Source organism: Pongo abelii, chromosome 7, assembly GCF_028885655.2.
Source record: "Pongo abelii isolate AG06213 chromosome 7, NHGRI_mPonAbe1-v2.0_pri, whole genome shotgun sequence".
NCBI classification, from domain to species: Eukaryota; Metazoa; Chordata; class Mammalia; order Primates; family Hominidae; genus Pongo; species Pongo abelii.
Genome location: NC_071992.2, coordinates 102,538,816 through 103,575,696, shown reverse-complemented (window position 1 = coordinate 103,575,696; position 1,036,881 = coordinate 102,538,816). Strand labels below are relative to the sequence as shown.

Here is a 1,036,881-nt window from a genome sequence, read left to right as displayed (position 1 = left end):
TTATAAATAATTTTTAATTATTATCTTTGCAGATGGTTAAAATAGAAATATCTTAAATGTAAAGATAAATTTTACTATGTCTATAGGGCAAATCAATCATATTTCTTGCATAAAGGAGGCACTCTCTCTCTTACTACATGATAGAGCTGCTTCAAACTAGATTCTAGTAGGTATTGGAACCTCTCCTTGGACCACAACACAGGCAATATATAATTAACTGTCAGATGGCTAGCAGCCGAAACCAGTTATGTAGCAATGCAGACATATACTACCTCTCATAAAGAGAATGGAAAAGTGCCTAATAAAATAAATAAAATACTTTTTACAATCATGATAAATAACCATTACTGCTTCATGGTGTTTTTTATTTTAGTTATTCACTCTTTATGACTGAAAATAATCAATAATCTAAACTCCGGAGGCTGAAATTGAATTACTAAGTCCCAATAAATACTGAATCTATCTTTCACTTCTAGTGTTGTTATTTCTGTCACTAAGTGATTATTTTTTACATTTGTCTCTGTTTGTCCTTTATTTATCATCAAATATGTTAACAAAGCCTGGGAAATGCTTTTGAGTTAAGGTGAATGTCAACATTTCTCTGCTTAACTGGTATTAATTGGTTTTCCAAGGGCACTTTTGCCTTACTTTTTCCACTAATCATTGTACTGCTGAAAGGCAAAGAATAGTGAGAAGATGTATTGCCAATTCTCTGCTGCAAGAGAAATTAATATACTTAAAAATGTAAAAATATAGACCTCTACAAAGAAATTGCTCAACTACAGCAATCCCGTTGCGTGTGCGTGTGTGTGTGTGTATGTGTGTGTGTGTGTGTGGCGGAGGGAATTTAGTTGTACATTTTTGAAGCACCAACCAAGCTTACTTTTTATTAGAGGGTAGATTGAAAAATCCCTTGGGGCTAGCTATTCTTTTTAAATTTGAGAGTCACTGGACTAATTAAATTTATTTGGTTGAACTTTGTTTTTTTTGACTTATGATATGAAATTATTATTTGTAAACATGCCTGTAAATCCTAATTGCAGAAATTAATGCCCTCATCATTTCTCAGCTACCCACATAAAATTGATATCATACCCACACACCCACATCCATCTACCCACCCCAACACACTGAAAGTTAAATATTAGACCTTGGATTGGACTGTATTCTGTATGGTCAGGATTAGACTTTGAGTGACAGAGTTGGGTAATAAAAAGTTATTTGTGTTTCCACAGGCAGATGACATTATTTCTTTCTAAAGCAAAGCTACAATTAGGACCCATCCTTAAGCTATGAAGTCACAAGGTCATATAAAGTCCACAGGGAATTGAACTCTACTACATTTCACAACTATTATTAAGGACAGAATATAACATGAGGAGAAGCAAAACTCGTAATGTAATTTTAAAATGTATGACTTCTAGTTTTATACAGGAAAAAAAGGCTAAACTACTATAGTATAAGAGGTTGTTAATATGAAAGAAGGGAAACAAATATAGTTAAAATGTGGGGACAGATTTGAGTGCTCAGTCTCTCATTTAGATTTTCACAAACAATTCTCACACCTTTTAATGTCTTTTCCATCATCAAAATACAGTTACCCACACTGCACTCAGGTTGCAGTGGGCCCTCAAAGCCCATCTTACATTGCTCCTAATGTCTTTTTTGGGGGGGTCTTTAATTATTAATTGATCCATTAATTTATTATATACTTTACTGAGTGTCCTATTTGTTATGGGCAAGTGCCAAGAGATACAGACAAGAAAAAGATATTGTAATCCCTCCATGCTAGGAACCCATAGTCTGATAGTGGATACCACCATGTAACCAAATAATTGGAAACACATGAAATAGAGATATATAGGCCGTATAATGTGAGGGCACAATTGTTTGGGAGTTAGTGTGTGTTAATGAAGAATACAGACTTGATAGGAAACAAAACCAAATGGGAGTTCAAACTTCCCTACCTTCTCTAGCTTTTGAATTTTGTCCGGTCCTCAAACCTGTTTGATTCTCCATTTCCTACTTGTAAAATTGGTGCTTGTCCTGCCATATTGTTCTAAGGATTAGAGCAAATACATGCAAAGCACCAGGAATTAACAGATTCAAGAAATAAATGCTATCTGGTTCATATTAGGGTGAGACCTGGTCTGCTGTATCAGCAAGCAGTTTTGAATTTTTCTTGTATTTGTTAGAAATCTTTTAAATATTTCTAAGCAGCAGAATGACAGGGTCAGAAGGACACTTCAGAAAGATTAGTCTGGCAACAGTGAACAAGAGAGATGGGAGGGGGAAGAACCTGGAGATCAGAGACAAGTTAAGAGACTATTGAAATAGTTCAGGCATGAAATTAAAAGGACCTGCACATAGAGGATAGAAGGCATCCCAGGTGACTAGATTGATAAAATGAAAAGGATTCTGCAAGGGAGATGAATGGCACTTCTTTTTCAGAAGAATGGGCACTGGTATCCTTCAGGGAGAGGAGAACTAGCATTATCGTACCCCTAACAGTTGCTCACTATAAATTTGACATTTTGAACACTTTAAGACACTTAAATATTCCAAAAATGAAGTATACACTGTTTCTTCATTTTTTAGACAAGAAAGCATTAGAAAGCTTAATTGGCTTGCCCAAGGCTGTACAGGTAGAAAGTGCTTGAGTAAGATTTAAACCCTGGCCTTCTGTTGCTGGAATATATGAGCCACCCATTGTTATATTAACTTGTCTTCAGAAGCAGTAGCGACTTCCCAATGTTAGGAAGTGACGGTAATAAAGTCAGTAATAGAAATAAAGCAGGAAAAAGGTATTGGGGATGGAAAAGGCAACAGCTGACATTCTCCCTCACCAACCCACTGTAATACTAGCAGAAAACATACAGCTCAGCTGGTGTCAGGCTCTGTCCCTTGCTTTCCCGCACTGGGCTCCTCACCACCACCTTATGCACACTCTGGCCCATGTTCTCAGTTCATCATCACTATTTGAAGAATATGGTTAAGGGGCATACGTAGCATATTCTGCAGAGTTGAAAATTAATCAAGATTCCTTCGATTTTCATTCACTTCTAGATTCTAAGATGCTTGTTTATTTATATTGAGGAGTTGGACTCATGCACCAGTTTGCCTCAATATCATTGTCTTTTCTTTTGCACAATGCTTTGTGCATAATATTTGCTTTTTTTTTTTATTCCATAGATCTTAAATAATACTTGGGTTAAAGTGTGAACACCTCAAAACTTTGACAAGCAGTTGAGTCTAAACAAAAACTGAACCAATCCTGTTTTTGTCTGTAATACACAGGTCAATCATCCATCATCTGGATTACCTCTCTGAATTACTTGCGAACTCACCCTGCTCTTTAAGAAAGATTTAGTGAAGCAGTTAGAGATGTGGAATACAGAGCATTTGAGGAAAGTCCGTGTTTATAAATAACAAATAGGAGAACTAGTAGACCATAATGAGAAGATGGGAAAGAAAAGGTTACATATTAAATTGAAAAATATCTAACATTTAAGGCAGCAACAGTAAAGCCTGCTTCTCCATAGAATATTTGTCATAGACACAACACAATCTCACTTTTTGCTTGACATTTATATAATTCGTTGGACTGCTGTAAAAAAAGTCACCTAAATAGTGAACCTGGATATTTTATCAAGTCATGGAATAAATAGAATGAAACATTGCCCTCACTTCCGCATAATGCTTCACCAGTTGGCTTTCTTAACAAAACTGTGTTTTTTGTTTGTTTGTTTTGTTTTAAAGGGGAGCCTAAATTAACAGCTACTATGTTAAAAAATGACATTTTGACTGACTGGAGTGATAAGAAGTCATTTGTTTAGCTGTTTGTTATGCTTTTAGATAGGACCACACCTACACCCTCCTAGATACGTGGAAATGTATCCTAGATGTATTGACTATAAGGAATTGCATTTTATAGCCTTCCTATATTAACAGGACTTCTCAAGGGGGCAGTGAGAAGAAATTATTATAGCCTTTCTAAATCTCTCCCTATAACTTAGATTCACTTCTTTCATGTTCTTCTGGTCATTATTTTGATGTAATAACTTTCACCTACTTAGACAGGTGACCTTTACTATAATATATTATGGGTTATATTTTAGTATAGTTAAAAGCTCACAGGCCAGGAAAAATGCCAGTGTGCATAGGCTTCAACGATATGGGAGAAATACATATTTTTGAACTATTGTTAAACTATTTTCTATTTCTTTCTGCATCTGCTAAAACAGTTTCAGTTTCATTTCGCAAGTACTATATCATATTCTTTACAACAAAGCAATTTTTTCTTGTTCTTTGACTTTACACGGTACGTGAGATAAGCTTATTCTCCCATAGTAACTCTGGTCCTAGCACAAGGAGAAGTTTTTAAGGGGACTTTTACCAACAACCGTTTGTTGTTTATTTCTGAGCCATCCCTGAGTACTTATGTGGGAAATCAGCATTAGCAGGTAAAGATGAATAAGAAGACTGATAGGTGGTCAATTTTGTAATGTTCAGAAGCAATTCTCAAGAACTTTCTTAATAAAATCAGATACATTCTTATAGAGGAGCAAACTTGAAGACTGACTGTAAATCTCCAGAAGGAGGAAGAAATACCTGGAAATTCTCACAGTCTAAATGCAGACCCAAGAATATGACAGATACATCATAGTAGCTGTATACCGCTATATAATTTGGAATGCCTTGACATTTTCATTTTTTTCACATTCATATTTTATGGCAGTATATGAGGTTCTTGGTTTTTCAGATTAGTACCCTGAGCTCTGGTCTTGCCTCATACAGTATATCCTCATCACTGCTACCTCACCCATGCTAGTACATTCATTTAACTAAGATAGCAACAATTCAAACAAGTGATTAGCAATATAGCTTAGCAAATAATGTCAGTTCTCTATAAATTATTATAATGTCATTGAAACACTGGTTTTGAAGACTGTTTTATCAATAGTAAGACATGTTCATTGCATGCATGTTGTTAGTGGGGTGGGGCTTAAAAACAAGTGGTTGGAGTTACACTGTAACTACTATTTAACTGTTTAAACATAGCAGATATAAGACAATTGAGTTAAAGATAAATCCCCAGATGATAATGAAAATTGCCTCAAGGTGGTAGGATAATTAAAAACTATTTATTTACTCTCTTCTTTTTTTTCAAATGTACTGTAACATGGCCATGTTGCTTTTATAATTTTATAATGTAAATTATCTTAAAAAGAATTACTTCTCAGTCACCTACCCACGTGAGGAGAATACAGAGGAGAAGGCAATTAATTCTGCCAGAATAAATCAGATTGAAAATGAGCCTCTGAGTGAGTTATTCAATCATGGAAAGAACATGAGAAGAAAAGAGAGAAACAAGAGGGGAAATGCCAAGACTGGAAGTGCAGGTGCCCAGGGCAGAGTCAGCTGTGGTACCTGAGGCAGTGTTGAGTGGTGTCAAGGACTCAGCTGAGCTGGGAGAAAGAGCTAGGTTGCCAGATCTCAGGTTAGCTGATTGAAGCCAAAAAGGAAAGAAATGGTGAAGCTTTTAATGACTTACTGCCATGGTACAAGCAAGAGTAGATATTGGAGGAAGTCCCGACTCCTCCTGTTCCACTTTCCCCCAAGGTGTTGCACATGGGCGAGAGCTCAGGTATCACGGCAGTTGTCTCATTGTTGAGAGAGCCCAGGGAAAAAGGGCCAGAGGTATTATGGGCCCCACTGGGACAAAATGTCTTCAAGGTCTCTCTTTCCCACCTATCTCATAAGGAGGCCTTGGCAGAGGTACCTAAAGATGACTTCTGCTCAGGCCTCAGATAAAGACATCTAGAAATGAAACACATGGGCCAGGAATGCAAATACGCAGAGCAGGATGGGCCAGAGGGGCCTGAGTCTTTGATTGCAACTTTCCTTGGAAACTGTAGTGCCCTGGCTGTATACCATATCTGATGTGGGGAGGATACCTTTTCCTCATGAAGCCTGCCAGGTATTGACTTTTTAATAATATGTGGTTAGGACTGAAAAATAAAACACTTTCCAGGAGTTGAACTCCTTAAGTTGAGCTCACACCCTGAAGACTATCATTGGAATCTGGGTTCTCTGAGATTTTTAATCAGGAAAGTGATACAAAAAAGTATGTTTTAGAAAGATAACTGGTGTGCATTGTGGAGAACAGACGGGAGAGAGTTAAGGGCAGGCACAGTAACACTGCTTCTGTGTTCAGATGTGGGCACGATGAACTCATTTCCAAAAACATAAAGTAGTGTGTAAAGAAACTAAGAGAAAATAAATGACTTGCTGATGAGAATTAAAATGTCTCTTTCTTGTGCTTCTCTGAACTAATTTACATTCATTTTAAAGTTTTGCTTATAATCACTGATATGCGATTAGTACAGTTAAATCTTTGCAGCTGTCTATAAAGTATTTTACTCATTAAGGAAAGTGTAGATGAAGTTGAATTTATACTATCTTAATTATGAATCATGTTATTCATTTTCAAAACTAGGTTTCATGGACTAATTTTATAAAAAAAGAAACACATGAAAAATTGCCTAAAGGTTTTCTTGACTAAGTTTGCATTTCTCAAGACATTTCTCAAGAGCAAGCTCAATAATTTGAAAGCCATCTGTTCTATAGACTAAAATAATACAGTCAAAGCAAGGAATTGAGAAAAAAACTGGTATTCTTCCCATAGAGAAGAGAAAAATGAAAAAGTGAAATCCCACCGGAAATGTTGAGAACCCTTACTTATGACAAAGAATCCAATTGGAGAGACACTTACAACGCACATGTCTACAACCACAGACATTAATCAATGTATCATTTCCAGGTTGTGTTTAATATAAGAAGTAACTTGCACTCTCTTTGACCTAATATGTTTATTTCACCAATGTCAAGAAACATTGAGTTTAAAATACACTGGTTAACAAAAACTTTTATCACATGCATCAAATAATTTTGAAAACCATATGTAAGATTAAAGGACACCTTTATCTGAAAACTTTATAATTTTTTTCCTATTGTTAATAAGAAATTACCTTTTAGAATAATAAAATAGACCTGAAACAATGAAAACCTTTAAGAAAAATAATGATCATATGTTATTAAAAGAATGGGTGGCTTTCAAGAATAAAGTCCAAAAGATTGTCAGGGAAACAGAGACTTCTTAGAAGATTCAAACATCTTTCATCACCCTGAGTTTGCTTGCACAATGAGCCATTAATCAGTACTGCAGCTAAGAAAGTCCAGTTATTTAAGAGAATGCTTCTTCATTCAGTGAAAGAAGATTCTAAATGCAGCTGTAAGACCAATAACAAAATTCTTTGTGTATCAAAAGGGCTGCACAGACACACTAAATGTTTTGCTCTTCAAAAAAAAGTTGCCTAAAATGAGACATTCTCTTTTCAGTAAACATCTGTGTGGACACAGAAAATTCATTCATTAATTTAACAAGTTATTTACTCAGTTGCTCTTATGTGCCAGGCAGTGTTCTAGGCCTCACAAATATAGTGATGAGCTAGATAAACCTACTTGGAGCCTGTACTATCATGTAGGGATAGAGATTAATCTCTGAAAAATAAGTATATAAATGTAATAAGTTCCAAATTAATAAGTGTAAGGAAGAAATTAGATAGTGTGGAAGGAAAATAAAATAAAATCTCAGGACCCCAAACTCACTATGCAGAAGGGAAAAGTTAAGCCTGGAAACTGAGTCATGCAAGAAACTGCCTTTCCTTTTGTTACTAAACAGTCAGCTGCAAGATAGATGGGCACATATCTTTCAGGGGCCTCCCTTACCCTAACAATGAAAATTAACAGTTTATCTTCACAAGTACAGGACAAAAACAAGACTGGAAATTATCCTTTTGCCCCCACTGAGACAAATGCAGATTGACTGAGTAGGAGATGAATGCGTAATTGACTGTTCTCCTACCACCGCCTTTCACATGTAACATATGGATTCAATGATTGCTAATGAAAGCATGACAGGAATGTGATCACTTATCTCACTACCTTCCCTCCTTTTCTTCCCCTTTCCCCTCCTGGCCTGCTTTTTTCCCCATTTAAACACTGAAGCCCTCAAAATCCTTTCTGGAAAAAGTATGGGACGCAGATCTTGTACCTGAACTCAGGTCCAGCTGCTCACTGATCAAAAAGCTGAATACACAAGAGATGAGGTATGGTAGAAGGAAAGCAGCTTTATTCAAATGCCAGAAGTTGAAGAGATGGTTAGGCTTATGCATCCAAAAACCATCTCAAATGACTGAGGGGGTTTAAAAAGGGAAATTTGGTATGGGAAACATGAGGGAGTGGTGCAGGGTGCAGGTCTGCATGTTTTGTTTTGAGAGCTATCTTGAGTTATTGTCCACCTGGAGTGCAGGCTGGTGCCATCTTGGTTGTGGCCAGGTTGTAGATTAATGATCTTGAGGTAATCTCCAGGTTGGGGAGAGTTCTGCAGCTTGGTATCCATGGCTGATATATCTCAAGATTAGCCTCTGACTTTTTTTTTTTTTTTTTTTTTTTTTTTGAGACGGAGTCTTGCTCTGTCACCCAGGCTGGAATGCAATGGCACAATCTCGGCTCACCGCAACCTCCACCTCCCGGGTTCAGGCAATTCTCCTGCCTCAGCCTTCCAAGTAGCTGGGACTACAGGCACATGCCACCAGGCCCAGCTAATTTTTTGTATTTTTAATAGAGACAGGGTTTCACCGTGTTGGCCAGGATGGTCTCAATCTCCTGACCTCGTGATCCACCCGCCTTGGCCTCCCAAAGTGCTGGGATTACAGGCATGAGCCACCGCGCCTGGACCTTAGCCTCTGAAAATTTTAAGTAAGCATCCAGTTAGATAAGCATGCATGGTGTAAGGGAGTGTCTGGTAAGAAAGTGAAGGAAACAGAGTATTTCAAAGTACATTTCAAGATTATATTCTAAGACTAGAAAAAAAGGGTTAAAATGCATTTTCAAATTAAAATACTTGATTACAACCCTACTATGACTTGCGTCTCCTTTTCCAGGTATATTCTCAACCTTCACAAAAAGCAAAACAAAACAACAAAACAAAATCAAAAACAAAAACCTCTAAGTTGATTGAGATCTCTTTCAGATACTGTTTTTAGTTTACAATAGAGATAGGGTGTTGCTGAATGGAAGGGTGGAAGAGGCTGCTTTGTATAGGTTGGCCCAGAAAGATTTCTGAAGAGATGATGAATTCTAAAGATATTTTAAAAATTGAATGGGCACAGGAAATTTCACTATAAAATGTGGCTCTCTGATATAATGAGAACTTTGAATTAAAAATCCTTAGAGATCAACATGAGCTGGAAGAGACTCTTCATCTGTCTACATAAAGGTAGGACTGACCCACCAAGGAGAACAATTGTCCTTGTTCCCCTCCCTGTTATCTTATTACCCTTTACTGGAAAGAAGACCAAGAATGTAACCATACCAGAATGGGCCTGATAGGGTTTGGCTGTGTTCCCACCCAAATCTCATCTTGAATTGTAGCTCCTACAATTCCAGCATGTCATGGGAGGGACCCAGTGGGAGGTAATTGAATCATGGGCATGGGTCTTTCCCATGCTGTTCTCATGGTAGTGAATTAGTCTCACAAGATCTGATGGTTTTATAAAGAGGAGTTCCTCTGCACAAGCTTGCTCTTCCCTGCTGCAAGGAAGATGTAAGATGTGACTTGCTCCTCCTTGCCTTCCGCCATGATTGTGAGGCCTCCCCAGCCACATGGAACTGTGAGTCCATTAAACCTCTTTTTCCTTATAAATTACCCAATCTCCAGTATGTTTTTATTAGCAGTATGAAAACAGACTACTGCAGGGCCCTATTTTTACAAAATGTGGACTGTCTCCAAGGATCATTTAAATTCCAAAGAGAACTATTTATAAGTTAATTTCTGTTCCCCAATCCAGTCATTCTCCCTAGTAATCATTTATTTCCCCCCAATAGAATTCCTCTTCTCCTGGTCCTATAACCTGTTTTGCCAGGATCCAAGCCCTCAGTCTTTCTGTGACCTCAATATGGTATATAAGCTTTTGGATGCTATTGGGATATGGAGCAATCACTGTGATTCTCCTTGTGCACACAGTTAAATAAATTTGTATGTCTTTTCTTATTAATCTGCCTCATTGTGAGCTGATATTTCAGCAAAACTTCAGATGGCCAAGGGCCTTGCCCCCCACAAAGAGACTTCAGAATTAAAAAAGAAATATTTGTTGACTAGATTTTAGGGGTGAGGAAGAATTAGAGTGACACGTAGGTTTCTGGCTTAAGTAATTGGGTAGAGGGTTGAGTAATATATTAGAAAATATATGAAGCAAAGTAGATTTAAAAGAAAAAGTTATTAAGTTGGATTATGGACACAGAATTTGAAAAGTCCTATACCTAACATTTGCCAAGCGTGTAGCAAGAGTATAAATGGAAACTCACATGCTACATTTCTAAATATCTAAAAGTCAGATGTTAAGCTAAAAAAAAAAAAAAAAACCTGTTTAAAAAGTCCTATAATGCTATCTTAAAAAATATGTCTTATTCAGAGAAAATTTCTATTTCTTGTCTTTTTAATCTTTTTCCTTTCCTGGGCTATACTTTTGTACTTGTTGGTTACTGTCACAACGTTGAATGGTACTTGCTGAATTGTGTAAATGATTGAAAATAAAATATAATTCTCTTCAAAGTGTGTGCAATTTGAATGTACCTTCATAAAAAATGTAAATTAGCATGATTTAATGGAAGAAATATTAAAAATATACATTTTTAAAGTTAATTTTCCAAAACAATCAAAATAATTAAAATTACATATAAAGTACATTAAATATACAATTTTGAAATAAAATTACAAAATAAAGTTTTAAGAAATGTAATTAGATATTATTAGACATTTTTACAAAAACCAAACTTTTGCCTTTATATGACACTATATTCATCTAATTGTCAGTAAAAGTTGGTGTCATGTTTCATGCAAATTGTTTTTATCTACATATTGATAATTCCTTAAGTGTTTTAAATACTATGCTAATTCCTCAGAACCTTCAGAAAGATATTTCAAAAAAGAAAAAAGATACTTGGTAATACTGGGATATGCTACTCTTTTAGATATTCTGAGGTGGGATTTTACAAGAAAATTACATCTTTTTTTTTTTTCTTATCTAACTGCTTTTATAGCTGAAATCCTTTTTGTCTGAAGCAGTGTCTGTCTCTCACTCTAACAGAAGAATGTTCCTACACAGTTGTCTTTTGTTTTGAAGATACAGGACAGGATAAGAGGAGATGAAATTACCTGGGAACTTTACAGTGTTAGGAGTACAGATGTTTAAGGTTATAGGTTGTGCTATACAGCACTAAGCAGCCAATCCCAAATGACAGAGGCACTCTTGTGTTTTTTGGTACTCTGTGTGTGTGTGTGTGTGTGTGTGTGTGTGTGAGAGAGAGAGAGAGAGAGAGAGAGAGAAAGAGAGAAAGAAGAGGGAGTAGGAAAGATGTGGGATGTTTTAAAGTGCAAGACCCAGGAAAACGGCTTTTCTGGTCTGGATGTAAATACTGTATTAAATTTTAAATATCTATGGAATATCTGGCTAGAAGTTTCTGGAAGGAATTAGCCCTTAGAGATCTAGATTAAGAACACATATTTAGGAGCCACCAATGTATAGGCAGCAACTGAGGGGTTATGTAAAAATAAAATCACTGAGAACTTATAGAATAAGAATAGAAGGACAGAAGGGTATGAAGAAACATAAGGGAACACCAAAATTTTAGAGGGCCAGAGAAGTAAGAAAAGACAAAAGAGTAATGAAAGACTTAATAGAGAGATATCAGCAAAATCTACAGAAATGTTGATGAGGATGAGAGCTGCAAGAAGACAACAATTAGAATGCATCTGTTACTTAAATCTTATATCTATGAGTTAACCCTTTTGGTACTAGGGTACAAAATTTTAAATAACTTTAGGCCTGGGGAAGTCTGTTGTAAGAGTCAGGCAAGAAAGAATAAATTATTAATCAGAAAGATTTCTGCACCCATTAACTCGTCATTTAGCATTAGGTATATCTCCTAATGCTATCCCTCCCCCCCTCCCCCCACCCCACAACAGTCCCCGGTGTGTGATGTTCCCCTTCCTGTGTCCATGTGTTCTCATTGTTCAATTCCCACCCATGAGTGAGAACATGCGGTGTTTGGTTTTTTGTCCTTGCGATAGTTTGCTGAGAATGATTGTTTCCGGCTTCATCCATGTCCCTACAAAGGACATGAACTCATCATTTTTATGGCTGCATAGTATTCCATGGTGTATATGTGCCACATTTTCTTAATCCAGTTTATCATTGTTGGACATTTGGGTTGGTTCCAAGTCTTTGCTATTGTGAATAGTGCCGCAATAAACATACGTGTGCATGTGTCTTTATAGCAGCATGATTTATAGTCCTTTGGGTATATACCCAGTAATGGGATGGCTGGGTCAAATGGTATTTATAGTTCTAGATCCCTGATGTATACATATGTAACAAACCTGCACGTTGTGCACATGTACCCTAAAACTTAAAGTATAATAATAATAATAATAATAAAAAAAGAAAACCTAAAATGTAGTGTAATTCTATATCATTCAGAAGAGCGATTTAATATAATAGAAATCTATACTTGTAACAAAAAAAGATTTCTGATGAATGTGTCAAGATAAGTGGAAGAAGATAAAAACATCCTTATTTTTTCCTTATTTGAATCAAAAAATCTAGTAACATAAAGAAACAATTAGACCTGATGACATAATATATAACCACGTTATAGCAATCTAGTGCATCCCAAGAGGAGAAGCACTTATTCCCATTTAAGTGAAAACAAGATGACAGTGTTAACTTGCAGCCAGTTAGGCAAAATCATGCTATCAAAATATTGTTAACTGGAGAATGACAAGGTTTATACATTTGGAAAGGAGAGCTTTAGTTCTTATAAAGTGTTGCAGCCTGCTGTGTGGCCATTCAGACCAGGCTGGGAATAGCATAGCCTCCGGCCAGAAGATGAAAACAGATACTTTGAGGGAACAGCAAAGGGAACAGGAATTTATGCTGAGTGGGGTAGCCAAACATGCATGTTTGATAAGCCACAAGAGTGTTGTGGGAAGCCAGGGACCCCGAACGGAGGGACCGGCTGGAGCCAAGGCAGAAGAACATAAATTGTGAAGACTTCATGGACATTTATCAGTTCCCAAAATTAATACTTTTATAATTGCTTATGCCTGTCTTTACTGCAGTCTCTGAACATAAATTGTGAAGATTTCATGGACATTTATCACTTCCCCAATCAATAATCTTATAATTTCTTTTGCCTGTCTTTGCTTTAATCTCTTAATCATGTTATCTTCGTAAGCTGAAAATGTATGTCACCTTAGGACCACTGTTGTACAAATGGATTGTAAAACGTGTGTTTGAACAATATGAAATCAGTGCACCCTGAAAAACAACAGAATAACAGTGATTTTCAGGGAACAAGGGAAGATAACCATAAGGTCTGACTGCCTGCCGGGTCGGGCAGAATAGAGCCATATTTTTCTTCTCTCAGGAAGCCTATAGACGGATGTGCAAGTAGGAGAAATATCACTGAATTCTTTTCCCAGCAAGAAATGACCATGGGGAAGGAATGCATTCCTGGGGGTAGGTCTACAGACGCCACTCTGGGAGTGTCTGTCTTATGCGGTTGAGATAAGGACTGAAATACACCCTGGTCTCCTGCAGTACCCTCAGGCTTACTAGGATTGGGAAATTCCAGCCTGGTAAATTCTAGTCAGACCGGTTGTCTGCTCTTGAACCCTGTTTCCTGTTAAGATGTTTATCAAGACAATGCGTGCACAGTGGGACATAGACCCTCATCAGTAATTCTAATTTTGCCTTCGCCTTGTGATCTTTATTGCCCTTTGAAGCATGTGATCCTTGTGACCTACTCCCTGTTTGTACACTCCCTTCCATTTTAAAATCCATAATAAAAACTTGCTGGTTTTGTGGCTTGGGGTCGTTATCATGGTCCTACCAATGTGATGATACCCCCAGAGGCCCAGCTGTAAAATTTTTCTCTTTGTACTCTTTCTCTTTATTTCTCAGACTGGCCAACACTTACGGAAAATAGAACCTACGTTGAAATATTGGGGGCTGGTTTCCTCTATACAAGAGGAGTCATGAATGTTTATGAAAGGAAAAATCGCACATGTGCAGGTGAGCTTTGTGTTTCTTTGTGTGTTGCATGTGCATAAAATGATGTCATTAGGATGATCCCAGGGTGGAGTGTTTGGCTCTCTGATGTCAAAAGGTGAGACAGAGGACATGAAAATCCTCACTGTGTATCCTCTATAGACTGGCCAGAACCACTCCGTGGTAGGTAGTCTCTTATCAGGAAGGAATGCCAGATGGTTGCTGTACTGAAACCACAAAAGGAAGAGGCAGTTAAGAGGTTGGTTGAAATCAGTGGTGGAGTCTTTTGAAAGGGTGATTTCTGTTTAGCCCTTAGGGAAGAAGACCTAATGGTGACTATTGAGAGAGTATAAGCAGGTCTGTTTGACCTGCCATCCTGTCAAGTCCAGCAGCTCAGCTTCTAAGGTTTCTCTGGGGTTCCCTTGGCCAATGGACTGTCTGCTTAGTCAGCTGGGGGGGCTTAGAATTTTATTTTTATTTCTCAATAAAAACCAAAAGATCACTTTCATCTAAATCACTTAGATTATTACGTTCTCCGTTACCTATTCTCAATGAAAGTGCCATTATGTCTATTAACCCCACATTATTTACCAAAAAAGTTATAATTACTGTGTGACTAAATAACAAAATAGATTGTTAGTTTCATAACTCTAAGTTATATTAAACCACATCATTTTTGATTCAGATTCAATTTTAAACTGGTCAGGTATAAAGACACAACCTGAAAAATTAAAGCGTGTTGTGTTTTTTTGCAGAATTGGTTGGAAGTTGCTGCGATAGCAAATACATTCTTAAGACTCAGAAGTTCAAAACTCCAATTCTTTTTAATAGAGCTCAGAGCAAAATTAATGTTGCAAATGACATTCAAAATTTTATTCTTATCATTAAAATATTATAAAAATTAATGTTATTCAAAAGATACATATATTGTATATATATTTTATATATATATATTATATATATGCAATATTAACATTGGATTCCTAACCTTAAGTAAATTTTATCAATTTCTATCTGGCAAAATTAGACATATTCTTTAATTCTTGTTTTTTTAATTCTAGAAGTAATTCACTTTGCTATGCCTCAATTTTCCATACAAAAAATTTACAATCTTTACTTGGATAGAGTTATTTTGAGAAGGAAACTAATGATCCATCTTATATAAAATTTTCGGAATCAAAGTTTAATCTTCAAGAATACAGTTTCTAATGGCTGGTAAATGTAATTATCTTGAGTATGGTTGAATTTTGTCATTGCAACATTGGCCACTTGTATAAGAACAAAAATGGAATGACCAGACCCTCCAAAGTCCCTATATATACAAAATTGGTAAAAAAAAAATCCACACTCCTTTGGCAGGAGACTTTCCCACAAAATGACATTTTCTGTTCATGTTTCAGCTGAAAATAGAGAAAAAAGAATTATCTTAGTAGTTTTATAAAAGGGTTTTTTTTCTAATACTATCACAGAAATCAAATGTGAATTAAAAAAACAAAAATAAAATCCATGTTCATATCTTGCTGCACTTGAAGTTTTCAACATTTATCTCTTAACCATCATTTCCACTTTTATTTCTTAAACATGCCTGTAAGTTTTCATCGTTAAGTTTATTTCTGATAGCAGCAAGTGCTGATTGCTCACCTTGTCAACTTCAGTTTTAATAATGTGTTTAAAATATGTAAGATTCCACTTGAAATATATTAGTCTTTCAATAAATAATAGTTTTAGTTATCAATAGTCCCATCTGTTAGGAATCCCTCTCTCCTTATTCCCACCCCCTGGCAACTTTTGTTTATGTAAACATTTGTTTATGTATTCAGAGTATGTTAATTAAATAGAACATATGTTTAATACACAAATTGGAGAAAAATTAACTCATGAGTATATAAATGATCCCCAAAGGATTGAAAGTACCTTTGCAATATCAGAATCTTTATGGAGAAGTCAATGACAGAAGTCTAAATCTTTAATCCACATTTGTTTGCTCAGTTACTCATTCATTCAACAAACAGAAAACCTACATCTTCTATGATCTCAAGCAGGTATACAATACTAAAGGTGAAATTGTTTGAAGGATGGGGAATACTTGCCAAAGGCATCTTTGTCTCAAATTCGGATAATGCAAACATAGTTGGCTGTGGAGGTGTCTAAGAATCAGACACATATAATCTTTATTTTTTTAATGAAAATACAGGAGTCAAAGTAGAATTTCAGTCTTGTCTATATCCAAAAAGGAATGTGCTTTTATCAGTGAAATTTTAACATTTTAAAACACTTGATCTCTCCAAATAATTAGACTTGTAATAACAAAGAAACCATATGTCTCTTTATTGTAAGACAAAACAAAATTACAGAAAGACTGGCTTATTCTAATTTAATTAAATTTTCATGTTAATATTGGCCTAAATCGTTATTTTTCTAGGACAATTCATGAGTTCTCTATTTCAACTTATTTAATTTCACCAAGAAGGTCGTGTCACAAGCCCTTAAAATTATTTCGACTGAAATGTTTCTTCTTTGACTGTATTTTAGATGAAATATTTATTAGAAAATTGAGAATTTATTTTTTAGTTTACATTAAGTAAAAGACTGTATAATGGAAATGTAACACTTTGTATAAAATAAAATGGATATATAAAGAATTTGAACCTATAAAAGTGATAGTATAGTTATTAAAGCATATCATAATTTCAACAAAGATAATGAGAATAGGCCTGGAGGTGGCAGTTGTTGACAGGTGTCTACAAATTTTGTAAGCCAAAATGTTTATAAAGCAATTCCATTATTAGGTATACCCAAAGACAATGAAATCACTATGTTGAAGAAATATCTTCACTCCCATGTTTATACATTACATCATGCTATACAGGGTAAATATATACAATTTGTATTTGTCAATTAAAATTAATGAGTTATTTGTTTTTGTAAAAAAGCTTGTTGCCAAATGGCATCTGAATTAGCATATGAAGTGATAGGAAAGCTAAATGCAAAACACTAAGGGGCATGTAAGTTCACCTCTGTAGATTCACTCTAAACTTCAGAAATTGAAGTTCAGAAGAAACTCTGAAGATCTGAATTGAGAGTGAAGATCAGAATTTGGGAGTAAATTAGTGATAGCTACATAGTAAATTTAGTAAGCAAACAAAAATAGTTAGACAATAAACTCCATCCAGTAAAAAAAGTAAAAGAAATAAAATATAGTCATTTGGTTTATTTTAAAAATTATAACTGGTTAATATCCATGTGGATGCTGATTACAGATTCAACTCAAAATTGTAATATAGTTCTATTGCGAGGATAGAAGGAAGGGAGTATGTTTGACTTTGTTTAGGCTTAGTGATAAAGAATGAAATATAAATAAACAGCAGTCAAAACGAGTTATTTTAAAATATAAAAGTAGACTTCTAGTAGGAATGTGACTGAGTAAATCAACAACAGTCTCTCTTCCTCCTCCTGGAAGTTATTCAAAACCAAAAATTATCACAACTCTATAGTCAGCAAAATGAGGAGACACTATAATCCTCAAGCTTTGTATTAGAGGTAAAGGCTGCCAACAGAGCTGAAATTAGGCAGAAGCTGTGCAGTAGGAAATGGAGCTGAGAAGCTATGGAGAGAAATCACAGCATTGAGAGGGACCGGAAACAGTGCATCCCAGAAGCACTACTAGCACAAAGAAAGCATGTGGGAAACGAAGGACTCTCTGGGAGGTACAAAATCTATACTCTGTTTTCTAACATAAAGATGAAAACTGGGGTGAACCTGAGCTGGCACCAGATGTTTCTCAGGAAACACAATTTTGAGAGCTTGAGGATGTGAGTATAATAAAATCATCCTGTCAAACTATTGTTTGGCAAATGTAAGGAAAAGAAAAATAAATTAAATGAAGAAACAGGAAGAAGCATTGGGAGAACAGATATTGTATGAACCCCAAGAAGGAATATAGAGTGGGGAAATAAGGTACTTGGACAAATAAAATAGCATGTGGAAAGTATTACAATTTTTATGAAGAAAATAATAGCTAAAAACAAATTCACCAGATTTATAATCCCACTTTTTCAGAATGGATTGGTTCTGGTAGAGATAGCTCTGTTTTGGATCATCAATTGTTTATTTTACAACATGAACCAAGTCTCCTCATCTAAACCATAAGGTTTTTGAGGACATGAATTGTTTTTCATAAATCACCCTAGTGGTCTGATACAGAATTATGCATGTAAGTATGTATATGTGTGTACATATATGTATATATATATGCATTGTGTACATATGTATGCATATACACACGTGTGTGCATATAGTCATATACACACACAGAGACACACACAGGTATATATAAATGGAAATATATCAGGGAAGCCTCATATTCACAAATTGAGTTCATAGACCAAAAGATAAATCAGAATCCTGAATTAATAGTTGTTTTTTCCCTTTAAGCAGTTTAAAGATGGTATTCCACTGTCTTTAGCCTCCATAGTTTTTGATACAGTTAGTATGCGGTTGTGTGTTTTTGAGCCAATAAAATAAGCTCCTTGGTTTCATGTTTCTCCTTTGCCGACAGGAAGGCTGGTAAAATAGCGTACTTGTCAAAGTGCTAAGGTCTTAATAAATGTAAATTTAAAATGATTCACAGATTGTTTTTAAGTTTTTAGAAGAATAATGCAAGAAATGTTAGTATTAACAATAGTGACTATAATAGTTATTCCTCATATGTAACATTATTCTCAGGCCGCTTTCAGTATTTTCTCTTTAGCTTGCACTTTACACAGTTTGACTGCAGTGTACCTGAACATGGGGTTCTTCATCACATCTTTCTGTAAATTCTGTGAATTTATGTCATTCATCAAATTTGATAAGTTCTTATATATTTTAAAAAGTATTGTTCTACTATATTCTCTCTTCTCCTTCTGGAAGATCAATTATATATAGTGTAGATATTTTGATAGGCTGATTTAAAAAAATTGTTTGTTCTTCCTGGTTTTCAGATTCGATCATTTATATGGATCTATCTTCATTTTCACTGTCTCTTTTCTCAGTCATCTCCATTCTACTATTGAGCTTGTCCAGTGAATTTTTTTGTCTTAAATGTTATATATGTTAGTTCTAAGATTTTCATTGGGTTTTAAAAATTTCTACCTCTCTGCTCTGATTTTTATATTTTTATTTTTTTTTGTCTTTGAATATATTTATAATAGCTGCTTTAAATCCTTATGTGCTCATTTCAATGTCTGGGTTATCATGAGGTTGATCCTCATTTATTGTCTCTTCTTTCGAGAATTGAACATGTATTTTTGTTTCTCCATATATCAGGTAATTTTGCATTATCGCAATCTGGGGACTGCTTACTCTGTTTTATTATTGTAAAGAGTGTTGTTGCTGTTGTGGCTGCGGTAATTATTGTCTCTTAACAAGTTACTTGGGCTCAAATGCAAACGTTGTCTGTGGCAGATTGTGTTTCAGTGCAATCTCTGGTTACTTAATATGTAGTTGGAGAAAGCTCAATGTTAATCATTAACTTGTATCAAAAGTTAAAACACTGAAAGCAATCCAGGAAAATTAGCTTTCTTAACGAGTTTATTTATAAAGGATTAGTGTATTTTAGCCACATTTTGATTTTGAAAAAATAAAGACACATATTTGAGAACATATATGCAAGGAAAGTTTTTTACTCGAAGACTGGGTTTTGTATTACTCTACCGTAGAACTTCTTTTGCTCCTCATTGAAGAACTTCAATATCATTGATAAAAATGTTTTTCATTCATTTTCAAAACTCAATTAATGTTGGATGAATATATATGTGTTCTCTGAGTTTAATAGATAGTAATCATTTTTCTTCCCTTGTTCTTGAGTCCAGTTGCTAGCAAAATCAACTTAAGAAATTTCAGTAACAGTTTTATGCACAATGATATAGAAATTCTTTTCACTTGTGAGTCAACTGGTGACATTTAAATGAGCCAAAGCAGTTAAATTACACCTCTTTGATTTAAATATGTATGTAGACAGGGTCTTGCTCTGTCACCCAGGCTGGAGTGTAGTGGAGCAATCATAGCTCACTGTAGTCTTGAACTCACGGGCTCAATGACCTCCAAATAGCTAGAACTACAGGTGTGAGCCACTGCACTCAGTTTTGTATGAGTATTATTTAGACATAAATTTCTTGGGAAAAAATTCTTGACTGAATTTAGAATATGTAGGATTAGCTAGGTAGATAACCTGTTGTTTCACTTTTGATTATCTTAAACCACCAAAAAAGTACATCAAAATACTCAACGTGCCAGACATAATATGGATTTGAAAATATAACCAAAGTAACAAAAGTGCTATTAACTTAACAATTATGTCTGATTCTGAAGGAATGGAATAGTATTAAAACAAAATTGCCAATACAATTTTTTAAACCAATCATATGTCTACTACTAGACCTAGCATAGTTTTGACAGATGAGAAGCTTCAATTTTCTTTAGGTTTTGATTATGCTTTCATGAACGTGAACCCTAATTAAGCAGAGTTCAAGTTTTTCCTAAACAATGAACAGCCAGAATGCACCCTAGGGAGAAGAGTTGGAAAGCAATTTCAAGATTCTGGCAAATAAATGTGATACAAGACTCAGTCAGGGAGGCAGCAGTGCAAATGGAAAGTGGGTTGGCAATAGGTTACTTTCCTGCCTTCAGAGTTGTGATTGTCTATATCTGGGTAGTCATATATTTGTGTGTGTGTGTATATATATATGTATGTTATTTATTTGTATATACACACATGTATATATGTAGACGCACATATATAAATAGATAACATATATACACATGCACACATATATACTCACACACACATGCACATATTCTTAACAGTGTTTCCTTTTTACAGAGTATTAAAAAATCAAAGGTTATTGTAATTTTAAATTGATTATGGTTATCTTTTCCTGTTCACTTTTTTCTCCTACCCTTTGCCTACTGTTTCATTCTTATTTAATATCAGAAGAAGTTACTAGTTAATATAGAAAAAATAATTTAAAAAAACATGTTACAACCAAAGTCAGAAATCATAAAGCATCAATAGTAAATAGAATAATAAAGATTCTAAAAACAAAAGCTAAAAATGAGATAAAACAACTGAGGAGCCTACTGTTTATGACTTAATATAATTTTATTACCACAAAGAGAAATAGAAAAGCCAACACAATTCTTTAAACTGGTAAATTATGAACTCCAAAGATGAATACTAAAGCTAGCAAAGCAATAAACTCATAACTACTGAAAGATATTCATAAACCTATAAGAGCAATATGAAATTAAGAATGAAAGTAAATTTAATGAAACAGTCAAATGGTCTCCAAAATTAAGAATAGGGGAAGCTTGTATATGCATGAGTTAAAACTGCTTAACAATGCTAAGAGTTAATGCTCAGAGTTGAATTTGCAGTTAGCAGGGTTGTCAAGAAGCTGAGCTGGTAAGAGGGCTGAATTTTTCATCTGAGTGTGTGGCAAGAATACTTCCAATGTTTATAGATGAGGCCAAACAAATTATGTCAGTGTAAACTGTCAAGTTTTTCAGTCTGAACCGTAGACAATCAAAGGCAAATAGAATAGGTATATTTTAGTAGGTGTAAACTTTATAAGAATCAAATCCATTATTTATCTTTCTGCTAAATCACTACAAAAAATGTTTAGGATTTCTAGAGCAAAAATGTTTATTTAGATTAATAGATCATGATATTTTTCCTTCATGATCTCTAATTCTTTAGGAGGCCATGAATTAACTTCCCTAATGTTTCTCAGTTAATTTATATCTGCAGCATGTAATAGTCTTAAAATCAGCTGGGAGTAGTCAGCAGGCCATAGGACAAATGCTCAGCAGTCCATTAGTGAGCCCCCTGTTTTGTCCATTGAGACCCTGAGCCCTAGTTATATTATACAGTTTTTCATTGCATAGTGTTTTTCTCATGCATTGGAAACTGCCTACCTCTTAAAATTTCAGCTAGTTGACTGGCTTGTTGTGACTACTAAGTAAAGTTATCCAAATTCTTCTTAGAAACATTCTAAACGTGTTTTATATATATATATATTTTATTATACTTTAAGTTCTAGGGTACATGTGCACAAGGTGCAGGTTTGTTACATATGTATACATGTGCCATGTTGGTGTGCTGCACCCATTAACTGGTCATTTACATTAGGTATATCTCCTAATGCTATCCCTCCCCCCTCCCCCCACCCCACAACAGGCCCTGGTGTGTGATGTTCCCCTTCCTGTGTCCATGTGTTCTCATTGTTCAGTTCCCACCTATGAATGAGAACATGCGGTGTTTGCCTTTTTGTCCTTGCGATAGTTTGCTGAGAATGATGGTTTCCAGCTTCATCCCTGTCCCTACAAAGGACAAGAACTCACCATTTTTTATGGCTGCATAGTATTCCATGGTGTATATGTGCCACATTCTCTTAATCCAGTCTACCATTGTTGGACATTTGGGTTGGTTCCAAGTCTTTGCTATTGTGAGTAGTGCCGCAATAAACATACGTGTGCATGTGTCTTTATAGCAGCATGATTTATATTCCTTTAGGTATATCTAAACATGTTTATCTTTTTCTCAAAAAAGGTGTTAAATCACAGTCCCAAGTTTACAGTAGTTATGAAATCCTGCTGCTACTTCTGGGTCTTCTGTAACAGATTATGCCTGATGTAATCGTTAGACTGTAACTTCCATGAGTGGAAGCAACAAGGCTGCTTGGCTTGCCACTGCATTCTTAGCAGTAAGCATAGTTCGTAGCACAGTCGATACTTAAATTTGCCTGAGGAACTAATGAATAAGTAATTAGAAAAAGGCCACATTTTAAAATCTTAACATATATAGTTAATGCTGATCGAAAGTCAATAAATATTGTATATAATACTTTTGCTAGTAATGTTATATATTTTAAAAATATTTTAAAAGTATAATAGCATTTTCATTTAAAAATATTATGTTTTTATTATTCCTACAAAAACTATTATATTGAAGATATTACTTCTTAATGCTTTTATCCTTGGGCTAAGAGCACTTGTTCTTTTTAATCCAATTCCCTGCTATTAACAGGCATGCAGGGCAGGGGGACTGATACCAAGATTGGTTTGAACGTCCTTCCTCCTATGATAGAGTATGTTGATCTTGGGAAGAAGAATTCAGTATCTTTATATTTGGAATTGAAAATAACTAACAGCCTTTGGGTTGAGTGACCAACTTTGGAAAATACGGCACGTGGAATGTAGAACAGAGGCTTAATCTGTCAAATAGGAACATTGGATCCATGATCTAATATGTGGTTGTGTGTTTTTCAGCCAGTAAGATAAGCTCTTTACTTTCATGTTTCTGCTTTGCCACCATGAAGGCTGGTAAAATAACATACTTGTCAAAGTGCTAAGGCCTTAATAAATGTTAATTACAAATGATTGGCAGATTCTTCTGAAGTTTTAAAAAGAATAAATACAAGAAATATTAATATTAACAATAATGACTATAAGGCGAATCCTTTGCCTGGCAGGACAGGTTCCATACTCAATATACCCAAGCATATCAGCTCTGTGGGAAAAGTGGAAGGACTTAGAAAACTAGGTGTGAGAAAAAGAACTAGCTAATGAATTGTTAAACAGGTTTTATATATGATTTATAAAAATCTGTTCTAAATTTTTTGATGTACATCATTAGGCTGTATTTTTCCTTCTCTATCTTTCTCACTTTCTGCATCTGACAAGGTTCTGTCAAAACTTTTCAGAAGTACATAATGTGTTCCCTTTCAATTTCATTTTCCTCACATGTTTAAATATTTCATAGTGAAAATCCTTCTGTTTTCTCATATCCATGAGTCTTAATAAAATAATATTTACCATGGTATAATGTTAAACCAACCTACTTTTCTATCTCGTTTCACTTACAAATGCTTTAATCCTTGATAAACATGTGCCAAACACTTGTGTGTCTGCACATTATTTTATAATATTTGGAAATATTTCTTCCTTTGCTGAGTAAACAAGTTCCTTTAGACTTTTAAAAGGGATTTGGAGGCTCCCCATGATTCCTATCCTTAGGTGGATATCCATTTTGTTTAAGAAACAAACACAGGATAAATTATGTTTATAAATACTTTGAGTTTCAGCAGCAACCTCTGCTGGCAACAGGGGTTGTGGGATAAGTTAGAGGACTTTGGCATGTTTCATAAGGTTTTTGAGCCCGGGTTCCCTAAATAACAGATTGAGACAATGCTTACTTATTAATACTTTATTGTGGGTTATAATTCTGGGATTTAAGAGAGGTGGGAAAGAATAAATGAGAAAAAAGAGAAAGCCAATTTAGAGTTATGTAGTTCTGAACAGGGCACATTCTCACAAAAGCACCCAGGTAGTTAATCGGTCACATGATTCAAGTTCAGGGTGAATAAATGGAATCCCTGTTGTCAGGATGGGGAAGAATGAGTAGTTGGTATGTAGATTCCTTCTTGTCTCATTTCTCCCTAGTCAAAATTTTCCCTATAGACTGTTAACTTCCACCACTTGCAGATTCTGTTACCTTGGTTCTTTTAGGAAGTCTCTGGGGATGGTAGAGCTATCATGACTCTGTCTGTAGGACTTGTATACACTGGAACTGAGGTGGATTTAATGGAGGTATTGCTGAAGGTTAGTCCATGTCCTTGGGAAAGGCTAAGATAATTCATGTTAAAAGATGAGGTGAAATGTATCCCAGGACTTAAAGTATAATTAAAAAAAAAGATGAGGTGAAAGCAATGGTGGCCAGGGATTATAACTTGACATTACATCTCTTCTGTTGGATAGATCTGAAGGGGAAGCCAAGATCCAGGGAGCAAGTTGCCCTCAGTGGATCTGGTGATACTTGGAAACTGGATCTGGTACAGTGTACACCCTGAACCTTTCAGATAAGCTTATACCCTCTTATGATAACTGTATCACAAGTGAAAACTGAATCTTCCGTCTCTAAGAAGGGCAATGCAAGTCCAATTCTTCAGAATGGCAGCCATTTAAATGACCTAAAAAAGACTTTAAAGAAGTTAGTTAGCAAATGAACAGAGAAGCAATCCCCACTGCTGCATCTGGTCTTGGAACTTCTTTTTATTCACAGTTGGCCTGCACTTCAGGCTGTCTGGTAAGACAGACTGAACCTATATTTAAGTCTTTGGGCCTATAAGTGCCTTGTCCTTATCGGGTTATGGTTACTTTGGTTATCCAATCACAGTTATTACTAGGCGTGGAAACAGCAAGTGATGCCATTTGAGCCCTCATTATTCTAGACACACTTCTCCTTATAGCAGTTCCATGCTAACAAGGTCGCTTATTCTCATCACTCTAGTTACATAGTCTAGTCATTCTATTGTTTTCTTGTGGGAACACTGGGATGTGAATCCAACATGGCCAGGTGGTAGTCACATGTTCAGTTCAGCGAAGCTCTTATTGTGTCACCTCAATGATTTTTACCCTGAGTATCAGAGTCTCTAATCTAGAAGATGCTAAGGATGAATGGATTGGAAGAATAAATTCTGCAAGTGAGTCTCTAAGAGTGGTGGTGAGAGGCGCCAATCCTGCTTTTAGCCTTGGTGACAAAGTTCTGGTGTTTCAACTATTGGAGACACATGAGCATATACCAGCTTTTGGTTCACAACAGTGACCACATTCCGACAGGGTGCTCCAACTCCTTAAAGTTTTGTCCCTGAGTTGACATCTTAGTTGACCCTTCAATATGCCATTCACCTATTCAATTGGTAGAATAGGCCAGCTACTTCTGGGTTATAGAACATGGTAATACAAGTGGATTTCATGTTTATGATCCCATTAACACATTTCTTTTGCCATAAAATGGCAAGGCATGTGTGTATGCGTGCACGTGCATAAAAGAAAGAGAGAGCTGTATTTTGAAAATGCCATTTCTGAATGCAGTCTGGATATGGAGGTAAATTTGAGAAATAGGGAGTAAAAGTGAAGTCACCATGATCTTGAGATGAATTGGAAAAGGAGCTGAGAGGTAAGCAGATGTTGGGGAGGACTCAAAGTGCTGGTCTTGAGATATGAGATGGATGGTTGATCTATTCACTTGGATTCAAAAAAAGACTACTCTGGGTGGCAGTACATATAAAATTATCTTTTGATGCTTCTAGATGTGAATAGGTTGAGTTTGAAATAGAAAAGAGATGTCAAAGTAGCAATTGTGCATATGTTTGGAGCTCAGAGAAGCATCTGCACTAGAAATGTCAAATTCTGTATCATTCGCATGGAGGTAAGCCTCAGCATGCATAGACAAGCAAAAATGTATCTGCTGAGAAGAAAGCCTTTCACTGAAGCCAGTGAAATTGCAACAATTGGTTTCTTCTTAGAAGAATATGAGCCTGCAGAAAATACAGTGGTAGTAAAAATGATCAGAGGCAGAAAGAAAATCAGGTTATAAAGGGAAAAAGAATGAAAAGGAAGAAGATCTCTCAAGAAGGAAGGACTGGTTATCTATGTTGAATGCTGAGATGTTAAGTAAGATTGGAACCTTTCCATTGGATTGAAAATAAAAGTCATTAAAAAGCTTAGGGAATTGTTCAGAGTAGAAATCAAATTGTAGTGAGTCAAAGAATGAATGTTCCTGGCACACACTAAGTGTTCAGTACATGATTATTTCCTCTCAGTTTTTTTAAATAAAAGATTTCTTGACAATATTTTTGTTGCAAGTATTTTACATTTAAATCATTTTATTTTAATATTTAACTATTGCAGGGCCTAGGATCCCATAATGACAGTGCAGATGATGAGACATTTTTAATGGCAGAAATGGATGTTAAATTTTAAAAATTAATCTGTGATATGATTTCCCATTTAGACATTCTGGGAGAACATTCAACAGAATTTACTAAATATTTAGTAAATACTATTAGTATTACTACTAATAATATTAATATTACTAATAATTATATTAGTGATAGTAAATACTAAATATTTAGTGTGTTCTAAGCATGGAGACAGAGCCTCTCCAAGTTCACCTTTAATAACAAAACAGGAAAGTAGAAATTTAAAATGCTAGCCAGTCATTAATCAATAGTAATTGATTGTTGGTCGCTGCTATCACAGAGTTCAAGTTCAATGTGAAAGGCACATTTTAGGCAATTATGATGAATAAGTAAATAATTGCAACTATATAAAAGATAAAGTAAGAGCTGTAGGCATATACCATAGGATCTATCTACTCTTAAAGATCACAGAAGTGAGTTACAATAGAAAATACAAAATTCTGTTAGAGAAAAGCAGTGGAAAAATTGCTAGCCCCGAGGTCTAAAACAGGGTTGCTGATCTTGCCTGGGTCAGGATGTGTGACATTACTTACAGGCTGGGAAGAGTGTGCACAGTTTGATTTTTGAGTTCAGTGTTCCTTTCAGTTAAATCAGAAGGTAATGGGAGCTTCACTTCATGGTTACTTTCACCTCCTGTGGAAAAGTTTTCAGAGGAAGAAAGCATGTCTAACATTCAACTCTCAGGCTTTGTAATTAGAAATAATCATTGTATGAAAGAATGTGTCAAGTTTTGATGTCATATCCCCACCTCCAGTGAAAACAATAGCAAACAAAGTAAAAAAAAAGGCTACCACTTACTCTGTTGTATGTGCCATGTTGCTTACAGATGTAATTATCTTTGGGATATTATTGTATTATGCTTCCTATTACAAAGTTTATATCACAGTTTACAGCCATGTCATATATCTCAAAAAATAAATGGATCATGTACCTTGAATTTCATTGAACTATTAGATACTGAAATCAAATTATGTTTAGGCTGATTTTATGAATAGATACCTTGAGTTTCATTGAACTATTAGATACTGAAATCAAATTATGTTTAGGCTGATTTTATGAATAGATAAGTGTTATGACAGTGGAATGGGAAAAACTTAAAAATAGTTTTTAAGGTTCTTAGTCATGAATTGTGACAGTTTTATTTAAATTATTATTATTATTATTATTATTATTATTTTGAGACAGAGTCTCGCTCTGTCGCCCAGGCTGGAGTGCAGTGGCGCGATCTCGGCTCACTGCAAGCTCCACCTCCTGGGTTCACGCCATTCTCTTGCCTCAGCCTCCCGAGTAGCTGGGACTACAGGCGCCTGCCACCGCGCCCGGCTAATTTTTTTGTATTTGTAGTAGAGATGGGGTTTCACTGTGTTAGACAGGATGGTCTCGATCTCCTGACCTTGTGATCCGCCTGCCTCAGCCTCCCAAAGTGCTGGGATTACAGGCTTGAGCCACCATGCCCGGCCAGTTTTATTTAAAATGTTATACATTTATATTTAAAAATAAACAAACTGGCGATAGTTGTTTTTGCCCTAGGTACCCAGGAGGATAGATACTTTTTTTTGTTACTAACAAACATTCAAATAATATTTTGAAACCTTCATTAATCTTTTCCACTCATTAAATTCAATTCTGGAGAATATATAAGTCAATATAACAAAAGCAACTTCTTTACTTTCGCATCTTTTTGAACATGTTTTTGGTGCTCTCATTAATAAGTTTACAACTTAGTATTTCTTCATGAAGAAGATATGGACAATGATTAAATATTGGTATTATATATTTCATATTGTATTAGGTAACTCTAATATAATAAGTCTCATGAAAGGCTGAATCCGCTCAGAAAATTCCAGTGCAAATATTACACAATGTTAATATGAAAAAAACATTTTTTTCTACTGTTACCTTATGATATGTATAACATATTTTAAAGTTTAAAGAACAAGTAGTAATATTTGATGTTTATTTTTATCTAAGAGTCAATGAAATTTGACAGTATTTTGTTTCTTGCTTTATGGTCTTAATTTGTTATACTATGTTATAAAAAGTTTTTGTGAAAAATAAATCTCCCTGTATGTGTGAAGTAAATCTTGCTATGTCAAATGGTATTATTTAGGTCTCCTGATTTATATTATAGAAGAGTATGACAATGCCTTGTTAAGTTATACAAAATAAGGCAGTATCATTAGATGTGATGTGCATGGTTAAAACTTTTACTTTATGGTGTCTGATTAACTGTATGTATTAATTCCATCAACAAAATAATTCAATAGAAATTCTACACTACTTTGTTTGGTTAATTTCCAGCATTTGCTTATGAACAGTTTATTACCAAGATTCTGTTTCCATGTAAAAAATGAATTGGATAATATTATATAAATATTTTTGATTATTTTGTCTACCTTTTTATTTTTAGAATCAAGTGTAGTTATAGCACCTACTAGGATTTCAATTAATTTTTGTTAAATGGTCAGTGTCCGGATAATTGAAGTAAAACATGTGTTCCTTTTTGGTTTACTTGAATATTTGCCTAAGAACATATTTTCATGTCATGGGAGGAACTAAATGCAATCGAGTAAGAAAGCAGTCACTCAAAGTTGAGGCATTTGCAAAGCTGTCTCAATGCAGGAGCTTACATTAGAAATTATTATAATAAAAATAATTAGCATGCATTAAGCTTTTACTGTGTGCTAGGCATTCTTGTTAAGACCTGCATATACGTGTATGATCTGATTTAATACTTACAAGAGCTTTATGAGTTGAACATTATTTATAATCTCCATTTTGTAAATAAAAAATAAGGTGGAGTTTCAGTACAGTAATGACAGAATTACTTATGTCAATATCTGTCCTGTAGATAGCACTGTTAAATTCTGAACAAAATTTAGAAAGAATTGTTGAAGAATTCCTAACTAATTCCTAATTAGCCAAAAACTAGAGGAAGTTTGACTCTTGAAGGGAGGAATTTGAATATTACTGGATGAGATTCACGTTCATCAAGATTTTGGCCTGAGAGCACTCTGCAGTTCATACCATGTGGGGTAGTTGGCACTCAAATAGAGAACTGCATCCTCCTTCCCTTGATGTATCAGAGGATGGAGTTCAGGACTGGCAGTGAATAGAAATTGAGGAAATAAAAAAAGGAGCCACAGGAGAAGTATCCTATCATCTGCTTAGACTCCTTCCAAATTCTTCCCTAACTTCTAAAAAACACGTGAACAGACGCTAAGGATCCTAACAGAAAGCAATAGCTTGAAAAACAAAAGAACTATGGGACATTTTCAGTTTGCTGTCCCCAAGGAGAGACAGTATTTTGAGTTACAAGACCTGCTAAGTCAGAAGGGGTTGGTAAATACTTCAAGCTCTACCAAATATTCAAGAAAGCATGAAACAGGCTGGGCGTGGTGGCTCATGCCTGTAATCCCAGCAATTTGGGAAGCCGAGGTGGGAAGATCATCTGAGCTCAGGAGTTCAAGACCAGCCTGGGCAACATGGCAAAACGCTGTCTCTACAAAAAATACAAAAAAAAAAAAAAAAAAAAAAAGCCAGGCACGGTGGCATGCATCTGTGGTCCCAGCTATTTGGGAGCAGGAAGCTGAGGTGCAAGAATTGCTTGAACCCGGGAGGCAGAGGTTGCAGTGAGCCGAGATTGTACCACTACACTCCAGCCCGGGTGACAGGAGTGAAACCCTGTCTCAAAAAAAAAAAAAAGCATAAAACAAAGCCCTACTCAAGGTAATCATGTAGTAATTTAACTGTGTGCCAGCAAATAAGTAAATACAGAAACCAGAATTCCTGCTATCTATCATCTGCATGTCCAGTTTACAAACAAAGGTTACTAGATATATGCTGGTTTGGTTTCCACTTAGATTGTACATAGCTTCATGAGTACACTACTATGCCCCAACAGAGAAAAAATCCAGATAATCTAGAAAATCATCATTTTTTTCAATCTATTAGAGAGATTAGATCTCACATGAAGTTAATTCCACAGAGTAACAACCATCTCTGAGGAGCATCCATAAAAGCAGATAAGAATAAAATAAATGACATTTTAATAAATTCTTGCTATGGTTTGAATATGTCTCCACAAAAGCATGTGTTGCAAATATAATTCCTAATGCAACAGTGTTGGGACATGGAGCCTAATGAGAGGTGTTCAGATCATGAGGGCTCCTCCCTCCTGAATGGATTAATGCTGATCATAAAAGAGCTTGAGGCTGCAAGTTCAATCTCTAGTTCTCTCTCACCCTTCTTGTCCTTCTGCCATGGATGACTCAGCAAGAATGCCCTCATCTGAAGAGGTTCTTCAGTCTTGGAGTTCCCAGCCTCCACAACTGTAAATCAAATAAATTTCTGTTTATTATAAATTACTCAGTCTGGGCTATTTTGTTATAGAGGCCAAAACAGACTAAGAAAATTCTTAAATATGAATTATGGATTAGTGTGACAATTTAGAGTCCTTGGGAACTGTAGGCACAATGGCTTTCTGCCTCCACGGCCTGCTCACTAGAAAGATTGAGGAAAAGGAGTATGCTAGTGAGAGTACCCTTTGGTGTTGTACCGGCATGAAACCTTGCTCACTTCCTAGATTTTTCCTCCATGGGAAGCAAAAATCATTGGGCAGCTTGTGGGGAAAGGGTGGCACATCTAATGATACTGCCTTATTTTGTATAACTTAACAAGGCATTGTCATACTCTTCTATAATATAAATCAGGAGACCTAAATAGTACCATTTGACATAGCAAGATTTACTTCACACATACAGGGAGATTTATTTTTCACAAAAACTTTTTATAACATAGTATAACAAATGAAGACCATAAAGCAAGAAACAAAATACTGTCAAATTTCATTGACTCTTAGATAAAAATAAACATCAAATATTACTACTTGTTCTTTAAACTTTAAAATATGTTATACATATCATAAGGTAACAGTAGAAAAAAATGTTTTTTTCATATTAACATTGTGTAATATTTGCACTGGAATTTTCTGAGCGAATTCAGCCTTTCATGAGACTTATTATATTAGAGTTACCTAATACAATATGAAATATATAATACCAATATTTAATCATTGTCCATATCTTCTTCATGAAGAAATACTAAGTTGTAAACTTATTAATGAGAGCACCAAAAACATGTTCAAAAAGATGCGAAAGTAAAGAAGTTGCTTTTGTTATATTGACTTACACGGAGATCCCTCAGCTATACATGCCCTAGAATATGCAGATTTGATCCAGCAGTTTGCTTAATCAAAGAATGTATGTGAATAAAAGGAGGGTGCAATGACTTACTCTTGTAATCTCAGCACTTTGGGAGGCTGATGCTGGAGGATTGCTTTAGCTCAGAAGTTCAAGACCAACCTAGGCAACATAAAAAGACCCCGCCTCTACCAAAAAAAAAAAAAATAAAAATTTGCTGGGTGTCATGTCAAATGCCTGTAGTTTTAGCTAGTCTGGAGGCTGAGGCTGGAGAACTGCTTGAGCCCAGGAGTGCGAGGCTGTGGTGAGCTCCAGTGGCCACTGCACTCCAGCCTGGGTAACAAAGCAAAACTCTGTCTCTGAAGAAGAAAAAAAAGGAATAAAAAATGAACAACAGCAAACATAAATGTAAACACTAAACTGGTACATATATCCTGTAACAATTTTACATTTCGTATTGCAAAGTTTATTTCTATTTGGCCATAGCTCTGCTAAAACATTTTCTTCTTCAGTTGTAGCTATAAAAGTCTACAGATGAGAAAAAAGGATGGTTTTCATTTATAAATTCAAAATTTAATAAGAAATAATGAAATATCACCTAATACTTTGTTTTTTGGATGGCTCACATTTTATGTGTCAATGTGTTATATGATATATACCTCCCATGAAAAAATGGGATTTATATACATATGGTCATTGCATTCCTATAGTCCCATAGAAATATGCTCATTTTTCCATTTACTTGTTACTGTAATACAAATTTAGACCTTCTTTCAATGCACGTACAACATGCATTTATTATATTTAAATCAGTGTTTTTGGTGTTTTCTTTTATAAAGAAAAATAGTGTTTCACTAGAGAAGAAAATGTATAATGTATGCCATGGGATAGTATAAAACTTAAGTAATTATTGAACCCAGAATAGGAGAGTGAAATTTCAGGGGGTTGACTTTTCCTAGATTATTAAATTTGCTAATATGCAGCTTACACATACTGCCTAGCTTCACAAGTGTTTCAGAGCTTGTTGTTCTGAATTATACTTACTTAGATGCAACGTAAAAGAATTATAAGGTATACTTTATTTATATTTTGAAAAGACACCCAAAATCTCTCCCTCTCCCTCCACAAAGTATTCTTTTGGTAAGTCAATCACTTAAATTAATACTTTGACATGAGCTTGTAAAATATATTATTTTGCAAGGGATAAATGTGCAGTGTAATATACATGAGCATAGTAAGTATGACTCCTCATTTACATAATCAGCAGATAAATTCTCTGACTGTAAAACATTTTATAATTTAGGGATGGTTTAAACATGTTTTTTTCCCAAATTGATGAGAACAGCCAAAGGCCAATTAGGGATGTTATGATTTATTTGAGTAATATCTGAAAGTCTCTTGTTGTCATTAATAATGTGTCCTGCAGGTGTTTTAGAATATGAATATGCTAAAAGGATTCTATAAAATTATTTCTCTGGCATCTACTTCATCAGAAATCTTAGTCATTCTCAATAGAAATTGGCTTTATGGACTTCCTGGGGCAATGGGTTTAATACATTTTTGCCATATGTCTAAAGGCATGGTTGGTGATAGTCTCAGTATATTGACTCTGTTCACGCTTGAATGAATATACAGCATTTATGCCTTTTTGCATCTTATATTCTAAGCCTATATATTTAGCATCTGTATGATGTGACATGAAATATGAAAAAAATTAACTTCACTTGAATACATTGTTTATATACTAAAAGCATTTATCTTAACAATGTATTGGAAAAGATTGAAAATAATGATAATGATCACCATTTTGTATAAAATAGAAAAATTCTTTTGAAATTTCTTTCAGTTTTTACTAGATTCAATAAGGTATTTTGATAAATTACAACAAAACACTGCTCCTTGGGGATTAAAGAATTTACTTTTCAGTGATACATTTAAAACTTGAGTTGAAATTTTAGTGAGTCTTTATTACTCTTAAAAAATAATTATCCTTTTACTAATTGTGTAGTCTAAGATAAATTGTTATACTCATTAATTTATTCATTAAATAAATGTATTTTCTGCATACAGTCTACATCGAGAACAAGATATATATGTATAAATGAATAGGCATCTGTTGACATTTGTTTCTGGTAGTATAATAAACACAACAGAGAGAAAAGTGAAGTGATTAAAAAAATCAAAAAGATGCAAGAAAGAAGACTCAAGGAATCACAAAAATGTAGGACAAATTGAAAGCACAAACTATAGTGATATATGTAAATGCAAACATAAGCATTTACAATAGAGATAAATGGACTAAATGATGTGTATAAAAGACTGTCATAGTGTATTAAAGATAAGTCTGCAACATGCTTTTTATAAGAGAAAACTTATAAACTTAAGAAAAAAGTAAAGGTTGAAAGGAAACAAATGAATACATATACCATGTAAATGCTAAGCAAAGCAAGCTAGAGGAACTATACTAATCTTGGTTAAGATTGCCTTTAAGGTATAAAGCACTACTAGACCTGACCAGTATCTTTATAATGATGAAATATACAATTCATCAAAATGACATAACAGTTTGAATGCATTTTCTAACATGTCCTCAATGGCTTCAAATGCCCAAAGGAATGGGGGGTGGGAAAGAGAGAACTACAAGAAACAATATATCAAGCAATAATAATATTGGAAAAATTTGGCACACCTCCCTGAACTTGAATAGCATGATTAATAAATTTGTCCTAATGAACACATGTGGAACACATTACACAAATTCTCCAAAATACAAATTTTTTCTAAGCACACTCATGTTTTTTAAAATTGATCTTATGTTGGTCCATAAATACAAATGCCTACATCTCTGACAACAATATCATTAATCTCTAAAGAAATGATAGAAGAAAACTATTAGAAGTCATAGATTTATAAATTAATGAGCACTGAATAAATAAGAAAATACAACATAGTAAAACTTGTGGGACATAGGTAATGTGATTCAGAGACAAATTAATTGTTCAAAATGTATATATTGGGGGGAAATGTTGAAAATAAATGAGCTAAGCACTTATTTAGCAACAAAAAGAATAATCTCAAAGAAAGGAAAGGAAAGAAAATAGTAAAGAGTTGAAATTAATGAAATAGAACTTAAATGTCAGAAAAAACTCAAATTATAGAATCTACATACTGTAAAAAGTAATTAGATGGCATAATGAATTGTTAAAGTTTGAAGATGTATATGAGGTGAACCAATTCCTAGATAACAAATGACTTTATGAAAATTGACACAAAAACAGAACACACAAATAAAGACCATGATTTAAAATTTTTCCATGAAGAAAACTCCGGGTTCTGGTGGCTTCACCAGTAAAATATTTCAGATATTCAAGGTAAAATAATATAGTCTTACACTAAATCTTCCTGAAAGAAGCAAAAGAATCAATATTATCCACCTTATTGTAGGTGGCTTACCTAACTTGGTTATCAAACCTGGCAAGAACAGGGAAGCTACAAAGAAATTTCTTTCCTGTACATAGCTACGAAAGTTCCAGATAAGAATTTGAATTTCAAGTCCACATGATGTAAAACGGATAAAGTATAATGACCAATTTCAATGTATTCCCAGAATTATTTACATTATAAAATTCATTAATAAAATATAGCACAGTATCAAGAAAAGGATACATTGAACTTGTATCACAGTCACCTGGTGGGCTTGTTAAAATACAGATTACTTGCCTCCAACCCAGACTTTCTGATTCAATAAGTGGGGTGAGGAATAATAATTCACATTTCTAATAAGTTATCAGACGATGTTGATACTGCTGGTCTTGGGAAGACACCTTGAGAAGTAGGAGAAGTATTTTGTTATAAAAATCAAAGACAATAACCTCAATAGGGGCAGTTAAGATAGTTAATAAAAATTCACTATCCATTCATTATATTAACTATTAAATAAAACACCTTGTTACCCAAAGAGGAATGAAATAAAAACATATTTCCCTGATTAAGGGAATGTAATATTTTAATATATCATTATATTTAATATAGCACCATATTGAGAACATTTATTTGAGGCCAGGAACAAGACAAGAGTGCTTATTTTTACCACTTATATTCATCTGGGCAATTTATGAAAGGGCCCAACCAATGAGACAGGACATTATTTTTTAGTGGTATAAAGAATAAAAGAAGAAATACTCTGAAGATGGTTTGATTATGTGGGTAGGAAATTTAAAAAAATAAATTCTGGAGTTAACAAGACAGTTAAGCAAGATTCCTGGATATCAAATCAATATGCAGGAACCAATTATAGCTCTAAACACTTTCAGCAAACAGAAAAGTTCAACAACATAAGATTGGTAACAATCATATGTTGAATTCAAGCTTCCTGCCCTTTATTGCGTCTTGCTGCCCCCTGTAAACATCTGCTGAGTTATGATTTCAAAGGTATCTTTATTTTTTAATGAACTTTAATTATAGAATTGTTTTAGATTTACAGAAAAAATCAAAGATGGTACACAGTTCTCATATACTTTACACTTGTTTCCCCGATTATTAACATTTTATATTCATATGGTACATTTATTACCATTAACAAAAAAAGTTGTTTTTGTTTTGTTTTGTTTTATTCACAGTTTATTCACATTTGCCTAGTTTTTAGTTGGTGTCCTTTTTCTGTTCTAGGACCCCACCCTGGATACCACGTTAAGTCAAGTTTTCATGTCTTCTTAAGCTCTTCTTGACTATGACAGTACTTTATACTTTCCTTGTTCTTAATGACCTCAAGCATTTTGAGAACTTCTTGTCACTTATTTTGTAGAATGTCCTTCCATTTGTACTTGCCTGTTGTTTCTCTGATTAGACTGGGGTTATGGGGTTTTAGTAGTGCCATTCTCGTCATATCCTATCAAGGGTGAATACTATCAACACGGCTTATCTTTGCTGATGTCAGCCTGAATCACCCAGCTAAGGTGGTGTTGATCAGGTTTCTCCACTATAAAGTACTTTTTCCTTCCTTTCTGTATTATACTCTTTGAAAGAAAGTCACTATGTGCAGTTATGGCCCACTTCCTTGAAGCTGGAGTATCTGATTTTTCTGCACAGAGGTGAGTTGTCTATTCTACCCCACTTATTTATTTATCAAATCATTTATTTGTATCAATATGAGCTTAAGAATCTTTTAATTATATATTTTAGGTTATAATCCAATGCTGCTTTTTCTTTCCCTCAAATAATTCCAGTGTTGGCCAGTGGAAACTTTTCAAGTTGGCTTCTGTGTCCTTTTCATAAGCCTCTTTATCATGTGTGTGTGTGTTTCTGTGTGTGCATGCATGCAGGTATTTGTGTGACCTAACCACCACCTTACTTTTAAGAAGTAAGGAGGATACTCCAGTATCATCTTGTTATAATTTCTGCCATAGCCATAGAATCAGTATTTCTCCAAAATCCCTAGTTCTTTGCATTGGAGTAATATAAACCAAAATTTGAGCCTGAAATGAGCTTGTTGCTACTGGAGTGCCTTTGCTTGTAAGAACTCTCAGCAGAAGGAGCAAGGAAAAACATATATGTATGCTAATGCATATGAATATATATACATATCAATAAATACTTCTGTTTATAACCATTTGCACCTATTCACATTTCCAACTCAAATCCATTATCACACAGATAATTCTAGCCTATTCCCTTTGCTTATCTGTAAACTTCCACTCTAGCAGTGAGAAACCTGACATCCATCATCTACATTCCACTTAATTATTCAATTTCATTATATGTGTATCATTTTTTAAATAAGTTGTTAATCTGCATGGTAAGTGTTTTTAAAGTTGCATCTGTGTAACTAAAATGTCAGTATCATTTTGGGTTTTGTTCTCAATGGGAAAGGAACAAAGAGACACTGGTGGTGTGAATAAATATTTTATGTTGTGGAGAGAAAATTTTTTCTTCTCACATAAGAGTTGTTCTTCCTTCGTGTAAGATTCTTTTGCATTTTGTGAACTATGTAGCTTCCAAAGACAGCATGATTTGGGTCTTGAGTTAGGTGTAGCTCTAGAAAAAGATAGGACTGAAATAAGGGATAGGGAGATACACAGACCATAGCTTCAGATGCGATTACTCTTTCCAGGATTGTCTAAGGGAAAATTTCTTTTAGGAAATGGCTTCTATGATATCCAGTGATTCTTGGGGAGAGATAATAAAAATTATTCAAGAAGGGAAAGATTAAGCTGATCGTGAACTATATATCTTCATTAAAATATTTAATATACTTCAATATAGGCTAGATTTAAAGTGCCACGTGACTCCACAGGTTTAATATATCACAGAATTTATAGAAACCAACTAAAAGAATTTTTCATGTTCTAATCTCATTTCCAGCACAATCTCATTTTTATGTTGCAAATTGTAAGTCTTGATAGAAACGTGCAATTTGTAGCTGTCTGTTTTATTTTCGATCAGATTTTCATCTTGCCCTATATCTCAGTGAAATGTTATCTTCTATTGTAGCAAGTTGTTTATTTGCTATACTTCTAAGTGGCTGGAGAGGCCCTAGGATAAATTATGTGGTAAATTATTGGCCTTCAGTATCAAACATTTCTTTCAGTAAGCATTTATTAAGTATTTCTATGTTTCAGGCAATATGGCTGGCACTTACACTCAAGCAGCTTACAGGTTAGAGGAAGAAATATGTGACTAGATTATTATGATAACATAATAAGCACTACTCTAGAAGTATGGACAACATCCTATAAACAGTGAGAGCTCCTAACCCAGGGTGTGTGTTTAGAGAAGGTTTCCTGGCTGTTTTAAGATAAGACCTAAAGTTTTCTTACTTATTTTTATACCTACGTCGAGACCTTAGTACATAGAGGGTTTACAAAAAATATTTGTTGAATGAACTGACGAATAACGTAATATTGAAGTATCTCTTTTGGTTGTAGTGATCTACAAACTTTGGACAAACAGGCCTCATCTATTCTCTTATTTGTTAGTAACTTTATAGAACGTGGTCCACTATATTTTACTCTTATCCCCATCCTTGATTATTTCAGTATCCATATAATTGATCCATTTAATACTTCATCCCTTCAGTTTCTTGACTCATTACCCATTCACATGCCCATAACCTAAAACTGGCTGTTACTTTTGAACATATTCTCAGTATCTCAGTTTCAAATTCTCACTCTCTTATCATCACCATCTATATTTCCAGTTCCTTTCCCCTCTAACGATGATAAACCCTGTAATCTCCATCCCATTGAATCCCATTGACTGTCCAGACTTTTCCAGCACACCCCTATGGTTTTACTACTCTCCTTTCTGGGCTTAAATTCCATTGTTCATCATTAAAATGATGCTCATTAATACAACTTTAATACTCTTTTCTTCTTTCTCGCCATTGACTTACCCTAAAACAGTATAACTTTGGTAAAATTACTTTTCCATTTGATGTAGGCCTGTGCAGCCACAGAGGAAAGTGGCTATATACACAAAAGCAAACATGCTTACATGTCCCAGTGAGGCTCTCAAACTCCTGGTTATTCTATTACATTTCCTTATTTCATTCATTTTTCTACTCTCTAAAATTTTTATTTTGTGTCTTTTCATCTCAGATAAAACTTCAGCCTACACTTCCCTTTCCCATATCTTAGTAAATGATTTTTATCTCATTGTACTAGAAAAAAATGGAAGAAATGAAGAAATGTTGTCCTATTGTTAAATTCACCCAATTGCACGTCCACAATACACACTTCTTCCCCTTCTACTAAAACGAATGAATTATCTGCACCCTGTTCCTATGAAAAACAAATCTCCCATTTTTATACTGTCTTATCTTCTCTCATCAATGCAAGTATTTCAGACTCTCCTGTATCATCAGTTCCTTTGCCTACAGAATTATTTCATCATCCCATAGTGTATCTCCCATCTTAAAAAGCAGCTCTTTATCTCACATCCCTTTCCAAATGTAATTGTATGTGATAGTATTTGGAAGTTATGTATTCCTGAGGTGAGTTTGATTTTTTTTAAAAAAAACTTAGGTAAATATTTAGATATATTGTCTACATTAAAGCTAAATATACATAAATTTGTCAGAACTTTTCATTTTTTGAGGGGATGTTTATTTCATATTTGATGTCATATTGGCAGAATCAGAAAATATTCAAAATGTGGGTAGATATTTAGGAAGAAAAACTACCAATAGGATTTAAAAACTTTCAATTAGAACTGGATCTAAATTAATTGCCTTTTCTCTTTCCTTCTTTTATCACATAAATATCTCTTCTTCACAAAATGAAACTCACAAAACGTGTGGCTCAGTTCCCTGAAGCTCACTTTATCCTTTCCAAATGAAAAATAATACTGATCACTTTTCTTTCCTTACAGAACATTCCAAAGAATTGATTATTTTGTTTCTGAACTTTAAGCTGTTGCACTTTATCTGGAAACCTATCAGAAACTTTTTACTGAATTCCCAAGTAGTTAGATAATTACTATGACTTAATCTTCTGAAATACCCCTAGCTATTTTTCTTTTCATAATAAATAGCCAGCAATTTACCTGAACATAAATCTTTGATTACAAGTATAGACTTAAGCTGGACCCAATAATTCACTGCTGAACTTTTGAAAAACCATATAGGTTTTGTCTGTGTAGCAAAGCCAATTTATTAGCATATTGTATATGCTGAGGATTAAAGTACCATTAATGCTGACTAAATGGATTGAATGTGAGTGTGAAAAATGTTCAAATAACAGATCATATTCATATTAAAGCAATTCAAGCTATTGGAGGCAGTTTTTAAATCAAGTCATGGGGCTTGTATTAAGTCTTTTTTAAAAAATACAAACACATAGAGAAACCTGGTTCAGTGTCCTTCCATAATCTAGACAGCTTTTATATCTAAGTTCTGCAAAATGTACACAAATATTAAAATACAGAATTAAAGTTATAGTAGTTACGATAATTCTGGGCCATAATCCAAAACAATATAAAAGAAATTTGTTTCCCAGAGCTAAATAGTTCAGGAAAGTGTGTCTTTATGTGGAACAGGGTGTTATAAAGGCTTGATCTTTAATTTAGAATCAGACAGGCCAGAATTTGGATCTAGGGTACTATTACAGACTACCTGAAGGCAAATCATTTAGTCTCTACTCTATCTAAAAGAAAAGAAGTCTGGGTGTGATGGCTCAAGCCTGTAATCCCAGCACTTTGGGAGGCCAAGGTGGGCGTATCACCTGAGGTCAGGATTTTGAGACCAGTCTGGCACCATGGTGAAACCCCGTCTCTACTAAAAATACAAAAATTAGCTGGGTGCAGTGGTGGGTGCCTGTAGTCTCACCTACTAGGGAGGCTGAGAAAGGAGAATCGCTCGAATCCGGAAGGCAGAGGTTGCAATGAGCTTGAGATCATGCCACTGCACTCCAGCCTGGGCAACAGAGTAAGACCCTGTCTCAAAAATAAAAATAAAAAATACAAATAAATGAAAGAAAAGAAATTAGAGGATAATTATAAAGCATAAATGGACTGTTGTAAAAAAAAGTAATATAATCACTTTTTCCTAATTAAGAGATATTTGTTTTTGATATTCTTCAAACCACCACGCTTTCCTCCAAATTTATATAAAATTCACTGTGGAATTAAAAATGCAACATTTTGAACAAACATGTTACTTATATTTAGTTCTTATAGCTGCAGATCTAGTTACTCAACAGATGATAAAGTCCAAATTCATAACTATTGCTTGATTTATTGTATCCAGAAACACATTCATTTCAGTCATTTATTAGTTGAGGCTCAGAGATTAATCATCTCCAGAACCACCCCGAGGTGCACAGATTGTATTTTCCTTTATTACAGAGATGAGAATGAAGAGCTAAATCTTCACCTGGTCACATCTGATCGAAATGTTTCTCAATGTCTGGCACATGTAGCCCCTTGTCAAAGTCACTGGGTTACTGTGATTCATATTAAAAATATAGACTCTGCTGCCCTATTCCAGACCTACTGAAATAGAATCTCTGGGACTGGTGCAGATAATTTGAATTGATTAAGAGGTTCCCTGGGTTTAGTGGACACTAAAATTAGATACCCTTAAGAAAAGTAGAAAAATACCCTAAGCACAATATAGGTTAATGCAGTCAATAATGTTAAAAGATAAGGTTTACTGGAGTCATATGTATTTATATATTGTAAACATATGCTTTAGGTCTACTGGATCCCTAACTCCAGTTGCCATGATGGGAGAGTTTAGTGTCTATACAGATGCCAGCTGTTTAGCATACCAGCCCCATAATTACTTTTCCGTTGTACTTCAGAGTAACTGTCATTACATTTTTTGGAATCTTCTCTAAACATCATACCCTGAGTCTTGATATCTCTCAGAATTTAAACACCTGAAAAATCTTAGACTTCAAGACACTAATTCCTCACTACAGCTCCTTATACCTAAGAGTCTCATTCTCATCTTCCTACCACATCTGCTTCTCAAGCTCATTTACAGCTTAGCCCATTGCTTGTTTTCTTCTACTCCTTAAGCCCTGTGTGGCTTTATCCCTTTCTCTAGCCACAAAAGCCCACAGTACATAACTTAAATTGTTCTGCTTTTCCACCTCTACAATTCCCTTTTTTCCCTTAGATTTGCACCTCATTTGATTAGAACACTCCTAATCCTGGACAGTCCAAAATGGTATTAATTTCCTCTTAACGTATGTATTATTTTAGATTGGTGCAAAAGTAATTCCTGTTTTTGCCATTGCTTTCTTTTGTTGTTGTTGTTTTGTTTTTTGTTTTGTTTTTGTTTTTTGTTTTTTGTCTTTGAGACGGAGTTTCGCTCTTGTTGCCCAGGCTAGAGTGCAATGGTGCGATCTCGTCTCACCGCAACCTCTGCCTCCCAGGTTAAAATGATTTTCCTACCTCAGGCTCCCAAGTAATTGGGATTACAGGCATGCGCCACCACGCCTGGCTAATTTTGTATTTTTAATAGAGACAGGGTTTCTCCTTGTTGGTCAGGCTGGTTTTGAACTCCCGACCTCAGGTGATCCGCCTGCCTTGGCCTCCCAAAGTGCTGGCGTTACAGGTGTGAGCCACCACACCTGGCCTGTTTCTGCCATTACTTTCAATGACAAAACAGCAATTATTTTGCACCAACTCAGTTTATTTTCACACTGCTAGAAAGAACTTCCCTGAGACTGGGTAATTTACAAATGAAAGAAGTTTAATTGATTCACAGTTCCACATAGCAAGGGAGGCCTCAAGAAACTTATAGTAATGGCAGAAGGGGAAGCAGACACCTTCTTCACAAGGTAGCAGGAGAGAGAAGAAGAATGAAGGAGGAACTTCCAAACACTTATAACACCATCAGATCTCATGAGAACTCATTTACTATCATGAGAACAACACGGGGAAATCACCCCCATGATCCAATCACCTTCCTCCCTCAACACGTGGGGATTACAATTCCAGATGAGATTTGGGTGGGAACACACAGCCAAACCACGTCAACATATTTATTGAAAAGTTATGCGCTACACACTATAGTAAGGATTTTTCTAATCTATACCATTGTTTATAAAATAGATTTTATTTATATAATTTTACAGAGGAGGAAATTTGGCCTTTAAGAATTCAAGTAATTTGCTTTTTGCAACATAACTGCAAATGAGTCAGAAATCCAAACCCAAGATTGTTTCTTTCCAAAACTTCTCCTTCCACTCCCTGAAAATGCTGCTTTCTAGAACCTCACTGTTCTTGAGTGCTGACAAAGGAAAAATTGCTTAATTCTATATTAGAACTTTAATTTGTAATTTAGTGCTTTTGTTTTTTAAAAAAATGGTCATTTATAAGCTTACTGGCATAATTTATATCAAATTCCTTGCAGCAGGTATGCCACGCCTCTTCCTTGTTCATGTTCCTAACCCAATAGATTTTTATTAATTAATTTATTTAATTTAAATGTCTAGAAGACTTTTGATTAAACAAAGCATTCATCTCTGCTACCTCAGTAGCTTCTCTAAAATTTGAGTGAAAGTATAAACACAACATAACCACACAGATAAAAAGAACAGAGGAGGTGACGATGAATGAAATATGACATCAACAAGTTGTAAGGTAGAATGTAGAAGTGAGAGTAGTCATTGACTGAGCCAACTGGCAACAGCTATGTGACAAATTGAAGAAGAAAGAAGGGGAACCAAGAGTAAACACAAAAGCAAGTGTTTACAAGCAAATTCACATAGCAAAAACCCAGTATTCAGAAGTAGAATCACAAAGGAGGGATTTGAGCATGGCTGAAATAGGAAGGGTAGATGACAGTCTGTGCAAGGAGTAGTTGAGCTCATACACACCGTTCCTCCACATAGCTAGGTAACCACCCTCACTTCCCTTACTCTGGCAGGAAGTGGACATTTACATTCTGGAAAGGTAGAATGAAAAGGAGACTGAACCTGTGGTCACCAGACTCATGGAATGTTATGACCATAATGAAATTAGAATAATTGTCTCCCTCTCACACAATACCAATGATCCCTTCCCCCACCCTGAGACTTCTCTACCCAGTTGGGTCCCAGAATGCTGACAACAAGCCCTATCTATGCCTACTGGGGAGTAGGGATAGAAATTGCAGAAACAGCTTTCTGGGGAAACTGACCATCTGAAAGACAGCATTTACAGATGCCGATAGTTGGTATCTCCCAAGAAAAGGGCCAAACATTTGATCAGGAATCCTGCTAGTAAGGCCTACCAATTTATCATCCATAACTCCACACAACAAGCTTCTAATGTATTTTGCAATGCTTCTGCATTAATATGCAAGTGATCACCAGACATTTGAGAAAAATCACCAGATAATATGGAAAATATAGATAAATTAAAAAAATATATATAGTAAGACAAAGACTTATTTAGATATATAAAGATAGTAATCAGAAGTAACATCTAAAAGATTTGAAAACTGATGCTTCTGAGGAGAAAGATTTAAGATTGGGGAATGGTGGTGTCAGGACCCTGCACTGCTGTTTCTTATTATATAAGACATAGAATAGGATATGGTTTGGTTTTTGTGTCCCTGCCTAAATCTCATGTCATATTGGAGGAGGGGCCTGGGGGAGGTGATTGGATCATGGGGGCAGGTTTTCCCCTTGCTGTTCTCCTGATAGTGAGTGAGTTCTCATGAGACCTGATGGTTTAAAAGTGTGTAGCACCTCCCCTTTCACTCTCTCTCTCTCCTGCCACCGTGTGAAGAAGGTCCTTGCTTCCCCTTCACCTTCCACCATGATTGTAAGTTTCCTGAAGCCTCCCAGTCATGCTTCCTGTTAAACCTGTGGAACTGTGAGTCAAGTAAACCTTTTTTCTTCTTAAATCACTCAGTCTCAGGTAGTTCTTTATAATAGTGTGAAAATGGACCACTAAAAATTGTATATATGGCCAGGTGCGGTGGCTTACACCTGTAATCTCAACACTTTGGGAGGCCTAGGCAGGAGGATTGCTTGAGGCCAAGAGTTTAAGACCAGCCTAAGGTACATAGTGAGACCTCATCTCTACAAAAATAAAAATAAAAAAGTTAGCCAGGCATGGTGGTACATGCCTACAGTCCCAGCTATTTAAGAGACTGAGGTGGGAGGATCGCCTGAGCCTGGGAGATCAAGGCTGCAGTGAGCTGTGACTGTGCCACTGCACTCCAGCCTGGGCAACAGAGTGAGACCTTGTCTCAAAAGACATACATATACTATTACTTTGATAAAAATTTGTACTTCCTTCTCCTCTTCCTTCACCTGCTCACTGGCATTCACATCTAGACCAGTCTTCTTATTTTTTTCACACAGAGAAAGTAATTAGTGGTTCTCAAACACTGCTGCACATTATACTCATCAGGGTGGATTGTAAAAATCACCCATAGTAATGAAATCAGAATTTCTGTGGGAAGGCTGGGTGCGGTGGCTTATGTCTGTAATCCCAGCACTTTGGGAGGCTAAGAGGAGCGGACCATCTGAGGTCAGGAGTTTGAGACCAGGCTGTGAAATATGGTGAAAGCCCATCTCTACTAAAAATACAAAAATTAGCCAGGCGCAGTGGTGTGTGCCTGTAGTTCTGCTACATGGGAAGCTGACACAGGAGAATCACTTGAGCCTCGGGGGGAAGAGGTTTCAGTGAGCCAAGATTGTGCCATTGCACTCCAGCCTGGGCAACAGAGTGAGACCTTGTCTCAAAAAAAAAAAAAAAAAAAAAAAAAAAGGAAAAGAAAACAAAAGAAAAAATTTCTGTGGGAAGAACCCAGGGATTTTTACAGCTATGTTTGAGAACCAGTGGTCTAGTGTCTTGCTAATCTGTGATCTGTGGAACAGCAGCATCAGCACCACTTGGGAGTTTGTGAGAAATAGGGCATCTCAGGTTGCATTCCAGACCTATGGGATACATTTTAACAAGTCTACAGCTATTTTCATCTAAGTTACAATTTAAAGAGTTTACTCTAGATCTCCCTCATTTCCTTCTCTTCTGGGTCTCTCATTTATCACCTCCCCCACTGAAGCTATCAATGCTTCAACTTCCCTTTCTTCTCTGATTCCTTCCCCAAACACATTAAATTCTTTTGTATGTTAAAAACAAAAAACACTAGCAAAGACCTGGAATCAATCTAGATGTCCCTCAACAGTGGGCTGGATAAAGAAAACATGGCTGCATATACATCATGGAATACTATGCAGCCATCGAAAGAGTGAAATTATGTCCTTTGCAGCAACATGGATGCAGCTGGAGGCCATTATCCTAAACAAATTAATGCAGGAACAGAAAACCAAACACGTCTCACTTATAAGTGGGAGCTAAATATTGAATATGTTAGGGACAAGCTGCCCCAGGATCCCCCTCCCTCAGTGCAGCTGAACCTTACCCTGAATACTCTGCAGCTGCATTCCTGGACCCTTATCTAGGCGCCACGGCAAGGTCACCAGACTTGCTGAGCAAAATCCTGATTACAGCCCCCTGGGGAACATGGGGGAGGTCACGAGAAATGTGGATAAACCTATGTTATACCCTCTTGTAGATTTCTCCAGTCACGAGATGATATGTGGTAAAGTTAACCGACAACCCCAGGGTCTCTCTCCCCCATATAAACCCCTCATTTTGTAAGCTCAGGGCTGCCTCCTCTGACTATGGTGGAGCAGCCTGGCAGGTTAATAAACTTACTCGCCTGACCTTGGGTCGCCCTCTCTCTCCTCCTTTCTCTCGGCTAACCTTACAGAATACGCATGGATATAAAGATGGGACCAATAGACTCTGGGGACTATGAAAGCGAGGAGGGAGTGGAGCATTGGCTAAAAAGCCCATTGTTTTGGACTCCACTCCTCAGGATGGGGAATAGCCAAGAATGACAGCCTCAGCCTAGAGGCAAGGTCAGAAAGAGGCGGTGCTTCAGTTTCCTTTCCAGATATCCCTCCCCGCACTGTGAAGTTCCCCTGACTGCCCTCCTGTTTCACAAAGAGCATTATAGAAAGCTGTGGTGGGCTGGGCCACATAGCCCGGAGGGCTGAGCTTCCTGGCCTGCCTGCCCACCCACCTGGGAGTCCCAGTGGTAGAGCCTGCTAAGGGGAGAAAACAGCTAGAGTTTCTGTTGATGTGAAGAAGTAAGCTCTTGGCCTCCCACTCTCACGTTTCTTTGCCTGTAAAACTTACTACACCAATTTGAGCTACCTGAGGAGGAGGCAGGGCAGGAAGGGTGAGGGCCTGCCTCTGACCTGCTGTGTCCTTCTCAGGCTCCTGGGGGTGTCCTTTGCAGGAAGGGGGTAGGCACCTTTCTATTCTCCACCCACAACCCCAGGCAGGGTTGGAAATGAAGTACTTTTTTTTTTTTGAGACGGAGTCTCATTGGGCTGCCCAGGCTGGAATGCAGTGGCGTGATCTCAGCTCACTGCAAGCTCCTCCTCCCGGGTTCATGCCATTCTCCTGCCTCAGCCTCCCAAGTAGCTGGAACTACAGGCACCCGCCACCATGCCCGGCTAATTTTTTGTATTTTTAGTAGAGATGAGGTTTCACCATGTTAGCCAGGATAGTCTCGATCTCCTGACCTTGTGATCTGCCGGCCTCAGCCTCCCAAAGTGCTGGGATTACAGGCGTGAGCCACTGCGCCTGGCCCCATGAAGGACTTTTTTAACCTTTGTTTTTGTTTTTTAAAAATAAATCTGTAAAATCTGAAAAAAATAATTAGGGATTATACGCACTGTCTTGTGATGGGATCATTCATAACTCCAAACCTCAGCATCACACAATATGCCCATGTAACAAAACTGCCTGTGTACCCACTGAGTCCAAAATTTAAACAAAAATGAAAATAAGCAACACTCTTGATCCAGTGTCTCTCACGAGTTATCCTATTTCTCTCCTTCTCTTCACTATTCAGTTTCTTGAATTGTTACACTTGAATGTTAGGTACACTTTCTCCCCTCTTCATCATGAATCCAGCTGTTTCCTTACTGCAACCTGAAATCTTCTATAGCATGAAAACTGCTCTGCAAAAATGGCCAATGAATTTTAAGGGACTAAAATATCCTTATTTCTTTTTACTATTTGTAACGTTTGACATTATTAATATTGAGAGGTGAAGCCAGCTGGACTTCCTGGGTCAAGTGGGGACTTGGAGAACTTTTCTGTTTAACTAGGGGATTGTAAACCCACGAATCAGTGCTCTGTGTCTAGCTAAAGTATTGTAAATGCACCAATCAGCACTCTGTGTCTAGCTAAAGGATTGTAAATGCACCAATCAGTGATCTGTGTCTAGCTAAAGGATTGTAAATGCACCAATCAGTACTCTGTAAAAACGCACCAATCAGCGCTCTGTGTCTAGCTAAAGGATTGTAAACGCACCAATCAGCACTGTATAAAAACACACCAATCAGCACTCTTGTCTAGCTAAAGGATTGTAAACGCACCAGTCAGCACTCTGTACAATGGACCAATCAGTGCTCCGTAAAATGGACCAATCAGCAGGACGTGGGTGGGGCCCTTCAGTTTTTCACTATATAATATATGCTAATATATATCTATATCTGTACACACTCTCTTATAGCCTACATTATCAAATAGGAACATAACACAAGTGTCTTAAAATGTTGTTATATAATAATTTACAATATCATTTTGATGACTGAAAAAAATCTCATTATATGAATAAACATTTTTTTAGCCAATACCCCTCTTGGACTCAGTTACTTCCACAATTACAGTGTTGTAAACAATATTATCTGAAACATTCTAGTGTGTAATTTCTAATTTACCCTAGGAAATTTATTTGAATTTATATACTGACAAGCAATATATAAATGCATTTTTCTGTATATCCTTATAATAAATGAATTTTTAAAAGAATATGTATATTTGAAGAGCAAAAATTGTAAAATTATTATTAATTATAGTCAATGTTAATTGAATACTTTTTGTATTCATAAACAAGGCTGCTGGGAAGTTCAGACTGGATGCAAAACCCACTGCAGTGCAGCAAAGCCACTGTAGCCAGACTGTCTCTCTAGATTCCTCCTCTCTGGGCAGGGCATTTCTGAAAGAAAGGCAGCAGCCCCAGTCAGGGGAGTTTTATAGATAAAAATCCCATCTTCCTGCACAGAGCACCTGGGGAACTGTGGGTGCAGCTTCAGGGGCAGCTTCAGCAGACTTAGACATTTCTGCCTGCCAGCTCTGAAGAGAGCAGCAGATCTCCCAGCACAGTGCTCAAGCTCTGCTAAGGGACAGACTGCCTCCTTAAGTAGGTCCCTGATCCCCGTGCCTCCTGATGGGGAAATACCTCCCAGCAGGAGTTGACAGACACCTTATACAGGAGAGCTCCAGCAGGCATCTGGCAGGTGTCCCCTGGGACAAAGCTTCCAGAGGAAGTAACAGGCAGCAATCTTTGCTGTTCTTCTCAAAAGAAGACATTTATGCAGCCAAAAAACATACGAAAAAAAGCTCATCATCATTGGTCATTAGAGAAATGCAAATCAAAACCACAATGATATACCATCTCATGCCAGTTAGACTGGCGATCATTAAAAAGTCAGGAAACAACAGATGCTGGAGAGGATGTGGAGAAATAGGAACACTTTTACACTGGTGGTGGGAGTTTAAATTAGTTCAACCATTGTGGAAGACAATGTGGTCTTTCCTCAAGGATCTAGAACCAGACCTTCCATTTGACCAAGCAATCCCATTACTGGATATATACTCAAAGGATTATAAATCATTCTACTATAAAGACACATGCACACATATGTTTATTGCAGCACTGTTCACAATAGCAAATTGGAACCAACCCAAATGCCATCAATGATAGACTGGATAAAGAAAACGTGGCACATACACACCATGGAATACTAAACAGCCATAAAAGAGGATGAGTTCATGTCCTTTGCAGGGACATGGATGAAGCTGGAAACCATCATTCTCAGCAAACACAGGAACAGAAAACCAAACACTGCAGGTTCTCATTCATAAGTGGGAACTGAACAAGGAGAACACATGGACACAGGAAGGGGAACATCACACACCAGGTCCTGTTGTGGGGGTCAGGGGCTAAGGGAGGGATAGCATTAGGAGAAATACCTAATGTAGATGAGGGGTTGATGGGTGCAGCAAACCAACATGGCACATGTACACCTGTGTAACAAACCTGCACACTCTGCACATGTATCCCAGAACTTAAAGTATAATAAAAAATATGATTCCTTTATACACTTTGATTTTTGTATTCTCCCAATCCCACTATATTTCACTTGGAGAAAGGGATGGCCTAGGCTATATGGAACTGAAATGCATGAACTGCTGAGGAAAGCAAAGAAGAAAACAACAGGCTTAAAGTAGTGAGTGTTATAGGATTTCTATTATAGACAAGGTGAGAAAACCTACCACATGACTATGCTTCATGAGACATTGCAGAGGACATTACATTTACCAAAACAATACAATGAAAGCAGTACTACTTTCTTTTGTTAGATTTCTTTCGCCTAGGATTTGTTCTAGGTGATCCTGCTATAGATCTGGACTTAACTAACAGCAATGAGGATTATAGGATCCCAAAACAGGAGGCCATGTGATGGGCCTCAAATATTATAAGCCAGGTAGCTATAATTGAGTATCAATATTAGAATGAATCAACCAATTGATATCAGCACTCTTCCTTAAAGGTCACTTAAGTATTGGTGCAACATTTTTTTTTTTCATTTCCAATTCTTATTTTAGGTTCAGGGGATACATGTGCAGGTTTGTTACATGGGTACATTGTGTGTCTTGGGAGTTTGGTGTACAGACAATTTAGTAACCCAGGTAATAAGCATAGTACCTGATAGATGGTTTTTTGATCCTCACCCTCCTTCCACCCTCCACCCTCTAGGAGGCCCTGATGTCTATTGTTCCCTTCTTTGTGTTATTGATACAGCTCTTCAGTAGAGTAGTCACAGTGGTTGGGATGGGCACTCTGTATGGGACCAGCAACACAGACTCTCAATCATTAAGACTGATCTAGCTACTGCTGGTGCTTCATATTATACTTGTTAACATCAGAAACAAATGCCAGAGTCCCTGATGTAGGATCATCCCTGAAGGAGAACAATAAACTACTTGGTGGCAAGTTGACTACCTTGGACTTTTTTCATACTGGGAAGGCAGTGATTCATTTTGTTGGAAATTGATACTTCTCACTACAGGTTTCCCCTCCTTGGTCACGGGGTCTCAAATAGCACCACTGTCCAAGATATGTAGAATTTTTGATTCACTGACATGGCATCCTACATAAAATGACCTTGAACTGAAAGACCCACTTTACAGCAAAAAACAAACAAAACAATACAGTCGTGGACACAAGACCATGGGATCCATTATCTTGCAAAACACTTAATAGAAGCCAAGAGTCTGATAGAATTGTAGGATTTCTGCTGAAGGGCCACCTGTCTATATTTTTTTTTTTTTTGAGATGGAGTCTCACTCTGTCACCAGGCTGGAGTGCAGTGGTGTAATTGCGGCTCACTGCAACCTCGGCCTCCCGGGTTCAAGCAATTCTGCTGCCTCAGCCTCCTGAGTAGCTGGGACTACAGGCGTGTACTACCATGCCCAGCTAATTTTTGTATTTTTAATAGAGATGGGGTTTCAGCGTGTTGGCCAGGATGGTCTCAATCTCTTGACCTCATGATCTACCTGCCTCAGCCTCCCAAAGTGCTGGGATTGCAGGCATGAGCCACTGCGCCCAGCCCACCAGTCTGTATCTTAAGGATGATATTTTAAAGTATGAGGCACCATGTCCCAGGATGCAGTTTGCATTCTAAGTCTATGACATTATATGGTGCTTTCCCCAGAATTCATTGGAAGCAGGTGGATCCAGGTAGCACACCAGGTAGACTGCAGTGACTGCTGTGCCTTGCTGCTCAGATTCATCCTTCAAGACTGAAGGATTTATGCTTCCAGCTCTTTAGTATTCACTCCTCTTTGGGAATTGTTTCAGCTAAAAACAGCTGCCTTCTCCAAAGACAAGAGTGTCTTCTGGATGAGTCTCACCTGATGAATGGTTGCCCTGGGAGTATAAAAGCCTAGCCCCATCACAGCAAAAGGATGTGACTCTAAACAGCCATTCTAGCTTCAGAGCTTCCCGTGGGGTCAGCAGAGGTTCATTTTCTCCCTCTAGCCAATCCTTTTCCTCTTATTCCTACAACAGGTTTTGATCCAAAGGAGACTAGAATGCTTCTTATATATTATTTTTTAGCTTAGAATTTGCTTTCTGGGAAACCCAAACTGAAACACTCAAGCCTTCAGTTTTATATACTTATTCAAATATATGCTTTTCCAAGTATAGGAGGACTGCATCTAAGAATGATTTATTTTTATCTAAACTGCTAAAATACAACATGAGTCACAAATAGTTTTTCCATCATTCTCACAGCATTATCATCTTATCTTATAGTCAGTAACTTTTACAAATCCAACGATAATTCATAAGACGGTCATTTTAAAGTGAAGATTTGTAAACCAATTTTCACTCATGAGTTACTTTGTTGACTGCTAAGTATAAACAAATATCAATGATGAAAAGAAATCCTTACTTGTCAGGATTTGATTTTAAGATAGAATATTTGTGAACCAATACATTGATGAGTAAATAGCTTTATTTCTGAGAAGATGCTCAAAAACTCCATGAGGATACAGAGAAAGAAAATATTCAGTTCATATTTTCAAACTTTATGCATTTATATGGTATTCATATTATGTGGTAGTTTATATATTACTTGTGTCTTCTCTTCTTTGTTAAAAAAAAAAGGAACAGATACATTTTGTATGTCCAAAGGCCACATGGGTCATAAGAAACATTGTAAGCTTGGGAGTCATGTATATTTGCCACTTACTAGATGGGAAACTTTTGACACATTATCAAGGCTGAACTTGTTTCCTCATCTGTAAAATGAGAAATGTTGGGATTGTTTAGAAGACTTCAAAAGAGATTTATCTCTTACAATCCTGGCAGAAGGCAAGAGAGAAACAAAGGCATGTCTTACATGGCACCAGGTGAAGGGGGAAGAGCCCCGTATAAAGCCATCAGATCTCTGGAGAACTCACTCTCTATCACAAGAGCAGCATGGGGGAACCATGCTCATGATCCAGTCACCTCCCACTAGGTCCTGGCGTCCCCTGTGGGGATTATGGGGATTACAATTCAAGATGAGATTTGGGTGGGGACACTGAGCCAAACCATATTACCTCCACAGTGTAGATCAAATAGAGGAAGTTGAACTTTGTGGCTGAGTCAGCGATGGCATCAGTGAAAAGAGCCCCACACCTTCGCTAAAACTTTCAAACTGACATTGAAATGGTGAGAGAGATTATGAAACATATGCAGTTCAGATTATATATGCTCAACCTAAAAACATATTTTTTCTCAAGTGAGAAATCTGAACTTGGAATGGAAGCAATGTCATGACATGATCCAAAATTATTTAAAACAAAACAAAACAAAACAAAATCAAGGCTTCCTAAGCATGAGTAATCATATAAAATCAGCACAACTAATAGACATAAATCAATGTCCTAGAAAAAAAGTCACTCATAATCACACCATCCAAAGGTAGCAAGAATGAATCTTTGCATTATTTTCTATCGGATTTATTATGCATGTATGGAGAATAGAGAAGAGGCCTGAATCTATCCTATGTTTTCAGATTTTAATGCTTATGCTTATTTGTTCTGATTCATAATATAAAAGCTTATGGCAATCACGCAGTTGATGTGGAAACAATTATAATGTTATTTGAATATTGTAAATTGTTTTCTATTTGTCTTCCTATCTCCAGGCCCTTCCTTTGCCCTGGAGGGTTGACCATTGCTGACTATGTAATTTAAGCTCCTGTATTCTCTAGATTGTAGTTGACTTTGGCCAATAACAGGAGATCAGAGGGCAGGATGTTTATCTTCTGCCCCTGAGCACTCCTGACTTCCTTGTTATGCCCTTTCTATATAAACATGGCTGTTACCGCTGAGTGTTAAACCTGCCAATTGAAAATGTCAATGGGGTGTCCAATCATCACTCTCCAGGCAGGGACCAATGAGTCCCCTAATGGCAAATTGATGAGAGGCAGAAAATTGTCCTTATAAGAATAGATGTATATTTCAAAGTAAAGCTTCCATCTCTGCCTGCATTGCTTCTACCAGCATGACCATTTATGGGCTTGCCTTGTCTATTTTCACTGTAGAGGAAATACATCCTATTTGGTTATTTGTTTTCCTGACAAATATGACCCATGCTTGAAAATATTATATTTAAACAAATATACAGTGTTATTTTTCTGAAGACCAAAATCTGAGGTTCTGAAAATCAAGGGGAGGAGGTGTGAGTCAACCTCCATTATTATATAAAACAACTCATTAGTACAATTTTTACTTCCCATCTCCTTGGCCAAAAGCCATATGCATTTGGATGCCATGGTGTCAAGGAAAGTCCACTTCTGCTAGTGAACAGAATAAGATTTTCATTTAATTAGAAATTGAGCTTACTTTTGACCCCATTGGATTCTTCCTACCAAACAGCCAACAGGAAAATATAAGGAACTATACTGGAAAGTGATTGATTCAAACTTGTTTGAAGAAATCAGGTTGCTGTTACTCAACGGGGAACACAAAGATTTTACTGGATTGTTTCTTAATAATTCCACTTTCAATAGTAATAGTCAATTGGAATCTACAGCAATATGATAAAGAGTGGACAACAAGTCTTGGATGATTCTACGGGAATAAAGATTTGATTCACCCATCAGTTTAAACAATAATGAAAAAACACCTAGCCGAGATGCTGGAAGAAGATAAGGAAAATATGGAATCTACGGTAGAAAAAAGATACTGTGATCTCAATTATCCCTCATGATCATCTACAGATGTTGAAACTGTAGCAACTGGGTTTTATGTTATTTCATTGTGTTACATAGTAGAAATCTACTGGTAATAGCTAACATTACAGTTTCTGTCCCAGGCAAGAACATGGCTGAATTGAGATTACACTGCCATGATACATTGTCTGAAAGCACTTCACATTTTCCCTGAGTTGGGGACAGAAATCACACTGCCCAAATACATTATCTGATGGCTCCTTATGTTTTCCAAAAGTTAGGAAAGGAGGTTCTATATACATACATGCACAAGTGCATACACACACACACACACACACACACACACACACACTGCTAGACGAGATGTTGAATGACATAAAGAAATGAAAGTTCCATCTCTCTATTCCCTACCCTCTGCATCTGTCCCTTTATATTTTTCTGCCCTCACTGTGTTCTGAGTCCTTCAGAAATTCTTCTCTACAATCTTGCCTCTCACCTTTGGTTTCAGCCAATGAAAAGCACTTACAAAGGGTCCAAGGTAGGAGGAGAGTGAAGGCAATTATTTATTCCTCCTGCTACCTTCCTGCCTGGCTCAGGTGAAGGCAATGGCTGAAATTCTTTCTGGTTTGAGAAGGTTCTGTAATACCAATTGTTCTTTAGGACTAAGAGTGGTGGCAATTTCCTTCATTGGCTAGTCCCTGGAGACTTCACCAGCTTTGTTGTTTGGTTTCCTTATTCCTGCTCACTGCCTTTTAAATAAGTTTTTTTTATTACTTTCCTTCAAATAGGCACATTTGAGTATGTCATCCAGCTAATAAAATTATAAAATGATATCTTGATCCAGTTTAGTATTATTTTTCTATTGCACTCTTTTTACTGACAATATATTCAATGCTATCTTTTTTCTAATGTTTAACACAAAATATGAAAACAAACAAAACAAATAAATGAAAATGTTATGTATTAGTTATTTTAATTGTGTTCCTTCAAAGCAATAAATATTTAGATAATTGCTTTTAGCCTGCAAAAATATTTATTTAAAGAATAATTTAAACCATTTACATTTGTTTGTTTCCCAACTATTTTCAAAGAAGCCATCTCTTTATGCTGTAGCTTATTTTTGTATTTATCTGTTTTTAATTTTTTTTCACTAAATGCCTCTTTTTAAACCTCTCCTTTTCCAAGTTATGTTTACTTTAATCTTCTCCCATGCTTTGAACAAAAAGCACAACCTGGTTTAAATATGAATACATTTATTCTTTCAAACACTCTGTATACATTAGCTATTATTAAAGTTAAAAATTAAATTGTCCCTCTTGATTTCAATTTGGCAAATATTTATATTTCTTCTCTCTCACTATTTCTTAGTGTTTTAAAAATAATTTGAGATGTTAACATAGGTTTGCTTTTAATTTTAACTTTTTAATTATGTATCTTCCCCTTTGAGAATAACTTTAAATATTTATGTATAGTTTTGAATCTCAATATCCAAGAATGACTTAAATTTGAGATCTATTGATTTCCTCTAGGCTTTTTTTTTTTTTTTTGAGATAGAGTTTTGCTCTTGTCACCTAGGCTGGAGTGCAATGGTGATCTTGGCTCACTGCAACCTCTGCCTCCCGTGTTCAAGTGCTTCTCCTGTCTCGGCCTCCCGAGTAGATGGGATTACAGGCATGCGCCACCACGCCCAGCTAATTTTTTTGTAGTTTTAGTGGAGATGGGATTTCTCCATGTTGGTCAGGCTGGTCTTGAACTCCTGACCTCAGGTGATCCTCCCACCTCAGCCTCCCAAAGTGCTGTGATTACAGGTGTGAGCCACTGCACCCGGCTGATTTCCTTTAGGCTTTCTATGCCATGGCCTCTCTACCCTTATTAGGGAGCTAAAATTTGTGGGGTTTTTTTCCTACATGAATCTATTTTGAGATAAATTATTTACTATAGAAACTGATGCTACAGAAGAAATATTAAAACCAAACAAAAAACTTCTGGGCCAAAATTCTTGATGCTGATACAATAACTGTCACACAATTAGTTAATATACAAAGTAACAAAGTTGTATGGGTTAGAAAATAGTTGTCTTGAGCAGGGGATACGGTAGATGTCTTCAATTATTTAAATGGCTGCCATGTATAAATGATTTCCACATTATATTGGTTTGTGAATCAAGTTTCAAATCTATCACAAACAAATACTATTAAGTAAGAGTGTGTAGAGCAGCAGTCCCCAAACTTTTGGCACCAGGGACTGGTTTCATCAAAGACAGTTTTTCCATGGCTGGGGGTTGGCAGGGGGTGGTTTGGGGATGATTCAAGTGCATTACATTTAGTGTGCACTTTATTTCTATTATTACATTACATTTCATTGTATATTACATTGTAATATATAATGAAATAATTATACAACTCACCATAATGTAGAATCAGTGGGAGCCCTGAGCTTGTTTTCCTGCAACTAGATGGTCCCATCTGGGGGTGATGAGAGACAATGACCCCATCACTGCCATTAGATTCTCATAAGGTATATGCAACCTAGACCCCTCACATGTACAGTTCATAATAGTGTTAGAGCTCCTATAAGAATCTAATGTTGCTGCTTGTCTGACAGGGGGCTGAGCTCAGGTGGTAATGCCAGTGACGGGGATTGTGTGTAAATACAGATGAAGCTGCACTTGCTTACCACTTACCTCCTGCTCTGTGGCCTGGTTCCTAACATGCCAAGGATGGGTACTGGTCTGTGGCCTGGGAGTTGGGGACCCCTGATGTGGAGGAAGGCTTTCGTTCAACAAAGGGGAACTTTCTTTTACTTCTGATCTATGGTCAAAAATTGCTCTTGGATGCTCAATTTTTCTGATGAGGAAATTGAGCAATGTCTTTATAGAGATCTAGAGCAAACATCAGATGGTTATATTGCATGTCGTACTGTACACATTTCAGCTCGGGTAGTTTTGATCGATCAATGATGTTATAATTTCAAAGGTAAAATTTAAGATTAAAGTCTGTAACAACTGATAGATTCTGGAAATTTACATCAAAATATACACTTCTGGTAATTGCTTATTACTTAGTAAATATCTTTTTATTGTCATAAGAGGCAGAACTTTCATTTTTGTCTTGTAATAGAGGCTTTCATTAGTCATACTGAGGAAAGTGCTTATTGGGCAATACGAGGTCAGGGAGGGGCAACCCAGTATTTCCACAATCCTTTTCCTCAATTTTGGAATCTCTGTAATGTACTGGAATGACTATGAGTTTATATCTGCAATTTGACCTTTTGTTTTTACAAATTCTCAAAGAGCTTAGCCAGTTTATACTGTTCTGTTGAGGCAACGAACAATTCTTCCAGTCCATTTATAACAGGAATTTTCCTTAGAAGTTGGCTTGCATAGTTTGGATCCTTCAGAGTGAAGCAAATATTCTCCTGCTAATTACTGATTATTTTTCTTAGTGTATGTTATGCTAAAAGAATCCCCTTCCATAAGGATTCAGGACGGGAGGAGAGAAAACTGCTGAGCATATAATACTTCTCCATTTTGTAAATACTGCCTTGTACATAGTAAAAACATCTGATTTTTCAATGTGATTAATTCTAAATTTAGGAACCGTTGTGAAATGAGTCCTTAATAATCAAATATATAATGGAATTTGACAAGCATGGAGACCTGAATATATCCAAACATCTTTCACAATAATTCTTAAAATTCACAGAGAAATAATACAATTAAAAAAGTTATTCAAAGTACATCTAAAGTCGGCATAATATGATACAATGTTTTCATTGTATTAATATTATGTATTAATCAAATGCCAATTTCTCCATACTTAGACAAATCAAAGCCATATCACCCAGAACCAAGCAGTAATGTCTCACGCATGAGAAGATAAGAGTTAGTCTGAGGAAGAAATGACATATCTCCAGTCGCTTTGGACCAACATTACAATCTCCTTAGATCTCTGTCCGGCAGAGGTTTGTAAGAACGTGTACGACTGCAGAGTTCCATTGTAGACACACAATACAATGCTCATAGCAGGATCAGCTAAATTCTAATCTCAAAGCTAGCCAAATATGCCTTTAGCTCATTCCTCTTCCTGCTCCATTTCTCCGTATTAATCACATTCCTCTGCTCCCAGGTGTCCAAATTTAATCTTAAATCACTCTGTGTTATTAAATGCAAAACCTCAACTTCCGTTTATATACCACCAACTATCTTAACATGTCTTTAGATTAGATCTTTCTTCTGGTTTTCTGACCCATCTAACTTCTCCCATGGATGTCCTTAAGAAACTTAGACTTGACATACGGTGTGACAACCTGATTATCCTTCAGTCCAACCTGTTCCTTTTTCTGTTTTCTGTTTCCTTATATTGGGAGATATACTTATCTTTCATGACCTGCTCTGTGACTTTTCTGTCACCTATTTGTCACTGCTTCCTTCTTACTCACTGTGCTCCAGTCAAACTGCTCCATCGGGTGTATCTAGAAAGACAGGGCACTTTTCTCCCATGGCCAAAAGCTCATGCAAGCTGTTGTCTTTGGAACGTCTTATTGGTACTTACCCCTCAACACACTCAATCATTTGTGATTCAGATGAGGTTTCACTAGCTTCACACTCTGCGGCTTTCTAAGTGCTGTCATTATTACCCTGTGTGCTAACCATTGTCACAACACTTACTACATTACTTTGGGATTTTTGGTTTCTCCATTGACTGTCTCTCCCTGAACTGGAGATTTGATTCTTATCATTGAATCCCTAACAACTAGCATAGTATCTAGTATATGAAATGTACACGACAATTATTTTATATGTAAGCAAATTAGTAAAAAAATTGCAAATACGATATCAGGAAAGCACCTATAAAACTTACAACGTTGAGTAAAATAGAAAGGAAAACTGACTCCAAATTTGTAACTTTGGGTAAATTATTTAGGAGAAGCTTCAGTGGCCGCATATACAATGATGGCATTAATGATAATTTTTGATACTGGGGAAATTATTTTAAACTATAGAATACTAAAGCAATATCAAATAATACAATTATGCTTACTATATGAATGACTATATTATTACACCCAGAACAATATGCTCAATATTTTTAGTAAAATTTTTTAAATGAAACGTTTAAACAAGTAGGAAAAATAAGGTAATAAAAATCGATGTAGCCGTCAGGCAGTTCAACAAAAATCAATCCAAGACCAATCATTTTTTTTTTAAATTTTTATTAATGTATAATATTTTTACATATTTATGGTGCACATGTGATGTTTTGATATAAGCATACAATGTACAATGATCAAATCTGTGTACATGGGATATCCATCCGCTTAAACATTTATTGTTTCCTTGTGGTAAGAAAATTCCAATTCTACTCCTGTAGTTATTTTAAAATATACAATAAGTTATAATTATTATTTATTTTTGTGGATACATGGTAGGTGTATATATTTATGGGGTACATGATATATTTTGATACAGGCATTCAGTGCATAATCATATCAGGTAAATGGGATATCCATCACCCCAAGCATTTGTCCTTTCTTTGTGTTTCAAACAATCCAGTTATACTCTTATTTTGAAATGTGCAATAAATTATTGTTGACTGTAGTCAACTTGTTGTGCTATCAAATACTAGATCTTCTTCATTCTAACTACAGTATCGCTCGCACCTGTTAGCCAACCCCACCTCCCCCCACTCACAATTCCCTTCCCAACCTCCAGTACCATCGTTATATTCTCTATCTCTGTGAGTTTAATTGCTTTAATTTTTAGCTTCCACAAATAAGTGAGAACATGTGAAGTTTGTTTTTCTGTACCTGGCTTATTTCACCTAACATAATGAACTCTAGTTCCATCCACGTTGTTGCAAATGACACGATCTCATTATTTTTTAATGTCTGAAAAGAAATCTATTGTGTATATGTACCACATTTTCCTTATCCATTCGTTCTGTTGATGGACATTTTATATACTTCCAAACCTTGATTATTGTGAATAGTGCTGCAATAAACATGGAAGTACAGATATCTTCTCGATATCCTGATTTCCTTTCTTTTGGATATATAGCTAAGAGTGGGATTGCTAGATCATATGGTAGCTCAAATTTTAGTTTTTTTGAGGAATCTCCAAACCGTTTGCCATAGTGGTCATACTAATTTATATTCCCACCAACAGTGTATGAGGGTTCTCTTCTCTATATCCTCACCAGCCTTTGTTATTGCCTGTCTTTTGGATAAAAGCCATTTTAACTTTTATGGGGTTGTATGGTCTCTCACTGTGGTCTCAATTTGCATTTCTCTGATGGCCAATGAGTTGGGAATCTTTTCATATACCTGTTTGCCTTTTGTATATTTTCTTTTGAGAAATGTCTAGTCATATCTTTTGCCTGTTTTAAAATCAGATTATTAGATATTTTCCTATAGAGTTGTTTGAGCACCTTATATATTCTGGTTAATTAGTTTGCAAAAATTTTCTCCCATTCTGTGAGTTGTCTTTTCATTTTTTTGATTATTTCCTTTGCTGTGCAGAAGCCTTTTAACTTGATGTGATCCCATTTGTCCATTTCTGCTTTGGTTTCCTGTGCTTATGGGGTATTACTTAAGAACTATTTGCCCAGTCCAATGTCCTAGAGAGTTTCCCCAATGTTTTCTTTTATTAGCCTCATAGTCTGAAATATTGGATTCAAGTCTTTAATCCATTTCAGTTTGATTTTTGCACATAATGAGAGAGAGGGGTCTAGTTTCATTCTTCTGCATATGGATGTCCAGTTTTCCCAGTACTGTTTATTGAAGAGATTGTGCTTTCCCCAATGTATCATCTTTGCAACTTTGTCAACAATTAGTTCACAGTATGTTGCAGGAAGTCAGGAACCCCGAACGGAGGGACCGGCTGAAGCCGTGGCAGAAGAACATAAATTGTGAAGATTTCATGGACATGTATTAGTTCCCAAATTAATACTTTTATAATTTCTTACACCTGTCTTTACTGCAATCTCTGAACATAAATTGTGAAGATTTCATGGACACTTATCACTTCCCCAGTCAATACCCTTGTGATTTCCTATGCCTGTCTTTACTTTAATCTCTTAATCTTGTCATCTCATAAGCTGAGGAGGATGTATGTCGCCTCAGGACCCTGTGATGATTGCGTTAACTGCACAAATTGTAGAGCATGTGTGTTTGAACAATGTGAAATCTGGGCACCTTGAAAAAAGAACAGGATAACAGCAACGTTCATGGAACATTGACTAGACAAGTAAGTGTACTTACTATTACCAGTGAATTTTCCACCTTTAGATGATTTCTTGTTCTAATTGAAGTCCTTTTCTTTCAGATTGGAGAACTACTTTTAGCACTTCATGTTAGACAGGTCTGGTGTTGATAAAATCCCCCAGCTTATGTTACTGGGGAAAGTCTTTATTTCTTCTTCATGTTTGAAGGATATTTTTGCTGGATATACTATTGTAGAATAAAAGTTTTTTTTCCTTTGGCACTTTAAATATCTCAGGTCACTCTCCTCTGGCCATAAGGTTTCCACTGAAAAGTCTGCTGCCAGACATATTGGAGCTCCATTGTATACTAGTTGTTTGTTTTGTTTTTTCTCTAGCACTTTTAGGATCCTTTCTTTATCCTGAATCTTTGGGTGTTTGACTATTGATATAGTCAGGCTTTGAGTCCCCACCCAAATCTCATCTTGAATTATAATCCCCATAACCCCCATAATCCCCACATGTCAAGGGAGAGACCGGGGGAGGTAAATGAATCATGGGGGCAGTTTTCCCCATGCTGTCCTTGTGATAGTGAATGAGTTCTCATGAGATCTGATGGTTTTTGTTGTTGTTGTTTTGTTTTTTGTTTGTTTGTTTGTTTGTTTTTTGAGACAGAGTCTCACTCTGTCACCCAGGCTGGAGTGCACTGGGACGATCTTGGCTCACTGCAACCTCCACCTCCTGGGTTCAAGTGATTCTCATGCCTCAGCCTCCCAAGTAGCTGGGACTACAGGTGCCCACCACCACACCCAGCTAATTTTTGTATATTTAGTAGATATGGGGTTTCACCATATTGGCCAGGCTGGTCATGAACTCCTGACATTGTGATCCACCTGCCTCGGCCTCCCAAAGTGCTGGGATTACAGGCATGAGCCACCATGCCCGGCTAATCTGATGGTTTTGTAAGGGACTTTTCCCCCTTCCCTCAACACTTTTCCTTCGGTTCACCTTGTGATGAAGGTGCCTTGCTTCCCCTTCACCTTCCATCATGATTGTAAGATTCCTGAGGCATCCCCAGCCATGCTGAACTGTGGGTCAATTAAACCTCTTTCCTTTATAAATTACCCAGCCTTGGTCAGTTCTTTATAGCACTATGAAAATGGGCCAATACAGTAAATTGGTACCACAGAGAGTGAGGTGCTGCTCTAAAGATACCCAAAAATGTGAAAGCTACTTTGGAACTGGGAAACAGGCAGAGGTTGGAACAGTTTAGAGGGCTCAGAAGAAGAAAGGAAGATGTGGGAAAGTTTGCATCTTCCTAGAGACTTGTTGAATAGCTTTGACCAAAATGCTGATAGTGATATGGACAATGAAGTCCAGGCTGAGGTAGTCTCAGATAGAGATGGGAAACTTGTTGGGATCTGGAATAAAGGTGATTCTTGCTATGCTTTAGCAAAGAGACTGGTTGCATTTTGCCCCTTCCCTTTAGATCTGTGAAACTTTGAACTTGAGAGAGAGATTTAGCATATCTGGGGGAAGAAATGTTTAAGCACCAAAGCTTCCAAGAGGTAACCTGGGGGTGCTCTTAAAGTCACTCAGTTTCATACATTCACAAATAGATGGTTTGGAATTGGAACTTCCATTTAAAAGGGAAGGAGAGCATAAAAGTTTGAATAATTTGCAGTCTGATGATGTGACTGAAAAGAAAAACCCATTTTCTGAGGAGAAATTCAAGCTGGCTGCAGAAATTTGCATAAGTAATAAGGAGCCAAACATTAATCACCAAAACAATGGGGAAAATGTCTCCAGGGCATGTCAGAAGTCTTCACAGCAGTCCTTCCCATCACAGGCCTGGAGGCCTAGGTAGAAAAAATGTTTTCGTGGGCTGGGGCCAGGGCCTTGCTGCATTGTGCATTCTTGGTACTTGGTGTCCTGCATCCCAGCTGTGGCTAAAAGTGGCCAATGTAGAGCTGAGGCTGTTGCTTCGGAGGGTGCAAGCCCCAAGCCTTGGCAGCTTCCACATGGAGTAGGGCCTGTGGGTACTCAGAAGTCAAGAATTGGTGTTTGGGAACCTCTGCCTAGATTTTAGAGACCATATGGAAAGCCTGGATGTCCAGGCAGAAGTTTGATGCAGGGGTGGAGCCCTCATGGAGAACCTCTGCTAGGGCAGCACAGAAAGGAGATGTGGAGTTGGAGGCCACACACTTGGAGGCACTGCCTAGTAGAGCTGTGAGAAGAGGACCATCGTCCTCCAGACACCAGAATGGTAGATCCACCGACAGGTTGTATTGTGCACCAGGAAAAGGTGCAGACACTCAACGCCACTCTGTGAAAGCAGCTGGAAGTGAAGCTGTACCCTGCAAAACCACAGGAATGGAGCTGCCCAAGTCCATGGGAACCCACCTCTTCCATCAGCATGACCTGGGTGTAAGACATGAAGTCAAAAGAAATCATTTCAGTTCTTTAAGATTTGATGGCCCTACTGGATTTCAGACTTGCATGGGACCTGTAACCCCTTCATTTTGGCCGATTTCTTCTGTTTGGAATGGGTATATATACCCAATGCCTGTACCCCCACTGTATCTAGAAAGTAACTAACTTGCTTTTGATTTTACAGGTTCATAGGCAGAAGGGACTTACCTTGCCTCAGGTAAGACAATGGACTTGGAATTTTGGGTTGATGGTGGAATGAATTAAGACTGGTTTTGAAAGGTGAAAGGGACATGAGAGTTGGGAGGGACCAGGGTCGGAAAGATATGGTTAGGTTTTGTATCCCCACTCAAATCTCATCTTGCATTGTAATTCTTATAATCCCTATCATCCCCACATGTCAAGGGAGAGACCAGGTGGAAGTAATTGAATCAGGGGAGGTGTTTCCCCCATGCTGTTCTCATGAAAGTGAGTGAGTTCTCATGAAATCTGATGGTTTTATAAGGGGCTCTTCCCTCTTCACTCAGCACTTCTCCTTGCCATCTTGTGAAGAAGGTGCCTTGCTTCCCCTTTGCCATTCACTGTGATTGTAAGTTTCCTGAGCCTTCCCCAGCCATGCTGAACTGTGAGTCAATTAAACGTCTTCCCTTAATAAATTACCCGGTCTTGGGCAGTTTTTTATAGCAATATGAAAATGGGCTAATACAAGTATTAAATGTCTCAAGGTGATCTTCTCTGGGTTAAATCTGCCTTGTGTTTTATAATCTTCTTGTGCTTGAGTACTGTATCTTTCCCCATCTAGGTTTGGGAAGTTTTCTGTTATTATTCCTTTGAATAAACCTTCTACCCCTATCTCCCTCTCTACCTCCTCCTTAAGGCTAAACACTCTCAGGTATACCCTTTTGAGGCTATGTTCTAGATATTATATGCATGCTTCACTCTTTTAATTCTTTTTTCGTTTGTCTCCTTTGACTATGCATTTTCAAGTAGCCTGTTTTAGAGCTCATTAATTTTTTTCTGCTTGAACAGTCTGCTATTAAGAGACTCTGAATGCATTCTTCTGTATGTCAATTATATTTTTCAGTTCTAGAATTTTAGCTTGATGCTTGAAAATTATTTCAATATTTCCATTAATTTATCTGATAAGATTTTGAATTCCTTATTCGTGTTATCTTAAATTCGGTTGAGTTTTCTCAGAACAATTATTTTGGGTTCTCTGTCTAAAAGGTCACACATCTCTGTTTCTCCAAGATTGGTCTCTAGTGCCTTATTTAGTTTATTTTGTGTTGTCATGTTTTCTTGATTAGTCTTCATGCTTGTGAATATCCACCAGTGTCTGCATGTTGAAGACTTCAGTATTCATTGTAGTCTTCACAGTGTGAGTTTGTTTGTACCCATGCTCTTTGGGAAGGTTTTTCAGCTATTTAAGGGAACTTGAGTGCTATAATCTAATTTTAAGTCACTGTAGCCGTATCTGAATTAGAGGGCACCTCCAACCCAATAATGCTGTGCCTCTTGCAGACTCAAAAAGGTACCACCTTGATGGTATTGAAAAAGACCTGGAAGAATTCCCTTGACTACCAGGCAAAGACTCTTGTTCTTTTCCCTTACTCTCTCCCAAACAAACAGAGTTTCTCTCTGTGCTGAGCTGCCTGGAGCTGCGGGGGATGACACAAGCACCTCCATGGCCACCACCACTGGTATTGTGCTGGATCAGACCTGAAACCAGCACAGCATTGTATTTTGCCCAAGTCCCATGGTAACCACTTTCTGGCTACCACCTATGTTCACTCAAGGACCTAGGTCTCTACAATCAGCAGGTGGCAAAGCCAACCAGGCTCATGTCCTTCCTTTGAGGACAGTGAGTACCCCTTGCCCTGGGTCCAGAAATGCCATCTGGGAGCAAATGAAAGTTACCTTGGAAATCTTAGGAACCTACTTGCTGCTCTATTCTACTGCAGCTGAGCTGGCACCCAAGCCACAAGACAAAGCCCTTCCCACTCTTCCCTCATCTTTCCACAAGCCAAGTAGTCTTTTTCCATGGCCACTACAGCACCAGGACCATGGTGAGTACGATCAGGCTACCACTGATGTTCACTCAAGGCCCAAGGGCTCTTCAGTCAGCTTGTGGTAAATGTTGCCTGGCCTGGTACTCTCCCTGCAGGGCAATGGGCTTCTCTCTGGCCAAAAACAGGTCCAGAAATGACATGCAAGAACCAAAGCCTAACACTGGAGACCCTAAGATCCTGGTGCTCTGCTCAACTGTGGCCGAGCTGGTACCTAAGCTGCAAGACAAAGTTCCCTTATTCTTCCCTCTCCTTTTCTCAAATAGAAGTGTTCTCTCTCAATAGCCAGCACATCTGGAAACATGCTGTGTTGCACCTGAAGCCAGCACATCTCTGAGTCTCCCCCAAGGCCCACAGAAAGTACTGCCTGGCTATCACGGCTGACTATTCAGGGCCCAAGGGCTCTTTAGTCAGCAGATGATGAATCCTGCAGACATGGTCTTTTCCTTCAAGGCAGTAAGTTCCCTTCTGACCCGGGATGTGCCATTTGGGAGCTAGGACCAGGAATGGGACCTCAGTACTCTACCCAGTACACTATACTACTGTAGCTGAGCTGTATTCAAGTTGTAAGACAAAGTCCTCTTTACTCTTTTTGGCCTCTTCTCAAGTGGAAGGAAAGAGTCTCTTTCAAAGCTGCAAATTTTTCTGCCTTGGTTTGGGGACAGGTGATGCACACACTTCCTTGGTTTTCCTGGCTGGCATCTCACTGGGTCGTGTGACCACCAAGTCCATGGTTCTGAGCTCAGCACTGCACCAGGACTTGCCAAGAAATTGCAGTACTTGTGGCCTAGACTGCCTTTCAGATTTATTCAGAACACCAGAGCACTTTTGCCCACAGTGGCAATGCTTGCCAGAACTCAGGTTCCAACCACTGGGACGGGTGATTCCCCTCTGGCTAGGGCTTGTCTAAATGCTCCTTCTGTGGGTGCTGACTGAGTTCTACCTTGTGTTGCTTTCTGCTGTGACAGGATAGCACTGAGTTCCAACACAAATCTCCACAATTTCTGCAGTCTCCCATCCCTAAGGGCAAAGATTCTCTCTTCCTGCCACAAAGGCACTGCCCAGAGGATGGGCATTGGGTGGCATCAGTGATTCAAGACTATCTTTCCTATGATCTTCAGGGCCTCTTTCCAAGGTATGAAGTTAAACCAGGTATTGTAATCATTCATCTGATATTTTTGCTTTATGAAGGTGCTTTTTTTGTGTGGATAGTTGTTTGTTATTGTGTTCCTGCAGAGAGGACAATCAGTGGAGGCTTCTCCTCAGTCATCTTGCTCTGTCTCCCAAATTATTGTTAACTATAATCACCCTATTGTGCTATCGAACACCAGATTGTATTCTTTCTATCTAACTGTATAATTGTACCCACTAACCAAACCTTCCTTACTAACTTTCCCTGCTTCTGGTAACCATAATTTTACTCTATCTTCATGAGATCAATATTTTTAGTTCCCACATATGTGTGAGAACAGGTGACATTTGTCTTTCTATGCATGGCTTATTTCACTTAACATAATCACTTCTGATTGTTGTTCATGTTGTTGCAAATGACAGAATCTCATTTTTTATGGCTGAATAATATTCCATTGTGTATATCCTCAAGATCATTAATGATAAGAAATTGCAAATCAAAACCACAATGAGATATCATCTCACCCCAATTAAAATGGCTTTTATCAAAAAGACAAAAAAGAATGCATGCTGATGAGGATGTAGAGGAAAAGGAATGTTTGTACACTGTTGGTGGGAATGTGAATCAGTACGTCCACTATGGAAAACAAAAAACTATGCAGGTTCTTCAAACAACTAAAAATAGAACTACCATATGAACTAGCAATTTCACTGCTGGATATTTATCCAAAGAAAGCAAATCAGTATATTGAAAAGATGTCTGCACCCCCATGTTCATTCCAGTACTATTCATAATAGCCAAGACATGGAATCACCCTGAGTGTCTAACAATAGATGAATGGACAAAGAAGGCTAATCATTTTTAATTTATATTCTACCTAATTCCCTAACCCATATTAATTTGAAGTGAATTTTAGACATGAGATCACTGCATCTCTTTTGTCAGTATATCTCTCTAAAAAATAAGGCCTCTTTTTCTTTTACAAATAACCACAATGAAATTATCACCTCTTTAAAAATTAGCAATATTTCCTTAATATTCTTAACTATCAAGTCAGTGTTGAAATTTCTAAATGCCTTATACTTTGTACTTAATTAAATTAATTAAATTAATTAATTTATTGCAGTTTGTTTGAATCAGAATCCAAATGAGATCTACACATTACAACTTGTAACTGTGTCTTTTTGTATTGTTTTGTTTTGTTTTGTTTTTTGAGACAGGGTCTTGCTCTGTTGCCCAGGCTGGGGTGCAGTTGCATGATGATCTCGGCTCACTGCAACCTCTGCCTCACAGATTCAAGTGATTCTCCTACCTCATCCTCCCAAGTAGCTGGGACTACCGGCATGCACCATCATGCCCAGCTAATTTTTCATATTTTTAGTAGAGATGGGGTTTCACCATTTTGGCCAGGCTGGTCTTGAACTCCTGGCTTCAAGTGATTCTCCTGCCTTGGCCTTCCAAAATGCTGGAATTACAGCCATGAGCCACCCATGCCTGGCCTGTGTTTTTTATCCTATGTATTTACTGATTTTTTCTTTTCTCCTAATACATTTGTTAAATAAAATGTATTATTTATTCTGTAAATTTCCCCCCAGTTTGGGTTTGCTTATTTTATCCCCATTTAACATACCCTTATTGTTCTGTATTTCCTATATTGAATATTGAGATTCTTACTTTAGGTTTGACGTTTTCGTAAGACTGCATTACAGATGATATATTCTTCCAACCAGAGGACTGTAAGTGTCTGGCTGCTTCTCTTTTAGTGATATTCAATGTTTAAATCCACTCACAGCTTATAATCATTTGCTTAAATCCATTATGGCAAAATGTTTATACTTGATCAGCCCTTCATTTATTAACTACTATACTTCTGTGAAACTTTCCTTTTTTTTTTTTTTTTGCTCAATAATGCAGTTAAGATAAAAAGACATATTAACTGCTTGTTTTCTTCACCTTCATTTACCAGTATTAAAACCAAATGTTAGTTTATTGACATCCACAGTTCCCGTCTGCACATCATGTGAATGTAAATTTCTTCTTACTCCTCTGTATTCAATCCATCGAGTTTCTACTGTGTCACAACCACCATCTTTAGAAGATCTGCTCATTGTAAAATTATAAATATATAATTCTAGAAAACTAAATCCAGAAAGAATCATCCTCGACATTGTTTGTTTCGGTGGGTTTGAGAAACTGGAATATTTTTAGTGTTCTGAAACCATATCTGTTTAATTTTTAGCCAATATTTAATAATAATTCCTAATTATTCTTAAATAATTAGGATATTTATTTATTCATGCTAAATTCATGCTAAACAGAGATATTTACCATGAAAATTTGACTAGCCTAGATTATTTAAAGTTACTGTATAAGTCATACTAACACAAATTGTGGGAGTCCGTCATGCGGACCCTGACCCAGTGATGGATGAATAATGTACACTGACACAGATATTATGCTTGTCAGCCCAGCTGAGAGTCCGGGTCACTTACAGACTCCTAGGAGAGTGCTGTAACAAGCCTGGACTGGCTGGCTCTCCTGGCATTTATTCAGCACACATTAAATGACAAAGGCTTTGAGTCAGCACCATTAGAGGGTAATCAACCTGGTCGCCTTCCCCTGCTCCTCCCTTTCCCCCCAAAGAGAGCAGTCATGCACCCACATGGGCAAAGGTTAGTTTTAGAACCACTTAGTAAACAAGCTATTTAGATTGACTCCTCTACATTCCTATGTTAATTACCCTTGGTATAGCTCAAAGAGGATTAGGCTGCCTTCATCCATAACTCTATCCTGAGGCTTTTGCAAAAAACTTTTGGCCTACCAAAAAGGTTTGTGTTTTATTTTATAATTTTCCCCACCATCCTCACTGAACCCCTGCAACAAATCTTAGGTTAAATAAGTTAAAAAATTAACACTACATTTGGATCAAATTATATTTTAACCATTCTTTCATACAATAACAATAGGCCTGAAAATAGTTTTTATGGCTTCACAGATTAGTAATGGGAAGAAGTCTTGCATTTTGGAATTTTAAGCAACTTGTGGACCCTTGGAGACGATATAGTTAGTCTATGTTGTTTTTTTTTTTCTTTTATTATTATTATTATTATTATTATTATACTTTAGGTTTTATGGTACATGTGCCCAATGTGCAGGTAAGTTACATATGTATACATGTGCCATGCTGGTGCGCTGCACCCACCAACTCGTCATCTAGCATTAGGTATATCTCCCAATGCTATCCCTCCCCCCTCCCCCCACCCCACAACAGTCCCTGAAGTGTGATGTTCCCCTTCCTGTGTCCATGTGTTCTCATTGTTCAATTCCCACCTATGAGTGAGAATATGCGGTGTTTGGTTTTTTGTTCTTGCGATAGTTTACTGAGAATGATGATTTCCAATTTCATCCATGTCCCTACAAAGGACATGAACTCATCATTTTTTATGGCTGCATAGTATTCCATGGTGTATATGTGCCACATTTTCTTAATCCAGTCTATCATTGTTGGACATTTGGGTTGGTTCCAAGTCTTTGCTATTGTGAATAATGCGGCAATAAACATACATGTGCATGTGTCTTTATAGCAGCATGATTTATAGTGCTTTGGGTATATACCCAGTAATGGGATGGCTGGGTCGAATGGAATTTCTAGTTCTAGATCCCTGAGGAATCGCCATACTGACTTCCACAAGGGTTGAACTAGTTTACAGTCCCACCAACAGTGTAAAAGTGTTCCTATTTCTCCACATCCTCTCCAGCACCTGTTGTTTCCTGACTTTTTAATGATTGCCATTCTAACTGGTGTGAGATGGTATCTCATTGTGGTTTTGATTTGCATTTCTCTGATGGCCAGTGATGGTGAGCATTTTTTCATGTGTTTTTTGGCTGCATAAATGTCTTCTTTTGAGAAGTGTCTGTTCATGTCCTTCGCCCACTTTTTGATGGGGTTGTTTGTTTTTTTCTTGTAAATTTGTTGGAGTTCATTGTAGATTCTGGATATTAGCCCTTTGTCAGATGAGTAGGTTGTGAAAATTTTCTCCCATTTTGTAGGTTGCCTGTTCACTCTGATGGTAGTTTCCTTTGCTGTGCAGAAGCTCTTTAGTTTAATTAGATCCCATTTGTCAATTTTGGCTTTTGTTGCCATTGCTTTTGGTGTTTTAGACATGAAGTCCTTGCCCATGCCTATGTCCTGAATGGTAATGCCTAGGTTTTCTTCTAGGGTTTTTATGGTTTTAGGTCTAACATTTAAGTCTTTAATCCATCTTGAATTGATTTTTGTATAAGGTGTAAGGAAGGGATCCAGTTTCAGCTTTCTACATATGGCTAGCCAGTTTTCCAAGCACCATTTATTAAATAGGGAATCCTTTCCCCATTTCTTGTTTTTCTCAGGTTTGTCAAAGATCAGATACTTGTAGATATGTGGCATTATTTCTGACGGCTCTGTTCTGTTCCATTGATCTATATCTCTGTTTTGGTACCAGTACCATGAAAACTGGCACAAGACAGGGATGCCCTCTCTCGCCACTTCTATTCAACATAGTGTTGGAAGTTCTGGCCAGGGCAATTAGGCAGGAGAAGGAAATCAAGGGTATTCAATTAGGAAAAGAGGAAGTCAAATTGTCCCTGTTTGCAGATGACATGATAGTATATCTAGAAAACCCCATTGTCTCAGCCCAAAATCTCCTTAAGCTGATAAGCAACTTCAGCAAAGTCTCAGGATACAAAATCAATGTGCAAAAATCACAAGCATTCTTATACATCAATAACAGACAAACAGAGAGCCAAATCATGAGTGAACTCCCATTCACAATTGCTTCAAAGAGAATAAAATACCTAGGAATCCAACTTACAAGGGATGTGAAAGACCTCTTCAAGGAGAACTACAAACCACTGCTCAAGGAAATAAAAGAGGATACAAACAAATGGAAGAACATTCCATGCTCATGGGTAGGAAGAATCAATATCGTGAAAATGGCCATCCTTCCCAAGGTAATTTACAGATTCAATGCCATCCCCATCAAGCTACCAATGACTTTCTTCACAGAATTGGAAAAAACTACTTTAAAGTTCATATGGAACCAAAAAAGAGCCCGCATCGCCAAGTCAATCCTAAGCCAAAAGAACAAAGCTGGAGGCATCACACTACCTGACTTCAAACTATACTACAAGGCTACAGTAACCAAAACAGCATGGTACTGGTAGTTAGTCTATGTTAAGCAGAAACTCTCGAGGAATAACCAAGGGTAAATGCTATGTTGACATTGTGACTGATCCTCCATTTATAAACATGTCAGTGGGTGGAAAAGGGGAGTGGATGGGTAGTGTTAATCAAAACTAGCTCTAGATGCTTTCTTTCCTGGCACAAGAACAGGATTCTAGCTGGGGAGAAGGGGGTTTGAAAAGGGGAGGGGAAGTGATAAGTTGGTATAATTCCTAACATGACTGAAAAAATAATTTGGGCAATGATTGATAGCGGTGCTTTATACATCTCAAATACCACTAAAGAAACTTCCTTATTTACATTTGCAAAGTACTTTAGAATTTCATGTTGACCAAACTTACCATTTAGGAAACTACCTTCCCTGTGATGTTGTTATTTTGTTTTTAGCCCTAAACAAACAAAAACAAAAACAGAAAAGAAACCCTTCAGCTTTGTGGTTGCTATGAAACTATTCTGGAACAACAGTGTGGTCCTTTCCCTTACCTTTCCCATCCTTCTTTTCCTCCTTCCTTCCTCCTCCATCATTTTGTAGGCAGCATGTGCCTACAAGTAAGATAAAGTGAAGAAGCAAAAGGAAGAAATAGAACTCAAAATATCCCACTGATATTGAACAATAGCACTTTCAAGACATTATATAGAATTTTCTTGTTATCTAATGAGACTTAATCTTAGGCCAGTAATAGAGAATAGTACAAATCTGTGACATTTTCACAACACTTTGGTTTAAAAATTTCAATACTCTTTAGTCATTTCTTGTTACATAAGATGGATATGATTTGAGTTCCTCAGATTCTTTTTTTTTTCCTAGAGGAAAAAACCTGATGTGTCATGTGTAAGTCAGGTGATATCTTCTTACAATTAAATTTCCTTCCTCCCTGTTGACATATGTATCGCCTGAAAGTCTCTTGATTAGATGAGACCTCATGGAGACCACAGATGCCGTGGCATTAAATCAGGAACCTACCTTGTCATGTGGATAATTGTAGGATTTAATAAGTCTTAAAAAATAAATCAAGGAGCTCTTATACCAAAACACCTTACAGCATTTGGTGGCCTGTTTAATATTTTTATTGCAGGTCACTTGGGTTTTTGGGTTAATATTGCTCTTTCAGATTGGTAGAAAATACTGTAAATGATACACAGTACTATGAGTCAATGGTCTCTAATCTTAACCTCACCGTACAATCTTCTGAGGCACTTTTTAAGTATTCCAATGTCCACCCTAGACCAATTAAGTCTGAATCTCTGAGGGTAAGGCTTGGAAATTGTTACTTAATAAAATTCCCAGGTGATTCTAACATGTAATTAAAATTAGAAGGTACTGCCTTAAGGAAAAAAGACCAGAAATAAGTATAATCCATGAAAGCACAAACCAATGTTGGTAGGTCTAGAAATTTCTGTTTTTTTCTTTAATAGCATTATTTTCCATTCTACTCTGTTTATAGCCTCTTTGTGGATAGTTCTTTATTTCTTTCTGTAGTAAAAAACAATTGGATTTTCAATGTCTTTCAGAATTCTGTTTTTAAATAGATACAATAACTTAAACTATTTGAATAATAAAAAGTGGCTTATGTTCATTGAAGTGCATCAGTACAGAATTGTAAGTAACATAAACTTCCAATAACGGCTTGGCTTTTCCAATTACATAGTCACCCTGGTAAATCTAAATTTATGGAACATTTGTATCTAGCAGGTGACAAAATTGCTTTGTGAATGATTGCTTTTTTTGTTGTTAAAAAAGCAATGGATACAAATTGTGCAACCCTAGGTGGCTTGAAGCTCATTTATATTTTAGAGTTAGTTTGTGCCTCAACATACCTATAGAATTGAATCCCTATGAAATTGATGCAATAACTCCTAAAACTTAAAAAGTTCATTTCCTTTTTTAAAAGCTCACTCTTGATATACAGAATCTATGGAGAGTTTTTCTGAAGGCTTTTTGAGTATGCATTTTCATTTGATAATAGCATCTTAAAAAAATTAATGTTTGTGGGTACACAGTAGGTGATATTAGCATTTTAAAATAGGGTATTAATGCTATAGAAAATTCCAGTTGTAAAGATATTATGAACCAACAGTTCAACCAATGGTGTTGATTTCTGGATCCCCTGATAGTAATTGATTGACTAAGAGCATCAATGATGGCCATATATTGGTATTATTGGCCAAAATTAAATTTTAACACACTTTTCCTCTCTGATAACCCTGGCTGACTTTGGTTCTGGATAATGGCTGCTGCTGGAGATACTTCTCTTATATTTTCTACAATCCCTTATTTACCAGAGTTCCAGATTCCTGGTGGAGTATAATTATTACAGCTAATAAAGTATCTGTAACACATTTGAGAAGCAGTGTTTCATTGCATTCTCCTATAGTTTTTATTTTAAACAAAAGTTAAAATTTCATTGTATATGATTAATGTGGTGATCAGGTTCAGAAATTTATTTTTCCCCATAAGCATTCAGTTATATTTAGTATTAAGAGTTCATTTATTCCTAGTTAGCTTTTGCAGAAAAGTGACATAGTATTTTTCAGAATACACACTAGGTAGGACTGTTTAATCACTAAAAAACTAATGACAGCCATCTGACAAGGATTTCCTCAACATTTACCCTCTCTGAGTTGACATTTAGATATTGTGGCATGGGTCTTTGTGGTGCTTTCTTAAATAATCTTAGTAGCAGTTCACTCTGTTAAAGATATAGATAGCATTTACATTTGAAGTTGCAAATATACGGAGGGGCCATTAACAATAGCAAGTTTTATTGACTCATAAGCATCTTTGCAGTGTTAAGGTAGTTTGTTTAATGTTACAGTAGGGCAATAGGGTCATTACTGTTGTTAGAAATCTTAAAAGTCTTTTATTAAAAATTTTACTAAAATATATTAATTATACAACTTTTCTCAAACTCCTAACTAGTGAAAATCTGAAATGGCTACTGAACTCAGTTTTTGTGACTCAGGTCTCTGTACAGTTGGCTGTACTTTCAAAACTCTGGGACACATTTTAGAAGGTATGCATAGAAGGTATGCATACCTGTGTCGCAGGTTCAACCAATTGAAATGGAATCATAGGAGTGTAGTTTGGGAATATATATTTTCTTAAAAATTTCCCCAGTTGATTCTAATGCGTGGTGGTGATTGAGACCTATGTGTTATTCACATTTCACACCAGATTGTCTCTTCAATATAAGACCAATATCTCACCTGAATGGTGTTTCTATTTTATATATTTGACTCTCTAAACTGGCCAATCTCTATGTTGACTAACGCCATCAATAACAGTCTTAAATGAAATTGAAGCTTACGTGGTAACGAAATGGATGATCACATTTGTTTGCATCCCACAGATGGCCAGAAGCTCAACATATTTCTTTGTGGAGTCTTCTATTTGGTTTTCTTCAACAGAGTGAAAGCATTTTAGCAAATGAATCTCACAGGAAACGGAAAGAGTGGCTTCAAATTTGTCAATATGCTGCAAAACGTCATTTTAATGTTAGGGTCTATTTTTTTCCAGGATATAGAATGTGTCAGTTGCTTAGTCATTTGCTTTGTGAGAGCTGTTGAAAAGCTTTCTCTTTTTTTCAACAATGTCACTTATCCATTGCCAGAGGATGTTGGAGATTTGTAGAACTTTCTAATGCAGTTCTTTTATTGCTTCAGAATCTATGATTTGTTACTGCCAACATAAATCACTGAAGCACGTAATTACAGGAATGAAGAGAGAAGAAAAGACAGGAGCACAAAGGGAAAACCAACACAAACATTGCATCATGTTGAATCACAGCATCTCAGAATGCATGGAGTAAACATTTTTATTCTGTGCAGAAATTGCTCCTCATCTCTATATTTCCGTTAGATACTTTTTTCCCAAGCAGGATTAACTAATTATAACCTCTAAGAATTTAGATACTATAAAAATGACATGTCTGACATCTTATTTCTTCATATTTTAAGAAGACCTTAAAAGGCTGTCTTAAGAAAAGTATTGCCTGTGTTTCTTAATTATGAAAAATTAAAATTAGGTATTAGTTTTATAAATAATGACCAATAGTATAAGTTAATGAGTATGATTTAAAGCATTTAAAAAAACGCTTTAAAGTTTATTTTGCCCATTACTAGAATCCTCATTTATCTAGAAATAATTCCAAATATTCAAAAATGATTTCTAGGTTCTAAAGTTAATGACATTTTCATTTCTGATACATTTTAAAATAAATTATTGCCTCTAATACCATTAAGACACTAAGTTCAGAGAATATTTATTGAACATCTACTAAGTATAAAACATTATGATAATTTCTAGAAGGCACGTGAGAGTACCTTTGGAAGCTCCCCATCTAGTGGTGGTAATAGACACATGCAGAGCAACATGCAATATAATACAAACCATAGTAAGCACTGGAATAGAGGTCGTCATGAAATACTATGGGATGTGGATGTCGTTTGAGGGCAGTATATTAGATCCCAATATGTAAGATACTAGCTCTTGACAGATTGGGAAATGATCAGTAATTGCATCAAAAATATTTGCATGTTTATTTATTTATTCATATTATTGATTCATTTAACAAACATTTGTGTCAGCATTGTGTTAGAGATATCAAGATTGTGTTATAGAGATATATAAGATGTTCTATTCTGAAATAGCTCAGAGTTTTCTGTGTGATGCAGACAGTATGAAGATGCCTATTGTGTGATGTTAACATTATTGGCAGTCACAGAATTAGACGTGAAAGGTGGGGAAAAGAACAGTTAATTGTTGTAACCATATGAGACAAAGTACCCTTCTTGGTTCTTGTGTAATTGAACAGCATGTTCACATTGTTAAAAAGTATATACAAACATCTTCATAAAAATAAATTGTCATGATTCACTTACATTTGGTGAAAAATGTGTTAAATATGAGACCACATTTTAATGTCTAAATGTGGTCTTATTTCCCAATCTTCACAACTTTAGTTCCTTTGTGAATATTTGCAGCCTTTAAATGTTGACTAAACAGAGTGTGGTTAGGTAAAATAGCAAAGGCTAACTAATACCATCTTCTATTTTATCCTCCGGTTCTTTCAAACACCATTCTCTCTCTCTCTCTCTCACACACACACACACACACACACACAGAGACTCACACACACACATACACACACACACACAGACATACACACATCAGAAAAAAAAAAGAAAATCAAAGACCTATCAGAGGGTCATGGAAATCTAGGAGTTCCAGAATATTGTCCTGTGTTCTGGACAGGACACATAAACTCAGAGAGGAGCGAGTGTTAAAGGAAAACAGTAACTTTTTTTTTCTGTCTCTGGTGTTTTCACTTTTTGGGCTCCACCATGTTGCAGCTTATGAGTCTCAATTATATAGGGATTTTCACTGTGTTGCAATATATACTTTCTTTAAAACCTTGTATGCTACAAAATTACATACTAAAAATGATAAAACTTGAGGGAAAAAAAAGTTAAAAACAGACAACTCAGAACCTATGGAGGGTTGTAACCAGAGCCCCAATGAACATAATACTAACCCCAATAAAAATACTAGCACAGTTAAGAAGACATTTTTAATTTCTTAAAAATAAATAATTATAACAATAAGGCAGGGCTGTGTCTTGGAAAAAAAGTGACAGTAGCTCATTGGAATGAAGGGTAAGGAAGAGTTGAAGCTGCTGAGTTATAGAAACAGAGAAAAAAATCTTCCAAATTGAACACCATACAATAAAAATTCCCTGGACAGAGCACCTGACTGAATTGAACCAAGAAGACTGGAGGTGAATGGGCATCTGGGGACATATTGTACATTCATGACTTGTTATGTTCAGCTCGATTTGAATATTTTCTGTTCAATTGCTGTTATTTATGGGACAAAACCCTAACTGGAAAAATAATACATTTGAACCAATGCAACTTCAGCCTTAATTAAGATTAATTTGACTATTCATCTCAGATTGATCAGGGCATGTGAGCTGATTTGCAATAAAAAACTGTCGTACCAGAAAGTCTACTATTGCACTATTTCTCTTGCGTGGACATTTAGGTTACACAGACCCTTTTCACTTTGCTTTTTACGGGTTTTGATAGATCTTCAATATTTCCTGGCAATTTGATCCTGCCACTTCTTGTCCACTTCCTTTTTAGAGATATTGACCTTTGTAAGTGAGATTGTGGTCTGTGTTTAAATCAGATGAACTCTTTAGAAACTGGGTTGTAAGCCCTTTCTTAAGGCTGGTAATTCTATTTCACTTAAAAAATGAAAGATGCTGGTGGTTGTGGAGAAAAACGAACAATTATTCACTCTTGGTGGGAATGTAAATTAGTTCAGCCATTGTGAAAGACAGTGTGATAATTCCTCAAAGACCTAAAGGTAGAGATACCATTTCACCCAGCAATCCCATTACTGGGTATATAACCAAAGGAATATAAATCATTCTATCACAAAGACACATGCATGTATATTTTCATTATAGCATTCACAATAGCAAAGACATGGAATCAGCCTAAATGCCCATCAATAATAGACTGGATAGAGCAAATCCATATAGACCATGGAATACTATGCAGTCATAAAAAAGAACAAGTTCATGTCCTTTGCGGGAACATGGGTGGAGCTGGAGGCCATTATCCATAGCAAACTGACATAGAAACAGAAAACCAAATACGGTATGTTCTCACTTGTAAGTGGGAGCTAAATGATGAGAACACATGAACACATAGAAGGGAACAACACACACTGGTACCTACCTGAGGGTGGAGTGTGGGAGGAGGGAGAGAATCAGGAAAGATAACTAACGGATACTAGGCTTAATAACTGGGTGATGAAATGATCTGTACAACAAACTTCCATGACACAAGTTTACCTATGTAACAAACCTGCACTTGTACTTCTGAACTTAATAAAAGTAAAAAATAAAAGAAAGAAAAGCAAGGGAAGATTTCTTTCCCCTTCCTCCCCATGTAATGAAAATTAGTATGTTTAACATTTTTATAGCATAAAAAAATCAGAGTATTAACAAGCCTACACAGTCATCGAAATTATACAGTCTCCTCATTTTAGCTTGCGATTTGTCAGGAAAACTTTCTGATTTTGGAATCAATATTTGCCATTAAGTAAACACAATATGTTTTGGTTCTGGTATACCCATGGTCCTGTGCCTAATTTTGTGTCAGGAACTTTTATAGTCAAAGGGTCAGGAAATTGAGTTATGGAGGAATAATTTTGGAGAATATTAAGGACCATGGCAATTATCAACCAAATGATTGCAAGAGATAAAGAAATGCAGTTTAACTCAATGACCTAGGTATTTTTGGAGATAATGAAGTGTTTGGGGTTTTTGAAGTACTGAAATATTTTCCTTCGTGATCTTCTTCAATTTGCAGATGTTAAGAAGGTATTGTCAGCATTCTGTGTTGCCATGCTTACAGGTGTTCATAGAAAACAGAGCTGCATCATGATCAAATTGTTGAATACACTTAATCGGAGGTAATCTATATTATCATTGTAAATCCTTGCAGCTCCACAATGCTTCAGTCTCGGGAATAACTCTGAGTGATTATTTTTTTTTTCTTCCTTGGCCTTGATAACCACAGACAAGTATTGTTTTACTAATCCAAGATACTATAAAAGTTCTCCAGGCTAACTTGTTTCTACTATTATCTTGATTATTACAATGATAGATTTTACTTGTTTAATATTTTAATTATATCTTTGAAAATATAAAGCAATTTGGATTTAAAATAAAAATCCTGATTCCCTTTCACCCTCCACTCTGCTAAAATAATGCTTTGTCAAAGAAAGAGCCCATATGGCACTTAATGGTCTTTCCACTTACACAGCTGATGTTTAAAAGCTGTAAACTCTATAGTCAAAAAGCTTAAATCATTTTCACTGTGTTCATAGTTAAGGATTTTATTGGTTTCTTCAGTGGCCTGTTCCACACACTAATAGTCTGCCATCTGAGGAAAGTTTTTCTTACTTCCCAAGCTCTTACTCTTACCTTAGTCAATAGTAATGTTTTCATATTTCACTATCCAATTTTGTGACATTCATTTTTGTGAATTTTCAAATACTCTCATCATCTACATTTCTTTTAAGGCAATAGACATTAAATTAACCTCAACTTTCTGAAATGGTTGTAATCTTTTATTAGCTTAGAGGCTCTTTATAAGATTTGATTTTTAAAGAATTAATCAAGCAATGTTTAGAGTACCTAGTGTACCCATAAGTCTTCTCATTCCCTCACATCTCTTCAGTTATAAAATGTTACAAAATATTACATGAATTAATACTTAGCCAGGATGTAATGAAGACTCTTGTTAAACACTAAGAACATTCACTAAGGGACATCTAAAAGTTTTATTCTCCAAAATCTTTTTTTTCAAATGTCTGAATTAATTTGTTTCAGAAGTCTACTATTTAGAAACCGAAAAGAGTAACTCACTTTGCTCTCTTGCTGCAGCAGTTTCTCCATATACCAGGTCATTCTCATCACCATAAAATTCTTCCTTAACATTGTTCATCTTTAAAGTTTCAAAACACTAAACCTTCCCTTGACCTTACATTTTATTATAATTACTGCTCCATTTCTCTGTTCCCCTTCAGAGAAACTCCTTGAAGGAATTGCCTTTACGCATTTCTTCACATCTCATTTTTTCTCAACCTATTTAAATCAGGCTGTCCTTCCCTCCTCTTCCATTGAAAGTTCTCACAAATGACCCGCATCTTGCCAAAAGGAATTGCCAATCACTTGTCCTCTTCTTACTTGGCCTTTCTGTAGTTTTGACAGTTTGACCATCCTTTACTTCTTGAAATGTTTAATTTCATTTCTAGGCTCACCTGGTCTGCTTTCTACTTTGCTAGTGCATTCACTGGCTACTTTTCTATCTGAACTTTAAATTTTGGCATTTCCCAGGCTTTATTCTTGGTCCTCTTATTTTCTGTATTTATGTTACCTCCTTAAGTGATTCACTGAGTTTTATGACATCAAATAGTATCTATCTGCCAATGTACCTCATATTTGTATCTTATGCTTGAGTATTGGCCTTTTCATCTCAACTTCTTGGTTTGGATGTTGAACTGAATCTCAAATATATTTCCAAAATGGAACACATGATTTCCAACACCCAAATCTGCTTTCTCCCATGTAACCTCTTTTCCATATTCCATCCTGTTCCACAGATAAAAAGGTATATATTTATGAATTCATCTACCTTCTGACTCTTCCTTATAGCTCACATCCAGTTCATCAGGCAAGCCCTTTTAGATTCTGTTATCAATATGCAGCTCAAATGTGACCGCATGTCTTAATATCCATTGTTACAGTGCAAAGACAAGCACCATTATCTGTGACATAGGCTATTGCAATAGCCACCTACGTGGGACCCTGCCTCCACCCTTAATTTATAAAATCTCTTCTCAATTCAGCAGCCAGAGTGATATTTCTAGAATATAAATCACTGTCTACTTGAAACACCTTACTAGTATCCTGATATTCTTTGAATAAAATCCAAATATTTTGCCCTAACCTAAAATACTCAAAGTGATATATATTTGTAGAACTCTGAATAGAACAGACATTCTGTTCCAAGGTGCCTTTTATCCTGTTGTCTTGTTTCTCTGGAACATCCTTTCTTCCTTTTCTTAACTCTAGCATAATAATATAAAGATATCAAGTCATGTGTACATTTTTGTCCAGGTGGTACACTTTTACCTCTCTTGTCTGCTTTGCTTCTTCCACTCCATATACACACCCCATTCAAGAAACCAGGATATTCTGTATTCAGTGGTGAAGGGGAACAATAGGAATAAACAGAAATGAAAGAAACCCTTACACCCACCAGCCTAGAAAATATTCCTCTGAGAAGAATGGGGAGGGTAGATGAGAAAATGGGTGATCATATAAGCATGGAGATTAGTGGGACTTATATGGAAAGACTTGGATGGCAGTCACTATTTCATTTGTTCATAAATGAGTGCTTTGTCCTTGACTAACCTGAGACTTTCATCAGTCCCTGCCTTTCTTACTTCATATACACAATGTTTTCTGCAAAGACAAGAGAGTGGGCCCTGAATAACAAGCGTGCTGGTGGTGGTGGTAGAGGTGGGTGGTGAAGATCATCTATGGCACTTGCACTTGGTGGGGAGCCAAATAAATCAAACACTAAATCTCTCTTAGGATATGATATATGCTCACCTCTGTAATAACATGGATGCTTGTCCAGAATGCTGTTAACTTGTAAATGTGAGTACAACCTAGGCACCATTAGCTGACATAGTAACCCCTCCATACTAGAGTTAGGAATATTTCTTTACAACTTAGTACCATTCAAGAATGCCAATAAATTTCTAGAAAACAAAGGAACAAAATACTGTTAAGTCAATAGAGATTGAACTGTCCCATATGGTATGGGTGGGAGAAATACCTGCCAACAGCAGACTGACTCACACACAATCTATGTAAGTCAGCCAAGGAATTGACCCAAATAGGATTTCTCAAACAAAGAGGAGGGATCATGGAAAGTAAGCTACAACCTAACACTCCTTTCCATAGATTTAAATTTTTCCAAAAATCCCCTTATAACTTGACAGATAACTCCTGGGCTTGGCTTACCTTACATTTTTTTTGTGGAAGGGAAGGGTGACTGTTCAATGTCTTCCAGAGAGTGGCCTCCAGTACTAGAATTTTCTCTTGGAAAAATTAGCTCTGCATCACTAGGGCATACCCACAGGGCAAGTATATATCCTATACCAGAATTAACATTAAGTACTTCCCTGGCATTAGGTAAAAGACTTTTGAATCACAGCTAGGTTATACAGCTAATATGATGCAAATATCAATCTGAAAAAAGTTGAATGTTGAGAGAAAGTTTGAAATGTCAACTGTTTGAAGCATTTGTAAATTTCAAGGATGCTTGGAAATCTGAGAGAAAGAGGACAAGGTGAGGTACCCAAATGTGCCTCAGTCATGTCTTAGCTTGAGCTGCCATTACGAAATACCACAGATTGAGTGGCTTAAACAACCAGGGTGCTGACACTCTAGTCTCAGCTGGAAGTCTGCTCTAAGTCTGGAAGCTGGTTTCTAAAGAGAGTTCTCTCCTTGAGTTGCAGATGGCCACCCTCTTGCTGTACCCACATGACCTCTTCTTTCTGCAAGCATGGAGACAGCAAGACAGAGACAGACAGGCAGACAGAGAGAGAAAGAAGGAGAGAAAGGGAGAGAGAGAGTATTCAAGTATTCTATTCTTATAAGGGTACTAATCCCATCATGAGTGCCCCATCCTCATGATGTCGTCACACTCCAATTACCTCACAAGGTTCCACCTCCAAATACCATCACCTTGGGGGTTACGGCTTCAACATATGAATTTTGGGAAGACATAAACATTTATCCATAACAGATGACTAGTTGGATCATGAGAGCAGGGACAGGGAAGGGCAGTGGGGCATAGGGTGATGGAACCAATTCGGGAGGACACACATGCTGATGCACACTTGCCTGGAGAGTTTCAGTGCATGATTTAAGACGGGGTCCCCAACCCCTGGGCTGTGGACTGGTACTGGTCTGTGGCCTGTTAGGAACTGGGGTGCACAACAGGAGGTGAGCAGTGGGTGAGTGAACATTATGGCTTGAGCTTTGCCTCCTGTCAGTTCACCTGAGGCATTAGATTCTCAAAGGAGCATGTACCCTATTGTGAACTATGCATGCAAGGGATCTAGGTTGCATGCTCCTTATCAGAATCTAAGGCTTAATATTCTGAGGTGGAACAGTTTCATCCCCAGACCATCCCCCAACCCCCATCTGTGGAAAAGGTTAGGGACTGCTGACTTAGGAGAAGATATAATATGTTCTGCAGGGCTCCTATAGAGCTTTAAGCACATCTCAATATTGGCCCTTGCTCTAGTATGTGGGCGTTTGTGCATTTGTTACCACTACTACCTATAAAATGCCTTTAGGCAGAGATAATATCTATTTATATTTTTGCTTCCCCTAAACCCTGTCCCCTGAATATATTAGTCAAATATTAGTTGAACTAAATTGAAAGGGCCATATATGGTCAGGACTCCACCAAGCTGTAACAGATTACTGTTGGCCCTGTATTTGGGATGCTTTCTTAGTTTTATATTACATTCTGTTTCCCTTTTTACTGCTCTTCATCCTGAACTATATTTGTAAGGGACAAGTAGATATGGAAAACCTCAAATCAAGAATACAATTTCAAATCCTCTGGTGAATATAGTTAGAAACATTTTGATAGATCAAGAGGAATATCATATGATAATTATTCTTTGTCTATAGCAAAAGTATATATAAAAAATAGATTTTTTGCCAGCATTTTTCACTAAAATTACTATAATTCAGAAGTTATCTTTGATACACTATATTCTCAGTGAATTAAATTATAATTAGTGGATTTTGACTTGAAATATTTCATCTTTTTGAATCATGATTCTAAATTATCAATAATTTTATATACTGAAGGACAATTTCACACTCAACATTTGCATTATGATGTTTTTCTACATTAAGATCATACATATTGACATGTTCACACACATATTTGCATTACACTTATTCATAGAAACACACCTCTTAAGAAGCTGGTGCCAATGTAGACAGGTAAATAAATTTTTAACAACCTTATCTATCTTTCAGTTTTTGGCAAGTGTTTTGATGTTAACAGGAGTACAAACATTGCTGACACTGGCATCTAGGATGGTATTTTCCTTTTGCTTGTAAAAAGAATTTTTTATGTACCCTGTATAAGATACAAAGTGGATGTTGGACCAAGTAGATTGTATTCCATCTCAGTGTGTAATGTCAGCTCCCTCACTGGTGATGAGCCATACTCAGAGTCAGGAATTCCTAATGTCCCACCAGCAATCTATTCCCAACTGGGTTCTGAGGATAACACATGAACAACGCTCCAGGAAAATTGTACACTGTTTGTTAAAAATCGAGTTTTGGCAGCATGTCTCTGTGAGGACTTCTGCCTGATGAGATAAGCTGGTGTGTGTGTGTGCAGTGAAGATACCTTTTGTCTCTTCCATGTCTGACTGAAATTAGAGGGAGGGCTCAATCTAATGCTTCTTGTCTCCTAATTTAGTGTTGCCTTCAGGGCTTTAATCCTCTAATTGTGAAAGGCAAAAGCAGTAGCTGGTGTGAAATTCAGTTTATAAACTCAATCATGAAGAAATCCTAAATTTATTTTACTATACCTAAACTTACATTTGATCTTGTGCTCCTATTTTCCTGGATGTTGAAAACCCAACCTTACTGACAATGTTGTATCATCTAGGTTATCAGGGGAACCCACCCCCAGTATTTCAATGTAGGTTCTTTCTATTTTCCGTAAGTGTCAGCCGGCTGAGAAATAAAGAGAAAGAGTACAAAGAGAGGAATTTTACAGCTGGGCTGCTGGCGGTGACATCACATGTCAGTAGGGCCGTGATGCCGACCTGAGCCTCAAACCAGCAAGTTTTTTATTAAGGGTTTCAAAAGGGGAGGGGGTGTAAGAACAGGGAGTAGATCACAAGCTTCAAAGGGCAAAAAGGAGAACTACTGATAAGGGTCCAACAAAGATCACAAGGCAAAGGGCAGAAGCAGCACTACTGATAAGGGTCTATGTTCAGCAGTACACGTATTGTCTTGATAAACATCTTAAACAACAGAAAACAGGGTTTGAGAGCAGAGAACCAGTCTGACCACAAATTTACCAGGGTGGAGTTTTTCCGCACTCTAATAAGCCTGAGGGTAATGCAGGAGACCAGGGCGTATCTTAGTCCTTATCTCAACTGCATAAGACAGACCTCCCCCCAGGAAAGCATTCCTCTCCCTGGGTATTAATATTAATTTTCCTTGCTAGGAAAAGAATTTAGTGATATCTTCCCTACTCGCACGTCTGTTTATAGGCTCTCTGCAAGAAGAAAAATATGGCTCTTTTTGCCAGACCCTGCAGGCAGTCAGACATTATGGTTGTCTTCCCTTGTTCCCTAAAAATTGCTGTTATTCTCTTCTTTTTCAAGGTGCACTGATTTCATATTGTTCAAACACATGTTTTACAATCAATTTGTACAGTTAACACAATTATCACAGTGGTCCTGAGGTGACATACATCCTCAGCTTACAAAGATAACAGGATTAAGAGATTAAAGTAAAGACAGGCATAAGAAATTATAAAAGTATTGTTTGGGAACTGATAAATGTCCATATTAAAATGAAATCTTCAAAATTTATGTTCCTCTGCTGTGGCTCCAGCCAGTCCCTCCGTTCGGGGTCTCTAACTTCCCGCAACACTAGGTGGCATCTAAAATTCCAAAGAATCTGATAAATACACACATCCTCCCCTTTCCCCTTCTGCTAACTAAAAGTAGAATTACCATTTGATCCAGCAGTCCCACTACTGGGTATCTACCAAGAAAAAAAGAAGTCATTATATGAAAAAGATACTTGCACACGCATGTTTATAGCAGCATAATTTGCAATTGCAAAAATGTGGAACCAACCCAAATGCCCATCAATCAATGAATGAGTAAAGAAACTGTGCTCTCTCTCTCTCTATCTACATATATATATATACACACATATATATGTGTAGTGTATATATATATACACTACACAGTCATAAAAAGGAATGAATTAATGGCACCTGGATGAGACTGGAGACTGTTATTCTAAGTGAAGTAACTCAGGAATGGGAAACCAAACATTGTATGTTCTCAATCATAAGTGGGAGCTAAACTATGAAGATGCAAAGGCATAAGAATGACACAATGGACTTTGTGGATGCAGAGAAAGGGTGCAAAGGGGGAAAGGGGTAAAAGACTACAAATAGGGTATAGTAAATACTGCTCGGGTAATGGGTGCACCAAAATCTCACAAATTACCACTGAAGAATTTACTAATGTAAGTTAGGAAACATCACCTCTTCCCCAATAACCTATGGAAAATAAAATAAAACAAAATACTATAAAATAAAATAAACAATGAAATTTGTTCAAAGGAAAAAAAATAAAATTCCAAGGAACTTAGGTAATGCCAGTCCTGGAATGAGGTAATTTATCCTTAAGATCATAATATACCTTTATAGATTGAGCCTAATCTCTGGTTGATTCTCTCTGGCCATGGCTAACTGCATAGGACTTTTAGATTCATGGATTTATTCTCAGTTGCCACTTCATGCCACTTTAGTGTACATGGGGGATATCCCTCTCTTGTTCTACTGCAGCACTTGCATGAAGGAAACTGGGTGCTAATGCCCAAAACCTCTCGCCTCTTCCATGCCCCTCATGTGTGTCCTTCTATTGTTTCTGCAACACAGGACACATGGGGAAGAGGGGCCACATGTGGCAGAGGAGCCCATGGGACAGAGCTGTGTCTCTGTTCTTATCTAGTTAGATGTCATGATGAGGTCATTTCTCCTTTAGATTCTTTCTTTCAGGCCCTGAACAGGTAAGAGATGTGTGCACAAGTTTGCCTCACTCTTCCTAAGCTTTTTAGGGTTTTATTTTTGTCTGCTTCTTACCCCCAGGATTTCATACTTTGAAGAGGACAGAGCACAGGGCTTCTTGTCAAAGATCCTTCAGTAGGAAGCAGGAGGTTTTCTGCTTTTCATCCCCAAATTCTGCCCACTATTTTGAAGTATAGCTTTTTGAAATTCAACATGATAGTTATTGATTCATTTCTCCTTTGCATTGTATGTTACTTGAAGCAGTGAGCACTGAATGTCTTCATCATGTTGCAGAAGGTCAAAGGTAACAAGTGAGAAATTTTAGTTAATACTACAAAACATAATAAGATAAAATAAAATGAACAAAACAAAGATAGCACAGGATAAGAAAGCTTAAAGAAAAATAGTTAAAATATCTCACACTCAGCCTCCCTTCCTCTGCACAACACAACTAATTCTACTTGTGGTATAACTTGCTCTAACTTCACCAGACACAATGGCAGAAAAAGAACACACTTCAAAGAAAGATTCATGAAGGACAAAGAGAACACACCACCACAGAGGAGACAGTTGTTAAAGATCCATTCCATTTGCAGTCCCCTTTTTAATTTCCATTAAAATTCCTTTTCCAATTAGCGTAGTCCTGTAGCAAAAAAATCTTTGCTTTAAAGGTAGAGGAATAATGGAACTAGAAATAAAGATTCAATTTTCCCCTAGAGCTTAGAGTGTATTGTCCAACAAGTAAGTTCAAAGAGTACCTTCTGACAATTTTATAAGAAAGAAAGTATCTAGGTTTACTGAATTCAGATTTTTATTTTTATTTTTTTGAGACAGAGTCTCATTCTATCACCAGGCTGGAGTGCAGTGGCACAATCTTGGCTCACTGCAACCTCCACCTTCTGGTTCAAGCGATTCTTCTCCCTCAGCCTCCCAAGTAGCTGGGACTACAGGCATGCACCACCACACCTGGCTAATTTTTTGTGTTCTAGTAGAGCCGGGGTTTGAACATGTTGGCCAGGATGGTCTCGATCTCTTGACCTCATGATCCACCTGTCTAGGCCTCCCAAAATACTGGGATTACAGGCATGAGCCACCACACCCAACCATTCTGATGGTTTTATCCATCTCCTGCCTTGCATACTTAAAGGACTGCAAAGTAAATGAAACAGTAATTAGTTTTGTGCTCTTCATTGTGTAGGATACAATACAAAAATTAGTTACTTTGATTCATATAACCTTCTAAACCAGACATAACACATTAAACTTATTTAAAAAAGTAGCTTACTCTAAACTACCCTAATGAATTGTTTAACAGTGGGAGAGCTTGCATAATCTTCCTTTGAGCTTGAATTCTCTGATTTATACAATTAAGAAAATATCGATGGAAATTTCATTAACAACCAAATTAATGTTGGTCACTTTTAATTTTATTACTTGTACTTATATCTCTGAAAATTCTTCCCAGTTTTCTTTGTGGACCCCTCTCCCTTTCTCCACTCTTTACATGTCAGCATTTTTAAACAATCTGTCTTTAATACCATTAACTAATACCTATAGACAAATGGCTCAGGTACATCCCAGACCCCTTCTTCTCACTTTCAGAGGCTTAAATTCAGTGGCTTTCTGGTTAGCTCCACCAAATGTGCGGCAGCCACTCCAAACTCCACCTGCTCTAATGTTAAGGCTCTCTTAAATCTTTTTTTGTCTCCAGATCCCAAAATGCTATTGAATAATGTCCCTCCTTATCTCCAGGTTCCTTTGATCTTTTCTTCTACATCATATAGCTGCCAAGTCCTGAAGTTCTGCACTATGAGCAACTTTATCCCTGCACCTGTTGCCTTGGTTCAGGACTTTACTAACACTTACTTATTTTATTGCACTTGATACAAAGTTTACTTTTCACAGTTTTGGAGACTAGGAAGTTCAAAATCAAGGTGCTAGCAGATTTGGTGTCTGGTGAGGACCTACTCTCTGATTCATAGGTGGCACCTTTTGCTGTGTCCTTACATAGTGGGAGGGGCAAATAAAGTTCCTGGGGTCTCTTATATAAGGGTATTGATTCATGAGGGCACTACTCTCATGATCTAATCATCTCCTAAAGGCCCCACCTGCTAATGCCATCACATTAGTGATTAGATTTCAACATATGAATTTGAAGGGACACACAGCCATATCCATAGCAACCTCTAGTGCATTCTCCATAGGGTCACCAGAGATGAATATAAAATGTGAATGTGCTTACTATTCCTCTGAAAATCCTTGATGGCTCTGCAGACCAGAGTCAAACTCTGGCTTTTCATGATTTAATCCAGTCAAACTGCTGGCTTCTCAATTGCTATAATGCCTGCAAAAATGCCACCATGTACTGTATTCCAGACCACTTAAAAATCTACAAACACAGAGTTTGCCTGCATTACTTGCCATAATCCTTGAAGTCCCTTTTCCTACCTTGTCTGCCTGGCAAATAGTTATATCACCACTCCTTCTTAATCCACTTCAGACTTCTCCTTAAGGATTAGTTATTTTCATTGACAAGAGACACTACTACTAGCATTCCCTTCTTTGTACTTCTCTTATACCCAGTGGAATGTTCCATTATAGCACCTATGAGTGGACCTTCAATCTCTCCTCTTTGCACAGCAGTAATGTGATTAAGGGAATTGATCCAGATTAATGAGAGGCTCCTGACAGGTGTAAGCCACCAAATAAAACTCTTTCTTTTTTTTCCAGGAAAAGACTGGATTAAGAATTTTGGGACTTTGAAACTGAGAAAAGATTTCCCTGGGGACCACTTAGAAATAAATTTTCTTATTTTCAAGGGAGAGACATGAAGAGCTGGGTTCCCTATCTCACTGAATATGAAAAAGGATACATGCTGCTGGCAATGATCTGAAGACAAAGTAGCCACACAAGAGAAGGCAGAAGTAAGGGAATAACAAAGAATTTAGACAGAAATTCAATTTGGGACAGAAATTCTGGGTGCTATTATGCCTCTAGACTTTTAATTATGTGAACTGACATTATATATTATTGTTAAGGCTGTTTGAATTTGGATAATTGAGAATGGAAGAAACCAGGAAAACCCAACTGAAATGATCTGCAACAATTTTCTGTATTACTTAATCAAACACCTGCCTTCCCTTTCTATGTTTTTGAAGGCAGGAACTCTGTATACTTTTTTTAAATTTTTTTTTAAATTTTTTATGGAGTCTGGCTCTGTTGCCTATGCTGGAGTGCAGTGGCACGATCTCAGCTCACTACACCCTCTTCCTTCCAGGTTCAAGCAATTCTCCTGTCTCAGCCTCCCAAGTTGCTGGGATTACAGGTGCGTGCCACCACATCCAACTAATTTTTTATATTTTTGGTGGAGACAGCGTTTCACCATGTTGGCCAGGCTTGTCTCAAACTCCTGACCTTGTGTTCAACCTGCCCTGGCCCCCCAAAGTGCTGGATTACAGGCGTGAGGCACTGTGCCCATGGGACTCTATATACTTTATTTGTGTAGCCCCAGATCCTAGCTTTGAGCTTGGCAAATTGCATTTGGTTATTTGAAAACTGAAAGAATTAGCTTGCTAGATGCCTATTCTTTTTCAGGCATTATTAGAGGTTTTCCCCTCCCCACATCTATTGTCTCATTTAATTTTCATAATCAATTTTATTTTGAAGAAACTGTAAATAATGTTATACAAATACTAGATTATCATGAAATAAATTTGGAAATGTCTGAACCCATCGGATGACATGGAAGGACAGTACTCCACAAATTTTATTTTTATTAGTTGACATACATGGAAGAAGAAGCCTTTAAGAAGAAGATTGAAGTGTAGAGACCTCAGACCAATGAGAGGGGTGTGAGGAATAAATAATGCCAAAGCCAGGCTTATAAAATTAGAACAAATTCTAGGAACTTCAGTGGGTAAAGACAGAAGTAGCTGTTGACAAAAGAGGGTCTATAGTCTATAATACTAACTTGTTATTGGCCTTTTATACTATCATATGTGGGAGTGTATAGTGAAGTTTTTAGAGGTTACATTACACATAATGATATCTTTTTCTTGATGGCTAATGGAATAGGTGTCTTTGTATTCCTATGTTTAAAATTTTTTGTATTAATTTCTAATACATTAAATATCATAAATATAACTACTGTTGTGTTTTAACTGCCAAAAAACAGAATATCCAGACCAAAAATAATTTTAAAAAACCTGATCTGTAGTGTGCGCTGATTTTCCCTAGAGTAAACACTCCCACAATGGTCAATTTCAAGCAACCTATATGATGCCAGCGAACACAGAGTTTGAAAAAGTTTCACAAAATCAACTCTTGACTGCCAGTGTGAGCTGGAGCCAGTGCATCATTGGAAATAATCCAAGCAAACAAAAGTCTTTTGGGGTCAATAAGTTTAAAAGTGTGAAGGGTTCTGAGATGCAGAAGTTTGGAACGATCTATCATTTCTCTCAATTGATTCACTGGTAGAAGTACCGAAAGGAATGGTTTTCTCAGATACACCAGCCAACCATTTTCATAATTTTGTTTTCTTTCTTGGACTGTGATCTTTTCACTAAAACCCACATATTTAATTAGCACTCACTTATAAAGGAAGGATATGCTCCTTCTTCTGTCATCCCAAGGTACTTGTTACCTATTTCAAATACAAGAGATAATATTGAATTTAAGTGTGAAAGTGTCTATCTCCCTCATCATATAGTAATCTAAAACTTCATTGTTTCCTTTGTGTCTGCATTGCTTTATCTGCAAAGTGAATGAATGAATAAATGAATAATAAATATGAATTAATATTTTACGACTTTTGGAGCATTTACATTTGAAAAGAGAAACCAAGATGATGATGATCCAATACACATAGGAAGAAATAGAATTATTATTAATAGGGAAATTATATTTTATAAAGTTGAAGTAGTTTTAGGGCATTAGATATGAACATACAGGAAACATTACATAATTTTTACAAGTTGGCCAAATATAGAAATTGAATTTTACGTTCTTATACTTTTTTCTGTTATTAGGAGAAAGCTTATAGTGTGTTAGTATTAAATACTCTATCCGAATAATGTGTAAGAGCTCACATTTTTCCTATCAATGTCTTCAAAGGAATTTACACTATAATATTAACCTGCTGCACATGTGACTACATTTTATAAACTTTGTAGAAAATTTAGTTCTCTTTTAGACTTTGTATCTTTCTTCAGGATGATTCTTATTACCAGTAGAGAACTTAGCTAAAATAAACCAAAGTGGTAAGAGTGGAGAAAATGTGTAAACAAATTTTTGAATAATAGTGCAACAGGTCCTCTTTGCTCTGGAAATCATAGTATGAAAATGTAAGTGTTTTGTTCAATTTTTTTTGAAAAATTAATGCTTAAACTAGAAGAAAAGTGGGCAACATAGGGAGACACTGTCTCTACAAAAACATTTAAAAATTAGCTGGGCATGGTGGATGTGCACCTGTAGTCCCAGCTCCTCAGGAGGCTGAGGTGGGGAGATCACTTGAGACTGCACTGAGCTGTGATCGCACCACTGCACTCCAGCCTGAGTGATAAAGCAAGATTCTGTCTCGAAATAAACAAACAAAAAACTACAACGGAATAACATGACATGTCTTGCTGAGAGCTCGAGGAGTTCATTTTTGTTTATCTGATTTAAAAGATGATTTGGTTTGAAGATTTGGTCATTTTATCCCACCTCTTTGATTCTATGCTGTTATTTATAACATGGATATATCCTTCTACATCTCCCACATGACTCATCACTAACAGATCTTTATTCTCTGGGACCTCTTTTTCTTACTAAGAGCAGTTTTCAGTAAGTGAATGTAATAGCTAGATAACTTTCTCAGGAATGTACAAAGATGCAAATGAAATATGACAGTGAGACAACCAGCCAGAGTGGATAAAGATCATGCTCTACTTACGTTTTCTAAAATTTGTTCTGTAGAACACAGATTTTAGAAATGTTTAAAAGGTGTTAGATAGATGTAATTATATCTGTGGTCAAATGTATTTGGGAGTGTCTTGATTGTATCAAATTTAACAAATTGCTGCAGGACTTTCCAGAACAATGGCTGTACTCCTCTGCATTATGAATTGTCAAGAAAAAGTATATAGAAGGTAGCTCTATAATTGTGTTTTATGACAGTAAAACATATTTTTCACAGAATAGTCTGCAGGAACACATTTAAGCACATTCTATATATCTTCCAACTGGTAAATTTTGAGAGTGAACAAGGGCTTTAAAAATATTAAATACTACTGTTTTGAAATATTAGCTAATCAACAAATTGTTCTTTATTGGTAGGCCTATTAAATCACTGTATTTAAATTGATTTTTAAAAATAGAGTTATTAATAAAAATTTAAAAGATTGCATATTCATGTACATTGTAGCCCAAATCCTTTATCTTTATTGATTTTTGAACTTTAAAAATTAACACAAGTAGAATACTTATCTTTCGTACATATTCATATTATTTGATCAACTGCTTGGTTGTATTTTTCTCTAATTTCCTTGGTTTTTATAATAAATGTAGTTTTTTCAATTTGGCCTCATGATTTTTTAATATTGTCATAAAATTGGCAAAATGATAAATATATTTGAAATTGTTGAATTTTCAATTGATCCTACCTTGTAAACTATAATATTTCTAATTGAGAAAATAATTCTTCATAGGTACCTTGTCAACTCAACAAATTCTGCATAATATAACATCACAATTATAATTTTGTTTTATATTGAATATGTTGAATATTAGATCAAATGTTTTTGTGGATACTCTTTTTGTCACCATTTTCAGTACTTGCTCTTGACCTGTTTAAAAAAAAATTCATTATATATGCTTTCTCTCTATGTGACTCTCTTGAATGTTTTGTCAAAAGTATATGCTGAGAAATTACAGATTTCGTCAATTTTACACAGTTTTAGTATAGATGATCTGTTGTGGGAAGTCAGGGACCCAGAACAGAGGGACCGGCTGAAGCCATGGCAGAAGAACATAAATTGTGAAGATTTCATGGACATGTATTAGTTCCCCAAATTAATACTTTTATAATTTCTTACACCTGTCTTTACTGCAGTCTCTGAACATAAATTGTGAAGATTTCATGGACATTTATCACTTCCCCAATCAATACTCTTGTGATTTCCTATGCTTGTCTTTACTTTAATCTCTTAATCCTGTCATCTTCCTAAACTGAGGATGTATGTCAACTCAGGACCCTGTGATGATTGCATTAACTGCACAAATTGTTCCTAAAGCATGTGTGTTTAAACAATATGAAATCTGGGTACCTTGAAAAAAGAACAGGATAACAGCAATGTTCAGGGAACAAGGGAGATAACTGTTAGGTCTGACTGCCTGAGAGCCGGGCGGAACAGAGCCATATTTCTTTTCTTACAAAGCAAATAGGAGAAATATCGCTGAATTCTTTCTCTCAGCAAGGAACAGCCCCGAGAAAGAGAATGTGTTCCTATGGGGAGGTCTCTAAAATGGCCACTCTGGGAATGTCTGTCTTATACAGTTGCCAATAAGGGGTGAAATAAGCCCGGGTCTCCTGTAGTGCTCCCAGGCCTATTAGGACGAGGAAATTCCCGCCTAGTAAATTTTAGTCAGACCGGTTGTCTGCTCTCAAACCCTGTCTTCTGATAAGATGTTATCAATGACAATGTGTGCCCAAAACTTCATTAGCAATTTTAATTTTGCCCCGGTCCTGTGATCTCGCTCTGTGCCCATTTGCCTTGTGAAGCAGGTGATCTCTGTGACCCACACCCTATTCGTACACTCCCTCCCCTTTGAAAATCACTAATCAAAACTTGCTGGTTTTGCGGCTTGGGGCGCATCATGGAACCTGCCGACATTTGATGTCTCCCCTGGACACCCAGCTTTAAAATTTCTCTTTTGTACTCTTTCCCTTTATTTATCAGACCGGTTGACACTTGGGGAAAATAGAAAAGAACCTACATGAAATATTGGGAGTGGTTCCTCCGATAATGATCAATTTATACACTTAAAAATAGATGTTCCCTCAAATTTTCTTCCTAAGAATCAAACTATTCCAAAGCGATTATAGAATTTCATGATTAATTTATACTATTTCAGAACTTATTTAATTTATTCAATTTCTTGCTTCTTGATAAATCTAAAATTTTAATATTTTTGAAAAAGTTTTCTAAAAGTCTATTTTCAAATCTGTTTTCAAGAAAGTTTGCTCAAACCTTCAAAAATGGAGTGTTTTAAAATTTTTGCCACCCTCTTTGCAGATAGTTTGATTACAAATTTCCAACTTAATTTGAACAAATGCAACCAAAATTTAGAAGACTCATAAAAAATTTAATAATTCATAGGGCACTTTTGACCTACAAAATAACATCTGAAAGGCTCAGCTATGTGTACTTTCTAATTGTTGACAAAGCAGCAGAGAGAAAATTCTAGCAGAATACTCCTTCTGAAATTTTTTTGCATTCAGTATCAGCTTCATTTTGTAGTTTAGTTCTGTAGTTTAGTTACTGTGAGTATATAGATAAAAAATATGTACAATTTTGACACCATGGTTTCTATTTATATTGGTGGAATATTACAGATTTTTAACATGTAATTAGGACCTTCATGTACATTTCATTTATTAATAATATCTTTATTCATGAAGCTGAATTTACCGTTTCATGTTTATATTATCATTGAAAAACAATTTTATCTTCAATGATAAACTTTGTAACTATTACAGAAACATATTTACAATAATATTAGACATTTACTTGAAATGAAATGAAATTCTAAAAGGTTTATTTGATCTAATTAATTGAATGAAAAAATGCCAATTTTTGGAATTAAAGAGATTTTCTATTTGAAACATCTAATGCAAGTAATATAAAATTTGTGTCACCTAAATGTTTATGCTCTTTTTTTGCTAATGAAGCCATCACATTAATAGCAATTGATTTATAATTTGTACATGCATAAGCAAATGAGCAAAATTAATTAAAAAAGCTATCATTTGATCTAAACGAAAGTTCTTGCTTCACAGAGTATTATTAAATATGAATTCTTCAGCAGTACTTAAATTCTCACCTTAAAAGATAATCTCAAAATATTCACTAACTTTTCAATTAGACATTAATGCTTCTTCAGTTAATCTTGTCTTCATGTGTTCTGTGATGTCACTATGTCCTGCCACTCCAACCCCCTATCTCTTAGTGCATGTTAAATGTATTAAATGATGGCAAAAAATTGGGGCAAATTACATATCAGCTTTCTTCAGAAGTAAAAAGTTTATATTTGTTAAAAATTAAATATATACTTTTTAGGCTCCTATTGGTATCAAAAACTAATTGCAAAATAAATGTTAGTGAAAAATAAAATAAATTTTAGATTGTAACCATGGAATACACGACCAAACATCTACAGCAAGATGTACAGTTTGTGTTGTATACAATCTAAAGTAGGTCTGCTCAGCATTTATTCCTTATAAACATGACACGTTTCCCACTGACACCACAAACAAGACATATGGCAGTTTTGTGCATATCAGAGAGTTGGCATGGGTCACAGCACAAGTACACCAAATAGCTAGAAGGTGTAGCAGCATTGAACACTTTTCCACCCCCACTGAAGACCAGAAGGTTTTAGCTTTTCCTAACCTTTTCGGTTGCAGAGCACTTCATCAGCCATTCTTGAAAGAGAAGTATTAGTAATGCTAAACCTAGAAAATATCAAGAAAAGAGAGCCCAGTTATTTCTTTTGCAGGCTTTCCTATTTAACATGGTGTTAAACTGAGAGCTCTGTTACCACGCACACATCTCACAGGTCATTAGACAAGACTCTGGAAGAACCTGGATATAAAAAATGGAAGCCCATCAAGGACATCTGGGAAGTAAATGGTTAATATTTTGGTCTGCAATCTATATTTTCTCTTACGCAGGGGCAGGCATGCCCAAGAGAGAAAGAGGTTGACCCTGAAACATTTCCTTGTAAACATGGTAATATAGTCCTACTGGCAAACAAAATAATGTTTTTTGCTGGGAAGTCCTTATCTTTGGAATGCTTTTAGCAGGATGTGTCTTATCTATCTAGAATTGCTTATGGTAAGCAAACCTGGAAACTATTGATTTATGGGATATGGCTTCCTGAGAAATGTTACAGAAGATATGTAATTATATAAGGATGAATGGAAGGTGTTTCCTGACCACAATGGTTCCTTCTGTGTGATATGACCTCACACATCACTTAGAGACTGCATATTTGACCCCAGAGTGCATTCTGCTATATAGCAAGAAAGGACCCGGGAAGCTGCCTTGGAGGACCTGGACCATTCCTGCTGTGCCAGTGATTTTCAATTGCTTATATCCTTAAAATTGTGAGTATCTGTATGCTATATAAAAATCTCAGATTGGTGTGAGTCTTATTGGAGAATCCTATTCTTTGTATTATCATGTCGTCCCAGACCACTCTATTGCAACTATTAATAATAACATAAAATACCTACTAATTATAAATATTTAAAATGAAAAACATGGAACAAGGGCTAAACTGGATAGAAAACTTTGGGAGAGCAGGCATAAACTGGAACTATCCCTTACTTATAGCTGGAAGAGTGCAGAGTTCTAAGACAGTCTGGTCTTTAGGACAGAAATGTGCCACTGGTAGCCACAGATATTCTGACATGCTATTGAGTGCCATTATTCAGAAGGAGGCTTTCCTGTTTCTGGAATAACAGCTGTCTATCTGCATGGAAAGAACTGGATTGGTTGCTGCTTAGCAATAGGTGTTAAGCAAGGGTCTGGTATTGGTCTCGCTTTTCATTCACTTTAAAATGCCTGTTGTGACCAATGAGTAGATCTTGAATCCAATTTGGTAATTCTCAGCAAGCATTTTTTTTACACAAAACAGAAGGGGAAGAAGTAGAATAAAATAGATAAAACAGAAAAGAAAAAACATCAGGGAACATTTGCCTACAATAACTTTAGGTATCATTTCCTTATAAATTTATTTTGGTTATTTGTCAGTGTGTTGTATGTGTGTGCATGAGTGTGTGTGTGTGTGTGTGTTTGATGGAGACATAAGATATACAAGATGTGTTTAAGACTGGTCAAGGTAAAAAAAAAATGGAGTACCATGGCTGTTATTATAATATAATATGCTAGCATCATAAGCAACTTTTGTTGAGTATAGTCTTTAATAACTTGGGTCCAATAATCTTGATTGGTATGGAATCTGATATTATGTAGTATAAATGTTTTAGGTAGGTAGAGAGTGAGGGAGGAAATTTGAAAGGTTGATGTCGAACATTGGGATTTGACATTTACATCTGAAATTGAACCTTGAGGATTCAGATTAATTTCTGGCTAACAAAAGAAACAACTTATTTAAAATAAAAGTCACCATAAAGTTAAAGAAAATTTTTGAATATCAAAACTGTACCAAATGACAATTTAGTTGAGTACAAATGAGTCATTTACATGTGAAATAAATTTTCTACAGCATATACTTGGGTGTTTAATTAAAAGAAAAGTACTTTATAAAATGCTAATGTGAATTTTGTAGAACCTCAGATATTTGGGGGAAAACCAATTTTATATGAAAAGGCTTATCTCTCAATATTCACAGTAGCACAAAGGAAAATAAAAACATTAAATGGGCATAGAGGAGAAGAAGAGAATGAAGTTATCCATTTAAAGTTTTGACTCCGACCAAAAGTTCCATCCTGTGTAGTCTGTATTTTCTATAAATTCCATCATTATTTCAACTCAACAAAACAAGTTATTGAAACATTGACCCATAATTATGGCCAATATATTAAAATCATAATATGTAATATTTAAGAGAGATTTATTCCGTCAGTTCATCAAGACAAGGCTTTCCCAAAACCAAGAGGGAAAAGAATTTTCAAAGATGGTCATGGAAACCACTCAACCTTCTGCTATTTTGGCATGAGAGCTGAAAGCAGTATGCATATACCATTAATCAAATCAAGCATATTACAATGCTGATATCGAATGCTAATATTTACAGATTACATTCTGTAGCTGGGACTCTGTGAAGTGTTTTATGTAGATTATCTCATTTAATGCACGTTACCACCACCTAAGATATTACTAATAATGATTCCCATCATACAGGTAAGTAAACTGGGAAAAATATAGCTTGCTCTAGGCTATAGAAAGAAAATTGAATGTATCAGAATCAACTTAAACCTGTATGGATTAGAAACTGCACATTTTCCCTTATACCATTTTGCCTCAGCAACTCTCCCCTACCCTCCACCCCCTGTCACCCTGTCTTTTTCTCTTCCTTGTACCTGAAGTTTTAGATTCAATGCTGTCTTATTCAGAGGGCTTAAACTATCTGTTTCTTTCCCTTAACATGTTCTCCACACAGGGAAGTCACGATTCTCTACCTCTGCTGTATAATAACACCTGTCAGCGTCTAAGTCAATGCTGGAGGAATAGCATTTAAAAATTGAAGATTTCCACAATTGCTTCATATTACCTTAAAGAATATTTTGGTGAGCTACTCACTTAATACTTAAATATTTGTTAGTCAAATGGTCAGCTATTCCAATATTTAAATCTTACTACAGCAGACAGCTTAGCTCTAACTTTGAACATGCCTATTAAAAAACCTTCATGTTAAAATGAAATGTCATCTTATGGCTTTATTCATTTATTAAACAAATATTTATTGTTTATGATATGCCCATCACTGCTTTAGGTACTGAGGATAAGTCAGTGATCAAAACAAAGATCCCAGAATTTGTGAGATCCTTTACTTTTTACTCAATTAGACTGTAATTAATATATTTACATTCTTTTTGTCATGTGTTCATCTTTCAGATGTTAAAAGATATGTTTTATGTACATCTTTGGTCTTTTTTTCTCCTAAGTCAAGTGTTCTCTGTTAGTTAAAGGAATATTTGTGAAACGTATTTTAAAACCTTGCTACAGTATTTAACACCCTCTGGAAGCTAAATATTCCTCAGAGTAGCACAAAAGGGATGTATCAGATTGGCAAAGTAAAATAGAATATTGATATGCTTAATCCAGAAAAATCCGTAAACAAAGTGAACTGTTTGGGTTTCAAATGACCTCTTAGACAAAAACGTCAGCTTTTAAACATTGATGACTTTGGTGGTCTCTTGGATCCCAAATAATTCCCTAGCTAGGACATGTTTCTTTTATTAATTAATTTATTTTGTTAATATACTCCTGGCTGGGTGGAGTTTATTCATAATTACTTTCCATTCTCCTTATCCTTTTGCCTATAAGTTATTTCCCCCAGAATTATTCAATTATATTAGGTAAAAGTCCTATCAAGCCTTAGCTGATTTCTTCAAATATATTTGTGGGTAGTCTTGATACTTTATGAAAGGGAGTCAATATTTCTGAGGAATACATACACTCAATTGTGTTGGGAACAACTTTTCTGCCAATGACTTCATTTTCTTCTGAAGTAACTTCTGAAGTTATCTAAACTTAACCTGAGCCCTTCAGAGGGCTGGATTGAAAAGTGAGAGGTGTAGGTATTCAGCAACTACACAGACTGAAGTCACCTTGAAATGACAACTAATGAAATAAGCTGCATTTCTGGTCAGAAATACAGAAACACGTTTGATTAAGGGTTTAATGAAAGTCTGAGATCAAAGCATTTTTGTAAAAGTATAAAAAGGCATTGTGAAGATTTAATTTTTTCATTTCTTTGTTTTTGGAATTATCAATTTTCCCCAAAGACTAAATTATGTTAATGACAGTTCACTGCTCTTGCTGGGCCCTCAGTGAATACTGACTGCACTGAGGTGGACTTCATTAAAAGTGCTGTCAACCTTTTTTCCATAATCTTAATAGTAATACAGAGTTCAGAAAAATGCAGTTAAGTGACACTAAGCCATATTCTAGCGGCTTGTAATTTCATTGTCAAAAATTCATGAACATCTCAGTGAAATAATTTTGAAATTAAGATAACAGCCACCACCAGCAAATCTGGAAACTGTCAATATTAAATTGAAAAAAAAAAAAACAAAAAACAGGAGAGAAAATGGTTGTAAACCTTACTTACTACTATCCTTTCATCTTGCTTTGTATATTTCACTTGTCCACCTATCTTCTTTACATATCATAGAATCTCAGCTGAATATTTGAAAGGTGAAATCTACTTCACTAGGCTCATGAAAGACCTAATGTAGTTCTACTTCTCCCATAATGTCAAGTTCAGTTATTCAGCCCTACATGCTAGAGACTCTTTTAGGAATTTCATCTTATGTTTGAATTGACTCCATAACTGGAAGCTCACTGTTTCATGAGGTGCTCCATTATCATTGTAGACAACAAGAGTTGTGTGTACAAGAGTTGCAAATGTAACTAGTTAAAATGAGGTCATACTGGATTAGGATGGGTCCTAAATACAGTGATTCATGCCTTTAAAAGAAGGCCATGTGAAGACACAGAGGAGAATGCCATATGGCAACAGAGGCAGAGATCAGAGAGATGCAACTGCAAGCCAATGAATGCCAAAGATTTCTGGCAACTATAAAAAACTAGGAAGAGTCAAGGAAGCATTCTTCCCCAGAGCCTTCAGAGGGATCATGGCTTGCTGACACCTCACTTTTGGACTTCTAACCTCCAGAACAGTAAGAGAATAAATTTCTGTTGCTTTAAGCCATCCAGCTTGTGATAATTTGTTATGGCAGCCCTACGAGACTAATATACAAGCATAAAAACACCTTTATCTTTTACTCTGAAGCATCACAGTACAAGTTTATTCCCTTTTACTTATGACAGCCTATCCAATACCAATATTAATGTTTTAGTCTGGCCTTCCCAAGCTAAAATAAACAGTTCCTTCAAACGTTTTTTGATGTAGCACCATTACACCCTGGTTTCTATACCTCAAAGATTTGTAGTTTGTCAACCCCTTATTAAAATATCACATCCAAGACTGAATATACTACAGATGTGGGACTTCCAAGGCAAAGTAAAATATGTCTGAATTTAATCATTGAACAGAAAAAGTATATTATTTCTATCTAACATTATGTGAGGCTTTTAAACAGCATCTTTACAGCATTAAAACATATTACAATTATAACCTACTAAAATTTCTAAATCTTTGTTCTATAAACTTTATCAGTGTCTGACCATATCCAGCATATGCTTGTGCCAGGGATTTATTGGACCAATAAATAGATTAATATGTGTTCCTATGAAATTGATCTCAGTTTGAGGCTATACTTTTAGCTACAGTAATCTTTTCTAATTTGGATTTTGAATACCAGTGCATAAGATCTTTCCTGTAATTTTGTGTTGCTTGAGAATATGATAAGCCTGCTATCTATATTTTCATTTATGTTGCTTATAGAAATGTCAAACAGGAAAGATAAAGTTCATAAAAACAAAATCATGGCAGAGTTCAGTGGCATATAAATATAGTATTTCCTTTAAGTAAATATCAACCAATTATCAATATTCTTTAGGAAACTATTTTACCAGAGAGGAATCCATAAAATAACATTAATACCAGTCAATATTTTATCATATAATTCACCAGAAGATAACAAACTGCCTAGAATAGCTTGTGTTCAACAAAACTTTAGCAATGCCTATATTAATCTGCCAATAAAATAATAATTTAAAAATAAAATCAAGTTATTTTGTCATGATTAATAAGTGGCAGAGTTTTAATGTTTTTAATGTTTACAAACCATCCATTTGATATATTACAGATTTTTCTGTCAACAGATTGCTTACAAATTTATGATTCCTAAAATGAAACTTTTGTCTCTTCTTCAACATTTACTGACAAAAGTTTTAATTTATCAGCAAATTTAACTGTGGTAACAATAATTAATAGATTTAGTAAATATATTCTCACCTGTCCTGGTATTCCAATTTTCTATTTGTGGTGTTTGTTCTAAACTTTTTGGTATAATGACCACTCTCTTTGAAGGAAAAGGCTAAAGCACAAGAGACATTGATTAGATTTTCCTGATGTATTAACTTTACTCTGTTTTCCTGGCGCAAGAATCTCTTTTCATCCTTGTTTATTTTTCTGTAAATAGAGCAGACAGTAGCCTTCTTTCAATGGCTTCAAAGAGACTATATCCTTAAGGATCCCTTTTAACACTCGCCTTTGTGGCACTTACATTCACAGCATTTACATAAATAATCTTCCTGTGTTAAGACTTTCTGTTTTCAGGCTGGGTACAGTGGTTTATGCCTGCAATCCCAGCCCAGGCGGGAGGATCACTTGAGGTGCTATTGCACTCTAGCCTGGGCAACAGAGTGAGACCATGTCTCGAAAAAACAAAGACTTCTATTTTCAGAAGTCTTCTGAGAAATACAAATTTTATATTTTTTGTAACTTGTGTCCCGTAAGAAAATTTCCTAAAGTTGTGCAGTGTAGGTTATTAGTGTTTTAAAAGATATTAAATTTATTTTAGGAGAAAATTAAGGCTTCTGCATATAAATATATTTGGGGAATGTCCACTGTAGCTTTTCTCTCGGTGTCTCACTGTATAATAGCTAATATGTTAAAATTAACAAGGATAACTCCTGCAGCAAAGGAACCCCATTAACTTTGTGTGAGACAGTGTTTCATAAAATTCCTTGGGCACAAAATATTTTTTCCTCAGAATACCTCCTAACATCTATTCAAAGGAATACATTTGAGAAAGCATTGAATTAAATTATTAACACTCAGGACTGTGGTATGATCTACTTGATCATATGAGTCAGAATGACACAAAGATGCTCCGTCTAGACCCACCCTCAAAGAAGAATTTCTGCCCAGCTGTGGGAAATGCAGTCAGCACATTGCTTCCAGCTGACAGTTCTGACAGCAGCTGTCCCAGAGTTCACAACACCTAGGGGAACTATCATGTGGCAACTGAGCAACAGGAGGTATAAGGATCTAGTCATTTAGGTCCAACGTAGTACAGCTCTGATGAACAGGATTTGCTTCAGAGTTTCCCACTGGACTGGCCAAGGGTTTTTCAGGCCTCTCTTTGCAATTCAACTTCTTTTTCTGCCTAATCCTACTTCCTCTCCCTTCTTTTCTTAAGGGCTAATCCCACATCTTGCACATCAAACTACATCCCAGCATCTGTTTCTTGAGAACTGTGATGATATGGAAAGCAGGAATTTTAAAAAATGCATTAAAGTAATTTTCTTTGGAAAACATATATCTTTGTGAGAGGTGGGAGAAGACAAGCTCAGGGCAGAGGCAGTGTTCTAGTGGCAGCATGGGGAGGTGCACCACACGTGGATCTGACACATGGACAGGGAGACCATAACTAGGATTTGTCAAGGCAGAGAAAGTAAGAAAGACAGAGAAGGAAAGAAAATAAATGATACCAAGGACAAACATAGTTGCTACATTCTTTTGGTTGGCCTAATTATAGGTCTAAACATGCCATGTTTCTCTGGTCTCAGGGCCAAGGACAAAGCTAGCCTTAATTTTAAACAAGACTATAAATTAGAGTCTGGGCCAGATTGTCAGTCCATTTCATTATTTTGCCTAATTTCAAACCTCTGCTGAAATTGGCGTCATGGCTAGATGCAGGAAGTGGTGATGCTTATTCAGCAAAAATATTTTTGAACTGAGATTTATATCCAGACAAATGAACTAGTCAATTCAAGAGAATATCAAATAGGCTTAAACCAGTTTTTGGGATAAATTGAATTGATTCATTGGGCCACTTAAGCAAAAATGCAACTCCAAAATCTAGCCAAATTGAGCAAGTATTCTGTGAAATTATTTTCAAAATGGACATATACAAAATTATATCTAAAACAGATATAAAATGCTACTTTGGTTAGTACATGTTGAATTAATCACTTAATTTAGTTCTCAGTACATGATGCCCTTGTTTTTTATAATTGCATCCTATTGGCCAATAGAGTCTCTCCTTGACCCCTTCACAGAAAGCTCTCTCAAAGAGGCATGTGTTATTCTGAAATATTCAAGAAGACAACATTTTCAATCAAACTCTTATTTTGAGAGGAGGGCATGTTTTATTTCCTTTTTGGTGTGGACACATAGACACTTAATGTGATTTGTAAATTCAGAAAATAAATAAATATGACTTACTTTAAAATACTTCTTCCACTTCAAATCTACGTTCTCTGCCATATTCTATTCTCCAAGGATTTCTGTTTTTTGAGTATGAGAAGTGATTTATGAAGATTTGTGAAAATGTAAGATATCATAATGCATTGTAATTATTTGCTGTTATAGTTGAACCTAGGTTCATCTCCAGGAAAGACCCATTCTTTCGATAGTGGAGTTTGAATGCTTTGATTGTTGTTCTAGGAAACAGTTTGAAACCAATACTTCTTGGGGAGATGGTAAAACCCCAGGAACCTACATGGGCTTCTCAGAGAATTACTTGGAAAAAGAAAAATGTTATTCTATTTACGATGATGGATGCGGTATTCTGTTAGCATGACACCAACAGAGAATGAAGAAGAAATTAATATGTTACTACAGTCTTCAAGATTCTCTTCTGGGTGTGTTACATATGTTGATTCAGTATACTTGTCCATTGTAATCAGTTAGATAGTTGTTAAACTAATTTGGTTTTAGGTAAGAAATTTAAGTTGCATAATATTCCCAAGACCTCTGTTTTCTAACTTGTAGAGATTTAACTTGAACTTTAAGTTGTGAAGTCTATGTTTTTTTCTACTTCATTAAAAGGCCTGCCTCAGTAATGTGCCTTCCATCAATATTTAGTATGTGTAGCATTTTACATTTTAGAACCAGTTTTTATATTTACATTCATGTAGAATTATTTTCAGATTAAACGCAGAGAAAAAACATGGTAGAATTTTAGAGTTGTTGAAATAAGACTCTGAAGAGAAGGCATATTTTATATTAGTACTTTCAAGACAGTGTTTTGTTATTCATTGGTAGTCCATGAACAACATAAGGGTTTGAACGAGCATACTTATAAGTTCATTTTTTGATTCACAGAGATTTCATGAATACTTAAGGCTTATTTCACTGATAGTTTGGCTACGTTGAAACTGGAATATAAACTGGCTTGGTATGCCCTTTCATCCTTAGTGCCAGCTAAGCCGAACCAAAATTGAACATGGTTGTTCCAGTCAGTGGGTGGACCTCAACTGTTCTTACAGCTCTGGCCAGTGCCCTTCTTGGAGAACCTTATTACATTTGTAATGACCTTTGAACTCTTGCCAGTGGCCTCACTGTTTGGTCTGCCACTTGGAAAATGAAAGACTAGCAGATTAAAGATACTTTTCTTTGGTCTGCAAACTGTGGGAACAAATAGTGGAAACTAATCAAACCATTTGAATCATGCATTTAGACGCCCACAGTAATGGCTCATTCTCTGATGAGCCCAACTAAAGTTAAGTTGCTCAATAAGCCTGCATCACTAAGATTGCCACCATTGCTTCCTGAATTTGTCATTATCTTGCACTTGGCAACACATGCTCCATCATAGTCTGGGAAGACCTTCTTCAATAAAAGACTCAATGTGTTTGAGGTAGAGACCTCTGCATGCCAGACTTATATCTCCTGACAGAAGTTGAGCATTTGTTCTCACTGTGAGGGAAACCACATTGCATGGCTCATGGTCTCTGCCCACTCTTGGCATACTGACCACCTGAGATCTTTGACACCCTCTCAGTGCTATTGATGATACCTTTCCACTGTCAACTTTCAGGTTATAATTTACCATTCCAGTCATATAAGCCAACTCCTAAACCACACTGTGGCCTTTAAACTAATCTATGTCATGCTTTTGGCTTTCTAAATTATTTGTATTCTGACAGTCGTGTGCTATTTATTGCAAAAGATACTCAACAATAAGTTGATAGTCAAAGTATTTGATTGACCTTTCATGCCTCCTACCATCCATAGGCAGTGGGCTTCATCTAGTGTTAAAAAAGTTTATTCAAAAATAAAAGAGGATAAAAGACAAAATTCAAATCTATTTTCCTGACCTCTTTCTGGTCCACATACTTTAGTAAGGCACTTTTAATTTTTCATTGAATACAACTGTCCTCAGAAGCAGGTGAAGGGTTTTATAAGCCTATTTAAAATTTTGGATATTGTAGGTCAAATTTCTGGGGGTAATATTTTTTCCCCTAATGGCAGCTCTAGGCCAGTCTGATTACTAGACTGAGTACAGCCAAAACGAACCTAGGGTATTCATAGTAATTCTGGTTCAGCCACCTGGATTCTCTTTTTAAACTGACATGGTTCTAGATCATGATAATGATCAGTTGGCTGAGTACACTGCGCACCAAGTCTCCCATTAGTGATTTGTGCAGCCAAAGTGGTGGGCATAATGTGTCTCTGTAAGTTTTATATAAACTTTGTCCTTTTTGTACATGACCCTTCTGAACAAAATTCTGGGTTCAAGTAAGAGAATTTTGAAGAAAATGTTAAGTTATAGATGCTGGAATGAGACATAACAATTTTTGGGGGAGATAGAAGGAGAAAAACATCATGATGGTACCTGAGGAGGAAGAACCTTAGACCCCAGAAGGTAGGATGATGGGAGGGACATTAATGATAACTGTCTCTCAGAAACACCCCTGAAGACTTTCTCATTAAGGAAAACACTCTGATGTGGCTCCCCTAAACTGCAGCATCAAGTACCATAATTCAGATCACTGCTCTCATCTGTCAGATAGCTCTGACAGTAATTTGATTATCACTCTCCCTAATCTCACCTAAAGGCTATCAGAAACTCAAGAGTATGGCCTCTTCTATCTTCCATGTAATAACAGCTGTCAGTATCTTCAGATATCTTTCCAAACCCCATTCCTATAACAGTAGCTTATTCATTCCTTGGGTGAACAAATGCTTCCTGGATGGTGGCATGGACAACAACAAAAAAGGCAGACTGGTTCTGCCTAGGAAATCCCATCCAAAACAAGATTTAGTCATAGTTATTTGAACATAAATGGAACTCTAAGATCTACCAGCTGACTGGGAGGTCATAATAAAGGTACTGTTAACCTGAGCCCCCTATGGACATAGGTCATACTTGGGGTTCTAATAATTGTAAAAGTACCTTTATTTCTAAGGACATCATGTACAGCCCTAATACTGCACTTCTTATGCAGTAGTCAGACATTGACTTGACTTCCTTCCCAAATCATGGTGATGTATACATTAGTGAGGTTACAAAAGACTTTAATGTGTTAAAGAAATATCAGTAGATTATGGAACCTTCAGATGACTACAGAGGTCTCTCCAAAATGGAGCTACACTTGATTACTCACAGGAGCTTTCAGGGGGATAACTAACTTGATATCTGTTCGAGAAGTCATGCCTATAATGGCCATCATCCAATTAGAAATGATGGTATAAAATCTGTCTTTGACTTTAGTTGAGGTGATACCACCTTGGCCATGAAAGACATTCAAGTCAGTGTCAACTTGCTGTCCTAGAGTGTTTTATGGATGATGAAATTTCCCTAGGCATTCTTGCATGCCAAGGCAGAGTCAGTGTAATTACTAATACAAACTGCTGTACTTGGATTAATGCCTCAGGAAAAGTGAAAAGGTAAATATAGCAACTTCAGGAGAAAGCAATCTGGCTTCCTAAAATAGGTCCTGACGGCTTATGAAATTTGCTCACCTGGTTGAGTATGGAATGCTAGGGGCATACTTAATGTCACTGCTGCAGGTTGACCTCATCCTGTTGCTTGGAGTCCTATTGATCATATCTTTAATTAAATGTTATATGAAAAAGTTGCACAACTTTGATCTTAAATCCTATCAGTCATATTAATCAGAGTGCCTGATGGAGTAGGAAGCTAGGATGGTATATAGAAGATGATGTAAAAATGAGAGGTGGATATTTTTGGGAAATGGGTATTTTACACCAATCTTTCACATTTTTGCTTATGTTGTGAGCAGAGGCACTGACACCTGTTATTCCTGACTATCTTTCTAAGGATGTTTTTATAGTGAACAGCATTGGAAGATAAGACAGTGCTTCCTTCTGGAGCAAAGAGGTGGTTTGCTGACAGCCTTAGAAGGTACAGAGAATCCCCCTCTGGAACCAAGAATAACTTGCTTACTCACTGCTATAAAATGTTGAGATACCCTAAGATCAGGGCTCTTCTCCTTTAACATGTGTCACTTTGCCCTCGCTAGGTGACCATGTAGAAATTGTGGCTTGAGAAACTGGCATGAGAAGATACTGATACTCTTGCTACTTCCATTGCTCCTTTAGCTAAACTTTTTTGTCAATGGCCGAAGAACCTTGTGTCTTTTGCTAGCACCCATACATCAGAATATATCACATGTATCTAGAGAGAGAGAGAATTTTTTTTTCTTTTTCTTTTTTTTTTTTTTTTGAGACGGAGTTTTGCTCTTGTTGCCCAGGCTGGAGTGAAATGGCGCAATCTTGGCTCACCACAACCTCTGCCTCCTGGGTTTAAGAGATTCTCTTGCCTCAGCCTCCCAAGTAGCTGGGATTACAGGCATGTGACACCGTGCCCAGCTAGTTTTGTATTTTTAGTAGAGATGGGGTTTCTCCATATTGTCAGGCTGGTCTTGAACTCCCGACCTCAAGTGATCTGCCCACCTCAGCCTCTCAAAGTGCTGGGATTACAGGCATGAGCCACTGCACCCGGCCGAGAGAGAGAATTTATTAGGAGAATTGGCTCATACAATTATGGAGGCTGAGGAGCTCCATGACAGGCCATCTATAAACTAGAGAATTTGGGAGGCTGGTGACTGCCTCAGTCCAAGTCTAAAAGGCCAAAAGCCAATGGTATAACTCTTAGTTCAAGGCTGAAAGCCTGAGAACCCAACTGGGGGTTGGGGGCACTGGTGTAAGTTCCAGAACCCCAAGGCTAGAGAAGCTGAAGTTCTGATTTCCAAGAGTTGGAAAAACAGGATGTCTCTGCTCCAGCAGGAGACAGAAAGAGAGAGAGACAGAGAGAGAGAGAGAGAGAGAGGGACAGAGACAGAGACAGAGAGAGAGAGAGAGAGAGAGAGCACACTAATTCACTTTTCCTTTGCCCTTTTGTTCTATTTGGGTCCCCATCTGATTGGATGGAGCCCACCTACATTGAGTGTGTACCTTCCTGTCTCAGTTCAGGGACTCATACACCAGCCTTCTCTGGAAACTAGCGATATACTCCACCAGCTTCCTATTATTACTACTAAGTAAGAATGGTTAGTAGAGATACTATCAGCAGGGCAATATGCTGTGGAACAGAAGAATGGGTGTGCATGCCTAAGTCAACTAACAAAAGTTGTCAGCAGATTAAGTAATAAAGCTGGTTGCCACCATTTTGATGAATGAATTTCAGGGAAGTAAACTTTTAATCAGGTCACTGTTAAGACAAACTGAGGATTCAAACGTTATTATCTGTAAATAAAAATAAGAACCCTAAAACAAAGAAACAACTTTCCATTGAAGACTGCCATAAAAGATTGTGGGACACAATGAAGATTAACAACTAGTCTAGAACAATCTAGGGTATGAGAAGTCCCAACTTGAATTTCTACAGGAATAATTCCATTAATCATACTAATTGATGGTTATCTTCAATACAGAGAGAAAAGGAACTGAAAATTATAAACATTGAAAAATATATTTGAGTCGTATATAGTTTTGCTTAAGTTATTTGTATTTTTTACCAAAGAAGTTAGATTTAGTCATTTTCAGCAAATTGGCTTGTTATCTTCATAAAGATGAGAATTAAAGAGCTCCTCCATTTATTGCCATGCATAGGCTTCTTATGACCAGAATGGGCACAATCAGATAAGCAAAATGGTGTCTCACGCTAACTGATTGCTGGCTTCTTAATCAACTTAAATGATTACTTGATGTCAGCCAACTGAAATATGCAGGTTGTGAAAAATAATTGAATGCCACGCTGTCACCAATTTTGGGTCTACTGCACTTTAAGATTGGCTATCTATATCCACTGCACTTTTTTTCTGGCTTAACAGTGATGATGAGAAACTTGAATTAAGGGATTTATTATTAATTATGAGATTTATGATTGGCATGCTGCTTTCCTGAAGCATTTTTGTAATATTTTTGTAGTATCATCAGACTAAATATATTATAGGTTTACATTTGTTTTGGGGCCATATGCTTAAATTACATTTGCATTTTTTAGCATATTTCCCTGTATCTCCTTAATGATCATTTTGAAGTCACTTTTCACACTATTTTTTCTCACATAAAAATGCTGTGCTTATCTTTCTTCTTCCATTTGCATATATTTAAAAATGCCAATGGAGGAAAAAAATGACTTGTAGTATTGTGGAAATATCACTCAATTAACTGTAAAAAAATAAAAAAAAAAAAGAGACAGAGAGTGAGAGAAAGGCGTTTCTGCCACTTACCAGGTAACCAATTTTAAAATTGTACTTGACTGCTTTGAGGTAATATTAGCCTCTTTTAATTGCCTCACAGGGTCATTGCAGAGATCAAATTATATAACACATGTAAAAGCATTCTCTATTTAATGTGCTGTATAAATATGTAAGAGTATTATGACATATAAGAAATAAGAGAATTTCTTTTTGGCCTCAGAGCTGACTGGGGGGAAATTTTCAAAAAATCCCCTCGCCTTCTCTTTAGTTGGGAATTCTTTCCTGAATTAGATTTTATAAAGATTATTTTCACCTAAATTTTTCTATATTATTATGTTGGTGTTGACAGTGTTAAGCAGTAGTCTTTTCCATCAATAAGGGGTTATCAGATTTTCAGAAAAGAATTACTGAAGTGAAAAATAATATTTACCCAATTTCAAATTACAAAATAAAAATAAAAAATACCCAATTGCTCTATTATCTTCAAGGACAATGTCATCTATCCTAATGTTCACAAGTTTAGAATTCTTTTAATATATGAATATTTGCCATCACATTCAAAGAAGTATTTTAATGCATTTGCAACTGAAAGTGGAACAAATTATTCATTGTAGATATAAAAAATCATTTAAGCTTCTATTTTACCAATTTAAAATGAAATATGAGTATAGAATCCTTAGACAAAATTTCTGCTGACTCTAAATGAAGCGTCAGTGAACAAACCTTTGTGTTTTTGCAAATGTGTAGTATAAATAATTGCAAGTTAAACATATTGATTTAAATTACCTCAATTGGTTTTCTTCAAGCTACTCAGTATTGATCACTTGTTTTTCCTGGATAATCAGAAAACTGATGAAATTGCACTAATTGCATAATCTAGAGAAAATGTCTTCATGGGATAAAAGAAATGGAAATCTTTATCTGTAATACTAATCAACCACGATGGTTATAAAGAAATAAATCCAAGGAGAAAATATATTTTTAAACAATAATTTGTTTAAAGAATTATGACATCTCGTTTATTTTTGGTACCATAAAAACTTGGAATATTCTTATTCTATATATAAGATGATTCTGTTTCACCCAGCTCTGCTCTAATATGATCATCATTATCAGAATCATACCATAATTAACATCTATAGCCCACAACAGAAACAGCTGGAAATACCTTGCATGACTGGAAGGTCGATAAGCACCTCAAGAGTTAATATTTTTTTTGTTATTTTACTACGATAACTTTGGCAGATAGATATTATCCTTATTTAATAGAAATAAACCAGGTGACATGACTCATTAAAGGTTTCTCAGCTAAGATTTTATATATTTCCAACCTGGAAGTTAAAGATTCAAATTTAGGTTGGCCTCGCTTCATACTCTACGATTCTTTTTATTATAGCATGCAACCTCTTGTGTGTAAAGCCAATTTTCTTCCCATCCACGGTCAGATATTTGCTACAAATTAAATTCTCACTATACACTGCATGAATGAAGACAATCTTAAAAGCATATAATTTATAATCTTAGTCATAATCATAAGCATTGGAGTGAAATGGATTCTCTTTGTTATGCTCTGTCCATTGAGAGCATATCTTAGTTACCAAAAAGAGGTAGGTAAGTATCCAAAGTGGAAAAAATAGAGTATTGTATGGAGTTTCCAGGGTCCTTGCTTTTTCTTTTTCTCATATCTGTTATCTATTGTGACAACCCCGATCAATGGTTCACTTTCTCTTGATAGAAATGGCATTACAACCAAATTTATCCATTAATTAATTAATTCATTTAGTCATTAGCCACATACAATTCTTGATTTTAGATAATTAATTAATAAGAATTAATTATGATGATTATCTCTGTGGGAGAAAATAGACATTAAGTATTTGAGAAAATAGTGCTTTGAGATCATGTAAGAACATGTAATGGGGTAATAAAACTATTATATTTTCAAATATAGGTATTTGAATACCTATACCTAAATACCTAAATATAGGTATTTGAATACCTAGTTCAAATAAATATATTTGAAAATATAACCCTGAAGTTTGAACTAGATCTAAAAGAAGAAGGTGCTCTTTCAAAAGAGTTAGTGGTGAGAGAAAAAATTCCCAGGAAGAGGACACATCATGTACAATGTCCCCGTGGCAGGGAGTTACTGATGTTCAGAAAGTAAAGGGCTGTGTGATAGACGCCAGAGAGTGCATGAGAGAGTATAGTGTGAGATGTGAAATATGCTGGGTTTCAGCTAAAAACAATGACAAACTATTCTAGTATTTTGAAGGTGAAAAGAGTGAAGAGATCAGAAGTTGTTCACATTTGTGTTTCAAAATGATTACTCTAATTTGGAAGGTGAAGGGTAGCAGAGGTAGACATTAAGAGATTAGTCAGAGATGCTTGTATTGAAGCTGGAACATTTTGGGGAGAGAAGAAGTTTGCCTTTCTAATTATATTCTGCTTAGATATTTCGAAGATATTTGTAGCCTCAGGGTATAGACACAGAGTACAAGTCTGGATTTAATTCATTTAGTTTTACTGAGAAAGTAATTCCCTAGAAATCAACAGTTATGGAATATTAGGTACACTCATATATTTTTAAGAAGTTCTGCAATTTTTTTTTACTTTATCTTACTTTAAGTGATGTATTTGATGTGAAAAACATTTCAGCCCAATAACTGACAAGCAATCTGGTAAAAGAAGTGGTACTTAGTAACAGGACTATGGATAACGTAGGTCACAGTGTTAATGAGAAAAAGAACTCATTCGACATGTGGGACACCATGTTTAGATTCTGAAGAATAGACACCTGAGAAGAAGAAGTCTGGTTGGATAAAGAGCTTGACATAAAGTGGGAGACCTATAAATGAGCAGGATGAGCTTTAGGTTGTTTTATGACAAATACACTAAGATCAGTAGAAAAAAATGTATTCAGTGGTACTATTATTTTCTACCTGAATGGTGATAAATAACACATTTATCAGGATTGATTTTTCATATCCTACAGACATAGACTCTGGCAACAGAAAAGGTAAAAATCAGCCAATCAGAACTAGTTAAAAATGTAGAAGGCACTGAAGTATACTGCATTAATAGTAGTTTAAGTTAGATTTTAATGACAATGGAGAGCCAAAGGAATTCCTGGAAGAAAAGATGACTTGCCAATACTGTCAGGCATAAAACAAAACTATTTCATTAAAGAATTAAATTAAGTAATCTGTCAAAGAATTTTTACTGTTAAGTGAGAACAATTGGTTTTCATTGATCAGTCAATTAATAGCTTCTAAAAGTTAATTAGGTGTAATGAGAAATTGTTTAAAAGTTCATTTAAGGAAATTTATTATTTTATTCATCCTAATTCTTTTTAGTCTAAAGTTGATAATGTCTTGATGATAATTTTCACTTTGTTGACTTGTGGGTTAGTTGTATCAGTACTCTAAGCAATAGCATCAATATGTAAAGAAGAGGTCAGGTATCTTTTTTGAAGGATTCTAGAAGACCGAGTTCATGTGTATTTTATCACGTACTCATTTCTATGGCTTTCACTACTTATCTACTTTTGTGTGTGTTTGAAAAGGTGGATATTTGGAATCAAATAGACCTGGGGTCAAATATGTAATTACTAACTGTATGATTTGGGGGAAAATAAGGCACTTCTATAAACTGTGGTGCTGGGAATAGCATAGGCAAGTCTTGTCAGATCAGATGGAATGAGATGGCTGAACAACTGAGAGGTGGCCTTGGTGCACAGAGAACAAGGGAATTGGAATGAGAATTAATGTTGGAGAATATAGTAATGGTGAAATTAGGCAGAACTTTGTAGCATTTTTGACAATCTCAAAATGATGCAGTACCTGAAGCAGAGGAATGGCAAAATCAGGTTTGTGGTAGCACATATTTATTTCTCAATAAATGTTAGCTGGTATTTTTATCCATTTCCATGTAGCAAAAATTTCTATAAGGCATGCGACATGTTTACCAGCACCAAGAAATGCACATTTTGTGATAAGTAATGGAGTATGACATGGCAAATAATGCATTAATCAGTGTAGAACCATTGCATTCACTATGCTGACCAAAGAACCTTCACGGTATGTAATCCTGCATTCCCGGACATCTCTGACATTCAAAGAATGCTGTTTCAGCAGTAACACTGAGGGTGTCATTAGCAGCTTTGTTCTGTCGTGAACCACTTTTCTAGGCTCTTCTTTGCTTGTACCTTGAGTTTATTTTCTTTTATGGAAAATAAGAATCTACTCAAGTGCTTAATAAGAATTATATATAAAAAAGTCTTTCGAGGTGACTGATGAATGGGAACGGGAAGGGTAAAAATACAACCGGTTTATGTTTTCACATAAATTTAGGGTTAGTATAAATTAGTGAAATATTTCCTATAGAAAAGAAGAAATCAGAATTTAAAGGTGCAGTCATAAAAGTGTATTAACTTTCTCTTTTTGAATACAGAAATGTGGCAGGAAAAGTGTTTGAACCTATATAAAGGTAGACATAGAATGTGATAGTATAGGAAGACATGACATTTCAGAAAATAAATTCAAAAGATAATGGAACAAGCTTAAATTTCTAAGTTCAAATAAGAGAAAAGTGTAGGTCAAATAGAAAAAAAACCACATATTTACATGACTAATTGGAATTTAGAAAAGTTTATAAGTGCATAGTACTGTCTTATTTATTTTTCATAGTAATGTTCAGAAAAAATTATTAAGAAAGATGTTACAGGTTTTATGCAAAATTGCTACTGGCCAAATGAAACAATTTAAGAAGTCACTCAGAAGTTTCTTCTACCAATGATAATTCTTTAATATAATCTATTCAGTTCTATATTTTATAAATAGCCTTTTTGCTAAGGCAAATACAAAATGGAACCACAAAACACAAAGAGGAAAGTAAACTGTCTAAACTCCTTGAGTAGAGAATTACCTATGGATAGGAGCCTAGGCCAAAATGTATTCTAAGGACCTGTGTGGTCTTATCAGTTTGTAAGTCTGTGGAGCACCATATTCAGCTCTAAGTGGCTCTCAACTCTCAAGTGAATTATCCCTGAAAACAGCAGCTAAAAATTGTGATCAACTTGTACTTTTGTTCTTGACCTTGCAAATGGGATAAAAATTACCAGCATTGGCCTCAAGTGAGTTCTTGCATGCTCCCAGATAGCGTTTAGATTCAATACATGCGTCACACTTCATTGTTCTTGCAGGAAAAGAACTGGAAAACATTTATCATCATTGTCTTTTACCTGCATTATTGCGGCACTCTGAACTTATCTGCCTATATCCATCTTTGACCTATTTCAATTTATTTTCAGTACCAACAGCAAGAAGTCATTACAATGGCTTCAGGGTCTACGCAATTTATTTTTCTCCCATTGCCTCTCTGACCTTACTCATTCTCTCATGGTCTCATGTCCTTCCTTAGTCATGCAAAGTAAAGCCTTCTCTCACGGTTGCACTTATTTTCCCTTCTAGCTGGAATGTTCTTCTCCTAGAGGGATTAAACATGGCTCCGTTTTTCAACTCTTTTATGTCTCTACTCAAATATAATCTTACTGAAGTCTTCTCCCTGGGCTAACTTACCTACAAATTCAATCATTCCTTCCCAGTATATTCTGTATCTGACAACCCAGCTTTATTTTTCTCCATTGAAGGTAGCAAAGGAGAAAATTTACTATGTCTTTACTTACTGAGCTTGTTTGTGCATTTCCCCCATGAGAATAAAGGCTACATGAGACTTGGGTACTTTCCTAGCATCTAGAAAGTGTTTGGTACATATTAGACACTGGATTTTTTTTCTTTTTTTTAATTGTACTTTAAGTTTTAGGGTACGTGTGTACAATGTGCAGGTTTGTTACATATGTATACATGTGCCATGTTGGTGTGCTGCACCTGTTAACTCGTCATTTAACATTAGGTATATCTCCTAATGCTATCCCTCCCCCCTCCCCCCACCCAACAACAGGGCCCAGTGTGTGATGTTCCCCTTCCTGTGTCCATGGGTTCTCATTGTTCAATTCCCACCTATGAGTGAGAACATGTGGTGTTTGGTTTTTTGTCCTTGCGATAGTTTGCTGAGAATGATGGTTTCCAGCTTAATCCATGTCCCTACAAAGGACATGAACTCATCATTTTTTATGGCTGCATAGTATTCCATGGTGTATATGTGCCACATTTTCTTAATCCAGTCTATCATTGATGGACATTTGGCTTGGTTCCAAGTCTTTGCTATTGTGAATAGTGCCACAATAAACATACGTGTGCATGTGTCTTTATAGCAGCATGTTTTATAATCCTTTGGGTATATACCTGGCAATGGGATGGCTGAGTCAAATGGTATTCCTAGTTCTAGATCCCTGGGGAATCGCCACACTGACTTCCACAATGGTTAAACTAGTTTACAGTCCCACCAACAGTGTAAAAGTAAGAAAAGTTCCTATTTCTCCATATCCTCTCCAGCACCTGTTGTTTCCTGACTTTTTAATGATCGCCATTCTAACTGGTGTGAGATGGTATCTCATTGTGGTTTTGATTTGCATTTCTCTGATGGCCAGTGATGATGAGCATTTTTTCATGTGTCTTTTAGCTGCATAAATGTCTTCTTTTGAGAAGTGTCTGTTCATACCCTTCGCCCAGTTTTTGATGGGGTTGTTTGTTTTTTTCTTGTAAATTTGTTTGAGTTCATTGTAGATTCTGGATATTAGCCCTTTGTCAGATGAGTAGATTGCAAAAATTTTCTCCCATTCTGTAGGTTGCCTGTTCACTCTGATGGTAGTTTCTTTTGCTGTGCAGAAGCTCTTTAGTTTAATTGGATCCCATTTGTCAATTTTGGCTTTTGTTGCCATTGCTTTTGGTGTTTTAGACATGAAGTCCTTGCCCATGCCTATGTCCTGAATGGTATTGCCTAGGTTTTCTTCTAGGGTTTTTATGGTTTTAGGTCTAACATTTAAGTCTTTAATCCATCTTGAATTAATTTTTGTATAAGTTGTAAGGAAGGGATCCAGTTTCAGCTTTCTACATATGGCTAGCCAGTTTTCCCAGCACCATTTATTAAATAGGGAATCGTTTCCCCATTTCTTGTTTTTGTCAGGTTTGTCAAAGATCAGATAGTTGTAGATATGCAGCATTATTTCTGAGGGCTCTGTTCTGTTCCATTTGTGTATATCTCTGTTTTGGCACCAGTACCATGCTGTTTTGGTTACTGTAGCCTTGTAGTATAGTTTGAAGTCAGGTAGCGTGATGCCTCCAGCTTTATTCTTTTGGCATAGGATTGACTTGGCAATGAGGGCTCTTTTTTGGTTTCATGTGAACTGTAAAGTAGTTTTTTTCCAATTATGTGAAGAAAGTCATTGGTAGCTTGATGGGGATGGCATTGAATCTATAAATTACCTTGGGCAGTATGGCCATTTTCATGATATTGATTCTTCCTACCCATGAGCATGGAATGTTCTTCCATTTGTTTGTATCGTCTTTTATTTCATTGAGCAGTGGTTTGTAGTTCTCCTTGAAGAGATCCTTCACATCCCTTGCAAGTTGGATTCCTAGGTATTTTATTCTCTTTGAAGCAATTGTGAATGGGAATTCACTCATGATTTGGCTCTCTGTTTGTCTGTTATTGGTGTATAAGAACGCTTGTGATTTTTGCACATTGATTTTGTATCCTGAGACTTTGCTGAAGTTGCCTATCAGCTTAAGGAGACTTTGGATGGAAACAATGGGGTTTTCTAGATATACAATCATGTCATCTGCAAACAGGGACAATTTGACTTCCTCTTTTCCTAATTGAATACCCTTTATTTCCTTCTCCTGCCTGATTGCCCTGGCCAGAACTTCCAACACTATGTTGAATAGGAGTGGTGAGAGAGGGCATCCCTGTCTTGTGCCAGTTTTCAAAGGGAATGCTTCCAGTTTTTGCCCATTCAGTATGATATTGGCTGTAGGTTTGTCATAGATACCTCTTATTATTTTGAGATACGTCCCATCAATACCTAATTTATTGAGAGTTTTTAGCATGAAGGGTTGTTGCATTTTGTCAGAGGCCTTTTCTGAATCTATTGAGATAATCAAGTGGTTTTTATTGTTGGCTGTGTTTATACACTGGATTACATTTATTGATTTGCGTATGTTGAAACAGCCTTGCATCCCAGGGATGAAGCCCACTTGATCATGGTAGATAAATTTTTGATGTGCTGCTGGATTCAGTTGGCCAGTATTTTATTGAGGATTTTTGCATCAATGTTCATCAGGGATATTGGTCTAAAATTCTCTGTTTTTGTTGTGTCTCTGCCAGGCTTTGGTATCAGGATGATGCTGGCCTCATAAAACGTCTTAGGGAGGATTCCCTCTTTTTCTATTGATTGGAATAGTTTCAGAAGGAATGGTACCAGCTCCTCCTTGTATCTCTGGTAGAATTCAGCTATGAATCTGTCTGGCCCTGGACTTTTTTTGGTTGGTAAGCTATTCATTATTGCCTCAATTTCAGAGCCTGTTATTGGTCTATTCAGAGATTCAACTTCTTTCTGGTTTAGTCTTGGGAGGGTGTGTGTGTCAAGGAATTTATCCATTTGTTCTAGATTTTCTAGTTTATTTGCATAGAGGTGTTTATAGTATTCTCTGATGGTAGTTTGTATTTCTGTGGGATCGGTGGTGATATCCCCGTTATCATTTTTTATTGCATCTATTTGATTCTTCTCTCTTTTCTTCTTTATTAGTCTTGCTAGCACTCTATCAATTTTGTTGATCTCTTCAAAAAACCAGCTCCTGGATTCATTGATGTTTTGAAGGGTTTTTTTGTGTCTCTATTTCCTTCAGTTCTGCTCTGATCTTAGTTATTTCTTGCCTTCCGCTACCTTTTAAATGTGTGTGCTCTTGCTTCTCTAGTTCTTTTAATTGTGATGTGAGGGTGTCAATTTTAGATCTTCCGTGCTTTCTCTTGTGGGCATTTAGTGCTATAAATTTCCCTTCACACACTGCTTTGAATGTGTCCCAGAGATTCTGGTATGTTTTATCTTTGTTCTTGTTGGTTTCAAAGAACATCTTTATTTCTGCCTTCATTTCGTTATGTACCCAGTAGTCATTCAGGAGCAGGTTGTTCAGTTTCCATGTAGTTGAGAGGTTTTGAGTGAGTTTCTTAACCCTGAGTTCTAGTTTCATTGCACTATGGTCTGAGAGATAGTTTGTTATAATTTCTGTTCTTTTACATTTGCTGATGAGTGCTTTGCTTCCAACTATGTGGTCAATTTTGGAATAGATGTGGTGTGGTGCTGAAAAGAATGTTTATTCTGTTGATTTGGGGTGGAGAATTCTGTAGATGTCTATTAGGTCTGCTTGGTGCAGAGCTGAGTTCAATTCCTGGATATCCTTGTTAACTTTCTGTCTCATTGATCTGTCTAATGTTGACAGTGGGGTGCTAAAGTCTCCCATTATTATTGTGTGGGAGTCTAAATCTCTTTCTAGGTCTCTAAGGACTTGCTTTATGAATCTGGGTGCTCCTGTATTGGGTGCATATATATTTAGGATAGTTAGCTCTTCTTGTTGAATTGATCCCTTTACCATTATGTAATGGCCTTCTTTGTCTCTTTTGATCTTTGTTGGTTTAAAGTCTGTTTTATCAGAGACTAGGATTGCAACCCCTGCCTTTTTTTGTTTTCCATTTGCTTGGTAGATCTTCCTCCATCCCTTTATTTTGAGCCTATGTGTGTCTCTGCATGTGAGATGGGTTTCCTGAATACAGCACACTGATGGGTCTTGAGTCTTTATCCAATTTGCCAGTCTGTGTCTTTTAATTGGAACGTTTAGCCCATTTACATTTAAGGATAACATTGTTATCTGTGAATTTGATCCTGTCATTATGACGTTAGCTGGTTATTTTGCTCGTTAGTTGATGCATTTTCTTCCTAGCCTCAATGGTCTTTACAATTTGGCATGTTTTTGCAGTGGCTGGTACCGGTTATTCCTTTCCATGTTTAGTGCTTCCTTCAGGAGCTCTTTTAGGGCAGGCCTGGTGGTGACAAAATCTCTCAGCATTTGCTTGTCTGTAAAGTATTTTATTTCTCCTTCACTTATGAAGCTTAGTTTGGCTGGATATGAAATTCTGGGTTGAAAATTCTTTTCTTTAAGAATGTTGAATATTGGCCCCACTGTCTTCTGGCTTGTAGAGTTTCCGCCGAGAAATCAGCTGTTAGTCTGATGGGCTTCCCTTTGTGGGTAACCTGACCTTTCTCTCTGGCTGCCCTTAACATTTTTTCCTTCATTTCAACTTTGGTGAATCTGACAATTATATGTCTTGGAGTTGCTCTTCTCGAGGAGTATCTTTGTGGTGTTCTCTGTATTTCCTGAATTTGAATGTTGGCCTGCCTTGCTAGATTGGGGAAGTTCTCCTGGATAATATCCTGCAGAGTGTTTTCCAACTTGGTTTCATTCTCCCCGTCACTTTCAGGTACACCAATCAGACGTAGATTTGGTCTTTTCACATAGTCCCATATTTCTTGGAGGCTTTGTTCATTTCTTTTTATTCTTTTTTCTGTATACTTCTCACTTCATTTCATTCATTTGATCTTCAATCACTGATACCCTTTCTTCCAGTTGATCAAATCGGCTACTGAGGCTTGTGCATTCATCACGTAGTTCTCGTTCCGTGGTTTTCGGCTCCATCAGGCCCTTTAAGGACTTCTCTGCATTGGTTATTCTAGTTAGCCATTTGTCCAATTTTTTTTCAAGGTTTTTAACTTCTTTGCCATGGGTTCGAACTTCCTGCTTTAGCTTGGAGTAGTTTGATCATCTGAAGCCTTCTTCTCTCAACTCGTCAAAGTCATTCTCCATCCAGCTTTATTCCGTTGCTGGTGAGGAGCTGCATTCCTTTGGAGGAGGAGAGATGCTCTGATTTTTAGAGTTTCCAGTTTTTCTGCTCTGTTTTTTCCCTATCTTTGTGGTTTTTATCTACCTTTGGTCTTTGATGATGGTGACATACAGATGGGGTTTTGGTGTGGATGTCCTTTCTGCTTGTTAGTTTTCTTTCTAACAGTCGGGACCCTCAGCTGCAGGTCTGTTGGAGTTTGCTGGAGGTCCACTCCAGACCCTGTTTGTCTGGGTATCAGCAGCGGAGGCTGCAGAACAGCAGATATTGGTGAACAGCAAATGTTGCTGCCTGATCGTTCCTCTGGAAGTTTTGTCTCAGAGGAGTACCCGGCTGTGTCAGGTGTCAGTCTGCCCCTACTGGGGGGTGCCTCCCAGTTAGTTTACTCGGGGGTCAGGGACCCACTTGAGGAGGCATTCTGTCCATTCTCAGATCTCCAGCTGTGTGCTGGGAGAACCACTACTCTATTCAAAGCTGTCAGACAGGGACATTTAAGACACTGGATTTTTTTCTGAAAGTATTTGCTTGACAATGAAACAGGGAAATTGTCACATACTGGGGATTTCCTTCAACTTCTTCCAGTCAGACACGGGGACTTTTAACTTTATTTCTGTCCAGGAGGTCTGTATGTCAGAAGAACAGAACTGAGTAGGATTCAGATCAGACTCTGCCTTCCCTTGTCTATATCTCACCTCTTTACTTGCTGATTAATAAAACTGAAGCATTGAGGCCTTGGGATTTTACGTTAATCATTTTTATTTGTTGTAGTCTTCGTGATATTTAAAGTACACTGTTTGGCTAGTTGCTTTTTTTTTTTTTTAACTCTGCTTTCTAGTCCCTTTATTAGGTTACTTTATAGTTTTCTTACTTCATGTTTACAGAAGAGCTTATAGTCTTTTCCTTTGTTAAGTGGCTGAAAGGCTAATTTATATGTACATGGTACCTGAATAGAGGTAACCATTGCTATTAAAGATTAAGTCTCTGCATGAAATGGGTAAAGTAGCTACAAAATGAAATTTTAATGTTTAAAAAATAACAGAATCATATAATACACACAAGTATAATTAATTGTATTTTTCCAAGAACATATTTCATTTTATCGAAGACCAATAGAAATATCTTTAGGACCCTGTGTTTATACACAAAAATACTTTTGTATTATTAATGTAGATAGACACCCATTTTAAAAACTACTATATTCACCAAATGCTGGTGGATCAGTGACGAATAAATTATTATGTTAGTACACATTGACATAGGTACAAAAACAACTAAAAGTGGGATTATATTCTTGTATTAATTTGCGAGGGTTACTCTAACAAAACAGCACAAACTGTATGGCTTAAACAACACAATATATTGTCTCACATTCTAGAGGCTAGAACTTTAAGATCAAGGTGTTGGCAGAGTTAGTCCCTTTTGATGGTTACGAGAGAAAATATATTCTAAGCCTCTTGCCTGGTTTCTGGTAGTTTTCTGGCAATCTTTAATGTTCCATGCAGAGGTATCATTCCAATATCTATCTTCATTTCACATGACATTCTACCTGTGTGTGTCTGTCTCCAAATTATATTGTATTAGGGCCCATCCTAATGACCTCATTTTAACTTGTTGACTTCTTTGCTGACTTTGTCTCCAAATAAGTTCAAATTCTGAGGTAATAAAAGTTAGGATTTCAATGTACTTTTTTTTTTTTTGAAGGGGGACACAATTTAACCCATAACAATCTTGTAATGGCTTTATGAATAAACTTCCTGGGAATCTTTGCCTAGGGATAGTAAGAAAAACGTTCTAGTAGACATGACAGTTGTATTGGACTAGGGAGAATAAATGCAGATTGACTGTGTGAAAACAATTGTTCCAGGCAGAAGTATTGATAAATATGATAAATACATGGTATGGCTATACTGTTGGGATGAAGTGATGGGGTTGAGATTTTTGAGATAACTTGGAGGTAGATTGTGAAGGAACTTGAAAATCATATTAAGGACTTAGAGATTTATCTTTTGGATAATAAGACACTCTCAAAGACTTGTAAACAGTTGATTGCATTTTTTTTCTTTAAACTGCTTGCTACTGTGGCTACAGTATGAATGACGGATAACAGAACAAGAGACTGGGAACATGGAGGCCAAGGGGGAACTCCTCAGGAGCTGCAACTGACACACAAAGGAAATTTTAAGCAAGGCAGTGGAAATGAAGTATCATTCAGAAATATTCACTGGTAGATCAGATATAACTTTCTATCTGATTAATGTGGGACATAAATGCAGAGTTTCATTGCAGGTGACTGAAACCTGCAATGAAAGGAGATAATGCTTTCTAGGACAACATATTCTCTTTCCCTTGTTCTCACTGTTACTTTCTTCTCAGTCTTCTTTACTAGTTTATTCTCACCTCTCTTAAGTTTAATGTGTACTTGAGTCCTTCAGCTTAGTCCTTCTTCCTCTTTTCTTGTCTACCTACACTCACGATCTTGATAACTTTGTTTAGTCTTCTGGCTTTAAATAACATTCTTATGCTATAATTTCCAAATTCAGATTAGATATGTTTCCCAAACTTTTGATTTAATATTTGAGTACTTAATTTCTTCACTGGGATGTCTATTTTAAACAACATGTCAAAAACTGAGAGAATTCCTGGTTTCCACATCCAAATCCAAACCTACTACTATACACTTATCCTTTTCATTCATTTGGAAACTCTATGCTTCCAGTCCCTCACACAAAGAACTTTGGAATCAGCTTTGCCTTCTCTATTGCTCTAACATACAATATCCAGTTCACTAGGAGATCATCATCTCTTTACCTTCAAAATATATCCAGAATCTATCAGTGTTCTGTAACATTTTCATTTTTGTTCTAAAAATGAATATTGTAGACCATAGAATGACCACTGAGATAATTAAAGAAGTATAGTTAATAAACCAATAGTGGTATTAAATGAAGCACTTATAATAAAAACAAAAAAACAATTCAAATTTCCTTCTAAAAGAAGGAAAGGAACTGCGTTCCTTTGGAGGAGGAGAGGTACTCTGGTTCCAGCAACGGAACAAAGCTGGACGGAGAATGACTTTGACGAGCTGAGAGAAGAAGGCTTCAGACGATCAAATTACTCCGAGCTACGGGAGGATATTCAAACCAAAGGCAAAGAAGTTGAAAACTTTGAAAAAAATTTAGAAGAATGTATAACTAGAATAACCAATACAGAGAAGTGCTTAAAGGAGCTGATGGAGCTGAAAACCAAGGCTCGAGAACTACGTGAAGAATGCAGAAGCCTCAGGAGCCGATGCGATCAAATGGAAGAAAGGGTATCAGCGCTGGAAGATGAAATGAATGAAATGAAGCGAGAAGGGAAGTTTAGAGAAAAAAGAATAAAAAGAAACGAGCAAAGCCTCCAAGAAATGTGGGACTATGTGAAAAGACCAAATCTACGTCTGATTGGTGTACCTGAAAGTGACGGGGAGAATGAAACCAAGTTGGAAAACACTCTGCAGGATATTATCCAGGAGAACTTCCCCAATCTAGCAAGGCAGGCCAACATTCAGATTCAGGAAATACAGAGAATGCCACAAAGATACTCCTCGAGAAGAGCAACTCCAAGACACATAATTGTCAGATTCACCAAAGTTGAAATGAAGGAAAAAATGTTAAGGGCAGCCAGAGAGAAAGGTCGGGTTACCATCAAAGGGAAGCCCATCAGACTAACAGCGGATCTCTTGGCAGAAACCCTACAAGCCAGAAGAGAGTGGGGGCCAATATTCAACATTCTTAAAGAAAAGAATTTTCAACCCAGAATTTCATATCCTGCCAAACTAAGCTTCATAAGTGAAGGAGAAATAAAATACTTTACAGACAAGCAAATGCTGAGAGATTTTGTCACCACCAGGCCTGCCCTAAAAGAGCTCCTGAAGGAAGCGCTAAACATGGAAAGGCACAACCAGTACCAGCCACTGCAAAATCATACCGAAATGTAAAGAACATCGAGACTAGGAAGAGACTGCATCAACTAACGAGCAAAATATCCAGCTAACATCATAATGACAGGATCAAATTCACACATAACAATATTAACTTTAAATGTAAATGGACTAAATGCTCCAATTAAAAGACACAGACTGGCAAACTGGATAAAGACTCAAGACCCATCAGTGTGCTGTATTCAGGAAACCCATCTCACGTGCAGAGACACACATAGGCTCAAAATAAAAGGATGGAGGAAGATCTACCAAGCAAATGGAAAACAAAAAAAGGCAGGGGTTGCAATCCTAGTCTCTGATAAAACAGACTTTAAACCAACAAAGATCAAAAGAGACAAAGAAGGCCATTACATAATGGTAAAGGGATTAATTCAACAAGAAGAGCTAACTATCCTAAATATATATGCACCCAATACAGGAGCACCCAGATTCATAAAGCAAGTCCTGAGTGACCTACAAAGAGACTTAGACTCCCACACATTAATAATGGGAGACTTTAACACCCCACTATCAACATTAGACAGATCAACGAGACAGAAAGTCAACAAGGATACCCAGGAATTGAACTCAGCTCTGCACCAAGCGGACCTAATAGACATCTACAGAACTCTCTACCCCAAATCAACAGAATATACATTTTTTTCAGCACCACACCTATTCCAAAATTGACCATATACTTGGAAGTAAAGCTCTCCTCAACAAATGTAAAAGAACAGAAATTGTAACAAACTGTCTCTCAGATCACAGTGCAATCAAGCTAGAACTCAGGATTAAGAATCTCACTCAAAACCGCTCAACTACATGGAAACTGAACAACCTGCTCCTGAATGACTACTGGGTACATAACGAAATGAAGGCAGAAATAAAGATGTTCTTTGAAACCAACGAGAACCAAGACACAACATACCAGAATCTCTGGGATGCATTCAAAGCAGTGTGTAGAGGGAAATTTATAGCACTAAATGCCCACAAGAGAAAGCAGGAAAGATCCAAAATTGACACCCTAACATCACAATTAAAAGAACTAGAAAAGCAAGAGCAAACACATTCAAAAGCTAGCAGAAGGCAAGAAATAACTAAAATCAGAGCAGAACTGAAGGAAATAGAGACACAAAAAACCCTTCAAAAAATAAATGAATCCAGGAGCTGGTTTTTTGAAAGGATCAACAAAATTGATAGACCGCTAGCAAGATTAATAAAGAAAAAAAGAGAAAAGAATCAAATAGATGCAATAAAAAATGATAAAGGGGATATCACCACCGATCCCACAGAAATACAAACTACCATCAGAGAATATTACAAACACCTCTATGCAAATAAACTAGAAAATCTAGAAGAAATGGATAAATTCCTCAACACATACACCCTCCCAAGACTAAACCAGGAAGAAGTTGAATCTCTGAATAGACCAATAACAGGAGCTGAAATTGTGGCAATAATCAATACCTTACCAACCAAAAAAAGTCCAGGTCCAGATGGATTCACAGCCGAATTCTACCAGAGGTACAAGGAGGAGCTGGTACCATTCCTTCTGAAACTATTCCAATCAATAGAAAAAGAGGGAATCCTCCCTAACTCATTTTATGAGGCCAGCATCATCCTGATACCAAAGCCTGGCAGAGACACAACAAAAAAAGAGAATTTTAGACCAATATCCTTGATGAACATTGATGCAAAAATCCTCAATAAAATACTGGCAAACAGAATCCAGCAGCACATCAAAAAGCTTATCCACCATGATCAAGTGGGCTTCATCCCTGGGATGCAAGGCTGGTTCAATATACGCAAATCAATAAATGTAATCCAGCATATAAACAGAACCAAAGACAAAAACCACATGATTATCTCAATAGATGCAGAAAAGGCCTTTGACAAAATTCAACAACCCTTCATGCTAAAAACTCTCAATAAATTAGGAATTGATGGGACGTATCTCAAAATAATAAGAGCTATTTATGACAAACCCACAGCCAATATCATACTGAATGGGCAAAAACTGGAAGCATTCCCTTTGAAAACTGGCACAAGACAGGGATGCCCTCTCTCACCACTCCTATTCAACATAGTGTTGGAAGTTCTGGCCAGGGCAATTAGGCAGGAGAAGGAAATCAAGGGTATTCAATTAGGAAAAGAGGAAGTCAAATTGTCCCTGTTTGCAGATGACATGATAGTATATCTAGAAAACCCCATTGTCTCAGCCCAAAATCTCCTTAAGCTGATAAGCAACTTCAGCAAAGTCTCAGGATACAAAATCAATGTGCAAAAATCACAAGCATTCTTATACATCAATAACAGACAAACAGAGAGCCAAATCATGAGTGAACTCCCATTCACAATTGCTTCAAAGAGAATAAAATACCTAGGAATCCAACTTACAAGGGATGTGAAAGACCTCTTCAAGGAGAACTACAAACCACTGCTCAAGGAAATAAAAGAGGATACAAACAAATGGAAGAACATTCCATGCTCATGGGTAGGAAGAATCAATATCATGAAAATGGCCATCCTTCCCAAGGTAATTTACAGATTCAATGCCATCCCCATCAAGCTACCAATGACTTTCTTCACAGAATTGGAAAAAGTACTTTAAAGTTCATATGGAACCAAAAAAGAGCCCGCATCGCCAAGTCAATCCTAAGCCAAAAGAACAAAGCTGGAGGCATCACACTACCTGACTTCAAACTATACTACAAGGCTACAGTAACCAAAACAGCATGGTACTGGTACCAAAACAGAGATATAGATCAATAGAACAGAACAGAGCCGTCAGAAATAATGCCACATATCTACAACTATCTGATCTTTGACAAACCTGACAAAAACAAGAAATGGGGAAAGGATTCCCTATTTAATAAATGGTGCTGGGAAAACTGGCTAGCCATATGTAGAAAGCTGAAACTGGATCCCTTCCTTACACCTTATACAAAAATCAATTCAAGATGGATTAAAGACTTAAATGTTAGACCTAAAACCTTAAAAACCCTAGAAGAAAACCTAGGCATTACCATTCAGGACATAGGCATGGGCAAGGACTTCACGTCTAAAACACCAAAAGCAATGGCAACAAAAGCCAAAATTGACAAATGGGATCTAATTAAACTAAAGAGCTTCTGCACAGCAAAAGAAACTACCATCAGAGTGAACAGGCAACCTACAAAATGGGAGAAAATTTTCGCAACCTACTCATCTGACAAAGGGCTAATATCCAGAATCTACAATGAACTCCAACAAATTTACAAGAAAAAAACAAACAACCCCATCAAAAAGTGGGCGAAGGACATGAACAGACACTTCTCAAAAGAAGACATTTATGCAGCCAAAAAACACATGAAAAAATGCTCACCATCACTGGCCATCAGAGAAATGCAAATCAAAACCACAATGAGATACCATCTCACACCAGTTAGAATGGCAATCATTAAAAAGTCAGGAAACAACAGGTGCTGGAGAGGATGTGGAGAAATAGGAACACTTTTACACTGTTGGTGGGACTGTAAACTAGTTCAACCCTTGTGGAAGTCAGTGTGGCGATTCCTCAGGGATCTAGAACTAGAAATTCCATTCGACCCAGCCATCCCATTACTGGGTATATACCCAAAGGACTATAAATCATGCTGCTATAAAGACACATGCACACGTATGTTTATTGCGGCATTATTCACAATGGCAAAGACTTTGAACCAACCCAAATGTCCAACAGTGATAGACTGGATTAAGAAAATGTGGCACATATACACCATGGAATACTATGCAGCCATAAAAAATGATGAGTTCATGTCCTTTGTAGGGACATGGATGAAATTGGAAATCATCATTCTCAGTAAACTATCGCAAGAACAAAAAACCAAACACCGCATATTCTCACTCATAGGTGGGAATTGAACAATGAGAACACATGGACACAGGAAGGGGAACATCACACTCTGGGGACTGTTGTTGGGTGGGGGGAGGGGGGAGGGATAGCATTGGGAGATATACCTAATGCTAGATGACGAGTTGGTGGGTGCAGCGCACCAGCATGGCACATGTATACATACGTAACTTACCTGCACATTGCGCACATGTACCATAAAACCTAAAGTATAATAATAATAATAATAATAAAAGAAAAAAAAAAAAAAAAAGAACTTTAAGCGGCGCGTGGCGCGTCCAGGGGGTCACTGAAGGATCTGAAGCAGGAAAACTCCGGATAGGAGCTGTTTACATGGCCCTGTGGTGAAAGACGAGGGACAGGACCAGCCCCTGAGCGATTTTAACACTTAGGGAAGCGACCGCCAGACTCTCATTAGAACGTCTGAGTTTAGTCGAGGTGGAAGGAGCGGTGCGGGGATTTCAAGGTCTGTGTGACCCCTGAGATGCCGGGTACAGAAGCGCAAGGAGACTCAGCGTCCCAGATTTAATCTAAACAAAGGGAAACTCACACGCCGCAGCATGACCGTCACTCCACGAAATCTGCTTCTGGGTCTCCAGGAAACTGCGCGCGCAGCTGAGAGGCGCGGCGAGGCCAGCCCAGGATGGAATTGGGCGGGGCCTGCGCTTCCCTCTGCCTGGCTCCCAGCTCGTCACGTTTTGGAGGCGAGACGTGCCGTGGAGACTGGAGCAACTCAGCTATCTGGAAACACATCGTGCCCCGGCAGAGGGAAAGTCTGTTGATGATTAGATCCACGAAAATTCCTGCTATTAAAATTAATTTTAAATCGGCCGTAGGAGCGCTCGTATGTCGTCCTAGCCACCCGGATGCTGAGGCGGGAGGATCGCTTGAGCCCATGAGGTGGAGGCTGCGGTGAGCCGAGGTCGTGCCGCTGCACTCCCGCCTGGGCGGCAGAGAGAAACCTTGTGCCTAATAAATAAATACATAATCATAAATAAATAATAAATTAGAAATAATTAAAATAAATAAATATAAATGAATAATAAATAAATAAAAAAAAGAAAAGAAGGAAAGGAAAATAGAAAAAAAATACAGAAACAATATATGGAAAAAATAAATTACAGGTATATTTTAACTAAATCTTGTCAAATTTTCATTAAATGTAAGTGGTCTAAAAACACCAATCAGAAGGCTAATCTTGGCAGACTAAATCTTTAAAAGTGAGATCCAGCTATATGGTGTCACAAGAAACTCACTTATGTATAAATGCACAGATGGATTCAAAATAAAAGATGAATAAAAAGTGTACCATGCAAACACTAAGAATAATAAAGCTGTAATGACTACATAAATATAAGATTAAAAGAAATATTACCAGCAAATATAGGGATACTTTAAAGAGCTAGGTTGCATTTATTAAAAAGATATAAATAAGGATGCAACTAACAATAGAGCTTAAAATACATTAAGTAAAATGGACATAACTAACAGGAGAAATCGATCAGTTTACAATTATAATTGGAGATTTAGATACTCATCTCTCAGTTATTGATAAGTAATCAGAATATAATAGACCCACTCAACAACAGCAGAATATGTCATTTTTTAAAGTGATCTAGAATTCTGGCCAATGCAAACTGGGATATGCTGTTAATAACCTAATAGAGTTAAAATCATATAGAGTATGTTCTTTTATCACAACTACAAGTCAATAACAGGGTTAACTGAAAAAAATCACAAATTTTTGGAAATTAAACAGTACAATTCAAAATAATCCATGGAGAGAAAAAAACAACACAAGCATTTCAAAGTATTTTGAAACTAGTGAAAAATGAAACAACCACACATGAAAAATGTGTAGTGCAACTTAAACAGCAGTTAGAAAGAAATTTATAATTTAATGCTTATTTTAAGAATCAGGAAATGTCTAAAGCAAATGACTTAAATTTACACCACAAGAAGCTAGTTAATGAAGACTAAATTAAGCCCAAAATAAGTAGAAAGAAAGAAATTATAATAACAAAGACAGAAAGCAATGCTAGAAAAACAGATAATTAAAAAAAATCTTTCTTTGAAGGCAAAACCTAGTTATTTGTAAATATCTCAATCTGACTGATTAAGTAAAACAGAGGATACAAATGACCAGTATCAGGATGAGAGGGAGATGATGCTATAAATTCTATAGATGTTAATGACAATAAGGAATCATATGAATGACTTTACATCAATAAATCTAATACCGAGATAAAATAAAGAAGTTTTTTTCAAAGATACAATTTACCAAAATTGAATCAAGAAGAAGTAAAATTTAAAAATCCTTATATCTGTTTTAAAAATGTAATCTTAATTAAAAGCCTGTTATTAAAGAAAACTCCAGGCCAACTGGTCTCCCCTGGTGAATGCTATAAAATAGTTAATGAAAAATAATAGCAAAATTAACATAAAATCTTTCAAAAAATAGAAGAGATTAAAATACCTCCTTACTCATTGTATGAAGCAAGAATAATCTTGATCTTTAAACCAGACAGAAACAGTATAAGAAAACAAAATCCCTCATGAACATAGCTGTAAAACCATTAAAATAATCATAAGTCAAATACAGCAATATATAAGATATCATGAACAAATGTGTTCACTCCCCTGCCCCCACACTGCCACCTCGGCCCCATGGAATGAAATATTGGATTAACATTTAGGAGTAAATCATTATACTTTACCATTTAGTCAAAATAAAAGAGAACAAAATCTTATGGTCAACTAAAAAAATGTCAAAAATTTGACACTTATGATAAAATCTCTCAGCCAAGTAGGAATGGAAGGAAAGTTACTCATTCTTTTAACCATCATGTAAGTAAAGCTTATAGCTGAAGTCATACTTAATGCTAAAAGACTGAGCTCTTTTCCCCTAACATTGCAAACAAGACAAGAATACTTACTCTAAACATTTTCATTGTACAGCAGAACCTAGACACTAATATATAACAAGAGAAACAAATAAAAGCATGTGGATTAGAAAGAAAAAAGAAACACACTATTCACAGATGACATGATTGTATACATAAAAAATAAACAAATCTACAAATAGCTACTAAATAGGGGAAGGGTGTTACTAAGTTCATTGACTACAAGGACAATAAAGATTTTTGGCATTTCCAAAACACTAAAACCAAATGACTGAATATTGAAATTAATAAGCCAATAACATTTATAATAACATCCCAAACTGTGTAATACTAGAAATAAATTCAACAATGAAATCTGCAAAACTTTGCAGTTAGAGACCTTAATAAATGACACTGCATGATGTCTTTGATCAGAAAATCTAATATTGTTAAAACATTAATTTTCTCCAGATTGGTTTACAATTTCAATAAAATTAAATTTCAAATGATAGTAGGCTCTTTTGTAAATATTAATAAGCTGATTCTAACATTTATATGGTAATACAGGGACCTCCAACAAGATAAGTAATTTGAAAAATAAAGAAGCATGCTGTGTAACTTATATTACTTAATTTCAAGACTTATTACAAAGCTACAGTAATCAAGTGTAATATTGTCAGAATAAACTTATAAATCAATGGAAAATAACTGATTATACATAAATACATTATATAGGATGAGAACATAATAACTTCTGTATAATTCATCTAGGAATCCATACATAAATATAGAAAAGGTCCAAGCATGAAAGTCTGGGATGCTCAGACCTTAAGAATTTGGAGCTATGAGAAGGAACCAACAAAAGCACCTGGGAAAGGGCATCCAAGGATCAGCCAGTTAAGAAAAAAAACAAAGAAAAAAAAAAAAACAGGAGTGACTTCACTCCAAGCTAGGTGTAATTTCAAGTTATTTCAAGGAATTGTTAATTTTCAGCTGTGTAAACACTGGTCAAATTAAAATATTAGAAGACATGACAACTACTCAATGAATTTGGTTATGTAAATGTTGTTGAGGACCTTGACATAGGCAGTTTTGACAAAATGGTAGATAAAAAAACAAGATAAATTAAGCCCATGAGTTAATGAAAAGAGTGCAATTGGAGACCTTGCTCATAAACCCACTTCACAAATATATCTATGATTAGAAAGGATGATAGGAGGGCAAGTATATTTCTGCAAAATAAAATGATCAGAAGGCAAAAGGCCCAAATTTTAGTTATAATCATCCTTTGATGATCAGATTACAGTGTTTTGTTTTTTCACTTTTAATTTTTTCTGTAAATGGCAAATTATCTTTAATGAATATGTATTATTTTAGATTTAGGAAAATAAATTGTTTAAAAAATAAAAAAGAATGCCAACAGTTACTTCTAAGATAACAGTAATTTGTTAGATTGCTGTTGGAAGAATTTCAAGCTGCGGTTGATAAAAATGGGGATGTGGAAGAGACACATCTTCTAAGAAGTTTAACAACCATAAGATTAAAATGGACTATTTACCTGAGAATGAGGCAGATTCTTCGGGGGTAGATTTTCTAGACAATCTCAGACTTAAAGGAAACTTGTGAGTACAATGCAAAACACTTATTTTTCTGAACTGTTTGAAAGTAGATTGTCAACCTAATGCCACATCACCTCTGAATTCCTTAGTAGGTTTTTCTTACAAACAAAAACATTCTCCTTTATAGTAACAATTTAACCATCAAACCACATAATTAATATTGACACATGATTGCCATTTAACTCTAATCCCATTTAACTTTTACGAAATGTCACAATAACCTTCAATATAGCAAAAATATTCAGTTTGAAATCATGCATTCCTTTCAGTTTTCAGAAATCTTTACTTTCATTCACTCTGAAACAGTTTCTCAGTCTTTCCTTGATTTTGTTATCTTTTCTTTATTGAGGATTACAGTTAAAATATTCTGTGGTATGTCTCTCAGTTTTCCCATGGTTAGGGTCAAGTGCTACTTCTTTGGTAGAATAGACGTTATGCCATATTCTCATTCCAGTAGGTGGGCACCTTGTAATTTTTCCCATTATTTATGGTGTCCACTTTGATCACTAGATTGAAGTGGTGTTGTCTACGTCTATGATGTGGGGGTATTTTTTCTTTTTATACATAATATTTTTGTAGGAAGATACTTTGAAGCTATATAAAACTGTATTCAACATTAAACTTGTAATTAATTAACTGATTTATATCTATACAAATTCCTATTGTTTGATGAGTTATAATTTACTACTTCCATTACTTATTTTGATTCTCAACTTGTTCCAGAAATGGGGAGTGAGATCCTTTTCATTCTGGCTCCTGTGCCCTTTTGCCCTCTCCTCATCATTCTTGATAATGTCTCCACTTCGTGGTGCAAGATATTGCAGACTTATTGTACTTTCCCTCCTGCTGACCTCAAAGTAGTCATCTCTTCAAAGAGTCTCAGTTGCTTTTAATGCAAAATAGTATTTATAAGCTAAAGTTTGGTGCCTAGTTATGCTCAATATATGTATTTATGTGTTGTCTGTATACATGATGAAAACTATGAGTTCACTTCACGTAGGTATTTCTATTGCCAACTAATCACTACAGTTTAATGGTCCTACTTTGTGTTACTCTTCTCTTGCAGTAAGATGCTAAGATATATGGCTCTTATTGCCTTTTATATTTACTTTTTTTTTAAATCAAATACCCCTAACATGTTACCAGTTTTCCATTGCTACTGCTACCCCTTTGTCTGTGTGACTATCCTCATCACACTTGGGTTCTGATACCTCACGCTGTTTCCCCCTCCAGGAGGATGCTCTCCTTGCCTTGTTCAGATTCTACCAGCTGAACTCACATCAGGAAACTTCAGGGGGGATTTTTCTTTTTTCTTTTTTCTTTTTTTTTTTGTAACTGGGACATATGAGACTTTTTCTTGGAATTAGTCTTCTCTCTCGGAGGGAAATCCCATTCTGCCGTTTTTTCTGTGCCAAGTGATCTTGATTAGCTGTAATCCTGGCCTGTCCTCTCACACTAGCCTCTCCCAAAAAATTTCAGTGGCATTTTTGGGGCTACAAATCAGCATTTGCAGATAAGATCTGTTTCCTCTTTCCTATCTCTTGAGAACTCGCTGCCCAGAGTATGCAGCTCTGGTCTGCTCAGTTTTGTCCCTCGTTCTTGTAAGTTTTAAGGAAGTATCTTAACATGGAGAAGCCCAGGTTTTTCCACTGTAAGCTGTACTTTGTTCATTATTCTGACAAATTCTGGAGTTTAGAATCAGAAGATAGATTATAGTCACAGACTTAAGCTTCAATTGCTAATATAAATATAAGCTTTATTAATACAGGTAATTGTTTCATGTCCATCTGCCTAACTCTTGACCTACCTTTTTCGTTTTAATTTTCTTAACAGGCTTTAATTTTTAGAATAATTTTGGATTTACAAAAAATTGAGCAGATAGTAAAGAGAGTTCCCATGTCTCGCTCCCCCCATACACACAGTTTAACCTATTATTAAGATCTTACATTTTTATGGTATATATGTTACCTATACTGAGACATTATTATTAACTAAAGACCATACTTTATTCAGATTATCTCAATTTTTGCCTAATGCCTCCTTTCTGGTCCAAGATTCCATCCAGGACATCACCTTATATTTAGTCACCATGTATCTTTAGCTACTCTTGACCGTGACAATTTTTCAGACTTTCCTTGTTTTGGATGACCTTGCCAGTTTAGGAGAGTACAGTTCCTCATAGTTTAAAATGGCATGGGCTTGGGGAAGGAAGACTAAAGAAGTAAAGTGCTATTTCACTATATCACATCAAAGTTACATACCATCAACATGATTTATGACTGTTGGTGCTGACCTTGGTCACCTAATTTAAGTAAGGTTTATCACGTTTCGCAATTGTAAAGTTACTCCCTCTTTAAGGGCGAATTTTAAATATTAATATTTTCTTTTGAATGGGGGACACAACATATTTCTAGGATGATTGACAGGAACAAATGATGAAGGTGAATAAAGGAGAAGATAATAAGGTTGCAAGTTCAGAGAAGAATGGAAGGGTTTCTTGGCAATGACACAAGTGGACAAGATTACCTTGGCTTGAGATGGAGACTATAGGAAAGATGCCAGGAAATGTGGCCTGGTGGTTATATTTGAGCATATTTCAAGTATTCATTTTTTTAATGGGATAGTTTATGTTGTTTGTTTAGTTTAGTTTGGTTTGGCTGAGTGAAAGGAAGTGGCTAAGACTAGCCACAAAAGAAAATAGAAAAGTTAAGCAACTAGAAATTTGTGCAAAGACCATCAAGCAACAGTTGAGGGTCTATTTGAAGTTGGGAACTATTGGTTTTTCCAGATTACATGATTTTATTCAGATAATACAAATAGACCATTGGTTTTAACCATGGTTGGGAATTGTCAAGATCAAGTATAGCGGAAGGGTGTGGGGATATGAGGTTGTAGTGAAAGTAGAGCTGAACTATCTGAAAAAAAATAAAGGAACTGAAAGCCCTGAAGGAACTGGAAGAGCATGATACTTACAAAGATTTAATAAATTGATAGATTTCCTGTATTTGAAGTGTGAATTCAGTGGAATGATTGAAATAGTGGTAAAAGAAGGATGGGAAAAGAGAAATTTCACATATCAATATGTGGGACATATTATGGGGGAAAATGCATTAAGTTTAGTTTGTGGTCATATAAAAATTATACCAAAGTAGAAAGGTGGTTAAACTAAAACAAACATTAAATTACAGGAACTTAACTTTAGATGATGTATGTTGGTGATAATCATGCATATTGATATACTCATGATGGTAGAACATGAAGGTGAGAAGAAAGTGAGTCAGGTGCAATAGTCTTTTAAAAATAGCATCTTATGACTCTAAAATTAATAGATAATTGTGACAAGGATAAGAAGGTGGTGTGCTTGGAGTTTCATGGGAGGAGTGATAGCTGGAAGACAGTGTGGAACCTGAGGAATGTTAGAACCTTCTGAACTTTATGGTGAAGGAAAAAATGAGGAAATGAATGGCCCTCTTGTAAGAGAAAAGCAAGATGCGTGATAAACGTAAGTTTTAGCTAAGAAGAGAATGGGGCAAATTAGAGGAGGTATATTTTTAACACAAATCAAAATGATAAAAATTTATAGACAATGTGGAAATTTACATTCTTTTCTTTAATTATCAATTTAGATATATTATTCTGGAATATAATCTCCTCCTAGATATTGAGTAATAAAACTTGTAAAAAATGAGAGTGAAAGTTTTGGTGATACTGTGATAATAAATTTTTTGGGGTTGCAGATTATAAGCAGAAGAAACAATGGCAAAAGGAAGCAAAATTAGGATGGTAGGCTGTGGCCCTAAATTCCAGAACTTACCATTCATCAAAAGGCTGTATATGTGCAGATTGGAAAGAGAATTTATGATCCTTACATGTTTGAATTTGGTTGATCAGGAATAGGCCCTGAGCCTATGAAACATTTGAACTGCTTGTGTTTCCTTATGCTAAATACATTCCAATCAATATCCTGGAATATGATTAGTATTCATCCATCTTTCAGAGGAGGTTTCCTATGCTAATTCATTTGCATTTCATATTAATGACATATGAATATTATTAATTTTTATTTCTTAACTCCTACCCATCTCACTGTAACTTTATTTGGAAACCTTGCGTATTAAAAATTCCTCTCTACAAAAATCAAACAAAAATACTCTATTTTCCATGTGTAAGAAATGATGAATTACTATATGAGGACTTTTGGAATTCTTTACTTAATATTTCAATACTTTTAAAAGTTCCAAATGTTTGAAATTGTAGGGTTTTGTTTAAAATACACATCACCTATGAGGAAGATATTTCACTTCTGGATATACAGCCAAAGAAATTTAATTTCATGTATGACAAAAGTCATGGGCAAGAACTTTAATAGCAGCATTATGTGTATTACTCCACAACTGGAAACAAGTAAAAACCCCATTATTAGGGTTATAAATGGAAAACTATACAGCAATGAAAGTGTGCAAATATTGTTATATCCTACAGTATGAAAGATTTTCACAAAAAATTTTGAGTAAAAAGAGTGGCATAAAATAGAGTACACACTGTATTAATCCATTTATATAAAGTTCAAAAATAGTAAATATAGCTAAATAAAGAATTTGTGGTGATAGATATCAAAATAATACTTACTTTGGGCTCAGGATATGAAGGAGGCTACTGGTATATGAATAATGGTCAGGCTCTTTTTCTGGTTATACTCATGTATACTTATGGTTTATGCACTTATCTGTATGTATGTTATAATAAAAGTTTATGTATTCAAAAATCATTTGCGCATAAGGCTGTATTAGCTGGCTACTGTATAAAATGGCAGTTTTAATGCAAACATTGACCTCCAATCCCACCAGAAGCCCTTATAAGATAGTTTTTTACAAAATATATAAAACCAAGAGAAAAATCTGATAGCAGCAATCCACTTTTAGAACATGGAAAACAGATCAATGAAGGATAAGTAACTCATCAGATTTTAAAAGCTATAAACCAAAAACAGTTGTAGTAAACTAAAAAGCAAGTTGATACCAAAGGCCCACCAACCTGGCAGCAGTTGTATTTCCTGTGTTCCCTTACATTCTGTTCATCTGGATGGGCAGCCTATTTCAACCTCTCCAGGAAGGCAGCATGTAGGTAATTCCCAGGACATTGTCAAAGAGAAAATCTATGCATTGAAGGATAATAAGTACAGTTGAGGCTAGATACATTATGTGGAAAATAGGGACATTAAGTGACTATTTACACACTAAACACTGAAATCTTTATTTTTCTTAGTGCATCTGGTTCAAAGATTACTATCAGCCAAAATTACACCCTCCAGGCAGGAAACTGGGGAAGACATTTCTGGGATATCTGACAAGCCCAAAACACAGGAACTAAAAATACTAACAATATCAGTTCCAAATTAATCTAAGTTATCTTACTCTAAAGGTGATAGCCAATGAGGCCCTCTCACACACAAAGAGCTGCTAATAATTTTGTAGCCCCTGATATAATAAGAAAGTGACTATAGATAATATCTAATAAAATACAGAGACAGCTAAAACAAAAACAAAAACCCAGCTACTTGGAGGAAGTAATATGAAAGGATAATTTAAAAAATTAAAGAATATCCTGAGCAGTAAGGCAGAATTTGTTTTCGTATGATAAGAAGAGGATACTTTGAAATAGATTATTCCGTTTAAAATGATAATTTATGAAGAATTTAGAAGAGCACTTGGATATGAAAGCCATGTTACTAGACACAAAAGTACTAATAGAAGTGTTGAAGTCAAATTTGAGCAAAATTAAGCAAAAGGAGAACAAAATGAAAAAGAAAAATATGAACAGATCAGAAAGAAATATATAGCAATATTAGGACTAGTCCATGTGGTTCAATATCAAAATACTAATAGTTTCAAAACAATCAAATGGAGAAAATGGAGTCAAACACATTAGTGACAAAGTGATTCAAGAATATTTCCTGGGACTTTTATAAAGTTTCGGTGCTGCAAAAGAAATAGCACTCAAATATCAAATTTTCTTTTTTTCTTCTCAGCAAGGCAATTTACTTCTATAGAAGGGTGCGCCATCACAGATGGAGCAATGGTGAGTGCACACCTGGACAAGGGAGGGGAAGGGGTTCTTATATTTGATGCCCGTGGCCCCTGCTGCTGTGTCATTTCCCTATTGGCTAGGGTTAGACTGCACAGGCTAAACTAATTCCGATTGGCTGATTTAAAGAGAGTGATGGGGTGAGTGGTTTGGCGGGAAAAATGGTTATAGCAGAGCAGGAAATCGGAATGAGTCAGGGTGGAGCAGGTAATCGGAATGAGTCAGGGTGGAGCAGGTGATTGAAAAAGGTTGCTTTACGAGGAAGTTAAGTTTAAAAGTAGAAGGCAAAGAATTGAACCTACTGACATATTGATTCTTTGAAGAGAAATTTAGAACTCATATCTAACAGGACCAAACACCTACTGAGTTCTCAACAAAATAGAAAATAGAAGACCTTCACCAAGACACATTATCATAATACTTCCCATTGTTGGAGCAAATAAAATAAAAATTTAAACACATTTCAGAGAGAAAAGAATCAAGAATGAAAATGGCACCAGAGTTTGTCAACCCAAGTCTGAGAAGTAGGTGGTGGCAGAGAAATGCTTTCTAGATCCTGAGGGCAGATATTTTCAATCTAGTATTCCATACCCAGGAAAACTAACATTTGACTGTGAATGTACCTCAGAATTTGTAGACTTGCAAGGTCTAAGACATTTATATCCCATGATTCTATTCTTTGGAAGTGATTGGAACAAACTCCATTAAAATAAAGGAGCAATCTAAGAAAGAGCTGTAGTATACAGAAAATTGAAAGACCAAGAAGAGAATGGGGAAGGTTAGTCTCAAGAATATGGTGAATGGCAATTAGGGGGTAACGAATTCTATGAGAAGTCTAGGATTTAACAAATTAAGTTCCGAGCAGGCCAGGAAATTCTATAGAGACTTCCTGAAGGATGAACCTGATACAATTCCTATTAGTTCGAACATAGCAAGAAGAGATCTACATATTTGACACAAAGTGTGCAGCTAATACTTAGTTCATGAAAACTGTACAAAAAGTGACAGAAAACTAAATAAGTTTTAATCCCTGTGAAAGCAACAATTTTAATATTCATACATTTGTTTCTGGAGGATAGGGGAAATGAAAAGTGAAAGTTACAGGCAGAAGTGTGCATATATTGGTATATAAAACAGATCTAGGTGTTTCTCCTTAATAGAAGAATAGAGTGATAATTCTCTGAGTTTAGTACACAGACCCCTGGGGAATCCCAAAGACATTCTTAGGTGGTCTATGGCTCAAAACTATTTTTAGAATAATGCTTAGTGTTATTTGCCTGTTCCATTGCACAGCGGTGTTAAAACTGCTGGTCAACAGTGCATCAACACAAAGAAAGCAGTAGATTCCAAGATGTCCTTGTCATTGTATACTTCAAAAAAATTTTTTAGAGTATTACTGAAGAATTTACCTGATGAGGTAAAAATATTAATTTTATTACATTGTAACCGTTGGGTACACATTTTTAAAATATTCTGTGGGATGAAATGGTAAGTCTACATACAACACTTCCCCCAGACACTGACTGCAATGGTTGTTTTGAAAGAGTGTACTTATGCAATTGAGTTGTGATCTAAACCTTTTACATGGAATGCTGTTTTTATTAAAGCGAAAAACTGCTATACAAATATGAGTATTCATATTTGGACATTTGATAGACATTTTCTCAAAAATAAACAAAGTGAGCCTGTCACTTCAATAGACAGTATTTATTGTCAGTGATAAAATTTGAATTTTCAAATAAAGATGAGAATTTTTGCAACATTTTTTAATGACTTGACAGCCTCCAAATACTTAAAGACTTTTCACATGTGGTCACTGGTGGTACTAATGAAGATGAATTTTTGATATTAAAAAGGGGAGTGTGTTAACACTGGATGACCTGCATCATAGCCAATGTTTTCCAGATGTCCAATGTATGCATGTTATCAAATCACCTATACTTGAGTAAAAGATCCTCAAGGTACAAGAGAGACCAATGGATTTTAATGTAAGGGTTTATTAATATAGTTTCACATTTTACATTGCAGCTAAATGTTAAGAAAGTGCTATTGTCTAGTTTTTATTTAGTATCAAAGAAAAATATCCACAATTGTTTGATAGAATTTCTCTTTCTCAAGTATATGCATTGTGAGGCCGGATTTTCTTCATATACTTCAACCAAAACAATGTTTTGTGACAGACAGTACAGAAGTAGGTGTGAGAAGCCAGTTATTCTCTATTAAGTAGACATTAAAGATATTTGCAAAAATGTAAAGCAAGCCACTCTTCTTACTAAAGATTTTTGTTTCAGAAAATGCTGTTATTTTTCATAGAAAGATGTTATTGGTGTAATTTGCATACATTATTATTACACTAAAATTTAATAAACAACTTGTAAAATTTCTAAGTTTTAATTTGTAGTATGGTAAATACATACATGTACATATACTTCTCTCTTCCATTCACCAAGTAGTTACAAGCAGGGTTCAGATTCTATCTGTGCCATTTCCATGGAAACTGAGAAACCTGAGCAAGTTATTTATCCCCTCTGAGCTCATTTCCCATTTGGAATATAGACTGGGTATTACCGGTCTTGAAGGGTTGTTGTGAGGTTTAGAGATAATATCTAATGTAAATATGATACATGTAACCATATGACATAATATGTCCAGCACATATTATTAATAAACAATAGCATTTGGCATCTAGAAAAAAATCAATAGATACAACCCATTTAAAGAAAAGTTCTTTGAAGGTCCTTCTTAATTTTTAAAGTGCAAAGGGGTCCTGAGATGAAAATGTTTGAGGATATTTGGAGTATACAATGCTCAGAATTGAAAAATCAAAATGTAGTAATGTAGCAATTTAAGCGTTATTGAAGTTATGTTTAGGGAGGATATGCTGAAGAATTATTTGACCCTTAAAGATGTTTATAATTTTAAAATTATCCCACTACCTAAAATGTAATATAGATAAAAACATGTACACTTATGGTAATGATTTGTGAACTGTGGCTTGTATAAAATTTGCAGTGAACTCATTTTCCCATTAATAATAATATTTAATAAAGGTTATGTTATTACTTTACAGATTTTGTATCAGAAGTATAAAGTATATAAGGCCTAGTGCTTGGCACATTATGAGTCTTGCTGTTTTTAATTGTTTATAATTGTCATAATGATTGAAGAGGAAAATGGTGATCTGAGAAAATAAGATCCAAAATAGGTAGAATGTATAATTATGTGTGTTTTTTTCCTGCTGTACTATCCACGACTGTCATTTTCTACTATGCTATATGGAATGTTGGAAGTATGTTTCACAGAAGGAACTCATGGGCCCGAAGGTGATCTAATAGCATAACACCACAAACTACCTACCCTTAGTTAGCCACTTTCTCATTGGTTTGTATAGATTATCCATGACATTTAATATATTTTTTTAAAAACACTTTGTCACTAAAATATTTTAAAACTACTCATCTAGTCGAATTCAGCTTCTACTGAAGAACTTGCAATGTCATTGTTTTACTATGAATATCTAATTGATTAAGAAAAAATGACATCATACCTTCTAAACTGATAAACTTTTGTTTTCGCTATTAAATCTTTGTTTCTTCATTTTTTAAATTAAATCTGTTCCCAAGAAATTCTTTTTTTTTTTTTTTTTTTTTGAGACAGAGTCTCACTCTGTTGCCCAGGCTGGAGTGCAGTGGCGTGATCTCTGCTCACTGCGATCTCTGCCTCTTAGGTTCAAGCGATTCTCCTGCCTCAGCCTCTTGAGTAGCTGGGATTACAGGCACGCACCACTATGCCCAGCTAATTTTTTTGTATTTTTAGTAGAGACAGGGTTTCACCGTGTTGGTCAGGCTGGTCTTGAACTCCTGACCTTGTGATCCACCAGCCTCGGCCTCCAAAGGTGCTGGGATTACAGGCATGAGCCACAGTGCCCTGCCAAGAAATTCTTATCTTTCAAATATAATGATGCCATTTGTAACTCATTTGATCAAAATACATTCTCAAGCTCAGAACATTGGAATGCACTCATTTGCCCATCTGCTTGTGAGCTCTAGAAATCTCCATCACAATCACTTGGCTCTTTGGAATGAGTTCAGAGGATACAGAAAGTGAGAAAACCACAAAGCTATGTGATATCTGGGCTTGGATTTATCTTCTCTATAATCATGGATTGATGAAATATGGCTCCAAAAGAATTGCCTGACCTTTTAATATCCATCTTGGATGTACAAAGCCCATAAAATAGTACCAATTGGATGAGTTACCCTTAGAAAAAAATGTTTCTTTCCCAACATAAACGTGTTTTCATTTACCAATCATAGCCCCCCTTTCTTTCTATGTATTCAAAACCTGTTTGGATTATAGACACTAATCAGATGGCAATTCAACAGTAAATTTAAAATGGGCCTGGTGGGTGGCTCACGCCTGTAATCTCAGCAGTTTGGGATGCCAAGGAGGAGGAAGAATCCTTTGAGCCCAGGAGTTGGAGACCAGCCTGTGCAACGTGGTGAAACCCCATCTCTACGAAATATAGAAAAATAGGCCAGGTGTGGTGGCTCACGCCTGTAATCCCAGCACTTTGGAAGGCCGAGGCAGGCTGATCACTAGAGGTCAGGAGTTCGAGACCAGCCTGGCCAACATGGCGAAACCCTGTCTCTACTAAAAACACAAAAATTGGCTGGGCATGGTGGTGTGTGCCTGTAGTCCTAGCTACTCAGGGGGCTGAGCCAGGAGAATTACTTGGAGAACATTGGAGGTGGAGCTTGCAGTGAGCCGAGATTGGGCCACCGCACTTCAGTCTGGATGACAGAGCTAGACTCCGTCCTCCCCCCGAAAAAAAAGAAAAGAAAAGGAAAAAGAAATATATATATATGTACACACACACACACAAATAGCCCAGCAGCGTGGTGTTGCTCCTGCAGTCCCAGCTACTCAGGAGGCTGAGGTAGGAGAATTGCTTGAGCTGGGAAGGCAGAGGTTGCACTGAGCTGAGATCTCGTCACTGAACTCTAGCCTGGGCTACAGAGCGGGAACCCTGTCTTAAAAAAAAAAAAAAAAGGAGTAAAATGTAGTCCTATGACGAAATACTTCTCCTTGAGACTAGGCAATGAGATGTTTCCATGAAGAGATTGCATTTGCTGGACAGATGCATCCCTAGTCACCTCCAAGAGAAATGAACCCCGCACATTTATTAAGCTTCAAGAGAAGAAAGAAAGAGAGATGGCTGTTTGGACGGCTTTTTAGAAATCAGGCTCTGAACCCTGACCCAGGAATATTTCCACATGGAAACAGCAGTTAAACCTGGATTACATGCAGGCTAGGCCAAAAAGAAATGCAGAAGAGGCTGAGCTATGTGTACATATTGAAAGAATTGCACAGATTTTTTTTTTTTTGGTACTAGCAAGAGAGTGGAGAAAACCTTTTCCCTAAAATAATTGCTTAAGATTCCCAATCTTTAAAAGTGAGGATGCCTCTGTACCTAAGCACATTATGTAATTACCTACTTGCCTCAAATATTCTTTTATCCAGGGTTTCTAGTTCTAAAATCACAAATCATTTTAAAGTAAATAAATGATTTTAGTGCCTATTAAGTGGCAAATACTTTCCCCAGTTGTTTTATTGCTTAATTTTCATAATAAAGACAGAAATTATTCAATTAAGATATTGAGAATATGCATAAATTTAAGTAATTCGTAAATATTGCCCAATAAAAATGAAAGGTAAAATCTTAACATCTCTCGTATTCCATGCTCCCTCTTGTATGACACATATACGTTTTACCAAGATTCCTAGAGAATGACTGTGGGGAATGTGGAAAATTATCATTGAATCAATTCACTCTAGCATCAATTTTCACTTAATTGTCATATATTCTCATCTGGCAGAAAGAATTGGAGAAGTGTCCATCTTAAAGCACTGAGTCCCTGGACTATGGCTGAAGTAAAATAAGAACTCAGAAAGTCAATGAAGGACTTCAGAGACAGTTTTTTTTTAACTTTACCAACTGTCTTAGGGTTGGTCCTTTTCAAAATGTGAAATACATTTTACCTCTAGAATGTCAATGCTGAGGTTCTGTATACTGGAGACAACAGTGATTTGTTAACTTACACAGGGAAGAAAAAAAGAGAACTTGTTACTCACATTCACTGCTGCTTGCTGCTGTTGGCTGGCTCTGTGGTATACCAAGGACCAAATTCCAAGTTTGGCTGATGGGATCTTCAACGGCTTTCAAACAACATAACAACAACAAAAACCTTAGCCAGTTCCCTTCTTATTCAAACCATGTTATTACTAAAATATAAAAAGGGGGAGTATCTTATTGAAAAAAAAAAGGATTGTCTAATTCTGCAAATTGTTACAGACTTTTTCTGCTTAAGACAATGATACAAACTGCTGTTCTATTACTTTCATATAAAACCAACAAAAGCCATTGTCTAAAGAGTCCACACATATGGTATTTATAAGATAAGTTTGGTTTACTTCATATGATTTTATTTTACTTTGGACTTCCTGCAACTCAAATACTCTTCCTTTTCAATTACTGAAGGTAATTTAATAATGCTGTTTTGCTTAGACAAAGAACTATTCATTGTTTAAAAATCAAAGAATGACTTTGAGAAACTTCAAGGATGAATGAATTCCAATTTTAGCTTTTAGAAATTTGTCTGTCACATTTTATGATACCAGGCCTTAGCTGATAAAGTGGCCTCTGTCTTTAGTTTCAGAGACTATGAAGGAACCGGCATCATTTTAAAAATTAAATATTTCATTCTATTAAAAATCTCCACTGATAAAATATTCAATTAAAAGAAAAAACTCTGAAATACCTTCCTAAAAATTCAGGAATATGCCCATGGGTAAAAATAAATGTAGCTGGAATATCCAGGATGTGAGACCAAGCAGAGATTTACAGAAAGAGTTGCAGTAGTTGTAGAATCTGGGAATTACATTATGTAATGCACTATTTCTAGAGAGGAGCTATAACTTAACTCCACATTAACTATGGAGAAACATATTTAAACTGTGAGGACTTAGAAATGGCAGCAGAAGGAAATATCTGTCCAGACCAGGAGAACCACATTAACAGATGTATTATAGAACAAAAATATGTGTGAGGGTATCTCATGGCAGCATCCAGTTTGATTGTGATGTTGACCAAAGAGATGATTCACACTCATTAAGTGACAAAAATTGGACATGTATAGGTTGTCATTCTTTCAAGGATGAATAAAATGGAGAAAAATTATTTAGGTGGCAACCACGACAAAGTAAGTGATTGACTTTAATATAGGTGCAGAATAAATTGTAAGTATGTAAAGGCTTTCTACAAAAACAAAACGATGTTTTAAATACATATGCATGTTTCTTCAATAAATATTACATAACAAAGAAAAACGAGATGAAAATAGAGCTATCTTCTTGAGATACAGAATAAAATTTTAAAAAGTTAACAGAGATATTGAGAGTAAGAGCAACTAAAAGCACAATAGCAAATTTTGTTTTTAATCTTTTTTTTTTTTGGAGATGGAATCTCGCTCTGTTGCCCAGGCTGGAGTGCAGTGGCATGATCCCCACTCACTGCACCTCTGCCTCACGGGTTCAAGCAATTCTCCTGCCTCACCCTCCCGAGTAGTTGTTATTACTGGTGTGTGCCACTATGCCCGGGTAATTTTTGTATTTTTAGTAGAGACAGGGTTCCGTCACGTTGGCCAGGCTGGTCTCAAACTCCTGACCTCAGGTGATCTGCCCGCCTCGGCCTCCCAGAGTGCTGGGATTACAGGCATGAGCCACCAGCCAACAACAGCAAATTAAAATGTGCTTTAGAGGTACCAAGAAGAGAAAGTATATCATTATATCATATACAATTATATCAGTGATATTGGGGAATAGAGAATCTCTTTAAGAGTAAAAGAGAAAAAACATACAGGAGAAAATGATCAGAAAGATGGTAACTGTGGAGAGAAGAGAGATGATCCAATTTATAGATTATCAGAATTGAGAAAGAACCAGAACAAAACTGCCAAGTAATAAACAAACCTGTAGAATAAACGATAACACCCAAATCTTTACAGCAAAACCATCCACTTTGATGCAATGACAAATTTTTAAAGCTGCTTGCTAAAATTTTTGGTTTATAAGAATTAAAAAAGTTCTTCAAGAAAATAAGCTTGAAAATAAACCATAGTGCTATTATATGTGGGATGCATTCAATTAAAAGTAACACATTATTTTAAAATGTTTGTTACCAATTGGATAATATGCAGTTTACAAGTTGGTTTCTTCCAGGAATGCAAGGGTAGCTCAACTCTAGAAAACCCACTGAAGTAAATTGTAGTATCTCTAAGTCAATGAAAACAAATCTCATGGCAAAAGCAGTACTTTTTGAGGCTCTTCTGATTCCAGGGCCACCTGGACTTTATAAAGGGAGAGTCTGCTGGAATCAGGCTCAGCCCCTCTTGGAGCAGCACTTACTCGCAGGGTTCTTGTTTCCTGTATTGGGCCTAACAGTGGAGAGATATATGGGAAAAGGCTGAAGTGTTGTTTGCTCAAAACTGTACAAGAAGAATGACTTCTGTAGTTTGGGGAAAGGCAATAGTCAAAAGTACAGTTTGCTGACTTAAGAGAAAAGAACAATTTTTAACTGGTTGTTCCCTTTACACTTACATAGAACCAAATGTTTTTCACCAATCTGGGTTGAATTTTGTATTTCTAAATAAGATTGGAGTCAGTAGGACTTCGAATTTCTTCATGTCTCATCATCAAATTTTCACTGAGCAGTCTCATTGCAATTATCATTCAACACACAGAGGCAGTTTAATTACATTTCCCAATATAGCTACATTATCATTTCATATAGCTGTCATCTTGATCCTAAAATAACCATAGTCTCTTTCCTGTGAATGTTAACATATCATAAACAATAACTCCCATAAAGTGACCTTTTCTTGACACAAAGCTGAAAAGAAATAGTGGTATGTAGTTTCTTGCTCAAAAAGCTCTTTTGAAAATTAGCAAACTCTTTAGAATAAAAGCTTTTGTTAGTGGCCATTGTCACAAATCACACTGTGTATTGTCCAAAAAATTGGCATAAATTTACTGCAACAGACAAGCAAACTTATATCCACAAGAAGTTACAAAATATGGCCTTGACCCATTATTTTCACTTAGTACACAATCTATTTAAGAATTTGAATTATTAGATACCATTAGAAAACCTGAAGATTTATGAATTTGAATACCAGCCCCACCTGTGCTTCCTGCAGTGATTATTTATCTGAATATCAGTGCAAAATTATAACCACATACTTACTGTCTAGTATTTCTTTATGTCACCAGGCAAGCTAGTTTATTTTGCATAGATGACTCACTAGAATTTGCTTATTATTTTACTTTCATTTTAATAAACATATTTAGGAAGGGAAAATCTACTTCAAATGAGCCCCCACAAAGAAAGCTATATTTAATACATCTACCTTCTAGTGCATTAAAAAATCGTTTTTATCTCCCATTACTTTTTGATTATACAAGAATAAAGAGAAAAATTTTAAGATACAGAAATACTTGTTTATGACTTTTATAATGTGGGAATGTAATTCAATAAAGACATTGAACATAGAATTACAGAGCATAAAAAGTGACTTTCTTTGTTGCTTCCAATATTAAAATAAAAATTTGGGTCAAATAAAGTTTTTTGTTAGTTTATCATCTTCCCTTTTGTTTTAATGAGCTCTTTTTTCATATTATTTCCATAAGCCTAAAAATCAGAAGCAAATGAAGACCACAGTTGGGAATTTCTTGACTCTTTTTTTTTTTTTTTTTGAGATGGAGTCTCGCTCTGTCGCCCAGGCTAGAGTGCAATGGTGTGATCTTGGCTCACTGCAACTTCCACCTCCCAGGTTCAAGCCATTCTCCTGCCTCAGCCTCCCGAGTAGCTGGGATTACAGGTGCCTGCCGCCATGCCCAGCTAATTTTTGTATTTTTAGTAGTGACAGGGTTTCACCATATTGGCCAGGCCTGTCTCAAACTCCTGACCTCATAATCCGCCCACCTCGGCCTCTCAAAGTGCTGGGATTACAGGCGTGAGCCACTGCACCCAGCCGACTCTTAGTACTCTTGATTTCTCAATATTTTATCCTTTTATTTAGTTTCTTCTTTGCCCTCACACATAGCCTGTTGAGTTAACCATACATTCCAATTAATACTACATTATCATAGTTATCTATATCAAGAATTTTCTCTTTTTATTTTCTTCTCCTTCATTCCCATGTGATGTCATACTTCCTTTGCTTGTTGCCTCATGGGTACTACTCTATTCTGTTTGCAATGTCTTTAAATTCTCATGGGCTTTGGTATAAAACATTGCTTTGTATTGTGTGTATATATTTTTTAATTCCATAAATGTTATCGATCTTTGTACATATAAATCATTTTTTCTCTTTTTTCACACAATACAGTTTTTATAATCTATGTTAGTGTGTGTATATATATTATATAATCTACATATATATGTATAGCCTCTAATTGCTGCATAATATTCTATAATTTAGTCCATTACATTTTAATTATGTTTCACTTAGAGTGGACATTTACTACAAACAAATGAGAAGCAATTATTGTAGAGAATTGAATGTGCATATATCCCTAGCAGTGGAATTTCTGAGTCCAAAGTTATATACATAGTTTTACAGAGTTCTGCAAGGGCGCTTTTTAGAATGGCAATAGTAACTTTAACTCTCAGTGAAGAATATTTGACCTTCAATATTTTCAAATTCTCACCAACATATGGCATTTTTCTATTTTTAGCATTCTTATTTCCAAAATTTACATTGACACACTTCCTATAGAAGTAGAGTATCAAATATTAATCATTTGGTGATTCTCTGTTTTGAATTACACATTCCTGTTATTGCCTATAGTTTGTATTAGTTTTCCCATATTTTTCTTGTTGACTTGTAGGAGTTCATTTTGTTTCTGTTATTGTTTATTTAGTTATTTTGGTTTTAGACATGAGGTCATCTTTTTCTAGCCTTTGGTTACAGTGAGTATCCTTTATTGATATGTGTAATAGTCAGGATGGAACAGGCTACGCTGCAGTGACAGGTGACCCATGTTTTTTGCAATTCTGGTCGGTCTCCAGAACAATCTCTTCAGAATGGAGACTTAAGGATCTAAAAGTCTTCCATCTGTTGGCTCTACCATCTAAATACGGCTTTTACTGTTTCAGAGGAAGGGAAAATAAAGAGCATGGTTTGACCTTACAATTTTACCTAAGTATCTTTGATGAGAAGTAACTCTATCATTTTTGCTTGTAGTCCACTGGCCAGAATGACATAGTTTCCCAATCTAGCTACATGAGAGGCCAAAACATTTTTTTTATAGTTATGTAGGATAGCAATCCTTATCTCTGTCAAAAAAATCTTAAATTTGACATAACTTAATCCACCACATTTTCACCTCATGGTTTGTGTTTCCGAAATTTTGATGATTTCTCTACCATGAAGGTATTTTCCTATATTTTCTTTCATTAAGGCATTCTCCCATATTGTTTTCTCTTACCTTTATAGTTAGGTCTGAAATGTACTGGAAGATTCATGTTTGTTAGAGTGTAATGTAAGTGTCTTCTTACATTTATTATCCAGATTTTCCAACACTATTGTACATACAAGTTCTTCTTTCCTCATTGCTCTGTACTACCTGATTTGCTATGTATCAAGTTGCTATATCAAAGGCTTAATTTTAAGGTCTTTTTTCTATATTTTATTAAACCACTTTTAATTTCAGTGTTAATACTGTAATGTCCAAACAGCTTAAATTCCTTGACTTATAAATACTCATTATTTTGTTAATTAATTTATTAAACAAATATTCAGTGAAAATTAGCATATTCCAAGAATTGCATAGGCATAAGGAATACATAGTTGAACTAGGTATGACTCTTCTTAAAAAATTCATAGTTCAATAAAAGGGCAGACATATCAAGAAAATACAAGTTCATATAAATTTTCTAAGAGCACAGATTACATATGATGATAGCACTGAGGACTGAGTGAGAATTGTATAAAGGAGTGACCAGGAAGAATACCTCAGAAAAAGAAATCATAGCCTTAAATATATATATGAGAAAAAATGGCAGGAAGAAAATTAATGAGCCACAAATCTATATCCAGAAATTTTAAAATAAAAATGAATTAAATAAGAAGTATAAAGATAATGAAATAAGTACAAAAATGAACATTGCAGAAAAGAAAGACACACTAGAAAGAATTTTAAAAAGCAAATGTTTATATTTTGAAAAGATCTTTAAAGTAGGCAAACAGTGATCAACACAAAAGAGAGAAGGCAAAAGTAAATATTAGAAATGAAAACTGGGATTATTTTTATGTATAAATGATACTGAAATATTAAAGACAGAATAATGCATTAAAATATTTGCAATAGATTTTAAAAATTAATAGAACTGTTAAACTCCTATTAAAATGTATTTTAACAAAACAGGTTAAAAAAGAAATCGAGAAATTGTTTCAACATTCTATGACCATGAAAGTAGTTGTGTAGGTAAAAATCTCCCCACAAAGAAAGTGACAGGTCCAGCTGGTTTCATAAATGAATTCTACTGATGTTTTAAAGGAAAACCTATTCCAATCTTCTACAAACTCCTCTTCAGAGAATACAAAAATGGTGACCATTCCTCAACACATCTATGAAAGCAGCACAATTTTACCAAAGCCAATATCAAAGTCAGTAGAGGAAAGAAAAAAAAAACAAACAAGAATCAAACCAGAATTATTAAGGTTACCAAAAGAAAGAAAAAAGACATAATGTCCAACTTGGATATATCTCAGAAGGTTGATAGTAGAGAAAAAGTAAGTGTACTACATCACAGGAACATATTAAAAGGGGAAAAACATGCACTCTTCTTTGTAGATCCAGAATTTTTTTATATAAAATGCAGCAACCATTTATAATTCTTAGCAAGTTAGAAAAGGAGGGAGATATTCTTATCTTAATAAAGAGTGTCTATTAAATTCCTGTAAAACATAATTTTTGGCAAACAATTTTATATGCATTCCCTTAATATTAGGAAATAACACAAAGTTCTCACTATCATCACTTCTATTGTACACTGAAATGAAACCCCAAGTCACTATGTAACGCCAAATAATAATAAATAGTAAAATTAAAATTGAAATATTAACTTGTAAAGAAGAAAAATGTAATTATTTACAGATTGCACATAGAAAACCTGAAGAATCTTCTAATTAATAGAATCAATATAAATATATAGCAATATAGCTAGACAACAAATTAATGTACAAAAATCAGTCTTATAGCTCTGCATCAGCTCCATTTACAAAGTGTAATGGGAAGTATATTTTGTGTCACTTAACAGTGTGTAGAGTTTAATTTGTTATGAAAACATATCAAACAAATATATGTAGTCAGAAGGAGGTAAGCTGACTTTGCACTTATGTGCAGGCTCAAAATTATCATTATAGGAACATTTAGAAATTGACTTATTTACACAAAAGGCTATTATGGCTGGGCTGAGGCAGGGGGATTGCTTGAGTCCAGAAGTTGGGGGCTACAGTGAGTTCAGCCTACGTGACAGAGAGAGACGCTGTTTCTATAGATAGATAGATAGATAGATAGATAGATATACATATAGATAGATATACATATATATTTATATATGTATATATAATATACATATATATCTATATAGATATACATATATAGATAGATATACGTATATCTATCTATATATATATTTTTTAAAAAAAGCTCTTAAGCCTCCAAAGTTCTGCTTTCTATATCATATGGAGAATTTTGCTGGAAATAAAATGTGAATCAACTCACATAGGCCGAAATAAAAATCAATAAAAAAACAAAGCATCAGTAGAATGCCTATGTTTGTGCAATACGATTTGTATTAGTTTCCAAAGTAAACTAATTAGGGTAGGTGAATGGGGAGAGTGATTTTCTTAATCACCAGAAGCAAAGTTCCATTGACAAGAGTCCTTGGGCGGATGGTCATAACCTAGCTGTCATGGCAGTGTTGACACTCAGTCAGAGGCCTCTGGCTTGATCAGTGATACCCTCTGCTGCTGTTCTCCATGTGTGATTTGGAACAAAATCATCTCAGGATATTACACTTTTGACAACATAGATGAAGAAGAGTCAGGAGACGGTCAGTTGCTCATTTGGTTTGAGAGAGATGAGGAATCCACATTAAACTGACTCGTTACTCCATGATTCCTTATTATTTGACCTATTTGTTTTTAATGGTTATCCAACACATACTGCCTTTTTAAAAATATGTGTTCACTGGAATTTTGGGATGTTACTTATTTCCTCTCATACACCGTCTTTACGAATTCTTTTTACCCAGGACAAGACCAGACTTTAGGCATATTTACCTGTCAAGTAACATTCTGTTATTATTATAATCTGGTTATTATTTGATTTAAATTTTCCATTGCAAATTCCTATTTCAACAATAATGTAACTGATATTGATGGTGGACAGCAATGCAGGGCATATTTGGTATAAATAGTAAGGAGTATTTGGAGGATGAGAGCTTCCTAGAATCCTTTTTATAGCTGGTTATGGACAGAAGGGCCACGTGTCCATTAGGCCTGCTCCTAGGTTGAATAAATGTCTATACCTGCCTCCACTTTATTTTGTCTATTTTTTTTAAGGAATTATCCTCAGGGAATGGCCGTGCCATAGAACTAAGAATTCCGTATGAGAAACACTAACTTAAAAAGTGAACATACTACATTGGCATTAATATTGAACTAGGAACTAGGTCTACAACTTTTAAAAAGTGAAGTGTCATATTTTTTAAAATGTAGCAGCCAGGTGTGGTGGCTCACACCTGTAATCCCAGCACTTTGGGAGGCTGAGATGGGTGGATCACCTGAGGTCAGGAGTTTGAGACCAGCCTGACCAACATGGTGAAACCCCGTCTCTACTAAAAATACAAAAATTAGCTGGGCGTGGTGGCAAATGCCTGTAATCCCAACTACTTGGGAAGCTGGGGCAGGAGAATTGCTTGAGCCTGGGAGGCGGAGGTTGCAGTGAGCCAAGACTGTGCCATTGCACTCCAGGCTGGGCAACAAGGGCGAAACTCTGTCTCAAAAAAAAAGTAGCTAATGAGACATGTCTATTTCCTGGAAGTTCATATAGATATACAGGTATGTAAAGATCAACACCCATTATTTATAGAGTGGTCTTTGTGGTAGGCAGAGTTTTAAAATGATCCCTGTTTTCAGCTGCTCTAACAAATGACCATAAAGCAGATGGCCTAAACAACAGATTTTTTTTTTTTTTTTTCTCATTCTGGAGGCTGGGAAGTCTGAAATCAAGTTGACAGCATGGTCAGATTCTGTTGAGGGCTGTCTTCCTAGCTTGTAGATTTTTGTCTTCTTGCTGTATCCTCTGGTGGTGAAGGGTAAAGAGAGGGGAAACTCTTTTTTTGTCTCTTCTTTTAAGAGCACAAATCCCATCATGAGGGCTCCACCTTCATGACATAATTACTTCCCAAAGGGTCCACCTCCTAATACCATCCCACTGGGGGTTAGGGTTTCAACATATGAATTTTGGGGGCTACAAACATACACTCCACAACAATGTCCAAGATCACCAGCCCCTGGGGATATACACACTCTATGTAACCCTGAGGACTGTGAATATAATGGATTTTACTCCATGATTGGTTTATCTTATAAGGCACAATTGATGATCCTCCTTCTTAAAGGACTTGACCTAATCAGGTGAGCTTTAGAAAAGAACTGGGCTCTTCCTGAAGTCAGATATATTTGAATCCTGAGAGCAATTCGATATGAGAGATACTCTCCAGTGCTGGCATTGAAGATGGAAGAAGCCTCGTGGCAAGGACTTGATAGTAGCCACTTAGAACTGAGATTAACTCTGACCAACAACCAGCAAAGAAACATGCACCTCACTATCTTTCTAACAAACATTGATAACATTGATTGCTCCTTTTTACTCTCTCCCACATAGAATAATGTTACCTAGAATGTTCTCTTTAATTATTAAAACCAATATTCTTAATGTTGTTCATATATAAGTTCTACCCGACCATGTTTACTTGCTGTATATATCCCTGCATTTTTGCCCATTGGAATCTATCTCATTAACTCTTTATATATGTATTTTCACTACCTGATTGTGCATTTTTTGTAATATAAGGAATTTCTATAAGCTCCTGTGCCTAAAACCGTGCTTTACATTTCATATATGTCTAATATTGAACTACAAATATAAAAATTCCACCTTAATATTCTTTGCGTCTAAGACCATTTTTGTATGTAATACGTATTTAATGGTGACTGTGGGTAAATTGTTCAGCCTTTTTAAAAATTTTTTTGTGTGTGTTGTTTTTTAAGACAGGAAGGATCTTAGAATGAGACCAGGTTAGAGTGCAGTGGCATGATCACGGCTCACTGAAGCTTCGACCTCTCCGGCTCAAGCAATCCTCCTGCCTCAGCCTCTTGAGTAGCCGGGATTACAGTCGTGTGCCACCATGCCTGGCCAATTTTTTAAATTTTTTGTAGAGATGGGGGTCCCACTATGTTGCCCAAGCTGGTCTCAAACTGCTGAGCTCAAGTGATCCCCCTGCCTCAGCCTCCCAAAGTGTTGGGATTACAGGCATGAGCCACTGCACCTGGACTCATTTAGCCTTTCGATGCCCCAGTTTTCTGAAGGAAATTGTTCTCATAAATTGGTTGGGAAAATTAAATAGAGCATTCATAAACTGCCTAGTATATAATACATTTTAATTAAATGTTAGCTACTGTCAGTATATCTATTGTTATCATTGCTTCTATTGGTAGATTTTTACCAAAAGCCCTACCTTTAGAGTTTTTACCTTCTCTTTTTCATATGAATAATTAATCAATGGTCTTCTGGTTTTCCTTGAGTTAAAATGTTTACAAAAACAACTTGATAAATTCTCAAATAAATGAAAATTGAGCACCAAGAATTAAGGCAGAAATTCCAAAAGGAATTCGTGACAAATGAAACAGCAAAGCAGTAGGTGAAACAAAACCTAACAAATCATGCAGAGTGCAGCAAACTGCACCTTAACACTTGGTGGCCTTTAAGAAATAGTCACTACGAATCTCCAAACCCTTTTTCTACTTCCCCAAGGAAAGTGAAAAATGCTTCTTTACCCGATGTAAAAGAGAAGTAAGCACCTATGCAGCTGTGATAAACACTAGGTAAATAAGTGACGGAAAACTCTGGTAGACTAAAATCCCTTCCAATCTGTTTTATATTTAATCCTCATTATAAGAAAGAATGATATGACAGATTATATTTTCCCCACTGGGAGATTTTATTGGTAATCTTTTTCTTAAAATTACTATTGTGACATTAATCTTAACATAAGTATTTTAAAATGTGTGAAGCCCCAAATTTAATGCCGTACATACTGGGTTGTAAAAAAGTGTATGAGCTTCAAAAACATATTCAAACCTATAGTGACTGAATAATCCTCATTTTAAGCTGGGGTACTTATTTCTCTTTGCCTACTGAACCTATGATTTTTTTTAAGTTTCCTACTGCTAAGTAATATAAATTAGAAACACAGAACAATTTTCCTGGATTAAAGATGAAAGCACATAAAAAACAAACATACAATTTAAGACCTGTTTGAACATGTTACTCTTGTCTATTAGAATGCCACTTTTCAGTTTCTGATGACTTTTCAATCTGCATATAAAGCAATCTTTTAAAAATAGTTGTAATATATTTGAGCTAGAAACTTTTCACTGCCATTTACTCATTTTTAGGAGTATAAGACAATATTTATATTATCTATCCTATGACAAATATATTTTTTATTTGAGGGAAGCCTAGATTTTTCAAATTAATAACATGATTTGTTTTATTTTTTTAAGCTATGCGAACTGAAATATATCGGTTCTAGTCAATGAAGAGAATACTTAGAGTGAAGCGTAACCCATAATGCGAGAAACCTAAAAAGATTATAAGCACCAAGAACAAAACAAACAGTGGCAGTTTTATTTCCTTTTAACTAGTGTGTTACACCACATCTAAAACAAAAAATTAACCTATTTTCCTTCCTGATGTCATTGATTTGTCTTAACAAAGCAGTCATTACTGCATTATAGTGCTGACCTGTACCTGTTCTACTAATTTTTACAACATATAATTATCACAAAACAGATATGGAGAAAGCATGTTGACCTCATAGGTTTCCCTAACTTGCTTATTTGATTGACTGTTTTGAATGGTAACTATTCAATTTTGTCCAAAGGCCAAATTAGGACTCACACTGGGAGTTTAAAAAAAAAAGAGAGAGAGAGAGAGAAATAGAGTCATTAGAAAGAATTTGGAATACTGACATGCCTAACAAAGGTAGCGGTACCTTTTGTTACTAGACCAGTGAATTTTCTTGCTCATTCCAAGTGAATAAGGATGCTGTTATTCTTAATTCTTTTGGTGATTCTCTCTAAACTGAGAATTAAAAAAAAAAAAAAAAAAAAAAGACCAGGGAAGAATGAGGAAGTTTTTTTCATGTTATTGTTTGTGTTTCAAGTAGTTCAGGTAGACTTACATCTCCAGGAGTGACTTTCTGGCAGTTTCACAGGAGCTAAATTTATTCATGAAAAACAAAAGGCGACCACTAAGGGCAATACACAACTATCTGGTAAAAGATAAATATAAGATACTTCCAATATGATATAAACTTTAAAAATGGTTCTGAGTCTAGTTCAAAAGACTTTCATAAATTTCACTTAACTCAGTGCAAGTTATTTTTCCAAATGGTTCACACATCTGTAGTTCCCATTTGAATGTCTTTTTATTCCTTGTTGGATGCATTTTGGTTTTGCTGCCAAGGAAAACAGAAACCCTCTTTCATCTCTATCCATTTGAAAGAGGAGTGACATCTAATGACCAGTTAAGTTGAGGGTATTTATTCTGTAGGAGTCAAAGTTACAGCTCTTCCCTAGAGAAAGCTATATTTGAAAGTGATATTAATTTTTTGTGTACTATAAAGTGAATTTTTGGAAAACACATCTTGAAAAATCAGCAGGGACCCTGAATTTCATTTCAGGGTAATATTTGAGCCTTTGGACCAAATATAGCAAGTCTATTTGAATATGCAACAAAATGTGATAATTCTCTCCTCAGTACAATACAACTGCTCTTTTTACCCCTCCTGTGAATAGTGATATAGGGAAGGACTATGAGAGTTAACGTTGAGTTTTCTTCTCAGCATTGCTGGAAACATATTAGTTTTCAATGGAGTGGGAGATGATCTCTAAGTGAAACACATTAGCATTTTCAGTGCAGATGAAAAGTCTCCAAATAGAAAGAAAAGACTCAAGGAAATTTCTTTGAACAATTTCTATTATTTTTCCCTTTTAAGTGATGAGGTTAAAAAGTAATTAGGAAATAGAACCAAAATGTGCTATCACTTGGGGAACTTGAGCCATGATTTCCTTCCTTACAAAATGAACCTATGAGTGTTAGATATTACAAGTTCTTCTGTTTTAGTGTTATTTTATTCCATGTATGCAATGCTGGTCATCTACAATTTCACTTTCCTCTACCTCCCTAACTAAAATTTTTATCTATTTTGTGCTCTGAGTCTAGTACTTACCTTGGTTCCAGTCACTTGAAAGGCACTCAGTGAGAATTTGTTATATAGTGTTATTTGTATAGTTAATACAAAGGCAATATATATATACTCTATAGAATATAATTTTGGAAAGAAATGCAGTACAATGTGGTATAATCTTACAACTATATACAAATGTCTTAGGGGAACTATTTAATTTCTATTTCCATTACTCTGAAATTTAATTTGTAAAAAATATCATTTTTATGAAAACTGTATTGTTAACTATTATTGTATTTCAAGAAAATATTGAGGAAAATGTGATACTTACTGTGCAATTTTTGGTAAGGTAAAATTATCTTGATGTTTTTCTAGAATTTTGAAAAAAGGCAATAAGGATTGGCAGTTAATTCTTTACTTTCATCATGCAGTTGGATGAAATTGGTAACGTCTTTCAATGCAGAAAGTTCTTCAATTTTAGTCATTATATGCGTGCCAATGTCATCAAGGTATAATTCCTAAGCTGTAAAATTTCAAAGGCTTCCGAAATTCATGAAATGTTGGAAATATTTTCTTGCCAAACAAAATTTTAGCTAGAACAAAAATCTACTAATTTCTACTCTGCACATAGGGGTAGAATTTGAGATGCTTAATACTGCTTTTGGTAAAAACATTCATTCCAGTATGCGTAGTGACTCATTTGTTTTTCTACAGGCATTTATACAAAGACTTTACTTATTACTGAAAGAGACTTAATGATTATGAGGGCCTTGAATTACCATTTTTACCTCAGATGTACAGTTACAAAAAAGAAAACAGAACTTGATGTCCTCTCTTTACACAGAAATTCACTGATTTCCCCAAGGATAATTCTTTTAAGTATTTTCAGTGAACAATGAAAATCCCCTACTTTCCCATAACTTTATCTTGTTTCTTGTTGTTTTTATTAAGAAAAAAAAAGTAGTAGTAGGGAAGTTGTCACTCATTATTTGATTTACTCATCATTTTCAGCTGAAAAAGTGAGGTATAGCTACGAACAAATGTCTATACTCACCATAGAGACAAATGAAGTCTGTTATTTCTTTTGTCCATGCTGCAATCTTAAAGAATGAAGATGAGACATAATAGAATTTTCAGTGCTGAAGACAATATATCTTCATGAAAATGGTGAGAATTATAAAGCCTGGTTAATTTTCCTGCAGGGAGAACACTGACAAATACCTTAAAGTTCTTTAAGGGTTATTGGTCAGGAAAATTTTAAATTGTTTTCTTGCTGGCATCAATGATACACAACTTGCCAAAGGTAACTGCATTGATTTTATGGCAAAGGTAATAAATTCTTCTCCCTTCAACCTAATCTTGGAATATCCTACTATTCCAAGAATGGAATATCCTACTATTCCAAGAATGGAATAGGCAAAGTAAACTATGAAATCCCCAATTTGTTTTACTTTTATTACAAACAAAATCAGAATTTAGTATTGATTGAAATTTAGAGATGATTTGCTGATTGACACATACAAGATAATTCCTCAAATTTATTTTCTTATTCATGCCAAATAGTACATCTTTCCTATGTAACTGATTTTAAAATATTTTATTTACTTTTTTATTTGCTCAGAAATTTCCTGGCTAGTTTTTGTATTCTGGTCTTCATTATAATATCACACTCTTGAGAAGAAACTGCTGAAAACTCTGTCTAAAGTAGACCCACTTTTTCTCTCTTGTTGTCATCTATTATTATATCGGTGATATAATTTTGATGTCTTTTTCCTCCAAATCTCATGCCGAAATGTAATCCCCAGTGTTAAAGATGGCACCTGGTGGGAGGTGTTTGTGTCGTTGAGGTGGGTTCCTTATGAATGGCTTTGTGCTATCCTCCCGATAATGAGTGAATTCTTGCTCAGAGTTCACCGGAGATCTGGTTGTTTAAAAGAGTGTGACACCTCCCCCCTCTATCTCTCACTCCTGCTCTTGCCATGTGATGTACCTGCTCCACCTTCACCTTCTGCCGTGAGTAAAAACTCCCTGAGGCCTCGCTAGAAGCCAAGCAGATGCTAGTGCCATACTTCTGTACAGCCTTCAGAACGGTAGGCCAATTAAACCTCTTTTCTTTATAAACTACCCAGCCTCAGGTCTTCCTTTACAGTGGTGTGAAAATGGGTTTATAATCAGCTAGCCTCCTTTGTGACCCTAGAGGAGAGAGTCTGTTTCCCAACAATTGCAGAAAAAGTTTAGGGATTATATGTTTTAAACTAATGTGTGCCATATATCCAGTTTTTAACCATCTATGTTGCAACAAGAATGGTTAAAGTTGATTGGCCAGGCTAGGGTTACATATCTAACCCTGCAATACAGGGGCCTCACCTAAAGGAAAATTAAGGTACCAGAGGGTGAAATGGATAGTATGCAGGGTTATAATACTAGTTCATTCCTATTTCTAACAATCTTTGTATTTATGTACACTCACTATCCCTAAAGCCAAACTAAGTGCAGAATTATTAGATTTTTAAAATTTCTGAAAAAGAAATCTTTAAGAATAAAGACTTTGTGAGTTAAGTTTTTTATGCAAGTATATAGACTAATAAAAGGCATAAGGCCAGGGATGGTGGCTCTTGCCTGTAATCCCAGAACTTTTGGAGGCTGAGTCAGGAGGATCACTTGAGGCCAGGAGTTCAAAACCAGCCTGGGCAACATAGTGAGACCCTGTCTCTGAAAAAATAAACAAATAAAATGTATAAAAACATTATATTTATTTTCTGTGAAATCTGTAGAATATTTGTAGAAATAGTATTTAAATGTACCAATAGTTCGAATATTCTATTTTATTTCAGAAATTCAGGATCTAAATTTAAAATCTAATAGCAATAACTTAACTCTATTCTGAAAAAAAAATTATAATTTCTTTATTACCTGACAAATTCAGGGTAAAATGATACACTGAAGTGCCACTGAACACAGGACCAGCTGGTGTTTTCATACTCACTTTATTGCCCACATGTTGAAAATATGTTTTAACACTTGTACATATGATAGCTTTTATTTCTTTTCAGAATTTTGGAAGCTAATAGTTTAACGTCTTGACAACAAAAAAGAAACTTTTATGTAAATACATGTCAGGTCTTGGCAACTTAGCAACTCAATAAGAATGACTGCAAATCTTTACTTACACCTTTTATAGAAACTATAGAAGATATACACACAATTTGCCTCAGCTAAGTTAATAAGTTTTATGTTACTTTCAAAGATAGTTGTTTGTTAGTTCAAGTTGTTTACTGAAGGAGAATTGTACTGAAAGAGAAGTAAATCTACTCTGTGCCATTGTGATTATTTGTAACAGCTTGCCATTTTAGCATGGTTGACTTTGGGGCTGGCGAATACTGTTGAAAGGAGGACATTTTGTTAAAATCCAAATGCCCTTGCTTCTGAGAATAAATCAAGAAAATGTCATTTTTTTTCCCCAAAGTACAACATCCTAGGTGCATTGTTCAGAGCAATCAATATCACTTAGCAAAAATTAAGAGCAGTGAAACATAAGCCACCTTCATTCAACATTAGAATAGGTTAAGTATTTTGGGTGACTCTTAAATGAGTCTATATCTAAGTTTGGGAAACCTTTGATTTTGGGTTTTTTTTTTGTAATTACATGTTCTCTGACAGACACCTAGGATCTTTCCCCAGTGCAATCCAAATTTCAGTTGTACTCAAACAATGTAAGCTTTGATGTACTATTTATACCTATTTGATGGGCAAGACATGTAATTAATTACTGTTCTACTTTGACTGCCTGCAATGTTTTTGATATTAAGTTTTTAGTAGTTCATTCTTTTATGAATCTTGATGTGTTTACTGCTGTGCTGGATGTAACCAGAGCAGAAATTTAGTGAAGTTCAATACAGATCGGGACATTTTAAAACCAGCTTGCACAGTAAACTAAAGAAGTGTAAGTTCCCTTTGTTTGCAATTTAAGCTGTATGCTTTGAAGTGGAATCTTAACAAGGAAAGCCCCTGGAGCCTCCTGAACAAAGAGATCAATTGTAAACTGGTAGATTATTTAAAGGTCATTTTGTCAGAAGGATTTTTGAAGTGGATTCAACACTACATTTCTCCCCTTCTCTCTTTTAGGTGATACAGACATTTTCTTATGATTTTTGTTTTTTTATTATTATTTTCTAGAAGAACTTGTTCCTTTATTCATCTTGAGCACTTAATTAGAATTCCAAACTGTTAACTAATCGAAAAGAAGAGACTTGCTTTCACATTAAATACAGTATGTGGCTGATTTTAAAAAAGAAAAATGAAAAAAAAACCCAACAATACTCGTTTCTAAAAACGGATTTCTTGCCAGGAAGTGATAGTTTAGAAATTATAGTTTTGAGGTGTGGGTAGTATAATTGTCATTATCTTTAGACCAATCTAAACAAAGACATTTCCTACAATACCATGGCTCTGCAAAGGAACATGAATTAGATGTGGTAGAAAGACGATAAAGTAGCATAGTAATTAGGCCTTAATTTTTTAGAAATTGTACAATTATATGTTTTGAGTATGTAAAACAATAACTTTGTGTCACAGTCATATGTCTCTGTCACTTTACCGAAGTTAACTGTTCAATAAAACAGTTTGTTACATACATTATCTCGTTACATATATTTTTTAACTTATACCTCCACTTTTATCCTATCAGAATAAAAGAAGAAAATAAAAATAAACTCATTCATGGACGTTTGCAATGACACAGATTTGACTAGTATGAAAGGTAAATTATCTAGGTAAAATTAGTGCAATTATTAAATACAACTATTTTCTGTTCTTGAGCTTTTATTATAGCTGATTGAATTCTAGCACTCTTACTACTTTGACATTTCTCTGCTGTCATGCAGAATAACTGTCCTAGATATGTACATTTAAAATTTTTATCATGTGTTCTTATTTACTAGGTATACACCATTAAACCCTGCATGGATATATGCACTTTAAATTGCCAAAAAATTAAAATAAAACTTTTAAATGCACTGATATAGATTAACATGTTTACTGACTTTACTTACAATTGAAGACTTTCGTAATTTCAAAGGAAAGGATAAATAGACTACATAACTTTGTGAATATTAGAAATACTGGAAGCCATTTTCCAACATTAAGAAATATAGGAACCTTTTAAACATTTCCAAAATATCACAAAATAATCAAGGGAACATTCCACAATCATATTTATCATAAAAAAGTTCTTTGTTTATGAGATATTTTAAAATATTTTGGCAGCTAAATCCAAGTAAAAACATAACTATTCATAATATGATTGTTCCAGGTACATTATTTGATTCCCAGATGAGATTTTTTTCCAAAGTAAAATTCCATGATACTATTGTCCCCTGAGATACTGTCCCTTACCTAATCACCCAGACTCCTGTCCAAACAAAAAAATGAGTTCTTGATCATATTCTTTTAGGAAATAGTGCATGCTCTATCAACCTCCTGGAGGCTTGCAAAGCATCTAAAGGCTATAAAAAGCCTTTCAATGAAGAAGCATCATTCATTTTGTATAGCTTAATGTTTTCTAAACTTAACCATAGAAATGAAAGAAAAAAAAAACAGGAAACAAGGATTTATTGACATTTCAGGGAACTATTTTTCTCAGGAAACAAATTTGGAAAATGCCATACAATGTCAAGGGACGTCATGGGGGTTGGTTGCCAACTATAAAAGAGAGGAATAGCGAAGGTGGTTTATAGTTGGATTTTCCTTCAAAATTCTCTCCAATTGGCCATAAAAGACAAAGGAGTGATAAAGACACTCTATTGTTATCGCAGAGCCCTGCTCCAGTTAATTGGTTTAAATTTTTTCAGATTATTTTTTGAAATCAATAAAAATGTTAAATGTGGATAAAATGGGGTTAAAAATCTACGATGTGGCTTTTTAAATAACCACATTATTCCATAGCTACAAAGAGGAACTAAGACTGTTCCTTGTGTTTCCATTCTCTTCTTTCTGTCTGCGACAGAGGTAAATAAGAGCATACCATTTTTTACTGCTTTGGGATGGAAAATGTTATAGTAAAAGAAAAATAAGACTAAAGTCAAACACTACGGCCTACAATTCTTATAACAGCTATACTGAGAAACTCACAAATCAAATCCACAACAATTAAAAATGGGAAATTAATCATTCAATTAGGCAAGTTTTGTAGTATTGCTCTTATTTTTTATTTGTTTTACTAAATAGCATTATTGGGTTTTGTTGTTTTAAGAATGTATGTCCCCCACCCCCTGCCACCCCACCCCCCGCCCTCCCTCCACCCTCCCCCTGCCGCCGCCCCCCGGGGATTTACTCCCCATTCCTGCTTTAGGCTGTTTATGCTCACCAGGTGTCATCCCAGCAGCCCAGGGGATGTCGGTGGAAATACAATATTGTATACTTACAACTCATAAGACTGATGATGTGGGCAATTCTTTGTTAGCTGATAAAACTTCCTCTCACCTTACCAAAACTGTACATATTTTGCTGATATTCTTTAAAGTTGAAGTATCATACCACAATTCATTTTCACGTAGAGTGAAAAGGAAATTCATAAAAGTTAGCTCATGCTGTCATCTTTTCTGAAGCCCCACAAATCACTGCTGAACTCTAGGCACATAGGATCATGCTAACTTTCACTGTCATTATTAGCTACCGTAAATGCTATTTATGAGGACTTAGTTCAACTTAATTTATTGACTGCTGTGTGCCAAAAGAGCCATTGAAAAGGCTTGAAACTTTTCCTGTTTATAAGGATGTGCTCTCAGGCCGGTGCGGTGGCTCATGCCTGTAATCCCAGCACTTTGGGAGGCCGAGGCGGGTGGATCACAAGGTCAGGAGATCGAGACCATCCTGGCCAACATGGTGAAACCCCGTCTCTACTAAAAATGTAAAAATTAGCTGGGCATGGTGGCATGTGCCTGTAGTCCCAGGTACTTGAGAGGCTGAGGCAGGAGAATTGCTTGAACCTGGGAGGCAGATGTTACAGTGAGCCGAGATCGTACCACTGCACTCCAGCCTGGCGATAGAGCGGGACTCCATCTCAATAAATAAATAAATAAATAAATAATAAAGATGTGCTCTCATCAGTATATAATGGGAGTTTGACTACAGACATGGCTACATCATTGTCAGGGTACCACTGTATAGAAAGGTTGGTGTGGAGGCACTCAATATAAAACCTGCTTTTGCTAGTTTCACTAGTATGTTATGAGCTACACATAAGATTATTGCTGGTATCATTATTAATAATTGATGTGCAGGACACAGGTGAGGTTAATATTAATTCATTATAACTTTATAAACAGCATCACTGTACTGATTTTCATGTATAATGAAAGAAAATTTTCTGTTGCAAGAGTATTAGTTTAATGATATCCACTTCAAGCTCATTCAAGAACATGTTCAATCATATGATGAACTCCTTGCTAGCCTCTCTTAATAATCTCTCTTAAAATGTCCTACAGATAGAAAAAAATGAGAAAATATACCAAAATGTCTACCATTATTATGTCTCTGAGACATATAAGAGATTCCTACAACCTATATATACTGCATTTCTAATTAGAAGAGATAAATTTTATTTTAAAAATGTTTTCTTTTTTATTTTTAAGAGAGTTTAGAGATAGTTTTAAAATCAATGTTTCTGCTGTTTCTAATCTTGATTTTACTGAGTACATGTATGTACATGCCTGTGTATGCATGTACGTGTGTGTGTGTGTGTGTGTGTGTGTGTGTTGAGAGGGATTTAGGGAACAGTTGAATAATTTAGAAATAAAAGAGATAGAGAATCCCCAAAAATATATATTAACTTAATTACAAATTTAGTTTGCTTCATTTTTGTATTCTGTAATATTTGGGAAACATTTATGACTTCCTTTCTTTACTCATTTAGTTATCATTTATTCAAGAATATTGAATGTCAGCTGTGTGCCTGGGCCTGTTATAGCCACTATAAATACAAAGATTAATATGACAGTCTTTGTGGTGGGGAAAGAAGGCATATAAACAAGCAGAATATAATGTGATAAATCCAGTGACAGAGAGATACACAAAGTTGTAGTTGTATCAATAATATATAAGTTTGAAAATTTAGTATACAGGAAATGAGGGAAAACAATACTCACTGTTCCACAGTATTTGGAACATGAAAATATTTAATATTTAGAAACGATGTTTCATTATTTATACTCGAGTCTAATCTCAGAAAACTGCTTTGTAGGTGTAACTAAAATACAATTTGGCATAAAATTATTCAGCTGAGCTAGTAAATTATTAACTTGTATGTCCTTATATAGGCATCCAATCTTTTGTTACTCTGTGCTCAAGAACTATACAATATTGACTTGGTTTTTAATATTGATACTAATTATGGTAAGTATGGTTTCTGGACCACAGTAAAGCTTATGGTAAGTAAGGCTTACTGTGAGTTTACTAACTAGAAGGGTACTTCATAGTCAACTGACTGCCATTGTAATCCACAGTTTGTTTTCTCTGAGTTTGATTATAGTATAGGATTCCATCAGATATTGCTCAAAAGAGAAGGAATTATTCACTAGCTATCTCTACTAGAGTTAAGAAATCAATTCATGCTGATTTGACATGTACGTCTTTATTACATATATTTTGTATCATCCAGTATAGTGTCTTACACATAGTAGGGACATAATATTTATTAAGTAAAGGTTCATTTAAGATTATTATTTGTGGCCAGGCACGATGGCTCATGCCTGTAATCCCAGCACTTTGGGAGGCTGAGGCGGGCGGATCACGAGGTCAGGAGATCGAGACAATCCTGGCTAACACAGTGAAACCCCGTCTCTACTAAAAATACAAAAAATTAGCCGGGCGTGGTGGTGGGCGCCTGTAGTCCCAGCTACTTGGGAGACTGAGGCAGGAGAATGGTGTGAACCTGGGAGGCGGAGCTTGCAGTGAGCAGGGATTGCATCACTGCACTCCAGCCTGGGCAACAGAGCGAGACTCCATTTCAAAAAAAAAAAAAAAGATTATTTTTTGTATGATCTATTTTATTTCAATCTCTCAATACTATCAAAGATTAAAATATTCATGACTAGTCTTAGAATTGAAACTAGATGATACCTGATGTATAAGTGATAGGTAAGTTTTCTAACATGAAATATCAAATTATCATACATGGAACTTGAGGTTAGAAAACATTAATTTAAGTCCTAAGTCCTAAGTGTTTCTCAGAGTGTGACCATGAATAAGTCATTTTACTTCTCTTAAACTGAGTTTTATAATTTTCAATACTGAATTAATAATTTCTGTTTTACTAAGTTGTAATGAGTTTTTTTAAAGATAATGTATGTGAATGCATATTTAAAATTGCAAAGCACTGTACATTAGTTATGGATGAAAATCATACTATAACATTGTTTGGGATAATAGTCTACTAAGAGCTACATTGTAGATATGGTAATATTATGTAAGTGGTGAGGAAAAGGTGGATGAGGGGAGAAAGAAAGAGAAAATACCAAAGATAATCTATTTTTAAATGGTACCATGTCTGCATTTGACTAAATTAACTCTCAAAAGAAGATTTTTAAAACTTCCTTCTACCTCTGAGAAATAATATTCCTTATCCTAATATTAAACAAGCAAATTAGTTATGTAATATTTAAACATGAGTTTTAATTAATAAGTTACTAAACCCATTTTGGAAATATCAGGCTGATTTAGAGTAATGTACTGAATGACTTTAGCTAAGCTCAACTTACCATTTTTGGTACTGAGTTCATTCATTAAAAAAAAAGCATAGGAGAAACAAGCCAATGTGAGCACAATAGCAGAAACAAAGAGAGTAAAACTAATAAGTAGAGTTATTTAGTTATTTACATTGTATAAAATAATCATTTTTAAATGACATAAAACATGACAGGAAACAATAATAGGAAAGACACATTAAGAAATAGAATTTAATGGTATGAAAAGTGTAATTGTTGAAACTAAAATTTCAATGCATAAGACATGCACTTTCATTTCCATCTATATTGAAGCAACCAGTAATTGATGGAAACACCACAATAAAAGAGATGATGTAATGAGCAAAGATTTAAAATACCTACTAGAAATATACATAAAACTCTAGAAAAAAATTAACAAAATAGTTATTAAAAAGAAAGCTATAAACATAATCTATAGGATTTTTTTAGTGAGGAAAAATAAAATATCTGAAATGGAAAATTCACTGGAAGTTCCTTCTGTCCCTTGTGTGAGTGCGTGCACTCTAGGCAGGGCTTGTAGAGATACTCTGGGGTCCCAGCTCCCCAGGGACAGGGCAGGAGCTGAGGACCAAGTGTTTGAGTTGAGATTGAGGGCACCCAGCCATGCCTTGGAGCTGTCCCATTGATGACCAGCTGCTGCCTGCAATCTGTGAGAGCCGCCTCACCTTCCTTGTCACCCAGGATGGCAAGGGATGATGGTGAGGCTTCTGCTGAATTCAGTCACCAGGGCTAGGAACCAACTGCTGAACCTGAATAGTGACAAATATGGGGACACGGAGCCTTAGACTAGCTTCTTCAAGAAGTTGCTGGGCCACCAGCAGCCCCACATGGAGATAAAGATCCAGTGGGGTTTATTGGCTGAGAATATAATTGAAGCAACCTCTAAAAATGTGGCTTTTCAGAACCTTAGTAATGACAAAGAGAAAGGAAAGACAGAGTTTAATCTTCATGATAGATATCCTTCTGCAAGCGATAGGCCTCCTGTTACACATGCCTAATATAGTATTTTGAAAGACATAACCAACCAATACCAGATGATGAAAAGTTCTCAAATACATTTTGTGCCAGGCTGGGGTTGTTATGGGGTTACTCACTGAAAAAAAAAAGTATTATCAGAACTTTATGAAAAAGCTCAGAATCTTTCAGCTGTGGAAGTTAGGGAGAAAAGTCAGTTCATTTGCTAAAGCAGCCATTAAGAAGCAGAAATCAACCTTTATTCACTGAAGAACAGTGGAGGAATGGAATAATTGCTGCTATACTATGATGGAAAATGTGAAGCCAAATATTCATAATTTCCCATCAAATATTATAATGACTTGGCTTATTGATCATACAAACCTGTGTTTTGATCTCCTCATCAAGGACTGCATTGGCTAAAGCAGGATTTGAATAAAACATCAGTCATTCTATATATATAAATTTATCTCTCTCGAAGCTTTCTTCTGAGTTGATACCTCTTAAAGATGATTCTTCTTCTGTTAGTTTTTTAGTCTGGACCACACAGCCCTGGACAATTCCATTTATCTTGCTGTTTACTGTATTCCAAGATCAAAGTATGCTGTTGTGAAGTATTTCAATTTTGGAGACATCTACATACAGTACTTGCTGCAGATAAAGTAAAATCTGTCACCTCTAATTTGGAAACATTTGAAGTTATTTCAACATTGTCAGGCGTATTTTTGAAAATGGTACTTGCACTCTTCCTATAATTCCTGATAAAATCTCCCCTCTTTTACCTGCAAATTGTATAACCATGACAAAAGGGAAAGAATTGATTTACACAGTCCCAGTTCATGTTGTGGAAGATAGCAGTGTGACTTCTCAAACAACCTGTCAATTGATTGTTTAGTGGATGAAGATAGAATTTTCAAGAATGTTTCAGGTTATGAACTTTAAGACCAAACTTGAAGCGGGAACTGTTGTGGTTATAAAGATGCTTTCAGCTGCAGAGAATTTGTTGAAGCAGAAAAAATTGGTACATAACTATCCCTACGATGGGAGGGCTAAGAAAACAGATTATTTGTGCCAGCCAGTAGTGGCTTATAAACACAATGAATACTAAAACCACAGCCAAAAAATTGTCTAAAAAGGTAAAACTTACTCCTATATCAGCACTGAATGTCAAGGTCAAAATTATGGACAGAAAAATATATTGGTGCACAAAAATGCAAAGAGTTTGGAGTGCTTCAATTCTTTTATTTCACTATAATACAAAAGATGACTCCTTGACCAAGAGCCAAACCATTGAGCATATTGTTAAATTAGTGGAACAACAAGGCAATGATACCTGGTATATTCTTCCTCCGGAGCAATATCTTCCAAAATAAGTCTTATCTCAGATTAATAGGCCCTGATGCCTTGAAATATGAGATATTTTGGACTGGGCACAGTGGCTCACACCTGTAATCCCAGCACTTTAGGAGGCCGAGGTGGGCAGATCACTTGAGCCTAGGAGTTTGAGACCAGCCTGGGAAACATGGTGAAATCCCATCTTTACAAGAAATGCAAAAGATCAGTTGGGCATGGTGGCACACACCTGTGGTCCCAGCCACTTGGGAGGCTGAGGTGGGAGGATTGCTTGAGCCCCAGAGGCAGAGGTTGCAGTGAGCCGAGATCGCACCACTGCACTCCAACCTGGGCGAGAGAGGCGAGACCCCATCTTAAAAAAACAAACAAATAAACAAAACCAAAAAAATAATATTTTGGGCATCTGGTTTGATGGTAGATTTTTATGTCTTCATTTTCTTCTGAATACCGCCCAAACAGTAGATTTGTACTTGGAAGAAAAAGACCTGCTTAAGGGGTGGTTTTAGTCTTCTTTGGCTAGCAAATATAGCAACAAGAAAAACCTCACTTTATAAGGCAGTGGTTGTTCATGGATTTACCCTTGGAGCAAAGGGAGAACAGATATTCTAGACATGCAGGAATGTTGCTAAGCCTGATGTCTTCAGGGGAGGACAAGATCAAAGCAAAGAACATCTCCATAGTGTTGATGTCCTTTGCAGGTAGCTGAGTCCAATGTCTTCACTGAAGTGAAAATTGGTTTACTTTTGTGCTGCCACAGATGAGATTGGCAAGACCAAATTTAGGAATACACCCTGCTTATTTTTGTTGTTGTTGTTGGGGCAGGGTTCTAATCCAGAAAGAGATTTCCTCCCTGCTAAGGATAGAGGCTAGGTATATCATAGATCAGTATACACTAAACACGACTGTAGGATTTTGCAAATACTGAGTCAGGTAAACAATGTGATCTTAGAAGAGCTGTTAGCTATTACGAACATTTTATAGCACAGAATACTCTAACTTTTATTTCAGTATAACCAAAGATAGATTTCATTGTGAAAATGAACATGATCTCAAATAACTCTTGTCAGACTTCATTAGCCAAAATTTTGGAGGCAATACTTCATTCTTTTGCTTTTGTTCTTCCTCACATGGCTAAATATGTATTCCAGCACATACTTACCTTTTAAAAACAAAAGAATGGCTAAAAGAACCAAAGAAATGCTACAAAGTGAAGAGACATCCAGTACCTCTCAGTTGAATGAATTAATGATGGCTTCCTGAAGACACATCCAGTACCTCTCAGTTGAATGAATTAATGATGGCTTCCTGGACAACTTTACTCCTCCAAGAACCATAAGAGGTACCTGCAGATGTAACTGAGCTTAAAGGGACATTCCTAATTAATTTAGGAGGTGGTAGTATTTTTGAATAGTGTTAATCTAAAGTAATTATCATTCCAGCTACCAAAGAAAAATGCCCTTGTTGTTATAAATGTACAGCTTAGTCTTCCAAAACGCCTTATCCAGAAGTTGCTAGTCAAAAGTAGTACTTCACTCCGGTGTTAATGCCTCTCTGAGAAAGAATTCCCTTGACAATACTGACTGGCCTTTTAAATAGATTATTTGTAATATTGGAAAGAAATCCAAGATTTATGTGGAAAAGTAAATGGTGGAAGATAAAGGTCAAATCCTATTTACAAAAGAAGTAAGAAAAGAAGAACAAAAGTATTCCCTGAACTGGAAAAACAATATACACCTACATATATACACATGCATTTAGATGTATATACAACAAAAACCTGTAAGCAGTTGTGTAGCATGTGTGCAAGGATGAATAAATAAGTAAATGGAACACAATAGAGATTCCTATATAACCAAGCATATAGGAGCACTTGATTTATGACAAAAGTAGCTCTCCAGAACAATGAGGAAAGAAAAATCTTTTCAGGGATGGTGCAGTGGCTCACGCCTGTAATCTAGGACTTTGGGAGGCCAAGGTAGGTTGATCACTTGAGGTCAGGAGTTTTAGACCAGCTTGGACAACATGGTGAAACCCTGCCTCTACAAAACAACACAAAAATTAGCCAGGTGTGGTGGTGTGGGCCTGTAGTCCCAGCTATTCTGGAGGCTGAGGTGGGAAGATTGCTTGAACCTGAGAGGTCAGGGCTGTAGTGAGCCAAAATTTTGCCACTGCACTCCAGCCTGGGTGACAGAGTGAGACCCTGTCTCAAAATAAAACAAAAATCCTTTCGATAAATGGTGTTACCATATTGAATATACAATGTGAATACCTATATGGTATAAAACATGAAAAAAAAGAAAATGATTTTGACTCATCTCACAACATGCACAAAAAATCATTACAAGTACATTTCAGAATCCAAGTGTGAAAAGTAAAATTATAAAGTGATTAGAAGAAAATATTAAATAATATCTTCCTGACCTTTGGGAATACTATTAAGCAATGCACGTATATAAATTATAGCTACATGCAGCAATGGGGGTGAAACTCACAAAAGTAATTTTGAGTGAAAAATCCAGACATAAACTATGAGCACATTTACAACAAACCTACCCAAAATGTTTGCTATGCATGTTTAAGTGGTTATATGTTAAAGAAAAGCAAGGAAGTGACTATCATAAAAGCTAGAATAGTGATTAATTTTGTATGTTAGTGTAATTGGAAGTATAATTGCTAAGAAACAGAGAGGGTTTATAAGATGGAGACATTATTCTATTGATTGATCTGGAGGATGATTACATGGATTTTCACTGTAAATAATAAGCTGTATATAGATATATATATTTTTTACACAATTGAAAAATAAAAGGTTAAAAATGAAGTTAAATGGGAAGATAGTAGAGCCCACACATAGTGTACCAAGAAAGATCATTTAGTTGAATGCTAGTCTAAGAAAAGTAGAGTATATGTTTCCATACTGCCCAGTCCCTCTCAGCTAGGGAAGTGTTCAGTTAGTGGTACAGAGCAAGTTTTACCCAGAAATAAAGTCTGTCTGCTATTTGTGATATCCTTTGTGTCATATTCCTGGGACAGTTACTATATATTATAAAATAATTTATAATATAATATTTTATATATTATATATCACATATTTGTATATTACACATATATACTTTTTTATATTATAATTACCCAACAGGATATTAAACTAGTGAAAATGATTAACTTCCCTTATAAGTAATATGGATGTATCTTAGAACAATAATAAGGAATGGAAAAAGCAAGTTGCATAAGATTACAAACAGCCTAAAATTATTTCATACAACTAATAAGCAAAACTACACAATGTCCTGGACACAATAAGGCACATACTGATACACATACAGATTTATATGTCATAAAACTAAAGGACAAACCTAGCTGGGCACGGTGGCTGATGCCTGTAATCCCAGCACTTTGGGAGGCCAAGGCAGACGGATCACCAGAGGTCAGGAGTTTGAGAGCGGCCTGGCCAACGTGTGAAACCCTGTCTCTACTAAAAATACAAAAATTAGCTTTGCGTGGTGAAACTTGCCTGTAATCCCAGCTACTCAGGAGGCTGAGGCACCAGAAACACTTGAACCTGGGAGGCGGAGTTTCCAGTGAGCCAAGATTGCACCACTGCATTCCAACCTGGGCAACAGAGTGAGACTGTCTCAAAAACAAACAAACAAACAAACAAAACTAAAGAACAAACCTAATGAGTGCAAAATTTAGGCTAGTTGTTACCTTGATAAAGGAAAATTAGGAGGGTGGCATAAAGAGCATACAGGTAGAAAGGCAAGGGTTTTGAAGATATTCTAGTTCTGGTGTTAAGTGGTGGGTTCACTGGTGTTTTTCCACCATAATGGAAAATGCATGTATAACATGTAAAGAAATAAATATAGTTTTTCCTGTATCAAATATTTCATGTTGAAAGTTTAAAAACAGCAAGCAAAACTAACAATATATTGCTTTGTAATAGAAACATATATGCTAAAACTTTTAAGAAAAACACAAGTATGATAAATGTAAAATACAGAATTTTGGTGTGGGATATAGCTCAGTGGTAGAGCATTTGACTGCAGAATTTTGCTTACCTTGAAAAAGGCAGGGAGAGAAAGAATTAGAATAGGAAAAGGTCAAATGAGAACTTCAAAAATAATGGTATAAACAACAAATGAGATACCACTATACACCTATTAGAAGGGCCAAAATCCAGAACACTGACAACACCAAATGCTGGTGAGGCTGTGGAGGAACAGGAACTCTCATTTATCAGTGGTGAGAATGCAGAATGGTACAGACACTTTAGAAGACACTTTGGTCGATTCTTACAACACTAAATATATCTCATCACAATCCAGCAATCGTACTCCTTCAGCCCAAAGGAGTTGAAAACTTACATGTACACATACACCTGCACATAGGTGCTTATGGCAGCTTTATTCTTAATTTCCAAAACTTAGAAGCAACGAAGATGCCCTGCAGTAAGAGAATGAATAAATAAATTCTGGCACATCTGGAAAATTTAAAAAGTTTATGGAAAATGCATGTTATGAAAAACTTTGAATGGATTTTTAATTTTTTACATTTTAGTGATTTGTTATAATATGTCTGAATAGGATTTAGTTTGAGGCACTAAGAATGTTAATACATTAGTTTGAAAAGAGCTCATATAGCAACATAAATTCTGCTAAAATTGAAGCAAGAACGAAAATCAAGTTTATGGTGAAGCTCGGGTGGAAGAATGTTGAAATCATTGATGGTTTACAAAAAGTTAAGAAAATAACCCAGAGAAATCAATGGTTTACAAAGGGATAACTTGCTTTAAGAAGGGACAAGACAATGTTGAGAATGGAGCCTGCAGTAGCAGACCATCCACATCCACTTGCAAGGAAAAAAATTCATCCTGTTTATGAAATAATTAAAGAGGACCATGACTAAGAGCAGAAACAATAGCCAGCAGCATAGACATCTCAATTGGTCCAGCTTACCCAATTGTGACTGAAAAAGTTGAGCAAATTTTCACTTGATAGGTGCCAAAACCATTGTCTGCAGATCGGCTGCAAACAAGAACAGAGCTTTCAATGGAAATATTAAACCAGTGGGATCAAGATCCTGAAGTATTTCTTTAAAGAGTTGTAACAGGAGATGAAACACGGCTTGACTTGTGCAATCTTGAAGACACAGTGTAATCAAAGCAATGGCTACCAAGAGGTGGAAGTGGTCCAGTCAAAGCAAAAGCTGACCAGTAAAGAGCAAAGGTCATGGCAACAGTATTTGGGGATGTTCAAGGCATTTTGCTTGATGACTTTCTAGGATGCCAAAGAATGGTAACATCTTGTTATTATGAGAGTGTTTTAAGAAAGCCAAAGCTTTAGCAGAAAAAAACCTGAAAAACTTCACCAGAAACTTCTTCACTACAAACTTCCCACTCATTCTTCCCATTAAGCAAGGACATTTTTACAAGAGTTTCTGTGGGAAATCATTAGGCATTTACCTTACAGTCCTTATTTGGCTCCTTCTGACTTCTTTTTGTTTCCTAATCTTAAAAAAAATCTTTAAAGGGCCCTCATATTTCTTCATTTAATAATGTAAAAAGGACTCCATTAACATGGTTAACTGCTAGGACTGTCAGTTCTTTAGAGATGAACATGATGGAGCTTATGGTGAGAATTAAAGTTTATACTTTAAAAAAAACTTATAATTTAATTTTTCCACAAACTTTTAGAAGTTCCCTTATATTATTCAGTGCTAAAAAGAAATGAGCTATGAAGCCACGAAAAGAGGAGGAAACTTAAATGCATATTATAAAATAAAAGAAGTCAGTCTGAAAAGGCTGTATGATTACAACTATATGACATTCTGGAAAAGATACAACTATAGTGGTAGAAAAAAGATCCTTGGTTGCTGGGGGTCAGAGGGGAAGGGAGGGATAAATAGGCAAAGCACAGAAGATTTTTAGAACAGTGAAAATAGTCCATATGATACTTAAATGGTAGAGACAAGTCGTTATACATTCATTCAAGCCTACAGAATACACAACACCAAGAATGAACTGTAGTGTAAAATATGGGATTTGTGTGATATTTTTGTGTAAATTTAGGCACATCAGTTGTAACAAATGTGTCACACTGGTGGGGGATGTTTATAATGGGAGAGGTACTCATATGTGGGGGCAGAGTATAAATGAGAAATTTGTGTACCTTTCTTTCAACTCTGATGTGAACCTAAAACTGCTATAAAAAATAGTCTTTAAAAAATAATGATGACATTATTCAGTGTTTCAAACGGGATGGTTGGCACACAGGTGGTAAGTGATGCTGTTTTTTACAAATTAAATAAATAGATTTTATAAATATTATTTTGTATCTGTTCTAAAATAGAAACAAAGTAAGTAATTTAACCTCTGTATGGCCATGAGGAAACTCTTACACTCACCATCTGAGAGCTCTGTCACTTCACTTCCTGTCAGTCACCCTGAGCATTATATGGCAAGACAAACTCACCAGCACTACTGTAGAACTTAACAAAGTCGTTTATCACGCTGGTAACAATGCTTACTCCGCTGCTAGACTGCTCGTTTAATGGGTGAGAAAACTGATAGCAGCGTGTTACTTAAGGCAGCTGCTGTTAATTATCTGAATTTAGATGATTGTAGGCCAGATAGGCAAAGACAGGTCAAAATGGCACACGTTAGCTTTACAATACAGAGTCATGGTTTTGTAATATTTAAAATCAAAACACTAGTGCAGCCTGTTATGCAGAAATTTGGTAGGCCTTTTTTATTTCTTTCCCACTAATGGTACTCATCTTCCTACCATAGGAGAGGTTTTAGCAGTGTGTCCCATAGACCTTTATTACCACTTTAACCAAATGATAATTTTTCCAAGTTCTCTATTGGAAGAGGTCTCCTGGTCATTGACCTTTTCAGTAAGACCCACCTATATGAAATAACATCTTTTCAGTTAACTCCTTTAAAAGGCTCAATAAACGGTTAAATGCAAAATTAATCATTTAAAAATCAACTTTCTCACAAATGGTATTAGCTTACTAACTGGGAAGTGGAAAAAAATCAACTTACTCTTATAAAAAAGTCTTCAGGGAAATATTGAATGTTTTCACATTATTAGTGAAAAATATACATATACTTTCACATTGTAATAAATTAATAATCATTTAAAAAATGTTTTATATTCCCTGATCAACCTTCGTGATATCTCCCTGTCCAGTAAATGAAAAAGATAGTAGGGAAATTATACTTGACTTATTTTAAATCAAGAACATTTATTAAGGAATCTCAAAAGAGAAAATTCAAAGGACCAAAAGTATGGAGAAATATTTCATTTCAGAAAACACTAAAGGAAGATAAAGTAATATAGTGCCATTTTCCCCATGATATTAGAAAAATTATAAAATAATATGTCTATGACTTGAGTTATTGAAACTGGTGTTCTATGCATTGCTTACCACTATGAAACTTAGTGTCATCATTTTGGGAAGAAAGTTTAGAATTCAAAAGGTTAATAACAACGTATTCTTTCATAAGGAACTCATCCAAAATGTTAATATAAAATAGTGACTGAGAAGTTCACCATATTGATGTTTATAACATGAAAGCAAGATAGAAATGATTTAGGTGACCTAAAAGAGAGAAATAACTATCTAAAATATAAAATAAAGCATATCCACTGTCTGGAATATAATGAAAGCACTGTGGTAATAAAGTAGTATGTAGAAATATAAATGTCTGTTATGATATAAGGAAAGATTTTTTAAAAAGTTACAGAATAAATGCTTTATAAAATTATAACTGTAATTAGGTAAAATATATATGTAAAAACACGTTGAGTGGAAGTAAGGCAAAAAATTCTAATACTCTTTGTGTACATAATATAACTTTTTTCCTGCAACTGTAACACCACATTACTTTTATATAAATTCCTTAAAAATTATTGAAAATGAATTATAAGCATTCCACATAGGATGAGTTTTAATAAGATGCCCATTTCTTGCATCAAGTTTAAATAAGAGAAAATAAATCTTATAATATTTTCTAATTCCCTGTGCCTCAAGGAATATTCATATGTGATTTCATTTTACCTAATGCCTCACAAAATATAATTGAATGTTTTCTTAATTTTAGTCTGTGTCTAAAATGAAATTTATTTTTAACACCTACTGTGTGAGAGTATTTGTAAAATAAACTGTAGACATAGGCTAATAATTTAGTAAGGCCAGAGAAGGAGGAAAGCAGCTAGACAGAGTGGAAATGTGGTGGTGCTTCCTGAGAGAGTTGTATTAAGAAAGTGAGTGGGCCATTGCATTAATGCAGCAAGTTTACAAGTACTTGTCCTTGCGTCTCAAAGGCAGGGATTGAAAACGATTCATCTTTGTAGTCTCACCTCCTAGCGGAATGGTTCAAAGAGAGTAAGTAGTCACAAATTCATGTTGAGCATATGTATATACAATTAGTTGAAAACTAAGTAAGTAATAAGAAGCTTCTGCTTTTCATATATATTTTTTTATTTAAGGGACTAGTAAACTTTCAACAAACATTTCCAGTTTATGCCTGTTGTCCCAGTATGGGGTTAACTATTTCCTCTTTCTCTCTCAAAAGTGTCCTCATTGGGTAATATATTGTCCATGATTTCAAGCCTATCCAGTCACAGGAAGTGAGGCACAAAAAGCTTTTCTGATAAACCCTGAGGTTTGCCATAAAGTTGTCTTACCACAATGTAAAATCTGAGGATACACTGATGTCATAAAGCAGAGGGATGACATATTATATTCATCTTTTAAAAATTAGTTCTGCAGGCAGTGTGGAAAATCAATTGCAGTAAGGAGAAAGTCATGGTTGGATGCTCGCTTTTTAAAATTACTATCTCACAAAAAGTTTTACATGTGTTGAAAACTTTTTTTGCATATAGCATTGTGATTTTGGATACTTTTATTAGACAAAAGAACATTGGTTCTAATTATTTCTCATTTTTGGTTCATCACATAGAATTAATTTTATAGAAGCTAACTGAGGAGAGAAAAACACGAAAAATTTTTGCAAGAAAGCAGTCATCATTTCAGTTCTCTTATACAAGTAAATTCTTCAGTGATGATTTTACAAGCTGAGGAACTGACAAAGTCAGATTTTAATCATTTTTATAGAAAAGTTTAATTAGTTAAATTTTAAAATTATTTCAGATCATTTTTGTCTAGGACAATAGAACATTTATTTGCAAATAAGAAGCTACATGCAAATAGACAGTCTACTTCCTGTGAAATGAAATCACATTAAGTTGTGCAGCCAAAATTATTTATTCCATGTACATGTGTAGACAAAAGACAAATGAGGAAGAAATATTAGATAACTATAGGTAAGGACTGAATCTTCCAAAACATGTGGAATATTAATTATTCATACTATTTATGCAGGTAATATATATATGGCAGGTCTATGTACATTGCAGCCACCATTTTAAATCTCCTCATTATAAAATATGGCTCAAAAGAAACTAAGCATACAGGCTTCCAGTTTGACTCACACAGAAGGAAAATCTGGAACATATGTTTAGAAACTTTAAATAATCCACATACTTCCATAAAACTTTTTAAAGTTTACAGCAATGTAGCCATCTTTGTAATTAGGCATCATGGGAGAAAACATTTTTCAAATATGTCACATTATAATTTTTCCTTTATAGGAAGGACTGAACAGCAGATTGTAAATCCTTCTCTTGCCTCTTAGAGCCTAAACAGTTGGGTCAGGAGACCCAGGGGGTACCTTCACAAAATGTTTCTATCTATCTCAAGGCTATTATCCTGTACAAAGTAGATGAAAATGAATGTTGTGATTTGCTTTTTTTCCCCTCAGAAGATTTCAGCATGAAACCAAGGGCATGTTTAACTCAATGAAGAAAGGAAGCCAGCCTATAGTAGCGTAATGTACATTAGCACAAAATTTCACTCTGAGGTGTAATTTTAATTTAAGTTTAATGGCCCCACAATGTATTCTTCTGTCCTTGCTGTGCATAATGGTATTGGAAAAGAACATGTACATTGTACTGTCTGATTTGGAAATATCTTAGATTAGGAGAATTATGTGGCTGCCTGATCTGCAGCAAAATTAAGTGCAAAACTTAGAGTGTTAGTATTCTTCCTGGATAGGGTCATATATAACAAGCTAGTATTTATTCTCCCCTTTCCTCTTAAGTGTCTGAATATGGATAATGTTTCCTCTCAGGGATTCAGTGGATCACAAAAAGGCTCTTTTTTTTTGTCTTTGTAATACAAACAGATAAACAATTTAAGCAAACAAGATGGAACAAAACAAAACAAAAACCCTACAAATTATTTCAAGAGATGTTTCAAAATGTTACTCATTAAACAAACATCCTTTGAACATAAACTGTGTCCAGCTCCATACTAGCTGCAAAAATCATGTCTAGTAATTGCCCACAAATAATTTGTTTATGTGAGTTCTCAGTCGGATGACTGGGTAGGCTTATATTTCAAAAGATTTCCCATTTCTTTGATACTGGTACCTTCTCAGTCTTTGCAACTAAGACCCTGCTCACCTTTCAACTAAATCTTTGCTACTTTAGTTGCAAATGCAATTTTAGTCTAATTCAAGTCAACTGAAATTTTGTGACTGTACGTATAAGTAATTTAGTTTCTGGTTTCTAGAAGGGTAATAAAAAATGTTCGTTTTCTTATCTAATGATTTTGCCACTGTGGTCTATAAGAAGAGGGAAAAGAAATACCAGGAGTCTCAGAATGAAATCTAGGAGTCACTCCAAAGTTTCTCATATTCCCTGGGCTCATGGAACTTGAGTATGAGACTAGGTTCTAAAAGACAAGCCTTTGTGTACATAGACCTGCCATATATATATTACCTGCATAAATAGTATGAAAGGTTCTAAAAGACAACACATGTATGTGTATAGCAGGAATCACAACCTCAGATGCCCATGAAGACCAAGTGAGTAACCTGTAAATGAGTGGAAAGGAGTGGGAAGGGTTGTGGATCACATGTGATGTGCCTGGAAAGTGGCTACTACTCCTTGTCTCCATGACATTGTGGCTTTGATAGATAGAATAATGGCCCCTAAAGATGACATATCCTAATTCCCAGAACCTGTGAATATATTATATGACACGGCAAAGGAGAATTATAGTAGTAGATGGAAATAAGGTTAGCAATCAACTAATTTTAAAATAAAGATGTTATCCTGTATTATCTAGGTGAGCCCAACATAAATATAAGGGCCCTTAAATGTGGAAAAGGAAGGCAGAAGTGTCAGTGTCGCAATGATGCAATGTGAGCGGGACTCCAGAGCCTATGGTTGGCTTTGAAGGTGGAAAGAGAAAGGAATGCAAGCAGTCTCTAGAAGCTGGAAGAAAACAAGAAATAGGCTTCTTTCCTGGTGCCTACAGAACGGAATGAAGCCTGCAATACCTTATGGGTCTCCATTGAGAACCATTCAGACTTCCAACCTGCAGAAATACATTGTATTCTGCGAAGGCACTGAATTTGTGGTAATGTTATGACAGTAACATAAATTTAATACAGTAGTCATGTGCACCCTGGTGTTGATCTTAATAGATCTTCCAGTTTTTCAAAAGAAGGCTGAGGTACAGATCCTCTTATGAAAGCTTGCATTTTAAAAAACTTGACAGTTAATTCAAATGTTATCATTAGTGTTTAAGCTGCGTAGGGTAAATGAGAGAAGCTGTGTGTTGTTAGTAATTCCTGTTGCATATAATTGTATATCTCTTGGTGGTGGCAGTAGTAAGTAATAGTAGTAGTAGTGTGTGTACCCCAAAATCACTAAGCCATGGGAAAAGTCGAGCTGGGAGCCTGCCTCCCATTTTAATTCCTAAATAAGACAGCTAAAAAGGTAAAAGAGTTACATAACCTCCCTCACAATTTGCCCACAAGGAATTTCCATCTGGACCTCAAGATCTTTACCTTAAAACACTTCTGTTGAATTTCACCATGGCAATGTAAACTAATAGCTTGTCATCACAGGTGTGGGATAGAAAGTCATCCCTCTGCTCACTTGAGACAAATGCATATCTGATAGCTTCCTCTGCCCTATTGCTTATGTAAAAATACTGGTTCATTGAGCCAGACTCAATTGTGTATTCAGGGAAAAGCTGATCAAGGACTCAAAATAATGCAACCTTTTGTCTCTTATCTACCTATGACTTGGAAGCCCTGCTTCGAGTTGTCGCACCTTACTGGACTGAACCAATATACAATTTACACATATTGATTGATGTCTCATGTCTCCCTAAAATGTATAGAAGCAAGTTGTACCCTGACTACCTTGGACACATGTCATCAGGACCTCCTGAGGCATGTCACGAGCGCATCCTTAACCTTGGCAAAAATAAACTTTCTAAATTGGTTGAGACCTGTCTCAGATATTTTGGGTTCACACAAATAATCTTTCATATTGAGAATTTACTATACATCCTATAGGAACTGTAGTTAGGGTATGCATGGTCAATTGATGAAAATAATTGATTAATTTTCAGTTTAATTCTAGATACTATATTATTGAGCAACTACTGTTCATTGAGTACCATGTTAGATGCCTAGTATACAAGCTGTAATGATGTACGGAGCAATGAGATTCAGGCAAAGGAGATACAAAAGTCTATAAAAATTACGATCTTCAGGTACGAAGCTATGAGAACAAGTTAGGGCCTCTTGCCTTTTTTAGCACTGATTTAATACGTGTGATGATTCATGTGTCAACTTGGCTAAAACATGGTACCAGATATTGGATCAAAACTTATTCAGGATGAAGGTGTTTTTTGGAAGAGATTAACACTTAAACAGGTGAACTTTGAGTATGGGAGATTGCCCTCCAGAATATGGGTGGGCCACACCAAATCAGTCGAAATCCTTAATAGAATGATGTCTGACTTCTCTTCACCCCCAGGCAAGAAAAAACTGCCAGAAGATGGCCTTCAGACTTGAACCACAACTTTGGCTCTTCCCTGAGTCTTCAGCCTGTTGGCCTATCCTACAGATTTTGGACTTGCCAGTCATCATAATCTCATGGGCCAATTCCTTAAAATCTCTTTCTCTCTTTCTCTCTCTCTATCTCTCCCTCTCTCTCCCCATGTGTGTGTGTGTGTGTGTATAAATATAAACGTAAATACACACACATACACACACACCTCCTATTGGTTTTGTCTCTGGGGAACCCTGCGTAGCACTCTGCTCAACAAAACTATCTCTTTAAGTGTGCATAAAAAGTTGCTTGTCCATCTGCAGATTTTTCCCATGGTCAAATTTTATCAGTGCCCTCCCTTTGGTAGTTTTTGCACATACTTCCTCACCTATAAACTTGCACCCTGGTCATCACTATCTCACTTCTAAAAACAACCATTCAAGGTGAGCCCCCTCCTTCTGGAATAAACAATAAGTGTAGAAATCTGGGGTCCACCTTCATTTGCTCCCTACTATTTGTACTCACTACAGCCTTGCTATGAAGCTACTGCTTCTTTTGCTTAACATCCTCTCTCATTTGTGAAGTTTCAATTATAAAATGTACACTTTAAAATTTAGTTTTCATGTGCATATGACAATTCTTCTACTAAAATACTATAATGTGTGTGTCTATTTCGTCCTTTGTGCTGGGAACTCAGATTTTTTTTCTTCTGGAAATTCAAGCCCTCTCTATCTAGGAAATTATTTGGTATGTTTTGTCAACCTAACTAACAGAAAGAGGTTGTCTGAAAGAAAACGATACTTATTTGGGACAGAGCATTGCAATTGGAGTACGTATGCCATCGTAAACTATGCAAGTACTCAGCCAGAGAAAGGAAGACAAAAAATTTTAAAGAAAAAATGAGGATGATTACATAATTGTTTTGAAGTAATTATCCTTGGTTACAAAAATCAATAACAAAGGTGCTTGTTTGTACCCATCCTTGGTGGGGAGGCTTTCCAGTATTCTAAAGGACTTGGGTGTTGTGGGATAAGCTGTATCTGCTTTAGGGGGAACTGCAAGCCTAGTATCACTGTGGTTCTTGCAGACTCATAGAGGTACTGCCTTGGTGGTCATGAACAAGCCCCGGAAAAATTATCTGGATTACCAGGCAGAGACTGTTGTTCTCTTTCCTTACTTTCTTCCTAAGTCTCTCTCTCTCTTGCCCTGAGCCACCCGGAGCTTCATTGGAAGATCCTTTTTAGTGTGTAGATAGTTGTTAAATCGGTGGTGTCCTTGTCGGGTGATAATTGGTGGACTCTTCTATTCCTCCATCTTGCTCCAGGTCTCAGTAATTCAATTTTCAAAAATCAATAATAAAGGCGATGGCAGTCTGAGGTTGGACAGGCAGTTGCTGGGTAGATAAATGTCCTTGCAGAAGTATATTTGTGTAAGATTGTGATGGCCTTTGTGCAAGGCTGTAGTATTTGCTGTGCATTTTGTGATAGTTTTTGTTATCAGGCAAGCAAGCATAACAATCTTCTCTTCGTAGCTTTCCCTGGCTCTATTTGTCAAGATTTTGTTGTTGTTGTTTTAACACTAGTGACTCCATTTTGATTCTGACGACTCTCATAGTTTTCACTGATGACTTCCTTCCCTCCTTGCTTTCAAAATTTTCTCCTTCAGCATGTCTTTTATTTTTTCTCATTTTTTCTCTAAATTTCTTCTATTTCTTTCTGTTTCCTTCCTATCTTACTAATAAAACAGTAGCAATATTAATTGTTGATGTTGACCTAAGGCTTACCAAGAACTTATTTTCTATTTGCTCAATAACTTCACACAACTTCATGAGGTAGGAAGTTTTATTGTCTTTACTTTAGAGATGAGAACAATTAGGTGTAAATAGATTAACTAACTTGCCTAAGGTACCCATATAGTAAGTTGTAAAGCTGTGATTTCTTTTTTTTTTTGAGACGAGTCTCACTCTGTCGCCCAGGCTCGTGTGCAGTGGCGCGATCTCGGCTCACTGCAAGCTTCGCATTCTCCCGCCTCAGCCTCCCAAGTAGCTGGGACTACAGGCGCCCACCACCATGACTGGTTAATTTTTTATTTTTATTTTTATTTTATTTTATTTTAGTAGAGATGGGGTTTCACCATGTTAACCAGGATGGTCTCGATCTCCTGACCTCGTGATCCACCCACCTCGGCCTCCCAAAGTGCTGGAATTACAGGCGTGAGCCACGGCGCCCAGCTTAAAGCTGTGATTTCAATCCAAGCAGTCTAGATCTAAAATCTACCATCTTAACCATTATAGTATTGTTTCTTAGATGACAGGTAGTACTTGGCTGTGTACTCATAAAGGTGGAGAACTAAATCCTGTTTGGAGGCTGTGGATGTGTAGTGTGACTTGTCAATTTACCCTTCACTGGAAGATCATCTGAGAGGGCCAGTTGTTGGAAACCCCAAATGCCAATATCTTTATTGGGCTAGAAGACTCTTATATCCTACCTCAACTGTGCGGCTCTGGCTCTCAGTGTTCTGGGAGCTGAGAGAGCAAAGAGGGCTGGGTGTGGGTTTAGCATTCAGCATTCTTTTGACAAAACCAAGAGTCTCTGAAATGGAAGTCACCAGGCAAAATTTGAGGCCTAGACAGTAAAGCAAAACTAGGTGATCTTATACACCATTTCTTTGTGTTCTCCTCTTACCAAAATTCTGTCTCAAATTATTCAACACTGCTCCTCAGCCCATTGTGTCCTCAACTCATTTTGATATGCTTCAGTCTCACAACTCCTTTAAAATTTGTCTCGAAGGTCATTGGGACATTCGTGTTGTCAATGTCAATGGCCCCTCTCCTCTCAACTTTCCCTACTCAAAGCCATTTTGGACATGGGGAACAATTTCTTCTTTTTTATAACTTTCTTATCTTGTTTGTTTGCTGTAAAATCACACTTTACTTATTTTCTTCTAACTTTACAGCCAATATGTATTAATCATGTTTTCTATTTTCCGTTTTTTTTCTGATACTTTGACATTGTTGACCTTTTGTGATCTGGGAGAGACTGCCCCTACCAGGATTAGCAAATTCTTAGAATCCAAAGCCCGTAAACCACAACCACTTCCTTTATTAGGTTCCCACAGGGCTCTAACATTTCAGATTTATATTCCCCTGCCCTAATCACTTAGGGTCAAATACCAGACAACTAGGGACAACCCCTGAGCTCACAAAAAATTTTCAAACTCACCAATCTTATGACTATTTACCCTGCCTTGACCATTTCTTCTTGTTAAAACCATACAAAGATGTTTGCCTATGTTTCCCTCTACTCCTTTTGCCTTCTGACCAACCCTAGTGCGTGGCCCAGCATGGCAGGCTATGCCTCCTGTTTCTAGGGATCTGTGAGTACAAAAACTTCCTTCTTCGTGACAGTCATTTCTGTGTCTATGTGTCTTATCTGATTAAAACAAATCCCATGTACATTTCAATTCAATATATATTCCCAAATTCCTTTTACGGAGTTCTTATCATCTGTCTAAGCAGCAAATGTTGGCATGATCACAAGATTGCTCCTAAAGTTTTATCTTTTTTTCTTTCAACAGGTAATTTCCCTTCACGAATCTCCATTATAAACTTTTCCAAATCTCTACTCTCAATTTTTCCCTACAGCTTCACACCCAACTATTTAATTGACAACTCCATTTGGAGGTCTAATAGGGATTTGAAATGTAACGTGATCAAAATTGGAGTCTTGATTTTCCCCCAAGTGTACTTTTCTTCCAGAGTTTCCTTAATAGATTTTACCCTGGTACACTTCACCAAGGCCTTTGCACTGGATGATTTTTTTCTGCTGGGTGACTATTCCCTGCAAAACTTCATATGATCTTTTCCTCTTGGACATGCATACCTTAACCTAAAATAAGCCCTTCAAAGTCTCTCCTGTGACCGTTTTTTTTTGTTTGTTTGTTTTTCTTTTATCACTTATTATTTTCAAAAATTATTTGAAGTCTTTACTCGACAAATGTCCATAGAACCCAATATAAGCTAAATTACTTGTGTTCTGTGACCTTATTTTAACCTTTGTATCTCCAGTGTACAGAACAAGGATTACCACAGAGTAAGTTCTTAATAAAGTTTGAAGACAATAAATAAACTACAAATACAGGTATCTCATGTCAAATGCACCTCGATTTCAGTAAGTTTAAACCTCGAATCTTGTATGCATTGTGGTTTGGTATGGAGGATTTATTGAGATTGAAGCATCCATTTTAATGCTTATGCCTTGCTTAAAATTTTTAATATACTGGCATTTTCTGACATTTGAAAATTCCTTTTCAATTTGTTCAAATTCATTCAATCCTTAAACAGAAAGTCCAATGTATTTGCTTTATGATTCCACAATCTCTTTCTTATTCACAGATCCATATTTCTTTTATACCAGGCTTGGTTTTTGAATAAGACAGTTTTAGAGAGGTAACATACATTTTAGAAAATTATAGTAAGCATTGTTAGATGTTTAAAACACTTCCATTAATGTTACAAATCCATGGGGAAAACAGGACACGAATGCAGAAAGTTTTAAAAATGACTTTTCAATGCATAATCTTTCTAATTGACATTTTCCTACAGTTTCAGTACTGAAGTACTGATATTAAGGCTTATATCTTTGAAATATCTTGAAGGGGCTTTCTTAACTTAAAACATTTTAGTTACAGAATAAAAATGAAATAATTATGTAGTATTTGTGTTGCAATAGAATCCATATGTACATATTCTTGAACCTGTAATTAAAATGGAGAGCACTAATTCGATTGTACAGTGAAGATTCAACTTTATCTTGTGGAACCTCCACACATTAAATAGCTAAAGGGGAAGAAAGAGCTATTCTGCAGTATAGCAAAGTTTTGGGGACAATAAACTTTTGTGGAAATTAGACACCTTATCTAATTTGCATTGCAATTTGAAATCTGAGTGCCACCTAGTGGCCATCCTGACCCCCTGAGGGGTGATGAGGCAGATATGGCCTCCTAAGACGACCCAATCTTCATATATGTGTGTATATATATATAAAAAATATATAATTATGTATATAATATATATTATTATATATTATATTATATATTTATATAATTATATATTTATATAATAAATATAATTATATATTTATATAAATATATAATTATATATAAATTATATATTATATATTATATAAATATATAATATATAATATATAATTTATATATAAGTATGTATGTTTAAAAAAGTAATGGCATCTGTATACTTGCTCATTGTTTTCTCATCATCTGTAAATTACAAATATAGACATAGAGAAGTTGGAATGTAGAAATAGACGGTGTGCCAAGAAATATTTTAATTATAAGAACTTTCTTAGTTTTGCTATTCATCCTAAAAATTTGTAATGTTTACCACAAAAAATTCAGATGCTTAAAACTCAACAGGATCTATGTGAAAAAAACCTGCTTTTTAAAGTATTTCCTAAATGTTGAACCACAACTTTCAATTCTTTCTAAGACTGTCAAGTTCTAAAGGGTTTTTCTTCTGAAAAGAGCAACAATAGCATGACTATGGGCTTGAAGTATACCAAGTTTACAAAGAGGGTGGAAAATTAAGGGTTAACCCTTGCATAGGGCATACACAATGTGACTGACACACTTCTAAGCCTTCTAAGCACGTTACACATGTTACTGTAATTAATACTCTAAATTGCCTAATGGTGCAAGCACATTAACATGCCCACTTTAGAGATGGGGAAACTGAAACCCCAGTGAGATTAAATAAGTGGCATAAGACATACAGCTGATGTTCATTGCAGAGAGGTTTATGAATCCAGACAATCTGATGCTAGAACTCAAGCTCTATCCGCCACACTATTATAGCTCTAAATCCTCTTCCTTCCTCTGTCCCTATCTCCGTGTGTCATTTACTCACTGTTTTTATTTACTAGGCCCTACGGACTAATCTGATAAAGAGGATTTATGAAACTTTTCCCACTCATTGACAGATCCAGAAATGCACCGAATCTAGCAAACTCAGTTATACGATTAATTACTTAATGTAGTATCTTGCTTGTGGAGTATTGCATTTTACCAGAAAATTCTTAAGCAAAGATTTAGTTTCTAATATTTTGAATTAGCTGAATTTAGGCAAGCTGATTGTGGACATATTTTTATTAACATGATTATTTTGACTCTGCTCCCCAAATTAAAACAAATTAAAATTATATATGTTTTGCCCTGTATAAATCTATCAGCTATTGTATTATTATTTCCCATTCATTGACTCATTCATTCAATAAAAATGGTTTTCTATATCCATCACGTAGTACTGTAGACAATGCTTTTGAACACAAAGGTGGACAAAACTAGACATTATGCCCATGCTTATATCACTGATGTTATTTTGTGGAACACTGATATTCACAAAATAACCATTCAAATACTAGTGAGATCCTGACATAATAAATAGTACAGAATGGAGAAGGGCCTTAAACTATGATAAGTTTTAAGTGGGAGATTCACATTCATTTAAAAGGTAAGAAAAGGTTCCTCTACATAAGTGACCACTGAGCTGACATCTGAGAAATAGGAGTCAACCATCTCTCTGAGTGCTTATTTCTGTTGTGTGGTCCGTGCATAGAAATAACTTAATTTGAAATAGTCACCTCAGTGTCTTGGCTTCTACAAATGAACAGTTCTTCAATGTACATTTCTTATTTATGATATCAAAACTACATTAATTATATGCATCAACTCATCAATGATTTTCCCCTACGAGTGATGCACTAATATTCTATTTAGAAAATAATTGCCCTGATGTATTAGGGTTCAGTCTACTGGGTCTGAAAGGTGGAAATTCCTCCAGGAGACTGTCTTCCAAGAGGATAGATATCAAATCTGGTATCTCAGGACCACTGGTCCTCTGTGACCCTCACAGCCATAAAGATGTGGGATTAAAGAGATGACAATTGTATGAATATATCTGCTCTTTTATGTTGCACCATTTGTTGAAGTTGCAGGCATAGCTCTTGAATGAAAATGTCAGACAGGAACATAAAGCAAGTCTCAGGGTTGTACCAATTCTCTTGACCCAAGTCTTGTAAATCTGTGGTGTATCACCCACAGTGTACAGAGTATTAAATATTGTAACATCAAGAAACAAGTACAATTTTTATCAGGGACACTCTGGTTTTGTGACAAAAGCTTTACCCATTGCACTATGAATAAGTCTTATAAAAATTGACGGTATATTTTACTGCGGTCAAGCTGTTACAGTTCAGAGAGTCTATTAGTCTTTTTTTTTCTTACAGATATGACATTTACTTACAAAACAATTCTCCAAATGCCTTTTGGGTGGCATTTTCAGTTTAAACCTCTTTAGAAATAAACTTGAAGATATTTTTCTGCTATTAGTCACTTGTCAGGATCTCTCTACACCAAGACCAGTTCTTTTCTTATTTCTTTCTTCCTTTCTTCCTCCCACCCTCGCTCCTTTCTGTCTCTCTCTCTGTCTCTTGTCAAATGGGTGTTCATCCCTAAACATAAAATTTATCCTGGCTAAAGTTTTTTCATGGTCTTTGACTTAATATCAGTGAAATAATTATATTTGATAAATAGATGAAGGTCAAACATGAAGCTAGGTTAAATTTTGGCCAAGAGCGCAGGATAACTCACCCAAGGAGGTTGGATAAATCCTTATTTCTGTTCTAAGGCATCTGAGATGCTCACCCAGTAGCCACAGTAAGAAAATACTTATTCTGTTTTACTAAGTGAAATAAGGTTATCCTTAGTATCGTAATTAAATACAAATGTGAAAGGTATGACCTTAGAGTATGGACAGCAAGTCCAAGACTGAAGCCCTGAAAGCTCTTACCCCTCTCAACCTCAGTCCTCTACTCCTGGCCAACTCTGACTTAATATTATGGCTCAAGCATTACTCACTCAGAGATATTTTATTAGCACCTCCACCCCACCCTATTCCTGCCTTCTGCATAAGATTTTCTATCATCTGCTTTTCACAGTATTTCTACTTCTCTTTGGCAGCATTAATTACCCTTTTAATTAGTTACCTGGTGCCTGTATTTCCTACTAGATTGAAAACTCCATTAAGGCCTGGATCTTGGCTGACATGTATTTAATACCCTATCCTTAGCACCTAGTATAAAGTGTCCTTTGACATAGTAAGTGGACAATAATGTTTTGTTGAATAGTAAGTGACTTAATGAATGAGTTGGCATGGACGCCAGAAAAAGTCTTACTTCAATGAGGTTTGCCTTCTGTTCCTGGTCAATATTTAAAAAAAATACATTTTCCTAATAACTGATGCTAAATATTGGCATTGGCTTCATTTAGCCTAGGTCTCTCAGTGCTTTTTACTTTTGTTCTTTTTGAAATCCATTTTGTATTTGAAAGACAATTTCTACAAAATTATACTTGGTAGTTGGTAGTATATAGGGTTGCCCTTATATTATAAGAAGGATCGCTATCTTAAAATAAGGGAAGGATAGAATTTCAGGATTGACCTAGCAAAGGCATTGGGCAACTATGGACCACTGCCCAAAATTAGCCAGACATCTGTCTTTGTGAATAAAGGAACATGGTAATGCCCATTTGTTTACTTATGACTACTATGGCTGCTTTTACATAAATACAGCATTGTTGAATGGCTGCTACAAAGATTATATGGCCTGCAAAGCCTAAAATATTTACTATCTGGCTGTTTACAGAAAACAGTTTGCTGACGCCTGATAGAAGTTTAAAGATTTGTTTTACGTAGCCTTCTAATAATCCCTATATTCATATAATTTAAATGGTTTTCCACCTGCCTTCACAAAAGACTGGCTCTAAGTGATGTAAAAAATATTAGCACTTGCTACTCAGCTTTAAAATAGTTGGATAAAGGTGTTATCAACAGGCAGGGACAAACTGGGATTTTGCACAATCTTCCACACAGCCGCAGAATTAGTAGGCAGTGCAAATGGTGTGATAAAACTAAATGAGGATGCTGAAAATCAAATTTAAGATTTTCAGGTAGGCTGTAAACAGTTCCATTAAATACCCCAAATGGGCTCTGTTGTGTGGAGTGAAATGAAATATGTATTCTTTAAAGTGATTTGCCAAAATTGTTTCCAGTCTTTTCTTCGCTAGGAATATATAGCCTATAATAAAGAACACCCAAGATAGTATAACTCAGGCATATTATTGAACAAATTTTTTATCACTGATAATAGTGATTAGGAGCCCTTTTCATCCTTCCTGAACTTATACCCTTTGAGGATAATGGAAGGGAAGGGGATATGAGGGGTCCATTCTTCTTCATTCACATTTAAAAGTTGTTCTAAACGCTATCAGTTTTCAGGCAGATCAGACTCAAAGTTGTTTGAAAAATAATCTAGTGTCTTTTTTGTCTGAAAATGATGCCTACTATTGCTTTAGAGAAACTCATAGCTCCTTCTCAGTGTTTCCTTTTTTAACAACTCTTTGTTTATCCCAAGGTTATAAATACATTCTGATCTCATTAATTCAGATATTTATTATAAAAATTTGACCTTTTACATTTGTATCTGAACTAATCTTGGAATTAGTTTTTGAATGTGATGTGAAGAGAGAGTCAAGAGTTACATTTTCTCTAAGCATTTCTGTACGACCTGGTACAATTTATTGAAAAGATCTTACTTTCCTCACTGGCAGTGTTACGTTTGTCATAGGCCAAGTGGTAACATGCACTCAAGTATGTTTAAACTCTCTAGCCCATGGCAGGCAAACTTTCTGAAAGAATGGATATTAAATATTTCAAGATTGTGCATCATATGGTCTCTGCACAACTACTCAACTTATCCATTGTAACGCAAAAGCAACCATAGACAATATGTCAATGAATGGTTATAGTTCCATTCCAATAAAACTTTATTTATAAAAGCAGAATCCAGCTCACAGGTCATGGTTTGCCAACTATTGCTCTAGTCATCTCCATTACTGTATTTGTCTATCGTTGCATAATATCAGCTTGTATCAGTCACTGGCACTTCTTGATGTTTAGATGTACAATGTTTCTAATCTGATTCTTTGTCTTTAGATCATCTTGGCTACTCTTAGAGCATTCAATTCCATATACATTGTAGGATCAACCTATCAAATTGCACCTATGATTTCCATCAATCAATAGGACAATTTCAGGAAAAGTAATGTCTTTAATATATTATTTCCCATCCATGTTATAATATAGTTTAAGGTTTTACATTTATTTCTAATGTTTCTAAAACGTTTTGTAATTTTTTGATGACATATCTTAAATTTCATGTATCATGCCATAGTGAAGGTATCTTTTCTTACATTAGATTTTCTAACTGTCTGTACATACAAGTAAAATGGATCTTTATATTGGCTGAATTCAGAATCTTTGCTATATCACTTATTCATTCCAATAACTTATTTTTATTTTTTATTTTTACTCATAAAAATGTGATCTGAAGAGGAAATGGTGATTTCTGGAATAGAGATGTTCATGATTGCTCTACTGTCCCCACTTCCTCCTCAGTTTAAGAGCATACAGCATCATATGAAAACAGCTCAAGAGCATGACAAGCAGGACCCCGCGGTGCTCTATTACTGTTGTTTCTATGCAATGCAAACCAGAATGAAGATGACAGTAAAACTCCTGAGAGTTGTACATTTTTATCAAAGCTAATGGATCAGTTAGAAATGCTTATCAAACAGTTGGGTGATAATGAAGCTATTAGGCAAGAAAATACTTAGTCCTTCCCATTTGGAGAACTGTGCTTAGAAAATGTTTTTATACTCAGACAATGATCATGCTGGGTGATTTCACAAGATGATCAAGCCCTTTTTATACTCCACAGTTTTAAATAGATGTCATAATAATATTAGGACAACTCATTGATGAAAATGTGAAACACAGAATGTATGTAAGATGAAAGGCAAAATATATTCATATTTGTTTAAAGAATGGGGAGCTACCTCAACTAGTATCTGATGGAATTGAAGAAGATAACAATATAACAATATTGCAGAAAATGAAGATGCTGAAGCAACCTATCTGTCCACTGAGCCATGTCAGCCACCATCTTCAACTTACGACCCAAGCCACATGCCATAAAGGAGCTATAATAGAATACAGATTCCTCCCAGTGCATACACTCCAGCTAATACATCAGTAGAAGTGCATCACAATGCAGATGTAACAAATCTAATCTACTCCAAAGACAATTCAGCAATTGAGCCCACATTTTTAGTAGTTTTTCTCAAAGTGATATCCATCTAACACTAGAGGACTTTGTTAGTGATCAGAAATACAGCAAATAGGCTGGCAGTGCCTTGTCATATGAAGATGTCATTTATCCTGTGAATTAAAACTTCTGGAGCTAGATAATTAAATGTAAAAATAGAGATTTTAAAAATTGTTCTTTCTAACATATGCATTTAAGGTATAAAATTTCCTCCAGACATTATTTTACCCCAGTCTCACAAGTTTCACATGGCATATTGCAGATAATGAATTAGCTCAGTTTTTATTGGCTTGAAAGTGTCTTTATTTAGCTTTTCTTATGACCAGTATTTTTTCCGGGTTATTTTATTTGTCTTTACCTCTTTAGAAATGTCATTCCATTTTCTTCTGGCCATGATCATTTTTGTTTAAAAGTCAACTGTCAGTGTTCTTTCTCCTTTGAAGGTAAAATCACCTTAATCCAGTCAGAGATTGAGTTGATTAAAGACTGTGCTTCAGTTCTGTTGTTTATTTTTTAAGGCTTCTATATTTTTGTTTGTTCTTACTTATAGAGTGTGGCCCTTTCCTTTCTTATCTTTATTTTCTTTCTTCCTTCCAATTGTTTATCTTTTAGAAGCTTTTTATTCTTACGTGTGATTTTAATTTTATTTATCTTTTTACACAGGACATAGAGCTTCTTTTGTCTGTGGCTTAATGTTTTTTAGCTTGGAAAAGTTGTGGTCACTATATTTTCAAATATTGTTTTCATTTTTCTGAATATGAATTACACATATGGTGAAAATAATTATGTTTTACTTGGTTCTGATGCACAGTTCTGTATTCGTACCCTTTTTACTCCCCCTGATTTATTTTGGATTTTTCCAACTGCTCTATCTAATTAGAATGCTGTTAAACATTTTATTGATTTCTTAACTTCATTTATGATGTTTTTCAGTTCTAGTATTCCTATTTAATTCTTCTTTGTGGATTATACTTTTCAGGTATAACTTTCCACCTTGTCTTCTATTTTCAAAATACTTGAATCATAGTTTTCACTGTACCTTTATCATTTTAGCCATTAATGCACTGATATCAGATTTGCACAGTGTCTAATATCCTAGTATCTGAATATCCTGTGGATCAATTTTGATTTTATTGTGGTTTTTTTTTTAACATCTTGATTTTCAGCTATTTGGTTTTATCTCTTAGCACAGCTTGTGTGTTTTAAAATAAAATTTTGGACATTGTACATAAAAAAAGCAATTTAGCCTTTGAATGATGCCAATCTTATTTAGAGGAGATTTAGGTTTCTTTGGAAAACAGTTACATTGATTAAAAAAATCACCTTAATTCAGTCAGAGATTGAGTTGATTAAAGACTGTGCTTCAGTTTGGTTGTTGTTTATTTTTTAAGGTTTCTCTATTTTTGTTGTTTCTTACTTATACAGTGTGGTCCTTAGCATACCAATCAATTGAAAGTCTAGGTTTGATTACCAGTGCCTATTTTCTTTGAAAAGCAATAAGCTCCAATTTTGTCTCTTCATCCATTTGGGACCACTGAAGTCCCTGATTTATTTTTTAGACATTTATATGTCAATTTCTGCTTAAGTTCTCAGCATCTTATGCATACTTTAGGGATCAGTAGAATGCCTTGAGGGAAAACAAAATGCACAAAATTTCAGACTTATACTTCTACACATTACTTTGTTTTGGATCTTGACTTTTAACATGATGGCTGCCTTGGTAACCCTAAACTCCAATTTTTACCTACTCAGCCTTATGAGACTGCAGAAATCACTGAGCTGCAGTTTTCTGCTTGGTTGAAAATGCTTGGATGGGAAAGTGTCAGACAATTTGGGACTTGCCATGATGTATTTCCCTTCTTCCTGGGGTCCTGGCCACTTAAATATCATTGTTTCTTTTCACTGCCTTAAAACAGCTTATTTATTGTTTGTTGTTGTTGGTTGTGGTCTTGTGAGTGTTGTATGCATGTTTTCTAGCTTTCAATTCTTTTTCTTGGTGGAAACATTGACCTAATATAAGCTAGTTTTTTTTATAGCTGTACCTACGCAAACAAAATAGATATAAACCCCCATCCTACCTGTCACAAAATGTATTCCTAATTTTTAGGGCTTCCTTTTTCCATAATTTTTGGGGGTCTTATGGGTTATCCAAATCGTCAGTCTTAGTTACCCTCATTTCAGATAAAGAAGGAAATCCTTCAGAGAGCTGTGAAGATAATTCTTGTTATCATGCTTACAGAATTGTATTTGAAGTCCTGAGTTCAATGCTGTATGTTCTTTACCATATGCCCTACCACCAGTAATAAACAAAATATACTTCAGTTTTTATTGGCTAAAATACAATGTGCAGAATTCTATTTCTAGTATACTAGTTAAAAGAATGTAACAAAGTATAAGAAATAGAATATCAAAAAAAAAAAGAAAGAATAAGGATGCCATATGTAAGTGTGGCATACATGCTTCACTCAGTACTAACATAGGAGGGATTGGTCAAGGAAGCTTAGAGGACATCTGAGGATTAGTCCTAAGTCTTCTCTGAAAGTGTTTCTGGAAATAAATTCTTAGTTTGTGCAGGTACAATCTTGTGACGGATCATCCACTTCCCATTGATGTAGTCTATTCTACTTCCCCAAATCTCTAGTTATTAGAAAAATATTGACTTTAAATTGAAAAAAAATTTTCTCTTTGGTCTGAGAACTGTCCCTTGAGACTACATGGATCAGGTCTAAATGTTCTTTATCTGATATTCTGTAGATATTTTAAGACGGTTATCACATTCCCTATATGTTTATCTCCACAAGACACACAGTTCTGATTTCAGAACTGGCACAGTGTCAGACTTTTCATTCTCAGGTTTATTCTCTTCTGGAAATGTTTCAGCTTAAATGTGCCCTTCTTGTTACTGTGTCCAGAATTGTACTTTATATTCAGGTATGGAAGGAACAGCCCAGAGTGCCTCACTCTGCACATTTTTTAAGGAATATTCTCTATATGATGCTATTCATTCAAATTAGGTTTTAATTAGCATCTGGCTATTACACTACCACCAAATCCTCCTACCAGCTTAAGAAAATTAAATAGATGTTTCTATTTAAATACTATGTCCTTATACTGTCTCTTCATATTTTTAAAATCACATTATCCCTATTAAATGTCACCTTCCAATAATTAGTTTATTATTCCTGTCCACTAAGGTATTTTCAGGGCTTCAGTTTCTCATAAGCATTTTAAATAGCCAAGAAATCTCATCACCTTTTTAAAACTTCCTGATACACACGTTTTTGTCATTGGTATCATTACAAGTTGCTATGTGATGTTAGTGCAAATGATTGAAAAGTGATCTTTGCTTTTGCTCTTCCTGTCTCCCTTTAGAACTCTGTTTTTTGTTGTTACTGGATTTTTTTTTTTTACAAACTTAATAAAAATGACTGGTTGTAATAACTTTATATACACATGGAATAAACCTACTTTAGAAATTTGAACTGGTGTTAAAATGAAAACAAAGTCATCTTTTAATAATATCCATAGTTCATATGATTCATTGAAGTTATTAGTATTAGTTTCAACATCTATAATATAAAAATGCTAATCATTGTATTAGGACATTTATGTGATAGAAACATAAACTTGTTTTATTTAAATCATTATTATTTTTAGTCTCTATTATTCACAGCTAAACCTAATCGGTAGGCAGATATAGGAGTTGGTAGGCAGAATAATGACCCTCCAAAGGTATCCACACTCTAATTCCCAGAACCAGTAAATTATGTTACCTTACATGGCAAAAGAAAATTAAGACTGCACATGCAATAAATGTTTCTAATGGGCTAAACTTGAGACTGGCAGATTATGCTGAATTACCAAGTGGGTCCAATCTGATCACATAAATTTAAAAGTGGAAAAAGAGGAGGGCAGAAGAGTAGTTCAGAGAGATATGACATAAAGACTTAGCCAAATGTTGCTGGCTTTGCAGATGAAGGAAAGGCCATGAGCCAAGAAATAAGGACAGCCTATAGAAGCTGGAAAAGGCAAGAAAAAACTCTCCCGTAGAGCCTCCTGAAAGGAACCCTGCCCTGCAAACAACTTGATCTTAGCCTGGCAAGATCTCTGTTAAACTTCTGACCTCCAATACTGTAAGACAACAAATTCATTTGTGGGTTTTGGGGGATGGTGAGGTTAAGCCAGTAAATTTATGGTACTCTGTATTGCCAAATAGGAAATACATATATATTCTTAAGCAAAATAGCACAAAATCCAATGTGAGTGTGTGATGAGAAATAACTATAAATATGAACCCCAGATATGAAGAAGCCAAGTAGGCATGCAACTTTCTTTGAATGGCACCTTTACAAATGTCAACAAAACATTATATGTAAGACAAAAATGGGCTTGGCTCTTTCTGATAGTCTTTCTGATAGTTCTCTAAGCTGTATACTAGAAAATAAGAGCAGAAACTTTAATTCTGTTAGAATTTAATATGTATCCTGCACATGGTTTGACTGTGACTAATGCCTGACACATCCAAATAAAATATCAATTATATTACAAAAATCTTCACCGGGCATGGTAGATCATGCCTGTAATCACAGCACTTTGGGAGGCTGAGACAGAAGGATTGCTTGAGTCCAGGAGTTTGAGACCAGTGTAGGCAACATAGTGAGACCCTGCCTCATAAAATTTTTTTAAAAAATTACAAAAATCTTAAAAAATTAATATAAGCCTTACTGAAGGTATTTTTTTTAAATTTTTACTTAATTTTTTAAAAGGACAGTGAAGTAGATGCCTAACATCGTATGCTACTCTTCATACTCCTCCTCCTCTTGCCATGCTGCTCAGGCCCAGGCTACCAAATGCTAAATTGGTCCTCTTTTTACAGTCCCTGAAGAGATATCATGTTGATTTTCCATTTTAACTTACTGATTGTATTAGTCTGTTCTCATGCTGCTAATAAAGACATATCTGAGACTGAGTAACATATAAAGAAAAGAGGTTTAATTGACTCACAGTTCAGCATGGGTAGGGAGGCCTCAGGAAGCTTACAATCATGGCAGAAAGCAAAGGGGGCACAAGGCACCTTCTTCACAAGGAGGCAAGAAGGGGAAGTGCTGAGCGAAGGGGGGAAAAGCCCCTTATAAAACCATCAGATCTTGTGAGAACTCACTATCACAAGAACAGCATGAGGATAACTGCTCCATGATTCAATTACCTCTCACCACCCCCCACCCCAACACATAAGGATTATGTGAACTACAATTCAAGATGAGATTTGGGTGGGGACACAGGCAAACCATATCATTCTTCCCCTAGCCCCTCCCAGATCTCATGTCCTCACATTTCAAAACACAATCATGCCCTTCTAACAGTCCCCCAAAGCCTTAACTCATTCCAGCATTAACCCAAAAGTCCAAGTCCAAAGATACATCTGAGACAAGGCAAGTCCCTTCCACCTATGAGCCTGTAAAATCAAAAGCAAGTTAGTTACTTCCTACATACAATGGGGGTACAGGCATTGGGTAAAGATACCCATTCCAAATGGGAGTAATTGGCCAAAACAAAGTGGCTACAGGCCCCATGCAAGTCTAAAATCCAATAGTGTAGCCATTAAACCTTAAAGTTCCAGAATGATCCCCTTTGACTCCATGTCTCACATCTAGGTGAGGCTGATGCAAGAGATAGGTTCCTATGGTTTTGGGCAGTTCCACCCCTGTGCTTTTACAGGGTACACACCCTCTCCTGGCTGGTGTCACAGGCTGGCATTGAGTCTGTGGCTTTTACAGGTACACAGTGCAAACTGTTGGTGGATCTACCATTCTGAGGCCTGGAACATGGTGGCCCTCTTCTCATAGCTTCATTACACAGTGCCTCAGTGGGGACCCAGTGTGGGGGTTCTGACCCCACATTTCCTTTCTGTATTGATCTAGCGGAGATTCTCCATGAGGGCTCTACCTCAGCACATACTTCTGCCTGGACATCCAGGCATTGCCATACATCCTCTGAAATCTAGGCAGAAGTTCCCAATTCTCAGTTCTTGACCTCTGTGCCCCCTCGGGCCCAACACCACATGTAAGCCTCCAAGATTAGGGACTTGCACCCTCTGAAGCAACAGCCTGAGCTGTATGTTGGCCTCTTTTAGCCACAGCTGAGATGCAGGGCGCAAAACAGCAAGGCCTTGTGCTTGGCTCACAAAACAATTTTTTCCTCCTAGGTCTCTAGGCCTATAAGGGGAGGGGTTTCCGCGAAGGTCTCAGACATGTCCAGAGACATTTTCTCCATTGTCTTGGTGATTAACATTTGGCTCCTCATTACTTATGCAAGTTTCTGCAGCGGGCTTGAATTTCTTCCTAGAAAATGGGTTTTTCTTTTCTATTGCATCATCAGGCTGCAAGTTTCCAAACTTTTATGTTCTGCTTCCTCTTGAGTGATTTGCCACTTAGAAATTTCTTCTGCCAGATACCCTAAATTATCTCTCTCAAGTTCAAAATTCCACAGATCTCTAGGGCAGGGCAAAATGCCACCAGTCTCTTTGCTAAAGCATAACGAAAGTCATCTTTGCTCCAGTTTCCAAGAAGTTCCTCACGTCCATCTTAGACCACCTCAGCCTGGACTTCATTGTCCACATCGCTATCAGCATTTTGGTCAAAGCCATTCAACAAGTCTAGGAAGTTCCAAATGTCCCCACATCTTCCTGTCTTCCTCTAAGCCCTCCAAACTGTTCCAATGTCTCTGCCTGTTACCCAGTTCTAAAGTTGCTTCCACATTTTTGGGTATTTTTAAAGCAGCACTGTACTACCCAGTGTCAATTTACTGTATTAGTCTGTTCTCACCCTCATAATAAAGACATACCTGAGAATGAGTAAATTATAAAGGAAAGAGATTTAATTGATTCACAGTTCCCTAGGCCTGAGGAGGCCTCAGGAAACTTACAATCATGGCAGAAGGCAAAGGGGAAGCAAGGCACCTTCTTCACATGTGACAAGAAGGAGAAGTGCCGAGCAAAGTGGCAAAAACCCCTTATAAAACCATCAGATATTGTGAGAACTCACTATCATGAGAACATCATGGGGGTAACTGCCCCCATGATTCAATTACCTCCCACTGGGTCCCTCCCACAACATGTGGGGACTATGGGAACTACAATTCAAGATGAAATTTAGATGGGTACACAGCCAAACCATACCACTGATTTTTCATTTTCTCTTCTCGCTCATTATGTATTGGCCTGAGAATGCTAGAACACCTTAAATGTGAGACAATAATGATGTAAGCTGTTTCACTTATTTTTGTAAGGATTTTGCTAGAAACAAAATAATGTTGCTGATATCATGCAAAGTTGATAATGTAGTTAAGAGCAATCAGAGGTGTTTGTGTGCCTCATGTGCTACCCAGATGGTCAGATAAGTTCTAATTGCAGATCCTTACTGCTGTTGATAGAAGTGAGAAAGAACACAGTGTGACTCTTAGACTTCAGGTTCAGTATACCACCTGACTTTGAGAAAAGGCAACTTTCTATTTGTAAACACAGAAAAGCCATTGACAGAGAATACATATAATTTTATTTTCAAGCAAATTCATTTAACCATTTTTATTGACTAAAATAATAATATATAAATATGAATTTTTAAAGGACTATTTAATATCTACAATTGAAAGGCCAATTTTAGCCTTTGCTATAGAAAAATGCCATAAATTCCCATATTACTGCAAATGACCATTTAAAATTAATTGATGATTTTTTGACATCTCAAGGAATTATAAATTTAAAGAGAAATGGGGAAAAATTACACTACCAAGTGACATATCTAATTCTATAAATCTCTGAAGCCCATGTTTATTTATCAGAAAGCAATATCCCACACGGGCAAATAATCATTTCAACTTTCAGTAAGATGAATGTCCTAAATAGCCTTCTGATTTAAGAAGGGCTCTGCTTCACAACTTGAGATGAGAGAAAAAGAGACAATGCATGTGTCCTTATGTATGAGTTTGTATAAAAATCGTTATTCTTAATATCAGCACATAAACACCATACCTCTGGATTCAGTGTCTTTACAGCCACAACTTGGATCAATCTTTCAGCTTTAAACAAAATGTGAACATTTTTGAAGATGTATTATTGATATGAGAAACCACAAAGTGAACTAGCAGTGAGCTAGCCCACAGTTTTTACCCAGTTATTAGAGTAATTATTAAAGAGCTGCCAAATCAATTAACAGGTGTTACTAATCTGCCTAATGCAAAATTAGCTCTGAGAATATTAGCCCTTTGAAGATTTCTTAAAACACAGCTGCCATATTCTGATCTAGCTAATTTTATATCTAAAAATAAATTGTGTATGCCTTTAATATTTATTCATAATTAAAAAATGGAAAATATATAAAAGTAGTGGAAGACTTAAAATAATATTCAGTGATGAATTTATAAATCTAATGTGAGTAATGCGAGTTTCAGAATATGACATGAATATCTCTTTTTGTCATTTTAGGGCTCACAATATATTTTATAATAAGACATTTCTAACTTTTCTTTAAAATATCAGCAAATGGACAGGCATTTCCTTAGACATACTTTACCAGTATATTCTTATAGGTTGGTCGCAATGCTTAAAAAATAATAATTTCGTGGAAAATACATGTAAACTGAGTTCCTAACTTGTGTCACTGATAAAAAGCTATCAGATGATATATTTAAAAAGACAATTCTAACTTGATAATGTATGGTCAGTCAAGATATAGCCCAAAGTTTGGAGTATAGTAAAACCTAATAAATAGAAGTTTTTTTTTTTTTTTTAATTTAGAATGTGAATTCGAATTGTTGCAGAATGTCAAAGGAGAACTCTTCCTGCTGTCTCAGAATTTCAGCTGGAGCTACAGAGATCAAAGAGAGGATGTTAAATACCCACTAATTTGAAAACGAGTTGCCAGGCCAGCTCTGCAGAACATGCTAAGGGGTAACCCCAAAAGACAGATAAGCATTTGTCTATGACGTGCCTCAAGCCAATACAAGGAGAAAAAAGAAGAGCAATAAAGGAAAGACCATGAGGATGGGTTTCTGTGAGAAGAGCTGTAGATTTCTCCTTTCTTCTCCATACCTTGAGCCAAGTTGGGAGGTTGTAAAAATCCTCTGACAGAGCTTGGGTGTGCTTCCTGCCAGGAGGAAGACTAACCTGGAGCAAGCGGGTGGGGAGAGACCTTCAGAGAATTTGGACTCCCTACAGTCGGGGGCACAGGGTTTTGTGTTGACTTGGACTTGTAGAAGTCCGATGCCCGCCGGGCGCGGTGGCTCACGCCTGTAATCCTAGCACTTTGGGAGGCTGAGGCAGGTGGATCAGGAGATCGAGACCATCCTGGCTAACACCGTGAAACCCTGTCTCTACTAAAAAAAATACAAACAATTAGCCAGGCGTGGTGGCGGCGCCTGTAGTCCCAGTTACTCGGGAGGCTGAGGCAGGAGAATGGCGTGAACCCGGGAGGCGGAGCTTGTAGTGAGCCGAGATTGCGCCACTGCACTCCAGCCTGGGCAACAGAGCGAGACTCTGTCAAAAAAAAGAAAAAAGAAAAAAAGAAAGAAAGAAAGAAAAAAAGTCCGATGCCAATAGGCTGGGCTGCCTGTAGTGGGCCTTATAGAAGGAAGAGCCAAGAGGCCTTTGATGGAAGTGAATTCTATTTTTGCTCATCCCAAACCAAGGGTACTATTTCGAGAGGTCTCTTGGAACTCTAGAAGCTATCTGGCCTTCAATTGTTTGGAAAATGATCCTACCCAAAGGGCTTCCTGCTGAGGAAAGATGAACCTGGTTGAAAGAGGCTGGTCTGTACTGTCGGATGCAGAAGGAAAGGCAAAGGATGGAAGGAGCAAAGCTTTTAAGCTGCCAGTGAGAGACTGTATTATCACCACAGGCAAGAGTGCTGAGTAAGGTCTGCAGCAAGAGATGCGGTTGGATTTCCGAGGAGCCCACCGTACTCCAAGGAGCAGAAAAACTGGCCCTGTGGCATCAGCTGCACCATTTCAGATTATAACATTCCAGTCTAACATTCCATTTGATTCTTTGTTCTCTTTCCCAGCTTCAGCCTTGAAGAGCTGGAGACAGCAGAGAGAGTGGAAGAGTGGGAGGAACAGGAGATCAGTAAAGTAGATAAATAGGAAAGAAAGAAACCCTACCTCTTTCTCCAGTGCAGATTTCTGAGACTTATCAGCCTCTATGTGGGGCTACAAAAATTGTAGGCTTTAATAGTTGAATATGAAACTATTTATTAAACTTCAAGGTGAAGATAAAAGATATGGGAACCTCATAAGCTTTCATGCAGAGAGAGGGATGAATTGACAAAGTGGTTTTAATAGGATAGCAGGGAAGGAGGATGGAAACAACTGCTTTCTATTTGTACTGGCTCCCTCATTAAAGTCACTGCATTACATTCCTCAGAATTAGGGATATTTGGAGTGAAAGTAATAACTCCAATTCAATTTTATTTCTTCAAATGTGAATTTATATGTTAGTTTGGGTTCCTCCAAAACAGGCTGAGATAAAGATTAAGATGCAATTTATTTTGGGTGTGATTCTCAAAAACAGCAGCAGAGGAATGTGGAATGAAGGCAGCTAACAAAGCATTCATTTTAAAGCAAGTTATATGGTTGGTTAGTAGAGCTCAACACCACTGGAAGAACTCTGGAAGTCAGGATAGGGCACATGCTTCAGAGTTATCCCAATGAAGACACAAGAGAACTGTGATGTTCCTAAATCAACGGCTGTTAGTCTTTGTTACAGATCTACACTTGGAGAGGCATTCATTCTCTGGCATTTCTAGACTGCAATATAGATGGCAAGAAGACACTGCCAGCAAGAATAGCTCTCAGGCAATATATATGCATGCTGGCAAGAGCTGCACTGCAATAGGGCAAGAAAATGTAAACAGGGAACTGACAAAATCAAGTATGTACCATGGATCATATATTAAGATGGGAGAGTAAAACATAGATAGCTCCATCTTTTCTGTTGGGGAATTTTAAGAATAGATTTAAGTTCTCTCTTGGGAAGCTTTATGTGTAATGTGTCTGAAGCAAAGAATATTGAACAAGTCCTGTGTGTTTCTATCAGAGCTATTACATATAGTTATAAAAAGGAGACATTTTTATTTGTACTAGAGGTAAGACTTTTCAAGTTTTAAAATTTAGAAATGTTTTAAAGGAAAAAAATCCCCATTTTGAATAAGAATAGAATTTTCTCTGATACTTAAAAACCAGTAGGAGTTAACTCATGTCTTTCTAATTGTTGTATATGTGATAAAAAAGAATTAAGCTAATGCACTATTCAAAGTTTAAACATTATATAATGCTCACTGACACCGTTTTTAAGCAATTATTTACATAACAACTACTTAAGATAACCTATGGAATAATTTTATATTCAAGAAATGAACATATTTGGGAAACATATTAACATTCAGTAATTGTTTATTAATTTCTATCAGGTGTTCTTATATACTAGAAACAAGCCAGGCAGCAGGGCACAAGGCAGGAGGCAGGATTCTTGCTCTCTAGTGGGGAAGTTCAATATAAAAGGGAAGAAAATAAATGACCTAACTTCACACAGTCACATAATAAATATATAATTACAAACTGAAAATGCTACAGAGGAAAAATGGAGTACACTTGGGAAGTTTAAGTTTTAAGATGGATTTTAATTTTTCATATAACTTTCTCTTTTTTTGAATTCTCCCACATATCATGTTAATATGACAAAATTGACACATACTCAAGCTCATGGCTGAAAGTATATTTGAAAAGTCAAATACATAGAAACAGAAAGTAGAATTTTGGTTACTAGGCACAGGGAGGGGGAGGAAATGGAGAGATAAAAGCCAAAGTGTACAAACATGCAATTTGTGGACTATGAGGACTGTAGTTAATAATACTGTTTACTGAAAATTTGCGAAGAGAGTAGATTTTAGGGGCTTTTACCATAAAATAGGTAACTATGGTAATATATATGTTAATTTGCTTGACTGTAGCAATTATTTCACTATGTATATCAAAACATCATGTTATATACCCCAAGTATAGACAATAAAATTAGAAACAGCACATGTCAACAGAATTGAACAGTGTGAAAAATCAGATTACCTTTTAGAAAGAATGCTTGTACAGCATTCAGAATGACTAAAATTAAAAAACATAGCAACAACACAACTGCTGGTGAGGATGTAGAGAAACTGGATCACTCATGCATTGCTGGTGGGAATGTGAAATTGTCCAGCCATTCTGGAAAAGTAGTTTGCTTGTTTCTTAAAGAAAACTCAACATGCAACTACTATATGATTCAACAATTATACTCTAGGGTATATAACAACCCAGGGAAACAAAAACTTATGTTCTCACAAAACTTGCATATAAATGTTTGCAGTAGATTTAGTAGATTTGCTAGTCATGTCTAAAACTGGAAACAACCCAGATGTTTTTCAGAGTGAATTGTTAAACACATATGGTCCTACCATATCACGGAATACTACTCAGCAATAAGAAAGAACAAACGATACAACCAGGAATCTCCAGAGAATTATGTTAATTGAAAAAGCCAATCCTAAAAGGTGGCTTATTATATGATTTCATTTATATGACAGTCTTTAAAATGCAAAGTTATAAAAATGGAAAATAGATTACTGGTTGTTTGGGGTTTAGGAGGGAGTGTAAGTGGGAGAGAGGTGAGGGCAATTATAAAAGAGCAACATAAGGAAGCCTTGTGATGATGGAAACGTTCTGTATCTTGATTGTGCCATTATCAATGTCCCAATTGTGATATTTTACGATAGTATTGCAAGACGTTATCACTGAGGAAAACGGGGTAAAGGGTACAGGGGGGTCACACTGTATTATTTCTTACAAGGGCATGTGAATTTTCAATTATCTCGTAGTAAAAGTTTCAATTAAATAGATAGCATCTTTGAAATGCAAGAATAGGAGGTTATTTTGTGTACTGGTGGCAGGTAAAAGTTTCTTTTTTCTTAATATAGTTTATAAAGAAAAAAGATACGTTAAATATCAAAATTAATGTCTTTTGTTGATCAAAATATACCCTTAAGAAAATGAATAAGCAAGGCACAATTTGTAGAAAACAAATCAAACAAAACATATATCCACAATCTATGTCTATACCTATACTTCATTTTTTATTTTTCATAAATAAAAATAAAACAATAAAAGCTGGGCAGAATGACTGGACAGAAACTTTATGAACATTTATGAATGCCCAAAAAAAGACATAAAAGTCTTTATCCTCATCATTTATTGAATAAATATAAATGGAAATCAAAGTCAAATACCACTAGATACTTATTAGAATAGATAAAATCTAAAAACTGAAAACATTGAATGTTGGCCAGCTTGTGGCACAACTGGAGCTCTCATGTGTTGTTGGTGGGAATGTCAAAGTCTACCGCTTGTCAAAATCTTTGGAAGGTCGGAGATCTTACCTTACTTACAAATAACAAATTAGTCTGCCAAGGTTTCATGGATGCTGGTAGGAGACAGTAGCCTCTGGGTCATAGGACAATAATGGGTTTTTACTCACAGCAGTAGCAGTAGCTGGAATGGCAACATTTTCCCACAGCTTCTCAGAAGGTGATGTGAACAGGACTAGATGATATCTGCACAGACAATGGATTGCATATGGCATAGGAACCCTGAGTTTAGGGAACTTGGGTCTTTTATAATTGACAGTAAGCTCGCTCTTTGCTCTGGAGAAAGATATTATCTCTATCTTCCAAGGCTGTGTGCTATACAAACATCTTGTAAAAATAGCCTGGATCAAAGAGCAGTTAATGCCTCACTTGCTCTATTTGTGTAGAAATCCAAGAGACCCACAGACATTTATCTGTCAACATCACAACTAGCTTTGGTATATTCATAAAATGGAAACTTTTGTTTTGTTTTGTTTTAAGACAGAGTCTCCCTCTGTTGCCAGGTTGGAGTGCAGTGGTGTGATCTGGGCTCACTGCAATCTCCGCCTCCTGGTTCAAGTGATTCCCCTGCCTCAGCCTCCCCAGTAGCTGGGACTACAGATGCGCACCACCTCGCCCAGCTAATTTTTTGTATTTTAGTGAAGATGGGGTTTCACCATGTTGGCCAGGATGGTCTCGATCTCCTAACCTCATGATCAGCCTGCCTCGGCCTTCCAGAGTGCTGGGATTACAGGCCTGAGCCACCGCGCTGGCCAGAAAAGTTACTTAGCAGTTAAAAAAAAAGTAGTACCTACTGATATGAGCAATGACATTAATGAATCTTGACAATATTACCTTTAGTGAATCATGCCATACATCCAAAAAATTTATATCTGTGATTCAGTTTTAATGATAAGCTAAAACAGGCAATATTAATCTATGCTGGAAAAAAATCAGAACTGTCCATTTTTTCTAGGTATGAGTGCAAGAATTTATTGGGAAGGGAAGAGAAAATTTTTGGAGGTGATGTTGTGGCTAAACTCAGAAAATATGTACCCATGAATTTCAATCTATTTTGCTTTGCATAAAAATACTATGAACAAATGAAGTGTCTATTTAATGACATAAATGTTAAGTATTTATTAACATAAATACTTATGTTGCTTTGAATTTCCTTTGAAATGCATTTTTAAAAGCTGATGAATAAATGTATAGAAAAATGAATACTTTGATAAGTATAAGATAAAGTAAGTCAAATAGAATCCAGGTGGTGGGTATAAGGCATTTATAAAGTTCTTTCAATTTTTCTTTTTGTTTTAAATATTTTACAATGTTGGAAAAAATTCTAACACAATAAACAAACAATGGAGCTAGAAGCCTTCATATAGATTAGTGAAAGTATACATAATTATAAAGTAAATCATTTCTTTAAAATTATTAATTTTTATACCAGTATTAGGGGAGGCGAGTAACCTTACCTTTTTCTCACATCCTCTAACCTCAAGACCATAATTCTTGGAGAGCTTAAGTATCCTCTTTCCAGAGCGACTTAGTTTGCTCATTGTTTTACTGCCATTGATTTGTATTTTATGACAGCTTGGATCCTCAGTGTCTAATACGATTCTCAGTTTATAGTATTTTCTTAATAAATTTTGTATTTAAAATGGAATTTAAACAGTCATTCACTTTCAGTAATTGCTCACATATTATCTACCTTCGCTTTCTGTACACACTCATAGAGTATGCAGCATATTCTCCACATAGAAGTATTGGTCAGAAAACTTTTGTACATTTCAGCAAAATGTGCTTAGAAGGGTTACAAAATAACTTCGATAAAAAAACGAAACTTTGGTTAAAAGGTGGCCGTCATCTTTCTCTTAATAAGATAATTAACTTTTGCAACCACTAGGGGGCAGTCAATAAGACATTTATAAAGTTAACGTAAATTGGGTCATTTTTAATTTTAAAATTTTGTGCGGTAGATTAACTTTCTAAGTAGAATGCTAAGTGAAAATAAGTAATCAAAATTGTATTATTTAATTTAAACATGTATTCAATCAGTGTTTACTGAATACTTACTACTACTCATCTGAGGCAGTTTGTCAATTCTTAACTAACCTTGTCTTATTTCATAATTATCTAATATGTGCTGTTGTTAAGATTAACATAACATTCATAATAGATTTTTTTAATTTAAAACACAGAACTCAATAGGAGTAATGTGAGCCATTTTCCACTTGGGCAACTAATGTGCTAAGCTATGAACATTTAGGTCCTTTCTCTAACAATGTGCACTGCTCTCATTTTGTAATTTCTCTAAGCAAAAGGTTCATCTAATTCTGCCAGTCGGCAGTGTGAAACATATTTTCTGTGCCCAATAAATCTTAAATTACAAATTATTGTAATGTTCTTCACAGCATTCTGTCTATAATCTCATGGAATCCATAAGGCATTAACTAGCATTGTTTTCTATAAAAATGAAAATATGATTACATTTTTTGAAACAAAAATTCTATGGAAGATTTACTCATTATGTGAGTTAATTTGTCTTGCTTTACTAAAAGCTGAATGTTATCAGAACCATGGCATGTGTGGGGGCAAAATGCCTCTCACTCCTCAACCTAATTCTCAGCAGGCCTCTCACTATTCAAAAGGCAATTTATGTTCACACATGGTTATGATAATAGAGTCGTAATATGAAATCTTTAGTTTCTTTCTTTCTTTCTCTTTCTTTCTTTCTTTCTTTCTTTCTTTCTTTCTTCCTTCCTTCCTTCCTTCCTTCCTTCCTTCCTTCCTTCCTTCCTTCCTTCCTTCCTTCCTTCCTTTCTTTCTTTCTTTCTTTCTTTCTTTCTTTCTTTCTTTCTTTCCTTCTTTCTCTCTGTGTCTCTGTGACTGTCTCTGTCTCCCTCTCTCTCTCTCTCTTCAGAAATAGTTATTCTAGTTTGATTGGACACATCATACTCAAACCTAGCCCAGTAATCTTCCGTTACTACTTCAGGCTTCAGAATATCAGTATATAGCACTCAAAATCCATGAATTTGGAAGATAAAATGAAATTTTTTTTCTTTTTTTTTTTTTTTTTTGCCAATCTAAAGTCTTCAGGCCTTCCAGTCTTGCATAAAAATAGGGTCTTTTACCCAGGCAATACCATTCTGGACAAAGGAATTGGCAAAGATTTTATGACAAAGACACCAAAAGCAATTGCAACAAAAGCAAAAATTGACAAATGGGATCTAATCAAGCTAAAGAACTTCTGCACAGTATAGGAAATATCAAATGAGTGAACAGATAACCTACAGAATGGAAGAAAATTTTTTCAAGTTATGCATGTGACAAAGGTCTAATATTCAGCATCTATAAGGAATTTAAACGAATTTACAAGAAAAAAACACCATTAAAAAGTGGGCAAAGGACATGAACAGACACTTCTCAAAAGAAGACATACAGGCAACCAACAATCATACGAAAAAAAGCTCAACATTACTGATCATTAGAGAAATGCAAATCGAAACCACAATAAGATACCATCTCACACCAGTCAGACTGCCTATTATAAAAAGTTACAAAATAACAGATGCTGGCCAGATTGAGGAGAAAAAGCAACACTTATACACTGTTCCTGGGAGTGTAAATTAGTTCAGCCATTGTGAAAGACCATATGATGATTCCTCAAAGACCTAAAGATAGAAATACCATTTGACCCAGCAATCCCATTACTGGGTATAAACCCAAAGGAATATAAATCATTCTATTGTAAAGACACATGCTTGTGTACATTCATTACGGCACTATTCAAAATAGCAAAGACATGGAATCAACCTAAATGCTCATCAATGATAGACTGTCTAAAGAAAATGTGATATATTTACACCATAGAAAAGTATGCAGCCATAAAAAAGAACAAGATCATGTCCTTTGCAGGGACATGGATGAAGCTGGAGGCCATTATCCTTAGCAAATTAACACAGGCACAGAAAATCAAATACCTCATGTTCTCACTTAAAAGTGGGAGCTAAATGATGAGAACACATGGATACACACACTGAGGCCTACTTGAGGGTAGAGTGTCGGAGGAGAAGGAGGATCAGAAAAAATAACTAATGGGTATTAGACTTAATACCTGGGTGATGAAAATAATCTGTACAACAAACCCCCATGACACAAGTTTACCTATGTAACAAAACTGCACATGTATCCCTGAAATTAAAAGTTAAAAAACAAAGGGGAGATTTCTTTCCCCTTTCTCCCCATGTAATGAAAATTCATATTTTTAATTTTTTCCATAACATAAAAAAATCAGAGTATTAACAAGCTTACAGAGTCATCAAAATTATGCAGTCTCCTGATTTGAGCTTTCAATTTCTCAGGAAAACTTCCTGATTTTGGCATCAGTATTTGCCATTAAGTAAATACAATGTTTTGGTTCTGGTATACCAGTTGTCCTGTGCCTAATTCTGTGTCAGGACCTTTTATAGTCAAAGGCTCAGGAAATTGGGTTATGGATGAATAATTTTTGAGAATATTAAGGACCATGGCAATTATCAAACAAATGATTGCAAGATATAAAAACATGCAGTTTAACTCAATGCCCTGGATATTTTGGGAGATAAATGGAGCATTTGGGGTTCTTGAAGTACTATTTTCCTTCATAATCTTCTTCAATTTGCAATTGTTAAGAGGTATTGTCAGCATTCTGTGTTGCCATGCTTACAGGTGTTCATAGAAAACCGAGCTGCATCATGATCAAATTGTTAAATACACTTAATTGGAGGTAATCTGTATTATCATTGTAAATCCTTGCAGTTCCACCATGCTTCAGTCCTGTGTACCCTTGAATTTTAAATAAAAGTTCAATAAAAATTAAGATAAATGGGATCTCTTTAGCACTTGTGTTGGTTAAACTAGTTAAGCTCCTCCTTGTTAACATTTTTCCTTTATTCTCCTTGCAAACTCCTTCTGTGACCCCTTAAAAAGATATTCAAGCAGTTTCATGTGTTCAAGGATCTTGTAGTGACTGTCATTTTTTAAAACATTAGAAATACTTTATGTTGAAATTTTATTTAGAATAACAAATATATAAAACATTTTAAAAAATTATGAATTCCTTGGAAAGTTTAAATCTTCATTCAGAATAACTGTATATGAAACCCCTTAAAAATTTGCCCAGGAGCCCTAGGCTTCTTCAAAGCAACCTAAAAACCACTCCACGTCTCATAATAGAAAGTTCATAGTTCAAGAATTAGTGTTGACGAAGCTATGCATGGCACAGTTGCTAAAAGTTCACAGAGAATTTCAAGGCAGGACTCTACTCTTTCTCTATTTGTAGGATTTATTCAATTCACCCATTCACTTACTTGTTTGGTTAACAGTTTTTGAGCTTGCATTACACTCCATCCTCTGTACTAGCATTTCTGTTTTTATTATGACCAGTGACAACTTAATGTCTCTTTCTCTAATGTTAGCCCAGAGCAAACTGAAGAACAAACAAAAATTGTCTTATTCTTTACTCACAAAATATAACTTCCAGATTTGTTTGAAAGAATGAAATAATGACATTCATTTGAATTATTGCAGTTGATCCAAAACACTGAGTGTTGGAACATGTCTTTCAAACTTGATAAGATATTAGAAAAGTAATAACAATTTCTAAAATTTTTCCAATCGTCTAAACTCTAAACTCAAAACATGTGTCTCATTATAGAATTTCTGACTCATGAACTATCATTTATTCTGATTGATTTGAAGATAGATTTTCTAAGAGCACCATGAGTCCATTACATATGTACCCAGGCAGGGGATTTATTTGTGTAAGAAAAACCTCTGTTGATTTGATTTTAGTTAGTTCCACATGTATCAATAAATCCCTAGCACCAGAATGTTATTATTTTTCCTTACTTGTACCTGTAGGACACAATTCCTGGGGCTGCTCTATAAACATAATCTGCTTTTACTTCTATATTTCCTTTTAAAAATTTTTGTCTAGAATATATGATATAGGTGGAGATGTGTCTAAGGTGGAGAGGCAGTGTCCAGGAATGTCTCGAAATTCCTAAACCTCCAATGTAAACATTTAAAAAACCCCTTTCTAAGGATAACATATTGCATTATTTTACCTCCCACTACTTCAAAGAGTAAAGGGGTACTTATTTTCCTTGTTCTGGACTCATCTCTTCAAGGCATCAAGACTTCCCCCTTTGTTCTACTTATCTACAGTTGTGTGAATAGTTACCTATTTACCAAATCTTTTCATTTAAAAGCTCAAGCTGTTTATGAGTTCTTCTTATCTTTTCACATTGAATGATGAATATAATTGTAAATACTGAGATTTTAGTTTCTCCTCAACAAGAAAGTTTCTTCATTCATCATATTATCCTATTATCATCTGGACCATTTCTGGTCCATCTTTTTTTTTTTTAAGATTTGTTAAAAGTTCCAGTGTTAACCAGGTGTAATTTTTCTTTCCTTGCTGAGTGTGTAACATTCCTTTGTAAACACTAATGAAATCTTCAGACAGAACCTAGAGGAGCTGAACACCTTGGTGCTAGAGTCTAAAGGACACAAGTTGGCAACTTAGCTCCATCCCTTCATAACTGTATAAATTTGGGCAAATTATACGACTTTTCCAGGCCTCAATTTCCTCTCTCCTTTGCTTGAAGAAGAGATTAAATAAACTCAAGGTGGGATTTAACCCTCAGCCAGAGACAGACTCAGCTGAAGCTTTAAGAACTTAAGAAGTGTCAGGGTGCTTTACTCAGAAGTGCCCAACTCCTAGTGACAGGCCATTTTGTATTAGTAATTTCTCATGCTAAGTTGTGCTAAAGCCCAGTGGGAATGTTATTCTTTAATCTGTACATGCTCTCTTTTAAATGGCCCACATTTTATGACTTTCAGACCCCACAAAATCTGAGTCTGTTTATTCAAAAGGCAAACCTTATTTACTATTAGAAAACTCATTCAAAATAATGTGTGAAGTCTCCTCTCCCTTCCTTCTTCTCTCCTCTTTTCTTTCCTTTCTTCTTTTGTTCTTCCTCATTTTGTTCCTTCCTTTCTTTCTGTATGTATCTTAAAAACCTAATTTTGTGGCCATTATACTAACTTTCATCAGTCTTTGAGACACAAATCTTCTGTTTCCTCTCAAAAATGATGGGATATGAGGGTGAATAAGAGGCAGTTTGGGTAGTGAATACGACATCGAGAATGTCAATTTCAAACTTGACCTATACCAGCATGATTTCAACTACATAAAGACAGTTGAACTTAGCAAGTGTTTGCTTTCCCTGACCAAGGTTGCTTGACTTTTTACTTGAATGACAAGTGAGGAGAATACTACGTTAATGAGGACTGGTTACATACAGGAATTTAAAATAAGTAAGTATGGATCTTCTAGGTCCTGATATAAGATAGTAGAACTAAGACAGACCACCTTAGTTTTGAAATTGTGGCAGCATAATTTAAAAAATTAAAATGCTGAAAAAAGTAAGTAAACAATAATTATAATCACAAATACTTTGTTATCAAATGTCTATGGCTTATTAATAATTATCACATGATCACATGTTTGCCTTTTATCATCGACCTCACATATACTCAGAAAACAAAATTCTCATGTATTCCAGCAAACACACAACATTCTGTAATGGTAGGCCTGGAGTTATAATCCCAAAACTTACTAGCTGTGTAATGTAAAAACTACTTAAGGCCAGGCGCGATGGCTCACGCCTGTAATCCCAACACTTTGGGAGGCCGAGGTGGGTGGTTCATGAGGTCAGGAGTTCGAGACAAGTCTGGCCGATATAGTGAAACCCTATCTCTACTAAAAATACAAAAATTAGCCTGGCATGGTGGCGTGTGCCTGTAGTCCCAGCTACTCAGGAGGCTGAGGCAGGAAAATTGTTTGAACCCAGGAGGTGGAGGTTGCAGTGAGCTGAGATTGCACCATTGCACTCCAGCCTAGGCGACACAGCGAGACTGTCTCAAAAAATGAAACAAAACAAAACAAAACAAAAAACTACTTAAAACTATCTAGACTCCAGATTTCTCATCTGAAAAAATAATAATATCAGGAAATCCTAGCCAGAGCAATCAGGCAAGAGAAAGAAGTCCAGAGCATCTAAATTGGAAAAGAGGAAGTGAAACTATCTCTGTTTGTCTTTGATATAATCTTATACCTAGAAAACCCCAAAGCCTCTTCCAAAACGCTTCTAGATTTGATTCATGAATTTAGTAGTCTTAGGTTACAAAATTAAGGTACAGAAATCAGTAGCACTGCTATGCACCAACAATGACCCATCTAAGAATTCAATCAAGAACTCAATATCTTTTTTAAATAGCTATAAAAAAAAATATAAAGTACTTAGAAATATACTTAACCAAGGAGGTGAAAGATCTCTACAAGGAAAACTACAAAACACTCCTGAAAGAAATTGTAGATGACACAAACAAATGGAAATACATCCTATGTTCTAGGATTGGAAGAATCAATATTGTGAAAATGACCATATAGCCCAAAGCAATCTACAGATTAAATGCAATTCCTATGAAATTACCAATGTTATTCTCCATGGAATTAGCAAAAATATTCCTAAAATTAATATGGAACCAAAAAAGAGCCTGAATAACCAAAGCAATCCTAAGCAAAAAGAACAAACTTGGAGGTATTACCTTACCCAATTTTGCTTATACTATGAGACTACAGTAAACAAAACAGCATGTTACTGGCATAAAAGTAGACACATAGACCAGTGAAACAGAATAGAGCACCCAGAAATAAAGCCATATACTTAGAACCAACTGATCTTTGACAAAGCAAACAAAAACATAAATTGGGAAAGGGACACCCTATTCAATAAATGGTGTTGGGAAAATTGGATAGCCACATGCAGAAAAATGAAACTGGGTATATATCTCTCACCATACACAAAAATTAACTCAAAATGCAATAAAGACTTAAGTCTAAAACCTTAAACCATAAGAATTCTAGGAGATAATTAGGAAAAATTCTTCTGGGCATTGGCCTAAGTAAAGTATTTATGATAAAGATCCCCAAAGCAAATGCAACAAAAACAAAAATAAATAAATAAGACCTAATTAAACCAAATGCTTCTGAACAGCAAAAGAAATAATCATGAGAGCACACAGACAAGCTACAGAATGAGAGAATGTTTACAAACTATGCAACTGACAAAGGACTAATATCCAAAATCTACAAGGATCTCAAACAAATCAGCAAGAAAAAAACAAATAGTTTCACTAAAAGGTGGGCAAATGACATGAATAGACATATAGGTCAGCAAATACATGAAAAAATCCTCGACATCACTCATCATTAGAGAAATGCAAATTAAAACCATAATGAGATACCACCTTACCCAAATCAGAATGGCTTTTTTTTTTTTTTGAGATGGATTCTCATACTGTTGCCCAGACTGGAGTGAAGTGGCACAATCTTTGCTCAGTGCAACCTCTGCCTCCTGGGTTCAAGCAATCCTCCAGCCTCAGCCTCCCTAGTAGCTGGGATTATAGGTGAGCGTCACCACACCCAGCTAATTTCTGTATTTTTAGTAGAGACGGGGGTTTCACCATGTAGGCCAGGCTGGTCTCAAACTCCTGACCTCAGGTGATCTGCCTGCCTCGGCCACCCAAAGTGCTGTGATTACAGCTGTGAGCCACTGTGCCTAGCCCAGAATGACCATTTTTAAAAAGTCAAAAACCAATAGATGTTGGCACAGATGTGGTGAAAAGGGAATGTTTATACACTGCTGGTGGGAATGTAAATTAGTACAACCTCTGTGGAAAACAGTATAGAGATTTCTCAAAGAACTAAAAGTAGATCTACTATTTGGTCCAGCAATCCTACTGGTATCAACCCAAAGGAAAAAAAATTATCATATCAAAAACACACCTTTATGCCTATGTTTATTGCAGCACATTTCATAATTGCAAAGATATGGAATCACACCAAGTGCCCATTTGTGCAAATGTCTGAGTTACATAAGAATTTTTTTACATGTACGTAATGTGTAATGATCAAGTCAGGATATTCAGGTTGTCCATCACTCAAGTACAATACATTTGTTAAAGTATGGTCATCCCACTCTGCTATCAAATTGAATTTATTTCTTCTATTTTACTGTATGTGTGTACCCTTTAACCCACTTCTGTTCATTCCCCCATCTCTCCTCCACTTACTCTTCCCAATCTCTGTTTTCTATTTTTCCACTGTCTACCTCCATATGTTCAAAGGAAAATAATTGTTTTGAGACATGGTGTTGTGCCTTCACCCCAGTTTAAGTGCAGTGACACAATCATAGCTCACTGTATCCTCAAACTCCTGGGCCCAAGCAATCCTCCCACCTCAGCCTCCTGAGTATCTGGAACTACAGGTATGCACCACTGCACTAGGCCTGTTCAAATATTTTAGCTACTACGTATGAGTAAAAACATGGAATATTTGTATGATTATTTTTAAAATCAGCATTGATTAAACAAATCTTTCTCTCCTCCGGAGATACAGAGATTTTCCCAGAAAACTCAGAACAAATAAATATATAAAATAAACTTTACTTCAGAATAATCCTCAAGTATGAGACTGCTTGCATTAAAAAAATCATTTCTACTCATCCTATTTTAATGAAATTCACAGGCTGTTAAGCCATTTTTCAAGAAGTATAGATAAATGATAGATGATAGATAGCTGTGTGTATGTATTTATATATATGTATATATATATATATTTCCTTCTGCAAAATTGTATTCAATTTTCAATCCAGCATTTCATATCAAGACAAGTAAACACTTTGAAGTTAGATGAAAATGAAGCTTTATAAAAGCTTCAGCTTTATAAAAATACAGAAAGGCGTTCAAGAATTGATGTAGAGTGTACTAGAATAAATCACTTTTAGCTATTCAGAAAGCCCCAAGGTAATGGCTTCCTCCTCAACCCGATCTTAATGTCTCAGTTCAACAACTGTTTAAACTGAACCATAGGGCCTTATCTCAGCTTTCCAGATGGACCCTTTAGGTGCTTCTTTGACCCTGTAAAGGGTAATTGCTTAACATTTGAGGGGGGTGGCACATGTGGCAACAAGAAGTTTAAAAGAACAATTTAAGAAGGAATAATAGGATCTGGATTTTAATAATTCATAAGATTACTTAACAGGCAAGATTTAATTACATCTCTATCAGCTGTGCCTTTCAAATTCCAGCACATCACAACAATAAATAACCTAACACTTCTAACTCCAACACACTATGGACACATCATTTGAAAACGCATTTCATGCTTTTTTTTTTTTTTTTTTAACTAAAAGCACGTGAGCCAGAATGGATCCTCATATGTTACAGGATAATGTTAAAATATAAGCTTTTTTGACAGTGGGCTTTTTAATACAAGCAAATTATTGAATTAGATTTTCATGGCTATTATATTAGATTTAAAAGATCTATGAAGCAAAATTATATAATTTGCTATGAACCAGATCATTCACAGTAGAACACTGTTGGCCGATTTGTACTACATCCTCAAATAATTTGCATTCTAAATGTACTTCATAGCCAATTATATAATTTTTCTTCATAGGTCTTTTTAATCTAATAGCCATGAAAATCTAATTCAATAATTTGCTTGTATTAAACAATCTTCTTCCACTTTGATTGTTGTTCTATAAACACAGGTTATATTTGAAGTAGATACATGATATTTACTTCATTTGCTTTTTTTTTATACCTTGGAGAAAGACTTGAGAATTTCCTGGTGTTGACACTTTTAATTGTGCATTGGGATGTTAGGGTTGGGGCTGTGTTTTAATCACTTCTCTGATTTTAGCACTTAACAGAGTACATGAGATATAGTACCTAAGCCCAATCAATGTCTTCTATTGGGTAATGAGACGGAAATTCTGGTCCCAAAACCAGCTTCATAATTATCACAGATCATTCCTCATTACGCCAAAACACTTGGTGAAAAAGTGAAATCAATCAGCTGTTTTGTCTACATAATACCAAAACATTAATACAAATGCTGCTATGTCAAAGCCATCCAAGTAACTGATTATTTGGCATTACTAAATGCTTTGGGGAAGATTCTAAACTTAGGCCTATTTCCTTTCAGGGTTGTGTGTATGAAATGGGAGTGTGTTTGAATGTTGGGTTATTTGTAGTGTCACCAAACAATCATGAGTGAATGTTTGAGTATCTTTTATTTTCCTTTTACTTTGTGAGCTCTTAGCATGTTTAATTTGGTTTCATGTTAATGAAAAAAGTTTGTTGGTGCATATAGAAGATTGTCTTTTATGAGTATTTTGGCATTGAAAAACAGAAAACCTAATTAAAACTGTCTTGGAAAAATGAGACATCATCACTATCATCATCATTATTTTCATCACTGAAGAAAAAGTTCAGAAGTAAAGGAGGCTCTAGTCCTGGTGTTATCGGAAGTTTATTGATCTCATCAAGAACCCCAATTTTTTCCCCTCTGTCTACCCTTCCATCCTTAGAGTCAAATATCAGTCCTGGATATTTATTCTTCTAAGAGTTACAAAATAACTGCAGTAGTTCAAGGTATCATTTCCCAGGACAGCAACCTCCAAAGGAGAAAGAGAGTTTGACTTCTTTTAGTCTCTTGAAAAAGAAAAGAAAAAAGAAACATGTCTTCAAAGACTCCAAGGAGAATTCTCATCTCATCTCGCTGACCACAGTTGGAGTTCATGTTCAACCCTAAACCAGACACGTGTGAGGAAACGGAATATCCATGAATGGCCTAGATGGATTCGATCTGTCCTCTGGATTTGGAATCTGCCAATTCCCATGAAACCTGGCCTGCGTGATGAGAGGGAGTTGAAACTGGAAATCATTGATAGGCAAATTGTGATGTTGATAAAATAATACTTCTTAAATGTATTTAAAAAGGTTTTCTAATTCATCTATTTACTTAGATTTATTTTATTTATTCCTGCATCTACATCCTACAAGAAATAGGCTTTGGAAAACCTAATTGTAAATAATAGTAACTTCTATCTGAAAGTTACAGATCTTCTATTGCAGTTACAGATTCTGTGATATTTTGTCATCTTGCAGGCTGTTCAAAATATGGTTAAACATTAGCATTTGTCTTGATTCACTTTGGCCCAAGCTAAATCTTGAAATTCCATCTCTTCTCAATTACTTTTATTACTCCTTTTAATGCTACGTAAAACATCAATAGTGGCCTCACCTTATAATCTTGTAGAAGATTGATACTATATTAGCTGAATAAAGGCATTTCATTATTAAAATTAAAGCAAGTTTGTTTTCTAAAATTTTTATGAAGCAAGTAGAAAGTTATCAATTTTAAGAACTTTACCATTAATAAAAATCTTGATGTCTGATATAATGCAAAATGATTGAATGACCTCAGAAATAATAGATTATGCTTCATGTGATAGCTTACATTTTTCATAATCAGTGTGTTTATGTTTGTAATTTTATGGGATACTTAGATATTTCAAGTTTATGTTATTGCAATTTATCCACCTTTTATGGTTTCTCACTAAAAGCAATAAATGGATAACAGCCCATTAGAGAACCATACAACTAAAGCAAATATCATCAGTGCTTTATTGATAGAAATCTGCTCCCTAAAAGAACACTGAAACACAGTCAAAACAAAAAACAAAAGGGATAAATAAAAATATAAAACTGTAAATGTAGGGGTCATTAATAGTAGTAGTAATGTTTTCTTATTTAGTTTAGGTTCGGGAATTTTTATCATGGCAAATTGAAGTATTTATATACGACATAACCCAATTTACTGGGGTAACAATATTTGGAATCCTATTACAGTTATATTGTCATTCTTGGTATGTTAATGCAGGAAAAAAGACAATTAGTTTCTTATAAATCTCAATAGTGAACCAACATTTTCCAGTCTGGCCAGACTAAAAAGAAAGCAGCAGAAGAAAAAAAACCCATATTATTAAAAGTAGGACACCATCTGATTTCTATTAAGAAAAAATAAATGAAAACTATACTGCTGCTAAGGAGAGATTTTGTTCATTACTCAAACAACGGTCTTGACTGTTTTTATTAAGTAAAGAGCTAGAGGAAAAAATGATGCCTTACACCTAATCATGTGCGTTTGTCTCATTAACTACCCTCAGAATTTTGCATGCTTAGTCAATATGAAGACATATTTCCTGAGAGCTTTGATGCATTAGCAGTAGTCCTGCCACTGTAACAAAATGGTCCTCTGAGAGGTGCAGAGGTGTTTCGAACACTCACCAGATTCCATTGCCTCTTTGTGCCATTTATTTGAAGAAAAGAGCATTTTGAAGCAGATATATTTTCAGTATTGCCTGCTGCTATCACTATCACTATTTAGTGTAAGTGGAAGGAAGTTGGTGTCAGACCCAGAAGCTGAAATGAAAGTTAATTACATCCCTGCAAAATGGAATCCTCTTGTCCTCAAAGAAACCTATCTTCCCCACCTTTCTTTTTGTTGAAAGGAATATATTTCAAAGTCATTTCCCTTTCATCATTTGGTACTAATGAGTACTTGAAATGAGATTTTAAAATATGCCAAAAAACAAATATTCATATTCTTTTGGATTTCTCATCTTTGCTGACCGATTCATAGAGATTGAGTCTTGATGTAAGCCTTATTTTCTCCTTGTGTTTTGGTTTCTTTCTCTTTTTGTTAAAGCTCCTTTATGGGTAATTTTCTTTGACTACTCTTCTGCCTCATCAGGGTAAATATGAGATGCTTGAAAAAGAGAAACTTCAAAAAAATGTCAGAGTAGGGACTAAAAATGATTGCAGAAAGTCTAAGAAGAAAAAGTAAATGCATTTAAAAATCTGAAGTTCCTTACAACAGACTTATTTTTATATACTCGTTTTAAAATTTCAAAGCACAAAAGACAAAAAGATTATAAAAGATGACATTCAAAAAAGAATAAAAATACAATGTGTCTCAAATGCAAAGGTCATATTAAAAAACTCCAAATAAGGAATTAGTTTTTGATGTAGTTGAAGTTCAAAATTTTTTCACCCATTATCTAGACATTGAATATAAAAATGTAATTCTAGATTATTCAAATGATTATCTGTACTCTAATTTTCTTTGCAGTTATGATTACAGATGGAATTCATACATGGATCAAATGCTATATTCATTTTAGTTAAAGGGAGTTAACTTTTCTCATGCATTCTAGATAGCCTCACATGCCAAAATAGAACTCAAGAAGTGGTTAAAAAAAATGAAGTTAAATAATTACTTGTGGTATGAAAATAGGCATTGTTATGGTGTTATTGATAGCGGAGGTGGCCTGTCTGGAACAGCCACTGCAGGGATGCCAGCTGCAGATGGGGAGGCACGGCTGGGGCTGTGCCTTCCACAGAGCCGGTAGGTGCCAGGAACAGTCAGGAGCCCTGCCTCCTACCGAGTTAACGGGGTGGGAGCCCCTTGCTCCCAAGTGCAGCTGCAGCCGCCTAGCCCTGGCTCATGACCCAAGCATCCCGGCACTCTCAGGTATCTGGGAAGCCCCCTCTGCCCTCTGAAGGCTCAGAAGTGCCTGCTGTTGCTCCTTGGCCTCTCCCCACTCCTGGTGCCTGCTCCAATTTCAGAGCAAAGTTGTAGTTAGTTCCAGGCTCTGTCATGATCCAGCCAGGTATGAGTGCATTTGCATTTGGGGCTGCAGTGACACACCAGCTCTCTCCTGCCTCAGCTTCCTTAAGACTTTGGCACTGACAAGGAGGGAGACCAAGGTGGGGCTGAGGGTGGCTTTGTGCAGGCCTGCAGGTGCCCCTTGGCAGGAACAGCCTGGGTGCCATGGATCATATGTTGTTGGTGGCAGGAGGTAAACAGGCTCCTAGGTAGAAAGGGGCCGGTCCCCGGTGAAGCCTTACCTTCAAGCCTGGGAGGGCCTGAAGCCTGGGGACTGGACTGCCAGTTCTGGGTGTGACCCACTGGGAATTTATGGTGCTTTTTCTGGGCCTGCCCATGGCTGCCCATGAACCAATCAGCATGCATTTCCTCCCTTCTAAGCCCATAAAATCCCCCAACTCAGCCAGACTTGGATAGTAGGACTACCAACTGTGGGAAGCAGTAATCCTCTTCCATTCTCTTCGACTTGTCAGGATGACCTGCCTGCAGAAGGAGCTACCCACTGAAGGTCTCTTCTCTGCTGAGAGCTGGACACTCATTGGGATGACCTGCCTGCGGAAAAGAGCTACCCACTTCGGGTCTCTAGAGAGCTGTTCTGTTGCTCAATGAAGGTCCTGTGCATCTTGCTCACCCTCCAATTGTCTGCATACTTCATTCTTCCTGGACATGGTACAAGAACTCAGGACCAAATGGTGGGACTGAAAGAGCTATAACACAAACAGGGCTCAAGAATTAACAGCCAACAACAAAACAAAATAAAGCAAAATAAACATCAGAATGTGTGAGCTATCAGATCACTGGCCTGTGGATATTCAAGTCTGAACTAAATTTGAATTGTCTCTTTTCGGGGGAAATGATGCACATTGTATCATGTCAGGCAATAATTTTTTTGTATATGTTATGGATAGTTCGTATGTATGTGTGTGGTGGGGATGGTGTGAATGCATGTGCTGGCTGAGCAGTAAAGCCATGAACTGCAATAGATCCCAATTTATTTTTGTTTAACACTGACCCCTTCTTTGGAAACATCACCAACCCTATTCAGTGAACTGCAACTCCACTCATATTCACATGGTCCTTGGCCTCTTAGGCCACAGAAGGTTAGTTTTGAAATAGTAACTTGAACCAAAGTGAATCCTTGAGAATGCTGTTCAACCCTTAAGTATTAATGAATCCCTTAAGCCTGTCCTTGTAAAACCTGCCTGAATTTAGAACACTAAACTAAGGTTTAGTTTTAATGTAGACCATATTTTAGTTTTAACCTGTTTTTTATTGTAAAATTTAGTGACTAAAAAATGTTTCTTCATTTACCAAAAGTATTCATTTGAAGACTCCATTTAGTCAGAATTTTTTAATTCTTAAAAATAGTATATAGAGAAAACTATGTGCCAAGAAAATGAATCTTTATTGAATTAACAGGAACAAATTTGAATTACTTTGGACATCAGTAAAATATAATTTCTACGGAAATATATCTTATGAAATTCACCAAAATGTCAACTGATATAAAAGTTAAGGTGTAATGAAGTATTTAACATACTAGTAACATAATTTGTTTCATTGTACTCAGTATCATAATCTCCAAAGAGGTGGAAATAGCAGAAAACAGCATGGTAGAAAGGGAGGTTTATAATCTGTGTGCGGCAGAATGAATGAGAGAAATTGAATTGAAAATGATACTTAGGCTCATTAACATACTATGAAAACTTCATCCAAACTTTTAAAATTCAAATTTTCTAAAATATAGAAATAGATTAGATATTTCAGAAAGTGTATTTTTTACAGGGTCAATTTTAAGACAGTGTTAGGAGCAAAATAACTATTTATACATAAAAATGATTTAAAAACCAAGTAAATGTACTTTAAATGTAAAAATGTAGATCCTCATAAACAAGCTACTGAATAATGTATATTAAATTACATTTAGAGTACTAGTATTATCCGTGTTTAATACAGAAATGGAAAAAGTACAGATTTGGAAAACAATGATTTTCTTGTTTTGTTTTGAATTTGAAAAATGGCTTAAATATAAATAGCATACTGCCAAATTGTTTAAAACAACACTCCAAAACTTGAAAGTACATTGAAGAGCTGAAAAATCTTCATTAAAATAAAGCAATTTATGAAAAATTCACTGCATTCTTTCTGAAACTATTCCAATCAATAGAAAAAGAGGGAATCCTCCCTAATTCATTTTATGAGGCCAACATCATCCTGATACCAAAGCCTGGCAAAGACACAACAGAAAAAGAGAATTTTAGACCAATATCTCTGATGAACATTGATGCAAAAATCCTCAATAAAATACTGGCAAACTGAATCCATCAGCACATCAAAAAGCTTATCCACCATGACCAAGTGGGCTTCATCTCTGGGATGCAAGGCTGGTTCAACATATGCAAATCAATAAATGTAATCCAGCATATAAACAGAACCAATGACAAAAACCACATGATTATCTCAATAGATGCAGAAAAGGCTTTGACAAAGTTCAACAATCCTTCATGCTAAAAACTCTCAATAAATTAGGTATTGGTGGGAATTATCTCAAAATAATAAGAGCTATCTATGACAAACCCACAGCCAATATCATACTGAATGGACAAAAACTGGAAGCATTCCCTTTGAAAACTGGCACAAGACAGGGATGCCCTCTCTCACCACTCCTATTCAACATAGTGTTGGAAGTTCTGGCCAGGGCAATCAGGCAGGAGAAGGAAATAAAGGGTATTCAATTAGGAAAAGAGGAAGTCAAATTGTCCCTGTTTGCAGATGACATGATTGTATATCTAGAAAACCCCATCATCTCAGCCCAAAATCTCCTTAAGCTGAAAGACAACTTCAGCAAAGTCTCAGGATACAAAATCAATGTGCAAAAATCACAAGCATTCTTATACACCAACAACAGACAAACAGAGAGCCAAATCATGAGTGAACTCCCATTCATAATTGCTTCAAAGAGAATAAAATACCCAGGAATCCAACTTACAAGGGATGTGACAGACATCTTCAAGGAGAACTTTAAACCACTGCTCAGTGAAATAAAAGAGGATACAAACAAATGGAAGAACATTCCATGCTCATGGGTAGGAAGAATCAACATCGTGAAAATGGCCATACTGCCCAAGGTAATTTATAGATTCAATGCCATCCCCATCAAGCTACCAATGACTTTTTTCACAGAATTGGAAAAAACTGCTTTAAAGTTCATATGGAACCAAAACATAGCCTGCATTGCCAAGTCAATCTAAGACAAAAGAACAAAGCTGGAGGCATCACACTACCTGACTTCAAACTATGCCACAAGGCTACAGTAACCAAAACAGCATGGTACTGGTACCAAAACAGATATAGACCAATGGAACAGAACAGAGCCCTCAGAAACAATGCCACATATCTACAACTATTTGATCTTTGACAAACCTGACAAAAACAAGAAATGGGGAAAGGATTCCCTATTTAATAAATGGTGCTGGGAAAACTGGCTAGCCATGTGTAGAAAGCTGAAACTGGATCCCTTCCTTACGCCTTATACAAAAATTAATTCAAGATGGATTAAAGACTTAAATGTTAGACCTAAAACCATAAAATCCCTAGAAGAAAACCAAAGCAATACCATTCAGGACATAGGCATGGGCAAGGACTTTATGTCTGAAACACCAAAAGCAATGGCAACAAAAGCCAAAATTGACAAATGGCATCTAATTAAATTAAAGAGCTTCTGCACAGCAAAAGAAACTAGCATCAGAGTGAACAGGCAACCTGCAGAATGGGAGAAAATTTTTGCAATCTACTCATCTGACAAAGGGCTAATATCCAGAATCTACAATGAACTCAAACAAATTTATAAGAAAAAAACAACCCCATCAACAAGTGGGTGAAGGAAATGAACAGACACTTCTCATCATAAGACGTTTATGCAACCAAGAGACACAAGGAAAAATGCTCATCATCACTGGCCATCAGAGAAATGCAAATCAAAACCACAGTGAGATTCCATCTCACACCAGTTAGAATGGCAATCATTAAAAAGTCAGGAAACAACAGGTGCTGGAGAGGATGTGGAGAAATAGGTACACTTTTACACTGTTGGTGGGACTGTAAACTAGTTCAACCATTGTGGAAGTCAGTGTGGCGATTCCTCAGGGATCTAGAACTAGAAATACCATTTGACCCAGCCATCCCATTACTGGGTATATACCCAAAGGATTATAAATCATGCTACTATAAAGACACATGCATACGTATGTTTATTGCGGCACTATACACAATAGCAAAGACTTGGAACCAACCCAAATGTCCATCAATGATAGACTGGATTAAGAAAATGTGGCACATATACACCTTGGAATACTATGCAGTCATAAAAAATGATGAGTTCACGTCCTTTGTGGGGACATGGATGAAGCTGGAAACCATCATTCTCAGCAAACTATTGCAAGGACAAAAAACCAACCACTGCATTTTCTCACTCATAGGTGGGAATTGAGCAATGAGAACACAAGGACACAGGAAGGGGAACATCACACACTGGGGCCTCCTGGGGGGTAGGGGGAGGGGGGAGAGATAGCATTAGGAGATACACCTAATGTTAAATGACGAGTTAATGGGTGCAGCACACCAACATGTCACATGTATACATATGTAACAAACCTGCACATTGTGCACGTGTACCCTAAAACTTAAAGTATAATTAAAAAAAACAATAAAAAAAGAAAAATTCACTGCAAAGATGATAGCTTGTAATGACCAATGCAGTTTGACAATGATTTGATTTTTATTAAAATCAAAGAGGTTTTTTTCTTTGAGATAAACAGAATGAAAATAATTCTCCATCTCTTTACCATTGTGCATATCTACCTTAGATCTTCTGCCAATGTAAGCTCCAGAGAATTCTGTTAATTAAACTACAATAACATTGGCATTTATAAACATTACATTATTGTTTATGTAATATTAATATGTAAACTAAACTTAAATTAAATTAAAAACAATTATTTCAAAGTACAACAATTAGGATAAACATTCTAATACAATTAATAATTACAATCAACCCATATTGAGTTTTACCACGTACTACACTTTCTAATTCTTTACACATCTTATCTTAAATAATCTTAAGGTCAAATCTACAAAGTAAGAATTGTTTTTGTCCCTATTTTAGAAATGAAGAAACTGAGTTTCCTCGGATAAAGAACTTGTTAACTTAGCAGATGAAATGTTAATCCTAAACCAGGCCATCCATTCCATTCAATGAACTCCAGCATTAGAAATGAAATTGTTTGCAGAAGGCAATTATCTGATCTAGGTTTAGAGAAAATTACCTACTATTTGCAGATAATACTTTATAAAGTGAAGATGCTGAACTAGATAATGTCTAAAGTCTTTTTCAGCTCCTATATTCCATGTTAAATGTCTGGTCCTTCCATTGACCAGCTATTTTAACATTGAAGAGAAATCTCCAACTATTTTTCCTACTGGTGCCTGCTACACTAAATCCCCATCTTTCAATTAACTTTTTTCCTGTTGTGTTGCAGGGGTGAGTATCAACAAGATCTGCAAAACAACAGCTATAATACAACTAATTTTGGATTATTAAATACAAATTATGATAAATGAATTGAAATATGGAATAAACCCCATTCCAAATAGGGTTTTGTAAAAAACTAATTCATATAATATAGAAAAATATCAAAGCCCATTTTTCTTTGAAGAGATATTGTTGTATATATATACGTCATGCCATGTTGTGTCCACAGTAGCATATGACCCAAAGGAGAGAAAAAAAATCAGTTTGAAAGAGGATGCAAAGAGATCCAACAAAGGATCCATATGGAAAATGACTTTTAACCTCTCTTTCTTCCCACTAGTTCTGCACCTTTGTTTGAGCCATGATCTCATTCCAGTTTCCAGTATTTCATCTTGTCCTTAACCCGTGTTAGAATTTCTGCTCTTAGAATGTGGAGAAAGGAATGCAGTAGAAAGCAGGTAAAAGGTTGAGCTCCTTATTAAATTAGAAAATATACCAGCCTGGGCAACACAGTGAGACCCCATCTCTATAGAAATACAAAAATTAGCTGGGTGTAGTGGTGCACACCTGTAGTTCCAGCTATTCCAGAGGCTGAAGTGAGAGAATTACTCAAGTCCTGGAGGTCAAGTTTGCAGTGAGCTGTGATAGAGTCACCGCACTCCAGCCTTGGTGATAGCAGGATCCTGTCTCAAAATAGATACAGATATAGATATAGATATAGATATAGTTATAGATATAGATATATAGATATAGATATAGATACAGGTATAGATATAGGTAACGAATTCTCTCTACTTTTTATGTTTGAAATTTTGTATAATAAAAATTGTTAAAAATCATAAAAAATTCACACAATAAAAAAGTCACAAGATAAGCAGAAATACAAATAATTATATATTAAAGACAGAGAGAGCACTTTCATATAATTCTATTGGCCTTCCAAACTAAAAAAGTTAAACATTAAATCCAATCTTGTCATATGTCAGGAGCAAGAATAATCAGAAAACATAAACTTTACTCAAAAATTGACAACCAACAGAACTCGAGGGCCTAGAATTTCAATGGAGTATTATAATGGTCAAGAAATATTCACTCAGTTACTGCAAGGTAACTTCAAATTAAAATTAATACCAATTATTTATCTTTATGACTCTAGTGTTTGTTCTCTCAAGACCTAATTAGAGTAGATTAAAGTAATAGAAACTTCACTAGGAAATATATTAGGAATGTAAGTTGTAAGTCATATTTATTTAAAAATTAGGATCTCAGACCTTGCACTTAAATAGGTCTAAACCTTAGTTTACGTTACTCAGTTGATAAATCTTAAGTATTAAGGATCCACATTACTAGAGTGTACCCCTTATATTAGCTAAACTATGTAAAACTTTAATAAATTATAGTGGTAGAAAACAAGGTCTACAATTTTATGCCTGTTGTGGGAGGCTGGAAGTTTATTTTCATCGACAGAGAGTCTGATTTTCCTTTATGAATTTCCATGTTAGCTGGCAGCATGGAAGTTGTAAGTAGTGCATTCACCATGTGATACAGCTCTTGCTGAATATCAAAGTAGTGTCTCAGATTATTACTACAATTAGGGAAGGGAAGGCTGGGGTGAGTTCACTGCTTTCTTTGGACTATTTTCTTATTGAAAGAGGAGGGAAGGCAAAGGCAGCTGACAATGCTAGGGAAGCCAGAAGCTTTCATCATGGGACCCACTGGATACGTTTTGGCAATTTGAGCATTCCTATCCTGGACCCAAAAAAGGGTAGGCCAGTTAGATCACTGGCTGCTCACTGCATGAGCAGTGCCTAAGAACCATTTGGAAAGCTTGTTTAAATTTGAAGTTCCTTATTTTATTCTGAATAGGAGTCCAAGGGTTGGTGCAGGTACCTTTTTAAAAAACAAACAACAACAACAAAAACAGTGGTCCCGATAATTCTGATATAAAACGTTTCTCTAATGTCTGGTCAACTAGTTCAACTCCCATCTTAAATATCTTTAAATAATAATTGTAGTTTCTGTTTGAATAGCACGTTTATCTTAAATGTCATAACCTGACATTTTAATTCTATTCCTAGGTTACCTATGGACAGATATACTATTCATAAGACCAATGCTAGTATCAAAATAAGTGGTAGAAAAAGAACATTTAGAAAGTAAAACCTCCTATTGATGATTTGCTTAGAATACAAATTTTAAAAAAATCTTAATGATTAAATAGTGGCTGAGAGGTCATTCTAGAGCTATTCTGAATTGAAAAATCTGGATTAATAGTGTACAAATGAGCACACCAGGGAAGAATGTGAACTGTATCTCCAAATTCAAAATAAAAGTTTTCATTAAGTAAATGATGGTATCCATTCACTAATTTGCATGTTAATATTAAACAAAATAAACATAAATTAGTAGAATCTATTGTTATTGATCTTACTTTTAGTCTATTAAAGGTTTTTTTCTACAGCTGTTTTCAATAGATTTGGTTGCCAAAATCAATTTGCTTATTTCCATATACTTGCTTTCCTGCCCTTAAGAAATTAAGACAATATTGCAGCTCCCCACATCAAAAAAAAAAAAAAAATCAAAAGGTATACTCCTTGTTTTTCATTATTTTCACTTTGGAAAGGAGAATAATGAGTCAAAATTTCTCTTTTTACCATGTTTTTTCTCTTTCATCTTCTGATATGGTTGAAGGCAAGGGAGTTTAATAAATTAAGAATGACTTCTAAAAATCAATGAAATGTGACATCAAGTGTCAAGGTAAGCATGCTCATGAGAGCTGTAGAAATCCAGAGAGCTCAAAAAAATTGGACCATATATTAGTAAATATTAGGACTGGAAGAAAGCACAAGTAGAACATTTAAGAATCTCCTTTCTTTCATAAAAGAGGGAGACCTCCACTTCCCACACCCTCAAAAAAGTTTGTAAACAGCCCAATATCACAATTTATGATGTTTTCTGCAGCATGTTTTACTAATTATCTTTCCTTGGATCTTTTTGAATTCAACAGTTCGCTTAAAGTGATCTTTTCTTCATTCCTTTCTCATAACTTTTGAGGAAAGAATGACCAAAGGAACATTTCTGCACACAAAGCTTACAGTCAAAACCAAATAGGTCCAATGGAAAACTGTAAATTGCTTCAGTATTTCAATAAGACATCTTTCCATATGGCCTAATATGTTTTTTTAAACATGCCCACGTTGGATTGCATCAGTCCAGAGCATTTTTGGCGTATAGACAGGGACACAGGATGGAAACTCTTTTATTTTCTGAGATAAGCAGGAATGAGTTAAGTGCACCTGGAGGGAAAAAAAAATGCTCAGTAAATTTTGTGGAGAGACAGAGAGAGAGAGAGAGAGAGAGAGGAGAGAGGAGAGAGAATTTGAGTAAGACTTGAAACAGAGATATAAAGACAGAATTAATGGGAATAGAAAAATTTAAATAGAGTCTGATAGTTAAACCCAGAGGTGAAAAATACACATTTGGTAGCAGCCAGATTCCCCACCTAGAACCATAAACATCAACAACACACTAGAGATTAAGAAATTCCTATAGATATTCAGTCAGCCTTTCTCTCTCCATGGATATTATTAGGAATAGACCTACCACTGTGTTAAGTCATCTGGAGTACTCCCAGCATCTGCTGTTGTAGGCATTACGGCAATTAACAGCTGTCAAAGGAAAAAGCACATTGCAAAGATCCTTGTTGGAAAGTTGGAAGTAGCCTTGGCCTCTATGGTGAAGGAATTAGAAGCCCATTGTGGGCTGATTGCCATGCAGACCATTTTGTGAATTTCTAGACCTCTTTAGTGCAATACTGTAAAAATCATTTTGTGAAAAAAATCTCCTTTCAACGAATCCTTGTAATGGAAAATTTGGGGTGCTTTTGTCCTGTGGTAATACAGTGGAAACCCACAGTTTACATTTGTTGATTCCAAGCAGAAGTCGGGGGAGTAGCCATACATTTCTGAACCAGAGTTAATATTTAATATTACTGAAACCTGATTAAAATTTAGATGTGTGGATTATTTTAAACACAAACAAAAATAGACTTTTCAGTAAAACTGCATGTTTTAAAGGAGAGCAAGCAAAGAAACAAACAGAAACTCAAAAACATGGGTATTTCATGATACATTTGAAAATAAATCTAATTTAGTGATTAATGCTAAAGTGGCTAGAAAATATAAACAAATAGCTGATGAAACTGAAGAAATGGGGCTGAGAAATGTAGTGTTAAGAACCTAGCTTATCATTACATTTCCTTGGCTTGCTATTCTATCCAGGCTGAGGTTGTTTTTGTGGTGTATGATTTCAGACTGTTTTCATTACAATGCACATCTTAGATGGGTTTTACAGCTTCCCACAGTGCACAGTGATCCCTGGGGTCACACAGCCTCAGTCTCTTTAGGAGTGAGAAGTCTCTTATTGTCACTACATATCACCCAAATTCCCAGTACTGAGTGAAATGGTACAATCTGCTTTTTCCCTCAGGGCTTTCTAACACTCTGTAGAGTGCTGTAAATCTTACTAATTTGCTCTGATTTAGGTAAATGTTATAGATATTCAGACTCTGAGCTTTGTAAAATATTTTCTTTGTCTCATAAGTGTTTCTTGCTTCATAAAAAATGGTAGAGCTGATTTAAAGTAAAATTGCATATTTCTAATGTTAGGTTTATGAATGTGTAATGTAAAAATATAATTTCAAAATCTATAATTTTTTTAATTTTCCAGTATTCCATCCCCTCCTTTACCAAAAACATTAACTAAAATTACAAACACCACAAATATACTCACTCACAGCATATATTATATGTATATCTTGTCCTATACATTTATGCTAATGACAGAAAGAAGCCAGTTGAAGGCTCTTCTATGGTTATATATAATGTTGAAAAAAGTTTCATTCTTCTCTGAGACATATGAAACTTCAGTGAAGAAATAAGATCCAAGAATTTGATGGCTTGGTATAGTTAATGTGTACAACTTAAATAATTTTCTTGTAATTTGAATGGACCTGCAAAACTCTTAGGACAAGAAAAAAATGAAAGTGACTGAAACTAATATATTATTGATTTTAATTCGACCTGTTCCTTACACTTGAGTAGGTGATTACTTTAAAAAAAAAAAACACTGAAAATCATATAGCCATTTCTAAAACACACACAAAATAACTGTGGACACAAAATATATTTCCAGCGAGCACATGTGAAAATATTTTTTAGAAAGGAGAAGCAAGTAGAAATATATCATTTGAAGCAATGCCTTCTTCCATGCATGGATCCTTGCTTAACAATTAGCTGTCAAAAAATGCACAATCCTAATCTGAGTATGGTCATGGCAGAATAGTGTTGACCTGCCAGATGTTTCCACATCTGTGGTACATCTGTTTAAACAGAACTATTGGAGGGTCTGCAAAGAAAGAAAGTAAAATGTAAAATCTTTTGTGTAATGTTTGCTCTCTCATCAAAGGGATTTAATATCCCAATTTATTGAAAATCTCTAATTCAGTGTTTCTACAAAGACGAAATTGAAGACAACAATGCTCTGTCTTTTTAATCAAAATCAGGCAATGTTTTACAAACTTGATAACAAAAGATTATTTAAACATACATAATATTTAAATATATATAATATATATTAATGTGTGCAGGCACAGGCTGCTAAAATTCTGAATGTTAATTTTAGTCCTGGTTTGTAAATGGCATAAAGCCTTAGGTAATTATATACAATGTGACATCATAGGGTGGGGTGGATGTTATATTAAGGTATGTAGTAATGAAGGTTTACAGTGGAAATCTCTGTGACTATCCACTTCTGTAAAATTCCCTGTTTATACCTTTGCAAATCATTGTAAATCCTCTTTCTAGTTAATTGCAAAAAAATTGCACATAACAACAGTTATTACCAGCCATTAACTAATTTATTCCACAAAGATAACACTCAATGAACAAACTCCAACAAATAGCTTATACATCTTGAGTATGAATCTGAGTTCTACATACTCAGCCATCATTCATCCGGGTGTTACTGATTACTTATTAATTGACAGAATCTGTGTTTAGGCTCTAGAGTCTAGCTACACAATTAATGAGATGTGATCCTATTTTAATCTGACTGCTTTTTGAAACATTCGCTAAATTTGTAACACATCCATCTTTCAATCAATTATTTTCCTTTCCAAATATTTAATGAAGATCATTATTAAAATTAACATTTTAGCCAATCCTTAGTGAACCCATTGCTTCATGCACTGAATACCTTTTATATCCTTGCCATCACACTTTATTTATCTTTAAAAAAAAGCTATAATTTTAATTACTAAAATTAATTAAATTAAACACAACACATTTGGGATATTATCCAAGGTAAATGAACTGAAAACAATTTAAGGTTCATTGTCCCTACTTTAATTCTTTAATGTTATAATTATTCAATAAATACACCGTGGCTGAAAGCATTTCAAATGAGTATACTTTGATCACATTATAATCATATTCTTTTGATTTGAATTAGCATTTGCTGAGTTAAATTGTTTGGAGTTAATATCTATATGTAGACAACCACAAATGGGCACCCACTTTTTTCTCCTTTTAAGGCAAAAATATTACTTTAGCATTTTCCATAAATTTTAACTTATACAGTAGCAATCCTGTAAATTTGATAGTGATTTCTTCTAATGTCCTAAGGGACTCTTGCTTGTAGACTCATGGCTTTGTGCCCAGTTTCAAATTACTGTTTTCATAATTGTTCTTGGGAATAACATCTTTTAAAACTCTAATAATTGTTACTTAGATATGGTTTTAGCCTTTTTTTTCTTGTTATTGCTTTAGTTCTTTTGTTTTATAACAGTTCTGGAAACTCAGTATTTTGGGGAATCTCCTGTTCCTGTGGATTCAATTCTCCATTTTATTTATTTTATCCCAACTTATTTACAAAGACAATAGATGTATATTCCTTTAATTCTTCTTTATACTCAATCTATCTGTTCTCTTCTATTTGTAATTATACTATTTTCATTCATTTCCATTCCCCATCAGTCATTTATTTTAAGTATTAAAACTTTGATTAAGGCCAATATATAGGGCTAGCTAAAGATATGGAAGCATTAAATAAGGTTAAAAAAGTAAAGGTGACCTTTAATGGCTAGGGTATAGGGCACATGTTTAATGGTTGTGGTAGTTTGTCTCAAGTCCAGGAAATTTTATGAGGTTTAATACGAAAAACCTTGAATTCCATGCTTGTAATTTAATAGATTACAGTGAAAAGGGAGTCAAGGTTTTTAAAATAGGCAAGTGATATAACTTTTTAGAAAAACATAATTCTGGTTAACATGTAATAAATGCTAAATAGAGATTTCTTAGAAATAATCCAAGTGTGCTGAGATTAAGAAAAAGAAAAGGCACTTAACTTAGTCTTGGAAAACTACAGAATGTTGATCAGCTGTATATTTATATTCGTAATAATTTGTTTTGACATCTGATTCAGCCTCAGAGAAATCTGATAGAAGTCCTTAAAGACTTCCTTTTTGGAAAAATGGAAAAGTCTTTCCAAATAAATGAGACATAACATTAAATAAATGGTACAAAACTAAGGCAACAAGGCCATCTCATTTTAAATATTTAAAATATGTAAGATAATTAAATATTTTCAAACAGTGAGAAAGATATCTACTTTGTGATGAGTTGCAAGGATATCTCAGTTTATTGAGCTTCACTTTATTGCACTTTGTAGGTATTGCATTTTTTACAAATTGAAGGTTTGTGAGTAACACTGTACCTAGCATCTATCAGTACAATTTTTTCAATAACGTGTTCACTTTGTGTCTCTGTGTTCACATTTTTTAAGCAATAAAGTACTTTTAATTAAGCCATGAGCATTTTTTAGACACAATGCTATTACACACTTCATAGACTACAGTACAGTGTAAACATAATTTTTATATGCACGGGGTAACCAAAACATTGTGTGACTCACTTTATTGCAGTAGTTTAGAACCAAACCTGCATTATCTCCAAAGTATGCTTGTATAGGGTAGGAGAATAACAGTGTGACAACGTGTGGGTAGACAAATATTAATGGACAGTATAGTTAGCGCTATCATGGAGCTTACAGTCCAGTGAGGAAGAAAGATACTAAAAAAAAGTAACAATGTTCTCAAAGAATATTGCAAAATTACAATTGTAGAAAATGTTATGGAGGCTATGTACCATTGTACAAGCTTTTCAAGGGCAAATAGCCTGTTTTTCCGGTTTATCATTCTATCCTCACTGCTTAGCTCAGTGCTTCAAGTATTTCTGTTGTACTACACTATCTGGCCATAGTGCACAAGATATCAGTGTCTATTAATTTATTTATATTCAACCATGTTGGGGAGAAAGGAAAAGGACATCAAAGTTAAGGCTGAAGTCAAGTTGTATATACATCTAAAAAAGCACTATTCAAAGGCCTCCATTTCATTCTCAGTGGGTCACAAATTTTTCTATCAGTTAATAATGTAGGAAAACTCAATCATCGTTAATTGTCATTAATTGTAAATGTCGAGATAAAAACAAAGTATTTTGGAGGTAAAACTATATTTTTTTAAAAACAGGAAGAACTATTTCATGCACAGAGAATACACACGCATATGACAGTAGCATGAAGAGCATTTACATCCAGGATTATGCTCTTTGTGCAAACAAGCGAAATTAAATTGAATGTAATCACAAAAATAGAAAGAAATAAGGAAAACATTCTAAATGTAAAAATGGGATAAAACACAAATAAAGGGTAGATTACATACTGCAGAAACAATTTTCTTTTTTTTTTTTTTTTGAGTGCAGCTTAGTTTTATACATTTTAGGGAGACATGAGACATCAATCAAATACACTTAAGATATACATTGGTTCAGTCCAGAAAGGCGGGACAACTTGAAGCAGAGTGCAGGTTGGGGCTCCCAGATTTATAGGTAGAAAAAAAAAATTCTGATTGGTAATTGGTTGAAAGAGTTATTATCAATAGAAAGGAATGTCTGAGTTACGATAAAAGGTTTGAAGACCAAAGTTTTATCATGCAGATGAAGCCTCCAGGCAGCAGGCTTCAGAAAGAATACACTGTAAGTGTTTCTGACTTTTTTTTTATTATTATACTTTAGGTTTTAGGGTACATATGTGCAATGTGCAGGTTAGTTACATATGTATACATGTGCCATACTGGTGCGCTGCACCCACTAACTTGTCATCTAGCATTAGGTATATCTCCCAATGCTATCCCTCCCCCCTCCCCTCACCCCACAACAGTCCCCAGAGTGTGATGTTCCCCTTCCTGTGTCCATGTGTTCTCATTGTTCAATTCCCACCTATGAGTGAGAATATGCGGTGTTTGGTTTATAAATCATGCTGCTATAAAGACACAGGCATACGTATGTTTATTGCGGCATTATTCACAATAGCAAAGACTTGGAACCACCCTAAATATCCAACAATGATAGACTGGATTAAGAAAATGTGGCACATATACACCATGGAATACTATGCAGCCATAAAAAATGATGAGTTCATGTCCTTTGTAGGGACATGGATGAAAAAGAAACAATTTTCAAATATATTAGGGTAAAAAAGTGATCCCTCAATTGTTGAGAGACAATTTGCCCCAGGTGTTTCTGCCCATCCTCTGAGCATCTTTTGAGCTGCTCTGAGTCACAGAACTGACAGCTTTTCAAGGATGTTTTAAATAGCGAACAACATGGAAGATAAAGACAATGTCTCCCTCTGAGGCAGAAGGTAGATTTGTTTGCTGTCCAGAAAAGTAAAGACAATGTCACCCTCTGAGGCAAAGATGGGGCGGGTTTGCAAGAAGCTGTTTAATAGCCTGGTGTTTTCTAAGCTCTGGGTTTAATCAGCTGTGATGTTAACCCACTGAGTGTGTACACCTACCTGGGCTACTCCATGTTGTTCCTATGGGATTTTAAGAGCAAGGGGAAAAGAATGAAAACATGAGCTCATGCTGCCTGCTATGTCATGAGTAGCATAATCCTGGGTCTCTGACCCAAGTGTCTTATGTCTTCTTCCAGCTTCCATGAAACTTACCTTTCAAGCTTACTAACTCTTTCAGACATTAACTTTTTAGCTTATGAATAGGGCAAAACCTCAGACCTTTCATAGTTCTTAACAATATCTATTTTACTTAAAATACTAATATAAAATAAGAACACATAGAAACTGATTAGTCATAATTTCCACAGTGAATACTCAATAGTTGTTTTCAGATTTTCTCACTTGTTACAGAAAAAATAAAAATTATTCTGCCTCCATTCATATACAGCAGATCTGATAGCTTGAAAATCACTTTTCTAAGAAACTACTAAAAACCTGGGATACAATTCAGAATGCAGATACAATTTTGAAATGTCCATATACATTTTCTAATAAGTCTCTTGATACCAAAATATTAAAATCAGCCCCCCAATTAAAATATATTGAACATTATTCCTTATGAACATATATTAAATTAAATTTATCAGAATATTAAGATAATATACCATGACAAAAGACAATTTGACCCAAAACCAACCTAATGAAGATTTGAAAGAAGTAATCTATTGGCCAAATGTATAACAGCAGCAGGTCAAATAAGGCAATCCATATAATAATCATACCATGTGACCAAACCTTTAGAAAACCTCAGAAAAAATGGGAATGAGAATATAACTTTACCATAAAAGTGAATGTCTGTTTTAAACAAATAATAGTGAACCTCTATATAGGGGTTTCCTAATAAGTATTTAAGTAAGTATTGGGACAAAGAAGTTCCACATTAAAATATTTTTGAGAAATGTAATTTATACATTCCTTTCTTAGGAATGTAATATTAAATGGAATTAAAAACTGCAAACAAAATTATATTTCAGTATAGTTAAAATATGTTATCAGTTTAGAACATTGTTATATAACAGAAAGAAAATGGGCCAAAATATATTTCTTTGCCTCCTTATGGTGTCTCTCTCTGCCAAAATGTAAACAACGATGAGATTTCTATCTGGGACCTTGTTCATGAATGATGGTTATTTTCTTTTATGTACTTTTATTTAAACTTTCATATTTGAAAAAATATATATTACTTGAGAAAACAACAGCTTGGGCTTGGAATGGGACAGATGACTACGGGTGAGTACTGACAAACTGTGCTGATAAAGGCCTTCTCTTTGTGTTCTCTGAGACATATCTGTACTAGGTTAAGGGAATTACAAAATGACCACTTAAATGTTTTTGGCTGATGTTGCCTGAAATTAATTTTACTTATCAGATGTGGACTTTAGCTGTGTGAAGTCATACTGTCTGCACAATCCTAAATATAACAGATTTTCTGGCACTGTGTGAAATTTTTTTCATAATACACAAAAGGTGGGTGAGAGACATTTTAATGAGCTTTTTAAATACAATCCAAAAGCGTGACATCTATTATATGCATAAGTTATTTAAAGAAAACTTATAGCTGTGTCACTGGCTTTACTACATTCTTAAACCATGACTCAAATTCTAACTTGTTTACTAGTTTGTTAACTTTAAAAATGAAATTCATGGCTTTTACTACTAGCCTTTGGGAACGGTTATAATTTGAAGGGATGAATTTGTATTACTCAGAAAGTACATATAGGGTACCATTGTGCAATTATTTGTCAGTCTTAGGATAACTATGGCTGTTATATCACCAATCAAGTACTTATTGACTAGTCTGCCAAAAGTACAGTACTTGTTACTGCGGCAGGTATTTAAAATAATGATTAATATTTATCATGTGACAGGCAACTTTTCATTGCTTCATTTACATTAGCTCTATTAGTCTTCAAACTATAAGATAAATAGTATCCTTATTTTACAATTGAGAAAACAGTGTCCCAGAGAGTTGTAGTGGTCACAGTGAAGCTAGTGGAAGAGTCAGAATTCAAGGGTTCTAGCTCCAGGATTGTGCACTTAGCCATTATGCTATATTATGTATAAGAGTAAGACTTAGGTCCTGCCAACAGGGCTATAGTGCTTTGTATGTCATGCAAGTAAATACTTAAATTACTGAATGAAAAGTATTATTAAAAAGATAAGTATAATATACATAAGACAAAGAATTTTCTCCACTGTAAAATCAGTCATCAAATGGAAAGTCTAATTATAGCTATTACAAAGCACATGCATACATTCATAATTCCTATACAAAGTGTGTTATTTTGATTGTAAAAACTTCCATAGAGCCTACCTCAGAATTAAAATGCCAATTAAAAATAATTAACTGGGGGATTTCTGTATCTTATAACTGGAGATTAGTCAACAATCACGAGAAAAACAAAAGTATGGATGATTTCTCTTTCTGAGTCCTTAAAAGCTTCTAAATGCTGACAAGACTGTTATAGGAAAGTACCAAACCAATCCTGAGGTACAAATGGGAATCTAAAGATATAAATAAGGTAAAAATCCACTCTTCCTATAACCTATTTACTGATCTGGAAAACTCGAATTTTTATTTTTATAACTTCATGAAATAAGAGGGACCAAGAAATCAAAACCAAATGTCCACAAAAGCAAAGGAGTATAGCAGGAGGTCCTTCCACAAAAGCTGTATCCAAAATCCTACACCCTGAGGATAAGGATGAATGAGATATGGACCAGTTCTCACATGGTCTGAAACCCCAGGTCTTCCATGTTTTAAAGTTGTTCTGGACAAAGGTAATACAAATCTCCTTCTGAGAAAGGATTTCATCCCAGGTGTCAAATTAATTTTAAAGCTAATCTTGCATGACAATGGCTGGTGAAGGTAATCAGAACAACAAAGAAACAGAATAGGTTATAACTAGTGGAAAGCACAGACAGCATAAACAAAGCAGCAAAGGCTTTATGTATGAGAATCATCAGTCACAGTAAAATAATTTTATTTAATATGTTTGAAGAAATAGTGGATACATTCTAAAATATCAACAGGACATAGGAACTTAAAAAGGGGCACAGTAAACTTTAAAAAGAATGAGATGTAACTTTAATATACAAAATTAAATTAATAAATTATAGAAAAAGAAAATGAAATAATCCAGGATTTAGAATAAGACAAAGCGAAAAACAGTAAGCATTTTAGACAAAATAGAATAAAATGATTTAATACATGCTTAATTGATGTTCTGGATGAAGAAAAGAGATTAATGGTGCAGAGGAAATATTTGACAAGATAATGGCAGAGAATTTTCCTGAATTGATGAAAGACACCATTCCATACATTCAAGACCAGATATAGAAGAAGAAATCAAAACCAAGCATTTTATGTAAGAACCCCAGAGAGAAAAATGCAAATAGAAAATCTCTAAAGCACTCTGAGGAAAAAGATACCTTCCTTTCAAATAAATGGTAGTAAAAGTGGTAGCTGATTTTCTTATGATGAGGGAAGACTGAGGAGGAATAGAGGAAATTGGAGTTCAATAGTTTACAGTTTAGAGTTCAATATGCTAAAAAAAAAGAACTCTACCAATTTAGAGTTTTATACTCAACAAGATTGTCCCTCAAAAGGTGAGGCAAAATAAAAATGTTTTCAGACAAACAAAAACATACATTTTGTTACCAGGAGAACCTCATTAAAAGTAATTATAAGAAATGTCTTTAGGAACAAGGAAAGCGTTCAGAACAGAATGCCTGGGCTGCAAGCAGGAATTACTAGGAATAAAGTGTAAATATGTAGGCACATTTTAAAGAAGACTTACCATGTAAAAGTAATAATGTGGAGGAAAAATAGAATTAAAATAATATAGAACAATAACACAAGTTAGGATGGGAATAAATGGAGCTAAACTGTCCAACATTTCTTGTTTTAACCTGGAGTATAAAATCATATTTCAATGATATTTATCAATAATCTGTTAATAAAAAGAAAAAGCTGCACAGCTATCTTGATATTAGAGAAAATAGCCTTTATGGCAAATGCTTCATGGGAATAAAGGTGGATAACACAAAATAGTAAAAATATCAATATGCTCAATACATTAGTGAATTCACTATTACTGAATATACAATTGTTTGCTTTCAGTCACAAAATTAAGAACAAAACAGATAAAATTAAGAAAGCATAAGATGCTTTAATAATAATATATATTTTAGTTTTAATTTATTAAAAAAATAAAAATAATTTATAATAAGCAACTTAAGATGTGTCTCCCAATTGAGCACATATTATCTACAGTAACAGTGCTTTTTCCATATGAAAATCGATACATTTAAAAATAAGTTACAAGTTCAACTCACAATTTGTCAAAATTATTTAAACATTTTTAATATGTTAGAAATTATTTGTGGGTTTTCAATTTTCAACTGAACCTTACTTCATAAATTCATCTCATACTCCAGATCAAAGGACTTGTTACTTTCGACACTACAATGACTTCTTATAAATTTTATGTAAAATTTTGGCTCCACACAGTATCATCTTATGACTCAGGTTTTGATATGTATTATAGAAATTATCTCTGATTTTTCCACAGAAAGAGAATACAATGCATGGAATTAGATATTTACAAAATGCATGTAAAGGCTGGAGAAATCCACATTATAAAAGTTAGGTCTGCCACTGGCTTCAGGTTGACTGCAAAAGAATCAGAGATTTGATGCTTCACAGATTTTCCACAGTCAGCCTGTTTCCTTAGAAAGGCTATTTTTTTCAGCCTTCCACAACTCCTGTGAATGTATCTTATCGGTGTGGCCTAAATTGCATGTGCAACCCTGGTGTTACAGACATTCAGCCCCTAATACTGGGGAAATCATTGATGGGTTGTAAAGGTTATAAGTGCCAACAGAGAATGTCCAGGAAACCCTTGCACAACATTTGAATGTTGGAAGATAAAAAGTGGGTGTGAGTCATCAATTCTGCATTGATCTGACTTCTTAGAGCATAACTTTTATGAAATCAAATTCATTGATTAAAATAAAGACTAGCATTACATAATCGACCTCTTCTTGTCTCTCCTGCTTATGTACTCCAAGATGAGTATTCACCACATGCATCCACCTTGAAACACATTTGTTTTATTGGAAATAACTCAAAAATTATTCAAAGCCACTTTGTGAGCATTGAATGCCATCAAACTGCCAGTGAAAAAAACGTATGCTCCATGATTATAATGGGAAATGCATGTGTAGAGAGAAAACCAATTTGTTTTTCTCTGTGACTTAATATTAGTGATAAAAAATAATGGATGGTTTATTCTTTTTTTAAGTACAAGCAGCCTTTAATACCAATAATTTCTTGTGTCAGCAAGATATGCTAATAGTTATTTCATTTTATTTCACACTATTTATTTTAAATGATATCATAGTTTTATAATGTATGATGTGAAAAAATACATATCTTTTGGCACAAATATAGCATTTGTTGGCTATAGAATTGAACATTTTTTGGCTTTTCCATTATATTGTGTTTTAATATTATTAGCTAACTACGTAACTGAAAATTCAGGCAAAGTCACCACACAAGAGGAACTCTAGGCTTGATCAATATAACCAGCTGTTTTCAAATCACTAGGTCTTTTCTCTTGGCACTGAGCATTGTCTGGAAATGCATTGTTTCTGAGAAAACATTTCTATATACATGAATGTACATAACGGAAGTGTTCTCTTGTTTTTAAAAATGTATTAGAATTTCAACTCACAATTTGACACAGAACAAAGAAAATCTGAACTCTGTCTTCAAGAGGATTATATGTTAAATAAAATAAAATGCAATCAAAATGTGGGGCCATTATATTTCTCATGGTTTCCATTTTGTTTTCTTACTGTGGTTTTCATTGTGTTTTTCCTTGAATTCACATTATTATTTATTTATCTTCTCTCTATAATTAGTCTTAATGATTTCTAATAACTTCTTACATCAAAGTGTTATTTTCATTTTATCCTTTCTTTTTTGTTTTCATAAATACTGATTTCAGATCAACATCTCACCAGTATAATTACAATGAATATTTATTCTGACATTCACCTAGAGTTTTAGATCACACAACCCCTCTTGTGCTATACTCTATTTAATTCTATTTAATTCTGAGAATCATTAGGGGATTCCCTAATGTCCTCATAAATACTACTTAAAATATTCTTATGCCTATGCAATTAGAAAATTCCAGGAACCGTTAAAAGTTTTCCAGAGATGCTTTTCACTGCTTAGCACATAGTAACCACTCAGTAAGTGCACATTGATTGAATGAACCTGATCTCTAGAGCAGACCATTATTAGTGGCTCTTTTGAAGGAACAGTATTAAAGCCATTCCATATAGCTCAGGTCCATGGAGCCTAAGTAGGTAAAAAAGTTGAAAGAAATTACTAAGAAAAACATAGTAAGTCTTGAAGTCAAGTAGTATCAGTCCTCCAACTTTGTTCTTTCCACTCAATGTTGAGTTTATTATTGTGGATTTTTTGCTTCTCCAAACTTTGGACTCAAGTTTGTTGATATGTACAAAGTAAATTTCTGGGATTTTGATTATGATTGCAAGCATCAATGGAAAGAACTAATACCTTGACAATATTAAGCTTTCCTATACATGAACAATATCTGTCATTTATTTAGTTTTTACTATGAATATAGTACATTTATTTAGTTTTTACTATGAATATAGTAATCAAGACTGTGGTATTAATGAAAGAATAGACAAATAGATCAATGGAAAACTACAGAGAGCACATAAATGGACCCATGTAAGTATAGTCAACTGATCTTCAACAAAAGAGCAAAGGAAATACTATGGTGAAAAGATAGTCTTTTCAACAAATGGTACTGGAACCACTGGACTTCACATGCGAAAAAACAAAACAAAACAAAACAAAACAAAAACGAATGTAGACACAGACCATACACCCTTCACAAAGATTGACTCAAAATGGATCACACACCTAGATGTAAAATGTAAAACTATAAAACTCTTAGAAGACAACATAGTAGAAAATTTAGATGACTTTGGTTGGTGATGACATTTTAGATATGATAACAAAATGATGACCCATAAAAGAAAGAATTGATAAGCCAGACTTTGTTAAAGTTAAAAATTTCTACTCTGTGAAAGACATTGTCAAGAGAATAGGAAAATGAGCTACAGACTAGGAGAACATATTTGCAAAAAACATAAACTAATAAAGTACTTGTACCCAAAGTCTGCAAAGAACTCTCAAAGCTCAACAATAATGAGAAAAAAACAACCTGATAAAAAATGGGTTGAATACCTTAACAGGCACTTCAGATATACAGAAGAGATACTGATGGCAAATAAACATATGAAAAGATGCTCTACATTATATGTCATAAGGGAAATGCAAAATGTTTTTAGGCCTATGCCTAAGTTGCAACAGTGACATACCACTACACTTCAATTCAAATGGCTAAATTCAGAATACTGACAATACCAAATGCTTTCAACAGTTTGGAGCAATCAAAACTCTAATTTATTGCTGGTGAGAATGCAAATGGTATAGCTACTTTAGAAGATCATTTGATTTTTACAGAACTAAACATACTCTTACCATATAATCCACCAATTGAGTTCCTTGGTATCTACCCAAAGGAGTTGAAAAGTTATGTCCACACAAAAATCTGCACATGGATGTTTATAACAGCTTTATTCACAATTGACAAAACTTGCAAGAAACCAAGATGTCCTTCAGTAGGTAAACTGATGAATAAACTGGTATATAATAGAATATTATCCAGTGCTTTAAAAAAAGCAGCTATCAAGCCATGTGAAAGATATGGAAGAAATTTCAATGCATTTTCAATGCATTGTACTAAGTTAAAGAAGACAATCTGAAAAGACTACATCATACATCATATATCACACTGTATAATTATATACCATGCTATATAATTTTGTCTTTTCCAGAATTTTATATAATTGGAATCATACATTATGATGCTACTGTTACATTGGCCATACTGCATGATTCCAGTTATATGAAATTCTGGAAAAGACCAAACTATAGGAATCAGCGGTTGCCAGGGGTTAAGGAGAGAGAGTGACTTTTAGTGCAGTCAAATACTCTGTATGATACTACAGTGGTGAATACATGTTATTATACATTTGTCCAAACCCATGGAATGTGCAACACTAAGAGTGAAGTCTAATATAAACTGTGGACTTTGGGTGATAATGATGTGCCAATGTATGTTCATCCATTGTAACAAATACGCCACTCTGGTGGGGAATATTGATAATGTGGGGAGGCTATGCATGTGTGGTCACAGGGGCTTATTGGAAATCTCTGTATCTTCTAATTTTGCTGTGAACCTAAAACTCTGTGAAATAATAAAGTCCTTAAAATTAAATAAAATCAGATAATGACATCTAGAAAGTTTCTTGAATTATAAAAATAACTTGGTTTTATCTTATATAATAATCAGTTTGATATTATGCAGGACACATGGAAATCTTACTATGTTCAAAACAAAATCCTCACATGGTAGGATGTCTTCAAAATTTACTACTGTTGTAAAATTAATTTTGAATGTGGAAAACATCTCTAGTGTTTTCCAAGGTATTTCACGTTGGTTGCTGATGCCAAATTAAAATTTATAATTATCTATTTTCTCATGTAGTGTCTACAACTACCTTTTAGACTGGGTCAGGTACCGCATATGCTTTGTTGGCCTCTGCATACTAAGTACCTAACACATAGTTGCTACTAAATCTATATTGAGAGAATAAATAAAAGGAAAAGGTCCATTAGGTAACTAAATACATGTTCGGCCTTGAAAGTCTTTCAACAAGTCTTAAAAGTCTAAAAGCACCGGGAATTTTTTAAACCTTCTGTTACAAAAGCCATGAATCTTTTTCAAACTAAAAATAGGTGTCACAATAACTGGAAGTTACGATTAAATTGATTTGATTCATAACCTGAATTTACATGGTTTGCTCAGATACCATCAAAATGTAATCAAACATCATGTGCTTGGATTAGAAGTGCAATTTTAATAACAAAGAAGGATGGCAAGAAATAAATATATTTATTGAAAGAAAGCTTAAATTAGAAATATCTTCCACTCAAAGCCATTTGGTGCATCTAAAATCACTGATGGTTTGTGCTAATTTTTATATAGTTAAGAGGTGTTATGACATAATTTTTGATGTAAACATTCTATGAAGAATTAGATATCTAAAGTTTGGAATTTTAAACTTTCACTCTTAATGAAAGGAGTTTAAAATCATAATATTTATGAAAACTTTATTAGCAAAAATATAAGGTAGGTAATCATTTAAAGTGTTATGATTTGCAGTGATAATGAGTGAGAAGACAGAGGTAAGAATTGTTTATTGTTGTAAGAATATGTATCGCAGTGCTGTGAAAAATATACAAAAAACTGCTATTCCTATTCAAAATATTTAAGCTGAATGAAAGACAATTTCATCAGTAAGAAAAGTAAAGCAAAGCTCATTTTTAGAGTAATTGACCTCATAGTACTTAACAGGATGAATAAGTTTACTCAGAAATCAGAGTCAGATCTGGATTTAGGAGCAATTTTAGGATATGTATTTTTTGTCATCTAGTAGCAATACAGTAGGGCTAGTATCAGAAGTCTGTATTGTGTAAGTTCTGGGTAGCGAAATGTTCTTTCAGCTGAATACAAAGAAAACAACAACAACAACAAAATATACTTGAAATCCTGAATTTTACATTGCTGAACTGATTACTGGAAACTGGCATGAATGATACAACAGTTACAAAATTCCTTGATTTAGGGTTTATCGTGAGCTGGTCATTGCATATGTAGAGAAAAAACATTTCTGGTTATAGTCCTTGAAATGTCATATGCTAGAAGATAAAAAAAAAAGACGCAGAAACAGTGAAAACATATTGATGGAATATAATAGACATGATCAAGATACAATAGGAATAAAGCAAGAGAAAGTATTCATTTTTGCTTGGTTTAGCCAGAGAGGAATTAAACAAAGAGATAACACTTGAGATAGGTTTTATAGTACCTTACATCAGAAAAAAAAACTGAATTCAAGGTGAAATACAGAGTTCTTTTATGTATGTATGTAGGTGTAAATGAGCATAAGGTATTCAAAAACCATAGGTTTTTCTTGATTGTAGTCTAAGGCGTACTTAGTGCAGGGAGAGAAAGGGAGTTATGGGAAAGATAAAAATTGGGATTACATTGCAAAGAACATGTAAACCCAAAAGTGAATTATGACTTTATCTTATGTGGTAAATAACTGGAAGACTATTTACATCATAAAATCAGACTTGTGTCCAAAAAACAGACAACTGAAAGACCTAAAACAAAACTCAAGGCTGGATTGCAAGAGACAGAAAGTGAAGGTAAGAATCTTATGAACAATTACTAGAGACACTGGAGAGAAATGAGCTAATGCTATAGCAATGGGGATAAAGGAGAAAGAAGAATTCTACAGAAACTACTTAATCCTACAGAATTCAGAGGCACAAATAGAAGCATTCAAATTTCTAAATTGATATAACTTGACTTCTTAAATGAATTTTCTTTTTTAAAAAAAGGGCTAAAATTCACTAGAAAATATCAAGTAACAGGCAATATCTAAGTTTTAAATAATACAATTTTTACCTGATTAGAATGCTTTGGTGAAATTTGGTTTTGTGAAACAATATTGTTTAATGGTAATATTTTAGACAATAAAATACTGGTGCTAATCCAACACATCTGTATTTGCAAAACAAGCTGTATTAGTCCATTCTCACTCTGCCATAAAGATAATGCTCAAGACTGAGTAATTTATAAACAAAGAAGGTTTAATCGACTCACAGTTCCACACGCTGGGGAGGCCTCAGGAAACTTACAATCATGGCAGAAGGGGGAAGCAGGCACACCTTACATGGCAGTGTTACAGTTAGTTAGGTATGAAAGGAACAGGAGAGGGCTCTCCTAACCACTCACTAGAAATGTCAGGTGACGGTTTGGCAATTATTGCATTGCCTCTCTAAAAGTGAAAAATTGGCAGCCAGTACAAGGGAGAGGCCATTTCCTGATGATCCACACATGTTAACATTAAGGTGTTAATTGAAGGCAGGCCCCAGGGAGAAGCAACTTCCTGTGCATGAACATTAAGAGACAAAAATGGCGAAGTATGATCTTCTGTGTACACTCCACGAGAAAAGGAAGAAAGCCTCAGATAGGCATGCATATAACTCCCTAAACACACTGCCTGTGCTCAATTCCCAATGGTAAGGAGGGCATCGGGCATGCAGAAAGCACACCCTAAAGGAAGAATCACGGGAATGAGGCAAGCCTATAAAGTCCCAGGTTCAATGTTAAAGGCCCTGCTTTTTCTCTCTTTGACCTTCAGGTGCCCACTTGGATCTCTTCCAAAGGTTCATTCCTTTCTCTCTTGTTATAAAGGCTTTTAAATAAACTTCCACTCCTGTTCTGAAACTTGCCTCGGTCTCTTTTTCTGCTTTATGCCCCTTGGTTGAATTCTTTCTTCTAAGAAGGCAATAACTAAAGTTGCTGCAGACATGTATGAATTTTCCACCTGTAACTTGAGGTAACTTGAATCTCTTCCACCAATAACAGCAGCAGGCCCGACAGAGAATGTGTGAGAGTGAAGTAAAAACTACCATTTATAAAACCATCAGATCTCCTGAGAATTTATTCACTATCATGAGAATAGCATGGTGGGACTGTCCCCATAATCCAATCACTTCCCTCCCTAGACATGTGGGGATTACAGGTCCCTCTCTTGACATGTGGATTACATGCGGAGATTGAGATGAGATTTGGGTGGGGACACAGAGCCAAACCATATCATCTGCCCCAACCCCTCCCAAATCTCATGTCCTTTATACATTTTATAACCAATTTATAACCATTTTATAACCAATTATGGCTTCCCAACAATCTCCCAAAGTCTTAAACTCATTCCAGAATTAACTTAAAAGTCCAAGTCTAAAGCCTCACCTGAGATAAGTCAAGCTCCTTCTGCCTATGAGACTATAAAACCAAAAGCAAGTTAGTTACTTCCAAGATAAAATGGGGTACAGGCATTGGGTCAATGTTCCCATTTCATGTGGGAGAAATTGGCCAAAACAAAGAGGCTACAGGCCCCATATAAGTCCGAAATACAGCAGGGTGGTCATTAAATCTTAAAGGTAAAAAATGATCTCTTTTAACTCCACGTAATCACATCCAGGGCACGCTGACACAGGAGTGGGCTCCATGGCCTTGGACAGCTCCTTTTCTGGCTGTCATCAAGTGCCTGTGGCTTTTCCAGGTGCATGGTGCAAGCTGCTGGTGGACCTACCATTCTGGGGTCTACAGGACTGCGACTCTCCTCTCACAGCTCCACTAGGCTGTGCCCCACTGGGGACTCTGTGTGGGGGCTCCAACCCCACTTTTCCCTTCCACACTGCCCTGGCATAGATTCTCCATCAGGGCTCCATCCCTGCAGCAGACTTCTTCCTGGACATCCAGGCATTTCCATACATCTTCTGAAATCTAGGCAGAGGTTCCCAAACTTCAATTCTTGACTTCTGTGCACCTGCAGGCCCAACACCATGTGGAAGCCACCAAGGCTTGGGGCTTACACCCTCTGAAGCAACAGCCAGGGCTGTACTTTGGCCCCTTTTAGTCAAGGCTGGAGCTGAAGCAGCTGGAACACAGAGAACCAAGTCTCAAGGCTGCACAGAGCAGGGGTGCCCTGGGCCTGGCACATTAAATCACTTTTCCCTCCTAGGCCCTAGGGCCTGTGATGAGAGGGGCTGCCATGAAAACCTCTGAAATGCCCTGGAGACATTTTTCCCATTGTCATGGTGATTAACATTTGGCTGCTCATTAATTATGCAAATTTCTGCAGCTGGCTTGAATTTCTCCCCAGAAAATTGGTGTTTCTTTTCTATTGCACCATCAGGCTGCAAATTTTCCAAACTTTTATGTTCTGCTCCCTCTTTAAACATAAGTTCCAATTTCAGACCATCTCTCTCAAGTTCAAAGTTCCACAGATCTCTATAGTAGGGGCAAAATGCTGCTAGTTGCTTTGTTAAAGCATAGCAAGAGTCACCATTGCTCCAGTTCCCAAGAAGTTCCTCATTTCCATCTGAGACCATCTCAGCCTGGATTTCATTGTCCACATCATTATCAGCATTTTGGTCAAAACCATTCAACAAGTCTCTAGTAAGTTCCAAACTTTCCCACATCTTCCTGTCTTCTTCTAAGCCTGACAAACTCTTCCAATCTCTGCTTGTTACCCAGTTCCAAAGTTGCTTCCACATTTTTGTATATCTTTATAGCAGTACCACACTCTCTGCAGTACCAATTTACTGTATTAGTGTGTTCTTACACTGTTATAAAGATACTATCATCGACTGGGTAATTTATAAATAAAGGTGGTTTAATTGACTCACAGTTCCATATGGCTGGGAGGCCTTAGCAAATGTATAATCATGATGGAAGGGGAAGCAGGCATGTATTACGTGGTGGCAGGCCAGAGAGAGTGTGTGTGAGGGCGCCAGAAAAATTAATTATAAAACCATCAGATCTTGTGAGAATTCACTCACTATCATGAGACCAGCATGGGGGAAACAACTTCTATAATCCAATCATTTCCCTCCCTTGACATGTGGGGATGACAATTCCAGATGAGATTTGCTTTGGGGCACAGAGCCAAACCATATCACAAGCCCTCTCTTCCATCAACTATTTTGTGGCTACAACTCAAATTTTCCAAAGCAGAGTTATATTTTCAAGTCAGAATTAAATATTTTTTCTAGAATTACCCTTACTCTATTTGAGTTAAACAAAATTTTTATCAAAGTATAACACATATACAAAAAAGTAGAAAATAATATAAGAACTTATTTTTTTCCAAAATAACAGTTTTTAAATGAATTTCGACTTACTGAAGTTAAGAAGTCATTTATTTAAAAATGTCTTCCCCATGTACAACATACAACTAGTGGGTGGTTTATTCAGGGAAAGTAAGTAAGAATGGATTTCTGTGTATCATAAAGCAAAGTTACTGGTAGAATTTCTCAATTTATCCATTTCCTTTTACATGTACATATTGGCCGGAATGCCTTGCAAAGGCTTAATAAAGGCTATTAAAGAGATAAAGTTATATTATGTCCTATTCATATCTTTGAAAGCTCAGAGACAAACAACCATAATAGGATATGCGGAGTTATAAAAACAAACTTGGAGCTAAAAGTATCCCTTAAACATCTATGTATTCAGTTACTAAAGTATGATAGAATAGAATGAATAAGACAGTCTTTTAAGGCACTGAAAACATACTCAGAAAGACAATAGATATAAAACTTCTAATATGAGTGGTAAATGAATTACTTACAACTCAAGACAAATTACAATTAATGTGACTAGCAAAGAGAAGCATGTTGCCTATTAATAATAGTTAGCCACTTGAAATTAATTTACATGAATAATAAATAAATTGGTAATTAAATGGGAGAGATGGGCACCCTAATTTTAATTGGGCAAATAAAAAATAGCTTGTATTTATATATTATAGTGCTTTACAAGCAAAGAGTTCAATGGTTAATTTTGAATCACTTCAGCAACAAACATTGACCATGATATTGAAAACTAGTTTCAAGGACTGCAAAAAATGGGAAATATAAATTGGGCATTTTAACCGCTTACATGGTGGTATCCAACTTTAATTCTTTTAGAATTAAATTCTAAAGATTTCTTTAGAATTCTTTTAGAATTAAAGTTAGGTATCACCATTTAAATGATTAAAATAGAAAAGAAAATTGCAGGCCAATTTTCACAAATCCAAATGAAAAATTCAGTGATATAGAATAAGGACTACCAATCTGAGTTTAAATCAAGAAGGCAATGTGAAACTGGTTCTAGAATGCTACTGGCTCTCACAGAAAGGGATCTTGTAACCTCAGGCCATCATGTGTCAATCACGTGCTAGTTTCTGTCACAACCATTAAGTCATGAGGTTAGGCAAGCCCTGCAGCAACATATTTAAAATGGAATTGGTACATATATTACTTGACATTAGCAGGGTCATAGCACAAGCAAATTACATGAAGAGGTGGCCTGGATTTCCATGTCATCTACCACTATCGTACCAGCATCTTTCACTCAGCTTATACCTATGGTTGCATGGGGGATTTTTTATGATCAGCCAACAGAAAATACAAATACAAATCTTGGTTCACAAAGGTTCAATATGGTATATGTGTTCAGGCCAAATACCAACTGCTGTTCCACGAGGGAAGCTTAAAGATAGTGGGTAAGGGAAATCTTCTCAATGGGCAGAGCTTCAGAAAGCACATGTCATCAGTTATTTGGTATGAAAGAGAATTGGCTTGAAATAAGAATATATAATTTCATGAGCAAGGACAAATGGCTTGACTGGTTGTTCACTGGCCTGGAAAGAAACGTTGTGAAATTAGAGTCAAAGACCAGGGTAGGAATGTCTGGATAAATATATGGGTTTGGTTATGAAGTGTGAGATTACTCCATGGAGAGGCACTGAACAACCAAGTAGATAGAATGACTTTGCTAGTTGACATGAGCTAGCTTCAGTGTGGCAAACAGTCTGATTAAGACAGTAGCTAAAGTGGCAAGGATGGAAGTTATTTTGGGGGACGTCTTTAAAAGTTCTTGTGTCCCAAGGATCCCAAGTCTTAAAGTCCAACTGCCAGTAAAAAACAAAAAAATATATATATATATAAAATATATAAAATATATAACTACTAAATATATATATATATTTACTACCAGTAAAAAAATATAAAAAATATATATTTTTCCTATTAAAAATATATATATTATGTATATTTTTTACTGGTAGTGGGACTTTAAGCCTTGGGAGCTTTGGGATGCAGGAACATATAAAGTTGTCCCCTGAAATAACTTCCATCCTTGCCACTTTAGCTACTGTCTTTATATATATATATATATATATATATATATATATATATGTGTGTGTGTGTGTGTGTGTGTGTATAGGTGTATACATATATATACGTATGGATATATATACATACTGAGTCCCTAATTTGGCCCTATCCCTGTAAGACAGTATTTCGTTCATTACACTGGGTTCCTTTCTCCCTGAAAGAGGCAGAAATTCATCTTGACTGGAATGATACATACTTTTCAAATAACTTTTTGCCTTTTCTGACTGCAATATCTCAGCTTGCTTGATCTGCTGACAAAGTGTGTCATCCAATATCAGAAGAGACCAAGAGCCTCACTTTAAAACAACAGAGATGCTACTGTGGACATATGGCCAAAAGAACCTCTAGTTCCATTACAATCCTTCAGTTCCATTACAACCCTTCAGTTCAGAAACTGCCTGCCTGATAGATAAATGGAACAGCCATTTGCAGGCTCAGCTTGTACTTCAGCTTGGAGATGACATCCTATATGGATGGGTCACCATTCTCTAGGAAACAATGTGAATTGTAAATTGATAGATATTATTTTCTGTGGTGTTCCTGTGGGTGGAATACATAGTGCTGGCAACTAAGGGTTAGAATTAGGAATGGCACGACTTAATGACTCACAGTGACCCAATTGGGGAACTTGGGCTTCCTTTCCTACACCTTCCTTTCCTGCACCTCAGAGCTGTTTTGGTGTAGAGTTCCTGATCCTCAGAAGCAGAGCACTTCCATTAGGGAGTACAGCAAGAATCCTTCTAAACTTTAAGCTATGGCTGCTACTGCTCACTTCAGTGTCCTTGTGTTAAGAGACCAGAAGGAAAGAAATGGAGACACCATCTTGATGAGGAAATTAACTATGATTATCAAATCAATTACATGATCCTGTTATATACATGTAATATTTAGGCAGGCAATATATTTGGCTCCCACTGTCCAATTCTACTTCTTTACTCCCATGTAGTTTAATACCTAAGTACACTTCCCATTAAACTTCCTGTATGCAAATTTTTATCTAAGTCTGTTTTCTGGAAAATCTGTCCTAGGCCTAACAGGACTTGGTGTATCGGTAGAGTATGCCATTGTATGTGTTGAATAAAAAGTGAATATGTGAGTAAATTAATTAGCTAACATTAGAATGTATTTAAGTTCTTTATATATTAATTATTTGATACCACAACAATCCTATCAAGCCAATTATATTGTTTTCTCTATTTTATAATAGAAGAAATGCAGGATTACAGAAATTAAATAACTTGCTCAGTAATGTACATAAGTTACAGAAGGCATTTTTCCTCAGTTATGCATTGTTTTCCCACCCATTTTAATGGCTATGAGGGATTTAAAGCCTTTTTTTGCAATTGTTTCTATTCTTCTCCTTCATAAAATTAAAATGGAGAAAATTAAACAAAAAATTAATTAATCCAAGGTCTTCTTTAATGATAAAAAAGTATTACTTCCAAGCTTACTTCTGCTCACTTTCCCTCTTCCTCACTTCATCTTCTTCATACCACTCCTGCCTCTCCTTTGGACTTTGTCTTTGAGATCTTGTCAGCAATGGCCTTTCCCTTACTTAATATGTAGGCCATTCTAATAGGAAAATACTTAGATGCCTCAGAACAAACATTGCTCTTATGCAATCTATAAAAGGCAAAGGAGCACACCTAAGATTCAATACAAGCACCATTTTCCTGTAGTTTCTCTGCTCACTGGATATTCCCAGGACTCCGTGTTATACATTAAGACCAGGCAGCTAATAATATTAGGTGATGCCTGTTATGTAGTCAGGAAAGATGGCTTTACTTTCTACTCCTTGTGTATCAGTCAGGATTCTTGAGAGAAACAGAACCAACAAGATGTGTGTGTGTATGTGTGTGTACAGCTTTTATAAGGCATTTCCTGAAGCAGTTTTACTTGGTTGAGAAGTCCCACAGTTTGCCATCTGCAAATTGGAGACTTCGGAAAGCTTATGGTGTGGTTTGGAGGCCTAAGAGCTGGAAAACTGATGATGTAGATTCCAGTTTGAGTCTGAATGCTTGAGAACCAAGAACACCAAGGGCAGAAGAAGATTGATGTCTTGGGTCAGGCAGTCAGGTGGAGTAACAGCAAATCCTTCCTTCTTCCACCTTTCTGTTCTATTCGGGTTCTCAATGAATTTGAATACTGCCTGCCCACATTGAGAAGGGCAATTCTTTTTACTCAGTCCTTCAGTTCAAGTGTGAATCCCTTCTGGAAACACTCTCACAGACAGATCCAGAAATAATGTTTAAGTAGATAACTGGGTACCCTCTGATCCAGTCAAGTTGACACATAAAATTAACCATCATACCTTATTTGTTAGTCATCAGAAGAGCATCTGTATGACATGCTCAAATCACCTAGTACATGAATGGCAGGCCGAATTCTGCTCAAAGTAATGCTGCTGAAATGTAGAATTCATAAAAATACTTTCTGAATCAACTATGAAGAGAACCGAAATCCAGTTGTTCTTCAACCAAAAGACACATGATGTCTCATTTTCAATTGATTGACCACAACAGGGATAATGAGACAAATACAGACCTTAGTATTCAAAAGTAACAAAAAAATAGATATTCAGAAAAATAGACAGGAATAACTAGTATACTATGATTTTAGCTAGTACACTGTATATCTGATATGGTGATATTCTATTTTGATCACCCTAATAAGTCTCTTGTTTTTAAAGTTGGCTCTGTGGGATTTGTTTCATTTATTTTAAAAAATCCAAAAGAAGGAAATACATCAACCTGAAGATTTTAAGAACATAAGGGAGAGGCTTAAAAATAGAGACCTACGAATACCAGAGGGCTGGGAAAGCCTTTCATCCTCAAACAGTAAATACTTTGAGTTGCCTTTGGTGGTTTCCTTTTTCCATTGAGACAAAATATTAATAGAATCTCATATCTTGTTAACCATGCATCATTCATCAAATGCTTTTAAAGCACTTACTAATATAAATTAATATTGATTAATCTATAGTTATTCAAATCTATATTTTATCCTTTCAATTTATATTTTTCATATTTATTTTTGGGTTTTCCCCTCCAAACTTCATTGGCTTCCTTCTCTAATTCTACACATTCAGCTTTGTATCTTTTGCCCTTCTCAAATATATTATTTATTGATGGATATGTTTTTGACACATTTACCAGATAATCCTATTATTTTTTTATTTGCATACTTCCACTTATCAATATTTTGTTATATCAAAATTATGTGATCTGATCAAGCTATTTTTAATATACTTATATAAGCCATATTGAATGACTGCTCTGTTCTCAATTAATCTTCACAACAATCCTGGCAGTATATGTTATGTCAACTTTAGGTTCAAGATTTTTAGCTCTTTTTATCAAACATGAAATAATTATTTGAACATTTGTTTAATGTTTGGTGCAAGAATATGCATTAAACTAATTTGCATTAATCACTGATCACTAAAAACTTGTAGTGGTATATTAGCAAAAACAGTACTACTCTGTGATGTCAATTTTTAGCATATAGATTTACATAAATGATTTCCTATATCTGTTCCTGGAGAAATAAATGAGATAGCTAGAGAAAGGTACAGCTCAATATGGCAGTTCATTTCCTAAAAAGATTAAAAATCCACATGGAATAATCTTCATATATTGAAAATCCATTTTTTCAACAGCTGATTTCCCCAAAAAGGACACAAATGATTTAAGAGAAAAAGACTCTTTGCTTATGTAGATCGTGGTGTATACATGACATATATACATAGAAGGAAAGAAACAAGCTTTTGAAAAATGTGAGTAGAGAATTTAGCTCCCATGTTCTTTTTGATATGAAATATATTTTAGAACCAAAACATTTTGTAGCTAATAAATTCCAGTGTGAAAATGTCTAAGGATGCCTGAAACTGGTAATGCTTTTCTAACCTGTCTATGGCTTTGGGGAGAATTGATGAACAGAATGCACGAAAAGTACAATCTGCATTTTGAAATATCTAAAAATTACAAGTTAATCATTTATCGCCATAATTCTTTCACTTATAATGGCCCCAAAGCCTCAAAATGTCTCTTTCAGTGAAGCAGTTCAGAACTGTAAATAAAATATCTGAAATAATAGATATTCCTCCTGTCTTCTGGGGAATTTCAGTGGTGGTAATAGAATACTTTCTCTAACAAAGCCACCTATCAATTTAGTTTTGTGACACTATATCCCCTTGGTGCATCTTTTGTAGTAAGCTTTACAGTAAATATTTTCAAAGCCAGAATTTTAAAAATTCTATTACAATTGTGTTTCTCAATCTTGATTGCGCATCAGGATCACCTAAAGGGCTCTCTAAAATATATATATTTTGGGGCCCCACTCCCAGTTCACTGATTTAGTAGGTCTGAGGTGCTACCTCAGAATTTGTATTTTAGCAAGTTCCATATTATATTGATGTTTATAGTGCTAAACTTTGAGAACCACTGTCTAACAGAAATAGCATTCACATATGAAAAAAAAAATCAGGAATCAGGCTGTATGTGTGTGTGTGTGTGTGTGTGTGTGTTAGCACTTCCAGTACCTGGATGAGCCAAAGTCTAAATGAAAAAATAACGAAAATCCTTACCACCAATAAGCTTATCTTCACCACATCCTAACATCTGGTCAGCAGAAATACATGCCTTTGGTATTTGCTTTCCTTCTAGTCATAAGGATAGATGCAGCATATAAAAGGACTATTAAATATCTAGGAACAAATTAAAGCCTTTATCTTTTAGCAGGTAAAATTATGTAAACAATATATATATTTTCACTGATATAATTATTAAGATGACTGTGGGAAATACACATAGTATATAACATAAATCTTAAAAATGATGTCATGGAGGGGGAGGAGGCACTGAAGTGTTTTGCAGCAGAACAAGCTGTTTTGAAATGAAATAATGTGGCAGATTATTCAGTTATCCATTCTGTAGGGTAACAAAACCAGTAAATTCCTCGGGAACAAAACTTAGTTTTACGTAGCTCTAGAAATAGTAAATAAACTGTAGGAAAAAAACCATATTTAAATTATATTAAGCCTGTATAAATTAGAGTGTTGGCAAGTATATAGTAAAATTAGCCATCCGCTCTCTAATATTTAAAAGCATGATACAGTTTGAGGTCTCTGAGTTATTAGGGTTGTATATGGAAACTTCTCAAATTTCCTCCATTTCTTAAAGTATGTATGGGGTATGCCTTCCCCAATGGCTCTACAACTATGTTAATTCTTAGCGGATTTTTCCTCAAAAAAAGAAAATTATTGACATCATAATTTCATAAAAATTAATTTAAAAAGCTACATTTTGCAGAAGAGTACACTAATTAGTTGTTTTCTAAAGCTAACATATACTTTGCACAAACACTATATCTAATTATTTAGGAGCATTTTAGCTCTTTTAAAATTAACAAGAAGTAATTATGTTCAATTGCGAAGGAACCCTACCTGATAGTATGCTGAAATATGAAAGGTCTAAATCAGAGAAATTAAAAATGCATATTGCTTTGTAAAAATTGGGAAGTTAGTAGGCACAACTTTACAGTATATTGCTGGTTGTCTGAAGAATAGAGATGACCTGGATGAGAATGGAAGATAGATGCCAATGGATTGACCGACCAGTCATTGCATCAGACTGATTTTCTATCAGTTTTTCCTACCCTTTTCTATTTTAATTCTGGAGAAAGACCAAGGAATAGGACCTAGATTGGAGGCTATGTGTAAAGACACACACACACACACACTCACTCACTCTCTCTCTCTGTCCTGGGTCATTCCACGAGTAACACTCATAAGCAAGTTTGTTTAGCTGTTTCATTTTGTGCATAAGTATTACAGACAGGAAGCAGAGAAATAAGCTGGAATTCACAACTTTTATACAATGCAACATAAAGTTCAGTCTTCAAAAGTCAAAGAAGTCTAAATTCATCTGCAATCAAAGCCCTTGGAGCTGTTGGAGGTTGTTTTAAGGCTTGTTCCCTGAGTAAGAGCTCTAGGATCTTGACTTTGAATAAAAGAGGGCAGTTGTGTTGTAACATGGCTCAGTGTATAACAGAGGATAAATTTGAAATATTACGTAAGGCTTTTGACCAAGAAAAGCATTTCATTCTGTTGGCTTATATATCCAAGAGAAAGCAGATTTGTTTTGAGAGAGCACTAGAAAGCAAATCCCAGCTGTTTTCAGCATATGTTTTAAGTTTAATAAAAAAAAAAAGATTGCTCCACATTGTTATTTCTTTGTCTGGTAACCATTACAAACTAGTTATGTAAGTTTAAAAACCTATAATTTTCCAATAAATTATTTTAGTTTGCCTAAAAATGCCCTTTATTTCTGAAGTTAGAAGGAATTAATTAATACTTTTGGTGCAAAATTGAGATCACTTGATCAATTTTTCTAACTGAATGCTGTTTCAATTAGAAAGACATAATGAAAGAAATTAAACAAATATATAAAAGTTCAGTGAATGAATATTAGGAATGAGCTAAACTAGCCATGGTGTGTTCCAAGGAATATGCTTTTGTTAATATTAGTTAATAGAGAAGTTTTGCAACAGATGATGTTAACCACAGCTCCACAGAGTCCTCAATTTCTCTAAGAAATTAAAAACATCTAAAAATGAGGTGCCCTGTGCAATATTTGTTTTTCAAATTTATTTGAGAATAAAATGTATGTTTTTGGCTGAGAATATTTAGGAAAAAATGGATCAACTAAATTAGTGTGATTCCATTATATCATAAGAACCTGAGAAAAAGGAGATTCTATAAATATAATTACATAAAATAATTGATTTTACTATAATTATAATTTAATTGCAAATTTTATAATTACATATATATATTTTATTTATTTATTCAATCCAAACTGTAAGATGAGGGAAGGATAGCAACACAAAGTGAATACCTTTTTCCATATGGACTTACATTTTATCAGGGGCTGGTCACATCTCCTTATCCAGGGGACAAAACCTGGTAGGCCTAACAGGAGGAAAACTCTGTTAAAGGAATTTAGCTTTTGAAGTCAGAGTTGATCTGCTGAGAATGGCAGAAAGGAGACAGAGTAAGTTTTTGGCCACTGAATTTATGAACTCTGGGAGTTTTTCTACCCAAGGATTTACTGCTATGTGAGAAAATAAATATCATTATTAGTAAACACTTTGGTAGGAGTTTCTTCTCACTTGCAGGTCAAAACATCCTAATAAAATACTTAATTATATTTGCCTATTCAAATTATTATATTAAAATCCACAATCTCAAGGGAGAATATTTTTAGTCAGTTCAGTGGTTATTAAAAGTAAAAAAAAAATTGATTTAAAACTGGCATTCATTCCTGAAAATAAACTTTACAAACTGCTGAAATGTATGGCCTACATACTCTATATTGAGAGAGGGTAGATGTGAATTTAGATGGGGTTCTTACTCCAGAGCGATATCAAACCCAGGGTCATTATTTTCTGTGACAATGAATTTTACCTTGTGCAATTGTTATTTGATTTTTTTTTAATTTGTAAAACTGTACCATCTGTGGAAAACATTTGATTCATGTAGGATTAATACAATTTTGGAGTTTCTTGATATTAAAAGGTCCCCAAAGCAGTATTCCAAAATTTTATTCTATGATCAAAAATGAATTCTTGTTATACTTTTAGAATCTAATAAATTGAATTATTTTCATTCAATAAACATGTATTGATCACATCACTCTTCTAGTAGATATAGACATGTGAATAAAATATAATATATAAATAAAATTTAATCTTTGATTCTTAGGAGTCCTAACTTCTGAATATTAAACTTGGATATTCCATTATCTGTTCATTGTCTATTCTTCTTGAAGCTCTTTTGATTTTTCTTATTCTGATTAGATATACTCTTTGACTGCATGGAAATTTCAGTTCTCACTGTTCTTCATTTTCTCTCAGCTTAGGAGTTCCTTAGCTGGCCTTGCTTTCTTTTTTATTCTACTTGTACCTTTTAGGTGAGCCCACAATTATTTCTTCCTTTCCAAATCCCCTTAATTCCTATATAATTGTGCTGAATGTGCTCTATAAATTCTGTAGCCTAAATAATCAAATTTTCTTTTCTCTGCTCCTATCCTGGAACTGTCACATTTAAGAGAAAACTAACTAGTGACTTCTAAATAGAAATAGTGAGTCCTGTCTCTCAAAAAGCCCTTCTTTCTTTCTTTCATTTTCTACTACTACTGCCTTCCTTTAACCTAAGTAATATTTTCAAGTTTCTCATATCCTCAAAGCAAAGCAGCAGCAGCAGCAACAACAACAACAACGACAACAACAAAATAGCCTTGAATAAAAACCTTTCCCCAAGAGCTGATGCTAAATGTACGTATTTTCTAAGTCAAGCTTCCTGAAAGCATAATGCAATTTGTTTTTTTTTACTTTCTCCAGATGCTTTCACTGAAATCATAGCAATTTATCTTCTTCCTGTTACAGGAATTTAACACATATATAAAATATATAGAAATATATTATATATGTATACTATAGATGTAAATATTAAAGTATATTTAATTAATTTATATTTAATATATGAAATATAAATGCTTCTTATGTATATATGTACATACAACATGTAAATTTTATATATATATATAGATAGATATATATATATATAGATATATATATAGATAGATATATATATATATATAGATATATATATATATATATATATATAGATATATATGCTCCTCGTAGCAGTTTTTTCTAATGGTGAGAAGCAGAGTATAACTTTGGGTGATGACTGATCTTAATTTGAAAAATACATCATTGAACTTTTTTGTATATGTGAAGGTCAAGCCGATAATTCTTGTCTGACATGGTGAGGCATCAAGTAACCGTAACAATAAAGGGGTATTTCTCCCGGGTGTGTCACTGTTAAGGTGATAACTGATTCCTAGCTTTACCTGGTATTTGGCAAGCTGGTCTCAGGGAAGGGGGAAGGTGAGGGAGAGGTTCTGTCTGAACTGAGAGGGAGCAGGGCTCAGTATCTTGTCACCAACTGAAGGCAAAGACTGATAGATAGCTGGGAACCCTGTTGAACTAGACTTGCCCTATAGATTTTAAGAGAAGTGGTGTCTGAGATCTAATTGTCTTGTGTTATAATTCCCCTTTCCAACTTCTCCCCAAGCTTCAGTTATCAATCTGTTAAGGCATGAATTGGGGTATCTAGGAGTGCCTGGCCCCACCCCAATCTGTTCTCTACACATAGAGGCAGCTACGGCGTTTCAAGGCAAAGTAGAAAATCTCAGAGTAGGATTCTGAGCTTGGATAAAAAATAACTGGGAGATTTAAAGTACTTGTTAGAGAAATTTAAAAATATTAAGCAAGGGGGTTGCAGATTTAGTCATTACTAATGTGGAGATTTGAACTTTTTACTTTAGAAAAAGTATTGAATCAAGAAGTTTATAAAACTGCTTTTTAAAACTAATTTAAAAATTAATCTTAGATAGTATCTTATTTTTTTAGCCTTTAGTGCTGTTTATTGCTTTCTTAAAACTTTCTCTTTGATACATGTGCGCAATGTGCAGGTAAGTTACATATGTATACATGTGCCATGCTGGTGCGCTGCACCCACCAACTCGTCATCTAGCATTAGGTATATCTCCCAATGCTATCCCTCCCCCTCCCCCCACCCCGCAATAATAATAATAATAATAATAATAATAAATTAAAAAAGAAAAATAGTAAAATTAATCTATGTAAAACATGCCATATATATTCAACTGCTACTAAATATAAAAAGCTTTAAAACTCAAAAAAAAAAAAAACTTTCTCTTTGAATTACACTAGCTAATGTTGAGTTTTGATTACCGGCAAAAGCAAATCCTGACTGAAAAAGAAATTGATTTCTAGAATTAGAACATTTCAAGTGAGAGGCTCAAGATTATGGAAATGATTAAGTCAGAATGAGTGGAAAGGAGTGAATACCCTCTATCCCATAAGAAATAGGGTAGTAGTCTTATTCTTGGCCTTTGGATTCAGAAAATCTGGACTTAACTCTGTTTTAACTGAAAATACAGTAACAAATCATCCCAGGTTTACCAGGAAGGTCTCAGTTTTAGCACTGAAAGTCTCCTGTACTGGGAAACTCCTCAGTCCCGCACAAACCAAGATGGTTGGTCATGCTAGTCTTGGATAAGCCTAAGTTCCCTTCCCTGTAAATTGGCATAGTAATAGTTCCTATGTCCAATAGATATAAGAGAAACTAAATTACTTGAAACAATATTATGTATACTTAATATATACAGCTGAGTGCTTTAAATATATGTACATGTGTATATAAATATATACTTCAGTATCAAGTTTGGCAGTCTAAATGTTAGCTAAGCTATCATTATAAATATTTATTCTTATTTTCTTGGGTAGAACATAATATTTCATGTTGTGCACGTAAAACAGTTGGTAAACTGGGCATTTTTGATATATATCATACACACTGAGATTCAAGCTATATGCCAAATGGTTACTTTGTGTGACTTTTAATGGAGTTCTAAAAAATAATAATAAATGACATAAGCTAACCCATGTGAAAGAAGACAGAAAAGAGCAGCTTCAGTGGGCATATACCTTTGTTGAGAGACCTGTCTATGGCTGGGAATCCATGACTGTTGAAGGTTGAAAAAAATAATGTTTTTGCTGAGTTATGAAAGGTAAGCTTGTTGAACTATGTCACATTAGAAAATGCAACGTGGCTGTCTTGGAAAAGTCAGAGGAATTGAGGCTGTCTTCTGTTTTTCATAATCCAACTAAGCACCCCAACTTAGCACCCCTTCCCGGTTATAGTCATGGGCAGACTTCCATGAAAAATCAGCTCTATTTTATATTGAAGTATCTAATTTTCCAATACTCCAAGATAAAATAAACTACTTTTAAACTACAGTATTAAAAATAAATAGGACTTCCATCCTTGTTGCTCAATGCCAGAAGAGGAACAGAATCCAAATTTATGTATCAAAGTATTTTCTGATTTTAATTATCAAATAGAATTATCCAAATAAAATTAATTCAACAACCTAGTAAGCTTTTAATAGAGTTGCATTTCCAGATAATCGCCATGCTTGTTAAAGATGAATTTTGTATTGTTCAGCTTGTAAGGCATTCTCACTACCCTGTATATCTGCCTTATTAGGAGAAGAATGAATACCATTTGGCACCTCAATAGGTGATATATAACAGGGAAGCAATGAGGTGCTTCACAAGAAGCAGCAACTGGCAATGACTGCAACCTGCTTCACTTCCAAGGAAGTGAAAAAACAAAGTGATGCCTCAAGATCTTTCATGAGGTGGAGTACAATTTTCACCACGGCTAGGTTTGTTTTTAAGGTTTATCATGTACATATCTGGGGCCTGTTCTGTGAAGATTTGAACAGCTGGATATCCTTGGATCTCTCTCTAGCATGCCAAATGTTTCAAGCATTGCAGTTTCAGGGTAGCAAGACTTTTTACATGTTGGCTCAGAGTTCCTAAGGTACATGTTGAGAAGGAAAGAGAAAGAGCAAAAGAAAGAATAGCAAATGAAAGTCTTATGATCACTTATGACCTACCCTCTGTAATAATGGAGTGTCATGTTTGCTGCATTCTATTGGTCAAAGCAGCTGCAAAGGACCACCTATGCTCAAGTGGGAACATAGACTTGACCTTTTGATGGAAGAGTCTCAACTTCACATTATAAGACCATGTGGGTTGAAAGTTATATTGATATGGTTACCTTTGAAAAATACAATCTGCCACAGAAAGCTTTCACAGAATGATTTCACTACAAAGAGAAAAAGAGATGATATAGGGATATGGAAAACCCTATTGCATTTGTGTTTTGGATGCTGGTTGCTCGTGAAGCATCGTTGTATTACTGCCATTCTCTTATTGGGTCTTAAACTCACTTCTCTTCCTTTCTTCCTCATCTTTGTGGAATTAGAGTCCTCATCAGGACTCTAGTAGTAGACAGCACTAATTGACTTATCATCCTGATACTACTCTCAATTTCCAGGAAGACCATTTTTTACTATTCTTTCTATTCCAAATTTGTAGGAGGTGTCATGTTTTCATAGTCCATGTTTTGGACACATTTGGTTGGGCCCAGGTAAATCTGATTTAAATTCGACATAGCGTTTTTTTTTCTGGAATTTTTAACATGGGAACCACCACAACAAAATGAGGCCGTTCTTCTAAGATAGTCCATTTGAATGGCTGATGAAGAAAAAATTTTCAGAAGAAAATTTTGAAATTAGCTTTGAATTCATTGTGTTTAGGCATTTGTGTAATAACTATGAGGAAATATTTATCAGGGAGGGGGGCAAACAACAAGAAAATATTTATCAGGGAGGAGGGGCAAACAAGAAAAAATGTAAAACAGAAGAGTGGTATTTAATTCATTGGCAGGAGTTAGAGTGATGTCTAATTGAGCAATATCACTTTCAGTAACACAGCTTCTTTTTAATTAGTTTTCCAAGTGCAGATTCGAATCTTTTCAATGTGATGCTCCAGTAAATTCATAGACGGGCATTTTAAGAACAGTTAAAATTCAAAGTACGTAAAGATAAATAGACAAATAACTTTGTGTTTTGATGAAAATAACTTTTATTGTAACTTAGGTCTACTTTTCCTGAGAGAGCATTTCAGCTCGACCTAATGGGTGGCTCATATTTGTTGAACATGATGCTGCTTCTCACTGTTTGGAAATGTAGAGTGCATAGGCTGTTTCCCATGTAACACATCTTATGCAGTACATTTATCTACAGCCCTTTATTGGCAGGAACTTTTAGAAGCTCCTGAATGTCACTTAATTCCTGAGAACAATGACCTCTTGCAGCTGTCTGAGGAGAGGGCAAGGAAATAGAAGTTCATGCTTTCACTCTGCCAAGCCAGGAATATTGAAGCTAAAAGACCATATTAGGGTAAATACAGATATGGAAAAATGCCAAAATGTAAAGGAACATATAGCTGAAAAATAGAGGGCATATTTAAGAAACTGAACTAGAACTAAAGAGGCAGGTATTCAGAGTAGCACTTCTGAAGTTGAGCCTATTTGTAGGTTGCTTTGAGATGGACAGAGATCTTCTGATATTTATTTGCTTCCTGTAATCTACTTAGACTTCAAAGAACAACTTTAAGTTCCTCAAATTTTGATTGCCTACTTCAATATGTTGCTGAAAATTGACTATCAATTTACTTCCTTTCTAGGTTAAAGATTTGATAATGTACTTCAAAGGTTTCCTATGAAGTTACTTTTCTCTTTTAAGTTCAGAAGAATACTACTATACTTCATCTGTGTAAATATTTCATAATTAGAGAACACACTCACCACAAATAGTTAAAAATAGGTACAAAACTACAGAATAGTTAAAAATCCAAAATAAGCATAAATTTAGCTCATTTGTTTCTACAATCATATATTTGAGGAAATAAAAGAATTTTACCCATTTCACCTCTAAATTTAGTTTGTTTTCTTTTCTCAATGAATGGACTGTATTCTGTCACTTGAGTATGCAAAATTATTCTATTTGTGAAATTTTCAGGAAGAGTAAGATTCTTAAATAAATAAATTTAATGGATATAGGAAAAGTATCAAGAAAGAATTTTATGGGATTAAGAAACAGAGAGAACAAGTTTTGAATCATGAGAAACTCTGAAAAATAAGAATATTAAAAGGATGTCAAAGAGGGAGAAGAATTACATAGGCTTTTCAAACTCTGGTGTTTGATGCTATAAAAATAGAAATATGAAGGTGAATGAAATGAAAATAACTGTTCCTGAAAATCTTCACAAATAGAATATTTTTGTATACTCAAGTGACAGAATAGAGTCCATTCATTGTGATAAGAAAACAAACTAGATTTAGAGATGAAAGAAGTGGAACAAGAAGACAGGAGAGAAGTGTCAGTATTTAATGTAAAACTCCTTAAATAACATAAGTTTATGTACAATGTGTTGAGTCTTCCAGTACAAAGCTGCATTTTTTTCAAGCAGAAAAAAAAAAACAAGGAAAAAACATTTAAGTGAATTTTATTTTTTTGTTAGTTTGTTAATAGTAGCGTTTGACATAAGTGAAAGAAAATCCCTCCTTGCCCAACTTATTTTCATTTGGCTACCAGAGTAAACAGTTCACTATCCTCTTTTCCTCCTTCTTCAATGAATCTTCCTTTCCAGTCCACTCTGATGGCTCCTCCTCTGATTACCTAGTTCTATTTAGATTCCCTAGGGCTCCATCCACAGTCCTAGTCTTCTATCTCCATTCTTCTTAAGTGATCACAAGTTGCATGTATTTAAAAACCATTTGAAAACTAATGACCTTCAAATTTCTCTCCCCAGCTTATATCTATTTTCAACAGCAAAACTGATACCTCTTTTTGGATGATTATAGGCATCTTGAATCTAATATAGCCTAATCAGAACTGTTGATTTCCCACCCATGTCTCTTTATTCCCTCAGTTTTTCATACATCAGAAAAGTATATCCCCATTCACTCTTATTAATGCAAAACCCTAAAAGAAACAGTTTCACTGTGAAACCAATGAAATATAAGTTTCAAGGTCTTATGTTTGCAAAACCTTATTCCAATAATAAGGGTCTAGTTTTATATTTGTAATGTTGTATTATTTAGTTAAGAGGGCCATTTAAACTATTTAAGCTTTGAATCTCACCATATCTTGAGCAATCTTTGCTAGGGAGTCCTTCTTGTCTTCTTTAATTCCCTCAAACTTCACAATCTATCCACCCTCAAATTCTATCAGCTCTATCATCAAAATGCATCCTTAATCTAATGAATTCTCACCAGCTCCACTCAAACACCCTAGTTAGGTCAATATCATCTCACCCTAATCACTGAAGCTGCTTCCTTTCTGATTGCCTTGCTTTAATTATTTCTATAGTTTTTCTCCGAAAATACTTTTAAAATATAAATTGATTACATGCAATAATTCTGAACAAAGTGCTAATACATCAAATCCAACAATGTACAAAAAGAATTATACACCATGACCAAGTGGTATTTATTACAGGCATACAATGAAGGTTCAGCATTCAGAAATCAATTGATGCAACCCATCTCATCAACGGAAAAAAGAAGAAAAATCATATGATCATATCAATATATGCAGAAAAAGTGTCTGACAAAATGCAATATCAATTTATCATAAAAATGCTCAGGAAACTAGGAATAGAGAAAAACTTCCTCAACTTGATAAAGAATATATGCAAAAAATTTATAGCTAACATAATAGGGAGAAGCTAGAACCTTTTGCACTAAGATTGTGAACAAGGTAAGAGTGCCCCCTCTCACCACTTTTTTTCCACATTTTACTGAGCAAGAAAAAAGTATACTTATTTGAAGGAAGAAATAAAACTACCTTTGTTTACAGTGATGTGATTATGAAGAAAATCAGAAAGAATCAACAAGAACATCCTAAAACTAATAAGCTATTATAACAAGGTTGCAGGATACAAGGTTAATAATACACAATCAATTTTGTATATGCCAGCAATGAATTGTGTTTGAAATTAAAAACACAATACCATCTATATTAGCATCTCCCCCAAAAGAAATTCCTAGGTATAAATCAAACTCTCTCTCTCTCTATATATATATATGTGTGTGTGTGTGTGTGTGTGTGTATGTGTGTGTATATATATATACACACACATATATATAATCTATTTGAGGAAAACTACAAAACTGATTTAAAAAATCAAAGTTGAACTACACAAACAAAGAGATAGTCTATGTTCATGGATAGAAAGACTCAATGGTATCAATCTGTTCATTCTTTGCAAGTTGAATTATGGATTCAATGCAATCACAATGAACATCCCAGCAAGTTGTTTTATGGATACTGACAAACTGATTCTGAAGTTTATATAGAGTCAAAAGGTACAACAGCCAACACAAAGTTGGAGAAGAAAAAAGTTGGAGGACTGAATCTACTGACTTCAAGACTTACTATAAAGCTACGGTAATCAAGACAGTGTGGTGCTGGCAAAAGAATAGATGACATATGGCAGGGTGTGGTGGCTCACGTCTGTAATCCCAGCATTTTGGGAGGCCGAGGCAGGCGGTTCGCCTGAGGTCAGGAGTTTGAGACCAGCCTGGTCAACATGGCAAAATTCCATCTCTACTAAAAATACAAAAATTAGCTGGGTGTGGTGGTGTGCACCTGTAATACCAGCTACTTGGGACGCTGAGGCAGGAGAATTGTTTGAACCTGGGAGGTGGAGGTTGCAGTGAGCCAAGATCGTGCCATTGCACTCCAGCCTGGGCAACAAGAGTGAAACTGCATCTCAAAAAAATAAATAAATAAAAAGATGGTATATCAGTGGGACAGAAGAAAGAGCCCATAAATAGACCCATATAAATACAGTCAACTGAACTTTGACAAAAGAGCAAAGAAAATACAATGGAGAAAAGGTAATCTTTTCAACAAATTGTGCTGGGACAACTGGACACCCACATATCAAAAAAATTTGACATATCTTTCAAATTTATTAACAAATATTAATTCAAAATGCACTACAAACCAAAATATAAAATAAAAACTATAATACTCATAGAATATAACATAGGAAGAAATCTAGATACCTTGAGTTTGGTGATGACTTTCTAATTATAACTTAAAAGGCATGATCCATGAAAGAAAGAATGTCATACTTCTGTAAAATGAAAAAGTTCTGCTCTGTGAAAGACATTGTCAAGGAAATGAAAACATAACAGACTGGAGAAAATTTGAAAAAGATATATCTGATAAAGGACTAGTATCCAAAATCTACAAATAAGCCTTAAAGCTCAAAGCTTAACAGTAAGAAAATAAGCAACCCAATTTTAAAAATGGGCTAAAGCCCTTCACTAATGCCTTGCCACAAAACATATATAGACAGAAAGGAAGCATATAAAAACTGCTCCCATTATAGTTCATCAGATACATGCAAACTAAAACAACACTGATATATTATTACATAATGCTTATAATGCTGAAAATTCAGAATATTGAAAAGACCAAATGCTGGCAAGGATGTGGAGCAACAGAAACCCTCATTCATTGCTGGTAGAAATATAAAATGGTATAATCACTTCTTTGGAAGATTGTTTGGCAGTTTCTTATACAACTAAACATTCTTGCCATATGATCCAGTAGTTGTGATTTGGTATTTACCCAAAAGACTTGTAAACTTATATCCATATAAAAACTTGCACACAGATATTTATAACAGCTTTATTTCTAATTACTAAATCTTGGAAGCCATCAAAGTGTCCTTCTCAAGGTAAATGGGTATGTAAACTATTATATCAAAACAATGGAATACTAAAAAATAAAAGAAGAATTTATCAAGTCAGGAAAAGGAATAAAGGAAACTTAAATGCCTTTTACTAAATGAAAGAAGGCTAAATATAGTATGATTTTAACTATGTGACATTCTGGCAAAGGCAAAGCTACAGAGACAGTAAAAGATCAGTGATTGCCAGGGGTTATGGGAAAAGGGGGTTATGGGAAAAGGGGTACCTCACAGTAGGTTTTCAGGGTAGTGGAAATAGTCTATATGACATTATAATGGTGGATTCATGCCATTATACATTTGTCCAGACCCATAGAAGCTACGCCACCAGAATAACCTTAATGTTAAACTATAGACTTTGAGTGAAAATGATTTGTCAATGCAGTTGTTCAATTGTATCAAATGCACCACTCTGATGGAGGATATTGGTAAAGTGGGAGGCTATTCACGTGTAGGAGCAAGGGATAGATGGAAACATCTCTGCACTTTCCTGTCAATTTTGCTGTGAACCTAAAACTTCTCTAAAAAGCAAAGTATTTAAAAAGTAAGTAAAAATATTGAGCTTTTAGAGATTATATAAAACAATGTATCAATAAATATAAATAGATACATATAAATCATGTTGATGAAACCTCTTGTTCAAAGCCCTCTAGTGATTTCCTACCATACTAACAGTAAATCCCAAATTCATGTACTCCAAGCCTACAGTCCATCATTTTTACCATCGTATAGATTTCCTTTCAGAGGTGCTATAATATAAATTTCAGAGAGGAAATTTGTTTTTTGGTCTTCTATTTCTACATCCTAGATAACTATCTGGCATCTTGATAGGCATTAAGCAAATATGTGTTGAATAAAGAATGTTTAAAAAAATAATTTTGTTTTAAAGCTGTTCTATTGGAATCTTATTTTGTCAGTGTTTCTAGAACTGACTATCTGTATCCCAGTTAACCTACTGATTAAATATTTTCCATAATTATTTTTCTGTAAGTTATTTCCCTTGCTTCTATGCAACTCTTTGCAGCCCTCTTCTATGCAACTACATGCAGCCCTAATTCATCTGGGCTGCATTTATACATATGTGTGTATTTATACATATGGTGTGTTCCTGGAAAGAAGAATCAAAATTGAACGTATAAAAGTACTGTTTGTTTTTTTTTTTAAAAAAAGTCATAAATGCTCTAGAGAAAAATCAGGGCTCATTTTCAGGTAATAGAAGTATATTATTTAATGCTTATACTGTTAACTATGGATACTTTCACATGTTCTTTATACAATATTTTTAAAAAGAAACAAAAAACAAAAGGCTTATATAAAAACAAATAGAATTAACCACCTCTGTATTAGGTATCATTGCCTTGTAACAAATTACCCCCCCACAATTAGTGGCTCAAAACAACAAACATATACTGTTTCAAGTCTTCCTAGGGTAAGAAATTGGGAGTGACTTGCGTGGTTCTAGTTCAAGGTCTCTCATGAGGTTGTTGTCAAGTTGTCTACCAGGGCTGCTGCTGTCTCAAGGCTCAATGGGGGCTGGAAGGTGCACTTGGCAGATCACTCACTTGGTTGTTGGTAGGCTTTTAGTTCCTTGGTGGCTGTTGCCCAGAGGCCCCAGGACTCTCCATGGGGCTGCTTACAACATAACGTCTAGCTTTCCAGAGTTAACAATACAAGAAAGAAAGAAAAAAAAAGAGCAAGGATTTACCATGGCAAACCTCTTGTATACACTCCTCTAAGGACTGAGGCTCTCAGATGCTAAGATTTTGAAACAAAGGTTTATACTTACGAGAAGACTATATGCAAAGCCCTGTTATTATAATTAGTGTTACCATGAGTACAAACTAAAACTGAACTGTTGAAAAAAATAACAAAATTATTTATATTATTATTGATGTTTTATGAAAGGAAAACATTAATTAAGGCCAGGTCAAAGAAAAAAATGCCTCCTTGATCTCTGAATAAGAGACCCTAAAATTATAGGTAATATAGTGGAAAAACTAAATTGAGAAGAAAATGGGAGGGAATATATGAAAGAAAGTGAAATTCAATTAGATTTTGTTAAAAATCACCAGAATGTACAATGATTGAGCTCAGTATTACCGTGTGACATTATTCTACAATAACTGATTGGTAAAATTTTCCATTTTGGTTATTCTATTTTTAAAACTATCTAAAAACTTACAGACAAAGACAATTAAGAAATAATTTTTAAAAAATGATATCCTAACAAGCACATGTACCCTAAAACTTAAAGTATAATAATAATAATAATAAAAGAAATATGAAGAGAAAAAACAATGAGATCCTAAAAAGAAAGATGAAAAGAGGACAGGAAAAAAGAAGGAATAATAGTTTAATAGAAATGAAGAGCAATCTCACTCATAAGTGGAAGTTGAAAATGAGAACATGTGGACACAGGGAGGGGAACATCACACAGTGGGGCCTGTTGAGGGGTGGAAGGCTAGGGGATGGATAGCATTAGGAGAAATACCTAATGTAGATGACGGATTGATGGGTGCAGCAAACCACCATGGCACACGTATACCTATGTAACAAACCTGCATATTCTGCACATGTATCCCAGAACTTAAAGTATAATAATAAAAAATAAGAAATGAAGAGCAATTGAGGTTGTACATAAGTAAAGCATTTTTCCCCCATTTTTAAGCCAAAAATCATTCAAATGGGGCACGCTGGTAGGTTCTGGAGTTTTTCTGCTTGAAGATATTCATAAAGAGACTAAGAAAATATTTTTACAAAGTATTTCAGATGTTTACCTGCCTAAAGGCAGGCAGCTTGAACAGAACATCTCTCAAGGCCCTTATATATCTATTATCTTATAATTCTATAATTTCATGGTAATTCAAACCACTTTATACTGTCAATATTCTCTATTTATGTGAACAGGCATCAACTCCTGTATCTTATTTCATTTATAATACAGGAGCTTGAAAAGCACCTTCAGACAGCAATTTGTACGTGATCTGATATATTTTTATGGTTTTGTAAGCATGAAAGATTTAAAGGAACTGTACCAAGGACTGCATTATTTATAAAGGGACGGTATGAAACAGCATGTCATAAAAGAAATTAAAACAGAAAAGCAGTAGAATGCTAGTAAAAGTCTCCATTTTTACTGTATTTTCAGATAAAACACAAATCTAAACTTGGAGATGGTGCTGAAGGGTCATACGGACTTCCAGCAACCACAAAATTCCTTTGTTACCATAATGAATAAGATCACATGATATAGCCAAAAATTTTGCTTTATTTTCATGTAGGGACATACTGAGGCCTTGGCAAAGTAAACATCAATTAGTTTGTTTATTATGGCCTAGCCTTTTCCTTATGCTTCCTGTTAACAACAAATTGAGAAACAAATTGAGCAGCAAAAAAGAACTTTAACATTCACTAAAATACTAACCTATGTGTGTCTCCATTTCCTTATCTGTAAAGTAGGGAATAATAATGGAACTTACTGTATGAGGTTGTTGAGAGAATTAAATGAGTTGATCCATTTGAAGGCTCATAAGTGCTCATTTATGTTAATTATTACTATAGCAAAGACTTTCTTAACTGATCACTGTTAATATATTCATCAAATTAACCAATGCTCTCCACATCCTATGTAAAACATAGTGATTAATACTATGACTAGATTAAACCAATTTAATAAACCAAAGCAAACTAAAGTGTATGTAGATAGAAGGCTCCCATTACACTCATTGGAAAAATCAAGTAGACTTCTTTTTATGTTTGATTTTGAAAAAAGCTTGGATGTTGTACACAGCGCTTTTGACTGTAGTTCACGCCAGAAAGATGACACAGAATGTCAATTTCCCAATCATGGGACTCATCTGATACATTAACATCTGACAAATTAATACGCATTATATGTTTTAAGATTATAATGTTTCAGATATATGTATATATAATTTTCCATAATTTTTTAATTTAACTAACTTTTCGCATTAGCCAACTGATTGTATGCTGATGTAGATTATCTAGTATAGAGGAAGATATTAATAACAAAGAAAGCAGAGAATAACCAAGGAAAGTAAATAGTTGGCTAAGTTAGCATGATTAGGTTGCAGAACAAAAGTGCAAACTTTGTAATGCTTGTAATACACTCGCAAATACATAATTTGAATACTTAATACATAAATTAATATTATCAATAAAGATAATGTTATTTACTTGGAAATTTTGCTGAATACCTTTGAAATCTTTATAAAAAGGAATTATGAATTCTAAAATATTGCCACTGTGTCAATTGTTGGTTAAACCAGATAATACATTTAGATGATTTAGATGAAAAAGAATCTTTAAAAATAAAGATGCTCTCTGCTTTTAGATCACATTGAAAATTTCTTTAAGTTCTTATTCTACTTGAGTTTTTAAAAAAGCCTTGGAAGTTGTACACAGTACTTCTGATTGTAGTTCATGCTAGAAAGAAGACGCAGAATGTCAATTTCCCAATTGTGGGACTCATCTGATACATTAACATCTGGCAAATTAATATGCATAATATGTTTTAAGATTATAATGTTTAAGATATATGTAAAGATAATTTTCCATAATTTTTAATTTAACTAACTTTTTGCATTAGCTAACTACTGATTTCAATTCTGTTTGAAAGAGGACTTACAAAGTTTTCTTTCTCAAATTCGAGTACAAAGCATATGAATATCCTTTATATAATTATTTTCTCCTGTATTCATGTATTTGAATATTTCATAATATGTATGTGTGAGCAGGAGACAGGGGAATGGAGACAGTGCTAAAGAAGAGGGTTCTATGAACAGTGAAGTTAGCTGAGGGTTCATGATTGGCAAAGAGGGATTTGGGGGTTTTTATGGCTGTAGATCAGAAGACTCAGAGTGCTGAAAGGTTGTATGCTGATGTAGATTATCTAGTATGGAGGAAGACATTAATAGCAAAGAAGAGAGAATAACTAAGGAAAGAAAATATTTGGCTAAGTTAGTGTGATTGGGTTGCAGAACAAAAGTGGATTGTGTATTTGACTTTGATAGAAGGTTACTCTTTGCTTTAAGAAGAAATGTAAAAACAAAATTCCCAGAAACCTATCTGCCTCTCTATCTACACACACACACACACACGTGTTATTTATATATAACACAATTTTTGGTTTCTATCTCCAGCTCGATCTCTGGCTCTATCTTCTTTGAAAACAATTAAAATCTGCAACTGGATTAAATTTGAATTCCTACAAGATTCCAAATAGATCTGGTTTTCATAGTTCTCCACACTTTTGAATTCCCTTTGTCAGAATTATATATGGATGAACAGAGGTAGTGGTAAGTTTGACACTTATATTATCAGAAGATCTGAGGATATTTGAACTAATCAGAGTTTCTCATCATAAGCGGTTAAATGGTCAATATATGTAAAAGCAACTCAGTGGAAACTTTAGAATCCTCTTGCTTCCTCTCTACCTATGATTGGCCCAAGCCCTTTCAATTTTTTCTTCTAAATATCTCCATATCTCCAAATCTGCATTTACTTATCTAACTGCACTAGCATGTCTTAGTTCAAGTTCTCATTGTATCTCACTTGAGTGACTGGTATGGTTTTCTTACTGTGTTCTGGCTTCTAGTGTCCCCACTTGTGTGATCTTCTGAAAACATAAATATGATGGCATCATTTGCCCACATAAAACCATTCTGTGACTCTGTGACATGTAGGCCTGACAGGACAAAACCCAAGACCCCAATATGGCATATATGGCTAACCATCATGTAGGTCTCATTCAGGACAAGCTATATAATTTTCCCAGAGCAATGAAAATTATATGTGAAAATGTGGGGGGCATTACTAATAAATTCAGAATTTCAAGGTGGTAACAGAAAAACATTCAATCTAGCATGAGGTTTTCCAAGCACAAAGCCCTGTGCTATTGCACAGGTATCACAACCATGAAGCTGGTCTTGATCTCACCACTTACCACATAATCTTTTAAAATTTCTTGACAAGTAGCCTCTGGTGTAGGAATTGCTAACAATCATGTGTCACTTTCATAAGTGTTTATACTGCTTATGAAAGTTCTATGTGTCATAACTTCATACGATTTTAGATCAAATTATATTTGTTTGGGTTACAAATGTTGAAAGAATTTGAAACCATTTTGTATTTGGAGATATTTGGAATGGTCAAACAGTGTTATTAAAATGTTTTATTATATAGATAACATGTAGTGTGAAATTCAGTTTGAAACCCACCCTAATTAAATTGAGAAATTAGAAAAATTTCCTGCCTCTAGCAAGGGATGATGAACCAAATTAGATTTTTATGTTTCTATTGATATTTTCATCTCTACCACCTCTATCATTATTTATGCTTATATTAGAAGTTTTCCAGAGAGTGTATGGATAAGCTATTGCTGTGAAGCATTAAATCAAGTCTAACCAGAAATAATAATTTTGAGTATCAAATGGTTAAACAAGAGATATTGTAGGCCCTTTAATAGAAGGATATGTTATAGGAATTGGAAGGACTCATGACATCAAAGAAAATGTATCAAAATGGTGATGATAATGATTGAAGAGTTATAGTAGCATTAATTTTAAAATAGGCTAATTTAGAATCATGAGTAATTTTGAATTCATGAAATAATACTTTTTTGGGGTAGTATATTAGGTAGACATTCTCCTTGCTCACATATAGTATGAACTGCATGGCAAATACGTTTTGCTTGGTGAACAAGTCTAAACATAAGAAAAACTGTTTTGTTTTATAGTTTTGAAAAGCAAAAGCAAACTAAAAATAGTTTGAAACAAAAATGTTTCAATTTTATACTTTCTCTAATAAGCCAAAGAACGTTATTTTATTTTAATATCTCTAGTTAGGATTTACGCATCAGAAATCATTTTACTTAAAAATCTTTGGCCCTTTAAAACTTGTTGTTATGGAAGATATTTTTATCTCCTTTTATGATACAAGGCCTTAATAAAGGAACTTGAAAAATGAATAGAAGAAAAATTTAGTTGTCTAAAATATATGTAAAAATTAATTTATATAAATAAATTAGGGAAGTTGATATGCAGGAAAAAACAAAGCTTAAGGCAATTTGGTAGACCGTTACAGTAATTTCAAATAAAAAACTAAAAAAATTCAATAATCCATACTGAAATCCCCAGCTTCTTATGAGCTGGTATTTTTTAATAATTTACTAGAGTGTCCTTGAGGTTCCTAGGAATGCTGGTCCAGTAATGGTCCCATTTTCCAAAGCCTGGAATAATTCCTTTATAATACAAGCAGTTTTTCACAGTCTTATCCTGGAAAAAAAGATTGTTAAAAATAATTAATCCTATCATCCTAAAATTTTAAGGCTTATAATAGTATTATTAGCTTGAATTCTATATAAAAAGAAATAGAAAAACAGAAACAAAAATTCATAGAACTTCTAAGGATAGAATTCTCACCTTAGCAAAATACATAGAAAATATAATTTCTATATAATTTTTTTATTTAGGAAACTATTTCAATGTTTATATCTATAAATTATTTCTGTATGAGGCTAATTTTTGAGTTTTAAAAAACAAATACATGGGGAAAATGAATATAATTTTGTATTAATAAAGCATGCTTTTTCTGAGATCCTTAAACTCTTTACATGTGGTAGTTGGTTTATCTTCCTGTTACTGATATTGAACAGATAACAAGAAATTATTTGCCTTATTTTTATATTTTGCTAAGATAATAAATTCTTTCAATTACTGGACTAGCTTGTATAATCAATTTAATGTTTGATGCCTTCTCTTTGGGACTGCCATATGGGTACATCTCTATGGTGCCTTACATAGAAGAGGCTTAGACTTCTCTGCAACATTGATGCCAAGGGTAGCTGTGTAACTTGCTTTGGTCAATGCAATGAGAGGAGACATGTGGTGTGCCATTTATATGAAGCAGCCATCAAGTCATTCCCGCACTGTCTGTCTTTTCTCCCCATTAATGTAATGCTCTGCATCCAAGCACAATGCAGTCAACCAATATTGGACACGTGAATGAGAAGTGAATCTTTGTTGTTGAAAGTTACTGAGGTTTTGGCAATCATTTGTACTATTGCAAAATTTAGTTTAATCTGAAGAATTACATTAATATTTTAAAAACATATCCTCTTATATACTTGATTTTGTTCATATTTACTTTACTTATATAAACAGATAATAAAATAAAAGCCATAGGGAGTAAACACATTTATAAACAAGCAAAAGAAATGAATTTGTGTTGATTGCCCACTGTCTCGTTTAACTCTCATAACCACCCTGAAGCATGGGGAATGTCTGACTGATTCTTAGATGAGGACACTAAGGCAGTTCTTAATAAAAAAAAAACTCGGAGGAGGAGCCAAGATGGCCGAATAGGAACAGCTCCGGTCTACAGCTCCCAGCGCGAGCGACGCAGAAGACGGGTGATTTCTGCATTTCCATCTGAGGTACCCTGTTCATCTCACTAGGGAGTGCCAGACAGTGGGCGCAGGTCAGTGGGTGAGCGCACCGTGCACCAGCCGAAGCAGGGGCGAGGCATTGCCTCACTCGGGAAGCGCAAGGGGTCAGGGAGTTCCCCTTCCAGGGGTGACAGACGGCACCTGGAAAATCGGGCCACTCCCACCCGAATACTGTGCTTTTCCGAGGGGCTTAGGAAACGGTGCCCCAGGAGAGTATAGCCTGCACCTGGCTCAGAGGGTCCTACGCCCACGGAGTCTCGCTGATTGCTAGCACAGCAGTCTGAGATCAAACAGCAAGTCAGCAGCGAGGCTGGGGGAGGGGCGCCCGCCATTGCCCAGGCTCGCTTAGGTAAACAAAGCAGCCTGGAAGCTTGAACTGGGTGGAGCCCACCACAGCTCAAGGAGGCCTGCCTGCCTCTGTAGGCTCCACCTCTGGGGGCAGGGCACAGACAAACAAAAAGACAGCAGTAACCTCTGCAGACTTAAATGTCCCTGTCTGACAGCTGTGAGGAGAGCAGTGGTTCTCCCAGCACGCAGCTGGAGATCTGAGAACGGGCTGACTGCCTCCTCAAGTGGGTCCCTGACCCCTGACCCCCGAGCAGCCTAACTGGGAGGCACCCCCCAGCAGGGGCAGACTGACACCTCACACGGCCGGCCAGGTACTCCAACAGACCTGCAGCTGAGGGTTCTGTCTGTTAGAAGGAAAACTAACAGAAAGGACATCCACACCAAAAACCCATCTGTACATCACCATCATCAAAGACCAAAAGTAGATAAAACCACAAAGATGGGGAAAAAACAGAGCAGAAAAACTGGAAACTCTAAAAAGCAGAGTACCTCTCCTCCTCCAAAGGAACGCAGTTCCTCACCAGCAACGGAACAAAGCTGGACGGAGAATGACTTTGACGAGCTGAGAGAAGAAGGCTTCAGACGATCAAATTACTCCGAGCTACGGGAGGATATTCAAACCAAAGGCAAAGAAGTTGAAAACTTTGAAAAAAATTTAGAAGAATGTATAACTAGAATAACCAATACAGAGAAGTGCTTAAAGGAGCTGATGGAGCTGAAAACCAAGGCTCGAGAACTACGTGAAGAATGCAGAAGCCTCAGGAGCCGATGCGATCAAATGGAAGAAAGGGTATCAGCCCTGGAAGATGAAATGAATGAAATGAAGCGAGAAGGGAAGTTTAGAGAAAAAAGAATAAAAAGAAACGAGCAAAGCCTCCAAGAAATGTGGGACTATGTGAAAAGACCAAATCTACGTCTGATTGGTGTACCTGAAAGTGACGGGGAGAATGGAAACAAGTTGGAAAACACTCTGCAGGATATTATCCAGGAGAACTTCCCCAATCTAGCAAGGCAGGCCAACATTCAGATTCAGGAAATACAGAGAACGCCACAAAGATACTCCTCGAGAAGAGCAACTCCAAGACACATAATTGTCAGATTCACCAAAGTTGAAATGAAGGAAAAAATATTAAGGGCAGCCAGAGAGAAAGGTCGGGTTACCATCAAAGGGAAGCCCATCAGACTAACAGCGGATCTCTCGGCAGAAACCCTACAAGCCAGAAGAGAGTGGGGGCCAATATTCAACATTCTTAAAGAAAAGAATTTTCAACCCAGAATTTCATATCCTGCCAAACTAAGCTTCATAAGTGAAGGAGAAATAAAATACTTTACAGACAAGCAAATGCTGAGAGATTTTGTCACCACCAGGCCTGCCCTAAAAGAGCTCCTGAAGGAAGCGCTAAACATGGAAAGGCACAACCGGTACCAGCCACTGCAAAATCATACCGAAATGTAAAGAACATCGAGACTAGGAAGAGACTGCATCAACTAACAAGCAAAATATCCAGCTAACATCATAATGACAGGATCACATTCACACATAACAATATTAACTTTAAATGTAAATGGACTAAATGCTCCAATTAAAAGACACAGACTGGCAAACTGGATAAAGACTCAAGACCCATCAGTGTGCTGTATTCAGGAAACCCATCTCACGTGCAGAGACACACATAGGCTCAAAATAAAAGGATGGAGGAAGATCTACCAAGCAAATGGAAAACAAAAAAAGGCAGGGGTTGCAATCCTAGTCTCTGATAAAACAGACTTTAAACCAACAAAGATCAAAAGAGACAAAGAAGGCCATTACATAATGGTAAAGGGATTAATTCAACAAGAAGAGCTAACTATCCTAAATATATATGCACCCAATACAGGAGCACCCAGATTCATAAAGCAAGTCCTGAGTGACCTACAAAGAGACTTAGACTCCCACACATTAATAATGGGAGACTTTAACACCCCACTATCAACATTAGACAGATCAACGAGACAGAAAGTCAACAAGGATACCCAGGAGTTGAACTCAGCTCTGCACCAAGCGGACCTAATAGACATCTACAGAACTCTCCACCCCAAATCAACAGAATATACATTTTTTTCAGCACCACACCACACCTATTCCAAAATTGACCATATACTTGGAAGTAAAGCTCTCCTCAATAAATGTAAAAGAACAGAAATTGTAACAAACTGTCTCTCAGATCACAGTGCAATCAAGCTAGAACTCAGGATTAAGAATCTCACTCAAAACCGCTCAACTACGTGGAAACTGAACAACCTGCTCCTGAATGACTACTGGGTACATAACGAAATGAAGGCAGAAATAAAGATGTTCTTTGAAACCAACGAGAACCAAGACACAACATACCAGAATCTCTGGGATGCATTCAAAGCAGTGTGTAGAGGGAAATTTATAGCACTAAATGCCCACAAGAGAAAGCAGGAAAGATCCAAAATTGACACCCTAACATCACAATTAAAAGAACTAGAAAAGCAAGAGCAAACACATTCAAAAGCTAGCAGAAGGCAAGAAATAACTAAAATCAGAGCAGAACTGAAGGAAATAGAGACACAAAAAACCCTTCAAAAAATCAATGAATCCAGGAGCTGGTTTTTTGAAAGGATCAACAAAATTGATAGACCGCTAGCAAGATTAATAAAGAAAAAAAGAGAGAAGAATCAAATAGATGCAATAAAAAATGATAAAGGGGATATCACCACCGATCCCACAGAAATACAAACTACCATCAGAGAATATTACAAACACCTCTATGCAAATAAACTAGAAAATCTAGAAGAAATGGATAAATTCCTCAACACATACACCCTCCCAAGACTAAACCAGGAAGAAGTTGAATCTCTGAATAGACCAATAACAGGAGCTGAAATTGTGGCAATAATCAATAGCTTACCAACCAAAAAAAGTCCAGGACCAGATGGATTCACAGCCGAATTCTACCAGAGGTACAAGGAGGAGCTGGTACCATTCCTTCTGAAACTATTCCAATCAATAGAAAAAGAGGGAATCCTCCCTAACTCATTTTATGAGGCCAGCATCATCCTGATACCAAAGCCTGGCAGAGACACAACAAAAAAAGAGAATTTTAGACCAATATCCTTGATGAACATTGATGCAAAAATCCTCAATAAAATACTGGCAAACAGAATCCAGCAGCACATCAAAAAGCTTATCCACCATGATCAAGTGGGCTTCATCCCTGGAATGCAAGGCTGGTTCAATATACGCAAATCAATAAATGTAATCCAGCATATAAACAGAACGAAAGACAAAAACCACATGATTATCTCAATAGATGCAGAAAAGGCCTTTGACAAAATTCAACAACCCTTCATGCTAAAAACTCTCAATAAATTAGGAATTGATGGGACGTATCTCAAAATAATAAGAGCTATTTATGACAAACCCACAGCCAATATCATACTGAATGGGCAAAAACTGGAAGCATTCCCTTTGAAAACTGGTACAAGACAGGGATGCCCTCTCTCACCATTTCTATTCAACATAGTGTTGGAAGTTCTGGCCAGGGCAATTAGGCAGGAGAAGGAAATCAAGGGTATTCAATTAGGAAAAGAGGAAGTCAAATTGTCCCTGTTTGCAGATGACATGATAGTATATCTAGAAAACCCCATTGTCTCAGCCCAAAATCTCCTTAAGCTGATAAGCAACTTCAGCAAAGTCTCAGGATACAAAATCAATGTGCAAAAATCACAAGCATTCTTATACATCAATAACAGACAAACAGAGAGCCAAATCATGAGTGAACTCCCATTCACAATTGCTTCAAAGAGAATAAAATACCTAGGAATCCAACTTACAAGGGATGTGAAAGACCTCTTCAAGGAGAACTACAAACCACTGCTCAGGGAAATAAAAGAGGATACAAACAAATGGAAGAACATTCCATGCTCATGGGTAGGAAGAATCAATATCATGAAAATGGCCATCCTTCCCAAGGTAATTTACAGATTCAATGCCATCCCCATCAAGCTACCAATGACTTTCTTCACAGAATTGGAAAAAACTACTTTAAAGTTCATATGGAACCAAAAAAGAGCCCGCATCGCCAAGTCAATCCTAAGCCAAAAGAACAAAGCTGGAGGCATCACACTACCTGACTTCAAACTATACTACAAGGCTACAGTAACCAAAACAGCATGGTACTGGTACCAAAACAGAGATATAGATCAATGGAACAGAACAGAGCCCTCAGAAATAATGCCACATATCTACAAGTATCTGATCTTTGACAAACCTGACAAAAACAAGAAATGGGGAAAGGATTCCCTATTTAATAAATGGTGCTGGGAAAACTGGCTAGCCATATGTAGAAAGCTGAAACTGGATCCCTTCCTTACACCTTATACAAAAATCAATTCAAGATGGATTAAAGACTTAAATGTTAGACCTAAAACCATAAAAACCCTAGAAGAAAACCTAGGCATTACCATTCAGGACATAGGCATGGGCAAGGACTTCATGTCTAAAACACCAAAAGCAATGGCAACAAAAGCCAAAATTGACAAATGGGATCTAATTAAACTAAAGAGCTTCTGCACAGCAAAAGAAACTACCATCAGAGTGAACAGGCAACCTACAAAATGGGAGAAAATTTTCACAACCTACTCATCTGACAAAGGGCTAATATCCAGAATCTACAATGAACTCCAACAAATTTACAAGAAAAAAACAAACAACCCCATCAAAAAGTGGGCGAAGGACATGAACAGACACTTCTCAAAAGAAGACATTTATGCAGCCAAAAAACACATGAAAAAATGCTCACCATCACTGGCCATCAGAGAAATGCAAATCAAAACCACAATGAGATACCATCTCACACCAGTTAGAATGGCAATCATTAAAAAGTCAGGAAACAACAGGTGCTGGAGAGGATGTGGAGAAATAGGAACACTTTTACACTGTTGGTGGGACTGTAAACTAGTTCAACCCTTGTGGAAGTCAGTGTGGCGATTCCTCAGGGATCTAGAACTAGAAATTCCATTCGACCCAGCCATCCCATTACTGGGTATATACCCAAAGGACTATAAATCATGCTGCCATAAAGACACATGCACACGTATGTTTATTGCGGCATTATTCACAATAGCAAAGACTTGGAACCAACCCAAATGTCCAACAATGATAGACTGGATTAAGAAAATGTGGCACATATACACCATGGAATACTATGCAGCCATAAAAAATGATGAGTTCACGTCCTTTGTAGGGACATGGATGAAATTGGAAATCATCATTCTCAGTAAACTATCGCAAGAACAAAAAACCAAACACCGCATATTCTCACTCATAGGTGGGAATTAAACAATGAGAACACATGGACACAGGAAGGGGAACATCACACTCTGGGGACTGTTGTGGGGTGGGGGGAGGGGGGAGGGATAGCACTGGGAGATATACCTAATGCTAGATGACGAGTTGGTGGGTGCAGCGCACCAGCATGGCACATGTATACATATGTAACTTACCTGCACATTGTGCACATGTACCATAAAACCTAAAGTATAATAATAATAATAATAAAAGAAAAAAAAAAAATTTATCTGAAAAATAAAATTAAATGTTGGTATAAAAAAAAAAAAAAAAAAAAAAAACTCTAGCTCATTCCTAGGATGATAAGAATAATTACAATGTCATTTAAATATATGTATATATAATTAATACATATGTAATATATAATATATATAAAATTAGATTTTACTTTTTGGGACAGAAATATTTTGCAACAAATGCCCCATCAACAACTACGAAATCAATTATATTCATGTTAATATGAATTTAATTGAGGGATAATATAGTTAAGCTGAAACTGTATCCGGCCTCAGATAATGAATATGGTACTTATTATTAGAGCATAATTTTGTGTTTGTTATTGTTTCTAGTTCAGTAAGCTTACACTGTTGTATGCAATATATTAATTTACTTATTATACCACATTTCTCCTTTTGAAGGATTGATACACTATTTTTTGGACTTAACATCCTACCATTAGAGTGTTTTTCCATCCAATTGGTACAAAGCAGAAAGTTACATAAGAAATTTCTTAACTTTTTCCCCGTAAAACTTGAGTAATTAAAACAGTACTATTTAAAAACAGAGACAATGACTCTCTGCAGTAAGTGGATACTTAAAAGTGGTAATCCAAATAGTTTAGGATACATTTACATTACTTTTCTGTAAACACTGAAAGTGACAAGCAGTCTTAATATATAGATTTACAATAAAGAGATATATGATATCATACAGATACGAGTGCTTTCTTGAAATCTGAACATATGGAACCTATGAAAACGGTGTTAAGCAGCCTGTTGAGTCATACAGCTCAACAGTGTTGTACAGCCCAGATTTGAATCCAATTGAGTCTTCTTTTCATGCTACCATAAAATTAAAAGCTCTAAATATAGCATGATCCTGCTTAAGTAAATAGCTCAAAAAGCCCACAAAATTTATTATTATTATTATTATTTTTTGAGATGGAGTCTTGCTGTGGCAGCCAGGCTGGAGTGCAGTGGCGCTGATCTCGGCTCACTGCAAGCTCCGCCTCCCGGTTCACGCTATTCTCCTGCCTCAGCCTCCCGAGTAGCTGGGACTACAGGCGCTCGCCGCCACCACGTCCGGCAAATTTTCTGTATTTTTAGTAGAGACGGGGTTTTTGTTAGCCAGGATGGTCTCGATCTCCTGACCTCGTGATCTGCCGGCCTCGGCCTCCCAAAGTGCTGGGATTACAGGCATGAGCCACCGCGCCAGGCCAAAATTTATAATCTGATAATAATGACTGAAAACTAAACAGGAAGAACTGTGTTGACCAAAAGGATAGCAGAATGTCAGAGAAATATATCAATATGGAGAATATAAATCATGGATTCAGAAGCAGACACCAATAGAAATAACAGGTTTCTTGGAGAATTAATGGTAAACTCATTTATACTTCCATATCTTTTATTTATATTGCTATACTTGCAAAAATGATTGGCAATAACATACAGTAAAAGAAACAATAAAAATAAGGAAGACCAGTAAAGCCAGGTAAAAGGACAGAAGAAAAATAACAATAAAAGAAGAACACTAGTTTGACAGAAGTTACTGTACTTTAGCACGAAACATAATTCTGACTTCATAGTCAAATTAAAATGATATTTTGTAAATTTTATACCTCTCGTTTCTTAATAAAATTAATCTATTTATTAAAGTAAAGTTAGACACCATTGATATATAGATAGCATAATAATAGTGTTTCAGGGAAAGTAAACTTATTCAGTGGTTCCAGAATTTACACTGCTGTTGAATACAAAAAGGTAACATTACTTTTATTTTTCTCAATTAAATTTAATCTACTCCAAAACTTCACTCTCTGGACTTATAGGAAATTGAATTTAATCACTCTTGGATATCGCTAACATTCTATTCACAATAGTGTCAATGTTATGAGCCTGATGCAATTTAAGCCTTTGAGAAGGAATACCTGGTCTCTCTGCATGGTCACTGAAATGCTTTGCTTTGAGCCCACTCATCTCTTAACCATGGGTGGCCATCCCTCGTGGGGTGGGGGGAGTGAGGAGGGATAGCATTAGGAGATATACCTAATGCTAAATGACGAGTTAATGGGTGCAGCACACCAACATGGCACATGTATACATATGTAACAAACCTGCACGTTGTGCACATGTACCCTAAAACTTGAAGTATAATACTAATAAAATTTTTTTAAAAAGATGCCATTGTCTGCAGTCCACCATCTCCAGGTGCACCACGCAGTAATTTTCTCAGAAGTGTGCTACCTCAGTGGGTACTATGAGGGAGCTGGCACAGGGCCTCTCTCTTGTGGAACATACAAGATCTCAATTCCTCTTGAAATTTTGTGAGAAGCTCTTGAGATAACCTTCTTTTTCTTCATCTTCCACCAACCACATACACGCTTCCCTATATCCTCTCCTTCCCTGGACTGATTGTAAATATTCTCCCACTAAAGTCCCATTATAAAGACAATGCTGTTGGGAGTTGGAAAATTGGATGCGGCATTCAGTTTATTCTTTTTATGCTTACTAATTTATTTTGTCAGATACCCTTTTTTTTTAATTAAGTCTTAAGGATAGTCAGAGTTAAGTTTTATTGATTTGTTGCTGGTGTTATGTCAGACTTGGAATAATAGCGTTTTATTACTTATTCTGTTTACACCAGTAAGTTTTAATTATTGCAGACAGAGAAAACGGAAAAATTAAAAGAAAATTATTCTTCTCCCAAAAATAGGGTGCTAGAAAATGGTCTGAAACATATTAACTTGTCTTATACCACCATCTATTCTTTTTCTTTCTCTCAATGTGATAAAATATACATAACATAAAACTTACCATTTTCATTCTTTTTAAGTGTGCAGTTCCAATTTGAAGCTCTGTATCCACTAAATAATACCTCCTTATTCTGCTCTCCCCCCAATCATAGGTAACCACCACTTTTCCTCCTGTCTCTGCGAATTTGAGAAAGATTTGACTCTTCAAAATACTTCATATAAGTGGAATCGCACGTATTTGTCCTGTTGTTTCTGACTTATCTCACTTAGCATAATGTCTTGATGGTTGATTCATGTTAGAGTATGTATCAGGACCTCATTTGCTCTCAGGTGTATTTAGTATCTTTCTTTAGCTAGACAATATGACTAGGTTTGTTTGGCAACAAAGTTGAGAAAGGAATTGGAATTAATGAGCTTAGTGAACAGCAAATTAAAGCATGTCTTTTGAGAGAGAGAGAGGGAGAGAAAGAGAAATGGCCTGGGGAACAGACAGGGAAACTGCAGAAGCTGATATTATAGCACTTGTATATTTTTCCATTGCACTGGAAAATTAATTTGAACACTTTTCAGCACTTCTTCATTTGTGGTTTACATTGGACACAGAGCTTTTTAGATTTATTGCTTGGTTTGAAAATGGAAAAATACTTTATAACAGCCTCCCTATCCATCCCGTCCTTTCCAAATCTTATGAAAACCAGCAGGTTTTTCTATTAAAAACCTAGTCATGTGAATCCCGTAAGAAGATGTCATTGTTATAAAACAATACAGTGAGCGGTGAGGACAAAGAATGCCAAGTTAAACACAAAAGGGTAAAAAAAAAAAAATCTGTCCACATGTTCCCACACCCTTAGGCACTTATTCCAGTGTGAATTGCCTGTGAGTTTCTTATGACAAAACTTGGCCCACCAGGCAATTCATCCCCAGAAGGGCTCAGCTCTCTCCAGAAACTGCATTCATATTTCCCAGATGATAATGGCTTTTATCAAAAGCAGAAGTTGAAGAACAGGAAAGCTCAGCATCAGAAAAGTAGTCCAGCCCTGAGGACCTGCAGGCCAGTAATGGTAAGGGCTAGAGAGCAAAGCAGTTGTTGGGTTTGGGTGCTCAAAGATGGGAAAAGCCAGTGCTCATCAGATGGCAAATGATTTTCTTATTCTGGAAATAAACAGTATATTTGCAATCTTAGTTTATGTTTTTTGTCTTTAAAATATACAAGGCAAATGTGTCAATAAATGCGTAGAACTCAGGACAAAAATACTCTAAATGTGTGCATAATATTGTTATAGCTATAGATGTGCCTCTACATATATGCTCATAACAATATATATTTTAATAGGTACTTGTGAATCCTTCTTATAGCTTTCTTACATACACAGATAAACTTATTTTAAAACTTATTGGAAATTTAAAGATTACCCAGCAGACTTAGCCTCCTGCTGCAATGACCAGCCCCTGCAACCCTAACTCTGGAAAGCAGCACTTGTCAACTTTGTGACTTTGGTTGGCTACATAGGTATCTCGTGCCACCATGAGGATGAGATCAGAAAGCCTTTTTCTTGTTGATGAGCCTACACTGTGGTTGCTGTTTTGTAAACCCACCTGCCTGTTCTGATACTTAAGAAATTACATTGAGTCTCAGGGGCCAAACACCGTTGCCACCCTTTGCTTGGGGTGTAAGTGTTGACTTCCAAATTGTAATTCGTGCCTGTCAGAATAATTCATTTGTGGCCTGGCTTAGCCTTTTCCATGCTAAATCATGCTATATAAAACTACTTGTCATTTTTTCCTTCATATGTATGTCAGACTTGGTTTTCTAAATTCAAAATATTCAACCAGACAAACAACAAACCCTAGAGCATTGTATCCTTACAAGGACTTTAAGCCTTTTCTTCCACTGGGGCTTAATATCCTGGCTTCTCACCTCAATATTTGTGGTAATAATGCACTCTCCATTTCATATGAAGTGACTTTCTAGCTGTCACTGATTAAGCTGTTCTTCCTCAGTGCCCCGATTTATATCCCTGAATTTTTCGGCCTCCTACCAGTGATAAACAGAAACTATCCCTTTGCATATAATGAATACACTTGGCCTGTGTACAATGTAGACAGATGTACTATATCATTAAACACTGTGTTAAATAACTCTTGAATTACAGTTGAACTGAGGAAATACTTACATCCTTATATTAGGAATAATGGAATTTGTTTGGGGTTTTACATTGAAGGAAGAATCACAGAACTATATATATTCAAGATAAGACACTACTATTTATAATGCACAACATCAACATTAAAGTTTCTTTCACAAACAGAAAAATAAGGGAATTACAAATGCTCCCTGTAGAATGCAGTTCCTTGATTACATAATGTTACTACTCTACAAGTTCCACATCATATATTAAAATCTAAAAAAACTAAGCTCTGAAAGAAAAAGCTGCACAATAGAAACATTTAAGAAGTGTTGCAGTATAAAACAAGAAGCAATAAAGCTAGAAAAATTAAACACCTCATATATAGTTTGCTCTTAGTAGGCATATCTTAAGTTTAGCATTGAAATGAAAGACATTTTAATCTGATAGAAAAGTGGTGAATGTGAGAATTTAGAATTCTCTTTCTATGGGTAGAGCTTATATGCCCAACTATGACTATAAATAATTTAGTAGGCCTAATATATATGTCCACTCACACACATGAAAGAAAAGAGGGGAAAAAAGGATTATCAAAAGTGTTAAGCAAATGGATCAAAAAATAAGTTATCTTAAAATAGCCATTGACTATAGGTTTATTCTTAAGATAGTTAAGGAAATTCAGATAATTCAAAGGAAAAACTGTCAGATGAACCCATTTTTTTGCCTCATATTCCTAGTTCTTTTCCTTTACAGCACCCTTTAGAGCACATCTCACAATGCTATATATACACTTATTTAGGGATACATAATTTTTGTAATTTTCATATTCCCCATTGGACAGACCCTGAAAATCTATATAAACAGGAACTGTTTCATTTTTATTTACTGCTGATTACTAAGCCAGACACAGAGTAGTGCTCAATAAATACCAGTAAATTGTATGAATGTTTTTCTTCTCTTTTGCATTTCAGGAAATAATGACTCATCTGTTTTTAAACAAATTTTATTGTGTATATTTGAGGTTTAACAACATGATGTTATAAAATACATATAGATAATAAAATCGTTACTATACAGAAGCAAATCAAAATATCTATCATCTCACATAGTTACTTTTATTTTTGTGAAAAGAGCAGCTAAAATGTACTTATTTAACAAAAATCTCAAGTGTCTCCCATTTTATTGCCTATAGTCCTCCTGTTATACATTAGCTCTCTAGACTTGTTCATTCTACATATCTGCTACTTTGTGTCCTTGGCCAAATCTCTGTTTGCTATACCCCTAGCCCCACCCGTGGACTCTTCTATTTTCTATGTATTTTGAATTATCCAAGGATTTATTCATTTTCATCATTTAACTCATGCTTACTGAAGGCCTGCCTATGTATCATTTCTGTTTTTTATACTGTACCTGCCTCTATAAACAAGATACCTTCTCTTCAAGGAGCCTAAATTCCTAATGTTCAGAGGAAGAGACAAACAGAAGGATAAGTTCGACCCTGAGACAATGTTCACAAAAAGATGAGAGGAATGAAAAAAAAAAAAAAAAAGAAAGAAAAGCATCAATTGTCCATTTAAAAGCTATAGATATAGCTTAAGGAATTAATGATGAATATTTCTTTTCATAATAATCTCAATGGGAAGAATAAGCAAACGTAAATTTTATGATAAAAAGATCAACCAATAGTTGGTATAATAAGCAAAACAAAATTTTCACTTCATAGTAATATATTCCATTTCAATCATGAAGACCAGCCTGAGGCATCAGGTCAATTAATGTAATAACTTGGTACATAGAGACTTAGGCATAACAAGTGAAATTTAATTTAGTGGTCTCATGCTAATCATTGAGGGTCCAGAAGACAGCAACAACATAATTAAAGAAAAGGAAAATAGAATTATGAGGTTAACTGAAGGAACTAGTGCAATATAGCCCAGAAAAGGAAGGCTAAAAGATGTTTAATTTCATTTTTTTCTAACACTTGAAAGGATATAGAAGAGGTATGATATTAGGGCAAAAGAACTGGTATGAATATTAATACAAATGTGCCAATAAGAAAAAAAAGTGCAACTAGGGAATTTGGGTATTTTATATTGATTAACATTTTTTCCATAATATTATGTGATTTTTGCTTGGAGTTATGGACAAGAAATAACTTACCATAGGCTGTAACGTAAGTGAGTGGAGAGTGTTTTGTTTTCTCTGTGGTTATTTATTTATTTATTTATTTACTTATTTATTTTACAGAGATGGAGTGTACTCTGTCACCTAGGCTGGAGCGCAGTGGCATGATCATAGCTCACCACAGCCTTGAATCCTGGTCATGCAATCCTCTTGTCTCAGCCTCCCAAGGAGCTAGGACTCTGGGGTGCTCCCCCACCTGGTTCTGAGGGTATTTTTGTGGGGTTATTTGAGTTGTGCTTTTGTAGCACAGATTGGAGATGTGCAATAAATTGTGACCATGCTGTCTCTTCTTGAAAAGAAGTATCAACATTGGTTAAAATAAGCCTAATAAACTGCAACAGATACTATTAATCATTTAGTATGCCCACTAAAAATTAGACTACCAATTTTTCCACTGGACTCCTTTTCCTAAATGCATAAAACCATTTAATGCATGAGAAATTCATAGCTAAGCACCAGAGCTGAGTCCATGATTTGTACTTTTATTTCTGCAACCTATTGAATATTTACATTAAAAATTTCTGAATACAGTTTGTAAGCTAACGCGGAGTGATTATTTCAGATATTTTGAAAAGTAATTTCATGCTCATTTTTTTCTAGTGGTTTTATATGCTTTAGTTTTTTAATCCTAAAACAGATTTCTTCTCTGACTCATAATTCTACTCTGATTCATACTACTTTAATATTTCATTCAAAGATGATTAGATTAACAAAAAATACTAAAAAAAACCCTATTCTGAATACAAATAAGCAAAATAGATAGATGTTACTGTTCTCATCCTATTAATTTTTAGTTCAAATTGCTAAAATGACTCAAATATTTTAAGGTTATGCAACCAAAACCTGATAAAAGCATTATGAAAACATTTATTTTTCAAACTAATTTTTTCCCGTTCTATAGTCAAGTTAACGTTGAGTCGTTATTAGGTTTCCCTGTAGGTTCAGGGCTATTTGATTTTCTATGGTCTCTGTTCACAAGTACCTTAAAATATATTTTAAAAGATAATGGGAGGCACCTATATAAAACATTAGGCAATATTAGTTCAATACATAACTAAGTGCCTAATTGTAAATTATAGACTATCTGTGTTCACTAAGAGAGGACTATTAGTGCAAGTGAGGGGCAATCAGGGAATGTTTTATAAAATATGGTGGATGTTGTAGCTTGAAGGAAGACTAGAATTGGTTGAAGAAAGACTGAAATTGGTTAAGAGGAGTCAAGGAAAATACAAGTAACAGATTCAAAATAGAATTTGTGCTGGAAGAGTAAGAAAACTAAACTCAAGGCTGGGCGTGGGTGGCTCATGCCTGTAATCCCAGTACTTTGGGAGGGCCGAGGCAGGCGGATTATCAGGTCAGGAGTTTGAGACTAGCCTGGCCAACATGGTGAAACCCCGTCTCTACTAAAAGTACAAAAATTAGCTGGGTGTGGTGGCGCATGCCTGTAGTCCCAGCTCCTCGGGAGGGTGAGGCATGAGACTCGCTTGAAGCTGGGAGGCGGAGCTTGCAGTGAGCCGAGATTGTGCCACTGCACTCCAGCCTGGCAACAGAGCGAGACTCCGTCTTAAAAGAAAAGAAAAGAAAAGAAAAGAAAAGAAAAGAAATCTAAACGCAATAGGATGGTCATAAAGGCGAAACCTTGGGAAAATTATCACAAAAAGCTGAATGGTTCATTGAAGAGTTCAAACTCGCTTAGAAGAGCAAAAGAGTTGATTAGAGACAAAAATGCAGGGACATCGGGTGGCAAGACTGCATGGTATATACTGTCTAAATGAAAAAATAAACAAGAAGCATAGGCATCAAATACTGTTCACTGGAAAAGTTAATTTAGGAGAACCAGCAAGAAAATATAGAAAGATTATATGGCAAATCCAGAAAATGTTCTTGTTGTTGTTAGCAATACAGATATTGTTGTTAGCAATACTGATATCATTATTGTTAGCAATAATGATATTTTTCTCCAAATTTCTACCTTTTACTTAATCTTCCACAGTAGGTCTAAGTGGTTGCCCCACCACTCCTAACTCCACCCCCACCACAGGTGCACAATCTCACTGGAAGCAGTGGCGTGTTGGAGTGGGCTCCCAGTACCATTAGGGTTGACTCTGTGCATCTCTTCCCAGCTGCAAGTGGCTATAACAGGATTATTTACAACATGAAAACTGGAAAATGCTACAAATCAAGAGTTTTGGGGTAGTAGAGGGAAACAGTTTTGTAAACATCGATTAACACATCACTGTGCACAACTATGTATTTTACCATATTCTTTTCAATTTTTTCTTAGTTACAGTCAGTTTTGGTTCTCAGCTTCTTAGTTTTTATGAACCAATCAGAAAAACAACTATAGAATACTTATACTGCTTGAGGCTAGTAGGTTAGAAAACATGAACATGAAAGCTCATAATCTATTCTCGTTAGTTCAATGTAATGTCCACAAACTATGAAATCTGATGGAGTTACTCTCATAAAAATGTTTTCTAAATGTCTAGTTTTTCCAATATTCCCTGATGGATACACTACAGGAAGAAAAGAAATGAAGGCTGACTTCTGTGATAAATCCCTGGTGCTAGAACGGATATCCTGCAAGAAGCAATCATCAAATACCGGGTAACGAGACATATTTAACAAGAATTCCTGTTTCAGTGAATTTACACAGTGGGCAAATCATCCAGATTTTAGGATTTGGGATAAGAGCAACAATATTCAGACAAATCTCTGCGAATTGCTCCTCATAAATTGCTTTCACAATAACTTTAATAAATCTGAGATTCTGATATATCCAGCTAGGAGATCACTGAATCGTTTTCTAAACATATGGTGACACTGTGACTGACAGCAGGGTATCATTAAAGAAACAACAGCTTGAATAAAGGAAGAAACTTGAGCTCCCAGACTTGCCAGGGAACTTACTTCCATATAGATTGGGGGTGACAGCTACAAAGTTATTGCCCATTTTTTTCTGTGCCACTTCAGAAGTAATAGCATCTAAGATGATAGGCATGTCATTCGTTCATTCACTCAACATAAGAAATTCAGTAAGGCAGGAGATGTTGTTAGGGGCAAAATTAATTACCAAACTGCATGTAATTTAAAAAAGGAAATCAGTACATTTTCTTAAGAAAAATAGGAACATATTAAAATGTTTTCTTTATTTATTTAATATGACATACAGGAGTAAAGAAATGACATTTTATTTTAGAAGGAACTAGAATGTAAAAGGAACAGTATGTGTATATTTCAACAATAGTCTTAGGCTTCATATTTTAGTAAATTAATATATTTGGAAAAATGCAGATCCCTGATGGGAACTAAATAGGTCCCCTAGACTTACAATAATATGTGCAAACTCAAAAGAATTAGCTTACCAGGAACAGAAAATTAGAAATTTATCAAGGCAAGAGCAAACTGCCCGTCTGCCAAAGATTGCATCATTGCAGATGATTATGTGAGGTGTTGTTTTGACATGGGAAATCATCCCACTTTTTGTTTCATTGTTTGCCTCTTAACAGAAACAAATATTTGGAAAGTTTTCCTGCCCCACTTTTTCTTACTAAGTGGGTGAGTGTCCCTACCCTTTTCTGCACACCCATGACACAGAGAGAGGAAGAGTCTTAAAGCCACATTGAAGATGTGCAGCACTTACCTGTGGTGTTCCAGGGTCAGAGCCCAAGGTGGAGTTGTTTGAAAAATCATTACCCTTCTATTTATCTAAGGAGTCCACTGGAGTATATTTGTTTAAAAGAATGCCCTATTTAAAATCTCTGCCTGCCATTTTTAATTTCTATTTATGGTGTGGTATCTCATAGCATATTAAGCTACTGTGTTAGCCAAACAAATAAAAGAGAAGCTGCTTCTTTAAAAGACAATACATTATCTTAGCTCTTTATGTTGTATTCCTTTTGTATATTCTACTACAGGAGAGACTGTATTTCTCAGCTGCTTCAAAGTCTCCAAGTTATCTTTATTTTGTTTCTCAATACATTTAAAGGTGTAGTTAACTGAGATCTTTAAAGAGTTTCACCCACTGTGCATACCTTACTGAAGGTGTTGGATAAGCAATGGTGAAGACATGAGACATAATGTCAATGGTGATGATGATTCTGGCAGTCAAATTTTCAAAGTGCCAAAAATTTGGATTAATCCCACAGCAGTATTAAAATGACCATAGTCAATATTTTTTTCCTTTGACATACATATTATAAAATAGTTTATTATTCTCGCTTGCCAACTGCATTCTATAGCAGAAAGCATAACAAATTGTGAAGAATTCATTATAGTTTGAATTGGGCAAACCTGAGTCAGATTACTGACAGTTTTATTAATTACTTGTGTTACTCAGACAAGTTCCTTAATTTCTCCAGGCCTTAGTGGCCTCTTCCATAAAATAAGAAAAGCAACAATTATAGTTAAAGGTGTTAAATGAGACAACATACATAAACTGCTTAGCATACTGTAGTAATTAATGCATTTTCTTCCCTCTAAATTTGAAGGAAAAAATATGGACTTACTACAAATTTATTTTACAGGCTCTTTTAAGATATAAAGGAGTAAAGAATATGTTTTCAGCAGAAACATTTTCTTTAACATTCATTCATTATAAAAGTTTACTTTCCCTTAATGTTTATATTTTCTGAAGTTATCACTAATTTAATATATTCTGCTATAAGGAAAGAATAATTATCCTATTTATTTTGTTGGTATATATTATTATACCTTGAAATCTTTCCATTCTTTTTGTTGTTCCTTTTTCAAATATTCATTTTTGACATCCTCCTACAAAGGAACACAAGATTAGATTGAATAAATGAGCACTTTTTCCAATTATTTAGTATTCTATACCATGGTTTCTGCCACTAAATTTATAATCAAAGCAAGCCTTGACATGTTTAATTGTGGGCAGCTGGAAAATAATAGCAGAGGCATTGGATAGGCATATGGTAAAAAGAAATAGGGTAACTTATTGGAACAATCCAAAAATGTGAAGAATAAAGTGAGACTTTCAGAAAAACAGGATAAAAAATAGTTGTATTGGTACTTATAGTAACATATCATCATATATAAAGAATTTAGCTTTGTTTATATAAAGCAAGGCACACCCATACCCTCCCCACTCCAAGTACATACAAGTCTTCCCAGGCATTCTTGCATCTTAATAACACTACCATTTTATAAAATGTAAACAAGTAAAAAACAGAGGGGTGAGATTTTTTTTAAGATTTGTTCCCCATTTTAAAATTAAAGATTTGACCAACATTATCTGTATACTGCTATGTGACACTAAGATCATTATTCCATTTCTTCTGTGTATATCATCCTTTTTGTTTTACTGTTTTAAAATTCAAATTGCAAACATGAGTGAATATAAATCTACACATAAGTTGAATAAATGTGTATATACTATGCATATAAAAATTAAAAACCCACAACTTTCCTACCAATAATCTAACACAGAGCTTTAGTTATCAAATGTAAAAGGGCATTTTTATATTTTAGAAGGATGTGATTATGCTTCTACTGCATTTTACATATTTTAGAAGGACTTTATTAAATATATGAATATAAAAACAGATTTCTTAAGCAGAAAAAGAGTATACTACTTAACATTCCAACTATTCATATAAAAACCTGTAATAGTACCTTATGGCCTATTGATGATCAAAATAATTCAAATGATAATGAATCTGGTTTCATACATTGTCACATATAATACAAATATAAAAGGCATATAATGTACAACAGCTTATTATCTCCTGGAATATGGTCTGTTACTTAACATAGTAAGCTTTCAGCTCAACATGGCAATAACTTGTCACAGTTAATTTTTTAAAAATCAAATAAACCAATTAATAGAGGGTAAGCAACATGGACTATTCATTTCAAGAAAATATGAATGAATTCAAACAATACTAAGCATAATTTAAATATTAGCTAATTCTACAGATGCATAAGTATCTTCCTGGGTTCACAACTTACATGTTTTCTAAGTGTTCAAAAAATACCAGTTTACAATAATTCCTGTATGATAAATACTATATGAAATCACTTTTGTTTTTCTCAGAGACTCGTCATAGTTTGGCATTTTCTTTTAAACTCATGTCTGTAACAACTCTCAATGTGAAGGAAACTTTAGGATTAATTATAGTGGATAGAGCTTTTCTGACATTATTATTCCTCAAACAAGGACAATTTACTGGATAGCTTCACATTGTAGAATAACTAATGACCCCATCTCTTTTTGGCACTCCAAATTAAACATCCTTCAACAAAAACAGAAAACAGATGTTCAACATTAGCAGATGTCCAGGGTGACACACTAAACATATGCAGGGAGTGGAAATCCTAGCTCCACTCACATGTGTGAGAAATGCTGACCAGTGCATGGAGGATTTCCAAGCACCATCACTTTGTTTTGTAAGAATAGAATTTCATTCATGTATTAGATAATGAGATCCTCCCACATTCCAATGTCTATACTGTGCCAAATCTATTTTTTTCAACAAGGTGTAATGATCTACTAGAAATTTTAAACCATAGTTTTCTTATTTTTATATTATTTCTACATAAAAGAACAAAATAAGCAAAGAACCATAATATGCAAAAATAATTTATCTGCACTATCAAAATAAATTCTTAAATTTATCTATTTTCCTTAAATTCCAAGTGGCTTCCACCATTATTCACTTTAAGCCTACTCAAATGCCATCTTCTCAGTGTAGACTTCCCTTGTTCAATTCAGGCAGAATCTCTGAATTGAGCTATCTATTTTTCTCCCCACTAGAAGCTTTGTGATGGCAATGAGTCATCTGATTTATCATTCTATTTCCAGTGCCTAGAATAGGGGAGGTGGTAGATACTCAATAAATTATTTGTTGATTAATTAGAAGAAGATATAAACAGTCATTTTTTCCTCCTCCCTTTCTCTATTTCTTTATTTTGGGGGTTTGTGGGAGGTCGTTCCTCACCAATCAGTGCCACAGTACCCTGCATTTGATAGACAAGGAATAAAAATAATTATCTAAATCAAGGTGCTACTCTAACTAGCCCCTTTATAAATGATGCTTCAGCTAATATTATTTTTAGTTAAAGCATAAGTACATACAATAAAATGTATTTTTCTTACATTTTCTGTTAGATCAGCTTTGACTATTGTATACACATGTGTTACCTTCACCAAAAACAAGATAAAGAACCTCTCCATCCCCCTGAAAGATTAACCTATAACCTTTTTCAGTCAAACCTCTCTTCACAGTGTCAACTACTTTTGGACTTCTATCACCACAGTTTAGTATTGACTATTTTACTAAAAGAAATCATACAATATATCCTTTAGGTGTTTCCAGTTTTGTTCTCTTTGAATAATGTCTCCAAGATTTTTCCATGTTCTTACATGTACCAGTTTGTTACTTTTTACTAGTATTCCAGTATCCTAGTGAACTTCACTTTGTTGATTCATTTTCCTGTTGATGAATATTTGTGCCTTTCAATTACTTTATTATTAAGACTTAGACTGCTATGAACGTTCTTGTAAAAATCTTTTGTGTTTCTTTTTGACTCTTCTGTTAAATATTTAGGAATGGAGATGCTGAGTCACAGGGTAGATGTAGGTCTAACTTTAAAGGAAATAGTCAAAGATTTCTCCAAACTTGTGTAATTTTATACTAACATCGGCAATGTATAGTAGTTCCAATTGCTCCTCACCTCACCGTGTCACGTGCCAACTCATGACACCAAAGTTATAATTGCCTATGTTTAGTTCTAGAATCTTTATGGGTCTGCACTTTATGTGCAATGTGTCTGATCTGTCTTGAATTACTACTTTTTTTTTCATAAAGTGAAGCTAATGATTATGGTTCATTTTTTCCCATACAAAAATATTTATTTGTATTTTACTTTTATCATATTTAAATTTCAGCCATACCAGAAAATATGAAATAATATCTAACTGTGGTTTAAAATCAAATTTTGCTAATAATTAATGTTGAACACTACCTTATGTGTTTCCTGGACATTACCATATCTTCTGCAAAGTGTCAGTCAAGTCTTTTGCCCATTTTATAACTGGGTATTTTTCTTACTACTGTTGATAGGCAGTAGTACTTTACAAATTCTGCATACGCATCCTTATTCATATTTATGTACTGTGAACATTTTCTCAGTCTAAGACCTTTCTGTTGATTATATTAATCCTGTCTTCTTAATAGTAGATATTGATAATATTGATGAAGCCCACATTATAATTTTAGAAAATTTTATATCAGTGACTCTTTTTGTACTGCCTAAGACATAATTACCCACACCAAATTCATAAATATATTCTCCTATGTTTTATTCTAGAATCTTTAGGTTTCTGGTATTTATGCTTAAATGTTCAATCTGTCTTGAATTTTTCTTCTTTTTTGTATAAAGATAGAGGTTTAAGTCCATTTATTTCCCATAGACATATTTTGTTATAAAGATTACCCTTTCCTCTTTGAATTGACTGGAGTCTTGTAAAAATTTATCAACAACATATGCAAGTCTATTGCTGAACTATATTTGTTCCATATTTCTACTTGTCTCTGTGTATGTCAATATGAAATTTTGTTGATCATCGCAACTTTATTGTAAGTCTTGAAATAAAGGGCGAGTCCTCCAGTTTTGTTCTTTTTCAATATTTATTTGATTATTATACATCTTTAGTCTTTTTGCTTGAATTTTAAAACAGCTTGATGGTCTCTTCAAAATAAACATTGAGAGGGATTCCTTTGTGTTTATAAATAAACTTGGAAGAAGGAACATCTTAAACATATGAAGTCTGTTAATCCATGAACATGGTGTATCTTTCATTTATTTCAGTGCCTTTAAGTTCATGTAGTAATGTTTTCTAGTTGTCAGTGTAGCAATTATATACCTTTTCTTTATATTTATTGTGAAGTTTTACACATATTGTTTTAGATTTAATCCTAAATGTTTTATGTTTTCTGATACTACTCTAAATGTTCTTATTTTTTTCCCAATTGTTCTTTGCTATTACATCAAAATACAACTGCTTTTTGTACATGGATCTCATAGTATCATTTGAGTAGGGTATTCTACATATACAATTGTGTTGTCTGGAAACAGGCAGTTTTACTTCTTCCTTTCCAAAATTTATGTTTTTAATGTATTTTTTCTTGTCTTTTGTGCTGTATTGGCTTCCAGTGCAATGTTGAATGGAAATGGTAACAGTCTTGCCTTCTCTTAGGTGAAATGAATTTCAACATCAAGTGTAATGTTAGGTTAAACCTTCTACTAATCAATTTATTGGATTGAAAAGTTCCTTTCACTTCTGAGTTTCCTGAGAGTTTTTTGTCTAAAGACTTGTTATTTTTTCTTGCATCTACTGAGATGTTCATATGGCTTTTCTCTTGTATTCTGTTAGTGTAGTGAATTATATTGATTGTTTTGAATGTTACACCAACCTTGTACTTCTGAAAAAATGATATATGTTTATTATATGTCATCCTTTTTATACCTGGCTAGATTTGACTTGCTAATATCTTGTTAAATGTTTTTATGTATGTTCAAGAGGGACATTTCTAATTTCCTTTTCTTGTACTGCTATTTTAGGTATGAATAAGGGTAATGCTAACTTCATAAGTTATGCGATATATCCCCATACACTATATTTTCTGAAAGAGTGTACATTACTGGTATTATGTCTTCTTTAAATATGTGATGAAATTCATTAGTGAAGCCATCTGGGCCTGTAGTTTACATTGTGGTAAAGTTTTTTTTATTATTACAAGTTTAATTTCTATAATAGATGTAGTATCACTTAGGTCTTTTGTTCTTCTGGTTTTGAGTGTAATTAGCTCTTTTTTTAAAATAACTTTTTTTATTATACTTTAAGTTCTGGGATACATGTTCAGAATGTGCAGGTTTGTTACATAGGTATACACGTGCCATGGTGGTTTGCTGCACCCATCAACCTGTAATCTACATTAGGTATTTCTATTAATGCTATCCCTACCCTAGCCCCCCACCGCCAGACAGGCCCCTGTGTGTGATGTGTCCCTCCCTGTGTCCATGTGTTCTTATTGTTCAAGTCCCACTTATGAGAACATGCGGTGTTTGGTTTTCTGTTCCTGTGTTAGTTTGCTGAGAACGATGGTTTCCAGCTTCATCCATGTCCCTGCAAAGGACATGAACTCATCCTTTTTATGGCTGCATAGTATTCCATGGTGCATATGTGCCACATTTTCTTTATCCAGTTTATCATTGATGAGCATTTGGGTTGGTTCCAAGTCTTTGCTATTGTGAATAGTGCTGCAAGAAACATACATGTGTATGTGTTTTTGTAGTAGAATAATTTATAATCCTTTAGGTATATACCCAGTAATGAGACTGCTGGGTCAAATGGTATTTCTGGTTTTAGATCCTTGAAGAATCGCAACACTGTGTTCTGCAATGGTTGAACTAATTTACACTCCCACCAACAGTGTAAAGGTGTTCCTATTTCTCCACATCCTCTCCATCATCTGTTGTTTCCTGACTTTTTAATGATCATCATTCTAACTGGTGTGAGATGGTATCTCATTGTGGTTTTGATTTGAATTTCTCTGTTGAGCAATGATGATGAGCTTTTTTCATATGGTTGTTGGCTGTGGTGTGCTGTATTCAGGAGACCCATCTCATGGACAAAGACACACATCAGCTCAGAATAAAGGGATGGAGGAATATTTACCAAGCAAATGGAAAGCAAAAAAAAAAAAAGAAAAAGAAAAAAGAAAGCAGGGGTTGCAATCCTAGTCTCTGATAAAACAGACTTTAAACAAAGACCAAAAAAGACAAAGAAGGACATTACATAATGGTAAAGGGATCAATGCAACAGAAGAGCTAACTATCCACCCATCCAGGAGAACTCAGATTCATAAAACAAGTTCTTAGAGATTTACAAAGACACTTAGACTCCCACACAATAATAGTGGGAAACTTTAACATCCCATTGTCAATATTAGAAAGATCAACAAGACGGAAAATTAACAAGGATATTCAGGACTTGAACTCAATTCCAGACCAAGCAGACCTAATAGACCTCTACAGAACTCTCCACACCAAATCAACAGAATATACATTCTTCTCAGCACCACATTGCACTTACCCTAAAATTTATCACATAGTTGGAAGTAAAACACTCCTCAGCAAATGCAAAAGAACAGAAATGATAACAAACAGTCTCTCAGACCACAGTGCAATCAAATTAGAACTCAGGATTAAGAAACTCACTCAAGGCCAGGCACGGTGGCTCACGCCTGTAATCCCAGCACTTTGGGAGGCCAAGGCGGGCGGATCACGAGGTCAGGAGATCGAGACCATCCTGGCTAACATGGTGAAACCCCGTCTCTACTAAAAATACAAAAAATTAGCCGGGTGTGGTGGCGGGTGCCTGTAGTCCCAGCTACTCGGGAGGCTAAGGCAGGAGAATGGCCTGAACCCAGGAGGCGGAGCTTGCAGTGAGCCCAGATCGCACCACTGCACTCCAGCCTGACAGAGCGAGACTCCATCTCAAAAAAAAAAAAAGAAAAAGAAAAAAAAAGAAACTCACTCAAAAAACTGCACAACTACATAGAAACTGAACAACCTGCTTCTGAATGACTACTGGGTAAATAACGAACTTAAGGCAGAAATAAATAAGTTCTGTGAAACCAGTGAGAACGTGCTTGCTTCAGCAGCACATATACTAAAACTGAAACCAATGAGAACAAAGACACAATGTACCAGAATCTCTGGGACACAGCTAAAGCAGTGTTTAGAGGGAAACTTACAGCACTAAAATGCCCACAGGAGAAAGCAGGAAAGATCTAAAATTGATACCCTAACATCACAATTAAAAGAATGAGAAAAGTAAGGAAAAACAAATTCAAAAGCTAGCAGAAGACAAGAAATAACTAAGATCAGGGCAGAACTGAAGGAAATAGAGACATGAAAGACCCTTCAAAAAATCAATGAATCTAGGAGTTGGTTTTTTGAAAAGATTAACAAAATAGATAGACTGCTAGCCAGACTAATGAAGAAAAGAGAGTAGAATCAAATAGTCACAATAAAAAATGATAAAGGGGATATCACCACTGATCCCACAGAAATACAAACTACCATCAGAGAATACTATAAACACCTCTACGCAAATAAACTAGAAAATCTAGAAGAACTGGATAAATTCCTGGAAACATAAACCCTCCAAAGACTAAACCAGGAAGAAGTTGAATCCCTGAGTAGACCAATAACAAGTTCTGATATTGAGGCAGTAATTAATAGCCTAACAACCAAAAAAAAAAAAAAAAAAAAAGCCCAGAACCAGACAGATTCACAGCCGAATTCTACCAGAGGTACAAAGAGGAGCTGGTACCATTCCTTCTGAAACTATTCCAAACAACAGAAAAAGAGGGACGCCTCCCTAACTCATTTTATGAGGCCAGCATCATCCTGATACCAAACAACAGAGACACAACAAAAAAAGAAAATTTCAAGCCAATATTCCTGATGAACATCAATGCGAAAATCCTCAATAAAATACTGGCAAAGCAAATCCAGCAGCACATCAAAAAACTTATCCACCACTATCAAGTTGGCTTCATCCCTGGGATGCAACGCTGGTTCAACATATGCAAATCAATAAATATAATCCTTTACATAAACAGAACTAATGACAAAAACGACATGATTGTCTCAATAGATGCAGAAAAGGCCTTCGATAAAATTCAACACCGCTTCATGTTAAAAACTCTCAATAAACTAGGTATTGATGGAACATATCTGAAAATAATAAGAACTATTTATGACAAACCCACAACCAATATCATACGGAATGGGCAAAAGCTGGAAGCATTCTCTTTAACAACTGGCACAAGACAAGGATGTCCTCTGTCACCACTGCTATTCAACATAGTATTGGAAGTTCTGGCCAGGGCAATCAGGCAAGAGAAAGAAATAAAGGGTATTCAAATAGGAAGAGAGGAAGTCAAATTGTCTCTGTTTTCAGATGACATGATTGTATATTTAGAAAACCCCATCGTCTCAGCCCCAAATCTCCGTAAGCTGATAAGCAACTTCAGCAAACTCTTAGGATACAAAATCAATGTGCAAAACTCACAAACCTTCCTATACACAAATAATAGCCAAACAGAGAGCCAAATCATGAGTGAACTCCCATTCACAATTGCTACAAAGAGAATAAAATACCTAGGAATACAACTTATAAGGGATGTGAAGGACCTCTTCAAGGAGAACTATAAACCACTGCTAAAGGAAATAAGAGAGGACACAAACGAATGGAAAATCATTCCACGCTCATGGATAGAATAATCAATATCGTAAAAATGGCCAGTAATTTATAGGTTAAATGCTATCCCTATCAAGCTACCATTGACTTTCTTCACAGAATGAGAAAAAAACTACTTTAAATTTCATATGGAACCAAAAAAGAGCCCATATAGCCAAGACAATCCTAAGCAGAAAGAACAAAGCTGGATGCATCACACTACCTGACCTCACACTATAATACAAGGCTACAGTAACCAAAACAGCATGATAATGTACCAAAACAGATCTAGAAACCAACGGAACAGAACAGAGGCCTCAGAAATAATACCACCTGATCTTTGACAAACCTGACAAAAACAAGCAATGGGGAAAGGATTCCCTATTTAATAAACGGTGTTGGGAAAACTGGCTAGCCATATGCAGAAAAGTGAAACTGGACCCCTTCCTTACAAATATATTACCCTGTTGCTCTACAGGTTAGAAGTTCAACAGAAGTCTCACTGAGCTAAAATCAAGGTGTGGGCAAGGTTGCATTCCATCTTGGAGGCTAGAAGGAATAATTTTTTTCCCTGATTTTTTCATATTCTAGGGGTCACTCATATTCATTAGCTGTGGCTCCCTTTCTCCATCTTCAAAGCCTGATCTTTATTCCATAGATCCATCTCTTTCTGACCACAGACAGAAAATGTTCTCTACTTTTAGGGATCCATATGGGCCCACCTGGATACCTCCCCATATCAAAGTCCATAACCGGAATCACATTGGCAAAGTCTCTTTTACCATATTAGATAACAAATTTACAGGTTCTGGGGATCAAGGCATAAACATCTTTGGGGATCATTATTCTCCTGACCACATATATCTTTTAGACTTTACTTATTCTGTTAGGCTATATTTTTATATACAATTTTTCAATTTATTTTTTCATGGATTACTTGTCAACATGGTTTAAAAACTGAAATTTATTATGAGGTAATTAATAAAAATCTCTTCTCTTTGGTCTTTTAACCCTATTTTAGTTCATTTCTATATCTCCAAGTTAACTATTATTCTTATTTCTTGTTGAACTTATAGAATTTATTTTCCAAATTTCTTTATGCATGCATAGACAAATACAAATATACATTCTTATTCTCATCAGTGTCATTCCACTAACAATTGCATATTACGTGTACTGCTTTGCTTCTTGACCTTTCACTTAACTCCCACTTACACTCTATAATAATATAATAATTATATAATATCTTGGTAATCTCTTCATATCAATCCTTGAATGGAGATATCATAGTTTATTTAATCAGACTTTGTTGATGGACATTTGGACAGTTAAAATCCTCTACTCATACAAATCCTGCTGCAATGAAAAGCATATAACACACATCATTTCATAGGTGTTCCAGTGTGTGGGTGAATTCCCAAAAATGAAAATTCCAGAATTGGGAAATGTGCCAACAGATATGCTCCTGTTTAGTGTTCATAGATATTACCATAATGACTTCCATAGGGATTAAGAACCTGTGTCTTGAAATACCAAATGTATACATTTTTCTATTGACTCACCCTACAATGGATGAGAATTTAAGACATTTACATACTCCCCATTTCTCCTTTGCTACCCACCTCACAATTTTTTGTGACATTATTAACATTAATTCTTCTATTGGTTAATTTCTTAACTTTGTATTATATATCTACTGAAACTTCTAGGTATTTTTTCTTTCCAATTATCTCAAATTCACTGAAAAGATATGCTAACAGAACATTTTTTTCTTGAAACATTTGAGAGTAAGTTTCTCACACGATACCTCATCATTCCCAAATGCTTTAGTATTTCCGACAAGTGACATTCTCCTACATACACTGAGCACAACTGTCAAAATCAGAAAATTAACTGATATCATTTAATTCTTAGATCCCAATTGAATTTTGCCAGTTGCCCCAATATTGTCATTTATAAGTAAAGGATCCAATTCAGAATCAAGTGCTGCATCTTGTTCTCATGTCTCTTTAATTCCTTTAATCTGGAACTGTTCTATGCAGTCCTTCCTTGACTTTCATGAGTTTGATGTTTTTGAGAATTACAGCACAGTTATTTTGTAGAATATTCTTTATTTTAGGATAGTTCGATATTTCCTGGTCATCAGACTTGGGTTACGCATCTTTGACAGAAATATAACTGAAGTGATTTGATTCTGAGTTCTCATTGCATAGTGTCAAGAGTTAGTGGAATTTCGATTTATCCCATTCTTAGTGATGCTAGCTTTGATAAATTGGTGAAGAAGGTTTCTGCCAGGCTTCTCCACTGTAATGCTGCTTTCATCTCCTTGAAATGAGTACATAGTTCATGGGGAGTTACTTTGAAATTATGTAAATATCCCATTTATCTTCAAACGTTCCATTTATTCATTCATTTATTTATGAGTTTGGAATGATGTGTTTTAATTTTATCCAAAGGATTATAATTCAAAATTATTATTTATTTTGGTGCTCAACTAGAGGTGTCTAGAATAAAACCTTCCAGCTGGTTTATGTGTCCTGTTGACATATTCCCATGATTTGTTGAGTATTTCCTTACTTTTTGGAACATGAAAATACTTCATGTTTTATTTTCCCTGCCCCGGAACTTGAATCAGCCATTACTTGGGGAAGCCCCGGTTCTTCATAGTAGAGAATGTTATTCAGAATCCAAGAGGTGGTTTACTAGGTATGCCCTTGCTGCTGTGGAGGGCCACTAACCCCCAAGCCCTCTCAATGGGTAGAAAGAGTACACAGCATGTCCACACATGTCCAGCAACACTGATAATTCCAATGCATTACTACAGGGTTCATTCTGGCTTTCTTTTACTTCCTTACTTTTATTCTTTTCTATATAACTCATTTCTCTAATAATGAGTAACCTGGCTCAAGTTATTTCTAATATATTCAGTTATTTGATTAATCTTCCTGTATGTAACCAATTTGCTATCACTGTTACTGCTCCTTCCCTATGCAGAGTACCTTCTAAACAAACTCAAGCTTGGGCACCCACATTATGCTTAAACCACACTATGGACTCACCGTCCTCACCAGGCTTGAATATTTACAACCCACTCCTGGTGATCCCCCTTCAGACAACCTTCTCACTCCATCAGGTTTGATATCCTGCATAAGCCCCCTTCCCAGTAGTTGCACTTTCCCACCCTGTAGCTATGCAGACTCCCTGCTTACACTACACAGACTCCATAACTGCGCAGAACTTCTGCACGCCCGTGCATGGGCAGGTCTTCTGCCTTTTTCATGCTGCAACCACCTCAAACTGCTCAGCTTGAACACCCAGTACCAGCCCCTCCACCTCCCCGCCCAATCCCGCTCCCTGCCCAGCAGATCCCCTCTCCCTTACTCTGTGCATGCTCGGACAATCCAGGTCTCTGTCTGGCTGCCACTCTGCCAACACCTGTGCCAAGCAGCCTTCCCAGGTGATGCCACCTTTTCATGCATGGGCCTCCACATCCTGCCCTGAAGTCCATCAAGTCACCCTTCCTTGCTTGCAAACCCTCTCCCCTCATGACCTTAAGATTGAATCACACAGCGAAGGAAGAAAAGGTAGGAAACCAAAGAGTAAGCACTACTACACTTTTGTTGTTGTTGTTGCATATGTATACATACATATTTATATATACGTATATGTATATACGTATATATTTATATATACGTATATGTATATACGTATATATTTGTATATACGTATATATGTATATACGTATATATTTGTATATACGTATATATGTATATACGTATATACTTGTATATACACATACGTATGCATATATTTGTATATACATATATGCATACATTTGTATATACATACATATATGCATACATTTGTATATGCATACATATATGCATACATTTGTATATGCATACATATATGCATACATTTGTATATGCATACATATATGCATACATTTGTATATGCATACATATATGCATACATTTGTATATGCATACATATATGCATACATTTGTATATGCATACATATATGCATACATTTGTATACACACATATGCATACGTGTGTATACACACATATGCATACATGTGTATACACACATATAAGTATATATGTGTATATACACACATATATACAGATACACATATATATGTGTATATACACATATATATATGGCTGAAAGAAAGCTGATCATGAAAAAAAATCAACTGAGACTTTATAACAGAGCTATTTACATTGTAGGCCTTACGGCACTTATCTAACAATTCCAATTCCTTTGTTAATACATGTAAACAATTTAAATGGGATTGACTCAGAGAAATAAATTTTATGTATATTTGTGATGGCTCTATATTATTTTGATGACTTACTTATTTTGTCATTTCTTACATTTTATTTCCAGTGGAGAAAATATTTTTGTTTTATAAAGATAAAATAAGACAAATTTTGATAGATGTAAAGATATATAGTGAATCATTAGAAAAGCTTGGACACAAATAAATTAGTTGTTTGCCAACTCAATAATAAAGCACATTTTACCCCTCAAAACTTGAAGAAAAGGTCTATTTTCCATCTACTACAGTCTTACACAATTTAGAAGGAATTATGTCATATCTGCTCAACATGACAATCTGTTCAGCTGGGAACCTACTTGGGATAAAACATAATCATTTTTCATTTTTCTCCACATTTGAAATTAAACATTATATATATTTCATACTAATTATTATTATAAATATAACAAGCATTAATTTAGAAAGTTTTTTAAACTAGAATTCCTAAATTTCTCTATTTCTCTTTGTTTCTTCTTATTATGTTTTCATTTTATATTTTGCGGTGGGGGACAGAGTCTTGCTCTTTTGCCCAGGCTGGAGTGCAGTGGCGCCATCTCAGCTCACTGCAAACTCTGCCTCTGGGGTTCAGGCAATTCTCCTGCCTCAGCCTCCTGAGCAGCTGGGACTACAGGCGCATGCCACCACACCAAGCTAATTTTTGTATTTTTAGTAGAGATGGGGTTTTACCATGTTGGCCAGGATGGTCTCAATCTCCTGACCTGATCCACCCACCTCGGCCTCCCAAAGTGCTGGGATTACAGTGTTTCTTCTTACTCCTGTGTTCATTACTCTGTCTTTCACTCTTCTCACAATTCCTTTCTCTTCTATTCTTTTCTTAATTTATATATCAAGAGAATATATAAAGCTTAGTGTCAAATTATTTGCAACAACTATAATGGGAATTCAAATTTAAGAAGCAAATCTTTCTTAAAATTTAGTATAATATGGAAATTATTAAGTATTACCTGACTAGTTTTGTGCACATTACCCACTAGCAGAATCATCAGGTGTGATTCCTGTTGCCATCTCTCCAGACTACAGAGCATGTTATCTGTTATAACTGATACAATGAGATACATTTTTGTGATGATTATTTTACCATCACTTCCTTGTTGCCTATTTCAAATGTAGTTGAGCCTGAGGAGTTTCCGAGGTTGATAATCCACGGCTTTTTTGCATCTATCTGCTACTTTGAATTGTCATTTGATTGGTTCTTGGGCTTTAGTTATCATACTTAATAATTTAATTAAAGGAATTATTTATTTACCAATATATGTCAGATACCACAAAAAGATAAATGTATTTTTTTATCTATGAGAAATTCTCAGGTGAGCTAAAGACAAATATCTTGTTTAAAACCAGATCAATTACACTAAAAGTAGGTGTTTCATGTTTTAATGTTGAATACTGATGATGTTTTCCCATACAGTTCAATAAAAGTTATGCATTATATGACTTCTATTAGAAATAATGGGCTAAGATCTATAACAAAACAAACTCCAGTAATGTTTATTTCCTGCTAATGTCAGACCATTGTAGGTTGGCAGGGATATTTCTGCTTTGAATAGGTATTTAAGGGCCCCTTTTTTTAATAGCCATTCATGGATCCACGCTCTTTTTGTCTAATATCTCCTTTATTTCAGAGGCCTCCTCCAGATCCTCTGCCTCCAGGCTTAAACAAAGGAAGAAGCAGAATGAATGATCATAAGTAAGGAATCTGGAAACTGCAAGGAAATCCAGAAAATGAAATTAGCAGTTTGTTCAGAAGAAAAGGAAAAAGATTTAGAAGAGCATGTACCTAGTTTGTGTCACAGTGTTGTTTCTATGTCTCTGTCAACTGCAATAATAGTTTACGGTTGATCATATGAAAGTAGAGATAAATAAATTTTTGCAAAGTTCATGTTAAACAATGGGTTGTTTTTACAAAATAAAAACATAAGCCATTAAAAAAATGGAGAAATTCTAATCAACATTGATATTTTAAAGTAACAATTGTCTTTTTTTGGCAGATGACATGTTGTAATAGCTTTGTTCAAATTTTGTTATAAGAAGTTCTTTACATAAGGCATTTTCATACAACATGCTTTTTCTCAAATTCTTACGTAACATGCTATTTCTCCAATTCTTATTTAAATAACCCTAGAGGACCTATGAAATAATCTAGAGCTGAAGATATTGATTCTACTCTTAGGTAGCAAATGTTAGTTAAATAATTTTATTCCTATTTAAAGAGGTCCAATCATCACCTATGATTCCAAGTCTATCACAAAATATGGTCTCTGAAAAACATGAGGCACCTGGAGGAAAATAAATAAAATAGTCATTGCATATACACTTTTTAAAATTTACAGTAATTGGTGAATGAAATATAATAACAGAAGGATATATTCTGATCATCTAAACATAGCATTCACGTTCCAACAAAGCTGTTGCATTGTCTGAGAGATTAAAAAGTTGTAAATAATAATAAAATTGTATTGTACTATTTCTTTGATTTTATAAAGAATCTCATTCATAGTATAATTAATGAATAAGACAAAAAGGCATAGAGAGACACAGAGACAAAAAAGAGACAGAGAAGTTACTTAAAATACAGTAGAATCTTTTGTTCAGCAGAAGCAAAACGTCAAGTAGCTTTTAAAATAATTACTCTAACCTGAAACAAAGATACATGACTTTTGACCCAGGTATTTGTACAGAAGAAAGAATTGGGAAAATATAATATTTGAAACCAAATCTTAGCTATAACTTACTCTAGCACTATAGTATTTGAATTCCCTCTATAATAGTCCTGACATGTGGCATTCCAGTGCCAGCTTGAACACTTCCAAAGGATAGGGTGTTACTACTTCACAGGTGAGCATGGGCCAGTGCTGGATATATATGTTCTATAAAATGCTGTCTATGGTTACTTGAAATCAAACATCACAGGACTTTCAACCATTAGTCCTTATTCTGTGATCTAGGAAAATGAATACATTGATACCTTCTGCATGAGAGATTCTAAAATACGGATGATGGATATAATGTAATCCATCTTATTTTCTCTATTCTGAGCATCTTTCTTTGTTTCAATCAATACTCTGATATTTCCAATTAAATTACTGGTTCCTCCCTCTAAAACACCTGTGCTATTTCTAACCAGAAAAATACACATGGAATGAGAAACTATGTACTTGGCATTTATGATATCATTTTTAACATAGAAATGATGCAGTAAAAATAACATACCACAATACTGAAATCTGTGAACCTCAGATCTCTCATAGAATTCTGAATAAACATGTATTTTGTTAATATTCATTACATATATTCCTTTGAAAGAATGATGACATTGTTATCTCATGGAATTTGGTAACCTCAATTTCTCAGAAATATACATATATATATATAAATATACATATATATATGACATAGAGTTATTAGGATTTGGATTACCAGGCATTTTATGTGCAGTATATTATTTTTAACTTCTTTTTTTGTACAGTAAAGACAGTGAAAGTAATAGATAAAATTCTCAAAGTTCTATGATCCAAGAACTTTGCTTCTCTGAGAACTGTACCTACATATCATTTGATAATGTGGAAGAAACTCTGGAAAATATTGTTGTAGTTTCCAAAAAATATAACATTTTAAGTAAATAATTGTATGTGTTTGCAAAACCTAGTATTAAATCCCATCAGTATTCAGACTAACATATTTAACCAATGTTTTGCTGCTGTGAATAAAAATAAATTGATTTGCTTATTTATATTAGGAACTCTGAGTGAAAATGGGAAAAGTGAGTACCTGTGAACAACACAGAAAAAATTAGATGTCAATCTTTGCCATTTTAATTGATACACATACTTACACTTAAAGAAATGACAAGTATACATTTCCACTCAGAACCATATCCAAAGAAAAGCTTCCTCAAGTATATAAGCGTTCCTGCTCAACTAGTCCTTGATATCTATTTTTCATGAACCCCAAGCTGGAGAGGGTGCGTAATTCTTAGGTCGGGAAAATATGCATTGAGATACCTCCAATTTGACATGGCTAGCAGAATACAAGTTTTGACTATTGGTCCACACCCAAGTTTCACTGAAATGGAAGAAAATGTACTAATATAAAATCAAGATGATAGCATGTTAGAAAGGAGGGGAGAACAGACCAGTAAGATGTTGTATAAGACAGAACACACATGGAATCTGATAAAGATAATGATAATTTCATTTTGTAATGTTAGATAGGAAAAATAATACTTTTCCTAGAGAAGAAATATTTGCTTGGGAGATCAGCCAGTTAATGAATATGTTAGGTGGCATCTGCAAAGATTTCTTCACGCTCAGAGTGCTGACTTCAGTATGAATCTTCAGAATAAAGTTAAACAATTCCACAATTGGAATGATAAATGAGTTATAATTCAGAATAAGCCCAGAATAGGTTTTGTGTCAGAGACACAGAGTAGCATATCAGAACTTAAACCACCATGTCACCACCACTCTGCATATATGTCTCAAGGAAATCTCAAGAACCAGGATATATGACAAGGGTAAACTCTGCAACCTCCCCCTGCCACCCACTTTTTAGACATGGCAGCAGGGCTAAGGCTCCCATAAGCAGAATTGGCATTTCTTGATTTTCTACGAAGTTAACATCTGAGTTAAAAATAAGCACTTCAGCTACCAAGCTAGAGTCTTATCTACAATTATGGATATAAATTCAGGAACCAAAAAAAAAATCATGAGCATGATAGACATATTCCATGACATATTATTCTTAGATATTAAAAACACAACTAGATAAATTTTCAATGTTATACATTGAATGATTAGTAAAATTGATGGTATTGATGATTCACCCTGGTAAACTGTAAGACTGAACTGAAGTTTTACCTCAACACATTAGAAAGTGCAAAGAAAACAAGATGAAAACAATGAGAGTAAAGTTAGAAATGTGAAGAGTAAATCAAAGATTTTCAAGATTCATTTCACATGTGCCAGAGGTAACAGAGAGATTAGAGCCGTTAGAGTATGACGACTAAGTGTTCACATGCCACCACTACCTTTCTGAATTAATCTCCTTCCATTTTAATCTATGCTCATTCTGTGCCAGCCACACTGGCTTATTCTATTCTTTAAACTTGTTTACCATGTTCTCAAGTCACATAAAAGGTGAATCTTTGCATGTGGCTCTTCCCTCTTTTTGCAACATTTTTCCCTAAAATGTTTGGCTCATTCACTAAATTCCTTCAGGATTCTACTCAGTGTCAGCATATCCATAAGGCCTTTCCCGTCTACATTTTATAAACTAAAATCCTCCAGTGCTGGGCACTCCATCCTGGGTCTCCACTATGTTTATCCCCACAATGGTAAATGCATAAATAATCAAAACCATTTAGTTAAGTGTTTATTGTCAGTTTCCTTCACCAGACTGCAGGCACTTCCCCTGTTTTGCTACCTACTGTGTTCTCTGTGCTCAGAGCATTGACTGGAACACAGTAGGTACTTACTTGTTAAATAAATGAATGAATGATAGGCACCAAAGAAATGTTCCTAAGCTTTGAAACTTAGGATGGAACTGTGGAACTATGGATTTGGAACATTTCTTAGAGACGAGAAGAAACAGTTCAACTTTTATCATCAAAGAACCCACAATGCCTGACCAACATGGAGAAACCCCATCTCTACTAAAAATACAAACAATTAGCTGGGCTTGGTGGTGCATGCCTGTAATCCTAGCTACTCAGGAGGCTGAGGCAGGAGAATTGCTTGAACCTGGGAGGTGGAGGTTGCAGTGAGCAGAGATCGCGCCATTCTGCTCCAGCCTAGGCAACAAGAGCAAAACTCTATCTCAAAATATATATATATACATATATTTTTGTGAAACTAATTACCTCAGGAATAAAGGACAGAAAAAACAGAAAATAGACAAATAAAATACAAGAAATAAAATCAGTCTGGCTTCAGACCATTTATCTGTAACAATGAGCAATGACGCATTAATATAATATTGAAGGCTATTTACCCAACTTACATGGCATTATAAATTGAAAATAAAAAATTTAGGCATATAAAAACTGTAAAAAATAAAACCATTAAAAAATAAAAGTGAGGAAATAGAGCATTGACAGACCTAAGAAATAGAGGTGTAAGAAAGAAATTCAAGGCTAAAAATACATATTATTTATTAGTAATAAATAAATAATTATCAATCATTGGAAATGTGGCTTTGAAACATTTAAATTAAGAAATTATTGATAAAAGAGAGTCAGGATTAAAGAAATTACTAGTACTCCTGTACTAATTTTCCAGATAACTTAAAAAAGAACCATACATGAAATGGAAGACAAAACAGTATAGTAATGTATTTCATTCAGATAATATCTGTTAATATTTCCAAATTCATTGTGAATGTGGAAAAAGAAATATATGTCTGAACCATTGAACAATATGCTTATCGTGATTTCTGTACATGGATGTTTCTAGTAGAAATATTTTACTTTATTTTGTGTTGGAGGGGAAAACATTAGGGAGCCAGGAGGACCTTAGATTTTAACTCAGTTGTGTCTGTGTATTTTATCATTGAAACATGTAAGTCATGATTTTGGAAAAAGTTACTGTCTCTCTCTAGACAAGGGTATTAAAGACAGTCTATAAAGAAAACTTTTTTCAACCCCAAATTATGTCAAAACATATTTTTTATAATAAAATATTTTCTAAGGGATTCAATTTGTAAACCGCTGTTGAACCATGTTCAGTCAGATATACTATTTATTTTCTATATTTACCAAAATAATAATATAAGTATGTATTATTATAAGGGTTTCAAAAATATAAAAATATATGAAATAAAAATAAAAATTGCTATCTGCTAACACCTTCCAGTCCCATTTCCCACCTTAAAAGGACCAGTTGACAGACATTGACAAGTTCTAGGAACATGCAACTTGAAAGTTTGATAATGAAAATATAGGTTTCTAAAGACATACTGTCAAATAAATTGCTCATAAGGACACCAAAAAGATTTCGTGGGTGAATTATGTGATTTTCTTGTTCAAGACAGGAAACCAAACCAACTCAATGTTAATTGTTCTGAGAATATGTATCCTCAGATTGTGTACTTTTTATTTTATTATTTATTTATTTATTATTTTTATATTTTTTTGAGACAGAGTCTCGCTCTGTTGCTAGGCTGGAGTACAGTGGCACAATCTTTGCTCACTGCAACCTCTCCTCTCACTGCAACCTTTCCTGCCTCACCCTCCCAAGTAGCTGGGACTACACCCGTGTGCCATCACGCACAGCTAATTTTTGTATTTTTAGTAGAGATGAGGTTTTTTTTTAAATGCATAACTGATACATAAATGCATTACTAGAAGAAATGCCCTGGTTTGTACTTTGATAATTCTAAATAAAATCAACTTAGTTTTTATGTTAAAATAACAGTCTTAAATTTATAGTAATTACCTCTGCTTACAAAATACGACAGGTGTACCAGGTTGACTTTTACATTTACCTCATGCTAACACATTAGTAGAAGTTAGAGATATAAACAGGAAGATATTTTTCCTGTACTTAAGCGGTTTATGTTTTTAAATTTTTAAAATTTTTATTGATGCTTAATAATTGTTCATATTTATGGGGCACATGTAGTATTTTAATACTTGCATACAATGTGTAATGATCCAATCAGGGCAATTGGGACACCCATCACCTACTAGTAATTTCTTCAATCTTGACTCCCTTTTATCAATAATTTCTTAATTTAAATATTTCAAAGCCACAATTCCAATGATTATAATTATAATTTCTTTGTGTTGGCAACATTCTAAATCTTCTCTCCTAGATATTTTGAAATATACAATAAATTATTCTTAACTATTGTCACCCTACTGTGCTATCAAACACTAGAACTTACTCCTTCTATCTAAGTGTATTTTTATACCCTTTAACCAACCTCTCTTCATTCCCCCTCCACCCTTCCCAGCTTTTGATAACCACTATTCTACTTTCTACCTCCATGAGTGCAACTATTTTAGCTCCCACACATGAATGAAAATACCCAATATTTGTCTTTTTATGCCAGGCTTATTTCACTTAACATAATGACCTCCAGTTCCATCCATGTTGCTGCAAATGACAGGATTTTATTCCTTTTTATGTCTGAATGATATACAATAGAATATTGTATAATATAGAATAGTATTATTCAGACATAAAAAGGAATAAAATAAAATTATATGTGTGTATACATATACATATATATACACACATGGTGGTATATATATATACACACATGGTGGCATATATATACACACATATGTATATATATACACATATATATACACACATGGTGGAGGGGGAATGAAGAGAGGTTGGTTAATGGGTATAAAAATACACTTAGATAGAAGGAGTAAGTTCTAGTGTTTGATAGCAGAGTAGGGTGACAATAGTTAAGAATAATTTATTGTATATTTCAAAATATATAGGAGAGAAGATTTAGAATGTCGCCAACACAAAGAAATTATAATTATAATCATTGGAATTGTGGCTTTGAAATATTTATATATATGCATATATATACACACATATATATATGTAAACATTTTCTTTATCCATTCATCCACTAATAGACACTCAGTTCGCTTCCATATCATAGCTATTATGGATAGTGCTGCAATAAACATGGCAGCCTAGGTATCTCTTTGAAATACTGAGTCCCTTTCCTTTGATTATACACCCAGTAGTGAGATTGCTGGATCATATAGTGGATCTATTTTTAATTTTTTTTAGAAAAGGTAGTACAACCACTACTAAACAGTGGTGAAACCACTGTTGTCTATAGTTTTTGTACCAATTTATATTTCCATCAACAGTATATTAGCATTCCCCTTTCTCTACATCCTCTCCAACATTACTTGTTATCATCTGACTTTTTTTTAAATTAAGAAATGGTGTCTCATGTTAGCCTGGCTGGACTCGAACTCCTGGGCTCACATCATCCTCCTGTCTCAGCCTCCCAAGTCATGAGGCTACAGTTGTGTGCCACCGTGCTCAGTCTTCTTTGACTTTTTGATAAAGGCTAGCCTGCCAAATAGAAGACGATGCCTCATTGTGATTTTTATGTCCATTTCCCTGATTATTAGTGATGATGAGAATTTTTTCATGTACTTGTTAGCCATTCATATGTCTTCTTTAGTGAAATATCCATTCAGATCATCTGCCCATTTTTTAAATTATTTGGTTTTTTTGCCATTGAGTTATTTGAGTTCCTTATATATTCTGATTATTAATTCCCTGTTGAATAGTTTGCTAATAATTTCTCCCATACTATAGGTTGCCTCTTCACTCTGTAGAGTATTTTCTTTGCTGTCCAGAAGCTTTTTAGTTTGAAGTCATCCTATCAGTCTATTTTTGCTTTTGTTGCCTGTGCTTTTGAGGTCTTGCCCAAAAATTCATTGCCCAGACCAATGTCTTAAAACATTTCTCCAAGCAGCTTATATTTTAGTAGAAAGAAATGGTTACATACAACTGATACATAAATTTAAATTATATGTCAGGGGCAAATGCAGAATATAACAGATAAGAAACAGCAAAACCTTCACAGCAAGTAGGTGTCATGGAGCAAAGGGTGCTGACGGCATTGGAAAAGAAAGACTTCAGAGAGAAAGTTTCACATAGGCAGGATTTCAAAGATGAACTTAGGCTGATGAGAGAATGCAACATAGGCAAGCCATAGAAGTGTGAAATAAGATGGTGTATTTAGGAAATTTCAAGCAATTCAGCATGAGTAGAGCATTGATATGGTCTGGCTCTGTGTCCCCACCCAAATCTCATCTTGAATTGTAATCTGAATGGTAAACCCCACGTGTTGAGGGAGGGACCTTGTAGGAGGTAATTGGATCATGGGGGCAGTTCCCCGATGCTGCTCTCATGATAGTGAGTGAGTTCTTATGAGCTCTGATGGTTTTATAAAGGGCTCTTTCATCTTTGCTCGGCACTTCTCTCTCCTACTGCTTTGTGAAGAAGAACATGTTTGCTTCCCCTTCTGCCGTGTTTGTAAGTTTCCTGAGGCCTCCCCAGCCATGTGGAACTGTGAGTCAATTAAATCTCTTTCCTTTAAAAATTACCCAGTCTCGGGCATTTCTTTATAGCAGTGTGTAAACAGACTAATACAAACATAAAGAAGAATAAATAGCAGGAGCAAATGCTGGAGAAATTGGCAGGGGCTTTTAGTAACAACTAAGTCACTTGGACTTTCACATATAAGCTATGGATATGAATAAATGGGTTTTAGAAGTGATAGGCATTTAATAATATGCAAGTTCATATAAGACTTTCTAAATCATCTATAATCATGTATTGCATGTACTCTGTAAGCAATATGAGCTGCTCTTATATATCTCACTATATGTAACCCAGACCCATGGGTAATAATTTTTTCATCTATAAAGTAAATCATTAATTTATTGATTTAAAAACATTCACTATGTATTTTATTATATGCCATGTACAGGAATAACAGAACTGAACATGTAAAACCATACTCTCCGAGAGTTTATAGTCTGGTGACTGTAGGGGAAAATATGCAAATTAAAACATCCCAATAAATATTTGCATCATATGATGTAGATGATGTAGAAGCAAATGGGGAAGGTGATCAGCGGTCAGTAACTTCAAGGCTCAGCAAAGTCTCACTAATGCCAGTGACACTGGAGCTTATTCTAAAGGATAAGTCTATGTCACAAGTTTTGAAATGAAAAAAGAATATTCATGGCCAAGAGCAGTGGCTCATGCCTGTAATCCCAGCACTTTGGGAGGATGAGGTGGGTGGATTGCTTGAGCCCAAGAATTTGAAACCAGCCTGGGCAAGGTGATAAAACCCCATCTTTATAAAAACTACAAAAAAAATATTTATCAGGGCATGGAGGGCGGTGCACAACTTTCATCCTAACTAGTTGGGAGGCTGAGGTGGGAAAATTGCTTGAGCCTGGGGAGTGGAGGCTGGAGTGGGCCAAAATCGTGCCACTGCACTCAGTCTGGGTGACAGAGCAAGATTTTGTTACAAAAAGAAAAAGAAAAAAGGATATTGAAGGCAGAGCAAGCAGCATAAGTAAAGACACAGATACACAAGTCAGCACACTGACAACTAAAAGGAATTCAGTGTGGTAGGATAAGGGAGTTAAAGTGTTCAGTGAAGTGAGATAAGGGGCAAGAGAAATGGGCAGGAGCTTATCTGTTTTTATACCATGTTAAGAAATTTAGTTTTGATTCTATAAGCAAAGAACAGTCACTGGAGAAAATGTAAAACATGTAAGGTGTCATAATCAGAGGTGTTTATTTAGACAGTTTTCTCTGGAAACAGTACAGAGAATAAATTTGTAGAGGTTAAAAGCATTGTGTCTAAAATCAGACAGACAAGCATGGCTTTAGGTGTCATTTCCAGCCCTGTCAGCTGTGCAGCTTTGGATAAATCCTTCATCTTTCTGAGCCTCAGTTTCATCATCTTCAAAACGGGAATCATAATTCTCTATGTTTCATAGGATTGTCACGGAGTTTAAAAAAATAATAGATGTAAACCGTTTAGTACACTTTCTAGCAGTTTTGTGGATGATCAAGAAAAGTACTCCCACAGGCAAGAAAACAACTAAAGTATACATCAGTGTGGCCCAAATCTTAACTCCATTAAGGTATTACATAACTTTATCCTCAAATAGATTATGAAATCCACTAAAGAGATGGAATTTTCTTATTTATTTTTAATTCTCTTATTCCTGAGAATTTAAGAAAAGCTTTTCTAAATGTAAGTGTTCTGTATAAGTCTGTTAAAGACTACAGATAAAATCTTATACACATAAGTGGTTACTTTTGACATTTTAATCTAACATTTATGAACAAGTAACTTGTTGGTTGCTTGATATTCATCCTTTCTAAACTATAACCATTTAAAACACATCCTATTAATATGTTTTATTAAATTTAGAATAATTAAATCTCATAAGTATCATCATTTATTTTTATAACAAGTTATTTTTGTAATTCAGTTTTTTTGCTATTACAGTGAGAATTAAATGAATCAGTAAATTCAGATTTGCTTTCTTTTATTGTTAGAATTATAACAGAATTATGCATAAAACATCACTTTGGTTCCTCTAATAATGTTAAATTTTATTATTTTTCAGCTTGATATACAATGTTATCTATAAATATGTATTATCAGACAGGTTGTAGTACATATGTGTCTATCTTGAAATATAAAGCATCATGCTTAATCTTGAGGTATGAAAAGTAGCCCTTTGGGAACACGGTATATATCTACATCTATATCTATCTATGTCTATAAAATATCACCAATCCTCATTTTTCCAATATTCTATTGTCAAATATACAGCAACTATTTCTCAAATCTCCCTTCCTCCAACTTCAGCATTTTTAGAACTGGATTGCCCCTTTCAGAGTCTAGAAAGGAAAAAAAATAGAGGAAAACCTCTGAGCAGGTCATACACATACTCAGGCAAGTTCATTGTAGTTTTTGTTGTTCTGCAATGTTATTCTATTATTATGTATAGCGCTACTATTTTTTCTCACAAGCTATGTATCATCTTTGTTTAAAAGCCATGATTCCAAAGGAAGGGGTAGGGGTCTACATTCTCCTGCCTTCCACAGGGTTGTTGAATGGTTTCTAGCTTCGCCTAAATTTGTCCTGATTGTTTTGTGGTTGGTGTTTGTGTAATAAAAATAATGTATCAGAATCCTGCATTTGAAAGTAGGAAATTGGATAATATGCTTGTGCTTTTGGCTGCAAAATATAGGCAGGCTGTCACACTTTATGCAATCTACAACCTTCACATTGCCTCTGTGCACACTGACTAGGCTGCATTGAGATAGTCCAGATGTGACAGATGCATGAATCCCACTGAGCTGATCTTTATTCTGGAGGAAATCCCAGAATATTCTGGCCAGATAGAGGTGAAAGAAAAATCTTAGAGTTACATCATGTACAACTTTTAGTCCAGAAGTAATAATGAATTGCTTGCTTTGTTTATTTATATTTGATATTTATAAGACAACACCCATTGTGAAATGCCACAGGGCATATATATTATGAAAAATAAACAAAATGTTAAAAGCCAAAAGTCATTTTTAATTAACATATCAATTGTGGAAAGTTCAATGGAACAGATGTCTCTAGTTTTGTGCCCAGAAGTTCAATGAACTGGAGTTCTGTCAGGTCAAGAGAAAAATAAAATAGTGCAACTGACTAAAGGCCTTGAGACTCTAAACAGGAGGACTCTTGTTGATTTTACCCTCTGTGGTTGTACATAGATATAGATATCCCTCTAAAAATATCAAAGGCTCATGCCATATGGAGGTTTATAGAATATATTAAAATTATATTACTGAAGAGTTACATTTATGTTACATCATTTCAATATACAAGTTCTGAAGCCACTGAACTAAGCATACCTGGCATAAGTCACCAGCATCAAACCCTTCCTATACTCATACCACCAATCTATTTTCACGAGTTATTTGGGTGAAACACAGATTATATAAATTCCTACTTAAAAATCCCAATGGCATCCTAGTGAAGTTAGAAGGAGATTCTGATGAATAAAAATCAAGCCTCTTGCAAAATGTGACACCAGATTACTTCCCAGCCTCCTGTCTCATATAAATCTATCACATTCTCTTCATTTCAACCTTGTGTTTTTGTTACTAAGTTAATGCTTCAATGTGGTGCTCCAAATATAGATTACCACCCCACTTCCTACCATCACCATTTAAAAAGTCCTGCTTATTCTTCTATACTTAGATAGTATACTACATTTTTCATGTAGCTTCACTCCCTCCACACTTCTTTATAATTTCTACCAGCAAAACTAGTTGTTCCTTCCTCCTAGTCCCCTGTTCTGAGTAAGAATGCATTCAAGTCTTATACTTTCATGGCCTAAAGAAATCCAAGGTAGATTCAATTTATGTGTATAAAGTCTGAAGGTAACTGGTCCAATTCACCGATGTAGTTAAGAGAGTGGGCTCTTGCTGTCTTTATGGTACAACATCTCTTTTTGTGCTGCATGGTGACAATATGGTCACAGCCTGTGTTCTAGTAGAAAGAATGGGAAGAGCCAAAAACCTTTTGCTACTGAGATATTGTCTGTTTCTGTAAAAGTCAAGCCCTCTACAGAGAATACCTCTAAATACTTCATTGGTTGGAACAAGGCCACATGATCATCACTACTAGCAAAAGAGTCTGAGAAGATAAATATTTTTAAATTTCAGAATCGGAGAAAAGATTTAAAACATGGGGATGTGAGGGACTTCAAACTATCTCCTGAACTGCCATAAAACTGAACAGTTTTGCTATTGGATCACAGGTGTGTTAGAGTCTGTGTCTAATTTCGAGTCCCTTGAAGAAAAGGACTGTTACTTTAATAATTTTATCCCTGATGTCGATAACATTTTCAAACTCTGTTTAAAAAATTGATAGTGCCAAAAAGGAGAAGATGTTCTTGTTAAAACCCCTGGCTTTGAATGAGACACTAGAGGGCTATATACTTGAAGAAGGCAATCTGAAAAATAGACTAGTCTTGATTAAATCAAGGTAATCTTCCCATCACTTTTCTGCCAACTAGAAAAAAAAAGATTATACTCTCTATGAAACAAAATAATATTATTCAGAGGCTTTGTAAGTATTTTATACACAAAGTCCAACATTCATCTAAAAGTATCTGTATTAATTTCCTATTATTCCTGTAACAAATAACCACTAACTTATTGGTCAATTATTCTCTTAAAATAAGTTTCATTGGACTGAAATCAAGTTGTCAGTAGGGATGCACTCTCTCCAGAGGCACTAGGAGAGCATCCATGTATTTACCTTTTCCAGATTCTGGAAGCTCTACTATTTCCTTAGTTTGTGGCCCCACATCACATTGCCTTTTCTCCCTCTGCTTACATCACCATATCATCATCTTTTATTCCCTCTTCTGTCTTCAAATCTCCCTTTGTGCCCTTATAAGTATACATTGCACACGTAGGGCCCACTGGAAGGTCCAGATATTGGTATTAAAATGAATTTTTAAATAACTATGGTATTAATAGATAAAAATATAAGGAACACACCAGAAAACTGGAATTATAAAAATAAATATCATAGAAATGAATATATAAATTTAAAAGAAAATTAGAAAAAGTATAGATTAGTAAACTGGAAGATGTATCAACAGAAAACATCTAAGTTACCACAGATAGAAAAACTAAGATAAAAAATACTGAAAAGAGGATCTACATTATAGAAACATATTAAATAGGCCTAATATACTTGACATCAAAGTCCCAGGAATAGAAAAGAAAAATATTAAAGCAGAAGAAGTATTTGAAGAATTATTGGTAGAGATTTCCTAAAACTAACAACAATATTAAGTTATGGGTTCAAAAATCTCTCTTAACCTTAATACATATCTATCTCTAGATAGATACATCTATGGATAAATAAAGACCGATTATAGATAGATAGATATCTAAAGAAAGTCACATCTGGATACATAATAGTTTGAAAACCTAAGACAAAAATCTACCAAAATTGAACCATAAAGAAATGGAAAATCTGAACAGAAAAATGATGAGAACCAAGATTGGAGTAGTAATAAGTCTCCCATCAAAGAAAAGCCCAGGACTTGATGGCTTCACTGCTGAATTCTACCAAACATTTAGAGAAGAAATAACACCAATTCTATACAAACTATATCAAAAAATTTAAAAGGAGGCAATTCTTCCTAATTTATACTACTAACATAGCATTACTCTGATACCAAAACCAGATAAGGACATTTAAAGACAGAAGACTGCTGACCAATATCCTTGATGAACATAGATGCAAAAATCCTCAACAAAATACTAGAAGACTGAATTGAACAACACATTAAAAACATCATTCACCATGATCAAAGGGATTCATCCAGAGATGCAAAGATGATTTAACATATGCAAATTAATAAACAAGATATATCACATCAAAGGAATCAAGAACAATAAACGTGATCATTTTAATAGATGCAGAAAAATATTGAAAAAATTCAACATTCTTTTATGACAAAAACTCTTAACAAATTGGGTATAGAAGGAACATACCTCAACACAATAAAGGCCATATATGACAAACCCACAGCTAATATCATACTGCATGGGGAAAAAATGAAAGCCTTTCCACTAAAGTCTGGAACAAGACAAGAACATCCACTTTCACCAGTTCTATTCAACATAGTACTGGAACCCTAGCCAGAACAATTAGGCATGAGAAATAAAGGGGCATCCATACTGGAAAGGAAGAAGTCGAATTATCCTTGTTTGCAGGTGACATGACTTTATATTTAGAAAAACCTAATTACTCCACAGAAAACTGTTAGAAGGAATAAACAAATTAAGTAAATTTACAGAATACAAAATAAACATACAAAAATCAGTAGTGTTTATACACACTAACAGCAATCAATCTGAAAAAAATGTCGAAAAACAATGCCATTTACCACAGCTACAAAAAGCCCTACGTAGAAATAGATTTAACCAAAGAAGCAAAAGATCTCTACAAGGAAAACAGTAAAACACTGATGAAAGAAATTAAAGAGGACACAAAGAAATGGAAAGATATCCCATGCTCACGGATTGTAAGAATATTATAAAAATGTCTATACTGCCTAATGTGAGATTCAATGCAATTCCTATCAAAATACCAATAACATTCTTCACAGAGATAGGAAAAACAATCCTTAAATCCACATGGAACCACAGATGATCCCAAATAGCTAAAGCAACCTTGAACAAAAAGAGCAAAGCTAGAGGTATCACATTACCTGATTTCAAATTATACTACAAACCTTTTATAACCAAAACAGCATGATACTGGCATTAAAAACAGACACACAGATCAATGGAACAGAATAAAGAACTCAGAAACAAACCCATGCACTTACAGCCAATTCGTTGTTGACAAAGACACCAAGAGCATACACTGGGGAAAGGACAGACTCTAATAATAGTGCTGGGGATACTGAATATCCATATGCAGAAGAATAAAACTAGTGCCCAATCTTTCATCATGTATAAAAATCAACTCAAAATGGATTGAAGACTTAAATGTATGACCTAAAACTATGAAAATAAAACACTGGGGAAACACTACAGGACATTGATCTGGGCAAAAAAATTTTGGGTAAGACTTAAAAAGCATAGGCAACAGAAGTAGAAATAGAGAAATTTGATTATATTGTGCTAAAAAGCTTCTGCCTAACAAAGGAAATGGTCAATACAGTGAAGAAACAGCTTACAGAATGGGAGAAAATATTTTTAAACCATTCATCCAACAAGGGACTAACATCCAGAATACACAAGGAACTCAAACAACCCAACAGTAAATAAATAAATAAATAAACAATCACATTTTAAAATGGGAAAAGGAAATGAATAGATATTTATCAAGCAAAGACATACAAACAGCCAACAAGTATATGAAAAAAAAAATGCTTAACATCAGTAATCATCAGGGAAGTGCAAATCAAAACAACAATGTGATATCACCTCACATTTGGTAGAATGACGTTTATCAAAAAGTGAAGATAACAAGTGTTGAAGAGGATGGAGAGAAAGAAGAATGCTAGTACACTGTTGGTAGAAATGTAAATTAGTACAGACACTATGGAAAATATTATGGCAGTTCCTAAAAAATCTAGAAGTGTATCTACCATATAATCCAGCAATTTCACTGCCGAGTATACATCCGAAAGAAAAAAAATAATATTTTGAAGAGCTATCTGAACTCTCATGTTTACTGTGGCACTATTTATAATACAACATATGGAAGCAACTTGTGTCCATCAGCAGATGAATGGATAAACAAAATGCGATATATCTACCTAATGGAATATTATTTCACCATAAAAAATTAAATCCTGTCATTTGCAGCAACATGGATGGAAGGAGAGTTTCCATTATGTTAAATAAAATAAGCCAGAAACAGAAAGAGAAATATGACATGTTTTCCCTCATGTGTGGGAACTAAGACAGTGGATCTCATGGCAGTAGAAAGTAGAAAGGTGATTACCCAAGGCTGGGAAGGGAAGTGGAGAGAAAGGGATAAACAGAAGTTGGTTAAGGGGTACAAAAATACAGATAAATAGAAGGAATTAGTTCCAGTATTTGATAGTATAGTAGAGAAATAATAGTGAATAACAGATCGTGCGTTTCAAAATAACAAGAGAAAAATTGCAATGTTGCCAACACAAAGAAAAGATAAATGTTTAGGGTAATGGATATTCCAAATTACATGATTTTATCATCACTCATTGTAAACAGGTATCAGAATATCATATGTATTCCCAAAGTATGTACAAGTATTATAAATCAATAAAAATAAATAAAATATTTAAAACTAGTCAAAGAATAAACATTAGCTTCAAAAAGGAACAATAAGACTTAAAACAGTCTTCTCTACTACAGTATAGAAGGCACAAAATAATGAAAGTAAATGGACAAATTTCTTGAAAAACACAATTTACTAGAACCAACATTAAAAGACATTTTAAAATATAAATAACTTTATATTAAAGGATTTAACCTATGACCCAGGGCCCACTTGGCTCCTGAATTAAATTTTATAAAAATCTAAAAAAGAAATAATGCCATTTTAGAATATACTTTTTTGTATAATTGTTTAAAAGCTTCTGAAAATATTTTTAAAATCCAGTATAACATTTGTACAAAATGGACAAATATGTTAAAAGAAAGAGGCCAGGCATGCCGGCTTATACCTGAAATACCAGCACTTTAGGAAGCCAAGGCAAGAGAATTGCTTGAGCCCAGGAGTTAGAGGCTAGCCTGGGCAATATAGCAAGACCCTCATCTCTACAAAAATAAAATTAGCCAGTCATGGTGGTACACACTAGTAGTCCTCGCTGCTCAGGATGCTGAGGCAGAAGGATTGCTTGAGCACAGAATTTTGAGGCTGTAGTGAGCTGTGACTATGCCACTGTACTTTAGCCTGGGTGACTTTGAGATCCTATCTCTAAAAATAAAAATTGAAAAAATTTAAAGAGAAAAATTACAGGGCCATCACTCTTATTATCCCAAAATTTTAAATAAGGAATTACTATATCCAACTCAGATTTATAACAAAACAATAGCAAATTGATTTTGTTACATAAGCCAATGTTACTTTAACACGTGAAAAGACATCAGAATCTTATTTTAAAATAACAAAGACAAGTTTTATTATTCTTTCAGAATAATAAATGCAGAACAGTTTGTATAATTTAACATTCATTTAATAAAAGCCCACAGCAAACCAAAAATTTAGACAATTCTCTTGATCTGACAGGGTACACATATACAAACACACAGCAAATATAGTGAAATATTGAAATTGCTTTATCATCACTTCATTCATTTATCACTGGTTTGTCTGGATGAACAAACCAGTGTAATGAGTCAGATAAATACACTTTAAAACATAAGGAATAAAAAGAATGAATAAATATGTCATTATCCATATCCAAATATGGCATGATTGTATTCACCAACATAAATACACACACATTTATATAAACACATACACACATATACCTGTATACATATATTTTATTTTGGAAATGGGTAGTTAATTTTATATTTTACAGTAAAATTTATTCTGTATTTTATATAATTATAATATATAGGTCTTATTTCAATGCCGTTGAGAATGATGACATTTTTGTTTAAACAGGCAATAGCCTGGTTAGATTTAGGTTGCAAGTTCCAACATGCCCTATGTGGGCTATGGTTCATAGTCTGTTCAGTTTTCAAAGTCTTTGGCCAGCAATGGTGGTGGTTTATCTGCTGACTCAGCTTCAGTCTTTTTTAATGCCTATGAAGAACAAATCTATTCATGTGTGGCTCTAGTGTGAGCTTAGGAATTCTTAAATTCATGGGGTCACTTTCGTGAGTGCTTTCATTTATCTCTCTGGTATTTTCAGTTCCCTGTGGTTCTTCTTCCCATGTCTTTAGCCAGAAAGCTTGGGCATTAGTTACCTCACTCTGCTTTGTACTTCTGAGGCTGTGCCCACCTACTGGGCCAAGCAACATAAATAACAAAGGAGAAAAATGGTAAACTCATGCCAGTTTGGTATAATTTTGAATTCTGATCTTCTTCCCCAATCTATCTCCCATTGTTTACTTTTCAGAATGGTCAATAGCTGCTATATGCTTTCTGTTCAGACTCTATAGCTGCATTTAGAAAGAGAGTCAGGGAAGAGTCCAGGTAGTTCTTTCCTGGAACTAGGATTCAGAGCAGTATTCTTAATAACTAAAAACTGAAAAAGAAAACAAACTGCTTATAAATGGTGGAATCAATTGTATATATTTGTACCATGAAATAGTAGCATATTTATATTATGAATTATCATTTGTCAATGTAAAAGAACCAACAGCTGCTATACACATCAGTGTTGATTGATAGATTACATAGATATAGCATTAGCGAGGCAAAGCCAGTGGCAAAATAATGCACAGTAGGTAGTTCCATTTATATAAAGTTCAAGAACAGGTAAAACTAACCTTATCAGAAAATTAGACTAATTGTTACCTTTGGGGAAGATCAATGATTGGGAGTAGAACTGAAGGAGGTCTTTTTGAGTGCTAGTAGTATTCTATATTAGGAACTTTGAAGTGGTTACCTGAGTGCTGCCACCTAATACAATTCATTGTCCAGTACGCTTAAGAACTGTATAATTTTATTATACGCATATGATAATTTAATCTAAAAGTCTACGAGTATATTGTAAGAATGGAATGCCACAAACACTGGTCATATCATATTGGTATTTTGATTTTTATGTGTACAAACTTCCAGGATTACTGTAATTGCTATTCAGTTAATGTGTGTCATTGTTATAAGTTCAATTTTGTAAATTTCTGTGTCTACCAGTCCATCGCTCAAACTCTCTTTACTTCCTGTCTTTTCCATTCTCTCCCTTTCTCTCTCTTATATACATATACGTAGAGTTCTTATGCAATTAAATCCTGAATCATTTTAGTTTAAAGACAGATCTAAAAATAGCTAAATATTTATCACTATGTGAAAGTATGTGGAAAAAAACATGAATAAATGACTTTGGATTTTTAGTAAACCCTCTAAATATGAAGAACACTAATCTTCTAAGATATGAAGAAAAAATCCAGTTCTAAAGTAGGAAAATATATTTTTCCTTAGAATTGCAGCCTTTGGTCCTGAGAATAAATTCATGGCCATTAGAAAGTCATCACATATGCAGAAGTGATAAGCACTGAATTAAGTCAGTGTGGCTAACAGTACAACCTGTCCTATAGTAGACTGTCAATTTTTGTTTATGGAATAAAAAATAAATAGTTCATATGGTGACTTGAATTTCCTACTAAATAGAGTTTAGACAATTACAGTGGCAACTTTTGGGTCATTAGCTCTCTGGGGGTTGTCAACACAGGTAAGTAGTATAGATTTGCTAAACTCTTCTGTCATTTTATTAAATACAGATTTTATCTATTAAATACAGATTTTATCATTTGTACATGATTTATTTATGGATAAATTTACCTGTATTTCTTATTGTAAATAAATTTACAAATTTCTTATTGTAAATAAATTTACAATAAGAAAAGCCTAACAACATTAATTATACGTTAAATGACAGGCATACATTCACCAAAATTTGCGTTCACTGTCTGTACTTTGTGCATTTCATGAGTAATAATATATTGTATCCTACATACACAAATAAATGACAAAAATGATAGTTTCATTGTAAATTCAAAAGCATGGCTGCGTTGTTTTTTTCAAAACTAAAACTTCTATTAAAACAATAGAGAATCTCTTTATTGTTTTTAAATTATTTATGCAAAAATAATTGTTCCAATAAGGGAAATGTCTCGAAAACCTGTTTTTAAAAGCATAAATCATTGCCACATTCTGGAAATTTGCTTTAGATTATTTTCTCTTCTGGAAAACTGTAACTAAAAAATAATTTCTCACAATAATTATGCATGAAAAGAATATTAAATCAAGAATACTTTTAAAAGAGATTTGTTCAAATAAGAATCAGAGTAATTTTCAAGTGGTAACCTAATATTTGCTTTTCACTTCTTAAAGTTTATATTCATAATTGATTTGGTAGAAATATAAAGTAACACAGTCACACCAGACTTTTGGAAATTTCCTCTGTGTTTGTAGCTTTTATGTACATTTCTCTTGGAGAAAATTTCAGTTTGCAATTTAAAAATCATGCATCATACAGTTTGAACAATCTGCAATTATAATGTTTATGACTGGAAATGTAATAGAATAAATTGACTATATTAAAAAATTAAGTGCTGGTCTATTGAGATTATTTAAAAGATATCTAAAAATAACAGTGTATTTTATTTACTTAATTGAAATATTTTCTGAATTATATTAATAGTGTAATTGCTTCTTCAGTCCATTCTCCTTTAATATACATTATTATTAAGCAAATGAACAAAACAAATACTGTTTCTAAAATTATCTGGTAATAATCTTATTTTTATATTTCTTATAGAAACCATAAATTAAATAACATACCGTAATCAAAAGAATATTATCACAAAATTATACCATTTTGGTTATATTGATTAAAGTTTAAAGTTAAAATGATTTAAACTAGATAGTTGGCACTAGGTAATAAATCTGGATTCAGTTTATTTATTGTGTTCAAAGATGTATCTTAAAAGAGCTTCTTATTATATATATACATATGTGTATATATATAGCTACACATTTTATATATATATATGTATATATAACTTCGAAATAAAATATATGCTGACTGAAAAAAATTGGAACAGAGGGAAAATGAGGATAGGAAAATGAGCTGATGTCAGAAGTGTGATAAGTCCACTGAGAACATGACAAGTGTCCCTGTGCATCTGATGGAGATAGGTCACAAATTTAGGCCAAAGCTTTCGAGTAGGATTGATCTAGAAGGATCAGTGATTCATTTAATGGGTCATAGTATCCTTGAAATAAAAACAAAGTACTCATTCAGGAGAAGACCTATTCCTGGCACTATAACTGGAAAAACATGTCCCATATGTCTTAATAAAAAGAATATTGGAAATTTCATCTGCACCTATATCCTTATAGTACTGTCATAAGAGCTCTGACATTTCTGGTAATAATGTCCTCTGATTAGGCTGTGCTATCACACAGAACACAATTCAGCAAAAGCCAAAGCAATCTAATATGGATGGATACAGCTATCAGATAACATGGCTTCACCCAGCAAAACACTGTGGTGTGCATATTTTCACTTTGTCTTAGAGGTTGTCCTGTCCGCATGCATGTGTGCTCATGTGTTGATATGGACTCCTCGATAAAAGGAGATACAATATCACTTTCCACAAAAATTTTGTCATTTATTATATTCAGCTTTATTTTTGTATATTTTCCATAATATGTACATTTTAAAAGGGTTTTTTAAAAAGAGAGTTTTAAAAGTTTTACATCTAAGCAAAGGGCTAAACAGTTGTTTTCAAAACTTCTCAACCACTGATTCTTAACTGAGTGAAAATAAGTGACAGTTATTTCTGTGTTATCCTTCCTGACTTTTTCTAATATTACTATTTTATTTCTTCTTATCCCATACAAAACCAACTGTTTTAAGAGCTAGTGGAACTAAAATAGGATTATCCTCATCTTTTGAAAGATAAGGACTAAGATAAGAAAAGTATACAGACTTAAACAGGCAACCTGGATTTGGCTAAGGGTCTTAAAAATTAGTTTGGCTTTTATTTCAGGACAAAACAACAAGATTTTTTTTTTTTTAAGTTTAGAATTGATGCCAGGAAAATGTTCCCAAGTTTGAAAGGAGTTTTAGCATAATCTCTTATGAAACTTTAAAAAATGTAAGTGCCTGACATTCATTTGAAATATCCTGGGTTAGAAACTTCAGAGGGTTGTGGGAGAACAAACATAACCTCAGAAAGCCCCAGAGGGGAGCCTGTCATGTATTCCATATTGAGACTCATGTATTTGTTTTGAATAAGCTAAATAGGAAAAAATATGAGAAAACAAAAATAATTCCTTTCTTTATTTTGAAAGTTCAGTCTGCTCTGTAACTTGTCACCCATCGAGTGCCAAAAAAGAAGCTGGAAAAGATACACATACCACAGGCATTGTGGGGTGAAGAAACATTATGCCTACAAGCTTCTTCCGTTTTGCTATCCCATGTTCTTTTCTGTCTTTAAATGTCAACAACTCAAGTAAGCAGGGAATGCCAAGAGCACAGTCTCCAGGCTGCATGTGTTCTCCTAGCTGTGTGTTGCCCTCTTCAATATTGCTGTGCTCCTGACTTCTGTCATGTGAAATGGGAGACATTGGAACAGTCATCATAAACAGACTTTTTCAGAGAGGATTTAATCATTCCTTTTTTTGTATGCAACACATATGTTTTAATGGAGATTTTTCAGAAAATTTCAGCAAGCAACATATTCACTGGCAGATGAACCTCAGGACTAGGGAAGGCCCAAATAAGAAGAAATTTCTTAATTTTCCATCTGCCTTCCCATTTACTACATATCTCTTAAATAACTATGGTAAAATTTTTGATACTGATCTTTAAAAACTAAATCAAATTGTTCTGCTCTATTACAAATCTGATTTAGTTCAAGAGTAATCACAGAATGGCTTTTCACCAGCTACAAAGTGTCCCAACTATCTTTTCACACTTTTAAAATGACTATTCTTCCAATAAGTTTTATTCTATGCCTAGAGTAAAATTCATTTTATTTTGGTAGACCATTATATTAAACTTGACTTACAATGTTTTAAATGCTTTTTTTCTTATTCACTCTGCTCCTTTTTCAACTTAGTGAGTCATCCCTAATTTAAAGTGTGGTCTTTAATCTCTCTATAGCTAAAACATTTTTTTTCACATTCTGTCAACAATTACTCTTATATCTATGTTATTTCTGTTGCTTTCCCTGAGCCTCATTTATTTACCAAATCAAGGGCACCAAATACTTTCCTTGAAATAACTCAATTTATTCTACAAAATATCAGTTGAGAGAAAATGGTTTTGCCACTTCTTGCCCCTGGCAAAATATCAGAATATACAAGTGTAAAAGACAGGGTAGTTAAACTAATTGTCTTACATAAAATTATTCCTGTGGTGAAAGACATGTGGGTGCAGAGCAGACTCTATTTCAATGTTTCAGACACTGGTGGGTTAATAGGCAGTCTTGGATCATTTTGTGGGAAAAACAATGTCAACTATTTTCTTCAAAATGTACTTTGAATTAGGCACATCTTTCAGATAGAAATCCATAATGAGTCATAGGACCAAAGAGAATATTAAAACTAATGTAGGTAACAGGTTTCATTTGATCTTTTTCAGCAAAATATATTCAGAATTTCTGCTTCTGTATAGAGTAGGTTAGTTAGTGATAGACCATTGCTTTTGCTGAGCACAATTAGAAGAGCTGGGGGAAAAATTACGTCTTTAAAGTCTTCAGAGATCTGCTAATTTCATGAAGTTATAAAGATGGTAATCTAGAGAAGCTGAACTATCAATGTGGAACTGACTACTACTTTGGGGGCTGTTGCTGATACTGCTCAAGGAATTTGCCTGGGCAGAAGTACATTGCTAGAGAACAGAGAAACAAGCTGAGCTTTGGGTAGTCTTTTCTGTCTACAATGACAAAATTAGAGACTCTAAGGGGACTCAAACATATGATCAATTGTTCCATCGAGATGTCTGTGCAGGGCAACAGGCTCAAAAGCTAAGCCAAAAGCTGTTGGAAAAACACTGAGATTTCATCAGTCTTCCCTAAAGAAACAAAATTAGAGTTTAGGACTTGACAGTGGTGAGGCCCAGGTGACATTTTCAAATCTCATTGAAAACCCTGAAGAGTAACAGGGATGAATAAGTAGACTGAGGCTTGCCACTCTTGTGACATGGGATCAATTTTCCCTGATTGCTTAAAGTGATCAATCCCCCATTCTAATTGCCTAAAAAACATTAATAAACCTATCATGACGAAGTTATTAATTGAAGTCCAGAAAATTTTTGTACAAAATATCCAGCGTTCAATTGAAAATTACCAAGTATAAGAAGAGCAAGACTATGTGACAGAGAACCAGGAAAAACAATACAATTAGATATCTTGATGCACCAAAGATTCAGATATTAAAGTTAGTAGAAAATAAATTTAAAATAACTTTGATTAATATGTTCAAGAAATAGTAGAAAAGTTGGACTAAAAGGATAAAAAATATAGAATATCACTTGATAATTGGCATCTATATAATTGGAAATGAAGAACTCAATAGATAGATCAATCCCAAATTGAAAACAGCAGAAAATAGAATTAGTAAACTGGAAGGAAGAGCAATTAAAATATGAGAACTGAAATAGAGATTAAAAGATTAATACCCAAAAATATGTAGGAGGAAAGACACATACAAGGAAAATTTCTCATGTATGTTTAAATGGAGCCCCAAAAGGAGAGCAAAAAGAATGAGGCAGAGAATTATTTGATAAAATTCTGGCCAAAAATTTTCTAAAGCTAATGAAAGACAGATTCATACATTCAAAAAAGCTGTAAAACCTAAACAGAATAAGTAGGAATAAAACCAGAATAATATGTAAACTCACCAAAGTAAAACCAATGAAAAGCAAAGATAACAATAAAACCTTAAAATTACAGTAGCTTATTTTTGTGGATATTGACAAATCAATTTGTCTCCAAAATTTAAATGTAAATCCAAAGGAGAGGGGACTTGATAAGACAGCTATGAGAAAAAACAAAGTAGGAGGATTTACTCCACTAAATATATCAAAATTGATATAAAAATCCCCAAATTAAATAATTGTGGCATCGAGGTGGGGATAGACAAATGCAACTATTTTGTAAAATATTTTGTATATTAACTTATACATACATGGTCACTTAATTTATAACGATGGTGACAATGTAGTTTAGTGAGTAGATAATGGTCTTTTTTTACACATGGGACTGGGAAAACTAAATACAGACATGGATAATAAAACCTCCACCTTAAATTCACTCTATAGACAATCATCAATTCCAGATTGATTCTAGGTTAATTGTAAAATGTAAATAATGACATTTTTAGAAGTAAACACAGGAGAATTAAATATTATTTGAACAGGTGAGCAGGAGTGAGGTCCTATTGGTAAAGGTTCTCTTTGTGGCACCATACATAAAAATTTGACTTTGTTTAATCATCCAATCAGTATTCAGGCAAAACTGAGCTATGTCTGAAACTCCCCATTTAATAAACTAGTCAAAATAATTCCGTGTATATTAGCCTGTTTTTGCACTGCTGATAAAGACATACCCAAGACTGGGCAATATACAAAAGAAAGAGGATTATTAGACTCACAGTTCCATGCGGCTGGGGAGGCCTCACAATCATGGCAGAAGGTGAAAGGCACATCTCACATGGCAGCAGACAAGAAAAGAGAGCTTTTGCAGGAAAACTCCCTTTTTTAAAACCATCAGATTTTGTGAGACTTATTATCACAAGAACAGCAAGGGAAAGACCTGCCTCCATGGTAATTGAACAATTACCTCCCACTGGATCCCTCCCACAACATGTGGGAATTGAGGATGAGATTTGGGTGGGGACACAGCCAAACCATATCACCGTGTCTGTGGAAAAATGCTGATCAGTATGAAGCAAGTGCATAACATATGCTGGTGGGTGTTTTATAGAGATATATAACCTACTAATTTAATTTTGACCCTGCTGGAATTAGTTAAACTAATGCTAGTTTGTGCAAAGTACTGAAATAGATGCTCCTGCTGGAAAAAAAAGCAAAGTGCAAAGTAGCCTGAGAACTGTCACAAAACAACACAGTGACAAATACGCAATTAAAATTGAATACTTGAATGATTACTAACATATTGCCAGAATAAAGTATGTTTCCTTTTATTTTTCCTGTGCTACATGGTTTAACACAGATGTGGCTGGCTTAATATGTGGCATCTGTTCTTGCCTCCACCAAACTGAAAATGTGAGTTGGTACATTTTTCTACTCAGAATTTAAAAATAAATCTATTTAAATCAAAATCATTAGTGAGCAATTGAAGACTTCGAAGGAAGACAGAAGGTTTACTGCAAAACTGACACTGCAAACTGCTTAAAAGAATTTAATTAGCAATGTCTATTTTCTTCTACATATCTCTAGACACACTTCCAACCTAGGATTTTCTCCTTGCTTCATTTTGCTTTTTCCACTGCCTTTCAAACATCTGGTCTCCTGATACATCACACTCCTCATTATGCCTGGACCCCTGGAAGGAATAACCCAGGTTTCTTAGGAGGGTGGCAGTTCTAGCCAGTTAGTCCTTTTCAGCATTTCCTATCCCAACTAATCCTGGTGAGTAACATCTATCACTGCTATATTTCCTATAGAAAAACATGTTTTCCTCTCCTTTCCTCCCCACAAGAAAAAAAAATCTTAAGGGGAAGACAACATCCAAGATTTACCTGAGATAGCCAGGGCTCCATTGACTCCTGGCTTAAGCTCCTTTCCCAACTAAGGAATTGAGGAGATTATTTTCTACATCCGTTTTTGGAGTATTGCTTCCTATCCCAGTCTGATGGCTTAGCTACAAAGAAAGTATCTTCCCTCAACTCCAAACTTGTCCCTCTCAGTTGACTCAGGCAAAGTTCCACTTGTATCAGCAGAGTCAGTAGTTAGAACTTAAATTCAGAGAACATGCAATTTTTGTTGATACAAACTAGCAAATGCTCATCTCATAACGTCCCTCTTCTTGAGGTCGCACACCAACTACCATCATGATTTGTGTCATTTGGTAACCATGGAAGGAAACACTCATTGCACTTTCATCAAGATAATTTAATCCAAAAGACAACTGAAAGCTGCACGCTAATTCACAAATATCAGATGAGCTCTCTAATTTTAACCCTGAAGTTGCCTCCTTTGGGGGAACTACTGTTCTCACTACACTTTAGTCAGAAAGGAAGACTCAGCATGTGTTCAGACTCAACCATAACGAAACACTGAAAACATAAGAATGAGTCAGATGGATTTCACTAAGGATTTTGTTAGGAGACAGAGACATTTAGCACCACACTATAAACAATTTAATCTTTTAAAATCTCCTTTAGGTATTTCTGTTCCTCCCAGATCCTATTTGGGTAAACTGCCAATCCATTTCCTTCTCCCTTTGGTTTCTTTAACATCCTTATATCACACATCACAGTATGCCACCTTTTACAGACACCCACCCATATATGTGGCCTATGAGAGCTGAGGCCATTTGGGTTTTGCATTCTTTTCATGAGGAGCAATACCATCAGGCTATCTGGGCTTCTCCAGACTCCTATGGAAGCTATTGACTTGAATGCTGTTCATATTCATCGTATTAAAAACTTGTTCAAAGTTTTAGTCACTTTTTTGTATAGATTATTAAATATTCTAGCATGAACTAATGCATAGTGGTTCTTTATGCATTCTATGGGCATATTCTAATATGAATTTTATAGAGATTGGCGTGAGGTGTATTTGTTCAAACTACAATATTTTATTCATATAAAATGGACCTACTAAAACTAAAAAAATTAAAGTGACCCCTGGCCTTTGAAATATCTGTTTAAATGTTTATGTTCCTCTTTAAAAATGTAAAATTCTTTGAGGTAAGGCTTATTACGAGAATAATTTTGTTGACACAGACTGACAGTTTTTGAAGGATGTTATAAATATCTCTTTTACCAAAAATAGTACCTTAGAGTAAAATTAAAGCACATAAGTAGGTGGATGGTTAATGAACCATTTACAAATGTCTTATTTACATAAACATTTACAAATGTCTTATGTCATTATTTTCTAGAGCAGATAACATTACAGTTATCTTAATAGGAAGGCTACCAGCCATTAAAAAACAATAAATGTTTGCATTTAATTACTACGAAGAGTGATATTTATTATAACTTGAACATTTTACTTACATCGGTCAGATGGCCAAAAGTTGGTTTAGCTGTTTGGAGCATAAGTTGCTTGGTCACTGGGTCTAATTCTAGATGAAAACAAAAGAAAACACTTAGAATATCATAAAAAATAATTTTCATAAATAAAAAGAGCAGTTGCTAATCCTATTTTTATCAATATTTCAAAATAGTAGACAAAATTAAATTTTCCCTAATAATTAAATTGATTCATTAATACTTCTAAGTTCAGACAACCAGATCATCCCATAAAATTTTAGCATCAGTAATTTAGCCTAATTTACACAATGTCCAACTTTATATTCAGAATTTGGAAATTGTTTAGTACTCAACATGTGGCAGACATTAGTGGTTGTGTACCTCAAAGCCATTCATTTATCCGCTGGCAGATTCACTTTCCATGACAGAGGCTGAAACACTAGATATTTGGGTTTTTTGTTTTTGTTTTTTTGACTTTTTTTTTTTTTTTTGCTTTTTTTTGTGGGGAGAGGATCTTATGCTCCTAAGATACAGGCATGTTACCCAAACCAAGAGCAGGTAGATAATTTCTTATTTAAGTATGGGCATGTTTGAGAATAAAAAGGAAGCATTCATAATTCTGCTTAGACAATAGAGTATATCAGGCTACCCTACCCAAACCAAACCAATAGGATTTAGGAGCAAGTATGCTGGGGGGGCTTTGGTGAAGGTCTGTGATCCAGGAGACAAAAACAACCTAGGATAGCCAGCTGCCCTTTATGTTTTGGAGGAGGTTTTGTTGAATTATAAAGCATACAGCAGCATCTTGAATGCATGAAGAAACAAGACCAAGGACTACAGCCAATACACTGAAGACAGATGAGTGAAAATACAGAAAGAGCCAAAATTTTTGCCAAAAATTAAGCCAGACTACATATCAGTAAACCTATTAGCCAATCTTATACAGTCTACTGAATAATCAATATTCATAAAAAGCCATGGTGTAACTTAATATTTTGAAAACAAATACATGCTGCTCTAAATGACAGAATTTTAAAAGCAGTGGAACAATTTTATACCCCAAACTCATTTGACTGTAATGAGTAGAACACATTCAAGCCAAGTAGCATACAAAAGATGTATGTTCCAAAGGACATACAAGATAATGTAGTACACTCTTAGGGTATGGCCTAATGGAAATTGAGTCTGAAACCACATATATCAGGAATGAAGGGTGCTAGCTCTTTACAGGGGGAACTGCGAGGTCCTTGTCATGCTGCTGACTTTGTTTTCCCTTCCATTATCTGCTCAATGTTTCCATAATCTCATCTTGTATAACACCTAGTAAACATGGGAGCCCCAAGCCCAAGTTTACATGATTTTATTCAAGAAGTTAACAGTTGGCTCCGTTATTTGACAAAGTTTATATTATTTATTGAGAAAGGATGATTGGTTTATCCATACCTATAAATTTGTTTATTTTAGATTAAGGGTATATCCCTGGTCAAATTAAGTCAATTAAGGAACTGTACCTTTTGGGTCTGTCAATGGGATACATAAATGAAATTTTTTGGTACAAGAAGTGAGCCAAGGAAACTCAAATTTGATTATGCATACTAAGTGCTAGGTGCCACCTCACAGAATCTGCAATTGCCGTTATTTTATGCAGTCCTCACAGAAATTGCTACCAGATAGGTAGCCTTGCCACAATTTTAAAAATGAGAAATTGATGTCTCAGGAAAATTAAGCAATTGGCATTGCTAGAATTTTAGCTAAGTTCTGTGTAGATTAATAAAAACGTAAAAGTGGATAATTACCTCATTATAAGGTTCTGGTATTGTTTTTAATTGACATAAGGCACAACCCAGAATTGTGCAGAATTTCTCTCAATTTTATGGTTGTGAAACTGTGGGAACATCATTTTGTCATAATAAATGTTAGCACTATTATTCAAGTTTTTATACCAACCGTACATTACTCTGATCATGATGTTGCATTTAATAATTTAGAAAATCAAGCAAACAATTTATAGCAGGGAAAGTAATATGTAGGTAAAACAAAATTAGGAATCAGTTGTGCCTAAAGCATTATTATAACATTCTATTTAAATAGCAAAAGCATAATAGCAGCATGAAAGAGAGTGGTCATTAAGTAGGTAGATTTTATTTGAAATGGGGTTGTCTCTCTCTACCTCAAGTAACTGTAAGTGACAGGAATCCAAAGTGGGAAGATGTCATTTCCGAATATCAGCAAACTTTGACACATAATAAAACTTTTCTCTTTTTTTCTCACAACATTTCAACAAAGAGGCATGCTTTTGCAAAGAGGGTGCAGAAATACCATGTGATTCCATTTCAGTAATTATGATAGCCATAAAAGAATGATTGTTTCCTTTTCTTTGTACCTTCAGAGAGACCTCAGGAGGACAGCTGAAAAAGTAATGTCAAATCGATCTACAGGATGTAATTTAAAAGTTCCTGCTGTTATCAGGTATTCCTAAAGAAGAATGCCCTCAAGAGTTGACATATTTTCATTATAGTGCTTACACAAAGCTGTGAAACCTCAATGATAGTGATAGAAATAACACTGTATCTGGGTTCATTGAGCAAAAAAAAACTTAAAATTAAGAGTCTGAAAAGTGATGATCAAACGATGTCTATCATTTATTCTGTAAATGTGGTAAGATATATTAACTTTTTTTATTGTTAAATGAATCTTACATTTTGTAATAAATCAAACTTGGTCATGATGTATAGTGCTTTCTATATATTTCTGGATTCAATATACTTACATATTGCTATATTACATATAATAAATTATATATAATATATATTTTTATTAATGAGGTTGGCCAGTAATTTCTTATTTTGTAAAGTCCTTATCAGGTTTCAATATAAAGTTTATCATGGGCAAATTAAATAATTTTAGGACCATTTTCTCTTTTGTCCTTTAGAAGGGTTTGTGTGGGATTGACATGTCTTCCTTAAATTTTTCATAGAATTCACAGGAATTCATACTTTAAACTGAATGGGCATTTGTGGGAATATTTTAAATTACATATTCAGTTTATTCAACAGACAAACTTTGTCACATAGTCCATTTCACATTGTGAAGACTTCCTGGGATTACAGTATCAATTTCATTACTCTTTTCAGAGCTATCTTGTGATTTTGCTGATGCTATCCACTGTTGGGCTATGCAACACATTCTGAATGACTATATCCTTTGAAATTTTTTGAAATGAGTTTTATGGCATAGGATCAATTTCTATAAATATGTAACAACATTTTGTCCAAATCTTTTGCATTCTTAATGTTTTTTATTAAGATGTACACGCAATAAAATTCACCCCTTTAAACAGTACAGTTTAGTGGTTTTCAGTGTATTCATACAACTGTGGAACCATATCTAATTCCAGACCATTTTCATACTGAAGATAAATACTGTACCTATTATCACTCACTTTCCATCCCTACTTCTTTTTAGATCCTAGCAAACACTAATCTTTCTGTGTCTATGATTTGCCTATTCTAGACATGTTACGCAAATGCAGTCGTACAATATGCAGCTTTTAGTGAATGACTTTGTTATTTTAAGATTCATCTATTGTTTGTAGCATAAATCAGTACTTCATTAATTTTTATGAATGAATAATTATATATATACATATAATATGGACATGTCATATTTTCTTCATCAGTTGGTGAACATTTAGGTTGTTTACACTTTGGCACTGTTATGAATAATGCTGCTATGAACATTCATGTGAAAGCTTTTGTGCAGACATATGTTTTCAGTTCTCTTTAGTGTATACATAGAAGTGGAATTGCTGGGTCATATAAAAAGTCAATGGTTTGCTTTTCGAGGACTGCCAAAGTATTTTCCAAAACAGCTGTATCATTTTATATTTTCATCAGCTATGTATAAGAGTTTCAATTTCTTCACATATGCACAACTTTTATTACGGTCTATATTTTATATTTTGATATCCTATTGGATGTAAAGTGGTATCACAATGTTTTATGACTTGTTTTCCTCCCAATTTGAAGAAATTTGTATTTAAATCACTTGTCTATTTTTAAATAAGGTATTTTTGTATTATTGTTGAAGTATAATAGTTTTGAATATATTCTAAAAACTAGATCCTAATCATATATGTGATTTGTGAATACTTTTTCCTATTTTGTAGGTCATCTTTTCACTTTCTTGATAGTGTCCTTTGAAACATAAAAGTTTTTAATTGTATAAAGTCCAGTTTATCTAGTCTTTCTTTGGTTGTTTGTGCTTTAAGTGTTATATCCTGGAAACCATTGCCTAGTGCAAGGTTATAAACATTTACATCTATGCTTCCTTCTAAGAATTTAGGATTAATTTTAATCCTAAATTAATCCTTGTTAAATTTAGGATTTTGATGCATTTTATTTAATTTTTTACATGGTATAACATTGGGGTCCAAATTCATATTTTGCATGTGAATATTCAGTTTTCTCAGCACCATTTGTTGAAATTGTCTTGGTGTTCTTGTTGAAAATCAATTGACCATAAATGTGTGGGTTTATTTGTGGACTCTGATATTATTCTATTAGTCCATATGTCTTTCCTTATACCAGCACCACACAAGTATGATTAATGCAGACTCATACCCTGAAGGTGTGCGTGCTCTTAGTTTCATATTCTTTTTCAAGATGGTTGATTGTTCTGGGTCCTTAGTATTTCCATATTGATTTTAAGATCAGTTTATCAATTTCTGCAAAAACGGAGAGCAGGAATTTTAATAGGAATTATGGCAAATCTGTAGATCAATTAAGAGAATTTTGCCATCTTAACAATAGTAAATCTTCCAATTCATAAACATACAATGTCTTTCTATTTATTTAGGTTTTCTGTAATTTATTTCAATAATATTCTGTAGTTTTCCATATCCAAGTTAAACATTTATTTTTTAATATATTTGTAAGTATATTGTTACTTTGATACTATCAGAAATGAATTTTATTAATCATGCATATTGCAATATTGCCAAACTTATTAATTGGTTTTGTGTGTGTGTAAATTTTTTAGGATTTTTCTTTTTTTTCTTATTTTATTATTATTATACTTTAAGTTTTAGGGTACACGTGCACATTGTGCAGGTTTGTTGCATATGTATACATGTGCCATGTTGGTGTGCTGCACCCATTAACTCGTCATTTAGCATTAGGTATATCTCCTAATGCTATCCCTCCCCGCTCCCACCACCCCACAACAGTCCCCAGTGTGTGATATTCCCCTTCCTGTGTCCATGTGTTCTCATTGTTCAATTCCCACCTATGAGTGAGAACATGCGGTGTTTGGTTTTTTGTCCTTGTGATAGTTTGCTGAGAATGATGGTTTCCAGTTTCATCCATGTCCCTACAAAGGACATGAACTCATCATTTTTATGGCTGCATAGTATTCCATGGTGTATATATGCCACATTTTCTTAATCCAGTCTGTCGTTGTTGGACATTTAGGTTGGTTCCAAGTCTTTGCTATTGTGAATAGTGCCGCAATAAACATGCGTGTGCATGTGTCTCTATAGCAGCATGATTTATAATCCTTTGGGTATATACCCAGTAATGGGATGGCTGGGCCAAATGGTATTTCTAGTTCTAGATCCCTGAGGAATCGCCACACTGACTTCCACAAGGGTTGAACTAGTTTACAGTCCCACCAACAGTGTAAAAGTGTTCCTATTTCTCCACATCCTCTCCAGCACCTGTTGTTTCCTGACTTTTTAATGATTGCCATTCTAACTGGTGTGAGATGGTATCTCATTGTGGTTTTGATTTGCATTTCTCTGATGGCCAGTGATGATGAGCATTTTTTCATGTGTCTTTTGGCTGCATAAATGTCTTCTTTTGAGAAGTGTCTGTTCATATCCTTCGCCTACTTTTTGATGGGGTTGTTTTTTCTTGTAAATTTGTTTGAGTTCATTGTAGATTCTGGATATTAGGCCTTTGTCAGATGAGTAGGTTGCAAAAATTTTCTCCCATTCTGTAGGTTGCCTGTTCACTCTGGTGCTAGTTTCTTTTGCTGTGCAGAAGGTCTTTAGTTTCATTAGATCCTATTTGTCAATTTTGGCTTTTGTTGCCATTGCTTTTGGTGTTTTAGACATGAAGTCCTTGCCCATGCCTATGTCCTGAATGGTATTGCCTAGGTTTTCTTCTAGGGTTTTTATGGTTTTAGGTCTAACATTTAAGTCTTTAATCCACCTTGAATTAATTTTTGTATAAGGTGTAAGGAAGGGATCCAGTTTCAGCTTTCTACATATGGCTAGCCAGTTTTCCCAGCACCATTTATTAAATAGGGAATCCTTTCCCCATTTCTTGTTTTTGTCAAGTTTGTCAAATATCAGATAGTTGAAGATATGTGGCATTATTTCTGAGGGCTCTGTTCTGTTCCATTGATCTATATCTCTGTTTTGGTATCAGTTTGGCAATATTGCAATATGCATGATTAATAAAATTAATTTCATTTCTGATAGTATCAAAATAACAATATACTTACAAATATATTAAAAAATAAATGTTTAACTTGGATATGGAAAACTACAGAATATTATTGAAATAAATTACAGAAAACCTAAATAAATAGAAAGACATTGTATGTCTATGAATTGGAAGATTTACTATTGTTAAGATGGCAAAATTCTCTTAATTGATCTACAGATTTGCCATAATTCCTATTAAAATTCCTGCTCTCCGTTTTTGCAGAAATTGATAAACTGATCTTAAAATCAATATGGAAATACTAAGGACCCAGAACAATCAACCATCTTGAAAAAGAATACGAAACTAAGAGCACACACATTTTCAGGGTATGAGTCTGTATTTGTCATACTTGTGTGGTGCTGGTGTAAGGATAGACATACACAATTATGTCATCAGCAAAGAGAGGTGAGAGGTAATGTTAATTCTATTCCAATTTGGTATCTTTTCTTCCATTTACTTGCCAAATTTCCCAGGAGGTGATTTTTACCAGGTTGAGGAAATTCCCTTTTATTTCCAGTTCTTTCAGTACTTTTTATCATCAAAGAGATCATGTGGGTAATATGGTTTGGCTGTGTCCCCACTCAAATCTCATCTTGAATTGTAGCTCCCATAATCCTTGCATGTCATGAGCGGGACCCAGTGGAGGATGGCTTTTCCCATGCTGTTCTTGTGATAGTGAATAGGCCTCATGAGATCTGATGGTTTTGTGATGGGCAGTTCCCCTGCACATTCACTCTTGCCTGCAGCTATGTAAGATGTGCCTTTGCTTTTCCTTCACCTTCCACCATGATTGTGAGGCCTCCCCAGCCATGTGGAACTGTAAGTCCATTAAACCTCTTTTTCTTTATAAATTATGTCTTGGGTATGTCTTTCTTAAAGGCATGAGAACAGACTAATACAGTGGGTTTTGTTCTTTATCCCATCAGTATAGTGTATTACAATGATTCATATTACCATGAAATAATACTTGATATTACATTCATATACTATATTGAATTTCAGATACAGGCTACATTTCTGGGATAAATTCTATTTGGACATGGTTTATAATCCTTTTTACATGGTACAGAATTAAGTTTGTTGAGAATTTTTACGTCTGTATTTATAAAATGTTAATCTGTAGTTTTCTTATCTTGTGACATCTTCATCTGTTTTTGGTAATACTCATAGAATGCATTGGAAAATGTTCCCTATTATCTGCCTCAATTTTTATCCACAGCCTTCAGGAGCTCCCAGTGTAAACAATTGCCTCTTAGTGTTTTCAATAAACACCCCTGGGAAAAAGGATTTGTACTGGGTGGACTGAGTCATATAACAACAACAACCTTTCAAGTTGAATCTTCCAGAGAATGACCAGACTTGTCAGAGAAAGATGCTTGTCTGGGAATGAGGCATTGAAGGGTCTCCAACCCTGTTCTGGTCTCTCCAGTGACTGTCACCCTTCCAGTTTTCTCCATGATTGGGACTGTTGTTTTTCAAGGCTTTCGCAGAGCTGGATAGGGAATGTGGCTACAGGACAAGCTAAAACGCCACAAAGTTCATTGGTCTCACTGGCATGCATCCATTTTTTTTTGAATAAATGCTCTCCAGATTCCTGCAAGCCTTGGTTAACTTGCAAATAACTGAAAACATTGATTCTTACCACACTTTCATAGAACATAGACTGGATTAAGAAAATGTGGCACATATACACCATGGAATAATATGCAGCCATAAAAAATGATGAATTCATGTCCTTTGTAGGGGCATGGATGAAGCTGGAAACCATCATTCTCAGCAAACTATCACAAGGACAAAAAACCAAACACCACATGTTCTCACTCATAGGTGGGAACTGAACAATGAGAACACTTGGACACAGGAAGGGGAACATCACATACCAGGGCCTGTTGTGGGGTGTGGGGGGGAGGGATAGTATTAGGAGATATACCTAATGTAAATGACGAGTTAATGGGTGCAGCACACCAACATGGCACATGTATACATATGTAACAAACCTGCACGTTGTGCACATGTACCCTAGAACTTAAAGTATAATAAAAAAAAATATATAAAGAAAATAGAATGTTTGAAGGTTCTTATTTTGTCATTTTTGCAGATGGTAGCTTTCTATTTATTTTTATATAATATTCTTTCTATTTAATTTTATATAATATTCTTATATAATATTTTATATAATATATATAATATTTTATATAATATTCTTTATATAATATTCTTATTCATTATATATTGCAAGAGGTTTGTTACATTCCTGATTAGAATTGTGGATTTTTTGTGTATTTTTGTGAAATTCTGCTTTATCTGGTTTGAAGATATATTGTTAAAAATATATAAATATGGAATTGTTATATAATTCTGAGAACATTGTTATATTGAGAAAGTGTTCCAACTTATTTATAGTATAGTTTTTTTCCCCCCTTGAAATCTATTTTTGTGTGTGTATGTGTGTGGATGTAATTTTTTTTGTTACTGTCCATGATTTTTTTAAAAACTTTTTATTTCCAATATTTTTATGTCATTTGTTTCTTACAAGCAGTATATAGTTGAAATTTGTTTTGATTCTTATTTGGTTTCAATTTTTCCACTTTTGGTTATATACTTCTATTTTCCCTATTTGTCTTATCTTGCATCTTTTTATTATTCCGTTTGATAATTTATATAGCTTTTTACAGCTTTTTAAGCAGGAGGTTTATCTAAATAACATAGCCCTTTACGAAAGGAAACAATTCTCATTTCTTTAAGTTTGGACAGGAATCTACAATGCTCATTAACGCCATCTTGAAAAGAAGTAAATAGAAACACGAGAAGAAAGCTTAACCAGTGCGTAGTTAGATTTCTAGGACAAGTTTCAGGAATTGCAACAACTAGTCATTCAACATGCCTTGTTCAACACAGAGAAGAGTAAACAATACTGTAGTGTCATGATGAGGCTCAAAGAACTGCAAGGATGCATATCTATGTTCTGAGAATGCTCCTTTGATAGGAACACTTGAAATTTCACCAGTAGATAAAATTTCAGGAGCTAACACAGAGCAATTTATGACGATCTTCAGAAATAACCTATGACCCCAAAACATTCTGTGAGGCAGTGATTCTAAAGTGCTCAGACCAGCAGCAGCACTACCTTAGGACTCTGTTAATAACACAAATTCTTGGAACTTAACCTATACTTACTGAATTAGACAGTCTGAGTATGGGTACCAGTAATTGATACGCTCTCATAGTTCCTTTAGTGCTCCTGGAGAGGACAACGACTACAGGGAAAACTAATGCCACATACACTAAAGCAGGTGCAGACTGCGGAAATCAATGTCCATTTGGGAGAGCACCTTTGGGGCTACACTCAGATCCTTGTGATATAGCAATGAGTTCCAGCTACTGCTCACATTTCTTGCCATCTGCAGAAATGGCACTGAGCAGGTCCCTCTTCATTTTGGCTATCTTGCTGCCAGAGGAAACATATCTGCAGCAACCAGCCACCCATTTCTCTCAGGGCTGAGGGGAATAACAGTTCCAGGTCAGACCTATAAGTCATTTAAGGAAATCCTGCCTGTGAAGTTCTGTGTTTATCATAAGATGGATTCTCCATTCAAACAACATACCTCAAGCAGCTTGCAAAATAGGATGAAAAATAATGCGTACTAAATTGAAAAAATATCCTTTTTAAATAACACATTTTTTACTTTAGTTTTCAAGTCACACCAGTAATTTTGAAACAAACTAAACGTTATAAAGAAAAATACATAACAATGATAACCAGTAATGTTTAATTAATTAAGAGTTGTGGTAATAGTACAAGAAGATATATTATTATTATATAAGTTACATGACATAAGTTGTAGTATTAGCATATGCCAACCAACCACTACTTTCTTAACCTTCCACCCACATACATCTAGTATGTATTAATTTCTAAGTGTGTACATTGTAGATGCCTTAAGATAGAATAGCAATAAATAAAACCAAACAAACAAAAAAGAAGAATTCTGACCACTTGACAAATATAATAAACCTTAAGCATTTTTGGCTTCAGTGGCTAAGCTCTACAGGCTCACCAATTAAAATTCAAGGGATTTAATTGAATCATAGTATTAAATCTACAAAGGTAAATACCTGAAACAAAATTACACTAGGTGTTAAAAGTTAAACAATCTTTTAAGTGGATGAAGACTTGAATCATTTTAAAACACAGCTATAGAAATTTAAAAGTAGTAAGTATGAAAAAAATAGACTCTTGGGACCCCAAAACTCACTATGCAAAAGGGAAAGTTACGCTTGGAAAATGAATCACACAATACTGCCTTCCTTTTGTTCCCAGATAGCTGTAATTTCACAACCCTGTGTCATAGCCTCATCCACAAGCCAGGTTCCCACAAGGATATAAGGCCGCATATCTCCCCACATGGTCTCAATCACAAATCATTCACTAGGAACAACTGAGAGCCCCTGGTGAGCCCCTAAATCTTTTAGAATACATACCCCCCTATATTCTAGACCTAAACCCGAGTTCTGTTGTATCTCTCCCTGAAGATGTCAATTACTAGCTTATCCTCACAGGTACAGGACAAGGACAGGACCAGAAATCATCCCTCCACCTACCCTGAGACAAATTCATAATTGACTTTTTCTCTATTCCTTCTTTTCGCATGTTTACCTTATCTTATACAAGAGCCTCACAAGAATGTAACCACTTGCATCACTGCCTAACCTCCCTCCCTCTTTTCTCTTCTTCTTGATGTTTCCCCTTTAAATACTGAAGTTCCCCAAATCTTCTTCGGAAAAGCACATGTCACAGAGGCTCCTGTGACATGTGTTTTTCCTGCATGAGTCCTCAAACTTTAGCTAAATAAACATCTATCAATTGAGACACCTGTCTCAGTCACTTTTTGCTTAGCACAAGAAACACAAATGTGAAAACATAGTGTCTATTAGCATAGTGAAGTTCCTATTTATCTTGGTTATTTTTCTTGGTGAAGTTTAGCCTCATGTCCATTCGGGAAATAATTATTTGAACAGGGACCATGTGGGTCAGTGTCTTTCAAAGCATGAACACATAGGCATGTTTTAATAAAATCACTTGCACATGATAGGCACATTTCTTTTATTCTGACATTTGGGAAGCAAATCCTGGCCATATCGAGTAACCAGAAGTGATATATTGACATAGTATTACTGTTCTGTTTTTGTTAATTTTATATTTTGCTTTGAATACAGATGTCATCTTAGTTTTAACATTTAGAAGGAAAACACATACCGAAACACATGATATGTCAAGGATTTGTATGTTAGATGATGATGGAGATTACATACATAAATGATTAGCATTTTCCAAGTTTGCCTTAAGCAGACAAAATGAAGGAGAACAGCATCTTAATTTGAAGTGAAAAATGAAAAAAACTGAGGTTCCTTAATTTTTTTCTAAACACTTTAGCATTATAAATCTAAGATACTAAGTAATTCCTGATTATCAAAAAAGGTTATTTGTGCCCCAAAAGCACTAATGAATGTCAAGGTAATCCCTAGAAAATTTCATTCAGTTGTAATAATAAGAAAAACAAAAAAAGCTATGTCAAACACTTCTCCCATACAAGCAAAACTTTTTTAAACAAATTGCTTATTGTTTAAACAATAATATTGTTTAGGTTTCTATTCCCTTCATGGTCACTCATTATATTATTATTGAAAAATGATATCAGAATGTCACTAAGATGGCATTTATCATATCACTATTATTGTTGTCTTAATGAAAAAATACAACTAACTTACATAAACCCTTTCAGTACATAACTTGGTAGTGAAAATTTAGAAAACATCAATGGGTGTAATACAATTATTACAGTAATGGATGCAAAAAAAAAATCTAAAAAAGCCCAACACATGTCTTATGCCAGGAAAGACTAAAAACTGTCAATAAATGGATATACATACAACTTCAATAAATTTAATTTTAATAAGTGACATTATTAACTGTACTTTAACATATTTCCAAGGAATGGCTTAATTGGTTGGATATGAATCAACAACTTTTGGCAATAATACAATGTTTGTGAGGAGAATGTAGAATGAGTTTTTAAAAATATGTGTGAATGAAATATATATATATATATATATATATGATATAGCTAGGTTAATGCTTGGGCAAAGCTATAGAAAGGAAAAAAGTGGAATTTTGTAGTGAATCACAAGTTAAACATAGGTTGTAAGAAATTCTGTTGTTTATTCACTCTGTAAATACGTTTAGCTTCAACTATATGCCAGAAATGAGGATAAATAAAACATAGCCTTTGACCTTGTATGGCTATACACTCTATTGGTAGAGACACGTAAGTAAAGCAATAATGAAATAAAATATGAAAAATGCAAGCATACCTGTATTTCTGGAGTTATTGCAGGTTTTGTTCCAGACCACCAAGTATCATAATAAAGTGAGTCACACAAATTTTGGTTTCTCAAAGCATATAAAAGTTATGTTTAAACAATACTGTAGTGTATAGTCTATTAAGTGCAATAGCATTATGTCTAAAAAATGTACACACACCAATTAAAAAATACTTTCTTGCTAAAAAAATGCTAACAATCATCCGAGTTTTCAGTGAGTCATAATCTTTTTGCAGATGGAGGGTCTTGATGTCGACAGCTGCAGATTGATCAGGGTGGTAGTTGCTAATAGTTGGGGTGGCTGTGGCAGTTTCTCAAAATACAACAACAATGCAACAATGAAATTTGCTCAACAGTTGACTCTTCCTTTCACAAAAGATTCCTCTGTAGCACCAATGCTGTTTGCTGGCATTTTACCCACAGTAGAACTTCTTTCAAAACTGCAGTCAATCCTCTCAAATCCTGTCATTTCTTCACTCTAAATTTTTTGTTGTGATTTCAACAATGTTCACATAATCTTCACCAGGAGTTGATGTATCTCAAGAAACCACTTTCTTTGCTTATTTATAAGAAGCATCACCTCATGCATTCAAATTTTATTATGAGATTGCAGCAATTTAGTTACTCCTGTTATTGTTGACATATCGGCCTCCTCCCGTGAATCACCACATTCTTAATGGCATCCAGAATAGTAAATTCTTTATAGAAGATTTTCATTTGCTTTGCCCAGAACCATCAGAGGAATCACTATCTATGGGAGCTATATCCTAAAGAAATGTATTTTTTAAATAATATGACTTGAAAGTCAAAATTACTTTTCGATCCTTGGGCTACAGAATAAATGTTGTGGTAGCAGGCATGTAGATCTCCATCAGAGCTCTTAGTTGACTATGTGCATTGTAAATGAATCTTTCCTTCTGAGCAGTAGGTCTTAATTCTGGGCTTAAAATATTCAGTGAACCACGCTGTAAACAGATGGGCTGTCATCCAGGCTTTTATGTTCCATTTATGTAGTACAGGAAGAGTAAATTTAAATGAATTTTTTTTTTTTTTTGAAACAGAGTGTTGCTCTGTCACCCAGGCTGGAGTGCAGTGGCACAATCTCGGCTCACCGAAACCTCCCTCTCCTGGGTTCAAGTGATTCTCCTGCTTCAGCCTTCTGAGTAGCTGGGACTACAGGTACACACTACCACGCCAGGCTAATTTTTTCTATTTTAGTAGAGATGGGGTTTCACTGTGTTGCACAGGCTGGTCTCAAATTCCTGAGATCTGGCAATCCTCCCGCTTCAGCCTCCAAAAGTGCTACAATTACAGGCGTGAGCCATCACGCCCAGCCAAATTAATTCCTTAGCTTAATTCTTAAGCCTCTGGGTTTTCAGAATGGTAAATGAGGACTGGCTTCAACTTGAAGTCATCAGCTTTATTAGGCCCTAACAGGAGAGTCAGCCTATTATTTGAAACTTTGAAACCAGGCATTGACTTCTCTTCTCCTGCTATGAAAATTGAAGACAGCATATGCTTCCAAAATTGGGCTGTTTTGTCTATTGTTTACTGTAGCCATTTTAATCAAAGATCTTAGTTATATCTCCTGGATAATTTGCTGCAGCATCTGCATCAGCACTTGCTGCTTCACCTTACACTTTTATGTTATGGAGATGGCTTCTTTGCTTAAACCTCATGAACAAACCTCTGTTAGCTTTCAAATTTCTGCAGCTTCCTCATCTCTCAGCCTTTATAGAATTGAACAGTTAGGACCTTGCTCTAGATGCTGTGGCTTAAGGGAGTATTGTGGTTTATTTGATCTTCTATTCAGACCACTAAAGCTTTCTCTGTATCAGCAGTAAGACTGTTGCTTTCTTATCATTTGCATGTTTACCAGAGTAAAACTCTTTAATTTTCTTCAAGAACTTTTCCTTTGCATTCAAAACATGGCTACTATTTAGCTAAAAGCTTTCAGCCTTTCTCAGCTTTCGACATGCCTTCCTCATTAAGCTTAATCATTTCTACATTTTGATTTAAAGTAAAAGAAATGCAACCCTTCCTTTCACTTGAACACTCAGAGGCCACTGTATGGTTATTAATTGGCCTAATTTGAATTTTGTCGGGCCTTAGGGAACAGTTAGGTCTGAGGAGAGAGAGAGAGTTGGGGGAATGACAAACTGGTGAGGGAGTCAAAACACATACATTTATTGATTAGGTTTGCAGTCTTATATGGATGCAGGTCATTGCATCCCAAAACAATTACAATAGTAACATCAAAGATCACTAATCCCAGATCACGATAAAAGATGTAATAATAATGAGAAGTTTGAGCTACTGAGAGAATTACTAAAATGAGACACAGAGACACAAAATTAGCACATACTTTGCAAAACCTGGTGCTGATAGACTTCCTTGATGCAGGGCTGTCACCAACCTCTAATTTGTTTTAAAAATGCAACATCTGTGAAGCATGATATAATGAAGCACGATAAAATGAGGAATGAGTACAAGTATGTCTACAATATAATAAATACTGAGAGACAAAAAGAGAAAAGCAGCCCAAAGTCCTTAAAAATAATTCATAAAGATCACTCAATTAAATAGAATATCAAATTTAAGTAATATGAGTTGGAATTCTGTTATTTCACTTGTTAGTTTAAAAAATTAAATACTATCTGTCTGTCTATATATATATACACACACACAAACACACACACACATATATATGTATCTAAAAATAAAGGAAAAGAAATGAAGAACTTGATAGGTGGGATTAATAAGAAGGTGAAATGGAGGTAGCACAGGAGAAAATACTCAGTTCAAAGCATGAGAAGAAAATAGGTTGAAAAACAGTGAGAAAACAGTGTAAGAAAAGGTCTGGCAAACATAGAATTATAGTACCATGAAGAAAGGCGATAATAAGCAGAAGCAATGTTTGAGGAGGTAATTACCAAGAATTCAAACCATAGAAAATAATGTTAAGGCAGATTATGGAACTAAAGGGGAAAGATAATCAATGAAGAAGAATATCTAGAAGAGAATACAGAAAGCTATCTGAAAACAATGGAGTGAACAGAAATTTCTAAAAGGACAAAAAAGATACTATTCATAAAACAAAAAGAATTCTAAGTTGGACTGTATTACAATTAAGGATATCTCATCTAATGACAACATGAAGACAATTGAAAAGCCAAATCAAAAGGGAGAGGATTTTGCTCAATCTAACTCGTGTATATGAATAATTAAAGATCTACAAATCAATAACAAATACAAAGCAGTCATTATTCAAATAAGTAAATAACTTAAGTAGGCACTTATTCAAGAGGATATCCATAATACAAATACATGTATTTTAAAATTGTTTAACCTTATTACTCTGCAAGGTAATACAAATTGAAACTGTGAGATAGGGTTATCTACTTATCCAAATTACTAAAATAAAAGAAAAAAGGAAAAATCCCATAGCTGACAAGGATTGAAAGCAACAGGAATTTTTATAGACAGATGGTTGAAGTGAAAGTCCATACAAATCAATTTGAAAAATTGTTTCTCAGTATGTACTAAAGCTGAACATATATATTAATTATAATCTAGAAATTCCAATCTGAGATACAGGCACACTTGAAATATATGCAATAAAGGCATTAACTAGAATGCAAGAATGTTCATCACAGTATTTATTCATAATAGACACAAACTAGATCAACACCAATATCCATCAATAATATCATATAGTATATTCGTACAAAAGGGTACTATACAATAATAAACTAAGTACTGAGTACTGACATAAGTAACATGGATGAATCTTGAAAACACAAAAGTGGACAAAGGAGGCCATATATTAAATGATATACTGTGTTTCTTATATTAATTTTAAAACGAGTAAAACCTACTCATAATATTACCAGTGAGAAAGGTGATTAACTTTGAAGATACAGATAGGTGTGGTAAGTAAGTAACTGAAAGAGGTTAAGGAAAGGCTTCTAGGGTGTTAATTGTTTTGTGATCAGTATGGTGATTAACAGATGGGTTCATTTCATAAAAATTTACTTATGATCTGTGTACTTCTGTATGTATGTATATATGATAGCCTTCAGGTAAAAACAAAGTTTATTATGAGAATAAAAGTTATTCATTGATTTTATAATTAAAACTATAAAGGATAACTTCCTCCAGAGTAAATTAAAAAATACTTTGAAATAAAAAGATTATTCAAACTCTACTGATACTCATTTTAAAAGTCTAGTTTATACCCTAGTTCTCAATCTGGGGCCGTGGGCTATGGGCAGCCATGGAGATATTATTTACCTGTGACATGTGAATTAATATGTAAACTGAGGGCCGGGCATGGTGGCTTTCCCCTGTAATCCTAGCATTTTGGGAGGCTGAGGTAGGCGGATCACAAGGTCAGCAGTTCGAGACCAGCCTGACCAAAATGGTGAAAACCCATCTCTACTTAAAATACAAAAATTAGATGGGCGTGGTGGCACACTCCTGTAGTCCCAGGTACTCGGGAAGCTGAGGCAGGAGAATCACTTGAACCAGGGAGGCAGAAGTTGCAGTAAGCTGAGATTGTGCCACTGCACTCCAGCCTAGGTGACAGAGCCAGATTCCGTCTCAAAAAAAAAAAAAAAAGTGTGTGTTTATATATATATATATATATATATATATATATGTACATGTAAACTGAATATTACCTCTCTCTCTCTCTATATATATATATATGTACATGTAAACTGAGTATTACCTCTAGTGAATGAATATATTTAATTCACATGTTACTTTTTAATGCATTGAGAATTTACTGTGGTTAATGCAAACTTACTTAAAATGTTTGAATTTATAGTAGCTTTTTTTCTATTTGGTATTTTGTCAACCAATAGTTACCAAAAATAATATCATACTACAGATGTTTATGAACAATTTTGACTTCAAAAAAGTTTCCCCATACATGAACAAAGATTGGAATCAATGGCTTAGATGATGCATTTCGATATAGATCATTAAATTAATGATCTTTTAAATTCCTTCTTGTTTGTATGATTATCTAATTAAGAAAATACATATTTCAAATTATATAAGCAATCAAAATAATGTTTTAGGTTGATAAATCTTTAAGAACAGGCTCTGCTTCAATATCCATAGAGAAACATATTGAGAATAAGATGTAAAAGTGCAGGGATTTCAACTTGTCACTGGATGATCAATCTCCCTGAATACTATTTAAGTGTTATCAGATAACAGATGCTTAGTGTTTGGCAGAGCTAAATTTTTAACTGGTGAAATAGATATCAATAATTCTAATATTTCTTATGTGGCTCACAATAGAATCTTTGCTGGTTTCAGAATCTCTAAAATAGTGACCAGGGTGTATTAGCCACAGAATACTGAATATAGGCTTTCCTTGTGCTATTGGCATTGTTAGTCACATTTCATGCCAAAGAAATGCTCATATACTAGGGAAGGAATTTTCAAGAGTGCATAGTATGAATAATGCCTATGACATACTTTATTCCTTCCATGTGTTACTCTTGCAGACAATCACCCTTGTAGTCTTTTACACATTTGAATACTTAAAAAAATCAAAGATTAAGAAAAGTGGTAACCTTGTCTTAGGCAATAATAAACCACTTATGAATTATTGCTAAGTATATGCTGTAAACATGTGTGATCTTGTAACAAAATCAAAGGATATGCTTGCATTACATAATCTTGTAGTAGTGTTTCTCTTAGGAATATTACTCTCTAAGGAGCATTATTTCCTTACTTAATCATCTGTTTGTAAATAATACTAATTATAATAATGCCACTATTTGCCAAACACTTTACATGCATCATTTCTAATCCACAAGATGAAATATTAAAGTTTACCATATTATTGATAAAAAGTATATAAATTAAGTACTGGCCTTAAAAAATTATATAACTTCTAAGGGCTTGAGATTGGAATTACACTCAAATCTCTCAGTCCAAATCCTAAATTTATTTTTTTGTATCTATTCCCTCACCCTTTTGTAAAAATGGTTGAGTATATTAAGTCCTGCAAGTACAACTTTTGACAGAATCAATTATTTTCTTTCCAAATGAATGAAAATTATTTATTTTTTCTTCAACTCAGTACTGATATGTAAGATAACAGTTTTATGACTCAAAAATCTTTCTTGCTGCTTCCCAGTTATAACTCAATCCGGTTATAATCAAAGCAATTGCCAAAAGTGAGTTGGTGGAGGCCTAGATACGTACATATAGAGAAATATATATACAGAAGCAAAGATGCCATTTTAAAATGTAGCTCCATCACATTTCAGAAAGTTTTGCAAAAACATTGTTGCCTACAGAAAAAGATTAAATAAGAAGGATGACTGACTAGTAACAGAAGATCTGGATAGTAAATTAAATGATAGTTATTTGCTAATATTCTTACATACTGGAAAGAGAATATGAGGATTTCCACTTTCAATCAAACATACAAGCAGCTAAACCCAAATTTAAACACAGGTGTATATATTGTGGGTACTACAGATCCATTTTTCCAAACAGGACATAAACAAACAAAAAGAACCACTTCTACATGCAAGAAATTTAGCACTAATTTGACCAGCATGAGTTGTATTAATTAATTCAAGGAATTTGCAGCAAGAAGAATAACTAGTCCTTGCAAATGATTTCAACACCATAAATCTTGTTCTGTGAAAAGTGGAGGGAAAGTTTGGGAAATGAAACTCAGTATCCAATTTTGTCAAGAATAAGAAAAAGGGCAGGATATTGCCATTTAAGTGTACATAACCATTTCTTTATTAAGTATCAAAGCACCAACTGAGGTAACATGGCAATGATGAAAAGTGATGACCAATCACTTTTGGAATTGTTACAGTTTGTTACAGATCAGAAAACTACTAATTCAATATTGTATGAGCCATAAACAAGCTGTTCCAACTTTTGAACAAATCCCCGCTTCCCTACCCCTGCCACTGCCCACATTGGATCTCTTATACTTGCTGACATAAAATAACTTCCATCTGAGTTGTCCCCTTGCTGTCTCCTTCTTCCCTCTTGATCTAATACCTTCCCTGAATCCGGCCTTTTGTCAGATAGTTATCTGCCAGATTTCTCACCAGGATGCATGCAGCAAACCTCTCTCTAATTAGTGCTCTCGGTTGATCTGGACATCTGAAGTGTAAACTAAAAGAAACATCTTACCAATAAATCATGGTTATTTACTGTTCAGATAGCACTATTTGTAAGTAAATCATATCATGGGGGAGAGTGGCTTTCATAGATTGGTTCTGGTACCCTGATCATAATTTTTCCTTATGTGAAATGCATCCAGGAATCCAAAAGAATTGCTAAAACTCAAATTATTTGTGTTGAAGCATATAAGAAAAACATCTTGAAATTTTGGTCAAGTTGTTTACTGATTCGCTTAGAAAATACCTGATCTCTAGTTCTCGGTAGTAGTAGTAATTGTTGTCATAAATATAATAATAATAATAATGATAATTTTTTTAAAAAAGCTACTTCCCTTTAATGAGTGCCTACCTTGTGCAAGAATAAAAATACAGATTAAGCCACATTTTATATATGAGAAAACCCAGTGTGAGAGAAGTAAAACAACATTCAGAAAATCTCAAAGAAAATCTAAATGTATCTGGTTCATAAACTGTGTTAATTCTTCTATGATGATAATGAACAAATAGTTAAGGGATGGAGTAGCACGTGGAAATTGAAACTAGGGTGATTGAAAAAAGGCTAACTAAGTAATAAGTGGAGGTAACTCTTCTCTCTATTGGCCATATTCCATTTTCGGTCTATCTACAGCAAGTGCCGTATATTTCAGGAGAATGCTCTTGCCATTCCCTGTAGTGCTTGATGCTGTGCCCCAAAGTAGATGAAACTAACTGCTGATGCAAACAAGACGTACAGGCCAACCTCTTGCTCACCAGCAGAAGTGTTTAATAATGGGTCTCAAACTATATTTTTGACAGGCACATTGACAAAACATCAGCTGTAGTGATGTTTTAAAAAATTAAATCAATTTTTTTTATTTTCTATGTTGGTGCTTCTAATTCCACCATTTTTAAGAATCTTTATGAGGAAACCTGAAAAGCCATTTATTAAGAAAGCAATAAATTCAATTTAGCTAGTCAATTTGAATTCCTCCTTGAGTTTGATAAAATACATAAATCAATACTTTCCTTGGAGAGATAACACAATTGCATGATATAAACATTACACTACTAACTATGCTTGTGTGCTTGTACAGCAATAGCTCCATTCTTCAATATTCATTCCCCAAACTACATTTAACTATTGCAATAGGCTTCATTAGATGGCTTTGCTTCCATTCTATTTTCTGCTCTCATTTTCACATTTTGTTCGACTCCACATATATCTGACTACCAGTCTTTCCATTTCACTTCCCTAAAACACTTTAATGGCACTGGATTTCCAATTGGATGATTACAACTCCTTAACATGGCATAAAAAATCCCCTGAGATTTGGCCCTGGTCAGCTTTTCCAGTTTCATGCACCATGATACAATGTGTATCAGAGACTATAAGAGGAAACAATGAATAAAGTTTGGACTCCCACACAATTGATATTTTGCCTCTGTGCCTTTGCTCATGCTCGGTCCTTATATCCATCTCAGCTATAGTTAAAAGAAAACCTATTCAAAAATGCCAAGCCCAAATTGCCTAACCCAAATTATTAATATTTATGCCTCAAATAATAGGAAATTAATTGATGTACATTAATCCAGAGGCAGGGCAGTTTCTTAAGTTGATTGCTCACTACTGCTCTTTTGTGAGAGTGAAAAAGAATGCTTCCTGAAATGCTCATGAAAACCTTCTGATATCATTTGACTGTGTCCCCGCCCAAATCTCATCTTGAATTATAGCTCCCATAATCCCCACATGTTTTGGGAGGGACCGGGTGGGAGGTAATTGAATCATGGAGGCGGGTTTTTCCTGTGATATTCTCGTGATAGTGAAAACGTCTCATGAGATTTGATGGTTTTATAAAGGGCAGTTCCCCTGCACTTGCTCTCTTTCCTGCCACCATGTAAGATGTGCCTTCATTCCTCCTTCACCTTCCACCATGATTGTGGGGCCTCCCTAGCCGTGTAGAACTGTAGGTACTTTATACCTCTTTTTCTTTATAGATTACCAGGTCTTGGATATTTATTTCTTCATAACAGCATGAAAATGAACTAATACACCTTCCTTGAAATTATTTAGTCAGAATTAGGTCACATGTCCTCTCCTAAGCCAATTGTTCACAAGCAAGACAAGGCCCTTACATCATTCAGGCCTATCTGTTATTCTGTGTTTAATTATCAAATGATATTGGTGTTCCTTAATGTGGAAAAGCATAACTGATATCAGGAACTCAATATTTATGTATAGCTTTACTTGTTTAAATTTTTTTTAAAAATCCATGCTTCTATGAAAATCATTAACATCTTACCAAATAAAACTAATTGAGATTTGCACGTAGCTTAAAGGTTAGGTAAATATTGTTTTGACATTTCTGTTAAGCATGGATGCAGATCCTCATGGCCCAGCACCTCTAACTGAAATATGCATCATTGGTAAAAAGGTCAACAACAACAACAAAAAAAACATTAAAAAAAGAATGAGAAACAATGCATAATGTTCATTAGCACAGAACACATATCCTATTGGATCCAAAGGCACAGTGAAAAGTCTCTCTCAGCACTGAAGGGCATTCCTTGGTCACCCAATAGAGCAGCCCAAGCTTCTAGCATCTGTGGTTAACTTTTGTCCATTTTCCTTTGTGGCCATATCTGGGAGGGACATTGACACTTTCCCCTTCTGAAGGAATAAGGCGTTAGCAATCTCTTTGATTTTTATGTAAATTTAGGGAATTGGGGATTGCCATAAGAATTAAATATCTCAGGTTCTCGTCTGTGAGATTTAGATTTATTCATTTCAATGTGGTTATCTTAAAAACCTCAACAGGCTTCCAATATATTTGCTTTGGGTTTATTTGGTTGGCTAGAAAACATATCCAAAGATTATATTTATACGTAGCTTTGGAGTGTAGGAATTTTTGTTGCCTCACTGCAAGCTTTTGTACACTAATCACTCTCTAGTTCACAAAGTGATGGCTTTAAACTGAGATAAATTAAAACCTGGAATATGATTCTGTCCTTTAGCCTGAATCCCAGAGACTTCTTCAATAGGAATCATTTCTCAAAAATTACCTAGAGATGTTTTTAAGAAACAACGTCTAATCCACTTTCTGAGATAAATTAATTAAATAAGAATTTCAGGGGCTGGCAACAAAGCATGATTATTCTTTAAAAAGCAATAAGCAGCCAAAGTTGAAATCACTGTGTTAACCAGAGGTATTGCAAGAAGTTTAAGAGTTTAGATTTATCTTTTACTTATCACAGAGGATAAGTAATTTTTTTCCTTTGAGAATTATTCTGTCTTTCCACCCCAGAATATCAGATCTTAAATTTGTATTACAGACTATTTTCCACAATGCAAAAAATCAAACTATCAATCTTGTAGTCAATTTGGATAGCAATGACAGGGAGAAATGGCATCTATTATTAAAACCATCCTTTTGTTGGTTCCTTGTGTCCTGAACTTGGGTCTATCTTGAAAAATTTTATTGATGGCCATTAGAATTGATCAACACACTGCCACATGCTGACATTTTTCTAACAAGTTCCTTAAGATACTGCTCTTATTTCAAATGTAGAATGTCATAATTAAACCAAATATTGATTTTTTCTTTTCAGTTTTCTACCCAAGAATGGTAGTCTTTCAGGAATTCAGTTCTACATATTAAGGTGTATCAATTCCAGCAATCCAGTCCTGGTACTCCTGGTACCAGATTTTTAAATAATCTTCTCAGTTGTAAATCAGAGAAAGTATTAGTTTGGTGCAAAAGTAATTGCCATTAAAAGTAATGGCAAAAATGCAATTACCTTTGCACCAACCATAAATCTAGTTAACTTAGGTAGAAAAGGATTTTAGTAGATGGATAATTGGTAGTTCACAAAATCTATGAGAATCCTCGGGAGTCGCTGTCAGACAGGAACAAAAGAAGGTGAGGCTCAAGAAGGATCTTGCCCCTGGAACAACCTATGTAATGTGATATTGCTGGTGCCGTGACCACTGATTATCTGTGAATTAGACAACATGTATTTGGTGGGTTCCAATTCTTGTTTCCCTTTCCAGTGGTCTTGGTTATGTCCTGCCTTTTATCATTTTCTGATATCATTGCTCTTCCTTCTCCTTAGGAAAAAAAAATGTGCCTGGGAAAGATCTGATGTAAATAATTAATTTCAGTGATGGTTCTGGGTTACTCTAGTTCAGCTGTACCAGTTAAAACATTGAAATACTTTTTCACCAGTTCAGCTAAATAATCACTGTCCAAGCACCATAACTATCCTACCAGCACCGAAGCTGCTCCAGATCCCATTAACGCCCCACTGATAAATACATGATGGTTCACTGGTTAGGGATCCCTTAGGATCCTGTTCTGAAAAGCACTCCTTAGAATGGATCACAGCTTAGGCTTTACCAAGGGTTAAGTGTTTTGAATAACACTCCTGCTCTCATTTGATTGAACTTTTGGCATTAGGGGCTTTATATTAGGTTCATAAATTATCCAGGATAACTCAGACTGTAAGTGCTGGCCCAGGATTTGAAATCTAGCAGTCTCATTCCAGAGGCAAAGCTCTTAAAATTGTATTCATTTATTTCAGACAAGTTTGCCTCCAATTAAGTGATTTCCTTCATAACGTTCACAAATGAAGAGGCGGATGGTGTTGGGGAGAACAGAGAAAGGACTCAGGAAAGGTCCTAGTGACCCTAAATCATTCCTATTGTGCACATGCACAGTGTCCAAGGCTAACCCTGCCATGGCTGGGTATCCTCAGGACAAGCACATATTTGGCAGCTGTTTTAAAATTCTTACTTATTGAGTTCCATGTTTCATATTTAAACATAAAAGAAACAAATCAATAGTAACAAAAATAACCATCAGCTATTGAATCACCTCAGGTTAAACTAGTAGAGTAACTGAAATTAAGACATGAAAATAAAACAGAAATATATTGTTCCATTATAATGAAATCAATAAATGAAATAAGTAGTTTTCTTTTTGCATCTTTAATCTCTAGGAGTTGCATGGGGTAGGGAGGGGATCTCCTTGATTCAAATAAAGAATTAAGCAGTGAAGAATAACAATCTCTCTGACAAGTAGAAAAAATATCCCACTAAGGGGATAATTTTCTTCACAGGAGAGTAGGTGGGTCTGATAGTTGTTTTAGATTTACTGCCTGTCTTGGTCTGAAAAGAATATTAACAATAGAGTTAAAGCCCAATAAGTCATAGGAGAAACTTTAAAAATGGCATGTAGAAGCCTTAAGGCAAAATATGTTTACTTCCTAATGCACTGAGCATGGGAGGCATGGTGAATTTAAACTCCTAAGACAGACGAATTATATCCAACCATATAGGCCTCCCTGAGACTTGCGGTGATGAAAGGCATGCATGGAATATAATAAAAGGAGGATGAATCAGGTTTTTTAAAAAGACGGATTATGTAAAGCAATCCATGGTTTTATGGAAATGTAGGCAACTGAGAGTGAAAATATGCTGAAAAGCATTTGGAAAAATTGAGAGGGATCACCAGAATGTATATTTTTATGCAGGTTAAACATATGCCACTCAAGCAGGCACACATAGCAAATGTTTATTACATTTTTTGGTACATATCAACAAACTGGTCCACAAATAGACTCATGTAGAACTACAGAATTTCTATTTTCTCTGGAAGTCCATTTTCTCTGAAAAAGAGGGCTCTGTATTTGGCAACAAATAGGAATAAAATTGGATGGTTCCAGAAATGGAAAAATGTCTAATTTTTAAAGCTTACCAAAATCTATACATGAATGCTTAGACATCTCCAGAAAATAGATTTATAAGAAAATAAGAAAATATTTCAAATCCATTAATATAACATGAGAACTCTTGTAAAAAGGTAAGTGTTTGCTGATAATACAGGTATAATCCAGGCCATATTATAAAGATGCTGATATCTAAAAACTTTGAGAAAACTGATGACGTATTAGTCCATTTTCACTGATAAAGGTATACCCGAACAACTTACAAATGAAAGAGGTTTATTGGACATACAATTCCACATGGCTGGGGAGGCCTCATAATCATGGCAGAAGGCAAGGAGGAGCAAGTCACATCTTACGTAGATGGCAGCAGGCAAAGAGAGAGCTTGTGCAGAGAAACTCTCATTTTTGAAGCCATCAGATCTTGTGAGACCCATTCACTATCATGAGAACAGCATGGGAAAGACCTGCCCCCGTGATTCAGTCATCTCCCACCGGGTCCCTCCCACAACACAAGGGAATTATGGTAGCTACAAAATGAGATTTGGGTGGGAACAAAGAGCCAGACTATATCAGATGATAATAACTTAATCATCAGTTTGTGATAACAGCAAAATTAAAGCCATGACCACAATTGCATATATGTGGTTATTTTATGTTGCACTAAAAGGAAGATAATCTACCTGAATTCTGAAAACTGTGAATTAAAAATATATATATTTCACTACATTTCTAGCACTCTTCAAGAAAGATATAATGTCTGTCTCTTGTCATGAACTATCTGGTATTAGTAGAGGTAAATTTAGTTTTGTGGCAAAGTTATATTTCATCAACATTTCCCAGCACTTAGGCAAAATGTGCTTGAATATCATGTCTTGCACTGATTTCACTCTTACAAAACAAATGATAATTTGGTTTATCAATATTGCCTTATTAGAGGACTGGGTCAAGATGATGGACGAAGCACACTAACTAGGAAAGTAGGTATTCTGAACAAGTGATACAAACATTTCTAGTCATGGGAGGCTGTTCCTTTCTCCTAATAGTATAAATATTATTATCACTTGCCTAATTCCAGTGTAAATAAACTTTTTGCAGCTCTGAAAGAAATAGTGCATAAGAATAACCCAAAATATATGCAAAATAAAAAAAATAAGGCAAGAGTGGCTCTAACAAATACAAAGCTGGTATTGTAAAATGAGCAACAGTCAAATAATCAAGAGTCTAGAGACAGAACAAAAATTATATTTTAAAAGCCTGCATCTAAAACCAAAGGTTAAATAATAGATTTTAAAATACATCATATTTGGGAAATTAGTTATACATGATTCGTTGAAGGAGGGACTAATCCATGAATTATATGAAAAGAAGTTCCAGATGATTTAAAGGACTACTTGAAAAAAAAAAAAGAAAACAAACTATAACACATTAGAAAGAAAACCAAGAAGTCACAAAGAGGGAAGTGGAATGATAGCTCTAAATACTTTAAGCGAGGGGGTGGTATTTGAAAATATTACAAAAGAGACAATAGATGGACTGAAGAAATTATTTCCAATATATATAAAAGGAAAACTTTTAATATTACTGATATGATAAAATTAATATGAATTGATTAAAAAGGGTCAAATCAATGAAAACAGATAAGAGCTATAATAGGTCATAGTAGAACTGGAAATGAAAATATCAAATAAATATATAAGAAATATTCAACAGTCATAAGAAAATGTAAATTAAAACGATATATAAATACAAATATAAAAGTCAATTCTTCTCATTCCTGGTAAACATCTATGCCATGGAAGACTTAACAATGAAGTGAGAAACACAGGCATACATAGTATTATAAATAACACATGTTTAAGGCACCACCAGCAAAAGCAGCTGATTCTAAGTTAGGCATGTACATTTCAGTGACAGGAGTTAACATTTCAAGTCAGAATAATTTAAGGGAAATTCTGTATTCCTAAATAACAAATGACAAGGTGTTTGGGAAAAAGTTAATTGCTGCATAGATTGTTATATGAAACTACAGACAAACATCCGCAAAGAACTGAAGAAGATTGTAGTATCTCCTAAGTCACAATGGTCCTAAGGAAGGAATGAGATTGAGGAAAACACATTAAAGGGCTATATTCAAAGCTCCTCAAATATTTCCTCTTCTATACATAGTCATTCACCAGACAGTGGTATCTTTATCTGTTGTATTAGTCATTTCTCACTCTGCTCATAAAGACATACCCCAGCCTGAGTAATTTATAAAAGAATGAGGTTTAATTGACTCACAGTTCTTCAGGGCTGGGAGGCCTCAGGAAACTTACAATTATGGCAGAAGGGGAAGTAAACATGTCCTTCTTCACATGGGGGGCAGTAAGGAGAGGTGCTGAGTGAAGGAGGGGAAAAGCCCCTTATAAAACCATCAGATCCTGTGAGAACTCACTCACTATAACGATGACAGTATGAATCCAGGTAACCACCCCCATGATTCAATTATCTCTCACCAGGTCCCTCCCATGACACATGGGGATTAGGGGAACTACAATTCAAGATGAGATTTGGGTGGGGATACACCCATACCATATCATCTGTGTTGCATTAACCTCTACGAACTTCTAAAACGCATGGGAAATACTGTGTTCTTATGCCTATGATACCACCCCCTCTACTGCTTTTAGAGAGAATGACCATTAGCCTTCATAATATTCTCAGAAGAGATAACACAAAGGTTTAGTACCACTGTTTTAAAGATACAAATACTTTTAATATTTTTATACTTCTATTATACTCAGAACTACTTTATAAAACGTAGCATTTTCACATTACTTGGCACATATTAGAAAATGAATACATGTTTCTTAAATGAACACTTCAATATATTACATAACATATGCCATATTCCTCAAATATTGTTCCCTTCCCTCTTCTCCATAACTTGTGTTCTAAAATCCAGAGTAGCAGCAAGAATATTATTTTCACTACTGGCAAAAAATATATACTATGCCAATATCACAAGCATACAGGCAGCTATGTATCTGCATAACATTTCAATTCATCTATGATTACTTGTTTTTGCAACTTTAAAATACATAATGCAAAAGTTGTACTAATCAAAGTAGAGAGCAGAATGATGCTCACCTAAGATTACTTATTATCATGTTAAAAGGACTCTATAGTCATATTTGCCTAGTTGAAAGCATATATTTAATTTTATGTTTTTGTATTTTGAGTAAAAAAACATTAAGCAAAGTGCTTTTGAGCTGTCAATCTATGCTTAGCAGGCAAAGTGGGGACACAACATTAAAACATTATTGTTTTTCTTTAATTCAATTACTTAATTTGGTGATTTAGTGACTTTACTTAATGGTAATAATGTCTCACCTTGCTTTGCTTTATTTTGGTAGTAACAGACTTTTCTTTGTCCAGAGTAAAAAATAGTGTAAAATACCCATTTTCTTTTAAAAACCAGCAGAAAAAGAGCCATAAAATTTAAACATTTATAAAACTTAACTAAACAGATGAGTTTAATTATCTTAAACTTAAAACAATTTGTTAAAAAATAAATAAGAGTTTATGTTTTCTTTTTATGTATGGATAGGTGCTCTCTAACTAGAAAAATAAAACAGGTATTTTACAATCTTAACTATTCTGAAAACAAAACACGCATCTATGAAGAAGGGTAGATGTTTATCACCATGGCATTGACTATACAGTTAAAAGCAGATAAAAGAACAGGAATAATTGTGCTAACCTCTCTCACCACTTATTCTTTTATGTGGGGGCAGGGTTGTGTGTGGTGTATTTGAGGAAGACAGACAGAAAGAATAAGGGGAGAATGCAAATGGTGACAAATGAGATAAAAATAGAAAACTGTCAGGATAAGTTCGTTCGTGTCTGGGATTCAAATTTCTGAATTTAAATTGCAGATAGACCTGAATATATGTCAAGTTGCACTATTCTGCCTCTTTTTATTCCCCAGTCCCCTCACCTATGAATGTATTAGGATAAGAACTGAAGCCAATTACTTGATATTTAGCAGTGCTTTGTATTGTTAGGAGTCTTCTTATTTTATTTCACTAAGAAGGTTGTAATGCTTTGAGGCAATTCTGATTTTAAATAGTCCACAGCGTAGCATGCTCATAAAATATTCTATGTGGTTGATTGTTACGCCCTATCTACAAATGGCAAAATATAGCCTGTGATCATGTCCATAGAAATAAGCATGTACCTTTTAAATTGTTGTTACTATCATTTTATTCTTAAACTAGAAGTTGATTGGACTCTCTTCTCCATTTAGACTGGTCATTTACTCAAGTAAGTGCATTACATATTGTGCTCCTGGGATACTGGCCTTTGGATAGTGTTTTTTTATTCCTTATTTTCTAAATAGCCAATGTGCAATTCGGTCTTTTCACTAATATTCACATTTGTTTTCTCCAGTTTTGATTACCTGTCTCTCTTCCATTAATGTATCCAAATCTGCTCTGTTTTGAAGCCTAGAAGTCTCATTTCATAAACATTCTCTGACTGTGCCTGTTCAGGGTGGTTTCCTCTCCCTCTTCTCAGGCATAGTTCTTAAGATTTTAACCACTCATCTTGGCATTTAACTTTCACTAGTCTATTGCACATCCTATATTGATCTCTTTGTACTTTTATATTTCTATCATTTGGTTGTCACTGACTTTTTTTTTTTTTTTTTTTTTTGCAAGCCAGACTATTATTCTGTCCAAACCATAATTTCTTTGGGGAAACAAACCATGGTTTATAGTTGTTTTGCAATTCCCAAAGCCTACTCCTGATTACGGAGTAGATGCTTTGTAAAAAAAAGTGAAGTCATGTTGAATAAAATACAATGACTAATAATAATTTAGTGCATATGTCTACTTTCAAATCCTGATCTTTATTTCCCCAGTAAAGAATTAAGATGGCTTGGTCACATCTTATCTAACTGGCAGCACAGATGGACTGTTTCCGGAGGGAGAATATTATCAAAAGAGCAAGAAACATTACCTAGTCACAGTACGACCTATGCTTGAGTCCAGTCAGAGCAAATTATTTCTCTCGCTTTCTCCTAAATAGGGGACTGTTGCCTCCCTGCTTACTGGAACATCCACTTGGTAATATTCTAGTCTCTGCAGAGCTAACAAGCCTAAAAATAAATCTCTTGATCCCAGCCACAAAATTACTCCACTTTCAATCTTTTAGATTCCAGTTAATGACATCCTTATATTTATAATTCCTCTGTCCTAAGCCTTAGGAGTCATCACACAGTCCTAACATCAAAAACCTCTAAATAAATCTTCAAAATGTTAAGTAGAACCACTTGAAATTCTCTTTTTATAAATAAAAACTAGTTAAATGCTAGCCATGTCATGGTTTACCCTGATGCATCTAGAATAAGACTTCCCATCACCTTCAGTATTCCCAAGCTAGTCCCAGACAGCATCATCTCTTAGAAAAAATATTAACTGCTTTATTGGGATATAAGTCACATACAACACAGTTTACCCATTTGGAAGTGAACAATTTATTGTTTTTCATTATATTCACAGAGTTGGGAAATCATCACTGGAATCTAATTTGGAATGTTTTTGTCACCCCCAAAAGAAACATATGATTTAGTGGTCACTCTTCATTCCTCTCCACCCTCTTCCTCATGCCTAGCAACAACTAATCGACTTTCTGCTACAGATTTGCCTATTCTGTGCATTTCATATAAATGAAATCATACAATACGTAATTTTTTGTTTCTAACTTCTTTCACTTAGCAAGAAGTTTTCAAGGTTCATCTACGTTATTTCATGTATCAGGACTTCATTCCTTTTTATTGCTGAATATTCCAGAATATGCATATGCCATTTTAATTTATCCCTTCATTGGTTAATGAACTTTTTAGTTGTTTCTGCCTTTTGGCTATTATGAATAATGCTGTTACAAACTTTAATTCATGTACAAGATTTTGCATGTACATATGTTATATGTTTTCATTTCTCTTGGATATAGACCTAGAAGTAGAAATGCTCAGTAATATAGTAAATATATGTTGAACTTGTTGAGAAACTGCCATGTTGTTTTCAAAGTGACTGTACCCCTTCACATTTCCTCAAGCTATGTATGAGAGCAAGATGTTTTTCACATCTTTGACAACACTTGTTACTGTCTATATTTTATATTTTTTCACCATAGCAGGTATGAAATCTTATCTCACTGCTGTTCTGATTTTCATCTTCCTAATAACTAGTAATAGTGAGTACCTTTTTCTGTGCTTATCAGCCATTCTTCTTTGGAGAAAGGCCTATTTCTGCCCTTAATTAATTTTTAATTACACTGTTGTGGTTCTTTTTACATGCTGGGTATAAAGTCCTTGTCATAGAAATTATCTGCAATTTTCTCACATTCTGTGGATTCACATCACTTTTTTGATAGTGTGATTTGCAGCACAAAAGTTTTTGATTTTTATGAAGGCCAAATTATTTTATTTTGTTTCATTTTTTGGTTGGACTTTTGTGTCTGAAAAGGGTTCGCTTTACCCAAGGTCACAAAGATTTACTTCTAAATTTTCTTCTAACAGTTGCACAGTTTTAATTGTTACAATTAAGTCTATGATCTCTATGACCCACCTAGAGTTAATTTTTGTGCAAACTGTGGATCCAGCTTCAGTCTTCTATTATCCCATTACCCCAGCATCATTTGTTGAAAAGATTATTCTTCCCCTATTGAATTATCTCAGCAACCTGTCAAAAAAAAAATCAACTAGCCATAAAAATAAGGTTTTATTTCTGGACATTCAATAATATTCCATTGTTACATATGTCTACGCTTTTGCCAATACCCATACAGCTTTGTAGTCAGTTTTGAAATTGGGAGGTGTAGGTCTGTCCGCTTTGTTCTCTTTCAGGATTGTTCTGGCAACGTTGAAACTCTTGTGTTTCCATAAGAATTTTAGGATTAGCCTGTGGCTTTCTGAAAATAATCAAGCTGGGGTTTTGATAGGGACTGCATTGAATCTGTGCGTCAATTTGGGGAATCTGCAATCATTATCTTTTTTTTTATTTGAAATTTCTTTTTCTTTAATATACTTCAACTTTTAAGGTACATGTGCACAACGTGCAGGTTTGTTACATATGTATACATGTACCACGTTGGTGTGCTGCACCAATTAACTCTTCATTTAGCATTAGGTGTATCTCCTAATGCTATCCCTCCCCACTCCCCCCACCCCACAACAGGCACCGGTGTGTGATGTTCCCCTTCCTGTGTCCATGGGTTCTCATTGTTCAATTCCCACCTGTGAGTGAGAACATGTGGTGTTTGGTTTTTTGTCCTTGTGATAGTTTGCTGAGAATGATGGTTTCCAGCTTCATCCATGTCCCTACAAAGGACATGAACTCATCATTTTTTATGGCTGCATAGTATTACATGGTGTATACCTGCCACATTTTCTTAATCCAGTCTATCATTGTTGGACATTTGGGTTGGTTCCAAGTCTCTGCTAGTGTGAATAGTGCCACAATAAACATATGTGTGCATGTGTCTTTATAGCAGCATGTTTTATAATCCTTTGGGTATATACCCAGTAATGGGATGGCTGGGTCAAATGGTATTTCTAGTTCTAGATCCCTGAGGAATCGCCACACTGACTTCCACAATGGTAGAACTAGTTTACAGTCCCACCAACAGTGTAAAAGTGTTCCTATTTCTCCACATCCTCTCCAGCACCTGTTGTTTCCTGACTTTTTAGTGATCGCCATTCTAACTGGTATGAGATGGTATCTCATTGTGGTTTTGATTTGCATTTCTCTGATGGCCAGTGATGATGAGCATTTATTTCCTGTGTCTGCTGGTTGCATAAATGTCTTCTTTTGAGAAGTATCTGTTCATATCCTTCGCCCACTTTTTGATGAAGTTGTTTGTTTTTTTCTTGTAAATTTGTTTGAGTTCATTGTAGATTCTGGATATTAGGCCTTTGTCAGATGAGTAGATTGCAAAAATTTTCTCCCATACTGTAGGTTGCCTGTTCACTCTGATGGCAGTCTCTTCTGCTGTGCAGAAGCCCTTTAGTTTACTTATATCCCATTTCTCAATTTTGGCTTTTGTTGCCATTGCTTTTGGTGTTCTAGACATGAAGTCCTTGCCATGCCTATGTCCTGAATGGTAATGCCTAGGTTTTCTTCTAGGGTTTTTATGGTTTTAGGTCTAACATTTAAATCTTTAATCCATCTTGAATAAATTTTTGCATAAGGTGTAAGGAAGGAATCCAGTTTCAGCTTTCTATATATGGGTAGCCAGTTTTCTCAGAACCATTTATTAAATAGGGAATCCTTTCCCCATTTCTTGTTTTTGTCAGGTTTGTCAAAGATCAGATAGTTGTAGATATGTGGCATTATTTCTGAGGGCTCTGTTCTGTTCCATTGGTCTATATCTCTGTTTTGGTACCAGGACCATGCTGTTTTGGTTACTGTAGCCTTGTAGTATAGTTTGAAATCAGGTAGCATGATGCCTCCAGTTTTGTTCTTTTGGCTTAGGATTGACTTGGCAATGTGGGCTCTTTTTTGGTTCCTTATGAACTTTAAAGTAGTTTTTTTCCAGTTCTGTGAAGAAAGTCATTGGTAGCTTTATGGGGATGGCATTGAATCTATAAATTACCTTGGCAGTATGGCCATTTTCACGATATTGATTCTTCCTACTCATGAGCATGGAATGTTCTTCCATTTGTTTGTATCCTCTTTTATTTCATTGAGCAGTGGTTTGTAGTTCTCCTTGAAGAGGTCCTTCACATCCCTTGTAAATTGGATTCCTGGGTATTTTATTCTCTTTGAAGCAATTTTGAATGGGAGTTCACTAATGATTTGGCTCTCTGTTTGTCCGTTATTGGTGTATAAGAATGCTTGTGATTTTTGCACATTGATTTTGTATCCTGAGACTTTGCTGAAGTTGCCTATCAGCTTAAGGAGATTTTGGGCTGAGATGATGTGGTTTTCTAGATATACAATCATGTCATCTGCAAACAGGGACAATTTGACTTCCTCTTTTCCTAATTGAATACCCTTTATTTCTTTCTCCTGCCTGATTGTCCTGGCCAGAACTTCCAACATTATGTTGAATAGGAGTGGTGAGAGAGGGCATCCCTGTTTTGTGCCAGTTTTCAGAGGGAATGCTTCCAGTTTTTGCCCATTCAGTATGATATTGGCTGTGGGTTTGTCATAAATAGCTCTTATTATTTTGAGATATGTCCCATCAATACCTAATTTATTGAGAACTTTTAGCATGAAGGGTTGTTGAATTTTGTCAAAGGCCTTTTCTGCCTCTATTGAGATAATCATGTGGTTTTTGTCATTGGTTCTGTTTATATGCTGGATTACGTTTATTGATTTGCATATGTTGAACCAGCCTTGCATCCCAGCGATGAAACCCACTTGATCATGGTGGATAAGCTTTTTGATGTGCTGCTGGATTCAGTTGGCCAGTATTTTATTGAGGATTTTTGCATTGATGTTCATCAAGGATATTGGTCTAAAATTCTCTTTTTTTGTTGTGTCTCTGCCAGGCTTTGGTATCATGATAATGTTGGCCTCATAAAATGAGTTAGGGAGGATTCCCTCTTTTTCTATTGATTGGAATAGTTTCAGAAGGAATGGTACCAGCTCCTCCTTGTACCTCTGGTAGAATTCGGCTGTGAATCTGTCTCGTCCTGGACTTTTTTTGGTTGGTAAGCTATTGATTATTGCCACAATTTCAGATCCTGTTATTGGTCTATTCAGAGATTCAACTTCTTCCTGGATTAGTCTTGGGAGGGTGTATGTGTCAAGGAATTTATCCATTTCTTCTAGATTTTCTGGTTTATTTGCATACAGGTGTTTATAGTATTCTCTGATGGTAGTTTGTATTTCTGTGGGATCAGTGATGATATCCCCTTTATCATTTTTTATTGCATCAATTTGATTCTTCTCTCTTTTCTTCTTTATTAGTCTTGCTGGCGGTCTATCAATTTTGTTGATCTTTTCAAAAAACCAGGTCCTGGATTCATTGATTTTTTGAAGGGTTTTTTGTGTCTCTATTTCCTTCAGTTCTGCTCTCATCTATGTTATTTCTTGCCTTCTGCTAGCTTTTGAATGTGTTTGCTCTTGCTTCTCTATTTCTTTTAATTGTGATGTTAGGGTGTCAGTTTTAGATGTTTCCTTCTTTTTCTTGTGGGCATTTAGTGCTATAAATTTCCCTCTACACAGTTTTGAATGTGTCCCAGAGATTCTGGTGTGTTCTGTCTTTGTTCTCGTTTGTTTCAAAGAACAACTTTATTTCTGCCTTCATTTCGTTATGTACCCAGTAGTCCTTCAGGAGCAGGTTGTTCAGTTACCATGTAGTTGAGTGGTTTTGAGTGAGTTTCTTAATCCTGAGTTCTAGTTTGATTGCACTGTGGTCTGAGAGAGAGTTTGTTATAATTTCGGTTCTTTTACATTTGCTGAGGAGTGCTTTACTTCCAACTATGTGGTCAATTTTGGAATAGGTGTGGTGTGGTGCTGAAAAGAATGTATATTCTGCTGACTTGGGGTGGAGAGTTCTGTAGATGTCTATTTGGTCCACTTGGTGCAGAGCTGAGTTCAGTTCCTGGATATCCTTGTTAACTTTCTGTCTCGTTGATCTGTCTAATGTTGACAGTGGGGTGTTAAAGTCTCCCATTATTATTGTGTGGGAGTCTAAGTATCTTTGTTGGTCTCTAAGGACTTGCTTTATGAATCTGGGTGCTCCTGTATTGGGTGCATATATGTTTAGGATAGTTAGCTCTTCTTATTGAATTGATCCCTTTACCATTATGTAATGGCATTCTTCGTCTCTTTTGATCTTGTTAGTTTAAAGTCTGTTTTATCGGAGACTAGGTTTGCAACCCCTGCCTTTTTTTGCTTTCCATTTGTTTGGTAGATCTTCCTCCATCGCTTTATTTTGAGCCTGTGTGTGTCTCTGCACGTGAGATGGGTTTCCTGAATACAGCACACTGATGAGTCTTGACTCTTTATCCAATTTGCCAGTCTGTGTCTTTTAATTGGAGTGTTTAGCCTATTTACATTTAAGGTTAATATTGTTATGTGTGAATTTGATCCTGTCATTATGATGTTAGCTGGTTATTTTGCTCATTAGTTGATGCAGTTTCTTCCTAACCTCGATGGTCTTTACAATTTGGCATGTTTTTGCAGTGGCTGGTACCGGTTGTGCCTTTCCATGTTTAGTGCTTCCTTCAGGAGCTCTTTTAGGGCAGGTCTGGTGGTGACAAAATCTCTCAGCATTTGCTTGTCTGTAAAGTATTTTATTTCTCCTTCACTTATGAAGCTTAGTTTGGCTGGATATGAAATTCTGGGTTGAAAATTCTTTTCTTTCAGAATGTTGAATATTGGCCCCCACTCTCTTCTGTCTTGTAGAGTTTCTGCCGAGACATCCGCTGTTAGTCTGATGGGCTTCCCTTTGTGGGTAACCAGACCTTTCTCTCTGGCTGCCCTTAACATTTTTTCCTTCATTTCAACTTTGGTGAATCTGACAATTATGTGTCTTGGAGTTGCTCTTCTCGAGGAGTATCTTTGTGGTGTTCTCTGTATTTCCTGAATTTGAATGTTGGCCTGCCTTGCTAGATTGGGGAAGTTCTCCTGGATAATATCCTGCAGAATGTTTTCCAACTTGGTTCCATTCTCTCTGTCACATTCAGGTACACCAATCAGACATAGATTTGGTCTTTTCTCATAGTCCCAGATTACTTGGAGGCTTTGTTCATTTCTTTTTATTCTTTTTTCTCTAAACTTCTCTTCTCACTTCATTTCATTCATTTGATCTTCAATCACTGATACCCTTTGTTCCAGTTGATCGAATTGGCTACTGAGGCTTGTGCATTCGTTGTGTAGTTCTCGTGGCATGGTTTTCAGCTCCATCAGGTCCTTTAAGGACTTCTCTGCATTGGTTATTCTAGTTAGCCATTCATCTAATTTTTTTTCAAGGTTTTTAACTTCTTTGCCATGGGTTCGAACTTCCTCCTTTAGCTCGGAGTAGTTTGATCGTCTGAAGCCTTCTTCTCTCAATTCATCATAGTCATTCTCCATCCAGCTTTGTTCCGTTGCTGGTGTAGAGCTGCGTTCCTTTGGAGGAGGAGAGAGGTGCTCTGATTTTTAGAGTTTCCAGTTTTTCTGCTCTGTTTTTTCCCCATCTTTGTGGTTTTATCTACCTTTGGTCTTTGATGATGGTGACATACAGATGGGGTTTTGGTGTGGATGTCCTTTCTGTTAGTTTTCCTTCTAACAGTCAGGACCCTCAGCTGCAGGTCTGTTGGAGTTTGCTGAAGTCCACTCCAGACCATGTTTGCCTGGGTATCAGCAGTGGAGGCTGCAGAACAGCGGATATTGGTGAACAGCAAATGTTGCTGCCTGATCGTTCCTCTGGAAGTTTTGTCTCAGAGGAGTACCCGGCCGTGTGAGGTGTCAGCCTGTCCCTACTGGGGGATGCCTCCCAGTTAGGCTACTCGGGGGTCAGGGACCCACTTGAGGAGGCAGTCTCTCCGTTCTCAGATCTCCAGCTGCATGCTGGGAGAACCACTACTCTCTTCAAAGCTGTCAGATAGGGACATTTAAGTCTGCAGAGTTTTCTGCTGCCTTTTGATTGGCTATGCTCTGCCCCCAGAGGTGGAGTCTACAGAGGCAGGCAGGCCTCCTTGTGCTGCGGTGGGCCCCACCCAGTTCCAGCTTCCGTCCACTTTGTTTACCTACTCAAGACTCGGCAATGGTGGGCACCCCTTCCCCAGCCTTGCTGCCACCTTGCAGTTTGATCTCAGACTGCTGTGCTAGCAATGAGCGAGGCTCCATGGGCGTAGGACCCTCTGAGCCAGGTGCAGGATATAATCTCCTGGTGTGCCATTTGCTAAGACTGTTGGAAAAGTGCAATATTAGGGTGGGAGTGACCCGATTTTCCAGGTGCCATCTGTCACCCCTTTCTTTGACTAGGAAAGGGAATTTCCTGACCCCTTGCCCTTCCCGGGTGAGGTGATGCCTTGCCCTGCTTCGGTTCACACTCGGTGCACTGCACCCACTGTCCTGTACCCACCGTCCAACACTCCCCAGTGAGATGAACCCGATAGCTCAGTTGGAAATGCAGAAATCACCCATCTTCTGCGTCACTCACGCTGGGAGCTGTAGACCGGAGCTGTTCCTATTCGGCCATCTTTGCTCCACCCCCATCATTATCTTTTACATGGACTTTTTAATGCCCTCCCAAATGATCTCACTTCAGTCCTTGTCCCCCAAATCTATTTTGCATATATAACCCAAGCGATTATTTGAAAACTTAAGTCAGATCATCTCATCATCTCATGCCTTTCTGTTTCATTCAGAATTAAAGCTAAAGTCCTTACCAAGGTTCTATGGTCTCACATTTACTTTTCCCCTGCTATTACTCTGATTCCATCTTTTACAATGTCCCCTTTCACTCACTCATTTCAACTACACCTAACTTATCATCAATCATCCCATGCATGATCCACCTCAGATAACGTTATACTCTCTTTGTTCACTCTACCTATATTGTTCTATCTTATAGACCTTTCACTTCCTTCAGGTCTCAGGTATAATGTCATATTATTGGACTCATGATCTTACACCTGGAGCCATGCCCATTTGATAGTCCTTAGTAAGTGGAAAAAAAAAATACATTTATTTAATACCTACCATGTGTCTGACAAAATGTTAGGTGCTCTAAAAGTGTTTGTTAGTCTTTCAGAGATAAAGAACTAAGACTTTATGCAGTTTAATTTTTCTGTCATTCCTACATGGAGGAAATATAGAATCAATATTCAAACTGAGATCCGCCTTGATCTCTTCATTTAAAATATCATTTCTCCATCAACTTTAATTTCTGATCTGCTTTTTCTTCAGAGCACTTACCACTGCCTGATGTATAATATGTACCATACAATATTATATATATTTTCTAAGTATGATCTTCTCCCAATATAATGTAAGTTTCATGAAAACAAGAATTTGGTTATGTTCAGTATTTTATTCTCAGTTCATAGAAGAGTGCCTGTCACATATGGAATATTCAATACATGTCTGTTGAAAGATGAAGCATATATCTTAAAAATATCTAATGGCTACAGATAAAATAGCCAAATGTAGCAGGGGTCCATTAGATAATGGTGCATGCAAATAACACATAATTAAAACTTTTCTTGTCCTTTTATGTTCAATATTTTATATTATTCAATCAGTATGTTCACTATAAAGGACATGCCAAATGATTTTGAAGGCAGACTAACATATCTCATTCTTAATTGAATGAGCCTTTTTAAAATCTTATTTTCAACAAGTCAAAAATACTAATGTCTTGTAATCATTACCAGTCCTGGCAAACAGTAAAATTTAGATAGCCATGATCTAAAATCAGATAATCATTGACATCTTATAAATAGCATTCTAAACTGAAAAGCCGAAAAGGATTTAACTTGTTCACAATTCTATTTTTAACTCTACATGATGTGGAACATGCCGCTGGACAAGTCATTTATCTTTTCTAACCTTAGGTTGTGTTTCCTTAAAACAAAGCTAATACAACTTGTTGCTATGTATAGTTTCTTGTGCATTTGGCAGTGTGGAGAAAGGTGACATAGTTCCAAACACAGGTTAATTTTTTACTTGAGAATTGCCACCCCAATGAAAACAATTCCTGTGGTGTAAAGCTTTCAATGCTAGTAGAAAGAAACACATTAATAGTGTAAGAATGAAAAATAACTGAAATGTAAATGCATGGGCAGCAGTATGTTAAAGTGGAAATGATTGGAAGGTAGACAGACTTCAGTTTTAACATTGACTCTATATTTCCTCCATGTGGGAATGATAGAAAAATTAAACTGCATAAAGCCTTAGTTCTTTATCTCTAAAATAATAACAGACATTTTTAGAGCACCTAATATTGTGTCAGACACATGGTAGGTATTGAATAAACGTATGGTTTTCCCCCTTACTAAGGACTATCAAATGGGCATGGCACCAGGTATAAGATCATGGGTCTGATGAAAAGATAAACTGAAACTATATTACAATATGAAGCATGTGTAATACCTTCTGAAATTAGTAGCATTTCCATTGTTATTTTTTAAATTAACTGATATTCTCCATAATATAATCACATCAAGGAAATGACTTTATTACAAAATGGAATATTTTTAAAAGAGGAAAAAAGCACAAGGTCTTTGAAGTTCTCAAATAAATTTGGAACCAAGACAGCTACTCAATATCTTTTTGCCTTTTACATATTCTTTATAGATTATTTTTTAATCCCAAAAGGCACATGTGGTCCTCAATCCAAACCCTGACAATCAAAAATGACAACTTGAGGAGTATATTTCTACCCTTTTGTGCATGGTCATATAAACATTTACATATAACTTTTAATTTTTTGTTTACAACTACTTTATATGTATAGTGAAACACTTGAAAGGAAACCTTCGTATCAACAGAGGTAAATCAAACAATGATAACTATATTTTAGCATCCAAACCAAGAAAGACTGCTAATAAAAACTGTGTTTGAAAGGCAATTCTGAAGTGGGACTTTCCTGGGGAATCCAGGATATGTAGTCATAATAGACCAAACTCATTGCTGGTAGTTTGATAGTATTCCAGAATGCAATTATTCCATTATTTAGTCAATACTTTCTTAATTAATGTTCACTGAGGTTGTTTCTAGATCTAGGCCACTGCAAAAGGCAAACAAACAAGAAGTTACATAATAAATAATCATTTTTGGTAATTATTTTCCTACAGAATAGAACCCTAAAATTACATTGCTGAGTCAGAGGGGTTATGCTTTAAAGGAAAAAAATAATATTGTCAGAGCTTATTCTAGAAATAATGTAACACTTTACACCCCCTCTAATGCCATTTGAGAGTGATCATTTCTCCACAAGGAAAATTCTATAATTATATGGAGTGATTTGATCCTCTCTTCTAATCAAATTATGTTTTTTGTAGTAATATTATGTTTCTTGCTGATATTTTAAATTGATAATTATTTTTTCTAAATTGTTGGCAGTCATTGTTTCATATGAATGCAAAATCATCTTACCTATTTTGTATCTAACCAGTTAGCTGGAAGTCCATAGGAAATGCCAAAATGCTGAACAGAACTATATTAAATTCCATGAACATTTTGGAAAAGGTGACATTTTGTTAATCAAATGATAAATTATATGTCTATATTTGTTTTATATTATTTAATAAAATTTTTATAGTTTTTAAATATAGACTGGCTCTCTGTGGTTGAGTCACTCTTCTATTTATTTTTTAAAATGTTACATTATCATGGTAAGAACACTTAACATGAGATATACCCTCAACACAAATTTTTAAGTGTACAATACAATATTGTTGACTATAGGTAGAATGTTGTACAGCAGATCCATAGAACTTATTCATCTTGTATAACTGAAACTTTATGCCCATGGATTAGTAGGTTCCCATTTCCCATGCCTCAACCCCTCATAACCACCATTCCACTTTTTAATTCTATTCTATAAATTTGATGATTTTAGATACCTCATGTGAGTGGTCAGGTTTGGGGATTCTGTGACAGGCTTATTTCATGTAGCATAATGTCCTCAAGGCTCATCTCTCCTATTACACATTGCAGAATTTCCTTTTTAAGGCTGAATAGCATTCCATTTTATGTACATATTTTTAATTCATTTATCTGTCAATAGATTTCCCACATACTAGCTATTATGCATAATGCTGCAATTAACATGGTACTGCTAATATCTCTTAGGGTCCCAATTTAAATTCCTTTAGAAAATACCTAGAACAGGGCCTGCTAGATCATATGGTCTACTCTTAATTGTTTAAGGGACTTCCATACTGTTTTCCATAGTGGCTACACCAATTTGTGCTCCCATCAACAGGGTGCAAAAAGTCCAATTTCTCCACATCCTTGTCAACACTTCTCTTTTGTGTTTTTAAACGTAAGCAATGCTAATAGGTATGAGGTAATATTTCATTGTGGTTTTGATTTGCATTTTCCTGATGATTAGTGGCATTGGACATTTTAAAAATACACGTGTTGGCCATTTGTATGTCTTCTTTAGAGAAATGTATATTCAAGTCTTTATCCTATTTTTAAATTATTATTTTTAGCTATTGAAATGGAATATTGTCTTATATATTTTGGAGATTAACCCTTTATCAGTTGCACAGTTTGCAAATATTTTCTCCCATTCTATAGGTTGCCTTTGCACTAGTGATTGGTTCCTTTGCTGTGCAAACGTTTTCTAGTTTGATGTAGTCTCACTGGTTTATTTTTGTTTTTGTTGCATGTGCTTTCGGTGTCACATCCATGAAGTCATTGCCAAGACAAACGTGAGAATATTTTTACCTATGTATTCTTCTAAGAGTTTTACAGTTACAATTCTTGCATTTATGTCTTTAATCCATTTTTAGTTGATTATTAAGTATGGTGCAAGGTAAGGGTACAATTTTATTCTTTAATGTGGATATCCAATTTTCCAATGCTATTTTTGTAGAGATTAAATTAGTAAAACAACACCATTTACAACAGCACTAAAAAAACAATAAAATACTTAGAATAAACTTAGCTAAGGAGGTAAAAGACTACTGAAAACTACAAAACACCAATTAAAGAAATTAAAGAACACAAACAAATGAAAAGACATCTCATGTTCACAGATTGGAAGACAATATTGTTAAAATGTCCCTATTACCCAATGAGACCTACAGATTCAATAAAACTTCTATTAAAATCCTAATGGTGCTTTTTTTCAGAAATAGACAAAACAACTTTTTATTTCATATGGAACCATAAAAAACTGCACATAACCAAATCAATCTGGAGAAAGAAGGATGAAGTTGGAGGCATCACACCACCTGCTTTCAAAATACCTTACAAAGCTACAGTAATGAAAACAGTATGGTATTGCATAAAGACAATCATATAGAGTAATAGAACACAATATAAAATACAGAAATAAATCCACGTATATATGATCAACTGATATTCAACAAGGGAGCCAAGAATGCTCTTATTTTTAACTATTATCATGTCCATTTCTAACTGTATACTATTTAGCTAGAGAAGCTATTACATTTTGCATTTCTATCTTGACATTTGACATTTTAATATTAAAATATTAGTGCAAATTATTAAATTATATTAATCTTTTAGCTAGTAATTATATAAATACTCTTGTTTGTGTATGTAATTATAATAAGCAAACACAGATATTTGGTTCCTTTTTCTAAGTTTATCCTTACCAGTTTATATTATTGTTTCACATTATCTAAAACCTCCCAAGTGGTACCAGTGGATGATGTCAGAAATTTTTGTCCTAATCTAGATTTTACCACTTGGTAAATGTTTCTAACTGGTTTCTGGTAAATCATTTGGTCACATTTAAGTATTTTTCGTGTATTTTTCTTTTACTCAGAATTTTGCTTAGGATTTGCTACTAAGCTCTAGATAATGTATTATACCTGTGTTTCTATAATTCTACTTCAACTTCCTTATTTCATTTTTTAGAAAATTATTTCATTCTTTATATATAAAATAATCAGATTCATTCAATGTAATTTTACAAATATTATAAATGTACTTCTTAAAAAAATTTGCTGGTATTCTGACAGTGAAATAATGTTTCATCATTAATTTAATTTGCACTTTTATGACCATTATATTATTTACTAATGTTTTCCCTTTTATTTTTTCATCAAAAATGAATGCAGTTCTCTAGTCATCAAGATCTATTTCTCTACAAACTACCATCAGAGAATACTACAAACACCTCTACGCAAATAAACTAGAAAATCTAGAAGAAATGGATAAATTCCTCGACACACACACCCTCCCAAGACTAAACCAAAAAGAAGGTGAATCTCTGAATAGACCAATAACAGGATCTGAAATTGTGGCAATAATCAATAGCTTACCAACCAAAAAAAGTCCAACACCAGATGGATCCACAGCCGAATTCTACCAGAGGTACAAGGAGGAGCTGGTACCATTCCTTCTGAAACTATTCCAATCAATAGAAAAAGAGGGAATCCTCCCTAACTCATTTTATGAGGCCAGCATCATCCTGATACCAAAGCCTGGCAGAGATACAACAAAAAAAGAGAATGTTAGACCAATATCCTTGATGAACATTGATGCAAAAATCCTCAATAAAATAATGGCAAACCAAATCCAGCAGCACATCAAAAAGCTTAACCGCCATGATCAAGTGGGCTTCATCGCTGGGATGCAAGGCTCGTTCAACATTTGCAAATCAATAAATGTAATCCAGCATATAAACAGAACCAAAGACAAAAACCACATAATTATCTCAATAGATGCAGAAAAGGCCTTTGACAAAATTCAACAACCCTTCATGCTAAAAACTCTCAATAAATTAGGTATTGATGGGACATATCTCAAAATAATAAGAGCTATCTATGACAAACCCACAGCCAATACCATACTGAATGGGCAAAAACTGGAAGCATTCCCTTTGAAAACTGGTACAAGACAGGGATGCCCTCTCTCACCACTCCTATTCAACATAGTGTTGGAAGTTCTGGCCAGGACAATCAGGCAGGAGCAGGAAATAAACTGTATTCAATTAGGAAAAGATGAAGTCAAATTGTCCCTGTTTGCAGATGACATGATTGCATATCTAGAAAACCCCATCATCTCAGCCCAAAATCTCCTTAAGCTGATAGGCAACTTCAGCAAAGTCTCAGGATATAAAATCAATGTGCAAAAATCCCAAGCATTCTTATACACCAATAACAGAAAAACAGAGAGCCAAATCATGAGTGAACTCCCATTCACAATTGCTTCAAAGAGAATAAAATACCTAGGAATCCAACTTACAAGGGATGTGAAGGACCTCTTCAAGGAGAACTACAAACCACTGCTCAATGAAATAAAAGAGGATACAAACAAATGGAAGAACATTCCATGCTCATGAGTAGGAAGAATCAATATCGTGAAAATGGCCATACTGCCAAGGTAATTTATAGATTCAATGCCATCCCCATAAAGCTACCAATGACTTTCTTCACAGAATTGGAAAAATCTACTTTAAAGTTCATATGGAACCAAAAAAGAGCCCGCATTGCCAAGTCAATCCTAAGCCAAAAGAACAAAGCTGGAGGCATCATGCTACCTGACTTCAAACTATACTACAAGGCTATGGTAACCAAAACAGCATGGTACTGGTACCAAAACAGAGATATAGATCAATGGAACAGAACAGAGCCCTCAGAAATAATGCTGCATATCTACAACCATCTGATCTTTGATAAACCTGAGAAAAACAAGCAATGGGGAAAGGATTCCCCATTTAATAAATAGTGCTGGGAGAACTGGCTAGCCATATGTAAAAAGCTGAAACTGCATCTCTTCCTTACACCTTATACAAAAATTAATTCAAGATGGATTAAAGACTTAAATGTTAGACCTAAAACCATAAAAACCCTAGAAGAAAACCTAGGCAATACCATTCAGGACATAGGCATGCGCAAGGACTTCATGTCTAAAACACCAAAAGCAATGGCAACAAAAGCCAAAATTGACAAATGGGATCTCATTAAACTAAAGAGCTTCTGCACAGCAAAAGAAACTACCATCAGAGTGAACAGACAACCTACAAAATGGGAGAAAGTTTTTGCAACCTATTCATCTGACAAAGGGCTAATATCCAGAATCTACAATGAACTCAAACAAATTTACAAGAAAAAAACAAACAACCCCATCAAAAAGTGGGCGAAGGATATGAACAGACACTTCTCAAAAGAAGACATTTATGCAGCCAAAAAACACATGAAAAAATGCTCATCATCACTGGCCATCAGAGAAATGCAAATCAAGACCACAATGAGATACCGTCTCACACCAGTTAGAATGGCGATCTTTAAAAAGTCAGGAAACAACAGGTGCTGGAGAGGATGTGGAGAAATAGGAACACTTTTACACTGTTGGTGGGACTGTAAACTAGTTCAACCCTTGTGGAAGTCAGTGTGGCGATTCCTCAGGGATCTAGAACTAGAAATACCATTTGACCCAGCCATCCCATTACTGGGTATATACCCAAAGGATTATAAAACATGCTGCTATAAAGACACATGCACACGTATGTTTATTGCGGCACTATTCACACTAGCAAAAACTTGGAACCAACCCAAATGTCCAACAACGATAGACTGGATTAAGAAAATGTGGCACATATACACCATGGAATACTATGCAGCCATAAAAAAGGATGAGTTCATGTCCTTTTGTAGGGACATGAATGAAACTGGAAACCATCATTCTCAGCAAACTATCGCAAGGACAAAAAACCAAACACCACATGTTCTCACTCATAGGTGGGAATTGAACAATGAGAACACATGGACACAGGAAGGGGAACATCACACGCCAGGGCCTGATGTGAGGTGGGGGGAGGGGGGAGGGATAGCATTAGGAGATATACCTAATGTTAAATGACGAGTTAATGGGTGCAGCACACCAACATGGAACATGTACACATATGTAACAAACCTGCACATTGTGCACATGTACCCTAAAACTTAAAGTGTAATAATAATAAAATTTAAAAAAGATCTATTTCTAATGGATTTGTTTTTAAATTAAACAAACAAATATTAACACTTGGTATTGTATATGAGCCAGAATATTTGGGTTCCAAGATGTGCTCTAACAGTGGTTAGACATGTGTCCTCAAGTAAATTATTTCTTCTTTCTAAAGTTCTGATTTTTAATCTATAAAATAAGAAGCTTGAGTAAGAGATGGGATTTGGACAGAATTGGGTCTGAATTCTGGCTCCAATACTTACAAATTTCTATGTATTTGTGCAAGTTACTTATGCTTTATAAGCCTTTGTTGCCTTACCTATAAAATGGGTTTAATAAACTTAACTAAGATTTTCATTAAGATGAAATGAAATAATGCGGAAAAACACTTTAATATAGTAAATAATCACTGCTTTAGCTATTAAATTAATGTAAAGATTTCTATGGAAGTACCCAAATATAGAACTCTATGAATACATATGTCCAAATGTGTGCCAAGCATTTTGCTATGTGGTTTCACATCTGTCAGGATATTTTCAGAAAATAATTATTTTTAGGTCAGTTTTTACTGTTAAAAAAGTTAGCATGTGTCATGGGCTAAATGGTTATGTCCCTTAAAAATTCATAGGTTGAAATCCTAACCTCCAATGTGACGGTATTAGCAGGTTTCTTTTGGCAAGTAATTAGGTGCTGAGGGTCGAGCCCTTAGGAATTAGTACCCTTGTAAGAGCTTGCTCTCTATTCTCAGCCATGTGAGAATACAAGGAGAAGACAGCTATTTTTGCAAACCAGGAATGTACCCTCACCAGACCCCAGATCAGCCAGGGACTTGATCTTGGACTTTTTGCCCTCCAAAACTATGGGAAAATAAACATTTGTTGTTTAAGCCACCCAGCCCATGGTAATGCATTGAAGCAGTATGAACTGAGAGCTCATCTAAACTATATTTCCTTTACAGTCACAATCTACAGTAAGTGACAGAATATGCTGCTGAATCTTTGAACTAAAAAGTTCATCTCTGCTTTTATTTGATGTTATAATCCTTCATATTGCATAATTTTTAAATTTGCCAATCAACATAAATATTAGCCCATTAAATTTTTATCACAGAAAGTACAATTCCTCCTGCAAGAGATCTATTTCTCTTTTATCAACATAGTCTGAGTAGATCCAAGGCCTGAAAAAAAGAAAAGACAGACATAGGATCTTGAATATATTTTCTAAAGGCATATTAAGAAAGTATTTAGTGATGGAATTCAGTGTACCTTTGCAAGAGAACTTGAAAACTTTAACTCAAATTTAACTTCTCATGTAAAGTAACTATAAGTAATTTTTTTGGGATTTAATTTATGCAGACATTTTAAAAATAAGAGATGAAAGTTTTGTCTTGCAAGACATAATGAATTTCATTCATTTCTCTGAAGCTTTGGAATGGTTTCTATACCAATATTCCAATCTAATAACCTTGATTCAGTTCCTATGATAGCCTAAGAAAATAGAATCTGTGTGACACCTAAACTATATATAAAAACTTATAAGGAATGCTATGGTTTTGGAAAAGATGGTTGTTGTAAACTTTCTCAGTAAATTCACTGACAACTTTATCTACACATATTTCTAAGCCTTGTTCTATTAACTCTTGGTGGGCATTTATCTAATATAGTTTACAAAAATTAATTTTGATTATTGGTTTGTCTAACTTTTTGCTTTCTCTTTGAAGTGTGCTAAATTCTACTTACTCTCTCTGTGTTAACAGACAGCACACAGCTTACCCTATGACATTTGTTAAGTTCCTGGAAATTTGTAACTAAACTATCAGCCGTTTTTAAAAACAATGTTGTCAGAGGACTGTGAAAGTGCATTAATTAAAAAAATAAGGGCTGAATTCATGTACATTTGTTCTTATAATAATACTATTCAAAACCATATTAAAACTTAGATGCAATAGTGTTTATCTTCTGTATGCACATATATTTTCATTTCTAAATGTACTATATAATTATTTTTGAGTGGAAGATTTATAAATGTTAAGGACAAAAGAATAATCACAAAAAGCATATTTATTTTATGTTCTAATCCAGAAATTATTACTTGTTTTGAGAACTCCTCAGAAAACCTTGCATTTTTGCCAGTTGTATGACTCAGTGTAGCACATGGTAGTTGTTATAACAAACTAAAATCTTGGTTGCTTAATTCAGCAAATGTTTATTTGTCACTTACACAAAGTCCAATACAGATGTTTCCAGCTAAGCTTTTTTTCTGAGCAATTCCATCCAAGAAAAGAATTCCAAGGTCTAGGTTGTCATCATCATGTGATTCTGCTATTTTAGAGTACTTGACTTCCAGACAGTGAGTGAGATCATGGAGAAATCATATATTTCATGGCCAGGCAATAATATGTTCCCTCTATTCTGTTAACCAGAGCCAGTTACGTGGCTCCAACCTAACTGCTAGAGAGGCTGGGAAATTTAACGTGCCTCTGTACTAATGAAGAAAAAAGAGAGAGTTGTTCAGTCTCTAACTAATCTCTTCCATACAAGGTGTAGCAGTCTAGAACCCATTTGAGTATGTAAAGATGGGCAGTGAAAATGAAAATCCTCAGTAATAGTCTGTCATACTAAAGTTGCCCTTATTAGGATCTTGATTTAAGGAACTGTATCTTACATGTGGTATGTTTTTATCATTTGTGCATAACCGTAAATTTTATCAAATTTCTTAGGAAACACATTTTATTTTATTACAGCCTTCCTAAAAATTGAGTCAAAATCAAAATTTAGCAATCCATCAGGATTTGATATCAGAAATACCCAAGAAAAACACTATTGCACAGTAAAAGACACATTAAGTGCACAGTAAATATTCACAATGGTGATTATATTTCAGTGGTTATGCTACATATTGGAAAGAGCTGTCATGTACATGTTGATGGGGCACATTATTGCCTACATTCTGATTTTCTTTTCTTATGATGAATTATTTTGTAAGGAATTTTTTAGGGGATTAGTTTTGCCAAACAATATAATCAACCAAAAGAGAGAAATGTATATACTATAAAAGCCTAGTTGGAATTACCAGTAGCTGTAACACTGAATTCATCAGATGAAAACCGTTGTAGATTCTAACAATTAAGCAATGTTTTGCAATACAAATATTAAAATTAATCATGAAATACAATGTGATAACAAGTTTATAAAATTACATTTGTACAGGCATAGGCTTGGGTTCTATCTAAAAATATTGAAGTTTAAGGTTTACACAGAAACTTGGCCTGAAATTTTATATAAACATCCTAAAAATACACTTTTTTTCATATAACTTTTGGTTGTTTTGAACTTGATATCTGACTAATATTGTTTGCTAAACCAGTTAGGCTTTTTGGCCTGAATTGGCAATTTCCTATAAGTCAACATTTATTGTAATTTTCTTTCATCTACAGATAATTAGAATTTTGGAGCATACAAACTATTTGCTAAATGAAGATATACAACCTATAACTTTACATATCTGTCATCTAAAGTCCTTGCTGAAAAACAAATTACATTTAAGGCATCGTAATTATAAGAGTGTAAAATCAAAACCTGTGAATGTTAAGAATTAAAACTGAACTAATTATTGGTCTTAAAATGTTTCATGTTTAGGTAAGCGAGAGATGCAGCAAGGGTTTGTGATAATGCCCTAAAAAAATTCTGCCTAGCAGCACTCCAAATTATGTTACTTGCAGTTAGGGTCAACAATAGATTTCAATATTACCTAAGTGATTGGTGGCTTCAGCATTAAACTAATACTGCTATAATTCTGGGTCAGTAGAAGTATCATTGGTCATTAATCACCATTTTCAGAAAAGTCTACTTTTCAATAACATTTGCTTTTTTTCTTGAGAGAAAAATAAGAGCCAATAATTAAACCCACAACTTCCAATTTAAAAATATGTAAACTCTGCCTTTATTTATTACTAGAAGAATTCATCCATCCAAATACTTGAAACGGTCATAATTTTTAAAAGTTATAATCTAACTATTATAATAAACAATATCATATAAGTATGTAATTAAAACTAATTAAAGTAACAGAAGTGTAAGGTAGACAGAAAAAGGAAGAAAAAATCACATGAGTTTACTTAGGTAAAGGAAGCTACCACAGTTATATGCAAAGTTGACATTGCTCTTCCTGGGAGCCCACAAAAAGTGGAAAATACCATGGCTTATACCATCTATAAAAAGGAAGCATAATTTACATACAGAAATAAATTTGTTCTAGACAGCTAGTGAAAATTTGCCATATATGAGGTGATTGAACTTAAATTATTAAGAACTTAGCCACATAAAAGTTTGAGAATTTTAATAATCATTGATAGGTAAGAGCATCAGAAAAGAGGCCACTTATTTGTGGACAAATAAAGTATTATGTAACAAAAAAGCTATTACTAGATTGATTTTCAATGTCATCAATGTTTACAGCAGCATAGATTCTTTTCTACCTATCATAATCTTCTAAGAACTTAATCTTGGAGACCGTGTTTATGGTGACTCTAAAACAGAAAATCAACCCAGAGTTTCTGAAGAAATTTGGAAATCAGTGGATTGGGAACAAATATTATAAAGTATTTACTTTTTATCCAGTGAGGAACCAGAAATAATGATAGAAAACTAGCATTTGATGGGAAACATCAAAGTATACATTTAAGAACCTCAGTGAAAACTACAAGTAGGATAAACTAAAAGATATCTACAACAGGGCCCATCATAAATTGTCAAAAAACAGAAACAAAATCTTGAAAGCAGCACTAGGAAAGTTACAAATCATCCACAAACGATACTCAATGGTACTAACAGCAACTTCTCATTGGAAACTATAGAGGCCAGAAGGAGGAGGAATAACATGCTCAAAGTGCTGAAAGAAAAAGACTATCAGCCAAGAATTCTAAATCTAACAAAACTAATCTTCAGACATGAAAAAGAAATAAAGACGTTTCCAGATAAATAAAGACTGAGAGAACTTGTCACCTGCAGATTTGCTGTATGAGAAATAAGATCTTCAGACAGAAAAGGAAGGACAGTATGTGGTAATTCAGTTCCACATGAAAAATAAAGAGCATGAGCAGAGGTAATTACATGGGTAAGTACAAAACACAGTATAAATATACATTGGAACTCTTTTCAATCACAAAAAAGGAACATAGATGACTCAAACAGCATGTGGGGAACGGTAGAATTGACCTAGGAAACCAAATCTTACACTTGAGTTCAGGGCTTCTTAGCTATATCAATGTAATGAATCCTAATAAAAGAAAAATATGGTTCCTTCCTAAATACATGTGAACATTGAAGGCCATCATTAAATATCATTTAGCTAAAAATCTAGCCAAAATTTATACAATTATGGCTAAAATATATGGAATAAAATAACTACATAAGGATAATGGATTAAAAAGATTATCGAATTATCAGTTAAACTGCTAGTAAAGTATAGTTGTTGTAATATGGATCCTGGAGACAGAGTGTTAGGGTTTGATTCCTGGTTGCACCCCTTAATAGCTCTGTAATATTAAGCAAGTCATGAGAAGGAAAAGAAGGAGGGGAGGGAAGCCGAATCTGACATTTGGAAGCTTGCCTGGCATTTTCAGTTGGCCACATAATTCTCCTATGGCAGATTTGCACAGAATGTAACCCTCAGATATGTTGTCCATGAGCATGATAAAATGAGACAAGCAAGGTCATTTCATAATTTTGTCTAAGCACAGACAAAAGCAAGGTCAGCTTGATGCCTACAAAATACCAAATACCCCTCTTTTGGCTAATATAAGCAAGTTCTCTCTCTCTCTCTCTCTCTCTCTCTCTCTCTCTCTCTCTCTCTCTCTCTCGCTGCAACCTCCACCTCCTGGGTTCAAGCAATTCTCCTGCCTCAGCCTCCTGAGTAGCTGGGACTACAGGACTACAGGTGCACATCATCATGCCCAGCTAATTTTTGTCTTTTTAGGAGAGACTGGGTTTCACCATGTTGATAATCCTGACCTCGTGATCCACATGCCTCTGCTTCCCAAAGTGCTGGGATTATGGGCATAAGCCACCACGCCCGGCCAACATATTCTTTTAATGTCATTTTGCTGAGACAATCTATGGTTCCTCATAGTTCTCTCTCATCCCAATAAGTAACAAATCCAATTAAGTCAACCATAGAAGTGTCCCTCATGACCTTTCGATAAAGAGCATTGATATCACTTAACCTTTCTATACTTTATTCTCCTGATCTACAAAATAGGGCTATTAAATGCATATTTCTCAATGGATTGTTGTGAACATTTGATTACATAAAACATATGAAGTATGTAGAATAATGTGTGGAACACTGTGAATACTCCAAGGCAATTAAAAAGTGGGAGAATCAGCTCAGAATCCAAGGCAGTACATCTTATAACAAGGTACCAATTTTTTTTAATAGATGTGGAGAAGCAGAAAGCAAGTCCTTCATGCACACTGAAGGTATAAAAATGTTGAGAATAGAGACTGATAGAAGATTTTTGAAGCAGATTTCTCGAAGAGTTCTGTTCTAAGCTTCAACATCTGCAAGGGGATGTAATGAGAAATATCTCTTCATCAGCTCAACTGAAAGAGGGGATCTTCAAAAAGCCCACCTGGAGAGCTTTATATGTGTTCTGAGAAGTTAAAAGCCACAGTAGAGTACACTATTGTCTGACTATACCTTGAGACCTGTGAAGGTAAGAGACAAGCTAGTTGACAGTTGACAAACAAGCTACATAAGTGGCTGCCCAGAAATTGGCCTGCCCTCTCAAAGTTTGCCAGGACAAAGAATATAAGAGTGTCTTCCTACGTAGACTTTCCTATGTAGGCCACATATAATCTCATGTGTAAAAGACAGCCAGGATAAAGTCCCAATGGTATTATATTAGTGAGAGAGGAGGCTGGGAGTAAAGTACCCTCAGCAGAGGAAATCTGAAGTTATCTCTAGATTCCCAGGGAGGAAAATGTACTACCTTATTAAGGAATTACAGGCGAATATTCCCCAATATTAAGGGATATCTAAAATTCTTTGAAGGTACTCACTAGAAAGGCTTAGCTTGAAACAACTGTCAAACACATAGTGAAAAAACAGTTTATAACAGTAACAATTAAGAACATTTTCACTTCCTTTCTTATTTGTTTGCCATCCTCTTCTCCCCAGTACCCCATGCTGCCTCATAGCAGAGAAATCAGAACCATAAATAGAAAGCTTAGGGATATCAGTGGAAAGCAGAGATACCTGTCATGCTCTCCTTACCCACTGCTGACCTCCAGCAGTATGGTAGCAGAGTTCTAAAGTGGCCCCCACGACCTTCAGCCCATGGTGTTACTCCTGTGATTATGTTATATTACACAGTACAGGGATTTTTGCAGATGTAATGAAGGATACTAACCAGTTAACCTTAAAATAGGCAGGTAATCTGGGTGGGCATAGCCCAATCACATGAATTCTTTAAACACAAAGAGTTTTCTTCAGCTGGCAGGGAAGAGAAAGATTCAAAACGAGAGAGAGGGTCAGCAGAAGGAATTCTTCATTGCTGAGATGGAGAGGGCAGATGGATGGAGCAGCCTCTGATGGCTGAGAGTGACCCTCAGGTAACAACCAGCAAGAAAACAGGAATTTCAGTTCTGCAGCTGCAAGGAAATGAAATCTACCAATTTGAATGGACTTGGAGGTGAATTCTTCTCCACAGCCCTAAAATTAGATCACAGCTTGGCCAACACTTTGATTTTAGCCATGTGAAACTCTAAGAATAGAACCCAGTTGAACCAGCCCAGACATCTGACCTACAAAACTGTGAGATGATAAATGAGTATTGTTTAAAGCTGCTAAATTTATGGTAATTTGTTATGTAGCAAAAGGAAATTAATACACACATATAGCTGGCCTATCAACCTACAATGAAGTCTGGATACTGGCTTCTTACCAGGCTAGCTTTATTATTAACCCAACTGAGAATATTTGGCAACTAAAAATGATTTATAGGGCATTTTATGACTTAAAAGTGATCATAAAATCATTACACTGAGTTTTCAAAGAGCAGGAAAAGAACTTCTCCAACCGAACAAATAATAAAGAATGTGGGAGACATTATAAAATCCCTTTGTAAATGCTTCCTGTGAGTTGTAATTGTTCAGTAAACCAGTTATTTATTGGAAATCTAATAATTGCTTCTGATTATATTTTAACAGAGGCATGCACAAACCCATATTAATGTTAATTTTAAAATCTTTCTACAACAGGAAAGCAAAGTTATCATATTTAAAATTTTAAGCTGAATACATCAAAATTGTGTGAGATTATTGTTACCAATAACAAATAAACCTACTTACAAGTGGACCTTATTGTTAGACATGGCAGGGCAATGTAAACATAGACTTTTGAGTCAATGAATATAAAATTCATAAAGGATTACATTTTACAGTGGAACAAGTGGTTTCAAGTACAGCAAATCTGAAAATGAAAACATGATATTCAACATTTTACTGCTGCTTTTTTATGGGCTAAAATCAATTCTGCCATCTACAAGTTAAAATGGTTTAACTACACATCTGACAAAGGTCTAATATCCAGAATCTATAAGTAATTTAAACAAACGTACAAGCAAAAAACAAACAACACCATTAAAAACTGAGCAACAGACATGAACAGACACTTTAACATACACAAGGCCAACAAGCATATGAAAAAAAGCACAATATCACTAATCATTAGAGAAAAGAAAATCAAAACCTCAATGAGATGTCATCTCACATCACATCAGTCAGAACAGCCATTTTGACTGAATTACTAAAAAGTAAAAAATAACAGATGTTGGTGAGGTTGTGGAGAAAAGGGGACACTTATACACTGTTGGTGCGAGTGTAAATTAGGTTCAACCATTATAGAAAGCAGTGTGGCAATCCCTCAAAGACCTAAAACAAGAACTACCATTTGATCCAGGAATCTCACCACTGGGTATATACTGAAAAGAATATGAATAGTTCTATTATAAAGACACATGCACAGCGATGTTCATTGCAGCACTATTCATAATAGCAAAGACATGGAATCAACCTAAATGCCCATCTACAATAGACTGGATAAAGAAAATGTGGTACACATACACCATGGAATACTATGCAGCCATAAAAAAGAATGAGATCATGTCCTTTGCAGGAATGTGGATGGAACTGGAGGCCATTATCCTTATAGACTAATGCAGGAACAGAAAACCAAATACAGCATGTTTTCCTTATAAGTGGGAGCCAGATGATGAGAACACATGAACACATAAAGGGGAACAACACACACTGGGGCCTATCAGAGAGGGGGAGGGTGGGAAGAGAGAGAGGATCAGGAAAAATAACTAATGGGAACTAGGCTTGATACCTAGGTGACAAAATAATCTATACACCAAACCACTGAGTCATGAGTTTACCTATATAACAAACTTGCACATGTACCTCTGAACATAAAATAAAATTTAAAATATTTAAAAAATAAAATAAAAAGACAAATTGGATTTAAAAGAATTAAAAAGTAAAACAGTTTAATACCCTTGTTAGAGAAAAAATTATCTAAAAGCCAAACTCAAGCAAAAACATTAACTTCTTCTTACAAAATAAACAAAAATTTACAAAGTTTATGAGTGGTCAAATACATACTGTCAGGCTAAAATATCAAGGTCAACATTGTCTTCTGAGTAATGTTATCATTTCCACACATTAGATGTGTGAGTATATACATATATATAACACATACATATAGATACTTATAAATATATGTGAACTACAATATTTTATGAGATAATCTCTCCAAGTAAAAATTAATTTTAAATGTCAGCAAGATGTTCAAAATGTTTAGCTAGTTTTCTCATTAACAAAACAGTATAATACCTCTATAAAATACCTAATGGAACAAAACAATATGTTGAGAAACATCTTAGAAAACAACAACATTTCAGCCAGCAAATCGTTGTCAAAGATTTGTCTACAACTTTTTCATTTGCTTAAAAAAAAACCCACAAAATTTCCTAGGCAATATCATTCAGGACATAGGCATGGGCAAGGACTTCATCAATAAAACACCAAAAGCAATGACAACAAAAGCCAAAATTGACAAATGGGATCTAATTAAACTAAAGAGCTTCTGCACAGCAAAAGAAACTATCATCAGAGTGAACAGGCAACCTACAGAATGGGAGAAAAATTTTGCAATCTAGCCATCTGACAAAGGACTAATATCCAGAATCCACAAGGAACTTAAACAAAATCACAAGAAAAAAACAAACAACCCCATCAAAAAGTGGGCGAAAAGTATGAACAGACACTCCTCAAAAGAAGACATTTATGCAGCCAACAAACATAAGAATAAAAGCTCATCATCACTTGTCATTAGAGAAATGCAAATCAAAACCACAATGAGATACCATCTCATGCCAGTTAGAATGGCGATCATTAAAAAGTCAGGAAACTTATATGAACAGATGCTGGAGAGGATGTGGAGAAATAGGAACACTTTTACACTGTTGGTGGGAGTCTAAATTAGTTCAACCATTGTGGAAGACAGTGTGACAATTCCTCAAGGATCTATAACCAGAAATATCATTTGACCCAGCAATCCCATCACTGGGTATACACCCAAAGGATGATAAATCATTCTACTATAAAGACACATGCACACGTATGTTTATTGCAGCACTGTTCACAATAGCAAAGACTTGGAACCAACCCAACTGATAGGCTGGATAAAGAAAATGTGGCACATATACACCATGGCATACTATGTGGCCATAAAAAAAGGATGAGTTCATCTCCTTTGCAGGGACATGGATGACTCTGGAAACCATCATTCTCAGCAAACTAACACAACAACAGAAAACCAAACACTTCATGTTCCCACTCATAAGTGGGAGTTGAACAATGAGAACACATGGACACAGGGAGGGGAACATCACACACCAGGGCCAGTTGGGTGGGGGGTACTAGAGGAGGGATATCATTAGGAGAAATACCTAATATAGCTGACGGGTTCATGGTACAGCAAACCACCATGGCACATGTCTATGCATGTAACAAACCTGTACTTTCTGAACTTAAAGTACAATTAAAAAAATTAGAATATGCAATTTGAATGAATTCCGTAAGATTGATTCAAGTCAAATCACCTATAATAACCTATTTAATGAGCAGTGTTATATGTACCTGACTTGGAAAAACAAAATTGGTATCTAAAAGCATATAAATTTAATGTTAAGCGTGGACTCACAGAGGGTTTGAATGGCTTCCTGGTCTTTTCCGAGTCCTTAAAGATTCCATTACTAAAAACTGCAGTCCATGACTTACCATGGAGTAGACAAAATGGTGTAAATTCCTCTAAATGGGCATCTTTGGTAGACAAGCAAAATCTAGTCCTCAAGCACATTTCTATTTAGAGAATGTTTAATTAGGCACACACCATGTCAGCAGCTTTAGAACATCACTCTCAAATGAACAGACTATGGAATGAATTTAAAATATAAATAGTACACACACAAACATTACTAAATCCTATACAATGCCAAGTATTTGAATGTTAGGCTGCCAGATGACAAAGGAGATTCTATTAAGTGACTGAAAGAAACACTTTTGTATGTGACACTTAATTTTATGTGCCACCTTGACTGGGCTAAGGGATGCCCAGATAGCTGGTAAAACATTTCCAGATGTGTCTTTGAGGGTGTTTTTTAGAGGGATTAGCGTTTGATTCAGTAGACGAAGTAAGGAAAATCCACCAACACCAATGCAGACAGATAACACCTAATCCATTGCAGGCCTGAATAGATTAAAAAGGCAGAGGAATTCTGTCTATCTCTTCTTGAGCTAAGATGGCCATCTTTTCCAGTTCTTGAATACCGGCATTCCTGGTTCTCTGGCCTTCAGACTCCAGGACTTAATATAACTGCCTCCTGTCTGCCCTCTCCAGTTTTCAAGCCTTTGGCCTCACACTGGGAGTACACCCTCAGTTCCCCTGGTTCTCAGACCTTCAGACACAACCTGAATTACACCACTGGCTTTCCTGATTCTCCAGCTTGCTGAAAGCATATCATGGGACTTTGTGTCCTCTACAATCACATTAGCCAATCCCCATAATAGATCCCCTCTTGTATATTTATATATATCCTATTGGTTCTGTTTTTTAGAAAAACTTTGTATAATACAATGTGTGAAATTTTGATTTACATAAAAGAGTCCACAGTGTATTTACCTTGCACCATTTAACATCATTAATGTAGGAAAAGAAAAAAACATAGCTTATATTAAGTGAGAATATTATCATTTAATTGATGGTTAGTAATTATTTTAAGCAATGTTTACCTTGAGGGAGGTTGTATTTGAATGTCACAGAAGAACATACAATTAACAAATGTCATTTCAGATTTACAACTTTTAAAATTAGATATATGAATTTGAATTAATTTTTTTCATTTTGAGTTAGTGTTATGCAAGTATTGGTAACACATTCTGTAAGAGACTGTATTAGTCAGTTTTGCATCGTTATAAAGGAATACCCAAGGCTGGGTAATCTATAAAGTAAAGAGGTTTATTTGGCTGATAGTTCTGCAAGTTATACAAGCATGGCACCAGTATCTTCTTGGCTACTGATGAGGCCTCAGGAATCTTTTATTCATGGTGGAAGGCAGAGAAGGAGCAGGTATGTCACATGGTGAGAGAGGGAGTGAGAGAAAAGGAGCTGCTAGGCTTCTTTAAACAACCAGCTCTCATGTGAACTCACAGAGCAACAACTCACTCATTACCATGAAGATGATGCCAAGCCCTTTATTAGGGGTCTACCTCAATAACACAAACACCCCTCACCAGTCCCCACCTCTAACAGGATCACCCTTCAACCTGAGATTTGGAGGGGACAGACATCCAAACTATATCATTCTGTTTCTGGCCTACCATATCTCATGTCCTTCTCACATTACAATATATAATCACCCCTTCCCAACAGTCCCCTGGTCTTAACTCATTCTAGCATCAACTCAAAAGTCCAAAGTTCCATCTGAGACTCAAGACACATTCTTTCCACCTATGAGCCTGTAAGACTAAAAACAAGTTATTAATTTCCAAGATACTATGGTGCTAAAGAAATCAGGTAAACATTCCCATTCCAAAAGACAGAAATAAGACAAAAGATAGGGGGAATATTCACCACGCATGTCTGAAACTCAGAAGAGCAGGTATTAAAATTGTAAAGCTCCAAAATCATCTCCGTTGACTCTAATTCTGGGTACACTGGTGCAAAGGGTGGGTTCCCAAGGCCTTGGGCAGCTCCACCCCTGCAGCTTTGCTGGATGCAGCCCATGTGGCTTCTTTCATGGATTGGAGTTAAATGCCTGTAGCTTTTCCAGGCTCAGAATGCAAGTTGCTCATGGCTCTACCATTCTCAGGTCTGGAGGGTGGCAGCCCACTTCTTACAGCTCACTAGGCAGTGCCCCAATGGGGACTTTGTGTGGTAGCTCCAATCCCAAATTTCCTTTTGGCACTTCTCTTGTAGAGGCTCTCTGTGGGGCCTCTGCCCCTGAAGGAGCCTTCTCTCTGGAAGGCTTTCTGATACATTCTCTGAAATCTAGGTAGAATATTGCAACCTACCTTTACTCTTGCATTTCATATACCTGCAGACCCAACTCCATATGGAAGCCACAAAGGCTTATAGCTTATAGTCTCTGGAGCAGTAGCCCATGCTGTATCTGGGGCTCTTTGAGCCCAGGCTGGCTCTGTTCGGATTCTGAGAGCAGTATCCTGAGGTGGCATACGGCAGCAGTATCCTCAGTCTGGCTCCCCAAACCATTCTTTCCTCCTAGGCATCTGGGCCTGTGATGGGAGGAGCTGTCTTCAAGATTTCTGAAATGCCTTTGAGGACTTTCTCCCATTATCTTGACTATTGGCACTTGTCTCCCTTTTAGTCAAGCTAATCTCTCTAGCAAGTTGTTGCTCCACAGTGCACTTAAATTTCTCTCCAGAAAATGCACTTTCCTTCTCTTCCACATAGCTAGAGTGTGAATTTTTCAAATTTTATGCTCTGCTTCCTTTTTAATTATAAGTTCCAACGTTAAGTCATCTTTTGTGCTCATATATGATTGTACGTTGTTGGATGCACCCACACTACTTCTTGAATATTTTGCTGCTTAGAAATTTCTTCCACCAGATACCCTAGGTCACCACTCTTAAATTTAACCTTCCACAAATCTTTAGCGCATGGACACAATGCAGCCAAGATTTTTGCTAGGGCATAACAAGGATACACTTTATTCCATTTTCCAATAGATTCCTCATTTCCATCTAAGGCCTCATAAGCCTGGCCTTCACTATCCATATTTCTATCAGTATTTTGTTCACAACTATTTAGCATATCCTAAGTAGTTCCAAACTTTCCTTCATCTGCTGTCTTCTTATGAGACTTTCAAACTCTTCCAACCTCTGCTTGCTACCCAGTTCCAAAGCTGCTTCCCATTTTCATGTATTTTTATAGCAACATCCCACATCTATATTAGTTTTGTGTTGTCATTAATGAATACCTGAAGCTGGGTAATTTATAAAGAAAAGAAGTTTATTTGGCTCACAGTTTGCCAGGGTCTACAAGCATGGCAACAACATCTGCTTGGCTTCTGGTGAGGACTCAGGAAGGTTTTATTCATGGTGGAAGATGGAAGAGGAGCAGTTGTGTCACACGGTGAAAGAAGGAGCAAGAGAAACATGCCAGGCTCTTTTAAAGAGCCAGCTCTTTCATGAACTAATAGAGTGAGAACTCACTCATTACCCAGGAAGGACACTAAGCCATTCATAAAGGATCCATCCCCTTGACCCAAAAACTTCCCATTAGGCTGCAGCTCCAACATTGAGGATGACGTTTCAACATGAAATTTGGAAAGGACAAACATCCAAATCATGTCAGAGACATAAAACATAATTGAAATTCAGGATAACAGTATTCAGTCAAATCTTATATGGTTTATCATGAACAACTTTCAATTTAGTTTGTTGAAGCATACCTCTCACCCATGGTAATGTCTACAAATTTCTTTTCTTTCATCCTTTACTCCCAGTTTTATTGTACATATCTACAATTTTCTTTAATATCCTATTATGTTACAACTTATTAGCTTCTATTCATTTCTCCTTCATACTCAATTGCATTTTCAATTTGAGTATTTATAGTATTTGGAGGGCCGAACACAGGTGGCTGCATTATTATTCTGTTATTATTACTAGAGCTCTAAAATTTTAGATAAAGTCCTATATACTACCAGCCTCAGATTTTCATATATGCTTGATCCTAATTAAACATTGAGGATGTTACATACTTGACCTGAACCAAAAACATAAAAGCAATAACCTTAGAGATGAAAGCCAGAAGATGTCCCAGAAAAGAAGGCAACATTGCTATTAATGGTAACCTGGGAACTGGCAGAGAGATTTTAGTAATTTCAAAACAAAGTCTTTTGAAATATTGCTAATATATTCTAACACCAGCACAATTAATTCAGAATATATTATAAAAGGGGCAGTGTATGCTATGTTGTCTTTGTACATAATATACATACACACACTCACCTGAGTATCCCAATTTGTCTGTGAAATATCTCTACTCTTTTAAAAAACTCATCCAGCAGTGTAAAAGTGTTCCTGCTTCTCCACATCCTCTCCAGCACCTGTTGTTTCCTGACTTTTTAATGATTGCCATTCTAACTGGTGTGAGATGGTATCTCATTGTGGTTTTGATTTGCATTTCTCTGATGGACCCAGCCATCACATTACTGGGTATATACCCAGAGGATTATAAATCATGCTGCTATAAAGACACATGCACACGTATGTTTATTGCGGCACTATTCACAATAGCAAAGACTTGGAACCAACCCAAATGTCCAACAATGCTAGACTGGATTAAGAAAATGTGGCACATATACACCATGGAATACTATGCAGCCATAAAAAAGGATGAGCTCATGTCCATTGTAGGGACATGGATGAAACTGGAAACCATCATTCTCAGCAAACTATCGCAAGGACAAAAAACCAAACACCACATGTTCTCACTCATAGGTGGGAATTGAACAATGAGAACACATGGACACAGGAAGGGGTACATCACACACTGGGCACTGTTGTGGGGTGGGGGGAGGTGGGGGATAGCATTAGGAGATATACCTAATGCTAAATGATGAGTTAATGGGTGCAGCACACCAACATGGCACATGTATACATATGTAACAAACCTGCACGATGTGCACATGCACCCTAAAACTTAAAGTATAATAATAATAAAATTTAAAAAAAAAAGAAATCCTAGAGAATTAAAGTATCCTCATGAGGCCCAGGTCCCTGCCTGGGATCCACCAAGTACCCCTGAATGCTTACCATAAATATTTCTTTATAGTTTATGCTGCAATGGAATGCTTTCACTTACTATTGTGTGACTTAGACTAACATTATTATTGCTATTATTATTACTATACCATTATCCTAAGGACTCACACAGAGAATGAGACAAAGCTCCCATTTTCAGCTGTGAGGTCCAGCAAGTTGCATGAAGGGCAGGACACAGAGCAGGGCTGGTTGCCCTGGGTTCTCCAACCTCAGTTCAGGGTGGTCCTGGAGGACCAGGAGACCAAGCCTCAGGCAGCCCCTGCATCAAACCTTGGCATCAAATCCTCACCTCTTTCTATATGATGAAAAATGAAGTTCCCTTCCAGCCCACTCTACCAACATGTGCCCTTTTCAAAATTCACCAAGAGAGAAATGATCTAGAGGAGATTATGCAAATACTCCATCCTTTGCAAGTGAACCCCACTTTAATAAATATGCATCTGATTAATAAGGAAAAAAATTAAAAAAATTAAAAAACTCATCCAATAAAATGGTATAACAGTTAAAAGATATTTATACATTTACCAAATACGTCCTTATCTTCAATGATTGCCATCTCAACTTCTTTTTCGGTAATGACTGTGCATGTGAAAGGAACTTGAAGAAGGACGCTAATCTCACCAAAGGACTCCTTCTCCTTAAGTTTCCCCATATAAACAAGTTTTTGAGATCTTTTCTGTTAAAAAAAATATATTATTGATGTTTAATGAAACTGCTTCCATATAATGAATCAGTATTGTTTTTATGAGAAACTCACTCATAAACCATTTTACTAAATGATATTTAAAATAAATTAGCAATTGTATTTAAATTACAGAAAAATTTACTTACATAGGCATTTCAATTATATTAGAGCCATAGTAAATTCATAGATAACTTAGGCATATCTAAGGTAATTGAAAGCATTGTCATTTAGAATCCAGAAAGATGTTTAGGAAATATTGAACTAATTCCACTTTTCAAGGATCTAGGATATCATTTTGTGAGCATAGTTTCATTTAAGATATTTTGTCAACTACCATTTGTTACATCAGCCCTAGTCACAAGGCACTCTTGTTGAACCCATAGGGAAGAAGGAAAATAAGCAGAAAATGCCAGGGCCAGAACTGATGGTATTAAGTCAAAAAGGAGGGATTATTCCCTGTCTTTTCTGTTTAAGTACAAAAGAAACACGGAAAATGAGTTTGACTCAGGGAACTATAATTTTGGTTCAAATAAGAGACCTTGTGGAGAAGGGCCTACAGGATGTTCAATATGAATGGTTCTGGAGAAAATGTTGAGACCTCAAATTACCTCTGCTGGGAGATTTGCTAGGAGTTGATGACCACTAAGATATATAAAAGAGAATATAGCCCTCAGGTAGGAAAGTGGCAAGAACTTGGAAGAGGCTAAAGCATTTACTAAGTATCCTGGAGTCAAATCCAATATAACTTGAATATTTGCACCTATATAAATGGCAAATCTTTACACTGAATATGATTAGTGCAGCAGAATTGAAGTTAGTTTAGATATTTAATTGAATTCCATTGAAGACTCCCTGACCAACTAATGATTAGTTCTAACTTTTCTATCACAATAATTATATATTTTTGCCTGTTCTAGAACTTCATAAAAATGGAATTATATAGAACGTGCTCATTCAGGTTTGGCATTTTGGCCCTACATAACATGTTTGAGATTCTTACAAGTATCCATAATTATTTTTACTGCTATCTGGCATTTTATAGTATAAATATACTGTAACATTTCTATTCATTCAACTGTCAGTGGACACGTGGACTACTTCCAGGTTTTAGTTGTAAGAATTCATATAAGTTTTTTTTTTTTTTTTTGAGAAAGAGTCTTGCTCTGTAGCCAGGCTGTAGTGTAGTGGCACAATCTTGGCTCACTGCAACCTCCGCCTCCCAGGTTCAAGCGATTCTCCTGCCTCAGCCTCCTGAGTACCTGGGACTACAGGTGTGCACCACCACACCCAGCTAATTTTTGTATTTTTTATTAAAGACAGGGTTTTGCCATGTTGGCCAGGATGGTCTCGATCTCCTGACCTCGTGATCCGCCCACCTCGGCCTCTCAAAGTGCTGGGATTACAGACATGAGCCACCGTGCCCAGCCCTAGGATTCATATAAGTCTTTGTGTAGACATATGTTTTCACTTCTCTGGAGAAACTATCTGGAGTGGAATTAGGTCAAATGATTAAGTGCATCTTAGCTAATCTGGTATGTTTGTAGTAGTACCTGGCTATGGTTTTAATTTGCATTTCTCTAATGAATAAGAATGTGAAGCATATTTTACTGTATTCATTGATCATTTGTATATCTTACAAATCAATATATCTTACAACTTATATTCCTATATCTTATAACTAAACCAAAAACAAAGACAAAAATTTCAAAAACTTGAATAGAAATTTCACAAAGTAATACAAATAAATGTCTAGTAAGTACATGAAAAGGTGTCTGACACTATTCTTTAGAGTAGATTAATTGATTAAAAAGAATACATGTTGAAAACTTACCACTTTATTTGATTGTAGTTTCACCAATCCTATAATACTTCTATAAATGTTACAACATCCAGAGTTAATATAACCCACAAAAGAAATTATATTTCCACTTTCCACTATCACTGAAAAGAAGAGAGATAGTTCATTTCACACATTCTTGTCTTTAATAAATTATTTTAGATATTTTAGCAACAAAAGTTAATGTATTTAATTCAATATCTATTAATGGTAAGTTTCTTCATAGATTCCGGTTTATAGACAGTACTTAATACAAGATTTAAAAGATTACGCTCAGTATTTATATCTCTAACATAATACATGTAACATTGCAAACACCGACAAGACTTTGGCAGTAAAGGCACTGATATGCTAGTATACTGTATAATGCAGGAAGGAAAGGGGAATATAGAAGAAACCTTGATCTGTAGCATTTGCTGAGTTTCAAGGTATAAATATTTCCACCATGGCTCATTTGAAATTTCTGATAGTTTAATAACAAACTCACAATATTGATAAATATTTGAAAATTCGCTTTCCAGAGCCTGTATATTGGGCTGTACTAACACTCTACTGATTATAGTAGCAGTTAAAACAAGGGCTGTGAGGCCACATTGGCCCAGTTTGAACCTGTTCTGCTACTTCCTATGTCACCTTAGATAAATGACATAACCCCTCTGAGCTTCAAATTTTTCATCTTTAAAATGGAAAAATTAATTAGCAGTCCTTACTTTAAGCCTTATATAAACCACATGGGGCATATAAAGTATTTAGCATGTTGCCTGGTACATAGTATAACACAATATCATGTTATTACAATAAATCAATGTTATTATCGTTATTCTTTCAAACTTATAAAGACACTCTAAGGCCAAGATACATTTGAAAGTGAATTATATTATAACTTTGTAACTATCAATGTATTAAAATAAACATCCCTTGATCTACATAACATTTTAAATTATCATCATGATTTAAATACTTAAATCAATTGGCAATATATAAATTAAAATTAGTATTTCAAAGTATTTTCTACTTTATGAATTCTGAAACATATCAACATTTAATTCTGAAAACTTTAAACACAGCAGTAGTAACCTAAATATAAAGACACATATACAACTTTATTATAATTTTATAAAGTATATAAACTCTTAAAAACAAGTTTTTTGATCACTTGAAGGCATTCCTATTTGTTTTCTAGCATAAAAGAGCATATATCAACATAATACAAATTATTGATGTTACCAAAATAATAAAGAAACTAGAGCACAGCATAATTCTTCAAAATTATGGCTAAAATAAGAACACGGTAACAATTGTTAAATATAATTTACCACCAGCAAAAAATAAACATCAACATACAATGGAATAACTACTTCAAGATAAATGAAGTGGGATTCAATAATTTTGCTGGCATAATTATGAGGATAGTCTATCTTTTTCTCCTCATGTAATAGTTACTTCAATGTTTATAATAAAAAATTAAAAGGTTATTCTACTGTTGTCAATCATTTATTTTGTTTAAATAAAAATTTATAGTAACTCATCTTTTTTTACAGTGGAAAATGATATTAAAATTATCTAACAATGTAAAAGTATAACGTATGCGTAGAATTATGTGAAACATTTTCTCACAGATTTTTCTCTTAAAAGTAAGAGGAACTCCTCTATCAAAACATATGATAGTAGAAACTATATCTTCTTTTAGTCAATCAGCAAGGATATAAAGAAAGGCATAGAGGCTCCTAGCAATTGTTATAGATAAGGAAATAATGCACTTAAACATGTGCTAAAGAAATCCATTATTTTTAACTATGAGACCTGTACTACTGTCATTCTTGAAAGTCAAACCCTATGTAGGTCACAGAGAAGTATATATAACAACAAAGAGGAAGAAGGCCACAGGAATTTTTCTTTGTGTTGAAGTCAAGCCAAAATTGGAAAAGCCAAACCATCGTTGCAAAATGTATGACGCAGTCTCATTCCCTAGAGGGGGAATTGGCTACTTGAATCATTGTCTATGGTCCTTATGATAACAATAGCAAATGTTCATCTCAATGAAGACAATACAGCAAAACCCTTCTGACCTAGGCAAAAAACTTGAATTCAAGTACATATAAAAATCATATACTCTGGTCAGGCGCAGTGGCTCACACCTGTAATCCCAGCACTTTGGGAGGCCGAGGCGGGCAGATCATCTGAGGTCAGGAGTTTGAGACCACCTGGCCAACATGGAGAAACCCCGTCTCTACTAAAAATACAAAAACTAGTTGGGCATGGTGGTGCGCACCTGTAATTCCAGCTCATCGGAAGGCTGAGGCAGGGGAATAGCTTGAACCCAGGAAGCAGAGGTTGCAGTGAGCCGAGCTCGTGACACTGCACTCCCAACTGAGCGACAGAGTGACTCCGCCTCAAAAAAAAATTGTATCTTCACACTTAAATAAGAACATTTAAATATTAATATTACTATTTTGGACTAGAAACAGTATCATGCAATTACTCCCTACCCTGATTGTTATTCCTAATTTTACTCATTCAGCCTCTGATCATGTTTTCCATTTTTAAGAACTTATGCTGTCAAGATAAATGTTGTTTGCATACCCTTTCCTCCTGCCTTATATAGAAAATGACAAATAACATATGACAATCTGCAGCATTATAACACATTTTTAAATGAAAAGACTTAATCATGAACTATATAGACCAAATTTTATTTATTATTATCTCAAGGTCATATTCATTTATGTTTACAAAATGTAGTGGAACTTGTAGTTAAAAGTAATATTTTAAAGACCCTTATCAAGACTCAGACTCGAAAGACCTGAAAGCATTAGATCATTATGAAAAGAACAAACTTGATTTTATCTTAAGGCAAATGAAAAGAAGAACATCAGAAGGATTCACAGAAATTAAACATCAGGCCTTGTTCTTTTTCTTTCTGTTGTTTATCATATGCCCAGAAATAATCCCAAGTCTAATAAAATCATTTTATTCTAATTCTAAATTAAGCCAGAAGAAGTTATGATAAGAAGAATAATTCCCTACTGGCTATTAGCATCAGCACTGGGATAGTGAAGGTCTCAGTTTAAATAGAAACTAATGATTAATTAAAGATTAACCATTAATCTTTATTAATGATTATTAAAGGACATCCTCTTATTTTAAGATAAACCTCAGCCTACTAGTCTAACATACCAAAACAGGTTTGGAATAGGAATATATCTCAGGATGGACAATGCTGAGGCAGCTTTGAGCATGACATCCATTAGCTGAATGGATTCCTCTCCTTGTAAAGATAGACTACTAGAGGAAGAAAAGTATAAAGTAATAGTACCAATTAATGTTATCTTTGAACTTTATTTTCCCTTTTGAGAATGTTTTCTGAATATATTCTCCTCCCAAATACATATAGTTTGCTTTAAAAATGTTAAGAAATAACTTGGTTAGAAAGGGCTTTACATCTCTGTAACAGTCCATACCAATGTGAATACCATGTAAACATCAATACTTTACCCAATATTAAACACTACTTCTTTATTATTAAAAATGTATATTTATTTGCAGATAAATATAGATAGCATTTATAGCCCTGTAGAGCAAATTCTTAAAGATAAGTGCATCTGAGAAGAATGAAGTTTTGATTAATTTCCAATTATACAATGCCTTCTGAATTCTACAGCACATTTAAAGAGGTTGTTCTCCTAAAGAATGAATACTATACATAAAATATCATTTGTATATTAAGTACCTGTCACTTGGCATAAGAAAAAAAATGTACATTTATCTAACGTTAGAAATGTGTGATTTGGAAAACAGTTACAGACAAACCTGAGGAAATCTAGCAAAATACGAATTAAAAAATTAAATTTGGAATATGCCTCAGAGACTTCCAAAGAACTTACTAAAATAATATATTTATAGAATTAGTCACAGAAATTATCAGAATATGGTTACTCACTGCAAAATAGGGAAGGTGAAGAAGGGCAATATTTGGTATTAGAGATCCCCTCTTACTATCTATTGCTCCCACATTTACCCCATTCTCCCCTCTCAGCAGGCAACATAGGACAAATGCTAGGGCTATGGAGCCATCTACAGATCAAGGAAGAAGAGATTATCCAGATTTGATGTCCAGCCCAATAACCAATTAAACCATACATTTACCTCATCTTTCTTACCAAATTTAAATCTTTGCCCAAATCTCACATTCTCAATGAGATCGCCGTGACTACTCTATACTGCTCCTTCTAGCTTTTTCATCCTTCTCTGTTGCTATCTTCAAGGTTTGTGTTGCCATTTAAGTTATTGATTTGTTTATTGCTTATACTTATTGTATATCATAAGTTATTGATTTGTTTATTGCTTATACTTATTGTATATTATATTTTCTAGCCATTAGGATGCAAGCTCCATCAAGGCAAGGATATTTATCTTTTGTTCACTTATGTATCTACATATAGGCACTCAACAAATATTTGTTGGATGAACGTGTATTCTCAAGAATCTCAATATTAAACAAAGGTTTTCTTGAGCATAAGAAAAAGCTCAGAATATGGTGGCTTAGATTTTTCTGAAACCCTTCCCCAAGTAGTCCTCCTAAAAATTCTGGATAAAATATTTAAAACTATATGAGGTGGCAGAACAGCAACAGAATTTATCAAAAAATATGAATAAAAAGAAAGTGTACAGTTAGATCTGTCTGGGGGTGGGTAAGAAAGCCCTGGAGGCAGTAGCAAAGTATGTATGAAAGATCAAATGTGGAAATCCTCCTACGTAAGCCCCCAAAGAGCAATACTCTCAGTGGGTGAAGTGGAAAAAGCCCACCTCAGAGAAAGAGCTCCTGGAGATATTTTACTCTCTTGGTCCTGGCTCTGAATTAAATGAAAAAACAAAAAGGTAACAAGTCTCTGAAAATTTCTCACTCATGATATTGGGGCTAGAGTCCATACCACCTGTGAGGCAATAAAATACTTCAAGTAAACATTCATTTTCAAACCATACTGGGTTTTAGTGACTCTGAATGCTTGGAATAAACAAAAATAAATTATTTCTGAATGAATTAACCTTATCCCAAGCTTCAAAGAATCTCTCTATATAATAAGATGCTATTTTAGGGAATATAAACTCTCAATGAAATACATGCTGTATTAGCAAATATATTAGTATATCAGCACATAGTCACTATACTCTTAAAAACATGTCTACATACATATATATATATGCAGACACACTATTACACATGTTTGTGTATATATATGTATACTTTCTATGTGTAGCGACTATACACATATATAGAGACATCACAATGATGAAATAGCAAATATAAGACTACACTTATGGAAGAAAAAGAGACTCATAATTGGCCAATTGGATTACAAAAAATAACCAAATAGAAATTTTAGAAAAAATATAATTAATAAAAGTATTATTAAATGAATTAAATATTAAACAAATAAACCTGGATTCTCAAATTTTATGAAGAAAATTAAGTATAATGGCCAGGCATGGTGGCTTACTCCTGTGATATCAGCACTTTGGGAGGCTGAGGTGGGCGGATCACCTGGAGGTCGGGAGTTCAAGACCAGCCTAACCAACATGGAGAAACCCCATCTCTACTAAAAATACAAAATTAGCTGAGCGTGGTGACACATGCCTGTAATCTCAGCTACTTGGGAGGCCGAGGCAGGAGAATCGCTTAAATCAGGGAGGCAGAGGCTGTGGTAAGCCAAGATCTCACCATTGCATTCCAGCCTGGGCAACAAGAGTGAAACTCTGTCCCCTCCGCCAAAAAAAAAGAAAAAAAAGAAAATTAAACATAACATGACTTTTTATATTATAATCAGGGCCATGAAACTGTAACACAACCAATATATTTCCATTTCAAAGAACTATGCATTTGAATATTAGTTTATTTTAATCAAAATTTAGAAATTAAATAGTTGCCTTTTTATGCAAGGTAGAAATACTCCTTAACTGCTTTTTATTTTCAGTAGTCAACAGACTTAATCACTCTGGGTATACTCATCAAGATTTTTATTGATACTCTGTTGAAATCACAACTAGTTTTGGTGGAATTTTATGTTTTTGATATTCCAATTTAATTTTTATTTTTAAGTCTTTTTTTAAGTTTATTTCATAAGCAGCTTGCACTTTCATTAATTTTCTTGCTTAGTTCAGTTTCGAATCTACAATTCTGACACTATTTAAGTGATATTTCTCATTATTTTGAACAATTATTGTTGATTATATAAATAATGACTTATTGATTGCCTAAAATGAAAATTGATTCTTGTTGATGAGTCAGAGGGAAGGTTTTAAGGAAAAGACGGACAATTGACCCAAAGTCAATTGCATTTAGACATCACAGTCAAAATAAACGAAGTCAAGTGACTGATACGTGGGGGACTTCTGGCTATGCAGAAGGGGTAGAGCACCAAAAAAGAATTTAGATAGCAGTACCAAATGACTGATTAGATGCTAAGCAAGTAGAAACACTAAAAGGGAAACGTTTCAAATAACATAAGAATTGTATGATTACCAAGTTCCAAAAATATGTGTGATTCACTAATACAACCCTTCAGTTTTTCTAGCACTATGTTGAATCTAAATACACATGGAAGGATGTACTTAAATAGATAAGTGTATATACTTCATTTCAATAAGATATTGTGTGCTAGGGAAAGTATGTTCAGCCTGACATTCTGAATCAAAATTCTATTTTAGCTGAAGTAGTTAAATGACTTTGTGTCACAGAGCTTGTTAGAGTACCAAAAGAGATACTCTAACTTAATGTGTAAGGCACAGTGCACTATAACTAGCGCAAAATCAATAGAAGGAAAATATTTTCATATTTGTGTCAAAAGGAGAAGTTTCTACGTTTTCAGTTTTGGTAATCATATTTAGTCATACATTCTAGTTAATCAGGGTAACTGTCCATTTAAATATTATACACTGATTAGTTACCTTATCTTAATACTGCCTAACTACCTATAGTGATTTCAGTTCAATTATTTAAGCAGCATTGTTTCAGAGATGAATAACTACTATTAATTGAACCGGTCAAAGGAAGTACATGGATGGTACTATACAGCGCATTCACTCATTTGTACCAAGTATACAATATGATTAATTTTTTTGTTATGTGAAACAATGATGTACCTGATTAATTTCACAATAATTAATTTATATTCAAGACATATTCTGCTTGGTTTATATTAAAGTAGTTTACACAGGGACAGGTAAACCATTTGTAGTAAAGAGATTTATTTTATTACATCTTGGTTATTTAAACTCAAATGAATTCGATCACTATATGTAAAATCATATTTCATACAGATATTGGTGATCCAACCTTCATTTTTGTACACAATAGTGACAGTAAAAAAAGTGAAAATTTTTAAAAATTATTTTTCAAAACAATCTTAAAATGATATGATAAAATCCATTTCTATTTTTAAACTGAAATGTTCATGTTTTTCTTATTAGACTTTGTAAACTCCTTCTTAATACATCTCTTTTGTAATAGTATTTTTGATTATTCTGAAACTATTATTTTCCCCTTAATCTTATTATTTTGTATATAGAACAACTGAATAAAAATTGCTTACCTATATTTTCTTCCTATTGATATTTCATTAATAACTAGTTCATTTGAAATAATTTTTGACACATTATGTTGGGTTAAATAACTTGATTATTTTTCCTGTTTGTACAGATAATTTTCTAACACATTTTATTTTAAAAATTACTGGCCTTTTCCCACTGATTTGTGGCACTTCCTCTGTTACAAACTACATACCATTCTATACATTAGAATATTGGATATCTAGTGCTCAAATCAAAACCTAAGCAAAGAGCATGAAAAATTTGTTAGTGCTTTTATAGGAAGTAATTTATAATATGTATCAAGTATGATATATTTATACACATGGAGGAAATACCATTAATTGTACAAAATTTTCTTAAGAAAAAAATCAGGTAAATATCTACATATTTATATATTAAGTATACAAAACTGTATTTCAGACATTTTAGGCAATGTAAATGGTAATCAAAAGGTAAATGATTAAATTATGAAAACCCATAGAATATATTATACTGCCAATAAACTAATAATTTTAAAAACGATTACTGATAGAAATATGCTCACTTTTCAATGTGCAATGAAAAAGTGTTCCACTAACTTTATAGTATTCAACTTTGTTAAAATGTACAAAAGCTCTCTGCTCCTTAATTGAAAACCTAAACAACACATAGGAAATGTTAACAGGAGATGTTGACAAGAGTATAATTAAAAGTTACATATGTTTTATAATCTGTTTTTTGTTGCGGGAAGTCAGGGACCCCGAATGGAGGGACTGGCTGAAGCCATGGCAGAAGAACTAAGTTGTGAAGATTTCATGGACATTTATTAGTTCCCAAAATTAATACTTTTATTAATACTTTTATAATTTCTTACACCTGTCTTTAATCACTTATCTCATCATTTTCGTAAGCTGAGGATGTACGTCACCTCAGGACCCTGTGATGATTGTGTTAACTGTACAAATTGTTTGTAAAACATATGTGTTTGAACAATATGAAATCTGACTGTAAAACATGTGTGTTTGAACAATATGAAATCAGTGCACCCTGAAAAAGAACAGAATAACCGTGATTTTCCAGGAACAAGGAAAGATAACCATAAGGTCTGACTGCCGGAGTGGTTGGGCAGAATACAGCCATATTTTTCTTCTTGCAGAAAGCAAGTAGGAGAAATATCGCTGAATTCTTTTCGCAGCAAGGAATAACCCTGGGGAAGGAATGCATTCCTGGGGGTAGGTCTATAGACAACAGCTCTGGGAGTGTCTGTCTTATGCAGTTGAGAAAAGGACTGAAATATGCCCTGGTCTCCTGCAGTACCCTCAGGCTTGCTAGGATTGGGAAATTCCAGCCTGGTGAATTCTAGTCAGACCGGTTCTCTGCCCTCAAACCCTGTTTCCTGTTAAGATGTTTATCAAGACAACGCGTGCACAGTGGGACATGGACCCTCATCAGTAATTCTAATTTTGCCCTTGCCTTGTGATCTTTATGGCCCTTTGAAGCATGCGATCCTTGTGACCTACTCCCTGTTCATGCACCCCCTCCCCTTCTGAAATCCCTAATAAAAACTTGCTGATTTTGTAGCTCAAGGTCGCCATCACGGTCCTACCAATATGTGATAGCACCCCCCGGAGGCCCAGCTGTAAAATTCTCTCTCTTTGTACCCTTTCTCTTTATTTCTCAGACTGGCTGACACTTAGGGAAAATAGAACACACGATGAAATATTGGGGGCTGGTTCCCCCGATAGTTTTTCTCAAATGTATACATAAAGTTTACATTATTTTCATAATTAGATAACATAATTACATTTTCTAAAATAATTTTAAAATAGCTGATTCATAATGTAGTATCTGAGATAAATATACTCTAATTAAAGAATACAAATAAATTGGTTTCAAACAAGACAGTGGAATAGGAAACCCCAGACTCTTACTCCTCCCATGGAGACACTAATTCAACAAGAATACACAGATGAGTTTTCTTTTCTTTTCTTTTTTTTTCTTTTAGATGGAGCCTTGCTCTGTTGCCCAGGCTGGAGTGCAGTGGCACAATCTCAGCTCACTGCAAGCTCTACCTCCTGGGTTCTGGCCATTCTCCTGTCTCAGCCTCCCGAGTAGCTGGGACTACAGATGCCTGCCACCATGCCCGGCTAATTTTTTGTATTTGTAGTAGAGACGGGGTTTCACCATGTTATAGCCAGGATGGTCTGGATCTCCTGACCTTGTGATCTGCCCGCCTCGGCCTCCCAAAGTGCTAGGATTACAGGCGTGAGCCACGGTGCCCAGCCCAGATGAGTTTTCCTTGTAAGAAACCCAGAAATCCATTAAGAGGCTTGTTATCTGGGTGAACATGAAACCACCACATAGATTCTTAGTCTGTTTCATACTGCTATAATAGAATATCTAAGACGGGGTAATTTATAAAAAGCAGAAACATATTTTTTCACAATTCTGGAAGCTGATAAGACCAATATCAAAGCACCAGAAAGTTTGGTGTCTGGTAAGGGTTTGCTCTCTACTTCCAAGATTATGTCTTGTTGCTATATCCTCCAGAGGATAGGAAACACTTTTCTTTACAAGAGATCAGAGCAAAAGGAAAAGAGAGAGCAAGAGGGATTGGGCTTGCCCTTTTATGATTGCACCAATCCCGTCAAAGAGGGTGGAGCCCTCATGATTCAATTACTTCTTAAACGTTCCACCTCTTAATACTATTACAACAGCAATAACATTTTAACATGAATTTTGTAGATGGCAAAGATTCAAACCATAGCAGAAGACTATTAGAAGAGTTTACACTACCCTCTTGTCATAGTGTTTCTACCCCCAGCACAGCACTATGTGATTAAGAGAAAACTCCCAGCAACCAGTTTCCTCCTAGGGTTGGAAAAAAAGACTGAAACATACATACAGTGTTCACACTTTTAAAGAAGATAGGAGCTGCCAGAGGAACTGACATTGTCTCATCTCTCTCAGAGCACTGATGAGACCCAGCATACTCTAGATATCTGGGTGTCATTGAGAAAAAAAGAGCTGGGAAGCATCCTGCTTCTCCAGAGGACCAGTGCTACAACAAGCAGCCACTAGGGAGAGCAAGAGGTTATGAGTGCCTAAGGGGAAAAACAAAAAACAGAAAATATCTTGAATTAGAAATTTACAAGCACAAGTCCAAGAAGACACATCTAAAGAAAAGGCTTGAGAAGCCCAAAGAATCTCTTGCCAGGCTAAGTGATAAAAGTCCTTCCCTGTATGAATGTATGTATGAAAAATTAAAGAGATAGATAGTTGTATTTTCAAATACGCAGATACTAACACATATTTATAAGAAACATGAAAAAAATGGGAAAACTGATGAATCAAGATATAAATAAATAAATAAAACTTCAGAAACTGACACTAAAGAAATGGAGGTATAGGAGTTACCCAACAAAAAATTCAAAATAATCATAAGCAAGCTAAGAAAAACAATATGTGAACAAAATAAAAATTTTGATAAAGAGAAAATATAAAGAAGAATCAAATGTTATAACTCAGGAATAGAATATCTGAATTAAAAATTCACTATAGGGGATTAACAGCAGACTTTATCAAGCAAATTAATCAGTGAACTTGAAGATAGGTAATTTGAAATTTTCCTGACAGAAAAGTTTAATAATAAGCAAAAGGAAAAAAAAAAAAACAACAGAAAAAGAGTAAAAGAGTGAAGAAAAATTAAATGATTTATGGATATCATCAAGGTGACCAACATGTGCATTATGAGAGTTCCCGAAGGAGAAGAGAGAGAAAGAAACAGAAAGTTTACATAAAGACATAAAGGCTGAAAACTTTCCAAATCTGGGGAAAGAAGTGGACATCCAGATTCAGGAAGCCCAATGCCTCCCAAATAAAATAAATCAAAAGAACTCCACACCCATACAGATATAGAATCAAAGACAATTTGATTTTGATAGGCAAATTGTCAAAAGTCAAAGACAGAGTTAACTTTGAAAGCAGCAAGAAAAATATGAATTGTCACATACTAGGAAACCTCCATATGACCATCAGCAGATTTCTCAGCAGAAACATTGAAGGTCAGAAGAAGATATAACATATTCAGTGTTGAAAGAAAAGTGCTGTCAACAAATATAATTAGATGCAGCAAAACTATCCTTCGAAAATGAAAAAGAGAGGGATGTTTCCAGACAAAGCTAAGCGAGGTTATTATAACTAGACCTGCCTTAGGCAAAACATGCTAAAGGGAGTCCTTCAAGTTAAATTGAAAAGATGCTAAACCACAACATGAAAGCATATGAAATTATAAAAATCACAGGTAAAGATTACTACAAAGACAAAAATAGAATACTGTAATATTATAACACTGATGCATAAATCACTATTAATTTTGGTATAGAAGTTAAAAGCAAAATGAATAAAAATTATAATTATAGAAATATGTTAATAAACAAACAGCATCAGTAACATAAAATGTGAGAAAGGAGAAGAGTAAAAGTGTAGACTCATTGTATGTAATTGCACTTAAATTGTTATCAGTTTTAAATAGACAGTTATAACTATAAGGTGTTTTATGTAAGCCCCACAGTAACCAAAGGAAAAAAAGAAATATATATTAAAAATACAGAAAAGAAAACTAGAAGGAAATCAAAGCACATCACTTTAAAAAATTAACAAAATGAGATTTATGGTTTCTGATCCGGTATGTAAGAAGCTTGGAAGTCACCACTTCATTTTAATAACAAGCAAAATGCTGAACAAACTGAAATATTGGCAACTCTTCATACATCCTTAAAAAAAGTGAGGTCACAGAGAAAACCACTGCCCCAGAAATTGGTGAGATTGATACACAAAACAGACAATCAAAACTTAACAGAGCAGAAACCCATAAGCTGAAATTTCCATGGGAAACGATGCGAGCATAGGGAAACCTGAATTGTAACTGACAAATTGTTGGAGCTTGGTGTGGGCAAGCCTGAGACATAAAAACTCCAGGGAGACCCCATCACTATGATGCTCGCATTTTTATGAGTTTTTACATCCTGGAGTTTTAGCATGTACTTATAGTAAGTATCAGATAGTAATCACTTGGTTCTTCCAGTGAGGGGAGGGGAAGAACAATTTGAAATACTTCAGAGCATTTCATTCTCCTTAACAAGATCTTCTCTCAAGAGAAATGGTTTAATTGAACTCTAATCTGTTTGACCTGAAGGAAGAAAAATATTGAACTCTAACTCTAGCTTTCCACTTGGAGGAAAGGAAATATCAAACTGTAGCCCATTTTAGGCCTCTGGTCCCACCTAAAGGAAGAGAAAACTGTGAAGCATATGTGAAGTTGACAGTTCAGAGACATGGGCTTACTAAAACACTGAGGTCTAAGTCTAGGATTAAGAGCACTTCCCCTCACCCACACACCTTATCACCACATTACTAAAGGTCTATTTATAGTAGTGTGTTGTATCCAGTACATCATGTCAGGCTACAAAGAAAAATTACAAGATGTATTAACATGACTGAAAATTTCTCCAAATGAATGTCAAAGATCAAACCACAGATCCAGGAAGCTCAAAAAACACCAAACAAGATAGCTGCAAAAACAAAAATGAAAATCCAACCCACCAAATAAAACAAAACATATCTAGCTATATACTTTTCAAACTAGAAAAAAAACACAAAGAAAAAAATGAAAGAAAGCAGAGAATAAAAAATACCTTACCTATAGAGGAGAATTACATCTGACTTCTCCTCAGAAATCATGCATACAAGAAGAGGTTGGAGTAAAATATTTAACATGTTGAAAAACAAAACAAAACAAAACAAAACAACAACAACAAAATCACCAACCTTGAATTCTGTAACCTGAAAAATTATCCTTCAAAAGTAGAGAAGAAACAATTAATTTATCAACAAATGAGAGAATTTGTTGCTGGCAGACCTGCCTTGCAAGAAATATTAAAAGAAATATTTAGAGAAAAGGAAAATGATATAAAACAGAAACTCATATCTATATAATGAAAGGAAGAGCGTCAGATAATAGATATTTATGCTTATGTATAAGCAAAATTCATTATGGCAATAATATAAAGGAAGAGAGGGAATAAATAGATTATTTTGTTCTTATAACGTTACTTAAAGGTACTCACACTTTCTATGAAGTGGTATAGTGTTATTTGAAATTAGAATCAGATTAGGCTTAAGTGTATATTGCAAACTTTAAGGCAACCTCTAATTTCTTTTAAGTACACCTGATATGCTCAGTGAGGACATAAAAAATAAAATCATATAAAATAATAAAATTAGGAAAGTCAAAGACAATATAGAAGACAAACACAGAAAAACAAGGGTGACAAATAGAAAACTAACAAATATTGGTGGGTGGGGCCAAGATGGCTGACTAGAAGCAGCAGCAATCAAAGACTCCCATTGGAAAGATACAAAGCAGCATGCAAATCCTGCACCCAGCAACAGAGGTATTCAGGTTCTGTCATTAGAACTGACTAGGTGGCTGGCATGATCCACGAAGAGGAAGAAAGAACACTGTGGTGCAGCAGCCCACTTGAGAGCCACATGGGACAGGGGAGCCCCCACCCCCAGCCAAGGGAGGCAGTGAGTGAGTATTCTGCCCAGCCTGGAAAACTGGTTTTTCCACAAAAGTGTGCAACCCACAAATTAGAAGATCACACTCAAGAGCCCATGTCACCGGGGCCTTGGGTCACCACCATGGAGCCACACAGATTCTCAACAGCCACTCAGCTAGAATTGGCCTAAGCCAGGGGGAGGGAATGGCCATCACCACTGCTGAAGCTGCCTGCAGTCTAAGCCATCTGAGCTCCTTGGGGGAGGGGTGGCAGCCAACACTGTGGCTGCAGGGCCTCCCCGTAGGAACTCCAACTCCAGCTAGAAGCTCAGGGACAGAACTCTGATCTCCCTGGGTCTGAGGACCTAGTTGGAGGGGTAGCAGAAGTCCCCACAAACCAGCAGACTTAATCTTTCCTCCTCCTAGCTCTGATAACTCTAGGCAGCCCAGATGAGTGTGTTTCCCCTCAGCACAGCAAACACCCTCCACCAAGGGACAGCCAAAGTGCCTTGTTAAATGGGTCCTTCTTCCCATCCCACCAAGCTGGGTAAGATCCCACAAGAGGGATTGTCAGACATCCTATACAGGAGCATTCCTACTGGTATCAGGTCTGTGCCCCTCAAGGTCAGAGATCCCAGAGGAAGGAGCAGGCACCTATCTTTGCTGTTCTCCAGGCTCCTTGAGTGACATCTCAACGTGTGGGAGTAAAACAGATGAATAGGGCCTGAAGTGAACCCCCAGCAAACCGCAGCAGCCCTACAGAAGAGGGGCCTGACTATTGAAAGAAAAACAAACAATCAGAAAGCAATGACAATAGCATCAACAAAAAAAGTCACCAAAAAAACCTCATCCAAGGGTCAGTAGCTTCAAAGATTGAAACTAGACAAACTCATAAAGATGAGAAAGAATCAATGAAAAAACACTGAAAATCCAAAAGGCCAGAGTGGCTCTTCTCCTTTAAATGATCATAATACCTCTCAAGCAAGGGTGCAGAACTGGACAGAGGATGAGATAGATGAATTGATAGAAGTAGGCTTCAGAAGGTGGGTAATAACAAACTTCACTGAGGTAAAGGAGCATGTTCTAAACCTATGCAAAAAAGCTGAGAACCTTGACAAAATGTTAGAGGAGCTGCTAACTGCAATTACCAGTCTAGAGAGGAACATAAATGACCTGATGGAGCTGAAAACCACAGCACAAGAACTTCATGAAGCATACACAAGGATCAATAGTCAAATTGATCAATTGGAAGGAAGAATATCAGATGGAAGACCATCTGGCTGAAATAAAGCAGGCAGACAAGATTAGAGAAAAAAAGGGGAAAAGGAATGAACAAAACCTCCAAGAAACATGAGACTATGTCAAAAGACTGAACCTACAACTGATTGGAGTACCTGAAAGGGACAGGGAGAATGGAACCAAGTTGGAAAGCACACTTCAGAATATTATCCAGAAGAACTTCCCTAACCTAGGAAGACCAGCCAACATTCAAATTAAGGAAATAAAGAGAACTCCACTAAGACACTCCATGAGAAAATCAACCCCAAGACACATAATCATCAGATTCTCCAAGGTTGAAATGAGTGAAAAAATGTTCAGGGCAGCCAGAGAGAAAGGTCAGGTCACCTACAAAAGGAAGGCTATCAGAGTAATAGTGGATCTCTCAGCAGAAACCCTACAAGCCAGAAGAGAGTGGGGCCAATATTCAAAATTCTTAAATAAAAGAATTTTCAACCCATATCCAGCCAAACTAAGCTTCAGAAGCAAAGGAGAAATAAAATCCTTTTCAGACAAGCAAATGCTGAGGGGATTCATCACCACGAGGCCTGCCTTGCAAGAGTTCCTGAAGGAGCACTAAATATGGAAAGGAAAAACCAGTACCAGCCTCTGCAAAACACACAAAAAATATAAAGACCAGTGACACTATGAAGAAACTGCATCTACTAGTGTGCAAAATAACCAGCCAGCATCATGATGACAGGATAAAATTCACACATAACAATATTAACCTTAAATGTAAATAAGCTAAATGGCCCAATTAAAAGACACAGACTGACAAATTGGATAAAGAGTCAAGACCCATTGGTGTGCTATATTCAAGAGACCCCTCTTACGTGCAAAGACACACACAGGCTCAAAATAAAGGGAGGGAGGAAAATTTACCAAAAAAATGGAGAGCAGAAAAAAGCAAAGGTGGAAACCCTAGTCTCTGATAAAAGAGACTTTTAATCAACAAAGATCAAAAAAGACAAAAAAGGGCATTATATAATGATAAAGGGATCAATTCAACAAGAAGAGCTAAGTATTCTAAATACATATACACCCAATACAGGAGCACCCAGATTCATAAAACAAGATCTTAGAGACCTACAAAGAGACTTAGTCTCCCACACAATAATAGTGGGAGACTTTAACACCCCACTGTCAATATTAGACAGATTAACAAGACAGAAAATTAACAAGGATATTCAGGATTCAAACTCAGCTCTGTATCAAGTGGACCTAATAGATACCTACAGAACTCTCCATGACAAAACAACAGAATATACATTATTCTCAGTGCCACATGGCACTTACTCTAAAATTGACCACATAATTGGAAGTAAAACACTCCTCAGCAAATGCAAAAGAACTGAAATCATAACAGTCTCTCAGACCATAGTGCAATCAAATTAGAACTCAGGATCAAGAAACTTGGCTGGGCGCAGTGGCTTACGCCTGTAATCCCAGCACTTTGGGAGGCCGAGGTGGGTGGATCATGAGGTCAAGAGATTGAGACCATCCTGGCCAAAATGGTGGAAACCCCGTCTCTACTAAAAATACAAAAAATTAGCTGGGCGTGGTGGTGGGCACCTGTAGTCCCAGCTACTCTGGAGGCTGAGGCAGGAGAATCACTTGAACCCAGGAGGCGGAGATTGCAGTGAGCTGAGATTGTACCACTGCACTGCACTACGGCCTGGCAACAGAGTGAGACTCCATCTTAAAATAAAAAAAAAAAGAAAAAAAAAAGAAAAGCAAAGAAAATAAGAAACTCACTCAAAACCACACAACTACGTAGAAATTGAACAACTTGCTCCTGAAAGACTACTGGGTAAATAACAAAATTAAGGCAGAAATCAAGTTCTTGGAAACCAATGAAAACAAAGAAAAACATACCAGAATCTCTGAGATGCAGCTAAAGCATTGTTAAGAGGGAAATTTATAGCACTAAATGCCCACATCAGAAACCTAGAAATATCTCAAATCAACACCCTAACATCATAATGAAAAGAACTAGAGAAGCAAGAGCAAAGAAATCCAAAAGCTAGCAGGAGACAAGAAATGACTGAGATCAGAGTGGAACTGAAGGAGATAGAGACACAGAAAATCCTTCAAAAAAATCAATGAATCCAGGGGCTGGTTTTTTGAAAAAATTAAAAAATAGATTGCTAGCTAGACTAATAAAGAAGAAAAGAGAGAAGAATCAAATAGACACAATAAAAATTGATAAAGGGGATATCAACACTGACCCCACAGAAATACAAGCTACCATCAGAGAATGGTATAAACACCCCTATGCAAATAAACTAGAAAATCTAGAAGAAATGAATAAATTCTTGGACACATACACCCTCCCAAGACTAAACCAGGAAGAAATTAAATCCCTGAATAGACCAATAACAAGTTCTGAAATTCAGGCAGTAATAAACAGCCTACCAACCAAAAAAAAAAAAAAAAAAAAAAAAACCAGGACCAGACGGATTAACAGCCGAATTCAACCAGCAGTAGAAAGAGGAGCTGGTACCATTCTTTCAGGAACTATTTCAAACAATTGAAAAGGAGGGACTCCTCCCTAACTCATTTTATGAGGTCAAGATCATCCTGATACCAAAACCTGGCAGGAACACAACAAAAAAAAGAAAACTTCAGGCCAATATCCCTGATGAACATTGGTGCAAAAATCCTCAATAAAATGCTAGCAAACCAAATCCAGAAGCACATCAAAAAGCTTATCCACCATGATCAAGTCGGCTTCATCCCTGAGATGCAAGGCTGGTTTAACATCAATAAACATAATCCATCACATACACATAACTAATGACAAAAACCACATGATTATCTCAATAGGTACAGAAAAGGCCTTCAATAAAATTCAACATCACTTCATGTTGAAAACTCTCAATAAACTAGGTATTGATGGAACATATCTCAAAATAATAAGAGCTATTTATGACAAACCCACAGCCAATATCATACTGAATGGGCAAAAGCTGGTAGTATTCCCTTTGAAAACTGGCACAAGACAGGGATGCCCTCTCTCACCACTCTTATTCAACATAGTATTGGAAGTTCTGGCCAGGGTAATCAGGCAAGAGAGAGAAATAAAGGGTATTCAAATAGAAAGAGAGGAAGTAAAATTGTCTCTGTTTGCAGACAACATGATAGTATATTTAGAAAAAAATCCATTGTCTCATCCCAAAAACTCCTTAAGCTGATAAGCAACTTCAGCAAAGTCTCAGGATACAAAATCAGTATGCAAAAATGACAAGCATTCCTATACATCAACAATCAACAACCAGAGAGCAAAATCATGAATGAACTCCCATTCACAATTGCTATGAAGAGAATAAAATACCTAGAAATACAGCTAACAAGGGACATGAAGAACCTCTTCAAGGAGAATTACAAACCACTGCTCAAGGAAATAGGACAGGTCACAAACAAATGGAAAAACATTCCATCCTCATAGATGAGAAGAATCAAAATCATGAAAATGGCCATACTGCCCAAAGTAATTTATATATTCAATATTATTCCCGTCAATCTACCATGGATATTCTTCAAGAATTAGAAAAAACACTTTAAAATTCATATGGAACCAAAAAACGGCCTGCATAGCAAAGGCAATCCTAAGCAAAAAGAACAAAGCTGAAGGCATCACCTGACTTCAAACTATAACACAAGTCTACAGTAACCAAAACAGCATGGTACTTGTACAAAAACAGACATATAGACCAATGAAACAGAATAGAGACCTCAGAAATAAGACCACACATCTACAACCATCTGATATTCGACAAACCTAATAAAATCAAGCAACGGGGAAAGGATTCCCTACAATAAACAGTGCTGTGAAAACTGGCCAGGCATATGCAGAAAACTGAAACTGGATCCCTTCCTTACACCTTATACAAAAATTAACTCAAGATGGATTAAAGACTTAAATGTAAAACTCCAAACCATAAAAACCCTAGAAGAAAACCTAGGCAATACCATTCAGGAAATAGGCATGGGTAAATCTTTTATTATGAAATCGCTAAAAGCAATTACAACAAAAGCTAAAACTGACAAATGGGACCTAATTAAAGAGTTTCTTTTTTTTTTTTTTTCTTTAGACAGAGTTTCCCTCTGTCCCACAGGCTGGAGTGCAGTGGCACAATTTCAGCTCACTGTGACCTCCGCCTCCTGGGTTCAAGCGATTCTCCTGTCTCAGCCTCCAGAATAACTGGAATTACAGGTGCCCACAACCACACCCAGCTAATTTTTGTATTTTTAGTAGAGACAGGGTTTCACCATGTTGACCAGGCTGATCTTGAACTCCTGACCTCAAACAATCCACCTGCCTCAGACTTCCAAAGTGCTGGGATTACAAGTATGAGCCACAACGCCCAGCCTTAAACTAAAGAGCTTCTGTACAGCAAAAGAATCTATCGTCAGAGTGAACATGCAACCTACAGAATGGGAGAAAATTTTTGCAATCTACCCATCTGACAAATGTCTAATATACAGAATTTACAGGGAATTTAAACAAATTTACAAGAAAAAAATAAAACCCCATCAAAAAGTGGGTAAATGATATGAACAGACACTTCCCAAAAGAAGACATTCATGCAACCAACAAACATATGAAAAAAAGCTCGACATCACTGATCATTAGAGAAATGCATATCAAAACCACAGTGAGATACCACTTCATGCCAGTCAGAATGGCAATTATTAAAAAGTAAAGAAACAATAGATGCTGGCGAGGCTGTGGAGAAAGACAAATGCTTTTACATTGCTGGTGGGAATGTAAATTAATTCAACCATTGTGGAAGATAGTGTGGTGATTCCTTAAGGATCTAGAACTAGAAATATCATTTGATCCAGCAATCCCATTACTGGGTATATAACCCAAGGAACATAAATCATTCTGTTATAAAGATACATGCACACATATGTTTATTGCAGCACTATTCACAATAGCAAACACATGGAACCAACCCAAATGCCTATCAATGATGGACTGTATAAAGAAAATGTGGTATGTATACACCATGGAATACTATGCAGCTACAGAAAGGAATGAGATCATGTCCTTTGCAGGGACTTTGATGAAACTGGAAGCCATCAACCTCAGCAAACTCACACAAGTACAGAAAACCAAACACTGCATGTTCTCACTCATAAGTGGGAGCTGAACAATTAGAACACATAGACACAGATCGGGGAACAACACACACCTGGACCTGTCAGTGGGGTGCAAGGGGTGGGAAAGCCTCAGGACAGATAGCTAATGCATGTGGGACTTAAAACCTAAGGAAGGGGTTGATAGGTGCAGCAAACCACAATGGCACATATATACCTGTGTAACAAACCTTCATGTTCTGCACATGTATCCTTGAACTTAAAGTAGAAAAATAAAGAATAAAAAAAGAAAACTAATAAATATGGTAAATATTAGCCCAATTATATCAATAATCACTTTGAATATCAATGATCTAAATGCACCAATTAAAAGACATTGTCAGAGTGAATCAAAGAATCAAGACCCAACTATATGTTGTCTATGACAAACCTAATTTATATCTAATATAAATCTATTATGTACATTTTATATATATGTATTTCACAGTTAAATTCTAATTCATATTTTAACTCAACAACATCATCAATCATTTGGTACAGTTGACATCTATGAACTACTTAATCCATTAACAGCAGCATACATATTCTTCTTATGTGAACATAGAATATTCACAAAGATACACCATATTTCAGCCCATAAAACCAACCTTAAAAATGTGAAAGAAAAGAAATCATACAATTTCTTATCTCAGAATAGAATGGAATTAATCTAGACATCTGCAGCTAAGAGATATCCAGAACAACTGAAAATATTTTGAGATTTAAACAACACACTGATAACAACTCATGGGTCAAAGATAAAATCTCAAGAGAAATTTTCAAATATGTTGAACTAATTGAAAGGAAAACAACTTACTAAAATTTATAAGATGCAGCAAAATCCATGCTTAGAGGGGAATCACATTAAGAAATCAAGAAAGGAAGAAGAAAGTAATCCAAGTAAACAGAAAAAAATAGAACTAGTAAAAATGAGAGCCAAAATTAATAAAATTGAAACCAGAAAATCAAGAGAGAAAATCAACAAAACCAAAATCTGGTTTCCAAAAAGATTAATACAACTGATAAGCCTCTAGCCAGGCTAACTGAAAAAAAAGAGAGAAGGAACACAAATTACCAGTATGGGAAATAAAATGGGGACATCACTACAGATCTTATGAACATTAAAAAAATAAATAATGGGATACTATGACTAATTATGCCCACAAATTTGACCACCTAGATTAAAAACTAGATTAAAAGCCTAGATTAAAAACTCTCAGTAGACCTTCTTCCAATTGATATAGAATATCTACAAAAACCCTACAGTTAAAATAATATTTAATGGTAAGAAACTAGGAGTATTTCTACTAAGATAAAGAACAAGGTAAAGATATCTCCTCTCACTAGTCCTTTTAATATTATACTGGAAGTCTTAGCTAATGCAGTAAAACAAGAGAGGAGAAAAATATATATGGATTTGGAAGTAAGAAATAAAACTGTCTTTGCTGATGACATAATCATCTATATAGAAAATCTAAAAGAACAGAGAAAAATTTCCTGGAACTAATAAGGGATAATATATAAGGGTTGCGGATACAAGGTTAATATACACATATTGACTTCTTTCCTATATACTAGCAACAAACAAATGGAATTTCAAATTAAAAACATAATATTATTTAATTATAAATTAGCACTTCCATCAATGAAATAGTTACAAATCTAATAAAATGTATTTCTGTATGAATAAAACTACAAAGTTTTGATAAAATATATCAAAGAAGTACTATATAACTGGAGAGATTACATTGCATGAATGCAAAGCTCCAATATTTTAAGATATTAGACTTTCCCAAAATAATATACAGATGCTATGCAATATCAATTAAAATTCCCAAAAGCTACCTTGTAGACTTTGACAAACTAATTCAAAACTGTGTATGGAGAGGCAAAAGACCTAGAATAGCCAATACAATATTGAAAAAGAACAAAGTTGAAGGACTGACACTGCCAACTTTAAAGTTACAGTAGAGCTGCAGTAATCAAGACAATGTGATATTAACAAAAAGATATAGATAAATAGATCAATGTAAGCCCAGAAATGAACTCACATAAAAATAGTCAACTGATCCCTGAAAACAGAACAAAGGCAGTACAGTAGGTAGTTTTTCCAAAGAACAGTGCTGAACAACTGCACATCCACATGCAAAAGAGTGAATCTAGACAAAGACCATACGCTTTTCACAAAAATTAACTCAAAATAGATAACAGACCTAAATTTAAAATAAAACAAATATAAAACTCCTAGGAGAAAACTATAAAACTCCTAGGAAGGAATAACTCCTAGAAGATAGAAAATCTAGATGGTCTTGGGTTTGGTAATGACTATACAAAAACAAAAGCATGATCCATGCAAGAAATAATTGATTAAGATTTTTTTAAATTCATAAATGGTATTAAGAAAATGTTCTAATTTGCAGTAGCATCAAAAAGAATAAAATATTTATGAATAAAGTTACTATGAAAGTGAAAGGCTTGCACACTGAAAAATATAAAACATTGTTAAAAACATTAAAGAGGGCATAAATAAATAAAAAGATAAACTATGTTTATGAAGTAGAAGACTTAGTCTTGTTAAAATGTCCAAAATACCCAAAGTGATCTAAAGATTTGATGCAATTTGTATTTAAAACCCAATGGCATTTTATAAATAAACAGACAAAATAATCCTAAAATTGATATGGAATCACGAAGGACTCCAAGTAGTCAAAACAATCTTGATAAAAAAGAAGAAGGCCTCATAGTTTCTGATTCAAAACATATTGCAGAACTACAGTAATCAAAGCAGTATGTTACTAGCATAAAGGCCAATTAAATATATGAAAAGCCCAGAAAAAAAATAAACACAATAAATTATAAAAAAAATTAAACATAATTTAAAAAATTAAACATAATAAAGTATTAAATATTAAATAAAGTAGTTAAAAGATTAAACATAATAATTATATTTAAAAGATTAAACATAATAAAAAGCCCAGAAAAATTCACACATATGTTGTCAACTGATCTTGACAAGGGTGCCAAAAATAAACAATGAGGGAAATATAGCCTCTTCATTAAATGGTTTTAGAAAAACTGGATATCGAACAATGGACACAGGGAGGGAACATCACACACCAGGGCCTGTTGGGGGGTTGGGGGCAAGGGGAAGGAGAGCATCCGGACAAACACCTAATGCATGTGGGTCTTAAAACCTAGATGATGGCTTGATAGGTGCAGCAAACCACCACGGTATATATATACCTATGGAACAAACCTGCATTTTCTGCACATGTATCCCAGAAATTAAAGTAAAATTTTAAAAAAAGAAAAACTGGATATCAACATGCAAAAAAATCACATGGACTGTTATCTTACACAATACACAAAAATCAACTCAAAAATGGATTAAAGATAGTAACATAAAACTTTAAACTGTAAAACTCCTAGAAGAAAACCTAAGAAAAAAGCCTGATGACATTGGTCTTGGCAATGATTTCTTGGATACGACACCAAAAGCACAGGCACAAAAAAGCAAAAATAGACAAATGAGATTATATCAAATTAAAAAGTTTTTGTGCAGCAAAGGAAATAATCAACAGAGAAAAAGGCAGCCTATGGAATGAAAGAAAATATTTGCAGACCATATACCTGATAAATGGTTAATATCCAAAATATATAAGGAACATCTATAACTCAATAGCAAAAAACAAAAAATGCTTTAAAAAATGGGCAAGAGATTTGAATAGATATTTCTCCAAAGACATCCAAATGTAGAACAGGTATAAGAAAAGATGTTCAGTATCACTAATTATTACAGAAACACAAATCAAAATCACAAAGAGATATTGCCTTACAAGTGTTGGGATGGCCACAATCAAACAAACAAGCAAACAAACACAAACCAGAAAACTACAAATTGGCAAGGACATGTTGAAATTGAAACTCTTGCATACTGTTGGTGATAATGTGAAATGTTGCAGCTATTATGGAAAACAGTATGAAGATTCTTCAAAAATTAAAAATAAAACTGTCATGTGATTCAGCAATCTTACTTCTGGATATTTATTCAAAAGAATTGAAATCAGGATCTCAAAAAACTACTATGTCTGTTGCAGCATTATTCACAATGGCCAGGTGGTGGAAACTAAGTGATATTGACAAAAGAATGGGTAAATAAAATGTGGTAATTCATCTATAAATAAGAAGGAATTACTCTCATATTCTGCAACATGGATGCAGTTTGAAAACATTATTCTAAGTGAAATAAACCAGTCACAGGACAAATACTGCATGATTCCACTAATATGAGGTCTCTAAAATAGCCATATTGATAGCAGAAAATAGAATGTTGTGTGCCAGGGGCCGCGGGGAAGGTGAAATGGGAAATTGCTGTGCAATGAATAAAAAATTTCAGTTATGCAAAGTGAAAATATTAGAGAGATATGCTGAGCAACATTGTGATTGCAGTTAATAATGCTGTAATGTGCACATAAAATTTGTTAGGATAGGTCTCATGTTTTTTATCACAGTAAAAAATAAATAAACACATAGGTTTTAAGGTGTAACCTTTGAGTTACTGTATTTTTTGTGACTTCTTCATCTAATTGTACCCTGAGCCACACACACACACACACACACATACACGTGTGCATACACACACTCTCTTTTGAAAAATAAGACCATTGAATTACATGAAATCCTGTTAATCAATGATTGAACTAAGGGAGGTGGCACATAATTTTAACTCTTGGCCAAATAATTTGCCTCTGTCAGAAACTCCAGAATTATGATCACATAAAATGTGTTTGCAGAAACCATTGAAGATAGTCAGTAATGTTTTCAGCCAATTTTTACAAAGGTATTGAAAATATAAGTTATTTTTCAAGCTTAAAAACTATATCTTATTACTCTTTTTAACTAAACTGTAGAAACAAAAGTAAATCACTTAATGTAATTAAGTGATTAGGATGCACCTTCTATCATGCACAAAACACAATTAGTCATGTCCTTAACAAAGCCTGAAATATAATGAACTTGATAAGGCAAACAATAAAAAGTTAAGCTAGTATAAGAGTGTTAAAAGGTATTTGTTTCAAGTCAGTTTTTAATTTTTTCTCTTTTGGAGTTAAAAGAACATCTATCACAATGTCATGCAATGCAAACAGCAGACACTCAATATATTTTTGTTCAGATGGTGTGAAGTCTGTACTTGATTTTGGAATTCATTATTCTGAGAAGTTTCCAAGCTAGGGGACATAATTTTTGAAATTCAGATCATTTTAAAATAGTGCCACTCTCAAAAAGAGATGGGAAAAGATAAAATTTTGCTAAGAGATCAAGAACTTAAGACAAAATCCAATGCAAGGGTATCAAATAAATTATGTATGCTCATACACATTGCCTTTATCACTTATCTAAGCATAAAATGAACATTTATGAGCTATATAGAAATGCTTTTTTGAATGGTTAATTCAAACCCTACTACTTTCACTGTTAATTTTATTCTTATAGAGCATTATTATTTTTCAATCAATATATGTTAAAGAGGAAAAACTTAAATTGAGGTAAAAATATGTTACTTTTCTGTAACAATGCATTTAGTTACTGAAAGAAAGTATATTTCCCCGTCGCTACACAATTCTAGTAATAGTTTTGTTCTTTTATCCTGTAACTTTTTTGTATAGTAGAAATTTTCCAATGAGGTAAAATTACTTTTTGCTTGCTCATTTTTTATTCTTCAAATAAAGTTCATATAGGTTATTCTATGAGTACTCATCTAAACTCCATTTATGTGAGGTAAAATTTCTGCAAGTATTGTCAAAGGAGAAGAGAATTGTATTCATTACCTGTTGGTTTTATTACTGCTATAGGCAAGGCATTTAGAACAATGTAACAATACCTATGGGAACATCAGGCTCATTGCCTTTTATTGCCCCAGTTTATTGTCCATATTGGCCAGCTCTACTTCCACATCAAGCATTGAATTATTACCCCTGCCTTGCTTCCTCCTGTAACGCTATCCTCCTGAAACTTCTCTGTTGAAGGTAACTAGTGTTATTCTAAATGTGAAATCAAGTGCTACATTATCAATCAATATCCTTCCTGTTCTCTCAGCATTGAGGGGCCACTTCTCTCCTAATATCCTCTCCTTCCTTGATTTATACTAGTATTGCATTAAACACACACCATTATGTTGATCTCATTTTAATGAACCCATGATTTTATTTACTCTTCTTTTCTTTGCTTAAAAATTTCTTGCTCCAAGTTTATTTCATTATGTTCATTCTTTTCTCTGATGAGCCTTAGCTCTCCCAAAACTCTTACAAGTTTGGCTATCAGTCTTCCATGAAATGTAGTGTTAAGATACTACTTCCAAAGAAAGAGTATGCTAAGGTATGATTCAAATCACTTACCATGACTATCCTTCCTCTCTCTGAAAGCTGACTGAGGGTCTGCCTTGTCAGCCTGATACAATATATATTTTTGAAATTGTGTCAATTTCTATATTTATTGCAATTATCCAATACCCCCTCTCCCCATCTCCTTCCTTCCTCTGAGAGTCTTCCAGGTTTTATTTCAGTATCATTCTCTTTAATTCTATCTAATTCCTTTACTGACTGCCTCCAGCGTTTCTGGAAAGCTGTACTGAGTGAGCATCCTTGCATGTGAGGAAAACACCCAAAACTGAGAAGAATCATCCAGCATTATTAGAGGGAACAACCTCTGATGTGCACGCAGGGGCTCCTTCAAAATGTATGGTGTATTGGACAGAGTATGCAGAACAGTTTTTCCTCAGTAGTGGGGAAAATTAGACCTAAACTAAATGCTGTTCTGATCCTGCCTGAGAAAGATTAAAAGCAAGACAAGAACATATAAAATTGTTGCTGAGTACTTAACAGTGTCCCAGAATAAAGCTCAAGAAAACTTATACATATTTAATCCAGCACCCAACAAAGTAAAATTTAAATGCTTGGAATCCAGTGCAAATTACAAAGCATGCAAAGAAACATGGGTATATAACCTATAATAAAGAGAAAAATTAATTAACTGAAAGAAAACCAGAAATAAAAGAGATATTAGAATCAGAAGACAATTACATAAAAATCATTATCAAACACATATCCCATAATGTTTATGAAGTTAGTGAAAAAAATAGCATTTTAAGTAAAAACATAATATAAAATGAGTCAAATTAAATTTCTAGAGATGGAAACTAAAATGTCTGATATAAAAAATATAATGGCTCTGATGTATAGTAGATTAGACACTGCAGAAGAAAATATTGGTGAACTTGAAGACATACCAATAGAAATTCACCTAAAATAAGACACAGAGAAGAAAAACAATCAAGTATATAAACATGCACATATACATATTAGAACAGAGAAACAGTGAAACATGGGACAAATTCAGTGGACCTAATCTTATGTATTTAGAGTGTACTCAGAAAAGAGGAAGTAGGCATTTGAAGATGTAATTTCCAAAATTTTTCCACCCAATATTTGATAAAAACTGATACATCATCCAATAATACCAGAATATACATTTTTAAAAGTGTAATGGAACACTTATCAACATAGACCCTATTCTGAGCCATAAAACAAGTCTAAATAAACTTAAGCCAATTCAAATAATACAAAACATGATCTATGGCCAAAATGGAATTAAGTTCAAAGCCATTAAATGAAAAAATGTATAAAAATACAAAATAATTACAAAATTAATAATAACATATAGAAAAATGGTAACTAAATATTTTCAAATAACAATAAAATTTAAAAATTTACTTGAAAATTAATATTTTCAAGTAAACCATGGGCCAAGGAGAAATCTACAGGAAAATTGGAAGGCATTTTGAGTGAGATGAAAACAAAAAGATAATATATCAAAATGTGTGTATACATCAAAAGCAGTACTTAGAACAGCATTAAATGGCTAGCTTAGAAAATAAAAAAAAAAAGTCTCAAATCAACAACTTGAGCTGCTTCCTTAAGCTACTATAAGAGTGAATTAAACTCCAGACAGAAGAATTTAAATAATAAAAAAGGAGAAATCAATGAAATAGAAAAGAGAAATCAATGGAGAAAATTAATGAAACCAAGGCTATTTCTTTGAGAAGATAAATAGAACTGATATTTTCTAGCTAGACAGTTCACCCCCACAAAAAAATTTCTTGTAACAACCCTCTGAGATAAGTATCATTATTATCTCCATTTTACAAAGAAGAAAAATGAGACCTAGAGAAGTTTATGTAATTCATCTAAGGCCTCACAAATAGGACATAATACAACTAGACTTCAAACTTGAGTACTTGTGACTTAAGTCACATTCTAAAATGCATTCCATTATATAATGAATATTTATATAATAAATTCATGTCGATTAATACTTGTATATAAATAGGAGTTGTAAATAGATATACAGTAGATAACGATACACAACTAAAATCAATCTCTACACACATTCTGGCACTTTTTGATTTTTCAGTATATATTGGAAATCCTTATACGTCTGCTTATGATCTTCCTCATTCTTTTTCATTGACTACAATCTCCCACTGTGTGAATGTTTCATAAGTTATTTAACCTGTGCCTTGATGGCCACTTGTTTCCTATTGCAAAAAAAAAGTGTAATAGAAATTATTGTACATCTATCTTTGAACCTCTGAACAACCAAGTGTGTTTATATTGGTAGTATAAACTTTTAGACATACACTGTTTTAGTATTCAGATTTTTACTTTTCATAGGTTTGGTTAAATCAGTCCTGAAACACGTTGTGTCAATTGACACACATACCTAAATTACATAAGATTCTTGTTTTCTAACTTCTAGGAAAATTTCATACATTAATAAAATTTCAAAAATTTGCCAGTGTGATAAGCAAAAAATGGTAACTAAATATTTTCAAAATTATAAGTTAAATTGACTTAGGCAGGAATTTTTGTTCCTTTTTGAAACTATCTTTTCATTCTCTTAATTCTCTCTTTCTTCACCTCCTTGAGATTTTACTATTGGTTGGTAAGAGTCATTTGTATATAAAGAAACAATTTCTTTTTTATGTATGCAACAATATTATCAGCTTGCTGTTTGTATGACTTTATTTATTAAACCTTTTGCCATGCAGAATACTAATTTTTTATTATTCTTAGATGAATCACTTCTCAGCCTTTTGGCTAAGATCAAGTATATTACTCTGAGATGAATATTTCAATTTATGTTTTTTACCTATTTTATGATTTTTAAATTTTTTATTAATACATAATTGTATATATTTATGGGGCACATCATGTGATATTATGATACATGCATACATTGTGTAATGATCAAATCAAGGTAATTATGAAATCCATCACCTCAAACATTTATTCTTTTTTGTGATTGGAACATTCCAAATATTCTCTTCTACCTACTTTAAAATATACAATAAATTATAAACTATTATCACCCTACTGTGTTATCAAATGCTGAGATATTCCTTCAATCTAACTATATTTTGAAACCATTAACCAACCTACATTCCCAGCTGCTATGGATATTTTACCTCTCCAAAACTCATGTTGAAATTTGACCTCCAATGTTGAAGGTTGAGCTTAATGGGAAGTTTTTGGGTCATGAGGGCTGATCCCTCATGAATAGATTAATGCCATCCCTCGGGGTAAGGCGTGAGTTCTCACTCTGCTAGTTTCCACATGAGCCTGGCACTTCCCTATTCTTTTGCTTTGTCTCTCACCATGTGATCTCTGGTTCCCTTTTGCCTTCAGTCATGAGTGGAAACGACCTGAGGTCCTCACCAGAAGCCAAGTAGATGCCTGCACCATGCTTCTTGTATGGCCTGCAGAATCATGAGCCAAAAAAAAAAAAAATCTCTATTTTTAAAATAAATTACCTAGCTTCAAGTATTCCTTTTTAGCAACACAAACAAACAAAGATACCAGAGGTAAGAAAATAAATCTGTCAATTTTTTATAGCAATGTTATCATAGCTTGTATACAGCTTTGTGATCCAGCTGGAACATATTCACCTCTATTCACTATTTGTCTAAAACACAATATTTGTTAAACTATTTTCCCTACTCTTTTTAAATAATATTTTTATTTTATGCCAAATTCTCATTTTTTTTCTTTCTTACTTAGTTCTTCAATTAATCTGTCCACTAAAATATTTATGTTCCATTCTCTCAGTATTTTAAAAGTATTTTCTAAGTACTTTTACTTGTTAAATTTTCCATGTAGACATTAGAATCAATGTAACAACCAAAAAATCCTACTACTATTTTTTAAAGTTTACGTTGGGCTAACAAATTTAGTGATAAAAGACATCTTTGCAGCAAAGCATTTTCCTATCCAAGAACATGTTCTGTCTGAACTGTCTTATTTTACATCATTTGAGGGTTTTTTGCTTGTTTGTTTCATATAGCACCTTTATATTACTTGGTAACTTTTTTCTAGATATTTAGTATTTGGAGTGCTATCATATATGTAACCTCTTCTTCCTTTAAAATTGACAAAGGGCTATTATAAAATAAATGTGTATATATTCATCTTGCAAGATTTTACTTCACTTAATTTTATATTTCTTAAAAATTTTGTCATTGACTTTCCATAGATATTCAAATCTGATAATATCATGAGAAAAAATAATAATACCACCTCCCCCTTTAACAATTTCATACTTACTATTTTAGTTAAAAATGTTAGCAAGCTCATCACTTTCATGGCAATGGTTCTGGTGTTTACTGTAAGAATGTAGCTGACTTCTTTTTTTAGATCACTTTATCATATCATGAAAGTTTTCATCTATTCTTATTTTATTAGGAATGTGTGTCAAAAAATAGATGAAACTGTCCTCAAATCCTTTTTAGCTGCCATAAAGATAAGGATATGATTTTCCTCCCTTGACTTATATTTAAGTGAAAAATGGTAATATCTTTTTAAAAAAAAAATTAGATGCTTTATTGAATTCCTAGAATAAATGAACTTTGTTTTGGGTGTGTCATTCTTTAAAGTGCTGCCAGATTATGTTTCCAAATAGAATTTTTAGGATTTTTATATTGATATTCACATTATTATACTGAATTAGAAAAAAAAAAGCATTGGCATCATCTACTTCTTGAAAATGTAATCAAATCAACTAACTTATGCATATTAAAGCATTCATGCTATTATTACATGTGCTTTGGTACTCAGGAGGGAACTCGCCAATATTCCAGAAGAGGCTGCTGTGATCAGTCTTCTAAGATGAACACACAAGGTAAAAACAGTTTAGACTAGAAAATTCAAGGTACAAAATGGGGGTAAACACAATATTTTGCCTTGGTATACTATCATTAAAATGATTTTTGTTGCCGACATGTTTTCCCTACTGTCATTATGTAAAAAGAGTAGGTAAAATGTTAAAAATATTAAATGTGTATAAGCACTTAATCTTATTTTCTATATCTTTCTATTTAAGAACAAGTAATTGTAAAAGGCTGCATATTTCTTTTTCTTTTCTATCTAGTAAAGGGAACATAAGAACATAGTGTAATGTATCAGATCTTCCTGAGAAGAAGAAAAAACATCACTTTCTTCTCAAAGACTTCCCTTGTTATGCAGGACATTGAATGAGTGGTTGAGACAGTTTGCTAAATGATATTCTATAGTTCCATGCATTAAAAACTATTGATAGTTCCTTCATTACTGAAGAATTTGTTCAAGTTACATACATTATAGTTCTTCTCTTTGAAACTATCTTAAATATTTGCGAAATGGCATGAATAAATATGAGACCACAGTACTTCTTGAGTGTAACTGCTTAAGCACATAAAATTGTTCTAGGTAAAATACTTGAATAACTCTCATTGCATTATTCAGACACGTCATTTCTTCTTGGATAGTAACTCCAATTTGATTTACATTTTACATTCTATGACAAATATTTTCTCCAAATAAGTCCCTGCAATTCTTTCTAAAACAATGTTTGTCCAACAAACACAAATGGATAAATATTAACGTAGTATGTGCAAAAAGCATCAAACCTTTTCAAGTTCAATATGACTTTATCCTTTCTAAAGTAGAAGTTGGGTATATGGTATTTTAGTAAAAAGCCTTGCCCATCTTTCTGAGTAAAGAGTGAATTAATGTTAAATAACATCAGAAAATGGTACTACCCTCACAAAGAAGCCAAAATTACATAATGAAAATAATTCAAAACACTTAAAGTATGTTGTTTGAGAAATTTAGGCAGAACAATATATCATTGAACACTAACTGCATGTAAATGCCCAACTTTTCTGGGAGCAAATACAAATCTCATAGCTCTATCTTCCTAAAAACTCCTGTAAAATTTGGCAATCTAAGACCAAAAGAGAAATGCAGGTCTTTGACATGGCTGCCCTCTACTGACCCAATATTTCTCTTGTTTTTAGAAAAAAACTTTTATGGAATATTCCTAGCTGAAATTTCTGAGTCTTCTAAAATGCTAGATTTGTTTTTTAAAAAAACACCTCCAAACACTATTTTCATTAAAGTTAAAAAATCAATATATGACATTATGGAAAATTAATTACTCATATGGCTCTTACTTGCATATGGAAGTGCAAAAAAGTTTAAACAGGAAATAATGCTGTAGTCAGAACAGATAGATTGTCTGTAGCAGAGTCTTAGTTTTCTCTCTTTATAAAAGCAATGTCAAACCCCACTATATTTCACAGGATCTGAAGATCAGCTCCTTTTTGTCATTAATTCATAGCTTGGGAAGCCTTGAATTAACATGTGTTTGGGACCCAAAATGTATAGAAATGCCACTGACATAAATTCAAGAGTGGCAATATTCAGTAATCAAACTAATCATGCAGCTATTGCCCCAAGAGAATAGAGAATGTGTGCATATGTAACTCACACACAATAGTTAGAAATGGTTAAAATGAAAGCATTGCAACCTTGCAACAAGGAATCATTTTGTTAAAAATAGATTATGTCAAAATATCGATATAGTAGTTTTATTTTGGGGGGAGGGGAATATATGTTTTATTGGGAAAATTACAATTTGCACCTTTCAGAGGAAAAATGCCTAAATTAGAGATTTTCTTTTTCATAATTTCAACTCTCATTTTAGATTCAGGGGTACATATGCAGGTTTGTTACATAGGTATATCGCGTGATGCTGTGGTTTGGGTACAATTGATCCTGTCAGCTAAGTACTAAGCATACTATCCAATAGTTAGTTTTTCAATCCTTGTTCCCCTCTCTCCCTCCCCACTCTGGTAGTCCCCATTGTCTACTGTTGGCACCTTTATGTCCATGAGTATCCAATGTTTAGCTTCCACTTACAAGTGAGAATGTGCAGTATTTGGTTTCAGTTCCTGTGTTAATTTGTATAGGGTAATGGCCTCCAGCTGCATTCATATTACTGCAAAGGACATGATTTTGCTCTTTTTTATAGCTGCATACTATTTCATGGTATGTATGTGCCACATTTTCTTTATCTAATACATTGTTGATGGGTAACTACATTGATTTCATGTATTTGCTATTGTGAATAGTACTGCAATGAACATACAAGTGCATGTGTCCTTTTGCTAGAAGGATTTATTTTATTTTAGATATATACTCAAGAATTGGATTGTTGGGTTTATTAGTAGTTCCATTTTTTCTTTGAAAATTCTGCACACTGCTTTCCACAGTGGCTAAACTAATTTACATTCTCACCAACTGTGGACAGGCATTTCCTTTTCTCTGCAGCTTCACCAGCATCTGTTGTTTTTTGACTTTTTAATAATAGCCATTCTGACTGGTGGGAGATGGTATCTCCTAGTTGTTTTGATTTGTATTTCTCTGATAATTAGTGATGTTGAACATTTTTACATGTTTGTTGCCTTCATTTATGTCTTCTTTGAGAAGCATCTGTTTATGTCTTTTGTCTACTTTTTAGGTGAGTTTTTTGTCTTTTGCTTGTTGAATTGTTTAAGTTTCTTATAGATTCTAGATATCAGACTTTTGTTGGATATATTGTTTGTGAATATTTTCTCCCATTCTGTAGGTTCTGCTTATTATGTTGATAGTTTCTTTTGTTGTGCAGAAGCTTTTTAGTTTAATGAGGTCCCACTTGTCAATTTTTGTTTTTGTTGCAATTGCTTTTGAGGATTCAGCCATAAATTCTTTCCTAAGCCCAATGTCCAGAATGCTGTTTCCTAGGTTTTCTCCTAGGTTTCTTATAGTTTGAGGTCTTAGCCTTCAGTCTTCTCTCCATCTCGACTTAATTTTTATATATGGTGAAAAGAAGGGGTTCAGTTTTGTCTGCTTATGGCTAGCCAGCTATCCCAGTACCATTGCTTATTTTTGTCAACTTTGTCAAAGACTGACAGTTGCAGATGTGTAGCTTATTTTCTAGGTTCTCTATTCTGTTCCATTGGTCCATGTGTCTGTTTTGTACAGTTCCATGCTGTTTCGGTTACTGTAGCCTTATAGTACAGTTTGAAGTCTGGTTGTGTGATGCCTCTGGCTTTGTTCTTTTTGCTTAAAATTGCATTGGCTATTTGGGCCCTTTTTTAGCTCCATATAAATTTTAGAATCGCTTATTTCAAATTCTGTGAAAAATGACATTGGTCATTTGATAGAAATAGTGTTAAAACTGTAGATTGTTTTGGGCAATACGGCCATTTTAACAATATTGATTCTTCCAAGCTATGAGGATGGAGTGTTTTTCCATTTGTTTGTGTCATCTGTGGTTTTCTAAAGTAGTGCTTTGTAGTTTTCCTTGTAGAGGTCTTTCTTTCACCTCCTTGGTTAGATGTCTTCCTACGTATTTATTTTTTTGTGTGGATATTGTAAATGGGATTGCGTTTTTTTTAGACAGTGTTGTACTCTATCACCCAGGCTGGAGTGCAGTGGCATGATCACAGCTCAATGCACCCTCTACCTCCTGGGATCAAATGATCTTCCCACCTCAGCTTCCTGAGTGCTGGGACTATAGCATGTGCCACCACACCAAGCTAATTTTTTAAACTTTTTTGTAGAGATGGAATCTCACTATGTTGCCAGGACTGGTCATAAACTCCTGGGCTCAAGTGATCCTCCCACTTTGGCCTCCCAAAATGCTGGAATTATAGGTATGAGCCACCATATCTGTCGGGGATTGCATTCTTGATTTGGTTCTCAGCTTGAACATTATTGGTATATAGAAATGCTACTGATTTTTGTACATTGATTTTGTATCTTGAAACTCTACTGAAGTCATTTATCAGGGGCTGGTGGCAAAGTTTTTAGGGGTTTCTAGGTACAGAATCATTTCATCCATGAAGAGAAACAGTTTGACTTCTTCTTTTCCTATTTGGACACCTTTTATTTTTTTTCTTGCCTGATTGCCCTGGCTAGGACTTCCAATATGGTACTTTTAGAAGAAAGAGGATAACAGAAGTATGACTTGCTTTTGAAAAATGGAAATCACTTACAGGTATCACTCTATCCAGGAGATGATTGACTATATACAGACATAAATACAGATTTATATGTAGATATAGTTATTCATAGGTATAAGTGATAAAGATACAGATACAGATACACAGCTACAAATATAATTATACAGATATGAGTTTTGTTTATGGAAGTCTATCAAAACTTTTCTTATCATAAGTCTTGAGCAGGAGTCAATTTAGGAATTCTAGAAAATTCACACAGGGAATTATATTTCCTGAAATCATATGAAGGCAGTTATAAATAGAAATACACAAAGCAATAGCACTAGAAACATTACTGCCTCTGAGAAATTTGGAGGAAAATCTGTAATTTAAATGTTGACCCGAATAGAAGACAGCTAAAATGTTAGGTACCAAGAAATGCAAGAAATGACAGGTATAACCAGGGATACAGTGGCATGGAGAAGCAGAGATGATTTGGTAATAAGAAGAAATCGATTATATTATCCTAGTTTTAATGGCTATTACAAAAAGACAATAATTAACAAATGCTGATGAGAATGCAGAAAAAGGGGAAGTCTTATACATTGTTGGTAGGAATATAAATAAAGCCATTATTTAAAAATGTATGGACGTTCCTCAAAACTGAAATTATAACTATCACATGATCCAGCAATCCTACTACTATTTACCCAAAAGAAAGAAAATCAGCATTTCAAAGGGATACCTACACCCTAGTGCTTAAGGTAGCACTATTCACAATAGCCAAGTTATGGAATCTATGTAAATGTCCATCAAGAAATAAATGGATAAACAAAATGTGGTATGCATACATAATAGAATACTATTGGGCTATAAAAAATAACTGAACGCTCTCATATGCAGCAACATGGATAAAATTAGAGGTCATTATATTAAATGAAATAAGCCAGGCACATAAAGACAAATATTGCATGTTCTCACCCATTTATGGGAGCTAAAAAGGTGGATCTCATGGAGGTACAGAGTAGAATTATCAATATGAGAGGCTAGGAAGGGTCAGGGGAGAGGTTGAAGAGAGACTGGTTAATGGGTACAAAATTATAGTTACATAAAAGGAACAAATTCTAGTGTTCCAAATCACAGTAGGGTGACTATAGTTAACAACCATATACCGTATATTTCAAAATAGCTGGAAGAGAAGATTGGAAATGTTTCTAACACAAAGAAATATGTTTGAGATTATGGATATTTTAAATACCCTGATTTGCTCATGACACATTGTATGCATGTGTCAAAATATCACATGTGCCCCATAAATACATACAATTACTATATATCAACATGAAAGAAGAAATAGAATCACACAAAAAAGACAAAGCATATCCAAGCTCAAAAGGAGACAGTCCTATTAACTAATTCTGACAGCTGCAGGAATATTTTAAAGATTATGAAATGTCTGACTCCCAGCTGAATGAAACATGATTTTTTTGTAAAAATTGCAAGAGACACACCCATCCTCTTGGTAGTCCAGGGTTTCAAAAAGGACTTTACCAATTCCTAGGGGCAGGTCTGTTACCAAGCAATAACTGAACAACAAATTCCATCCCCTGGCCCAAGTAAATTGTTCACTGTGTGCATGTAACCCAACTCCAGCCAGTAAGTCATAACAGATTTTTCCTAGAACAATCAGGAAAAGGACTTTTTCACAGGGCTATAAAGATAATGTCGCTTGTTGGCTGTAAAGACAATGTAGCTACTTTTGCCATAACATGGGGAAACCTCCTGGAGAAGGAAGCTAATGCAAAGTGAAAAAAGAACGAAGGATTGGAAAATACAATCCTAGTGAAATTAGTTTAACTTATGGATACAGGCATTAGTGAAAGATAAATGCCTGAACTTCCTAGTTGTAGAAACCAATAAATTATTTTGTTTATTGTTATTTTTTCTCTTGTTTCATTGAGTTTGACTGCCATCACTTAAAATGGACAGATATTAGTTTAGAATCCATGAAGCCTTCTTGCAATATCCTTGCTAAGTTCTATATATATATATATAGATATATACATAGAACTTTATATATATATATAATTCTATATATATATATAATTTTTTTTGAGATGGAGTTTCACTCTTTTGCCCAGGCTGGAATGCAATGGCACAATCTTGGCTCGCTGCAACCTCCATCTCCCAGGTTCAAGCGATTCTCCTGCCTCAGCCTCCCAAGTAGCTGGGATTACAGGCATGTGCCCCCATGCCCAGCTAATTTTTGTATTTTGAGTAGAGATGACACTTCGCCATGTTGGCCAGGCTGGTCTTGAAGTCCTGGCCTCAGCTGATCCACCTGCCTCAGCCTCCAAACATGCTGGGATTACAGGCATGAGCCACCGCACCCAGCCCTTGCTAAGTTCTGATCAGTTAAGTTTTCAGCAAAAATTTCCTAACCAGATTCCATTTTACAAATCTGCCAAATAACCTGACTCTACAAAGCATGACCCATGCCTATGTCCCATTAAATACCTGTAGCTAGTGTACTACACTTTAATATCCTCATGTACTTCAATTAATGCCAGTTAAATTGTGTTCTTCACAATAGTTGTGTTTGTTTCAAATTCTGTTTATACAATTTTCATTTGCATTGTAAGTACATATTTAATCAAATGTTAAAACAACAATTATTTTATGTTCAAGAGAGCTTATGTTTTTATGAAATTTAAGACGAATCCGTTAGAAAGACCCAAACATTGAGTTGCAAAATAATATCTTCTATTTAGATGTAGATAAGAGTCTGGGAAAAACAAAACAAATTTTTACAATTATTTTATTTTTTCCTATCATTTTATTTATTTTTGAGGTTAGGTCATTTATTTATTCCAGATATAGTTATTGAGTACATTTTTTTCTGTTCCCCCATTTCCTGGGGTAAATTGACTTTTATTTTATTTTCCGTAAATTATTTGGGTACAGGTGGTATTTGGTTATATGATTAAGTTCTTTAGTGGTGATTTGTGAGATTTTGGGGCACCCATGACCCAGGCAGTATACACTGCACCATATTTATAGTCTTCTATCCCTCATCCCCCTCCCACTCTTCCCCCATATCCCCAAAGTCCATTGTGTCATTCTTATGCCTTTGTGTCCTCATTGCTTAGTTCCCACATATCAGTGAGAACATATGATGTTTGGTTTTCCATCCTGTGTTACCTCACTTAGAATAATAGTCTTCAGTCTCATCCAGGTCACTACAAATGCTGTTAACTCATTCCTTTTAATGGCTGTGTAGTATTCCATCATATACTACTGTGTAGTATTCCATCATCACAGTTACTTTATCCACTCATTGACTGATGGGTATTTGGATTGGTTCCATGATTTTGCAATTGTGAATCATGCTGCTACAAACATGCGTGTGCAAGTATCTTTTGCGAATAATAACTTCTTTTCTTCTGAGTAGATACCCAGTAGCGGTATTCCTGGATCAAATGGTAGTTCTACATTTAGTTCTTAAAGGAATCTCCACACTGTTTTCCATAGCAGCTATACTAGTTTACACTCCCACCAGCAGTGTAAAAGTGTTCCCTGCAGCCACACCACCATCTACTGTTTTATTGATTTTTTGATTATGGCTATTGTTGCAGGAGTGAGGTGGTATCGCATTGAAGTTTTGATTTGCATTTCCTTTATCATTAGTGATGTTGAGCATCTTTTCATATGTTTGTTGGACATTTGTATATCTTCTTTTGGGAATTGTCTATTCATGTCCTTAGACCACTTTTTGATGGTATTGTTTGTTTTTTTCTTACTGTTGTATTTGAGTTTGTTGTAGATTCTGGATATTAGTCTTTTGTCAGATGCATAGATTGTGAAGATTTTCTCCCACTCTGTGGGTTGTCTGTTTACTCTGCGACTGTTCCTTTTGCTGTGCAAATGCTCTTTAGTTTAATTAGGTCCCAGCTATTTATCTTTGTTTTTACTGCATTTGCTTTTGGGTTCTTGGTCATGAAATCCTTGTTTAAGCCAATGTCTAGAAGGGTTTTTCTGATGTTATCATCTAGAATTTTTATAGTTTCAACTCTTAGATTTATGTCTTTAATCCATTTTGAGTTGATTTGTGTATAAGGTGAGAGATGAGGATCCAGTTTCATTCTCCTACATGTGGCTTGCCAATTATCCCAACACCATTTGTTGAAGAGGGTGTCCTTTCCCCACTTTATGTTTTTGTTTGCTTTGTTGAAGTTCAGTTGGCTGTAAGTACTTGGGTTTATTTCTGTGTCCTCTATTCTGTTCCATTGGTCTATGTGCCTATTTTTATACCAGTACCATGCTGTTTTGGTGACTATGGCCTTACAGTATAGTTTGAAATCAGGTAGTGTGATACCTCAGATTTGTTCTTTTTGCTTAATCTTGCTTTGGCTATGTGGGCCCTTTTTTGGTTCCATAAAAATTTTAGAATTGTTTTTTCTAATTCTCTGAAGAATGATGGTGGTATTTTGATGGGAAATACATTGAAGTTGTAGACTGTTTTTGGCGATATGGTCATTTTCACAATATCAGTTCTACCCATCCATGAGCATGGGATTTGTTTCCATTTGTTCATATCATCTATTATTTCTTTCAGCAGTGTTTGGTAGTTTTCCTTGCAGAGGTCTTTCAACTCCTTGGTTAGGTATATTCTTAAGTATTTTTTTTTTTTGCAGCTATTGTAAAAGGGGTTGAGTTCTCGATTTGATTCTTCACTTAGTCATTGTTGGTGTATAGAACAGCTACTGATTTGTGCATATTAATCTTGTATCCAGAAACATGAATTCTTATATCAGTTCTAGGAGCTTTCTGGAGGAATCCTTAGGGTTTTCAAGGTAAACAATCATCTTGTTAGCAAACAGTGGCAGTTTGACTTCCTCTTTACCAATTTGGATGCCCTTTATTTCTTACTCTTGATTGCTCTGATTAGGATTTCCAGTACTATGTTGAAGAGGAGTGGTGTGAGTGGGCATCCTTCTCTTGTTCCAGTTCTCAGAAGGAATGTTTTCAACTTTTTCCCATTCAGTATTATGTTGGCTGTGGGTTTGTCATACATGGCTTTTATTACATTAAGATATGTCCCTTGTATGCCGACATTGCTGAGAGTTTTAATCATAAAGTGATGCTGGATTTTGTTGAATGCTTTTACTGCATCTATTGAAATGATTATGTGATTTTTGTTTTTTGTTTATTTATTTATTTTTATTATACTTTAAGTTCTAGGGTACATGTGCACAAGGTGCAGGTTTGTTACATATGTATACATGTGCCATGTTGGTGTGCTGCACCCATTAACTCGTCATTTAACATTAGGTATATCTCCTAATGCTATCCCTCCCCCCTCTGCCTACCCCACAACAGGCCCTGGTGTGTGATGTTCCCCTTCCTGTGTCCATGTGTTCTCATTGTTCAGTTCCCACCTATGAGTGAGAACATGCAGTGTTTGGTTTTTTTGTCCTTGTGATAGTTTGCTGAGAATGATGGTTTCCAGCTTCATCCATGTCCCTACAAAGGACATGAACTCATCCTTTTTTATGGTTGCATAGTATTCCATGGTGTATATGTGCCACATTTTTTAAATCCAGTCTATCATTGTTGGACATTTGGGTTGGTTCCAAGTCTTTGCTATTGTGCTGTTGTGAATAGTGCCGCAATAAACATACGTGTGCATGTGTCTTTATAGCAGCATGTTTTATAATCCTTTGGGTATATACCCAGTAATGGGATGGCTGGGTCAAATGGTATTTCTAGTTCTAGATCCCTGAGGAATCACCACACTGACTTCCATATGGCTGAACTAGTTTACCAAGAGTATAAAAGTGTTCCTGTTTCTCCACATCCTCTCTAACACCTGTTGTTTCCTGACTTCTTAATGATCGCCATTCTAACTGGTGTGAGATGGTATCTCATTGTGGTTTTGATTTGCATTTCTCTGATGGCCAATGATGATGAGCATTTTTTCATGTGTCTTTTGGCTGCTTAATGTCTTCTGTTGAGAAGTGTCTGTCCATATCCTTTGCCCACTTGTTGATGGGGTTGACTGCTTTTTTCTTGTAAATTTGTCTGAGTTCATTGTAGATTCTGGATATCAGCCCTTTGTCAGATGAGTAGATTGCAAAAATTTTCTCCCATTCTGTAGGTTGCCTGTTCACTCTGATGGTAGTTTCTTTTGCTGTGCAGAAGCTCTTTAGTTTAATTAGATCCCATTTGTCAATTTTGGCTTTTGTTGCCATTGCTTTTGGTGTTTTAGACATGAAGTCCTTGCCCATGCCTATGTCCTGAATGGTATTGCCTGGGTTTTCTTCTAGGGTTTTTATGGTTTTAGGTCTAACATTTAAATCTTTAATCCATCTTGAATTAATTTTTGTATAAGGTGTTAGGAAGGGATCCAGTTTCAGCTTTCTACATATGGGTAGCCAGTTTTCCCAGAACCATTTATTAAATAGAGAATCCTTTCCCCATTTCTTGTTTTTGTCAGGTTTGTCAAAGATCAGATGGTTGTAGATATGCAGCATTATTTCTGAGGGATCTGTTCTGTTCCATTGGTCTATATCTCTGTTTTGGTACCAGTACCATGCTGTTTTGGTTACTGTAGCCTTGTAGTATAGTTTGAAGTCAGGTAGCATGATGCCTCCGGCTTTGTTCTTTTGGCTTAGGATTGACTTGGTAATGCGGGCTCTTTTTTGGTTCCATATGAACTTTAAAGTAGTTTTTTCCAATTCTGTAAAGAAAGTCATTGACAGCTTGATGGGGATGGCATTGAATCTATAAATTACCTTGGGCAGTATGGCCATTTTCATGATATTGATTCTTCCTACCCATGAGCATGGAATGTTCTTCCATTTGTTTGTATCCTCTTTTATTTCATTGAGCAGTGGTTTGTAGTTCTCCTTGAAGAGGTCCTTCATGTCCCTTGTAAGTTGGATTCCTAGGTATTTTATTCTCTTTGAAGTAATTGTGAATGGGAGTTCACTCATGATTTGGCTCTCTGTCTGTTATTGGTGTATAAGAATGCTTGTGATTTTTGCACATTGATTTTGTATCCTGAGACTTTGCTGAAGTTGCCTATCAGCTTAAGGAGATTTTAGGCTGAGACAATGGGGTTTTCTAAATATACAATCATGTCATCTGCAAACAGGGACAATTTGACTTCCTCTTTTCCTAATTGAATACCCTTTATTTCCTTCTGCTGCCTGATTGCCCTGGCCAGAACTTCCAACACTATGTTGAATAGTAGTGGTGAGAGAGGGCATCCCTGTCTTGTGCCAGTTTTCAAAGGGAATGCTTCCAGTTTTTGCCCATTCAGGATGATATTGGCTGTGGGTTTGTCATAAATAGCTCTTATTATTTTGAGATATGTCCCATCAATACCTAATTTATTGAGAGTTTTTAGCATGAAGGGTTGTTGAATTTTGTCAAAGGCCTTTTCTGCATCTATTGAGATAATCATGTGGTTTTTGTCTTTGTTTCTGTTTTTATGCTGGATTACGTTTATTGATTTGTGTGTGTTGAACCAGCCTTGCATCCCAGGGATGAAGCCCACTTGATCATGGGGGATAAGCTTTTCGATGTGCTGCTGGATTCGGTTTGCCAGTATTTTACTGAGGATATTTGCTTCAATGTTCATCAGGGATATTGGTCTAACATTCTCTTTTTTTGTTGTGTCTCTGCCAGGCTTTGGTATCAGGATGATGCTGGCCTCATAAAATGAGGTAGGGAGAATTCCCTCTTTTTCTATTGATTGAAATAGTTTCAGAAGGAATGGTACCAGTTCCTCCTTGTACCTCTGGTAGAATTCGGCTGTGAATCCATCTGGTCCTGGGCTTTTTTTGGTTGGTAAGCTATTAATTATTGCCTCAATTTCAGAGCCTGGTATTAGTCTATTCAGAGATTCAACTCCTTCCTGGTTTAGTCTTGGGAGGGTGTATGTGTGGAGGAACTTATCCATTTCTTCTAGATTTTCTAGTTTATTTGTGTAGAGGTGTTTATAGTATTCTCTGATGGTAGTTTGTATTTCTGTGGAATCAGTGGTGATATCCCCTTTATCATTTTTTATTGCCTCTATTTGATTCTTCTCTCTTTTCTTCTTTATTAGTCTTGTTAGTGGTCTATCAATTTTGTTGATCCTTTCAAAAAACCAGGTCCTGGATTCATTGATTTTTTGAAGGGTTTTTTGTGTCTCTATTTCCTTCAGTTCTGCTCTGATCTTAGTTGTGATTTTTGTTTTTAATTCTGTTTATGTGGTGTATCACATTTATTGACTTGCGTTCTGTTTATATGGTGTATCACATTTATTGACTTGCATATGTTAAACTATCCCTGCATCCTTGGTATGAAACCCACCTGATCATGGCAGATTATCTTTTTGATATGTTGTTTGATTTAGTTAGCAAGTATTTTATTAAGGATTTTAGCATCTGTGTTCATCAAGGATATTGGTCTGTAGTTTTCTTTTCTGGTTATGTCCTTTCCTGGTTTTGGTATTAGGGTGATGCTGGCTTCATAAAATAAATTAAGGAGGGTTCTTTCTTTCTCTGTCTTGTGGAATTGTTTCAAAATGATTAGTACCAATTCTTTGAATGTTTGGTAGAATTCTGCTGTGAATCCATCTGGTCCTGGACTTTTTTTGTTGGCAATTTTTAAATTACCATTTCAATCTTGCTGCTTGTTATTAGTCTGTTCAGGGTATCTAATTCTTTCTGATTTAAGCTAGGAGGGTTGTATTTTTTCCAGGAATTTATCCATCTCTTCTAGGTCTTCTAGTTTATGTATGTAAAGGTGTTCACAGTAGCCTGGAGTGATCTTCTGTATTTCAGTGGTGTCAGTTGTAATATCTCCTGTTTTGTTTCTTAGTGAGGTTATTTGGATTTTCTCTCTTCTTTTCTTGGTTAATCATGCCAATGGTCTATCAATTTTATTTATTTTTTCAAAGAACCAACATTTTGTTTCATCTTTTGTATTGTACAAAAGAAATTTTTAGTCTTCACAAAAGATTTTGTTTTCCCTCCTTAAATGAATAGATGCTAAAATTCATAATTACACAAAAAATTCAGATCTCTAGTCAGTGGAACCATACTAAAATAAGAGGCCCTCACCCTCCAAACACTGGAAATAGAATGTGTGTGTGTATACACACTCATATACATCTAACAATCTTCCCACCTTCCCTCCTGAGTAGCTGGGACTACAAGCACTATCCATTGTGTCTGACTCCATGATAAATACTTTTAATTAAAATAAAATGCTTAAGCTATATATGTCATTTTATATGATTTTCTAATGTCTTCAATTAAGTGACCAGCTAGTGGCCCTAACATACCAGTATAGCTACAAAATTTTAGCTTCTTAGAAGTTAATGTGTCTAGTTTCCAACTGAACAATGCATAACTTTAGATTTTTTTAAAGTTTTTCAATATGGATTTTAAACTCAATAGTAACAGATACTCTTTCTGGTGACTCTCTAGACTTTTGAGGTTTTATATATTGTAAATACTTATTGATGAAGATATAATTCATTGTCATTATAGCATGCTGTGTCTGTGTCTAATCTCTATGGCTATACACATGGACACAAATATTTTGTTAAAATAGTTTCCATTTCTGAGAATAATATTAATAAAATCAATTTGAAAATATTTCTCACTCATAGGTGGGAATTGAACAATGAGAACACATGGACACAGGAAGGGGAACATCACACTCTGGGGACTGTTGTGGGGTGGGGGGAGGGGGGAGGGATAGCATTGGGAGATATACCTAATGCTAGATGACGAGTTGGTGGGTGCAGCGCACCAGCATGGCACATGTATACATATGTAACTTACCTGCACATTGCGCACATGTACCATAAAACCTAAAGTATAATAATAATAATAATAATAATAATAAAAAAAAGAAAATATTTAAAAATACTTTATAATTCATAAAACTATAATATTGAGTTTTGATATCATATTTATATTTTTTAAACTGCAAGTGATGCTGACTCATGGATAACTGATTTGCATATGTTCTCCACATATTAACATTTGCCTGGTTAAGCCAAGTGTCCAATGGGCTAAGAAAACTCTTCATGTTTCGCTTTCACTATATCATATTTTTCATTTTTTTCTCCATATTTCTAGGCCATTGGCCCTATTTATAATCCAAGATCAAGTATATGATTTCAGAATGTTATATGTGGAAGGAGAAAGGAACAGAGAGATGGAAGGTCACTGCATATACATGATTTTGCAGGCTGTTCACTGCAAAAGGACACCTGGCTGCAGGGTGTAGTGTGGCTGAAATCCAGCTCATGATCCTACCACTATATGTTCCCTAGCATAGGGCCACATCTGCCACAAGAAAGTAGTACCTTTTTCTAACATACACCCAGGTGACAAATGATCTGGGACAATTTTCATAGCTATTACTCACTCTGTCTCATATTTGGACTGAGTTTTCAGCCCTCATTCTGGTCTTCTCCAACAAACGAGGAACCCAATTAACTTATCAAATTAACAATCCAAAATCCATTTAATCTATGATTTTCTGGGAAATGCATTTGGATCTAATTCAGGACTGCATGTTCCCAAAGACTTATTTCATTTACACGAAAACTAAGGAAGGTCTATGTGAACAGGAGGAGAAGATGGAATGCTGTGAGGAGCTTTTTAACCATATGTCTATTTCTTTCTGTTTATTACAGCAATAAAAGCTTCTTAAAACACCATTTTGGCATTTCTTTCTGAAAAAGAGAGTGAAGGAAAATCTACAAACTGCACTGTGATCTAACAAGACCATCGGGACTAGAGAAGTATGGCCAGGAGAAGGGACAGGGGAGAAAATGTGGAAGGAGAGGAAGGAAGGATAATCCTGAGACTCTCAAAAGCAAATAATTGGAAAAAGTGGAATAGAGAACTGGCTTGAGTTTACAAATGAATAAATAAAACCCAGATTTTTGTACTGACTGGTGTCGTGATACTCTTACCTCTGCAAACCCACAGGCAGTTGCTTCAGACTTTTCCAAACACTAGAAAGCCTCTTGAAGAAATTTCATAATGTAACAGAAAGAAGATTTATTTTCACATTTATCAGTTCTGGATTTCAAACATGACATTTACCAAAAGTCTAACCTTGGAATAGTAAACGTTTGAGATTGAGTTTCTGTATTAATAAAGCAAATATACTTTTCTGATAGAGGTTTTGAGAAGTAAATGAGACAATGTGTGTGAAAGTAACTAGAAAGTAGCTGACACAGAGCAGATGTTCAATAAATGCTGATTTTTCCCTTACCCAATCTTCTGGACAAAGCAAAGAAACCAAGGCACATTTGGGCCAGGCACGGTGGCTCACATCTGTAATCCCAGCACTTTGGGAGGCCGAGGCAGGCAAATCACAAGGTCAGGAGTTCGAGACCAGCCTGGCCAACACGGTGAAACCCCATCTCTACTAAAACTACAAAAAATTAGCCGGGCCTTATGGTGGGAGCCTGTAATCCTGGCTACTCAGGAGGCTGAAGCAGGATAATCACTTGAACCCGGGAGGTGAAGGTTGCAGTGAGCCAAGATTGCTCCACTGCACTCCAGCCTGGGCATCAGTGAGAGGCTCCAACTCAAAAACAAAAGAGGGAAAAAAGAAACCAAGGCACATTTGAAGCTAAAGGAATATCCATTTATGTTGTTCAATGGGTCAGGGTGTAGCGGTCATGGGGTGAGGAGTAGCCCCTCATTTTCAGAAGCAGAGAAGGATACGTTAAGTCCTCCATCGCGCTTTGTCCTGGGAACCTAAGCAATTAATACTATTTTCTTGAGGGGAGGGGAATACTATAGATTTCAAATTTATGACACCATGAATCTATATAATTTTTAAACTATAAACATGCATAGTCTATTTGCAAGTGGGGTAAAACTTAGTGGAATATAAAATTACCTTTATATTAAAAAAAAGTAATGTTACAATAACAATAATAAAAATCAGATTTACAAAAAATTTGAAAATCACTTTCTCAAATAATTATAAGATGCCTGTAAATATTGTTTCCTGATGTATTTATAATATAGTTCAGCTTATACAAATCTATATTAATAATAAAGCTCTTATTAATATGTTAATAATGTCTATATTAATAAGGATCTTATTAATATAGATATAGAGATATAGAATATGTAGAGAGAATATATAGAATATAGAATTCTGGATAAAATATAGAATTCTAGATAGAATATAGAGATATAAATATCACTTCATGAGGCCCATTAGCATCCATAAAGATTAAGATCTAAGATATTTAATTCATAATCCTGGTATCTCAACAGATTTATTAGCACAACATAGTTTATTTTAAAATGAAAATTAAAATGTTACAGGTAAATATGTTTTCATTTTCTTGAGATAATCACACACACACACCCCCCCACATTCTCACAAATGCATCTGTAAATGTGTGATTATGGACAGATTAAGGACATTCAAATGTCAGAGTAAGAAAAACAAACCTTTATTGACATGGTTCACCCTCTTAGCTCTAGTCACTTTTTAGGAAGTTATTATTAAAATGATTCATAAGATTTTTAAAAAGAAATCATAGTTAATCTTTACACAGATTTAAAAATTCATATCTGTATATCTGTTACGCCAATATTTTTGCCTCTTTTTCTGTTTTACAGTATCAGAAAGAGTATTGCATGTTCTAAGACCGTGCTATCCCATAGGGTAGCCGCTAGCCACATGTAGCTACTGAGCATTTAAAATGTGGCACAGTCAAATAGAGATACGCTGTAAGTGTGCAATAACACTGGATTTTGAAGACTTAATATGAAAACAAAATATGAAAAAGGTATAAAGTGTCTAATTCGTAATTTTATGTTGGTCACATATCAAATTAGATATGTGTATGTGTTACATAAAATGTATTATTTAATTTTTTCCTTTTTTTTTTTTTTTGAGACGGACCCAGGCTGGACTGCAGTGGCACAATCTCGGCTCACTGCAAGCTCCACCTCTCGGGTTCACGCCATTCTCCTGCCTTAGCCTCCCGAGTAGCTGGGACTACAGGCACCCGCCACCAAGCCCGGCTAATTTTTTGTTTGTATTTCTAGTAGAGAAGGGGTTTCACCATGTTAGCGAGGATGGTCCGATTTCCCGATCTCATGATCCGCCCGCCTCGGCCTTCCAAAGTGCTAGGATTACGGGAGTGAGCCACAGCGCTGGCCTAATTTTTTACTTTTTAAATGTATCTGCTAGAAAATTTAAAATGATATATGTGGCTTGCATTATATTTCTGTAAGTATCAGCCTAAGATACTTCCTCAAATCATATATTATTACACTATGATACTTTATGAATTATAGCCTGTTTTATGATTTAAAGTCTTATTTCTCTTTTTATAGACATCAGATATACAAAGGAAATGAATTCAGTGATCACTGGTCATGACAGCATTACCAAATTATATAGACACACACACATATATATATACACACGTATATATACATATATACGTGTGTGTATATATATGTGTATATATGTATATATATACATGTATATATATACACATGTACATATATGTATATATATACACATATATACGTATATATATGTATATATACACATATATACGTATATATATACATATATACGTATATATGTGTATATATATACATATATGTATATATGTGTGTGTATATATACATATATGTATATATGTGTGTATATATATACATATATGTATATATGTGTGTATATATATACATATATGTATATATGTGTGTATATATATACATATATGTATATATATGTGTGTATATATACATATATGTATATATATGTGTGTATATATACATATATGTATATATATGTGTGTATATATATACGTGTATATATATGTGTATATATATACACGTATATATATACCAAATTATATAGACATATATAGATACTAATTACTTTTCCAACAGTCAATCCTGCTTCTTTATGTCCTCTTGTTAGACATACTCAAGATGTCACTATTCACAAAGAATCCCTTTGGCTTTATTTACTTTTACACACTAATGACCTGGCCTTAGAATTTGGAAGCAAATAAGACCCTCTTTTCTATTTTCACTTCTTCCCCCTTTCTCCCTCCCCTACTTACCTAACTGACTACTTCTATTATTTTGGGCTCTATCTTTGTTCCTTTTATCCCTCTGAATGTGAAGAAACTTTCCACGCAGAAGGCATTCCCAAAAGTATGTATTGCCAAAGTTGATGAAAACTGTCAAACCTAAGATGGCAAGGACTTACGCTAATGCACTCCTATGGGTAGAAGACAGGAATGGTGGATCACAACATCCAATATGAATTGCTTCTTTATTAAAAATATTGTTTTAGGTTTTTAGAAATCAAATTGTATTATAATTGTACCTATTTATTTCGCTATAAACATATATATTTATTATAGAATGTCTAGAATATACAGAAAAACAGGAAAAAAGACAATCAATAGCACCAAGCAGCAATAATCATTGTTAACAGTTTGGTTATAAATAATATTCATAGCGAAACATAAGAGTTCACATTTTAAAAAGTTCTACTTTGGAAATTTTAGTAGAAATTACTTTTATTAAAATGAATAGTATTTATAATTTAGCATTTCTCTAGATTTAAATGTTCACATATTTGGTTTGCTTAGAGAAAAAAGTTTCAAATTTATTTTTATATATTAAGTTTGCCTCAAATGTGAGAAAATGAAATTATGCAATTTTATTTTTTAGGTGAAGAGAAATGCAACTTTCCTTCTAAATGTCAGGAGATACAATACTAAAAGTTAATTGCAATAATAGGAAATATAGTTTATGTCGTGACAAAATAAAGAAGCAATGGTCATTTGTGAGAAGTAGAAAGAGGTAGAGAAAAGAGCTCTATAAAGAGCTTCAGTAGTTGCCTGGGTTACTGATGAAAAGCTCTATCTACTCATGGGGAATTTGAATAGATGAGTGTTCCATTATTAAAAGGTGTTTAATTTTATCTTCTCTACTTCCGAGGGATTTGAATTAATTAAATAAATTCTTAATCTATTTTAATTTAATTATTATCTAGCAGCTGGATAATTATTTAAATAAGCAGTACTTTTTTAACTTTACATAACTAATATACTGTTCACATTTATCATATTATTAATAAAATCAGAAGGCTAAATTCTGAGTAAGAAATTAAACTATATACTATCATATTATTAATAAAATCGGAAGGCTAATTTCTGAGTAAGAAATTAAACTATATACTTTCTACAAAGTATGTTTGAAGTATTCTATAGATATAAATATCTTTGTCAAAGTCAAAAATGATTGAAAACAAAATCAATGATTCTGTAGTGCATTGTTATACTATAACATTATATTTTAATGATATTTCTAGCCATAATACTTCTGAGGTAAATTATTAAAGCTTCTATGGTAATAATAGTAGAAACTCTTTTCAGAGAATGTTAATGAAATGATTAAATTTTACATAGGCATCATACATTTCTATTACTAATTATTACTCTAGCAAAAAGGTATACTACAAAATCATAAGAAAACAGTTATAAAAAAAAGAAGCTTCATGGAAAATAAATTGAAGGTTCTTGAATTGTAAAAAAAAATTCTAACAGAAAAGTCTATGTTGAGATACTGGATTATATTTAAGTAATCTTAAGAAATATTATTTAGAAAACAATAAAATACATATATTCTGAATTTGTACCTTTAGATGATCAATATCACCATAAATCCTTTCATAGTAAAAAATATATATATTACAGATAAAGCTGAAAAAAGTGGTAAACAGGCCCATAAGAAGCCTTGGGAGCATTTGCAGATGGCAATAGCCAAAGTGCTTGAGTTTTAATGACAAAAGTAAGAGTAAAGGGAAAATAATGTCAATGAAGACTATCAATGAAAACATGAATTAAAAATATCTTTCCACACATGAAGTGAGTCATTCAGGAAACTATCTTTATGCTTGGGCTCTGGGTAGGAAAATAAAAGCAACTCTCCTCTGAACATTTATAAATAGTGGCCTGCACTCACAAAAGATTTTGGAGTAGAGACAGTGAGAAATACCAGGAACTGTGTTCTAATGCTGCAGGTGGTGAGTGAGAGCACAGGTCCCTTTCAACCCATGCTTGAGAATCCATTCTCAGTGTCTGATGTGTGTTTAAACTAACATCCACAGACATATGCATCTGTGCAGGTACAGAATACTCTGGTAGAGATCTGAAAAACCAGAACATCCCCAACATGTATAGACTGTCAGCATTGCAAAGAAGTGGAAATGTATTTGAAAAGATCTATTCTATATAATACTCCCAAATAATGAAAACATTCCTCATATTAATTTATTTCCATTATTACTGTCACCACTACCTCTTATCTCCATTGCCTCTCATGTCTTCGCCTCTGGTACTACCAAAATAGACTCCTAATTGTTCTGGTTTTCTAGTACCTCTCTCCTTTCAACTATCACTCATATTGCTCTGCTATTCCCCTAAAACTTTGACTTTTTCAGGTCTCTTCTGTTATTCAAAACCTTTAATGATGTCACATTATCTGCAAGTTAAAGCCCAAGCATATGAATATGGTATTTAAAATGCCTGAGACTACAGAAAGTCTGACTGATCTCCCAATGTTCATGAATATGCATCTGATTAAATTGGGCTGTTTGATCAACTTTTCTAAAGCAAGATCTGCAAACCATATATTGGCTTATGCTATTTTCCCTGCCTAACATTATCAGTCCTACTTTGGGTTCAACCATAGCCAAAAAATCCTCTCTCCTATTCAGTTTCCACTGTGTGTATTGATATTTATTATGTTAGATAATATATATGTCCATGAGATAGTGAAAATCATTTTAAGACATCATATTTTGATCTCATTTGTTTAAAAATCATACTTTTTGTGTTTTTCTAATTATTAAATCTTTGAGATTAACAAACTATCCTAGATAGTAAGGAGTACAGTGTAGTTACTCAAGCATTTGACTTAAATAAAAAGTCGTTTATCAGAGAGTGTTAGGAAGCTCTAGTAGGGCCATAAAACTAGAATTCAGTTACTATAGAGCAAGAAAATAGAGTGGCCAGCGGAAATGCCCACTCACAACACAGAGCTCTTCTAAAGGAAACCTCACTCCTGCTGCTCTGTGCCACTCATTACGTGTGATACAGGGGATGAACTTTAGAACTACCATGCTCATCACCATGGTTGCAAGGAGAGCTGCTCCTGACTTCTTCCAAATGCTGTAGAGAAATATATCTGGGCAGAATGGAGGCCACGATCAAAATTAAAACTTTTACAAAGGATTCTGGAACATGTAGTCTTTAGCTGTTTTTAGCTTTCACAGTTTGGTTAGAAGTGTTTGGAAGCGTCACTGAGCCATATAATCTACAGTATTCATCATTCACCAAAATTTTTTCTTACAGTTGTATTAATAAGAACAATACATATGATGACAAACTTAATAAGAAGGAGGGAAATTATACTTGAATTACATTTATCAGTGGTCATTCCATTTCTCACACCCCATGTAGTAGAAAGCTTGCCGCATGCATAGTGAGAATTAAACATGATGACCAAAAACAAAAATTGGTTGATAGATTCTACAAATCTTTTACTCTTGGTGATTCACTGAAGAGAACAGACTTTCAAACTTCTTTAACTATTGTCCTTAATGCCGTGCTAACGTTTTCCTTATTTAACCTCACCTTAAATCCAAATTGCCTTTATTATCTCTGGATTGTGAGTTTAAGACAGTATAGCCTTTCAGCATTATTAATGGTTGATTTATTGCAACGATGCAATTCTGTAAAACATCTACTCAAAGACAGCAAAGCAACACATTGTGTTTTAATCAGGAGATTTATCAATAAATGTCTTAATATATTTTAAGATTGAATCAATGATAGCATTTACCTCAAACAGAATTAATGCCAAATGTTACTACAACCCAGATGTACTGAGCAGCAAAGAGTTAAATTATTTTCTTTTGGAAGAAAAAAGTCATAACTTTGGTCTAAGGGTAAACACTGACATCAAAATATTCATTCACTCATCAACAATATTTTCAAGGGCTTGCAAATTCTAGATACTTGTTGGGTACTAAAAAATAAGATGGTCCCATTCCAAAGACATTTTAAGTCTAGTGACAAACTGACCCTTAAGCTATTAATTATGACACAGCATAATGAGTGTTAAGATAGTACAAGGAAAGCCAGGCATGGTGGCATGTGCCTTTAGTCTCAGCTACTCGAATGGCTGAGGTGGAATGATCACTTGAGCCCAGGAGTTTGAGTCCAGCCTGGGTAATATAATAAGACTTTGTCCCCCGTGCCCCCCCAACCCCAAAAATAAGGTGATTAACAAAATAAGATAGGACAGGAGTTGGAAAACTTTAGCCCATGGACCAAATCTGACCCAAGGCCGATTTTTTTTTTATAACACCACAACTAAGGATGATTCTTACATTGTTAAAGGCATTAAAAAGAAGAAGGAGGCGGATATGTAACAGAGGCACTATATGACCTACAAAGCTAATATTAATATCTGCTCTTTAGCAGAAAATGTTTCTTGACCCCCAGAGAGACAAAGAGGCATCTCTGCAAGCAAGAAAGAGCAATAGAATCTCAATTGGTCCAGAAAACATTATCTTAACAATAGTAAATATACTGAAATGAGGGGTAAGTAACTTCTCCAGGAAGAAGGAACAACATGTGTAAAAGGCCTCAATGGCGATAGTGACACTAGAAGAACTAATAAAAGTCCAGGTTGGCAGAAACATGAACAAAAAGGAGAAGAATTATTAAAATTAAAACTTTGAGATATAGGTATTGCCCAGATACGAATGGCCTTTCAAACTATATTAAAGATTTTGCATTTTACCTGAATAACAATGAGAGGACATAGACTATTTCTAAGTGGGTGAATAACAAGAAAAACTTTAAAACTGATTAGCATAGCTAACAATATAGAAGAGAGTCAGAAACAGAAGAGATTGTAATAAATAGGGCTTTAAAGTATGTGACAGAATATTCTAGTCTTAGGTAAGAAAATAAGCAAACAGACACATTATAGTAAAACTTCTTTAAGCCAAAGACAAGGAGAAAATATTGAAACCAGCAAGCAAAAGCCTTGTCACTTATAAGTAAATCTCAATAAAATTAACAGCTGTCTTCTCATCAGAAACAATAGAAACCAGAAGAAAGTGGGATTGCATTTTTAACATATACAAAATAACCCAATTTCAGCTTCAGATCCTACACCCTGCAAAGCTGTCTTTCAAAAGTAAAGGAGAAATGAAGAAATTCTCAGTACAAGAAAACCTGGCAGTATTTGTTACTAGCATATATTCCCTCAAAGAAATACTAAAAAAAGTTCAGGCTGCAAACAAGCATCCCCAGATAGTAATTTGAATCTACATGAAAAATTAAAAAGTACCACTAAAGGTAAATGTGTAATTGTAAAAGGTAGGAGAAATGCATATTTCTTATCCATTCTTCTCTTACTCATAAAGAGTGATTGTGTGAAATAATATGTGTATAATGTTGTTGGATCTATAACATATAGAAATATAATATATTTGCCAATAGCAGCATAAGAAAACAGGTGGGAGAAAACTGATACTGAACTAAGGAAAGCATATCAGATGACAACTCAAGTCCACAGGAACAAATAAAAAGGACTACAAATGGTAAATAAGATGTCTAATATAATGAACCCTATAAATATATATTTGATCTTTTTTCTCTGTTTTTGAAACATAACTTCATATAAAATAATAATGTATTGTTAAATTTGTAACATATGTAGATGCAATATGTATAATAATAATAACATATAAAGGAGGAAATGGAAATAGAGCTATATGAGTCACATTTAAAACTGGAATTAAGTTAGTAAAAATCTGAAGTAGATTCCGCTAAATTAAAATTTATATGGTAAGCCCTAAAGCAACCATAAAAAGTAACAAATATGGTGAAAAAATATTAGAAGAATTAATATGCTACACTAGAAAATATTGTCCAAGACAAAAGAGACCAGTAAAGGATGAATGAAGGAACAAAAAGGCATCACCATCACAGGTACTTGAATCACTGGCGCCTCGAGGTATCAAACTGGTTCTGGGATGCTCAAGAGTGTCTCATGGGACTGAGACTTTTGATTCTCTGAAGAGTAAATTGAACTGGAAGAGACTGACGTCAAAAAGTTGAAGGGATGTAGAGCTTATGTATTTTGTGACTGAAACACTCCACTTTTGGTTTGACATAACTAGATATAATTTTGACTATTACTGTTATTATTATGATTTTCACATACTTTATCTTTCTGTACTAAATATGTTGCTGTAATTTTTTTAGTTTTCCCAATTAACATGTTTGCTATATCAAATCCTACCTGGAGAAAGATGGGGGCATACTGACATAAGCAAGAAAACAGCAAAATATGCATACATAGTTAAATGTTTGCCAACTCAGTTTACCATTTTTTCTTATATTCATGATACACATGGGAACAGGTTGATTAGTGACCTAAGCTGGTTGTCACTTTCAAGTCAGCCACATCTTGAAAGAATAACAACTGGGAAGACTTTAGCTGACATGATATAAACTGGACACACCCAAATTATAAGCAACACTGTACATATTCATTATACTAAGGTTCCCTTGGCATATGAAGCAGAAGTAGGAAGATTTAAGAAGTTACCAAAGCAAATAGAGTCAGACACAAGCTTTACTTATTTCATTGATTGCCAAGGATTAATCCTAAACTCTATCAAGCTTTTGAATAATTAACTAAATCCCTCTGAAACTGTATCCACTATACATTCTTAAAATAAGATCAAAACACACATAATTATGCTTTGGAAATCATACTATTGCTAATTTTCAAACCAGATAATAAAAGTGTAATTTGAGCTACATTCTACATTCTCTGATAAAAATTCAAACTAAATCTTGAGTAAACAGTCAGGAAGTATTATAATCCAATTCTTCTCTTTGATATATCAAGTTTGTCACTACCATAAAAGAAAATTAGATGAGTTTGACAGGACTTATTCTTCACATAGGTATATGTATTTATAAAAACTACAGTCTTTCAGAACTCATAGGGCTTTGATGATTATCAGATGAAATTGTCATTCTTCTCTAGGGAGGATAAATATTTTCTAAAACTATGAAAGTACCACACATTTATATGTTTGGGAATAGGTGAGAAAACAATATTATTTTGACTTATTCAATAGACTCACAGATTGTCCAATGCAATCAGTAGTTTAACAAACACCACCATTTATTTTTCAAGATATTTACAAAAAAGAACTTGAATTCAATATTAGTCTAGGAAACAGTATGTTAACTGTCTCAGTACCTTTTTAGCTCTTTGATGCAAAATTTTAGTACTTTTGATTGATATTTTAGATCAACAGACAGATTATTATCATTAGTAAACATATTAACACACATAATCATTCTCCCCTTTCCAAATTTCAAATTCTTTTGGATCCCCTAATTTAAAATATCTTTATGATGGTCTCTTTCCTCCTTTCTAATCACCTCAAAAATATTAATATAATGATAGATGGGCAAGGATTGGCTATTATATTTTTATTAAAAGCATGGAAGAGAGGCAAGGATCAAAATTTGATATTTCTGATACAAAGTGGGAAACCTGTGACAAAACCATGACAAATCCAAAACCACCATAAAAAATAAAGCAACCATGAAAAATAGCAAATATGGTGAAAAATTATTAAAAGAATTAATATGCTACACTAGAAAATATTGTCCAAAACAAAAGAGACCAGTGAAGGATGAATGAAGGAACAAAAAGGCATCACCATCACAGGTACTTGAATCACTGGCACCTCGAGGTATCAAACTGGTTCTGGGATGCTCATCTGTTTCTATGTAATAAACATGGTGAATTTAGAAATATTCAATTCCCGATTTTTTACAAGTCAGTTTACTACTTGCCTTCCATTTGTACTTTTGGTTAAAAAATGCCATTTATAACTGATTAGGAAAAAATATGTCATAAACAAAAACATAATACTACAAATATTCAAATTTATGAGCAAAAATAGTTATTTGACTAAACATGGATTAAATGCTACATCTCAAAAACATGATAAATAAAATATAAATGCAAGCAGTAGAAGGAAATTTGGAACAAATACGAGAAAGGTTTTAGATTCTCACCAAATTTAAGTGGTTTATTAGAGTATCCCTGCTTTTTAAAGCATAAACTTGCCTCTAATGATTATTTACTTTTTTTCAGTAAAAGAACTCCTGGTATGCTGAACTTCGTTTTCCTGTGTTACAGTGTTTCCCTCAAAGGATACCTTAGCCACATTTCATAACTAGTCTGCCATGTTTTTATTATTAAAATAGTTGCTGTCTAGAATTTACCAATCAGATTCATTCGTTTTAGAACTTTAATCTCAAACTTAAATTAAAAATGTCCCTCACTATAATTGTGGCTTTGCAGACTTTGGGTAGAAGTATTTCTTTCAAACACTTCCTCTTCCATTATAATCTAAATTCTGGCTCCTTCACTGGCTGTGAGGAAAGAGAGGTGAGGTTGCCAAGGAAAGAGAGGTGAGGTTGCCATCCTCTCTCTGTTACCTGTGGCTGTCTTTCATGTAGCAATTGTGTTTCGTTACCAAAAGAGATCTAGAGCTCTTGAGAGGTGACAGCGTGCTGGCAGTCCTCATAGCCCTCGCTCGCTCTCAGTGCCTCCTCTGCCTGGGCTACCACTTTGGCGGCACTTGAGGAGCCCTTCAGCTCACCGCTACACTGTGGGAGCCCCTTTCTGGGCTGGCCAAGGCCGGAGCCCACTCCCTCAGCTTGCAGGGAGGTGTGGAGGGAGAGGCGTGAGCGGGAACCAGGGTTGCGTGTGGCGCTTGCGGGCCAGCTGGAGTTCTGGCTGGGCATGAGCTTGGCCGGCCCCGCACTCGGAGCAGCCGGCCGGCCCTGCCAGCCCCCGCCAATGAGGGACTTAGCACCCGGGCCAGCGGCTGTGGAGGGTGTACTGGGTCCTCCAGCAGTGCCAGCCCACCCGCGCTGCACTCGATTTCTCAACGGGCCTTAGCTGCCTTCCCGCGGCAGGCCTAGGGACTGCAGCCCGCCATGCCTGAGCCTTCCCCCGCCTCCGTGGGTTCCTGTGCAGCCCGAGCCTCCCCGACGAGTGACGCCCCCTGCTCCAGGGCACCCAGTCCCATCGATCACCCAAGGGCTGAGGAGTGTGAGCATACGGCGCAGGACTATCAAGGAGCTCCACCTGCAGCCCTGGTGCAGGATCCACTAGGTGAAGCCAGCTGGGCTCCTGAGTCTGGTGAGGACGTGGAGAGTCTTTATTATCTAGCTCAGGGATTGTAAACACACCAATCGGCACTCTGTATCTAGCTCAAGGTTTGTAAACACACCAATCGGCACCCTGTATCTAGCTCAAGGTTTGTAAACACACCAATCAGCACCTGTGTTTAGCTCAAGGTTTGTGAGTGCACCACTCCACACTCTGTATCTAGCTGCTCTGGTGGGGACTTGGAGAACCTTTATGTCTAGCTCAGGGATCGTAAACACACCAGTCGGCACTCTGTATCTAGCTCAAGGTTTGCAAACACACCAATCAGCACCCTGTGTTTAGCTCAAGGTTTGTGAGTGCATCACTGGACACTCTGTATCTAGCTTCTCTTGTGGGGACTTGGAGAACCTTTATGTCTAGCTCAGGGATTGTAAATACACCAATCAGCACTCTGTATCTAGCTCGAGGTTTGTAAACACACCAACCAGCACCCGGTGTTTAGCTCAAGGTTTGTGAGTGCACCAATCGACACTCTGTATCTAGCTGCTCTGGAGGGGCCTTGGAGAACCTTTATGTCTAGCTCAGGGATTGTAAACACACCAATCGGCACCCTGTGTCTAGCTCAGGATTTGTAAACACACCAATCAGCACCCTGTGTTTAGCTCAAGGTTTGTGAATGCACCAATCGACACTCTATCTAGCTGCTCTGGTGGGGCCTTGGAGAACCTGTGTGTTGAAACTCTGTATCTAACTAATCTGATAGGGATGTAGAGAACCTTTGTATCTAGCTCAGGGATTGTAAACGCACCAATCAGCACCCTGTCAAAACAGGCCACTTGGCTCTACCAATCAGCAGGATGTGGGTGGGGCCAGATAAGAGAATAAAAGCAGGCTGCCCTAGCCAGCATTGGCAACCTGCTCGGGTCCCCTTCCACACTGTGGAAGCTTTGTTCTTTCCCTCTTTGCAATATATCTTGCTACTGCTCGCTCTTTGGGTCCACGCTGCTTTTATGAGCTGTAACACTCACCGCGAAGATCTGCAGCTTCACTCCTGAAGCCAGCGAGCCCACGAGCCCACGAGGAGGAACAAACAACTCCAGACGCGCTGCCTTAAGAGCTGTAACACTCACTGCGAAGGTCTGCAGCTTCACTCCTGAGCCAGCGAGACTAGGAACCCACCAGAAGGAAGAAACTCCGAATACATCTGAACATCAGAAGGAACAAACTCCAGACGCGCCACCTTAAGAGCTGTAACACTCGCCGTGAAGGTCTGCGGCTTCATTCTTGAAGTCAGTGAGACCAAGAACCCACCAATTCCGGACACACTCTGGCCCATCCTACCACAGTTCCTCTTGGGTTAGCAACCCTTGTTAAATTGGCTTTCATAGGTGGACAAATCATGCAAAATGACTCAATACCACCTGCACTTTTTGTCTACACATAATCCAGGAAATCCGTGCATCCTTGCTATGCTGAATATTGAAAATGTAGGTGCTTCACTGCTGCTTTCTCTTATCTAGGCCTCACTCATTCTCCATAATTATTTTTTTCCACGGCTAATATATGTAGCACAAGTACAGATTAGCAACCTTGCTGCTTAAATAGTTATCCACCCAGGAAAAAGGAAAAGAAAAAAATGTTTTTTTTCGTTTTCTCCTGTGTGAGTGGCTATACCCTCTAGTATTTATCCTTTTCAGTTTGGCCCTTATAGTAACTGTCAGGGTGGAGCAAGGGGGGAACAGTTATAGGGAGTAGAGAGAGATGTTAAAAGTAAGGTTAGTCCTGAGACCACTCTTCAAGCCAGCATAGTATCATTTTTAATAAAAAGCAGGAAATAATCTAAATGTCCAATTCAAATGTTATTATCAAATAAATTAGAGAATATTTATATGAAGAAATATTGTATAAAATATTACAACTATGAAGAATTTCAATTCCAATAATGTAACAGAATGCAAACAAAATGATCTAAAATTGCATTAAACTCACCATGACCTGGAGGAAATTTTTTCCATTTAAGGAGTGCAATTAGCTCATATATGGATAAAGTAGGCCATTCCTCATAATAAGGACACATACGGATTAATTTCAACTTTTGCATATTTTCAAGTTTTATTTTTTCCTAAAATAGAATGACATTATCAAATTTTTAATAACAGGCAATTTAAAATCAAAGAAATAGCAAATAGATAAATGGTGAGAGAAGTAAAATAAAGGCCATACGAATATAAGTTAGTATAGAATACATTTGAATTTTATCAGAGCATCACTCTGTGGCCACATAGACATATTAAAATGTTAATCTTCAGATCTACTTACTAAAATTATATTTGCTCACCTTTCATAATATATTATACTTCTATAAATGTTTTAGAAGTTTTTAAAAACCCTGTCATAGTCAAGATTAAACTAAAAAGTTGTGTTTGATAAAATCAAGTAACTGGTACTGATATTTGGGAAATAAAAACAAAACATACAGAATTTTTTGTTAAAGCTAGCAACTCTGAAAATCAAAACAAATGAACATCAGGGATTTGGAATAACATTGAATTCTGAGAGAATTACCTGCACTACTGACACTGGGACAACTAAATCACAAGAATTCCCCACAATTGGAGACCCAAGAAGATGGATGTCTTCTCAACTCCACTCCACATGAGCACTGAACCATGGCTTAAGCCAGCTTTCTGCAGGACCTGCACCTGGCTTAAGCTCATTCAAAAAAAAATGAAACAGAAGGATCATGGAAACCTTTCAATCCCATTATTTTTTATTTATTTATTTATTTTTGAGATGGAGTTTTACTCTTGTTGTCCAGGCTGGAGTACAATGGTGCGATCTTTCCTCACCAAAAACTCCACTTCCTGGGTTCAAGCAATTCTCCTGCCTCAGCCTCCCTAGTAGCTGGGATTACAGGCATGCACCGCCATGTCCGGCTAATTTTGTATTTTCAGTAGAGACAGGGTTTCTCCATGTTGGTCAGGCCGGTCTCGAACTCCCGACCTCTGGTGATCTGCCTGCTTTGGTCTCCTAAAGTGCTGGGATTACAGGGATGTGCCATCAACCCCAGCTAATTTGGTCTTTTTAGTAGAGAAGGGGTTTCTCCATGTTGGTCAGGCTGGCTCGAACTCCCCACCTCAGGTGATCCACCCTCTTTGGCCTCCCAAAGTGCTGAGATTACAGGCATGAGCCACCGCCCCTAGCCTCAATCTCATTATTTATACAAACTTCCTCTGCTATCCAAAGGAGGAAAAATAGGAGTCAAGAAAAAATTTGGATTTGATTAGAAGAGAATAAATTATTAAACTTTAAGTAAATGAAGTTATCTTAAAAACGCAGAATTAGGGAATCAGAATAAGTTGTTATCACTTATTCATGCAGCTCTGAGTTTGATATCTGTTGTAATTATGAAATATCATGCCAATCACATTCAAGTATTTTTCCTTTTAAAGTAGACTATGAGACTGGGAAAGCAGCAGTACTATTATCTGTCTTATTATTCTAGTATTCTTAGCATATGACATGCTGCAAACATGCAAAACACATATTTGTTGAACGAATGAATGAATGAGTGAATGAATGAATGAATAAATTAATGAGTTTGAAATTAATGAAAAGCCAAAGGGTATTTAAAAATTACCTAAAATATATTCATTGAGACCTTTGTTTACACCTCACCTACCTATCACCAGCACTCTTAAGTGATTTTTGTCAAATAAACAACATTTTTATGGTCTCTAGGTTAAATTAAAATTTAATATAGCTGTCTTTGTCTAGAGAATCAAAATGTAGCTTGAGTTTATGCCCAATTTTTGTTTTTATATAATATTAGATATCATCTTACCTCCTTTATCTTTGCATATCCCTTTGCTGGGATTTTAAGAATTTCACAATCATCTTCTGTCACCACCGAGAACATCTGTGTTTCCGAATCAATCTCAGGTATAACTTCCAGAGTCCCAAAGGTACTCCATTTGCTAAGCTGTAAAAATACCAGAGACAATTTAATGTTTATTACCACTCATCAACATAAAAATGCCAGAGAAGGATTGGATTGTAGGTCAAGCTTTCATTCTAGGAAAGAGGGGGTTCTAAACTGTCTCTGCATGGATGGCTCCTACTACTTCTGCTCAATGTCACTTCCCAAGGCAAGAGAAATGGCCATTCTTTTTCACCGACATGAAGAAAATAACATAAAAAATCTTCTGTTTTATTCAGTGATTTAAAGTGCCTATTAGAGTGCTTGGAATATAGCAGCCATCCAATAAATAGTAGTTGAAAGAATGAAGAAATATTGTACACTTATATATATGATCTTCTGTTTTATTATCACATGTTGGTAGTATTCAGTAATAACAAAAATGAATAAAATGTTAAACAGTATATAAACCATTAATATATATTTATGGATGATTGCTTAATTTAATATGTAAACGATAAATATTAGGCATGGAAAAATGTTACTACTAGAACACATGTCATGAGTTATTACGTTATAATGATATTATATATAGATACACAGAGAACCTACATTTATATTTACCCAGGAAAAAGTGGAGGGCATGTGAAGGATAAGGAGTGTATTTTTATGAGAGGCTGAGGAGCTTCTTAGGGAAAACATCAGGTCGATATGCCTATCTAAAATGGTATGGGAAAACTTCCATTTTTCTACTTCAAATCCATAGACTATTTTTCTTTTTAACTAAATGCATAACTGAGCTCGAATCTGCAAGTCCAAATATATAGAGGAAATTTAAAATGTCAAACAGTCACAGCTGAGGCCAAAGTGGGCCACAGTCCTATCAAACCCGAATAAGGTCCTGAAGAGCTGAGTTCTGAGGCTTGTTGTACATGTAGGAACAGGACATGGGACCCGGAGCCATGCAAGGTGAGAGCCTGGAATTGTGTCTCCTTGCCTAAAGTCTAGGAACTTGGAGGATTGCCCCAGTTGTGAAGTGGGGACAGGAAGAACTACATCCAGTACTTTATGAAAGCCACACAGAAGCTGGCTATCTAGCCATGAAACTGGACAGGATTGTTAGAAAATCAAGAACCTAGGTCTGCAACTTGAATGAGTACAGAGCATACACTTATGCATAGTAGAAGACCCAAAGCTGAAAAATCAATAAAAAGCCTCATACACAACTAGTAAAACTCCTAGGATCCAGGAAGGTATTATACAAACTTAACCTTATGTATAAATTCAGAGAGAAAGGAACTTCCACAGAAAGCAATCCTTGCTGATGACAAAATCATAATAAAAAAATTACAAGCCACACAAATGAATAAACCCCTATAAAGGGAAGTCCATGAAGAAGGAGAAAAAAATTGACCAACTACAAATATTTAAAATATGTAGACTATAAAAATCAGAACATGACATGATGGAAGCAAAAAGAGGTATTTTGGAAAAGAACAAAATAAAACTTCTGTAAATAATGGTCACAATAATTTGTAGATTAAAGATAATTTAAAAAAGAATTCATTACATGGATAATATACAAGAAAATACTCTGGAATAAAATATAGAAGAAATGGAAATAAGAAGGGGGTTGCAAAGCTACAGAAGATAGATGGAGACCATTTAGCATATATCTAATAGAAATTCTAGAAGAAACTGAAAAGAATGGATGGAAAACGGTGATACATAAGTGATAATGGCTGCGAGTTTTCCAGAGCTGAGGGAAGAAGTGAGTTGTCCAAACCAAGCAACACACAAAACTGAAAGATGCATTTGCTTTTATATTCCTGCCCAGGATTTGGTATATTCTCCTAATCTTTCTCCTCTGCTATATCTCCTATTTACGATCTCATTAGCTATCAAAATTTCAAGCAGATATTGTCCACTTATATTTTTTCAATTTATCTATAGTTTTAGGGCATTAGTTGGAATTACCTAAGAAGCCATTATAAAAGCAAAAATCATCCATGACTTTGAATAATATTCTTAAGGATTTCTTTCTCAATTAATTAAAAAATATCATCAGACTCCCTAATATTAATAATTAGGAAATTATACAACTTCCAATACCCTTTACATACCAATTATTTTAGTTGAATTATTTTTAAAAGTATTAATATTTATAATTTTCCATTTTGTTCTGTAAATATGGTTATCTTAAAAGTGCTCAGGAAAAATAACTTTCAACCCAGAATTCTTTATTTACTTGAAATAGCAATTTAGAGTAAGAGTAAAGAAACAAGAAAATAATTTTAGACATCATAAGAAACAAATGACTAAAAGATGAATTCCAGCTAGAACAATACTGAATCCAAAACGGAGGGCAAATAATTAGCTAAAAACATTGGTAAATGTAAATAGCATTATTGATATATAATAATTTTTAAATGACTAATATGGTACTCTTTTAAAATAAGAGAGATTTAAATTGCTTTCAAATAGTAAGTCAGAAGAGACAAGCAGAAAGTTAGAATTAAAATATTTGAGAATCTTTATATTCTTGGGCTAGGAAAGAAAAATATTGTATAGGTTTCCTTCAAATTACAAATTTAATTATATACAAGTTGAAAAAAGTACAATGATAAAAAAATAAAGTGATGAAGTGAGGGATATTTCCTACAAAAATGGCAAATATAAAGAATAATACCTCAAATATCTAATAAACATCTGTAATTTCACTTAAAGAAGAGAAAACAACCAAAACAGTTATTGAAAAATACCAAAAATATTTTTAGAAGAAAAACTATTTCCAGAAGAGACGAACCAAATGACTCACACACAAAAGAAACCTGCTCAATCTCAGTAGGAGACAGAAAATTGTAATTAATGTCATAATACCACGTGGTTTTTATCCACCAGACTGAAAATACTGAAGTCCTCTAACCTATGGGATTAGGAAGATAACTTTCATTTATAACTCTGGAAACTGTAAAAACCTTTAAAAATGAGAAATTATCTGGCAATATCTATTAAAATAAACTAAAAAATGTATGCAGTGTCTTACTCAGAAACCCATCTCCTAAGAATCTACCTTGTAGAAATAAATACATTTTAAGGAATTCAACCAAGTCTAAGTTTTAATATACTGGTAAAAATTCATTACATATATATATCTTAGCCTGGAAGAATTCTGATTAAAAAAACAAATAGTAGATAGTATATTAAAAATTGTTTTTTACAAAATGAACAGTTACAAAAACAGTAATCCATATGTGTAGGTAGTTGTTTAAATGCCAGTGTCAATTCAGAGGAAGATGTGCAAGCGTACATGTCAGGCTGATACGGTTCATATGTTCAGGGGATAGTGATGGAGCTAAAATGGCAGAATATTTATTAAAATTTCCTCCAACCTCCTTGTATTTGTTTCAATGGCCATAAAAAGTATGTATTACATTTGTAAATTTTAGACACTTATTAAAGAAATTTAAAATGTGACTTTGAAACAGAATGCTGAGTTATCTTCCATACATGTGCTATTTGTTTTGATACCTTTAAAAATATACATAAAATATCTAAATGATATACAGCAAATGATTACAGTTGTTATATCTGAAAACTGCAGGTAATAATCATGGTCTACTTTATATTCTGTATTTTCTGAATTTTTAATAAATATAGCAGTTTTTAAATGAGAAAACACTATAAAGCTATTCACTTTATAGCTCAGTCTCTCTCAACTTTTTTGAAAATATCATTTATTAAGGCTACATAGATAATCCTGTTCTAGTAGGGATAGTTGGCAGAGTTGCACAGATGGGACAGTTTCTCATACTTGTAAATTCTCATGTTATTTTACTGAAAAATAGATTGATAACTAAGTTTATTAAGAAATGATATATTCTCATGCTTTTTTTCAACTTCTATAATAACACATAACGTGAACAATCTCCCTCTGAATAAGAATTGGTAAATCCATAAATCTTTCTTTTGAATAAAGTCATAATGTTGAGATTTGTTCTAAACTGTATTTTATAAAAATAGAATTTCCTGAAAAACAGAAGTATTTCATAGGTATAATTTTTGTCCTTATTTTTTCCATTGCTTTTAGCTTCCAGGCATTTACACATTAAATAAGATCCATAAGTAAAATTAGAGGTACTATTTTTAAACAGTAGCTTGCTCTAAAGTTTGCATAACATGTTTTTTCTTTTCTAAGGGGCTGATGAAATGGACAAAAAAAAAAAAACACACAAAGATCAGGCCCTCATAATCTAGTCAATAGATGAACTTCTTGAACTTCTAATATATTATTCCATAGTTTGTGATTATTTGTACATCTATTTTTCTTGAATGAGTTTCTATAGTTTTAATTATATTCTCAAAGTTGTCTAAGTCTCCAAAGAAGAGTAATAAGAACTGCTCCAGATTGAAAATAATTATTTTTCTCCAAAGATTTAGACTCTAATGGCCTTTATAAAAAGTGCATTCTCAAAACCAAACCATGATAAGAAAAGAACAGAAAGACATTGCATTTTATAATATTTCACATGCTTAGGGAGAATGTGGGACTATACACTGGTATCTGGAAGGTAAAGTTGGAACTAACTGAATGTGAGGACAATCTGCTGGGGACCTAATGCATCCCATTGGCTGAGGGACGGGTCTGTATGTTTAAATAGAAATTTTCTGGATAAATTTATTCCAAACCTATATGCTGAATCAAAGAGGAACACCTTTTCAATTATAGAAAAAAATTATCTTTCAGGATAATATGAATATGTACTTTCTAAGTAAAACCTACAAATCAAATCAGTTTGTAAATGTAGCCAATAAATTTCTCTTTAAAAGTTGGCTAATCATGGCTTCCTATTATGTCCCTCATACATATATAAATATATTATTTTTCAATGCTTGCCTTTCTGAGAAGTGGAAAAGGTAATATAAAGCATTTCCTTTTCATCTGTGGTTTCACTACACAAATATAGTTGTATATTTATACATATATATAAATATATATATAATCTATATAAAACATAAACATATTTACTTGTATATTTTGAGGTAACAATTTTTAGTGCATATACATTTCATACTCATTATGAAATATCTTTATTTTTAATGATGCTCTTGCAATAAAATCTACTTTGCCTACTATAGTACAGCTACTTTGGCCTTCTGGTTAGTATAATCTGTGTTATCTGTTATTTTACTTTGCAACTTTCTGTATCCTTCCAATAAGGTGGGTAATCATACAGGGTATTGCTTTATGCAATATGACAATCTTTGTTTTTTAATGAAAGTATTTAGTCTGTTTACATTTAATGTATATTTGCTTTTAAATCTGCCATCTTAATATTTGCTATTTTTCTATTTCTTTGTGTAATTTCCTACTTATTGCTAAATTTTGAACTAATCAAATATTTTTTCTACATTCTATGTTCTCTTTTAACTTATATATTCTTTTATTATCATTTTGTTGATTAGTCTAGTTATTACCAATGCATCCTTGTCTTATTAAAGTGTACCCTAAGTTCAGGGTCCCTCATTATGCATGGAAGATGCATTCCAGACTGTTTTTGCATGCAGAAATTGCAGATAATACTGAATCCTATATGTGTTTTTTTCCTTTACATACATATCTATGATAAAGGTTACTTTATAAATTAGGCACAATAAGAGATTAACAAAAATAACTATTAATTAAATAGAAAAATTATAAATTTAGAAAAAAGTTTAAACATAATAATGGAATTTTCAGACCAAAGTTGACCTCAGGTTACTGAAACTGGAAAGTGAAACCACAGATAAGAAGGAAGTGCTATATTACCTTTTCCACTTTTCAGAAAGGCAGGGATTGAAAAATTTTTTACTATTCTCTTGCTGTTTTTGCTACTTCTGATGTATTTTATTTCTATATACATGTAGGAACTTCACAAGGAATAATATTGATTTATACAGTCAGCTAATATTCAGATTTATCCACATATTCACCAAGAAGTTTCTTTGTTCTTCAGTTCTTTCTACTTTTCTGTATTTGAATTTTGGATAACTTTGTTTCTGCCAAAGTTTGTCTCCTTGTCATTCCTTTCACTGTAACTTTGCTTGCAATGAGATCTTTCTTTACTGTTTGTCTGAATACAACGTCATTTTGCCTTCATTTAAATGATGGTTTTACTGGTTATAAAAGTCTAGGTTGGAAGTTACTTTTTTTCCTGAATGCTTTAAAAATATATGTTATTGTTCTCTGGCATTCATTATTTGCTAAGAGTTCATTAAAATTTACCTTGGAGTGTGTTTCTTTTTTGTCTACTTTGACTTTTAACTACCTTTGGTTTACATTAGTTTAATTTTTATGTGTCTAGTTGTGGTTGTCTCACTTGTAATTCATACAGCAACTTAAATCCGTTATTAGATGTCTTTCCACAGTCAGAAAAAAATTTCAATCAGTTCTGCTTCAGGCAGGACTAAATATTGTTTCTACTATATTTCTTATTTATCCTTTTGTTGGGCTTTTAATTGCATACTTATCAGAGTTTTTCATTTCTCATATCTAACTTATGTTCTTTTCTATCATTCGTCTTTTTTCTTCTTCATATTTACTTATGATATGTTCTACTAATCAACTTTCCAGTTTAGTAACTCTCTTCTGCAGTGTCTAATCTGCTAATAACTACATCTATTGAGTTATTAATTTCATTTTACATTTTTAAGTTATGAAGCTTCCATTTTCTTATTTATTGTTAACAATTCTAGTTTCATTGTCAGATATGATCTTGAAAATAGTATTATTATTGTAAACTAATAACTCCAATATCTAAATTACCTGTGTATTTGTTTCTACTGATTTTTTATTGTTTGTTAAAAATGTTCTCTTGTGTTTTGACACTCCTGGTAACTTTTTAGTCAATGCTGGATGTTGTGTATGAAAACCATTGATTGTTCTAGATATGTCATCTTTCTCTGAGGTACTTTATTTTTCTCACAGTCAATTAGTATAGGAGCATACTAAATGGCCCCAATCAATAATTGAGGTATTTTGAGACTGGTTTTCAGTCTTTAGGACAGTGTTTTGGTTCTGGGTTTCAACTGATAGACTGACACATTTTTCAGAACCTCTTATGCTTGACAGACCCAGGACTCATAATTTATGTCTATAAAATACATGAGACTGGTGAAAGTTCTACTTCTTAAATTCGTAGCTACATATTACTCAAATTCCATGATGGTTCATTTTATGTGTCAATTTGACTGGATCATGGGGTGTCCAGATATTTGGTTAAACATTTTTCTGAGTGTTTCTCTGGAGATGTCTTTGGATGAGTTCTGATTTAAATTGGTAAAGATTAACATTTAGATATGTAGACTGAGTACATCAGATTGCCCTCCATACTGTGGGTGGGTCTTACCTAAAATGTTAAAGGCCTGTATAGCATAAAAGGCTGACTTTCCCCTGAATAAGGCAGAATTATCCTCCTTGACAGCTTGAGAACAGGTACAATAGCTTTTTCTGGCTCTATAGCAGTTTTCAGCCATCATACTCAAACTTGGACATCACCTCTGCAGATTTTGGACTTGCCAGCCTCCATAATTACATGAGCTAATTCCTCATAATAAATCTATACATATACATATATGCATATGTGTATATATATATAAATGACCCATCATGATTCAGCACTTTCATAAATGTAAGAAGGAATTATTGAATAGTTAATTCAACCAGATGTATATTTCCAAAAAAAAAATTAATATTATTCAACCTCCATTTTCTCTGGTTCCCTTTTCTCAGTATCTTGGCCCCTCAAGGCCTGACTGCCTGGGTAGACTAAACTCAGATTCATGGTGCTCTGGCATTCTAAGGATCCTGTAAGTTCTATTCACTATTTTCTGCTCATTTGATTATCCTTATGATGCTTGCAAGTTGTTGGATGTCTCTAAGGAAAAGCAGTAGGAAATGTCTGGCTCAAAATAATGTATTTCTCTTCTTTCTTGAATTATAGCCGCTCTAATCTTGGTTCCCTTGATTGCTCTTCAAAACCTTCAAACTGTTATTAATTTGATGTTATTCAGCTTTTATAGTTGTTCTCAGCAAGGGGATTGCTCTGATGCAAGCTACTTCACCATGGTATAAAGTAGACTGACATTCAATAGATTGAAGCACCTGAGCTTCTTTTAAACAAGATCTACTTCCGTTTCTCTATTTCTGTTGTTTGGACTTTTTTCTCATTTGCCCTTATCAACCCATTATGAAGTGAGTAACAAAATTATTCAGAACAAGCAACCAGACCATGACATCCAAGCCTTTTCTCATAAAGGTGGATATTCTGGCAAAGTAAACCAAAAATTTCTACATAAATTATTGCTTGTAATAGGAAAAAATGTCCTGAAGAGCCTGATTCTCATTTTGATATTTTTTTCCCTTAAATAAAATAAAAACTGAAAGAAGGATCAAGGTGATAGCATCTTAATAGAAGGAAGGCATTGGTAACTTCCAAGGAAAAATAATTTCTACATATAGATAGGTAGACGTTAATTGTAGGTGATAAGCAAGCCAACTAATATCAATGTATTAGTAACAGAGACTCTCCAATGCCTATACTATTTATACGTATTAGATAGTAATGAGAGTAATGAATTTACCATTGATTCCTACTTTGTAGGTTATATTTGTCATATGTGTGTGTCATTTTTAAAACTTGTCAATTAAATTATTTCAAAAATCTTTTAAAGAGCTATACACTTACTACTTTATAAAAAGATAAGAGTGCAAGAAAAGGAGTAGATCAGCAGAGAATAACGATATTCATGATAAAGTAACTGGAGAACTTACAGAAAGCAAGTTACTGGGATGAGTGTCACATTACTCACAACATAAAGTGTCCTGAACAGCTCAGGCTGCATCCTGTTAGTCCAAGAGCACAGTTTGGCTGATAACCATGAACTGAATCTCAAGTGGATCTCAAGTACTCCTATTTGCAATGGTTTGTTGTTATTTTGAATTTCTTTCAGAGAAACAAAATCTTCAGCATTGACTGGAACAACAGTCTCCCTTTTCTGTTCAGGTAGATTTGGGCTTCTTACTTAATAGTAAAGAGGCAGAACCTTTCTTCTTCCTATGTGCCCAGTTAGATATTAACTAAATTCCAACAGTCACCCATCATGATTCAGCATTTTCATGAATTTCAGTAGGAATTATTGAATATTTAATTCAACCAGATATATATTTTAAAAATTAAACCAATTAATAAAATAATTTGAGCTATATTTCAGAATTTTCTAAACATTATTGGTTCTCTTTATTGCTGTTATTGTACTACTGTTATATAATCAGTACTACAGTACTACTATTATTTGAAATTTAAAAATTTTCCTGTTATTAGGGGAAATTGATCTGTCTCATATATAAGAGTAACATCATTCAGTCACAGGAAATAATTATTTCAGCATACCATTTGGTAGAATTGCCCCTCCATACTTGGATGTTACACTGTAAAAAATATAACTATAAGCATATTAACAATTTTCGGAAGAGTGAGCACTAAGAACTAAAAATAGTTCTGTGTTATAATGTGAAATTTAGTGTTAATTAAAGAAGTTAGTGTCTAATTTAAATAATCATAAATTTTTTAAAGTTATCACATAAGGTTTATTAAAAACTTAATGGAGTGTACATTTAAATGCATACTTTATATGTACTCATACACAAGTGCTCACCACATGTTCACTAGCTATTGAAGTTAAAAAACCCTTTGGCTTAATGGATTACCATCATTCATTTGTTATATGCTTTATCCATATATAAATTGACTGCTCTGATATGATCTGAATTTTGTATAAAAGATGATACATTTTGGGAGCTTAATATCACAGACTTTTTCATATAATAAACTAGAAACATTGCTCCTGTCTTATTCAAAAGAAAACATTTCTCCCACATAACACTAAATTCAATTGCTCACATTTTCATTTACTCTCAATTTAATATAGTCTTATAAAGAAGATTCAGTTGAATAAGCTGAGATATAAATTGAAATAACTGTGTCAGCCTAACTTCAATGTGAAAATAATTTAAAATTTTTCAGTGTGGCATTTATTTATTTATTGATACATATTAGATGTACATATTTTTCAGATACATGTGATGATTTCATACATTTATACAATCAAATCAGAGTAATTGGGATATCCATCACTTTAAATATTTATTTTTTATCTCGGATCATTCTAATTATTCCCTGCTAACTATTTTGAAATGTGCAATCTATTAATGTTAACTATAATCATCCTACTGATCAAACACCAGGTCTTATTTCTTCTAAGTGTGTATTTGTACCCATTAATCAACCTCTCTTCACCACACATCACCCCCAACCTTCTTGGCCTCTGATAACCACCAGCCTACATTTTACCTTTATGAGATTCACTCTTTCAGCTCCCACATGTGACTAAGAACATGTGATACTTGTCTTTCTGTGCTTGGATTACTTTACGTTACACAATCACCTCCATTTCCAACCACATTGTTGCAGTTGACATGATTTTATTTTTTTATGGCTGATTAACATTCCATTGTGTATATATACCACATTTTCTTTATTCATTCATCCAGTGATGGACACTTAGGTTGCTTCTATATCTTGGCTACTGTGAATAGTGCTGAAATAAGCATAGGAATGTGGATATCCCTTTGATATATTAATTTATTTTCTTTTAGGTAAATACCCAGTAGTAGAATTGCTGGATCATATGCTAGTTTTATTTCTAGTTATTTGAGGAACCTCTATACTATTTTCCATAGTGGCTACACTAATTTACATTCTCATCAACAGTGTACAAGGGTTTTTCTTTCTCCACATCCTCAACAGCATCTGTTAGTCTCTGAATTTTTGATAAAAGCCATTCTAACAAGAGGAACCTCGAAAATTACACAAACCCACAGAAGTTAAACAACAGTCTCCTGAATGACCAATAGGTCAATGAGTAACTTAAGAAGAAAATTTAAAAATTCCTTGAAACAAATGAAAATTGACATGCAACATATTAACATCTGTGGGATACAGAAAAAGCAGTATTAAGAGATAAGTTCATAGAAGTAAATACCTGTTTCAAAAAGTTGAAAAACTTCAAATAAAGAACCTAATGATGCACATGAAGGAACTAGAAAAGCAAGCAAGAAAGGAAATAACAAAGATCAGAGTAGAAATAAATGAAATTGAGACTGAAAAAAATATATAGACGATCAACAAAGTGAAATGGTGTTTTTTTGAAAAGATAAACAAAGTAGACAAACCTTCAGCTGGATTAATTTAAAAACAAGAGAGAAGACCAAAATTAAATAAGAAATGAAAAAGGGGACATAACAACTGAGATCACAGAGATACAAAGAATCATTAGAGAGAATTACAAACAACTATACAACGACAAATTCAGAAACCTAGAAAAAATGGATAACTTCCTGGACACATGTAACCTACCAAGATAGAACCATGAAGAAATAGAAAATCTCAACAAACCAATAATGAGTAAAAAATCAAAGCCATAATAAAAAGTCTTCCATCAAACAAAAGCCCAGGACATTACAGCTTCACTGCTGTATTCTAACAAAATTTAAGGAACTAACTAATATAAACTCTAGTGAAATCCTTCCCAAAAAAATGAAGAATAAGAAGAAGAAAAAGAAAAGGGAATACTTACAAACTCATTCTATAAGGTCAGCATTACCCACACAGCAAAACAAGACTAGGACACGGCCAAAAAAATCAATAAATAAAATTTTTAAAAAATAAAGAAACTACAGGCCAATATTCCTGATGAACATTAATGCAAATAGAATAATTTATATTTATTTGGTTATATACCCAGTAATGGGATTGCTGGGTTGAATGGTAGTTCAGTTTTTAGCTCTTTGAGGAATCACCACACTGCTTTCCACAATGGTTGAACTAATTTACACTCCCAACGAAAAACGTATAAGCGTTCCACTTTTCTCACAATCCTGCCAGTATCTGTTATTTTTTGACTTTTAATAATAGCTATTCTGACTGGTGTGAGATGGTATCTCACTGTGGTTTTGATCTGCATTTCTCTAATGATTAGTAATGTTGAGTTTTTTTTTCATGTGCTTGTTGGCCACATATATGTCTTCTTTTGAAAAGTGTCTGTTTATGTCCTTTGTCTACTTTTTAATAAGGTTGTTTGTTTCTCCTTGTAAATTTGTTTAAATTCCTCATAAATTCTTCTTGAAGGTTTTTAACATGAAGAAATGTTGAATTTTATCAAAAGCTTTCCCTGCATCTATTGAGATGATCATGTGGTTTTTGTTTTTAATTCTATTTATGTGGTGAATCACATTTATTGATTTGTGTATGTTGAGACAGCCTTGTATCCCAGGAATAAAAGCCTAGTTGATTGTGGTGAATTAACTTTTATATGTGCTGCTGGATTCAATTTGCTAGTATTTTGTTGAGGATCCTTGTATCTATGTTCATCAGAAATATTGGCCTGAAGTTTTCTTTATTCATTATAGCTCTGCCAGGATTTGGCATCAAAATGATGCTGGCTTCACACAATCAGGAAGTTCCTCCTCCTTCATTTTGTGGAATAATTTCACTAGGAATGGTACTAGCTCTACTTTATATGTTTGGTAGAATTCAATTATGAATCCATCTGGTCCAGGACTATTTTTGGTTAGTAGGCTTTTTATTACTGATTCAATTTTGGAACTGGTTATTGGTCTGTTCAGGATTTCAGTTTCTTCCAGTTCAGTCTGGGGAAAGCAATTCCATTTACGATAGCCACAAAGGAATAAAACACATAGGAATGCAGCTTACGAAGGGGGTAAAAGATCTTCACAATGAGAATTACAAAATACTGCTGAAAGAAATCATAGATGACACAAACAAATGGAAAAATATTCCATGCTCATGGATAGGAAGAATAAATATTGTTAAAATCGACATACTGCCCAAAGCAATTATAGAGTCAATGCTATTCCTATGAAACTACCAACATCATTTTTCACAGAATTAGAAAAAACAATTATAAAATTCATATGGAACCAAAAAGTAGCTTGAATTGCCAAACAAATTTTAAGCAAAAAGAACAAAGCTGGAGGCATCACATTATCCAACTTCAAAATATACTATAAGGCTATAGTAACCAAAACAGCATAGTGCTGGTACAAAAGAAGATATATAGACCAATGGAACAGGATAGAAAATGCAGAAATAAAGCCATATATCTACAGCCACCATCCTTAACAGAGTTGACAATAACAAACTATAGGGAAAGGACTGCCTATTCAGTAAATGGTGCTGGGATAACTGACTAGTCATATGAAGAAAATGGAAATTGGACCCATTTCTTTTACAATATACAAAAATTAACTCAAGATGGATTAAAGACTTAAACGTAAAACCTAAAACAATAAAAACCCTAGAGGACAACCTAGAAAATATCATTCTGGATATCAGCCATGGCAAATAATTTATGACTAAGTCCCAAAAAGTAATTGCAACAAAAACAAAACTTGACAAGTAGGACCTAATTAAGCTAAAGAGCTTCTACACAACAAAAGAAACTATCAACCGAGTAAACTGACAACCTACAGAATGCGAGAAAATATTCACAAGCTATGTATATGACAAAGATCTAATATCCAGAACCTACAAGCAACTTAAATAATTCAACATGCAAAAATCCCATTAAAAATGGGCAAAGGACATGAACAGACACTTCTCAAAAGGAGACATACATGTGACCAGTAAATATATTTTAAAATGCTCATTACTAATTATTAGAGAAATGCAAATAAAAATCACAGTGAAATACCATCTCACACCAGTCAAAACAGCTATTATTAAAAAGTCACAAAACAACAGATGTTGGTGAGGTTACATTCCCACAATGCTGGTGGGAATGTAAATTAGCCACTGTGGAGAGCAGTGTGGGGATTCCTCAACGAACTTAAAATAGAACCACTATTCAACCCAACCATCCCACTACTGGGTATATACCCAAAGGAAAATAAATTATTCTACCAAAAAGACACATGTACTCATATGTTAATCACAGCACTATTCATAATAGCAAAGACATAGAATCAACCAAGATGCCCATCATGGTGGACTGGATAAAGAAAATGTGGTACATATACACCATGGACTAACACACAACCATACAAAAGTACAAAATCATGTCCTTTGCAGCAACATGAATGGATCTGTAGGCCATTATTTAAGTAAATTAATGAAGAAACAGAAAACCAAATACTTCATGTTCTTACTTATAAGTGGGAGCTAAACATTGAATACACATGGACACAAACATGGGACTGATAGACCCTGGGGACTGCTTGAGTGGGTAGGAGGAGGGTGTGGGTTGGAAGGCTACCTATTGTGTACTGTGCTCACTACCTGGGTGATGGGACCATTCATACACCAAGACTCAGCAACATGCAATTTGCCCATGTTAAACCTACATGTGTATCGCCAGACCCTAAAACATATAAGCAAACAGAATAAAACTAAACAAAAATACTAGCAGGCTAAATTAAACAATTTTTGCATATAGTTAAAATGAACACTTTGAATTGCATTTTTGCTTTTTCCATATTCATTAAAGAGATTAAGCTTCTTAATTATATGCTCTACTTTTATAATCATATATCCATTGAAAAACAATGATAAAATGAATTACTTTGGACCCACTAAGTGGATAAAGAAACCAAATTTCTCCCATTTAGATAAAGGTAGCATATGCAACCATGTTAATGTTTAATGTAGTCCATTCATTTTCTGTTGTTGTATGCTATACTCAAATTACTTATTCATTTGTTGATGAACATTTATATTTTTATCAGCATTTAGCTATGAAGCAATTGTGATAGAAGCATTATTGTACATGTTACCTCATTTGATATATAATAGTATCTCTAAAATATATGACTATGGATACATTTCTTTGTTATAAGCCATGTTAGCACTAGAGCATCTAATACCAACCCGTTTTCCAAAACACAAATTCTTATACTCATATCAGCAGTAGGAACACCTCCAATGTTTATTTCTTCACAATTTCTCCATCATTATATATTGTCTAATTTTTTTGCATTTGCCAATTTGGTGTAAGAAATAATATTCACTGTACATTTTTGTTATTTACTGAGATTTATTTTTAAATGTACAAATTATTTATGGTACATTTCCTTGATTGCTAAAGTGGTTGAACATACTTGCACTTGCCAATTTATTTCATAGTTTCTGTTCTGTAATAGACCAATTTATATATTTTGTAATTTTCATTATATTGTCCTTTTTGATTTGTTGATCACTATACATTCCAGGTATTAATCCTTTGCCATTTGTGTATGTTGCAAATATCTTCACCCAGTGTGTGCCTTGTCTTTTCATTTACTTAGAATATCTCTGGATGAACAAATGGCTGCTGATTTTAAACAAGTATCAATATAGTTTCCTTCTATAAGTCTGTTATTTAAGGTGTTTTTCTGTTATGATACCATGAAGAAAAGAGCACCTAAAATATTCGAAGTCTTTCCTTTTACCATTAGGCTTGTGACGCCTAAATTAAGTTTTATGAATGGTGTAAAGTAGGCATGCAGTTTTATCTTTTCTGTCTGCATAACTGACTGCCCTCACCCAAATGAATGAACCCACGTTACTCACTGCTCTTCATGTCACTGTTCTACATCAAGAGTTCTTTTGTGGCTGGGTGCAGTGGCTCACGCCTGTAATCCCAGCACTTTGGGAGACCGAGGTAGGCAGATCACCTGAGGTCAGGAGTTCAAGACTAGCCTGACCAACATGGAGAAACCCCGTCTCTACTAAAAATACAAAATTAGCCAGGGTGGTGGCACATGCCTGTAATCCCAGCTACTTGGGAGGCTGAAGCGGGAGAATCCATTTAACCTGGGAGGCAAAGTTTGCAGTGAGCCGACATAGTGCCATTGCACTCCAGCCTGGGCAGCAAGAGCGAAACTCTGTCTCAAAAAAAAAAAAGCCTTTTTTTTTTATGTGGACCTCATTTTTGGAATTGCTTAGATGTCAGTGTGCTCACCTATCAGTCGCTAGTGCCCAATATTAGTTATTATAGCTTTATTTTGTGTTTTTATACCTAATAGGAAAAGCTCCTCTTTCCAAAGTATCTGCTTTAGGAATATCTAGTGTATTCTTAGCCTTTTGCTCTTTGGTATTGTTTTTAAAATTACCTTTTCAAGTTCCACAAGGAACCTGTTTGGATTTTTTTTTCCAATGGAATTGCATGAAATGTATAAATCATTAGGGGACACTTATCTTTAAGATATTGAATGTTTCTGTCCATGCATGTAATTTAGCTATATTTAACCCTTCTGTGACATCTTTCAAAGAAAATGTATAATGTTCTTCCAAAAGTACTGGCTTACAGTGTACTATATTTTTCTTAAGTGCTCAATCTTTTGTATAGCTACTTAAATAGAATCTTTTAATTAATGATATTATCCAACTGATTATTACCTATGTTTCTGTGAATTTTTTGTTTTATTGCCAAATCAACAATGTGTTTACAAGTATGTTTTCTAATATTTTACTCATTTCTTCAGTAGTTTCCATTTAGAGAGGTGATTGGCAAACTTTTTCTGTAATAGACAATATAGTACATATTTTCAGTTTTGCAGACCATATAGTTTCTGTCACAATTACTCTACTGTTTTAGCAGAAAGCAGTCATAAATATATAGTAAATGGGTGTGGCTGTGTTCCATAAAAACTTTATTAAGAAAAAGAGACTGTAGCCTAGATTTAGCTCAAAGATTAAAACTGCCATCCTTGAATCTAGAGTTTCATTCATTTGATCAAGTACCCAGATTATTCCTATTATTTACTTTAATTTTTAAAAGAGTATAAAATTATTATGCCATTATCTTATGTGAAAAATGCTTTTTAACATTTAAGCAAAAAACAGCCCACATTGCCAAGTCAATCCTAAGCCAAAAGAACAAAGCTGGAGGCATCACGCTACCAGACTTCAAACTATACTACAAGGCTACAGTAACCAAAACAGCATGGTACTGGTACCAAAACAGAGATATAGACCAATGGAACAGAACAGAGCCCTCAGAAATAATGCTACATATCTACAACTATCCAATCTTTGACAAACCTGATAAAAACAAGAAATGGGAAAGAATTCCCTATTTAATAAGTGGTGCTAGGAAAACTGGCTAGCCATATGTAGAAAGCTGAAACTGGATCCCTTCCTTACACCTTATACAAAAATTAATTCAAGATGGATTAAAGACTTAAATGTTAGACCTAAAACCATAAAAACCCTAGAAGAAAACCTAGGCAATACCATTCAGGACATAGGCATGGGCAAGGACTTCATGACTAAAACACCAAAAGCAATGGCAACAAAAGCCAAAATTGACAAATGGGATCTCATTAAACTAAAGAGCTTCTGCACAGCAAAAGAAACTACCATCAGAGTGAACAGGCAACCTGCAGAATGGGAGAAAATTTTTGAAATCTACTCATCTGACAAAGGGCTAATATCCAGAATATACTTATACAAATTTACAAGAACTTATACAAATTTACAAGAAAAAAACAAACAACCCCATCAAAAAGTGGGCAAAGGATATGAACAAACACTTCTCAAAAGAAGACATTTATGCAGCCAACAGACACAGGAAAAAAATGCTCATCGTCATTGGCCATCAGAGAAATGCAAATCAAAACCACAATGAGATACTATCTCACACCAGTTAGAATGGCAATCACTAAAAAGTCAGGAAACAACAGATGCTGGAGAGGATGTGGAGAAATAGGAACACTTTTACACTGTTGGTGGGACTGTAAACTAGTTCAACCATTGTGGAAGTCAGTGTGGCAATTCCTCAGGGATCTAGAACTAGAAATACCATTTGACCCAGCCATCCCATTACTGGGTATATACCCAAAGGGTTATAAATCATGCTGCTATAAAGACACATGCACATGTATGTTTATTGCGGCACTGTTCACAATAGCAAAGACTTGGAACCAACCCAGATGTCCAAAAATGATAGACTGGATTAAGAAAATGTGGCACATATACACCATGGAATACTATGCAGCCATAAAAAAGGATGAGTTCATGTCCTTTGTAGGGATATGGATGAAGCTGGAAACCATTGTTCTCAGCAAACTATCACAAGGACAAAAAAACCAAACAATGCATGTTCTCACTCATAGGTGGAAATTGAACAAAGAGAACACATGGACACAGAAAGGGGAACATCACACACCAGGGCCTGTTGTGGGGTCAGGGGAGGGGGGAGGGATAGCATTAGGAGATATACCTAATGTTAAATGATGAGTTAATGGGTGCAGCACACCAACATGGCACATGTATACATATGTAACACACCTGCATGTTGTGCACATGTACCCTAAAACTTAAAGTATAATAAAAAATAAAATAAAATAAAATACTTTTTAATACTCAACATAAAGTAACAGTGATATTTTATGTAATATATGGTATAAAAGAGTATGCTAAGATTTGATATTTGTGAAGTGTAAAGTACCTTAAAATTATAGTATTAGATTTTTAAAAATTGATTAATTTCCTCTTGTTGTATCTTCTCTGTTGCCTGCTAATGTTTTACATTTAATTTTCTTTGGCCTTGGAAATTCCATTTCTAGGCTCGTTATATTTATATGTTGAGTATAAGTAAAATATATTATCCATTAAGCTCTTTTAGGAGTAAAGTACCAAAGGTTAGGAATTTTGTTTGCCTTGGTAAAATTTCATGGTCCTGCTCTAAATAATTTTTGGTTTATATTCTACTAATAATAGAAGAATAACAGACCTGTGTTCATTGGATGACATACTATTCTATGTGAATATAATGTAAATGCTTTGAAAAAACAATTACTTACCTAAGTTTACTGAAAACAATTTTGTTCGTGATTGTGTGTATTTATTTACATGTTGGCTGAGTAACATCTTAGTCGCCTCTTTAAGGAACCAAAGCCAGCCAGCATGTCCTGATTTTGAATAATGTATTCAACTAGCTGTACATGTTGCCCAGTTCAAATTATGCATACTGAGTTCTAAAGGTGGGCAAAAACAATTCATTTAAAAATTATCTGAAAAAAAGCTTAAAAATATAAAAAATGTTTCAACTGCTCTAGTGTTATTATATACAAACATGCATGGTTTTCACACAAATGACAAGCTTATAAGGAGAAATAAATTGTAGTCATCATAGTTGACAAGGACACTAAAGTAAATATAAACATTATTTTTAATTGGAAGAATGATCATCAAGGTTGCAACCACTATATATAATATCATCATGATTTTGATCATTCTTTCCAGGTGACATCTTACAAGGAACACATATAAAAGGAGCTCCACTAACCCTAGGAAGTCTCTCCTCAACTCTCTAATCTGGGTCTGCTGCTCCAACTTCTTGCGCCCACAATGAATTGTGCTTACTTTAGTCACTCTATTCATAGCGTTAAACTGAAGCTATCAGATGCATTTCCACCCATTCCCACTCCATCATCATTATCTCCAATACAGAAACTATTTTGTATTAATCACGAAATGAACACATAGTAGATGTTCCAACTGTCTATAAAAGTGAACTGATCATAAGGAAGATACCAGAATACAATGGCTTAACAGAACAGATAAGGATCTTCTAAAGTGTTTATATTTTTTGGATGCCTAAGTGGTAAATTTTCATAATAGTTTATCTCAAGTAGCAGAACCAAGCTAAAAGTTTATAATTCCTGTCTTAGACTAGGAATTCTTCAAAGCAGGCATATTAGTCAGAGTTCTCCAGAAAAACAGAACCAGGAGCACTGATGTCTGAAGGGTGGGAGATATATGTCTTAGCTCAAACAGAGAGAGCAAATTTACCTTTTCTCTGCCTTTTTGTTTTATTCAGATTATCAGTAGATTGGATGTTGGCTGCCCACATTGGTGAAGGTGATCTTCTTTACTCAGTCTATTTATTTAAATGCTAATCTCTTCTGAAATAACCCTTACAGACACACCCAGAAAAAACAATTCACCAGCTATCTCTGCATCCCTTAGTTCAGTCAAGTTGACACATAAAATTAACCATCACATCAGAAAAGAAAATGAAACCTGTAATTAAAAAGTAATTCTATCAAAGAAGGAAAGCTTATCCTGAAACTTAATCTTATGTTTTTGACATTCTGCTTCTAGTTTTTATATTTTGACATCTAATAAAAACACAATGTTCAACCATTATTTATATTGTGTTTTTTGTTTTGTTTTGTTTGTGTGTTTGAGACAGGGTCTCAGTCTGTCACCCAGGCTGGAGTGCAGTGGCATGATCCAGGCTCACTGCAGCCCCAACTTCCTGGGTTCAAGTGATCCTCCTGCCTCAGCCCTCAAAGTAGCTGGGTCTAAAGGCATGCACAGCACATCAGGCTAATTTTTGTTTTTTGTTTTTTTTTGTAAAGACAGAGTTTTGCCATGTTGGCCAGACTAGTCTTGAACTCCTAAGCTCAAGCAATCTCCCTGCCTTAGCCTCCTGAAGTGCTGGGATTATAGGTGTGAGCCACTGCATCTGGCCTATGTTGCATTTTAATAAGGAACTCACTAGAAACGGTTAAAGCAAACTAAATATGACCCGAGAAGGACTCTGTACTACTAAATTTGAGTCCCTGTGAATGAATTGTAACCTAGCTTAATGGTCAGACAAGACTGAAAACCTAACTTAGAAGTAGGCACCTGTAACAATAACAGAGTCTTGGCCAATCCCAATGGCCATAATTTAACCACCCATAGACTGCTAAGTGTTCAAATTCTACTCAAATAAGGCAAATGCCAACCTGTAACCAATTCAGCTGTTTCTGTACCTCAGTGCTGATTCATGTATGTCATTTCTCTTTTTTTTTTTTTTTGTCTATAAATAAAACTTCTTCCACCATGTGGCTGGGCTGGAGTCTCTGTGAATCTACTGTGATTCTGGGGCTGCCTGATTCGTGAATGATTCATTGCTCAATTAAACTCCTTTAAATTTAATTCAGCTGAAGTTTTTATTTTATCAGATGGTGTCAGAAGTGGGATCCAAAGTAGAGCTTCTAGCAACCCCCAGGAGCACTGAACCGGCAAGGTACCTACAAGACCCATTTGTGTCCATTGATCTCTCAGAGCAGCTGGGGATCATGGGTAAGCTTCCTTTCAGATTTTGGAGCTCCATAGATTTGTGTTTTGAGCTCTCTGAGTTTCTTTGAGCACATTTCTTATCCAAACTGGGTTTGCAAGTCATAATAGAAACTGGACTGGGTCCGGGAAGAAATTGTATCTGGGAATTAACTGTCTTGAATTTAGTTAGAGGTCTCTTACATCTGACTGGGTCATAAAGGGACTGGTAGTAAGCAGTAATATTGCAGGGGTTATAAAATTTGGCTTTAAAAAATTCACAGGGTGTTTTGTGTTCTGTCCCTTTGTGTCATTTTTCTTGCACACTTAGGTAGGAAAAATCATTGACTAAGTTAATCAAGAGAACCTGAGAGTAAAGCCAATATTTTAGATAAAAAATGGGATCCTTAATTTTTGGAAAACTGAGTTCCTTCTGGCTTATATATCAGGCCTGGGAGGCAATAAAGTCTCGCAGAAATGACAAAATCTTACTAAAGATAACTTACAGTAGAACATTCCAAATGAACAACAACACAGTGAAAAAAAAGAAAAAGATTTTTTCTGTGTTGTGGGTTGGCCTCCATGGCTATAGTATGGTAAGCTGGGTCACTAGGGCTGCTCAAGGAAAGAAAACCCAGAAACCTGGCATCCTGGCAAAAGGGTAAGAGTTTCTTACCAGTCAGATTTCTGGCTTTTCTCTCACTGTGCAAACCAGTTGAATGAATGGTAAAAATCACTTTATCTCTGCTGTAAAGTTTTTATTAATGCAAAAAAGAATTCTGAGGCCAGTCTTAAGCTGTAGTAAATATGGTGCATTTTGTGCTGTGAATTTGTTTTTCTGTGTTGAGGAGTACCTCAGGAAAAAATACAGGCTTAGGCCTCCATAAGCTCACTGCTCAAGATGACCCAGCAAGATGGTCACTAACAAACTTTGCTGCAGGTCCCTGAAATAAACAAAAAAACTGATGAGGTCTCCATCTTGTTTTATGTCTTTGAGAGCTTAACCTTATAACCACATGGGGGTACTTTCTGTCGGTCTGTGCCTTCCAGGGTACAGGAATTTTAGGGTTCAGGTCATAATTAGCTCTAAAAATTATCTTGAGTAGTTAAAAGCCTTTGCAATCTCAAAATAAACTACTACAGACTCCAACTGGCAATGGCAATTTAGACCAGCCTGTGCTGTAGCTCAGTAGCTAAGATTTTTTCCCTTTCAGAGTGGCAGTCCAGGTATGATTCTCAGCTTGAGAAATGGGTCTTTTCTGGTTTGATGTCTGTGTAACCTTGTCGATTCTCTTCTTGTCCATGGACTGTCTTAAATTTTCCTTTCTCTGAGCACCTGGAAGGTTACCTTTCACAAAGTTCAAAAGTGAGAAATATCAGCCATTTGGCCTATCTAAAGTCAGGTAATACTAAATTTTAAAAGGACTTTATTAAAGAGTCCTGTGGTTAAAACTCAGCTTAATTAAAAGCGGTTATTCAAACTCTTAACAGTCTGGACTCCTTAGGAAGAACAGGAGGCACCAGAGAGCCTTTCCTGGCTCTGTTCTTCCAAGGACCCCACCCCAAAGCCAATAACCATTAAGAAACTTAAAAACAGGCAAATGAAAAATCTTACAACTATTGTAGTAATCTCGTTCTGTCTGTCTGTGTAGTTATATATGTGTTGTGTATGTAATGTTTATATAGAAAAGTGCTAATTAATTGGCTTAAACAAAAATAAGCACTTAAATCAAATATTTTGAAAGTAAAATAAAAACAGTAATGCCTTTTAGTTCATGTAACTTTAGTAATCTTTGGGAAATAAGAACAGCTTTAAAGATTGTTAGCAAAATAAAAACATTTGGTCTAACTTATGCAGGTCAGATATTAGGTTTGCTAAATGCTTTAAGGTCATAAACTGCTTTGACTTTTGAAAATTGTTCAATTTATTTTGGAGACATTAAATTCTAAATAAGGCCTAGGGATATGTGGAATTATCCATGCTTCCTTGCTATGCAAAAAAAGCTATAAAGAAAAGATAATTCATATAATTCATGGTAAATTCTTGTCCTAAAGTGACTGGTTGTTTAAAAAGAGGGATGTTTAGGACAAGTCAGAAAGTCCAAGGATGTTGTAGATAGCCTGTATAAGTTGTGAAAGGATTTATAAAAGAAAATTTATGCACCAAAAGTGAAAATTGTTAAAAAATTACCACTATAACATGTAATTGAAACTACTGAAAAAATAGGTTTACATACAAGATGTGTAAGGAGAATGAAATGTGTTTTGGTAAGAGGTTATTAGAAGGTATGGGAATGTAAATTTTTGCATAGTTTAAAAGGTTAAAGGATTGTTTTAAATTAAATAAAGCTAAACGTTTAAACAAGTTGTGGAAGGTATATAAAAATTAACCTCATAAAAAAACTCTATGTGTGAAAATATTCACTAAATTCAAAGGGATATTATTTGTTTTTCAGTAAATTGGACATCAAAATAAAAGCATAACAGGGTTTTCTTAAAGCACAAATTTTCTCTTTAACAAAAATTTGTAAAGGGTTATAAAAGGTTTATAAAAATCTCACCTTATGGTCAAATTAATTAAGATTGGATAGATTTGTACATAAGGTTTTATTTAAAATTGGGGTTGACATTAATAGTCCACTAGTGCAAGGGTGAAATTTGGCTTTCTCTCTTCAACAAGATTTTCATGTAATATTAAAAGATAATGAAAAATTTTGGCCTGGTATGGTGGTTCATGCCTGTAAAGCACTTTGGGAGGCTGAGGAAGGCAGATCACTTGAGATTAGGAGTTGCAGTGGTTGCAGTAAGTCAAGATCGTACCACTGCACCCCAGCCTGGGCCAGACAGTGAGACTCCATCTTAAAAAAAAAAAGAAATAAAAAAAAGAAAAATTTGTGTTTGCCTTTTAAATACACTACACAAACAAATAAAGAAGGGAAAGACAAAAGACAGATTGCTTGGAAACCTAAGTCTTCCCTGTATCAACGAGTAAAGGTTTTTGCCTTTTAAAAAATTTTTGAGTCATCATTTTGGCTAAATGAATGACTTATGGTGACCTGGAATTCTAGTTTATAATATCAAGTTTTTAAACATTTAACATATTTAATAGGCTTTCCAAAATCAAATTTAAGCTTCAAAATGGTCTTTTCTGATCTGTAACTTTGGGATGCTACAGATGGCACTTAAAGCATCCCAAAGACAGGTAAACAGAATTCTTTAACATGTTAAATTACATGGGAAGCATTGTCAAAATAAAAATAATGTTTAATCTTCAGGTTATATTTCAGTGAATGATATTAATATACGTTTCAAAATTGTATGGGATTTCTAAAATTCTAATATGTCTGAGTATATGCTGTCAATCATAATTAAGGTTATTATGTTAAGTTATTGTATACCACAGAAGTAACCAAATTTCCTTGTATAAAAATGCTAACCCAAGTAGAACAAAAATTAATTAAATACCAAGAAAATACTTTTCCAGATATTCATGTTAAACCAGCCAATACTGAAATTATTTAGTTATACAATTTGAACTCCACAGTCTAAGTCAAATTACCTGTGATAACCCCTTAGTTATCGGTGCTATATACCTAAATTGGAGAATCAACTGGTATTCAAGAGGACATAAATCCAATGTTAAGCATGGACTCATGGATAACCAGGATGGCTGCCTTGTCCTTCCCGAGTACTTAAAGCTTCTGCTATTAAAGGTTCTGCATTCCATGACTTATCATGGAAAATATAAAATGATCCAATTTGAATATATTGATGAGGTGACTTATAAATTGCAGAAATAGTTTAAAACCAATGTGTGGTTCCATATTCCCGGGAAGACAATCAAAGCTTCAGGTACATTTTGCTACCTGATGGGCCACTTAAACATTTATAAAGAAATTTCATTCAATTGTCATTCCCTTTTTTTTTTTTTTTTTTGGCGATAGAGTTTTGGTCTTGTTGCCCAGGTTGGAGTGCAATGGCACAATCTCAGCTGACTGCAACCTCCACCTCCTGGATTCAAGTGATTCTGCTGTCTCAGCCTTCCCAGTGGCTGGTATTACAGGTGCCTGCTACCACTCTGGCTAATTTTTTGTATTTTTAGTAGAGACAGGTTTCACCATGTTGGCCAGGCTGGTCTCAAACTCCTGACCTCAGGTGATCCACCCACCTCAGTCTCCCAAAGCGCTGGGATTACAGGCATGAGCCACCATGCCCAGCCCAATTGTCATTTTCAATGAATGTTTTCTGATTGTATAAAAGCTTCCCCATGCAAGAGGGTTGATGTTATAACAGTAGATTATTATGCTACAGTATATTTTCACCAGATAAAGAAAGCTTTTTATGGTTCACTGAGGACAACCCCTTCACAATCTAGAACCCAAAGACTGCATCTTATGAGAACATCGTAGAAAGACTGTCCTTGCCATTCACACTACAGCAAAACTTCAGAACCTTGAACCTTGGATTAATAATCTCACAACTGACAAGGATCTCTTTATACTCTTGGAACTGTACATCCATTGTAAACCTTAAGGTAAAACTAACCAGGAAGGTTTCTCCCAAAAAAATGTGACATCCTTGATGTGAACAGCGTTTCCCAAGATCATGGATCAAGACTTCTATTATCATGAGACTCTTATCTTTGAATATTTTTTCTTGTTTATCTTCTATGAACAATAGAAGTGAAAAATGTGCATTTATAGGGAATACTTTTATTTGCAAAGGATTTTGCAGCCAACCTCATAATAACCTTATACTTTGACAGATAAAAGATGAAGGCCCAATGTAGGTGAGAAATTTTAATGGTAAATACATTGCCTCATAATCAGTCAAAACTCCTCTTAACCCAAATCATGTGTTGAAGAGAACATTGCCAGAAGGCCTTAACTCTTCTAGAAGGACATCATTTGTTAGGTCCTTTTCCTTTGTTTAGAAGAAAAGAGGCAATAATTAGAAATGTATCCTTCATGATAGGCTCTATAGCAGATTCTATGGTAAAGGCTATGATTACATGACAGACTTTAAATTTATTTGTGAAAGTTATGCTAAATAATAGAATTGTCTAAACACAAATGTACTTGTGCAGTTGCTGACACTTGTGGCCTATGGAGAAACACATCAAATGTAGATTATAAAATTTCAGTTGTAGGGGATTAGTGAAAAGTCCACTCAGTCAAGCAAGTAGACTCTTTATGTAGCTCATTCTTTAATCTATTTAATTTTAGGTGGTTTGGTTTATGGGGACCCTGTATAAGGAGCACACTCCACACTCTTGGTATTATCCTCCCAACAGTCATAATAATGGTCTCCGTGGTGCACTGTATTCTCTCATAGGTTTTAAATGTTTGCATGCAGCCAGCTCTAGAAAGTCAAATGGTCTCTCTTCAACTGGAATCACAAAAGCTGAAAGAAATGTGCAACCATGAGGGCACCATAACCCATGAACAACATGCTAAGAAAGGAAACTCAAAATGATGGTAACTGAGAGTGGTGCTAAGGCCCTATGTTTTGGTCACACTCTCAACTAAGTGAGAACCTGGCTAAAAGGGGGAATTTTTATTAAAACAAAATGATGAGAGACCATTATTTTGGCCTGAGCTCATTCACTAGGCCCCAACAGACCAAACCAAATTAAAATGGAGTCACTCATACTAAATGTGACATAATCAAACTAAGACTTTAAGGAAACCCATAGATCCTAGAATAGGCCAGGTTTTTTCTCCTGTAAACAGAATGTTCCAGGACAAAGAGATACCCTCTACTCAGTCCTTGTTCCCTCCTTGCAAAACCCACTGTTCTACTGTTTGCCAGTGGGTTTCAAGACCATATAAGTACGTTTACGATGGTGATAGTGACATCAATGACTAAAGTTTTGGTCAAGATCTCAAAATTGAGAAAATGGCCAAAAGGGGGAAATTGTTAAAACAGACTAAATATGGCCTGAGAAGGACTCTGTACTTCTATATTTGAGTCCTTGTGAATGAACTTTAACCTAGCTTAACAGTCAGACAAGACTGAAAACCTAACATAGTAGTATGCACCTGTAACAATAACTGAATCTTGGCCAAACCCAGCAGCCATACTTTAACTACTCATAGACTGCTAAGTGTTCAAACTGTGTTCAGATAAGGCAAATGCCAACCTGTAACCAATCTAGCTGTTTCTGTACCTCACTGCTGATTTCTGTACATTATTTCCCTTCTACGGTCTATAAATCTTCTTTCACCATGTGGCTGCGCTGGAGGCTCTGTGAATATGCTGTGATTCTGGGGGCTGCCTGATTTGCGAATGGTTCATTGCTCAGTTTAACTCTTTTAAATTTAATTCGGCTGAAGTTTTTCTTTTATCAGAACAAACCATAGTTCTTGAACTATTGCTAAATGTACTTAGATTTTCTGCCATCAACAAGTCAGGAAGAAGCATAGGCCCCTGTGATTAACTCCAAACCGAACAGTAACTAATCCATAAGAAACACTTCACTAGTAGTAATTAATCCAAAAGGAACACTTCAGTCACCCAGGGAATTTTTTTCATAGACAAACCTAGGCATTTGGTCTTTGTTGAATATCTATACAGATTATAGACCTAATCATAGAATATCTATACACAGAGAGATACTCTGTGTCTAAATATAGTAAATTTATACACAGATATTCACATAGTATATTAGTAGACATCTCAAATAATTGGTAGTTTAATTCCAAATGCTTCTAAAGTAAGAAATGGTATGGTCAGAAAGCATTACTATGCAGAACTTGGGGGCAAATTGAGATGTCAGAGTGCATTCGAATAAAACATTGAGGTTGTTTGTTGCCTGAACAAGTAGAACAAACCAAACAACTCCAAAGGAAAGCAACACAATGTGAAAGGCAGGTTGATGGAGGAACCACTAGTAAAAGGTTAAGCTACCTTAAAAGCATTTACTATCGTGTATTTTCAGAAGCTGTAAGGAATTTCAGAAGAAAACTTTAAATATTTATGGCAATAGCAAAGAAAAAAAGTGCTGTATAGAATCAAATTAAAAAACAATTTCCCCCAAATCACTGATCTTTAGATATGGGGAGAGAGAATTTTGGTACTCAGAATTCATGGCCCAAGAGGGTAGAGAGGGATGGATTTGTTGAAGAAGAAATAAACTACTGGCAATTGTGGAATACCTTCTGCTGCCAGGCACTTCATCTGTATCAGTCTTCACAGCAACCTGGGACTGAGTGAAGCTCTTCACTGCTCAGGTTCCCATAGCTAGGCAATAGGAGAGCCAACTAGGACACCTGGATTCAATACTTACATGCATTCTAAAAAATAATGTAACTTCAAATAATTATTTTTTTCACCTTGATATGAGTACAGTTCTCTTAATTTAAAAGTATATTTCTGGGCCAGGCACAGTGGCTCATGCCTGCAATACCAGCAGTCTGGGAGGTTGAGGCGGGTGGATCACTGAGGACAGGAGCTCAAGACCAGCCTGGCCAACATGGTGAAACACCATCTCTACTAAAAATACAAAAATTAGCTGGGCATGGTGGTGTGTGCCTGTAATCCCAGCTACTAGGGAGGCTGAGGCAGGAGAATTACTTGAACCCAGGAGGTGGAGGTTGCCGTGAGCTGAGATCATACCATTGCACTCCAGCCTGGGTGACAGAGTGAGGCCCTGTCTAAAAAAAAAAAAAAAAAAAAAAAAAAAAAAAAAAAATATATATATATATATATATATATATATATATTTGTAGCTGCAAATCATATGAGTATTTTATATATACACGAATCTTGCAACATCAGTCTTTTTTGTCTTATTTTATTTAAGGCATAAAATGCTTCCTATGTATTAAGCACCATGCTCAAGACTCACTGAATTCTCATAATTACCCTATGAAGTAGTTTGTTAAAATAGTCATTTTAAAAAATGAGAAAAATGAGACCCAGAAGGCTAAGGCACGTTCTTAAGGCCACACAGATGGTAAGTGGCAGGGTCAATGCTGGAAGTTAAGCATTTTGGCTCTAATGCGTCAGCTGACTCAATTCCTGTCCTTTGCTAACTGTGTGAGCTTACAGCCACATACAGAATGACTGAGGAAAAGATAGGTATTAAATGCTAAAAAATTATAACAGATATTTATTTTTAGTATTATTTTTTAAAAAACTGATTATATTTATATAGATTTTTCAAATATTTAAGATTATCAAATCTATATATTAAATGGCAGGTATATGTTAATTTAAATTGTTATATTGTTATTTCTCTGATCTCTTTTCTCAAAAAACTATAATCATTTCTTCTCCTTGAGCTCTACTTTCTTGCACAGGTATTGTTTTATCAGGCTATTAACAGTAAGTATAAATTATAACTACTCAGTACATTTTTTACATGCAGATAGTTTATTTACTGGACCCTCTACATCTTGTTTCTTGTGGTTCTTTCTCAATCTTCCATGCCACTCCCTTCCCTGAGCACCAGTTGTTCCTTGATTCCACAAGTTTCCACAAGTTGTCTCTGTCGATTTTTTTGCAAATCCATAAGGTAGATGACATAATCCAACTGAAATGCAAAGAGTCTTAAGTAACTTTGCATTAAGTAATTTTGCATGTAGACAGACTTGTCCTCTACTGAATATCATTACATCATTATGTTCTATAATCAAACCCCTTCTTTGGCACATAGGCCATACTGAATGCATTAAAGATCAGGTAGTAAAAATCTTTTTTTAAAAAAATCAATGAATGGAGTTTTTATTTAAAACTAGTCACTGAAATAAAACCAGGAAAAAAAGTATTTTGCTTTTACTTTCTTTTTAATTTAGCAAGTTAAATATTTCAATGACATTCTTCTTGCCCCATTTTCTATTACAGTAGCCTCAAAACAGAGTAAAAGCAAGGAACTGACCTAATGCTAAATAAAAGGAATCCTGAAAAATAGTTTTAAAAGGTCCAGTGTCAGTTAAGGATGGGAGGGATCTGGGTGCTATTGCACTTCACATATTGCTTGAACAGGTGATACGTGAAAACCCACCTGACTTATTTCCCCCAGAAGAACTTGCAAAACAATAATGAATGAGGGTTCCAAATTATCCATATCTTTGTTACAGTGAAGTCATTAGCATCATCCCTCTACATGCATATCTATACTGAGAAAAATATTCAGTTGATGTGAATCCTCTACATTGAAACCAAAACTAAGAGAGGGAAGAGCAGTTGATACCATTTGGATGTGTTGGGCCAGCCAGAGAAATAATATTCCTTTTCCTATTTTAATCATGTTGTAATACTTATCATGACAAAAATTATATCACAAATTATTGACTATTAAACAGAAATGCTTTGATTGAACCACATGATAAGCTACACAGCACTGAAATAGCCTCTTTATTAATCGTTACCCTATGAGTCCTTTTCCAACTATCTCTCTGGAATTTTTTTCTCAGTTCCTCTTACTGCCCTCTTTTTATTCTCAGGCTTGCTTAGTAGGAGTCTTTTCCAAGGATTTCGTCCTCAGGTCTCTGTTCTTCACTTTAGGTGGCTGTGTTGCCTGAGAACTCATCAACTCTGATGACATGGTGTCACTACTATTTGGAATATTCCTAAACTGTTCTCCATTTCTGACCCATTTCTGTAATGCCAGTCACATCTCAAAGTTCTACTAGACTACGCCATGAACATAGGAATGTAATCTAAAACTTGTAATCTAAAATTCTGTTTCTCTCCTCTAATTTAGAGATCTTTATCCTCTATTTTGTGTATGATACTAGAATTTTACTAGTGACTCAAACTTCATCCTATACTTGTTGATTTTTTATGTAACTAAATTCCAATTCCCATCCAATTCTCATATTCTTGAAATCCTCATGACTATTTAGTTTATGTTTAATGTTTTGTTGTTGTTTTTGTTGTTCATCACTTTTGGTCACTAATCAATCTCTCAATGGCAACTGTACCTTCTTTACCTTGATTTGGCACTGAAATGCTCATTTCTGTTCGTTAATTTTCTCCCTAGTTCTAGTTTGTCAATCTATCTATTTCAGCCACAATATTAACCTTCTTAAAACAATTCCTTCATTATTTCCCTCTCTACCAGTCAGGAACCTACCAGAAGAGAGATACCACATGGCACCTGGGTACTATGAGAATGAAATGAAGAAACTACCTATTAAGGATGTAGGCAAAACAGATGGAATATCCTGGGGCTAAGGGCAGGGCACAGGCACCTCCTGTAGGCCTAAATAATGAGAGGTGGACGTGCTTTCTAGACCTGACAACCCAGAGGGCTGTGTGGACAGGGCCATCTGACAGGAGCTGCAAACTTCAGCCTTAGATTCAGCCAGTGATTCTGCAGAGGATGCCAGGGAAGAAACACTATGATCTCCACTCTATTACTTCTTTCTGGTCTCCTGCTCCCTCTCTCCCCGGGCTGACTCTAACTGCAAGCCAAAGGCAGAAGAGCCCTTAGATGTAATCCTCCGGGTCAGTCTTGGGGTAAAGGGCAAGGCAGAGAAGGGTGGGGAGTGGCCCTGATAAGTGAGTAAAGGGAAAAAGAGAAGATATTCAAACTTTCCATTGGCTTGGCTGTTTAGCTTATTTTTTAAACTACCCTTAGGGATCTGACGTATTCTGACCTCTGCTTTCTTTCTCTTCTTTCCTTTCTCTCTAGACCTGCCTATTATTCATCGTCCACTGAATTTCCCAAACTTTTCACGTACCAGGCATTTACTCATTTCTAAATCATTGTTTAAACGTGATTCTTTGCAGTAAACGTATGTGCCCTCTCTCCTTTCTACTTAGTCAATTCCTACTTTTTCCTTTACAGTGCATCACAAGCTCCCCGTTCTCAGTAGGCATTACTTGGCCACGCAGCTCATCCCACCCCTGACATCCCATGGCATCTGTCTCTGTAATTTAGCACTTCAATTGAGACTAACTCATCTTGCCACTTACTGTGTATGTTTTCATGTTTTAAGCCCCCAACTAGACTATAAACTCTTTAGAGGCAAGAAAAAATCCCTCTGAGTTTTGGATCCCCCATGACATCTATCAGAACTTTACTAACAATATACACTAGATTTTATATTTGAAAACAGGATCAAGGTTGCATTCATTTTTGCTTTCCCAGTACTCAGCAGTCAGTTTACGGCTCAAGTGCTTCCTTAAGGTTAAGTTAACCATACTAAAATACCAGTGGAAAAATAAATTATGTGTTTTAATTAATTTATTCTCTAAGTAAAATAACTAATTGCTCCTCTGATTATAAAGAAGTTTACAGAGTGTAGCTATGAAATTGTCTTTCTTCATGTAAAAATAATTATTGAAATAAAAACATAATTGATTTTGAATAATGTTAAAACTCTCACTGCAATAAGAAAATATTGAAAGTCAATTATCATTGTTTAATATTCAGTTGTCAACAAATTTTATATACTTAGATATGAAGGGAAAGTGCACTTTGCTTCTCATTTAAGTAAATCTAAAAATGGAAAAGGCTTTTCCTTTTTCTGATGTAAGATTTAGTATATCTTGGACCACTGTCGAACCATATTTATCATAATAATGAATATAATTCTGATTATAACAGAATGGAAAAATAGGAATGAATGTCAGAAGGGTCACCAGGGACTAAGACTAATTTAAATGTTTTTATATGTTTGTTTCTTCAAAAACACTCAAATTCTTATCAATTTATGTGGGAATAGATGATTCTGCCCATCAGATATAGTAAACAAGATGGATTCCACAATGATGGGTTTCAAATCTACTTATATCCATCATCTCAGGAAAAAAATACTTTCTTCAGAGAAAGTTTGCTTGGAAGTATATATGTATTTTTTTAAAAAAGATAAATACAGAAGAATTCTTCATATAAGAGATGAGTGTCTGAGACCCAGCCAGTGTAAGAAGAATGAAATGTTCTACCTAAACTTCCTATTGCCCATTATGGCCCTAAGATGACTAAAGAATACAATTAGAAAAATAGTGTGATGAAATATATTTATGGTCATGTGACTCTGAATGGTACCATAGCATTTGGAAGGAATAAATCCTAAATGGTACCTAGACAAAAGTAGTCAATCCAATTTTTTTCTTTTTTTTTTTTCTTTTTTGAGACAGAGTTTTGCTCTTGTTGCACAGGCTGGAGTGCAATGGCGCAATCTTGGCTCACTGCAACCTCTGCCTCCTGGGTTCAAGCGATTCTCCTGCCTCAGCCTCTCAAGTAGCTGGGATTACAGGTGCCCGCCACCACACCCAGCTAATTTTTTGTATTTTTAGTAGAGATGGGGTTTCACTATATTGGCCAGACTGGTCTCAAGCTCCTGACCTGAGGCAATCCACCTGCCTTGGCCTCCCAAAGTGCTAGGATTACAGGCATGAGCCAATGCGCCCAGGCCTTAATCCAATTTCTAAGAAAGACTGTTGTATTACTAACACATCAGTCATGTCCAACATTCAGAACGTTAGGAAAAACTAGGGCCCTAAAACATCACAAAAACTAGGGCCCTGAAATTTTACTAATGATCTCAAGGGTCCTATATTTATTTATAATTCATAATTTTTATTTTTTTAATTTTAATTTTTTAATTATTAAGGGTACATAACAGTAATAGATATTTACGGGGTGCATGTGATGTTTTGATATAGGAATACAATGTACAGAGATCAAATAAGAGTAATTGGGGTATCTATCGCCTCAAGCTTTTATTTCTTTGTGTTAGGAACATTGCAATTCCATTCTTTTGGTTATTTGAAAATATGCAATAAACTATTATTGATTATAGTCCCCCTATTGTGCCACCAAATACAACATCTTACTACCTCGATCCAATTGTAGTTTTGTACCCATCAGCCATCTCACTTTATCCCCCAATCCCTGCTATCTTTCGCTGCCTCTGACAAACATCATTCCACTCTCTATCTCCATGAGTTCAGTTTTTTTCTTAAGCTCCCACATTTGAGTGCTAACATGCAATATTTCTCTTTCTGTGCCTGGCTTATTTCACTTGATATAATGTCCTCCAGTTCAATCTATGTTGTTGCAAATGATAGGATTTCATTCTTTTATGGCTAAATAATATCCCATTATGTACATATACCACATTTATTTATTCATTCACTGGTTGATGGACACTTATGTTGCTTCCATATCTTGGCTATTGTGAATAGTGCTGCAATAAACATGGGAGTGCAGATATATCTTTGATACACTGATTTCATTCCTTTTGGATATATACTCCGTAGTGAGATTTCTGGAACACATGGTAGTTCTATTTTTAGATTTTTGAGGAACCCCCATACTGTTCTCCATAGTGCCTATACTAATTTGCATTCCAACTAACAGTGTACAAGAGTTCCCCTTTTTCCATATCCTGGCCAACATTTGTGATTACCTGTCTTGGATAACAGCCATTTTAATTGGAGTGAGATAATATCTCATTGGAGTTTTGATTTGCATTTCTTTGACAATTAATTATGTTGAGCATTCTTTCATGTATCTGTTGGCCATTAGTATGCCTTGTTTTGAGAAATGGCTATTCAGATCCTTTGTCCATTTTGTAACTGGATTATTTCATTTTTTGCTATTGAGTTGTTTGAGCTCCTTATAAATTCTGGTTATTAATCCCTTTTAAAATGGGTGGTTTGCAAATATTTTCTCTCATTTGGTGGGTTGTCTCTCCACTTTGCTGATGTTTCATTTGCTGGGCAGAAACTTTTTAGCTCGATGTGATCCCATTTCTCTATTTATGCTTTGGTTGTCTGTGCTTTTGGGGTATTACTCAAGAAATCTTTGCTCAGGCCAATGTCTCAAAGAGTTTCTCCAATGATTTCTTCTAATAGTTTGAAGTTTTATATTTAAGTTCAAGGGTCCTGTTTTTATAATGAACCTTTCCAATCTACTGGATGATTAAGTTATCTTGCATACTGTCAAACTAACTCCTGAGAATTTTGCGTCAGAAACATATTCTTCTACTCAATAGCACTTCACTCCTGTTTTGCTTGCTAACAGAAGCCTGATTTGGTTAGGTATTAGGCTGCAAAGTGCACATAGATCATGAACCTAGTTCTTGGGACTGAATCTTAATTGATTGCTCTAAACTAATAATGGTGATTATATTCACTTTTATCAATTTGGGGTTGAAAGGTAGACCTATAACCTAGTCTGGCCAATGGGATGGAAATGGGAGTCTGTGCCTTCTGTGCATTTTGTGGAAATGTTTTCTTCACAGATAAAGGGGTACAAACATGATGAAGAAACATCCTCTACCCTAGGGGTCCCTGACTCCTGGGCCACAGATTTATACTGGTCTGTGGCCTGTTAAGAATCAGACCACACAGCACAAGCAATGGGCAAGCAGGAAAAGCTTCATCTATGTTTACAGCCATTCCCCATAACTTGTATTACCTCCTGAGGTCTGCCTCCTGTCAGATCAGTAGTGTCATTAGATTCTCATAGGAGCATGAACCCTATTGTGAACTGTGCATGGGAGGGATCTAGGTTGTGTGCTCCTTATGAGAATCTAAAGCCTGATGATCTGACGTGGAGATGAGGCAGTGATGCTAGTACTGGGGAGCAGCTGCAAATACAGATTAACATTAGCAGAGAGGTTTGACTGCACAGAGACCATAATAAATCAATTGCTTGCAGACTCAAAGTCCTATCAGTGAGTGGCAAGTCACAATTAAGCTGCATCTGGTGGCAGGAGTTAGAGTAGTGAGTTTATATACTTCAATTATATAGTTGCATCTGGTGGCAGGCTTTAAGTCAGAAGCTGACACTTAGTTTAGTCCATACGTGGCCCACTCATTATTTTATTTACCACATCTGTTCACGCCTCTTTCCTGCACTGTGTACTTGTCTCAGTCACAGTTTTGGTAAGCCCACAAGCTAACCCTAGCCAAAATCACTGGAAGATTTCTTTGAAAAGGGGGAAAGACCCAATGAGGGGACAACAAAAGACACTATGACTGCCAACAAAAGAAAGTTATATTTAAAAGAAAATACCAAGAGTCCTACTTAAATTGCAGATTCACTGCAACAGGTGATTCACATTCTCCAATCCTGCTTTATATAATATGTGGCAACAGGCTATCCAACGAAGCCATGAAACCTTCAAAGCTGCTTCTCCACATGGCGATCAAGCACCCTGTATTAAAAGACAAGCCTCTGCAGTTTTTCAAAAGAAAAAAATGTGAACACAAAGAATAGAAGCAGTTATTGAAGGCCACCACTTTATCAAATGTGTCTGCACTGAGAGCATCATTCTTAGTGGCTAACTGCATTGCTAAAGCTAAGAAGTCTTTTACTACTGGTGAAGGTTGATCCTACCTGCTGCTAAAAACATGCATTGTGAACTTTTAGGAGAGGCTGCAGTTTAAAAGGTGGCATAAGTTCCTTTTTCAGCTAGCACTATAACTAGATGAACTGATGAAATAGCAGAAGATATTGAGGCACAATTGTTAGAGAGGATTAATGAGTCACCATGGTACACAACACAGATTGATGAGTCTACCAATGTTGACAACAAGGCAACAATTCTTGGTTTTGTGTGATATATTTTTTGGGAGGATGTGCATGAGAATATGTTATGGGCAATTTTTTGGCCAACCAATGACACCACAGCTGCAGAACTATTAAAGTCTTTGAATGATTACACATCAGGAAAATTGATCATTTTGTGTAAGTATGCATGGATGAAGTGGCTGCCATGACTGGACAGCTTTCTGGTTTTACCACTCAGGTCAACGAGGTCACTTCTGAATGTGAATCCATGCACCGTGTCACCAATACAGAAATTGTGGCTAGCTGAAAAATGCCATGTCACCTGAACTTAACAACTGAAAAATGTCACCTCAACTTAAAAACATTTTGCAGGACGTGATTGAAATTATCAACTGCATTAAATGCCCTTAACTCACATCTGTTGGCGTAACTCTATGAGGAAATGGATGCAGAGCAAACACATCTTCTCTTATATATAGAAATGAGAGGGCTTTCTAAAGGTAGATCACTGGCCAGAGGTTTTGAGTTATGAGAGCCACTGCAGAGATTTCTTATAGAAAAAAATCACCCCTGGCAGCATATTTCAGTGATGCAGAATGGATCGCAAAACTTGCTTACTTGTGTGACACATTCAACCTGGTCAAGGAACTTAATCTGTCACTCCAGGGGAGACTGACAATGGTGTTCAAGTCATCAGATAAAGTAATTGCATTCAAAGCCAAACTGGAATTATGGGGCAATGAGTGAACATTGGGATTTCTGACATGTTTCAAATATTAGTAAAGATTTTGAAAGAGACTCAGCCAGGGCCGTCTTACTCATAGCTGGTGCGTGATCACCTCTCTCAGCTTTCAAAAGAGTTTGAGCATTATTTCCAAACTAGAAAAGAGCCCTTAACTGGGAAGGAGTGGATCTGCAACTCATTTGAGAGTAAGCCAGATGAATGGACTTTGTCCGTGCTAGAAGAGAATCAACTGCTTGAGATCACAAATGACGGTGGCCTTAAGAGTATGTCTGAGACAACTTCAAATCCCAATATGTTCTGGATTAAAGTCAAGGTGGAGATTATCCTGAGATTGCCACAAAAGCACTGAAAAGCCTGCTCCTGTTGCCAATATCCTACCTTTGTGAAGCAGGGTTTTCTGTAGTGACAGTAACCAAAACGAGATTATGGAGTAGACTGGACATAGGCAACATAATTTGGGTGTCACTGTCTCCAGTTACCCCCAGATGGGACCGTCTAGTTCCAGGAAAACAAGCTCAGGGCTCCCACAGGTTCTACATAATGATGAGTTGTATAATTATTTCATTATATATTACAATATAATAATAATATAAATAAGGTTCACAATAAGTGTAATGCTCTTGAGTCATCCCAAAACCATCCCCCACCCCTAGTCCATGGAAAAATTGTCTTCTACAAAACTGATCTCTGGTGACAAAAAGGTTGGGGAGCACTGCTGTCCCATGCCTGGAAGAGTGCTAACAATTGAGGTGCAAATCTGAGGAAGAAATTCAGCATTCTAAAAGTGACAGGATGGAAAGATAGGGGAGCCTCTGTGTCCAGGTAACTTTGTTGTGGTTCTAAATTAATGACTTTAGTCATCTATCTCGAAGACTTTCTGTGAGATAAAAAATATTCTTATTGTTTAAGTCATTAATAGTAATTTAGATAACATAAAACCAGAACTCTCTTAACTGATACAGAGATTATGACCAAATTCTCTAACCAACTTTCATGAAATGGTTTTCAGTCTCGAGAAGAAATAAAATCTATATTTAAAAGTTACAGACGATACTCAAAGCTTATGTTGCTGTCAACAATTCTGATAGTTATTGGCATCATCCATTTGGGGTTTTGCAAACCCAAAAGCTTCTCATTCCCAGTCTAATTAATGACAGAAAGAGATAATGTAAATTATGACATGGGAAATGAATATAAATAAGCTTTTTCCAGAAGTAATGGAAAAATTACAGAACAGGTTTGCCAGAGCAAAAATTATAGACCAGGCTTGCCTCATCTTTTCATCATTTTGTGTTTGTCAGAAAAATTTAAAAATTAAAGGAGCAAAGTATCCCAAGGCAATTACAAAAAAACACCAAAACTGAAAACAATGGGCTTAAGGCAGTAGTTCTGGAAAATTTTATGAAGATAAAATAGGCACTAAAGTAAAATAAACCAATGGATATGAGATATTAGTCCAAGAACCTGCTGTACTTTAAATGAAATGGGCATATAGTATGTACTCAATTATTACTAGTTTTCTTATCATAAATACTGCTAATAATGGGAAAGTAAACATCAACAAAGAAAAAAACAATTAATATGTCCATAATAATAAAAGAATGATAAAGTGAGAATATCAACAATATATTTAAAAATCATATTTGCAACACATGTATATTAAAAAATTTTATCACTACTATAATCAAAAGTCTTATAAATTAATAGGTAAAAAGACAAAGAAAACAAAAGTAAAATGAGTACACAATATCAGGCATTTCACAGAAGGCATGCAAACGACCATAAACCAGAAACTATACTTATTTTCCTACCTTCAAATTTAACACTTATTTTTAATCTTACATAAAGTTGAAATTATTTAATCTCTGAATACAATACTTAATATCATAAGATAACAGCAAGCTTGATTATATTTTGATGTCTTCATAAATGTAGTAAAATAAGAAACAGTTATGTTAAAAAATGGGGGAAGATGTAAAAAAACGAAAGCTTTAATTTTATTTAAGTGTATGTTTTTGAAATGAAATATCTGAGTTAATGTTTATATGTGAAGTCCTCTTATTTTATGATGTTATTAAAAAAGCGTTGGTAAACAGACTTAATATGTACCAATAAACATATCTCTTTTATTGCTCTTATAATACAAGAGTTGTAAAAATCTTGTACAAAGTATAATTTTTACTTTTTCTCTAATTTATTTTTAAACAGTAGTAAATTTACTATGACCCAATGTTTGTTTTTAGTTACACCACACATTTTAATTCTTGATGAAAACAAAAGGCAACTATATGTTGTGATGATTAAGAAATATCTTCATGTTATAAATATATTACAAGCTATCTGTATTAAATGTTTTAATGATTGGAGAGACAATTAGATGTTAAGTTCCAATTCCATTATTATAGTAAAAATATTTCCTGATTGACATTTTAGTTTTGAACATTTGAATATTCTAATGTTTACATTTTATTTTAAGAAGAAAGCATTCAAATATATTTCAAACATCAATTTAGATAAAATAAATGTAATAAAACTGAACTTTAATCAATATAGATTAAATCCTCTATCAGTTGCAATTTAGTTGAATCAAAACTCATTTCACAGTTCATCTTTGACATTTTGAAGGCTCTGTCTAATTAAATTTAACTGGATTTAATTTAATTTATTCATATTGAACACCTTAAAAGCTCCTAGCATACCATACTATGCATTAGAGGAAAAATAAGATCCCTGACTTAAAGGAAGTCATCTTAACACTGGGGGTTGGGATACGAGTCAGGGGACATCTAGAAGCAGCAAAGAACCATTTAAATGTCTATGAGTAAGTGGAGGAGGGGCAGATGAAGAGAACTGGGTTAAAGAGTATAAAAATACAGTTACTTAGAAGGGATAAATTCAACATCTGATAAGCAAGGAGGGTAATATTGTTAAACAAAAATGTATTATACTCAGGAGATAGGCACCCTAAATGCCCTGACTTGGTCACTCTCAATTATATACTTATAACAAAATTGCACACGGGTCTGTGAAAAGAAAGTCTTGGAGCCCCAGAATTACTAAGCTAAAGGAGAAAGTCAAGCTGGCAACTTCTCAGGGCCAACTTGCCTCCCATTCTATTCAAAGTTATCCTTCTGCTCACTGAGATAGATGCATATCTGATTGCCAACTTTGGAAAGGTTTATCAGAAACTCGAAAGAAATGCAGCCATTTGTCCCTCACCTACCAGTGACCTGGAAGCCCCCTCCCTACTTCAGGTTGTCCCCACCTTTCTGGATGGAACCAATGTACTTCTTAACATATACTGATTGATATCTCATCTCTCCCTAAAATGTGTAAAACCAAGGTGCGCCCTGAACACCCTGGGCAGATGTTATCAGGACCACCTGAGGCTGTTCAAGGGTGCACATGTTTAACTTGGGCAAAATAAACTTTCTAAATTAACTGAGACCTGTCTCAAATTTTCAGGGTTCATGTTCCCCATAAATTTATACGAAATTTTTTTAAATTAAAAAACAAAACATAAACTTTATACTCCAATCACACATAGATCAATACTAAACAGCAAATCACATTCTGTATCTTTTTCACTGCATATATATGTAACAAGTTTTGATTCATGGTATTTTTGTTTTGATATGTGATATTTATGTATTTTTGTTTAATTGAAATAGTTTTGATTTTTTATTGTGACTCCTGTTTTGGGTCATGAATAATTTAGATGTGTTTCTTAAATTGAAAACTTTAGTTTCTTTTTCTAGTTGCCGTTCATTTTGTTTTTTATAGCAGTTGTGTTGCATATTAAAAATATGCTCTATAAAACACCATTTTTAAAAATGCCCATGAATAAATGAGGTAAAAGATTTAGGGAACCAGAGTAAGACCATACCGGGAATGAATCTGTGAAGAATGTTGGATAATGAAGAGACAGGTAAAAGAATATGGAGCACTGACCACAGGGAATGGCGCACACAGAAGGTCAGGCAGCAGCCATTATCAGAAATCTGGAGGCAGCAGAATTAAATAGCTTAAATTCCTTGTCCTTATCAAACATGACTTTGCCTTTACTCTTCCAAGATATCCCAATAGTCGCTTGATGCAGAACTTAAAATTAATTGGAATATGTTCTTGTTTGAAACAAATTGGTTGAGTTTTATCCAGGATCTGAAGAAGAAATTGCTATTCAACTGCTTTATGAAATGAGATATTCTTTCTTTAGTTGGATCCACCATTTATCAATGCCTTCTGAATTTTCTCTAGATATCTGATAAAACCTCAGATGTACTGGGCAGTATGCATAAAATACTCATGGCTTCATTATCCTCAGCTTGAATAATACAGGTTGTGCTGATAACACAGGTTAGAAATATTTTGTATTTGGGAAATGGAAAAGTTAGGATTTGATGGTTTAGTGATTAATTTGCTCAAAATAACTTTACTGTAAATTAAGGAAATATACATACTGGCAGCAGGTTGATTTCACCACATTTCCTCCCTCCACCCTGTCCTTTTTCAGATGTTTTGTTATTGACAGACTAGCTAGTAATTGATACAAGAAAATAAAGAATATTTTTGAGTTGGGATTTATTCCCATTAAGAATATAAATATCAACAATTAAGTTTATGCCACAAGCAATTAAATTATTGTCTATGAAAAAAGTTAAACTCTGAGATATTTGAAGTGATTTATTCTGAGCCAAATATAAATGACTGTGGCACAAGGCAAAGTCTCAAGAGGTCTTAAGAACATGTGCCCAAGGTGGTTGAACTACAGCTTGGTGTTATACATTTTAAGGAGACATAAAACCTCAATCATTACATGTAAGATGTGCATTGGTTCTATCTGGAAAGGTGGGACAACTTGAAGAGGGGCCTTCTAGGTCATAGGTGGACTCAAAGACATTCTGAGTGGCAATTAGTTGAAAGAGTTAAGCTATTATCTAAAGACCCTGAATCAATAGAAGAGGGTTAATTAATATAAAAGATCTGTATTAATATAAAGGGTTGTGGCTACCAAGGTTCTTATTATGCAGATGAAGCCTCCAGGTAGCAGGCTTCAGACATAATAGATTGTAAATGTTTCATATCAGACTTAAAAAGGTGCCAGATTCCTAGCTAATTTTCTCTTGTATCAGGAAAAAGACCTGGAAAGGGAAGGTGATTTTCTATAGAATATTGATTTTCCCAAGAGACAGCTTTTCAGGGCCATTTCAAAATATGTCAAAGAAATATATTTTGGGGTAAAATACTTCAATATCTTCCAGGGCCTGCCATCTGTCATGTTGGCATTTTATGGCTACAAAGAGTGTTTTGTCAGTCTTAAGGTCTCTGTTTTAATATTAATGCTGGTCAGTTGTGCCTGAATACCAAAAGCAAGAGGGTATAATGAGGAATGTCTGACCCCCCCACTGGCAATTATGTCCTCAACTAGTTTTTCAGGTTAACTTTGTAATGTTCTTGGCTAAGAGGAGGGGCCTATTCAGTTGGCTGGGGGATTAGAATTTTGTTTTTTATTTACATTCTCTACATATGCTTATTATCTCTGGTTCCCCAACTTATACACTTACAAAGAGAGGCAGAACCATTGCCTTTTCTTATCTTACCAAGAAAATAAATGGTATTATTATAGCTTCCAAAATGATCACAAATAAGTATCATTTTGTTTTTTTTTAATAGGTATTGATATCCTATTACTTAAACTATTTTTTTACATAGGCACAAACTAAGAATTTAATCACTGTGTATTCCCTGCCCTTGTAATCCCACTCCTAGACCAAAGTAGTGAACCTATAATTATTTTTCCTGCGTTAGAATGTGACACCCTGCTAGACACTTTCATTGTTATCCATTCAAAAATCTTCCATGGGCGGGATGCAGTGGCTCACGCCTGTAATCCCAGCACTTTGGGAGGCCAAGGCGGGTGGATCACGAGGTCAGGAGATCAAGACGATCCTGGCTAACACGGTGAAACCCCGTCTCTACTAAAAATACAAAAAAATTAGCCAGGCATGGTGGCAGGCCCCTGTAGTTCCAGCTACTCGGGAGGCTGAGGCAGCAGAATGGCGTGAACCTGGGAGGCAGAGCTTGCAGTGAGCCGAGATCGCGCCACTGCACTCCAGCCTGCAGCCTGGGCGACACAGCGAGACTCCGTCTCAAAAAAAAAAAAAAAAAAAAAAAAACAAAAAACTTCCATGTACAGATTTTTGTGCTGAATGCTATTGTAAGTATAAGATTCAAAGTCCATAATTTCAAGTAGTGTCTCAAATGAGTACAAACTCCTTCAACTGTAAATTCAAGATCCTCTTGAGAAATGAGATCAGGAAGTTGGCAGCAAAGATTGAAAGATACCTGCTTCATGACAATTTTTAGAGTCATGAAGTTTTCTTTTTCCTCCACTCCCAGTGACCTCTTGGCTCAGAGTGAGGACACAGCAATTTAGTGGAGTAAACTTGAAACTTTCCATAGTCCATCAACTGGGGGGACCCACAAAAAGTATCCAGCTAAACTGTATGAAAAGGGAACAACCCTGGAGAACCTCCTGGAGAGATGAATTGACCCTAAAAAGAGATTCAAGTGGTCACTGCCTGAAGCCAGGGATCAAGGGTACGGTATTAAAAAGCCCTGTAGGAGGCAACGCCAGCTCCAGGGAACTGCAGAAGGGGCAACACCCCGAGGAAACGAGCCAATCACAGAAGGTCCCGTTACCATTTTGCCTTTAATTCCCAGCCTCCTTCATTTCCTGACTGGAAAGAGCCAGAAAACCAAGCTAGTGAGTAAAAGAGTATGCAAAGTAAGAAAGGGGAATAGACCAATTTAAACTATTCTTCTCATTGCTGGATTCCATGGCACAATAAGGCGCAAGCTGAGTATCAAGCAGGAAAGTTTGAAAATTTGATATAAAAACAGGACTGGAATTTGTAAGACCAAAAAGAGTGAGGTTATTCATTAATACCTAGGATCTGATTGAGATGCTAGGATCCAGGTATCATGGAAAAGTAATACTACACCACTTGTTTGAAAAATTTGGTGTAAAAAAAAATTACTATTTTATAATTTTACCCTCACTGGGCCCTGCTCGTTGAATATATTAATATATTTTTATCATTTTTTTCCACATAATTCCAAATGTATTTCAAAGAAAACTACTATTAACAAACTAGAAAGTTCTTTCAATAATTATTGAGAATCTTCAACTTAATAATTTGCTTTTATAATTTTGCTAAATTTAATCATAGCAAAAATAGATTTTAGTAAATATGTTTTATTGCAGATAGTAATATATGTTAAATATAGAAGTATACAAATATGAAATATAGAAGTACATGTTTGTGTGTGTGTGTGTGTGTGTGTGTGTGTTTTGGCACACACCATACTATATTTATGCTGAGATGACTCTGAGAAATTTGAATTTATTATTATAATTTTAAAAGTTGTAAGACTAACTGGAAAAATAAAATCAATGAAAGATTTTAAAGCTACTTAGAAGCATCAAGTTGGTGATCTTGTAAATAATGTGTAATTTTTTATCTCTTTCCTTATATAATCAACTCTAATGAAAAAGCTTTCAGCTTCAACGTGTAAATCTATGTTGAGAAAAGCAAAAAAAAAAATTGTTTCACTGTACATTTATACTGCACTTATTTTTCATCCAGTGTGTAGTAAAGAGTTAGAACAGCAGATGCTTGGAGCTTTAACAATTTTTATTCAGAACTATACATTATCTCATGAGAAATAAATTTGATCCTTGGATTAGATGGTTTTCACCTTATGTTTGTTATACTCAAATGATGCCCATTAGTTTACCAAACTGTTGGAGGGTGAAATTGAAGAGTGAAAATGTTATAACTTTTTCTTCTTCTTAGTTGTTCGGTTCTCTGTTACAATGCAATAAAAAAGCAAATAATGTTTTTTTAAAAAGCCAGAAAAAAGGAGAAAGAAAAATATAGCCCTTTATGTGTGCAAAACTACAAAACTCTCCTAGACACAAATCTTTGGAAATAGTAATATTTTTATTTGAAAAAGGCCCACTAAGTAAATACACAAAAAGGCAAATTTTTAAAATAGGGAAAGAGCAGCACGTTTCATAACACCAGCTAAACTCATAATTTCTACAGGGGACAGGGTTAGCAAGGATACTTTAAATTTTTAGCAATGTGAAATAAATTTATCAATAATCATATACTTGTCCTTCTGCAAACTTAAACAACAACAAAAACCACAGAGTTGCTGCAAGTTAAAATTGTCTGCCTTGATTTCTATCTTTTCATTTTTTCAAAATATTTTATTAAAGTAGAAAAAATACTGGATTTAGAGCTTAACTGCCTGACAGCCAGCTAGCAATACAAATCCATCACTGGAGTACTGGTAGTCTCTGACATACTGTATCAGTACCACTGATAAAATTTTAATGATGTTAAGCAAGCATTAGGTACTAGTAGAAGGGAATGTACTGGAAGGTACAATATCTCAGATGTTTGAGATATTGTAGAATGAGTATTTATAAGGACCATGGCATAGGATGATTGCTGCTGGGAGCTCTCAGTGCACTAAAGGAATACAATAAAAGGAAGAGGAAAATTAATCACCCATTTAAGATGAATGATCTAATCCAAGGGTTCTTTGGCAGCATATAAAGAAAATCTCATTTTCAACAGTTAGAGGGCAGAAAAATCTGAGAATCTGACTTGGTATATAAATACACAGGTAAGTAGATAGATAATTGGTAGGTAGGTAGGTAGATACATAGATGATAGAGAGATAGATAGATATGCACATAGATAGAAATATATTCATATTTATGTTCTCTGGAGCTCTGCTATAGCAGTCTCAACCTCGGCAAGTATATTTTTTATTATTATTTTATGCTAAGGCTAGGGCCCTGATGAAGAAGAAGTGGAGCTCTAAAATTTGAGATAGTGACATTAAAGCCTTGATACATAAAATGTCATCATGGTCACCTGTTACAGAGAATAAATAGGCAGAATTCCTAAAAAGTAGAGTTTTGGTTCAGGTCTGTTTCCCAGTGGCTTCACTGGGTCCATAAGCCTACCCCACGGGCAATATCCATGGTCCCTAAAAGCAAAATTTAAATGGATACTTGGTAGTGGGTAGAGTTTCCGCATTGGTTTCTTGGCCTGTGCAGTAAGAGCTATCGCAGTAAAGATTAAGTGGAAGCCTCTGAAACTTCTCTCTACCGTTTTCCCCACTCTAGCCAAGATAGGAAATTGAAAACAATATCACATCTCAGGTGGAATGCCAGAAATTAGTACTGCCCCTAAAGACCTAAAGCAGAACACAGATCTGGTGATTCCCATCATATTCCCATTTAATACATGAGTTTGAACATTAAAAAAAAAAAATGGGTCTTTGAAGCCCGGATTCAACTACTAGAAATTCAATCAAGAAACAGCCCTAATTATAGCTGTTGTGCTAAATGTGGCATATTTGCTACAGCAGACTAAAATAGCATTAGGTCCATTATATGTGGTCACTGACATGGCAAATGCATTGTTTTCCATCTCTAACAAGAAGACAATCAGAAACATCATTCATTCATGTGAGATGAATAATATACTTTTATAGGCTTATTCATTTTTATCCTTGTCATTCTTTCTGGGTATGATCAATACTTATTTCTCTTGAACGTGATATTATATTAGTTCTGGATTTTTCTGATTGTACCACATAATGCTAAATAATTTGGTTTTAATTGGTTATTTGACTCTTTTCTAGTCTGGACATCTTGATCACCCTAAATTGAGAACTGACTATCAGCCACAATTCTAGTCAATTCAGACCTCTATCCGATGTGGAGTATCCAGAGATTCAGAAAGATATGGAACTTTTAATTTTTGACCAGCTAATAGTCTTGAAATATTATATAGATGCAAAAGATTTTCCTCAATTAAGAATTTCTGATTGTAATGAAATTAACTACTTGACTATCTTAGCATTGCTCTTGAGACAAACATAATAAACACACATTCTTGACTTGATTTAAAGGTCTTTCATAATCAATTAGTCTTCCTGTCTCTCCCTCCTCAAATCACCTATTCCCTCTCACTTATCTGAAACTACTATTACCCTTCTTTCAGGGATCCAGCCACATCAAACTTGTCTGTTATCAAATACACCACACAAACCCTGCCAGTGGTCAGGGTGCTATTGAAGGCATCCTTTATCAAAAATGTTTAATCAAATGTCAGTATTAATAATATCATTTATATTTTAAAGGCTATATTATCTTAAATATTTCAGGACTCTAAAGATATTGGATCTTAATGTCTGGAAGAGATAAAGTTTTACAAAAGCCCGTTACCTTGTTGCTTGTGGAAAAAGCAAATACTCATCTCTTACCATTGAGTCATATGAAGGTAGGTACATCTCAGCAAGTGTAGAGTTTTTGAATTCTTCACTCCAAATGAAGCTGTGGAAACTCTGAGGTATGAACGAGACTGGTGAATCACTTCCTTCAATCAGATTTTTATACACGTTTGTTTGAGGTCGAGCTAGGCCTTTCAGTATTACATAAAATCCATCATTTGCAACCACTGAAAAAAACAAAGCCAAAAAATATATACTGTATGCTCAGGCTTCTTGATATAGATATGACTAATACATATATTACATTTAACGGTACTTTCAACATATTTCTTTCAGTGTATTCTGTAACAGTGAATTTAATGTAATAGGCATTTTCAAATAGTTTACTCAAGTAACAAGAATAACAAAGGCATGTTTATACATTTGGAGTATTCTTTTCAGACGATTACATATAATAGCTATCCTCTCACAGAACTGATGGGTTCTAGTGGAAGAAAACATGGTTACATATAATTATTAATAGATGTGAGACATTGTGAGAAAAATGGGACCAGAAAAGCCCTTGAATATTTTTTAATGTTTATGACCCTCCCATATACAAAATGCCATTTTTCCTATTTTATATAAATAACAATATATATCTACCCTTAATTTTCATTTATCTTTGCTCTGGACATGATGACAATCACTTATAGAACTTAATAATGGAGACAGTTTGGAGAGGGTGGCTGATTATTACTAGAAAGAAGAGTTTTTCCCATATCTGTCCTACTCCATAACATAAATCTCCAAAAACTGTCATCCAACCCCAATTCCTAAAATTAAACTGTGTGCCTGTAGGTCTGAAAGACATACTGATTTGTGAATATTTTTAAGGCAACTTAAATTAATTCCAGTTCTTCTGAAGTCTTTGAAGAATAAGGGGGTAAGAATGGGATGGTGTCTTTCTCCATTTCTTATTTACATTACTTCATAAGATTGAAGCAAATTACTCAAGTGCTGTCAGGAGATATTTTCTTACACTTTGCTTATGAACTTGAAAGAAATAGAAACTTTACAAATCGCATTTTCAGGGCCAATCATTTTTTTAAATGTCCTAAAAGTCATCAAATGCTTGCCATGTCTGCTTTTTTTCCGAGTGCTTATTAGTGTGACTTTCTTAGTCACAATTCATACACAGTGACCATGGGAGAGTGATTTTCATGCTTCTTTAAAGCAATGGTTGTTCTTGCTTGGATGTCTGAGCTTAAACTAGACCTCTTTCTAGGCAACACAATACAAGCATATCTTGTTTTACTGTCCTTTGCTTTTCAGTGCTTCACAGATATGACATTTTTTACACATCAAAGATTTGTGCAACTTTGCATCTAGCAAGTCTATCAGCACCATTTTTCCAATAGCATGTGCTCACTTTGTGTTTCTGTGTCACATTTTGGTAATTCTCACAATATTTCAAACTTTTTCATTATTATTATATCTGTTGTGATCTGTGATCACTGATCATTGATGTTACCATTGATGTAACTGTTTTGGGCACCACAAACTATGCACATATAAGATAATGAACTTAATTGGTAAATGTTGTATGTGTTTGGACTCCCCTATTCAATGGCTGTTTCCCCAACTCTCTCCCTGTCCTCAGGCCTTTCTACTCCCTGAAACACAACAATGTTAAAATTAGGGAATTAATAGCTCTAAAATATCCTCTAAGTGTTCAAGTCAAAGGAAGAGTCATGTGTCTCTTACTTTGAATCAACAGCTAGAAATGATTAACCTCAGTAAGGAAGGCTCATTGAAAGATGAAATATGCTGAATACTATGCCTTTTACACCAAACAGTAAGCCAAGCTGTGAATGCAAAGGAACAGTTCTTGTAGAAATTTAAAAGTGCTATGCCAGTGAACACACTAAGTAAGCAAAGCAGCCTCATTGCTATACTGAGAAAGTTTTAGTGGTCTGGATAGATGAAACCAGCCGCAACATTCTCTTAAACGAAACCTAATCCAGAGCAAGGCCCTATTTCCGTTCAATTTCATGAAAGTTAAGAGAGGGAGAGAAAGCTCCAGATGAAAAGCTGAGAGCTAGCAGAGTTTGGTTCATGAGGTTTAAAGATAGAAGACATATCTATAACATAGAAGTGCAAGGTGAAACAGCAAGTGCTGATGTAAAAGTTGCATCAAGTTATCCAGAAGACTAGCTGAGGTCATTGATAAAGGTGGTTACACTAAACAGATTTTCAATGTAGATGAAACAGCATTCTACTGTAAGAAGATGCCATCTAGTACTTTTATAGCTAAAAGAGAGAAGAAGTCAATTCCTGGCTTCAAAGGTTCAAAGGAGAGGTTGATGATGACATGCAGCTGGTGATGGTGACATGCAGGTCAGCTGACTGTGACATGCAGCTGGTGACATTAAGTTGAAGCCACTACTCCTTTACCATCCCAAAAATTCTAGGGCCCTTAACAATTATGTTAAATCTACTCTGCCTGTGTTCTATAAATGGAACAACCAAGCCTAGATGACAACATATCTTTTTACAGCATTCTATAATGAATATTTGAAGCCCACTGTTGAGATCAACTACTCAGAAAAACAGACTTCTTTCAAAATACTACTGCTCATTGACAATGCATCTGGTCACCCAAGAACTCTGATGGAATTGTGTAAGTAGATGAATATTGTTTTCCTGCCTGCTAACACAACATTCATTCTGCAACCTATCAATCAAGAGGTAATTTCAACTTTTAAGTTTTATTATTTAAGAAATACATTTCATAAGTCTATAGCTACCATAGACATAATTATTCTGATGGATCTGGGCAAAGTAAACTGAACCTTCTGGAAAAGATTCATTATTCTAGATGCCATTAAGAACATTTGTGATTCATGAAAGGAGGTCAAAATATCAACACTAACAGGAGTTTGGAAAATTTGATTCCAACCCTCAAGGATGACTTTGAGGGGTTCAAGGCTTTGGTGGAGGATGAAACTGCAGATGTGGTGGAAACAGAAAGATAACTAGAATTGAAAGTGGAGCTTACCTACAGATGTGACTGAATTGCTGCAATCTTATGGTAAAACTTAAACCAAATAAGGAGTTGCTTCTTATGGATGAACAAAGAAAGCGATTTCTTTTTTTTTATTTATTTATTTTTTATTATTACTATTATTATTATTATTATTATTATTATTATGCTTTAGGCTCTATGGTACATGTGCGCAACATGCAGGTAAGTTACATATGTATACATGTGCCATGCTGGTGCGCTACACCCACCAACTCATCATCTAGCATTAGGTATATCTCCCAATGCTATCCCTCCCCCCTCCCCCCACCCCACAACAGTCCCTGAAGTGTGATGTTCCCCTTCCTGTGTCCATGTGTTCTCATTGTTCAATTCCCACCTATGAGTGAGAATATGCGGTGTTTGGTTTTTTGTTCTTGCGATAGTTTACTGAGAATGATGATTTCCAATTTCATCCATGTCCCTACAAAGGACATGAACTCATCATTTTTTATGGCTGCATAGTATTCCATGGTGTATATGTGCCACATTTTCTTAATCCAGTCTATCATTGTTGGACATTTGGGTTGGTTCCAAGTCTTTGCTATTGTGAATAATGCCACAATAAACATACGTGTGCATGTGTCTTTATAGCAGCATGATTTATAGTCCTTTGGGTATATACCCAGTAATGGGATGGCTGGGTCAAATGGAATTTCTAGTTCTAGATCCCTGAGGAATCGCCACACTGACTTCCACAAGGGTTGAACTAGTTTACAGTCCCACCAACAGTGTAAAAGTGTTCCTATTTCTCCACATCCTCTCCAGCACCTGTTGTTTCCTGACTTTTTAATGATTGCCATTCTAACTGGTGTGAGATGGTATCTCATTGTGGTTTTGATTTGCATTTCTCTGATGGCCAGTGATAGTGAGCATTTTTTCATGTGTTTTTTGGCTGCATAAATGTCTTCTTTTGAGAAGTGTCTGTTCATGTCCTTTGCCCACTTTTTGATGGGGTTGTTTGTTTTTTTCTTGTAAATTTGTTGGAGTTCATTGTAGATTCTGGATATTAGCCCTTTGTCAGATGAGTAGGTTGCGAAAATTTTCTCCCATTTTGTAGGTTGCCTGTTCACTCTGATGGTAGTTTCCTTTGCTGTGCAGAAGCTCTTTAGTTTAATTAGATCCCATTTGTCAATTTTGGCTTTTGTTGCCATTGCTTTTGGTGTTTTAGACATGAAGTCCTTGCCCATGCCTATGTCCTGAATGGTAATGCCTAGGTTTTCTTCTAGGGTTTTTATGGTTTTAGGTCTAACATTTAAGTCTTTAATCCATCTTGAATTGATTTTTGTATAAGGTGTAAGGAAGGGATCCACTTTCAGCTTTCTACATATGGGTAGCCAGTTTTCCCAGCACCATTTATTAAATAGGGAATCCATTCCCCATTTCTTGTTTTTGTCAGGTTTGTCAAAGATCAGATAGTTGTAGATATGTGGCATTATTTCTGACAGCTCTGTTCTGTTCCATTGATCTATATCTCTGTTTTGGTACCAGTACCATGCTGTTTTGGTTACTGTAGCCTTGTAGTATAGTTTGAAGTCAGGTAGTGTGATGCCTCCAGCTTTGTTCTTTTGGCTTAGGATTGATTTGGTGATGCGGGCTCTTTTTAGGTTCCATATGAACTTTAAAGTAGTTTTTTCCAATTCTGTGAAGAAAGTCATTGGTAACTTGATGGGGATGGCATTGAATCTGTAAATTACCTTGGGAAGGATGGCCATTTTCATGATATTGATTCTTCCTACCCATGAGCATGGAATGTTCTTCCATTTGTTTGTATCCTCTTTTATTTCCTTGAGCAATGGTTTGTAGTTCTCCTTGAAGAGGTCTTTCACATCCCTTGTAAGTTGGATTCCTAGGTATTTTATTCTCTTTGAAGCAATTGTGAATGGGAGTTCACTCATGATTTGGCTCTCTGTTTGTCTGTTATTGATGTATAAGAATGCTTGTGATTTTTGTACATTGATTTTGTATCCTGAGACTTTGCTGAAGTTGCTTATCAGCTTAAGGAGATTTTGGGCTGAGACGATGGGGTTTTCTAGATATACTATCATGTCATCTGCAAACAGGGACAATTTGACTTCCTCTTTTCCTAATTGAATACCCTTTATTTCCTTCTCCTGCCTAATTGTCCTGGCCAGAACTTCCAACACTATGTTGAATAGAAGTGGTGAGAGAGGGCATCCCTGTCTTGTGCCAGTTTTCAAAGGGAATACTTCCAGTTTTTGCCCATTCAGGATGATATTGGCTGTGGGTTTGTCATAAATAGCTCTTATTATTTTGAGATACATCCCATCAATACCTAATTTATTGAGAGTTTTTAGCATGAAGGGTTGTTGAATTTTGTCAAAGGCCTTTTCTGCATCTATTGAGATAATCATGTAGTTTTTTTCTTTGGTTCTGTTTATATGCTGGATTACATTTATTGATTTCTGTATATTGAACCAGCTTTGCATCCCAGGGATGAAGCCCACTTGATCATGGTGCATAAGCTTTTTGATGTGCTGCTGGATTCTGTTTGCCAGTATTTTATTGAGGATTTTTGCATCAATGTTCCTACTTCTGATGAGTAGGTTGTGAACATTGAATTTTAAAAAAGATTTCAAATGTAACATAAACTTAGTTGATAAAGCAGCTGGCAGGGTTTGAGAGAACTGACTCAAATTTTGAAATGTTTTGTGGGTAAAATGCTATCAAACAGCGTTACATGCTACAGATAAGTCTTTTGTAAAAGGAAGAGTCAATTGATGCAGAAAACTTCATTGCCATCTTCTTAAGAAATTGCCACAGCCAAACTGGGCATCGTGTTGTGTGCCTGAAGTCCCAGCTACTTGGGAGACTGAGGTGGGAGAATCACTTTAGCCCAGGAGTTCAAGTTCGGCCTTGGCAAAAACAACAAGACTCTATCTCTAAAAGGAGAGAGAGAGAGAGAGAATTTGCTGCAGCCGCCCATATCTTCAGCAACCTCCAGCCTGAATAGCCAGCAGCCATCAACATTGAGGCAAGACCCTCCACTAGAAAAAGATGAGGATTCACTGAAGGTTCACATAGTCATTAGTATTTTTGAGCAATTAAGTATTTTAAATTAAGGTATATATATTTTTAAACATAATGCAATCACTGCTTAATAGACTACATGATAATGCAAACATAACTTTTATATGCACTGGGAAACCAAAAAATGTGTGTGACTCTCATTATCATGATATTCATTTTGTTGCAGTGCTCTGGAACTAAACATGAAATTTCTCTGAGGAATGCCTGTATAATAAATGGATCAAATGCTAGTCTAGGAGGCAGGAGAAGGACTGATTTTTAGTCCCAGTGTTACATTCATTGTGTAATTATGGGAAAATCATATATTCCTAGGATCAACGTCCAGATCAAAGATGGTCGTGCTAAGTTATCTACATGTATTTTAAATGTATTATTTTGTCAATTATTCACTGAATGTAATAATTTTATTTTGTTGTAGTCACTATTAAAGGGTTTAAATGAATTTTAAAACTAATATACATAACCAAATTTTACAAATGCAAAGATTATCTTAAAAGTTTTGGCCAATTTAGTGAAATTTTAAAGATGTAGATGAAAAAGCCTGTATCTAATAATAATAATTAAATTAGTTAACAATAATGTTAAAAACCTCATATTACATACTATAACTTCGGAAAAACTGTGTTTAATTTAAAAAGCATAAATATTCAAATATCTCACATGAATCTTCTTTTTTAGTTTCTTCATCATAGTTCAGATTATTTCTTTCATCATCCAACACATTTCTCTGAAACCATTATCTTTACTCAAGTTGGTTTGGGATACAGTATATTTGCATTTTAATGTAAAGAAGTCCCTGAAATTGTATCGCAAGCTACAAGTACTGTAATCATTTGCACAACATTGACAAGTATTTACATAATGTTTTTTAGCTAAATTTATTTTTTAATTTTGTAAAATGCTGAATTTATTGCTAAAAATGCTTTTACAAAATTAAACTTACTGAAAAGGCACAATAAAAAATAAGAATCACCCATACTTATACAAGTCAGAATTTTTGAATAAGTGTATTTATTTGGAAACAGATGAGGGAGACTGCAATAACCAAAAGTTTAAAAACTGAAAGAATCAAATATTGGCATAGATGTGAAACATCTAGAATTCTCACACATTGTTACTGGAAGTATAAATTATACAATTACTCTGTAAAAATATCTGGCAGTTTTTTATAAAATGAAATATACATCTAACCTATGCCCCAGTAATTCAGTTCTTAGGTATTTGCTCAGGAGGAATGAAAGTAGATGTCCAAAAAGGACTTGTACAATGATGTTACTAGCAGCTTTATGATAATAGCTGAACTCTATAAAAATCTCAGGTGTCCATCTGGAAGAAAATGTGTAAAGAAGCTCTTGTATGTCCATGCAATGGAATACTACTCAGCTATGAAAAGGAATGAACTATTGATTCATACAACATGGATGAATCTCAGAAGCATTATGTTGATTGGAATAAAGTTTTCACAAAAGGGTACATGCTGTCTGACTTCATTATAAAGTTTTAAATGATTCATGTGAATCTAATTCATAGTGAGAATTTAAAAAAAGAAATAGAGAGCCATTGCCCCTATGGGACAGACAAGAAACTGACTGGGAAGAAATATAAAGAGAACTTTTAGGGTGATGGAAAAGTTCTATATCTTGCTAGGGATCTGGGATACAGGATTTGTCTAAACTCATCAAGTGATACATTTAAGGTATACATATGCACATCACTATATATAAATTTTGCCTTAAAAAATAAAGTGTCAGAAACAAATATTGAATCCTAGATACAATCTGAAGTGTTTAGGGGTGAAATGTCCTGATGCTATGATATGTCAATTAAATGGAAGCTTATGCAAATATAGTGGAGGAAAAAACTAGAGAAAAAAAATTAGTGTTCACAAGATGACAGCAAATATTGTTTGATTCTTTCTTTGTTTTGAACGTTTTATTATATGAGAGACACTATTCTAAACATATTATAACCCTATGAGTCAGGCACTATGATTGCTTCCACTTTACAACTGATGAAACTGAAAGCAGGGAAAAATTAAACATCCTTCCCAAGCTTGATGAGCTAGTAGTGGTAGAGCCAGTATTTGAAGACACCCAGTGGCAGTTCCACATGACTATACTAGTCTTTGTAATTTGACATAGAATTCTTTCTTCCCCTCCCCTCCCCTCTCTGTCTCATTCTTGAAATATATTGCTTAGAGATAGTGTTTCAATTAGGATAAAATATAATGTATTATTTAGCATGTGACATTTTCAGTTAAAAAATATATTACAAAGTAATATATGTTCATTTAAAAAGTTTAAAATAAAAGTAAATATATGTCTGCCTATGAATACATGTTTATGATATAAACATTGTAATAGAAAAACAAGTCTAGAAAGAGATTTGGTAGTATTAGTTACTTGTTCATAAGAGAATGACTTATGTGGCACCTCCCCTACTCTCTCTTCCTTCAGCTCTCAGCCATATGAAGTGCTGGCTCCCATTTCACCTTCTGCCATGAATGTAAGTTTCCTGAGACTTTAAAAACAAGTATCTTTTTAAATAGACTTATAAAAAAAGACATTGTTAATTATTGAGCAAAATAATAATGCTTGATTAGAACTGTAAGTATACCTTTCACTAGATATTCTCCATAAAATGGAAGTTAATGTTTTCAGATCTTAATGACAAATGGGTTGATTGGCTATTCCTAAATAAATGACTCCTTAAGAAGCAACCTCTTAATCTAGATTTCTTAAATCTAGAAACAGCTATTCCTGTTACTCATATATACCAAACATGCCATGAAGAGTAAATATCACGTACCAAGCATGAAATATTTGTCATGCACTGTGCTAGGTGTTCTAACACTAATTATTCCAATAACCCAGAAAACCATACATTGTTAGTGCATATTTCAGATGAAGAAACCAAGGCTCAGAATGATAAAATAACTTGTCAAAAGTTACAAAGTACATTAATTTCTGGAAGTTTTCAAATGTGTTCTAACATCTGAAGGACACACACACACATACAAACATACATACACACATATGAGTGCTCTGTGTACTGTATGTGCATATTTAAGTAGTTATGAGTATATATAAAATGTATATATAGATAAATATATACGTACAAATGTATGTTAGTTTTATAGATCTTATAAACAACCTCAATGAGAATTAAAAGAATTCTTACCATTCGATATGGTTTGGATCTGTGTCCCTGCCCAAATCTCCTGTCGAATTGTAATCCCCAGTGTTGGAGATGAGGCTTCAGTGGGAGGTGATTGGATCATGGGGGTGAATCATTCATGAATGGTTTAGCACCATCCTCTCGATGCTGTTCTAGTGATAGATTTCTCATGAAATCCCATTGTTTAAAAGTATGTGGCACCTCCCTCTTCTCTCTGTTCCTCCTGCTCTCAGCTATATAAAGTCTTGGCTCCCATTTTGCCTTCTGCCATGATTTTTAGTTTCCTGAGGCCTCCCCAGAAGTTAAGCATATGCCAGCATCGTGGCTCCTATACAGACTGTAGTAGCATAAGGCAATTAAACCCCTTTTCTTTATAAATTACCCAGTCTCAGGTATTCCTTTACAGCAGTGTGAAAACAGACTAATACATCATTTGTAAGAGAGTTCAGAAATTGACCCACAATTATTTCCTTAAATTAATGTAGTTGGCATATTCATAAATCTATCAAAATTATTTGAGAAGAAATTTGAAAATAAAAGTTTTTTTTTAATTTCAGACATATATGCAGAGTGAGATGAAATTTTGGGTGACTTCTGTATAGATATACTAGCAGAGAATAAAAAAGGAAAAGGATCCTTATTCAAACAAAAAATTTAACATTGTAAATGGAATTAAAATGAAGAGTTCAGAGAAAAGTATAAAATTTAGCTGAAACTGAATTTACAAAAGCTTCTCAAAATAGAATTCAAAGAATATTTGACATAATCTCAAAATTTATAGACAAATTATTTAAATGCTATAAAAATTGTCTAAAAAGATTGCTATCTAGTTAAGCTCTCAAAAACAATTAAAATTTACTAACAGAGCACAAAGTGGTGTTAAATGTATGAATTGTGAGAAAAGAGATATTTGTTAATAATGCAAGATAAATATAAGCATTTGAAATTTTTAAACTGTGAGAAGAAACAAATAGCATGGATTCCTTATTCAAATATTCAAAATACATAAAACAATTTCATGTATTTAAAAAAAAACAACAAGCATTTAAGAAAAATCAGACAATAAGGAAACAATACTCATTTCCAGCCCATTAAATAATGATTCCCAGACTTTGCAAAAGTAAAGGAATTTATCAAAATCAAGTTGGTTAGGAATAAGTTTCATAAAAGTATTTATATACCTAGTTTCTATTACATGAAAAATCAAAGAACTATTCTCATAATGACTTGAGAAACCCTTAATGCAGGACCCCATATTTGAAAATGGCTCTTAACTATACTTCTATTAATGAACAAAAGGCATTAAAAAGAATTAAAGATACTAGTTAGAGAAAGTTTAATTAATCATTTTGATAGTGACTTTTTAAAAGGTTAAAGGCCAATTACAAGGTTTGATTAAAGCAAACATGATTGTTAATCTTGCTAAAGATTTCCCACTCTCTGGTACAAAGACCTTCAGCTAAAATCAGCCATTCTAGAAGGACTTAAAAGTTTCAAGGAACTATAATTGGATGAATAAAGTCATATTGTCAGTGGTGAATCCCTCCTTGCCCTATAAAATTTAGTTTAAGTGTTATCTATCTACCAGGGAAGACTTTTCTGACCTCAGCCCTGCCCCCATCCAGCCTAATTAACAGGCCTCCTCTGGGATCTTTCTTCACAGAATTTTTGCCATGGCACTCTTTGTTTTCAGTCTCTGTCAATAGACTGTAACCTCTTGAGAGAAGAAACTGTCTGCTCTCTGTATCTCCAGCTCATGTCACACAGCCTAGACAATTTTAGGCATTTAGCAAAAATACTCATTGAATAAATGAAAGCTTAATTAATGATCCCCTATAATATTTCTCTCCAAAGAATTTTATAAAATATTTGAAGATCAACTCTTTTTTTTTCCTTAGAATTCTGTCTATTGAGGAACAAGATAAAACTCTATGATGGTCAATTTTCTTCTCAGGCCCTTAGATGGAAACCTCGGAAAAACATAAGAAAGTTATATAAATTTTAAGCCAGATGGATGAAATTATGGAATCTCTTTATAAGGTCTAAATGATTGCAGAGATAAGATAACAAAGCAATAAAATGGCCTTTTCATAGCTTTTATTATATTAAAGAATCTTTGGAAATGGGATTATTTTGCATAGGTCCAATTTTTCCTCTTCTAAGGTACCAGGAGTAGTTATTTTAAGACACAAGTCTAATAACCTTGCTTAGAATAATGCAATAACTTGTAGAAGACAATATGCAAATAAAACTGGATATTTATTTTGAGATTAAAAATGCAAATATGTAAATATTATACAGCTATCTGGAAGGGATGTAAAGAAATTTATTTCATTTTATTTTGAGCTCAGAGCTTCTATTGAAATAGCCTTCAAATATTGATACTCTCTGTTCCAAAATAGAAATAAACACTCTTCTGGTACTGTGAAAATTACAAAAGATATAATTATAAGAGGCATTACAAGGCAAACATCCCTAAATGAGTACATAAAATGATATGAAGGTCTGAAGAAGAAATAAATTGTGTCTGATGGGAAATATATGGAATGACTTTATGAAAAAGAAGCATTTATGATGAATCTTGAAATGTAGATACAATTTTGATTGACAGATATGGAAGGAAAAATATTTGTATAGTAGGAAATCAAATGAACAAGACCAGAAGCAGGTAACATGGAGTACTTGATGGTCTTCAATCAAGCTAGGAAGGTTGATAAAGAACAATGAATTACCCAGTTTGTCAGAAGCACAGTACAGGAAAAAGTACTTTAAAGAATTCACTTAAAAGCAGGTTAGGACACACTTAAGAGAGCACTGGAAATTGGAATTATGTTTTAAATAACCAATTACAGAATGTTCAATTAGAATAAAAGTAATGCTAATTTTTAAAATGAGGTATGACTGGTTCAAAATGGCTGACTAGAAGCATCTCATAGACAACTTATCCACTTATAAGAACCAAAATAATGTATGAGAAAACCATACCTCAAATAGATTATCCAAGAGAGAACACTGGAGTTTAACAGAAAAGTGACAAGAAACACCAAAAATAAGGATGGAGAAAGAAAAGGGGCAGCCTGCTTGGCCAGGACAGCCAGAGCCAGGAGTGAGTCTCGAATATGGGGAGAGGGTGATTTTCAACATTTAAATTACCAAAGCCTTAAAATTTAGAATGCAGCAATAGTCGCATTCTCATGTAACACTGGGATGATACATTTCTGATCATTTGTAGACAACTATCAAGAGATATTAAAATATACCCACATTTTGATTCATTACTTTTAACTTTAGAAATCTGTCATAAATAAATAATCCAAAATACAAGTAAAAGTTACTGTAAGTATATATTCAGGACCACAGTATTCATGATAGGAGAATATGTACAACCTTTTTAAAAAGATTGATCAAGTATAACATATCTGTATGACAAAAATATGCAGTTATTCAAAAATGGTGTTTGCAGAAATATTAGCAGTTCAATTATGTGAATGTTGAGCTGAGGCAAGGTCTAAAACCCTAAGAATTTGAAAATCAGAAGCATATACATTAAAGTCGAATCACAGCAATGAATTAAAGCTCTCATCAAAAAAATGAAAAAAAAAAAAAAAAGCTTGGACAGTTAGGGGAGGTCCCAGGAGAACTCTTGTAAGGGACAGAAAGAAAGTGAAGTTGCAGAGACAAGAATGAATCAAATTGTTCATAAAGGACCTTTGTCAGATGTTGGTCTTCTTCTGGGCTTGCTCTCCCTAAAAGGATATCACTAAATCATCCTGGCTTGAGGTGACTGGTCAGAGGACTATTGGTAAGGCAAACTACGAACATCGCAAACTTTTAAAATCAATCCTCTCAGTGAAGCCAATTGCAGAGGGAATAAACACGGAAATCAAAAATTGAGAATTCATCATATTCATAGCATTAAGTTACTTTAAAAATAGTTAAACATTATTGGAGATTGCATAAAGGAAGAATTTATAATTTTATAATACACAAATGATTGTTTGTAACAACCTATTAATTATTAATCCTTTAAAAAATCATTAAAACATTTTCAAAAATGTTATTTTGCTTAACTTTAAAAGTTTAATCCCAAAGTTTATAGGAATTTATGATAATTAAATCTTTTTATTGCCTATTGTTTTTTAGTATAATAATATGAATTTTTTAGACTTGTAAAATATATGAACTAGTGAATGGACATCTACTAAGATACTAATGAGTCAAAATATTAAGAAGTATGTGAAGGGTACCCAAAATATAGTTAACTCTTGTTATTTCTGTAAGTGATTGTATAAGCATGTGACTATTTTAATATTGTTTGGTTCAAAACTAATGTAGATATGCCTGATTCCAAACAGTAAGCATGAACAATACATATTGAACAGTTTAGAAACTGTTTATTTAATATAATTATGAATTTCAGTTGTTCATGACTTGTCCATCCAACTGTTCAGCTAAGCTCCAAGTCTGTATTTAGTATTTTATCACTTGCTGATCATCACTGTGTACTTAGAGTTACTATAGGAGTATTCTGGCTATATATATGCATATATATTCTAGCTATATATACATATATATGGTCTTTAGACATCCTGTCACTAGGATGTATTCATTGATTTGTGGTTAAATTGAAGGTATAATTTATATTGAAGGGTATTTAAGTATTTCAAGACCACACTGTTATCAGTAAGACTTTACACATCCCTGTGTAATCACGTCCACATGTAGAGGACCTATGTACTGATGAGAGTCTGTTTTCATTCACATCCCACATTTTCTTCAAGTTCAGTCACATTCATCCTTACCTTTTATAATACTTATTGTAGTTTTCAAGTTATTCTTCCAAGATTTGAAGTCCTTACTGAATTTGTGTTTTTATAGTTGAAGTAATGAAGATGCTTTTTGATTTATATTTACATATTTAAGACAGTTATCAAATGACACATGTATGTCTAAGCCTCATGTACCAATTTGAAGTCAGATTTAAAAATATATATAGATTGTTATTTTTTATAATTTCTTCAAATATTTTATATTTACATTAAAAAGTTCCAGAGAAGGAAAACAGTTTCTTATTATGCATAACAATACATATTAAAATCAAAGTCTTTGACTTTTTTCAGTAAAGGATTTCATTTGTTATCTAAAAGGATTTATTTTATGAGTGTACAAAAATACAGATAATATTGTTTAAAAAGTTGATGAAATATAATGAAGATAAACATAGGAAAAACTGATGAAGGCAAGAATAATATTAAATTACAAAACATATTCTGTGAAATTCTATATATTTGCAAGGAGGTAATACTGGATACAAGGACAATTTTAGCTCCATTTTCCTTACTTTTAAAACATTTCAATCTTTTAAAATTTATATCAAAACAGTATCATATATATTTAAAATCAAATAGTTTTTAAAGGCTAACAGCCAACATACAAGAGGAAATATGACCAGTTACAGGATTTAGTAACTATAAAAAGTCTCAATAACATTGAATATATTTCTCCCAAAAGTTTACACTTTAGTATAAACATAACTAAGATTTTCACAAAAGTAATTAATAGAATACCCTTTACCAGGCATAATAGACTATTTCTAAGAATTTAAAAATCACTTTTACATGGGAAGGCCAAAAGAATGGCACTGTGATATGTGGCCATAGAATTCAGCATTATAATTGAATGATAATCATCAGTTTATCTGGAAGAATGCATGAACTACATCTATTTCAGATTATCATCTAGCAATAAATATTTTGTTCCTGAATGAACTTTAAATCAGTACTGTGTATTAAAGGTTACATTATTGGAAATTACCTCCAATGCTAGTTAATGCATAGATTCACCTATCAACTATTTTTTGAGTAACTATTATGTCTAACCACTGCAGTTTAAGTTATGTTTTGGATCAAGAGCATGTGTGTGTTAGAATCTGCCCTGCTCAGAGTGGGGAGGAACAAATAGCTTTGGGATATTGAAGAAGCCCCCACATGCCTGAAAAAAGTATTATGGTTCTTATACCCACAGGTATTTGGGTGGAAGAGCTAAGAATTTTTTACCTCTAAAAATAAATTGAAGCACCTACACCACCAAAAGAAGGTGTTTTTTCTGACTCCAAGTTATTTATCATCAAGCTTTTAAAATTTGCTATGAAGCACCCTTCTACTAAAACAAACAAAAATCTCAGAAAGGTCTTTTAAAATTTGTTTAAATACCAATTCTTAATAAATATAAAGTCCAGGTGGTTTCTCCACTTTTTACTGATTTTAAAATATATCCCTGGATAACCAGATGAATTGGCTTTTCAAGATTTCTAGTATAAGACAGTCAATCTTGAGAATAATCTACAAAAACAATCATATGAGCTTTAGAATTGGTTTCTTCAGTCATTCTTTCTGATAATAAATATCATGAATAGTTGACTGTTAAAGTCAAACTTTTTTCCCTCCAGTGAAAAAGTTATTTTAACTTACTTCAGACATTAACATTTAACAGTCCCTGTGGCTATTTAAAAAAAAAAAAAACTTAATAAAAATATCTACCTTAAAATTCACCTGGAGGAGCCAAGATGGCCAAACAGGAACAGCTCCCGTCTACAGCTCCCAGCATGAGCGACGCAGAAGATGGGTGATTTCTGCATTTCCATCTGAGGTACCATGTTCATCTCACGAGGGAGTGCCAGACAGTGGGCGCAGGTCAGTGGGTGAGTGCACCCTGCGCCAGCCAAAGCAGGGGCGAGGCATTGCCTCACTTGGGAAGCTCAAGGGGTCAGGGAATTCCCTTTCCAGGGATGACAGACGGCACCTGGAAAATCGGGCCACTCCCACACAAATACTGTGCTTTTCCGACGGGCTTAGGAAACGGTGCCCCAGGAGATTACAGGCCGCACCTGGCTCAGGGGTCCTACGCCCACGGACTCTCACTGATCGCTAGCACAGTAGTCTGAGATCAAACAGCAAGTCGGCAGCGAGGCTGGGGGAGGGGCGCCCGCCATTGCCCAGGCTCGCTTAGGTAAACAAAGCAGCCCGGAAGCTTGAACTGGGTGGAGCCCACCACAGCTCAAGGAGGCCTGCCTGCCTCTGTAGGCTCCACCTCTGGGGGCAGGGCACAGACAAACAAAAAGACAGCAGTAACCTCTGCAGACTTAAATGTCCCTGTCTGACAGCTTTGAGGAGAGCAGTGGTTCTCCCAGCACGCAGCTGGAGATCTGAGAACGGGCAGACTGCCTCCTCAAGTGGGTCCCTGACCCCTGACCCCTGAGCAGCCTAACCGGGAGGCACCCCACAGCAGGGGCAGACTGACACCTCACACGGCCGGCCAGGTACTCCAACAGACCTGCAGCTGAGGGTCCTGTCTGTTAGAAGGAAAACTAACAGAAAGGACATCCACACCAAAAACCCATCTGTACATCACCATCATCAAAGACCAAAAGTAGATAAAACCACAAAGATGGGGAAAAAACAGAGCAGAAAAACTGGAAACTCTAAAAACCAGAGTACCTCTCCTCCTCCAAAGGAACGCAGTTCCTCACCAGCAACAGAACAAAGCTGGACAGAGAATGACTTTGACGAGCTGAGAGAAGAAGGCTTCAGATGATCAAATTACTCTGAGCTACGGGAGGATATTCAAACCAAAGGCAAAGAAGTTGAAAACTTTGAAAAAAATTTAGAAGAATGTATAACTAGAATAACCAATACAGAGAAGTGCTTAAAGGAGCTGATGGAGCTGAAAACCAAGGCTCGAGAACTACATGAAGAATGCAGAAGCCTCAGGAGGCGATGGGATCAAATGGAAGAAAGGGTATCAGCCCTGGAAGATGAAATGAATGAAATGAAGCGAGAAGGGAAGTTTAGAGAAAAAAGAATAAAAAGAAATGAGCAAAGCCTCCAAGAAATGTGGGACTATGTGAAAAGACCAAATCTATGTCTGATTGGTGTACCTGAAAGTGACGGGGAGAATGGAACCAAGTTGGAAAACACTCTGCAGGATATTATCCAGGAGAACTTCCCCAATCTAGCAAGGCAGGCCAACATTCAGATTCAGGAAATACAGAGAATGCCACAAAGATACTCCTCGAGAAGAGCAACTCCAAGACACATAATTGTCAGATTCACCAAAGTTGAAATGAAGGAAAAAATGTTAAGGGCAGCCAGAGAGAAAGGTCGGGTTACCATCAAAGGGAAGCCCATCAGACTAACAGCGGATCTCTCAGCAGAAACCCTACAAGCCAGAAGAGAGTGGGGGCCAATATTCAACATTCTTAAAGAAAAGAATTTTCAACCCAGAATTTCATATCCTGCCAAACTAAGCTTCATAAGTGAAGGAGAAATAAAATACTTTACAGACAAGCAAATGCTGAGAGATTTTGTCACCACCAGGCCTGCCCTAAAAGAGCTCCTGAAGGAAGTGCTAAACATGGAAAGGCACAACCGGTACCAGCCACTGCAAAATCATGCCAAAATGTAAAGACCATCGAGACTAGGAAGAGACTGCATCAACTAACGAGCAAAATAACCAGCTAACATCATAATGACAGGATCAAATTCACACATAACAATATTAACTTTAAATGTAAATGGACTAAATGCTCCAATTAAAAGACACAGACTGGCAAATTGGATAAAGACTCAAGACCCATCAGTGTGCTGTATTCAGGAAACCCATCTCACGTGCAGAGACACACATAGGCTCAAAATAAAAGGATGGAGGAAGATCTACCAAGCAAATGGAAAACAAAAAAAGGCAGGGGTTGCAATCCTAGTCTCTGATAAAACAGACTTTAAACCAACAAAGATCAAAAGAGACAAAGAAGGCCATTACATAATGGTAAAGGGATTAATTCAACAAGAAGAGCTAACTATCCTAAATATATATGCACCCAATACAGGAGCACCCAGATTCATAAAGCAAGTCCCGAGTCACCTACAAAGAGACTTAGACTCCCACACATTAATAACGGGAGACTTTAACACCCCACTGTCAACATTAGACAGATCGATGAGACAGAAAGTCAACAAGGATACCCAGGAATTCAACTCAGCTCTGCACCAAGCGGACCTAATAGACATCTACAGAACTCTCCACCCCAAATCAACAGAATATACATTTTTTTCAGCACCACACAACACCTATTCCAAAATTGACCATATACTTGGAAGTAAAGCTCTCCTCAATAAATGTAAAAGAACAGAAATTATAACAAACTATCTCTCAGATCACAGTGCAATCAAGCTAGAACTCAGGATTAAGAATCTCACTCAAAACCACTCAACTACCTGGAAACTGAACAACCTGCACCTGAATGACTACTGGGTACATAATGAAATGAAGGCAGAAATAAAGATGTTCCTTGAAACCAACGAGAACCAAGACACAACATACCAGAATCTCTGGGAGGTATTCAAAGCAGTGTGTAGAGGGAAATTTACAGCATTAAATGCCCACAAGAGAAAGCAGGAAAGATCCAAAATTGACACCCTAACATCACAATTAAAAGAACTAGAAAAGCAAGAGCAAACACATTCAAAAGCTAGCAGAAGGCAAGAAATAACTAAAATCAGAGCAGAACTGAAGGAAATAGCGACATAAAAAACCCTTCAAAAAATTAATGAATCCAGGAGCTGGTTTTTTGAAAGGATCAACAAAATTGATAGACCGCTAGCAAGATTAATAAAGAAAAAAAGAGAGAAGAATCAAATAGATGCAATAAAAAATGATAAAGAGGATATCACCACCAATCCCACAGAAATACAAACTACCATCAGAGAATACTACAAACACCTCTACGCAAATAAACTAGAAAATCTAGAAGAAATGGATAAATTCCTCAACACATACACCCTCCCAAGACTAAACCAGGAGGAAGTTGATTCTCTGAATAGACCAATAACAGGAGCTGAAATTGTGGCAATAATCAATAGCTTACCAACCAAAAAAAGTCCAGGACCAGATGGGTTCACAGCCAACTTCTACCAGAGGTACAAGGAGGAACTGGTACCATTCCTTCTGAAACTATTCCAATCAATAGAAAAAGAGGGAATCCTCCCTAACTCATTTTATGAGGCCAGCATCATCCTGATACCAAAGCCTGGCAGAGACACAACCAAAAAAGAGAATTTTAGGCCAATATCCTTGATGAACATTGATGCAAAAATCCTCAATAAAGTACTGGCAAACAGAATCCAGCAGCACATCAAAAAGCTTATGCACCATGATCAAGTGGGCTTCATCCCTGGGATGCAAGGCTGGTTCAATGTATGCAAATCAATAAATGTAATCCAGCATATAAACAGAACCAAAGACAAAAACCACATGATTATCTCAATAGATGCAGAAAAGGCCTTTGACAAAATTCAACAACCCTTCATGCTAAAAACTCTCAATAAATTAGGTATTGATGGGACGCATCTCAAAATAATAAGAGCTATCTATGACAAACCCACAGCCAATATCCTGAATGGGCAAAAACTGGAAGCATTCCCTTTGAAAACTGGCACAAGACAGGGATGCCCTCTCTCACCACTTCTATTCAACATAGTGTTGGAAGTTCTGGCTAGGGCAATTAGGCAGGAGAAGGAAATCAAGGGTATTCAATTAGGAAAAGAGGAAGTCAAATTGTCCCTGTTTGCAGATGACATGATTTTATATCTAGAAAAGCCCACTGTCTCAGCCCAAAATCTCCTTAAGCTGATAAGCAACTTCAGCAAAGTCTCAGGATACAAAATCAATGTACAAAAATCACAAGCATTCTTATACATCAATAACAGACAAACAGAGAGCCAAATCATGAGTGAACTCCCATTCACAATTGCTTCAAAGAGAATAAAATACCTAGGAATCCAACTTACAAGGGATGTGAAGGACCTCTTCAAGGAGAACTACAAACCACTGCTCAAGGAAATAAAAGAGGATACAAACAAATGGAAGAACATTCCATGCTCATGGGTAGGAAGAATCAATATTGTGAAAATGGCCATCCTTCCCAAGGTAATTTACAGATTCAATGCCATCCCCATCAAACTACCAATGACTTTCTTCACAGAATTGGAAAAAACTACTTTAAAGTTCACATGGATCCAAAAAAGAGCCCGCATCGCCAAGTCAATCCCAAGCCAAAAGAACAAAGCTGGAGGCATCACACTACCTGACTTCAAACTATACTACAAGACTACAGTAACCAAAACAGCATGTTACTGGTACCAAAACAGAGATATAGGTCAATGGAACAGAACAGAGCCGTCAGAAATAATGCCACATATCTACAACTATCTGATCTTTGACAAACCTGAGAAAAAGAAGCAATGGGGAAAGGATTCCCTGTTTAATAAATGGTGCTGGGAAAACTGGCTAGCCATATGTAGAAACCTGAAACTGGATCCCTTCCTTACACCTTATACAAAAATCAATTCAAGATGGATTAAAGACTTAAATATTAGACCTAAAACCATAAAAACCCTAGAAGAAAACCTAGGCATTACCATTCAGGACATAGGCATGGGCAAGGACTTCATGTCTAAAACACCAAAAGCAATGGCAACAAAAGCCAAAATTGACAAATGGGATCTAATTAAACTAAAGAGCTTCTGCACAGCAAAGGAAACTACCATCAGAGTGAACAGGCAACCAACAAAATGGGAGAAAATTTTCGCAACCTACTCATCTGACAAAGGGCTAATATCCAGAATCTACAATGAACTCCGACAAATTAAAAAACAAACAACCCCATCAAAAAGTGGGCAAAGGACATGAACAGACACTTCTCAAAAGAAGACATTTATGCAGCCAAAAAACACATGAAAAAATGCTCACCATCACTGGCCATCAGAGAAATGCAAATCAAAACCACAATGAGATACCATCTCACACCAGTTAGAATGGCAATCATTAAAAAGTCAGGAAACAACAGGTGCTGGAGAGGATGTGGAGAAATAGGAACACTTTTACACTGTTGGTGGGACTGTAAACTAGTTCAACCCTTGTGGAAGTCAGTGTGGCGATTCCTCAGGGATCTAGAACTAGAAATTCCATTTGACCCAGCCATCCCATTACTGGGTATATACCCAAAGGACTATAAATCATGCTGCTATAAAGACACATGCACACATATGTTTATTGTGGCATTATTCACAATAGCAAAGACTTGGAACCAACCCAAATGTCCAACGATAGACTGGATTAAGAAAATGTGGCACATATACACCATGGAATACTATGCAGCCATAAAAAATGATGAGTTCATGTCCTTTGTAGGGACATGGATGAAATTGGAAATCATCATTCTCAGTAAACTATCGCAAGAACAAAAAACCAAACACTGCATATTCTCACTCATAGGTGGGAATTGAACAATGAGAACACATGGACACAGGAAGGGGAACATCACACTTCAGGGACTGTTGTGGGGTGGGGGGAGGGGGGAGGGATAGCATTGGGAGATATACCTAATGCTAGATGACGAGTTAGTGGGTGCAGCGCACCAGCATGGCACATGTATACATATGTAACTTACCTGCACGTTGTGCACATGTACCATAAAACCTAAAGTATTATGATAATAATAATAAAATTGAAAAGATAAATAAATAAAATAAAATTCCCCCCCAAAAAAACAAAAAAAAAACCCAAAAACAAAACAAAAAAAAAACTGGATGGTCACTAGGAATATGTGTAAAATATACGCACATGTGCATGGTGCCTAAAATATATGACGCCATCGAAAGCTTTAAAGGAGAAAGGGAAGATGCACTATTTAAAAAATGTAAATTCTCTGCAGATGATAAATTAATGCAATTTTGAGCCAAAGCTCAATAGGACATTTTGTGGAATGTAAAAAATTGATTCTAAAAGTTACTGAAAATGATCATAATATGCAGGGTATGTGGCAGGTTGTCATTTCAGGTTTCAGGGCATATTTTAAAGCTGTAATGGTTGAAGTTGAGTAAGGTATAGAAAGTGCATCATCCAAATGGAAATCATAGAAAGAAATTCATGTACAGTTCCAAGCAGATTACAGAAATAATAAATTTAGTAAAAATGAGTAAGTTGCAGAATAATACAAATACTAAGGTAGCATTTATGTAATGTAGAAATAAAAATGATAACAAGTATCTTTTCATTTTTCATGCTTCTGTGTGTGTAAGCATATATATTTAGATTGGGAAGTTTGTTTTTACAAAGTGGGCAGTAAAATAAAACTAATAATTGGGGATAAAATGTCCTTAACTTTATCTGTACTGTCTTCTATTAAAAAAAACTTTTAAAAATTAAAAAAAAAATTCACCAATAATTGTTATGCAATCTTATTTCTTCCATGTTTGTTGTCTAGATTAGATTTTGATTAAAGTACATAATGACTCACAATATTTTTCTGAAATATCCTCATTCTGATTCTAATATTAAGTCATACCACATTTTAATCCTAAATGTATCAATTTTACTAAATCTCCAGTTTCATGGGGATAAAACTGTATTCCCTTATGGGTACAAAACTGAGTGACGATTTGATTCATTTTCCCATAAAATACAAGATTTTTAGCCAATACATCTTATTAGAAGTTTATTTTACATCTTCTTTTGACTTTTGGTCTATTTATAATGTGCCATATAATCACATTTTTCAATGCTCTATTTGCAGTTTTAAAATAAACACATATTTATTATTCTCCTTTGCCATTAAAAAATCATCTTAACTCTCTTATTGGTGTCGCTTTTATAAAAAAGAGTGTATTTTGCAGACATTTAAAAGATTAAAATTTACATTGAACATTAAATTCAGGCCAGTGCCATAAAAAGGACATATTACATCAAGCGCCATTCTCCTGATAACAGATAACAGGGAGAGAATTAGCATCACCATGCAATACTGTTCTCACACTAGAAAAGATCATAAAAGCAATAGCACTGATTCCTATAAGCCAGTATTTCAGCAAAGATATTTTAGATTACCCATCAAAACCTGTATCAATTAATGTCACATATTATTATAGTGAAGGCTCTTTGATGATGCATGTTAACAAACATGGTTCCTTGATACTGTAGTTTAATTTTATTCATAGAAAAATGTAATTCATGGAAAAGGGCAAAATAAAGCTAAAGGTTGGCTTCAGAAGACCCAGACTCAAAAGGCTTGGTTCTACCCTTCACTGGTGTAGAACTAGTAAGATTTTGAAACTCGGAGTCCTCAAACATAAGAAAGGGACAGTGAGCTCTATCCTGCACAGCTGAGAGGATTGTCTATCAAAGGATTAATGGTAGTAAAAGGAATGTACACATCATAAAATACTGTTACTCTAATATAAGAGATTATAGAAAATCTATAAGAAATAAATTTCTTTTTCATATGACAGAATTCCACACAGTATGTTATGCAAAGGTGCTTTCTGAGGGGAGTGGGAAAACACAGGTAAATCATATTTCTGAAGTTGTGTAGTGTACGTGTATGATATATTCAATGTATGGTGGCATACTGATGTCTCTGATATGCTAATTTTTCATTTTACTTAACTTTATTTAAATCATTTCACAAAAAGAGTTTGTCTCAGCTAACTCATTTCTAGTGGATTTTTAAAATTTCCTTTGTATTTCTCTTTTCATATTAAACAAATTTATTAAAAGGAATTGACTTCAATCACAGGGATCTCTAGGAGCTGGCTTGCATTATTGGTGTCCATTGGTCTCCAACTGATTTTTTAAAAGCATTTTAAAAATAGCTTACGTAAGAGGATATTATTCAGCTATTAAAGGAACAATTAACAGCTCATGAGGTACAATGAAGTACATAATGCAATGCAGATAAACCATGAAAACACTATGTTAAGCGAAAGAACTCAACACAAAAGGTCACATATTGTATGATTCCATTCATGCAAAATGTTCAGAATAAATAAAACCATAGAAATAGAGAACAGGCTAGTGGCTACCAGGGTTTAGGGGAATGGTGAGTGATTGCTTAACGGGCATGGGGTTCCATTTTAGGATGATAGAAATTTTGGGGGAACTGGATGCTGTGATGGTTCCAAAATATTTTGAATGTGCTAAATGTCACTGAATTGTACACTCTAAAAGATTAACATTACCTCAATTTTTTAAAAGGCTTATTAAGATACAATTCAATGAAATTCACCCTTTTAAAATGTACAATTCCGTTGATCTTTACTATATGTAAAGATATGTTGAATCTCATCACAATCTAATGTTAGAATATTTTTATCATTCCCAAAAGAAACTCTTTTTTTTTTTTGAGAAGGAGTCTCACTCTGTCGCCCAGGCTGGAGTGCAGTGGCGCCATCTCGGCTTACCGCAAGCTCCGCCTCCTGGGTTCATGCCATTCTCCTGCCTCAGCCTCCAGAGTAGCTGGGACTACAGGCACCCGCCACCACGCCTGGCTAATTTTTTGTATTTTTTTAGTAGAGACGGGGTTTCACCGTGTTAGCCAGGATGGTCTCGATCTCCTGACCTTGTGATCTGCCCATCTTATGCATCAGCAATAATGTCCCTTACCCCATATCCCAAAGGTGGCAACCACTATGTTACTTGATGTCCACATGAATTGGCCTATTCTGGAGATTTCATATAAAAGCAATCATAAACATGTGGCCTTTTGTGACTGGCTTCTTTTATTTACCATAATGGTTTCAAGGTCTACACAAGTTTTGGCATGTATTAGTAGTTCATCACTTTTTCACCCCAAAATTTTCTATTATAATGATATGCACATATTTTTTAAAAGTTTCTTCACTCATTGATGTAAATTTGGTCTTTTTCCACATAATGGCTACTGTGAATAATACTGCTATAAACATTTGTATATAAGTTTGGCATTAATGTATATTTTCATTTCTTAGATGTGTATTTAGGAGTGGAATTCTGGGGTGATATGGTTTAATTGTGTCCTCACCCAAATCTCATCTTGAATTGTAGCTCCCATAATTCCCAACTGTTGTGGGAGGGACCTGGTGGGAGATAACTGAATCATGGGGGCAGTTTCCCCCATACTGTTCTCATGGTAGTAACTCTCACAAGAGCTGATGGTTTTAGAAGGGGTTTCCATTTTCGCTTGGCTCTCATTCTCTGTTGCCTGCTGCCATGTATGATGTGTCTTGCTTCAACTTTGCCCTCTGCCATGATTGTGAGGTCTCCCTAGTCACATGGAACCATAAGTTTATTAAATCTCTTTCTTTTATAAATTACCCAGTCTCAGACATGTCTTTATTAGCAGCTTAAGAACAGACTAATAAAGTAAATTGATACTGGTAGAGTGGGGTGCTGTTGTAAAGATACCCGAAAATGTGGAAATGATTTTGAAACTGGGTAACAGGTAGAGATTGGAACAGTTTGGAGGGCTCAGAAGAAGACAGGAAAATGTGGAAAAGTTTGGAACTTCTAGAGACTAGTTGAACGGCTTTGACCAAAATGCTGAGAGTGATATGGACAATAAAATCCAGGCTAAGGTGGTCTCAGATGGAGATAAAGAACTTGTTGGGAACTGGAGAAAAGGTGACTGTTGCTATGTTTTAGCAGAGACTGGCAACATTTTGCCCCTGCCCTAGAGGACTGTGGAACTTTGAGCTTGAGGAAGATGATTTAGGGTATCAGCAAAGCATTCAAGAGGTGACTTGGGTGCTGTTAAAAGCATTCAGTTTTAAAAGGAAAACAGAGCATAACAATTCAAAAAATTTGCATTCTGATGATGTGACAGAAAAGAACAACTGCACACACTCAACACTAGCCCACGAAAGTAGCTGGGATCCTGCAAAGCCACAGTGGTGGAGCTGCCCAAGATATGGGAACCCACCTCTTGTATCAGTGTGACCTGGATGTGAGACATGGAGTTAAAGGAGATCATTTTGAAGCTTTAAGATTTGACTGCCCAGCTGCATTTTGGACTTGCATGGGGCCTTTAGCCCCTTGGTTTTGGCCAATTTCTCCCACTTGGAACAGCTGTATTTACCTAATGCCTGTACCCTGATTGTATCAAGGAAGTAAGAAATTTGCTTTTGATTTTACAGGCTCCCAGGTGGATGCAACTTGCCTTGTCTCAGATGAGACTTTGGACTGTGGACTTTTGCGTTAATGCTGAAATGAGTTAAGACTTTGGGAGATTGTTGGGAAGACATGATTGGCTTTGAAAAGTGAGGACATGAGATTTGGGAGGGACCAGGAGTGAAATGGTATGGTTTGGCTGTGTCCCCACCTAAATTGTATCTTGAATTGTAGCTCCCATAATTCCCATGTGTTGTGGGAGGGGCCCAGTGTGAGATAATTGAATCATGGGGCGGTTTCTCCCATGCTGTTGTCATGGTAGTGAGTAAGTCTCATGAGATCTGATGGTTTCATAAGGGGTTTCTCCTTTCACTTGGCTCTCATTCTCTCTTGTCTGCCACCATGTAAGACGTGTCTTGCTTCCCCTTCACCCTCCACCACGATTTTGAGGCTTCCCCAACCATGTGGAACTGTGAGTCCATTAAACTTCTTTCCTTTATAAATTATCTAGTCTCAGGTAGGTCTTTATTAGGAGTGTGAGAACAGACTAATACATGGGGCAAATGTAACATTGTGGTTAATATTGGAGGAATTGCCAAACTGTTTTACAAAGTGTCTTCATCTTACAATCCCAAGAGAAATGTATGAGTTCCAACTTCTCTACATCCATACCAATGCTTAATAGTTTCTTTTATATTTTAATCATGTTAGTGGGGATGGAGTAGCATGCCATTGTGGTTTTTATTTGGAATTGCTTAATGACAATAATGTTGGACATTTTTATGTGCTTATTGGCTATTTTTATATCTTCTCTGAAAATGTATCTATTCGGCTAATATACTCACTTTTGAAATTGGGTTAATTGTCTTCTTGTTACCGAGGTTTACAAGTTATTCATATTCTGGACATGAGACCCTTATTAGATATATGATTTGCAAGTACTGTGTTCCATTTCAAGGGCTGCATTTTTGCCTTATTGATTCTATTCTTTGAAGCTCAAAATATTTTAATTTTTATAAGGTCCAAATTATTCAATTTTTTCTTTGTCTCTTGTACTGTCAGTGTTATGTGTAAAAACACATGGCTTAACCTGTGATTATGAAGATTCTTAAGTTTTTCTTCTAAAAGTCTTATAGTTTTAATTATTACCTTTATATCCTTGATTCATGTTTGGTAATTTTTTGTGTATGGTGTAAATTAGGGGTCTACCTTCATTATTTAGCATCTTGATATTTAGCTCTCCAAGCATAATTTGTTGAAAAGAGTTTTCTTTCCACCACTGAATTGTCTTGGCAACCTTGTCTAAAACCAATAGAGCATCAAGTTAAAACATTATTTCTGGACTCAATCTGTTCCATTGATCTATCTCTCTATATATTTATGCAATATCACACTGTCATGTTACTATAGGTTTGTAGTAAGTTTTGAAATAGACAAGTATGAGTCCTTCAACTTTATCATTTGTTTTCAGTAAATTGTGGCTGTTTTGCATCTCCTAAATTTCTATATGAATTTTAGGATCAATTTATTAACTTCTGCAAAAAACGACAATTGACATTTCTGTTAGGGATTGTGTTGAATCTGTAGATCAATATAAATAGTATTGCTATCTTATCAATATTAATTATGTAGATCTATGAACATTGAATTACTTTCTATTTATTTATTTAGTTTCTTTCAACAATGTTTTATAGTTTTCAATGTACAAGTCTTGCACTTGATTTGTAAAATTTATTCCTAAGCAGGTTATATTTTTGATGTTATTGGCAAATTGAATTGAATTTCTTAATTTCATTTTTATAAATTAATTTTTATTCTGAACTGTTCATTGCTTGTGCTCTAAATTCTCCTTTAACTACTTGATAGACTTCATTATGAATCCATGTGGGTCAGGGATTTTCTTTCTGAGAATATTTTAAGTTACCAATTTAATACATTAATTTATTTTAGTTATCTTTCTTCATGTTATCCTTCTTTTGAGTCAATTATGATAGTTTGTATCTGAACTTGTTCATTATATCTAAGTTATATGAGTTTCTATAATACAGCATGTGTTAGGTCATTCATGCATTGCTATAAGGAAACACATGGGACTGGGTCATTTATAAAGAAAAGAGGTTTAATTGGCTCATGGCTCTGCAGGCTGCATGAGCATGGCGGGTGCTGGTATCTGCTCAGCTTCTGGGGAAGCCTCAAGGAGATTTTACTCATAGTAGAAGGTAAAATGGAAGCAGACGCATCAAATGGAGAGAGAAGGAGCAGGAGAGAGAATAAGGGGAGGTGCTATACACATTTAAACAAACAGATCTTGTGAGAACTCACTCACTATCATGAGGACAGTACCAAGTCACAAGGGACCCACCCCCAAGAACCAGAAACCTTGCACCAGGCCAAATCTCCAACACTAGGGATTATATCTCAACATGAGATTTCGAGGGGATGTCCAAATTATATATTCTGCCCCTGGCCCCTAAATCTCATATTCTTCTCACATTCCAAAATACAATTATCCCATCTCAATAGTCCCCAAAAGTCTTAACTTGCTCCATCATTAACTCAAAAGTCCCAAGTCTAAGGTCTTATCTGAGTTTGAATCCATGTTCCTCCCACCTATGAGCCTATAAAATCAAAACATACTATTTACTTCCAAGATACAATGGGGAAACAGGCATTGGAAAAACATTCTCATTCCAAAAGGGATAAATTGACCAAAAGAAAGAGGCTATAGGCCTCAAGCAAATCTGAAGCCCAGCAAGGCTTAAGTCCTAAAGCTCAAAATTAACTTCCTTTGACTCTGTGTCCCAAATCTGGAGCACACTGGTACAAGTGGTGGGCTCCCAAGGCCTTGAATAGCTCTGCCCCCATGTCTCTGCAGGGTATGGCCCCGGAGGTTGCTCTCAGGGGTAGGAGTTGAGTAGCTGCAGCTTTTCCAGGTGCAGAGTGCAAGCTGCCAGTAGATCTACAACACTGGGGTCTAGAGCACAGTGGTGCCCTTCCCATAGGTCAAACTAGGTAGTGCCTTTTTGGGGACTCTGTGTAGGACCTTCAATCCCACATTTGCCTTTTGCATAACCCTAGTAGATGTTCTCTGTGAGGGCTCCACTCCTGTAGCAGGCTTCTGCCTGGGCATCCAGGTTTCCTCATACACCCATTGAAATCTTGGCAGAGGCTGCCAAGCCTTCTTCACTCTTGCAGTCTACATGCCCACAGGCTTAACACTACATGGAAACCACCAAAGCTTATGGCTTGTACCCTCCAGAGGGGCATCCCAAGCTATATATGGGCCCCTTTGAGCTGCAGCTGGAGTGGCTGGCATGTAGGGAGCAGCATCCTGAGGCTATGCAGGGCAGCAGGGTTCTGTACCAGGCCCACAAAACCATTGTTTCATCCTTAGCCTCTGGGCCTATCATAGGAGTGTCTACCTTGGAGATCTCTGAAATGCCTTTGAAGACTTTTTCCCACTGTCTTGGCTATCAGCACCTAGCTCTTTTTCAGTTGCACAAATATTTCTAACAAGTGGTTGCTCCACAGCCTTCTTGGATTCTTCCACCCAGAAAATCTTTTTTGTTCTTGTTGTTGCTGTCATATGGGTAGACTGCAAATTTTCCAAACTCTTATGCTCTGCTTTCCCTTTAAAGAGAACTTACAACTTTAAGTCATTTCTTTGCTCCCTTATCTGAACATAGGATGTTAGAAATAGCCAGACCATATCTTGATCACTTTGTTGCCTAGAAATTTCTTCTACAGATACTGTAAGTTGTCACTCATAAATTCAAACACCATTTATCTCCAACACCATTTATTAAAGAGACTGTCCTTTCTCTGTGGAGTGTTTTTAGCACCTTTGTCAAAAATCAAGTAAAGTGGGAAGAGCGCCTTATAAAACCATCAGATCCCATGAGAACTCACTCAGTATCATGAGAACTGCATGGGGGTGACTGCCCTCATGATTTAGTTACCTCCACCTGGTTTCTCCCTGAACACGTGGGGATTTGGGGGGATTATGGGCAATGCAATTCAAGATAAGATTTGGGTGGGGACACAAAGCCTTACCATATCAACATATCTGTTTTTATGCCATTGCCTTGTGTTTTTATTATAATCACTTTTCAGTGTATTTTGAAATCAGAGAGTGTGATGCCTCTAGCTTTGTTCTTTTTGTTCAAAATTGTTTTGGCCATTTGGGTTCTTTTGTGGTTCCATATGAATTTAAGAATTGTTTTTCTATTTCTGTGAAAAATGTCATGAAATTTTTGATAGTGAATGCACTGAATCTATAGATCACTTTGACTAGTATGAGCATTTTAACAATATTAATTTTTCCAACCCATGAGCATAGAAAGCACAGCTTTCTATTTATTACTATTTTTCTCAATCTCTTTTATCAATATTTTCTAGTTTACAGTTTACAGTTTGCAGGTCTTTCACTTACTTGATTAGATTTACACCTAAGTAATTTTTTATTGTTATTCGTAAATGGAATTGTTTGCTTATTTTCCTTTTTGAATATTTTATTAGTAGAGAAACACTACTAATTTTTGTATGTTTATTTTGTATCCTGCAATTTTACTGAATTCATTTATCTTGTCTGCCTTTAGTGTCAGGCCTTTATGCTGGCCTCATAAAATTAGTCTGGGAATATACCCTCCTATTCAATTTTTGGAAGAGTGTCAGAATAATTGATATTAATTCTTTTTAAAATATTTGGTAAAATTCAGCAGTGAAGCCTTCCTTTCCCGGGTTCCTCTTGGATCTACTTTTTTTCTTGATCAGTCTACATAAAGACTAGATTTATACTAAATCTCAGCTAAAGATTTTATTTCTTCTATTATAAGAATAAATTATTTGAATTATGGTTAATTTATGTCTAGAAAAGATGCCCACTACATATTTCATGAGATTTAGCTACCATATTTTTAGTTGTTAAATAAAATATAAACCACAACAGAAAATAAAATCTATGCAGGTTAAAGAAATGTTAGAACTTTAGTGATATAAAAATATTTTCAGCATTAAAAGTAAATATAAAATTTAATGAAAATGAGGAATTATGGAGTTTTTGAGATACAATCTCATAAAAGTGGGTTACAGAATGAAATAAAGTGAAAGAAATAGAAGAGAAATAATACTGTAAGACAAAGGACTACACAAAGAAAACAGTAAAGGTGACATAGATATAAAAGAGAAAAACATTATTTTATAGAAATGAGTTTTAATATTAACATAAAGCTAGATAATACAAGTTTGATCTGGGATATTGTTACAGGTTAGTAACTAAACTGGAAATTCTTTTAGTTTTCATGAGCTTTAGGTTATCAATCATAAAAATGTCCCTTGTTCAGGCCATAAAAATGTGATCTAATGAAAAATTCTTCCATTTGACTTCAGTAAATTATATCTACGTACACATGTATATAGAGAGATGACTACATGTAAAATATATTACATACAGTAATTTTAATATAAGTACTCATATATAGTAATATTAATATAGTCAGTAAATAATATAATAATATAGTAATCATTTTTTGTAGCATTTTAACTTAGACACACATAATGTGTTTTATTCACTACTTAGAAATATAATATTGTTTTCCTATTACTGTTTGATTATTTATAAAACCTGAATGAGCAAGAGGCTTAGTGAATAATGGTAAGTTTAGGAAGCTTTCTTAAATAATGAGGCCTTAAGAACTAGTGGCCAAAAAAGAGACCAGAAGGTACAAACAGCTGTGTGGAATTGCACCAGAGAAATGGAAGCCCCAGCAGCAGATTGAAAGTCAGCAGCCTGGTGATGAGCGGCTACTAGAGGGAACAGCTTAAATAACAGCAGAGGGAGGGAAACACATATATGAATAAAGAAAAAGGAGAGAGACAGACACCTAGTTGGCCCTTTTTATTAAATTGGATGAACAAAGAAATCTACAAAGGTCAGATATTTAATGAGTTGACTTCTTTGGTAGTGAAACAGATCTGAGCTGTTGGAACTAAATGCTTTAAAAACTTAGGGATTTTGACACAGGTAGGTGTAAACACAGAGACTCCTAATTTTTAAGTGTTGAAAGTACACCCTATTGAAATGCAAGTTGGAATGCCTGACACTTGTGAAAGATTGAAAATTCATATTTTAATCATCAATCATGTGAGTTAAGGTGCCATCAGAATTAAATGTTTGTTTCTAATTTTAATTTTAGAAAATGTTTGAAAAAAATAAATGTGTAATTACAAATATTAACAAATAAATAAACACTTATTGTGAGAGAATAAAACCAACTCAAATATATGCAGAAGAAAGAGTTAATTTTAGCCCTTTATCACCCCTCAATTTCACTCCCCTCCACTAAGGCAACAATTTTTAAAAATATGTATTTTTGGAATGTCCTTCTGGACCCACTTGTATAGTTTAAAAAGATATATGTTTATGTGTGTGTGTGTGTGTGTGTGTGTCTATGTGTATAAATTTAGATTTTTTCATAAATGTGGTATTAATATAATTTGCAATTATTCTATTTACTTTCATGTTTCTATATCAATATATATAAATCTAGCTCATTCTTTTTAATCACTGTCTAGAATTCTATAGAATAGATATATCAAAATATGTGTAGCCAATCTTCTATTCAAGGACATTTAGATTGTTCCCATATTTTTTACTGTTACAAATATGTTTTCAGTGATTTATAAAACAAATTAAGTTTTAATTACTATCCTCAATCTAATGGCAAAGCGATGTTGAATGTCTGTCCTTTATTCCCTTTCAAAATTATTTTATCCCCTTTAAAATTCCTTTGATTTATTTTTCATTACTTGATCACAGATTAAATGGAACTAGTTATGAGAGAAGACCATGGAGGGAAATCTCTGGAAATATGTAAATTTTTTCAATAGGCACATGTTCTTTAAAATTCCAGTTAAGTTTTAAATGTCATGGTCTTGATAAACCAGTTTGTACTAACAGTGACATAATACACAGCGAACAAGTTTAGAATTAGGCTGAAGTGTGTTTGAAACTCGACTCTAAGCAAGAATGCTGTGTGTGATATTTGTGTTGTGCCTCAGGGGTCCTCACCTGTGGAGAATAATAATAGCAATATCTTCCTTTATTTGTTTTTCTGAGGAACAAAAAGGGATGCTTCGACACAAAGAATATATTAAATTATATGCCTACCCCCGTAATTAAAATATAACAAGTCTATTAATATATCCACTAAATCCTTCATGAAGGGACCAAAAACTAAAATTGGGAAATTAAAATCTATCTAGAGAGGCTTTTTTCCCTATATCTGGGTTAGTATCTGACTTAGTCAAATAATCATGTTGACCATCTGCTGTCTTACCTATGAAAATCAACACTATATTGTTACTAAATGTGTATCTCAGATATTGGTTCCACAAGTGTGGTCCCTGCACTGGTGGCATCACCTGAGGTATTATAAATGAAATTGAGGCCTCATCCTATACCTACTGAACCAGAAATTCTGATGTTTAAACCCAACAATATGGGTCTCAATGTGATCACTGGGTAATTCTGGGTCATGCTCCAGGCAGAGAAACGCTAGTATGTATCTTAAACTCTAAGTACTAAAATGTGAGATGTTATTCATTTCACTACTTATAAACTTACAAATGAAATATATCCAAATAGTACATTTTTACCATGTCAACTGAAATTGTCAAGTGAAATTATAAGCATTATAATGATAAAGAACTCGAAACAGTGGCCTGCATTTTATCTCACCAAATTTATCCCACATTAGTCTATTACCTGTGCTGCCTTTCAACCAGGTTTCAGAAAAGACAGTCTTACTAAGTGTTTTCAGATGCTTATCATTTAGCTGAGAGGTTAAATCTGGAATTGTTTTCAGGAACTTCCACACAGTTTTGTGTTCATATGGCGTCCTGTGAATGGGCCTCAAAAAAAAAAAAAAAAAAATTACAAATTCAGAGACCATGGCATAAATGCAAAGAAACAAACAGATCCTTAATTTTTAAGTTTCCAAATTTGTATTTTCTGTTTAGTTAAGGGTTTTTAAAAAAGAACTGTGATGCTATTCTATTTTTTCTTACTAATCAACTTTAGGATCTGTCACCCTTCCAACATTAAGATGTGCTTTCACAATACTTTAAACTTTAGGAAATTACACAATGCCTTTTTAAACAGAAAATTTCTTTTTAAATAGAAAACTCAGTACTCCTATTGTAAAGTTGCATCTCTTATCCGTAGTTATAATAATAATAAAGATCTCTTTTAGATATTAAAAAGATTAATGTTGTTTTCACAGTTTATTCTTAATTCTTTTAAGTACTGTTAAAGTTAGATCAAATGGAAATATACTTTAACACTTAAGGGTATAAATCGTTAAGTGAAAAGATACATATGTACTTTTAAATGAAACATGATTATCATATAATACATGGTATTTATTATTTATTTTTAATCATTAAAACTCTTTAATAAATGTAACACTAAATCAGGATATAAAATTCCTATCAATCTGATGTCTCAAAGGACTAACCTAGCTGTCATAAATACCATTTCAAAATACTCAGCAGTTGGCCAGGCATGGTGGCTCACACCTGTAATCCCAGCACTTTGGGAGGCTAAGGCGGGTGGATCATGAGGTCAGGAGATCGAGACTATCCTGGCCAGCATGGTGAAACCCTGCCTCTACTAAAAATACAACATACTCAGCAGTTTTCAAGCAAATTTTTAAAATTTCATGTGAAAAATCAATTTAGCATCATAAAGGGAATTTCAGATACCCATACCACACATATGGGTTTGACAGTAATAGTCCCAGTTTAGATATGACATAGTGTTGGCCCATCTGGTATCCATGTGTATGCACACAGGTTTATGTCTGTGTGTGTTTATTGAATGATATAAATTCTGTTTTTTGTTTTGGGTTGTAGCAAAAAATAAGTTTAAAAATACTAGCTTAGTATACAGTCTTGAGAAATAGTTTTGAGAAAACTGGCTCCCTACCTAATGTCATTTACAAATTTGTTCTTCAGATGCAATAAGAAATAATTTCTAGTAGAAATGGCATGATATAACCAAAACCTAAAATATGTGCCATTGACTTAGCAGCCAAACAGGAGGTGGCAAGGAAATAATATCACAGGCCGTAAAGATAGACGTTTTTCTTTTTCTGTTTATTTTAGTGGCAATACATTTATTAGTTGCCTGCAATAATTTGTAAGGCAGATCAAGTGCCTAGAAAACTTGCTACTTCATAGAAAGTAGCTGGAAAGAGCCAGAAAGTTATTGTGTTTTGTTTGCTTAGTGCTGCTTGTTTGTAGCAACGTATTATTAACTGATTCAAGTTGATCAGTTTTCAAGTGTAAATGAAAGGGAATAGACAGGCTCTAGAAAAGTGGGACATGGTTATAAAAAGCCCAGTACTTCCTCATCTCATGTAGCAAGAAAAGACTTGAAAGTCTTCTCAGTTAAATAAAGGCGCTTAACCCTACGGCAAAGGTCTGATGAAATAGTTTGGCCTTCCCATCCAAGCCTACTTTTTTAGAAGGCCTTAAAGTAGCCTCCATTGAGAGAGAGATGGGCACAAGGAATAAGCACAGAAATAAGAAACAACTTAAAAGCAATGTCTACAACATAACCTTGGCTTTGGCTGCTGCCTCATAGAAGATACTGAAAACAAATAGATACAAATTCTCTTATGTTTTTGAAGCATCTGTACCACTGAAGTACCTAATATTATACTCTAAAAAAAGTTTTGTCTCATTGAACTTGCAAACCAAAAGAAATTGTGCCACACTCCTCACCCTTCAAAGGGAACATGATCTCCAGTGTTCTTACATTTGTCCACCAGGTAAAAAGATAAGAGAAAACCTCCCAGGCAGTGGAGCCAGGTGTTCCTCCCAAAAAACAGATCTAAGGTCTAATTTTTAAAACTTCCAGTACTGTTAGGGTGGAGGATTTTACAATACTAGCCCAGCAAAACAGCAATGTTGCTCTGAATCAATGACTATAATGTGTTTCCATTTCTTCCTTTTTTCTTAGTGTGAGTTTTTATTGTAATAGCCTATTCCTGGCTCTGCTACTGTGTATCGTGTTAAGGGGATAGCAACAAATAATCATATTTCTGGTTTTTATGTTAGCAGACCAGAAATATACATACTTATTCTTGATGGGGAGGACGGTATGTCCTCTAAAATTCTGGACTTTGAAATGCGTAACTAGTGAAACTTTGTATTTTTTCTTTTGGTGAAAGAGTTAATATACGTGTTGAAAAAGGGTATGCATAGTAGTTGGTAACTAGAAAGAGGCAAACTACAGAAGAGATGCTGGCTGTTCAAAAATGGGTTCCTTCTATCTCTAGTTACACAGCTAGAATGCATTTCAAAATCATTCTGTTGTCACCAGGTGACTGAATTCTAGCCAATGGGAAGTGAACTGACACAGAGATAAAGTGCAGCATATCAAATGGCCAAATTTGGTAAATATTTCATTTAAATCTGAAAGAATGTGTATGTGCATTTGTTACGTACAAAAGTCATTTGTTTGTGTAAGTGTGTATATATATAAACACATACAATAAAAATGTATAATAGTATGTATGTACATCAGATATATTCATAATATAGATATTCATGGATACATGTGTTTGTGCCTGTGTATACATATAAACAAGTGCTAACAAATTTATAACACTATGTGTCTGACATTCTTTCTGTAGATAAAATATATTATATCAGTATACTTCCTTTACCAAGTGTATTCCCATTCAACGAATAGAAAAACTCATGCATAGAATTGTTAAATAACTTACTCAAGATCTCATGCCTAGTCAGTGACAGAACTAAGTGGCAGGGTTCAGTTTGGCCTTGAATTGTATGTTTGAGAGTTTCAGCCCATGGTCAAAAATTTTTTGTGATTTTTCAGGTACAACCACAAGCAATTCTAATGGCTTTAGCTGGCAAGCCTCATGGGGGAAAGCTGCCCTCCCCACACCAGACTGGCTACACAGCCAGTGCACTGCAGTCTCCGAAGGGAATTGCAGTCAAGAACTCAGCTTCCTGGCCAGCCACGGTCTCATGCTCATCTGCTTTCCTAGTCCAGGCCTTCCATTTGAAATTCTCCTTGTTGGAGGATCTTGAAAACACTTTCTGCATTCGGACTCATTCAGTACTCAGGCATTTTCCACTTCTAGCCTTTCCCCAGACCTCACCCCAACCCCTAGGTCTATAAAACTGCAAAAGTCTTTACTCAGAGCTCCCTCAACAGTGAGACAGCCATTATGTTAGTACTAATCTACCTGACCCATAATTGGTACATATGGTCATGGGGCAGGTGGATGTAACACGAGGTCAGTGCTACCTCCAGTTTGAGTTTCTTGCTTATTCCTTCACAGTAAGTGATTAAAGACTTGACTATTACTTGCATTTGGGCTTGTTGTTTTATCAGCTATTCTGATACTTGCTGCTCCACGTTCTGTCTCTCCAGCTCTTCTAAGTTCCTGACAATGTATTTTGCCGTGATCTACATTATAATTTATTACTGGTTATTATTCTTATCTTCTGTATCTTTCCTTGTATTGTATGTTTTCTATCAATTTGGTCTATATATTTCTGAGGTATTTGGATTAATACTGCAATTATGGATTTATCTATTGCTCCCCAGAATTCAATCAGTTACTGTGTTAACATATTTTAAACTGATGTTATTTGATGAAAATAATCGTTACTTTTACCAGTACATAAAGTCTGTCTTCATTCCTTCTGAAATTTTTCCTTCAATTTTATCTTGTCAGCTACTGGGTTTGCATATTCCAGCTTCTCTTGGCCTATATATTTGCCTACATATATTTGTTATTACACTTTCAAAATGATGTATATTTTGTATTTTAAATGCTGAACTTCTATCAAACAAACTATGTTGGATGTCTGTTACCAATATTAAGTTTTTTCCCCTTTCTCTATTAAAAATACAAAAACTAGCTAGGTGTGGTGGCAGGCTCCTCTAAACCCAGCTACTCAGGAGGCTGAGGCAGGAGAATGGCTTGAACCTGGGAAACAGTGAGCCAAGATTGTGTCACTGCACTCCAGCCTGGGCGACAGAATGAGACTCCATCTCAAAAAATAAATAATTTTTTAAAAAATTAAGTTTTTCAACCTCTGAACATATCTTTTCATTTACTTGGACCATCTTTACCTTCAACAATGTTTTATTAGCGTATAAGTCTTGTACATTTTTCTTAAATTCATTTCTAAGTATTTTATGTCTTTGAGGGTATTCTAAATGGTTTTGTTTTCTGCATTTCATTTTTGGATTTTTCATTGATGGTGTGTAGATTTGATATTTGCATATTGATCCTGTATCCTGAAACATTGCTAAATGTGTTTATTATTTAAATTGAATCCACTAGATTCCTTCAGATTTTTAATATGCAAAATCATATCATTTGCAAACAGAGATAGTTTTAGTTTTCTTTTCCAATCTGATGACTTTTACTTCTTTCTCATGAATGACTGTCTTAACTAGAACATTCACTATAACGTTATATACAAGTGGCCAGAGTAGATATCTTTGTATTTTCCTGCTATTCAACAGAAATCATTCAGTCTTTCTTCAGGTTAGCTGTGAGTTTTCCACTGATGCTGTTTATTAGATTAAGGAAGTTCTCTTCTGTTCTTATTATGTTGAGTACTTTTTTTCATCATGAATGGGTGTTGGATTTTGTCAATTTTTTCATGTTTATAAAGAAAATCATGTGTTTTTTTAATTCTAATAATATGGTATATTACATTTGTTGATTATTAGATGTTAGAGCGACCCTGCATTACTGGAATACATTCCATTTGGTCCTGATGGAATGTTTTTTATATGTTTCTGGATTTAGTTTGCTACTATTTTGTTGAGAATATTTGCATCAATATTCATAAAGGACATTGGTTTGTAGTTCTGTTTTCTTGTGATCCCTTTATTTGGTTTTGGTATCAGGCTAGCTTCATAGAATGAGTTGGGATGTGTTTCTCCCTTTTCTATTTTTTGAAAGATATTGTGAAGAATTGTTTTTAGTTCCTTAAGAGTTTGGCAGAAATTACCAGTGAAACCATTTAGGACTGGCATTTGCTTTGTGAGAAGTGTTCTTTACTTAGCAATTTAATCTTTGTTATAGGTTACTTTGGAGTTCATTTTTATTCTTGAGTAAATTTTGGTAATTTGTTTATTTCTAGAAATGTTTCCTTTAATTCTAGGTTACATCATTGTTAGCATACAGTTTATTACAGGATTCCTGTATAATCTTTTTTATTTCTGCAGGATCATTAGAGATGTCCTCCATTTCATTACGCATTTTAGTCATTTGAGTCTTCTCTTTGTTTTTTTCTTAGTCAGCCTAGGTAAATTTTTCTATTTTTTTGATCTTTCTAAAGAACTAATTGTTTTTTCTTATTCATTTTTTATTCTCTATTTCATTTATTTCTTTTAGCACTTCAAATATGTTATGAAAATTCATTCCATTTTTGTGAGCATTCATTTCACAGCATGAGTTATTTTCTCTCACTGCTTTCAGTATTCTATGTTTCTTCTAATTTGAACACTGACTGTGATGTTTTTAAGTGTGGAGCTTTTTGTATTTCTATTACTCGGAGTTCACTGATTTCTTCTGTGAGTAGATTAACATTTTCCCTCAGGTTGGGAAGTTTTGAGCCATTCTTTCTTTAAATATTCTCTGCTCTTTTTTCTCTCCTATTCTTCTGGGATTCCCATTATCTTTGTGCTGGTACAATGGATGGTAGCCCACAGGTCTCTGAGACTGTATTCATATTTTGTATTGTTTTTACTTTTTTTATTTTAAAAACCATTTTATTGGGATATGACTGACATACAAAAAGCTGTACATATTTAAGGTAGACAACTTGATGAATTTGGAGGTAAGTATACACTCGTGCAACCATTACCAAAATCTATGATCAGAGTGTCTCTCCAAAGTTAACAACATCTGAGAGCCACTAGTCTTCATCTTGGTCATTTTTATTGTAAGTGTAATTTACATTAATTATTTTTTAAAATAAAACAATACAGGTATATATAAAGTTAAAATGGAAAGTACACCTACTGACTGAACACCCACCAAATCTTCACCAAGAAATACTCATTGTTGACAATTTGGTGTGTAAAGTTCCTGCTCTAAAATTAGGGGAATCTTGTGGGTAGAAGGAAACAGAAAGTTATTCATAAAAAGGTACAAATTTTCAGTTACATAAGATGAAGAAATTCTAGCAATCTACTGTACAGCATAGTGCCTACAGTTAACGATACAGTATTGTGTACTTTAAACATTGGCTAAGAGGGCAGATTTTATGTTAAGTGTTCTTATCACAAAAAAATAATAGAAAACATAAGAAGAAACTATTGCAGGTGATGGATATGTATATAGCATAGATTTTGGTAATTGTTGCACGAGTGTATACTTACCTCCAAATTTGTATTGTTTTTCTTTCTATTCTTCTGACTAGATAATCTTAACTGACGTATCTTCGAGTTTACTGAACCTTCCTTTTGGCAGCTCAAATCTGTTGTTGAACTCCACTAGTAGTTTTTTGTTTGTTTTTATTTTTTAATTTTAGTTACTTACTTTTCAATTCCAGAATCTGTTTGTTGCTTTTTAATTTTGTGGCACTTTCTCTCATTCTGTACGTGTTGAGACACCATTGCCATTGATGTAGTTTGGATATTTGTCCCTGCCCAAATCTCATGTTGAAATGTCATCCCCGCGAGGTGTTTGGATCCTGGGAGTGGATTCCTCACAAATGGCTTGGGCCATGCTCTCAGTGATAAGTGAGCTTTCCTTCTGAGTTCACATGAGATCTGGTCACTTAAGAGTGTGGGGCACCTCCCCCCCTACATTTTCGCTTGCTCCTGCTTTCACCCTGTAACATGCCTATTGCCCTTTCACCTTGAACAATGATTGTAACCTTCCTGAGGCTTCCCTAGAAGCTGAGCAGATGCCCGCACCAGGCTTCCTGTAAAGCCTGCAGAACTGTGAGCCAATTAAACCCATTTTCTTTATAAATTATCCAGTCTCAGGTATTTATTTATGGCAACGCAAGACTGGCCTAATACAGTCATACTTTCCTCTAATTCTGTAAAGTCCGTATTCCCTGCAGTGTATAGCCACAGAAATATCCACTAATTTATCTCACTTGTCATCTAATAATTGTTCAAATATTTCTGTAAATGCTTGAAATATTTCTATAAAAACTTTTGCTGATGGGCAAAAGTTGTGTGTTGTCATGCTTTTCTTGAATTCTTTGGACATAGTTTCCTTTATTTACTTGTTTCTAATCATAATAGTTGATTTAAAATCTTTGTCTGTTAAGTTCAGCATTTGAATGTCCTCAGGATATTGTTTGCTGTTAACTGCTTTTTTTGTTCCTGTATATGGGATACCTTTGCTGTTTCTTTGCATGTATCATAATTTTTGTTGAAAACTAAACATTTCGAATAATATAATATGGGAACTCTGGAAATAAGCTTTCCCTCCTTCCCAGGGTCAAATAACAACAATGCCCTGTGAATGGGGTTTTTCCATGGAGCTAGTAGACAAGTCACATTGTGGTATGCTCTCGGAGTGGAGCTTTGTGAGGAGTTCCTCACCAGCTGTCTCCTCCAGTGGCTGCAAGCCTGCTGGTTTTCATAGTTGCTGTGATTCAAGGCTATCACATAATTGGAAAAAGGAAGATTAAAACAAGTCAATATAAAAATGCTCTGCTTTTCTTACCTAGGCTCTGCTACTTTTGTCGAATAAATGTATATTGTTGCAAACATTTGACTAATTTCCAGGTTTTGAAAAAGTTTATTTTGACAATTTTTTCTAGCATTTCATTGCTTTCATAAAGGAACAGTTTCACAGAGGTTTTCACTCCACCATTCTCAAAGTCCTGCACTCAACATTGACTCTTGAATCTCTCTGATCTACAGCAATACCTACAATTTTCTCCCACAGATACAGGTCAACCTGTATCTCAAGCACCTAATGATAAGGGGTTAGGGAAGTGCACATGAAACCTGAGGGAGGGACAATAAAAATATTTGACAAACACTATTGACTAATAGAAAAGATTAAAGTCACTCAAAAGTTACAGCTCTTTATCATTTTGATGAATGAATGGGCTTGTGATTTACATATTATAACTCAAAAATAAAAAATATTATTTTATATAACTACTATAATCTTTTTCTGGAAATATCATTCCTGATCAATTTCTATTTTTCGCCTTCCTTCTGACTTTCTACATGAGTATCCAAGAACATATTTAGAATACCTGATTTGGGCCACAGAGAAACAGAAGTGCTAGAAACACCCATTTCACCTCCTGTTACCACCTTTCTCCCTTGTTTGTATTAACCTATTTGGCACCGGTCTTAAGGCTTTCTCAGGCTACACTCTGGCAAATGATCAGCAGCAACTCTGCAACTCTGAAATTAAACCTCTTGAGTCTAACATACACCCCTGTGTGTATCATCCTTGGGAGGATAAATAAAAACATTCAGGTATGAAAGATTGGCTTTCACTTCTCTAAATTTGGCCTTCACATCTCTCTTAACCTCTAGTCTTCTACATTGTCAGGAACACCTTTTACACACATTGTACCCATTCCTTTCTTACCAGTGCTTCCTGGCGCACTCTTAATGTAGGAAATACTTCAGTGAATAAAACTAGATTAGCAAAAAGTCATACATTGAGAGGTGTTTTGTAAACTGTAATCCCCAAAGTATTACTAATAGTAGCTCTTTCTTCAATTGCGTTGTTATTAAAATTATCATCATTATGAGTTATCAGACCACATACAGTGGTGTATAAAAAATACTATTCCCTTTATATTTTCATTAATTCACCTTTCTATCTATTTCTAGACCTAGTTCCAGCTGAGGGCCAAAAGCAAAATTTTAGTGTATTCCAGAGATTTCAGGCATTTCAGTGGGAAACAAAATAATTTCAGGTTGTTGTTTCTTCTCTTTCCTCTCCCAGTGATCACCTCAAACCTAGGGGCTTATAGTCATACCAAGTAGGTATCTGGCTTCTGATCATTAGTATCCATGTGGGGTGGCATCTGCTGAGCTGTAATTATCATGTATAGCCTTTGGCATCTGTGCTGACATCCACTGAATTGCTCAGTGTTCCCAGTTGTAGGTATTCATGACCTTGGTGTTCCAAAGCTCTTGCAAATCTGTTGACTTTTCACTCTCAGGCAATTCTTCACACTTCTTGCTGATAAGAAGAGACTCTGACTACTTTAGGGAACATCTGTGAGGCCATGAAAAATTGCTTAGGACTCTCTTAAGGTTTCTATACCCGTAACACTAATTACTCACATTTACTCAGATGTACAAAGGAAAGGGAGCTTTTGCATTTTTCTGCAACTTATCTAATCTTTCTAACAATCTCTAATCTGCTCAGTTGAAGTGTAAGCCAAAACAAAACCAAAAAATCCTTGCACTTGTCTCTTAAAAATATCACATCTTCTGATACAAACAATTTCTGTTCAATTTAAGCGTTGAGACTAACACAAAGTTTAGTTCCTCCTCCTAGCTGATTTTCATGGCCTTTCTTAAAGGGCTTAGGCTGTTAGTAAAGATGCTTAGTCTTCCAGAGTTACTCTACCCCAAATTTTTCTACCTGTGAGGGAGTACAAGTGTTCAAAAGGATTGATTGTGTCCTGTGGCAGTGGGTAGAGGAATAACTGATTTGAATATGCTCAAAATTCTGAAGTAACATAATCAATTTATATTATAGAACACATAAAAAAAGCCATTAACTTGGGTAGGATGCTTGCCAAAAAGCAACAGTAAATCAGAACACTCAGGTACAAGAAAGGGAAGAAATCAGTGAAGAAGTATGCTATAAGAAGCAATATTTAAGTTGGGCGTGGTAGCTTATGCCTGTAATCCCAGCACTTTGGGAGGCCAAAGCAGGCAGATCACTTAAGGTCAGGAGTTCGAGACCAGTGTGGCCAACATGGTGAAACCCTGTTGCTACTAACAATACAAAAAGTAGCAGGTGTGGTGGTGCATACCTGTAGTCCTAGCTGCTCAGGAGGCTAAGGCAGGAGAATTGCTGGAACCCAGGAGGCGGAGGTCGCAGTGAGCCGAGATTGCACCATTGCACTCTAGCCTGGGCAACAGAGCAAGACTGTGTCTCAAAAATAAAAATAAAAATAAAAAAAGCAATATTTAAACTGAGGATCAGAAAGTCAATTTTTGGCTGGGCATGGTGACTCACACCTGTAATTCCAGCACTTTGGGAGGCCAAGGTGGGTGGATCACTTGAGGTCAGGAGTTCAAGACCAGCCTGGCCAACATAGTGAAACCCTGTCTCTACTAAAACTACAAAATTAGCCAGGCATGATGGCATGCACCTGTAATCCCAGTTATTTGGGAGGTTGAGGCGGAAGAATCGCTCGAAACTTGGAGGTGGAGGTTGCAGAGAGCCAAGATTGTGCCACTGCCCTCCCGCCTGTGTGACAGAGCGAGACTCCATCTCAAAAAAAAAACAAAAAAAAAACAAAAAAACAATTTTCTCAAAGAAATTAAAACACCAAAAAATACTAAATAGACCGGGCATGGTGGCTCATGCCCATAATCCCAGCACTTTGGGATGCCGAAGCGGATGGATCATGAGGTCAGGAGTTCGAAACCAGCCCAGCCAACATGATGAAACCCCGTCTCTACTAAAAATATAAAAAATTAGCTGGGTGTGGTGGCAGGCGCCTGTAATCCCCGCTACTCGGGAGGCTGAGGCAAGAGAATTGCTTGAACCCAGGAGGCGGAAGTTGCAGTGAGTCGAGATTGCGCCATTGCACTCCAGCCTGGATGACAGGGCAAGACTCTGTCTCAAAAAACAAACAAACAAACAAAAAACAAAAACAAAAAAAGATACTACATGAAGAACAAATCATGTTGCAAATGCACACACATACATATCCACACAAAACACATATACACAAAACCTGAATGTAAATAAAATAACCCCAGTCCCTCAGGATAAATTAATAAACTATGGAATAAGGAGGCGAACATACAATTTACTCATTTAAAATGGAATCAAAATATTCTATGTAGAAAGATACACATATTAACGTTAGTCAGAATATTAAAAATTAAAAATAAGTATTCAGTAATAAAGAAATGGTCAAAGCCTTACATTTTCCAAAGGGGATATTAGTTAGCTTATTGTAGAATCAGGCATATAATGCAGAATTTTAGGTGGCAACAGAAATCTACAATATTGGTGACATATTATTAGGCATTTGGTTACATAATTAAGAATATATCCAAAATACCTATCCTAGGGGCAAGATTATAAGTGATTCTTAATGATCTATTTTTACAATTGAAAAATGCCATAATTAAAATGTTCACTTTAGACACTCAGTTTTACAAGTCTTAATGATTCAAAACTCACTGCCTTCTTAAACATTGTTCCCCTTAACTACCTGCTTTTCAAGTGTCAATATATCACACCAGTTATTTCTATTGCCTGGTTTCTTCTTCTTTCAAAACAAGAGAACTGTACACTAGGCCATTGTTCCCCAACCTTTTTGGTACTAGGGACTAGTTTAGTGGAGACCATTTTTTGGGATGATTCAAGCGCATTAATCATTAGATTCTCATAAGGCACGCACAGCGTAGATCCCTTATGTAAGCAGTTCACAATAAGGTTCATGCTCCCATGAAAATCTAATGCGCCGACCTGATAGGAAGCGGAGCTCACCTTCCCTCCCTTGCTGGTATTCACCTCCTGCTGTGTGGCCCTGTTCCTTAGGAGACACTGTATCAGTCTATGGCCCAGGGTTAGGGACCCCTGCACTAGGATATACATGAAATAGTAACTGTTGCTTATTTTATTTTATCCGTTAAACTCTTTTTCTAAATTACTGGGTATAGCTTAGCAAAGGAGCTGAACATTCTCTTTATTATTTATTTATTACACTTACTTTTAAGACATCAAATTTGTTTAATTTGAAGGAATATCTGACTACCTAGGTATTAGAAATTCTGTTAAGACAGTTTCCTGTTCTTCTGCAGACAAATATAAAAGAAAAAAATTAATAAAACAGGAATATCCTGATTACAAGAAAGACTTCATTCATGGAAAATTGCCAGAAGGCTTGTGGTCTCTACAAGTGAAAGGAAATTTCAGAGATGCTGATTATTGTTACTTCTCAATGACATGTAAGAATCAGAGAAAATATCTCTATGTCCTGTAACAAAACAATCAACTTTTAATTGGAAGTGAATTTATTTGGGGATGGAACTGATTCATGTATTTGAAAAGCTGTCAAATTAAAGACGGACTAAGATTATTCTGTCTGGCAATTATGAGTAGAAATTATTAAAATGTGATTTTTTTCAAATTAAAAAGTACAATTAAAAATACTAAATCAATAAAGCAAGTCTTTGGGGAGCTATACATAAAATGCCAGTGTTAGCTCTTTATCCAAGTCCTCCTGCTGTTTGAGTTCACACATTCTTTTAATATTGGTCAAATGTAAATAACCAAATATTAACATGAGGCTCAGTCCCATATTCTATAGGAAACTTGATAATCCTTTAATATCCCTGAGAATTTAGGGAAGCTTATGTTTCTCTCAATCACTTCTTGTTAATTTTCTATTTTCATTGAATGCTTAATCTCTGATCTAGAAGGAAGAATTTTCTGTGGTTATTTTGTTTTATTTTAAATGAAAACATATCCTTCCTACATATAAGACTAAAGTCAAATAGAGAAGAGATTACCACTTATTTTCCATTTGTAATATTTTCACTAATGTTATCACATGATTCTTGTGATAGAAGGATTGGACAAGGGCAGTTGTATTCAAATACACACATGAACACACATATATAGACACAGAGCACCTTGTTCAAACTAAAGCTTAGAGTGTAAATGAAGTTAATAAAAGCAGGACTATGCTAGTTAAAAGAATGGACAGGTAGGTCAGTTGCCACACTAGACCTCTTCTTACCCTACACATACCTGAAAGAACAATTAGGAATCCATAGGGCTGATGTGAAATTATAGGGAATCCAAGGTTTTCAACATGCATACTAATTTTAATTAGTTGGTTACTCACTATGTCTCATGTTACTATCATACAGTTATAAACAGCATCAAGGAATTACGCTTTCTAATCCAATCTCCTTCTTTTTAAATGAGAAAGCTGAGGTTTAGATATGCTGAGTAACTTGCCCAAGGTCATAGAATAATAAATTGTGGAGCAAGAATTTTTATCTCAGGGAGTCTCATTCCAGAGCCTAGATTTCCATCCACTTTAGCCCCTACATTAAATCAAATTTTTATTATAGTGATTTTCACTTATTTTGAGTTATTGGGGCTAATTGAGTTAGGGCAGGAGATGTTCCAGGTTTATTGGATCTGACATACAATAAATTAAAAAGAATACAAATTTATAAATTAAAAATTTGGTGCAAATGTGAATAATTATTTAGAAAAAGAAGAAAGTACAACAAATCACAAAGTTTGAAAAGCTGGATAATTTTTAAAACATCATCAAATCTAGAAAAAATTATAATTTTATGAATTAGTTGTCTATGTCACTCCATTCTACTTGTTTTTCTTACTTTTTAAATTGCACTTAAAAAATATTTTCACCCCTTTGTATGACAACAATTTTTTATCATTTTGATAGAACAGACTCTTCCCTCTAGCTTGGTTGATATATTTTTTTAAATTATTCTCAATAACATAGAAATATTTCCTTTAGCTCCACAACCAATTATTGGTAATGTTATATAAATTTTTAGAATTCTTGTCAAATTTAGGAAAATCTCTATCTGAATTTCTTTCATATATGCACTAGGAGATTTAGAAAGGTTTTCCACAGATTTTGATTCTCTCTCCACTTTTAAAAGTATATGCCACTTCTGTGCCCAAATGCTTCTGGTGCCAGGTAGCTATAAGCCCTGTTGCTTCATGTCAAGATGCTGCTGGGTCCACACAGTGGGCAGTCGGGGTGTTTCTTGATAGGCATTTCTACACTAGCACAGCTAACAATAATTGCACATACAGCAATGACTAAGAACTAAAAATTATATCCCACTAGACTCAAATGAAATGTATCTCTAACTTAACTTTCCCTAAACTGGATCCTTAAAATGCTCAAGCCAACTCCAACACCAGCTGCCATGAAAACTGAGTGTAAGACAAAAAGTTGATAGGTGTGATGGTTAATACTAGGTGTCAACTTGACTGCATTGAGGGATGCCTAGATGTCTGGCAATGTATTGTTTCTGGGTGTGTCTGTGAAGGTGTTACCAGAGAAGACTGACATTTGAGTTGGTGGAATGGGAGAGGAAGACCCACCCTCAGTTTGGGTGGGCACCATCCTATCTGCTGCCAGTGCAGCTAGAACAAAGCTGGTGGAAGAATGGGGATAATTTTGCTTGCTGATTCCCCTAGTTCTCTCTGTCTTCGCATGCCTGATGCTTCCTTCCACTTCTCCTGCCCTTGAACCTCAGATTCCCAGTCTTTGGCCTTTGGACTCTGGGACATGCACCAGCTTCTTCCTGGGGACGCTTGGGCCTTCTGCTACAGACTGAAGTCTACACTGTCGGCTTTCCTGGTTTTGAGGTTTTCAGATTTAGACTGAGCCACTACTGGCTTTTTCTTTCCCCAGCTTACAGATGGCATATGGTAGGGCTTTGCTGTATAATAATACAAGCTAATTCTCCTTAATAAACTCTGTTATATCTATAGATATAGATATAGATATATGTATCTATATCTGCATATATATCTCCTATTGGTTCTGTACCTCTGGAGAATCCTGACTAATACAGCAGGCAAAGGAAAAACACATGATTACAGTGAAAATGTCTTACTCTTACAAATATTACAGAAACTTACAAGCATGTGAATATATTTCTAGAGCTTCTTTAAAGGGCCTTCAAAGTGACACATGCAAATTAAATGGCAAGCCTAAAGCTTAAGTGTCATTACCTTCAGGGTAAATCTACCTCTGAGTTAAGATCAAGTTATTACACAAAAGAAACAGAAGAAAATAGGCCCATTAATGAAGCTGGATTAAAAATATATAAGACTTTGAACCTGGAGCGAAAAAGGGTAGTAATGGACAAAAAAGAACATGGACTAAGGCACACAGAGAACGGTAAAATTATGAGCTTGAATCAGAGGGCATGGAGGAATCAGCTCAGATTTACAACCTGGAAAAATAATGGTAGAAATGAAAATTTAGGTCATCAGCTGGGAACAGAACAACTGGGAGTCTCCTACATTTGGATATATATGTCCCCAGAAAATGTATCCTGCACACCCAGCCATGTGAGTTCCTCAAGGATCCAAAAAACTTGCTGAAATTTGATGGCATATGTTTGGGGGTACATGAACATATTCAGAAATTGTACAGCTAAAATCCCTGGGCCTTAGCAAGTATGTAACATTTGACCAAATGTTCTATGAACCACAGATTAATGGGATAGAAAAATCCACCTGAAAAGTTCATTTTAATTAAAGGATGCACACAGGCAAGCTCTTGGACCTTCTTAATAGTTTTAGAAGCAGCATTGTGGCTGTTATGAAATTATTTAAAACTGTTAAAAATGTGACTTTCTCCTCAAATGTCATTTTTGTCTATGTATCCCTTTTTCCTGCATGTTTTCAAGCAACCTACTGTAAAATTCTTTTCCTGGAATATAGTGTGTACTTGAAGTAGTTCTTGAATCATTAATCATTAATATGCACATCACCTTCTGTCTGACTTTCCATTTGAATTCCTTAATCAGTCAAGGATGAATGAACAGAATAACAATTGATTTTATTTGATCATCCAAATTCATATGACAAATGCTGATCATTATCAGTTTTTCCAGAAATTGGGTTTGGTCATTCGCAGAGTGCACACATCAGAGGCACAGCACGCTTTCGGTTCTCTCTGCTATTCCTATACACCATTGAAAATTGAAAGATTAATGCCAACAAATTTAACTCTCCTTTTCAAGCTTAAAAAACCTCTTATAATTAGAAAATAGATTACTAATTTTTTTACATGCTTCCTTTTGTTGTTTGGGGAGGATGGCTGGGCTTTTTCTTGTAGACAGAGAGGAATTAAAGGACATGGTATACCCACCAGAATACTATAGTAGCATATTTCCTTTCATTTCAGCAGAAGAAAATTGAAGAAAATAATAAGCTTGTCTGCCAACTGCACAGTTTCTAAGGGGGGATGGGTCATAAAACACGCTTATTTTATCTACATGTTTATAGTTCTGATGCCAAACTTGAAAATTATGAAAATCCTTAGGCAAGGTACTTCATCAAAGAGCACTTCCTTAGCATCCATCACAAACTTGGTTCATAAGATCTGAGTGGTTAACAATAGCCACAGAAAAAAGGGTATAAGTAAGTCCTCCAAACACTTCAAAAGTCACCTGTAATCTCACTTCCTGAACACACTCAGCAGCCACAAACACAATAATCACAGATTACTGAAATCCACAGATGCTTTGAACTAATTTTATTGAAGGTTTTCTACATCTTTTGTACTTAGACATTTGAAGAAGCTGCTTCTACCACACACAAAAAATTGATAAGCTGCCTTTCTCTGTGAAAAAAAAACCGAACACCATTCTGTTGGAAATCTTAATTATTCTTCATATAATCACACTATTTATCTTTTTCTTGTGCTCAAAAGTTTACAATAACTACATGTCAGGTTCAGAAGTCAAACAATAGCTTCTACCTACATGTTAGATTTTTTAAATCAACCAAAAAAAGATGCTTTACTGTCTGTTCATTCCTTCATTTATTTATTTACTTGATTTTTTTTTTTTTTTTTTGAGATGGAGTCTCTCTGTTGCCCAGGCTGGAGTGCAGTGGCGTGATCTCATGATCTTGTAATGGCATGATCTCAGCTCACTGCAACCTCCACCTCCCAAGTTCAGGTGATTCTCTTACCTCGGTCTCCCAAGTAACTGGGATTACAGGCACCTGCTGCCACACCTGTCTAATTTTTGTATTTTTAGTAGAGATGGGGTTTCACCATGTTGGCCAGGCTGGTCTCAAACTCCTGACCTCAGGTGATCCACCCACCTCAGCCTCTGAAAGTGCTGGGATTGCTGGCGTGAGCCACCGCACTCAGCCTCCTTCATTTATTTATTCAGCAAATAGTTTTGTGCAATGGTTAATTTTCAGGTAATAATCCAAACACTGGCATATAACAAAGATAAAGACAGATCTTGTCCTTGCCTCAAACAATTTAAAATTCAAAAGGGAAGTCAGACATTAAACACAACTTATGCATGTGAAAGTGATATAAAAGGCAGAGTACTGTGTGTCATGGAAAGTAGTGGAGAGACGTAATCTAGTCTAGGGGAGCAGGGACATTCACAAATGTTTCCCAGAGATCGTGGTGTATAAACTGACATCTGAAGAATAAGTTGGCAGTGGGGAAAGAGAGGATATATCAGTGTTTCAGGAATAAAAAAAATTCCTTGTACAAAGATCCAGAGTCAAGTATTCAAGAAACACGTGGGAATGAAAGTTCAGTGTGGTTGGAGCAGAGAGAGCAATGAGGAAATTGGACATAAATTGAAGCTAAGATGATAGGCAGGGCAAAATCCTAGAAGGCATTATAAACCTTGTTAAGAATTTTAGACGTTGTCATTAGGAAAAATAAAGTCATCCAAGGACTTTATTAAGAGGAATTACTGGGCAGATTTACATTTTGAAAGTTCAGTCTGGCTACAGAGAGGAGGATGGATTAGGGTATTGTAAAACCAATGTGCTGAGATCAGTTAGAGAGATATTATAATGAATTATGTAATTAGCAACTCCAGATCAGGTTATTAAAATTAGCTTGGAATATATTTAGTGAACTTAAGGGTCAAGAAAAAGGCAGTGCAATTCAAGGTTACGCAAGCAATTTGTCCTTCCATAGGAGTTAACTCTGGTTCATTGCTATTACAAACAATGATGACTTGAGGGGCTTTCTTTGTCAGGATTGCTGACTGATAATGCTGGTTTGAAATTTTTCCAGTCCAAAATAATCTGTTATGTTTGGTATCTTAAACTGGTGACAATATTTAATTACTGTCAAAATGCTAGCTAAAAAAAAAGAAAAGGATATATGAAATGTATTATTTCCTCTTTAGCATATATTTTAAGATATGCTCTATCCTCATGTAAAGTTAAAAACATGGTAATTTACAAACATAAACTTCAATAACTCTTACTCTTCCATCATTTATGGGAAAATATCTGCACAGCAAAGACAAAAAAATCACATGGATCAGATGGATAGATAGGTAGATAGATATAGGAATAAATATATACATAATTTAAATATTTATATAGCGATGTTTTAATATTTGGTATATAGATAGATATGTGCAGATATATATTGAGATATAGCTACATAAACCTTTTAATTTTTCAATATAAAAATGTTGCCTTTTTGGAGATTGATTTTTAAAATGGCAATAAAGGGAAAATGCCTTAGATACTGAGTAAAAGAGAAAAACAAATATGTTGCATAATATTGTCAATTATGTACTTCAATATTTTCTTCTTGGCAGGAAAAATTGATACTTGAAGAATTGATTTATCAAATCAATGATAATCAATCCACTTCTATTGCTTTTGGGATGCCCAAAAATCTCTAAGCTAAATTTAATGCTACGACAGATAAGCTAGGTCAGCTAAGGTGGTTAGTATATCTCCCTTCCTTTTGTCCATAACTTTTGCTTGCTTGTTTCCATTTTAACAACCTTGCCATATGCATGCATTTGTAGAAGTCACTCAAACCATTTTTAAAAAACTACTTACACTATATATTTCAATAATAAATTTAAAATGGGAATTTTTATTTAAATAAATAAGTTAAAATAAGAATTCAAAAATAAATTTAACATAGGAATTAAATTTTTAATAAATTATAAGTAGGTACATTATGTTGTGGTTCATTGATTAAAATAAGATATAAAGAACTGCTTATATTTAGTTTCTCCCAGCAGTGTATACAACTGTCTTTAGAAGAATTCTCTCATTTATTTTTGTTGTTTGTTTGTTTATTGTTTCTTTTAACTTTGGAGAAGTTTGAAGTAGATATGGAAAAGGATAATAACTAGGAATAGGGTAGAGAATGGAGCTGGAATGATGGTTGTAAATTTAGGAGATGGTCAAGAAGTATTTTTGGTGCTTGATTAGATTGGCTAAAGAGAGAAGAAATCTTTAAAGACTGCCAGTTTACTGGTTTATGAAATTATAAATATTATATAGAATTTATTGAGATGAGGAAGGTTGCAGAAGAAAAACTTTAGTAGAATGAACAAGAGTTCAGCTTTAGATATGGAAAGTGAGATATACCAAGTAGGAATATCAAATAGGTATTTAATTATATGTAAATCCAAATTACTATAGAAAAAAATTAAAATTAGAATAAATACATTTTGGCGTAGGTTTCTGTTAAATATGGATTAACAAATACTAGATTTAAATACCTGCTGGAAACATCCAAAAAAGTGACAACATATGTAAAATAATTGTTTTGCAGATATTGAACATTAGGCAAAGACAAACAGTAAACCTTGGAAACGAGGAATAAATAAAGGTAAAACTATGATTTCTCTAGTATACAGAAGAGAGAAAATTTCTATGATAAAGAATGGGACGAGGGAATCCAGACAGTTTCCTTAATTGAGGAGACATAACCGAGGAGACAGTCAAAGGAACTTACGTGGGTCAGAGTTCCCAGAGAAAATTATTGTAGAGGAGAAAAATGCAGAGAGGGAGACAGAGCACCAGAGATGTTCAAAAAGAATCTGTTGAATTATTAATGAGTATTTATCATTGCTCACATGTGAAGAAACTATCATGGACTGGAAAATGAAGCACCTAAAAAGATCAGAGGGAACAATATCTGGAGCTCACACAGACCTGGGAATAGTTCTCGTTTCTAAAAAGCAGAGTAGAAACCTTATAATTCACAGGAAATAGGACAGACCACATATGAGAGTTTTACCTATGCATTAGGAAAAAATGTGCCATAGAATAAGTGCTGTGCTGATCCTGCCTAACAATATCTAAAAGCAAGATTTGAAAGTATCAGTGTGTTTCCAATAAACTTAACTAATTTTGGAACAAAGTTCAAACTATGTATGATGATATAAACATGTTCAGCAGCCACCAAGGTAAAATTAAAATAACTGGCACCCAATAAAAAATTACTATGCATACAAAGAAGTAAATACTAATAGAACTGCAGAGAGAAATAGAAAAAATATGCAAGTGTAGTCAAATTTCAACATCATTTTTCAAGAATTGATAGAAAAATAGAAAAACAGTAAAGTTATAGAAAGCTTGAATTTAATCTCACTGATATTTATAAAACAATCACCTCAAAAAAGAGCGGAATATACATTCTTTTTGATTGTATGTGGAACATTTATCAATACTGTATTATATACCATAAAACAAACCTCAGTATATTTGTAAAAATCATACAAAGTATATCCTTAGACCACAATATAATTAATTTAGAAATCAGTAACAGAAAGTTCTCTGAAAAATTCCCAAATATATTTGGAAAACAACATATTCATGAAAATCCAGAAGTCAAATAAAAAACTCAAAAGATAATTTTAAAATACTTTAAAATAAATTAAAATGAAAATGCAACATATTAAAACTTGGAGATGCAACTACAATAGTAGCTATAAGAAAATATACAAGGAAATAGCCACGATGGCTGATAGACGCAGCCAGGAAGAGCTTCTCCCACTGAGAGAGACCATGCCATCAAGTACACCAGCAGACTCCGAATAGATCTTCAGAAAGCAGGTGTTGGGAGTGGATATAGGGAGGATGTAGACCCGGAGGCTGAAAGGGGAGGAAGTTAGGTTGCCAAGCACCAGACTCATTCCTGGCCCCCAGTGGCTTCTAGGAAAGGGGTGAGTGAAATAAGCATGGAGCAGCCCACTCTAGCCATAGACCTCCAGGATCCTAGCTGCAGGAGACCCCATGACCCCCATGGACATTTGAGTTGGCAGGGAAAGCTGCCAGGAGAGACGGACAAGTTAGAACTCCAGTCTGTGTGAAGCCCAGAGAGTTTGGCATGGGAAAGGCTGGAGAGGAGCACTGTCATGGGTGTCCACAACTAAGGCTTGCCATACTCCTCCTCTAGGTGGCTTTAGCCTTTATTAGCAGCTGGGCCTGCAGAGAGCAGGGCTGTCTTTCCCATGTGGTCAGTCCGATCTGAATGGTCCTCTGTCTGCTGGTGTCTTCCAAGGTCCTTCCTGGTCAAACCCATTTGCTACCCAGCCTCAGCTGCCCCACTAAAAAGTTTGCCGTCAGCCATGGTGCTAGCTCTTTTGCTCACTGCCTATTACATTCCTATCAGAGCACTTTTGCAGACGAATCCCTGCTGGCACAAACCTGCCTGCAGCATTCTCCCACTGGTGCACACTACCCCCAACAGCCAGCCTGTGAGCACATGCATGCAGCCCCCTCTGCCACCCCATTGGCCACACTCATCTGTGGCCCCCGCCACCCCAGTGGTGAGCACAGACCCATCACCTCTGCTGCAGTGCACATGTGTACGGCACTCCCTGCCATTCTACTGCAGTGCTTTGCTGGCAGCCCTTATTGGAGTGTTGTTGCCAGTGAACTGGGAATGCCCCAGGCTCTCTAGTGTAGCAGGTGTTTGACCCCAAAGGGCCAGAGAACAAAGTGATAGGCCTGGTCCCAGTGCCCCCAGGGTTAGAGCACACAGGCCAGCAATGCTGAACTGAGCTTTGTCCCCCTGCAAGCATCCAGAAATGAAACCAATCAACTAAACCCAACATATACCACAATCAAACCCTCAAGAGTATCATGGAATACAAAAGCAAAAAGCCCTACCTAAAGGACAGCAACTTCAAAGATTAAAGGACTATCAGCGCATACAGATGAAAAAGAGCTAGTACAAGAATTCTGGCAACTCTAAAACCCAGAGTGTCTTCTTACCTCTAGATGACCACATTAGCTCCCCAGCAATGATCCTAAACCAGACTGAAATGTCTGGAACAACAGACATAGAATTCAGAATCTGGATGGCAAGAAAACTCATTGAGATACAAGAGGAGGCTGAAACTCAATCCAAGGAAAGTGGTAAAACAATACAAATGTGGGGAAATAATATAGCCATCATTAGCAAAAAAAAAAAAAAAAAAAAAAAAAAAACAAAGCTGAAGGTATCACACTACCTGATTTCAAACTACACTACAAGCCTACAGCAACCAAAACAGCATGGTACTGATACAAAAACAGACACATATACATATAAAAGAGACTAGAAAGCCCAGACATAAAGCTGTGCACCTATAACCATCTGTTCTTTGACAAAGTCAACAAAAATAAGCAGTAGGGAAAAGACTCACTATTCAATAAATGGTGCTGGGATAACTGTCTAGCCATATAAGTTAGACTAAAACTGGACCCTGTCCTTTCACCATATTCAAAAATCAACTCAAAATGAATTAAAGACTTAAATGTAAGACCCTAAATTATAAGAACCCTAGAAAAAAACTAGGAAATGACATTCTGAACATAGGACTTAGCAAAAATTTCATGTCAAAGTCTCCAAAAGCAATTGTAACAAAACAAAAATACATAAGTGTGACCTAATTAAACCAAAGAGGTTGTGCACAGGACAAAGAAAGAAAGAAATTATCAGCTGAATAGGCAGAAAACCTACTAAATGGGAGAAAATATTTGCAAACTATGCTTCAGACAAAGTTCTAATATCCAGAAACTATTAGGTACTTAAATAATTCAACAAGCAAAAGCAAACAACCCCATTTAAAAATGGGCAGAAGACATGAACAGACACTTCTCAAAAGAAGACATACATTCATGCAGCAAACATATGAAAAAATGCTCAACATCACCAGTTATTAGAGAAATGCAAATCAAAACCATGATGAGATACCATCTCATATCAGTCAGAATGGCTATCATTAAAAAGTCAAAAAATAACAAATGCTGGCAAGGTTGTGGAGAAAAGGGAATTCTTGCACCCTGTTGGTGGGAATGTAATTATTTCAGCTATTGTGTAAAATGGTTTGGTAATATCTCAAAGAAACTAAAACAGAATTATCATTCAACCCAGTAATTCCATTATTAGATATATACCCAAAGGAGTATAAATAATTCTACCATAAAGACATGCACACATATGTCTATCACAGTGCTGTTTACAATAGCAAAGACATGGAATCAACCTAAATACCCATCAATGGTAAACTGGATAAAGAAAATATGGTATATATACACCATGGAATACTATGCAGCCATAAAAAAGAATGAGATCATGTCCTTTGCAGCAACATGGATATAGGTGAAGGCCATTATCCTAAGTGAACTAACATAGGATCAGAAAACCAAATACCACAGTTCTCATTTATAAATGGGAACTAAACACTGAGTACACATGAACACAAAGATGGGAAAAATAGACACTGAGGCGTACTTCAAGTGAGATGTTAGGAGCAGGGTAAGGGTCAAAAAACTACCTATCAGATACTATGCTCACTACCTGGGTGACAAAATCATGTGTACAACAAACGCTAGCAACACACAATATACTCATGGAAAAAACCTGCACATGTATCCCCTGAATCTGAAATAAAAGTTGAGAAAAAATAAATACCATGTAAACCAATTTACACACGAAAAGGAAAAATATACCACAAAATGCCTATATTAGAAAGAAGAAAGTTCTAAGAATCAAGGACCTCAGCTTTCACCTGTAACCCTAGAAAAAGAAGAAAAATTAAATCTAAATTAAGCAAAATAAACAGAGTGCTAAGTATCAGAGTAGAAATCAAGGAAAAAACCTCAGAAATCAACAGATTTTAATGAAAGCATAAGCTGGTTTTTTGAAGATCAATAATTTTGAAAAACCTGTAGCCACACTGAGAAGAAATACAGTAGTAAAAACACAATTACTAACATTAGGAGTGAGGGAGGTGACAGCTTTACAGACTATTTGGATATCAAAATATTAACCAGTGAATATTGTGAACAACTTTATGCCAATAAATTCAATGAAATGGATAGAATTATTGACAAACTTCTGAGTCTCACCCAAGACGACAGATAATTTGAAGGGCCATATTTCTACTAAAGAAATAAATTTTGAAATTGTAGAGATGCACAAGGAATCTTTGTGAGGAGATGGAGCTGTTATTTGTATATTATATACTATCTCAATTGTAACTGGTTTCACAGATGTGTACACATGTCAAATGTATTAAGTTGCATACTGTATATATGTGCAGTTATTGTGTAGTCATGATAACTTAAGAAAATATATTTTTAAAAAGGAATAGATGCTCTTGATTCAACCTGCAGACATAGCTCTGTTAATCACTCTCCTCTCAAAATGACTCTTTAAAATGATGATAGACATATAAAAATAATGATAAAAATATCAAGGAGATAAGGGAGGATTTTATCAGTTGATGAGTGTGCATCACGTTTCTGGGGGAAGAAAGTGAATAGAAGAGCATAGACAGATTGCAGAGTGGAGAAATTCAAAGCCCAGAGCAGGATTAGGAGAGGCAGCTGCAACAGAGATGGTGGCCCATCTGCTTGGTGGAACCCCAAAGATCCTCGATACTTGTTTACAGCAAATAAAATCAATAAAAAATAGGAGTGGAGCTGCAAACAATATTGTTAGTTGAAGTGCACTATTCTGCAAAATTACATCCTAACTTCCTTCCCCATTCCCTAGTACATAACATATGGACTGCCTGAGAGTCAAACACACACTCCTCCTTCATTCCCATTCCTTCCTTCCTTTTTAGTCCAGGTGGAATAAGGGGTAGGTTTCTTTGCTAAAAAATTCTAAGTTTTAATTGGTATAGGTTCATCTTTACATTATCAAATATGTGATTAAATTATAGGTATTGTTTTAAATTATATATTCTTTAATATATAACAAAAATATGTAAATTTTAGGCTCACACCACCTCTGGAGTTACTTTTTGACACATCCAAATATTTATCTTAGTCAATATTTATCTTAGTACAGGTGAAAGCATGAAATGTCATGATATATTGTTTTATCTAAAGTTAAAACTGGAGTATGCCAATAATAGGTAAGAAAATAATACAAGACAACACACAGTAACGTATTAGGCTTATTTTGGTGAAACTACTTTCAGAAATGATACAAAGTCATAATTGAGTAAAAGTGATAAAAATATACAATATGTATTTTCCAAAATACATGGAAAATATGTTTATAGAATATATTTATTCATGATTTCTGCAAACAACAAATTCATGCTTAAAATATAATGAATAATTTCAGTTTTTCTCCACACTAACTTTTCTAATATTTGCAGGAAATATAGTAAATCATGGCTTGGGTATTTTTTTTCTATATGCATTTCCTGGGCAGTCTCATGTGTATCTTGGCTTCTATTTGCAGACAAGCAATTCAGAAATTTAAGTTTTCACTTCATGCTTCCTTCTTTGAACTCTTTTATACCGTTTTCTACTTACATGTCTCACTCTTCATACAAAAAATAAATCCTTTATATTAACTACTGATAACCTACAGATCATATCTGGCAAGCTTCCAGATTAGCCCTCCTGGGAAATGTCTTGTGATTCATGGTGACATCCTGTTTTTTAGTAAACAATCTTATCTGAGTTCCTCAAGTTTTTGACATACTGATTAATGTATGAAATCCTGACATTAAAAAGGATGCTGATTTGATTTTTTGCATTATGAAATTTTACTGATTATCTTGTATGTAGACATTTTAGCCTATATGTTGCAATCTGTAGCGAATGATTATAAACTCTATATTGCACCTTCAATGAAAAAGGACAACTCCAATATAAGGAGTCCTGTTTCTTCTCCTAAACTTTAATAAAACCATTCCAACTTGTAGCCAACTCTGGGTTGTGCCAAGACTTGTTGCTATGCCTTCCTGGATCAATCCTTACATTTGGCTTCCATTAAACATTTATCAAGTTATTTCTGCTTCAACAGCCTTAATTTCAGTTGGTACTCTGAATTCCTTATTTCAGAGGGCATTTAACCATGTTTTCCTTTTATTTATACTGAGTAGAAGATCTACATTTAGACTCTTCTTTAAGAGAGCAAAAATTAGCCATTTAAAATAATATCTTCAAGATAATTCTCTCTTTAAAGTCATAATCATATTTAAATGGTACTTATATCTAATGTTTTAAAACTGCAGTTTTTAAAGCGAATTCTATACATTATTTTATGAATATCTTGTATCTCCAATTAACTCCAAATATGATAAAAATGTTTCTTCAAAGTTTCCTGCATATTTTTACTCAATTATTCAATTGAAGTCTTTAAATCCTTCTGTTTTATAAAAACTATTTTGGGAGGCCAAGGCAGGTGGATCACAAGGTCAAGAGATCGAGACTATCCTGGCCAACATGGTGAAACCCCATGTCTACTAAAAATACAAAAATTAGCTGGGCATGGTGGCACGCACCTGTAGTCTCAGCTGCTACTTGGGAGGCTGAGGCAGGAGAATCGCTTGAACCCAGGAGGCAGAGGTCGTGGTGAGCCGAGATCGTGCCATTGCACTCCAGCCTGGGCAACAAGGGCGAGACTCTGTCTCAAACAAACAAACAAACAAACAAACAAAAACTATTCAGGGATTCAGTTACTTTTCTGTAGAAGAAATGTTCAAGATCTTGGTTCTAGGTATCTATTGCCATCAAGGTGAAACTCTGCCTTTGGGTTCTGTGAAAGCCCTGTGTATTCTGGACATATTTTGAAGGTAGCATCAAGGGAATATGACCAGTTTTCATCCTGCTACTATTACAAGCCTAGTTCAATCCTCACTGTTTACCTGGATTAATGTAGTACTCTCTTAAATATTCCCTCTGTTTACAGCTTTGCTAAATACTGTACTATGCCAGGCAATGGAAGTCAGGTTTGTCACTAGATTCCATCAGACTCCAAGTAAAAATGGCTGAGGTTTTACAATGGGCCAAACTATCTCTCTGACTGCATCTAAAGCTTTCCTACTTTTCCATTTCCATTTAGTCATCATGTTGGCCTTCTTTCCATCCCTCTCATATACCAAGCAAACTCTCATCTTGGGACTTTTGCATTTCCAATTTCGTCTGCTTCAAATATTCTTTCTCCAGATATCTGCATTGCATGCCCCTCTCCTCCTTCATGTTTCTGCTCAAATGTCAACTTCTCATTGAGGCTTTCTCAGAGTATTTCTAAATACAACTGAATTATCCACCTCTACTCTTATCAAGACTCATCCCTGAACTCATTCATAACACTAATCGCGTTCCAATACATTATGTATTTTCCTCTTTGTATTGTCAGTTACCTCCCACTGGAATAAACACAGAATGAAGATGCTCTGTATTAAGTTCTGTACTATGAAGAGTGTCCGGCATTTAGAATGTGCTCAATAGATTTTTATTGAAGGAATTATTATTTCACCTTTTTTCTTAAGATAGTTCCACTTGCTAGTAAGTTCCTCCACACTGCTTTTAAGCTTCATGACAATTTGCTCAAAGCAAGTAAATTGTACTTTAATGTTTGTTCATACAACATTACATTATATATCTTCTCTATGTACCTTTCCACAACTACCCACACTCATGCCAGGCAAAGCCAAACCTACTATTTGTTAAAATTCTCCTCATAGCTGTCTTCTTTCTAATATGTTAGAAAACTACGATTATTTTACAATTCATGCAATTCTTCTACATTACAACATTAAAAAAACAAATATTTATTTAATGTAACATTATCAATTAATAAGAACTATTAATTGCATTTATCTCATAAGTACTAGTTAAAATGCAATTAAAACAAAAAGTTAGAACTTCTGGGTAAAAATAAAATTTATCTTGAGTGCTTTGTGTTTTATTTATCATAAAAATGTGTGAAAAAGAATTTATAAGCAGCACTGTGTTAATCTCTGTGTCAGTAGTTTTAGGAAAATAAAGACATTTTTGAGCAGATGCTGATATGCATTATCAATGCTCGATTTGTTTAGTAATGTGTAGAATTTGGAACTATGCAATTGTGCTAATAAAAAATCTTCAGTATTAAAATTCTTGAAGAAAAATACTTTCATCACTTAGAGGATGAAATTCTCCATCTCCCAATTTTTTTCCATATTGCAACAATTATTTTATAAATTAGTTTTCAACATTGTGAGATTCCATAGGAATAAAACCACTGATATAGCAAGAGTCTATTCTTGGGAAGTGGCAAAACTAGCTATATAATTGCAATTGATCATGATGATTTCTTCCTAAAAACCTTTAGGAAGAAATGTTGCCTTTTACATTTTTCTTCCACTTTATATCCCTTTAATTTTCTCTATTTGCTCCAAGGGAAAAAAATGAATACATAAAACAATAAAAATAATTAACATTTGAATAACCTTTAAAATTTTCAGTGCAGGTTTACTTACATTGCCTCATTTAACCTTAGTAACAACTCCATAAATTTATATAGTTGGTATTTTCTTATTATTTAGTTAAAGAACATGAGCCTCAGATTTCAAGATCGTACTGACAGTGTCAGACGTGGCTTAAACCTGGTTCTAGATATCATTTTCTTCCTAATCCTGTCATTCTCTCTAAGGAAGATTATAAAAGATAATGTATTTTTAAAGTATTCTATTTAAATGACTATTGTTTATAGTTATCTTGATTTACTTTCATAAAATATGAAGCCAGAAATAATAAGAATAAACAAAAAGTATCCTTTGTATTAAAAATAATAGCAAAGCCAGGCACGGTGGCTCACGCCTGTAATCCCAGCACTTTGGAAGGCTGAGGCGGGCGGATCACCTGAGGTTGGGAGTTTGACCAGCCTGGCGAATATGGAGAAACCTCGTCTCTATTAAAGAAAAAAAAAAAAAAATTTAGCGGGGCGTGGTGGGGCATGCCTGTAATCCCAGCTAATCGGGATGCTGAGGCAGGAGAATCACTTGAACCCGGGAGGCAGAGGGTTGCAGTGATCCGAGATTGTACCACTGCACTCCAGCCTGGGTGAGAAGAGTGAAACTCCATCCCAAAAAACAAAAAAAATACTAACTTAAAACTGAAAAGTGAGGAAATATCCCTAGTAAGAATTATGAAAAATCAGTTTCATTCTGAGTTAACAACTGACATATTCCTTGGCAGATGATATTGAATGCAAATATGATTTAATTAAGCCTATTACTGGGTTTGTTATTTTAATTAAATACTAAAGAACATAATAAAGATATACAGAGGGGAGAGAGCAAGATGGTCCCACCAATCATCCCCACTGCAGGAGCACCAAACTCAACAACTATCTACACAAAAAAGCACCTTCATGAGAACCAAAATCAGGTGAGCACTCACAGTACCTGGTTTTAACTTCATATTGTTCAAAGAACCACAGAAGAGGGTAGAAAAGACCAGTCTTGAATTGTCAATGCCACCCTCTCCCATCACCCACTCTGCCCCTGCAGTGGTCACGTGGCATCACTGCACTTGGGAGAGGTACAGTGTAGTGATTGTGAGACCTTGCATTAAACTCAGTGCTGCCCTATCACAGCAGAAGATAAAACTGGGCTGAACTCAGCTGACCCCCACCAATGGAGGGGGCATTCAGACCAGCCCTAGCCAGAGGAGAATCACCTATCCCAGCAGTCAGAACTTGAGTTCCAGTAAGCCTGGCAACCATAGACTGAAATGCTCTAGGACTCTAAATAAACTTGAAACACAGTCTAGACCACAAGGACTGCAATTCCAATTACTGACCTTGGCTTGGAGCCAGCGAGCTTGGGGGGCAGGCAATAACTGAGACACCCAGAAGGCAGCTAAAGGAGTGCTTGCACCACTGCTATGGCCAACCCCAGGCAATACAACTGATGGCTCCAAAAGAGACCCCTTCCTTCGGCCTCAGAAGAGGAAAGGGAAGAATAAAGAAGACTATTGTCTTGCTTCTTGATGGCCACTCAGGGGGCAGAGCTACAAAGCTCCCATTCAAGGCCTTAGCTCTTGGATGACATTTCTAGACAAACCCTGGGCCAGAAGGGAACTTCTTGCCTTGAAGGGAGTGACCTAGTCCTGGCAGGATTCATCACTTGCTGACTGAAGAGAGCTTGGGCCCTGAATAACTGCAGCAATAATACCCAGGCAGTACACCATGGGTCTTAGGTGAGACTCTGAGATGTGCTGACTTCAGATAAAACCCAGCATATTCCCAGCTGTGGTGACTCTGGAGAGAGAATCCTTCTGCTTAAGAAAAGCAGAAGACAAAGTAAAGGAGACTTTGCTTGCACCTTAGATACCAGCTTGGCCACAGTGAGACAGAGCACCAAGGAGGCACTTGTGGTCCCCAGTTCAAGGCCTTGGCTCAACAAAGCCTGGGGAAACTCAACACCCTGAAGGGAAGAAAACAAGCCTAGTTGGCTTTACCACCTGAGACTGTAAAGACATAGGGCCTTGAGCAAACACAGGCAGTAACCGGGGTGTGTTATCAGAGGGCCTTGAGTGAGACCTAATACTGTGCTGGCTTCAGGCCTCACCCAGTGCAATCCTAGTGTTAGTGGCCACAGGGTTGCTTGTGTCACTAGTCTCCACACCAGGCAGCTCAGCACAGAGAGGAAGACTTCACTGATTTGGGAGAAATTAGGGAAGAGAACAAGAGTCTCTGCCTGGGAATCCAGAGAATTCTTCCTGAACTTATCCATGACCACCAAGGCAGTACCTCTATGAGTCTGCAAGAACCACAGCATTACTGGGCTTGTGGTTCCCCTAATGCAGGCATGGCTTCGATCACAACACCCAAGTCCTTTTGAATACCTGAAAATGCTTCCAAATAAGGACAAGTTAAAAGAAAAGCCCAGATTGCAAAGACTACAATAAATACCCAACTCTTCAATGCCCAGACATCAACAAGTATCAACAGGCATCAAGACCGTCCAGGATAATATGACCTGACAGAACTAAAAAAGGCACCAGGGACCTATCTCAGAAATACAGAGATATGTGACCTTTCAGACAAAGAATTCAAAATAGCTGATTGGAGGAAACTTACAGAAATTAAAGATAACACAGAGAAGGAATTCAGAATTCTATCAGATACATTTAACAGAGATTGAAATAATTAAAGAGAATCAAGAAGAAATTTTAGAGTTAAACAATACAACTGGCATACTGAAGAATACATCAGAATCTATTAATAACAGAATTTTTCAGCCAAAGAAAGAATTAGTGAGCTTGAACACAGGTTATTTGAAAATACACAGAGAAGACAAAAGAAAAAAGAATAAAAAAGAGGCCAGGCGTGGTGGCTCACGTCTGTAATCCTGACATTTTGGGAGGCTGAGGCAGGCAGTTAACGAGGTCAAGAGATCGAGACCATCCAGGCCAACATGGTGAAACCCCATCTCTACTAAAAAACACAAAAATTAGCTGGGCCTGGTGGTGTGCGCCTATAGTCCCAGCCACTCGGGAGGCTGAGGCAGGAGAATTGCTTGAACCTAGGAGGCGGAGGTTGCAGTGAGCCGAGATCGTGCCACTGCACTCCAGCCTGGCAACAGAGTGAGACTCTATCAAAAATAATAATAATAATAAATAAATAAATACAAAGAAATAAGCATGCCTACAAGATTTATAAGATAGAATCAAAAGAGCAAATCTAAGAGTTATATTGGCCCTGAAGAGAAGGTAGAGAAAGAGATAATGATAGAAAGCTTACTCAAAGAAATAATAACAGAAACTTTCCAAACGTAGAGAAAGTTATCAATATCCATGTAAAAGAAGGTTATAGAACACCAAGCAGATTTTACCCAAAGAAGATTAATTCAAGGCATTTAATAATCAAACTCCCAAAGGTAAAGAAAGGATACTAAAAGCAATGAAAAAAAATAACATATAATGGAACTCCAATAGGTCTGGCAGCAGACATTTCAGTGGAAACCTTACAGGTATGACATATTGAAAATGCCGAAGGAAAAATCTTTTTACCCTAGAATAGTATATTCAGAAAAAATATCCTTCAAACATGAGAGAGAAATAAAGACTTTCTCCTGCAAACAAAAGCTGAGGGATTTTATCAACACCAGACGTATGCTACAAGAAATGCTAAAGGGAGTACTTCAACCAGAAAGAAAAGAATGTTAATGACCAATAAGAAATCATCTGAAGGTATAAAACTCATTGGCAATAGTAAGTACACAGAAAAACACAGAATATTATAACACCATAATTGTGATGTGTAAACTCCTCTTATTTTAAGTAGTAAAACCAAATGATGAACCAATCAAAAACAAGTACAACAACTTCTCAAGACATAGACAGTACAATGAGATATAAATAGAGATAACAAAAAGTTAAAAAGTGGGAAGACAAAGATAAGTGTAGTGTTTTTTAGTTTTCTTTTTGCTTCATAGTTAATTTGTATGTTTATCCAAGCAATGTTAAGTTGTTACCACTTTAAAATAATGGTTATAAGGTAGTATTTACAATCCTGATGGTAACCTCAAGTAAAAAATATATAACAAATACACAAAAATATAAGGCAAAAAATTAAATTATATGACCAGAGAAAAATCACCTTCACTAAAAGGGAGAAAAGAAAGAAGGAAGAGAAAGGCCACAAAATAACCAGAAAACAAATAACAAAATGGCAGGAATTAGATCCTTACTTATCAATAATAATGTTGAATGTAAATGAACTATATACTCTAATAAAAATACATAGAATGTCTGAATGGATAGTAAAAAGAAAAACCCAATCTGTTGCCTACAAGAAACACACTTCAATTATAAAGACATACACACACTGAAAATAAAGGAATGGAAAAAGATATTCTATGCTAATGGAAATGCAAAAAAGAACAGGAGTAGTTATACTTATATCAGACAAAATAAATTTTAAGACAAAAAATACAAGAGACAAAGAAGATCATTATATAATGATAAACAGGTCAATTCAGCAAGAATATATAATAATTGTAAATATATATACACCTAACATTGGAGCACCAAGATATATAAAGCAAATATTATTAGAGCTAAAGAGAGAGAGAGAGACCTCAAACAGCAATACCTGGAGACTTCAACACCCACTTTCAGCATTGAACAGATCTTCCAGACAGAAAATCAACAAAGAAAGATTGGATTTAATCTGCACTATAGACCAAAGAGACCCAGTAGATATTTACAGAGCATTTCATCCAATGACTGTAGAATAAACATTCTTTACCTCAAGACATGGATTATTCTTGACATGTGACCATACGTAGGCCACAAAACCAGTCTTAAAACATTCAGAAAAGTTGAAATAATTTCAAACATCTTCTTTGACCACAATGAAAGAAAGCTAGACATTAATAACAAGAAGAATTTTGGAAACTACACAAACACATGGATTAAACAATATGCTCCTGAATGTCCATTGAATCATTGAAGAAATTAAGAAGAAAATTGAAGAATTTCATGAAACAAATGATAATGGAAACACAACATACAAAACCTTTGGGATACAGTGAAAGTAGTACCAAGAAGGAAGTGTGTAGCTGTAAGTCAAAAACGAAGAAAATCTTCAGCCCGGGCACGGTGGCTCTGCCTGTAATCCCAGCACTTTGGGAGGCCAAAGCAGGTGGATCACGAGGTCAGAAGTTCAAGATCAGCCTGGCCAAGATGGTGAAACCCCATTTCTAGCAAAAAAAGAAAAATTAGCCAGGCATGGTGGTGGGCGCCTGCAATCCTAGGTATTTGGGAGGCTGAGGCAGAGAATTGCTTGAACCCAGGAGACGAAGGTTTCAGTGAGCTGAGATCATGTCACTGCACTCCAGCCTGGGTGACAGAGCTAGACTCTGTCTCAAAAAAGAAAAAAAAAAAGAAAGAAAAAGAAAAAGAAAACCTTCAAATAAACAACCTAGTGATGTATCTTAAAGAACAAGAAAAGCAAGAACAAACAAAACCCAAAATTAATAGAAAAAAAGAAATAATAAAAATTGGAGCAGAGATAAATAAAATTGAACCAAGGAAACAATACAAAAGATCAACAAAACAAAAAGTTGTTTTTTTTGAAAAGACAAAATGGACAAACCTTTGGCCAGACTAAGAAAAAAAGAGAGAAGACCCAAATAAAATCAAAGATGAAAAAGGAGATATTACAACCAATACCACAGAAGTTCAAAGCCTCAGTAGTGGCTACTCTGAGGAACTATATGCCACCAATATATTGCAAAATCTAGAACATATGATAAAATTCCTAGAGACACACAACCTACCAAGATTGAACCAGGAATAAATCCAAAAGCTGTACAGAACAACAAGTAATGAAATCAAAGCTATATTAAAATGTCTCCCAGCAAAGAAAAGCCTGAGACCTGATATCTTCACTGCTGAATTATATTAATACTAAACAATTAAAGAAGCACTAATACCAATCCTACTCAAACTATTACAAAAAATAGAGGAGGATGGAATACTTCTAAACTCATTCTGTGAAGCCAGTATCACCCAGATACCAAAACCAGACAAAGACACATCACATACACAAAAAAACTACAGACCAATATCTCCGATGAATATTGGTACAAAATCCTCAAGTAAATACTAGCAAACCAAATTCAACAACACCTTAAGAAGATCACTCATCATGACCAAGTGGGATTTATCCAGGGATGCAAGGATGGTTAAATATATGCAAATAAATCAATGTGATATATCATATCAACAGAATGATGGGAAAAAACATATGATCATCTCAATCGATGCTGAAAAAGAATTTGATAAAATTCAACATCCCTTCAAGATAGGTATACTCAAAAAACTGGGTATACAAGGAAACTGGGTATAGAAAGAACATGCCTCAACATAACAAAAACCAAAAAACTAGGTGTAGAAGGAACATGCCTCAACATAACGAAAGCCACGTATGACAGACCCATAGCTAGTATCATACTGAATGGGGAAAAACTGCAAGCCTTTCCTCAAGATTGGGAACACAACTAGAATCCCCACTTTCACCACTGTTTTTCAACATAGTAGTGGAAGTACTAGCTAGAGCAATCAGATAAGAGAAAGTTTATTAAAGGTATCCAAACTGAAAAGGAAGAAGTCAAATTATCTTTGTTTGCAGATGATATAATCTTACATTTGGAATATATATAATCTTATATAAAGACTCTGCCAAAAACTGTTAGAACTGATAAACAAATTTAGTAAAGTTGCAGGTTATAAAATCAACACACACAAATCAGTAGCATTTCTATATGCTAACAGAGAACAATCTGAAAAAGAAATCCAGAAAATAATCATATTTACAACATCTACAAATAAAGTTAAAATATACCTAGGAATTAACTAAAGAAGTGAAAGTTCTCTACAATGAAAACTGTAAAACATTGATAAAAGAAATTTAAGAGGCCAAAAAATGGAAATATATTCCATGTTGGATTAGAAGAATCAAAATAGTTAAAATGTCCATAAACACACAAAGCAATCTACATCTACAAACTCAATACATTCCCTATCAAAATACTAATGACATTATTCACAGAAACAGCAAAAACAATTCTTAAATTTATATGGAACCACAAAAAGACCTACAATAGCCAAAGGTATCCTAAGCAAAAAGAACAAAACTGTAAGAATCACATTACCTGATTTCAAGTTATACTACAGAATTATAGTAACCAAAATGGCATGGTACTGGCATAAAATCAAACACATAGACCAATGTAACAGAGTATAGAACCCAAAAAGAAATCCACACATCTACAGTAAACTCATAATCAATAAAGGTGTCAAGAACATACATTAGGGAAAGGACAGTCTCTTCAATAAATGGTGCTGGGAAAACTGGACATCCACATGCAGAAAAATGAAATTAAGACTCCTAAATCTCACTGTATACAAACATAAAATCAAAATAGTTTGAAGACATAACTCTTAAGACCTCAAGCTATAAAACTACTACAAGACAACATTGGTGAAAATCTTGAGGAGGTTAGGGTGGGTGAAGATTTCTTGAGTAATACCCAACGAGGACAGTCAACCAAAGCAAAAGTGGACAAATGGAATCACATCAAGTTAAAAAGCTTTTGCAAAGCAAAGGAAACAATGAACAAAAAGAAGTATCAACCCAAAGAATGGGAGAAAATACCTGCAGGGGATTAATAACCAGAATATATAAGCTCAAACAACTCTGTAGGTAAAAACCTAATAATCTGATTAAAAATGGCCAAAACAGGAGGAGGAGCCAAGATGGCCGAATAGGAACAGCTCCGGTCTACAGCTCCCAGCGTGAGCGACGCAGAAGACGGGTGATTTCTGCATTTCCTGCTGAGGTACCGTGTTCATCTCACTAGGGAGTGCCAGACAGTGGGCACAGGTCAGTGGGTGAGTGCACCGTGCGCCAGCCAAAGCACGGGCGAGGCATTGCCTCACTCAGGAAGCGCAAGGGGTCAGGGAGTTCCCTTTCCAGGGGTGACAGAGGGCACCTGGAAAATCGGGCCACTCCCACCCAAACACTGTGCTTTTCCGACGGGCTTAGGAAACGGTGCCCCAGGAGAGTATAGCCCGCACCTGGCTCAGAGGGTCCTATGCCCATGGAGTCTCGCTGATTGCTAGCACAGCAGTCTGAGATCAAACAGCAAGTCGGCAGCGAGGCTGGGGGAGGGGCGCCCGCCATTGCCCAGGCTCGCTTAGGTAAACAAAGCAGCCTGGAAGCTTGAACTGGGTGGAGCCCAACACAGCTCAAGGAGGCCTGCCTGCCTCTGTAGGCTCCACCTCTGGGGGCAGGGCACAGACAAACAAAAAGACAGCAGTAACCTCTGCAGACTTAAATGTCCCTGTCTGACAGCATTGAGGAGAGCAGTGGTTCTCCCAGCACGCAACTGGAGATCTGAGAACGGGCTGACTGCCTCCTCAAGTGGGTCCCTGACCCCTGACCCCTGAGCAGCCTAACTGGGAGGCACCCCCTAGCAGGGGCAGACTGACACCTCACACGGCCAGCCAGGTACTCCAACAGACCTGCAGCTGAGGGTCCTGTCTGATAGACAGAAAACTAACAGAAAGGACATCCACACCAAAAACCCATCTGTACATTACCATCATCAAAGACCAAAAGTAGATAAAACCACAAAGATGGGGAAAAAACAGAGCAGAAAAACTGCAAATTCTAAAAAGCAGAGTACCTCTCCTCCTCCAAAGGAACGCAGTTCCTCACCAGCAACAGAATAAAGCTGGACAGAGAATGACTTTGACGAGCTGAGAGAAGAAGGCTTCAGACGATCAAATTACTCCGAGCTACGGGAGGATATTCAAACCAAAGGCAAAGAAGTTGAAAACTTTGAAAAAAATTTAGAAGAATGTAAAACTAGAATAACCAATACAGAGAAGTGCTTAAAGGAGCTGATGGAGCTGAAAACCAAGGCTCGAGAACTACATGAAGAATGCAGAAGCCGCAGGAGACGATGGGATCAAATGGAAGAAAGGATATCAGCCCTGGAAGATGAAAAGAATGAAATGAAGCGAGAAGGGAAGTTTAGAGAAAAAGGAATAAAAAGAAATGAGCAAAGCCTCCAAGAAATGTGGGACTATGTGAAAAGACCAAATCTACGTCTGATTGGTGTACCTGAAAGTGACGGGGAGAATGGAACCAAGTTGGAAAACACTCTGCAGGATATTATCCAGGAGAACTTCCCCAATCTAGCAAGGCAGGCCAACATTCAGATTCAGGAAATACAGAGAACGCCACAAAGATACTCCTTGAGAAGAGCAACTCCAAGACACATAATTGTCAGATTCACCAAAGTTGAAATGAAGGAAAAAATGTTAAGGGCAGCCAGAGAGAAAGGTCGGGTTACCATCAAAGGGAAGCCCATCAGACTAACAGCGGATCTCTCAGCAGAAACCCTACAAGCCAGAAGAGAGTGGGGGCAATATTCAACATTCTTAAAGAAAAGAATTTTCAACCCAGAATTTCATATCCAGCCAAACTAAGCTTCATAAGTGAAGGAGAAATAAAATACTTTACAGACAAGCAAATGCTGAGAGATTTTGTCACCACCAGGCCTGCCCTAAAAGAGCTCCTGAAGGAAGCGCTAAACATGGAAAGGCACAACCGGTACCAGCCACTGCAAAATCATACCGAAATGTAAAGACCATCGAGACTAGGAAGAGACTGCATCAACTAACGAGCAAAATAACCAGCTAACATCATAATGACAGGATCAAATTCACACATAACAATATTAACTTTAAATGTAAATGGACTAAATGCTCCAATTAAAAGACACAGACTGGCAAATTGGATAAAGACTCAAGACCCATCAGTGTGCTGTATTCAGGAAACCCATCTCACGTGCAGAGACACACAAAGGCTCAAAATAAAAGGATGGAGCAAGATCTACCAAGCAAATGGAAAACAAAAAAAGGCAGGGGTTGCAATCCTAGTCTCTGATAAAACAGACTTTAAACCAACAAAGATCAAAAGAGACAAAGAAGGCCATTACATAATGGTAAAGGGATTAACTCAACAAGAAGAGCTAACTATCCTAAATATATATGCACCCAATACAGGAGAACCCAGATTCATAAAGCAAGTCCTGAGTGACCTACAAAGAGACTTAGACTCCCACACATTAATAATGGGAGACTTTAACACCCCACTGTCAACATTAGACAGATCAACGAGACAGAAAGTCAACAAGGATACCCAGGAATTGAACTCAGCTCTGCACCAAGCGGACCTAATAGACATCTACAGAACTCTCCACCCCAAATCAACAGAATATACATTTTTTTCAGCACCACACCACACCTATTCCAAAATTGACCATATACTTGGAAGTAAAGCTCTCCTCAATACATGTAAAAGAACAGAAATTATAACAAACTATCTCTCAGATCACAGTGCGATCAAGCTAGAACTCAGGATTAAGAATCTCACTCAAAACTGCTCAACTACGTGGAAACTGAACAACCTGCTCCTGAGTGACTACTGGGTACACAACGAAATGAAGGCAGAAATAAAGATGTTCTTTGAAACCAACGAGAACCAAGACACAACATACCAGAATCTCTGGGAGGCATTCAAAGCAGTGTGTAGAAGGAAATTTATAGCACTAAATGCCCACAAGAGAAAGCAGGAAAGATCCAAAATTGACACCCTAACATCACAATTAAAAGAACTAGAAAAGCAAGAGCAAACACATTCAAAAGCTAGCAGAAGGCAAGAAATAACAAAAATCAGAGCAGAACTGAAGGAAATGGAGACCAAAAAAACCCTTCAAAAAATGAATGAATCCAGGAGCTGGTTTTTTGAAAGGATCAACAAAATTGATACACCGCTAGCAAGATTAATAAAGAAAAAAAGAGAGAAGAATCAAATAGATGCAATAAAAAATGATAAAGGGGATATCACCACCAATCCCACAGAAATACAAACTACCATCAGAGAATATTACAAACACCTCTATGCAAATAAACTAGAAAATCCAGAAGAAATGGATAAATTCCTCAACACATACACCCTCCCAAGACTAAACCAGGAAGAAGTTGAATCTCTGAATAGACCAATAACAGGAGCTGAAATTGTGGCAATAATCAATAGCTTACCAACCAAAAAAAGTCCAGGACCAGATGGGTTCACAGCCGAATTCCACCAGAGGTACAAGGAGGGGCTGGTACCATTCCTTCTGAAACTATTCCAATCAATAGAAAAAGAGGGAATCCTCCCTTACTCATTTTATGAGGCCAGCATCATCCTGATACCAAAGCCTGGCAGAGACACAACAAAAAAGGAGAATTTTAGACCAATATCCTTGATGAACATTGATGCAAAAATCCTCAATAAAATACTGGCAAACAGAATCCAGCAGCACATCAAAAAGCTTATCCACCATGATCAAGTGGGCTTCATCCCTGGGATGCAAGGCTGGTTCAATATACACAAATCAATAAATGTAATCCAGCATATAAACAGAACCAAAGACAAAAACCACATGATTATCTCAGTAGATGCAGAAAAGGCCTTTGACAAAATTCAACAACCCTTCATGCTAAAAACTCTCAATAAATTAGGTATTGATGGGACGTATCTCAAAATAATAAGAGCTATTGATGACAAACCCACAGCCAATATCATACTGAATGGGCAAAAACTGGAAGCATTCCCTTTGAAAACTGGCACAAGACAGGGATGCCCTCTCTCACCACTTCTATTCAACATAGTGTTGGAAGTTCTGGCCAGGGCAATTAGGCAAGAGAAGGAAATCAAGGGTATTCAATTAGGAAAAGAGGAAGTCAAATTGTCCCTGTTTGCAGATGACATGATAGTATATCTAGAAAACCCCATTGTCTCAGCCCAAAATCTCCTTAAGCTGATAAGCAACTTCAGCAAAGTCTCAGGATACAAAATCAATGTACAAAAATCAGAAGCAGTCTTATACATCAATAACGGACAAACAGAGAGCCAAATCATGAGTGAACTCCCATTCACAATTGCTTCAAAGAGAATAAAATACCTGGGAATCCAACTTACAAGGGATGTGAAGGACCTCTTCAAGGAGAACTACAAACCACTGCTCAAGGAAATAAAAGAGGATACAAACAAATGGAATAACATTCCATGCTCATTGGTAGGAAGAATCAATATCATGAAAATGGCCATCCTTCCCAAGGTAATTTACAGATTCAATGCCATCCCCATCAAGTTACCAATGACTTTCTTCACAGAATTGGAAAAAACTACTTTAAAGTTCATATGGAACCAAAAAAGAGCCCGCATCGCCAAGTCAATCCTAAGCCAAAAGAACAAAGCTGGAGGCATCACGCTACCTGACTTCAAACTATACTACAAGGCTACAGTAACCAAACAGCATGGTACTGGTACCAAAACAGAGATATAGATCAATGGAACAGAACAGAGCCGTCAGAAATAATGCCACATATCTACAACTATCTGATCTTTGACAAACCTGACAAAAACAAGAAATGGGGAAAGGATTCCCTATTTAATAAATGGTGCTGGGAAAACTGGCTAGCCATATGTAGAAAGCTGAAACTGGATCCCTTCCTTACACCTTATACAAAAATCAATTCAAGATGGATTAAAGACTTAAATGTTAGACCTAAAACCATAAAAACCCTAGAAGAAAACCTAGGCAATACCATTCAGGACACAGGCATGGGCAAGGACTTCATGTCTAAAACACCAAAAGCAATGGCAACAAAAGCCAAAATTGACAAATAGGATCTAATTAAACTAAAGAGCTTCTGCACAGCAAAGGAAACTACCATCAGAGTGAACAGGCAACCTACAAAATGGGAGAAAATTTTCACAACCTACTCATCTGACAAAGGGCTAATATCCAGAATCTTCAATGAACTCCAACAAATTTACAAGAAAAAAACAAACAACCCCATCAAAAAGTGGGCGAAGGACATGAACAGACACTTCTCAAAAGAAGACTTTTATGCAGCCAGAAAACACATGAAAAAATGCTCACCATCACTGGCCATCAGAGAAATGCAAATCAAAACCACAATGAGATACCATCTCACACCAGTTAGAATGGCAATCATTAAAAAGTCAGGAAACAACAGGTGCTGGAGAGGATGTGGAGAAATAGGAACACTTTTACACTGTTGGTGGGACTGTAAACTAGTTCAACCATTGTGGAAGTCAGTGTGGCGATTCCTCAGGGATCTAGAACTAGAAATTCCATTCGACCCAGCCATCCCATTACTGGGTATATACCCAAAGGACTATAAATCATGCTGCTATAAAGACACATGCACACGTATGTTTATTGCAGCATTATTCACAATAGCAAAGACTTGAAACCAACCGAAATGTCCAACAATGATAGACTGGATTAAGAAAATGTGGCACATATACACCATGGAATACTATGCAGCCATAAAAAATGATGAGTTCATGTCCTTTGTAGGGACACGGATGAAATTGGAAATCATCATTCTCAGTAAACTATCGCAAGAACAAAAAACCAAACACCGCATATTCTCACTCATAGGTGGGAATTGAACAATGAGAACACATGGACACAGGAAGGGGAACATCACAATTCGGGGACTGTTGTGGGGTGGGGGGAGGGGGGAGGGATAGCATTGTGAGATATACCTAATGCTAGATGACGAGTTGGTGGGTGCAGTGCACCAGCATGGCACATGTATACATATGTCACTTACCTGCACGTTGCACACATGTACCATAGAGCCTAAAGTATAATAGTAATAATAATAATAATAAAAGAAAAAAAAATGGAAAAAAAAAATGGTCAAAAGATCTGAATAGATATTTCTCAATATCTGAAGACATACAAATGGAAAATGTGTATGAAGAGGCCATCAACATCAGTGATCATCAGAGAAATGCAAATCAAATCTACAATGACATATCACCTCACCCCAGTTAAAATGGCTTTTATCCAAAAGCAGTAAGAAATGCTGGTGAGGACATGGAGAAAAGGGAACCCTGTTATGCTGTTAATGGGAATGTAAAGTAGTACAACCCCTATGGAGAGTGGTTTGGAGGTTTTTCAAAAAGCTAAAAAGGGTGCTACTACACAATCCAGCAATCCCACTCCTGGGTGTATACCTAAAAGAAAGAAAATCAGTATATTGAAGAGATATCTGTATGCCCATGTTTATTGCAGTACTATTTACAATAGCCAAGATTAGGGAGCAACCGAAGTGTCCATCAACAGATGAATTAAAAAAATGTGGCACATATACACAGTGGAGTACTATTCATCCGTAAAAAAAGAATGAGATCCTGTCATTTTCAACAACATGGATGGAACTGGAGATCATTATGTTAAGTGAAATAAGGGAGGCACAGAAAGACAAACTGCATGTTATCACTTATTTGTGGGAGCTAAAAATCAAAACAATTGAACTCATGGAGATAGAGAATAGAAGGATGGTTACCAAAGGCTGGGAAGGGTAGTAGAGGGAGTCGGGGGTGAGGAAGTAGGGATGGTTAATGGGTATACAAAAATAGAAAGGATAAATAAGACCTAGTATTTGATAGCACAACAGGGTGACTATAGTCAAAAATAATTTAATAGTACATTTAAAAATAACTAAAAGAGTATATTGGGTTGTTTGTAACACAAAGGATAAATGCTTGAGGTGATAGATACATTATTTACCCTGATGTGATTATTATGTGTTGCATGCCTGTATCAAAATGTCTCATTTAACCCATAAATACATTCTTTTACTATGTACCCATAAAATAAAAATAAAAAACTAATTTAAATAGATATGCAATCATACTTTATGGATGTTTAAATGTGTTCATATATTTATTCTTCTAGCAGTGCCATGTGGATCCATAGCAATGCCAGTGTGGGTCCAGAAGGCAACCTGAAGCAAAAATAAAACTGTGCATACATATACAGTCATGCACATGCACTGGATAACAACATTTTGGTCAATGATGGGATACACATATAGCAGTGGTCCCATGAGTTTATAATACCATATTTTACTGTATCTTTTCTATGTTTAGATACATAAATACTTACCATTGTGTTACAATAACCTATAGTAACATACTGGAGAGATTTGTAATCTAAGGGCAATAGCTATGTTATATAGCCTAGGTATGTATTAGGCTATATTATCAAGTTTGTGTAAAGTATACCCTATGACATTGGCACAAAAATAATGCCAACAAAATGGCACAATAAAAATGCACCTAATAATTCATTTCTCAGAATTATTCCTGTTAAGTGACACATGACTATATTTACTTACCAAATATCCTCCCATATTTTGATCCAAGTGGAAAATAAAACCTTTTAATAAAAATTATATAATAAAAAAACGTGAGTATGTATAAAGCCCTGCATTGTCCAATTGGTTCACATACCATAGTCAACTCTTATAAATCCACCTTGCGAGAACCAAACCACCAGGTGGTTCAGAAAGCATGGGATGCTAGGAAGTAATACCCACTGAAAAAAAATGCAGGGTCATAAAAATTCTGTCTATTTAAAATTTTGATATTTGGTGCACTCAAGCCTGGGTGACAGAGCGAGACTCCATCTAAAAACAAAACAACAACAACAAAAAAATGTTCTAGTGTTCTATAGCACTGAAGGATGATCATAACAACAATTTATTGCATAATTTCAAATAGCTAGAAAGCAGATTTTGAATGTTTCTGACACAAAAAAATGATGAATGTTTGAGGTGTTCGATATACTAAGTACCCTGATTTGATCATTGCAGATTATATACATGTGTCAAAGAAATGTCCATAGAAACAAAGAATGTTTGTTATAACCTCAGTTATATAAGTATAAATGTGCTTGATTGAATATAAAAATTAAAATTTGAAAGGGTAGGCACAAAAGTGTTAATGGTTACAATATTAAAGTTGTGGGATTTAAGGTAAATATCACTTTATCCTAATATTTCCATGTATTTTTGACTTTCTTTTGCAATAAACATATTATTTCCACAATCAAAAATGTAAAATATTTTATATGGTCACATTGTTATCTACATTCATTTTGGTTAAGCTTCAGCAATAACTTTGAGAACTCTGTTCAAAATGACAGAATGAGCATAGGATATAATTCCCTTTGTAATAAAAAAATAAGTATATAGTTACACATACTATACTGGAAAATGGAACAATTATGAGTTTGTGGTGGGGTTGCAGAATGCCTGACATAGGGTGTTCATAGCAGGCTTCTCTCAGAGAAATGCAAGGGTAAACAAAAGTATGCAACAGACGCTGTCATAAAATTTTGTAACAAGCCTAGTTAAGAAAGAACTGTCCAAATAGAAACAAACGTGCAAATATCAGAAAACCTGAGGAACAAAGAGGAACTGACAAGAAAGTGAAAGAGCCAGAGAACTGTGAGAAGGGCTGGACTTTGGAAATAATGAACATTGAGAAACTGAGCTGGGCCAGATCCTTCAGGCCATGTGTAACATTGTTAAGGAGTTTAGATTCTATTTGAAGAGCAATGCTAAGTCAATAAACAGATTAACGGGACAACAAATGAAATCAGTTTGTGTTTTGAAAAGAGCATTTCAGCAGCTATGTAAATACTAGGCTGGCATGCAGAAGTAGTGGAAGATACAAACCTGCCAAGGAGGCTATTGAAGTATCAAAGTGAGAAGCTATGGTGACCTGGAGACAAGCGACATCAGTAAAAATGGAACCAAGCAGACAGATCCAAGATATATATTGGAGATGGACCTGAAAAGACTTACTGATACAGTGGTGTAAAAGAGACAGAATGTATGAGCATCAAGTATGATGCTTAGGTTTGTCACTTACTCACCTGGATAGTTCCTAGTCTCATTTATTGAAGAGAGGAATGGAAAAGGAATAGTTTAAGGGTCTTTATTAATGGGACAGATTGGCGGAGGAAACCAAGAGTTAGTTTTATTTCAGATATAGTAGAAGATGCCCTTATAAGGCCTTCAAAATGACAATTCAATACGTGAATGTAGATCTCAGAGTCACAGTTTATTCATTTTTATAATTTCACAATGCCTAGAAACTGTATTTTGCTCCACAAGTTCATATCCTCTGACTTTGAAATTTTACTTCTAGAGAGATATATTTAGGATATAAAAATGTAGACAAAAAATTTGTTTATAATAATGCTTTATATATGACAGCAAATAAACAATAGGTGAATGTCCATAAATAAAAACCAAGTGGTAATGCAAAAAACTAAAAAAGGTTAGACAGAATTTAGTGACTTATTCATTGTGAGTGCTAGGGAAAAGAAGGAGTTATGAATGAGTCTTGGTACACAGAGTGGCTGATGCATAAAACACAAGATCCAACTATATGCACCTACTAGAAAATCACTTTAGCTTTAAGAACACATAGGCTGAAAGGGAAGAGATGGAAAAACCTACTCCATGCAAATCTTAACCAAAAGAAAGCAAGGGTGGCTGCGCTTGTATCAAACAAGATAGATTTTAAGTCAGAAACTGTCACAAGAGACAAACAAGGTCATTATATAATAACAAAAGGGTCGATCCATTGACAGGACATAATTTTAAATATATATTCACCCAACATCAGAACACCTAAGTATATAAAGCAAATATTAACAACTGAAAGAAGAATTAGACAGCAATATAATAACAGTAGGGGACTATACTACCGCATTTTCACTATTAGATAGGTCTTTCAGGCAGAAAATCGGTAAAGAAACAGCAGGTTTGAACATTACAGACCAAATGGAATTACAGACATACACAGAACATTCCATTTGATAGCAGCAGAATACACGTTTCTCTTAAGTGCACACAGAGCATTGTTCAGAATAAATCATATGTTAGGCCACAAACAATTCTGAACAAATTTAAGGAGACTGAATTTAATCAAGTATCTTTTCAGATCATGATAGTATGAAAATAGGAAAAAATGGAAAATTCACAATATGTGGAAATAAACAGCACACTCCTGAACAACCAATGGGTAAAAGAAAATATCAAAAGAGAAGTCAAAAAAAATCTTGTGACATATGAAAATTGAAACACAAAATATCAAACTTATAAGATGCAGCAAAAGCAGTTCTAAGAGAAAAAATCGTAGCTATCAATGCATACATTAAGTAAAACAAAGATCTCAAATAAATAAACTACCTCCATACCTCAAGGAATGTGGAAAGGAACAAACTGAGCCCAAAGTTAGCAGAAGGAAGAAAGTAATAAATATTAGAGCATATGTAAATGACACAGAGACTAGCAAAACAACAGAAAAAAGCAAAGAAAGTAGGAGATTTTTTAACAAGATAAACAAAATTTATGAAACTTTAGCTGGACTAAAGAAAAAGAAGATTCAAATAAAATTATAAATTAAAGAGGAGACATTACAACTGATACCACAGAAATAAAAAAGATCATAAAAAACTACTGTAAACAATTATATACCAACAAATTGTATAAGCTACAAGAATGGATACATTTCTAGAAAAATAGAACCTACCAGAACTGATTCATGGAGAAATAGAAAATCTAAAGAGATCAATCAATGAGTAAAGAAATTGACTCAGTAATTAAACACCCCCCAACAAAAAGGAAAAAACATCTAGGATCAAATGACTTCACTGGTGAATTTTACCAACCATTAAAAAAAAATTAATACCAATCTTTCTCAATTGCTTTCAAATAATTGAAGAGACAACACTTCCAAACTTATTTAAGGAGGCCAGCATTACCCTGATAGCAAAGACAAAGACTTTACAAAAAAATAAAATTACAGGCCATTACCACTAATAAACATGGATGCAAAAAGCTCAATGAAATATCAGCAAACCATATTCAATAGCATATTAAAAAGATCACAAAACATAATTAAGTGGGATTTATCCCTGAGGTGCAAAGATGATTCAATATATGCAAATCAATAATGTAATATACCACAGTAACAGAATAAAGGATAAAAATAATATGATCAATTCAATAAATGCTGAAAAAGCATTTTACAAAACTAGGCATTCTTTCAAAAATAAAAATTCTCAACAAATTAGTTATAGAAGGAAAGTATCTCAACACAATAAAGACCATATATCACAGGACCACCGCTAACTTTAGACTCAGCAGTAAAATGTGGAAAGCTTTTCCTCTAAGATCAAAAACAATACAAGGATGCTCACTTGTCTTCAACATAATAGTAAAAGTTTTAACGAGAGCATTTATACAAGAAAAAGAAATTAAAGACATCCAAATAAGAAAGTAAAATCATCTTTTTGCAGATGACATAATCTTATATTTAAAAAAACCCTAAAGACACCAACAAAAAAACTGTTTGAACTAATAAGCAAATTCAATAAATTTGCAGGAAACAAAATCAACCTACAAATATCAGTTGCATTTTCATACACTAACAAAATATCTGAAAAAAGAAATTTTAAAAAATGTCATTTACAACAGCAACAAAAAAAAATTAATATTTTAAATACCTGGGAATAAATTTAACCAAGGAGGTGAGAAAACTGTACACATTGAATAGGAAATTGAAGAAGACACAAATAAATGGAAAGATACCTCGTATTCATGGGTTGAAGAAATTAATATTAAATTGTTCATAGGACCTGAAGTGATCTACAGATTCAATGCAATCTCTATCAAAATTCTAATTTTTTTTTTACAGAAATGGAAAAAACAATTCTAAAATTCATATGTATGCAGAAAATATCCTGAATAGGCAAAGCAATCTTGAGCAAGAAAAACAAAGCTGGGGGCATCACACTTCCTGATTTCAAATTATGTTACAAAGCTTATCTAAGAAATGAGATGTTATTAATACCAAAATATTGTACATTTGTTAGTTCAATCTACTTTTTCATCTTTGTAATCAAGAAAACATCTGTCTTAGTTCATTTGTGCTGCTATAACAAAATATTAATACCTAAGACTGTGTACTTTGGTATGTGGTGAAGGATGCTCTCTCTGCCCCCAAAATGGTGCTTTGAAAGCTACATCTTTTGGAGGACAGGAATGCTGGGCCACACATTGTGCAGAAAGCAGAAAGGAAAAATGAGACAAACTCTTTCTATCAAGTCTTTTTATAAGGGGACCTAATCCAGTTCGGGAGGGAAGGAGTCCTTGTGACCTAATTACCTCTTAAAGGTCTCTCTTTTTACCACCATCACGTTGGCAACACCTGAATTTTGGAGGCAATGCATTCAAACCATAGCACTTTCCTCCCTTTTGCCCTTCTGCCTTCTGTCACATGAAGACATCATTCCTTTCGTCCAGAGGAAGCAGCATCAAGACACACAATTTTGGGAGCAGAGAGATCAGGCCTTCACCAGGCAGCACCTTAATCTGGGCTTTCCAGCTTACATAGCTGTGGAAAAATTAATTTATGTTTTTTACAAATTATCCAGTTATGGTATTTTGTTATAGCAGCACAAATGGATTCAGACAGCATCTGTCTCTTATTAAATCCAAAACCTCTATGCTTTTATCAATTTATGATCAACGGGGAAAACAACTGCCACAAAATTATCATCAGCATTATTTTAAAATTAAAAAATAAACTTTATGCTAGTTAATATTTCTCCAACTTTTGCAGATACTTAAAGCAGACATTTTCAAATATTTAAAATGGTGAGAGCATCAAGAAAATAAACCTTAGTGATTAAATACAATTTTACCATCACAAAGCTTTAATAAATTGAATAATTAAATGGTGAAATACTATTAGCTGCAATTTATAATAATTTATCATTTTCTGTTTCAACATATTCTGAGTATTAATTATATCTAAACATTATTATCCAAATTTAGAAAAATTCTATGCTCTCTTGATTTACTTTTTTCTTGATTTTAAATTTCTAATTCATGCAAAAGGAGAAGCAGGCAAAAAATATTAATCTAAGATTATGTTTTAGAAAGACTTTGCATGTGTTTGAACACTCCCAGTATCTCTGGACTCCATGAAGAGTCCCTGTTCAGAGTAATTCTCCCACACCAAGACCTAAGTTTGGAATTGTTTCATAATCTAATGAAATTGTATTATCACCATATTTTTGTCTTTAGTTTTACTCTTGATTTTAAATTTCTAATTCATGCAAAAGGAGGAGTAGCCAAAAAATAAGAATCTAAGATTGTGTTTTAGAAAGACCTTTTTTGTTCAAGAGCTTTACCATGTTGAATAAACTAGTGAAATGTGTACTCTGTTTTAACAATATGACATTATTTTCTTCAGTACTTAGATGTGGATATGTGCTTACATAAGTTGAATTACTTTTGTAAGGCATATCTGACAAAATACATTGTCTGAATAAGTTATACTGAGTACTGTAGAAATTGGTTTAAAATCCTCAGGGAATTCTTCAGTCAACCTAAAACTCATCAAGTTTTTCATTTCTAACAATTCAAGATCTCTATCTTTCCTATTTTTAAAACTTTAGACTGATTTTATGTGTACTTAATTGTTCTGTTTAATAACTTTGCTGTCCACATTCTCTATTTATTTTATTAAACAGGTCATCCATATTTTATAATTTTGTTAGTCCTTTTTGATATTCTTCAACCTTGCTTTGTTATTAAGAAGTGTAGAACAGACGGTGAAGTATCAGTATTCCTTTCATAATTTTTGTGGTAGAACTATCTGCAAGTTTTAGCTGTGCCATAGCTGCTTCCCCTCCAGCTGGTTACATCTATGATTGTAAGTTCTTGCCAAACCACTAAATGAAGGTGATGTGGGTAGCTTCCATATTACATGCATAACGGGTAAACTGTTTTCCTTTCACTTCCAGTCTTTTTTGCTTGCAGGCTGGAAAACATATGTGAAGGTAACCTGTCATTCTGCCTTGACTCCAGGACCATATCCCAGGAAATGACAGAGCAACATAATGAAACAAATTTAGTCCTTGAATATCCTCATGAAGAATTGGCTGCCTCCAGCCCAAACCTCTTTTCTCTAATCTGTCACACAAGAGAAAAAGAAAATCTAGATGATGATGATGATGACAACAGTGAAGACAACATTGATGATGCCACTTATTTTAAGATCTTTTTGTTAGAACAGTTAAGCCAATTCCTTAACACGAGATGTTTGTGTTATAGAAAATACACCCTGTTGTAGTTCCAAAATGTGTAATCCACTTTCACCTTTACATAGCTAATCATCAAATAATGTTCTCCACTATAATACATCCTGGAGTTTGTAATTGGCATGGGGCACTGTGTCTGTTTAAAAAACAGGTATTTTCTGTTTAAAAAAAATAGTATATTTTTATACTGTTTTATACTGTTAAAAAACAGGTATTTTCTGTTTAAAAAAAATAGTACAAATGAAGTTTCATATACTTCAAGAATCCTCCCCCTACCACTTATTTGTTCAAGACTCAGTGCCTTTTGATTCTACCTTGCAGATAGCATTACAGATTTTTATTTTGACTTTTAAAGGTATTTCCTTAGAGAAAGTCTTCCTCAAAGACTATCTTTAAAGCAGAGTATGAAATTATTAATAATTTTAAAACATCCTATTGTTTTACGTTGTTGCCAAAATTTTTCTGGAAGAATATATTGATAATGCAAGGGCTTAGTCAATGTTGATCCATATGTCAAATGCTACTCTGAAACAAATGAAGTCATAGAGGATATCTATATACCAGTTTTTCTTTTTCAGTACTAGTTTTAGATAGTGTTGATGGGCTTTGTTTTATGATAAAATGATATTATAGGCTACAGCCGAGAAAAATGTATTGTAAAAAGCAGATAAAAGCTCTTTGTGCTTTTTCCATTTTTTAATAATCTATACCTGTGACAGACATATTTTAACATATTTTATAACATATTTCAGAAAAATATGGTTTTTAAAAATAAAATTAAAATACATAAGAATTTGTTCTTATAAGTTGCACTAAGAAATAAGTTTTTTCACAATACTATTTCCATAAAAGTAACTTACAGTGAAAATCACTTCAAATGATATGATAATCATCTTCCAAATATTAAAAAATTATAGTTTACTTGATAATTTACTCATACAAAAACACATCTGTGTATATATATCTAGGAATGACATTTTCTGGACTTAAACATCAGATATGAGGCTTCATCCTAATGGAGAGCCACACCACTCTCTTGTTGTCATTGTCTGTATTGGTTGGTGTGTATGGTTGTTTTTGGAAAGAAAATAAAAAAGCTATGTATCTGTTAAAATATTAAAAATATATCCACCCCCTTTAAATATAAATGCTACTATATCATTAGTTGAAATGACACCTTGTGCAGTGGTCTGATGAGAAGCAGCTCCCAACAGCCAGGAATAAGTGCACAAGCAATTTTGGAAGTAGAAATGCAGACCCAAGAACTCGCGGCCCTGACACAGCCTGGATGCTTTCCAGGGGTAGACCTCTTGCCTCAGGTTGGCTGCAGAGGTGCTACTCAGATAACATCAGAAACTGACTCCAAAAGAGCAATTTCCATACCAGCAGTCCAACTATAGCAGATGTGATACTGGTCATCCAGCATCATTACCTTAAAAGGTGGGACACAGATTTATCATGCCCCAAAGGTGAAGAAAGACATCCAAGTGGGAGAGCTTCCCCTCCCATCCTATCCCACCCCACAGAGAGCCCTCCAAGACAAAGGAGCTATCACAAGAGCTCTACTCTCCATTGCACAATGTTGTATTTCATTAATTATAACTTTATTGTTTTAATTCTACTTTCCGTAAGAGCTAGAAGAAGAATATCTGAATCAGCCCCATTCTCTTTTTATATCCCATGAAAACTCCTAGAAATTATATGAGGGGTTCAGTTTTAGGGTTGAACTAATATAATGTTTCTCTGCTTCATTTAAGTCAAGAAAGGCCACTGGTGTTTTGTAAGATATAGCCTGAAGGATTATGCACTAGCAAGGATGATGGCAGGTACTAATAGAAACTGACTCTGCACTGATTTGAAATTCAGTATTAACCTTTTATAATCTAATGCAAATAAGCATCCCTCAAAATTCAACAAGTAAAATGATATACTCAGATTTTACTAAGAAAACTAAATGTTTGGCAGCTCACTAACTACAAAAAATATTACTTACATCTTACAAAAAATGAAATAAATAATGGATTCCATAAGCCTTCCTCAAATTGTATAAAAACAGATTTATAGCTTGATCCTGCCAAATGATAACTGGAAGACCATTAAATTGCTTGGAAAATGAGATATGTTATTTTCTGCATGACGTCGCTTGCATAACAATAAAAAGTGTGCATTAAAAATGGTTCTGTTTTAGTTCTTGCTTGCTCTCTTTGTAGTTTATATAAACCCTTGGACGGACAGCATGCTCACATTCTTTATGTAGGACTGTGAACTAATTAGACTAAGCAGTGGACTCAGTGTAAAAAGTCCATAAACAGAGTACCAGAGCATCCATTACTTTGCTGTAAGACCACAGACATGTCTGTCTCTGGATTTAAACTCCCATCTCCCCCAGGCTCAGAGGGGGATCTACTGCATAAAGTTGATGAGATCATTAAAATTATGTTGATCTTCACATTTCAAAGCACTAGACAAAGTTCAAATGTAATGAACAGAGTTCAAAAGTAATGAGGAAAGGAAAGTGAACCCTTAAAAATGAACACATTTGCTGTTTAGCACAAGCTTCCTTGGATAGAAATCAAGTTTTCATTATAGTTTTCCATTATATCTTTGACAGCACTGCATATACTGATAGTAATTTTTATATAATCAATTTCATCAAAAACATTTATTAAGATTTTACTATGTCTAGCACTGTTCTAAGAGCTTTATGTAGTAACTCACTTAATCTCATGAACTTACACAGTATACCCTGTTATGAATCCCTCTTAGCAAACAAGGAAATAGAGGCAGAGAGATGTTATATAACTTAGCAAAAGTCATAGCTACTAGGTATGGAGTCCAGACTTTATCCCAGGTAGTTGGACTCAAGACAGCTCAACTCTAAGGGAGACTCCCTTTACTGAGTGTCTTCTGAGGATTAGACACTGTCTTACGCACTTTGTAAGTGCGTAATAACTCCTTATATTTTTCATGAATATATACTAAAACAATAACTCCTTATATTTTAGACATTAAAAAAAGAATCAGTAGTATAGTCACTTGCTCATACTCATATGAGCAATAAGCAGTAAATCTAGAATTAGTCAGCCTGACTCCAAAGCCCATGCTACTGACAAGAATATATGGGTTCTTTTTGGTAAATTCTAACATTGTAAAATTTATCAGAGAGAGAAATCACAGCTATTTATCCATGCTAAACACTCTTTTGCATTTCAGAAATTAAATAGACTGTTCTGAACAATAAAATAAAAAAATAGGCAAATGTGCTAGGAATGAAAACAGATAAATTATTCAGACTCCAAATTCACAACCAAGTCCTCAGGATTTTGAGACCCCTCTGCCCTGCCTGAGCTTGTTTGGCAGGAGGAGCCCTGGGAAATCTCCAGGCAAAGCCCCTGTGTATAGGCACTTCAAAAGGGGATGGAGAAGGGCAGAGGGAGGAACATAAATGTTTTTTTTTAATATCTGCCAAGCTTATTCTGCTGCATTCTGCTGAATGCAAAAGAATACCAAATGTGTCCCTATGTTTAGTCAGTTGTCAACGACTCCAAGTAACAGGACAGTCATCATGCAAGGTACTATATATCTCTTAACCTGATCAAGATGGTTACCTTATCCCTATTACTTTTGGCCTACATTCTGCGATTCTACATTAACTCTGCCATTGAAGTTAAGATTTCTCTTCCTTGTTTCCCATTGTGTAAGCTCCATATTTATTGTTACAATATCATATCATTTTTCTACTGTTTTCAGAAGGAACACACAGACACAAAATCTTATAGCATAAATTAGTCAGCCAGACCAATGGTAAAAAAGTGGATTATAAAAGACAGTGCATTGTTAATCAACTTTAAATCTAGAAATCAAATGGTATGTAAACAATTGCTGATAAAACTACAATATTATCTTGTTTTTTGGAGAGGATTGCTTCTTAAAATAATGTTCATCTGCTTGTACATCTGCTTCATTAAAACTCATGCATGCAGAGACTTGTTCTAAGATTTAGCATCCTAATAACTCCCTCAATGTACATGGTCATAAGCTCATTTAGCTCTGTGCCTTAGAAGTTTTGATTGGTGCTAATTTATTTAATGATCAATCTGACTTTAAGGTAGGTGATTTTCATCAAATTCTAGGTCATCGACCATGTCTCTTCCCCCAAATGCATATAGAATTCTCCTTTTTTTTTTTCTATTTACTTTCTGAGTAGAATTCTAACAGGGAACTGAGTTTCTGACGAATAATTGCTATTGTACACTATGATCCTGAATTTGACCCTTAATAGAAGAAACAATAAGGGAATGAGAGCCCTGTGGTTTTCTGTTCTTTAATCCCATAGCAGGCTTAACCCCCAACCCTGAATAAAGTTAAATCTGTCAAAGAGCATTGCATAGCAAAACTCTCTGTATATACGTCCCCTGTAAAAAATAATTAAAATAGCAAACCACAAAGACCATCTATGTATGTTACTGAATACAAGTGTATTTTATCAAGTATTTTTAAAGTATCATGGGAAGCCAGCTGCGGTGGCTCATGGCTGTAAATCCATCACTTTGGGAGGCCAAGATGGGCTAATCACTTGAGGTCAGCGGTTGTGACCAGCCTGGCCAACATGGCAAAATCCGTCTCTACTAAAAATAAAAAAATTTAGCCAGGTATGGTGGTACGTGCCTGTAATTCCAGCTACGTGGAAGGCTGAGGCACAAGAATCGTTTGAAATCAGGAGACAGAAGTTGCAGTAAGTAGAGATTATAGCACCGCACTCCAGCCTGGGTGACAGAGTGAAACTCTGTCTCAAAAAAAAATATATATATCTATATATAAAAATATATAACTATTTATATAAATATTTATATATATAAATATATAACTATTTATATAAATAGTTATATATAAATATATAACTATTTATATAAATATTTATATATATAAATATATAACTATTTATATAAATATTTATATGTATAAATATATAAATCTATAAATATTTATATCAATATATCAATATATATAAATATATATATTTATATCAATATATAAATATATATATATTTATATCAATATATAAATATATATTTATATCAATATATAAATATATATATATTTATATCAATATATAAATATATATAAATATAAATATATAAATATATAAATATATATAAATATATAAATATATAAATATATATAAATATATAAATATATAAATATATAACTATATAAATATATAACTATTTATATAAATATATAAATATATAAATATATAACTATATAAATATATAACTATTTATATAAATATATAAATATATATTTATATAAATATATAAATATATAAATATATAAATATATATTTATATAAATATATAAATATATAAATATATATTTATATAAATATATAAATATATAAATATACATAAATATATATATACACACATACATACACACACATATATACATATACGTATACGTGTATATACATATACACGTATACATATATATGTATATACATATATACATATATACACGTGTGTATGTATATATATACACATGTGTGTATGTATATACATACACATGTGTGTATGTATATATATACACATGTGTGTATGTATATATATACATATATATGTGTATATATACATCATGAGAAGGTTTATGAACACAATAAATATGATTCCTAGTTGCCAAATCAAGTGAAAACTCTTCAGCTCCTATTTCTTTTTTTTTTTTTAAATAGTTTTTATTTGTTGTTTATTTAAGGTATACATCATGATGTTGTAGAATACATATAGATGGTAAAAGGGTTACTATAGTGAAGCGAATTAACATATCTATCTTCTCACATAGTTACCCATTTTATTTGTTTTAGTGGCAAGGGCAACTAAAATCTCATTTATCACAAACCCCAATACTGTACAATTTTATTACCTGTAGCCCTCCTGTTGTACATTAGATCTCTAGACTTGTTCATCTTACATATCTGCAGTTTTGTATCCTCTGATCTACATCTCCTCTTTTCTGCCCTCTCCTTCTTATGCACACCCCTGATAACAAATACCTTGTTTTCTATCTCTGTATAATTGAATTTTTTTTTAAGATTTCACATATAAGTGAGATCATGCAGTATTTTTCTTTCTGTGTCTGGCTCATTTTACTTAGGATAAGGTTCTCTAGGATCATCCATGTTGTGGCAAATGGCAATGTCTTATTCCTTTCAGGGCTAAATGATATGTATACTACAGTTTCTTTATCACTGTTTCTTTGATGGACACTTAGTTTGCTTTCATATTTTGGCTATTGTGAATAATGCCATAGGAAACATGGAAGTGCAAATATCTTTATGAGGTGGTGATTCCATTTCCTTTGGGTGTATTGCCAGAAGAGGGATCAGCTGGGTCATATGGTAGTTCTATTTTAAATTTCTTTAGAAACCTCCATACTGTTTTCCAGATGGCTGTACCAAGCCACACTCTTACCAACAGTGTAAAAGAGTTCCCTTTTCTCCATACCCTCACCAACATTTGATTTTTGACCTTTTGATAATAGTCATCTAATGGGTGTGAGTTAGTATTTCATAATGGTTTTAATGTTCATTTTTCTGATGATACATGATGTACACCACCTTTCCGTATATCTACTAACTATTTTTATGACTTCTTTGGAGAAATATCTATGCAGATTCTTCACCCATTTTAAAATCAGTTTGTTTTTCTACTATTGAGTTGTAAGAGGTTTTTTATTTATTTATTTATTTATTTTTCTTTTTCTTTTTATTATTATTATTATTATTATTATACTTTAGGCTCTATGGTACATGTGCGCAACGTGCAGGTAAGTGACATATGTATACATGTGCCATGCTGGTGCGCTGCACCCACCAACTCGTCATCTAGCATTAGGTATATCTCCCAATGCTATCACCACCCCCCCCCACCCAACAACAGTCCCTGAAGTGTGATGTTCCCCTTCCTGTGTCCATGTGTTCTCATTGTTCAATTCCCACCTATGAGTGAGAATATGCGGTGTTTGGTTTTTTGTTCTTGCGATAGTTTACTGAGAATGATGATTTCCAATTTCATCCATGTCCCTACAAAGGACATGAACTCATCATTTTTTATGGCTGCATAGTATTCCATGGTGTATATGTGCCACATTTTCTTAATCCAGTCTATCATTGTTGGACATTTCGGTTGGTTCCAAGTCTTTGCTATTGTGAATAATGCTGCAATAAACATACGTGTGCATGTGTCTTTATAGCAGCATGATTTATAGTCCTTTGGGTATATACCCAGTAATGGGATGGCTGGGTCAAATGGAATTTCTAGTTCTAGATCCCTGAGGAATCGCCACACTGACTTCCACAAGGGTTGAACTAGTTTACAGTCCCACCAACAGTGTAAAAGTGTTCCTATTTCTCCACATCCTCTCCAGCACCTGTTGTTTCCTGACTTTTTAATGATTGCCATTCTAACTGGTGTGAGATGGTATCTCATTGTGGTTTTGATTTGCATTTCTCTGATGGCCAGTGATGGTGAGCATTTTTTCATGTGTTTTTTGGCTGCATAAATGTCTTCTTTTGAGAAGTGTCTGTTCATGTCCTTCGCCCACTTTTTGATGGGGTTGTTTGTTTTTTTCTTGTAAATTTGTTGGAGTTCATTGTAGATTCTGGATATTAACCCTTTGTCAGATGAGTAGGTTGCGAAAATTTTCTCCCATTTTGTAGGTTGCCTGTTCACTCTGATGGTAGTTTCCTTTGCTGTGCAGAAGCTCTTTAGTTTAATTAGATCCCATTTGTCAATTTTGGCTTTTGTTGCCATTGCTTTTGGTGTTTTAGACATGAAGTCCTTGCCCATGCCTATGTCCTGAATGGTAATGCCTAGGTTTTCTTCTAGGGTTTTTATGGTTTTAGGTCTAACATTTAAGTCTTTAATCCATCTTGAACTGATTTTTGTATAAGGTGTAAGGAAGGGATCCAGTTTCAGCTTTCTACATATGGCTAGCCAGTTTTCCCAGCACCATTTATTAAATAGGGAATCCTTTCCCCATTGCTTCTTTTTCTCAGGTTTATCAAAGATCAGATAGTTGTAGACATGTGGCATTATTTCTGACGGCTCTGTTCTGTTCCATTGATCTATATCTCTGTTTTGGTACCAGTACCATGCTGTTTTGGTTACTGTAGCCTTGTAGTATAGTTTGAAGTCAGGTAGTGTGATGCCTCCAACTTTGTTCTTTTGGCTTAGGATTGACTTGGCGATGCGGGCTCTTTTTTGGTTCCATATGAACTTTAAAGTAGTTTTTTCCAATTCTGTGAAGAAAGTCATTGGTAACTTGATGGGGATGGCATTGAATCTGTAAATTACCTTGGGAAGGATGGCCATTTTCATGATATTGATTCTTCCTACCAATGAGCATGGAATGTTCTTCCATTTGTTTGTATCCTCTTTTATTTCCTTGAGCAGTGGTTTGTAGTTCTCCTTGAAGAGGTCCTTCACATCCCTTGTAAGTTGGATTCCTAGGTATTTTATTCTCTTTGAAGCAATTGTGAATGGGAGTTCACTCATGATTTGGCTCTCTGTTTGTCTGTTATTGATGTATAAGAATGCTTGTGATTTTTGTACATTGATTTTGTATCCTGAGACTTTGCTGAAGTTGCTTATCAGCTTAAGGAGATTTTGGGCTGAGACAATGGGGTTTTCTAGATATACTATCATGTCATCTGCAAACAGGGACAATTTGACTTCCTCTTTTCCTAATTGAATACCCTTGATTTCCTTCTCTTGCCTAATTGCCCTGGCCAGAACTTCCAACACTATGTTGAATACAAGTGGTGAGAGAGGGCATCCCTGTCTTGTGCCAGTTTTCAAAGGGAATGCTTCCAGTTTTTGCCCATTCAGTATGATATTGGCTGTGGGTTTGTCATCAATAGCTCTTATTATTTTGAGATACATCCAATCAGTACCTAATTTATTGAGAGGTTTTAGCATGAAGGGTTGTTGAATTTTGTCAAAGGCCTTTTCTGCACCTATTGAGATAATCATGTGGTTTTTGTCTTTGGTTCTGTTTATATGGATTACATTTATTGATTTGCGTATATTGAACCAGCCTTGCATCCCAGGGATGAAGCCCACTTGATCATGGTGGATAAGCTTTTTGATGTGCTGCTGGATTCTGTTTGCCAGTATTTTATTGAGGATTTTTGCATCAATGTTCATCAAGGATATTGGTCTAAAATTCTCCTTTTTTGTTGTGTCTCTGCCAGGCTTTGGTATCAGGATGATGCTGGCCTCATAAAATGAGTTAGGGAGGATTCCCTCTTTTTCTATTGATTGGAATAGTTTCAGAAGGAATGGTACCAGCTCCTCCTTTCACCTCTGGTGGAATTCGGCTGTGAACCCATCTGGTCCTGGACTTTTTTTGGTTGGTAAGCTATTGATTATTGCCACAATTTCAGCTTCTTTTATTGGTCTATTCAGAGATTCAACTTCTTCCTGGTTTAGTCTTGGGAGGGTGTATGTGTTGAGGAATTTATCCATTTCTTCTAGATTTTCTGGTTTATTCGCGTAGAGGTGTTTGTAATATTCTCTGATGGTAGTTTGTATTTCTGTGGGATCGGTGGTGATATCCCCTTTATCATTTTTTATTGCATCTATTTGATTCTTCTCTCTTTTTTTCTTTATTAATCTTGCTAGCGGTCTATCAATTTTGTTGATCCTTTCAAAAAACCAGCTCCTGGATTCATTCATTTTTTGAAGGGTTTTTTGTGTCTCTATTTCCTTCAGTTCTCCTCTGATTTTTGTTATTTCTTGCCTTCTGCTAGCTTTTGAATGTGTTTGCTCTTGCTTTTCTAGTTCTTTTAATTGTGATGTTAGGGTGTCAATTTTGGATCTTTCCTGCTTTCTCTTGTGGGCATTTAGTGCTATAAATTTCCCTCTACACACTGCTTTGAATGCATCCCAGAGATTCTGGTAGGTTGTGCCTTGGTTCTCGTTGGTTTCAAAGAACATCTTTATTTCTGCCTTCATTTCGTTATGTACCCAGTAGTCATTCAGGAGCAGGTTTTTCAGTTTCCACGTAGTTGAGCAGTTTTGAGTGAGATTCTTAATCCTGAGTTCTAGCTTGATTGCACTGTGATCTGAGAGATAGTTTGTTATAATTTCTGTTTTTTTACATGTATTGAGGAGAGCTTTACTTCCAAGTATATGGTCAGTTTTGGAATAGGTGTGGTGTGGTGCTGAAAAAAATGTATATTCTGTTGATTTGGGGTGGAGAGTTCTGTAGATGTCTATTAGGTCTGCTTGGTGCAGAGCTGAGTTCAATTCCTGGGTATCCTTGTTGACTTTCTGTCTCGTTGATCTGTCTAATGTTGACAGTGGGGTGTTAAAGTCTCCCATTATTAATGTGTGGGAGTCTAAGTCTCTTTGTAGGTGACTCAGGACTTGCTTTATGAATCTGGGTGCTCCTCTATTGGGTGCATATATATTTAGGATAGTTAGCTCTTCTTGTTGAATTAATCCCTTTACCATTATGTAATGGCCTTCTTTGTCTCTTTTGATCTTTGTTGGTTTAAAGTCTGTTTTATCAGAGACTAGGATTGCAACCCCTGCCTTTTTTGTTTTCCATTTGCTTGGTAGATCTTCCTCCATCCTTTTATTTTGAGCCTATGTGTGTCTCTGCACGTGAGATGGGTTTCCTGAATACAGCACACTGATGGGTCTTGAGTCTTTATCCAATTTGCCAGTCTGTGTCTTTTAATTGGAGCATTTAGTCCATTTACATTTAAAGTTAATATTGTTATGTGTGAATGTGATCCTGTCGTTATGATGTTAGCTGGTTATTTTGCTCGTTAGTTGATGCAGTCTCTTCCTAGTCTCGATGGTCTTTGCATTTCGGTATGATTTTGCAGTGGCTGGTACCGGTTGTGCCTTTCCATGTTTAGCACTTCCTTCAGGAGCTCTTTTAGGGCAGGCCTGGTGGTGACAAAATCTCTCAGCATTTGCTTGTCTGTAAAGTATTTTATTTCTCCTTCACTTACGAAGCTTAGTTTGGCAGGATATGAAATTCTGGGTTGAAAATTCTTTTCTTTAAGAATGTTGAATATTGGCCCCCACTCTCTTCTGGCTTGTAGGGTTTCTGCCGAGAGATCCGCTGTTAGTCTGATGGGCTTCCCTTTGAGGGTAACCCGACCTTTCTCTCTGGCTGCCCTTAACATTTTTTCCTTCATTTCAACTTTGGTGAATCTGACAATTATGTGTCTTGGAGTTGCTCTTCTCGAGGTGTATCTTTGTGGCGTTCTCTGTATTTCCTGAATCTGAATGTTGGCCTGCTTTGGTAGATTGGAGAAGTTCTCCTGGATAATATCCTGCACAGTGTTTTCCAGCTTGTTTCCATTCTCCCCGTCACTTTCAGGTACACCAATCAGACGTAGATTTGGTCTTTTCACATAGTCCCACATTTCTTGGAGGCTTTGCTCATTTCTTTTTATTCTTTTTTCTATAAACTTCCCTTCTCACTTCACTTCATTCATTTCATCTTCCAGGGCTGATACCCTTTCTTCCATTTGATCGCATCGGCTCCTGAGGCTTCTGCATTCTTCACGCAGTTCTCGAGCCTTGGTTTTCAGCTCAGTCAGCTCCTTTAAGCACTTCTCTGTATTGGTTATTCTAGTTATACATTCTTCTGAATTTTTTTCAAAGTTTTCAACTTCTTTGCCTTTGGTTTGAATATCCTCCCACAGCTCGGAGTAATTTGATCGTCTGAAGCCTTCTTCTGTCAGCTCGTCAAATTCATTCTCCGTCCAGCTTTGTTCCGTTGCTGGTGAGGAACTGCGTTCCTTTGGAGGAGGAGAAGTACTCTGCTTTTTAGAGTTTCCAGTTTTTCTGCTCTGTTTTTTCCCCATCTTTGTGGTTTTGTCTACTTTTGGTCTTTGATGATGGTGATGTACAGATGGGTTTTTGGTGTGGATGTCCTTTCTGTTAGTTTTCCTGCTAACAGACAGGACCCTCAGCTGCAGGTCTGTTGGAGTACCTGGCCGGCCATGTGAGGTGTCAGTCTGCCCCTGCTGGGGGGTGCCTCCCAGTTAGGCTGCTCGGGGGTCAGGGGTCAGGGACCCACTTGAGGAGGCAGTCAGCCGGTTCTCAGATCTCCAGTTGCGTGCTGGGAGAACCACTGCTCTCCTCAAACCTGTCAGACAGGGACATTTAAGTCTGCAGAGGTTACTGCTGTCTTTTTGTTTGTCTGTGCCCTGCCCCCAGAGGTGGAGCCTACAGAGGCAGGCAGGCCTCCTTGAGCTGTGGTGGGCTCCACCCAGTTCAACCTTCCCAGCTGCTTTGTTTACCGAAGTGAGCCTGGGCAATGGCGGGCACCCCTCCCCCAGCCTCGCTGCCGACTTGCTGTTTGATCTCAGACTGCTGTGCTAGCAATCAGCGAGACTCCGTGGGTGTATGACCCTCTGAGCCAGGTGTGGGCTATATTCTCCTGGGGCACCGTTTCCTAAGCCCGTCGGAAAAGCACAGTATTCAGGTGGGAGTGGCCCGATTTTCCAGGTGCCGTCTGTCACTCCTGGAAAGGGAACTCCCTGACCCCTTGCACTTCCCGAGTGAGGCAATGCCTTGCCCCTGCTTCGGCTGGTGCACGGTGCACTCACCCACTGACCTGCGCCCACTGTCTGGCACTCCCTATTGAGATGAACATGGTACCGCAGATGGAAATGCAGAAATCACCGTCTTCTGCGTCGCTCGCGCTGGGAGCTGTAGACTGGAGCTGTTCCTATTCGGCCATCTTGGCTCCTCCCCCTTCAGCTCCTATTTCACATCTAGGAAGTATTTGAAATTGTTGACCAGTTCTTTTATTTCAGCACCATGCTTCGTGTTAAAAGTTATTTTCTCTTCAACCACTTTTTCTTTTCTTATTGTTTATTTCTTCCCTTCAACTGCCCCGTAAATGTTAGTTTTTCTAGGATGCCATTTCTAGTCCATCTGTTTTCCCAAGTTTCATTTGTAAAGTGATGATAATAGTGTAATAGTGCTCACCTTAAAAAGTTTTCATGAGAATTAATGAGAACATGTGTGTAAAGTGTTTAATGTAATTCTGGCACATAGTGGGCATGTAATAAGTATTCAGTATTGATAGTGGGTAGTATTATTGTTCCACACACCCTCCTAAAGAACCTGATTGATGTCATGACATCGAGTACCACGAATTAATGAACAACTGCCATGTCTGTATTTCTAGACTACAAATGTCTCTGGAATGCAGACAGATATATACAACGAACACCTAGACATCTCCAGTTGGATTCCTAAGGCATGCCCACTCAGTCTGCTAGAACTACAGTTTTTCATTTCCACCAAAATTAATGCAAGCCAGCTCTATTCAGAAATCTGAGAGTTGTCCTAGACTGTCTCTCTCAAATGTCACACATCTAATTAGTCTCCTAATTCTGTTCATTCAACCTCCTATATGTATTCCATATTCATCCCCTTCTCCAATGAATTACTAACATTGATGTAGTTCAAGATCTGATTAATTCCTGTCTGGATTACTGCTGTCCTTTTAGATTGGTTTCTCAGACTCTATTTATTCCTCCTTTAATATATCTTCTACACTGCTACCTAAGCCGTCAAATGCAAATCTGGCAATGTCACTCCTCTGTTAAAATACTTTAGTGGTTCCCAATTATCTACAGGATAAAGACAAAATCCTCAATATCTGGATCTCATGAAGGTCAACACATTTCACCTCCTTGCCTATAAAAAATTTTGAAGAGATTGAGAAATAAAACAATGAATGAGGAATGGATAACTAAGACATCTCCCTTATTTCCAATGAAACTATGTTGGAAATATTGTTTATTCTTGAAGTCAAGTGCATCTCTTAATATTGAATCCCAAAAGAGGAAAATTGCCCTCCCAGACCCAGGTGGTGCTGAACTAGAGCAAATCTTCCCACCTGGAGCAGGTGCTCCCAGCTGGCAGCACACTCCAAGAGGAGGAATGGTACAGCTACGATACTCTCATTTAACTCCTCCTAAATTTACCTTTCATATGAGTCACGCCCCACAACCCCATTAGCATTGAGTGAGTAAAGCTGGATGTGCCACATCAATGGAGGACCTTTCGCCTGGAAGGAAATGGGTGTGTTCTAGTCTAATGATCTGCCTGGCAGACCAAAGTCTTCATGATCTGACCTTCTGTAGCCCCATCCTCTGACCTCCTCCACCACCCACTCTAGGTTCTAATATCAACTTCAAAGTGTATTTGATGGATGTCAATAGGTTTTAAACTAAAAGAAGACAGTAGAGGAAATTCTGTGGTCAAATTGTTCTGAAAAACACCGTATGAAATAAAGTTAAACAGCACTCCTCACTGTGGGTATTTTCAGATCCCTTACTGTGCTAAGAGGCATTGTAACTTTCCAAGAAGTACACAGAGTGTCTCCAGATCCTCTTGCAGATTGTTTACTGAGGCACAGTTTGAAAAATGCTACTATAATAAAAGCATTCCCCTTGCAGTTCTGAACAAATCTTGTTCCTTGTGCTTCTAAGCCACTGGACACGTCAGTACTACTGCCTTAACTGTCCTTCCCTCCTCTGCTTCACCAGCTTCCGATGGCCTTTAAGACTCAACCCAAGAATCACCTCTTAAAGTCTTTCTTAGGCTCTATAGCTTCCTCCTGACTTTCCTTCTTCTGTTTCTTTAGCAGCTGCTGGCTTTTACATTCATATCACTTTTTACTCTGTATTACTGTCATCCTTTTATTTCACTTTCTATTACACCAAATTGGAGATGCTATAGGTTAAAAAATCATTCTTTTTTAATCTTTGTATCTTAAACAGCTTGAAAAAATGTAGGCATTTGATAAATAATCATAGAAAGAAGAATGCACTTGGACTTATTTGGGTGTCAGTTGTAATTTAACAGGTCGTACAAAGCCTGCCGCCTGCCGCCTGCCGCAACCCTGGCTCTCCACTCTTGTCTCAACACTTGCCATATTCTAGCCATCCTGAACTTCCTTCAGTTCCGTGCTACTACTTGTCTCTCTGGCCTTCGTATATAATTTTACCTCTTTCTAATGCTCTCTAAACCTTTTGCTTACTTAACCACCTTACTTATTTTTCATGCATTTTTGTTCTACGGTCTCCCAAAAAGAAATGAGATGCTCTTGTCAGCTCTCAAAGTATAGTCTACAAATTTTATCACCATTGATTATTTCATTTTCTATCCTAGGTAAGTGCAGAAGCCACATCTACTCTGCTCACTCATGTATCTCCATTGCACAGCACAGTGTCTGACCCCATTAGGAGCTGAGCTATAAGTAGCCACTGAATGGATAAACAATTAGTTGTTTCTCATCCAGGCTTTAAGTATTGGTCTATTTGAAATTTCCTGACATTTATTAAATCAACGTCCTGTTACATGTCCACTTTTAGGTAGTGTGACAGAGTGTAGATTTTTCTTTTCTTTTCTGATCTGCATTGCCTTGGTCCACGATTTGTTACTCTGCATGCCTTATATGACTTACAAATCAATCTCTAACTCATTTGTGTCATGCTGTTGTCTTTCTCTACAAATTATGGCTTAAAGGTCCCTCAGGTTAACTAGAGCATAGAAAAAGTAGAGAAACTCTACAAGAGCTTGTTTCTGTTGACATTAAAATAATGGGTCACACGATATTCAGAAAATTAATGTAGAAATGGCAGTCTGATATATTTCTTCAGAGAGCAAAATAATTACAGATACAATATGCAATTTTCTTTCCCAAGAGACTAGTAAAGTGCTTTTTCTCCATCACCTTTCAATATTTTTTATTGTGGTGGGTAACTATAGCTTTTCTATTCAATTAGGAAAGTCATCAACAAGCAGAAAAGTAAATAGCTAACTAGTCAATTAAAAGACATATGCGAGCATACAGCCACATTACCACTGTTTTTCAAAGTTGATCATTTGTAGAAGGAAGGCTATGGAGCCTCCTTTCTCAACAAATTTGAAGGAAATCATACTAATATAATTATTTTCCTTGCACCTAGTGTTTATTTACTGGAAATTGTTTTGACATTATTTAAAAAGAGGAATATTTCTGGGTTAAAAGCCTTAATGGAGGTGAAACTAATATAAGACAACTTCCTAAAACTACAATGGCTCCCCTACAGCAAAAGTATAGTATTTCAGTCAACTTGCAGACCTTTGTTTTTCAATTATTTTCTTTTGTTTTTAAAACTGATAAATTTTTACTATAATTGCAAAATAAATATATAAAAATAATAGAAATCTCACTGTAAAAATGTGAAACACATGTGAGGATGGAGTTCATCCATATAGGCATTTGGAATTTGGGGATGATGGACAGCTCAGTATCAAGAGGGCTTGGGAATTTTCAATCTGGAGCCTTCTCACTCAGGAATATAAGGTTGGTTCTATACCAACCTTGTCCAGCCCACAGCCTGTGGGCCACATGCAGCCCAGGATGACTTTAACTATGGCCCAACACAAATTTGTAAACTTTCTTAAAACGTTATGAGATTTTTTTTTTTTTTTTTTAGCTCATCAGCTATCATTATTGTTAACGTATTTTAGGTGTGGCCAAAGACAATTCTTCTTCCAATGTGGCCCATAAAAGCCAAAAGATTGGACACCCCTGTTACAGAAGTGTGAGTTAAATGAAATATTGGTTATCACTCTTTCCAAAATGTCTCCTTAGCCTTTCTCTTTAGCAAAGCCCTAATATTTCCTTCCCTCTGTAACTATACTCATGTCTCCCTCCATCAATACCATAGTCAACTCCAGGTCCTCCCCAAATCATTCCACCCTGGGTGTAACTTACAGGGTTTTTTTATTTTTTTCAAAATAAATATTATAATGCAGTCTTCACATTAAACACTTTCAAATTTATCTTATTGTCGAAACTTTAATGTGCATACTAGGTCTTTTATATTCTAGCCTCAACTTCCCTAGACTCATTTTTGAGGTTTTAAATAAGATGATAAAAAAGAAAGTGCTTAGTACTAAAAATGATTATTATCATAATAATGATGATGATTAAGTTATATAAGAAGCTAAACTTTTAAAGTATAAAAAATTTTCTAATTATCAAGGTAAAAATAATATGCCCATTGATGAAAATGTACAAAATATGAAAAAGTATAGACCAAAATATGACCCATAACCTTCCAATCAACTAAGTTAGTAAACCAATACTAGTATGTTATAATATAGCCTTTCAAAATATTTTTAATATGCATTTAATTATCCTAAATTAAGACAATTAATTTGCAAATTAATGGTAAATAATGAGACTGTATAGTATAGAAATAGAAGTCAAAAGGGTGTAACATACACCAATTTGGTTATTTCCCCATGTCATAAGTGTTGTCTCATACCTAGCAATTGCCCAGAGAATGTGCATGGAATAGCCCCAGAGCAGCTAGGGGTCCATACATTCGACTGTAACATTGTAGGTGTGGTATATTCCCCTTCCTTGCTTTAATTTTCTTTGCAAAACTTAACACCATCTACATACTATATACTTGTATTACTTGCAAAACTTAACACCAGCTACATGCTACATTATTATTTGGTTACTATATGTTGCTTTCCCACTAGAATGTGAGTTTCATTAGTATGGACAATTTTGAACATTTTGTTCACTGATGAACATATCCCTAGTGCTTAGAACAGTATCTGGTAGATTGCAGATACTTGATATTTGTCAAATGAATGAATGAATATGTATGCACCCCATCTAAATTGGGTCAAAGGATGCTCCTGGTAATTTTCAAAGGACAGGAAACGGTGACATCTTAATGATGGTGTATTGGGGAAAACATACAGACTTCTGGCCACCAAGGTACCTACAGTCTTTCTGCTTCCTGCCATTCTGAAGTTTGGTTGGCAACACCTTTTAGATCTGTGAATTACTCTGGTAATTGAACAAGACAGCATTAACCTTAAAGTTACCTCAGCTTAGCCAAACTTCAGATAGGCTTCTTCCTGAAGATAGGCCCCGACCTTCTTTTTCCTAAAGCATTTATTTTAGAACACTTACAACTGTAAATTCTTTCTCTGCTTCTTGAGATGTAATTTTTTCCCCAGCCTCTTTGCTATTTTACAACCCAGAAATGTCCTTCTCAAGCACCCAAGAGCTATCTCTTTGAAATATAATCATCAAGAAAGACAGAGCCCCTATCTGCTAGTCTCTGTTTGGGAGTAGGGGCCTAATATCAAAAAGTATCAATCAGCAAACACAAATGGGCTAATCACATTGACAACCTCCCCACAACATTCTCTAGTACTTTTCCATTAGCTCACCCCAGAGCTTAAAAACCCACCTGCCTTTTGTTTCAAAGGAGTTGAGTTCAATCTCCATTTCTGCAATAATTTTGACCTCTATTACAATTGAATAAAACCTTCCTTGTCTGTTTCATTCTATCCAATGCACTTTTTCTTTGACAAAATCTTTAAGTAAATCGTGGGTTTAAATTAAGCAATTCAGAGTTAGTTCTCTTTCTTGAGAGGAAAGCAATATTAGCTCATTCAAAAAGAAACAAAGAATATTAATCTAATATGGTTTAGCTTCACAGGAACTGGTACTGAAACACTATTTAGGATTCAATGAACTCTATAGACTTCAACGCAGTGAAAAGCCATATAGACCTTCACTCTATTGCACGGTCGTTTTTTGTAACTAAATGTTTCTCTATACCTAATGATATGGGCTTTGTAAATGAAATACCTGCCTTGTTCTTTACCATTCTACAAAGCTGTTTTCTACCTGATATTTTTGTGTTTTTGTTTGTTTGTTTGTTTTTTCTTTTTGACAGAGTCTCGCTCTGTCACCCAGACTGGAGTGCAGTGGCGCCATCTTGGCTCGCTGCAAGCTCCACCTCCTGGGTTCACGCCATTCTCCTGCCTCAGCCTCTCCAGTAGCTGGGACTACAGGTGCCCGCCACCACACCAGGCTAATTTTTTGTATTTTTTTAGTAAAGACGTGGTTTCACCGTGTTAGCCAGGATGGTCTGTATCTCCTGACCTCATGATCCGCCCTCCTCTGCCTCCTAAAGTGCTGGGATTACAGGCGTGAGCCACCATGTCCAGCCTCTACCTGATTATTTTTCCTTATTAATTATCTTCTATTTCCTCATGATTTGGGATGATCAATGGCCATTGATCCTTATTCCATAAATCTGCTCCATCATTTCACCTTCTATTCCCATTACAGCCTGATTTAAACTATTTTTCTTTTCTAGTTTGAATTGCTAAGAGAAAGACATATCATATCCCTTTACAAGAGTCCACGTCATGCTCTGTAGGTCAGTCTATGAACTCCCTACCTTAGATAAGGGTCTCATCCCCAAGTCCAATTACATATGCTCAAGAGAGTCAAGATACCTGAAATTTAAACCTGTTTATCTGTAGCCACCAACTGAAAAAGGATAGGGGGCAGCATGTGAAAATGGCAGACACTAGGATGGATATTCTACCCTTGGATTTCCAACACACATACACTTCTTCCTGTGCACAGAGTGCCAAGGATGCCTCTTACTTAACATCACCTTCCCATTTGGATTCACTATAAATGCATCTTCACCACTTCCAATCAAGTGACAACACAAAATTATGCAACCCTTCATCTCAAAAAAAATGTCATAATGCCATTTCAAAAAATTATTGCCAATAGTCCTACTATAATCCTCAATCCAGGGGAGGCCCATCTCTCCTCTAGTACAGTGACAAACCACCCAGGTATTCTTTTTTTCCTTTCTGAAATCAGTAGACTCGATGTTAAATGTGATCACCATCAATACACACTATATATTTAGCAGTAATAACAAAGAAATAACATATCCTACCTAAGTACAGAAAGAAAAAAAAGACATTTCAACCTCTAGATTTCTGAGCCTAGGTATTCAGGCTGTGTGCCCCATTGATTCAAAGCATGTAAGAGAATCTGTAGACCACCACCTTTGTGATATGAATTCTCATGACTGTGGTGGGAATGGTGAGAAAACTGGGACCTCATTCCTTTTGCAGTGAAATGAATTGCTTCATCAGATAGGGAGATTGCCTGAGTTTTTTTTTCATTTGTCTGTTTTTTTCTTGGCAACAAATCCCCTATGAGTAGTAGCAGCTGTAATATCATAACAGTCCACTTCAGGGTGGGATCACCTAGCTTACAGAGACTTCTGAAAATACAGGCTCAAATTTATTTGTTTTTATCCTTTATACTCAGGTCTGAATATGTGACTAAGGCTCCTACCATATTATTTTGAGTTGGATCCAGATCCCTCTTCATCACGGCCGGGGAATTTTGGCAGCACATGACTCACAAAAGCTTGGTGGGTTGCCTGTCAGTGCTCTCCCCAGGAGCTCTGTGTTCCATAGTTAAATTAAACATCACAGCATGTTAGTCTATGCCTGTTTCTAGATTAGTATTCTCCTTCTCTGCCACAGAACAGCCTGAATTCAAATCTAATTCTGCCTCTTCATAGTTATATCTTGTCAGAAAAGTCATTAACCCATTTGAATCTCTGTTCTGTAAAATAAATAATGACAACAATATTAATAAATCTACTTCATAGGATTTGCCATGATAAATTACCAAATTTAAAAGTATAATTTTGTATACATGTTTACAATCAAGTTCAACATATAGTAGTTCCAATGAATTTAATGACAAATCATGCCATCTCTAAGGCAAGAAAGTTATTGAAAAATGTAAATGCCTTTATAAAGACTACTACCTAAAATGAAACCGAAAGGAAACAGAAAAAGAGAATACTTTAAATCCTGACAAAGTTGAAGGTAAAAAATCTGAATCATTTATATGAATTTAATTTGTAAAAGCACCATTCAGAAAAATATTTTTCTACAGTACTTATTCCAAAGTTCAACTGATTGCTATTGGAATGCATATATGAATATCTCCTATTTGACAGTGTATTTTCTTCAATACATAAACTTTTTAAAAACTCTAATTTAACATGCTAAAAGAAAAATATATTGCCTAGAAATTTTAAAGAGATGCTTCTCAGAAAGGTATCCTGCATAAAGAAAGATAATTTATACTAAAGATATGAAAACCTGTAGCAAATACTCCACAAAAAATAGAAAGTAAAAGAGTAAGAAACAGAATTAATGTAGCTTTAAAACCACAACCCAATCAGTCCTTCATTGCAGGGGAATTCACTAAAAACTAGATCAGTGCTGACAGTTTCCTTTTTTTTGGCTAGGGTGCTCAAAATTAAAATTTATTATTCTTGAAGTTATGAAGCATCCCATTTACTAAAAAAAGAGGCTAAATCATGTCATATTCAAACAATTTTGGACTAGACAGAAATAAATTACTATTCATGTGCAGGTTTTAGAAGCTCTCAAAGTTCAACCAATTTAGTAGAAATTACTCTGAGCATTATTTCAAGAAGGTTTAAGTTAATTTAAATATTGAATAAGACATTTACACATGTAGTCAGAAATATATATATTTTAAATTCTTGGATGATAAGACCACTCACCATTATCAATAAGCAATCACATTAACAAAATTTGCTACATAAGTAAAAAAAAATAAAGTATTAATTCAAAATAGCAGAAAAGTATGTCCTTCATGTATACAAGAGATATTTAACGAGCACCATCAAAGGCCCAGGTAGTATTCCAATGGCTTGTGTGAAAAATAGTGATGAGGTTGCTGCTGCTCTCATGGATGTTATATTCTGGAAATTAGGGGGTATTACATAGATGATAGAGAGATATACAGAGATAAAAATAAATAATAACATATCACATAGAGAAAAAATAAGGCATTTAGTACAGAGTGACTAGGTAACTCTAGTAGTCAGAAAAGCCTCTAAGAAATTACATTAGTCTGAGATCTTAATGACAAGAGGGTCAGTCTTAAAAAGATGAGGGAGAGAATTTCAAGAAGGAACAGCTAGCACTGATGGCATGGTGGTGATGGAGGAAATGGTATGGAAGGGAGGATTTTGCAGACAAGCAACTGATTCCAATTTTATTTTAAGTATCATAGCCACTGGCAGACTTAAAGCAGATAATGAACATAATTTGATTTGTGTCTTTAATGTATTTTTAAATCATATATATATATATATATATATATACACACACACACACATACCCTGGTTAAAAAATAAATGATTGAGGAAAGCCTGAGTAGAAGCAGAGAAATCAGTAGGAGGTTATTACAGTGAGCTAGTTGACAGATGATAGTGTTTTGCACTAAGGTAGTCATAATAAGATGGAAAAATTAGAAGATTCAATGCAGTGTTTGAATGTATACTTAATAGGACTTGCTAATGTGGACAGGAGTAAGAGAAAAAGAGGAACCATGGAAAACTTTTATGCTGTGGCTGGAATAAGTAGGATAATGGCTCAGCACTGCTCACCAAATGGAGAGGTCAGGACTACAGGATGGGTAGGGGAGGGGAATTCAAATTTAGGCCTTTTATGTTTACCAGCATAAAGATGATATTTAAAGCCATAGGGCTCAATGAATTGCTAAACAAAATAAATTAAGTTGAGAGCACAATTTGACACTTAGGACTAAAGACTTTGGAGAAACGACTTAGAAATATCCATTTCATTGATGTCCTCAAGGCAAGTGTCATAACACATATTACGCAGTTGAAAAAGTAAAGGTATAGACACCAATATGTAACTGGGTTGCCAGTTCTAGTATACATAATTTGATTAATATTTTTAAAATAATTCCAACAGTCATAACAATTTTATTTGTATGCAAATATATTAGAATTTTAGGAGAGTAAGCACTAGCAAGACATTCTATCTCACTTGGAAGAAAGAAAAGTCTATAATTATAACTGTAAAACTTACATAATTCTAAAACGAACAGAGGACACTAGGCACTATTAAGTTTTAGCAACGTAGAATCTAAACACCATTTATAATGAAAAAGAATTCGAAAATATTTGGAGACAGGACTTCACCTTCTAATGCAGAGGCAAAAAAGGAATGAAAATAAGTCCAAATCTCTAAATTTTTAACCCGAGATATAAAATACAACCAATATTTTTCTATAATAATGATAATATAGCTGAGGTAGCCAAAAGTAGAAGTAAAATATGATCCTGCAGACTGTTAACTTCTGTTGAACTCACCAGTTAAGTATAAATTGGGACTGTTAAATGGGAAGTCTGGTACACCATGAACTGAAATGGGGATAAAAGGATCCCCAAAGTTTGACAACCCAGAAATCCTCAACCCTTCTCTATAGTGTTCTGTTCCTTCTTGTTGCAGATATGTTAATATTTTGGTTTAACACATTTAAAGTCAAGAAGTATTATAAACCCTCTCACAAATAGTAAAAGGATTTTCCAACACTTGAAATCTAATCAACCCCATCTTATACACTATGGTTTTTCATTATTCTCTTTCCTTTTGTATTTAATTAAAAATAATTGTTCTCATACTTATCATTATTACTTTATACAAACAGTATTTTATTTACATTATTTTATCTAGATTATTTGCCTATGATTTTTGTTTTGTATCTCAAACCTGGGATCTGGGGTTATTTCATTTCTTCCCAAAATACGTATTTTAAAAGTTTCTTTGGTTAACATGTGTTAAATGTTGCATATCTAAAAATATACTTATTTTGCCTTCATCCATGGAAGATATTTTTGACAGGTACGAATTCCAAAGGTGACATTAATTTTTCTTCATATTTGAAAGATTATTAATCTATTGTTCTTTGGTTTTCATTCTACTCTTGAGCTATCCACTCCCAATCTATTTGTCATTCTTTTGTAATTGATGTGTATTTTCTCACTGGCTGCTTTGACAATTTTCATTCTGTCTTTGTTCTTCAAACTTACTAAAAAGCACCTAAGTAAAAATTTCTTTTGACACCTTAATAGCATATGCTATACATTTTTTTGTTACTTCTGGAATATCATCACCCATTATATTTTCAAATATTGCCATTCTGCCATTTTCTTTATTCTGTCCTCTAGAACTCCAGTTAGATATTTGTTACTGTTCCTTTTAGCATACATATTTCTTAACCACTCTTTTATATTCTACATCCTTTTATATTTTGTTTTACATTCTGGTTAGCTCCCGAAACTCTATCATCCATTTTCCTATCTCTCTACTAAACTTTATCTATCTTTTTCACTCAAGTATTTTTTTTTTTTTTTTTTTGAGACATAGTTTTACTCTCCTTGCCCAGGCTGGAGTGCAATGGCGCAATTTGGCTCACCACAACCTCTGCCTCCTGGGTTCAAGCAATTCTCCTTCCTCAGCCTCCCAAGTAGCTGGGATTACAGGTGCGTGCCATCATGCCCGGCTAATTTTGTATTGTTAATAGAGATGGTGTTTCTCCATGTTGGTCAGGCTGGTCTTGGACTCCTGACCTCAGGTGATCTGCCCGCCTTAGCCTCCTGAAGTGCTGGGATCCTACAATTACATTTTTTGTATCTAAAATTTCTATTGGGATAGTTTTTAAATCTACCAAGACATTATTGATTGTTTCCTGTAATTATATCAGTTCCATTTTATTTTTATCCCTTTATATGTTTCAAAGTAATTTATATCTTAAATTTGATCATTCCAATATCTGAAGTCACTGGGGGAAATAAATCTATTGTTGTTTCCCTATATCTCAACCATGGTGACTTATTCTTTGCCATGCTTAGTAATTTTGTTTCCCAAAGTAAACTCATTTTAAAATATAATCTGTGAGATTGGTTTGGAACTAAATGAAAGACGCTTTCTCTTGGATTTGAATTTGCATTTGCCCTTTCTGGTTTTAGAAGGTTTTATCAACCGGAGAACACTTTTGTCCCTTCAAGGTTCCAAGCTTAATGTAGGAATTTCAAAGTCAGCTTGTCTATATTGCTGGACTCCCATGGATTTATCTTTCCATCACACCACTGAAATATGCACTTTCCTTCAGGGCAAACTGCTTTATTTTATCATTTCATTTTATTTTAGGCACCTTTAAGATTTGACTTATTTTAGCAATTCTTGAAGTGCAATGAACTTGATATTTGTCATAATTTACCCAGGATGCAGTGTTATTTTTATTATAGGGACCCTTTAACAGTTATTTTATCAGGAGAATTTATTCTGCAGCACTGCAAAAAGTAAAACTAAAATTTTGCCTTATAATAATGTTTTTTAAAAATTACATATAAAAGACTTTATTCTCTACGTAACAAACAAGATAGTGAACTCCCAATAGAGATGATGTAGTTCTGGCCGTCAGAAAACATTACTATTTCACGTACTAAGATCACTCATAGTCCTGATTCAACACAGGTTTGGATATTTAATTGCTTTGTACAATAATTAAAAATCTATTTCTTAAATGCTCTGATTCCTTGATAATAAATATAAATTTTATAAGACAAATAAGTATGTTTATCAAAAAGAATCAACAGCCTTGGGAAGTTATTGTAATACCACTTGACATTTTCAGGATTACTTTACATTCTTTAAATAATGTCTAAAATAATCACACATGGAAGTAAATTATTTTGATCAGACTGATATAAATGGAAATCTATGCATGTTTAATAACAAACACTAGAGCATATTTGTACATATTGAGTTGGAGGGGACTTGAGTGAACTAAATGTGTTGATGTAGGTGCCCTTAGCAGACAATCTGCCGGCTTGAAAAGCTCACTACATTCGTAATGGTACGGTGGGTTAGTTAGCCCAAACTTAGAACCAATGTCATGCCCACTTCAAAGAATTAAGGTTTCAGACATCCCTTGGCATATCGTAGAGAAAAGAATATGAAGACTTGATGTTAGGAATTAAAAGTGAGCTATACCATAGCTACAAAAGCAGGTGAACATGTTGTAATTCAATTGAGTTGCCTGTTTCTAGTGGAGCTATGATGACCCCAGGTGCAAAGGCCAAGTAACAGCTATTAACTATAATAAACAAGGTACCCAAGTAATTAAAATGGTTTGACTTGTAAGTGATTAATTAGTTACAGAGCCCCTAATTTAGAATCAGATCCTAAGATTGAGAACAGACACTAGGTTTGTTTTGTTCACAACTATATTCAGGATGTCTAGAACTACGCCTGCTACCTAACAGAAACTCAATAAACAGTTGTTGAATGAATGCATACACAGACACACGAAAATCTCATGAACAACGAACACAACAAAAAACTCCAGGTTTGTTAAAAACTGATTGACCAAACAGCCAAGATTGTGAAAATGTTCACCAGAATCCGACATTTTAGTGTATCTACCGAAGCCTGTTCATTTTTAATCTAAAGTTCTTCAAAATTAATGATTGATTTGAAGCAAAAAGTAAGATATCACAAACTGATTAATTCTGTATAATTATGAATGTAGGAGAGAGACACAATGTACATTTTTGCATATGTAGATAAATATGGCACTATGTAAGATTTAGTACCAATTTAATGTAATTTTTATGTTTTATGTTTTATTTCTAAGCATTTTCGTAACCTTATCAAGAGTTAAATGTATTTAGCCTAATTATACCACAGTTTAGTTATATATTGTAATGTTAAAACAAGTCTGTCTTCATGTAATTCTATACCCACCTTAAATCTCGTAACTAAATATTTCAACCAAACAGTCCCCAATCCTACCCTTCACAGGTTATCTGTGGAAAAACCTGCAATTCATTTTATCTGCTCTTACTTGAAGCTTTTGGAAAAATACATAAAATTGTGGCAAAGGACTTCATACTGATTATTCCCAACCTCACTTTTCTTCCCAGAATTTTACTTATCTTCAAATAGCATTCTTTCTTATTTGCCATAATCACTCTTCCAAATTTTCACACCTCTCCCAAACACAACCTTCTTTTCATAACGTTCCCCGGTAACCTCATTTGTTATCCTTTTACTCTCTTCTCTACTTTCACCAAATAGATTTCAAAAATTTCTTGACAAATAAATTAATAAACAGACACATTCAAGTGAAATACTAGTGCCATAATAACTGAATGTGGATGTTCCAATGTATTTTATGCAATGAATTCTGTTTCACAGTTAAGGAGTCTTTTTAAAACCACTGCCACTGGTTGAGTCTACCCAATTTTAAAGAAATAATTACAGTATAAATTTAATTTTTGCACATGAATAATATGAAAACATATTAAACATTTAGTGTAGGCCCTGAGTGCTATAAAATTTTAAAAGAGATTGTTTCCATTCTTTCAGAATATAAAACATACTTGGACAAAAGGCCAGATGAAAACTTTTATGAGTGCTCCTATAGGACCCTTTCTAATTGACCCTGTCCATTTTATATGTTATGTTAATAATACATCTGCTGCTCTTCATTTGCTTAATATTATTACAAATCTTTTATATCTTCACCTTTTAGAGTTACTGTTATTTGAAAATATTACACATAGAGACCAATAGAAAATCAACCACTGAAATAAGCTGTACTTACGAGGACTTGGAAAATTCCTAAACCAAGAAAATATTAAAAATGGTTGGAAAAACAGCTGTCTTAAATGGACATTGACTATAGTTAGGAGAATTGGTTGTGTGCTATGATTTGCTGATAATTTAGAATATAGGTCTGCACAGTTATTGAACTAACCTTTTAAAATATTTTGTCAACATATATATTGATAGTGTAAGAACATATATGTTTACACAGTCTCTTCCTCTTCATGAAACATAGAAATCAACATCAAATGCAACTCTTATACTTCCATTAAGTTAGTAACAACAGCATTGATTTCTACATCATTTATATATCACTGGAAATACACAATGTTGAAATAAGTCACCGTAGGATTTTATAATAGAATAATCAATTTTTATGTGGTAGTTATATAGCTAAATGAAAATTAGATGACTTGTTTACAAAGGGTATTTGCACTAAGTAAATTGATTCTACAAAATCCAATAATAAATACCATGTGTGAACTGCACAACTTTTAGATGTTTAAAAATAAAAATAATTATCAATGTTGACAGAATATTTTATTAATGTTCAGAAGTAAAAACTTTAGGAAACATGTTCCTTTTATGGTCTTTTTTTACAACTTAACATTTGCTAAAGAAAACAAAAGATTTAGGAGACCCAAAAAAGTCACTTTATATTATTTAATGACAGGAAGACAAGGCACTGGAATGTGTGGCATCCTGCAGAGGAATGTGGTAATGACACCACACATACTGTCACCAGTTATGCCTATTCTAGGGCTTCTTGCCATTTCATCTTTTGATAAACTTTTTTCTTATTAAAGTTTGTGATTCTACATGCTTGACAACTGAAATGGCTGAATCTTTGAATTTTTAATACTTCTAACTGAATCTTGATATATTACTGTAATTTAAAAAATTGAACTTAAAAAATTTATAACACAATGCCTTCTTTCTCTAGATAAAAACTCAATACCCCATTGTACTCTCTCCTGCCATCTCATGACTTCAATAAATAACAATATTACAATAAATCAATCTTTTTACTATTAACAGATTACTTAAGCCATCAAGGCTCTTTTCCATTCACTGTTTTGTAGAATAGTCATCTGCAAGCTCAAGGTTTTATCATTTGCCAGCAATTAGTAAGAAAAAAGTAACAAGGTTATGTTTGAGGAATCAGGTTACAATAATAAATGAGAAGTACAAAATCTCTGAAGGGAGATAGACCTCAATCTATATCCTCTATATCCTATCTCTGCAATTTATTTTGTGGCTTTGATCGAATACATAACATTTTCAGATTATTTGTTATTTCAGTAAGGTGAACTATATTGTACAAGGTGTGTGTGTATGAGATAGAAAGAGAGAGAGAGAGAAAAGAGACAGAGACAGAAATTTAATATACACAATATAAAGTGCTGAAATAACATGTTGGCAATAAATGGGAAAATATATTTGTCAGCATTAACGGACTATTCTGTGTGGAACTAATGGATCCCCATCTTGATGTTATTACAATTTTTTTTTTCCTTTACATTTTAGAGAACTGGATCTTGGTGAAACTAACATAATGAGTAAGATAATGTCACACCAAGAACTCGGAACTGCAAATGTAACTTTTGATCTCTCTGAAAATTATTCTGTAATTCAAGCCCCCATTCCAAATAAAGATAGATAGCATCAAGTCAATTCTGTTCATCATAGTCAGTTGAGGTACAAGTTAAAGCACACAGTTTCCCTGATCTTTTCTCAGGGGAAGCCTTGACATTCACTATCTACAGAGGAGAGGCTGTCTTACAACATCAACAACTTGTGGAGGAGGCCTTTGACCCCTAGTCTTTGCTGGCATCAACTTTTCCTCCCATTTCTTCCAGTCCTTCGGCTTGGTTGTGCTATCATTTGTGGCTGCCTCTTCCATCTACCATGAGATACCATCAAGCCAAGCCCTCCAACTCAGCTAAAAACCTCACCTGCTCCCTGACACCACTCTAGGCAGCAGCAATCTAGGTGGCTGTTCCCAAGTTCTCTATGCCCATACATGCCAATTAGTCAGTGTATTCCTCCGCTATCAAACCTTGTTCACATGGCACAGGGAAACATGAAACGAGGACTGCACTGGCTTCCTGGGTTCTCTTTCTGCCCTCAGATCCCTAAATAAGTCTGAAGATTTGTTTGTGTGGTTAGAACTCAATGTAATAGAAATAGAAACAGATTCCTTCCTGAGACACGATTGTTTCACAACACCTACTCTAGTTAGTTATTATCCTTTCTTCAACCAGTCCTATGAGAGAGTTTATTATCTATTTTTGTGATGTAATAACAGTAATAAAACCTATGACTTTTTCTGTTTTACTTTGAATTTCTGCTATCACCTTCCTTTCCCATGGCAGGGCTTTAAAGCCAAGGCCTAGTTTGAAAATAAAGAACTAAGAAATAAACAAAGGAATTGCAGGGATTATAAAAATAAAGGGTGTACACCTTCACAATATCATCCTTTCACAACAAGAACAAGAATTTGAATAAAAATTATGATAAAAGAGGCCACTATGCCAACCAAGAGCTGCTAAATTATCTCCTCTTCTCTAACCTGTTAATTTAAAAATTGTTATTCAAATGATGCATTCATGGGAAAACTCAATCACTTTTACTCAATAAAGCCTCCTAAAATATATCATAGTTAATTTGCCTTTTAAGTAAATCATTTATTGAAATTCATTTGTTGATTCATTCACCAGGGCTTTATCGTGAATCCTTTATTGCCCAGGATCAATCCTGGATGACGGAAATCCAAAAGTGAAGACATATTCCCTGACCTTATGCAATTTATAGTTCAGTGGACAACAGTCCCCAAGACAGATAGTTATAAACATGTTATGTTAGTGTTTCCATGGGAACACCTGAGAGGAGCACCTGGCCAAAACCAAGGAGTCAGGGAAGATTTCCTGAAAGACGTGCCACCTTGTCTCGCTAAATGTTAAAGGAGGAGCAGTGGTTAACTCAGAAGAGATTGAGAAAACGCTATTTCCACTAAACAGCAGGAGCAGATAAAGACCACTGCGTTTGTGCAGTAAGTTTATCTGTACCACAGGGATGGTAAGAAGTGATGCTTGCAAACAGAGAAGTTACCCATAAATGTATTTGCCTTGTTTCTTTTCGGTTGCTGCCAAGGATCTTTGACAGGAATTCAGCAGGAGGACAGCAAATGGTCACCACTGCCCACTGAATGAGGCATCTGGGTAGAGGGCTTAGATTACAACTGGACTCCCACATTCCTGAATTCTTGCGCATCAAAGTTCTCAAATTGTACTGCACTCAGCTGGCAACCTCCTTCACTATATTCAGTGTAATAGTAGGAACTCCACTTCTAAATGAAAGTTGTTGATTCAAAAATTGAACAAATAGGAAGAAAAAAAATTCTCCCTCTGTGTTCTTGGATTGATGAGAGACCAAGAAAAACAGGACTTTTGTGCCTTTCCTCATTCTCTGGGTCAACTAACCTATCTGGTAACTATAGGGGAAAAGAATTGACATTTTAAGAAATAATCCGAATTAGATATTTTGGGGTTTTTTGTAATGAGGTTAAATTTGAAATATAATAGAGATTATGTTTCTCCTTTTTTTCCCCAAGGGCTTCAAGAACAAAATGAAGAATCATAACCATAATTATGGCAGAAACTCTGAAAAGTTCTTCATTCCACTACCTCATGGAAGACACACAGGTTCTAAGTAGTTTTCCCTCTTATTATTTCATAGCTTCTCTCTGGAGCAGAGATCCTTCTACATCCCATCCTTATAACTGTTTTGAATCAAACTTTTCCCGTTCATATGCTTTCCCATTCCAATTCACTATAAGCTTTAATTTGATATTTCTTATTAAATAAGGAAGTAAAAAAACAACAATAAAAATGTATGCTTCTTGCTCACATATTCTATTAATATAATGAATTATAGTTTTCTAAGCCTACAAATTTCCCATAAAAATCTACCTGTATCTTCCACATTAATTGAGATATTAAAAGTAATTATATGTGTTATTCAAGTAATCATACTACATTTCATATTAGTATTTTGCCTTTGGAATTAAATTATCATTACTTCTAAAAATACGGAGTCACTGAGTTGTAAATTAACCATGAAAATAAGTACTGGCCTAGACAGACACGGAAAGCAGACAACCAATAGCTCAGTAAGAATCAAGTATTCCCTTATGAATACTTCCATTGCTTTTGAGTTGCTTCTTCAGATTTTATTTGTGGGTAATAATTGTTACCTTCTCAACTATTTTATTCTCTCCAAGCAAAAAAAGTTAGATTTTAAGTAAGGGATAAAACCTATGGCATCAAGATGTTGGAAGCTAACAGCCTATACTCTATTATAGGTTTTTGAACAACTAACCACACAGGCACTTCCAACCTTTATCCATACATACCACTGACTTTAATTGATTGTTAATTGCTTTGCTATGTATTCCTTGTCTAAACCCACTAACATGGAGCTATACAATGCATTAGTACTAAATAGGAGGTGTAAGATTATATAACTTTTAACTGAAAGGTTGGATCAGATCTGGATCATAAATAGTTTTAGGATGCTAATCATTTTAAATTGCATATATATTATATGCATTATATTATATATATGTTGGATCAGATCTGGGTCATAAATAGTTTTAGGATAATAATCATTTTAAATTGCATATAAATTATATGCATTATATTATATGCATATATATTATATGCATTATATTATATGCATATATATTATATGCATTAAATTATATTTAAATTGCATATATATTATATGCATTATATTATTATATATGTATATATAATGTATATATTATATATACATTAATATGTATATATAATGTATATATTATATATACATTAATATGTATATATTATATATATTATATATACATTAATATATATTATATATTATGTAATATATATTGCATAGATGTTATATATAGAATATGTGTTTATATAGCGTATATATATTATATATATTAGATGCCTTTGATCTAGGATGACAAACATTTTTCTCCTTAAATGTACTGCTTTATTAGGCAAAGATGAGCATAATCAAAATATACACTAGCAACACATGTTTAATACTTATTTGGTATATCTACCAAGACGTTTGCTAAAGCAATATCTACATGAAATTTGCTAAAGCAAGAAAAAGATTATTTTGAGATTTACTTTTGAAGATTTTCACTAGGTAGTCATGTTATAGAACATCAGTGGAATATATTTGATTTGTTAAATACAACTGCTTTTCCATCTCTTAGTATATTTGATTTTATATATGTCATATATATATTTATTACCATCTTTATCAAATGTTCTAATAGACAGTAATATATTTGTGATTGCCCTATTCACTATGTACCTTTTACTGTAACTTCCATTTACATGTGGTATAAGAGTAGTTTTAACAACCAAAATGATCTAGAAATCAGACTCAATTTTGTGTTTCTCATTATAAATGGAAAATTTACGTACTGGAATAAACATCAAAATAAATTTTTTAGGAAGGTATAAAGTAAGCATTTTTAATGACCTAACTCTAAGTGTGAACATTAATAAACACCGTAAGCCTCAAAATTTCATGTTAACAACAGCGCAGAATTTTTTAAGTTTGTTTTCAAGATTAAAATTGGAATCTGGACAGGCTCCGTGGCTCACGCCTGTAATCCCAGCACTTTGGGAGGCTGAGGCGGGCGGATTACAAAGTCAGGAGACGGAGACCATCCTGGCTAACACAGTGAAACCCATCTCTACTAAAAAAAAAAAAAATCAAAAATATTAGCCGGGCATGGTGGCTGGCGCCTGTAGTCCCAGCTACTCGGGATGCTGAGGCAGGAGAATGGCGTGAACCCAGGAGGCGGAGCTTGCAGTGAGCCAAGATAGTGTCACTGCACTCCAGCCTGGGCGACAAAGCGAGACTCCATCTCAAAAAAAAAAAAAGTAATCTAATTAACAAAGGTGAATCTGAATTTTAAAAGGCAATTACAATAAGTTCTGAACAATTAAAAAAGCTTTCTGAAATTCTTTTAGAATTTCCTTTTGATTCTTTCCCTGAAGAATACTGTCAAATTAGAAATGCAGAGCTTGACAATAAAAGTTATATTAAGAAACAAGCAACTGAAAGAACATATATTGGTGTACACTATTTACTCTTTTTTGTTGCTAACGACATTTTATGAAACTGGACATTTTTTTCCTAAAACATCAATCTATACTGATCTCATCCCCTTTCCAAAGTCACAGCTTCCTGATTTTATAACTAATTTGGTATCCATGTTAACTATTGTGCACTGATGAATAATAGTAATCAGTAATCATCAATTTGACAGTCAATAATTACATTCAAATACTTTGCATTTACATTTTAAACAAATTAGTCACACAGTTCACATTAAATTGCACAGTTAGTAGCCCTTTTCCAATATATTTTATGAACACATTTAAAAGTAAATATACTTTTTCCAATAACAAGTTTATATGTTTCGAATTCAAACACTCTAATGTTTGGTATTCCTAAGCCAATTTTAACACCAACCAATGGAAGTATAAAGCAGAAACTGAAGTGTTTTATTAGACAGCAATTTTGAGATAGGAACTAAACCAAATACTTCTGAGTGCTCTACCATTAGAGCCTCCAGGGAAAATATGAGTCAAAAGGTTAAATTACACACAACAAATAGCTTCCCCGTTCTCTAAATACACAAGATCAAACATTTCCTAATTATCAGAATTGAAGTCCAATGAGTTTTGATTGCCTGAATCAACATAATTATATAGCTCATTCATAAAAAAATTTTAAATCCACTCCTCTGTGCAATATGTATTTTTTTTTTTACTTTAAAAGAGGTTCTATAACAATCAATAAGAAGGCAAATATGTCAGGCTATTAATCAGTGTAAGCACCCCACCTAGTAGAAAATGAACATGAACCCACAGAAGGGCCTGAAGGGAAGAGAAAACTTGAGTGAAGGGAACAACCCAGGAGAGTGGCCCATGCTTTGACTTTTCCGTGATTGGGGATAATTACACCTACCTCATGGTAATTTATTGTAGCAGCTCAAACTGACTGATACACATAGCTGAGGCTAAAACACCAATCAGATCTTTCAGTTTCTGCTACTGCAGGAAAGATGGAGTTTAGAGTGTGAGTCAAAGGTTAATATTTTAGAAACAAAGGCAAATGACTCCAGTGACTTCACAATGTTGAGGATATAAGTCAAAGTTATTAGATATGTGAGGAACAGAAAAAATGACTCATACACAAGAGAAAAGACAATGTACATTGATACTAAGATGTCACAGATGCTGGAATGGGCAGAAAGGAATTTTTAAAGTAGCAAGTATGACCATTGTCAAAAACTATTTAAAAACATGCTTATAGTTAATGAAAAAAAAAGAATCTCAGCAGAAAAATGGAAGATATAAAAATCAATCAAATAAAAATTATAGAACTAAAAAGTATAAGATCATTTTTAAAAATATACTTCCTTTAGGGATTAGAAGTCAATTAGATTTACAGAAGAAAAAAACAGTGGGCTTGAAGAGAACTCAATAAATATTGTTCAATTTAGAGAAAGCAGAAAAAAGATTGAGAATGATTTCATAGAACCTGAGTGACTTGTAGGACTTTATCAAAACCATATCTTTCATGTAATTTGAGTCCCAAAATGAGAGAAGAGAGGAAATGGAACTCTCTCTCTATATATCTCTCTCTATATATGTGCAAATTGAACTATATATATTTCCATATATATGCAAATAGACCTATATATAATTCCATATATATGCAAATATATATAAATGAAACTACATATGATATATACATCATATATATCATATATATTAGATATATACATCATATATATCATATATATTAGATATATACATCATATATATCATATATATTAGATATATATCTTACATATATCATATATTACATTATATATTATACATAAATATATATCTTGATATATAAGAAATAGTGGTGAGAAACTTCCAAAATTTTGCGAAAGACATAATTCACAGTCTTAAGAATCTCAGCAAGCCCTAAACAGGGTAAATAAAAAAAATTATGTCCAAGCATATCAAAGTCAAACCATTGAACTTCCAAAATGGCATAAAAATCTTTTTCTTTTCTCTGTCTTATAAATTTAATCTTTTTCACAGAGAAATATTCATTTTATTAACTCAAGGTCAAATGAATTAACAAGGCTTTCTAGACACACATTAGGTATTATCACAATTAGTAATGTGTTAACACAATTAGTAATGTCCCAAGAGATATCAAACTTACTAAAATATTGTTAGGGTTATTTTAAAAATTATTAGTGCCATTAATTATATGTATTATATATTATTTGTTAGTTTTTTTAACTTATATGAAGCAAGGTATAATATGGAAACAAATATTAACTATGTAGTAATTAATTTTAGGTGTTGAAGAAATGGCATAAAAATCTTAAAAGCAGTGCCCCAAGACACATTACCTACATATAAAAACAAGGCAAACAAAAAATAGAGGCCAGAAGAAACTGTAGCAATGTTTAAAGTGCTGCAACATAAAACTGAGAACTAAGAATTATAAATCCAGCGAAAATATCCTACAATAATGAAGGGAAACAAAGTCAGTCCTGAAACCAACTAGCACAAAGAATATTCATCGTCAGCAGACTAACACTATAAGAAATCATGAAGAAAGTCTTTTTCAATGAAGAGAGGTGATACCAAATGAAATCTCAGGTCTTATAGAGAAAATAAGAGCATCAGAAGTTGAGTTGAGCTGGTTAAACACAACTATTTTTTTTCATAATTTGATAACACATCACTATTTACAACAAAAATTATTGTGTGTGTGTGTGTTCCAATGTTTTAAAACAAAAACAAAAAAAACTATGGATCAAAAAGATATATGAATCAAAGAAACTCTCAAGAGAGATGCAAAATCTTTTATATTGAATTATAAAAAATAGCATATTATAAATAATGAGATACAACTACAGCAATGTTTATAAGGAAATAGCTTTAAATGCTTAATGAGAAAAGTAAAAACATGTAAATCTGACATACACAATTATATCATGTATAGATGTACTATATATGACAATGATAGTCAAAGTGGAGGGAGAAAAAATGACCTATATGAGTGCAAGGTTTTTACATTTCCCAGTGGGGTGTGAAAAGTTAAAAATGTGTATTTTATGCCTTGGAGCAACCATTTTAAATGTTCCAAAGTAGTATAATTTTAAAGAAAATAGATAAATTAGAGTAAAATGTTTTTGTAAAAATGCAATTAACTCAAAAAAGTCAGAAAACAAATACCAGAGAAATAAAAAGTAATAAAAATATAAAACAAGTAGTAAAGTGGTAGACAAAAATCCAAGCATACAAAAATTTCATTGAATGCAAATGAACTAAGGATTCCAATTAGGAATGCAGATTTTTTTTAATATTTGGAAAAGCAAGACATAACTATTCTGCAAGAGGTACAGTTCAAATTTTAAAATACAGATAGATTAAAAGGAAAAGAATGGACAGATACATATTATGTAAACTGGGTAAGAAGGCTGGAGTTGTTATATTAATAAGATATAGCAACTTAAGGCAAAGAAGAACATTTCATAATGATAAAATAGTGATTTCACAAGACATAAAATCATAGATATGCACATATCTAACAGAGCCCCAAAATACATAAACAAAAAATTGACAAAATTAATAAAAAGAGAGCTAGACAAATTTACAATCATATTTGGATAGTTGAATTATCCTTTCTCAGGATTTTTTTTTTTTTTTGAGACAGGATCTTGCTCTGTGGCCTGAGCTACAGTGCAGTAAGGCAACTTCTGCTCATTGCAACCTCTGCCTCCCAGGCTCAAGCAATCCTCCCACCTCAGCCTCCCGAGTAGCTGGGAACACAGGTGCATACCACCATACCCAGCCATTTTGTTGTATTTTTTGTAAAGATGGTATCTCACCATGTTACCCAAGCTGGTCTTGACCTCCTGGGCTCTATGAATTCACCTACCTTGGCCTCCCAAAGTGCCAGAATTACAGGTGTGAACCACCACACCCAGCCTCTCAGGAATTTTTAAAAGACAACCAGAAAAAAATGAGAAAGGACAAAGAAGGGCCGAATAACATTATCCACTATGACTTGGCTGAAAATTATACAACACTATACTCAAAGCCTTCAGAGTACACATTCTTTTCAAGAGCAGATGGAAAATTCATCAAGATGTACTGTATGTTGAACCATAAAATAAGTCTCAGTATATTTTGAAATACTGGAATTGCACAAAATATGTGCTCTAACCATAATGGGATTATTGAGAAATCAAGAATAATAATGTAGCTAAGATAAAAATCAAATATTTAGCAATTTTTAAAAATCACTGATATGGTTTTGCTGTGTCCCCACCAAATCTCATCTTGAATTCCCATGTGTTGTGGGAGGGAACTGCTGGGAGGCAGGCCTTTCCTGTGCTGCTCTCATGATAGTGAACAGGTCTCATGAGATCTGATGATTATATAAGGGGGAGCTCCCCTGCACAAGCTCTCTCTCTGCCTGCTGCCATCCATTTAAGACATGACTTGCTCCTCCTTGCCTTCCACCATGATTGTGGGGCTTCCCCAGCCACGTGAAACTGTAGGTCAATTAAACCTCTTTCTTTTCTAAATTTCCCCAGTCTTGGGTATATCTTTATCAGCAGTGTGAGAATGGACTAATACAATCACACTTTCACAAAATATCCATGGGTCAAAAAACAAAAAAGAGAGAGAGAAATGTTTAAATATGTGAGACTGAATAAAAATAACCTAAATTATGGATAGAGCTAAAACAGTGCTTAGAAAGAAATAGATATCTTCAAATGTTTACATTAAAAAAGTAAAGTCTAAATCCAATGACCTAAACCTCCATCTTGAAAAATGAAAAGGAAAAAAATGATCAGAGGAAAAACTAATAAAATAGAAAATAGATAACCTAAAGAGGAAATTAAGAAAACCAAAAGTTGAGTCTTAGAAAAGACCAACAAATTTAATAAACCTCTCAGCAGACTGATCAAGAACAAATGAGACAACTGAGTAAAAAAGATGATTTATTAAAAGACACAAAGTACCAAAATTCAATCCAGAAAAAAGTCAATAACCTGCATAATGATTGATAACAAAGAGATAAATAGGTAGATTGATACACATAGATATATAGATGAAATGTAACTTGTAGCTAAAGATCTTCCCACAAAGACGACTTTTGGCCCAGATGGCTTTCTGGTAAACCCTACCAACATTTTAGGAAGAAGGAGTATTAATTTTACTAAAATTATTTCAGGACATTGAAAAGGAGGGAATATTTTTAACACATTCTGTGAAATTAGAATTATTCTGATACCATCCACAAAGATATTACCAAAAAAGAAAATTACAGACTCATATCCTTCTGAAGATAGCAAAATTCTTTTTTTTTTTTTTTTTTTTTTTTTAGTTGAGACGGGGTTTCACCATGTTGGCCAGGATGATCTGGATCTCCTGACCTCGTGATCCACCCACCTCAGCCTCCCAAAGTGCTAGGATTACAGACATGAGCCACCGTACCCGGCTGAACATAGCAAAATTCTTAACATCATATTAGGAAAGCAAATCCAACAATATATAAAAAGACAATATACTGTGACCAGGTGGGGTTTTTCCCAAGGATACAAAGTGGTTTAATATTTGAAAATCAATCAGTGTAATTCACCAAATTAACAAACTAAAGAATAGAGACTATACGATTATCTTCATAGAAACAGAAAAGGTATTTGTCAAATCCATTATCCATTACTATTCAAAACTCTCAACAAAGTAGCAAAAGAAAAGAATTCTACTTAACTTGATAAAGGGGATCTGTGAAAAACCTGTGAAATAGGAGAGTTCCCTGACGTCCCTCACAGAATTTGCAACAGGGGTGTGGCTCATCTGTTTAGCCACCATGCCCTGCTCAAACGCCCTTCACGAGAGGGAGCATGCAGGAGGGCGGGTGCCAGAGCCAAGGTGAGTGCCCCTGAGCTCCGGCCCCATGGCAGCATCCAGGGTTGAGTGTCTGCAACTCCCAAAGCCCAAGTGGGCCTGTGTTACAGTACGCTCTTTTAGCCTTGCCATCCAGGATGGCTTAAGTGTTAACCAGCTCAGTGCTTTCTTGGTACCCAGGTACTCGTTCGGCTTCCAGGAAGAATCAGGTCGCACACATACTTGAAGGATGAATGCAGGGGTTTTATCGAGTGGTGGAGGTGGCTCTCAGTGGGATGGATAGGGAGCTGGAAACGTAATGGAGTAGGAAGATTATCTTCCCCTGACTATCCCCAGCTAAACTCCTCTCGACATTCAGACATTCCTTCTCTTCTCTCTATCGTGCCATTCTGCCATTCTTCTGCTCTTCTGTTTGTCTCCTCGTGGAGCCGGGGGTTTGGGGTTTATATGGCTACAGGATAGGCGGGCATGGCAGACCAAAAGGCAACTTTGGGGCATGAAAAGATAAATGCCTGTTCCCATTTAGGGTCATGGGTTTCCAGGATTCAGGGTGGGGCCTTTGCTGGGGAACCACCCACTTCTACCAAGTATTTATCTACCTCCTGTCCGTATCACCTACAGCTGAAATACTTAATGATAAAAGATTGTATGCTTTTCCGTTAATATCAGGATATAGAAAAAAAGGTCTGTTCTCTTCACTCTTATTAAACATTGTAGTGGAGGTTCTAGCTAAGACATAAAGTCAAGAAAAAGTGATATAGAGACGGTAAAGAAGAAATAAAATTGTCTTTATTCGCAGACAACACAATTGTCCATGGAGAAAATCCAAAGAAACCTATGAAAAAATCCACTGGAATTAATATGTGATTTTGGTAAGGTTGTAGAATTCAAGATTAATACACATAAATCAATTTTATTTCTATACTCTAACAACAAACGTCCAGATAGTGAAAATTTTTAATACAATTTAAAGTAGCATAAAATTTATAAAATACTTAGGGATAAATCTGACAAAAGATGTACAAGACTTAAACATTAAAAACTAAAAACATTGCTGACAGAAATTAGAGAGTAGGTCTATAAATGGAGAGCTATATTGTGTTCATATGTTGGAAATCTCCACAGTATTAATATTTCAATTCTCCCAAAATTGATCTACAAATTGAATGCACCTCCAATCAAAATACCAGCAGGATTTCCAGCAGTTGACAACCTAATTCTAACATACATATGGAAATTCAAAGGACCTAGACTATCCAAAACGATTTTGAAAAATAAGAGCAATTTTGGAGGACAAACATTACTTATTTATTATAAAGCTATGGTAAGAAAGCCAGTGTAGTCTTGTTGTAAAGACATGGGAATAGATGAGTTTGCTTCGCTATTTGTTTCACTCATCTATTACCCTGTCTTCACAACAAGACCCCCAAAATTGACTCAATCATTTATGAACAACAAATTTTCTACAAAGATGCAAAGGTAATTCAGTAGAGAAAATAATAGTTTTTTCAATAAATAGTGCTGGAACCATTGGATATCCATATACAAAATAATAAACTTCAACCCACAGCTCACATTATATAAAAATTAACTCAAAATAGATTATAAACCTAACTGGAATGCATAAAACTATAAAACTTCTAGAATAATACATTGGAGAAATTCCTTGTGTCTTTGAGTTAGGCAAAAATTGCTATGATAAAATGCAAATGTACAATCCATAAAAAAACTGTTAAACTTCATCAAAGTTTAAAACTTCTATTCTTCAAAAATGATTGCATTTAGAGAATGAACATATCGGTCATACTGGGAGAAAATATTTGCAAATTACATATTTGATAAAGGAGATATAGCCATAATATATAAAAATTTATCAGAACTCAGTAATTTAAAAAACAGTTTAAAAAACAAATGGACATAAGATTTGAACCGACAAAGATTTGTACAAGTGAAAGGTTCAGATGGGAAATGAATACATTGAAAGATGCTCAACACCAGTTATCACTAGGAAAATGCAAGTTCAAACCACAAAGGGATATCACAAGAATGGCTATATTTAAAAAGACTAAGGATGTGGAGAAACCAGAGCTTTTATATACTGCTTTCCAGAATGTAAAGTGGTACAACCACTTTGGAAAGCTCTTTGGCAAATTCTTAAATAGTTAAACATACACTTGCCATATGAGAAACTGTTCCACTCCTAGGTATTTACTCCAGAGAAATGAAAGCACATGTCTTTAAATAGACTTGTTCATGAATGTTCAGAACACTTTATGTGTAATAGCCAGAAACTATAAACAATTGAAATGCCCATCCACAATATGTTGGATAGACAAATGGTGATATATTCATGCAATAGAATACTACTCAGAAATAAAAAGGAAGGAACAATTGATACATGCAGCAACATATATAAATCTCATAATAATTTTGCTGAATAAAAGAAATCAAACAAAAGAATAATATATGATTCCTTTATATAAATTTTAGAAAATGGAAACTGATCTATAGCAACAGAAATGAGATTAGGCTTTGTCTAGAAAAAGGAGTGGTATTGGGACAGTTAGGACAGAGGGATTAAAAACAGATATGAGGAAATGAGGAAGTGATGGGAATGTTCATTACCTGACTTGTACTGTTCATTTATCATATATCTCAACACTTATTAAACTATATATTTTTAATATGAACTGTCTATTGTTTGGTTATTATACCTCAACAAGCTATTTTAAAAGGAAAGAATGAGAGACAACACAAATTTTTAATAATCAGGAAAGAGGAACTTCAGTAATTTAAAAAATAAGAAATTTGTGAATAACATTTTTGTAGTGAATTTGACTATTCAGATGGAATGGTCAAATTAATGAAAAATGTAGCCATCAAAACTGACACAAAAATATTTTGACTATAAATGCATGGGCATATTTACAGGTTTTGGATACTGTTTTATTGGTCGATATGCCTGTTTGTATGCAGGTGCCATGCTTTTTTGATTATAAGTTCTTTATAATATGGTTTGAGATCAGGAAGTATGATGCCTCCACTTTGTTCTTTTTGCTCAAGATTGTTTTGGGTATTTGTGGTGTTTCCATACAAAGTTAAGATTGTTTTTTTATTACTGTGAAAAATGATATTGGCATTTTGATAGAGATTGCATCAAATTTATAAATCACTTTGGGTAGTACAGACATTTTCACAATATTATTTTTTATATATCATGAACACAGGATATCTTTCAATTTATTTGTGTCTTCTTTAACTTTTTCATCAGTGTTTTTGGTGTACAGGACTTTTACTTCCTTTGCTGAATTTAGAACTACATATTTAATTTTTGTTGCTATTGTAAATGGAACTGTTTGCCTAACTTCCTTTTCAGATAATTTGTTATTAGTATATACAAACGCTATTAATTTTGTATATCAATATTGTATCCTGTAACTTTACTTAATTCAATTTTAATTCTAACAGATTCTTTAGGGGTATCTTTAGAGTTTTCTATATATAAGATCATGTCATCAACAAACACGGACAATTTTACTTCTTTCTTCCCTACTAGGATGCTTATATTTCTTTCTCTTGCCTAACTGCTCTGGCTAGGACTTCCAGTACTATAATGAATACAGGTGGTGAGAGTGGGCATCCTTATCTTATTTCGGACATTGAAGGAAAAGCTTTTAACTTCTCACCATTGAGAATGATGCTACCTACAAGTTTGTCATATATGGCATTTATTGTGTTGAGGTACCCTCCCTCTATATCTAAGCTGTTGAAAACTTTTTCCATAAAAGGGTGTTGAATTTTGTCAAATGATTTTTCTATGTCCATTAAATGGTCATATAATTTTCATCTTTCATTTTATTAATGTTGTGTATCACATTTACTGATTTGCATATGTTGAGCCATCTTTGTATTCCCATGACAAATACCATTTTATTGTGGTAATTATTAATTTCCACATATTTATGTATTTTCCAAGATTTTTCTTGTTATTGATTTCTAGTTTCATACCATTGCCACACACAGAGATACTTGATATAATCTGAATCTTGTTAAATTTATTAAGATTTCTCTTGTGACCTAACATGTCTGGAGAATGTACTGTGTGCACTTGAAAATGAGTCTTTCAAGTAATGTGTTTGAGTTCAGTTCTCAAACTGAACTCAAGTTGAGGATAAGTTGCATTATTTCATCAGAAATAATTGCCTGTAAATATTTTTCTTGTAGTGTCCTTGTCTGACTTTGTTGTCAGCATAATTCTGGCCTCATAAAAAGAGTTTAAAAGTATTCCCTCCATTTCATTTTTTTTTGGAGATTTTCAATAATTGGCATCAGATCTTCTTTGAATGTGTGAGTGAATTTAGCAGTGAAGCCATCCAATCAAGGATGTTTTCTTTTAATTGAAGAATTCTTATTACTGATTCATTCTTATTTTATATTGTTCTCAGATTTTCTATTTCTTCAGGATTCAGTCTTGGTAGGGTCCATGTGTCTAGAAATTTATCAATTTCTTCTAGATTATCCAGTTGGTTATAATTGTTCATAATTGTCTCTGTAATATCAGTTATAATGTGTGCTCTTATATTTCTAATTTTATTTAGTTGAGTCATCTTTCTTCCCTACTTAATCTAACAATTTGTCCATGTTGTTTACCTTTTCAAAAAACCAACTCTTCATTTTGTTGATTTTTCTATTGTTTCCTAGTCTCTATTTCATTTAGATCTGCTCTGGTTTTTACTATTTCCTTGTTTTTGCTAATTATGGGCTTGGTTTTTTCATCTTTTTCTAGTTTCCTGAGGCTTAACATTATTTATTTGAGATCTTTCTTTTTTGATATAAGCATTTAATGCTATAAACGTCCTTATTAGGACTGCTTTTGCTGCATTCCATAATTTTGGGATGTGTTATGTTTACGTTTATGTTTCCATTTGTCTCCAGATATTTATTTCCTTTTTGATTACTTCTGTGACCTACAGGTTGTTTAGGAGCATGGTGTTTAATTTCCACATATTTGTGTATTTTTCCAAGACTTTTCTTGTTACTGATTTCTAGTTTCATACCACTGCCACACTTGATATAATTTAAATACTTTTAAATTTGCTAAAATTTGTCTTCTGACCTAACATATATATGCCTGGAGAATGTTCTGTTTGCAATTGAGAAGAAAGTATATTATGGTATATTATGCTACTGTTGAGTGGAATATTCTTTATGTGTGTTAGGTATATTTGGTCTAAAGTGTAATTCAAGTTCATACTGCCCAAAGTGATCTACAAATTCAATGCATTCTCTGTCAAAATTCCAATGCACTTCTTCAAAGAAATAGAAAATACAATCCTAAAGTTTGTGTGGAATCACAAAAGGTCCTGAAGTCAAAGCAATCTTGACCCAAAAGAACAAAGCTGGAAGCATCACATTACTAGATTTGAAAACAAATTACAAAGCTATAGTAATCAAAACAGCATAACACAGATATGTCATCAATCAAATAGGACAGTGAGCCTAGAAACAAGCCCATACATCTATGGTTAATTGATTTTCAACAAAGGTGCCGAGAGTACAAAATGGGGAAAAACACTGTCTTCAGTACATGCTCTTGGGAAAGCTGAATATCCACATGCAAAGGAATAAAATTGGACCTTTATCTCACCCCTTATATAAAAATCAACTCAAAATGGATTAATGACTTAAATATAGGTCCTGAAATTGTAAAACTACTAGAATAAAATAGGGGGAATGCTAAACAACATTGGCCTGGAATGCTAAACGACATTGGTCTGGGCAACGGTTTTTTTGGATATGACTCCTAAAACAGGCAATTAAAGCACAAATAGACAAAAGTGATGGCATCAAACTAAAAAGATCTGCACAAAATAAAAATAATTAACACACTGAAGAGGCAATCCACAGAATTAGAGAAAATATTTATAAACCATACACCTGGTAAGTTAATATCCAAAGTATGTAATAAACTCAACTCAATACCAATAAAGCCAATTTTAAAATGGGCAAAGTTCCTGAACAGAAATTTCTCAAAGAAGACATACAAATGTCCACCAGATGCATGAAAAAATGTTCAGCATCACTCTAGAAAAATGCAAATTAAAAACAACGAGATATTATCTCACGCCTTTAGAATGGCTTTTATCAAAAAGATGAAAGATAAGGTTTGGTGAGAACACAGAGAAAAGGGAACTCTTGAACACTGTTGGTGGGAAAGTAAATTAGAAGAAATTTTATGAAAAATGGTATGGAGGTTCCTCAAACAACTAAAAATAGAACTACCATATGACCCAGTAATTCCACTTCTGAGTATACACCCAAAGGAACCAAAATCAATACATTAAAGAGATACCAGCATTCCCATGTTCACTGCAAAATGATTCACAACAGCCAAGATATAGGAACAACCTAAGTGTTCATCAGCATATATGTATATACATGTATACACATATATACATATACATATATACATATGTATATATGTATATGTATATATGTATATGTATATATGTATATGTATATATGTACATGTATATATGTATATACATATATGTATATATGTGTATATATGTATATGTGTATATATGTATATATGTATATGTGTATATATGTATATATATGTGTATACATATATGTATATATGTGTATATATGTATATATATGTGTATACATATATGTATATATGTGTATATACATATATGTATATATGTGTGTATACATATATGTATATATGTGTGTATACATATATGTATATATGTGTGTATACATATATGTATATGTGTGTATACATATATGTATATGTGTGTATACATATATATGTATATGTGTGTATACATATATATGTGTATATACATATATGTGTATATGTGTATATACATATATGTATATGTGTATATACATATATGTATATACATATATACACATACATATACATATATACTTATATACACATATATACATATATACACATATATAATATATATACATATGTGTGTATATGTATACATATATATATATACTATACACACAATACTATACAGCCTTAAATATTATACAGCCTTAAATACTATATAGCCTTAAAAAGGGTGGGGGGCCCCTGTTATTTGTGACAACATTTGAATTAATCTGGAAAACATTATTATAAATGAAATACGACAGGCACAGAAAGACAAATACCACATTATCTTACTTATATGTGAAATTTAAGAAAGTTGAACTCATAGCAGTAGAGAATAGAATGGTAGTTACCAAGAGCTGATTGGGGGTACAGTGAGGGAACAAATGGGGAATTGCTGATCAAAGGGCACAAAGTTTTAGATGGATGGGGGGGTTGTGATATACTGCACAGCAGGGTGACAATAGTCAATAATAATGTATATTTCAAAATAACTAGGAGAGTAAATTACAAGTTTAATTTCCCCATAAAAAATGATAGGTTTGCTAGTTGACTAATATGTCAATTGGCTTGAATTAATTATCCTACATGGCATACATATATCAAAACGTCACACTCTACCTCATAAATGTATAAAATTATGACCTGTCAATAAAAATAATTTTAATAAATACATTTTTACGCCATACACTCTTATTTCCTAATACAATTTTGTAGTCTAATTTTATTTTTTCTAATATTTATATAGATGCATATATTTCCTTAGTATTTGCCCAAAATTTATTTCATGATTTGACTGATTTCATGGAAATAACTTGTAGTTTGGGTTTTTAATATTTAGCCTTTCAAGTTTGGTCTTTTAACTGTAGGGCCTTTTACAACTAGTTAAATTACTATAATATCTGAAAGAAAATAAAACTTGAAACTAGATTAAATAAAATATCTGAATAACTCTATATGTATTAATCAAATTGAATTTAATATAAAAACCTCCCCACAATGAAAGTGCATGCCCAGATAGTGAAATATTATCAACATTTAAGGGAAACAATTAACACAAATCTTATACAAGTGCTTTCAGAAAATTAGAGGAAACACTTGCCAACTCGTGTATGTGCCCAGCACAAATCTGATGCTAAAACCTGACAAAATATCTACAAAACAAAAACAAAAATAGAGACTAATAGCTCTCATTAACATAGACAGATAAATTCCTAATAAAATAATCATCAAATGTTATTCAACATAAGAAATTACTTTAAACAAATGAAAATGAAAATAGCATAACAAAACCTGTGAGATACAGCAAAAACAGTGCTAAGAGGGAAGTTTATAGCAATAAATACCTATATCAAAAAAGCAGAAAGCTTGGGGCAAATGAACAATCTAACACTGTACCACAAGGAACTAGAAAAGCAAGAACAAACCAAACCCAAAATTAGCAGAAGGAAAGAAATAACAGAAATCAGAGCAAAACTGAACAAGATAGACTACAAATCAATACTCAAGAAAATAAAAAGTTATTTCTTCAACAAGATGTACAACATTAATTAACACTAGCTAGACTAACCAAGAGAGAAGAGAGAAGATGCAAATAAACAATATCAGAAAGGAAAAAGGAGGCATTTCAACTGATACCACAGAAATACAAAAGATCATCAGAGACTTTCATGAACAACTATATACTGACAAAATGGAAAACCTTGAGGAAATGGATAGATTCCTTGAAACACAGCCTACCACGATCGAATCAGGAAGTAATAGAAAACCTGAACAGACCAATAACAAGTAGCAAGATTGAATCAGTAACAGCCTCTCAAAAAAGAAAAGCCCAGAACCAGATGGAATCACAAACAAATTCTAACAAATATACAAAGAACTAATACTAATTCTCCTGAAACTATTTTAAAATTATCAAAAAGGAGGTAATTTTCCCTAACTCATTCTATGAGGCCAGCATTATCCTGATACCAAATTCAAATAAGAACACAACAACAAAAAAGAAAACTATGGGCCAATATTCCTGATGAACTTAAAACACAAAGACTCTCAACAAAATACCAGCAAACCACTAACAGCACATCAAAAAGATAACACACCATGATCAGGTGGTATTTATGCCAGGGATGCAAGGATAGTTCAACATATGCAAATAAATAAATATGATACATCACATCAACAAAATGGACAAAAACCATACGATGATCTCAGTAGATACAGAAAAAGCATTTGAAAAATTTCAACATCCCTTCACTATAAAAATTCTCAACAAACTAGACATAGAAGGAACATACCTTGAAATAATAAAGGTCATATATGACAAATCTGTAGCTAACATCATACTTAATGGAAAAGGACTGAAATTATTTCCTCTAAGGACTGGAACAAGACAACAATGTCCACCTTCACCACTCCTATTCAACGTAATTCTGGGAGTCCTAGCAAGAGCAATCAGGCAAGAGAAAAAAATAAAAGGCATCCAATTTGGAGAAGAGGACATCAAATTGTCCCACTTTGCTGATGATATGACCTTATATCTACAAAAATCCAAAGACTCCACCAAAAAGACTCTTAGATTTGATAAGTGAATTGAGTAAAGTTGCAGTATACAAAATCAAGGTACAAAAATCAGTACCATCTCTACACACCAATAATTATCTAGACAAGAAAAAATCAAGCAAGCTATCCCACTTACAATAGCTACCAAAAAAAAAAAAAAACCCTAAGAATTAATTTAACCCAAGAAGTAAAAGGTCTCTACAAGAAAAACTACAGAAAAGTGATGAAAGAAATTGAAGATGACACAAAGAAACAGAAAAACATCCGATGCTCATGGATCAGAAGAATTAATATGACCATATTTCTCAAAGAAATCTACAGATTTGATTCAATCTCTATCAAAATACTTCTGTCATTTTTCATAAAATTAGAAAAAAAATCTTAAAATTCATATGGAACCAAAAATGGCCTGTGTTCTCACATATACATTTGACAGTACTTGGCATACAGGAGGTGCTGAATACATGTTTGTTAAATGAAAGTGCATAAATGATAGAGCTTATGGATCATTGTGTGAGTTTAGATGTAAAAGATAAAAATGAAACTGTGTAAGTCTATACCTGAGGCTTTTATCTACTTCTCTGAATAAAGTTTCAAAGAATTTCGATGAAAATAAAGTATAAAGAAAAATATGTAGGGCCTTCTGCCAAACATTAGGTCAGGAAATTAATGAAGCATGTAATTGTGCCTTTCCCAGGTGTGTTAAGTTATAAAGTGTAAATGTGAAGGCAAAGTGACAAGAGATCTTTCCAATATTAGCCAGTGGAACCACTAAGAGGAGAATACATAATGAACTTTCATTTGATCCCAAATCATGCCAAGGTACCTTCACTCAGCACAAGAAAACAAGGTACTTATACCTTATCTCTATGATCCCATGTCCTGTTCACTGTATTCCAGCTACCTACTACCCTCTTTGCTCTTGCTAGAAACTGTCTAAACCTGCTCTTGCCTTTGAATTTCTCTACTGATTGTGCCTTCTGCCAGGTGGATTAATTTCTCAGTTATCAGCACAGTTCACTCCTTCAAATTTTCTCAAATATTTTCTCAGTGAAATTCACCCTGACCCTCCTATTTACATACATGAACCATGCACCTCCACCTACAATACCACTGGTATTCTCATATACCGTTGTACTGCTCTATTTTTTTTTTTTTTTTTTTTTTTTTTTGAGACAGAGTCTTGCTCTGTCGCCCAGGCTGGAGGGCAGTTGTGCAATCTTGGCTCACTGCAACTTCCGCCTCCCAAGTTCAAGCAATTCTCCTGCATCAGCCTCCTGAGTAACTGGGTCTACAGGTGCATGCCACCATGCCTGGCTAATTTTTTGTATTTTTAGTAGAGATGGGGTTTCGCCATGTTGGCCAGGCTGGTCTCAATCTCCTGACCTCATGATCTGCCCAGCTCGGCCTCCCAAAGTGCTGAGATTACAGGTGTGAGGCACCGTGCCCAGCCATACTGCTCTATTTTTTTTAATTATGCTTAACATATTCTAACATATTTTATGGTTTATTATTGTCTTTACCCCAGAATATAATTACCACTAGGGCAGAAAACTTTGTTTTGTTCATTGATTATATATCCTAAGTTCTTATTACATGGTAGGTCCTCAATAAATATTTTTAAATAAATAGAATGTGATTTATAATTTGACTTAAATACTTCAAATGAATTAAGTAACCCAAATATATTTGCAAAATTTTAGCCAAATATTTGGAGTACCTTTTGTCTCCAATTCACCAGGCTGTATTCTTTTAGCTAGCTGTCCAAGGTCTACACTAATAGTTGAGTCTTTGCAATTTATCTTAGTTCTCACTCCTTATCTTGTTTTCTAACTCTGCCAGTAAAACATTGTTCTTCCCTATACTTTGTGAAGCATATAATGAAAGACCAGCAGTAAATAAAAAGAGGAAACTGATCAGTCATGCTTGTCTTTTTGGAAATAAGATGTTCCTAGACTGAGGCTGCTCTCAGTTTCTCTTGGCTACTCTTTTGTAGTCAATAACTAATAAGTGTCTCTCATCATGTCCAACTATCCTAGGTTCACTATCCACATCTGATGTGTTCTCAGTTCCTTTTTTTTTTTTTTTTTGAGACGGAATCTCGCTCTGTTGCTCAGGCTGGAGTGCAGTGGCGCGGTCTTGCCTCACTGCAACCTCTGCCTCCTGGGTTCAAGCAATTATCGTCCCTCAGCCTCCCGAGTAGCTGGGATTACAGGTGCCTGCCACCACATCCAGCTAATTTTTGTATTTTTAGTAGAGATGAGGTTTCATCATGTTGGCCAGGCTGGCCTCGAACTCCTGACCTTGTGATCCACCTGCCTTGGCCTTCCAAAGTGCTGGGATTACAGGCATGAGCCACACACCTGGCCCCAATGGTTCTTATAAATGATATTCAAGTAGATAAAAGATGGTTAATTCGCCATTCATTCAAAGCTATTTATTTTGTGATTTTTATGTGCCATACACTGTGGTAGGGGATGAAGACAAATAGCCAAAAGACAGATTGCCCTCAAAAGTTCTGGTAAGAAAAACAGAAAGAGTAAGTAAATAAGAAATATAATAATAGATTTAATAATAACTGTTAAGAAAATAGGGGCCCTGAAGAGGTAAAGGAGAGTGTGTGTGTATTGTTCTGAGATGGGAGATGTTGAAAGGGTGTTATTTTGAGTAGTGTTAATGTAGAACTCTCCTGGCACATTGCAGTTGACCTCAGGCCTAACCAGCTTAGACATGAAGAAAAGTAAATCTCAAATATCATCCTGTTTTCCATTTCAAGCCTTCAGATTAATGTCATTTACTGAAATTGGAGGACTAGGTGGGGAGGAGATAAGGAACACAGATTTGGGTGACAGAGGATGAAATTGAACCTGTTAATTCTGAAATATGTGAGATATCCAAATCAACGTGACAATAAAAAGCAATTAAATACATAACTCTGGTAACTTAAAAAAAGATTATATAAGACACGAGCACCAGGTGCAGTGGTTTATGCCTGTAATCCCAACACTATGGGAGACTGAGGCAGGAGAATCGCTTGAGCCCAGGAGTTCAAGACCAGCCTCGGCAACACAGTGAGACTCAATCTCTACCAAAAAGATTTAAAAAACCACAAAAATTAGCCAGATGTGGTGGTGCGTGCCTGTAGTCCCAGCTAGTCAAGAGCATGAGCTGAGAGGATCACTTGAGCCCAGGATCTTGAGGCTGTAGTGAGTCATGTTTATGCCCCTGCACTCCAGCCTAGGTGACGAAGCAAGACTGTCTCCAAAAAAAAAAAAAAAAAAAAAAAAAAAGACATAAGAATAGAATAAAATAGCAAAGGAATATAGACAGACAGACAGAGAAGAGAAGGAGACCAGGACAAAATTTGTAGGTTTAATAGAGAAAAAGCAAAGTCACCAAAAGAGGCTAAAATTTTAAAAATGGCCAGTGAGTTAGGAAAATGTACAGAAGCAAGTGAAGAGAGTGTTCCAAGGGAAGAGATAGTGGATTCACTCAGAGTTTGAGTTTCGTAGGTTAGGATGATCTAAGGATTGTACTGGCATTGAAGGTATTTGTAATGATGAGCTGGATATAAAGGGAAACAATGACAGAAGGCCTGATGCACAGTGAGAAGATAAACGGATCAATTAATCAAAAGCAGTGTGAATATGGAGACTTGGGAAGAGGTAGCTTCCAGAGGGCTTATGCAGTATCTTTGACCTTTTAGAGATATGAGAGATAAGAGGTACGGAAAACATGAGAAAAGATAGTACTCAGTAGGTGAAACCTGCTCTTATCATACCATCTTTTTTAGTCTCTCGATTCTGAGTGTCTACACCACAAGCTCTCTAGTGGGAACTTCAACCTTAAGAACTATTTCCTGTGTCGTAACACTATGTATTTGTGCCTTGTCATTGATTGCCACTCCATAAACGTGTCCAGCTATATTTCCACATCTCTATCAGGTATGGACTCCTCATTGCACTATTCTTTTGGATGAAAATAGAAATAGTGAGCAATTTGAAAATCTGCCCACTTTCATTCTTATTCATGTAATTATAGGACAAACATAATGAAAATGATTGCAAAATGATTAATATTAACATAAAATATGGTAAATACCTTAATCTACACAACAAATGGAGACAAGCTTAGACATGTATTCCCAAAAATTCACATTACTATTCCAAATGGTTTTAAAAATAGAGATACTGATTTTATTGTGATAAGTACTGCATGTATCTCAGTTTTTAAATTGTTGCTATTGTCTAAAGTAATTGTTTAAGTGAAAAAAGGTTATTTGCCTGAGATGAATGTGGTTTTGCAAAGCAAATGTTTACAGATTCAGTTTCTGTCTCCATCTGTTGATGGCTCAATATATTAGCTGTTGCATATCATCTCTGGTAAAGCAGGTTAAGTTGATTAAATTACTATTAAGGACCAATATTCTCCAAAAGTAATCTCATTATGCAGCTTAACTTTATAATTGCTTCATTCTGTGGTACCATATTAGCCTATGACATTCTATTGAGTTAGTTGTATATTTATTTCATATTTGATAAGCATAAAAGAAATATGCTTACCTAGAAGGCAACCTCCTAAAGGGAAGTAGTTAACAATAGGAATTATGCCCCTGATGAATGTGAACATGTGTGTTCTTGTGTCAAAGAGACACAAGTAGTAGTTATAAAGGGTATACCAAAGCAATTAAGTAAATCAGTGTCATTCACTAAATGCATATGCCCTCAGAATTAAATGAAGAAACTCAAGAACAGCAGATACAGTACTTGCAAAGGTTCATCTACCAAAAGGAACTAGATAAATAAGAATCAACAAATGTCAATCATTGGCAGCTGGGAGCAGTGGGTCATGCCTGTAATCCCAGCAATTTGGGAGGCCACAGTGGGTGGATCACCTGAGGTCAGGAGTTCAAGACCAGCCGGGACAACATGGTAAAACCCCATCTCTACTAAAAATATAAAAATTAGCTGGGTGTGGTGGCATGTGCCTGTAAACCCAGCTACCTGGAAAGCTGAGGCAGGAGAATCATTGGAACCTGGGAGGCGGAGGTTGTAGTGAGACAAGATCAAGCCACTGCACTCTAGCCTGGGCAACGGAGTGAGACTCCATCTCAAAAAAACAAAAAAATTAGTCAATCTTCAGGAGATGAAATGAAAACAAAGGAAGAGAAAAATAGTCAAGAAACAATCATTGTATACTCTAATGTAATTTAATGAATCACTTATGTTCAGCAAATGCTGGACCAATTGTGCCAATATATATCTGAATGTATAGAGATATTTATTTGTGTGTGAGCAATTTCATTTAATGCACATATATCATTTCATCAAGAACCTATTCAAAAACTACTGAGTAGTATGTTGAAAGGAAATTCTAATAGTAGCTCACTTTCTCTGAATATTAATCATATTGATTAATGCATATATAATACCTCTTTATTTAAAATATTATACTTTTATTCTTACATGTGAGATTAATACAGCATTATTATGACATTAATTTATTTTGCAAATGAACTAAGAGGCATAGTGCCATCATTTCTATTTCTTTCTTTTTTTTTTTTTTGAGACAGAGTCTCACTGTCTCCCAGGTTGAAGTACAGTGGCGCGATCTCGGCTCACTGCAAGCTCCACCTCCCAGGTTCACGCCATTCTCCTGCCTCAGCCTCCCGAGTAGCTGGGACTACCACGCCCAGCTAACTTTTTTGTATTTTTAGTAAAGACGGAGTTTCACTGTGTTAGCCAGGACGGTCTCGATCTCCTGACCTCGTGATCTGCCCACCTCGGCCTCCCAAAGTGCTGGGATTACAGGCATGAGCTACAGCTCCTGGCCTTTTTTTTTTTTTTTTTTTAAATGTTGGAGTCTTGCTCTGTCGCCCAGGCTGGAGTGCAGTGGTGCAATCTCGGCTCACTGCAAGCTCCGCCTCCCAGGTTCACACCATTCTCCTGCCTCAGCCTCCCGACTAGCTGGGACCACAGGCGCCCACCACCACGCCCGGCTAATTTTTTGTATTTTTAGTAGAGACAGGGTTTCACCGTGTTAGCCAGGATGGTCTAGATCTCCTGACCTCATGATCCGCCCGCCTCGGCCTCCCAAAGTGCTGGGATTACAGGCGTGAGCCACCGTGCCCGGCCCATCATTTCTTTTTGAGGTAAGTAAAAGATATCAATTAGCTTTCTGTGTTAAATAGAATTAGATAAACATACATATTATTTTCTTGGTAAATAGCCAAGTGCTACTTTCTTTGTCAACATAATAACATTAATTTAGCATCTATTATAAAGCAAGTACTCTATTGGAGACTTCACAAATTCATCCTCGCTTAAATCCTTTCAAATTTAAGCTGAGTTATTATTCCTATTTTACTGTAGAGGAAACAGTCAGAAAGGTTAATTATCTTGCCCAAATGAATGCAGGTCTGTAAAACTCCAAAAGCTGAGCTACTAATAGTACTTTATTTTTCAGTGTTCTAACATGAGGTGATGTGTAGCAGATGCTATAGGTGTCCCCATCCAATCCCTCTTAATGGCTGCTTATGCATCCCCTACCTACTGCCCATAGCTCACACTGGAACTCTTCTCTGAAGAATTGCCCTGGACTGGCATTAGCCCCTTGCCCAGGGATGCCCAGGTGATCCTGCATCCACCCTCTGCCTGTGGGCTGCCCTTGGCTGATGACTGACTGATGCCCAGATCTTTTGCTTCTGGAGAGGACAGTCTCTATGATGCAATTTATACTTCAGAGCTCCCTATGGGATCAGGTTGAACTGTACTTCTCTTGAGGCCATATCATGTCCTAGCTTCTTCCCCCAACCTGATCTTCCCTTCTTTACAGGTTGTTTTCTGAGAACCCTGCCTCACAAAGGAATCCCTTCATCAAGCCCCCCTGCTAGGAAACCTGAAATAAGACAGCTAGTGCCAGGAGTACCTTAGGAAGTAGACTCTTTAAGGATGGGATTCTAAAACTGAATTTCTCAGTAGCCAGATGCAATAAAGTCCCCACCACTGGACAAAGGTGTCATCTGATAGTCCCTGGCATGATGAAGCAGGACAATTGCTGAAATGTTCACTGGTGATGGATGATACAAGATATAGGTTACAGATGCACCAGTGTATGTGTTATCATTGGTGTTTGAAAGACAAGGGAAAAAAATAGGAACTGCAAAATTAGTGTGCAATTGAGTGACTATTCCTGAGAGCAACTTATGCTTTAGAGAGAGAAATGACAGGCTCCAATCACTAATCAACCATTTGAAGCAGTGTGGAAATCAGAGGACTTCTCTGTCAGGGTTTAGAGAAACCCTCATCTACCACACTTGAAGGGCTAATCAAGCTGAACACCAAGACTAGGACTTAATTGTGAAAGTTACAGAACATTAGAGAAGGCAGGATTCACAGCTTAGACAATGCTCACATGACAAAATCAAGGCCTTATTAGATAGGGGAACTGGATAGGTGAAAGGTTGGTAAAAACAGGGCACTATCCTGTGACTCAAAATTGAATGCCCTGGCAATGATGCTTAGAGATGCACTAAAAACAATGCTCCATAAGAAGCTCAGAGAAGACAATGGCCCACATTAAATATGGGAGAGATTCAAGAGTGAGCAGGCAGATGATGGAAGAAAGAATCAAAAGCGCAGAGAAGTGGACATGCTAGAGTCAATCCATTATAGGAGACTGAAAGACCCTCCACCTGACTCAGTTCTGCATAAGTGTCCAGGAGACAATCTGTTTACAATCTGTTTACGGAAACAATAAGGGAGGTCTTGGTGATGGAGGTACCAACATTTTTGAAAACTCTGTAGTTGTAGGTGCTCTGTAGGTAGGAGATAAAGTTGCAGAACTAAGCTCCCTGGTAGTAATGGCGACAATGGCTTCCCCAAATATCAGAGACATGTAACAGCACTTAATTTTCAGCAGCAAGGTGGAAGTAATTACTGTAACAAGCGCAAAGTTCTTAATAGCAGCATGCTGGGGGGGGCGGGGTGGGGGGGGTCCTAACCCACAGGAATCCATGGAAATGCTCATAGACTATGATGTTCCTAGAGAAAGGATACATGAGCACTGAACGAGAGTACTGCTTACTATGTAACCCAAAGAGATCACCAATACATAAACAAAAGGCTGACCAGCTTCCTCAGTGGAAAGTCAATCCCTTTCCTAGTTCTCAACCCTGAGCCAGTTCTCGAACCAAGGCCTCTCAACTGAGAGAGGTCAGATCTATTTGAGGAATAACTCTGCAATTCCCTGGCAGGTACATACAGAAGTGACTCCCCAAGTCCATCTCCAAAGAGGCTGTTCAACAAGGTAAGTACACACTGAGAAAAGGGGAATACCTACATATTTTAAAGGTTGTGGATAGGATACAGGATTTGAGCAGATAATGACATTATGAGATCAGATAATAACCAGAGTGCTGGCCACGGTTTTCCATTAGGTTTTTCTCAGTTCAAAGGTTTTTAAAATTTTCTGCTGCGTACATGGGCCTACTTGGTTGTCATTTCACCAGTCCCTGAATGTATAGATGGGATGGACATACTTAACAGCTGTCAGAACCCTCACACTGACTCTTTGTCCAGTGGTATAAGGGTTATTGTTACAGGAAAAGTCAAGTGGAAGTCCCTGAAACAGACCACGTTAGTAAATCAAAAAAGCATAACATCCTAGGGTTAATTGCAGAGATTAGTTTTAGCCTCTGAGGCGCAGAAGTGATAGTCCTCATTATATCTCAATTTATTTTACCAATCTGTCACCTGCAAAAAATATACAAAACACAGATAGGTCATGGCAAGTGAAAATGGGCCACTGAAAACCCAACCACATGGTAGCTCTAATGCAGATGACATACCAGATGTGGTATCTTTACTAGAATGGATTCCCATCATCTCTGGTATGTTACGTGAAGCTATTGATCTGACAAATGCATCCTTTTCCATATCCATTAGGAAGGGGAATCAAAAACAGTTTACATTCACATGTGGTGGATAATAAATACATTTGTTGATTTGCCCCAGGGCTTAGTTTAACCTTCTATCATAAGATAGTCTAAAAGGACCTGAATACTCCAAAGAACATCAAATAAGTCCATTATGTTGATGATATTTTGTAAATTATATTTGATGAACAGAAGTGGCATGTACTCTGGATGCCCTTGGTCAGTAACATGCTCCAGAGGGCAGGGGATATTTGCCATATGCATGAAGTTTTCAGAGGTTCACTGGCCTGGGGCTTGCTGAGACAACTCCTCCAATGTAAAGGACAAGCTATTACACCTATGTCACCCATCACAAAGAAAGAAGCTCAACATCTTGTAGTCCTCTTCGGATGTTGGAGGCAGCGTATATTATTGCTCTGACCCATCCATTAGGTGACGCAGAAAGTCATTTTTGGGTGGGGTCCAGAGCAAGAAAGGGTATGGTAGCAGGCCCAGGCTGCCAATATGCTTAGGCCACACACCAGCAGATTCAATGTGTAGAGGTCACTTACGTATAATTCAGTGTGGAATCTTTGCAAGCCCCAATAGGACACTTAAAGGGAGGAACCCTAGCATTATAAAGCAAGTGCATGCCATTTGTACCAGAAATGATACACCTTTTGAAAGCACTGTTTCTGCATCATAGCCTCACTCAGGGTGCCCCTGAGGACAATTGCGAGGGATAATCCTCCTGATGGGCTGAGCTTCAGTCCATCAGGTCATTCACTGTGTGTGGGAAGAAAAGTGGCCAAGATAAGAATATGCACAAACTCACTGGCAGTGGCAAATGGTTTGGCTGTTTTCTCAGATGCCTGAAAGAAGCAAAATTGGAATATCAGGAAAGAAGGCCTGGGGAAGAGGCAAACTATAAACAAATTGCAGGACAGTGATATTTTTGTTCATTTCCATTACCAATTATCTTCAAGCCTATGTAGCTCAGGATTCTGTGTAGAAAAACTCTGACTTGGCTGGGCACGGTGGCTTACACCTGTAATTCCAGCATTTTGGGAGGCTGAGGCAGGCAGATCACAAGGTCAGGAGATCGAGACCATCCTAGCTAACATGGTGAGACCCCGTCTCTACTAAAAATAAAAAAAATTAGCCGGGCGTGGTGGCAGGCACCTGTAGTCCCAGCTACTCGGGAGGCTGAGGCAGGAGAATGGCGTGAACCCAGGAGGCGGAGCTTGCAGTGAGCCAAGATCAAGCCATTTTACTCCAGCCTGGGTGACAGAGTGAGACTCTGCCTCAAAGGAAAAAAAAAAGAAAAAGAAAAAAAAAACAACCCTGATTTTTAAATTTTCCAAGTAGTTCAGGTTACTAACAGAGTTCTATATAATGATAATAGTTATATGAGTTGAATTATGATAACTATTTTTATGCCATCAGGTATTAATAAATATATATTATTTCTATATCTTAGCCAAAGTGTGCCAAAGCTGCCTCACACAAAAATATTATCCATCTGGTGCATAAATACTGATGTCAAAGGTCAAGGAAAGGGACCCTCCGAATGCTAAATGTAAAGACAAAATAGTCCTATGAATTAGAAGAACTGCCCCCTACCGGCTGGATACACTTAGGGTTTAATCTCAGCCTTTATTTTTTCCCCTCAATAAGAAACAATATAAAATTATTTCCAGGTGGTGAGACGTCATAAAATTCATCTTAACCTCTTTGATATTTTCCTATATTCCAAATTTTCCTGCAATTAAATCTAGTTCTGATTATGTATTTGGATAAACTGAATATATTAACTTTCTCAGTCAGTTAAAAACAATAGTATATAAGCAGAACAAAGTCAAGGGCAAATTAGAATAACATTGTATCAGCTGTATAAATAACTTTTACCAAATGCTATTTTTGTTATTCACGAAGGACTACATTTTGTTCTAGTAGAGACCATGACAGTTGTTTGGCCATAATATAGACCAACAGATTAAAGGAACTGAAATACAAGAAGAATATTTCATTATAAACCAAGGTGAGTTATAAAGCATTCCCCTACAAACAAGAAAGCCATTATTATCATGACTATAGGTCTAGATTCCAGGTAAAGAAAAGTTAAGTAACCTGAAAATTCCAGATATGTAAAGTAAGATAGGAAAATAAAATTATCGCATTTCCCAAATTAGGACTTCCTTGACATTCACATAGTGAAAAGCCTTAACCCCTTCCTCCAACACACCTTCTTTTAATTCATGGATTTGGAAAATTTCAAGAGCAAATTCCCTGAATGTTGGTTCTTAAGAGATGTATATTAGAGTCACCTGTGAAGCTTTTAAACAATGCATAAATATCATGTCACAATGCAGACTCACTAATTTATAATCTCCCACATTGGACCTAGTAACTTGTATACTTTAAAAGCTCCATGAATGATTCTGTTATATACCTGAGAACTACTGACTGCTGGAATGAATGTAATATATTGTACATCCAAATTTGACTTCAGATCCCTATTTTTTGTAGAATACCAAACATTATAAATAATATATTGTTTGAAATTGTAGTATTAGGATTTCACTTTAAGAATATGCAATAGGCTTTAAGAACTAGCTTGAGGACTAGATGAGAAGCCTAATAACCACATATATTATATAACTTTTATGGGAACGTATGAGTGTAATGTCACTCTACCCACAAATAAACTCTTGATATACAGCTGTCAGGAACTATCTATTTTCAAAACTATCATGTCATTAATGGAGAGAAGGAGAATCCCTCTGCCAATTAGGAAACTAATTATTTATGAGTACTATATAATACTATAAAGATTATGATTGTATTTCATTGCTAAATGAAACAAACAAATAGAGGGATAGGTAAGCATACTATTTGAAGTGATAGATACACATGCAGTTTAAAATGAATTGATAACAGGTAGACTTTAAGGGAATTCAAACTGATCAGGCCCTATGGGTATGCTGCTGGGTATAGGTTGAAATATGCTGTTGCCAGGAAGAGTTTTGGGCCTTCCCAGGAGATCAGCTCTAAGTCTAGACTAGTGCCATTGGTCAGATACTTCACTGAGGCTAATGCCACATATACATAGACAACTAAAAGGGAGTGATTTTAACAAAAGAAATTCTTAAGATGCAGTCATTCAAATATTTATCGTATATTCACCAGGCACTAAATTAGGTAATAGGGACACAAGGATATACTAGAGCAATGTGATTCTACCTTTCTGAAACATATTCTCATAGATAAAACAAAATAATTGCAAACTAGAGTCATTAGTACTGTTAAGAAACAAAGTATGTTGAAATAGAGACTAATGGGTGTGTGAGTTGATAAATGTAGATGAGTAGTTGGAATAGGCTCTCTGAGGATGTCTTATTTAAGATGAGACCTAAAGAAAGAGCATGGTGAGCAAAGAGTTCAGGATGGACAGTGTCCTGAAGTATTAATGTGCTTCCTAATGTTGAAGAAATGAACAAAGGTTAATGTTACTAGAACCTACGGAGCAAGTGAAAAGTTGGAAGGAAACAGGAGAGTGGCAGCAGAGACATTATGTGCCTTCTTGTAAGCAGGTGTTAAGAGATTTACTCTCTAAGTACAAGCACAATCTAGATTTTGGGAATAAAACCAAGAGTTTAGTTCTGGACATGCTACTTTTAAGACATCAGTGAAAAGTATATAAAAACATAAAAACAGGCCAGGCGCGGTGGCTCACGTCTGTAATCCCGGCACTTTGCGAGGCTGAGGCAGGTGGATCACAAGGTCAGGAGTTCAAGATCAACCTGGCCAAGATGGTGAAACCCCATCTCTACTAAAAATACAAAAAATCAGCCGGGCATGGTGGTGGGTGCCTGTAATCCCAGCTACTCGGGAGGTTGAGGCAGAGAACTGCTTGAACTCAGGAGGCAGAGGTTGCAGTAAGCCGAGATCACGCCACTGCACTCCAGCCCGGGTGACAGACAGAAACCTGGTCTCAAAATAAAAAATAAATTAATAAATAAACAGAAGCAGCCCAGGATGGAGTAGTGGAGAACATCTACATTAAAAGTATGTGTTTAGGATAAAAGCCAACAATGAAAACAAGGAGAACATCCAGTGAGGTTGGGGAAAACATAGTTAAATGTGGTTTGAATTCTTATCATGGAAGCTCAAAGATAGGAAGGAGGGAACCAAAAAAGGGTAGAGAAGCACATGGATACAGAAGTTTAATTAAAATAGTGAAAAGTTCAAGATGGCTCTAGAATATCAGAAAAATTAACAATCATTATTCGATTATAAAGTAACTGAATTATCTACAGAAACATCAAATATTGTCTGAGTGCAGTGGCTCATGCCTGTAATTCCCGCACTTGAGGAGGCTGAGGCAGGTGGATCACTTGAAGTCAGGAGTTCCAGACCAGCCTGGCCTACTTGGTGAAACCCCACCTCTACAAAAATACAAAAATTAGTTGGGCATGGTGGCAGGTGCCTGTAACCAGCTATTCCAGTGGCTGAGACATGAGAATCATTTGAACCCAGGAGGGAGAGGTTGCAGTGAGACGAGATGACGCCAATGCGTTCCTGCCTGGGCAACAGAGTAAGACCCTGCCAAAGAAAGAAAAGAAAGAAAAGAAAAGAAAAAAAAAGGAAAGGAAAGGAAAGGAAAAAGAAAGAAGAAAAGAAAGGAAAGAAAGAAAAAGAAAACATCTAATATTCATCTCCAATACTAAAAGTAGAAATCAGTCACAGCTAACTCTGATGTAGAGTTTGATAAGGGAACACTGGAGTAAGAACTGTTGTCCCTGTAATTTATTTTGTGGGATGATGACTTGTCAAGGGTCAGCGTTATCAAAGATATGGTTTGCCTGTGGTCCCAATTGGTAAATCAAATTCTGTAACTATGTGGCAAAGAAATTCCCCAAATGACAAAAATCACAAAATGTGCACTGACAATGACTGCTCAGCTGTGAAGATACTGAGACCTCGTCTCAGGATCAGGAAAAAAGGGAAGCAAACTTGACCTGACATCATTAGAGTTAGAACTGACACCTAAAATAAACCCAAGAAACTTAATCTATAAGTCCAAGATCCAATCCAAAAAAAAAAGGCTTAGCCTAAATGCATAATCTGTAGAATGAAGGCACAGCAGCTATACTGTTTGTCAGGTGGGAAGCCATGCTTTTTTCCCAGTGAATACCATCTTCAGACTGAGAAAGCCCATGTCTTTCCCAGGTGACAGAGAGGCAACCACCTGCTTTCAAACAGAAGGGTTTATCAAGGGCTGAAAAAGCTGTGAAGACCCTGGTGAAAAAGTATGACATCCAGGATATGGAAGAAAGTGCCACAAAGCTTGGACAAAGATATGGGATAACTTCATATTTGTAGCATTCCTACCTACCCTAAGATCATACCATTATCCCAATACATTTCCATGTCTTCTATATTTTGTGTACAATAAAGTGAAAGCCTGCATTTATGACTCTTTCACTAATATCTATTTTAATTTTAAGAGAAGTTTCACATGACTATTTGAAATAGTCATCTATTCTCAAAAATTACATGTGGTTTTAAAAAGAAGTGTATTAATTACTTTCATCATTTTCAAAGATGACAAAGTTATCCTAAGCTAACTGGTATTTCACAATTTTGATATAGCCAAAATCCTGTGTATTTTCCTTTAAATTAAAAAAAAAACCCATCTCCTCATCAAAAGTATTTGAAAATGGTCATGTTTTCTGAGACATTCTGTTGTATAATTAAAACCATTTAGATCTTTAAAATCAAATAAAACCTACATTCACCTGCGGTACCTCTAACATAAAAAACTATATAAAATTTCATACAGTGAAATAAAAATTATTAAACTACATTTATTGTATGACAATTCTTTCCTTTGCATCACACCTTTGTTTCATAACATATAATTACAGAATTATTTAGTAAGGCATACAATTCATAATGATTCCTATTTTGTAAATCAAGCACATATTAGTTCCCTTGGGAGAAAATTCTGCTTCACTCTATGGCACATAATAGTGTTTATATTTATAAAAAGATAAATGAAAAGTCTTACAAATATATACAAAGAAAAGACCAGACTGAAACAATAGTTCTGTTTTCTTCAGTTCTTACTATGGACCAGATACCAAGGTGTGGAGGTGGGCTTAGTACTCTCCACACTAACACTTCTAGACCATCAGTCCTTTACTCTCCCGTAAAAGCCTCTTTTCTTTGGAAATGGGGTACAGATCTTTATTCCACCTCATTGGTCTCATCAACCAACTTATTCTGCCTCCACCTCAATCACTGAATATTTGTCTCTTCCTCCCAGTTTTCTCTCCATTCCAAGTCCTGCCAGAATCTGGTATTTCTGATCCCTGGAAGCAACTAATTCAGTAGACTATCTGTGCATGTCTTCGACATCCTTATTTCCTGTTGTTTTTACCTCCATTTATTCTCATAGCCATTCTTGGAATTTGCCGTCATTGAGAAGTGCTCCAGTTTTAAAATATTAAATGCAAAGACCCTGCTTCAGATACCAACTTCCAAATATTTTGACTCTTTTGTTAAGCAACTGCCATTAAACTTGCCTTTTAATCTTGCTAGGACCTCCAGTCCATGACAACATTTTTATATTCTTATTAGCTTTTTCTGTTTTTACCTTTCAACATAGTTTATTACCTCATCCGATTCTTTGCCAAAGTCCATATTCCAACTGTGTCTTTTTCATTTGGTTACATGCTTAGGAAAACATCAATCATGGCTGACCATGACCATCATCGTCTCTATAATAAACAGGGCCTATAATATGTCTCATCAATCTGTCTCATCTTCTAGCACCCATAGCAATTAAACTGCACATTTAAAATCTCATTTCCCTTGACTCTTGTATCACAGCAATTTCCTCTTACTCTCAGCAGAGGACCTGGTCTCCTTCTTCAAACTCTCTGTGACTTCAGGGTCATCATACTCTTGTAATATTCCTTTTACTTTCAGATCCATTTTGTCTACATTTTTAAAGATCATTGCTATGGTTTGGTTGTGTCCCCACCCAAAACTCATTTTGAACTGTAGTTCCCATAATCCCCATGTGTTGTGGGTGGGACCCAGTGGGAGGTAACTGAATCATGGGGTGGTCACCTCCATGGTACTCTAATGATAGTGAGTGAGTTCTCACAAGATCGGATGGTTTTATAAGGGGCTTTTCCCCAACTTCACGCTGCACTTTTCCTTGCTGCTGCCATGTGAAGAAGGACATATTTGCTTCCCCTTCTGCTATGATTGTAAGTTTTCTGAGGCCTCTCTAGCCCTGTGGAACTGTGAGTCAATTAAACCTCTTTCCTTATAAATTACCAAGTCCTAGGTATGTCTTTATTAGCACCATGAGAACAGACTAATACAATCATCTTTCTCTGTTTAGTGACTTGTAAAATGGAATAAGCATGCATGTCTCATAGCATTTTCGTGAGGATGAAATAGATCAAAATGTAAAAACTACTTATCAAAGAGTGCATGGCCCAGAATAATTATTTAATAAATCAAGGCTTTTTGTGGACCTTCCATTCCCTTCTTTTTTCCATTTCTTTCCCATCCTACTCACCATAACTTTTCTTGGAGATCTCAACAACCACATAGCTGGTGGCAATTATCATCTGTATGGTGATGTTTGGCAAATGCTACCTTCAGCCCAGATCCTTTGGTGAAACTTTAAATCTATTTATCCAATCATTTTCAAGACTAAACTCATCATCTTCTTTTCAACTTTGCTCTTTCTTAAGCATTCTATCTTAGTAAACACTACCACCTTAAAACTAATTGCCTGAATCAAACACCTGGGAATTTTCTTCAGTTCCTCTGAATCCCTCTCTCCCCAAATTGTCTCTTTTATCATTTAACAAGTCCTGTGGCCGAGCGCTGTGGCTCACACCTGTAATCCCAGCACTTTGGAAGGCTGAGATGGGCAAAACACGAAGTCAGGAGATTGAGACCATCCTGGCTACTACAGTGAAACCCTGTCTCTACTAAAAATACAAAAAAATTAGCCGGGCATGGTGGCAGGTGCCTGTAGTCCCAGCTACTCGGGAGGCTGAGGCAGGAGAATGGCATGAACCCGGGAGGCAGAGCTTGCAGTGAGCCGAAATCGTGCCACTGCACTCCAGCCTGGGCAACAGAGCAAGACTCTGTCTCAAAAACAAACAAACAAACCAAAAAAACAAGTCCTGTTGCCTCCACATTCCAAATGTCTTTCAAATGTCAGAGTTGTTTACACACTATTAACTATTTCATGCCATCATCATGTCTTACTTGGCTTATAGCCATCTCCTAATTGGTATGGCTACCTGCAATCTTGCCCACACAATAATTGCTCCAAACTATAATTACAATGGCCTTCTAAAACCACAGATCTGGTTGGATCAGTTATCTGGCAGACATAAAATGTGAATTCGTACAAATTCTCACCATGCTATCTGTCTTCCGGTATCTTTACACATGTAAACTGCCTACCTTCTCATGTTACTGTAAGTAAACTATGTCTGCTCCTGTACCCATGCCCACTCAAAGACCTCCAAGTCTCCTCTTTCTTACACCAGGTTTACTCTCACCAATCAATTATGTCCATCAACATAAAAAATTCTGGGCCGGGCGCAGTGGTTCACACCTGTAATCCCAGCACTTTGGGAGGCCGAGGCAGGCAGATCACGAGGTCAGGAGATCAAGACCATCCTGGTTAACATAGTGAAACCCCATCTCTACTAAAAATACAAAAATTAGCCAGACATGGTGGCGGGCGCCTATAATCCCAGCTACTCAGGAGGCTGAGGCAGGAGAATCACTTGAACCTGGGAGGTGGAGGTTGCAGTGAGCCAAGATTGCACCACTGCACTCCAGCCTGGGTGACAGAGCAAGACTCTGTCTCAAAAAAAAAAAAAAAAAAAAAATTAAATCTACTGATCCCACTTCACCTTCCAGCTGCATCATAACAGCAAATTGTCCCCTCAAAGCACTGCCTTATACTTCTATTATTACCTTGATTTCTTATTTAATTTCATTATGGACAAGGAACATGAATTTTTATTGAGATTTCTTAATATTCTAGCATACATTCTATCTCTATAAAATTCCATATATACTTTAAAAGACTGTCAATTCTGCAATTGTCATGTTCTATAAATGTTAATATGATAAATGTGGTAGATAAAACCATTCATGTCTTCAACATTATTATTGACATTTTGTCAAGTTGTTCCATAATTTACTGAGAAATGTGTAAAGTCTCCAATTATGGTTTTGTCTATTTCTCCCTTTTAGTTCTGTCAGTTTTTCTTCATGTATTTTCAAGTTGTGTTATTAGGTATATAATATTAGACATATATATATATTTATAGTTGTATCCTCCTCAGATATTGGCTCTTTTATATTTGTGAAATGCCTGTTTTTTCTCTATAATATTTGTTTTTAATTCTAGAATTTCCATTTGGTTCTTTCCCACACTTTCTCAAGTAAGATTTCCCACCTGTTCATTCACTATAATTATGTTTTTCCTTTAGTTTTTGAAGATGTTAATAATACCTGATAAAAAGGCCTTGTCTACTACTTACAACATCTTGATCATCTTAGAGTTTCTGCTGACTGATATTTTTATTAAGTAACTTTTCCCAGCTACTTTGCACCTAATAAATTTTACTTTATCCTTGAAATTGTGTTAGAAATATTGTAGATTCTCTGGATTTAGTAACTTTTATCTGAAAGGTGTTGAGATTTTGCCTAGCAGGCAGTTAGATTCAAACTAAAATCTTTCTCCCCCAGTGGCCAGGAACTGAAGTTTTTTGTTTTGTTTTGTTTTGTTTCATTTATTTCTCTTTCTGGATGCTGGTTTTACTAAAATTGGAATCTTCCCTACATGGGTGGTTCAATAGGAACACAAGGATTTTGGTAGTTTTTATACAGATTTTAGAGACCGTTCCCTCTGTAAACTTCCCATTTAAATTTTCTACCCACTCTGTCAGCTCTGAACTTAGTCGTCTAACAAAATAAGGCTTTAAAATTTGGCTTTCTGGCCAGGCATGGTGGCTCACACCTGTAATCCCAGCACGTTGGGAGGCCAAGGCAGGAGGATCACTTGAGGTCAAGAATTCAAGACCAGCATCAAGAGATGGTGAAACCCCATCTCTATTGAAAATACAGAAATTAGCCAGGCACGGTAGCAGGTGCCTGTAACCCCAGCTACTCAGAAGGCTGAGACAGAATTGCTTGAACTTGGGAGGTGGAGGCTGCAGTTAGCCAAGACTGCACCACTGCACTCCAGTCCCGGCAATGGAGTGTGGCTCTGTCTCCAAAAACAAACAAACAAACAAACAAACAAACAAAACCTTGGCTTTCTGTTATCCCCATTCAGATTGAGAAGTACTATGAGACAATATACGCACATACACACACAAGCAAACACACACCCCTCATCTGAAACAGTTTCATTTTTCAAGGGTTAATTGCCCTTTAGTTTTTGCCTGTTTCTGGTCATTATTCAGTTTCTTCAAATATTTTCTTTTAAACTATTTAAAATATTTTATCTAGATATTATTCTTGTTATCCACAGATTAGCTAGCATGACAACAAGGCTCTAGAACCAGAAGCCATCTCCCTAACGCCACTGAAACTTCTTTTGTTAGCATCACCAACAGCCCCAAATTGCTCGATGCTATAGTTAATTTTCAGTCTTCAAGTTACCCAGACTTTCAGAAGAATTTGACATTCATTCCTCTTAAGATCACTGTTCACACTTGCCTTCCAAGAAAATATCCTCTCCTAGTATTCTCTTACCTAACTGGACACTTCTTTTTAGGCTGTTTTTCTGACTCTTCCTCTTCCTCCAGACTTCTTAACATTAAGAGTTTGCCACAAATAGGGTTTGCCACTTTTATTCTCTACCCACAAGCATACGGACACAGAATGATCCTTGGCAATGCCATCTAATCTAGTTGCTTCAAAAATTTCCAAATTTATAGCTACTTTCTCTGAATTCCAAATACTTTACCCAACTGCCTATTTAAATTCTCCACTTAAGAGTCTGTTAGACATCTCAAATACGATTATGTCAAAATCTGAACTCTTAACCTTATATCATACAAACATATTTAAACTGTTTTCTTTCTTATCTTATTATTGGGAATTTCAAACTTCCAATTGTTCAGATAAATAAAAATTGGGAGTGTCTTCCTTGAATGTTCTATTTTGTCACTCACATTCAACATGTGAGGAAATAATTAAATTATCTAACCTAAAAATATATCCAAGAATATTTCCACTACTTGCCTTTGAAGCCAGTCAAATTCATCCTGGTCATCATCACTCATCTCAGCATTGACAACGGCCCTCTAATTGACTTTCAACATCTACCATTGCTACCCTACTATTGTTCCTAAATCAATAGCCAAGTGATTCCTTTGAAGTATAAATCAGATAATATTATTTACCTGCCAAAAAATGTTCAATGGCTTTCCATTTCACTTACAGTAAAAGTTTAAGTCTTTACAGTGATCTGTCCCACAGAGGCCTCTGTTGACATCTCAGGCTCTTTTGCTATCACTCTCCTACCTGCTCACTGTGCTGCAGCCATTCTGGATTTCTTTTTTCTAAACTGACAAACCCCTAGCCTTTCTCTATTTTTAAAACAACAACAACATTTTCTACAATAGCGCTGATATTCTTCCTTCAAATATAATCATGTATTTTTTATATTGAGGTTGTCTTTTCACAGGGGCATATAAGCATAAGGGTCAAAATTTGGAGTTTTTTTTTTTTTTTTTTTTTTTTTTTTGAGACAGAGTCTTGCTCTGTCCCAGGCTGCAGTGCAATGGCATGATCTTAGCTCACTGCAACCTCTGGCTCCCAGATTCAAACTATTCTCCTGCCTCAGCCTCCCGAGTAGCTGGGATTACAGGCATGCACCACCACGCCTGGCTAATTTTTTTGTATTTTTAGTAGAGACAGGATTTCACCATGTTGGCCAGGCTGGTCTCAAACTCCTGACCTCATGATCCACCCACCTCGGCCCCCCAAAGTGCTGAGATTACACGCAGGAGCCACTGCGCCTGGCCCAGGAGTTTTGTTTTTTTATTACTATGTTCCTAGAACCAAAAACAGTGTCTAATACATTTGTTGATGAATAGTTGTTGAATTAACAAATGAATAAATCAAACTCTATGTGGCTTCAGTTTGATCTTTGGATATAGTCCAAACTCCTAATATGTATTCTAATTTCCACATAATCTTGCTTCTGCCTACCTCTAAAGAGCTTCATGTCTTTGGTAATACACTCTCTCTCACTACATAGCTAATTTATGCTCATGTTTTAAGTCTTAACCCCAGCTGGGATTAACTTCACTTACTCCCAGGACACCCCATACTACACATCACAGAACTTGTCAAAGTGTGTGACATTTATTTGTTTATTCAACTAAAACTTACAACTGTAAGCCATATCAGAGTGGGGCTACCTCTCTATTTTGTTCACTATTTTATTTAAAATATTTGGCACAGTGCCTTGTGTAGTTAGTAGTCTAGTAATATTTCTTAAAAATAAAGCCTAAAACTTTATCCTAAACTTTCTAAAAGTGAGTAAACTCAGACTCACTTGTGCCTAGACAGCCAGTATGTTGAAAAGCCAATATTTGCCCCCAAGTCTTTCCAGCATCATATGCCTTCCACGTAAAATATTCACGAGTTACGTAACTTTGTTTTAGAAATTCTTAAGTAACAATTATATAGAATATTACACATTTTGCAGTATAAGTTGTTGATCATTCTTGAGAATTTTTGACAAAATGAGTGTTTTTTTCATAGCAATATGCAAAGGGAAGCATAACAATGTTATACTCATCTTTAGACATACATATTTATGTGCCATCCAGCTTCAAACCACTTAAAAAACATTACAAGGATTGTATGTCACAACAGTCAGAATTATGATGACTCCAGTGGAATCTGACAGATCATGAAGTTAATTTACCTGTTAGGGTGTCAAGAGAGCAAATCTCCTTAGTTCCTGATTACTGCAGGAATCTGAAAAACTAGCACCTGGGGCACTAAGGAGGAAAGTTTGAGCCAAGGCACAATCAAATGCCAGTTACTCTAATCAAATTTGTGGCCCCACGCATTGCATTAAAAATCTTCAGAGGGAATCAGTATGACAAAATGCTCAACATGAGGTAAACTAATGAAGAACAAAGTCAAAATCATAGTTAAAATGTTATTCTTCCCTACAAGACATACATCAAAGTAGAAAACTGCTTTCTGCCCCACTGTGAAGGCTATAATTATTTCTAATGGTTTATAAAGACAGGGCTTGTGCTTGTCAAGTGAAGAAACATAAATGTTTTTCTTGGTACACATCGAAGTATTATATATGAAAAGACAACACAGTCTTTGGAGTCAGTCACTCTTGGATATGAATCATGGCCTTAACCACTTGGAGACACGTGATCTCATGCACACTACATAAACTATGAACCTCAGTTTCTTCTTTTGTAAATTGCAGAAAATTTTCCAATCCTTAGATTCATTTTTGAAACCAAGTGAAAATTCAAAAATTAGTTTTAAACAATACAAATATATATTTTAAAAAGGACCATGTGATATCAAAGCCAAGATTAAAACAGGAAACCAAAGTGGTTTAGATACACAAGACTCATTGCACAAGGAAATGCTCAGAGAACTCAACATTTTCCTTCACCCTAAAAGGTTGAATAAACCTTTTAAAATTTTTCCTCACTAAAAAGCAAGCTTTTGAGGCTCAAGTAGTACTCTGGAAATAAAAATGTCAAATGAAGAGAAAGCTATGTAGTTAAGGAAGCTGTGTCTGCTTCCAAGTATACCCTGAGCTGCTGCTTCTTGCTTGCTTTGATTTCCACTTCATCCAGTGCTTCACTGCTTTCTGGCATTTAAACTTTGTCTTCTCTCAAATTTCCTTTTAATCTGCTAATATTACCATGTAGAGCTTTGCAGACCAAAGGTGTGGAGAGGAAAAGGTAAAAAAGGAAGAAAAATGAGCAGAGTCAGAAGCAGCAAAGCCTCTCATCTCTGTTCTGTGAGCTTTTCTCCCACCCTGAACTTATTTTCTGGTTTGTATTCTGAAACTCAACATCTAACTTCTAGAACTGGATGGAACATGCATTTTGCTTTCCTTATCCTCTTCTCAGCTAAAAGGCAGGCAATGTGTGGAAGGAAAGTGGCCTGGTGTGCACTGGCCATTTTGCTGAGTTTGCTTCATATGTAATCATGCTGTCCAGCATTAAAAATTGAAATTCTATTAAAAATTCTTCAGTTCCCCCACTATGGATCTAATTGTTTACCCTAAAATTCAGGTTGAAGCTTTTAACAACCAATGTGACTGTATTTGGAGTAAGGTGGTAATTAAGGTTAAATTAGGTCATAAGGTTGGGGTGGTGCTAATCTGATAAAATTAGTGTTCTTATTAAAAAAAAAAAAAAAGATACCAGAGAGCTACTCTTCTTTCTGTCTCCACTATGTGATGACACAGGGAGAAGGCCAGCTATAAGCCACAAATACGGCCTTCATCTAATCAGATGGCACATTGAACTTAAACTTCCCAGTCTCCAGAATTGTGAAAAAATAAATTTCTATTGTTTAAGTTGCCCAGTCTATAGTATTTGTTGTGGCAGCCCAAGCTAATACAGCCCCTGTGTTTCATTTCCTACAAAATAGTCCCTGTACATGGAAAGGCCTGAATGCCTCAGAGTATAAGGATGATTCCAGGGGCAGAGAATGCCCAATTACCTAACATCTGTTACTTAACTTCCTCTGAGGTTACATTCAATTAAGGAAGGAAGCACAGGGTATTTTAAAGACAAGAACAGGGCCGGGCGTGGTGGCTCATGCCTGTAATCCCAACACTTTGGGAAGCCAAGGTGGGCGGATCACGAGGTCAGGAGATCAAGACCATCCTGGCTAAAATGGTGAAACCCTGTCTCTACTGAAAATACAAAAAACTAGCCGGGCATGGTGGCGGGCGCCTGTAGTCCCAGCTACTCAGGAGGCTGAGGCAGGAGAATGGCACAAACCTGGGAGGCAGAGCTTTCAGTGAGCCGAGATCGCGCCACTGTACTCCAGCCTGGGTGACAGAGAGAGACTCTGTCTCAAAAAAAAAGACAAGAACAGATATATATATGGTCATTCAGATGCTAATAATTGATTGTTTGCCATAGGCCTAGTTACTCAGTGAATAAGATGCAACAGGCAATTGCCAACAGGCAGTTAAAAGAGGACATAGACACATACTGTAGTAAATATGATGCAAAATCATAAGTAAAAAATAACAGCTATTTATTGTTATAATAGCAGAGAAGAGAGACATCTAGTCACAGTGAAGGAATATTAGAAAAAAGACAATACTCAAATAGGAAACTATCCAAAACAAGCACAGACTTATGCACAGACTTATCTTCTAATCTATTTAGTATGTTTAATAAAGGCTGTCAAGTGTATTATCTTAAGAAAGCACTAGGTTTTCCAGGAATTCAAATCAAAACTAAACAATGTCTTAGTCCTAAAAGAGAATAAAAAGTAACTAATTCTCATTCCTAGCTTCTGGGTTATTTTGCTTTGCATTTTGTACTTTGTAGAAACATGACACCGTAGAAAACGTAATTAACCTTGCTTTTAATCTGAAGGTTTCACAGTTTAGGTGAAGAGGCCATGCTATTGTGAATATGATGTTTTAGTAGGTTATAGGCATCTCCTCACAATGCATAAATTATTACTTTTTTTTTTTTTTGAGACGGAGTTTCACTCTTGTTGCTCAGGCTGGCGTGCCATGGCGTAATCTCGGCTCATTGCAACCTCTGCCTCCCGGGTTCAAGCAATTCTCCTGCCTCAGCCTTCCAAATAGCTGGGATTACAGGTGCCTTTCACCATGCCCAGATAATTTTTTGTATTTTTAGTAGAGACAGGGTTTTACCATGTTGGCCAGGCTGGTCTTGAACTCCTGACCTCAGGTGATCCGCCTGCCTCGGCCTCCCAAAGTGCTGGGATTACAGGCGTGAGCCACTGCACCCGGCCCATAAATTATTTTTGTGAATTTAACAGAAACACCACTGGGCAAAGGCGCCTGATAATTTGACTTCTGGATTAAATTATTGGGTTCCCTCAGCCTCTATGTCCACAAAGTTTACAGGAGCAAGCATTTAATAGCAGTGGAACCAGATCATCTAACATCCCTGAGGGCAAGATGGGTTTGAAAAGTATAACAAATTAGCATTGTCAATATGAAATGAATAAATCTGCCAACATGACAATACAGCAGTCCTTCTTCCTTTTTGGTATTTTTTAGCTCATATACTAACGTGAACCTGGACAGGGAAAAAAAAAAAAGCATTAAAGAAAAAAACATCAAGGAAAGAAAGAGTTAAAAAAAAAATACAAAAATAAAAAAATTTTAAAAACCGTGTGCTCTAAAGCCTGAGAAGAGCTTCACAGAAGAGCTTATATCTAATATTTATGCCAAGCTTGGGCCCCTCCTACCTGGCATAGCCTCTGTTCCCTCTAATTGTACCAGCTGCTATGGGAAAGAGAGAAGAAAAAGCTAAAAAGTGATAAAGTGAGTGTTGTGGGCAACCTAAGCCTTTAGTCTGTTTGCTTATCTCAATATCCAACATAGTCATTCAGTGGACCTGCCTCATTCACAAACATAGCTTCTCAACTTGGAATTAAGGGGTGAGGAGGATAGAGAAAATTGCCATAGATGTCACTCTCAGCAAAGCAGAAAGCTATGGAACCAACAGTGCAGGTTAAGTGTGTTCTAAGGTAGATCCAGCCATTACTTTAATAGTTACTGCATGCCTGTTGTGTTCTCTGTTCCTAGAAAGGAACAGAGATTTTAAACAAATGATTAGCAGAGGGTTCTATGGAAGCATCTAACAGAGGAATTGACCTAATCCTTAGAAAAGTAGAGACTCCTCTGATAAAGCTACATTCAAACTGAGACATAGGAAATGGAAGACGTTTCTTATATATAAGTATGGGAGAAGATCTGGGGCTGAGGGAAGAAACCCTGAGAGATCTCTAGGATATAAAATACAAAAAAAGAATTACTGGAACTGAATTAGGTGAAAATAGAATAGATCCTCTCTGTCATGGTTGATTTTATTTGTCAACTTGACTAGGCAATAGTAACCCGTCATTTGTTCAAACAGCAATCTCGACGTTACTGTGAAGGTATTTCCTTAGATATTATTAACTTTAATATCAGTAGACTTTAAGAAAAGTAGGTCATACTCTATAATGTGAGTAGGCCTCATCCAATCAGTTGAAGGCCTCAAGTGAAAAGAAAGGTTGAGGTACTCTGGGTAGGAACGAATTCTGCCAGTAAACTGCCTTACAACTCAAGTTTCAACATTGGCAACCAGATTTTCCTCTCAACACACAGCTCTCTCACAGTCACAGGGCCCACTCCCTAACCACCACACAATGCCATGCTACTTATTCATCTCCTCCTAGCAAGTAATGTTCATCAGCATTTCCATTCTCATCTGTCTGTTGCCGCACAAAGGTGGCCGAAAAATTAGCTCTCAACAACCCAAGTTTCCCACGAATGGAAAGACTCAGGGATCCTTTATTGCATTTCCTGCAATAATTAACCATTTTCCTAAGTTCTATACAGTAAATAAGTTGCCAAGAGTTCACAAGAAATAAGCATACATCTATTCTAGAAGTCAGAGGGAGAAGAAAAGATTGTGTTTATTCATACGTTAAAAATTCTTAGTCCCTGATACAGATAATCAGGAGGAAAAAGCCAAAGACTTAGTGATGAATTGGAAGGGGTAGATAGGAAAGGAGAAGAAATAGTGGTAACGCCCAGGTTTCTGGCTTTTGCAACTGTGGGAGGGGCAATTTCGAATTCAAAGGAGTTTTGGAGAGTTCATGAGCTAAGTTTTGGAGATTTTGAATGTGGGAGGCTATGAGACATCAAATTTCAGAATTGATAAATGGATCTGGAGCTCAGAAGAAAGGTACCAGCTGGCGTTACAAATCTGTGAGGTGATGACATGTAGATTCTTATCTAAATCATTGGTGGCCTAGCAAAAACTGAAGAGAATTTTTTTTAAAAAGTAAAATAATTAGCTCTGAAAAGTACCAATATTTAGCAGTCAGATACAGGAAGAGGTTTTTTTAAAAAGTAAAATAATTAGCTCTGAAAAGTACCAATATTTAGCAGTCAGATACAGGAAGAGGAGCCAACAGAGAAGATAAAAATGAACAGCAAAATAGAGAGGTGAAATACATATATATACACACACACACACGTATATATATACACATACACACATACATACACACACATACACACACATATATATATACACACACACATACACACACACACACACACACACACACACACTGAGCCAGTATTATGAAATCCCCTGGGTTCATCAAAGTCCTATTGTAAATGGAATCTGCAGCCATAAATTGATCACAGAAATAAATACTAAAACTGAACTAAAGACATGGGACAAGCAAGAACTTCCCTATTATTGGGAATAGATAAAGCCAAGTTGTTCTTCCCAGATAGAAGGCAGACTAGAGTTAGAGGTGAAATAAGTAGATCTAAATTTCTATCCTATTTCTCTTGCTATGTCTTTGCTCCTCCATATTTAAATTTTCTTTGTCATAGTTTTTTCTTCAGACTAATATGAAATAAATATAACCATCTGCATTTGTCATATGTAAAAATTAAATTAATATAATGCATAATAACAATATAGTATTTAGAAAAGCACTTCACGAACTATAAATCCTCTACAAGTATTATCATTTTTGGAGGACTTTTTCCTACACATATTTATAGGTATACTTATAGACACACAAATGTCCTATATATTTCATAATTGCTGAATGTGTGTGTGTGTGCTTTTACATAAAATGCCATCTTTAATGCGAAAAAAAAATTTTATGTAAAATTGCTCTACCTCCTTTACACATGAACGATACAGGATCGGGAGTCATAACTATTCTGCTAGTAAACAGTAAAACAACTCTCAAGACTGTATTTCCTGATCATTTACATTTAGTCACCCAGTCCCTGAAGAAAATGGAACTCCCTTTATTTTTTGTCTTGGTTGACATTTAAGATCCATGGAATTCTGAGAATTTGTTTGCTGAGCTATTGAACATGGATTATAGAAAAAGACTCAAGAGTCAAGATCACTTAAAAAGCCCAGTTCCCTGAGACAAAATGAGCACAGGGCTATTAGATGACAAGGATTCACAAGAACAGTTTAGCATATATTCTGGAGTTGATATTAGAGATGGAAGTAACCAGATGACTGATTCTCACCATACTGAGTATATTCCTCCATAGCTATGCTACATGTGTGCAGTTATGTCATATTAAAAGGGAGATGAAACTGGTAGAAGACTTTATAGAATTGTCCTAAGGAAAGGAATTTGTTGTAACCTTTGTAAGAATTAGGCCATAAGGTGTATGTCTAAATACAGGACTGGGCATATTGGCTTAAAGAAAATATATCTGCCAAGTAACTACAAGCCAGATAGGTTCCACAAGACTCTATAAGGCTAGATTTTTTTTTTTTTTTTTTGAGACGGAGTCTCACTCTGTCACCCAGGCTGGAGTGCAGTGGCGCTACCTCACCTCACTGCAGCCTCTACCTCCTGAGTTCAAGCGATTCTCCTGCCTCAGCCTCCCGAGTAGCTGGGATTACAGGTGCCCGGCACCATGCCCGGCTAATTTTTATATTTTTCATAGAGACAGCATTTCACATGTTGGCCAGGCTTGTCTCGAACTCTTGACCTCAGGTGATCCACCTGTCTTGGCCTCCCAAAGTGCTGGGATTGCAGGTGTGAGCCACCACGCACAGCCTAACTTTCTAAAAAGAATCCCAGCACTAGTAAAAGCTTAATGTGTCATAAGCTATCATTTAAATAACAAATTAATTGTGATAATATTATGATGTTTCCATTTAACTATTTTTAAAAATATGTAACAAACTCAATCTAATTGTTTAAATTATCTGATTTAGAAGAAAATTTCTGAAGAGAAAAATTAAATAAATTAATCAAATTCAATCAGTAAATTTATTACATGAGTTCATTCACTATAGATTTTACAGACAGCTTTTGGAAGATAGCTTTTGGAAGATAGCTTTTGGAAAAACCAAGTCTTCCACTAAAATTAATTTTGAAGATCAGAAAGTTAAGAACGCTGCTGTAGACATTTACATCCACTACATCCAAATATAAATGTGTTCCATTAAAAATGCATAGTTGTTAATTCAGTAGGATATTGAAAATGACTATATCCAGATGGATTAATATCTTTCCAATCACTTCCTCATCTTCATAGGATATTGGTGAACACTGTACTATTAAGTCATCAATCATTATATACTCTTAACTTAGAAGGTTATTTTTGCCACACAAGACAGTCATTCAAAATAAGTTAGCATTCTTAAGAGATGATATATTAGAGAATCACCAAAGGAAATAATCTCATTTGAATATTTATAAAACGTCTATTATCCTGCATATTCTCAAATCATAGCCCAGAAGGAATGAACAAACAGTGTTTGGCTTACTTATCTTTTGTGAATTATTATATTTATCCTCCTCATTTAAGAACTGCACATTAATTAAACAGCAATTAAGTGAAATAGAAACATTACATTCTTTGAAAGGGTATGCCAGAAGAACCATGTGATTAAAAATAAAAATGGTATAAAGGTGTACTCTTTCTACATTTGTATTCATGGAAATACAATAAAATAGGAGAAATAGAAATATTATCCAACCTGAATTCCCTATTCATATATGTAAGCTAAGGCTGGGTATCTGAATATGTAATTTTTCAGGAATTTATTAACTGTATTATCAAATACCTACATGTTACTAATGAAAGACATTTTGTATGAACAAGTAGCATTTCAACACTAATAATCCAATAGCATAAAAACTTAAATAGAAGGAAATAAAAAATTAAATTCTCTGAGAAAAAAAAGTAAAGTATAATTCCAAAGCCATTTTCTCACCTTTCAGTTACCCCTCAATTCTTTGTAATATAGTCTCCCCCCTATGACTCTATACAACTGAGAAAATTGCTTTATTGAAAGAAGAGTCTTCAAATCACTAACTCAATATCTTTTTTAGTCCTCCTTCTTCCAACCTTCCTTAAAGTAACGGACGCCTTTTCTCAAATATGTCTCTTAATCCCCAACAAATCCAGACAAACCATTAGTTAGTCACTATGTCTTGCCAAGTCAATTTCTATAATGCTAATTATATTTAACCTCTTTTCCATTTTCTAGTGCCAGAACTGAATTTATTATCTCTTGCTTGGAATATGTGATAACATCATTAGATTTTTTTCTATGCCCTTCTATACTAACACACATATTCAAGTCCATCCTATATCTAGTTACAAAAAAATTATTCTTTAAGTATATTTAGATTATATGACTATGAGCTCTCAAGCTCATACTTTTAATAACCACCATTAGCTACAGAATCATGTCTGTGGTCCACTGTTCCTAGTCAAATTACCCTTTTTTAAATCTCTAATTCCACTGACTTCACTTCATAGATCCATCTCTCCCACCAAACGATATTTTCTGCTTTTCCCTGAAATGCTGTGATCTTTCTTGCCTTTACATCTTTTGTTTCTCTTTTTTATCAACTAAGCATTTGTAAAGCCTAGCCCAACTAGTTTATTCTTTATGAAGCTTCCCGTAAATCTTCTTAGTCAAAGTCATCTCTTCTCCTTTGTATTCTGAAGTTACTGGGTATTACTCATACAGTCCATATCACATTTGTCTGTGTATAGTTATTTATATGTTCATGCCATATTTCTTCTAACAGATTGTCAGTTTTTTAAAGATAGAGATTCTCTTTCAGTTGTACTTTTACACACCAAAATTCCAAGAGCAATAATAGTGCTCAATTTCTGCTGTTACATTACATTATGTATTTTGATATATTTTCAAAAAGACTTAGTTTATAGGCCATTCTTTTTAAAATACACTTTTACCTTTATTATAAAGAGAAGTAGGATTAATGAAATCTTTTAGTAATAGAAAACTAGTAAAACTAATGTCAAAATTTAGATTCTTCCTAATAATCTTTATCATAATACAGCTACTATTACTATAATTAACATATAAAATAATTTCATTGTGATTTTAAAATTTTTCAATTTAACAATATTAAAAGTTTAATTAATTGGCATATTTTAAAAACAAGCACTACTGAAAGAATAATAACTATGAAAAGTGGTAAACTGATAAATGATTTATAAAAGTCATACATACTCTTTTATATTATCCTGAAAGACAGATATGCCACACAGATATACCAAAATAAAATCATATTTTCCTCAATCACACAGGATATAACCAGGACTACTTAGTTTTGCTATAAAAAGAGCATTTTATTGAGCATTTCTTGCCAAGAGGGGCCAATTGAGTTACGACAACCTATCATTAGTAGTGCATTAACCTCTAACATTATTTAATATTCATAAGTGTGGGTAGGTGGCAGTGTCAAAGGTAAAACATTTGAAAAATGTCTTTGAAACAAAGGGGAAAAAACTAATAAGCACTTTAATCTAAAGTTACATTCATAAGCAGACACACATACAAACTAGGCCTTTGAAAAGGAGGATGGAAGTTTTGCCATCAATGTATTACTGCAATAAAGCTATTCTATGGTGACAAATGACTTTATGTGCATATAAGCTAATCAGAATTTTTTTCTCTGTTTCAAAATAAATATGGAGTAATGGAAAGAGCTGCAGTCTCAAAGCCAAAAATATGTTCTTGCCTGGGATTCACCACCTGCTGACTGCATGACCTTTGCAAGTCATTTAGCATCTGTGGTCTCCATTACCTCATCTGTAAAATGAGAAAGGTAAACTCCGTGATCTCTCAGTTAATTCCAAGCTCTAAAATCCTGAGACTCTCAAGAATGTACTTCATGGCCGGGGGCGGTGGCTCACGCCTGTAATCCGAGCACTTTGGAGGCCGAGGCGGGCGGATCACCAGGTGAGGAGATCGAGACCATCCTGGATAACACGGTGATACCCCGTCTCTACTAAAAATACAAAAAAATAGCCGGGCGTGATGGCAGGAGCCTGTAGTCCCAGCTACTCGGGAGGCTGAGGCAGGAGAATGGCGTGAACCCTGGAGGCGGAGTTTGTAGTGAGCCGAGATCGCGCCACTGCACTCCAGCCTGGGCGACAGAGCGAGAATCAGTCTCAAAAAAAAAAAAAAAAGAATGTACTTCAATAGAGGAATCTCTGAACCTTTTCTCTTACAACATTCTTCAACAAAATGCTTTCTCATATTTTGCTCCAGTTTTTAAAAGTAAACAGTGATTTCTCTTCATCCCCTCCAAACACCCAATATGTCTAGTTTGGTGCTTTATACGTATTGGGCAATAACAACAACAACAAAAAAATATATATATATATATGTAGAATAGATATTGGGGAGTGCCTCACTAACATCTTATTTTTTTTTATTTATTTATTTTTTTGCCTCACATATATTCCTGATATTCATTTACAATATGTTTTATTCTCAGGAAGTTGAATTAACTGCCACTTCCGGGAAAGAGTCCTGTATTTTAAATCAATCCAAGAAGTACACTGCATCCTCTTGAGGACAATGACTGGTTCAGAGGACTGTCACTGGAGTCCTGTTAAACATTATAAACCTCTGGTTCAATCTTTGCATAAAATCTTACTGTCTTTAGTTTCTTGTCTTTATGAGAAAGCACATTCACTTTTCTATTTAAGGTAGTTTAAGTTGGATTTTCTGGTACGTGCAACTGAAGCTTTCAAATGAAGGCAATAATTAATGAACTTGTAAAGGATCTACCTAGCCATCCCTTAAGGATCACTCAAAAACTAAATACCTACTATAAAAAATATAGCATTATAATATTTTGTTTTGTTTTATAGATTAAAATCAATTTTATCATTTGTATTTTCAGCAAATAATCACATAATTTAAAGTTTTTTTCATTTTTCACAAAATCATCATTTTGAAAATAAATAGTATTTTGGCCTTTAAAAGCAGGTTTATAATATTCACATTGCTCTAGGGGAAACATCTGAAAATCTTAACACAGTAATCATTGTTTCAGCAATATCTTCATATACTTATTACAATAGAATGTCTTTTCTGAGCCTGTAGACTTTCGCCAATATACTTTCTTTTTCTACTTCTCAAAATCTTATTTGCATTTGGATTAGCAAGTAAAAAGCTGGAAAGAATGCCTCTCCCACCTTCTAACAATCAGAAAAAGCTAATCTTCAAAAGCATAACTTTTCTTGCGTAAATCAGAGGGCTGGGGTTACTCAGCAAAAATCTTGTCTGATATCTAAGAAAAGTCAGGTGTCTCCAAGGAGAGAGGAGCATAAGCTGAGGCAGAGCATGCGAGGAAGAGGCACTGGGTGCTTTATAACCCAGTAAGAAAAACCCAGCTAAAAAGTATTACTGAATTTCTAAAAGGGGATGAGTGTGGGCTAGAATGAGATTCTAAAACCCTTCAGAGCCTCAGATTCAAGAATTCAAACCCATTCACAAACTCTTCTCTAGGGATCTCACCAGGAATTTAGAAGAGAGACCCATTGCCAAAATTACAAAAGCTCCCTCACTAAAAGACCTGAAAAAGGGAAGGAATAGACACTGAGGGAAAGCATGATCCCTTTGCCCTATCCCTACTATGAAACAAAAGCTTAAGCCACCAAGGGTAAAAGCATGTAGGTGAGGACCCACTGCAACTGCAACTAAGGAAAGGAGACAAATAAACCCTAATCCTAGCTGGATTAGGGCCAGAATCACTGAGAAAGTACCATCTCTGAAGCCCAGGGACCTGCCTAAGACTGAGGCTGAACCCAGGTAGCAGAGAATGGCCCTACACCCACCAACACAAGGCTAGCAAGCAACAGGAAGCAAGTAACAGAAGTCTCCTGCTGAGAAAAGTACAACAACATGGGAAAAGAAAAGAACCTCTCACAGGCACAGACTCACAGGGGAACCCTAAAGCTGAGGTTGTAAGAGGAATATTGAGAAAAACTTGCTACTCAGCTGCCACTCTAAGTAAAAGACAACACTAGAGGAATTTGAAATCAGCAGTGCACTGAGGGTAACCATAAGAATAAAAATAAATAAATAAAACTAGCTCAACTTTTGACTATATTAGCTCAATCCCTCATGATAAAAACTGAACAAAGAGAGAAATTAGCTCCACTTCTAGACACAAATAAAAAAGGACCCAATAAATTTTATTTATATGTATACATATACTCATACATGTGTATGTATCGTATACATACCATCAGCTTATCAAGTACAAAATTTGAGAAACACAACAAAGCAAGGAAAAACAGCACACTAGTAGGAGTCAAGGCAATAGGAAGAACCAGGCCCACATATGATCCATATGATTAATGCAGTGATTATAGACATAAAAAGCATGGTAACAGATAAGAAGAATGCCTTTGATGGGATCAACAGCATGCAGGATCTGTGGATGAATTGCAAACAATCAAATATACATGTAATTGAAATCTCAAAAGGGGAAGAGAAAGAGAATGGGGCACAAGAAATACTTGAAAAGATAATGACTGGGAATTCTTCAAAAATAACTAAAGGAATCAAAGTACACATTTAAAAGGCTTAGAAAAAAAAAGTAACATAAGTATTGTTTAAAAAGAAAACTAAATACAGCTGGGCGTAGTGGCTCATGCCTGTAATCCAGCACTTTGGGAGGCTGAGGTGGGTGGATCACCTGAGGTTGGGAGTTCGAGACCAGCCTGACCAACATGGAAAAACCCCGTCTCTACTAAAAATACAAAATTAGCTGGGCATGGTGGCGCATGCCTGAATCCCAGCTACTCAGGAGACTGAGCCAGGAGAATCACTTGAACCCGGGAGGCGGAGGTTGCAGTGAGCTGAGATTGTACCATTGTACTCCAGCCTGGGCAACAAGAGTGAAACTCCATCTCAAAAAAAAAAAAAAAAAAGAAAGAAAGAAAACTAAATACATCATATGAAGACTAAAGAAAATGTTTTAAAAGTGAAAATCTTGAAGGTAGACAGAAAAAAATGACCCATTTCATACAATACAGGAATATTTTACATACAATACAGTAATCTTTTCATCAAAAATTATGCAAATCAAAACACAATGGGATGACATATTTCAAGTGCAGAAGAAAAAAAACCTGTTGATCCAGACTTCTTTATTAGTGAGAACATCTCTCAAAGCAAAGAAGAAACAAAGGTTAAACATAATTTCAGATAAAGGCTGAGAGAATCCATTGTCAACATGCCTGTGCTACAAGAAATATTAACTCAATTTTTTTCCAGTAGGATTATAATACCAGACAGAAACTGAATCTAAATAAAGAAATGAAGAGTTCTGGAAATGATAAAATAATAAAGATACAGATTTTAAAACTTTTTAAAAATGTATTTATAAGACACTACTGTTTAAAGCAAAAATAATTATTAAAGTATTTTGGGTTTTATAACATATATACAGTGAAACATGAAAACAGTGGTATAAATTATAGATAAGTGGAAATATACTGTTGTAATCCTTTAACATGTCAATGAAAAGAGTCAAATTCTGTAAAACATTCGAAGAGATTTATTCTGAGCCAAATATGAGTGACCATGGGCCATGACATAGCCCTCAGGAGGTCTTGAGAACATGTGCCCAAGGTGGTCAGGGTGCAGGTTGTTTTTATACATTTTAGGGCAGCATGAGACACCAGTCAAATACATTTAAGAAATACATTGGTTTGGCCAGCACAGTGGCTCACACCTGTAATCCCAGCACTTTGGGAGGCCAAGGCAGGTGGATCACAAAGTCACGAGATCGAGACCATCCTGGCTAACATGGTGAAACCCCATCTCTACTAAAAACACAAAAAATTAGCCAGGCGTGGTGGTAGGCGACTGTAGTCCCAGCTACTTGGGAGGCTGAGGAAGGAGAATGGAGTGAACCCGGGAGGCGGAGCTTGCACTGAGCCAAGATCCAGCCACTGCACTGCAGCCTGGGCCACAGAGCGAGACTCCATCTCAAAAAAAAAAAAAAAAGAAATACATTGGTTTAGTCCAGAAGTCAAAAGCAGGGGAAGGGGGTGGGGAGTCCAGGCTATAGGTAAATTGAAAGAATTTTTGGTTGACAATTGGTTGAGTTTGTCTGAAGACCTGGGATCAATAGAAAGAAAATATTCAGGTTAAGATAAAAGATTGTGGAGACCAAGGTTCTTTTGAAGTCTTATAGTGGCTGCCCTTGGAGATAATAGATGACAAATGTTTCCTGTTCAGACCTTTAAAAGGTGCTAGACTCTTAGTTAATCTCTTCAGGATTAGGAGGGCCTGGAAGAAAAAGATCTAGCTATGTTAATAGAGATTATATACAGATGCAAATTTTTTTCCCACAAAGGATGGCTTTGTAGCGCCATTTTAAAATACGGCAAAGAAACATGTTTGGGAATAAAATATTTTGATTTTCTTCTTTGTCACATAGTGTTATGCCAGGGTGAGACTGGAAAGTAAGTCATGATATATACTGTTAAATAAAACCCATCTGATGAAGAATTTATGGTTTGTATGGCATGACTCCCCAGACCCCTTAGAAAGGAATTTGGGCAAGATAAGAAAAAATCAGAGCTTAGTTTGCAAACACAACATGTGAGGTGATATTATTTGAAGGTAGAGTATAATAAATTAAAGTTGTATATTGTCAATTCTAAGTAGCCACTAAAAAGTTTCTGTAAAGAGTTAATAAACCAATGAGGCAATAGAATCATTTAAAATGGAATCATTTTAAAATCAATCCAAAAGAAGACCTAAATTAAGAAAAAGAAAACCAAAGAATAAACAGATGGAACATTTTGAAAACAACCAAAAACATGGTAGATTTAAATTCAACCACAGTGACACATTAAATATATATGGTCTAAACACCTAAAGCACAGAGATTATCTGACTGAATTAACACACACACACACACACACACACACAGGGTTCAGTTGTATGCAGTGTACAAGAAACCCACTTAAATATAAAGACATAAATAGTTTAAAAATAAAATGGAAAGAAAAAAACTATACCATTCAAACATTAATAAAAAGCAAGCTAGGGTAGATGTCAATGCAGGTGAAGTAGACAACAAAACAACGAATATTTTCAAAATAAAGAAGGACATTACATGACTATAAAGTGATCAGTGTCATGCACATCCCTGTGAAGAGAGTCCACCAACAGGCTTTGTGTGAACAACAAGGCTGTTTATTTCACTTGGATGCAAGTGGGCTGAGTCCAAAAAGAGAGTCAGCAAAGGGAGATATGGGTGGGGCAGTTTTACAGGATTTGAGTAGGTAGTGTAAAATTACAGTTAAAGGTGGTTATCTCTTGCGGGCAGGGGTGTGGGTCACAAGGTGCAGGGTGGGGAGATCATGTGACTCATTGTCCAGGGGGGAATGTTACAAGGTCGATTGATTAGTTGGAGTGGGGCAGGAACAAATCACAATGGTGGAATGTCATCTTTTGTGGTTCTTCTGTTGCTCCAGGTCATCTGGATGTATACGTGCAAGTCACAGGGGTGATGATGGCTTAGCTTGGGCTCAGAGGCCTGACAATCCATTCACCAAGAAGACATTGCTATGTTAAGTGTGTATTCATCTAGCAGCAGAGTTTTAAAATGCATGAAGCAAAAACTGATAGAACTGCAAGGAGGAATAAACAAACTACAATTAATCCTCTATCAATAATCTAAGTAATGCATAGACAGAAAAATTAGAGACTAACTTGACACCTGAACAACATTATCAGCCTATTTGAATTAATTTTCATTTATAAAACAGTCCATCCAGGCCGGGCGTGGTGGCTCACACCTGTAATCCCAGCACTTTGGGAGGCCAAAGCGGGCGGATCACAAGGTCAAGAGATCGAGATCATCCTGGCCAACACAGTGAAACCCCGTCTCTACTAAAAATACAAAAAAAAATTAGCTGCGTGTGGTGGCGCGTCTGTAGTCCCAGCTCCTCAGAAGGCTGAGGCAGGAGATCACTTGAACCAGGGAGGTGAAGCTTGCAGTGAGCCGAGGTTGCGGCACTGCGCTCCAGCCTGGAGACAGAGCAAGACTCCATCTCAACAACAACAAAAAAACAAAAACCACGAAACCAAAAAAAAAAAACTCCAAAAAATAGTCCACCCAATAACAGCAGAATGCACTTTTTTTTCAAATGCACATGGTACATTCACTAAGATAATTGATATTGTAGGCATGAAACAAGCCTAAACAAAATTCTGAAAAAACACATCATGTGAAGTATGTTCTCTTACCTCAAGGGAATTCAACTAGAAATACATAACAGAAAGCCAGAAAATTCTCAAATATGTAAAAATTAAACACTTCTAAATAACCCATTTGTCAAGAAGAATCAATAAGGAAAGATAAGAAAATATTATGGAAAAAATGAAAATGATAACACAACATATCAAAAACAATAGGATGAAGCTAAATAAGTATTTAGAGAAACATTTAGAACACTAAATGCTTATTTTAAAAAACAATAAAAGTTTCAAATCAATAATGTAAACCTCCACCTTAAGAAATAAAATAATGAAGAGCAAATTAAACACAAAACAAGAGGAAAGAAGAAAATAAATGTAATTGAAAAGAGAAAATATATGAAAGCAAAAAAATGGGTGAAAGATTTAAAAATTGGCAAACTTTTAGACACAATGACAAGGGGAAAAAAGAAGCAAACTACTGATATCAAGAATGAGAGAAAACATGGTCACTACAGATCCTACAGATATTAAAAATAATATTAAGTGAATATTATTAATATTGACCAAAAAACATTTTGAAGATTTAGTGAAATGGACAAACTTAATGAAAGACTCAAACTACCTTAGCTCAGAGAAGTATATAGTCCAATATCTATTAAGATAAATAAATTATAATTCAAAATCTTTCCATAAAGAAGACTACAGAACAAGTTCACAACACTGGCAAAGTCTACAACATATTTAACTAAAAAATGATTCAAATCCTAAATAATCATTTGCAGAAAGTAAAAGGGAAATCAAAAATCATTTTTTTTTCTTTTGAGATGGAGTTTCACTCTTTCACCCACGCTGGAGTGCAGTGGCACAATCTTGGCTCACTGCAAACTCCACCTCCCGGGTTCAAGTGATTCTCTATCCCTCAGCTGGGATTACAGGTGTGTGCCACCACGCCCAGCTAATTTTTGTATTATTAGTAGAGATGGGGTTTCACTATGTTAGCCAAGCTGGTCTCAAACTCCTGACCTTGTGATCCACCTGCCTCAGCCTCCCAAAGTGCTGGGATTACAGGCGTGAGCCACCATACCCAGACCTAAAAATCAATTTTTAAGTATTACACTGACCTAGAAAATCCAAAGTAATTTTGAAAAAGAACAAAGGTGGAAGACTTACCATATTTGATTGCCGGGCTTGTTATAAAACTACACCAATCGAGACAATGTGGTATTCATGAAAGGACAGATACACACATAAATGAAGTAGACCCAGAAATGTAGGCTCAATTGATTTTTGACAAGGATGACAAGAAATGTTAATAGGGAAAGGAAAATAGTTTTCAACAAATATTTTTGGAACTAATGAATATCAATATGGAAACAATGAACACTGACATTTACTTCACATTGCATCCAAAAATTAACCCAAAATGGAACAGAAATCTAAATTTAAAACTTAAAACTGAAAGAAAAAAATGAGAAAAATCTTTGCATCTATGGTTAGCCAAGTATTTCTTAATTACAACACAAATATCACAAAGCATAACAGAAAACCCTGAAAAATTAAACTTTATTGCAATAAAAGTATCCTGCTATTTAAAATATATTTTTTAAAAAATTAAAATGCAAGCCACAGAATTGGAAAAATATTTGCAATACATTTGTCAGACAAAATATATGTGTTCAAAAAGAAGTCCTAACTCAATAAAAAAAGAAACAACTATATAAAAAGTGGGCCAAAGTTTTGTACAGATACACAAAAGATAAATCAATAAGCAAAAAAATATATAAATGTCAATATGTCCATGAAAAGATTCTCAATATCAAGGATTATCAAAGAACTGCAAATTAAATTTTTCATATGATGCTACTACACATTTATTAGAATAGCTATATTAAAAAGACTGACAATACTAAGTGTTGGTGAAAATATGAAGGTAAGTGAGACTCTCATATACTGATAATGGAAATGTAAAATGGTACAGCCACATTAGAAAACAATTTGATTATTTCTTAAAATATTTATAAAAATTACTCCTTCTATACAATCTAGCCATTCTAGCCCTACGGATCTATGAAAACATTTACACAAATCTTCATAACACCTTTATTCACTATCCAAAATTGAAATCAACCCAAATGCACAATGAATGAAAAAAATATGGTATTATCATAACAATAAAAAACTATTCATTATTAAAAAGTAACAGATTACCACAAAACTTGGATGATATTAAAATCAGCATGCTCAGTGAAAAAAACTAGACACTGTGAAATTATTTTGTATGACTCAATTTATACAAAATGTCTTAAAATTGGAAACTAATCATACTGACCAAAAAAAAAATTGGTAGTTTCCTGGGTCTAGAAAAAAGGGGGGGATAGACTGCCTATGGGCATAATGAAACTTTTTGGGAGTAACAGAGTTTTGTCTAATATTGGTGGTATATCAATTTATTTACTTTAATTGGATGAAATAATTGTAAATAAATTATGCATAAAGTTGATATTAAAAATGATTCTTAAACTACTGAGAGCAAACACTATATATACCTATAGACCATATTATTTGACTGCTGTCATTGGATATCACTTTATTTATATTCTGGATCAACTCTAAATCATGCCTGAATAACTTTTGAAAAGTTACAGCTCTTTTTAATATGAAAATCTCCCTAATTTTCTTTTCCTGTGATGCTCTTAAACACAAACAAAACAGCTAAAGCCATCAAGACTCTATTAGTCCCTTTTAGTCCTCTATTTCAAACTGCAGCAAACTCCTCATAAATGGAGAAACTCAAGCATATGAGTATCTTTGATAAGGAAGTAATGGATCGAATGCAATGATTCCCCTCAAACAAATAATGTTTATTTTTGTAGAGGAGACATTAAAACCAGAGTCTGGTGTCTGCATTGGCTCCTAGGTCTGTTAAATTATTCTCGTGGCATTTGTTCCTTATTACATTGCTTGAAATAGATATTTTATCTACAAATGTACCGCTTTGAGAAATAAAACTAGCAACATTCATACAGCTTTCCACTGACATTAACATTATTTTATTATTTCAGAAACCTGTTCCCAGGAAAGTAAAATTGCAGAAATATTCAATTGTTCTTTCAGGAACCTTTTGAAAGTACTCATCTAAAAATAGTAGATAGCCCAACTAGTCTTATTGAGTGGCCGAGGCTCATTTAGGAACTCTTGCCTCAAAATCCTTGCTTCTCTGGGTCTATCACTTTTAAAATATTATATCCTGAAGCTTGCCCAATTCTAATAAACCCCTACAATAGACTGAAGGTTTGTGTTCTCCCAAAATGTACACATTGAAGGTCTAATTTTAATGTGATGATATTTGGAAGTAAGACCTTTGGGAGGTTATTAAGTCATGAAGTTGAAGCCCCTATGAATGGGATTAGTGTCCTTTTAGAAATACCATTTGACCCAGTGATCCCATTGCTGGGTATATACCCAAAGGATTATAAATCATGCTACTATAAAGACACATGCACACGTATGTTTATTGCGGCACTATTCACAATAGCAAAGACTTGGAACCAACCCAAATGTCCATCAGTGATAGACTGGATTAAGAAAATCTGGCACATATACATCATGGAATACTATGCAGCCATAAAAAAGGATGAGTTCATGTCCTTTGTAGGGACATGGATGAAGCTGGAAACCATCATTCTCAGCAAACTCTCGCAATGACAGAAAACCAAACACCGCATGTTCTCACTCATAGGTGGCAATTGAACAATGAGAACACTTGGACACAGGGTGGGGAACATCATAAACCAGGACCTGTCATGGGATAGAGGGATGGGGGAGGGGGAAGGGATAGCATTAGGAGAAATACCTAATGTAAATGACGAGTTAATGGGTGCAGCACACCAACATGGCACATGTATACATATGTAACAAACCTGCACGTTGTGCACATGTACCCTGGAACTTAAAGTATACTAAAAAAAAAAAAAAAAAAAAAAAGAAGAAGACGAGGCCTAAGAGCTAGTTAGCTGTCTTTCTGCCATGTGAGGCCACAGCAAGAAGATAGCCATTCATAAACCGGGAAGAGAACCCTCACTAAGAATCCCACCCTGCTGACAGCCCGACCTAGGACTTTAAATCTCCAGAACAGTGAGAAATACAAGTTTGTTGTTTAAGTCACTCCATCTATGGTAATTTGTTATAGCAGCCCAAACTGATTAAGGCAAGTTCCAACATTGAAAAGACCCTTTTTAAGCCAGGTCCCTCAAGGCCTCAAAAATATTCTTCCTTTGCCCTCCCTCTTCTGAGACACTACTAAAACTCTATCAAAGTAAATGTTTCCCTTTCCATGGTAAGCAATAAACTCTGATTTGCTTTGTCAACAAATTATTTTGGTGGTATTTTCAACAAGCAAATATTAAATAGCTTTTTAATGTCAACAAAGTCAAAATTTTCAGAATGTTCAATTCCTTATTTATATCATGTGCAATGATGCAAGACAGTCTCAAATAAGTCAGTTCATATAATTTCTGTATTATTTATCATGAATGCTTGTCCTTTGAATTTCTCAAATAAATCTCTCAGTTACATTTTCCTGACATATGACACAGAGAGCTTTATTGTGTTTAAATAGGTGAGTGATTAACTAATGTAATTAATAGTTCCAGCCGGGTGTTGTGGCTCACGCCTGTAATCCCAGCACTTTGGGAGGCCAAGACAAGCAGATCACAAGGTCAGGAAATCGAGACTATTCTGGCTAACACGGTGAAACCCCATCTCTACTAAAAATACAAAAAATTAGCCAGACATGGTGGGGCATGCCTGTAGTCCCAGCTACCCAGGAGGCTGAGGCAGGAGAATCGCTTGAACCCAGGAGGTGGAGATTGCAGTTAGCCAAGATCATGCCACTGCACTCAAGCCTGGGCAACAGTGCGAGACTCTGCCTCAAAAAAAAAAGTTCCATTACACTATTTAATATTTTATTGCAATTAGGAGACCTAAATAATTTAAGTAATAAAAAATATAGGCCACCAATAGCACCAGTCAAAAGTCCTATTTGTAGAGTGACCATATGCTAGGACTATATTATATCAGGCCCTATTACCATATCATCCAGATATAGTTTGTGATTACCATTATGGTATCACCACTCTGTGCAGACTCTAGAAATCAGGGCATCCCTCTGAAGTTTAATAAAATCTACTTCCTGCCTTGTCACTCAACCTCCTCTGTAGTTCTCACCCACTTCATGCTGGATATATTAGAGCTTTTCTTACATAGGTGGTAAATCTCTGCCTTCCTCACTCTTATCCCATCTGCACTATTTCAGAAACATATTGAAATTGCTTCATATGTAATGTATCCTGATTTACACCACTAGTGTATGTATATTTTTCTTTAGTATGCCAATGGAAATTTGAAAAACAGAAGTTAGATGCAAGGGCTAAAGGAGTCTCTCTCACTCAGAGAGCTATTAAAGACAAAAATAAAAAGATAATAATATTTCCCAAACTCCCATGTACATTTTACCAAAACCCCAGGGATTCAGTCTAGGCACCATTGCTCACCTCACAGAAAGCTCAGAGAGCTATTAAAAACAAAAATAAAAAGATTAAAACATTCGCCAAACATCCATGTACATTTTACCAAGAAAATAGGGGTTCAGCCTAGGTCCTGCTGCTCATCTCATGGAAAGCCAATCAGGGGCACAATGATTACTGCCAAGGAAAAAGGCTTTAATCAGGTGCTATGGCCAAAGAGATAGAAGCTCAACTTCAAATCGACTTCCCTGACTCACTAAAGCTAGGGGTTTATATAGTAGGGAAGAAATTTAACAATGTCTGAAAAAAACAACAAAAACAGGAACTAGGGAGGGAAAAAGAAGCAATCATGATGAATGAGGACTCCAGCATCTCACTGTCTGGATGTGGTAATCAGGAGAGTTTCAATTCTTTGATACTGTTTTTGGTGAGAGACTTGAAGGTTGTTTCCTAAGGAAGGAACTCAGATAAAACAAATGCAAGTTTTGAGCTTTAAGACCAGAAGGATCAATTTCTTTGTTTAGAAAAAAACTATCTATCTATGGGACTATTGGGTTGGTTTCATACATGCAGTTCAATAAAGAACTGCATGGGCATCCTATATGTTTTACCTCACTAGTAAACATATGGGCATCCTATATGTTTTACCTCACTAGTAATTGAGGATATACAAATAAAAGAGACTTTTCTTTTCATAGAAAAAATATTTTTAAATGAGTGATTAACTTCATATATGCTCACTATGTGCCATAGTGCTCCAGGAGTTTTACAAACAATAACTTATTTGATATTCATAATATGCCTAAGAGATAAGTAGTACTATTAACCCCATATATGGATGAGCAAACTAAAACAGACAGAAGCTATGTACTTTTTCCAAAAAGACAGATTAAATAATTGAAAGAGCCAAGATCTCTGCTTCTAACCACTAAATTGTACTGAAATTCAATTCCTAATGCTAAAGAAATGAAACTAGTGGTTTCTGCAAGATGGCTGATTAGAAGCAGTTTCAGTCTGTGGCACTCATGGAGAGGAATGAAAGAGGCAAGTGAATTCAGTGCCTTCAACTGAAATATCCAGGTTCTCACCTTGGGACTGACCAGGCTAACAAGCTGACCCACGGAGAATGAAGAAAAGCAGGGTGGGGTGATAGTCCACCCAGGAGTGGAACACAGCCAAAAGAGCCCCGACTCCCAGCCAAGGGAAGCAGTGGGTGATTGTGTGACCTCACCCAGGAAACCACACTTCTCTCACGGATCTTTGCAACCCATAGATCAGGAGATCCCTTCGTGAGCCTATGGCACCAGGGCCTTGGATTCGATACATAGAGCTGTGTGGAGTCTCAGCAGAGCAGTTGCTCAGGCACACACAGAGATCCAGGAGTTTTACATATGCCAGCCCCAGGATCCCCAAAAAGGTGGGAGATCTGTCTGTACATATCCCTAGGAATGGGGAAGAATCCAGAGAGCCAAGCAGCATCATTCTGCAGGCCCAAATTTCACAGCACCTGACAAGTTAAGACCCACTGGCTTGGAATTCCAGCCAGCCAATGGCAACAGGCTGGAGTCTGCCTGAGATGGGACCAAGTTCCCAGGGGGAGGGGGTGGCCACCATCTCTGTGGTTTGGTCAACTCAGCCATTCCAGCCTGCCAGCTTTGGAGAGTCCAAATGTATCAACAACAAATTGTCCCCCACCTCAACAACCCCCAGTGCAGCGCACCTGCTCTACCAAAAAGCAGCCAGACTGCTTCTTTTTTTTTTTTTTTTTTTGAGACGGAGTCTTGCTCTGTCACCCAGGCTGGAGTGCAGTGGCGCGATCTTGGCTCAATGCAAGCTCCGCCTCCTGGGTTCACGCCATTCTCCTGCCTCAGCCTCCTGAGTAGCTGGGACTACAGGCGCCCACCACCATGCCTGGCTAATTTTTTTGTGTTTTTAGTAGAGACGGGGTTTCACCATGTTAGCCAAGATGGTCTTGATCTCCTAACCTCGTGATCTGCCCGCCTTGGCCTCCCAAAGTGCTGGGATTACAGGCATGAGCCACCGTGCCCGGCCTAGACTGCTTCTTTAGGAAGGTCCCTGATCCTGTTCCTCTTGACTAGGTGAGCCCTCTTATTGGGGGCCTCCAGACACCTCCTACAGACATGTTCAGGCTGGCAACATGTCAGTACTCCACTGGGACAGAGCTTCCAGAGGAAGCAGCAGGCTGCCATCTTTGCGACTTTGCAGCCTTCACTAGTGATACTTCCAGGTATGGGAAAAACTAAGGCAACTATGTTCTGGAGTGGAAACAGCAGCAAACAGCAGCAGCCCTATGGAACAATGGCCTGACTGTTAAAAGAAAAACAAACAGAAAACAACAACAACACAACATCCATAAGAAAGACCTCATGAAAACCTTATTCAAAGGTCAGCAACCTCAAAGATGGAAAGTGGATAAGCTCACAAAGATGAGAAAGAATCAATGTAAAAATGTAAAAACTCAAAAAGCCAGAATGCCTCTTCTCCTCCAGATGACTACAATACCTCTCCGGCAAGGGCACAGAAGTGGGCTGAGGCTAAGATGGCTGAATTTACAGAAGTAGGCTTCACAAGGTGGGTAATAACAAACCTTGCTGAGCTAAAGTGGCATGTTGTAACCCAATGCAAAGGAGCTAAGAATCATGATTAAAAAAAATACAGGAGCTGACAGCCAGAATAGCCAGTTTGGAGAAGATAACTGACCTGATAGACCTGAGAACTTCACAATTCAATCACAAGTATCAGTAGCAGAATACAAGAAGCAGAGGAAAGAATCTCAGAACTTGAAGACCATCTTTCTGGAATAGGACACACAGACAAGAATAGAAAAAAAAAAAAAAAGAATGGAAAGAAAAGAAAAAAACCTCTGAGAAATATGGAATTATGTAAAGAGACCAAACCTATGACTGATTGGGGTGTCTGAAAGAGACAGGGAGAGTGGAAGCAAGTTGGAAAACATACTACAAGATATCATCCAGGAGAACTTCCTCAACCTAGAAAGACAGGTCAACATTTAAATTCAGGAAATGCAGATAATCCCAGTAAGATCCTACATGAGAAAATCAACCCCAAGACACATAATCATCAGGTTCCCCAAGGTCAAAGGAAAAAAAATATATTAAAGGCAACCAAAAACAAAGGCCAGGTCACCTACAAATAGAACCCCATCAGACTAACAGAAGACCTCTCAGCAGAAACCCTACAAGCCAGAAGAGATTGAGAGCCAATATTCAACATTCTTAAATAAAAGAATTTCCAATCCAGAAGTTCATATCCGGCCAAACTAAGCTTCATAAGTGAAAGAGAAATAAGATACTTTTCAGTCAAGCAAATGCTAAAGAAATTCTTCACCACCAGGCCTGCCTTGCAAGAGCTCCTAAAGGAAGCACTAAAAGTGGAAAGGAAAAACTGTTATCAGTCACTACAAAAAACAGTAAACAAAATAGACAAACCAGTGACACTATGAAGCAATCTCATAAACAAGTCTGCAAAATAAACAGCTAGCATCATGATGACAGGATCAAATTCACACATAATAATACTGACTTTATATGTAAATAGGACAACTGGTTAAAAGACACATAATGGCAAGCTGGATGAAGAGCCAAGACACATCAGTATGCTGTCTTCAAGGGACGTATCTTACACGCAAAAACACACATAGGCTCAAAATAAAGGAATGGAGGAAAATTTAACAAGCAAATAGGAAACAAAAAAGCCGGGGTTGCAATCCTAATTTCTGACAAAACAGATTTTAAACCAATAAATGTCAAAAAAGACAAAGAAGGGCATTACATGATGGTAAAAGGTTCAAGTCAACAATAAGAACTAAGTGTCCTAAATATATATGCCCCCAATACAGGAGCAGCCAGATTCATAAAGCAAGTTCTTAGAGACCTATAAAGAGACATAGACTCCCACACAAGTATAGTGGGAGATTTTAATACCCCACTGACAATATTAGACAGATCGTTGAGACAGAAAATTAACAAAGATATTCAGGACCTGAACTCAGCTCTAGATCAAGTGGACTTGATAGATATCTACATAACTCTCCACCCCAAAACAACAGAATATACATTCTTCTCATCGCCACATGACACTTACTCTAAAACTGATCACATAATCAGAAGTAAAATACTCCTCAGCAAATGCAAAAGAACTGAAATAACAACAGTCTCTCAGACCACAGTGCAATCAAATTAGAACTAAAGATTAATATATTCATTCCACTATCACCACCCTCCATTGAAATCTGTTACATGAGTTTTTAATGGTCTGAATGAGAAAACACAAATGAACGATATGCATTTTGCCATTACCAGAAATCAATATTAAGACTGTCTTGCCTAATTCTCCCTACTTTTAGAATTAGTTTTTGTGTGGGTATGTTTGACTTTTACCAGAAAACTTCTCAGTGTCTCACACAAAGCCTGCTAATGAATGGAGCCTTTTCAAGAGTTTGTTAAGGATTCTCAGAAATGTCTGAATTGCAGCAATGAGCAAAGTTGAGGCTCCATTGCCACATTTAGAACTATAGTATGCAGTAGTGTGTGAATTAAAAATACTATAAATATTTGAAAATCTTAGAAAGTGGTGAAAAATTGAGTTTTCATTTTATAAACCTTGAGAAATTTATATATTGAATAACCATGAAAATATGCAAAAATACATAAAATAGATTAAACATTCACTAAAACATTTGGACTACTGTATTTTGGTTCAAAAACCACCACAGAAAAGAGTCATTCCACAGAAGTTCTTTGCCTTTTTTAAAAAAACATTTTTTAATCATCAGCCTAAATTTCTCTTCCAAAGAACAATTAACTAATCAACAATTAAAGAGAATAAATATTCAAATGAGAACAGTAAACATTATCCTATCCCATTTCACATATTTAATATAATATTCTTTAATACCTTGGAATCATAATAAAAGCTAGGGATGTGCTCTTCATTATTAATATGGTGAAAACATCAAGGCTCTGGGTAACGAGGTCAGCACTAAAATAAGTATTTACTGCTGGTGCCTAGGGGTACATAGTAGCTACTTAACAAATATTTACTGCTTAGGTTAATAAATGCCAAAAGCAAAGTAATTACCTTTGATTGTATTTCCCTTAATCACCCCTCCAAATCTAATCCAGCCATCACTTCTGCTCCTTATAGCCTAAACTAATCCTCCAAAAACATACAATAAGCCATATAATTCCACAGCTCAAAAATCTGTAATAATGTCCCATTACAATTAGGAAAAAAAAAATCTCTTTTTCTCACAATTTCCCTCAAAGCCATACATAGTATTTTTGAGAGAGCAGAGAACTTGTCTTTTTTAAAAGTGTGCCATTCTCAGCATTTAAATAGATTTTTGAGTAGTAACAGGCATTTGATAAATATTTGTTGAACAAATATGTGTAGGATCTTATCTGTAATTAACACTCAGTGTATTTTACGTTTATTTCTCTTACTTCCACCTTTTCCTTCAACAGTTCCAAAGGTGGTTTTTCCTCTTCCCCATCCCACACAAAAATAAGACTCAAAAAACACTAATGCTAGTCAAGAGAGAATATTATAGATATATGCGGGGTAGGACTAGAGTTATAAAATGAAGAGAAGGTGACAGAATGACAATTCAGCCAGACAGGAACAAGTGAACGGAGCAGGATCCATGAAGTGACAACAGAAGAAGGATCTTTCCTCACCAGGACTAAGTAAAGGAGATACTGTGCTCAAATGTCCAGAAATGTGGATACCCACTAATTTATTAAACCTTTGAGTATCCAGCTATCTGACAGTCTCTGACATGAGAGTGGAGGATTATTCATTTGTTTAGACACCAGATGAAAACCTCAGCCTTCAACCAAAATAAAACTGAACAGAACCACATGGGAATTCTCCTAGGATTTGGGTAGCTGTGTATGTATCACACTATTATGAATGAGTAACTGGATTCATGAACAAACGTATTTGGAACATTTGAGCACAGTGTACAAACTTAAATCAAAAATTAAATTGTAAAAAGGTAAATGTATTATATGCCCATGTGAAATTTATCCACAACTAAAATGCTAAATTACAAAAGCACTAAAGATTTACAATAAAAAGACAAGGTGGAGCAAGAATGGCAACTCCAGTAAATTCCTAACATTTTTATATTCCAAATTTTCACTGTTCACTATACAGTCATGCATTGCTTAATGATGGAAATAGCTTCTGAGAAATTCCTTGTTAGGCAATTTTGTCTTTGTGTGAACATCATAGAATATCCTTACACAAACCTAGATGGTATATCCTACTATACACCTAGGCTATATGGTATAGCCTATTGCTCCTGGGTGATAAACCTGTATATCATGTTACTGTACTAAACACTGTAGGCAAATGTAATGTAATGGTAAGTATTTGTGTAGTTAAACATATCTAAACATAGAAAAGGTTACAGTAAAAATACAGTGTTAAAACCTTATGGGACAACTATCATATATGCAAGCCTGTCATTGATCAAAATGTAGTTACGTAGCCATGACTATATCTGCCACTGCTTTACATAGGCACTGCCAAAATTTCCTGATCATAATTATTAAAGTTACTTTTCAAAACAGTAACAACAGCAGAGGCAGCCAGGGTAACAATAACAGATAAATGATGAAATAACACCAAAGCTATCAAGTAATACAAAAAAATGTATACACGGGTACGTTTACAAAGCAGAGATGTGTTTATTCATCCTAAAAATGGCTTCATCGTAGCACCAAATTAGCAGGTGTAGTTTATAGAAACAAAGACTTGTCCCTTTTCCTCACCTCAACCATATCTCTATTAGTTCCTATGTCACATGCAGCATGCAGTTTTGTTCAAGATAGTTTCTGAACTTGCTCTATTCGTAGGCACTGAAGTAGCAAAAGGTGCTTACTATTTTTCTTTCTGCATGAGAGTGTCTTGGATTAGCTTAAGAGCTCTGAGGCTTTACCTCCTCCAAGGGCACAACAAAGTTCCAGAGCACTTTCCTCTTGGCTGAGAGAGGCTTTAGGAGAGAAAGGAATGATGGAGGGCAGGTGACTTGGTTGAGAAAGGAAAGAGAAAATAGCAATTCTATCTGTAGATTCCTCAAATGCACTTTAATAATGCTCTACCTAAACAGGTTACATCCTAAACAGATTCTGACAAATTATCTTTCCTCTGATTTGTTAATTTTATGGATGTACTTATTTATTATATATCCCTTGCTTCTAGAAAATATTTAAAATTAGCTTACCAAAACACAAGCAAGATTAACAAGACAAGTCCAGGCTCAAATCTTGGCCTAAACACATATACACTGAGAAACATTGACATACTGGTGACGTATTTAATCACCTGGAGCCTTGGTATTGTTTCTTTACATAAAACCCAACTAAAAGATTTGTTGTAAAGATTAAATTGGGTTAAAGTGGAAAAGCAATTGATATTTTCTTTCATTACCCCTGAATACTTCCAAAATGAAAAAACAAAATAGTATTTTTACCATTGTAATTATATATTACCTAAAATTTTATTAGATCTATTCATTGAAAACACATTTTTAAGTGTCTCTCATGTGCAAGTGGTTTGTAAATTAACTAAACACTTTGTCAGAATTTGATGAGTAAGATAACATTCATCTACAAGCACTTCTGCTGCTGTCTGAGTAACCCAATAAGTCATGCTTGCTTTATATTGGAGGTCAAAATCACAGTTGCAATTAAAAAAGCAATTAAATACTGAAAGAACAGATGATTACTTGCCCACACCTCAGAATGCTTAATGTATTTTCAAAATCTGATTTGCTAGAGTTGTAAAGGAGATTAAGTGTGCCTGTTTTTAGAATATAAGTTATTTGGCTATTATTTTTTAGATAATTATTTTCAAGAAAAACTCAAGTGCTAACTACTCTTAGGTCAAACTAGTTTCACCTGTTGGAGAGGAACATGAAAATCAAAGGCTAGTCTTTGGTCTTCTCAGGTGAAAACACTAAGTATATTATGAAATATGAAAAAAATACACAGAGAAATAATACATTAATGGAGATCAATCACACTTTAAAGAGGCAAGTTTTAAAAATACAAGATTATAAATTAAGTACTGAGAAAAGCATATGGCCATTGTTCAGTCATTTTAATTTGTGAAGACTGAAAAATACAAAGAATGTTCTAAAATCTCTAAAAGAAATGCTTATACTTACACTGGAAAATGGTGAAAAAAGATTGAAATATTTATGACCAAGATAACTTGCTTTTGCCCTGAAACCTTCCTTATTTGGTTCATTAAAAAGTTTTCAAATATTAAAATGTGTATAGAAACACTGTATCTCATGAAATTTTTATAAGCAACATCTTCAAAAATCAAAGGAAAAATGTTATACTTGTGTATAATAAATGCTTCCCGGTAGTAACAGGGGATTTAAAATTTCAAGAGCAAAGTCGAAAGGCTGCCATGAGAATAAGTAATTCCATAATAGTAACTGCACAAGTATAAGCATGGAACTGCATTTTTAAGGCATGAGAAAAATGCGTGTTCTTTATCTTTGTATTCTTTCTCCAACTTTTTTCCAAGCTTATTTGCTGGAAAAAGATATGGTCAAATTGTCAATATTTAAAAACTTTGTTAATCTATAAGCACCAGATGTAGACATATTTAACATTCTATCTGTAAACAATTGAGCTCAACTCTCAAGTGCATCATCATATGGAAGAGGTGATGCTTCTAACACCCAGCCCTAACTAATGATGGCAGCACACATGTGCATTGTACCTAAATTTAAAATGCAGCCAGTAGAATGACTTTCTTCCTAATCTATATTAATGAAGTAGTTGTGAAATTTTAGATCAGGAACATATCTTCAATATCATCTACTCCAAAGCTTTTCCTTTACAAACAAAATCCTGAAAAGCCAAATGTCTAACTTGAATTTATAAAGAAGTAATTACATCGGTGATTGTAATAATTAGATTATAGGAAGTAAAAATAAAATAAATATTTAATGATAATTTTAACTTATACAAGGATATACATCTATATGACTTTAATCACAATTTTTGAAACCGTTAGTTTTCAAAGTATTAAATTATATTCTAATTGAAGCAATTTTTACAGAATTTATAAAATTCTAAATATTTGATTTTCTCAGTATATATCAGACAAAAACAATGTGTATAACATCTATCTGGAATTGTATAAAGATGCACACTGAATTATTGTTTAAAAAAAGTCTTCCTACACAATCAATATATTTGACTATTCCAAAACTAAAACAAGAGAGTAATTCATCATTTAATTGAAAAGTTTTAGAATATCCAAATCTCCAAAGTGTTCTGGATATTTCTTCATAGAGGCAAGACTGATTTAAAAAGGGGTTGGCTATCTTAGCACACTGAAAAGGGAAACCAAAATTAATAAGGTGGCACACTCACTCATGTAGAGGAGAGGATGTCCTGGTCCATGGATTTAAGAACTCATGACTGGAGACTGGGGTAGTGTAACTATGTAACATCTGAATAATTCTTATTCTGATTTCATAATTCTGATTACATAGAACCTTCTGATTCCAGTTCATCTTTTTTTCAATCATTTACCAACAGTAATAGAAATCACTGGTTGTCTGACATAAACTTTCCAATGTTCAGGATAGCTTAATTTTTAAAATTATACATTGATACACTGGCATTCTAACTTGCACATTACCTTTCATGAACCTAGTATTGTGACTGTCCGAGAATTTAAATCACTGTCATGCTGACAACACTGGGTCACTAAACCTAAAAGAATGAAGTCTAACTGTGGCTACTATTAACTGTCAAAGGTTGCTACAAGACTATATTGGTGTTCATAGTCTCTAATCATCCGTACTTCTCTGGTGACATCTAGGAATCATTGTGCATTGTTCTTTGAAACTTATCGACAATGGTGTAGTGGGAAAGAATCACATATAGGTTAAGAAGATGGACTTTAGAGCTACAGTGAACTGGGTTTGAGCGCCAACTCTCCTATTTATAGGTGTGTGTCTTTGAGCAAGTCCCAGTTTTCTCCTAAGCCTGGTAGAAAATTGGGAGGACAACTTCAAGACTTGGACAAAAGATAAAAATATTTACATAAAGGCATTAGAGGGCTAATAATGCCATGAAGAAAAGTAAACCCAGTATTCGGAGTTGCCTTTCCCTTATAAATCTGTCAGTTTCTGAAGTTTTTAAATGGAAAATGAAGAACAAAGAATGGAAATCATGCCTGCTAAGAGTGTGTCTAGTAAATATTCCCACAAATTGGTTTGGTTTCTCAAAGAACTGCATTCTCATAATAAGGGTGAACTAGAAATAATGCCACAGAGGGACTACATCCAACATTAGATAATATCAATTCCTTAAACTGTATTAAGAAATCCAGATTTCTGGTGCTATTTGAAGCCCATCAGAAGCAATGCAAATCCTCTCTGGAGAAAGATAACATCACTGCCATCAAAATATTTCCAGAATTTTTCAAATACAGTGACTTGTCACGTAAATAAATAATCAGGCCCAAGAGAAGAAAGACATTATAAACAAAACAACAGACAAACAGACAATAGAAACAAATTCTTAAGAATTCTAAATATTAAACAGACATATGCTGTAAAATAAACTATACTTACCATGTTTCAAGGATATAAAAGACAAAATTAGAGCTTCTGCAAAGAACTAGAAAATCTATAAGAAACATATGGAAGAGATGAAATTACAAGACTGAAAAACACCACCAAATTAAGAACCAAACAGATTGAAGTAACAACAGAATAAACATAGATGGAGAATTTCTGAGCCAAAACTTATTTTTAAAAATATTGCCATATTGCAATATGGAGAGACAATTGTTGAAACATCTAGAGGATAAGAGACACGGGATAAGTTGAGAAGGTCTAACATACATGTAATTTTGTTCTAGAAGAAGAAAAGAGAGTGAATGGAACAGAAGCAAATTTTAAATTAATGTCTGTTGTACTAAAGTGATGAAAGACAATAAATTACAGATTTTAAAAGCCAATTAAATTCAAAATAAAATAAACAATATGACACCTACACTAGGACACAATCTAGAATTCTACAGCCAGAGAAAGTATCCTTTAAAAGTAAAAGTAAATAATAACATTTTCAGACAAACAAAAACTAGGGAGGTTTGTTACTAGAATATCTGAGCTAAGAGAAATATTAAAAAGGTGCTCCTTCAGACAAATAAAATTGGAGAGATGACTAGAAACAAAGGTCAAAAAAAAAAAACGTAATGTTGACTTTATAAAACAATAACATCCTTTAAATTTTAAAATATAAAAAAATTAAAAGACACAGAAAAATAACATGTAATTCAACAAAGAAGACAGTGGATTTAATGTGTTCTAAGGCCCTTCCTTACTCAGAAAGAAAATAAAAGTATCAATTCGCATTATACTTTGATAAATTGAGAAGAATTCTACAGAAACAAAATGATAGTAAAATAATCTATATTTTTAAGCTGAAAATTGGATAACCATATAATAAAAATATGCAAAAGATAAGATGGAAGAAAAATCTAATATACAAAAGATAAAAAGAAAACGAGATAATTTATTTAAATCAGATATGTTAGGAATATTGGCAAATGTCAGTAGACTAACGTCTGTAATAAAGGTTGTTTTTAGGTTATAGAGAGAACCGCAACTCTATGCTGATTGCCAAGAGTAACATTATACTGAAGGTAGAAGCCAGTGTAGTAACAATGCTAGGGGAAAAAGGGTATAAAGATTAGAAAGAAGGAATACAGCTTTCAACATTTCACAGATAATATGATTGTATATAAGAGAAACCTACAAAATGACAGATAAATTTTTGATTTAACAAGTGAGTTTAGCAAAGTGTTAGAAATATGGTCAGTATACAAAAATCAATTGCATTTCTATAAAGCAGCAATAAGTAAATAAAAAATAAAAATTTTTAAATATATCATTTATAATAGCATCAAAATATAAAACTGCTAGAAATAATTCAACAAAAGATATATGTAAATCCTCCTTTCAGAAAATTATACATTGTATTGAGAGAAGTTTTTGAAGTTTTAAATAAATGGATGAATAAACTTGGATTGGAACACTCAATACTGAAAATATGTCAATTTTCCTCAAATAAATATATAGATAATAGAACCCTGATTAAAATCCCAAATATTCCCCTCAAAATCATCTCATTCTAACCTTTATATAGTGATTCGAGGGTCCAGAACAGCTATGACTCTCAAGAGTCAAAGAACAAGGTTTCACAATATTATCAGATATCAAGCCTAATTAAAAAGTTAAGTAATTGAGGTGATACAATGTCAGCATAAAACTACACAACTAGACCAGGCAAGAAAATAGAGCCCAGAACTAAACACTTGAATACATCGCTGTTTTATCTAGAGCAAAGTTGGTACTTCAGAGCACTGAAAAATTCATGGTCTTTTCAATAAATGGTGCTGGGGCAATTGAATATCCATAGATATCTATATGGACTATATTGTTCCAATTCTTATAATGCTGATGAAATCCACACTCCTCTTTCCAGGAACACAGTCCCTGTGTTGAACAGGTGTGAATGTGCTTGAAGATACCTTTCATGGGATTTATATGTATTTTCTGTAGCTAAGTTCCAAAGTTACTTGAACTGTTCATCGTATGATAGGGTTGCTTGAGTATCCACCATATGGTTACTTTCATCCAAGTGGGCTACAATAGTAGTTGTCATTGCAGACCTCAGTAGTTGGCCAATTTACCAGTCTCCCATTAAAAATGCACAACCAAAAGTGAATACTTTTTTTGCAGGGGTCTGATCTGCACTATAGTTCTTATTTTTCAGTTGTTATACTAATAATGTAGCTATATGTTAATTTTCTTGACAACCACACCAGTAGATGGCTTGTACTATGATTATATTTAGCTAAAATCCTAACTTTTTTTTTAATATGCATTACTATTAAGACCTATCTTCTCCATTTTGAATTGCAGAATTTCAATATACTTTTAACCGAAGCCCCATGGCTCACATTAAATCCTATTAAATTTAAGGAGAAAATAAAGTATAATGTACAAAGCATTTTTTTTTCAGACGGAGTTTCGCTCTTGTGGCTCAGGCTGGAGCGCAACGGTGATCTCGGCTCACCGCAACCTCCACCTCCCGAGTTCAAGGGATTCTCCTGCCTCAGCCTTCCTAAGTAGCTGGGATTACAGAAATGTGCCACCATGCCCAGCTAATTTTGTATTTTCAATAGAGACAGGGTTTCTCCATGTTGGTCAGGCTGCTCTCGAACTCCTGACCTCAGGTGATTCACCCACCTTGGCCTCCCAAAGTACCGGGATTACAGGTGTGAGCCGCCGCATCTGGCTGTACAAAGCATTTTAATAGAGTACATGGTTTATAGTAAGCAATCAAAATATTGGCTGTTAAAAAATGTCCATGTTTTCTTAATAATGTAGGTACCTCCTAGGAAGATGACAAAGCTCACTTACACGCAAACATACAACAAACTCACATACACACTCAGGCAGTGATTTGTCCTTTTGTTTTTTCAAGCCTAAAATGACAGTACTGAAAGAAGCTGCCACTGTTAAGAATTATTCATTGAAATTAACTTTACCTTGAATAACTAATAAAATATAAACCTACATAGAAATTGAAAGTAACCCTAGTTGTTATTGCAGACCTCAGTAGTTGGCTAATAATTTTGAATGGATATTTCACTTGCCGGGAGCTGACTTGCTGACCAGCAACAACCTCAGTTCACTTTTCATTCACTGGTGTCACAGGCTTAATGTCACTAATGAGAGTACTCACCAATGGACAACTATCTGCACTCAGCAATCATTCATTGCTCAGTTGAAAATAAATCCCGAAAAGCGTTGATCACTTCATTTGCTCTGTCATATTTAGCTGTACTGACAGGGCATACCACAGGGTAGAATAATTATGGAGACACCTGCAGAGAAAGCTATTAGAATCATGTGACCCTCTGCCAGAGCTCCTTTTTTAAAATAACTATTAATATTGGGGAAAAATATGCCTCTACACTTTACACATTGATTGTATATTGATGACATATTTTCTGACACAATTTTCATATTCTTTGAAATGTCCTTGATTGGAACATACAGTATACAAAGACAAATTAGGCTATTTGAAATGTGATCAGTATACCCTAAACTCTTAAACAAATCTCAGAATGGGGCAAACACAGCATACTGAAGCATGGTGAACTGAACCAAAATAATTATTTCAAGTTGTGGAAGAAGCGCCATTAAAACAATTCACGCATTTAACATAAATGTAAATGAATATGAAAGCCATTCTGGGAAGTCAGTGGGGACAGAGGATTGAATCTTTATGATTAGAAAAATTCAGAAGGAAAAAAGTAAATTAACTCCTTATGGGGATCGTAGAGCATTGTAAAAATATGACCATTTGCAGTATTATTATGGAATCTGCTGTCAATGCACTTCAGGTCAGCCAAATCCAAATAAATTTTCCACTTGAAATGATTGATTAGCCCTGATTAAGGAAACTAATCTTATTTAGTTACTTCTTATCACAGAATCCTGCTTGTCACTTGCATGACACAAAGTTCAAGCAAGCCAGCACCGATTGGTGAGTGTTGAGCAGAAGAATTTTTTCCAATGGTACAAGAGAAGCAAGGACATTGCTCATTGCAAAAAGCCACAGAAAGTTTGATTACCAGCTTGACAATCATGCACTTGGCATTTTGAAAAGGAATTTTATATTAAAAGAATAATTTTACTTTCACTACCATTGAAATCTGGGCTGTCATGATGAGCCAGGTCACTAACTTTCTCAGGGTCAGCCCTGAGTTGCCCACTACTCATACTCCTCAGGCTTTGACCAAAGTAAGGAATATCTATTGGTGACCAACTTCTTCCTCCATAAGCAAAAATGCTACAGTATAACAATTACTAGTTGCATTTTATCATTTGTAAGTTATGCTCTGCACCCACTTTCATTTACAGATTGGATTTTCTCCCTATATAATAGATATATTAAACTTTTTCATATTTAATGAAAACATTCTCTTAATTTTAAAAATTTTATTTTAGTTGTAAAATTGTGATGATCGGTTTTTAAATATTCATGTTGGCTTTTTCTCTCTGACCTATTTTTATCACTCTCAAGCTTAGAATGGACTAAGATTTGAAAAATGCTTTATTTTAGCTTTCCTGTGATTTGATCTTTCACAATACAGTGGGCCTAATCTGCCTGTTATTTATTTCAGTGATGTATCCGTGATTCCCAAATGGAGAAAAGGAGTAAATAGTACACTAGGCATGAGCAGATACTTAAATGTAATTTGTGATGTTTTGTAATATATTAGGTTCTCTCCTACAATAAAATTAAAGTTGAATTTATCTCTTCCATTGATCTATCTGTCCATGCACAAATACTTTTATTTTCAGTAAGAGTTGCTGTAATATAGGACTTTAATGTTTCCATAATTTCTGTATTCTTTTTCTATTGCTGCATAATGAATTGCCACAAACTTAGCAGCTTAAAATAATGTATTTATTGTGCCCCAGTTCCTATAGGTCAAGAGTCCAGGCATGGCTTAACTGGATCCTCTGCTCATGGTTTCACAAGACTAACATCAAGGTGTCAGCTGGGCTAGATTCTCATCTGGAGGTTTAACTAGGGAGGACTACACTTCCAGATTCATTCAAGTTGTCAGCAAAACTTGTTTTCTTGCATCTGTGTGGCCAGTGAAGGGCTGGGCAACTTCCCAGGAACTATTCTTGGGAGGAGTCACCCCAGGGCAGAGGGTCCAGATGCTGTGTCCCCCTAGGGCAGGCTTCTAAGGCCTGGGAGTTGTCCTGACCTCTTAGCAGCTTTCAGCTTTGTTAGCATAGGCTGCCAAACTAATGAGGCCATAGGGGTCAGGACAAGGGGTACCTTCCCTTGACTGAGCCAGTTTCCCACTGGATCTCAAGTAAAGGCTGTCCTCAGAACCTAGAGGTCACCAACAGTGCACTGCCATGTGGCCTGATATGGTCTGGCTGTGCCCACACCAAAATCTAATTTTGAATTATTGTTCCCATGATCGCCACATATTATGTGAGGAACCCAGCAGGAGGTAATTGAATCGTGGGAGTGGCTACCTCCATGCTATTCTTGTGATAGTGAGTGAGTTCTCGCAAGATCTGATGGTTTTATAAGGGGCTTCCCCAACCTCCTTCACTCTGCACTTCTCCTTGCTGCCACCATGTGAAGAAAGATTTGTTTACTTCCCCTTCCACCATGATTTTAAGTTTCCTGAGGCCTCCCCAGCTCTGCAGAACTGTGAGTCAAGTTATCCTCTTTCCTTTATAAATTACCTAGTCTCAGGTATTTCTTCATAACAGCATGAGAACAAACTAATACAGTAAATTTGTACCAGAAGTAGGGTGCTGCTATAAGGAGCTTGAAAATGTGGAAGAAACTTTGGAAATAGGTAACAGGCAGAGGTTGAAATGGTTTAGAGGGCTCAGAAGAAAACAGGAAAATGTTGGAATGTTTGGAACTTCCTAGAAACTTTGAAAGCTCAGAAGACAGGAAGATGTGAGGAAGTTTGGAATGTCCTAGAGACTTACTGAATGACTTTGACCAAACTGCTGACAGTGATATGGACAATAAAGTCAAGGCTTTGGTGGTCTCAGATGGAGATGAGAAACTTGTTGGGAGCTAGAGCAAAGGTGACTCTTGCTGTGCTTAGCAAAGAGACTGGCAGCTTTTTGCCCCTGCCCTAGAGATCTGTGAAACATTGAGCTTCAGAGAGACAATTTGGGGTATCTGGTGGAAGAAATTTCTAAGTAGTAAAGTGTTTAAGAGGTGACAGAGCATAAAAGTATCAAAAATTTGCAGACTGATGATGCAACAGAAAAGAAAACCCCATTTTCTGGGGAGAAATTCAAGCCTGCTGCAGAAATTTGCATAAGTAACAATAAGCCAAATGTTAATCTCCAAAACAATACGGAAAATGTTTGCAGGGCATGTCAGAGACCTTCCCATCACAGAGAAGTCCTTCCCATCACAGACCCAGGAAGGAAAAATGGTTACATGGGCTGGGTCCAGGGCCTTCCTACTGTGTGTAGCCTTGGGACTGCATATCAGCCACTCCAGCCATGGCAAAAGGGACCAAGGTACAGCCGAGGATATTGCTTCAGAGAAGGCAAGCCCCCGACCTTGGAAGAATTCATGTGGTGTTGGTCCTGCAGGTGTGCAGAAGACAAGAATTGAGGTTTGGGAACCTCCACCTAGATTTCAGAGGATGTGTGGAAATGCCTGGATGTCCAAGCAGAATTCTGCTGCAGAGGTGGAGCCCTCATGGAAAACCTCTGCTGGGGCAGTGCAGAAAGGAAATGTGGGGTTGGAGTCCCCACACAGAGTCCCAGGTGGAACACTGCCTAGTGGAGCTGTGAGAAGAGGGCCACTGTCCTCCAGATCGCAGAAGGGTAGATCCACTGACAGCTTGCACCACATGCCTGGAAAACTAAAGACACTCAACACCAGCCATGAAAGCAGCTGGGACTGAGGGTTGTACCCTGCAAAGCAACAGGGGTGGAGCTGCCCAAGGCTTTGGGAGCCCACCTCTTGCCTCAGCATGACCTGGCTGTGACACGTGGAGTCAAAGGAGATCATTTTGGAAATTTATTGTTTAATGACTCTGCTATTTGGATTTTGGACTTGCATGGGGCCTGTAGCCTTTTTGTTTTGGTCAATTTCTCCCATTTGGAATGGGTGTATTTCCTCAATGCCTGTATCCCCATTATATCTAGTAAGTAATTAATTTGCTTTTGGTTTTACAGGCTTATAAGCAAAAGGGACTTGCCTTGTCTTAAATGAGACTTTGAACTTGGACTTTTGAGTTAATGCTGGAATGAGTTAAGACATTAGGGGTACTTTTGGGAAGGCATGATTGTGTGTGTGTGTGTTTTTGTTTGTTTATGTTTTTTAGATGGAGTCTTGTGCTGTTGCCCAGGCTGGAGTGAAGTGACATGATCTTGGCTCACTGCAACCTCTGTCTCCCAGGTTCAAGTGATTCTCCTGCCTCAGCCTCCTGAGTAGCTGGGATTACAGGTATGTACCACCATGCCCAGCTAATTTTTGTATTATTAGTAGAGACAGGGTTTCACCATGTTGGCCATGCTGGACTCAAACTTCTGACCTCAAGTGATCCACCCGCCTTGGCCTCCCAAAGTGTTGAGATTACAGGGATGGGCCACTGTGCCCGACCATGATTGTGTTTTTAAATGTGAGGACATGATATTTGGAAGGGGCCAGGGGCAGAATGGTATGGTTTGGCTGTGTCCCCACTGAAATATCTTGAATTGTAGCTCCTATAATTCCATATATCATGGGAGGGGCCCAGTGGGAAGTAATTGAATCATGGGGGTGGTGACCTCCATGCTGTTCTCATGATACTGATGGAGTTCTTACAAGATCTGATGGTTTTATTAATGTAACGGGCCTTTCCCACCTTCATTCTGCATTTATTTTTCCTGCTGCCATGTGAAGAAGAACGTGTTTGCTTCCTTTTCCACCATAATTGTAAGTTTCCTGAGGCCTCCCCAGCCCTGTGGAAGTGAGTCAATTAAACCTCTTCCTTTGTAAATTACCCAGTCTCAGGTATTTCTTCACAGAAGCATGAGAACGAATGAATACATGGCCCTTTCCATAAGTAGTCACAACATGGCAGGTTGCTACTTCAAGGTGGATGGTCTTCCTCCCCAGTCAGGTAAGATTAAGTCTTATGAAATATAATAATAGAAGTAACATTGTATCAACTTTGCCATATTCTTTTGGTTGGAAGCAAGTCACAGGTTCCATCTACACACAAAGGGAGAAAGTTATACAGATGTAACACAAAGGACAGATCATGAGGGCTCTCTTAGAATTCCACCTACCAAATATTTGTCTTAATATTTTAAAATATTTTTGCAAACTTGTTTTGCTATTTTATAAATTAAGTCTTCTAGTTGTGATGTGAATCTGTTCAAATTTTATATATTTTAATTTGGAAAAAAAAATTCTACCTCTAAAATATATAATCTTTGTAATTAGAAGTATTATATAATCAGTCAATATAATCAAATTCTAATTTTATCTCTTTAAAATATTATAATTACCTTCACGTAGTTCACATATATTCTAGTTGAGGGACTTTTTTAGTCAAGAATATTTCTGGATGATAATGGCTAGTAAAAATAGATTTGTATTTATTAAATTTTGTGATTATTTATTGCTCATATATTAAAATACTGTTGGTTTATAACCTGTATTTATATTGATCATATACACCTTCCTGAAATGTTTTATTCTAATAGCTTCAGTAAACTAAAGAATTTCTAAGATAATATTTTTAATATGAGTGTCAATGCTATTAACATTTTCATTTAATATTCCTTGTATTTAAGTCTAGGGACTGTAAGGCTGTACAGTTGTGTGTTGCCCCCATGGAACCAGGGCAAAAGTGCAGTAGGAGCCTGGCAGCCATTCCTGATCTCCCAGCCCAGCAGTGTGCCCTGATATGGGGCCACGTGACCATGGAAAGGAGTGCCTTTTGTCATTCCTGCAGTTAGAGGTAGAGATGCTTTTATATAAACTGCCCAAAGGCTCTGTATAGGCTAACAATGCTTCTGTTACATCTACCTATTCTATGACATATTGGGAAAGCTGTTAGACCTCTCTGTACCTAGGACTCTTTATCTGTAAAGTGGGGATAATAGTAGGACTTACTACATTGATTGTTGATTTTTGCAAACTAGCAGTTCCTGGCTCATAGTAAGTGCTCCACAAATATTACCTACAGTTGTTCTCATTATCATTATTGTTTTAGTATCCTGAAGTTTTTGGAAGGAAGGAAGGAAGGAAGGGTCAAGCAGGGAGGGAAGGAAGGAGGGAGGGAGGAAGGAAGGAAGGAAAGAGGGAGGGAGGGAAGGAAGGAAGGAACTTGGAAGGGATGGATGAAAAGAAAGGGAAGCAGAGAGTAAAAGAGAAAGGTGGGGTAGAAGAAAGGAGAAAAGGAAGGAAGAAAAGAAAGAAGAAAGAAGGAAGGAAGTGAGGGAGCAGAAAAGAAAAAACAGTTAGGTAGACAACTAAGGCTAGTCCTCAGAGAAGCAGCCTGCCTGAAAAATCACAGCTACAGGCAAAAATAGAGCAGCCTGAGGAAAACTCAGACTGCAGCTGTACAGATAAGCAGAGCAGGCAGGCAAGGTCCAGCATAAAGTCTTTTGTTCTTTGTGTAATTAGTGGGCTCCCAGGAAAACGTTCCCTCCCCTTTTCAGACATTAACACTGTGGGTTTCATGGGAGCTTGCACAGGGAGGCAAGGGCGGGACTTACCTAAAGCAAACCCACAATTATATAAACAAGAGAAGCTATGCTTTGTGCCTACCTAGGAATGTCCCACAGCTGCATAGATAGGGGGAGTTTTACAGACAGCTTTTCAGATAAGAGAAGTTACTCAAACAGCAACAGAGATGAGAGAAATTTCTCATAAAAGCTTTAGCATTCAACTGTAAAACGGCAACCTGTCCAGGACCCCTCTCTGCTGTGGAGAGCTTTCTTCTTTTGCTTATTAAACTTTTGTTCTAACCTCACCCTTGTGTTCATGTCTACACTTCTTAATTTTCTTAGTCATGAGACCACAAGCTTGGATAACATCCCAGACAACGTGATCAGTGATCCTATACTGTTTTATTAGTGTGGGCTTGCCTGGGATCCATAGAAAGAGTGAGTAGGAGCAAACTCTTAACTCTTGACTTTTATTTCTGAGGCTTCTCGTTCTCAGTTTTGTTCTCTCAAGAGTGAAAAAAACACACTGGGCCCATCAGTCAGTTAAAAGCCAATAGGGTAACTTCCAGTCTTACAAGACTCAGGGGACAGGCTTTCTTGAGAGGACTTTATCAATCCTGCTCATGCTGGGTTGTTGGGAATGTTGGCTGTGTTCCAATCTAGTTCCCTTTTGTGGAGGACCTAGCCGTCACATGGTGCTGGAAGGAGGTCCTCAGGCAACCAAAGGTTTTTGGCCAAGGCTACACTTCGGTGTAACCTGGAGGCCCTTAGACTAACTCCAGTCCCTGACAGCCTGCTGGGTATTGGCACCAGGACTTCCAGAGTTTTCTGTTGCATTTTCTTCCTTTTGTTTTGTGGCTATCATGTCTCCTATTCCTTCTTTGAATGCAATATTGCAAGTGTTTTTACAACCTGGGCATATAATCCTGTTGGGTAAAGTCAGCTGGGGCCTTAGTAATCAAGAATGTATTTCAAGGAATTGCTGTCTCTGTGATTTTCTTGAAACAGGGAGATTCCAAGACTTGGATCTAAAGACCTATTTATCTCTCAATGATAGCACTCAATGGGGTTGGATGGGGGGATTACCGATCAAGCTGTCTCTTTTTCCATGTGAGAAGCCAGCACTGTGCAGCATAACTAGACAGCCTCTCTATGAGATGGATAGTTTTTTTCTTGTGGGGAGGCATGTTGTGGGGACAGCCCCAAACTTCCCTTTCTAACCTTTGTCTGGAGAGTAATTGGAGTCAGAGCTACTTTTTAGTGTTCCAATCTCTGTCACACCAACTAGTCGGATGGGATTTTTCCCTAGGGAGACTTATTGGTCCTTTGTCCAAAATCTATAATTTCCCAACTCTTCTCTCATCTGCACCTTTCTTCAGACATCTGGCTCCATGTCTTATCTGTGAATAGAGAAACTATGTCTTTGACAGTGTGGTGGAAATTGCCCTTGAAAGGCAGATTTTAGCCTCCACGCTGTCTCCATCTGAAGGAAGACAGTCATTCAATTCCTACATTCTTTTAAGGCATCCATTCTGCATCCAATTGCAATGGCATCTAAAAGAAAGAGGGGTTTTATGTTTGGAAGTCAATCGGACCCACTGTTTAGGAATGAGTACTTTAGTCTGGGCCAAAATACCTGAATATAGGTATTTAGAGCTAGAACATTCCCTCCATTAGGGGGTTTTGCCCAAGTACATTTATTACACAGTTTTTTCCCAGGATCCATATATCTGGGAGACCTGGGATCCATACCAGTCACACAAGGTAGTTAACGGGGAAGCACCACCAGAGAGCTAGGGACTTCAGCAGATAAGCATGACTATTCGTGCTGACTAGCTCCTCAGGATCCATGGATAAAGGTACACTTGCATTCATGGGCAGCATCTACGAAGGTCACCAGGACTCAGACAACCAAAGAGAGAAGAGGAGAGGAGGGACACCCCTTCTGTCTTTTTCTCCATGCTGGGTCACTCCAAAAGAAAGGAAACAGACTAAGGAATGCCTTCTCTTTTCTCTTTCTAGATGGGTAAAAAACCATCCTCAGCCTGCACTCCTCTCAAGTACAGCCAGAGACACTGGGATTGCTTTTATCATCAGACCCTGAAGAAAAAGTGGCTCATATTCTTTTTTACAAGAGTGTGGCCTTACTACCAACTGCAGGGCAGACAGGCCTGGCCTCTTGAGGGAAGTGTTAATTTTAATACTATCCAACAATTAGATTTTGTCCACAGACAGGAGGACAAATGATTTGAAATTCCCTATGTACTGGCTTTCTTTGTCCTGCGACACAACCCAAATCTTTGTAAGCATTGCACAACTGATCCAACTCTTTTAGCAGTCATATCAGGCAGGCACATAGTGGATGATTCCCCAAAATCAGAGAAACTAATTCCTGGAAAACCATCAATGAAAACTTCTGAGTGCCTCAGCCCCTCATACCCCCGACCCCTTATCTTGGGTCCCCTCTAGCTATACCATCAGCCATTCCAGCTCCATCCACTCCAAAGCCTCCAACTCCCTTGACTTCACTATTACGCCTGCAAGAAATGCCCAGTGGATATGATGCCACTAGGGTTCAAGTTCCCTTTTTACTACAAGAACTTAGGCAAATAAAGGAAGACCTGGGAAGGTTCTCTGATGACCCTGATATATAGAGGCTTTCCAAAAGTAACCCAAGTATTTGATCATACATGGAGAGATGTTATGTTCTTCTAACCCAAACCCTGACTGCTGTGGAGAAACAGGTAACCTTACAGGCAGCAGAAAAGTTGGGATAAACAACATGTCTCCTATAGCCAAAGAAAACCTCCTCATCCAAGAAGGGGAACTAAAGAACTTGGAAGAAACTGGAAAGAGGATTAGAGAACAATAACAGGAACAAGAAACTCCATTTCCAATAAGAGTGAGGCAGTACCCCTTAAGCATACTAATTGGAACCCCAATGATCCTATACATGAGTGGGAAAGAAAACACTTTCTAATGTGCATACTGGAATGCTTATAAAGGATCAGGGCCAAACCTCTTAATTACTCTAAGCTATCTATGATAGATCAAAAACCAGATGAAAATTCCTTGGCCTTTATGGAAAGTCTGAGGGAAGCTTTACTGAAACAGACCTCTCTATCTCCTGATTCAATTGAGGGGCAGTTAATATTAAAAAACAAGTTTACTAATCAGACAACCCCTGATATCAGAAGGAAGCTACAGAAGCAGGCTATAGGACTGAGTAGCACCTCAGAAAAATCTCCCAAGCATGGCCACCTTGGTCTTTTACAACAGGGACCAAGAAGAGGCCCAGGAAAAAGAGAGGAAGTACAAGAGAGAGACAAAGGCACTAGTGGTTGCTTTACAGGCCTATAAACTCCAGGATCCCCAGGGTACACCTGCAAATTGTTACCAGTGTGGTAAGCCAGGACATTTCAAAAGGGAGTGCCCAGGCAACAAAAAGAAGCCACCTTGACCCTATCTAGCTTGTGGTGGGGACCACTGGAGGTTGGACTGTCCCTGGAGGCATAAATCACCAAGTCCAAGGCTAGTCTCACAGATGGTCCAGCAGGACTCATGGATCCTGGGGCTCAGATCTGTTGGGAACTAGCCCCCCAAAATCTGGCCATAAACTGGTCCCAAAACTGGCCATAAACAAAATCCCTGCAGCACTGTGACATGTTCGTGATGGCCATGATGCCCATGCTGGAAGGTTGTGGGTTTACCGGAATGAGGGCAAGGAACACCTGGTCCACCCAGGGTGGAAAACCGCTTAAAGGCATTCTTAAACCACAAACAATAGCATGAGCGATCTGTGCCTTAAGGACATGCTCCTGCTGCAGATAACTAGCCAAACTCATCCCTTTATTTCGGCCCATCCCTTTGTTTCCCATAAGGAATATTTTTAGTTAATCTATAATCTATAGAAACAATGCTTATCACTGGCTTGCTGTTAATAAATACATGGGTAAATCTCTATTCAAGGCTCTCAGCTCTAAAGGCTGTGAGACACCTGATTTCCCACTCCACACCTCTATATTTCTATGCGTGTGTCTTTAATTCCTCTAGTGCTGCTGGGTTAGGGTCTCCCCAGCCGAGCTGGTCTTGGAAAAGATCCTTGACTCCAGAAGCTCAAACTGCCCTCACTATCCAGGAGCCCTGGGTGATTCTGGAGGTGGAAGGGAAGAAAGTAGACTTCCTTCTGGACACTGGAGCCAGTCTTTTGGTTATCCTCTCCAATCCAGGCATTCCCTCCTCCCCTAGCATGACTGTGATGGATATCTCAGGAAAGCCCTTAACTTGAAATTTTTCTCAGACCCTCAGCTGTAGTTGGGGGAACCTGCTTTTATCCATGCCTTTTAAATTATGCCTGAAAGTCTCACTCCTTTGCTAGGCAGGGATGTTCTAGCCCACATGTGAGCCACCATCCTAATGGCTTCAGAACAAACTCTTTATCTCCTTTTAGTGGAAACCAATATTAACTTAGAGGTATGGGCAATTCAGGGAAAGATTGGCTGAACAATCGCTGTACCAGTCCAGATTCACCTTAAGGATTCCACTTCTTTTCCTAAGCAGAAACAATATCCCTACCAGAAGCTGAAAAAGGACTAGATATCATCATGGATAACTTAAAAGCACAAGGCCTCCTTAGGCCCTGCAACAGCCCCTGCAACATCCAATATTAGGAGTGCAGAAACCCAATGGGGAATGTAAGCTAGTTCAGGACCTACATCTCATTAATGAGGCTGTGGTTTGAATTCATTGGGTGATTATTAATCTCTATACTCTGCTAACCCAAATATCTGAGGGAACTAAATGTTTCATGGTTTTAGACCTAAAGAATACCTTCTTCTGCATTTAGTTGCACCCTGACTCTCAATACCTGTTTGCCTTCAAAGATCACTCTGGCCAGACTGCCCAGCTAACCTGAACAGTGCTGCCTCGAGGATTCTGAGACAGCCCTCACTTGTCTGGGCAGGAAATTTTGAGCGATCTCTCTTAGTTGTCTCATCCTCACATTAAAATTTTACAATGCTGATGACATTCTCCACTGTACCTCATCTGAGAAGGCTTCTCAGGAAGGCACTGAAGCTCTTCTTAATTTCCTAGGTAACAGAGGATATAAGGTTTCAAAATTTAAGGCTCAGCTTTGTCAAACCTCAGTGAAGTACCTAGGTTGAATCCTGTCAGAGGGAACCAGAACATTGGGCAAAGAGAAGATTAAGCCCATTACGTCCTTTCCCCTTTCCCAAATCCTCAAACAGCTAAGAATATTTTTGGGTACCACAGGCCTTTGCAGATTGTGGATACCAGGGTATGGTGAAATTGCTCACCCTTTATACAACCCTATAAAAGACACTCAGCTGCCAAAACTCACTCTCTTACCTGGGAATCTGAGGCCCAAAAATCCTTTAACTAGCTAAAGCAAGCCTTCCTTAAAGCACTGGCCTTTAGTCTTCCCATAGGAAAGGCATTCAATCCTTATATCTCAGAAGGAAAGAAATAGCCTTGGGAGTTTTAACTCAGGCCCAAGGTCCAGCCCAGCAGTCTGTCAGTTACCTAAGCAAGGGGCTTCATTTGGTGGCTAAAGGTGCCACAGTGGCTTTTCTGGTGCCAGAGGCCACCAAGTTGACCATGGAGAATAATTTAACTCTTTATACTCTACATAATACAGCAGGACTGCTATCCTCTAAAGGGAGTGTCTGGCTAACAAACAATCACCTCCTCAAATATCAAACCTTGCTGCTAGAGGATCTGCAGTTCAGTTAAAAACCTGCCCTTGCCTAAACCCTGCACTTTCCTCTCAGAGGAAACCAGAGAACCTGAACATGATTGTGAACAGATAGTGGTACAAACCTATGAAGCCAGGGAGGATCTCAGAGAAACTCCCCTAGAAAATCCAGATTAGACTGTCCTTACAGATGGAAGTTCCTTCATAGAACAAGAAACCCATAAGGCAGGGTATTCAGTAGTCACCCTGAATGTCTTTATTGAGAGCGCACATCTCTCACTGGGCATCAGTGCTCAACTAGCTGAGCTAGTTGCTCTCAGAAGGATGCTCAAATAAAGCAAAGGAAAGGCAGTTAATATTTATACTGATTCTAACTATGCTTTCCTGGTTCTCCATGTCCATGCTGCTATCTGGAAGGAAAGACACCTCCTCACTGCTAATGGATCTTCCATTAAATATCATCAGGAAATAGGCAGACTTTATCCTCAATTTTCCTTCTGTAGGATGCGGCAGTAATGCATTGCAGAGTACATGAGAAGGGTATGGATGAAATAACTGAGGGAAATAGACGAGCAAATCAAGCAGCCAAATCAGCAGCAAAAAGACCCAAGAGATCTGACACATTTGAGACCCCTCTAATCTGGGGGGGCTCCATAAGAGAAGTAAGACCTCGGTATTCTTCTGCAGAAATAGAATAAGCCACCTCTTGAGGATACACTTTTCAGCCCTCGGGATGGTTACACTCAGAGCACAGTAAAGTCCACTTGCCAGCCTCTAGTCTGAAAAGTTCTTAAACTCCTTCACCAAACCTTTCACCTAGGTGGGGATAAGACTTATTCATGCACCCAAAGATTGTTGTGGGGGGAAAACCTACTAAAAATGGTCAAACAACTTGTTAATGCTTGTGAAACTTGCCTTAAAAATAATCCCCTCAACAGGCAGCTCCTTCCCCACCAAATTCAAAGGATAGGAAGTTATCTGGCAGAAGACTGGAGGATAGACTTCACCCATGTGCCAAAAGTAAGGGGCATTCCATATCTTTTAGTATAGATAGATACCTTGATTAACTGGGTGGAGGCATTTCCATGTCAAACAGAAAAGTCCTCTGAGGTGGTAAGAGTACTAATTAATGAGATAACTTCTTGCTTTGGACTCCTGAAGTACCCCCAAAGTGACAATGGCCCCCTCATTTATGGTGTCTGTTACCCAAAAGCACTGGGCATATAATACCATCTACATTGTGCCTCGAGACCACAGTCTTTATGAAAAATAGAAAAAACAAATGATGTCATTAAGAGATACCTGAGGAAGCTCTCTCAAGAAACTCACCTCCCTTGGGTTACTCTTCTTCCCGTGGCTTTACTACAGGTGAGAAACACTGCCTCCAAATTGGGTTTTAAGCCCTTTTGAAATAATGTGTGGTTGGCCTTTTCTTACCAATGATTTTCTATCTGACAAGGAAACTTCTGAATTAGCTAAATATATAACCTCCCTTGCCCACTTCCAATAGGAATGAAAACAACCATTGGAAGCTGAACCCCCAAGAAATAGGACCGCCCTTATTTATTCCAGAAGACTTGGTGTTAGTGAAGGCTCTTCCCTCTCTTTCCCCTTCTCTAGACCCCAATTTGCAAAGACCTTACACTGTCCTCCTCTCTACCCTCTCAAAGGTTAAGGTTGCAGGTATCAACTCTTGGATTTATCACACTCAAGTCAAAGCCTGGAAAGCAGAGAAAGCAGCCCCTGACATCCCAGAAGAGCATCCCAGGTACCAATGTGAAGAAGTCAGGCACCTTACACTGAAAATTAGAAAAGATAAGTAAATGAGTGAGGACTACCCATCTAACTCAATCCCACCTTTACCCTACCAGATGCTTTCAGTTATTTCCACTTTTCCTTTTGAGATCTGCTGTCAGGTATTGCAGCTTCTTTTTGATGCAAATTTATAGGGGGACTTTGATTATCCATGGGACCAAATTCATAACTCCATAGACCCCCCAGAGGAAAATCCAATATTTTGACAAGTAGAAATTCAGATGGAAATCATTAACTACACCATACTTGCAGGAATTATTTTGCTTACTTTGCTTTTGCAGTAGGGTTACACACTGTGGCATCTCCTGAGTGGAAAAGCAGACAGAGAGTCTCACTTCTGTAATATTTTGCTTAGTTATTATCCTCATTGCAGGGATGGCAGTAACAGATAAGAGGCAAATTTGTTTCTGTCAAGCTTAGTAGCATTCACTGTTAGAGGCAGGAATGCTTCTTAGTCTTTGACCCCAACAGCACCAGCCATTGCTCGTCTATACAGCAAGATTAATTGCTGGGTTTTCACCGAACAATTTGCTCAGTTTAATAACACTGAAACTGGGAGGCTTCTTGATGATCCATAACTCATAGTCCTGGGGTTCCCTTTGATAGTTTTGCCCTTAACCATCAAGAACTTGTCAGGTATAAATGGAACTTGATATGGGAGCACTTTTAATTCTACCCAGGAAGACACATCCCCTGGGGATAAGACACATCCTTAGACTAAGTGAAGTTGATAGAATGATAGCAAATGCCTCCCTCTGCTTTGAAAGCAGAGGAAAAGTGCTATACCTGGGAAATCTCAAATACTGCAACATTACACTTACAATCTCTAAAAGTGAGGAGGTCTGGAGGGTAAAAAAAGGAGAAAGCTAATCTAACATGTGAGATAAAATGTTGAAAAACTTAAAAAACCCATCCATACCTCCTAACTGTGATTCTAAATTTGAGTGGCAGCCCCTGGGTAACTCCTCTTACCAGTATTACATCAGAATAACAAATAACACACGGTCCTTCCCAAATATGCCACCTCAGGGAATCCCAGACTCCTGTAAGATATTTGATACTAGTAATAACCTACACATTTGTGGGCGAAAAGGAGATGTCTGGACTGAGAGCGCCTGCATTAAGAATCAACTGAGATACTGGTCAGGACATATTATCTTCTAAAGCTCCATCTGTCAGCAGGATCCTTCCCATCTAGTGTGTATAGTCCCAAATGGCACCATAAATGACTATACTTTGTATTTTTATCCCTATATCAAAGATGCTCCCATTAGATATAAGGAGAACCTGTTTATGAGGCTGAGGCAAAGACTAGCTGCATCTCTTACACATCACAACCTAGAATCCTCCCTTCAAGGGACAGGGCTTTATTTTCTCTGTGGTTCCTGGTTACACCTAATTCTCCCTAGGCATTGGAGGAGAACATGCACTATAGTGGCAGTGGTCCCCGACCTATTATTTTTAAACTCCACTGACATGGCAGCATCATCTGGTGGAATTCATAATCTGGGCTCCTTTCTAGAAAGTACCCTATCTCAGGTACACTAAACACAGAGGTCTATTATTTCCATGACATGGTATGGAGATCTAACTGAGAGAGAGGACTGGGGAGGACATGCACACAGCAATCCTATACTGGAAAAACCAGGAATGGGACATGCTACAGCCAGATGCCTATTTTGATTTGCTGGTATTTCTCTTTTTGAGAGATCAGTACTTAATATTTCTGTTATGATACAACAAGGGTGGAAGACAACAGTAGGAACCAAAGAGGCACAACAACAATCCATAAAATCCCTAGCCTCAGTGGTAATGCAAAATAGATGAGCCCTAGATGTTTTTACAGGCAAAGTAGGGGGGCACCTGTGCACTTTTTTTTTTTTTTTTTGAGAGGAACTCTTGTTCTGTCTCCCAGGCTGGAGTGCAGTGGCACGACCTTGGCTCACTGCAACCTCCGCCCCCCAGGTTCAAGAGATTCCCCTGGCTCAGCTTCCTGAATAGCTGGGACTACAGGCCTGCGCCACCATGGCCGGCTAATTTTTTGTATTTTTAGTAGAGACGGGGTTTCACCGTGTTGGCCAGGATGGTCTCAATCTCCTGACCTCGTGATCTGCCCACCTTGGACTCCCAAAGTGCTGGGATTATAGGCGTGAGCCACCATGCCTAGCCGGCACCTGTGCACTCTTTTTTTTTTTTTTTTTTTTTTTTGGGACGGAGTCTTGCTCTGTCGCCCAGGCTGGAGTGCAGTGGCGCAATCTCGGCTCACTGCAAGCTCTGCCTCCCGGGTTCACGCCATTCTCCTGCCTCAGCCTCCGGAGTAGCTGGGACTACAGATGCCTGTCACCAGGCCCGGCTAATTTTTTGTATTTTTAGTAGAAACAGGGTTTCACCGTGTTAGCCAGGATGGTCTTGATCTCCTGACCTCATGATCCACCCGCCTCGGCCTCCCAAAGACCTGTGCACTCTTAAATGAAGCATGTTCCTTTTGGATCAACACCTCTACCCAATTGGAAGAAAACTTACAGGTGCTTAAGAATCAAATTAGAATCACTGACACATTAAGAGAAAGAGCAAGCTTCAGTCCCAGGTGGCTATAATCCCTTCTTGAAAGATTCCAGTCTTCTTTTTGGACCTGGTTAGCTCTCCTTTACTGGGACCTCTTTTTCTTGTATGTCTTGTGTTAAGTTTGGACCCTGTATACTCAATGCTATAACCCGAATTGTTTCCTCTCACTTAGAGGCTATTAAACTCCAAGTAGTGCTGCAAATGGAACCCCACATGGACATGCCATTCTTCCAAGGACCTTCGAACCAGGCCCAGAAGAAACCCTAGCTGGTGTTCTTGACACAACACCCCTCTCCATCAGTAAGTATCTAGAAAGACCATTGCCTGACCTTCCTAACAGCAGTTAGTGTCTCTTCCCCTGAAGTGGGGGTAATGAGGGAAAAGAAAAGGAAAAATCAGTTAGGCAGACAACTACGGCTAGTTGGAGAAGCAGCTCTGAAAAATCACAGCTACAGGCAAAAATACAGCAGCCTGAAGAAAACTCAGGCTGAAGCTGTACAGATAAGTAGGCCAGGCAGCCAAGGTCCTGCATAGAAGCCTTTTGTTCTTTTTGTGATTAGTGGGCTCCCAGGAAAAATGTTCCTTCCTTTTTTAGACATGAATATGGCAGGCTTCATAGTAGCCTGCACAAGAAGGGGAGGGGGACTGACCTAAAACAAACCCACAATTATATAAACTAGAAAAGCTATGCTTGTGCTTACCTAGAGACATCCCACAGCTGTAAAGATGGGGAGAGTTGTACAGACAGCTTTTCACATAAGAAAAGTTACTCAAACAGCTACAGAGATGAGAGGAGTTTCTTATAAAAGTTGGCATTCCACTGTAAAATGTCAACTTGTCCAGGATCCCTCTGCTATGGACAGCTGTCTTCTTTTGCTTATTAAACTTTTGCTCTAACCTCACTCTGGTGTCCGTGTCTATGCTCCTTAATATTCTCGGTCATGAGACCATAAGCTCAGATAACACCCCAGAAAACAATGACCCTAAACTGTTTCAAAAGGAAGGAAGGGAGGGAAGGAAAAAACAACCATTTAACTTATCCAAGGATATATCCAGATTTTGTGGAATCTGACACTTATATAACATTATCTCTCTTTAATAAAAATAATACAAAAATAATGCACTTTTGCAAAAAAACAAAAAAATCCCACAAAAACATATGATCATGTGAACAGATTGTGAAGCTCAATTTTCATTAGCTTCAATGTAAATATGCTTCTGTAGAAAACCAAAATAAAATTTTGAAGAAATATTAAGTCTTGAAAACAAAACTAAAGTCCTTTCTAAAGCCACCTATCTTGCATTAACATATAAAGGACACAAAATAATGACTCAGATCATAGAGATTATTTCACCACGTGTGGCTCTTTCTACCAAAGACATTAAAGCAGTAAAGTCCAAGGTAGAAGTAAAATATCACAGACAGGAAGGGGAAAGCCTGAAACCAACTTCTTTCTGACAGTGGGATGGGGAGGAAATATGACCAGGGTAGGGATGAAATGGCAAAGAAATGAAATACCAGATTTCTCGCTGCTGCTACGCAAAAGAGATAAGGAGTTTCTAGAAACATGGAGAGGTAACAGGGAGCCTGAGAACATTAACCGGGGACTGGCAGAGAGTAAGGAAGAATGCAAACAACTGGGTTATCTGGGTGATTAAGGAATGATTTGGCAGAGACAGTGATGAGTCTTCTGACTCTGGATACTGCTGGTTAGCTACAGCTCCTATGTGATGAGCATATAGCAGAGCTGTTTCCCACCCTGCTGAGGGAACCAGAGTTCCAGGGGAGCCCAAAGGCCACTGAGTAAAGGGAGTGAGACTGACATTTGATATCAGAACTAAATATCAAAAATTAGGAAACATTAGTGGAACATATATATGGTTTACAGACAAAATGTGTTGAATCAAGAATTCTATATATAGAGCAAAACATAAGGAGAAATTAATATAACCAAAATTATTGTAAATAATAGTCATTTATCCCTCTCATTATATCAGACTTTATAGATATGTGTATTATACACACATGGAGTCCTGATGAGTAAGCAACTATGAGGAGGGAAGCCCAGGTCAGGGAGGGTCCTAGGTTGGGGAGAACAATGAACAATTGCTGTGAGAGAAGGCTAATTGCAAACAACCTACAGGTACAACCACCTCATTCCACTGGCACAACAACATGTTCCACACATAACCCCCTCCAGCATGACCCTGTAACATTTCCCACTGGCCCCTGCCTCTGCAGACAGCCCCTTCTCTGCTGTGCTCTCTGTTGCAACATTGTAACATATCTTCATACTTTCTCTAATAAATCTGCCTTTCCTTACCTACAGCTGTCTTGGCAAATTCCTTTATTGCCCATAACATCAGCCCCAGCTAGTTCCACCCACAACACACACAGCACACATATGCACATATGTACATAAGTGTATTTATGTGTATTATATATCTGTATATAGATATAATTTCTAAGATTAAAATTATATCTATAAAATTTAGAGGAATTTATAAAAATATAACAAGCATATTTATAATACAATCTACTATATTTTACATACTATATTTATATATTTACATGTTTATTGTATAATTATTTATAACACATAATTGTTAGTGAAGACATAAACCAATTATCTACTTCCAACTTTTTGCTCTAAAAACAGACGAATATAACACACTCTGTTGACCATAAAATATTTATAAGTATTATTTCACAGAAAACTCTCCAAAAAGGGTCTTGCTGGCTCCTGATTGTCCAGTCTCTCTTTAATCTATTCTGGTCAATATTTCTTCCCCATTATTTAACTTTTGTTGAAATCACCAACTACCTCATCTTTCCAAATATAATTATCAACCCCCAAATGGCAATCAATTCGTACTCACAGCATCATTGTATATAGTTTATTACTTAGCCCTGTTCTGCCTTTCTTTACCTACAGAAAGGCAGACACCACTACAGAATACCTGCAGGCAGTTCTTTTCAAGATCGTGGTTTTAAACACTATCCCTGGGCTGATGGCTCATTTGTATCTTTGCCTCAGGCCCTCACCTGAGCTCCAGATGCTTATATTCCATGGTCAAAGCAATTTCTCCACTGGGATATATTTAATAGACAAATTCAAAGTTAGTATCTAAGACAGATTTATTGATTTATCTGACACCAAAAACTCTGCCTTTGGCCAACCCATCTTCCTTTTAGTAAACAAAAGCACCACAGCACAGGCCAAAAAGTTGAGCAGTAACTTTAACTCTCTTTCACATAGGCCCAAAATTCAATTTATTAGCAAATTCTCTCTACCCACAAATCAGATGGTAAACCTGACTACTTCTCACCATCTCTAGTGTAGGTTCAAACTTAATAAAGTCACCTTCATCATCACTCTCCTAGATTGCTAGAATATTCTCCTACCTGGTGTCCCTGCTTTCTTTATTCCTGCAGCATGATATCTAGTCCACCCAGTAAAAAACACAACACTAACCATACTTCGGTCAGAGCATTCCCTCTCCTGCTCAATACCCATAGATGGTTTTCTTTCTTTTTTTTTTTTTAGACGGAGTCTCGCTCTGTCGCTCAGGCTGGAGTGCAGTGGCGTGATCTTGCCTCACTGCAAGCTCTGCCTCCCGGGTTCACACCATTCTCCTGCCTCAGCCTCCCGAGTAGCTGAGACTACAGGCACCCGCCACCATGCCTGGCTAATTTTTTGTATTTTTTAGTAGAGATGGGGTTTCACCATGTTAGCCAGGATGGTCTCAATCTCCTGACCTCATGATCCACCTGCCTTGGCCTCCCAGAGTGTTGGGATTACAGGTGTAACCATAGATGGTTTTCAATTCCAGCTTTCTATGGATTGTCAAATAATCTTCCCTCTAATCACCTTTTATCTCTCATCTAAGAACATTTTTCTCCTCCCTCACCATACTTATTTCACACCGACGTGGTTGCTTTTGTGCAAATAACCTAGTTTCTGCCTGAGACTTTTACACTGGCTATTCCCTTAGTTCTGCACCACAACCCCCTACACCCAAATGCTCACATTGCTCAGGGATATCCATAAGTTATCTTTTCAAATGTCACATTCCTAGGCCTTTTCTGAACACCATAGCTAAACATGTCTTCCCTACCCCTCCTGTCATTCCCTAACCCTTTATCTTTCTTTATCTGGCTTCACAGTAGTTCTTACAGCTTCAGGCTATACTATTTCCTATTTACATAACTTTTATTGCTTGGAACCTCACTAAAAATATATTAGGCTGGTGAAAAGTAATTGCAGTTTTTGCTATTACTTTTAAATGGCAAAAATTGCAATTACTACTGCACCAGACTAATATAATCATTTTTCTATATTTAAGTATTTTAAAAACAAGTTTGCAATTACTTTTGTAATCTGAGGCAATAAATTATTTTAACTAGAAAGTGTAATGACATACAACATATAAATTAATAATGGGAGGAATGCTTCTTAATGAAACACTTATTTTATCATATCCTAGTAGAAAATTTAAAAGCTTTATTATATTTATTATTGAATAATCAATATTAAAAATAAATATTCAACTCAATAATTTTTAAAAACACACAAAATAAACCTAAGAAAATTGCATGTTAAGAATTCATTACAGGCCAGATGCAGTGGCTCACGCCTGTAATCTCAGCACTTTGGGAGGCCAAGGGGGGTGGATCACGAGTTCAGGAGATGGAGACCATCCTGGCTAACACCGTGAAACCCCATCTCTACTAAAAATACAAAAAAATTAGCCAGGCGTGGTGGCAGGCATCTGTAGTCCCAGCTACTCGGGCTGAGGCAGGAGAATGGCATTAACCTGGGAGGTAGAGCTTGCAGTGAGCCAAGATCGCACCACTGCACTCCAGACTGGGCGACAAAGTAAGACTCTGTCTCAAAAAAAAAAAAAAAAAAAAAGAATTCATTACAACAAAGCATAAAGTAAATGCATTTGTAAATACAGATGAATTCACCATTGCAAAATTGTAACTGAAAAAATTATTACAGTGAAAGAAATCTGACCTAACCAACTCTATGTTGCTTTTAACCTCCAAGCTGTCCTTGTCCATTCCTGGGCATAGCCCAAATTAACTATGAGAAGAACTTAGTTTACAGTTTGAAACGAAGACAGTAACAGTCTGTCTCAAACAAACTCCCTTCTTCCTGGGGACTAGACTGCCTTTGTAGAACTAACAAATTACCCACAAGATTAGAGATTATGGTTTAGGAGTCATACAGTTGGAGGCTACAAGATTTTGACCTTCCCCAAATTGCTCCTGGAGATAACATCACTATTTTGGAACCAAAGATCAGTGTTTGAGATATTTTGCAGACCCTGCATTTGACGGATCAGCTGTCACCACCCAGATCAGTAAACTGACTCATCTGGTCTTGTGGCTCCCCACCCAAGAACTGACTCAGTGCCAGAAGACAGCGTTGACTCCCTATGAAATCATAGGGATTGATATCCATAGTGAGTTATCTCCAACCTAACCAGTCATCTCCATAGGGAGTCATTTCCAACCCAACCAGTCAGCACTCCAATTCACTGGCCCCTATCCACCAAATTGTCCTTAAAAATCTCAATCCCCAAATTCTCGAGGAGACTAATTTGAGTAATTACAAAACTCTGTTCTCCAGCACAGCCAGCCCTGCATGAATAACTCATTATCTATTGCAATTCCTCTATCTCAATAAATTGGCTCTATCTAGGCAGCTGGCAAGGTGAAACTGTTGGGTGGCTACACATACATTTTTTTTAACAAAAGAAACTAGAAGTGAAAAATAAAACCAAAGAGCAGTTTCTTAGAAAGGGACAATAAAATAGATAAACCTCCAGTAAATCCAACCCCCCCAAAAAACCATAGGGAAATAATATATCATCAGAAACAGTAATGACAAAAGGGCTATAATGATAGCTAAGGAAGAGATCAAAACTTTTGAGTACAAACATACTGAATAAATATAGGATCCACTGAGTAAATTAGGAAGGCAAATATAGGAAGAGGTAGTAAACTTGAATAGAAAATATAAATTCTAAAATGTTTTATACCCATAAAAACCATAGAGTATTAAAGTTTGCATATTTAATGTATAATCAACTTCCAATTAAACATAGGTTGAAGAAATGTGTTATCTTCACTCCTCCTGAAATATACTAAAATAAAAGGCAAAGAATTTTAAAAGATATATTAAGCCAAACACACAGAGATAATAGAAGAGACATTAAGTCAAACTGTGAGATCCTCATTCACCTCTCTATCATCAGGCCCCATGAAAACTTGGTGTGAGACTTTGACCCATTCCACCACCAGATGGGAGACTGAAAGTTTATACTAAGCTTTAGAAAATGACATAGACACTGAAATTCCTCAGTAACCAGCTATTTCATCCTATATGAGGCCTGAAAGCACAATTTTGAATGAACATTTTATTGTCTCACTCTTAAATATGAAGACATCATATAGTTTGGAAAAGTTTCCACTGTGAAAGACAGCAACAAAAACACAAACATCAAAACAAAGTTTTTGAAGAATCAGAAATGTTACATAAAGGGTTAGGATACAAAAGTTTTAATTATCAGTAGCCCAAAAAAACCGAAATATTAAATTTTTAAAATAATAAAAGGACACTAATAAATACTTTGATAACAAAAAGTTATTGGAACTTAAAATTTTGGTAGAAGTATAAATTCAGTAGAAGAGTTGGAAGACAAGTTGAAAACATTTTCTTCTTAAAAAGGAGAACCAAAAAAGGATAAACTGGAAAATATAAGAAAAAATCATATAATCAATTTAGGAGAGCCAATGTTTATTATGAATTCCAGAAGAAGAGTGCTAATGCTAAATGAGTTTCTGAAAAATGGAAAGCAAGGTGATTATCACTGAAATAATATAATTTTTTTTATACCCATGGATATGACTTAGACACTGATGAAGACAATCAAATGTTCAGGAAAATGAATGGAAAAGGTTTATATAGAAGTATATCACTGCAAAGCTTCAGAATGCCAGAAAAAAAATCCTGAAAGCTTCCAGAATAAATACTGTTTTTTAAAAAATAGGCACTTTTAAAAAATTGTGAATCACAGTGGCATCAAACTCCAGAAAAGCAACCTGGAACCTAAAAAGTAAGGAAACAAAATTCCAAGATAAAATTATTTTGAACTCTAGAATTCTATGACCAGCCAAGCTAATAATTAAATGTGAGGGGTAAAATAAAGACATATTTTTATATTCAAGGTCTCAAAAAATTTACAAATTCCTAGAAGTTTATAGAGAAATCCTGCCTTCAGTATTAAGAAGTAAATGAAGCGAGAAGAAGAGATAGCATTTGCCAAAAAGGTTTGTCTTCACAAGTAAAATTGGAAGGGACTTCACAGGACGAAGGCAAAGAAAATCTTAGGATGACAGCTGTGTAACAGGCCTAGAGAACATCTAGTGTAGAATAAAGCAAGAAGGCAGAGGCCTCCAGGTGGCTTCTAGGGGAAAAAATGATATGTTATCTGATATATTGGACTTCATTATTAGAGTTTTACTTTTATTTGAACAATTGAAAGACAAATCAATGATAGATATAGAAACAAGGGAATAAATGAAAAGTACTTTATTATCTCCAGGAAAAACAAAAATTGTATGAGAAAGGAAATGTAAAACTATACGGAACACCTGTGACCAATTTTTTTATTTTTATTTTTTTGAGACGCAGCCTCGCTCTGTCACCCAGGCTGGAGTGCAGTGGCACAATCTCCGCTCACTGCAAGCTCTGCCTCCCGGGTTCATGCCATTCTCCTGCCACAGCTTCCCAAGCAGCTGGGACTACAGGCGCCCACCACCACACCTGGCTAATTTTTTGTATTTTTAGTAGAGACGGGGTTTCACCATGTCAGCGAGGATGGTCTCGATCTCCTGACCTCGTGATACGCCCACCTCGGCCTCCCAAAGTGCTGGGATTACAGGCGTGAGCCACCATGCCCGGCCGTGACCAATCTTTACTCTGTAAAAATAATAGTGCACAATAAATAGAGATTTAATTTTTAAAAATACGAGGAAGAAACATAAATGGTGAGGAGAAGGATCAAGACTTGGAATTTAATGGATGTAAGAGATCCCAATCCTACATTTTCATAACATGTTAACAGAAAATGTCTAGAACTGCAAAATCACGAAATAAAAATGGAAAACTCCCTCCCCTCTAATCTCTATCTCCCCTTCTCCACAGCAATGGGCTATGGAGGTGCAAGGCTGCGTTTCCCTACTTCTCTTGCTCCTAGGTATTTACAGTCACATGACTGAGTTCTGGCCAGTAGATATGTCAGGTATTAGTTTCCCAGCATCTTCCTTAAAAAGCAGCCAGGGAATTCTTCATCTCATTCTTCTTTCTGCTAGCTGGAATGTAACATCTGGAGCTGAAGCAGCTACTTGGTCTATAAGGTAACATTAGCAATAAAGGACATGTTCTATCCGAGCCACTAGATAGAAACATCCATGGAGAACTCCATGGAGCCAGGCTGCCATACATTGCTTGGACTATCTACCCTCCAGACATTTATATGAGAGACAAGCAAAGTTCTGTTTTATATAAGCCACTGTCATTGTGATCTGTATTAAAGCCAAACCTCATCATAACTGCCACAAACACATTCAAGTATTTTATTTAGAAACACAGAATAAAAAGAAGACAGCATTAAAACAGTTGGCATCTGAGAAATTGCCCTTGGGAATAAGGTCAAAAGATTGTATCTGCTTTGAACCTTGTACTGTCATTTTACATTTTAAGCTATGCACATGTATACTTTAATAAAAATTGAAGTATATGTAATAAAATTTAAGAAAGTTTGTTATTTAAACTATTCTAAAGCATTGCAATGATTAAAATCTTCCTAATTTATGAGGCTAACATCACTGGGGACTCCAAAAATATCCAATCTAATATTGAACATTGTATCCAATGAGAAAGGAAATGTAAGACTATCCAACTGAACACTGTATCCAATGTTCAATATTTGGGTTACAGTTATATTAGAAGCTCAATCCTCATTATTACACAATATACACATGTAACAAACATGCATGTGCACCCCCCGCATTTAAAATAAAAACATAAACATTAAATTATTCACTTAATTAAGGAAATAAAGATGGCATAAACTTTGAAAAAACTAGTCTGGTTTCAAACATATCTTGCCAAAAGACAATAAAATAATATTTATAAAAAATGAACATTTGGTTAAAAATTATGATAACTCCCCTCCCAAACTCTATTCCAGTCAAGTTGTTCAAATGTAAACATACAGCAAAAAATGTCAAAAAAACTAAACCATCCACATAAATTCCAGAAAAAAAATTATCCAGAGATGTACATTGACCATCTAAGAACTTAAATTGTACGTATCTGAATTAAAATGTCGTATCCAAATCTATATATATGTATGCAGTTGATCCTTGAACAACATGAATTTGAACTGTACAGGTCCACTTGTACATGAATTTTAAAAAACAAATATATTAATTTGTCTGGAGATTTGTGATAAATCAAAAAGCAGATTAACTATGTAGCCTAGGAACATAAAAAAATTTAAGAAAGTTTAAGTATGTCATGCATGCAAATAATATAGGTAGATATTAGATACTAGTCTATGTTATCATTTACTACCACAAAATAAACACAAATTATAAAATGTTAAAATTTACCAAAACTTACACACATGAACAGATCATACCAACATGGCACCATCACAGTTAATAGACATGTAAATAAATACAAAGGTTCAGTATTAAATTTTAACTGCATAAAATTAACTGTACTACATACCATGCTACTGTAATAATTGTGTAGCTGCCTCCTGTTGCTGTTGAGATGAGCTCAAGAGTTGCCAGTATTAGCTTAAAACACCAGGTGATGCTAACCATTGCCTCATGAGCAGTTCTCTCCATAGGCTGCTTTATCACAGTAAAAAGTAGTCTCTCATAGTTCTTGCATATTTTTCATGTTTAGTGCAATACCGTAAACCTTGAATGATATTATGATACCTTGGGAGCACTCCCAAGAAGCAGAGAAAAGTCAAATTATTACAATTAAAAGTTGAATTGCTCAATGTGTAATCATAAAATGAGGTCTGTAGCTGCAGTTGCCTGACATTTCAAGATAAATGAATATAGCATAAGGATCATTGTAAATAAATGGAAAAAAGAAAATTACTGAAGCTCTCACTGCAGCCACACTAGCAACATGAAAACCTTGCCCTTTTTATGAAATACCTTTTTGTATCATATTAAAAACACAGCTTTTTTTTGTGGATGCAGGACAGCCATAAGAAAAGCATACCTATAAGCTCTAATATGATTCAAGAAAAAGCTGTCATTATATGACAACCTAAAGCAAAAGAAAGGTGAAGGAAAAAAAACTAATAAATATAATGCCAGCAAAGGATGGTTTGATATTTTAGAAAGAGGTTTGGCTTAAAAAACGTCAAGTTAACAGGAGAAGCAGCTTCTGTTGACCAAGAGACAATAGACAAATTCCCAGAAGCCATTAAGAAAAGCATTGAGGGGAAATGATATATATACCTGAAAAAGGTTTTAAGATAAAAGTGCCCTATGCTGGAAGAAAATGTCACAAAGGATATTTATTAGTAAGGAAGATAAATGAGCACCACGATTTAATGCAGGAAGGGGCAGGCTAACTCTACAGTTTCGTGCAATTCATTTGGGTTTATAATCAGTACTGCCTTTATCTATAAAGCTGCTAATCTCTGATCCCTGCTGGGAAAAGATAAACATCAGCTACCAGTCATGGCTGTACAAAAAGAAGGCCTGGACAACAAGAACACTTTTTCTGGATTGATTTCATCAATACCTTGTCCCTGAAGTCAAGAATTACCTTGTCAGTAAGAAATTGCCTTTTAAAGCTCTTTTGTTATTGAACAATGACCTTGGTGACCCAGAACTTCATGAGTTCTACACCAAAGGCACTGAAGTGGTCTACTAGCCCCAAAACACAATGTCTCTAATTCAACCTTTAGATCAAGGGGCTCATCAGGACGGTTAAGGCTTATTACACACGGTACTCTGCATAAGAAATTGTCAATATTGTGGAAGAAAACCCTGATATAAAGAATGTTGGAAAGTCTGGGAAAATTACTCTACTGAAGATGCCATCATTGTTATATAAAAAGCTGTAAAGGCCATCAAACCTGAAACAATAAATTCCTGTTGGAAAAAAATGTGTACAGATGTTGTGTATGACTTCACAGGGTTTATGACAGAGTCAATCAAGGAAATTGTGAAAGAGATTGTTGATACAGCAAAGAGGGGGTGGGATAAAGGCTTTCAAGATATGAATCTTGAAGAAAATCAAGAGCTAGTAGAGACCACACCAGAGGAATTAACAGAAGATGACTAGAGGGAGATAAGTGCTTCCAAATCAGTGACAGACAATGAGGAAGATGTAAAAGAAGCAGTGCCAGAAAACAAATTAACATCAGACAATCTGGCAGAAGGAGTCTGATTTACTCAAGACTGATTTTTACTCTTTTATGACATTGATCTTTCTACAATATGGGCAAAGAAACTAAAGCAAATGGTGGAAAAATGATTGGTACCATATAGAAACATTTTTAGAGAAAAAAGGAAAACAAAAATTACAATGTATTTCTGTGAAGTTAGAGTATCCCTGCCTCTTCTGCCTCCCCTTCCACATCCTCCACCTTTGCAGCTTGTGCCATCCCTGAGACAGCAAAAGTAACTCCTTCTCTTTCTCCTCCTCAGTCCATTCAGTGGTAAAACAGTAAGAATAAAGACTTTTATGATGATCCACTTCCACTTAATAGTAAATATATTTTTTCTTCCCTATGATCTTAATAGTGTTTTCTTTTCTCTAGCTTACCTTATTGTAAGAATATAGAATATAACACATATAACATAAAAATATGTGTTCATTGACTATGTATATAATTAGTAAGGCTTCCAATCAACAATAGGCTCTTAGTAATTAAGTTTGAGGAGATTCAAAAGTTATATGCAGATTTTCAACTGCACAGGTGGTCAATGCCCCCACCTCCTACATTGTTCAAGGGTGAATTGCATATAATTTTGGATTCCAACAAAACTTTAAAAAATTGATTAGATTAGGCAAGATCCATACCATTAAATGTATGCAGCCACTAAGAATCTTCTTTCAAAGAGAAAAATGTTGTCTTCAAACAATGTTGAAAAAAAAATTTTGTTTAGAGATATTTAAAGGAAGGGTTTAGGCTGGGCACTGTGGCTCATGCCTGTAATCCCAGCACTTTCGGAGGCTGAGGGGGGAGGATCACCTGAGTTCAGAAGTTCAAGACCAGCCGGGCCAACATGATGAAACCCTGTCTCTACTAAAATTACAAAAATTAGCTGGGTGTGGTGGTGTATGCCTGTAATCCCAGCTACTTAGGAGGCTGAGGCTAGAGAATGGCTTGAACCTGGAAGGTGGAGGTTATGGTGAACCAAGATGGCGCCACTGAACTCCAGCCTGGGTGATAGAGCGAGACTCCATCTCAAAAATAAATAAATAAATAATAAAAACGTAAAGGAAGGGTTTAGTGACTAATTGGATGTCAATACTAATGAAGGAACAAGATTTAAGAGTGTATTAACTTTTCTGTCTGGGGCCAGTGAACAGGAATATTGTCATTCACTGAGACAGATAACCCCAGAAAAGGAACAGGTTTAATTGCAGAATACAGATGCTAAATTTAAAGCAATGGGAATGGATGAGATCATCCTGGAGTATGAGTAGCTCCTAAATTATAATTCTGAAAAATAGTGGAAAATGCTTGCATAGGCTTCTCTCAATTCTAGTCACTAATCAGAATGAGCCCTACTGATAAGGAGGCATGATAAACAGGCTGAACTGTAGCAACAACTCCACTGATCTCTCTGAACCTCAGTTTGATGCTTTACTTGCCTTACTATGAAAGCAATGTTGCACACACGAGTTATGTGCAACATTTCCATGATGTGGTATACTCCAAGGCAATAATTAAGTGCTTTTTGCAAAAATGTTACCTGTGCTTAAGACACACTGCCTTCACCATTTTTCCATCCTTAATTCCCTGAGAAAGACACTTCAGATTGACTATAGAAATGCCATTTTAATTATATATTGATGCTGAAAAGTCATGTTTAATTTTTTTAACTTCTTTAATCTGGGAGCATCTATAAAACCCAACTGTGAAACATAATCAGAAATCTTCTTGGTGAAGAGGGCTTCTGGAAAAATTTTGGTTTTTTCTACATTACAAAAAAAGGAGAAAGAAAGGAGGAGAAAGAAGGGGGGAGAGGAAGGGGGGAGGAGGAGGAATGGGGGGAGAAGTAGGGGGGAGGAGGAGGTGGGGAGGAGAGGAGAGGAGAGGGAGAAGGGGAGGAGGAGGCATGGCTGTCATCACCCTTTCCCTTTCTGCCTTGAACACAGATGTTATGGCTGGAGCTGTGTGTCCCTCCATCTTATCCTGAGTTCTAGCTGAATCACCACACATCCTGCTTCAGATAATGAAGCAAACGTGTCAATTTTTACTAAGAACAGTAATGATATAGTGCATCCCTGAATAAATCCTGAACATCATTAAAATACACTGTCTATTTTTAATTAAAAAAATTTTAGAAGATTTAAAGTGTCAGGCAGATTAGGAAGAGAAGATTAAAAAAAGAGCAAAAGGATATGTAGTATGGAGATAAAGGAGTGAAAAGGAGCAAGTGATTTCTATATACTTGGACAGAATGTCTTGAATTTTCTGATTTTTTCTAATCTTTCACTATCTTTCAAAAAGTAGGAAAATCTATAAAGATAAACCAAAGTTCCTCAGTAGTTCCCCTAGCAATACCATGACATCATAATTTGAGAAAATGTAAATATTCTTACAGCTGTCAAAGTGTTTATGTTTTTAAATGGGTATTTTATATCTCATTCAATGGCAAAGCATTGTGAGACAGTTTCCATGGTGACTCCTATTAAATCCAGCAGCCATAAAACATTTACCAAGCTGCCTTAAAAAAAATTAGTGCCATCAAGCATTTTAAAATAAAATTTTTGAAATGTTTATCTTTATTAATCATTTCTGTTGTATGATTACAATAATTTTGAAAACTGAGCAGATGTGTTAAATTCAATGAACAGAGTACAGAATTCACTTTTAAAAAGCATATCTAAATTTATTTCATTTTTATTTTCAGTTGACTATATTTGTGACTTCATTACTATATAAAATGCTGAACACACATATATGTGCCTGACATAGGCACATATATGTGCCTTTGCATTTCAGGAAATTTATCCCTCAAAATAAAAATACATATTAAAAGCAAAACCTCAGAAGTTTATAAATGTTGACAATCACACCAAAAAACTAATTAACAAATAAAGATGTAAAATAATAGCATAAAAATTATTTTCCATAAATATCCTTTCTCCCAGTGATCCATTTTTTTTCCTCAAATATTATTTAAGACTTTCAACAAAATAGTGTGAGGCCCTTTCTCACTCCTCCTCTGGTCTCTCTCATAAAGGGCAATCACTTTTTACTGTTTTATCTGCTTTGGTTTCTGGCATTACCAGATTTCTAAATTATATACATAATTTATTATCTTGCAATTTATCAATTTTAGATTTTATTACCTTTCTATGAGAGCACATGAGGGATTTTGTCTTCTCTACACTGCTTTACCTCCCCATTTCCCAATGTGTCTACGTGACATAACTACACAAAATGATAACCACACAAAAATTGCAATAAGTTTGGTTGACTCTATATTCAGCATTTAAATTAGTATGCCTTTGAAAATATTACTTACAACTAAGTGCTGAAAATTACCATGACTGTGATTCCTTTGTTGTTTACTTATTTGCTTGTTTGGCTTCTCCTACATAATACTGCACTATGCTCCACTTTTCATGTATATTGGTCTGAAAGAATACTTTTAATTGGAACACACACAGATTTCAAATGGAGAGTAAAAATGAGGGAGATTGAGAAATTGGAGTAGAAACACATTATCAAGGAAATGATTTCGGGAAAAACAATTCCTTTTTTCTCCCAAATCACCTTCTATTGAAGACTAAATGTTTTGCTAATGTAGTAAGTTAGAATAAATATAAGTTTAAATAATGCTAAAAGCATTCTTTTTAAATGTGTCAATCCAAAGCAAAGAGATATCACCTCACACTTGTTAGGATGGCTAATAGCAAAGTCAAAGTGTAACAAGTGTTAGAAAGGATGTAGAGAAAAGGGAAGCCTTGTACATCTTGCTGCAGAGAAAATAAATTGGTGAAACCAAGTCAATGGTCCTATAAACAGTTTTTGTAGATGAACAGAAATTAATCCTGCTGGTCTTAAAGCTTGAAACTTACATTTGTTTTATCTGAGTTCCTTCCTTAGGAAACAACCCTTAGGCTTCTCAAAAAAGGTATCAAATAATTGAAACTCATCAGATCACCACATCCAGACAATGAGACATCAGGCCCCCCACATTTATCATAATTGCTTTCTTACCCCTCCTTAGTTCCTGTTTTCTTATATATTGTTACATTTCTCACCTGCTATATAAACCCCTAGTTTTAATCAGTCAGGGGGATGGATTTGAGACTGTGCTCCCTTCTTCTCAGCTGCATCACCTGATTAAAGCCTTCCTCCTTGGCAATACTCATTGTCTCAGTGATTGGCCTTCTGTGCAGTGAGCAGCAGGACCTAGATTGAACTCCTGGTGTTCTGGTAATAGATTTTCATTCCCTGACTTGAAAAGCATTGCTCATGGTTCAGCTGCCAAGGACTGGGAGTCTTAGAAGATCTCCTAAATAGCTGCTTGCCCAATTTTGGCTGGAGGCAAGTTTCTGTCTCTCCGGCCCCATTGCATCTGGCCCCAACCACATTCCTGATTGCCTCAGAAGAGCTGCCTTTAAAAATTGGCACCTGCATCTGGATAGGTGTGTGTGTCCTTTGTGGGCCCAGAGAGCAGGATCTACTCCTCTTAATTTCTGAAAATTTTAAAGGAATTTCCATTTGTAAGTTGAACAAGCCTAACTGACTGAGAAAGGAATGCACCCTGGCTGTTTCAGTATGGATACACTTGGGGACATGCTTGTAATTGTGTGTTGTGTGTGTGTCCAGGGAAGTGAAAGTCTTTTGTGGGTACCAGACACCAGGATGGGCTCCTCTCAGTTGAGAAATTCGTAAGGAATTTTTGTTTGCAGTTGATCAAGCCCAACTGACAGAGAGAGGAAGCATACTGACTGTTTCAGTTTGGACCCACTTGGAGCTTGTTTGTTGCTGCAGCAGTTGGACTGTGTTTTCATGACTTTATGTTTGATACAGTCATGGGAAATTAGAATTTGGTAAACTGATGTTCTTTGTAATACTGTTTGGCTCCAATATTCTTTGGAATCTGGAGATTGCTGTTGAATGAGAAAGTGGGATGGAGTCCTGTGTATTTAGGCTTTTATGTTGCTATACTAAACAGGGTTGGGCCTCCTGGTTAATAGGTTCCAGGTGATGTTCTTCTGTGGTACTTTTTGGACCCAGTGGTCTTTGGAGTCTGAGGAGGTTTGACCTTTAAAAATCAAACTGCCAGGCCAGGCACGGTGGCCCACGCCTATAATCCCAGCACTTTGGTAGGCCGAGGTGGACAGATCACGAGGTCAATGGATCAAGACCATTCTGGCCAACATAGTGAAACCCCCATCTCTACTAAAAATATAAAAATTAGCTGGGCATGGTGTTGCATGCCTGTAGTCCCAGCTACTCAGGAGGCTGAGGCAGGAAAATCGCTTGAACCCGGGAGGCAGTGGTTGCAGTGAGCCAAGATCACGCCACTGCACTCCAGCCTAGCAACAGAGTAAGATTCCATCTCAAAATAAATAAATAAAAATAAATAAAAATCAAACTGCCATGGGAGCTGTTTTACCCAAAATGTTGGTTCACAGTCTTCATTGTATTACCTATTTGAGCAAACAAAATGTAGCCTCTAAAGTGGTGAGTTTGTATTACTATCACATGGCCAGAGTTCTGGGGTAAAACTATTGGATCTTTAAGTGTATGTATACATATCTAGAAGTATTTATGTATGTACAATTATTATGTAATATATTGCATTTACCAAATTGGCTTATTAAAAAAAAGCACTCATAAGTTAAGCCTAAAGTATTTTTCAAGTTCACATGACTTAAGGACATTTTTAACAAACAAGCTGGCTTTAAAATTATTGATACAATACAAATAGAAACTTCTTCAGAACTGTCAGCATACATTTTTGTCCGGGTTTTATGTTTGTCTCTGCTGGATATTTTGAGGTGTCAAGGTTTAGCATAGAAACCCAGCCAAAATGAAATGATCTTGGTTTGGGTGTCTTCTTTGACAAATGAGACTAATTTAATGTTGTTTCCTGAACTTCCTGAGTTATTGGGAAAAATACCTATGTATAATTCAAATTATCAGCTTGAAAAGGTTATTTATGAAACAAACTAGTAAGGAACTAGTAAGTACGGGAAAGAGATTTGAAGGAAGTTGTGAAAACAAAGATGTATTTTTGATAAGGAAGGTTATAAAGAAAATAATTTTTTTAGAGAAAGGATCTTGTTTGGTGAATTTTTGTTTTAAAATAAAATGACTGGTTATTTTTTAAAAAGAGAAGAGAAAATCATAAAATATTCCCATATTTTATTTTGAAATATAAACCAATAATCTGGAGATTAGGCAGAATTTAGAATAGATTTTGCTTACCTACTTTTTTTAAGAATAGAAATACCACATTTTTCCCTCAAATTAAAGTAACTGTTTTAACAAGCAGGGGTTCTTTGTATTCTTAGCAATAGGAAAGAAAGGGAAGAAAGGAGGGAGGGAGAGAGGGAGGGAGAAGGGAAGGAAGCAAGAAGGGAAGGAAGAAAGGAGCAGGGAGGAAAAGGGGAGAAAGGGAGAGAGAAGAAAAGAAAAAACTTCAGTCATAACCATTTTAGCTCTACTGATTATAAGGTAGTTTTCAGTATAAAGACAGACTCTGGTCCTCCCATTAATACAGTGTGTGTAGATCTCTCTGATTTGTATGCTATTGAAAAGAACCTTTTAAAAAGAATGCTTTTGTGGTATTTATTTCTTCTAATTTAAAAAATAAGCAAAACATTTGACCTTAAATACAAGGTGATTTGGAAGAAAAAAGTTAACATCCCATAAACCTATTTTAAACCATAATGGCATTCCTCTTAGAGAATTTAGAAAATGTTTCCTGTAGAAGAAAACATATCAGTTATAAGATGAGCTCACAGAGTTGAACTATTTCCCTTTCCTCCATCCTCATCAATTCATCCTGTGTCCGGAATTGGTTCCTTCCAGTGGGTTCTTGGTCTCGCTGACTTCAAGAATGAAGCCGCAGACACTCGTGGTGAGTATGACAGTTCTTAAAGATGGTGTATCCAGAGTTTCTTCCTTCCGGTGGGTTCATGGTCTCGCCGACTTCAGGAGTGAGGCCGCAGACCTTCGCAGTGAATGTTACAGCTCTTACAGGTGGCACATCCAGAGTTGTTTGTTCCTCCTGGTGGGTTCGCGGTCTCGCTGACTTTAAGGGTAAAGCCACAGATCTTCACAATGAGTGTTACAGCTCTTAAAGGTTGCCTGTCCAGGGTTGTTTGTTCTGCCCACTGGGTTCATTGTCTTGCTGACTTCAGGAGTAAAGCCACAGACCTTCACAGTGAGTGTTACAGCTCACAAAGGTTGTGTGGACCCAAAGAATGAGCAGCAGCAAGATTTACTGTGAAAAGCAAAAGAACAAACCTCCCACAGAGTGGAAGGGGACCCAGGTTGCCCTGGCTGGCTCGGGTGGCCGGCTTTTAGTCCCTTATTTGGCCCCACCCACATCCTGGGGATTGGTCCATTTTACAGAGCGCTGATTGGTCCATTTTACAGAGCACTGATTGGTCCATTTTACAGAGTGCTGATTGGTCCATTTTACAGAGTGCTGATTGGTGCATTTACAATCCTTTAGCTAGACACAGAGCGCTGATTGGTGCATTTACAATCCTTTAGCTAGACGCAAAAGTTCTCCAAGTCCCCACCCTACCCAGAAGCTCAGCTGGCTTCACCTCTCAATCCTCCTTATTCTGAACTTCATTCATCTCACTCAACAATTTGGCCTAATATACACAGAAAGATGTTAGCCTCTTTGTCTGATTTTTAGTCATTTTCTATGCACTCAGGAAAGTTATTTTTAAATGCTTTAACTTGGATTTCATAAAATTTTATTCTCAAAAAACAGTTTCTCGGGATTATTGTTATTTGTACAGTCTTAGGTAGTAAAGGCACCATTCAAAAACCATGGCAATTGATGCAGAATCAGCAAAGTTACAAAATTATCTCATTGTTATCTAGGAGAAGAAGTCTTTAAAACAACACAGAAAATAAATGAAGTTGAAAGTATCAAAATGTCTTATTACTTCTACAAAAACCAAAAATAATCAATTACTTTCTTTACTCTAAAAAGTTATTCCTGGCTGGGTGTGGTGGCTTATGCCTATAATCCCAGCAGTTTGGGAGACTGAGGTGGGTGGATCATTTGAGGTCAGGAGTTCGAGACCAGCCTGGCCAATATGGTGAAACCCAGTCTCTACCAAAAATACAAAAAATTAGCCAGGCATGGTGGCACACATCTGTAATCCCAGCTACTTGGGAGGCTGAGGCATGAGAATTGCTTGAACCTGGGAGGCAAAAGTTGAACTGAGCCAAGATCATGCCACTGCACTCCGGCCTGGGAGACAGAGTGAGACTCCCTCTCAAAAGATAAATAAAATAAATTTTAAAAATACCTATATTTTGTATACTCTAATGATTCCTGGATAGCATTTTTTTTTTTTTTTGAGACGGAGTCTCGCTCTGTTACCCAGGCTGGAGTGCAGTGGTGTGATCTCGGCTCACGGCAAGCACCGCCTCCTGGGTTCACACCATTCTCCTGCCTCTGCCTCCTGAGTATCTGAGATTACAGGCGCCTGCCACCAGGCCAGGCTAATTTTTTTTTATTTTTAGTGGAGACGGGGTTTCACCGTGTTAGCCAGGATGGTCTCGATCTCCAGACCTCGTGATCCACCCGCCTCAGCCTCCCAAAGTGCTGGGATTACAGGCATGAGCCACCACGCCTGGCCGGATAGGTCTCTTTCTATACGAAATGAGTCAGAGGTATTCTAGTCTTTAACACAAAGAAAATGTAAAATTTGAAGCTAAATTGCATTTATAATTCTGTTTTAATGAACAATCAAACCACGTAACTCAAATAACACTTTCTAAGAAGTCAGAACAAACTTTTAAAATGATAAAGCCAAGGTTTTCTGGCAAGCCAAGACATCCGGCCACACTAACAAAGCAGGTTCACTCATTAAGATACTGGTTAGGGATTCTAACTCAGTGTGATTAAGCCTGATGGGTATCCAGAAACACAAGGAAGAGTTAGTTAAAATGATAATTTGATACTTGAATTAAAATTTGACTTAAAGAAATATATGACATAATTATACATTGGGAAAAATTAGTAGTATTAAGGGTCTCTACAGATAAAGGAAATAATGTAAAAAGTCAAAATGTAAAATACTATTTGGATGTGGTCTCTACAGATAAGGAAATAATGCAAAAAGTCAAAATACAAAATACTATTTGGATGTGATACATTTTTCAGATTCCAAAAGCCTCACCAAGGTAAATAAAATAAAAATAAAGATTTTAAATTATCTAATTACACAAGATTATTATTTTACATATTTCAAATTTAAAGGTATATTTTAATGGAATATTCTATGTTTATTCTTAACATGTTACTGTGTTCCATCTTCTGCATTCATCAAGTCTGCTTTAGGAGCCCATCATCAGCAATGTGTGTGTATTTTTCATCTGTTACCTTCAGCAAAATCACTCACGCAAAACAGATTCAACAAAGTCATGAACCTTAGTGTAAATTCTGTCAAAAAGAAGGAGCATATGAGGAAAGACCAGTAACTTTTATTTCAAAGGAACTGAATTCAAGCTACCTCCCTAATTAGGAGCTGAAGGACACTGAGAACAATTAGTCTCATTTCCTTTTATATAATGATGATAATAATATCCACTTAAAATAGTTACAGTAAGGTTTAAATACTATGATATTTGAAAGCACCTGGGTTCATGGTAGTGTTCTCTTCCTAAACTGCCTCCTTTCTTACCTCCATTCTTTCAAATTTGCATTGCAAATTTTGTGACTTCAAGCAAGCAAGTTCAAGTTGTCTTTAAATTTCAAACTGTCTCCATCTAATAAAATATTAAAATGCTTCCAGCAACCATTATGTTGATATTTGAGAATCAGCTTGCAATTAGACTTACTTTTTCTGAAGTTTATTTGACAATCTACATAATTCTAACAAAGATGATTTCATTACCATGGTTTCAGTAGTGGTTACAGAAAAGCTAAAGTATAAATGCGTACTCAATTGGAAATTTGTAGATTTAATAAATTTAAGGGCAGAGTAAACAAAATGTAATCAAGGTCATCTGAAGTGGCAAGCACACACTTGAAAGCATAAAGCTTCCAGTATTTTCATTTCTTTATGGTAGGCTACCCCATTTTGAAGCAATCTCCTATTTCTCTTTTCACCAACAGAAAAATATAACCTTCCCATTTCACAGCTCTCCACAGTAAATTTTATTACAAATGACTGCTAAATATTTCATGTGGAGTCCTGATAACTTAACAACAAAGAGGGGCCCCAGGGAGGGGAGAACAATTATTCTGAGACAGCTAACCACAAAAAACCCAGTGACACAATATCCTGTTCCCAAATGCCTCACTCCGTGCATGCAGTCCTAGCACCATGACCCTGTAGAACTTTCCTCCAGCCCCTGCCTCTTTGCAGACATCCCCTTCTCCACTGTGTTGCCGGTTGCTTCCTTGCAAAGTACTTTCTCTCTAATAAACTTGCTTTATTTAACTCACTGCTGTTTCAGTAAATTCTTTTACTACCCGTGATGCAGGCCTCTATTCATCTCCACCCATGACATTCCATGAGATGCATTTTATGCTTAATCTGTAAGTTCAAACATGGGTATGCTATTTACATGCACAATTCCTCGCCTGTTACTGTCATTTCTGATATAAATCAATTATTTTTCATAAAAAATACCGACTCATCTATTAAAAATGTATATTTGTGTGTTTTATCTCTCACATAGATCTACATTCACCTTTGAATAAACACAAATCTGGTAAATACTAGACACTCATAATGCTTACTAATTTGAGTAACAATGCATTTATGTGTATTTTCTTTACATTTTTATTCACATTATTTTTATCTTTAGATCAGAGTTTCTCAACCCCGACATAACTGACATTTTGGGCAGGATAAAGCTTTGTTGTAATGGGCTCCCCTGTGCACTTTGAAGTATAAAACAGCATCTGGCCTCTACCCTACAGGTGTCAATGGGAACTTCTCCTTTGTGCAAACAAGAAAAAGTGTCTCTAGGTATTGTGAAATGTGTCCTGGAGGCACTTAGTCCATAGCTGAGAACTACTGGTATAAATCAGTGAATCTAAATTTCAACCTTTGATAAGCAAATGTAACCAACAGAATATTAAAAAACTAAAATGTATGTCAGTAGTTCAAATTAGTTCAAATTTGGAAGAAAGATTGCTCCCAAATAACATCTTATTATTCATACACATTTCTTGTATCTATATAGTATGGACAATGCACTGAAATATAATAGGATAATAATACAATTGCTACAAAAGTATTCCCAGACAATGAGAAACTTTACTGAACAAACATTTATACAAGTACTTGGACAGAATAAAAAAAATATTTAACGTTGATGAAAAGAGTGAAACTCTAAAATATTTGAACAGATTTATTCTGAACCAAATATGAGTGACCATGGCCTATGACGTAGCCCTCAGGAGGTCTTGAGAACATGTGCCCAAGGTGATTGGGGTACAGCTTGGTTTTATGTATTTTAGGATGCATGAGACATTAATCAAATACATTTAAGAAATACACTGGTTTGGTTTGGAAAGGAGGGACAACTCAAAGCGGGGGCTTCCAGGCTACAGGGAAATTTGAACATTTTCTGGTTGACAATTGGTTGAGGTGGTCTGAAGACCTGGGATTGATAGAGAGGAATGTTCAGGTTAAAGATAAAGGATTGTGGAGGCCAAGTTTTATTGTGCAGAGGAAGCTTTCTGGATAGCAGACTTTAGAGAGAGCAGGTTGTAAATGGTTTTTCACTGGACTTAAAAGTATGTCTGGCTCTTAGTTGATTATGTCCTGGATCTGGGAAGGAAGAAAATAAAACAAAGGGGTGAGGGGATTCTCTATAGAATGTGGATTCTTCCCACAAGAGATTTTGCAGGGCAATTTTAAGGTATGGCAAGGAAATATATTTTGGGGTTAAATATTTTTTTTCTTGTCTCATAATGTTATGCCCGAGTTAGATTTAAAAGTAAGTCACAATATATAGGGTTAAATAAAACCCATCTGATGAGAATTTATGGTTTGTAGGACATGACTCCCTAGACCCCTTAGGTAGGAATTTGGGTAAGATAAAAAAAAAAATCAGAGCTTAGTCCTTAGTCTCTACTCTTGGCCAAAAAGCATTCCACAGAATGCACCTGCAGGCCAACAAAACAGCATCCGTTCCCACAGCACTAGGAGGCTTATTCCTAGGGGTGTTTGATTTGGTCATTTGGCGAGGTTTCATGGCACTAGGAATGCTTATTCCCATGTAGTCTGATTGGTGGTTAATAGTTTTAAATATTAGTGATTTGAATAATGGGAGAGGACACAGTCTGACCTGATGTAATAGCCAATTGTTTAAGGGGTGAGATGGAGTCTGGCCTAAGGTTTGTTAAAAAAAAAAATCCTAGATCAGATTTTTTGAGCTATTATGATTCAAATATTTAATTGTGCCTTTTCTTCTGCTGTATTTCGCATAACATTTACAAGAAAATGTTTAATGTTAATATAGTAATAAATATGACAAAGATAGTGAAGGTTTGGGCATCCAAGGTTACAGGTAGAAACAGAGGGCAATAAACAAACTAATTAGCCAGAAAAAACCCATATGCATTATTACATTTTTTATTAGACTTACAATGCATTTCCCTTCCTTATTAAGGGTTATTTGGATCTTTTGATAAACCTTACTTGAGAATTGTAGGACCAACATTAAATTAGAATTTAATAAATTTAATCTTTTCTTTTTTTTGAGATGGAGTCTCGCTCTGTTGCCCTGACTGGAGTGACAGCGGCACAATCTCGGCTCACTGCAACCTCTGCCTCCTGGGTTCAAGCGATTCTCCTGCCTCGGCTTCCCGAGTAGCTGGGATTACAGGTGCCTGCCACCGTGTCCAGCTAATTTTTGTATTTTTAGTGGAGACAGGGTTTCACCATGCTGGCCAGGCTGGTCTTGAACTCCCAATGTTAGGTGATCCACCCACCTCAGCCTCCCAAAGTGCTGGGATTACAAGTGTGAGCCCCCATACCCAGCCAAATTTAATCTTTTTTTCTGGCTAATTTATCTTTATAGATACAGCATCCTGAGGAGGGTATAAATTAAATGCAAGAAATGCCTGGTTCTTGGTGTTTAAATTGTTATAGACTTGTTAGCAACAGTCAAATCTATTTTTCTCCCCACTTTTGTATTGCACCATATACTGGTATTTGGGAGAGAAAAGGTTTTGTTACAGGGAAAGTTATATAAATCTACAGTGTTATTTTTTTCTTGGTAGGACTTCCTATAGCTGAGGGCCTTAAGAATTAAGAGACTTATAGCCAATTAATTGTTTTAGGCCAGATAAAAATGGATGTGGACAGGCATTTGTTACTTTTTTAAACTATTGTTTTAAGTAAAAAGGCAAAAGTAAAAACACCAAAAGGAAAAGCTGTAAGACTGACTTGTTTTAACTTTTATGTGTTGAGCTGCTGTGAGCTTGGTTTTTGTTACAGACTTACAGCAATTAGCCATACAAACATAAGCATTGTTCTGAAAAATTAAATATAGATAGATTTATTTTTACAACTCATAATTGGGAGTATTACACCTAGGAGACCTTGTTACAAGGTATTTTATCCTGTTAGTAAATATTTTCCTTTAATTTTATAGTAAGCAGAAAATTTTTATGGTTGGGGTGGATGCAAAAGTGACATATAATAGTTTAGAAGGCAACCAAATTGTTTTACCAGCTGTTTAGGCATTTTTAGTACCCCCTTTTTGATTTGGAGAGTTTGATTTTGTTTTAATTTTATCCCTTAAAACTGGCCCTTGCAATCTTACACGCCTACCTCTTCCGCAATAGTCCCTGGGCCTAGAGGGAGGCAGCTTGTATAGTTTTAGCAGCAGAGCAGTAGCAGTGAAACAGATCTGGGCCCAGTGGGATGCCAAATGAGGGAGATTTATATTTCTGGTCTTTAGAATACCATGATTTTGGGTTTTTTTGGAAGTAAAACAAAAAGAGATAAATAACATTTATAGTTTGACAGTTATAATAGTAATTTGTATGTTAGACCAGAAAAAGGAACCTACTCCTTTAGGGTACCAACTAAAAATATGAAGAAAAATTATAATTTAGTACTTTTTAGAGGATTATTATGCCAAGAAATAATGATTTAATTTGTACTTAAAAAAAGTTAGGGCTGAAATCCAGTATTAAGTGTTATGCTTTGCCTTTGAAACAATTTTTTTTAGCCACCTTTTTTGTTAAAGAGAATATTATAGCAAGGCCAATTTGTGTGCAAGGTAAGCTTTAGGCTTATTATGTTTGCCTTGATTATTTGCATAAAATGCAGTAAGAAATTGATTGGCAACACAGAATTTTTTTTTTTTTTTTTTTTTTTTTTTTTTTGAGACAGAGTTTTGCTCTCGTTGCCCAGGCTGGAGTGCAATGGCACAATCTTGGCTCACTGCAACCTCTGCTTACCGGGTTCAAATGATTCTTCTGCCTCAGCCTCCCGAGTAGCTGGGATTACAGGCACGCACCACCATGCCTGGCTAATTTTGTATTTTTAGTAGAGATGGGGTTTCTCCACATTGGTCAGGCTGGTCTTGAACTCCTGACCTCAGATGATCTGCCTGCCTCGGCCTCCCAAAGTGCTGGGATTATAGGCATGAGCCACCGTGCCCAGCCAGAATTTTTTTAAAGTTGGTTTTACTGAAACTTTACCTAAAAATAGGTTATTTTAGTTTCAGTCTTGATAAAATAACCAGTGTCTTTGTTTTTTAAAAAATTATTATTGAACTTATGCAGACAACTATATTGCCATAAAACTACAATCTGAATTCTGGAGGACTTAGAAAGGGAAATTTGCCTATAAAAACATACTTTCCCCAAATAAAAGAAAAAAAAAATATATATATATATATATTTTAATCCTTCTTTAACCAGAGCAGCAGCTTTTGAAACAAGATGTTTGTTTACCTTGGAAATGCCATTTACAGACCAAACAGCTCATGAGAGCTATTAGGCACTGGAATTTAGCAACTCCTTACAATTAGTTTTAGAAAAGAGGCCTTTTGCTTATTAGGTAGCAAGATTTCATGTAAACCATTTTTATTTTATTATGGAACTTTTTGGGAAACATTACTTCCATTAATATAGGGATAGCTTTAGTTAATATTCCATAGCAAAGCAGTAAATGCCCCATCAAGTAGAAATTCTCTAGCTCAGTCATTGTTACCAAAAAATACTTATGGTTTTTGCCATTAGCCCCAATAAATGCTCCACACAAAAGGCTATGCAAGCGGACAATTTACATGAGCGGATTTACATGTCTTTGGTTTTATAGTATTAGAAAGGGGAAAACATTCCCAGTTAGATATAGCACCAATTTTTATAAGGCATTTAAGTAAAAGTGGTTATGACTAACTTACATAAATCTTGTTTAAACATCTTACATTTTATAATTCTATTAACCATTGTATGTTGTTGTGTTCTGGTTACAGAAAGCCGTTTTACACCCCGACCAATTTTACCTTTTCTGGTGAAAAGGGTCGGGGTTCCCAGCAGGGGGTTGCGTCTGTATGACCTATGAGGGATAGCAGATTTGATAAGGCTTCTTAAATAAACCTATGATCCTGTGGGAGGGGTACCCATGTAAAAGGGGCCCCTTTAACCCCCACATTTATCATGACGTGGGTAATAGACATATTAGGTGGGAGGATATCCCAGTTATCATAAAGCTAGTCCAACATGTCTTGCATATGAAACATGTCAACTGCTTCATCTGGGGTACTTTACTTGGTATTTCATAGGGAGAGTAGGCAATCCCCTTCTCAGGGCAAACAGACCATATAATGGGCATTATCTGGCCTACTAGGCTGATTGCTTTTTAAGGAATAGCTTCCTGTGCATTAGTGATTGTTCACTAATGAGCTGTGGGTCCTGCATTAATTCAAACGAGGGCTTACATTTTGAAGCATTTGAAATTAAGAATTTTGTTTTTAAAATAGTTATTTTTACAATCCACTAAAGTTTTTTTTAAAGAAGCTGAATGATAACTAATCTACAAAATGAAACAATTCCTTAACATTACACCCTTTGGTTTTTAAATAGTTACATGGTTTTGCTCTTTCCCTATATCAACTATTTCATTGGTAACCATACAGCTTAGGGTTTTGTTGCCCTAGATAGTTTTTTTTTTTTTTCATTTAATTTTATCTGTATAATTTCCTTTATTTTAAAGCAAGTTTTAAATAGTTTCTTAACCAAAAACCTTACATTTATTGAAAATTGATATCCTTGTAATTTATAAAACTTTATAAAATTTTAATAAAATTTTAACAAAAGCTTATTTTATGCTTTTATTATTTTAACTTTTTAGTAACCCAAATTTCCAGTGGTGGGAAAAATCCTGAAGGTTTAAACATGACTTTAAGAATTTTAAATTACTGGAGAGTTTTGAGATTAAATGTACCAAATTAATTTTTAATAAAGATTACTAAGGTTATGTAAATTAAGAGGCATCTGAGCTAGCTTTTACCAATCTGATAAGCCCTTACATTTTTAAGTTATTTGATTAGAGCTATTTTATTTAGTTTGAAAGTGAAATATTGCTTCCACGTGACACATAGAAAGATAGAGGTATAACAGCTATGCAGAATTAAAGGCTTTTTTTTTTTGAGACAGATTCTCACTCTGTTTCCCAGGCTAAGTGCAGTGGCACAATCTCAGCTTGCTGCAACCTCTGCCTCCTGGGTTCAAGCGATTCTCCTACCTCAGCCTTCCAAATAGCTGAGATTATAGGTGCCCACCACCACACCAGGCTAATTTTTGTACTGTTAGTAGAGATAGGGTCTCACCATGTTGGTTAGGCTGTGTCTCAAACTCCTGACCTCAAGTGATCCACCCGCCTTGGCCTCCCAAAGTGCTGGGATTACAGGTGTGAGCCAAAAGGCATGTATATTTGCCTGTTTTCAAAAACAAATTTTTTCCCTTACTTAGATTACTAAAAGTTACAAGAGCCAACAAAAGGTGAAGGAGAAAGTCATCATTTAAGACTTTTTTAAAAGAGAAAGAGTGGTACTTTAAAGATCTCAATCTGAAAAATGTTAAAGAAACAGATTATAGAATTTAAAAACTTAAAAACTTTTTGCATTAAAAATAAGTCAATATTTCGCTGGGCACGGTGGCTCACGCCTGTAATTCCAGCACTTTGGGAGGCTGAGGCAGGCAGATCACAAGGTCAGGAGATGGAGACCATCCTGACTAACACGATGAAGCCCTGTCTCTACTAAAAATACCAAAAAAAATAGCTGGGCATGGTGGCAGGTGCCTGTAGTACCAGCTACTTGAGAGGTTGATGCAAGAGAATGGCATGAACCTGGGAGGTGGAGCTTGCAGTGAGCCAAGATCGTGCCACTGCACTCCAGCCTCCAGCCTGGGCAACAGAGCAAGACTCCATACCCCCGCAAAAAAAAGTCAATATTTGTAATAAAATCTTGTTTTAACCAATTATTTTAGTTTTGTATTCATGTATGTTTTTTAGTATTAAATACCCATTTCTAGAAAGATTATGATTTCTTTCTAATTATAGCCAACTGAATTATACAAGCCCCTTATAAATTCATTTTACTAACCTTATTATGACTTACATAGATCATTCACAATAGTTAGACTTTTTGTTTTACCCCAAATATCTTTCTTCCTTGAAGAACACAGTTATTTTATTTTAGGGCAAAAATTCACCATACAAGATTCTTTTTTGTATAAAATAATTTTTCTTTTTACATTCTTTACCAAAAATATCTTTCTACATCTTTAACTTTCTTTACATCTATCATTTCCTGATTTTTTTTTTTACCTTGTTTTAAACCTAACACTTAAATAAGGTTTGGATTAGACAAAGATATTTTACCTGTAATAAGAATGTTAAAAAATGTTTTCCTATAATTTTTAAATTACAAATTACCCAGATACCTACATCAAATAATAAACTTAGATCCTAAATTATGACAAGTTTGTTTACAAGCATTTATTTCATTACACTTACCCAATAAATCTTGTAGTTTACCTAGATTATTTACAAAAAACTGTGATAGCAAATATTTAAGATATTTTTCTATAAACCATTTTTATAGCTGTGAATTTCAGATATTTACTTTAGTAATAAAGCTTATGGTTAGTTTTAAGGGTATTTATACCAATAACTCAGTATGTAGTTGTTTTCATTTAAGCCAACAATATTTTATAAGCATATACAAGCAAAGATCATTCTGTCTTGGACTGGGTTTTATCGTTTATAACTCTTATGGCAAATCTTATAGTATTCTACAGGAATAAATATTACACTACTTGATCAACAGATGCAAAAAAAAAACTGCTAACAATTCTAAAGACATTGCTGATATTATTTACTGATAATTTTAATGCTGGCTTATTTAGTAAAGATTTTACTTAAGTCACATGAACTTGAAAAAGCATTTGACTACTCTTCTGGTTTTTTTTTTTTTAGTATTTGATTTGAGTGCTTTTTTTAAGCCAATTGATTAGAGCTCTTTATATATTTTTAGTAGTGAAAATATTTTATACACACACATAAATATGTAGATGTAATTAGGCATTCTGATACAAGTATTTTATAGATTTAGAAAAGACTTGTTTTCCTTTCTTTTTCTATTTTAGACTTTTATATTTTTGATAATATGTTGCATCACCCTAGGCAGTAGTTAGCTAAATAGCCCTAAATTTGCATATTAAAGGAAATAACTCAGGTGAAGATTAGATAGCAAAATTTACATGATAAGGTATAGGGAGAAAAAGTTCGGTGTGCCAGAGGAAATTAAAACATTTAACTGCCAATTAAACATAACATTATAGAATTTATAAAGGCCTTTAAATATACACATGCATATATACATACATACACACACAAACACAAAGATCCTATAGTTTTACTTTAGTACTTTAGCCATGAGATGAATATAAATTTTCTGGCTTGCAAAAAAAAAAAAAAAAAAACTGTTAGATCCAAACAGCGGTTATTTGTTTTTTTTTTTAATCTCAGTAGAAAAGTAACAGCAGATTTAAAGCAAGCAGAAAAGAAAATAGAGAAAGATAACTTGGAATAGAAACGCTACAGTTTGTAGGTCAACCCTAGGACTTTTTTTTCTGAAAGTAAACTGTGCACAAAGACCATATTACTTCAAGTAGAGGTGCCATAAACCTCTTTTGAGAACCCCTTTTGAGAAGTGCTCAAAAGGGCATAATTCTACTTGTTTTCTCCTTATTCTTAGTTAATTCTGAGAGAAAAGCAATTGAGAAGACCCTTTAGAAATGCACCTCCAAACTCGCATTAGGATCCTTTAACAACTTCCTAGGGAAAACCAGCCTAGAATAAATCAAGGACATTTAACCTAAGGGAGGTCCTGGGCTCAGGAGGACTTACCAGTCCTACTGCAGGAGGAGCTTGAATTCAGTGGGGCTTCAATGGGCCCCTGCTGGTACCTTAGCTCCACTTTCAGGCAACTCTTTTGGGGTCTTGAGTCTTCTCTGAGGCCCCACATCAGGTGCCAGCCTCTCTATATTGTTGACAAAAAGAGTCAAACTCTGTAAAATATTTGAAGGAATTTATTCTGAGCCAAATATGAGTGACCATGGCCTATGACATAGCCCTCAGGAGGTCCTGAGAACATGTGCCCAAGGTGATTGGGGTACAGCTTGGTTTTATGTATTTTAGGATGCATGAGATATCAATCAAATACATTTAAGAAACACACTGGTTTGGTTTGGAAAGGCAGGACAACTCAAAGTGGGGGCTTCTAGGCTATAGGTAAATTTGAACATTTTCTGGTTGACAATTGGTTGAAGTTGTCTGAAGACCTGGTATTGATAGAAAGGAATGTTCAGGCTAAAGGTAAAGGACTGTGGAGACCAAGTTTTATTGTTCAGAGGAAGCTCTTAGATAGCAGACTTTAGAGACAGCAGGTTGTAAATTGTTTTTTATAGGACTTAAAAGGGTGACTGGCTCTTAGTTGATTATTTCCTGGATCTGGGAAGGAAGGAAGGAAAACAAAAGGGGCAAGGGTTTCTCTATAGAATGTGGATTCTTCCCACAAGAGACTTTGCAGCGCTATGTTAAGGTATGGTAAGGAAACATATTTTGGGTTAAATATTTTTTTCCTTGTCTCATAATATTATGCTAGAGTTAGGTTGAAAAGTAAGTCACAATATATATGGTTAAATAAAACCCATCTGATGAGAATTTGTGGTTTGTAGGGCATGACTCCCTAGACCCCTTAGGCAGGAATCTGGGTAAGATAAAAAATCAGAGCTTAGTCTTCAACCCTGCTCCCACAAAAATCAACAACCACAAGAACAACCAACAAAATTGCCAACATTTCTGCAACCGATGACCTCTACTATCAAATGGACAAAAATTTCCTACTCATTTATCTGCTCTTAAAGAAGCCATTTTTCAGTGTTCACTTAGTGACTTTCTAGTTCTTTCTAACTTATAAATTCAAACCACAATGAACTTGTCCTACAACAGAGCTACATGTCCCCTAGAGAATTTCACCTTCATCATTTTACTTATAGTAGGATTTTCTGTTTTGTATAAAAATGTAAATTGTTTTGTATAAATACAAAACAAAGTTCCCAGATGTTCTTTAGCTCTTAAACTCCAATTAATCTGTTTTCCCCCTTCAAGCACAAATTATTCCATGTAAAATTATTCTTAGTATCAATTATCAGAGCTATTCTTCTAATATTTTTGTTTATCTTCTCCAGAGTTTCAATTAGTCTTCCATAAAAACAATATGAGCCTCATGTTTGTTTTTTAAATTAGCGTACTGTAACAAACTGACAATATCTAATCTTAAAACTCCTACAGTGGAAAAGAAGAAAATGTGTCCTTTCTACATAATGTTTTTCTTAAATTAAAATGCTTTTTATTATTCAAATGAGAATAAAATAAAGATTTAATTCATTTATAAAGATTTTTTTACAACATTTTTAGATGAAGATTTTAATAGGTACTTCTGTTCCTGGTTATGACAAAGTGGCTTGTCTCAGGTAACAGCCCCACACCCCTACCTCCAAAGTAAGAAAAAATAATCCAACTTTTATGATTTTTCAACAAGAACAAATAAACAAAAGACAATATTTTGAATGTATCAAACACAACCAAGATAGACAATGGGTCAAAATGCTGCCAAGTGGAAACAGAGGCAACCCCAATGGTCTTTGCCACTTTTCCCCTCAAGGCATTTGATGATTAATAAGCTACAGGAGGGCGGAGGCTAAAGAGTCAAGCAGAAAATAAACTTAAGAGGATACAATCTAAGCAGAGAACGTTTAGTCGCACAGTGCTGTGAGAGTAAATATTGGGATTTAGGGACTGCAAAAAAAAAAAAAAAAAAACTCTAATAAACATCCATGTTTTTAAACAACCCTACAAAAGTACACTTTAGGGACAAAATAAACAGAGCAAGCCCCTGGAATGACTCAATGAGCCATAGATTCTCCAACTATGATTGCAACAAGATAACATGTTTCCATTCTCTCTGTCAGAAAAGAATTAAATCCTCTCCAAAGGAAGATACCATCATCCAGAATCTCTACAACATTTCACACTCAATGTCCAATTTACAAATAAATACTAGTAGGAAGACAAAACAAGTCATCAAATACAAAGAAAAAAACCCAGACTAGAAATACACCTACAAGGAAATCAGACATTGGAAGTTTCAGATATCAATTTAAAAAAAAATGTTTTCAGTGTTCAAGAAAACAAGTGAAAACATGGAGAATTTCATCATAGAATGGGAGTTTTTTGTTTTCCGTTTTTGAGAAAGAGTCTCACTCTGTTGCCCAGGCTGCAGTGTAGTGGCATGATCACGGCTCACTGTAACCTCTGCCTCCCAGGTTCAAGCAATTCTCCTGCCTCAGCCTCCCAACTAGCTGGAATTACAGGCATGTACCACCATACCTGGATTTTTGTATTTTTAGTGAGATAGGGTTTCACCATGTTGTCAAGTCTAGTCTCGAACTCCTGACCTCAGGTGATCCACCCGCCTGGAATCCCAAAGTGCTGGCATTATAGGCATGAGCCACTGTGCCTGGCCTGGAGTTCATTTTTTTAAAGAGTAAAATATAAATTCTAGAAATAAAAACATAAGCACAGATAAAAAGAACCTAGTAGATGGATTTAACCACATATTAGATATAAAACAAAACATTAGAGAATTGGAAGACAGATAAATTTCAGACTGAAGCTTGGGGAGATGAAAGAATAAGAAAAAAGAATCGTGTCAGGAACACATGAACCATTGTCTATACATCTAACACATGCATTTGAAGTACCAAGGGAAGTGGGGGGAAAAAGGTGGGAAGAATATTTGAGAAGCCTATGTCTGGTTTTCTTCCCCAAAACTAATGAAAGACCACAAGCTATAACTTCATTGAATTTTATTAACCAGAAGTATCAAGAAACAACAAATTTTAGGAAAAAAATAATTCCAAAAATTAAAGATAAGAAGAAAAACCTAAAAGTATCCACAGAGGTAGGAAAGGATATTCCCTTCAAACAGCCAAATACAACTATTAGGTGACATTTCAAAAAAGGAAGACAAAAGAAGGATGAGGAACAGGAGGAAGAGAAGAAAGAGAAGCAGCAGCAAAGGCCACCTGAAGATAGTAGGCTGACATCACGCCACTGCACTCCAGCCTGGGTGACAGAGTGAGGTTCTGTCTCAAAAAAATAAAAATAAAATAAAATAAAATAAAAAATAATGGTTTGGGAGTGTGAAAATATATGTAGAATTAAATTAAATGGCAGACAAAGAGCAGAAGGCAAAGAGAATTGAATGGCATTAAGCTATTTTAAACTTATTACAATTTTCTAGAAGTATAAAATCACTAATTTATCATAGACTCTAGTAAATTAAAGAGATATGTAGTAATTTCTGAGGAAATAAAAAAATATGTAGCTAGCCAGAAAATGATCAGGAAAGAAACCAAGAAAATGGTAAGGTAAAAAAGAACAATAATGGTAGTTCAAATAGAAAACCAATAGTTACATGGAAAATTTCAACCCAAATTATAATTATATTAAATAATAAACTGAATAAATGTCACAACGAAAAGACAAAGATTATCAGACTGAATAAGAAAGTATCTAAGTTTATTCAAAATGTGAGCAAAAAACTCCTTTTTTGTACCCAAGCAAAGCATTTTTTTAGCGATATGAATAGAATGTTTTATTTATAAGGAAGATGAACAAAGGTTGTTTGGTAAAACAAAGAAATACTGATTCCTCAAATAAGCTTACGGGAACATTCTGGCACAAAACCATTCTTTCTTAATTGCTCCTATTGGTAACATCAACTCAGTTTTGTTTCCTGTGGGTCTTTCATGCATCAAGCTAACTCCCTGATGATTTCTGCTTCTCTTCTCAGACTTTTAGCTGTAGCAAAATCTTTCACACAGCAGGGACTTAGATGCAAGGATATATTTGACTTATCAACACTGAGCATTCAGATATGCATTAAAAGTAAACCCCAGCCTATCCAAAAACTAACTTTTACTGGATAAATTCTGCAGAAAGGACTTCTAAGACGCCCCCGCCACAAAATGCAAAGGTTATAGTTAAGAAGAGTAATTACTGTGTAAAACATCTGAGAAAATCAGTACAGTGACACTCACTTCCAGATTCCCATATTTAGTATTTCTAAAACTAAATTAAGCATGTAACAAAGAACCCATAAAACTTAGAGAACACTAAAGCATATGCTTAGAAACTAATGTAAATAGATTCAGATAAAGATTATGTTAAAAACAACTGAGAGAACCTCAGAGCATATATAGGACTTAATAGCCACCCATTATATTAGCCCTGAATTGGCATTTTAAAAAACAATAAATTAATGATATACATTGCAAACCAGTATTTGGTAAGAGAAATATCTCAATTTCATAGAAGTAGTCAGTATAGATAAAATTCCAAAACTTCAATGTAAAATGTCAAACCAGAGTAATTTTAAAATCTGCATGAAAACAATATAAGCATGCAGACAAAAATATAAATTTGTTAGGACTAGTTCTTTTTTTATCCCTCACCTCAAGTATCACTTATAATTACCCATACATGAATTACGTTTTTGGAGTCATTTAATGATCTTGTGAGCAATGTCCTATAAAGGAAAAAAAACAGTAAATCAATCTGCTCAACATCTTATCTAGATGTTTGAAAATTTAATAAATACATAGTAAATTTAGTAAAAACAAATACTAATAATGTATGACAAACATCTCAATAGAAATTTAAACATTCTTTTGTAAATTTTTAAGGAAAACTTTAAGAATGTTATCTAAAATACATTTGTCTGTAATAAAAGTGTTGTAATTCCACTGAAGTATAGTAAGTGACTTAATTTCACCTGCTGAAAGAAAACTAAAATCAAGATGGGAAGCATTCATTCAGGTGATGAAATACCATCAGTAACATGGGAAAGAAACAAAGAAAATTTATCTTAGTGGAAAAAAAATAGAATTACCAGTTCAAAAAGGGCAAAGTTCATACTTCAGCTGCTAAAACATAGCACTGAGGGCTCAAAATATACTTTTTACATCTGAAAGATAAAATATAAACCAATGGAAAATTGGATTACATAATACAAAAGTATGCAATAGTTAAAAAAATAAAAATAAGAGCTTATGGATTTTTTAAGTACTGTAAATATCATAGTTTGTTGAGGATCAAATCTCCAATGAGATTAATATTTTGGCATTCTCTACAGTATGAAAAGATGAAAATAAATGGGGAAAATACATTTAGGAAAATCAGTAATAAGTTTTAAATTTTTTTTTTTTTTTCTGAGATGGAGTTTCACTCTTGTCACCCAGGCTGGAAAGCAATGGCGTGATCTTGGTTCACTGCAATCTCCGCCTCCTGGTGAGAGGTGACAGTGTGCTGGCAGCCCTCACAGCCCTCGCTCATTCTCGGCACCTCCTCTGTCTGGGCTCCCACTTTGGCAGCACTTGAGGAGCCCTTCAGCCCACTGCTGCACTGTGGGAGCCCCTTCCTGGGCTGGCTCCCTCAGCTTGCAGGGAGGTGTGGAGGGAGAGGTACGGGTGAGAACCGGGGCTGCGTGAGGTGCTTGTGGGCCAGCACGAGTTCCCAGTGGGTGTGGGCTCTGCGGGCCCCCGCACTTGGAGCGGCCGGCCGGCCGGCCCTGCTGCCCCGGGCAATGAGGGGCTTAGCACCCAGGCCATTGGCTGCGGAGGGTGTGCTGGGTCCCCCAGCAGTGCCGGCCCACCAGCACTGCACTCGATTTCTCGCTGGGCCTTAGCTGCCTCCCCGCAGGGCAGGGCTCGAGACCTGCAGCCCACGATGCCTGAGCCTCCCCCACCCACTCCGTGGGCTCCTGTGCGGCCCTAGCCTCCCCGATGAGTGCCGCTCCCTGCTCCATGGCGCCCGGTCCCATCGACCACCCAAGGGCTGAGGAGTGCAGGTGCATGGCGCGGGGACTGGCAGGCAGCCCCACCTGCAGCCCCGGTGTGGGATCCACTGGGTGAAGCCAGCTGGGCTCCTGAGTCTGGTGGGGACTTGGAGAACCTTTATGTCTAGCTAGGGGATTGTAAATACACCAATTGGCACTCTGTATCTAGCTCAAGGTTTGTAAACACACCAATCAGCACCCTGTGTCTAGCTCAGGGTTTGTGAATGCACCAATTGACACTCTGTATCTAGTTACTCTGGTGGGGACTTGAAGAACGTTTTGTGTGTACACTCTGTATCCAGCTAATCTAGTAGGGACGTGGAGAACCTTTGTGTCTAGTTCAGGGATTGTAAACGCACCAATCAGCACCCTGTCAAAACAGACCACTTGGCTCTCTGTAAAATGGACCAATCAGAAGGATGTGAGTGGGGCCAGATAAGAGAATAAAAGCAGGCTGCCCTGAGCCAGCAGTGGCAACCCGCTCCGGTCCCCTTCCACACTGTGGAAGCTTTGTTCTTTTACTCTTTGCAATAAATCTTGCTGCTGCTCACTGTTTGGGTCCACACTGCCTTTATGAGCTGTAACACTCACCGTGAAGGTCTGCAGCTTCACTCCTGAAGCCAGTGAGACCATGAACCCACTGGGAGGAACGAACAACTTGAGACACGCCACCTTAAGAGCTGTAACACTCACCACGAAGGTCCACAGCTTCACTCCTGAGCCAGCGAGACCATGAACCCCACCAGAAGGAAGAAACTCCGAACACATCCAAACATCAGAAGGAACAAACTCCGGACATGCTGCCTTTAAGAACTGTAACACTCACCACGAGCGTCTTCGGCTTCATTCTTGAAGTCAGTGAGACCAAGAACCCACCAGTTCCAGACACACTGGGTTCAAGGGATTCTCCTGCCTCAGCCTCCCAAGTAGCTAGGATTACAGGCGCCCATCACCATGCCTGGCTAATTTTTGTATTTTTAGCAGAGACAGAGTTTTGCCATGTTGGCCAGGCTGGTCTTGAAATCCTGACCTCAGGTGATCCACCTATCTCGGCCTCCCAAAGTGCTGGGATTACAGGCGTGAGCCACAGCACCCGGCCAATAAGAAGTTTTATTGTACAATGTCAATTAGGTAAGAAAGTCATAATGTTTAAATAGCTTTATCTTACCTTAGATAAACATTAACTTACATTATGGAGAGAAACATTCAAGGCAGGAAGAGGAGGAGATTAAAGAGGAGGAGTTGTAATCTGATATGGTTTGAGTATCTGTCCCTGTCCAAATCTCATGTTGAATTGCAATCTCTAATGCCGGAAGTGAGGCTAGTACGGTGCTGCTTCATGATAACTGGTGAGTTCTTGTGAGATCTGGTCTTTAAAGTGTGTGGCACCTACCTCTCTTACCCCCCTACTCTCTCTCTTACCCCCTACCCCCTACTCTCTCTCTTACCCCCTACTCTCTCTCTTACTCCTGCTTTAACCATGAGGATTGCCTGCTCCCACTTCACCTTCCCTCATAAATAAAAGCTTCCAGAGGCCTCCCCAAAAGCTGAGCAGATGCTGGCACTATGTTTCCTGTATAGCCTGCAGAACTATGAGCCAATTAAACCTCTTTTCTTTTTTTTTTTCTTTTTTTAATAAATTACCCAGTCTCAGGTATTTCTTTATCGCAATGCAAAAATGGCCTAATACATCCTTTTCTTGGTTAGTTTATTTTATACTTGTTATAATTATAGGAAAATGGGGCAAGTGATGCCTTCTGTTTTGGAAATATTATCACCTTCCATAAAGGTCACCTAGAACTAAAGTAAGGACAGAGAAGAGAGAGAGCTTAGGAGAGGAGGACACTTTTTTCCCCCGATTTAGAGTGAAAAAGTAAAAATGGTCAATCAGAAACCAGACAGAATTTAGGGAAAAGAGTTGCTTGCTCCATCTTTCCTTTAATGTACATCTCAACTCCAAAATGGTGCCTGTAGAATCTGTTGACCAAGATGGCCTCAATGTTTCTCAGCATGACTGAACTTTAAACAGGTTTCCTCCCTCTTCTTAGAGCATTTACTCTAGAAAACTTGCAACCATAAATCCTTTCTCTGCCCCCTGAGATACAAATCTTCTCCCAGCCTCTTTCAGTTTTCCAACCCAGAAATGTATTTTTCAAACACCTGGGAGTGATCCCTTTGAATTATATTCATCAGGAAAGATAGAGCACCCCATCTCCCAGGCTCTTCCATAAGCACCAATTAACAAACACAGATAGCGTAATCATACAGGCCCTCATCCCTAATGACCTTTAGTCCTTTTCCAGTAGCTCACCCCAGAACTTAAAAACTCTCCCACTTTTTGTTTCAATAGGCTTGAGTTCAATTTCTTTCCCTTGTTGCAATAATCTTGAATAAAGTCTTCCTTGCCTGTTTAGCATGTCTGGCACAATTTTTGGCATGATAATCCTACTGAATTCCTAGGTCAAAAGAAATATATATATTTCTTAATAAATAGGCAAGCAGAAGTGCAAAAACATGGATATGAATTATGGAATTAATGTTTCATTTCTGATGTGAGTGACAGCAGTCAATACACTATCAACCATGACTTCTACTGTGTTTTAACTAGGAGAAATACTAAGTTAAATTATTTCAAATCTTGCTTCTCCTTATCACAAAATACAGATTTGGTGACCTAAGACTTTCTTTTTTTTTTTTTGAGACGGAGTCTCGCTCTGTTGCCCAGGCTGGAGTGCAGTGGCATGATCTCAGCTCACTGCAAGCTCTGCCTCCCGGGTTCATGCCATTCTCCTGCCTCAGCCTCCCGAGTAGCTGGGACTACAGGTGCCCGCCACTGCACCTGGCTAATTTTTTACATTTTTAGTAAAGACGGGGTTTCACCATGGTCTCGATCTCCTGACCTTGTGATCTGCCCGCCTCAGCCTCCCAAAGTGCTGGGATTACAGGCGTGAGCCACCGTGCCCCTCTGAGACTTTCTTTTTCAATATTTAAGACTTAACGATTTTTTTTTTTAATCTTCAAGTATCTTATATTACATGAACTAAATCATGCAGCAAACTATTGCATTTTGGAATGTGTCTTGGGTTTGAATTATCCAAGACAATTTTTGTGATGCCTGCCCAAATGAAACAGATTTTTATTTTATCACCACTCATTTTTTTAACTTCAGTGGTATTTTAAAGTATCAAAGTTCAACAATGAATGGTTTGAATTTCAAAAGGCTCAGTCTTGAGAGTGGTATGAATTACAAAGAGCAGTCTTGCTTAAATAACATGTAAGACAATTCATTATACTGTCCGAATTAAAACTGGTATGGTCTTAGTTTTAGGTTCCTTCTTACCCCTTCCTGTAGCATATGGTATTTTTCTGCCAGAAACAACTCCTAGATAGCATATCTATCCTGTGCTTGTGTTGGTAGAGTATATGGATTGGTTCTCAGTATTGTCTTTAATTATATTTGGTAAAATAAGCACTTAGATTTTTGTGCTCTGTGATTTTAGAGTAAAATTACAGGGTTTTTTTTTTTAGATAAATACTAATTTGCAGAAATAGAATTGACTAGGACAAAGTAAGGGTGTGAGTAGCAATAATGAGTAATACAAAATGCTTATATTTACACATGAGAAATTTTACAAATAAGTTACACTTTTTTAAAGTTTAAAATTGTGTTTCAAATTGATCCATGCAAACACAAAGGAAAAGACAATGCACATTACTGTGGTTTTCATATAGTAGGGGATCAACAAACTATAACTTTGAGTGCGTCTTACTCCTGCCTTCCCCATGAGAAGTGCCTGCTCCCACTTCACCTTCTCCCATGAATAAAAGCTTCCTGAGGCCTCCCCAGAAGCTGAGCAGATGCTGGCACTCTGTTTTCTGTGCAGAACTATGAGCCAATTAAACCTCTTTTGTTTATAAATTATGCGGTCTCCAGTAACTTATAAATCATTGCACTAATAGTTTATTGATATTTACTATGTGAAAAGCACAGTAATAGACTTCATATATACATATATATAGTATATCACGTTTAATTCTGAAGTTTTTTTTTTGCTGATTCTTGACCTGTGTGTTACTAGATTGATTCCTTGTTCTTTCCCTATGGTTCTCACTGTCAGCAGACTTCTGGCGAGGATTGGACTTTCAAAGGTCCTGGTAGGAGACTAGAGTACAAGAGAAAGGAGAATCCAGAGTATTTCTGCCCACACTTTTCCTTGGGTACAATCTCCTGCAGTGGTTAGTCTCCCAGTTGACATTAGTCCCGTGTGATCCAGCCCACTGTTACCACAGCCAGCAGGTGACCCTAGTTCACAGACTCTGCTATTTCCTCCTTCTCCCTTTGTCCTTCTTGTTGTAATTTCTGGGTTGGCTAACTTTTTGTTATTTGGCTTCTCATATCCTCTAGTACCTGTGTTCTCAATGCCCTAGGTTAAACGCCCTCTTTAAAAAAAAAAATAAAATAAAGGGATTTATCTTTTCTTGATAAAGTGGTTTCTGCTTTTCTATTTGACTAATAAAGCTTTGCTATCTCCTACTTGACAAAGAAGGACTAACAAAATTCACAACATTTAAGTAACATGACAAGGGTAACACATATAGTGATTAAGTAGCAGATGATATTTTTTGGTAAGACCTACCCAAGTCTTAAACTGTTCCTTCCATGCTCCCCTGCCTCCCTTTTATTATCATCATGATGAAATAACAAGTAATCACATATTCTAATAATCTAGGTATTTTAGGATATTGCAAAATCAGGAATCATTCTGTCCTTTTAATCGATTTATTATCATTCATTTTCAAAACCTGTGAGACAAATATTTTAAAATACCAAGAACCATAAAACATGGAATAATCACAAAATGTTTTCAATATACCCTTTCACATCTACAAAAGATAATATTAACCAATGAGATTTGTAATATTGTTTTTCAGATCTCTGCTGTAAAAGTATTCCTTTTATTTTCAAGCATTCCAACAGATCTGGACTTCTTCCAAAATGAAAATAAGAAAAAGAGAATTGTGCCCTCTGCCAAGTTTCTTGGACGTGAACTGGTGGTCATTGCTTCAAGGGAAAAGGTGTTTGAGTATAATTTTCTTATCATCTTTCCTAGGGAAGAAATGACTAATTACCTAAAATAGTCAATAAATATTTTTTTACACACATAATACATGCCAGAAACTTTTCTAGTCACCTGGAATACAACAGTCAACAAAAAGGACATAGAGATTTGAGCTCACAGAATTTACATTTTAGAAAGAGGAGACAGATAAACAAGAAACATAATCAAATAAATTACATAAGTATGTTAGTAATAAGTGATAAGGAAAAAGAAAAAAATAAAGGTAAGAGGAATGAAGAAGGCAAAGTTGGGAGAACAGGTTGAAAGTTTAAATCAACTGACAAGAATAGGCCTTACTGAAAAGACGATGTTTGATTAAAACCTTGAATGATAACTTAGCACGGGATATCTGGAAAAAAAAAAAAAAAGTTTTCAGCATGAGTAAGAGTAAGTGCAAAGGAGAAAGTACATTTTGCATTTTTGAGAAACAGCAAGAAGACCACATGCCTGGAATAGAATGAAGGGCTGGGTTATTGCTAGAGTATTACGTGTGAAGTCATGTGGGAGGGAAAAACATGTACCACATTGTGGGATATTGAAAGGACTCTGGCTTTTACTCTCCTAGGCTTTGGAACAGAAGACAGATATAATCTGATTAATTGTTGTAAAAAACCACCCTGTCCACTATGCTAAGAACAATCTATAGGGGATAAAGGATAAAAGCCAGGACCAATTAGAAGCCTATGAAAATGAAGTATGAGAGAGATGCTGGTGAACCTGCCCAAATTTTTGTCAGTGGAGGTAAATAGAAGTGATTGGATTAGATTCTGGACACACTGTTTTGAAGGTCTTCCCAGCTGGGATTCCTATTAGGTTAGATATAAGGTATGAGAGAAAAGAGGCAAGGACTTGGAGCCTAAACCATTTGTATGTGAATTTCCATTAAAGTAAATAACATTTCTATAGAAAAGTACAATGGCACATTTAGGAGGTTCCTACCTCTGACTTCAGCCTCCAAGAGTGGTATCAACAAAAGAAAAAATGAAAGAAAGAACATTTTGGAATCACTACTGAGAACCATAAGTTTAAACAGAGAAATGAAAGACAAAGCTGACTTCCTAAAGTAGTGAACATTTCATTGATACTCATTAGGCTGAAACACACAGAGAGGGAAAAAATCTGTGATATGTCACAATGGGAAATATCTTCCCAACTGAATTGACATGAACCCCAGTTAAAGATATTAATAAAGAATCTCAGAAGGTAAAACACTTTGAAATATTCAAAGAAAAAAACTGAGCATTCCCTCTGCTGAGTTCGTCCTTAATTATGCATGATCCCAGGCTATTGAAAAAGTGAAAAAATGAATGATTACATGAATGAATTAATTAATTAAATAAACACATATTCAACTTTAGCTCATTAGCTGAAGTTCAGCTCATTCAACTTTAGCTCATTAGAAAGAACAGCTGGCCTCAAATACAGTATAAAAAGACCCAAAAAAGTGACATAGGCTCCATTAGAGCACAAATACACTACTTTATCTGATATGCACATACATGGTCAAAAGGAAAAGAAACAGTAAGTTATCTAGAGAGTGTAGAGGCACATATCCTCTTCCAAAAAATAGAGCAAAACTTAAATAAATATGAATAATTCAATCGGGAAGAAAATATAACACAAAGAACTGGAGAAGAGTCCTACTTATTAACTTACACTATAATACAACCTAAGACACCAGATTCCATAAAAAAGAGAATGAGATGGAGACATTGCAGACCTAAGAAAACAAATTAATCACCTAATCAGCATCTCTATGTAAATAAAATAAAAGCAATAACAGAACAGACATAAGTAAAAAATGAATAATGACACATGAAAGGCTTGAGAAAAAAAGAATGAAGACATAAGGTAGAGAATAATAGAAGGCAAGGACTGTCCAATGTAATGACAATTGTTTGTTCACAATGGGAGAATTCAATAAATGGAAGAGGAAAAATATTCAAAGATAAAATGTAGAAAAATGTTTCTAAAGTGAAGGGTTAATTATGAAGATTGAAAACAATAGATAAAAAGACAGCAGATAACAGGAAAATTTGATTTTAAAATGCTCAATATTGAGACCTAGTCTACTTATATGGATAAACGTCAAAGAAAAAAATTCTTCAAGTATATAGGTAGCAAAAGCAAATTACCTACAAAGGAGAGAAATAGCCAGGGTGACATCAAATCTGTAATGTAACAATAAATGCCATAAGATGATGGAACTACATTAAAGAGTTCTAAAAGAATGAAAGTGAGATCCAATAATTAACTTAGATCTAGCTAAGATGCTATTCAATTATGCAAACAACCAGAATATATTCCCAGGCATAATATCTAACATTTAAAATTATCATGGGCCAAACCTGTTCTAAGTGCTTTTTTAAGTGTTATCTTCACAACAATAATATAAGCAAGGTTCTGTTATTCACTTAACTACTTATGAGAAAACTAAGGTAAAATGAGATTATATAATTTGCTCTAAGTCTCATTTGCAGCTAGGCTATCTGGTTCCAGAGAACATACTTGTCTTAGTCTGTTCTCACACTGCTGTAAAGTAATACCCAAGACTAGGTAATTTATAAAGAAAATAGGTTTAATTGATTCACAGTCCCACATGGCTAGGGAGGCCTCAAGTAACATAATCATGGCAGAAGGGGAAGAGGCACATCTTACATGGGGACAGCCTACAGAGAGTGTACAAGAACAGGGAAAACTGCCTTAAAAAACCATCAGATCTCTTAAGAACTCACTATCATGAGAACATCACGGGGAAAAATGCCCCCATAATCCAATCACCTCCCACCTGGGTCCCTCTCTCAGCACATGGTAATTATTAGGATTACAATTCAAGACAAGATTTGGGTGGGGACACATAGCCAAACCATATCAATGCCTTACTACTTTACTTATGGAAAGTCAAAAATTAAGAACTTAAAGAATATCTGATAAATACAGAACCCATGACCTTTTCCTAGGAAAAAAAGTAAAAAATAATATTGATAAAATTCAGTCTAAGGCCAGCAAAATAATGATTGCAACATTGCAAAGCAAGGTTGCAGAATATGCGGGTGCAACACGCTAAGCAACTGTGCCCCTGGTTCTGCCCCATGGGCCAATGTCCATCTATAATTAATAAAGGAATAACACTGATGCTTTGAAGAGCGTCACTGAACTATTTTCAGCTTTCTCCCCACTGCAGAAAAAGGAAAGAAATATCCAATTTTATCTCAAGCCAAGTGAAAAGGAATTCAAAAGATAAACTTTAGAGTTTTATATGTATCCTCTGAAGTTTGAGGAAATAAGGGATTAGTGTCTGCTATGTGCTTAAGAAATCTAAAGGCAAAATGGTGGGATCTCAACCAGGGGGAAGGGCAGAAGGAAAGAGATTAAACTGCTTTGGGAAGTAAGCTGCCCTTTGAAATAAAAGACTTTTTTTTTTTAATACCACAGAGTGGGTGTTCTTTCAGGACAAAATCAGCCAGGAGCCAAAAGAACTGTCTGGAATGGATGGGCAAGGTAGGAAAATCTGACTGAAGTTTAAAAGCAACAACAGCAGCTAGTAGATGCACTGCTCACATTATTGTAACTGTGCATGGAGGTTCCCAGTAGGGAAATATCTGAGAAACCCACAGAAGCCCTAGAAGAAAACAAGTAACATAGGAAGTCACCATAACCAGAGGACAAGTCCAGGTCACTAGATCCTACCTGCCCAAGGCTGCCTTTTCTCTTAATCCACTCTCCTTCTGGACCCCAAGAGGGGAAGAACCTTAGCTATTGGGTGAGAGAGAAGAGGCAAAAGAGCTAGAAAATCAAAGCAAAAAGAAGCCCTGAATGTCAACCTTCCCTGCCCTTCAGTCACTCTTCCGAAAGCTGACTTTAACTCAGAATGTTCAGAAAGTTGATGATATCAATGGCATGGACATTTAAATATTGATAGCAGATAGCTCTTGTGACTAAAATTGACCAAAGTCCACATAGATAGTGGGCAAAAAGGTCAAAAATGGGATGAGGAATTCGTTTTCCATTTTATAATGAGTTCATTGAATCACATTCCAATAAAACACAGTTACACAGAGGTAGATTGTGGGATGCTTTGAGGGTCCAGCATAAGGCAAGACTCATTTGTAGATATAAAACTACCTGGAAAATGTGGATGGAAGGGCATAAAAACTAGATGGGACAGACCCACTTGTTAATCTGGTTGATCTGTTTCAGGGTTGAGCAATTCTAAAGACATATATTTCCAAATCATTCAAAAGATTTAGAGTGCTATAAATTTAAAATCAAACATGGGGCCAGTGATATACAGTTGTCCTCATTATTTTCAGATTCTGTATTCATGAATTCACCTACTTTCTAAAATTTATTTGTAGCCCCATAATCAATACAAAAGGTATTTTCACAGTGATTTGTGGATATAGGTAGAAGGGAAAAACCTTGAATTGCCCAATACACAGGACCCCAGCTGAGGCTGAAAAAAACAACATTGTGCCTTCTTCTTCAGGTCTCATAAACAAGTGTCCTTTTCAAGGTCTATTTGCTGCCAGTTTTTTTGCATTTTTGTGCTTTTTGCTGGCGATTTCACTGTGTAAAAATGGCCCTAGCATAGTGCTGAAGTCCTACCTAGTGTTCTCAGCACAAGAAGACCGTGATGTGCCTTATGGAGAAAGTACGTGCATTACATAAACTTAATTCAGGCATGAATTATGATGTTGCCAGCTGTGAGTTCAATGTTAATAAATCAGCAATATATATTAAATAAAAGAGAAACACACACAAAACTAGGTTATGTAGTTATGAGAACATTGTGACTGCAAAGGACCTAACCCTGTATTTTCCTTAGTGGCAATGGTTAGTATCACCAATGACTTTATAGACCAGAGTGGTTGCAAGTAACAAGAATCAACCGCAACAAACCAGTATTTTATGAAATGTATTTGCCTTTGTGCTATAACATGGGCATGTAAGAAAGGAATCCCGAGTACACTATGGGCTCACTCTTAGCACTTAAAGGACAGAAATGTGTTTAACAAGGAACATTAAACTAAATTGTCCCAGTTTACTCTGAGCTGCACACAGTGGGAGCTTCTTATAGTGGAGAATTTGTACTGTAAGGTAAGCATAACCTTTCCACCAAGAAAAATTAGGCCCTACTAAGAGAACAGCCACCCGCTGGGTCTGAAGGAAATTTGTGACTCAGGAAGTCAAATAAGCAGGGAAAATACTGTTAATCCTCCTAGTGGTAACTCCTTAGGAACCTCAAGGATACTGCAATAAAGGTCACATCAAAAGACATCTGCTGTCTCCTGTGGTTTTTACAAGCCCTGCTACATTGGGCCTTGGGAAAGGTAATCAAGTCAGTGAATGCCCCCCAATTTTACAGGCCTTATTTCATGTCGAGTAGGTAAACAGCCTCAGAGGTGATATTTCTCTGAACACTATTTCTCAGATAAATGAGGAACCATTGGTGACTGATGGCTTAACCCTTTTCAAGGAGTACTAAAAGTCTGAAATACCAAATCAAAGCATTGTGAATACTGATAAGTTGATCATGTCTAATTACCTTTCCAAAGCAATGATAGAAGACAACTTCCTCCTAGTGTACACCCTAGAGGACTGAAGAGCAAGATGAAAACAGCAATGATGCTCAAGAGATTCAACTTGTATTTTTGGAAATTTTTTAAGTGTTCCGAAAGGAGTCTTCATAATTTTCTGCTTAAATCTGTCTTCTCTAAATATGGCACTGCAATCCCCACAAAGGTAAAAAGAAACAACACTGTTCATGTCTCTTAATTACACAGTATGTACTCCATTCTAAAGGTAGCAAGTAACTTAGGGTCCTAGAACAAATATTTCAGCTGTAAATTTTGCTATGGTCTGAATGTTTGTGACCCCCTCCAAATTAATAATCCGAAACCTAATCTTCAAGGTGATGGGATTAGAAGGTAGGGCTTTCTAGAGATGATTAGGTCAGAGGGCAGAATCTTTATAAATGGGATTAATGTCCTTATAGAGGAACTGTCTTGCCTTTTCTATCATGTAAGGACACAACTAAAAAGGTACCACCTATGAATTATAAAGCTGGTCCTCACCAGACACCAAATCTGCCAGTGCTTTAGTCTTGGACTTCCCAGCTTCCAGAACTGTAGTAATAAATACATTGTCATTGTTTATCTGCAACCCAGCCTATAGTACTTTGTTATAGCAGCCCAAATGGGCTAAAGTAGTAAATACATCATTGTTTAAACTCTGAACTCATTGTGCTTTCATTGTACCAACTTTGTGACACTTGCTATTCTGCTTAATATCCTCTCCCACTATAACTTCATCACTATTTAAGACAGAACACTTCTTTCTGCCCAAAGGTAAAAAATATATCAATTTTAAAAACTGAAAACAGAAAGTGTAAAACTTAATATTCAGCCTGCTACTATAATGTTGTAAGGTACAAATAATTGATGTATAAATATTAAATGGCAATGTGAGGAATGTTTTAGAAATCCTAATGAAAACATTGATCAGGTTTATAAACTAGTTTTGCATTAGTCTGTGCTCAGATAGAATTTTCAATGTTATTGATGTTTACATCAATTAATGTTTATTGAGAATTCTCAGCATTCTCAGCATTAAAACAAGCCCTTTTTATAGGAAGCAATGATTTCTCTGCTCAAGAAGTTTACAATCCTGGTGAGACATATGAAACATACAACAGAAGCACAAATAAGACCTTGCATAGCTAGGTGCCCAAAACATGAATCACAGTCAACAAAAGAGATCCAGAGTGGGAGAAAATAGCCTTAGGAAACATCTAGAAATGCTTTCTGAATTTATTTAAAAAAATAAAATAATAAACAGGAGCACTTGATCCTTTAGATAACAGAAGCCAAATTACCAGGTAGAAATCAGTCTTAGGGAGGGGCTTTCTCTCTTGAGAAAATGAGAGCAAATAAAATTAGACTGGGGGTATAAATGGAAATCATGGCGGGTCTTAATATCGATAGGGATTTAGAATTATTTGGCAAGAAATAGAAAGCCATTGGGGATTTTTGACAAGAAAAATACTTCTACTGTTGTCCAATTCCAATTCATCTTTCACATGAATGTCACTCAACATTTAAATGTAAGCATGGTAATGAAATACTTTAGGAATCTGCCTTTCAGTTAAGTCCAATGTCTTTGTATGTTTTTCAGAACGCCAGTCTGACCAGTCTCATTTTTATCATTCCATTGTGTTTTTGACTCTCTGTCTCTCTGTCTCCCTCTCTCTCACACACGCACACACACACACACACCACCCATACACACACTGCTGTCCAAATATGCCCCAGTTTTGCTACCCCAGCAATAATAGTATATTCCCTTTAATGTCCTTTTGCTTTGCTCTATCTGGTATATAATCCCCTTATTTTTCTTTTTACTAAAACACTTCTTACCCTTCAAAAGTCTACCTGAATTTCCAACTCTGTGATTTTTATCCTGAGTCAGAATTAGAGGCAAGAACTCTTGGTTTATGTCAGGGGTCAGGAATCTATGGCCTATGGGCCATATCCAGCCACTTTCTGTTTTTGTAACTAGTTTGTTGGGAACACAGCCACTCTCATTTGTTGATTTACTATGGCTGTTTCTGCAGTATAATGCAGAGTTGAGTAGTTGAAACAGACATTTACTATCTTAAGATTTAAATTAAAAGCATGCCTGCCCCTGGTTCATGGTTTCTGCCTCCATTGTAGAACTTCCCATTCTGTTTCATAAATATTTATTTATGTATTCTTATCTCCTCATCCATTAAGCCAGAAATTGTGTTTCCTACAATTGTCCACAAATCCCTACTTGACCTAAATCCTGCCTAGTTCTTCAAACTTATTTTGTTCCACCTGCATCCCCACCAAGCTTTATAAGCCTCCTCTCAGTTATTTGATGCCTCTAAAAGCATTCTCATCTAAAGATCCTCATACAAGTTATTCCTTCATTTTGCTATTCATGAGGAGGGCTCTTTGTCCCCCTTCAGATTTCAGTTTAATTATCACAGCCCCAAAAAGGCCTCTTCCTTGACCCATACGTAGCACACAACCTATATCCTCCACTCCTATTGTTATTCTCTATCAAAGCATGTGGCTTATTTTATTCATGGCACTTAACAAAAGGCAGGAAGTGCCACTCCCACTGAGAGTGACCAAAATATCAACAAAACCAACCTACTTTGAGCAGATCTTCAGACAGAAAACACGGAGAGTTGATGGAGAAGCGACACACACATTGAGGCTAAAGAGAAAGGAAGCTGGGAACCCTGCTGGGGTAAGAGCTAGTTTCCAGCCCTGAATGGATTCTCAGAAAAGAGTTGGTCAAGGGACAGAGAAAGAACCCACTCTTGCTGTGGATCACTGGGATGCTAGCTACAAGGGAACCAATGCCCCTCATGGACATTTGAAATAGCAGGCTAATCTGCCCAGCGAGTAGGCAGACAGATGGAGCCAGAGGCCTTTGTGCCCATAGGTACCCCATCCCCCAGGATTCCACATCTCTCTCCAATTAGCTCTAGCCCCAGCTGTCTACCTGACCAGGAGACAGCGGGGCTGGCTTACCCAAGGACTGTGGCACATCTGTTCTATAGGCCCTCCTGCCCACCAGTCCCTACCAGGGCCTTTTGTGCACATCACAGACTTTGCTGTCCAGCCTGGGTGATTTGCTCCCCGAGTAGTTTCCCAGTGACCTAGGAGCACTTCAGATTCCTCAGCACAGTTGCAGCTCAATTCCAAGGGTCTGAAGGATGGAGCTATGGCCTGATCCCATTGCCCCAGGGCTGTGACAGGCATCTTGGGAATGCTGAGCAAAGATCTGTGGCTGGCACCAGAGTTGGGGAGGAGCCTCCACTGTCAGAGTACTGACAGGGATGAAACATGCAGGATCATTGATTGGTGCAGGAGCAGGATGGGCCTCCCTCTACTGGGCTGGGCTGGAAAAGGTGTGGCCTACCTCCCTGCCACGACCTCTACCCAATAGAGCCCTGTAGCCCAGAACACCTAACAAAGGAAGTGCACAGGTACAGCACCAGTGATCAGAGAGGGATCCCTTAAGGCCCAGGAGCAGACACAGTGATGAGGGCATCTCTCTCTTCCTCCACCAAAGAGCATGGCTGTTAATGCAAGGAAATATAAAAGAGCCATGTGGCTGAAAAACAGCCTATCTGCTGATCACTACTCTAAAGCAGTATCTACTGGATCACAGCCCAAGCTGCAACACCAAAAATATTCTTTTAATACACACCCCTGTGATACCAAAGGCTAGAATCCAGCCACAAATAAAGATCCTATACAGAGCCTTGTCCCTCTGAAAGCATCCAGAAATGAAGCAATTGACTCCACTCAAATTATGCCACAGTAAAGAACACCAGCCTTCTCAGATGAGATATAAGCAGCACAAAAACTCTAGCAATTTAAAAAGCTACAATGTCCCCTTACCTCCAAATGAGCCCACTAGCTCCCCAGTGATTGTTCTTAACCAGACTGAAATGACTGAAATGACAAAAATAGAATTCAGAATAAGGAAGAAAAGGAAGCACATTGAGATTCAAGAGAAAGTTGAAACCCAATCCCAGGACTCTAGTAAAACAATCCATGAGATAAAAGAGATGAAAGAAAGCCATTTTAAGGAAGAACAACATTGCTCTTCTGGAACTGAAAAAAATTCAATAAAAATGTTCATAATGTATTCAAAAGTACTAACAGAAAAATAGACCAAGCTGAAAAAAAAAAAAATCTGAGAGCTTGAAGACTGGTTCTTCAAGTCAGTGCACTCAGACAAAAATAAAGAAAAAAGAATTTTAAAAAATGAACAAAATCTCCAAGAAATATTGGATTATATAAAGAGACCAAACCTACAACTCACTGGCATTCCTAAGAGAGAAGGAGAGAGAGTAAGCAACTTGGAAAATATATTTGAAGACATGGTCCATGAAAATTTCCATAATTTCAATAAAGATGCTGACATGCAAATTCAAGAAATACAGAGAACCTTTGGTAGGTACTATATAAGATGACTATCACCAAGGCATATACTGCCTTTCAGATTCACCAAAGTAAATGTGAAAATAAAAATCTTAAAGGCATCTAGAGAGAAGGGTCAAGGCACATACAAAGGGGACCCAATCAGACTAGCAGCAGACCTTACAAGCCAGAAATTGTGACCCTATTTTCAGCATCCTTAAAGAAAAGAAATTCCAAATAGGAATTTCATATCCTGCCAAAGTAAGTTTCATAAGTGAAGGAGAGATAATCCTTCTCAGACAAGCAAAGTCTAGGAGAATTCCTAACAACTAGATCAGCCTTATGAGAGGCTCTTAAGGGAATGTTAAGCATGGATTCAGAAGAATGACACTTGCTACCACAAGGACACACTAAAGCGCGGCCACAGACACTTTAAAAAAACCACACAATCAAATTTACAAAACAACCAACTAACAACATGATGATAGGATCAGAATTTCATATATCAATACTAACTCTGAATGAAAACGGTCTAAATGCTTCATTTAAGACACAGAGTGGCAACCTGGATAAAAAGACAAGACCCAACTGTCTGCTATCTTCAAAAGGCCCATGTTATATTTCATGATACCCACAGGCTAAAACAAAAAATGGCAGGAGTTGGTATTATTATATCAGATAAAACAGATTTAAAACCAACAAAAATTAAAAAGGACAAAAAAGGGCATTATCTAACGATAAGGGGTATAATTAAAAAAAAAAAGACTTAACTATACTAAACATATATGCACCCAACACTGGAACAACCAGAGTAATAAAACAAGTTATCCTTGACCTATGAGAAGACTTAGACAGCTACACAATAATAGTGGGAGACTTCAACACTCCCCTGATTGTTACACAGAACACTGAAGCAGAAAACTAACAAAGAACATCTAGACTCAAAATTTACACTCAGTCAATTGGACAAAATGGATATCTACAGAACAATTTGGCAGCAATCACATAATATACATTCTTCTCATCTGCACACAGAACACATTCTAAGATCAACTACATGCTCAGTCATAAAGCAAGTCTCAATAAATTCAAGAAAATTGAAATCATACTAAGCACACTCTTGGACAACAGTGCAATAAAAATAGAATCAATATCAAGAAGATCTCTCAAAACTACAGAAATGCATGGAACTTGAACAATTGCTCCTGAATAACTTCTGGCTGAACAACAAAATTAAGGCAGAAATAAAAAAATTCATTGAAATTAATGAAAGTATGGATACAACTTACCAGATCTTTTGGATGCAGCTCAAGCAGTGTTAAGAGAAGTTTACAGAACTAAACACCTTCATCAAGAAGTTAGAAAGATTTCAAAGTAACAATCTAAGTTAAGGCACGTAGAAGAACTGGAGGGGGAAAATAGTAGATCAATTCCAAAACTAGCAGAAGAAAAGAAATAACTAAAATTGGAAAAGAACTGAACAATATTGAGACACAAAATTCCACACAAATATCAACAAAACCAAGGGTGGTTCTTCAACAGAATGAATAAGATTGGCAGAGCACTAACTAGATTAACAAAAAGAGAGAGACAGAGACAGAGACAGAGAGAGTATCAGAGAGAGAATATCTGAAAAAGTACAATCATAAATGACAAAAATAAAAACCATATATGACAGACACACAGCTGGTATCACATTAAATTAGGAAAAACTTAAATCCTTTCCTTTAAGATCTGGAATATGCAAGGATGCCCACTTTCACCACTGTCATTCAACATAATACTAGGAATCCTACATAGAGCAATCCCATAAGATAAAGAAATAAAGGGCATCCAATTTCCAAAGGAAGAAGTCAAATTATCATTGTTTGCAGATGATATAATCTTATACTTGGAAACACCTAAAGACTACCACCACCCAAATTATTAGAACTGATAAATTCAGTAAAGTTTCAGGATGCAAAATGAACAAAATTTTGTAGCATTTCTGTATAACAACAGTAAACAATCTGAAAAAGAAATCAAAAAAGTAATCCCATGTACAATAGCCACACATAAAACTAAATACCTAGAAATTAACCAAAGAAGTGAAAGATCTCTAAAATGAAAACTATAAAACATTGTTGAAAGAAATTGAAGAGGACACCAAAAATGAAAAAGATATTCCATGTTCATGGATTGGAAGAACCATTATTGTTAAAATGACATACTACCTAAAGCAATCTATAGATTCAATGTGATTTCTATCAAAACACATATTAAATTCTTCACAAAAATAGAAAAAGCAATCAGAAAATTTATATGAAACAACAAAAGACCCAGAATAGTGAAAGATATCCTGAGTGAAAAGAACAAAATGGAAGGAATCACATTACCTGACTTCAAATTATACTACAGAGCTATAGTAACCAAAACAGCCTGGTACTGGCATAAAAGCAGACACACAGACCAGTGAAACAGAATAGACAACCCAGAAACAAATTCACACACCTACACTGAAATCATTTTTGATAAAGATGCCAAAAACATACATTGGGAAAAGACAATCTCTTCAATAAAAGGTATTGGGAAAACTGTATGTCCATATGCAGAAAAATGAAACTGAACCCTTCTCACTATAAACAAAAACCAATCACAATGAATTAAAGATTTAAATCTAAGAACATAAACCATGGAACCACTACAGGAAAGCATTGGAGAAACTATCTAGGACACTGGTCTAGGCAAAGATTCGAGTAATATCCCACAAACACAGACAACCAAAGCAAAATGGACAAATGAAATAATGTCAAGTTATAAAGCTTCTGCACAGCAAAGGAAACAATCAACAAAGTGAAAAGACAACCCACAGAATGGAATAAAATATTTGCAAACTACCCATCTGGCATGGGATTAATAACCAAAATATATAAGAAACTCAAACAATTCTATAGCAAAGAATCTAATAATCTGATTTTAAAACTGGCAAAAGATCGGATTAGACATTTATCATAAGAAGATATACAAATGGCAGATAGGTGTATGAAAAAATGCTCAACATGATTGGTCATCAGAAAAATGCAAATCAAAACTACAATGAGCTATTCTATCATCCCAGTTAAAATGGCTTTTATCCAAAGGAGAGGCAATAATAAATGCTGAATGCTGGCAAGGATGTGGAGAAAAGGGAACCCTTGTACACTGTTGATGGGAATTGTAAATTAGTACAAGCACTATAAAGAACAGTATAAAAACTAGCCAGGCATGGTGGCTCATGCCTGTAATCCTAACACTTTGGGAGGCTGAGGTGGGTGGATTGCCTGAGCTCAGGAGTTAGAGACCAGCCTGGGCAACATGGTGAAACCCCATCTCTACTAAAATACAAAAAATTAGCCGGGCATGGTGGCATGTGCCTGTAATCCCAGCTACTTGGGAGGCTGAGACAGGAGAATCACTTGAACCTGGGGGGGGGCAGAGGTTGCAGTGAGCCAAGATCATGCCACTGCACTCTAGCCTGGGCAACAGAGCAAGACTCCATCTGAAAAAAATTTTAAAAAAAATAAAATAAAAACTAAAACTAGAAACTACCATTCTATTTCTAGCAGTCCCACACCTAGGTATATACCCAAAAGAAACGAAGTCAGCGTATCAAAGAGATATCTGCATACGTATGTATGTATGTATGTATGTATGTATGTATGTATTTTGAGATGCTGTCTTGCTTTGTCTCCCAGGCTGGGGTGCAGTGGCATGATCGCAGCTCACTGCAGCCTTGATCTGAGATCACTGCAGCTTTGACCTCCCAGGCTCAAATGGTCCTCTCACCTCAGCTTCCTGAGTAGTTGGCACTACAGGCACATGTCACCAAGCCTGGCTGATTTTTTTAATGTTTAGTAGAGTCACGATCTCACTATGTTGCCTGGGCTTGTCTCAAACTCCAAAGTTCAAACAATCCTACCCACCTCAGCCTCCCAAAGTGCTGGGGTTACAGGTATGAGCCATCATTCCCTGTGATCTCATGTTTTTTGCAGCACTGTTCACAATAGTCAAGATTTTGAAGTAACCTAATTATCCATCAACAGAAAAATGGATAAAGAAAATGTGATACCTGGACACAATGGAGTACTATTCAGCCATAAAAAAGGATGAGATCCTGTCATTTTCAACTTGGATGGAACTGGAAGTCCTTATATTAAGTGAAATAAGCCAGGCACAGAAAAATAAACTTCACATGTTCTCACTTATTTGTGGAAGCTAAAAATTAAGACAATTGCATCCATGGAAGTAGAGAGCAGAATGATGAATATCAGAGGCTGGGAAAGGGGGGAATGTGGGATGGTTAAAGGATACAAAAATATAGTTAGATAGAATGAATAAAATCTAGTATTTCATAGCACAACAGGGTGACCACAGTCAACAATAATTTATTGTACATTTTAAAATAATTAAAACAGTGTAATTGGATTGGATGATTTTTAACACAGAGAAAGAATAAATACTTGAGGTGATGCATACCCCACATGATGGATACCTCTGATATGATTATTATGTATTTTGTGCCTATATCAAAATATCTCATGTACCCCATAAATATATACACCATGTACCCACAAAAAATAAAAATAATTTCTAATGGAAATGACAAAAGTGACATTATAACTGATCCCAAAAAACACAAAAGATCCTCAGAGACTATTATGACCAACTGAATACACACAAATTAGAAAACCTAGTGGAAATAGATAAGTTCCTGGAAACATACAACCTCTGGAGATTGAATCAGGAAGAAAATGAAAACCTAAATAGACCAATAGGGAATTTCAAAATTGAATCAGTAAAAAAAAAAAAAAAAAAAAAAAAAAATACTATCAACCAAAAATGCCCTGGACCAGACTGATTCACAGCCAAATTCTACCAGATGTACAAAGAAGAAATGGTACCAATCCTCCTGAGACTGCTACAAAAAATGAAGGAGAGTTTCCTTCCTAGCTCATTATATAAAGCTAACATCAGCCTGATACCAAAATCGGGAAGACTGACGACACAAATGGAAACTTCAGGTCAATATCTCTGATGAACATAGACACAAAAATTCTGAACAAAATACTAGCAAACCAAATCCAGCAGTAAATGAGAAAGTTAATACACCATGATCAAGTAAGTAGGCTTTATTTCTGGGATACAATGCTGGTTTAACATACACAAATCAATAAATGTGATTCACAACATAAACAGAATTAAAAGCAAAAATTATTCTCATAGACACAGAAAAGCTTTGGATAAAATCCAATTCTCCATTATGATACAAACTCCCAACAGATGAGGAATTGAAGGCACATACTTCAAAATAATAAGAGCCATCTATGACAAACCTACAGCCAACATCATACAGAATTGGCAAAAATTGAAACCATTTCTCTTGAGAACTGGAAGAAAACAAGGAAGCCCACTCTCACCACTCCTATTCAACATAGTACTGGAAGTCCTAGCCAAAGCAATTGGACAAGAGAAAGAAATAATATGCACCTAAACAGGAAAGGAAGCCCAACTGTCTCTCTTTATTGACATTATGATTCTATACCTAGAAAGTGCTAAAGACTGCCAAAAGGCCCCTAGAACTGATAAACAACTTCAGTAGTCTCAGGATACAAAATCAGTCTACAAAAATCAGTAGCATTTCTATGTCCAATAAGGTTCAAGCTGAGAGTCAAAATAAAAAACACAGCCTCATTTGCAGTTACCACAAAGAAAACGAAATACCTAGGAATGCAGCTAACCAAGGATGTAAAAGATCTCTACAAGGAGAATTAAACACTGATGAAAGAAATAAGAGATGAGACAAATAAATGGAAAAACATTCCATGTTCATGGATTAGAAAAATCAATGTTATTAAAATGGCCACACTACCCAAAATAATTTACAGATTCAATGCTATTCCTATCAAACTACCTATGTCATTTTTTCATAGAAATAGAAAAACACTATTCTAGAATTTATATGCAAACAAAAATGAAGTGGAATAGCCAAAGCAATCCTAAGCAAAAAGAACAAAGCTGGAGGTATCATACTACCCAACTTCAAACTATACTATAAGGCTAAAGTAACCAAAACAGCATGGTACTACACAAAAACAGACACATCAACCAATGGAACAGAATAGAGAGCTCAGAAATAGCTGTACATCTACAACCATGTGCTCTTCAACAGAGTGGACAAAAATAAGCAATAGGTAAGGACATCCTGTTCAACATATGGTGCTGGAATAACTCACTATCCATAAGCAGAAGAACAAAGTTGGACCCCTACCAATCATCATATACAAAAATAAACTCAAGATGGATTAAAGATTTAAATGTAATACCTCAAACTATAAAAATCATAGCAGGAAATTTAGGAAATATCCTTTTCACTACTAGCTTTGGCAAAGAGTTTTTGAATAAGTCCCCAAAAGCAATTACAACAAAAACAAAAATTGTCAACTGGAACCTAATTAAATTAAAGAGCTTCTGCACAGTATAAGAAACTACTAAAAGAGTAAACAGAACCTACAGAATGGGAAAACAAATATTTGTGAACTATGCATCCATCAAAGTTCTAATATCCAGAATCTATAAGGAATTTAAACAATTCAACAAGCAAAAAAAAAAAACCCCATTAGAAAAATGGGCAGAGAACATGAACAGATACTTCTTAAAAGAAGACGTACAAATGGCCAATACACATGTAAAACTGCTCATCATCACTAATTGTCAGAGAAATACAAATCAAAACCACAGTGAGGGCTGGGCATGGTGGATCATGCCTGTAATCCCAGCACTTTGGGAGGCTGAGGCCGGCAGATCACGAAGTCAGGAGTTCAAGAGCAGGCTGGCCAACATGAGACCCTGTCTCTACTAAAAATAGGAAAATTAGCTGAGCATGATGGTGTGCACCTGTAATCCCAGGTACTTGGGAGGCTGAGGCAGGAGAATTGCTTGAACTCAGGAGGTGGAGGTTGCGGTGAACCAATATTGCACCATAGCACTCCAGCCTGGGTGACAGAGAAGGACTCCCATCTCAGGAAAAAACAAACAACAATAACAAAAAAACAATGAGATGATATCTTACACCAGTCATAATGGCTATTATAAAAGTACCAAAATAACAGGTACTGGTGAGGCTGTGGGAAAAGGGGAAGGCTTAACCATTGTTGGTGGGAATGCAAGTTAGTTCACTCACTGTTGAATGCAGTTTGGAGATATCTCAAAGAACTTAAAAGAGAGCTACCATTCAATCTAGCAAACCCATTTCTGAGTATATACCCAAAAGAAAACAAACTATTCTACCAAAAAGACACATGCACTTACATGTTCATTGCAGCATTATTCAATGGTGTACTGGATAAAGGAAATGTAGTACACACACACACCATGGAATACTATGCATCCATAAAGAAATAATAAAACCATGTCATTTGTAGCAACATGGATGCAACTGGAGCCTATAATCCTAAGTGAATTGATGCAAGAACAGAAAATAAAATACTGCATATTCTCACTTATAAATGGAAACTACACATTGAGTATACATGGACGTAAAGATGGAAACAACTATCAATTACTAGGTGGGAGGAAGGGAAGGCATCACACGTTGAAAAACTGGCTATTGGGTAATATGCTCACTACCTGGGTAATGAGATCAATAACCCAAACCTGAATGTATTAGCCTGCTTTCACACTGCTGACAAAGACATACCCAAGACTGGGCAGTTCACAAAAGAAAGGTTTAATGGACTTAAAGTTCCACATGGCTGCGGAGGCCTCATAATCATGGCAGAAGGTGAAAGGCATGTCTCACTTGGTAGCAGACAAGAGAAGACAGCTTGGGAAGGGAAAATCTCCTTTTTAAAACTATCAGATTTTGTGAGACTTATTCACTACCACAAGAAAAGCACAGGAAAGACCTGCCTCCATGATTCAATTACCTCCCACTGGATCCCTCCCACAACATGTGGGAATTCAAGATGGGATTTGAATGGGGACACAGCCAAACCATGTCATTCCACCCCTGACCCCTCTCAAATCTTATGTCCTCACCAATTTCAAAGCCAATCATGCCTTCCCAACAGTCCCCCAAAGTCTTAACTCATTTCACCATTAACTCATTTCACCATTTTCACAAATCAAAACCAAAAATTTGATTTGTGAACTCAAAAGTTCACAGTCTAAAGTCTCACTTGAGACAAGGAAAGCCCCTTCTGCCTATGAGCCTGTAAAATCAAAATCTAGTTAGTTACTTCCTAGATAAAATAGGGGTATGGGCCTTGGGTAAATATACCCATTCCAAATGGGAGAAATTGGCCAAAACAAAGGTGCTGCAGGCCCCATGCAAGTCCAAAGTCCAGTGGGGCAGTCAAATCCTAAAGCTTTAAAATGATCTCCTTTGACTCCATGTCTGCATACAGTTCACACTGATGCAAGAGGTGGGCTCCCACAGCCTTGGGCAGCTCCATCCCTGTGGCTTTGCAGGGTATAAGCCCCCTCCTGGCTGCTTTCACAGGCTGGCGTTGAGTGTCTGCAGCTTTTTCAGACACACAGTGCAAGTTGTTGGTGGATCTACCATTCTGGGGTCTGTAGGATGGTGGCCCTCTTCTCACAGCTCCACTAGATTGTGCCCCAGTAGGGACTCTGTGTTGGGGCTAAAACCACACATTTCCCTTCAACTGCGATAAGAGAGATTCTCCATAAGGGCCCCTCCCCTGTGGCAAACTTCTGCCTGGGCATCTAGGTGTTTCTACACATCCTGTGAAATCTAGGTGGAGGTTTCCAAACCTTGGTTCTTCACTTCTGTGCACTCACAGGCTCAACATCAGGTGGAAGCTGCCAAGGCTTGGGGCTTTTACCCTCTGAAGCCACAGACTAAGCTCTATGTTTGCCACTTTTAGTCACGGCTGGAGAGGCTGGGATGCAGAGTGCCAAGTCCCTAGACTGAACACAGCAGAGGGACCCTGGGCCCAGCCCATGAAACCGTTTTTTTCTCCTAGTCCTCTGGGCCTGTGATGGGATGGGCTGACACAAAAGTCTCTGACATGCCCTGGAGACATTCTCCCCATTGTTTTGGTGATGAACAAATGTTAAACCTCTCATTACTATGCACATTTCTGCAATTGGCTTGAATTCCTCCTCAGAAAATGGGATTTTCTTTTCTATCAAATTGTCAGCCTGCAAATTTTTCAAACTTTTATACTCTTCTTCCCTTATAAAACTGAATGCTTTTAACAGCACCCAATTCACCTCTTGAATGCTTTGCTGCTTAGAAATTTCTTCTGCCAGATACCCAAAATCATCTCTCTTGAGTTCAAAGTTCCACAGATCTCCAGGGCAGGTGCAAAATGTCACCAGTCTCTTTGCTAAAACATAACAAGAGTTGTCTTTGCTCTAGTTCCCAAAAAGTTCCTCATTTCTGTCTAAGACCACCTTAGCCTGGACTTTATTGTCCATATCACTATCAGCATTTTGGGAAAAGCCATTCTGCAAGTCTTTAGAAAGTTCCAAACTTTCTCACATTTTTCTGTCTTCTTCTGAGCCCTCCAAACTGTTTCAACCTCTGCCTGTTACCCAGTTCCAAAGTTGCTTTCACTTTTTTGGGTGTATTTTCAGCAGTGCCCCACTCTACTGGTACCAATTTACTGCATCATGCTGCTGATAAAGACATATCTGAGACTGGGCAATTTACAAAAGAAAGAGGTTTAATGGACTTAAAGTTCCACACGGCCTCAATCCTGGCAGAAGGTGAAAGTCAGGTCTGACATGGCGGCAGACAAGAGAAGAGAGATTGTGCAGGGAAACTCCCCTTTTTAAAACCATCAGATCTTGTGAGACTTATTCACTATCATGAGAACAGCACAGGAAAAGCCTGCCCCCATGATACAATTACCTCCCCATGGGGTCCCTCTTATAACATGTGGGATTTCAAGATGAGATTTGGGTGAGGACATAGCCAAACCATATCACTCAGCATCATACAATATGCCCATGTAACAAACCTGAACATGTGCTCCCTGAATCTAAAATAAATGTCAAAATTATTTTTTTAAGAAACTCATACTTTTAAAGTTATAAAACACAAAATTGAATAATATCTAAATAAATGGAGAAAGATAATATGCTAATGGATTAGTTTTGTTAGAATGTCAATTCTCCAAAAATTAATCCCAATTTTACATAATCCCAATGAAAACCTCAGCAGGCTTGTTGTGTACTAAGTATCAAGAGTGTACTAATCATTCTAATACTTACATAGACAGAGGGGACTTAGAAAAGGCAAAACAATTTTGAAAAGAAGGTAAGATGGGATAACTCACACTCTCTGATTTTAAGGCTTAATAAAAGCTACTATAATCATGACAAAATGTTATGTTGGCATAGGAATCAACATTTGGATTTACATAACATAAAATATAATTCAGAAATAGACTCAGTTCTTTTTTGAATTGATTTTTGACAAACTTACAAAGATAATTCAATGGGGAAAAATAGACTTTGCAACAAATCATACTGCCTATTTGCATGGAAATAAAGGAAGCTCAACACTTACCCACACCATACACAAAAGTTAAATAGCCAATTAAAATGGATCACAGGCTTACATGAAGAGCTAAAACCCTAAAATCTCTAGAATAAAATATAAGGGAAAATTTTGTGACATATTAAAACCCTTTGCTCTTTGAAAGACACAAGAAATTAAAAAGACAAGCCACAAACTGATAGAAAATATTTGCAGGAAATGCATGACTAATTGCTTGTTTCCAGAGTACATAAAAAAATTCATAGAAGTCAATAATAAGAAGATATACAAAGAAGTTTAAATGGGCACAAAAGACATATAAGTGGCAAATAAGCCCATAAAACATGTTCAACATCATTAATTATTAAAGAAATGAAAATTAAATCCATAGTAAAATAACACATCCATTCACAGGAATGGGTAAAATTTAATGGACTGGCAATTCTGTTTTGGTGAGGATGTGGAGCAACTGGAATTCTCACACATCACCACCAGTAGTGAAACTTTGTACACCTCCTTTAGAAAATGGTAAGTCAGTTTCTTATTAAGTAAAACATAATATAGTATGACCCAGGAATCCCACTTCTGTGTGTTAACCCAGAGTAGAACTGTGAACAGACAACAGATGTCCACATAAAATTGTCCAAGAATGTTCATAAAATCATGATTCACAATAGTCAGACACTAGAAACAGTTCAAATGACCATAACTTGTCTAATGGATGAAGAAATTACAGTATATCCATACTATGGAATGCTACTAAGCAATAAAAAGGAATGAAATATTGAGGCATGCAACAACAGGAATAAATTTAAATATTATAATTAAAATGAAGTCTAGCACATAAAATTTCACACTATATGATTATGTTTAAATGAAATTCTAGTGAAGGTCAAACTCTGATGACAAAAAGGGCCAAGGTTTCAGGAAGATGTACTGCAAAGGGGCATAAAACTCTGTCTCTTGATTGTGGTGATGGTTATATAATTGTATGCATTGCCAAAATCCATCAAACTGGACACTTTAAAGCGGTATTTCACTTTATAAAAATTACAGCTCAGTAAATCTTAGGTTAAAGACCAGAATCTGGGTAATAAGAGAATTGTGATGTTACCAAGAGAACATGGTAAACAGGAAACTTAAAACTCTAGAAATTAGAGAGAGGGAAAAACCAGAAATTTGGGGAAAATATAGCAAATGAAGGCCATAGAGGACTTCACAAGAAAAATATAGTGATGTTACAGTTCAGTGGTATCTAAAACCCATGTAACTAGGAATCTCTGCCATAATACTTGGGCATTCTTGAATGTGTGTGAGTACACAATGCACACACACACACACACACACACACACAGAATAATGCCAGAGTCTTTCCATAGTCTGTGTCATATCCAAATTATATTCTCCACTTTTAAATAGAATGTTGATGTTTCTTAACTTTCTGTAAAGCTTCCAAAGCTTGCCCCATTTTCCAACCAAATTGCTATAACCACACCCCTCTTGTACACACACTATGAAAGTCTGTCTCCATGTGTGGGTATGTGGGAGATTATGGGCATATGTGTATTGAGTTCTGCAGATCACTATTATTTAAGAAGCAGTGGTTGAGAGAAGAGTATTTGCTACCAGAATATCCTAAGTGTTGTGCTCCAGATCTAAGTCCCAAGTAAATATTAGCAAGCTCTGGTTTACTCATCTGTTAAAATGGGAAAAATAATAATGTCTACCTAATTACATGATTATGAGTATTAAATGCAATAAATGTAAAGCTCAATAAATGTCAGCTTTTATTATTAGTCTACATCCTGAGATTTTTGCAAATCCCTTAATACCAGTACAGCAAATAATTTGCTTCCTGAAACACAGCAAGGTGTAACCAAAAAAAGTAAGCAATCCCTTTGACTCTTAATTATTCTACAATACATGAGTGAAGTCATTTTCAAAGCTATTAAAATAAACTTTATCTCTAAAATAAACTCTACCAAACTGTGTATTCACCTGAGTTGGTGAATTTTGTATGCTTTCTTGAAATATGTTTTAAATCTGGAAATAAAACCACATTGAGGTGTAAATATAGAGCAGTGAGCCAGATATTCACTAAGGAAGTGGAGAAATGTGTACAGTAAATATGGCATAAAATACCACTCACCCTGTGACCCAGTCATTAGATGCCAGAGAGGGCATAAGCTTGGCTGGATAGTACTCTTGCTTAGAGCTGGTGGCTAAAAGCCAGCAGCAAGCAATACTTCTCCCAGTCAAGGAAATGAGCACCTTGGAGGTCTGGGAAACACTCACCATATTAGTCACTGAAGCACCAAAAAGAATTATGGTACATTGTGTGACTTCCTTCATTCTTTAAAGTGATACATTTCCAAATGTTATAAATCCTAAAACTTCAAGCATGCATGACGATGACCAAAAGAAAGTAGTCATAACAGAAAAAAGCAAGTATTTGAGAGCTGTTGATAAATCTGCCTTTTAAAACTTAGAAGTAACAAAATCACTTAAATTAGCAAAAACTGATTAATATGCATTTGTAGAAGTAAATTACTTACTTTACTTATTATAAGTAAAGTAATTCAATCTAAAATACTTTTCTGTCAAGCACCATAAATTGTCACATTTTTCAACAACATTGAAAGGATCTATGATGTTATCATATTGCTCTTATATCATCATTTCTCCATAAAACAGCATTTAACCTGAGAAACAAATGGCAGGTGGTCAAGCTGATGCTTTGAGATCACAGGTAGCCTTTGACATAATGTTTATGGAAGAACATACCTTATGGGACTTCTTATATGGGGACATATTATTTCTAAATAAAAATCTGTTTCTTATACTGAACAGCTAATTTGTCTGTAATATTTATTTATCCAGAAATATTTCTTGGAGAGTAATCATTTGGAATTACATACTCAGTGTGAATTTTAATTTTTTTATTTTTTGGAGATGGGGTCTTATTCTGCCACCCAGGCTGAAGTAGATCACGGCTCACTACAATCTCGACTTTGCTAGGCTAAGGTGATCCTCCCACCTCAGCCTGTGAAGTAGCTGGTATTACTGGTGAGTGCCACCATGGCAGGCTAAATTGTTTTTGCTTTTTTTTTTTTTCTGTAGAGATGATTTTACTCCATCTTGCCCAGACTGGTCTCAAACTCTTGGGCTCAAGTGATCTGCCAATTTTGGCCTCCCAAAGAGCTAGGATTACAAGCATGAGCCACCACACCCAGCCCTCAGTGTTATTTATTATAGGCTTTATTCTTTTAATTTTAAAAAAGGAAAATATATTGCCCATAATAAAACTACACAAGAAGACAAATACTCTTGTTCTTCAGTGACTAATAAGAAAAATGGAGACTACAAAGGGAAAATATAACCTTTTTGAAAATTTTGATTTTGTAAATAACTCCCTGATTGACTCAAAATGTAAATTTTTTAAGTCATAATCTTAACATTACTAATCTTAACATTACAAGTCATAATCATAACATTATGACATAATCTTAATATTACTACAATGAAAAGTTACATTGTATAACTCATTACTTGAAATGTTCAGCCGTATACAGTCAGCCTTAAAATATGTCTAGACTGTGGCATAGATTGTACGTTTTTCCAGAAAAAAAATCATTAATTTGCTATATTGAGTGTTATAATCAGTTATTAAAATATAAAGCATGTCCAGCCGGAGATGGTGGCTCACACCTGTAATCCCAGCACTTTGGGAGTCTGAGGCAGATGGATCGCCTGAGGTCGGGAGTTCGAGACCAGCCTGACCAACATGGAGAAACCCCGTCTCTACTAAAAATAAAAAAATTAGTCAGGCGTGGTGGAGCATGCCTGTTATTCCAGCTACTCTGAAGGCTGAGGCAGGAGAATTGCTTGAACCCGGGATGTGGAGGTTACAGTGAGCCAAGGTCGCACCACTGCACTCCAGCCTGGGCAACAAGAGTGAAACTTCGCCTCAAAAAAAAAAAACAGATAAAAGCATGTCCTTTACAAATGTAAAAAAAAATTATTAGGAGTATCAAATCCACAATATTTTATAAATCAAATTTCACATAAAAGCTGTGGTCAATCTTAACTTTAAATTAGAGACAAAAATTTTTTCAGACTGTCTAAATTATCTGCTATCTCATTTATCTTTGTTTTTAGAGGGTAAGATTAAAGAGTGTTCCTTATTCTGAATAATATTGTTGTTTTCTCAATGGAAAGCTCACCCACATTGACACATAAAAGTCAACATAGAAATTGGCTTTCTGTAAACGAGATTAATGGTTTGAAGTACATTTTAGTAAAAAGTGGATTTTTTTCCTATAAATTATTTACTAAATTATAAGAAAAAGCACATAAGTGATAAGCATAGGTCAAATGGCAAGAAAATAAGGAGAATGATACAGTATATTCCAATCTTTTGAAAGTAGACATTAAAATGTAATTCATAAGCAGTACAGATTACTTTAATATAAAGAGGACATAGTAAATTATCTTTTTAATGTACTGTTGAGTTTAGTTTACTAGTATATTGTTGAGTATTTTTGCATCTATGTTCATCAGGGATATTTGCCTGTAGCTTTCTTTTATTGTTGTGTTTTTGTCTGGATTTGGTATCATGATAATACTCATCTCTTAAAATGGTTTGGAAGTATTCACTTCTCTTTAGTTTTTGAAAGAGTGTGAGAATGATTGGTATTAGTTCTTCGAATGTTTGGTAAAATTCAGCCATGAAGCCACCTGGTCCGAAGTTTTTCTTTGATAGCAGACCTTTTATTCCTGTTTCAATCTGCTTACTCATTATTGGTCTGTTCAGTTTTCTGATTTATTCATGATTCAGTCTCTAAAGGTTTTATTTTTCCAGGAAGTTTATCTTATGAATTTTGTTCTGGGTTATCCAATTTTTTGTTGTATAATTTTTATACTAGTCTCATAATTAAATTAATTCTCTTTACTTCTGTGTTATCAGTTGTAATACCTCCTCTTTGATTTCTGATTTTACTTATTTGAGTCTTCTCTCATTGCTTCTTAGCTAACCTAGTTAAAAGTTTGTCAGTTGCAGAAGAAATAGTCAGTGAACTCAAAGATAGATCACTGGAAATCTTCCATTCTGAGGAGCAAAGAAGAGAAAAAGAATAAAAAGAAGAGTGAAAATGGGAAAGAGACTTATAGGACACCACCAAGTGGATGACATTTGCATAATTAGTGTATCAGAATGAGAAGAAAGATTGGATGACACAAAAATTATATTGAAAGAAATAATGGCAGAAAACTTCACTAGCCTGAGAAAGGAAATAGAAATCCAGATCCAGGAAACCCAAAGACCTTGTTGGAATTTTTAAAGAAATGTTCCCCAACACTATAAAGGCCATAGGAGACAAGGCAACAGCTAATGTTATTCTCAAGGGTGAAAAATTGAAGACTTTTCCCCTAAGATCAGGAATAAAACAAGGATATCCACTCTCACCACTTCTGTTCAGCACAGTAACGGAAATTCTAGCCAGAGCAATTTTGCAAGAGAAAGAAATAAAAGACATCGAAATAGGAAAGGAAAAAGTAAAATTGTTTCTGTTTGCTGATGGAATGATCTTATCGATAATCCTAAGGATTCCAAAAAAAGGTTGTTAAAACTCATAAGCAAATTTAGTAAATTAATAGGTCACAAAACCAACATAAAGCAATCAGTATCATTTCTATTTGCTAACAACAAACTATTTATAAAAGAACTTAAGAAAGCAATAGCATTTATAAAAGCATCAGAAAATAAAATGAAATATTTAGAAGTAAATTTAACTAAGGATATGAAAGATCTATATACTGAAAACTATAGAACACTGGTGAAAGAAAATGAAGAAAACACAAATAAATGGAAAGATATTCTATGTTCATGAATGGGAAGAATTAATATTGTGAGAGTATCCATACCACCCAAAACAATCTAGGGATTAAATTCAATCCCTATCAAAATTCCAAAGCCATTCTTCACAGAAATAGAAAAAACTATTCTAATATTTATATGGAATTACGAAAAATCTCCAACAGCCAAAGCAATCTTGGAGAAGGGAAGGTCTCTTTAATAAATGGTGTTTAGAAAACTGGATATCCACATGCAGAATAATAAAGTTGAACCCTTATCTCATCCTTTATACAAAAATCAACTCAAAATGGATTAAAGACTTAAACATAAGAACTAAGACTATAAAACTACAAGAAGAAAATATAGGGGAAAAGCTCCATGACATTGGTCTGGATAGTGATTTCCTTAATGTGACCCAAAAAGTCTAGACAACAAAAGCAAAAATAGAAAAATGAGCTCGCATCAAACTAAAAAGCTTCTCCACGGCCAAAAAAAAAAAAGTCAGTGCACAACCCACAAACTGAGAGAAAATATCTGCAAATCATAAATCAGATAAGGAGCTAATATTCAAATATATAAGAAACTCAAACTGCTCAATAAGAAAACAAGCATCCCTATTTAAAAAACATAGACAAAGGACTGAGATAGACATTTTTCAAAAAAAAATATGCATGGTCAACAGGTATGAAAAAGATATTCAGCGTTACTAATCATTAGAAAAATACAAATTAAAACCAAAATGAAATAATCACTTCACCCCTGTTAGAATGGTTATTATCAAAAAGAAAAAAGATAACCAAGTGTTGGTAAGAATGGGGAGAAAAGAGAACTCCTTATACACTGCTGGTGGTAATATAAATTATGACAGTCATTTTGGATAACAGATGAGGGTTCTCCAAAAAACTAAAAATAGAATTATTATTTGACCCAGCAATCTCACTTTTGAGTATATCTCCAACGGAATGGAAATCAGCACGTCAAAGAGATAACTGCACTCCCATGTTCATTGCAGCATTATTCACAATAGTCAACATATAGAAACAACTGAAGTGCTCATCAATGGATAAATGAATTTTTAAGTGGTATATACACAAAATGGAACACTATTATGCCTTAAAAAAAGAAAATTCTGTCATTTATAACAACATAGATGAATCTAGAGTGCATTGTGCTAAGTGAAATAAACCAAGCACAAAAAGTTAAATACTCAATGATCTCACTTGTATGCAAAATCTAAAAAAGTCAAACATATAAGTAGACAGTAGAATGATGGTCACTGGAAGCTGAAGGAGGGGGTGGGGACAGTGATAGGAAAAGAAGAGATGTTGATCAAAGGGTACAAAATTTCATTAGACAGGAAGAGTAAGTTCTGGTGGTCTATTGCACAGTTAATAATAATGTACTGTACATTTTAAATTGCTAAAAAGAGTGGTTTTAAATGTTTTACCACAAAGAAATGATAACTATGTGAGATGACAGATATATTAATTTGTCTAATTCAATCATTCCACAATGTATACATGCTTCAAAACATCACACTGTAAGCCATACAAAATACAACTATTATTTGTCAATTAAAAATAAAATATTTTTAAAACTGTAAACAAGAAAATCTGCTGTATATACTAAAGTAATTTTGTTGAACACAATATTTTCATTTTATCTGTGCCTAAAGGAGTTTTCCCAATAGATTTTTTCCAAACATATTAGCCCTGGCTTTAATGGATTTTTAGTGTTTGCATTTGTAAATGGGAATAGACTTATTTTAAGGTGATTTACATAATTTTTAAATATCCTATGTGATATGTAAAAGATATGGATGAAACATAATGCACATGTAAATTTTAAATAATAAACTAAAAAGAAACTGAACATAAACATACATTATCCAGCTTAAGAATAGAACAATTCCAAGAAATTTGATTTTCTTTATCATTCATCATGTGTATTTATATTCCTAAATAATATTATATTTGGTATTATTTTCAAATTTGATACAAATGGAATCATGTTGTACATTATTAACCATAATTTGCTTCTCACCTTTAAATTTAACATGTAACATTCTGAGGTTCAAATATGATGATAGGCATGGATTATTGTCTTAGTCTATTCACCATAATACAGCATTCTATTGTGTGGATAGGCTAAAATTTACAACCATTCTATTGTGAATAGCCATTTATCATAAACAATGCTATTGTGAATAGCCATTTATCATAAACAATGCTACTGTGAATAATCTTGTGTCTCTTGGTACATATCTGCACAAGTATTGTATAGCACACATATGCAACTATATACATAGTTGCTCTGTAGCACTACATGTGTAGGAGTGAACTATAACTATGGGAATGTTTATGTATATTAGGTAATGTTGTCTCTCAAAGTAATTGTATGGATTTATACTCCCAAAATTAGCATGTAAGAACACCTATAGCATCATATCCTTAACAAAAATTTATATTTTCCCACTTTTGAATTTTTTTTCAACTTGGTGGGCATATAATCATATTTCCTGATAGTTTTAATTTGCATTTCCTTGACTACTTATGAAGTTGAATATTTCTTCATATGTACATTTGTCATAATTATTTCCTTTTCTATAAAATAAAACTGTAATTATATTTTTGAACATTTATCATTATAATTACAGGACAAAACATTCCCCATCCTCTTAGTAACCATTTGGGGTACATTTTCCAATGTAAATTTTTGTTTGTACAATAGTCAATAAATATTTATTAATGCCTTACTCTTTTCTAGGTGAGCACTGGAGAAAATCAAAATTCCACAGTATCAAGTCACTCTCAGAAATCAGCAGATTACTGCTTTTAAAATAGTGCAATAATTAAATTTTCTTCTACCCCCTCCTTTTCCTGTTTCATTGCTACTGGAAAAGGAGTCAATAGTGCTCTCAGACTGCTCAAACTGTTGTTAATCCCTATCTGGTTTAAGCTCTATGGAATTCCACCTGGTAGTACAAAAGCAATGTGTCAACTTGCTACAAAAACATGTCAGAGCATTGAAAATACATAAGCTCTACTATCACACTAACACAACTTCTGCATGATGAAGCTTACAACCTTTCTCACAATATTTCAATTCTAACATAAATTGTATGAGCTAACTCCTAATGATAATAGCTAGATTCATTTATTATGTAAATATTTCTTCAGTATCTACTGTGCCAGGAATTATACGTAAGCCATGGCATAAACAATGATGAAAAGACAAGGCCACATCCTTTACAGACATCCCAGTTTAATAACAAAAGTACAACTTTTGATCATGTAAATAAAATAAATTATTACTGCACTGTTATGAGAAAATTCTATATAAAATTCCATGTATAGATAGATGTTTAAAAGACAACTGTAGATTTTTACCTAGTGTATCAGAAAAGGCTTCAGAGAAGAAATTGCAAAGTGGATAGAAGAGACATTCAAAGCAGAGGAAAGAGCATTAGCACAGGTACATGAAACAGCAGCCCAATCAGAAAACTACAGATGACTTGTCAAGGCCACTGGTTAGAATACAATTCTAGAGTAGGCAGGAGCCAAACAGTATGGATCTGGTTTAGCACTCTAGGGTTGTTTAGAAATGTTATATATGCTTACATAGATTCATCAAACAAGATGATTACACCCTCAGAAGGGACAATTAAGTGGATTTTTAATGAAGAAATTATTTACAAAAGTAAATAGGAAGGGGCAAGGGAAGTCAATGAGGGGATGAGGGGACAGCAAGAAGTTGTCTGTAAGCCTGAAGGTACAAGGGAAAAAGATGGGTCCTTGATGTCCTGACAGGGCTACAGTTGTAGAAGAGGGACTACTATGGCATTTGGCAATAGGATAACAGCCAACCTTGTCTAACTGGCAAGAAAAGAACCAGGGAATAATAACTCAGACCTCACCCTCTTTTCACCCCTTAATATGTCCTGGTGTCTTCCATTGTATTAAATCCAACCAGAAACTAGATGGTCAGAAAATACAGCTGTTGCAGTGTGTAAAAGTCACCTGGTTGAGGCATAAAGCAGAGTGAAAAATGGTGAAGATGTGTGTGTGTGTCTGTGTAACTTACCTATTATGTGCATAATTTTGTACATTTAAGTACTTCATATGCACTATCTCCTTAAGTTTCATAAACATCCTAAGAACTAGTTAAATGCTTCACCTTTTTAAAAATGGAGAAACTCAGGTTAGATAAATTATTCATGATGTTATATCTACAAAGTTGCAAGTTAGATTTCAGATTTTCAACTCAAGACTTTTTGACAAGTATGCTTCTACTCTTACATTTTTCTTCCCTTAAACCAAGAGCCTACATCACACAATATGGTAAATCACTAGAAGCATACTATTAAAACAAAATACATTAAAAAACTGCTCACTATTGTCATAATTATTTAATGCTATGTTTAAAAATGTTCTATTTAGGCTAGGCATGGTGGCTCAAGCCTGTAATCCCAGCACTTTGGGAGGCCGAGGCGGTTGGATCACGAGGTCAGGAGTTCAAGATCAGCCTGGCCAAGATGGTGAAACCCCGTCTCTACAAAAATTCAAAAATTAGCCAGGCATGGTGGCGGGCACCTGTAATCCCAGTTACTTGGGAGGCAGAGGTTGCAGTGAGCTGAGATCACACCACTGCACTCCAGCCTGGGCAACAGAATGAGACCCTGTCTCAAAAAAAAAAAAAAAGTTCTATTTAATGCATTAAGATAATAAATGAAAATAAAATATATCTATGTGAAGAGATAAAATGATAATTATTCCCAGATTGCATTATGTTTACTTAAAAATAAATAAAAGAAAAACAATTGAAATGTTTAGAATTAATATGTGTTCATTGAGGCAGTTGGTTACAAATACAGAGAGAGATAGTTAAATAGCTTTTACATATCCTAACAATGCTTAGTTAGAAAATATAATAAGAAAATAATCCTATTCACAAAATATTCACAAAACGATATAAAAACTAGGAATTAACTCAAAAAAAGTATAGAAACTCTATGGAACTGTATTGAGTAAAAAAGACTAAAATAAATGCAAAATATACACCATGTTCTTGAGTGAAGAAGTTTCTATTTTAAATATATAATAAATTTTCAGAATAGTAATAAATTGTCTCATCAGTTATCCAAGGATACCATAAAACTAAAGCTATTTTTAAATCAATATGAAATCAGCATAAGACTAAACAAATTTCAGTGAAACAGAATGATATGATTCGGCTTTACATCTCCACCCAAATCTCATCTCAAATTGTAATCCCCATGTGTTGAGGTACCTGGTGGGAGGCAATTGAATCATGAGCGTGGTTTCCCCATGCTCTTCTCATAATAGTGAGTGAGTTCTCACAAGATCTGATGGTATAAAAATGTTTGGCAGTCCACTCCCTGGCCCCTTACCCACCGCCATGTAATATGTGCCTTGCTTCCCCTTTGCCCTCTGCCATGAGTATAAGTTTCCTGAGGCCTCCCCAGCCATGTGGAAGTATGAGACAATTAAACCTATTTTCTTTATAAATTGCCCAGTCTCAGATAGTTCTTTATAGCAGTATGAAAACAAACTAATACACAGAATAAAGAATATATTTAAAATGTGAGAAAATTGCATCACAAATTAATAATTATAATTGAAATGTCCAAGGACATTAAAGATAACATGAAGATTTTTGGCAAAGAACTATAATATGTAAAAAATAATCCACTGAAAGCCTTGAGAAATGATAAACGTATAACTGAAATTAATAATTCTGTGAACAATAGCCAAGACATGGAATCAACCTAGGTGCCCTTCAGTGGTGGATTGGATAAAGAAAAGGTGGTACGTGTAAACAATGAAATGCCACACAGCCATAAAAAATAATGAAACCATGTCCTTTGCAACAACATGGATGTAACTGGAGGTCATAAATTCTAAGTGAATTAAGGCAGGAATAGAAAATGAAATGCTGCATGTTCTCAATTATAAGAGGAAGCTAAACACTGCATACATAGGAACTTAAAGATGGCAACAATGGACACTGTGGACTACTACAGGTGGGAGGGAGAGAAGAGGGGAAGGGTTGAAAACCTGTTGATTACCATGCTTAGTAAAACTGGGTGACAGATCATTCATACCTCAAACTTCAGCACTACACAATATACCCATGTAACAAACCTGCACATTTATCCCTGAATCTAAAATAAAAATGGAAAAAAAGAACTCTGTGAATGAGATTAACACACCAGATAAGTCCTAGCTAAAAGGGGAATTGGTGAGCAAGAAATCAGAGCAAAAGAAAACATAAACTGAAGCATGATGAGATAAAATCATACGAACAGAAAAAAATAAGACACATAGGACATAATTAGAAGTGCTAACATATTACTAAGTGAAATTCCAGAAGGAGTAGGGAAAGATAGCTTATTAGAGAGATATTTAGTAAGTAAATGGTTAAGAATTTTCCAAAACAACTGGGTTAAAAACGAGCTAGGTTAAAGAGTCTTATTATTTTCAATGGAATAACAGAAAGACTGATAACTGAGTTTGTAGTTGAAACAAAGCCATATAGTTGTAAATAAAAATGACTGCCAAACTAGAATTCTATATTCAGCAAAAACATTCTTCAAGAATGAAAAGAAAATAAAGGCATTTTCTGAACAAATAAAATCTGAAAGAATTTGCCATCAGCAGACCACAATAATGAAAATATTAATATATTTCCAGCAGAAAAAGATGAAAAGAAATGCAAGTTTAAAAATAGGAGTAAATCTAAGTTAAAAATGATTGTTTAAAGTACTAGTGATATTGATTTTAGGATTTATACACATGCATGCGCACACACACTATATATATGTGTGTGTACATATATATACATATATATACACATATATACACATATATACATATATATACACATATATATACATATATATGTTTATATATATATAAACACTAGTCCTTAGTTGAATAGCAGAAAAAAATTTAGATGACTGTATTCCACATTATTAATTTGTATTAGACAATAACTCAAAAATACATATTGTAATAGGTAATATTATAATATAATATTGAGCCTTATAGTTTGTGAGACTCCATGTGTATGCACATAATAAATTTGTATGCCTTTTCTACTGGTAATCTGTCCATTCTTAGTTTATTTCAGAGACTCAAAGTATCAAACATTCAGAGGTATAAGGAAAAGCTTACCAATAGTACCAATTAGTTCACTGTTAAGTAAAATTTCCTAAACATTAAAACATGGGACAAAATAACAAAGAAAAGGATTGATGTATTTGCCAGTGGCAGTGGTTTTCAAAGAAGGTTCTGAAGGAGTGTTTATAAAGACACTGCAAAAAATGGGGAAATAACAGAATAGAAAAGTTTACAAATTCCATCTCTTCAATCAAAATATCTGTGCTTTTATTTTTTAACGTATTATTTATCTGTGGAAAAGTTGTTTTTAAATGAGCTTTATAATTAGATTTTAAAAAACACAATAAGACTCAATAAATTCAGTTAACATAAAGCAAACATAACATTTAAAAGCAAATGAGAAAATGCAGAGGAAAAAAACAGTAAATAAGTTGTGAAAGGAAAATAAATCTCGGGACCCCAAACTCACTTAAACCAAAGGGAAAATTCAAGCTGGGAACTGGATCACACAAACCTGTCTCCCATTTTGTTCCTAAATAAGACGGCTACAAAAATAAAAAGCTGCATACTTCCCTCACAATTTGCCCACAAGAAAATTCCTTGTGGGCTCCAAGATCTCTACCCTCAAACACTTCTGCTGAATTTCACCTTGGAAATGTAAATTGATAGCTTATCTTCACAGGTGCAGGACAAAAGATAGAACTCAAAGTCATTCCTCTACTCACCTGAGATAAATGTGTATCTGATTGCTTCCTCTGCCCTATTGTCTATGTTGTCTTACAAAAAATGCAGATTCACTGAGCCACACTAAGTTATGAGTAACTATTTCATCTACCACTCTCTCACAGGAAAACTGTATATTAAGTGAAAGGCTGATCAAAGACTCAAAAGGATGCAACCATTTTGTCCTTTTAGCTACTGAATCTTTTAAGAAATATTTCTCTTCCCCAAATATCTGCCCTTCTCCTTTAAATAGTGAGGCCTTCAAAATCATCTTTGGAGAAAGGGATAGACCTGCCTCCCTGATGTACATCCTTAACTTCGGCAGATAAACCTCCTAAAATGATTGAGACTTGCCTTAGTCGTTCCCTTTGATTTACGAAGTAAAATTCAGATTTTGATTGTCTTGTCTCTAAAAGAGAAAATACATTTTTATTCAGTGTTTACTCTTTCTTTAGGTATTAGAAACTCCAGAGGACCCACTCATGCTTGAGGAAGCGTGGGGGCAATTCACATTTTTGTGAATTTTACCCCCAGAACCTTATAAACCTTTATGATGAGTATAGGAGAAAAATCCTTTCAAGCTTCCAACAGGGTGAGTGGTAAAAAACAAAACAAAACAAAAAAATGATTTGAAATAAGCAACAGCAATATGATTTTCTTCACAAGGTGTGTCCTCAAAATAAACTATTTTACAAAAGCCTAACAGACTAGGGTTTTGTCAGACGAGCCAAATCCACCAGGAGGAAGGCAAATGCTCAACTTCAACCCACTTTAGCCATTCTGTCCCACCTAAGGGGAGGGGGAAAAATACTCAGAAGCACATGTAACATTCCCAGTCCAGGCCCACAAGCTCACCAAAAACCGAGACTTAATCACAGGGCTATAAAACACTTTCTTTCTCCCTACACCTTACCGCTATTACCAAAGGCCTATTTACTGCAGTTTCTTTTACCCAGTATATCAATATCTACCTTTCAACAAAAAATTACAGAGCTACTAGCAGGCAAAAACAACAACAACAAAACTGCAGGTTAAAAAAAAAAAAAACTGAACAAGGAACGGATTCAGAGTGAGATATGACAGGAATGTTGGAATTACCAGACCAGGAATCTTTTTAAACTATGATTACTATGCTAATGGCCTTAATAAAAAGAGTAGGCAACATGCAAGAACAGACGGAAAATATAAGAAGGGATAAAAATTCTGAGAAAGAATTCAAAAAATGTTAGAAATAAACACTGTAACAGAAATAAAGAATGCTTTTGATGGGCTCATTAGCAGACAGCTGAGGAAAGAATCTCTGAGGTAGAAGATATTGATGGCAGAAGACATGACAATGGCTGCAGGAGGGAGGCTCAGTTGGGGCTGCACACTCCATGGAGCCAGTGGGAGCCCCGCCCCTTCTGAGTTGGGACCAGAGCTCCCCGGTTGCACCCAAACCACAGCTGCAAACCGAAGTCTCCTGCTCTATGGAGCAGACAGGAGCCGGGCCCTCCTGGGCAGGGCTACAACCATCCAAACTGCAGCTGTGTATCCGAGCCTTCTTGTGCTCTTTGGGTAGGGCCGGCAGCAAGCAAGATCTGCCTTCCTGGGTGTGGCTTCAGCCACCCTCCTAGGCACAGGACCAGGGTATCTCTACAGCTTATACCCTTGGAAGCCCCAGGAAGGACCCCAAACACACACTTTTTCTGCAGGTTCAAGGGTGTCTGCTCTGGCTGCCTGGCCTCTCTCCACTCCTGGTGAGAGGTGAAGCTGGCTGGGCTTCTGGGTCAGGTGCGGACTTGGAGAACTTTTTTGTCTAGCTAAGGATTGTAAATGCACCAATCAGTGCTCTGTGTCTAGCTAAAGGTTTGTAAATGCACCAATCAGCACTCTGTAAAATGGACCAATCAGCACTCTGTAAAATGGACTAATCAGCTCTCTGTAAGATGGACCAATCAGCAAGATGTGGGTGGGGCCAAATAAGGGAATAAAAGCAGGCCACATGAGCCAGCAACAGCAACCCAGTACTGTCCTCTTTCATGCTGTGGAAGCTTTGTTCTTTTGCTCTTCTCAATAACTCCTGCTGCTGCTCACTTTTTGGGTCTGCGCTACCTTTATGAGCTGTAACACTCACCGCAAACGTCTGCAGCTTCACTCCTGAAGCTAGCGAGACCACAAACCCATCGGGAGGAACTAACAACTCCAGACGCGCCACCTTTAAGAGCTGTAACACTCACTGCAAAGGTCTGCAGCTTCAGTCCTGAAGCCAGCGAGACCGTGAACCCACCGGGAGGAATGAACAACTCTGGATGTGCCACCTTTAAGAGCTGTAACACTCACTGCAAAGGTCTGCGGCTTCACCTCCGAAGTCAGCAAGATCATGAACCCACCAGAAAGAAGAAAGTCTGGACACATCTGAAGGAATAAACTCCAGACACACCGTCTTTAAGAACTGTGACACTCACCACAAGGGTCCACGGCTTCATTCTGGAAGTCAGCGAGATCAAGAACCAACCGGAAGCAACCAATTCCAGACACACTGGCAACTGCTCCAATCTTGGAATGGGAGTTGGGGAAGAGCCCCTGGGCCATGACTGGCAGCAGGAGGCTGATTAATTCCTGGCCTGGCCCCTGGAGGCAGATTGATTCCTGGGTAGAAGGGGGCAGGTTCCCAGTGAACCCCCACCTTCAGGCCAGGGCGGTCCTGAAGCCTGGGGGTCAGACTGCCAGTCCTGCAGACCAGAGTGGGGACTCGTTATGGCTTTTCTGGGCCCACCCATGGCCAACCATGGACCAATCAGCAGGTACTTCCTCCCCGCTGAGGTCCATAAAAGCCCTGGGCTCAGCCAGAGCAGGGCAGAGGACAACCAGAGGATGAAGAAGGCAGAGACAGGACAGGAGGACCAGCTGCAGAGAGGAGGTACCCTCTCTGCTGATAGGTGGAGACAATGGGATGACCACATGCAGAGAGGAGCCACCCTCTCCAGGGCCTCTGCTCTGCTGAGAACTGAAGTCTCCACGGATGACCTGCCTACGAGAGGAGCTACCTGCTGTGGGTCTCCTCTGAGCTGTTGGAACACTCAATAAAGCTCATCTTCATCTTGTTCACCCTTTGCTTGTCTGCATACCTCTTTCTTCCTGCATACAGGACAAGAAGTCAGGCAAAGCCACCCACAGTCACAGAGGTTTCCGGCCAGAAAATCCACCCCCCAAAAATCCCGTAACATTTTGGGGGCTCATCTGCAGGAAGGGTGAGTAAAAGTGAATTTGCTTTCTGTCCTTTTTTTTTGGAGTCTCTAAACTCCATAATAGTCAAAATGAAGAAAAAACACTGGACTCTTAGCCAGTTAAAAATGACTAGCATGGCTGCCAGACTTAAGGAGGACAGGCTGGCTGGGGAGGACACTGTCAATCCCCCATCACTCTCTGGTGTTGGGAATGTTGGTTTTGTTCCAACCCAGTTTCACTTCATGGAGGTCTAGCAGTCACATGGGACTGGATGGAGGTCCTGGAGCAACTGAGAGTATCTGGCCGAGGCTACACCTTGGTGTTTTCCAAAGGCCCCTGGACTGATTCCAGTCCCTGACTGCCCATTAGGGTGTCCGAGCTAGGACCCTTAGTCTTTCCTATCATTGTTTCTTTCTTTTTTCTCATGCTGTCATGGTTCTTCTTTTATATACAATATTAAAGTGTTAAGAATGTTGCCAAACAAAGATACTACTGTGTAGAATGAGCATTTGGCTTAGTATTTAAAAATATATAATATAAGGTTAAGAGTAGCACAGGCAAAGGAAAGTATGTCTTGGGATCTGTATGTAAACTTGTGGTAAAAATATTCTTGTAATTTACTTGGTTGCCAACTTAGGTCCAAGCACCTTGAGGCACAGAAAAGAAGCATTGCCTCAAGAAGAAAGCTTTTCCATAAACACGAGGGCAAATAGTCCAAGGTCGCTTATGTGAAGGGACCTTGGACTATTTTTCTTTGCCTTGTAGTGTAACCCAGATCTTTGCCAACATTGTGGGATTGATTCAGCCTTCCTAGTGACCATCTCAGGAGAGGCTGCAAGGGTCAATCCCAGGGAACTGGGGAAACAAACCCCAGTGGTACCTCCAGCAGGGGAATCAACTCCCTCCACTCCTCCCTATCCAGGTTCTCTTCCAAGCTTGCCGCATCTTAGAAGTCATTTTAGGCAGGTCCCAGTCTCACTCCTGCTCCTACAACATATGTGTGGTAAACACAGTCCCATTTAGATTCAGGTCCCGCTTTCTCTTCAGGGCTTACAGCAAATTAAGGGGAATCCAAGCAGGTTTCAGATGGCCCTGACAGGCGTATATTGGCCTTCCAGAACTTAACCTAACTATTTGAACTCTCGTGGAAGGATGTCATGTTACTTTTGGATCAAACCCTGACCACTGCTGAAAAGCAGGCCACCCTGCAAGTGGCAGAGAATTTTTGGGATAAGCTTTATATCTTATATAGGACCAGGGAAGGGTAGGAGCCTTATCCAGTTGGAAGAATAGCAGTACCACTGGAGGACCCTAAATGGGACTCCAATGATGAAATGGGAGAATGGAAAAGGAAGCCCTTACAGGTGTGCATATTGAATGGCTTGCAAGGGACTGGGACTAGACCTCTTGATTGCACTGGGCTATCCATGGTAGACCACGGATTGGATGAGAGTCCCATTGCCTTCCTCAGAAATCTAAGAGGGGACTTGGTGAAACATACCACTCCATCTCCATATTCAATAGAGGAACAGCTGGTTCTAAGGGATGAGTTTATTACTCAAGCAGCCCCTGATACCAGGAGGAAGCTGCAGAAACAGGCCATACGACCAGATAGTACTATAGAGGACCTCCTGAAATGGCCACCTTGGCTTTTTAAAATAGGATCAGGAGGCCCAAGAGAGGGAAGGAGACACAAGAAAAAGACAGGGGCTCTAATAGCCAACTTGCAGGCTCACAAACCTCAGAGTCCTCACGATGCACCTGTCAACTGCTGCAAATGTGGATCATTGGAGGGCAGACTGTCCCTGAGACATCGGTTGCAAGGTCCAGCTTGCCATCTCCCAAATGGTGCAGCAGGACTGACTGGTCCCAGGGTTCCTTTCGCTGACTCTGGTGGTTCAGACTGTCATTGCCATCCAGGAGCTAGGGTGATTCTAGGGATCAAGGAAAGGAGGTTGGACCTCCTCCTGGACTTGAGCGGGCCTTTCAGTTCTCCTATCCAACCTAGGTCCACCTCCTCTCTTAGCATGACCGTGAAGGGCATCTCAGGAAAAACCCAGTCTCTTAGTTGTCACCTTCTTAGGCCAGGTCTCCAGTTACTGGGACTCCCTTTCTCTCTCCCTTGTTTGAGGAGGACTTGGCCCCACAGCTTCACCTACTTGTGATAGGGAGGCAATGGTGGAGCAGCCCCTGCCAGTTGCTAGCTGCAATTTGGCAAGGGCTATCTGGGACCAATTTAATGGGTTCATACACACCCCGAGGCACCTTTTTGTCTGAAGCTTCAGTTTGAAACCCTGGAATGGAACAATAGACCTGAGGCAGATGACAGCGGGAGTCGAAGGGCGCAGTGAAGGTGAGCATGACTAATTCCTGACAATTAGGTCTCCTGCTTCATGGATGGGAATATCATGCTTACATCCATGGCATAGATAGGGTCTAGGAAACTCAAATGTGACTGAGAGTGGGAGGCTTAGGCTCTGCTCAGGTGCATGCCTGTCAGCTATGCCTCCAACTTCATGGGTGAAGGTTGTACTTGCACCCATGGTCAGCACCTGCACAGGTCACCTGAACTTGGGGATATAAGGTCGAAATAATTAAGAGGGATGCCTTTTCTTCTCCCTGTCACATACCCCGGGTATTCGCTAGGAAGAGAGAGGAACAAAGGGAAGCCGTTTACTCCTCTTTCCAGATGGGTAACCAATGAATCATTTTCAGCCTGCACTCCTCAAGTGTATCCTAAATCACTGGACTCCTTTGACCCTCAGGCTGGAGAAAGAAAATAGCTTTTTCCCCTTCACAGGACTCCAGGGTCAAAGCACTCCATGTTTCAGAGGAAGGGAACCCAGAAGCCTGACATGCCAGCAAAAGGGTAAAGGTTCTTGACAGTCGGATTTCTAGCTTCTCTCTCTCTCTCTCTTTTTTTTTTTTTTTTTTGAGGTGGAGTCTTGCTCTGTTGCCCAGGCTGGAGTGCCCTGGCACCATCTCAGCTCACTGCAAGTTTTGCCTCCCAGGTTCATGCCATTCTCCTGCCTCAGTCTCCCAAGTAGCTGGGACTACAGGCACCTGCCATCACACCCAGCTAATTTTTTTGTATTTTTAGTAGAGACGGGGTTTCACCGTGTTAGCCAGGATGGTCTCAATCTCCTGACCTCGTGATCCTCCCGCCTCAGCCTCCCAAAGTGCTGGGATTACAGGCGTGAGCCACTGTGCTCGGCCTCTGGCTTCTCTTTCTCTGTGCAAACTGGTAGCAGGAAGAATAAAAATCACTGTATTCTCTGCCCACTCCCCCCGCCCCCACCCCCGCCCAAGAATTCAATTGACTATTTGGCATGGCTAAAGTCAGGAAATAAGAGATTTAAAATGACTTTAAAAAGGGGTGCTATAGTTAAAAGTTAGCTTATTTAAAAGTAGATGTCCATGGTTATCGAAGCTATAGGTATATTTAAAAGGCCTGTATGTCTTTTCTCATGGATCTGGTTTTTCTGGAAAAAGGTTTTATCAGTCGACTGAATTAGTCTCCATTTTTGTCTTACCACTCTTGCACACATGAAGGGCCCCAAGATAACCTCTGAAGTCCTGGGACTTCTTGGGAAAACAAAGGAGGCACCATGATTCATTTTTGAAAAAACCTCTGTTTTCCTCATGGAATGCCAGGGATTAGAAGTGGATGTATCCCTCTCAAAATCTGTTCTTGTCTTCCAGCTATTCCTACTTATTAGGCCATAGAAACTGCATGTTTTCCTAGCCCTGGTTCTTGAAGTTCTCCACCCCAGGGTGAGCAATGCAAATAGGAGATTGGCACATGAAAAATCTTACAACTACTGGATCTCCTTCAGTCTGTGTAGTTATACATGTGTTATGTGTATGATGTTTATATAAAAGAGCTCTGATTGGCTTAAAGAAAATCGAGTGCTTAGATCAACTATTTTGAAAGAAAAATAAAGCTGCAATGTGTTTTACTTCATGGCTATCACTCTGGTGGAACAGGAAGCCTGAGAAAGCATGGCCTTACAAATATCGTAGTAGGCCATTGCCTCTGGAGGGAAAAGACAAAGCAGCACTAGTGCCTACGTAAGGTCAGAGACATCTGACACTCTAAGGTTGGATCCCACAGGGGGACATCCCAGGGGTTCCTCTGGACCTCCACCTCTCCAAACGGGATGCCCTTGGCAGAGATTCTGAGGTCTAGTACTAAACCCTCCTTAGAATTTTCTCTCACAGTTACAATACTGTTTGGCCCCAATATTGTATGGAATCTGGAGTTTACTGTTGAATAGGAAAGTAAGATTGCATTGCATGTATCCAGGGTTTTGTGCTGCTGTTCTAAGCAGGAGGCCTGTTTTAACTTGTGATGTTCTCCTTTGGTGCTGTTTGGCCCCAGTGTTCTTTGGAGTCTGGGGAAGTTTGGCCTTTAAAAATCAAACTGTCATAGAAACTACTTTACCTGAAATTTTGGTTCACAGCCTTCCTTGGATTGTCTATTGGGGCAAACAAAGTAAAACTGGTAAGCTTGTAGTGCTATCTTATGGCTAGGGTTCCAAGCTATTGGATCTTCATTTATGTATGTATACATGTCTAGATGTGTTTATTTGTACACTGTCATATGTTATAACAATATATATTGCTATATACAAACAGGCTAGCTTTAAAATTATTGGTAAAATAAAAGTAGAAATGTCTTCAAAATGCAGACATGGCCTAAATTATGCAAGTCAGAAACTAGATTGGTGAAAGGCTTTAAGGTCATAAACTGCTTTGGCTTGTGAAAATTGTTCTGTTTGTTAGTTTTCCTTCTAACAGTCAGGACCCTGAGCTGCAGGTCTGTTGGAGTTTGCTGGAGGTCCACTCCACAACCTGTTTGCCTGGGTATCACCAGCGGAGGCTGCAGAACAGCAAATATTGCAGAATGGAAAATGTTGCTGCCTGATCCTTCCTCTGGAAGCTTCATCTCAGAGGGGCACCCAGCTGTATGAGGTGTCAGTTGGCCCCCACTGGGAGATGTCTCCCAGTTAGGTTACTCAGGGATCAGGGACCCAATTGAAGAGGTAGTCTGTCCTTTCTCAGATCTCCAACTCCATGCTGGGAGAACCACTACTCTGTTCAAAGCTGTCAGACAGGGATGTTTAAGTCTGCAGAAGTTTCTGCTGTCTTTTGTTCAGCTATGCACTGCCCCAAGAGATGGAGTCTACAGAGGCATGCAGGCTTCCTTGAGCTGAGTTGCACTCCACCCAGTTCGAGCTTCCTGGCCACTTTGTTTACCTACTCAAGCCTCAGCGACAGCAGACGCCCCTGCCCCAGCCTCGCTGCCACCTTGCAGTTCGATCTCAGACTGCTGTGCTAGCAGTGAGTGAGGCTTCGTGGGTGTGGGACCCTCTGAGCCAGGAGCGGGATATAATTTCCTGGTGTGCCAATTGCTAAGACTCTTGGAAAAGCACAGTATTCAGGTGGGAGTGTCCCGATTATCCAGGTACTATCTGTCATGGCTTCCCTTCGCTAGGAAAGGGAATTCCCTGACCCCTTGCACTTCCTGGGTGAGGCAATGCCCCACCCTGCTTTGGCTCACACTCTGTGGGCTGCACCCACTATCCGACAAGCCCCAGCGAGATGAACCTGGTACCTCAGTTGGAAATGCATAAATCACCCATCTTGTGCATTGCTTACGCTGGGAGCTGTAGACTGGAGCTGTTCCTATTTGGCCACATCTGTAGGTTACCATCATCAAAGACCAAACGTAGATAAAACAACAAAGATGGGGAGAAACCAGAGAAGAAAAGCTGAAAATTCTGAAAATCAGAGCACTTCTTCTCTCCAAAGGAACAAAGCTCCTCACCAACAACAGAACACAGCTAGATGGAGAATGACTTTGACAAGTGGAGAGAAGAAGGCTTCAGATGATCAGTAATAACAAATTTCTCTGAGCTAAAGGAGGATGTTCAAGCCCATCACAAGGAAGCTAAAAACCTTGAAAAAAGATTAGATGAATGGCTAACTAGAATAAACAGCATAGAGAAGACCTTAAATGACCCAATGGAGCTGAAAACCATGGCACGAGAACTATGTGATGCATGCACAAGCTTTAGTAGCCAATTCAATCAAGTGGAAGAAAGGGTATCAGTGATTGAAGATCAAATCAAAGAAATGAAGCGAGAAGGGAACTTTAGAGAAAAAAGAATAAAAAGAAATGAACGAAGCCTCCAAGAAATATGGGACTATGTGAAAAGACCAAATCTACATTTCATTGGTGTACCTGAAAGTGATGGGGAGAATGGAACCAAGTTGGAAAACACTCTTCAGGATATTATCAAGGAGAACTTCCGAACCTAGCAAGGCAGGCCAACATTCAAATTCAGGAAATACAGAGAACACCATGAAGATATTAATTAAGAAGAACAACTCCAAGACATATAATTGTCAGATTCACCAAAATTGAAATGAAGGAAAAAATGTTAAGGGCAGCCAGAGAGAAAGGTCGGGTTACCCACAAAGGGAAGCCCATCAGACTAACAGTGGATCTCTTGGCAGAAACTGTACAAGCCAGAAGAGACTGAAGGCCAATATTCAACATTCTTAAAGAAAAGAATTTTCAACCCAGAATTTCAAATCCAGTCAAACTAAGCTTCATAAGTGAAGGAGAAATAAAATCCTTTAGAGACAAACAAATGCAGAAAGATTTTGTCACCACCAGGCCTGCCCTAAAAGAGCTCCTAAAGGAAGAACTAAACGTGGAAAGGAACAACCAGTACCAGCCACTGCAAAAACATGCCAAATTGTAAAGACCATTGATGCTAGGAAGAAACTGCATCAATTAATGAGTAAAATAACCAGCTAACATCATAATGACAGGCTCAAATTCACACATAACAATATTAATCTTTAAATGGGCTAAATGCTCCAAATAAAAGACACAGACTGGCAAATTGGATAAGACCTATCAGTGTGCTGTATTCAGGAGACCCATCTCATGTGCAGAGATACACATAGGCTGAAAACCAAGGGATGGAGGAAGATTTACCAAGGAAATGGAAAACAAAAAAAAGGAGGGGTTGCAATCCTAGTCTCTGACAAAACATACTTTAAACCAACAAAGACCAAAAGAGACAAAGAAGGCCATTACCTAATGGTAAAGAGATCAATTCAACAAGAAGAGCTAACTACTCTAAATATATATGCACCCAATACAGGAGCACCCAGATTCATAAAGCAAGTCCCTAGAGACCTACAAAGAGACTTAGACTCCCACACAATAATAATGGGAGACTTTAACACCCCACTGTCAACATTAAACAGACAACAAGACAGAAAGTTAACGAGGATATCTAGGAATTGAACTCAGCTCTGCAATAAGGACCTAATAGACATCTACAGAACTCTCCATGCCAAATCAACAGAATATACACTTTTCTCAGCAGCACATCTGACATATTCCAAAACTGACCACATAGTAGGAAGTAAAGCACTCCTCAGCAAATGTAAAAGAACAGAAATTATAACAAACTGTCTCTCAGACCACAATGCAATCAAACTAGAACTCAGGATTAAGAAACTCACTCAAAACCGCTCAACTACATGGAAACTGAACAACCTGCTCCTGAATGACTATTGGGTACGTAACAAAATGAAGGCAGAAATAAAGATATTCTTTGAAACTAATGTGAACAGAGACACAACATACCAGAATCTGTAGGACACATTTAAAGCAGTGTGTAGAGGGAAATTTATAGCACTAAATGCCCACAAGAGAAAGTAGGAAAGATCTAAAATTGACACCCTAACATCACAATTAAAAGAACTAGAGAAGCAAGGGCAAACACATTCAAAAGCTAGCAGAAGGCAAGAAATAACTAAGATCAGAGCAAAACTGAAGGAGATAGAGACAAAAAAAATCCTTCAAAAAATAAATGAATCCAGGACCTGGTTTTTTGAAAAGATCAACAAAATTGATAGACTGCTAGAAAGACTAATAAAGAAGAAAAGAGAGAAGAATCAAATAGATGCAATAAAAAATGATAAAGGGGATATCACCACCAAACCCACAGAAATACAAACTACCATCAGAGAATACTATAAACACCTCTATGCAAATAAACTAGAAAATCTAGAAGAAATGGATAAATTTCTGGACACATACACCCTCCCAAGACTAAACCAGGAAGAAGCTGAATCCCTGAATAGACCAATAACACGTTCTGAAATTGAGGCAATAATTAATAGCCTACCAACCAAAAAAAGTCCAGGACCAGCCAGATTCACAGCCGAATTCTACCAGAGGTACAAAGAGGAGCTGGTACCATTCGTTCTGACATGCTTCCTATCAATAGAAAAAGAGAGAATCCTCCCTAACTCATTTTATGAGGCCAGCATCATCGTGATACCAAAGCCTGGCAGAGACATAACAAAAAAAACATAATTTTAGATCAATATCCCTGATGAACATCGATGCAAAAATCTTCAGTAAAATACTGGCAAACTGAATCCAGCAGCTCATCAAAAAGCTTATCCACCACAATCAAGTTGGCTTCATCCCTGGGATGCAAGGTTGGTTCAACATACGGCAATCAATAAATGTAATCCATCATATAAACAGAACCAAAGACAAAAAACATGATTATCTCAACAGATGCAGAAAAAGCCTTTGGCGAAATTCAACAGCCCTTCATGCTAAAAACTCTCAATAAACTAGGTATCGATGGGACATATCTCAAAATAATAAGAGCTATTTATGACAAACCCACAGCCAATATCATACTGAATGGGCAAAAACTGGAAGCATTGCCTTTGAAAACTGGCATAAGATAGGGATGCCATCTTTCACCACTCCTGTTCAACAGAATGTTGGAAGTTCTGGCCAGGGCAATCAGGCAGGAGAAAGAAATAGAGGGTATTCAGTTAGGAAAAGAGGAAGTCAAATTGTCTCCGTTTGCAGATGACCTGATTGTATATTTATAAAACCCCATCATCTCAGCCCAAAATCTCCTTAAGCTGATAAGCCACTTCAGCAAAGTCTCAGGATACAAAATCAATATGCAAAAATCACAAGCATTCCTATACACCAATAACAGAAAAGCAGAGCCAAATCATGAATGAACTCCCATTCACAATTGCTTCAAAGAGAATAAAATACCTAGGAATCCAACTTACAAGGGATGTGAAGGACCTCTTCAAGGAGAACTACAAACTGCTGCTCAGTGAAATAAAAGAGGATACAACAAATAGAAGAACATTCCATGCTCATGGATAGGAAGAATCAATGTCGTGAAAATGGCCATACTGCCCAAGGTAATTTATAGATTCAAGGCCGTCCCCATCAAGCTACCAAAGACTTTCTTCACAGAATTGGAAAAAACTACTTTAAAGTTCATATGGAACCAAAAAAGAACACACATTGCCAAGACAATCCTAAGCCAAAAGAACAAAGCTGGAGGCATCACACTACCTGACTTCAAACTATACTACAAGGCTACAGTAACCAAAACAGCATGGTACTGGTACCAAAACAGAGATATAGATCAATGGAACAGAACAGAGCCCTCAGAAATACCACACATCTACAACCATCTGATCTTTGACAAACCTGACAAAAACAAGAAATGGGGAAACGATTCCCTATTTAATAAATGGTGCTGGGAAAACTGGCTAGCCATATGTAGAAAGCTGAAACTGGATCCCTTCCTTACACCTTATACAAAAATTAATTCACGATGGATTAAATACTTAAATGTCAGACCTAAAACCATAAAAACCCTAGAAGAAAACCTAGGCAATACCATTCAGGACATAGGCATGGGCAAGGACTTCATGACTAAAACACCAAAAGCAATGGCAACAAAAGCCGAAACTGACAAATGGGATCCAATTAAACTAAAGAGCTTCTGCACAGCAAAAGAAACTACCATCAGTGCGAACAGGAAACCTACAGAATGGGAGAAAATTTTTACAAACTACCCATCTGACAAAGGGTTAACATGCAGAATCTACATGGAACTTTGAATTTACAAGAAAAAATCAAACAACCCCATGAAAAAGTGGGCAAAGGATATGAACAGACATTTCTCAAAAGAAGACATTTATGCAGCCAACAGACATGAAAAAATGCTCATCATCACTGGCCATCAGAGAAATGCAAATCAAAACCACAATGAGATATCTCTCACATCAGTTAGAATGGCAATCATTAAAAAGTCAGGAAACAACAGGTGCTAGAGAGGATGTGAAGAAATAGGAACACTTTTACACTGTTGGTGGGAATGTAAACTAGTTCAACCACTGTGGAAGTCAGTGTGGCTATTCCTCAGGGATCTAGAACTAGAAATACCATTTGACCCAGCCATCCCATTACTGGGTATATACCCAAAGGATTATCAATCATGCTGCTATAAAGACACATGCACACGTATGTTTATTGCGGCACTATTCACAATAGCAAAGACTTGGAACCATCCCAAATGTCCATCAATGATATACTGGATTAAAAAAATGTAGCACATATACACCATGAATACTATGCAGCCATAAAAAAGGATGAGTTCATGTCCTTTGTAGAGACATGGATGAAGCTGGAAACCACCATTCTCAGCAAACTATTGCAAGGACAGAACACCAAACACCGTATGTTCTCACTCATCAGTGGGAATTGAACAATGAGAACACTTGGACACAGGGTGGGGAACATCACACACTGGGGCCTGTCATGGAGTGGGGGGCGGGGGGAGGGATTGCATTAGGAGATATACCTAATGTAAATGACAAGTTAATGGGTGCAGCACACCAACATGGCACATATATACATATGTAACGAACCTGCACGTTGTGCACATGTACCCTAGAACTTAAAGTATAATTAAAGTAAAAAAAGAAAATTGTTCAACTTTCCTGCTTTATAGTTTGGTAAGGCCTGGGGACATATGCCATGCTCCTAGCTATGCTGGAAATAGTCAGGCCTTATCTGCATCTAAGTATGTAACTAAAATAACTTACCACGTATTTCAAAATTAAAAATTGCTAAGAGCTACCATTATAACATGTAGTGGAGTCTACTGAAAATGGATTTACATACAAAGTGTGTAAGGAGAGTAAAATATGTCTTTAGTAAAAGAATATAAGAACACATGGAATATAAATTTTCATCTGGTTCAGAGGATTAAAGGACTGTTTTAAATTAGATAAGATAAAGCTAATGGCTAAAACAAGTTATGCAAGGTTTGTAAAAATTGATCTTTTAAAGAGAAAAACTGTGTGTGAACATATTGACTAAATTCAAAAGAGTATTATTTGGTTTTTCTGTAAATTGAACATTAAAATAAAAACACAACAAGGTTTTCCTTAGGAACTAATATGCTCTTTAACAAAAATTTATGAAGTGTTATAAAAGATTTATAAGAATCTCAGCTCATGGTCAAACTGATTAAGATTAAATGGATTTGTCTGTAAGGTTTTATTTTTTAAAGAATTGGGGTTGACATTAATAGACTAATGCAAGGGTGAAATGTTGCTTTCTCTTTATCAAGATTTTCATGCAATGAAAGATTTTTGTTTGCTTTGTGAATAAAATACTGACAAAAAAGGGAAGGACAAGAGACAATTATTTGGAAGACTAAGTCTTCCCTCTTAGTGAATAAAGTTTTTTACTTTGAGTCATGGATGACTTATAATAACCTGAAATTCTATTAAGTGTGTTAAGCCTATAAAGCTTCAAAATTGTCTTTCCTAATCCCTAGCATTTCAATGCTAAAGAGAGCCCCTGGAGTGTCCAAAGGAGTGATAAACAGGATTATTTAACATGTTTAGTTACATAGGATTTTTTTTTTTTTTTTTTTTGAGACAGAGTCTCGCTCTGTCACCTAGACTGGAGTGCAGTAGCACGATCTTGGCTCACTGCAACCTCCACCTCCTGGGTTCAAGTGATTTTTCCACCTCAGCCTCCTGAGTAGCTGGGATTACAGGCACCCACCATCATGCCTGGCTAATTTTTGTATTGTTGTAGAGACAGGGTTCTCACTATGTTGGCCAGGCTAGCCTTGAACTCCTGATCTCAAGCGATCCACCCACCTTGGCCTCCCAAAGTGCTGGGATTACAGGCATGAGCTACCATGCTCGGCCTGCATAGGATTGTTGGAGTAAGGTGGTGTTTGATTTTCAGGCCATATTTTAGTGAAAAATGTTAAAATGTGTTCCAAAATTGTATGGGATTTCTGGAGTTCTGAGGTCTGAGATTGTGTTATCAATCATAATTAGGGTTATTGTGTTAGGTTATTGTAAATCACAGAGGTGATCAAATTTCTTTGTCAATTGTGTTTTTCACTGTGACTACCATAGGACATTTTGACATTCATAGACAATTATTATCTATACCAAATGATACAACCATTTTGAAAAACAGTTTGGCAGTTGCTTAAGAAGTTTAACATACGATTAAGTTTTTCCTACCCAATTATTAAGTTGTTTCTTTTCTAAGTATTTACTCAAGAGAGATGAAGGCACATGCTCACACTAAGACTTATAAATAAATGTTCATGGCAGCTTCATTCATAATAGCCACAAATGTTCATCAACATATACTTAGATAAACTATGGCATATTCATACAGTGGATTGCTATTCAGAAAGAAAAAGGAATAACTATTGTTATGCAACACAACATGGATCAAGGTCCAAATAATTATGCCGAGTGAAAAACGCTAGACTAAAAAATAATAATACTATTTAATTCCATGTATGAATTAATGCTATTTAATTCCCTCCCAAAATGTAAAATAAAGGTTACTGACAGAAAGCAGATAAGTGGTTGCTTGGAACAGAGGGTGGGCACAAGGACACACAAGAGGAAAGAATGACAAAAGTTGCAAGGAAACTCTTGGGAGCAATTTGAATATGTTCATTATCAAAATTGTAGTGATGGTTTATATCACAGCTTTATACATGTGTCAAAAGTTATCATATCGCACAATTTATATCACTAATTGGTTTATATCACACTTTATACATGTATCAAAAGTTATCAAATTGTACAGTTTTAAATATACATTTTTATTATATATAAATTATACTGTAATAAAAATGCTTATATATTTAATAACATATGCTATATATGATATATAGGTACATACAAACATATATTCTTTCTTTTTCATTTGATATTTGTTAAATTTTCACATGACCAGCAAATATATATTGGATAAATATATTAGGTAAAATATTTTTCTGAAAAATTTTATTCTCTATTCCATAAATGGTACTATGTCTATACTGTAAAATATCTATATAAAATATAGATAGCTCTGTATATCAGCAGTACATAATTAAAGCACAGTAGAAAATATAGGCAAAATCCACTATCAGATAATTCACACTGTGAACCCGAAATATCTGAGACAGGTCTCAGTCAATTTAGAAAGTTTATTTTGCCAAGGTTAAGGATGTACCTGTGGCGCAGCCTCAGGAAGTCTTGACAAGATGTGCCCAAGGTGGTCAGGAAACAGCTTGGTTTTATATGTTATAGGGAGATATGAGACATCAATCAATATGTGTTAAAAATGGACATTGGTTTGGTGCAGAAAAGTAGCACAACTCAAAGTGGGGAGGGGGCTTCCAGGTCATAGGTAGATGGAAGACAAATGGTTATATTATTTTGAATTTCTGATTCCTTTCCAAAGGAAGCAATTAGATATGCATTTATCTCAGTGAGCAAAGGGTTTCTTCTGAGTTCTATTTGTCCTTTGTCTGCAAGGAATTTCCTTGTGGACCAATTGTGAGGGAGGTATGCAGCTTTTTAATCTTAGTAGCTATCTTTTTTAGGAATACAGTGGGGCAGGTTTGCCCTAAGCACTTCCTAGCTTGATTTTTCCCTTTGGCTTGGTGATTTGGGAATCCCAAGGTTTTTTTTTCTTTTCACAACACCAACATGAATAAATACAAATAGCTAATAAGTGATTAAAGAAAATTTAGCTTAACAAGGAAACAAAGGCAAATTAAAATAACTGTAAATTAAACAAGATGTCTTTTGTTGTTCTATAAAATTAAAAATAATTTAAAAGCTAATATTTACTGGTAGGGGCAATATCTTTTTTTTTTTTTTTTTTTTTTTTTGAGACGTAGCCTCGCTCTGTCACCCAGGCTGGAGTGCAGTGGCATGATCTCATCTCACTGAAACCTCCGCCTCCCAGGTTCAAGTGATTATCCTGCCTCAGCCTCCCGAATAGCTGGGATTACAGGTGCCCACCACCACACCCAGCTACTTGTAGTAGAGATGGAGTTTCACCACGTGGGCCGGGCTGGTCTTAAACTCCTAACCTCAGGTGATCCACCTGCCTCGGCCTCCCAAAGTGCTGGGATTACAGGCATGAGCCACTGTGCCCAGCCTATCTATTATATTCTTGCCAAAACTGAATGTAGCTAAAAAGATCAGGAATAGTTACATTATCTATACTTTTACCTGATATTAAATCTATTTTAAGAAAATCATTGTAAATAACTAGAAATTTAATAATTTCTCTTTTAGCTTAAGAATCAGCTTCTGTTGCTTTCAAATAAGAATCCTAAGTGCTGAAAACTTAAAAACAAGAATTTACTGTAAAGTTATTAAATTTGTGATATCAAAAAGCAAACAGTAGAAAAGTAATGTTTAATCAGGGATGAAAAAGGGAATATTGCATCTGATACTGCAGAAATTCAAAGGATCATTAGTAGTCACTATGATCCTTTGGAATATATAGAATATATGAACACAGAATAAATGAACACGTAAAATACATTGGAAAATCTAGGAGAAATGAACACTCCTAGACACATAAAACTTACTAAGATTGAAACAGGGAGAAATCCAAAAACTGAACAGATCAATAATAAGTTAAAAGATCAAACCTGTAATAAAAAGTCTCCCAGTAAAGAAAAGCCCAGGACTCAACTTCACTGCTGAATTATATCAAACATTTAAAGAAGCACTAGTACTAATCCTACTCAAACTATCCTGAAAAACAGGGGACAATGGCATACTTCCAAACTCATTCTCAAAGCCAGTATTACTCTGATACCAAAACCAGACAAAGACACATTAAAAAAAGAAAACTACAGGCCAACATCTCTAATGAATATTGCTGTAAAAATCCTCAACAAAATACTAGCAAACTAAACACAACAACGCATTAAAAATATCATTCATCATGACCAAGTGAGACTTATCCCAGGGATGTAAGGATAGTTCAACATATGCAAATCAATCAATGTGATACATCATATCAACAGAATGAAGGGCAAAAACCATATAATTGTTTTAATTGATACCTAAAAAGCAGTTGATAGGCTGGGCACAGTGGCTCATGCCTGTAATTCCAGCACTTTGGGAGGCCGAGGCAGGTGGATCATGAGGTCAGGAGTTCAAGACCAGCCTGGCCAAATGGTGAAACCCCGTCTCTACTAAAAATACAAAAATTAGCCAGGCGTGGTGGCACGCACCTGTAATCCCAGCTACTCGGGAAGCTGAGGCAGAGAATTGCTTAAACCCGGGAGGCAGAGGTTGCAGTGAGCTGAGATCACACCACTGCACTCCAGCCTGGGGGACAGAGCGAGACTCCATCTCAAAAAAAAAAAAAAAAAAAAAAAGCATTTGATAAAGTATAACATCTCTTCATAATAAAAAACCCTCAAAAAACTGGGTATAAAAGGAACACATCTCAACATAATATAAGCTATATATGACAATATGACAGACCCATGCTGGTATCATACTGAATGGGATAAAAAGTGAAGCTTTTTCTCTAAGATCTGGAACATGACAAAGATCTCCACTTTCACCACTGTTACTCAACATAGTACTGGAAGTCCTAGCAAGAGCAATCACACAAAAGAAAAAAAAATAAAGGGCATCTAACTTGCAAAGGAAAAAGTCAAATTATTTTTATTTGTAGACAATATGATCTTATATTTGGAAAAACCTAAAGACTCCCCCCTAAAATGATTAGAACCGATAAACAAATTCAGTAAAACTGCAGGATACAAAATCAAAATACAAAAATCAACAATTTGAAAAACAAATCAAAAAAGTAATCCCATTTACAATAGCCACAAATACAGTTAAATGCCTAGGAATTAACTAATATGTGAAATATATCTATAAAGAAAACTATATAACACTGATGAAAGAAATTGAAGAGGACACCAAAAATGGAAAGATATTCCATGTTCATGTATTAGCAGAATCAATATTGTTAAGATGTCGTTACTACCCAAAGCAATCTACAGATTCAATGCAATCTCTATCAAAATAACAATGGCATTCTTCACAGAAAGAGAAAAAATAATCCTAAAATTTATATGGAACCACAAAAGATCCAGCATAGCCAAAGTTATCCTAAGCAAAAAGAACAAAACCAGAAGAATCACATTACTTGACTTTAAATTATACTACAGTGCTATAGTAACCAAAATGGCATATTACTGGCATAAAAACAGAAACATAGACCAAAGAAACAGAATAGAGAACCCACAAATAAATCCATATATATACAGTGAGCCCATTTTTGACAACGGTACCAAGAAATACACTGAGGAAAGGACAATCTCTTAAACAAAATGTGCTGGGAAAACTGGATATTCACCTGCAGAACAACTAGACCCCTATTTCTCCCCATATACAAAAATCAAATCAAAATGGATTAAAGTCTTACATCTAAGAACATAAACTATGAAACTACTATGAAACATTAGAAAACTTCTCCAGGACGCTGGTTTGGGCAAAAATTTTCTGGAGTAATAACCCGCAAGCACAGGCAACCAAAGCAAAAATGGACAAATGAGATCACATCAAGTTGTAAAGTTTATGCACAGTGAGGGAAACAATCAACAAAGTGAAGAGACAATCAACAGAATGGGGGAAAATATTTGCAAACTACGCCTCTGACAAGGGATTAATAACCAGAATAGATAAGAAGCTCAAAAAACTCTATAAGAAAGAATTTAATAATCTGATTTAAAATTGGGCAAAAGATATGAATAGGTGTTTCTCAAAAAAATGACATACAAATGGCAAATAGGCATATGAAAAGATGCTCAACATCAGAGAAATGCAAATCAAAACTACAATGAGGTGTCATCTCACCTTAGTTTAAATGGTTTATATCCAAAAGACAGGCAATAACAAATGCTGGTGAGGATGTGGAGAAAAGGGAACCCTTGTATACTGTTGGTGGGAATCTAAATTAGTACAAGAACTGTGAATAACAGTATTGAGGTTCCTCAAAAAACTAAAATTCGAGGTATATGATCCAGCAATCCCACTGCTCTGTATATACCCCAAAGAAAGGAAATCAGTATATTGAAGAGATATCTCAATTCCCACATTTATTGTAGCACTGTTCACAGTAGCCAAGATTTGGAAGCAGCCTAAGTGTCCATCAACAGAAGAATGGATAAAGAAAATGTGGTACATATACACAATGGAGTACCATTCAGCCATACGTAATAATGAGATCCTGTTATTTGCAACAACATGGATGGAACTGGAGGTCATTATATTAAATGAAATAAGCCAGACACAGAAAGACAAACATCACATGGTCTCAGTTATTTGTGGGATATAAAAATCAAAACAATTGAACTCATGAACATAGAGCATAGAAGTATGGCTACCAGAGGCTGGGAAGGGTAGCAGGGTGGTTGGGAGGAGGTAGGGATGGCTAAAAGATACCAAAAAAATAGAATAAATAAGACCCACTATTTGATAGCACAACAGGATGACTATAGTCAATAATTTAATTGTACATTTTAAAATAACTAAAAGGGTATAATTGGAATGTTTGTAACACAAAGGATAAATGCCTGAGGGCACGAACACCCCATTCTCCATGATGTCATTATTATTCATTGTATGCCGGTATCAAAACATCTCATGTGCCCCATAAATATATACATCTACTATGTACCCACAAAAATAAAAAAATAAAAAGTGAAAAGTAGTGTTTGGAAATTTTTAACAAGAATATGGTAATAATTATCAGTTTACAAAAAAATGAAATTAAGCATGAATGCTCCAGGGAAGAATTTTTGTCCAACGTAGATTTCACATCAGTCTAGTTGACAAATATCTAATGAAGAAGAAAGAACATTTAACCATACACTGATGGACCTTGCTGTACAACGAGCTCAATTTAGTGGCTCATTTGGAAACCAAATTTTATGTAAGCCATCAAATAGATAGAGTCACACACACATCTCCTTAGAACCACAAATGGATACTACAAATGTACTAAGGACATCTGACCACATTTTCATCTCTTTAGCCAAACCAAGCCTATTATAATATCACCTTTGAATATTAAACCAACTAAACCACCATTTTCTTAGACTAAATGTTCAGGGGATGAAAGAGGAGAGACAAATAATGAATTATGTTCCAGGTTTTTAAAGACTGCCAAGTTGTTTATTACTTCTCTGCAGATAGACCCAGAGTTTGACTGAGAACAGCGACCGTGCAGACCCACACTCTACTAGAAACAACCAAATCTTGCCAAAATTTTCTAGATATTGTATGACTAGAGCCTGGACTTAATTATCTATGTTTCTCTAAAATGGTTCTTCATATCATGAGGTAAATCCTCAAGTACAAAAGCATTCTGCTCATACATATAAAACACAATTGCATGTATGTGAAACTAAGTCATTTTGATAAATGTAGGACTACCATTCAAGATGACCTTAATAGTCTATAAGAATAACTGCATGAGGAAGGCAAGTAATATTTTTGTACAGTCAGACATTAAATCTTTTAATGAAATCATGGATTTTTGTGACAGTTCAACAGATAATTGTTATAAGAAATATTCTTAAAAGACTTTGTGTTCCATTGTGTTATTAAATCTGTAATACAACACATGATAAAAATTCCCAATAGAGTCATAAGATTCTCATGTCTCACTGCATGACAAGTACGTTCTGTTACACTTATAAACCTAATATTAATAGGAAAGAACTTACACTAAATACTTACTAAGACATTTCTATGGAAAAATAAAAAGACTATGTCACCGAAAACAAGAAGCCTCAGCTTTAATAGTCACATCTATGCTGAAATAATACATCTATACAGTGAAAAAATAATTTTTATAAGAAATATTATAATAGATGTTTGCTTATGTCTAAGCAATAGAATAAAGGTATCAAGATACAATTGTTTTTGAATACTAGTTAATATACGATCAAATAGTAGTTTCTTAAACTACCGTATGAAAAATTTCCAGGCAACTTTGTTAACTAATACAAATGTATGATAAAGAAGTAATAGCTGTTATTTATTCATAAGTTGTAGGAGAAATTTGAATATTCTTTCTTGAATAAATTAAAAATGAAATACATTATTATTCGAAGACACCAGGAACCCCTTTATATAATTCAACTATGGCAACAACATAGCAAAGTCTTTTGTTGAAAAGCAATCACAGTATGTAACATTCTTTGGGAGAGGGAAGATGGACATTCACACAGGGCCTAAAATGGACCAAGTAATATGTTTGGGGGTTTACATTCTAACTTTGTGAATAAAATTTTTGGGGGTAGAAATTTGCCCAACATCATACAACTAATGATTAGAGGAGTCCAGTTGAGAACACAGTTCTTTCTGACTCTGCAGGCCAGGCATTTTGCAACATGTACATCCCAAATGTAACTTTCAATCTAGCTGCCACAGACAGAACAAGATTCAGCATGACACGCTTTTAGAATACCAATCTACTGTCAATGAGTTTTTAATTTCTGTCCTTTGCTAACTCATTTTAACACAAATAATTCTCTTCCTTTATTTCCCATTCTTCTGTCATAAATGATCACCATTTGTGTCAGAAATCTAAATTACTTTCAGTATCCACACTGTTCTTTATTAACCTATGTTCCCTTTTAACTTCAAATGGAAACTTTCTTTTCTAGATGTGAACCCCCCTTCCACTCCATTGCAGTGCAGTTTTCCTCCAAAATACTGTATTTTTCACAAATTAATAGCCCCACAAAGTGTTTTTCTTTGATCAGCATGCAGCCCTTAAATATAGTTTGAGACTGCAATTCCTCATCTTATGTGCCATTTCACCAGAGGACGGCAGCATAAGAACCATATTGCATCTGGATTTTAAACAGCCTGAATCTAAAAGGCAAAAACTCTGATGTTCTTCCAGGGAGCAATTCTTCTGAGTCATTCCTGAGAAGTGGCTTTGCATCACTGCTCTACTGAAACATAATGATCTTCAGATGCCTCATTCCCTCAAAGGAAACATCGTTAATTGGAGAAAGTAGAAGAAAAAACAATCGGGCCAAGTTTTCTCAGAGGATCTTAATCTGCATTTCACAGCTCATTTATAAGTCCCTCTCTTCTCCTACCCTTTCCACAGCTCCCACAAATACATACAAACATAACTTTTTTCCCCCAGAAATTAGTCATTTATAAAGAAACCAATTATTTTTACCTTAGTATTTTATAATTGCATTTTAAAAGCCAGTGTTGTTATAGGCACTGCAATCAATTACCAACATGTGAGAGCATCAGATGATTTGCCCAGGATTCTCCATCATGTTAGTCATCAAATTGAGCAATGAACCTGATTTGCTTCAAGGACTATCTATTCAACCCTACTCATGTCTTAAAAGGAGAGAGAAAATCAAATTCTTCATGTCAAATCTAAATCCCTAACACAGAATATGGGCCACTGTCATCTTGCACCTAGACAAATTTCACAGCACTCTAACAGGTCACCCTGAAACTCCTTTTGGCACCCACACATGACCTTTTGCCATGTAAATTATAACATGCCAGTCACACCAAGGTTAAAATCCCTTCCTGGACTATGAGACCCTAAATGATAATCTGGTCCCCGACTACCTCTGAAGCACTATTTCCACCAGGTCTCCCATTTGACTCATGCACTTTAACAATAATGACTTTCTTGCCAATTATTATGGTTTTTATTTTTTGTAATTTGTTTTTCTATTTGCAGACCATGTTGCAATACCTGGGCTCTTGCACTTGTGTTTTGTTTTCCTAGAATGCACTTCTTCAAGGTATTTAATTGTCTCTCTCTCTTTTCTCTTTCTCCTGTTTCATAAAATCTGACTTCTCTGATCATTTCCATCATTCTCTATCCCCTTATTCTGCATTAGCTTTTCTTCCTAGCACTTATCACTAACTGACAGAATACATATGGGTTTAGTATCTCTTACATTAGAATGTAAGCTCCATGAGGGCAAAGATATTGTGTGTTCCCACAGTCCCAATACCAGGAATACTGACAGAAACATAGAGGAGTTCAAAAGTGTATGTTGGATTCATTAATTAATGGATGAAAAATAAAACGAGTCAAAATTACTTAGAAACTAAAATTCTAAGTCATGTTTCAGTTCCTAGATTTTAATATTCTTTACTTATTATCATTTCCCCCTTCTTCTGAAATACTTTCTCCTTCAAAATGCTGCCTCTTTGCCAATTGCATGTAAACTCAGTAAAACTGCCTGTCAAAGGGCACTTCTCCCTCAACATTTATTCAAGGATGGGTACAAAAATAAACTAAAACAATCTGACTCCCTATCCCTGAAATTAAGCTGTGAGCCTAGTAACTCCCAAACGCAAGTAGTTATAACTGATTGATTCCAGTGTTGTACCTTGAAGAGACTTCCAGAGTTGCCTTAGAATTCATATCTCCAGCATCTAGTTGTTCTTCTGTTCTGAGAGCTACCTGATATTCTTCCATCAGTCCCCCCTTCCCTTTTTGTTTGTTGTGATTGTTTTAATGAACTAGAGTCAGTTTCTGTTGCTTATGATCCAAAATCCTAACTAATACACATGATAAGCTTATATTCAATCTGATATGCCTTAAAAAACAAAATTTTAAAAAGGGGCCTCCCAACTCTCTTTTTCTCACTCTGTCTCCTCTCTCCCTCCCACTGTCTGTTCAGTAATCTCTCTGGTTGCTCAAATCTCTCCTTTATGGTGGCACCACCCCCATTATTTTAATGCCTCTCCCAATGATTTTAATGTTTCAAAATTATTTATTATTTTTCCCATCTATCAGTATTTACTCAGAGCTGCTGACATGAACTGGAAGTTAAGATGTAATTAACATGATTAAGCTGTACCACACCAAGTTATCAATAATTAATAGTATCTTAATCTTATCAGATATCTTTGCATTTCTTTTTTTTTTTTTTTTTTTTTTGAGATGGAGTCTTGCTCTGTCACCAGGCTGGAGTGCAGTGGCCCAATCTGGGCTTGCCTCCCGGGTTCAAACAATTCTCTTGCCTCAGCCTCCCGAGTAGCTGGGACTACGGGCACATGCCACCACATCCAGCTAATTTTTGTATTTTTAATAGAGATGGAGTTTCACCAGGTTGGCCAGGATAGTTTCCATCTCTTGACTTCATGATCCACCCTCCTTGGCTCCCAAAGTGCTGGGATTACAGGTGTGAGCCACCGCGCCCAGACTGCATTTATTTAAAAAGCTACTGTGACTCAAAATGTTTTGTTGTTTTTTTTTTAATTTTAGTCAGGATGACAAAGTGAAAAGTTTTAAAGTATAGAAGGTAACATTTTCAAGATTTCATTAGATAACATCACTTAAACAGCCCATCAATCTGATCATGGTTTAATTAGTCAGAGATAAACAAAAGGCCACAGACCTGACAACTTATCCATCAATAAATAGATTTTAATTGAATTACTTTAGTGTTGTGTTTATAAAGCATACAACCCCATTGCGAATGCAATTACAGAGTCACAAATAGATTGATGATGTTACTAAATGTGACTAAGGGAACACCCAATCCCCTTTCCTTAAATGTTGGGAGTGGGGGCAGAATCTATGATTTGGGAGTACTGCAAAAGCGATGGGATATATAGGCTCTTGATTAGGTTATATCACACTTCACCTAGGCAGAATAACAGAGAGAGAAACAGACTCTCCCTTGCTAGCTTTGAAAATTTAAGCTTTTGTGTTGTAAGAGAGCTTGAGAAAGTGCCACATGGCAAGGATCTAGGGAGTCTCTAGTAGAAAGAGGGGCCCCCTGCTGAAAGCCATCATGAAAGTGGGGATGTCAGTCCTACAACCACAAGGAACTGAATCCTGACAACAACCATTTGAGCTTGGAAGAGGATCCCATGCTCCAGAAATGGTCACAGGCCGGTGGACACTCTGATGATCTGTGAGACACTGAGCAGAGGACCAGCTAAACCTCACCCTGAGAGATACTAAATCATGTTGTTGTAAGCCACTAAGTTTATGTTAATTAATTACAGAACAATAAGAAGCTAATACATTAGTGTCCCAAGGAGAAGAGGAGAGAAAAGGCATGTGCTATAGAGCAAACATAGATTGTGGATTTAGTGCATACATTGATCTTTTACTTACTATTAACAGCTTGTCATAGCTACCTCAAAGCATTGATGTGAGGATTAAATCACAAATTTTTTTATAGACAGCTTAAGGCTTTCTGTTAATATTAAACATCTCATAAAAATGAATTTCCTTCTCACTTACTCTCCTACTGTAATTTGGTAGCTGTCACAGCCCACCCATTGACAGCAGTGAGTTTTGCCATGTCAAAGTCCTGGCTGCTCAATTCTGAGCCACTGAAAGTGGCTCATCTTCTATACTCATCCATTTTCTCACACATGAGTGAGGAAGTGGGTTCTGGAAACTGACACTGACCCAACATCTATTGTCCTGGGTGTTTGGAAACAGGTCATTAAATAACATCCATGGAGGTCCACAAAACAATGTAGCAAAGTAACTTGTCTATTATTCGCTGTGCTTGGATAGCCTTCTACCATGGCTCCTGCTTTTCACGGTAGTCCACTGTTAAGAAGGTACTAGGCTTCTTACCCATTTGTAGTTTCCATCCTGACATTGACCTAGATTTACCTCCTGGTATTTTGACATTGCAGTGCAGAATCATAGCTGCTTGGAAGTCCCTGTTACTGACCTCCCACATCTCAGATCAGAAACTTTGTTATCTGGAAACTGCTATCTCATTATAGTAAAAAAGACAGGAATTACCACTGCCATTAAAACTCTTACAGCTCAGCACAATCTGAAATCAGCAGAGTGATCCATGGGTTTCTGGAAACTAAAATTTTGGAATCTAATGCAATATTAATCAACATTAGAGTTTAATGGAATTAAAGTGATTGTAGCATAGTATACCTTAGATCACTTTCAGTGTTTTAGTGATTTTCTACCAGTTAAAGAATATTTTTAACGAATTTACTGAGCATATCCTAGTTGAATTTTCTATTTTTTTCCACTTACAAGTTTAATTTTACTCTTCTATGACAGGTGGTTAAGATTTCCTTCTATAATTCCCTCATACCTGTTTAACTAAAAAGTGATTAGTATTCATTGTTTCCTTTTTGTTATTATAAGTTGAGTATAAAAATCTGACCATTCTCAAATTTTCTGGAAGCTCTGATCATATTTCCTCAAATTTGCAATCATAGTCATGTGTCACTTAACAACGGGGATGCATTCTGAGAAATCTGTCATCACGCGATTTTGTCATTCTGTAAACATCATAGAGTACACTTAAACAAACCTAGATAGTGTAGTCTACTACACACCTAGGCCAGCTGGTATAGCCTGTTGCTCCTAGGCTACAAACCTGTACAACATGTTACTGTACTGTATACTGTAGGCAGTTATACCACAATGGTATTTTTGTATCTAAACAAAGAAAAATTCATTCTTCAGAACATAAATGTCAAATTTTTAATTACTCATTCCCTGCTATTGATTTTTTTCTGAAAACATTCCCAGTCTTGACACTTTTGGTTTTGTTCCTGTTATCAATATCAATTCCAATACCACATATACTAGTTGAATTTCCTATTTTTTCAGCTTACAAGTTTAATTTTACTCCCCTATGACAGGTGGTTAAGATTTTCTTCTATAATTTTCATGGTACTCATTTAATTTTATTCACAAATCCAATACCATCTTTGGTAATCAGCCTGCACTCAGATTTAACCTTCTCCTCCACACCCCTCCTTCTCCAGGCGGTTGTGTCCCTATTAGAGCACAAATTGTTCTAGAAAATTAAAAGGAATGGGGCCGGGTGCGGTGGCTCACACCTGTAATCCCAGGCCGAGGGAGGCCGAGGCAGGCGGATCACTTGAGGTCAGGAGTTCGAGACCACCCTGGCCAACATGGTGAAACCCCGTCTCTACTAAAAACACAAAAATTAGCCAGGTGTGGTGGCAGGTGCCTATAATCCCAGCTACTTGGGAGGCTGAGGCAGGAGAATGACTTGAACCTGGGAGGCGGAGGTTGCAGTGAGTCGAGATTGTGCCATTGAAGCAGAGGTTGCAGTGAGCCGAAATTGTGCCATTGCACTCCAGCCTGGGGCAAAAGAGCAAGACTTAGGCTCAAAAAAAAAAAAAAAAAAAAAAGTAATGTGTGGTAAGTTTATTTAAAGACTCCCGGATGAGGAAGACAGTTTGTGAAGAGCCTTCCGATAACCTAAGCTAAGGACATCTTTAACAAAATTTTGAAATATCAGTAAATAATACATATTTTGCTTGCAGTTTAATTTTAAAATAATGCGTCACAAGTTTAGCATTATATCCATGATACACCATTGAAGACTGAATTCATGAACATTGTATTTATATAGAAAAAGTCTCCAGTATGTCCATCTCTCCTGAATCAACCAAGAGTACTGTATCATAACTAAAGTACACTTATCCACAAACAATAAACTTTAAAAAATAAAGCCATTCAAAAGAATTACTCAACTAGAAGAAGGAATATATTTTAAATACTTACAATTTCTTTAAGATAGCTAGGAATTCTTCAAATTTCTCTGTGGCTCTTTTTGTTCTATACAAAATATGGCCACCATGTGCTCTCTGAACATGGACAGCTATATTGTGAGAATCATCAGGTTGTTGATGTTGACTTTCCTCTTTGCCTTCATTGAGTTCCCTGAACAAGAAAATATAGTATTTTATGCTGTTGTATACTGCAAACAAATTATTTACAGGGACTTTTACTATATTGCAGGAGTATAAATGCACTGTTTTGAGAAAATTTGGCATTTTAAGAACATATTCTTTTTAAATGCATTAGAATGTTTCAATCACCATAGTGCAGTTATATATGTCATTCTGTTAAATGTAGAACTTAGAATATATGAAATATTTTCAATGTATAGAATTTGATTACATGTATTATAACTGTCCTGAGCAATTAAAACACCTTTCATAATATATTAGGCTTATGTAGTTTAGGAAAATATTTCAAGTCAATGGCTAACATCCTTTATACTCACACATTTGTTTTTCAGTGTTTTTTTTTTAGCACCAAGGATAAAATTATATTATTTAACTTTTATTTACCACTGGTAATCTATAAACATCTTGGAAGATAGCCACCATATCTTATTCTTGTGCTATGGTATGTTATACACCTAAGTCCCTAAGAGATGTACAAATAAATGACCATTTTCCATTCATATTTCTAGAATTAAGCATTTCTATTAAAAGGTCATTGAAAACTTATAGGCAAGAAATCCAACAAGTGCTGTCTGTGTTTAAGAAAAAAATAGTAAGGCAGGTTGCAGAAATGGATTTGGATTACATCTTGATAATAGACCTTTAATTATACACATAGGAAGATTAAAAATTAAATATAAGATATTATGTGGAATCGTAACAGCAAAACTAATTTATCACATTAATATATAACTTGTTGCAGTCTTAAATGTGCTAGCTATTCTGCTAACCATTATATGCACATCATCCCATTAACACTAACCATGTGATATGGTTTGGCTGTGTCCCCACCCAAATCTCATCTTGAATTGTGGCTCCCATAATTCCCATGTATCATAAGAGGGACCCAGTAGGAGATAATGGAATCATGGGGGCAGATCTTTCCTGGACTGTTCTCATGATAGTGAGTAAGTCTCACAAGATCTGATGGTTTTATAAAGGAGAGTTCTCCCACACAAGTTCTCTATTTGCCTGCTCCCATGTAAGACATGACTTTGCTCATTTGCCTTTGAACATGATTGTGAGGCCTCCCCAGCCATGTGGAACTGTGAGTCTATTAAACCTCTTTCCTTTATAAATTACCCAGTTTTGGGTATGTCTTTATTAGCAGTGTAAGAACAGATGAATACAGTAAATTGGTACCAGTAAAGTGTGGAAGTGGCTTTGGAACTGGGTAACAGGCAGAGTTTGCAACAATTTGGAAGGCTCAGAAGAAGACAGGAGGATGTGGGGAATTTTGTAACTTCCTAGAGACTTGTCGAATGGCTTTGAGCAAAATGCTGATAGTGATATGGGCAAAAAAGTCTAGGTTGAGTTGGTCTCAGATGGAGATAAGGAACTTGTCAGAAACTTAAATAAAGGTGACTCTTGCTATGTTTTAGCAGAGACTGGCAGCATTTTACACCTGCCCTAGAGATCTGTAGCACTTTGAACTTGAGGGAGATGATTTAGAGTATCTAGCAGAAGAAATTTCTATGCTGCAAAGTGTTCAAGAGGTGATTTGGGTGCTACTAAATGCATTGAGCTTTATGTATTCACAAAGATATGGTTTGGAATTGGAACTTATGTTTAAAAGGGAAGCAGAGCATAAAAGTTCAGAAAATTTGCAGCCTGAAAATTCAGTAGAGAAGAAAAACCTATTTTCTGAGGAGAAATTCAAGCTGGCTGCAGAAATTTGCATAAGTAACAAGGTGCCAAATGTTACTCTCCAAGACAATGGGGAAAATGTCTCCAGGCCATGTCAGAGATCTTCATGGCAGCCCCCACCATCACAAGCCACAAGGCCTAGGGGGAAAAAATGGTTTCATGGGTCTCGCCCAGAGCCTTGCTGCTTTGTGCAGTCTCAGGACTTGGTGCCCTGTGTCCCAGCCGTGGCCAAAAGGGGCCAATGTAGAGGTCAGACCGTTGCTTCAGAGGGTGCAAGTTTACACCTGGTGTTGAGCCTGCAGGTGCACAGAAGTCAAAAATTGAGGTTTGGGAACCTCTGCCTAGATTTCAGAGTCCCATAGGCAGAAGGACCCTGCCTTGTCTCAGATGAGACTTTGGACTGTGGACTTTTGAGTTAATGCTGAAATGAATTAAGACTTTGGGGGACTGTTGGGAAGGTACAATTGGTTTTGAAATGGGAGGACATGAGATTTTGGAGGGGCCAGAGTCAGAATGATATGGTTTAGCTGTGTCCCCACCCAAATCCCATCTTGAATTGTAGCTCCTTAATTCCCACGTGTTGTGGGAGGGACCCATTGGGAGGTATCTGAATCATGGGGGCATGTCTTTCCCATGCTGTTCTCACGATAGTAAGGCTCATGAGATCTGATGGTTTTATAAAGGACAGTTCCCCTACACAAGCTCTGTCTTTGCCTGCTGCCATGTAAGATGTGACTTTGCCCCTCCTCCACCTTCTACCATGATTGTGAGTCCTACCCCAGCCATGTGGAACTGTTAGTCAACTAAACCTCTTTCCTTTATAAATTACTCAGTCTCAGGTATATCTTTATTAGCAGTGTGAGCACAGATGAATACACAATACATCATATGAGTAGGCAATATTATCCTCAGTTTATAAAATAAGGAAATTGTAACTAAAAGAGTTTATATAAATTTTCTAAACTCTCACAGCTAGTAGAGCTGGAAAGACTTTTTTCATCCTTCTGCTTTTGACAATTACCTGTACCTTTGAATTTTTAATAAAACTTGATACTGGGTAAAATCTGATTCCTGTAAGTCTAAGTTGGTAACCTAATTCTTTAGATTATTCTCGATCCCTATAGTTTTTTTTTTTTTTTTTTTTTGAGATGGAGTCTTGCTCTGTCACCCAGGCTGGAGTGCAGTGGTACGATCTCAGCTCACTGCAAGCTCTGCCTCCTGGGTTCACACCATTCTCCTGCCTCAGCCTCCTGAGTGGCTGGGACTACAGGTGCCTACCACCACATCCAGCTAATTTTTTTTTTTTGTATTTTTAGTAGAGATGGGGTTTCACAGTGTTAGCCAGGATGATCTTGTTCTCCTGACCTTGTGATCCACCCACCCCTGCCTCTCAAAGTGCTGGGATTACAGGTGTGAGCCACCACACCTGGCCTCAATCCATATATATTTTTTTCCAAACAAATTCTACATGTTCCATGATAAGATTTTTCCAAAATACATAACATTTGTATTATCATGTTACTTGTATATGTGCGATAATATTTCTGTATCTAATGTAATTAGGAGTTTTTAATTTTATAATTTGAATGATCACTGTGGTTGCATAGAAAAACTTTTTCCCTTTTTCTTTAGTAATAAGCTTCATTACTTAGCTCTCCCTTTTCAGTTGGCTAGCTTAAGGATTTTTCAGGTAGTAATAAAAAGAGGCACAGATAAAGCAAATTAGAAAGAAATATATTGCTTTAAATGCATTTTTTTTTTTTTGAGAAGGGATCTTTGTCACCCAGGATGGAGAGCAATGGCATGATCTCAGCTCACTGCAACCTCTGCCTCCCAGCTCATGCAATCCTCCTACCTCACCCTCCCAAGTAGCTGGTACTACAAGTGCAAACCACCAATGCCCAGCTAATTTTTTTAAGAGATGGTTTTTGCCATGTTGGCCAGGCTGGTCTCAAACTCCTGAGCTCAAAGTGATCCACTCCTGCCTCGACCTCCCAAAGTGCTAGGATTACAGGCATGAGTCACTACGCTCAGCACCAAATGCATGTTTTTTAAAAAAGAAAAGTTGATAATTCATGAGCTAAGATTCGATCTCAAAAAATGAGAAAAAGAAAAAGTTATACTCAAAATAAGTATAAGGAAATATATAATAAAGAAGAAAAATTGTTAGAGTAATAAAACCAAAATTTAGTTATTTAGAAATCAAATAATCTTGCAAAAATAATGTCTAATAAATTTGGCAAAAAATTTTTGAGAACAAAAACAGAAAAGGCAGACATAAATTATGTCAGAAATGGAAAAAGAGACTTCATCACAGATCCCACAGATAGAAAAAGATAGAAAGATTATATTATGAAAACTTCATGCCAATAAATTTGAAAATTTAGATGAACAAATACTTACAAAACTATAAATTACCAAACTGACACAAGTAGAAATATAAAATTTTAATTGTTCAAATATTCTAAAGAATACAATAAGAACCTTCCTACAAAGAAAACTCCTTGCCAAAATGGTCCTATTGGTGAATTCTAATAAACTCTTAATAAATAAACCCAGCCGGGTGCATTGGCTCATGCCTGTAATCCCAGCACTTTGGGAGGCCGAGGCGGGTGGATTACGAGGTCAGGAGATCGAGACCATCCTAGCTAACACAGTGAAACCCTGTCTCTACTAAAAATACAAAAAAATTAGCTGGGTGTGGTGGCGGGTGCCTATAGTCCCAGCTACTCGGGAGGCTGAGGCAGGTAAATGGTATGAACCTGGGAGGTGGAGCTTGCAGTGAGCTGAGGTCACGCCACTGCACTCCAGCCTGGGCAACAAAGTGAGACTTCGTCTCAAAATAAATAAATAAATAAATAAATAAATAAATAAATAAACCCAAATGCTTCGAGAAAAATACAAAAGTCATATGTAGTTTCCAACAAGTTTTATGAGGCCAGCCTAGCCTTGATATCAACAGCAGGTAAGGAAATTACCAGAAAGGAAGATTACAAGCCAGTGTCACTGATTACAGATGCAAAATTTCTAAACAAAATATTAACACTAAATCCAGGGATAATTTTAAAAGATAACAAAGCCTAGGCTATTTGGGAATATATCAGGAATACCATTCCAGGGTTGTTATTTAACCCATTAACAAAATATGGGAGGAAAAAATAATGGGTATCTAAAAAAACACCTCATATGGTTCAATATCTATTTATAATACAAACTGTTAGCAAACTAGAAATAGATATGAAACTTGATATGACAATTATTTACACAAAATACAGCAAATATTATACTGAAGGTGAAATTTTGAAAACTTTGCCCCTGGAATCAGAAACGTCATGGATATTGCTTTAACTGATTCAACATTCTAGTGAAGGTCCTAAGCATTAAAATTAAAATAACTACAAAATGTAAGAATTGGAAAGGACAAGTAAAGCTGTTATTTTTGCAGATGACATGATCTTATACATGGAATATCCAAAAGAATCCACAGATATTATAACTGACAATAAAATTGGTATAAAAGTTCAATATACAAAAATCAGCCATACTTCCGTCGTTATGTTCCTTACATATGAATGCACTAAGGCACTGATAGAAGAATCAGTTGCATAAATATGTAATTTAAAGCTGTTAAAAATAATATGAAAATTTATATGTGTTGTGAAAAATAATCATAGGTACCATTACAATGTAAAAATGGGGGACCTACTTTGCTTGCCAAGAAAAGATGTTATCTCTCAGGGATAGAAGGATTTAAGCTGAGACATAAAAAAATGAAAAGGAGCTAGACAAAGAATATTCCAGGGAGAAGGTATCAGGCATTCTCCTGTAAAATAAACTTCTATAGATACTAAATTTTTGTTTAAAAATGTTTTTATCCTGTCAAGTAGCCACTGTACAATATATGAATAGACTATGAATCTGTTCATGCATTTTGGCATAACATCCAATTATTTATGGATTAATTTTTATTCCAGGTAAATAATAGAGATACATAAAATAATGTACACAATTGGATTGTTACACTATAGAACTAGTCATTAAAAAGGCAATTTTTCCTCTTCTGATGTTGACATTTTAAGGTTTTTGGTATTATTTATATTAATTATTAAACAAATAAAAAAGAATATTCATAATATATTGCAGGTTAAAGAGTAATAAAAATGAATCTTAATGTACCCACCCAGGTTTTTAAAAACAGAACCTTACCAGCTACTGTACAACGATTTCTCTAGGTGACATGTCCCTCTTTCCAAGATAAGTAACCACTATCCTGAATTTTGTTTCTAGTATTCTCTCGGTTTTCATTACAGATTTATCAAACAAATTTGTTTGTTTGATAAATCAAACAAAATTGTTTTATAAAAACAAATATGTATTTATTAAATACATATTTAAATGAATATGTATTCATTTAAAAAGATCATTTTAGTTTTCTATATTTTAAACTTTATAGAAATGAAGTGATTCTTATGGATTCTGTAACTTGCTTTTCTTGTTGTATTCAACATTGCATACATGAGATTTATGACTAATTCATTCATTTTACTGCTTTATGAGATTTGATTATATGTATATACCATAAAGGCTTTGGGGGGGAGTTTGTGTGTTTTGTTTTTTCATTTTTCTAGTCTGTAGGAAATTGGATTTTTGTTAAGTTTGTTCAGTTTTTTGTTTTGTATACAAACTTGGCTACTATGACCAGTCTTATATAAGTAAGACTTCTCCAAGAGATGCCTAAGAGTAAAAGACTATTCCTGAAGCTAGGATATGGGGAGCCTCAGAAATTATAGACTCCAAAATTGGCAGGGGATATCCTTCCTATTCATATGATAAGAAGTGAAGACAAAAGGCATCACTCTTCCAATGCTGGAGATCCCTTCCCTCCCTCAGGGTATGACCCTCCACTCCGACCTTTCTCCATCCTCTTTGTGGTCTAAGAGGAAAGGCAAGGGTGCAGGTTTTCAAGAATGTGTCAGTAAGGGCCACTAAATATGACCTTTCTCGGTCCTCTTTGTGGTCCAGGAGGAAAACAAGTGTTTCTGCTGCTGCTTCGGTGAGTGCAACTATTCCGAAGAGCAGGGTCCAGGGACCATTGCAGGTTATTGGGCAGGAAAAAAAAAAAAAAAAAAAAAAAACAGAACAAAACCATAGGCAGTTTTTTCTTTCAGATGGGAAACACTCAGGCATCAAGAAGCTCACCCTTGAAATGAAGCCATTGGGACCATTTTGACCCTCAAACCCTGAAAAAGAAGCTGCTTATTTTTTTTCTGCACTATGGCCTGGCCTCAATATTCTCTCTCTGATGGAAAAAAATGGCCACCTAAGGGAAGTATAAATTACAACTATCCTGCAGCTTGACCTTTTCTGTAAGAGGGAAGGCAAATGGAGTGAAATACCTTATGTCCAAGCTTTCCTTTCATTGAAGGATAATCCACAACTATGCAAAGTTTGCAATCTACATCCCACAGGAGGACTTCTCAGCTTACCTTCATATCCTAGCCTCCCTACAGCTCCCCTTCCTGTTAGTGATAAGCCTCCTCTAATCTCCTCCACCCAGAAGGAAACAAGCAAAGAAATCTCCAAGGGACCAAAAAACCCCCTGGGCTATCATTTATGTCCCCTTCAAGCTGTAGGGGGAGGGGAATTTGGCCCAACATGGGTACATGTCCCTTCCTCCCTCTCTGACTTAAAGCAGATCAAGGTAGACCTGGGGAAGTTTTCAGATAATCCTGATAGCAACATAGATGTCCTACAGGGTCTAGGGCAAACCTTCGACCTCACTTGGAGAGGTGTCATGCCATTAATAGATCAAACCTTGGCCTTTAATGAAAAGAATGAATCTTTAGCTGCAGCCTGAGAGTTTGGAGATACCTGGTATCTTACTCAAGTAAATGATAGAATGACAGCCAAAGAAAGGGAAAAATTCCCTACTGGTCAGCAAGCTGTCCCCAGTATGGATCCCCATTGGAACCTAGACTCAGGCCATGGAGACTGGAGTCTCAAACATCTGTTGACCCGTGTTCTAGAAGGACTAAAGAGAATTAGGAAAAAGCCCATGAATTATTCAGTGATGTCCACCATAACTCAGGGAAAGGAAGAAAATCTTATCGCTTTCCTCAAGCAGCTATGGGAGGCCTTAAGAAAATATACTCCCCTGTCACCCGACTCCCTTGAGGGTCAATTGATCCTAAAAGACAAATTTATTACCCAATCAGCCGCAGATACCAGGAGAAAGCTCCAAAAACTAGTCCTGGGCCCTGAACAAAATTTGGAGGCATTATTAAACCTGGCAACCTTGGTGTTCTATAATAGGGACCAAGAGGAAGGAACAGGCTGAAAAGGAAAAGCAAGATAAGAGAAAGGCCACAGCCTTAGTCATGGCCCTCAGACAAACAAACCTTTGTGGTTCAAAAAAGACAGAAAACAGAGTAGTCCAATCACCTAGTAGGGCTTGTTATCAGTGTGGTTTGCAAGAACATTTTTTAAAAAATTGTGCAATGAGAAACAAGCCACCCCCTCGCCCACGTCCACTATGCTGAGGCAATCACTGGAAGGTGCACACTCCAAGAGGACAAAGGTTCTCTGGGCCAGAAGCCCCCAACCAGATGATCCAACAACAGGACTGAGGGTCCCCAGGGCAAGCGCCAGCTCATGTCATCACCCTCATTGAGCCCCAGGTAAGTTTAACCATTGAGAGCCAGGAAATTGAATTCTTCCTGGACACTGGCATGGCCTTCTCAATGTTAATCTCCTGCCCTGGATGTTATCCTCAAGGTCTGTTACCATCTGAGGAATCCAGGGACAGCCTGTAACCAGGTATTTCTCCCACCTCCTCAGTTGTAAGGAAACTTTGCTCTTTTCACATGCCTTTCTTGTTATGCCTGAAAGTCCCACACCTTTTTTAGGGAGGGACATATTAGCCAAAGTTGGAGCTATTATCTACATGAATATGGGGAACAAGTTACCCATTTGTTGTCCCCTACTTGAGGAGGGAAACAACCCTGAAGTCTAGGACTTGGAAGGACAATTCAGAAGGGCAAAAAATGCCCACCCAGTCCAAATCAGACTAAAAGACCCCACCGCTTTTCCTTATCAAAGGCAATATCCTTTAAGGCCTGAAGTTCATAAAGGATTACAGGATATTGTTAAACATTTAAAAGTTCAAGGCTTAGTAAGAAAATGCATGAGTCCCTGCAACACCCCAATTCTAGGAGAACAAAAACTGGTCAGTGGAGACTAGTGCAAATCTTAGACTCATCAGTAAGGCAGTAATTCCTCTATATCCAGCTGTAATTAACCCCTATACCCTGCTCTCTCAAATACCAGAGGAAACAGAATGTTTCACTGTTCTGGACCTCAAGGATGTCTTCTTCTGCATTCCCCTGCACTCTGACTCCCAGTTTCTCTTTGCCTTTGAGGATCCCACAGACCACATGTCCCAACTTACATGGATGGTCTTGTCCCAAGGATTTAGAGATAGCCCTCATGTGTTTGGTCATGCACTGGCCCAAGATCTAGGCCATTTCTCAAGTCCAGGCACTCTGGTCCTTCAGTATGTGGATGAATTACTTTTGGCTACCAGTTCAGAAGCCTCCTGCTAGCAGGCTACTCTAGATCTCTTGACCTTTCTAGCTAATCAAGGTACAAGGCATCTAAATCAAAGGCCCAGCTCTGCCTACAACAAGTCAAATATCTAGGCCTAATCTTAGCCAGAGGAAGCAGGGACCTCAGCAAAGAACAAATACAGCCTATACTGGCTTGTCCTTGCTGTAAGACATTAAAAGAGTTGCGGGGGTTCTTTGGGACCACTGGCTTTTGCCAACTATGGATCCCTGGATACAGTGAGATGGCCAGGCCACTCTATACTCCAATCAAGGAGACCCAGAGGGCATATACTCATCTAGTAGAATGGGAACCTGAGGTATAAACAGCCTTCAAAACCTTAAAGCAGGCTCTAGTACAAGCTCCAGCCTTAAGCCGTCCCACAGAACAAAACTTCTCTTTATATGTCACAGAGAGAGTGGGAAGAGCTCTTGGAGTCCTTACTCAGACTCATGTGACAACCTCACAACCAGTTGCATACCTAAGTAAGGAAACTGATATAGTAGCAAATGGCTGGCCTCACTGTTTATGGATAGTTGCAGGAGTGGCCATCTTAGTATCAAAGGCTATCAAAATAATACAAGGAAAGGATCTCACTGTCTAGACTACTCATGATGTAAATGGCATACTAGTTGCCAAAGGAAATTTATGACTATCAGACAACTGCCTGCTTAGATACCAAGCACTACTCCTTGAGGGACTGATGCTTCAAATTCGCACTTGTGTAGCCTTCAACCCTGCTATTTTTCTCCCAGAGGATGGGGAACCAATTGAGCATGACTACCAACAAATTGTCACCCAGACTTATGCTGCCCGAGAGAATCTCTCAGAAGTCCCTTTAGTTAATCCTGACCTTAACCTATATACCAATGGAAGTTCATTTGTGGAGAATGGGATATGAAGGGCAGGTTATGCCATAGTTAGTGATGTAACAGTACTTGAAAGTAAGCCTCTTCCCCCAGGGACCAGTGCCCGGTTAGCAGAACTACTGGTGCTTACCTGAACCTTAGAACTGAGAAGGGAAAAAAGAATAAATGTGTCTACAGATAGCAAGTATGTTTCTCTAATTCTTCATGCCCATGCTGCAATATGGAAAGAAAGGGAGTTCCTTACCTCTGAGGGAACCCCCATTAAATACTACAAAGAAATCATGGAGTTATTGCACGCAGTGCAAACACCCAAAGAGATGGCAGTCTTACACTGCCAAAGCCATCAAAAAGGTGAAGGAGAAAAGGCAGAAGAAAGCCATTGGGCAGAGGCTGACGCCAAAATTGCTGCCAGGCAGAACCTCCCATTAGAAATACCTACGGAAGGATCCTTGGTATGGAACAACCCTCTCTAAGAGATTATTCTTGGCCCAGTATTCCCCTACTGAAACAGAATGGGGACTTTCACAGGGGGATAGTTTTCTCCCCTCAGGATGGTTAATGACAGAAGAGGGAAAGGTACTCATACTAAAAGCCAGCCAGTGGAAAATATTTAAGACACTCCACCAAACTTTTCATATGGGTATTGAGAACACTCATCAAATGGCCAAATCCCTATTTACAGGGCCAAATCTCCTACAGACCATCTGACAAGTAGTCAAAGCCTGTGACATGTGCCAAAAGAATAATCCCTTGGTCCATTGTAAGGCCCCTTTAGGGGAACAAAAAATAGGGCACTATCCTAGGGACAACTGGCAGTAAGACTTCACCCATATGCCTAAGTCAAGGGGATTTCAATACTTGTTGGTCTGTGTTGATACCTTCACAAATTGGATAGAAGCCTGCAAACAGAGAAGGCTCAGGAAGTTGTTAAAGTCCTAATTCATGAAATAATTCCTAGATTTGGGCTTCCCCAAAGCTTACAAAGTGGCAATGGTCTGGCTTTTAAAGTCATGGTAACTCAGGGAAGTTCCAGGGCACTAGGGATACAATATAACCTTCACTGTGCCTGGAGGCCACAATCCTCAGGGAAAGTTGAGAAGGTAAATGAAACACTCAAGAGGCACTTAAGGAAACTAACACAAAAAACTCATCTCCCATGTCCTATTCTCTTGCCCATGGCCTTTGAGAATCTGAAATTCTCTTCACAAAATGGGGGTAAGTCCACATGAAATGCTGCATGGATGATCTTTTCTCACAAATGACTTCTTCCTACTTGATGAGGAAATGGCCAACTTGGTCAAGGATATAACTTCTTTGGCAAGATATCAACAAAACCTTAAAACTCTACCTGAAGGATGTCACAGAGACAAGGGAACAGAGTTGTTCCAGCCAGGAAATCTAGTGTTGGTCAAGTCCCTTCCCTCTACCTCCCCATCTATGGATTACTTATGGGAAGGACCATACTCAGTAATCCTCTCTACGCCCACTGCAGTTAAGGTGGCAAGAGTGGAATCTTGGATTCACCACACCCAAGTTAAACTTTGGACACCCCCTGAGGAACCTGCAAGACCATCAGCTCAGGAGTCCCAAGATCAACCAGACCAGCCTCGATACACCTGTGAATTATTGGAGGACTTACGTCTCCTATTTCAGAAGGAAATATCCCAGACTCAAAAGGCTCCTATAGCTTATCCTGAGGAAAAACCCCTTCCTACTTAAAAAAGATTAGTGAAACCTATGTAATCTTTAACACCCCTCCTTGCCCCTTTAATGGAATCCTTTTATTGTTTCATTACATTATTAAGCAGTATACTAACCATACTCTTTGCAGTAGGACTATATACTGTAGCTCCTGCCAGGATGAAAATCCTAATCACATCAACCTTTTTTACTTTCTTAACTTTCCAAGCCTCTTTATGCATCCAACACAACCTTTTACCAGGGGCACCTGGGGCACACATGGGGCACCTACTATCCCATCAATGTAATTACACCCTACAACTTCAAGCCCCAACTGATCATAGTAACTTTGGAGTCACCTAAACAGGTCCATTCAAACAGCTTGTCTGCTTCTCAGGGCCCCCCAAAATCATCACCTCCTCCCTGCTTAACAAACAGTCTGGGTTTTGTAATGGCAAACATACTCCCTGCAAGACCATTCACCCCTGGACCCCCTGCAGCAGCTCCTCCCCCACTAATGAATGCCTTCTTATCCCCTCTTTCAGTTACTCTCTTGAATGGTTCCTAGTAAATACAAAACGGTTTTTTCTCCAATGGGAAAATAGAACACAGGGAGCCACTCAGTTTGCTCCCAACACCCCTTTCCAGCTGCTCACTGGAGCTAACTTGGCAAGTATTCTAGGAGTATGGGAAAATGAAAACAACAAACTCACACACCTTTTTAACATACACAATCAGTTCTGTCTACCCAGCCAAGGCATATTCTTATGTGGAACTTCAGCCTATATCTTCCTCCCCACCAACTGGACAGGCACCTGAACCTTACTCTTCCTAAGCCCCAACATTGACATTGCCCCAGGAAATCAGACCCTATCAGTGCCCCTCAAAGCTCAAGTCTATCAGTAGAGGGCCATACAACTAATACCCCTACTTACACAGTTAGGAATGGCCACTGCTACAGGAGCCAGAATAGCCAGCTTATCTACTTCATTATCCTGCTACCACACACTCTCAAAGGATTTCTCAGACAGTTTGTGGGAAATGACAGGGTCTGTCCTTACTCTGCAATCCCAGGTGGACTCTTTGGCTGTGGTGACTCTCCAAGACTGCTGGGGCCTGCACCTCCTCACTGCTGAGAGGGGAGTACTCTGCACCTTCTTAGGGGAAGAGTGTTGTTTTTATACCAACCAGTCAGGGATAGTATGAGACCCACCTGGTGTTTACAGGAAAAGGCTTCTGAAATCAGACAATGCCTTTCAAACTCTGATACCAACCTCTGGAGTTGGGTGACATGGCTTCTCCCCTTTCTAGGTCCCGTGACAGCCATCTTGCTATTACTCGCCTTTAGGCCCTGTATTTTTAACCTCCTTGTCAAATTTGTTTCCCCCAGGATCAAGGCCATCATGCTACAGATGGTCTTACAAGTGGAACCCCAAATGAGCTCAACTCATAACTTCTACTGAGGACACCTGGACCAACCCAGTGACCCTTTGACTGGTCTAAAGAGTTCCCCTCTGGAGGACACTACAACTGCAGGGCCCCTTCTTCACCCCTATCCAGCAGGAAGTAGCTAGAGCAGTCATCGCCCAGTTCTCAACAGCAGTTGAGAGGGGAGATTGAGAGGTGAGGCCAGCTGGACTTCCTGGGTCAAGTGGGGACTTGGAGAACTTTCCTGTCTTATGAGAGGATTGTAAAATGCACCAATCAGTGCTCTGTAAAACTCACCAATCAGCAGGATTCTAAAAGTAGCCAATTGCAGGGAGGATTGAAAAAAGCACACTCTGATAGGACAGAAATGGAACATGGGAGGGGACAATAAGGGAATAAAAGCTGGTCACCCCAGCCAGCAGCGGCAAACCACTCAGGTTCCTTTCACTCTGTGGAAGCTTTGTCCTTTCACTCTTCGCAATAAACCTTGCTACCACTCCCTCTTTGGGTCCTTGCCATCTTTAAGAGCTGTAACACTCACCGCAAAGTTCCGTGACTCCATTCTTGAAGTCAGCGAGACTACGAACCCACCAGCAGGAACCAACTCCAGACACAGGATTACAGGCACCCTCTACCACACCTGGCTAATTTTTTTTTTTTTTTTTTGTATTTTTTTCAGTACAGATGGTGTTTCACCATGTTAGCAAGGCTGGTCACAAACTCATGACCTCGAGTGATCCACCCACCTTGGCCTCCCAAAGTGCATATATTCTTGTATTATAGCTCTTACAAACTTTTTTTCTTTATCAGTTCCCAAAATCTTTCTTTACTGCCTTTACCCCCAGTCCCACCATCACATACAGACAGGCACACACACATATACACACACACACACACACTTTTTGGTAAGACCATATATATTTTACTAGGTAGTAATTAGAGCCAGAGTAATATACAGACTCTTTCTAAAGATGTTTGCTATAAGATTCTTCCATCATTTTTAAAAATAAAAACTGAAGTCAGCCTCACTCATAAAAATACTAATTAAATTCAGTCACACTAAGTACACTAAGTTAACTCCATCTGTTAAGCTTAGCTTAATTATCACTAGTACCAAATGAGGGAAATAACTATGGGTAAATTCTCACTCCAGGATATAAGTTGGCAAATTCCAGGCTTTGTCTTGTGCTAACCAAGAGTGCTGACTTTGTCCCACACATTCCCAAACATATCCAAAGTTAAAATTGAGGAGTCCAAGGCAAGTTCCATCATAAACTCTTGACAGTCAATATTGGAATACTGTCATCTCTTATAATATAAGAAAGAATATTTTAAGGTTAGAGAGAGGTAAGCAATATTTCCCCGGTTTCTACTAAATTAATGTCTGTGCCAAACTCAAGGTCTTCTCTTTTCATTTCCAAAAATGCAATAGAAAAATATACAGCTAAAAATCAACAGTTGGACTTACATGTATTCTTTAGGCTAAAGTAGCAATACATTTTCCAGAATATATGACAAGCTATAGAAACATGCAAGAAAGTCAACTTGTTCAGAGATGATTATTACTATACAGATTTACTTCCTAAGTACAAATTCAAATCAAAGAAGCAAATTAAAGAGTTGGGATATCTTAAGACAAGCTTTAAGGTATAGCGATATATTAATATGCATTTATAAAATAATAATCAGATATCATGTTCCATCTTCACTCATAGCCTAAATTCCTTCTATTTATAATTCAATTCAGAAACATTTGTTGAACTCCTAAGTCAGGCAAAAAAATATTCATTGTCTTCACTGTCTCAGCTACCAGGTATGAATCATTTCCATTTTCCACTTTAACCACTCTACTTTTTCCACCCACAGAACATTGCTGAATTAGTCACACACCTGGATATTACAAATCTACATTATCTAATTTTAACGGATCTTTGATTTTGTTTAGCATTCCTAAATTAGCTATTTGTGGAGTTCCTACACCCTCATCTCGATGACTCTCATCTAGCTCCTTTTTTCAACCCCGTTTCCACATTCTGTAGACAACTTGCCTTGGTTCAAATGCTCTCTACCTACAATTATTACTAATTGTTGAGAAATAATGAGAAAACATCGTTCTAGCCATTCAGGTATACGGTCACTCAAGCAAGACTTACAGAAAATGTGGCCTGTGAATTTTCCGAATTTCTTTTTCCTTTCATTGTAACCTTCTCAAGTAGATGTTAGTCCCATAGTGCTAAGTAATGAATGGGGCATCTAATTGGGACAATAGAAGCTCCAATTTAAGGACATAGGGCGGTACATTCCCTGCCACCAATAGTAACACAACCTGAAACTTACAAACTTTGAACTATATCATTTTGAATTGAATTGAATGGAACTTACTACTTTTAAATCAAAGATGGGCTTTTCTCCCTTCATTGCCTATGGTCATGCCAGCTGGGACTCATTGGTCCCTTAGGGTCTTGATACAGTCCCATGGAAATCCATGAAAGTATAAAGCTCTCCCTAAGATTTCAGCAGTTCCCCAGAAGATTCTGTTCTGATGTCACCTGTCCTTCTATGATTCTTCTTTAAATGCTCTCTTTATTCTATGGCTTGTTTACCCAGAAATGAATCCAACTTTTCCTAATATTTTCTCAACAAAACTGAACTAAATGAAAGCAACCATGCAGAGCACTTGAAATTAGAATTTACCAAATTCTGAGGATATCCCAAAGAGATGTTGCATTGAGGCAGGAGAATAGGGTCTGGAGGCAGGGAATCTAAGGCCAATTTGTGCTGACTTCTTAAAAGAGAAAACACCAAAGGCTGGGGGCGGGGAATCTGAGTCCAATTTGTGCTGACTTCCCAAAGCTGGGTCAAAAGGAAAACACCTGGGTCTAGGGGCAGGGCCCCTAAGACCAATTAACACCAACTTCCAAAAGTTAAACTAAAAGGAAAAACCGTATCTCCCCATGCCCAAGTAGCAAGATTCAAAGGCTACTCTCCCTACAACCCTCCCTTCCACCATGTCTCAGATAGAAAGGGAAGGTGCCCTGGAATGGCTGTGGGCCAAGCGGGGACCATCCCTTCATCTGCATAGGACTCCAGTTCACCTCAGCCTTTAATTAGCCACAGACCAAGACCTTCATTGAGACAAGGGTAACTGATAGGGACTTCAAAAGGAGTATTTCAAACTTAGAAAACTTTGTAACTGGGCCCTTGAGCCGCCTGCTCAGGTCCACTCCCACCCTGTGGAGTGCTTTCTCGCTTTATTAAATCACTGCCTTCGCTGTTTTGTTCCTTTGTTACCTTATTTGTGTGTTTTGTCCAATTCTTTGTTAAAAACACCAAGGACCTGGAGAACTCACTCTCAAGGCCCTCCTTCCAATAACAGTATCACATATTACAATGTACTTGAAATCCATTAATAGTTCTTTTTTTAAATGTCCTCACCCCCCTCCCCAGCATTGTAGTTTCTCCTTATTTAGTGCATACCTTTCTTCAATCATTTTCTGGCTCCTCTTGCTTCTTTCCTGTCCCCTTTTTCTCTGAATTTCTTCACTCCTGGTTGCTCCATGACTCTAAATTAGAACATCTCTACCAGGCAGAGCAATTAACCCCTTCTCAGCACCTATACCCAGATGCTTCAAACCAAAGCAATCAGGAAGGAAGCATGAAACAAAAGTACCTTCCTTTTAGCATAATCTACCATTACTCAGTGGCAGTTATCATCATAAGTGGATTTTTTTTAACTCAGACTTGAAACTTTCTTGTAACTTTCTACTTTACTGCAAGCAAATCTTATGCGTGGAGCCAATTTGTACAAATTGTCATCACTTGGCTACAATAATGCCCCAAGCCATCCAGGCTTTCCTTTTTATGTCATGGTAGAGGGGTTAATTTGGGGTACAAAGGACAAGACCAAAGCATGGCAGAGAAAATGTTAGATTTCTATTCATATAAACTTTCTTCTTCCTTCCTTCATAAAACTTCCAAAAGGTCCAAATATTGCTCCTATGACCTGGCATGTCCACTTCTCCCTTGCCTTGCCTTTTTTATTTCTCTTTCTTTCTTCTCTTTCTCTTCCTTTCTTCCTTTTTGTCTCCTCTCCCACCTCAAGCCATCACTCCCATCTTGACACCCATGAGGGAGATCATTTAAAGGTTTTGAAAAAATTTTTTTCAACAAGTTTCTGGTGGCAACTACCAACTTGGGCAATTAGAGTATCAGCTAAGGTGGCTTTGACAGCATTTAGATAATCAACAATGTGAAGAATTATCAGATATGGTTCTTTTTGCCTCAGATAATCTTTCTCTTCTTCTGGACAACTCTTATCCTTCAACTTAAACATTCCTTCCTCAAGAAAGCCTCCTCTGCTTCTCTCATCTTCCAGTACACCATCTGCCCTCAATGTAAGCACTCTCAATGCAACTGGCCCTGCCCTGAAGTCTTCCTCTGACACCCCCTACACTGCACTTACCACCTCTTACTCAGACCCTGTCAGCACCACCAAGCTCTGAGCACAGAGGCCCTCTCTGACTTGCACTTAGCACACAGTTGGTGCTCAGTATATATTGTCTTACTGAATAAACAAATGACAAGTTATTTGACATAGTTTGGCTGAATCCCCACCCAACTCTCATCTTGAATTGTAGCTCCCATAATTCCCATGTGTTGTAGGAGAGACCTGGTGGGAGATAATTGAATCATGGGGGTAGTTTCCCCCATACTGTTCTTGTGGTAGTGAATAAGTGTCAAGAGATCTGATGGTTTTATAAAGCATTTCCCCTTTTACTTTGCTCTCATTCTCTCTTGCCTCCCACAGTGTAAGATGTCCCTTGATCTTCCACCATGAACATGAGGCCTCCTCAGCCATGTAGAACTGTGAGTCAATGAAAACCCTTTGCTTTAAAAATTACCGAGTCTCAGTTGTGTCTTTATTAGCAGTGTGAGAACAGACTAATACAGTATTATTGTGAGGTTTCTTTTCAGATAGTGTAAGTTTCATTTTTATTTTTTAGAATAAATTGGTAAAACAATAACTATAGGGCTGACTTAAAAAAAAAACAAGGAGCATCTCATTCAACAGACCTCAGAACTCAGAGAAAGTATGGGTTTTATAGTCATAACAAGAATAATTTCATTTATTCTAATGTTAAATACATATTTTCAAAGAGCCTATGGTTCAAACATTTATTATTTATCCTGAGGCCAGATCCACACTAGCATGAAATAAATACACTTAGATGTAGCTGTATCATATGGGTAATTTCAGCTATGCTAGAGAAAGAAATTAAGTCCAAAAACTCGAAAGGAACTCACAAGTTTAAAATGCAATTTTGCAGAGATTTTTTTTTTAAGTCTATCAGAATCCATTTGCTCTAGGTTTTCAGTTGCTTCATCTCCAAATATTCATCTTTACTTTTGAACATTTTCTGCTCTCACACATTTAGAGAGAACTTATAATCCATCTAGACTATGCATACACTATACCAATGATTGTCTCAAAATGTGTTTGGGAAAAAAAATGAATATTACAGAGAAGCCCTTCATCATTTTAACCCAGATCAAAGCTACATGTTTACTGCTTTTAGATCTAGAAGTAAAAGTCTCAGTAAAATTCTTTAATTCGAGCAGGTGGGATGTCCTGGCCTCTTCAGAATCTGAAATCCAAACTTATATATCAATTTTTTGCCTGAAACGTACTTTGACAGCTTTTGGTGTTACTGGCAATTTGGGTGACTGAGCATACAGACTTCTGAGCCCATGAGAAATATTCCCAACAGACTTCCTTGGGTCAGGCTGCCTTTGGCACATTAGAGAGTAGCCAGTGGAGTCCTGGGGCTAGTGGGAGAGGGAGCATACACTATGCACATTGCCAAAAGTCTTTTGTTCTCCTCTGTTCAAATTATTAAGTTCTGTGTTGGTGGTATAGTGGTGGCCATAGCTGCCTTCCAAATTATTGTTAAGTTATATAACACAAACTAACAGAAAATGATTTTACAAAATACTGCCATTACCTGGTTAGGTTATAAGCCTGGAAACTCCTAAACTTAGCAAGCTACCTCTTTCTCTCTTTTTCTTATCTGATTTAGTACCTAATTAAAACGGAACTTTTTGAGATAATAGATACTGGTTGGACTTCATTAAAAGATCCTAAATTAAAATATACCAAAAAAATTTCAAACAGGCATGCTATGCACATTAAGTGCAACATGCGATTGGTTGCTAAATTTAATAAATCAAGTATATTATGACCAAAGATCATACGCAGCTTTGTAGTTTATCTCATTGAAATAAGCCCTTAGATGAATGAATTAATGCTTTAAAATGTGGGCTAAATTCTCCCAGTAGAAACTTTTCCCAATAGAAAAGTTACAGTTTAGTGACTTTTTTTTTCACATTCTGAAAGAAAAAGAAACATATCAAATAGTAAACTTGCTGTTCAAATTGTGGTCCATGGACCAGCATCATTAGCATCAGCTGGTAGCTTGTTAGAAACACAGAATCTCAGGCCACACTCAAGACCCTCTGAATTGGAATCTGCATTTTAATAAGCTCCCCAGGAGATCTGTGCACATATTAAAGTTTGAAAAACACTAATCTGAAGTTTATTGAAAGTCACTTTGACAGCAAAGTCAGCTTTCTGTCATTGACTGCCTAGTAATTCTACCTCTAAATAGTTATTCCCATTGTTAAATTAAACAAGCAGGAGGCCACTAGCCTGAGGCTGTCTCAGTACTTTGAGTTCCTAATCAACAAACCACAACTTAACTTAGTGTGTAAACAAACAGAAACCCAACTCAGGAGTATACGTTTTGTAACAAACAGCTGGATTTTAGCCAATCACAAACAGCTAAGCTTCAGCCAATCACAGGCAGTCAACTGATTGAATCGTGCTCAAATAAGGCAGATGTTTTATCACACCATTTGCAAATTAGGCAGATACCTTACTGGTCAATCAGGTAATTTCTACATTTTGCTCCCTTGTTTGGCCTATAAGAACTCACTGCTCACATGGCTGGTTGGAGCTCTCCAAACCTCTTCTAGTTTTGAGTACTGCCTGATTCATGAATCATTCTTTGCTCAAATAAACTGTTACATATTTAATTTGTCTAAAGGTTTCCTCTTAACACCAAAAGGAGTGTGTATGCCACTATCATCCACAATATGTATTTCTGGATCCCAATATGAATGAATCCTATGTGTATTTCTTTGTTTACATTGTTTTGTCTTCTATAGTCAGGGTTAACTGCTGAGGGCATGAGAGGATTGTTTATTTTTCAGTCTTGTTGATACATGACATTTCATTTTTATAGGGGCAAAATTAAAGTTCCAATTGCCTCTTTTTTAAAAAAAAAAAGCATGATATTTTCAGAAACAAAATCAAATACCACATGTTCTTACAAGTGGAAGCTAAATAATGTGTTCACATGAACACAGAGTGAAATAATAGTCATTGGAGACTCAGAAAGGTGGGGCTAGGAAAAAGAAACTACTTAATGGGTACAGTGTACACTATTTGGGTGATGCCTACACAAAATTGCACTTTTACTCCCTAAATCTTTTTTTTTTTTTAAGAAAGATAGCATGTGTATTAGTTTGTTTTCACACTGCAGATAAAGACATACCCAAGATTGGGTAATTTATAAATAAAAAGAGATTTGATGGACTCACAGTTCCATGGGCTGGGAGGCCTCACAATCATGGCAGAAGGCAAAAGTCATGTCTTATGTGGCAGCACACAAGAAAGAATTAGAGCCAAGCAAAAGGGGAAACCCCTTATAAAACCATCAGATCTCATGAGACTTATTCATTACCATGAGAATAGTATGGGGGAAATGGCTCCCATGCTTCAATAATCTCCCACCAGGTCCTTCCCACAACACATGGGAATTGTGGGAGCTACAATTCAAGATGAGATTTGGGTGGGGACAGAACCAAATCATATCAGCACGCTTATACTTACCTTTCGTAGCAGCAGATGTGAACCTGTGTAATATGAACCAGTGAGGAAAGAAACATGTTCTAATAACATATTCTCAAAGTTTGCTTACACAGGTGTTTTTCTGTCAAACACTTCTATTCACTAAAAGAAGAGTGTATGATGCATCTTTAAGAAAGTATGTTTACAAAATTTTTTTTAAGTCATGACAGAGTCCATGCTAACTATGCTACAACCATCATGTATCCTGAGAGGTAGGCAATTAGGATTGCATGTTTTAAAGAGACAGTATCCTCTGCAACTTCTCATATTTAAAAGGCATTTTACTCCGATCCCCCTTTATAAGGATATAGTTTAAATAAGTATTTTAATAGCTAAATAGATAGTGGTATTGAAAATTTACTTAAATGCTAAGATGTACAAAGAAAATAGTTTACTTTCTATAAAGAAACTAAAACTTTCTCAGGAGCTCACAGATCCTCTTCATCCAATACCATCTTATGGTATCTCAGTCTCATTAATTTGAAAAAGTATAATTAGAAGAACTGTGTTTCTATCAGGTAAATAAAGGCTGTTTTAACAATGTTCTGTAAATTTCATATTTTTATCTGGACTTGGTTTGGGTGTGTGTTGGGGGTGGGTTGGATTGCTTACATGATTGTAGTTGGAGAGAGGAAGCTATCAGCTGATCATCATCATGTTCCTGTTGCAGAGTGGCCAGCAGGTTGGCTCTGGATTGGTATCTACTAAGGAATGAATGGATTTTTCTGCTTCTGCATCCACCATTAACTATCTTCCCCTCACGTCATCAGATTCCTGACTCAGCAGCTTGGTCTTCCCCTCCCTAGAGTCCTACCACCCATCAGTCCTACTGGCAACTCACTCTACCCTTACCAGTGTTCATGCGAAATTCTAGACCCCCTCAGTGCAAGCTAGACACAGACCAAGTGGATCTAATGGCACTAACTTGAGGTAGATCACAAGACATCTGTCTCCACCAGTTCTGTACTATTCTCTCTTCATGTTGAATGTTCTGTTGAGCCCAATTTAGGTCTTCCTGTACAGCAGTAATTTTCAATAATCACCTACAAGTTATTTTTTAATTACTAAGGTCCTAGCCTGAAGCCAAGGACTCCAATTTACATAATGTCAGTGGACACAGATCTGGCATTAGTATTTTTCAAAACTCTTAAGGTGATTCTAATATGTAGTTCGAGTTGACTATCATTGTCTTAGAAGGTGCAGCTTCCTCAGTAACTATCCAGATATTCTTTTTTTTTTCTTTTTTGAGACAGAGTCTCGCTCTGTCACCAGGCTGGATCACAATGTCAAGAGACCAAGACCAGCCTGGCCAACATGGTGAAACCCCATCTCTACTAAAAAATACAAAAATTAGCTGCGCACAGTGGTGCTTGCCTTTAGTCCCAGCTACTTGAGAGGCTGGGGTGTGAGAATCACTTGAATCCAGGAGGTGGAGGGTGCAATGAGCCAAGATTGTGCCACTGCACTCCAGCCTGGGTGACAGAGTGAGACCTTGTCTCAAAAAAAAAAAAAAAGTTAACTGGGCATGGTGGTGGGTGCCTGTAATCCCAGCTACTCAGGAGGATGAGGCAGGAGAATGGCTTGAACCCGGGAGACAGAGGTTGCAGTGAGCCAAGTTTGCACCACTGCACTCCAGCTTGGGTGACAGAGTGAGATTCTATTTCCAAAAAAATAAAAAATAAAATAATAATGTTGCAGCCAGCACCAGAGAAAGGCAGGCTCCCAAAAGATAGAAAAAACCTGAAACTAGTAATCAGCAGTTTTCCAATAAGATCGTAGGAATTGGGTGAAGTAGACTTACACATACACATAATGAGGTAAAATGGCAGAGTTTAACAGGTATATGACTTTCTAGGGACATTCAAGTGGTAATGGAAGAATGCCTCAAGTGAACATGCATACAACTCTAGTAAACACACTGTGCATGCTCACCTCCCAAGTGCTAGCAGGCCAGTGTGGATGCAGACAGCCCACCCCAAGGGAAGAACCAGGGGAGAAGGAATGCAAGACCCCAGAAGTATGCCAGCGTATAAAACCCCAAGTCAAAGGTCAAACAGTGCACTTGATCTCGCCTGTTGCCCACTTGGCCCTCTTCCAGGTGTACTTTATGTCTTTTCATTCCTGCTCTCAAACTTTTTAATACACTTTCACTCCTGTTCTAAAACTTGCCTCAGTCTCTCCCTCTGCCTTATGCCCCTTAGTCAAATTATCTGCCCTGAGGAGACAAGCATTGAGGTTGCTGCAGACCCGAACAGATTTGCCACCAGTAACACCTCCATTTTATATCTTCCTCCTACTTAAAGTAATATTTTTCCTGCTCTTTTCTCTGAGACCATGATGGCACACGGGATACAGGGAAGGAAATAGTCATAAGGGAAGATACATCAAAAGTTAATACAAAAATATTATCTTCATTACATATATTTCTCTCCCTACAGTATCTGTAACATCAACTAGAGAATGGAACCTTAGATTAATAGAGCTAAAAGGAGAATTGACTGTCATCTACCCAAGCATTTTATTTTTGATATAAGGTAACTAATGCCCAGATAGATTGACTTCTCCAAAGTCATATAGTTACTGAGTGGCAAAATAGACACTATATGTCAAGGCAATGCACATTCACTCTAATGCACTCTTAATTATTAGCTGGATTCTAGTACTCGTCTGAATTTCCAAAGAGTTCTTACACATCTTGTCTGGAAAGTTAATTGTATATGAATATATCATTATGAAACCACCATTGCAAAAATTATAACTGAAAATTATGGCAGTGAAGGAAGTTTGATCTGGCCAACACTCATCTTGCCTTTGGCCTTCAAGCTGCCCTTAATTGTTCCTGGGCATGGGCCAAGCTGACTTTGGGAGATATTTAGTTTATAGTTTAAATGATAATAGACCTTCCCCAAAACTCAACTGCATTTGTAAAGCTAATGGGAGACCACAAACCTAGGAGGACAGAGGAGCCTGAATTCAGCTAGGGTGTAGACATAAACAATTCCCAGCCATTATGCTGGAGGTCACAAGACGTGCAACTTCTCCAATTATACCTGAAGGTAACATCACTATTGTAGAATCTAAAATTGGCCTTTTGATATGTCTTTTCAGGCTTTTTGCATGTCCAGTGACCTATGGCTCTACCAGGACCCACCAACTGCTCCTGTGGCCCCACCCAGAAGCCACTCAGCACGCAGGAGGACCATTTCCCACATTCCTATGGTTGCACCCACAATCAATCAGTAGCAAGCACTCATTTCCTAACCACCCACAACCCTTCCCCCAAACTACCTTTGAGAAACCCTAGCCCCCAAATTCTTTGAGAAACTGATTTGAGTAATAATAAAACTCTGGTTCCCTGTTCAGGTGGCTCTGCATGAATTAAACTCTCTACTGCAATTTCCCTGCCTTGATAAATTGGCTCTATCTGGGCAACAGGCAAGAAGAATCCATTGGGCGGTTATAATTACAATCTTTTTTCTATGCTAGACATGTGCCATTTTGAGTTAAACATGTTTCTTCTTTCCTATTCCATTTGATACATTTGCTCAAGCATTCAATTCATATTAATCAACTATTCTGCTCTTTTTTCTTTCTGAGAGTGCACTTTAGATAAAATAATATTGATTTTGTTAAATATATAGCTTAAGGAAAGTGTAGATTAGGTAGATATCATTCAAGTTTTTTTTTTCATTTTTGCTCATTTTAACTCTTTACAAAAAGAAACTTCTTCACTTAATATTACATATCTGACTTTTAATTTAACATTTTCTTCAAAATTAACCAACTTTCATTTTGATTAATTGAGTAATCTGAATACAGTCATACGTTGATTAATGATAGGGATACTTTCTGAGAAATGCATCATTTGGAAATTCTGTCATTGGGTAAACATCATAGAGTTTGCTTACACAAACATAAATGGTATAGCCTGCTATACACCTAAGCTAATATGGTATAGCCTATGGCTTCTAGGCAACAAACCTGTACAGCATGTTACTGTACCAAATATTATAAGCAATTGCAATACAATGTGTTGTGGGAAGTCAGGGACCCTGAATGGAGGGGCTGGCTGAAGCCATGGCAGAAGAACATAAATTGTGAAGATTTCATGGACATTTATCACTTCCCCAATCAATACTCTTGTGATTTCCTATGTCTGTCTTTACTTTAATCTCTTAATCCTGTCATCTGCACAAGCTGAGGAGGATGTATGTCACCTCAGGACCCTGCGATGATTGCGTTAACGGAACAAATTGTTTGTAAAGCATGTGTGTTTGAACAATATCAAATCTGGGCACCTTAAGAACAGGATAACAGTGATTTTCAGGGAACAAGGGAAATAACCTTAAAGTCTGGCTGCCTGTGGGCCGGGTGGGACAGAGCCACATTTCTCTTATTACTGAAAACAGGTAAGAGAAATATCGCTGAATTCTTTCCCCAGTAAGGAATATTAATAATTAACAACCCTGGGAAAAGAATGCATTCCCAGGGCAGGGCCTCTAAAATGGCTGCCCTGGGAAGGTCTGCCTTATGCAGATGTAGATAGGGATGAAACATGCTCTAGTCTCCTGCAGCACCTCCAGGCTTGCTAGGATTAGGAAATTCCAGCCTGGCGAATTCTAGTCAGACCAGTTCTCTGCTCTTGAACCCTGACAATGTGTGCACAGCGGGACAAGTCTACTTCATTAGTGATTCTGGTTTTGCCCTGACCTTCTACCTTGTGATCTTTTGTTGCCCTTGAAGCATGTGATCTCTGTGACTAACACCCTATTCGTACACTCCCTCCCCTTTGAAAATCGCTAATAAAAACTTGCTTGTTTTATGGCTCAGGGGGCATCACAGAACCCACCGACATGTGATGTCTCCCTCAGACACCCAGCTTTAAAATTTCTCTCTTTTGTACTTTTTCCCTTTATTTCTCAGACCAGCTGACACTTAGGGAAAATAGAAAGTAACCTATGTGAAATAACGAAGAATTATCGGGGGCAGGTTCCCCCGAAAACAATGGTAGGTATTTATGTATCTAAGCATATCTAAACACAAAAAAGGTAGAGCTAAATTAAAATACAGGATTAACGATGTAAAATGGTACACCTGTAAAGGGCACTTCCCTTAAATGGAGCCTGCAGGACTGGAAGTTGCTCTGGGTGAGTCAGTGAGTGAGTAGGACATTACTGTACATAAATATAGAATTTAAAAACACTGTACACTTAGGCTACACTAGATTTATTCGTAAAATATTTTTCTTTCTTCAATAACAAATTACCCTTTGCTTATTGTAACATTTTGACTTTATAAGATTTTTCATTGTTTTTAATGTCTTTACTCTTGCAAAAACACTTAGCTTAAAACACACATTGTACAGCTGTACAGAAATATGCTCTTTGTTTCTATCTTTATCCTATAAGCATTTTTCTATTTTTAAAATTTTTTATTTTTATTTTTACTTTTTAAGCTTTTTTTGTTGTTGTTACAAATACACAATTACAAACATTAGCCTAGGCCTATACAGGGTCAGGATCATCCATATCACTGTCTTCCACACCCATGTCTTGTCCCCCTGGAAGGTCTTCAGAGACAATAACACACATGGAGCTGTCATTTCCTATGATAACAATGCCTTCTTCTGGAATCCCTCCTGAAGGGACTATCTGAGGTTGTTTTACAATGAACCTTTTTTTTAATATAAATAGAATAAATACACTCTAAAATAACAATAAAAGTTATAGTAAATACATAAATCAATAATATAGTCATTAATCATCATTATCAAGTATTATGTACTATACATAATTGTATGTGCTATATTTTCATATAACTGGCAGCACAATAGACTTGTTTACATCAACATCATCATAAAAACATAAGTAATATGTTAAAATATGACATTACAGGCAGCTATGAAGTCCCTGAGTGATAGGTAATTTTTCAGCCCCATTTTAATTTTATGGGACCACCATGGTATATGTGATCCATTGTTGGCTGAAATGTTGTTATGCAGTGCATGACTGCATATTGGAAGAAGTATTATAGCTAATAATTCAAATACATCATTGGTTTCCCCTTAGCTTCTGCCACATTATTTTTGGTCTGCACCCTCTAGAAAAATGTACCCTTCATTGATAAACATTTTGCCTAATATACGTTGTTAAAGTTAATCTGAATTTTTAAAAAATTTTTTGATATTTTAATGCTGACTAACCCCTTCTGGAACTAAAATGGTCAAAATCTGGTAACATTTTTATAAAAGTCAAATAAAATTATAACAAGTAAGCAGCCGTCTTTGTAAATACTTCAATTTCCACCCCCCATAAAAATGTCACATTTTGTGTAATATTGACATTTTAATAATACTATTCTTCCAGTCCGGGGCATGGAATATCTTCTTACTTTTTTGTGTCCTCTTTAATTTTTTTTATCAGCATTAAAATTTATAGTTTTCCTTGTAGAGATTTTTAACTTCTTTGGTTAAATTTTTTCCTAGGCATTTTACAATTTTTGTGTCTATTGTAAATGGGATTGCTTTCTTGATTTCTTTTTCAGATTGTTTGCTGTTGGCATATATAAATGCTACTGATTTTTTATGTTGCTCTTGTATCCTGCAATTTTATTGAATTATTTTATCATTTCTAACAGTTTTTGATGGAATCTTTAAGGTTTTCTAAATATAAGCTCATGTCATTTATGAACAAGGATAATATCACTTCTTTCTTTGTGACTACAGTAAACAATAATCTATTGTATATTTCAAAATAGCTAGTAGAGAATAATTCAAATGTTCCCAGCATAGATAAATGTTTAAGGTAATAAATATTTCAACTACCATGATTTGATTATTATACACAGTATAAATTTATCAAAATATCACATGTCCAAAAATACATACATTTATTATGTATCAATAAAAAGTCACATTTTGAATAAATATATTTTTAACAAAGGTTTCCATAATTCTTTGGATGCTTACTATTTGTTTCCTCAATTACTAACATTTCCTTAAACTTTTGATATGGGAGCTAAAAAGAAATTATTTAGGCAGATAGTGAGGGTGAAGGAGTCCTCAGCAAGGCTTGCCTTTTAACAAAAAGCAGCCCCCAAATAATTTCTTTTCTAACAAAGAGCAGCCTGAAAAATCCAGCTGCAAACATAGATAAGCAAGCTAAAACCTTGCACGGGTGAATGCCAACAGCTGTGCCAATAGAAAAGGGCTACCTGGAAACCAGGTATGTTCAACATGGAGGCTTCATTTTCCCTTTTCTTTGTCACCACATGTACAGTAGAAAAGCAGGCAACATGGTGAGGTAGAGAACCCTTCTGCATAATAAAAGATTAGAGTGAGGTAGCCAGCTTCTTCGTGGGATATGCAAACAGCACACCTAATCCTAACCAGTTCTTCGTGCTATGTAAATGGCATACCTGATCCGACCAATTTTTTGTGCCCTATGTAAATCAAACACCACCTCCTCAGGCTCATCTATAAAACCTCCTGCACTTCACTGGGGACCAGAAGACCCACTTGGGACCCCTTCTGTCTGTGGGAGAGAACTTTTCCCTTTCTTTTGTCTATTAAACCTCTGCTCTTAACCTCACTCTGTTGTGTCCACGTCCTAGTTTTCAGTGGTCATGGAACAAACCTTGGGTATTACCCCAGACAATGACTCCACTTCATTTCTTTTTCACTCCTGACATAAACTGACCTAAACACACATTGATTAAAAATCTATGTCTTTTCTTATTGCTTAAAGGGTAGATATTAAATGTATTGAAGTAAACAATGTAGCAATTTTACTGTGACTATATGTATTAATTTATCTTACACCTAGGAAAGCACTCATTGTTTACAGTGGCTATCTTCTTTGTGCAGGATGCTCCTCCTCCCCCATTTCTTTTGCTAACAGGTTCTATGCCACTGGGCAGCCAATCTCAATCCTTTTTCAGGATTATTCTGGTTGAAAAAAATTCCTTTTTCTCTCCAGTGTTACAGGTGTTACAAGTTCAAAGCTCCTGGTAACCATGTTCCCTGCCACATGGAGAAAGGTCACAATCACCAAGAGGGAATTGGGATAATCTACAAATATGAGCAGGAATGAGAAGTAGAGAGTCCAACAAGCACTCCAGATCTTATATCCCTTTTCTCTAAGCCTGGCTTTTCCCATCCTCCAGTAGGTTAGGCGAATCAATAGGCAACTTTTTTTTTAATGTTCCTTTGAGTCCAATTTCCATTACAACTAAAAGTCTGGACTAATTCGTGATCCAATCTAAAAACCGAAAGACGAATTCATGAAGATAAATTGTGCTTAAATAATTATTAGCAGGATTATTGCTTAAGGCTGTCTCCCTTGAGAAGATCTGACTCATAAACTCTAGAGGAGCAAGGACCACATTCATCTTATTCTACACTAGCACAGTGCCTGCTATGTAATAGCTACTTGGTAAATAATTGGATTAATTAATAAAAGAAATAGTTAAATGTCAATATAGAAAAGGGTGGTTATACTGTCCAATTTAACACAAAATCGGAAGATTTCTTGACGGCAGAATGTTTCTCTTCTATGTATTTAAACTACAAGCATCATAACTTTCTATCTTAAGCCAGGGTTCTCAGATTTTTAAAATATTTCTCATCATAGTACTGAGAATAAAGTTTGGAGAGTGTAAATTTGAGTAAATGTTCAAAGGCAAACAGATTGAGCTGCAGTTTACATATTCTGAGTAAAAATCACTGCAATGTTGCACACCAACATGGCACATGTATACATATGTAACAAACCTGCACGTTGTGCACATGTACCCTGGAACTGAAAGTATAATAAAAAAAAAAACAAAACACTGCAATGTTTATTTAGGAATTTTTCAAGTGTAGAAAGTTACAATTACATTTAAAAAATGTAAACTATTTACCAAATTCCCTTTAACTGCACTATTCTCAGGAAACCATCTAGCTTTACAATACTTCCAAGACTGTCATTAAAAAGTAAATGAAAATATCAAAAGTTAGTAAAGTTATAATTTTTGTGGAAAAGAAAGTTCTAAAATAAGCATAGAATAGGTTGAAAGCCAAAGGGCTCCCTATTTACATAAAAACTAGCATTTTGTTTAAATTAGCACCTTTATAATTATGTATTCTAAATATAAGATATAGATGTAAATCTGGATTATGGCCCATCTTTCTGTAATGAGTTAAGATGGCTCAAAATGGCAATCACATTTTGTTGTTGTTGTTGTTTAAAAAAAATGACCATTGTGTTTATTGGGAACAGGTAAGTCAATTATTATACAGTATCATCAAAAAGAATTCTTGGCCCCGCGCAGTGGCTCATGGTTGTAATCCCAGCACTTTGAGAGGCCAAGGCAGGCAGATCACGAGGTCAAGAGATCCAGACCATCCTGGCCAACATGGTGAAACTTCGTCTCTACTAAAAATACAAAAATTAGCTGGGCGTAGTGGCGGGCGCCTGTAGTCCCAGGAGGCTGAGGCTGGAGAATCACTTGAACCTGGGAGGCAGAGGTTGCAGTGAACCGAGATCAGGCCACTGCACTCCTGCCTGAGCAACAGCTCAAGACTCAAAAAAAAAAAAAAAGAATTCTTATGATGATAATCACAACATTGTTAATTTCATCTGGCCATTGGAATATGGAAATCATTTCATTTCACAACCCCCTTTAAACATACTGGTACTTTATATAAGGTGAAGTTTGCCTCTTTTTGTTGCGGTTGTTTAATTTATTTGAAAAAAGGTCAGTTTCTTGACAGATGGTATAATGTACATAAAACATCATTGCCATCTATAGTGCATGATAATAATGAAAACTAGTACAATTTAAAAGTTTTTTCAATGCATAACTCTGAAGTAGGGGATTAATATTGTCTGCCCTTTTCTGAGTAAAACCTGAGTGTGAGTTAACGGACTTCTTTCTTCAAAGTCATGTTTCTGCTATTGAGTGAAAGAAAAACACAAAACCAAGTTTTCTGGGTCAACACTGAGTGTTCTTTTTAAAACAACACAGATTCTTCTCTATTTGATTTCCTACATATATGAATATACCAAAATTTTACCTTCTTATCAATCCATGAATAAAATAAATTTTAAATAATGATCAAAGTCCCAAGCAATACTTCATCTTCTTATCCTATTCTTCAATTTTTGCTCATATAGAATTGTTTCTCAATATCTCAGCCAGGTCTTCTGCTTATTTTCATTTGTGTGCCTTGCTCCACATGGACTTAACACTTCTATGTAGCATTTCTCCTACTGTCCTTGAACATGACTGTCTTCCTTCAATATTTATCAAATGACCTGGCATCACCAGCTGCCCACAACCAGACAGGTGCCTTACTTGCTGTTGTAGCTATCACATAATATTTGTGTTAAATGAATTACAGTGTTAAATATATGACAGTGATAACAGGTAAATATTGTTGATCAATAACTGTAATAGTGTAAATGTTAACAGTGTAGATATTTCATGTCTGCTAACATGCAAGTTTCCTCATCAGTTTTATTCCTTTAAAAGTTTCTTGGATTTACCTAAGCTGAGTTTCAATCATCAGGGTATCTATAGATATATCACATTGAATGTGGGAACCATGTATACTAAGCTTAGAAGAAAATTCACAATTTTCTTAATATATTTTAGGAAATTCTATTTAATTCAGTTTAAGGGTTTTTTTTGTTTTTGTTTTTTGTTTTTTTAGATAGAGTCATGCTCTGTCTCCAGGCTGGAGTGCAGTGGCACAATCTTGGCTCACTGCAACCTCCGCCTCCTGGGTTCAAGGGATTCCCCTGCCTCAGCCTCCCAAGTAGCTGGAATTACAGGTGCGCACCACCATGCCCGGCTAATTTTTTGTATTTTAGTAGAGGCGGGGTTTCACCATGTTGGCCAGGATGGTCTCAAACTCCCAACTTCAGGTGATCTGCCCACCTTGGCCTACCAAAGTGCTGGGATTACAGGTGTGAGCCACCACGCCCGGCCCCTAATTTTCTTCTGAGCTTCCACTTTCTCTCTTCTAATCTTATCCCATGTGCTTCATATAGTGTCAATAATATTCCCCACTCTTCAGGTTGGCATGTGGTTCAAGACTGGCAAATTCAGAACGGTGACAATACAGGGATATGATATAATTTAGAGATTTCAATGAATCTCCTGCTGGGCCTGTTTCAGAACATCTCCATTCTCACCTGGACAGTAAAATAAATGAATGTGGTCTTCCCAGACCTATTGCATGATTTGTGACGATGAAACCAACCCAGCAAAGAGGAGGCAGAGATACAGAGAAAACTGAGTCCCAATGTCATCATTTAATGCTGAAGTTAGCTCTACAGCAAAACATTTCTAAAATGTGATTCTTAAAATTCCCCTTGATTCTTAAGCTAATTTTATTGGCTTTTCAGACACTTAAACAAATCTTAATTAGTATAGTGTATCGTCCTAGTTCTTGTGTATTTGGCAGTCCACTCTTTATTTTCACATTTAAACCACAGTTTTACTGTTAAAATACATTTGGGATCTGTCTCTTTTCTTAAAAATATGAAGATGGTATTTCATTACCAAGTATGTTGACAGCTGCTGGGTGCCTCCCTGAAGTCCTCTCAAAGTTTAATGTCTTAAGTAAAGAAGCAGACCACTGCTGGTAGATTAATGAATAAATATGAGGGCAAGATGATCATATCAGCTATCCATAAAAGCTCTTGGTCCCTTATTCTATAGACAGAGCTACATTTACAGGTCTCTTTCTAATCAACAAGATTAGAATAGAAATTGAGTATACTTGGAATCAAAAAGTACACAATATTTTTATCAGATATTTCTAGAGTGATGTTAACTTGATAAATCACAGTATAAGCATTGTATGATCATTCCAGGCAGGCTTACTATCTAGGGATGTAGTTTGATCTACATGATAGATACAGTCTTGGAAAAAGTTATATTTGAATCTCTATTTTCATAAGATTTTATTAATTTAACAGAATTGTTCTTGAAAAGGCAGAGCAACTCCATCTCCCAGAGATTTTTCCCAGTCAACTAATATAATATGTTTTACATAATACTGCCCTATGGCTATAAAGAAAAGAAAGGTATGGGATAATGAAATAGATCTATGTCTCTCAGGCTGATATCTTCCAACCCCTGGGAACATATTTGTTACAATAATTTTGTTTGAATTTTTACATTTGTATTGTTGATATAAATAAATGAAAACATATTCTTGATCAGCTCCCTTACACAGCCAGTAAGCAGTTTGCCCATGGGGCAACACACATCTACTCTTCACAATTATGGGTCAGTCCCTCTGCTAAATGTCAGAAATAAAAATACTGACTAGCAAACACACAAGCAAAATACAGTCTTACAGATATGGCAATAGAAGTTATTAGGGAGTATGGCAGTGGGGTAGCCAAGGATGTGAACAGATCAACTCTACTTGAATAGTATGGGGTAGGAGGTTTCCATATCCACTGTAAGATACTTAAGGAACAACAAAGAGAACTATATCCAGGAAGTGAAAATGCCTTTCTAGATCTGGTACTGCACTGATATAAGAAACTTACAGTTCCACTGGAGCCAGGGACAATTTGAGAGGAGCTGCATCACAATGTGATCTGGCAATCCACCTTCATCTTTTACTGAGAGGGCAGTTACACCTTCTGCAACACCCTTAAGTAATCTCATTCTTTGACTTCAAAAATACATAAAGCACATCTAAATGCAGGTCCACCTAGAAGCAGGAGCCCCTAAAAAAGGCTTCACAAATGCCTTTCAGTGCCCCACGACTTTGTCATTTATACCTTGATACATGACACACCTCCAAATATCCTCCACCCACAAACACTCTAATCATTTCCATTGGGAAGTTTCTCATGAAACCCTGTAGAATATTTTAATCCCTTTCATAAACACTGCCGTTCATTAGCAAAAGGCAAGAATTCTTTGATAAAAAGTTTAAATAAATATGATCTTTAGCAGTGGACACATATTTTTGCTGAACAAAAATTGAATTTACCCTTACCAACTAATTTCTGTTTCCTTGGCTGCTCCCTAGCCCTCCACACTAAATATTTGACTGAAACTGGTCAAATATTTTCAGTTTTGAGTTCAACTTGTGTGAGCACAAGCACACTCATACACACCCATCAACCTTGCTTTCAAAAGAAGATATCATTACCTTTGTTCCTCCTGTTTGAAAAGTTTAGGAAGTCTGGGTTTTTGGTGCAGGAATACTTTAGGATATTGCTTCATAAATGTATCGTGAGCTGATAAGGTATTGCTCATACTCTGGCTTAAAAAGAAGAGAGAAATTAAATTGTAAGTGTCGTAGGATAACAGCTTCCAAGAGAAAGATTTTTAACTCAATATATACATATCAATTCTATACTATTTAGTCTAAGAAGCAACTAACAAAAATATAAAATATAAATATTTTGTGCTTTAAAAAGATCCAAATCTCAGTGAGAAACATTTTAAGAAATACAAAATGTATGATAATGTATGATAATGTCAATGTCAAAAATTTAATTTTTGAAGTTCAGTCTTTTTAAAACTCATATTTCTATAATTGATTAAAGTTTTATATAATGTACTACAGAATTAAAATCCCCCTAAAATTATTTAAAATAGTTTACATCTACATTACTAGAGAGAGTATTTATCTGAATCTTTGCCATTATGTATTAAAATCGCAGGCACTATTTTTTAGGTCTAGAATAAAGATGTGTTACAACAACAAAAGATCAGCATTTTCCAAATTCAGATCACTGAAATTACCTAGGATGCTTTTTGTAAGTAAAAATTTCTGATCCATTTCTTGATAATCATGAACTCCAACAGTAGAGCCCTGGGTGGGCTTCTCTTTTTTAAATATATTCCTCAGGATGACTCTTATGTGCAGCTACACCTTGATTCATGGCAAATACCAAAAATGCCAATAAGCAAGATTCAGAGAATAGCATTGTCATTAAAGGTTAGGTAATGATATTTGTTTCTGGAAAATCCACCTCATTCAATTTTCAATGGACAACACCATGAAAAGTTGGTCAATTTTTTAAAAAATGCTAAACATTCATCTTGAGAGCTTATTTCAATAATTATAAAAAATTATCATACTTCAAATTGAACACTGACAAACATCTTAGCCAATAGTTGCCACATGACAATGAACATAAAAATCCTCAAGAGAAGGCTTTTTTAAAAAGTCTGTTTCATTTTCATTGTAAATAATAACACATTCTAAAATATTTATAACAGCTTTTTCTTCTCTTGGATAATGTTTCTAAAACACCATATTGATGCTTTACACAAGACAAATTCTATATACTTTAAAAATCTTATTTAATGTAACATAATTGATTCAAACAACACAATATGATGTGATTTTCTATATTAGGCATTTTTATTCACTTTCTCACAGTGTATAGATACATTCACCAAGCATCGAGTCTTTTTAAAATCTGACCACTGATTTATTAGAGGCTTCCCAGGAAAAAAAAAAAAAATTCTGTTTGGAACTACATTCTACAATCATCTGTTTTACACATCTACCTGTTTTTCACTGGATACTTGTTATACTTGAATCATTCTACTAAGATCTTTTACATTGTTTTGTATTATTGCACATTTATATAACCTGACAATATACTTTATTTGAGATACTTTATTGACCCTTCTGCACAAAAAGAAACTGCAACCTTAATAATTTGCCTAATTCATATAACTAAGAAGTGGAGGATACAGGGTACAAATGAAAACTAAATTGACTCCAAAATCCATTATTTTAACCTCTGGAATATTCTGCCCCCCATTTAATAAAACACATTAGTTCTTGCTATGTGCCAGGCACTCTTCTAAGTAATGTATATGCATCTTACATAACTGTATTAACTAGATACTCCTATCCATTTTGTTCCTGAAAAGATGCTGAGGTCCAAAGAAGTACAAAAGTGTAGACATATGCAGCCTATACTACAAAACTTGGAATCCTATTCCAATTTGTGCTCTGGATAGATCATCTTTGGAGTGGCTAAAAAATTTATTTCCAAATACTAAGACTTTTCCCCAAGTCATTTTTTATGTGTATAACCTTAGTTACACTTACACACTTTATGTGCATAACCTTAGTTAGCTGCCTCCTTCACCTAATTCTCGAGAATTTCCAAGATGTGGTGGGTAATGTACATGGATTCAGTGTCTATGATCTGGGTCTCCAAAAGTAGTGTGTCCAAGAAGTGAAATACATGGAAGGTTGAAATGGAAGAGTCAAATGCTAGAGCTAGAGATGACATGATTTTTCAGATTGAGCCCCTGAATGGCCTGTAATGCTATAATTTATATTCTATGTCCCAAAAATGTAATGTGGAACATATTCCTACTTCTGAGTGTCTTGTTGAAACAACATATGTGTTCAGTAGAAAAGTACTATTGTCTAAAACCATGTGAAATCTGTAAATAAATGTATCTAAATATGGAATATAGAAGTAGCTGAGGGGAAACATAAAATAATTAGCTACAAAGCTAATTTTGTCTAGGGACAAAGAAATGTTTAGCATTATGGTAGGGTTGGAGAGTAGATCATGGACCTAAATACCTATCTGACCCTTCAATTCTGTTCTGAAGATGTTTTTCGTGATTTACCAGGCTATGAGTAAATACTACCCGTGGACAAAGAAGTTGTCACTTCATTGAAGCTTACCTGCAATAAACTTATCTATAAGAAAATAACTCCAACTTCCTCAAGCAGATGAAAGGGAAATACATTCAAAATATATAGGTTTACATAGCAGAACTCTAGAACACTTTCAGGATTCTCTATATACAGGGATTATAAAATTAAATGCTTATCATATCCAAGCAAGTGTCATAAGGTGGGAACTGTGGTAAGCTGAAAAGAGAATGCCCACATGGAGGGACCTGTGACCTCACCCTTAAGACCATTTTTCTCATGTATTAAAAGATGTTCAATGTATTCAGATCCTGTAGTTTTCTACAGAAGTCAGAGATCTGTACTCTCATGTAAAAATGACTTATTTTTAAATGTTAATAACTGCTATGGATTGTATGGCTCCCCCCAACTCCCAAAAAGGTATATATTAAAGCTCTAACACCCAATGTGACTATATTTGAAGATAAATGCAGTCTCTTTAACTACAAGGGAGGTTGGTAAATGTAGTCTAGCTCTGTGCCCAAAAAGTAGATAAAGTTTGGAGGAGCATACAGAAAACTTTAAGGTAGATATAAAATCACTGACTGTATTAGATTTGGATGTATTATTATTTAGAAATATATTTGTCATTTTATGGATAAGGAAATGATGCATATAAAGTTTAAATTACCTGCCTACGCTTATATAAAGTAGAAAAATGAGTGAACACATTCCAATTGTCTTGCTCTAAGATTAAGGGTCTTCCATTTCTCATCATAGGCAAAATCTAGTAGAGAAGGCAGGAAGTAACACGTCATACAGTCAGGGAATACTACCAAAGGCTTTAAGTGATCACCCTTCCCCTGGTCTAGGCTAGTCTACTCAGTGCTCTCATGGCTGAGTTCCACCCAGTGGAATATGAAAGAGAAGGCAGAAGGATGCGCCAAAAAAGATCCTTCCACAGAAGATTCTCAATGTCCTTTTCCCTTCCAGCTTGATGCAGAGGAACAAGGTGGCCCTGGAAGCCACACAATAAAGACTGAAGAGCAAATGTTTGGTAGAGGCCTGGGTTCCTAAACGAACAAACTGTCAATGAAAAGCACCCCTTTATAGCATTATGTGGGAAAGAAATAAAATTATATTGTGTAAAGCTACTGAGATTTAGTGTTTATCTATAGCAGCCCGAAATATCCTAATACAATATTTCTTCTGCATCTCATTCAGTTTTGATCATGGGTCTGAAAACATAATAAGCTTTTAATAAGATACTTATTGATTAATTATATTTATGTGTTTGCCCTAAGGCAATTCATATTTTTTATTTTAAGTTAACTAAGGCAAGTCATAAAAGTTGAGTATATTCAATCACTTACAGATTGTTTCCTCCTGAATTTGTCTTACAAATATCATAGTATCTACATATGTATTTGATGAAAATTAAAAGAAACATAAGTGATATCCTGATAAAGGAGGCAGGTACAATTTGGTATGAATTAAGCTGATTGTATATTTTATATATGCAATATGCTTATTGCATATCTAAACACATTTTCATAATGCATGTCATCCTTTTATTACAATGAGTTGAAAAATAAACATTCCATAAAAATGTCAGCGTATTTAACATTAGGCCACTACAAAGTTTCCTGCTATTCCGTCTCTTCTGTTCTTATTTAAAAATTTTTTGGAAATGTGAGTTTCTAGCCTTATTCATGGACAAAGCTCATTAGCCAATGACTTTATGCATTCAAAATTATATTTTTTCAAAGAAGTTCCACATGCCATTGCAATTAAATATTAAGATTAATCTCAAACTTTTCATTTTCATAAAGTTCTGAAGGAAAATTTAAAGATCTGTTTGACAAAGTTAACTGCAAGATTGAATGTAAACCTCTTAGAGAGATATTATCATTCATAAAGGTTTACTTCCCCTGAAATAACTAACTTAAGTTCTCCCTACTTTGAGAATCAATATCTGATTTGCATATAAAACTGAAGTCCTGTAACTTTATATGAAGTATTTAAACCTTTCATTTTTTTTTATCTTTAGAAAAGGACTTCCTATTTTAGGATTGTTATAGTAGCTAGAAATAATAAAAGTAACACTTCAGGCCCACTGTTTATAGTATATTAGGCAAGTAAAAATGTTAATTGTTAATGTAAGTCCAGGTACAGAATGTACAGCATTTAGATATCAGACAGTTTTTAAAATTTTATTAAAATCACAGGGCTAGAAGCCTCACTTTTAGTGTAAAAAAGGACAAGAATGTGAGTCACGATCAAATCTTCCTGTAGCAATACATATAAATGCAGTGCCTGTCATGTTAAATGCTATTAAGACTAGAAAAATCTAGTTATGAGAAAGATTTCTTTATTAAAAACTACCTAGACACAGACTCAGGAAAAACTTTTATCATGAGAACAGAACTATTAAAAAGGAAATATCTGGCACTCATATTCCTGTAGTGTAGGGTGTATCTTATACCTTAGAAGAACATACCTTATACCTTAGAACATACTTTATATGCACACATGCCAAAATGCAAAAAAAGAAAAAAAATCTTCAAGGTTTTTGCAGCATGGCAGTCTTGATTCTCTAAAGAGCCCTGTTGTTGCACATATCCTGCATAACAAATTTCTGGTGCATTGTTGGTCTTATGAAAGGTGACCTAGGTCTCCAAGGCCCACCACATTGCAAGAAAAGAGTGGGGGAAACTGAGTGGATACTTGAGATGTGAGCAATGGGCAGAGAGGAGGGGTAGGGTGTGCTGAAGGCAGTCACTGATATGAAGGAGTATGGGTGGGAGGAATTGAGCCATGACCAAGGAACAAGGAGGGGAGCCCAGCCGTCTTTGTGGAAGGACTCTTGAAGGAGAATGGAGTAGCTTAGCTTGATGGTGCACACTGACTCTAGGAAGAGATAGATATAAATTCTCTGTTGAAGAATTTTTCATAATTTAGGCCACATGTTACTACTACATGTTAATAAGCAAATCTTTCACAGAAAGATCACCTGGAAAGACAAGCTGCCATAAGCGCAAGCCAGCAGCAACAACATCAGATTTATATCCCTAAGCCTATAATCTATGTTAGATATAAAATATAAAAGTTATATATAAAATCTTTATGAAAATAAAGGAGGCAATCACAATGATGATTAATAACAAGAGACTATCAGGAATAGCCAGTCAAACTTCAAGAACTAAGTGAAAATTCTCAAATTGAAAATTACATATATTTTTAGTATCTTTAAATTTTATTTTTACTGTATATATTTAAGTGTACAACATGATGTTATAGAATACACATAGATAATAAAAGGATTCCTATAGAGAAGTAAATTAACATATCCATCATTTCATATAGTTACCCATTTTTTTTGTGGCAAGAACAGCTAAAATCTACTCATTTAGCATGAATTCCAAATACAGTGCAATGTTATTACCTATAATCCTCATATTGTATATCAGATCTCGTCACTTGTTCATCCTACATATATTCTACTTTGTATCCACTGACCTACATCTCCCCATTTCCTCCCTTCACCCTTGCCCCTAGTAACCACTGTTCTCTATCTCTGTATTTGCATTTCTTTAAATTTCACATATAAGTGGGATGATGTAGTATTTTACTTTCTGTGTCTGGCTTATTTAACTTAACATAAGGCTCTGGGTTCATCTATGTTGTGGCAAATGGCAAGATCTCATTCTTCTTTAGGGCTGAATAGTATTCCATTCGGTATATAAACCACATTTTTTATTTTTATTTTTTTACTTTTATTTCAGGTTCAGGGGTACACGTGCAGGTTTGTTACACAGGTAAATTGCGTTGCCTTTTTATCCTTCTAACAGTGTCTTTGGCAGAGCAGAAGATTTAAATTTTAAGGAAGTTCAGCTTAATCATTTTATCTTTCATCAGTCATGCTTTTGGTGTATTACCTAAGGAGTCATCACCAAACCCAACGTTACCTAGATTTTTTTGTTTGTTATCTTATATGGTTTTATACTTTTGCATTTTAAATTTAGATCTATGATCCATTTTGAGTTACTTTTGTGAATAATGTAAGGTCTCTGTCTAGACACATAGATATATATTTTTTGGATATGGATATCCAGTTGTTTCAGTATCATTTATTGAAAATCCATACTTTCTCCATTGAATTGGCTTGCTCCTTTGTTAAAGATCAGTTGACATACTTGTGTGGGTCTATTCATGAGCTCTGTATTCTGTTTAATTGATCCATTTGTCTATTTTGCTAATACCACATTGTTTTGATTGCTGTAGCTTTATAGTAAGTCTTGAATCTGAGTATTCATTTCTTTTTAAATTAGTAATTCAAAGAGTATACATGCAAGAGAAAAATCTCTTGTAAAATTGAAAACAATGTAAGTTACTTTGAATTTTATTTTGACCACTATTCTGACCATCACTTAACACTGAACTTTTTCACCACCCTCAGAGAAAACCCATATTAAATTAGTGAATATTCTTTTATTCTTTTTTGTGTCTTTATATACATTTCAGTGAACCAGTAGATATTTACAGATTTATGTTTAAGTGTGTGGTCTTTGTATATAAAAGATATATCATATTGTAAAATCTATCTGCAACTTACTTTTTTCCCATCCACAACATGACTTAGAGACCTGCCCATATTTGAACAAATAGATATGTCATTCTTTTTAACTTCTTCATAATATTTCATGGTATTAATATACCATACTTTATTTAACTATTCCCCTAATGATGAACACTAAAGTTGTTTCATTTTTTCTATCTCAAAAAAAATGCTGCAGTGAACACCCTTGTAAATGCCTTCCTATTTATGTGTGGGTGCTTCTCTGGGGTAAAACACTAAGAGGCACTTTTAGGGTACTGGGCATGTAATAGTTAATTATAAACACATAATGCACTCTCTATTCATTCGGGAATGTTGAGTCTGGGAAATAGCAAACTGCACTTCATAGGCTTCCTTGCCAACTGTCTTATCCTATTAGATTTTGCCAATAGAAGGCACAGGTAGTAGATTAGAAATCAGAAGAGGAGAAAACATTATATTTTTACCTTCTCTTTCTCCTGTTTCTGGTGACATTTCTGGAATTGGCTGTGTTCCTCTGCCTTCAGCCATTCTTGAGTAGACTCACTATCTGCATTCTTGAATAGACCCACTATCTTTAGCCATTCTTGGGTGACTCACTATCTGCTTTCTGGTCCCTTCTTAGCAGTTCTAGCCTATCTGGGTGGCTCCTCCTAGACAATCCCAGAGCCTCTTTTCATACTCCATACCATGTCTCCTCTTTCAAGGCCCCCGTCTTAGGGTAGTAGCCACTTTGTGCAGTTACTTATCTGTATTAACTCACCCTCCTCTTTTGGATCTTTTAATTCTTTGGTAACTAGATTTCTGTATTAAACACCCACATGTTTCAAATATTGAGGTACTTCTTGTTTTTTCATTGCATCATGGCTGACTCGGTGAGTTTCAAGATCAGCTATATAATGTGCGGGGCCCAGTGCAAAATGAAAATATCAGCACCTTGTTCAAAAATTACTAAGCATTTCAAGATGCTGACAGTAGAGCATCAGGCCCTTTGGAGCATAAGTCTCATGCCCATGAAATTGGTTCTAGTGATTCTCCCTATAAATCTGTCACTTTTCCAGCAGCATATGAGAACAGATCTTTTCCCACATTGTTACCAAGACTTGAAGTTATCAAACTTTTACAGTAGCTGATATTTTATGGATGAAATTTCTGTCTTGTTTAATTTGTATTTCATGAATTTATTGGCCATTTTAATTTTCTTTTTGATGATTTCCTATTCATAGCAATTCCCCATTTTTCTATTGGGTTCTTTGTAGCAATTATTTACATAATTTAGATATCAATCTTCTTTTGTGATTAATATATGTTGCAGAATTTCTACAACTACTTCTCCCCATTCTGTTGGCAAGAACACTCACTGTCTTATGGCTAAATCTAGCTGACAGGAAGCTGCAAAGAGTGGTCTTGAGTTTTTAATTTTAATAATTATGATTTTTTAACTAATAAAGGAATTCAGTAAATTTACAGGATACAAAGTCAATAAAAAATTAGTAGTATTTTTATACACAAATAACAACACAAATGAAAAAGGAATCAAGAAAGCAATCCCCTTTATGATAGTATCAAAAAAACCCAACTTAGTAATAAATTAAACCAAGAAGGTGAAAGATCTGTACACTGAAAATTATAAAACAGTGATGAAATTTCAGACGACACAAATAAATAGAAAGATATCCACTGCCCCAAAGATATCCTTGGATTGGAAAAATTAATATTGTTAGAATGTTCATATTATCCAAACCAATATACAGATTCAATGCAATCTTTAATGAAGAACTATTGGTACTCTGTGAAGAATGCCATTGGTACTTCGTTAAAGATTGGGGGTATCATATGTACCCCCAAACATGTACAGTTATTATATACCAATTTAAAAACAATACATAAAAATAATTTTAAAAAAATAGTTAAAATTAGAAATAGAATGCCTCCAACGTTGTTTTCCTTTCTCAGAATTGTTTTTGCTATTTGGGGTCCTTCATGTTTCCTTATGAATTTTAAAATGGGAAAAGAATGAAATTGTACCCCTATCTTATGCCATACACAAAAATAAACTCAATAGTAGCCTATACTTGGGAAGAATATTTGTAGACCAAAATATATCTGATAAGGGATTAATATTTAAAATTTATAAAGAACTCATACAACGCAATAGAAAACCAAACAACACAATTAAAAAATGTGCAAAAGACATGAATAAACATTTCTCCAAAGAAGACATAGAAATGACATAGAAATAGTAGAAACTATTTGCAAAACACATATTTGATAAATAGCTGGCATCCAAAATCTACAAAGAACTCTTAAAACTCAACAATAAGAAAACAAAGAAATCAATTTTAAAATGGAATCTGAACAGATCCTCATCCAAGAAGACATATAGGTGGAAATTAGCTTATGAAAAGATGATAAACATCATATGTCATTAGAGAATTACAAACTGAAGCAAAAGATACCACTAGACATTTATTAGAATGCCTAATATTAAAAACACCAACAACACAAATGATGACGAGGCTATGGAGCAAAAGAAACTCACTCATTTTGGGTGGGAATACAAAGTGGTGTAGCCATATTCGAACCGTTTGCTAGTTTCTTATAAAGCTAAGCATAAGCTTATCACATGACTCAGCAAGCATGGTCCTTGGTATTTTCCCAAAAACCTATGTTCACACAAAAACCTGCACATAAATGTTCATAGCAGCTTTATTTGTAATTGCTAAAACTTGAAAGCAACCAAGATGTACTTCAATAAGTGAACGGATAAAAACACTGTTGTATATCCATACAATAAATATTATTCAGCAATAAAAGGAATGAGCTATCAAGCCAAATACACACACACACACACATACACACACACACACACCATGCACACACACACAGAGAAAAAAATTTACATACATATTGTTTAGTGAAGGAAGCTACTGTGGTTTAAATGTGCCCCCCAAAATTCATGCTTTTGAAACTTAATCCCCAGTGCCACAGTGTTGTAAGGTGGGGCTTAATAAAGGTGATTGAGTCATGAGGGTATGACTCATGAATTAATGCCATTATCACATTAGCAGGTTAATTATCATGAGATTGATATAAAGCAAGTCTAGTCCTTGGTGTCTTTCTCTATCTTCTCTATCTTTCAAAAGCTTGCTTTCGCCTTCCACTCTTATACCATAAGATCATCCTTGCCAGGTGCGAGTCTCATGCCCTTTGACTTCCCAGCCTCCAGAAGTGTGAGATATAAATTTATTTTCTTTATAAATTATCTAATCTCTGATATTATTTTATAGCAACAGAAAACAGACTAAGAAGGCAATCTGAAAATAATATATACAGTGTTATTCCAACTATATGACATTCTAAAAAAGGCAAAATTATAGAAACAGAGGAAAAAAATCAGTGGTTGTCAGGGGTTGAGGATAGGGAGAAGGGAGGGAGAAGAGATGGAGCAGAAGATTTTTAGAGTAGTAAAATTATTCTGTAATGTTGAACACACGTCATTACATGGAATGGTTGTTCCACGTCATTATATACTTGTCAAAAGCCCTGAAATGTTCAACATGAACAGTAATCCCTAATATAAATGGGCTTTAGTTAATAGTAAATAACAACATTGGCTAAAAATTGCAACACATATACCATGCTTCTGCAAGATATTGATCATATGGGAAATTAGGAAGGAAGGGTCAAGGTATATATGGAAATTATACTTTCTACTCAATTTTTTTGTAAAGCCAAAATTATTCAAAACTTAATCTATTAAAATATATGAATAAAATAGATTTAACTTGTAGTACATAATGTGGAATTAAGATGAGAAGAGATTTGAGAATGTAATTCCACTTATAAGTTTGGTAGTCCTGGATTCAGGTAATAAAAGCTAGAGTGGAGTAGTAGATTAAAAAATGAGTGATAAACAGTAGAGATAAAATGGAACAGTAGAATCTAATTATAACACATGGAGAAATAAAGAGAAAAGGTAACAAAACATACCTGCAAGATTTTCATGCTTTAATTACTGGGTAAATGCAGGCATTCCACAAGTATTTTTTGAATGTCAGCTATGTATCATGCACTGAAATAAGCAATAAAAACTCTCAAGTGCACCAAACTAATAGGATTGCTTTTTTTTCCAGGAGTTTACAGTCTAAATGTAGTGACATGGATAGAAATAGAGAAACAAAGCAAGTTTTCAGGAAAGAATGAGTTTGTTTCTGAAATCAAGATCTAGGGAAATCTGAAGGTTAATGAAATCTTAGCTATTAGCTATAGCAACTCCTCTAATTTGAGTAAGTTTAAGATAATATCGTCTAGACCAGTGTTCCTTAAGAGGAAGGGAGGATGGGAAAAGGAGGACTATTGACATTTTGGTTGGGACAGTGTGCAAGATTTCACTGCACATTACTAAAGGTTTAAAATCCCCACTGCCTTCTAGTCATGGTAATAACTATAAATGTGTATACATTTCTGCCCTACGTAGAAAACCCTGCCTAAACAATTGGCTATAAGAGTGTACATGTTAGGTAAAACATTATTAATAGGCATGCCTTGAATTATAAGCTTCCAACTTGTTAACAACCTATTGAATAAATGTAAGATCCCACCTATGTCTGCCCACATTTTCTGCCATCCCAAAAGACAGGGCTGTTCTGGATTGAGAGTGCCAGCTAGTGGTCATCAGAGGAAACCTCAAAATAAAAAATGGCTTCATTCCAGACAAAGCAATGTTTAATGGCTCAAAGCTCAGATCATTTCTTTTATGTGTACATAAACCACCTTTTTAAAGCTCTCCTCCCTTTCCTTTCTCTTCTAAACTTTATATCCATAAAAATAAAAGTCCCCTATCTCTTCATTTCTTTATTTCTTAAGACAAAAATACATGTCTAATTATGTCTGGAAAGCCAACAGAATTATCAAAACATTCTCATTAAGAAAAAGAAAGGTTCTCACCAACATCCTGTGAGTGAAAAAAAGAGAAGAAAAAGGAAAGTAAGATATTCTGAAACAAAAATTAATAATGAATATACCGTAAAGGGTTTTCCAGGAACCTCCTTAAAATCATCATAATTGTCTCTATCAAACTCTTAATACTTTTCTAATTAAATGTACTGAAACAATGAAAACAATTACTCAATTTTTAATTTTTTTCATTAATTAGTATAAATCTTAAAATGTTATTTTCCTATTTATTATAAAAGCATAACATTTCAGATATATTTTGAACAAATGAGGGAAAATTGGGTACTCTATGACTTTGTCAGTTAGCTCTTTTGTTTTAAATAACAATGATTAACAATCATATTTAGGTTAAAGAGTTTCCACTAGATGATTGAGTTGACTTCCTGTTCTACAATTCTATGATTGTATAATATTGTGTCTTTGGAAAATTCTGAATGCTTGACAGTTAATTTATAAATGGACTTTGGGCTAAAAGCTGTTCATGGGTGACAGTTTTTATAAGTTTTCAACTGTTCATGGGTTATAGTTTTTATAAGCATTTGACCTCTTTTAATAATAAAAACCCTCAACAGAAGGAATGTACCTAAACGCAATAAAGGCCAAACATGATAAGCCTACAGTAAACACTATACTCAAAGGTGAAAAGTTGAAAAATTTTCATCTAAGATCAAGAACAAGACAAGTATGCCCACTTTCACTACTTCTTTTCAACACAGTATTGAAAGTTTCAGCCAGAGCAATTAGGCAAAATAAAGAACAAAAATATAGCCCAATAGGGAAGGAAGCAGGGAAACTATTTGCAGACAATATGGATCTTATAAGTATAAAAGCCTAGAGACTCTACCAAAAGCTATTAGAATAAATAAATTCAGTAAAGTTGCAGGATATACAAAATCAACGTACAAAAATTAGTCATGCTTCTATATACAAACCACCCAAAAAAAATCCTAGAAAAATAATTCTATTTACTATAGCAACAACAAAAATAGACTACTTAGGTGTGAATTTAACCAAAAAAGTTTAAAGATCTGTATACTGAAACAATAATGAAAGAAATTGGGGAGCCAAGATGGCCGAATAGGAACAGCTCCGGTCTACAGCTCCCAGCGAGAGCCACGCAGAAGACGGGTGATTTCTGCATTTCCATCTGAGGTACCGTGTTCATCTCACTAGGGAGTGCCAGACAGTGGGCGCAGGTCAGTGGGTGAGCGCACCATGCGCCAACCAAAGCAGGGGCGAGGCATTGCCTCACTCGGGAAGCTCAAGGGGTCAGGGAGTTCCCCTTCCAGGGGTGACAGAGGGCACCTGGAAAATCGGGCCACTCCCACCTGAATACTGTGCTTTTCCGATGGGCTTAGGAACCGGTGCCCCAGGAGAGTATAGCCCGCACCTGGCTCAGAGGGTCCTACGCCCACGGAGTCTCGCTGATTGCTAGCACAGCAGTCTGAGATCAAACAGCAAGTCGGCAGCGAGGCTGGGGGAGGGGCGCCCGCCATTGCCCAGGCTCGCTTAGGTAAACAAAGCAGCCTGGAAGCTTGAACTGGGTGGAGCCCACCACAGCTCAAGGAGGCCTGCCTGCCTCTCTAGGCTCCACCTCTGGGGGCAGGGCACACACAAACAAAAAGACAGCAGTAACCTCTGCAGACTTAAATGTCCCTGTCTTACAGCTCTGAGGAGAGCAGTGGTTCTCCCAGCACGCAGCTGGAGATCTGAGAACGGGCTGACTGCCTCCTCAAGTGGGTCCCTGACCTCTGACCCCTGAGCAGCCTAACTGGGAGGCACCCCCCAGCAGGGGCAGACTGACACCTCACACGGCCGGCCAGGTACTCCAACAGACCTGCAGCTGAGGGTTCTGTCTGTTAGAAGGAAAACTAACAGAAAGGACATCCACACCAAAAACCCATCTGTACATCACCATCATCAAAGACCAAAAGTAGATAAAACCACAAAGATGGGGAAAAAACAGAGCAGAAAAACTGGAAACTCTAAAAACCACAGTACCTCTCCTCCTCCAAAGGAACGCAGTTCCTCACCAGCAACGGAACAAAGCTGGACGGAGAATGACTTCGACGAGCTCAGAGAAGAAGGCTACAGACGATCAAATTACTCCGAGCTACGGGAGGATATTCAAACCAAAGGCAAAGAAGTTGAAAACTTTGAAAAAAATTTAGAAGAATGTATAACTAGAATAACCAATACAGAGAAGTGCTTAAAGGAGCTGATGGAGCTGAAAACCAAGGATCGAGAACTACGTGAAGAATGCAGAAGCCTCAGGAGCCGATGCGATCAAATGGAAGAAAGGGTATCAGCCCTGGAAGATGAAATGAATGAAATGAAGTGAGAAGGGAAGTTTAGAGAAAAAAGAATAAAAAGAAACGAGCAAAGCCTCCAAGAAATGTGGGACTATGTGAAAAGACCAAATCTGCGTCTGATTGGTGTACCTGAAAGTGACGGGGAGAATGGAAACAAGTTGGAAAACACTCTGCAGGATATTATCCAGGAGAACTTCCCCAATCTAGCAAGGCAGGCCAACATTCAGATTCAGGAAATACAGAGAACGCCACAAAGATACTCCTCGAGAAGAGCAATTCCAAGACACATAATTGTCAGATTCACCAAAGTTGAAATGAAGGAAAAAATGTTAAGGGCAGCCAGAGAGAAAGGTCGGGTTACCATCAAAGGGAAGCCCATCAGACTAACAGCGGATCTCTCGGCAGAAACCCTACAAGCCAGAAGAGAGTGGGGGCCAATATTCAACATTCTTAAAGAAAAGAATTTTCAACCCAGAATTTCATATCCTGCCAAACTAAGCTTCATAAGTGAAGGAGAAATAAAATACTTTACAGACAAGCAAATGCTGAGAGATTTTGTCACCACCAGGCCTGCCCTAAGAGAGCTCCTGAAGGAAGTGCTAAACATGGAAAGGCACAACCGGTACCAGCCACTGCAAAATCATACCGAAATGTAAAGACCATCGAGACTAGGAAGAGACTGCATCAACTAACGAGCAAAATATCCAGCTAACATCATAATGACAGGATCAAATTCACACATAACAATATTAACTTTAAATGTAAATGGACTAAATGCTCCAATTAAAAGATACAGACTGGCAAATTGGATAAAGACTCAAGACCCATCAGTGTGCTGTATTCAGGAAACCCATCTCACGTGCAGAGACACACATAGGCTCAAAATAAAAGGATGGAGGAAGATCTACCAAGCAAATGGAAAACAAAAAAAGGCAGGGGTTGCAATCCTAGTCTCTGATAAAACAGACTTTAAACCAACAAAGATCAAAAGAGACAAAGAAGGCCATTACATAATGGTAAAGGGATTAATTCAACAAGAAGAGCTAACTATCCTAAATATATATGCACCCAATACAGGAGCACCCAGATTCATAAAGCAAGTCCTGAGTGACCTACAAAGAGACTTAGACTCCCACACATTAATAATAGGAGACTTTAACACCCCACTGTCAACATTAGACAGATCAACGAGACAGAAAGTCAACAAGGATACCCAGGAATTGAACTCAGCGCTGCACCAAGCGGACCTAATAGACATCTACAGAACTCTCCACCCCAAATCAACAGAATATACATTTTTTTCAGCACCACACCACACCTATTCCAAAATTGACCATATACTTGGAAGTAAAGCTCTCCTTAATAAATGTAAAAGAACAGAAATTGTAACAAACTGTCTCTCAGATCACAGTGCAATCAAGCTAGAACTCAGGATTAAGAATCTCACGCAAAACCGCTCAACTACGTGGAAACTGAACAACCTGCTCCTGAATGACTACTGGGTACATAACGCAATGAAGGCAGAAATAAAGATGTTCTTTGAAACCAACGAGAACCAAGACACAACATACCAGAATCTCTGGGATGCATTCAAAGCAGTGTGTAGAGGGAAATTTATAGCACTAAATGCCCACAAGAGAAAGCAGGAAAGATCCAAAATTGACACCCTAACATCACAATTAAAAGAACTAGAAAAGCAAGAGGAAACACATTCAAAAGCTAGCAGAAGGCAAGAAATAACTAAAATCAGAGCAGAACTGAAGGAAATAGAGACACAAAAACCCCTTCAAAAAATAAATGAATCCAGGAGCTGGTTTTTTGAAAGGATCAACAAAATTGATAGACCGCTAGCAAGATTAATAAAGAAAAAAAGAGAGAAGAATCAAATAGATGCAATAAAAAATGATAAAGGGGATATCACCACCGATCCCACAGAAATACAAACTACCATCAGAGAATATTACAAACACCTCTATGCTAATAAACTAGAAAATCTAGAAGAAATGGATAAATTCCTCAACACATACACCCTCCCCAGACTAAACCAGGAAGAAGTTGAATCTCTGAATAGACCAATAACAGGAGCTGAAATTGTGGCAATAATCAATAGCTTACCAACCAAAAAAAGTCCAGGACCAGATGGGTTCATAGCCGAATTCTACCAGAGGTACAAGGAGGAGCTGGTACCATTCCTTCTGAAACTATTCCAATCAATAGAAAAAGAGGGAATCCTCCCTAACTCATTTTATGAGGCCAGCATCATCCTGATACCAAAGCCTGGCAGAGACACAACAAAAAAAGAGAATTTTAGACCAATATCCTTGATGAACATTGATGCAAAAATCCTCAATAAAATACTGGCAAACAGAATCCAGCAGCACATCAAAAAGCTTATCCACCATGATCAAGTGGGCTTCATCCCTGGGATGCAAGGCTGGTTCAATATACGCAAATCAATAAATGTAATCCAGCATATAAACAGAACCAAAGACAAAAACCACATGATTATCTCAATAGATGCAGAAAAGGCCTTTGACAAAATTCAACAACCCTTCATGCTAAAAACTCTCAATAAATTAGGAATTGATGGGACGTATCTCAAAATAATAAGAGCTATTTATGACAAACCCACAGCCAATATCATACTGAATGGGCAAAAACTGGAAGCATTCCCTTTGAAAACTGGCACAAGACAGGGATGCCCTCTCTCACCACTTCTATTCAACATAGTGTTGGAAGTTCTGGCCAGGGCAATTAGGCAGGAGAAGGAAATCAAGGGTATTCAATTAGGAAAAGAGGAAGTCAAATTGTCCCTGTTTGCAGATGACATGATAGTATATCTAGAAAACCCCATTGTCTCAGCCCAAAATCTCCTTAAGCTGATAAGCAACTTCAGCAAAGTCTCAGGATACAAAATCAATGTGCAAAAATCACAAGCATTCTTATACATCAATAACAGACAAACAGAGAGCCAAATCATGAGTGAACTCCCATTCACAATTGCTTCAAAGAGAATAAAATACCTAGGAATCCAACTTACAAGGGATGTGAAAGACCTCTTCAAGGAGAACTACAAACCACTGCTCAAGGAAATAAAAGAGGATACAAACAAATGGAAGAACATTCCATGCTCATGGGTAGGAAGAATCAATGTCGTGAAAATGGCCATCCTTCCCAAGGTAATTTACAGATTCAATGCCATCAAGCTACCAAAGACTTTCTTCACAGAATTGGAAAAAACTACTTTAAAGTTCATATGGAACCAAAAAAGAGCCCGCATCGCCAAGTCAATCCTAAGCCAAAAGAACAAAGCTGGAGGCATCACACTACCTGACTTCAAACTATACTACAAGGCTACAGTAACCAAAACAGCATGGTACTGGTACCAAAACAGAGATATAGATCAATGGAACAGAACAGAGCCGTCAGAAATAATGCCACATATCTACAAGTATCTGATCTTTGACAAACCTGACAAAAACAAGAAATGGGGAAAGGATTCCCTATTTAATAAATGGTGCTGGGAAAACTGGCTAGCCATATGTAGAAAGCTGAAACTGGATCCCTTCCTTACACCTTATACAAAAATCAATTCAAAATGGATTAAAGACTTAAATGTTAGACCTAAAACCATAAAAACCCTAGAAGAAAACCTAGGCATTACCATTCAGGACATAGGCATGGGCAAGGACTTCATGTCTAAAACACCAAAAGCAATGGCAACAAAAGCCAAAATTGACAAATGGGATCTAATTAAACTAAAGAGCTTCTGCACAGCAAAGGAAACTACCATCAGAGTGAACAGGCAACCTACAAAATGGGAGAAAATTTTCGCAACCTACTCATCTGACAAAGGGCTAATATCCAGAATCTACAATGAACTCCAACAAATTTACAAGAAAAAAACAAACAACCCCATCAAAAAGTGGGCGAAGGACATGAACAGACACTTCTCAAAAGAAGACATTTATGCAGCCAAAAAACACATGAAAAAATGCTCACCATCACTGGCCATCAGAGAAATGCAAATCAAAACCACAATGAGATACCATCTCACACCAGTTAGAATGGCAATCATTAAAAAGTCAGGAAACAACAGGTGCTGGAGAGGATGTGGAGAAATAGGAACACTTTTACACTGTTGGTGGGACTGTAAACTAGTTCAACCCTTGTGGAAGTCAGTGTGGCGATTCCTCAGGGATCTAGAACTAGAAATTCCATTCGACCCAGCCATCCCATTACTGGATACATACCCAAAGGACTATAAATCATGCTGCTATAAAGACACATGCACACGTATGTTTATTGCGGCATTATTCACAATAGCAAAGACTTGGAACCAACCCAAATGTCCAACAATGATAGACTGGATTAAGAAAATGTGGCACATATACACCGTGGAATACTATGCAGCCATAAAAAATGATGAGTTCATGTCCTTTGTAGGGACATGGATGAAATTGGAAATCATCATTCTCAGTAAACTATCGCAAGAACAAAAAACCAAACACCGCATATTCTCACTCATAGGTGGGAATTGAACAATGAGAACACATGGACACAGGAAGGGGAACATCACACTTCGGGGACTGTTGTGGGGTGGGGGGAGGGGGGAGGGATAGCGTTGGGAGATATACCTAATGCTAGATGACGAGTTGGTGGGTGCAGCGCACCAGCATGGCACATGTATACATATGTAACTTACCTGCACATTGCGCACATGTACCATAAAACCTAAAGTATAATAATAATAATAATAATAATAAAAGAAAAAAAAAGATATTCAAATAAAGAAACAAATGAGACCATCAAAAAAAAAAAAAAAGAAAAGAAATTGAAAACACAAATAGAAGGATATCCATGTTCACTGATTAGAAGAATTGATATTGTTAAAATGTCCATACTAGCAAAAGTGATCTACAGATTCAAGGCAAACTCTATCACAATTCCAATGTCATCTTCACAAAAATAGAAAAAACAATTCTGAAATTTGCATGGAACCACTAAAGACCCCAAACAGCCAAAAGAGTCTCGAGCAAAAAGAGCAAAGCCAAAGGCATCCCACTCCCTGAATTCAAATATATTATAAAGCTAGTATAATCAAGAGAGTATGATGCTGGCATAAAAACAGACATATTGATCAATGGAACAGGATAGAAAACCCAGAAATAAACACACACAGTTATAATAAATTGATTTTTGACAAAATTTCCAAGAACACACAATGGAAAAAGGATAGTCTCTCTAATAAGTGGTGCTTTAAAAACCTGGATATCCACAGCAGAAGAATGAAATTAGACCCTTATCTCTCACCATATACAAAAATAAACTCAAAATGATTAAATACAAAAGATCTAAAACTTAAACATAGAACTGCTAGGATAAAACATAGGGGAAAGCTCCATGACATTGGTCTAAGCAAAGATTTTTTGAGTATGACCTGAAAGCACAGGCAATAAAAGCAAAAAAATCAAATGAGATTACATCAAACTAAAAGCTTCTGCACAACCAAGAAAACAATCAACGAAGTGAAGAAACAACCTACAGAATGGGAGAAAATATTTGCAAACTATATATCAAATAAGGAATTCATATCCAAATATACAAGGAACTCAAACAACTCAGTAGCAAGGGAAAAAAAAAAACAATTAAAAATGGACAGAGTTTTTGAACACCTACTTTACCAAAGAAGACATATGTATAGCCAATGTGTTCATGAAAAAAATAACAAATGCTCAATAGCACTAATCAATGGGGAAATGAAAACTAAAGCCACAGTGAGATATTACCTCATATCTGTTAGAATGGCTGTTATCAAAAAGAAAGGTAAGTGCTGATGAGGACCTGAAATGAAAGGAACCCTCATACAGGTACACTGTTAGTGGGAATGTAAAATAGAACAGCCATTGTGGAAAACAGTACGGAGTTTCCTCAGAAAGACTAAAAATAGAATTAACATATGATGCAGGAATCTCACTTCTGGGTATGTATCCAAAAAAACTGAAATCAATATGTCGAAGAGATATCTGCATTCCCATGTTTATTGCAGCGCTGTTCACAATAGCCAAAATGTGAAATCAACCTAAATGTCCATCAATGAATAAACGGCTAAAAAAATGTGGTACTTATGCACAGTGGAATACTGTTCAGTCTTAAAAAGAAGGAAATTCTTCTGCAACAACATGAATAACAAAAGGACATTATGCTAAGTAAGATAGAGCAGGCACCGAAAGACATATACCATATGATCTCACATAGAGGTGGAATCTGAAAACATGAAAGTCGTGGAAGCAGAGAGTAGAATGGTGGTTACTAAGAGCCAGGTTGCTGGGAAGGAATGTGGAGATGTTGATGAAAGGGTATAAAGATTCAATTAGACAGGAGTAAAAAGATTTTAAGATCTATTGCACAACAGGGTGACTATAGTTAATAATAATGTATTGTTTATATAATAGCCAGAAGAGCAAATTTCAAATGTCTCATCACAAAAAAGTAAGAGAAGTGATGGATATGTTAATCATATTGATTTAATTATTCCACATTGTATACATATACAAAAACATATTTTATCACAGAAATGTATATAATTAAGACTTTCCGATTAAAATATTTAAAAATAATCCGCTCTCCAGACAATACTAAAAAACAACACTATAAATCCATATCCCTCCTAACTTATTTATATTCAACACAGAAAACTCTTGTACATTTTTTTGAATCATCAGAAGATATTTATTTCTACTGAACATCAAAATAAAATCCAGTGCAAAACATTGAATTCTATGACAAATGTCAAGGAGTAGGAAGCACTAAAATAAATAAAATAAATCTGCCTTCATGGAGCTTGTAGTCTACTAGGATGAAAAATTTGCACTCAAAAATTTAGAAATCCAAAGTGATATCATCCCCCCTTTGTTATTAATATTTTATTTTATATTCAATAAAAAATCCCAGGATAATACTACTGCCTTTATTCTAATAGAACCTACTGCCTGTATTCTAATAGAAGAACCTTTTTTAGAATCAAAACAAATGACTTTTGTGAGTTTTATGGACAAAAATTTAAAACCTTGAATCATTTAATTCTCAGCCTTTCTATTTTTATTACAGGGGAAAAAGTTTAATTTATTGGTCACTTTTCATCTATAATACATAAAGAACTAATAATATGGAGAAATACATTTTTCCTAAATTGCCTCTCAATTTGTTGACATCACTTGAATTCTGAACTTTTTAAATAATTCCTGTGAATGTATTTCTGGTAAATCGTCTAAAGAAATGTCAAGGGAGAAAAAGGACCTGAACTTCGAAGCTTTTATTAATTTGTTGTAATTTTATCCTCATTCCAAATAAATATTTATCTTCATATCTGATTTTGTATTTGTAACTATATATTGTATTTTTAACAGAATGATGCAAAACCTATATACACATACCTTAAAACCTGTTCCCCCAGGCCCCTGGTGTGTACCAGTGCTCCAAAAGAACACATCCAACAATTTCAGGATTTGGGTTTCTAACAAAAGACATAGTAAACATAAGACTTACTAGAGGGAGTCAGGCAGTACAGCCAGATTGGACCTGAATGAGATAATTGTCTCACAAGAGGACACTGCCCAAGAGGAATGATTCAATCCAGGAAGAGGAAGGCTGATCACATTTATTTAGAGGGGATACTTTGAGAGAACTAGATCTAGATGATTCAAGCTCTCTTATTATGACCCCCCAAACAGAAAAAAAATCTAGAAGTATTTTGAAAAGTGAAATGAGTCTGGGCCAGAAAGCAAAAGGAAAATGAAAGCAAAAAGGACATTCAAAGCCTTGACTAGCATCTCATGCATTAGAAAAGGGACCAACATATAAGATAGATCCAAAGCTTGGATGTTAAAATTTTTCAAGACACTTAACATATTGGATGAGCTTTTCTGAATAACAACAATAATAAAAATAACTGACACTTCTGGAACCCTTACTATGTGCCAGACACTATTTACATATATTAGGCTCATTTAATCATCCTAGTAACCCTTTAAAGTGAGTACTGTTGTTATCTCCATTTTACCAATGAAAAAACCAAGGCAGAGAAATGTAGTAAGCAGTCTAAAGTCACACAGAGAGTAAGTGGCTGAGACGGGATTCACATCAGGCAATAGGTCTCGGGAGTGTGTGGACTTCATTCTTTACTCCATGTCGAAAGGCACTGGGAGCAAGGAGGAGGCAGCAATGCACATGGGAAAATGATACCTCTTGATAGAAATCCAAGCAATATCAAAGTTGCATGCCTTCTTCTCTCTCTCTGAGACAGAAGAAATGAGAAAATAGACAACAATATAAAAATAATTTGAAATGGATTGCAAAGTACAAGGATGTGACTTGGAGATGTTTTAAAGTAGAGAGAGAAAACTCCGTAAACCTAAGGCATTCCTCAAGAGTCTCATGAAGGATGAGTGAAGGAAGATAAGAGGGTGGATGGACACTGATGCATATGGAAGGAAATAACCAGTTTTATAATTCCAAAAATCCAACTTGGAGAAAGGAGTTGTCAAGGAAATAGATCTCTTAAAATTAAATCTTCAAGTATTACACCTCTTAGGAATCCTGAGCTTTGAACAGTGATATTTCCTAGTTCTCTGGTTCCAGTATATTTCAACGAGGCATTCCCTATTCACTGCTCAGGTACTTATTTCACTCAGTATGTGTGTTTTCAACCACTTAAGGCTTTTTCCCCTTATGACTGCTTTTTAAGTACCATAAAGGGCCAGCTAGGAATGAGTTATGTTTGTTTCACACTAAATTGTTTCCTTAAGATGTGACATACATATTCTGCCCCTTCAATCTGAAGAAATAACCCCCAGGTTTTCAACTGTTTTTATCTGTGTGATAAATCAAGTACCTCTGAGAGCCAGCAATGGTTTATTACTATACTTTATCCCTAAAACAAAAATACTCATATTCATTAGAATGACAGAAAAAGAAATGCATGAATAACTTACCTGTGTTGTCCTCTAATGTGGCATAATGCATTCAACTGGCCATAATTAATGTGCTTAGACTTTTTCAAGTCTGAAAAAAAATCAATTAAAAATTTGAGTAATTTTCCATAATCTTATTAAGCAAGTGTGTAAATAGAGTTTAACTGCAAACATTCATCATAGTGAAAGAATTCAGTGACTATGGAAGTGAGGTATTAACAGTCTTTGTTTAATACACAAGTAGAACTGCATAGGGTGATTAAAGTGAGGAAAGAATTTGATGTTTTTTATTGATGTCAAATCTGGTCTGGCATTTTTTTTTATTTCCAGTAAATGCTGAAGTTTGTCTGTGTTCATATAATGTCACTTCTCTTAAAGCAAGCCATGCAGAATCCCTGTCCAATACTGTTAGAAGATGAACTGGTTCCAGAACTTCAGACATGACAATTCGAGTAAGAGTGTTCTTAATTTGGTCTCTCACTTTCACTCTTGCCCTTCGATTCAATCCTACCTATGTCAGCCTATTCAATCCTATGCAGGTCCCCATCTTTTTTCCCCCTCTTCAGAGCACCTTCCAGTGTCTGGATTCAGTTTGCAATTCCTTCTAAAGATCAAATGTAAGCAAATCATAAAGGAGTCTTTAAGAGCAGAAAGATAGTAAACATAGCCAAAAAGCAAACTAATTGTCATTCTTCTTCAGTGCCAGAATGGGCAGACATCCTTCAAATTAGATGGAAAGGAAGATAGAGTATTGCATATTATAGCATCTTTACAGTGATGGGCTTCTGCTTACTGCAGAAGAATGAGTGCTATTAGAACTGTTGTAAAAAAAAAAAAGCAATAATAAATACTCACTTAGGCATATTACTCCTTTCTTTAGTGAAAAGTTATTGAGAAAATAGGTGGTTTAATGTATTTCTCAAACGTTAAAAAATGCATTCATTGACCACATTCTAATTATGAAGAACTGGAATTTGGATAGACTGGATTAAGAAAATGTGGCACATATACACCATGGAATACTATGCAGCCATAAAAAATGATGAGTTCATGTCCTTTGTAGGGACATGGATGAAATTGGAAATCATCATTCTCAGTAAACTATCGCAAGAACAAAAAACCAAACACCGCATATTCTCACTCATAAGTGGGAATTGAACAATGAGAACACATGGACACAGGAAGGGGAACATCACACTTCGGGGACTGTTGTGGGGTGGGGGGAGAGGGGAGGGATAGCATTGGGAGATATACCTAATGCTAGATGACGAGTTAGTGGGTGCAGCGCACCAGCATGGCACATGTATACATATGTAACTTACCTGCACATTGCACACATGTACCATAAAACCTAAAGTATAATAATAATAAAAAAAAAAAGAACTGGAATTTGACATCCAAATTTATCTGTTTTACTTTTAGTTTTCTGAATCATTAAATTTGACTTGGTATAAAAATTTTGTGATCCTTTAGATTAATCACCAATAACAAATTGGTTATTAATCACCAATAACATACTGCTTTTCTAAATAAGAAATCGAAATAAGGGAAATTTAAGCAGACAACTGATTGCTATCCATATAAATCATATCATAATAAACTTGGAAATACTGATTACATGATTTAGGCATTTTCTTACCCACATTGCTCAGGTAAGCCTTAAGAAACAAAAAAATTACCAAATTGTGTGTTAGCATCATATAGAATAATTTATTTTAAATGAACCAAGCTATCAGTTTAGATATATCTAAACTACCTTTTAGTCTAGTAATATTTCTGATATATAAAATCTTAATCATAGATTTTTATATACATAGATTAGGAAGGAACTTCTATGAAGTATTCATTTAGCCTGTTTTTCTAATGGAGTTCAAGAAGAGTGTCGGCAATAGCTCTGATGAATGATATGGACAGGAAAGGGAGATGGTGCCACAGAGATTTGGAAAAAGGTCAAGGTTTGAGGAATTCTGACCGAAAAAGGGAGGCTTTTAAAAAGTAAATATTCTTTATTCTTCATTTAAAGCAGGTGACAAAAAATAAGAATTATAGAACAGAGAAAATAAGATTAAGAATTGCTAGCAAAGAATAGAAAGATTAAACTACTACTTTGCTTTTTATCTAACATTAACATTGCCTGAGAAAAGCTATAGCAGTAGAGGTCAAGGCTTCATAGTAGGCTTGGAACAGCCAAGTAAACTCAAAAATAGAATGGGCTGGATAGCACTCACAGCCTAGTAGAAGAACACTTTAATTCATCAAAACATCTCTTTGCTGATCCTCAGTTCTGAGAGGTATTTGTTGCAAGGCTCTTTCTGTGGAAGGTGTTGAGCAACATAATGGATCTTGCCTTTGAAAGCAGTTTCATTAAAAAGAAAAAAAGCCAAAGGTTTCTACATGAAATTGTAACTTTGTAAAGACCAGATGTTGAGCTTTTCTTGTGATCAAATTTAATACAGGGATAAAGTTTAAAGAGGTTCAAAGAGTATAAAGTTTACATTTGTTTTCCAGTCTTGTTTTTCCTGATGAATTTGCCTTAGCCTGGCTTTTGACAGGAGCAGAAAAGACTTAACCCTATAATAGGGTTAAAATCAAGGGTTTAGACTAGAGTATATTTGAAAGAGGGCTGGAAAGGGGTTAGAAAGTTCATCTTTAATGAGGAACCCATTGTGCAATTAAAAAACCAATTATCTTTATTGATATAAGGCCCACTGTATATTATTGGAATAGAAAAACTAAATTCCAATGTTTTGTTTGAATGTTATATTGATGATCATTCATATGTGTTAATGATTATTTAAGGTAGATATATCTTCATATGTGTGCATATAGTAAATTAAGTATGCATGTGACGGAAGTTAGAAACGGTTTTTGTGTTAAATGTAACTAAACTATTTTTCCCCAACAAGCTTTCCTTTAAGAGATATATAAATACCCTTTGCAAAAAGCTAAGAGGAAGCAATAGAATAAGTGAAGCATTAGAAATTCTGTAAATACATAGCCACAATTTACTCAGAGACCAGGCTTATCTGAGTGGCTAGGAGGCAAGAAAGAGATGTACAGCATAGCCCTAGAAAAAAATATCACAATGATCCTGCGGAAATGTCAGAGTAGAGCTAGCTGGAAAACACAGCGTAAAACGGCTTCAAGTAGTTAGAGTACATACTCTAATAATTAATCCAGTGATAAGTGGAACCTTGCTTAATATGATTTTTAGAGCACAAAGAAGCAGTTCAGCAGCCATAGCAACAGAAATACTGGCAACAAACTTTTTGTAGTAAGAATAGCAACCCTTATACAATAATAAGCAGAAGGTGAATTCTAGCATAGGACTGAAGTACTGAACAAGAAGCTGGATGGGAGAAAATAAAGAAAAGGATCCTTCAGAGACAATAAGCATGACTAAGTCTTCCTATATACTTGGATTAGTGATTTAATTACAAGGAGGAGTATGTTTTAAAATAAGTCTAAACCTATCTAGTGAGGTCACTAAACATACCTATGTTAATGGTTCATAGTGTATCTACCCATTTTTCAACTAGTTTTTGTTTTCTAAAATCTCAAAGGTAATTTTTCTTTAAATAATATAATATTAAATAGGCATAAAGCACCCAAAAATGGTGACTAAATAAACCTTCAGAGGCAAAAGAATAATGCCCAGTCAAAGTCTTCTATTAATAAACGCTGGCACACTGACAGGGATAATTCCCAAGTGGGCCTAGATTGTCCCTGTTCATTGACTGTGTGGGTTAAGATGTTAAAATAGAACTGTATTACCTGAGAAGAGAAAATGGGGGCAGTGGGAGTGGTGGGGAACACACGAAAGGGAAAGGGGCAATGTTTTACCACAAATTATCAAAATAACTTCTCTTTATACCCAGCACTTTTGGAAAAAATAATCTATGTTTATCTTTTCTATTTCCCCAACCCAAATTTACTCTTTCATCTACTATAATTAATCTTCTTCATTATTTTTTGAAATTTTTTTCATTAAGATCATCAGAGACCTTGTAGATTCTAGTCAAATAACCTCTTTTCAGTCTTCATCTTACTATGCCCTGTGTGATGTTTGACACTGAAGTTTCTTCTTACTAGGTTTTTATGATACCATTCTCTCCTTTCTTGCTTTCCCCTTATTAGACTGCTCCATTGAATGCTATCTTCTTCCGTTAAGCATTAATGTTGGCCAAGAATCCATTCTCATTACCCTTGTCTTCTCTTCTCAGCTTAGATCCTCTTTTTGCATAATCTTATCTGCATTCATGTCTTCAATGATCACGTTGATCTTAAGATTCTCAAATCAAACTCTCCAGCCTAGATCTCTAACCAGTGCTCCACTAAAATTCATGTGAATGTTGCCCAGAAAAATCAAACTCAAAACCAAAACTTCACTCAAAATTTCTCCCATGTTTATTTTGCCATATAAAACATGATCCTATCCTGAATTTTGTCTGGATTAAGAAAATCCCTACCACTTATAATAACTTTGTCAGCAATCTATTTTTTTTTAACTTTTAAGTTCCAGGGAACATGCAGGGTGTGCAGGTTTGTTATACAGGTAAACAGGTATCATGGTGGTTTGTTATATGCATTATTTCATCACCCAGGTATTAAGCCTAGTATTCATTAGTTATTTTTTCTGATCCTATCCTTCCTCCCACCTTCCACCCTCCAGTAAGCCTCAGTGTATGTTGTTCCCCTCTATGTGTCCATGTGTTCTCATCTCTTAGCTCCCACTTACAAGTGAGAACACGTGGTATTTGGTGTTCTGTTCCTGAGTTTGTTTGCTAAGGATGATGGCCTCGAGCTCCATCCATGTCCCTGCAAAGGACATAATCTTATGCTTTTTTATGGATGCATTGTATTCCGTGGTATTTATGTACCACATTTTCTTTACCCAGTCTATCATTGATGGACATTTAGGTTGAGTCCATGTCTTTGCTATTGTGAATGGTGCTGCAGTGAACATATATGTGCATGTGTCTTTATAATACAATGATTTATACTCATTTGTGTATATACCCAAATAATGGGATTTCTGGGTTCAGTGGTATTTCTGTCTTTAGGTCTTCGAGGAATTGCCACACTGTCTTCCACAATGGTTGAACTGATTTACAGTCCCACCAACAGGGTGTAAGTGTTCTTTTTTCTCCACAACTTCACCAGCATCTGTTATTTTTTTACTTTTTAATAACACCTATTCTGACTGGTGTGAGATGGTGTCTCAGTGGTTTGATTTGCATTTCTCTAATGACCAGTGATGTTGAGCTTTTTTCCATATGATTGTTGGCCACATTTATGTCTTCTTTTGAGAAATGTCTGTTCATGTCCTTTGCCCACTTTTTAATGCAGTTGTTTTTTCTTGTAAATTTGTTTAAGTTACTTATAGATGCTAGATATTAGACCTTTGTCAGATGCATAGTTTGCAAAATTTTTCTCCCATTCTGTAGGTTGTGTGTTTACTCTGCTGACAGTTTCTTTTGCTGTGAAGAAACTCTAGTTTAATTAGATCTCATTTGTCAATTTTGCTTTTGTTGCAATTGCTTTTGGCATCTTCATCATGAAATCTTTGCCCATGCCTCTGAATGGTATTGCCTAGGTTGTCTTACAGGGTTTTTATAGTTTGGAGTTTTACATTTAAATCTTTAATCCATATTAAGTTAATTATTGAATATGGTGTAAAAAAGGGGTCCAGTTTCAATTTTCTGCTTATAGCTAGCCAGTTTTCCCAGTACCATTTATTGAATAGGGAATCTTTTTCCCATTACCTATTTTTGTCAGGCTTGTTGAAGATCAGATAGTTATAGATGTGTGGACTTATTTTGGGGTTCACTACTCTGTTCCATTGGTCTATGTGTCTGTTCTTGTACTGGTACCATGCTGTTTTGGTTACTGTAGCCCTGCAGTATAGTTTGAAGTCATGTAGCATGAGGGCTCCAGCTTTTTTCTTTTTGCTTAAGATTGCCTGCCTATTGAGGCTCTTTTTTGATTCTATATGAATTTTAAAATAGTGTTTTCTAATTTTGTGAAGAATGCGAATGGCAGTTTAATGGCAATAGCATTGAATCTATAAATTGCTTTGGGCAGACGGTCATTTTAATGATATTTATCCTTCCTATCCATGAGCACAGAATGGTTTTCCATTTGTTTGTGTCATTTCTGATTTATTTGAGCAGTTGTTTATAGTTCTCCTTGTAGAGATCTTTCACCTCCCTTGTTAGCTGTACTCCTAGGTATTTTATTCTTTCTGCGGCAATTGTGAATGGGAATTCGCTCATGATTTGGCTCTCTGCTTGCCTGTTGTTGGTGTATAGGAATGCTAGCAATTTTTGCACATTGATTCTGTATCCTGAGACTTTGCTTATAAGCTTGAGAAGCTTTGGGATTGAGACAATACGGTTTTCTAGATATAGAATCATGTCATCTAACAGGGATAGTTTTACTTCCTCTCTTACTATTTGAATACCCTTTATTTCCTTCTCTTGCCTGATTGCCCTGGCCAGAACTTCCAATACTGTGTTGAATAGGAGTGGTGAGAGAGGGCATCCTTGTCTTGTGCTGGTATTCAAGAGGAATGCTGCCAGCTTTTGCCCATTCAGTATGATGTTGACTGTGGGTTTTTCATATAGGGTTCTTATCATTTTGAGGTATGTTCCTCCAATGTCTAATTTATTGAGAGTTTTTAACATGAAGGGATGTTGAATTTTATCAAAATCCTTTTTCTGCATCTATTGAGATAATCATGTGGTTTTTGTCTTTAGTTCTGTTTATGTGATGAATCACATTTCTTGATTTGCATATGTTGAACCAACCTTGCATCCCAGAGATGAAGCCTCCTTGATCATGGTGGATAAGCTTTTGATGTGCTGCTGGATTGGGTTTGCCGATATTTTGTTGAGGATTTTTTCATTGATGTTCATAAAGGTTATTGGCCTGAAGTTTTCTCTTTTTGTTGTTGTATCTATAACCAATCTTGAGATCTTATTCTACCCTTTCCTCTTCAGGACCAAAGTGTTATAAAGACTGTCAATTCCACCTCTTTTTAAATATAAATATCCTAAATATTTTCAAAATACAGTTGTCCATCAATATCCATGAGGTGTTGGTTCTAGGACACCTCTTTCACCCCTCCAATACAAAAATCCATAGATGCTCAAGTCTTTCATATAAAATGGCATAATATTTTCAGATAACCTATGCACATCTTCCCATATAGTATAAATATTCTCTAGATTACTTTTAATATCTAATACAATATAAATCCTATTTAAATAGTGTTATACTGTATTGTTTTGTATTTTATGTTATTTTTATTGTAGTATTACTAGTTTTTTTTATTTTTTCTAATATGTTCTATCCCAAGTTGGTTGAGTCTGCACGGGGAAACCTCAGATACAAAAGACTGACTGTGTGTCTCCTGTAATCCCAATGACAATAAGGATTGTCGTTAATCAGAAGTCACCAAGTAAGGCCGTGTGACATGTACATTGTGAAGTAGTAGTATTCACATGCTTGCCACAGCTCAATATCTTATTTCAGGTTCTCTTTGAATCTCGTCTGTAATACTACAATAATCTCCTAACTAATGTCCCTGACTTCAGCTTCTTCCTTCCCAACACATCCTCCAGTCTACTCTCACAGTACTTTCTAAAATTTTAATGTGATTGTTAAACTTTCTTGCTTTAAATCCCTTCGTATGTAATACATGCTTTTTATAATTGTACATAAATTAACTTCTGTGACCGCATTGAACACTACCCTCTAAGTTCCTCCCCCATTCTCTCCGTCTTTCTTTTTTTCTTTCTTTTTTGATGGAGTCTCACTCTGTCGCCCAGGCTGGAGTGCAGTGGTGCAATCTCGGCTCACTGCAACCTCCGCCTCCTGGGTTAATGCCATTCTCCTGCCTCGGCCTCCCAAGCAGCTGGGACTACAGGCGCCCGCCACCATGTCCAGCTAATTTTTTTGTATTTTTAGTAGAGAGAGGGTTTCACCATGTTAGCCAGGATGGTCTCGATCTCCTGACCTCGTGATCCACCCACCTTGGCCTCCCGAAGTGCTGGAATTACAGGCGTGAGCCACAGCGCCTGGCCTCATTCTCTCCATCTTTCAACAATGCATGTTCTGGGTGCTCCACGAACATAACTTGTTTTTTTGATATTATATTCTCTTTAGATCATCACTCAAGTTAAAAAACTCATCCATACTTTTAGATCCACCTCAGAAGTTAACCAGTGACACTTTTTGAAGCTTGTCTTCCATAGAAAAAGGTAAATGTATTTTCCATTGTGCTCTTATAGAACCACAAGAATAGTTGCGCTAAAGCAAATAACATCTTTCTTTAGGACTTTTTAATTTATATCTATATTTCTTCAGATTTATGATGCTCCCCTTAGAACAGGGTCCATTTTCTATTCATCTTGAACCAAAACACTAGAACTTATCATAATGATTGGATTTAAATAATATTTAGTAAATTATAATGAATAAATAACAATAATGTGACTAATTTGTCAGGTGAGAATCAGTTGTATGCAATGAAAATCAAATCAAGGAAAAATAACAGAGGCAGATAAGTGGAAATAAAAATGTTATTAAAGGAATACTGTCAAAAATCTAAAAATACCCTGCTTCTTGCAGAAGATCATATTTTAATTATTTTATCTCCCATCTACATGAGATTGAACATCAAGTCAATGTCATTTTTTTGGCATTAAAAATCTATTCATCATGACAAACAGGCCACTAAATAACATAAAGAGTAAAAAATAAAAGTTGGGAGAAGGAACCTGATCTTCAGTAAAACTGAGGATTAACCATATTTTCTAACTATGAATTCTGAATAATATCAACCAAATAGTGAAACATCAATAAACTGTAAAAAGAAGTACAAGAGAATTTGCATACTTTTCTTGTTTGAGGAAATAGGAAGAGTTCTCCAGGGGAAGCTGATACAGCTCTGAAGGATGCAGCCACTAAACCTTACTTGAAATGGGAAGATGTTCAGACATGGACAGACTAAGGGAATATCCTTGAATCAGTGACATTCATGAAAGGCGGGGTTAAACAACGGTCCCACATAACACTCATTTTTTTTTTCAGAATAAAGTTGTGATAATACAGAGGACAATGTTAAGTGGCAATCAATATAGAAGCAGCTGATCTCAGTCACTGAAAAGAAATAGATCATGGCCAAATAACTACACAGAACCTTTGGCATATAAATGATGACAGCACAAATTAGGAGCATATTGTTTAGGGAAGAGAACAGAACAGAGTTGATGAAAAGTGTTCAACATTAACATACAAGAAAATTCAATCTGTCTGCTGAACTAGTGCACTCTCCACCACCATTTAAGTAATCTACCTTCAAAAAATAACCACTATTTAACAATCCTGGAACCTAAGCACAATATGCTCTAAGGGAAAAGGTAAAAATGATTAATTTATAATAGCAAATAAAAATCAAATAGTATGCAGTATGCACTAGAATAATAATTATTCCAGGAAATAAGCAAAAATCTGTGCTTCTCCATCACACACACACACACACACACAGCTTTGATGAAAGAAAAACAAAATTACACGGCATTAACCATAAATAGGAAAACAGAAATTACAAGCAGGTAATATTCAGGAAATAAGAGGAAGATAAAATAATGACAGAAATAAAATCCACATGGGAAACTGCAAAAATGACAAAGATTTAAGAAAATATAGCCATAGACACAGAGGCTAATACATTCAAATAAATAGAAAATATATAAAGAAAGGAGAAAATAACAAATGAAAATAGGGAGCAGATACTACATGTAAAAATGATTTCTGAGTAAGCAAACAGAAATAAGAGTAGACAAAAAATGCTCAAAGATATAATGCAAGAATACGTTTCTTATATAAACACTTGAATCTGCAGAACTAAATATAATACCATGACCCAGAAAGGCAAAGAGAAATCATCATACATGATTTACAAAAAGATTAGATGTTCTAGGTGTTACTCGATTAGCAACTAATTGTTACCATATTTCAAAGATAAAGAAATAATTATTTTAGCAGCAAGCCAAAAGAGGAAGCCTTCTACAAGTGTGAAAAACTTTGGTCACAGACTTCTCCACAGCAATGTCCTGGCAAAGAGTAGGGCAACCTCAGGGAAGAAAAAAATATGACTCATGAATTTTATTCCCCAACTAATAAATATGAAACTTCAGAGATATTATTTGGATATCAAATTTAGCCTAGTAAGCACTGGGTGAAGGAATCACATACCCATACAACTAAGACTTAAATAGGATGCAAAATATGCTAATAAAGTGTAGGCAAATTTTGTAAACATTAACATAAATAACTTATTGATAGGTTATAATGGAGATAGTGTAAATAATGAGTAACAAATGTGAAGTTTCAGCAGAGAAGAGGAGAAAATGTAATATATATCTGTACATATTCCCTTACAAAGTGGATAATTAATAGTTACAGTTTAAGAAATATTAAAAATAATATTTAAAGATATGAATATAACTGATCAAAGACTTAAATATTTGTTGCAACAAAATCAACATATGAAGAGGGAAATTTTTCTCATTTCATACTAGGTTATAAATATGCATTGTCTAAAGTTGATAAATCAAGAAATAGACATTTGATTTAGGTACAGAATCAAACTATTAAACATTTTTGTTCCCAAATTATATACCATCAAAATTCATAAAGCAAAAATTGCAGGTATAAATGGAGGCAAAATAAGCCCCAATAACTTCCCTTTGTTGTCAAACAAAAATCAAATAGGAAATGAATCACTAAGGATGTAGATTTTACAAGTATTAATCATGTACCAAATTTTATTCTTAAATCAAAAGAGGATATTAAAACTAAAACTATAAAATATAAAGTAAAAATAGTGAAGCCTTTCATGAACCTATGGAATATAGTTAAAATATGTATTTCTCTGAAGAAAAAAATGACTGATATTACAAGAAGATAGAATAAAATAAAAAAATAGCTTTTAACTCAAGTAGTTAGTACAAGAAAATTAAAATACACAAGAAAAATGGAAAGGAGAAAACAAAGAAAAGCAATGAATAAATTTATAAAACAGAAAAAATATAGAAAAGTAAAAATCAAGAGCTGGTTCTTTGGAAAGGAAAAAGTAAACCACAGGCATATCTAAACAAAAAGAATGGCATAAATACTCAACATAAGAAAATTGGGAACTAACTAACAGTATATATCATTAAAAAGAAATCAGAAAAGGATGTTTTACACAAAGATGTAAGGTCAAAAAAACTGAAACTAAACAAAAATGATTTTTTAAGGAAAACGTATATTACTTATATTTGACATTAGAAGAAAGAGAAAAGCCTAAGTAAATTAATTGCCTTGAAAAAAATGGGGAATAATCTCAAAGCAGTTTTCCTCCACCACACACACACACACACACACACACACACACAGAGACACACAAACACACACACACAGGTATCAAACAAGGCATTATCACAGTGGATTCCATCAAATCTTCATGGAAGAGACAATACATATGCTTGTTAAATATTGAAACATAGAAAAGTTTTCAAATTTATTTGACGAAGCAAGCAAAACAATTAGATGCAAATATGACAAAACATGAAAAAGGAAACCATAGATTAATCTCACAAATACACATGAATATTTTCCAAAAATATATATGAGGATATAGTGCCCGGCAACATATTAACAAAGATCATACAACAAAGGAAGATTTTTCCAAGTAATCAAAGAAAATTCAATTAGAGAATATAGCAATATAATTTTCCACAGTAAGTTGAAATTTTTAAAATTATAATCTCCCTAAATACAGAAAAAGTATTCAGTAAAATTCAACATAGTTCTTAGCAGCTTAAATTGAAAAAAGTTTATTTTTTTAAGCTAGTAAGTAGATCAAACCAAAAGACAGAATCATGTTTAACGTTGAAACACCAGAGGCAATAGCAATAAATTCAGGAACGAAATAAAGATACATACTAGTGCTACAAATTTCTGAAAGTACTAAAGGACACAATTTAATAAAAGAAATGCAGAAGATTTAGAAATTAGAAAGAAAGATACAAATCAGTTTTTGCTATTATTGTAATTATATAGATTAAAAAAAGGTACCTAGACCAGAAACCCATTAGAGTACTTGCCAAAGTGGCTTATTCCAGAAGTAACTAATTCAATAGCTTGCCCTTTTCCTTGAACAGTGAGTCCTAAAACCAATGTGACAGCAGCAGATGGTAGACATCTACGCCAGGAGTAGGTGGGGTGAAAGGTAAGGTATCACAGCATCCAAAACCAGGGTGTGAAGGGCATCCACGTTAAGATGGGACTGTGCAGAGTCTCAGAACAACCAGGTAAGGAGAACAGTTGTGAGGTGTGAGACAGAGGGAGTGTCCCAGAGCTAAATGTCAGAATGGATGGCAGTGAATATGGAAGATAGATTACAAACAAGGAAACTACTCAAAAGTGTTATGTTAAAGCTAATACGAGAAAGCTTTATCACTTCAGAGATGGGAGTTAGAAATACAGAAAGGGAGAAGATAAGAATGAGCCTGTGGTGCTGCATTAGGATTAAAGAAATCAGTGTAAACTCACAATTTTTAATATATATATATATATAAACTGATTTACAAACAAATATAAATGTGAATTTGTATTCCCTAGATCTGTCCACTGAGAGGGCCTGGGAGTAATGGCATCCTAAGATCAATGACACACAGAGCACCCAGATCTTAAATTTTCATTAAAACAAAACAGGGCTCTTAGGGAAAATGGCTGATTCCAGGGATCAGACAAAGAAAGTATGAAAAGAGCTTGAAAAATCTCATTGTGTCAGAAGCAAGGAAATGCTCAAACCAACTTGAAGTGGCTCCCACTGTGCAAATGATGAACAATGTGATCAAAATATATAATAAAAATAACTCCATAAAACTCTTTGAATAAAACAGAAACCCCAGAGTTCCTATATTTAATTTTTATTTTTTAACCCAAATAAAGAATGGTCAATGTATTTATTTAATTTAATATTTCATGAGAAATGGAATATTTATACACCTTAAAATACATCTTCACAAAACATATTAATTTAAAAATAGAAAAGAGTACATTTACAACTGGAAAGCTCTCTATGTATCACCTTAATCATTATTAAAGTGAATATCATCAAGCGTGGGACAAACTGAGATCATATGGCCCCTGATAAGATGGAAGGAGAACATGAAAGCACTCCTGTGATATTGCTGACAAAGATGTCTACCTCAAATCTAATCATGAGGAAATATCAAACAAACCAAATTGAAAGATATTCTACAAAATAACTGCTTTGTAGTCTCCCAGTATCAAGGTCACGAAAGTCAAGGAAAACTGAGAAACTATTCCAGACTGAAAGAATTGAAGATCCTGAAGAGTCAAAGCAATCTCAAGAAAAAAGAACAAAGCTAAAAGTATCACACTGTCAGATTTCAAAATACAAAACTATCATAACAGTATGGTGCTGGCATAAAACAAGGCACATTGACCAGAAAAACATGAGATTTTGAATTTGATTGTTTTACTAGAAAGGACATTATCAGAACAACTGACCAAATTTGAATGGGGTCCAAGGATTAGATTACAGTAATGTATCAATGTGAATTTTCCTGATCTTGATAGTTGTATTGTAATTATGTAACAATTATTTTTAAAAATACACACTAAAATATGGAGATGATGGAATGTCAAATTGCTCTAGAAAAATAAGTTCCTTTAATCTGAACTTCCAATATCTGTAAGATTATGATTATTTCAAAAGATTTTTAAAAATTTAAATTTAATATTTCTCACATACTGACCTTACAGTTAGAAAAAGATATCATTCATAATAGAAAAAAGATAAAATACCCAGGAATAAATTTTATTTAGTGGCATACAAGAACACTTACATAAATTCAAGGGCAAGATTTATTTACTTATGGATTTATTTTTTGGTAGAAACAGGGTCTCACTATGTTCCCAAGGCTAGTCTCAAACTCCTGGCCTCCAGGGATCCTCCCATCTCAGCCTCCCAAAGTGCTGGGATTATAGGTGTGAGACATTGAGCCTGAGAAGTAGGAAGACTGAGCATTGTAAAGATACCAGTTACTGAGTAGGAAGACTCAATATTATAAATATGTCAATTCTCCACAAATTAATCCTTTTTTAAAAAAAAACAGGGTCTTGGCCAGGTGTGGTGGCTCAACGCCTGTAATCCTAGCAATTTGGGAGGCCGAGGTGGGCAGATCACCTGAGGTTGGGAGTTTGAGACCAGCCTGATCAGCATGGAGAAACCCCGTCTCTACTAAAAGTACAAAATTAGCCGGGTGTGGTGGCGCATGCCTGTAATCCCAGCTACCTGGGACACTGAGGCAGGTGAATCGCTTGAACCCGGGAGGCAGAGGTTACGATGAACCGAGATCACGCCATTGCACTCCAGTCTGGGCAACAAGAGTGAAACTCCATCTCAAAAAAAAAAAAAAACTAAACAACAAAAACAGGGCCTTGCGCTGTTGCTCAGGCTGGAGGGCAGTAGCATGATCGTAGCTCACTGAAACCTCAGATTCCTGGGCTCAAGCGATCCTCCTGCCTCAGCTTTCTCAAATGCACAGGCAACAAAAGTCAGTGTAGATAAATGAGATTACATCACTCTACAAAGCTTCTGCACAGAAAAGGAAACAATTAACAGAGTGAAGAGACAACCCACAGAATGGAGAACATATTTGCAAACTATAACAATGATAAGGGGGTAATATCCAAAATATACAGGGAACTCAAACAATTCAGTAACAAGAAAACACACACTCCAACTTGAAAAATGGGCAAAGGGTCTGAACAGACATTTTTCAAAATAAGACCTATGAATGGCCAACAAAAAAATGGTCAATATCTCTAATCATCAGGGAAATACAAATTAAATCCACAGCGAGATACCACCTCACACCTGTTAACATGGCTACTATCAAAAAAACCAAAGATAAGTGTTAGAGAGAAAGTGGAGGAAAGGGAACCCTGGTATACTGTTGGTGAGAATGTAAATTAATACAGTCATTTTGGAAAGTAGTATGAAAGTTCCTCAAAATATTAAAAATAGAATTACCATATGATCCAATAATCCTATTTCTGCCTCTATAGTGACTACATAAAAATTTTATAAATGTGATTATACAAAATGTGATTATAATTAATAAATACAAATATATTAAAATAGCATATATAATGTCTTCATACTGGAAAAGCCAGGAGAGTCTTTGTGGAGACTAAAGTAATTTAGGAAAACTCTGAAGAACTGAAATGATAAGAACAAACAGAGGAAGAGCAAAGGGAACCCCTAACACAGGAAACATGAGCTAAGGCATGAAAATATGGTGAAGATTATGATGGTGTAATTAAAGGAATATTTTTCCTGTCAGCATGAGAACTCTCCAGCTCTGTTCCTTATAGGCCAGATTAAGGTACAGTTAACAATGTTGCTAGGCAACATTGCTTATGATAACAATGATCTTGGATTGATGACTTGCATTTGGACTAGGAAGCACTACAGATGATGTACAAATACCTGATGAGCAGTCACTGAAATGAGCTACGCTGAGTACTTTAACTCTTGTAATTGAGAGATTTCTTATAGGAAACTTGGAAGGAGTGACTTTGGAATTTTTATTAAAAACGATGGTTTATGAGGGTTTTAAGCCAGGGCAATTCAGCATCTGCCCTATGTGACTCTCACTACCTTGAACCTGAGCTACTATGTAGGTGGCCAAAGAGGGCTGGCTGTGTGGGCTGCAGCCTAGACATCTGGGGACTTCTTCCACAGAAGGTGAACCCCTAACAGTGTCCTTATGGAAAGGTGTAACTTTCTACACATTTGCCAAGTGTGCCCATCTGGATGTTTAATTTAACCTTTGAAATCTTCCTGTACCTCTAATCAGTATTGGCAGATAGGCTTAAGGAATAACAAAGGTTTTAGCTGTAGTGGAGAGTTACATCAATGGAAGAATGAGATCTAGAACACAAGAGACAGATTTTAGCTTAATCATGAAAGATTTAAATGCCAGATTGTGGAAAATAGATTGTAATCTAAGTTTTAAAGGAGAGTAGGACCCTGACAGCTTTTGAGTGTAGAGTTAAAGTGATCACAAAGTTTAATCATCCTATCAGACAAATAAATCTAGTTCACAATATATGTTGGAAGGAAGACCAGAGATCAGTTCTGTGAAGATGCTGGAGGACCAGCATCTTCAGCTGGCTGAAGGATTGGTAACATGGAACTAATAACAGGACTAATTTCCGAAATAGGCAGATAGAGCAGTAGCCTGAGACTCAGGGGAGACCTAGCCTGACATCTAGTGGAGAGACGTGATTTGCAAGGCATTGCAATTTACTTCGCCATTTCCTGTTTCCTGCCTGAAGTCCCAGGTACCATCAAGCTCACATTTAAGTTCCCATAGCTTAATTTCTAAAGGCCGCTCAAAATGGTTTGACAAAAAGTACATCAAAATATTTATAACAGTAGTAGGAAAAAAAGACTAAATGTTTGCTTTACAATAAAACATCCATCTTTTCTCCTTGGGATTAAAAATTTGACTTTTATCCTAAATAATTAAGGTGAGGAAAAAAATTTTTCAATACTTCTGAATTTTATGATGGCACATTCCATTGGGACTATCATTGATTATATAGAAACAGAAATGGACACAAACATTCAACCTTTTTCCCACCTTTTATTCCTTCTTGGAATTTTCATTCTTATTTATTTTAGTTCTTTCTTTTTCTTAAACTTGCTTTCTTTATACATTACACAATCCACTTCCCTGTTTTTCTTCTTCACTGACGAGCCTCCTTTTTTTTCTTACCTGCATTCCTAGGATTTGAATGGTTTAAAACTTTTAAATGGTACAATATTCACTTTTTCAAATATATACCTTTAATCCTTGGCTACCAAAGAACTGAAAAACTCAAATTATAGAAAATGCCTTTGAACGCTTACAAATGATGACACAGTCTTTTCAGATTTGCAATAAATGTAAAGCCATAAAATGGAAAAGAGCAAAGAAAAACATTCGCTTAAGAGTACTATCTTGTTGGCCGGGCGCGATGGCTCATGTCTGTAATCCCAGCACTTTGGGAGGCCGAGGCGGGTGGATCACGTGGTCAAGAGATCAAGACCATGCTGGCCAACACGGTGAAACCCCGTCTCTACTAAAAAAATACAAAAAAATTAGCCAGGCGTGGTGGCGGGGGCCTGTAGTCCCAGATATTCAGGAGGCTGAGGCAGGCGAATGGCGTGAACCGTGAACCCGGAAGGCGGAGCTTGCAGTGAGCCGAAATCACGCCACTGCACTCCAGCCTGGGCGACAGAGCGAGATTCTGTCTCAGAAAAAAAAAAAAAAAAAAAAAAGAGTACTATCTTGTTTCTAAATTTCGTGATGTGTCTCTGGTCTTATCTTGAATGCTTTTTTTTTTTTTTTTTTTTTTTTCCAACTCATATGTTGGAATAAATGAAAGGTACCTAGAAATGTCTGGTGAACTTAAAACGTTTTTGGAACTGGAAAAGAACAGAAATTTTTTTTTCAAGTCAACCAGTAGTCAAAATGTAAAGCATATTTTTAAACCCATTCTTCCTCAGAAGAATAAGCCTAATTAGTGTGAAGAAAATAGAGTAGCAGCAAATTTACCCAAACAAAGGAAGTTAACTGGACCATAAACCAAATGGTAAAGGACAGCTTCTTGCCTTCCATTAAAAATTTTTTAAAATAAGACTTTTTTTTTTCCTTTTTTTCTGCCTGTTCAGGAAATCAACTTATAATAATAATGGGTCATGTGTGTACTTAAACCAGATGCCATTTCTCTTAGGTGGTAAAACTGTATAGTTTGTTAGCTATGATGTTTTTAAAATAATTCTCATCCAGAATGAAAAGTGGAACAGCTCTTTTGCTTTTGAGAACATTCATTCCGCCCCTAAGGTTAGCAAACTGTGAAGAATCCTGAGACAGAAGTCAAAGAGACCAGAGAAGGAGAAGACTTGAAAGATTCAAAGAAGAAAGAACCATAAGCAGCAAACTAGCTCAAGAAGCTTAACTACTTGAAGTGTCTGAGTCTGAATTTCAGAGTCAACAAGATAGCAGATAGCAGTGGAAGAGTGTTTGAAGATGTGTGACATGTTGCCTCCCATACATTAATAGCATTTAAGTAGCCAAATGGGCAAGAAATTCAGGGCAGGAGGTAAGGGGCAACCCGGAATGCTGCTAGCTTTGTTGTTGTTGTGAGTAGAGACAGTGTGTTTACACAGATGATGCTGTGAGGAGCCTCTGCTACTTAACATCTGTGTGAACTTTAGTATGAAACCTAAGCCTTATTATCCTTAAGTGTAAACTGGAACATGTATTAATTTTCTATTGCTGCTGTAAAAGATTGCCACTGCCTTAGTGGCTTAAAACAATAAAAATGTGTTATCTAACAGTTCTGGAAATGAGAACTCTGAAACATTTCACTGGGCTAAAATCACATCAGCAGAACTGCAATTCTTCTGGAGACTCTTGGGGAGAATCCATTTCTTTGCCTTTCCCTGCTTCTAGAGGCTGCCTGGATTCCTTGGCTTTTGTCCCCCCTCCATCTTCAAAGCCAGCGAGGGCCAGTGGAGTCTTTCTCACATATCATTCTGACTGACTCTCTCGTCTTCCTCTTTTGCTTATAAGGGCTCTCACAATTGTGGCGGGCACCCAGACAAGCTGGAATATTCTCCCATCTCAAGAGGAGCCAATTGGCTGCTTTAATTGCATGTGCAGCCTCAATTCCCCCTAACATGTAGTATAACCTATTCATAAGTTTTGTGAATTAAGGCATGGATATCACTGGGACCATTATTCTGTCCACCGAAGACATAGAGTTCTTGTAAGAAATACATGAAATAACATAACATGCTAAATGTTTACATACTAACTATAGAAAACACTCAATTAACAATATTCACATATAAATACAGAGAGCCGGGGCGTGGTAGCTCACGCCTGTAAATCCCAGTACTTTGGGAGGCTGAGGCGGGCAGATCACGAGGTCAGGAGATCGAGACCAGCCTGGCCAACACAGTGAAACCCCCATCTCTACTAAAAATACAAAAATTAGCCAGGCACGCCTGTAGTCCCAGCTACTCAGGAGGCTGAGGCAGGAGAATCACTTGAACCTGGGAGGTGGAGGTTGTGGTGAGCTGAGATCGTGCCACTGCACTCCAGCCTGGGCAACAGAGGAAGACTTCATCTCAAAAATAAATAAAAATGAATAAATAAATAAATAAATAAATACTTACAAGGTGAATAGGAGTCACTAAATCCAACCTAACTCAACAAATACAAAGTATGAAGGATGTATATAATGGCTGGATTTTCTTTTTAGGTATGTAAATGTGCATTCCTATTTATGCCCATTGCATTTTAAACTCATTTATATATCCTTTGTAATGCAGGTTCAGTCATTTCATAAATTGAAAGCATTCATCACACATTGGCTCCCATGAAATCATTGTTTCAGCATTGAGACAATCAGTGTTTGCTAAGGGAAATTGTTGCCTTGCTACAGTTAGCAAAAAGACACAGTTATTAAGGCAAGCAGGGCACGTCCTCAAAGAGAAGTCGCAGACCTAGAAACATCAAGTGGGAACCTCTAAAGAGAACACTGGGAGCTCCACTGCTTTCCATTATGCTCTATTCAGTTCTGAGATCTAAACTGCTGCTGATTTTTCATCTTTTAATCACTTCACAGAAGTTAAGTGTCCTTGGGAGGCACTACAGAGGGTAGCACAAATCTCATCTCATTGATTCTAAATTAATTTGATCTTTTAACTCCCAGCTACCAAGTTTCCTGGGCTTTTTAAAAATATTATTTTATGGTGACTTTTATTTTCTTTTTCACAAATAAAACATGAATAGTAGAAGCTGTGTTTCTTCAGCAAAATTGCACTTAATTCTTATTTCCACTCAAGTAGAAATAGAAAACTTTGACCAGATGCAAGATTGTTTTCACGATAATACAAATGTACTAATGGAATTAATTTTAACATAAGGATTTTGTCTAACACTATTCAAGACATCAGTGTACCCCTTCAAGGAGTATCAACTGCCACCTGTGATACCTTTTAACCTGGAGACTATGAGCATTAATTTTTTAAATGTATTTGGAGAAATTAACTCTTACAAGAAGGGAAAAGGATGGATGGCTTAGCTTCTTCAAATCAATACTATAAATCTGCCCAATGAATAATAAAATAAGAGGTAATGCTTTATTGAAGTTGAAAAGGGTCACAAGTATTACCTTTGTTATCTAGATATTTTTTAAAAATCTTAACTAACACTGGGACTCATACATATTGCTAGTCAGAATGATGGTATTCAAATAATAGATCTACAAATTCGATTGTCATAAGAAGTGTTTACAATCTTAAGAAAATGTTATAGGTTTAGACTAATTACATAAAATGAGAAAATACTGTCAATTATATAAACTTTGAAATATCTAGTTCTATACTTAATTCTTATAAGACTAGAAAATAAAAAAATTAAATTAAATAGGAATAAATTTCACAGTCAGAATAGTAGGAATTCTTTTTTTCCTTGTCAAATTGAAATGAGAATTCTCCTAGAGAATATTAAGCATTAATTATCCCATTAAGGGTAGTAGGACCAACTCTTGGTAGGGAGTAGCAGATCTGCTAGAAAAAGGAACTTGATAGCTGGTGGAACATGTGGCCTCTCTGAGCCTTTGTTTTCTTTCATCTTTAGAAATATTTCAATGTATCTGAAGCTCTAAGAGTTCATAAAGATCCTCATTTTACAAAGAAAAAATACTTAAGACCTAGAGTACTGAAATGACTTCAAGTAGACCAAGCAGGATTTACACATCTATGTTCTTTCCTTTCCTCAGCACTGTCAATAAGATTCCCAATGTCCCTATCAAACCTGAAATACCCCCAATTGTCATATTTGGGGTAAGAACCACTGAAAACAATGGTAGATGAATGAGAGCATCAAAGTATTTCCCACTCACTTGGTATACTGTGAAGTGGAGGAGGAGGCACGTTGTTAATAGCTGTCATATGAGACAAAATAGCTGCTGGAAGAGAAGACATCGGCATCTTGATGGCTCAAAGGCAGATGACCAGAGGCTGCTTGAGAGGTAAAAGATCACTCTTTGCCTGCAGGCTCATAAAGCAGAACTTCAAGGTCCTCTCTGATAGGTTGAATCCTACGGAATCTTCTTGTTCACAGTTCTTATCCATTGTTTGTGCATTTCCAAGAGTGTAATCTAGACCAGGAAGAACTATGCTATATTTTAGTCCAGTGGAAATCATGAGGAGGACTTTATGAGCTATAGAGAGTAGCAGTAATGAAGAAGGAAACCGTAGCCCACAAGGCCAATAGAGCAGAATCAACAGCACTCATGAGTCTAGGTGAAATGAAAGTGTTCACTTCCTTGGTCTCCCATAGTCCAGAGCCCTTTTCCTGCCTACCAAATGTTTACACTGGATATCACAGGCCCTTTTTGTACCAGCAGTAACAGAGATAGCATATTTATACTGTTCTTCATGGCCATATTTATAGGGTAAACCATCCCTTCTAATTATCATACACCAATAAACCCACCCCAGCTTACATTTAACTATATTCTGCTAGAGTGTGGAACATGTTTTTTTGTTATTTTCTGCTGCTTCACAATAATTAAGGATAGTTACAATGGCTGGGGTTTAGAATCCTAATTAATGTATCTTTTGATGCTGTGTATTATCTTCCAAGGCCTTTAGAAATATGTTCCTGGTATCATAACTGTTAGAGTGATATGGACAGGAGACAGGGAAACACTGGGTAGAAGAGGGCAGTTCCCCGGTAAAGGCGCCACCCTCAAGCCTGGAGACCTGCGGCCCTAGACGGGGACAGGCATTCCTGTTTTTGCACCTAAAAAGTTGCCTTTTGGCCTGCAACACATCCTATCCTGTTCCCATATAAACCCTGAATCCAAGGCTGCAGAAGCAGACGAAGAGATGAGACAAATAGATGAATGGCAGAATGATGTGGCAGAGAAAGTGAGAAGAGGAGGAATATCTGAACACTGAGAGGAGTTCAGCCACTGGACGGCCAAACTCCAGGGGAAGATCATTTTCCCACTCCATCCCTCTTCCAGTTCCCCATCCATCCTGCTGAGAGCCACCTCCACCGCTCAATAAAACCCTGAGTTCTTCCATCAAGCCCATGTGTGACCCAATACTTCCGGGATGCTGGGCAAGAATTCAGGATACAGAAAGCTGTCACGCTGGCCTTCTACCCTTGTGAAAAGGCAGAGGGTCCATGGAGCTTGTTAACATCAAGCCATCCATGGAGGGTAGGGCTACAAGGGCACACTGCAACACACACCCACTTGGGCTCCTGCACCTGTCCATCTGTGTGCTCCCCCTCCCCGCAGGGTTTGAGCAGCAGCAACGACCAACCAAGCAGGCCAACCACAACCCTGTCACACATTCTGTGAGGGGAATCAGGGAACTCTCCCATTTCATCAGGTAATACACAAAAGGACTGTGGCTGTCTGACACCTAAACTGGACTAGTAGAGTGTAAACCAACCATTTCTTGAGCAACTTCATCTAGATAACATTAATAACTAGAATAGAAAACATTAATTATGTTACAAAAGTGACAAATTTATTTTGCAACGGTTTCTATTAAATTATATCTGCACAATAAATTTACTCCGGTATAACTTTTCAATTGAATGTATTTTCCTATTTCCAGTTTTACAAACTCCAAACTCACCATAGACTCAATTTTGTTGTTGAGTCTCATCACTATTCTTTTTTTTTTTTTTTTTCTGGAGACCAAGTCTCACTCTGTCACCCAGGCTGGAGTGCAGTGGCTCGATTCTGACTCACTCCAACCTCCGCCTCCCGGGTTCAAGCTATTCTCCTGCCTCAGCCTCCCAAGTAGCTGGGATTACAGGCAGGTGCCACCACGCCCAGCTGATTTTGTATATTCAGTAGAGATGCGGTTTCACCATGTTAGCGGGGCTGATCTCAAACTCCTGACCTCTGGTGATCTGCCCACCTCGGTCTCCCAAAGTGCTAGGATTACAGGCGTGAGCCACCACACCCGGCCTCATCACTATTCTTCATCTTGCATTCCTTCCACACTAGCCACCTGCCGAGCTCCCACTTCAGAATGGTTGTCATTCCAACTGTCCCCTTGTTGGTAATCCCTACTGCCATCATTCCACAAGTTTTCTAGATCCATTCTCTTCCTAGTCTCATATTTAAAACCCAAAGAAATGAAGACGTGAATTTTTCATGGATGTTAAGCAGAAGGGGCTATATAAAATGCTTTTTTTCTCTGACAAACAGTTCTAATCAAACAAATGTAAGAGAGGAAGTTTTCTAAGGCCCTAAAATTGTTATGGACCGATTTCTTCTCTGATTCCAAGTTAGCAGTTCTTATTTTTGTTTCTTTTCTAGTTATTTTCCTTCTTTTCCATATTTTCACCTTTCTCTTTTCTGTATTTGTATGTAATAAACCTTACACACTGAATGCCATATAATATCATAGTTCATATCAACCTGGACCTTGCTTGAAAACAATTTTAAAGAAAAAAAATGTGAGAAGTGACAATGCAAGTAAACAAGAACATTAAGGAGTAAATAGCAAAATAAACAACTAAAATAGCTTACTGAATTTTATCTAAGTCTCTGTAATATTCATAATTGTGTGTGAGCATCTGCTAGTACCTGCTGATATATGTCCAGAGAAAATCCATCAAATCACAAATTCAGCTCCCCTAAATGTTTTTTACTAGTCTTTTCAATGTATTCTGAATTCTTTTAAAATTCATTCAAAGAATAATCACACAATCACACAATTTGTCTTTGAGAGATAGCTGTATTACATTGTTTGCCAATGCTCGGACAGTAAAGTCTAATTGTTTCCCAACCACTTACTTACAAAATTATCTTGGACAAGTCACTTAATCTGCCTTGGCCTCAATATCCTGATCTATGCAGGGGTAATGATAATACCTCATACAAATATTATGAATATTAAATAAAATAATGAAAAAAAGGTCCTAGCACAGTACCTAGATATAGTAATAACTCTATTTTTATTAGTAATAATATTACTATTGCTGAAGTAAACTTTGACAAACTCATATGGATTAAATATTTTTAATACTTTAGTAAAAGGCAAAAAGATACAGTCATTCTGAAGAGAAACCAGAGCATAAATATTTTTAATACTTTAAATACTTTTTTAAAAGTACATTTAATATGAGTTCCATTTATTCCTGCTACACAGTCAGCAGTAGTATATTACAGGTTCATTTTTCAGGATGTACCTTAAGTATTCATTCTGTATTGCAAAAACCAATAATAATAATAACCAAATTTACCATGACACTATTTCTAGATACTATTCTAGTGTCTATTAACATTTCTGGACACTATTAACATATTTAATATATCAAATATGCCCTATTTTGATTTTGAGTGTTTAATTCTTGTAGTATATTTTTAACTCTATTTATTAGAAAAGATATGTCAAATTAAGATAACTGGCATAATTTTATTAAGAGATCTCAAAAGATTTTCCAAAACAATATCCCCGTTGGTCTGAAGATACACAAGTATAACATATGTTATACCCAAGTCATTTCATTGGATAAATGTTAGCTAAGCATAGTTCCAATGCTTTTATAACCCCGTAGCTGATGCATGTAATGATTAAATGGCAAAGCCCAAAGAGGCAACAGGCAAAAGTCCAAAACTTCTCCTGAGCACTGGTAGATAGGCTCTCAGGAGACATATCACAGAAGATATTTCAGAATCCTAAAACTGTGGAAATCTATTAATAGTAAACAATCTCACAATATAATCAATAATCAATACACATGGAGTAAGGTAAATTTAGATCATTCTGGGGTCTGCAGGAGAAAAAAAGTGTATAAAATGGAGGCTTTTAGTTTGTTGAAGTTGTACACACTGCAGTTTTAGTAGGGTAGACAAGTTGAGATACTTTTTAGAAATAATATAAAAGACAGGTCAGCCTAGAGAATAAGAGGAGTAGGAGAAGAGAGTGAGAGAAAAAGTGGGCAGTAATCATAGACAGGCTTTTAGGGGAAGAAATAGAAATTATTTGGAGAGGACTTTTAGTGATTTTTGCAATATAAAAAAATCACTCTCCATCACTCTAAAAATATAGATTTTTTTCAGTAAAAATTATGTGTTAGTTAAATTTAAGTTTTGGGGGAAGTACAAGAACATTTTAAGACTGGCTTCAAAAAGTCCTAGCAAAAGCAAGAGGGTTTTGGTCACTTTGAGGTTAATGGAGAAGATATTCACACACAGAAGGCATTTTGAAAGAGTAATTTCAGAGTATATTCACATCCAAGGAAAATTACATTTTTTGATATCCTTGCTTTTTATAAAGTAATGAAATTTTACATAGAATTAGCTATATAAAATATATTTGATAAAAGCCTGAAATATTATACTAGAAAGTCATTGTATTTTTAAAATGGAATTTCGAGTATGTCAGTACTTAGAGTGTGAGGCGGAAGACAGTACAGTACAGGATAGAGCTGACGGGCTTTGAAGCCATATTGAGCCAGACCTCTTTGGTGTGATCCCTTGGTTAAGTCATTTAATTTAACTAAGCCCTGTTTTCTCATTTGTAAAATTATAGGAGTGAGAATAACTTCATAGGGTTATTGAGAGGACTGTAAATAAGTGACTACTTAATTATGATGATAATTATAAATGTTACATTATATTAAACATGCAAAACATTTAATGCAGTGCTTGACATATAATATACATTCCGAAAAGAATTCCAGTTCCTTTCCTTTCTCTCTGCAGTTGGCATATCAAGCTAAGGTACAAGAAAGCAGCCAGTGCAACAAGGACTGGCATACACCAAAATGAGATGAGGACTCACTTGGAACACTGAAGTAGCTCAGCATGTGACTCAGAAACTAGAAAATAAGAACACAAAAAAATAATAACCAGGACATAGAAAATACATTAGACATTCTTGACTAAGGGTTTCAGCAACAACTGATGTGACACAATTAATTGAGTATAGCAGACTCCACAGTATTTTTACATGTATGTTATTATCCTATGAAGTATCCAGAAGACACAAGCAGACATATTATATCAGCAAATTTTACCAAAAAGTACTAGCAGGATACACATTTCCTCAGATGGGCTGCTGATAAAAATTTTTGTAACATTTAAGTTGCTTTTAAATTATTTTTATTTATGTTTTGAATAGGCAATACATGCATATAATACAAATCCAAGTTTAAAAATGATATTTATACATAGTAAAAAATCTTTCTATTCTTATTAACCAGCTATATAAATTCATTCCTCAGATATAATCTATGCATATAGAACCATAAACCTGCATAATTCTCTTTTTACAGATTCCATACATTGATACGTATATATATATATATATATATATTCATAGTTAATATATCTTGAACAGTTTTTTCACAGCAGTATATATAGGCCTGCCTCATCTTAGTTAAGTGCTATTATAAAATACTTATTTGTGCTCATCTTAGTTAAGTGCTATTATGCCCATCTTTGTGCTCTTCTTAGTTAAGTGCTATTATAAAATACTTATATTTATCTGTATCATGAGGTATCAATCCCATTATGATGGATTTGCAAGTTGTTTCCAAATTGTTAGTAGTGTGACAGTTAATATTTATCTGTGTATTTATTTAACTTTGTATGTGTATGGATATATCTATAGGTCATATTTCTAGCAGTGAGATTGCTGGGTCAAAGTAAATGTGCATTGTAAATTTTGATCAATATTACCACATTTCTCTCTATAAGGTGTACCAATTTATCCCAAAGGTAGTGATGTGTGAGAGGGCCTCTTTGTCTACATCTTCAACACTAGACCAATAGCCACCTTATTAATCCTTGGTATCCAACTTGTGACTTACTTTTTTGTTGTTTGTTTGTTTTGTTTGTTTGTTTTTTGTTTTTTTTGAGGCAGGATCCAACTGTTGCCCAGGCTGGAGTGCAGTGGCATGATCTCAAATAAGTGCTGCCTTGACCTCCTGGACTTTAGCAATCCTTCTACCTCAGCCTCCCGAGTAGCTGGGACTACAGGTGCACGCCGCCACACCTGGATAATTTTTGTGTTTTTTATAAAAATAGGGTTTTGCCATGTTGGCCAGGCTTGTCTCAAACTAGGCTCAAGTGATCCTCCAGCCTCAGCCTCCCAAAGTGTTGGGATTATAGGCATGAGCCACCGCGCCCAGCCAACTTGTGACTTTAATTTGTATTTTGTCTTGTTAGGAGTAAGAAAGAGCATCTTAAATGTTTAAGAGCCATTTCTATTTTGTCTGTTTACTATCACACATATCTTTTGCCCATTTTTTTCTCAAATTGTTAGTTTTTTCTTACTGATTGTCAAGCCTTTACACAGTAAAGAAATGAACGCTTTGTAGGTTGCTAACAGTTTTTCCAAGTTCTGCATTTGACCTCTGGATTTATGCTTTTTTATTTGTGGTTATTTAAAAAATTATTTTGTAGTTAAATTTATCAACTTTTTTCTTTCCTACCTTCTGACTTCTATTACATACTTAGAAAAATCCCCTTGTTCTTATTACAAAATTACAGAAATCCTTATTACAAATTCTCCTAATTTGTTTAGTACTTTCATCTTTATTTTCTGAGACACTGCTTAACAATCCATTTTTGCATTTGCTAATGGCTTATGCAATTTCAAATTTTCAGATATTTTTCACAATAACTTTGAAGATAGCTATTATGATCCCACTTTACAGATGAGGAAAATGAGGCTCTGAAAATGAAAACTATAGAGTTGGAATGCAGTAAAACTAGAATTTGAACCTAAGTTTGTCCTGGTCACACTGATTCCTTGACTTAAAGATGTGCAATCATCTTCATTTTTATTTGTGCAAATTTAAGGAGTACTAGTGTAATATTGTTACATGGATATTTTGCATAGTATGAAGTCAGGTCTTTTAGCACGTCCATCACCTTAATTATGTATATTCCATCACCTAAATTATAAACATTGTACTCATTAAGTAATTTCTCATCATCCACTTCCCTTCCACCCTTCCAAGTATCCAGTGTCTATTAGTTTGCACTCTATATCCATTATACACCTTATTTAGCTACCATTTATAAGTGAAAATATACAGTATTTGTCTTTCTGAGTTGTTTCACTGAGATAATGGCCTCATGTTCCACTCATGTTGCTGAAAATGACACTGCGTGCCCTGCATTGTAGTACAGAAATTCTCTGAATGAAAATAACATTCAGAAGATGGTGAGATCTGGTCTTCCCAGTAACGAATACATGTGGAGGATCAGAGCTGCATTAATTCATTTGTCTGTATTTTAAAGACTCCAGGTTAAGCCATTGGGAAATAATTATCTAAAGTATGGAAAGATTTATATATGTAAAGGAAGGTGGCCAGTGAGGTGGTGCCTGCCTGGATCTTATGAAGGGATCATCTAGTCTGTTTCAGAGCTGGAACTCTGGGACAAAGTGAAGCATAAATTGAAGAAAGAAAGTGGACCCTTCCAGAGGCTGTTAGAATAGTCCAAGGGTGTTATGATGATGGTCTCAACTAGGCTGGGTAATAGGAAAGAACAAGAGGGAACAGGTGATGAACAGTGGAGGCTGGGAGAAGAATGAGTTACAAGATTCCTTGGGTGCTGCCTTCCGTGTTGGAATAGCTGCAGGTACACTAACCAAAACAGAGACCCTAATGATGATGATGATAATGACGATAAGAATACAGCCAATATTTATTGGGTAGATTTTTGCAAGGCACTGATTTAGATACTCCACACATATTTAGCCCTCACAACCCTATAAAGCAGGTACAATTTATTACTCCTGTTTTATAAATAAGAAAATTGAGGTACAATGAGGTAATTAACTTGAAAATATCATAAAGGGCAGAGAAGGTCTTACTTTTAACCTGCAACAAATAGACGGAAAGAGGATGTGAAAAGGGATTCTTGGGAGTTCATGAAAGTAGATTAGGAAAGGACAAGAAATAGGATATCTGCTCATCTCTCCTTCCACAAAATAATTAAGCTGTGTTTTACCCATGAATTCCAACAATTGTTTTTCCTGTGTATATCCTTTAGGAAGTACCCAGAATTTTGATATCTCATTTATAAGTAAGAGTGTCATTTTAATATAAAAAGTGCCATGAAGATGTAACCAGATGCAATGTAATTTTTTAAAACTGAGGGTATTTTCCAAAAGATGTGATAATACCAAGGACTTTCTTACAACATGCAAATAAACTATCTTTCTCAGTGATTCTTAGTAGTCTTAACCAACTGAATCAAAATAATACTTTTGATAAACTCTTTTTATGAGAAATGTATTCAGCAGGAAAGAAAGAGTACATTAATACCAGAGGATGGTTGTTTAAAATGTTCAGGATGTTATCAACTGTAGATGTTTGTAAACGAAAATAACATCCAAATGAAATCTACTGTCCAAGGGAATAATTAAACATTATAACAACTATGTAGTTGGGGTAACTATTGAGATTAAAAACTCATGTCAGATTTGATGGCATTAGCAGTTCCCATGCTGATTTTTAGATAAAATTACTTGAAACACATTCAATATATCACAAAACTTTTAAAATATCTTCTCTTCCTGACTTTTAAAATTCTTTCCCTCTATAGACACTCACAAACAGATGGAGTCTCCTTATTGAAGTCGGCTTTTTCCTAAACAAAATAAAGAATATAAAATGTTTACATTACCAAGAATTTTAACCAAGACAGTATATTAAGCCATGCATTTTACTAGATTCTGAAGTGTCCTAGTATTTTAATGTGTGTTCAAAATTCACTCAGAAAGTCACGAACGCATTTATCCTCTACTTATAACCAAGCTCCTTGAGTATATTTGATCAAAATTAACCTTAAGAACATGCCGAGAGAAAGCTAATTCATAGGATTTCTCTTCAAATTTTTCTTCTCATAAGAGTAATAATCAAATGATCAATAACATCTGTAGACTATAACCTAATTGCCAAGCCAAGTGATTTCCATGCATTATCTTCTAATTTAATTTTCGTGAAAGTCTATGAGGCAGAAATTGATACTATTCCCGTTTTATAAATTTGGAAATAAAGTCTTGGTGATGTTAAAATAATTTCTCAGATCTTCCAGCTGCATTGAAATGCAGTTTCAGCATTCAAACTTGGGCTGACTCCATAGCCTGTTGGTTCAGCATAGTTCAAGCAAAGGAAAACATGTTCAACAATTATTTTCTCAGACCTATTTTAAATGTCACTGTCTCTTGTTAGAAGGAAGCCCCTATTTAAGGGAGTACGTGTTCTTACAAAGAAGTACATTAGCTGATTTCCCTTGTATGCTGTGAATACTGACTGGCATGCGTACTTTAGATTCACAATCTATTTTCTCCCTCAACATTTCTGCAGATACATTACTTTGAATTCACAACAGTTTGCTCTGCAAGTGCTTAAAATTCATTTAAACTTAAAAGCACAATATCTGCTTTATACCTGGGAGGATGTGAACCATACAAGGACAAAAATTAACGTCCCTTTCTCCCTTTCTTGCATTTTCTTTAGTATGACATAGACATTCTCAAAGATGCACTTAACTATATTCACAACTGCCTAAAGATGCATCTTAGAAGTATCACACAGGTGTGCATGACATGTAATTTTTTTGTACAATCCTACCCATTCCTTACATATCCTCACTTTATAGCTTGTGGGAGCATGTGGCCAGAGAAGTAAGATACAGACATGGCAGCATTCGCAGAGCCTGGAAATGGCATAAGGAATTTTCTCCTTCTTTGGGTGAAACTACTGTGTGCCTTCTGTTTTCTGAATATAATTCTCATTTTCTCCTGTGCAACAAACGGAATTGGACTCACTACTTCATCCAACCAAGGTTCAATTTTCTGAAAGTCAAATAATAAATTAGTGTAGGAGTCATGATTGAAGCCCTGATCACAAATCCTTTTTCTGCCTCTTGATTAGTATCCTTTTCCTCACTTATTTCATGAGTGAATATTATTTCTCTCTTCACCTAACCACTTGCAGTGCTTCCCAGTTTACACCATAAGTGACTTCTATGAAGATACCATTCACAACATCAAATGAGCCCTTTGTCATCTTGATTTTTTTTTCTAACGTAATCCCACTGTCATTTAGACTCTCGACATTTCAGAGACTTGAACTTCAATGCACTGTACTATTACTCAAAGTTGCCTGGGGACAAGTGCTGAGCTGTGCTTTTCCCCCATGATTCAAGGAAGAACATTATTCTTCTTTCTTTATTGCTCTAGTCTTCTTCTCTACACTTCCACAAATCACTATAATTTGTACCACACAGTACACTATCTTCACGAGGTGTCCTGTGACAACTTCAGAGATGGCCTACAATGTTATAAATCATTGTGCTGTTTTGGCATAAAATGTTACTTAGGTAAATATCCATTGTAGTGCATTTTTTCACCAGAGAACTATTAGTTACATTTTTACAGTTCAGAAGAAAAGCCTGTTACCGTTATACTTTTCCAGGTTTTTTGTTGTTGTTTGCTGCTATTGTTTGAAACTCTATTTTAGTACTTGTTAGACACAATGTCTTTGAACAAAAAAAAATGCCTATGTGTTTATGTGTTAGTGAACTATAGGTCACATACCAATGGTAAAAGGTCAGTAATATCATTTGAATTTTTTTTTTTTTTTTTGAGACAGAATCTCACTCTGTCACCCAGGCTGGAGTGCAGCGGCACGATCTCGGCTCACTGCAACCTCCGCCTCCTGGGTTCATGCCATTCTCCTGCCTCAGCCTCCCAAGTAGCTGGGACTACAGGCACCTGCCACCATGCCCAGCTAATTTTTGGTATTTTTTAGTAGAGACGAGGTTTCACCGTGTTAGCCAGTATGGTCTCAATCTCCTGACCTCATGATCCGCCCGCCTTGGCCTCTCAAAGTGCTGGGATTACAGGCGTGAGCCACCGTGCCCGGCCTGAATATTTTTATTAACCATTTTGTTACATGGTATCTGCAACAAACATAGGACAGATTTATAGGCAATGGCAAATGGCTTAGTTGAAGCAAATATCTGACTTTATTAGGTCAAATAAAGGAAGAGCTACCCAGAGAAATCTGGCTGAAACATAGCTTAGGAACACGTCAACTCTGATGCTTTATCTGTTTTCTGTGATATGTCAAATTGGCCTTCAAACTTGTGCATGACTCTAGAAAAAAAAATCTATCTGTTTTTCAGAGCTTGAACTGCTGCTTCGTCTATCATCCACATTAGTCAGGGTTTGATCAGAGAAGCAAAACCACTAGGAGATATATGGAAAAAGGAATTTATTATAGGGATTTGAGCTTACACAGTAACACAATACAAATCCATCTCATCATCTCATTGTTGATCTTTTAACTTATCCAATTTCCACTTTTTTTCTAAATAGACTCCCTAAACATATTAAGGGAAACTACCAAATCACCATCCAAAACACATTCAGGAAAACAGAACAATAACACCATTCAAAATAGTATCTGAATACAAACTCCTGTATATTTCTTCCAAATTCTCAGTAAAATAGCCATAAAAATACTTTAAAAGACAAAATGTTTAGTATCAAAAATTAATAGTGATAGACAACATAATGGCAAAATCTGAGAGAATTCTGTGCAAAATTTAAAGCATGTGGAATAGGACTGATGAGAATCCTATTGAGTCCTAACCCTTGGTACTTCAGAAGATGACCTCCTTCTTTGGAAATAAGGTATTTAAGGAGATATTCAAGTTAAAATGAGGTCTGTCATGTGGTCCCTAATCTAACATGACTGGTGTCATTAGAAAAAGGGGAAATTTAGACATAGAGACAGTCACAGAGGGAAGATGATGTGAAGACACACAGGGATGGCCAGGTTTGGTGGCTCATGCCTATAATCCCAGCACTTTGGGAGGCCAAGGTGGGAGGATCACCTGAGACAAGGAGTTTGAGATCAGTCTGGGCAAGACCCCATCTCTACAATTTTTAAAAAATTAGCCAGGCAAGGTAATGCACACCTGCAGTCCTCACTTCAGCCCAGGAGTAGGAGGCTGCAGTAAGTTATGATCACACCACCGCACTCCAGCCTGAAGGACAGAGTGAGAACTTGTCTCAAAAAAAAAAAAAAAAAAAAAAGATACACAGGGAGAAAATTAACCATGTGGCTAGAGTGATGTAACTATACACCAAGATATATCAAGGATTGCTAGCAAACACCAGAAGCCAGAAGAAGCAAAAAGAGACTCTCTCTTAGAGCCAACAGAGAGAGGATGGCACTGCCTACATCTTGATTTCAGACTTCTTTTTTTTTGTTTGTTTCTTTTTATTAATTAATTAATTAATTTATTTATTTTTTATTATTATTATACTTTAGGTTTTAGGGTACATGTGCGCAATGTGCAGGTTAGTTACATATGTATACATGTGCCATGCTGGTGCTCTGCACCCACTAACTCGTCATCTAGCATTAGGTATATCTCCCAGTGCTATCCCTCCCCCCTCCCCCCACCCCACAACAGTCCCCAGAGTGTGATGTTCCCCTTCCTGTGTCCATGTGTTCTCATATCCAGAATTATAAAACAGCCAACATCTGTGGTTTTAAGCCCTCTGGTTTTTGGTACTTGGTTATAGCAGCCCTAAAACATTAATATACTACTTTTGCTTCATTTCATAGCATAATTTATAATATGTTCTTAATCCAGCTCTTGTTAATGTATTCTGCAACCTATGCAAACTTGGTATGCAAACTGCACCAGAGGCCCCTATGAGCACCCATCCCTTTCTTTATCAGTTCTGCGTGATCGCTCTCTCTCTCTTTCTCTATTTTTTTCCCCTTACTAGACTCTCAGTCTGAATTTGGCACTTTCACAAGTAGCTCAGCTCTAGAATCTTACCCCAGCCCTGGGTTCTTGCTCCACTCCTAAGGACAGGCTACTTTGTGTTTGTCCACTGATTCTGTGTACCACAAAGCTGGGACACCTAGTTCAGATAATAGCATCATAAGGAGATAGAAAGACCCCAATATGAAACTTATCTAGGTAATTTAACTTACATTTTAAAGCACCAAAACATTTTTAAATGTTTCACAATTTTAAATGGAAGTCTTTCTGTTAGGTAATTAATTAATATTAACTAATTAATTAATTTGTTGAGGGGAGTTGCTGCTGAATAGATGTTTTTGACTTCTTGATTCAGGATTATCATCAAGAACATTATACTACGGGGATACAATAGTGCCTTAGGAAGCTCTTAAGGTGTATACAGCTGTCAGAATTTATCAAATGGACTCATTCTTTAATTTGACATAATTCTTTCTGATTTTAGTATTTTTTAAAAATTTTGGTCAGTGATTATATGGCATCGTTAATGTGGCAACTCTTCCCTTCTTATTTGTTTCTTCTAATAAGCACTGTCCAAAGATAATCAGCTAAATTGTCTCACTAGCATTACATTTGTGAACATGAAGATCCACAACCACAATCCTCCTTCAAGGGAAGACCTGTTGCTCCAGCAACAGGTTTAGTCTAGTCACAGAAAATGCTGCCTTTCCCAAGGGCACACTGTTCTCCTGGAGCTCATGTCCAAACACACACACACACACACACACACACACACACACACACACACACACACATACACACAGTGGTCCACCCTTATCTGTACTTTTGCTTTTCGTGGTTTCATTTACCCATGGTCAACTGTGGTACGAAAATATTAAATGGAAAATTCCAGAATTCTAAAATAAAAAATTTATATATTTTAAATTGCATGTCTTTCTGCATAGAGTAATGAAGTCTCACATCGTCCCACTCCATTCCATCTAGGACATGAATCATCCCTTTGCCCAACATATCTCTGCTGTATAAACTACCTACCCAATGGCCATTTAGCAGCCATCTTGGTTATCAGATAGACAGTCACAAGAAGAAGAAGGGTAAGTATGATATAATAAGATACTTTGAGAGAGAGACCACATTCACATAACTTTGCATTATAGTATAATTGTTTTAAGTATTACTTATTGTTGTTAATCTCTTACTATACCTAGTTTATAAATTTAACTTTATCATAGGTAAATATGTATAGGAAAAAAACTTACTATATGCAGGTTACTACCAGTGGTTTGATCCACTGGGGGTCTTGGAATCCATACACAGTAGTCCCCCCAGCTCCATGAATTAGGGGGGACTACTGTATATGGATATATGTATGTATGTATATCATATATATGTGTGTGTGAGATATGACATACCGTCATTCCTAATGGTTGTTAGTTGTTTAAGAAGAAAGCTTCCCTAAGGATCCCCAAATCTCACCAGAACCCTTGGTGTATTTTATCATACTTGATGAAATCTATCTTTTCAAAGATAGTAACTACTATTTTTGTATGTATTTTCATCACAATTTGCTTTTGTGTCAGGTGCTTCTTAGCAAATTCAAAGGATGTAAGTAATATTCTATTATGCCTTTTCAAGGAGTAACTAAGGTTATGAGATTTATCTTTAAACTTGAATGCACTACTTTCTTGAACAGTGAAAATGAATTGTGTACTGAAACTTGCTGTCTTCTACCTAGCCATGATGTGGCTTCACAGTGAAATGGAGGGAGACACTTGGCACCCATCACTATTGTCCTATTGCAATGCAGATGCATTAAAATAACCTACAGCAATGTTTTTCTTAGATTGTCAACTGCTCAAAAAACGAGAAATCACTTGCTTTTTTTTCTTTCTTTCTTTCTTTCTTTTTTTTTTTTTTTGGTACAGAGTCTCACTCTGTCACCCAGGCTGGAGTGCAGTGATGTGATCTTGGCTCACAGCAATCTCGACCTCCTGAGTTCAAACGATTCTCATACCTCAGCCTCCTATCTGGGACTACAGGGACACACCACCATGCCCAGCTAATTTTTGTGTTTTTAGCAGAGATAGGATTTTACCATGTTGCCCAGGCTGGTCTTGAAATTGCCTCAAGTGATCTGTCTGCCCTGGCCTCCCAAAGTGCTGGGACTACATGCATGAGCCACCACGCCTGACCTCACTTGCTTTTAAAAGTTTTACATACAGCTGCATGTAGTTAGATCTTAAAGTTTCTTGGGTATGATGATGATGATGATCATGATGATGATGGCTATAAATGTTTGAGAGAGCTACATAGCAAAGAAAAAATAAGTGAGCCTGTATTAGCACCAGTCATTGCTAAGAATGTGTTACTATATGAATCATTTAAAATCTTAAACAGATTCTCAATTTTATACTCACTTACTTCATATTAAATTATACTTATTGAACTGAAATCAAATCTAAGACATGTTTTGAGCCCCAAATTTAGAATACCACATATATTTTTAAGTTTTAAAAGCAGGTGCTCTGGGGAAAATATCATAAAAATTTTTCAAAGAAAAAAGCTAGTTCAATACTGTCTTGACTAAACATTGAAAAAGACTGTCAAGCTGAACAGTTGACTGATGATGACCCCAGTTGAGATATCTGTTCTTAGCTATATTTTCAAAAGCATCAAAGTCATTCTACAGTCTCCTGGTAAATTGTCAAAACTGTCTGGAATTGCTGTTAGGTTCCAGCCACATCTGTCTATTCATGAAAAGTTAAAAAACAACAAAAAAAAATACCGATGAACTTAGGCCATTGAATTTCAGTTCTTATCAAAAAGAAGCCATTGTATGTTTTTTCTTTCCCAAGAGCATTTACAGTTTTAGTGAATTGTCAGTATTACACTCACTACAATAATAGCAAGTTTCAGAATGAGTTGAAAGCATCAGAACAAATATCTAAAGGCAAATGAGAATCCAATCAATATACAATTTTAGATTAAAAGAGATTATGTTATAAGACTTAATGGTTTTAGAATTACTACTTATGGACAAACTGATTTAACAGGCATTGCAGCACTCTTCAGCACTGGAATATCTTCATAACAAAGAGGTACCTAGGAAGTACTTAATTTTTGAATTGAAATTATATAGATGGAAAAAACATTAAATATGATAAGTAAGTCTTCTTTTCTCAGTACAATCCAGGGAGCATTATAGCAGGAAAGTTGTTAAATGAGGAGAATAGTCATCACAAGTTCTTTCCATGGGTTGAGGTAGAAAGATATGGAAACTTGCAGGATGAGCAGGCTAGAAGGGAATGGGTATCCAGACAAGAGTTTGCACCACAAGGACTCAAAACAAGTCAAATAAATTTATTTACTAGCACAAGGTTCCACCAATGGAACCCAAGACTTTTGAAGGAACTTACTGTAACCAAGTTCACACTGCTCTCTGTGTAGTAGTTACACGCCAGTCCAACTGAGGCCGACTCACACACTGACATACTCCCTATCATTTGTGTAATGGACTATTGAAAATATTTGATTTTATGATGCCATCTATGACTACTGTTGGAGTAACTGAAAGTATCCAAGAGAATGATAGCTCTAATTAACTATGTGTATCAACAATGTCCATCACTTTAAATATGTGGACCCTCTCTTCTTTTATGTTTTCAATGTATGATTCTGATCCTGGAAGACAGATCAGCCTTCCTCCAATTCTAAGCAACATTCTTCATGTAGGAGTAGAAGGCTGGAATAAATTTAAGATAAAAAAGCTATTATTCAGGGATGGTTAGGCATGTCCTCAAAGAATTTGATAAAGAATGTATTTCCTAAAAAAAATACTTCTTATGCCAATTACTATATGATTGTTTTCATAAGTGAATATAAACACAATAAAACACAAATAAGCATCTGAACTTTCAGAATAATGTAATTAAATAAAAGATGTAATATACTCTTTTCTGTACATAATCTGGCTTCCTGTTAATATTTGTACCTATTTAAATTATAATCTTATGACACAGTAAAGTGAAGAAAATAAAATTGTGCTTAAGTATTCAAGGAACCATCACTACCTATGTACATGAGTATGTGTTATCTCCACAGTTACAATTGTTCTTTGGGGTGATCTGATGCTTTGGGTCAAGAATTGAACTGCTGAAATAAGCACCACCAAGGAAAAAGTGATAGCGAATTTGCAATCCACTCATTATTGTAAGATCAGGAACAAGATTAGGTCCCTGGGATGATGGGGGTGGGTCATGTGGTAAAAGTCAGTTGTGGCATAAATCAGAAAAAATGGCTTAGTTGTTAATTACAGCCAAATAATTAGCAGACAAAAGCATACAACTGACATGAGAGAGAATCAAAAGCAGATAACGCATAGAGAAAGAGCTAGTATTGCAGTCAGGAGAACAACTTCACTGCACCCAAAGAGCCAAGTTAGGTACAAAACAAGGCCACAGGAAAATGTAGAACGTTAGCCTGTCTCTGGGAGAATATCTGTTCTGAAATGATGAGAACAGATTATGACCACTTTCTTCAAAGGCCTAATTGAACTGATCCCTTTCTGTGGAGGACACCTATGGGACAAGAGAATCACTTCCAATACCTCATAGGCAATTAGGCCCACATCATCTTGCCTAAAACCCTGAAGGCATTTCTTATTTCTTATTATGTCTCTAGTCCGTAAAACAAAGCATAGCACATAATGGACACTTTAAAAATATTTTCCCTCGGCCAGGCATGGTGGCTCATGCCTTTAATCCCAGCACTTTGGGAGGCTAAGGCAGGAGTATCACTTGAACCCAGGAGTTTGAGGCTTCAGTAAGACATGATTGCACCACTTCACTGCAGCCTGGGTAACAGAGTGAGACCCTGTCTCTAAAACGAAAAAAAAAATTCTTAACCCATCTAGAATGCATCTACAGACCAAAGATAACTTTGCTCCCAAGGGTTCAAAATTGTGTAATTTTATTCAAAATTGGCTTTTTGTTATTATGTATTCATTTTTAATTGAAAAATAAAAATTATCTATATTTATGGTATACAAAATGATGTTTTGAAATATGCATACATTGTAGAATGGCTGAATCAAACTAGTTAACCTATGTACTACCTTACATTTATTTGAGGTGAGAAGACAAAATCTACTCTCTTAGGAATTTTCAAATATATAGATAATGATTAACTCTAGTTACGTTATACAATAGATCTCTTGAATGTATTTCTTCTAACTAAAATTTGGTATCCTTTCATCAACATCTCCCTAATCCTCCCACCCAGATCGTTCCCTGTCGGCAAATAGAAATGCTACTCATTTTTGTATCTTGATTAACTTTACTGAATTTATCAGTTCTAATAGTTTTTGGTGGAGTCTTTAGGTTTTTCCAAATACCTAAGATCATATAATCTGCAAACAAGGATAATTTGACTTCTTTCTTTCCCATTTGGATGCCCTTTATATTTTTCTCTTGTCTGATTGCTCTAGCTAGGACCTCCAGTACTATGTTGAATAATAGCATCGTTGACCATGGGCATCCTTGTCATGTTCCAGATCTTAGAGGAAAGGCTTTCAGTTTCTCCCCATTCAGTATATTAGCTGCAGATCTGTCATTTATGGCTTTTATTATGTTGAGGTGTATTCCTTGTATACCCAGTTTTTTTCAGGGTTTTTATTATGAAGGGATGTTGAATTTTATCAAATGCTTTTTCAGCATCAATTGAAATGATCATGTGGTTTTTGTCCTTTATTCTCTTGATACAATGTATCACATTGATTGATTTGCATATGTGGAATCATTCTTGTATCCTTGGGATAAATCCCACTTGGTCATGAAATATGATCCTTTTATTGTGTAGCTGAATGCGATTTGATGGTATATCACTGGGGATCTTTGCATCAATTTTTTTTTTAATTGAGATGGAGTTTCACTCTTGTCACCAAGGCTGGAGTGCAGTGGCAGTGATCTCAGCTCACTGCAATCTCCACCTCCCGGGGTCAAGCAATTCTCCTGCCTCAGCCTCTTGAGTAGCTAGAATTACAGGCGCCACCACGCCCAGCTAATTTTTGTATTTTTAGTAGAGATGGGGTTTCACTATGTTGGCCAGGCTAATCTCGAACTCCTGACCTCAGGCGATCCTCCCACCTCAGCCTCCCAAAGTGCTGAGATTACAGGCATGAGCTAACACACCTAGCTAGATCTTTGAATAAATATTCATCAGATATATTAGCCCTCCCTCCCTCCCTTTCCTCTTCCTTTTTCTTCCTTTTTCCTTCCTTTTTTCCTTCCTTTTTCCTTCCTTCCTTCCTTCCTCCCTCCCTCCTTCCCTCTCTCTCAGATATTAGCCTTAGCTTGCTTGCTTTCTCCCTTTTTTTTTCTTCCTTCCTTCTTCTTTCTTTCTTTTCTCCTTCCTTCCTCTTTCTTTTCTCCTTCCTTCCTTCTTTCTTTCTTTCTTTCTCTCTCTCTCTCTGCTCTCTCTCTCCTCTCTCTCTCTCTCTTATGCGTCTTTGCCTGGTTTTGGCATCAGGAGAATACTGGCCTCATAGAATGAGTTTGATGGTATTTCCTCCTCCTCTATTTTTCAGAATACTTTGAGTAGGATTTGTATTAGTTCTTCTTTAAATGTTTGGTAAAATTCAGCAGTGAGGCCATCGGTTCCCAGGCTTTTCTTTGCTGGGAGACTTTTTATTACAGCTTCAATCTCTTTACTTGTTATTGTTCTATTCAGGTTTTTGGTTTCTTCATGAGTCAATCTTGGTAGGTTGCATGTGACTAGGAATTTGTCCATTTCATTTAGATTTTTCAATTTATTGGCATATAGTTGCTCATAGTAGCTACTAATGATCCTTTGAATGTCTGCAGTATCAGTTGTAATGTCTCCTTTTTCATCCCCAATTTTATTTATTTGGGTCTTTCTTAGTCTGGCTAAAGGTTTATCAATTTTGTTTATCTTTCTAAAAAGCAGCTTTTTGTTTCATTGATCTTTGGTATAGTTTTCTTCATTTCAAATTCATTCATTTTTGTTCTGATCTTTATTCTAATTTTGAGTTTGATTTGCTCTTGCTTTTCTAGTTCTTTAAGATGCATCATTAGGTTGTTTATTCGAAGTTTTTCCTATTTTTGATATAGACACTTATACCTATAAGCTTCCCTGTTAGTACTGCCTTCACTGTATCCCATAGGATTTGGTATGTTGTGCTTCTATTATCTTTTGTTTCAAGAAATTGATCAATTTCCTTCTTAATTTCTTCATTAACTGACTGGTTATTCTTGGAGCATATTGTTTAATTTCCATGTGTTTGTAGTTTCCAAATTCCTCTCATTTAAATTCCTCTTGTTGATTTCTAGTTGTAGCCCATCATGGACAGAGAAGGTACTTGATATTATTTCAATGTTTTGAATGTTTTAGGGCTTGTTTGTAATCTAACATATAGTCTGTCCTTGAGAATAATCCATGTGCTGAGGATAAGATTGTGTATTCTGCAGCCATTGGATGAAATGTCCTGTAAATATCTATTAGGTCCATTTGATCTACAGTGCAAATTAAATCTGATGTTTCTTTGTTGATTTTCTGTCTGGAAGATCTTTCCAATGCTGAAAGTGGGATGTTGAAGTCTCCAGCGGTTATTGTATTACAGCCTATCTTTCTCTTCAGCTCTAATAATATTTACTTTATAAATCTGAGTGATCCAGTGTTGGGTACATATATATTTGCAATTATATTCTCTTGCTGAATTGACCTGCTTATCATTATATAATGACCTTTATCTCTTCTAAAATTCTTTGTTTTGAAATCTATTCTGTCTGATATAAGTACAGCTACTTCTGTTCTCTTTTGGTTTTCATTTGCATAGAATATCTTTTTCCATTCCTTTATTTTCAGTCTATGTGCGAATTTATAGGTGAAGTGTGTTTCTTGTAGGCAACAGATTGTCAGGCTTTGTTTTCTAATTCATTCAGCTACTCAATGTCTTTTTTATTGGAACGTTTGTTAATTTACATTGTTATTATTAATAAGTAAGAGCTTACTCCTGCTATTTTCTTATTTGTTTTCTGGTCATCTCTTTCTTCCTTTGTTTCTTCCTGTCTTCATTTTAGTGAAGGTGATTTTTTTCTGGTGGTATAATTTAATTTCTTGCTTTTTATTTTTTGTGTATCCATTATATGCTTTTTGATTTGAGGTTTCCATGAGGCTTGCTATTATCTTGTAACCCATTATTTTAGGCTGATAACAACTTAATACTGTTTGCATAAACAAGCAAAAAGAAAACGAATTAAAACTCTGCATCTGAACTTTGTCCCCCAGCTTTTTAACATTCTGTTGTTTCTATTTATATCCTATTGTACTGTACATATATTGAAGAGTTGCTGTAGTTATTTTTGATTGCTTCATCTTTTTGTCTACTTGAGTAGTTGACACACTACAGTTACACACTTATATAATATCCTGTGTTTTTCTGTGTGCTCACTATTACCAGTGAGTTTTGTGCCTTCAGATGATTTCTTATCACTCATTAGCATCCTTTTCTTTCAGACTGAATGGCTCCCTTTAGCATTTCTTGTAGGATAGGTCTGGTATTGATGAAATCCCTCAACTTTTCTTTGTCTGGGAAAGTCTGTATTTCTCCCTCACATTTGAAGGACATTTTCACTGGATACACCATTCTAGGGTGAAGGTTTTTTCCTTCAGCACTTTAAATATGTCATGCCACACTCTCCCAGCCTGTAAGGTTTCCACTGAAAATTCTGCTGCCAGACATATTGGAGTGCCATTGTGTGTTATCTGTTTTTCTCTTGCTGCTTTTAAGATCCTTTCTTTAACCTTGACCTTTGGGAGTTTGATTATTTAATGCCTTGAGGTAGTTTTTTGGGGGGTTAAATCTGCTGGTGTTCTCTAACCTCTTGTACTTGGATATTGATATATCTCCCTAAGTTTGGGAAGTTATCTGTTATTATACCTTTGAATAAACTTCCTACCCCTATCTCTTCCTCTATTTCCTCTTTAAGGCCAATAGTTCTTAGATTTACCCTTTGAGAAGATGAGGTCATGTCCTTTGCAGGGACATGGATGAAGCTGGAAACCATCATTCTCAGCAAACTATCATAAGGACAGAAAACCAAACACTGCATGTTCTCACTCATAGGTGGGAACTGAACAATGAGAACACTTGGACACAGGGCGGGGAACATCACACACCAGGGCCTGTTAGGGGGTGGGGGACTGGGGGAGGGATAGCATTAGGAGAAATACCTAATGTAAATGATGTGTTGATGGGTGCAGCACACCAACATGGCACATGTATACCTATGTTTCAAACCTGCACGTTGTGCACATGTACCCTAGAAGTATAATAATAAAAAAAAATTTACCCTTTGAGAATATTTTCTAGATTCTAGGCATGCTTCATTTTTTTTTTTCTTTTGTCTCCTCTGTGTGTTTTCAAATAGTCTGTCATCAGACACACTAATTCTTTCTTCTGCATATTCATTCTGCTATTAAAAGACTCTGATGCACTCTTTATTATGTCAATTGCATTTCTCAACTCCAGAATTTCTACTTAATTCTTTTTAATTATTTCAATCTCTTTGATACATTTATTTGATAGAATTCTGAATTCCTTCTCTATGTTATCTTCAATTTCTTTGAGTTTCCTCAACAGAGCTATTTTGAATTCTTTATCGGAAGTGTCACATATCTCTTTCTCTAGAATTGGCCTCTGGTGGCTTATTTACTTCACTGGGTAAGGATATGTAGTCCTGGATGGTCCTGATGCTTGTGGATGTTCATCTGTTTCTGGGCATTAAAGAATTAGGTATTTATTGTAGTCTTCATAGCCTAGGCTTCTTTATACCTGTCCTTCTTGAGAAGGATTTCCAGGTATTCAAAAAGGACTTCAGTATTGTGATCTAAGCCATGTATGCCTTATGGGTCACCCCAAGCCCAGTAATGCTGTGGTTCCTGCAGATTCATAGAGGTACCACCTTGGTGGTCTTGGATAATATCTGGAAGAATTCTCTGGATTACCAGTCAGAGACTCTTGTTCTCTTATTTTACTTTCTCCAAAACGTATGGAGTCTCTCTTTCTGTGCTGAGCTGCCTGGAGCTTGGGGAGAGATACAGAAGCATCTTTGTGGCCATCAACACTGGGACTTTACTGTGTCAGATCCGAGCCAGCATAGCACGAAGTCTCACCCAAGGCCTGCTGTGAACACCACTTGGGCTACTGCCTATGTTTGCTCAGGGACCTATGTCTCTACAATCAGTAGATGGTGAAGCCAGCCCATGCTTGTGTCCTTCCTTTCAGGGAACCAAGTTTCCCCACACCCTGGGTAGATCCAGATGTGCCCTCAAGGAGCCAGAGACTGGAGCCAAAATCTTAAAAGTCTACCTCATGTTCCATATTGAAATGCAGCTGAGCTGGCATTCAAACCACAAGATGCATTCAGTCTTTCCCACTTTTCCCTCCCCTTTCCACAGGCAGAGGAGCCTCATCTATGGCCACCACCACCACCACAAGCCCATGGGGCATACTGCCAGGTTACTGTCAAGGTTTACTTAAGGCCAAATGGCTTTTCAGTCAGATTATAGTGAATGGTGCCTTGACTGGGACTCACCCTTCAGGGAAGTAGGCTCCCCTCTCACCCAGGACAGGTCTAGAAATGCCATCCACAAGCCAAGGCCTAGAATTAGGGACCCCAAGAGCCTGCTTGATGCTGTACACCTCTGTGGCCGAGCTGGTACAAAAGGTACAAGACAAAATCCCCTTTTACTTTTCCTTCTACTTTACTCAAGCAGAAGAAGTCTCTCCTTATAGCCACAACAGCTGAGTCCCACCTGAAGCCAGCAAGTCTCAGAGACTCATACAATGTCCACTGAATACTACTTCAGTATCACTGCTGGTTATTGAGGGCCCAAGGGCTCTTTAGTCAGCAGATGCTGGGTCTTGCCAGGAGTAGTTCCTTCCCTTTAAGGCAGCAGGTTCTCTTCTGGCTCAGGGCGTGTCTAGAAATGTCATCTTGGAGCTAGAGCCTGGGAAGGGGACCTCACAACTCTGACTGGTGCTGTATCCTACTGTAGTGGAGCCAGTATCCAAGATGCAAGACAAAGTCCTCTTTTGTCTCCCTCTCCCCTGCTCAGCAGAAGAAGGGGTCTCTTTTGGAGCCACAAGCCGTGCAGCCTGAGGTTGGAAGAGGGGGGTTGCAAGCACTCCCTTAGCCAGCCTGGTGATGTCTCGGTAGGTCATGTGACCCCCCCGCCAACGCCCGCTAGGTCCACTGGCTCTGAGCCCAGTTCCATACTAGGACTAACCCAGAAGTTGCAGTCCTTGTGTCCTAGGCTACCTTTCAAGTTTATTTATGGTCCCAGAGTACTTTAGCTTGAAGTGGCAAGGCTTGCTGGAACTCACATTCTCACCACTGGGATGGATGATTCTTCTCTGGGTAGGGCTGTTTTAAATATGCCCTCTGTGGACACGCATCAGCTGAGTTCAGCTCAGTTTCACTTTCTGTTGTGACCGGGCAGCACTGAGTTCAATGCAACGTCTCACAATTGCTGTGCTCTCCTTCTCCGAAACACATATTCTCTCTCCATGCCACACAACCACTGCCACGGAATGGGAGAGAGATGACATTTTGATTCAAGACTGTCTTTCCTACCTTCTTCAGTGCCTCTTTCAACAATATGAAGTTAAAACCAGATACTGTGAGAGCTCACCTGACTTTTGGTTCTTATGATGGTAATTTTTTGTGTGTAGATAGTTGTTAAATTTGGTGTTTTTTCAAGGGGGATGATCAGTGGAGTCTTCCATTTGGCTATCTTGCTCTGCCATTCCTGCCCATATTTTAATTGTTTTTTGCTTGTTTATTTCTTACTATTGAAACGTCTGAGCTCCTTATTTATTTTGACTATAAACTCCTTATCAGATGTATGGTTTGTAAATATATTCTCCCACTTCATAGGTTGTCTTTTTGCCCTGCTGATTGTTTCCTATGTTACTCAGAAGCTTTTTAGTTTAATGTAATACCACATGTCTATTTTTACTTTTGTTGCCTATACTTTTGAAATTATATCCAAAAAATCATTGTTCATATCAACAGGCCTTTATTAAATAATATAGCAGTACTGTTTTACATGCACAGATGCTCCTTTACTTGTAATGGGGTTATGATCAAACAAACCCATGTAAAGTCAAGCCATCATAAACTGGGAACCATCTGCATATAACACCTGACAATTTACAAAGTGCTTCCACCAACATTAACTTATTCTATCTTCATAGTAATTCTGAAGTAAATGTTAATTATAATCATTCGACTGATGCAACTTCTTCTCAAACAGAGACCATGTCTTCCAACCAACATCGAGTATAATGCAAAGCACAAACAAGAACGGCCTAGCAAAAGAAAGCAGAAAGTTAAATGAATATAAGCATTTGCTAAAAGAATCAAAGGGAAAAGCTGTTTTAAAGAGGATCAGAAAAGGCCTGAATTTCATCTAAGATAAAAATAAGACATGAAGGTATACTACATGTCATGGACTCAATGTGTCCTACATGAATTTATATGTCGAAGCCCTAATTCCCAGTGTGCCTTTATAAGATGACACTAGAGAGAGCTCTCTTTCTTGCTCTCTGTTGCTCTCTCTTTCTCTCTTTTTCTCTCTTTTATCTCTCTGTCTCTCTCCCACTGATATTTGATGAAACAAAGAGAAGACAGGAAGAGAGCCCTCATTATAAAATAATTCTGCTGGACCTTGATCTGGGATTTCTAGCCTCCTAAACTGTAAAGAAGTAAATTTTTGTTGTTTACTCAGTCTACGGTATTTTGTTACAGTAGCTCAAGCAGACTAATATAGCATGTTTTCCAAAAAATAAGTGAGAGAGAAGAAAACAAGAGACCATTTATTTGTTAACTCAAAGTACAGAAATTCTATTTGTCAAAAACTCTTTAATTTCCTGCTATTATATTCTTTATTACAACATGACAAAAGTAGAATCATAAAAACTAAAATAAATGAATTGTAAGTAAAGTTTTAAAGACAATTTTGACCAGAAATTTAAAAAAAACTAAATGTTAGATTTGTTTTTTCTTAATTTTGCATTCAAAAGGAAGATACTAGCAATTTTAGAACAAATTGAGACAGGTTGCCTAAGTTTCAGAACAAATTGAAAGTTTTCACAGAGAAGTATTTGAAAAATCTATTTTAGAGTTTTTTCTAACTAACCTTGTAAGATGATCAGTGAAAATATATCCCATGGCTCCAGAAGAAAAAGAAATGGAAGAGATATCTCTATTAGAAGATGGCAATGTTGGAATATCTCTCCTATTCCCCAAATATGTGATCAAGTCTAGACTATATCACTCTCTCTAGAAATCCCCTCTGTCTTTGTTATTGGCTGAGTTATCAACATCTATCGAAACATAGATCCAGATTGTCTCTGCCCAAGCGTTGGTTCTCTGGGTAACTGAAACTCTAACTGCCTTTCACTAGGGCATGCTCACCAAACACCAACTTTGGGTAAATATTGCACACATGAAGCTCCCCCATGAAGGCAAATGTGGAAGCTAAGAAAGATACCTTTAGATGGTTTGTTCCGAAAAGACCCTACTGTGACTACTTTTTTCTCACAGGTCTTTTTATCCTCCTCTGTCCCCAGTCGGAAACTAATAATTCTCTTTTCCTAGGGTCACTAGTCCTTTTCTATCATTTGAACAGAGGGACAGCCTAATACAATAGTGTTAAACTCAACTGAATAAAACTGGTGTAATAAAAAGCTTCAGTTCTTTCTTGGACAATAAACAAATCACAGGGTGGCCATTCATTGATGTGGTTTTCTCTCCCTTAACTCGTGACCCTTGGAGTAAATCATCCCACTCTTCCCTCATGGCTGGATGTTTGTAGCTCAATAACTATGTTCTACACAGGATCCGCAACACTCTTAAGAGTAAGGGTGACAATTGGCATCCCAACAATAACCATAATGCTCCAGTCTGAGGATTTATTCCAATGTAGCCCACAATTAAGAGGAGAGCTGTCCTATATTACTAGAGTATAAATAAAAATTATCTGAGACATTTTCGCATGAGCTGTCCTTCTCACCACTGCTGCATCTAATTTCTTCTTTCCCAAGGTGAACAGCTGTACTTAATATAGTTATTGTAACTAAAGCTTTCCATTCTTACTGACAAAAGTCTTACAGTCTCTTCATATAATTTGTGTTTTATGCAAAGGTTTAAATAAGGCTGAAGTTAATAAGTGATTTTGGCTAGACAAAACTCTTACATCACAGAAGGCAGAAAGTAACAGGGTAAAGAAAATGAGTGTAGACTGTATCTGTTAATAATGAATAACATTACAGTCCTTATATATGTTTGATCCAGATGAATTAAATAAGGGGAAAGATAGACATTTTCTGATTGCTCAGTAAATATTGCATTGGATCATTAGAAGCATCATGATGACAGCATAGCAACATCTGTGAATCAATGCTTCCTAGTTCCCTCCCTCTTGCTCTAGAATTACATATACTCAAGGCTGAGTTCAAGGAAATGAACCACACTTATTTTTAAATGACTCCTCTTTGACTCAGGTTTGCTGGGGATAGATATACAAACCATGTAAAATTGATAATTTAGCTAGCCTAAAGGATAGAAGTATGGGAAGAAGTGTGTCTTCTGAGATAAAAACAGAAAAGGAATGTCATGTGTCACATTCAAATTCGGTATTGTTCATAACAGATAATTCCATTTTCAGATTTAGTAAGCTTCTGAGTTTTATTTACATTGCAGGGTTTCTTTTCATTGCAGGAATGTTTGCGTTATTCTTGTATAACATAGCCAAAAGAATTTCTTGACTTAAATTTACAATTTGGTTATTGGATTAATAAAAGGGAGAGTAAGAATCCTTAAAAATCATAGTTAATTTAAAATGTCAGTGTAACCTGCACAACTTATCAATCTTCTTATCCATTTAAAAATTTCTGTATTGTCACTAAATTTTGTATCGATGATATACCTATTATATGCAATGACTGAGCAACTTTATCATACCCCTATGACTAATCAACTTTATCCTCTTACCTCTTGTTCCTCCCATTTGTAAAAATTTCCTCTCTTTCAATAGTGAACCCAAGTATCATTTTCTCTGCTTTGACATATGTAATTTCCTCTTTCACAGACATGTAGGTTTTCCTCCATTAGGCTCTCATTGCATTGGCCAAAACTCAAACACAGAACTTACTCTATTTCATTCTGTGTATTTCTCTCTTCATGACTAGACTGATTTCTCCTTAGTGCAGGTATATTGTAATAATCATTTATTATTTATTTAACCTTGTTTCTACGGGGCAAAGTATAATGCTGGGTACATATTAAGTACTCAATAAATGTCTAATAAATGACTAATTGAATGTTAAGAAGTAGGAATAAAATTAATCATTCAGCTGTTTGAATTATTTGTAATCTATCTCTTGTCGATTTTTAGCTGACAGAAGTAAATAGCAAAAAGGAGGTCACTGCAAAAAATCTCAAGAAAAATTATTCTTCAAAATAACTGAGTAGTAGCTTATTCCTCTGAGATTTTTCTGTAAGGATTGCTTCAGAGGGCAAGTTGGCATTTGGGGAGGGCTATTGGATAATCAGCATTTTCTTTACATTTCATAGTGATTTATTTATTTATGCATTTTTTATTTCTCACTTATGCATATGAGTCAACGAGTAAAACAATAAATATTCCATCAGTATGGTTCTTTATTATATGCAACTGAAACAAATTCGAATTTAAAATAAAAGTAACTCATAGGAAGTATATTAGAAAGCTCACAGAATTGCTAGAAGGTCATGCTGAAAAGTGGGCAGGTGCCAAGGAGCTACAGAGGAACAAGAGGCAGAAACCAAAGGTTCAGTCAGAGCATAAAAACAGTCTGGTGATTACTTTGTTGCTAACCCAACCACTCTTCCAACTCCTACATTATTATCAAGATTTTTAGTTTTCCAGGCATTCATTTGACCTGGCTTATGTCATGGGCCCATTAACTGGCAAGGAGAAGGAGATTCTCAATACTTCAGATTCATGGTGTGCAGTCATCACCAGTATTACCTCCCACCAAGATTGCCCATGATGAGAGAGAGGTAATTTCACAAAACAAAGTCAGGGTGCCATTAGAAAGGGAAACTGATGTTTGACAGCCAGATAAATCACAAATATTTCTACAGATATGTATTATATGAAACACCATCTTCAAGACATAATATAGGTATTAAAGATGACTCAGATATAAATTCTGTCAATCAGATGAATTAATTGCTTAAGAATCACACTGTATCACTATACCCTAAAAAGGATCAGAAAAATATTGGGTCGAACTGTTTGTAATTGCTAATAATTACTCATTTTTTGCTTATAAAAATAGTAATTTTATGTGGTTCAATCTAAAACAGACTAAACAGCTAATAAATCACTAAATTATCATCTTGAAGGTTAATAGGCAGCTTATATTCTGTTTTTATTTCCCTCCATTCCTCCCAAATTTATAATAGTTATGATAAACTGAGTGTGCAATGAGTGTTTGTCAGTACTGGCTTCTATTTACCCAAGCATTCAGCTTTATTTCTGCTACCTAAATAATAAAATTTCAATGGTACCTGGAAGTTAAAAACAATAATTGTGCAGTGTGTTTTATATCTGATATCATTAAAATGAGTATATTTTAATGGAGTAAAAATAAACATGGATAATAGGAAGTAGACTATTTGGCCAATGGGAATTATTTCAAGAGAAAAACTTTTTATGACCACTATATAAATAAATTCAATGACTTCTAAGGCAATTTTCATGGAAAAATGATTGTGCTAGATGATCAAGTTAAGAGTAATATCCATAAGCAGAATTTTTTCAGGATAATATAATTAGAAAAATAAGAATCCAAAACAAAAGTATTGAGTTGAATCAAGGATCAGCAACCTCCTAAATAATGTGCCAAAATGTCAAGCCCTACTCCTCTGGTCCTTCAGGACCATGGAGAGGGTGGTTACCATGCAAACATATTATAACAATGTTTCCATGCCAACTCTACTTGTCATAGTAAAAGGGTGTTATTTTTCCAGTTCTTTCCTTGAGGTAGCTCTCTCAAGCAGGGAACAATGGGCCTTCTCAAGTATGGCAAAGTGGTGCTTGACAGTGTACCCCAACCCCTACAACTTCAGTTGCTGAATCTTGATCAATTTGACTCTAAACAAGATCAATTGATATATTTAATGCTGTAAATATTTTAAATGTGACTCAATGACAGATTCACTGAGTTACAGAGTATTCCTGTGTCTTGAAAGACTTAATGCAACTTTCTCAGATACCCAATTTATTCTCAGAAACTTTTTTAAAAGGATGGGGGAGGACTTTTTTCTGAAAACGTATATATTTATGCATTTGGTTATAAGTATTTTAAAGTGCTGAACTTCTTTTATTTCAGAGATGAAATTTGGGTCTGTGTCAGGTGTTCCCAAGATGGCCCTCAGGCTTGATGATTCAGTAGGAAGATCACTAGATTCAGAAAGGATGTTATACTCAGTTATTCTTTATTACAGCAAAAGGACATCAGTTGAAATCAACAAAAGAAAAAGGCTTATGAAGCAAACTCTAGGAGAAACAAAACACAAGCTTATAAGTGTCTTCTCTCAGTGAAGTTGACAGATGCACTTAATTCTCCTGGCAGCAATATGTGACAACATGTATTCAGTGTTTCCAATCAGGGAAACTCACTCAAGCCTTGGTGTATAGGATTTTTTTTTTCTTTTCTTTTTTTTTTTTTTTGAGACAGAGTTTCACTCTTGTTACCCAGGCTGGAGTGCAATGGCGCAATCTTGGCTCATCACAACCTCTACCTCCCGGGTTCAAGCAATTCTACTGCCTCAGCCTCCCGAGTAGCTGGGATTACAGGCATGCGCCAACACTCCCGGCTAATTTTGTATTTTTAGTAGAGACGGGGTTTCTCCATGTTGGTCAGGCTGGTCTTGAACGCCCGACCTCAGGTGATCCACCCGCCTCAGCCTCCCAAAGTGCTGGGATCACAGGCATGAGCCACCGCACCCAGACAGCGTACAGGATTTTTAGAGGGAGTCAGTAACATAGGCACACAATACTTATATAACTGACCTCAGCTACTCAGACTGTAGCACCCAAAAGAGTGACCACAAATGTTCACCATAAATCACATTTTTGCATAAATTGTGTGATCAAACTAGTATCTCATGGCCCATGGCCTCAGACATACAAAAACACTCATATCCAGCAGTTTATTCCAAGGGCTCTGAACTCATCTCCTAAGAGCTGACCAAAGGTTTTTCCTAGAAACCAGCTTTGCTTGGGAACGTGCAAAGTGTGAGCCATCCTGGCCCGCTGAGTTAGCTCTTTCCTGCACAGGGTCTGTATTTCTTCATAAGAGACTTACCAACTTTCTACAACTAAAGCTCATTCAGCATTATCTTATAAAGCACCCATCCACTTAATATATAAATAACTTCTGAAAATCAACAAAGAGAAACCTCAATTTTTAAATTGGCATGCAGATTTCTAATTAATATATGAAATCTACTTCCTTTTTAAATATAGTATAGTTTTAGCTGGGCACATGGCAAGACAATTAGAGATTACATTTCTTATCCTCTCTTCCAGTTAATTGTGACAATGTAATTAAGTTCTGTCCATTAGAATATACAGTCATGAGCTGCAAAACAATTGGAGCAATGAGGGACCACATATATGACAGTATTCCCATAAGATTATAATGGAGGTGAAGAATTTTTACCACCTAGTGGTGTTGTAGCTATCATAATATTGTAGTGCAATGCGTTACTCTCATGTTTGTGGTAATGCTTGTGTTAACAAACCTACTGTGCTGCCAGTCATGTAAAAATATAGCACATACAATCATGTAAAGTATATAATAAGTGGAGTAATGATAATAAGTGATTATGTTACTGGTTTACTCAAGTAAATATATATTTACTGTACTACATTATTATTTCAGAGTGTACTCTTTCTACTTATTAAAAGAAGAGTTAACTGTAAAATAGCCTCAAGCAGTTCCTTCAGGAGGCATTCTAGAAGGAGGCATTGTTACCATAGGAAATGACAGCTCCTTGGGTATTGCCCCTGAAGCCCTTCCAGTGGGACAAGATGTGGATCTGGAAGACAGTGACACTGATGATCTTGGCCCTCCATAGGCCTAGGCTAATGTCTGTGTTTGTGTCTTAGTTTCTAATGAACAGTTTAAAAGCAAATGGTAAATTTTAAAGTGTTTAAGTAGGATAAAAAGCTTACAGAATAAGGACAGAAAGAAAAAATACTTTTGTACAGCTGCACAATGTGTTTGTGTTTTAAGCTAGGTGTTATTACAAAAGAGTGAAAAAGTTAAAAACATTCAAAAGTTTGTAAAGTAAAAAGTTACAGTAAGAAGTTAATTTATTATTGAAAAAAATTTAATAAGTGAGTGTAGCTTAAGTGTACAGCATTTATATCGTCTACAGTAGCATACTGTAATGTTGTAAGGCTTCACATACACTCACCACTGACTCACTGACTCACCAGAGCAACTTTCAGTCCCACAAGCTCCATTCATGGTAAGTGCCCTCTACAGGTGTACTTTTTCTTATTATTTATCCTGTATTTTTATTGTAACTGTACCTTTTCTACGTTTAGATGTTCTTAGATACACAAATATTTACCGTTGTGTTACAATTGCCCACATTATTCAGTACAGTAGCATGCAGTGCAGGTTTGTAGCCTAGGAGCCATGGGCTATACCATATAGGCTAGATGTGTGGTAGGCTATACCATATAGGTTTAGGTAAGTCCTCTCTATGATGTTTGCACAATAACAAAATTGCCTAACAACACATTTCTCAGAACGTATTCCTGTCATTAAGCAATGCATGACTGTATGTAAAAGCTCCACTGCACTGCTCAAAAGAAAGTTGCTTTTCCTGGGCTGCCTTCATTTCCTTGTTCGCACGAGAATGCAGATGGGTCAGCAACCCAGTTTCAACTACACTGTCCCTAGTTGGTGACTGAGCACTGAAATGAAATAAAAATGTATTCCTGAATAGCCTTGGGGAGCAGAACTACAAGATTGTTAGAGAAGAGAGAAATAAACTTTTAATCTCCATCCCCATCAGTAGCATATAGGGTCCTACATCCTTACACCTCCATAGTACTTGACATTATTTGATCAAATTAAGGATAAGTGTAACATATGACCCAGAAATTCTGTATCTAATGATATATCCCAAATTCTCACACATGTACAGAGGGATATGCAGAAAGATGTTCATCAGGCAGAAAGTTGGTGGTGGCAGAAAGTTGAGGTGGCAGATAGTTGGAGACAATCTAGCTGTCTGTCTACTAAGAAGAACAAATCATCAGAATGTGGTGGATTCACAGCAGTCAGGAATGATGCTCAAAGCAATCAAAATGAATACCAGCCTTGGCACTGAAGCAGGATCCTGGACACCTTTCACCTCCCCTTCCAAAAAGAAAAGGGGGGGAGGGTTTAGTGTTAACCCTGTAGATGCTGGATTGTGGAGAGATCCAGAGATCCAGTGGAGGAGGCTTTAGGAGACCCTAAGCAGAGATATTTGCCAATCCATATGAAGTCAGTTCTACAGTTGAGCAACTTGTATGACCATACACATGCATAACAACTGAAAAACAACCTGCACGGAGTACTAGGCATTAGTTAGAATAAATGAACTATATTTTCACAGAGCAATATAGATGAAAACATAAGAAAACAAGTAGAGCAGAATCTATTAAAATTAAATATATTTGCACATGAGCAGCAGTACATACCTTCTAAGAAGACATTAGTGAAGATATACTTTGCGCTCATTACAGGAGAAGAGGAAAATGGGCAAAAGGAAATGGGGATGAAGAATAATAAAGAAAACAAGTCAGGAGCTTATGTAGATCAATGACTATAATGTATCCAAAAAATTCCATTTACAATTAAATTTTTTTAGTCCAACCAAATGCAATCAGCCTGTCTCTACAAATAAATATTAATGAACTTTAATGGGCATTAACATTAAGAATAAATGAACTTATACAGAAGAAAATAACTGAACCAGAAGAAATTTTTTGTCCAGATACCTTGCCTTTACAAAAAACAAACAAACAAAAACACTTTTCAAAACTCAGTTCATAGGAGAGAGGTGACTTATCAGGGAATTAAAGAAAGAATTACAGAGAAGATGGGATTTAGGTTGATCCTTAAATAATAGATAAGATTTCTACTAGCAAAGACTGGAGTTGATGGGATTTCTGATAAAGAAAAGAACATACAGAAAAGCATAGAGAGGGAAAAGCCTGTGGTGTGGGACAGAGTGAATAATATGAGAAAACTGGCACATAGGAGTAGAAAGGAGAAAAGTCAGGGAAACAGCAGTGGGTGTAATTTGGGTCAGAATTTGAAGGGTTGTGAATGCTTAGTAAATAAGAATCAATTGGATTTTGTTGTCAAGTAGTATTATTATTAACACAGAGATTACATTCTCAAAGCTGACCTTTAGGAGGATTATTACTGCAGCTCTGTTTAGAAAGGATTAAAGGGAAAGATTTCTGAAAAGAAACCAGTTAGGAGGCAATTACAACAATCCAGATCCGACATTAGGAATGTTGTCTATTGGACAGCAAGGTTAAAAATAAGAGGACAGGCATGAAAAAATTGATAACGTAAACATGTATAAACTATGTGACTGATTGGAAGTAAATCTTGAAGGTGAAGAAGTTGAAATGACTCAGTTTTCATGTTTCAAAGACAGACAACTCTTGTTTCTCCCAGAAATAAGGAGTCAGAGGGAAAAATTGTGGCAGTAAAGGAAAAAAAAGAGAGGGGGCAATATTAACTGTACGTAATAGAAGAAAAATCTCTGGGGAAGGAAATTTGAGATAGGCAAAACATGAGTATATCTGTAGGTCAGGTAAGAAAGAATGATTAAAGATGAAAATTCAAAATGCAACCTGTAACATAAAGTCCTAAAGGAAAAGCAAGATAAAATCCAGACCTTGATAAGCACTGAGAAAATATCTTTAGCCTGGTCAGGTGACTATACAAATATGCTTATTCTTTTGTTATGGAAATATGTCTGGTTTCTTACAATGAACTTTTTTTATCTGCTTGCAACATAGGAAAAAGGTCACACCCTGAACAGACCATTATTTTCAAGTCATGAATTATTAGAATTTTGAGGTGATTTCAGGAAGGACTGAGGCAGGAATACTGCTGCTGCTTGGTTCCATTATGCATTATATGAAAGCAGACCTAAAAGCTCAATTGTCCCACTTGTTGAATGCTATACCCTTTGAGTCCAGAGGGAGTCGTGTATTCGCTCCAAGCAATGATTATTTGCTAGCATAAATTGAATGTAGATAACAATTAGTAAACTTTATTCTTTTTTAGCTGTTATGTACTCACTAAAAACCCTGACCTATTTTCCCACAATGCAATATCATTCTCACTGATAAATAACAGTACAATAACAGATATGCAGGCATTTATAAGTGAGAATTGGAATTAGATTTTCCATTGTAATTCAGAGGCATTTTTCACTTTTAAAACAAATACAATTTTTGACATAGCTGGGGGATACATTTTGAGAACACAACTAGTACCATATGAAGATTTACAATTATGATTCTAAGATAGGTTAAATCTTTTATTTCTCTCAGGTCCACTAGTGATTTTGTAATAGAAAACAATATTTCCCAAAGTGGTTAGCTATAAAAAGTTATTTACTCAAAACCTATTTTCAAAGGGATTCTTTTGCAAACAAAGTCAGAAATTGATTATTTTAAGTTCCTTTCTATTTCTTACTATTGGACACCTATAGTGACATTTGGAAAACCAATGGAATACATTTGTTTGTTATTTTGTTCTCTTTCATCTTGATAGTATACTTCTCAGGAATAAGTAATAAAGATTGTACAGAATAATGTGTTAAGGTTTTCACTATGCCTCAAAATTATTTTAAAATTCATTCCACTAAACAATTATTTTTTTCCTTCAAATTACCCCCAAGGTCTTAATTCTGAGTCAAATTGGGCATCTATTATTTGCCAGGCATTGTGCTGCATTAATTAATTATAGTTAGGTGAGGAACAGTCACAACGTTTGGTTTGGTTTGGTTTGGCAGGGAAGAGCATGGGGAGAGAGAATTTATCCATTTATTTTTGTGCTTAGTGAATATTTCTCCCATCTGTCCTCTCCTTTCTAGGCTAAATTTCCATACTACTTCTCCCACAATTCAAATTCATCCTTCATATATCAGTGATATTCCTGGAAGATAAATTTAATCATTTTTTTTTCATGGCTTAAAACTCAGCAGTGGCTCTTTTTATCATACAGATTAAGATCCAAACTCTTGGTTTCCTTTATAAGTTTATCTTTCAGTCTTTCCTTTTTTTTTTTTTTTTTTTACCTTTTAAAACATCCAGTTCCTTGATTTCACAGTTCCCATAACACTGAGTGATCTTCCATGCCTCTGCACATTTTCAGATCCAGCTGCCTCTGCCCAGGACCTTGTCCCTAGCCCTGTCCATATCCCACACAAGCACTGCTTAGTGTCTCCGTGAATTCACTACCTTCAGTCTTCCTGAGAAGGATCTATTTCCCTTTGAAGACTCAATTCAAGCTTCTATCTCATGAAGATTTTCTTTTCTGGAAATGCCAACCTCATCCTCAGCCCTTATTACTTGTATTCTGATACTTACGACTACTTTTTACTTTTGGTCTCATTTTTCTCTGATTAGACCTGCATTATGTTATCCATGACATTCAATCATACTTATTTGTTTTTATGTCTATTAGACTATAATCTCTTTGAGAAAAGGAACTGGGCAGAGGAAGCTGAATCTGAAAATGTGTGGAGGAATGGAAGAGCACTAAATGTTACGGGAACTGTAATATCCAGGAACTGGTTGTTTTAAAAGGTAAAAAACAGAAAAGAGTTAGAGAAAGGTAAACCTGCAATGAAAACCAAGCGTTTTAGATCTTAATCTTTATGATAAAAAGAGCCACTAGTGATTTTTAAGCCATGAAAAAAAAAGATCAAATTTATGCAGAGGGTCTGGCATATAGTGTATGTTTAGTAAATATTAATTAAATGAATGAACGAATAAATACTCAGTACAAAAAATAGCTTATTTAGAGTAATCTATGCTTTCCAGGGACTAACTTTTCAGCTTTCCAGGTGGAAGCAGTTTATTTCTTTTTTTTTTTTCTGTCCTACTTTTTGGGATTTAGAGTAATGATACAATTTTTACATTAAAGTATGATTTTGAAAGAGCAGTGAAGTTAGTAGTTTGGAGCTAGAGTTCTGCAGTTTCATAAAGCTGGATTTAAATCCCAGCAGAGCCCTCATGAATGGGATAGCAATCTTTTTTTTTTTTTTTTTTTTTGAGACAGTGTCTCACTCCTCTGTTGACAGGCTGGAGTGCAGTGGCGCGATCTCAGCTCACTGCAACCTCCGCCTCCCAGGTTCAAGCGATTTTCCTCCCTCAGCCTCCCAAGTAGCTGGGACTATAGGTGTATGCCACTATGCCCAGCTAATTTTTGTATTTTTAGTAGAGACAGGGTTTCACCATGTTGGCCAGGATGGTCTTGATCTCTTGACCTTGTGATCTGCCCACCTCAGCCTCCCACAGTGCTGGAATTACAGGCGTGAGCCACCGCATCCAGCCACCCTAAGCTCTTTTTGCCCTTCTGCCATATGAGGACACAGCATTCAGGGCGCCATCTTGGAAGCAGAGATAATAAGCATCTTAGACCCTTAACAGACACCCAACCTGCCAGCACCTTGATTTTGGACTTCCCAACATCCAGAACTGTGAGAAATAAATTTAGTATTTCTAAATTACCCAGTCTGTGGCGTTTTGTCACAGCAGAAGGAATGAACTAAGATCGTGTGTTTTCAAACTCTTGAATAATGTGTTTCCCCATCTCTTTAACAAGAATAATAAAAGCACCATTCTCATAAGGTCACTATGAGGACTGAATGAGTAGATGGACTTAAAGATGGGCCACAGAATCTAGAACGCAAAAAGCACCAGTCCGTTTTATCTACAACTATGTATTATCACTCTTCTGAGAGCTATGCAGTAGAATGCAATTGGAACTATCCAGTTCTAGCCTACCCTTCTGAACGATTAATGTATTTTGAGCATGTAGACTCACTCCTCCCTTTTCTCCAACCTTAGTCATTTCAAATAGGTGCTCTCAATGTCTGGAATACTTTCATCACAGGCTACTATGTGGAAATACCACCAAAATGGTTGTGCTATGGACAAGATCCAAAACCATTTCAGCAGTCTTACTCAAACAGTAGTAATTCTGGACCCTTTGTCACCATTTTGCCTGACACATCTCTCTGGAATGTAAGTCACAAGGCTGGATGAATACACAGCCCTGCTTGGCTTGTGCGGCATCCATTTCCTACCTGTAACACTCTGACAGATTTAAAATATTTTTAAAATTATTTTTTAGAGACAAGGTCTTGCTTTGTTGCCCAAGCTGATCTCAAGCTCCTGACCTCAAGCAATCTTTCCACTTTGGCCTCCCAAAGAGCTGGGATCGTAGGCATGAGTCACTGCACCCTGCCAGAATCCTTATTAAGATAATGATTTTATATTAAAAGTAGAATGTGATTTTTATAAGTCACATGTTGTGACTAATTCTGTTTCCTCTCCTCCTCCCCTTCCTCTACATCCAGCTGTATACCTGATCATTACAGACCCACGTCTGTACATTTTCCCCATAAAAATATATACAACTGGAAATTAAGGAGATACGTGGAATTATTTTGTTTTATTTCACCTACTTTGAAATACTCCTATGTTAGAGTTGGTAATAGAGTTGATTAGAGTCATTTTTAATCAAAAGGTATTCAGTTCTGAAATAGCTTCTCATGAAGATTAAGGAAAGCCAAAGGTGATTAGAGCTTCTTATCACATTCAGACTATTTCTATTTCCGTGTACCTGGAGGTGATGCCCTTTAAGAACTGTTCATGTTTACAGAAAAGTACTCAAAGTAACAAATGAAAGTAATCAAAGTAATAAATATAAGGTTAAAAAACCTCACATGCCAACTGAATGTCTGAAGCATGACCTGTGTGGCTAAAAATTCTCAAAAATATTTCATGTTCAGTAGTTCTACAAAGCTCTACAAAGTATTGTTTAAAGGTGTTATGTATACTATCAGTACTTTTTTTCATTCAATAATTCAATATACATGTAGCATGCTTTAAGAGATTCATCATTTTTATTTCATTTTATATGTGTAATTTCTCTCTTTATGGCTGTTTTCAATCATTTTGTGGCAGCAAGTAAATATACTTTGGTTCAAAAGACCAGTAGGAAATTGCCAAAATTAGATGCTTTTAATATGAACAATTGTGTTTTCTCATCCCCTCCCTGAATACTATATAACTTGAAAATTTTATTACAGGATATAAAAGAATTCTTTCAACTCCAGTGAATGTGGACAGCATCACAGGGCTTGCTTCATGATAGATGTTTACCAAGGGTGTATTAAATTGGATCTAAGTTTCAAATATTTAGCTTTGGGTAAAAATAACTAAATCATATGTGAATTAACTCTCCTCATGCTAAATTCTAAAAGTATAACCTCAGACAAGTTATTCAGCTCAAAAAGTCTATCATGAGGACTATTTGTCTCATCTGCATCCTAAAGGCAACAGCCAAAAATCTTTTAACACCCTTGTTGCATTTTGGTATTTTCCCATATTTTAACTCCAACTTTCTGCATTTTCAGGCTCCCTTGCACCTAATGTATTACCATGTGGCCTAGCTTTTGCCAATCAAATGCACCATATGCAGCTAGATTTGCAATTAAGCAAGGTAAGACAGAGGCTGCACTTTAGGGAACTGATCTTCTGGATGGTGACGTAGTGAAAGCATTTGGTTCCTGGGAGCATTAGTAAAAGAGCCTCTGGTGTCCAGCCCCAGTTGTCACTTGCAAAGAGCAGCAATAGCGATGGTGTCATCATTACAGAAGCCCCAAGGTACGATTGGGCAATCATGACTGCCAAATTTCCATGGCACCTCTGTGGCTCTCCTAGAGATTCTGTGAGCTATGCAAGCTTCATTAATGAATTCCTTTGCCACTTAAACTTTCCAAAATGGATTCTGTCTTTTCTGTTGGGGAAAATAGTAGACTCCAGACATGTGTGGTTCTTTTTCTGGCTCTGCCACTCACTAGCTATGTAACTAAAGGTAGTCAATTATTTTCATTGGGCTATGTTTTCCTCATCAATGAAGTAGTAGTAGAAACAAACTGTAGATGTATCACAATTTAAACATAGAAATGAAGTCATTAATGTTCTAGAGAAGAAATGGGAGTATATATATTTATAATTTTAATAAGAAAAACTTAGACATAACCCATACATTAAAATGTATAAGATTAATAACTTAAATTATAGGAAATTAAAAGCATTTTTATGGCAAATAAATACCTTAAGCAGATGACAAAATGGGTGAAAGTGTGAAATATACAACAGAACAAAGGTTAATTTCTTTTTATTTTGAAAAAGGTTCACATTAATAAGAAGAAAAAATAATATGAACAGATAATCACCTCCCCACCGCCCAACAAAAAGAAAACTTTAAAGGCCAATAAACTCAGGGAACAATTCTCAGCCTTGCTCAACTGTAAAGAAATTTAAATCAAAACAACAATAAGATACTATTTTCCATCTATAAGACTGGTAAAAATGTTAAAGTTGGATGATACCAAACATAGATCAAAGTGGACAAGGTACTTTCATTCGCTGTTGATGAAAATGTAAATTAACACAGCCTTTGGAAAGGCAACTTGGCAACATCTGTCACAAATTTAAAAGCACATATGCTTTGACTCAACAACTACATTTCTAAGAATTTATCCTAAGGTTAATTTTGTAGAACTATATAAATTATCTGAAAGGATCTTCATTGCACCACTGTTTCTAGTAGCAAAAAATTACAATAATCTGAATGTTCATCAGTGTGAAAGTAGTTTTTTTAAAAAAAGATAGATTTGGCCAGGCGTGGTGGCTCACGCCTGTAATCCTAGCATTTTGGAAGGCCGAGGCAGGTGGATGACCTGAGGTCAGGAGTTCGAAACAAGCCTGGCCAACATGGCAAATCCCTGTCTCTACTAAAAATACAAAAATTAGCCAGGAGGGGTGACGTGTGCCTATAATCCCAGCTACTAGGGAGGTTGAGGCCGAAGAATTGCTTGAACCAGGGAGGCGGAGGCTGAAGTGAGCTGAGATCGCACCATTGCACTCCAGCCTGGGTGACAGAACAAAACTTCATCTCAACAACAACAACAACAAATATATATATATATATTCATATATATGTATATTTTATATACATATATTATATATATATTATATACATATATATTTTATATATATATTTTATATACATATACTTTATATATATATATAAATAAAAATAGAATTCCCTGAAGCCATTAGAATGAATAAGGTTGATCTAGAGTAAATATGGGAGAAATTTCTAAGATTAAATATTAAGGGGGAAAAAGCACAATGTGCAGCATTGTTGCATTGGTAAGCTTTTTAAAGAATAGCATATGCATGTAATGTTCATTAGCTGGTTGTTTCTGGTGGCAGATTTATTACCTAAACTTTTCACAATATCTTCCATCCTATTTATTCTTCTGACAAGTGACCTTGCCATCTCTCATCAAGAAGTGTAGTCTAATCCCCTGCCCCTTAAATCTGAGCTACTTAGTGATTTGCTAGTGACCAACAGAAGTCACTGCAATGATGCAATGGAAGTGGACTGTGACTTCCGTGACTCTGTCAGAAAAGGTCATAAAGCTTCTACTTGGTTCCCTGGAATTCTTTCTCTCCAGCCCAGGTTCCAGAAACATAAGTGAAGAAACCTTCTAAAGATTTCATCCCCCAGCCTTTTAAATATTCCCAGATGACACCGCAGACATTAGAAAGAAAAGCTATTCTCACTTTGACCTTTCCAGATTCCTGACACACAGAATCAGTGAGCCTGATTAAGTGGCAATTGTTTTAAACCACATAACTTTAGGGCGGTTTTGCATGTAGTAATATATAACTAGAACACCTTACCATCTTCCATATCCTACTTTCCACCTTCCAAATGTCCCCAGTTCATGTGGGGCTCATGTTGTTCTGGAAAAGCTAAGTTGTCCCCCAACTTCATGGGTACAATAGATAATTTAGTATCATCCAATGAGCAATGCCAATCCCCTGGCTACAGAGACTAGTTCATGTAGCGGCATCTGAACTTAAACAGACTCTAGCAATCAGGGTGACTATTACAACTTTTGTTAGAGTTCTCTGTAAAAGGTGTTTTCTCTGTCTGAACAATTCGGAGCTGCTACAGTTGTTTGATTTTTTTAACCATAAAGGAAGCCAAACCCAAAACAGGCCCAACATATGAAGAAGAAAGTTGAGAAGCCCAAAAGCTGAGACCCAGGGCCCTCATTTTAAACCCTTGCCTTAAACTTCTCCTTCTTCTAAACATTTTAGTTTTATACATTTGTAAACTATTATTTAAGCCAGTTTAAGCTGAGCTTTCTGTTGCTTGCAACCAAAAGCATCCAAAAGCATCCTAAACTTTCTATGCAAAACCTAAAAGTTTTCTGGGAGGATTCATGTTAGTGGGTACCATAGGTAAAAGAATTGAAGAGACGGGAAACTTATTTTTTATATCTTTTTGTATTGTTTGAGTTATCTAAAAATATGCATTAAATTACTTTTTTTCATATTGATATGAGTCTTTAGGGTGGTGAGATCGGCCATATTTGGGTTTTATTCTTATTTATCTACATGACATCCAAACACCCTCCCATGCAATCCTTAAGTCACTCATTCCTAAATATAAAAACTTAATGAGTACTTGCTTTGCTGAGTAACTACCTCTTTTAAATCTCACAAAAAGTCGAGTAGTTAATATATATGTTATCCCTCATGTTATAAAATTGGAAAATAAACCTGAGAGCTACTAAGGAATTTGCCAAAAGTCACAAAACTAGTGAGTATTAGAGCTAGTACTCAAATTGATGTCTGTCTAAACCAAAGTCCATACTCACAAGTGCCCCACTATCAATGATTCAAGTGCTTGCCCAGCTTATATTTGAACATTCTATCTTAGGATAAGAATAAGTCTGTCAGTGTTTATATTGAACAACAACAACAACGAGTTATCTCTGTTAATTCTACCTACTGGGAAAAGCTGGGTTTTTTTTTCCTACTACAAAAACAATCTAATCCCTCATCCAGGTACCAGTTTTTCAAACATTTGAAGATAGTTATGTCCATTCCCATGAGCCTTCTCTCCATCCCAACCCTATCCATTGTTCACATGGAAATACACAGACACACACATAAACACACACCTCCCGTGAACTATTCCTTATCTAACATCTTTAAATCCTACCCAATCAAGTTTACCAAACCTTCCTTAAGTCATCTTTTTCCCATTTCCACACCATCATGATTCTACTATCTTGTACCTTCTTACACTCTTAAAACCAAAGCCCACAAAGGGTTAGCAATTTTCCCAAGAGCACAAACCTACAAACTAGTTAAATGCAGGATGTTTGACTGTTGCTTTCTTATTAATCAATGTTAATATTCTTTACCATGGACAATTCATGCATTAATTTATAGTGATATTTGTGTGGATTTCTTCACATTGAATATTAGGTAGGTGATAGGTAGATAGATCACCATCACCATTTGGATAGCCTACTATTGTAATGTTAGCATTAGCAGCTTTGGAGGAGAAATCGACAATGAAGGACTAAACCAAATATTTCAGACCAAAAACTAAAAATTCAGAATACTTATGCAATAAAATAAATAACAGTTGAGATATTCTATGTGCTGTGACAAACACTTTAAAGAAGCAGTATACCTAAATCAGTCTGCATTTAGTTGAGAGTTGGAAACAATTCTTGGCTAAGTGACATATGCCCAGTTTAGAATTATGTATTACTCTTCCAGGGATAACAAAATAACTACCTTTATCCAAACATTAAAGCAGCTATAGAAGAAGAAATGGTAAGCATTTCACAAGAAATTTTTATCATGTCCAACATCAGAGTCAATGAAAAAATGGAGAAATTGCAGAGATGCCAATAAGGAGGCAACAGCATAAATACATCTTCAGTCTCTGGCTCTTTACAGAAAGAGGAATTGTGCTTTGGGAAGAGAATGATTATCATATAACATCCACCATAGCTCTCATTTACCCCAAATACTATAGCAGATAGAACCCCAGGGTACTTACCTTTTAACTTGTATTAGTCCTTTCTCACGCTGCTACAAAGAAATACCAGAGACTGGGTAGTTTATAAAATTAGGTTTAAGAGGTTTAATTGACTCACAGTTTCACATGGCTAGGGAGACCTGAGGAAACTTACTACCATGGTGGGAGGTGAAAGGGAAACAAGCGTCTTCTTCACAAGGTTGCAAGAGAGAGAGGAGGAAGCGAAGGAAAAAGGGCGTCTTATAAAACCATCAAATCTCGTGAGAACTTACTATTACGAGAACGGCATGCAGGAAACTGCCCCATAATCCAATCACCTACCTCCCTCCACACGTAGGGATTACGGGTCTGATTACAATTGTTAATGAGATGTGGGTAGGGACACAGCCAAACCATATCAAACCTCCACCACTTTTTCTCTCCAATGCACCTGTTTCCAATATACACCCCATACACCCATACGGACACACATTACATATGGTGCAAAAATTTTACCCATTTATCTGTAATCATCCATACAATCCCTATATGAAGTCTTCTTTTTATTTAACAATAATAATGGCTACAATTTGTGTTGTGCTTAATAAATGTGATGGGAGAGGATTAGCCAATGGAAGCACCAAGTTGTACCACTAAATTGTTTTTGCTCCTTTCTCTAGCCTTTCTTAATTCACTGTCTGTGGGGCGGGGTCTCACCACAATCATATTATAATATAAACTCAGACATTTCTCCTTTAAATTAAAGGATTTAATTGGGGATTCTGCCTTCCAGCTTTCTTTAATCATCCTTACACTGGTCCACATTTCCTTATAAAGCCCCAAATCATTTCCCTTCCATATTTTCTTTGATCATATTCTAGGTTCCACTGCTTAGAAAAACAGATTTTTGTTTGACTCCAATCCTTGATGTCCTGGTTATACTTAAAAAATGCACTTAAAAATAGTTTATTAGCATATACCATAAAAAGTAATGTTGCTACTCTAATTGATACTTCAGGGATTTTTCTCTTTCACTCATTTAAAGTATGACTTCTTAAACAGAAATATTCTGTGACTCTAGGCAGGAAAACCATGTTTCTTTATCGCCTAAAGATTATCCAGAACATACCTCATTTTCTATCCAAGTCCTTGAAAGAGTTGTGAGTTTTGTCATTTGTTAATTCTTTGTTTCATGAAAACATTTTCCTGTGGTTGGTGATAATTAATAGCTTCCTTACATAAAGTGCTAGAAGTTTTTACATATTATCGTGGAGCTATGCACAGCTTCATAAAAGCTCAGACCATATGTGAAATTGACTTGGACACACTAATTTACTTAATCTTATTCTGACTCACCACCTGTCATTGTTTGCATCAAAGTTCACAAATCTTGCTTTGTTTTAAAAAAGATAGTGCAAATACAAGGTTCAACTGATTGAATAAAAATGAGTTGGTATGCAATAGAGAATAAAAGTGCATGTGATTTTTGGATATACATTTTCCTTTGATAGCAATCAACTACTACAAATGGATTTTCATATTTCAACTTAATAAATTGCAGAGCTCATTATTGTGCAAATTAATTTAAGGTCATTGTGAAACAGCAATTAAAACTGCACTATGAAACAGCTACATATTTCTGAGACCCCCCTAAACATTGTGTGTACTATACTCTAAGTTTAAACTGAGAAATGTATTCCTAGCCCATCGTTAACTCTAAAGTCCAAGAAACTTCATTTAGCTAAACTTTAGGTGATATGCCCAATCAATAACAAGTAAACCAAAATCAACTAATATGTATTGAGAATGTATTATAAGAAACACAATTATATAGAACAACTAATTATGGTCTAAACAGGCTACTAATGCTGGCCAAATAATTTGCTTGAATTAGATTGGGTTTTCAGAGGTGAGGCATACATAATCAAAGACAAGTATAGAAAGTTTAGTGTTTAATTGATGGAGTATATACAAAACAAACATTTTAACTCCATTAAAATAAGGACACAGGATTAAAGAAAAAAATTAGTACAGGTGTAAATATATGTGACAATACTGGACAGATGTTTAAATGCTACTGTTTCCTGAAGCAGATGCAATACATCATTTACTGTTCTATTTCAGTAAGCAGGCAACATCATCATGAAATAAACAGACACATTTGGCAACGAGACATCATCATTTTTATGAATTAAATTTTTAGAAGATGAAACATTTCAAAGGATTTTGCTACAGTATATCATTGTACCTGGTGTAAATTTATAGTGTGTCTTTTTTTTTTTCAAAATTGACTAAATTAAATCAAGTTTCAATGAGATGAAATGAACTGATGAAAAGCTGTTTCTGAATCTTTGAAGTGCTTTAGGCTTTTTTTGATTAAGGCAAATCTGTCTTGTAGCATGTTAATGTAAATTATAGTAGTGAATGTCATATCTCCATCTGCTCCAGCAATCTGTTAAAATATACAATTCTTTTCTAGGGAAAAGAGTTTATAATCTTTCAGAATATTGTTATCAGTGCCCCACCCCGCAGTAAACTGTGTCTTGGCAAAATCTATTCTTCACCAATGACCTAATTCCCTGCCCTAGAAGAATTTCTTGATGATATCCCCAGAAGCTTATAAATATTTCTTTTATATTTCTAGAAAGGGTTTTATCAGCTCTTGATAGCATCCTCTATCCTGTGTGCATCCAGCCACATCAGTGCAGCAGACAATGCATTTAGAAATCACCATGGGAGCTAAACATTCTTCACAACAGAATATTCACTTTGGAAAAGAGAAAAAAGAAGTCGAAGGGAAAACAAGAGCTTTCGATGACAGTAAGGGCAGACTTACAGTATCTTTAGGGTTTAGTCATCTCAGGCACCAGCATTGGTTTGACAGGAAAAAACCTGTCTGCTTTCTGCAGAGGAAGCTCATATGAGTTACTTAACATATAAAGCCACACTTAATAACAATACCTACATCAATGAGAAATGAAGTCACTTTTGTCAAAGTAATTCATAACGCACTATAGACATTAGTTTTTAAGATGATTCAATCACACTTCTCTTTCTTATAAACACCAGAGAATACAAATCTGTATGTTATTTTCACATTATTTTTTAAGCTATAATTTAAATTTCACAAAGCATAATGTAAATTATGTAATGTAAATTATGTATATAAAAATTATATATTATGTATATATAAATTATATATATAATGTATACATAAATTATATATAAATTATATATAATTTATATATACATTATAATTTATAAATTATATACATTATATACATATTAAACATTATATACATTATATTATATATACATTATAAATTATATACATTATATACATTATATATATTTATTTATATACATTTAATTATATTTATTATATACATTTAATTATATAATTAATTAAATATATTTATTATATACATTTATATATAAATATATATACATTTAATTATAAATTATATACATTATATACATTACATACATTATATTATACATTATATACATTATATACATTATATACAATGTATATATATACATTATATACATTATATACATTATATACAATGTATATATACATTATAATTTATAAATTATATATAAATTATGTATATATAAATTATATATAAATTATGTATATATAAATTATATATAAATTATGTATATATAAATTATATATATATATATAGTGTTCCTTTGTTTTCTTTTTTTTCATTTTTTTTGTTTTTTTGTGAGAGGGAGTTTTGCTCTCTCACCCAGGCTAGAGTGCAATGGCGCAATCTCGGCTCACTGCAACCTCTGCCTCCCAAGTTCAAGTGATTCTCCTGCCTCAGCCTCCTGAGTAGCTGTGATTACAGGCGTGCACCACCATGCCCGCCTAATTTTGTATTTTTAGTAGAGATGGAGTTTCACCATGTTGGCCAGGCTGGTCTTGAACTCCTGACCTCAAGTGATCCACCCACCTCGGCCTCTGAAAATGTTGGCATTACAGGCATGAGCCACCGCACCTGACCAAATACAATATATTTACTAGAATCTTAGAATATTAAACTAGAAGATATCTAAAAGATTACTTAGTTCAACTCAATTTAAAGATCAAAAGATCTTTAAAAAAATGATTATCAGCAGAGTTAAATGGCTTGACACTGAAATTAGTGCAGCCTAACATAATTTTATTCAGGTTTCTTTGGGGGCAGTGGCAGCATTTGTATCAGTAATTATTTAAAACTGGTCTTACAAGTGACTTATTGTAAGATCATATTAAAGTTTTGCTTTTAGCAAAAGAATACTTCATTACACACATATAATGTTAGTATTTATTTAGGCAATGTGTTAGGGGCTGTTCAGCATAGGAATGAACTAGATGATGCTGGGATGGGTAGTTAGAAACATAAAGTCTCTGTCCTCAAGGTGCTATAATCTATAAAAGAAAGAAAACAAACAGAAATCATAAGACACAGGAATAGGCAAGCACCATATAAAATATGTGAAACATTGTAAAGTTTACAAAAAGAGAAATAGATCGCATCCCAATCTATTATTTTACACCTATTATTAGTAACTATTGCCAATACATTTCTTGTAAAATTATGTAGAAGATTCTGTGTCTTCTCTCGTGGACTCAATTTGCTTTTGACTCACTTTTAAATTACTATTAATACAAAACTTTTCCAGGAAAAAATCCCCCTGTGGATCCTCTCTTCTCTCCCCCAGGCAGAGGTCACTTGTAGCATGTTGCTATTATAGCACTTATCAATTGCAGTGGATGGCAACTATTTATTTAGCCTTGTCTCCCCTCCATCCTGTGAGATCCATAAAAAGGAAAATCACCCTTTTCAACTTGAGGTTTCCTCATACCATCATTCCCTTCCTTGCTCTTTATCCACATAGATAAATTCCATAACATGGAGGGACTCCAAAAAAATATTTTTCAATTGATGTGAGTGTTTCAAAGTGACAGTCAAAGAAAAGGATTAAGGCATTGCCCCCTGCATAGAAACAAAGTTTAATAATGAAACCGGTCAAAAGCTGCTCTTTCATGGAAAAACTCTTGACTACATTGATCAATGACTATAATAACTCCCAAGCTTCCAATCCCCTCAGGCATTTGTAGGGACAATGCCCTAAGCGGAGCCCAATGTTAGTGAAAATGGAGCTGGAATCTGATAATTAAAAGTTACAATGAGAGAAGGAATTTGTTCCATTTGGGGAAGTTAAACATGTAAATCTGTTTTTCCATGGTGACTAAATGGACCCAACAATGTCACTCCCTATTTTAGGTTACACATCTGTTCATTCATTGCTATATGCCAACAAAACCTTTAATTTATGTCTCATCAGCTTATTCACTGAGAATTTTTAAAGGTCAAAAATAAAGAAAAAAATATTAAAATATATTTTTATCCTCACATTTCTATAGATACAAATTTTAAAGATTATATCAAACCTTACAAATAGGCATTTTGGGAATGAGCTTACCACTCATTCTAAGGGCATTTTAAAATATATTTGCTCACAAATGTGCATTATACTTCAAAAACAAGAACTAACATGTAGCATAGATATATTAAAGATTCATAAGGTTTATTTTGTTTTGTTTTTGAAATGGAGTCTCGCTTTGTCACCCAGGCTGGAGTGCACTGGCGCGATTTCAGCTCACTGCAACCTCTGCTGCCTGGGTTTCAAGCGATTCTCCTACCTCAGCCTCCTAAGTAGCTGAAATTACAGGTACCCACCACCATGCCCAGCTAATTGTTGTATTTTTAGTAGAGACAGGGTCTTGCTCTGTTGGCCAGGCTGGTCTCAAACTCCTGACCTCAGGTGATCAGCCCACTTTGGCCTCCCAGGAGTGCTGGGATTACAGGTGTGAGCCAACACACTCAACCCAAAATGATATTTTTTACAAGAAAAAATTGCAATCATTACAGATAAGCCACTGCAAGTCATCATGAGGACATGTATTTGGTTTTAGATATATTATAAAACCAAGGTTTTACTCAGAAAACATGATAAATATGCCTGAGCTGTTGAGAACTAGTATGTCAATGAGCATTAAGAGACACTCTTGGAGATTTGCTGTACAACAAAGCACATAAGTGCACATTCAGGGAAAAAGGCTTTCTGGCAAGGCATTATAAATCCTTTTCCTACAGTTTTCAGAAACAGTATTGCCTTCTGATATTTAAAAAAGAAAAACCGTTTTGAGTTCTGTGTCCCCAAACCCATCAAACTTACATAATAAATCCTTTATCCATTTGCAAAGAAACAGATATTTTGAGCTCAGATAAGGTATCACTTGCTTATTTTTTTAGTTATTCTATGTATATTTTTACATAAACTCTTTCTGGAAAAAGAAAAATTAGGTTAGATCATTCAAATCCAATATTTAAATTTTTTAAGTATGTATCAGTCTTTGCTTAAACTTGAATATAAATTTTATTTTAAAATGTTCACCAATGAAAGCCTTAAGAAAATATAAAAAGAAATAGAAATCTAAATCCCAAATAAAATAACACAATTTTAATCAACCATGACTGAATTCCAAAGTGAATATATAATATGTAAAAATTATACATATCATATAATATGTAATTATATAATAAATAACATTAGCATATAGTTAGTATACTGTATATTATATTAGTACTATTATATAGCCAATAGTACTATATAAATAGTATTATTATATAAGTAATATATAACACATAATATTATATATTACATATATTATATATAATATATGTAATATATAATATTATATATACATATCATATATAGTATCTTCCTTTATGTCCAGAAGTTCATAGAGAAATATTTTATGGAAGCCAGAGAAAGTTTGAAAGCTGTGGCCTGATCACAGAAAGTTTGTCTTCTCAGTTTCTTAAGATGTGAGTCTGGGGCCACCACCATTAACCAGGTCAAAACACCAAGGTTTGTGTTGTCTTCAGTAACTGATATTTAGAAGTTGAAGATATGCTCAAGATAAGTAACTCAAATAAAAAATTGTTTGAATCCCATATATACAATCTTAGGAAATCAGGATGATTCAAGGAGATCTAAACAGACTGTATTCTTAAAAAATAATGTCTGTTTCATTAAAATTATAAATAAATGACCCAAATTATTTTGGATGGCCATTGGGAACAGTTGCTACTAATATGGGTTATGTATATAAAACAGTTATAAAGTGCTTTCTAAGATATTTTTCTATTCCAAAATTCCCAGTTTCCTTGACAGGCAGAAGCTAATAATGCTAATGAAAATAATCTAAAAATTATATTCCAAAAACATATATGGTACACTCTTACATTGTATGATCAGAGGATAGATACTAAAAGACAATAATTTAGATACATAGGTAGATGATAGAGAGATACACAGATACATAGAGTTAGATAACAGATATATAACACTCATGAATTTAATTTTTTAAATTTATAAACATCAAAAAATGTGGTGGTATCTTATTCAGTTTTCTGTAAGATGGAAACTTAATTGCTTTAGTTGTTCTTCTGTCTACTGCATTAGAATAATAGAGTATAATTATTTCCCCTCACCTCCTGATAAGGTTGAAGATTTTGCCCTTCTTGATATCCAGTTTTCATTTGCTAATAATAATCCACTGGGGTCTTCATTATCTACCGGGGAAAATAATAAAAGAATATAAAAATTGCAGTGACAGGGAATGGGAATGGAGGCAGAGAGCAAGTATTGGGATTCACCACAAGGAGCCATGTAAACCACAGAATTCACTCCAGAGAAGAGCCTAAAAAGGAAAAGTGCCTACTACTAGGAAAGAGGCTAGTTTGTGGGCCAAGAAACAGTCCCTATTTCAGTTGCTCAGTTCTTACATGTTGCCTGCTTGGAATTCATTCACCCAAAACCTCCTACCACCTGCACCCTCAGGATCAAAACCAGGTGATCCAACCACCAGTGCTGGAGAGGACTTCACTCTATCTCCAGCCAGCACCTCAATTACTGGCTGCCCATCAATGTGGCCCTGTATATGACAAGATTTCATTTGGTTCTGGTCTAATCATGCCATATGATCAGCCTCCACAATGACCTAAAAAATGACTAAAAGTGCAACTGTTCTATAAACCTAGACAAGTCTACAAAGGCATCAGAACGGGCTCAGCTGCACAAGCTTGAGCCCACTAAGGTGAGATGTGGTTAGTGTTGCTATCTTTACCTCTAATTAAATGAAAACTAAATTGAATATTCTTGAAATGTTCTTTAATAAATAAGATGATATTTCAGTTCCTTCCAGTGTTGAAGATGCTATATCACACAAAATCTCTCACTTGAAAGATGAAAGAAAACAAATGCATTTAGAATATTAAATTTTAAAAGCTAGCTTATTAAGAATTAGAGAACCGATCCAGAAAAGTGCTATCAAAGTTTGGAGAGTTCTAAGAATATCAGCACTAAAGACAGGCCTGAGAAAATAATGGAATTTGAATTGGGCCTTGAAGAAAGACAGTATCTGAGAAGGTAGAGAGAAGGAGATGGTTATTACATGTTAGGAAAGTGGCAAGAATAAGGTTGTCTCATAATGAATATGGATTGCATATCATGGTAAATATCTCTAGATACAGACTTCAGGTTGAAGTCAAGTTGTACATCAAATAACTTCAAATGATTCTCATGAACTAATAATGAATCAATTGATCATCTACTATGGACAGACATTACATGAGTACCCTACATTTTGCCAAGTACTATGCTCACCACTCTGAGCAAAAATAGCCATGATTCCACTGTGGCATAATAAGAACAACATACTTCAATCAAAGATAGCCACAGAGTCATATGAGACAGAAAAATTAATGAACCGTTATGCCACTAGTGAACAGAACATAGAACGTATTAATTCAGGACTGAGTGACCCAAAGCTCATGTTTATTACATAGTAGTGTCTCTTGTGTCAGTGGGAAAGTGACTGTACTTAATGTGGCAGAAGAGGAAAAGATTGATTGCAAGGGTTTAAGTAACAGGGACACAAATTTTAATCCAATGAATTTCTGTAACAATTACAAATGCCTTAAATTAGACTGGTCTGCTTTGCAGATGGAAATTTAAACAAAGGCTAAATTATTGCCTGCTAGGAGTATTGTAAGGAGAATTATTGTACTGGATGATTTTAAGGACCTTTATAACTTTAAGAGTCAGTTAATCCATGACTTTCTTCAATAGGTAATGTGATTACTGAACTCACAATAAACATTGATGATCCCTGTAACAGGAGATGTGTAATAAAATCATTTCAAAAATAATAAATAATGTAACTTCTACTCTAAAATGCTTGGATATTCATCTAATATGATTGTCTTTCTATTAATCATTTTAGTTTTGAAGTTTCCCTGTCACTCCTTACTTAAAAATCTTCCTTGTTGATGTATTCCATTTCTACATTATCAAATCAAGGGTAAATTTGAAACATTTGGCTTTCTTAAGCATCTTTTAAATGCTCAGAATATTCTATAGCAAATTAGTATTCAACATCATTTCTTCAAAACCTTACATTAAAACTTGATTTTAATTACCTCTCAATTATATCTTGCACCATTCCTGTGAGTTAGCTATTCTAAAGGAACTAAAATTGTTAGGAGGAAGAATTAGATTTTAAAATGCAATATGACAACTTTAGACTTCACTTCTGTAGCAATTATAAAATAGTTCTCCCAAGCAACTCGCTTTCATATTTGTTTTCCTCTTTTGATTAAGTAATCAAAGTAATCAGTAACCTCTCACAATTGGCCTCAGATTTCCACATGTACCTATGCTTTCTCAAAATGAAAACGAAAAACAGAAAACAATAAGGAAGCATTGACTGCTAGATATAAGCCCCAGGTAGAACTAGACTAAGACTGAAGCACAAAGACCTCTGCATAGATCTTGTTATTTCAGGACTTGTGAAGGCCTTTAAATAGTGTTAAAAAGGTTCATAAATGTTAACCTTTTAGAATTTGATGAATTTATAATTTGATCACCCCCTTTTTAACAGTCTTCAAAAGCTTTTCCAGTGAACAGAGGTTCCTGTTAGTATTTATACTCATTATTAATGAAGCAAACACACATAGCAAGAGTGAAGTGATGATGTTGTTGTTGTTGATGATGATAGCTACATTTGTCAAATATCTACTATGTTCTAGGCACAGCTGTAAACACTCTAAAGGTTTATGTTTTGCCATGAAAAGTAATGGCAAAAACAGCGATTACTTTTGCATCAACCTAATAACTGCTTCACAATACAACACTGTGCATACATTGATGGATCAATAAGTGTAGACAAGTAATCATGGCATCAGATTTGTGAAAAGTGAAGCAGGAGGTTTAGATAAGGAAGGTCCACAGTGAACACGGGACTTCTGACTTTAAAATGGTGCTGACCCCCTCTCTTCTCAGAAATTACTCAAAAACAAGGAGGAAAAATAATCTTGAAAGACTACTCCTTCTGTCTGAAAGTAAGAGAAATCTGGGGGCTACAAAAACAGAGCACATAGAATACTGTGGGAGCATCTCCAAAATGGCTTGTCATTAAAGAGAGGCTGGAAGCAGAGATGAGTGAGGAATTGCATAGGCAGGCTGTATTTTCAGGAGGCAGAGTCTGTTGCTGAGTAAGGTTGAAAGAAAGAGACTGAATCTTAAGTCACCTTGAAGCTGCCAATCTTAGGTGACTGGGAAGAAGTTGGCCATAAAATACCTTGCTCACACACATGTGATGTTGTAATGAGAAGCTCTACCAGCCTACAAAATTACCTTGGTCTCTCTCGTAGGAACCCCTGGAAAATATGTAGTCCAAGTACAATCTACCTCTATAAATGAGCAGTCATAGGCAAGGACTTTGTACAAGATCTTTACTAACATACCAAAAGAAAATTTAAAAACTGAAAGAACAAGAAAAATGAGTAATGTACCAGAAAGTACTGATGAGAACAAAATGAAAATTATAAGTATCACTATGAATTTCTTAATGTAATGAATAAATAGCTCCAAAAAATCAAAACATGGCCGGGTGTGGTAGCTCACGCCTTTTAATCCCAGCACTTTGGGAGGCCGAGGCGGGCAGATCACAAGGTCAAGAGATCGAGATCATCCTGGCGAACATGGTGAAACTCCATCTCTACTAAAAATATAAAAATTAGTTGGGTCTGGTGGCACATGCCTGTAATCCCAGCTACTTGGGAGGCTGAGGCAGGAGAATCTCTCGAACCCAGGAGGTGGAGGCTGCAGTGAGCCAAGATCACACCACTGCAGTCCCGCCTGGCGACACAGTGAGATTTTGTCTCAAAAATAAATAAATAAATAAATAAATAAATAAACTCAAAACAGAGAAATGAACTCAGGGGAGAAATTGTGAAAAAACAGTAAAAGGCAAAACACAATATGGCAGAACTTAGAAGGGGAAAAAGGCAATTCCATCATAGAAATGAGGTCCACGGGGGAAGCAGACAAAAGCAGTAAATGCTGCCACAAACACAGTAAAGGACATGGAAAACAGGATTAGGAAAAGGAAGCAAAATGAGAAAGTAAGTACAGTTAAGTGATTAGACAGAAAATCATAACACGTGAAAGAGAAATGCAATCCCAATATATACAAAATTGATTGGAAAAGAAATTTATATTGAAGAAGAAATTCAACATAACAACAAAGAAAAATAAATGTATTTAAGAAAATTACCATCAAAATTTAAAAAGACTTAAATCTATGAAGTCACACAACACAAGGTATCCCAGGGGAAAAAAAATAAAGACAACACATCCAACACCAAGGCATTTCTTAAGCTAATCAAGCTAATATCAAGATGGTCTTCATATCTTTTGTAGCTGGGGTGGGGAAAGAAAGAGTCATTTAAAACAGATAAACCCAGTACTTATACCTGAAGTTTGAAAATAATTAAGAATACAATATAAAAACAAAGAAAAATAATATTATTAATGAAAATCAATGTGGAAAGGAAAGAGCTAAGGTGGGAAAATGTAGAAATATAATTTGATTATTTTATTATAATGCTATTATTAATCACAAGTAAGGAGTCAATAGACATTACTAAGAAATAGCAAACTAATTGCATTATATAAATGTACAGTTAGAACTGTAACTATTAGGGGAAAAATTATAATAATTACAAATAAATTATTACAAATTAATTATAATTACACAAAACAAGAAAGCAGCAAAGAACAAATTCAAGCCATATTGCAACAGTTATAAAAATAGTTATAAAAATAAATAAAACACAAAAATTTTTTAATTACGACAATATGATGGAATACATAGCACCAAATATATCTTTTACATCAGTGGCTAAGACCACTTATTAGTTTGGTTCACAAAGACTCCTAAAATGAATCAGAGAGGTAAAAATTAAAAAGATGGACAAATACATACAAGGCAAGTGAAAACAAAAAGAAAAGTTATCATGATCATTTTTATTTGAAACACAAACATAAAAAGCATAAACTATACAAAGAAGTATGCTCAATAACAAAATGTGTGCAATCCACAACTCAGAATTACAGTTATGATTAAATAACATGGCAACAATATATACACAAGTATAGGATATATAAAGAAAAATAGCCAAAGGTCTCAGTAGTAAGGAGTATGAATTCACCTCTCTCATCCTTGATATATCAAGTGGACAAAAATAAGTAAAAATATAGGAATCCCAAAAAACACTGTTAATAATGTAGTATAGAATCCTTGTGTGTTCAACCTTTATATCATGAAAAGAGACAATACCTACTTATTACATAGCTATGAAATATTAACAAAATTTATTCATTTATTAGGCAAAAACTCAAATTCTGAAAAGTAGAAATAGTAAAAACAATATACACTTTATCACAAAAAATAAAACTAGAAATTAATAACAAAACTAGAAAAGAAAAACATAACACTTGAAAACTGTTGAGTCAAAATTTACATAAAAAATAAACTGCAAGCCATCTGGAAAATAACAATGAAAATAACTTGCTTTAGAAATTATGTAATAAAGCTAAAGTAGTGCTGAGAGGAAGATTCATAGCCTTAAATATTTCTATTGAAAACTGAATGCAGAAGCTCTCCCATCACCAGACACATAGAGAATTAGGTAATTTTCTTAATGCCATCATAATACACTGGAACTAATGCTAATCATTTTTTGCACATTATTGTATTTGCAGTAACTATCTGTCCTTCCATTGGACTAGAAACTCCTCATTTAGAACAGGGGTTATATCTTGACTGACTCACTAGCACCTATGTCATCTGAAATACTTAATCAGTGTTTTTGAACAACTATATGAATTAATGGAAACTTTTGGAGAGGACTTATATATTTGGTGACTAGCTTTGTAGCATGTCTGCATCCAACTCTAAAAGTTTATGCATATATGATTTCCTATGAAGATTTTTAAAGAATTATTTTGCTTCTCCTGAATCTCTAGAGAACAAATGACCAAAACCAATCTTTTGAATGGACAGCAACAGATCAAAATAAAATAAAACAAAACAAAAAAATCACAACCACGATGTGAAAGAAAAAATAAGAAAATACACAATTATTCTTAATGTTCTCCATTGGCAAAATAGGGAATTTTACTTTTTAAAATTGGCAATGAGAAACAGCAACTTTCTCCCCCAATTCCAAACTAATCAAAGAGGGTAAAAGAAGAAAATCATAAGGATTTCATATCTTAGATGGGCTACTACTGAACATATTCACATTTACGGTGTAATTCTTTGGCTTGACATTTCATAGTATAGTCATGAGACTGGTAGAGAAAATTCATGAAATGTCGAACTGCATCCACTGTTCCAACAAAATATATTTGGAAATTATTAAAGATTCATTTTTACATTTTTTAAAGAATTTAACATTCATCCCTTATAGATAACCGTAATTATGGATGACCAAAGCTATTCTTTTAACTTGTTATTTTTTGTCCCTCAAGAAGGTATTTCTTTCCTCTCTAGTGAAGAGAACTGAAGAGGAAATCAACACTGGTAACTATGTAACTACTTTCTGTCTATATAGCTTTTATTGAGTTTTTAAGAGAATATAGTATCTTCATATTTTGTCTTTAGTATCATATTGAACATTTACAACTATACTGAACAATCATCCCATTAATTAATACGTTACTGACCACAGCTTTATTCTTTGGCTCATTGTCTTTATTATGGAGAAAATTTGTTGAACTTATGTTTGAGTTTAACTTTAATTTTTTTCTAGCAAATCCTCATAAGCAAATTAAAAATAATTAGTTATTAGTCATCTTGTTAGCTATGTACACATTTTTATATACAGAAATTAGAATTTATCCTTATAATATTAACAGATGGGAGTCTTCATAGCAGTCTTCCATTGTTTCATATTAAGCTTACCTGTGAATTACCTTCTTATTTTTATGTATCATATTAGAACTGACTTTGAATTTTTTGTTTTTTGAATGAAGCTTTAAACTTGAGCACAAATCCCCCAAAATCTACAACATAAGAGATGCTCTATTATTTCTTTTATTAGATAAGTGAATGGATTTTTTTTTTAATTTTCCTGTTCAATACTTGTCCTCATCTGCTTTCTAAGAACCTGCTACAAAAGATTTACTTTCATTTGCATAATGGTCTACAAATGATATAATTTAGAATTTTCCTTGAGTTAGAATATCAAAGGTGTTGAACCAGTAAAGCCCATGATTTCTTTGCCAACATAATAAAGGTTTTTAAAAGATCTTTTCTTTAATTATATAAGCTTTCTTAAATTGAGTTTACTTAATTATGGTTGCATCAAACCAAGGCTAAAACATTTTAGTTTGTATAATTGCCATTATAAGACACATTAGAAAAATGGAAAATCAAAAAGGCCACCTGTGTTCTTAACCTGGTCATGTCCATTTATCTTAAAAAGCCTAGATCTGCATCCATCTATTATCCATTGCATAAACATTTTTCTTTAAAATAAATGTTCACTTTATTAATCACTTTAAAATGTTATCAGCCTTTTATATATTTTTCCCAGTAACCTTTATTTCCAAATTTTCTACAATTAGTGAGTATTATTTTTAATGAAAATGTTATGATAAATAAAATTAAGATTACATGATTTATCCAATATGAATTAAAACATACTAGAGATTGTTAAATATAATATAACTGAGCATCAAATTAAAATAATTTTAGAATTATAATTTTATGTGAATGAAATGAAAAATAATGAGAGTAAACTGAAATATTTCAAGTGGTTGCTATGTTCTCAATCTTCTAAAAACGAAAAGTTTCTTCTTTAAAGGCTGTGATAAAGCAACTCTTTTTTAAAGTGCCTATAAGGTCGGTTTTCTATATCTTCAAGAGATGGACTTTGTAAATATGATAAATTTTAGGAAAATCTCATATCATTTGGTAACTAGGCTTAAAGTACCTGAAATTGTAAAAACAAACATTTTCAAGGTAACAAAAAGGAATAAAATAGAAGTTTAGAAAAATTTTACACACACAATCTAATTTACGTACAAATAAGAAAAAACACCTTGTAACACGGGCTCTGAAAATCAGACTCCTGGGATTATTTCCACTTTTTTATTAGGCACATAAGAAGAAAATATTTTTGTAACTTCTTTGTAGTCCTGCTTGTATATACATTAAGAAAAGTGAAGGAAAAGTAGGACCAAAATTCTTAAACTGAAGCTATGTTTACACAGACAAAACTGAAGAAATATGCAAGAGAATTTTTTTTATTATACTTTAAGTTTTAGGGTACATGTGCACAACGTGCAGGTTTGTTACATGTATATACATGTGCCATGTTGGTGTGCGCAACGGACTTTTTTAAACAATCTAACTAGAGGTAAATTTTAATTGAATCATTGTAGAAAATGTCTTCAAATTTATTCCTTTCAGTTGTAGAAATATACTTTCATATCCACATTACAATACAATATTACCATCCAAAAAATCTATTAAACATGTAGGTAAAAATATATACTTGCAAAAATTGAATACTTAGAGCTAAATAAGAATACTTTCTGACTTTTTAGTGTGGTGATTCCTCAGGGATCTAGAACTAGAAATACCATTTGACCCAGCCATCCCATCACTGGGTATATACCCAAAGGGCTATAAATCATGCTGCTATAAAGACACATGCACACGTATGTTTATTGCGGCACTATTCACAATAGCAAAGACTTGGAACCAACCCAAATGTCCAACAATGATAGACTGGATTAAGAAAATGTGGCACATATACACCATGGAATTCTATGCAGCCATACAAAATGATGAGTTCATGTCCTTTGTAGGGACATGGATGAAATTGGAAATCATCATTCTCAGTAAACTATCGCAAGGACAAAAAACCAAACACTGCATGTTCTCACTCATAGGTGGGAATTGAACAATGAGAACACATGGACACAGGAAGGGGAACATCACACTCTGGGGACTGTTGTGGGGTGGGGGTAGGGGGGAGAGATAGCATTAGGAGATACACGTAACGCTAAATGACGAGTTAATGGGTGCAGCACACCAGCATGGCACATGTATACATATGTAACTAACCTGCACATTGTGCACAGGTACCCTAAAACTTAAAGTGTAATAATAATAATAATAAAATACTTTCTGACTTTTAATGGATTATAATATAAAATATATATTATTATATTATGGAAATTTTCAATATATTAAAAATATACATAGCACATAATGTTCAATTAGTAAATGGTGAAAAATATCTCATATGTAAATATTCTTCTAATCAGAAAAAGACAACCAAGCAGAAATCTAAGCCTTCAAAAATTGTAATAATCAGAAAGAAACATAAAACACCCTATAATACTGTATAAGTAGGGTGTTAATAAATTGAATAAGGAGAAGATCAAATAAAATCTTCAAGAGAATGATAAAAATTACTCTGCAAAATTTATATTTTTAAAAAATGAATATTTTCAAATTAGACAAATGAAAGCCAAAAGGAATGTAATAGAAATCTATAAAATCATAAAGGAGATAAGTAGGGTGACTGTTGGCTTTCCAAATTCTAATGTACTCCAACACTGGTAAACTCTCCTCCTCCAAACTCTACCAAGACTGAAAGACAAAGCTTTGGGAAAATTAGTTAATCCAGAGTCATATTGAAGACTCCATTTCCAATAAAATTTGGTACAGCTAAAATTTCATCAACAGAAATTTAGAGGCTAAATCCTTGTGGACTATTAAGGAGAGAAAGAGGTGTTTGAAACCAAATTTTACCTTCCTACTCATTTTGGGAGAGAGAGAGATAGATTCTATGCAACAAAGCGTCTTTTGTAACAAATTTATCTCTCCTTTTAATGATATATTTTCCACTTTTCTAAATCAGTCTTTATCAAAGATTAAACAAAAACAAATCAGTTGTCACTGTATAGCCTTATCCAGGACTAAGTAGGGTTCACATCTTAGAAAATATCACTTAAAATGAACTTTTCAAGCAGGAATATTCCAAGGCTAGGGATCATTTACTTGGCACAGAGAAAGACTTGAAGTTTGGTCATGAAAGATCTTACAAACCCACAGTCCCATTTACCCATACAAAACATCTAGACTTAAGGAAAAATAATCTCTGCATAGCATTTATTGCTATATTCTAAGTCTGTATTCTAAAATATCTTTTTTATCTTGGACTAAAAATATTTTATGTAAATCAACCTTCTTTTAAAATAGTGTCTTGAAAGGAAAAACTGATTCTGTTTATATAAATTTTCTTAGTCTGTTCTTCCAAGAAAATATTCCCACACAGGATATACATTTCCCTTCATGAGATGTGATGTGGATAGGCAAGATATGCTTACTTCTTCATTTGTATTTATACTATCATTTAGGTTTTTCTAATCAGCTTCTGGCAGCAGGGTATAGGTGAAATGTATTAAAGATACTTTTTGTTTCCATGATCCTCTTAACAAATGGAGCCTCTACTATTTAGAAATCACTTATTAATCTGAGCTCAGTTGTGTGAGTTAATGTATTTCAAAACAAATAAAGTAGAGACCACCTTGACCTGAAGAGTTATATCCAGATTTTTCCTACTGTTTCCAGAAGTTAAATGACTAAAGATTACTACTGTTCTCATTCACAACTCTTCAATCATGGAAAGATTGGAAATCATGGGAAAGATTAATTTTGTTTTTTTTTAAGATGCTGTTTGCTACTGAAAAATCTCTTGAAAAAGATAGCAATTCACCATTTCTTCTTGAGACCTCTCTGACAATGAACAGACCTACTGTTTTTCCAATCTAACATCTTTATATTGTTGCTTTAACTATTAATGATCCCACTATTAGAATTGTAAGTGTTTTTTCAAATAACCCCATCAAAATTGTGGAAAGAATATGAAATGACACTTCTCAAAAGAAGGCATACAAGCAGTCAACAAACATGAAAAAATGCTCAGCATCAGTAATCATCAGAGAGATGCAAATCAAAACCACAGTGAGATATCATCTCACATCAGTCAGAATGGCTATTATTTTTCAACATCTGTCAAAAAATAACAGATGTAAGCAAGGTTATGGAGAAAAAGGAACACTTATACACTGTTGATGGGAATGAAAATTAGTTCAGCTCCTGTGAAAAGCAGTTCGTCAGAGAGTTCTCATAAAACTGAAAATAGAATTACCATTTGATTTAGCAGTGTGATTACTGGGTATATACCCAAAGGAAAATAAATTGTTCTCTCAAAAAGACACAGGTACTCCCATGGTCATTGCAGCACCATCCACAACAGCAAAGACATGGACCTAGGTGACTATCAACAATGGACTGGATAAAAGAAATGTAGTACATATATGCCGTGGAATACTACGCAGCCATAAAAATACGAAATTTTGTCCTTTGCAGCAACATGGATACAGCTGGAGGCCATTATCCTAAGTGAACACAGGAACAGAAAACTAAATATCAGATGTTCTCATTTATAAGTAGGAGCTAAACTTTGGGTACACATGGTCACAAAAATGGGAATAATAAACACTGGAGATTCCAAAAGTGGGGAAGAAGGGAGGAGGCGAGGATTGAAAAACTACCTATCAGGTACTATGTTCACCACATGGACAAAAGTATCATTGGAATCCCAAACCTCAGCATCACACAATATACCCATGTCACAAACCTGCACAAGTACCCCTTGAATAAAATAAAATAAAATAGTAAATGACTAGACAAAGTATACCCTTGGAGAAAGCATTCACAAAACATGTATCTTACCAAGAGTTTGTATCCAGCATATATCTAAAACATATATAAAGAATTTCTGCAACTCAAAAAAACAGTCAAATAGTGAGTGGTTTTTTTATTTAATTAAAATTTAAGACATTTTCCCTTCCTTTTTCTGTTTTTTTTCCTCTTTTTTTTTTATATTTCTGCTTCTTTCTTCCCTGTTCTTTACTGATAGTCTTTGCAATGTGACATATTGATAAGAAGTGATTAATGCAAGTCTCAAAAGGCCACAGACTTCAACTGGTTACAGATAAGTTAATTATCATCCTTTTTCCCTCTCTTTCTTTGTGAAATACACACAAATAAACACACACAAACACTTTAACAGTTAGGGACCTAATAGAAAAGAGATGACAGATTCAGGGTATAAATAGTTTTCAAAGGGACAAATTACCAGTGCAGAGTATAGGGAACCCAGGGACCAGCAACAGAAGAAAGTCATTAACCACCTTAGTCCTGAAGGGGCAAAATGAAAATCTGTGCTATTTGAACTTGGTGATATCTGTTACAGCAGGAATGAGACTAATGGGAGTTGTGTCCATAAGTAAAGGAAAGTAGCCACAACCAAACAGACCAAAGAGAACGTCTGTAGGAAGAGAAGGGTGGGAGAAAATAAATACTTCAACCTCACTCTTCTCCCACTCTTCCACCTCCTGCCACGGGAGACCATTGGCTGAACCAAATGAAAACTAGAGGGAAAGAAGCTCAGGCATCTGGTACCTGGAGCTGAATTCAGGCATCCCTGATGAGGCAGAGAAGAGTGGAGAATCATCAGGGGAAGGGAGAAGGGCCAAATGGAGAAATACTATTGCTCACAAACACACATGTAAACTTATGTATACCCCTTCCTCATTTATATATACCCATTGCTACATTCAAGTCATAAGTTGTCCAGATTGGTGGATTCACTGAAATGACTAGGTATTTTAGAAAGGGAAAGGAAAGAAAATTCCACTTATAGTTTCAATAGCATGCTCTCATCAAATTCCATTTCCAGGATCTTTGTTCATAATCTAGAGATGTGACATACATTCTTTCTTGCATGTAAAGATGATCTATCATCTTGCAAAAACCTTTTCTTTGCTAAGCTGTTTTAAAAATATGATTTTATACGGATTGTCTAATATCCCAACATCCAGGAAAATGTCAAAATTTTACCAGTTATTTTTTACATCATTGTTGCTGTGGTAATAACTACAGTTTATTGCATTTTCTCTTTCCCAGGCAACATATTTGTAAATTTGCATGTGTTATCTAACACAGCACTTAAAATAGCTCTATGAGGGAGACGGTAGGAATTTTTAGGAAGTTTTTTTTTTTTTTTTTGGAAAAAAAAATTTAAGAAAGAATTGACATTCAGAGGTTAAGCAATTCCTCCAAGGCTGTCGTGCAGTACTTGTGGAGCAGGGGATTTAAGCACTAACCTTTCCTATCCTGAAGTCTGTTTCTTACCATATTGCACTGGCTCTCCTTGGATCTCAAGTTATCTTCTTGGTTTATATCTTGATTTAGGAGGCCTAACACCCAAGCAACATCCAAAGCACTTTGAGGGCACATGTCATGAATTTATTGTCGATGCTTTTATTCAGAATACTCTTCACTTGCACATTTTTACATATACTTACAAATTTGTACAGAAATTCATTCTAAACCCTTCATTAGCACATTAGCATCATAATATTTAACTTATTTTTGCTATAGTATTCACATAAGTCATAGTTATTCTTGGCAACTCACATTATTAATGCTACTTATTTTATCACATTATTGAAAGTCCTACTAGTAGTTATAATAATAATATCCACTTATATTAATGGCAAATGACAAATGATGTACACCATGGAGATAGGGAAGAATGTGGTGACAGGGAGGGCCAGGTAGAAACCTGCTACAAAGACGCAGGTGCAGGGAGAGTGGCAATGGCAATGAAAGAGAAAGAGTGGAAATGAGTGGGACTGGCGGGTCTCAGTGCAAAATGGAAATGTGGGGCTACTTGTTCAAAAAGCAGAAAAGAAGTGTCAGCAAAAGTACTAAAGCATAAGACTTTTTCCTTTCTTCTAGTTTCTCTCTGTGTCTGTCATGATGGTTTTTATTCGCTATGTACCATTATTTCACATGCATTTAATTCTCACAATAGCTCCACAGGTTAGGTGGAGCTATTATTATTACAAATGTATAGATCATGAAACTGGGGCCTTTGCCTTTTGCAAAAGAAAACTGACTGAAACTTTGATCTGATGAAGAAATCAATGCTAATTGCAACTACTGATTCCAATAGCCATTTGGTAATTCTTGCTTCTTTCCAGGAAAATTATCTTTTAAATATATTTCCTCTGTATAGTACCACTTACCATTGCTATCTTTAAAATAATCACAGGCTATCTTTTTACTTTGTTTTTACTTATTTATTTTTAACTTTTAGGTTCAGGTGTACATGTGCAGGTTTGTTATACAGGCAAAGTCGTGTCACGAGGTTTGTTGTACAGATTATTTCATCACTCAAGTATTAATCCCAGTACCAAGTAGTTATCTTTTCTGCTCCTCTCCCTCCTCCCACCCTCCCCCCTCAAGTAGACCCCACTGTCTGTTGTTTCCTTGTGTTCATAAGTTCTTATCACTTATCTCCCACTTACATTATTTATCTCCCAGTTATATAGAAAACTAAATACTTATAGTACTTAGTTTTCTGTTCCTGTGTTAGTTTGCTAACCATAATAGCCTCCTGCTCCATCCATGCTCCCACAAAAGATATAATCTTGTTCTTTTTATGGCTGCATAGTATTACATGGTGTATATTTCTTTATCCAATCTGTCATTGATGAGCATTTAGGTTAATCCACGTCTTTGCTGTTGTGAACAGTGCTGCAATGAACATTCTCGTGCATGTGTCTTTATGGTAGAATGATTTGTATTCCTCTAGGTATATACCCACTAATAGGATTGCTGAGTCCAGTGGTAGTTCTGCTTTTAGCTCTTTGAGGAATCGCCATACTGCTTTCCACAATGTTTGAACTCATTTACATTCCCACCAACAGTGTATAAGTGTTCTCTTTTCTCTGCAACCTTGCTGGCGTCTCTTATTTTTTTACTTTTTAATAATTACAAACCTGGCTGATATGAGATGATATCTCATTGTCGATTTGATTTGCTTCTTTCTGATGATGAACAGTGATATTGAGCTTTTTATCATATGCTTGTTGGTTGCATGTATGTCTTTTGTTATTATTATTAAGATGGAGTCTCGCTCTGTTGCCAGGCTGGAGTGCAGTGGCGCAATCTCAGCTCACTGCAACCTTCGCCTCCTGGGTCCAAGCGATTCTCCTGCCTCAGCCTCCTGAGTAGCTGGGACTATAGGCATGCACCACCACGCCCAGTTAATTTTTTGTATTTTTAGTAGAGACGGGGTTTCACCATGTTGGTTGGGCAGGATTGTCTCTATCTCTTGACCTCATGATCCGCCCACCTCGGCCTCCCAAAGTGTTGGGATTACAGGCGTGAGCCATCGCACCCAGCCATGTATGTCTTCTTTTGAGAAGTGTCTGTTCATGTCCTTTTCCCACTTTTTAATGAGGTTCCTTGTTTTTCTCTTGTAAATATGATTAAGTTCCTTATCAGACGCATAGTTTGCAAACATTTTCTCTCCTATGCTGTAGGTTGTCTGTTTACTCTGTTGATAGTTTTCTTTGCTGTGCGGAAGCTTTTAAGTTTAATTAGATCCTACTTGTCAATTTTTGCATTTGTTGTGATTGCTTTTGGTGGCTTTGTCATGAAATCTTTACCTGTTCCTATGTCCAGGATGGTATTGCCTAGGTTGTCTTCCAGGGTTTTTATAGTTTTGGGCTTTACATTTAAGTCTTTAATCCATCTTGAGTTTATTTTTGTATATAGTATTAAGAAGGGGCCCAGCTCCAGTCTTCTACATATGGCTAGCCAGTTATCCTAGCACCATTTATTGAACTTGTATCTAGACCTCCTATGCAGTATTTACAGATATAATCTCCTTAACCTATTACTGACAATTAGAGGCCAGCCAATGTGATGTACTGTGATCACTACAATATCAATACACTTTATCCTATCATGCCTATAAATGTAAAATGTTTCTGAGAATAACAATGATAGAAGGATATAATTTTTTTAATTCCTTCCCTATTTATAGATAATTGTTATTCATAAAGGTAGTCTCACCTTTCTTGGTGAATCTCTTCCTAAATCCATGATGAAATGATATATTCTGTCTTTTTTTGAGACATAATTTCGCTCTATTACCCAGGCTGGAGTGCGTGGTGCGATCATGGCTCACTGCAGCTTCGACCTCATAGGCTCAAGTGATCTTGAGCCTCCTGAGTAGTTGTGATCTTCAGCCTCCTGAGTAGCTGAAACCACTGCATGTGACACCACATCTGGATAATTTTTTATTTTTTGTAGAGACAAGATCTTACTATGCTGCCCAGGCTAGTCTCGAACTCCTGGGCTCAAGCGATCCTTAGCCTCCCAAAGTTCTGGGATTACAAACATGAGCCACTATCCCTGGCCAAAATGATAAATTTTCTAGGAAATAAAACATGTTTAACTTTATATGTTGATAATATTGAGATATGTAGATTTCTAAATATTTGCAAAGGAAGGTAACTATTAGTGGGTGGAAAACAGTATTATTTCTACAAAAAAAAAAAAAAGCTTTTTCTTTTCATCAAGTATCAGCAGTTTTTTATTTATTACCGTGTAAGTATTTGAGGTATGGATCATGTTTAGATAATTATCATTGGTATAAGCAAAGAAAGATCATACACCTATAAGCATACTACTAAGTTATTCCAAAACTCTGACCCCAAAGTCAGTCTCTCCCAAAAGCAAATTGAATAGCTTAAAAAATGATTTGCATTCTTCACACTTTCCTCTTAAAAATAAAATTCTCTCAAACCAAAATATATCCCTGAGGTAAGTTTTTGTCAGAGTATAGTCATAACATTTTTTTATTTGAAGAATTTGTTCTATTACCCAAACACCATGTTCACTCTTATACAATATACTGATAAAAATTCCTCAAACTACTTTTCTTGAAAAAAAACAGAACTATGTCATGTGTATGTCGGTTACATACTGAACTCATCAGATGAATAAATAAGTAACACACACCAAGGGATTTTTTTAAAAATTAGTAGATAAAAAAATTGGTGAAAGCAAAAGAATTAAAAGCTGAAGAAATGTTTGTGTATTGGACTGTCTTTACAGATGACACCATTTCTATCCACCTTTCCCAATGCTCTTCTCTATTTCTAGACGCTAGAAGCCTGGAAGCAGCATTTTTCAAAATTCTTATCATCAGGGTTCCAGGTTAGAATGTGCCAGCCAGAGGCGCTGCATGAAGTTTGAGAGGCAAAAGAAACAGAAACTGTATTGTTGTTTCTTCATTAGAAAAGACAGCCACAAACTTGTGGGCTTCAGCAAATGGGATATTTTGCATCGGTCTCTGGGTGATTTTTCGAGAATCACCTAGCTCAGTCGTGGAGGCAGCTCGGAACATAACCAATAGTTTCTTATGATTCCAGAGACTTTCTGGAAACTAGAACACTTGAGAGTCAGTGGTCACATTCGATTTCATGCCTCTAACCCTGCCAATGGTTTTGAAAGCATCTAGTTACCTATATTGAGTCCTTTTCTGTTTAATATATGTTGAGTGGTCTGTTTGTGTTCCTGATCAAATTTTGGACCATACATGCTATAATTTTCTGAGATGGCACATGGCTTATTAGTAGATTTTATCAGCTGGAAGGTAGATTAATGAAAATGTGTCCTTTGCTTTATGACCTGGTTAGACCACAGAATCATACTGAGCTTGTCTCAGCAGTGTTATGTCTTCTGCCTGCTGCCTCGATTGAAGGAACTACCCCAAAATGTATCGAAACTTACTATATTCATGGTGTTCTGGCAAATAAACAGAAAACAGACAAAATGATATCACAATTGCCCTCCAAATGCACAAAACCTAGTAGGAGAAGTGAGAGTAATATGCAGAAAAAAAATACTGACCAAAAAAATGACAAAACATCCATGTCAGTAAGAGGGTGAGTGGCCTTCTCTCCTTTTCACCTTTCCATCCCTCTCATCCCATCCCGTCTTATTAGTAAATGAACTAAGTGGCAATCTCTAAGGCAAATTTATAGTGAGGTGGCAGGGTTTTCTTTTTTTTCCAAAGGAAAGAGGAGTAAGCCAACAGGGTCAGAAAGTAGACTGGGATAAAGGTCATAGGAAGGGATTCTGTGAGCAGAGACACATCTTTTCATCTTGCTTGGGGGAAAGCTAGATGTGGGATTTGAAACTATTATGCCTAAAGTCAAAAAAAGGTCCAAAGAATGCAAAGTATCAGAAATGACATTAAACTGGGACTCTGGACACCTGGATTTTGATCTTATTTCTGCTAATTATGCCTGACTTTTTGCTTATCACTTCACCACTTCACCTCTCTGAGTCTTCAATTCATTATCAGTAAAATTATAGCTTGGATTTGATTATGCCCAGAGTTCTCTCCAGCTCTGACACTCAGGCATCGAAACAACAAGCCATCCATGGTGTGTCGGGTAGAAGGAGATCTTTCTGCCCTTCCTTCCAATATTTTCCAAGTAATACCAGAATTTCCCCCAGGCACCTGGCAGTGTTCAGTTCTTCTCTATGTGGAGATTTTTTAAAGCCTAAATAGATATATCAATTTTCAGAATTCATACATTCAATATTTGAGGTGTCATGTCCGATGAAAAGGAGTAACAAAATAAATTATTTCTGTGTATCCAAGGCAAATCATCCTGATCCACTCCATTTGACTCAGGGAGAAACTCCCTCACTGCTACTCATTACCTTTTAAATGTACAGAAATCAACAAAGGCATCTGCCATGCTTTCTGGGAGCTCCACCATGGGGATAAGAATTAATTCTATCTCCTTATAAGAAATATGAGCACACCCTTATCTTTAAATATACAGCCATCTAAATTTGGAGACTCTTTCTCATGAATATTTAAGTAATCAGTAAATAGTAGTAATCATTCCCATTTTATAATTAAAGTAGATAGATTTTATTTTTAATTTAGGGCAAGTTTTTTTTTCATCTCTGTGAGGCAATCACAGCAATTCTTGATGAATGTGTGATTTATCTGGTAAGAAACATCTACCAAAATAAAAAGTCACTCTTCTTTGGAAAAAAATATACTGGTTTAAATTAGGCAAAATTTTTTGACTGGTATAATTAAGATGATGTCTAATTTTTTAAATTTCTCTACTTAGATATATAAACCAAAATATGTAATATTAGCATACACACCTGCATGAATTCAGTTCAGTATAAGAGAAAAATATCAAATTGCCTTGCATTCATGAAGGAATCTTATTCCTGAATCCAAGTCACCTTTACTTTAACACATTTCCCATCCACTGCAGTGCCCGTTCTTGGACACTATCCCTACAAACTAAACATTTAAATGAATAAACATACTTTTCATATACATTCATTCTTATCTGCAATAAGAAGGACAGGAAGATTTACATTAATTTATCTTTACCTTAAAAAGAAGTTGGGCTACTGACTTAGTAATGAATTTCTTTGTACGTGGAATAATCTTGCTAATCTTGCTTGGGGAAAATGTAGATGTGGGAATTGAAATTCTTACGCCTGAAGTCTATAAAAGTCCAAAGAGTGCAAAGTATTAGAAATGACATTCAACTGGTACTCTGGAAACTGGGATTTTAATCTTATTTCTGCTGCTTCTATCTGACTTTTCGCTTAGCACTTCACCGTTTCACCTCTGAGTCTTCAATTTTCAGAATTGATGCCTAACTCTGAAGGCAATGACCTCTGCAGTAAGCTGTACTTTATACCTAGAAGCAGGTGATTGGTAGAAGGACCATCATTCCCTTCTATTCCTTGATTCTGTCTGTGTTAGCCTGACATCCAGGGGATATTTCTTCCAGCACAATCTTAGTATAAAGAGCATTTTTAAATATCAAAATCCATCATTTACTTTTTTCGCTCTTTAACACTTCACACCTTCCTGTACCTGTCAAATAACTGACTATTCCACAAGGGGGTGCACTCCTTGAGGATAAAAACCACACTAATGCATATTCGTCTCCTCGAAACTAGTATAACTCTTTTCACATAGTAGTGTTCCAGAATAAATAACTCTTATTCATCAACACAAAGATTGCCTAAAATTCGGCTCAAAATAAACCACTCCATCTGCCACCACTTTTTCTATGCTTCCTTGAATTTTTCAGACAAACCGTTTAAAACAAAGCTTGTGTCAAGTCTTCCAGGCACAGAACATGAATTATTTTTGTTACTCATTTCCCTGTAATTAAGTGATTGGATAGCATGGAATACTTGGAGAGGTAAGGAACATGTGGCTGAAAAGGTAAACTGGGGTTAATACATGTTAAAAACAATAATAAAACCAGATTCCTCCCTCCACTTTTTTTGGTTATGCCAAGTAGTTTACATAAAATATGTTAGGAGCTTATTTTTTCTTCAATTATTTTACCCATTCTTTGGGGTATTATAAATATATTTTGAATGAGAAGTAAAGTGGCATCATTAAAAAGTCATGGGTTTCAGAATCCAAAATGTTTCACATCAACTCAGTCTCAGCCACTTACATTCATCCATTAAATATGTCCTTTCTGACCATCTGCTAGGAACTTGGCCCTAGGATGGGGCTAACAATGATCATTAGGACATGATTTATACCAACAACAAAAAACTAAATATTAATTTAAAGGACACAATTCATGTTCTCAAAGAGTTTGAAATCTAGGGGTGGTAGAAAAGGCATGAAATTTTTAAATGTAATGCATAAGTGCTATAATAAGGGAAAGTATAGGAAATTGTGGAAACCCGCAGGAATTGAGCTTAAATTTGTGGGGATCCAATGGTGCAATGTATGGGGCATGCATCGTAAACTGAAAGCCCTATACGAAGATGAGTCTGTATGATTCTATCCTTTGTTTACTAGCATAGAACATGGTAGAAAGTAGGAGTGGCCGGAAGAATTGGGAGACAGAGCAAATATCTGTGTTTGAAGAAGAGATTATTTGTATCCAAATAATTCTGAAGAGTACTTCCACTTCTTTGGGCTGCAAATCTGCCAATGCTTACCTGCCAAGGAAATCTCCCTCAACTTTATTTCACAAGTTAAGAGTACCAAACAAGTTTAAATATTAATAATAAATATTAATTATTGAATAACTAATTTGCTTTACCTATTTTAACAACCCCAGTGGAATATTTTAAGGCAATAATTGACACTAATGGTTCCACTCATTTTCTGAAAAAAAATTTAATATCTGGGCCGGGCGCGGTGGCTCACACCTGTAATCCCAGCACTTTGGGAGGCCGAGGGGGGCAGATCACGAGGTCAGGAGATCGAGACCATCCTGGCTAACACGGTGAAACCCCGTCTCTAGCAAAAATACAAAAAAATTAGCCGGGCGTAGTGGCAGGAGCCTGTAGTCCCAGATACTCCTGAGGCTGAGGCAGGAGAATGGCGTGAACCCGGGAGGCGGAGCTTGTAGTGAGCGGAGATTGCGCCACTGCACTCCGGCCTGGGCGACAGAGCAAGACTCCGTCTCAAAAAAAAAAAAAAAAAAATTAATATCTGATGGAAGAAAAATTATAAAACACATTTTTTATAAAAAAAAAAATTCCTAAGAAAATGTATGTGTAGCAATTAGCATTCAGGTCAGGAAAACAGAAGCCACTGTAGGTAGTTCATGCAGAAATAAATTTAATAAAGTAAGTTAGAGGTTTATAAAACCCGTTACAGGGTTGGGACAGAAAAAGTCAGAAAAAGCCTCCACTGATTTTCCAGAAATGAGGACGTGCAGGCTCACAGGCCACCACCACCAGTGAGCTCAGCTGCCTGAAGCCTCAAAGTTTGTGATGCACCAGAGGATGCTGGGAAGCTGCTGGCAAAACGTCACATATCCCATCTGCCAAGACCCATGAACCTGCCTGCAGGAGCATTCATGGCTTCTGGTGCTCTTCTGCCTTCCAAATCTTGCTCAAGAGCCTCTCCTAGGTGGAATCTAATCCAGAACCCTACTGGCACAGATTCGGGAAAATGTTATTACCAAGAATTCAGGAGAAAACACAGGAGAGGGAAAATGGTGCTGAATTTCCATCAGGCCATCTGGCACACATCTCTTTAAATTCAATGCTCTTACTTACTGAGAATAATTTTATTTCATATTTTTAAGGATTTATAAAATTAGCCCTTGCCTGGTTTGCCATCCTGTGCCACCTTGCACAGCTTATCTACATGAGTTGCTCCTACTATTCCCTAATTCTAAACTTATTGGAAAAAAGAATAGTCAGTTTAAAAGTACATTTCCAATGAATGCACCTGAATGAAAGCAATATTTAATCTGCTTTAACAACCTGAGCTAAATTAATAAATGCTTAGTAAATTTTCCCTCTCCCATACTTTTACCCAGAAACTCCTAATAAAACTTTCGCTAATATTAAAGATTATTCAAGTAAATAAGTTGTTAACATGTTTAAAGCAGTCATCAGATTGTAAAATTTAATATTATACTGCAGTATATATTCATTTTTAACATCCTATAGTAATCATAAAGAGTAAAAATACAATCAGAACATACACATGTAAAAGCGTTGGCTTCTAGAGCCACAATGTCTTGATTCAGATGCAGTCCTAACTACTAGTTGTGTGAGTTTGTCAAGTTACTTGGTCTTTCCATGCCCATTTTCTCATCTGAAAACATTGAGAAGATAAAATCAGTTAATACACTTAGAGTTTTTAGAACAGTGCCTGGCTCACAGAAAGCACTTGAATGTTTCCATCGTCATTCATAGAAATACATTTTCCATATCTTTGTTTTCATTTAACAAATATTTAGTGAGCATCTTCTATATGCCAGACACTGTCCCAGACCCTGGTTATTTTAAAACAGTAAGTAAGGCAAAGACTCTGTCTTCATGGCACTTCTGTTCCAGTAGAAAAAATGAAAAACAAATAAAGAATAATATGATACCCAGGGTGATAAGCACTAAGAGGGAAAAAAATGAAACAGAGTAAAGGGGTTAGAAAGTGATGAGGCTGTACTTCAAATGGAATTGTCAAAAAAGGCTTTTCAGGGAAGGTGATATTTGACAAGAGATTTAAATGAAGTGAGAAATTAAGCTATGCTCAATGCCTAGAAGAATGTCCCAGAGCTCTGAAGAAATAGCAATGTAAAGGCACTGAAGCAAGAGTGTGCTTGGTTGCTCAAGGAGCAACATACTGGCCACTATGGATAGAGCAGAGTTAGCTAGAGGGAAGACAGCAGATGAGGTGAGAAATCCAAGTCTAATATAACTTGAGAGAAGCATCAGCTGCATTGGCTGCAAATTTGTGCCCTACATACCTCCTTCACCTCACCCTGGTCCCCACCCTGCAGCCAGGGAGGCCAGGTCATGTTGAACTTTCTAAACCGTTGTAAGACTTGTGAGTTTCTACGAAGTCCTGAGGGGTTTGAGCAGGGAAGCGATATGATCTATCTTACATTTCAAAGAATTAATGTAGGCCAGGTGCAGTGGCTCACGCCTGTAATCCTAACACTTTGGGAGGACAAGGCGGGTGGATCACTTGAGTCCAGGGGTTGGACACCAGACTGAGCAACATAGTGAAACCCTGTCTCAACAAAAAATACCAAAAATTATCTGGGCATGCTGGTGTAGCACCTGTAGTCCCAGGCATTTGGGAGGCTAAGGTGGGAGGATAACCTAAACCCAGGAGGTAGAGGCTGCAGTAAACTGAGATCATGCCATTGCATGCCAGCCTGGGCAACAGAGCGAGATGCTTTCTCCAAAAAAAAAAAAAAAAAAAAAAAGATTAATGTGGTAGGCTGAATATGGCCTCCAAAGATGACCACACATTAATCCCTACAACCTGTGAGTATGTTATCTTCAATGGTATGAAGGAATTAAAGCTGCTAATCAGATGACTTTAAAATAGGGAGATTACCTTGGATTATCCAGGGGTATCCAGTGTTATTACAGGATCCCTGAAACTGGAAGAAGGAGGCAGAAAAGGAGGTCAAAGTAATTTGACACTAGAAGGATTTCACTCACCACTGCTAGCCTTGAAGACAGAGAAAGGGGGCCAGGAGCCAAAGAATGCAGGTGGGCTCTAGAAGATGGAAAATGCAGAGAAACTGAACAAAGTCTTTTCACCATCTTGGTGAGACCCACCTTAGACTTCTAAAACATTGAACTATAAGATAATAAGGTTGTATTGTCTCAAGCTACTAAGTTTGTGTTGATTTGTTACAGCAGGACTAGAAAATGCGTACAATTAATCTGGCTGCTTTGTAGAGAATAGAAGAAGGTGATGGTTCAGGCCAATGTATTGGGAGGAATGGAGCCAGGACGACCAAATGGAAACTATTGTAGTAGTCCAGCTAGGTAAGACGTATGGTGGCTTGACCTCTGGTGTATTAATGGAGATAGGGACAGGTGTATTAAACAAATGTTGTACTGAATGATAACTTAAAAATGAGAAAAAAGCAGAAAGAAAACTGTGAGGTCAATGTAAAGTCATTTGTTTTTCTTCTTTGTTCATAAGGAAGATATTTGTATGCCAATAAAAATCATCCAATAGGGAGGGAAGATTGATATGTTGGAAATAGCCAAAGCCCTTATGAGGCTTACCATTTACTTTTTGCTCTGGCCCTTGGTTACCCCTCAATTTCCACTGTCCTTTACTTACTTCATTTAAGACACCCTGGTCTCTTCCATATCTTCAGACATACCAAGCATACTAATTAACTGCATTTGCTATTCCTCCTGCATGAAGAAATACACAGAGTTTCCTCCCTTACTTCACTCAAGCCCCAGTTCAAATGTTACCTTCGGATAGGTCTTTGGCCCTTCCCATCTCAGTGAGCAGCCTTCCGTTTCCAACCTCACATTCTATTTCCAAGTTCTAGTCTTTTTTCTCCATAGCAGATACCACCATCTGGTAGTATTTTTAAAAATGGTTTGCCTGAATTTCCACCAAACTCAATCTTAACTCCTTAAATGGTGACATTGGATCTGTTTCATTTCCTGTGACACTCAGTGTTTATTATCTCCTTATCACTTAGAAAGTACACAATGTCAGTTGAATTAATTAATTAATGAAAGAAAGAAAGAAGCGCTAACTGACTATATTGATGCTCAATATGGTAGCTGATCTGGCTAGAATCACTAAGAAATGTTTGATATAATTAAGGGGCACAGTCAACAAAATTTGTTGAGGCAGTCAATTTATTTAGTTGATAGAAGATTTTAAAAATTCAGGTAAGATGTAATCTCAGACTTCCAGGATGAGGTTAGAAAATGTCTCCCTGCAAAACTAAAGTCAATAATGAACTATATACATTGAATGATATTAGAAATATAAAAAGTAAAACCCACTCCCCAAAGAGGTATATTTGGGCTAGGAAATGAATAGCATATTGGAAAGAGCAATATTTGTATTTGGAAGATCTAGATTTAAACTTGAACTCTGCCATTTGCTACCTGTGCTCTCACCTTGTCTTTCTTCTCTTTTTTCTTTTCTTTTCTTTATTTTTCTTTCCTTTCTTTGTTTGACTCATATTTATAAAATGCTACTTTGAGCCAAGAATTTGGCTAGTGGCAAAAAGGAAAGTGCATATGGTGGGGAAGAGAGGGAACACTAAGCAGGGACTTAAAGGGAAATGGCATTTCAGGCTGAGATAGAATACACTGTGTCATGATGGTGAGAAAGAAGAAAGCCCATGAGAAGAATTATAACCCCCAAATCTCTGTATCTAGCTGAACTAAGATTTCAAGCATAAATGTCCAAATCCAAAAGAAAGAGAGTATAAAGAGACAATGCCAACAGGTAAGATTTTAAAAGATCAAGGGAATTCTACAAGGGAAACAAGTAGTTCTTAGAGAAGTATGACACCTAGGAGTTTGTAGTGTCAAGCAAGAAAGGAATTGAGAATCTCAGAAAAGAAAGATAAAGAGAGCCAAATACATCTACTAATATTTGAGCTGAAAAAAAAAATAAGGACAAAGTGAGTAACATGGAAGAATAAGAAACCCAAGCCCTCATTCCTTCATACAGACCCCAAATCAACAACAATATGTGCTCCAAAAAACCTCTACGAGAACTGCGGAAATGAGTTAGGAAGTCACAGTACCCCAGACAAGCCCAAAACCAAGAATAGCTGCATTAAAATGGGTAAGAAGAGTCATTTTATTTCAGCCATGCTAGCCCCTTCCCCAAGCTAGCACAGGGCAATGGGAGTAAAATCCCAATTTGAAACTTCTCCTTGAGAGAGAAAGGAAGAGTAGAAATTAATTTTCAAGGGGGTGCCTGAGGTGCTGGTTTCTGTCTCGCCTGAGTCAGCAATTATAAGGAATTGCTATTACTTGGGATGCCTGGAGCTGCTGAAAACAACACAGAGCTCAGCAGCTTATGGCACTACCAGAAAAATTGTAATGCCACAGACAGAAGCTGCTACAGCTCACTGAGATCAGGAGAAATTACCCAGCTAGTAGCTTCTCCCTTGGGAACAAAAGAGAAGAGTGGAACAAGTATTCAATGTTCCAACTTTCTGAAGGGCTGTTCAACAAACTGGTTTCTGTCTTGTCTGATTCGGATTGCTTACGTAACTGGCATACTTTAGATGCCTAGAACCTCAGACAACAAAAGAGAGCTCATCAGCTTGTTGCAGTACCATAGACAGACAACAGAGGAAGCAAGAGAACACAAGCCCCGGAAAAAGAAATGAGAAAACTTCTCTAATAGGGAAATTACACTTGCTTATTTTTATACCAGTACCATGCTATTTTGGTAACTATAGCCTTGTAGTATATAGTTCAAAGCCAGGTAATGTGATGCCTCCAGATTTGTTCTTTTTGCTTAGTCTTGCTTTGGCTATGCAGGCTCTTTTTTGGTTCTATACGAATTTTAGGATTTTTTTTTTTTAGTTCTGTGAAGAATGATGATAGTATTTCGATTGGAATTGCATTGAATCTATAGATTGCTTTTGGCAATATGGTCATTTACACAATATTGATTCTACTCATCCAGAGCATGGAAGCTGTTTCTATTTGTTTGTGTCATCTATGATCAGCAGTGTTTTGTAGTTTTTCTTATAGAGATCTTTTTCTTCCTTCCAGAGCAATCAGACAAGATAAAAAAAAAAGGGTATCCAAATTGGAAAAGAGGAAGTCAAACTGTTGCTGTTTGCTGATGATATGATCATATACCTAGAAAACCATAAAGACCCTAAAAAGCCCCCAGATCTGATAAATAAATTCAATAAAGCTTCAGGATACAAAATCAGTGTACACAAATCAGTAGCATGATAATAATAAAATACTTAGGAGCATAATTCATTATTTTATGTTACATTTTGTTTCTTCTTTATTGAACTTTGTCTTATTTGTCTGGCTTCTGATGTTGAATTCTCCATTTGCTTCCATTCCTTGTTGTTCCATTCAAAATTATAATTATTTTCTACTAGGTATGTTACTAAGAATATAGCTTTGATCATATATTATTAGAGTTAAAATTTTTTGGAGTTATATTCAATAGCTGTTATATATCTCTTCCATGTAAGATTTACTTAGGAGTATACCTTTTACAAATTTCAAAATGGTTTGGCATTTTTTGTTTAAATTTCTTAAAATTAATTTCTAACTTTATTAAATTATAATCTGCGACAGTGATGTATGTTTTCCTTTTGGCATTTATTAATGCTTGTTTGATTTTAACATTAAAGATACTTTAAGAATCTTTTAAGATTTTTTCTTAAGATTTAAATCTTCTTCTTTAAGATTTAAAATTTTTTTAAGATTCTTAAAAAAATCTTTTAATCTTGTCTACTTGGACAAGGCGGCTAACAGTTACAGCAAAAAAAAAAAAAGGAAGGAGAAATCATATCAGATTTAAGTGAGGAGTGAGGAAAAAATGCAAACAAGCTGATACAGATTTCCTTGAGCATCAATTAACTATCTCTTAAATGCAGACAATACTCCACATGTAAGGATTATATGATATAGTGCTTAATTAGGTATAAAGATAGTTCCATGAATTGAATGGTTGCTCCCCACAAAAGACATGTTTAACTTGAACTTACAAATGTTCCAGTTACTTGGAAATTGGGTCTTTGCAAATGTAATTAAGTTAAAGATCTCAAGACATTGTCCTAAATTAGAATATGCCTTCAATCCAATGACAAGTGTCCCTAGAATAGAGGAAACATGGGTAAGAAGGCAATTTGAAGACGGAGACAGAGATTGGAGTGATGTGTCTACTAGTCAAGAAACACAAAGGATTACTGGCACCCACCAGAAGCTAGGAGAGGCATAAAATGGTTTTGCCTTCAGAGCTTTAAGAAGGAACCAACACTGACCTCACCTTCATTTCAGGCTTCTAGCCTCCAGACTGGGAGAAAAAAAAATTCTGTTGTTTTAAGCCACCAAGTTTGTGATAATTTGTTAATGGCAGCACTAGAAAACTGAGCTAGATAGACAATAGTTAGATAACATTGTAGAGATATGGAGACCTGGCACACAGATCTCTAATATATGGAAATGCTGTTAAATGTTCTATTCCTTCTATTGAGATGGAAATCTTTGAAGAAATGGCATTGTTCTGATACTGTGCTCACTGAGCAACTTATTTTAAGCTTCAGTTCATTCATACTCTCTACCATTGGTCAGAGTGAAGGCCTTCCTTTTTGTGTGTATTTATTACCTTTGGTCTCTATTCCCATTTCCCTCACCTCCTATAGGCATCTATTCTAATATGGTTGATGCTTATCTTTTTATTTGCATGTGTTCTTTTAAAATATTCAGCTTTTCCTCACTTACTACTCTCTTTCAAAATTGTCTTTCCTATTTCTTGCTCTCTATTCTTCCATATCAATTTTAGAATAAGTTTATCATGCTCCTTATAAAAGATAGGTTTTGATTGGAATTTCATTGAATTTATAATTAATAAGAGAATGCACATATACATATTTATCATATTAAGCCATCCCATTGAAGATTATTCTTTTTATTCAAATTTATTTATGATTTAATATTTATTAATTTATTATTCTTTCTTTTTATTCAAATTTTAAAATATACTTTAATAGAGCTTTGGAATTTTCTTCATAAATGTTTTATATATTTTTTAATATGTTTATTCCTATAAAGTCTACGAATTTTGTGGCTACTGTAAATACTTTATTTCTGGTTATATTTTCTAGATGGTCATAGTATAGAGAAATGTTATCAATTGTTAAATGTTGAGGTTCTGTCTGGCAATTTTGCATATGCATTCTGAATTTGTCTCTTGATTCTGTTGGATTTTTTTCCTGTGTAGATGTATTGAGTTGAACAGTGTCCCCCCAAAATTTATATCCACCCTCTCCCTAAGACTGTCACTCTTTTTTGAAACAGGGTCTTTGCCAATGTAATTAGTGAAAATGAGGTCATAGTGGATTAAGTGGGCCTTAAATTCAATGATTAATGTCCTTATAAGAAGGCCATGTAAAGACACACAGATGAAGAATTCGGCCATGTGATAAGACAGCGACTGGAGTGCTGTGTCAACAAGCCAAGAATGTCAAGGATTCCCAGCAACCACCAACACTAGGAAAGAGGCACAGAACAGATTGCCCCTCAGAGCCTCCTGAAGGAACTCTGCTGACACCTTGACGTTGGACTTCTGGTTTCATGAAATGTGAAAGAATAAATTTCTATTGTTTCAAGTCACCCAGTTTGTGGTAATTTGTTATGTCATCCCTAGGAAACTGACATACAAGTTGAGCACCCCTAATCCAAAAATCCAAAATCTGAAATGCTCCCAAATCTAAAACTTTTTGAGCACAAACATGACATAACAAGTGGAAAATTCCACACCTGACCTCATGTGACAGGTCACAGTTAAAACTTTGTTTTATGCACAGAGTTATTTAAAATATTATATAAAATAAACTTCAGGCTATGTGTCTAAAGTGTGTATGAAACATAAATAAATTTCTTGTCTAGACTTGGGCCCCATCTCCAAGATACCTTATTAGGTATATGCAAATATTCCAAAAATATTTAAAATCTGAAACACTTCTAGTCTCAGTCATTTTGGATGAGAGGTACTCAGCCCGTAGTAGATAATCACAATATCTGCAAATAACAGATACATCTCTTTCCTACTAATCCTTATACCCCTTTTATTCTTTGCTTTACTTATGGTATTTGCCAAAACAGCCAGTATTGTGTAAAACATTGACACTGACAGTGGAAATTCTTGCCTTATTTCTGATCTTGAAGAAAATATGTCATTTTCACATTAAGTATACCTGTTGTATTAGTCCATTTTCACACTGCTGATAAAGACACACCTGAAACTGGGCAATTTACAAAAGAAAGAGGTGTATCGGACTTACCCAGTTCCACATGGATGGGGAGGCCTCACAGTCATGGTGGAAGGCAAGAAGGAGCAAGCCACGTTTTACGTGGATGGCAGCAGGCAAAGAGAAAGGTTGTGCAAGGCAACTCCCATTTTTAAAACCATCAGATCTCATGAGACCCATTCACTATCACAAGATCAGAATGGGAAAGACCCACCCCCATAATTCAATCATCTCCCACCAAGTCTCTCCCACAACATGTGGGAATTATGGGAGCTACAAGATGAGATTTTGGTGGGGACATAGAGCCAAACCATATCATTCCATCCCTGGCCCCTCCCAAATCTCATATCTTCACATTTCAAAATGAATCATGCCTTCCCAACAGTCCCCCAAAGTCTCAACTCATTTCAGCATTAACTCAAAAGTCCACAGTCCAAAGCTTCATCTGAGACAATGCAAGTCCCTTCCACATATGAGCCTATAAAATCAAAAGCAAACTAGTAACTTCCTAGATGTAATGGGGGTACAGGCATTGGATAAATACAGCCCTTCCAAATGGGAGAAATTGGCCAAAACAAAGGGGCTACAGGCCCCATGCAAGTCTGAAATCCAGTGGGTCAGTCAAATCTTAAAGCTCCAAAATGATCTCCTTTGACTCCATGTCTCACATCCAGGTCATGATGATGCAAGAGGTAGGTTCCCATAGTCTCGGGAAGTTCCACCCCTGTGGCTTTGCAGGGTATAGCTCCTCCTGGCTACTTTCACAGCTGACATAGAGTGTCTGTGGCTTTTCCAGGTGCACAGTACAAGCTGTCAGTGGATCTACCATTCTGGGGTCTGGAGGATGGTAGCCCTCTTCTCATAGCTCCACTAGGCAGTGCCCCAGTTTGGGGGCTCTGACTCCACATTTCCCTTTAGCACTGTCCTAGCAGAGGTTCTCCATGAGGGCCCTGCCCCTGCAGCAAACTTCTGCCTGGTCATCCAGGCATTTCCATCCATCCTCTGAAATCTAGGCAGAGGTTTCCAAACCTCAATTCTTGACATCCGTGCACTCACAGGCTCAATACCACACGGAAGGTGCCAAGGCTTTGGACTTGCACCTTCTTAAGCCATGGCCCAAGGTCTACACTGGTCCCTTTCAGCCATGCCTGGAGTGACTGGGACTCAGGGCACCAAGTCCCTAGGCTGCACACAGCACAGGGACCCTGGGCCCAGCCCACAAAACCACTTTTTCCTCCTAGGCCTCTGGAACTGTGATAGGAGAGGCTGCAGCAAAGGTCTCTGACATACCCTGGTGCCATTTTCCTCATTGTCTTTGTGATTAACATTCAGCTCCTCATTACTTATGCAAATTTCTGCAGCCATCTTGAATTTCTCCTCAGAAAATGGGATTTTCTTTTCTATTGCATTGTCAGGCTGCAAATTTTCCAAGCTTTTGTGCTGTTTCCCTTTTGAAACTGAATGCCTTTAAAAGCACCCAAATCACCTCTTGAATGCTTTGCTGCTTAGAAATTTTATCCACCAGATATCCTAAATCATCTCTTTGAAGTTCAAAGTTCCACAAATTTCTAGGGCAGGGGCAAAATGCCGCCAGTCTCTTTGCTAAAACATAAGAGTCACCTTTGCTCCAGTTCCCAACAAGTTCCTCATCTCCATCTGAGACCGCCTCAGCCTTGATTTCATTGTCCATATCATTATCAGCATTTTGGTCAAAGCCATTCAACAAGTCTCTAGGGAGTTCCAAACTGTTCCACATTTTCCTGTCTTTTTCTGAGCCCTCCAAACTGTTCCAATCTTTGTCGTTAACCAGTTCCAAAGTCACTTCCACAGTTTCGGGTATCTTTTCAGCAGCGCCCCACTCTACTGGCATCAATTTACTGTATTAGTTCATTTTCACACTGCTGAGAAAGACTTACCCGAGACTGGGCAATTTACAAAAGAAGGAGGTTTATTGGACTTACAGTTCCACATGTCTGGGGAGGCCTCATAATCATGGCAGAAGGCAAGGAGAAGCAAGTCACATCTTACATGGATGGAAGCAAGCACAGAGAGAGCTTGTGCAAGGCAATTCACTATCATGAGAACAGCACAGGAAAGACCCACCCCCATAATTCAATCATCTCCCACCAGGTCCCTTCCACAACACGTGAGAATTATGGGAGCTACAAGATGAGATTTGGGTGGAGACACAGAGCAGATGGAATTATAAAATGTGTTACATAATTTCTCAAAATGACGACTTATAAAATATCTCTCATCTCATAAGGGTATTATAATAAATAGAATTTATCAAATGTGGGTTTTTTGCAATTGTTAAGATTATTATTTTTTTACCTTTAGTCAATTAATGGGCAAATTTAATTCTTAGAGTTTTTTTAATATTGAAACTTTACTGTATTCCTAGATAAACTATTTTTCATGATGTATTATTTTTGATATACTTTTGAATTGTCGATTAATACTTTATTAAGGAGTTTCACATCTGTGTTTGTAAGTAGACATTTTCTCTTGTGCTCTCTCCATCTAGTTTGAAATCAGGCTTAATCTAATGACGTAAAATACGTTGGCAGATTTTGCTAATTTTTCATTTTCTAGAAGAATCTTTATGTTTGGAATAACAGTTTCTTCAAGCTTTGCTAGAATTTTGGCCCAGAAGTTTCAGAATGGGAGCCTTTGAATATGATTTCAAATTATTTACACATTTATTAATCTATTTAATTTTTGATTTCTTTTAATTTTGTGGTCTTTTGTTTTTTTCAAGTAGGTATATGTTTCATATTAAATTTTAAATTAATTAAAGTATAATTATCTTAATAGTCTATTATTCATTAATCTGTTGTGAATGATAGTTTTTCTTTTTTCATTCTGTTTTGCCTATTTGCATGTTATTTTTCTTTTTTTCTGTCTGTTAGTCTTGTCAAATATCTCATTATATCATTAATCATCTCAAGAATATGTCTGGAGTTTAGTTACATGTCCCTATTATTTTGTATTGTATTTCACAGATCCATCCCGTTTATTATTTATTTCTTGCCTGCTTATTTGGGTTTGTTCAATTCTCTATTCCTAACTTTGTGAATTGAATGTGCAGCTGGCTTGTTTTTAATCTCTCTCGTTTTCTAATAAGATTTTTTAAAGCTATAAATCACCATCACCTACCACCCTTTGTACTACTGCTGTGACTACCTCTTACAAGGCAAAAAAAAAAAATGGTATAATGTATCTTCCTGTGGATCTTGCCTCTGGGCAGAGAATATGCCAGTCAGAGTCTGAAAATATGCAAGATATCTCCCATAACTTATCATGAACAATCAAATATATAAGGTAAAGAGGAACATGATGTGAACAATGGAGAAGTAAGAAATAATTAGATTCACACATCCATGTTGGTATGTAAAGAAGAGAGGCACACTAGAAGTAAGATACTGATATAGTTTGGATCTGTGTCTCCACCCAAATCTCATGTCAAATTATAATCCCCATTGTTGCAGGAAGGCCCTGATGGAAGGTGATTGAATCATGGTGGCAGATTTCCCCCTTGCTGTTCTCGTGACAGTGAGTTCTCCTGAGATCTGGTTGTTTAAAAGTGTGTGGCACTGGACCCCTCTCTCTGTTCTTCCCGCTCCAGCCATATAAGATATGCCTGCTTCCCCTTTACCTTCTGCCAATATTGTAAGTTTCCTGAGGCCTCCCAAGCCATGCTTCCTGGTCAACCTGCATAATCGTGAGCCAATTAAACCTCTTTTCTTTATGGATTACTCAGTCTCAGATACTTCTTTATAGCAGTGTGAGAACGGACTAATACAGATACCAACTCTTTCTTTAGGATATTAAGATTTTGGTCAATAGGACCCCCTTGCTCTTTAAAGATAATTCCTCTTGTTAGTACATGTTTCATCAGTTTATACATTTTCTTTTCCTCCCATTCTGTAAGCATCAAGCATTTTCTGAGTCCCAGTTAAGTTCGTTGAGCCCTTCCTATATGACAGGCACTGTGCTAAACATTGGGAAAATAATAGTGTAAAATATAAGCAGAGTTTTTTATCTCAAAGTGCTAAATCTGTAATATCTCATCTAGAGTACCAGCTGGCCTTTCCTAAACATCTTATTTGTAAGAAAACATTTGAATTATCATTAATTTTTCTGTGCCTGGGTGAAAAAACTCTCTTTATATCCTTAAGCCCCATATATTTTAGAGCTACATTCATTGAGTGGGATTCTGTCCTTTATTACCTGAGTGAATGGTTGGATTTTTTAATGTAGTGGGAAATGCTAATTTTCTGACTTGGGCAGTAGATAGATGAAGGTGCCAGTCACAAGGATAGAAAATATATAAGGAGTAATTTGGGGAAGGAAAATAAGTGCAGGTTTTTACACTTGAGCCTGGGTTTTTTTGTGGAATCTAAATGGTGGTATTTAGTAACAGGTCATTGGCTATATAGGTTAAGACCTTAAAAGAGATTTCAGTTTTAGAATGAAATTCAAGAGTCATACTCCAATAGACATGCTTTAAAGGCATGGAATAGATGATATTATCCAATGTGTACAGATGAGAAGAGCACAGGGCCAACATTAACTGCATCCCCCCTAAGCTAATAGTGCTAGTTCTAACCTTTATTTTCCTACAAACCTGATTCATGAGTAGTCAGTTCTTATTTATTCTGCTTTTCTTTCCTGTGCTTTCCTCCACCTTAGTCTGAAAAAAATTTATATATCCAAACATCACCAATGTTCTTTATCTCCAATTCTATTGACTATACTCTCCAGTTTTTTTTAGTATCCAAACTAAGTATTCTTTCCTGGCTTCCTCAGAACTACAACTCCATGGCTATTGTTTGTTTATTCCTACAATGAATCTTTATTGAGAGCCTCCTACAGGTTGAGCATTCCAATCTAAATGTCTAGAATCTGAAATGCTTCAAAATCTTAAGCTTTTTGAATACTGACATAACATTCAAAGAAAACACTCATTAGAGATTTTTGAAGTAGGGATACTCAACTGGTAAATGTAATGCATGTATTCCAAAATCTGAAAAAATCCAAAACACTTCTGGATGTGCAAGTTGGCAAACTGCAGTTACCTCAAAGACATGTTTCCCCAAGCAATAAAGAATCGAAGACTCGCTTCTGATATTATGAGAGTGACACATGGCAGAGAACACAGCCTGATTGGATTTGATTCTACTTTTAGAAGAATGCAACACCAACATCAGAGCATCCTAAGGGAATCTGGTCAGAAGGAAAGATGGCTTAAACCTTTCCTGAATGCCTTAATGAGGTCACACACTCTATACTTTGTTTTTCTGTGTGAGCCTTTCCCATTGGAAATGCTATTCTGTGTTTGTGTAGGTAAATAAAGGCAGACATGGTTTGCAAACCATGAGAATCACTAGTTGTAGAGAAGCAAGATTATAATAAATTCAAAAAATTTGGTTGAAAAAATGTTTTGGATTTTAAATATGTATACTCAACCTGTATGTGTTTAACACTCTTTTGGATACTAGAAATACAGCAGCAAAGAAAATAAAGTCCCTGCCCTCGCAGAGCTTACATTCTCCTAATCGTTTGGTTTGCAACTTCACTTAAATATAGTTGTAACTACCTAAACTTTTTTCCTAACCATTCCTATTGCAAAATCAATTATCTCTAATATTCTAAGGCCTGCCTCTTATTTTACCTTGTTTCAAAATCTCTGGACCTAAATCAAGCAAGAGCAATTAATTCTGTATAACATTTCATTCTCTACAAACAAAAACTATGAATATTATTGTCTCCGTCAGTTTGGGCTTCTACAACAAAGTACCATAGACTGGGTGGCTTATAAACAACAGAAATATATTTCTCACAATTCTGGAGGCCAGAAGTCTGACATCAGGGTGCCAGCATGGTCAAGTTATGGTGAAGGCCATCTTCTGAGTTGCAGACTAATGACTTTTTGTTATGACCTCACATGTCAGAAAAAGAGTGAGCTACCATCTCTTTGGCCCCTTCTTATAGGGGCACTAATGCCTTTCATGATATGGCTCCATCCTCATTACCTAGTTACCTCCCAAAGGCCCCACCTCAAATACCATCACATTGGGAACTAGATTGCAACATATAAACTTTAAGACAGGAAAATATTCAGTTCATAACAATAATCATTCCTATTTTAGAAATTGAGAAAACGAGGCTTAAAGAGGTGTATTAACTTCCGTAAAGTAGCACACATATTAAGTGGAAGACCCAAGTAAGAAGCATTAATGTTTCTGCCTCCAATCTCAGCATTTGTGCCTTTATTCTATGGTAAATAAGCTGCCCCAAAAGACATCAGATGTGTGATATCTAAACAGAATGGATTAACTCTACCCTTTGGAAATTTTCTCATATGAATATCAGAGTCATTTTATACCTTTCCCTCCCTCACACTACATCAAAACAATCATAAATTTCTTTAAATAGTTCATAGTCTCATATCTGTCTCCTTCTGACTCCACTGACATTGACCTGGCTCATTCCTTCATTACCTCCCTCAATGCCACCTATTCATACAAACAAAACTCACCTGATCCACATCATCACTGCTCTCCCTATGGTCAATCATACAAATTTTGTCACCATTCTCCTAGCTTACCCAATGTATACCTCTATTTTTTGCTCCAGCTGATCTTTCTAGCATAACTCATTCATTTAAGAAATACTTGTTGAGCCACTATTATGTGTCAGCCCTGTGTCTCAGGTGTTAGAGCTTGGATTCGACAAGTCACCATTGAAATTTATTGAATGTTTATTTTGGCACAAATGTTGTCCCACTAATCTTCCCAAAAAGGCTATGAGTTAGATAGTATCCATTGTATTTTTCTATTCTTTATATGAAGAAACAGATTTAAAGAGCTTATGAATTTAGGCCATTGTCAGAACAGAGAAAAGGTAAATTTGAGCTTTTTCTGTCGAATCCAAAATCCTCACACTTAATCCTATTGTATTAGAGTTTTTCAGAGAAACAGAACCAATGGGATATAGGTATATACATAGATATAGGCATAGAATTGGTTCATGCAACTATACAGGCTGAGAAGTCCCACAATCTGCTGTCTGCAAACTGGAGGCCCAGGAAAGCCAGTTATGTCATTCTAGTCCAAACTCATAGTCCTGAGACTCAAGAGGGCAGGTAGTGTCTTGGTCTCAACTCAAAGGCCTGAGGACTAGTAATGGTAAGGTCTGAGAAAAGGGGTAGATGGATGTCCCAGCTCATGCAGAGAGAGCAAATTTGCTGTTCCTCTGTCTTTTTGTTCTATTCAGGCCCTCAACCGATTAAATAATGCCCAATCAAATTGTGAAAGTGTATCTTCCTTACTCAGTCTATTAATTCAAATGCCAATCTCCTCCAGAAACATACTCACAAACACACCCAGGAATAATGTTTTACCAGCCATCTACACATCCCTAAATCCAGTCAAATTGACACATAAAATTAACCATTACAAATCCATGCCTGTCAACTCGGCACCCATACACAGCTCCTTAAGCCATACTTGCTCTTCAAATGAAGACAGTAACAATCTACCTACCATAATACAAATATCCTGCATATAGCCAAAAACACACTAACTCCTCCCCAGAAGACGAGATAAAAGCTTTGAGTGGTATTTACTCTCCTCTTGATAGCCCGTAATTTGACACTATGATGTAAAATTAGTAATATTTAAATACTGGGTGGGGGAGGAGCCAAGATGGCCAAATAGGAACAGCTCCGGTCTACAGCTCCCAGCGCAAGCCACGCAGAAGACGGGTGATTTCTGCATTTCCATCTGAGGTACCGTGTTCATCTCACTAGGGAGTGCCAGAGAGTGGGCGCAGGTCAGTGGGTGAGTGCACCGTGCGCCAGCCGAAGCAGGGGCGAGGCATTGCCTCACTCAGGAAGCGCAAGGGGTCAGGGAGTTCCCCTTCCAGGGGTGACAGACGGCACCTGGAAAATCGGGCCACTCCCACCCGAATACTGTGCTTTTCCGACGGGCTTAGGAAACGGTGCCCCAGGAGAGTATAGCCCGCACCTGGCTCAGAGGGTCCTATGCCCACGGAGTCTCACTGATTGCTAGCACAGCAGTCTGAGATCAAACAGCAAGTCGGCAGCGAGGCTGGGGGAGGGGCGCCCGCCATTGTCCAGGCTCACTTAGGTAAACAAAGCAGCCAGGAAGCTTGAACTGGGTGGCGCCCACCACAGCTCAAGGAGGCCTGCCTGCCTCTGTAGGCTCCACCTCTGAGGGCAGGGCACAGACAAACAAAAAGACAGCAGTAACCTCTGCAGACTTAAATGTCCCTGTCTGACAGCTGTGAGGAGAGCAGTGGTTCTCCCAGCACGCAGCTGGAGATCTGAGAACGGGCTGACTGCCTCCTCAAGTGGGTCCCTGACCCCTGACCCCCGAACAGCCTAACTAGGAGGCACCCCCCAGCAGGGGCAGACTGACACCTCACACGGCCGGCCAGGTACTCCAACACACCTGCAGCTGAGGGTTCTGTCTGTTAGAAGGAAAACTAACAGAAAGGACATCCACACCAAAAACCGATCTGTACATCACCATCATCAAAGACCAAAAGTAGATAAAACCACAAAGATGGGGAAAAAACAGAGCAGAAAAACTGGAAAGTCTAAAAACCAGAGTACCTCTCCTCCTCCAAAGGAACGCAGTTCCTCACCAGCAACGGAACAAAGCTGGACGGAGAATAACTTTGACGAGCTGAGAGAAGAAGGCTTCAGACGATCAAATTACTCCGAGCTACGGGAGGATATTCAAACCAAAGGCAAAGAAGTTGAAAACTTTGAAAAAAATTTAGAAGAATGTATAACTAGAATAACCAATACAGAGAAGTGCTTAAAGGAGCTGATGGAGCTGAAAACCAAGACTCGAGAACTACGTGAAGAATGCAGAAGCCTCAGGAGCCGATGCAATCAAATGGAAGAAAGGGTATCAGCCCTGGAAGATGAAATGAATGAAATGAAGCGAGAAGGGAAGTTTAGAGAAAAAAGAATAAAAAGAAACGAGCAAAGCCTCCAAGAAATGTGGGACTATGTGAAAAGACCAAATCTACGTCTGATTGGTGTACCTGAAAGTGACGGGGAGAATGGAACCAAGTTGGAAAACACTCTGCAGGATATTATCCAGGAGAACTTCCCCAATCTAGCAAGGCAGGCCAACATTCAGATTCAGGAAATACAGAGAACGCCACAAAGATACTCCTCGAGAAGAGCAACTCCAAGACACATAATTGTCAGATTCACCAAAGTTGAAATGAAGGAAAAAATGTTAAGGGCAGCCAGAGAGAAAGGTCGGGTTACCATCAAAGGGAAGCCCATCAGACTAACAGCGGATCTCTCGGCAGAAACCCTACAAGCCAGAAGAGAGTGGGGGCCAATATTCAACATTCTTAAAGAAAAGAATTTTCAACCCAGAATTTCATATCCTGCCAAATTAAGCTTCATAAGTGAAGGAGAAATAAAATACTTTACAGACAAGCAAATGCTGAGAGATTTTGTCACCACCAGGCCTGCCCTAAAAGAGCTCCTGAAGGAAGCACTAAACATGGAAAGGAACAACCGGTACCAGCCACTGCAAAATCATACCGAAATGTAAAGACCATCGAGATTAGGAAGAGACTGCATCAACTAACGAGCAAAATATCCAGCTAACATCATAATGACAGGATCAAATTCACACATAACAATATTAACTTTTAATGTAAATGGACTAAATGCTCCAATTAAAAGACACAGACTGGCAAATTGGATAAAGACTCAAGACCCATCAGTGTGCTGTATTCAGGAAACCCATCTCACCTGCAGAGACACACATAGGCTCAAAATAAAAGGATGGAGGAAGATCTACCCAGCAAATGGAAAACAAAAAAAGGCAGGGGTTGCAATCCTAGTCTCTGATAAAACAGACTTTAAACCAACAAAGGTCAAAAGAGACAAAGAAGGCCATTACATAATGGTAAAGGGATTAATTCAACAAGAAGAGCTAACTATCCTAAATATATATGCACCCAATACAGGAGCACCCAGATTCATAAAGCAAGTCCTGAGTGACCTACAAAGAGACTTAGACTCCCACACATTAATAATGGGAGACTTTAACACCCCACTGTCAACATTAGACAGATCAACGAGACAGAAAGTCAACAAGGATACCCAGGAATTGAACTCAGCTCTGCACCAAGCAGACCTAATAGACGTCTACAGAACTCTCCACCCCAAATCAACAGAATATACATTTTTTTCAGCACCACACCACACCTATTCCAAAATTGACCATATACTTGGAAGTAAAGCTCTCCTCAATAAATGTAAAAGAACAGATATTGTAACAAACTGTCTCTCAGATCACAGTGCAATCAAGCTAGAATTCAGGATTAAGAATCTCACTCAAAACCGCTCAACTACGTGGAAACTGAACAACCTGCTCCTGAATGACTACTGGGTACATAACAAAATGAAGGCAGAAATAAAGATGTTCTTTGAAACCAACGAGAACCAAGACACGACATACCAGAATCTCTGGGATGCATTCAAAGCAGTGTGTAGAGGGAAATTTATAGCACTAAATGCCCACAAGAGAAAGCAGGAAAGATCCAAAATTGACACCCTAACATCACAATTAAAAGAACTAGAAAAGCATGAGCAAACACATTCAAAAGCTAGCAGAAGGCAAGAAATAACTAAAATCAGAGCAGAACTGAAGGAAATAGAGACACAAAAAACCCTTCAAAAAATAAATGAATCCAGGAGCTGGTTTTTTGAAAGGATCAACAAAATTGATAGACCGCTAGCAAGATTAATAAAGAAAAAAAGAGAGAAGAATCAAATAGATGCAATAAAAAATGATAAAGGGGATATCACCACCGATCCCACAGAAATACAAACTACCATCAGAGAATATTACAAACACCTCTATGCAAATAAACTAGAAAATCTAGAAGAAATGGATAAATTCCTCAACACATACACCCTCCCAAGACTAAACCAAGAAGAAGTTGAATCTCTGAATAGACCAATAACAGGAGCTGAAATTGTGGCAATAATCAATAGCTTACCAACCAAAAAAAGTCCAGGACCAGATGGGTTCACAGCCGAATTCTACCAGAGGTACAAGGAGGAGCTGGTGCCATTCCTTCTGAAACTATTCCAATCAATAGAAAAAGAGGGAATCCTCCCTAACTCATTTTATGAGGCCAGCATCATCCTGATACCAAAGCCTGGCAGAGACACAACAAAAAAAGAGAATTTTAGACCAATATCCTTGATGAACATTGATGCAAAAATCCTCAATAAAATACTGGCAAACAGAATCCAGCAGCACATCAAAAAGCTTATCCACCATGATCAAGTGGCTTCATCCCTGGGATGCAAGGCTGGTTCAATATACGCAAATCAATAAATGTAATCCAGCATATAAACAGAACCAAAGACAAAAACCACATGATTATCTCAATAGATGCAGAAAAGGCCTTTGACAAAATTCAACAACCCTTCATGCTAAAAACTCTCAATAAATTAGGAATTGATGGGACGTATCTCAAAATAATAAGAGCTATCTATGACAAACCCACAGCCAATATCATACTGAATGGGCAAAAACTGGAAGCATTCCCTTTGAAAACTGGCACAAGACAGGGATGCCTTCTCTCGCCACTTCTATTCAACATAGTGTTGGAAGTTCCGGCCAGGGCAATTAGGCAGGAGAAGGAAATCAAGGGTATTCAATTAGGAAAAGAGGAAGTCAAATTGTCCCTGTTTGCAGATGACATGATAGTATATCTAGAAAACCCCATTGTCTCAGCCCAAAATCTCCTTAAGCTGATAAGCAACTTCAGCAAAGTCTCAGGATACAAAATCAATGTGCAAAAATCACAAGCATTCTTATACATCAATAACAGACAAACAGAGAGCCAAATCATGAGTGAACTCCCATTCACAATTGCTTCAAAGAGAATAAAATACCTAGGAATCCAACTTACAAGGGATGTGAAAGACCTCTTCAAGGAGAACTACAAACCACTGCTCAAGGAAATAAAAGAGGATACAAACAAATGGAAGAACATTCCATGCTCATGGGTAGGAACAATCAATATCATGAAAATGGCCATCCTTCCCAAGGTAATTTACAGATTCAATGCCATCCCCATCAAGCTACCAATGACTTTCTTCACAGAATTGGAAAAAACTACTTTAAAGTTCATATGGAACCAAAAAAGAGCCCGCATTGCCAAGTCAATCCTAAGCCAAAAGAACAAAGCTGGAGGCATCACACTACCTGACTTCAAACTATACTACAAGGCTACAGTAACCAAAACAGCATGGTACTGGTACCAAAACAGAGATATAGATCAATGGAACAGAACAGAGCCATCAGAAATAATGCCACATATCTACAAGTATCTGATCTTTGACAAAGCTGACAAAAACAAGAAATGGGGAAAGGATTCCCTATTTAATAAATGGTGCTGGGAAAACTGGCTAGCCATATGTAGAAAGCTGAAACTGGATCCCTTCCTTACACCTTATACAAAAATCAATTCAAGATGGATTAAAGACTTAAATGTTAGACCTAAAACCATAAAAACCCTAGAAGAAAACCTAGGCATTACCATTCAGGACATAGGCATGGGCAAGGACTTCATGTCTAAAACACCAAAAGCAATGGCAACAAAAGCCAAAATTGACAAATGGGATCTAATTAAACTAAAGAGCTTCTGCACAGCAAAGGAAACTACCATCAGAGTGAACAGGCAACCTACAAAATGGGAGAAAATTTTCGCAACCTACTCATCTGACAAAGGGCTAATATCCAGAATCTACAATGAACTCCAACAAATTTACAAGAAAAAAACAAACAACCCCATCAAAAAGTGGGCGAAGGACATGAACAGACACTTCTCAAAAGAAGACATTTATGCAGCCAAAAAACACATGAAAAAATGCTCACCATCACTGGCCATCAGAGAAATGCAAATCAAAACCACAATGAGATACCATCTCACACCAGTTAGAATGACAATCATTAAAAAGTCAGGAAACAACAGGTGCTGGAGAGGATGTGGAGAAATAGGAACACTTTTACACTGCTGGTGAGACTGTAAACTAGTTCAACCCTTGTGGAAGTCAGTGTGGCGATTCCTCAGGGATCTAGAACTTGAAATTCCATTCGACCCAGCCATCCCATTACTGGTTATATACCCAAAGGACTATAAATCATGCTGCTATAAAGACACATGCACACGTATGTTTATTGCCGCATTATTCACAATAGCAAAGACTTGGAACCAACCCAAATGTCCAACAATGATAGACTGGATTAAGAAAATGTGGCACATATACACCACGGAATACTATGCAGCCATAAAAAATGATGAGTTCATGTCCTTTGTAGGGACATGGATGAAATTGGAAATCATCATTCTCAGTAAACTATCGCAAGAACAAAAAACCAAACACCGCATATTCTCACTCATAGGTGGGAATTGAATAAGGAGAACACATGGACACAGGAAGGGGAACATCACACTTCGGGGACTGTTGTGGGGTGGGGGGAGGGGGGAGGGATAGCATTGGGAGATATACCTAATGCTAGATGACGAGTTGGTGGGTGCAGCGCACCAGCATGGCACATGTATACATATGTAACTTACCTGCACATTTCACACATGTACCATAAAACCTAAAGTATAATAATAATAATAATAATAATAAAAGAAAAAAAAAGAAAAAAATATGACTTGCTGAAGGCTCAGATGATCATCAACATTTTTAAGCAATAAAATATTTTCAAATTAAAAAAATAAATAAAAATAAATAAATAAATAAATAAATACTGTTATTAAGGTCAACACATCTTACATTACATGATAAGGGGATAAGAGAGGAAAGAATACAAAGATATATGCTTAATCTAGGTATATATATTCAAAAATGAATTCATAACTTAATAAAGTGGAAATACACATAATGATTACAGTAACTGGTCATATTTGGCATTTATAACTACCTTGTTCTACTACTTATTCTGATTTCCCTTGGCCTTTAGCAAGCACCTCAGATGATCGTGGTTTTTTACCTAGTGGCGTGACACAAACCTTCTTTCCTCAAGGCCATTCACACTCCTGCCTGGATTGGATTGTTGTAATTTTCCTTTGATTTTAATTACTAAGGTAACACTAAGAGAGGCACTAAAGGATATCCTGTATGCCAGGCATACTCTTTCTTACCTCCACTTGGTGGTCAGGATCTAACACCCCAGCAAACACCATAATTCCCTTCCTTGTCTATTGATTCAGAGGCATGAGAAGCCCAAGGTGCAGGGTGCCAGTCATAATTTCCAGTTCAATGGAATCATTGTGACTCTTGGGTGAAAGTATTCCTTCTTCTGGAACTAAAATCTATAGGTAACAGGATTTTCCTTCACCATTGGCCTTCAGGGCTGTCCCCGAGAAGGGCTGTAGTACTGCAGCTGTCCACTTTCAGGTGGTGCCTGCATATCATACAGAGAATCATCTACAAACAAGTCATCTCCTCTTCCTTGTCAACTGATTATATGGAACTGCCAGTGAGGCCATAGGTGCATCAGGGAGATAGAAGATAGTGTCACAGGAGTAGGGTCATGGGCACTTATAAGACCTCTCCTCCTGATACTTCTCTTCCTATTGAAGTTTTGCTCTTCCTTTAAGACATAGTTTGAGTCTTGATTTCTTCAAGAAACTTTGGCTAATCAGAAGTAAATTTATCTTATCACCCCAATATTCCCAGAGTACTTTTTAATAATGTTTCCTTATATAAACTGCCTTTTTATTAGGATTTTCTATGTCTACATGAGTATAACCCTAGGAAATAAATTATAAGGCCCTGAAGGAAAATGATTATGCCTTTTTTATAATTATATTAGCACAACAAGTTGAGGAATGTGTACATAAGTAGGGGGGAAGAAATAATTCAATGGAGTAGTACAGCTTTCTAAAAGCTGTAGACTTATATGAGATTAAATAAGACAGCATGCATGTATATGTGTGTATGTGTATGTGTGTGTACGAAATCATCATGAAGAGCTTTCAAGAAGCATCTGTACATCTTTAGGTGAGGAAATACTATATAGTATATTTAAATCCAATCATTTTAAAATGTGTTATTAAGGGGTGGAGCCAAGATGGCCAAATAGGAACAGCTCCAGTCTACAGCTCCCAGCATGAGCGATGCAGAAGATGGGTGACTTCTGCATTTCCATCTGAGGTACTAGATTCATCTCACTAGGGAGTGCCAGACAGTGGGTACAGGACAGTGGGTGCAGTGCACTGTGTGCGAACCGAGGAAGGGCAAGGCATTGCCTCACTCGGGAAGCACAAGGGATCAGGGGGTTCCCTTTCCTAGTCAAAGAAAGGGGTGACAGATGGCACCTGGAAAATCAAGTCACTCCCACCCTAATACTGTGCTTTTCCAATGGGCTTAAAAAACAGCACACCAGGAGATTATATCCTGCACCTGGCTCTGAGGGTCCAACGCCCACGGAGTCTCACTGATTGCTAGCACAGCAGTCTGAGATCAAACTGCAAGGTGGCAGTGAGGCTGGGGGAGGGGCGCCTGCCATGGCCCAGGCCTGCTTAGGTAAACAAAGCAGCAAGGAAGCTCGAACTGGGTGGAGCCCACCACAGCTCAAGGAGGGCGGCCTGCCTCTGTAGGCTCCACCTCTGGGGTCAGGGCACAGACAAACAAAAAGATAGCAGTAACCTCTGCAGACTTAAACATCCCTGTCTGACAGCTTTGAAGAGAGTAGTGGTTCTCCCAGCATGCAGCTGGAGATCTGAGAACGGGCAGACTGACTCCTCAAGTGAGTCCCTGACCCCCGAGTAGCCTAACTGGGAAGCACCCCCCAGTAGGGGCAGACTGACACCTCACACGGCTGGGTACTCCTCTGAGACAAAACTTCCAGAGGAATGATCAGGCAGCAGCATGTGCGGTTCACGAAAATCCGCTGTTCTACAGCCACCACTGTTCTGCAGCCACTGCTGCTGATACCCAAGCAAACAGGGCCTGGAGTGGACATCTAGCAAACTCCAACAGACCTGCAGCTGAGGGTTCTGTCTGTTAGAAGGAAAACTAACAAACAGAAAGGACATCCACACCAAAAACCCATCAGTGCGTCACCATTATCAAAGACCAAAAGTAGATAAAACCACAAAGATGGGGAAAAAACACAGCAGAAAAACTGGAAACTCTAAAAAACAGAGTGCCTCTCCTCCTACAAAGGAACACAGTTCCTCACCAGCAATGGAACAAAGCTAGATGGAGAATGACTTTGATGAGTTGAGAGAAGACGGCTTCAGAAGATCAAACTTCTCTGAGCTACAGGAGGAAATTCAAACCGATGGCAAAGAAGTTAAAAACTTTGAAAAAAAATTAGATGAATGTATAACTAGAATAACCAATGCAGAGAGAAGTGCTTAAAGGAACTGATGGAGCTGAAAACCAAGGCTCAAGAACTACGTGAAGAATGCAGAAGCCTCAGGAGCTGATGCGATCAAATGGAAGAAAGGGTATCAGTGATGGAAGATGAAATGAATGAAATGAAGCGAGAAGGGAAGTTTAGAGAAAAAAGAATAAAAAGAAAGGAACAAAGCCTCCAAGAAATATGGGACTATGTGAAAAGACCAAATCTACGTCTGATTGGTGTACCTGAAAGTGACGGGGAGAATGGAACCAAGTTGGAAAACACTCTGCAGGATATTATCCAGGAGAACTTCCCCAATCTAGCAAGGCAGGCCAACATTCAGATTCAGGAAATACAGAGAACGCCACAAAGATACTCCTCGAGAAGAGCAACTCCAAGACACATAATTGTCAGATTCACCAAAGTTGAAATGAAGGAAAAAATGTTAAGGGCAGCCAGAGAGAAAGGTCGGGTTACCCACAAAGGGAAGCCCATCAGACTAACAGCAGATCTCTTGGCAGAAACTCTACAAGACAGAAGAGAGTGGGGGCCAATATTCAACATTCTTAAAGAAAAGAATTTTCAACCCAGAATTTCATATCCTGCCAAACTAAGCTTCATAAGTGAAGGAGAAATAAAATACTTTACAGACAAGCAAATGCTGAGAGATTTTGTCACCACCAGGCCTGTCCTACAAGAGCTCCTGAAGGAAGCACTAAACATGGAAAGGAACAACCTGTACCAGCTGCTGCAAAAACATGCAAAATTGAAAAGATCATCAAGGCTAGGAAAAAACTGCATCAACTAACGAGCAAAATAACCAGCTAACATCATAATGACAGGATCAAATTCACACATAACAACATTAATCTTAAATGTAAATAGGCTAAATGCTCCAATTAAAAGACACAGACTGGCAAATTGGATAAAGACTCAAGACCCATCAGTGTGCTGTATTCAGGAAACCCATCTCACGTGCAGAGACACACATAGGCTCAAAATAAAGGGATGGAGGAAGATCTACCAAGCAAATGGATAACAAAAGAAAGCAGGGGTTGCAATCTTAGTCTCTGATAAAACAGACTTTAAACCAACAAAGATCAAAAGAGACAAAGAAGGCCATTACATAATGGTAAAGGGATCAATTTAACAAGAAGAGCTAACTATCCTAAATATATATGCACCCAATACAGGAGCACCCAGATTCATAAAGCAAGTACTGAGTGACCTACAAAGAGACTTAGACTCCCACACATTAATAATGGGAGACTTTAACACCCCACTGTCAACATTAGACAGATCAACGAGACAGAAAGTTAACAAGGATATCCAGGAATTGAACTCAGCTCTGCACCACGTGGACCTAATAGACATCTACAGAACTCTCCACCCCAAATCAACAGAATATACATTTTTTTCAGCACCACACCACACCTATTCCAAAACTGACCACATACTTGGAAGTAAAGCACTCCTCAGCAAATGTAAAAGAACAGAAATTATAACAAACTGTCTCTCAGACCACAGTGCAATCAAACTAGAACTCAGGATTAAGAAACTCACTCAAAACCGCTCAACTACATGGAAACTGAACAACCTGCTCCTGAATGACTACTGGGTACATAATGAAATGAAGGCAGAAATAAAGATGTTCTTTGAAACCAACGAGAACAAAGACACAACATACCAGAATCCCTGGGACACATTCAAAGCAGTGTGTAGAGGGAAATTTATAGCACTAAATGCCCACAAGAGAAAGCAGGAAAGATCCAAAAGTGACACCCTAACATCACAATTAAAAGAACTAGAAAAGCAAGAGCAAACACATTCAAAAGCTAGCAGAAGGCAAGAAATAACTAAAATCAGAGCAGAACTGAAGGAAATAGAGACATAAAAAACCCTTCAAAAAATTAATGAATCCAGGAGCTGGTTTTTTTAGAACATCAACAAAATTGATAGACTGCTAGCAAGACTATTACTAAAGAAGAAAAGAGAGAAGAATCAAATAGATGCAATAAAAAATGATAAAGGGGATATCACCACTGATCCCACAGAAATACAAACTACCATCAGAGAATACTACAAACACCTCTACGCAAATAAACTAGAAAATCTAGAAGAAATGGATAAATTCCTCAACACATACACCCTCCCAAGACTAAACCAGGAAGAAGTTGAATCTCTGAATAGACCAATAACAGGAGCTGAAATTGTGGCAATAATCAATAGCTTACCAACCAAAAAGAGTCCAGGACCAGATGGATTCACAGCTGAATTCTACCAGAGGTACAAGGAGGAGCTGGTACCATTCCTTTTGAAACTATTCCAATCAATAGAAAAAGAGGGAATCCTCCCTAACTCATTTTATGAGGCCAGCATCATCCTGATACCAAAGCTGGGCAGAGACACAACCAAAAAAGAGAATTTTAGACCAATATCCCTGATGAACATCAATGCGAAAATCATCAATAAAATACTGGCAAACTGAATCCAGCAGCACATCAAAAAGCTTATCCACCACAATCAACTTGGCTTCATCCCTGGGATGCAAGGTTGGTTCAACATTCACGAATCAATAAATGTAATCCAGCATATAAACAGAACCAAAGACAAAAACCACATGATTATCTCAATAGATGCAGAAAAGGCCTTTGACGAAATTCAGCAATGTTTCATGCTAAAAACTCTCAATAAATTAGGTATTGATGGGACGTATCTCAAAATAATAAGAGCTATCTATGACAAACCCACAGCCAATATCATACTGAATGGGCAAAAACTGGAAGCATTCCCTTTGAAAACTGGCACAAGACAGGGATGCCCTCTCTCACCACTCCTATTCAACATAGAGTTGGAAGTTCTGGCCAGGGCAATTAGGCAGGAGAAGGAAATCAAGGGTATTCAATTAGGAAAAGAGGAAGTCAAATTGTCCCTGTTTGCAGATGACGTGATTGTATATGTAGAAAACCCCATTGTCTCAGCCCAAAATCTCCTTAAGCTGATAAGCAACTTCAGCAAAGTCTCAGGATACAAAATCAATGTACAAAAATCACAAGCATTCTTATACACCAATAACAGACAAACAGAGAGCCAAATCATGAGTGAACTCCCATTCACAACTGCTTCAAAGAGAACAAAATACCTAGGAGTCCAACTTACAAGGGATGTGAAGGACCTCTTCAAGGAGAACTACAAACCACTGCTCAGTGAAATAAAAGAGGATACAAACAAATGGAAGAACATTCCATGTTGATGGGTTGGAAGAATCAATATCATGAAAACGGCCATACTGCCCAAGGTAATTTACAGATTCAATGCCATCCCCATCAAGCTACCAATGACTTTTTTCACAGAATTGGAAAAAACTACTTTAAAGTTCATATGGAACCAAAAAAGAGTCCACATCACCAAGTCAATCCTAAGCCAAAAGAACAAAGCTGGAGGCATCATGCTACCTGACTTCAAACTATACTACAAGGCTACCGTAACCAAAACAGCATGGTACTGGTACCAAAACGAGATTTAGATCAATGGAACAGAACAGAACCCTCAGAAATAATGCCACATATCTACAACTATCTGATCTTTGACAAACCTGACAAAAACAAGCAATGGGGAAAGGATTCCTTATTTAATAAATGGTGCTGGGAAACTGGCTAGCCATATGTAGAAAGCTGAAACTGGATCCCTTCCTTACACCTTGTACAAAAATTAATTCAAGATGGCTTAAAGACTTAAATGTTAGACCTAAAACCATAAAAACTCTAGAAGAAAATCTAGGCAATACCATTCAGGACATAGGCATGGACAAGGACTTCATGTCTAAAACACCAAAAGCAATGGCAACAAAAGCTAAAATTGGCAAATGGGATCTAATTAAACTAAAGAGCTTCTGCACAGCAAAAGAAACTACCATCAGAGTGAACAGGCAACCTACAAAATGGGAGAAAATTTTCACAACCTACTCATCTGACAAAGGGCTAATATTCAGAAACTACAATGAACTCAAACAAATTTACAAGAAAAAAACAAACAACCCCATCAAAAAGTGGGTGAAGGATATGAAGAGACACTTCTCAAAAGAAAACATTTATGCAGCCAAAAGACACATGAAAAAATGCTCATCATCACTGGCCATCAGAGAAATGCAAATCAAAACCACAATGAGATACCATCTCACACCAGTTAGAATGGCGATCATTAAGAAGTCAGGAAACAACAGGTACTGGAGAGGTTGTGGAGAAATAGGAACACTTTTACACTGTTGGTGGGACTGTAAACTAGTTCAACCATTGTGGAAGTCAGTGTGGCAATTCCTCAGGGATCTAGAACTTGAAATACCATTTGACATAGCCATCCCATTACTGGGTACATACCCAAAGGACTATAAATCATGCTGCTATAAAGACACATGCACACATATGTTTATTAGGGCACTATTCACAATAGCAAAGACTTGGAACCAACCCAAATGTCCAACAATGATAGACTGGATTAAGAAAATGTGGCACATATACACCATGGAATACTATGCAGCCATAAAAAATGATGAGTTCATGTCCTTTATAGGGACATGGATGAAACTGGAAATCATCATTCTCAGCAAACTATCGCAAGGACAAAAAACCAAACACCGCATGTTCTCACTCATAGGTGGGAATTGAACAATGAGAACACATGGACACAGGAAGGGGAACATCACACTCCGGGGACTGTTGTGGGGTCGGGGGAGGGGGGAGGGATAGCATTAGGAGATATACCTAATGCTAAATGACGAGTTAATGGGTGCAGTACACCAACATGGCACATGTATACATATGTAACAAACCTGCACATTGTGCACATGTACCCTAAAACTTAAAGTATAATAATAATAAAATAAAATAATAAAATGTGTTATTAAAATAGCAGATGTAGGATATTGATTAAAAATTGAAATTATTCAGAGCAAAATATTATCCTTCAATAAATATGAAAGTTCATTATGACACCAGGAACAAAAAAGCATTAGTATCTACTTATGCCACATCATAATTGCTATGGTATGAACTAAGTATTTGTTGACAATCAAGTATGATTATACGGTTTCAAGATTGAACAACTTTTAAAATTTTACCTTTATTCTTTGGGCTTTACATAGTCTTTTTAAGTCAAATGTTCTTTAGAATCAGTTAATAGCTCCAGATTTACCAAAGGCAGGAAAATACACAGTTGGTATGTTTCAGAGTCTTGTCCAAAGGGTCCTCAGAGTTGTTTTCCGTAAGTCTGTATGAATGACAAAGAAAATTCTATCTTATTATATTTTACATGCATATTGTCCCCACTCGTTAACTTTAAAGTTGAGTACAATTTATTTTCTTGCATATCTTGCAATTATGCAACATATAATTCACCACTGAACCCTATTTTTCTTTGCACTTTCCAATCCCTTGTGTATGTAAGCACAGCCTCATACTCAAAGTTCAAGGTGACCAGAACCTCTTTTAGTAAATATCCACTTCATGTTACATTGTCCAACATTAAGGAGTTTGCTTAATTAACGATGTTAAATCCACACCATGAATACCACCTTGGAAGTAACGTTATAATATTTACTGACATGAAATCAGCTTTATGATATGTTATTATTAAATAAAAAAGCAGTATCATGTGCAGTTAATTCTAAATATTATATGTATTTATCAGTAGATATCTATGTTCATATCTACCCATGTGAAAAGAGAAAAAAGATGAGAAAACTGGTTTGCACAATGCTTCTCTCTGAACAGTAGACGTTTGAGTTAGTTATAGTCCTTTCTACTCACCTGCATTTCTAATACTTCTCACATATTTCTGCACTAAACATACTTTTGAAAGCACTTTAAATATTTATTTAAAAAGCCATATTGCAAAGCTACCCACTTTATATTTTGTAAACAGCTATTAATTTTTTTATGTTAATTTAATTTCAAAGTACAGTGATGAAACAGAAGCACAAGCATATTCTTGGCTTTATGCCAGCATCTTAGAAAGGTCTGGTGTCCTGTAACCTTGTAATTGTACAATAGAAAGAGTTTACAGACATCTTTCAATAGAACCAGGTGAATACAGTAGAAGAAGGCACTCATTAAAATAAGCAAATAATATCAGAATAGAGTCCTCATAATAAGTAAATATGATTTCATTCAAATGAAAGAATAATGATTTGGAAAATAAAGCTGCATAACTCCTAACAAATTTAATAACAATAAAGTCACCCTTCTCAAATTTTAAATTTTATATATAATGACCACTTGATTAAAGTTGTTTTGTTTTCTTTTGTTTTTAATTTTTAACTATTCTAGGTCTGCCCTCTAAAGTATTTGATATTCAAGTTCCAATTGGAACTAGTTAACGTGATTTTTATGATAGCAAGCTTTAAATATTCATGGAAAAAGAACAGGAGTCTCAGTGTCAATGCAGAATAAAGAAGTATTGGGGGGTGCAGAAAGCAGGGCTTTGAAGAATACATCTCTTTGATATTGTGATGATTGAGTGTCAACTTGATTGGATTGAAGGATACAAAGTATTGTTCCAGGATGTGTCTGTGAGGGTGTTGCCAAAGGAGGTTAACATTTGAGTCAGTGGACTGGGAGAGACAGACCCACCCTCAATCTGGGTGGGTACCATCTAATCAGCTGCCAGGACAGCTAGAATAAAGCAAGCAGAAGTTGGAAAGAACAGACTTGCTGAATCTTCCAGCCTTTGTCTTTCTCCCATGCTGGATGCTTCCTGCCCTCAAACATCAGACCCCAAGTTCTTCAGCTTTTGGACTCTTAGACCTACACCAGTGGTTTGTCAGGGGCTCTCTGGCCTTCAGCCACAGATTGAAGCCTGCGCTGTCAGCTTCCCTACTTTTGAGGTTTTGGGACTTGGACTGGCTTCCTTGCTTCTCAGCTTGCAGATGGCCTATTATGGGACTTTACCTTGTGATGGTATGAGTCAATTCTCCTTAGTAAACTCCCCTTCATATATACATCTAGCCTATTAGTTCTGTCCCTCTAGAGAACCCTGACTAATACAGATATCATGGCACATTTTAGCTTTCTAAGAAGCTACAGGTTACTAAAGGCAGATCCAAGTAATTAGTCTCTTATTTTTATTCTCTATTGGAAAAAGAAAATAAAACAAAACTTTCTTTCTCTTTCTTTGATGTATAAGAGTTCTGAGGCTTATAGGACCTTTTCCAAAAAGTAGATGTGCCTCCTCCCACCTATTCACAAGTAACCACTTACTCCAAATACAAAAATATCTAAAGAGACAGATAAAGATCATACATTCTATTTAGGAAAATTAAATCTAGTAAATAGTGTAAGCTCTGATTCTATTTTTTAATTAAAAATAAAAATAAGTAAATCTAGTAAATATTACATGTGTTGTCTTTCAGTGTGAATATTATCCTAAAGATTTTGAAAGACATACTGAAGTTCAGAAGAATACATTTCCCATCAATGCATGATACATAAGTCTCTGAAGAGGATGTTTGGTAACAGAGAGAGAAAAAAATGACTGTATGAAAATCAAATATGGAGTCATTTAAGATCTGAAAGCTTTCATGTGGATAAACTTGGATTGTTCTATGCTCAATATTCCAACTTTTTAATGCTTTGACTACACAAAAGCCCTGAACCATTTGAGAATACACCAAGAAAAAATTGTGGAGTGAGCAATCCAGCAATACTGGGGTAAAGTGAATATATATCCCTATTTTACACCAGCCAAGTTAATTTGCCCAGATTTTTACCCCTGTCCTTACACCTGGGCCACTCTATGGGACTATTAACTGACTATACCTGATTAAATTTGTGGTAATGCAAATATCCAATTTAAGAAGGCCACTCAGAGAGCCATGTAGATTCTGGAGAATTTTGTTGTACATAGTCAGGAAAGCTGTTATTGCTGTGTTGAGGATGAACACTCAAAGACATAAATATTTTCACAAAATGGGATGACTGACTCTGCAGACACAGCCTTGGTCTGCCCTCCTGCAGGATTCTCCCAGCTCTGTTCACTATTTCCATCTCTGCAGCCTGAAAGCTCTCATCCCTTAAACATAGGGCTAGAAATATAATCCTAACCCCATTGGCATTTCCTTCCTTGCAGGACAAAACGGCTGAAGCAAAGAGTAGGAAAGAGCCTAGTACTTAACAAAATGTTAATCAATTCTAAAGCACACATATTTCATCAGTTCTAAAGCATACATATTTTGCTCATATTTTAATAGCTTTAAAATTGAGTCACGTCATTTTACAGTCACTATTAACAGGGATCATGACTGCTATTGTTCATATTATTTATATTATATCACTTCAATTGAATTATGTGCACTTGTTGGCATAAGGAATGTAATGATCTTTTACAATGTCTTAAAACATAGATGGTGATTCATCAAAATCAAATAATTATGTATGCATAAAGATACAGAAATAGAGGGGTGTTGGAAACGATTAAATAGTCATTATTGGAGAAATAACAACAAATCCAAATTTTCCTGCAAAGGAGCAACCAAGAACACTATAGCAATTAGTAAAGGAAAAATCCCACAAGTGGTTAAAACTATGATGCATAGTAATGCTTTTCTAACTTGAATCATATGGGGATCGTGCTAAATGTGCAGATTCTGATTCAGTAAATTTGAGGAGGAACCAAAGATTCTGCATTTCTAATGGGCTCCCAGGTCATGCCAATGTTGTAAGGTACTGAAGAATTACCCCTCTACACCAAGCAATGCAGCTAAGGATGAGATAAATTGCCAATTTTTTCCCAAATAAATGGGGAAAAAATTTCAAAGCTCTAAGAGTCTGGTGTGATCAATTCAGATTTTACATAGGACTACCATTAGTCAGAAACTTCCTGATGACTTTAAAGATAAGTTCTTACCGCTCAGCTACCTTTGCTTCAATGGAGGAAAAAAAAAATGAGTAGTCAAATTGAAATGGACTGTCATCAAAATTTGTAAAATGGTTATCAGTGATAGAGCACTTTTAAATAAACTCAGCTTCATAAATGCCTTTAATGGCACTAATAGTGACATTGTATTGAAAACATGCCTGTTGATAACTCTAAGTTGAGAAATGATTCCGAAGAATAGGATTCCTTATGTAATGACATTTAAGAAATACTTCAATAAATTTGTTTCTTATTATTTCCTTTTTAAGTATGAAGAGGAGTGATATATGATTTTTTAAAAATCTATCTGCAAGAGAGTCTAAAAGTGCTCTTCCTATAAGTGTAAAATAAAGAGTCCAAGTGCTAAAGCATTGTATCATAACCAGAAGAGGTTTTTTTTTTCTTAGTTCTAAAATACACTTTTTCTCATGAATAACGGTGTCCTAGATTTGAAAAAATACATCAGAATGACAGCCAAATATCTTACCTCCACTCCTACAGGCAACACACACACACACAGCATTCAAATTATACTTTGAAAGTAAATAAAAGTATAGGAAATCAACAGGAAGCAACTTAGAATAGTTTTCTATGAAAAATAAAGAAATCATCTACCCTTAAAAAATCCTATAAATTGTTGACTGGGGAGTTTGGTAATGTTTGGATTGTATTCATTAAGACACAGCCTCAACAGACAAGGACTATTAAAACATATAATCAAATAAATTGCATTGTCTTCCTTATAAAGAAAGAGTATATTAACAAAAAGGGAATGATCCAGAGGAAAGACAGTAAAGGGTCTCTAAGAAGAAAGAACCCAGGACAACCCAGGAAAGGACATGTCCCGACCCCAGAAATAAATATCCAATCCCTCTTATAAATGTGCCCCAAGCAAAGATGGAGGTAATAGACATTTGATCATCCAATTCATTCTCCCTGGATTGACTCCATGCTCACCAAGCAAATGTCTGATTACAATTTGTCCTTTTATGTAATTTTACTGGGAAGAAAGAGAATTCATGTATAACAATACAAACATTCTACTGTCCCTGAAAGTTAAATATTTAAAATGATGAGTTAATAAATTCAAATTCTGGACAGCACATCAGCCTCTTAGGGATTTGGTTTGGTAAGAATGCCCAGAGGATGTCACCCCAGGGCAAGCTTGAAAAATTAATTTCTGGGCCTACAGAGCTGAGAACCAGATCCAGGAATGCAATGACCTTATCAAATAATAATTCTGACCTTGTCTAAGTCACCAGCTGGCTTCCCAAGTGTGGACCTCCCTAACTGCAATAATTACTACAATTCACATAACAAAAAAATTCAGAAAAGTTACAGACTAGGTTTAATATACCACTTTCCAACTCTTGATTTATTCCTCAGAGGCGTATGTAGTTTCTTAATTAAAAGCTACTCTGTTTTCCTGCATTTCTGGCTTATTAACCAAAATATTATCAGTCCATTGGTAGATGATAAATTATTCATAATTTCTACTTGAGTTTCATAGAGGAAAAATGCAGCATAAAGTTTACTACACAATCTCATCTAGACTAAATCCATTAGTATGGACTTACCAGGGATATAATGAGAAATTGACTAAAAATGAGGCAAATTAGATGGGTAAAAAAAAGAAATAAATACAAAAGATAAACACACCAATACTGGCTTTCAAAGGTGGAAAATAACCATTTAGACAATCTAATATTGTTTTGTTTTGTTTCATTTTTTATTTTTTAATATATACATTCTAAAATTTCCTTTTCTTTTAATTTTTTAACTTTTATTTAAGTTCAGAGGTACATGTGAAGGTTTGTTACGTAGGTAAACTTGTATCATGGGGGTTTGTTGTACAGATTATTTCATCACCCAGGTATTAAGCCTAGTATCCATTAGTTATTTTTCCTGATCATCTCCCTCCTCCCACCCTCCACCCTCCAATAGGGCCAGAATGTGTTGTTCCCTGATATTTTTTATATCAATTGTTTTTGGAGTACAAGTGGTTTTGATTACATGAATGAATTATACAGTGGTGAATTCTGAGATTTTAGTGCACCCATCACCCAAGTAGTGTACGTTGTATCCAATATGTAGTTTTTTATCCCTCACCTGTCTCCCACCATCCCTGCTTCTGAGTCTCCAAAGTTCATTATATCATTCTGTATGCCTTCGTGCACTCATAGCTTAGCTCCCACTTATAAGTGAGAACATATGATATTTGGTTTTTCATTCCTGAGTTATCTCACTTAGAATAATAGCCTCCAGCTCCATCCAAGTTGCTGCAAAAGACATTACTTAATTCTTTTTCACAGCTGAGTAGTATTCCATGGTGTATATATACCACATTTTCTTTATCCACTTACCAGTTGACGGGCACTTAGCTAGGTCCATGTCTTTGCAATTGTAAATTGTGCTAGCAATCTAATATTAAACAAAATGACTTCAAAATAAAACTTTCTTACATGCAAGTGAGTTGTGGTAATTGTCTAAAATCAGTGGTTCTCAAACTTTAACGTGAATCAGAATTACCTAGAGGGCTTGTTAAAACACAGAGTGCTGGGCCCCATCACAAAGTTTCCAACTTGGAAGGCCTGGAATAGGGCCAGAGAATTTGCATTTCTAGCAAGTATCCAGATGCTGCTGATGCTGCTGGTCGGAGGTCCATACTTTGAGAACCACTGTTTAATCACCCAAGGGGTTTTTCCTGCCTCCTGCATGAACAAAATCAGTTCACTGAGACCATGTTATTGCAGTAAAGCAAAAAGTTTAATTGATACAAGGCCAGCCATGCAGTAGATGGAGTTATTACTCAACTCCATCTCCCCAAAAGCTCAGAGGTTAGGGTTTTTATGGACAACTTGGTGGGCAAGGTGCTATGGAAAGGGTACTGCTGAACAATTGGGGATGAAATCACAGGAGTGTGGGAAACGGTCCTCGTGTGTTGAGTCCACTTCTGGGTAGGGCCACAGGACAAGCTGAGTCATGAGTCATGAGTCCAGTGGGGTCAGTCTGAAAAACATCTCAAAAGAACAATCTTAGGTTCCACAATGTGATGTCATCTATAGGAGCAATTGGGAAAGTCACAAACATTGTGACCTCTGGCCACATGACTCCTGAGCAGAAAGGGATTATGAAAACTATGCCCACATTTTAGCAGAACTCAGGCGCCTCCCATAATCCTAATCTTGTGGCCTTTTATTAGTTTTATAAAGGCATTTTCAGCCCCTGAATAAGAAGGGGAGTAGTTTTAGGGAGAGACTATTATCATCCTTGCTTCAAAGTTAAACTATAAACTAAATTCCTCCCAAAGTTAGCTTGGTTTACATCCAGGAATGACCAAAGGCGGTCAGAAGCAAGATGGAGCCAACTATATCAGATTTCTCTTACTGTCATCATTTTGAAAAGGTGGTTTCAACTGTTCTTATCTTTCAATGGATATTTAAATTAATATAAAAAGAAAAAGTCTTACGACAGTATTTAACACTAACTGCACATTGGAATCACCTAGGGAGCTTTTGAAATTAGATTTCCTGGGATGCACTCCAAACCAATTAAATGACCATTTATGAAGTGCGGTGCCCATCTTCCATGCTTTCTTCTTTCTTAATAAAAATTCAGTTTTTTGAGTTTGGGTAAAAGTGATGAGTCTACCTCAACACCTGCATGTAAGCCATCATTGAATGCTGCATTGATAAACGACTTTGAGGCTCACGAGTTCCTCATGTGCACTTACCAATCTCACTTACCATAGCATGGCAATTAGAAACTTTGACTCTGGGGCCACACTTCAGTCCCCAACTCAACCTCTCTGTGCCTCAGATATGCCTCATCTGTAAAATGAAAATAATAATAGCACCTGTCTCATGCAATGGGGTGAAACAGCCAGCAGCATCTGGCCAATGCCAAGTAAACACTTGGTATTATTATTATCATCTCAACTGTGGAATATTCAAGAGGCCCCTCTAACATTATAGTAGGATCTTGGCCCTTCTTGAAGTGTCTTCCATTGATCTCTGATTGTCCCCAAAGCAGTACATCATAAACAAGACTATCTGCAGAAGTAATTTGCCTTCTTCCTTCTTGTAAGTTCCTCCCTACTCTGACTCTCCCTTGTCCATAAAAAAAATTGCCTACAAAAAGTGCTTACAGAAACCTTATTTCCACCATTACAGTTGATAACCACTACACTGCCCATGCCTCCAATATAAATGGACTCTGGGTTCTCAAGAAAGAAAATTCACATGTAGAGTTAGGCACGCTGTTCCCTGGGCTTCAGCATAGCTTTTGTGCTAGTGTCAGACAGAGCATCTTGCACAGAGCAGATTCTGTTTCTCCTGGTCACCCACAGATGATCACCTTCATTCCACAGGGCTAGACCAGGAGACTTTCCTACATCTTCCCCCATCTTCCCACTTTTTTCTTTTCCTTCTATTATCATGGAGGAGAGGAGTCAGAAGAGCTTTCTCTTAAACAAAAATCTATTCTCTCCTTATGCATTTGAAAAAAGAAAACTTCTTATGCATCTTCTTATGCATCTGAACAGAAGCCAAGTTAACAAATACCCTGTGGTACAGTTAGGGGAGGAGAAGTTGACAGACTGTCTACAGTAGTAAGAGTTAGCTTAAAAGCCTGGAAAATATTTTCTTTTGTTATCATGTTAACTCATGATCATTACATCATTGCAAAAGTGCCATTAATATTATCGTTTCCATTTCATAGGAGAGAAAAATGAGGGTAAGCAAGCAAACCCTACCAATCCTGCTGATTAAAGTATTGAAAGTACTTTCTTAGAAGTGTTGAAAAATAACTGACAAACTGTGGGAAATTACCGGGCCAAAGATGAAGAGAAAATGGGAATCCAGAGAAGTAAACAAGCTCAGAAGATCCTTTTGCCTCGGAGGCATTTATCTAGCCACAAAAACTTTCAATTCCATTTGGATGACTTCTGTAGGGAATCAAGGTATGAACCCCAGGGATGACAGAGGATCATTAGTTAAGCAGGAGCCACAACAAACTGGGATACAATAAGAATTTGCCCTGGGTGTAAGGATGAACCAAAAGTGAAGCTGTTCTTGTCCAGAATTTCAGCTTAGGTTCTAATCACCAGAGTTATCCAAAGACCCTCAAGCTCTCAACTTAGTTTAAATGATCCAAAACAGAAGTAATGTAAAAACAAATTCCTTCTAAGGAAAAATAACTTTATTCTGTGCTTCAAATTATTCCTTCAAAGTATTGTTCAAATACGATTAACAGCATACAGATAACCAGGAGCAGCACAAAAATAACCAGAAAACTAGATTGCATGGGGAAGATTAGCAGAAAATTTAAGAAACAACATACAAAATCAGACTTACACAGACTTCAGACATGGACTACATGCAAGAAAAGAATTAACAGGGCTGACTGCTATGAAGCCATCCCCACAAGACTGACAAGAATTGTATGCCAGGTTCTGGACAGAAATATAGATATGATTAAGCATTAATCAGGTTGCACTTTGGCTGACTTCTTTGCTGCTAAAAGTCACTTAACACTAGATTCTGACCAACTGCATCCCCAGTGTGTGCCTATAGACAGAATTTCTGACATTAGGGTCATAAGACTGTTTAAAAATTGGTTTGCATTCCCATTGTTCCTACAGACAGGATCTCTGACATTAGAATCATAAGGCTTTCTTTAAGGATTGCTTAAGATGTTTTTCAGACCCTGAATTTCAGCGTCCAGTTTGAAAACTTACACAGACGGATAGAAAACTTACACAGAAGGATCAGCATGAGAATACAGCTTCTTCATCTGCCTGTCCCATGTCTTCATCCTGTGTTCTTTGACCAATCAATGGTTTCTGTACTTCCACCCACTCCAAAGTCCTTAAAAATTCTAACCCCAAGTTCCTTGGGGAGATGAATTTATGGTTTCCTCCAATCTCCTCATTTGGTGACCCTACAATTAAACCCGTTTCTCTGTTCCAACCTGGCATCTCAGCATATTGACTTGCTGTGTGCATGGAGGATAAACCTGTTACAGTTACAGCTATTCTCTGAAAGGCCTACTTACAAGGCTAGCTCTTGGCTGGTGTATGGGAACCTGTACTTTGGGAGGATTCCCACCATCTCTCATTGGTAAGAGTAGCTCATTGTGCCTAAACTGTTTGTGCAAACAGTATGGTTTATGCTGAACTCCTGTCCTCCTTCTAAGAGTCTGTATATGTGTCAGGCAGAGGTTGCCCATATGATCACTCCCAATTAAAAACCCTGAGCACTGAGTTTCTAAAGAACTTCCCTTGTTAGTAACATTCAACATTCATACATGTGGTCATGACTCATTGCTATGAGAAGTGTCTCCCATGTTTCTCCACTGGGAGAAAACCCTTGGAACCTTGTTCTTGTTTTCCTCCAGACTACTCATGTACCTGTTCCCCTTTGCTGATTTTGTGGTGTATTCTTTTACTGTAATAAGTCTTAGTCATAAGTATGACTGTATAATGAATGCCTTGACTCCTTCTAGCAAATCACTGAACCTGGAGGTGGTCTTGGGGACACTCCAACAAAGACTATAAAAAAACTACACTTATAACATTTAAAAAATACAAAACTAAAGAAATAGAAAAAGGGAAATGTAAAAAGTGACCAACGATATTTGAAAAAAAGAATAATATTAACTTTTAATAATATTAAAATTTAAAATTTAATATTTTAAAATTAAATTTTAATAAACAAAATTTAAAACTAAAATTGCACTTGGTTTAAAAACAGAGAAGACACAGCTGAGATGAAATTTATGAATTGAATGATAGACTATTTAATTGATTTTGAAACTATTTTTATCTCAATATCCTTGAAATTGTATACATTTTATTTTACATCAATGTGATAAGAAAACATTTTGTCTTAGTTTATTTCTCTTAAACTCAGTGGTGTCTTAGATTTGATGAAGTTCAGTAAGTAAGAAGAGGAGCTTCTATTAGGGGGGAGGAGCCAAGATGGCCGAATAGGAACAGCTCCGGTCTACAGCTCCCAGCGCGAGCGACGCAGAAGATGGGTGATTTCTGCATTTCCATCTGAGGTACCGTGTTCATCTCACTAGGGAGTGCCAGAGAGTGGGCGCAGGTCAGTGGGTGAGTGCACCGTGCGCCAGCCAAAGCAGGGGCGAGGCATTGCCTCACTTGGGAAGTGCAAGGGGTCAGGGAGTTCCCTTTCCAGGGGTGACAAACGGCACCTGGAAAATCGGGCCACTCTCACCCGAATACTGTGCTTTTCCGACGGGCTTAGGAAACGGTGCCCCAGGAGAATATAGCCCACACCTGGCTCAGAGGGTCCTACGCCCACGGAGTCTCGCTGATTGCTAGCACAGCAGTCTGAGATCAAACAGCAAGTCTGCAGCGAGGCTGGGGGAGGGGCGCCCGCCATTGCCCAGGCTCGCTTAGGTAAACAAAGCAGCCTGGAAGCTTGAACTGGGTGGAGCCCACCACAGCTCAAGGAGGCCTGCCTGCCTCTGTAGGCTCCACCTCTGAGGGCAGGGCACAGACAAACAAAAAGACAGCAGTAACCTCTGCAGACTTAAATGTCCCTGTCTGACAGCTTTGAGGAGAGCAGTGGTTCTCCCAGCACGCAGCTGGAGATCTAAGAACGGGCTGACTGCCTCCTCAAGTGAGTCCCTGACCCCTGACCCCCAAGCAGCCTAACTGGGAGGCACCCCCCAGCAGGGGCAGACTGACACCTCACACGGCTGGCCAGATACTCCAACAGACCTGCAGCTGAGGGTCCTGTCTGTTAGAAGGAAAACTAACAGAAAGGACACCCACACCAAAAACCCATCTGTACATCACCATCATCAAAGACCAAAAGTAGATAAAACCACAAAGATGGGGAAAAAACAGACCAGAAAAACTGGAAACTCTAAAAAGCAGAGTACCTCTCCTCCTCCAAAGGAACGCAGTTCCTCACCAGCAACGGAACAAAGCTGGACGGAGAATGACTTCGACGAGCTGAGAGAAGAAGGCTTCAGACGATCAAATTACTCCGAGCTACGGGAGGATATTCAAACCAAAGGCAAAGAAGTTGAAAACTTTGAAAAAAATTTAGAAGAATGTATAACTAGAATAACCAATACAGAGAAGTGCTTAAAGGAGCTGATGGAGCTGAAAACCAAGGCTCGAGAACTACGTGAAGAATGCAGAAGCCTCAGGAGCTGATGCGATCAAATGGAAGAAAGGGTATCAGCCCTGGAAGATGAAATGAATGAAATGAAGCGAGAAGGGAAGTTTAGAGAAAAAAGAATAAAAAGAAACGAGCAAAGCCTCCAAGAAATGTGGGACTATGTGAAAAGACCAAATCTACGTCTGATTGGTGTACCTGAAAGTGACGGGGAGAATGGAACCAAGTTGGAAAACACTCTGCAGGATATTATCCAGGAGAACTTCCCCAATCTAGCAAGGCAGGCCAACATTCAGATTCAGGAAATACAGAGAACGCCACAAAGATACTCCTCGAGAAGAGCAACTCCAAGACACATAATTGTCAGATTCACCAAAGTTGAAATGAAGGAAAAAATGTTAAGGGCAGCCAGAGAGAAAGGTCGGGTTACCCACAAAGGGAAGCCCATCAGACTAACAGCAGATCTCTTGGCAGAAACTCTACAAGACAGAAGAGAGTGGGGGCCAATATTCAACATTCTTAAAGAAAAGAATTTTCAACCCAGAATTTCATATCCTGCCAAACTAAGCTTCATAAGTGAAGGAGAAATAAAATACTTTACAGAGAAGCAAATGCTGAGAGATTTTGTCACCACCAGGCCTGTCCTACAAGAGCTCCTGAAGGAAGCACTAAACATGGAAAGGAACAACCCGTACCAGCTGCTGCAAAAACATGCCAAATTGAAAAGACCATCAAGGCTAGGAAAAAACTGCATCAACTAACGAGCAAAATAACCAGCTAACATCATAATGACAGGATCAAATTCACACATAACAATATTAATCTTAAATGTAAATAGGCTAAATGCTCCAATTAAAAGACACAGACTGGCAAATTGGATAAAGACTCAACACCCATCAGTGTGCTGTATTCAGGAAACCCATCTCACGTGCAGAGACACACATAGGCTCAAAATAAAGGGATGGAGGAAGATCTACCAAGCAAATGGAAAACAAAAAAAGGCAGGGGTTGCAATCCTAGTCTCTGATAAAACAGACTTTAAACCAACAAAGATCAAAAGAGACAAAGAAGGCCATTACATAATGGTAAAGGGATTAATTCAACAAGAAGAGCTAACTATCCTAAATATATATGCACCCAATACAGGAGCACCCAGATTCATAAAGCAAGTCCTGAGTGACCTACAAAGAGACTTAGACTCCCACACATTAATAATGGGAGACTTTAACACCCCACTGTCAACATTAGACAGATCAATGAGACAGAAAGTCAACAAGGATACCCAGGAATTGAACTCAGCTCTGCACCAAGCGGACCTAATAGACATCTACAGAACTCTCTACCCCAAATGAACAGAATATACATTTTTTTCAGCACCACACCACACCTATTCCAAAATTGACCATATACTTGGAAGTAAAGCTCTCCTCAATAAATGTAAAAGAACAGAAATTATAACAAACTATCTCTCAGATCACAGTGCAATCAAGCTAGAACTCAGGATTAAGAATCTCACTCAAAACCGCTCATCTACATGGAAACTGAACAACCTGCTCCTGAATGACTACTGGGTACATAACGAAATGAAGGCAGAAATAAAGATGTTCTTTGAAACCAATGAGAACCAAGACACAACATACCAGAATCTCTGGGATGCATTCAAAGCAGTGTGTAGAGGGAAATTTATAGCACTAAATGCCCACAAGAGAAAGCAGGAAAGATCCAAAAGTGACACCCTAACATCACAATTAAAAGAACTAGAAAAGCAAGAGCAAACACATTCAAAAGCTAGCAGAAGGCAAGAAATAACTAAAATCAGAGCAGAACTGAAGGAAATAGAGACACAAAAAACCCTTCAAAAAATTAATGAATCCAGGAGCTGGTTTTTTGAAAGGATCAACAAAATTGATAGACCGCTAGCAAGATTAATAAAGAAAAAAAGAGAGAAGAATCAAATAGATGCAATAAAAAATGATAAAGGGGATATCACCACCGATCCCACAGAAATACAAACTACCATCAGAGAATATTACAAACACCTCTATGCAAATAAACTAGAAAATCTAGAAGAAATGGATAAATTCCTCAACACATACACCCTCCCAAGACTAAACCAAGAAGAAGTTGAATCTCTGAATAGACCAGTAACAGGAGCTGAAATTGTGGCAATAATCAATAGCTTACCAACCAAAAAAAGTCCAGGACCAGATGGGTTCACAGCCGAATTCTACCAGAGGTACAAGGAGGAGCTGGTACCATTCCTTCTGAAACTATTCCAATCAATAGAAAAAGAGGGAATCCTCCCTAACTCATTTTATGAGGCCAGCATCATCCTGATACCAAAGCCTGGCAGAGACACAACAAAAAAAGAGAATTTTAGACCAATATCCTTGATGAACATTGATGCAAAAATCCTCAATAAAATACTGGCAAACAGAATCCAGCAGCACATCAAAAAGCTTATCCACCATGATCAAGTGGCTTCATCCCTGGGATGCAAGGCTGGTTCAATATACGCAAATCAATAAATGTAATCCAGCATATAAACAGAACCAAAGACAAAAACCACATGATTATCTCAATAGATGCAGAAAAGGCCTTTGACAAAATTCAACAACCCTTCATGCTAAAAACTCTCAATAAATTAGGAATTGATGGGACGTATCTCAAAATAATAAGAGCTATTTATGACAAACCCACAGCCAATATCATACTGAATGGGCAAAAACTGGAAGCATTCCCTTTGAAAACTGGCACAAGACAGGGATGCCCTCTCTCACCACTTCTATTCAACATAGTGTTGGAAGTTCTGGCCAGGGCAATTAGGCAGGAGAAGGAAATCAGGGGTATTCGAGTAGGAAAAGAGGAAGTCAAATTGTCCCTGTTTGCAGACGACATGATAGTATATCTAGAAAACCCCATTGTCTCAGCCCAAAATCTCCTTAAGCTGATAAGCAACTTCAGCAAAGTCTCAGGATACAAAATCAACGTACAAAAATCACAAGCATTCTTATACATCAATAACAGACAAACAGAGAGCCAAATCATGAGGGAACTCCCATTCACAATTGCTTCAAAGAGAATAAAATACCTAGGAATCCAACTTACAAGGGATGTGAAGGACCTCTTCAAGGAGAACTACAAACCACTGCTCAAGGAAATAAAAGAGGATACAAACAAATGGAAGAACATTCCATGCTCATGGGTAGGAACAATCAATATCATGAAAATGGCCATCCTTCCCAAGGTAATTTACAGATTCAATGCCATCCCCATCAAGTTACCAATGACTTTCTTCACAGAATTGGAAAAAACTACTTTAAAGTTCATATGGAACCAAAAAAGAGCCCGCATCACCAAGTCAATCCTAAGCCAAAAGAACAAAGCTGGAGGCATCACACTACCTGACTTCAAACTATACTACAAGGCTACAGTAACCAAAACAGCATGGTACTGGTACCAAAACAGAGATATAGATCAATGTAACAGAACAGAGCCGTCAGAAATAATGCCACATATCTACAAGTATCTGATCTTTGACAAACCTGACAAAAACAAGAAATGGGGAAAGGATTCTCTATTTAATAAATGGTGCTGGGAAAACTGGCTAGCCATATGTAGAAAGCTGAAACTGGATCCCTTCCTTACACCTTATACAAAAATCAATTCAAGATGGATTAAAGACTTAAATGTTAGACCTAAAACCATAAAAACCCTAGAGGAAAACCTAGGCATTACCATTCAGGACATAGGCATGGGCAAGGACTTCATGTTTAAAACACCAAAAGCAATGGCAACAAAAGCCAAAATTGACAAATGGGATCTAATTAAACTAAAGAGCTTCTGCACAGCAAAGGAAACTACCATCAGAGTGAACAGGCAACCTACAAAATGGGAGAAAATTTTTGCAACCTACTCATCTGACAAAGGGCTAATATCCAGAAGCTACAATGAACTCCAACAAATTTACAAGAAAAAAACAAACAACCCCATCAAAAAGTGGGTGAAGGACATGAACAGACACTTCTCAAAAGAAGACATTTATGCAGCCAAAAAACACATGAAAAAATGCTCACCATCACTGGCCATCAGAGAAATGCAAATCAAAACCACAATGAGATACCATCTCACACCAGTTAGAATGGCGATCATTAAAAAGTCAGGAAACAACAGGTGCTGGAGAGGATGTGGAGAAATAGGAACACTTTTACACTGTTGGTGGGACTGTAAACTAGTTCCACCCTTGTGGAAGTCAGTGTGGCGATTCCTCAGGGATCTAGAACTAGAAATTCCATTTGACCCAGCCATCCCATTACTGGGTATATACCCAAAGGACTATAAATCATGCTGCTATAAAGACACATGCACACGTATGTTTATTGCAGCATTATTCACAATAGCAAAGACTTGGAACCAACCCAAATGTCCAACAATGATAGACTGGATTAAGAAAATGTGGCACATATACACCACGGAATACTATGCAGCCATAAAAAATGATGAGTTCATGTCCTTTGTAGGGACATGGATGAAACTGGAAATCATCATTCTCAGTAAACTATCGCAAGAACAAAAAACCAAACACCGCATATTCTCACTCATAGGTGGGAATTGAACAATGAGAACACATGGTCACAGGAAGGGGAACATCACACTTCGGGGACTGTTGTGGGGTGGGGGGAGGGGGGAGGGATAGCATTGGGAGATATACCTAATGCTAGATGACGAGTTGGTGGGTGCAGCGCACCAGCATGGCACATGTATACATATGTAACTTACCTGCACGTTGTGCACATGTACCATAGAGCCTAAAGTATGATAATAATAATAATAATAATAATAATAATAAAAAGGAAAAAAAAAGAAATTATCTATTAAACATAATGGCAAAAATTGTGATTACTTTTGCTCCAAACTAATAGACTGGAGTACAAAGAGACAAAACAAAATGAAAAATAAAGAAGGAAAGTAACTAACCTAGAATTTCTTTTTTTTTTTTTTTTTTTGAGACAGAGTCTCGCTGTGTCGCCCAGGCTGGAGTGCAGTGGCATGATCACGACTCACAGCAACCTCTGCCTCCCGGGTTCAAGCGATTCTCCTGCCTCAGCCTCTCAAGTAGCTGGGACTACAGGCACATGCCACCATGCCAGGCCAATTTTTTTGTATTTTTAATAGAGACGGGGTTTCACGTTGTTAGCCAGGATGGTCTTGATCTGACCTCGCGATTCCCCCGCCTCAGCCTCCCAATGTGCTGTGATTACAGGCGTGAGCCACTGCGTCCAGCCTAGATTTTTTTTTTTTTTTTTTTTTTTAATGAGAAGAACCAAAAAAGAAAATAGAACAGAGCAGGAGCAATACTGGAATAGATATGGTTGGAAGTTTTCCAGAAATTATGAAAAACACTGTATGAGTTATCTATTGTTGCATAACAAAACATAGTGACTTAAACAGTGAACATTTACTATTTTACAAAGATAAGATCAGGAAGCCCAAGGTGACTTAGCTGTGTTGTTCTAGCTCAGAGCCTGTCGTGAGGTTTCAGGCAAGATAGCAGCTGGGGCTGCAGTCACCTGAAGCATGACTGGGCTGCAGGATCTGCTTCCTAGGTCACTCGCATGGCTGTTGACAGGAGGTTTCAATTCATCATCACATGGGCCTTTCAAGGGGGCTGCTCACAACATGGCAACCAACTTGCCCAGAGAAAATGATCCAAGAGAGAGCAGGAGTAAGATAAACAGAGGAGCCAAGACCTAATCTCAGAAGTGACTCTGCCATATTCTATTGATTGCCCAAACCAACCCTTGCAAATGACAGAGGGAAGTGCCTAAAGGTGTGAACTCCAAGAGGAAGGGATCACTGGGAACCATTTGGAGGTTGTCTGTCACAGACACAAAGTCACAGATTTATGAAGCCCGACAGATCTGAGGATAACCAAATCTAAGGATATGGGAGACTTGAGCCACATGATTAACAAAATTGATCATATATATATATAATTGTATTCAACAAATAAACATCCATTTACATAATGTTCGAACACAGCAAAATTCTTATTTATAAATGCAAGTACGAGTGGTAAAACTACAAAGAAAAGTCAGAAAGGGATTATGATAAAAGTCAGGACAGTGGTCACTCCTGGTGGAATGGTGGGGGAGTAGATGATTGTCTGGAAGGGACAAATAAGAGCAAGTTCTTCTGGAGTGTTTTGACATTTATTTGTCGACCTTGTTAGTGGCTTCATAGATCTTTATACTTATTTGTCAGATTGAAAATTTGTTTTATGCATTTAAATATATTACACATATACATATTACAGCTTACATTAAAGAAGACAAAGAAAGATTGAGGCTAAGAAATTATAAATGACTTACAAAGATCAATGGCATTAACTTATTGAACTAGGACCATAACCTACGCATTCTAATTCCCAAACTCTCTCCTGTGCTTTTTCCTAAAGTAAAATCGTTAAATTCTTCCCCCTAAAATCAAACTTTTTCTAGCAATCTCTGCCAGTTATTTTGCACAAAGTAGCCAAGTGGAAAACATGCTTACCTTCCCCTTGTTTTGCTTGAAGCAATTATTGAAATTCATAGTACAACTAAAGCAATTCACTCTAGGCACCAAGGAGAGGACCGTGTGAAGGCAATTACCTGGCCTTTAATACTGGACTGTCATCCCTCTCTTGTATTCATGCCAACTTCTTTCTATTCCCCAGACCTATCTACACTCACAAATCCAAAGTACCAAATTAAAACAAGATCAAACCAAATTAAAACAAGATCAAATATTCTACCCAATTGAAATACTGACTAAAGTTAGTCTTTTAACTACAAATTAATTCCTAACTTAAAGACATACAAACAGTTAAGATAATCTGGCAGCACAAAAATCAGACTGAGGAGCAGAAAATTATT

The 1,036,881-nt window shown here is 35.9% G+C and overlaps 1 protein-coding gene across 5 annotated transcripts; it reads right to left on the bottom strand.

Moving 5' to 3' along the window:
* Positions 1–283,336: 283,336 nt before the first annotated feature.
* CNBD1 (cyclic nucleotide binding domain containing 1) lies at positions 283,337–914,776 on the bottom strand. 5 transcript variants are annotated; one of them, XM_054518647.2, is made up of 13 exons: positions 914,577–914,776; positions 893,541–893,610; positions 870,211–870,324; positions 835,624–835,782; positions 556,381–556,526; positions 522,380–522,573; positions 474,580–474,717; positions 472,725–472,857; positions 411,503–411,612; positions 409,512–409,662; positions 345,265–345,332; positions 302,368–302,427; positions 283,337–283,494 (listed from the first exon to the last, which is right to left on the bottom strand). In XM_054518647.2, the coding sequence occupies exons 1-13, from the start codon at positions 914,662–914,664 to the stop codon at positions 283,378–283,380; spliced, it is 1,548 nt and encodes a 515-aa protein (XP_054374622.2). In that variant the 5' UTR covers positions 914,665–914,776; the 3' UTR covers positions 283,337–283,377. The 5 variants fall into 5 exon arrangements, 4 of the variants coding, with proteins under 4 accessions (XP_054374622.2, XP_054374626.2, XP_054374625.2 ...); XM_054518651.2 differs by having other exon boundaries at positions 870,211–870,320; positions 914,577–914,685; XR_008509177.2 differs by lacking the exon at positions 283,337–283,494 and adding an exon at positions 377,602–377,715 and having other exon boundaries at positions 302,367–302,427; positions 914,577–914,719.
* Positions 914,777–1,036,881: the final 122,105 nt, after the last annotated feature.

Bases quoted from the DNA above. Each gene is read 5' to 3' on its own strand.
- CNBD1 (XM_054518647.2), bottom strand. From the start codon at position 914,664: ATGCCGATGTCTTCTCTTCCAGCAGCTATTTTGTCTCATATGACAGCT. The intron at 474,718-522,379 runs GTAAGAGATGAG...GTATTTTTACAG, and splicing joins TACCTTCATATGACTCAATG to CTTAGCAAATGGAGTACCTT. The intron at 283,495-302,367 runs GTATAATAATAT...CTTTTTTTCCAG, and splicing joins AAGAATGGAAAGATTTCAAG to GATAAGACTGTGAAAAACTG.